General features: G+C 46.4%; 3 protein-coding genes across 3 annotated transcripts; 2 read left to right on the forward strand and 1 right to left on the reverse strand.

Annotated features, from left to right (window-relative positions):
- The first annotated feature begins 121924 nt into the window (after nt 1–121924).
- LOC138471524 (tropomyosin-like) lies at nt 121925–122698 on the forward strand. The gene has a single exon (XM_069609168.1). It carries the CDS (start codon nt 121925–121927, stop codon nt 122696–122698), a length of 774 nt encoding a protein of 257 aa, XP_069465269.1.
- A 168161-nt stretch (nt 122699–290859) lies between these two features.
- LOC138471872 (dual specificity testis-specific protein kinase 2-like) lies at nt 290860–806961 on the reverse strand. Its single transcript, XM_069609731.1, has 9 exons — nt 806291–806961; nt 629432–629631; nt 572909–573030; nt 572043–572091; nt 480651–480800; nt 403920–404093; nt 399773–399856; nt 339518–339604; nt 290860–291490 (listed from the first exon to the last, which is right to left on the reverse strand). Exons 2-9 carry the CDS (start codon nt 629618–629620, stop codon nt 291386–291388), a joined length of 960 nt encoding a protein of 319 aa, XP_069465832.1. The 5' UTR covers nt 629621–629631; nt 806291–806961; the 3' UTR covers nt 290860–291385.
- A 323134-nt stretch (nt 806962–1130095) lies between these two features.
- LOC138471535 (uncharacterized) lies at nt 1130096–1130476 on the forward strand. The gene has a single exon (XM_069609183.1). It carries the CDS (start codon nt 1130096–1130098, stop codon nt 1130474–1130476), a length of 381 nt encoding a protein of 126 aa, XP_069465284.1.
- The last annotated feature ends 2046 nt before the right edge of the window (nt 1130477–1132522 follow it).

The raw sequence follows: 1132522 nt of genomic DNA on the forward strand, positions 1-1132522 counted from the left end.
TCTGCCTGGAGAAGCATTTGACCCTTAGAGAGTTGGAGGTAGCTGAGCGAAGGGATCGAGGTAGGGTTATTACAGCTTTCTATACACTTCCCACACTCTGTCACGCAGTCACTATGATTGTCCGGGGGTAGTCAGCAGTTGTTGTTGTAGACACAAAACAACAACATGCAATGGCCCACTTTACCCGATGCAATGTCTCCCAACTGCCATTTATCTGTCCAAATTCTTTTTTAGCAAACATAATTTGTTCTCCTGGGGTTCTATAGTGTGTAGTCTCATATAGGTGTCCGCAGTTCACGCCCATGCTCCAGGATGTATTTTGCAGGGCCATTTACATGGAATGGCGTCTGTAAATAAGTTTTCAGTACCACACCAATGGGAAAACAGCAGAACTAGTGAACCAGGTATTAGAGCAGTTCCATCAATGTTCCATTCAATAAATATCTGGATCCTGCTTACATTTATTTTGGGCCGCATAATTCACCTACAGCAGCCACAGCCCTACTTTGATGCATATGTCACCCTCCCAGACATTTTATGGGACACATGCTAGAACAATCCGCCCTGTTGGCATATCTACTTAAGGCTTTACTAGACCAAGAGAACAGGTACATGTATTTGCAAGACACACTACGTGCATCCATCCCTTTTCATAACAAAAGCTATACGATGGACTTGTACCAAAACAGAGCTCACATGCTAGCTTCAGAATCACCCATCAATAGAACAGTTTGTGGGGGTGAAGATGCTGACATTCTCGCCATACATGATTGACATGCAACAAACCCTATTACACATTTTCGTTCTTCGATCAAGTCAGCCTGTAGCAGGTGCCTGACGCACATCTAAAGAATGGTGGCCTGTGAAACGTGAAACACCTGCCAACTGTTTGATTCCCAATAAACAGTAACAGTGAAAGGACCGTCAGAATGGACTTGGACATGTGCTGTGTTCAAGTGTGATCACTCTTGCGCAAGAGCTCTATCTATGCACAAATGATACAACATATACCTCCACTAGACCAAAAAACACCTCACTTCCTGCCAACTTCTCACTAATCGAAGGGCATCCAGATACCTACTTCTGTCGCTTACAAATAAATGTAGATCAGTCTTCTGGGCAAAGGATGAGCGGGGTAATGAAGTAATGAAGTAATGAGGTCCATTACTAGCACAGCACAGGTGAGTATGCACATTCAAGAGACTTCATATAGTGTGATATTAAAGGATTGGGACATTGTGACAAAACTCCCATGAAAGGATTTCAATAAAACATTTTAGAAAACGTTTATCCTCGGTGAAGGGATGCGATAACACATACCCGTCATCTGTGAGAACACAAATTCTCCCAATTCACAAAGGGCATCTAAATGCGCACATCATAGATGACCACATGCTGATGCTCTGTTCCATACCTGTGCCCGATTGTTCTAAGGAGGGATTTGAAAGTGGCTTTTCTGTGCATTTCAAAAAGCATCCAAATGTCACAAATGAGATGGACATAAAATGCACAGATCCCAAAAACATTCCCAACGCTTTTTTGGAACAGATGTAGGAGGATGCACAATACATCAGAGTATCCTTTCTGACCTTTTCTTGCTGTTTGTTTGTGGGACACCAGCGTTATGAGCCACTGCTGTCCCACTGGCATTTCTATCCCTTTACTAGGCATAGAAAGGCTTGTATTCTTTTTTCAGCATTTCACAATGCGAGGTCATTTAAGGGTCCATCACTGTAGAATCCACTCCAGCACCAACACTGGCTGCAAGAAGCAATCACACATCACGACGAGTGTCTGAGGCATTTCTTAAAATCATGCAGGTTAAAAAGCACATGTTCTCGCCTTCGTTTACATGAAGATTTTAGGAAACTCGGCTGCATAATGTACAATTTACAGGTGTATGCAGGTCTATTTATTTTTCTTTTTTTGAAAATTTTATTTTGCTTACAAAACATTCAATTTTGAAACACATAAACAAGAATAAAACAATATGCATTCACCACATTAACAATCATCAAACTATATACATTTCTACCACCCCACCCCTTTTGGAGTCACAACATATTCATTAATCAAGCCTAATATAATAAAAGAAATGTATCCCAGATCTTGTTGAATAAAGCATTTTTCTTCTCCCTCCGATACAGCACTCTTTCCGTTTCCGCCAGCATATGCATCTCTGCAATCCACATCTCAATTGTAACAGGATCAGATGTTTTCCAATGTCTTAAAATCAGTTTCTTCCCCACCATTGCACCCCGAAAGATCCATTTTCTCTGAGATGTAGTCAAATGTTCCAACATTTCATCATTACCTAACACAATGGTCTTGAAATCCATGTAAACCTTTGCCTCAAGAATCTTTTCACACAGTTGTTCAAATTCAAACCATAGACCCCTCACCCTCGAACAATCCCACAACATATGTTCTAAGGTGCCAACCTCATGTGCACACGCCCAGCATTCAGAGCTGTCACTCAATCCCCTTTTCACCAGTCTCTCTGACGTCCAATATGTTCTATTTATAATCTTAATTTGACAAGATCTTTCAGCTAGCCCTAAAGAACACAACTTGACATTCTCACAAATACGTGACCAATGATCTTCTGTAATGTCTTCCCCAATCCTCCGGTTCCAATCCAATCTTGAAGCGTCATTTCCTCTATAATTTGACACAATTAGTCTATAGACATAGCTGACTAGGCCACAACCACTCACTCCTGGATTCCATCCAAGCATAGTCACATTAATTCTTTCTTCCATATTCACTTCACCCACTGCCTTCTTGATCTTCAGATAGTCTGCCAGACAAAAATTAGGAATATCAAACTTCATCCGTATCTCCCTAGCCATCATCCAATTCACGCCATTGAAAAGGTCCTCAATCTATTGCACCCCAGCTAGGAACCATTCATGCCAGAACAAAACTTTCCCTTCATGTTTAACACTCGGATTCAGCCATACTGAAGCACTTGGATCTCTAAATGCATCGAAACCCAAACATTAATTTAAAATCAACCAAGAATTTCGTAAACTCCTAGTCAATGGATGCTCCACCTTTGGTCTGTATGGTTTAGTTGTTAACAGAGCCCTAGACGACAATGGGCCTATATGACTAGACTCTGCACACAACCAGTCCTCTTGCTCTGTTTTAAGGAAGGCGAATAGAGTTTGTGCCATAAAAGCCAAATGATATGCTTTAAAATTTGGGACTCCTAGACCACCCTTAGGCAAAGGCAACTGTAATTTACTTATCTTTAGACGCAGTGGTTTCCGATCCCACAAGAAATCTTGTATGAGTCTGTCCAATTAACGCCAATATTTCGTCTCAATATCTAATGGGATCATACTCAGTACAAAGTTTATTCTAGTCGACACCATTTTCAAAGCATTCACCTCTCCCCAAAGGGAAAGGTGCAACAAGTACCATCTCTCTAAATCCAATTTGAAAGTAGTGCACACCATATTCATATTCTCTCTTACAAAATCAATAACATTAGGTAAAATCCACACCCCCAAATATAATAGTTTTTCAGCGCACCACTTGATGCCCAACTGCGTGATGAACTGCTTGTCGCATATCGGTACTAAGGGTAGAACTTCCGATTTTGCTCAGTTTATTTTGTATCCGGAGCATTGATGAAAGGCTTCCAAAATGTTCCTAAGTACAGGCACTGACTCAACAAGATTCTTGAGGACCAATAACAAGTCATCAGCGTATAACCACATTTTTTGTTGTAAGCCCCAACAATTAATGCCTTGCAAATCTTCTTCGGTTCTCAGTGTTATAGCCAATGGTTCAATACCAAGTACAAACAATAAAGGTGATAGCGGGCATCCTTGTTTCGTGCCACGCTCCAATTCAAATGGTTCTGACCTATGTCCATTAGTTTTAACATCAGCAGTAGGTTTGGTGTATAGCAGTCTAATCCAAGAACAAAACTGGATCCCGAAACCCATCTTGGCAAGTACTTTAAACATAAATTGCCAATTTCCTCTATCCAATGCCTTTTCAGCATCCTATGAGAGGACTGCCGAGTCTTCTGACAGCTCTGATGCCCTTGTAATGGTACACAGTAGTTTCCTCATATTACTAGATGTCATTCTTCCTTTAACAAAACCAGACTGATTTTGAGCTATCATCTTTGGTAGGAGATTCTCCAGCCTTAGTGCCAGTATCTTGGCCAGAATCTTATTGTCCACGTTGATTAAACTAATCGGTCTGTAACTGGATGCCAATGTTTCATCTTTGTCTTTTTTTAAAATACTGAAATCGTTGCATGTCTTGTCGTCTCCAGAAGCAATCCTCTAGACTTTGAAGTCTTATACATATCCGTTAACAGGACTAATGCTGAGTTAGGCAACCACCTATAGAATTCAACTGGCAGACCATCCGGCCCTGGAGTCTTACCAACATTCAATTTTGATATTGCATTTTTTACTTCTTCTACCGTTATAGTTTCTTCTAACAATTTAGATTCTTCTTCTGAAATTTCTGGAACTTGAATTTTCTCTAGAAAGTCTTCATTAGCCGCATCAACATGGGTTTCATTTTGATATCATTTTTCATAAAACTTTCTGAACACTTCATTTATCACCGCTGGTTTTAATGTAATCTGACTATCAGAGTCTCTGATTGATGTAATTGAACGTTCCGACTCTCTCTTCCTCAATCTAAAGTCTAGCCAGCGTTCACATTTCTCACCTTGCTCAAAATAAGTGCACTTTTGTTGAAAATACTTTTTGTCTACTCGATTCGATATTAACGTTTTCAACTCTTTTTTCAATTTATTTATTTCGGGAGTCAATTCCACTTTCGTAGGATCCCTCATTAAATTACATGACATACCTTTAATTTTTAATTCTTGTTCTTTATGTGTTGTGTCCAACTTTCTCTTTAATCCTCTCGCCAGACTTATAAACATGCCAGTTTTAAACATACAGTGCATTTAAATTCTTCCCAAACTACATCAGATCTAACTTCTCCATTACAGTTCTCCTTCACAAAATACTCTTTTTCAGATGAAAGTTTGTCCATCTCATCTGCATTGTCCAATAAGATGGTGTTTAGTCTCCATGTATATTGTCTATTCACAGCCTAGTCTCACTTCAAATCCATAACCACATGAGAGTGATCAGTTAGCACAATATTTCCAATACTGCTTGTTTTATAGTTTCGTGACATTTTTCCTGCCATCAACACCATGTCGATTCTGGAATATGTAGCGTGTGCCCCGGAATAAAAACTGTATTCTCTCAACAAAGGATTTTCATTTCTCCAACCGTCTTTCAGGTTCTGTTCCTCCATCAAGTCTTTCAATGCTCATGGCTGCATGTCAATCCTTCTGCAATGTCTAGTATTACTCCTATCTAAGGCAGAGTAAATGACTGTGTTGAAGTCTCCACCCAGGATTATGTTACTTGACTTTAGATCTTGGATCGTTTGAGCCACCTTTCTGAAAAAAGTACCATCATCCGTTGATGGTGCATAAATATTGCAGAAAATAACTTCTTTGCCCTGAATATTTGCTAAAATAGTGACCATTCTACCTTCCTTGTTACACATTATGGGAGGTGGTCACTATGGGCTCGCAATCGGTTGTGTGGTACCTTCTCTACGCGACTCCCGAGAATCCTTCTCAAGACGACTTCCGTTCTGAAAGAAGCGGTCTAGACTCTTCACGTTTCTCTGAGACGTTCCGGCCTGCTCACGTGATCCTTTATCAAACACGGAAGCCGGCAACTCCTCGCGTCGCTTCTGTGTCAACAGACGCTCCGTGAGTTCGCCTTTAGGGATTTCTTATCTCTGCTTCTACCATTTGACTTTCGACTTACCCTGTAACCTTTTTGTCTCTCAAGCTTTCATCTCCAGACTCTCGCTCCCATTCCGGTCTCGCCATCTCTCGGGATTTCTCATCACGCCCAGATATCCATCGGCGTCGCGATTACGCCAACTCTGCTTTCATCCGTGCTGGAACACCCAATAGCTGTAAGTGACATACACTCGGAATTCCGTTCCGTCTCTCCCGATTCAGATTCTGACCCAAGGATTGTTTCTTTTAGAGCTCTCATCTCCCGATCTCTTCTCCTTCGAAGCCCTAAATCATTCATCCACTCCTTCACTCCGCTGACAAAGCCTTCCTGCCCACAGCCACTCGTAGAAGACATTCATCAACCATCCGGATCCACAACACTTCCAGATTCTACCAGGGTTTTCTTCCCCATCGAGGGTTTCCCTGGCTACCCTGTTCTCTCCCCTGGTTAATCCCACTCTGGGTCGGAGAGGACAGGGCTGTCCTAGGATAGCTTTCACGGCTGCACTTGGTTGTTTCCTGGTGGTCTACTCGATCGGTCAAGGTGAGATTATTCACATTTTGCTAATCATTGTGGGAAACAGTATCGACTGTTTTGTTGTAATTCCAGTAATTAACAGTAAGCGACGCCCATAATATTGACAGACGAAGACCATTATGGAACAACAAATGCAGCAACTAATGGCCGCTATGCAGGCCATGTCTTTAGAGGTACAATCACTTAAGCAAGACAATGTACAATTACGACAACAGGTTGCTAGAGCATTTTCCGATACTCCCCCGTCCACATTACATCCGATAATGTATGATGGCGACCCTTACAAGCACAAAGAATTCCTTGATAGCTGTACGGTCCAGTTTACATTCAAACCTCGTTTCTTCCCAACGGACAAAGATAAGGTGGGGTTTGTGATTTCTCACTTATCTGGGCCCACATTGGCGTGGGCCACGCCTTGGTTACCTCAAACAATGTAATCCTTTATTCTTATACTGCTTTCTCTAACAGTCTAAAATCCATGTTTGGGAGAAAAGAAATCACTGTATCCTCTCAGGAAAGACTCCTTGACCTAAAACAGAGCGGAAAGGACCTATTAAGGTATATAACCCAATTTAAGCAGTTATCGTCTGAATTAGGATGGCCGGATGAGGGTCTTCTAACTCTTTTTCGTAGGGGATTAACAGACAAGCTGAAAGACGAGATTTCTAAAGTTCCTCGCCCAGCCAATCTAGCAGACATGATCACGCTAACCATGCAAATTGAGTACCGGTTGCAGGAACGATCCTATGAACGGAAAAAGAGCAAAGGTACCCGATCCTTTAGTGAATATTATCCGACAGGAAATAAACCACACGTCCAAAGTGAAGAGCCCATGCAGATTGGAGCTGTGAGGGGACCACTATCTGCCTCTGAAAGAGAAAGAAGAAAGACCGGAGGACTGTGTATGTATTGTGGTTCTTCACTACATGTTTTGAAGGATTGTCACTTGGTTCCTCCACGACGTACCCCAAATCCTAAATCGGGAAACTTCAAAGCCCTACCTCAAGGGGAAGAACGGTAGTTGCTCCAAATCCTATTTCCCCATATGGAATGGGAATGTCGCTTGACACAGCGACTTGCCAAACCATGGTGGTGGTATCTCTATCTATGATTCTTTCAGAACGAATGTTGGCGGGCATACCAGCCTTGATTGACTGTGGAGCCGCTGGCAATTTCCTGGACAATGATTGGGCCATGAAACACAAGATGCAACTTGTTTCCAAACCCATCATTACTCCCATTCAAGGAGTGGATGGAAGTCCATTGAGCTCCGGCCCGATCAAGCAACAGACCGAACCGATCACTTGTCTGGTCGCCAATCATAAAGAAACTTTGGTTTTTGACCTCATTAAAGCAGCTCACTTCCCTGTTATCTTGGGTCTCTCATGGTTACGACTCCATAACCCTTATATTAACTGGTCAGCGGGTACTTTATTCCTAGGGTCTGAGTTCTGTGTAAACCATTGTTTGTCCCAGGAGTCTGTGGGTGTTCACATTCCAACTGAAGTGTCTAACCTTCCAACCGGGCCCACCATAAACCAACTAGAGATCATCCCACCGTGTCATCGAAAGTTTCAGTCAGTTTTCGAGAATCCCATATTTCCCACTCTACCTCCTCATAGGAGGGACGATTGTCATATTAACCTTCTTCCAGATCAACCCATTCCCTTTGGCAGAATGTATGTTTTGTCCCAAAAGGAAAAGGCTGTCCTAAAAGACTATCTCCAGGCCAATTTACGCAATGGTCTTATCTCTGAGTCAATCTCCCCAGCGGGCGCTTCTCTTCTTTTTATTCCCAAAAAAGACTCTTAGGAACTCCGCCCCTACATTGACTACAGAGGTCTCAACAAGATTACTATTCCTGATAAGTACCCCATGCCTTTAATATCTGACATTATAGAGGCAGTCCAGGGGGCTTCTGTTTACACGAAACTCGACCTCAGAGGAGCCTACCACCTCATCAGAATAGCTCCTGGGGACGAATGGAAAACCGCCTTTCGCACCCCATTCGGACACTTTGAATATCATGTGATGCCGTTTGGTCTAGTGAATTTACCAGCAGTGTTCCAGCGATTTATGGATCACTTGTTCGCTGACATCTTGTTTCATTTTGTAATCGTATACCTGGACAATATTCTTGTTTATTCCTCCAACCCGAAAGACCATGTCAATCATGTAAACATAGTTCTCAGTCGACTCCAATCAAACCATCTCTATTGCAAAGCCTCAAAGTGTGTATTCCATCAAGAGCAAGTTACTTACCTAGGTTTCGTATTATCTAGCCTGGGCATATCTATGGATCCAAAGAAAGTGTCTGCAGTCTTAGATTGGCCCATTCCCTCCTGTGTCAAAGACATCCAGTGATTTCTAGGATTTGCAAATTTCTACAGGAAATTTATCCCCTGTTTTTCTTAAATTATTCTGCCCATCACACAATTACTAAAGAAGAACGTCACATTCTGCTGGAACGAAGCAGCCCAAAGTGCCTTTCAAACTCTGAAAGAAATTTTCACTTCTGCCTCTATTTTGATCACCCCTGATCAGACCAAGCCGTTTATAGTGGAGACTGATGCCTCTCAATACGCTATGAGAGCTGTGCTGTTACAACTCTCTGACCAGGGGGAAGAAAGACCCGTCGCGTATCTGTCTAGGACATTCAACGCAGCTGAACTGAATTATTCAGTTCTGGAGAAGGAACTTTTGGCTATTAAACAGGCTTTCGAAGAGTGGAGACATCTGCTGTTGGGTTCTTCTTTTCCTGTCAAAGTTCGAACCGATCACCAAAATCTCAGAGTACTCCAGAATGCCCAGACCACCAACAGTAGACAAGCCCGCTGGGCCTATTTCTTTCTTCCCTTTCGGATCGAATTCACTTTTCTTCCTGGAAAACATAACTTAAGGGCCGACGCTCTTTCTCGGAAAGATTCTCCAACTTCTAATTTCTGTTCTGAAAGGATGTTCCCCACAGCACGATTTATAGCATTCCTAACTGACTTTCTTCAAGAAGTACTGATTGCTACAAATCAAAACAAACTTCTATGTGAAGATATTGCCGCTAATTATCAGCTCACTGAAGAGAGGGGCTATTATTTTCGAGGAGCTCAGGTTCTGCTTCCCACTCCGTCACTACAACAAGAAGTTCTACAAATGTGTCACGACTCCCGAGCAGCTGGCCACCGAGGATACGCCTCAACCTTGGAGCTTGTTCAACGACATTTCTGGTGGCCGGAAGTAAAGGCAGACATCCGTGATTATGTTGCAGCCTGCACAATCTGCTCTCAGTCTAAGTCTCCTCGGATGTCTCCTCTGGGTTTACTTTCTAGAATGCCTATTCCAGACCGACCTTGGCAGTTTATCTCCACCGATTTTGTTTCGGACCTACCTCCTTCTGAGAATAAAACCACTATCATGGTCACCATCGATTATTTTACCAAACTGGCACATTTTACCCCGTTAATGAAACTTCCTGGAGCAGCGGATATGGCAAAAATATTCCTTTCCGAAATCTTTTCTCGACACGGACTCCCAGATACTATTGTATCAGATCGAGGCCCCCAATATACCTCTCTTTTCTGGCAGAAGGTATGTCACATTCTGGGAATCAAGAGAGCCTTAAGTTCCGGATATCACCCTCAGACTAACGGGCAGACGGAAAGATTAAACCAGACTTTGGAAGGATATTTGAGATGTTTCATCTCAGCAGCCCGGGATAATTGGGTAGAATTGCTCCCATTTGCGGAGTTCGCCTACAACAACGCCAAGCATTCTGCTCTTCACACCAGTCCTTTTCATTGTTCTTATGGGTATCACCCTTCCTTTGTAACTACCGTTTCTGTTCCTGCTTCCTGTTGCCCTGGTGTTGACAGTCTTCTCTCGGATATTCGAGAGGGACAGAAGTTAGCCAGACTGTCTCTTCAAGAGGCTCAAGATCGGGCTAAGAGGAACGCAGATAAGCATCGTCGGGAAGCCCCTACTATCATCCCGGAAGATTCTGTTTGGCTGGCACCCCGATTCCTTCCCCGGCATCTTGTACCTTCTAAATTGTCTCCTAGATATTTTGGACCTTTTAAAGTCCTATCCTGGGTTGTGCCTGCTGCAATCAAACTCGCCCTACCGACTTCCTGGTCTCGGATTCATCCAGTGTTCCATTTATCTCAAATCAAATTGGTCGTTCCGGACCGTTTTCGGAGATCGGGGAACCCTCCTCCGCCTCCAGTCCTTACTGCTACTGGATCTGAATATGAAGTGGCCAATATTTGTGACTCTCGTTACAGGAGGGGTAAATTGCAGTTTTTGGTAGATTGGAAGGGCTACTCACCTGCTGAACGATCCTGGGAACCTGCTTCTGGTGTTCATGCTCCTAAGTTGATTCGACGGTTCTTTTCTTTTTCACCCGGGTAAACCGGGTTTTCCCCCCAGGAGGAGGGGGTATACTGTTACACATTATGGGAGGTGGTCACTATGGGCTCGCAATCGGTTGTGTGGTACCCTTCTCTACGCGACTCCCGAGAATCCTTCTCAAGATGACTTCCGTTCTGAAAGAAGCGGTCTAGACTCTTCACGTTTCTCCGAGACGTTCCGGCCTGCTCACGTGATCCTTTATCAAACACGGAAGCCGGCAACTCCTCGCGTCGCTTCTGTTTCAATAGACGCTCCGTGAGTTCGCCTCTAGGGATTTCTTATCTCTGCTTCTACCATTTGACTTTCGACTTACCATGTAACCTTTTTGTCTCTCAAGCTTTCATCTCCAGACTCTCGCTCCCATTCCGGCCTCGCCATCTCTTGGGATTTCTCATCACGCCCAGATATCCATCGGCGTCGCGATTACGCCAACTCTGCTTTCATGCGTGCTGGAACACCCAATAGCTGTAAGTGACATAAACTCGGAATTCCGTTCCGTCTCTCCCGATTCAGATTCTGACCCAAGGATTGTTTCTTTTAGAGCTCTCATCTCCCGATCTCTTCTCCTTCGAAGCCCTAAATCATTTATCCTCTCCTTCACTCCGCTGACGAAGCCTTCCTGCCCACAGCCACTCGTAGAAGACATTCATCAACCATCCGGATCTACAACACTTCCTGATTCTACCAGGGTTTTCTTCCCCATCGAGGGTTTCCCTGGCTATCCTGTTCTCTCCCCTGGTTAATCCCACTCCGGGTCAGAGAGAACAGGGCTGTCCTAGGGTAGCTTTCATGGCTGCACTTGGTTGTTTCCTGGTGGTCTACTCGATCGGTCAAGGTGAGATTATTCACATTTTGCTAATCATTGTGGGAAACAGTATCGACATTTTTGTCGTAATTCCAGTAATTAACATTCCTTGTCACATATTTCTTTAATAACCTTGATCGGGACATGCTTCCTTATTAAAATAACCACACCTCTAGACCTTGATTCAAAAGATGATCCATATGTTCTCCCAACCCAACCTGTTTTCAGACCATCCAAATCTGTCTGAAGTAGGTGTTTCTCCTGAAGAAAATATACATCCCCTTTTAGATCATTCAAATAAGACATTACTTTTCTTCTTTTCTGTACATTGTTCAAGCCATTCACATTCCACTAGATTACTCATAGTTGATCACCCATTTTCCAATCCAAATTGTCCACCCCCACCAACTTCAAAAAATGCCTATCCAATAGACCTTGATTTGTGTTTGTGACCCCAACCGTAAACCCTAACCCACCCCCTCTGAAGTAGATGCAAAACACAAAGAACAGCGTATAAGGTAAAATTCCAAAATACATTCCAAGTAGCCTAACGCCCTGGACTCCTCTCCTAAATAACTTGAACTCCTCAATAAGTCAAAAAATCACATCCTAAATAACCAATAACCAAAATAGAATCCACAAATTAAAGTTGTGAAAACCGTGTCATCTATACTTAAAACACTATATTCACCACAACTACACCTCAGTAATTAAATTCCATTACAGTATTTCTTGATCCACCATCATATTCCAAACTCCGGACCAAGAGACCAATTCTTATACCCACAAAGACTATCTCCATCACATGACTTGCTAATCTTCCAGCATCTTGTTAGACAAAGGTTCCATTTTCCAACCTGCTGGTCGATGCTATATCAACCAATAGTATCATATAAATATTGTGGGAAATCAACCACCAGTTTGAATCCAGTAATTTATTGAGACCGCCCACCCATAGCATTGTATCTCATCAATTTGGGACAACAAGAATATGGGGAACTTCTAAGAAATGGTGTCAGACAGTACCCCTTATCTTGGTGGACACACTCTAAATATGTGAACACCAGTAAACATACATGCAAGTCACTGCACTGCAGCCGGTGGCTCAGCATGCGTACATGTGTCACTAACATCACATTACTTGCATCTGAAAACTCGTGTGAAAATAGTCAGTTTCCCACTATAGTTTATGAATAATGCGCAAAAAAAATAACACTAATGGTTTCATCATACAGGGATTTAAGTATATATAGGTGAGTTAAGGCGTGTGCACGTTAATGGGTAGAGAAATCTTGGAATACTTTGGTACACAACTGAGGGCGCTGCTGGAGGATTAGAAATAATTATGGCCCTTGGTAGGGAGCGAAGAAATGTACCGCATGCGTATTGTTAACATATAGTTTAATGTATTCCTACTCTGTCCCCCTGAATAAAGTAACACAATTTGGCCTCAGTTGGGAATTTAGGAGCGGCATTGTACAGGATTCAATAAAAAAAAAACAATCAGATCACCTGAAAACTACCAAGGGTCCATCTGATAATATAACTTGGGCTTCAGTAATGACACCCATAGAAAGTATACACGGCGTAACGATAATGTAATGATTGTTGTTTTCCTCTATCTCTCCAAATGAAACCATTGAAGGAAAATCTGAATTATAACCTTAATTCCAAAGTGGTGATCGTTGACAATAGAATCATGACTTTCCTAATGTCCCTATAGGTTGGGAATAAAAAGCGGGGAGTTAAAGAAAGAGGCATCTGGAATTATTCATCTCGAGGCCACTTAAAGCGCCTGCCACCAACTAACTGTTATGTAAAAGTACCCGACCAGTAGTCATTCATTCAATGCCGCTGCTGCTGCTGCGGTGTGATTGGCAAGGCTGCCATACTCAACCTTTTTATCTCATACTGCCATGACCTCCAACAGTCAGAGAGATAAAACTGCAATAAGAAATTCTAATGAACATGAGGCAATCGTGCAGATAAAAGCAACACCTGCATTCAAAATCATCTGTCTTCCATTCTAGTCATCAAAGCGCACAGAGAATATCAGGGAGTGAAGACCAGCTGTAAATTATTAGATGTAAAGTAAAATACCGACAACGTGCCCACGATACAACACATCTCGCTGACTTTAAAATGCTGACAGAGGGTAAGAAAAGAGGCGGCAGAGTTCACAACTGCATGCGAACTCCCATGTAATGCGAAGCCAGCAAGTTAAGCATGGAGAGAGTATATGTCCCCCCCATTCTCACCTGGGGGGTATAGGAGATATACAATGTCAGAATCCACCCTGAGAAATCACTCTGTACCGCTCCTACATCTTCCTTCTTGGCAGTCGGTCCTCGTTACATATTACGCGTCTCTGATCATTTGTAAGGTATTACCCAAATTGTTCGTTTACAATTGTTCGAATGAACAATTGACCGAATTTAAAGGGTCACAATTAACCTTTTCACAATTGACCGTATATATATATATATAAATATATATATATATATCTGTTTGGTAATATATATTTATTTATATATATAGGGGTTTTGGTGGGTTTGGCGTTAGGTGGGAGGTTGTGGGGGGTTTCCCCCCACATATATGTTACAATTGACCTTCACAATTCGGTCAATTGTGAAAAGGTCAATTGTAATTCGAACAGTTGTAAAACTAACAATTCGTATACAACCCATTGTAACACTTCCTATTTCCGACGTCACGTTGCACAAAGGGTCCTGCAAAGCTAGATCAGCTGATTGGTCACATGTCTTTCAGCGGTAGAGGTCCCTTTCTCTAATCCTCTTCCGATAGTACGCCGAAGCCCAATACATGACGGTGAGATCATTTTTTTTTCAAAATTAGAGCGTTTAACTGAAATTCCAATTGGCGCCATTTTCATCACCTTAAATCTAAATGTCAAAGTTTGAAATGTTCAAAATTGTCTAATTACAAGCATACCTTCTGGTGTAGTTGTTGTAGAATAAGTGGAAGATGACATCCATAGGGCATATTAGTTATTCATTATCCCTGACTGGTTTTCCAGAGCTTTTAACCATTTAAGAGCTTCATTAGGATCAGTGGTAATTTTCTCCCCTTCAGGAAACACCAATGTAAGCCAGTTGGCCCTTTAAGGAAGGCTTTCACCCCCAAAGATCTTGCCAGTTATTTGGGCTCCCTGAAAGAATTTCTGATCTCCAATACTTCCTTTGGATAATCTGGGTATATAAAGATCCTTTGTTTTGTTTTTATAATATACCATTTCCACGTTTCTTGCTGGCCTTAGGACATCTTCCTTGGTCCGGGTGCATATAAAGGAGATCAGGATCTGTCTAGCTTTAAGACCCATTTTTCTGCCAATTCTGAATGTATTATCAATGTCCATCAAGGTTATCTGTTCACACTTGATTGAGCTTTTCAAGACATCCAACACTTTTTGAGCCAAATCCTCCTTTTCTTCTTCCTCCAGACTGACAATCCGTATGTTTTTACTCCTGATTTTCAAATCCAGCTACATTGTTTTGGTTTTTCCTTTATAGAAGTCAACTTTCAGGTTCTTATAGACTCTGAAGCTCCCAGAAATTTCTGATGACATGGGGGCAGTACCATTTTCTAAGACTGAAACTCGGCTATCAATTTGAGCCACCTTCATTGTCAAGTCTTCCATTGTTGATTTAACATCAGCCACATCTTGAGCCACTTTCCCCAAGTCTTGCGCCACTTTTTAAAGTAGGGAGTAGATATCTTGAGGGCTCGGAATCTCTGCCATGTCTGAAGTTGATTTGGTTTTCTTAGGCACTGGGCTATCTGCTATTTCAATCTTCTTTTTGGAGTTCATAATTTCCAATTATCCATATACAGGAGAGGGCCAGGAGCTGCTGGTTTATGCTGCTGCCTTTGCTGCCTGCATTCCGGAATCTCCTACAGGTCTATTTTAGTTTGCACACATATCTATGTTTATAGGTTTGTCAATGACTATCTATATGTACAGAGGTGTTTTTTTCTAATACATTGTTATGTTCACATGATTCTCCTGTAACATTTGAAAGTATCCACAAAACCACAAAAAAATTGCAAAATGAAGGTTCAAAATGGTGGTCTTTGAGAAACAGTTTTTTAAAATGGTGTGCTTTACAAACTGCCACTCCCCCGGCCCTTTCCCCCGCCCTCATAAAAGAACATACTGTCAGGGTGAATATCTTAACATTGTACTCTGACGTTTAGGAGATGTTTGCCGTACATCTACAACTTATATAGAACTGGTGTACACCACAAAATGTTTGAAAATGGGGGTGGGCAATCTTTAATTATTCACTTTTCTTGGACTATATCTGTATTGCGAGCATGTAAAGGAAAACCCAAAAAAACACAGAAAAAAACTGAAATAGAAAATGCTTGAACAAACACAAATAGATATACAGCCACCAAACTGTTTTCTTAGGGGATATGCATCAAACACATACACACAAGTATGTAAAAGATGCAGAACCCACACAAGCCTTGCCATCATACACACAACATATGTAAGCACACACACACAGATGTAGAAATAAAAATGAAAATATGAAAAACATCTCTTTTCGTAAAAAAGAATCTTATTAATCGGACATGAACAGAACACGTGAAAAATAAACACATGTGAAAAAAGTGAACAGACATTTTCCACCCTATTCGGGAAACATTCCTTCTGAACAACAATAAACAAATTTGGACTGAAGCTCAGGGATTCTACCCCGTATCCGGGACAAAGACAATACGTAGAAAAGGGCAAACTGGGTGTTTTTTTTAAAGTTTTAAAAAAAACACCCAGCACAAGTGAACAAATACAATAATACAAAGTCCTCAATCTACAAACGGATTACCACCACGTTATCCACCGTTTTGCAATAATCACTTTCAGCAAAGCATCGAGGAAAGCTGCCTAATATTTATAGGATGCATTGTGAAGTAGTAGTGTAGTGTGAGGTAATGTTTAATTAGCAGTGTGATGGACTTTGTTTAGCAAATAAGCACATTTGGATTGAGTTTTGGAATGTAAAAACTTTTGAGGCCTACATTTTATTACCTTTGGACTTTGTGTTTTTAGCTTAATGTTGGCGTTCCCAACGTTAGTGGGCTTCACATTTTTATAGATAGTGACCTTAACTCTTTAAAAAGATATATTAGCTTTTTTAGCGATTTCCACATTTTGTTGTGTTTTACTTTGCATACTGCACGTTTGTCATTCATACTTTACTTTACTTTATAACATTTGTAGTGCGCAGCCATAGACCGTAGGTGTGAGGGTGCAGACAAAGGACAAACATCACGAGAAACAGGCAAAGAGTATCCTGAAATCAGAGGAGCATACTTACATTATTAAGAAAGGTAGTGTTACTACATATTACTATTGTTTCTGGGTAAGAAAGTACGTCCGTATCACAGATACCAAACATGACTTCTGTGCTTATGTTACTTCCACCAGTTATATACTTCTGTAAGTGACTCCTGTTACTCATGTTCATCTGTCAAGCACAAGATATTGTTTGTAATGGGTGTGCGTCCCTGTGTATGTGCCTGTACCATCCACAAAGGCACGTGTTTGTTGTGTTTGTCTGCACTGGTGTAGCAGGGGTCCCTGCAGCCCCCGTGGTGGGGTAGCCTGCCTCAGCCCTCAACCAGACTAAAACCAGGGGGGCAGCTTGCACGGGTCCGACGGTGGTGGCTGACGGCGTGAGGAGTAGGTGGTTCTGCCTCCAGCTGCCCTTTGTACTACATCATACAGGAACCAGGAAGCTCTCCCTGCTTCTTGATTCCTGTCTGTGTGGAGTACGGGAGCCGGGGACCTGGAGTGGTCGGCAGACAGAAGGTGCTGCGTGAAACAGGCAAGAAAGTTTTTTTTGTGTGTGTGAGTGTGTGTATTATGTGTGCATGTTGGATGTGTATGTATGTATATATATTTGCATGTGAATGATATGTATATGTACGGGTGTGAGTGCATGTATTGTCACATGTGAATGAGAATGCACTGTATGTGAATACTATGGGTGGATGTACATGTGTAGAACGCAGTATGAGCAAATGTGAGAGAAGGTGTGTGTGTGTGTGTGTGTGTGTGTGTGTGTGTGTGTTTGTTTTTGGGTGGGTGCCTATGTGAATACAGTGTCAGTGAATGTGAGAGAAGGTGTATGGGAAAGTGAGTAGTGGGTAAGTGAGCGAGAGCAAGAGAGCGCTCCTGGGCCCACTAATAATAGTCTAGCGGAGGTCCATCCAGGAGACTATAGCTGTGCAAATTCTCTCTCTTTCATTTGCGCACATAATTCCTTTTTCTGCTAATTTGAATTTGCCAACGTGCTGCTACTGAGCACTTCTACATATTGCGCCAGAACCTCTGGAGTGAAAGTGCCAGATTTCTGCCAGTGCACCTGTCCCAAGCATTCCCAAATGTGAATAGAGATTTAATTAGGCAAAGGCCACTGAGGTCCTTATTTTACCCTTAACTTCAATGCCACCTGTTAAGCCTTGATTTCCCTCTTAATTTAACCACTAGAGTTCGTGTTCATCTTTAGTACTCTCCTCTAAGCTATATCCTGCCTAGATATGATTCAGTTCATAGTGTCCACAATACAAGCAACCAGTATAATGCAACATTCTTTGTACATTGGTGATGTGACAGATGTCCTCTTGCAAGAGGGAAGCACCCAAGTTCCTTTTAATGCAAAGTACCCTAGTTAATGGGTTTACATTAAAATGCCATCTGTCGAAAAGCTTCACTTTCATAAATCGCTCGATGCCTTAAAAAGTGTTGGCACTAAGTGGGCCTGTCAGCACATAGGGTGTGTCACTGGATCATTGACATCCATTTATAGACACATGTGTAAACAATTTGCTATACAAAGTCTACTGACACGCCAGTAGCTGATATGCAACAAGGCCTTCTTTTAGGAAAAATTACATACAGCAGGGAAATGTGCACATTACACTGTAAATAAGCATTGTTGATATGTTTCCTTTAAATGCTCTGTTATATAATTACGTCATGCTTAGGGTTGAACAATATCTCACGCAATGTAGTCAGTAGGCATGATGGCATGTAAATAGTTAAATGCACTGAAATGTATTCTTGCAGTGAGTATATATCAACAGTTATGAACAGATTTTCCATTCAGGCTGAATGTCTGGGTTTTGCGCAAGACTAATCAGTTGTTTTGGAACAAACAAGTACACTACAATAACATTACTTCTGGGCTGCACTTCAATGGTCTGGTATGTGTTCCAATTGTTCCATTTGTTTTAGTAAATTATTATTGCTAAAGGGTACATTCAGAACTAAGTCCTAAAATACTACAATGGACTACAAGGCTTCCGGCTAGGCCCCAGATTGTTGACTGATGGGGCTTACAGATAATTCAGCTTGAAGTCTTAGAGATAATTCGGCATCAAGTCTTAGAGATAATTTGGCTTCAAGTCTTAGAGATAATTTGGCTTCTTGCCATGGCCTTGCCTTAGGTAAACAACATTTTGATGCTATAAAAGACTGATTTCTGGTGTGGGCAGTCAGAGCTGTTCATGAGTCTGGATGAGGCAAGGCTGAAAGCAGGCACAGCTGAAGGACCCATCCTTATGGAGAGGGGAGGGGGATCATCTCTCCTTTTTTCTGCTTGGAATTTGAAGCATCTGAAATTGAGTTTTTGGGCTCCAGAGTCTCAAAAAGGCTTTCCTTTTTGCTTCTTGAAAAAACTAAGAGACCCTGGAGAATTTGATAGGTGTTGATTGGTCTTCAATAGACACAGGGGTAATAGCAATGATAGATGCATATTCATGTATAACATTTTGCATATTGAGTGTGTTATGTATAGTTACAATAAGAATAGCAAAGTGCTTTATTATTATTAAGTCCAAAGCATATGGAGATATGTATTAAATGGGGGGATCTATTTGAAGTACCGTATATTGCCATACTGTATATGGTCCATGTTTTGATAAGAAAGGGGCTAGTAGAAGGTTTGAGAAGTGAATCATCAATAAAACACATGGCATTAGTAAATCAATCCCGTGTGGAGGAGTGAGGATGGCTACCTACTGCAGAGGTATTGTTGCTGACTCTCTGTTCCGATGCACAGTGACATGCATATGCTTTCCTCTACCTCTATTCCTACCACAGCTCTTACTGGGGGGGTTTTATGACATTGCCCTTGGGGTGGAGGAAATGCTCTGTGAGGTAGGGATGATAATATTCACGTCAGCTTATTGGAGTTAGAAAAGTGGGCTAATGTTTTACAGTTTTCAGTTGTCACACCTTTCCGTTGTTGCACCAAAGCTACTAATTAGAAAAAGTATATGATTAATCCAAGTGTCTGCTAGCCCAAAATTGTGCTTAAGTAGAATGAAGTTTATTTTAAGCATGTGTAAAAATATATTGGCATTTTTATTTTTCTGTGGTAAAAGGCTGTAGTGTCTTACCAGCCACAAAACTGTATGCAGGCCAGATAGGCATATAAAGCAGCTTATTTCTATATGGTTCTGCTGTCAGATGTACGGAACTTACGTTTTGTTAAATTCGGTATTTATAATTGAAAAGGTTTAAAAATGTTCAGTCTGTGATTGGACCTGAGATTTTGCGAACATGAATCAATCTGCAGCTCACTCTCACAGATGTTTCCACCAGCTGGCAGGGATCCAGCCCAGTATTTCATTTGTTTTCCAAAAGAGCAATTATCTTGCTTCATCCACATTTCATTAGGAGACTTCTGAGGGCTCAGCAGAACTAACAATAGACCATTGGGGCCTTGTCAGCAGGGGGTGATTAGAAAAGCTTTTAGAAAAAACAGTCAGAGCACATTGTTATGGATAGAGCTGGGCAAAGTAGGGGTCGGCCATGAGCCCCACCGGGGGCTCACCCATGCCCTTGGAGGGAAACAAAGACCCACAAAAAACACACAAAAAACACACACTCTTGTAAGTGTTTTCAGAACACTTAAAGGAGTGCGTCTGCTGGTCCTCTGGTCCCGGCTGACTGACTGCCAGTCACGCATTGATTAACTAGGGCAGGACAGGAAGTGAGGTGGCAGGACAGGGAATCAGGCAATGCTGCCAGCCCGGCACACAAGGAGCATGGGGGCAACTGGCAGGAAGAAGGCTCTACATATACCCTGAAGCGCGGGTTGCAGGGCATGCTGCGGATTGCATGGACAGTGTGCTCCTAGGATCAGCATTTCAATGTGGAGGTAAGGGTTAAGTTTGTGCTTTCTATTGTGCGATTTATTTCACCAATCCCTTTCCTTCCCCACAGACCCTTTCTGACCCTGGCACTGTCCACTGACCCCCCCTCCTTGACCCCTGTTCCCCGTTCTCATTTTGCACAGCCATTTCTCGGGCTCGGCCCATATTGGGCCCCTAGAGCTGGCCAGACCCCCAGGCTCAACCCTACCCTAGAGTTCCCTGGCTCCTCAGCTCTAGTTATCGAGGGGGTAAGAGCATGAGCAGCATAAAGCAGCATTGGAGTTCCTGCACAGGAAAGACCCTTCCCACCATTTTAGATTCTCTGTAGATGGTTAGCTTGTGCCCCGCAGCTACTCCTCTATGAACAAGTTACTTCAGTAGCTGCTGTGAAAGACAGATGGCTCTCCACTTGTAGATGAATCTATTGCATACTAGCAGGAGGATTGGAGGCCACAAATTCATGGCTAGTATTTCCCTTCAAATTACGTGTGAGCCCCCAGTGTTGTTGTTCCCTTCCATAGGAGTGAAGATGACTGACTAGAAGAGGGAAAGAGACCCTTTCCCTAACTTCTCTGTGACATAAGTGGCATCTGCATGGTATAACTTTGACGCATGCCTGTAACTGAGGGCCAAGTGATTAGGACACCTATGATATGATATGATATTTTTTTTTTTTTTTTTTAAATATTTATTTACAATTTAACCACAACAAGAATACAACAATCACATAGCAAATACAATAAATACAACAAAGGGAAAAAAAAAAAAAAAAAAAACCCACCCAGCAATGTATACAAACCTCAAGCCAATAAATGTTTACATATAGTCTACTTGCTAATACAGATCTAAGAATGAATCCCACACCTTAGCATGTACTTGCATTTTCCTCAATCGCCTATATATTATCCTCTCATTATTTGCCAAGGAAATCATCTCATCAATCCAGCTTTCCGCAGTTGGAGGAATCCGGGATTTCCAACCCCTCAAGATCAGTCTTTTAGACACTGAAGCTCCCCTAAACAAAAATTTCTTCTCAGACACCGAAAGATCTTCAAGTAATTCACTACATCCCAAAACCATCGTCTTAAAGTCCAGGTCAATTGTGCGATCCAGGACCCGCAAGCACATACTGCAAACCTCATGCCAGAAGCCCCGTACCCTGACACAATCCCAGAGCATATGTTCAAGAGTCCCAACATCCAAACCACAGCACCGACACGCGTCAGAATCAGTCATGCCCCTCTTCTTGAGCTTCTCCGGACACCAAAACACCCTGTTAAGAACTTTAATTTGTCTTGAACGTTCACACAGATTGACCGAACAAAGCTGTATATTCGCACAGATCTCATTCCACATATCAATGGTAATCTCGCAACCCAAACGCCTACTCCATTCCTCCACCAATCCAGCATTATCTTTATAGCTTGCAACCATCCGGCGATACAATCTGCTCGCCACCGACCGAGAATCCATCGCCAAACTCTCCAAAACCTCAAGTTCACACCCGTCAATCTCACCAACGCACCTTTTTAATTTTCTGTAATCCGCAATGGACACATTCTCAATATCAAAATCAGCACATAATAGATCAAAATCAATGAATTTCTCGTCTCTGTAAATGTCTCTAATCCATTGAACACCACCAAGAAACCACTCCGGCCAAAAAATAGGCCTACCAGCCTCAGTGATGGATTTATTAAACCAAATCGATGCCGAAGGAGATGTCTGAGCAGATGAGCCACACATTTCATGAACGTCCCTCCACACATCTCGCAAAAATCCAGTCAAGGGAAGCGTCCTACCTCTATTGCTAACCGACGTAAGTATCGCTCGTGGTGCAAGAGGACCCAAAGCACTCGCCTCAGCCACCGCCCAAGCACCCGGAGACACATCCAGAAAAGGAATCAAAAATTGACAAGAGAAGGCAAGATGATATGCCCTAAAATTGGGGACCCCAAGACCCCCTCTGTCAGCAGGGAGCTGTAGCTTCCACAACTTAAGCATAGGTGGTTTCCCATCCCAAAGGAAAGTTTGCATAGAAACATCAATCGATCTCCAGTAACTCGCGCTAATCTTCATAGGAAGCATACTCAGAATATAGTTTATTTTGGGGGCCGCCACCATCTTCAAGGCGTTCACCTTGCCCCATAATGACAAACGCAAAGCCGACCATCGTAACAAGGATGACTTTAGTTCACGACAAGCCTCCCCCAGATTTGCTTCCACCATATCATACACGATCGGAGTTAACCAAAGCCCCAAATATTTCATTTTGTGTGTGCACCATTGAAAACCAAATCCCGTCACCAAGGATTTAACACAACTCCTTGTAATAGGCAAAGCCTCCGATTTCAACCAGTTAATCAAATAACCAGACGCCGCATGGAACCGGTCCAAAACAGCCATCAATGAAGGCAAAGAGACTTCCAAATTTCTCAAAACCAATAGAAGGTCATCCGCATAAAACCAAGTTTTTTGTATAACTCCATTAAAAGGCACACCCTCCAAGGTCAAATCATTCTGCAGAGCAATTGCAAGTGGCTCGATAGCCAACACGAACAATAAAGGTGACAACGGATAACCCTGCCTAGTGCCACGCCATAGAGTAAAGGTTCCGGACAACAAACCGTTCGTCTTAACATTAGCCGTAGGGTGAGCATATAAAAGTGAGACCCAAGAAATAAACTCACCACCCAAATTCATTGACCTCATCACAGCAAACATATAATGCCAATTAACACGATCAAAAGCCTTCTCGGCGTCCAAGGAAAACACAGCCACATCATCGTCCAGATCTTGGGCCTTAGACATGGTCAACAAAAGACTCCGAATGTTGCTGGAGGTCCTACGGTTTTTTATAAAACCTGATTGATCTGAGTGAACAAGTTTCTGAATCAAGTCCTCAATACGTAACGCAAGAACCTTGGCCAAGATTTTGTTATCGGTATTTATTAAACTTATCGGCCTGTAACTTGAAGGTAGAGCACAATCCTTTCCCTTCTTAAGGAACACAGAGATGGTGGCATGATTAGTAGATTCTGGAAGAACCCCCACCTCCCTGGATTCAACATACATGTCTCTCAGAAGGCCCAACACCGCCTCCGGAAGAACCTTATAGAATTCAGCCGGCAGACCATCAGGACCAGGTGTTTTCCCAGAGTTCAGACTTGCAATAGCAATCCTAATTTCATCGACACTAACTGACTGACTCAAACCATTCATGTCATCATCCGAGACTTTTGGAATAGTCAAACTGTCCAAGAAGCCCGCACCACTGCCAGTAATACCAGCCTCATCCTCGTACAGCTTCATGTAGAAATCTTTAAAAACAGTATTAATCTCGCAAGGGTCAAAAGTGACCACTCCATCTGTCCCCTTTATTTGATGATATGATATTTTATTTGTATCGCGCTCATACACAAGTGTTTCAGAGCGTGACAAGGCAAGGGAGGGGAACAGGGGAGAACACATCAATGATCTTACTAGGCCCAGTGACATTGAGAACGTGCAAGTGCATGGGAAAAGGGAAAGGGGAGAAAGTGCATGGACGGGGAGAGAGGAGAGTGCGGAGCAGAGGAGAAAAGATAAATAATAATCAATACAAATAAATAGATAATAGAGGCAATAAACAGTGGTAGTGCAGCCAGCAAGTGACAAGTGCAGTGTTTACGGCAGCAGACTGGGTAAGTCTAAATAAGTGCAGACAAGGAAGAAAAAGGGGGGAGGGAGGGGGACTGTATGGGTACAGATACAGTCCCCATTTCAAGGGGTGGCCGGGTGGCAGTGCAGGAGGGTGGCAGGGTGAGCAGGTACCTGGGCCCAGGGGACAGAGGGTGGCCAGGTGCACAGTGCCAAGAGTGAGCAGATCAGCAGGGGAGAGGGGGAGCGAAGGCAGAAGAAAAGAGGAAGGTCTTGAGGTGCTTCCGGAACCGGAGATGGTTTTCCTCATGTTTTAGGGTGGCAGGGAGGCTATGCCAGAGGCAGGCCCCAGCCAAAGACAGAGATCTACCCCAGCTTGTTTCTTTGAAAAACGACTGACCCTGAGGGAGTTAGAGGTAGAGGAACGAAGAGCTCGAGAGGGAAGGCATTTACGGAGGGATAGCCAAAGGTATTTTGGACCCAGGCCCCAGAAAGCTTTGTGAACAATGCAGAGGGTTTTGATTTTAATCGTTGCATCCACTGGGAGCCAATGGAGAGATTTCAGAGCTGGAGAGATACGATCCCAGGGCTTGAGGCCAAGGACAAGTCTCGCAGTCCTGTCCTGGATTAGTTGCAGAGGGCGGAGAGTAGAGGCAGGTAGATTTAGGAAGAGGCTGTTACAATAGTCCAACCTGGAGAGAACCAGAGCTTGGGAGACAGTGAGCTTCTGGGGGAAGGAGAGGAAAGACAGAGTACCTCTGAGGAGGTGCAGTAGGAAGTTTTATCTTTTTAGTGACCTCAGAGATGTGGGAGGAGAAGGAAAGTGTGGAGTCAAAGATGACCCCAAGGTTCTTAGCCTCGCAGGTGGGGGTAGGAGGAGGGCCAAGAGAGGCCGGCCAGTGAGTGAGGGGAAAGGATGGTGGAGGTGTGCCGATGAGGAGGATCTCCGGCTTGCTGGCATTCAGACAGAGGTCATTTGCGGCACACCAATCTTGAATGGCAGTTAGACACTCACAGATGAGAGAATAAGAGGAGGTGGCCGAGGGCAGCCTGAAAATGAGTTGTGTCATCAACGTAGCACTGGAAATTGGAGCAGAAAACGGCAATGCAGTGGGTGAGGGTTGCCAGGTATTGGTTGAAAAGCCAGGGCGAGAGGTTCGACCCCTGGGGAACGCCACAGGTAGAGAGGAAGGTAGATGATAGGAAGGACCCAAGTTGGACCTGAGAGGGTCGATCAGAGAGGAAAGAGGTCAGCCAGGCCAGAGCCTGAAGAGAAGTTCGCTCAGTATTCTTCAGCCTACAAGAGACCTCTTAGGGGTTCTTTTTGAGAATCCAGCACCCTATTAATGTCCTGTACCACTTCTAGTTTCTCAAGAAACTAAAAGTATTTCAGGGCTGATTAATTCCATTGAGCCACGCAGAACCGTTATCAAGCTGCGAGATTGCCTCTTGCACCTGACTGCCTTCTTTGCCTGAGCTACTGTTACTCCAGTCAAACCAGCCCAAGAAAGCCAGTCGAGTTACCTGGTTCAAAGCCATTCATGCTTTCATCAAGCATCTTCCAGTTCCTCACTTCAAAACATCTGGGCAGAACCTTCTGTTTCAGATCTAACCCAATGGAAACACCTACAAGAGCTGTTCAATGTTGTTGTGCCTTTTGCAAAGAGCCACAGGTAGAGAACATGTGGACTAGGTCTCGGGATCCTGACCACCTTAGCCTTATCTTGCACCCTGAAGACTAGGTAAATCTGCATTCCGACCTTGGTCAAAGACATTTAAGATAGTGGTTTCTTTTTGTGTTTCTGTTTTTCCTTCAAATGTTTCGTTATTCTTTATATCCCTCCACCAGTACGATCCACAGTTTTACCTGCCTGTCTATAAGTGTACAAACAGACTCTTTTACTCGGTTTTTCCCTTCCGGGGTGTGTGAGCACTAGGTTTAGTAGCTTTGTGTCTTTAGAAAAGACTTTGGGCCTCATTACACGGTAGGCGGTAAACATGGCGCTATTAGCGCCATGGTTGCCGCCAGTATTTTACCATGTCCGCCTTGGTGGATGGCAGAATTACCGCCCTATTCCAAGGTGAGCGGGGCGGTAATTCCCCATTCACCAAGGCCCTTCCCCATTCCCATTTTTGCCCCCATAGGGCATAATGGGAATGGGGAAGGCGCTAATTACGGTACCGCAAATTGCGGTACCGTAACTAGCACCAAGGTCCCTTTGCGGGTTCGTTTTTTATCGCCTGCTAAAAGCAGGCGTTAAAGTACCAACCCGCAAAGGGACCTCGTAATAAGGCGGTAAGAGTTAATGGTCACCGGTACCCTTACCGGTGACCGTTAACCCTTACCGCCTACCGTGTAATGAGGCACTATTACTTTTATAAATATCTTCCTGGAATTTCCTTTTATTTTGGCACTCACGATGGTGTTTTTATGCTTCTGCTGCTTAACCACATTTCCACAGAGTATATCATGCCCTCAAGCCACTAGAAAGTGTTGTCTGTTTTGCCTTTATAATGGAAACACCTCGGATACAAGTTATAATAAATGTTTGAACATTGTACATAAAAGCCTTTGACCCCTCTGTGTACCTCTGGCCCGTATAGTATTTCGTCATATGATTATTGTTTTGGTATCATTAAAGAATTTGAGGATAGAACTGCCATGGCTTTAGTTTTGCACTTATTTATTTGAATTGTATATTATCAAAATCAATTCTGGCATCCAGCTTTAAAGGAAGACAAGAACATCATCACAGGCTAAAATGACTGAAACGTTACCTTTCCAAGTGTGTACAGTTCCTGGATAGGTTATTGCCAGATTCGTAAATATTCTCATGAGAAAATTAGAGTCACTTTGAAACATGCAAGAGTTAGCTACTTACCAGTATTTCCGGTGCTCCCCTCCAAATAGTGGGAAAGATCAAAGCATCACCACATGCATGATGTGAACGCGTTCTGTGACTTTTATCCAGGCAGCAAGTCTGTGGAGCATGTACACAACCAAGAATTGCTTTAGCAGTCAAATTAACAACCGTGTCCATCGTTGCTCCATTGATTCCAATGCAGTGCACCTGCTCTATCCAGGTGCATGACAAATTGGCACAACCCATTGTGATCATGCCACAGTGCAGGGATCAGAATATGTATAGGTGTACCGATGTTAAACACCTTTAAGAAGAAATCTAAATGGACCCAGACACTTGGTAATTTTTCCTTTATGGATGTAATATAGAATTGTATTTGAAGCATCTGGAGTCTAACTCTAGAAGGATACATCATAACTTTACACCAGCTGTAATTCAGGATGTAAAATTCTTTCATGAAGACTCAAAAACCTTAAGCAGGCTGATGAAGTGGTAATTCTAATACCAGGGACTACGAGAAGGAAGTTGAGTATCAGCTTGGGCAGTCTAGCAAGTATTTAAAGTCATCTCTCAATACGATAAGAAACATTTCAGATCATTTTAGGAATGTTTTACAGTTGAGTTTGAGGCAGACGTCAGTTACACAGGATAGGTATGTCTAAAAGTGGAGCCCCTATCCGGTTATTGAATCTATCTATATGCCACCGAATGTACATAAAGGTGGGGTTTCTCCACACGGGGTACATATTTTTCAATTAGTAGGAACTCTATGTGAATGAGTATATGCATACGTTGACTTCTAGTTATAGCCTGTAGCCACTAAGTTGCACTCAAGTGTTTATGACACAAAAAATACGTATTTTGACGATTACTAGACTGTGCTTGCTATACGACAGATATGTGGGTTAGTTTAAAGGTCCTTTCCCTGGGGGCGCTGTTGAGCAGCCGACAAAATGGCTGCCTAGCCTTTCAGCTCCGTGCGCCGCTGCTACGAATCTGGCTACATCTGCGGTTTGCTGTTCTCCCCCGAGCTGAGACCTGGCTCCCACCTTGCTGTTACCCTGAGCCACCTGCCTGTGAAATTTGGCCCCGATTCGGACCTTCTGACCCTGGATTCAGCCGCGGGCTCTGCCCTCCGTGCTGGGCCGCTCTGGGCCCTCGCACTTCCGACGGGCGGGCTGTTTGGCGGCGCCGAGATACCCCTGCTGTTGCTGGCGGCTCCGCGGCTCGTTTGCCTGACTGGCCCTCTATCGGGACCGCCGCGGCCGGCTGTCCTGGGCTGATGCGAGGGGGCTGTGTGTGTGACCCACGCCGGCCGCGCTGATCTGACGTGGGGTGCCGGCGCCTGCTGCCTGGATCTCCCTGCCCGCTGCCTTACGCTCTTGCAGTGCCTCTGCCTCGCCTCACTCTACGCTGCGGCCGCTGGGGCGCCGCGGCCCACCTGGAGGATATCACCCGGCAGCCCGGAGGCCTCGCTGGACGTCGCTGGAGCTGGGTCGTCGGCCGCGTGTGACGGCCGCCGGGGCCCTGCGTGGTCTCGCTGGGACTCCGCCATCCTGTTCCTGCGCGCAGCCGGGCGGCCGCTCATGAGGTGAGGAGTTGCGATTCCCTGGCCCGGCCCGGCTGCTGGCCCCCGCTTCCTCGCTAGGACTGGACCCCGCGGCCCGGCGTCTGCCCACTACACCTCCTGAGACCCACGGGAGCCGGCTGCCTGGTCGGTCCCGGCCGGGGTGACCTTCCCCCGATAGCTCTGCCCGCCGTCAAGATAGCGGCCTTCACCACGTCCCTGTGACCGCGCGGAGCTACTGCACCCACACTAGTCCTACCACGGCACTTGAGCTCTCAGGCTTCACGCCACACGATGTCCAGCAGATCCAGAAACACCAGCAAGACCGGGGCCATGGACAAATTCGCAAAAGCCACCCCGAGGTCTGAATCGCCCCATGCATCATGCGTCCAGGACGAATCACCACCCCCTGCGGAAGGGCCCCCTGCAGACCTGACGATCATGATGGAGTCAATGGCTAGAAATTTTGCAGCCTTTCATGAAAAACTGGACGACATTAATGCAAATGTGGCGTCCCTGAAGGCTAAACTAGATCAACAGGGGGTGCGAATCACTGAAACTGAACACAGGATCAGCTCTAATGAGGACAATATAGTCACACTGCAGAGTACGGTGTCTACCCTTGTCGCAGACATGAAGTCGGTAAAGGCCAAATGTGATGACCTCGAATCCAGATCTCGTAGGAACAATATACGCATTATTGGTGTCCCGGAAAATGCACTGAAGGGTCGACTTGAACTGGCTGTTGAGATCCTCTTGAAGGAACTTTTAGACAATCCTGATTTGTCCCCCTTCTTCACTGTTGAAAGGGCTCATAGAGCACTGGCTCCGCGCCCCAAGCCTGGGGACTTCCCGAGGCCCATTATTGCGAAAATTCTGAGCTTCAGAGACCGTGACCAGATCCTCCGCCTTGCACGTGAAAAAGGCGAGCTCAGATTGGACTCACAAGTGATTCGAATTTTCCCTGACTTCTCGATCGGAGTTCAGCAGGAGCGTCGCCAATTCATTGGCGTTAAAAAGCTGCTCAGGGAAAGAAGCATTCCCTATGCCATCCTATTTCCTGCGCGTCTAAAGTTCACATTTAACAATAAACTTTACTTCTTCACCGTGCCCTCGGAAGCAGTGAAATTCATAGAAGCACATATTCCCCCTCTTCCGCCCGCTGACATGATGGGGAATGTCTAGATTCTACTTGTGGCCTGCCCTTGTTGATCGGCCTCTGGTCGGGCGCTTTAGATGGTTCCACTGCACATTAGCCTTTTTCACAACTATTCTGCTGTTACGTTTATGTTTTTCACATGTTCTGGGCTACACTCGCTGCACCTACTTTCTCAAATAAGCTCCTGTAAGTTAATATGCTGAACTGCTCATTTTGCCCATGTTGACTTCCAATTATTGCTGAGTGGCATGCTTCTTGGATTCACATGTAGGCTTGACACGGCCACCTATAGTTGCAGCATCCTACATTACCAAACCGCACACACTGCTTGTTTTCTCTCGAATTCCTTTGGTTCCAAGCACGCTGGCGCACGGCAATGGCGTACCCCACTGCGATTGCACTGTTCTACATAATTTTGTTTTGGGTTAGCCCCTGTTGGGCTCTTGCACAGATTGGATCATGTTGGGGTCGACCCGACTGTGCACTGGTTGGGATGGGTTGGGTTCACACTGCTAAACTTGGGTTGGTGGTGAGGGTGGGGGGAGGGAACGGGGTGTTATTTACAAAAGGCACACGAGGTTGCATGAGGCGCGCACTAAAAGGCCACGACTGCAAGAGTGATTCCGAATTTTGGAGGACGCACTATTGGTGGGTCCGTGATGTTCATTAAGAATATATGTCATGTAATGGAATATCCGTCACCGCAATGTCTACCGTCATAATGTCATGGAATGTCCGGGGGTTAAGTAACCATACTAAGGCCCGTAAAATAATGGCCTATGCCAACAGGCATGGGTGTAGAGTAGTGTTCCTACAGGAGACCCACTCCGATGGCCACATCCCTAGATCCATGGCTCCGACCTGGGGGCCGGCAAGATTCTTCACCTCCTATTCCACTCAATCCAGGGGGGCTCTAACTATGATTCATAAGTCCATTAAGTTTACACTGCACAAAAGTTACATTGACCCTGAGGGACGCTATGTCATACTGCACTGCACTCTAGTTAACAGAGAATATTTACTTGTCAACACCTATTGCCCCAATGTGGACTCTCCTGGATTTTTCGATACTATTGCCTCCATCCTGCTGGGATATGTGGGTGTACCGATCCTCTGGGGTGGGGATTTTAATCTTATTCTGGATACGGTCCTGGACAGAACTGGTGCTGCCCCCCGTCCCCTGTCTAGTGCCGCACGCAGACTGAACTCCCACACCAAGAACCTAGACATCTGGGACGCCTGGAGATCGCTACACCCCCAATCTAGGGACTACACTTACTACTCATCAGTGCATGATAGCTCCTCCAGGATAGACCTATTTCTGGTATCAGGGGGAATCATGGGTGGAGTGGTGGACTCCCAGATCCTACCCCGCACACTGTCTGATCATTCCCCTATTACACTCTCGGTGAGGCTGGGTGTGCCTGCCCCGACATTTAGCACCTGGCGTTTCAAATCGGATGCCCTTAGGGACGTGGTGTTTAAGGCTGAAATACTTGCTGATATCCAGTCCTTCTTTGAACACAACACCCTCCGAGATACCTCGGCTGCAGTCAGATGGGACGCCTTCAAAGTGTATATTAGGGGTATGTCCATCTCCCGTGAGGCTGGAGTGCTGAAAACGATCAGAACCGCACTGGGTCGATCTGAAGCCAAACTGAAACAACTGGAACTGCAGTGTGCCACCAGGGCTGACCCTGTCACGCTTACCCAAGTCTCCGATGAACTCCGGGTGTTCAACACGCTTGCCGTCAGCGAGATACAATACCTTGGCCGCCCTCAAGCAGCCAGGAAATATGGGGAGGGGGACAGGCCCGGGAGAACGTTGGCGTCACTGATTAAATGGGAATCTGGCCGAAAGCAAATCACCTCCATTAAAGACAGTCTGGGCAATGCTCAATGGGCTGACCAACAAATCCTGGACACATTCACTGATTTCTATAGGTCCCTCTACTCCCAACCCGCTGAACACACTGAACAATATATGCGAGAACTTCTCAACCAGATCCCCACCACAGAGATTTCCTCCACTACTCGGGACGGATTAGACTCCCCTATTACACTTGATGAGATAGTGACAGCCATTTCCGACTTGCCCAAAGGCAAAGCCCCTGGACCTGACGGCCTAACTGCCGCCTTCTACCAAGAACAAGTCGCCATAGTAGCCCCCAGGCTTCTTGAGGTCTGGAATGAATCGCTCCGATTATCTATCCTCCCTCCCTCCATGCGCGAGGCAGCTATCACTGTGCTGCTCAAGCCCGGTAAACCGGAGGATGAGTGTGGGTCCTACCGACCCCTCTCCCTTATGAATATAGACACGAAGATCTTTGCGAAAATCATTGCGAATCGTTTTTTGCCCATTATGACGTATTTGGTCCATGAAGATCAGGCCGGCTTTGTACCTGGTAGGTCTACCTCCCATAATATTAGGAGACTCTTTAATGTGATGTCCCGCATCGATCAGAATACGCAAGCGGTGGCGGTCACACTGGACGCCCAGAAGGCCTTCGACATGGTCTCCTGGAAATACACATGGCTTGTTCTGGAGACTATGGGCATCGGCCCAAACATGATCAGGTTCATTAAATTACTATACACCTCTCCCGTGTCGAGGGTGAGGACCAATGCGTTGACGTCCGACCTTTTCACACTCTTTAGGGGTACCCGACAGGGTTGCCCCTTTTCCCCAATACTGTTCGCTCTAGCAATTGAACCGATGGCGGACTATGTCCGTGCTCACCATGCCCGCAAGGGGATAAGACTGAAAGACAGCCCCGAGATTATATCTCTATATGCGGATGATGTTTTGCTATACATCCGAGACCCCACGTCACATCTCGACCCAATATTGAGAGATATCACCCGTATTGGCACCCACTCCGGCTTCACCATCAACTATTCAAAATCTGAGATCTTTCCGCTCACTCAATCCACCCAACAACCCACTACTGAATACCCCCTCCGTTGGTCACCGAAGGGCGTTAGATATCTGGGTGTGCAAATATCCTTAACTAAATCCACCCTCCTTGCTGATAATTACTCTGCGGTAGCACAGATAGTCGAGACTAAAGTCCAACGGTGGCGCGCCCTTCCGTTATCCATCGCGGGTCGGCTTTCCCTTATTAAAATGATCCTTCTCCCTAAACTTCTTTACACTTTTGGCAATATACCTGTGTGGCCCGGGAAGGGCTACTTTGCTAGACTACACACAATTTGTGCACAGTTCCTTTGGCACTCTGGCGCAGTGCGCAAAAAGTGGACGGACATGACACTCCCATATAGACTAGGGGGACTCACGGCTCCGGAGCTATCACTCTACTGGTACGCGGCCCAGGCACAGTTTGCCACACACTGGTACCCCGGTACCCCAGTGCGTCCCCATGTCAAACTGGAACGGCTGGCGGCGACTGGCACTGACCTAATGTCCATCATACTAAATCGGCAATACACACCCGACTCTCCCATTGACCCACTCAACACGACCCTATTAGCCTGGGCTCGCCTTCTGTGTCAGACACCGGAGGCCTCCCCGTACTACAAATGGCTTCCTGTTTGGGACTTTCCCGGCCTAGAACCCACTCATGATGCGTCATTGGCTCGACACTGGGGGGAGTTGGGATACCGGGCACTGACGGACTTCTACCCTAATGGCAGGTTTATTGACCCCCAAACTTGGAAATCGGGCCACACAGGGTCCGCCCTAGAGACCCTTCAGTACTTTAGATTAAGGGCTGCGTTCCGTACCAAATGGCCCTCATTTCCTGAAGAGCCCCCTGACAACTCGGCCATTGCATACATCGCTAACTCTGGTGGTGCCCGTGGAATAGTCTCAGCACTTTACAAGATTCTTCAGGCCACTACCCCTACACCCACCCTCAAGGCACGAGTTGAATGGGCCGGCGAACTAGGCCTGGAGATATCAGACGGGACCTGGTGGGCGATGTGCCTACACACCCAAAAAGTCTCCCTCAATTTCCGTTTCCGCGCCATGCAGTACAAACTCCTAAATAGACTGTACTACACTCCGCACAGGACCTCGAGATTCGCCCGGGCTGCGGTGCACCCCTGCCCCCGATGCGGGGCTATAGAGGCTGATCACTTACACATGTTCTGGTCCTGTGACAAATTGCTTAGATTTTGGGAAAGTATTCTAGAAACACTCACGGCCATCACTGACACTGTAATTGACCCCGACCCGCTGGCTGTCCTATTTGGTGCCTGGAAAACAGATGACACCAGGGGCTCGGCTAGATTCCTCAATATTGGTTGTATGATAGCCAAGAAATGCATTCTTCAGAGCTGGAAAAGTCCCTTCCCCCCGACCCACCAGAAATGGCTTCACATGCTAACTTGGTCGCGCAACTGTGAGGAGGAATTTATATCTATGCTCCCTGCCACCTCTCGTCCCAGAAACATCTGGACGGAGTTCAACTCATACCTGAACTGTCAAGGGGAGGGCACCTCCAGCTCTGTTTCGTCCCCCACTCCTTCAGTGACCATCCTTACTACATGAACCCATACCTACAGTATTCCCTTATGTCTGTTGTCTGACGCTATTACCATCAATGTACTATGCTTCATGTATTGCTTCACCTTATACTGTCTAAATTGTGATTGTTGCCTTGATGTGTGTACCGTGCTACCTCTGCCGCCAAAAATAAAAGTTTAAAAAAAAAATAAAGGTCCTTTCCCTATACAGGTCGATAGTTCATGAAGATGGTGTGAGAGAACTGAGACATTTTATAAAACCAACATTCTACGCCCCATTATCTGCACATTGAATGTCTTATATCTATCACCCTATTGATTCTGCACAATATACTTCTGTTCAAAGGAGTCTTTAATCCAGCAGTTAAGGGGGACTGGGATGGGGGTCAATGTGTTTGACTTCTCATGTGCCAACTGGGCTGTGGAATGAATAGAGGGAGTCTGTGTGTCAACTCAGAATGTGGCTAGATTTTGCAGTTGAATGTGTACAAGGTATTGATACATTCATGTCATGCTATTGATTTGGAGGGGGGTTGCATAAAGTAGTATTGTGTTTATCAGTGTCTTGAATGACAATACTATGAACAGACATTTCACCATGGCACACACTTTTACTAAAATAACATATGTCAATCTCTTCCTAAACATGATGGGGGTCACACAGGCTCAATGTATAGGAAGTCCAGTTCAATCAACTCTATAACACAGGCAAATTAGCTCATCATAAATCTAAACTCGTTGGGGTTCCTACAGGAGGGGTTTTAAAATACAGGCGAAACTGAGGCCCTATTGATGACTTTGAAGAAGAACCCACCCAGATGAAAACCCATTTTCAAGCCAGAGTGCATCTCTGAGGGCTTAATGGAATTAGGGGTAGTCTCAAGCAGGACTAATTGGTTAACAACACTTCTGCTAATTGTTTAAGTCTACAGAACCTGCCAGGTTCATTACTACGCATTCCTCAGACCATCAAGAAATACATAAATGTTTTTTTTTTTTAAATGCCGTTAACTATATCAAGATCCTGAGTTTCATTGTCCACGTAATCCCTTTATTCCCTTTGGGAGTTTTCCTAATCTGGGTGATCATATGAGTTCAGTTATAATGCACTCAAAGGCACTAAGGGGGTCGTTTTCGAAGTGGAGCATAAAAGGAAAGTGTAAAAGCAGTTTACGCATTCCTTTTATGCTCCAGTTCATTTTACGGCTATCCTGAGACATAGGAGGGCAACAAAGTGAAGGGAGATTGCATCTCCGCTTTGCTTTCCTCCTCCATCTCAGGAGAGAATTTGGTGTTATAGCTGCAAGAGATTTTCATGCAGGCATAAAACTAAGGAGTCCAATGGAATACGCCTTGCTTTTACACCTTGTGTATAGCAGGGGAATTCCATTGGCATCCATTATGAAACACTACCGGTGAAGTGTGTTTGCATTCAGTGTTTTATTTCTTTCAAAGCGGAGAGTAAAAGTAAAGAGTAAAGGCGATTTCGCCTTGCTTTAATGTTTACACTCGACTTGGAGAGTCATGGAAATGAAAGGATGTGGGAAGTGCAAGGTATGCAATTATGCACCTCACATCAAATGTGACTTTTTCTATAAATCCTGCCAAAAACGTATAACATCCAACAACACATTACTCATAATTCCATGTACGTGGTGTACATCATCTCTTGTTCATGTGACAGACAGTATGTTGGCTTTAACATTAGACCTCTCAGGGCGCAAATTCTTGAACATATTAGGACCGTGCAAAAGGGCACAGCCTATCCACTAGCCATATATGTTGAAGAATGTCACAAAGGATTGCTGACAGGTTATGTTTCTTTTTAAGTTGAGAAACATGATCCCGCATTTTAGAAATGCTTCTTTGGAACTAAAATTGGGGCAGTCAGAGAGCCGCTGAGTTATTAGATCACATAGCAAGAGTCTCTAAGGTTTGAACTCTGATGAGGAAATGCAAGAAGTACTTTGTTTGGGAGAACATCTAAAGTGTAAATAGTCATTTCCTATTACCATGACTAGGTAACGCAAAGTTTCGGGACTTAGCATATAAAAGTGAGCCACAGTCTAAACACACTAGCTTGAATAGGCTCGTAGTTACCCATATCTAGCAAAGCCTATTGACAATTTTGGACGAGCTGGTTATATATATGCTACATTAAGTTCCATGACCATCCAGGCTAGTTCATAAGATATGCTTAAAAGTGACTTTTCCGAACCCATTTGTGGAGTTTTCAGTTAACTGGCTCTACCACTGCAATGATTACCCACTGAAAACTGTGAATGTAATTCCTCTGATTCTGGTTGAATGCATACATAGTGAATATTTTGCGATTTTAATACATGGCAAGAATGTATTTAGTATAATATGATATTTTGGATGCTTATATTGAGTTCCATGTTTACCTTTTTGCAAGCTGTATGGTGTTTATTGCTGGTACAAATATTCACAGTGTGTTGAATTTATGTGCTGCGGTTTGGTCTAAGGAGTGAATTGTTCAAGGGCTTCGACTTGGGCTTTACTATTGGTTTGAACACAAGCAGCTGTATCTGCCTCACAGGATAGCGTGAGCAGAAGCTCGGCTGAGGCTGGGCGAAACGCCAATCTTCTGAGCCCTGTAATTAATTCACTTTTTTTCATGGTATATTTTCAGCCCCAGGGTCTCTTTGGGTGTGGTGGACTGTCTTTCCTCCTCTTCCCTTTTGAGAAGAGTAAGTGCCCCCTGCAAGCCGTGGCGTGTCTGACGTTTTATACATCCACTAGCATTTCATATGAAGAGCAACTTTAACTATGCAATGCTAACTGCTTTGGAATTGGCACACTTACTTCTAATTGAGAATCATAGGTTTATACACGTGTCTAGGTGTTGGGCTGCATGTGCACTTGTTGAGGGGACTGAAAGGAGAGTCATGCGCACCTGCCGCTTTTTAGTATACTGGAGGACCCATGCCATGTGGGATCCAGGTAGAAATCAAAGTCTGTAGCAAAGTGAAAGTTCCATCCATTAGATTTGTCCTTGATGGTCTAGTCAAGATAGGCAATGCTGGGAGACCTGTGGTCATCTTATTGCCTTGCAGGTGCAAAAACAAGAGGCATTCCTTATCTAGACAGGCTCAGACAGAGGAAGTGGCTCAAGTCTTTCTCTCTTATTGAAGATAATTATGTGAAATGCATTGATTTTCCCTCTAAAGGTGCATGTATTGACAGTGCACCATGGAAGACATGACCCAATAAATGCATGAGATAACTAGCGGAAGACCTTGGAGGTTAATCTTTATGACTTCACACTCTTTATGTCAGGTTCCTTTGGAGTATAGAGCAAGACAAAACTCCAAATCACAATCCTAACTCATTGTAGTCTAACTTAAAGCCTTCTTCTACCTCAAAACAGGAAAGAATGTCAAAATGTCTCCATGAGCGGGATGGTCCATCGAAGTCACTCTTGATTTCCGAATGATGCTCAATGCCTAACTGGATCAGTGGTCAGCATGTGGCAGCATCAACTCTGCCTCCTCTGATGTCTCATCCTTTATACGCTCCCAACTCCTCCGAAAGTGATTGTAGGTGGATACATCATTAGCTCACACCTTCACAACACCCAGTGCTTCTTGCTGGCTCTATCAAAACAACAGATCCTCTGTTTCCACTTAGTACAGAAAAAAGAATGTAGATTGGAACATTCAAGAACATCTACCTACAGTTTTCCCAGTTCAGAGTTCATGATTGTGTAGTAACCCCAGAACAGGAAGGAGAATGAAAGCACCGCTTTTCAGACAACTGTGGCTTTCGCCTTCAGCAAGCAAGTACCTAGAGTCAATTTAGTTTGCAGGGGTTTGTACATGCCTTCACTCAATCGTTTATTCAGTGGTACACACCTTCTTCAGCATCTGGCTAGTTCTGGTTATTCTACACAACCATGTCAGTTATTAGGCTAGGATAAATCTCCCCTTCACCTCTGTTCCTTGTGGCAGCTTTGAGTAAAGCCATGTGCATGTCCTTTCCTTCTCTATACTTTTCAGCCATCGAGTAGACGGTTATATATTTGCCTAGTTGGTCACATGTTCACTGTCCTTCTTAAGGCTGTTGAGCAGAGCCCTTTGTCGTTGTTCTATGTTCTAGCGGTCTTGTTCCAACTCCAACTTCTATTCTGTTGCTTGGGAGTGGAGGAAGAGGAGACGTGAGGGAGAGCTGGCTTGAGGGTTTGGCCTTAGGTTTGCTGTTATCCCTGTATCTCGAGAAATGAATAAACATGTCTCCATTTATCTTGGGCCTACATTGTTTTTCAGAGGCACCAACACGATGCTAGCAATGAGAAAAAACTAAGGTGTGGAGGAAAATGACACTTTAGCCAGAGGCAAAATATAGCAACAGTGGTGTCTTTTAGCAGCAGCCAGAGAGTGGGCGCCACCAACTTCTAGAGAGTGCCATGAAGTGAAGCAGAGTACTGGCCCGGGGTGGTAACTGAAGAGCAGTTGTCACCATATCCCCAACATGAAGCAAGAGGAATCGCCCACTGTCCCCCTCCCCTGTTAGCACCTCACTTATTGTTTCTCTGCTTCCTTCACCGTGCTCTTCCCCTTATGATTGTGAGGGGGCCCCATTGTTTCCTGAAGCTAGGGTTGCTCTCAATAAATACTCTAATAATAATAATATTAAGCAGGATGGGGAAGAAGCCATCACTTATTAGAGGCGCATACATGTCATAGGCACTGTGTTTGTGCCACGGAAGCAAAGTGTGGCAACTGCCCGACAACAGAGAAGTTATAGACCTGGCTAGCGAAGCTACATGTAGGGAAGGACATTTAACCATGGCTGTAACCAGTAAAAACATAAGTGACTGATACGATAAGACATTTATAACGCGCCCCCTACACAAGTGTTTCAAGGCGCAGCGAGGCAAGGGAGGGGGAACAAATGGAAGAGAGAGACAATGATATTACTAGGCCAGGTGACATTGAGATTGTGCAGTGCAGGGGAGGGGAAAGGGGGAAAAGTATGGGGGGAAGGGGCAGTGCAGTACATGGGATTGACAGTAAAATAAACAGAATCAATAAAGCAATTAGTAAAATGTGCACCAGCTGATGGCAAGTGCAAGGGTAAGTGCAGACATCATATGTCAAGTGATGGTAGGAGACTGTAGGGATACAGAAACAGTCCCCAAGTACGGGGGTTGCCAGGGACCGAGATCAGAGGGTAGCCAGGTGAACAGTGCAGTGTCAGTTTCAGCCAGGAGTTCAGCAGGGGAGAGGAGGAGAGAAAGCAGAAGCAAAGAGGAAGGTTTTGAGGTGCTTCCGGGACCGGAGATGGTTCTCCTCAAGTTTCAGGGAGGCATGGAAGCAGGGAGGCTGTTCCAGAGGGAGGCCCCAGCCAGAGGAAGAGATCTACCACCAACTCGTTGCTTGGAGAAGCGACTGACTCTGAGGGAGTTGGAGGCGGATGAGCGAAGAGTTCGAGAAGGAAGATATGTAGGAAGAGAGAATTGAAGGTATTGAGGCCCCAGAAGGCCTTGTGGACAATGCAGAGGGTTTTGAACTTGATTCTCGCAGCCACTGGGAGCCAGTGCAGTGATTTCAGTCCTGGAGAGATATGATCCCTGGGCTTGAGTTGCAGAGGGCGGAGAGTAGAAGCAGGCAGATTTAGAAAGAGGCTGTTGCAGTAGTCCAGCCTAGAGAGAACTAGAGTTCTGGAGACAGTGAGCTTCTGGGGGAAGCAGAGGAAAGGAAGAATACCTCTGCGGAGGTGCAGTTGGTAGTGTGACTTCTTAGAGGCGTCAGAGATGTTAGGAGAGAAGGAGAGTGTGGAGTCGAAGATGACCCCAAGGTTTTTAGCCTCACAGGTGGGAGCAGGAAGAGGGCCAAGGGAGGCCGGCCAGAGAGTGACAGGAAAGGAGGGAGCAGGTGTGCATATGAGGAGAATCTCTTTCTTACTGGCATTAACGCAGAGATCATTGGTGGCACACCACTTGTGGATAGCAGACAGACAGTCAGAGATGAGAGAAGGAGAAGTAGTGGCTGAAGCGAGCCTGAAAATTAGTTGCGTGTCATCCGCATAGCACTGAAAGTTGGGGCAGAGAGCGGCAATGAGGTGGCCCAAAAGTGCCAGGGATTGGTTGAACAGCCAGGGAGAGAGGTTAGACCCCTGGGGAACACCACAGGTAGAGATAGGGAAGAAGGACGCAAGTTGGACCTGGGAGGGTCGATCGGAGAGGAAAGGGGTCTGCCAAGCCAGGGCCTGATCGGTGAAACCCAGGTTATCACGGAGACGGTTGAGCAGGATGGCATGGTTGACTGTGTCAAAAGCAGAAGAGAGATCAAGTAGGATGACGACATAGGGGGTGTTGGAATCGAGGTTGGAGAGCAGGTCTTCACGGATGTTCAGGAGAGCAGTTTCTATGCAATGGATAAGGGCCTTAGAATGCTATCTGACTCAAGCATCAGCTCTGTTGGCTACTAAACACGGTTAGGAGTTAAACAAAACATAAGCAATTTCCCTGTGGCACAATCAGGTATATATTATGGTGACTTCCCCAGAGCAGAACCTGGACAAGCAAACAATCCTGCGATCCCTCCAAGGCTAAAATCAACTCTAATTGTTCTTGCAAGGATATTGCCAATATTCCAGGCCCTCCCATTTTCGTCACATCGCCAGAAGAACTGCACATCAAATGGAAAGATTTGATGGAAGGGTTTTAAAAATACTTATTGGGGTTCTAAGGCCCCAGCTTCGCCAGTGGTAGAAAAAATGCACTTTTATTCCGTTGTCTTGTTCACGAAGGACACACCGTATTTAAAAGACTGACAAAATCCAGCATACATTTAAGTGAAAATCTCAACACGTTTAAGATTAGCCTACTGAAATTGGATAAATACTTGACTGTGAAAACAAGATATTAGCCAGATACTATTTTGCAACATGTGAGTCTTCCATCAAAGAGTTGGAAACTGAAGTGTCAAAAGAGAAAGGTGAAGCCATTAAGTCATGCAGGTTCAATGAGGGCTCATGTAGTTTTGCATATAGATCATCCAAACAGGTGCTTCCAGTGTGGGATCTTGGAACACTTTGCTAATGATAAGGGGCCTCATTACAAGCCTGCCGGTACGGTAATACCGGCATCGTTTTCCGGACCGGAGGATTACGGCATGCCGCAGACAAGTGCACATTCAGAGGTGCATGGACATGTAAATACAGGCATGCACATACCGGTAATAACGCCTAAAAGGATACCGTAAACACTGGCATCGAGGGACTGGCATTAACAGGAACCTGGTGTGCAGAAACCTGCTACAGGTGGCCACAATCAGCACAGGTGGAGACCATTCTTATCCAGGCACAGCATAAAGGCAGCACACCCACACACCAGACCCCTCCCAAAGCAAAGCAAAAAGGCTACCACTAGCACTAGCTCTTCTGGAGCAGGAGGACATGCATGAGCAGCTACTCTATGAGGAGGCAGTAAGCCAGGCCATGCAGGGAATGCGCAGGAGGAGGAGGAGGGTGAGAAGGGGACAGCACATACGCAATGTGCAGGCCATTGTGCCCGCAGGCTGCCACCAATCCCCCGGCAACGGGTCAGCCCATTCAAACTAAGCCCTGCACAGATCCACACCTTGTACTGCCTGGACAGGGACACCATCACCACACTAGTGGACCTTCATACACGATGACCCTGTGAGCATCATCAACATCCGGACAGCCATCACCCCCCTGCTGAAGGTAGTGTGTGTGCTCCACTTCTTGGCAACAGGAACCTATCAGCACACAGTGGGCCAACTGCACGGGATATCACAACCCTGCTTGTCCTCTGTGCTCACCCAGGTACTCAAAGAACTCTGCAAACAGGTACGTGACCAAATAAGCATGCCACGGACTGCAGCGGAGGTAATGCAACCAAAATTGTATTCCATGCAATAGCAGGCATGCCCAACGTAATTGGTGCGATAGACTACACACATGTTGAGTAGGTGGTGCGGCATGCTGTGGAGGTGGTGTACAGCAACAGAAAGCAGTACCACTCGTTGAATGTACAGATGGTGTGTGATTCCAGCCAAATAATAACACACTGCTGTGCAATATACCCAGGCTCCACACACAACGCAATGGTCCTGCGGAACTCCACGCTGCCCCGCTACATGGATCGACATGCCGGACCTCAAACATGGCTGTTGAGTGAGTCTGACCACAGGGGCATACGCGTTGATGATTGGGGGTGGGCTTTGTTGCCAGCACTGGGAACCTGCTTGCTGGGTGGGCCATGTGGGGTAATGATGGGGGGGGGGCTTTGTTGCCAGCCCTGGAAACCTGCCTGTTGGGTAGGCCATGTGGGGTAATGATGGGGGGGAGGGCTTTGTTGCCAGCACTGGGAACCTGCCTGCTGGGTGGGCCATGTGGGGTGTTGGTACATAGCACATCATTGCTTCATCTTGGACCACAAGTGCACACTGCATGAATGAATGCACTGTGAAACCTGCCGAAACACATAGGCACAACCAGGAAGGGAAAGAAGTGCAGAGGGAGTGGGTAGGCCAAAGGAATGCTCAGTCCAAAGTGGAAGTGGACCTACCAACTGCAGCCTTCCCAACATACACACCATGAACACCCACATGTAGCAACTGAGGAAGACACGCGGTCACGTCCCATGAAGCATGACATCCATCAAAACGGTGAACCTGCAGCACAGCTGATGCATGCTGACCTGCAATGTTCACACAGCCGTGTCCACAGTGAGTAACAGACCTGCAGCTCACAGCGGCACATGTACCATGCACAGCAGCAAGGCCATACCACATTCACCATGACACACCACCATGTACCATCCATCCATGTAAGGAGAAGTGTAGGCCATACTGCACGAGTCAGGATGCTCTGCCTGGAAGAGTACCCTCAGTCACATACATAATATCAGGGGCTGCTATCAGCCCACTCGTATGGTTCTGTTCTGCATGCCAGTCCAGGTATGTTAAGGGACACTCACATGGCCAATGGAGTGATTAGAGCAAGACAGTAACGCACCATTCCCCTCAACCCCCTGATACGGCTGTGAGGTGGGTGACACATCCGATGTATCAGCATCCACCCATGCGTTTGAACACCCAGACATGTCCCCACCACCACCCCCAAATCCCCTTGCACACACTGCCCATGGACATCAGCCACAGTCACATGGGTGTAGGTTTTGATGTACATGTGCATGGATACCTGATCAAGTGTCATGCATGAGGTTGCAAGCCGTGTATCGCTACGATAAGACACCGCATTTGTGTGATTCCACTCTGAGAATTCACACGCCTCTCACATTGTCAACTGATACCTTGAGGATGAGGCCAAAGTGTCAGTCTGACATTAATTGTGCCATGTGTCAGCGACTGCTGCAAACAACCCAATGAAATAGCAGGCCTACGTTCATCTTGTGGGCCACAGATGATGAGAATCAGCATGTATTGTCATGTTATCAATTCTCTCTGTCCATCATTGTGGTCATCATCGTACAGCCTGTGACAACATCAAATGAACCAAATCATCACAGGTACCCTTTCTCTTGCTCACATGCAGGTGATGCCGGGTATCCCCTGATGGGCTGGCTGCTGGCCCCAATCAGGCATCCACGCAACAAACATGAAGAGGCCTACAATCCCTCCCATACACGGACTCGCGTGACTATCGAACAGACATTTGGACTTCTGAAGAGCCGGTTCTGCTGCCTTAACAGGTCTGGGGGTGCCCTTATCTATGGTCCTGAGAGGGTGGGGTGAATTGTGATGGTTTGTGCAATGTTGCACATCATGTGCATCTGTCGTAATGTACCTCTGCCCCCGGACATGGACATGACGCCACCGGAGGAGGATTATGATGATGATGGAATCCCTCACCAACACCATGGCCATAATGGACAAGCCACACGACAAGCATGGTTGCAAATTATGTTTGATGTAATCATGGAGACATGGGAATCGGTGTGGGTCACACTGGGTGACAGGCACTGTGCATCATAAAATACCTACACACGCAAGAAAGAATGTCCAGACAAATGTTCTTTGCAACACCAGTGTATTGATGTCTGCTGAACTATGTGCAGTATAACATTGTTTCAACATACACATCCATCCCCTTGTGAATGAACAAACTCCCCAAACCCCAACGTCCCTATAAACAATGTCTCAACACACTCGCCTCCAGTAACCCAGATCCAATCCCACCCACCCACAAACTCCACCATTACCCCAACAACCCTTCCCCAACAACTACTTCCAGCCACGCACTGGTGTCCAAAGCCTATTTACGGCCCCTATTTGGTGCATGTGGTTCAGGCCCCTGCAAAAGAGTAAGTCTCTGTGACCGCCGCACGGGGATCCCCTGGGTTGATGTGCTTGGCGTAGCACTAGCAGAATCCACCAGTGGTGTGATGATATGCCGTTGTTTGGCTATAGCAGTGACCAGCAAATTCAGCAATCGAGGACATGACCTGTTCCCCTCCCGCATTCTTCGGGCCAGTTGGTAAACGGCCTCAGTCGCCCGGCCTAGCATGCATGAAGTGTTGCAGGTGTGGTCCTGGATTGTCTGCCTGGTAAGCTCGGCTTCAGTGAGGTAGCAGCTTACAAGGGCATGCAGGCCTTCCTACCGCTCCTCCGTCCAGGTGAGGCACCCCTCAATATCACAGATGTGGCTGAGTCCTGGCAGTGGCATGGGTGGTGGGCTGCAGGGGCCTAATGGACTAAATACAGGCTCCTCATCCTGGGGGACATTGCCATTGGCCTCTACAGTGCAGCGTGCTCCTGCATCAGGCATTGGACTTCCCATGTTTGGCAGATGGGTGGGTGTTGCTGAGTCCTGGAGGTCAGGCATGCTTGGGACTGGGATAGTGGCTCTGCAGGCATGCTCAGGGCTTGGGAATGTAGGTCTTCAGGCATGTTCATGTTTGGTGATGCCGTTTCAACAAGTCGCTGCGCTGCCTTCACGATAGGTGTTCTTGGATGACATGCTGGGTCGGCCACTGCTGCTGTTGTTTGCTGGGGATAACCGACGGAAGGTGTTTTTGACTTCCTCTTCTGGCTGGCAGGTGTATGGTGGTGGCAGGGGTTTTGAGCGGTTGAGGTTCTATGCTCTGGTCTGTTGCCGCTGGTCCTGGCTTCTGGGGGTAGATTTCTTCCTCTGTTCACGTGCAGCAGTGGTTGTTGGCTTTGGGGCGAGCTCGCCCTCGCTTTCTGATGAGGTGCCTGTGGGGGACAGTGCAGCAGCCCATTACTGTTGTGTGGCAATCCATGCGACATGCATCAAACTTGGTACATTCAAAATCATGTGCATCCTCAAGCTCACGGTGTAGGCCGTGGAATGCTGCAGACATGAGTGGGGGTGGAGCTGTGCAGGGACGTTTTGTTGTGTGGCCATGGATTGAGATGTGCATGTTGAGTGTGGTACTCATGGACATGAGTACTCTGCCTGTGATGGGGATGTGGTATGCTAGTGTATGTAGAGGCAATGATGTTGTGTCTGCGGGAAGGGGAATGTGGGGTGGCATGTTGGTGATTGGTGACAATGATGCATGCGTCTTGGACTGAGGTCAATTGGACCATGTGTTGGCATGGCGCAGAGGGCATGTTGTGGACAGTGATGTATGTCTGCGCATGCTGATGGTGGTGCTGTGTGCATTGCAGGGGAGATGTCGAGTGTGTCTGTAGGGTTTGTTGCCAGTCTTCCTGGACATGTTTACGTGCAATGGTCTAGTTGGTGTGTGGCAAGGTGGCAGATATCTGGTGGCAGTGACTTGTCATACGGAAACCACAATTGACATTGGGGGCACATATCTGGGTTTTGGGATGTTAGTCATGGTCATTCACTGGCATCTCCAGATGTTGATTCTCTGGCCTCCGCATCTCCGACCCCCTCAATGCTGTCCATGTTGATTATTGAGGTACATCTTTCCTCACATGGCTGCAATTTCAAGGGTGAATGTGGTCCGCCTCTTGTGGCCTCCTTCTGGCTGCGCTCTGCTGTAAGGAGGATCCTTACGCGGAGCTGCAAATCATCCCATCTTTTTCTGCAATCTTTAACGGTCCTGAGTGTTGTGCCCACCGCTGACACTTTGGAGGCCACTTAGGTCCATATGGCCTTTTTCCTGATCTGGGCTGGTCTGTGCAAGTCTCCTCCAAATACTTGATCTGCGTTCTAGACAAGAGGGTCCGCAAGCATATTTAGTTCAGGCTCGGTGAACCGTGGTTTTCTGCGACAAACGGTCCCACGTGTCCCTGACATGGGTCCTCATTCCGAGCTTGAAGGTAAGGGGAAAACGATGCCGGTAAAGGATTGCCTGCATCGCTTTCCTCTACGGGCTATTCTGACCTGTCAGACCACTATTTACGGCACTGTAAACTACAATGCCATAATTATCGGTCTCGGGTTGCGCGCGCGCCCCACCATGCCAAAATTAGTGGCATGGCGTAAACCGGAGCTGATCACAAGTAAGGAGCACACATAAATAATGGCCTCCTTAAGGCCGTAAAGTACCTTACCGGCATGGAGTACATACAGGCATCTCAAAGAAGGAGTAAAGAACCCTGAGCAGTGGTACCCAGAGCCACAGGTGCACACAATCAGCACAGGTGGAGGCAATGGAGTCTGCCACAGCAGAAAAGGATCACACCCACACACCACACCCCCTCCTACACCAAGATGAGACCAATAGTGGTAGCAGTACATGAAGCAGGAGGCCCTGACAGCAAGGGCCCAACCACAAGAACTACACCAACAACACCAGCCCCACCCCACTGAGGAGACACAGGGGGAGAAGGAGGAGGAGACAGGCCCAGCATGCAGCACCAGTGCAGCCTCCGTCACCACCCCAGCAGCCCCCATTCCCACGCAGCAGGTCCGGACCCTCAAGGAAACCCCTGAGCAGATACACACCCCCTACCAGCTTGACTGTGACACCATCACCACCAAATTTGGGCCGCGAAATAACGAGATAAGCGAGCAGCATACAAATACACACCGCTATCCCGGCACAACTGAAGTTGTTGCCTGTGCCCCACACCCATGCCACAGGCACCTACCAGCACACAGTGGGAGCCATGCATGGCATGTCATGTCACAGCCGTCCATTACACGGACGCAGAAACAAGTGCTGGATCACCTCCCCAAGCACAGAAGGGGCTACAAATCCCTAACATGGACTACCCAGGAGATATACGACACAAAAGTTGGCCCCCATGCATTGGCAGGCATGCCAAATTACATGGGTGCCCCTGACAGCACCCATGTGGATTAGGTGGACCAGCATGGCATGCAGGTGGCGGATCGCAACTGCAAGCAATACCACTCCCCCAACGTGCAGACGGAATGCAACGCAAGCAAGAACATCACACATGGGTGGGCCTGACATTAAGGAACAACTCGTGACTCAATGGGCCAGCTGAACTCCACGCTACCGTGCCGCATGGGGCGACATGCAGGATGACGTGCCTGGCTGCTTGGTGAGTCGTCTGACTGTGTCATGCCAGTGCATTGGTGCCATCAGGTGGGTGCCTGCATGAACAAACTGGGTCAGAATGATGAAGCCAGTGCACGATGTTCACCCCACCAAACAGCGTGCCACAGAACCAGTGTAACGGCACATGAGTACAGATTCCCACATCGATGGAGTAAGGCACACACCAAAGACAACATTACCAACATCTGACAAGGCCAAATCCCACAACACATGCACCACTCATTGGCGGCCCCCACAACCGTAAGGGCATATAGGAAGACACACTGCATATGCATCATGTGGCTGCCTCCAGCATGTCACCACACCGGAGAGTCATCCCTGGGAGTGGATTGAACTGAGGACAGCAGGGATACCACACCACATCACCGGTTCGGCACACCCATAGGAGTGGTGGAATTCACCATAGTATGGATCAGAGCAGTATGATCAATATGAGCCACTGACTACAGCCAACACACCCAACTACGGATTCACACAGTACACAGCACTTCATGGATATAACATCAAGACTGCTGCATGCATCAACGAAGCACGTGCCACGAGATGTGCATGCCATTGTTCATGGACCATCTCGTAGACGCGCCCCTCTACAGCATTCCATTGCACTGGACACATATTGTGGCCATGAATGGGCTGAATGCATCCATGGACATGTGCTTATGGGCATCAATGACCTGCTGCCGTGTCAGACAAGTTCAGTTCTCCACCATGACAGACCAAACACTTACCTTAATTGGCTAGACATGCAGGTGTTGGTGGCTGTCCCTTAACACCATGGTACGAGACCCCTGTCAGAAACCCACAGAACAGGCCCAGGGAGCCCTAAAATACTGGCCATACCCGTGCATGCGTGCAGATGAAGCAGTCACCTGGCTTGCATAAGGCACATATGAGTTGCCGAAGCTGGACTGGTGGGGGACCCATCCACTGCAATGTGGTGTCCAAGACCCCCATGTCATGTGTAAAGCTGGACAAAATGTGCATCCCTTGGAATGTGGCTCTGTCCCCTGACATGGGACTGCTAGCACCAGATGAAGATGGAGTGAAGGAGGAGGAGGAAGGGGCAAGACAGCATCATGGAGGCGGTGCATGGGAGGGACATGTCGTGTGGCAAACATTGGTTGGACATAATAACCACAACACAAGTCAGCAGAGGGCGGCATCACATGGGCACACAGGGCACTGGGTGTGTGTTTACTTGTAGACCATGCACTGTCAGACGTCATTATACACATGCTCAATGATGAATGTCCACACAGGTTAAACTTTGCAACTCCAATGGTGTATTGAAAATATAAATGGATGAGTGTGAACATTCCCTCCACCCCCTCACCCACCTCCCCCCCAACTCCACAACAAACCCTCACCCTCCACCCACCTCCCCCCAACTCCACAACAAACCCTCACCCCCTATCCACCTCCCCCCAACTCCACAACAGTAGTCCCGTGTTCTCCATTAAGGGCAAATGTGGCAGCAATGCCGATTAATCCATGCTCCCGGGGCCCGGGGGAGGCATGTCCCGGCGCCGCATGGAATGCAGAGTGCGTTGCGACGGGCTTGCCGGGGTAGATCAACTGGATGAGGGTGTGTCCTCCTACTGAGGCTGCTGATTGGTATTCGCAGCCTCAAGGGCATCTGCGATGCATCCTAGGATGGTACATAATCTGTTGCTGCTCTCTGTGACCACCTGACGCATTTCCCTGAGCTCATCTAGCCACTCCACCCTGGCCTGGCGGTTGTCCTCCATGAACCCAGTGATGAGGGCAGTCAGCTGACTTGCACGTAGTGCATCCATTGATGCTTGTTCATCCCTGCAGGGTATTCTACCTACATGCCCTGGCATGTCCTCGACTGGGGAACTGCGGCCAGGACCAGCGTCTCCCTGTGTATCGGCACGTGCACTACGGCCAGGTGTTTCAGGCTCCCTAGAGTCACTGCACGATGCCTGGGGGACATTGCTGGGCTCCAGGGTGTGGACTGTGGGGTAGAACTCCTCCTCGGATGCCCCACAGATGGACAAGGGGCTGTGCACATTCTCCTGGGTTGCCATAGCTGCCGCCTCCCCAGCAATGCTAGACTCCTCCGACCCAGGGGTGGGCATTGTGGCAGGCGCCGACGCAGGGAGGGTTTGGGGTGGTGCATCCTCCACTGACCCTTGGGGAGCCGGGGTGGCCGTTTTTGTCCGGGCTGGTATGCATCGGACCTTGCCTCTGCCCGTGGAGGTGGTTGGACGGCTTGTCTCGGGCTCCCCGCTCTCATGCTCAGTGCCTGTGGGGGTAGAAGAGAGGGACGACATGAGTGATTGTTTGAGACGCTAATTACATTGATAGCTGCATTCACATTTCAGTCATTTGGGGTTTGTGGCCTTTTGGGCGTTGCAACAGCACTAGCACATATGCATGTGTATGACATGGACGCAGGTGTCGGAGTGACTCATCCTGCCCTGGTAATGTGCAGTCTGGCTCGCACACTGCCGAACCTGCTGCACAGTGTGCATAATGGGATGTGCAAGTTAGTGCACTATGGTTGATGTGCGTTATGTACTTGCACTTGTCCCTTGATTGCGTGGCCGTTGGCTCTGCATTATTTGAATGGGGGGGAAGGCAGCATGACAAGGTGCCTTTGACGGCCCTTGGGGGAGTATACATCATGTAAATGCCATTGCCAGTGTTGTCTTTGGACACTCACCTCCATCGGCAGACAACGTTGACCCGCACTCCATATCGCCGACGCCCTCTATCGATTCAGTCCCAATCAATGAGGCGCATGCCTCCTCCCATGGCTCCAGTCTCATTGGGGAACTTGGGCCCCCTCCGGTCTGCAGTGCCAGACTCCGGTTGGTGGAGAGGAGGCTCTGCATCCGCATGTCATCCCACCGCTTGCAGCAGTCCTTGGGGGTGCGGGGGTTGGTGCCTACTAGTCTCACGCTTTGGGCGGTTTGTGCCGAGATGTTTTTCTTCCGGATTATTGCCTCTCGACGCATGTTGGTGCTGAACACGACGTCAGCGTGCTCCGCCAGGTTGTCCACCATTGCCTGAAGCTCTTCAGGGCTGAATCTCTTCTTGCGGAGCCGGTTCTCAGACTTCTTTGGGGCTTTAGGCATTGTTCCTGGGTGTGTGGTCCTTTCCCAGACTTCGGATTGCTCCCAAGGGTGCTGCCTGATGAGGATGGCAATGGATTGTGTTTTTAAAGATGGCCGCCGCGCTCCTTCCCGTTCCTGTGCGATGACATTATTTCCGCTTCCGTTGTTTTGTTACAGTCACCGTTATTTACAGACGCTGCTGCTTCCGTGGCGGTGTTGTTAAGTACGTCTCGCAGCATGCCGGTAGGGGGTTTTACAGGTCATTTAGCGGCATGCCGCTAGGTAATTTTCCGGCATGGCGAAAAGCGCGTGGCCGCGACGTCGTAATGCACCACAATTAGCGGTCTGTCACCAGGCCGGACTCGTAGTTTCCGCCATGCCGGAAAGTACCTGTACTTACCTCCAAGCTCGGAATGAGGGCCATGGTCTTCTATGGGCCTTGGTACTTTGCAGCTCTGTTCCACTCCTGTCGGTCGAGGACTGCAATGGATTCTGTTTTTCAAGATGGCCGCCAGTAGATTTCCCATTCCGGCGCGATGACGTCACTTCTGGTGCTGGTTTTTCCAGGATCATCGATGCCGGTGTCGGTGTCTGCAGCATCGCGGATGCCGCTATGTGGGGTTTGGAGGGCATTAACGGTATTCCGGTGCTACCGTTACTGGCATGCCATTTTGTCCGGGCACGCTGACTCGGAATCAAACTTTGATTCCGGCAGCAGTGCTACACGGAGTCAGTAGCACCGGCATGCCGCTAAATTTGAACATTTACTGCGAAACTCATAAAGAGGGCCAAGAAGTGCTTTACTGTCCACATCACTTGTAGGGGCAGTGGTAAGAAAGGTCTTCTGGATAGATACTGTAAGGACTTTAATGGGAACAGCAGACCCATTCAAGACATCTCAAGAACTGACACAAGGACTGGAGGGCATTCTGTAGGAGAAGAGGAAATATATTCTGTGAGTAAGGTAAATGGTCAAGCAAAGACAGTGAAGCCACATGCCATGGTCACAATTAATGAGGTTGAGACAGACTTGCTGGTGGACAGTGGGAAAGATTAAAACCCCAGATTTGGGCATTACATAGGGTATGTATGCCAATTTGCATGTTGCAAGAAACAGAGGTCTCAGCCAACACCAACCAGAAGGTTCCCATTGATATCTCAGAGAAGTTTGCAGCAAACTTTGAATTTAAGAATCGCAGAGTCACTGACATAGTGCATGTTACTGAGAAGGGGGGGAATCTTTTGTCCAGAAACTACTAGGCCATTCCTAGGAAATAGGCTCCATCCTGATCATTATGAACACGTTTTGGCAGTGGCTTGCACAAAAGGGGCTATGTTTGGGTGCAATGTGGTTTTAACCTTGTGGGCTTGTTTTGAATAACATTAGATGGACTAAGTCACCTTAAGCGTCTATACAGATTAATGATCTATGTTTTTGGAGTATGGAGAGGAACACTTGAAGGTTTGGAAGAATTTTTGGAATTTATGAACAACTTGCCATCCAGAATCAAGTTCACTACACAACACAGTACCACTAAATTCCAATTTCTGGATGTATAGTTATATGTGAAGGAAGGCAGACTGGAGACAACAGTCTGTAAAATAATTGACAGGCCGAAACAGTCTTTTGCTTGCCTCAAGCTTTCATCCACGACAAACAATTAATTGAAAGTATACCGTATGGTCAATTTTTGCGGTATGAAATAATTATTTCTGAAGATCAAGAATTCATCGCAAGATCAACCTTGTTGTACAATACAATTGCTTAAAGAGGCTACTCTGAAACTTCTATAGCTGCAGCATGAGAAAAGGCAACATCAGTACAAATGAAAGATGCATTAAAATCTACACAAAGGCCTAAGACTGATAAGTTGGTGTATGTAACTACCTATTCCCAACAAAGTTATCAAATTAAGAAAATCTTGAAAAAGAACTGGGAAATGTTGAAAGTTGATTCTACTCCTGTTCAGTTATTTGAGCAGTTACCCACTTTTGCTTACAGAAAAAGCAAGTCTTTAAGAGACTATCTCATTAGGGCGGAATGCACAGAACAGACATTGGATGAAAGATCTTTCAAAGGAACATTGCCCTGTAATAATTGTCAGCGCTGTAATAATGTTTTAAAAGGTAATTTTATTAACCACCCTTATGAGGGTAAGAAAATAGCATTAACACCTACCACTACATGTGATTCCTCGAATGTTACATATGGCATTAGATACCCTTGTGGAATTTTTTATGTTGGCTTAAATACACGAAAAGCTAAAATGAGATGGACTGAACACAAGTCAAACGTTCAAACACATCAAACACATTCGCCAGCAGCGCAACATTTCAATGCAGCACACCATACAATTGCTCAGATGACATTCATTATTCTTAAACAATTAAAATCACCAAGACGTGGTCGAGATTTAACTAACTTACTTCACCGAAAAGAGATTTTTGGGTAGTGCGGCTGGATGCCCTAAATCCAAAGGGAATGAACCAGGAATTCGATCTTACATGTTTCTTGTAAAGTGTGGTTTGAAATATTCAATACACGTAGATTAACCACATATAGGTTGGTGAATATGGATCAAGTAATTGAAAAAAATGGAAAAATTGAAACAGGTGTTTGATTGTAAACAAAATTGTTCCGATGCAACGCATATGGTGTAAAATATTATTGACCAACTTTTGTGGTTATCATGTTTAGATTATGAATCCTAGTAGGATTTCCTGATTTCAGACCATACCATTAAAGTTGCAAAATATTTAGCTGAGCTCACATTTCGTGTACTCAGTAAGGTGATTTGGACAGAAGCGAACATTAATCCAGATGGTCTCTTGATACAATTGACTAAATACAATTGACTAAATTAAGAGCGTATTAGACTTTTTATATCCAAAAACAAACATTTTCAGGGCCAGTTTTGTACATCCCTAAGCGTCTTTGATAAATAAGGGATGCTTAGGAATTGGGATGGAGTTTTGCGAGAGATTAATCAGATGCAGTGCAGCAGATGCATAACAGCGAGCTTCTAATAGCACAATATCATACGGAGTATTTTCAATTCATTGTAATTACTTTATTACTTTTGGATATCATTATCTTGACAACAATGACCATTTGTCAACTAAGGGGCAGGTTCCCTACAAAATGTCTGCCGTATTTTCTTGAATAGTCGACTTAGGCAAGCTTCATCACGTGACTGTTTACGCTCTGCGCCATAGTCGCGTGACTAAATGACTTATGTATCAGTGCTAGTACAGGACGGGATGCTGTGTTCACAGCCGTCTCCCTTTCCCTGTACCGACCAGATATTTCGAGGTAAATTCAATTGTAGGGCACAACAGGTACTCAGGGGGCTACTATATTGTGTAATGGTGCTGTGGTGGAACACAAAGATTACAGGGCATATATGACCTCTCCTTTTTTAATTTAAAGGCATTGTGATTGTTATCCAGTTATCCAGTTACATCAGTTACTGGCTACTAGACTGTTGCTTACAACAGGTCAGAGAGAAACACGTTTCTATTTCTGTTGGGTATTCGGACAGTACAAGAGCACTCAGGTTAGTGTGAGATTGAGGGATTGATAATGCACTGCTCAGTATATATGCTTAAATTTGTAATATGGTGTAGAATCTTACTCTAAAACGAATATCTCTTCCATTTGATAAAGGATTGTGGCCATTATTGAATCACATCAGTTACTGGCTATAACATTGTCCCCTACAACGGGCCGGAGCTAAACAAGCTTCTTATTTGTTGTGAACTTGGATAGTATAAGAACACTCAGGTCAGTAAGTGATTGAGTTATCATTGGTTGTTTAGTATGTATGCTAGAAATATTTGGAAGAATATTACTCTAATACAGATATCTCCTTTACTTGATTAGATTTGTTGGAAAGATAACATTTGCACCTGATGATGGGATTTTGAGTCCTGAAACGTGTAGTGGTGGATATGAGAATATTCAAATGTGAGACCATCATCATTGAAATTCCACTTTGTATATCCAAGAATGTTATCTGGATTAGTTATATATAAAGATGAAGAAAACACACTTATTGCAATTATGTTTTTTCAGAAATATGAAATGTGTCCTTCTTCCTTGATTTAAAAGAAGTTTTGATGAATTGTATCATTGCTCTTGAATGTCAATGAAAAATAATTTTTGATTTAAATTAAGATTTAGATTACGATTTTTTGTGTTAATTTGTTGTATTATAAGAAATGTATCATTAAACATATGATATTATATGTGGAATCATTTTCCATTAGGAGTGACTGGGTATCTCATCAATTGATTTCATGGGCTATTGTGCAATATGCACCTCTACATGCCCATATTCTCACATAAGAACATGCTCCTGTTTGCTTTGCCACTAAATGTTTTCTTTATCACAAATGCCTAGGAAAAACACCTTAGGATGATTGAGAGTGGGTACCGCTTAGATTAATAGACAATTTTCGTGATTATGGGAAGTAAGATTATCATAGCATGCCTTGAGACCTTGGCACAAGGTTACAAATACAAAAAAGAATTAGAAACAATCTAGTTCAAGGTGTGCTCATGTATAGCTCTCCTATGGAGCTGCAATTGAATATACTGTAACTAGTTTTATCACCGTCCGTTATATCACAAGGTCAGTACCACTATTCGTGGTATGCCAATGCCGCCGCAAGGTGATTGTGTGGAGCTTCCGATTTATTTCTTTACGTATTAAATACTCTAGCTGTTTAATGCATTTGGACGGATCAAATATATTATCTTTTTCTGTGTTCCAATTTCAGTCACTGATCTGTGTTAGGATGGCTTCAGCTTCCGCCGTTGAGAAACCGAGGGTTTCTGCTCTAATATCTGGTAGAGTTTCCATATCATCAAATGACATCTTCATTGAGACACAGCCACACAATCAGGTAATGCCATACTCAACCACAGGGATATTGGTTGACCTAGAGAGTAGAATCACAAAATGTGTACATATTTTTCTAATTTTACTTTTTACTCTCCTATCTGAACTTCTCCCACTGCTTGATCACAATTGAACACAGTATGTTGAATATCATGATTCTTTGCTAACTGATAACTTTTCTATTTTAATAATTTTGTGATAACTGACAAACTGTATGGATATGGTGATTGTACATATTCACAATGGAATTTAACTGCATACACATTGGTTCTTGAATTTAGAATTTAGTATTTTTAACCTTGGGCCTCATTACAAGTTTGGCGGTGTCAGAAAGCACCAAAGTATTAACTGAAAAGGATACGGTACTTAAAAGGATACAGGTGGTAGGGTCTTCCGGATCCCTGTTCACGCGTTTTGATAGTTGTGAAGTCAAGTTAAGACCTTCCAAATGATACAACTCTCTGACTGGTAAAACAGGCAGAGTGATGGATCACTGGAAAGGGCGTGGGTAAGGTATAGGAAGTCAACCTAGAACAAAATAAAGTATCATGAATAACTGCCCCAACCTGGGTATGATGGAATAGAGAATGTCATGAATGCACACACTGACCTTGAGTCTAGGGCAGATGAATCCAGCAGAGTCTCTTGAGGAATCCAAGGTAGAACAAACGACAAGGAAGGGAAGATTAGTAAGGGAGACTTATCCCGAACGGAACGAGGCTCACGCTAGATACCGGGTTGATGCACCACAGGATAGCGTCCAAAGTACTGTTCACTGTCACCTTCCCGTTATCCTTGAAAAGCTTCCTTCCCACGTAGAGTAAAGTATAGAAATGAATCAATCCCCCTGTTAATATCACAGGTGCAGGAGTTGGAAATAGCGCTCCTTTTAAGGTATAAACAAGTACACGCGGTTCTGTACAGCCGCGAAGAAAAGAGCGTGTGCGTGTGGATTTACACGCGAGCAGGATTCACGCAGTCCAGGCCAGCAGCGCTTGAAGATAGCGTGCGCGTGTGGATTTACACGCGAACAGGATTCACGCAGCCCAGACCAGCAGCGCTTGAAGATAGCGTGCGCGTGTGGATTTACACGCGAGCAGGATTCACGCAGTCCAGGCCAGCAGCGTTTGAAGATGTTGTGCGCGTGTGGATTTACACGCGAGCAGGATTCACGCAGTCCAGGCCAGCAGCGCTTGAAGATAGCGTGCGCGTGCGGATTTACACACTAGCAGGATTCACGCAGTCCAGGCCAGCAGCGCTTGAAGATATGGTGTTACACGCGAACAGGATTCACGCAGCCCAGACCAGCAGCGCTTGAAGATAGCGTGCGCGTGTGGATTTACACGCGAGCAGGATTCACGCAGTCCAGGCCAGCAGCGTTTGAAGACAACGTGCGCGTGTGGATTTACACGCGACCAAACAGCTCCAGGAATCAGCGTGTGGCGGAAAACACGCTATAGAAGGCCCAAAAAGTAGCTGTAGTAACCTGCAAGGATGCAGACCGGAGGTTCAGCTACACAACGCCAAATGATTCGATCAGAAGCAGCGAGTGAAGTTTCCACGCTGCTTAAATACGTAATGCCGTAGTTCACGTGACGAAGCAGAATACACGTGAAGTTAGCGACGTGAAAAGTGCAAACGTCATTTTCCCGGCAACGTATCGAACAACCGCCATTTGGAATAGAACGGTCTAGCTGTTCTACGAGCGTAGGAGGTAGGACCACGTCCAGCATGCATGACAGGCGGTAGCCTGCCGGTAAAACCGGCAGGCTACCGCCAAACGTGCACATTTTTCCGGCACCCACGAATGGGCAATGACCGGGTCATTACGGCCCTGCCGGACCTGGTAATTGCTGATTCACGGGCCCCGATAAAATGCTCCCCATTCCCATCTGTGCCCCATAGGGCTCAATGGAAATGGGGAGGCCGGATGCACCGGCACCATTCTTGAATGGTGCCGGTGCATCCGACATGCTCTGCTCGCGGGTGCCGGTACGCCTGCCAGGTCCGACCTGGTGGGCGAAAAGGCACCTGCGAGCAGAACTCGTAGTTTGGCAATCCGGTAACTACGGTACCGGCAAGCTTACTGGTACCGTAGTTACCGGACCAGCAAACTCGTAACAAGGCCCTTTGACTTTTGCATAAACGTTGGTTCTTGAATTTTGAATTTTGACTTTTGCATGAATGCGTTTGAACATATCAAATATTTTGATCGATTATAAATACTGTAAACAAATATGACAAGATACAGTGCCTTAGCCCTGAAGACAGACTCGGCCTGAAATGCATTGGCATTCCACGAATAGTAGCACTGACCTTCTGGATGCATCTTTTTGCCTCCAAGCAATAAAAAAATGGTAAGCATTAAATACAAGAAAGTTTCTTTTCAATTTGTGACATATGGCTATACCAGATATGACAACACTAGTTACAGTATATTCATTTGCAGCTCCATAGGAGAGCTATGCGTGAGCACACCTTGAACTAGATTTATTTTTAGTTAATTTTTTCCAGTAAAAACGCCATGCCACAGTAAGAAGGTGCTAGACTGGCAGCACCAAAATGCCAGTCTATCCATGTAATAAAACGTATCATGCTTACTTTATCATCGTAGATGCTCAGCAAACCATGTTATGCCACTGTAAGATATAGGCTTTATCAGAATGCCAGTCTAGCCACGAAATAACACTTATCATGCTTGCTTTATCATATATGACCATTACAAAAATTCCTTGACGTGGCTCTCAACGTGCTGGGGAGTGAGTCTCTGCTTTAGTGCATTGCATCAAAGAAAGGGAATACCCCTCTAAGAAGAAACGGGTATGAAAGTGGGATGAGTAGACCAGAGAGAGGAGGGAGAACGGTATGCAGGGAAACCCCCTGATGTCTGAACACTGTGGTGAAGCAGAGCTGAGCTGAATCGTGGGAGCCATGGAACTGCAAGAAGAGAAGAATGCCAAGCACGCCAGTAAAGCAGTCAACAGCAAAGCCGTTATCAGGACAGAGTTTGGGGAACCGTCCGACGTGGTGGCATGGCCACATAAGTACCGTGGTGAACGAGGGGTCTGTCTAACAACGCCAAATCTTGGAACATAGTGAGTGCTGACAACTCTCATCCACCATCGTTCACTCAATGTGGCCAGCTTCAGAGACACCGAGACTGGTACGTGTCTAACACCTGAAAGGAGTACGCGAGAAAGCAAACCAATGTACCCGAGCAAATACCAAGCCCTGTGAGGTCACCCACGGCAAACAAAAAGTACAGGGGTGAACAGCAGAAGCTGGAGGCCACCAGGGCAAGACGTAATAAAGTGAAGGGACTTTGATTGCGATAAGGGTGATAACAGAAACTTGCACCAGTATAATTTAATATCTGAGGAACTATTCAAAAACCTGAAGAATAAGAATGATTGTGAAGCATTAAGAAAGTGGAAACAAATATCCTGGGCGAGAGAGAGAAAGCCCCAAGAGATAATTCCACGAGAGATAATTAATGAAAAGGGGGAGACCACTTAATGATAAAGTGTTATGAGCTTAAAGCACAGAGTGAATCAAACAAGGAGGGGTTTAAAAGACACCAAGACTGGGGAAACTCTCAACCCTAATAAAACAAGCAAATTACATCAAATAAAAGGCAGCTTTCTAAGAGACTATCTCAAAAAGAACAATGATAAGAGTCATATGGTCAGGAAGACAACATCTTTGCACAGTTGGGAGAGAGCTACAAGAGCTTGTGAATAAAACCTGAGGAAAGGATCAGATGATATTATCATAAGAAAACAGATTTTCTTCAAGAGAGACATTTCCATATTGAAGATTGGTGTAGAATAAGAAAACCCTGAGAGAAAGTCTAAAGACAAATGACCAAGGGTAGACAGGCAGAAGAGAAATGTTCTTTTGGCCACTTTTAGTTGTAACTGTTTGTCGTAGGGTCAGGTAGATTAGGTTTGGACTGACGACAGACGAGAACCTTTAGTTTACTTTGGTTAGGTAGGGAATCCCCCTGTAGTGATAGGGTGAGATAGGCTTGTTTCCTTATTATTTAAAAAATAATATCAGAATGTCCACTATGTGTCTAACTTCTTCATCTGACCCACCACAGTCCTCCTAATTTCCGATGTGCCCAAGACACACATGTGTTTGAGTTGTTCGATATACTGTCCAAGTTGCCAGAGGTATGGTTAATGAGGGATGTGAGTTTGAGAAGCATGATAACGTTTTTGGAGTCTGTGATCTTGCATGGGGGTGTACCCCAAAGAATTGTTGTAGATAATGGGCATCAACTCATATCAGAAAGATGGAGGCCTTTCTTCAGGGTCATGGAATAAAACATACCACTACTTGCTAGTATCATCCCATGGGCAATTGGTGTGTAGAAAGATTTAATAACACCCTTATTAATGCCTATGCTTTTCTGTGAACACAGGAGGGAACTCAGAGCCTGCAGTTAAGGGAAGGATTTTTTCAATATAGGCTGACTCCACATGCCATTACTAGTCAGTCCCCTTTTGAGGTACTAAGAAGATGCCAAGTCCAGCATCATGCTTTGTGCAGGCTGGAAAGGGTCGGGGGGCAGGAGAGGTTGTTGGAAAAAGGTTATAAAGCAAAAAGACACTATGACGAATTGAATTAGTTAGTAAGTGTTAACTTTTCTTTGATGATGCACCAATAGCATGAGTCATGGGGCTGCCAGCGCCCCAGCATCCACTGGCTTGGCGCCAGGCAGACAGCATCACATTCTCTTCAAGAACACCAATAATTCCTGTTGTGGGCGGTGGGCTCTACAGCAGGTTTGCTCTTGCCTGCCTTGCGTGGGGGACAGTGCGGGGCTAACCCTTGAGCTTCGCCCTCTCAGGGCAGTGTTAGGGGGCCTGTTGATATATAGCAGGCTGACAGTGGCAGCCAATCATGCTCAAGACGCGTGGGCCATCATGCGCATTGGTGTGTTGCTGGGTGCCACGATGACAGAGGAGGGAGCAGGCCTCAAGCAAAGCACACCTGACAATGAGGAGGGGCTTATTCGAGCTGCCTTTCCCAGCCGTAAACTGCAATGGAGAGTCGCTGGAGACAGAATTTGTGCATGCCGGTTACACACAGTAAGTAATAAAAACATAAAATTGAATGGGCCAGCGGGGGTCGGGAGTCGGAGATGAGGCAGTCACTCTGAACGCGAACAGTCAAGTGAAGTGTTTCTAATTAACTGTTAGCATCTCTGTTAGTCGAGAAAGGGCCAGAGCACTGCCACTCAGTCAGTGTGTGTCACGGCCGTGCAATCATCGTGTCAGCATGACTAACAACACATGCAACTCAAACCACAAGGGGATGTTTGAGCACAGACAAAAACAAATATGAAAAAAAATCACATTTCCACTCAGACTAAATGAGTGTCTTATGAATGAAGATCAGGTTTTCCCAAACACCTGTTACAGGCAGCAGCATCCCTCCCATCCATGGCATGTGATGGTGGGAGCATGAGATGACTTAAACTCAATGCTGTTCCTGGCACTGTCTCCGGAGCTGGTGCGGAAGGGAGCCATGTCTTGGTCTGCATGTGTCATTGCTTGCAACACCTGGCTCAGAGTCAGCTAGACGGCAGTGGAGGGCCGGCCTTTGTAGAACTCCTAGTCCTTACAAAAGTGCACCATGAGAGAGGGGAACACAATCCTAAAGCGACCCGTTTGTGTGTACATAAATGCGTGCATGCAGGATTGCCAATTTGAATGAATGCCAGAACAACACGCTTAAAGTAGTGTGGACTCGGCCCACATGGAAGAGCTTCCCTGGACAGACTGAGTGCAGGGAAAGGTGCAAGGTCCTGTCCTGGTGGCGCATGCAGGGCCTACGTATCCTGGTTGATGTGAAGTTTTCGGAAATAGTATCATTGTGCAGTCTTTCATTGAAGCATCAACCTGCTCCAAATTCCCATTCCCCTTTTACCTTTATCTTCCTGCCTCCACCCTCCATATTCTTGTAGAGAAGGAGCTAATTATCACCACCTCAACCAGCTCGTCCATATTGCCTATATGTTGGGAGCAAGAGTGTGAGACACGTGCAGTACCATTGAAAATACTGATACCAAGGAGACTTCTGGAAGTAAGGTTCCCATTGAGAAAGCCATACCTGCATACACGAGAGTATGGTGCCATTTGAATGAAATCCTGGAAGAAACAGGACCAATGAATGAAAGAAAGAGAGGAATGTTGACGTCACACAAAGCAAGTCTGACGTACATAGAAGAGATGTAGAGACAAAAGAATGTAGATATTCTATAAGGCATCAACAAAGTATCAAAGATAAGTGACATCTTGGGCTCAAGATGAAGACACTTATGCTACAGAAACGATGAAGATATCAAGTCATTTTACACGTGTACATATGCAAAGAAACGCAAGCAGACAAAGTATTCTTGAGGCTAGCTAAGTAGTGAATAGATTGCGGCAAGCGCCAAGGTATACATATATTCGAGTAAGTAAAGAATGGATGATTCCACTACGTGTTATAGCAGAGCTGGACCAGAGAAGGAAGGCCTTTTCCAGTGTGTCCCAGTTGAAAAAGCAATTGAATTAAAGAAGCAGATCTTAGAAAGGCGAGGCTGGATCAGCCCCAAGAAGCCAAGGTCTTATCGGACTGGAATGACCACAAAATAGTTACAAATCCTGTGAAAGAACAAAACACCTGTTCCCAAGACATGGACAAAAACAAGGAAGACGTCAGAGGTCTATTAAAAAATAGTATTTTAAATGGACCAGAGCTCAAATTTGTGGTCTTCAGTCATGTAGAAAGATGAAGTTGGACAAACATGATGAACCACACCTACGCATGAAGGCAGAGCGTGCCTTCACTCCCTTGAATTCTCCAGAGCAAAGAACATTTCCAAGGACAAGTTCCAAGCCTTAATTGACAGCAGAACACTGAGGTGATGATAGATGATATGCTAATTGGTGGGAAGCTATGGTTATGACCAGCTCACCAGCACCTGCTGCTAACGTAGGTGGAAATGTACTGACGGATGTAAGAGTGCCAACCAATTGCAGGGGGCCGCGTAATTAAGGGCCCTATAGTTTGTGTAGCCAATGGGAAGTTGTTTATTTAGTAACGTTCATAGTGACCTGTTTGAGGGGAGGGCTAAGTTGCCCCACCTGATGTTAAGAAGCCTATCATTTTCTTAGACTAGTATGGACCATATACTTAGATGTTCCCTTAGAACCAATCACTCTCTTCAATAGGTTTTTGTAGTTTGCCACGTAGGATGACATTAGTAAATACGTAGGTTCACGTCATCAATGACAAGTTTTTACTATAAGTACAGGTGAAGCAAATTGAGAGACCATGCTATGAGACGTCCGTTGATGTCTGTTGTACTCCCTGTTTTAGATAATTGATATTATAACAGTTAACCTTTTTGCTAACTAGCTGAGTCGTTTCGATTATGATATGGCATTTATAACGCGCCTATACACAAGTTTTTCAAGGCGCAACGAGGCAAGGGAGGGGAACAAAAGGAACACAGACAACGATCCTACAGACAAAGTGTTGTTTGAATAACTTTTGCATCCCGATTCATCTCATAATATTGCTACCTTGTCTTAAAGGGCTGCGGCGACTCCCCCAGTTCACGTGGTAGCAGAGTGATGATGGTTAAAAATCCATTGAGATAGTAAGCTTTGGGGTCACTGGTAATATCGAACGTCCTCTGCCATTTAACTGAAAGGACGTGAAGCTCCCTCTAGATAGCGGAACCAGTTTTCAAGACAAGCCTTGCAAGCACAGGTTAGATGAGTCCCTTGTTTTCTGGCAGAAACCCCTCCTGACTTTTACAGGAAGCTGAATGGACATAGGGTCGAAGCAGCTGATAAAGAGGCAACGATCACAAGAATAGGAAGGCGAAAAAGCGAATGGTGAGTAAAAACTGAGTGAGGTGGGAAAATTGTGAATGGGCAGTAAGTGGAGATTGATAAGGGAAAACGAGTAACGGAGAGAGGTTGGGGTAAAAGCAACTCGAGGTGATGAGTGTAGAGTTAAGTAATTGACTTGAGGAGAGAAGCCAAGCAATTAAGGCATTGTGAGACGGGAAACGTCACGATAGAGGAAGCCCAGTGTCTTGCGTCATAAGCACGTAACAGAAGGAACCGTATCTAGAGTCCCATTTGCGGATGACGTAGGCTACAGACTTGTTTAAAGACAGTCCAAAGAGAACGGCTCACATCCCAATCAGGGTATTTTTTAGGGGCAAGGATAAAGTCTCCAGGATCGTAGATGGAGATTTATGTGACCGGTCGAGTGCGTCTGTTTGTCTGTCTGGTTCATGTGATTGAATAGAATAGATGAAGAAGTAATAGAAGAATTAAGAGAAGTAAAAAGGAAAATGCCAGATTCAAGAGTTAATTATTTATTTGTTGAAATTGAATTCATGATGTTTAACGAACAAAGTAGATTGGAGTAAAAAGTGATATAGAGGGTTTGGAGCTGCGACGTTGGTGCACGCTCATATTCTATTATTTTCTTAAAACATATTGATCTGAAAGTGCAAGGAGTAAAGGTGAGTATTGACAGTCAAGTGTGACGAGTCAAAAATGGAGGTTATTACTCCGCTTACACATCTCTGCAAACAGCTGCCAAAACACGCACCTAAGCTTGAACAGTACATTGTGGAATGGGTTAAGGACATGGCAGACAAGATGTTCATGCCATGGCCACAAGGGGGATCACTACCAAAAGCAGTTTTGCAGCATATGATGACATATTTGCATGCAGCATATACGGGAACAAAGTTAGACAAAAGGTTAGTGAACTTAGAGCTCTGGAAGATGTACCAGGAGGAAAGGGAAGAGCCGCCTGCTAAAGACTGGATACTTAACATATGCAAAGAGGGGCGGTGAGGAGCCTTCTGCTCCTGCCACCGTGCCCGAAATAGTTGGCGATAGCAAGAAAGAGAAGGGATTGTACCCATTAAGAGAGTTTAAGGCAGCGACAGGGTACAGCAATCAGGCATATGAGTCGCCGGTGCAAAGCAGTGACGAGGGTGCAGAGAGAAAGAAGTAATCTCTAAAGTCCCAAGCGACAAAGAGAGACGCGACAAGGAAAGAAGTGACCTACCAAGCACATCTTTAGATATAGGAAGGGAAATAAAGAGATGGAAGGGAGAAAAAGATAAGGCTGATGAGGTAGCACTTATACAGAACGAATGGATGGGTGGTCAAATTTGCTCAAACTTGATGGAAGATCGAGATGAGAGAGACAAAAAGGATAGAGAGAGAGGAACGATTAAAAGAGGATTGGGTGAAAAGGAAGGATAGACAAAGACGGGAACAGTTGTATCAGACGAGCAACTGAAAGAGCAAGAAAGGGCAGAGGAGCAAAGAAAGTATAACAACAGACTGAGGGCAATCGAAGAGCGAGAAAGATTAGAAAGAAAGAGAGAGGAAGAGGAAGAACAGAAATGAAGGGATAAAAGAATACAAACACGTAGAGATGAAGAGATACGAAGGGCAAATGAGAGAAGAAACATGAAAAGAAAGGGAGAAGGCAGGGTGAGAGGAGAAGCAAGGAAACAAAGAGAGTTTGATGATGAAATGGAACGAAAGAGGAGGCAGAGAGCACGCTTGAACGTGTGGAAAAGCAATTAATGGATCCTAATCCAATAGTGGCATGGGAGGACATAGGTACATAGAAGAATTCTTCTCAGCATATGAACCAGTAGCAGGTCCGTCTGGAGCAAATCTAGAGGATAAGTTTGACTTTAGAAGCATTGGGGACTCAATTGATAAAGTCTATCATGATATGAGGACTAAGAAAGAACTGAAGGGAAAGGGTAAAAACGTTTGCCTCGAGAATACGCAGCTGTACGACAAAGTGTAGCTTTGGGCCTAGAGAGCTGACTTTAGATAAACTGACTCTGAATAGAGATCAAGAGGAGAGAAGCCACACAAGTTGGGGACAGGATATGTCAGATGAGGAGAGAGAAACATTCAGTGGAGAGGAGGGAGGTAATGCATGTGGTCCTGAAGGATGTTATTCAATGTACAAGGAAGTAAGATGGTCAGATTTAGACCACCTATGTCTCGGGCGTCAGAATCTCTGATGCAACTCGATCAACCTAAAGGGCGATCCCATGGTGAGTGGGGGAACTCACCACCTATGTGAGCAGGTTAAGGTCAGTGCCAGGAAGAAGGCAGTGCAGAACCATTGTCCCTGCTATGGACGGACAGACAACGAGGGGCGAATGTGAGTTTGGGGTTTCACAGTTTCCCTTGTTGGAGAAAGGGGGAGCCAGACCACAATACATACCTTGGCCACAGATGAATAAGGATCATTTAAAGTGTAAACTCCTGAGTGTAACTTCTGATGCTGGGAAATGGATACATGAATTAGAAAAAATTACAGGAGGAAACATGTTAGCTGTAGGGGACATTAAGGGTCTCCTGGTCGCTATCCTTGGGGAGAGAGCTGATTACGTTTGGTCAAGAGCAGGGTATTCGAGTGTTAATGCGTTGAGCACCGCTCATGATGGAGCTCCGGGTAATAACTGTAGGGCGGCATTCTGGAAAGTGCTTAGAGTGCTGTATCCGGACACGTCAGACATGGGAGCTATAATGACAAAAAAGATGCAGGAAGGGGGTGATCTTCTTGTTTATATTCAGAATTTTCAGGCGGAATGGAGTTTGGAGACTCGCGAGCCTTGGGGGAAATCTATACCTGTATTTTATCATATACTATGCCAAGAGCTGTCAGAGCCAGTACAGAAGCAGCTCAGGAAATTGGAGGGCATGGAAGCAAAGCCAAGGTCAGAAGTTCAGCTGACCATTGCACATTATTGCAGACTTTTGCAAGAAAAGAATCGAAAGAAAGATGATACTAGGAAAGGTGAAGAGGCGAAATCAGAAAAAATGATCAAAGTACGCCGTTGATGGGGCAATGTTGACTAGTCGAGAAGGGTCATGTTTGCAGCAGGCATGCCACAGGTAAATAACCAAAGGCCGTTCCATCAAGGTAATAAAGGATTCATACCAAGAGGTAGGGGAAACTTCCGAGGTAGAGGATTCCAGAATAATAAGGGAAATTTCCAGAATAACCGAGGTGGGTTTCAAAACATGCAGAATGATAGTCAAGGCATGCAGGACGGGCAGATTAGGAGGCCTCCTCCTATATGTTGGACATCTGGTATGTCAGGGCACCTTGCACACATGTTTAGAAGTCAAGGGTTCATACAAAATGGGCAATTCTCAAGAGGGGGGACTGCATACCCGCCTGCATACACTCAACAGACTGGAGATGGGTTTGCTCAAAATCAGACAGTGCAGCAAACACAAGCGCTGAGAGTACAGCAAGATTTACAAACGCAGCGGACAATAATGAATCCACCGCAAGGGCATTCACAGCATTCACCCATGCAGATACAGCAAAGCACGAGCACGGGACAATTGATGACTCCTAGGATAGGGGGTTTCACTATCGATGGAGGGAATCCTTTCAAAGGTACAGGGATGAGAATATATCCACAATAGGACAGCTCACTGGGATACTTGATGTGTTCGATGCTATCTGTAACGCCCAATCCTCAAGAGGAACGCAGGGTTGTCATTAATATAGAGGGCAAATCCTTTTCTTTTTTAGTAGACCTGGGTGCAATACGCTCATGTATACGAGAAGGGAAATTTACAATGTCTGGGAAGGCCATGAATGCTCAAGGTTTCACAGGAGCTACAAGTAGAGTTCCTTTTACTGAAAAATGACCTGTCTCTATACGAAAATGTGACATGTCTGTGCCATTATTATAGTCAATATACTAGGTCGAGATTTAATGACAAAATTGAACATGACGATTTTGTTCACTGATGAAGGCATAGTGTGTTCAATGCCATATATGCATTATCTAAAAGTGAGTGAGTTTATTGTGGCATTTGCAGGACAAGTGACCATAAGTGGAGTGCTATTAGAACCAGAAGTTTTTCACTACGGGATACGCATTCTGTTAACATGGCTACCAGGTTTAGTGGGAAGAACTATGAGAACACCTGATGAATTTTTATTCAGGCCAAAGATACCCATGGATGAAGAGGAAGGATGAGTCTTTCCTTTAGAATTACAAGCAGCCATAGTGCAAGGAGAAATGGCTTTGCTCGATGGAACTAATTATGAAGGCAGACGATGGTGCAGAGTGATTGCCATAGGGCAAGGTTATAGATTGACTGACATCACTGACAAAGATATATTTAGAGACCGTCCGTCAGATGACGAAGTAGTATTTCAAATGAGTATTACTTATTGGGTGAGAGCAATAAAACGTGAGGTTCCTCAAAAAATAATGCTAACATTGAAATGCCCTGAGATTTTCGATGAGGATATGGCAAAAGTGCCAGTTTCATTATGGACAACAGGCCCCTATGACGTAGGTCTATTGGATTATTGGAAAAGATTAAATTGAAACCAGGAGCAATTTTACCTTGAGCACAACAGTATCCCATGTCTCGAGAGGCAGATGAAGGTATTTTAAAGACAATATCGCTATGATGGAAGAGGGTATCTTAGTGACATCAGAGTCACTGTGTAATACATCAGTGTATCTGTCATGCGGCAGCCTTAGCGGCTGTGGAACAAGTGGAGAATGCACTGTAGTTTCGTACAGAAACGGCGCTTTGGAAGCTTTGCTAATGTAAACATGGGACGCGTCTAGTCCTCTACAAACATAGCAGCCGCTGTGTACAGCGTTACTATAACAAAACGCTGTACAGTCCGCACAGTGTGTCGTATCGTACTCTCTAGATACCCCGCTGCTGCTGTTCTCGCAGTCCCTTTGTTTAGTGTTCCTGTTATTTCCCTTGCATTTTCGGATTCCTTGTGCTCTATCACCTATTCTTTGGGCTTCCGTGTCTACCGCATTCCCATCTCTGTATTCACCCGAATCCATTTCGGCTGGTACCCTCCTCTGTCAGGTACGCCTTGCTTTATCTTTTCATCGGCTTTGCTGCTTACTTCTTTTCCTTGCTGTTTTCGTTACGGATCGTATATTTTAGAATCTGATTCTGTCTGGTTCTTTTCTGTGCCTCTGCACCTCCTATAACCACTCTGGTGTTCACCCCTTCTTACTTATCTATCGTCTCTCTGATCCTTGTAGGACCCTTCTTACTCCTTCTATGATTCAGGCTCGAGCCTTAACAATATCTGATTCTCGTTACATGGCGGATTACACCTTGCCTGCTTTCTGCTTTTGTGGATACAAACTTTAAAGCCTTCCTACCATTCTCTTGGACCCACACCTCCAGCTGAGAACTTGTGTCCCACCAAGTGCGGAAGCTACTCCTTTCCTGAAACCTTTGGGGAATATACATCTGCAGGGTTTTTTGGTGCCAAGAAGCTTTTTCCCTGCACTTGAGGCTGGCTCCCTGGGGTTCCCTTTGGCCAGGAATTACTATCCTGTCAAGGTGGCCTCGGGTGGAGCCCATTCTTACCTACACAACAAGAAGGTTAAGGTCAAGAAGGGCAAGGAGGAAAAGAAGACCCGGAGAAGAGAATCATCAGAGACCTTGACCAACTCCTCGGAAGACAGAGATGAAGAGGGGTCACAGGAGGGTTCACCGGATATGGCCAATTAGGACATTATACGACGCCAAACAACCCCCCTGGCATCTTTGGAGCAGTATCAAGAGTTAGTGGCCGCCACCCAAGGCCTAACAGCTCAGGTACAGAACCTACAAGCTGAGAACGTAGCGCTATGACAACAGATAGCGGTGCCGGATGAAGGCAGAGGAGATTAACACCTATGTGTTTACCATTTGGGAAATAGGACGGCAGCCTTAAGTCATGGAAGGAATTTATGGATGCTTGTCAGGTCTACTTTACCTTCAGGACTCAGGCTTATGAAACTGACAGGGCCCGAGTGGGGTCCCTAATCTCCAATCTAGCAGGAAATACTTTGGCTTGGGCAACCCCTCTTGTTACTAACAACGACCCAGCCCTGCAGAATTATGCCCAATTCTCTCAGATATTTCAAGCAAGATTTGATCGACCGGAAGTATTATTTTCATCATATGAAGCCATGTTGGACATTAGACAGGGTGGGTCAGATGTCCAGACCTACGTATCCTGGTTCCAGAAGATTGCTGCCAATGCAGGGTGGCCGGATTCTGCCCAGCAGACGATATTCAGGAGAGGGTTCCATGAAGATCTTAAGGACGAGCTGGCTAGAGTAGCACATCCTGGCACTTTTCAGGAGCTTGTTACACTAACGCTTCATCTTATATACCGCATGATGGAACGTCGACAGAAATGAAGAAGACATCGGGCATACCCTCCTATGACAAACCTCCCACCTCAGACCAAGGACCTGAACCTACCTGACCATCCTCCAGACGAACCTATCCTGATAGGAACTACCTGGGGACCACTGACTCCAGAGGAAAGGAAAAGAAGAAGAGAATTGGGACTATGCATGTATTGTGGATCCTCAAAACATTTGCTCAGAAACTGCCCGGAAGTGCCTCCCAGGAGGAAGGGAAACGCTTCCCCCCAATCCTACACAGGGGACATATCGGGGGAGACCGAAGCCATCCGTGGAACCACACTCAAGCACTAAATCCGGCAGAAGACTCTAGATTGATGGTGTTCAGCATACTGATGCAAGTAGACTCAGGGAAGACTGTTGAAGTATTAGCCATTTTAGACAGTGGAGCAGGCGGCAACTTCATAGATGTTCCTTGGGTAAAGAAGCAGGGTATCGCGGTAATGACCAAACAAAGGTCTATACCAGTAGAAGGAGTAGACGAAACAGCTCTCTCGTCTGGGCCCATTGTGATGGAAACCGGAGTCATTCCGATTCTCATGGGAAAACTTAAGGAAGCTGTGGTCTTCTACATAATCAGGGCGGCTCATTTCCTGGTTATTCTGGGCATGCCTTGGCCTAGAAGACACAATCCATAGATAGACTTGTTGAAGAATACCTTAAATTTTGATTCAGACTATTGCCAACAGAATTGCCTGGTGTTCCCTGCAGAAAGATCCCAGGAGGGGCAAGCAGTCACAATACCTCAATCAGTTGTGTCCTGTATACCACTGCAATATCAACAGTACTCTGAAGTGTTTGAAGATCGGATACCTAGACTGTTACCTCCACATAGACCGGAAGACTGCTCACTGGAGCTGCAAGAAGTGACGACAGTCCCCTTCGGTAGGATGTATCCGCTCTCTCTTCCGGAACGAAATGCACTCAAGGAATACCTAGATGCCAACCTACAGAATGGTCTTATGCAGGACTCGAGATCATCAGGTGGAGCCTCCCTGTTCTTTATACCGAAGAAAGGGACTACCGAATTAAGGCCTTGTATAGATTGCCGGGGCCTTAACTGCATCACCCTGCGAGACAGATATGATATGATATGGCATTTGTAACGCCCCTATACACAGGTGTTTCAAGGCGCGACGAGGCAGGGAGGGGGGGAACAAGGGGAAGACCGACAACGATCCTACTAGGCCAGGTATCATTCAGACCGCGCAAGTGCAGGGGTAGGTGAAGGGAAAAGTGCAAGGGGAAGGGGCCATGCCTCTCATACGGGACATCTTGGAAGGCGTGCAAGGTTCCACCGTCTTTACCAAGCTTGATCTTAGGGGGACATACCACCTCCTTAGGATTAAGGAAGGGAACAAATGGAAGACTGCATTTGAAACCCCTTTGGGTCTCTGAATACAGGGCTATGCCCTTCGGCCGAGTGAACGGACCGGCAGTCTTTCAAATATTCATTGATAAAATATTCTCGGATCTTCTGTATCTTTCTGTTGTAGTGTATCTTGATGACATTTTAGTCTTCTCCTCTAACCCTACGGAATATCGGAAACATGTCGAGAAGGTACTCTGCCGTCTCCAGAAGAACCAGTCACATGTCAAACCAGAGAAGTGTCAGTTCAATGCAGCGTCTGTCTCCTACTTGGGATATATCCTGACTAAGGACGGCATAAGGATGGACCCTGGCAAGGTGGAAGCCATACTAAGGTGGCCTGAGCCCCAGAATGTGAAGGACATACAGAGGTTCCTGGGACTGACGAACTTCAACAGACTCTTTATCCCTCAGTTCTCCAACACGGTCCTTCCCATTACAGCTTTGTTAAAGAAAGGAGTGAAGTTCCACATGAATCCAGCCGCGCTACAGACCTTTCAGCAGTTGAAGTCTTTGATCACCTCAGCCCCAGTCCTCGCACAGCCCGATCAGTCACGTCAGTTTATCTTAGAGACTGACGCCTCGGATGGAGCCCTAGGTGCCGCTCTACTGCAGAAGATGTCGAATGATCAGGAACACCCGATCGCATATTATTCAAGGACTTTCACACTCAGTGAGAGGAATTACTCTGTCCTGGAAAAGGAATTGCTAGCCATAAAACAGGCCTGTGAAGAATAGAGGCATCTTTTGCAGGGTACTGTTCAACTTTTTATTGTAAGAACGGATCACCGGAACCTTAAGGTCCTTCAGCAAATGGAATGTTCCAACTCTCGCCACGCCCGATGGGCGTATTATTTCTCCCAGTACGACTTCCAGATAACGTACATCCCTGGCTCACAGAATATCTTGGCTGATGCCTTATCCAGGAGTCTGGGTACGGATCTGGGCCCTCTCCAGAGCAAAGGATTGATTTTACCCGACAAGAAATGTATTGCTCAGTTGTCTAGATTTCTTCAAGCTGCACAGAAGGGCATACAGACTACAGATGAGAGAAATCTCGACATTGTCCACAAGGATGGTTTCTTGTACCATGGTACTAAGCTGTTCCAACCTACCCTTGAAATTTAAGTACAGGTTATAGCCTGGTGTAATGACGTACCCATGGCAGGTCATGAAGGCCTGACGAGTACCTCTGAACTGGTTAGAAGAATGTTTTGGTAGCCGACGTTGAACAAAGATGTCCATAAGTATGTTTCCTCTTGTCCTGTATGTGCCACTAGTAAGACGGTGACCGGAAGACCGATTGGCCTATTGCAGCAACCTCTATTACCTTCCAGACCGTGCTCACACGTATCGACAGATTTCATCGTGGATCTTCTATTGTCCGAGGGAAACCAAGCCGTCATAGTTACGGTAGATACTTATAGCAAACTTGCACATTTTTCAGCCCTTTCTGGACTCCCCACAGCTCCTGAAACAGCAGCTGTTTTCTTGAGAGACATTGTCCGACTCCATGGGATTTCAAGAACCCTGCTCTCCGATCGAGGCTCGCAGTTTACGTCTAAGTTCTGGACCACACTGTGTGGTCAATTGGGCATACAAAGGGCGCTCTCGTCAGGGTCTCATCCTAAGAGCAATGGACAGACAGAATGTTTAAACGCCACCTTAGAACAATATTTAAGATGTTTTTGTAACAGGGAGCAGGACAACTGGTCCTCATTACTCCTTTTGGCTGAATTCTCCTACAACAACACCTACCACACCGCCATACGCATGAGTCCCTTCCATTCTACTTATGGTTACCACCCTCAACATCTGCCCTGGATCGACACATCCTCCACCAACTCCCCTACAGTGGACAGTCTTCTGAACACCCTCAAGACAACACACAAGGAAGCAATGAGATTGCTAGAAGAAAGCAGACAAGGACATAAGAAGAATGCAGACCGCAAGAGGCGAGCCAATCCCAGTTGGACCCTAGGCACCTTGGTGTGGCTGGCCCCTAAGTATCTTCCTCGATGGGTACATATGGGGAAGTTTGCCCCCAGATTCATTGGTCTTTACCCCATCCTGGCCCAAATAATAAACCCAGTGGCATACAGGCTCAAACTACCCAAGAGCATGCAAAGGGTACACCCAGTCTTTCACACTTCGCTCTTGAAACCATATGTATCAGACCCTTTAATGAGAAAGAGGTGGAGGCACCAGATCGCACCTGCATCAGAATCAGATGAGTACGAAGTATCTCATATTGTGGACTCCAGATATCTAAAGGGTACCTTGCAATACCTGGTTTATTGGAAGGGGTACTCAAATCCGAGCGCACCTGGGAACCTAAGAATCACATCCACGCACCATTACTTTTGCAACGGTTCCACAGACTACATCCAGGCAAGCCTGGAGGTGTCCCGGTAGGAAGGGGGCATGCTGTCATGCGGCAGCCTTGGCGGCTGTAGAACAAGTGGAGAATGCACTGTAGTTCCGTACAGAAACAGCGCTTTGGAAGCTTTGCTATTGTAAACATGGGACACGGTCTAGTCCTCTACAAACATGGCCGCCGCTGTGTACGGCGTTACTATAACAACACGCTGTACGCTCCACACAGTGTGTCATATCGTACTCTCTAGGTACCCCGCTGCTGCTGTTCTCGCAGTCCCTTTGTTTAGTGTTCCTGTTATTTCCCTTGCATTTTCGGATTCCTTGTGCTCTATCTCCTATTCTTTAGGCTTCCGCGTCTACCGCATTCTCGTCTCTGTATTCACCCGAAACCATTTCAGCTGGTACCCTCCTCCATCAGGTATGCCTTGCTCTATCTTTTCATCGGCTTTGCTGCTTACTTCTTTTCCTTGCTGTTTTCGTTACGGATCATATCTTTTAGAATCTGATTCTGTCTGGTTCTTTTCTGTGCCTCTGCACCTCCTATAGCTGCTCTGGTGTTCACCCCTTCTTACTTATCTATCATCTCTCTGATCCTTGTAGGACCCTTCTTACTCCTTCTATGAATAAATCTCCAGCCTTAACAATATCTGATTCCCGCTACACAGCGGATTACACCTTGCCTGCTTTCTGCTTTTGTGGATACAAACTTTAAAGCCTTCCTACCATTCTCTTGGAACCACACCTCCAGCTGATAACTTGTGTCCCATCAAGGGCGGAAGCTACTCCATTCCTGAAACCTTCGGGGAATATACATCTGCAGGGTTTTTTGGTGCCAAGAAGCTTTTTCCCTGCACTTGAGGCTGGCTCCCTGGGGTTCCCTTTGGCCAGGAATTACTATCCTGTCAAGGTGGCCTCCGGTGGAGCCTATCCTTACCTACACAACAAGAAGGTTAAGGTCAAGAAGGGCAAGGAGGAAAAGAAGACCCAGAGAAGAGAATCATCAGAGACCTTGACCAACTCCTCGGAAGACAGAGGTGAGGAGGTGTCACGGAAGGGTTCACCAGATAAGGCCAATTTGGACAGTATCCGATCAAAAAAAGTAAAGGGGTGCCATTGCCTTTAATACAAGACCTTCACCCGATTAACCAGATTGTAGAGGCGAGTTCCCTCTAGTTCCTAATCCATGCGACAATCTTATTTAGTATCCCTGTTGAAGCACGATATTTCACTGTGATTGATTTGAAAAATGTGTTTTTCTCAATCCCATTGCATAAAGACTCACAGGATCTGACGTCATTTACTTTCCGTCAAACTCGACTAAAAAGTACTCGCCTGCCCCAGGGGTACTGTGAGTCTCCATCGATTTTCAATAGATTGCTGCAGATGGGCTTAAGCAATATTGATGTGGAAAGTGTTGTGTTGCAATACATAGATGACATATTGGTCTGCAGCACCTCTGAGGAAGAGTGCAGACGCAATTCAGTTCAACTGGTGATTATTCTCACAGAGAAAGGATATAAAGAAGATAAAGGAATTGCAGTATTGTCAAGAAGAAGTGTTATACATAGATCAGTTAATTTCAAATGAAGGAAAAAAGGTTACTCCTGAGAGAGCTGAGGCTATCTTGAAAACAGTAAAGCCACACACGATAAAGCATATGCATTGATTTCTGTGACTGTGTAATTATGTGAGAGCATGGGTCTTTGGCTAAAGTTCATACACAAGGCCCTTGTTGCAAGCTCTGAAAAAAGCATAGGCAAATCAGGAAAAAATTGTCTGGACTGAGGAGATGGAGGAAGGGTTTGATGAGTTCAAAAAGGCAATTTTCACAGCTCCAGTTTTAGGGATTCACAATTATGTTTAGGAATTCTTTTTGTTTTTGCACACGAATAGCACTGTTATGACAGCAGTACTCACGCAGATTCTGGACCCAGTAATGAGGGGTCACTTTTCTTGTGAAAGATCTTTGGTAGCCACCGCCTTTGCCGTTGAGAAGGCTGCAAGCATAGTAATGGAGTGTTCCATGACGTTATTTGTTGAACTTGCATTGTTTGCCATTTTGGAAAAACCTAAAAGGCACGTTGACTTCTCAAAGGGCTCCTGCCTACGAGGTCGTCATATCGAATCCAGCAATTAAAATAGTTTGTTGCAGAATAGTGAACCCTGCCATGTTTGTAGCAGAACCACTGGCAGAAGACGAGCATGCACATGATTGCTCGAATTATGAGGAATTCTATAAACTCGCGAGGGTGAAGGAAAATGCATTGCCAGCTGGAGAGATTCTCTTTATTGATGGTTCTTCAAGAATCAATCAAAATGATGGACAAAGATATCCAGGTGCCGCTGTGGTGAATCACACGGCCAATGGTGAGTTTGAAGTATTAATAAGTGCACGACTACCGTCTCACTTTTCAGCACAGGCTGCAGAATTAGTGGCGCTAATTGTATTTCTTGAGAAACATGCAGATCAAGAAGTAACTGTGTACAGTGACTCCGCCTATGTGACGTCAGCAGTGCACGCAGGGCTAGCACGTTGGAAAAGGAGGGGCTACCTCTGAGTGGACAGCACTCCAGTACAACATGCCGCCTTATTGGATAGGCTTATTAAAGCACTACAACTCCCAGTAGCCATTGCAGTCGTTAAATGTGCAGCTCACACTAAAAGGGCAGATTTTATCTCACGTGGAAATCAAGCAGCAGACGAGGAAGCAAAATGCGTTGCATATTCAGAGAACATCATGAAGTTTGACACGCCTTATGTGAATGAAAGCATGGTGGTGATGAGTGTGCCTGATTGTTATAATGATCTGTCCAAGACTCAGCTAGTGGAAATTCAAGGGGAAGCGACTCAGGATGAGAAAAACCTGTGGACACAGAGGGGATGTTCTTTAAGCCCTTACGAAGCACTGTGGCGACAAGACAGTACTGGTAAACCAGTGATGACTGTAGCCTTATTGAGGGTGGCGTAAGAACAGCTACACTACCCTGCACATGTTACTAGAGAGAGCCTCGCCGCAACAATAGAGGAGGAATGGTTTGTACCGAATTTGGTGGAACACGTTGCATTTTATGTAGTAAATTGTATCATATGTCAAAAGTTTACTGCTTGGCACACACTGCGTACAGTTAGAGGAGTTATTCCCAGACCTAATGGTCCTTTCCAGCATTTACATACCAACTATGTCGACATGTTGCAAGTCTGTAATGGATACAGATATACGATTGTAGTGGTATGTCCCTTCACAGGGTGGATTGAGGCTGGTCCATGTACACATCCAGATTCCACTTGCACGTGAAATTTCTAGTACGAGAAGTGTTTCCGAGATGGGGAATATGTAAAGTATTAAGATCAGATAATGGTCCTCATTATGTTAATGAAGTCTTTGAACAGATAAGCTTGTTGCTTAGTATAACGCACACGTTTTCATCGGCTTATCACCTGCAAGCGAACAGGACCTGTGAGAGACTCAATGGCCTGCTTAAAGAAAGAATAGCCAAATTGAAGCTTAGCATGACGAAAGGATGGCTGCATTGCCTACCACTGCCATTGTATGTGTTGAGAAATCAGCCAGGTTCCGACCACCATCTTACCCCTGATGAAATAGTGACAGAGAGCAGATGAGGACACCCCTCACACTTCCATCTAGAACTAGAAGTGATGCCCAGTCGACAGCAGAAATTTTAGGAAAGGAGTTACAGGATTACTTAACATGTATGACTACAAGTATCTCTGTCATTTCAGATCAGCTCAAACGGAAGACGTGTGGGGCACAGAACACAGAAGGAGATGTTACAACAACAGGAGTTGAATAACTATGTCTTCCCAAACTTTTCCCCGGTGAGGCGATCTTGATCAGAAACTTTACACACAAATGGCACGAGCCATGTTTTAACGGCCCATTCATCATGTAAGATGTCACGCCATCAGCAGTGAACGTGCAAGGTAGACGTGAGTGGATGTTTCTTGGAGACGCAAGGATCTATGCTGGAGAACCCCCTTCACCCCCAAGCATCGGGGGAAGATCCTCACCACGTGCAGACTAGGTCCATGACGAGGAAGAAGGACACAGAAACTGTTGAATAAAACAGATGAGTACATTGGACTGTGGATTGTTTCGGGGCACTTTTCAGCTACAAAAAGGAGTTAAGGGAAGCTATTTCTTCTTGAGCCACAGGAGTTTATTTACATTGGACTGAGACATGTTTAAGTCTTGATCGAGAAGGAAAGCATGCCAGATTTGGAGTTCGTTTTTGACGACTGGAAGAGGGAACAGTTCCCCGATTCCTTTTTCACTGAGTTTCTTTTCGAAGGTGCCCATGGTGGTCCCTAATGACAATGTTCATCAGATCATCTTTGCTGTTTTTATCTACATTCTTTGTTCTTGCCCGGTGCTGGTGGGGAGAACCTTTGACGTTTGTCATTTTCTGCAAGGTCCTAAGTTTGGTCCAATCGTGAGGAGATTGCTCGCAGCTATACTAGAGCAAGTTCTTCAGCTTCCTGAGAACACTGGGGAAAACACAAATGCCCCTTTCGGATGACAATGTGCATAGACTGGTTAGCATGGTGTTCTATTACCTGATTGAAGAATACATGCATCTTGTTGGAAGACCAACCGATGTTCGAGCGTTCTTCAGGGATCCGAGGAATAACGTGGCACTTAATGAGTTGTTACGAGATATAATAACACAAGTAAATCTATATTCTGAGAGAACACTGAGACTAGAATGAGACATTTGAAGGAATAGATCCAGAGCCTAATAACTGTAGTCGTCTACTTCTTCCTGAAGGAGAATCTTAATTTCATCTGGTAAAAGGATAATTCCTTTATCTTCATTGGGAACTTTGTTAATCGTCTAGCAGCAACCAGCTGATCGAGGAACTTGTGGAGATAATTCAGCAGATTCCAGAGTATTGCATGATGTTGCACGATTAAAAGCTGATTTTTCCTTCTTTAAAAAAGATAAAAAATGGACAGCGTCAATAGCAACAACGTAATGGCAGACAACGAGAGACGTCCACACTGTGCAATAAGCTATTGTTGTAAGAAGTGGGTTTACCTGTACGTCATTTACACATGCATTTTGTTTATAGTGATGCTACTTTCACTTTCAGTGCGCATTGCTTACTATTTTGATCCAAATAGAGCAAAGATTCCTCTGTATCTTCTTAAGCAGAAGGAGGGTACAGATGTGGCAACTACAAGGCAGCGGAGACCTTATGTGATTGTTCCTACTCTGATAGTCCGTGTAGGAGTGGCTGGGTTTATGACAAATGTCACCAGACATCTTTCCTTAGAAAAGGGTGTACTGTAGATGTTCCTTGTCCAGGAAGAAAAAGGAAGAGTCATAGGCTACCCCTAGTCTGACCATATAGAAAGGTAGGCTGAGAGGAAGCAGGTAGCCAGTGTATAAATGCTGGCGAAAGAGGAGAGAGGCTGAGGAGATTACAACCAATACTACTATATGTTCAAAGTAGTAATGCAAACCCTTTTTTCCACTTAATATGTTACTAACCTCCACCCATCATGTGAACGAACAAAACTCCTGTTCAGAAGACATGGACAAAAACAAGGAAGATGTCATAGGTCTATTAAAAAATAGTATTTGAAATGCACCAGAGCTCAAATTTGTGGTCCTCAGTCACGTAGAAGGATGAGGTTGGACAAACATGATGAACCACACCTACGCATAAAGGTAGAGCGTGCCTTCCCTCCCTTGAATTCTCCAGAGCAAACAACATTTCCAAGGACAAGTTCAAAGCATTAATTGACAGCAGACCACTGAGGTGATGATAGATGATATGCTAATTGGTGGGAAGCTATGGTTATGACCAGCTCACCAGCACCTGCTGCTAACATAGGTGGGAAAGTACTGACGGATGTAAGAGTGCCAACCAATTGCAGGGGGCCACGTAATTAAGGGCCCTATAGTTTGTGTAGCCAATGGGACGTTGTGTATTTAGTGACGCTTAGTTGCCCCACCTGATGTTAAGGAGCCTATCATTTTCTTAGACTGGTAAGGAGCGTATACTTAGATGTTCCCTGAGAACCAATCACTCTCTTCAATAGGTTTTTGTAGTTTGCCACGTAGGATGACCTTAGTAAATACATTGGTTCACGTTATCAATGACGGGTTTTTTCTGAAGCAAATTGAGAGACCATGCTATGAGACGTCAGTTGATGTCCATTGTACTCCCTGTTTTAGATAATTGATGTTTGAGTAACTTCTGCATCCCCATTCATCTCATAATATTGCTACTGTATCTTTAGTGGCTGGGGTGACTCCCCCAGTTCATTATATCAAGCCTGGCCCCAAGTATTCAATTGAATCTGATTTCTCATAATGTGGGCCCAGTGGGTGTTAGGGGCCTGACTGTCCATGTTGCTCATCTGTGCATAAGGCCTCTATGGTGCAGCTCAGTTGGTTTGTTGGGGGCAGCCCCACTGATGCTCGTTAAAGGGCACTGGGTTTCTGGTTGCAAGTACGAGACAGTCTGCACTTGTCTATCAATTTTAAGATAGTCCGGGCCGGGCCCGGGCCCTCACTTCTTTGGGGTGCTACTCGGTGGGAGGGCTCCACAAAATGGAGGAGGTCAGACTACAGTTTAGGCGAATCAGGCGGGACTGGTTCTGAAGTGGTTATCTGCTGCGGCAAAGTCAGGACAGAGTTACCAAATGTGCAGCCTAATGTATAAAACATGAATGCTGCTATGTGATGCTACTTAGCGACAGAGATGTTTACGCTACTGTCAAAGGTGCCACACTCCCGTCAGTGCTGCTTTGTGTTAAAGGCATGTGAATGGGATGGCGTTCTGTGGTGATAACACTCAGTGCTGCACAGTGGGTGTGCATTTGATGCTACTCAGTGTGTCAGTGTTAAAAAAGCAGGGTGAAGGCAGTTAATTGTAAAGGTTTAAATTGGGTGGGCCTGGGAGGAAGTGGTGATGATACAGTATTTAGGTGGCTCCAGTGTCACAATAAATATGTGCAGGAAGTTCTGTTTCGATCTGGGCTGCCCTGGGTCTATGTTATCGTACCTGCTGGCTCCTTCATGAAGTGAGACTGTATGTATGTATGTCACACTGATCAGGTCAGGATCAAGCCTCTCTGAAAGCTCTCTAAGACTGAAAAGGAACTGCATCCACGCCACATGTCTCTTTTTAACCCATGAGCAAAAGCTCTTTTATTCTAAAAGTGTCTGAAATTCTACATGGACAAACTGCTACAGGCCAGGACAAAGCTTCATAATTTTAGTTTACATAAATGGCAATTTCCCTTAAACTGTAGTAATTATTGCTGCATGTATGTGTGCTTTGTGCATGCCCATTGATTAGGAGTGCCCAATGCACAGTGCTTCGTGTAAGAGTTGATTTCCTAAATTCCAGTGTACATTTATAGGACACAGACAGTCTTATGCATTAGGTATAAAGTGTAGCAAGCACAAGTGTCCACTATAATTTGTCATAATTTGGTCCTTTCGCTCTCAGTCCAAACTGGTGGCTTTGGAGCATAGTGTTTGACCTTGCTTTGAAACTTTGCAGCATACGGCTGTTGCGTTCTGTAAGCCCTAGGATTATATTTCAGAATTTACTATATATCCAGAATATGGGGTTTAAGGCAATTAGCAAAACTCATTTAATTTTTAAAAACTCTTTCCCAGAATGCCTTGCTCACTGCTTCCTCCCTACCTTTGCAGGTCAAGGGTGTGTGAAATAAAAAGAACATTTGTGCTGGCAGACGGTTGCATTTGCTGATACCTGAGGCGTACTATCATTATTCTCTCTTAAAAGCTCAGTTTTGTTTATTCCAACGTTAGTCACAATCTCTGACATCTAAACGCTGGCCCTTCTTCCAAACAGCCTGTTTTAATATATTGGGTGTATGGTTAAATGTACAGATCCTACCTTTTATTGTGCCTGTGTACTTGCACAGCTGAACCCAAAATACACAAAATGATATGAAACAATGTTTTCTCTGTGCTTCCCTGTGCATTGGGAGTTTTGTTACAGGCCCCTCTGTAAGGGACCTCTCAGAGGCTGTGTATGGTTCCAATTCAGTGGCTGCATTGAGGACCCTTTCTGAAGTTGCATCAAGGCCTGTTTTGCTGGGCCATTTGTGTGCCTGGGAGGGAACTCGAGGGACATAAGGTTTTTTGCACCATGTTTACTTTGAATATGTGTTTTCTGGTGTAGGGCATGTTTGCTCAGGGTTTTGAACAGAAAACAGGAAGCTGTGGAAAGTGAGAGCTCCTAAAGTCTAAATACAGCAATTTAGCGCCAGGTTATCGCAGGTGCCAGGTCTGCAGCATGCTGTGTCATACTGGTATGAGCATCACGTGGTGCGCGGAGGACAGGATTTCCTAATTTTCCAGCCAAATATCGCACCTCAGTAGTTTCGGTACATTAGCCTGATTTAACGAGAAATGGTTCTCACACTGTAGAATTGGGTAGATGGTAACCATAGTGTGGCATTGCTTTAGATTGAGGATTTTCCTGTGTATTTATCACAATTATCACCAAACCGAAGGTACTCCTTTATCAACCTTGAAAGAATGAAAGGCTGAGTTGGCCTTGCCAGGATTCGAACCTGCAACCTACAGATCACGCACAGATTGCAGCAGCGAGTGCTCAACTGGCTGAGCTATCTTATTGGCTAACATCCTTCAGAGGTCGGTTAACTGAGTATCGACTGAGGTATAATAATCACAGTGCCGAGATGTTGGACGAACCATGTATGAAGCGCTACATAAAGTTAAACACATATCTAGATTATCACAGGGACAGGTTTTGCTAGTTTCTATTTCAATTACAAAAGTAAAGTTCATTTATTTGTTTCTGAACAGCGCTTGTGCTTCCTATAGAGTCAGGTTTTGAATATTTTAATTGTAGTCTTGAAGATTTGAGAGGCTAGAACACATGTAATTGGTGTAATGACAACACACATCCTTGAGCAAAAACTTTGCTGCCACTGACCATTTACAGTAATGTACCCCATTGACTGCAAGGTTGAATGGATGTAAGCTAGACTGTGCATAGTCATCATTTTTTTCAATGTTTTTTATAATTAGAGTGTACATTAAATTATGTGTGAAAATGATCTGCCTCACATGATTATACAAACAGCACAGGAAATACAATTGTGCAATACTGGTTTGCTTTCACTGGAAAAAGCATAATTTGTTACAAAATATTAATTCTCAATTGCAATTTAGTGTTCCATCTTATTAATTTTACAATCCTAAAATGCTAGGAAAATAAATATGCACAGAGCTTCTGTTTGCTCCATGAGCAGCAGCACAGCAGAAGCTGAATTGAAATAAACAATTTCTTACATCACAGTGTGCAGTTTCTTTATTTGAAAGGCTCCAGAGAAATACATTCTGTTTCAGAGGTTTTTTATCCATGGCTTACACGTACATCCATGTAGATAACAATAAAAAGAAGCCTTCTGGTTTCTGTCAAGTAACCTGACCATTGCACTGCCCTCTGCTCTATAAACATGTGTGTAAAGGTACACAGGAAAATAATAAAGCTGTCGTATTTACAAGATTTTCATGCCTAAAAAGGCCTAGTACGCACATTATCGGGAGGCCTGGGTGCGGCTGTGTGACATATCGTTTTGCAAATATTGAGTTCTTTGGGGTTTAGGAGGCAAATTCAGGGGCACGCTTGCTTTAAACAATGATGTGTATGCTTGTGATAAGGTGTTATTGGGGATGCAGGATCCGAGACCACACTTTACACATCAGGGCAGGGAGAGTGCAAGCACTTCTATCATACACTCACAAGCAGCGCTGGCGATTGGACTGGCTCTCGCCGGATGCAAGATCCGGCAGCAGATGTGTAGCCGGATCTCAGGATCGGGCCAGAGTCAGCACTGGAAAAAAAAAAAGAATGCGCCCTCGAGCAAACTGCACCTTCCTCTGGAGTCTGGATGCAACCCCGGTTCTGTGTTTTTGAGGACAGCATTAAAAAAGTTTGCTTGCTCAAGTGTTTAGCTATTAGGATTTCACACCAAGTTGTCATGTTTCCAATGCTGACGCATACCCACAAGAACATATAAAAGTGCCATTAAAGCGCATGTCTCATGTTTGGATTTTGTTTTCTTCGGAATATTTCATTATACATTGTTGGATTTAAAAGGTGGCCACTTTTTATACTTTGCTAGTCTAGTTATTGGACAGTCTCCTCTCAGATTATTTATATATATATATACTTTTTTTACCATGTTTTCTCTGCTGCCTGCATGCGTAGTGGTCATTATCTTGTGATGTCACTTCATGTGATGTTATCAAATGCAAATTAAGGGGCCCGCACTTAATCTGCTGCACTTGGTCCTACAAATCCTGGGGTCAGCCGTGCGCCAGAGTATAAACAGCCCCCTAGAGGGCTGCTAGTGCTTGCTAGGTGTCCAGCGTGCCCGAATTTGTCATAGTTCCCACTGCATGCAGATGGCAGGTGTTGAAGAGCAGCCCAGTGTAAGGGGAGATTTATGTAACCAACATGACTGAATGTTGTCAGGCATAATGGCGATGTCAACTATCTTGTTTGAAGGGTTGAGATAGCTCAGTGGGTTGAAAGTTTGCAGTAGTGATTATGGGTGTGGAATCTGCTGGTCGCAGGTTCGGATCCTGGCAAGGACAGCTGAGCATCTCAATTTTCTGAGGTTGATAAAGGAGTACTGACTCTCAGACACGGAGGAGGTGCATTAAAGCAAGGCCTGTGTTTGTGTGTTGTGCTTAGCAACCTGTGCGCTTCATTGCCTTACTATACTACCCTCCTACACCGGACACATGATTAGGGTATTTTTACTCGCAGGTGGAAAAGCCCAGAGTGCTCACAGGTTATGCGCTGGGGTGTTTGGGAACAGCGGAGTTGTTTAAAGCAGTAAGATAGCTCAGTAGGTTAAGCACTTGCTGCAGTGATGTGTGTAAAAGCCCTGACCAGGGTTGGTGAACGCCGGTTATTTACTGGGGTTGGGGAACAGTGTACTTTCTTTTTACAGAGGTGAGATAGCTTAGTGGGTTGAGCGCTTGCTGCAGTGATGCGTGCAGGATCGGCAGATCTCAGGTTCAGATCCTGGCATAGACAACTGAGCCATTCAATTTTCCAAGGTCGATAAGTAAGTACCGGCTACGGTTAGGATGATAATTGTATGTGAATTGGAGGTGGAGAGAGGTGGAGTGTGTTCTCCTGTTCCCGTGTTCTCGTGTCCTGCAGATACTGCATCATCAACAGGTGAGTACAAACGAGACCAAGCATAATACTGCGTGCAAACTATGTGAATATGTGCTATGTACAGCACTGGAGAAGTTCCCTAACAATATTGTCTCCAGTCAGCAGCTTTATAAGAAGCAAGTCAGGCACCTGGCTTTCCATTTCCCAGCTACAGTTATTTCATATTGGGCTATTGCTCTATTCTCCTTCCTTTTCACATCCACCCCCCTTATCGCATCCTCATTTAAAACTTTGCACCCTCCTCCTTGCGCCCCCATGTTGCTATAAATGAAAAATGCAAATAACCTCAGTAAATGCCTTGGCATTGCTAATGCTTGTTTTTTTTTTAAGATGCAATTTAGAAAATACAATTCAGCCATGTTTGCCAGGCTGTGTGGGTTACCGATCAAAAAGAAATATTGCTTTTGTTTCGAGGGTCTTTGAAAACATACATTATGTTGTTTCAGAAACATTCTCATTCAACCATCAATTGCACAGGAACGATTTCTAGGTGTTCAACCAATCTAGAAAGATGGCATAGCCCGAGTCTTGCAGAACACTCACCCTCCGCAGAAGCCTGGGTCCTGGTGGGGGGGAACTGGGGGCAAAGCACTCACACTCATATGTCTTTATTGGCCAAGCAAAGTTTAGGCACCTTGTTTGTGGAGTTGGGGTGTGTGTTGGTTGTCCTTTAATGCAGCTTGCGTCATACCCCACACTTTCTCCAAGTCCCCAGTATGACCCCAGCCCTATGTGGTCAGAGGCTTTTTGGGCTGGGTTCAACCAGTGTTTCTGGCACTCCTGTCTAGCATCTTAAGCAGCATGCATGAGGCAGAGTCGTCTGATAGGGAGTGGTGCTTATCATGGCACTGTCAGCTCCTTGCAGCAGGAGTCTCTGTGAGGCCTGGGCCAGGGCAGTGGTATAGCACAAAGACAAGCAAGCAAAGAGCAGGCACTGGATGGAACATGCATCCCCACCATAATCACTGCTGGCCAGCATTACTACTTGATCCCCCCCCACTCCACCCCAGGTGAGGTTTGCAGTTCGTCTGCTCCTCAAACCATCCTGGAGGTCTGTGTCTCTAGCGAGGAAGTGGCATATGCATACTGCATGTGGCAGGCTCATCTCTGTTGTAGGCCTATGATGTGATGCTGATGGTGTGAATATCTGGGCTGCCAATACTTTTTTCAGGACATGTTGTAGCGCATGCGCAATGGGCCATGCCTGGCTGGGGAATATAGCCCTCCCAGCCAGGCATGACCTTGCTGGCTGGATTAATACAGTGAGAGGGGTGCGCCTGTGCAGCCTACTCTCACTGTGGCTGAATTGGAAGCCTTCAGGTATTGAAGTTTCACGTCCCTGGCATGAGCAATATCTGCATGACCAGACTTTTGAAACATAACACCCTGATGCTTCCTGGGATGGGGTTTCATTGGTGACAGGACGTGAGATCCTTCCTAGAGGTTGGTGCAGAGGGTCTAGGGCGAAATGTATGTTAAGGGGGATTTGCTTGAGATCATGTGTGAGAGAGAAAGAGGGAGTGAGAGAGAGATAGAAAGGGGCGGAATAAAGGGGGCGAGCGAGAAGGGCAGGGAGAGGAGGAAGGGCTAGTGTGAATGTACCTATGTATGTATGTATATCTTTATTTATGCATTCACGCAGGTGCGAAGGGGCATGGTACTCAGGGCAAGGCTGATTAATAATTTTTGTTTATGGGAATATTTGTAGTGCCAATGATTATATTTATATATCGGTAGCACCGATATAGCTGCAAATGCTCGTAGACACCCTACATGAGCATGCTGGGACTGTGTTTAGCAGCAACATGAGGAGGGAGGCGATGTTGAAAAAAAAAAGAAATCTGGGCACTAGTATGCCAGAAGGTGAGCGCAGTGGGCAACACCCCCTGCACTGTAAAGGATTGCCGCAAAAGGTGGGATGACCTGCGGCTGAGGGTGCGGAGCATCCTTTCTGCAACCCGAACCCAGGCCTTGGAGACCGGCGGAGGACCAAGTTCTCCAATAAAGCTCATGCCGTGGGAGGAGACATGTGCGGGCATGATAGGGGCATAATCCATTGAAGGGGTCGGAGAAATGGAGTGTGGCGCCACGTCATCCGCTGATGGAAGTGAGTGTCCAAAGTAAATACTGCTAAGGCAAATGTGATGAAAGTCACTACTAACGTCTGGCCAAAGAGTGACGCCATGGTCGGCCACACACACACACCCCCTGTAAATTATGCCGAACCAAGTGAGACCGAAGCCAGTGCCTGGTGCAAGGCCGTAACGTACATGACACATAACACACAAAGTTGCAGATTCCATGAGGCACACAGGGTTGTTGATGTAAACAGTGTGCATGTTAGACAGCACAGTACCTGGCCAACATGAGTGACACCGACATATGCCTGCATTTACCACCCATGTATGGAATGACGTGCCGTTCCCTACACAAATGCTGATTACCCACAACTGTGTGGATGTGCAATCGTACCAATGTATGTATGCTGGCTATCCAAACATCACTCGTGCTGTCCCTCTCTTTCATCCCCACAGGCAGTGAGCATGACAGTGAGGACCAGGACAGCAACCGTCCCTTCACTGGCAGGAGCCACTGTGTCCCAGTGAGGAAGACACCACTGGTACATACACCACCAGCACCAGCAAGGCCCGTGGAGGGCGCACCAACCCCACCCCCGGCCCTCCCTGCACTGCCTGCAGACACCTGCCCAACGCCACGGTCGGAGGAGTCAAGTGTGGCTGGGGAGGTGGCAGCCACGGCCCCCCTCGCACTTGAGGACAGCCCCAACAATATCTGGGGCACCATTGAGGATGACTCTGTGGAAGTTGTCCACACCCCTACAGATTTGTCTACCCCCAGGTATCCTTCAGTGATTCTGGTGATGACAACACAGCAGAGCAGTCTGTGCAAGATCAGACACAGGGACATGGCAGTCCCGTATACAATCCCGTTGAGGATGCGCCGGCAGGACATGGCAGCCCGATCCCCAGCAGGGCCACTGGTTCAGCCGCCGGAGACCAGCGGGCTGACCAGCTCTCTGCCCTGATATCTGAATTTGTGCAGGACAATCAGCAGGCCAGGGAGGAGTGGCGTGTGGATTTGAGGGCACTGGGCCAGTCGATCACCGACAACACAAACCGCCTCTGCGAGGTGCTCGGCCGCATAGCCGATACTCTGGAGGCTGCTCTTGGCTCCGGGAGCGCAGAGTGACTGTGGCAGCCTCATGTGGGCTACGTGGACCCTATGGGACTAGTGTGGGGTTGTTGTGGTGGGAGGGGTAGGGGGAGAGGGTGTGTGGGGGAGTTGTGGGGGGAGGGTGAGAGGGGTGAGGGTGTGTGGGGGAGTTGTGGGGAAAGAGGGGGGTGGAGGGTTTGTTTTTCATGTTCATATTTTCACTTTCAATACACCGGTTGTGTTACAAAAAAATAACCAGAGTGGACATTCATCATTGCGCATGTGTCATTTAATCTTGCACAGTGCATAGTGTACATGTATCCCCACACCCAGTGCCCTATGTCCTAACATTATGTCACCTTCTGCTGACTTGTGTGTCAGAAATATTGTGCGATCACTAACTGCCACACAGCACGTCCCTCCTGTGCATCAGCACCGTGATGATGTCCTGCCACATCTTCCTCCTCCCCTTCATCAACATCAGAAGGTAGCAGTTCCATGTCAGGGGGAAGGGGCACATTCCGACGGATGCACATATTGTGCAGAATTACACATGCCATGGTGATCTTGGCCACCTTCTCATGGCTGTAGAGGAGTGCCCCACCTGACCGGCTGAGGCAGCGAAATCGTACCTTCAACAGGCCAAAGGTCTGCTCAATCACCACACGTGTACGGGTATGGGAACGATTGTAGTCCTCCTCATGCATGTTCTGTGGGTTTCGGAAAGGGGTCATGAGCCACGGCTTCAAGGGATAGCCATCATCACCTGCATGAGAGGGGAATGAAGGTAAATGTTTGCACATTCATTTTGGACAACTGTACTAGTGTAACGCTCACCTGATTCCCGTAGGGGCGCCGGTCTTGACTGGGCGAATACCGTATCTTCAAAGGTGATGTGTAACACACGGTTGGCTCTTTGGGCTGGACCTCTGTGCACTGTATGTCTGACTCGAAGGGTAAGATGTCTTAGGTAAGTGAACGCTGTGCTCTCCATCTGCCTCGGGGCAGGGTGCTGTAACCAGTTTCTTCACTGGATAAGGGGTGCAGGCCTCTTGACTTCAGAAGACTGCTGTCCGTCGTTACTGCACGAACGGTAAGTTTCGAGTAGTTCAAATGTCTTTAAAAGTCTTTTGTGATGATATCTCTTGTTTTGCAGGGTTCCGGCGATGGCGGATGGCGGGCTGAAGCGTGTTGAAGATGGAACCCGTGTGATGAATAGAAGCGCCTGGAAGCACGTAAGTAAGCGCTTGTTGCCTGCTTCACGATGCGCTCTAACTGTCTTTTTATCTTGCAGGTACAAGTTCGGAGCGGCTGCAGGGTGCCGGAATACCCAATGGGTTAGGTGTGGAAAGGAGTAATGGCACGTGAGTATTAAAGCTACCCAATGTCCTTAAACGCACCTTGTTTTGTCTTTCAGATGCGGAATGCAGCGCCGAAGGCCTCCGGAGCGTGCAAAGAGTTGGTAAGCTTTTGTCTTTCAGATGCCGGCATGCAGTGCGAAGACCTCCGGAGCGCACGAAGAGTAGGTAAGCCTTTGTCTTTCAGATGCCGGAATGCAGCGCGAGGCGTTGGTGACAGCCGATGGGCCAGGTAAGTGAAGCGCTGTCACTGAAGACCGTAATGCTAACCTGTTCCTTCTTGTCTTTATAGGTGTTGCTGAAGACTGGATTCAGGATGGTAAGCCTTTTTTCCTTAGGCCCAGGATCAGATGCAGAAGACACGATGAGCGTTCTGCTGCAGAGGATGCAGAATAACGCAAAGCAAGATTCATCCATCGGGTGTGGTTTAAATAGCCTCCTGTAGTGCTTAGGTGTCTCCTTCCACAGCCACGCCTAGGTAAGAAAAGAGTTCCTGCTTTCCAGAAGAGTTCCAGTGTTCTGAACCTAGGGAGTGGCTCCTGCCCCACCCAACAGGAAAAGTAGTCCCAAACAGAAGAGGATCAGAGGCTCAACTGGCAGGTAAGTAAGCAGCATGGTCTGCTGCAGGTAAGTCCACCCAAGCATTATGAGCCCGGCACTTCCAGCGCTGGGACTGGGCATATTTATGAGCCTGGTGCCACTGGCGCCAGGACAGGGTCCAAAAGGTCCCAATTGGGACTGGTTGGCACTCGGAACCTGGGTTATGGATCTGCTTCCAAGGGAGTTGGGAAAACCCTGACCTTTTGGAAGCAGAGATCATGACAACTAGTCTCCCATTGTCGCAGGTAATTTGTGCCCACATGCACATGTCCCTGGATGCATTGACCCCATTTCTGGTCCCGCTATGTGTCCTGTGCAATGGACTAATGGTGTGGGTTGCATCTTCAAGATGGGTCATGGTGTGCACTGACATCTTGTTGCATGTGCATCGTATATGCATACAGCAGTGTTGGTGTAAAATCAGTGACGAGTTGTGTTCTGTGGGATTTGGTAGTAGGGAGCGTTGGCTGTAGTCAGTACTATATTGGGCATTCTGCACTGATCAGTTCCATGGTGACATGCAGCACTCCTATGGGTGTGCCAAACCAGTGACACACTCTGGTATCCCTGGTTGACTCAGTTCAATGCACTCCCAGGGATGACTGTCCTGTGTGGTGATATGCTAGAGACAGCAACATAGTGCATATGCAATGAATAGTTCAGGATGACCTTACGGTGTGTGAGGGCCGCTGATGAGTGGTGCATGTGTTGTGGGATGTGGGCTGGTTACCTGTTAGTCATGTAGTGATAGGTGCCGGCCTTACTTCATCACCATGGGATTTGGTTGTCATGTACCATTTCAGTTGCTTTGGGCACAGTGTTCGGTGATGTGCACTGACGTCAACATTCCCAGCCAAGTGGAGTATGCACCCCCCCTTCCCAGCCAGGTGGAGTATGCATCACCCCCCCATTCACACCCGGTTGGAGTATGCATCCCCCCCTATTCACACCCGGTTGGAGTATGCATCCCCCCAATTCACACCCGGTTGGAGTATGCATCCCCCCCATTCACACCCGGTTGGAGTATGAATCCCCCCCTTCCCAGCCAGGTGGAGTATGCAGCCACCCACCTCACAACCCCGATGCACTGCCATGGCCCAGTCAGGCAACTCGCCAGGCACGTCGTCCAGCATGTCGCTCCATGTAGCGTGGAGTTCCGCAGTACCAAAGAGTCATGAGTTGATCCGGGATATCGGGCACAGCAATGTGTGATGATCTTGCTGGCGTCGCATGCCATCTGCACATTGATGAAGTGGTATTGCTTGCGGTTGCGATACACCACCTCCATAGCATGCGGGACCACCAACTCCACGTGGGTGCAGTCGAGGGCACCTACACAATTTGGCATGCCTGCCAGTGCATGGAAGGCAACTTTTGTATCGAATATCTCCTGGGGAGTCTGTGGTAGGGATATGTAGTCCCTTGTGTGCTTCAGGAGGGCATCCAGCACTTGGTTCAGTATCCGGGAAAATAAGGGTTGTGATATGCCATGCATGTGCCCCACTGTGTGCTGGTAGGTGCCTGTGGCAAGGAAGTGGAGCACAGACACTACTTTCAGTAGAGGGGGGATGGCGGTGCGTATTTCTATGAGGCTCACTATGTCGTTGTGTATCAGGTCCACAATGGTGGTAATGGTGTCACGGTCAAGCCGGTGTTAGGTTGAAGGGAGTGGCTCTGATGCGAGGGATTGGGGGCTGCCGGCGTGGTAACGGTGGCTGCACTGGTGGGGCATGCTGGGCCTGTCTCACCCTCCTTCTCCTCCTGCGTCTCCTCTGTGGTGGCGGCTGTTGTTGTTGAGGCATTGCAAGCAGGGCCTCCAGCTCCAGTAATGCTACTACTATTGGTATCATCTTGGTGGGGGAGGGGGAGTGGTGTGTGGGTGTGCTCCTTTTGTACTGGCCCTGACTCCATTGCCTCCACCTGTGCTGATTGTGTGCACCTGTGGCACTTGGAAACACTGCTCAGGGTTCTTAAAGCCTGGTCCGCGATGGGCATTGGAGTCAGGGCCAGTATGCTGGTATTTACACCATGCCGGTATGCACTTTTTGGGCCTTGAGGGGGCCGTTATTTGCATGTCCGCATCACTTGTGATCTTCTCCGGTTTACGGCATGCCGCTAATGCCGGCATGGTGCGTCGCGCGTGCCCAGACCGCTATTTAAGGCATCGTACTTTATGATGCCGTAAATAGCGGTCTGGTTGGTCAGAATAGCCCGTAGCGGTAAGCGATGCCGGTAAACCTTTACCAGCATCGTTTTTCCCTTACCTCTAAACTCGGAATGAGGGCCAATGTGTTCATGACATCATTATTGTCAAGGCCCCCTGTATCGAGACTATCTGGATAGGCAGTTTCCATAATGGTTGGGTTCTGACTACTGATAGCTTCCACAGTCCCAAATGACTCAAAACTTTCTGTATCTTCAAGTGTCAGCGCCAGCTTAACCGAAATCAGAGCTGGCCTAATCTGGCCTAAAAAACTATGAATCCCAGATGTGGGGTATCCCAGGGTAGTTTAACCTATTTACCCCAAAAGGCAGACGCATAGCTTTCCTTTAGTGGTGGTCATGGTCCTGATGGACCCTCAAGAGTATTACCGACTGCGCCAAAGCTAAAGTTAACAAAAATAGGCAGGCAGGGATTCGAGAAAATATGCTAAAGTAAGACCCTTTTATAAATTCACTGAAGAGTAGGGCTTGACTCACCCCACAATCCTCAGCTATGCTCTGTGTTCCATTTCCTCAAGCAGCCTCGGACCATTGCTTGCTGGAAACCGCCCTCTCTGCTCAGGCTTGATGCTGCGCAGATGCACCAAAAGGAAGGTTTTAGTGACAATTCTTGCCCCAGTCCGCTAGGTCTGGGCGTGCCCTTGCTTCCAAGTGCATTAACTCCCCTATTAACCCTCACTGGCAACTGCTGAAACGGTCTACCCTTCCACAGACTTCAAATGCCAAAAGGAGGGTTTACTGGTAAGTCCTGTCCGAGTCTGCTGGGTCAAAGCACGCCCTCCCTTCCAAGTGTAATAACTCCCTGATGGAAACTTCCTGGCCTTTCTAGGGTTGATGCGGTGCTCAGGGGTGTTGCTAGGTCTGGAAAAGATCCACTGCTGCGTTAATGTCGGGATTGTGGCGACTCAGGGCTAGCTAGCCTCTTGGTTGTAGCCCCTGAGCTTCTATCCAGGGATACAACTAAAAGGTCCGGGGCTATAGCACTCCCAGCCCCCCAGCCCCTAGCAACACCTCTGGTGCTGCTGATGTACTGAGAGGGGGGTTTTGAAAGGGGTTTTTTACTAGCAAGTCCTGCCATTTTATTTATTTTTTATTTTTTATTGAGCATTTTGTTAGGCACTTATAGCTGAATTGTGTTTCAAATTGCCACAAGGCTAAATGGGAAGGGGACCGGGGAAAAATAACAATGGCAAAAACTGTCAAATACAATCATGGTCCCACTAGGCCTTGTGGCATTCGGACGGCCAAGTGTGACTTTGCTTCCAGGTACACTCATACCCAGCTGGAAACTGAGGTATGCACAGGCTTCACAGCTTTGTAATTATTTTGTATACACAAAGTTCCCAAATATGTTCCTATACCGTAAATAGTTGTATCTCACAGAATAACCATGGTTATGTTCCATAACTAAGGTCAGTGTCAAGATTTACTGGGGCAGCTGGTGCTTTCTAAAATAGGATATTATCGCCCAATATTAACACCAGCCTACGCCCAGATGCAGTTTGGCGTCTACTTGCAACACGATGGGCCACCTGCAATTCGTGCTGCTTGTACTCAAGTGAATCTCAGTAAGCTTATCTCAACACAACCACTCTGGAACCATGATCAAGCGTTACTCTACTGCTCTTAAAATGTCTTTGACTACTAGACGGCAGTCCACTCAAGTTCCCATCAATTGAAACATGAACGGTTTCCATGTATGTTTGATGCAATCAGTGTTCCTTGAGATCTCAAACATTTCTCACACCCATCCTCTTATTCCGAGCTGCGTTCACTGTCTGCTTCCTATTGGGTAACTCCTTGGAGAGAAAAGGCTGCCTGAAATGTGCACATCAAAGTACTTTTCATATTCCAGTGAAGAATCACACTAACCCCTTCGGGAGCACAGTGGTCGCTGGTGGGCACATGAAGCTATGTCTCAAGCAAGGCTTCCATTCTCCTGGGACGCACACAGGCTAATACAAACATGTTAAATGAGCGTTTAGTCCCATTGAAATTGTGGCACTTATTGAGCACTCCGAGTTGAGGAGCACTTTCGCTAGACCAATGCTCAAGAAACCCTCTATTTGTAATAAAGTTGAAGACTTGTTAAAATGTAAATGACTTCCTATATGTGTACTGGTTTTTTTGTTGGTAAAGGTAGTTGAACTTTGTTTGAGCACCTGCAAGGAGGATACGATGGATTTGATCGGTCTAATTTAACTATGAAAATATCAACCAGTGCTAAATTACACTTCCGTTGAACAGTCATCGAAAGCCCCTGATTGAGCACTCTTGGAATTTTGATAAGGGTGACTGAGAGGGGGGTCATTCCGAGTTTGGAGGTAGCCATGGTGCTATTAGCGCCATGGCTGCCTCCAAAATCGGTCCGGGTCCGGGTTCTTTGAATGGGGATTTACCGGGTCATTCCAACCTAGGAGGACCCGGTAAGTCCCCATTCAAAAAACCAATCCCCATTCCCATTTGAGCCCCCGATAGGGCTCAATGGGGATGGGGATGGAGCAAATAAAGGGCCCGCCAATTGCGGGCAGATTATTTGCTCCCTGGTCCCTTAGCGGCTCCCGCTAAGGGACCTCGTAATAGGGCGGTAGGGGGTTAACGGCACCGGCATCCTTACCGGTGCCGTTAACCCCCTACCGCCAGGGTCGGAATGACCCCTGAGTCTCTAAATATGCCAACAGTAGACTACAGAGTGTACTCTTTGGAAGAAACCCAACATTCCTTCATGGACTATTTAATGCATTTCTTGCCCTTGACAAGCCCTGGCCCTTGTCATCAAAATCGACCTAGTACGCAATAAAATCACCATAAAAAAACACAGTGTGCCTCCATTGCTCCTCTCCCTGCCACCCCCCAACCCATTCCTTATCTATCTCCACATCCTCTTTCTCTTGCGCCCATTTCTTTAATGAAACAATGCTGGACACCATTCAGTCGATAAAACCCTCTAACTGTAAGGGTGACACCCGCCCAGCACAGATAGTTAAACTGTGAGCTACAACCGTGACCCCAATAATGACCGATTTCGTCAATACCTACTTCAAGGTCAACATCGTCCCCATCAATATAAAAACAGCATGGGGCACACCACTCCTCAAAAAGCCTTCTCTAGACCCCGTAGTGCCCATCAACTACCATCCGATCACCTCTGTTCCCTTCTTGCTCAAGATCCTGGACCAGATTGCCTACTCTCAGGTACAACAATACCTAGAACTCCACCAACTCCTAGGAGCAAGACAGTCAGGGTTCCACCCAAACACAGTACCGAAACAGCCTTGCTTTATCTTAAAATGCAGCTTGATTCTATTCGCGATTTGGGTAACTTAGCCATACTCCTCCTCCTTGACTTTTCTGCTGCATTTGACTTGGTTGGCCATGACACAGGACACACTTTGTCAGCATGTCACTACACACTTTCAATTCTAGAATGACACTGATGCCTGGGTTAAATCATTCCTCGGTGATAGCACCTGGAGAATATTCATTGGCAATGTAGCAGCTGACCCTGTCCCAGATCCCCTGGGCATTCCTCAAGGCTCTTGTTTTTCCCCCACCCTCTACAACACCAGGCCATTATTTGATATTTTCGACTCCCTTTGCATCTTGGGGAGGAAGGATAGCCCAGGGGCAATGCCTTTGTCTTGAAAGCAAGACAGCCGGTGCAACACAGGTTGTAATCCCGATCCTGTGCTTAGAAATCACTTGCTGTTATTAGGGGTGTTATAAATTAACCATAAATAAAATCATCTACACCAAATGTGTCTCCCTCTTGACAGCAATCACACAGAAGATACAGTCATCATTAATAGCATTTACAGTAATATCCAAAATTGGATGGCCACCCATAAACCCATAATCCTGGTCTTAGTGGTGACAAAACAGAACTTCTCATTGTAGGTTTCCCCCACTGCATCAAAAAACGAGACCCTGCCTATGCCTCATTCCCCATTGATGGCACTGCAATACCAGTACTCAAACATGTCAAAACCCAGGGAGTTTATTGGACGCTGAACTCTCCATGACCAAGCACATTAACACTCTGGCCACATCCACGTCCTAAAATGAAAGCAATAGGAGTACTACTTTGTCATATTTGTTTAACGTATTCTCATCCACGTCCTACACAGCTTAACTCATCACCCTGAGTAGACCATTTCTCTCGCCAAATGACTGCATTACGTTGGCAAGAGCCATCATCATCAGCAAGTTGCACTATTGTAATGCTCTCATAATGGGCACCTCATCTTCCAACCTTGCCAAACTCCAACTCCTCCAAAATAAGACCTTGCATGCTGCATTTTGACCACATCTCAGCTTCCCGATGCAAAGTCGACTGGCTTCCTGTCAAAGCTTGCATCATCTTCAAAACCTTGACTTTGGCTCACCACTGCATCTACAAAGAGGCCCTTGTCTACCTGAATAATAGCATCACTCAGGGACAGCACCTGCGTCCACTATGATCCTCCAATTGTATCTCACTGGCTACCCGATGCTTCAAAAATGTCCACCTCCAATCATCAGAAATGAACAATCCTATCCCATCTCTAAGAGACTGGTGAGAACCTGGTTATTTAACCAATATGACTAATATTACTAATGCACTACTCTCCGGACGCTTCCTAATGTATATTCTTCACTGCGTACAAATGCTGATACTCATGGGTCCTGGCATTACCCAAATGCTGTAGATAAATAAACCCACTACCTGCACAAAGGCCAACGCCTACTCTAACCCAGCAGATGTACGCCTATAGACGTGTACAATTTTGGATTACAAGGAACAGCTGAGGATCTTTAAGAAAGAAGTGTGAAAAGAGATCTAGGAACTTAAAAGCTTCTGCATGGTTAAATAGGAAACCGGCCGTGTGATTATGGGAGAGACTGCATGGTTAAGCAGGGGCAGCGATAGGGAAGGAACAGGGCTGCATCATCAGAGGAGCAGATGCATGCTTCAGAGAAGAGCTGAGTTAAAAGAGTAAGGCACATAGGAATAGAGGACTGTGTAAATTCCCCATGCAAGAAGTAGTTATCAGGGGCAGAAGGGTGGAGTCTCTTGCTCTCGCTCACATTCGGTAAAACCAACTGTACAGGGCTTTCAGCTCAACAAACACCAGGTAGTGTTAGTCTATACTTCACAACTCACAAGCTTTTGGTGGGGGTCACCTGCCATGTAATTAGCTCATTCACGCACCAACCCCTTTAAACGCCCATGTTTCATTGGTCTCTCACCCGCCAAAAAGAACGTCTGTATTTTCACCCGAGCGGTAGGTCTTACTCCATTTCAAACTGCGTATTTAAACTCGGGTATAATCCGAGTTTGAATCAAGACTGCCGGCAGCAGAGAAGGAAAGGGAAAAGGAAAACAAATTGCTCTCTTCCAGGGCTCTCTTACACGTCTCCCAAGTGCCCTTGTTAATTTGCTTCCAGGGAAGCCAATTAATTCCTTTGTGCGCATGTGCTTTTCAAAAGTAATCTCCTTGTTTGACAGCCGCCATGACATAGATCCCTATTGATGCCTTGACAACAACCTTGACAACAATTCTCTGCATGCAAATGTAGAACCTTTTACGAAGACTTGAACAAAGGAGAAGGGTTTGTGCGTATCTGGGGGTGGGTAGGGTGAGAGGGTCTGGGGGAAATAGAACATATGGGAGGTTGCTTCTGACCAGTTTCATGTTAGATATGCAAACCAGAGCATAAAGAAAAATCGTAACATACTAATTTCACGATCAAGAACGCCCTAAACATGCATTCACTGAAACGCATTAAATTGCACTGTATTTTAAATTCAAATTTGTTGACATGTGACCTATCAAGGGGCAGTTCATGTTATTAAAATAGACATAGTTGAACATACAACGACTGCCATTAAACTTTCCTCTCCTCTTTCCATGTTCTACTTGTGTTGTCTCCAGTATGTATGTAATGGTGACAAACTAAAACGGTTCCTCAAACTATGAAGACTGAAGAAACCCCCATGACAACCAAGGCCAATTTCCAGTCCCTAAGGCCATAAGCATATAGTTGAAATCAACAGCATAAGGGGCCAAACCCATCTACACTACTACTTATGCCTGATTGTTCAACAATACAGAACATTTAAGTTAATGTAATACTATATTGTTCTACTTCGTCACGTGACCAACTTCCAAGCCAAAGCATTTGATACCACACTTGACAGACAACTCAACTTCCTAGGTGTATTTGTTCAAATCAACACTGCTGTGTATGCTGTTCTATTCATAAGTACGGATTGTGAATGCTTGGGACCAATCTCCCATCTGTTGCATCAATTAAGTGACCCATGCAGGTATGGCTATTGTGTTGCTGGAAATGTATTGGAGGGACATGGCCTCCATGTCCTTGTCCTGTACTCCCTTATCATGTTTGTTTTGTGTTGTTTTCTGCACAGGTGTCCATGTGGGACTCCTGGCAGTACAGCTGTTCCTCTTTTTGGTTATGGTGAACAGAGACCCTTGGAAAACCCTTATGGCACCCGTGGGTGGAGGTACAACTCGATGCCCCTAGTGTATGTTTTTGAGCACCTGTGTGTGGCCCATTAAGCAGGGTTTGGGCTGGTGGCAGCTCTATGCTGAATTTGATAGGTGCTCTGATTATATCCATTTTGGGATACCCAGGCCCTGCTATAGGAATCAGTGGATTCCTGATAGGAGACAAGATGGCCCCTGTGGACTCTTGGCTTCTATAACCTGTTACCTTGTTTTCCCTAAGTCATGGGAGGCCCTGACTATGTCCCTTCCCCTGACTGGCTGTTGGGTGGAAGAACAATATGGTATTGTGGGGAAGCCCAGGGCAGACTGGCTGGAGCCTTCCCAGTGACTATATTTTGTGCGTACACCCTTGGGGTGGGACCTGCGTGAATGGAGTGTATGACCAATATGCAATTCATGTTATGGGTGTCTTGTATCTGTGTGTGTGACACAACGAATGAGACAGCACTGCCCGAAACGGACATGAATGCAGTGTGGTGTGCTGAAAGGCTGAGTGCTTGCCCCCAATCCACATTCCTTGTTATGGGTGTCTGGATGGAAGAGAATGGCCTGAATGCACTGTGAGCCTCATTGGCACCTGCCTGCATGAATTCCCTTCTGAATGATTGGCTGCCTGTGCTTGGCTCAGCAGTGTGAATGAGAGACAGAACAGTATATCTGGAGACCTCTCACCAGAATTGTTCAGAAGCTGAAGTTGAAACTTGAAGCTGCTTATCCTTCAAGCCCATATGGAAGAAGAAGAATTGCTGCTGCTTTCCTTCGACCAGATCCGAAAGATGTCGAGTCTCTCGAGAATTTATACAAGAAAGGACCTGGCTAGGAGACCTCTCCCGAAGCTATGAGGGAACATCGTGCAGAAAGCTAACCTTTACCAAGGCACCCTGGAAGCCAGTCCCGAAAGATTGTCGACCGGAGACGGGACCGCCGAGGAATCCTGAAGTGAAGCACCCGGACATCAAAGTCCATCGTCGTCGACCAGGGTTCGGAGGTTTGCCGTAACTGCTGGAAGCCTGTCAAGTCGTGTTGTGCACATGCGGGGACAACTTGACGCTGTGCTGCTCGATGACCAGACCATGCCTCTCCACCTTTTGCGTCTAAGACATTTGAAATCAAAGGACTGCCTTGCCATCACCGACAATTGCTTTGTCCCACCGGAGAAAGTCGAGGTCGTTGACAAGCCAAGGAGAATCCACCGGTGGGTTTCCCACCACCCGAAGTCCACAAAAGACAAACGAAGATCTGAAAGCCAGCGGTGGTCGAGTCCCGACCGTCGACGTCAACACCGACACCCGACAACAGCTGCCAGACCAACGTTCTTCATCGATCTGCTTTGCGGCAACAAACTTTTGTCATCGAGGTGCACTGCACACCTCATCTTCAAAGGATGTCCACGACTGATCGTCAATGAGCACATTGAAGGTCGAAGCTGCTCTCTCGACAACAGTGTTCACATTTTCTTCAAGGAATCCCGATGCCCAGTGGCTCCTGCTTTAAAGGGAGCTCTCCCACAAGGGATCCGTCGACGAACCATCGAAGAAGCTCTGCTAAACTCAAGTACATTGGGATAGTAGAACATTTGAGCAGGAAACAAGACTATTTTAAACATACATGGACGGGACTTGTTGATACACTTTATTTACAGGTTGCCCAGGTGGTGGGAGCCTCACACAGAATTGTGTCTTAGTAGCAAGAGAACATTCTGCCATTGTTTAACGAAATTTGTCTTCCTTCCTATGTCCTATGCTGATACACATTACTGTTTGATTTGTATGCCATTGGAACTGTCAGCAGTTGGTGCATTTGAAAGGAGTCAAGTGTGTTACCACATAGACATTGTATATATTTGCCATATTCGATTTGCCAAAGTACAAAGTGTTTTATTAATTTTGTATATATATTGAACCTTATTTATATAAAGAACTGTGTTAGCACATAACATAGTGTGTGGACATTTCTTTGGGGCGAGCTTGGGGACTACACTGTACTTAAGAACCCGCCTGCATCACCTCCTGAGAGCTTAAGCCTTGATTGCTCGTCCTTTGCTACCCTATAGAGAATCTTGGCTGGGGTGCTCTGTGCTTATACTCTGCCATAGAGAGGGCAGGAGTACAGATACCCCCCCTCAAGTCTTTACAGCTATAAACTCTTCGGGCCTGATTGCAAGTTTGGCCAGAGATAACCTCACTTACTGTTACACCATACAGTAATTACCGGGTGTCTCAAAAGGTCTGCAGAATTACAAGTCATGCAGGCCCTTCCGTTATTCCCTATTTTGCAGTCCCATATGACTTCTTGGGGGTGTGGTAATAACCACAACCAGTAATTACCGCCACACAAAAGCAGCCGTTAATTGAAGTTTCCAAAATGAACCTCAGAATTTGGCAGAGTAGTACAACATCCAGTAATGGTCATTACCAGGTATGTCACCACTACTACCAAACTCGTAACAAGCATTTTGATCAAAGCAACTGTAGAGACAGTCTTATATCTGTGAAGACTGCAGGGGGGTGTCTGTACTCCTGCTCCCGATATGGCAGAGTGGAAGCACAGAGTACCCCAGCCAAGATTCTCTATAGGGTAGCTATGGACGAGCAATCAAGGCTTAAGCTCTCAGGAGGTGATGCAGGCTGGTTCATAAGTACAGTGTAGTCCCCAAGCACCCACAAAGGAATGTTTGTGAAAACACAGTCTTTATATAAATAAGTTTTACGTTATGTACATTATCACAATAACACACTTTGTACTCTGGCAATACTGTAATGGCAAATATATACAGGTCTATGTGGTACCACTCTTTCTATCAATTCCTTTAAAATGCGTCCACGGCTAACAGCCCACAATAGCATATGAACACAGAAAGAAAGCAAGTTAAATCAAGCAATGGAAGAACAGTCCCCCGTCTACCTAGAGACAGTTCTCTGCTAGGATCCCCCCACCTGGGCAACCTGTAAATAAAGTGTATTGAACAGCCCAGTTCAATTGTGCTTAATATAGTCTCAATTCCTTTTAAAGGTTCTACGACCCCAAAGTACCTGGTTTCATAGAGTTCTTCGGGGAGGCGTCAATCGGCTCTTCTTGATTGCACTCCCTTTAAAGCAGGAGCCACGGGTCATAGAGAGTCAATGAAGAAAAGGGTGAACACTGTTGTTGCGGCAGCAGCTTCGGTTCTTGTGGTGCTTGTTGATGATCGGTCGAAAACGTCCTGCAAGCTGAGGCGTGCGGTGCACCTCGATGACGAGTGTTGGTTGCCCGCAAAGAGTCAATGAAGAACTTTGGCCCAGCAAGGGCGTCAGGTCGCCGGAGTCTCTGTGGTCTTCGGGTGGTGGAAAACCCACCAGTGGATTCTCCTCAGTTGTCTGCTGCCTTGACTTTCTCCGGCAGGACAAAAGCAGTCGACGTGATGAGCAAGGGAGTCCTTGGATCAAATGTCTTAGGCAAAGGAGCACTGCGGCTCCGGTCGGCGATGGCGGTCGTCAACCGTGATGGACTTCAATGTCCAGGCACTTCGCTTTGTGATTCTGCCGGTGGTCCCCATCTCCGGTCGGCAGTCTTTCGAGGGTCTGACGTCCAGGGAGCTTTGGCAAAGATCAGCTGGTGCACAATGATCCCTCGTAGCTCGTGAAGAGGTCTCCTAGCCAGGTCCTCTCTTGGATCAGTTCCATGAAGGCACGGCAGCTTTCAGATTGGCAAAGGACAGCAGCAGCAATTCTTCTTCCAGTGGGCTTCAAGGTTAAGCATCAAGTATCAACTTCAGCTTCTGAACGATTTCCATCAGTGAGAGGCCCCCAGATATACTGTTGATCTCCCATTCACTATGCTGGGTCACACTCAGGCAACCAATCATTCAGAAGGGCCGACACACACCCTGACACAGTCCTGGCCCTGCTTTACTCCTCTATTTCTGCTACTCTTGATGCTCTTGCCCCTGTCATGAGGATCCGCTTGAAGTCCAAAGCCAAGTGCAATTCTTGGTATGACTCTGACCTTGCTACACTTCAACGTAAGTGTAGGGCGGCTGAGAGGAAATGGAGGGCTTCTTGTTCATCCTCTGACAAACTGGCCTTCTGCCTGCTCCATAGGCAATACCGACTCTCTGTCCGCACCAAGAAGAGAGTCCACATTCAAGCCGGTGTCTCTGCGACATCTAACAATTAGGCAAACTCTTTAAAATCTGTAAGAAGCTGGCCAATCCTGCTGCAGTATCCACCCCGCCTCTTGTCTCCCAGGCCCTTTGCAATGCTCTTGCCTCTCACTTTATCTCTAAAACTCAGAACATCTTGTCCACCCTCTCCTCCACCGCCCTCCTCTCCCCCTCCTTCTCTGCCTGCTGACCCATCCTCAGCTACACCCCCACCCAATTTCTCCTCCTTTCCTCTTTTCTCCTATGATGAGGTTGCTAGACAAGTCCAATCTATGAAAGCCTCATCAAAACAGTTCCATCCCTGTTCCTCTAAAACCATTAAGGACCACATTGATGCCCTTGCTCCAGCCCTTGCCGGCTTCTGCAACCTCTCCTTTGCCACTGGATCTTTCCCCTCCCCTCTGAAGCACTCCCTTGTTCATCCTCTCCTTAAGAAACCTACAGCTGATCCTTCTTGTCCGGCAAACTATCGCCCAATTTCCATTACTCCCTTTTTGGGTAAACTCCTGGAAAAGCTGACCATCTCTCAGCTTTACCTTCATTCTGACTCTGTTGTTTCTCTCCACGATCACCAATCTGGCTTCAGAGTGGCCAGAAGCCCAGAAACTGCTATCCTGAACATCCGCGAAGATCTGATATCCATCCTTGACTAGCATTCCCTCTGTCCTTATCCTACTTGATCTTTCTTCTGCTTTCGACATGGTCAATCATACCACCCTGCTCAACCGTCTCCGTGACAACCTGGGCATCACTGATCAGGCTCTGGCCTGGCTGACTTGTTTCCTCTCTGATCGACCCTCCCAGGTTCAACTTGGGTCTTTCCTATTTTCTATCTCTCTTTCTACCTGTGGTGTTACCCAGGGGTCTAACCTCTCCCCCTGGATTTTCAACCAATACCTGGCAACTCTCACCTACAGCATTTCCTTGTTCTGTTCTAATTTCCAGTGCTATGCTGATGACACCCAACTCATTTTCAGGCTTCCTTCAGCCACCTCCTCTCCTTCCCTCATCTTGGATTGCCTAATCGCCATTCAAAATTGGTGTGCCGCCAACAACCTTTGTCTAAATGTCATCAAGACCGAGATCCTCCTCATTGGTACACCTGCTCCATCCTTTGCCCTCACTCTCTGACCAGCCTCCCTTGGCCCACCTGCTACCCCTACTTGCAAGGGCAAGAACCTTGGTGTCATCTTTGACTCCACACTCTCCTTCTCTGCACACATCTCTGACATCTCTAAAAAAATCGAACTTCTTACTACACCTCCTCAGGGGTACTCTGCCTTTCCTCTCTTTCCCTCAGAAGCTTATTGTCTCCCAAACTCTGATTCTCTCTAGGTTGGACTACTGTAACAACCTCTTTCTAAATCTTCCTGCCTCCACTCTCTGCCCTCTTCAACTAATCCAGAATAGGACTGCGAGACTTGTCCTTGGCCTCAAGCCCTGGGTTCGTATCTCTCCAGCTCTGAATTCCTTTCATTAGCTCCCAGTGGATGCAAGGATTACGTTTAAAACCCTCTGCATTGTCCAGAAGGCTTTCTGGGGCCTGGGTCCAAAATACCTTCAACTATCCCTCCGTAACTCCCCTCTCGAGCCCTTCGCTCCTCTACCTCTAACTCCCTCAGGGTCAGTCGTTTTTCAAAGAAACACGCTGGGCCTAGATCTCTGTCTTCGGCTGGGGCCTCCCTTTGGAACAGCATCCCTGCCACCTTCGGGCACAGGTACCTGCTCACCCTGCCACCCTCCTGCACTGCCTCCTGGCCACCTCCTGCACTGGGGTCTGTATCTGCACTTATCAGATACACCCTATCTGCTTAACCTAGAACTTGCCACTAGCTGGCTGCAACACCACCTTTAATTATTTTTATTTATTCATTTATTCTGTTCCGCACTTTCCTCTTTTCCCTTCCATGCACTTTTCCCCGTCCATGCACTTGCGCGTTCTCAATGTCACTGGGCCTAGTAAGATCGTTGTTTTTGTTCTCCTCTGTTCCCCCCTCTTTGCCTGGTCGCACTCTGAAACACTTTTGTATGAGCGCAATATAAATAAAATATCATTTAATTTCAAGGGCATTCATGCAGTCAGGCAGCCAATCAGGCTCACAGTGCATTCAGGCCATTCTTCTCCACCCAGACACTCACAACACGGAATGTGGATTCGGACAAGCACTCTGCCATTCAGCACTCCACACTGCATTCAGACCAGTTTCGGGCAGGGCCATCTCAGTCATTGTGTCAACCACCAGATACTAGACACCAATATCATGAAATGCGTATTCGTCACACACTTCATTCACCCCGGTCCCACCCCACGGGTGTACCCACAACATACAGTCATTGGGAAGGCTCCAGCGGTCTGGCCTGGACTTCCCCACACTACCATATATGGAACTTCCACCCAGCAGCCAGTCAGGGGGAAGGTACAGAGTCAGGGCTTCCCAGGACTTCGGGAAAAACAAGGTGACAGGCAATAGAAAGCAAGAGACCACAGGGTCCATTTTGTCTTCTATCAGGAATCAACTGATTCAAATGGCAGGGCCTCGGTATCCCAAAATAGAGGATGCGCAGGGCACCTGTCAATTCAGCATAGAGCTGCCACCAGCCCATACCCTGATCTGCGGGCCACAAACAGGTGCCCAAAAACACTAGGAGTACAGGGTCGTACTCCCACCCATGGGTGCCATAAGGGTATCCCAAGAGTCTGTTCAGCAAACCAAAAAAAGGAAAACCTGCACCGCCAGGAGTCCCACATGAACTCCTGCATGGAAAACAAGACAGAACACACATGAAAAGGCAATAAAGGACAAGGATATGGAGGCCCTGTCCCTCCGATGCATTTCCAGCATCACAGTGGCCGCCCCATCCCCATAATGAGGTTAGGGTGTCTAATCTCCCACGAGATTGACGCCCTCATCCAGACGGTCAACATACCTTCTGGAAAGGCCATCTGCATTATCATGACTCTTCCCTGGGCTATGCTCAATGGTGAAGTCTAGCCCTTGCAGGCTAATTATAGTCTGTTTGGACCTTGAAGGTAGACCCTGTAAGGTAGCACTTTAAATGCCTAAGGCTCCAAACTATACTGAAACATTCCTTTTCAACAGTAGCCTACCTAACTTTTCTACCCTTAAGTTGTCTACTGATGAATATGATCGGATGTTCCCTCCCTTTGTCATCTAACTGGGACAAGACAGCTCCAATTCTGGTGTTGCAGGCATCCATCTGGACGATAAAGGGTTTGCTATAATCAGGCGCACACAACACAGGTGACCTACACAGACTTTCTTTCAAGCCAACAAAGGCCCTCTGACACTCTTCTGGCCAATTAACCTTGCTTGGTTATTTGGGCGAAGGCAGAGCTGTCAGAGGGGCAGCTATGGTTACATAGTCTGCCATGAAGTTGCGAGAATACACAGTGAGGCCCAAAAAGGCTCTCACCTGGGTTTTAGTAGTGGGAGTCTCCCAGTCATGTACATCCGGTACCTTACTGGGGAGAGGTTGTATTCGACCCCCTCCTACCTCATGACCAAAATAAGTGACTTTCCCCTGAGCTATCTGGCACTTGGTGGCCTTGATAGTGAGGTTCGCCCTTTTCAAGGCCTGCCACACCTTATCCAGGTGAGTCAAATGCACTTCCCAGGTGGAACTGTAGACGGCATTGTCATCTAGGTATGCCACACAAAAGGCCTCCAGCCCACTGAGCACATGATTGACTAACCTCTGGAAGGTGGCAGGTGCATTTTTCAACCCAAAAGGCAGGACTCTAAACTGGTAGAGCCCCCCAGGTGTTGAGAATGCAGTCTTTTCCTTGGCATGGTCTGTCAGAGCAATTTACCAATAGCCTGAGGTAAGGTCAAAGGAGCTCACAAATTTGGCAGCACCTATGATGTCCACGAGCTCATCAGCCCTGGGCAATGGGTGCACGTCAGTTTTGGTCACGGCATCGACTCCTCTGTAGTCCACACAGAACCGCCAATCCTTGGTACCTGCCTGGGAACCTGCCTTGGGGACAAGGACCACTGTACTGGACCAGGGACTGGCTGAGGGTTCAATTACACCCAGATCCAACATCTTGGCGACCTCAGCCTGGATGTGGTTCACCAGTGTCAATTGTGTGCCTGCACCATGGAGTGAGGGCTGGTGTCAGCGAGAACAGAGGTGCATACTGCTGGAGCAAAGCCCTGCAGGCCCTCTGCTGCTCTGGAGTCAGGTCTGGAGAGAGATGCACTTCCTCCACTGAGCCACCCTGAGGGTTGCTATGCAGCAAATCAGGAAGGGGCTCACATCTTCTTCTTGCTCTGAAGCTAGCAAGGGATGAAAAACTTCTGCTCGCCCATGGAAAGGCTGTATTGTTGGTAGCAATGGACGAGCAATCAAGGCCTAGCTTCTCAGCAGGTAATGCAGGCTGGTTCTTAAGTACAGTGTAGTCCCCAAGCCCCCACAAAGGAATGTCCACACACTGTATTAGTTAAAACACAGTCTTTATATAATTAAGGTTCATGGTTATATACACAATCACAATAACTCACTTTGTGCTCAGTAAATCTACAATGGCAAATATATACAGTTCTAAGTTGTACCACAATTATTATCAGATTTCATTAAAGTGCATACACTGTACTTTGGTTAAATGTCACACAAATCAATTAATAAAAGTAACCAAGATATAGGAGGAAAGCAGTTGGTTAGAACAATTGGCAGAATACTGGCCCCGTTACCTAGACACAGTTCTGTGTGGAGATCCCCCCCCACCTGCGAAACCTGTAAAATAAAGATGTATCACTTTTAGGGAGAATTCTCTTATAAGGCTAATTTCCCAAACCTAGTGAGTCCCCCAGCAGCTTTGCTGGATTTTTGGGGTTTGTTTTTTTCTCCTGGTAAGAGTGAGACTCTTTTAATCCCTCTCTTAGACATGATTTGAGGTATGTCTTTGACTTGTTATGTGCTTATGGGCTATGGGGTTTCTTTTTACTCCATAGGGTATCATCTTTTTTTCTGTATGTGTGGTACACAGCACCCTCAGTGCAGTACCACAGGGGTGTCACAGTGACCCCCACACATAGACTCCATACCCTGGGACTGACTACTGTCTCGCAGGGCATGTAAAGTCACCATTGGCTTTGCTAGTCCAAAATTGTGAACAGAACAAGTACAAACCATCATATTGTGGAAGTACTGGTAAGGGGTAATTCGATTACCCCTGGGTCTGTTTTCGAGGGGGCACTGTCCCATCCCCCCTCGTCGAGTTTCTGGCTGGTGGCAGTGGTTACCATGTGAAATAGTCCACCGGAATATTCTATAAGAGATTTTCCCATTGATTTTAAATGCACCATTTTTTGGTGCAATGTTAAAGATACCGCTGGTTTATTTATTTAATATTAAATCACTGGTTGGGTCTTTTTGCCAGAACTCGATTCTAAAATGGCGTTTGTGTCCGTCCCTGTAACTCTGACCAAGGTTGAGCCCTTTGTTCCACTATTTTGGCAGGCTTCTCCACAGAAGCCCTCCAAATGGTGCCACTCTGTCTAGGTTCCACAGGAAGGGTGGAGGGGGGAATTGGCACCCTGGACTGCGTTGCCTTAGCAACCCATGTCACACTCTACTCTGATTGGCCCAGTGGTGAGCCGCCCGGCTCACCACTTAGCATGTGTGATTGACAGCTAGGCTGATGAATGGGGATTTTTCTGCATAAAAGCAGGGCCTTTGGGACTGGAACTTCAGAAGTCGCCACAGGACCTAAGAATCAGAAGAGGGAAGAAGCTGAGCCACCTGCAACCGACGACACCACTGGTGAAGCCCTGCTGCAACGAACTCACCACTTTTCCAACGACAAGAGAAGATCTTATACTGGAGAGTCTTCTCCCTTTGAGATGGTAGGACCAACCAGTTTGCCCTTTTTCGCTTCCAAAGACGTCACTTGGTCGAATCGCCCGTGCCAAGCACCTCGGCGGCAGGATAGCCAAGCTCACCACTTTTGACCGCGAATAATAAAAGGACTGCACCTTTTAATCGGGAACTCCGTGGCTGGTTTCATCCCTGTGCAGTGCAACAACTCCACGTTTCCTCCTCGATGAAATCTTCTCTTCCCCTGGTCGGAAACACAAACTTCAACCACTGCCAGGAACAACTGCCCCCGCTGGAGCTTCCTTCTCTTTAAGGTACTGTGTCCTGCCTTGCCTCCCTTTCTACAGATTGCTAAAGATGACCCTTAAATCCTTGGCTTCTAAACTGGGTTGGCTCCAGGCCTTCTAACTATATCTTTTGAATCACCCCAACCTCTTTTGAATATTCTGCAAAGACTTTCAGTGCACTTTAAACCGTGTGATCCTGGGCACATTTCGCTTTGCTCCATTTAAAGTGGGCCTGGTCTATGAACTTTGGCTCTACGGTATAACTTGCCTTTCTCCCCTTGCTCTGAACTCTTAAAAGTGTTGGGAACTGTTTTATTTTATGTTCTGCCTTTTCTCTCCCTTTTTAACCTAAACTATTGGAGTGTCATCTAGGTTAAGCGCTCACTTCTGTCTTAACAAATAGTTGTGCTTTAACCCTAACTTGTCTGATAGTTATCAAGGGAGGTGTGCATACTTACCTGACTGTGTTTTAACTTACTGTTCATTGAGAGTGCTAGTGTATTATCTAAAGTGTGTTTAAAATAAATAATTAAATACTTTTTATACAAAGCTCTGGTCAGTGTTTGTTTGCTCTACTGTGTTGTGACCCTGTTGTGTATACTCTGCATACTTCCCTACTCTTCTTGAGAGAAGTCTGACGGCTCAGCCACAGCTACCAGGTAAATCTGGGTGGTGCAGACTGCTACCAATTGGGTTTACTGCTGCTCCTGTAGTCTTAATCTTTTAGCAGTGTTCCCCAAGGGAACTGCACAAGAGTCTGCCTAACAATGCTGTACAGCAGTGGGATTTGTATTGAGTATACATTTTAGAGTGTCTAAATACCTTAGTGCAACTAACCACAAAGCTTACCACTGTAAAAGTAAATTTTTAACAAGTCAAACTATGGAAAGTTACAGCCAGGAGTCCCTTTCTGCAAAAACTGCTGATTGTTTAAGAGTTCTTTGTAGACATAAGGATCTTCCTGTTAAAGGCAAGAAAATTGAACTAATAGAAAGATTATTAGAAAACCAAAGTCTGGGTAGTGGTTCAGAGGAACCTACCTCCCCAGCAAATGTAGACAACAGTAATGATGGTAATATGGATCAAAGTATTGACAATATTGTTGTAGATTCAGAAGAGGAAAGTGAGACTAATGTAACTGTCCCCACTGCCCCTCTGCCTGCTCTAGCACCTCAAGCTATGTCTACTGGACCTGTGTCCGGTCCCACATTAAGTCCTGAATTCATTGAACTAGAAAAAATGAGGCTTGAATTAGAGTTCAAAAGAATTAGTGCCCAATCTGAACAAAAGCACCAAGAACTAAGGCTCAGAGAAATGGAGCTCAAGCATGAGCTGGAGATGAAGAAATGATCTGTTGAAACTGCTTCTCTCCCCGGATCCTCTACGAGTTCCAGTCCCAAAAGACCCTGGATGCCTAAAGAGATTGTGGGTATGTATGAACCTAAATTGGATGTGTTGGATTGGTTGGCTATGTTTGAGTATAATCATAGGCTCCAGAACATCACAGGGAATCAGTTGCTTCTTTGGTTGTTCTCTAGGATCCCCCCTGTTGCATCTGATGTGGTAATGGAGTTGGGGGAGGTGGATAGGATGGATTATGAATGTGTGAAGCTAGCTTAATAGCTAGATTTGGGAAGACCCCTTCCCAGTACCTTAAGAGGTTTAGGACCCTCAAAAAGAATACTGATACCCCTTGGGCTACCTGGGTGAATGAACGTTTGAAGAACTTAGAGAGATGGATTAAGGGTTACAGAGTGAACACTTATGAGGGAATGAGAAATCTTGTGATGTTGGAGTCAATTTATGATGCCTGCTCTCCTGAGCTCAGACAGCACTTAGCTGATTCAAAGGAAATAGATCCTAGAAAGCTAGCTAAAGCTGCTGACTTGTGGGTGGCCAACCGGGCTACTTACAAGGATTCAGGGGTCACTCAGAAAAAGGATGAGGGAAAGCAGCCACCAAAAGTGAATCCAGAGAATTCTAATACCTCCCATACCAAAGAGGGCCACAAACAACAAAATAACCAGGGTAAGCCATCAGGGAAACCCCATCAGGCTAGTGTACCCTCTGGTCACAAACCAGAAGGAGGTCAGAACAAGCCGCCATTCCAGAGAGCATTTGGAACATGCTATCTCTGTGGGGCAACTGACCACATCAAAGGAGATCCCAGATGTAAGGGTAAACCTGCAGGGATCAGCACAGTCTCCTTAGCCTTCACTCCTGAGGAGGAAATACAAGTGGCTAGTGCTCACTTTGAAGTCTTTGCTGAAGACCCTTTCAGTCTTCAAGCAAGTGTAACCTTAGAGCCTATGGGTCTGGTTAGCAGCCAGAATAGGGAAATACATGATCCCTACCAGCCAGCTCTAAGATATATTATATGGACAGTGTTCTCATCAATGGCCAGGATACTTCTGCCAGGAGAGACTCTGGGGCTAGCAGAACAGTAGTGGATGAAAGCTTTTTCAAACCTGAGGATGTGGCTAAGGCACCCAAAGGTCCCACTAGAAATTCTGGAAGCCCTATCCAGATGGTTCCTATTCTACCAGCCCTCATTCAGTGTAATAACATGACAGTGAGGATCCCTGTCAGTGTTAAGACTGAGGTGCCTGGGAGAGTCCTGTTGGGGAATGATCTAAAAGTTCTAGGATTAGTATCCAGTACCCCCAGGACTCCCAGTATGGAGACACAGAACCTAACCAAATTGGCTAGAGAGGCCACCTTAAGGGACCACTCTAAGCATGTGGGAACCTCTACTGAGAACCCCACTACAAGCCCTGCTGTTAGTAAGTTGACCTCTAACTCAGGCACATTTCAGGCTAAAATGTTAGGGAAATGGAAGCCTGAACCAAGCTCCATCATTGTTCTACCAGTTTTAGAGTCTCTGACTCCCCCTGCTTCTGATGAAGAGGTGGATAGACCAACTGGACCCCCACCTAGGCCTAAGAGAACTGGTAATTCTCAGTGCTGGTGGAAAACCAGAAAATAAAAGTCTAAGGCCAAAAACCTTCAGACTGTTGGACCTTCTACTGAAGACTCCAACCCAAATCCTAGTATTGGGAGTGAAACTCCTAACATAAGTGAGGTAAGATCTAAGAAGAATGGGAAGCAGGTACATTGCATAAACCCAACCCCTCCAACCAAGAGGCCTGAGATCCAACCTGCTCCCAACAGAGAGCTGGTGAGGAACCTTGGAGGCCCCTCTAGATCTAAGGGAATCCTTTATAAGGATCCCTTGAAAAAGCCTAACACGGGTTCAGAAGTTGTACCAACTTCTGAGGGACTGGTCAGCCAGATCCCCTATAGATTTAACAAGAAAGTTGTTCCTCAAAGGGTTTGTAGGTCATATAGCTTACAAAGGAAAACATTTGATTTATCCATTGAACACAGGTCAAGGTGTCACCAGCAAAATGCTGATGGTCTCTCTAGGATGTTTATAACCGACTAGCGGTATGAGATTCATCCAGGAGTGGATTCAATCCTCCTGTCCCTTAGTCTGGGGGGGGGCGAGTCTTAGGGAGAATTCTCTTATAAGGCTAATTTCCCAAACCTAGTGAGTCCCCCAGCAGCTTTGCTGGATATTTGGGGTTTGTTTTCTTCTCCTGCTAAGAGTGAGACTCTTTTACTCCCACTCTTAGACATGGTTTGAGGTATGTCTTTGACTTGTTATGTGCTTATGGGCTATGGGGTTTCTTTTTACTCCATAGGGTATCATCTGTTTTTCTGTATGTGTGGTACACAGCACCCTCAGTGCATTACCAGAGGGGTGTCACAGTGACCACCAAACAGACTCCATACCCTTGGACTGACTACTGTCTCCAAGGCATGTAAAGTCACCATTGGCTTTGCTAGTCCAAAATTGTGAACAGAACCAGTACAAACCATCATATTGTGGAAGTACTGGTAAGGAGTAATCCGATTGCCCCTGGATCTGTTTTCGAGGAAGCACTGTCCGATCCCCCCACGTCGAGTTTCTGACTGGTGGCAGTGGTTACCACGCGAAATATTCCACCAGAATATTCTCTATGGGATTTTCCCATTGATTTTATCGCACCACTTTTTGGTGCAATGTTAAAGATACCGCCGGTTTATTTATTTAATATTAAATCACCGGTTGGGTCTTTTTGCCAGAACTCGATTCTAAAATGGCGTTTGTGTCCGTCTCTTTAACTCTGACCAAGGTCGAGCCCTTTGTTCCACTTTTTTGGCGGGCTTCTCCACAGAAGCCCTCCAAATGGTACCACTCTGTCTGGGTTCCACAGGAAGGGTGGAGGGGGGAATCGGCACCCTGGACTGCATTGCCTTAGCAAGCCAAGTCGCACTCTACTCTGATTGGCCCAGTGGTGAGCCGCCCGGCTCACCAATTAGCATGTGTGATTGACAGCTAGGCTGATGAATGGGGGTTTTTCTGCATAAAAGCAGGGCCTTTGGGACTGGAACTTCAGAAGTCTCCACAGGACCTAGAAATCCAAAGAGGGAAGAAGCTGAGCCACCTGCAACCGACAACACCGGTGAAGCCCTGCTGCAACAAACTCACCACTTTTCCAACAACAAGAGAAGATCTGCTGGAGAGTCTTCTCCCTTTGAGCTGGTAGGACCAACCAGTTCGCCCTTTTTCGCTTCCAAAGATGTCACTTGGTCGAATCGCCGGTGCCAAGCACCCCGGCGGCCGGATAGCCAAGCTCACCACTTTTGACCGCAAATAAAAGGACCGCACCTTTTAATCGGGAACTCCGCGGCTGGTTTCATCCTTGTGCAGTGCAATGACTCCACGTTTCCTCCTCGACGAGATCTTTCTTTCCCCTGGTCGGAACCACGAACTTCAACCACTGCCAGGAACAACTGCCCCCGCTGGAGCTTCCTTCTCTTTAAGGTACTGTGTTCTGCCTGGCCTCCTTTTCGACAGATTGCTGAAGGTGACCCTTAAATCCTTGGCTTCTAAACTGGGTTGGCTCCAGGCCTTCTAACTATATCTTTTGAATCACCCCAACCTCTTTTGAACACTCTGCAAAGACTTTCAGTGCACTTTAAACCGTGTGATCCTGGGCACATTTCGCTTTGCTCCATTTAAAGTGGGCCTGCCTATGAACTTTGGCTCTACAGTATACCCTGCCTTTCTCCCCTTGCTCTGAACTCTTAAAAGTGTTGGGAACTGTCTCTTTTGTCTCCCTTTTTAACCTAAACTATTGGGGTGCCGTCTAGGTTAAGCGCTCACTTCTGTCTTACAAATAGTTGTGCTTTAACCCTGACATGTCTGATAGTTATCAAGGGAGGTGTGTATACTTACCTGACTGTGTTTTAACTTACTTTTCATTGAGAGTGCTAGTGTATTACCTAAAGTTTGTTTTAAATAAATAATTATATACTTTTTATACAAAGCTCTGGTCAGTGTTTGTTTGCTCTACTGTGTTTTGACCCTATTGTGTATATTCTGCATACTGCCCTACTCTACTTGAGAGAAGTCCGACTGCTCAGCCACAGCTACCAGGTAAATCTGTGTGGTGCAGACTGCTACCAATTGGGTTTACTGCTGCTCCTGTAGTCTTAATCTTTGTGCAGTGTTCCCCAAGGGAACTGGACACGATTCTGCCTAACAATCACAAGCTAAGTCCATATATTTTTCTATTCGTCTTATTTCCTTCTACAATGTTTCTACCACCACAATGTACCTGAAATAGTAGAGTTAGACGACGAGTTTTGGCAGGATCCTTCTTGAGCGGCTCCCTTTAAAGCAGGAGCCATGGATCGTTGAGATCCCTCGAAGAAAGTGAACTTGCCATTGAGACGGCAGCTTCGGTCCCAGCGGTGCTCGTCGACGACGGAGCGAAGACGTTGTGCAAGGAAGAGGTGTGTGGGGCACCACGATGTCGATAGTTCAGGACCGCAAAGAGTTTGTGAAGAACTGTGGCCTAGCAACGGCGTTGAGTCGTCCGGCATCTCTACGCTCATTGGGTGGCAGGAATGCCCCCGACGGATGCTCCTCGGCGCGTCCACGGCCTGGCCTTCTCCGGCGGGATAAGGCGGGTGGCAGTGCAAACGAGCGCATCCTTGAATCAAAAGTCTTAGGCAAAGGAGCGTTGCAGCTCTGGTAGTCGATGGCACAGCGTCAAGCGGTCCCCGCTTCTGGGCAACATGGCTTCGACAGGCCTCCAGCGGTTACAGCAAACTTGCAAACCCTGGTCGACGACGGTGGGCGGAATGTCCGGTGCTTATCTTCGTTCTCCTCGGTGGCACCCGTCTCCGGTCGGCAGCCTGTCGAGGGTCTGACTTCCAGGGAGCTTTGGCGCACGTTAGCGGTGCTCGATGGTCCCTCGGCACACGGGAAGAGGGAGCTTAACCAGGTCCTCTCTTGGATGAGTCTCGACAGCTCGGCGGCTTTCGGATTTCGGCAAAGGGAAACAGCAGTCAACCTTCTTCTTCAGGCTCGGCTTTGAGATTCAGCTTCAATTTCAATGTCAGTTTCAACTACAGCTACTGAACGATTTCTAGCAGTGAGAGGCCCCCAGATATACTAGTTGATCTCCCATTCATTATGCTGGGTGACACTCATGCAACCAATCACTCAGAACAGACATCCACAAAAAGAAGTGCATATTGGTCACACACTCCATTCACCCAGGTCCCACCCACAGGGTGTACCCACAACATACAGTCACTGCGAAGGCTCCAGCCAGTCTAGCCTGGACTTCACAACAACACCATATATGGAACTTCCACCCAACAGCCAGTCAGGGGGAAGGGACAGAGTCAGGGCTTCCCAGGACTTTGGGACAACAAGGTAACAGGCAATAGAAAGCAAGAGGCCACGGGGCCATCTTGTTTCCTATCAGGAATCAACTGATTCCAATGGCAGGGCCTGGGTACACCAAAATGGAGGATACTTAGAGCACCTGTCAAATTCAGCATGGAGCTGCCACCAGCCCATACCCTGCTCTGTGAGCCACACACAGGTGCCCAAAAACATACACGAGGGGCACAGGGTTGTACCCCCACCCATGGGTGCCATAAGGGTATCCCATGGGTATGTACACCAAACCAAAAACAGGGAGACCTGCACTGCCAGGAGTCCCACATGGACTCCTGGGCATAACACAATACAGAACACAAATGAAAAAGGACTACAGGACAAGGACAGGGAGGCTCTGTCCCTCCAATGCATTTCCAGCATCACAGTCGCCCCCCCAGACTAAGGTTAGGGTGCCTAATCTCCCACAAGATAGACACCCTCATCCACACCGTCAACATACCTTCTGGAAAGGTCATCTGCATTATCGTGACTCTTCCCTGGTCTATGCTCTATGGTGAAGTCTAGCCCTTGCAGGCTAATGGACCACCTGGGCAGTTTCGGGTTTTCACCCATCATCTGCATAAGCCACTTGAGGGGCTTATGATCTGTTTGGTCCTTGAAGGTAGACCCCGTAAGGTAGGGCCTACACTGCCTAAGGCTCCAAACTATGCTGAAACATTCCTTTTCAACAGTAGCCCATCTAAGTTCCCTACCCTTGAGTTGTCTACTGATGAATATGATCGGATGTTTCCTCCCTTTGTCATCTAACTGGGACAAGACAGCTCCAATTCCGGTGTTGCAGGCATCTGTCTGGATGATAAAGGGTTTGCTGTAATCAGGCGCACACAACACAGGTGCCCTACACAGACTTTCTTCCAAGCCATCAAAGGCCCTCTGACAGTCTTCAGTCCAATTAACCATCCTAGGCTGTTTGGGTGAAGTCCAAGCTATCAGTGATGCAGCTATAGTTCTATAGTCTGCCATGAAATTGCGATAATACCCAGTGAGGCCCAAAAAGGCTCTCACCTGGGTTTGAATAGAGGGAGTCTCCCAGTCATGTACATCCTGTACTTTACTGGGGAGAGGTTGGATTTGACCCTCCTCCTACCTCATGACCAAGATACGTGACTTTTCCCTGAGCTATCTGGCACTTGGTTGCCTTGATAGTGAGGTTAGCCCTTTTCAAGGCCTGCAACACCTTATCCAGATGTGTCAAATGCTCTTCCGAGGTGGAACTGTAGACGGCAATGACGTCTAAGTAGGCCACACAAAAGGCCCCCTGCCCACTGAGAGCATGATCTCTGGAAGGTGGCAGGGGCATTCTTCAACCCAAAAGGCATGACCCTAAACTGGTAGAGTCCCTCAGGTGTGGAGAATGCCGTATTTTCCTTGGCATGGTCTGTCAGAGCTATTTGCTAATAGCCTGAGGTAAGGTCAAAGCTGCTCACAAATTTGGCAGCACCTATGGTGTCTACGAGCTCATCAACCCTGGGCAATGGGTGCGCGTCAGTTTTGGTGATGGCATTGACTCCTCGGTAGTCCACACAGAGCCTCCAATCCTTGGTACCTGCCTGGGAACTTGCCTTGGGGACAAGGACCACGGGACTGGACCAGGGAGTGGTCGAGGGTTCAATAACACCCAGATCCACCATCTTGGTGACCTCAGCCTGGATATGGTTCTTAACGGTATCTGAAATACGGTAGCACCGGCTTTTGACAGGCACACTGTCACCAGTGTCAATTTCGTGCCTACACCACTGTGTAAGGCCTGGTGGCAGTGAAAACAGAAAGGCATACTGCCAGAGCAAAGCCCTGCAGGCCCTCTGCTACTCTGTTGTCAGATCGGGAGAGAGATGTACTCCCTCCACTGAGCCATCCTGAGGGTTGCTATGCAGAAAATTAGGAAGGGGCTCACTCTCATCGCCTTCTTGCTCACAAGCTAGCAAGAGACATGAGACCTCCGCTCGACTGTAGAAAGGCTTGAGCCTTTTAACATGGAAAACCTGAGGGACTACCCCAGGGACTCCCATGTCAACCAGATAATTCACTTCGCCCATCTTGGAGATGATCCTGAAGGGTCCAGTCCACTTGTCAGCCAAAGCTCTAGGCTTGGTAGGCTTCATCACAAGGATTTCCTGTCCCGGAGTCCAATCCACTTGCAAGACCTTAAGGTCATGCCAGTACTTGTTCAATTCCTGACTTGCCTTGAGATTTGCTGTCGCCTGACCCATCATCTGTGTCATCCTCCGTCTGAGGCCTAACACATAATCCCCTACTTGCTTGGGGGGGGAGACCTGGAGGGGTAGCTTCCAAACCTTCTCTGATCAAGGCAAGGACCCCCCTCACGGGATGTCCAAAGAGTAACTCAAAGGGGCTGAAACCAACACCCTCTTGAGGTACCTCTCTGTAATCAAACAGCAGGCATGGCAGGAGGAGATCCCATTTCCTACGTAGGGACTCTTCCAAAGCGCCTAGCATGCCCTTGAGAGTTTTATTAAATCTCTCAACCAGATCATTTGCCTGGGGATGGTAAGAGGTGGAGAACTTGTAGGTTACCCCAGACTCTTTCCACATGGTTTTCATGTAACTAGACATGAAGTTGGATCCTCTGTCAGAGACAACCTCCTTAGGGAATCCAACACGGGTGAAAATGCAGAGGAGAGCCCTGAAAACCACCTTGGCAGAAACAGGCCGAAGGGGTATATCCTCAGGGTACCTGGTGGCGTGATCTACCAAGACCAGGATGAACCGATGTCCACCTGAAGTGGGAGGCTCAAGGGCAGAGGTGTTGCTGGGGGGGATAAGGGGGCTATAGCCCCTGGTCTTTTGGTTGTAGCCCAGGATAGAATCTCAGAAGCTACAACCAAAAGGCTAGCTATCCCCCAGTCCCGACAGTCCCGACATTAGAGTAGCCCCGTGTCTTTTCCAGACCTAGCAACACCCCTGGTCAAGGGGACCAACAATGTCGATCCCCGCCCTCTCAAATGGTGTGCTAACCGCTGGCAATGGCTGCAGTGGGGCAATGACACTGCCTCCAGTCTTGCCAGACAACTGACAAGTTGGGCAGGTCCTGCAGTGGGACTCCACTTCTACTCCCATCTGAGGCCAGTAGAAATAAGCAGAGAGCCTCTGCTTAGTCTTCCCGGTACCAAGATGACTAGCTAAGGGCACCTAATGCGCTAACTGCAGCAGGAAGGGCCTGTAAACCTGGGGTACCACCAACCTCTTGAGGGCGCCAAGTTCAGGCTTAGTGAGCTCACCCTCCCAATAGATCTGGAATGTCCTAGGTACTTCTCCTTATGCCTGGGACAAGGCTGGGGGTGGGAGAGAGAGAGAAAGAGAGAGAGAGAGAGAGAGAGAGAGAGAGAGAGAGAGAGAAAGAGAGAGAACAGTAGAAGGCTGGCCATTCGAGAGGACACTTCTCAAAAACCTAGGGTGTTCTGTGGGATTGTCGCCAGTACTTTTGCGTTCTGGTACCAGGCCCCAAGGGACACTAAGGAAATCTCTACGGGAGCACTGAATGTGATCCCTGTAGACGAGGGGAGGGCAGTGGCCTCCACCTCTGACATGGGGTAAGGGGAGGTCAGGCTGACAGCCTGGACTCCAAGGTCCTTACCTTTACACTTGGGGCCACCCTTCTTGTGATCCAGAGCTCCACAGTCCCAACAAGTGCCAGGAATGCGGGGTACGGTACTGGAACCACAGGGAGCCTGCTTTGCAGCAGGTGGACCACTACTCTTATTCCCACCCACAGATGACTTATCCCCACTAGATCTTTGGGTCCTAGGAGAGGAAGGTTTTGGTTTACAGTACTGTGACTGCTTTTGGGACTCCCACTGGAGTCATTAGGGGACACCCAGTGGGAGACCCACTTGTCAGCCAGCCTGGCCAGCTTAAAGGGATCTCAAATGTTCTGGTCAGCAACATACTGACGCAGCGCTGGTGAACAGGCCTCAGAAAAATGCTCAAAAAACAAAATGGTGGGATTCCAAGATGACGGTGGCGGCGAGGAGACATGCGTAGAGGTCTCTCCCGCCGGGCCGTGATTATAAAGCACCTAAATTGAAGCATTGGGGCACAAGAGCTGTCGTAATCTCGGCCAGCCACACCGGCGAGACAGAATGACCTGCAGGTGACGCAAGGAGAACCAGAGACTGGGGTTGGATGGCACATTGCTGCAACCTGCGAGGCGTGAACCGCGCTGACGTTCGGGAGATCCGGGTCGGAACACAGGCAACACCGACAGCAGGCATCAGTGAGACGCTGCAGCGGCTTCGGTACAGGCGGAGGAGCCGGTCCTTGGAAAAGGTGCAGTGAGAGAGGACCCAGTGCTGACAAGACAACGAGGGCCGCCGTGCTGGAGGACTGGCTGAGCTGGGGCCCCTCCGATGCTGTACGAACTTCGGGGGAAAAAAGTGCAGGCCAGGCCACCCCCAGAGACAAGGAGCTAACCCGCTGAGAGCGGGTGGGAAGCAGAGGACGGGGGAACACACGCTCTTCGTCGGGGCGATCCCCAGGGGTGGCGACGCACCAGGTGCAGGCCCCCCCCGGACTGTGAGGCGCAAAGGAGATTCCGGGCAGCACAGGATCTGGTAGCACAGGCAAGGTGCCGGGACAGACGGGTGGTGGAGGATCTCCACAAAAAGGAAGGAGTGGAAGCGGCCGTGCACAGGGTTTGAGGCCCTGTGGGGGATCCCCAAAGATAAGGCCTGCTGCCAGGGAGGTTGGAAAGTGCGTGGTGGCCGAATTGGGAAGGGGTACCGCAGGAAACTGAGCCGCACCTGCCCCGGGAGGCAAATAGGAGGAGTCCTGGGGGGACAGGCAGGGGGGCTCTCCACGCCGGCTACCACCGCAGGCCCAGTGGAGGGAGCCACTACAAGGACAACAGAGTGTGCCCTGGACCCACCCGACAGCACAGGCCCAGAGGCAAAGCGGAAACTCTCGCAGGTGGGGGAGAGCGGCAGCCAGGAGCGCTGGTCGGACCATAGGGTTCGTGCACCACCGACAAGAGGAGACACAAGCGGCCTACCACAGTAGGAGGCAATAGACCAGGAGCAGGAAAAGGAGGCAGCCACAGCGGGGCACCAGTGGGCCTCCACCCCCCCAACAAGGTAACAGCCGGCAGCGCAGCATCGGCGGGCCCCCCCACATACGTACCCATCAATTCACTTACATACCCATCAATCCACTAGCCAAGGAAGGGCATTGGGAGAGCAGTTGCGTAAGGTGGCAGGGTCCCTCTGCCCCCCAGTACCATCCCAAGTCTCCCCCCAGAATATCGGGTCTGGCTGCAGGCCTTCCGCCCACTACACAAAGGGGGAGTTTGGAAGCCAGGGGACCCAGACACGGAGAGGCCCATCAGCAGATCGGTGTGGCGTCAGACCCACCCTTTAGGAACTCAGCCAGTCAGTGGACATCATGGGTATATCGCAGCAATGGGGGTGTTCTTCTAGGTACAGTGCCACTACAGGCAGGAGGCCGGGGCCCTAGCAGAGGAGCAACCCCACAAGTGGTGGCAACAGGTCAAGCCTAGCAGGCCCTGCGGCACCCCCCCCAGAGGGTATTAAGCGATCGCAGAGTGGGACAGCACGGGCATCAGTAAGGATGACCCCTTGGTGACAGGTTCCCCCGCGGGGAACCCACACAGGGAGAAAGAGCTACGTAAGGAAGGCTACGGCAGAAGAGAGGTCGTCATCCGCCTTGGCTGGGCGGAGCACAGTACCGGTTGGTAAGATGTCAAAGACAAAAGGGAAAGGGAGATACCCGGCTCCCAAACCCAGACATCAAAACAGGAGGCGAGTCTAGTTCAAATGTGGTCCGCAGACAATGCAGTTAGCAGAAGACGTAAAACGCTCACTGAATCATCACAGGAGCAGTCTCAGTCCCATCCTCCAGCTACACTGGCCTCGAAGGAGCACATGCAAATGTGGTTCAGGGAGCTACAGGACAAATTCATGACCACGGTCCAAGATCAGTTCAATACTATGAGAGAAGACATGAAGCAGGCTGTACAAGAGCTGCAGGTCGATGTAGCAAAACTCGAAGAGCGAACAGACATGCTGGAGAGAATAGTTCAAAACGCGGAGGAGGAAGCGCAGCAGCATAGCGAGACTCAGGAACATCTGGTGCGGCTCACCCACAACGTAGAGTTGCAATGCGAGGACCTAGAAAATCGGTCCAGGAGGTCGAATATACGCATAGAAAATATGGTGGAGGCGGGGGAAGATAAAGACCTCAAGATGGCGGTGCAAGTGGTCTTCAGAGACATTCTGGCAATGGAAGAGGCGGAATATATCAAAATAGACAGGGTGCATCGAGTGGGCCCGAGAAGGAAGGGTGAGCCGGGGGAGCGCCCAAGGGACGTGCTGGTGGCCATGTCCTCGTACCCCCAGAAACAGCAGATTCTGAGGAAGGCAAGAGGGATGGACCACATCAGGATGAATGGAGTGGAGATCCAACTCTTCCAAGACCTGGCCTTGGTGACTCTCCAGAAGAGAAGGGCGATGGGACCGGTGGTCAAGGAACTAGTGTCGAGGAAGATCAGGTACAAATGGACATTCCCTTTTGGTCTCCTATTCTCGTGAGAGGGGAAGCAAAGAAGGGTTAGATCGTGCGAAGAGGGACTGCAGGTGATGGACATTCAGGAGGAGGTCAGGGAAGACGGGCACAAGCGGGCAAGGGAGGAGAATCACAGGAAGCCATGGGAATGAAAAACTGTGCAGCAGAAGAGGAAACAGCAGGATGGAGGGAAGCGCTGACTGTAAGGGGCACATGCAATTCTTGAACAGTATTGAAAGGGGCACAGAGGAGTGGGAGCAATGCTGGTCCGGGGAGGAAGGGGGAAGTAGGCAACCCAATGGACCTTCAGGAATCACAGCCCGGCGAGAGCACCTTGGCCGGATACCACAGTCTTTGAGGTTACGCAGGGTTTAGGACTCCCCGCAGAGGTTATTGTTACGCTCACCTGGTATCCATGGGGACGCCACCTAGCCCTGGTTGGATGATTTACACTCTCAAACCCTCTTCCGGTCCCTTGGTAAGGCCTCTGGTTAAAGATGGGTCTGCAATATCGGAGAGCTGGATTCAATACAAGATTGTCTTTATGTTTTCCCACCTCCCTTGGCCTCAACTCCTTCCTCCCCCTTGGGCCCTCTCCTCACCTTAATATTGTAGAAGGTGGATTCTCCGTTCTGCTCCTCGTGGCAGGGGCGCGTAGATGTGGGGGGCGGCAGCAACCAAGTTACTTCACTGGTGCAAGCCCCCCCTTTGGGAATCCAGGCCTGCTGCGACTCCGTAGGTTTGCTGCTTTACAGTCTTTATATGCAGTTCTTGTGTTCCTCTTAGTTTGAATAATAATGCCTTGCTTCTTTCCTTTTAGGTATGGAAAGGTATTTTGGAGTTGTCATGCAGTTTGAAGATGAGCATGGGCTGGTAGGCGAAAGCGCGGTGTGCGCGATGCTGTCCGGTGAGTAATGCGCGATGCGCAGTGCTGTTTCGCCTTTTATATTGCTAACCAGTGTCTTTTCTCTCCTTGCAGGTTGCGATGTTCCTCGCCGAGCGCCGTAATGTTCAAGCAGTGATACTGACCAGCAGATAACTACCCAGGTAAGAATTGTGTGGCTTTCTTCACTCGGAAGGAAACATGAGTAAACGCGAGTAAATGCTTACTAATGCTGTCTTTCTTTCTCCTCTTTGCAGGTTATGGTATTCCAGGATGCATGCGGTGCCGGATGATGGAGTTCGTACCTACAGGTGAGTGGAACTGAAGTCGGCGATGGATTGAAGACAGGATACTGTTCCAGGTAAGTTTCGTAGTGTTCTTTCTCTCTCTGCAGGTCCTTGGTTTCAGGTAAACTGGCATCAAAGAACTGGACACGGTGAGCGTTACTCTGCCCACAGCAGAATAACGCAAAGCATGTTCTACTGTTTGGGCGTGGTTTAAATAGTCTCAGGTAAAGTAGTCCAGGTAAAATAGTACCAGGCCTGCCACACCCAAAGTAGTCCCAGGCCTGCCACACCCAAAAGACTAGACCGCATAGCTCAGTTCCTTGTAACTAAGCTATGTGTGAGCCTCCATGTTGGCTGAACCCCCCCCCCCCAAGTTAAATAGTCCCAAGTAAATAGTCCCATTCTAATGTTGGTCTTCATAATGGTTATGAGCCTGGTGCCAAAGGCGCCAGGACCGACTCCAAGAGAGTCTTGGATGAGGTTTTAAGGCCTTTGACCTGGCCCTAACTGGAAGGCTGACTTGCCAGTGAGGGCCAGGGCAAGAGTCATGACAGTTATCCCGAGTAAACAGAGGGCCAGGAGCGACGGGCCGAGCCCCCTAGCAACCTTAGGACCATGGGCCCTCCTCGGGACTGTTGTTATTTCGTTGGGGGAGTTACTAGTTGGGGGGAGGGGGTTGGGAGCCGGAAGAAAGAACAGGAACAGTCTGTAAAAGGTGGCATAACATTCATGGTAGGCACCGTCCCTGGGGAAGCTGAGAATCCATACGTTCAATGTTAGAGGTCTAAAAAGCCCTGTAAAAAGGAAGAAAGTAGAAAACATGCTGAGAAGGGAGGGTGGGAACCTTCTAATGCTACAATAAACCCATATTAGGCTCCAGGATAAAGCAATATTACCCCTAAGGGGCTTCAAACTGATCCAATCCAATGCTATGAACAAAAAAGCAGGGGTTTTGATTGCAGTTCGTGAGGGGAGGGACACACAGATACACAACTCTATGGTGGGTAAGATGGGCCGGTATGCATTTGTCAATGCCTCAATAGATCGGGTGCGACTCATCTTGGCCTCTATATATGCTACAAATCCGGGGAAAGATGGCTTCCTGCGGGAGACTCTGGGGAAACTGGAGGAATTTGCAAACAGGGAGATAATCCTGGGGGGATCTGAACATGGCTTGGCACCCGGCAACAGATAGAACTAAGGGAGGACACCACGGACAGGGGGCCCCAACTAAACATCTTCAGCAATTGATGCCCACCTGGCGCTCAGAGATGTGTGGCGGGAACTCAAGGGCCAGCAAAGCAGATTCTCACACTATTCCCATGTTTATAATTCAATGTCAAGGATAGATTATTTCGGAGTCTCCGTGAGACTAATAGGGGTGATTCAAGGAACGGAAATAGGCCCAATCTTGCTATCAGATCATGCCCCATTATGGTTGGAAGTAAAGACACCAAGTAGCAAAAGTGGGCTGCAGAGGTGGAGGCTCCCACAGGACATCCTTCAAGACCCAATCTCGGGGGACGCCAGTAGGGAAAAGATTGAGGAATATTTTGTCCATAATGACACGGGTGAAGTCAAACTGGGAACTGTGTGGGAGGCCCTTAAGGCGGTTATAAGGTGTCATCTGATAGCCTTGAAGGCATCAAAAGATAAACAGAGGGACCTATGGGAAAAGGAACTGGAACACAAGTTAGCGGAAATCCAAAGGGAACTTGTAAAGAATCCCACACTAGGCTGAAGAGGGCAATGAGACATGTGCAGGAGCTGTTAGATGCGCTGCGCACAAAAAAAGGTGGAGATGGGTCTCCTCCGCCTCTGGCACTGGTACTACACGAGGGCCAATAAGGCGGATAAATACTTGGCAAGACAGCTGCAAGCCAGACAGCAAGAAATCACAATCAGGGAAATAGGAAATGCACAGGGAGAGACACAAACGCGCACTAATGACATGGGGGAGGTTTTTAGAGACTACTACCAGGAGCTGTATACCACGGGAGACCCGGTTAGTTCAGACCAAGACTCCTACTTAAATCCTCTAGCCGTACCGCAAATTACAAAAGAAGAAAGGGCGTCCTTGGAAGGGGACATTAGGGAAGAGGAGGTGAGGAAATCAATGCCTGGGCTCCAGTCGAACAAAGCACCAGGGTTCTTGGCAGCATTTTATAAGAAATACGTGGGCGTCCTGACCCCATTCTTAACAAAATTGTTCAATTCATTTAAGGAGGAAGGGAATGTGACTCTGTCAATGAATGAAGCAAAGGTTCTTGTTTTTCACAAACCGGGAAAGGATCCGGCCCTTCCGGTTCATACCACCCAATAGCCTTAATCAATTTGGACTCAAAACTATATACTAAAATTCTAGCAGCCATGCTGTCACCTCACCTCCCCAAATTGATAAATGAGGATCAATCGGGATTCATCCCCGGCCGACAAACTCACGATAATTTGAGGTGAATAATTCACCTGGTAGAGAAGATTGGAGTCAAGCAAACTCCAGCAATTCTACTAACATTAGACGCCGAAAAGGCATTTGACCGGGTGGAATGGTCAATGCTGTTTAGAACCTTAAAATGCATGGGGCTTGGGGAACAATATTTGAAAATATCAACCCTATCTCAACTTTAGAACCAACACCATCCTGTGGCTGAAAGCCAATGACTATTAAATCACATGATGTCAACTGAACTGTAACTAACAACACTCATCCCTAGCTGCAACCCCTATCTGGTGCTCCTAGCATATAACAGTTGTAATTATTTGTACATTTTGCCATTGTAAGAAATGTATTTCACTTTCATGACTTAACCTATGTTACCCCGTGGGGATTACTACAACATTGTACATAATGCCTGTAATATCTGTAAATAGCAATGTATCCAGCTCCGTAATTTATGCTTCACACTTTGACTCCCTGTAACTAAGCTTTGCATTATTTTGTAACTGTTGCACCCTGATATCTCCGGGTCTGGCGCGCATTATAAATAATAAACAAACAAACAAATAAAACGATTAGAGCTAATTATAATAACCCTTCCATTAGAATTGCCATAAATGGGGAAATCACGGGCAGAGTGGAGTTAACAAGGGGCACTAAACAAGGGTGCCCGCTGTCACCCCTCCTTCATGCTATATTCTTAGAGCCGCTGTTAATCAGAATAAGGGAATCACCAACCATAACAGGGATTGAAATGGCAGGCAGGCACCATAAGGTGGCCACATACGCGGATGACATGCTGGTCACCCTCACAGACCCGGCGCACAACCTCCCAGAAGTAATACAAGAATTAGAGAAGTTTGGGGCAATTTCAGGACTGAAGATTAACAGAAACAAATCAGAAATCCTTCTTCTAGCAGGGGACACTGGGGAGATTAAGCAGTTAGCTTCCACCCTAAATGTAAAGATAGCAGATAAAGGAATTAAATATTTGGGCATAACCCTCACAGGGAGGGGGGACCTCCTATACGGGGGCAACTACCCGAAGCTGCTGGGGAAAATCAAGAAAGACTTGGAGAGGTGGAATTCACTCGCAATCTACTGGTGGGGGCGGATTACTTCAGTGAAGATGACTATCCTTCCAAAACTGGTATACCACTTTTAGGCTATCCCGATAAGGGTCCCGTAGTCTTTATTCAGAGCAATTTCCTCATTCATCTGGAAGAAGAAACCACCTAGGATAGCCAGGGCAGTCCTTACAGCGTCAATTCAGGAGGGGGGCATGACACTTCCGCATTTTTATAGGTACTGCCGGGCAGCGCAACTTTGGGTCCTGAAGGAATGGATGGGGGAGGAACCGCAAAAAGTCTGGGCTGAACAAGACAGGGCAGTGGCAAGATCCCCACTGGGGGAGATGCTGTGGAAAGGGGAAAGTTCTAGGCACCTAAATCTGTGCATTAGCGAAGTCGTGAGGGCCCCACTGGAAGCGGAAGAGCACCTTGACAGAAGTGCTAGCCCCGTTTACTCCAATGTTCGGGAATCCAGAGTTCCCACCAGGAATGGAAAAGGGGGCACACAGCAGTTGGCAGAAGGTGTGGTAAACGAAAATAGGAGAAATGATACAAGATCAGGAGATAAAATCGTTCGAGGCATGCAAAGTGCACTTAAATCTCAAGAACACAAACAGATACAAATACGGGCAGCTGAGGCACTGGCTAGCAACTCCATCCATTAAGCAGGCGGCCACGAGTGATCTCACTTCATTCGAAGGAATTCATTTTGACCAATTCAGGGACAAAGAAACTAGTGTTGGCACTATATAAGTTTATTAATGTGCGGAATGAGGTTGTCAGGAGGAGCTATATGTTGAAGTGGGAACAGACTCTGGGGGAGCCCATCAGTAAATCACAGTGGTAGGAGCTCTTGGGGAAACATCCCAAAACTGACTCGCTCGGTCCAAATGAGGGAAATGTGGGTAAAGGTTGTGACTCAATGGCACTACACCAGGGTGAGGTTAAACATGATGTTCCCAAATGCATCTAAACTCTGCTTGTGAGGCTGTGTGGGGGAGGGCACATGGAGGCATATTTGGTGGGACTGCAAGGGGATTCAGGGTTTCTGGGCAGAAGTGAAGGTGCAGTTGCAGGGGGTGTTCCCAAACGTGACCCAGTTGGGGGAGAGGGTATGGCTGTGTGGGATTAAGGACCCAGTAGCGAAGAAGTACACAAAAACACAATGGAGGAGCTTTATGGGTCTGGTCATTGCGGCATGGGCCGCGATAGCCCAGAATTGGAAAGAACGGGACCCCCCATTGGTATTTGGCTGGCAACAGAAGGTTTGGTCACTAGTGACAATGGAGAAGCGAACTCATACCGTGCAGGGCACAAAAGTATCCTTCGTGAAAGAATGGGGGGAGGTGCTGGAATATCTTCAATCGGACTATACGGAACAGTGGTGCCCACATAAAATAAGAATCTTGGACATCTTTAAGACATGAGCGGATCCCTGCAGAGGAGGAGAAACCGATCTTCTGGAGGGAGGGGAGGGGGAAGGTGGAGTTTGAGACAGGGGGGGCTTGTTAACGTTTGCCTTAATGCATTTGAAAATATTTAAACACATTAAAAAAAATGAAAAAAGGTGGGACAATTCAACACATGTTTTCACTTTGTAACCATCAATCCACCCCATCATGTTCATATGTGCAGCACTCAGCCAGTCAATCCAAGACCCATTCTCTCTTTTCTTTAATTCCCTGAACCTTTTAAGGTACTGGGTAGGTGTCTTGCCAAACATGGCAATCAAAGCAGCCTTCATGCACTCATACTGACCCCTTTCTTCCACACTTAGTTTCAGAATACAGTCATATCCAGATCGAGGCACTCTGCTTAACAAACACTTAGCCCAATCTCTTATATCAACATCATGGATTCCACAAACCATTTCAAACGCTTCAATCCACTGGAGGATATCTGAACCCTCCGCATGCACACCAACCAAATCTTTCATAAACTTGGAGGCTGGGGACCAGACACTCAACTGGTTTTGCTGAAGCCTCCACTCTAGCTCTCTCAAGCTGAATTTTCTGGTGCTCAGTGTCCCTATCTTTGAGTATTGCTTGTTGTGCCAACTCCTCTTTCTTTAACTCAGCTTCTGTTGTCAACTTGTTATATTGAAAGGCTAACTGTTCCCGTTGCAGCTCCAATTTTAAAAGTTCAATCTTCCGGGCTTCCCCCTGAAGAGCAGTGCTGGGGTTCGGAACAGAGGCAGCAGGAATGGTGGTTTTCCCAGAATCAGATTCAATAACAGCCCCAGGGGCAGGGTCCTCATTGGTTGCATCTCCCCCTTCATTAAGAGATTAACAATCAGTCTGGTAGTCCACCAAAGAAGCTAGCAGCTCAGCCCTAGGCTTATCCTCAAAGTCTAACTCCCTGGCTTCACAAGCACCCTGGGGAGCCTCTAAGCTCATCCTAGTCAATTTACCATTTGCAATAGATTCCATTGCTTGTAATGTAGTTATCAAGTACCTCATTTTAACAAAGTGTAGACATTTTGTAAGTGGCAAGGTTACACACTGATTCTTAAACCCATTAGCATCCCACCGCTGTCACCAGTGTAAAGACTTAAGAGGGGTGTCTGTACTCCTGCTCTCTATATGGCAGAGTGGAAGCACAGAGTACCCCAGCCAAGATTCTCTATAGGGTAGCTATGGACGAGCAATCAAAGCTTAAGCTCTCAGGAGGTGATGCAGGCTGGTTCTTAAGTACAGTGATTGCCCATATTCATTTTACTACGTGCAACTATTACTTGCATTCCGTGTATCGGAAGCGAAATTCCACTCCACAATGGCCGCCTGTAACGGCTACTGAGCTTGAATCTTGTTGCCCAGCAACGTGTGTGTATTTAATTACACATTTCCGCCGGCAGGCGGAAGGAGCCGGCTGCAGCCCTTCCGGCGAAGGGGCGCAGCAAAGGGCCCTGTTTTGCGCCCTAGCTTCCATTCTGCAGCGACACACAGAGAGGGCAAGAGCCCATCTTCCACACGCCTGAGAACCCGACGCTGCAGGAGCAGCCCACAATCCCCTACCAGCCTTCCTGCCATGACAATTCTGCGCCTCCAACCACGCACTCCATCAGGTCAGAAAACCAGATGAGGTCACCTGATTGCCCATATTCGTTTTACTACGTGCAACTATTTCTTGCTTTCCATGTATCAGAAGTGAAATTCCACTCCACATTGGCCGCCTGGAACAGCTACTGATCTTGAATCTTGTTGCCCAGCGACATATGTGTATTTAATTACACATTTCCGCCGGCAGGCGGAAGGAGTCAGCTGCAACCCTTTCAGTGGAGGGCTGCGGCAAAGGGCCCTGTTTTGCGCACTGGAGCGCAGCACGGCTACCTTCCGGAGGTCCACACATCGAAGGTACTTGTCCAGCCAACATCCAGAAACTGCAAAAGTCCCTGAGGATCCACCGTTGCCACGCATTCATGGAACATTCTCCAAATACACTTTGTGGCACACCTAGTTTAGACCATGGCCACTCCGCCTTTGTTACTCCACCACGGTCTGTCCAATGGTCACTTGTGCTGCTTTGATACTAGCCCCACCTACGGCTATTCGTTGGCCACCTCCACTAGATTGAACTAGCCTGTATTAGACTACCGCCCACTGCCCCATGCTCTATGTTCAATGTTCTAAACTAGCCGAATGAGTAGTTGTAGCCATTTGCTACCATTAACCCACACTAGAATACTGCCCATAGCCTACAACCAATCGCTCAAACCAAGCTATGATCATTTGTGTTACAACATGTCTGTCTATTAAGTGCTGGCATCTGATACCCACTTCTACTAGCATGCACTAAATTACTGCTTATTGCCTTGCCTCATGATCAGTGGTGTTTAAGCTGGTCTGATGTTCAAGTTGTCTGCATCTGCTGCACACATCCATTAGCATGTACTATATCTACTGCTTTTATACTAGCGTGGTGTTCAAGCTGTCTGCATTTGCTAAAACACTCCCATTAGCTTATACCAATTCAATTGTTCTAAACTTTTCTGATGTTTAAATTGTCTGTTGTAGCATCAATTTACATGCAACCATTAGCAATGTTAGCTTGGGTTACCTTTATCATGTTTCCTTTCTGCATTGTACCCATTGACCTGCCCTGCACAGGATCACACTTCGTCCCCCACGCAAATGGACTCAGCAGACTAGTTTGCCCCAGACACCACCCTATCCCCTGTCCCACTCCGTTTCTTCCAAACATAAAGCCATTCCCCTCTGACCATGACCACAATTACCTCTAGATGGGCTTGAGCAGCAGCCGAAAAGCGGCAACATCCGCTATCCCATGTATGCCTACCCAGCCAATCTCAGGTGCAATAAGATGCAACCATTTTACAGCACAGACACACACCACTCTGCTACCTCCTCCCAACCTAGAATACACAAAAAAAGAACAATGCAAATTGAGCCTAACTGTCACGTCTCGGCTAAATTGGAAACTGCCTTGGCGATTGTCTGAGCGCTATCCGGCACGTAAAACCCTTTGAAACTACAACTCCCACAACTCTTGCTATTATAGCCACGTGACATACACGCATGACGTTGCTGTGTTTTCATTTGTTGTGAACTGCATTTAACTCCCGTCTATCCGGAGATCGAGTGCTCCTAAACGGTTGTTAGTTACGAGCTCTATTCCCGGACTCCTGTTTGAATCCTTGACTACCCGGCGCTCAAATCAAGTTATTGTCTCTGCCTTGTCCTTGTCTGCCTCCCGACGCCTGCCTCCCTTGATTGTTCCCCTTGGATTATATGAACCCGGCTTGCTCATTATTGACCTCCCATTTCTGAATCCTTAAGTTTTGGTGACCTGATAACCCGAACATTTCCGTAAGGGAAATAGCGTGAGGTGAACGCCCGCTTCCCTGATCATTTCATTTCTTTCCTTGTCCACTCCTGTTACTTTGAACACTTTTGGGACGCTCTGCTGTTTACACTTTGGATTGCTTTGAACCTTTTTGGGACGCTCTGCTGTTTACACTTTGGATTGCTTTGAACCTTTTTGGGACGCTCTGCTGTTTACACTTTGGATTGTTTTGAACCTTTTTGGGACGCTCTGCTGCATTGACTCTGGATTGCTTTGAACACTTTTTGGAACGCTCTGCTGCTTTCACCGTGGTGTTCCTAGGATACTGGCACACCTTCCCTTCACCAGATATCCTCCTTGTTTTCTGCACTTCGATACTAGTAGGTTACTGGTATATTGTTCCTACGGAGCAGGTAAGAGTGGGTAATTGTGGGCGGTGTTGGCTGTTTGTTCTCCGGCACTACTTGGCTGCAACAACTGTTTCGTTCTTTGTCCCTCTAGCTCTGACGATTCTGCTCCGGCCTTTTCACTCAAGCCCCCGGCCTGCCAGGTGTATTGATCCCTGTAGGCTGAGCTCTTGGGAGGGAAGTCTTTGGCACATCACCATAAATACCCCAGATTTCTTGAGTGAAAGGAACTTCCCCAGAAGAGTGGGGAAGTATTATCTGCAACGATCAGAAAACAATCTCTGAGTTGTGACACTAACTCAGATCACCAGAACAAATCAACGCCTCAGGTCACAAACTACTACCGCCCAGTCTCCAATGCCACCACTCAATGCAAGACCCCCACTGCTCCCATGGCGTTCCCCACACCTAACCCTCACGAAAACTCCATCACAAACACCAGCAAGCATCAAGCCACACCAAATAAAGCCAGCATCTCCCTTTCTATACCTAAAACACAGACCCAACCCACTTCCGAACTCAAACTAGCACTCATTAACGCACAATCCATAGCTGCCCATACCACAGAAATACAAGACCACATAATTGACCAGGAACTGGACATGCTCATAGTGACCGAATGCTGGCTTCACCAAGCTTTTGGTCCCACCCTTGCCATTGCCATTCCACCTAACTACTCTGTCTTCAGAACCGATAGAACTAATACTGTAGGTGGGGAAGTAGCTATTATTGCAAAAACCTAACTGAATCTAAGACCATGCCCAATTGATAACCCAGAGGGATACGAAATTCTACTCACAAACTTGCCATCAATCACAAAAGCACTATTAACTTAGTAATGATATACAGAGCTTCTAACAAAAACTCTCAGCCAGACATAGACATACCATTACTACTAACCCCTCTAATCAAACCCAAAACTAAATGCATCGTCCTTGGCGACCTGAACCTTGGGTTCAACGATAGTCAAGATCATAAAGATGAAGCATTACATAATGCCCTCAAAGACATGCTATTCACACAACTTGTGAATACACCTACCCATAATAAAGGTAGCACATTGGATTGGGTACTTTCCATTAATACTCTAGTCTCCATAGACACGATCACACCACTGTCCTGGACAGATCACTATAGCATCAAGTTCTCCATCTCATGCATTGAGCCTGATCTGCCCAAGCCCATCACTCTGGAACCCTATGTAACCAGAAATATTCACAAACTCTCAATTGAAAACCTCAACCCTATCCTACAGAATACCCTTACAGATAAGATGATTACTAATGATAACCCCTGCACCCTTGCAGAAACCTATTTTAACTGCCTCACAAATACAATAGACACCTTAGCACCCTATGTCACCAAAACTAGACGATCTGACAAAAAAGCACCCACTGGTTTAACGAGGAGCTAGTAGCACTTAGGCGTATCAAACGTGTGTGTGAACATCGCTATACCAAATCTCAAACCCTGGAAACAACTGAAGCCTTCAACTCAGCAAATAAAATCTATGAAGCAGCCATCATCGCACATAAAGCAAATGCGATCAACACTAGAATGAGTAATGCATCATCAGATTCAAAAGAATTGTTTCCTATCCTCAAAGAGTTGGAAAAGCCCATCCCGATCATCAACCCTGCCCAGCCAAGCAAAGAGTGGTGTACCACCGTACAAAATGCTCTTGCTGCTAAGATCCAACTATTACAAAACAAAATCATCACTAAAAAGAAAATACTAGCTGAAAAACCTACACTGGCAGATGCTAACTCCAGCTCCTTAATATATAACACCCCAACCTTTCATTTTGCCCCGGTTTCCCAAGAAACAGTGCTTAAAACCATAGACAAACTGCAAAGGGGACAACTTTCCCACACACTTAGTCTAACTTTGTGCCCCCACCCTCACACCTATCATCACACATTTTGTGAATGCGTCCTTCAGCTCCAATCTGGTCCTAGCAAGTATCAAAAAAGCTTGGGTTACACCCTTACTAAAAAAGCCTTCACTCGACCCACTAATTCCGACTAACTACAGACCCATCACTACGGTCCCATTCCTTCTCAAAATTAACGATAAAATAGCCTACAACCAAATAAAAACCCATCTCGAACAGAACAAACTCCTAGGAGCAAGATAATCAGGATTCAGACCGAACCCAGCACCGAAACCGCCCTCACCGACCTCAAAATACAAATAGAAACCATCAGAGGAAGAATGGCCATCCTGTTGTTGCTGGACCTTTCAGCAGCATTTGACCTTGTAGACCATGACAAACTCTGCGTCACATTAGCCAAAGATTTCAATTTCTCTTCCGATGCCACCCTCTGGATCAAATAGTTCCTATCTGAAAGAACATCAAGAATCGCCATTGGAAAAGATGAGGCAGACCCCATTGCGGTCCCTATAGGAGTACCCCAAGGTATATGCCTCTCCCCCACCATGTATAATGCCTATACCAAATGCCTATTCTCAGCTCTAGACAAGATGAGTGTCATCTACACTAACTTCGCAGATGACACCCAGATCCTCATACCCATCACCGGGCATTACGCCCAAGACACCCAGGGCATTAACAAAACCTACGCCATTATCCAAAATTGGATGGCTTGAACAGTCTCTGTCTTAACGATGAGAAGACCGAGGTTCTCATTGTAGGATCCCAAGCCAGACTAGGCTCTCTCCACCCTGCCTACACTCACATCAATATCGACGGCACTACATTACCAGTACTCAAGCACAAAACTCTTGTCGTCTATCTAGATGCCAATATCACTATGTGTAAACACATATCTGCCCTCTCCGCCTCTACAGCATACACAGCCAGACTCATCGCGTTTAGTCGTCAATACCTTACACCCACCAATTATATAACACTAGCTAGAGCTTTGATACTAACCAAGCTCGATTACTGTAACATCCTCCTGCTAGGAACCTCTAACACCAATACAAGTAAATTACAACTGCTGCAGAATAAAGCGCCTAGAGCAGCCCTAGGTATAAAGAAAGCAGACCACATCTCCAACATCAGGCAAGATAATAACTGGCTGCCCATTAAAGCCAGAATCGTTTTCAAATCTTTATGTGTTGTCTACACAGGTCTCAACAACAAAGCCCCCAGCTACCTTAACAATGCCATAAAGAAGAAAATCACCAACAGAACACTCAGATCAAACAATAAGGCACTACTAGAAATCCCACGTCACAAAAGTACCAAAGCAGAAGGTAACAGTTTCAGAGTCCTGGCCCCCACACTGTTGAACTCTCTACCACTTAGAATCAAAAATGAAGAAACCCTCACTAGTTTCAAAAAAATCATTGAAAACCTGGCTATTCAACAAATACTGATTGACTAGGTCCTCCAACTTTCCTACCCCTAAACACAGAAGCCCCTCTCCAACCGAACACCCATGTATTGCTTTTCATGAGCCATAATCTTCACTGTTTTGCTACTTGTTTTCAATGTAACTATGTACAAGAAATTTGATAAGCTGTCTGTAACCTCGCCGTGATACCCATCGGTCTGGGCGAGTAATAAATGAAATAAATAAAATAAATAGTGTAGTCCCCAAGAACCCACAAAAGAATGTCCACACACTATGTTAGTGAAAACAAAGTCTTTATATAAATAAGGTTCACGTTATGAACATAATCACAATAACACACTTTGTACTCTGGCAATACTATAATGGCAAATATATTCAGGTGTAGGTGGTACCACTCTTTCTATCGATTCCTTTACATTGCGTCCACGGCTAACAGCCCCACAATATCATACGAATCAGATTGTAAGATGAATCAACGATAGACACAGAAAGAAAGCAAGTTAAATCAAGCAATGGCAGAACAGTCCCCCGTCTACCTAGAGACAGTTCTGTGCGAGGATCCCCCCCACATGGGCAACCTGTAAATAAAGTGTATTGACAAGCCCAGTCCAAATATGCTTAATATAGTCTAGATGCCTTCTAAAGGTTCTACAACCTCAACATACCTGGATTCGTAGAGTTCTTCGGTGAGGTGTCGATGGGCCCTTCTTGAGTGCACTCCCTTTAAGGCAGGAGCCAGGGGTCGGCGAGAGTCGGTGAAGAAAAGGGTGAACACTGTTGTTGCGGCAGCAGCTTCGGTTCTTGCGGTGCTCGTTGACAATCGGTCAAAAACGTCCTGCAAGCGAGGCATGCGGTGCACCTCGACGAGTGTTCCATGCCACAAAGAGTCGATGGAGAACTTTGGCCCAGCAAGGGCATCAGGTCGTGGGCATCTCTGTGGCCTTCGGGTGGCGGGAAACCCAGCGGCGTATTATCCTCGGTCGTTGGCGTTCTTTACTTTCTCTGGCAGGACGAAATCAATCGACGGTGATGAGCAAGGGAGTCCTTGGATCAAATGTCTTAGGCAAAGGAGCACTGTGGCTCCGGTCGTCGACAGCGGTCGTCAACAGTGATGGACTTCAATGTCCAGCCGCTTCGTGATTCCCCGGTGGGCCCCGTCTCCGGTCGGCAGCCTTCGAGGGTCTGACGTACAGGGAGCTTTGGCAAAGATTAACTGGTGCATGATGATCCATTGTAGCTCGGGAAGAGGTCTCGTAGCCATGTCCTCTCTTGGATCAGTTCCTTGAAGGCACAGCATCTTTCAGATTGACGAAGGACAGCAGCATAAATTATTCTTCTTCCAGTGGGCTTCAAGGTTAAGCATCAAGTATAAACTTCAGCTTCAGCTTCTGAGTGATTTCCATCAGTGAGAGGCCCCCAGATATACTGTTGATCAACCATTCACTCTGCTGGGTCACACTCAGGCAACCAATCATTCAGAAGGGCATTGTCATGGCCACAGGCCCAGAACACAAAAACCACACCATCTAGTGATGGGGCAATGGGTCACTTGACTGACTTATGTCCCTTTGGGACCCATAAACAGAGGTGCCCCTGGCTGGACTCAGTCCTGGCGCCTTTGGCGCCAGGCTCATATAGAGGTGTCAGCATGAACACTTTATTTCAGTGCAGGAGTGCTTTTACTTTATTTCAGTGTAGTAGTGCTTTTATTTGACAAGAACTTTCTAGGAGCTGAAAGCCTTTATTCCAGAGAACATCCTCATGTGATGACTCATCGGGTGTGGCTCCCTAGGCCTGGTCTTCATGTGCTGACTCATCGAGTGTGGAAGGGTGTGGCAGGCAGGCTGAACCTGGTGGGCGTGGCTTCAGAAGCTCAGCTATATAAGCTGCTCCATCCTTAAGGCCGGTGCTTCGTGTTACTGTCACTCTCGTGCAATGTGACACTCACCGCCGCTTGGACCAGTTTACTAACCTCTGAAACCAGGTGTTCTCCTGCATACTGACCTCCAGGAAACCGGTACTTCATCGCTTCATCTGCAGACTCATCTTCTGACATCCAGTGATCTTGATCCCGATGATGCAGCACCGCACTCCACGTCCATGAACTGAACCCCTTTGAAGAAGAAGAAAGACAAGGTTAGAACATTCGTCCTAAGGCCGTGCCGCATTTGAACCCTGCGCCCCCTATTTAACAACTTACCAGCTACTGCACCGTTGCAGCTTCGTTCTTCATTCCCTCCGGCTGCCGCCTTGAGCTCCGCAGCTTCTGCCGGGCCGGCAACATTACCTGTAAGGGAAGAAAGCAAAAGAGCAAACATCAAAAGTGGAACAGACAGCAATACAAGACAACAAACTTTACAACACAACAAAAACAGACGAGGAAAGACAAAGGCAAACAGGAACACTTACCTGAAGTATAGTGGCTTAGTCGCAGCAGGACTGGACTACCATGTGCAAGGGAACAGTGAAGAAACTCGGTCCAGATCATACAAGGGCTCTGCCAGAAGCAGCAGGATGGAGTTCTCGCCAAAACTAATCAACAGGAGCAGTCCCGAGCAGCATCACCTATTACCACAGGTCACCACATAAGCACAGAGGGCGAAGTCGGACCCGAGCGACCTCACCCCCGGTAGGGCTGCAACCGTGCCCCAACGCCTCCGCAGAGACCAGGAGAGCATAACAGAATGCAAAGCCTCTTCAAATCTCTGTCTGGGCATTATGGGAACTTCTGAAATGGACCAGTTGGCCCGATTACTAGGAGAGTTACAGACTGAAGTTCATGCCTCAAGACAGGAAACCAATGCCCTAAGGAGGATCTAATTGTGAACCGGGAGCGGACATATGAACTAGCAAGGCAAATGCTCCAGGCACAGGCAGGCCAGGTCCCACTGCCAGGGTATGCCCTCCTGCCACGCCTCCACAGCCCACGCCAGTACAGGTGGTTCTTCTAGGGGGGGTTCCCCGGGCCCCACCAGAACGCTTCACTGGCGATCCGAATAAGTACGCCATCTTTATGAATTAATGTCGCCTACATTTCTTGTGCAGACCTGGGGCATTCCCCAACGATCAAGCAAGAGTGGCATTTGTACTCTCATATTTGGGAGGTAGTTGCAGGCATATGACCAGCTACCTCAACTCCCTCAACGCTCCGGTGCCACGATCGCTAATTTCAGCTTTAATATGAATAATATGCTGCCACCTACGTTCAAATTTGGCCAGATCCACTTTCCAAGCCTGCATGCATAAGTGGTCCTCTACTGTTTTCGGAGCTCACGAGCATTGCAAGCTTGTCTGCGCTAAGCTGCACTACCCTAAAATGGCCACCGCCAGAAGTGCACACAGTGCCTGATCTTGTCCTTCCTGGCTGCCTGTCCTCACCGCCCTCCACACTGCGATTGGTTGCCTCTACATAACCAATCCTAGGCAACCGGCAGGTGTGAGCCGGCTAGAGGAGTAAGGTAGAGGAAGAAGGCTCCACTACTGACCGGAGCTGACCGAGCGTACCGAGTTACCGGTTTCGCTAGGTGATTTAAAAGTTATGACCTGCTACCCGCGCCCATTACACGGTGAGACCAACGTGCCGCCTAACCACCTCTACTACGGTGACCTATAAACACTAAGACATTGACATTATTGTCCGCACGTATTATCTGCTGTCTGTCCCCCGCATGAGGCACCTCACGCGTGCTCCTCATCTTTGCTGCCAGTCCAAATTAAATTTGCAGGCTCACCATGCTGATTCCTCAATTCAGAGTCTTGCCTATGCCCGCTCTGTCTGCCTTATGTTCGCTATCACTTGGAGCCTCTTTGTTTAAAATACCCCATAGGGTGCTGTATTCCATCGTTACACTCCGATACTGACCTGATTCTATCTGCATTTCGCAAGTTGCCAATCATTCATATTCATATACACGCCTATTGTTGATTGCTGCTGCTCAGTACCACATTACACTGCCATCATGGTCACTGCTGTGTAACACCCTGTGCTATCTTGCATCTACCGTGTGTATTATTATTGTTTGTCAGCACCATGTGTATGCTATAGTGCGTAATTGCCCAGAACAGCACATCTATCTTAACTACCCCCCTGTAGTTCCAATAGACTTCTACTCTTAGACTGTATTAGGCCAACATGCCCCTCTCCAACAGCCTAATAGCCACAGATTCGCCCAAGTACACTCTCAGTATCCTACTTGCAAGATTACTGCCCACTCTTCTCTTCCTCATACGGCACACTGGTGGGACCATACTGAACCACACCACTGCCTCCCTCCACTACTCCCCTCCGTACCACACCACAACTATGCCTTCCTTCGCTCACCACACCAACCTTTACCTCAACAACCCAGCCTTATGGATCCAACATTTTGCATCTAGACCTCCACCAAACATACCATGCTCTATCACCCTGAGAAATGCCAGACTTGGCTCGCGACTCACTCACGCTTCCCATCACTCAGCGCATCTCAACAAACAGCCACTGACCTCCACATCGTCCACACCTACGCCAAACCCATCACCACCCCACTCGAACCTCCCCAACACGAGCAATATCAAGGGTGCATTAATCAATGTCAGATCACTCACGGCACACGCTCTAGAAGTGGCTGACCTCATCCTCGACCTCGACTTCATAGCAATTACCGAAACCTGTCTTCACGCAGCCTCAGGCCCACTACTCTCCCTTGCCATCCCCCCAGGTTATAACATTATCAGACATGACCGTAACTCTTATCAGTCCAAAGGTGGTGGCATTGCCATTATCCATACAAAATGCTCTAAACTTCCACCTCTCCTCTGCGCAACACTTTTCTGCTATGGAAGCACTGACAGCTAAACTAGCCGTTACCCCTAACCACTCTATCACCTTCCATCTACTTTACCGGCCACCTGGGCCGTTATCCACCTTCGCTGAGGGCCTCTCTAAAATCATCACTCACAACACCAAAACCAAATCCCATGACACAATACTGGGGGATTTTAACTTAGGCCTTTCTGACCCCAATGACACTGCTGCCATGACTATTGATAATATGCTTATGAATGCAGGATTCACACAGTTCATAAACCAACCCACCCACGTCAAGGGCAGAACCCTTGACTGGCTAGCCGCCCATAACTGTCCCATCAATATCACCTCCAACCAACAGTGTTCATGGGCTGACCACAACTTAATTAGGTTTAACATCCAGTCCATACCTGTCAGCCCCTCTCCCAGCATTTCACCTGCTACGGCCACTCGTAATAAACGTGACATCACTCCTCCCACTCCTCCTCCCTGCCCTCAATGACCAGGCTCACACATGCTCCGACCCCACGGCTCTGGTTGACACATTTAACCGCGCTATGCAAAAGCCTTAGACATCATCGCCCCATCTAAACTGAGAAAATCCAAACCTCGAGCCCACCTGAACTCCTGGTTCACACCCCAGCTTAGAACCTTGCGCAAAGAAAAACGAATTGCGGAATCACATTGGAAAAGCAACCAGTCTCTAGCCAACAAATCGTGTCTATTCCTGGCTACCCTTAATTACAAGGAAGCCATACTCCAGGCTAAAAAAGACACATACAATAAACGCATCGAACAAGCCAAATCCAACACCAAAGAATTGTTCAAAATCCTAAAAGAACTTGAAACTCCGGTTACTGCACCAGAAACCTGCACCAAAGATAGCACTTGGTGCACCAAAATCCAAGAGGCTCTCCTAGGCAAGATTGCCACTCTCCAAATTAAAATCAACAACAAACAAACCATCTTACAATCGAACCCTCAACCTAACCTTATCCCCACCCTAAACCACTCCATCCCAGATTCTCTGACTCCTTTTAGCTTCTCTCCACTCTCCATTTCTGAAGTGGAAAAGATCATCGCTAGCCTTAAGCCATCCAACTGTCAAGGTGACCTTTGTCCGAAACCCATTATTAAGGAAGCAGCCCATGACCTAGCAGCATTCATCACTACGTTCATCAACTCTTCCTTTAGTTCTGGGATTGTACCTGACAACCTAAAGGATGCGTGGGTCATCCCTCTTCTGAAAAAACCTACCTTGGACCCCAGCATACCCACTAACTACAGGCCAATCACTACTGTCCCGTTTCTACTAAAAATCCTAGACCGAGCTGCATATTTACAAATTCAAGACCACCTTGAATCAAACAAACTTCTGGGACTCAGGCAATCTGGGTTTCGGCCACGTCACAGTACTGAAACTGCCCTTATTGATTTAAAAACACAGATCGAAGATCTAAAAGACAAAGGCAAACTTGCTCTATGACTCCTTTTGGACCTCTCAGCAGCCTTTGATCTTGTCAATCATGAAATTCTTTGTCACCATCTCAAATCAGCTGCACACTTCTCTGATAAAGCTACAACCTGGATTAGCTCCTTCTTAGACAACAGATCTATGCGCGTGTTCTCTCCACTAGCAGCCGCCCCACCCGCACCTGTCTCTTGTGGCGTGCTACAAGGATCGTGTGTCTCACCCACGTTGTATAACTTGTTCACCAAACCCCTTTTCGATATTCTGGACTATCTTGGTGTCACTTACACCAATTATGCTGACGACACCAAGATACTAATCCCTATCACAGGTGACTACACTGCTGACTCCCTCGCTATCAATGTCATCTACCAGGTCATCCAAGCGTGGATGGCTCAACACAGACTCTGTCTAAATGATGAAAAGACAGAGCTCCTCATTCTTGGCTCGCCACAAAAACTCACCAAACTCGACCCTGCGTTTAAGTCCTTCACCATCGATGGGAATACTATCCTAACTGTTAAGGACACAAAAACCCTATGGATCTACATTGACTCGACCTTATCCTTGATTAGACAAACCACTTCAGTCTCTTCCGCAGCGGCTTATACCTGCAAGCTTATTACAGCCTGTCGCCCTTTTCTCTCTACAGCCAATTGTGTGACCCTGGCTAGGACCCTTGTACTATCAAAGGTCGATTACTGCAACGCCCTTTACCTAGGAACTAATCGCTGTAACTTAAATAAGTTACAAATTGTCCAAAACAATGCGATCAGAGCGGCCCTTAACATTCCTAGGCGCCAACACATAGCTGACACTAGACGCAACCTTCACTGGCTCTCAATCCCACACCGAATTTCCTTGAAATCTCTGGCTCTTACCCATAAATGCCTTCATAACCAAGCTCCCTGTTACCTGGCTAACAGATTTGCCTTCCACAACTCCATTAGAAATCGCAGAATGGCCCAAGCCAACTGCCTTGTCATCCCACAATACAATCTCCAAAGATCAGGTGGAACCAGCTTCCCCATCATGGCAGCCAAATTATGGAACTCACTCTCTAATGAGCTCAGAGCAGAACCCACCTTTCTGAGATTCAAACACCTTACCAAAGTGCGGTTGTCCTCTCAAGACATTTAACACTGGACTCACTGCTTAACTTGTACTTAGACGTACACTTGTATATACATTCTACTTGTCCTCTTATTGTTATTATTTTGCTTGCAAACTTGTAATATACCTGTAAAACCTTATAAGTACTGACCTGTCTGCTTTTATCATGCTGTATCTAAGAGATGCGCCCAGTTGCCCCTGGGCCTCGTGCGCTATATAAATAAAATAAATACAAATACAAATACAACCTTGGTAAACCAGGATGATCCTTTGCTTCGAGACTTCGGAGGTTTCCAGTGTGAAATGGAGAAACTATTTGCACGGCATACTGAACTGTTATCACTACGGCAGGGTAATCAAGACTTACTAACATATATCACTTCCTTCAATCGTCTGATAGCACAAATTAACCAACCATAAGGAGAAAAGAACTATGCTCTTTTACCAAGGCTTGCAAGGGGAACTTAAGGACGTATTAGCCCAAGTAGTAAATCCCCTGGAAAGATGTGCTGAATACATCGACCTGACAGTGCAGCTCGACCACAGATTGCAGGATCAGAAGATGGATCGGGCCAAGGCCAAGGGGCGGTCGGTCTACGTACGACCCCGTGAGAATCAAACCAAATCACACGATAAGTCCGAGCCAATGCAAATCGGAGGCTTGCGGAGCCCACTCACCAAGGCAGAAAGGGAGAAAAGGAGACAGCAGCAGCTTTGTTTGTACTGTGGTAAGGCAGGTATGCCCGGTGAAACCACCCAGGAAAGCAGTTGGTCAACTGACAAGGGTGAAGAAGAACAGGACTCGGGAAACTCCAACATCCGGCAAGTGCAGGGGTCCACTTGTCGAGCGGTGAAAAGGAACCTATACAGACCTCACATCTAGTCATCCCTGTGCTCCTGGTAAACCATAAGCAACCGTTGAAAATACATGCCTTGGAGGCATACATGAACAGTGGGGCTGTGGGAAATTATATGGACCAAGATCTGTCTACACGGATAGGCTTTCCTCTTCCGACAGAAGCAGGTTTCGGAAAACGTCACAGCAGTTGATGAATCTCAGCTATCATCCGGCCCAGTGACGCATTACACCGAGAAGACCACGCTTCTGTGTCAGGACGGTCACCAAGAGGATATCACCTTCGATCTCATTGACGCTCCTCAGCTCCATATTATATTGGGAATGCCCTGGCTGGAGACCCACAATCCCAGGATTGACTGGCGTAAACGAGTTCTGACCTTTCCCCAAGACTGTGCCGACACCTGTTATAGCAAGGGATTCTCCTTAAAAGGTCTTACCAACCCAGATTTGTCGAAGAAAGAAACCATACTGGGCCTCACCAGTTCACTACCACCTGAATACCTGGATTACCAAGATTTCTTTAAAAAAGAGCAAGCAAACACCCTAACTCCGCAAAGACTGTATGACTGCCAAATTGATCTGGTACCCGAAGCTCAAGTTCCCTGCAGCCGGATTTAGGCCCTAACAGAACAGGAAAACTAGCATCTAAAAACCTACCTCGATCAGTATCTGGCAAATGGCTTCATTTGTCCGTCCAAGTCCCCTGCATCCTCGCCACTCTTTTATGTGCCTAAAAAGGAGGGAGACCTGAGAACTTGCATTGACTACAGAACACTTAACCAGATCACGGTAAAAAAAACGGTACCCGTTACCGCTTCTCCCTGAGTTCTTGGATCAAATCAAAAACACTCAGATATATACAAAACTAGACTTATGAGGTGCCTACCATCTAGTAAGATTCAAAAAATGAGACGAATGGCAGACAGCCTTTCACATGAAATATGGCCTTTTTGAATGTCAGGTTATGCCCTTTGGACTATGTAAGGCCCCGGCAGCGTTCCAATTTTTCATGAATGACGTGCTCAGCGAACTGTTGGACGTCTGCGCTCTTGTCTATATTGATGACATTCTTATCTATTCAACCACCAAGGAGGACCATGTCAAACATGTCTGGGCAGTTTTGGAGAAACTGCGGCAACACCGGCTATATGCCAAATTGGAGAAATGCTTCTTTCATGTGACAGAGGTAGAATTCCTCTGCTTTATTCTCACACCACGGGGCGTACCATGGACATGTGCTAGGTAGACGCTATCCTTAACTGGCCCTCACCGATATCCATAAAGGGAGTGCAGAGTGTACTCTGGTTCACCAACTTTTATCGCCGGTTCATTCCCGGGTTCTCCCAGATCGTCCACCCAATCACCTCTTTACTACAGAAAAATAAACAATTTAATTGGTCCGCAGAGGCAGAGAAACCCTTCCAGGAGCTAAAACAACTATTTACCACAGTACCAATTCTACGGCATCCTCGACCAGAACTACCATACCTGGTCGAAACTGATGCTTCCAACATAGCAATGGGAGCAGTCCTGTCACAACGAGACCCTGAAACAGGTCAGTTACATCCCGTGGCATTCTGGTCTTGCAAGTTTTCAGCCCCTGAATTGAATTATGCAATCACTGATAAAGAACTGCTAGCAATTAAGGCAGTGTTCAAAGCCTGGAGACATTATCTTCTTGGAGCTAGACATACAGTCACCGTCGTCACGGATCATCGCATACTACAATATCTGAAAACCGTTAAAGCGCAATCATCACGCCAACTCCGCTGGTCTCTCTTCTTTGCACAATATGACTTCGTCATCACCTATAGACCCGGAGTACGTGAGGGAGAAGAGGCATTCACTACACCAGACCCCATGACCATCATCCCTGAATGACAAATCCAAGGCATGATTGCCGCAACCACCACTCTAGACAACTTAAAATCTGACCTGCAACACTTGATGAGTACACCAGCGCAACAGGAATGGCTAGGGAAGGGAGACCAGTATACGATCATGGACAACCTACCTTACTGCCAAGGACGATTGTACATCCCGGATAAGAAATTACAGAATCAAAATCATCACAAACTATCATGATTCATTAGTAGAAGAGCATCCGGGAATAGCCAAAACCCAAGCTAAAATAAAGAAAAATTACTGGTGGCCAACTTGGCGAAAGGACATTGTCCAGTTCATCGCAACCTGTGGCACCTGTGCACAACACAAGTCCCAAAAACAAAGATCCGCAGGTCTGCTACATCCTTTATAAGTACCCCCAGCACCTTGGCATACGCTATCAATGGATTTTATTACAGAACTTCCCTACAAAACCATCTTAGTCGTCGTAGATCTGTTTTCCAAAATGGCCCACTTTATTCCCCTGAAAGGTCTCCCAACTACTGCTACTCTGGCTACCGTGTTTTTGGAACAGATCGTCCGGCTACACGGGTTCCCATCAATATTGATATCAGACTGAGGAAATTCAGTTTTTCTCTGCATTCTGGAAAAGGTGTTGTAAATTTGCCAAAATCGACCTCTGGTTATCTACAAGCCATCACCCCCAAACCGACGGCCAGACCGAACGGACTAACCAGACCCTCAAGCAATACATAAGGTGTATGCTGCAACAAACCGAGGATACCTGGAGATACCTGGAAGGACATACTTTGGTTAGCAGAATATGCATATAACAACTCCATTCACACCAGTACGGGACAAAGCCCATTCTACATAGTGTACGGTCGACATCCACGGACATCCGTTTTTGACCCACTCGAATCATTATAAATGCCCGCTGTAATGACCTTACACAAAACCACCACCCAGGTTTTTAAGGAAGCAGCAGAGCATCTTCCCAGAGCCAAAGAGTAACAGAAGCAGTTTGCGGATCAACACCGAAGGGAAGCTCCCAACTACCAAGTCAGAGACAAGGTTTGGTTAGCATCCAAAAACATCCCCCTGAAAGGACCATGGGCGTTCTGTCTAGGACCCTATACTATCAAGGCTGTGATCAACCCTGCGGCCATGAAATTAGAATTACCGGCACACATGCGGATCCACCCGGTATTTCATGTCTCCCTCCTAAAACCATTGAGACCAGGTACGTGGATCGATACTCCACCGGATCCCGAAATAGTTGAAGGAGAACCAGAATATGAAGTTAAAAGGATCCTAGACTCTAAAATGGTCCGGTCCAAGTTATACTACCTTATAGACTGGAAAGGTTATAGACCCCAAGATCGGAACTAGGAACCCAGTGAGCATGTCCACGCTCCACGATTAATCAGGCAGTTCCACCGTAATAACCCCACTAAACCAGGGCCAGGGGGGAACCACCCATGAGAGGGGCCTTGAGGGGGAGTGCCGTCATGGCCACAGGCCTCAGAACACAACAACCACACCATCTAGTGATGGGGGCAATGGGTCACTTGACTCACTTATGTCCCTTTGGGACCCATAAACACAGGGGACCTGGCCGGACTCAATCCTGGTGCCATATAGAGATGTGAGCAAGAACACTTTATTTCAGTAAAGGAGTGCTTTTATCTTTATTTCCGTGCAGGAGTGGTTTTATTTTACAAGAACTTTCCAGGAGCTGAAAGCCATTATTCCAGAGATAATCCTCATGTGCTGACTCATCGGGTGTGGCTCCCTATGCCTGGTCTTCATGTGCCGACTCATCGGGTGTGGAAGGGTGTGGCAGGCAGGCTGAACCTGGTGGGCATTGTTAGGAAGAATTCTCATAAATGGCTAATTTCCCTTACCTAATGAGTCCCTTAGCAGCTTTTCTGGATTTCTAGGATTTATTTTTTTCACCTGGTAAGAGTGTGAGCCTTTTTCCCACTCTAACATGTGTTTTGTTGTGTGAGTTTTTACCATTTGTGTGATCTTGGGCTCTGGAGCCTCACCTACTCCATGAGCATCATTTTTGTGTGTGTTACACAGCACCTTCAGTGCAGTGACACAGGGTTGTCTTTTAGACTTCCCGCTGACTCCATTTTTCTGGGACTGACTGTCTCCCAGAAACATGTAAAGTTGCTATTCACTTTATCTAGTCTCTTTAAACTACAGACCCAGTACACCCCATCTTACATGGAGTATCGGAAATGGTTAATTCCTATCCCTTTTTGTCTGTTCCTCTTGGAGCACTGTTTCGCTCCCTTTACATCAAGACTTGGCTGGTGGCAGTGGTAACTACCCTAACTTTTCTACCGCGGTTATCTTATAAAACCATGGTATTGTTTTAGGCTATCATATTAGCCTCAAACATAAACCTGCTTGACCAAATACATTTCAACAACTGTGTTACGCTCACCTGGTATTCATCACAGGGACGCCACCCAGCCGGCTTACTCGCTGGTATGCTTCTCAGCTTTGCCCTGATGTGGTCTGCGGGGAAGTTTCTGCCTTGTGGTAGAATTAGGCGTGCTGTCTGTCCTGCCTTCTTTGCAGGGGCGCGTTGTCTTTCATGGGCAAGTGCAGTCCAGTTACTTCACTGACGCCGGCCTGTTTGATATTGTTCAGGTAGGTCTTATTGCTGTTCTTTAGTTTTGCTGCTATCCTGCATGCCTTTCTTTGTTTAAAATGTCTCTTTTTTCTCCCTTAGGTATGCGGAGCTTCAGTGCGGCGAACTGGCTTGGTTGAGCCCCGCTGGTAAATGATGGCGCATTAAGAGCGCTATGATGCGGTAAGTAAGCGCTATGCGCAGCTCTGCAAAGTCTTGCCTTTGCTAACCTGTGTTTTCCTTCCTTGTAGGTCCAGGTGTTCTTCAGTGCAAGTGGAATGTCCAGAGTGGTGCCAGCCGAGAGGCGACCAGCCAGGTAAGCCTTTTGAGCAGTTCGTAATTTGTAAATGTCTCTACTGATTTCTTTAATGTTGCCTCTATCTTCCTCGTTCAGGTCGTTCTGTCCCGGAGGCGTGCAGATTCGAGGAAGCTGTTCTCAGTAGATGCGAGTGTTTAAAGATGAAGACTGCAGGTAAGATGTTGCTGCTAAAGATGTTCCTTTTGTCTCCTTGCAGGTTCTGCTTCGCTGAGGTTCGAGGGAATAGCCGGACACGGTGAGCGTCACGTTGCAAGCTGCAAAGTAACGCGAAGTGTGTTGTCTTGCTCGGGTGTGGTTTAAATAGCCTCAACAAAATAGTCCAGGTAAAGTAGTCCCTAGGCTGCCACACCCAAAACACTAGACCGCATAGCTTGGTTCTTAGGAACCAAGCTATGTGGATGCCTCCATGTTGGCTGACAATACAATAAAGTAGTTCCCAAGCACATTGTTTTTCATGGTGTATGAGCCTGGCGCCATAGGCGCCAGGACTTGCCCATGAGGGCTTTTGAAGAGGATGCCAGGCTCTAGAGGCCCAAGTCCTGACTCCACCTGGCCAATGGGTTTGCCAGAGGGGGTTTTGGGCGAGGGTCGTGACAGCACTCCCCCCTAAGGCACCCCCCATGGTGTTCCTTCTGTCTGGCCCAGGTTTGGTTGGGAAGTTCCGATGGAATTTCCTGATTAGACGTGGTGCGTGGATATACTCACTGGGTTCCCAGGATCTGTCTTGTGGTCCAAATCCTTTCCAATCAACAAGATAATATAGCTTGGTCCTAGAGTATTTAGAATCCAAGATATCTTTGAATTCGAATTCTGGTTCTCCGTCAACAAGTATGGGCTTAGGTGGTGTCCCAATCCGTGTGCCGGGTTGCATTGGTTTCAGGAGGGACACATGGAATACCGGGTGGATGTGTAGATTAGGTGGTAAATCCAGTTTCACGGCTGCTGGGTTGATAATTGCTTTAATGGTATAGGGTCCTAAGAATCTGGGATTCAAGGTCCAGGTTCCCTTGATGGGTACGAATTAAGCGGCTAACCAAACTTTGTGTCCTACTTGATAATCAGGGGCCTTTTTCCGGTGTTGGTCTGCGAATCTCTTTTGTTTTTCTTTGGCATGAATAAGGTGTTCCTTTGCCCTTTTGAAAGCCTGAGTAATGGTTGTGTGTAGAGTCTTTACCGCTGACATTTCCAAGCTGGCTGCAAGGTCTAGTTCAGAGGTACGTGGATGTCTGCCATAAAGGGTATAGAAGGGCGTTTGTCCCATGCTTGAATGCAAAGAATTGTTATATACATATTCGGCTATCCATAGTAGGTCTTTCCAATTCCTTTGTTCATGGTGCAGCATGCACCGTAAATATTGCTCGAGTGTCTGATTGGTTCTCTTGGTTTGGCCGTCCGTTTGGGGATGGTGACTGGTAGATAGCCGAACGTCGATCTGCGACATTGCACAACATTTTTTCCAGAAGTTTGAAACAAACTGGCTGCCTCGATCAGAGACCAGAACCGAAGGGAAGCCATGTAGCTTAACCATGCCCTCCAGGAACACTTTTGCTAAAGTGGCTGCGCCTGGGAGGCTTTGAGAGGAATAAAATGGGCCATCTTCGAGAATAAGTCCACAACTCCAAGGATGGTGTTGAACCCTTGGCTTGGAGGTAGATCAGTGATGAAGTCAAGGGAAAGAGTGTGCCATGGAACTGAAGGAATGTCCAAAGGTTGTAGGAGACAAGACGGTTTTTGTTTCTGTGATTTATTTTGTGCACAGACACCGCAGGACTGAATATACTGAATGATATCCTTATGCCAGGTAGGTCACCAAAAGTTCTCTCACCTTAGCTAGGGTTTTGGCGATCCCAGGATGCCCTTCGATCAATGATAGTTTGAAATAATATGCTGTTGTAATTCCTTCTTGTGTACATATAGGCGATCCCTAAAAAAAAGGGTAGATGGTCCTTGATGGTATATTGTTCTCCTTGAGTTTGCCATGCAAGGTAGTCATTAGGATTCATTGTCCGTTGGATTTCTTTTTTCTTTTCGTAGTTCTGCTTGTGTTAAGGCTGTCATGATACCCAAGAGTTTGTCTTTAGGTATAATAGGTACTGGGTCTGGAGTTGTATATACTATTTCATCTATGCCCATGCGAGATAAAGCATCCGCCTTTCCGTTTCTGACTCCTGATCGAAATGTGATTACATAATCATATTCGGCGAAGAAAAGGGCCCACCGTAATTGGCGCGAGGACTGGGCCTTGGCTGTTTTGAGATATTGCAGGTTTCAGTGGTCTGTGATGACTGTAATGGTATGTCTGGCCCACAGAAGGTAGTGCCTCCAGGCTTTAAAGGTGGATTTGATAGCCAGGAGTTCCTTGTCCGTGATGGCATAATTAATCCCTGGAGGTGAGAACTTTTTCGACCAGAAGGCCACAGGATGTAGCTGGTCGATTTCCGGGTCTCTCTGTGAAAGGACAGCTCCCATTGCGAGACTGGACGCATCAGTTTCAAAGACATAAGGGAGGTCTGGGCGAGGATTTCGCAGGATTGGAGTGGAGGTAAACCTTCGTTTAAGTTCCTGAAAGGCTTCTTCTGCTTCTTCGGTCCAAGCAAACTTTTTATTGTTTTTTCGTAATAGTACTGTGATTGGGTGCACAACCTGAGAGAAGTCTGGGATGAACCTGCGGTAGAAGTTCGCAAAGCCTAGCATGCTTTGTACCCCTTTCAGAGACATCGGTGAAGGCCATTTAAGAATGGCATCTACCTTGTGCACGTCCATTCTGATGCCTCCTGGAGTAAGGATAAAACCAAGCAATTCTACTTCGGTGACGTGAAAAAAGCATTTTTCAAGCTTTGCAAACAAGCGATGTTGACGGAGCTTGGTGAAGACTGAACGAACGTGTCTGACATGATCTTGTTCCGAAGCGGAGTATACTAAGATGTCGTCTATGTACACTAATGCGCACACATCAATTAACTCCCTTAAATCGTCATTCATGAAATACTGGAATGCTGCAGGAGCGTTACATAACCCGAAGGGCATGACTTGATATTCAAACAAGCCATACTTAGTACGGAAGGCGTATTCCATTCATCTCCTTTTCTAACTCGGACCAGGTGGTACGCTGCTCGAAGGTCCAATTTGGTATAAATCTGGGCATCTTTAACTTGGTCTAGCATCTCAGGGATAAGTGGCAAGGGGTAGCGGTCTTCACGGTGATCTGGTTCAATGTGCAGTAGTCAATACAGGTTCTCAAGTCTCCTTCCTTTTTCGGTAAGAATTACAAAGGACTGGCTGCGGGGGACTTCGAAGGACGGATAAATCCGTTTGCAAGGTACTGGTCTAAAAAAGATTTCAAATGAAGGTTTTCTGGTTCTGTGAGAGCGTAGATCCTGCCACAAGGGATTTGTGCACCAGGAACAAGGTCGATCTGACAGTCATAGGGCCTGTGCGGCGGCAATGTATTGGCTTGGTCCTTTCGGAAAACATGCTGGAAATCATGGTATTCACTTGGCAAGGTATTAGTTGCTCCCAGGGTTGATACTGTCGCTCCGGGAGTCATGGGGATACAGAGGTCGGTTTCTCCTCTTGGTAATAGCAGGCAGGGGAGCAGTCACCGGGGAAGGTTAATTTTTGTGCCCGCCAGTCTATCAAAGGGTTGTGAGCAACCAACCATGGCATCCCTAGTGTTAGCCTGAACTGAGGTGCCTTGATGAGATTGAATGAAATAGACTCCCGATGTCCGTCCTGGCACAACAATGTTACCCTGGCTGTGCACTGGGTTACTGGTCCGGAAGCAATTCTGTCCCAACCACGGTGGTTACCTTGTCCATACTTGGCTTAGAACACAAAGGAAGCCCCATCTCTACTGCCAGTTCTTGATCAATATAATTTCCAACTGCTCTGCTATCGATGTATGCTTCAACGGCATGCATTCTTGACGACTGTTGGTGGTTAATTAAGATCACTGGTATTGCAAAGTGCGAGGTCAGCAACTCTTTCTTCTCACTCGACAAACTGACCTCTACGTTTGTCGAGCTTGGTAGTTTTCCGATTCCTTAGCTTCATCCTTCTCTGTGGCCCCGACTGTTCTTCTTGGGGGTTTTACTGGACAGTCATTCAGGAAATGTCCCGGTTTCCCACAATACAAACAAAGCTGTTGTTGTCTTCTTTTGTCCCGCTCTTGTTTTGTTAATGGAGGCCATATGCTTCAAATCTGCTTGGGTTCTACAGCATTTTCAGGTACACTGGGTATGTTTTCCCTTGGTCGAACATACACAGTCCGAGGGTCTGTCTTAGACCGGTCTGCCTTTCGGTCCTGCAACCGGTGGTCTAGCTGCACAACCAGATTTATGAATTCTGCACAGTCTCTGGGTGGATCAACCACCTGGGCTAAGACGTCCTTTAATTCACCTCGTAAGCCTCGATGGAATAACGTGGTTCTTTTGTTTTCTGGCCACCTAGCTTCGGCAACCAGTCTGTTGAAGGTGGCAATGTACGTTAACAAGTCCTGATTCCCCTGTCGGAGGGACAAGAGTTCATTGTCTACTGCTTGTTCCTGGGTATGGCGAGCAAAAAGTTTTTCCATTTCTCTCTGGAACCCCCCAAAGTCATGTAATAGAGGATTGTTATGGGTTACCAATGGCACTGACCAATCTGCTGCACTACCACTCAGGTATGATAAGACAAAAGCTACCCGAGCTTGGTCATTTGGAAATGCTCCAGGCCTACAAAGAAAATGAAGGCTGCACTGATTGATGAATGCTGCATACTTCCGTGGGTCTCCTGAGAACCTTTCTGGTGGTGCCAGGGGCACTGTTACAGGTAACGTGATCTGTACCTGAGTGGGTGGTATGGTGGAGTTTTGCATCGTTGGATAACTTCCAGGTAGAGGCGTCTGTTCTGCCTGTGATTGCAAGTATTGCCTGCTAATCTCTTCAGTGCATTCTTTGGTCACTATTAGGTCTCTCCGGAGGGTATTAGTCTCTTGTCGGGCAGAATGAACCTCAGCACGAAGCTCTCCTAGTAATTGGGCCAATTGGTCCATTTCTGATGTCTCCATGGTGCCCAGGTGGATTTGTTATGGTAGGCTTCGCATTCTGTTACGCTCACCTGGTATCCACAGGGACGTCACCCAGCCGGGTTACTCGCTGGTATGCTTCTCAGCTTTGCCCTGATGTGGTCTGCGGGGAAGGTTCTGCCTTGTGGTAGAATTAGGCATGCTCTCCGTCCTGCCTTCTTTGCAGGGGCGCATTGTCTTTCATGGGCGAGTGCGGCCAATTACTTCACTGATGCCAGTCCATTTGATATTGTTCAGGTGGGTCTTATTGCTGTTCTTTAGTTTTGTTGCTATCCTGCATGCCTTTCTTTGTTTAAAATGTCTCTTTTTTCTCACTTAGGTATGCAGAGCTTCAGCACGGCAAACTGGCTTAGTTGAGCCCCGCTGGTAAATGATGGCGCATTAAGAGCGCTATGATGCGGTAAGTAAGCGCTATGCGCAGCGCTGCGAAGTCTTGCCTTTGCTAACCTGTGTTTTCCTTCCTTGTAGGTCGCGGTGTTCTTCAGCGCGAGTGGAATGTCCGGAGTGGTGCCAGCCGAGAGGCGACCAGCCAGGTGTTCTGATGCCTACCCGAGCCCATCAACCCCGGAAGCAGGCATCCAGATATTAATTAAAACCTCAGAAGCCCCGGCTAGGGGCTATCTGGGTTCAGTCCTGGTGCCTTAGGCGCCAGGCTCATAGTAAAAATCAGTCCTGGCGCCTAAGGCGCCGGGCTCATAGTCATCACTTACGTCAGGCAGACCATGCTGCAAATGCATCCAGGCCAACGTGAGGCCTGGAAGGGACTATTTTTCTACAGGGACTATTTTTTACTCGGGTGTGGTTCTAGGGACTTCTTACCTGGGACTACTTTTGAGGCTATTATAAACCACGCCCGACCAGCAACACACGCTTCGCGTTATTCTGCATTCTGCAGCGTAACGCTCACCGTGCCTTCAAGCCAGCATCCAGTCGTCTGCCACGCCCGCCTCGAATCCGGAGCTCCTAGAAAAAGGGGAAAGAAGGAGAAAAGGTTATATCACAGACATTATTTTAATTCCTTACCTGATTCAGGATTTTGCACGACTCCGAGCCTGAAAGGACATTACTTCAGCACGCGTCACATCGCCAGCTGCAGCGCTGCGCCATACTCACCAGTCCACACCATCTTTCGACTCGGCGCTGCCTCCATCATTTTCCTCGGCAAACTCCAATACCTGGGGGAAAACAAAGGAATAACAAGGTGAGCCTAGAGAGCCGACAAAGACAATCACTTTTACCACCAGGCTTACCTGATTTACCAACTGAGGCATTACCCTTCAATACGCCACATCTTCTTATGCCGCATCTATAAAGGGAGGAAAAAACAACAAGTTAAACTCATGCAACTTTACCGGATAGTGTTGGGTAATACAGACTCTTACCTGAACGCCATCAGCAGCCTCCAGACAATATTTTTTCGCTGCAAATCAACAAGGGGATGCAAGAGTGAACATCGGCCATATTGAACTCTTTGAACTTAGTAAACCCTGGAGTCAATATTCCTCCAGAACTCCAGTACCCCAAACCAGTGAAGTAACTGGTATCTATGCGCCCCTGCATGCCACGCAGGATGGAGAGCTCAACATTTAAAAACATAAGGTGAGGATACTAATTGGGAATATCAGAGGTGACTAGTGGGGAGAGCGAGACCAGTGGGGAGGGACCATCACTCAAATCCACAGGGCTAAATCCCTTTCTCCACTTGCAGGAGAATACTTTTACGGGTCAAGCAGACGAGACTAGGCGAGCCAGTCCAGACTGTCATCTCTGCACTACGCTTCACGTTGGTGGAGACCGCAGCTGTCTGGGTCCGGTCGACGCCCCTGTGGGAACCAGGTGAGCGTAACACCAGGTAAGCCTTTTGAGCAGTTAATAATTTGTAAATGTCTCTACTGCTTTCTTTAATGTTGCCTCTATCTTCCTCTTTCAGGTCGTTCTGTCCGGGAGGCGTGCAGATTCAAGGAAGCTGTTCTCAGTAGCTGCGAGTGTTTAAAGATGAAGACTGCAGGTAAGATGCTGCTGCTAAAGATGTTCCTTTTGTCTCCTTGCAGGTTTTGCTTCTCTGAGGTTCGAGGGAATAGCTGGACACGGTGAGCGTTACGTTGCAGGCTGCAAAGTAACGCGAAGCGTGTTGTCTTGCTCGGGTGTGGTTTAAATAGCCTCAACAAAATAGTCCAGGTAAAGTAGTCCCTAGGCTGCCACACCCAAAACACTAGACCGCATAGCTTGGTTCTTAGGAACCAAGCTATGTGGATGCCTCCATGTTGGCTGACAATACAATAAAGTAGTTCAAAAGCACATTGTTTTTCATGGTGTATGAGGCTGGCGCCATATGCACCAGGACTGGCCCCATGAGGGCTTTTGAAGAGGATGCCAGGCTCTAGAGGCCCTAGTCCTGACTCCACCTGGCCAATGGGTTTGCCAGAGGGGGATTTGGGCGAGGGTCGTGACAGACTGAACCGCCCGGTGAAGCCCTGCTGCAGGTCCGAATCTTCAGAATCCGACGACAGAGAAGATCCTCCAGGAAACTTCTTCCCTTGAGCTGGTGGGACCAACCAGTTTGCCCAAACTGCAAGCCAGGACTCCTCCCCTGGTCGAATTTGCTGAACAGAGCTACAGTGGGCTGGATAGGCAGGAATGTCGGACCCTGCTTTTGTATTAAGGAGCGCACCTTTTATTTGTTGCTTTGCTCTGCTGCTGGTTTCTTTCCTGGGTAGTGCAGGACCCTCCGGTCTTCCTACTTTGTGTCAGTCCGACAGTCACTTCAGGCAACGTGAGCCTGCTGGAACTACCAGGAACGTCCGCCTCAGCTACAGCTTCCTCTCCGTTTTAAGGTGCTGTGCAAAGCGGGTTGTTCGTTTCGTTCAGCCGCGGAGAAAGTGTGTGAAATCTTTCTCCAATCCGAGGGCTTGTCCTTCTCTTCTCTTTGAACTAACTTTTCTACCAACCAACCTCGTCCGAAATCCGTGGCATGAACTTTACCGCAAACTACCCTGAATCGTGTGATCTTGATAAAAGACTTTTGTCCTATTGACTTTGGCCCTAAGCCTTTTCTACCTGATTCTATCACTGTAGTTCCTCTTGCTCTATTGCCCTGAGTACTTACCTGTTGGCGTGGTTCCATTTCTATTAACCTGGTCTTTCCCTCCCTTTTTAAATTGCTGGAGTGCCATTTTGCTCCCACTTCATTTTGTGAGCTTAACTTGTCTGGGATTTAAGGGAAGTGGTGTGGTGTGGTGTATTAAGAGTGTGCTTTTTAAACTGCTTATAATAGTGTAATGTTATACAACTGAAGAGTGAAATAAATGTATATTCTTTTACTTGAAAACCTTGAATCAGTGTTTGCCTGAATCATAATAATTTGCTGTCCTTTGTGCAACTATTTGATACTGCTCACTTACTCTTGAGATAAATCTGGCTGCTCAGCCATCGCTACCACTTTACTGTGTAGTACAGGCTTGTACCAAAGGTGAATTTGTACTGTCACTTGTAGTCTTAATTGTGTGTGGTGTTCCCAAAGGGTACTGCATATAATTCTGCCTAACAGGCATGGCTTCAGAAGCTCAGCTATATAAACTGCTCCATCCTTAAGGCCGGTGCTTCGCGTTACTGTGCACTCGCGTGCAACGTGATGTTCGCCGCCTCTTTGACAAGTTTACTTACCTTTGAAACCAGGCGTTCTCCTGCATACTCAACTCCAGGAATCCGGTGCTTCATCGCTTCATCTGCAGACTCATCTCCTGATATCCAGTGATCTTAATCCCGACGCCACAGCACCGCACTCCGCATCCACGATCTCGGACCCTGTGAAGAAAAATAAAGACAAGGTTAGAACATCCTTCATAGGGCCGGGCATTTGAACCCTGCGCACCCCCTAGTTAACAACTTACCAGCTACTGTACCGCTGCAGCTTCGTTCCTCCTTCCCCCCAGCTGCCGCCTCGAGCTCCACAGCTTCTGCCGGGCCGGCAACATCACCTGCAAGGGAAGAAAGCAAAAGAGCAAACATCAAAAGTGGAACGGACAGCAATACAAGACAACGAACTTTACAATACAACAAAAACAGACAAGGAAAGACAAAGGCAAACAGGAACACTTACCTGAAGTATAGTGGCTTAGTCGCAGCAGGACTGGACTACCACATCCAAGGGACCAGTGAAGGAACTCGTTCCAGATCATATAAGCGCCCCTGCCAGAAGCAGCAGGACGGCGTTCTCGCCAAAACTAATCAACAGGAGCAGTCCCGAGCAGCATCACCTATTACCACCAGTCACCACATAAGCGCAGAGGGCGAAGTAGGACCCGAGTGACCTCACCCCCGGGAGGGCTGCAACCGTGCCCCAACGCTTCTGCAGAGACCAGGTGAGCGTAACAGGCAATCATGCAGTCAGAAAGCTAATCAGGCTCACAGTGCATTCAGGCAATTCTTCTCCATCCAGACACTCACAACATGGAATGTGGATTCGGACAAGCACTCTGCCATTCAGCACTCCACACTGCATTCATACGAGTTTCAGGCAGCGCCGTCTCAGTAATTGTGTCAACCACAAGATACTAGACACCCATAATATGAAATGCGTATTCATCACACTCCATTCAACCAGGTCCCACACCACGGGCGTACCCACAACATACAGTCATTGGCAAGGCTCCAGCCAGTCTAGCCTGGACTTCTCCACTCTATCACATATGGAACTTCCACCCAACAGCCAGTCAGGGGGGAGGGACAGAGTCAAGGCTTCCCGGGACTTCGGGAAAAACAAGGTAACAGGCAATAGAAAGCAAGAGGCCACAGGGGCCATCTTGTCTTCCATCAGGAATCAACTGATTCCAATGGCAGGGCCAGGGTATCCCAAAATGGAGGATACTCAGGGCACCTGTCAATTCAGCACAGAGCTGCCACCAGCCCATACCCTGCTCTGTGGGCCACACACAGGTGCCCAAAAACATACACTAGGAGTACAGGGTCGTACTCCCACCCATGGGTGCCATAAGGGTATCCCAAGGGTATGTTCACCAAGCCAAAAACAGGAAGAGCCGCACAACCAGGAGTCCCACATGAACTCCTGCATGGAAAACAAGACAGAACATACATGATAAGGCAATAAAGGACAAGGATACAGAGGCCCTGTCCCTCCGATGCATTTCCAGCATCACAATACCACAATTCAGTAAATGCCCATCCTTCTTACCACCACGGTTTATTTAGGACCTTGTTAGTTTACTTCTTTAAGCTTCTTCTTTTCCACCTAACCTGGTCTTGAAAACAAAGATCTGCTCCAGCTCAACTGAAAGAATGAATTGCCAAAGTGCTACACCAATCAGCTAACCTCTGGGCTAATGTCACCCCTTAAAACATAAAAAATGGGCCAATAGATTCTCAGCAAGCCAGGGCGTCATTCCTGGTTGGTGGCATTGGGAGTCATGATGTTTGGACAGAGGGAGAGCTAAGGGGGCTGTGCCGGCACTGTGCAAAATGATGACACTATCATCTGGTACCTGCCGCCCCACTGCACTGGAAACCCCACAGCGGCACAGTTCTCAGGTGTAGAGGGAACGGGGTATAAGATGTAAAGTGAGGAGGTGCTTTCCTCTTTGTTCTCGCAGCCACAAAAGCCCTAGCAACCCAGAGGCAGCATGTCTGCTTTCTTAGTTTTCCCACCCTTCCATCCCTTAGTGTAGAATTGGCATGGGTGTGGACACCTCTCACCAGGGCTGAGCAGTAGGTGTAACACATTGCAGGGAATCATATCCTGGATTCGATCAATTGGGAACATTGACAGACAGATGATGCACCTAGTTGTGGGCGAAGGGTCGGTGCAGAATGGTTGAAGTTGCCATGGAGACACTTACCGGACATTTCTGGTCCAGTAGGTGCGCTGGGACAGGGGGAATGCCATGAGGGGTTTAGTAGGATCAAGCAGTCACCTTAACCTTATTTGCCTTAGGACGACTCTCGGGTGTGGGGAGATGGACACATGCACCCCCCCACTTCCAATGTATGATATGATAGGTTATTTATAACACGCTTAATACCCAGAGGTTTCTAAGTGTGGACCCGGGGATCGAACCTGTGGTGTTGTGTGTCTTCTTGCGTCCAAGGCGAGCACGTTGCCCCCGAGCTATCCTTCTGAGATGTATGATTTGATTGTCAGATATATATACATACATATATATATATTTAATGATGACTCATGTATTAACTGTTGCATATGGTTGTAATAAATGCAGCTTAAAGTCTTTCAAATGAATCTGGTGTTGTGTCTCTCTCCTTGTCTTCACCACCTGTGATGCTCAACAACCCCTTCTACATGATGTGCTTCTTTTGCCCCGGGAATAATTTCTTTACACTTCCCGTAGCTTTTGATCTTAGAACACGCAATACAGTATTTCCCAGAAACTTTCTTTGCTAACAGCTACTCCTGCCAGTAAATTGGTGTAGCTGCCATTGATCTATTTGTTCATGCAGATACCAGACAGGTTAAACACTGTTCGAAAATATTCTTCACTAATCTCTGGGCGTGTGTCAGTGCACTCATGGCGCGAGGCTCACAGTTTTATTAATATACAGGAGTAACAATGCTCTTTTGATCACAAAAGAACATATAATAGATAAGTAATCTGATTTGACAGGAAGCTGTGAGCTTCTTACAAAGGGACATTCTGACCAGGTTGTGGAGGGGAGTAAACGGAACAGTCACCGGAGACAATACAGAAGTGGACATTTATAGATTAAGGACAACCAACATTGGACATTTTTTAAGTGCAGTTAGGCGCTACAGGAGGAAGTGATGGACAAAGGCGAGGGAAAAATGTTAGCTAACAGGCAGATCAGAAGTAGGTTAAGTGGGTAACACAAAGGCGACGCAGTAGGCGTTTTAGTTTAGTTTTTGAGCAAATCTTTGTGGTCTGTTTCTCGGATATCTGGGGAGAGAGAATTCCATGCAAGAGTGGAAGTGAGATAAAGCACAGGGAGGGTGAGCAGCAGCAAGGGTAGTCAAGAAGGCAGAGCGCAGATTACGAGAAGGCTTGTAGAGTTGGATACAGTGGTGCCTTACTGCGGGTAGATTTGTGAACTAGGAGAAGAAATTTAAATCAAGCCCTGTTTCGCATCATCACCCATTCAGCCTGGTGAGGGTAAAAGGAAATAGGTGTGACAAGAGAGAGTTCAAAGAGAGTCTTGGTAGCAAAGTTAATTATCTTGTCAAGAGGACCGAAAGCACAGTTGGGGGTAATTTCTCTATTATCCAAAAGAAACAGAATATTTATCCACGAACCATCATCACACATGATGGAGAGAAAAAAACTTGAAAACCTCAGACAATCTCTTCCCTTGATTAACAAAGTTGGCCAGGATCTCACAAACAACCCATAACAAGCATCGGCAATAGCAACATTTTGGGCTTTTGTGCCGGTATGGCAAAGGCACTTTTCAGGCACTGCCATAGTGGTATTAACTGGCCACTAAGGCCAGCAGGTGCAAAGTGGTATGAATACCTGGGCATCTAATAGCAGTGCCTGTGGGATGTTTTTACCCATGCATCCAAGCGCTACCACAAAACTGCGCATTACTGGCATTGAAAACATCATGATGGCCAGAACTCCCCAGAAAGTGCACAGGGAAACATGAAGAATAGGCTGCCACCCATTTTTGCCAATGTTTGTGAGCACAGGAGGGCACTGCCTAAAACCACCATTGGGCTACACACACAGTAGCCTGAAACCATTGGGAATGACAATGCTGATTGCCAAAAGCAACCCAGAGCTGTTGGGAATTCATTTTCTTGATGTCAAAAATTTGCTCAAATCATGGCTCACAAGACCACTCTAAAGATTCAACCTTCTTGTGGGGTGTTCCACATCACCACTCTACTGTAAGGATTCCCATCAAAACAATGTTAAGCAAGGATCATATACTATCAAGTAAAATCCCCTTTTTGAAATGGAATTAATTCAAGACAACTCCTAAAAAAAAAATAGGTGCAGTACCGGCATTGGACACTAACTGGCGCTAGCGGTCTAAACTCTGACAGGAGAGCTGTCTTGCAAAACTGTGCATTGATCAGAAGGAGTCTTATTTAATTAAAAGTTCAAAGGCATGCTGTTCCTGGGAAGCCTAACACCCCAGAGACCCACACCAGGAGGCAGGATATCACATGACCCTGTTGATTGAGAGGGAGGGGACTTCCCTGCAGCCTGCTGGACCCAACCCAATAGACCCTTTCAATTGAATGGAGTATGCTGATTTGGGTGTGGACTGTAAACAGAGCTCTGCCTGAAAGGAGAGACATGTGACCATCTGAATCCCCAAGCTTCTGGGGGCGGACCCAGACACTTTGTGAATTGAATTGAAGGCAAATATAGGTTTTATAAAAATACTGATAACTAATTGTAACCAGATGACAGAAATGTACAACTTTGAGATTCTTAAAATTACAATTTTACTCACGGTTCAAGGCTCAGCTGGTTGCTTTGTGATGTTCTGAGGCAAAACCCCGCTAATTATTAATACTACAGACACTGTGTTTATGCTAGAGACACAGTAAATTACTGGAATATATGTAGAGAGATGGTGTACATCTGTGTAATTTTTGGTAAAAATCCAATATTGGAAAACCAACCAAAAAGCGCAAAATGTTGTCATTTCTTAATCCAAGCTCTTAGAAACATCAGAGTTGGAGCAGAGACTACCTTATGTGATATATGATGTGTGTATGTAATTTCAACAAATTGTGTATTTGGGAAATATGTTTAGTTATGAAAATGATTTTCTAAGGTAAAAGCAAAGGGGAGTGTTCTTTCTTTGGAGCCATAAACATGACACCTGATGACATAGGATGACTCACTGCTCCCTTCTCAAATCAGGTCAAAGAGAAATCCTTGACCTATCAAATCATGAGTGGGTTGGGCATAGAAAGTTAGCATCCACACCGATTTTCAAAAGACATAAAAAGAGCCACTGGAAGCTGGACAGGGACATTCATTTTCCAACCTTCAACGGAATTCCTGCGCAGCACGCTGACGGAGAACTCCAGAATCCAGAACTCCAGAGATCCAGACTAACTCCAGAACAAAAACTCCAAAGAGCTGAACTCTTCAGCAGGCCTCAAAATCTTTTGCAAACTATTCAACCGCCGGGCTGTGCGGTTTGCTGCTTGCTAAGAGTCCTGTGTATCCAGAACAGAACCAGTACCCAGAAAGCAGTGCAGTATCCAGAATCCACTTGATCCTGACCAGCAGAACCAGAGACCCAAACCAGACTGCTGTGAACAGAACCGGTGCCTGATTGACCCGCCGAGCAGAGAGAACCGCAGCTACACTTGTTGACCAGATCCGTGACGAGGCCATTCCTTTCAAATTTATAGTGTGAGTACCCAGCTAGAACTGTGCAGAACCCATCTCTTAGCTCTTAGCTTAAAATAATCTGATTCAAAACATTTGAACCTGTTTAGAACTGCATCATAAGAAATAGTGTGTTCCTCCTGTTGATTCAAACCTTTCAAAGCGCATCTGTCATTCCGAAACTGTAGATAAGATTCCCAGCTTCCCAACAAGCTCTAAACCGACTTGCTACTCCTTATAGCACCTCCGTAATTGCGCTCGACACACTCGAAAAAAAGTGCTGCGATTTGACATTTTGCTTCATTTCAACCACATGTAGAAAGATCTGTCCTTTGCTTCCATTACTGAAATCCGTTTTCAACCTGATAATCCCTCATTAATCATTGTTAGTGTGGATCTGAACTAATTTAAACTATCTCTAACTCACCCAAAACCTCTAGAGGGAATTAACATCAATTTTAGCATATTTCACTCCCTTGCAAATCACCTGAAAGTCTTTCACCTGTGTTTCAAAATCATCCCTGGTGCTATAAGCTTGCTAGGGGGGAACTGAATTCGTATTGTACTATTCCTGAAGACTGTGTGTGTTACTTCCATCTCCTTACTTTGCATAGGGGGGGGAGTGAATTGTCAGAGAAAAAGTGATCATAGTATCTTTTGCTGAAATCATATCAAGTTTATTTCTGCACTGCCTTTAATTCATTTTTGCATCTCCTTGAAACCATAAAGCATTCTCAGCTACCTTATCCTCTATACTACTCCTAAGTGATTAAACCAGTGTGCTAGTATAACATCATCCATTGTTGATCACTGTCATATGTCTAAGTGTGATATCAAATATTAATTTATTATAAAAGTGTGATATATATCTGTTGTTTAATTTTTCAAATAAACCTTTTTAATTTGCAAAACAAACCTACTTCTTGGCTCAGTGGGGTCAGGAGGATTCTAAGAGAGGGGCGTTATACAAGGGTTCATCATCCAGATTATAACTTGTCATAAAAATATATAAATAAGGGCTTCCCTTGAGCAATCCCAGACAAGGCACTGACTTAGTGGGAATGCTTGATTGGAGTCATTAACATGCCTGGCAAATGCCTTATACGTATACACAAGTCAAAACTGTTGGCTTTGCCAATGCTTATTTTTATTTTTTATATTTGTGTTGATGGTTGAAATTTGATAATTAGCCCTGATTGAAAAAGGCCTAGTATTTGCCGAAACACGTGTCTCACAAAGAGCTACTAAAGACACAGCAAATAAATCTGGAGACTTACTGAGAACATTAAAAATCAGTTTTTAGTATTTATTGTGGCGCTGCCGAATAAGTGAAGGAATTTTCCTTTTTATTTACTTATTTTTAACAGGACTTCAGTGAAGGACACCCATAGGGCTTATAAAATGAGGGGCTGAAGACAGACCATGTTAAGACATTTTTATTAGACCAGTAACGAGTTTACATTTCAATAAAGTGATTAACTCTCAGAAGACTGCCTTGAAAAAACACTGGCAGGCACTTCCAGTGTAAGGCTTGATTAAAGCGAGCTTGAAGAGTTCCCATGAGAGGTTTTTTGGGCAGGGAGGGACCGGAACTGGGTGGCAATATCCATAGGGATTAGCAACGCCATGGGCAGTCAATGGGTGAACTGCCAGCCATGACGACAGGCTCACCCTGAGGGTCTGGATGCACCACTGTGCAAATCACACCCAGGGAGTAGTGCAGGTGGAAAGTGGGCTACAAGGGTCATGGCGCCCATTGCAAGCAAATCCATGGAACATGACTAAACCCATTCCAAGTAGAAGTGGTTACATGACGGTACTTGATGGGCAGAAGTGACGCACACAAACCAATTCACATAGTGCAGCATCCACAGGCGTGACTTCAGTCATCCCATGTGCAGCCAACAGTCATCCGCCACAGGTCAGCCCACTCAACCACACAGGGTGCATGTACGGGTCCAATAATGCATGGCATGAAACATGATGGATGTATACAAATCAGCCATTCACATTGTATGTCCCTGTTGCACACAAGGAGGACCACAGTGCATAGTGTATTGAAGCTTTGTCCTTGCGCACCCATTGAAGGGACGTAGGCCTCATGTACTCCTTTCATCCCATGCCGGTGACTCAGGATACCCGCAGCTCACCTGGCTGATGACCCCTGTGCGGAATCCCCATACACCTGCAGAGCAATCATACAACCATGCTCACAGTAGGACACACATCTGTATAGAAAGGACATTTGAACTATTGAAGGCACGATTCAGGTGCCTGGACCGTACTGGAGGAGCACAAATGTATGCACCCGAAAAAGTTGGGAATATAGTCCTCACTTGTGCTGCACAACATCTGCTGCTGAAGGAATGTGCCACTACCCCTGACGCAGACGGGCAACCTCCAGGCGATGAGAGTGATGATGAGCGTCTGCCCGGGGCATCTGCACACAGGGATGGGGTGAGGGAGGGGAGGTTTACCGGACAGGCGTTGATCTACAATTGTTTTTAACATGGTGAATGCGCAACAACTAGCACTGGTAAAATAAAGAACACTTGTACACAATCATGAATGTCCTTGCATTATGTCAGGTTTGAACAGGCTTTAATGATTGTGAAACTAAACTAACCCCCTCCCTCCACCAACTCCCCAGCACACATACCCCCTCCCCCCACACAGTGCCAATGGGTCCATGTGGCTGACCCACAGTCCAACAGTGCAGTGTCCATCTAACGGGGACATGGACACTTCCCATGTGCACCGGCATCAGGTGAGCAGCGTTGCAAATGACAGTGACCTCCGCCTGGATGACCCCTGTAGGGACCTCTCTGTGGGGGTGGTGGAGGTGGATGGCACTAATGCAGCCAACTGAAGCTACTGGCGGAGCAGATTGTTTGACTCCCACATCTGTCCTGCATGTGTAGACTGCCCCTCACACAATTCACGGACTCGCTGTCAAAACCCTGTGAGGGCCGAAGCGCATGCCTCCATGACCTAATGTGTGCGTGCATTGTCACACGCCATGGACTTGGCTGCCCCCCTAATAGCACTGCTGATGGCCTTGATGTGGTGGTTGCGTGCGCTGGCCATGCCCTCTATCCTCCACTGTCATTTTACATCCAGGCATGCCATGACGCCACTGGCTGGACCTGTTCCTGTGTCCCGGGCAAGGCTGTGCAGTGTTGCAGGGCTGCTGTGCAGGCAGGGCTGCACTGTGTTGGGGGGCTGCTGTCGCTGCAGGTGCTGGGCTGTCTGGTGAAGCTGCCGTGGATGGAGGGGCTGCCAGAAGATGACCCATATGACCGAGTGTCCTCATCCGCCACTGGTGTGCGTGTGCAGCAGCGGTGTGCACAGACCTGTGGACTGTGGCTGTGCGTCACCACATGGTCAGGGGTCCCTCCTGGAGAGACCATTTGCTGCACAGGACTGTGCATGGGTGTCAGGGCAGATCCATCCTGCTGCTCTTCAACAGATGACGCTCCCTCCTCTGGGGTGGTTCCACTCCTGGCCACTTCCTCATCCTGGTAAGCCCTGGTGGCTTGGGCTGGGCTTGTTGATGTGGACCGGGTGGCTTGGGTGAGCAGAGGTGGTGAGGCCCTGGTGGTTTGGGTGTGCCGAGGAGGTGGGACACTGCTGCTGTGGTGTGGGGGGGTTGGGTCATCCGCCATGACATGTCTTGCCGGACCCTTGGCGGGGTGGTGGTGCTGGTGGAGGCACGGCTGGGCGCACGCTGGGATGGGCTTGCTTCCTCGTCATCCACGTTGGCCTCGGATGATGCCTGCATGCCTGTAGGGAGCATAGGCGAGGACGGTGCACCCTCAAATATTTTTTCATGCATTTCAGTACTTGCAGGGGGAGAGTTGTACGGGGCAGTTTCACTCATGCTTGGGCCTGGCCTGTTTGAATTTTGCAATGGGTTGGTATTACTGCAGCCTGCTACGTGAGGGTGGACAAAGTTTGGAATTGTTGGCCTAGCCATTTCATGCATATGATGCACATGCACAGCTGGCATGCCGGAGTCAGTGAGGGGGGGCTGGTACTACACACGCCCACCTGGCAATGGGGCGATGCTGTGCCCCCTGCCATGGATTTGTGTAGCATGGTGCTTGCATTTGTCCACTGACTGCCCTACCCACGACTCTGGCTCACAGGGGTCGCCTTGGTGCAGTGGCGCATGGGTGCTGTTGTGGGTGCCTGTGGTCGACCCCACGCACTGCACCCACTCACAGTGCCCGGCTGTTGGGTATTCACACTGGGGATGGACATGAAGCGGTGCGTCGCTGCGTTGCTTCATGCTCTGGCGATCTACAAAGAGGTTCCCTTACATGTCGCCGGCGCTTCGTATTAAAGTAGGCTTCCTGGCGTTTTTTCCTGGTTCCTGTTAAAACTCTGGTTGATTCCTGACCCGTTTTTCTGATTAGAACTTGTTATTGGATCCTGTTTTTGTACCATGCATTGCTGACCTTCTGGTAACGAAACTTGCTTCTTGATCTCTGGACTGCTTTTCCCATTTCCCTTGCAACCTTTGCTACCTTGATTGATTACTGGATTTTGATCGAAAACACTGTAGGGACTTGGAGCTTTGTTTAGTGGATTTTGGACGCCATGCTACATTGAAGAAACTTGTACATTACTCCTTGTTGTCAGAGTGTCCTCATGCCGCCCAGGGGTAGGTCCTCATAACCCTACTAACTTCCCTTCCCTGTTTTTTGCTGTGCTACCCAATTCCTCCAACTGGATTCTACATTTTTGTTTTGTTTTACAAGCAGCCTTCCTGTAAGTACTAGGTGAGCATATTAATATGATATGATATGGCATTTATAACGCGCCTATACACAAGTGTTTCAAGGCGCGAAACATAGTAATATAGGGCAGTTATTTAAATAGGCTTCTTGCTGCATCCATTACAATATTGTTTTTTCTACAGAACACTGTACAGAACAGCAGAGTTTTTTAGCCAGCGGCTCTACACCATTATCAATACTGGGCTGGCATCCAGACCATACAGGTTAGTGCTATTTCGGGTGTGTGCATTCGATATCTCCTTTGGGTGTATCCATACTAAAACCGTTTTCTTGCATTTACAGCCTGGCGTTTGTACCTGGTGGCATTTTATGATCTTTCATTTGAATCTTAGCCTCACCTGTATACTATACTTAGGTGAGATTCTGCTTCATAGGAAAGATCGCCCTCATAGAAGAGACCCTTTAGGGCTTTGTTCTGGTGAAGACAGCCCCCCACAACCGAGAGTGACCGATACGTCCTGACACAGGACAAGCAGCTATTCTGCTTCTTAACCCCCTTTCTCTTCTCTGTAACGTAGTTTTGGCCCCATAGTGACACTAAAGCACAACCAAATGTTCTAAAACCAAAAACAGAAAGATAGAATGTACACACCAAGCTTCTATGTATGCACACCAGGAACGTAAAAAAAAAAAAAAAAAAGAGCAACATTACAAAGTTTCCTTGAACCATTATGAAAGCCTGTATGCAAAGGAATGCTTTGGCAAAGTTGGCGTTGAGCTGTTTAAACCATGTTCTGTGAAATTACATTGCAATAAGTGGGAAAGGCAGGGATGGGGGAAAAGGGCGACCTGAGGATGCCCGCCTCGAAGTATAATTATATATTTGTTTTAAAGATAGTCCAACCTAGAATTTTTCATTCAATTGAAAGTGATGACGCGGGAATTTGCAGTGAAAATGTATTATGGGCGGAAAAAAGTAAATGAGGGTTGGGGGGAGACGGAAAGGGGTGGTGTACATTTAAAAAAAATGCATTTTAATTTGCTTCCGTATAGGGGTCGAATTTCTTTGCATGTCAAATCCGCATATTCGCACTGGTGTGTTAATCCCTTTTAAACCACAAGAGAGCGCACTATGATTGTAAATAGCACAATTCACCTCAGCAAATAATAAATTCTAAAGGAAGGGAAAACTAAAACGGAGAACATAGAAGTACAGGTAGAGTGACCAGACGTGCCGGTTTTGCCAGGACAGTCCAGAAATAAGGCCGCCTGCCCGTCTGTCCCGAGAGTTTTTTTTAATTAAAAGACAACATCCTGGTTTTTGGTAAAGGGAGCCTGCTGCACAAATGCAACAATTCAAGCTGACATGTTCTTCATAGTAAACAGTTTAAATGGAAATTGCTGTCAAACATTTTAATATCCCAATCGTTCGGGCATGTATTTTTAGGCATACCATGATCGATCTTAAAAAATGTTCCTATGCATCTTACCTTAGTTTTGCTCACTTTTACACATGCGAAAACAACGGGTTGGGAGCAGCCATCTTGTGCTAATCTTATCTGTTGCTGCATCGCCCTAAATTCAAATGCCCATGCAGTACTAAATAATATCATCCGCCCCTGAAGTTCACATTACTATTCCAAATGATATGCTCTACCTATTTTCATGACGTTAGTGGGCAGCGTATCAGCCACGTCATAACGTCAGTTAACACAGAACCCGAAAGATCAACACACACATCCTCTCACAGCGTGTCCCAAATCGGATTTGAAAACAATATTTTTAAAGGAAACATCATTAATCTACAATTTAGCAAGTGCTTTTATTTAACAAAGAACACTCCAGAAACAACATTATCATGATCCGCTGATTGCGATCAATGACCAATTGTTGTGTGTCCTTGGGTTAGAGCATCAAAACTTTATAATGACGCACATGGTGTTCCTTTCGGGAGAAGATGTGGATTCAACGCACATTCAATCGCAAGGCTTTGGCATCAGCTTCTTGCAAGAACGTAAACAATGACAGGTTGCTGCTTGTTGCTGGTACCGCTAAAGGGCATATCGGTCCCGGTCTATCGTCCCACATGAGGGTGGTGCAAATCGATGTGTTTAGGCGCATCTGCCATTGTTGTGGTACCTGGAAACTACGGCATTCGCAGAACGGTACACTATATCTGTGTAGATAACATAATAAAAATATATTTTAGTAGCCGTTCTTTATTCAAATGTATCCATTTACCCTGTAATTCTGCACTGGATGAAACCTAATAACGAACACAAACCACAAATAATGAACACACATAGACAACATGGGGGGATAGTTGAGACTACGATGTGCATGAAAGGTTAGCGCTGTAAAGTAGGTATAGCTCCCAATGTGATGGAGAAGCTGACGGATAAATCGAACAACAGACATCCTGCACATCCAATAATGCAACGTTGATAGCACACCCTGATATTCCATGGGACAAAGTTGTTTGGATATCACTAGCCTGCATACAGGTTGTGGTTGCGGGTCGTCTATGAATAATCGTCATAATATGCTCCAACTAACAACCCATAATGTCAGTAAGCAATACTGGTCCAAAAAAAATCAAACCTTTACTAATTCCTCTTTAAACTATGCACAAATAATTATTAGTAAACTTATTTATTTTTAAAATGTATATAGCGCACAAACAGCGCAAAGGCATTGTGGCGCTGTTACAAGCAGCCTTAGTTACAGAGAAAGAAGCAATGGAGATAAAGCAGGGGAGACATAGGAGACAGCCCGACTGTGGTTCGTGGTTACAGTGAACCTTCTAGCAGTGAGGCAATACCAGTTAATGACGAGGTGTAGAAAGGAAGGTGCAGGGGGAATCTAAGTGAGAAGTTTGAACAGGGCAGGAGGTGAGAGTCCGAGGGGGAAAAGACTGGGGCTGAAGATTGGTGGGAGGGGGTGAGTTAGTTGAAAAGCTTAGTTGTTAACGCTTTCCGAAAGGAGACGTTTGAAATCTCTGCTCTGAGGGTATTATGTAGGGCATTCCATAGCTTGGGGGCAATGTGAGGGAAGCTGGCGCTGCCTGCTTTGACCCTTTTTATGGTGGAGATGTACAACTGATTGGTGTGACGCGCTCTTTTAGGTCTGGCAGAGGTAGCTCTGACAATTCTCTCAAGCAGGTAGGTGGGTGCTGCGAGTGCCAAGCACTTGGGAGTTATGGCAATTGTCTTGAAAGTGATCCGTTCTTTGACGGGGAGCCAGTGGACCAAGGGCTTAACTTGTGAGATGTGATCTCTTTTCAGAATGCTTAGTGCGGCGCTGAGGGCATTATTTTGCATGACTTGAAGTCTGTTCAAGTTTTTCACTGAGGTGCCGGCTAGAAGGACATTACAATAGTCTAGTTTGGCTCCAACAGTGACTCTAGCTATTGATAGGCAGTTCTGTTTTGACAAGAAGGGTTTGACTGCATTTATTAGTTAGTTGTGAATGAAGCAGAGGAGGTGATTGCACTCACCTGCCGTGACATGGATAGGGTGGAATCCAGGTAAACCCCTAGAGTCTTTACTGAAGGTGAGACAGAGAGGATTGTATTGTCAATGGTGAAGTCGCTGTAAAGTTTGTAGAGTTTCTGAGAGTTTCTTTGGGGCCGACTATGAGAATCTCGGTCTTTTCTCCATTGAGACAAAGCCCATTTGCTGCCATCCATGCTTGGATGATGGCGTAGATCTCGTGTAGAGATTTGGCACCTTCATTGTAGGAGCCTGAAAGTGGTATGAGGACCAGAGTGTCATCAGCATAGTTTGTGTATGCTATGCCAAACGTGTCCAACTTGTCGAAGAGAAGTTTTGTGAATAGATTGTACAAGGTGCCGTGCAGGAGCCCTGGGGGACTCTGCAGTGAATGGTGGCTGGTGCTGCACATGCCTGGTTGCAAAAGACCTTCATGGCTCTCCCTTCCAGGAAGGAAGTGATGCACGTCATGGCTTCTGGGGAGAATTGGGCTGCATTGGTAAGGTGTCTGCTGAGAGCCTTGTGGTCCACAAGATCAAATACAGCCGATAGATCCAAGAGGAGGAGAATTGCAGGTTTGCCTTCGTCCATGATTTCCAGTATTTCGTTTTTGAGGTTGAAAAGCACAGACTCTGTCCCATGACCTTGTCGGAAGCCAGATTGCCTCTTACCAAGGATCATGTTGGACTCGAGGAAGTGCTGGATTTGATTGTGCGCTGCCTTGTCAAGGATTTTAGGAGAAAAGTGACTGTGTTAATTGGGCAGTAGTTACTCTGGGAGGAAGGATCTAGGGAAGGTTTTTTTTTTTTTTTAGAAGAGAGCGTACCCATGCTTCTTTGAGACAAGGTGGGACAAGGCCGGAGGCACATGAGGCATTAATGAAGGCTGTTAGGAAGGGAGCAAGGGATTCAGCACAATCTTTAATGATGTTGGCTGGACAGGTGTCACCTTTGCAGATCGACGGTTTTAGGTGTTTGAGGAGGTCTAGGACTTCTGTTCCGGTAACATCTCGGAAGGAAAAGAGACTCTTATCTTGTAGAGTGGAGCCAATAGTAGGCGAGAGAGGTGGGTCAGACTTAAGGAAAGTGTCAAGATGAGCTCGAATTTTGTTCTGCAGCAAGTCTATTTTCTTGAGCAATGCCGATTGAATAGCTGTACACCAAACTTCATCTTTAACAATGTCATCAGTGCTCATTGTAGGGGTGGTTAGGGCTCTCAAAATGGCAAACATTTCCTTCGAAATTGAGATTTGGCATTTGTTATTCTAGTGTTGAGTTAGCCTTGGCTTGAATAATGGCTTTTTGGAGTGGGCAGACAACCTTTTAAATTCAGTCTTAGAGGCGTCACTGGGATTAGATTGGCAATTGGTCAATGCGTTGCGTTTGAGGGTGCGTAAGGCTAGAAGTTCTGCTGTGTACCAGGAGTTGACGTGCATGAATTGTTTAGCTTTTTTTAGTTCCAAAAGGGCGAGTGGCATTGTATGGATCCGCTAGTACAACTGAATCATTGGAAAATGGGGGCTTAAAAGAGGGTGCTTCAAGAAAGGGTAAGAGATTGCCCTTAGTGAGTTTTTTAGCACTTCTCGCCTATGCTGGTGCTGTGAAAGTAACTGTTTTGGTGGCCGCAGTTCTGTGGATGGTGAATTGGATGAGGTGGTCAGTCCATGTGCATGGGGTGTTGGAGGTGACAGTGGTAGAGCAGTTATGGTCGGCCACCCAGTCTAGAGTACGCCCTTTGCAGTGGGAAGGATTGTTATTTTTTGCACAAAACCCATGTCCTTACGTTCTTTTGCCAAAGCTTTGGCTGCTTTGTCTTTGGGGTCATTGAGGCCCAGTTACAGTCTCCAAGTAAGATGTTCTTGGTAGACGTCTTGAGGTTCTCCCCTAGAAGGTGGAGGAGGTTACCCTGGAATTTGGCGCCTGGGCCTAGGGGCCAGTAGAATATATGCAATTAGGAGAGATGGATAGTTTGGCAGAGATAGCATCAGCGTTGCACTCGAGATGGTGGTTGACTACTCTGAAGGGTAGGGCTTCTTTAATAATAATAGCTACCCCCTTTCATATGTTGTCTGTCTTGACAGTGAATAGTGTATCCTGGAGGGAGGGCTAATGAGATAGCCGGACCGGCTGCATCATGAAGCCAGGACTCTGTAATGGCAAGGATGTCGAGATTAATGAGGATGTTGTGGATGTCAGTGGCATGGGCCGGGAGAGAGTGTGTGTTAATGAGGGCACATTTGAGGGAGGGGAGAGGAGTGCTGTCTTTAGTTAGTGGGGTAATAAGAGGTGGTGTGGGAGGGGAGAGTATGGCTCCTGGAGGGCAAGGCGTAGTTGAGTGGATAAAGGGGAGAGAAGAGGGAACCGAGAGGACAATGGGTGAGGTAGGAGTGTTCTTGGGGGGTGAGGTGGACCCCATGGGCAGTATTTTAGGCAAAACTGTGGTCGAAGTGGTATGCATGAGGCATTTGGCGTCAAGGCACTTGGAGGCATGGATACAAGAAGAACGTGTGCCCAGCAGGAGGTTCCTAAAAATCGTTGGCCTGGGGCAGCTCTGGTGTTATGTGGGTTTGGTTTGTGACCTGAGCCTGTGTAATCTGAGCGCCAGGTAGGGCGGGAGGCTCCATGTGGTATCAGCACGCAAGTGGATACACATGGGAGAGGGCAGGAGTTGGGGTGGAAAGGGGGTATGAGGGATGTCATTAAAGTTAGGGAGAGAGGGCGCCATCATGCGCAGTGGGAGGGTAGCGTAGGAGGTTAGCTGAAGCTCTAGATGCCACAGAGGGCAGTAGTGGAGTAGACTTATAGGGGTGCAGGCAGCTAGACTAGGGCCGTAGACAGGCCTAGATACAAACGCATTGGAATCGTATACAGTAAACCGTTAAACAATGGTGGAGAAAACATGCGGCAGCACCATCAAGAGTGCTCATTGGTGTGTGTGTGTGTGGGCTGCCAGAGTATAGGCTAAGGTATTGCACATTTAGTAATGTGGCAAAGATAAAAAGAATGGAAGAAATTTGCACAGGAGAAGCAGAAAGGCAGGCAGATATGCTGGGCCATGACAGTATATGCTACAAACAGTGGCAAAGATACATAAAATGATAAGGCTGAACAGGAATAGCTAAAGGCAGGCCAATATGGTGGGCTATAACAATATGAGCAATATGCAATGGCAATGAAACAGCTGACAGAGTAATGGCACCAGACAGAGAAGATTCTAGGCTAAGGCAGTCTACGTTATGACCTGAGGCACTGTGATGCTGGAAATGCATTGTAGGGACAGGCAGTCCTTTTGTATGTTCTGTATTGTTTTCTGCCCAGGAGTCCATGTGGGACTCCTGGCAGTGCAGCTCTTCCTCTTTTTGGTTTAGTGTACAGACCCCTGGGATACCCTTATGGTACCCATGGGTGGGGGTACAACCCTGTACCCTTAGTGTATTTTTTTGGGCACCTGTGTGTGTCCCAGCTGGTGGCAGCTCCATGCTGAATTTGACAGGTGCTCTGAGTATCCTACATTTCGGGATACCCAGCCCCTGCCATTGGAATTGCTTGATTCCTGAAAGGTGATAAAATGGCCCATATGGCCTCTTGCTTTCTCTTGCCTGTTACCATGTTTTTCCCAAAGTCCTGGGAAGCCCTAACTCTGTCCCTTCCCCCCGACTAGCTGTTGGGTGGAAGTTCCATATATTGTACTGTGGGGAAGTCCAGGACAGACTGGCTGGAGCCTTTCCAGTGACTGTATGTTGTGGGTACACCCTTGGGATGGGACCTGGGTGAATGGAGTGTTTAGCCAATATGGACTTCTTGTTATGGGTGTCTGATTTCTGGTATGTGACACAAAGACTGAGACAGCCCTGCCCGAAACTGGTATGAATGCAGTGTGGAGTGCTGAATGGCTGGGTACTTGTCTCAATACACATTCCTGGTTGTGAGTGTCTGACAGGGAGGAGTATGGCCTGAATGCACTGTGAGCCTGATTGGCTGCCTGCCTGCCTGCCTGCCTGCTAAATGCCCTTCTGGATGATTGGTTGCCTGAGTGTGACCCAGCAGAGTGAATGAGAGACCAAACAGGATATCTGGGGACCTCTCACTGATGGAAATCGTTCAGAAGCTGAAGTTGATACTTGATGCTTAACCTTGAAGCCCACTGGAAGAAGAAGAATTGCTACTGCTGTCCTTCGCTAATCTGAAAGCTGCGTCACTGTGAAGGAACTGATCAAAGAGAGGACCTGGCTAGGAGACCTCTTCCCGAGCTACGAGGGACCATCGTGCAATAGCTGATCTTTGCCAAAGCTCCCTGTACGTCAGACCCTCGAAAGGCTGCTGACCAGAGACGAGGACCGCCGCATAATCACGAAGCGAAGCGCACAGACTTTGAAGTCCATCACCATCGACGACCGCCGTCACAGACCAGAGTCGCATTGCTCCTTTGCCTAAGGCATTTGATCCAAAGACTCCCTTGCTCATCACCGTTGACTGCTTTTGTCCTGCCGGAGAAAGTCAAGGCCACCAACTACCGAGGAGAATCCGCCGGTGGGTTTCCCACCACCGGAACACCACAGAGACGCTGACAACCAGACGCCCTTGCTGGGCCAAAGTTCTTCATTACCTCCCTACAGCAACAAACACTTGTCATCGAGGCGCACCGCAACAACTGTGTTCACCCTTTTCTTCACCGACTCTCGACGACCCGTGGCTCCAGCCTTAAAGGTAGTGCAGTCAAGAAGGACCCATCGACGACTCACCAAAGAACTCTACGAAACCAGGTACTTTGGGGTCGTGGAACCTTTTAGTAGGAATCGAGACTATATTAAACATAATTGGACTGGGTTTGTCCATACGCATTATTTACAGGTTGCCCAGGTAGGGGGATCCTAGCACAGAACTGGCTCTAGGTAGACGAGGGACTGTTCCGCCATTGCTTGATTTAACCTGCTTTCTTTCTGTGTCTATCATTGATTCATCTTATAATCTGATTCGTATGCCCTATGAACTGTTAACAGTTGATGCATTTCAAAGGAATCGATAGTTAAGAGTGGTACCACGTAGACCTGTATATATTTGCCATTATAGTATTGACAGAGTACAAAGTGTGTTATTGTGATTATGCATATAACGTGAACCTTATTTATATAAAGACTGTGTTTTCACTAACATAGTGTGAGGAGATTCCGTTGTGGGTCCTTGAGGACTACACTGTACTTAAGAACCATCCAGCATCACCTCCTGAGAGCTAAGCCTTGATTGCTCGTCCATTGCTACCAACAATGGAGAATCTAGGCTGGGGTGCTCTGTGCCTCGACCCCACCATATAGGGAACAGGAGTACAGATACCCCCCTCCAGTCTTTACAGGCACATACAGAAATAGAGGCTGCTCAGGATAGCATGGGGCAGACGAGAATGCTAGACTAAGGCAGTATATGTTATGGCAAGCAGCAGATACAAACATGCTAAACTGGGCAGTATGCATCATGGCAAGTAGCAATTACAAAAATGCTAAACTAAGGCAGTATACGTTTTGGCAAGTAGTAAATACAAAATGCTAAACTAAGGCAGTATACTCTATAGCAAGTAGTAGATACAATAGTACAAAGCTGCTTAGGCACGGCAGTAGGCAGGTATGAGGCGGAGGACTGAGTAAGTAGGGCTTCAAGAGGCGCGGTGAAGCTAGTGAGGAGATGGGTGACCAAGGGCTCAGTGGGTCATAGAATATGCAATTTAACAGCGAGCAAAGTAGGGCAATGCAGCGTGAGCAAGAGTGAACACTAAAACAGACATTCAGCAACAAAAGAGCAGTCTGTGCTCGGCTCGAAACATTACTTAATGAGTGAGGTTAAAGAACTCACTACTGTGTGACTGACAATGCTGTGTGTGTGAATAAGGAGGAGAATGTGCTTGCAGCAACAGCACGAAGTAGACGCTCTTGGAAGCCTTTACATGACAATTTCAAATACAGCATAGAGTAACTTAGTGCTAGGCGAGGGCAAGGAAGCCGCAGGTGCTGAGAAAGTTGTGGTGGACATTTAGACCATGGTGTCTGCGAGGCGCGGAATCAGAATAGATGGTGCATCTAGGAAACTGTAGCCAGAGATGGTCGGAGAAACGGGATACGGCGGCCGAAGCCCGGGAAGCGTTAATGTCGCTGGTGTAGACGAGAGGTATTGGAGATTAGAATGTCCCTCATGTTGCTCCCGGCTCCCACAGGCTCGGGACAGGCGCCTTAGACGATGGCCTTTGACTAGGGGCCGGCTTCGTCAGCCCGGTACCTCTGATTGGATAGATGAAGTAGTGGCCCACCAATCAGCTGTGCTGGGCAGGCTGCAGGCGAACGTAAAACAGCAAAGGCCATCTTTGATTAGTTTAACCCAGGCAGTTAAAATTGAAATTCGAATCTGGAACGCTGCGGATTAGGCACTTGTATTAAAGCAAGTACTGCAATATATAAAACACTAATTATGCTGTCGAGCTGGGTGCTCCAGACAGGTAAGGGTGAAATGCACTGATCGTGCAGCAAGGCATTTGGAGCCCATAGGCTTACCTATGGTCAAATCCTGTAGTAAATGGAGTGTACTGCTCCTGCAGTGCAAGGAACAGTGGAGCTCCTGCTCCTGGCGTCGTTGTATCAGCAGTTAAACAAACCGCGAGTTACGAAATTGTTTTTTTAAATATGGCCTAGTATAAATTTAATCAATGGAACAACGTATTGTGTACACTATTTTCGTCAAATGGCATATTCGCACATCGCTGAATTGTTCCATATACATACAGCAGAAATGCCATTTTTAATCGCAAAAATATTATGGATAGCTGAACTTCCATTATGTTTGGTAGTTCTATTCTCTTGGCATAACGCAGTGTGTCCATTCAGAACAACGGTTTGCATAGAAACTAAATGTTCCAATGTCCACTTTCGATATAGTAAATTCTATAATTTTTGTGGGTATTCGACACCTTCTGTCCTTCTAGCCTAGCGATTGCTCTCTTTCGTCCAAGGTTAAATAACAATTGAAGCTTGTTTTCTTTTGTTTCTTTACTTATATTAAAATAATATACACAATATGTAAACAGTATTAGCAATACAGAACAGAAACACCCAAATGCATCTTAATACATAAATAGTAAAATATTAGAAGACAAAATATTTAGAACATTTTCAAACCTCCCTCCCCTCCCCCACCTCCCAACCTCACATCATAAACGTGGAACTAGTACATATCCAAAAATGTATCCCACATGTTGTTAAAGAACACCATTGTCCTTTGTCTTTTGTAAATTGTATTCTCCAGATCTGCAAGTTTATACATCTCCTCAAACCAATCATCTGTATGCGGTGCAACTGAAGACTTACAGCCTTGTAGAATAATGTTCTTACTGATTATAGCTCCCCTGAGGAGCCATTTCTTCTGCAAGATAGTCAAAACTTCTAACATCTCATTGCTTCTTGAAATCAAGATCAATATGTTTTCCAAGCACTCTCAAACAAACACTGCATATTTCTGACCAAAAGTCATGCACAATTCCAAAGCATGTGCTCTAATGTTCCAACATCACCTGAGCAGCCCCAGCATTCATTTGAATCAGAGATTCCTCTCTTCTCCAACCGTACTGGGCTCCAGTAGACTATATTAAGTATTTTGATTTGTCTTGATCCCTCACAAAGATTCAGTGAACATAGACCCACATTTGCACACCCACTGCCACATCTCCGACGAGATATTGTAGCCGAACCTTTTACTCCATTCATCTTGTAATTTGACATTTTCATTGTATTTGGCAACTATGTGTTTGTAGACTCGACTAGCAATAGAACCTTCACCGGGTCCACTCTATGCATTATAAATATATAAATTCACATAATTTCTCCTGTCAACACGTCCAATGATTTTCTTTAGCTTTGTATACTCTGTATCTGAAAAATGTGTAATGTTCCATTTCGTTTTCAAGTCCTTTCTGGGAATCCATCTACCGTCTTCCCAAATATCTCCAATCCAGTTCACCCCACTCATGAACCATTCTGGTCAAAATAACATTTTCCCTTTGTCCTTAATTTTGGGATTAAACCATATTGAAGCATTAGGCAATTTAAGTGCGTCAGCACCCAACATACCATACAATTTCCGCCAAGTATCTCTCAAAAACTCTGTTGTAGGAATGGTTTTACCAGACAAATTCTTCATAGTCAGAACGGCCCTGAGACTAAAAGGACCAGTAAGACCCGTCTCAGAAATTGTCCAGTCATTTGACGAGTCTTTCAGAAACGGCGCAATAAACGGACTAGAAAACGCCAAGTGGTACGCATGAAAATTAGGGACGCCAAGACCCCATTTATGCAGGGGAAGCAGGGTCAGACTGGGACAAGGAATAGGCCTGGTCACCCAAAAAAAAGTGGCCCACCCTCGCCTCAAAAAAGTGGCCCATCCCTCACATCATGACCCTTGACCTCTGATGACATCACCGGAAGGGATGTCATTTGACCCCACCCCAAAGTGACATCCCGGAAGCGATGAAACACGACCTTTCACCCCTTGACAAAACAGGAAGTGGCATCAAATAGCATTGTTCCTAAGTATACTAAATACTGTTAATCCAAGCAGATGTCCAAGGCCAAATGATAATGTTATTGTATGGCACTTATGCTTAAGCTCTTTTTTATATTACAAATATGCATACAACATCACCCAACCTGTGTTGGTACTCATTTATTGACCTAAGAAGGATGAAAGGCTTTAAAAAAATAAAATGTGAAGAAAAGAATTTTCTTTGTACATATTTTTTTACTTCCAATCCGGCCCAGGCATGGCCAGAAACCGGCCCCACTCCCTAGGAACGATTTCAGCCCGGCCACAGGCCAAAAGGCCGAGGGGCCTATCCGACCCTGAGGGGAAGTTGAAGTTTCCACAGCTTAAGCCTATGCAGCTTCTGATCCCTAAAAAAAGATTGAATCAAAGAGTCTAATTCCTTCCAGTAATGAGGGCTAATCTGTAGTGAAAGCATGCTAAGAGTGTAGTTTATTTTTGGGGCAGAGGTCATCTTCAATGCATTTACTTTGCCCCAAAGTGACAAATTTTGCAGAGCCCATCTTTCCAGATTTATCTTGAAATCTGTGCAAATCTCATCCATATTTTCATCCATCATATCGCTGATCAACAGTGTCAACCAAATACCTAGATAGTGTATTCTTCTCTCACAACATTTGAAACCCCAAGCCGTGACAGAAGCCTTATTACATGTGTAGGTTATAGGCATTACCTCTGACGTGGACCAATTTATTTAGTACCCCGCTACCTCATTAAATGTGTCCAGGATATCCATCAACACTGGTAAAGAACCGTCAAGATATCGTAAAACCAATGAAAGATCATCCGCATAAAAACCAAATCCTCTGCTCCACTCCTCGAAATCTGACTCCTTTCAATCCTTGCTCTGACCTAAGCGCAATTGCTAAAGGCTCAATTGCTAAGACAAACAGTAGCGGAGTTAGAGAGCAACCCTGTCTGGTACCCCTCTCTTAGTTGAAAGAATCTGACTTTAATACATTTGTTAAAACATCAGTTGTTGGATGAGCGTATAAAAGAGCTATCAACAAAAGGAATGTTTACAATATGCAAGTTCATCCGATCAAAAGCCTTCTCGGTGTCAAGTGAGAAGACCGCCATATCCTCCAGAGATTCTTGAGCCTGGGACATAGTTAGAATCAATCTACGTATATTACTAGATGTCCTTCTATTTTTAAAAAAACTAGACTGATTGTTGTGGACCAAAGTCGGCAACAAACTTCAATTCTCATAGCAAGTGTTTTTGCCGAATTCCTGTTATCCGTATTTATCAGGCTAATAGGGCGATAACTAGAGGCCGAATTCTGATCTTTTCCCTTTTTTAAGAATACTGATATTGTGGCATGATTAGTAGTTGATGGCAGCTGGCTGTCATTCCTCGAAGTGATGAACATATCCTTAATTAATTCCACAGCAGGCAATGGGAGTATTCTGTAAAACTCAAAAGGCAAGCCATCTGGCCCGGTGATTTTCCTGTGTTCAATTTGTTAATTACACACATGAGTTCATCAGCTGATATGTCCCTTTCTAGAATCTCTCTGTCTACATCTGTAATTCTAGGAACTGAGGTCTTTGAAAAAGGATTCACCACATCCCGTTAAACCCAGTTCATTCCGATATAAATCGGTATAATAGTTTTTAAACACTTCATTAATTTCCTCCAGATTGAAAGTGACTACGCCATTAGGTCTATTGATTGACGTGATCGCACATTCTGAGCACTGTTGACGAAGTCTGTATGCCAACCATCTGTCACATTTTTTGCCCATCTCAAAATAAGTACACTTTACTCAGTATAATTCTCTCTCTGCCCTCTCCGTGACAGTTCCATTCATCTCCTTCTTCAATTTACGTAATTCCTTCCTCTTATCAGAGAACCCACCCCTGGTCCTTCATCAAGTCACACGTAATTTCTTTAATTTTCCTTCCCAAAGCAAGCCACCTTCTTTCCAACTTCTTCCTTTTCCTACTAGATAAACCCAAAACTAATCCTCTCATGGTGCACTTAAAGGTTTCCCAGATTACTTTGATACTTATCGTATCTGTACAATTCTCTTTTGTTAGCCTCCGATATAATCTTTTCAAGTATTTAATTGTCATTCAAGATAGAAGTGTTCATTCTCCAGGTAAAAGATTTGCAAATTTCAAAATCTAATTTCTGATTCGTGGACACAGTTGCATGATCAGTAACCGGAATGTTTCCTATTCCTCCAGCCCTGTAGTTTTCAGTCATTCTCCCACCCGTGAGTAGCATATCCAAGCGAGAGTAAGTTGCAAGTGAGCCTGAATAAAAACTCTATTCCTTCAAATCTGGGTGATCCAAATGCCAGCAATCTTTCAAATTATGTTCTTCAACCAAAGCTTGGAGTGAGGAGCTATGATTATCTGATTTCCTCACCATCCTTGTCCCGCTACGGTCCAAGTGGGGGTCCAATACCGTATTGAAGTCGCCTCCCAAAATAATGTTAGGAGTGTCTAAATCAAGAATAATTTGTGAAACCTTCCCAAAGAATAAACCATTGTCAACAGATGGGGCATAAACATTACATAAAATAACCCTCACTCCTTGGAGTTCCACCAATAAAACAATAATTCTCCCTTCTTTATCAGAACACTCCCTTAAGACCTTCACCATGGCATTCCTTTGAATCAGAATTGCAACACCTCTAGATCGTGCTGAATAGCATGATCCGTAGTCCATCCCCACCCAAACCTTCTGCAGATTTTTAACCTCCTCGTTCAGAATGTGTGTTTCTTGCAAGAAGCAAATGTCACTTTTTATATCATCAAGACACCGAAAAATGTTCTCTTAACCTGGTTGTTAATTCCATTAACATTCCTAGTTGTGATAGTCAAATCTCTTCCAATAATGTTCGCCATCCTTTGATTGATATCCACACACCTATGTAAATGCACTAGTTCCAAAAACAAGTAAAAAAGACAACAAACCACCCTTCCCATCCTCCTAAGCTTGTTTTCAGTGTGTATGCATGGTAGGTTTCGTTTTTGTGAACTAATGCAACAATAATAAAACATACCAGACAAGACCTGTCAGTGTGAATTGATTAATTTCTTCTATCCCCACAAGCGGCATCTGGTCATTGCATGGAATACAATACCATCGAAATGGCATGGAAAAAAGCATCAGATGCATTTTTTTAAAGGTAAAGGGTTTAGTTTAATTATAATGGGTTTTAAAGGTTAAAAAAGGGGGGTTTAGGAGGGACCCCTCCATTAAAACATTTTATTTAAAAATGCATTCGATGCAATTTTATCAATGCAATTTTTTTCGATGCATTTTTTTAGATGGAATGGTATGTCGATGGTAGGAATTCGATGCAATGACTAGGAACCCAACAAGCATCATCCCACAAAGTGACCTTCACTCCATGGCAGCGATGAGCCCAGCTGATCCACATGGCATTCGAAAAAGGCCTGAAAAATAAACAAATTGTTTGCTGGCATCCACCAATGCTGCGCGATCATGAATACTTTTTACCAATCACTAGGGAGGGTTATGAACCTATATGTGATATCTTTCATGATGCTGTGGCTTTTCTATTTTGGGAAAAAGTGAACCTTGTTAAACCCTGCAAGCTATCTCTTGGCTTCTTTCCCAAGAGGTTTGCATTCATTATGTTGTGAGCATAACAGGGGACAGCCTTCAATTGCATGCCGTCTTCTATAATTTATGCATGTCCGTTCATACTATCTATCCCACCTGAGGCAGCCCTGTCTATGTTCGAGCGAGACAGGTTGCACTGCTTGCCCGAACCAAGTTAGTTGCATTCATAATCCGACTAGGCCTTGTGTCAATCGGCCATGCGAGTGCATGGGTTAGCGAGGATGAGCATTAGACAATTTTTCTGATTCATTCCCTACATTTCTACTGCAGACCTGAGAAGTTGGTAGCCTTTTGCTCAACATTGCAGTAGTGCATGAAAGCACACAATCGTGACGGTCAAGCAAAGCGTGTTTCTTCTTGGGAAGACCGTAGCAAATCAGGAAGAGGCCAGAGGCGATGAAGAATTGGTTCCCACTATTTGAGTAGGATTTGCCCTCGGCGGCAGATCCGATTTCAAAACGTGAAAATAGCTGGTGAGCGCAGGCTAACCCAGCCAAGATCGAATTCCTTTACAAGATCCTCTCAGTTGTACCGTGACTCTCAGCAAGAAAACACAGTGTAATAAATTGGACAATACATTTTTCTAATCTTCCGATACTCATATAATAAGCACGGTACAAACCTATGAATTGTATTTTGGATCACTGTCATTCTAGGGGAGTTACACGCAACATGTAACATGCAATTACAGTTGCTTTTCGGTTCACAGAGTAGGGGAAGCAATTACTTCAAGTTAGTTTTGAACAAAAGTTACACTCAAGATAAGTAAAACCGATACTACAAGCCAATGAAAGGCTAGTGTGACCTAAAATTCCTTTTGTGACTGTCTAAAACAAACCATGAAATGGTATGATATGATATGGCATTTGTAACACGTCCATGCACAAGTGCTTCAAGGTGTGATGAGGCAAGGGAGGGGGAACAGAGGGAAGACAGAGACAACGATCTTACTAGGCCAGGTGACATTGAGATCGTGCAAGTGCAGTATAGGGGCAAAGGGGAAAGGTGCAGGGGGAAAGGGGATGGGTTCAGTGCAGTGCATAGGATAAACAGTGAAAATAAATGAAGACAGACAATAAATACAAAGTGTGGCCAGCTGCTGGCAAGTGCAAGGGCAACTGCAGATATCGGGTAGGGGGCTAAGGAGCTGTAGGGATACAGAAACAGTTTCTGTGAGTCCAGGTGAAGGAAGCATCCAGGTGGAGAAGGAGTTGAGTGGTTGAGACCAGGAGGGAAGAGGAGAGGTCTGCTCACTCAGAGGAAGGAGGCAATATGACCAGGTGGCCGATAGATGGTAACCACAGTAATGGAATGGCCAGGAGAGAGCGAGAGCCTGCAGATGAGGCATTCATTAATTAAGATGCATTAAGTAAACTTTAATGATGACCTTAGATGAGTGGGAGGAGGCCAAGAGGGCCTACCTCTGAGTGCCACCATTAATGGGGGGAAGAAGGGAAAGGAGAGAGCACAGAGACCATATGCAGATTCCACAAGTCTGGCGAGGGAATGACTAAGAGGATGTCGGTGAGGGCTTACCTGAAGGAAGCACTGGTATAGGTATCAGCGATAGAGAAGCCTGGGTTGGAGACCAGGATGTCCTTTTTAAACTTCTTCCTAGTCCTAGCAGATTTAGTGAGGAGAGCAGGATAGTCAACAGAGAAGCAGTTAGAAAAGATAGGAGAGACAGAGAGCACCAGGAGAGAAGAGAAGAGGAAGGGTATGCGAGGGGCAGGGAGAACACAAGGGAAGGACACAGGGAGGGGCTCATGCAAAGCAAAACCCAGAGTTACACTGTGTGGCAACCTAGCAAAAATAGGCACTTATTGCCAAAAAGTTGACAAAGAGGATACATTTGAAAAGACAATTTGGACGCTATGGTGAGCTATGTAGGGCTATGGCGAAGCCAAAAAAAATCACACACATCAAAAGTTATACACTGCTAAAGCAAAACGTTCTATTAGTTATGGGGTTGACAAAGGTCAGGCAATTGATATTTGGTATGAAAATCTTACCCACCATAGGCCATTAACGCCAGTGCCATGCACTGTATGTGTGGATGTGGTTTTGGTCTAGCAGAGGAATTTACAGACCAGCCTTAGTGTACCTTTGCCTAATGGCAAATATCCATTTGTCTATCAGTATTTCAGCAACCCAAATGGGCAGTGCAGCACCGATGTGCTAGAGAAATTGTATTCTGAAATACATCACCAATAGCAACCACATACATGTGTCTTATCGATAGAGGACCAGTAATTTAAATGAAGGGAAGGTAAAAGATATACATTAATGAATCATACACCCGATCAAATCTGCATAATTAAATACTCTTAAATACTTTTTACAGCATTGAAGGTAAGTGTAATAGCATTCTATTGTTGATGTAGAATGTCCAAACATTGGGGAACATATTGAAAATTTTACTGTGAGCACATTATGAAGACAGCTACAAATCATTTAAATTGGGACGTCACCTTTTCAACAAGTTCCACTTTAGGTGGACAGGGCTCGTTTGCAATATTTTGTGGCATTGTATGTGTTCGAGGAACAAAATCAGGATCGATTCCATGAGTATGCATGGCCAACACAGTCAATGTCAGATCTTTCAAAAATTTTAATTCCATTTCCTGGCATATTGGCTTGGCCACCCATTGTTTGCCTCATTTTGTAAAGGCCATGAGGTAACGAAGCATCCGGAAGTTTCCGTCAGTTTTCGCTTGTTCCCTCCCAACATTCTCATTGTGCGCAGGTACAGCTAGTCTTGTTCTGGCCTTCACACCGTCTTTGCCGAAATGCAACCTTTTGGGCCTGTACTTTAGGCACATATTATGGAACACCTCCAAATCTCTTGTATGACAGAATTATGTGATCCTCAAGAGCTTTGTGTGGAGGTGAACATGGCACCAACCACTTTTTCTTGCGTTCCTGCTCCTTCGATAAAGGTCCATGTGCACATTCGTGAAAATGTTAGTTTTCTGTCCATGAGTGTACGTTGGAACAATGGTGCATCAATGAATGCCATTTTTCAAGTATAATTTCTACAGACCCATCACAAGTTTTGGAGCTCCACCAAAGATGTTTGCTGATAGACTGACACCACTTTATAATATTTTCCGAACCCTTTTTTTTACCAGCAGCTGGAATTTTTTTATTGACTGATTTGTCAACGTGCCATACATCAAATTGATGACGAATGTGTGGAAACTGCTCTTGCATGGCCTCGGCTATTGAAACAGGCCTGTCAGTGGCTCAGGTCTATTTGCATTCCACTCGATTGAAGATGTTCGACAGATTTGATGAAACCATGTTTCTCCATGGCCACAGAAGATGTACATTCGGCCACCTGCACGATCTCCGAACTCACAATTGTCTTACTTTCCATGTCTTGAAAGTGGTATGTACGGTACTTTGCTGAAAATCTGGGGCTGTCCCACTGTCCGTCGCCAGCTAGAAAGAAATGTTTGCCGGAGAATGTGCTTTTGATTGACATCTGTTCAATTTACCAGGCTTGACTAAAAGCAGGGAATAAGAATTCCCTTTGATGTTTGCAGTACTGGGTTTAAGCAAGGAACTCAACTCCCACAAATGGACAGAAATTGGAAATCGTACCGAAAGTCGGCGCGCTGAAAAATAAAATTACTGAACATAGTAGATTTCCAGCTGGCCCTTTGCCCGTCATCGGTTGAGTGGACCATGAAAATGTATTATGGAGGTGGACACAGCTGGCTTGGATTTTCAGATTAGTGCCTTGTAATACACGAGACACATTTACCAATGGCTCCCTGCATATGTTCTCCCTCAATGTATGGACACATTTCAGCATATGTACAATCACTAGCAGGCAGCTGTGGAATACAATTTATTTTTGCTCCTTTATTAGCCAATCGTCCGGCATGAATGTGGTTTGTGACTCGACTGTGGTGGACAAATCGCCCAAACTAGGCAAACTGAAATTTCCTCGGTCAATTGCTTTGAAGCTTCAGTCTCTGTTAGTTCAGGTTGTGATATTGGCACACAGATTGGACAAACAGGTAACATAGAATGTTTCTTGGATGGAACAATTTTAGCGGGTGTAGATTGTGTCAAGGGATCAGCGAGGAATTGCAATGCATTTTCACTGTATTCAGTTTCATCTTCTCAAGTTTTCACATGGTAGCAATGGTCGATGGACACTTTGCAAGTCGGTCACATTCCATTCAATTTCCGGCCATTGGCCATAAGCATCACGAGTCTGCTTATTGACTGGGCCACGCTGCGCCCCAAATAGTAGTTGCTCCATTGTGAAATCTGTTTGGCAAGCAACTTCTTTGGTTTCATTTGTTGTCTGTGTCTTTATACTGCTCTCCCTTCTGGGCCTCTAAGAGATGTGTTGAAAAACATGCTCAATGTATAGCACACATATAGCAGATACCACTTTTAAAAACAAAACCATTCTATGAATAAAACATCAGCCTAAAAACTTCTACAAAACAAACTTGTTAGTTCGTTAACATTGGTTTCTTTTTAACCGTAGGCTTCTCTTTTCCCACTGCACCAGCAAGCTGAAAAAAATAGCTTTTTATATAGAAAAAATAACAACATTAAAATGTATTCCAAATGCAAAGTGATGTCCAATTGTATTCAATATTACGTTATGTTCACCTCTGGTCCATGTGCCTCCTCTACTAATTCCACACCTTGTGTACATTCCTTGAATAGAATATTCATAAAAATTTTAAAAAAGTCAATCGTACTGGAAATTAAAATCTTGCATCGCACAGAGCACTTACAGACAAAGTAGTATTAAATTATTAAGAACGGTCTACTACAAGGTTTGTTGTCCCAACACTAATAGAACATTCATAGGAACATACCCTCGCAAACAGTGTACGTGATTTAGTCATAATATACTTTTCAGATTTCACCCGATAACCATCCGAGAAGACGCATGTATTTGATCAGAGATCACTGTGCAAAACATACTGGTTGTAATGTTCCCCTCATACTTTTAGTAATGTATTCTGCATTAGGGAGGAAGTGTAACGTTAGAACCGAAATCAGAAAAGTTTGAAACAGTGCATGGTTACATGCATTACACGCTCTAATAATATCCTTTGTAGGATTTACTTTCATTCTTGCAAGGGAACTGTAAGTATGCATGCCTCATACTCTGGACCAGTTGCAAAGGAGGAAGTGATTTTAGTCGAAGTTCCAGCATCCCCCTGTAGCACAGTACTTGTTTTAGTACGGGAGAAAACAACAAAATGGAACTGAGACAATGAGATGCAGACAATGGTACATATAGAGAGACACCCATACATGCCACTTAGTGTAAATAACCGAGAGCATACATAAACATTTTCATATTATTCCAAACATAACACATTCTCATAAAGGACATGTAAAATAAAATTACTTGATAGGCGAGTGAGGTGGACTCTGGAAAAGAAATTGATGCAGAATCTTGCTCCTACATTTTCAATGCATTGTCATAAAGTGGTACAAAAATTAAAGTATTAGATATGGGGGCAGATCCAACTCTCGAGAATATCACTTTGTGCATGTCGTTAGGGATCACCTTTGCGATAAGAGACGTTTCGGTGGTTTCGTCACTTGTCAGGGTCTATCATTCCATCAGTGTGCTCTATGAAAAAAGGGACATTTAAAGCAACCGATTATGAAAACGTTATGCTTCTTTTAAAGGGCACTATGGCATTGTTTTCTAATGGTCATAATTCCTTGATTTATTAGAGGCTCCAGAAAGCGGGGACAGATGTAGTGTAGAAAAATGTAGTATAGTAAAAATTAAATACAATCTGGTAACTATGGAAACTTTAGCATGACACATTTTAAGTAAAGATACACCGAAAGCTTCAATCAGTTAATTAAGTTACCTTTTCAATACCCTACCCTAATTAAATCGAGAGATCATAGATAATACTTATTTATGCAGACCATCATCCGACATAACAATAAACACAGCTAATTCATCATCCAGGACTCACCTGAGGCAGCGTGTGCATACATTTAGTAGGAATTGCATTTGGAAGCAATTTACGAAGAATTCTGGATCGACACTTTTCTGTGTACTTCGATTGTTCAGACATATCGTCGGTAAAGTGCAGGCTGCAGAATCAATTGGCACTCAAGTCCTTCAAGACATTCTGTGCTCTTCTGTCAATCTCGTCCACTGGAGAAACCACAATATTTAACCCATCTTCTTATCAATTCAATATCCTTCGGGAATGTATGCAGGACTGTGCCCAGACTTTTGGCATGGCTCATAGACGCGCAAGCAAAAACCATACAAGCAGGCATTCTTGAAAAGTCTGTAAAATGTGTTCGAAAAAATATAAATAATTTAAAAAATGATTCCGTATGCAAGTGATTGATGGAATTATATCACAGATTTCTATGCAATATTTGTTTTAGTCAAAGAAGGAAAACCTGTGTAACCTAGTCGAATGAACACAGTGATAACTTTCTTACAGAATTGATTGGCATACTGAAATCGTAACGTGTTACTAGTTCGTTGATTGTACTTTCATGCATCAAAAGGAAACATGTTTATAGACATGGACCATGAACGATGCCATTTTATTACAATGGACATTGATGCAATGTGCAATTTATCGAGATCAAAATACTTGAAACATTAGACAACGGTGAAGTCACTGAGATAAATGAACATTACAATACTGGGTACATTAGGCAGAAATAGATAGAAAATTTGAGATCAGCAATCAATGAATATAGAGAAGTAAATAGGTGACTTACCCTTACCTGGACGAATAAACAAGCTGATTCAGCAAGCAGGGGAGAAAGTGGCTGGGGAACAGGTAGCACGATAAAGAGATACTTTGTGTATGTGAATGTGTGACATGTTTGTTGCAGGCTATTGAAGAGGGGAGCCTGGAGACGCTGGGTCTGGGGAGCCCATGAGAGCAATGGTCACTGTGCAGAAGATCCCTTATGAAGTGTACATGGTGTTTGGCACCATGGCCGTTTCCAGCGTCCCAGCCCCCTTGCGAGTGCATGGCCAGAGGTGCGAACTGCCATTGATACTGGAAGGGGGATGAATGGGCATGAGGCGACCGCAAAAGGCCCGGAACACTGCTGAAGGGAGACACACTTATATGGATTGCAGGGGCAGGAGTCTTGAATAGGGGAGCCTGGAGATACTGGCTCTGGGGAGACCATGAGAACAATGGTCACTATGCAGAAGAACCCTTTTGAAGTGTACATGGTGTTTGGCACCTTGGCCGTTCCCACCAACCTAGTACCATAGTGGGATATAACGGAGTGGGGATGGATTTATACAGACTAGGTGAGCGTAAAAGGGCATCAACCATTCTTTTATGTCCCCCATAAAGTGTTCTTGATTCACTGAAAAATTGAAACAACTATTTGTATACGCTCATTTGTATTTTATTTGGTTTGGTGATGTTGATGGATAAAAAAAAAAACTATAAATTGTATACTTGAGGTTGGAGCACAGTGTGTGAAAATCCCCTGTACTGTCCGCTGTCACTGGGGAATTTGGCGCAAATGGCTCCAATGACACAGGCAGGTATTACTTGTTAAACGTGGAATCCAAGCCTCCCATAAAGCCACCATGTACATGAACGGTAGGGCACCAGCCTGTACCACCTGTGGAAGAGAAACATACATACTGTAATTAAATGAACCTGATAAGTGTACAACCCTTACTTGAAAATGCACCCTGTATTCTATGGCATAGTTGCCCGTAAAAAAGTGACTTCATGGATAAATAAACTTGGGCTTTGAAGTCTCAACACATTACAAAAGTGAACACCCATTCAATCATTAACGTTTGGGGACACAGAGAAATATTGTTTCTTAGTTGAATGTGAAAGACATGTAAGATGAACACTCTGCTTTCCCAAAAGCACGAGAAATATATTCAATTTGCAGACTACATTCATTTGTCTCGGATAGATCAAAGTTACAACAATATAGGAGACAAACATGAAATATTAGTCGTTTCAGTGTTCAAAATGACATCGCATCTAGAGTACACTTACTCGTTACTTGGATAGCAAGGCGTTGCATGAAGTTCGTGCATAATCACCATCATAATCCTCAACACAGACCTTGTGAGGCAGGCTGCCTTGAAGTCATGCAGCTCGGTAACGCATAGCGGTGGTGTGTCTCCTACTGATATGCAGGCCAAGCATCCAGAGTTTTCTTTGCAGCAGCAGTTCTTCACCTCGGTTGGCACGACCTTGCAGCAAATGCAGATACACCAGGTGGAAACATCTTCCATGCGACTAGGCTCATGTTCATGATCCAGTGATTCATCTTCCCAACTATCATTATATTCCTCTTAGTTTCCGCATCTTTCTCTTTCAATTACTTCCTCCTCGGAATATTCAGGTTCATTCTGGTAGGGCTGTATTGTTGCCATTATACGACACATTTTTAAATAAAACAAAAGTAACGATTGAAATCAATAGTAATGCTAGTGTAAGTATCGGTTTGCAGGGGCTTCATGCAACAAAGATAGCTGAACAGAGCAGAAACGAGTCACATGAGATCCAAAAAAAAGACAGTGAAATGATTGAAAAAGCAACTCTGATGTCTGATGAGAAGGGGTCTGTTTATACTTATTGAGGAAAGAGGCGTCCGGCCATTTCCATGGAGACACGTCAAAAGCTTGCTGCGCACAGAGAACCTTGACACGAGACGTGCATTGGCGTTGTGAATGGATGTCAGTTTCAGAAGTGGATGATATGATTTAGTGCTGCATGGGCACTTGAATTTAGGGCAATGCAGCAACGGTTAAGATTAGCACAAGATGGATGCGCCAAACCCGTTGTTTTCGCATGTGTAAAAGTGAGGAAAACTAAGGTAAGATGCACAGGAATTTTTTTTATGATCAATACAGTATACTTAGAAACACATGCTTGAACGCTCGGGACAATGAAATCTTTGAGCACACTTTTCCTTTAACCATTCTTCAGCCAAATTCCCATTAGCACTTTGTTAGACATCCCATGGCAGCCTCAAACCTCCAACCTTTCTGTTCCTACCCATGTGCATTTACTGATTGCGCCCTGGAGAATGGCTACGAATAAACCATAGCAAAGCCTGTAACAATCAAAGCAAAAGCTCTTAAAGGAACTCAAGTGACGTATTGTTTTGTAACCCTGCATTTTAATTATATGAGAATTGCTGGAAATATTTATTTTAATGCGTGATCCCATGGGTAGGGGTAAAGCGTGTGAGGGAGGGAGAGGTGATGGGGCACAACGGTCTTGGGGAGGAGTTTGAATGGGCTTGGGGTACTAGTCCTACTTTTATGCTTTTGGCCCATCCCGGTTTATTATTTCCAAAATGTGGTCACCCCAAGTACAGGGCAACATTTATTGGGCAATGGAAAAAGACGAAAAACTTTTTTTCTGGGGCACTGTTTTTTTTAGAGAACAATTTTTTACTGTGTTTTTACAATGTAAATCAGCCAAAATGAAACTATTTCACGCCTTACAAACCTTTTTCATAATACCCAAATACCCTACAGTAAAGGAAACATTGATCAAAATAGGGCCTGCCATGACATGGAAGCAGCAGTGAGTTCTGCCAATAAATAAACACATTTTCTGGCAACAAATGACAAGAAGTTAAGCCGAAATCCATGCTCGTTTTATACTCTTTACACCTGCATAGGAACAATCCCATCCACCAGTGCCATGCAGATTTGAGGTCACTACACGTGTGCTCTAAAGCAAACCTTGACCTTTCAGTGTGGGGATCCCTCACAAAGCCCCACTGGGGCATTCTGTTAATGCTAGTCTGCCTCATACTACCTGCTTTCAGACCGAGATGCCACACAGCTGTGCCAGTGCACCTTTGTTGTGGCATCCAATAAGTCATACGCTCTGAGTCATTGTGATCATGTAGGGCTGCGTCAATGACCTTAAATCTTAACAATAAAGAGCAGAGATGAGCATTGAACAAATGATGGATGCAGTCAAATAGCTCAAGGGATTTGGACGAAGCAACCTTCTGATGCAGACAGAGTAGGAGCTACGCTACTGAAATGATGGCTCTCTAACTCTACTGAAAGTTAGAAAATCCTTTGAATCACTTTGGTATCCCCAAATATTTTTGCTGCCTCTTACGTGTCCTGACGCGAGATGGCACAGCCACCCTGAAAGGGGGTCGTTAGGGCATCCAGGCCAGAAAATAGCAGAGGGCCAAGGCCCCACCACCTCCCTTCCTTCCTTCACAGTATAGGATAATTAAGGTCATGCATCTAAGGCACCTCAAGGGGCGATGGGCGAGAGACAGAAAGGGGTTGCTCCATCGCAGGGCCGGCCTTAGGGCAGGGTGGGCTGGGCGACGGCCCGGGGCGTCATGCCCCCCAGGGCGCCATTAGCCCCTGCCATGCCAGCTCGGGGGAGTCTTTCAAGATCTCCACTGAGCTGGCGCAGTGTGAGAAGGCGCGGCAGGCGCCCTTTTGTTATTAAATGTGCCCGCTACAACGGGGTGCATATAACAGAAGGGTGCTGTTGCTTCACATCAGCACCCTATTCAAATGATTAGCTCACCGCTCCGGCGCGAGAGCGAGGCAGTTTTCATTGCAACAGGGCGCTCACGCATTAACATTAGAACCCTATTCCAGTGATCAACTCCCTGCCAGGTGCCGGAGCAAGGCGTTCAAAAAAAGAAATCGGCGCTCCACCCCCCCTCCATTGACAAGGGGCACGGAGGGAGGACATGGGTGCAAAGTTTTTTTTAAACAGCCGGTGCCTCTGCCGCCGCTAAGGCCAGCCCTGCTCCCTCGATAGAGAGGGGCTTGCAATTGGAAGGGCAAAGTATTCTTTGCACCTCTCCCGCTGTCCCTTCTTTGGCTTCCTTGCCTTCCCCTTCTGCCACCTCTCTGGCACCCTCATCCTCCCCCTTGACTACCCCGCCCTCTCCTTCCTCCTCTTCTGCTCACCCTCGGGCTCCTTTCACACTTCCCCAGGGAGTACCTCCGATTTGTACCCCACCCCGGATGTTTTTCAAGGGTGGCAACCTTCTCCACATTGCCACTCTCAACACTCAACTCTCGCTCATCTGTCAAACATTCCTCCGACATCTGCCGTTTCCTGGAAGACCTCTACCTTGATTTACTTTGGTCTCACCGAGACATGGTTCCTGCCAGCTTTGTCACAAGCTTTGACACACTTCTCCCTGATGGCTTTAAGATCCTCTCCACGGCCAGATGCAACTGTACTGGTGGAGGTGTAGCCTTGATCTTCCCGGAGTGGATTTCTGCCTCTATCATTCCTATGCAGGCCTACTCCTCCTTCGAATACCTTGTCTGCAGGATTTCTCGCTCTCCTAGCCACTCTCTCACCGTGGATACCATCTACTGGCCAGATCACCTCCTTCCTCTCCGAGTTTGTGGACAACTCCTCCTCCCTCCTGGCCTCAACCACTCAACTCCTCCTTGGAGACTTTAACATCCACCTGGATGCTTCCAGTCCCTCCACTGGACTCTTTCACGACCTCTGCGACTCTCTCTCTATTCTTCCCTCTGACCCGACTCATTCTGCAGGGCACACTCTGGATGTTCTGATATATATATATATATATATATATCCCCCCACCCCCCAAAGAAGTGTGTGTGTCAGTTGAGCCTTTCACCACCATTTCTCTCCCCCTCCTGCACATCTGGCTGACTCACACCCTGACACAGCACTTTACATGCTCCACACTGCTATCTCTGATACTCTTGAAGTACTTGCCCCTGTCATGAGGATCCGCTTGAAGCCCTAAGCCAAGTTCAATCCAACTGTAGGGTGGCTGAGAGGAAATGCCGGCCATCTTGTGGATCCTCTGACCAACTGGCCCGCTGCCTGCTCCAAATGCAATACCGACTTGCTGTCTTCACTAGGAAGAGAGCTCACATCCAAGCCCGCGTCTCTGCGGCATCTAGCAACTCAGCTGAACTTTTTACAATCTGCAAGGAGCTGACCAATCCTGGTGCAGTCTCTGCCTCTCCTGTCCCCTCCCAGTCCCTCTGCACGGCCCTGGCTTTCCACTTCATCTCAAAAACTCAGGACATCCTGTCCAATCTCTTGTCCTCTCCTCCTTCTCCCTCTACTCTCTCCTTTACGTCTGGCCCCCCTGCGGCCACCTCTCCTCCTCCATTCTTTGCCTTTCCTTTTTTCACCCCTGATGAGGTATCTAGACAAGTCCAAGCTATGAAAGTCCCATCAAAACAGGTTCTTCCCTGTTCTTCCCTTACGATCAAGGTCCACATTGACACCCACGCTCCAGCCTTGGCCGACTTCTGAAATCACTATTTCACCACTGGAACCTTCCCTTCCCCCCCTGAAGCACTCTTGTGCACTCTCTTCTAAGGAAACCCTCTGCGGACACCTCTTGCCCTGCTATCGCCCGATCTCCGTCACTCCTTCCCTTGGCAAACTCTTGGAAAAGCTAGCCATCTCCCAGCTTAATCTTCACACTGAATCTGTTGGTTGTCTCCATGACCATCAGTCTGGTTTCAGAGCAGACAGAAGCACCAAAACTGCTCTCCTGAACATCCGTGAAGTCCCGCTCTCTAACCCCTCTGTCCTCATCTTACTTGATCTCGCTTCTGCCTTTGACACGGTCAACCATGCCATCCTGCTCTACCGCCTCTGTGATTACCTGGGTATCACTGATCAGGCTCTGGCACCTCTCGCCCACCGGTTTGCTGCTTTCTGCTCCAATGTTCAGTGCTATGTGGATGACACTCAGCTCGCTTTCAGACTCCCCTCTGCAGCCTCTTCTCCCTCCCGCATCCCGGATTGTCTGTCTGCAATCCAGGAGTGGTGTGCTGCCAATGATCTCTGCTTTAATGCCAATAAGACTGAGATCCTCCTCATCGGCACACCTACACCGTCCTTTCCTGTCACACTCTGGCCGGCATCACTTGGCCCTCTTCCTGCTCCCACCTGTGAGGCTAAGAACTTCAGGGTCATTTTTGACTCCACACTCTCCTTCTCTCCTCACATCTCTGACATCTGAAAGAATTCAAACTATCAGCTGCACCTCCTCAGTGGTATTCTTTCTTTCCTCTCTTTCCCCGAGAAGCTCACTGTCTCCAGAGCTCTGGTTCACTAGGCTTGACTACTGCAACAGCCTCTTTTTAAATCTGCCTGCCTCTAGTCCCCGTCCTCTACAACTCATCCAGAACAGGACTGCAAGACTTGTCCTTGGCCTCAAGCCCAGGGATCGAACCTCTCCAGCCCCGAAATCTCTCCATTGGCTAACAGTGACTGCAAGGATCAAGTTCAAAACCCTCTGCATTGTCCACAAGGCTTTCTGTGGCCTGGGACCGCAATACCTCCAACTCTCTCTTAGGAAATATCTTCCTACTCAAGCTCTTCGCTCCTCCACCTCCAACTCCTTGAGGGTCAGTCACTTCTCCAAGCAACAATTTGGGGGAGGATCTATTTCTTCGGCTGGCACCTCCCTCTGGAACAGCCTCCCTGCCTCTCTGAAACTTGAGCAGAACCATCTTTGGTTCCGGAAGCACCTCAAGACCTTCCTCTTTGCTTCTGCCTTCTCTCTTCCTCTCCGCTGCTGATCTGTCTGATACTGCACTGGTCACCTGGCCACCCTCTGAATTCGGGCCCAGGTCCCTGCCTGTCCAGATGCAAATCCGCACTGCCTCTTGCCATCCCCTGTATTTGTGGTCTGTATCTATAACCCTACAGTCCCCACTCCCGCACTTACTAGACACTTGTTTTCTGCACTTCCGTACACCCGCACTTGCCACCCGTTGGCTGCACTACTTGTTGTTTCCTGTTCTTTTGTTCTGCACTTGTCCAAGCTCCTGCTTTCCCCCCCCCCCGCACTTCTCACCTGCCCATTCTCCAGCAGTTACACAATCTGAATTTCACTAGGCCTGGTAAAATCGTTGTTTTTTGTCCTCCCTCTTCCCCCCCGCCCCATTGCCTTGTCGTGCCTTGAAACATTTGTGTATAGGCACGTTATAAATGCCATATCATATCACCTTCCAAGTGACATCAGAGGCCCATGACAGGGCCGTTAAAAAACTGTGCAGGACGCAGACTGGCCTCTTTCTCCTGCAGACCCTACAGGCTGCAGGGAAGCTTGTCGAACTGGTTAGGAGCTTGCCCGACAGAGGGCGGCCTAGCAAGAGAGGCAGTGTGGCAATCCAGCATAGTGGAGAAGGACCTTCCTAAGTAAAACATTGCCAGCATGGTATGATGGTGCCGGCCGCAGTGCGGAACTATCCAAAACGGGGAAGGAAGAAGCAGCACATTAAATCCTTCGGCCCATGCATTGGTGTGTGGACTCCTCGGGTCCATCTCTCTAAGGTTGCATATCTTAGAGAGAAGGACCCGACATGAGGAACAAGGCAAAGGGGTGAGCTAGCCGGCGGCTCCAAGCAACAAAAGTGTTGCAGCACACTAGAAACCACAAAGGCACCTCCGAATAAACAAAACAAAAAAAACAAATCCATAAAAGACACTGGGCCTCATTAGGACCCTGGCGGTAAGTGAAAAACGATGGCGGTAAATGGTTACCGCCATCGTTTTCCGCCAGGTCCGATCATGACTCCTGACCGTAAACTACGATGCCAATAGCGGCATCGTAGTTAACGCTGCCGCTAACTGCGCTAAGGGTGCGCGCACGCGACCGGCCACACCGTACTTAGCGCCATGGCGGAAAGGTACGCAAATGCCGACCCAAGCGGACATGCACCTAACGCCATCACCGAGGCCGCTAAGTACCTTACCGCCATGGTGCAAATAACGCCATCGCGAACCAACCGTAAAGGGCCAATTCAAGTGAATGCAGCTGCCACAGGTGCACAGAAACAGCACAGGTGAAGGCAATACAGACTCAGGGGAGTACAAAAAGAGCACACCCCACCCCTACCCACACCCAGTCACACTCCACAATGATGGCAATACGACTAGCAATGTTGGGGCTGGAGGACCTGATAGCAATGCATGTGCTACTACAACAGCAACAACAACAACAACAGGCAGCACAGAGGAGACGCAGGAGGAGAAGGAGGGCAAGGCAGGCCCAGCAAGCCCCACCAGCACAGCCAGTGCCACCACGCAGGCAGCCCCCAATCCCACGCATCAGAGCCAATCCAAACAACCTCACTGCTGAGCAGATCCACACCCTGTACCGTTTGGACCGGGACACCATCACCGCCATCGTAGACATGACACACGACGACATCGTCAGCATGATAGAAAGTCCAACCGCCATCCCCCCCCTACTGAAGGTAGTGGCTGTACTCCACTTCCTTGCCACAGGCACCTACCAGCACACAGTGGGGCACCTGCATGGCATTTCACAACCATTATTCTCACGAACACTCATCCAAGTGCTCGATGCCCTCCTCAAGCACACAGACGACCACATCTCATTACCACGGACTGCCCAGGAGATTGCAAACACCAAAGTGGGTTTCCATGCACTAGCCAGCATACCCGGTTGCATTGGTGCCATCGACTGCACCCATGTGGAATTGGTGGTTCCACGTGCCATGGAGGTACCGTACCGCAACCGGAAACAGTTCCACTCCATCAACGTGCAAATGGTCTGTGACTCCAACAAGATCATCACACATTGTTGTGCCCGATTCCCCGGATCAACCCATGATTCAATGGTCCTGAGGAACTCCACAATACCACGCTACATGGAGCGACATGCAGGCCCAAGATCCTGGCTACTCGGTGAGTGCAATGTCATGGAAGTGGGCATGGGAATGACGTACCAGTGCATACTCCACCTGGCAGAAAGGGGGGGGGGGAGATGCATACTCCACCTGGCAGAAAGGGGGGGGGAGATGCATACTCCACCTGGCAGAAAGGGGGGGGGAGATGCATACTCCACCTGGCAGAAAGGGGGGGGGAGATGCATACTCCACCTGGCAGAAAGGGGGGGGGGGGGGGAGATGCATACTCCACCTGGCAGAAAGGGGGGGGGAGATGCATACTCCACCTGGCAGAAAGGGGGGGGGGAAGATGCATACTCCACCTGGCAGAAAGGGGGGGGGGAAGATGCATACTCCACCTGGCTGTGAGTAACACAGAGAACGGATACAGAGGAAGGGCACCCACAATGCACAAAACCCCTCTGCATACATAGGGTGATGGCATGCAAAACAGGCCATGGCAGCAATGAGCATATACTGGTTGCATAGTGTGAATCAATTAGTGCATGTAGAAGTGAGCCAAGGTAACAGTTCCATGCCAGCCATGGTGGAACATCATGTTCCTGATCAGACAACATGACTGACACATACATTCTCGCCTACATACAGGTGATGCAGCCTATCCCCTGAAGAGGTGGCTCCTCACGCCAGTCCGGAACCCGCAGAACCAGCACGAGGAGGACTTCAACCGTGCACATACACGTACTCGTGTGGTCATAGAGCAGACATTTGGCCTCCTGAAGGCACGGTTCCGAAGCCTCAGCAGGTCTGGTGGGGCACTCCTGTATGGCCATGAGAAGGTGGCAAAGATCGTCATGGCATGTGTCATGCTGCACAATATGTGCGTCAGACGGAATGTGCCCCTGCCCCCTGACGCAGAACTGCAACCACCTGACGATGAGGATGAGGAGGGTGCAGATGGGGCGCCACCACATGGAGGAGGCGATGCACAGGAGGGGCGTGCCATGCGCCAAAGTATCATCGACCACTGCTTCTAGCACACACGGCTGGTGTTAATGGCATGGAGACTGCACTTGGGGCACTGTGTGTCTCTGGGACATGCACGCTGTGGACTGTACACCAATAAAGCACACATACGCAATGAAAATGTCCACACATTTCTTTTTTTGAGACAAAAAAGTGTATTGGAACTATGAACTGTCGTGTCACACCCCCTCCCACCTCCCCCCTGCACACCCCAACACACCCCCTCCCACCTCCCCCCTGCACACCCCAACACACCCCCTCCCACCTCCCACCTCCCCCCTGCACACCCCAACACACCCCCTCCCACCTCCCACCTCCCCCCTGCACACCCCAACACACCCCCTCCCACCTCCCACACCCCATGTAGCTGTCAACAGATGCCTGTGGCCGTGTCCACAGGCCGTCACAAGCCCCCTCTCCCGGCACCCGGGGCACCCCTGGCTGTGGAGCGCAGGTTGCGTCCAGAACGGCGCACGGGGCTGCTCTGCGCAGAACTGGCAGTGGAGGATGTCCCTGGCTGCCCATGTGCATGCAGCTCCTGTCGTGTGTGGGTGAGGTCAGTGACCGCACGACGCAAGCCCGCAAGTTCGGCACAGATGTCCCTGGACATGGCCTGCATGGCATCCCTCAGGGTGGCAGTGCTCCGCGCCACTTCCGCCCTTAGTGTCTCCGTGGCCTGTTCAATGCTGAACCTAGCCCCCACACATTCCGCGGCATGCTCATCCAGCATTGCGGACAGTTGATGCTGCCGCTGAGTGATGTCCTCGAGGGACGGCTGGCCGTGCTGGCCCATGGCCAGTGCAGGTGGAGTGATGGAGGGGCTGGTCCCCTCCTGTGGAGTGTGGACAGGGCATGGGGTGGAAGGCCACTCCTCTGCCTCAGTGTGCCCCTGTGTGTCGCCCTCATGGGGGCTGGCGTCTGAGAAACAGGGGGAATGTAGTTGGTCAGTGGGGCTTCTGACCTCCTGCTCCATGTCCGAGTCAGAACATGCAGCTGTTGCAGCTGTCTCCCCGATGTTGCTGCTGGCCGCTGACCCCCTGCCTTCTGTGGCAGGCAATGTCGGTGGAGGTGGAGCAGCTGCTGCTGGCCTGCTGACAACAGCGGTGCTTGCCGGTGGGACCTCCGGTATGCCTGCAGTGGGACCTGATTGTCGTGGGGTCTGCCTCACTGCAGCTGAGGTTGAGGGTGCAGGGAGGTTGTCGTTGGACTTCGCTCTCTTCGGCGCAGGGGTGTCCTGGTCCTCTGGGTGTGATTCTGTGCCTGTGGTGGAGCAAAGGTGGGAGGGCGTTATTGATGGGTCTACGGACTTCTGAATGACAATGGTTGACATTATTTTGGCCAGTGGATGAGGCAGATTTCAGGCAGTGCCATGCAGGTTGTCTCCTTTTGGTGTGGTATGTGGATGCAGGTATGCGGGTGCCAGCAGTGTATGCAGGGTGGTGCTCGCATGTGGCTATGGGCAGTATTGATTTGTGTTGCATTTACACTCTAGGGCAACCTTGTGCTACACATGATTGGACTGCTGTGACTATGGCATGTCTTGTATGAGGCACCTACCTTCATCACCTGATGTCGGGGCTCCCCTTTCCATCCCTCCAACGCCTTCGATGGATTCCATGCCGATGGTGGTAGCACAGATCTCCTCCCACGGTTGGAGTTTCAGGGGGGATTCCGACCCTCCACCGGTTGCCTGGGCAAGGTTGCGGTTTGCCGAGATGACGGCTCTGACCCGTATGCGCAGGTCATCCCAGCGCTTCCGGCACTGCTGTGGGGTGCGGGGTACGGTCCCCACCGCGCTGACGCGCTCAGCCACCAGGGCCCAGATGGCCTTCTTCTTCCCGATTGCTGTCCTGGTCATTTCAGGGGAGAATACAACACCTGCGTTGTCCTGCAGGGTCTCCGCTAGCATGCAGAGTTCCTCCCGGCTGAATCGCTCCTGGCGCTGGCGGTCACATGCCTTTTTCACAGATTTTGGCATTTTCGGGTACTTGGATGGGTGGGTGTTTGGTTGGGACAGGTGTCAGGGTTGGGTCTGGTGTTGTTTGGTAGGATGGCGATGGATTGTGTTTTTAAAGATGGCCGACGGGCTGCTTCCCGTTCCGGCGCGATGACGCTATTTCCGGTTTGGCCTTTTACGGCCGCCGCTAATTACGGTGGCCGTAAATTACGGTGGTCGTAAATTACGGTGGTCGTAAATTACGGTGGCCGCTACTTACGCTGGCGGAAGGGCACCTTGCTCGCTTAGCGATGGCGGTAGGGGCCTTTTCCGCCATGGCGTTAATTGCATTACCGCCATGGCGTAATGCTCGTGCGCGATGGGTCGTGATGTGGCGCTCTTTACGCCATTGTCCCACGGCGTAAACGCTCATTACGCCATGGCGGTAATGACGGGCGATTACCGCCAGGGTCGTAATGAGGCCCACTGAAGGAAGAAAAGGAGAAGGAGGAGATACATAGGGAGAAAGAAGAGCAAGAAAACCAAGGTCAAGGGACGTGGAGGGCCCAGAGCTGGCAGCATTATTGAGGCAGATTAGGGCCGCCGAAAAAGAAAAAGGCGTGGACTGGCTTGTCGCCCAGGCCACGACAGAAGAGGATCAGAAGTGGCAGGCACTTTGAGTGTGAAGTTTGATGGTAAGGAAATATTGGAAGTGGAGCAGGCAGAAGACAAAGGCACCCTGGACATGCGACCACAGCATGTGGAAAATCAGCCTGTGATTGCAACGATGAGCAGTGAAGCACAGCAGAAGACAAGGGAGAAAGTTCCGGAGACCCCCCACCAGCAAAAACACCAGAGAGGGTGAGGAAGGCCACATGGAAAGCAGCAGAGAGCGCAGCAGAAGAGAGGGTGGCAGTGAGACAGAGAACGCAACCGATCCCTGGGTCCACGAGCAGTAGAGCACTGCAATCGCCTGTAGCCTTGATGGCAGCAACTGGCGCCGCTGATTTGGTTGAGCAAATAGGCAGATTGGCGATGATCCATGTACATAATGTGATGCGTAGGAATAATGACAACATACATGTTCATAATGTGAATGAATGCACAAATAATGATGGGCTGCAAGCGGGCACAAGTAAAGAAGGCAATACATGCTGGAAAAATGCGCTCACAAGCAGTGTGGTAGAGGGAACAGCCCTTAGAGTGGAGGATGCGCAGCAAGCAGGGGCCATCATTGAAAGAGAGAAGAAAGACCCAGGAATACTTTAAGCATCGGCAAGGGCGTAGAAAAGTATGGTGCCCCATAATGCATGGGGAATTGAGAAGGTGGGGCAACAAGGACAAAGAGGGGCCCAAGCCTCACCAGTGGGTGTTGGGAGCAGTCCTGGTTTTACATGTATGGCCACGAGTGTGGTAGGGCTGGTTTGGGACATCCCAGTGACAATTAAGGAGAGGATTTGGAACAATACATTTATTGATATGTTCTCCCTGCTGGAGCTGCAGCAGATAGATTTGAATTTGGTGAAAGAAGGGAAGAAGGCTACAGATAGGTATGAGGCCAGGAAGAGGGTGGGAAAAGTGTGCAACATCATGCCTTCCGGAGGTACACTGCTATAATGGTTGAAAAGTACCTGGGCACGCAGCATCATTGATTACGTATGAACAGCACATTGACGATGCACAAAAGGTATATGGGCGGTATGCATGGCTGCAGTATGACAAGGGGTTTAGATTGAAAATGCAGATGTACCTCAGTATGAATTGGGATGACAAGGATGTGTTGGGGTACATCCACAAAATGATATCACAAAAGCCTTTCAGGGCCATCCAAGCGAAGAGCGGCAGCGATACCGCAAGCAGTTTGGCAGCTTCTGGTGAAAAGCTTACAATAGTAGTGACAGGGGAAGATGGCCCTTTTGGAGCATGGGTGGTGGCAGGCCTAGATAAGGGAGTCAAGCAGAAGCACCACCTGTTGGAAGTTTGAGAAAGGTTACTGCACATGGGGTGCTAACAGCAGGTTTAGGCATGTGTGCCAGGCCTGGCTCCAGCAGGGGGGCCAGGGGGCCAGCCCCCCCCCCCCCCCCAAGGCTAGCCCCTGGCCCCCCCTAGAAATCAGGGCCGGACTGGGAACCAAAAGAGGCCCTGGAAAATGTAATCAAAGTAGCTCCAATTTTGACGCACGAGTGAGCAATATTAGTGCATAGGAAAATATTTCTGCACCAGGGGGCCCAACATATTGAAAACAAGCATTGATAATGCCAACAGTTTGTGTAGGTATGGGAAGAGCACTTTCCATGCACCGCCGTATTGGTATTAACTGCCCATTAATGGCAGCAGGTGCAAAACGGTGTGAGTACCTGAGCACCTATTAGCAGTGCCTGGCAAATGCCTAATACTTATATACAAGCCAAAACTGTTGGATTTACCAACGTTTATTTTTAACAGGATTTTGGTGAAGGGCATGCATAGTGTTTATTAATGAAGTGGCTAAAAGAAGACCTGGTGAAGACACTTTGATTACACCAGTAGTGGGTTTACAACTCCAATTAAGTTATTAACTCTCAGAAGGCTGCTTGACAAAACACTGGCAGGCACTTTGAGTGTGAAGTTTGATGGTAAGGCTTGATTAAAGCAAAGTCAAAGAGTTCTCTGGAGGAGGTGTTTTTGGCAGGGAGGGACAGGGACTGGATGGGAATAGCCATAGGGATTATCATGGGCAGTCAATGGGTGGGCAAACAACCAAACACCTACACGCTGGGTGTCCCTCCCCATAGCCGATTTATCCCCTATATTTTAATGCAATCGTTTTTGGTTTATAGCTGGTGCAGGTGCCATCTATAAACCCAAACAAATCAAAAAACAGCACAGAGATGAGGCTAAGAGCGCGTGTAGTGAATATTACAGCAGAGGAATCCCAGGGCATGGGGGTGTGTTAGCAAATGTGATTTTTAAACCAGAGGGTGAAATAGTACAGCACAGGGCTGGACGATTTTGCCCCAAATACATATTATGTCATGGGTAGGTCATGCTACAGCACAGCGCTGGCTTTATGCAGGGCTAAGGTATATTACATAATATGGAAGGGGATTTTTCTGATGTGGCAGATACATTACAGCATGGGGTTGGGGGTTTTACACACCAGGATGGATTACACAGCATGCACAAGCTGTGGGGTGGGGTGGGGTGCTCAGCGCAGCGTGAACACAACTGCATAGGCAGGCAGGCACCCATGAATCAGCCGGGATGATATGAAATTACCATCAGAGTCCTGAGGATTGGGGAGGTGGAGGGGAGGACAGAGAGTGTGTGGAGCAAGGGGGTGGGCAGGGCATAATGTACTAGCCGACGATTGCTGAGCAAGGAGAGATTTAGTACAGGTGTTTTGGGGAAATCACAACACACTGATATATTACAGAACACCGGCTGGAGCGGTAAAGTGCAGGAAGAGAGGTGCACACCACAGGGAGCTAATGTACCAGCAGGACAGGCCAATGTTACAGCAGGAAGTGGATGGTGAAGCAGACAGTGAGATTATTACAGCACATGGCTTGAAGAGTACAGTGCTGGGAGAGCACACTACCGCCACTGAGAATGTTACAGCACAAGGGGGTACGCACCTTGCTAAGTTCCACCTGCGGGTCTAAGATGTCATCTGCACACCCTGCAGCCCCCCTCCACAGCCAAATAAAGTCTGGAATCACTGGAATGTGTTATTGTTCTCGCAGAGACAGAGGGGCCCAGAAGCATAGGTGCCATGCTAAAGCATCCAAAATACAACCGGATAAGATAAGGGGTTATCGGAGGGGGGGTGCTGGAACACCCCCCCGCCCACACACACATCTCCTCCCTGTCCAGAAACAACATGACCTTAGATCTGGTTATCAGGACAACTCCGGGGGCATGCCGACCTCACCACCTACCACAAGCATGAAAGATCAGACAGCGGCTGGCCAGGATTGAGGTCCATTGGCAGAGCTTCGTGGGAGTGAGTGTGATGGAAGAATGGGGGTTGCTTCTAGACAGGGTTGAGTAACACTGGTAGAGCTGCGTGTGAAGGAGACACTGACTGTAATGGAATAACGCGAGGTGTTGCAAGACAGGATGGAGGGTCCATTGGCAGATCTGAGTGTGAGCCACTGTAATGGAACAACAGGGGTTGCTGCTAGCTAGGATTGAGGTCCATTAGCACAGTTTTTTGAATGGCTGTAATAGAAGCAAAGGGGTTACTGCTGGTAAGGGTGGAATAGTAGTGAAGGTCAGATGAGTGTTAGTTGCTGTAATGGAACAGCAGGCGTCAATGTGGGAGGTCAGGATTGGGAAGAGGTGCATTAGCAGAGCGGTGTGTCAGCCTCTATAACGACATAGGTAGGGACTTCTTTAGTTCATGGTAAGGTACATTTGTAGAGGTGGGTGTGAGTGGAAGTACTGGATTAGCAGTTTAGTTTGGTCTTGCATAGCAGAGCAGAAGTGTATTTTAATAGGTCTACGGGTTGCCAGTATTCCCACTACACCCCGATAACCATCCCCATTCAGTTCAGGGCCGGGGGATCACCTCACAAGGAGTGGAGATTAGGTAAACGGGGTGCTGTTTTACAGTATAGCTCAGGCAGGGATCATTAAAGGAGAGGAAGGGGAATGTTAGAGCTCATGGAGAAGATATTACACGACCCCGGCCGGTAAATGATTACAGCATAGGGGGAACACATTGCAGCAGAGGTGGAGAATGTTACAGTCCATGGCATCACAGTAAGAAAAAAGTTCAGCACTTGCATGCGCAGGAGAGCAACACATGGAAAACATTATAGCATGATGGCTAGAAAATATTACAGCACATTGTAAAAGGTTTACCGCATAGGGTGAGAGTGAGGGTCAGAAGCACTCGGCAGAATGGTAGAGGGGCACGCATGTACAAATAATCCCTTACCTTTCAGGTCTGGCTACTGCCCTCAGCTGCTCTCAGCCCCAGCCTCATTTGGATCACCTGCTGCTGTCTACTGATGGAGGCAGTGAGGCCCACCTCACCTGGTTGGTTGGCTGTCTTTCTTGAATCTGTCAGAGCACACCATGAAAATGGGCACAACACATGGCATGGGCCTGGTAACAGGACAGCACTCGGACTGTCTGTCGGCAGTGTCTCTCAGGTGGCAGTGGCACATTCAATCACAGGCCCAGCCACATCTGCACATGTGACTCAACAGCACAGAGCATACTAGGGCACCTGCGGTTTCAATGCACACGCACCCTAGTGCGACGAGAGTGCAAGCCCCAAAATCCATGGGCAGGGGCGGGCCTGGCAGGCAAACAAATCATACAGCGAATGACCACACCCAGGCTGGCCTGTATGGATGCATATCCCCGAATGGCGAGTGATAGTTTAATTTTGAGCACCCATGCATCCTTACCCCAAGAAAAGAGGCCCTGTAGCCCGAGGCCTACCGGGGAAACTCCCGGTCTCCCGGTGGGTCAGCCCAGCCCTGCTAGAAAGGAGACCTTGTCAGTGCTGTGAGGTTTTCTTCCTATTTTTCTTTTTTTCATCAAAAGGCTGAATGTATTTTAACTATACGCAAAAAACTAAACAAACTTTAAAATGCCACTGGGAACCAGGGGGTGGAGGGGGAGACTAAGAGGGTAAAAACAGGCTGGGGGGATTTTGCGATTAGCTTTCTGAGGAGCTGCACTGAAGGCGGCTCAGTCAGGATTTGTTTGCTTACCTTGGACAATGATTTATGCCCCACAGCCATGAAAGCAGAAATGACCAGGGATGTGGATGGCCATTAACACCTCTAAGTAAGCTAGCACACTTGCTCAAGCAGGCAGCCTACAACTGTCTAGCAAGATCCTGTGTTGCTTATTTAACTACACTTTTAATCTTACTTACATTACAAACCTCTCATTTATATGGTAGCTATTGTTTCAAACCTATCAAGTAGATTTCTGTAATTGAATGAAGGTGTTAATGTGAGGGAATATAACTGTTCCAATCATGCCTAATAAGATGGTTCACTGTAGAAAACAATACATGGTGGTGATGCTTGGACAAAGATTTCTACACCAGGCGCATACATGGCTAAAGACCCTGACAAGTTACATTCACTGGAACACAAGATACCGCAAGCATTTGTAGGCCTTGTGGTCCAGCAGACTGGGCAGGGCTGTTCACATTAGTGTCAGGGAGGCCAAGGCTGATTGGTAAATAACGGTATGGAAGCCTGACCGAAGCAATGGCAGTGGTTAATTAGGCGGAGAGCCCTTACAAATTCCATTCAAAGTATATATTCTGCTACTTGAACTACTTGGGTATAAGTGAAACCATAAGGTTGGTAGAAAGAACAATGTAATTCTGGAGGGGAAAGTGTAGTAAAATCAAAGTGATTTGATGTAAGGCGTTGAAGTAGGCTATTGAGTGTAAGCCAGAATATTGTATTGGACCACATATAGGATGGAGAAAGGATGTTTAGTGGGATACACATTCAATGGACGTGTTTGGTCGTTTACCCATCCATTGCCATGTTAATCTCTATGGTATTCCCACCAACTACCTGCCCCCTCCCTGCTGAACCATACCCTCTTGGGTACTCTTTGAGCTAGCTCTGTCAGACTTAATTGCCACTGTAAATGAGATCCTGTTGTAATCAAAAATCTCTTAACATGGTGTGTTTTCAGCCAGTAGATTTAAAAGCAACATGATGTCCTCACATTTGTTCCTTACACTGGAATTCTAAAACAAGCAATCGCAAAGTCAACCATGTTGACATGTGTATAAGTATTACACAGGTATTTTCCAGACAATTACATCATATATGCGTAGGTACTCACCCCATTTTCTAGATGTTCCCACCTTATTGCCAGGTGGTACCGTTATGGCAGTGCCTGGCAAATGTCTTTACCATGTGTATTCAAAAGTCCTAATTTTTGGCTTTGCCAATGTGCATTGGTTTCAGTTTATCTCCCTAAGTGACAGTATATATGCCCTGATGTGGGAGCCTTGTTTGCAACGCCTAGGGACTCAAACTGCACCTCACTGAGTTGGTCCAACAAGAACCTACCTGAACATATCAAGGTTAGGATGGCAAGTATGGACCAACTTCAGGTCATCTTCTCATACATACTTACCAGTGGAGTTCTGACCTAAATAGTATGCATATTTGTCTGTTTGGAAGCCTAGGCTGCCTGGCCAGAACTTTTCATGAAATGGGCAGATGAGTGCTGCCTTATTGACATCATACTATTGGAGTAACAATTAACAATGTCTGTATGCAAACTGAATACATCATGTGTATTGTGGGTCTTGTTTGAAAAGTATGATACAACTGCTAGGTGTTTAGGCAGTGCCAGAAATTGAAGTTATTTACTGTGGGATCCCACCAGTGACAGAGGGGCAGGGGTGCAGGACTGGAGGATTGTTCCCACTTCCCCCAATAAACATTTGTCTCTCAGAAGATTGATCATGAAACCTTGAAAATAACACAAGAAAAAAGCATTTCTTAATATGTTTCTGGCAACGTATAAATGGTGCAGAACTGTTAAACATAAAAAAGGGTATTGAGATATTTCCTGCAGAGTGCAATCAGAGGTGGATTTAACAGTCGAACAATGGACAAATGTTCGTGGGGCACCCTTGCTCTGCCTTTCTCCCCTCAAAGTCAGTCAGGGCTGCACAGCTCCTCCCCGTGATGCCTTATCTTTTTAACATGTCTCAGATGCAGATTTAAAATAGAAAGTGATTAGTGATAGGAAAAGGTACTTTTTTCTTTACATTATATATGCTTTTAATTAGCTATTTAAGTGTGGCTGTTGGGTGATTAGAATTGATGGGGGTACAGAACAAGCTGTGTGAAACAATGACTTTGTTATGCATTTCATTTCACTTTGTGTCTGTATGGGATCTTTTGTAAGTTCTGATTAATTGGCATTCTGAAGCGTGTAGGCTTCCAATCAGAACGGGGAACATAAAGCTACAATCATAAAACATTTTACCGCCACTTTTTCCACTCCACTGGACTTGGAAAATGACCACCTATGATTGTAACTTTATTGGTAAAAGCAAACAGATTCCAAATCGTTAATTGTGGGAGAGATTTATACTTTTCCAGACACAGACTACAAAAGTGAAGTGAAACAGCGATTTTGCCTTTGTTTTGCGATTTACTTTTCCATTACTTTGTGGAAACAATTCAAATTGCCTGTAGGGGCCCTTTTGCAAAGAAGGTGCAAACAGTAGCAGTCCCCATTATGCAATTTAGGATTCAAAACAAAATTGACCCAATACTCTTTTCACCTTTACAAATAAAGTTAGCAAAGTATGAAAAAGAAACTAAATAAATGGAATAAGAAAAGTAAAGAGAAACATTGAATACAGAAACTTACAAAATATACAACATTTTTTATTTTCATGGCTTATAATCATTGGTATAAAAATATGCAATTCATGACAATACAATATGTTTTCCCATAAATCATCCCTATCACTTGAAGTTTCTTTTATATACAGAGTAACGGCTATGGTAAGCAGGACGTAAGTCCCATTTCAAAATCTGTACAAAAGGTGACTTGTGTGCAAAGACCCATAATTGTAATATTTTAGGTATTTAAAACCAAACTTCAAAAAATATTTGTACCAACTTTAGCGGGGAAGGTGTGTGGTCAAGTACCTACATTTCAGGCTATGCTGACATTCTGACTTTGCCACTTAACCAAAGTGTGTGATCCTGGGAAAATCAGTTAATCTCACTGTGTGTTTCCTGCCAAAATTGGGAGCCCCTAGAAGTGATCCAGATTGCAATATGGTTTAATAGATGGGCAGCGCAGGGGTCAGGGCCAGCCAAGGAGACATACACACATCTTTATTTGGAAAATATAAGGCCACATTTATTGATCAAAATTGTGACATTCAAAATAGTAAAGTAAACATGTCAAATAAGAAGCCATCATGGACAATTGCATATTATAAACAGTATGTACCAGACAATGATGTATAGAGGGTGGCAGGGGAGGGGTGGCCCCTCCTCCCTGCCACATCCAACCGGGACTGATGCCAGGAGGCTGGAAACTCTTCAACCTCCACTGTCTCCCTCCTGATCCCACTCTCACCTGCATGCTAGCACTCCCACACATCCTCAACCCAATTAAAATTAGCTGTAATGTAATTTGGAAGAAACTAAATATCGTATTCTCTGATTCAATATTTATGGAGGTGGAGGGGGCTGTCTTTCACAACAAAATGGCTAGACTACAATCACCTCCTACGTGGCCTCCGGGGAGTAGCCACAGCATTCAGGGAGGTATTATTAAGCGCACACTATGTTAGATGGAATAAGGACTGGCGTCCTCGTTGCTCAGGCCCAGCAGAGGAGGAGGTGGCATCATTCTTGCTTCTCCGCAGCCAGGCCAAGAAGACATGGTGGGGGAAGGGTGGGGTAGGTGGGAGTGATTGTAAATGGGAATGGTAGTCAGAGGGAGTTGATTGAAGTGACAGGGGCTGATATTTCCACACTATTTTTTCTGCTTCTCCTTTGCTCTGTACTGTTTTTTTATATCTCAATTAAAGCAGTATGTTGAAAAGAAGCCACAAAACATATTTCTTAGGGCATGACTAATTGGGATTAATCTTTCAGACTCTTGTTAAGGGCAGTGTACAGCTTTCATTTTTCATTTTTGGCAAATGTTTTCCATATGGAGATGGGGGAGCATATGGAAGATGAAGTGAGGAGCCAATGGAAGGTTAAAGTAGTGAGGGAGCTTATGGAAGGAAACAAAGGAGCAAATGGAAGAAGAGAGCAGAAGACTGTGGAAGGAGTACTGGAGAGCCTGTGATTTTGGAAGGGATGAGCAGTTGGAAGACGAGAGCAGATTTCCCACTTGAATGAATTGAGCGAACCTGGGCAAATCACCTCATGTCAGCAAAACCTGGTGAGGTGAACAGGCTGTTTCCAGCTAGAGTCATACCTCTAAACATACAGCTCCAATAGTAGAAAAAGACAACTTAAAAAACATGTAACATTTGTTGCACTCATGACAGCGATTAACTGCTCCCACCATAAGCTCCACACCCATGCCCCACCTACCCGGGGTCAACTGTCAGCTTTGCCCAAGAATCTATTTGGCTTAAATCTGCCAGGGAGTGCAATGCAAACAAGCATCTTTATCAGACATTCAAGTAGTCTTGTGGGTAACAACCTGGGTTTGAATCCAGGCTTCTGCACCTTATAAAGCAGTCTAACAGACTAAAGAATTTAAGGGCAAATTGATTTTTCAGAACCAGGAAGACGTGTTTTGTCGGATCACAAATCTGAGAAAAGTTTGGCCCCCCTGGTCACAAACCTGGCCCACCCAGATTAAAATTCCTGTAGCCGGGCCTGATGTGTGCAGTAAGTGTGACGGAGACCATACAGCCGCCCATTGCAAGTAAAGACAGAAACAGGCTTCCAAGCAGAGAGACCAATCAAAGCAAAAAAGAGGAGGGACCCAAGTTTTTTTTTTTAGAAAGCCCCGACACCAGTCAAGATTGACTCTTTGCAGCCATTAATTAAGGCCTATCATAACAGGGTAACAGCCGAGATACTGATGCAGGATTTTAGTGAAGGTGTCAAGATACCCTGCCGCAATACTTTGAATGGGAGGGTGTCACGTAACGAAGTCTGCGATATGCAAAGTAGAGATAGTGGAACAAAAAATAAAAAAGGAAAAGGCTTTGGGGAGAATAGGTGCCAATTGTCTCACCACCTATGGATGAATTTAATGTGTCACCACTGGCTGTGGTTCCAAAAAAAGGAGGAAGTTTATGATGATACACCATCTCTCTTATCCGGAAGGATGTTCCGTGAACAGCAGGATTGACCCGGAGCAATGTTTTGTCCAATATATATCATTTGAGGAAGCTTTGGACCTGGTAAAAGAGGTGGGCTAAGGCATACATTGAGTCAGCCTTCCACATTCTCCCGGTTCACCCGGATAGTTTCAGGTTCCTAGGATTCCAGTTTCAGGTCAGCTATACTTTGACAAATGCATGTCCATGGTCTGCTCAGTAACGTGCCACTATTTTGAGCTTTTTAGTTCCTTCATTGAATGGGCGGTGAAGGAGAGATGGAAAAGGGCAAAGGGGGCAATTACCTGGACGACTTCCTCTTTGTTGCTTACGAAGGGGAAGAGATTGTGCAGTAGCACTGAAGATGTTTAAGCAGCTGGCAGGTCATTTCAGAGTCCCTCTAGCAAGAGACAAGACAGTAGGGCCAACAACATCATTGACCTTCCTGGGAATAGAGATAGACTCGGTTGCAGGGACCTGCAGGCTCTGAATAGAGTAAGTCGACCAATTACAGGGAGCAGTGAGAGCAATGAAAGGGAGAAAAAAGGAGACACTGGTGGAGATGCAAACACTGATATGCCAACTCAACTTCTCCGGGAGCATCATACCAGCAGGTAGCATGTTCGCAAGGAGGCTAGCATTGAAGACTGCTGGCCTAACAAGGCCCTGAAGACCCTTGCATATGGAAACCAAGGCACAATCACCATATACGAGTGATACGACAGACACGAAGTTCGATTTCCCAAATAGTATGGTTTATTGCAAAAAAGTATGCTCAGTCGGCCGACTGGGGACTAACGTCTCGCAACGTGTGTCACCCAGACCTCGTGAGATGCAAGAGAGCGAACATCATAAGAACAGTTACATATATGCAAAATAACAGCCTTCAAGGCACATCAGAACCACCCATAATGTATCATCGTGAGCTAGGGTTCGGTGTTTGACAATTATGACACATTATGACAAATTTTCTTGTACTTCGCAACAGTTGCAGACATCGTTCTTTGTTATTAAGAACACAAAGCACTTGTTTCATCAAAGATATCGTGTTCGCAAGAGATACACATTCCAAAGCACGTTATCTACCAGTTTCTATTTGTGAGCTAGGGGTCAGCCTGTTTGTCAGGGTTCCATTAGATTTCTCTTCGTCTGATCATAGATCGGTCCCGCATAGGAACAAACATTCCCGAATCCACAGTAGAGCGAAATGTTTTCACTCTAAAGCGGGACTCTCTTTGGCTCCTCGGAATCATGGTTCGTCTCTTTCCCTGCTCCCTTTGCATTCACGTAGGTGTTCAGGCCTGCAACGCTGTGTTGTGCGTGTGGTCAGATGACTGCTATTTAAGCTCCGCCCCGCGCACGGCGGTGCTTCTGAATTTGTAAATTTCCTAAGCTACGCCTCTTGATACCTTGTCTTCTGGCTCCTTGAATCCCTGGTCTTCTTTGTGACTTTCCTGCCTTGTTCTTGTTATTGCCTTTGTCTTACCTGCTCATTGCCAGAGCCGGAACGGCCACGGACTGCATTCGCCTCATCCCTTTAGTCTTACCTACTCGTTGCTAGACCCGGAACGGCCACGGACTGCATTTGCCTCATCCTTCAAGTCTTACCTGCTCATTTCTGGACCCGGAACGGCCACGGACTGCCTTGGCCTCATTCCTCACATCTTACCTGATTATCGCATACCTCAGAATGTCCACGGACGTCTTGTCTCATTCCTCATGTCTTACCTGTTTACCAAGATCTAAGTCTCTTGGATTGCTCCAACTACAATCAGTGCTACGTCTTCACTCTCTTACCGCCCAAAGACTTAAAGGAACAGAAAGGACTTTCACGCATCGGCGCAAGGATCAAATGACATTAGCGCAACGGTGCAAGGGTCAATAGACTCCTTAGGCGTCCTTGTGCTGGCGGGAATAGGAAACCGGACATTGCGTTTCCAGGACTACCACTACATTCCCCAAATTACATCTGCTGTTTCTACCCAGATCACTCAATTGTTAAGCACATACAGTTTGGTTCTTCCTTTTTTCTTACTCTTCTGTCCTCATGGTAACAGTTACCTTTCTTGTTTCAGGATACTTACCAATCTAGCTTGGAACTATTCAGTCCCATTCGGATTTTATTGCTTGTGAGTATCAGTTCTTCACCTTGTTTTGATATTACATTGCCTTAAGCCAAATGTTAATACTTGGTTAATTTTTCTTGCAGCCAGCTGTCTGAGTTCCAGGGTGTACCAATATTTTCGTGCAATACTCACCTCAATCTGTCCTTTTGTACTCTTGAGGGGTATATTGTCAGAAAGACTCAATTGCATCATGACGTGTAAAGCCACCACTACTGGATTTAGCCCTTGGGCCCTAACATATTCAGAAGCCTTCCAAAATGGAAGAAGCCGCTGATCATTTAACGGCTTTATCCAAAGTGGTGGCTGACCTCAGAGCCGATATGACAGCAGCACATGATGCTACTCAACATCGTATCAATGAGTTACATGCTGGCTTGCAGTCAGGAGCTGGAGCACCTAGTCCTGGAGCAAATTCAGCTTCAGGAAGGGCTCAATCAAGAACTGAGTCAAGTCCTGTCTACATGGCAGCACAGTTTCCGTTGGCTCCTCCAGAAAGGTTCCTAGGGGATCCTAAGACCTTTCGAACATTCATTAATCAGTGCCGTTTACATTTCCTGTGTAGGCCTTCCTCCTTTCCGGATGCTGCTACAAAGGCGGCTTTTGTTTTGTCTAATCTTGCGGGTACTGCTGCAGTATGGGCCAATCCCCTGCTGGAACAGAGTAGCCTGCTCCTGTACGATTGTGGGGCACTGATTACGGCTATGACCCGTGTTTTTGATACCAGATATAAATCACAGGCAGCGGACCTGGAATTGCTTTCTTTACAGCAAAAAGAAATCTTTTTTTGGAGTACTTGGCAAAATCTAACCAGCTAGTTGTAGAAACTGATTGGCCAGATGAAAAGAAAGCTGCTTTGTTCTATAAAGGTCTTTCGGAAAGTTTGAAGAATGTTCTAGCAACGGTACCGGTTGTGCCTAGTGGTTTCCCAGAACTGGTTGACCTTGTGTTGTAAATTGACGCCCGCAAGGCAGAACGAAAGGGTGAACAAAGATCCACTCCAGCTGTTCCGCCTGTGTTGACTCCTGTTTCAACATCCGAGCCAATGCAGATTGGTGCCATTCAAGGTCCACTCACTCCCTCAGAAAGGGAACTCCGAAGGGCCAATCATGGATGTTTTTATTGTGGTTCGGCTGGTCATTTTTTGAAACTTTGTCCCAAGAAACCTAAGAAGGCGGGAAACGGCAAAGCTCGACAATAGACGGGGTCCCTATGTCGAGTCAAGTTGTTATGGACCCCAGATCCTTGGTTCCTTTCTCAGTCTTGGCTACCTTGTCTTCTACATCAGAGACAACCTGGTCTGTTGAACCCATGCTTGATTCAGGTGCAACTGGAAATTATGTGGATGCACAATTTGTACGTGATCATTCCATTCCATTGATTTCCAAGAAAACACCAGAGTTAGTTAGTACATTGCTGATTTCTGGTTTGGTGATGGAACAAACCATTTACCTTGTGTTATCCATTGGTGACAATCATTCAGAGATCATCCATTTTGATGTTGTTTCAGCTCCCCAAATCAAACTGATTCTGGGTCTGCCATGGTTAACTAAACACAACCCTACCATCGATTGGATAGCTCATTCTGTTGAATTTACTTCGGACCACTGTCAGAAGTTTTGTCATGTATCCATGGTTGAATCCGGAAATCCTAGTTTCTTGCTCCTGGATACAGCATGTACGATTGGGGCGATCAATACAGAGCTCCTTCCTAAAGAATATGATTCTTTTCGGGACGTTTTTGATAAAAAGGCGGCAGAAAGACTACCTCTGTATCGTCCTTATGATTGCCCGATTGAACTACTGGCAGAGGCCCGTATTCCATCTGGTAGAATCTATTCACTTAAGCAAAAAGATGATGCAGTGCAAAAGAGTATTTAGATCAAGCACTCAGGACGGGATTCATCCATCCCTCTAGGTCTCCAGCAGCATCACCTGTTTTCTTCGTTCCCAAGAAAGAGGGAGACCTACGCCCCTGTATTGATTATAGAGAACTGAACGCAATCACAGTCCGGAATCAGTATCCAATTCCGTTGATATCAGTCCTGTTGGATCAACTGAGTTCTTCCAAGTTTTTTACCAAACTGGATTTAAGGGGAGCCTATAATCTGGTGAGAATCAGAAGGCGACAAATGGAAAACGGCCTTTAAGACAAAATACAGTCTTTTTGAATACTTGATTATGCCATTCGGTCTATATAATGCCCCAGCTACATTCCAGTATTTCATTAATGATGTTTCAAGGATTTACTGGACCAGTTCATGGTCGTCTATCTTGATGATATTCTCATATATTCCTCAACCTACAAGGAACATGTTCAACACGTCTCCACTGTTTTCCAGAGGCTGCGTGAAAACAGTCTCTATGCCAAACAGGAAAAGTGTGTCTTTCATGCTGATCAGGTGGAATTCGTAGGATACGATATCACCAGTGAGGGTGTTAAGATGAGCAATAATAAGGTCAAAGCGATCTTGGACTGGCCTGTCCCAAATAATGTAAAGTCCCTTCAGTCCTTTTTAGGGTTTGCAAATTTTTACAGGCGTTCATACACTCCTTTTATGCTATCGCAGCTCCCTTGACTGCACTAACCAGCTCCAGGTCTCGCTTTGTATGGTCTGATCAAGCCCAAAATGCTTTTGACACGCTTAAGTCCACGTTTACTTCAGCCCCGGTGCTACAGCATCCAGATCAAAAACGTCCATTTGTTGTTGAAGCTGATGCCTCTGATTTGGCTTTGGGGGCTGTTCTGTCCCAGAGATGCGAGGATACTGGTCTTCTACATCCCGTGGCCTATCATTCTAGAAAACTTACCAAGTACGAGATGAATTAAACTATCACTGAGCGTGAACTACTGGCAATACGTGATGCATTCCTGGTGTGGAGGCACCATCTATTGGGTACTATTACACCAGTACAGGTCTTCACCGACCATTGTAATCTTCTTGCTCTTAAATCAGTACGTTGTACCACCGCACGCCACGCACGCTGGCATGAATTCTTCTCAATGTACAACTTTCAGATCATTTACCGTCCCGGCAGTTTACATTCTAAGGCAGATGCCTTATCCATATTGAATGACGGTGGACAGACGCCTCTCCGGGAAGGGAAGGTTTTACAGCCGTCGTTTGTCATTTGTTCTTGTACTGTTGATTCTTCTTTGAAGGGTTTGATTAAATCCTGGATAGCGACTAGTCCTCCTGACCTCCATGACCATGAGATGGAAGTCATCAATTCCATGCTATATGTACAAGGAGGGCTATTTCTCCCTACATCCGAAACCCGTGTTTTGGCTCTCCAGTGGTGTCATTATGCTTTAATGGCCACACATGCGGGGAAACGTAAGACTCTTGAACTATTAAAACGATGGGCGTTCTGGCCTACGATGTCTAAAAGATGTTTCGGATTACATCAGGAATTGCGCTATTTGTTCTCAGTGCAAAGGTACGGTTTCCAAGCCAATGGCATTGATTCATCCTATGCCTATCCCAAAGAAACCTTGGCTAATGATCTCAATGGACTTTGTGGTAGAATTACCTCTTGTCGGAGGTTGTGATACCATATGCGTGGTCGTTGGTTACTTTTCTAAGATGGCTGTGTTCGTACCTTGCCAGGGCATACCTTCTGTTCCGGTCCCTGCGGAATTATTCTTGCAGAACGTTTTCCGTCGTTTTGGGCTACCAGAGATCATCATTACTGATTGTGGTTCACAGTTTACCTCCCGTTTCTGGCGTCATCTAATCACTGCTTTGGGTATAGATGGAAGGTATTCCACGGCCCATCATCCTGAAATAGACGGGCAAACAGAAAGGGCGAATGCCACTATGGAACAATTCTTACGCTGTCTAATCACTCAGCATCAAGAGTCATGGTTAAATATATTGGGAGCAGCAGAATATGCGTACAATAATTCAGTTCATTCGTCTACTGGTATCACTCCGTTCTTTTCCCTGTACGGCCTACATCCTAGGTTGTTTCCGGAGAATGTTATTCCTACACTGGCAATCCAGCAGCCCAGAGTTGCATTCGTGACTTCATCTCTTTCAGGGAAACGGTTTCAGACCACTTGGAGGCCGCTCAACGAAAAGCTAAACTCTATGCTGAGAAGCACCGGACCCCGGCTCCGAATTATCAACCCGGAATGCTGGACTGGTTGGCATCTAAGAACCTTCATTTGCCTGGTCGTAATGCCTGATACCTTGTTTTGTGGGTCCCTTCCCTATCAAAGAAGTGCTCGATCCATTGGTGGTTTGTTTAGAGTTGCCTTCCCAATGGAAGATGCATCCAGTCTTTCATGTTCCCCTTTTGAAGCCATGCCCCGCAGGTACCCGCCTCCCTTCTCATCCTGCACCAGTGATGGTCGAGGGTGTGGAGGAGTACGAAGTTAAAGTTATTCTGGATATGAGGAAGATACGTGGGGTTTGTCATTTCCTTATTGATTGGGAAGGTTACGGCCCGGAAGAGCGTACATGGGAACCTGAGTCAAACGTGCATGCTCCTCTCCTCTTGTCCTGGTTCTTGGCCACTCACTCCGGGGATTCATCTTTGGGGGAGGAAACTGTCGGGGTTCCATTAGATGTCTCTTCGTCTGATCATAGATCGGTCCAGCATAAGAACAAACATTCCCGAATCCACAGTAGAGCGAACAGTTTTCACTCTAAAGTGGAACTCTCTTTAGCTCCTCTGAATCATGGTTCATCTCTTTCCCCGCTCCCTTTCAGGAAACGCTATGGGTTGCCTTGGAGACACTGGCACCCTTTGCATTCACGTAGGTGTTCAGGCCTACAACGCCGTCTTGTGCGTGCGGTCAGCTGACTGCTATTTAAGCCCCACCACCACGCACAGCGGTGCTTCTGAATTTGTACATTTCCTAAACTACGCCTCTTGTTACCTTGTCTTCTGGCTCCTTGAATCCATGGTCTTCTTTGTGACTTTCCTGCCTTGTTCTTGTTATTGCCTTCGTCTTACCTGCTCATTGCCAGACCCGGAACGGCCACGGACTGCATTCGCCTCATCCTTCAAGTCTTACCTGCTCATTGCTGGACCCGGAACGGCCACGGACTGCACTGGCCTCATTCCTCATGTCTTACCTGATTATCGCCTACCTCAGAACGTCCATGGACGCCTTGTCTCATTCCTCAGGTCTTACCTGTTTACCAAGATCCAAGTCTCTTGGATTGCTCTAACTACAACCAGTGCTATGTCTTCACTCTTTTACCGCCCAAAGACTTAAAGTAACAGAAAGGACTTTCGCGCATCGGCGCAATGATCAAAGGACATTAGCGCAACAGCGCAAGGATCAATAGACTCCTTAGGCGTCCTCGTGCCGGCGGGAATAGGAAACAATACATTGTGTTTCCAGGACTACCACTTCATTCCCCAAATTACATCTGCTGTTTCCACCCAGATCACTCAATTGGTAAGCACATACAGTTTGGTTCTTCCTTTTTTCTTACTCTTCTGTCCTCATGGTAACAGTTACCTATCTTGTTTCAGGATACTCACTAATCTAGTTTGGAACTATTCAGTCCCATTCTGATTTTCTTGCTTGTGAGTATCAGTTCTTCACCTTGTTTTGAGATTACATTGCCTTAAGCCAAATGTTAATACTTGGTTAATTTTTCTTGCAGCCAGCTGTCTGAGTACCAGGGTGTACCAATATTTTCAGCCAATACTCACCTCAATCTGTCCTTTTGTACTCTTGTGGAGTATATTGTCAGAAAGACTCAATTGCATAACGACGTGTCAAGCCACCACTACTGGATTTAGCCCTGGGGCCCGAACACTGTTCTAGGGAAGCTCCGCAAAGAAGGACTGCTAGAAAAGTATAATTCATGCTTTAACTGTCTATTTCTACAGCTTGTAGCGAGACAGGCCAGCACCTGGTCTGTTGATTAAATGCCATTTCTGCTTGCCCGCTCTGAAGGACTTAGTGAGGGAGGAAACAATGTATTTCTGTACTGCTTGGCATTCCTGTCTGGGTCGATCTATCAACATTCAAGATGTGGCCTTGTACTTGTACTGTGTATGAGCTTTCAGAGCATTTATACATTTTGCAAAAGCGTTTGACAGAAGAAAGAAAAAACATGATGGCGAATGTTACACAAAATGGACGCCCTATTACTGGTGAATCTGGGGTTGCGGTGTTGGTTATGTGATGCGATTGGTTTACGGCCAACATAATATACCTTGTATGTTTGGTTAGGGTCGTTTTCTAGATTTACAAACTCTCATTTTGGCCGTAAGCCAAGAGCATCATCCATCCAGCTCATCTTCATCTGACCATGAATAGAATTCTGAACTACACATGCTACTGTAATCGTCATCATCAATATTAATTGCCATAAATTCCTTCATCGTTTCCATTTCAGTATTTATATTCTTATTCAACCTGGGATTTCTTTTTTCCGTCATCATATGTACACATTCATTTGTTACTTCAGAGCAAAAGATTGGCAGGCAGTGTATGCAGCAACAGCAGACCATGAGGATTCTTAGTAATGTTACTAAGATTGCAATTAGTTTCCATCCCAATGAGCGCAGTAACTCCCAAAACCATGAACTTATATTCAGCTCCCAACCGCCTGTCGGAGTATTAATGTCAGAACTCAGAATGTGCAATTTCTTAATTGCTTCAAAAATCGTAGGGGAGGAGTCACTTACAAATACACAGCACGATGACCCCACGATTTTGCACACACCTCCATGGTCAGCCAAAATTATATCAAGAGCCATTCTATTCTGAAGTGTCATTAATCTTACTGCCTTTTCTAAGGTCATATTATATAGTATATCCGTTGTTCCATTGATCATTTTTTGTAACACTCTGCACAATTTTCGTATATTCCATGAATGTATTGCTTGTCCCCAAAATGGTATAAATAATTTTGCAATATCGTCTGCAACTAATCCTGTATCATCCCGCCGTGGCCTGGATCGTGATAATTTGGATATGTCTGATGTTTTGGAAAAGAATACACCAGGAAAAAGGATCCCTAAGTAACAGGTCCATCCCCAATTTCTGGGCAACCAGGTATAAGCTTGTTCCCCACATATAAAATAAACAGGATCGCCTACATATATTGGTTCTTCTTCTTTCTCAAGTACCGCAATATCCATGCATCTAGTGAATGTTCCTACTGAATAAGAACCGCTCTTTTGTAAGCAAAATGGTACAGTACGCGGACTGTCATTGATAGCATAGGAAGGGGGCACAACGTCCTTGTTCCCTACTGGGTTCATGTGGAAAGTGATTACAGATGATTTATAAGGCACACAGAGTCTATCTATTGGTCTTACCACTGGTTTAATTATCCTTGTCCTGTTAAATATGGAACAACCCACTGGTTCCATTACCACTCTTTCGAACTCATCTAGGTTTGTTCCATCTAATTGACCCGTATCACTCTTATTCCGTTTCCCATAAAATAGTGCTCTTAATGATGCATAACATGCCGTATTAAGGGGTAATGGCTGTACGTACCAACCCATTCCTTTCCCTCTATGCTGGGGTAGATGGGAGCAGACCCAACAATTTGTTCTATTCAGGATAGTGTGAGTCATATTCGTAATCAAAAGCAATGTGTTATTATCATACCCTCTTCTGTGTCTTTCTTCTAAAGGAGGGAGAGTATAAGAGAGCACATGGCTGGACTGTGTGACAGGAATATTGGTAGTAGGCAAAAGAGAGTTTAACGGATGCACAGTTTCCAGATAACATAATATTGGGACCAGTGTAATGAGAATGCAAAATAGTGTTATAATTTTTAACATATATTTCCTACAGCAAATCCTTTTATGTATGCTTTTAGTCTCTATCTCTATAATATCATCAGCGTTGGTGCAGGAGGGGACAGGAGTAAGTATAGGCATTGTCTGCAATCCTTATCTCGACAACATTCGTTGCGAATAATTTCTTCACAGCAGCACCCGTTTAAGCAGCAAAGCGTCCAAATAGCAGCAAAGCGTCTAGGTCAGTTTTCATTAGCCTGCTTAATAAAGGAGTAGCAAGCTTATTGTGATTCTGCACAGTGCTCCAAAGCGTTGGAGCAAGCATCAGTTGTGTTGGTACCATATGCGCCCCGCTTGTCCCCACATGGTGATCACATTGGTCATTCACTTTTCAAAGGTAGCACCGGCAAGCCGCGTTCCAGAGCTTTCAATTTTTCTGCAGATTGATACAGCTCCCACGCTCCACTTCCCTAGGCCTCCGATTCCCAATTCATCCGTGATGGGAATAGAGGCAAAACAAACATGTAGATCAGATCACTTTCGACTTTGAGAACGTAGGTTGTACCTTATTGCTCCAGGTACTGTGTGATCAATGAATAATGCATTTTCGTTTGCAGTAACAGGCTTAGTGTCAGCCTGCGATGCAATGGGTGATGATGCAACAGTGGTCGGGCAGGGCTGAGGTACCTTTGGCCCTTTGATCCTTGTTCCAATCTCCCCAGGCTCTTCCTCTGGCTTAGGAAGCACTTCTGGCAGAGAACTGGCAATCGTGGCTTTGTGATCAAGTGCAGCTGTTTCTTTCTCGGCGATTGGATCAGGCAGCTCTTTCAAAGGGAATGGAATTCTTTTCGTATGTGTCGCATGGATCCACGCCTTGCGACCATCCACTCGGACTGCAGTCTGTGTTGCCAGGAGGACCTGGTAGGAGCCCTTCCACCTCGGTGCAAGTGAAGATTTTCGCCTGAAATTCTTTGTCAGCACCCAGTCTCCTGGCTGCAGACAATGCCCAGGGCCGGTATATCTGACAGGAAGAGCCTCCGGCACCTGCTGATGAATCAAATGCAAATTCTGAGTTAACAGTTTACAATAAGTGCTGAGCAAAGGGTATTCAATTTCATTTAGACGTTTAGGCTGTGGAGCGCTCCAAACATTCGCGGGTCTCCCCATTATGATTTCGTACGGGGAAGAGTCCAGTCCTTTCCTGTACAGACGTTTGCATGCACAGCAAAGCTAATGGCAGCGCATCAGGCCACTTCAGCTGACTCCCTGAACATATTTTGCTAATTTTGTTTTTCAAAATACCATTCTGGCATTCCACAAGACCGGCACTCATCGGGTGTCTGGCCGAGTGGAATCTCTTGTCAATCTTAAGGCATGCACAAATCTGTAGTATCACAGCGTTAACAAAATGCGGGCCGTTGTCTGACCATATGACTCGTGGCAGGCAAAATCGGGAGAAGTACTCTTTTAGCATCACTTTCGCTGTGCTCATCGCTGTGCAATCCTTGAATGGATAGGCCTCCACCCATTTGATAAACACACAGACCACCACAAGTACGTACTTGAAATTCTGACACCTTTCCATTTCTAGGAAATCAAAATGGATGACTTCAAATGGCATAGAGGGGGGCAAAACTATCTACTGGTGAAGTTGTTCCTTTCCCAATGTTGTGTTGCAAACAGGTCATGCAGTTCTGGACTCGTTTGTCAGCAGTTTTTCCAATGTGTGGATTCTGCCATACTGTGTCTAGATGCTGAATCATTTTTCTAGCACATATGTGCGTGGGGCTGTGGGCCATAATGACCATCGCTGTTACATAGGCATTTGGCAACATCCATTATTTACTTCTTTTGTCCATCCAGCAACCCTCTATGTCTAGTTCTGCTGTACCAAGCTTTTATTGTGTCTCCAGTTGCTTCTGTTTGCATCTCTTTAATTGTTGCCATTCCATTCTCTACCATGCAGGGTACCTCTTTTGATCATTCCATACACATTTTCGTATGTAAATCGGTGGCAGTTTGTTTTGCAATTTTGTCTTCAAATGCATTTCCTTTTCCAACATTACATGTTATTTTTTTATGAGCTTCGTATTCGGATTCAAAGCGCAACATCTCATAATTTGAATATGCGGTGCAAATAGGACTATTTCATACCTCGTCAGTCTAGCTGACTTGAGGTGTTGCGTCTGAGTTCTATTTAAAAGAACGTCTACTGCGTGAGGCACCATTATGGTTAAGGCGTGACCCAAAACCATTCCCTCGGTTTGTTTTACTGACGCGGCAGCTGCAGCAACAGCTCTCAAACAGCGCATGCAACAGGATCCAGCACGGAAGAAACATAGCCGCATGGTCTATTTCTCCCTCCTTGTTCCTGGGTCAAAACAGCCAAAGCACATCCATTGTTTTCATGCACAAATAACTTGAAATTCGTTTCATAATTTGGTGTGCCCAAAACTGGAGTTGAGCACAGTGCGGCTTTGAGCAAATCAAATGCTTCTTGACATTCCATACTCCATGGCAAGGGCAAAGCAACATCCTTCTTTATCAATGCCACGATTGGTTTCACAATCATGGCGAAATTCGCAATCCACTGCTTACAATATGAAGCCATGACTATTATAGCTCTGACTTCCTTCTGCGTTTTTGGAATAGGCATACCAGAGATACTTTCTATCCTTTCTGGTGTCATTCTCCTTCCCTCCTTCGAAAGTAGGTATCCGAAATGGGCCACCTCCTTTCGAAAATACTAGAATTTTTTTAATGATGATTTGCGTCCATGTGCTGGTAAATGTGTCAGCAATGTAGCTGTACTCTCCTTGCAAATCTCTTCTGTGTCTGCTGCAATTAATAGGTCATCAATGTATTGCAATAGTACACAACCTGTTGGTAGCTCTAGCATGTCTAGTTGTTCCTTCAATACTCTACTATAAATACTCAGGCTTTCAGTGTAACCTTGTGGAATCCATGTGAATGTGAATGAACATCCTCCTAGAGTAAAAGCAAATAAAAATCTGCTGTCTGGATGTACTGGAATGCTAAAAAATGCATTCTTCAAATCTACAACACTAAAATATAATGCAGAATGGTAGTCACATCTGGGACCAATGGAAATTGGGGATCAACTACTTTATTCAATCCACGCAAATCAATTATGAAACAATACGGTATTTCATTACCTACTTTCTTATATACTGGAAGAATTGGACTATTGCAAGTGCTACCAGTAATCTCTTCAATCACATCTTGTTTGATCAAATCAGCCACAATGCATTTCAATGCTTTCTCACCTTCCACTGAAATTTTATACTGTGGAATGCGGGCAATGTAAACAATTATTATCGGCTCTATCTTCAAACAGCCAACATCATTATCATTCATCGCCCATATACAAGTTGGTACACTACTTAATTCAGGCGGTAATGGTCGGGACAAAAATTGTGATACCGGAGCTTTTTGTGGTGATATAGTTAAATACACTCCATCAGGAGAACAATGAATAACCGCACTCAATTTTTTCAACAAATTTAAACCCAATACATTTTCGCCACAATTTGTGTCAAAAGAAATGGGCAAGATTCAGTGAAAGGACCTAATGTTATAGGTACTGATTGTGACCCTGGACTAATTACCGGTGTACCTCCGAACCCTACTGAAATGTTATTTTGCACTGACAGTGGTATATTTGGAACCAGATGATGGTTAATTGAACATTTCTGTGCACCTGTGTCCGCTAGAAAAGTGTACTCCCTATTACCAACCTTCATTTCTATGTAGGGCCCTTTCTGGTCTACAGGAATAGACACTGGTTCCAACCCTTGTCTTGGGCTGTCCTAGTAAAATAATACATCAGCAGATCTAAAGCCGCCAGAATAGTATGCATTGGCCTGGTTATCGAATACATTTCCATCTCACGCACTATTCTGTTGCTGCTGGTTCTGATTCTGACTCGGGTTTGTTTTGGTTTTGTGGCGCTCACATATTTCTATTCTGTCCTTGTGTTCCCGGCCAACCTCTATTCTGTCTTCTCGGGAAACCCCCACTCCTATTTTATATCTGCGGGCACTGTGTTCACCAATGGCCTTCTTGTCTACAATAGGCACATTGATTAAGTCCAATCGGACCCCCGTGCATGTTGGAAAAGTTCCCTCTTGTTTGTGCGTTCCCGCCACCTCTGTTATTGTTTGCTACTTGTTGCATCAATACCCTTGTTTTCAAATTCCCTTTGAAATTCCCTTTGTCCCTTATTTCTTTTTCCTTCTCTGCATTTACTCTGTTCTCATAATATTGGGCCATGTGTAGCACTTCACTCTGCGATTTTGCCTGCCATGCACTCTCAGATGTCATTATAAAATTATGAATTTTCTGTAACAACCCTCGTACATACTTATCAACAAACAACCTCTTCCTGGGTTCAGTTCTCAAATCTTGGTCACTATAATCTGAAAATACTTCTAATCTATTCAAATAGTCAGTAGCCGGTTCATCTTTACCCTGTACGCCAGCCATTAATTTATCCCAGATAATGTGTTTTTCAGGTATTAAAATGTTCTATTTCTGTACTATTCGTGCTGGTAAGGCTAACATGACCGGAGCGGCTTCTCGCCAGCTTTTCTGCCTGCATCATCTTTAATCAAATGTTCCCATGTAGCACCCAAAATATTAATGTCATCTACATTTCTAATTTGTTTCCATATATCTATAGGGAGAATCACAGGAAATAACAGATCAGTATCACGCATTATGAAAACAGACGAATTTAAAACGGACTCAGTTTCCTTGTAAAATCCTGCTAGGTTCTTTCTAAGATCAGGGATTGTTTGTTTAATACTGTTTACCTCCTGTCTCAAAAAAGGGACATGCACAAACTGTGCAGTGTAATGGGCTTCTATAATCTGCACTGCATTTACATATGTAACAGCAATCTCGACTTTCGGAACAAACGTGGGGGGCACTTCTCTCATGGGCAATTGTAAACTAGGTGCTTCCTCAGCCGTTCGCTTGCCTAGAAATAAAGCTAAATCGAGAGAGAGAGCTGCCTTCCCAGTTTCAGACAAAAATGCTCTTTTGTATATTGTCATTAAATCAGGGGAGCAACAAAAATGATTTTTCAAACACTCATCTTGCAAATACTCAACCATCACCTGCAATACCTTTCTATGCATCTCTAGGGTATACTGACTAAACGTATCATGCACTTCTATCGGGGTTATGCTGACATCTGTAATCCATCTAAGCGCATCTCGCGTACACATTTTCATCTCTTCACCAACAGGTTTTAACGGCGGCAAAAATTGCTGCTGGACATATGGCCCCTCCTGTTTCCCTCTTCTCATCTCTTCTGTCAATTGGTCAAGCTCGCTTTTAAACACAAATAGCCGGCCTACGTGTACTTGTATTTCTGACGCACCATCCCGCATTCGAGAAAAAACATTAAAATCTCGCAACTCCTGCAGTGCCAATGTTCCAGTCAATTTTTTTCCATTCTTCTACCAGATACTCCCCCATGCATTCTAACAATACCTGTTGTTCGCCGAGCTTTTTATAGTCATACATGGAACTCTGCACGGATCCCTCATCATTGCCTTCAATAAACATCTCTGCCCACTCTTTCAGCTGTTCTTTCCTCTCCCTACTGACCATATTACGTGTGGTACTTCCTTTCAGCACAGGCCCCACCTCTGCAGAACTGCCTCCTGCAGCAGCCGCTAATTCACGCTCTGTCGGCAATGGAGGAAATTGTGTCACGTGTACAGGGGGAGCTGGTGCAGACGGAACAACAGGAATGGGGGTGGTAGCGGAGGTGAAGGGGCAATGGGTAGAGGTGCAATAGGGTCAGTACTACCTTGAGGACATTCATTTCTTCGTTCATTCAGAATTTTGTTTATCAATTCATCTGATGTATGCAAATCTTGTTGTGGATAGATTTTTTGTATGCCGAATTGAAAGCTCCTGTCCTGTCTTCTGATATCCTCTGTCACTTTAAGCTCATCTAGTTCTAGTGCTTTTTCTGTGTTTGATTTATGTCTTCGTGCATGTTTCTCCCTACTTCTTAAATGGAGATTAGCTTCCTTCCTCCAGTCTCCCACAACATCAAATGCTGCTGTACGTGCCTTTTTGCGTAACAATACTGATTCTAAGTGGTCTATATGTGCTCATTCAAAAGCCCCCTCATTTGGCCACTGCAAGTCTGCCACATGCCTGGTCTGCTTATGCCAAATTGTGTTAAACATTATTGCCCCCATGCCATATTTCACATATATTTCAAACGCTGGCAACCCTATGGGTGGCACAACCTGGCCAGTTTCCAAAGATTGTCTACCTGGACAATTTCACAGGCATAATTGATCTTTACTCGTTTCCTTACCCTGGCGTTTGATCTTGCAAGAGCAACACTCAATATCAGGGCTATTAAGAATCGGGGCACGACTCACCTGATCAATCAGTTTGTCACTCAAGACGCAATTCGTCCGTATACAGACGCAACCAAGAATCGTCGCGACTGGGTATCTGGCTCAATCTGCCTCGTTTCGGGACCCTCGCCTCGATGCTCTCTGGCCGCTGCTTGTCGATCAGGGATCGGATGTGTACAGATCTGCAAAGGAGTCTCTCATCACTTTCATAGAGGTGCCCGAGCACCTTACGATCCCGGCTCGACGGCCTCATCCTCGATTCGCTTTCACTTTCTTCAAACTTAACGTATACGATGGAGCAAAAGGGGGAGGCTCCCTATTCAGGTGCCATTTTTTGCTAGGTCCTGAAGACCCTCGCATATGGAAACCAAGGCACAATCACCATAAACTAGTGATACGGCAGACACAAGGTTCGATTTCCCAAATAGTATGGTTTATTGCAAAAAAGTATGCTCAGTTGGCCGACTGGGGTCCAACGTCTCGCAACGTGTGTCACCCAGACCTCGTGAGATGCAAGAGAGCGATCATCATAAGAACAGTTACATATATACAAAATAACAGCCTTTAAGGCACATCAGAACCGCCCATAATGTATCTTCTTGAGCTAGGGTTCGGTGATTGACAATTAAGACAATGACAAGTTTTATTGTACTTCGCAACAGTTGCAGACATCGTTCTTTGTTATTGAGAACACAAGGCAATTGTTTCATTAAAGATGTTGTGTTCGCAAGAGATACACATTCCAAAGCACGTTATCTACCAGTTTCTATTCGTGAGCTAGAGGTCAGCCTGTTCTAGGGAAGCTCCACGAAGGAGGACCGCTAGAAAAGTATAATTCATGCTTTAACTGTCTATTTCTACAGCTTGTAGCGAGACAGGCCGGCACCTGGTCTGTTGATTAAATGCCGTTTCTGCTTGCCCGCTCTCAAGGACTTAGTGAGGGAGGGAAACAATGTATTTCTGTACTGCTTGGAATTCCTGTCTGGATCGATCTATCAACATGCAAGTTGTGGCCTTGTACTAGTACTGTGTATGAGCTTTCAGAGCGTTTATACGTTTTACAAAAGCGTTTGACAGAAGAAAGAAAAAAACAAACAAGATGGCGAATGTTACACAAAATGGACGCCCTATGGTTATACTGGCGAATCTGGGGTTGCGGTGTTGGTTATGTGATGTGATTGGTTTACGGCCAACATAATATACCTTGTATGTTTGGTTAGGGTCGTTTTCTAGATTTACAGGGTCACCGCAAAAGAAAAAGGTGTGGACTGGCTTGTCGCCCAGGCAATGACAGAAGAGGATCATCAAGTGGAAATATTGGAAGTGGAGCAGGCAGAAGAGGACAAAGGCACCCTGGACACGCAACCACAGCATGTGGAAAAAGAGCCTGTGATTGCAACGATGAGCAGTGAAGCACAGCAGAAGACAAGGGAGAAAGTGCCAGAGACCCCCCCCCACCAGCAAAAACACCAGAGAGGGTGAGGAAGGCCACAAGGAAAGCAGCAGAGAGCGCAGCAGAAGAGAGGGTGGCAGTGAGACAGAGAACGCAACCGATCCCTGGGTCCACGAGCAGTAGAGCACTGCAATCGCCTGTAGCCTTGATGGCAGCAACTGGCGCCGCTGATTTGGTTGAGCAAATATGCAAATTGGTGATGATCCATGTACAGAATGTGATGCGTAGGAATAATGACAACATAAATGTTGATAATGTGAATGAATGCACAAATAATGATGGGCTGCAAGCGGGCACAAGTGAAGAAGGCAATACATGCTGGAAAAATGTGCTCAACAAGCAGTGTGGTAGAGGGAACAGCCCTTAGAGTGGAGGATGCGCAGCAAGCAGGGACCATCATTGAAAGAGAGAAGAAAGACTGCAGAATACTTTAAGTATCGGCAAGGGCGTAGAAAAGTATGGTGCCCCATAAGGCATGGGGAATCGAGAAGGTGGGGCACCAAGGACAAAGAGGGGCACACGCCTCACCAGTGGGTGTTGGGAGCAGTCCTGGTTTTACATGTATGGCCACGAGTGTGGTAGGGCTGGTTTGGGACATCCCAGTGACAATTAAGGAGAGGATTTGGAACAATGCATTTATTGATATGTTCTCCCTGCTGGAGCTGCAGCAGATAGATTTGAATTTGGTAAAAGAAGGGAAGAAGGATAGGTATGAGGCCAGGAAGAGGATGAGAAAAGTGTGCAACATCATGCCTTCCGGAGGTACACTGCTATAATGGTTGAAAAGTACCCGGGCACGCAGCATCATTGATTACGTATGAACAGCACATTGAAGAGGCACAAGAGGTATATGTGCGGTATTAATGGCTGCAGTACGACAAGGGGTTTAGATTGAAAATGCAGATGTACCTCAGTTTGAATTGGGATGACAAGGATGTGTTGGGGTACATCCACAAAATGATATCACAAAAGCCTTTCAGGGCCAGCCAAGCGAAGAGTGGCAGCGATACCGCAAGCAGTTTGGCAGCTTCTGGTGAACAGCTTATAATAGTAGCGACAGGGGAAGATGGCCCGTTTGGAGCATGGGTGGTGGCGGGCCTAGATAAGGGTGTCAAGCAGAAGCACCACCTGTTGAAAGTTTGAGAAAGGCAACTGCACATGGGGTGCTAACAGCAGGTTTAGGCATGTGTGCAGTAAGTGTGACGGAGACCATACGGCTGCCCTTTTGCGAGCAAAGGCAGAAACAGGCTTCGAAGCAGAGAGACCATTCAAAGCAAAAAAGAGGAGGGGCCCAAGTTTTTTTTTAGAAAGCGCAGACACCAGTCAAGATTGACTCTTTGCAGCCATTAATTAAGGCCTATCATAACACGTTAACAGCCGAGATACTGATGCAGGATTTTAGTGAAGGTGTCAAGATACCCAGCCACAATACTTTGAGTGGGAGGGTGTCACGTAACAAAGTCTGCGATGTGCAAAGCAGAGATAGTGGAACAAAAAATAAAAAAGGAGAAGACTTTGGGGAGAATATGGGGCCAGTTGTCTCACCACCTATGGATGAATTTATAGTGTCACCACTGGCCGTGGTTCCAAAAAAAGGAGGAACGACAGTTTATGATGATACATCATCTCTCTTATCCGGAAGGATGTTCCGTGAACAGCAGGATTGACCCAGAGCAATGTTTTGTCCAATATATATCATTTGAGGAAGCTTTGACCCTGGTAAAAGAGGTGGGCTAAGGCAGACATTGAGTCAGCCTTACACATTCTCCCGGTTCACCCGGATAACTTCAGGCCCCTAGGATTCCAGTTTCAGGATCAGCTATACTTTGACAAATGCATGTCCATGGTCTGTTCAGTAATGTGCCACTATTTTGAGCTTTTTAGTTCCTTCATTAATGGGCGGTGAAGGAGAGATGGAAAAGGGCAAAGGGGGCACATTACATGGACAACTTCCTCTTTGTTGGTCAGGAAGGGGAAGAGATTGTGCAGTAGCACTGAAGATGTGTGAGCAGCTTGCAGGTCATTTGAGAGTCCCTCTAGCAAGAGACAAGACAGTAGGGCCAACAACATCATTGACCTTCCTGGGAATAAAGATAGACTCGGTTGCAGGGACCTGCAGGCTCCGAATAGAGTAAGTCGATCAATTCCAGGGAGCAGTGACAGCAATGAGAGGGAGAAAAAAGGTGGCACTGGTGGAGCTGCAAACGTTGATAGGCCAACTCAACTTCACCGGGAGTGTCATCCTAGCAGGCAGCATGTTCGCAAGGAGACTAGCATTGAAGACTGCCGGCCTAACAAGGAAGCACCTTCATATCAGCCTAGGGGGGTGTTAAAGCAGACTTAACTGCATGGGAGTATTTCTTGGAATCCTTCAATGGGTTAGCAGTCTGGAAAGAGCCATGGCAATCCAGCAATCAGCTTGAGCTGTTCATAGACGCCTCCATGCGGCAGGCATCAGTGGTGGAGCCTTTCTGAGGGGGGAGTGGGTGTGCTAGTACATGGCATCAAATAGCTGGTGCCGCAGGTAGACAAGGAGATGACTGCTTTCCCAGACTCTTTATGGGAGATAGCGAGGAAGTGCCTGGGAAGCTTGTGGAAGGTTTGCTGGCTCCATGTAAGTTAAAGCGGTACAAGGCAATAATGGCAATTTTATAGCATTAACGAAGCCACCAGGTGCCATAGGGGAGAATGAAGTCAGGGATTTCATAAAGGAAGCTTTTACTGCCAGGAAGTCTAGGGCGCCGGTGGCTTCCTGCCTGTCAGCGATATCTTTCTTTAGCAGGTGTAAGGAGCCAGGAATGAGACATGGACACAGAGGTCATATTGATTGCTAGACTTTTATTGTAATCAAAAAGGGGTTGGAAAATGCCTCACTGTCCCTAATCTAAGAGGTATTTCCCTACCACAACCAAAACTAAGGGTCTGTCAAGCGTCAGGATGTCCAAAGCAAAAACCCATCCTGTTTCCGTAATCCTATTCTGACCCTTAGTCTAAAGTGAGAAGGGACAATGTCTTTGCTCCAAAAGAAAGTGCACAACATTTTCAAGTTCAATCAAAAAGGTATAACTCCAACAAAAAGGTCCCAATGTTCAATGTTCGTAGTTCCAAAGGGGGACAAAATAGAAGCTCACAAAATAACCAAAATCTGATGTTCATGCGGATACTTCTCGCCACCTAAATTGCAATTCACTCGAGGGGAAAGGATTCCCTTATCCAGGAAACCACATTCAGTACAGTTCAATTCTTAAGGGCATGCATCTTCCTTAGAATTCTCCCTTTATAGAAACATATTCTGGGTGTGAATTCCAGATCTGCTCTTTGCCTGGTATACTCTCCTTCCAGGACTTTACAATGCAATGTCTCTCTTTCTTTCTCTCTTTTCCAGTACAAGGGACATGGGTCTTCCCTCAGTTACTTTATGGTGAAGTACTTGGATGATGAAGATGACACTGATTCAATGAGGATTACGTGTTCCCTGCAACTTTGGCAACTAATTCACTCTTTCAGTGTCTCTTCAGCATTCCCTTCCCTTTCCAACAAATTCTGTGCTCTTTCTGACCATTCACACTCATTTGGATACTTGCCTCGATGTCCGTTCTTGTCGAACGGCTTTCCACTGTTGTCGGTATGGAGCGTCCTTGCTCCTGGGTGCGGAACAAAGCTCGCCTTGGCTTTCTCTTCTTGTTCCCACCACAACTGATCCCTCGCTTGGTGGCTTCTCAAGTTGACCGGCACTGCTGTACTATGTGGCCGGTCTGCAGCTCGCCTCTTCAAGTCTTCTCTCTGCCTGTGAGTGCACTTAGCAGCCACGTTTCTTGAATCTGCCTGTACCTTGGTTTCCTTGGGTGGCGAAGGTGCAGAGGTTAGGTCCCTTTCTTGCTACCTCCTCCCATTTACCCTTGGGGTTCACCTCCAGGTCCAGACACCGTCAGCTGTGCACTGTACGCTGCGTCTCCTTTCCGCTCGCAAGCCGATGCTTGGAAAAGGTCAATCCCTCCATTTTCTTACGGCGGTTGATTTAAACTCCTGCCTCCAAATTGGAAGGTGTTTTGGACCAATCACATTCTTATAAACACTAGACTGTATGTCATTGTTCACAACGTTGTTCATTGCTGTCCTCTTCTTTGTCTCAGTACATGTTGTTTCAAAAGATGGAAAATTCTCATGAGTATGGTTATCAACTTTGGCAGGATATTGAAGGGACTTGTCACAATATGCCATTAAGGCATGGGTAATGGAGGGGTTTCCCTGAATGGAAAAGGGGGATACCATGTCTCATCTGATGATGTCGGAGTCCCTCCTTGGGAGTCACCTCCCCTCATGTGATCCTCCTTCGTATAGCCACCACCAGGGTCGGGATCAGATAGTGGCTGCCTTTCCATGACCACATGAGGAGAGGCTACTGCAGGGAAAGGAGTGATGACATCATGAGATTCATCACACAGGGTAGGTGAAAGCAGGGACCCTGCGAAAGCGTCCATAGAAAGGTTTTCACAAAGGGATAGGAAAGATGGCTTTTTAAAACAACATTCTCATTGGCTCTTTGGGGCCTTTAGAGTGAGCAAAATTGTCGGTCGCAACCAGCAAAGATGGAGATGGCCAGGGAGGTCTGAGGGAAGCCAATGTGCTGCTAAGTTTACAGGAAGTGAGGATACCGGTGAGAAAATCGAAAATCAGGAGATGGGTGCTGCCCTGTGTGTCTGGTGAAGGCTTTTCTTTCATGCAGGCCTAACAGCCCCAATAACTTGTGGGTGCACAAAAAAACGGCCTACCGTTGATGGTATTCCAGTTCCGTGCAGTCATGAAGATGTTTTTTAAAAAGGATGGATAAAGACCTGACCCATTATGGAACTCACTCCTTCAGGATCAGGGCAGCCACTATGGTGGCTGGGGTAGGGCGAGTGTGCAGGGAATTCAGGCCACTGATTGGTGGAAATCGGCCTCTTACAAGGGATACATCAGGCACAGGAAGAAGTAAGAGGTCACCGATAGTTCTGGCTTTTCCTCCCTGACAGAAATCAGAACAGTGGACAAGAAAATGGCACGGGTGATTGTCATTAATTCCTAGTGACGGCAGCGGAATGGGCCCATTTCAGAGAGGAGAAAGCAAATTTAACAAGTCTGAGATCCAATGTTTCGGCAAGCGGGGAATGAAATGATCCGAACTCAGGCTAGAGTAGAGGAACTACTGGGTGACGAGGGACCCTTTCATGCAATAATAATCCACCTGGGGGGAATGATTTGGCACAGCTGATTAGGGGGCAGCTACTTAAGGAGATGTGTGCAATGTAAGGGATCAAGAGTAAGACTCAGACACAGTGGCATGTTAAGTGTTGGTTACAGACATATTTTTCACAAAAGAAAACTGTGTTTGGAGGAATCCTACCAATCTCTAACCCTAAAATGGGTTTCCCTTCGTCAACAAAACTAAGCAACAACTGTGTCAGGATGTTAAACCAAAACGTACCCTGCGTCCTCTGTCCAAAACCCTAAACTGACCCTTACACGCTAGATTCAGTATAATGTGCAAATGGAATATCTGCAAGCTATATACTTGTAGCTTTCTTCCAAAGTTCCAAACAAGGTTCTAAGGTGCAGAAAAGAAAAGAAATAAAGTTCCACCATAGACTGGGGGTCTTCCCTGCCGCTAAATTTCTTCTAGTGCTTCGAATGTTACTCTGTTGTAGTTCAAGTTTGTTCAAAGAGGAGGACTCTTCCCTTGAGCCTCCTTTACATACACAGTGCCTTTGAATATTCACTCTCACTCTCTGGATCTCAGTAATGCTTAAAGAGGTATGGTTCTTCCCTTTTGCAATGATTGTCACCGTTTCGCAATTTAAAGGAGGAGTTTTGACCCCTGAGCCTTCTCAATTCTTTTTCTACCCCTTGTGTACTCTCCTGCAAGGGTATTGCTACTTTTTTTCTTATCCTTAAAAGGGTATGATTCTTCCCTTTCTTTTTATTTGTCATCACTGTTCCACAATTTCAGGGTGGGGGTTTTACCCCTGTCATTTCTCACTTCTCTTCCTACCCCTAGTTTACTCTCCTTCCAGGGTATTGCAACTTTATTACTTGGGTGCAGGACCAAGATCCACACACTGCGTAGTTTACTTTCCTACCAGGGCTTTTTATGTCCTCTCATGGGCGAGAGTCCCAAGCTCACTTTTTGCCTGGTTCACTATCCTGGCAGGGCTTTTTTCCATTCTCCATTCACTCTGCTTCGCTTCCAGGAAATAATACTTTTCAAGTATTCGGTCACCGGCCCTTTCTTGACAATGTTGGTATCTGTCTCACTTATTCCACTTTCTTGAATTGGGCTCTCTTGTGTTGTGGACGATATGCAGTATTTGCCCTGAAGCGCCCTGATATCCCATTCGCTCTCCCTGGATTTACCGGTCTTCACTGGCTTAGGCGTTCCACATGTCTCACCATCTTCTTTGCTCTCGGCCCCCTGACAAGGAGTGCACTCTAATAGCCGATTGGTTCTCCCTTTGCCTTCCTTTGCCTTATGCAGCTCCAGCTGCAGGTTGCAATAATGTGGCAAACTTCTCCTGCCTCAGTCTGCCTGCATGCCGATTTCGTCGGCGTCTGTTCTGCATCCTATAGTATTCTCGCCTCTGGTGTCCCAACCAGCATCAGAACAAGTCAGATACAGCTGCAGACTCCCTTCCCCACAGGGATAAAAGGTAGAGCAAGAGAGCACAGTACGAGCAAGGCAGACTGCACGACGAGATAGCTAATCACATCGGCAGTTCAAGAGAAGGAGAAAGGCGGCGAGAATCGAGAGGGTGACAAGGAGAGAAGCGACCTTGCCCTTTCTGACCCACACATGCGAAACCTTCAAGGAACAAAACATAAGTCCAAGAACAATAGCTATACAGTCTTGCAGCAGATGTCAACGGTACACGGGTCATGCCTACGCTGATAAGCCGAAGCGAGGGAAGATCCTGCTACCGTGGTATTAGCCTTACGTTCAGATAGAACGAAAGGCAATCGGTTCATCACAGCCGGTGAGTCGAAGGGAGAACCGGTAAGAACTGGGATGTGTTGAATTTAAGTCGCAAAGTGGCAGATTGAAAGAAGTTCAAAGAACTGTAAAATTGTTAACAGAAGACCAGCTGTAGAGAGGGCCAGCACCGCGTGGGTGCTGTCTCGAGAAACCCTGGTTTATCTGATATTGATGAAACTACAGATACCAGAAGGCCATAGGAGAGCCATCAAGACAGGTCAAAGTGATCATAGAGGATGTCTAGCAAAATCCCCATACAATCGAAAGTCTTTCACCGAAAAATTGTGAGAAAGCAAGGGAAGTGAATCCTGCATCAAGAGAAAGCAAGGGAAGTGAATCCTGCAGACATTTAAGCAAAATGAATTGTGAAATGGCAAGCATGAACCCGGCTGAGGGATGCCAGGGAAAAGGGGGCAAAGTCTACAAGTTCCAAGAAACAGTGTGTCGACAAAAGTTAATCTGGCGGTGGGAGGTCCACGAAGAACTGTTTAAAAAGACATTAAGATTTGTGTATATCAGAAAAGCCATAGTGAACCCTGTGGAGGGAAGGCTGAGAATTGAGAGGGGTCTGTGCCCAGAAGAGGGGAAGACAGGGGTGAAGAATCATCATCCCAACTAAATGTTGAAAAGAATTTTCATTTGTTTGTTATTTTTCCGACCCTCAAAGGCAAGAGACTTTGTTGAAGAGACTAGGCCATTGAGGCTCGTGAGAAGTTAAAGCCGGAACTCTCATCTCATGCTGGGGAAAGCTCTAAAAGTGTGCTGTGCTCAGAAATCCCATCTTATCCCATGCTCAAAAAGTGGGTAAGGAAGACCCAGGCTACCGCATCCTGACATATTTATAAACACTTGTTTCTTTTCTTGAAAACAATCCCACCCCCTTGTGGTATTAGTAGTAAGGATTGGCAATAGGTTTTTCTTAGTATAGGCCCTTTTACTTGACACAATGCTACTAGGACTGTCTTATTTTCATTTGATGGTCGACGCTTGCTCCCATCTTAGATTTAGGTTTAGATTAGGCGTTTTTTCCAACCGCGATACAGTTTAATAAACACTCTTAAACTGTGATCACTTGTCTGTCTTTACTGTTGCCACCATGAGTTCCTTACAACCAGAAGTGGTTAGCATTTTCCAATTACTAGACTGCAGCATTGACTTGCCGCTTCTGGTCATCCTCATTACTCCATCCGTCTTCCTCATCTCAGTATTAGATAAGGGGGTGGAGGGTAAATAAGGTTGCTAGCTAGGAAAAGCTGGGAATTCTCCATCTACATTACAAAAACCATACAGGAATGTTGCAAAGGCACATGGGGGGCACTAGGAATTACAGTTGAAGGATTATTCTGATCCAGTATCTGTCAGTCTCCCTGGAGTTTGCCCTCCCCTATGTGGTCCTCCCACAAATAGCCACCCCCAGGGTCAAAGTCAGGTAGCTTCTGCCTTTCCCTGGCCACATAAGAGAATCTTGCCTCTCGGGAATCAGTGATGATAGTTCTAGATTTGCGAAAGCTACTTTCTGGGCATTGAGCAAGGAAGTGGGCACTTGTGAACTCATATGGTCAGAAATGAATCCCAGATAGATATGGAGCGGAGCAAATTCACACATGGCAGCGGAACGATCCAGGAAAAAAATTGAATATGGCAAAGTTCTGCAGGGGAGCAGACATTTAAATGATCAGACACAGCTTTATACATCTGGGAGTACCAGGGTACAATGTTAAAGATGGGGTCCACCTGTCTCAAATGGGCTGGCAATTGTTCTTGTTGAATTTACAAGACGCATTGAGAGAGCATGGTTTTGAATATAACTTTTTTTAAGGAGGTTGTGGGGAAGAGGCGATAACCCCTTCTTGCCGGGGTGGTATCACAGACGATCAAGCACGGAAAAAAAGCCTCTTTGCAGAGGAAAAATTACCATGAGTGATTAGCCCCTTGTTTAGCCTAACATAGTAGGGGTGGAAAGATCTGGAAAAAGGTGCATCCCTCATTATCAGCTTCCAGACCTGGCTTGTGAACAGAAAGAGAACGACGCTCTCCACAACCCAATACCGGGGACACATAATTCGTCCGGAGCAGGAGGCTCAGGAAGGTTGGGGGAGTGATATCTGGATTATGGAAAAAGTGGTACAATGGTGAAAAGAAAGCTAATGGTATAAAAATGAAGGGGGTGCTGGTAAAAGAAGTGTGGAAGCAGATTGTCTGTCTTGACTTATGGGGCGACATATAAGTTGAATATTGATATTGTGTGAATAATGAATAAACTGCAGCCTTATTTTGCCACAAATAAAATTATGCCTGGCCTACATTTGTTAGGGGAATCAGGCACGGAGCAGCGCAAGGCCAACAGCAGGTCATGGTTGGGTAGTGGGGGCAAACACAGTTCCCGACTGCCTACGTTACTGGTTTTGTCTAATGGGAGGCTTGTCCCAAAGCCTCACTGAAGACTCCAACTCATCATCTAATTTCCTGGCTCTGCAGCCCATATGGTTGCCAGGGAACGGGTGCTATAAAAATGTGTGTTCGCATCCAAACAGCTGTCTTTGTAAAAGGTTGCTGGCAGCTCTTTACCTTTTACATGGATGCAGTGCAGTGTAACCATTTTACCACAATGGTCACTGCTGTCAGAACAGGAACAAACCATCTGCCTGGTGTTTTTAAACGCATGTGACTTGGCAACTGGCTTCATTTCCCTTCTAGTGTGTTTTCACAGTGAGAATGGCCATGTCTGGTTCTTGTCCTAAATGTGCTCTGACTCAGCGCTGTGAGAAACCCTGAGGATGGTTTCACATATAGACCCTGGGGAGTCTTTGTTCAGGTAGCCAGGCCATGGCCATCGCCTTTGGAACCAGACCCTGGGTGGGCGCGGGGGGCAGTGCGTGAGGATCTCCTGGACAGGGGGTCCATGTGGACTGTTGGAGGAATGCCCTCAGGTGAGATGTAGTATTCCCCCCTTTTGTCCAAAACGCCCCTACCCGATATCACCTCTGTCTTTGGAGGATATGGTCAGCAGAATCCTGTTGCACCCAAACTCTTTAACTTAGAAAAGGGAAAGAGAATACATCATGGGAAATCAAACGATCTTTTGACCCTTCAAAGTAACCTATTCCCCCTCTTCTAAACCGAGAGGACATTGAAAATATCCCTCATTTTCTGACATGTCCGTACACAAGCTATCTACCGTCACAACAGGAAACTACAAGTCCCATAATTCTCTTTGCCCACTGAGTTAACCATCTACTACAACTAGAAAGAATACCTCTAGTAATATGCAGTGGCCCTGCCCCACTGAGACCAAGCAAGGTCAAGCGCTCAATCACAATCACATCCATTCTGCCTTTGAAGGACCACTTTCCATCACAACTTCCTCTCCCCAATTTCGAAAATCACTAAGAAGAGGCGAATAAGAAGAATAAAGATTACGGAAAACCACACTGAGAGACAGAAGAGAAACTGCCCCATGTTAATACTAGCTTTCCCACTAATAGAGTCAGGCAAGGACAGGCAGACCCAGCCTAGAACTCACACCTGCAGCCTTTTATAGAAACCCAGGTGTATAAAAGGTGGAGTTCTTGGCAGAACAGAGAGCAGCAGTTGGGAGAACTGAAGGGAGGCTACATGCCTGAGTGCAGCAGGGGATCTCATCTTAATCCCAGCCCCACCTGCTACTTGGGCCAAGGAAAAGCGAGACGCCGGAACACTGACCCGGTGTGGCTGGAGGCTTGCAGCCTGGAGAGAGAGCCAAAGAGCAAGGAGAGCTGCTTGCAGCAGGCCACATACACGCCAGTGCTGCTTTCCCTGGGTGGATGTTGATCCCCAGGGAGACAGAGAGGCAGGTGGTGATCTGAGAGCGATGAGTCTTTTCCCGACAGCATCACGTGGCCGGTGATTTTGAGTGAAGGGAAAACCGGCACACGTGTGAAGTTGAAACAGGAACCTGTCCAAAATATATGAACTTTTCTTGTGAGTATGAAATCCACTATTTAACAATAAGGAAAGGTGCATTATGGGACATGTAGGGATACTACAACCTCGAAGACATCTGCACCTTGCCCTATAAATTGTCAACTGTGGACAGATGCTACAGAGTAAAAGAGTGGTCCGGCATAGTGAAAGTGCCCAATCAAAAGTCTCTGTTTAGACAAACATTTAAGACTGTGAGAAACTGAGTTGAAGGGATTGGAAGTTTAGGGGAAGGAAAACCCTACCAGTGTTGTGATTGCGAGGTCCGAGCCCAGCAGAGGGAGACCTGTAAATGAACATTGTGTTTAAAAGGGTCCGAGCCCGACCGAGAGAACCCCAGTATGAACTGTGAACCTGAGTCTTGAGAAACTTAGAGATCCTTAAGAGAAGGAACTTCATTTTGTGTGTGCCCAGACATTCTGCGAATGAAAGACTTTGCTTTGGAAAGAGACTTTGTTGCAGAACGCCCTAGCTTACGTCCTGAACTGCATCCTCGAGCCAGAGAGTGTTCCAAAGCCTAAGTGTGTCACCTTGTCCTTTACTGAAAACGTGGCGAAGGGTAATGTTCAGTCATCCTGATACACACTTTCTTGAATACTGTTTTCTTTTGCATACACCTTGTTCCGGCACACATTTGTTATAGTGTAAGGATTGGCAATATATTTCTTTAGTATAGGCCATTTTGATTTGACAAGACACTACTGGGACTGTGTTATTTATTATTTGGTGGTCAAGCTTGCTCCCATCCTTAGATATAGGGCTATATTGGCATTCTACCACATCATCTTTGCTAAATAAACACCTTTACAATGTGCCTTCCTTACAGCGTTCAAACAAGATTTCCTTGGCTGAATGGAAATCCCATTAGGCTGGTTGACGTTCTGCCAGACACCTCAATCGTACAAAACAGGATTGGCGCTGGCCTCCACAGATTGGGAGGCTGTCAGATGTTTGGAAGGCGCCTGGGTCTTAATTGGAAGGCAGGGGTCACCTACAGCCGTGTGAGTGAATATATCTTTAGAGACCCCGAGGCATGTGTTTCCAGAGGCGACCATGCTGAGAATCCTGCTGGAAACTGTTACTGGACTCCGATGCTCCTGCAGGAAAAGCTCTGTCCCTCTCGAACCAAGGGAACAATCCACGCCAGTGCCTCCCCTTGATATAGCAGGCATATTCAGAGCCTCCCCTGTGCCCCTTGAAGCTCCTCCTCACGTGGGCCACTAAACCAAAGGTGGGAGCACCAGGACGCTGTTGGAATTCTGTAATCACACAATCCTAGTTCCTCAATTGGGCTTTTACTGCTGTTCTTTCATCGAGGGACCCTTCACTGGTGCTCACTGAAGAGTTACGTGCAGGCCGTATTAACCACAGACTGATCCAAAGGATCAGCATTGTGCTCTGTGCCCGCTTCCGCCTCTTCATCCACAGGTTTTGGGATCATCAATCGTCCTGTCCTTCCATTATCAGGGGTTCTGCCTGCAAATCCTTCTAATGCACTACTGTAGTCCCTTTTACATGTTAGGGGGGCACGGGGGAGTCTTCAGACACCCAATCCAGCTCTTCTGCATTAATGAGGGCTGTTGCTGCAGATCCTTCTCCAGGGAACCAGAATTTGACACTGCATCTGGAACTCAGCTCTACCACAGCGGTCTTCCTCGGGTGCCTCTACTCCATCCATTTGTGGTCTGGTCCGTCCCCCCGCCCCCTATGAACCTCCACCATAAGACTTCCTCCTCTGCAGTTCCCATCCAAAGTTGGTAGGTAACTTTTCACAGTTTCATTCAATAACTGGGAGCTGTCTATTCAATTTATCGAATTGGTTTATAGACACAAAATTTGCAACTATACTAAACTAAGGTACAAACCCTCTTGCTTACCTGCTAAGAATAGTTTAGTTCTTTTTTGAAGTGTCGTTTGGTGTCCTGTTGGGGCCGTCCTTCTGTTTTGAATGCTCCGTTTACAAAACATGAGTACTTCTGCAAATGTAGATCTTTCTTTATATAAAGAGTACATATTTCAGAGTACACTGTGTGGACATGTATTTATTGTCTGCTTCTATGTGCATACGATGTACCTTGCTCTGACCACTCTCTCTCTGACCCCTCTCTCTCCTCCTGCGATTGAAGCCAATACTTTCAACCAAAGAGCACTTGTGGGGTGCACTGCCTACTCAGTAATTAAATTATTTTTTGGGGAAAATACCTAAAGAATTCCTGATCTGCTGGTGCAAGTGGGTAAGATCCCAAACACCAAGATCAAACACAAAACATTCCCAAAAAGACTCATTGAACCAATGAGTAACCCAGTTGCACTCACAAGGAACACTGCCCAATAATTACTTTACTGGTCTTACAGTTTTACAAAATCATGCTGTGATGTGAATACGGGCTATATAACTGGGGCCAATGACCTGTGAATGTGATTATTAACATGAAGTCTGTTTAGTGACGCTTTATTTATCTTTGATACTGTATTATTAGAACACTGTGAGAAGTGGTTGATCTTTGTAAGACCAGTAATTATTGGGAGTGTCCCTTGAGAGTGCACATGGGTTACTCATTGGTTCAATGAGTCTTTTGGGGAATGAGAGCTACCACATTAAGTCAGGAATAATTTGAGAACTCATGCCCATCACTAACAAGTTGGTTTCCCTAAGCCATCAACAGAACACTTCGGAAAATCTCCCGAGCAATCTTTATTTCTTTAAAGATCTGCGCAACCACTCCTTCCAGTGTAAAATAAATAGTTTTTAAACAGCATTTTTATTCCACAGAAGGGGGAACCAAGACAAGATTAATGGTGGTGGGTTGTCACCAGTATGTAACTGGGATCTGGCCACACACTTGTTGAATTCTAGAGACACCCATGTACATGTTCGTGGTGCATGGTGGAATATCTCAACCAATGGCCTAGCTCAACAAACCTGGCATGAATGTATCTGTTATTTTAAATGTATCATTTGATTTTCTAAATGTGGAGGCGGTTCCAGGACTATATTCATATTAGGTGTCATAAATGTGCATTTCATTCTGTAACTTACCTTATCCCGGTATACGTGTAGGTTCTTCATTACCTCCCCCCACCCCCCCATTTACACTTCTGCTCAGATTTTCTATGTTTATTTCCCGGACCCTGTTGTGTTCCTATTTCCATACAAATAATCCATGACACCAATAACGACTCCTAGACATTGAGTAGGCCTTACTTCTTTTAATGTCTCATCTCAACGGACCTTGAGCTGTCACCAGCCCTACATTCCACATTCCATTCTCCAGGCTCCCTTGCCTCCATTCCTCATTCTACTCAGCTGCATCAGACCCATCCCCCACAGTTCACCTATCACCAACCTGCAAGGGTATTGAAACCCATCTGCGTTCCAGCGTTACATAACGCTCTCTACTACTCTTGCCCACCACGCATTTTTCCAATTACGCCCTCAAAGGGCCCCTAAACTGGGCTAGGCAGCCTGGCACCTTGGCATGAAGTAAAAAGGGTGCATCTTTGTTCACTTAAAATGTCTTAGGCAGGACAAGATTAAAAGATGAGCGGGGCATTATGATGCATTTGCGTGTTCCTGATTGACTTTGTGAGAATTTAACGGATCATTGTGTGAATTATCCGGCTTAATGTATTCCATCACTGCATGGCTATGGTCCGAAGGAGAGAAGTTGGGGAGCGGGGTCGGCCGTAGAGAGCATACTTAGGGTTCACCGTTTCACAAGCATCCTGATGACCAAGGTGAACATCATGCATTAAGCGTTATAATGTTCATCAAAGCTGAGACAACGGAAATATCTCTAACAAGATTCTCGACACCACAAACACCGACTGCACCTTTCCCGGTGCAAACGCTTCATATTTGTATCTACTTACTGTCAAATCGAGATGTTAACGATGTGAAAATCCCTGTAAACTATTCTTGGTCTGGGTGCATTTGCTTTTCTAACTTCAGTCCTACTGTCTATGGTGGCAAGAGTTTGGTGTTGCAATCGACCATTTCTTTGCATGATGATACTAAGGCACGAAAATGTTGAGCGAATTTCAAGTTTACTGCTGCCAAAATGTTGACGTTGCAATTTGTGCTGGAGATATTTTGGGCAGCACGAATAGAAAAAGCACTTTGGTTTCCATGGTAAAAAATCTCTTCTCTGCGAGCACCTATGCGGATACGTTGGGGCTTCCAAAATACTTCTTTCCACTCGAGCGTTTCGCCCTGGATCGAAGCAAATATGTTATGTTCTCAGCACTGTGAATAGCACACTACCAGCCCGAGGTATCCTGGCGCTGTTAGCGAGATAGACCCACTGAGTCCACACAAAAGAGAAACTGTGAACTGTAGGCATAGAAACACAGCTATTGAAGGTAGAGAACTGTCTTAAGAACCTTGGGAAACATGAAATAGCCATCCATGAGTCTCAGGGCAGATGGAAGCGAATTCCAAAGCGTGGGGCCTGCAACAGAAAAAGCATGGCCCGATAGTAGATTTTTTTAATCCGTGGTACAAAAGGAAGATGATGGTTAGCTGAGCATAGATGTCCATTAGGTACAAAGGGGACAATCTTCTCACGGAGATAGCGAGCCCCTTGACCCTGCAGGGCACGGAAAATCAGACAAAGGGCCTTAAACTGCAACCTACCCTCGACTGGGAGCCAGTGGAGCCTGTTCAAAACTGGGGAAACATGAGCATACCTCTGTAAACCCACCACCAACCGTGCTGCTGAATTTTGTATAATCTATATGTAGTCTTTTACAATAATATTTGGGCTAGCCCAGCAAGGTAGCATTACAGTATTACAGTAATCCAAAACGGCCAATACAGCAGACGAAACCACAGGCCCAGAGACTTTAAAAAAAAGGCATCACCCTTTTTAAAGTTCTTAGCTAAGGCCCAAGCTACATATGGAGATAATCTGTAGTGTAGAGGAGGAGCCAAGTACCTCTACCGGAAGTCCCGCCCCACATTCTGCCTATACGTTGGCAGCCGGAAATTACAACGTGTGCAAAGCCAATAATGGTACTTATACTGTGAAAAGTCCTTGAAACAAGGTATCCATTGAGAAAACCCTGTGGGCCTGATTCATGGAAGTGTTTTATAATTGTGCAATCCCATAGGAAAGCGTTCCATGAATCAGGCCCATGTATCCGCAGAGAAATGACAGTCTTCTGAAGGATGTTCCGGAAGAAGTCTGAAAATGAATGAAAGAGGGGACTGGTGACATCACAAGAAGTAGAAATGACACACCCAGAAGAGATGCCAATGAAGAAAGTATATAGACTTTATTAAGCAACATTTCAGGAACGGAATGAAGATTGCACATGCTGAGAAGTACTGAAGAAAATGCGAAGCCATTTCACAATATATGTATAGGAATGTATAGAATCTGAATGTTCCACAAAGTATTTTAGCCAACTTGAACACCGTGAATGAAAGGGCTGGCAGTGTGTCTCAGCAGAATAAAATAAGCTGAAGGAGAAGGAAGATTCTAGAAGGCTTGCCTGGCCCAGTGTCAAGAGTCGTAGCCACCAAGAGCCTGGTTATCTACTCGAGAAGATGCAATGAACGCGAGAAGCGATCTGAGCTTCTGTTTGAGGTGTAAAGGAAAAACACAAAGTGCCAAGGTTTCTTCATTTAATAGTATTAAATACAACGAAGGAGCTCAAAATGTGGTCTCTAGTCACATGGTCAGATGAAAATAGACTTTTGGGTGTGCTACACTAAAACCAGAAGATAAGACCATGCCTTCACTCCCTTTTATTGCTCACCAACAGTGAGCTTTCGCAAGGCTGAGTTCAAATGCATTAATTGAATGGCAGACCGCAGGAGTGATGATGGATGTTGGGCTAATTGGGTCAGGCACCATGACCAGGTCAACCCCCCAGCACCTGGGGTAGCAACTTGCGTGCTGCTAGCGAGTGGAATGTTCCAGAAGGGTACAAGCGTGCCAACCAATTGTAGAGGGCCATGTAGCAAGGGGCTCTACAGTTTGAGAAGCTGATAGAACATTGTGCATTAGTCTGACACAGAAGATGACTTAGACTTGGGGTGGGCTTAGTTGTCCACCTGACCTTAGAGACCCAATCATGATCCTCGTCCCTAGAGGAAGTATACTTAGATGTTACCTTTAAGCTTATCACATCCCCTAGTAGGTTTTCTTATTTTGCCACGTAGTATGACGTCACTTATGACAAATTTCTTTGTATAAAGTTGTGTTTATGTAAATCGTTGAGACTTGAGCGAACGTCCGTTGAACTCCCCGTTTTAGATAATTGTTAATGAAACACCTGTGATTTTGCCAAAGTCGGTCTGATTATTGATGTCCGAGTAAGATCTGCATTCCCATGCATCTCAGATACTGTTACCTCATCACTAGGTCAGGAGAAAAGGAGGCTGATATGTTTACTCCTAGATTCTTCACAGAGTCCACAAGGGTATGAAGTATGCCTGGAGAAGGGGGCCAGAAATCAGTGATCCAATGGGACCCAGATGCAACAGGGCCAACTATGAGGACCTCCATTTTATCTCCGTTAATTTTTAGCCGGTTTTTAAGTGCCAATGGCTGCTAAACATCGACACAAACGTGACAAAGCTTCATTCAGATTGTGATCCACTCTTAGAATAAGCTGTCGTCTGCATAAGCATAGAACTGGCAACCATGATCCTGTATCAGATTGGCTGGAGGACGGAAATAAATATTGAAATGTAGGGGGAAAAAAGCAGACTTGTGAGGGGCCTCACAAGATAATTTATTTTTAAAAAAAAATGTTTTAACACACACAAACACTTTACGTAAAGCAAGCAGCATTTAAAGACTAATTTTCAAAAACACTAAATGTGTGAGCTACCATTCCCCTAGACAGAAGGACACCCTATCCCTAGTGTTGGGTGCCAGTCCACTACCATTGAATCTTTTAGAAGCAACTTTTTAGAAGTACATTGTTGGCACACTTCTTTGGAAGGTCAATAAAGCAATATAAGGCTTAGGTGCCTTATGGAAATAGTTCATCCTGGAAATGCTAACGTGACTAACCTTTTTGATATCTGTTTGGAAATCAGAACAATACCTAAAGTAGATAAACATTGTATATGTAGGGACAACTCTCCTGGTCTTTCCCTCTTAGATAGGCGATCCACCACACGCTACCTAGGGACTGGCACCCAACACTAGGGACAGGGTGTCCTTCCATCTAGAGGAATAGTAGCTCACACATTTAGTGTTTTTGAAAATTAGTCTTTAAATGCTGCTTCCTTTACATAAAGTGTTTGTGTGTGTTAAAAATGCTTACCTGAACACTTAAGGCCAATTGTTTTTCATGATCAGAACCTCCGGATTGTTTTTGTGCCCCCACAAGATAAAACAAAGGGTGCAGCTCTAAACAGTGGGAGCGGCAGTGTCCGAGTGCGATCAGAGTGAAAAGACGTAAACCACTCAAGGGCCGGACACATAACCCCCCATCTCCTCAAGTCAGTGACATGAGATGGTATGATCAATTATGTCAAATGACGTATACAAATCCAAGAGGATCAGGAGGCCCATCCCATTCTGAGCCTGTTTCCTAAATCATCCATGATTGACACCAGTACTGCTTCAGTACCCATGAATGGTTGAAAGCCTGACTGATGAGGATTTAAGAAAAGCCTCCTCTAGAAAGGTTCTCAACTGAGGTGTGACCACCGACTCAAGCACCTTCCTAAGAAATTTGAGGAGTGAAATGGGCCAAAAATTAGCTGGGAAGGTAGGATCAAGAGTGTTCTTTTTCACAGTGGAGTCACCAGGACATGTTTGAGGCTTGAGGGGATAAAGCCCTGTGATAATGAGGAATTCACAGCTAGAGTCACAAGAGGGGATATCTCAGAGCTAATATTTCTCTTCAATTCAAGGGAGATGGGGTCCAGAGGAGAACAGGCTTTCAGCTGCAAAATAATTTTGCAAATCTTCTCTTCATAAATGGGTTGAAAGTAGAAAAAGTTGCCCCTATGGGCCGAAGCCTAGAAGGTGACAAGGAAGGGAGAGACAATCTCAGGGAGTCAGTGGGGGCTGATATTTCCCTCCTGATGTTGATAATCTTCTCAATAAAAAAAAATGAGAAAGAGAATCGCAGAGAGCCTGAGAGGGGAGCACAGAGGAAGAGATTAAGCTGGGGGATGAGAGTTCTCTGACTACCGAAAACAAGTCCTTGGTTTGATTTAAAGCTTGTGACATCCGAGCAGTATAATGTCCGGTTTTCGCTGCTTTAATAGCTTGATGGTACTTCGAGCGGCAAGCATTCAACCAGATTTTGTACTTTGCTCGATATCCAGAGCACCAAACGTGTTCTGCATGCCTATAAAAAGGTTTGATCGGCCATAGAGTCTGTAAACCACAATGCAGATTTTCTCCATGTGGAGGTACCAATTTTAAGGAGGAGCTAAATCATCTGCTGTGGGAGAAAATGCCTAGTGTATAACAGCTAATGAGTACAAAAAAGTATATCCACTCAGCTAGCCCTGAAATGCAAGCACAGAGCCTTGGTCTGGGGGCAAAGGTCCCCCACGATCCCTCTAGTGCAGTGTCCTTGGATGCTTCACTTTTCCCTGACTGATTTACATGCTTTTTCTCGGGTGGGCTCGAACCTAAGGAATAAGTGGGGCAGATAACATATGTTCTACCTGATCGACCCCAAGGTCTTTAGGATCAGTGGTTCCTTGTGGACAAACTCTTGAATAACTGGTGGTAGGGGTTCCACAGATTGGTGCAGCCTTATCTTATTCTATGTGGAACAACCCTGCTGTATGCCAGGGATGTGCCTACTGGTGACCCCACTGTAAAAAAAAAGAAACAAAGTACTGGCTCCAAGAGCTGGGCACCTTCTCTATTACAGGATGAATGTGACATGATTGTAGCCCTGCAGTCCTTGAAGTTCCAGCAGCATCAGTGGCTATGACCAAATAAGACCCGTTTGTTAGGGTTGTCCAATTATGAACGGAATTTAAATCTGGGTTTTTCCAGGAAGAGGTGCATGGAGTTTGAATGTGGCGGGCCTCACTGATTACAGCCCTGTATTGGAGCCTGAGTTTCCCCTACACTCCCTAAGCTCACATTCCCTATGAAGGGGGCATATGCCCTTGTTACTAGTAGAACCTTGTGAGCAAGTCCTTGAGCACAGAAGATGATGATCTAAATATCACTGACTTGGGGCACCCAGTTTCCTCTAGAAGCCTTGATGGGAGTGATCACCAGGCAGATCCCGATCGCAAAAAGGTGATAACACGGACACAAAAAACACACTAAAGGACTCTGGGTAGGTATCTAACCTGTACACAAGCATAATGTAATCACACAAACACTCTACATGTACAGTTAACTGCTAGTTGGTTAGTCATGTAATCATATACAACCTAAATGACCCTCCAGTCAAACTAAGTGTTCACTCGTGGGGCTAAATATCCCTAGATGTCGGTGATGAGAGAGGCTTGCCGTATCACTAAATAGAAGCAAAAACTAAAAACACTCCAGGACGCTTCGCTCTGGTTCCCAGAGTGCTAAAGTTCTGGCAGGAAGCCTGATTACTTTAATGTCCCTGCCTTTTGAACTCGGATTCAATTTAAAAAAATAAAAACAGTTCACAAACTTGTGTGCTTAATCTTATATACATAAACACTTGTAGGGGATCCTTCAATTAATGGAAAACCCCAGAAAAAACATTGGCCGACCGGTTTCAGTATTATGTGTTGGTGCAACCACTTTATTCAGGGCCTGTGGTGCTGTAGTTTGCACGTGGCCAAACTGCTTGGTAGTAGGCAGGGGCCGTACCTGTTGAAAAACGGGCAAGATGGCAAGGGAAGGGGAGACATAAATTGTGCTTGTTAATGTTCTCATTGTGCCTCCTATCAAAAGGTGTGCCACAGCCCCGAATGAAATATAAAGGTCTTTACCCCAACATGCAGGCAGAGTATGACGGGGCCCCAATGAAGGGCTCCCCTGTGTGTCCTGCCAGGCATCAGTGTCCTTAACTATTACTCGATCTGTGTCGCAGCACGCAGTTCAGAATGATGTGCGTGTCGCAACCCATGTCTATTCAATAAACTCAGTGTGCACTATGCAAATGTGCGCCAGGGAGCCATTTTTTTTTTTTCGTTTCCGCATCCTCCATCTTGGAGGGGGGGGGTTCTGCGTCAACCTAAACTATTGGTAAACATTATAGCAGAAGACAACAAGCCTGCTATTTTAAATGTACATCGCTCCTCAGAGCTAAAGCAGTTAAAGAAAAAAATATTAGGGTAAAATGAAAGATAAATCCGGATATTGATGTTAAAATCCAGGTCTATCGGTCTGCTATGTACACTGACACAATATCTTTGCTTGAGTGTTGTGCACTGCAAATCTCGGCCCTATCCTAGTAAGCCACCTCGCTAGATGTTTGCTCAGATGACAGCAGGCCAAGCACCTCAAGCATGACAATATCAGCAAATCAGGTGGAGACGAATGTACGCTTCCAAGACATGAATAGCGCCAATGACAACAGAAACCAGGTTCCTTTTTTTTACAGCGCAGCTGTTGTGAAGGGAAAAGGGCACAGGGGCCTTTAAGAGGAAACAAAAGCATAAGAGGGAAAGGGGAGGGGCGGGAGGAGGGGAGGCGGGAAGGAGAGGGAGGGTTAGTTACTGTGCGAATAAAGAAGAGTGAAGACTCATCTTGAGTTCGTGTCATTATTAGGGCGCAAGTACGCCCAAAACAACTGGCGATGAGCGGAGGTGAACCCACGCCTTTGAGGAGGCAAACGAGGAGCGTGGAGAGCCGCCGTAGTCACGGAGGGACTCGGCACCGCCAGCAAGAAGCAACGCAGCAGTGTGCCAGTGAGGAGGTCTGTGCCGCCAGCAGGAAGCAACGCAGCAGCGCCGGTGAGGAGGTCCGCACCACCAGCAGGAAGCAACGCAGCAGCACCGGTGAGGATGTCCGCGCCGCCAGCAGGAAGCAATGCAGCAGCGTCGGTGAGGAGGTCCGGCAAGCCAGCCCAAAAGGAGGAGCAGAGAGGTCGCCGCCCACCCAGAGGAGTGACGGAGGCCTGCAGTGCGCCCGGCGAGGAGAGCAGGCCTGCACAGGAGGAGCTGAGGAGTGCACCGCCCGCCAGGAGGGCAAGACACGCCGCCCGCATCTGGGGAGGAGGCCCAGCCGCACAGAAGGAAACGCAATGCACCGCCCGCTGAAGGAGCGGAGGATCCAGGAGGATCGTGAACAGCATCCAGGCCAGGAGGAGCCACGAGCAGACAGAAGGAGACATTGCACAGGTACGGAGACACAGGGAGGACCTGGCGCGTGTACGAGGAGTGTGGCACAGAATAGGCACACCAGCCATAGAAATAAGCCACTTGAAAGCGAGGAAACAAGGGCACGCATCAGTCAAAGCAATAAGCCACTTGAAAGCGAGGAAACAAGGGCACGCATTAGTTATAGCAATAAATAACTTGAAAGCGAGGAAACAAGGGCACGCATCAGTCATAGCCATAAGCCACTTGAAAGCGAGGAAACAAGGGCACGCATCAATCATAGCCATAAGCCACTTGAAAGCGAGGAAACAGAAGCAAAGCGTAACTCAGATCAGCCACATCAACGAGCCACTTGAAAATGAGGACTGTGGCAGTGGCGCCATGACCACGCCTAGATACCATTAAGCATGTCACAATCAGGAAGAGCAGCGGTAGACACCAGCGCACCCGCCACACCGGGGGTAACTCCCACCAACCCTGTATCATTCCTACGCCGCCCGAACACGTTCCCACTAGAACCCAAGGAGAATCAAGGCCAGAGGTGGCAGGAGTGGATGGACGAGTTCGAAGAATTCATGAGAGCTGTAGGAAACCAGGACGCACCAAACAAACTAGACATCTTCACAAACCTGGTCGGGAAAGACATAAAGAGCGTCATCAAAACCATCCCGCTAGCAGAGAGGACGACATATCAAAAACTCATCAACAGTTGCCTAATAGTCGTTCCAAATAGAGACTATGAACGCTACATTTTCAACCAGTGCACACAGATGCCTCAGGAAACAATTGGACAGTTCATACTACGTCTTCAGAGGAAAATCACATATTGCGAATTCGCCAACTTCAATGACGATGAAGCCATCCGCCTAAGCGTTATTGAGGGATGCCTGTCCTCAATATTTCGTAAGCACCTGCTAAAGAAGCTGTTAGCCCTGAAGGAGATAGCCGATGTAGCCAGAGTATATGAGAGGGTAGACATCCAGGCTGCCCACATAGAGAACCCAAAGAAGACAGAATCAATAGCAGCCATCACCAGTAGCCAGCAAGGCCGCCAACCCGGCAACACATACAGACAAGACCAGTGGACCCCCATGAGACGAACACCACCAGAAAGACAATGTTACCGCTGCGGTTTTGAATTTCCACACAAAGGTCAGTGCCCCGCAATAGGCCAAATGTGCATGAGGTGTGACCAAGACAATCACTTCCAGAGCAGGTGCCGGGAGAAAACACCCCTCCTACCAGCATACCAGCCTCCGAACCAACAAATGCAAATGAGACGATTTGAACCGCCGAGACCCTTCAATCCACGACCGTACCCCGAGCGAGAGAGCGTCAAGAACAACAGCCGCAGAACCATGGCCAACTCCGGGTTCATCAGAGCAGCAGAGAACCTACAAGTAGAACCAGCAAACGAAATCTACACCAGTCAAGAACAAATATACCAAATGCAATTTTACCCTGTCGAAGAACCCCAAAGAGAGAACGCCACCAGGGACCCATATGAGAACCCTCCCCTCGAGGAACAACCGCCAGAATTAGAATACACAGAGTATGATCGATACAGCAGAGAGTACGTACGACTCATCTCTGATTCCTCAGCCGATAGCACTGCACCACGGGTAACAGTCCACCTAGGGGGAATTGACACCCCGTTCCTGGTAGACACGGGCGCCACCGTCAACGTCATGAGCCACCAAACGTATGAAAACTTAGCCGACAAGTTCCTGTTACAACCATCACGAGCCCATATCTTCCAATGGGGCGCAACACAACCGCTGACCTCAAAAGGACAATTCTCATGTGACCTCATACATAGAGGGTAAAGGGTTCAGTCGGCGATACATGTCATCCACAGCCCGGCGGCAGGAAGGTGCCTCCTCAGCCACAAAACAGCTGTCGCTCTACGCCTCATTGACATTAACTATGACCAATCGGAAGCGATTCAAGGGCTCCCACCCAACTCCCAGTATATACGAGCTATCGGTCAGAAGCCGTTAGACATCTAGACACTGAAAACTGCTTATCCTGGCCTGTTCGAAGGTGTCGGCATGCTGTAGGACATTGTGATCAAATTGCACATTGACCCATCGGTACGACGGTGCCACAACACCCCAGAAGGATAGGGTTATATCTACAAGCTAAAGTCACCCACGAACTGCAAACGCTACTAAAAAACTGCATCATAGAGAGAGCGGCAGGACCCACTAGTAGTCGTCCCCAAATCAGACGGACACCTTCGTCTCTGTGTCGATATGAGGATCCCCTACACAGCCATTCAACGGGAAAGACACCCAGGACCGAACATAGAAGATATGCTTATAAGACTTAACCAAGCCACAAAGTTCTCAAAGTTAGACCTCAACCAAGGCTACCACCAGCTAGTCATCGATCCCGACTCAAGACCCATCACAACCTTCACTACTCACGAGGGCCTGTTCCGCTACAAACGGCTGAACTTCGGCATTTCATCCGCCGCTGAGATATTTCAGGAAACAATTTGCAGGTTAATCAGGCCAGTCACCCACGCATTCAATTACAGTGACGACATCCTCATCTTCGGAGCCACACAAGACCTACACGACGATGCCCTGCCCCAGGTCTGTCATATCCTCCAGGACGCCGGCCTTATGCTCAACAGCCAGAAATCTGAGATCAATACTCACACCCTATGTTTCTTCGGCCACATTTTCTCACATCAGGGCATCAAAGCCAACCCGGACAAAATCAGCGCCATAACAAACCTGGCCAGCCCAAGGGACGTGTCCGAACTTCGCTCAAACTTGGGCATGGCAGGGTACTGCGCCCACTACCTTCCCCAATACGCCACGCTCACATGCCCGCTGCGACATTTACTGAAGAAGGATCAACCCTTCACGTGGACAGACCAGTGCCAACAAGCCTTCTCCTCCATAAAACGGGAACTGCCAACCAACCGCCAACTGGCATACTTCAACCCACAATGGCACACCGAAATCACTGTAGACGCCAGTCCAGTAGGGCTAGGGGCAATACTAGCCCAAACCGACCCGCAGCACAACACTACAACCCACATCATAGCATATGCCAGTCGCGCATTGAACACCACCGAGCAAGCCTACTCACAACGCAGAGCGCGAGAGCCTGGCCGCCGTGTGGGCGTGCAAAAAATTTCACCATTTCATCATTGGACACACCTTCACACTAATAACGGACCACCAGGCCCTGCTGGCTCTCTTCGGCAACCCCAAAATCAAGATGCTGCCACGCATCGAGCGATGGCGTATTCACCTCCAGGAATATGACTATACTATCATTCACAAACCTGGGGGTGATGCCAACCCCGCAGATTACCTGTCGCGCCACCTGCATGGGGCATCCGACACCACCAGGGAGAAGCTGAAGAGTATGCAGCATACCTGTCGCTGAATGCCCTTCCCCCAGCGATCACAGCACAACTGTTCGCGGAAAAGAGCAGAGCAGACCCCACCATCAGAGCAGCAATCCACCTGACAAACGTGAATAAATGGCGCCAGGTGGCCAATGAACACTTTAAGCCGGGGGATGGAGGAAGTAGACATAAGAGACCTGGCGAGAATGGAGCAAATACACAACGAACTAGCCACAACAAGCCAAGGCACCTTACTCAGAGGGAACCGCCTTGTAGCACCCAAGAGACTAAGGAAACCCCTGGTCATGATTGCACACGAAGGCCATTGAGGCGTGGCTAACACAAAAAAGATATCACAGAACCAGGTGTGGTTTCCCCACATGGACATCGTCGTAGAAGACATACTGAGACATTGCAGCCCGTGCCAACTAAATGCAGCCAACCCACCACCATGCCCAGTGCAGACAGATCCCCTCCCAGAGGGACCATGGAAGCGCGTGGCACTTGACTTCTATGGCCCACTGGAAGAGGGGGGCCACCTCTTGGTGGCCATCGATGAGTACTCCCGATTCCCACTGGTGAAACATGTGCAGTCCACAGCCTTCCATCATGTAGTGGGCACGGTAGATGAACTGTTTAGTGAATGGGGCATTCCGAACACGGTGAAAACAGATAACGGATCCCTGTTCCAAGGCCAAGAATTAAAGAAATTCACGGCACACTTAGGGTTCCACCACCAAAGAATCACCCCACTATGGCCACAAGCCAAAGGAATGGTGGAACGCTTCATGGCGAACATCAAGCACACCCGCCAGAAAGCGGCAACAGACCAGGCCTCGATGCCAAAAGCTATCTCACAGATGCTACGCAGCTATCGACATACTCCACATGAGGCGACCAGCCGCACTCCAGCTGAACTCATGATCAAGTACAAGCCACGATCCTGGCTTCCCCAACTAGAGGACTACACGCCCAAGGAAGACAACGAAATAAGACAGCAAGAAGCAGAGAAAAGACAAAAGGCCAAGGAATGGGCTGACAGGAAACGGAAAGGCAGAGAAACGCTAATTCCTGTTGGGGAGACAGTGCTAGTCCGGCAGACCCAGTGCTGGAAAACGGACTCGACACATCGGCCCGAGCCGATGATAGTGACTGAAGTAAAGGGGCCCATGATCACTGCGATAGGGGACCAAGGCGAGATAACCAGAAACGCGTCATTCTTCTGCAGGATGCTCCAGGAAGATCCAGCCGAGGACATGCCCTTTGAGGAGGATGAGCCCGAGGACCCGGTGGCTCCCCCAGATCCACCTGAGGCACCCATGTCAACAGACCCAGACGACGAAAGAGGCGACCAGCTCAGTCGGCCCCACAGAACGGCCAGAAGGTCCACCCGTCTCATCGAAGAGATGTAGACCATGGACTTTCTCGATAAGTAAGGGGGTGGGAGGGTGTTGTGAAGGGAAAAGGGCACAGGGCCCTTTAAGAGGAAACGAAAGCAGAAGAGGGAAAGGGGAGGGGTGGGAGGAGGGGAGGCGGGAAGGAGAGGGAGGGTTAGTTATTGTACGAATAAAGAAGAGTGAAGACGCATCTTGAGTTTGTGTCGTTATTAGGGCCCAAGTACGCCCACAACAGCAGCCGAGAGGGAAGGCAAGACACAGATCGAGCAATAGGCAAGGACACTGATGCCCGGTCAGACACACAGGGATCTGTTAATTTGGGCGCCGTGTGGTACCCTGCCTGCACCAGAGATAAAATAATTTTGCGGTATTAAACGATAGAAAGCAATGTTTAATATCACCCTCAGCCAGACCTAATGCAGTGCTACTGTTGCCTACAGGTCGTCTGGATTAAGAAGGAGTCCAGTGTCTTAGAGGCAATCCCCCTATGGGCTAGGATACTGCATGGGGCTACATGTTGGGGTAAGGACCCTTATATTTCATTCAGGGCTGTGGCACACCTTTTGATAGGAGACACAATGAGGACATTATATGATATGATATGGAATTTATAACGCGCCTATACACAAGTGTTTCAATGCGCGACGAGGCAAGGGAGGAGAAACGGGGAAGACAGAGATAGCGATCGTACTAGGCCAACTCACATTGAGATTGCGCAAGTGCAGGGGAGGGGGAAGGGGGAAAGGGGAGAGGCAGTTCAGTACATAGGATAACAGTAAAAAATACAAGACAGTAAATAGACAAAAGTGCAGCCAGCTGGTGGCAAGTGCAGGGGTAAGTGCAGACATCAGGTGTCAGGTGCTGGTAGGGGCTGTAGGGATACAGAACAGTCCCAGAGTGCAAGGGTTGCCAGGGGGAAGTGCAGGTGTGCACCTGGAGGGGAGGGGAGGGGCCCTGGGACCGAGATTAGAGGGTAGCCAGGTAACCAGTGCAGTTTCGGATTCAGCCAGGAGATCAGCAGGGGAGAGGAAGAGAGAAAGCAGAAGCAAAGGGGAAGGTATTGAGGTGCTTCTGGAACCAGAGATGGCTCTCCTCAAGTCTTAGTGAGGCAGGGAGGCTGTTCCAGAGGGAGGCCCCAGCAGAAGAAAGATCTACCACCAACTCGATTCTTGGAGAAGCGACTAACCCTGAGGGAGTTGGAGTTGGAGGAGCGAAAAGCTCGAGAAGGAAGATATTTGTTCGTTTGTTTGTCTGTTCATTTAGGAAGAGAGAGTTGAAGGTATTGAGGCCCCAGGGCCAGAAGGCCTTGTGGACAAGGGTTTTGAACTTAATCTTCGTTGCCACTCGGAGCCAGTGCAGAGATTTCAGTCCTGGAGAGATATGATCCCCGGGCTTGAGGCCAAGGACAAGTCGCAAAGTCATGTTTTGGATGAGTGCAGGGGGTGGAGAGTTGAGGCAGGCAGATTTAGAAAGAGGCTGTTGCAGCAGTCCAACTAGGAGAGAACCAGAGCTCTGGAGACAGTGAGCATCTGGGGATAGGAGAGGAAAGGAAGAGGAAGAATACCTCTGAGGAGGTGCAGCTGGTAGTGTGACTTCTTAGAGACGTCAGAGATATGAGGAGAGAACGAAAGGGTGGAGTCGAAGATGACCGCAAGGTTTTTAGCCTCACAGGTGGGCGCAGGAAGAAGTCCAAGAGAGGCCAGCCAGAGAGTGACAGGAAAGAAGGGAGCAGGTGTGCTGATGAGGAGAATCTGTGTCTTACTGGCATTAAGGCAGAGGATCATTGGCAGCACACCACTCCTGGATGGCAGACAGACAGTCAGAGATGAGAGAAGGATAAGAAGTGGCAGAAGGGAGCTTGAAAATTAGTTGAATGTTATCCACATAGCACTGAAAATTGGGGCAGAGAGCATCAATGCGGTGGGCAATAATGGCCAGGCATTGGCTGAACAGCCAGGGAGAGAGGTTAGACCCCTGGGGAACACCGCAGGTAGAGATAGAGGAGAGGGAGGACCCAAGCTGGATCAGGGAGGGTCAAGCGGATAGGAAGAAGGTCAGCCAAGCCAGGGTCTGATCGGTGATACCCAGGTTATCATGGAGACGATTGAGCAGGGTGGCATGGTTGACCGTGTCAAATGCAGAAGAGAGATTAAGTAAGATGAGGACACAGGGAGTTGGAATCAAGGTTGGGGAGCAGGTCTTCACAGATGTTCAGGAGTGCAGTTTCCGTGCTTCTGGCAGCCCTGAAGCCAGACTGATGGTCATGGAGACAACCAACAGATTCAGAGTCAAGATTAAGCTGGGAGATGGCCAGCTTCTCCAGGCGTTTGGCTAGGAAAGGAGTGATGGAGATTGGACGATAGTTAGCAGGGCAGGAAGGGTCAGCAGAGGGTATCTTAAGAAGAGGGTGCCCAAGGGAGTGCTTCACGGTGAGGGGAAGACCCCAGTGGTGAAGGAATGGTTGCAGAAATCAGCCAGAGCAGGAGCCAGGGTGTCAATGTGGTCTTTGATGGTTTTGGAGGAACAGGGGTGAACCTGTTTTTATGAGACTTTCATAGATTAGACTTGTCTAGAAACCTTGTCTGAGGAGAACAAGGTATCACGTAATATCATCCCCAACAAAAATATCGCCATATACATGTACGTCAGGAACGGCCATAGGCAATATTTTTATTGTGGATAATATTTGGGGTTTTTGGGAGCAGGGGTTGCAGGGGTGTCCCCCGCTCCCTTTAAAATAATACAGGGGTTGCGGGGTGTCCCCCGCTGGTTCCATGCCTTAATATCGGCACACAAATATGGCGATATATTTGTATGATATTTTTGCGGGGATATTAACACATGGAACTGAGAACAGGGGAAAGGCAGAGAAGGAGGCAGGAGGGGTGGCCAAAGAAGGGCCAGAGGTAGAGCAGGGAGTAGAGGGAGGACAGGAAGAGAAAGAGAGAGAGGACAGGATGTCCTGAGTTTTAGAGATGAAATGAGAAGCCAGGGCCGTGTAGAGGGCCTGGGAGGGGACATGAGAGGTAGTGACTGCAGCAGGATTGGCCAGCTCTTTGCAGATTTTAAAGAGTTCGTTCAAGTTGTTAGAAGCCGCAGAGACGTGGGCTCTCTTCTTGGTGTGAACAGAGAGCCAGTATTGCCTTTGGAGCAGGCGGCAGGCCAGTTTGTCAGAGGATGTACCAGAAGCAAGCTATTTCCTCTCAGCCACCCTGCACTTGCATTTAAGGGTGACGAGGTGTGAGTCATATCAAGAGTTGCACTTGGCTTTGGGCTTCAAGCAGATCCTCATGACAGGGGCAAGAACATAGAGAGTATCCGATATAGCAGAGCGGAGCATGGAAAGGGCTGTGTCAGGGTGTGAGTCAGCCAAGGAGGGCAGGGGGGAAGAAAGTGACGGCAAAAGCCTCCACCGACACACGCTTCATGGGTCGAATAACCAGGGAATAGAGTGTCGAAGCTCGAGACAGAGCTGGCCGTGAATCATGTCTCGGTGAGACCGAGGACATCGTGATCAAGTACCTCCAGGAGGTGGCAGATGTCAAAGGAGTGTTTGACAGAAGACCCAGAGTTTAGAGAGGTAACATGGAGAAGGTTGCCATCCTTGAAAGACTTCCAGGGAGGGCTACAAATCAGCGGTATGCCCTGGGGACGTGTAGAAGAAGCCCGAGGGGGGGGGCAGAAGTGGCAGGAGGAGAGGGCAAGGTAGCCAAGAGGGAGACAGCAGGGGTAGGCAAGGGAGCCGTGGAGGAGAGAGGGGGGACAGCAGGAGATGAAAGGAAATTGATGAGGTGCAGGAAACATCTATCAAAGAGTATAAGGTTGACTTGAGGGCCTTGGCCCAAGACGGTAACATTCAAGTAAACATTAATGATGACCTTAGAGGAGTAGAAGGGGTCCAGGAAGGCCTCTCACCGGGTGCCACCATTAATGGGAGAGGAAGAGAAGGGAGAGAGCCCAGAGACCATATGTAGAGTCCATAGGTCTGATGAGGTAATGACAAAGAGGATGTCGGTGAAGGTTTGCCTGGAGGAGGCACTGGTATAGGTGTCAGCGATAGGGAGGCCTAGGTTGGAGACCAGGATGTCCTTTTTCAACTTCTTCCTACCAGATTTAGTGAGGAGAGCAGAATAGTCGATAGAGAAGCAGTTAGAAAAGAAAGGAGAGACAGAGAGCACCATAGAGTAGGTAGGGATAGGAGAGAAGAGTAAGGGAGTGGGAAGGGGTAGGGGAGAACACTAGAGGATGACACAGGGCAGGGAGCAAGCAGACGAGACAGAGAGGTGGGACAAGTTGACAAATGGACAAGACGACAGGCGCTTAGATAGTGGTAGGTTTGCTAGATGAGTGCTATGCTAGGAGGCAAGCCACAGAACGGCACTACTGTCACAATGCCATTTTAAAACAGAAAAAAAACACACATAAGGTTGAGAGTCCTTGTGATGCTGGAAATGCAGCGGAGGGACAGGGCCTCCGTATCCTTGTCCTTTACTGCTTTTTATTTTGTGTTCTGTCGTGTTTTCCACGCAGGAGTTCATGTGGGACTCCTGGCGGTGCAGCTCTCTTTTGGTTTGGTGTACAGACACATGGGATACCCTTATGGCACCCATGGGTGGGGGTACAACCCTGTGCCCCTAGTGTATGTTTTTGGGCACCTGTGTGTGGCCCACAGAGAAGGGTATGGGCTGGTGGCAGCTCCATGCTGAATTTGACAGGTGCCCTGAGTATCCTCCATTTTGGGATACCCAGGCCCTGCCATTGGAATCAGTTGATTCCTGATAGGAAACAAGATGGCTGCTGTCACCTCTTGCTTTCTATTGCCCGTTACCTTGTTTTCCAAAAGTCCTGGGAAGCCCTGATTCTGTCCCTATATATGGTGTTGTTGTGAAGTCCAGGCCAGACTGGCTGGAGGCTTCCCAGTGACTGTATGTTGTGGGTACACCCTGTGGGTGGGGCCTGGGTGAATGGAGTGTGTGACCAATATGCACTTCTTGTTGTGGATGTCTGGTTTCTGGTGTTTGACACAATGTCTGAGACAGCCCTGCCCAAAATTGGTATGAATGCAGTGTGGAGTGTTGAATGGCTGGGTACTTGTCCCAATACACAATTTGTTTTGAGTGTCTGGAGAGCAGTGAATGGCCTGAATTCACTATGCACCTGATTGGATGCCTGTCTGCATGAATGCCCTTCTGACCGATTGGTTGCCTGAGTGTGACCCAGCAGAATGGAGATCAACTAGTATATCTGGGGGCCTCTCACTGCTAGAAATCGTGTTCAGAAGCTGAAGTCCAAACTACGAAGAGTAACTAGAGTGAAACGGAATCTTGACCTTGAAGCCCTGCTGGAAGAGAAGAATTGCTGTTGCTCTTCTTCATCAATCTGAAAGCTGCTGTGTCTCCAAGGACTGACCCAGAGAGGACCTGGTAAGGCACCCTCTTCCTGAGCTACGAGGGACCATCGTGCACCAGCTGATCTTTGCCAAAGTGCCCTGGTAGACAGACCTACAACAGGCTGCCGACCGGAGACGGGGACTGCTGCGGAATCACAAGGAGAAGCGCCCGGACACTGTTGTCCATCATTGTCGATGACCGCTGTCGCCGACCGGACCCCCCGTGCTCCCTTTGCCCAAGTAACATTTGATTAAAGGACGCTCTCATCTGCACCGTCGACCGCTTTGTCCCGCCAGAGAAAGTCGAGGCCGCCGACGCGCCAAGGAGCATCCGCCGGTAAGTTTTCCGCCACCTGACGACCGTAGAGATGCCAGACGACTCAACGCCCTTGCTGGGCCACAGTTCTTCACAATCTCTTTGCAGTCCTGAACTATCGTCATCGAGGTGCTCCGCACACCTCTTCCTTGCAGGACCCCAACGCTCTGTCGTCGCTGAGCACCGCTAGGAACGAAGCTGCCGCCTCACCATCATTCACCCCTTTTTCCTCATGGGATCTCGACGATCTGTGGCTCTTGCCTTAAAGGGAGCCGCTGAAGAAGGATCCGTCGATGACCCGAACTCTGCTATTGGGGTAGTAGAACTATTTTAGAACTATTTTAGAAGGAAATAAGGCTTTTTTGAACAATATATGGACTGAGCTTGTACAATATATCTTTATTTACAGGTTGCCCAGCTGGGGGGGATCTCTACACAGAATTGTGCCTAGTTGGTAGGGGTGTATATTCTGCCAATTGTTCTAACTAACTGCCTTCCTCCTATATCTATTGTTGGTTACTTTTATTCCTTGATCTGTGTGACATTTGACCAGAGTATAGATGAAGCACTTTAATGAGATCTGATAATAATTGTGGTACCACTTTAGAACTGTATATATTTGCCATTGTAGATTTTCTGAGCACAAAGTGAGTTATTGTGATAGTGTACATAACCTTGAATATTAATTATATAAAGACTGTGTTTTAACTAATACAGTGTGTGGACATTCCTTTGTGGGGGCTTGAGGACTACACTGTACTTAAGAACCAGCCTGCATCACCTCCTGAGAAGCTAGACCTTGATTGCACGTCCATTGCTACCTTATAGAGAATCTTGGCTGGGGTCCTCTGTGCCTCTCCTCTGCCATATAGAGAGCAGGAGTACAGACACCCCCCTCCAGTCTTTACAGTCCTGCATAGAGGGGAAAAGGCCTAGGTTTCACAATGCAATGTTTTAATACTTTCACAGTGCAATTTTAAAGAAACAGGAGAAAACCACACCTAAGTTTGAGGGTTTGCTAAGTGGCATGGTATCAAGGGTAGAGTGAAGGCTCCACTCCTAACCCGGGCCACTCCTACCTTACTTAGTAGCTGCTGGCTGGTCACTGGATTCCCCTGCGGACACCTGCAGACACAACCAGGAGCCGCCCTTTGCCTAGGGGCCCTTAGCAGCAGGGGCTGCATGGGCAGAGGGCTGCCCTGGGGAGGTCAGTTAAAAGGAGTGGAATGCCCACTCTCAGCCTGGGAGGCAGGGCGGGAGGAGGGAGGGAAGAAGAAACAATGACATGGGGAGAAAGCAGGATGCGGGCAGGGCCCGGGGGTCAAAGGGCACAAAAAATAAACAGAATAAACATTAACAAGCACAATTTATGTCTCCCCTTCCATTGCCCGCGTCCCCGTTTTTCAACGGGTACAGCCCCTGCCTACTACCATGCAGTTTGGCCACATGCAAACTAGAGCACCACAGGCCCTAAAGAAAGTGGTTGCACTAACACACACCACTGAAACCGATCGACCAATGTTTTTTCTGGGGCTTTCCCTTAATTAAAGGAGCCCATACAAGTGTTTAGGTATATAAGACTAAGCACACAAGTTTGTGAACTATGTTTTATTTGCTTTAATTAAATCGGAGTTAAAAAAGCAGGGAAATCAATGTAATCAGGCTTCCTGCTAGAACTTTAGCACTGTGTGGCACAAAGCAAAATGTCCTGCAGTGTTTTTAGTTTTTGCTTCTATTAAGTGATAGGGCAAGCCTCTCTCTGTCCCCTCAACCAAGATAGCGAGCTCATCAATGACATTTAAGGATATGTAGCACCATGAGGGAACAGTTAGTTTGGTTGGAGGGTCATTTAGGTTTTATATGATTACATGACTAACTAGCAGTTGCCTGTACCTGTACAGTGAGAACATCGACAAATCAGAAAGCAGACAGTGAAAGAGGTCTGCAGCTCCTTCAGCCAAAATAATAATGATACTGCACCTCCTTTCTCTGCTGCCCATGTAGAAATAACCTGTATTAGCCTCTTGGTGTGAATGGGGAACATCTGCATCCTTCTGCCAGCGTGGAGGCACTTTCACCAGACTAGAACAGTCAATCCCCCCAACTGATCATCCATCAGTTCTCACCTCCTACTGCTGACCGCAAAGCTGAAGAATCGCCAAGGGTCTGCAAGAAGCTCAACTACAATACCAACCACTGATCACAACCTAATGTCTGACCCTTCCTTCTGGGAACAGGCAAAGTTCACTTGTCGTGAAGATCCACAGAAATCACTGGCTAGAAAAAACTAAAACAAGTAGATAAGCTCTGCTTCTTGGGCCCAAGTGCTAACTTTAGGGAGCGAATCCTAACCGGGAATCTGTAATTAACCCACCCCAAAGGGCTGCAGAAGCCAGGAACCAGACAGCATCATAAAAACCCAACCTTGTTTATTTATTCATTTCATTTATTGATAGCGCCAAAGACCCGAAGGTATCACGGTGCTAGAGTTACATTAAATCCGTACATATGAGACATGTAGGCAACAACAGAGTGACGGAAGGCAGATTTTTCAAGCACAAGAGTTATTAGCCATATTTGTTAAACAGAAGTGGTTTGATGTTTTTGCAAAAGGCCAGATAGGAGGGGTCTTGTTTGACGCTGGGTGGAGGCGTATTCCAGAGGGTGGGGGAGATAACAGTGAAGCTTGTGCCTACCATTCTTCTGGTAAATCTGGGGGTAATTAGTAAGGTGGAGGAGGAGGAGCGCAGTTTGCATAAAATAGGCTTTTTGGAGATACAGTGGGTGAGGTAGGGTGGGCGGTGTTGTGTAGGCAGCAATGAGTAATGGACAGGATTTTGAACTCTATGCAGGTGTTGATTGATTGCCAATGAGCTTCGCATCTCACCCAGGAGATGTGATCAGAACGTTTTAGTCCCCTCACTGCTCTAAGGGTGTTATTTTGGATCAGCTGCAGTTTTTTGTGGAGGTTTCTTCAAGGATGGAATTGCAATAGTCACGTTTTCTACCCATAATGGCTCTGGCTAGTGTGAGGTAGTTGGTCATAAGAAACTTCCTGGAAAGGTTGATAAGTTTGGTGGAATAGGCAGCGGAGGAGGTGATAGCCTTAACATGTTTCTGCATGTTTATCTCAGAGTCGAGGTGGACCCCCAGTGTTCTGACATGGGATAAAACATGGGTGATGTTACCGTTGATGCAGAAGGAGGTGTAAGCAGGATTAAGGTGTTTAAAACGGTACGGAGAGGCAAAAATTAGCAGCTCCGTCTTGTCATCATTCAGGCAGTGGTGATGGTTGGCCATCCAGGACTGGATGATTAAATTAAATATTTTATTTATATTGCGCTCATACACAAGTGTTTCAGAGCGTGACCAAGCAAAAGGGAGGGGAACAAGGGAGAACAAAAACAACAATCTTACTAGGCCCAGTGACATTGAGAACGCGCAAGTGGATGCAAAGGGAAAAGGGGGAAGTGCGGAACAGAGGAGAGAACAGAATAAATAATAAGCAAAATAAATAAAAGTGATAAACAGTGGTAGTGCATCCAGCAAGTGGCAAGTGCTAGGTTAGTCAGATAGGGTATATCCGATAAGAGCAGAAGGAAAGTGGTTGAGGGACTGTATGGGTACAGATACAGGCCCCAGTGCAAGGGGTGGCCCGGAAGCAGTGCAGGAGGGTAGCAGGGTGAGCAGGTACCTGGGCCCGAAGGACAGAGGGTGGCCAGGTGCATGGTGCCAAGAGCGAAAATAGATTAGCAGGGGAGATGAGGGGCAAAGGCCGAAGCAAAGAAGAAGGTCTTGAGCTGCTTCTGGAACCAGAGATTGTTCTCCTCAAGTTTCAAGGTGGCAGGGAGGCTGTTCCAAAGGGAGGCCTCGGCCGAAGACAGAGATCTACCCCCAGCACGTTTCTTTGAAAAACGACTGACCCTGAGGGAGTTAGAAGTAGAGGAGCGAAGGTCTAGAGGGGAGGTATTTACAGAGGGAAAGTTGAAGGTATTTTGGACCCAGGTCCCAGAATGCCTTGTGGGCAATGCAGAGTGTTTTAAATGTAATTCTTGCATCCACTGGGAGCCAATGAAGGGCTTTCAGAGCTGGAGAGATACGATCCCAGGGTTTGAGGCCAAGGACAAGTCTTGCAGTCCTGTTCTGGATTAGTTGTAAAGGGCAGAGAGTGGAGGCAGGTAGATTTAGAAAGAGGCTGTTACAGTAGTCCAACCTAGAGAGAACCAGAGCTTGGGAGACATCGAGCTTTTGAGGGAAGGAGAGGAAAGGCAGAGTACCTCTGAGGAGGTGCAGTAAGTAGTTTGACTTTTTAGAGACGTCATAGATGTGTGCCGAGAAGGAAAGTGTGGAGTCAAAGATGACCCTGAGGTTCTTGACCTCGCAAGTAGGGGTAGGAGGAGGGCCAAGGGAGGCCAGCCAGAGAGTGAGGGGAAGGATGGTGAAGGTGTACCAATGAGGAGGATCTTAGTCGTGTTGGCATTTAAACAAAGATCATTGGCGGCACACCAATTTTGAATGTCGGTTTGGCAATCAGAGATACAGGAAGGAGAGGAGGTGGCTGAAGGAAGCCTGAAAATGAGTTGGGTGTCATCAGCATAGCACTGGAAATGTGAGCAGAAAATGGAAATGCAGTAGGCGAGAGTTGCCAGGTATTGGTTGAAAAGCCAGGGCGAGAGGTTAGACCGTTGGGGAACACCACAGGTAGAGAGGGAGATAGAAGATAGGAAGGACCCAAGTTGTACCTGGTAAGATCTATCAGAGAGGAAAGAGGTCAGCCAGGCCAAAGCCATATCAGCGATTTCCGGGTAAACCAGGTTCATATTGTAAGAGTTAACCACATGGTTGCCGGTGAGTTTGAAGAGGACCTGCGTGTTGACAGCCAATTGGTGTAGGGAATGCATATAGATTGGCCAGGTGGTGAAAGAGTGGCTTAGTATACATATTTTAAAGTGTAGGCGCGAGGCAGGATCCTTGGGGGACTCCGAAGGAGACGAGAATGGGGTCAGCTGATTCAGTCCCCGCAAATACCCTGGAGGTTCATTTGCTAAGGAAGGACTTGCTTCAGTTGGCTGCTTCGGGGGGAGAGGTTGAATGAGCCGGTGAGTTGGTGGCAGAGGATTTCATGATCAACGAGGTCGAAAACAGCAGAGAGGTCAAGGAAGATGAGCATGTCAAGGTCATCAGCGTCACAGATGTCATCAAGCTGGATCTTTAAGTCTGAGTAGATTGTTGGTTTCTAGATGGGTTTGGAGTAGGCAGTGTGGTCAAGAATGATTTTTAGGATATAGGGCACAGTTGTAATGGGTCTGTCGTTGGTGGGAAGAGTGGGGTCAAGAGTGGGTTTTTTTTTTTAAGAGTGGTGTGACTCACGCTTCTTTGATGGAGTTTGGCACTGTCCTGGAGTTGGAGGTGTTAATAAATTTACGATGTTATGAGCAAGGGGTTCTGCGCACATCTTGATGAGGTTGACAGGGCAGATGTCGCCTATGCAGTTAAAAGCTTTAGGGCATTGGATGGTGGTGAGCACATCATTCGGGGAGAAGGAGAAGTTGAAGGGGGTAATAAGGGTGGATGGGGCAAAGGCAGGGGGTATGCTCCTTGGTGGAGAGGAGCAGAGATTTCTTGATGATGGTTTTGTCACAAAGGTTGAGGGTTTTGTCCGCAAGGGCTGATTGAACAAAGAAGCACCAGGCTTTATCTCAAGGGAAGCTAGTGGAAAGGGGGCTGGGGTTTCGAGCTCTGAGGATTTTAAAGAGCTCTCTGTTGTTGGAGCTGGCTTCACTAACTTGAGAGTTGTTGTGTTGGCTTTGGTGGTGATAATAGCTTTTTTGTACAGGGTGGCTGAGTTGGAGAAGGCTTCCTACTTGTGGGGGGTGGGTTTTTTTCGCCAGAGGTGTTCATTGGCACGTTTCAATTTACGGAGGGAAATGTGTTCTTCTGAGAACCAATTGTGGTGAATGTGTCTTTTACCAGATGTCATTTTGATGGGGGTGTGCTGCTCCAGAGAATTGAGCAGAGGGGAGTTGTAGGCTTTGAGGATGACTTCAGGGTCAGGGCTGTTGGGACCTGGCTCAAGAGAGGCAAGAATGGCGGGTTACAGAATTTCCTTAGTTTACGGGTATGCCTGGCAGTGATGGGTGGATATTCATAAGGTTGTTTGGCAACAGAGGACGTGGAAGAGATAGAGAATTGAACCACAGAGGGGCCTGTCCAAGGTACAGGTTTGATGGAGATGACTAGGGTGTGGATTTTGATAGATAGGATCTAATCAAGAATTCGACCTTTAGTATGGGTTGGGGTGGAGACCGTTTGCACGAAATTCATCTCATGGAGAGTTGTGGACAGGGCGGTGGACTTCTGGTCTGAGGGGTCATTGAACCCTAGTTTGAAGTCGCTCAAGAGCACACATTTGGTGTTGGGCTCCAGTAGTGGGGTGACAAGTATGGATATGCCAGCGTCTGGTGGTTTGAGGGTAGGGTTCGATTTTTGCTAGTAGGAGTTCATAGCCTAACAAGGGTGGGAGGGGGGAGGCTTTAGAAATAATGCTGACTTTTCCACCTGGGGAACCATCTCTGTCGGTTCCGAGTATAGCATAGCCAGAGGAAAGAGAGAGGGATAATGAGGGGCCTGCTGCCGCGTGCAACCAGGTTTCAGTGATGGCAAGTAGGTCAATGTTGTTATCAAGTAGGAGATCCTGGATGTCAGGTGCATGGGCACAGATAGATCGTGCGTTGATCAGGGCGCATGCAATGGGCTTGGTGGGAGAGTTGGAGCATGTGGTAGGTAGTATAGTAGTAGTCTTAACAGGGAGTGTGGATTGGGGGTGGGGGGAGTAGGTATGATAATGCCCGTGTGGGAAAGTTTAATGGCAGTCAGGTGTGATTGTTAGTAATTGCCCGACTATAGTAGTGGGACATGTCAGGTACATGGCTCTGGTACGAGTGTTTTCTCCCAGAGCAGGCTGTCCGCATGAAAGTGTTCATGCAGGAAAAGGAGGGGGGGGCAGGGTGTAGAGTTTCCATATATCCTACCTGGTAGGATGGGATAGAGATATTACCGGAAAGAGAGGGATACCGCGTCTCACTATCAGGAGTCCGATTCCCACAAAACCCCTCATCCAGGTGATCCTCCCACGCTGTTCCACCCCCAGAAACTGGATCCAAAAGCGATGGCCATGTCCTAGCCACCTGGTTGACAGATCCCCAGGGACTAGCGGATGTGACCCTTTCTGGTTTCTCACACCACCTTGTAAACCCTGGCCACCTTCAAGAAGCCTTTGTTGGAGAGCGATTCCATGTTTTTTCCACCTAGCGTTTTATTAGGCGGAGGGCTCAAATTTGTGAGATAGTTTGAAGCGGAAAGGTTTGTGGCCAAAATGATCGAAGTTCATTAGTAAACATATTCAAATTCAACCCCCTCAGCCCCGCACTACTTACCTTTTTTCCTGGCCACCGCAACCGCTTCTCCTATACCCCTGCGGTGTGAGTTCCGTCCCTCTAATGCAGGTCAGATCTGATGCTGCAGGGTCCCTTTTTCTTTTTTTCTGGGCCCCCCCCTCGCAATCCCCAAAGCCCTGGTATTTGCAGCTTCATACGAATGGTACTGGCCGAATACATCCAATTGTATCATTCGTACAAATTAATTCAGTCTTTCTGGGTCTTTACGGAGGGCTATTATTTGAGATAGATTTGGCTTTCCGCTGGGTGAATGAGGCCACAGAGTTGATGGCCTGAGTAAATGCAAGGTTGTATCCGTCGACCAGGGTGGCCGGGTCATTGCAGAACGTGTGTGCGTGGAGTAGATTGTCCAGCAGTGGGAGGATGCAGGCTTTGGTAATGTTTTTGATACTTCAGGTGGGAGCAGCGAGATGCGGGTTGACAGGCACAGGAATAATGAATGAAATGATGTTGTGGGCCGTCCATGGGCAGGGCTGATTGCTGCTGATGTCATTGTTGCAGTTCAGCGATCCAATCAAGAACTATTGGAACGTCCTCCTCATGGGCACTTCTGCAACAAACATAGCAAAGCTGCACTCCTCGAGAACAAAGCTCTTCATGCAGCCCTGGGTCTGCGTTGGTCCGACCACATTTTGGCCTCCACGTGCGATGCCCACTGGCTACCCATTAAAGCTTGCATTGAGTTCAATACTCTGACACTAGCACATCACTGCATATACAATTTTGACCCCATCTACAAAGCACCACTCATATGCTCTGAGCTCTTCTGACAGCACAGTGCTTGTTACCTAAAGATTCCAAAAGGCGTGAGCAGGAGGTGTAAGGTTTGCTGTCACTGCCCCTCACTTTGGAACTCGTTACCCACCAGGCATTAGAGCGGACACGTCCAACACCATCTTCAATTCACTGGTAAAACCTGGCTAATTAATATGAATAACGACTACTTCCTGCTTCCACTTGCCCGTTCCAACTGGCTGCTTCTGTATTCCTTATCCTACATATATTGTACAAACGCTGTGATATCCCGGGTCTAGGCGTTACAATAATGCTATAAATAAAATATATAAAAGGTAAAATGGGTTTTTTTGGTGGATGGCTTTGAAAACAATGCACACTCCTTTCAAGGAAGTTCTTTGGGGTACAGGACACCAGTGTTGCTGAATGAGAGCTGGGGTGATGTGTGAATGTTTTGGAAGGTAGAGGAAGACTATGGCTGCTACATTTTGTTTGGCTTGCAAGGGGGAGGGGGTGGCAAGGGTACTGCTGGGGAGTACAGTGAGGAGAGCAATGCCGTAATCCAGCTCGGACAGAAGCAGTGCTTGGACTGCGCTGTGGAAGTCATCAGGAGCGAGCATGTGTCTGATCTTTCATAAGAGGTGTAGTTGTAGATTGCTTGTTTTGGTGACACCAGCTATGTGGTGAGTGAAGGAAAGATGGGGGGTTGATGGTGAAGCCGAGGGTTATATGTTGGTTGTCCGGAGCAAGTTCTTTGATCCAGGGGTGTGTTTAGTTTTGTGTCAGGTGTGCAGATGAGAAGGTAGTCCATTTTGGAAGGATTGAGCAGAGGAAAATGGGTGCTAACGGTCGAGAGACAGCTTTTGAGAATGTGGGGTTGTGAGGTGGATAAGATTTGGCTGCATATTTGTGTGTCGTCTGCATATTGGAAGAAATGGATGCTGTGCTCGCAAAGGGTCTGTCCAAGGGAATTAACATATGTTGAAGCGAAGCAGAGGCAGGGCAGAGCCTTGCAGGATGCTGTTCTTGAATGGGGTGGGGTCAGATAAAAAAGGGGTCCTGGAGACAATGTGTGTCCTGTCAGTAAGGGAGGAGGCGAACCAGTCGTGGAGGGTGCCTGAGAGTTTCATCCTGTGGGAGGGGATGTTGACTATAATGGTGTGTCAAAGGCTGCCGAGAGGTTGTGGAGGTCATCAAGAAAGTGAAGTGTAGCAGTCTCAGTGTCGTGTCCAAGCCAAAAGCCAGACTGGAAAGGGTTGAATAGGTTGTGGTGATGTGCTTTTGCAGTTGGGTAGTGTGATGAGTCAATGGTATTCGTTCCTTATCCCGAAGGGGGAGCCACCCCCTTTGAGGCTAGATAGATGTGCCCACTCTGCAATACCCTCCCTATTGGTATGGGCAATGGGAGGGACTCCCCATCATGGGACAAGGACTCCCATTCTGAGGAGGAATTCCATAAACCCCATTCCATATCTATATATATATACATATATATATATATATATATAGATATGGGACTGTCTGTGATGAAAATCAATTTGTCATGCTTATGTTTGGCTTCAGGCAATGTTGGAACGAAACAACCATATCAAGAAAGACGAGACTTCTCTTTAAAAGGAGACGTGCATATAACTGGGACAAGTAGCTCTTGTGAGGAGTGGGAGTATGGTACGCAGGGGAAGCCCCTGTACTTGATTACACGTTGGAGAGGCGGGGCAGAGTAAAGTAGCAGAGCCCACATCTTTTAGACAGGTGAGGCACACCAGAGTAAGACACTAGAGAACCAACGAATCTTGCAACAGAAAAATAATTGTTCGAACAGGGATCTAAGACCTGTGCAAGGTGGTGGCGTGACCATGGCTGCTTCGTGGTGGGCAAGATGCTCAACAACAAAGCCAAGACCACCAGAGATGCAAATCCTGCTACCTACTGGCAACCCACGTCTGTAGACGGCACCTGAACTCAGAGGAGTCGAGAATGCTACACCAGCACAGAGGCACAGAGAAGAACAGACGAGAAGCAGGGTACCCGTGGGTGAGCCGAGCCCCACAAGACTTCCCAGCATCAGAAAAGGTACCAGGGAGAACCAAAGAGGCAGGAGGCTGCCGGGGCAAAGTACTCTCTGAGCCCCAATTATGACATTAAGTAAACAAAATTTGGATGTATTAAAAACCAATACAGAGCATAGCGAACAAAGCTGTATGGGAAACGGGCAAGAAGTGGAAACAAAAACTTTGGGAGGAAGGGAGAAGCACCCACGTTCTGAGGCTTGAAGAGAGAGCCCACCACAAATAAGTGTAATAAGTGTTGTGAAATCAGATTGTCAATGGAACTGAAACATAAAAGATAGAATCCAATATCACAAACCCAGAAGAGAAGGACTCAGTTTGGACAAGCTCATACAAAGCGTAGGGTTTGTGAACCCTAAAGGATATAAGAGACATGCAAGTAAAACACCCGAGTGTGAGAAACCACTTCAAGGAAAGTGGTCATAAATCTGGTATTAAAGAGAATGCAAGGCTCAGAAGTACATGGAATGAGTTACACGAGCTTATGAAGGAAACGTCAAAAGACTATCAGGGAAGATAACTTAAAGAATCCTATATTCTAAAGAGAGACATTTGTGTATAAATAACCACAGGGGACAATATCACCCTTAAAGAAAAATCCAGAAGGCAAGAAGATAGATGACCAGTGTCATGATGAGGACAAAGGCAGTGGATATGGCCAGGGAAATGTGCACAAGAGCACAGAGTGGGGCTCTTTAAGAGTACGCCGGTAAACCGACAATAACACTGGGAGGCAGCTATTAGCATTACCAGCAGGGCACTCTCCAGAGTTACCGGCAGATTACAAGTCCACAGACATGCACACAACCCCTGCGCCGGTAACTAATACCAGCATGCCGGTGTTACCGGCAACAGCAGTTTGCCGTATTACCAGCAGATATGTGCCAGTAACTCTGATACAAGCACCCAAACTGCCGAAATCACTGGTGTCAGAGTTACCAGCACCAGAAAAAGCATCACTGATGTAACGGGAAGCTCACTGGCAGGCATCTTGAAAACCACAATTCACCCTCAATCTCCCATTTCCTGTTGCCATCCAGTTGTGAGAGGAGGTATAAAACATGTCACAGGAAAATAAGGCACACGTCCCTGACATCCGCATCAGGAAACCCAAGTTCTCGGAGGAAGAACTGACATCATTGGTGGACACAGTTGTTCAGGTCGCCAATGAGCTGTTTGGGGCTGTATACCCTAAAACAAGCCAAAATCAGAAGACTGCCTTTTGGTGGGACGTTGCGGACAGCATGGCAGCCATGGGGACTATCCCCCAAACAACCAGGGACTGCCACTCACATTGGTACTACCTGCGTCTGAGGGTGCACACAATCATCACCAGCCACAGGAGGAGGGACATTGTCACCACTCAGCCTCATGCCCTGGAGAAAAGGTGTAGCTCCATCCTGCACTTGGAGGACATCAAGGGTGTTGGGACAGCAGAGACAGGAGCCGATACTCAAGATGATGATGATGGCAAGTACACTAACCCTCATGTAAGGGCCATTCCTGCATCCAAATACATGCACCCCCCAGGCAGAGAGTCTAACACATGTCAGACATAGCAAGTGGGCTGATCCAAGACACATACAAGGGAATGCAGGTAGAAGTAGCCATGCACAAGCACTGCTGCCAATATGTACAGTCCCACACATGTGTGCCAAGGGAGGACAGGACATGATTTGTAGGCCCACAATACACAACAAGCCACCTTGGCAAACCAACATGTAATGTGCTCTGTGAGAAACCTGAAGGTGTCGCACCCACTAGTCAGCTGGGATCCATCATCCAGGTGGCCAAGACACGGCCATCGCTTTTGGATCCAGTTCCTGGGGATGGACCAGTGCAGGAGGATCACCTGGATGAGGGATCTTCTGGGAGTGGAAGTGGGACAGCAGAGGATGAGATGCAGTATCCCCTTCCCTGTAATATTTTTTTCTACCAGGTAGGATGCCTAGGGGCTCAACCCCCCCACCCCTTCCCGACACAAACACCATCTCAAGGTCAGTTCACAGTGAGCAACTACGGACTAATACCAGGGCCATATACCCGACATGTCCCAACACCACGGTCAATCACACACACACACACACACACACACACACACACACACACACACACACACTTCCCCCCAAAAGATAAAATGCAGAGCATGAAAGCACACCAGACGAGGCGAGACACATGAGGAAACAGCAGTTCCAAGATTGCAGTTTAATACAAGGAGAAAGACGGAGAGGGTTGCAAGAAGGGAAGTACCCTTGACCTTTAAACTCCATTACTTTCGTGAGCCTTGGAAAGTGAGAAACTTAAGACCAGGAATTAAGGCTGATCAAACGTGTACAGTGGGTCGGACATACCCAGGGCTCTCTTGTGTTGAGAACCAAGGTGGGGAGGAGCAATTGCCACCTTGGTATTGTCCTTGGCTCCTACAACAAAGCAGCATCAGAAAAGACAGCACAGCCGGTGAGTCTGAGAGACTGATATCAAACCAGCTTGTTTATCAAGTCAAGGTTGCAAGCAGCAACATTGTATAAAGTGAAAAGTATGCGAGGCGTTTGTAAGGAGCAACGCAAATAATTGGAAACCCAAAGGAGTAGAGGAACTTTGTAATTGAACTTTGGGAGGCCAAGAAGAGATACCATACATAGAGTTGTCTGGCGTCGCGTGGGCACTCATTCGAAAGTCTCAGTTAGGTATCCAACTGATGCTGAGTGTGAGAAAAAGGAATATTTAGATCTAAGTGGACAAGCCAAACTCTGCACATTCGAAAGTCTTCGATAGTTTAAAGCCTGGATGAGGGAGAATAATTGAGTAAGTGAAAGGGATCTGAGCCCATCTGAGGGGGATCCAGGGTGAACACTCAAATTGAACACAGAAAAAGTAAAGGGACATTTGTGTGTTATTATTCTTTTGTACACTTGGCCCTCTGAGTCAAGACACTAGCAAGAAGTAAAGAGACCTGGACACAGAAGGTCCTGAACTGTGAAAACCGAACTGTATCCTCGTGCCCCAGAGGCAAAGGCGTGTGCTTTGCTCGTGTGAACCGCCTGGCCCTGTGCTGAAAACATGGGCAAGAGAGGCAAACAGCCCGAGCATCCTGACTTATCATTTTCATGAACTTCACCGCACACCATTTGTTTAGTATAGGCCCTTTTTATTTTGACAAGCCTCCACTATGACCATTATTATTATTTGATGGTCGTAGCTTCCTCCTATCTGTAGATTTAGTTTTAGACAGGCGTTTATCAAACCCTTGTGAAAGGTCAATAAACACCCTTGAACTGTGGTCACGTGTGTCTGTCTTACTGTTGATACCATGCCTTCCTTACAGCACTCCCACCACCCACATGTAGATGCACACATCAGAGCCAACAGACCAGAGAAGCCTCATGACAAGAGCAGTGCACACACACAGTGTGGCATGAATGAAATGCAAGGCTGAAGTCGTGAAACCCAGAATACTAACCGCATGCTCATCTCTTCCCAACAGGTGCACAGTCCTCCAACAATGACAGCCCAGGACAGTCATCAAGCTGAGTAGCTGCAGGCAGATCTGCAAAGGTAAGCAGGCCCAGGCAGCAGGGCAGTACAACTGCCACATATCAGACACCATAGGCGGCACGACCAGCATCATCAGCCCGACTACCAGCACCATCACCACCCACCGCTGCACACAGCTCCAACCACCACACTTGTGGTCAGTGGCCCCACTTTCCCTTGTGTGCCCTCCACCACAGACACAGCAGCCACCAGGCATTTGTGGTTGGGTTGCCACAGAGGAGGAGACCAATACATCATAGCCCTCAGCTTGTTACAGCCCATCACCCCATAGCCCCCACCATTACCACTGCCCAGCCTCCATAGCATTGATGCATGCCTGAATGCAACAGAGGCCTAGAAGGGAGAACTTGCTGCCATAGCACAGGAACAGCTACAGGAGATGAGACTCATGAGGGAGTGTATTCAGGCATCCAGCCACAGGAGTGCCAAGTCTGAAGGCCATGCAACCGCAGCCCTCCTCACTCTTGCACAAAGAGTGAGGCAGTGGAATGAGATCACCTCCTCCATGTAGAGGTCATGAGACATGCTATCCAACTCTGCCTGGACAACATGCAGGCCAAGGGGTCAGACCCACCCACATCCATGACCGCCACTGAGGGCTCCCAGCAAGTCAGCCCAAGGCACCGGTTACAGGGACTACATTCCACAAAGGAATCTGGCAACAGCCCCATGGCCAAGAGGGCATGTAAGTGACAATGACACTGACTGGGTGCTCTACTGCGTGCTTTTGGGAAAGGGCGTGTTTGGGGAGGGGTGTACAGGGTATGGGTGTATTCACATTACTGTTAAATACATTATTTTCACTTGAAGCAATGACTGGACATTCACTTTTTTCAAACATGTGTTTCCTGTGATTGTGCATGATATACAGTAAGGTGCAAGGGAAGTGCTGAGTGGAGGGGGAACTCAGAAAAATGTATCAATGAGTTCTTGCCAGGTCATGCATCCATCGCTGGCCTCAATGCGCAGGTGCATATGACCAAGTGGCACAGCATCATCCTCCTCCGTGGAGGAATCTCCAGATCTGGGGCAAGCATTTCGTCCCTAATGCAGATATTGTGCAATATTGCACAGGCCAATACAATCTGTTGCACCTTCTCTGGTCTGTACATGAGAGCACCCCAGACCTGATCAGGCACCTGAATCGGGCATTCAGGAGGCCAAAGGTCCGCTCAATCACCAGCTCGGATGCTACCATGCCTCCCACTGTGCCTACTGATAATGATGTACATTTAATGCAGGATATGCTTAAAGCTAAGCTTCAGGAGTTAAGACAAGAATGTGTTTATTTAAAAGAGGAGAATCAAACCTTACAGTCTTTACTGAATACACCCCAGAGATCGTTAATGTGACCACTGTTCAGTCCCTGAGTACAGAATCTTTAGTAGAGTAAACCATATTTGTCAGTAGGTAAAGTCAGCTGGGACAGAGTGTTCTTTTCTAATGCAGCACTTAACCAGGGCACAGTTTCGCACATTGGTCCTCCTGTTTGTCAGGAAATCGTTAGCTGACACATTATGTAACTCCTTTACATAAGATTTCCTGTATAGCAGCTTGTCACAACCCTGAACTAGCACACATCCAATCGCCTGATTTCCAAACACAATCCACAAGAGTGCTCTACATACATTCAGGCCCTGTAGTAAGTTTAGGCTCTGCTCTTGATCCATCTGCTGAGAATGAAGTAAATTATTTAGCTGATGTGGAACGCAATGTTAACTCTGTGTTCACTCCTCCTCCTACCAATTTGGGTCACAACTAACAGTCAGAGAAAGTACAGATTCCATGCTTTGATGAACTGAATCCGCAGTCTACAGAACCAGAACCCTTGCAGGTGATTCCTGAACTGTTGGTTGTTAATGCACTACTTTCAGAGGCTAAGAGAGATGAGTGGACAATTGACAAAATGTTGATTAACAGAGAAAGGGACTGCAAATGTAAAGCTCAGTCATTGGTTACTGATGCAAAGGAGTCTTCTGCCCTAGAGGGGTCATCCATTCCTGAGCCACCGATGTGTGCCGACCTCTCTCTCTTCAGTCTGTCTGCCTGTATCCTTTGACTCTTCTACATTCCAGTCCCCAGATCTGCAGTCATCTTTGATACAAGTGTCTTCAATCACTGAACCTCTGCCATGTCTACCATTTACTCAAGAGCCTCCACCATGTAAGTGGGCAGCAGCAAAGACCTTTACATGCTTGCTTGTGTTCAGCTGGCGACATAGCTCCAGCATGCATGTTTTCAGCCCCAGAGTCCCCTCTAGGATGTCGGTCTTCAGCTACAGCAACTCATCCAGCAGATCAATCTTCAACAACAGAGCCTCCGCCAGCAGTGCGTCCAAGTGCATGTCTTCAGTCCCAGAGCCTCATGCATGTTTGCCTTTAGTTCATGAGACACCCGTGTGGTCTGCTTATCCTCAATTCCAATGACATATGTATACATGTCTACACTGTCAGATCCTGCTGCATTTCCTTCTCCATAGATTCCTCTTGAATCCCAACCATCTGCTCGCGAAGCACCTTCAGCCTGCCCTTCGTATGCTTCATGGGGACCACCAGCATACCTGCCTGGTACACAAGAGGAGTCTCCCATCTGCTGGACCTCAAGACCAGAGCCCCCAGAATATTCAGCATCAGATATTGAGACTTTTGCCAGGATGCCTGCAGCTTCTATACATCCTGCATATCTGCTCTCGGCAGTACTAACAGTCTGCCATTGTATAATGAAGGTTACAAAAGGGCCTATACCAAAAAACCTATTGCCAATCCTTACCTCTAAATAAAAATAGTGTGGGAAACAATGTAATATAAAAGAAAGAAGTGTTCAAGAAATGAAATGTCAGGATATTCAGGCCATTGGCTTCCCTTCCTCACATTTTCAGCACAGGACAAAGCGGCACACTCAAGCTTAGCACAGTCTCTGGCTTCTCTAGTACGAGGGTGCAGCTCAAACGGCCTTCCATGCCCAATTCTCTTTGCCTTTCAAAGTCTCTTCTCTCAGAGGGTCCGATGCAACAAACATTAAGTTATTCTCCCCTCAGAATTTCACCTGTACTCCATTTCTCAGGTGATTCACTATTCACCTTGGATCTCCCTCAGCCGGGCTCAGAACCCCTTTAACACACCGCTCGTAGGATTGTCATGTATCCAATTTCTCTGGTGATTCACGGTTCATACCGGATCCCCCTCAGCCGGTCTCAGATCTGTTTTAACACAATGTTCAATCAGTCTCCCTCCGCCGGACTCGGACCAATTTAATTCACTCTAACACAAACTTGCTTTAATCTAAAGCTTTCCATTGATCTCCCTTGTTCGGGCTTGGACCAACTTTATCTACTTTGACATTTACTTTTTTTGGCAGTATCAACATCGAAGCCTTTCAATTGTGCACAGGATTTAGCTTGACCCGCCGCAGGACCACTTTGATGCACATTTCTTTGCCCCTCTTTCACCTTTGTCAACTCTTAGTTGGATACCTTACATAGACCTTCGAATGAGCATGCACGTAGTGCTGGACCATTCTGTCAGAGGTATCATATCTTGGTTTCAAAATTCAATCACTCATCTATTACATTTTTCTCGCATTGGTTATCACATGGGTTTCATACACTGTTCGTTCAGCGCTAGCCATACAATGTTGCCGCTTGCAACCTTGGCTTCAACACAGACCGGTCTAGTATCGGTCTCCCCAAATCACCGACTGTGTTGATTTCACTGGCACTGCTTTGCTGTAGGAGCCAAGGACAGGACTGCGGCAGCAGGCGATTCTCCACACCTGGATTATCAACACCGGAGGGCCCTGGGTACCTCCGACACACAATGCAGGATTCTTCAGTCTGGTTTCCTGGTTTTATGCTTTCTATTCTCAAGATTTCCTGAAAGTAATGGTTCCTCATCGAAAAGGTCAAGGGCACTTCCCTCCTTCAATCCCCTTCTGTTTCGCAGTCTTTCTCCTCGTGTTAAACTGCCATCTTGGAACTGCTGTTTCCTCATGTGCTTTGCCTCGCTCAACATGTGCTCTCGCTTATCCGTGTAAGGAAGTGCAATGGATGTCAGGTGTGTGTGATGATCAGTAATTGCCTGACCCTGCCTGACGATTGTATTGGGACAGGTCAGGTATACGGCTCAAGTGTCTGTTGTTTCTCATAGCGAGCTGTCCATGAGAAAGTGTTCAAGGGGGGTTTGAGTTCCTAAATCTCCTATCTGGTAGGAGGGGGTAAAGGTGTTACAAGGAAGGGGATACCGTGTCTCACCATCTGATGTCCCACTCCCCAAAGACCCCTCACTCAAGTGATCCTCTGCACTGATCCACCCCCAGGAACTGGATCCAAAAGCGATGGCTGTTTCCTGGCCACCTGGATGACAGAATCCCAGGGATTAGCGGTTGAGACACCTTTAGGATCTCAAAGCTGGAAGGGAATCAAGGAGAAAAGTGGAGTTATAATTCATGCAACGCAAGCAGGGAGGCCGCAGTCCTGATGATCCAATGCTGAAGGCATATATGTGAGGAAGAAGGGGTTGAGGAGGGTGTTATCTATCTTCTTATTGAGGAGTCAGTGGGGTTCAAAATAAGTTTCAGGATGTATTGCCAGTGATTAGACCTTGCTAGCTTATATGAATCATCCTGATTTCATTGGGGTGCCTTTCACATAATTAAGTACTTAATTAGCAAGTCAGTGTTAAGGTTAGGCAATGCTAGGTTCAGAGGGTGTTAGGCCTAAGATGTGGTTCAGGGATATCTTGTCATGTATAGTCCAGTCACAACAAACCCAGCCAATGCTTGATTGTCTTCTAGAAAGGTGTAAATCCTCTGTACCCAAATATCTTTACCACGTGGGAAATTGGCTTACTTCCAATTTGTTATAGATATGAACTCTCTAGCTACAAATGTCTCTTAGCACAGCACAGCCTTGCATGCTTTGCCCACTTTGTGTGGTTTCTCTCTGTGCCCTGTAATGAAGCCATCTGTTCTGTGCCTAGTGAGAGGGAGAGTTGGGATGCCTGGAAGCAGTAAATGGAGGATCTGCAAAGCACCTAGTCCTCACTTGGGCAACATGATGGCTCAGCAGATGTCCAGGTCAATCTGGAACCCCTATATTCCCCATATATGTGTCAGGAGACCAAAAGAAGAGGTTCCAGAGTTGAGTGAAGAAAGCTTCTTGATCACCCTAAATAAATCCATAACAGGGAAGCTCTCCCATATATTGGGAAATGGTTGGCTCTGCATTCAATTCCTTGCATAGAGCAAGACTGGAAAGTCAGTGTGTGTCAGGTGCTCAAGCTCTGCCATTGAAAGTGAACTGGAGCCAAAAGCAAATCAAGTCAATTAAAGAAATCTCAAGCTTCAAGTGTAAAAGCACAGCACAGAGATGCTGAAAAAATAAGTCAGAACGCCCATCAGGGGGATGCCATAACACGACTGCTAGTTATCAACCTTGTAGACAAGGAATTTCTTAAGTGCGGCGCACGGGATGGTCTTCCTCATGAAAACATGCACAGAGTTTGCGATTAAAGGAGAGAGAAGTGTGTGAAACCTGAAGGTGTCTCCCTGACTAGTCCCTGGGTATCTCTCATCCAGGTGGCCAGGACATGGCCATCGCTATTGGATCCAGTTCCTGGGATGGACCAGTGAGGGAGGATCACCTGGATGGGGGATCCTCGGAGAGTGGAAGTGGGACACTCCCGAGTGAAATGCTGAATCCCCCTTGTTATAACACCTTTTCCCCATCCTATCATATAGGATACTCCAACAGTCTACCCCAACGGTCAGGCAAAGTCACACCATTGACCAGAAGAACACACGCCCGACGGCCCTTTCCCTTCCCCACAAAGATGCAAGGTGGAGCATGAGAGCACACGATGAGAAAATCAGACCGCACAATGAGACAGCTATCCAAACAGGGCAGTTCAAGAGGAGGAGAAAGGCAGCGAGAATCGAGAGGGTGACAAGGAGAAAAGCGACATTGCCCTTTCCTACCCAGACCTGTGAAGCCTCCGCACAAGGAATCTCAAGACCACAAATAGCTAGTGTGTGGTGCAGCAGATGTCAACGGTATACAAAGCATGCCTACACTGATGAGTAGGACAGAGAGAGACACCGGCTACCGTGGTACCATCCTTGACTCCAGATACAAGAAAGCCAGCGGTTCATCACAGCCGGTGAGTCGAGGGCAGAGCCGATAAGAAACCGAACTGTGTTGAACGAAAGTCGCAAAGTGGCAAATTAAAGGAAGTTCAAAGAACTGTTAACATTAAGGGAAAACCAGCTGCAGAGGGGTCCACCACCACGTGGGTGCTCACCCAAGAGACTCTGGTTGATCCCACGTTTGTTGAAACAATCGATACCAGTCGGCCTTACGAGAGCCGCAAGGAAATTGGAAAACTGACAATACACGGGGTCTTATAAAATCCTCTGTACAGTTGAGTCTTCGGCCGACAAACCGTTGGAAAGCTAAGGGAGATGAATCCTGAAAATTGAGAAAGAAAAAGGAACATTGTGTTGACAGGAGTGAACCAGACAGAAGAAGGTCCACAGTGAATGGTTTAAAAAGCCATTAAAACTTGTGAATGCAACAGTTGAGATCGTTTGGAAAAAGCCATAGTGAACCAGATGGAGGGAGGCTAACAGAGAGGGGTCTGAGCCTGGAAGAGTGGGATCCAGGGGTGAAAAGCAATCACCCAACGACAAGTGAATGCCATAGTGAAGCTTGTTCTTCTACAGGGTTTATTAGTGATTGTTTATTTATAGTAGAGATCGAGTGCCCTGGCACAATTGTGCTAGGTGCATATGAGAGAAGCCAACTAGTGTTTTGACTGGAGTCTTTGTCAAAGCAGAGGGTGAATGGTGGGTGAACCTTCTTAAGGATGTCTTGTGCCTGTCGTTTGGTGCAGTACCAGTTGTTGACAAAAGGCTGATCCATCCAGCTAACGCTCACTGGCTAATCAGCGCAGGGGACCACTATTCCTCCAGACTTCCCTACTGAATGCCATAGTGAACCTGGCGGAGGAAGGCAAATATATGAGATGGGTCTGAGCCCGGACGAGTGAGACCCAGGGGTGAAGTCATCCCCCAGCGTACATTGGACAGGAACTTTTTGTTTGCTATTTTTGAACACATCAGGTCCTCGGGACAAGAGACTTTTTGTAAAAAAGAGACAACTACCAAAGGTTCCGATAACTGAGAAAGGAACTGTCGTCTCGTGCTGTAAAAGCTCGAGCATGTGTTATGCTCAGGAGTCCCACCTTGTCCCGTGCTCAAAACGTGGGGAAGGGAGAACCCCGGATACCACATCCTGACCTTTCATTTTTGCACACTTCTTTCTTGTTAACACCGTCCCACACTCTTTTATTAGTTGTAAGTATTGGCAATAGTTATTTTTTAGTATAGGCCCTTTCATTTGACAAGACGCCACCAGCACTGCCTTATTGTTTGATGGTCGTAGCGTGATCCCATATTAGATTTAGGTTTAGATTAGGTATTTTTCCAACCTGCATATACAGTTTAATAAACACCCTTGAACTGTGATCACTTGTGCCTGTCTTTACTGTTGCCACCATGAGTTCCTTACAGAAGAAGAAATACATGTGGGGAGGAGGTGAACCACAAGGGACTGGCCAATCACAAACAGACTAAAGGAGAAACAAACCCAACAACACAAAAAACATTAGCTATTGGAATAATGACTCATCAGCACCTTTCTAACCAGAAGAAGAAGCCACCTGAGTGTTTAGATAGCTAGAGTTGTGTTCCAGAGAATTGGGAAGGAGAAGTAGCAGAGAGTCAGAACCTGCGTTTGCCAAGCCAAAGGGGCCAACTAGAGAAAGGAGTCAGAACAGGAGGCGACAGTGTCCATTAAGCCACACAACAGGAGAGCCGAGTTAAAGGGCAGAGCTATTCTAGGAAGACTGCCTGGAACCCGGACCAAAAGGCTGCCAGGAACCAGTCCTAAAGAAGTAAGAAGCCCCATGGGGGCTCTAACCCAGACCTTGGTGGCAACTGCAAGGTGGCCAGGGTAAGTAACCAAAGAATCTTGCAACATTTTTAAAACCAAGGTGGTGGAGGGAAAATCCCACACAGAAGTACCCAGATGGAAGAAGAATTCGTACCTGCAAATACACTAGAGGAAAGACCTAGGACTAGGGGGGTGAGGAGCAATACAGAAAGACCTAGGATTAGGGGGGGTGAGGAGCAATACAGGGCTGATTCTGCTCACAGTTTTACAGCCAATGCATCTTACCGAGGATGAAGATCAAAGGTAAGGAAGAACTCTAAGACACTTTAACATCCCTGTGACCAAGAGTGAATTGAAAACCTTGTCTTGGGCGGGCGAAGTAACCAAGAGATTGAGAATTGGAACAGGGCATGGATTCAGGACATGAGGTATTTTTTACATTATTCCCTTTTAGTAGCCCTCCTGTTTGTCCAGACTCTCCCTTTTGTGTAAAGTTCCATCCACAAGGCCATCCTCCAAAATTTCTCAAGCATCAAATAAAGGTTTTGAAACCCATCTGTATGCCTCTGTTCTGTGATAGCCACTCGTAACCCTTCCCACCGCCACCCCTCTGCCCCCCATTCCCTCCCTATTACACAAAAGAGATCAGCTGGCTTGCTCCCCGAGTCCAATCATACTGGTCACTTTGCATTACAAGCTGCCAAACAAATTGCATGCTTCCACCAATATCATTATTGTGAACGAAACACCTACAGATGAACAGACAATTCATTAACATTCATGAATGGCATGAATTACTGCTTTCCCACAACAGGAGAGGCAGGTCCAGCAAACAGAGTGAGACTGTGTGTGCAGTAATCAGTCACTTAAGCAAAAACCCAGATTTTATGCTTTTCTGTGCTGCATCCTCCATCTCATCCAGCCCCACATTCCCCCATATGTCTCGAACCTCCATACCCAGACCTACTGCTCCATTTTGGTTCCACAGCATGTAGGATGATCGATGAATGAGCTGGGACAGAGCACGCAGTACTCTTCTTGGTACAGGAAAAAGGCAACTCTCTCATAGGTGAATGAAGAGCTCCATGGACTACACCAATCCCATACATTACCCTCGAAGCATGCAGAGAAATGGGAGGGCGATAACACAATCCATTGGCGATTTGCGATGGGAAATTCATCTCTGCGCAAGAGACGAGCAGTGCTTATATTGGCTGCATAGTACTTGGATGGACCTCGGCTAGAGCTCTGCGGGAGGGAGTAGGATTGTACATGGTCACTTGCAGCCTTTCTTGATCCCAGGGAGCACCTCATCTGCAGACCGGAAACTCCACTTCTTAGACCCGGTAGTATCAGAGTCTAAGCGCTATAATGGAACCTTTCACCATCACTCAATTTGAGACCAAGCTGGCCCCATGAGGCCCAGCAGCCACAAGTAGCTTTTGCAACCTCCAATAGCCAGGCTTTCTCCTTCCATCTGGGCTACTAGCCAACATTGACGGATAGCCGTTTATACCGTGTCAAAGTGAAAAGAAGTATGCCAAGTCTGAACAAGAACACACATTGCCCATGAATGCCAACCCCTGCTGAAGGGACCAAAAACCTCTCTCACTAATGAGATACAGTGCTTTAAATGGAAACACATGTAATCAGTGTTCGAGGTTTGAACCTACTGCACTGGGGATGTGTTTTAACCCCTTAAGTGCCAGGCTTGTATGCCAGTCTTTGCAAAAAGGACGAGCTTACTCGCCCTTGGCACTTAGAGGTTTTACAAAGAAAGAGTGAAAAGTTTCTTTTCAAATCAAATCTGGCTCAAAACCTCAGGATGGAATGCATTTGACACAAAAACGACAGTTTGGGGTGCTCCCTCCTCCCACCCATATTACCAACTGGAGAGAAAATATTGTACTTTTAAACATGTTGCCATATTATCTGAAAATAAAACACATTTTGTATACATTTTTCTGAGGAGGCAAACCTGCACTCTGAAGCCGTACCCATTGCCTGGTGATGCTCCATAGTTTCACCAACCTTTCCTAACGAGTTGTGTGTTCCCTGGTGGCCTCATGCCAGAGGCCCACAAAATAGCTGTAGAGCTCGTCTGCATATGTAGTAGATGAACGAGCATAAGAGCAAATACAATGTATATGCATGGTTACACATATCTGCATTCTACCAGTAAGTCAACAAATTAATTTTATGCAACAGCCTTCCAAGTATCAGATATCTGAATTTTCTTTGATAGGGAAATGTAGAGGGAAACAGATACAATAATAATAAATAGGTGATTTGTATAGCATTTTTTGACAAAGCACTGTACATAGAGCATTTTAATATGCAATTATTAAACAACCGAACTTGGTACTCATTCAATGACCCAGGAAGAAAGGCTGAGTTGGCCTTGCCCAGATTTGAACCTGAAAACTGCAGAGCACACAAAGATCTGTGCAGTGAGCACTTAACTCACTGTGCCATTTTACTGATGTGCCTATCAATATGCAACTTCCTAATCCTCCATGTGACAAGGCACCCTTTACCTTGCAATGCCTGGGATTGACCTCCTTCTGACTCTCTTCTAGTAAATACCTACTCAGCTTTCTTTCAGTTGTATCCTAGCCCTCATTGATAACATCCAAAGCTACTAGCAACGTCCATCATTCAACTCACACCACCAAGCTACAGCCCTATCATTCCTCCCGCATCTAAAACAGAGTCAAACCAATACTCTCTTACTTCGCAAACAATGCAAGTTCTGTGCCAGAGATCACTCCCACTCACTTCAAACTCTGGCAATGAATGAACCTCCTGAAACAAGTTAAATATAACCACTCAGAGGTAGATTGTAAAGCAACCAGCACAGACTCTCAATGTAATAGAGTAAATAGGGCATTGCTCCTAAATTGCAAAGTGTTAAATCCTGAGGATGTAGACTGTATCCCCTGCTTCCCAAACTGGGCAAATTATTTTTCTCCATAGCATCTGGGGTCACAGGTCTGACAACATATAGAGCACCTAGAAAATACTATTGGTTTCTGTCATAGAGCTCCCGACAGAAACAGTGATTTGGATCCACATTGATAAATGTTTGGATACTTACAACCGGATTGCTCTTGGCAACATCTACATCTCTCCTTTTAAGAAGACTACATGGTCCTCTTTTCTTTGAATAAACAGGAAATGAAAAAAGTCCTCATTGCATGCTGCTTGGACAGCTGAGCACCATTTACAAACACTACCCTAAGCTACAGTCATCATTTGTGACCACAACTAGACTGAAAACGTGCCTAAAATATTGTGACTCAACAGCGATCATCCTTAAACTAGATAGTCGGATGCTTTGTCTTGGCACCACAATACCATGTTGTACACTTTTAACACCTAAATATCTTATGGAAAAAGAAGTGCAACAGAAACCCACAAATCTTCCAGCATTTAATCTCTCCTCAATTGGCTTTGAAAACACGAATAAGCTCCCACCAACATCGGTCACTGGAATCGAGCAATCTGCACCTTGGTCTGCAAGTACAAATAAGTCTTAACTAGACCTTCAGCTAGAAACAAATCATTCACTAGTCATCACTTAGTTGAAACAAGACAAGACAGAATGACAAGACACTTGGGACTGGACATGGACAAACAGAAACACAATAAAAACGTAATTATAACAAACAAAGCATTAAACAACTATACTGGCAACTACTTTCTAAACCCACTTAGGCTCAGCCTTGCCTACAAACCTTGCCTCTAAAATAAACATTTTAAAAAAAAAAATCAACCTATTTAAATTAGAATATGTGGCATGAAAAAGTGATGTACGTCAAAGGACACATGCATAACCTACTCAATAGAAGAAAGTTCAACACAATGAGACAGAAGTTAGACTATACTACAACAAAACACAGCTGCCACAAAGGACCCATCAATCCGTATTGACTTGTTTTGATCCCATAGGGATACTGGATGAAGTTTTCTGGATGATTTCTTCTTTCGAGAATTTCAACTTCAATTGCCTTTTTTGGGGAGTAACCAGCCTGCACTCCAATCTACTTCCACTTTAAATCCCCAAAACATCTTTATCTACCCCCCAATGCCCTCTGCTTGATTTCCCCCAATAGCTGTCGTGCTCATGATCTGGCTGTATTTTACCAAAAATCATCAGGATCTTAGACATCGTCATTTGTAACATCATCCTAGCAGGTAAACAGTCAGTGAACCAATAGCACCCACTGAAAGCAGGTTTGACCAGTTCCAGAGTGGGTACAATAGCCTGTTATGTGAATATGTCTGTGAAAAACCTCTGCTATCCCTCCCCTACAATAGTCCAGCACAATTTGAATGTGTGTCTATTTCACCCTTATATAAGAAAAAATCATCCTAAAGTCACAATAATCTGTATTTTATCCCCATATCAACATAGACGGTGGCGACTACATGGCGCTAAACCCTCCTAAACCAGTCCACGGAAGTCAAATTCAGCAATCTGGTATGAATTATCACAAGGTCTTAAGCATCCAGGGACTGCCTTGGTTAACACCATTGCTTAAACATTCACACTGCAGATTAGCCTCAAGAGCTGGCCAACCCTCTAGCCATTGTGCCCCTCAAGATACTACCCTTTGAAGATATACAAGTGCTTACTAATCAACCCCCTCATAGTCCGGGTTATATGTCTTATTTCTACAATGAGAAGACCCAACAACAATGGCATTGCTGGTGACCATTAGATTAATGGACTACCCTTCTGGAGGGCATAGACAAAAAACACAATTAAAATTGAAAAAAAATGGCTCTACGAAGGAAGAACAATACATTCTAGTTCTATACATCACTTCCCAAACTAAAGGAAAAACGAAAGTTTCAAAAACGATATCCTCACACTCACCCCACTAATTGGTGCTGCAATCGGTTCAGGATTTCTATGTACAGATTACTGAAGATCTACATCAGACAAAGAATGGCAGGCACATGTTAAACTCTACAAATATAGGTAAATACCTTTTTTTTAAAAAAAAAACAAAAGTCACACACTTTGAAAACAAAAGCAAGACCGGTAATGGACCTAGAAACTAGACAAAGCATAGCTCCACCATAAAAGTACTGCACTGGCTCATGATCCCAAAACCAATGCAAACCATGTACAGTGCTGCACCAAAAGAAGTTTCCCACAGTACATAGCACAAGCACTCTGACTCAAACCAGAAACAAGTCATGGAGCCCCTACTCAGAAATGTTCAATTAAGACAAATCTGTTCACGGGCTATGTCTCACCCCTCAAAAGTGCATCTCCAAGAACAACCACACCACCTACCTACGCGTAGATGCCCATAAACATTACTGTAGTTTACGCACAACATAAAAGAGTATCACACGTTGCAAGACCAAGATGATAATGGAATCTCAAATATGTTCTTATAACATTTCCTGCCTTGAAAAAACACCCATTATGAAACCTAAAAGAATGAAGTCAACCGCCATTGCTCTGCTTGGAAGTCAGTGGCTTTTTTTAAACTACATTTCTTTGTATAAAAAAAACAACAATTTCAAACATGGTTCAGTTATCTATTTAATTCCATAGAAATTGAAAGACTTGACTCTTGGGTTTTTGAGGTGGCAATCTCAGTCCTGGAAGAGATTCTGAGCTCATTTTCTCTCTGGTGTAAAGCACGTGCCAACTCAAACTAGTTCTTTTGTGGCCAGAGATTGCCAGAAAGGAAGGCTCATTTTGATGAACTTCTAGAAATGGAGATGGGGCAGTACAACCAAGTACCAGCCACCAAAGCTCGGTCATCCATGCCGGAAATTCCAAATACCTCAAGGATTTGCTCATTCCAGCTCCGGGACACAGCCACCACTTCTGCGGCTTCTTAGTTAAGTTGGTTAAAATATAAGAAAAAATATTTGCTAGCAAAAATGTTTTTACTATGCCCTCCTGGCAAGGAACTGAAGCATCAAAAATATAGTTTAATAAATATTGGCTCAATGCCACAGAGTTACATTTTTTCAGTTCATCTGTACAAATTTACAGGCTCCTTCTGATCAGCGGATTTTGGGTAAATTGCTCTCCCATGAAATCATCCTGAGGTTAAGTTGTCCGTCGGGTGAGACTCTAGACTCTCAGCAAGATCTTCCAGGTCATCCAGCAACTCTAAAAAGGACGGCCTCTTGAATGCGTCCAGCTAGAAGGCACAGAAAGAGAGGACGACAAAAAGTTAGGTTCTTTTTTAATATGGTTTGGTATAACAGATCAGCATTCTCTTTACAGTTCATAGTGCATGTTTGTTTGTACTTGTTTATATATAGAGTGCAAACGGATAAGTGGGTGAACTAAGCTCTGTGAAAGAATAGGAAAAACGAATAAAATTGCAGCACGGGTGCAGGAAAATTATTCAAGATCATGGACATACCAATGTTTAGGGACAGTGGGCCTCTTGACAAGTTTGGCGTTAATTCAGTGGTAAATCTATCAAACTGCTGCCAATATTGTTCACTGTTACTGTGACAAATCAACTTCTGTGGCACCAGTGGTCCAGGGATGACTATCGGTTTCTAAACCATCAATCAGCCCCACACCTCTAGTACACTAGAAGGGATCCGAACAGATTGGAAACACAAGTAAATTATAAACCTCCTTGTCCAATTTTGGTAACGTGGACGGAACGGCAGGCTCATCTCTGCAAGGCCATGGATCCTTGGTTAGTTGCAACACAGCGAAAATACAATTATTAGCCAATGACAAAAGGGACTGTCCAGTCAAGGTTGTATAAAAATATCTACTTTATTATTATCACAACAGACAGTTTAAGCAACGCTACAAAATACAACCTACCCTGTAAAGGAATACAGAGGACAGAGTTTCAAGAAGGAAAGGGGATGGACTCTGGATACTGACAAGAGGGTAGTCGGTAGTAATGAATCCCAATGTCTATATGGATACTTGGTTTCAGCCCAAAGGGAGCAATGAGTCACACAATTTAGCTCGGGGCCTTCGCAGAAGAACCGGCAGGACAGAACCACAATGTACCTTGTTCTTGTAGAAGTTCTTGGTGCTCCACAGCATCGAGTCAGTTTGAGGGCACTTTGCAGCTTCTGCGATAGAGCTCAAGACAGGAGACAGCTGTGGCAGCAGGCAGTTTGGCGAGCAAGGCTGGACGGACCACTGCAGGCTGGCCTATACAGCGGCTCGGGGGCAGGAATCATTGTCTCGGTGCTAGTTGGTGGATCTGAAGCACTGGTCGAGGCATCTCGGACAGCGTAAGGGACTGCAGCATGACAACAGTCAGCTTTGCAGTCGGTTGCAGCTCAAGGGGCTCGACTGCCTCGAAAATGACCTTAAAAGTGGACGCTGCTTGATGCTTGTCAGCGCACTCATCCGAGTTTCTTTGCTGGGCTTGTGTCATCCTTTAAGGCGGACAGCCCAAAGCTGAGGAGAGTGTTGCAGGCAATGGCCTTATCCTTCTTGCGGTTCAGAGACTCTCTGGCACTTCCCACCTTGGAAGCTTGCTCGCAGAGCCTAGCATAGCATAGCACTCTGTGTGCTTGCTGGGTACCGGTTCTGGAGCTGCTAGAGGGTTCTCTGGATTCAGCATCTCCTTCTGTTCCCTGGGAGATGTTTAGAGGAGGGATCTTGCTTCCCTCATGAAAATCCTAGCCTTCCTTCACTGGCGGAAGCTGTAAAGCAGACTGTACCTTCAGCCAAGGTCCAAAATGAGTTCTTCTTGTTACTCTTTGAAAAGTCTTCAGATCTGCCAACAGAGGCGTTCAACCTTATTTTAAAGCCAAATGGGCCACAGTGAGTGGTGCTGGCCTAGCCTACCTTGATGAACCAATCCTGGGTTCACACCAAAAATCTTCTGTTATGCGTGAGGTCATAACCAGAGTGCTTTGCAAAAGGAAAGCTAAGGGGTGACAAAGTCCCACCCATCTTCCTGTCTGTTGTGGATCAAAGGGTCTCTCTGGTTAATTGAGCTCTCTGTGACTCCTGATCAAAGTGCAGGTCTCTCGAAGTTTGTGGCAAGAACAGACTTTTGGTCTCCATCAGATCACATATTTCTTCCCTCTGAAAGGGGGTCGCCATGCACGGGTTGCCTACTGTAAACAGTTGTCCCAGACATGTCATTCACTGCCCTTCATACAGAAAAGTGGGAGCTAGCTTCAAGTTGACACATTGCATATCGAAGAGGTGTTGGTTTCCTGTCCCCTTTTGTCAGTTCTGTGATCAGGCTTCCCAGAGGCCTGTTTCAATTAACCTTCATCAGTATGCCCTGCCACCAGCTGATCTTTTAACAATAGACAGGTCGGATCCATGGAGCCTTTGATATTTAATTAGGCTAGCCATGACAGAAGGAAGGTGTTGCCTTCCCCCTTGCTAAGAAGCTTTCATGCACCTGGGCCGGTCACATTCCAGCTGAACATGACAGGTGGACTGCACCTCTAGGCTGTGTCCACCCAGGGTACACGTGACTATGTGTTTGTTGTGCAGTGAGCATAGGAAAATGTGTGCGGTTTAGCCCCACACATTTTCTGAGGTTGATCTCCCATCATTCAATTTCTTTAAAAAATATTTTAAAAGCCCAGGCGAGTGCACACCCGCCATGTGGATGGTCGAATTCCACAGTTACCGCAACTGGGTCCTATGGGTTTGTCATGAGATCACCAGTGATGAAACTGGCATTTAAATCCATAGGACTCCATGAGTATTGCAGCAGAATTACTGTGAGCAGTCATTCTGCTGATTTTATTTTTTTTAACCTTAAAGTCGATGCTGGATGTAAATCCCCTACTTCAACAGCAAGCTCTGAATTCGGCGGTGCAGTAAAAATGCCATTAATTCCATTTTCACAACAACAACAACAAAAGTGGCGGTCACAGAATTACACCTTTTTTTACTCGCTGCCAAACTTGTAATCAGGTCCAATGTATGGTGGTGTGCATTGAAAAGCGTAAATAGTCAGTGATTGTGCCAAAGTGGTGCAATATGGACATTGGGCCTCATTCCAAGTTGACTGGTGCGGTATTAACGTGCTGGTAATACTGTTTATCGGCACGTTACTGCACCAGCCAACTCCGAGTTTGCTGCTAAGGGGCCTGATTTTCCTCCAGCTAAGAGCTGTAGGTAAGTCAGGCCCCCTATTGGCAAAAAGTGCCTGTATTACCAGCAAATCCCATCCATGGAGTCCTACGGGACTCAATGGAATGGGGATTTATAGCCCTTAACTTGGTCTGGCAGAATTGTTTGGTAAGTTAAAAGTTAAAGGATATTTGTACTGCGCACTATCACCACCGGAGTGGTCCCCTGGCGCTCTGGCAGATCTGAAACGAAAGGGGGTAGGTTAGGTTAGGCGTGTTAGTAGGACAAGTTTGGAGAAGAGCAAGGGCGCTGTGAAGTACTATTGGCAGCTTCAGTTCAGTTAACACCGTTCGCAGAGCATACTGGTGTGGTATTCGGTGCTGAGTCCGTCATGTGCTGTTGTGTGGGAGTCTGTGTGGTGTATTTGTTGTTGCGGTGTGGTGAAGTACGTGCGGGTTGCTGCTGTTTTAAGAGATGTGGTTGTGTTTGGGTAGAGTGTCGGTAACAGTAATACCGTTGGGTAGTATCCCGCCGGATTTACCAGTGGGATGCCACCAAACATGTAATGAGGCTCATTGTATTGAACGGTCTCTGAAAGAGCGAAAATTGAGGATGATGTGATTAGGTAATGATTAACAATGGAATAGGACAACACATTTCAGTGTGCATGGAAGCGTGTGGGTATACACTTCAAAGTAGTACTAGCCACACAAGAGGGGTGAAATTACCATTAGCACCCAGGTGGTGGGGTGGGGTGGGGTGGGCAGCCAATCGAATTTCACAGAACGTGGGTTGAAATCTCTGATCTCAGCCCGCATTCGACAGAACCCGCAGACAGCCTACTAACCACGGGCCGCCATTTGCTTATTTATTTTTTTAAACATAAACCTCCCTGGCTCCCTCCACTTATCTTTTGGTGGCAGTGGCACTGGGCACTGCCCACAACTGCTTGCTGCCGTTCTGAGCGCTCCAATTGGCCACCATGAAAAGGGAAGAGGGGCTCCATACAGAGCCCCACCTTTCCATTCCATGGCAGCCATCTTGGGAAAGGATTTTCATTAATTCAACGGGACACGCAAAGTGTCCCGTTGAACGAAGGAAAACATTTTTTTAGCACCCCCGGTTGCCACTTTGGGATCTTGGAGTGCTAATGACCTTAACACCCGATCGGGTGTTAACACCACATTAAACTGCAAATAGCCGTGCAGGTGGATGATTCACTGGTAGGTTAAAACAAGATGGCAGTGATCTCCACAGAATACATGAAGCTATGTCCAAAAAGAAAAAGCCTATCACATATTTAGTTTAACTTCAGAGAAAGAAGACCTAACAAGAACAATATATAAAACAGGGACATTGCAATGTAGAGCGAGGCAGTAGCAACCACTACATAGACGTGATATAAATAAAAATCATTGAGGCCTACCCGTTGGGCATTCAGAGTGTATTATCTTTTATGACCCCGGCAGGACTAAGTCACAAACTGCATTCCTACAATAGGTGCTCATTGAAAAATGATTAAAGGGAATGGAAGTTGTACTTTAATAAAGCATACGTTACGATAAGCTTCTAATCCATTGAACGGCTAGCATGGTTGCTCAAACAAGTCCTATTTACTAGATGTTAGAGGAATACTGTAGCTTTGAGCAGTGGCGTATTTAGGCTTTTTGCTGCCCTAGGCCCAAATAACTGCATGCACCTTCCCCAACTTTACTCCACCTTTGTCAGACTCTGCACCGTCAAGGGGTAATGTCACACGGAACAACTGGAGACCAAATATATGAATTAGGGACTCGCACAAGCAGAAGAGAGTGCGCTAGGTCAGGAATTATAACGATCAATTCATTTCATGAACATGACTCATTTATTCAAAAATGTATGCTAAAACATGGTATCGCTAAAATCAATCCAGGTTTCTTTCATTATAATAAAAGTTAATCTAAAGTGCAAATGATCTTTTTACTAAAGTGCTGAGTATCTCACTAAAGTGCTAGTTGTCAAATCATTTAAGTGCTAGATGTCTCGCTAAAGTGCTGAGTGTCTCGCTAAAGTGCCGAGTGTCTCGCTAAAGTGCTAGTTGTCAAATCATTAAAGTGCTAGATGTCTCGCTAAAGTGCTGAGTGTCTCGCTAAAGTGCTAGTTGTCGTATCACTAAATGGTGCTAGATGTCAACTAAAGGTATCCAAGAACAGAGAGATAAATAATAATCCTCTAATAAACGGATATCTCTTAATAGTAGTTTCAACGACTAATTCATCTAGTTTTAACTTACAAACTGATGATCGTCTTCCTCAGGACAGAAATATGCATTTAAGACAAATATACATTACAAATTTTAAATACATTTACAAAAAACATGTTGAACTGTTGTGGACCGATTGGTTATTTCTTTCACTCCTTTTATCACAATCCCAAAGTCAGGGCCTACAACATGTTCCTTGTTTCTTCTAAAATTAAGGTGGAGGGAATCACTTCACCCTCCAGCCAAAACAGATAAGATAGGGGATAATTTTCGTATCATGCACAATTTTCTTTACATGTGGCATTTAGGAAACTGACATATGACAGTGAATTTTTGGTGATGAATGGATGACTGCATTATCCCCGCTGCTTGGAAAAAAATCTGTAGTGGGATAGTCGATTCTGGAATACCCGCAATTAAGGCTCAAGAGATCTGATCTGTTTTGGCTGGAGGATGAAGTGATTCCCTCTGCCTTCGTTTTAGAAGAAACAAGGAACATGTTGTATGCCCGGATTGTGCCAAAAGGAGTGAAAGAAATAAGAACCAATCAGTGCACAACAGTTCAACATGTTTTTTCTAAATGTATTTTTTCTTTTTATTGTATATTTGTCTTAAATGCATCTTACGACTAATTGTCTACTTTTGGTTGAGTCTGAAAACAATCTTTTAGAGGAAGGGATAAGAACACTAGCTATCTTCCAACTGATAGCAAGTGAGAGAAGGTTGAAATGAGGAATTTTGGTTTCAACGTTAACATCTGGTTTCTCGCACAAATTGCCTAGTGTCACTCTATGAGAAGCATCTAGACTGGTCTGTAATATTGTTGCAACTACATTTCTACATCTGGTCTTGTCAAATGGTAAAGTTTACAAATGAAATATATGCATGTGCTACAGAAACATCTTATAAAAAAGTTCAATAAAAAGAACTCAACCCCATTCTCATGGTTACAGCTCTGGTGTTATCAGGGAGCAAACTGGAAATAAGACAAGTTACCTGCTGCAGCCGATGTACCTCCAATCTCTCTGGCTGGGACGCCATTAAAATATGGCAACATCACAAGTGAAATTTGTAAACTCTGCCTGTGCATTGTGATGAATCAGAGAGGATTCCCCAGGAAAACCTGGCCTGGGACCCTTCACATGTGGCCAGGGAAAGGCATATGCTTCCAGATCTTGGGGTGGTGTTCTGCGGCAGATCACAGGAGTGGGGGAGGCCAAGGAGGACTGGAAAACCTCGCCTTTATACATTTTCCCAGAGACCCTACCATCCTAGTGGCTTATTGTAAAATTGAAACTGTGGAACAAGGTGATCTGAACATTGGGGACTTCAAGTCCCACAATTGCCAAAGTACTCTGATGAAGAAGAGGGATGCAGAGGCACAAGACTGCAAGTTGCAGCTTAATGGTGTTAATGACTGGGAGGCATTAAAGGCCCCCTCAGGTGCAGGCCATAGAGAGCAGAGGTCGGTGGTGGAGCGGTTGCTGTAACTCCACATTGCAGTTGAAGCTGAAGGACCATAGAGACACCAGAGCTGCCTCATTTGCTGAACGGATGCCAGTTCTGAGAGCGTCTCTACCTTCAGAGACCTTGATTGCAGAGGTTGCGCAGCAGGAAGTGTTACTTTTAAAAGCTTTCACACCGAGGGCCGAAGCTGCAGAGGTCGTGTGGCGTAAAGTGTGAAGTTTAGAAGTCTTCTCCACAATACGGTGGGCTCTGGTGGTAGAGGAGCGAGCAGACGTGCACGCCTTACCCGGTAAGTTCACTGGTGTATTGCGACTCCCGGAGCGCTCCGTGATTTCCTGTTGGCCAGGGGCAGGTATTTTGAATACCAAACTGATGTAAAAAGAGTAAAGTTGCAGACCCAAAAGAGTTTTGAATGCCAAACTGATATAAAGCAGAACAGTAATTTTGAATACCAAGCTGATAAGAAGTGGAAGAATGGCAACTTAAGAACTAGGCGAACATTGTGTTTTTGGAGGTCAGAATTATTGGCAAAGACAAAGGAAGGCAATAGCAAATCAAGGTAAAAAGAACCAATATTGCCAAAGCAAAAAAAGGCAATTAAGAAGCTAATTGTTTTTAGACCCTATTGTCGGGGGGAGAAAGAAGCAATAGGGGGAATTGACCTAAACAAGCACTGCCTAAGCCAAAGAAGAGCAAGAGTTGGAGAAATCCATTATCAGCAGTTTGTTAATGCAGGAGTGGGAAAACAAGAGCAACGGGAAACCTGCCCTTCTGAAAGAAGCTATTCAGGAGGAGAGGAGCATAACCTGCACTGCATGCGACAAGCACAAGTCTGGAACAACCAGCGCCAATGTGTCTCATGTTTTCCCTGAAGACTTAGTCAAAACTGATGTTGTGGAATGTCAAAAGACTTTTATAAGTTATGTGAAGCAGAACTATACCACAGAAGTACTTGTAGTAGTGTTCATAGTTTCATTAGTCCTGGCAGGCGAGTACACCTGGGCAAGAGACTTTTTAGTTGGAGACCTGGCAGGGGAGTGGACCAGGTGAAAAGTCGTAATGTACTGTAGTGTGGGTAAAACGCTGAAGAAGTGACAAGGTCACCAAAGCACATTTTGAGTTGTTGTAGAATTATCCTGACAAATCAATATTGCTGATGCAAGTATATTGCGAACTGTTGAAGAATCATCTTGACAGAAGTAATTTTGTTGAAGAACTGTGGAAGCATACATACTTTTCAGAGAAACAGTTGTGTAGCACTCTCTGCTACAATTGGAGAGACCAAAGACTTGTTGAATATTTTGAACTGTTGGTCAAGTCCAAGTGAGACTTGCTGGAGCAAGCGAAAAATGTATTGGAAATGTGTTGCAAGACAGGATTTCCTCATACTATTGAAATGTTCATTGAAATCTTATTTGAATCTGGGAAGGAGAAATCACCCAGGTTACAAGTAGAAACAGTTACCTGGTTCTGAAAATAAGTGTTATTTATGTTATATCTGAGTTACCATATTTCACCTTGTTGAGTTTGTTGTATGTACAAGTGTGAGAGACAGAAACCTTTTGTTAGAGTGTTTCCTTTAGTTGGTTTTGATAGGCAGGGACATCTTCGTCTTGGTAGGGATAGTGAGCTGTTCATCAAACCCTTTTGAGTTAATAAAATGGCATCTTATGAAAAATCTTGACAAAGTTGTCCATCTCACATTTCTGAACCCCCCACAGCATAAACACCTCAGTATAATAAAGACAGTTGGGGAAGGTTCTTGAAAGCTTTGGCTGTGCATTCTCACGGTGGAGTAATGGATAAGGGCGACCATGAACATTCATGTGTGGCAAACAACAGGAATCCTCATAGCTGCACAAATCAGGCACCTTTAATAACAATGAAGTGGTACATACAGTTTGTATCATTGCTGTTTGGTCAATTGTTCAACATACCCAACACTCCAAGATTAGAATTGAGAAATGGATCAGGCGTCCCAGCACTATATTACCTTTGTGGGTTTGGTTTAGTCTATGGGTCCTGCCAGCTTGCATTTAAGGTCATTTATAATGTTTAACTCCGTAGAGTGATTGGTCTGCACAATACATAGGAACAAAATAATACATTTTGAGAGGTGTGGGTATAGATATAGATGTCTTGCTGTCGTTTGGAGTACTGTTTCACAGTAAAAGTCCTAACTTGTATTTAAAATATAATTAATGAAAAGATTACTAATAATCATCACAAATATGCATTGTGTGACATGCTTTGCAGTTCGTTCTCCTGGTGGTAATGAGCATGAAGCAGAATGTCATCAAAGACACATGATAAACATGGATAGCCGTGATAATTTTGGAGGGGGGGGGGTAAAACGAATTGAGAAATTACCTAGTTTTTGGGACCGAAAAGCAAAAATTATTTTGCTTTTTCAATTTTTTTTTTATAATGCGGGGGAGCCCCCTGCACTCCCACTCACCCCCTACCCTAACTTATACCCTTACACCGCCCATACCTATTTACCACCATACATACTAAAATACCTACTATTTTCGGTCAAATAAATGTGGTCATTTCTCATTCATTCTTTTTGTATTAGGTTATTTGTACGGATTTGGATAAACACATCATGGATGCCATTTGCTGCTTAGCACTGAGCAGCTTTTTTAAAGATGGCTGAACGGCTATCTTTATGGACACCTTTACAGCTGTGAAACAGTGTGTACCATTGGCGCACAGTTTTTGTTCTCACCCTTCTATTGCTTTGGGTATCCTTTCACAGGTTTCTTGATGTACTTGCTCATTCAAATTTACTTTTTGCCATTTTAACTTCTCTATGATCTATTTCATGCTTGCACCTTTTGGGCCGCCATAGACCTCTGAAATGTGGGGCCGGGGAGGGAAATTAGTTCTTGCTTCTGAACATCATTTTAGTGCCACCCTTGGGAACTCTGTGCTTGACTTAAGCATAGCCATGCCTTTAATATTGTAAAATGATGCATCATTTTTATCCTTTACTTTTATGAAGGGTAAACACTAATTTTTGGATGTGGTTTAAAACATTCATGTTGTGTATTTGAATATAAAAGCAATTCCTTAACACAGTGTATGTGTGTATTGATTAGAAACAACTACAAAGATAATGTGTAGTGGCACCAATTACAATAATGAGGTTTTGGCTGTTTTGCATATAAAAGAGCATTTTGGGACGATGAGAATGACCAAAGAGCTTATCGGTCCTACATGTCAGAGTTGTAGGACTGAATCACTAATTCCCTAAAGCTCGCTGGATTTGGTACGCATTTCCCTTTTTTTAAAATATAAACATAAGTCACCCTAACAATAAATAATTTGCTAATATCAAGCATATATATAAGTCTGGCCATCAAAGACTTTCTTTGTCAGTGGAATGGCTGCTAACCGCTCAAAATAATTTGCAGTGGTGTGGATCAGTCGGACTGATTGATTGGCTTTATATTTTCAAAAAAGATAATCAGTAAATTGAAACTAAACTGCAATAAAATGCCGCTCGTCAGGCAATCTGCCACCCTAGGCCTGGGCCTAGTTGTCCTTGTTGTAAGTACATCTATGGCTTTAAGCAAGTTTGACAAACTCACCTGCCTGGCTCTTAAAGTGGGCGTATGAGGAGGTGGACGATTCAGGGGGCTGGGCCCCACACCCACTTCACATGTCACCCAGGTGGTGTATGGGCAAGGTCCCCTAGTCCCTCCCACAGCACAGGACGTCTGGGATCAAGGATTGTCATAGTGTATTTGCTCTGCTCACTGGCACTGAAAGAATCGCCCTGAAAATTGCTATCACAAGTATTCGTGGCTTGCTCTTTTTTGTAGAGCAGCAAACATATCCCACATGAGTCAAAGAGCACAATAACCAGAATAGAATAAAATCAGGACTGTCAATGCAGCCCACAGGTGAACTGAAGAACCAATGCTGGCCCCAACTTTGCTCCATAACGAGTTCCACAAATGTGCTACCGCACTCTGACATGAGGGGAAAGAATCCACGGTAGTGGGCCAGCCTATTCAAGGCTCAGTCCATTGCACACCAAATCCCACAATCTTGGTAATCCGCCATAGCAGTAACCCAAAACACTGAACCCAGCGCAGGAGGAGGATTTGTGAGCCAAATATAAATGCTAGGAGGATGAAATGAAGTACAATGTCTGTTGGGAGTAACAAAGATGCAAGGTTGAGAGCAGACATGCAGAGGAGGTGCTGGAGGAGGTATTAGGGGGCAGAAAAGGTTAAAAGAACTGAAGAGTTAGGATGAGGTGTGGAGTGATGGAAGGCGCTAGAAGAAGGGAAAAGAAAATGTGAAGTAGCAGGAAGAGGTATCTGGAGTTACAGGATGCAGAGGGGGAAGGGAGAACTGAAGGTCCATGAAGAGGAGGAGAGAAGGGAAGGTGAAAGAGGAGGGATAGGTGTGGAGAGAGTAGAAAGTGCAGTGGGAGGTGGAGGTCTGGAAAGAACTGAAAGCCAAAGGAAGTGGAGGGGTGGGAAGTCTGTGTGGGCTGAAGGAGTGTGAGGAACAAAAGGAATTAAGGAGGCTGTAGGGGAGAATGCAGACAAGCAAGGCTGCGGAATAAACACAATTAGTGAAAAAGGGTAACATCAATGATGGGGAGAGAAACTGGAGGAAGTAATGACGAGTACGAACAGAAAGGGAGGAGGAGGATGGAAGAAAAGAAATACAAGAGGAGACGACGTGGAGAGACCAGACCGTGCAGGGGGTATTGGAGGTGTAGAAACAACTGAGAAAGCTGGTGGACGTGCGGCTAAGGAGCCGAGGTGTCTGGAGGGGATTGTGCAGGCATGCAAGGAGGAGGAAGAATCACCAGTGAATAAAAGGAACATCAAGAAGAGGGAAAAGTTGTGGGAGAAAGGAAAGAGGAATGAGAACAGGAAGGGTATTGGGGATCTCTTTGGAGGCTCAGTTTCAGTGGGAGCCAGTCAATGGGACAACATCCAACTACTGGTTGTTTCAGGGTAATGGGAGGAGGAATGAGTGTGACCAGACATCAAGGTGGTTAGCCAACAGGCAGCTCAAGGGGCAGAGGTAAGAGGTAGAGTCAGGTCCCCATGCATAAGCAAGTGGCGATTCAGCACGGAGGAATGCAAAGTCGTCTTATTTATAGGGCAAGGAAGAAATATATCAAAAACGTTCCTACTAGGCCTTGTGACATTCGCATCGTTCAAGTACAGTAACAAGAAGTGCGAAAATGAGGGGGATGGGGGGGGGGAAGAGCCAGTCTCAGTAAACGTGACGTGCTAGAGTGGGAAGGGTAGTGCAGGGTAAAGAGGAGAAAGTGCAAGTGAAGGGCAGGGATGTAAGGGGGGGCAACAGGGGCTGGGCAAACAAATCAGGCACTATGGTCAGGAAAGCACCATACTACCTATCCCAACACCTAGAAACCCCCTAATCTTACCTCTCCTCTTGGGGATACTGTGTACACTACTAAGAAACACCTGAGAACCTCAACAAGAATGCTTGTCGCACACAAATAATGCTACTCAGCCTGTGGCCACAGAAGATAGCCCACCAGAGGATACAAATTAATTCAAATGAAGTGGTATACAAGAGACCGAGCTATACCAGGGTAGCGATCTGAACAGACTTTTCTTTGAGACAAGTTTTCTGAAACAAGAAGACTTTCATTTAATTCCCCATTTAAGTTGCCTAACCATTGTCTTAAATTCCTAAAAAGCTTGTTGAACCTAACTCATGTATTGAGTCCGCTGTGGACTTCACTGACTACTTGACATGGTAGGAAGAATCAAATATTTAGGGTGCCTTTGATGATAAGGGAACATACAATGCACTGGCCATCATGCACTGTTTAAAAAAGGCACATCCTGAAATCTAGCGCTATTTTAGAACCAATAGAAAAGAAGATTGACACTGTGATAACCACAATGTTATGCTACAACTAAATATAATGATTGGGCTTCAAGATGACCGAGTTTAGACAAGTGACCATATTTTTCTCCATACCCCAAAGAAAGAGGTTAGACACTTTCAGAGATCAGCAAATGGGGCTCAGCATGCTGTCTCTGTTCACTCATTGGTGGTCTGGGTTCAGCCACCAAAAAACTAGCTCTGAGGAATTAAGTGAGGTGAATGAGATTTTAAGCATTCTAAAGTAATGCTTTGCTTAGGGTGAACTGAAGTCTGGCCATGGATCTAGCATTCACATTGACTCAGCAGCGACCAGATGCAGTTACAGGGGTGCTGCCTGGCCATTAAAATCCTTCCTTGAAATAACCACAATGTTGGGATAGCTTGGCTTTAGGCTGTAGCCAAATGTGGCCTCATGGGTCGAGTGGAAAATAGTCCCAATTCGAAGATTGTTTGGAGTCGATGATAAGGTGCATACTCCAAATTCTCAATTACTGTATGTATCTGAGATACTCTGTACATGCCGCCTAGTTCTTTAGTTCATGGAAAAGGATGCCACTGATTCAGAGCCAAAGAAGCAAAGTTTGGGTTGAAAATAGGATCATCACAGCTGGGATCGGACCACAAATGTAAGTTTTGGGTCAGTACTTGGCGGTCAGGCTTTGTGTGATGTTCTCACCCAGGAGCTGTCAATCACTTGCTTACATTATGGTCTGGGACTATCAGGGCATGATTATGCTGATCTCTGTGGTTCCTGCAGCATTGGGCGTGCAGACAGGGTCTTTAATTGTAGAGTCAGCAAAGTAGTCGAAAAGGTCTGATCATTGAGGATGGGTGTGTACTCTTGCATTTCAGTCTTTAGCTGTTCCGCCAATCGCTGTGACAGAGAATGTGACCATATTAAGATTTTTGCCAATATGAAGAGAAGGTTTAGGTAGCTCTTCACACCCATTCCATCGTTTTAGTAACTTTTCTTATTTGGCCAGCATTGAGATTAACAGGTTTATTGAAGCAATCTCATGATTTGTTGGTCTCATAGAGGAGTCAGGGTAGTTTTGGTTTGTACCTCCTTGAATTGGCCTTCAGTAATGTTCGATTCAAAAACTTACTTCTTGGATTTTAATGGACAAAGATGTTACTATACTTGGTCTGTCCTCACATTAGCTTTCTAGAAAAGAAAATGAACAAGCAGGTGTTGCCCAATCTTTCACATAGGAATATATCCAATGCAAAATCTGTCTATGCTATTCCGAGTTCATAAGAAACTTGCTAATTGGCTTAGCAGCTTCTGCCTTTCTGTTGATCATCTGTAATTGCATACCTTTAGCAAGCAGCTTCATCTCCTGGTGTACCATTGCCATTATCCCAGATTATCCCTGACCTTACCTAATGTATGCACTAGCTGATGGTTTTGCGTCCCCTGCTTGGTCAACATTTATGCAAGACAAAAAATCTAACCAGTATTCCTTTTTCTATTTGCTTCATCAAACTGAAAGGTTAATATTGAATTGCTTCTATTCAGTAAAACATAGTGTGTAGACCTTACTTCTTGAGTGGCCTATTGATTCTTTTCTGTATTGCCTCTAGAATGAGCAAAGGTTGCAGGTTGCAGGCTGTTTAGCTGGATGGTGGCTACAGAAGGCTCAATAACGCTCCATCAGTAGAAGGAGAATGGACACCTGTTTACCACTGCCCAACGGAATTCCGAGTCTGGATTTATTAGATTAGCTCCCATTAGATACAACTAGGCCATTAATGCTGGCACATTTACTGATTTTTTAAAATTATTTCATATTTAACAAAGCTCTGCTCTATAGCTATGAAACAATTTATAATAAGATTATGCATGAATTGATTGCAGACAAATGAGTATATGGGTATCTGGCATGGTCTCACTAGCGAGGAATGTATATGCTGTCTACGTGGATGTGCAATAGAAATGAGTAGACCGGTCTTAACAAACTGTTGTAAAATGAAACCCTTCTATGAAAAAAGATATAGAAATGATTGCATGAATTTTAGATTTATGAATTCTGATACATTTTTTAATACTCTGTTTAGAGCAGACTCAGTGGTTGTATCGTCCGCTGCCTTTTATGTATGGGAAGAATTTGTAAAATCAGTTGAATGTGTATGAAAGACTACATTAATGTGTTCTGTCCGTTTATAATTATAAAATTGTTGAATTTTAAAATCAATTTTTATTTTTTATATTTTCATTTTTTTAATGATATACATGATGAAATATGTAATGAATAAGAATGTTGTATTTAAAAATGTGTTTAAGGCTTGTTTGATAGCCAAATTATACAAAAGAAAAATGTTTTTGCTATACAAGATACCTTACACCAAATTTAAGATACAAACTTAGACAAACCAAAATATACACATTTCAACAACTTCATCTATATACATTCTTGTTTTGTTTCATAAGTTATACATATAATTTATATTAGGAATATAAATATTAAAACACTACATAAAAAGGAGTATCTTGCTAACACTTCATAAAAACCCAATTAAATATAGTCTAAAAGTTTAAAACATATCGACTAAAAAGCAGAACTACTTTCTCAATTAAGTGCATCATGCATCAGAACAATGAGTAGCTGTTCGCCCTGATCTTTAACATGTTGAAGTTCAGCAAATATTTTCTTCAAGAGTCTTACTAATGCCAAAGGAAGAGGTACATGAGTGCACATCATTAGACTTGTGCTCAAGTCCCTTGATATGACTTAAGAAGTGGAATGTAGAAAAGGACCAGTGTTGTAAGCCTTAAAGAGACTGTTTCAAAACATTCTAAAACAACATGATACAATGTCTCTTGACAATCAGACTTGCAGAGTCGACACTTTCGAAGTTCATGTGGAATACCAAGTTGTGGTCCAATGACTTCCAATGTAGGCAGACAATTCAAGCAAAACCTAAAATACCAATCTCTCCAACTCTGTGTCTTTGCAAGTTTCCCTCACAATCTAATTTCTTTGGAAGGAACATAAAACAATCTCTGTTTCTATATAGTTTCAGTCTGTCAAGATCCTCCATGTCTGTTATCCAGTCCCAACGTTTCATTTTGTTTTTAGCAACCCATTCAGAATCCATCTACTATCTCCATCATTCTCATGAAATCAGCACATCGCTTTTTCAACTTACTAAGAAATAGATTAGATTCCCTCTCTAACATTTCACTCAGATAAGAGTGCACACTTGTTTTTTGTTATGTTCACAACCTTCAGATACAAAAATATAGTTTTCTTCATGTATTGAGTCCATCAGTATTGTAAACCAAGCTCTAGACGAACAACACTAATGGGTAATGATTTTGAAATATCCAAGCCTGCATCAAAATGTTACCCTTGAGAGAGTCCAAGTATTTCCTGGTGGAAAAGTTAATCAGTTCTATACCATACAATACCATAGATGAAACCTTCAATCGAAAAAAGTCTATGAGGGGAGATAGAGAGAGGAAATGACCATATCCAAGTAATTAAAGGATTCTACATCTACCACTTTAGTCTTATTCATTACTGACACATACTTTGTCCTCTTTCTTCTTCCACGTATTGTCAGTGTATAGGATTTGCCTGAGTTTATTGGCAACGTATACAATTCATTCATAGATCGATACATTTTGGTGGTAACCCACCCCAACCACTTCTCACGTCCCATAAATCTGACATGTACAGATTAAAGAGGGTTGGGGTGAGTACACAACCTTGTCTTACTATTTTCTCCATATGTATACTTCTAGACAGATCTCCATCAGTATTTAGCCTGACTCTTGCAACATTATTCGAAAAATGGCAGCTGTAATTTATGAAGCAGGCACCTCCTTGTTAGCTTGCCACACAGCCTTGATATATATACATTGTCAAAAGCAGAGGAAAGATCTAAGACTGCCATATACAGTGTTCGTACTGTTCTTTCTCCTGCTAACATACAGGCAAACACAGCTAAGCACTTAGCACTGTTCCAATGCCCTTTCTATAGCCCGTCTGCAAAGGACTGAATGTCTGTGTGCTCAGCCCACTATGTAAGGTCTTTTAATACCAGTGTTGCTAATAATTTCAAAGATGTGTATCAATGCGATAGGGCAGTAGCTCACCAGTTCTTCTCTTATACCTTTTTTAAGCAATGGGCACTAGAATGGCCCAATTCCAGGACATTGGACAAGTACCCGAGGCAACTTCTTGTGTAAATAGTATGAATAAAATCTCGGCCGACAACTGTCTTTAAACAGGCCATTTGTCATGCTGTCTGGGTCACAGGCTCTCACATTTAAGCTTTCCTATTATATTCTCAATATCAAGCTCATAAAATTGAAGTGACCATTGAGACAATGTTCTACTATTTACATAAGGAGTGTCAGCAGAGTGACTTTCTTTGTCTTTAAACTTTACAGTAAAGAAGTCAACCCATGCACCTTCAGCCACACGGGAAGTCTGCTCTTTTAGCTATGCATACTTTTTATGGTTTAACGTCGACCATATTGATCGAACGTCCTTATTTACTATTTTCTCTAAAAGCTCTTGATTCTTGAATAAATATTTCTGGATTTTATGGAGTGTCAATCAGTTTGTACATTTCTGCTGTATCTGACATTTTGCAATTTTTTTCCCTCCAATCTAGCTGATTTGATTTCAGAGTCATACTAATTATGATGTTAATCTTGCGCTTTTTTTGTCTGATTACTTAAACTGTTTGCCCTTCTTATCAACAAAGGCCTTTTTGTCTCAGCTTGCAGGAGAGTTATTAGAGGTGTTTAGCATTGATAGTATTTTAGGAAATTCAGAGGGGGAACAATATTGAGGTTTGTCCTCTTCACTAATTGAATCCCACCATTTATATATGTGACCGTTTACCTATTTGAGTTTTTGCTGAATTGAGATGCTCTGTTCTTGGAAGCGTTCAAAACTCTATGCTTTTGCATCCAGATTGGGACCTTTCCTTGCCACACACCAAAGTCAAAAATAATGCTACCAACATTGCGTGATCACTCTTACGGGTTTTCACTACTTCAAAGTTTGCGATGTCACAACTTCAACATTTGCCAAATAAATGTAGCCAATCACCGAAGCAGTAGAGATTCCGGACCAGGTATGGTCAAGGGAAGCACAAATTAATTACTGAGTTTATTTGACAAAACCACCACCTGGCTAGCAATCTCGCCCACACATCACCATGCTTCACTATCTATTCTACCTGCTATTCCCAACTTACAAGGTGTATCTATATTCAACTCCTTAAACATTATATCTATATTGACACGGTTCTAAGTGATTTTACCGAACCCTAAGGTTCGACTCCCAAAAGTTTGGGTTTTTTAAAAATGTGATTTCCCGTAAATATATATGTGGGGGTCTCCCCCACTTAACCCCTATACATTTTTTATATACAGTCGAACATTTGAGGTTAGGTAAAATTGTACTATACCTATTGACACAGGTACAGTTAAAATCACTGCCAAAAATAAATGGACTAGGATTTCCCTCATTCATCCATTCAATCATGAAATTTTCGATTCCATCAATAACATAGTCTATGTTAGCCTGCACAGGATTAAAACAGATGTTTATTGTAAGCGCCCTATTATCTTTTGCACATTGCTGGTCAACCACTACTGTTGCCAAAACTGCTTCTGACAACAGTTTCTTTTTTGAATTATCCGACCTTGGCATTTTTTATCGCTGTAAAAATCCCCCCAAATGGTCTTCCCTTACTACCTTTCTTTGCCTTTTTAGTATCTAGTATACACCCTTCAAGTACAGGATTCACATTCAGCCATGTCTCTTGTATTAAAATATAATCATATCTAATGAAGATATTCATATTTGCATTCAGAAAGCTATTATACCCTCTAAAGTTCCAAAACAAGAGTTTACATTCACGTTTTCTGAAACCCTGGTCGCGTGCTGGTTGACGTAGAAAGAGTGGTTGCGAGCCATGCTCAGCTCGCAGATTCTTTTTCAAAGCAAACTTGCCTCTGCCAGTCATTATTAACAGAGCATGTTAAGTTTGTTTTCCCATTTGTATTTACACTCTGATTAGTTTGCTTTTCAACCTTATCTATCTTAGGATAATAGCTTTCAAACCCATGCATCCAAAATTCTACTTGTTTATCGCAGACCAGATTCTCGATCAATTTAGAATAAAAGTGGATCGCACATTTCCCAAAATAACTTTCATCAAACATGTGAACAAACTTACAAGATGGCGAAATCAACCTTAACTCACGGTTCGTGTTAAAGATGGACCATATTCTTGCTCTTTTGAGTGTAACATCCCAGTCATTTTCGAACACTGATCCTTGTCCCTTCTTACTATTGGTATATTTGTGTTTCACGATCTCTACCCTATGGAGTTGGTTAGTTGATCTTCTGGAAGATTGGCAGACTTCATTTGTCAATGTAATTGAGTTATCCTGGTCTCCATCACTGCTCGGTCGGTGCACTATGCCGCCAGCTCTGCTGTTCATCATCGATTCCGTTTGAAAAACTCTACCAATTCCTTTGCTTTTATTAGCTTTTTTGAACTTTTTTGCTCCGTTAAGGGGCATTTGTGAGAGACCAGACTTTATACGTCTTGTTCATTTGATGTCCCATGTCCAATTTGAACCATATCCTTCTTACAAGTCTTACGTTTCATCATTTGACTATCTTTTATTCCTATGATTGTCTGTGATACTCAGTCAGCATTTTACGCAGTCAGCTATGTTCTCTCCTCTTAGTCGCCCCTAAGATGTTTCTCAGGATTTTTCTAGATCCCCTGTTAGTGGGTTTAAATCGCCCCTTGATGTTATTGGATTTATTTCTACTGTCATCATTGTAGGTGTTCTCATCGACTGCAATATTGTCAGAGGTCACATTCTGCTGTGTTTTAGTCAAAATACATTCAATCTCATCAGATATTTCTTCTCATTTTCTTTTTGGACAAGGTATTGCATATTGTTTGCTAGTAGCTGTTGCTCTTGAATGTTTGCCAGGTCATCCATTAATAACCTTGTCTACTATATTTAAGGTAGCCAAAGGGCTTTTTCCGCACTCAAAGGAGTCTCTACTAAACATCTCATCACCTTGAAATGGAAGAGAGGTGCAATCATCGGTACTAAGATGTTTGTTCCTGTTCCCTTCTTACGAACTTGGTTTGCTCTTTCCTCTGAGCCACCTGAAGAGTCAAACAGTCTCAGCGAGATACTCAGCCTATATGCTGGGGCCTCCAATGCATGTATTTCGTCTTCAAGACTAATACATGCATCAAGTAGAGATGTACTCACATGTTCTTCAAGGTCTCTTCGAATGGGCCCAGATATCTTGATCCCATAGTGATATTCAATGGCTGACCCGGCCCTCAATGAATCAGGGATCAACTGTCACACTTCAACCACTTGACTATATAATTTAGACTGCACGTGCCGAAAAAAATTATAATTTTCACTTGCTCCGTTTGTTTGGGTTTTTTCCTCTGCATCTGTAAGTAACTTTCAATTTCCTTGTCCAGGGGCGCGGTGTCCCCACTTCTCAAATTGTATCTTCGACTGTTTCCTTTCATCACCTTTGAACCTTAAAACCTACAGGCCCGAGCGATCACTGAATGTTATATGTTACTTCCGTAGATGACTGTTCAATCCGTTCAGCCACTTACTGTTTCTTTTTCAGAGCTCAGTAGCTCAACTTGTCAGTTGGATATGCATCTACCAATATCACTCTGAACTTCCTTTCTCCTATTGTGTGACCATATATGCCATACGGCTCAAGCAGCTCAAATGGAACGTTCCCTGCAGTCACTGTTCATAGCCTAGGCACTCAATAGGAGCTCCCTCCCTCGAAAGCAAGAGTGGGCAAGAGAGGGGGAGGCATAGCAGCAATTCATAGAACTGCATTGCTTGTTTCCTATCCCGAGGCCCTAGAGTGGCCAGATTATTCCCAGATGGGCCAGATGTCCCTCGCTGTGTCCCCCACACAATCAGTGAAAGTTATTTTGAGCTATGGACCTCCAGTACCGGCAGGGACATTTTTGGGGAAATTATTAATTTTTGTTACCCTGGCCGGGAGCAGATACAAGGAGCTCCTATGCTTGGGAGATTGGAACATCTGGCTGGACAGTAACACATATTCTGACTCCAAGGAGTTATTTGACCTTCTGGGGAACCACGGCTTATCAATACCGTCAACAGCTCCATCGCATGTCAAAGGTCGTTTTTTTCTTGTTTTTACAATATTGTTACTGCTGTTCGAGATTTGTTTTAATCCTTGTCATTTTTATACATTGCTCTCTCAGGGCTTCTCTGAACTTACCTCTTCCTTCCCCCGTTGGGAGATTTGAATCAGCATGTGTTATACTCGCTGCACGCCTGCCTGAACTACATTTCCCTTCAGTTTTGTAGTTAATTTCACCTTATATTAGATGTCAGGCGCGACTTGCCGGTAAGTGCTGGTTTGTGTCTGGTGCATGTCACGTCCATCCTCTGGACTTCCCAGGATGCGCTCTGTGTCGTCCTTACTGTTTGCCTTCATGTCTCGTACTGAGCTAATCAGGAGCATTCAAAAGAACAGGAAAGCCAGATTGGCTGCTCAATCCGTCAATGACTTGCAGCCTGCCCTTTTGCCTGAACCCATTGGGCCTATGCCCTATCACAGCGAGTCCATTATCTCTGTCTGCCCTACTTCATCTTCAGAATTAGACTGTAGTGATACACTCTCTGATACAGTTCATCTTTGTGCTAATGATCGGCTCTCCCCGGTGCCCAACTCTACTAGCCCATTACATATTCTGAGCCTCAAGCCTTCCGAACCTTGTAATATTAATAACATCAATGTGCTACCTCACGGGGGTTCATTAACGCAGTGATCCAGTCTTCTGGTTGTAATGTTCCCACATCCCGCTCCCATTTAGCTTTCAGGCTTGCTAATTTCTTTGTGGCAAATGAGGTGATCGTCTTATACATGGTTGAGGTGACTTTTTGCTTAATCTGTTCTGACACTATGGTGCGTTCCACTGGGGTGCACTCGGGCATGTTGACCATGTCTGAAAGGTGGGTTTGCAATGCATGTTTCATTTGAGTGTAGTGGTATTGTTCTGTGGGCGGGAGAGAGAAATCGGATTGTAGGGTCTCGAATGTGACTATCTTGTTCTCTCGTACAACATCTCCGATCTTTGCTATTCCATGTGTTATCCAATTGGGCCAACTGGGCAGCTTGTCTATTTCGGGGAGGCAACTATTATTCCACAGTGGTTGTATGAGTGTCAATTTCGTTTCCCATCCTATATATTTGTGCGTTTCCACCCAAATTCGTGATAGGTGTGATAGAATGGATGGGGGGGCCCCAGCTCATGTAGAGATATAAAAGAGTTCCACCGAGGGCGTGTCACTGCCAGTGTTTATCGCTCTGATGTGTGGCAAAGACACATCCCTGTGTAGCATGTCGTTCACAACTGGCATCTGGCCGGACCAGTAGTATGTTTGTAGTCTGGGCAGGCCAATGCCTCCCTCCCATACGGATCTTTGGAGCATGGCAAGTGCTATACGCGGGTGGTCTCCACACCATAGCAGTTTCTGGAGGACGCAGTCCATTTTTGGAAATTTGTGTCCCGGGACGTGTAGCAGGGCATTTTGTAAAATGTACAAGAAGTGGGGCAGGGCAATCATTTTAAAGAGCGCTGCTCTTCCTAACAGGGTTAGTGGTAGGGAGACCCAGTGGCCAACGTCCTCCGAGAATCTCGCCGTGATTGGATGTAGATTCACTGGTATGTAGTCTGTGAGGCTTTTTGTAATCTGTATACCTAGTGACCGGAATCATTCTGTTACAACACGGTAGGGGCAGTCTACTGGTATTTCTGCATTCTTTCTCCCTATTGGGAATAATATTGATTTGGACCAGTTAATGCACAACCGGCTGACGGCTCCGTATCTCTCTAGTAGCTGCGTGACTATGGGGCAGGAGTTGACCGGGTCCTTCAAGTAAATCAGCAAGTCGTCAGCATAAAGTGAGACTTTGTCCTCCCACATGTCAGACCACCGAAAGCCCTCCCACGACCTTGCCTCCCTCAGCAAAATTGCAAGGGGCTCTATAGCAATTGCGAAGATCATAGTTGACAGGGGACAACCCTGCCTTGTACCCTTCCCCAGGGCAAAGGAGTCCGACTGCCAGCCGTTAACTCTAGTCCTTGCTCTAGGTTGACTGTAGAGGAGTTTCACCCAGTCCATAAATTGGTCTAAAAAAACCCATGGGGTGCATTATTTCCCAGATGGCCTCCCAGTACACTGAATCGAAGGCCTTCTCGAAGTCAATGGCAAGCAGCGCCAAGGAGCCCTGAAGTGTGCCAGCTCTTTCTAGGGCTGAATGTAGTCTATAGAGGTTCATGCGAGTTGACCTCTGTGACATGAAGCCGCATTGTTCCGAGTGAATCAGAGATAAGATGACTTGTTGCAGCCGGTCGGCTAGTACCTACGCTAGGATTTTTGTTTCACCATTTAGGATTATAGTGGCTTCTCTGAGTTCCGGGGACAGGGTCCCTGGTCACATGTATTCTGATACATGAGTAGCAAGTGTGGGGCTATGATATTTGCACCTATCTTTCGCCATAGCTCCACCCGGAAGTCGTTTGGACCCAGAGATTTCCCAGACTGAAGTCCCGACATGGCAGCTGCTACTTCTTCCTCCATGATCGCACTGTCCAGGAAGCTTTGTTGTTCGGTGCTTTCAGTTTCATAGTATTCCTCATGAATCCCCAGTTGATTCTGAATCCCTCTTGGTGAAACTGAAAATCTCAGAATATCTCAATTTCCATTATTATTTATACACCCCAAAAGGTTCTCCCCTCTTTTGAGGAACAGTTCTTAAATCTTTTAAATAACACTTATAAGACCAATTCTCCCGTCCTGGTGATGGGCGATTTTAACTATTGGTATAACCCACGTCCTGACGCAGTCACAGTTTCTCTACTATGCGCTTTGGACGCCATAGGCTTCTCCCAAAGGGTGTCGGGTCCTAAGCCTATTGCAGGGCATACCCTCGATTGGCACCTTGTTCACCATCTCACGCTAGCTAACCTGGTCATCTCTCCATTTTTATGGTCTGATCATCATCAGCTCTCATTTAATATTAACCTGCTGGGGCCTCCAGCTAGACTAGACAACAACCCTAGATCAGTCATTACCACGCGTAATTGGAAGTATATAATCCCCACTAAATTCCTTCCCATACTTCTTGATTAGCTTGGTTCCCTAGAGGACTTTGCAAAGGCAGATGAGCTAGGCCTCCACATCATTAACACCCTCGAGGGTGCTATTAATAAAGCACCCCTACAAAATCAGACTGTAAAGAGTGAAACCATCAATAAGGGCTGGTTTGATGAGACTATCATCCATCTCAGATTTAAGAAACTGACTGCCGAACGTTGTTGGCATAAGAACTCCTCACTCACTACTCTGGCCATTTACAAATCTTTGGTCAAACAATTTAAAAGAAGCTATTATATCTGATAAATCCTATTTGTATAACTCTATGATTACACATGCAAAATCTAGTTCCAAAGTACTATTTGCTAACCTGAGTGAATTTAAGGGCAAGCCATGTTCTACGCTCTGTCCAGTAAAAGATAATGAATGATGTCAAACTGCTCATAATGTTTTTATTAATAAGGTCTAAGAAAAAGAGGATGAGAAGGGCACTACATGTTGTAGTTCACAGATTGTCCTTTAGAAATAATAGATATAATAATTAGTAGTTTATCTGGTTTATTCTCGCCTGGAGCTGCCAATCTAAAAAGAGGTCCTGTAGCACTAGGACCAAAATGATCAAAAAATTTCCAAGAAACAAAGTGTATCCACTAAGTTAAGAAAGGCGCATCTCAGTTTGCCCCAATATGGTTGCTAATATTCAGTCACTGATTCATGATATGTAAGTAATAGAGTTCCAATAAATTCTTTTGGCAGGAATTGTTTAATTCACATTCCTATATTTTGCCGCCAATAAAAGTTTTTAGTTCTTATACATCACACAATGAGTTCTCATCTCAAATTGCCCATAATACTTTGGTGCCAATGCATTTCGGATACAATCCTTCTTCAGGGCGGTATTATAGCAAAAATTAGCTTAACTAGTAACAGTATATATATATGCAAATTTAGTGATTACAACAAATATAACAATCATTGCAGACATTGATAGAGAGTTATTTCAAAAGTCACATACCCATCCACGAGTCATGTTCATTTGGAGAAGAAATAAGCAAAAATAAAACAAAACGGTATGTCAATTAGTTGACTGAAGTAAATAAACATTCTATCATTTTCTTTTAGCTCCATATGTTTGTCATACCTCGGTCAAGACGATCTTTAGACTTGAGTCTATGTACGTATGTACAATTAGATCTATGAATAAATTAAACAACAATGTGAATCATCCTCAATCTCTTTCGTGGGTATGTTAATCCTAATCAGTACTGCTATACTTACTCAGCTCCTGTCGTGCTCGACGTGTAGCTGCAGTCTGAGCTACCCGGAACGCGCTCATGCAAGTTTACCTTTCGTTTTAAAGGTCACCATGGAGACGGTACGAGGCGTCGTGGACCATCCTGGTGCACGTACGCCTCGCGCCCCACCCCCGAGTGGTAGCCCGGGGGCGGGGATGTCTCCATGGTGACCAGCGCTCTGTGAGACAGTGCAAGTAGTTAACTGTCTACGGCGTCAATTGGCGCCGTAGCTGTAGCGATTGGAAAATTAGCAGCATGTGTGAGATTTTGTCGTAGTAGTATTATATGTAAGACATAAGGTCCGCATTAACAATTGAACGTATGGAAAAGATAAAGATGGACAGTCTGGAGCATTTACGCTCCAGAACATATTTTCTGTCGCTACTAAGTCATAAGAGCAATTTAGGGCAAACAGCGGAATAGTACAACTAGAATATAAATTGTGACAAAAGGATAACAGATATATAACAGATATTTACATCTTCCTTAGATAAAAAATCGAAAGTGAAGAAATTGTTTTTACAAAAAACACAAAGTTAATTTCTTCATTGAGCCCCTTTGGAGAGAGGGAGCTCATCCGGTCTATCCAAAAGGATTCTCTTTGGTCCATCCTTTTCTGGAAATTCTCGTGGATGTCTCTTTTTGAAACCACCTCTAGGATGACAAAACGGATTTGGACCAAGTTGTGTTTCTTTTCATCCCAATGTCTTGACACTGCTGAGTTAGGATTATGGTTTCTTATGCACGATCTGTGTTCATTCCACCTAATTTTTGCCACTCGCAATGTCTGACCCACATAGTACAGTCCACACGGACATTTGATAGCATAAATCACGTTGGTTGAATCACATGTAGCAAAATCTCTCAGTCTGATTGTCTCTCCTGTGTGTGAATGTTTTATTGTCTCTCCTTTCATCACATAGCTGCAATTACTACAACTTAAACACGGAAACGTCCCAATTCTTTCTGTAAGCTTCTTTTTTGGTGCTGGTTTCGTATGAACCAGTCTATCTTTTAAGTTTTGACTCCGTTGGTAAGCAAATGTGGGTACTTCTTTAAATAGATGTTCAACTCTCTGATCGCATAGTAAAGTATTCCAATGTTTTTGAATAATGCACTTAATGCGATTACTTTGTCGTGAGTATCTGGACACAAATACTAATGGTGGAGCTGATTCCTGTCTAGTTTTTGTTTTCAATAGCTCTTCTCTGTTTTGTGTAGCTACTCGTGATTCCGCTATGTTTATTTCCTCTTCTGTATATCCTCTTTCCAGAAACTTTTTCCCCATCTCACGGATAGCTAGCTTGTAGTCTTCTGGGTCACTTACCAATCTTTTTACCCTGAGCATCTGGCTGTATGGAAGATTTTTTATGAGGCTCGGTTGATGGAAGCTGAGACGTTGTAATAGATTGTTACGATCCGTGGGTTTACAAAAAATGGTAGTCTGGTATCCTGTGTCAGTAATCTTAATGTCTACATCTAAGAAGTGTATGTTGGTTTGGGAGTGTTCTTGAGTGAATTGGATACGAGCATCTATACTGTTCAGATGTGCGAAGAACTTTAGGTATTCCTCTTCTGTATCTTTCCATATTCCAAATATATCGTCAATGTACCTGATCCAGAGACTTAATTTCGGGAACCAGTGTTCATTCTGTAGTATATGTTCAGATTCGAATTTATGCATGAATGAATTAGCATAAGAGGGGGCCATGGTGGCTCCCATGGCTGTCCCAGCCACTTGGAGATAGTACTCATTCTTATATTGAAAGTATGAGTTGTTACTGATAAACTCCAGAAGAACCAATATAAATTCTTTCTGAGCCGGTATCTCTTCAGCATTGAGTAGCATCCATTCTACCGCGTCACCCCCTAAATCGTGTGGGATCGATGTGTATAGACTTTTAACATCGATAGTAAAGCATATGTTGTTGCAATTAAATGCAGTTTCATTCAAGAGTTGTAAAAAATGTGTTGAGTCCTTGATGTATGTACTGGTTTTTTGAATCAATGGCTGTAAAAAGTAATCCACATATTTCCCTAAGGGTTCCAGTATGCTGTTAATCCCTGCTACGATTGGTCTTCCAGGGGGTTTAATGAGATCTTTATGTATCTTAGGAAGGGTATAAAAGTGAGGTATCTTCGGGTGTGTGTTCATCAAAAAATTTTTTGTGTGGTGATTGATCCACTCCAATTCCTCCGCCTTGTCCAACAAAGTCTTCAAATTCTCTTTAATCTCCGATGTGGGATCTTGTGTCAATCTGGCATAAGTGTTACTATCACTTAATTGTCTTTCACATTCTTCCTCATATTCCCTTGTGTTAAGGAGTACTAAGCCTCCTCCTTTGTCCGCAGCCCTTATTGTGATTGTGTGGTCTCCATATAGATCACGTATCAATTTAAGTTCGTGAGGTTTCATGTTTCGAGGTGATTGACTTTTGAACTTAAGTTTCTCGAAATCTCTTGTGACTTGTTTTTCAAAGATTTCTATCGAAGGTATACTTATTGGAGGAATAAAGGTACTTTTACTTCTGAATTCCTTGAGTTCTGCTTCTTCTCTGGCTTCTTGATGTTCTAGTTCACTGAAAAACACCTTCAGTTTCATCTTCCTAATAAGTTTAAAGAGTTCTATTTTGGAATCAAATAGTGTGCTGTCGTAGGTAGGAACGAAACTAAGGCCTTTCTGTAAAGTTTCTATTTCTCTTATGCTAATTCATTCATGCATAAATTCGAATCTGAACATATACTACAGAATGAACACTGGTTCCCGAAATTAAGTCTCTGGATCAGGTACATTGACGATATATTTGGAATATGGAAAGATACAGAAGAGGAATACCTAAAGTTCTTCGCACATCTGAACAGTATAGATGCTCGTATCCAATTCACTCAAGAACACTCCCAAACCAACATACACTTCTTAGATGTAGACATTAAGATTACTGACACAGGATACCAGACTACCATTTTTTGTAAACCCACGGATCGTAACAATCTATTACAACGTCTCAGCTTCCATCAACCGAGCCTCATAAAAAATCTTCCATACAGCCAGATGCTCAGGGTAAAAAGATTGGTAAGTGACCCAGAAGACTACAAGCTAGCTATCCGTGAGATGGGGAAAAAGTTTCTGGAAAGAGGATATACAGAAGAGGAAATAAACATAGCGGAATCACGAGTAGCTACACAAAACAGAGAAGAGCTATTGAAAACAAAAACTAGACAGGAATCAGCTCCACCATTAGTATTTGTGTCCAGATACTCACGACAAAGTAATCGCATTAAGTGCATTATTCAAAAACATTGGAATACTTTACTATGCGATCAGAGAGTTGAACATCTATTTAAAGAAGTACCCACATTTGCTTACCAACGGAGTCAAAACTTAAAAGATAGACTGGTTCATACGAAACCAGCACCAAAAAAGAAGCTTACAGAAAGAATTGGGACGTTTCCGTGTTTAAGTTGTAGTAATTGCAGCTATGTGATGAAAGGAGAGACAATAAAACATTCACACACAGGAGAGACAATCAGACTGAGAGATTTTGCTACATGTGATTCAACCAACGTGATTTATGCTATCAAATGTCCGTGTGGACTGTACTATGTGGGTCAGACATTGCGAGTGGCAAAAATTAGGTGGAATGAACACAGATCGTGCATAAGAAACCATAATCCTAACTCAGCAGTGTCAAGACATTGGGATGAAAAGAAACACAACTTGGTCCAAATCCGTTTTGTCATCCTAGAGGTGGTTTCAAAAAGAGACATCCACGAGAATTTCCAGAAAAGGATGGACCAAAGAGAATCCTTTTGGATAGACCGGATGAGCTCCCTCTCTCCAAAGGGGCTCAATGAAGAAATTAACTATGTGTTTTTTGTAAAAACAATTTCTTCACTTTCGATTTTTTATCTAAGGAAGATGTAAATATCTGTTATATATCTGTTATCCTTTTGTCACAATTTATATTCTAGTTGTACTATTCCGCTGTTTGCCCTAAATTGCTCTTATGACTTAGTAGCGACAGAAAATATGTTCCGGAGCGTAAATGCTCCAGACTGTCCATCTTTATCTTTTCCATACGTTCAATTGTTAATGCGGACCTTATGTCTTACATATAATACTACTACGACAAAATCTCACACATGCTGCTAATTTTCCAATCGCTACAGCTACGGCGCCAATTGACGCCGTAGACAGTTAACTACTTGCACTGTCTCACAGAGCGCTGGTCACCATGGAGACATCCCCGCCCCCGGGCTACCACTCGGGGGTGGGGCGCGAGGCGTATGTGCACCAGGACGGTCCACGACGCCTCGTACCGTCTCCATGGTGACCTTTAAAACGAAAGGTAAACTTGCATGAGCGCGTTCCGGGTAGCTCAGACTGCAGCTACACGTCGTGCACGACAGGAGCTGAGTAAGTATAGCAGTACTGATTAGGATTAACATACCCACGAAAGAGATTGAGGATGATTCACATTGTTGTTTAATTTATTCATAGATCTAATTGTACATACGTACATAGACTCGAGTCTAAAGATCGTCTTGACCGAGGTATGACAAACATATGGAGCTAAAAGAAAATGATAGAATGTTTATTTACTTCAGTCAACTAATTGACATACCGTTTTGTTTTATTTTTGCTTATTTCTTCTCCAAATGAACATGACTCGTGGATGGGTATGTGACTTTTGAAATAACTCTCTATCAATGTCTGCAATGATTGTTATATTTGTTGTAATCACTAAATTTGCATATATATATACTGTTACTAGTTAAGCTAATTTTTGCTATAATACCGCCCTGAAGAAGGATTGTATCCGAAATGCATTGGCACCAAAGTATTATGGGCAATTTGAGATGAGAACTCATTGTGTGATGTATAAGAACTAAAAACTTTTATTGGCGGCAAAATATAGGAATGTGAATTAAACAATTCCTGCCAAAAGAATTTATTGGAACTCTATTACTTACATATCATGAATCAGTGACTGAATATTAGCAACCATATTGGGGCAAACTGAGATGCGCCTTTCTTAACTTAGTGGATACACTTTGTTTCTTGGAAATTTATTAATAAGGTCACCATTCATCAAATGTCTATACAGTCCACCAGGGACGCATGGAACAGCACGGAAAATGTCAAACCCATCAATGTTGAACATATATCTCCCAAAGCTACTACTCCTCTTTTTACTTTCTACCCATGTTCCAAAACCACCATTTCCCAAATCGTCACCAGTATGAAGCCTACCTCGTGTCAGGGTGATGCCTTTCCCTCCAGTCTTTTTATCAGTTGCATTGCTGTGCTCTGTCCGTGGGTTACCAAATTCATCAATCTGTCATTTGCCGAGAGGTATGTCCCGTTATGTCTTAAAAGAGGCCTGGATCACCCCTCTTTTAAAAATGGACAATCTTCACTCTCTGTGGACAAATATCATCAAATAACAAATATCCCTTTTCTTCTTAAGATCCTCGGTAAGGTGGCATGTACTCAATTTTAGAATGTTATTGAACAAAATCACATTCTTACTGTCCAAGTGGGCATGGCACAGAGACCGCCATGCTGGACTTCAAGGCAAATTTACTGAACACTATTGACCTTGGACAACCAGCACTGTTGATGCTTCTGGATCTGTCCTCTGTGTTAGACCTTGTAGATCATGTTCTACTAGAGGACAGACCCCATACTGTGGTAGGTTGTTCACCCCTAGGCTTCTCACTGGATTGCCTCCTTCCTCGGCTCGCATAATGCCAGAGTGACTATTGAGGAGGCCTCTTCGAGGCCCACTCCAACTACTTGTGGTGTCCTCCCTGTTTAATATCTAGATCATCCACTTTTTTTGAGACTCCTGGATTACCCGGGTGTCCAGTATACTTAGTATGCTAATGATACCCAGGTCGTCATGAAACTCGCTGGTTTCTATTCTCAGGATATGGCCCACCTAAATTCCATATTTTCTGCAATTCATGCTTGGATGGCTACTAATTCCTTGGCTTAAACACCAAGAAGACTGAACTGCTGATTGTGGCTTCTAACTCTAAACTTAAAACATTACCACAGGAATATAAGAGCTTCTCCATCTCTGACACAATTATTCCAGTAGCCAAAAAGGTAAAGACCTTCGGTGTTACCTCAGATGCTTAATTAACTATTAATAAGCATGTTGTACAGATTTGCTCATCATGTGGTCTGGTTAATAAATTACTCTGCAACATTCGACCATTTGTGACGCATGAAAATGCAGCCATCCTTGCCACTGCCCTTGTTAATTGCCAGCTGGATTACTGCAATAGTCTTCTTAGTGGCTGTTCTCAGCTTAATTTGTCATCTCTCCAGATTTGAGAATGGAGCAGTTCGTGCCATCTCGGGCCTCTCTAGAATGGCTTATATAGCTGCTTCCAAGCGGGATCTTCACAGTCTTCCTGTGGAGCACAGAGTCACCCACAAACTGGCTCCCGAATATCTGGCGGATCGTCTTTCGCATTATGTCCCCTCACGCACTCTCAGGTCTAAGAACCAACTTAAAATTGTGCAGCCTAGGTTCAAACTGCCCAAAGCTGGCAGGCGGAGCTTTGATGTTCAGAGTCCGATTGCCTGCAATGCACTTACGTACAGCCTCAGAGCTAGTTTCACAACCACAGAGTTTTGAAAAACGCTGAAGACATATCTCTTCAACCTATCCCCTGATTAACTCCACTCTGCCGCTACCTCTCCTTCTGCCCCACTGACACTGTACTCTCTGTTCCTATTCTCATTGTTCATTTGTCTTGTATGTTCTATGGGCGCGCTCTGAGGCCTTCGGCATGTGACGCGGTATTTAAACAGATTGTAAACGATAAAAAAAATGTTTGGACTTGGTGTCGGCCTGGGCGAGTGGCGTGGGGCGGAGTGGGAGTGTGTAGCATTTAATAAGACTGTTCCTATCTTCTGGTCTGATCACCATGCCCAGATTTTTGACCTAGCTATCGGAGAAAAGCAGACGGGGGAAGAGACTATCAGACCACCTACCCTTACTCGTAAAATTAGTGACCTAGCTAAAATCTCAGATGAAGTACAAATGAGGTTGGCAAGTGTTGACAATAAGCGAATGATTTTTTAACATGGGTACCTCAATATTGGAAAAGATCTGCTCCAATTATGCCCCCTTGAGACCCAAGGGTAGTAGGGTCTCCAAGTCTTGGTTCACCCCTGTGTTGGTTTCGCTTCGAAAGCAGATGCGGCAAACCAATAAATTATGGAGAATATGTTTGCTAGCTAACGACACCAATAAGGCAAAGATGGCATTGAAGATCTACAAACAAGCCATCTTTGAAGCAAAAAGGGATTTTCTCCGTGGTGAGATTGAGCAGTCTGGGAATTAGCTAAGGGAAGTGTTCTCGTGGTCTATAATTTTGGTAAACCAAGCTGCACAGCTGCACCTCTTGACCCCTCAAAGGTACAGTCCAACGCTTTCAATCTCTTTTTTAAAGAAAAGATTGAAGAAATACACAAGAGTATTGGGGCTTCGAAGGGAGAGACAGGGCCTCCGAAGCCGGAGGTAGATACCGTAACACCCGTGAGTAAGGGTGTTCAGGGGGGTTTTGAGTTTCGACCAGTGACAGAGGAAGGGCATATTCCCACATAGCAAACCTTAAGCCAACCAGTAATCTTGTATTTGTGCTGCCTGCCTGCACTGCCAGGCAGATAGCCCAGAATATTGCACCCTTCATGACCACCTTTGTGAGCAAACCCCTGACACACTAAAAACACAATAGTGACACCACTATTAAAAAGAATCCAATTTGGACCCAGCGGTCCTAAAAAACTATGAGCCAGTTGCAGGCCCATCGTGGCCAGCCAAAGTGCTGGAGAAAGTCGTCACTGCCCAACTGCAAATCTTTGTGGACAAAGAGGGCTTTCTGGACAAATTCCAAATCAGGATTATTTCGTCTAAAGCACGGAACCAAGACAGCCCTGCTGGCAGTGCACAATGACTTGCTGGAGGTCGCTGATGGTGGCGGGTCAACACTTTTGTTGATGCTAGACCTATCCGCTGCCTTTGACACTGTTGACCAAGGAATTATATTAGACCAGTTAAGGAGAGTTGGTAAGGTCTCCGAACAAACCACTGAATGGTTTAGGTCTTTTTTGGTAGACAAACCTCAGCGGGTGACATTTGGGGGCTACACCTCCAAACCTATTACTCTGAAGTGTGGGGTTCCACAGGGATCCTCTCCATCTCCATTATTTTTAACTTGTGCATGCGTCCATTCGTAATTATTGTGAAGTGTTAAGGGGTTGAGTTACCACTCATATGCCGATGACACTCAAATATATATTATGATTGACGACGTGGAGGACGCCTTTACTAAGGTCAACTAATGGCTTGTAGGTATTGATAAATGGATGGCCAATAATCAACTACAGCTTAATGCTGCAAAAACCGACATTATATTGCTCGGCCCCAAGCAGCAAGTCATAAATGCCAAGGAATCCTTTACCCCCAGCATCCTTGGTGATAAGCTACAATTTGCCTCAGAAATTAAGAATCTGGGCTGTATGTGACAGGAGAATCTAGGAAGTGAAGCACAGGTGGAGCAAAGGTTAAGGCAGTTTACTATTCCCTGTGGTTTACCCAGGAATGTGCTACCTTTCTTATCTGCGGAAGACCATGCAGTCGCCGTGGGGGCCATGACAAATACTCAATTGGACTATTGCAACAGCTTGATGGCGAGCATTCCTGCCAAACAAAAGGCTCAGAATGCTACGGTCAGGCTGGTAGGCTGGCTGGGCAAAAGGGAACAGGTCTCCCTGCTGCGTAGAACCTTGCACTGGTTGGCGGTCAAGGACCAGATTAAATTCAAAGTGACCAGTCTAATTATTAAATGTATAAATGGGCTGGCCCCGGAGTATCTTAGTGCCAGAGTCTGCCGATACACCCAGTAAGGGCACTATGATCAGGGGACCAGATGCTGAGCATAGTCTGTCTCCAGAGGCTATAGGAGGTTTGGTGTTTTGGACCCAAACTGTTGAATGAGCTACCTCTGGAGAGTAGGTCCTGCCAGTCACTGTCCCGGTTTCCGGAAACTGCTGCTTAAAACCTTCCTGTTTAACTAGAAGTTGGCATGCTTGGTTAGGGTTTATCTACTTGAGTTATTCCTGCCTCATTGAGACTTATTTTGTTTCCATCTGCGCCTAAATACAGTTATGTATGTCTGGAGCGCAGTATAAATGCTCAAAATCAAAGCAGAAAAGCACATGTGTTGAGTTACAGTATTTCTGCAAGTCCTCTGCCCACTCGGAGTAAGATTATCAGAGCACCCTGAGAGAAACCTGAAGGTGTCTCACCCGCTAGTCCCTGGGGAACTGTCCTCCAGGTGGCCAAGACACGGCTAGCACTTTTGGATCCAGTTCCTGACGGTGGGCCAGTGCTGGAGGATCACCAGGATGGGAGGGTCTTCAGGGAGTGGAAGTGGGGCACCGGAGGGTGAGAGGCAGTATCCCCTTCCCTATAACACCTTTTTCCCCATCCTACAAAGTAGGATACCTAGGAATTCAACCCCCACTTTCCCCACACAAACACTTTCTCACGGACAGTTCACCGTGAGTGACAATGGACTAACACCAGAGCCATATACCTGCCATGTCCCAACACCATGGTCAGGCAAGGTCAGGTGATTACAGAGCATTACACACATCTGACTTCCATCACACTTCCTCACATGGATAAAAGGTGGGGCACGAAAGCACACTCTAGACGTGGCAAAATACACAAGGAGACAGCAGTTCCAAGATGGCAGTTTAATACAAGGAGAAAGTTGCTGAATCAGTGTCCTTAGCCCTTATGTATTTTGGGGGCCTTGACCTCCCACACCAATTCTTCCCAAGCTTCTGTCTTTCCACAGCAATTTGCATCTGAACACCCTCCACTCTGGAGGCTCACACTTACACCTCCCGCGGCCGTGTAACACTCAACATTCTAACACTTTGTCCATGGCTCACCCACGGGCTCGGACTCCCCATCACTTACCCCCACTTTCTTTCTGCACATGCACGTTCTGAATACTCACAGTGCATAGTAGGTTCACCCCCCCCCTTCCTCCTCCCTCTGCTATTAAATATTGTGTTGTAATGTTGTAATGTATTTCCCACACTCTCTCCCTCCCTGCCCTGTGGGCGCTTTGAAACAGTATATTCTTATTGTATAAACACCTAACAAGCAAACAATAAATAAAGATGGCGAGACCAGAGAGGGTTGCCAGGAGGGAAGTGTACCCTTCCCCTCTCAAGACTGTTACTTTCATGAGCCTTGGAAAGTAAGAAACCGAAGTGTGTCAGAGGTACCCAGGGCTCTCTTGCATCGGAAAGCCAGGTGGGGAGGAGCACTTGCCGCTGTGGTACTGTCCTTGGCTCCTACAACAAAGTGGCATCGCAAAAGACAGCACAGCTGGGGAGTCGGAGAGACTGATACCAAGCCGGCTATTGTTTTGAACCAAGGGTATAAGCAACAACTTTGTATAAAGAGAACAGGGTGTGAGGCGTTGGCGATGAGCGACGCAAGTATAATTGGAACCACCAAAGAAACAATTGAACTTTGGGAGGCAACCGAGGTTCCATACACAGAGTGGATCGGCGCCACATGGGCGCTCAATCAAAGGTCTCTGTTATGTATCAAACTGATGCTGAATGTGAGAGAAAGGAATGCTGAGATCGAAGTGGTCATGCAATGGGTCTTGCTAAATCCTGTCACATTTGAAAGTCTTCGATAGTTTAAAGTATATCACAATTGGTCCGAGCCCAGCTGAGGGAGACTAATTGACCAAAAGAAAGCAATCTGAGCCCGGCTGAGGGGGATCTGGGGTGAACCGTGGGTCACCCGTGAAAGAACTCTCAGATATTGGAGTAAAAGGGATACAAGCACAGAAGAGGGGATCACATGTGGAACTTTTGAGTTATAAGCATCTGAGCCTGGCTGAGGGGGATCCAGGGTGAACACCCTACTTGAATCCAGACAGAGAGAAAAGAACGTTTCCTTATTAGTGTTGTGCAGCAGGCCCTCTGAGTCAAGAGACTTACCAGGAATAATGAGCCTTGGACACAGAAGGTCCTAAACTGTGGAAATTGAACTGTAGCCTTCTGCCGCAGTGCCAGGGTGTGTGCTTTGCTCAAGTGACCCACCTTGCCCCATGCTGAAAATGTAGGGAAGGGAGTCCAATGGCCCAATCAGCCCAAGTTATCATTTTGTGAACACTTTTCATTTTCATGAACTTCACCCCACACTATTTGTAAATTAGTAGTAAGGATTGGAAATAGTTTTTTTTAGTATAGACCTTTTTATGTTGACAAGACTCCACTAGGAATGCCTTCTTTATTATTTGATGGTCGTAGCTTGCTCCCATCTTAAATTTAGGCTTAGATAGGCATTTATCATACCTTGCAAAAGTTCAATAAACATCCTTGAGCTGTGGTCACTTGTGTCGTGTCCTTCTTACTATTTCACCATGCGTTCCTTACACCCCGAAGGCAGCTGAGCAGAGTGAAATCCGAGTTACTTTGTTTCTGTGTGCTCCCACTAGTACACTTTCAATGTCAGTTTCAAAGTCAGAGGCAGGATCAAGATTTGTTTGCTTATCCAACCATGTTATTGCATAAACACATAATTCAATGTGCACTCACCAACAATGAATGCTGAGTCACAGTCAACTGCTCCGAGAATGTGTTTGCTGGGACCAAGCCGCTCATAGCCTCCTTGCCGGCCGCCCACCAAACACCAAACATGGGCTGGTGGATATATGGATTTCTGCCTCCAGAGGTTTAAAGAGACAGAAGCACAGTTGGACCATGGGTCACAGCAAGCAAAATGTTACACTCCTTCTGCACCAAAAATGTAGCTATTGTACTTCACTTTTACTGTATTAGAAGCTCTAATACCAAGGAGAGACCCACTGTTGCCTTTCAGCATTGCCATTGAAGGTTGCAATTGACATTGCTCCCTCTCCTCTAGCACACATTATCAAATCTGGTATGCAGGGTTACAAATATAGTCACTATCAACCCGGCAGGCACTCATACTCCAAGCAGCCACTTACCCAGTCCCTTGCAATGCCCACCCAGAGCTGAGCCTCCCACGGCTCACTCCCTACAACTTGAACGAGTAGTTGCTTGAGTGGCGATGGCTTCTGCTCTGCTGCAGAACTATATTCCACAGAATTCCATGGCCTACATCTTGGGAAACTTCAGTTCCCAGAGGTCTTCCCTTGTTGCTTGCATGCGCATAATCGCTGGCCCATGCTCTAGACTGTCACACAAGAATCCTTGCAAGAGTAAGTCCAACGTTACCCCAAAATACTGAAAGGGCCACAGTCCTCAACAAATGAAGGTTCCCTTGTTGCCAAGCTCTCGAGCAGTGTTTCTTGTGATAACTGATTTGCAGTGTTTTCTTTGGTCCCAGCGTCAGCCTACCCACCCCAGGAGCATTTCTGACTATCCTGCAAGGCCTCACTCCATCAATAAATTAAATTCGGACTACAGCCTAACTCAAGGCTCTTCTTGGATCCTCCATTTTGTGATATAAGGGCATGGGAAATGGCTCTGGGACAACACACTTTTCTTGGAAACAAGACAATGCAGAGCAACATAGGTTGGATACCTGGTCCCGCGCTTAGAGGCTGGACTCTAGCATGAAGCACGATTTTCAATAAATTTTATTTTAATAGTGATCTCTCCATTTCCGTGGATATATTCTCTCTGCAACTTCAATTTGCTTTGGACAAGGGTGCATTAGTAAAACAAATCCAGGTGGACCCAGGTTTTCTGGTCACCTTACACCCTGAAACGGTTTGCAAATTCCTCCTCCCATGTATCTACATGGGGGGAGGAATTTACATGTGTTCCTATGAAATGTACCAGCATCCAGCATGTGCTGAAAATTCACATATTTCACAGGAATCCAATGCATGTCTGCCAACATCAGATGCTGGGTCAAATGCATTGGGTTTTGCGTGGCCATGCACATTGATGTGGCAGAATTGGTCAATCTGATCCTTGCCTTCACTCCATCATAAAATAATAATAAAGGTGATACAGTTTCTAAATAAAACAGACAAAGGGGTTTTATGCATTCTCTTATCGCAATTTATTAACATATGTGTTTATACTGACCCCACCGCCCCAAGCGTTAAGGTCTTGGCATCTTCCATCTCAGTTGCCACCGACATTGTGGGCAATTATTAATTTGTCTAGTTAGTATATTTTTCATTGTGTTATAGCTTGCAAAAGCAAGCCTTTCACAAATAGCAACAATTTACAAAATTAGAAAAACAAAACTAGAAAACAATCATATTTAAAGCATATCTAAAATTCATCCAATTTCTTTAAAACAACACATACAAATGCATACAATGCTAATATCAATGGGAACCCATTTCCCGACCTCATTCTGCTCCAAAACATTTCAGATACACTCAAGACCCCTGGGTAGCGGCATGTAGCCTCCTCAAAAGCCACTTATTGTGATACTATGTGTTTTACGGTTTTGTCCTGGCAGAATCTACAGTCCGCACTCGTTACCGATTCATCCCACTTCAGCCTCCTCTCTAGAGTAGAGAATTGATTTAAACAAAAACGCATATATGTACCGCAAAGTTTAGGACATGGAAACAATGACACATACATTTGTGCTTCCAATTGTTTCCTCCCATACATAGCATATTCCGTATAGAGAGAGCAAGTAGTAAGCAGGTCAGACGTTTCAGCCCAACAGCATCAAACAGTTTACGCTTGACCAGCTGTGGGGTAGCCCTTAGTTCGTCAATTGAGGCACCGATCCAGTGCAAGATGCAACCCATGTTCTGCTTGAACTCTCTAATTGTAACTGCCGACAGGAGAATCGATGTTTCCCCCAAACATTGGTAAATTGAATTGGCAGGCGGATTTAAACATTTTGCATATTCCACCAGCTTTTTCCACACTACCCTATCTGCTAGAGACATAAGGCCCAATTCATGCCTCACTACAGAATTTGGCACCAAATTATTTAACCCCAAGGTCTTGTTCCAAAGCTTTCCCTGTAGAATGTTTAGAGGAACCCTCAAATCAAGGAGTGCAATGTACAGCCCATAGAGGACTGCTGACTCGATCTTCTGTAGGTACAACCAAATGAGAGGCAAGGGGAGGGGGGGGGGGGGGAGTATAGACATAATTGTGAATACACTCTTCATTTTAGCTAGGAGAGGAGAAAAACATCCCCTGAAGAGGGACCTCCAAGCATCTAAAGATTGAGCATGGATGACTTTGTATCCAAGATACCTCATAGAGGCCACCCTTTCTACGGGGGTCACACCCACCCTCCAAATAAACGAGAAAGGTTGCTTACTAGTAGTAAACACAATTATCTTAGACTTGCCTTCATTTATCTTTAGGTTATTATCCCCATCATACTGATGGAAAAGCGTCAATTTCCTGAATAGCCCAATAGGTGTTTTATCAAATAGGATAATATCATCAGCAAAGGCTAGCCAGTCCAAGATGAGGGTGCCTATTTTTACTGGGTTTGTGATGCCTGCCTCTCACACTGAAGTCAAATCGGCCATGTACAAGTTAAAGAGAGTAGGTGCCACTACACAACCCTGTTTGATGCCTACAAAAGTTCTGATTGGTGCTGAGGTAGTCCCCTTCCTGGTCAATCTAAGTGAAGAATCACTGTGTAGTAATGCCAAGATCTGAACCATTTCCCAGAGTAGTTTGTTCCATAGGGTGGGCCGACTGAATGTCGAAGGCACTGGACATATCATGTAAACAGGGCCAACCACCCCTCTTGCCAGCTGCTGAGAGATGGGAAATAACAGTGGCATTAAGGGGGGTCCCTATTCCCTGCAGAAACCCCACTTGATACCTGGAGAGAAGACTTAAAGATTTGACCTCAGATGAAAGATCTCACAGCATTAGCAAGGAAAATATTTCACTAGAAGCTTCCAGTAGGGCAATGGGCCTGTGGTTTTAGGTCAGTCCTGTCGCCTTGTTTAAAGATAGGTATAATGAGTGATTGCACCAAGAGAAAGGAATATTACCTGTTCGAAAAATGCTCTCAAAGAAGGTAAAGAGGGGGGTCAGCCAGACCCCCCGTTCCTGCTTTAGGAGCATTGGGAAAATGCTAGCCGGTCTTGGTGCTCTGGATGCTTTAGCTTTCCTAATAGCCCATTGAATGTTATTACCCACGGACAGGGACCGCAGCCCTGATGGCCTAGTTTAGTAATGGAATCATCCTCCCCCACAGGACTTGCAAACTTTTCACTCAGATAAGCCACCCAGGTGGCTTCTGATATGTCAAAACTGGTCTAGAAGTCCCCTAGACGTTAGTTTTAATCGTGGACCAGAAACCTACTTTGTTTTGCACGAAGGTTTCAAGTATGGCATGGTTTGATGCAGCTAATGCCACTCGCTTGAGAGATTTGACCAGTGACTCATAGCAGGCCCTTTTTTTTAAGGTTATACTGGTCCAGGGAAGAATATAAACTCAAAATGTTCAATTCCTGCCTTTTGTGTTTTTCTACTTCCACAATGTGTCCGTCATGCCTGTGTTGGTGTGGCTTATTACTAATGCACCTCCCTTTTTTAGATATAGCTATCAGGCATGAACTCAGTGTGTTACCAACATTTTCAACAGAAAATCAGCCTGTGATATCCTTCTCAAGAACTATGGTTTGTTTAAATGTGGTCAAGAAGTTTCTACAGGCCCATCTCACCGTCAACCCACCCCTTGCGGGTGAGCAAAAAGCTGCCTCCAGCTCAAGCGGTAGAAACTCAACAGTAGTTTGCAAGGTGAGTGTCAACGGCAGGTGGACACTACTGGCCCGAGAACCTCTAGACAAAAAGCCACATTGAGATTTTAGGGAGCGTGATACAAAATCCATTACCTCTTATTTCCCCTGAACCAGGTGTAAAAAGGCTCTCACAGCTCACAATCTCTTGGCAAGCAAATGTCCAACTCCCAGTTTGCCCAATGATTAATCCAAACATCTGCTAGTGCACTCGCAATTATGGGGAAGTTATAGGGCTGTGCACCCCACCCCTCTGAATTGCCTCCCACTGCGCAGTTGACATTGAAGTCACCACCCAAGATGACTGTGTGTGGAAGTCTGGCCAACCACCCAGTTAACACTACATCCAATTATGTCAGAAAATAGGACGTCTAGGACAGGAATTTCCAGGAATCCCTTCAGAATTTGTGATCTATTCATAGCCAGTTTTCCCATCCCTTGCACATTAGAAACCCAACCCATTAATAGGCATGGCTGCCTGCGCTGTGTCAGCAGACCATCGGATGCAACCCTCGTTTGACTAGAAGCCGCCTCGTTTGCCTACGCTCGCTGAGAAATCCTCTGTGACCAAGTTTTCTACATCTGGAGGCCGCCATTCCAAGAAGGCCACCCGCCACCTCCTGGCTCTGCTTACCCATGCCAGAGTCCACCTAAGCCGATTGTGGCTTCCCATTGGCTGCTTCCCCCCACATCTGAGCCACTCAGCTGCCGGCAGGCGCAAGCCGGCTCCAGCACGAAGGCATGCACAAAGGCAGATCCCCTGTCTTAGCCTGTCATTGCCTGCTCACTTCCCACTTGCCCGGACCCCTGCCCGTTGTTTGAACATGAAGAAAACCTAAAGGTACTGTAATAGTGCACCTTCCTGATAGGCTCTCTGCCCACCCGTGTCTTGCTTTACAATCTGACTATACCAATCCACCATTACCCCCTCTAATGACAATATCATCCATATACTTGCTCTAGATAAGTGGTATACGGTTGCCTGCAAGATTTACCCAATTGCTACAGTAATTTGCACTGTCGTCCAGTTTGATAATTGGCCTGCTCATCTTGAAGCACTGCACTAGCACCTCTGCTTGTTTACACTCGGCGACGCGCTCTGCCGACTCATGTTGCTTGTTCAATCTCTTGCTCGTACCGAAGTCTGTCACGAAGGCGTACACGCTGCCTCCTGATATGTGTTCTGTTTCCGTGATAATTGCTTAATGTATACTCTACATGCGATTTATGCACCGGCTGTCTCGTACGGCTAAGGTCTCTTAGCTCCTCTAAGTGTGTGCTCAGACCCACCACACATCTGCCATTATCTTCTATACTTCCTCTCCTAGCAAATGCTATCTACTACATTGCTCCAAACATTATCTAATGCCTGTACCTCATCCTTGAAGGTACTGTAAGAGTCTGTCTGTTGTCTGAGGCTCTATAACTGCATATGATTGCCAATATACTACTCACCCTAGCACGTAAACTCTCTGTTACTAGTCTGGAATACTATTTAGTGGCTTCTGCACGTTAAGTATCTTGTATGTGAATACTATGTACCCTGCTCCCAGCACTGAGCACTGCCATAACGTAGCTCACATAGTCCCTTTGCTTGCTTACCTAGACTACAGTGACACCTAGACTACAGTGCCACTCCCAAATTTTGATGCGTTTGTACTATTCCTCAGCCGTTTGTGCATATGTACACATTAACTTGCCTCACCACTAACAGCTAGGTTCGCTGTAACGCTCGTTTAGCCTCAGCCCTAGTTCAAGACCTCAAACTGCTGCATGCCGGGCTGTGCCGTGTTGCACCACTTTAGTCTGACCTGCCTGAGCTTCATTCTAATTGAAGCGTCAGTGTGCTCCCACTACCTCCTTCGCCGCCTGGTGTGACCCATCTTGCACCTAGGGGTTGTGCACTACCACCATGCTCTTTAGGGCGTTCCTCATACTGTACCACGTTCTGCCCTTTCAGGCAGCCTTTGTTACTCAGATACTCACACTTCCCCCACGGGCGAAACCAATCAGCCATTTCATAGCCCGATTCACCTGAGCCCCCACCACCTGACTCTGTCGAGTGTGATTCCTACAATGGGCCCCGCGACCACCACCACAGGTCTACACGACACCAGTAACTACACCAACCTATATCTCAATGACCCGGCCCTCTGGCTGGAACACTTTGCTAGGAAACCCACTCAGAATCAACCTTGCTCCTTATCACTCAGAAACAAGAGATTAGGCACTAGATTCCGCATATGACATACCCGCAGTAACATCTCCAAGCAAACATTACACACATCACGTGCTCACCCCCTCCCACCACTAATAGTAAATCCTCTACTATAGAGGCCAAACCGCCTCTCATCAAGGGCGCCCTTATCGACGCCAGATCTCTTCCAGCGCACGCACTAGACATTGCAGACCTCATCACATCCTCAGATCTTGACTTTATTGCCATATCTGAAACTTGGCTACATGCCGCATCCGGCCCTTCACTGTCCCTGGCCTTACCACCTGACTACGGTATCACGCGATGTGACCGCACCACTGCCCAAGCCAGAGGTGGTGGCGTGGCCTTCATCCATAAAAACATTCTTGATCTAAGAGTGTCGACCAACTCCAAACTTGAGTCAGCTGAATTACTATCAGTTAAACTATCACTAACGGCCACCCTCCACCTTATCTACAGGCCCCCAGGCCCTGCACCTTCCTTTGTCGGCGAAATATCCACCCTCCTCCTCGACAAAACAAAAACCAACTCTCAAATTATCATCCTAGGCGACCTTAATCTGGGACTTGGTGACCCAAAAGATCCCGTTGCATTGGACCTGGAGAACGTTCTAACCAACTTTGGTTTCACCTTGCACATTCAAGAGCCTACTCATACTAAAGGCTGGACCCTTGACTGGTTAGCCGGCTCCAACTGCAACATTAATGTCCTTGCCAATACCCCCTGTTTATGGTCTGACCACCACATCATCCCCTTTAATATTGAAGCCACCCCCCGTGCCCCGACTCTGATAGCTCCAGCCCTCCCCACGAGAAATAAAAGGGACATAACCAAGGAGAAACTCCTCCCTATGCTCCTCCCGTCTCTTAATGCTGCTTCTGACTCCTGTAATGATCCCACCTCCCTAGCAGACATCTACAACCGTAGTATGCTCACGGCTGTAGACTATCGCCCCCATTAAACTCAGGAAGGCTAAACCACGTGCACATTTTAACCCCTGGTTCACACCACAGTTAAGAGTGCTCTGCAAAGCTAAACGCTGTGCCGAAAATCATTGGAAAAGTCACCCTTCTGATGAGCATAAAGACGGATTCTTCCTTGCATCACTCACCTACAAAGACGTGCCATTATCACTGCGAAAAAAAGACTCCCTTAATAACCATATCCTGCCAGCTGAACACAAGAACTTTTTAAGATCCTAAAAGACCTTGAAACTCCCCACCCCTCCTGACACCTGCATTAAAGTTAGTAAATGGTGTACAAACATTCAGTCAGCCTTACTGAATAAAATCTCTACGTTGCAATCCAAAATTAAAGACAAACAAGATAGTCTGGAACTGGACAACCGTCCTCCCACCCCGGGATGCCCCCCCCACCCTAGACTCATCTAATACTAAACCTTTTGCCTTCTCACCGCTCACTATCGCGGAGGTAGAAAACATCTTGAGGATAAAACCATCTAATTGCCACGGTGATCCGTGCCCTGCTCCTATCGTTAAGGAATCTGCCCACGATTTGGCCCCATTCATCACGTCCTTGATCAACTCCTCCTTTAAAACTGGTATTGTCCCCGACAACCTCAAGGACACATGGGTGATCCCATTGCTTAAAAAACCATCCTTAGACCCAAGCATACCCACTAACTTCAGACCCATAACCACCATCCCGTTCCTGCTCAAAATCTTAGACCGTGCAGCATACCTTCAGATCCAAGATTACTTGGAATCCAATAATCTTCTAGGTCTTAGACAATCTGGATTCCGTCCTAGACACAGGACTGAAACGGCTTTGATAGATCTCAAAACCCAAATAGAAGTCCAGAAGGACAAGGGCAAACTAGCCATGTTCCTTCTCCTCGACCTCTCTGCGGCATTCGATCTGGTCAATCACCAAATCTTATGCAGGCACCTCCACTCTGCTGCCCACTTCTCTCCTTCAGCCACGGCCTGGATCAAATCCTTTCTGAGTAATAGATCTATGAGGGTCTTTTCTCCGTCCGCAGCTGCAGATCCCTCCCCAATTCACTGTGGAGTTCCTCAGGGTTCCTGCATTTCACCTACACTCTATAATGTCTTTACTAAACCGCTCTTTGATGTACTTGACTATCTGGGTGTCTCCTACACAAACTACGCTGACGACACCCAGATACTCATTCCCATCACTGGAGACTACTTAGTTGACACCAAGGCCCTTAATGAAGTCTACCTGGTCATCCAAGCCTGGATGGCCCAACACCAGCTATGCCTCAATAACGACAAGACGGAGCTCCTCATCCTGGGCACTTCGCAACACCTTAGCAAACTAGAGCTGTCCTACCAGTCGTTCATCGTTGATGGCAATACTATCCAAGTTTCGAAAGACACAAAAACCTTAGGCTTTTACCTTGATGCCACTCTATCCTTATCTCGACAAACAAATGCAGTCAGATCAGCCTATGCATACACCTGTAAACTCATTGCAGCCTGCAGGCCATTTCTGACCACTCCGAATAGTGTCACACTCGCCAGAACCCTCATTATGTCTAAAATTGACTATGGTAGCGCCCTCTACTTAGGAACTAGCCAAGAGAACCTGAATAAACTACAAATCACCCAGAACAACGCTGCCTTAAACATCCCTCGAAACCACCACATCTCTGAATACAGAACCAATCTACAGTGGCTACCCGTCAAGCAGAGAATCTCTCTGAAAACACTTGCCCTCACGCACAAATGCCTGGCTAACAAGGCCCCCCGCACCTCTGCAGTCGGCTATCCCGCCATGCGCCTACCCGACCTCAAAGAACCGCCCATAACTACTGTTTATCGATCCCTAGGTTCAAACTCCAAAAAGCGGGGGGCACAAACTTCCTTGTCCTTGCCTCCAAGCTATGGAATGCCATCCCTATCACCATCAGATGTGAAGATTCTTTTAATTCATTGAAGTCCAAAACAAAATCATAGCTCTTCAATCAGCACGGAGACGTGCTGTGTACACCTCAGCCCTACTAGCAATGGCCCACTGATCCTGCCTGTTGTACACTTTTGTCTCTATGTCCCATGTCAAACATTTGCTCTGTAAATTATGTATATTGATATACTCGTTGATTATCCTTTTTTCAAAATTATGTATGTATATATGCGCTTTGTTTAAAATTATGTATGTATGCTCTGTATGTAACTTTGCACAAGTTGCGCCCTGATGCCTCCGGGCCGGATGGTATGCGTTACAAATAAAACAAATACAAAATACAAACCCATAACAGTGCCTTGAAACATATCTTGATTAGGTTGGTTTGAGGTGAAACAAGGGCCGGCCTCCTGAGGGAGAAGATCTGAGGGTAACATGAAGTCTGTAGTGACTGCTTTCAAGGTGGGTGTTACCGTACTTCCAATGATTGCATAGATGTTGAGGTAGAGGGCTCAGCTGACTGCTCTATGGAAACTTCTGAGCATTTTGATGCAGTAGGCACCGAGTTACCCAAGAATGTAGTTATCTTGCTCTGCTTGGAGTGGGCCTTTTTCTTAGGTTTCCCAACGTCTAGAGAAATAGGATCAGTTTGTGAATTAGAGGGGGCAGGAATTACTTCCTGCTGTTCAGCTGCAAGACCCTTGGTTAAGTCAATTTTTGAGAGAGTGCCTATGAGGTTTTGCACCGTTTTCCGTTTGTTCAAATTTGGAGCTGGTAGATTTTTGGATTTCTTCTTCTGTGGCAGCCTCTTTTTTTTCCTTACGTTTCTGTCTGCGGGTTTTGTATTGCTGAAAGCCACTGTTAGTTGAAACAGAGGCTTCTTCAATGTCCTGGTGTTCATTGACCAAGCAATCCTTTTGTAGCTGGGTATTATCTGGCTCTGGCAACAGCTCCCCCAAAAGACAGTCTAGTAAAGCTGACGGGGTATCAGCATACTCCATAGGTTGGTCGGCAGGAAGCATCTCAATGATCTCTTCATGAGCGACCCAGATTACTTCAGGAATTGTGCAAGCATTCGTGGACTGTGAAGGATTGCTCAACCCCATCTTTGATGTGAGGAGCAGATTGGGGTGTGCAGAATTAGAGCCGTCTAAGAGTTTATCCACTTATGCATCAAGCAAGCCTAATTTGTAGGCATTTCCTTGTACAGCATCCTATCACAAAACCTGAATATAGACTCTAGGACGAAGTACAACGCAGAGATAGAGGTTGGCCCCAGTGAATCTATTTGTGGAAGGAGGATAAAATTGCATCTTAGTTCGAAATTGCAGGGTGTAAAGAAGTCTTTGTTTGTGGGCAATTTGAGTATGGGTTTGGGGTTAGCCAAGAGAGGGCTTGAAAAATGGTCAACTGGAGCTTAAGAGGTCTGGACCCCAAGGCATTTACTTTATATTAGTGATGCCATCCACATTTTCACACAAGGGCTCGAAAGAGTAATCCAACACAATAGAGTCCTCCAGGTCTTTACGTTGAATTGTATTTTCGGCCACTGGTGGTTTCTGGAGACCTGGGAGTTGCGGGTTCGGAAAACTCATGGACCCCCGCTGTAGTCACTTGGTGGATGGAGCAAGAAAGGCCTTCAATCCTTGTCTCTGTTACCAGGTTTGTTATGTTTAGGATGGATTGTTCAGGATGATTGCTTGTCGCAAGCAGGGAGCCCACCAGCTGGGAAAAGAGGGAAGGTGAAGCATGCAAGGCAAGGAGGTCAGAGGGAGTACCTGGCTTGTGCTCCCCATCTTGTAGAAGTCTTAGGTTAGCGTTCATGGGTGACGATCATTTTGAGCAAGACTCTTATATGTCGTAAAAAAACCACGTTGACTCAAATCACCAATTGATAGTAGTAACAGTAAGTGTTTACTAAGGAGAGAAGGAAAGGTTACCCACATACATTCAACCTTGTTACCACTATTTGTATACAAAGTCTCTGGAGACCTTTGCCATCTAATAAGGACAGTAGAGTTGAAGAATCTAGCTCAGGTCCTAGTCAGCTGGCGCCATGCTAAATCTGAAACACACTAAACTGATGGAAGTGGCCTTTGCATCCCCAGATGACAAAATGGCTAGGTAACATAAGTAAGAAAGGACCTTACCCTGCAACAGCTGGCTGCTAGATCCAAGACCTGCATGGGACATTCCCCAACCATTGCCTGGAAAGCAACCACGTCCAGGCCATAATCCTGAAAAGAAAGACACACAGCTGTAATAATTGAGCGAAGGACATTCCAAGATAGAAAGCAAGCTAGAGAGAAACTATTTTTAGGTTTTCACCTTAGAAAACCTCATAAAACGGCAGTGATACAGATCGCAATCCAAATATAAAATGAAGAAAATATAGTACATTTCAAACATTCACATAGATACAATTATAGAAGCCAAAGAAGAGTAAAGACTAAGGGCCTCATTACGAGTTGGGCGGTATTCCAGCGATAAATCGGCCAGAATACTGCCCAGCTGAATTACTGTTACTGCCACTTGGTCTGGCGCAAATACCGCCGGATTACAAGTGGTGGTAGCTGTGTAAATCCCCTTGTTTTAATAGTCTATGGGGCTTTTTTCCACTGCAGTAATTCTGCCGATTTTCCCCACAGGAGAGTTAGAGGATTTACCTCCAGAATGATGCTCAATGTGAAACAAAATAGGGTAGCTTCCTTGGCATTTGTGATCCTTTTGATGGGGTAAACCCTCCATCCAGGGTCATACTCGTAGTATGGCGGAGTGGGAATATTGACGGTAATTCCGTTACCGTCAATTTTTTCCCCACTCTACAATACTTGAAATGAGGCCCTAGTGCTTACATCCAAAATGACAAAAGTCTGCAGAATAAAGATGTCCCTTTTCAAGAAGGTTGCATCCACCACGATTTCCAGGAAGGGGCATGCATGCGCTGGGTACAGAGTGAGGGAATCGCTTACAGAAGTCACAATGATTAGACTACTTCCAACTAAGTGGTACAGTTAATGTCACTGATGGAACAAAATAGGATGTCTAGCTTCCTTGGTTCACCTTTGGCAGCAGTGGCTAAAAGAAGGCAAGACCTGTAAGGAATGGTGTAGTGGGTTGAGGAGCTACATACATAGTACAACAGCACATCACAAATAAACAGTTTGTCAAGGCAGAAGTATTATCTTACTACAACGATTAACCTACTGCAATCCTAGGGTGTCAGGACCAGAATGGTGGCTAAGGGGGGGTCGTGCTTAACATGGTGTTTGGCAGCATTGGGGTGCTAGTGTTCTCATGGCAGCCAGTATCAGGTCCATCATGCCAACGTGGTGTCCAGGCAGCATGATCAAGGACAGTGCCTTTTGTCCCATGTGGGGTTTAAGCCTGGTGTATGTTCTGAAGAGAACAACGGAAATAGAAAGAGGATGTTTTACTCTAAGACTTCAAAATGTCCGCCGGCTTTAGTTTCTTTAGACTATTTCAACATGTTCGATGGTGCCGTTTGGTTAATCTTTCCTGGTGCACTATAGTGTCCAAATGGCAGAGGCCCTCTTTCTATCACACGACTCTGGCGGCTTATATACTCAGAACAGAGGTGCACTGACCTCCATTCCTCAATGTTGCTTCCAGATCCCTGCCCCTTTCTTTCTGACCCTGTGCATGCATCTATGTAAGCAGATGTGTACAAGTTGCTTACATAAGCAGCAACAGAGTGCAGTAGTAAAATGGAGAGTGGCCTGGAGAGCCAGAGAATGGGAGGGGGTTAGAGGCGGAAGAGGAGACATCATGGGGTCGACAGGTGAGAGGGTGGTCCTTGAAGAGCAGGGTCTTCAGACCGCTCTTGATGTGTCAGAGGATGTAGAACTTTAATTTAGTTCCCTTTTATAATAGTTGTTTCCGTCTTTAGCTTTTTCATCCACAGGACAGCCTTGAAACACTTGTTTATAAGCGCGTAATAAATGCCATATCATATCATTGCAGTGGGCATCTTTTTAACTTCTCTATTGATATCAGAAAAGGCTGTTCTACAATGAAGAAGGGGCACCATTTTCGCCATTTTAGCACCTGCCTCTCATAAAGTCTCCGGTTCAGCGATTCTTGTTCATTAAAAAACGAAATGCTCTTTGATCAGCTTTGTAACTTTGCACCTCTGTTTAGGAGGGGTGAACTTTCAGTATAGATTCTCTAATCACGGTTCAAACTTCGATTCACAACGTTTTGAACCCCAAGCTGGCCAAAGAGGATACATGGATGCGCTTTCGTTTTTTGGTATCTTAAGACTCCTACTCCCACTGTAAGACTATAAAGAAGGCCTACTGTGTAACCAAAAGGACATAGGATAAATGCTTGCCAGCAGCCTGTACATGTGAACACTAGTGCTTTTCCATGCATACTCACTTACAAGGATTGATTTAGGGCAGACGGCACTCCGAAGGAACTCAAAGTGGGCGTCTCAGAGATAGCATATGCGGGAGAATGATCTCCAATAGTTCAAAGGGGCGGCTGCAGCACTGTTGATCTCTGCTATGTGTTGTTTATGTCTTGTAGCGCCCTCACGCCCTAGGGTCCATGGCCGCGCTATACAAATGTTATAAAGTAAAGTAAAGCTGAGATGAAGTAAGGGATGCAGCAAGATGAAATAGGACGAATGGAGGGGCCCCATTTTTTAGCAGGTCATATAGGGGTATTTAATCAGACAATCACAAACTTGAGTTATGTTATGTTAATATAGCTTGTAAAGCGAAACAAAAACCAGAAGGTATCCTGCCAGTACGTCTATCCTTCCACAAAGAAAGGCCCGGCCAAACAAAAGGAGAAAAACAAAACAAAAAAATCAACACTTGAAAAGAAAAGTCTTCAGTGGTTTTTGAAAAGTGAAGATGGTCAGGAACAGCCCGGATTGGAAGGGGGAAAGAATTCCAGAAAGCAGGGCCAGCATTCGAGAAGGCTCTGCACCAACCATATATTTACTGAAACAGGGGCGTAGACCCCCGGGAGGGAATATATCTCCTAATCTTCTGGCAGAGGAAGAAAAGCTCCACCAATGTGAAAAGCCAGATGGACCATGCACAAAACTTTAAACTTAATACGGCCAACAATAGGGAGCCATTGGAGTTTCCAGAGCACTGCAGATGTCCAAGCAAATTCAGAGAGCCCCATGGCCAGACGGGCTGCAGAGTTCTGAACCACCTGCAATCAGTGAATAAGGGTCTTTGATTGTGTCAATGAAGTGGGGTTAGAGTAATTTAAAGTCCCCATTACTGAGGTGGAAACCACAGACCCCGTAAGCCTGCCGGCACGAAAGGCAGAATCCTCAAAAAGGCAGAATCCTCCTTAGCAATTTAAGCTTGAAGTGGGCAGCAGTACATCTGGCGTTAACCTGAGGCTCGGCTGAGAGAGAAGAGGCAATTCTAACGCCTGCATTTTTCACAATCTTAACTGGAGATGGAACGGGAAAGGGGCCCAAAGTCGCACCACAGAAATCTGCAGACCAAGGGAAACAGTCAATAGAATCAACACCAAGAACCATAACTTCAGTTTATTCGTCATTGAGCTTGAGCCAATTTGTTTGCAATCAGGCTCCAACGTCAGCCAAGCAATTCCTGAGACGACCAGCCACACGCTCCCGATCAATCTTCAAAGCAAGTTGCGTATCATCCACATAGCAGTAAAAACGACAGCCATGTGCACTGATCAGTTAAGCCGACGGCAGCATGCAAATATTAATGCAAATATTAAACAATAAAGGCGAGATAGTTATTCCCTGTGGAACTAGCAATGCACGCTGTACTGAAACAGCCAGTAGTTTACCGACCACAGGGGAAGGGGGGCAAACTGCCGCCCCACATGGCTCTACAGGGCTGAACGCCAGGACATTTTAGAGCAGGTCGGGACATTTTTCTCAGCTGCTGGGTCGTCAGGCGGGCCACCTGGCTGGCGAAAATGTCCTGGCCACTGGCACGGCCACTGGCACTCCGTCATCCTTGTTGTTGTGTACGGAGTACACTGTTGTACGCATGCGCGAGCCTCAGCGAGGTTCGCGCATGCGCGTGAAAAATAAAGACGGTGCCCACGGCAGTTCGCGCCAGGGACCGGAGCATCAACACGTCTCCGGCGTGTGTTCTTGCATGAATGCCTGCGCATGTATGAGAGTGCGTGCGAGGGGCCCCAGGCCGTTTGTCCCACACCCCAGCACACAACACTGGCGACGAAGTGGGATCGGTGTCGTTCTCTGCTCCGACAGCGTCGGAGAGACGGAACGTTGCTCCGTGATTACGGACCCGCTTGAAAGGCCGGCGGCCATCTTGGTTTTTTTTTTCCTCATTCTCATACACAGTTGCAGTGGTTGCGGCCCGTGAGGGTGCTCGTGCGCCATCTGCCAGCTGCAATTTTTCTTGCCAATTTTTGGACCCTCCAGAGCCCAGCTGGTGCAAGGCTGTGGCACTAATTGAAGAAAGAAGAGGAAGTGTGAACTCTCTGGCCATATTACACGTCGAAGCCACACCACCTCATCACTTGGTGGCAGCAATTGTGAGTACTGGTTGCCGTAATGGGTGAGGAGACAGATGAAGAGGGTGCTGTTGCCCCGATTCCACGCAGAACGCACAGCACTCTAGCCCCCATGCCTGAATTTGATACCACAGGGCCCCCCATCCAAACTGGGTCAAGAAACTGGACATGTTTTTCAGAGCCTCGGGGGAAAGAGATGATGAGGCGAAGATTGCCATTATGATATACTCGGCAGGGACTGAGGTCCACAAGATATATGACTCTCTCAACATCCCTGTAGTAACGTATGATGCAGTCAAGCAAGCACTCCGGGACCATTTTCTTCCCATGGCAAATGTCGATTGACAGATTTGTCATGGGTGCTGAAAAACAACTGGATGATGAGTCGTTGGACAGGTTTTGTGCCCGCCTGAGACACCTAGCGAGCTCCTGCAGATGGGCGAACGAGGAGGAAATGGTTCGCAACCAGCTACTGCAAGGGTGCAGCTCAGGCAAACTGAGAAGACAGGTTCTGAGAGAGCCTGGACTGACTTTCCAGCAGATTTTGGACATGGGGAGAGCGTATGAACTGGCGGAGGCCAGAGGGGCAAGGATGGATGCTGCCACACATTCCAGGAAAGAAGATGAGGCATTCGCGGTAGGACGATCCCCCCCTGGGAGAGCGAGATGGACTCCAAAGGGAGCAGATGGCCCTTCAACGTCAGGTACCACTTCATCGTGCTCTTACTGTGGGTATGACCTCCCGCACGGTGGTGAATGCCCGGCGAAGTCGAGGGTTTGTGGCCGGTGTGGCACGCCAGGGCACTATGCGAGAGTTTGCCGAGCCTCCGCACCTGTAGCAGCGTCGAGAGGGCCGGAGAGAGTTGGAAGAGGTGGTACTCGCAGAATAAGAGGCATATCGTCTATTGATCAGGACATGCAAGACCTAAATATCGCTGAAGAGGAGGAGGAAGAGATTTTCTTCGTTTCCAGCATTGTGAAGGGTCCTGGCACAAGGTGACAACCCACATGTACCGTCAACATTGGTGAAATTCCCACTCCTGTCCTGGTGTGTCAGTCTGTGTCTTAGCAACCAAGCACTACAATGCACTCCCAGGCCCACCAGACCGGTCAGCGTCCAAAGCACAAATATATGCATTTGGGGGAGATGCACCCCTGCCCATCCAAGGTGTGTTTGTGGCCCGGTGACCCATGGACAAAATACCATTAAAGCGAGGTTCTTTGTCACCAGCGTAACCTCGCACTCCGTTCTAAGCTGTGCCGCGTCAGAGCGGCTGAACATTGTACATTTCACTTTTGCAGTGTACCACACTGATCTTGACTGTCTGTTACAACAATTTGAGACACTCTTCGAGGGCATTGGAAAACTGAAAGCCGAACCCATACGGCTACACATTGATGGGTCTGTGAGACCGTCTGCGCTCAAACATCGCCACATTCCCTTTCACTTGAGGGCACAAGTGGAGGAAGAGCTACAGGTACTGGTGGATCGTGACATTATCGAAAGAGTAGAAGGGCCCACTCCCTGGGTCTCTCCAATTATGGTGGCCCCTAAGCCCAAACCGCCCGGGGCAGTTCGTATCTGTGTAGATATGAGGTTACCTAATGTCGCGATCAAGAGAGAACGTCATCTCACACCCACCCTAGATGACATTGTTGGGGAACTCCAGGGAGCAAAATTTTTTTCGAAACTGGATTTAAGATCAGGTTACCACCAGTTGGAGCTCCACCCCGAGTCGAGATACATTACGACATTCACGACTCATGAGGGGTTATACCAGTATAAAAGATTAAGATTTGGGATCTCATCTGCGGCAGAGGTTTTCCAAAATGCCATCAGAGGAGCCCTGTCCGGACTAAAAGGGGTCATCAGATGACATCTTAGTCTTTGCTAGGTCTGAAGCTGACCACCTCAAGCGATTGGAGAGCACTTTTGAAAGGTTACGCAGCATGGGGCTGAATTTGCACAAAGAAAAGTGCGAGTTCTTGAAGGACAAATTGGAATTCTTTGGGTTCATATTCCATGCCGGTGGCATCTCCCCGGATCCTGAGAAGGTGAAAGATATCAAGGAAGCCTCCCCGCCAACATCACCGGCAGAAATACGAAGTTTCCTGGGGATGGTTAATTATTGTGGACGTTTTATTAGAGACTTGGCTTCGTTGTCAGAACCCCTAAGAGCGCTCACAAGAAATGAGGTAGCATGGTCATGGACGGAAAAGGAGCAAAGGGCCTTCACGGCAATCAAGGAGGCCTTGTCTGAGCAAGAAACCATGGCCTATTTCAACCCTGGCCGTGAATCTGAAATTGTGGTGGATGCCAGCCCGGTTGGGCTGGGGGCAGTCCTCATGCAAGCAGACGGACAAGGGGCCATGCGACCCATTGCATATGCCAGCAAGGCTCTCACTGACACAGAAAGGAGATACTCCCAGATTGAACGGGAGGCCCTTGCCATTCTGTGGGGGTGCAAACATTTCAGAATATACATCCTGGGTGAACCCGTTGTAGTCGTAACCGACCACAAGCCTCTAATACCCATTTTGACAGGCACCTCATCCAAGCCACCCCCTCGAATAGAAAGGTGGATGCTGTCGTTAATGGAGTACGGCGTCAGGTCGCCCAGGGACACATAACCCAGCAGACTATCTCTCCCGCCACCCAGGCTCAGGACGCTCCAGGGAGTTGGCGGAAGTGGCGGACTGTGTGGATGCCATTCACATGGTCATCGAATCCGCACTGCCCCTCGCTCTGTGAAGACAGGAAATTGCCGACAAATCCAACTCAGACGAAGCATTTCTGAGAGTGAAGAGTGCAGTGGCAACGGGAGAGTAGTGGGAGATCCTTTTGAACAATGCTCGAAGGAACGTGGAGGTACAAAGAGATCTACAAATACTCTGGAAGGCTCGAAACAAATTATCGGTGACAACAGACGGGCTGTTGCTGAGAGGACACCAGATCGTGATCCCCAGGTCATTGGTGATGTAAGTCCTTCAACTGGCCCACAAAGGACATCAGGGGATGGCCAAGATGAAAGCGCGCTTCAGGCTTAAAGTCTGGTTTCCCGATCTGGAGCATAGAGTGGCGGAGTTTGTGAGGACCTGCATCCCCTGCCAAGCCACAAGCCCGGTGGAGAGAGGGCCGCCCATTCAGACCATGGAAAGGAGCAATATACCATGGGGGACGGTACACGTGGATTTCGGTTCCACAAGCAGAGGACTATACTTCCTAGTGGTTACCGACCAGTGGTCACGATATCCGGAGGTGGAGCTGGTCGAATCCACAGCTAGTGACCACACCACCCTGGCGATGGACAAAATATTCCCCACACACGGTTTCCCCTTTGAGATATGCTCGGACATTAGTGCACCCTTCTGAGGACAGCAATTTGCTCGATATTGTGAAGAAAGGGGAATAAGGCATCGAAAAGTCACGCCGCTCTGGCCGAGAGCAAATGGTGAAGTAGAGCGCTTCATGCGGACGCTGTATAAAGTGTTTCGCATATCGGCAAACGGAGGGGAAGACCTACGGCATAACCTATTTGAGTTTCTCCGTGAGTACCGCACCACTCCGCATCGATCCACTGGAATTGCCCCCGCGAGGCGCTTTTCAAGCGAATACCAAGAGGACTGATTCCTGAAGCCGAAGGGAGACACCCGGGAGTGATCGACAATACCCAGGTGGAAGCAGAGAGAGCGGATCAGAATGAGCATGAGACAGCACGGCGAAGACTACCTGAGAGAGAGATCGCAGTGGGAGACATTGTGCTGGTCCGCAATAGGAGACCCGAAGGAAAGCTGTCGATGACATACGAGACACAACCACTGGGGGTGACGCACGTAAAAGGGTCAATGATCACCGCTGCCAACGCCCGGGGCACCGTAACGAGAAATGTCTCATTCTTCAAGCGCATAGGGCCAACGACATGTGAGGAAGCACCCCGTCAAGGCCCTGATCAAACTACCGAAGCGCCGCTGGAAAATGACGGACCGCCAGAGAGGCCGGAGACACCCGAGATCCCGATGGCGAGGCACGCAGGTACCCGAGCCGAGTAGGGCGAAGGCCCCCGCAGAGGTTCCAAGACTTTATCATGGACCCGGCACCATGAACAGTGACCCCCTGACAGTGAAAGTTTTGAATAGAACCACGTTGGTTCACTAGTTGTCCATTATTTGTTGTTCGGGGGGAAAAGGAGGGATGTTGTGTACGGAGTACACTGTTGTACGCATGCGCGAGCCTCAGCGTGTGTTCTTGCATGAATGCCTGCGCATGTATGAGAGTGCGTGCGAGGGGCCCCAGGCCATGTGTCCCACACCCCAGCACACAACACTTGTCAGCGGTCCTGACACTTGCCTTTGTTTCGCCCAGTGCCCAACTAATTGGCAGCACTTTATTTTAATGGCTGCAGCTACTCCCTTTCAATGTGGGCCCTTGCTGGAGGGTCCAACTCACCATCGCAGCTGCCATGGACGGGACAAAGTGGTGAGGCCAAAAGGCAACTTAGTAATGACCTTGCCATTACTGATGTAAACATTTATTTTGTTAGCAGCATTATCAGCTTCATGGGTCATTTCCAGGTAAAAGACTCCACACCACTCCTGTTACCTAACAGATCTGTGACTGCTATCAAGGCAATTCGATAAGTCGCGCTATAAAGCTCCTTTTAAAGATTAATTTATAACCATTATATCTTCAAGCTTGACATGTAAAAAAAAAGTTTGGGTCCCGTTACAAGTTTGTTATGTTATGGTTTCTTCTATGGCCCACTATCACCCAGAGGTATCCTGGTGCTGGGGACAGAAAAGGGCAACAAAGAAAACGAGTGAAAAGCCAAAAACAAACTCAATGCGGGAAAAGGAAAAGTTTTGAGCAGTTTACTAAAAAGTGGAAAGTCCTCATTTAACCTGCGTGACAGGGGAATGGAATTCCAGAGGAGAGGGGCTGCCACCAAAAGAGCTGGACCGCCCACCGTGGCCTCCCTAAACCGAGGAACCACTAGCAAACCAAGGCAAGCTGAACGAAGAGCCCTGGTAGAACAGAGGCAGGGAAGTCTTGCAGAAAAATCGCTCCATGCCCATCCAGCACATGGTGGTTAAGGCACAGTGCCTTGAACTTCATATGGAACTTAATATGTCACTCAACGGTCAGCTAGTGCAGCTGGATCAAGTGGTATTCTGGTGGTAAATCCACTGGAATAGAGCCAAAAGGAATTACTGTTACCACCACTTGGTCTTGGGGATTTACTGCCCTATTACAAGTGATGGTAGGCGGTTTAGATCCACATTTGTTTGAGTCCATAGAACTTCATGGGGATGTCAGTGGAATTGCCGCTGTTGGTAACTCTGCCGATTTTGCCAATTTATGGCAGCAAGGTGGTGAATTTACTTCCAGCTTTTTGCTGGAGGAAAATCCTCCACCTCACCACCAAACCTGTAGCACATTGGTGCGCTAATGTGGTGGTAATGTAGTTGTAGCAGAGTTACCACTGCTTTGCCACAGTTTTTTCCTGCACCGCCATACTTGTAATGAGGTCCTTTGTATTTTTGGGAATAGTCAAATGTTTTTAACGTTATGTGCAACAGCAAGGTGGAAGTGTAAGACAAAGTCATTCACTTTACTCAGTTGACCTTACTACAAAAGTGCTAAAATTATAGTGTGCAAAAAAGGAAAAGTTTGAACTTGCTTTAGTTTGCACTCTGGTACTTTTATTATTCTGCTCAGGATTTAGCCACAATCATATTAGATGCCTTAACATGTTTCTATAGAGATGTATATTTTTGCCATGTTTGTTTATTATGTGATTTGTGTATTTTGTGGGTAATCATTATGAGACAGTATAGAAGTATTTGGAAGCCAAAACCTAAATATTTGTACTAGGTGAAACTCAGGCATTATGTGGTCAAGTGCTTAAATGCAGAGTGGGCTAAAATACTTACTTCACTCTTTAACCGAAGTGGGTGATGCTGTGCACAATGTAATCTCACTGTGCCTTAACCACAAACATTGGAGTCCGTAAAAGTGATTAAGTTCACACTAAAAGAGCAGGTGAAATTATTTAGGATCAAAATGGTGTCTCCTTGTGTTCCTCCATTAGAGGCCGCTGAGATCATCACTAGAATTAGGCTTTTATTGTACTGGCTCTCCCTATGTTGCATAAACATTTGACAGGCAGATATATAGTCTCACTACCTAGTGAGTGGACCTGAGATTCCAGTATAGCAGACTAATTGTGGTAGAACCAGCGTTAATTTCCTCCACTGTTGATACCAATTACTGAAGTTGCTTGGGCTGTCCAGAGTACTTCCCCGCACAGAAAAAGGAGGGAATGGCTTTAATATGCCATTTCATGTTATGTTATTCTTGGATTTCTCCCCTTTTGCGGTTTGATATGGTTTTAAGGGCTTCATGATCTACAAGAGGTGGGGTAGAGGACTAGTATAGGAGTAGGGGGGCTAGGCAGAGCAGGGCAAGGTTGATTTGTTGCAATGTTGATATGTGCAGATCTGAAAATGTATGCTCCAGGCTGCTAATGTAAATTGTTTGTGTGGTTATCTGTGGGATCACTCAGACTGAAGTTTAAGGAGTGCAGACAGTTGCATTGGTCTATCTGTGGTGAGGTAATGTGCAGCATAGGGAAATTGAGTATAGGCACATGTCTTTAGGTGGTATACTTTTCATTGTGTAACGTGTGTTTTGGTGCTAGAGTTGTGTTGAGATGGGTTGTCCATTTGGGTGGGAGGTAGAATGAGGAGGTTATTGTTATCATATTTTGCCTAGCAAACCACCCAATTACTCGGCAACCTTTTCCAATGTGGAAACATCACAGTTGGTCATATTTTGCTTACAAACCATTTGTGTTCCAGCTTTTATGTATTTTCATGCCATACTACATGATTTTAGCCTATTTGATGCTATGTTAGGTGAGACTGTGCCAGCAGTTTTATTACAGTTGCCTAGGACCTCCTTTCTGACTGCCCACTGACATCTCAGGGACACTCCAACTGTAGTGTTGTTCCATCTTACATGGTATTATAGTAAAATGCTGATGGACATGCACAATAGACTAACAATTGACAAAGCCACTATCTTAAGCATTAGTCTGCTCTCTGCCCCCAAAAGGTCTGTGTAGTTGTACCCCTGACAGCAGGCATGGCAAACAATACAGGGATAGCCCATTCCTCTAAAAAATCCCAGCACTCTGAAAGTGTTACAAAAGCTCCTTTGATGGGCAAAGTTGTGTACATGATGAATACCTTAATGACATGATCACTAAAAGCAGTTGGGTCCATCACAAAGGCTCTTTTGGTGGCATAAGTCTTGCACTTATTAAGACGTGTAGGACAGTTTAGGGCAAGGATCTTCAAACTTTGCCTCGCCAGATGTTTTGGACTACAACTACCATCAGCCCTTACAGGTATAATTAATGCTGATGGATCATGGCAGTCATAGTCAAGAACACCAGGAGAGCACCCGGTTGCTGATCCCTTAAAGAATATTTGCAATGTACTTGTGATATAAGTAACCCTTCCTGGCTTTTAGGTTCAAAAAAGAAAAACACCTATGCTAAAAAAAATGGTGTTTGTGCAGGTATATATGTATACATTTCTGTGTGTCTGGGGCAAAGGTGCACTTTGTGGCCACAGAGCCTCAGGATATGAAAGAGGGGGAAATGATGGCATATATTGAGACAGACTGAAGGATTTGATTTAGGCACTAGCAGAATGAAAGATGGATAGCCAGGCATACATTGTTGAGACTGGCCTATTTTATGCACTGTGAGAATGAATTTCACCGGGGCAATACTGGCATTTATTTATTCAAGACCAGTCTAATTATTTTGGCCACAAAAAGCATGAAGCGGCAGACAGACCTCATGATTTGGTGTGAGGCAGGACCTGCTTCAAAGTGGGGCAATACTGGCATGTAGTGTTGACAGACTACATGTTTTTTCTTTGGCCACAACCACAATCCACACATGATGTTGCAGTGTATGTCGGTGTGCTTCATGTCTTGCCCTGCAGAACGGAGTGTAAATCTACATTGTTTCTCAATTGTTCTGAATTGTTTGCTGTGAAATGCATGGTTGCAACCCATTATTTAAAAGAAATTCTGAGAGGAAGCACAGGCCCAAACCTTGCTGTGTTAAGTTTAGGCATGCTAGCTTCGTTAATTTCAAAGGAAACATTTACACCCCTCAATTTTGCAAATTCACCAGCTGCAACTGCCGTGGACTGTGCTGAAACTGTTGGATTTGGCTATTGAAGCCCATGAAGATGGGTAGTTAGGTCTTGGTATCTTCCCTGAGCACACATTGGGACCACAGTGATTTCCGCCATTTAAAAAAATGGCGGACCACACTCTTGCCACAGCTTTGTACATTTTGTAGGCAATACTTGGAATACTAAAGTTCTCTGACAGCTTTCCCTTAAAGGGTCTTCACTCAGCCCTGTCCATCTCACACGGGCAAGTTCTCCTGTAAATCCACATTCTTCCATACAGTCTGGTACTAAAATAAAAACATACCTTTCACTTTCAGAGAGAGGAAAGCAAGTTCTTGCTAGAAGGTGCAGCAATCCAATAAATTAGCAAAAATGTTAAGGCCATTTATTGCATTGGGCTGTGCTAGAGGTGGCGGGATGCCTTGTCTGCTCAGTGCAGCCAAATGTTACTGGGGCATGCTATCAGACAAAATGTGCTTTCCTTTTAAAAGTGTGAACAAAGAGCAAGAAGCTGTCATTTGATTTTCTTTTTTTTGACGTGAAGGAGCCCAGCAATTCTATATATAAAACGCTTAGGTATGTTTATGTACTCCGCGGATGCAATTTATCAGTATTAGGTTGCCCTCTGTTGTCCAAATGGCAAAGGGCACCCACTTCAACAAGAGCTATCATTTCAAAATACGGATGCAAGTTATCACTGTTAGCAAACATTCAGAAGTTGCTTCTTTCCACCGCCACTTCTTTTCACACAGGGCACGGCAGTTCCTGTGTCAATGAACAGTTAATTACCAGCTCAACGTTTCAGTGTCTAAAGAGCAAAACGCTGTAGGACAAATGCCTTCTCATGAGCTAAAACTGAAAGTAGGTGCTGTAATTATGCTACTACGCAATGTTATGCCATTACGGGAACACTGCAATGGAACAAGGTTGACAATTACGTGTCTACAAAGACACATCATAGAGGCCTGTGTGATCAATGGAACTTAGATACTGATCTAGTACCGCTCATACCCCTGAGTCCATCTGATACATTTAGCATTTAAAAATGACCATTAATAAGTCACAGGGACCTATGCCCCCTTCCTGAAAGCCATCAGTGGTAATTCCGCATGTAAGAAGGGGGACAGAACTAACCCTATGAATGACATAACAATACTGACCTTTAAGAGATGCTAGAACGGCATATGTTATGACAGGAACAGCTAGTTCTATGTGAAGTCAGAGTGGACAAGTTGCCCTTTTCAGATCTGTTCTCCTAGCAAGACCAGGGAAGAGGAGAGCTTTGTGTGATCCCTTACCCCCGAGGTGTGAAGGGAATTCCTATATGCAATAGCCAGAGTCAACTAGGCAGCCATGTCAGTTCACCAAAATGCCAGGGTTAAAGGAATGACATCACAGGAAGTAATGGTGCATGTACTTTGCCCCTGTTATCACAGGAAGTTGCGTCATGTGACCGTTGGTGACGCACTCTGAAGTGACTCTGCAGATGTAAAACCAAATTTAATAAGCTTACACTTAAATAATATTAAAGGATTACTTTAAATACCAACTATATTTTAAATACAGTGTGGTATTGACTGGACATAAGTGGTATGTTCAAGATATAACATCCAGCAGAACCAACACAGGCCAGAGGCACTGCCTTCATAGAGAATACAGGCCCATAGAGAGCCAGTTACTGTCATCTTAGGATAGTTCTAGTCTCACAAGACAGTTATAGTCATTGTATACTAAATGCAGCTCCACACCCCCAGGTGTTGCCATAACATGCCAAGTGTCACCTACTTCATGGAGATACTGACATGTTAGGGTTTTCATCCAATGCCACGTAATGTCTCATATACCTGTTATGGTCACCATACCTAAGGTGCAGCCCACCATGTGTAGATCTCACCATCATACGACACGTATATCTTCACAAGCTTCAGAAATGCCATGTACTGACAGTAATTGACAGGGCACAATCGTTTGCTACCCGGTGTGCTCCCAGAATATGGATGAGGAGGGATTCCACTGGCTCAATGCCCCCTCACCTCCCACATGAAGTGGTGTGTTAAACCCTTCCACATGGAAGACTTTACAGTTACTATTCATAATAACTATATACCAGACGGCGCGGCCGGGGGCCAAAGTGGCTCCAAAAGCAGAAACACCAATTTACAACTGAAGGAGGAACACAAACCTGTGGAGTTCATGAAGTGCAGTCTCAACGCCCTAGTGCATATAGCTACACCACAGACAGAAAGACCCCAGGGAATGCTGGGGAACCTCTCGCCATGAAAGAAGTGAATCCAAGATGGTGCCGCAGACACCCTTCAAGCCTTGTGGTCCTGCATCAATCGCCCGTTAGACCCTCAGGTAATTACCCAATGCTTGACTTGGACTAACAATGAGAAAGTGTAACTAAGAGGTCCCAAGGCAATAACCAATCACACAAGAGAATTCAAAAAGGCATGAGGAGTAACCTTCCAAACAGAGGCTTAGGAAACCCTCACCAACCTGGGTGTGTAAAAGTGCTGGCGAAAGAACAGTCAGTGAGAGGATCCTGGTGAAAGCCTAAGTGCTGAAAACCACTGCTTTGATACAAGAAGGGAGTGCTGAAGGGATGAAAGCAGAGAAGCCGACAGCCTGGGGAAAAGGTGCATTTTGGAAAGACCTTTAAGAAACCACTGCATGGCAGAAGGCAGTTCAAGCCCTGACGGCCTTGAAGATGAGTTTGGGAGCTGCTAAAAATGGGAAGCCTGGAGGAGGCAGGCTTGCCCAAGGTATGCCCAAGCACCTCCCAGAAGCCTACGGGAATTTGGTAAGCAACCACCCGAGATTTCCCAGCACCTGACCCCTAGCAGGGAGGTGACATGATATCCTTTGCCTCACAATGATGAGCCTGAATGTGGGGCAGGAGGAGTGCAGTATTCTGATGCAATACCAAAGGTCCAGAGAGGACCAGTTGTGAATTCTGAGAAAACAAGGTTCCAGGGAGGACCCATCGTAAATCAAGAGAAAGCCAAAGTCCAGAGAGGACCTGGTATTAATCATAAGAAATCCCAAGGTACAGAGGGGTCCTATTATGCACCTTGGGATGTCCATGGTCTGGGTTGGACTTGATACGGAACATAAACAGTGCCGAAAAAGGACCCATTCTACAACTTTTATAGATTCAAGATCCAGGAGGGACATGCAGCGAGCAGAGACAGGAAGCACATCTGGGATTTGCCTGTTGTGGACCGGCCCCAACAGAGGTCTTGGAAGGACCTGGTGTGAAGTATGGCAAAACTAAGAGCTGGGAAAGATTGTAAATCATAAAAAATGTAAAGTCCAGGCGGGACCAGTTGAGAAATCTGAGGAATTTGAGGTCCAAGAGGGGCCTGTTGTGTACCTCGAGCAACCCAAGATTTAGGAGAAATCTTTTCTGAATTCTGAAAATTCGGAGGTCGGAAGAAGTCTACATACGAACGGTGCAAGGCCCTGGAGCAGTCTATGAAAAATAAGCTGTGTAATACATGAGAGAGATCCTGAAGGGCAATGCTGAAAGCAAAAAAGAAGAAAGAAAGTCCAAAGTTTCAGCAGCTCCTGAAAGAACCTTACCAGGAACAGTTGTTTGTTTGGATTATTTCAGGGATGGGCATTTTAGAGTAAGGTTTGGGAACAACGATTTGGCCTTTTATCTTCATACCATAGTGTAGCCTAGAGGCTAAGAGACTTGTTAGTGCTAGGTTTGGAACTGTTCAGTTCGCCACATCGTTTGGGACATTGTTTTGTAGATAGGAAGTGTCCCAGGAAGATTCAAGGACAATTCAGATTAAGATTTGAATGTAATAATTTAAAACATTAGGGTGTGGAGAACCCAGAGAGACCACCCTTTACGTTAACCCATCTTTGAGACTGTTTTACTAGCACACCCGTATTGTTTCCAGTAAAACCTTGGTGCCAGTGGGTGTTTGGTCCAGCCCCTACTTACTCAAATGAAGAACAAACACCTATTAAACTTTGTGTCAAGTTCATCATTATATTTGTATTTCATTGCTTCTATAGAGCCTGACGCCAAGCCGCTTTAATACATCGGTACCAATTCATGAATTGTGTAAAGATGGCCTAAACAAAAGGACACAAAAGAGAAAGAACAAGAAAAAACAACAAGAAGAAATTATATGTTCCAATAAGCTGTCAAGTTGAAAGTCTAGTAACATGATGTGTTACAAGACAAAGGCTGGCCATCCCCAACCCAGAAATTAACTTTGGGGGAAGCAGATATTGAAAAAGCCTAAGTCAACAGACTCACGCAAACCACATTCCTATTAACCAGGAGAGAGAGAGAACAGCCCATGTGAAGCAAGCCTGAGGAAAGAACAGGCGGCTGATAGCTGGCAATGGCGTCAGTCAAGGTCAGCGATACTAGGAAGCAGCTCTGGGAACGTGCCTTTGTGAAGTAGTAAGTAGAAAAATTACTTGTGATGTGCACTTCAATTAACAAATATTTCTTTTGGGATTTCAATATTACAAAATGTCTATATATTAACAGGCAAGCAATGCTGCATGTAATCCCGCTCATTTGTGCATTTTCTGATACAGTGTTCTTGTGTAGTGCAGCAGACTCGGATTAATTGGATCATTTTATGAGCTCTCTTTCCCTTCACAAGTACCTGAAAAACATATGCCTTCTAATTATTTGGGAAATGATTGCATCATTTTTCCAAATATTTTTGTAAAGAAATCTGAAGAGGTAGAAACACAGACTCAATGCTTCAAACACTGTGGCTGGATGTTCCATGAGTAGATAGTAAAGCCTCCATAATCATTCAATGTGCACCACTGAGAGGAAAGGAGCTGCCTTTAAAAGGTAATCTGTGAGGCCTGCCTCATTCTCTGTACCCTATTCTTCCCAGATGACCGTTATTTTCCCTGTGTGGCAATCTAAATTCCCTTTAATGACTACTGCTAGCACACCTCTCCCAATCCCAAGGCCTCCTTTACAAAATTATCAGACTGTGTTCTTTGAGACAGACATGATACCAAGAGAGATGACACAGACAACGTAACTGTAGTTTCTACAGCTTTATTAAGATTCAGGATGGTGTAACGCCTAACTAACCCTATACTATGGCGGGATTTCCCTGCCTAAATCAACTAAGGAAAGTCTGTGTCAGAAGTCCGAAAGCAAAAGTCTGTCGGTGTCAAAATCCTATGCGGTCCTCACAACTAAACTAGTGGGGAAATGTTCTCAACCAACATGAGTGTTCCAAAACAAAATGCTTGAAGAATGTCAATTCAGATCTCCATGAACTTAAAGTTTTCCAATTAACATTTTAACAGTTCCAATATGGCTTCTTTTCTACCAGGACTGTACCAACTCTGAAGTTAACCTTTTGTAGACTCGTAGATATCACAGTTCCCTTCAAGATACAGATTTAGGGGTCTCTCTTCGCCAAGTTCAAATACAATAGAAAAGTTCATACAATGCTGTTGTCTCGGGTCTCCCTTCCCCAAGACAAAGATTCTCCAGACTTTACCTCTCAGGGTTCCCTTCTCCAAGAGTCACTCTCACAATAGTTGCTTCACAAGTTCTCAGAAAAAATCTAGGGTCCATTTGACCCCTGCTTTGGTTAGTATCACCAAAACGTCACACCTCTCACCAGTTGTCAAACCTTTTGTGGTCTCTGGTCTAGGTGCAGTTGTCAGACCTCAGGGTCCACCCATCACAGGTCACACGCACCCAGAAACCAATTGCCTTGAGTGTAACTTGATACTTGATGTTAACAAAGTTGAACCATTGAAATCTAATGGTCTAGGCGCAGTTGTATGACCACATGGTCCACCCATCACAGGTCACGCAACCGTACGTTTTCTCGATCCGATATTCAATGATTTACAAGTTCAAATATTTCTTGAGGTCTTCATTTAGCTAGAAAATAGCAGGATTCAATTTCACTTGTGTGGGACACTCCTATTAACTTGTATCGGGTTCCTGTGTCTTCCACAATTTCCTCCTCTCTCTCTCTCTAAGGGAGTGGGGGCACTCTCGGCAGAGAGCCTCATTTGCTCACTACACAGCTTCTCTCTCTGGTTCTGGATTTCGCCAGCACCTTCGTCGCTGGCATTCACACACAGACCTTGTCCTCAAGTCTCCACCTTCACCAGCAGCTCCTGCTGACAGTTCCATACCCGAGAGGTTCCCGGCCTTGGGGGAAATACACTGCCAATCTCTTCTGGGCCCTTCAAGTCGTCCGGGTCTCTTGCTGGCATCTTGACTCTTCCTAGACCACCACGGCTGCCTTTCCTTACAAGTCTCCTACTGCTAATAGTCCTGCTCCCTCCTTTTATACACTCCCTGATTATCAATGGGCTGTAGGTGATACGAATCACCCTCAATGGCTTGACCTTGCCTGTACCTATTAAAGTGACCTACCCGACTGATAGCTAAAGGCCTCTAATCCGCTCTTCTTCGTCACAGTACCAAAGTGGGTTTTGCAATGGGTAATCTGTATTATTCCTAGCTGCCTCTTCCTCTTAGTACTAAAGTGGTTTTTGCAAGGGTGAAGGAAATGTGCCTGGCAATGGCCCATAAAGGCTAAAGGAGGGGAGGGGAGGTTATCAGGAAAGGTAGTCCAATCCCCAAGTACCGTCCACTCAGGAAGTCCTCCCTCGCTTGTCCACCCCAGGGTGCAAAAGCGATGGCCCTTCCCTGGCCACCGGAACAGAGCATCCCAGGGGAATAGATGTGGGAGTACCCTCAGGTTTCTCACAGTTCTCAGCTCCGTCTCCGCAAGAAGATGGGGGATGCACCTGAAATCCTACTGTGTCTCGCTCTGTTTGTCGTCCATCTATCTCATCATATTTTCCAGTCACATTATGTTAATTCAAGGGAATGTAGGAGCTTATAGGAAAGATAGGACCCCTGAGCTGATCCACTTGACAAATCCATGTTTTGTTCTTCCTGCAGCCATTTCCAGGATTCCTGCACGAAAGAGCTCCTGAAGTCACGATGTTCGTGAGAGCTATATATAGCTAGGTTGGAACCCTGGCTTTAGTGGCGCTGGATTTGACTGTTGGCATGTGTTAGGTTAATGACTGGGTATAGGCTCATGCAAGCACTGCTGCACATAGTTGGGTATTCATGTTGCTTGTTTTCATTGGTTGTTCAGAGGGCAATAGGTCGCCCGGGACTTGCAAGCAATTGTTGGTACATTTGCTTGACTAGGAAAAGCCAACACATGTTTCGACCAGGGCTTTATCAAGGCGTAGAAGTGCAGGACTGAGGGTCCTGCATATAACAGCTGAATCGCTTCTGAAGTGCCCGTAGGGGCTGCAGCGAAGTGGCAGCTCACAGCGATTGTATGATGTGCGATGATTCCTACACTTTGCCGCAGCCCCGCCATGGCACTTCAGAAGCTATTCAGCCATTATATCCAGGACCCCCAAGTCCTGCACTTCTATGCCTTTATAAAGACCCCTGGTCGAAACATGTGTTGGTGACTCAAAAGAAAAATGTAAACCAAGACTGGTTTCAGGTAGTCTTACCCTCAGGTGCAGTTCTGCCAGTTTCAAGAATTACTTCAATTTAAAAGGGTTGCCCTCAGTACCTTCCACATAGGGCTCTTGCAGCAAGTCAACGAAGTTCCAAATGTCTCTGGGTCTCTTGAGGTTCCCTTCCCGAAGCTTTGATCCTTCCAGTTCCTTTTTATTAGGCCTCTCAGGGTTCCCTTCCCAAAGTCTAGGCCTCAAACACAAAACCAAAAAGTTTCTTTTAGGCCTCTCAGGGTTCCTTTCTCCAAGTCTAGACCTTGCCTTCAGAGTTCAAAAGGTCTTTGGGGCCTGTGGTCTCAAATAAAAGTGAGGATGTACCTTCAGGCCTCTCAGGGTTCCCTTCCCCAAGTTTAGGCCCCTATGGTCTCAAACATAAGTTCACTTTGTCAGAATGTACCTTTCAACACTTTTCTTTCTTTCATGGGGCAATGTCAAACTTTCAAAAATGCTGGGCTTTTGGCTCCTCCCCTGCGTGACCACTATGACTTCTGGCCCCTCTCTTTTTACCCTGAATCACTCTTTCTGGCCCCTTCTGTGCCTCTTCCACTCTGCTCTTCTTCCTTTCCACCTTTCTTTACTTTTCCTTTTGCATCCTTGCACCTTCTTTCAATCTTACCACTTGGCCTGTGCACACTTGCACCTTCTTTCACAGTTTCTGCTTTACTTGTGCAGCTTGCACCTTCTTCACTCTTTCTGCTTTACTTGTGCACACCTAAACCTTCTTTTTATTTCTTTTGGGTCGTTCGTACCCACTTATCTGTTTCAGGTTACTCAAACCCTCTTCCTGCTTGTGGATCGCTTGCACCCCCTCTTTTTAGCTTTTGTGTCTCTCGTGCCGCCTTTCTTGCTTTTGCTTTCCTCCTAATGTTTCTCTGGATTTTCTTACTGTCTTGCAACCTTCCGAGTAAACAATATTTCTTCTGCTTTCATTGCTTTCTTTCAGCTTTTCGAATCACAATGTCTTCACATCTTTCATTCTTTTTTCCTCCGGCTCCAGCCACCCGCACGCTACAGAGTTTCTCTCTCTCTTGCTGTCTGAAACTCACCCGGTAGCGCAGCGCTGCTAAGTGGGTCCTCGGGATCTGTAGACTGAGGTCAGGGTCCTATGGCATGCCACTCAGCCATCCCTGGGAAGGACTCACGTCCCAGGGGAACGAGCACTGGCCTGGATGCGGTCGACAGCCTGGAGCACACCTCACTGTGGCTCCCTGGAGACACAGCTCCCTCGCCAGGCTACGAACCCTCTGACACACCGGGTCAGCGTCTCAGCGTTCCGTTCTCCTTCTGCTCTTTGTGAGAAACCTTAAGGCGTCTCACCCACTAGTCCCCACGGATCTGTCATCCAGGTGGCAAGGACACAGCCTTCGCTATTGGATCGAGTTCCTGGGAGTGGGCCAGTGCGGGAGGGTCACCTAAATGAGGGAATGTAATAGGGGATCACTTCTGTGGTTGTGTAAATGCCAATTAAGGCACAGGTAAAGAAATGTCTGGGAAGATGGTGTCAGGATTATGGGACATTCAGAGGGGCACCAGACAGGGCTGCCCACTGTCACCTATGTTATACAACCTGGGACTGGAACCGCTAGCTATATTCATGAGGAAACAATTCTTCGATGCCGGCATTAGAATAGGGGGCGAATACCACATTATTTCGCTATACGCAGATGATGTTCTATTATACCTGAGAGACCCCCACCTTAACCAACCAACAATCCTAGAGGTCCTAGAGAACTTCGCCCGGGTGTCCGGGGTCTCCTTCAACAAGAAGTCCAGTATATTCCCCTTAGCCAGCTTAGGCGCACTAACCGAAACTGATCTCCCAACGGTGGGAATCCAATGGAACTCCACACCTTCAGATACCTGGGAATAAACATATGGCACACACCCAAACAAACACACGGGGGCAAAACCCAGGTTGATGTACACGGGCTAGAAAATCAATGAAGTTCTGGTCAAAACTACCACTATCATAAATGGGCAGAGCAGCAATTACTAAAATGATAGTCCTTCCAAGATTCCTCTACTTCTTCAACAACGTACATTACATCATCCCCGTCTCCCTCTTCGGGTATTAGAAAAATTACTGAGGGAGCTACTGTGGAACAACACCAGACACAAAATATCCCTAGATATATTGACATTACCATATACAGCAGGCGGAGTCCAGCTCCCAAACTTAAGCAAATATTACCTAACAGCTAAGTCACGTGGTCAAGTGGATGGCTGATGAACATACTTCGGAAACCAGACTACTCAGGCAACACGTAATCCCGGCTAATTTGAAGGAAATATTGTGGGTTCCAGCAGGATGCCTGGGGGAAACCCCGATGTTAGTGGAGCTGGGTAAGAAAATATGGACTAGAGCCCAGAAGCACACAGAAGGGACACACCCCTACTCCGCAGATATACCAATCGCGGCAGGGGTATGCAAGGGAAGGTCGGACTTAACCTGAATGAGACAATGGGAGAGATACAGTATTTATACCTGGGGCGACACATACACAGATGGAACTTTTAGAGAATATGAGACTATGACGGCTAACGAAGGTCTACCCAGTGGCCAATTTCTATGGTATAGAAGAGTCAGGGAAGGTGCCAAAACACTATGGAAAGAGTGGTCAGGCGAGCAAGAACCAGACCCATTAATCACACTACTATACAACCTAGGGGACGGCTGGAAACCAACGTCCAGGCTCTACGCCCAACTGTTAGACAGACCCAACCTCAAGAGTGAGGCCCTGAAATCCAGATGGGAGGCAGACCTAGGAGAAGAAATCACTCTGGTCCAAAGTGGAGTAAGCCTGCAGAAGTGCAGGAGTAATAAGATACAAATGGTCCCCGAAAGAATGCCTACTCGGCGCATATCCAAGAATAATCAAAATACGTCATGTAGTGAAATTTATGGACATGACATGTGTACTGGCCAAAAGAGCCATAGCTATGACATGGAAGTCCCAAGGGCCCGCACTTTGAGAAATGGCACAGAGAACTAGAGCATTGGTCAGGGGCCAAAACAAAGTATGGGGAGAGGGAATAGACAGAGCAAGAGAGGCTAGCCCAACATACGAAGCCTGGAAAGCACTAATACAAGATATGTTTCACCCGTCAGACGACAAACCCCCCCTGAACCACCCTCTGGCCAACAAGAAGTCATTGAACTGTACTTACAATCGAAAATCCAACGACAACACCCTCTGAACTATTAAACCTGGTACTCCTCCACCAGTTGATACCTGGAGAACTTTTAATTTTGTGGCAAGAAGACTAGTTGTTTAATTAGCTTGTTTATTGTTTGAGTTTGTTTTTTCCCTCTTCCCCTTCCCCTTATTGACATTGAGTTTGCTAACCGATCACTGTGCAAATGTAGATAAAGAAAATGCCAATAAAATAGTTTAAAAATAAATAAACAGGTAAAGAAACGTGCCTGCTGCTGAAAGCATTTCGAGTTCCTAAAAAGGACTGGATATTCTATGCTGCTGGGAACGGAATGGATGCAACAATAGCACCCTGTATTACGTCAAAGGATGACATCTATTTGCATTGATGGACAGCATGTCCAAAATGCATTGGCATTATAGAATTTTGGCATAGGCTGATACAAAGTGGTCGTTTTTATGCTAATACAGTTTGGTCCGGCGTCAACCACAGTTTCTATGTTATCTTTACTAACCATTACTAAACAGAAGTGACTATAAAGCAACAACGTATATAAATGTTTCTGTAGCTTACTTGCTAGACAAATGGAGTGCAGCCCTCACCACTGGCTCATTTACCCAAGGTCCACAGTTCTGCCACTAGGCATTCTCCATAGGGTATGCACCCCATATTTTGACATTAGTTTGATCAATCAGCAATTCATTGGGATACAGAACCTACCATGAGGGGTACCCACTCACACGAGTAATGTGTGCACAAATAGGTGAGAAGGCATTCAGTGTGGGAACCGTGTTTAAGGATTGCCATGGCCCTGGAGATTTGCAACCAACCGAACCTCATGGCATTCAGGAAGGCGGTTAAACTCATTTCTTTTGTTACCTTCAGGTTCCAACAGATTGTGCCCTTCAATATATTTTGCCTTTGGATTGATGTCACGCCTAGATAGATGCCATTACATTTGCAAAGAATGTGCATTACAAATCACAAGATCCAATCATAAGCCCTCTCGGATTTTAAGGTCCAAGCGTCACTGTGGCATCCCTCTAAACTAATAGTAATATGCAAAGACCAAAATGATATGTTCATCCAAGTTGAAGCGGTTCCATGTCATAATGTCCCTGCAAAAAGACAGTGTGGCAGAAATGGTGCTGCAAAAAGGTTGTAGTTTGCGGTGAGATTATCACTGTGAACATGCGGGGGACACCCCAGCAACCCCTGTTTTTTTACATAATTTTCCCCCCAAGGTGAGAAATGGTCACCATACATAATGTCGCCACAGCCTTTTCCCGTCGACTATTTGTATGGCGACCATTTGCGTGGGGGTAATATTACTGGATACTGTTAAAGCAAGGTGCGAATACCCTCCCCTTATACTGAAGGACGCGGTTATGTATTTTTCTCTCATCCATTGACCAACTGCTGTTACTCTCACAGGCGAATGCTTGGGTCTAGCTGATCAACCCCAGAATCACAATTGCAGTAAGGCAGGATTGAAAACTTGGACAGTGCCAATAATCCTTTGATGATTTCAACAATATGCCACAAAAAACTCCCTCTAAGAAGTGGACTAAAATCTATGGTTTCCGTCTGGTCTATAAGCCAGGGCCATTTGAGTATGATTGTTAATCACCGTGCTTTATTCAATTATTTGCTCTGTATGACATGATGAAACACAGCTAAAAAGATACTATATTAAAAAGAAACACTGACTTGTGGAGCATGGATGAGAACATAATTGTAAAATAGTAGAAAGTGGCTTACAATGAAGGGACCTTGGGGGAGAAACTTCCAGTGGTAAGGGGGCAATACCTGCTCCTCCCTTACAGGTGGGAGATTGTGTGAGCAACTGGACCTCAAGGACACAATCCTGCGGATAAAACGCCAGTGCCATAATGATCAGGTAGGTCACGCTTACCAATATTTGAGATCAGTAGGCCTAGAACATTACCTTCAGGTTCATAATCTCTTACGGGGACTCCGATGAGCCGTAGACTAAGTTTCAGTTAGTAACTCGCTCAGAAAAAAGAGCTGCATTTGTAGGGGATTGTATCACCGCAATCTAAAATGGTGTTTTAGAGCGTTGATGGTCGTGTCTGTCACGTTAGGACTTTAGAGCAGTTACTGGAGGAGGTCTTGCTCCGGGTCTGTGAGAGGAAGGTCTGGACTGGTCTGTCCTGCACAGGTGCAGTGGGATTGCTTTCCATCCCACAGCCTCTGTGACAGAAGAATAGAGACAGTGATGTATGGGTGTCGCCCCCAAGGGTCTATAGGAGAGGAGCAGTTTCACCTCAGTAGGTGGCGAATTGTTGCATCTAGCCCGTACCACCAAAGTTACAGAGTCACAGCGTGTGAAGGAAAGATCAGGTAAGTGTACCTAAAAAACAACAACTGCGATGGTTGGATGTGTGGGAGAGTTATTGCATGTAAGGGGCTGTGTGCCTGAGTACGTACGTGCTGGAGTGTGCAAGTGTAACCGTGTGACGTGTACTGCATGTGTGGACAGGCATCTTAAAGAGATATAGAGACAGGGATTCCTGGGAGGGAGGGAGGAGGAGGAGGCAGGATATATCGGTCCAGTGAAAGATTGAGGAGGGGGTTGTGGGGAGGCAAGGTCGCGTGGCCAGCAGGGAAACCTTTTAGCCAGCACTACGGAAATGTCTCCTAAGCGTAGGTTGCAGATCAGCCTGTGCCATACACTTCTAGGAAAACCGAACATAACGAGAAAGTACCCTGGCTGTGCCCCGCAAGAAACGAAACGCACCATGCACTACACTACACTCCACTCCACTCCACTCCACTCTTCCCTTGCATAGCAACCAGTTCTGGCAAGTGCAATACCGTGTACATGTGTGTCTTCTTAAGCTTTCTGTGCCAATTGCACTCCCCGCCATGCTCCGGCATGTGCAGAGAAAAAGTACGTTTCTTGCTGACTGATTAATCGGTGGTATTATTTCCAGTCTCAGTGGCTCTGTTTATGAAGATGGCAGGCTGACTTGGCCCCTCTAGCATTCAAAACCTGATCCCGACAGCTCTGTAGATGAGAGCTCAATCGCCTCTTTCCAAACTGTCTCTGGCACAGTCTCTAAACTGTGGAGGCTGCTGTACTGTGTGCAGTGCTTTAAGTGGGTCAGGGCCAGGTAGTCTCCAAAAAGTGGGGCTGAGCCCATGCCTTGGCCCCCCGGTCCCAGGCCACCACAGCAGTACATATTATCCTGCTAGGGCCACAGCCGCAACGTCTACCATTAAGTCAGGCAAGCTGACAGAAGTGCCGCTATCAGTCAATGTAACTTCCTCTGATGACCCGTCGCGCGAGGGGTCACCAGAAGCAGTTACTTTCCTTTTGTTTCCCCACCCCCACCAAGGACCATCTTAAGCACTTTTGGGGCCGTGGGAACGGACATCTTTGGGGGCCCCCCTCCACCAAACCAAACGAATTAAGGGATCAAGAATAATGGTCGCACCCCCCACCCGTTGCGCTCACAACCTATAGGTTGATATGCTGTCTCGCAGCATAATGAGCACGTTTACTCCCTTTAAGTCCCCTTACCTTTGTCCTTCTTGCTCTAATCAGAATGATAGACAAGTAGCATTTGAAGACCAACATTAGAAGTCTACGAATAGGTTACTGCTCTAGTGCATACAGGATAATTGTTATCAATAACAGCCAGGAAGGTGTGCAGCCTGTAGTATTAATGCAGGACCATATGTAAAAAGGTACATGTCACCCATAATAGACAGAGAACTCACATTAGCTGCTTCATAGAATGCAAAAGTGCTCATGCATGGACAGAGGAGACCAATTGGAAGGAAGGAGAACGCTACACATACCGTAGCATGGATAGTGGATGCAGATTAGAAGCTACCAGAAAGGTGTCTTTATCCAGACAGATTGAGATTAGAAGTGAGATATGATTTTCAAATAGTTTTGCCATTAGATATCAACGGAACAAATGCCTGTGGTGTGCAATATGAATATGCTCACTATTAAAGTGGAAGCAACCCTATAGGCAGTGAAACCATGAATAAGTATGAAGATCATAGCATGAGAAGGAAATCACTCTGAAGGGCTGATCATTTTGAAAGGTTTAGGGACTGGCAATATAAGATTAAATGAGATGCCCAGGATCACACATTGGTTAAGGGCTGAAGCTAGGATTTGTGCCGACACTGCAATTTCTGCATTTGAACACTTTCTTTTCCAGTTCTTACCATTAACGAAAACAATCTCATTTTATAAAAATGGACTTGGAATGTACACAAATCACATTACCAAACATGACCATTTTTAACAAAATATTATAGATGGGTTCTATGCAAAATGGGAATGGTTCTAGCTTCATTCTCTCCATCATCAAGGGAGGTATACACGTACCAGCATACCAATCTATGTGATTTAACAAATGTAATCTGAGTTTGTCTTTTGTATTTTAAAGCTTTAAATACTTCCAAAACAATGGCTTTTCATTTATAAACGTGCATAAAAACCTTTGACTTTTACCAAAAAACTAATTGTTTTTTGTGTCAAACAAGCAGACCTTGAAATATGCTTGCCTAAGGCCTGCAACATCTGGTCCGCTCTTGTCTGTTTACCACCCCTTCCACTCAAATGGTCTACATAAGAAGAAAGATCAAGTAATGTGCTAAACGATGCCAGAAGCATGCAAGAAGGCAAACCTCACAGAAGACAGCAAAGTAATAGAAGATACATTAGATGATTTGACCAGGATCACTGTATCATCTGCTGGCAAAACCAGGATACAAGCATGAACGCTTTTGTTCCATAGTCTTGAATTTGGATACTGATTCACCTCTTGAACTAACAGTTTATGCCATAGTTGGAGGCGATTGCCTAGGTTTTACAACACCTCATCTGAACAAACCAATTTCTAGACCTTCACCATACGGATGACATGTTAGTTTTTATAGCATTCCTTATCTGGTACAGGTACATTGCTGATACCAGCAGATGTTGTTCTGCAAAAACAAGTACATATGCTGGCAGTTTTATAAACTTCAGACATAGGAAAGGCTCAGCCAGCCTTGCTGGAATATGATATTCTAATTTTGCACATGAACACATCTCTGCAATGGCTGGGCTAACTTCTAAACCATTGTCGCACTCAATTTATCAATATGCATTTCACTGTTGCCTATTGCACATGATCAACATAATTCCCTCATGAAGGAAAGAATGCTACAGAGTTGTGCTGTAAGGAACACACAAACTATGTATACTACAGTGAACACAGAAAGCAATACATGATGAATTGATCAAGGCAGAATGTACTTGACAAAACAGAAGGGCAATGGGTTTAAGGACTCAGCAGCACCCCATAAAATATCCTGATGTGTGCTATTTAAGACTGGTTAACAATGTAATCTTACTTCTTCATATCAGGCAGCCTTTTTGGGGCCCCCCTCCAAGGTGGGGGCCCTGGGCAAGTGCCCGTTTTGCCCTCCCATAAAGACATCTCTGCCCCCACCCCCTCCCCAGGTCACTGAGGCATCTAACGCTCAGGAAACCTGGGGACTCCATGACATATTTCTAGGTTTATAAAAGAAGGTTTGAAAAGTACACAATTCAAGCCATCTTTTACAAAGCGTTGCCGACGGACAAAGACGCCTTTATAAAAGATTGATTGAATTGTGTACTTTGCAAGCCATCTATATGTTATATTTCTAGGTTTAAAAAAGGCTTGTAAAGTACACAAACCAGGGGTGTTGCTAGGTCTGGAAAAGACCCGGGGCTAGGCTAATCATGCAACTGTCGGGACTGGGGGCTAGCTATAGCCCTTTGGTTGTAACTCCTGATATTCTATCTGGGGCTAAAACCAAAACAACAGGGGCTATAGCCCCCTTAGCCTACCCCTAGCAACGCCTCTGACACAAACCATAGAAAAGGTGCGCACACAAATCTATAAATGCTATATATTTGTGTGCATACCTTACTATGGTTTGTGTACGTTTCAAGCCATCTTTTATAAACATAGAAATATGTATAAAAGATGGCTTGCAAAGTACACAAACTATAGTAAGGTACGAATGCAAATATATAAATGCTTAAATACATTTATATATTTGTTTGCATACCTTACTATGGTTTGTGTACTTTTCAGGCCACGCCCATCATGCAAGCCACACCCCTCAATTTCTTACCCCACTTAATGGCCCATTTGGCAGCTGAATGATGCTCCAAGCAGCAGCTATGCATCAAAAACATGCAAAGTGTGCCAAAAGCCTTGTTAATGCCACATCTCATGGGCAGTAGAATAAGAAGTTATCCTGATGAAAACAATCATTCGCAATGCCAACAGTTTTAGCTTCTGTGGGCATCTAATAGCAGTGCCTGAAAAATGCCTAATACTTTATACACGTAGTCAGTCAATGGGTGGCCAAATAACAAAACACCTACACGCTTTGTGTCGTCTCCAACATACGGTACTCACACAATACAAAGAGATGCAACAAAATGCACCAAAATGGATGTGCCCGCAACATCAAGTAATCAACTCTGGGCTCTGCTTGGCTGCAACATAAGCTAGCAACCAAAAAAGCGTTTGCTGCTGCACCTGCAAGAAAAACATAGGTTACAAGATTCCCAAAACGTGATAGTCCTAATTCTCGTCAATCACAGATGGATGAAATCCTGAGTCCACTTCAATGGAATTCAAACATGTGACCTATAAATTGTATTCTGTGCTTAATCAGCAGCATTCACTAAAACCAGCCATCTATCCTAGCTAGCAAAGATAAAATTGGTCCAACGTCTCTAACCTGCCTCTGTCCCTCACTTCCTCTGCCTCTATTCTAGCACTTCACCCATCATGGTCACATCCTAAGCGCAGCTGGACGGACTGCCTACCTGCTCTTAGAAATGTCCACTCATCGGGGTGCAGCCTTGGAGCAGCGAAGGTGCAGAGCTAGTGTGGGGCATTCCGGTGCTGGTGTTAAGTGGGTTGGACATGAGTTTAAAATGCTGGAAAGCCTCCAGATTGGCCAGCGATGCCTACTGACTTGAACAAAAGCAACCCTGAGATCCTGAGTGTTCTCCTGCCAGGGAGAAAACAAGATGCATGTAGCAACCTGCTTTAAGAGTGTCCCTTCCAGGAAAAAGCTACACCAGAGACCACTGCTGCACAAGCAAGCCAATAAGATTGGGGATGAGGGCACTGGGAGACACACAAGTCTCACTGCAGTTTGCTAGAGCAGGTAAATGGCATAGAGCCTAGCTTCATCACAGAATGGGCAAATAACCACCTTTGGTTGACCGGGAAATACATTCCGGGAGCTGAGCCCGCACACTTACTGGCATGCTCACCGGGTGGTGAGGGGAAGATGAACATTTAAACTCTATTATGTTTCAATCAAGGAGGTGGCTAATCAATGATACACAAAATCAAGCGTAACTTGAAAACATGTGCCAGGGGCTGTCCTCCCCTACCTGCAATACTCACCAGCCAAACCTTGCATCTATGTTACGTGGTCTTTGCACTCCAGAAAAGGTGAAAAGCCGCCCTAGCTGACAACTTGCTTGCTGAGAAAAGGGCAGCCACCCAGCAAGGTCAAAATTGCCCTAAACCAACAGAAATGCTTGCTTACCATTTCTCAAGCAGGTGGAATGTTTAAATGACAGTTCCCAAGCAGCAAGAAGGCACTTCCACAAGCAGTTAATTTATTCTGGCAGCATTGACATTGATTTTCCCATTGAAAAACAATTGTTCAAATCAGGCCCATAATGTTTACTAACAGACAGCATTGCCACCCAGTTTTGTTTTGGTCTTTATGACTTGACTGAAAAGCTGCATTACGCATACAAGATTTTTTTAGGCTGACATCATTTTGAATTCATATACTTGTATTCTTTTGTTCCAAAAAGGGTAAACAAAGTTACTATCATACTATTTTTGGTTCACATAAGTAGTTATATATTTGTCATTTCAGTTCTCAATGTCATTTGTGTACAGAAATCCTGTGAACACAGGACAGTGCTAAAAATCTCTGAGCACAGCCTGTGTGTTTGCAGGATTTTGCTTGCACTTTGGATTTCTAGCTTACGCTGTCAGCAACGCGGCGCATGCCAGCAGTGGGGAGCTAGAAATCCTGAATGCAAGCAAAATCCTGCAACCACACATAGGACCATGCTCACATCGAAGAGGATCTCAGGGCTGAAGACCATGGAGATCCTCTCCAACGTGAGCACTGGGGGTTTCCTGTATTATTGCAAGTTTCTTATTTGAAACCCTTTACAGTTTCTTTAAAAATGGCAGGGAAGGAAAACAACGGAAAGGGAATTCATTGAAGGACAAAAATAGAGGTGGAGTGAGCTGGACAATTTATGTGCGAGACGGAGCACAACTAGTCGGATTGCGGGACCGAGCGGGGCAAGCATCTGCATGACCCTTCTCAGCTTCTCAGCTAACAGAGGCAATCATTGAGCCCGTAAGGGTTCGAGCACTACATGACACGTATCACAACATTGTCGATTTAGTATTGAAAGGCATTGATACATATTAAAACTGATTTAAAAAGAACAAGAACAGCCCTAGCTATATTTAAAAAAAACAAGGAAATTAAATGTAAAAAGGGCAGAAATTATTACCGCTGCCGAAAGTATTGTAAATTACCTTAGCCATTTAAAAAAATATTATACTTGCATGAGTCAATTTATGCTTTTATTTGGAAGATCCATGGTATCTTTCCTATTCAAAGATGGCAGCTAGTTTTGTCGAGTTTCCAGAGAGCTTCCTTAGAGACAGTCATCCAAGATGACTGCCTCCATGGTAGAACTCAGAGTTCTGAGCTGGCCAGGAATGGGTGGGATTAGCCATAGGGATTAGTATGGCTAAGGGCAGTGAATGGGGGGATTCAATAACCTAACAACTGTGTAGCCTTCCTCAATTGTCACCTCCATTGGAAAAGCATTACATTCAAAGCCCATATTTGAAGCTCTTATGTTAAAGCTCTTATTTTAATGACAATAGTTTCGGCTTAAAGGAAGCGATTTCAGTGCCACCTAATAGCACAAACTAAAGAAAAACAATAGGGAGGGCAAGGGGGTTGGGTAGATCATACATTTGGGTTCAATTTCAGGGGATGCAGTTTGTCATTAATAAGGCATGCATTAGATGGGATTATTAGCAACAATTGAAAAGGATGATTTTGGTGGTGGCAAATATTCCTAATATTAACTTGTCAAAGAAGATCACGTAGGCCCCTAAAAGCCGTGGCTACATAAACCTTCACAACTACCACAATACAAAGAAAAACGCAGACTGCCCACAAATACAAGAGCATCACAAGCTATGTGTAAGTGATCTGTTGTGGGAATTCAAATTGTGGCTTAATAAAAATGCATTCAAGTGTATAGTGCACTACTATACTGGGCACCACCTAATACCCTCTAAAGTATGGCATCCAATTGATATTGATAGTTTATTTCTATCGCGCTCGCACACAAGTGTTTCAGAGCAAGGCAAGGGAGGGGAACAGGGGAGAAAAAAAAACAGCGATCTTACTAGGCCCAGTGACATTGAGAACACGCAAGTGCATGGGAGAGGAGGAGGGGAAAAGTGCATGGAAGGGGGGAGAAGTGGAAAGTGCGAAGCAGAGGAGAAACAGATAAATAACAATAAATAAATAATAAAGGCAACAAACAGTGGTAGTGCAGCCAGCAATTTGCAAGTGTTAGGTTTAAGGCAGCAGACAGGGTAGGTCTGATAAGTACAGGAAGACAAAGGGGGGGCTGTATGGGTACAGATACAGACCCCAGTGCAAGGGGGGTGGCCCGGAGGCAGTGCGGGAGGGTGGCAGGGTGAGCAGATACCTGGGCCCGGAGGACAGAGGGTGGCCCGGTGCACGGTGCCAAGAGAGAACAGATCAGCAGGGGAGAGGGGGAGCAAAGGCAGAAGAAAAAAGGAAGGTCTTGAGGTGCTTCCCGAACCGGAGAGGGTTCTCCTCAAGTTTTAGAATGGCAGGGAGGCTGTTGCAGAGGGAGGCCCCAGCCGAAGACAGAGATCTACCCCCAGCTCGTTTCTTTGATAAACTACTGACCCTGAGGGAGTTGGAGGTAGAGGAGCGAAGAGATCGAGAGGGGAGGTATTTGCTGAGGGATAGCTGAAGGTATTTTGGACCCAGGCCCCAGAATACCTTGTGGAAAATGCAGAGGGTTTTGAATTTAATCCTTGCATCCACTGGGAGCCAATGGAGAGATTTCAGAGCTGGAGAGATCCGAAACCCAGGGCTTGAGACCAAGGACACGTCTTGCAGTCCTGTTCTTGATTAGTTGCAGAGGGCGGAGAGTAGCGGCAGGTAGATTTAGAAAGAGGTTGTTACAATAGTCCAAGCTAGAGAGAACCAGAGCTTGGTATACCATGAGCTTCTGGGGGAAGGAGAGGAAAGGCAGAGTACCTCTGAGGAGGTGCAGTAGGAAATTTGACTTTTTAGAGACCTCAGCGATGTGGGTGGAGAAGGAAAGGGTGGAGTCAAAGATGACCCTGAGGTTCTTAGCCTCGCAGGTGTGGGTAGGAGGAGGGCCAAGGGAGGCCGGCCAGAGAGTGCGGGGAAAGGATGGTGAAGGTGTGCCGATGAGGAGGATCTCCGTCTTGCTGGCATTCAGACAAAGATCATTTGCGGAACACCAATCTTGAATGGCAGTTAGGCAATCAGAGATGAGAGAGGGAGAGGAGGTGGCAGAGGGCAGCCTGAAAATGAGTTGAGTGTCGTCAGCGTAGCACTGGAAATTTGAGCAGAAAGTGGCAATGCAGTGGGCGAGAGTTGCCAGGTCTTGGTTGAAAAGCCAGGGCGAGAGGTTAGACCCCTGGGGAAGACCACAGGAAGATAGATGAAAGGAAGGACCGAAGTTGGACCTGGGAGGGTCGATCTGAGAGGAAAGAGGGCCTGATCAGTGATAACCAGGTTTTCATGGAGACGGTTGAGCAGGATGGTATGGTTGACTGTGTCGAAGGCAGAAGAGAGAAATGAGGAGGATGAGGACAGAGGGAATGTTAGAGTCAAGGTTGGAGAGCAGATCTTCACAGATGTTCAGGAGAGCAGTTTCCGTGCTTCTGGCAGCTCTGAAGCCCGACTGGTGGTCATGGAGACAGCCAACAGAATTGGAATGAAGGTTAAGCTGAGAGATGGCCAACTTTTCCAGGAGTTTGCCCAGAAAGGGATTAATGGAAATTCGGTGATAGTTAGCTGGACAAGAAGGATCAGCTGTGGGTTTCTTGAGAAGAGGATTCACAAAGGAGTGCTTCAGAGGGGAGGGGAAGGATCCCGAGGCAAAGGAGTGGTTGCAAAAATCAGCAAGGGCTGGAGCGAGGGTGTCAATGTGGTCCTTGATGGTTTTAGAGGAACAGGGATGAACCTGTTTTGGCAAGCCTTTCATAGATCGGACTAGTCAGGGGAGAAAAGAGGAAAGGACAAGAAGGATGGTGGGGGGGTGTCTAAAGGAGGGTCAGCAAGCACAGAAGGAGAGGGGGGAGGAGGGGTGTGGGTGGAGAGGGTGGACAGGATGTCCCAGATTTTTTAAATGAATTGAGAGACAAGGGCATTGCAAAGAGCCTGGGAGGCAACAGGAGGGGTAGAGACTGCAACAGGGTTGACCAGCTCCTTGCAGATTTTAAAGAGTTCGGCTGAGTTGTTAGATGCCGCAGAGACACGAGCTTGAATGTGGATGCTCTTCTTGGTGAGGACAGAGAGTCGGTATTGCCTTTGTAGCAGGCGACAGGCCAGTTTGTCAAAGGATGAACAGGAAGTCCTCCATTTCCTCTCAGCCGCCCTACAATTACGTTTAAGTGTAGCTAGGTCAGAGTCATACCAGGAATTGCACTTGGCTTTGGACTTCAAACGGATCCTCATGACAGGGGCAAGAGTAACAAGCATATCAGAAATTGAAGAGTAGAGCAGAGACAGGGCTGTGTTAGGACGTGAGACAGCCAAAGGTGGAGGGGGGGCGGGAGAGAAAGTGGAGGCAAAAGCCTCAACTGACGCATGCTTCATGGGCCGGATGTCCGAGAAGGTAGGTGGCAGTGTTGGGGTAGGCTTGGTTTGGGGGGAAGAGTGGGAGAGATGAGAGGAGAGGAGGGAGTGATCGCTCCAGGAGAGAGGAGTGGTCAGAGGGATGGAGAGGGGGAGGTCAGAGGAGATCAAGACATCGAGTGTGTGCCCTGCAGAGTGAGTTGGGCCAGAGGGGAGGATGGACAGGGAGAGGGAGTCGCAGAGGTCACGGAAGAGTACAGAGGAGGAGCAAGGAGAGTCTAAATGTATATTGAGGTCACCGAGGAGGAGGAGTTGAGTGGTAGAGGCTAGGAGGGAGGAGGAGAGGTCTGCCCACTCAGAGAGAAATGAGGTGATTTGATCAGGAGGCCGGTAGCTGGTAGCCACAGTAAGAGAATGGGTAGGCGAGAGAGAAAGCCTACAGACAAGGCATTCAAAAGAGGAGCAGGTCTGAGTGGGAATGATAGAGGCAGGAATCCACTCAGGAAAGATCAGGGCTACCCCCCACCCCCCATCGGACCGGGAGTATCTGGTTGTTGAGAGGATCTTGTAGCCATAAGGGAAAAGAGTGTCAAAGCTTGTGACAGAGCTGACCGTGAACCATGTCTCAGTAAGACCAAGGACATCAAGGTCTAGTTCTTCAAGGAGGTGGCAGATGTCAGAGGAGTGTTTGACAGCAGAGCGAGAGTTGAGAGTGGCAATATGAAGAAGGTTGCCAGCCTTAAAGACCTTCCGGGGAGGGGTACAGATCAGAGGTACGCCCTGTGGAGGAGAAAGAGCCCTAGGAGGGGCAGAGGGGGAGGAGAGAGGGCAAGGTAGCCAAGTGGGGAGAGGAGGGGACAGCAGGAGATGAGAGGAAATTGATGAGGTGAGGAAAGCGCCCATCAAAGAGGAGGAGATTGGCCTGAGGGCCTTGGACCATGACAGTGCCATGGCACTGTAAATTTGAATGCAAACATGTCTTCGCTGGAGATTGAAGTTTGCGTTTGGACAAATAAAGGTTCAGAATGCAGAGTGCCACTCACAAGGAAAGTCTTGCTGCCAACTAAACTGCTTCCACGATGAACCATGATTTTTTAAATGAGGGCGGGGGGGGCAATTTGTTTACAAGACCACTGCATGTACCTTGATTGGTAAAGTCTTCCAATTTAAACACTCAAGTCATACGCTATACAAATTTATTTACACCGCTTTGAAATAGTCGAACCTTGTTTCGAAGTGGCCCCTAATTCGGCAGTGAAGAGTGCTGGGATAAAGGGGGTTAGTCTGAGGCGCTCAGGGCTACATGGTTTGACTGTGTTGGAAGCCAGGCTAGGACCAGGGTTCCGCTCAGCAGCCGACACCTGCTGTCCCCAATCCCTAGCAGCCACAGCTATCCTCTGTGTGGGTGGAGGTGCGAAAAAATAGTGACAATATAATTCCCATTTCCATATTTGAACACCACAAGTATCACTATACATTTATTGGTCTGATATGCGGTCTACCTCACTAGCTCGGGTGCATTTCTGGTCATGTACAATAATAAGCTGCGTCATCAGGAGGACTTCTGTCGTTTGCCTGCACTTCTCTCTACTTCTCTTCGCAGAGTGCCCATCAGGTATTGCATTTCACTTAAGGTTAAATATTATTTGTACGGTGCTCTGAAACCATGTGGGCCAAGCAAATAACCACACTCCACATTATTTCGGCACTGAAGGCATAAGACTGAAGCCGCCTGATCTCAAAGTGAAGGAGAATGCGAACAGGCTGGCCTCACATGACAGCAGAGCACAGTGCACGCCTTCACTCTAGAAAAGGAACATTTGAAGCTGAGCGACATGAAAATAGACCGTTTGATCAAACTGGGTTTATATCAAAATGAACTGCAAGTGCTGTGGCTGCTTTTCTCGTGGCAACTGCCTGTATCTTACTTTAGTATGTCATTTACACCACTCAAACCAAGACTTTCAAATGACCAGAATAAGCCAATTTCATGGCGATTCCTGTTATTGATGCATTTTGTGTAGCCAAACGAGTAGTTCCGAGCAAAATTAGACTGGTATAAAACAGGTCGGTGTGAAGGATTGCCATCTGACAAGGGGTGTAATCCCTGGCTTTTTTTTTTAATTGTTAATAATAAAATAATGTGGATAATCTATCCCAGAGAAGGGGGCCTGCTAAATAGACCCCTCTCTCATTAAATCTCTTGCCAAAAACATAGTGGTGCATTAGTCTCCTGATCTGCAGCTCTTGCTCTCCAGTGGCACAGGGCACTTTCAGAGGGCACATGTGCCCTTTTTGACAGCTTAGATGACTGGAAATTTAAATCGCCTCTTCTCCAAAACCATAGTAATTATGATAAACCTACTGTATGGTGTCAGGGTAATCTTATGATATAACATATAACATACCTGGGTTTTGATATGGTGGCTGGTAGTGTGAGGAATCGACCATCTGCACAGTGGGTGTGCACTCACCTGTGCTTTTTTGAAATATTAAAAGAAATTGAATGATGGCAGATCAACCTCCGGAAAATGTGTATAGCTAAGCCGCACACATTTTCCTATGCTCACCGCACAACATAGACCTGTGTACTCTCTTTGAACACAGGCGCAGTCCCCCGTCTTATTCAGTTGGGATCGGACAGGTGGAGTAGACAATGCATCTCAGAAGGTGGAGGGTCGAACCTTCCCCCTGCCATGGCCAGCCTAATTAACTAAAAAAAAGCTCCATGGATCGATCCAGCCTGTCCTTTTGTTGAGCCCTGCAGATGGTGGCAGCACTCAACATACTAATAGAGAGTACTTCAAACAGGCCCACATGACAGAGATTAACAAAGAAGACGGGAGACCCAAACAACCTTTGATATGCACTGTGTCAACCTGAAGCCAGCTTCTGCCCTTAGTAACAATGGACAGTGAAATGTCATGCCTGAGACTGCATGTATTACAGTAGCCATCCCTGCAGGACCCCCCCCCCCCATTCAGAAGGTCCGAGTATGTGGATTGATGGCACCAAAAAGTCTGGTCCCCCCGCAGTTTCAAGGAGGACCTACCGCTTTAATCAGGAACCACAGAGAGCGCCATTGACCATAGAGACCCTTTGATCCAGAACAGACAGGGTGATTGGTAGGACGTAGTATTACATGTTTTCAACCCTTAACCTTTTCAGTTGCAAAGCACTCTGGTTATGGCCTCATGCATACAGGAGATTGTTGATGGGGACCCAGGATTTGTTCATTAAGGTTGCCTTAGCCTATGCCAATCCCTGTGGTCAATTTGGCATTAAAAGAGTGTCGAGCCCCTGTTTTGGGCAGATCTGAAGACTTTGCAAGGAGTAGCAAGAAAAACTCAGCATTCGACTGTGGCTGAAGGTATAGCCTGCCTTACATCTTCCACCAGTGAAGGAAGGCCAGGACCTCCAATAGGGAAGAGAGGGAAGCAAGATCCCTACCCTAAACATCTCCCAGGGACCGGAGTGAGATACTGAATCCAGAGGACCCTCCAGAAGCTCCAAAATCGGTACCCAGCCAGCACACAACATGCCCTGCTAGGCTCTGCAGCAACCTTCCTAGGTGGGAAGTGCCAGGAAGTCTCTGAACCAAACCAAGGACAAGGCAGCTGCCTGCAGCCCTCTCCTCAGCTTTGGGCCGTCCGCCTTAAAGGATGACATGAGCCAAGTGAAGAAGCTAGGAGAAGTGAATCAACAAGCATCTAATGACGTGTGCCTTAAAGGATATTATTTGAGCCCGTTGAGCCCCTCCAGCTGCAACCGACTGCACAGCTGACTGTGTTACACTGCAGTCGCTAACGCCACCTGAGACGCCTCTACCAGTGCTTCAGAACCACCGACCAGCACTGAGACGATTCCTGACCCCGAGCCACTGTGTAGGCCAACCTGCAGCCATCCGTACAGCCTCACTTGCCAAACTTCCTGCCGCCTGATACCCGTCGCTGTTTCCTGTCTCGCAGAAGCTGCAAAGCGCCCTGAAACCGAATCGACCCTGTGGAGCACCAAGAACACCTACAGCACAAGGTACATTGTGGTTCTGTCCTCCTGGTCCTGCTCTGAAGGCTCATAGTGACATTTTACAAACCATTGCTCCAATTGTGTTGAAACCAAGTATCCTTGAACTGTCAGTATCCAGAGTGCACTCCCTTTCCTTCTTTGAAATTGTCTGTCCTCTGCATTCCTATACATATGTATTTCATAGTGTGCTAGAACTGTCTATTGTGATAATAAAGTAGATATTTGTATACAACCTTGACTCGACAGTCCCTTTAACATTGAGTAAGAATTGTATTTTCGCTGTGTTGCAACTAACCAACGATCCACAACCTTTCAGAGCCAAGTCTGCCATACCTTCCACGTTACCAAAATTGGACAAGGAGGTTTATAATTGACTTGTGTTTCCAATCTGTTTGGATACCTTTGGTGCACTAGAGGTGTGGGGGTGACTGATGGTTAATAAACCATTATGCATCCCTGGACCACTGGTGCCCTGGAAGTTGATTAGTCACAGGTAGTTTAAATAATTATTAATGCAACATCTGATTTGTAGCATACATGTGTCAACCCTGGCTCAGGCCAGCTATGAAAGAGTTGTGTGTATTCTAATCAGCCTGCCTGACTCTGCTCAGTCAGAAGACTATGCCTCTTTGATCCTTTGTGAGGTCAGGGAAATCCTCTCCAGCCTAGGAGGTTCCCAGCAGGAGTCTCCTGGGAAACAAGCTTCAAAGTGGCAAATCCTAAATAAATGTGTAGCTTCAAACCAGGGTGTTGCATAGCAAAGGGCCTTTTAAGTTGCAGGCTTAGAAAGGGGGCAGGATTAGACTATCAGACACAGAAGAATGGAATGAAGGGAGGGCTTCTCTACCTTGGTTCCTGTAAGCTTCTCGTTTCTTTCCGTCTCCTGCACAGCAAAGCATTTTGGGTATGATGCAAGAAAGCAAAAGTCACTGTTACCTTAACAGGGATTGGAGCCCTTAAAGCAGTCTTTCTTCTACCCAATCCTCAGTGGCCCTTTGCCTTTACAAAGAAGGGATCTCCCAATCCTCCTTCGATTCATTTGGACGTTCAGTGATGTTGAGAAGAATGTATTTAGACACTGCTGGAAGAGCAGTCCTTTCCAATGTCATCCAGTTGTGAGGTGAAGCCTGGTATTCCAAAGCTGTGCTCCCCACTTGGTCCAACAACAGTTCACCCCCAATATGGAATAAGACCCAAATCTCTGCCAGCTGCACTGGTCCCCACCCCCTCACTGGAAGTGAAGGACTCCTACAGGTGTTAGCGAGCCTCCCCTGAGTTGGGAGGGAAGAGAAAAAGGACCAATATTGAACCTGAGCCACTGGATTAAGACTTGCAGAACTAGAAGAAGCAAAACAGCTGGTTTCCTGCATTCTTATGCATCAAACTGTCATTGAAGCAGAGTCTACCAGTCTACCACATTTGGATGCCTACAAACCACCAGGATCCGTGGTGCTGATTTTGCCACTTCTTCAAATTGCTGTTGCTGCATTAATTGTGCCAGCTCAACACCTCATTGTACTAAGCAGAGCATGTCACCGTTCTGCTTGAACAACCAGCTTGCCGCCGCAACTGACTTCAAACCACTGCCTCTTTGAACATCGCTTCAGAACATCAGGATCGTAACTTTGAACCGCCGGACCTCGACTCGAACTACTGAAAGCATCGGGTCAACTAGTCGACCAGAATCTGCAGTTACCAGCCTTTTAAACCGACCCCGGTGAGCCTGCCAAACTGCGTCACTTGGCCACCACCTCCAGATAGTACAGACCAACCAATTTGGATCTACTCAACACCAGCCCACCGATTAGACCAGCACGACTCGTCGCATTTGAATCTGGTTCAACCCGCAAAGACAGCACCTAGACACTGCTGAACCACCAATAACTGAGAAAGTTACTGTTAAGAGGCCCTAGCCCCCTTGCTAGACTTTTGAGACCTTTTTGACAAGCCACCCGTTTTTTCCTTTTTTTTATCTACCTGCATATGGCACTGATGCAAGGGCTCAAGTCAAGGGTATACGCAGGTGGACTAAGTCCCCCCACTTTTTTCAGAGGTCACCTTGATATGCTAATTTCTGGTGACACCACATTCAATTGCTTTGTTAATGAGCCCCCCCCTCTTTTTTTAGGGCTTGACCCCAGACTGTTGGGCACTGCCAGCATGCGCAGGCTTTCTTAAAGTGGCATTAGTGGGCAAAGACAATATGAATTTGTTCTTACATGGGAATGCTAGTATATATTGGCACAGGTGGTCTTACAGTTGCAAAACTGGCATTATTGGGAACAACCAGCATGAAGGTATATTTACACTGGCAGACTTCTGTCGTATTGTAGGCAAAGGCATCATGTTCTCAGGGAGAAATCTCTCCACCCTGCACCGTCCCTAACCCCCGCCCCCACCGCCAGACCCGAACCAAATACACCTTGCTTCACTGGGGCTCCCTCACTACTCTCAGCCGTGGACAGGCATGGGAAACGTACACCGCTCCACTAGAAAAATGCATCATCCGTCACTAAAGCAAAACTAAGGAGGTTGTGGAAAGCTTTGTTCCGCTAAGTTTTTTCTACTTGTTCTTATGGAATGCTAGTTTATTGGTGTCAATTTCTCACAGGACTAAGAAAGGCCTAGGTGAATCAGAAAAAGTATATTCTAGGATTCTCATAGGGCATACTTTTAACATTCTTAAGGTTCTGATAGGAAAGACATTATAGCCCATTATTTCTAGAAGAATCTTACTATTCCTATACGACCTTTAAACAGAAGTCAACATTCCCGTTCTTAAAGTCTTCCCGTGTGGAACAAATAGACTACCTCAGTGTTAGGTACTCACTGTTGGGACCTGTAGCCTGCCTTCAGTTCATGAAAAATTGAGTAAGAGCACCACTTGCATTTTACAGTACAGTAGTACATTAAAACGTTCCAATACAACGGGTATAAATTAAAGCAACTGTAGTATGTGTATGGCTAGGATCCCAGTGCAACCTTTCGTTAGCAAGAGCAGAGCGCCAAGTGGGTAAAGTGCTAGGAAGCATACGCGCAGTCCTGTGAAGTGCTGCTGCAAAGAATGACCACAGACATCCTGGCTAATGGCTCTTTTTAAAAAGGCAGCCGACGAGGACTGAGCAGCTGCAAGAAGCCGACTGTAATGAGCATCCGCATTCCACACCTCCAGAGGAAACTGCGGGAATCGGGCATCGTTGCTAGGCAGCAAGATTACGGTTTCTGCAAGCGCATGATTAAGACAAACGGTAGAGAATACAGTAAAATATTAATCAAGATCTGACGAGGGAATCGCTAAGTACCAGAGGGTGCTCATTTGCTTCCTAGCTCACCGGTCAAGGCCTTGCTTCCGACATGGGGCAAGCCGTCGTGAGTTTTGGCACAGCGCTTTGAAGCAGGAGAAATTCTGAGTGAATTTCTGGATAAAAACCTGATGTCATATGGGATCATCTACCCTTTACCGCACATTGGCCCTCATAAATTGAACGGTGCAGTACAAATATGGCGGTAATACTGTTAGCAGTACAAATGTGGCGGTACTACTGTTAGCGCTGCATTACTGTACCGCCCAGCTACGAGTTTGGCAGAGAAGTGGAGGATTCACCTCCAGCAAAGAGCTGGAAGTAAATCCGCTACCAGTCTGCTAGAAAACAGCAATTTTTTTACAGAATTACCACCCGTGGTAATTCTGCCATAATCCCCCATGCAGTCCTATGGACTCCGATTAATGGGAACTAACACCGCCTACCACCACTTCCAATCCGGCGTAATAATGCTGGACCATGTGGTATTAACAGTAATTCCGTTTGGTGGTATCTCGGTGGATTTACTGCTGAGATACCACCAAACTCGTAACAAGGCCCATTATAAGGTTACTCAAGTCACTGTGGCTTTTCATGATCAAATAGAGGAACGAGGCCAAAGGCAATATCCTTTGTATGTACAGTAGTAATGCATGGCCGCACACGGTCATTCCTTTCATTTGAAAAACCACAAATGCAGCCCCTAATGTGTTGCAGAAAAATAGTTAAAGCAGTTTAATAAAACATGCTGGAAAAAAAGTGTGTCATTGTGTAATTTCGAATAATTAGTACCCGGCATGCGCTGCGCACCGGGAATACAACGTGTGGATTGGCTCTTTTCCGAGCAATACCACACGGTATTCCGTGTACACCATGCATGCCAGGTACTCTGTTCCTGGCGAGGGGCGTGGCCGCCCCTTAGACAATGAGGAGGCTCGAAACGGGGCAATCCCCTCTCCGAGCCTCCCCATGGCTGGAGGCTCCCTTTGTCCCCCGCAAGGGACTCAGGTAAGTTTTTTCTTTTCCTCCACCCGCCTCCCCTACAAACTATCCCCTCCTCACCCTCCCAACCCCACTTACCTTCTTTTTTCTTCTTTTCTTGGAGCGAACGCGCTGGAAACACTTCTGTTCCCAGCCCGTCCACTCCCGGTGGCTGCCATGGAAAGGCAAAACGGACTACGTTTTCACTTTCCCGGCGGGCATTTTTTTCAATGTTTTTTTTCCGTTTCAAAACGCGGCAGCATTTCAAAACAGAAAAAAATGCCATTAGTACCCCAGTCTAACGGGACGGGGTACTAATGGCTATAAGACCTGGGGCTTCGTTAAGGCCCTCGCTACGCTCGGGGCGGTATTGGCCCGCCGCCTCGGGTCTTACTGCCACAGTAATGGCATGCAGATTCTTGCTCACATACCATTACTGGACACCATGTGTCAGAGAAAACCATTCATCAAGCAAGTCATTTGAAAGGCTTTTCACGGCTTAAATGAAGTGCTGCAGTGACAGCTGAAATTCTCTCAGCTGGCAAAAGCAGAAGGCATTGTGACATCAAAATCGAAGCGTAACAACTGATTACAGAGCAGTTGTGATGTCACAGCTAACTTGTAATAAGAACATTATTTCCAGGATTCCATAAAAATATTGCAGGCTGCCATGCATTATATTATTATTATTATGTAGGGCCAATATGTATTGGCTTGCTCAGGAATATTAGGAAAGGTTGACATTTTCCTGTAACTAGCAAACTTTTTATACATATACGTACATTTCTGAAATATTTAAGGAATCCACTAACCCAAGAAGCGCCTAAGAGGCAGCAAGTATGAGGTCAGTGCTAGTCAGTGCTAGACTGAAGCACAGTGGGCCAGATTTACAAAGATGTGCACTGGAAAAAAGCTGCAGGTGCCTTAGAGCGTATTCACAAAGCCTAAATGTGGAGCAAATCAGGCACTGCTGGGCAAACGGTTAGGCAAATGTGCAAAACAAAGTTTGTCTGCAGGGCATCTCAGAGATGCTTCAGTTTTAGGGTTTGTGAACCAGGTGTGAGGTAACTGGACCAGATTTGAGCTTCTCAGATGTGCTGCAGTGCAACCGTTTGGGAGTTGGGCCCAGTGTCTGAGGAAGCTCGGCCTCACCGCTGGAAGGATGGCCAAGTTCAAGTGTCCCGTGCAGGGGTGATAGGGATGCAGCCATCACAATGACCAGTCAAAGTTAAAGACACCATAAAAAGAGCAGGAAAAGTACATTAGGGAAAATGTGTTACTGACCATGCCCCAGGCAAAATAAAGCAATAACATCAGAGCCAGGCTAAAAAATAAGGAACTGATCAATGGGAATTCAGCATTAAAGAAGTATCTTATTCAGACACCATCATTGAAGCCAAAGCAAACTTAAGAAAAATGACCACGTGTTCAATTATTCTCTAAAAGAATGCAGCATGCGCATTCATAACAGTTAACACATATGGAATTCTGAAGGGTCTGTATTCATTATGAGTGGTAAATGAATGCCCAAAATGCAATATATCGGATACTGCATGCAGTATTTATAAAAAATTAAATCAAAATAGCCATGTTCATGAAAAGTACATTTCATATCAATGTTTGAGGAATGGAAATGCACATGGACAGCCATCCCATGGTAGAAAATGCACAGAAGGCCCACAAACAGCCCTTCTGTGCATGTGTCTCAATGAGGTGGAAATGTAAGCCTCTGAGATGCCCACATGGTCACCCCCTTTGGGATTCCTCTTCATCTTCATCTTTTTGCCCCATAAGTAGAAAGGATACATTAGCGCACCCCTTCACTTTCAGGCCAAACATGTTTTGCAAAGTGGGCAGGCGGATATTTGTACCCCCAGATTTCTTGAGGAGGTTAAATAAATAGTGTGCCTTAACAGGATGAACAAATCACACCCCGCTCATGATTTATATGACTTGTTTATTGCTATTGCCATCAAGCGTATCACTGCCAACTGGAAGAACTCTAAAAACGTATCCGTTAAGGGTTGGTGGAACAACATTTGTCACATCCGTAGATTGGAACACTGCATGGCTGCACATCTCAACGCTAGATCTAAACAGGATGTTAAATGGTCTTTTTTTACTGATTATCTCTCGTATCATAATATGTCCACTCATGGTACACGAATATCAAATATTTCATTTTCTCAATATAATGATTACATGTGTATTATTATACTATGTACCCAAATCTTAATATTCTGAATTGCTTCCTCACCCTCCTTTCCTCCACTCTCGGCTTTTCTTTTGTTTGTCTACCCCTTGTTTGTCCTATCAAACTCCTTCTATGCTGATTAAATCATCATTCTGGTTAATTACTGTTTACATACCACACTGTTTCAATTCTCTCACTTGTGGTGATTTTCGTTCAATTTTAGTACTGTTTATTTTGCTTTACATCACTCCTTGTTCCTAACTGATCCAATGTTACATTGATCTAATCATCTTTGTCATTTGTTATTATCATTAAACGTTCAATAAAAAATGTATCAAACAAAAAAAATAAAAAGGTGTATTTTGGTGATAATCATGAGGTATTTATCACGCCTTAAACCCAAAACTCTATTACTCATAGTGAGTGTGTATTGTTGGTACAAATGGGTAGTATCCCAAGCAAATTTCATTCAAGAGTAATGTTGGGTAGAGTTCTATCAAAACAAGATAGAACATATAGAAGTAGTAGAATGTTACAAACATTTAGGAGTGATAATTGACCACGCAGACCATACCAATGGTATATAAGGCGCTATATAAATGCAAAATAACATAACATAACATAACTAGAGCGGATGAGTGCGTAAATCGGATGGAACAGGTGAAGTAGGTGGATGGAATGGGTGACATGTGGATGGAACTGGGAAGTATGTGAAATGAACGGATGAAATATGTGGAAGGTACTGGTGTAATATGTGAAAGTTATAGGTGAAATATGTGGAAGGTACTGGCGAAATGTGTGGATGGAGTGCAAAAAACAACTTAGAATACACGGAAACGATCGGAGTGCATGAAACGGACTGGAGTGCATGAAACGGACTGGAGTGCATGAAACGGACTGGAGTGCGTGAAACGGACTGGAGTGCGTGAAACGGACTGGAGCGCGTGGAAGGGATCGGAGCGCATGGAAGGGATCGGAGCGCGTGGAAGGGATCGGAGCGCGTGGAAGGGATCGGAGCGCGTGGAAGGGATCGGAGCGCGTGGAAGGGATCGGAGCGCGTGGAAGGGATCGGAGCGCGTGTAAGGGATCGGAGTGCATGGAGCGGACTGGAGTGCATGGAGCGGACTGGAGTGTATGGAACGGACTGGAGTGCATGGAACACACCGGAGCGCATAGAAGTGCGCAACATACATGGAATGGTTTGGAGTGCATAGATCATTTGAAAGGGCATGTAAACCATCATATCACATCACCATGCTCCCTCTTCTTTACACCACCATTCAACTAGAACACAGAGATACTATGACACCATTCGGTATAGCTGTTCTCATACCAACATCTGCCGCATACTCCACATCACTCTAACTAAACACTGCTGGTTACACACCCTCCAGCCAGGCGTTCTCCTCAGGCCTAACGCAGCCCGAACTGGTCTGGATAAAACCTGCCAGAACGAACACATACTCTTGATCCCCTAACTACCACTCCTACCGCTATGAAGCAGCTATTACACGAATACCACACCAGCTGCACACATATCCGGTGCTCACACACACCATTGACTTTCTCTACTAACTGGAACTTCGGTTCCTGAGGGCGTTCAACCTACCAGCGCCTTGAGACCATACCAATGGTACATACGGCTCTATATAAATGCAAAATAACAAACTCTGCTGGAAGCAGCACTGGAATTAAATAAAAACGAAATGTATGAAGACTGTTATAGCTCTGAGCCATTTTATTGGTCAACAAGGGGGCTTTTCTGTCAGTACTATCTTGCTGCTATAATCCTCCAAGGTTGTACCTTGCTTATTATATGCTGTAGAAAACTGGGGTATTAGCTTTACTAATGAAATGAATAAGTTTGAAACAAAATTATTAAGGATTTTATTTAGAATGCCGAAATCGTTGTCCCGTGAATATCTTTATTGGAGTGACATTTTAGAATATAAAATGACAATGTTATATGTGAAACTGAGCACTTTAGACAAGGATACCTTCATTGTTGAGTTAATGAAAGGTTTTGATGAAATAAAAAATCAACAGAATCTAAGCGTTATAGCTATGATGCACACTGTGTAGTTCAGATGGGCCAAGGAGAATGCAGATCTATTGCTGCAATACTCTCATGTAAAGGTTAAACAGTTCCTGAGAATATTGATATTAAAAATTATGGTAAAGAACGTGACATGATCAGCCTTGCTACTAAAACTAATAGTGGGTTGTTCTTGGAGTTTTGGTCTAAGGATTTGACAAAACCAACATATCAGGCACTACCTCCTTTTTAAATTTAATATGCGTGAGACATTGAAAGTCATGGGAGCACAATTGTGTACTGTAATGCACTTCAGATTGTGTAGACTATGTGGTACATCAGCCATAGAATCTGCGGAACATATTATATGTCACATCGAGAGTCTCAACTTCTTAAGATTTAAATATCTGAAAGCGTTCGACAAAAGAAGCAATAACGAGGACATGTATGACATATGGCAATCTCTTTTATATGGAAAGGATATGGATCTAATGTTTCACTTGATAAATTTATATGAGTTTATTTTATCTATTTGAACGGAATTGTCTGCTGGCACACTGTTTTTATAGAATAAGATTTAATGTGATTTTCTCTGATGTAAATTGATTTAATGTGGTGAAATTGAAGTTTGTCTTGATGACTTTTTATATGTAAAGCCTTTGTTGGCTGTGAACATATTAAATAAATAAATAAAACAAACAGGTTTGGGGAAAACTACCAATATGAATCTGGTATTTAACCCGGACTCACTTGAAGCTTTGTCTGGGACCTTTTCGGTACAAACGAACTCCAGAGCGATGGGACCCGGCGGCCTTCCTAACCTGGTACTAAAAGGCAATAGCAACATTTTGTGGACACTATTCCAAAATATACGAATAAAGTTTTTCCTAAAACTTGGAGGAAAATCTTTATTGTCCCCATTCTTTTTTTTTTTTTTTAAAGGGCGATTGACAAAAGCCTGATGATTACCATCCAATCTCTCTTTTGGATCCTACTTTTAATATCTTTGTTTCCATATTACTGGACAAATTAAGCGACTGGGCAACAAAAGTGGTGGGAAAACAGTCCAAACATCAAACAGGCTTTATATGACGAATTAACATCCGGGTCAACAGAGGTCCAGGGATGAATATCAGTTTCTAATCCATCATTCAGCCCCATGCCTCTAGTAAACCAGAAGGGACGCAAACAGATTGGAAACACAAGCAAATTATAAAACTCCTTGTCCAATTATGGTAACGTGGACAGAACGGCAGGCTTATCTGCGAAAGGTTGTGGATCGTTGGTTAGTTGCAACGCAGCGAAAATACAATTACCCAATGATAAAAGGGACTGTCCAGTCCAGTTGTATAAAAATATCTAATTTATTATTATCACAGCAAACAGTTCTAGCACACTACAAAATACAACCGACCATGTAAAGAAATGCAGAGGACAGAGTCTCACTCATCTTGCTGTCTGTTGTGGATCAAAGGGTCCCTCTGGTTAGTGGAGCTCGCTGTGATTCCTGATTAAAGCAGCACGTCTCCCTTGAAGCTGCAGCGAGACCAGACTTTCTAGCTCTGTCAATTCACATACTCGTACATATTATATGGGGTCTACCTGCATGGATGACTATCTTAAACATCCAGTGCCAGACATGACATTTCACTGGCAATCGATACCGAAGCGGGAGCTGGCAAATTACAAAGCAATACAAACCAGGGTGAATAGGAGTAAAGAGGAGTAAAATCATACAAATAAAAGTGTTTTCAGAGTTTTTTTTAACTTGGGGAATGAGTGGCATACCCTCAGATCTGGTGGGAGGGTGTTCCATTTTTTTCGGAGTCATATAACAAAAATACCCATGTGCCACCATTTCTAGCTTAGCTCTGGAAATCTGCAGGAGACCCACATTGTTGGATCTTAAAAGCCGTGCGTGCTGGTAGCCATGTCAGTCGATTACATAGGTATCCTGGACCGGTGCCATATTGGCATTTATGCATGATACATAGCATGCAGAAGGATATCCTGCTTGCTATTGGAAGCCAGTGTAATGCTCGGCTAGCCGCTGAGATATGATCCCTCATTCGCATGCCTTCCACCACTCTAGCAGCATTGTTTTGAACAGTCTGCAGTCGCTTTAATTCTCCTTTGTTGGCTCCCTGGAGCAAGCTGGAACCGTAATCCAATTTTCCAATTATTCATATATGGAATATGATGTGTATGTGGGGTATACCGGAAAGATTGCTTAAAATGATCATGAAATTACACAGGATCAGTACAAAACAGATTAGAAGGAAAAGGAGTGTTAAATAAAGCACTTCTCACCGATGTGGGTTTACGCCAAGGATGCCTTTTAGCTCCAACACTATCTTATATTTATCTGATATGGTAACAGCAATGGTCACCATAAAGTCATTCCCATCAGAATTGGGACACCTGCACATGCTCTTATTTGTAGATGACATAATGATCTTTGATTGGACGCAAATAGGATTACGAGCATTGACTGGCCTTGAAGCCGACATGAAGTCAAATGACATTAAAACAAACGAACAAAAATCAGTCATCCTGCTAAATAAGTGAAATATTCTTCTGGAATAGAGAGGGGAACAATGATCCCTGGTACCTAAAGTACTATATTTGGGCGTTTCTATTCACGATAAACATTCTTAGCCAAAATGCATAAAATAAAATTAAAATCTGGCAGATTTCAATGTGTCCCTCTAGGTTTTATATGGGAAAAATAATACCATCATTGCTATATGTGCTAAAGTTATCAACACTATCAATGGAACAAACATTATCCCAATTGGAAGGTCTAGTGTGGAGAAAAATTCTGGGTCTCCCAAACTCTGTCCTGATAGCACCCGTAACATTATAGTTAGGTATACCCTCACAGGAATCTATAATACAGTGGAACAAGCTAAAATGGTTCCATATCATTTTAAACTAAACGAAAAAATTATTTGTATGTTGGTCTACATATAATATACATACATATCGGGATAATGCTTCCTATGTTATTTCAAGCTATGTACAAGAGTGTGAAAAGATCTTAAAGTGTATTGAGAGTGATAAATGAAATTTTGTGAAAATCCCGATAAGAGCTGAAACAAACTTCAACTTACACGTCTACATAGATACAAACTTCTTTCCGAATATCGACAAATTCCGAGGTCAATCCATCAGTTGGTAAAATATCTCATAAAATGCTCAAGTGCCCCCATTTTAGATAACGGTTTATGAGATTCCCCTTTAATATCTTGGGCATACTGGACAGATGGGGACAGTGTTCTGATGTAGGCCATGTTGGTGTAGATATTTGCATCCAATGTTGAAGGCTGCGCCCGGCTATTCAGGGTTGCGTTGCTGCAGATCCGCTGCTGGTAAGTGTCCGTTAATGCATGCGTAAGGCACTTGCGCTCAGAAATGTGATCGGTCAAAGGCTGGGTAACACCGGTGCACATGGTGGAGAGTGAACTGGAATAACGCATTGGAATCTCTGCAGTGTCCGATCGGTGTGTCTGGTGACAGTGATGCAGTGCTACTGTTGGCTGCTAGTCTTGCAGGAAGGTATTGGGCTAGAGATGCAGTGTCATACTCTGTCTCCTCGGTCCTCGTGACTCTATTTCCTCCTCACTCTCTCACCTTGGATGGCTTCCCTTTCTCTCCCAACTTAAATTTCAATTCCTCTGCCCCCCCTATCTCTCTTCTCTCCTCTCATTTTACACTCCCTCCAGTTCTCTCCACTCGGCTGACCTCTTCTTCCTGACTGTACCCCCGTCCCCATGTGCTTCCTCATGCTTCGGTTTCTTTCAGCTCTTAGCCCCCTTACATTGGAACTCCTTACCTATCTCTACCCACTCCATCCCCACCTCCTACTCCTTCCAAGCCCTTCTTCTCCACTCCCCCCTGATTTTCCTTCCTGACCATCTCTCCTCCCCAGCTCCCCTGTCCCCTTCCCATTCCCTTTCTTCCCCCTTCACCTTCGTTCTCTCACCCACTTGATTTTGAATCAGATTCTGGAAATCACTCCTTCCTCCCTGACCACCTCCCCCCGCCTCCTCACCCTTCCCTCTTCCCCTCCATCTATGTAAATTGTTATATATATTGTCTCAACGGTTTGTTTCATGATTGTATATATGCTTCTTTCATTATTGTACCTTGTTGTTATATTGTAAAGCGCTTTGGATTAAAGCGCTATATAAACCTAATGAACATAAATATAAACATAAGGAGTGGGAACAGCCGCCATGATAGCCTCCTCAAAGAGCGTTCTCTGGGAAGAGAAAGCACATTTTCAGAAAGGGCTCTTCAAGTCTCAGCAGAAGAGGTAGTTCCTCTCTAGACAATGTTGTTTGGAGCCCAGACGCACTGTACTTCAATCGGTGAAAAGAATGCCATGAGGAATTCAATTGCCCAATGTACTAGCAGCATTTCTGTTCCAAAGCAGACTTTAATCGACGTAAAGAAACGCTGGTATCATTTTTTTAAAAAAAGTAAGTAAGGAGCAACGGGAGGGATCCACTTCTAAAAGCTGATCGCGGTCCAGCTGTGATGAAGCTGTTTGAAGCCATAGACCAGTCTAGATGGTGAGGAAGGGACTGACGCGGAGGGCCGTTCACGGGCTAAGCTCCCTGTACAGTCTTCTCCATGAGTGTTTGAGACACTACCATGGCTTGAAGACAAGTAGTGTGTCATGCGAAATGCTGGGCAAATGGTGGCAGAACGTTGTACTGTATGAGTGAGGAGATCCTTTAGGAGCCAGATCTCGGCCCCCAGTGCTTGTACCAGCCTCCTATTGGACTCACTGGGCACTTTTATGAAGAAAGTGATCAGGGTTTAAGCGCCAGCTTTTATTGTGTATCAAACACCATTCTTTGCACAATGTGCTTTGCAGCATAGGCCACTTGGGGCACAGTCTGCACTCTGCAACTCCCCCAGCACTTAGGAAAGATCACAAAGTTTCTCCTAGCCCTTGCCCTTACCCTTACCGGAAATTCACAGGTCTTTGCTAGATCTGTTAGAGTAGAGACGAATTGCTCCGGTGAATGGGGATTTGGTTCTAAATGGCAGCATGACTGCATTCTAAAAAGGAGCACCTTTTCCCTTTTAAGCAATGAAGTGCAAAGTCAATCGTTGGGCGTCAAGTATATGGAAGGCCTTCCTAGAAGCTACGACAGGACAAGCTGGGCTGCAGAGGCCACAATGACCGCTGAGAAGACACTGAAAACAACATAGATAAGAAAAAACCAGGCAACACACAGGTAGAAGTCACATCAGAGGAGAACAGATTGTTAGGCAAGAGCCTTGTCCTGGTGTCTTCTGAGCCCACAGGGGAAATGTTCTTTCACTTGATGAAGTAGTGTCAACTGTAGAGGATGCGGATAAATAACTACGTAGAGAAAGTCACGGCTAGCAAGCGCGGTCTAGGTGATGATTTCGCTTTTTATAGGTTGCCCAACAAAAATACCGTTTTTTTGGCCGGTTTTGGCAGCCTACATAAAGCGAAAACCCACAATGCCTCGTCCACAATCCACACCCTCCCCCGATGGGATTTGTTCAAAATCAGGGGTTTCAACCCCCCCTTCCCACGAGCACCCCTCCTTGAGCACCCCTCCTCACACTCCCTGAAAATAAACAAACGCACACACAATCCCGCAACACACACACCCGTTCTCCGTCGCGGCCACTTCCGGGTCCTGGCATGCCTGTCAGCCCTGTGCGCACTTGTGTGCGTCACAGGGATTTGGCAGTCCCATTGTATGAGATGTTACACATTGATGATAGAGTCTTACACTGCAAATATGCATGGCAGTGGCCAGTGAGAACATGGACTAACATGTGTATGTATTTACTTTCTTTCCTTTATGCCCCTCCCTCAATTCACATCAATGGTATGTACTTTTGTCTTATATGTCTTATATGTTAATACCATACAATTGTAATATTTATTTATGGATTCTATAACTCTCGTGTCTGGAATGATATTTATTGACCCACCTTCTCACTTGTAAACAGCCTTGAGAAAGACAATTCTGTCGAGACACGTGTTGGCTGTCCAAACAGGATAAATGCACAGATGAAATGTGCTGTTTATAGTTCAAAGACCTTTATTACGCACTAGTATTGTTACAGACCAATCATCTTTGGGCAAAGCGTTCTGGCGGTACACTTGTACTATACGTTTTTCTAAATCTTTTTTTTCGTTTAAAACATGTTTTTTTTTAAAGCTATTGACTTAATGTTGTTCATACTTAGGAGAAGAAAGATTCAGATAAGGGTTCTCCAATTGTAGTCGAAAAATTCTCCCAGGAGAACGTTCCTTTATAAATGCTGGCTCAATTTCCAGTAGTCCGGCTGCCAGTTATCCAGACTTTCAAGCACAGATGTGCGTGTAAGGGTATCGAGCTGCCTTAAAAAGGGACAAGAGTGACACCATTTTCAAAGCACAGGACAGTTCTGTATGCATGCAGCCAGCAATGAGAATAGGTTTGAGCCCTATGAATAGAACACAGTGGATATTTAGGCTCCGCCTCCTTTCCGCCTTGTTCTCTGGACACTTGCAAAGGACTCTCGGGTCCAGCATTGTTCACAGAGATGTCATAAGTAGCAACCTGCCGGATATAAGGAATGAGGAAATGACCTCCCGACCGTAGAAAACCAGCAAAAGGCATCACCACGAAAGCAGGAAGCTCATAAGAGGTGCTCATCGCCCAAAGACGGAGTGACGGAGAAAGGCCATGAGAACTCCCTAAGGGGAAGGGAACAGTATGAGAGACTTTCTACCATGAGTTCTTTAAGCTGTTTTCAGTGAGCCAGCCCTCACATTTTTCACCATGTCTGGCACAATATGTCAACCTACCCATAAGAACAAAACCAGGGCTTGATAAGGAACGTGAGGACATTTGTTTCAACTTTTGTATTTACTTTTCAACCTCAGCAGGCATTGATGTAGTACTTCATCCTGAAATTAATAAACAAAGGGAGGAGGAAGGGAGAGGAGATTGGGGGAGCCGTAGAGATACCACTTGCTGCTAAAGATAGAGTTTTATGCACCTACTCTATCCTCAGTTCTCCTGCAGATCTAAATTATACACAAATATCTGTTAAAAGGGAGCTTTAGGTCTGGCCTTTTCTTGATCTCCGGCAAGCTTTGTGACAGTTAAAAAACGTCACCCACAGCCTTATGCTACTCCTAGGCCCTCAAGTTGAGGGTTTATGGATACAGCAACTTGCCCTCAGGCAAAGGGCTGAAAGATCTTCGTACAATCTGTTTTTCAATATATTTAGCCTTTCTTGGAAGTTGCTTCTGGCATTGCTTTTTGCTTCTCCTTTGTACCGGGTGATTGTCACTCTTGTATCTTAGTTTACACAATTACAATTAGCTGGTATATCATTAAATAACAACCCAGAGACTGGTTCCATGCCTACAGTCTTTTATTCGCTTTTCGGAACTCTCAACCTCATCTCCCTCGCTCGCTCGCTCCCCTTCCCCCAGCCCCATTCTATTCTTCCCTGGAGACCCGGTTCCATGTTCCGTTCAGCCGCATTCTATATTCCACTCAGCCACAACAGTCGCCATGGATTCCCTTCCTGCCTGCTTCCCTGGCTTCCCTGGCAAGATGATTCAGATGCTGCTTTCATGGAACAACGGCTCAGGGCCCCTGTACCATGAGCAGGTGTAGCAGGGTATCCAGTGATATTACCCAAAACCACAACCTCTGGTGGCGGTGCCAGCCGTGCACTTGCCTTTTTTAAGGTAAAAAAACGCATAATGCCTTGAGGTTGGTTAGTACCAGTATAGAAAAAGGCTCATGGTGGTCTCTGATAAACAGGAGGTTTCATTAGCCAGAAGAAACGTCTCGACATTCACTATCTTTCACATGAACAATGTTAGGTCTACGGGACAATATTCCTCATAAATAAGATGGATGGCAAGTCCAGTAAACAATGTACTTCTACATCCACAATGCCTATGATGGTCAGGGAAAGACACAGACAAATTAGGATTCAAGCAAGCCCGCGTGTAGGCATTACCACAAGCACACGGTGGCAGTTCACTTTATCATACCAGCAACGAGAGGCAAAGAATCTGAATGGCAAGGGCAGATTCCTAGAGGCGTCTCATCGCCCCTTTTACTTTACATCCAGACCGTGCACTTGAGGAGCAAGACGGAGGATGAAAGCACACAGCCTCAGTCACTTATACACTCCATATTGTTTTGTGGAGGAGCAAGACGGAGGATGAAAGCACACAGCCTCAGTCACTTAAACACTCCATATTGTTTTGTGGAGGAGCAAGACAGAGGATGAAAGCACACAGCCTCAGTCACTTATACACTCCATATTGTTTTGTGGAGGAGCAAGACAGAGGATGAAAGCACACAGCCTCAGTCACTTAAACACTCCATATTGTTTTGTGGGACCCAATTTACTATTTCCTGTCGGATGAACAGTTTATTCTCGCGAGTACTGCGGTCATGTGCCTTACAGGTGAACACCCCTAACGTTTCTGTTTCTTTCACGGTCTCGTCCCCTTTCTACCATGCTAGCTTCTTCCCTGAAGTCACAGTTTGTATTCAATCTGAAATGTACATGACAGAGGGAGAGGGAATAATTTACGCAGTGGGTTTGGATATGATAGGTTATTTATAACGCACTTAATACCCAGGAGGTTTCTAAGCACGGACCGGGATCGAACCTGTGGTGCTCAGTGTCGTCTTGCTTTCAAGACGAGCACGTTCCCCTGAGCTATCCTCCCGAGATAGTCTGCTCATTCCATTTCTTTTCTGTTAAAAAAGCAAGTAGTCTTGAAAGGCTAATAGTTGTATTACAAAAATGCATATTTTGTTATGCATGTTTTCAGCACAACATAGGTCCCTTTTTATTTATTTAGTGATTTTGTACAGCGCACTCGCTGCTTTTAGGTGGATTCAGAACGCTTTATGGATGTACAGTGGGTGTGACAAGTATCTTCTTGGATGTTGGGACTGATAGGCCTTGTACACTTCCTGGAAGATGTAGGTTTCTCGCCCCTTGTAGAATTCACTGTACACCGTCCCAAGGGGAAGATAAACAGACATATCAGAACACGTGTGGCAGAATAATAAGATTAGTAATGTCCCATATACCTCGGGTGGCTTTGAATTAAGCCTTTCCTTCATAACGGGACCTTGGACTAGTGATGTGCTCATTATTCCTAGCAGGTAAGCTTTCTTAGATAAAATCCTGAAAGGTCATGCCAGCAGGTCCCTCAGCAATGAAGGGCCGCGCAGTCCCAACTTTGCAGAAAATAGACCATAAAAAACGCTCCCAACAGCCATGTCCCGATCACCAGCAATTGCATGCAACTCCAACCCACAGAAAGACTTGGTTCATTGACCAATCCATACATTTTCCCACAGACCACTTCAACCCAAATAGAAAGTCATTTGCAAAAAAGGGACACCTATTGTATAACCCTCTTTGCAAACTCCATATCCTGCAAGTCTCTTGTTGGGCTCATTATCGAGCTAATTGAGCACCTCCTATTCAAATGCATCACCAGCCTAACCTCCTTGTCTATCTAAGTCCTTCTACACCCACCTCCAAAAATCACATTCTTTACTTTAAAAGAAACAAACCCGGTTCAACTTTTGCTAAACCTTTTAGAATGAATGCGCCTCCTCAGCATTGAGAACATATTGGCAGACAACCCTTGGCACGCCTACTAGCAAGATTACTATTGGGTTAGCTAACCTTATCATGAACTGGTCACACTCATTCATTCATTCACAGCTGGTAGAAGAAACTGATCACTGACCTTGCTGATGCCAGAGACGAGGCCCTTCACTGCCGATTAGAAACTTCAATGACCTTCAGCTCACTATTTTGCTGGACGAAATCTTAATCATCTAACTTTCCCCCAAACAGCTGTCCGTCAGGTGACAAAAAGGGTCACAAACACTCTTTTTGCTCCCCTATGGCCACCACATACTGAATATTCCATAGCTACGCCCAACATCTGGCAAACCAAAGACTTGCAACACCTGAAAAGACAGGGCATAGTCAAAACATGCACTGGCACGCCTTGCAACTCTGCATGGCATGCTAAAGCCATGACCTCGATTACAAGCAGTCCTTGCTCAGGATCACACACACCTGCACACCCAGTAGTGCGAATGCACACAAAACTACCAAGAAGCTGTTCAGTGTGCAGAAAACTAGCAAGGTTTCCACTATCTTCAACATCGCCTCTCCCCGCTCAAAAGCTGGCCTTTTTAAAAAAAATAGACACAATGAGCCATCCTTCCAACAAAAACCTTAAATCCAACTGGTGTACTCCTGACAACAATGTTACAGAGATCACAAAGTGATCTTCATGCCCCAAATAAGCAAACTGGGGCAATAGGCATCGATCCACTATAAGAACTAAACCTTTTTCCAGATACAGATGTTTGTAAGATAATGTCCACGCTCAAATAACATTGAAAGTCCTTCTGCGGGATGGAAGGGACTGTACTTTGACCCCTCGCACCCCAGCTGGCCTAGTGACTGCTCCTTTTGCTTAAATCTAATATAACAAAGCCCTATTGTAATTTTGTACCATAAAGCAGCACTGGTATTTGGGCCGGCTCTCGCCGGATCCAAGATCCGGCACCAGATGTGTAGCCGGATCTCGGATCCAGACAGAGTCAGCCGCCCCAAACCCATGCTCTGCGCTGGGGGGTGGGGAGAAAGTGCCCTCAACAGCATGGAGAAGGGGGGCAGAGCAGCACATTGTCGCCATGAGCAGCCCCTCCATTCAGAATGTAGCGCACAAACTGCTAATGATGGGCCAATAGTCACTGAATGGTTTCGTGCCTGCATTCTGATGGGAGGGGAGGTGTAGTGGGGTGTGGGTATTTGGCGTGCATTGTAGGCAGCTTTGCCTCTCTGCAGGTATGTGTGTGTGTATATTCTTTGACACAAGACTTGCACTCTGACTCACTTTGATACAGGTTACAGCTGCAGGAAAAGCAAACTAACTTCCTCTGGTGACCCTGTGCAAGGGGTCACAAGAGGAAGTTGCAGTCCTTAGGCACAACCCGGTTTATTTATTTATGCAATGTTTGTCGGATACCTACCTGTAACCGACAAACATTGCATGAATAAATACCCCTATTAACATTGAAATTATCCCACACGATGCAGCAACCCAAATGCTTTCAGAGGGGAGCTGCAGGAGCTGTTCTGGGTGAGGTTCAAGTAAAAGAAAATGTTGCTTATGGCGAACAAAAATCAGCAGTTTTTAAGAATGAGGTTGCAGGACAATCCCTCGGTTTAAACCAAGATTTCCCCAGAGATGATCTGCTCTTTCACCATTAGCTAGAGTCATTGCTCTTCTTAAAGATTCTTTCACAGTCTGATTAAACTACTCCTCTGCATGAGCTCAGATCACAGTGCAGGCTAACATTGCTGTTAGTAGTTTAGTGGCACAGATGGCTGTTACCATTTGCTCCCATGTACATGTGCCTGTCGGACTGGGCCATAAAATGGTCTCGGGCACCAATGAAAAAGTGTCCCACAGTTGTAAATGGCAATTCATTCCTTTTCTGACCCTGTTTAATAGTACCCAAGGGAGATTTCTTTTATAAAATGGGATGCAAATTGTACATTTTAAAGAATATTTACTCAGCAACACTGGTCAAAACTATTATCTGCATAGTGAAGTAACTCATCAACAGTGCCATGGAAGTGGTTTAAAGTGGAATTGATAAATAGTTTAGAAAAGAAGCAGCATGAAAGAAATTACACCGCTTTGAACTATTATTTTGGACATTTCATTTGATCGGAGGCCAACTGCCAGCTCTGCCCCCCTAAACCATGCCTCCTTGGCACCGCCCCCCCCCCAAAGTCCGCCCCCACCCCGGCCCTTGTAGGATCCCCCACCAATTATTTTCCATTTCCACCACTGCCATAAAGTGCAATCCTATTAACCTCTTATGTGCAACACTCTACTGCCTCGTGAAGCTTGGTCCGCGCTCAATAGATACCCAATATAATAAAATGGAAAAATACTGAAAACAAAATGTGCCCAGGACAAAGGAAACAGCTTTTTTATTCGGCATCAGGCCAGCTACTAGGTCAGTGATATTACTTCCCGAAGCCAGGCCCGCGCGCAATAATTACCCTAATGACCATACAAATAATAGTGACTTGCCCATCGCTCACGTTTTCTAGCCATCAGTTGTGTCAGTAATTGTATATGGGTTCGCGAAGCCTCTGCAGTAAGGTCCTCCACATATGGTGGTTGGCAGATAGAAGTTCGTGTATAAAAAAAAACTGGTAAAAATAAATTCGGGGTAGGAGAGGTGGCTGTTCGTAACATGCATTTTATTTTCCGTGTTGGACCAAGAATGCTCAGACATACCAATAATTCGCCATTGCGTTAGTACGGCATATATTTCATCCCGTGGCTATTCAATAACATAAGTAGACGATGACAGTGATTATGTGACGGGGTTATATATATTACCTGTGTCCTAGGCAGCACTTCCGGGTCTGCAGGGATGCGGCCCAGTATTTCACACAGGACTATGCCGAAGGAAAAGACATCAACCTGGAAGAGAAGGAAAGGGGGGGGGGGTCTAAGATTACACAGGGAAGCAAAGAACTTAAAAACATACAATAACACTGCAGATGTGTCCCCCTGCCCATTATGGTGGAGCCAATAGTGCGGGACAGGCCGCTCCTTGGAATTCAGCCTGGCACATACTAAGGGCCTAATTCGCAGAAGCGTTTTATAATGGCAAAACCCCATAGGAAAACGCTATGTGGATTAGGGCCCGAATGCAGTAGCTGTCAGGCTGAGCCTTCGGGATCACCCCCACAGTGCAACATCCACTCTTTGGGGATATAGCATATGCCAGTAGGTACCCCCATGTGTGGCGGGGCACGCATTACGCTAAACCTTGCATGTGAGTACGCTTTGGCAGAGACTAGAGAGATGGGCATGACATGGGACAGGCACTAAAGTGGGTCAATGGAAAGAGAAATTAAGCAGTTCTGATGACCCCAATGCCACGGTAGGGCACTACAGGGGCAGCAAGACGTGGCTTGGGGCAGTTCAAGAGGTGGCGTGGGGCATTTCTGGGGAAATCCGAGTGAAATGGGGCAACACAAGGGGTAATGGGACAGGCCATGGAAGCAGATGACAGTGTGATGTCACATGGAGCGACGTTACCGGATGTGAACAGCATTAGGCCATTTCAGCAGCCAATAGGATGTGGACATGGCAATGTTCTGGGGGCAAAGTGAGTATGGTGTGGCACATCATTGACTCCCATACCCACCCACCTGCTGCTTCGTAATGCCAATCTCAGGGCTGAACAGAAATAGCCAGCTTGGCGGTCATGGCCACAATGATTCATAGTGTTAGGTAAAAGGGTACGCCACTGTCCACTGGAGCCCGGCTCCTACATGGCTTCACTCCTTACTCCCCCATCCTGTAACAGCTTCTCTCCTTCACCTCTTCAGTCATCAGATGGTTATGCTCTGCTCCCAGTTCACCTAATGGCACAAAGGGAATGGGGACTTCTCCCCTTTTTAGTTTTGGCTATTAACTGGTGCTAACTATTGCATTAGAGTACAGCTAGGGATAAATGGCTTAAGAGGAGGGACACAAAGCTTGTAGGTGTTGTCTGGTTATTTATCCACCTATTGACTGCCCACGGCCAGGGTAATCCCTTTACCAAATCTCACCCACTTCCCGCACAAATCCCATTCTACTGGGATCTCTTTAAGATAGCTTTATAAAGCCAATCAATTTATAAGCACTATGTGCTTCACTGATGGCATGTTAAAAACAAGCATTGGCAAAGCCAACAGTTTTGGCTTGTGTATAGCATTAGCCATTTGCCAAGATATTCTTTTTATTTTCCTGGGTGCTTGCACCATTTTGCAGCAGCTACCATAGATTTATGTGTTTATTGTTTGCTTGTTAGGCTCTTATACAATAAGAAATACTGTTTCAGAGCTCCCGCAGGCCAAGGAGGGAGCAGGAGTGGAAAATACATTATATACAATACATAAGAGCAGTGGGGGGTGAGGGAAACGGGACGAACCTATTATGCCTTGTGATTATTCAGAACATGCAAGTGCAACAAGGAAGAAGGCAGGGGTCAGTGCTGTGGAGTCTGAGCTCACGGGTGAGCCACAGATGAAGTGCTAGGAATGTTGAGTGCTACACGCCCAGGAGCCGTGAGGGGTGTAAGTGCGAGCAGCCAGGGTGGAGGGTGTGAGTGCAAGTGCAGATAGACAGGAGCTGGGCCAATTGGGGTCACATTTAGCCTCTGGGGGAAAGTGAGAAAAAGGAGAATTCCTTTGAGAAGGAAGAGCTGAAAGTAGGACTTCTTGGCAATGTCCCGAGTGGGAGGGAGGAGTTGAAGATGACTCCAAGGTTTCTGGCTTCAGAAGGGTGTGCAGGGGGGAGAGCCCAAAGCAGAAGGCCAGAGTGAAGGGAAGAAGGAGGGAGCCGGTGTCCCGATGGGAATGATCTCGGTTTTGCAGGCGTTGGGGCAAAGATCATTGGCGGTGCAGCAGGACTGGATGGCAGATAGGCAGTCAGGGAAGATGGAGGGTGAAAGAGTGTCGGCAGAGAGTTTGAAAAAGAGATGCGAGTCATCTGAATAACACTTGAAATTTGAAGAGGAGGAGATGAGGCGTGCAAGCAGAGCAAGGTAGATGTGAAAGCCATGAGGAGAGGATAGAGCCCTGGGGGACACCACAGGTGGAGAGGGAAGAAGGCGAGGAGAAAGTGCAGAGGATGACTTGGGAAGAGCGGTCAGTAGTAAAGATGTCAGCCAGTCCAGTGCCCGTTCCGAGATACCAAGGGCATCGTGGAGCCTTTGTATGAGGATGGAATGGATGACTGTGTCAAAGGCAGTGGAGGGATCGAGTAGGATGAGGACAGCAGGGGAGTTTGAGTCCAGAAATGCAAGCAGTTCTTCACGGGTGTTCAGAAGAGCAGTTTCCGTGCCTCTGGATGCTCGGAATCCGGATTGATGGTCATGGAGAACCCCAACAAGTTCAGTGTGTGAGCTGAGCTGGGGCAAAACCAACTTCTCCAGCAGTTTCCCCAGGAAGGAGGTGATGGAACTAGGACGGTAGTCGGAAGGGCAGGTAGGATCTGATGAAGGTTATTTCTGGAGTGGGCGCACAATGGAGTGTTTAAGGGAGAAGGGGAAAGATCCTGTGATGAAAGAGTGATGGGGAAATCAGCGAGAGCAGGGGCAAGGGAGCCAATGTTATCCTTGATGGTCCTGGATGAGCAGGAGAAACCCTGCTTAGAAAGGCCTTCATGGAGCGGACAACTCTGGTAACTTCTTCAGGTGTGACTGGGTGAAGCAGGAGAAGGAGGAGGGAGGGGGCAGTGGGGATGAAGGTGAGGGGTTATAGGACCGGTTGTGAGGGGGAGTAGGAAGGGAGGTAAGCATGTCCTGGGTTTTGGAGGCAAAGTGCGAGGCCAGTGCATTGCAGAGGGACTTAGAGCGAGAAGGGGAGGAGGAGGCTGAGGAGGGGTTGGCTAGTTCCCTGCAGATCTTGAAAAGTTCAGCCGTGTTATTGAATGCACTGGAAACCTGTGCCTGAAGGTGGGCTCTTTTCTTGGCACAGATGGAGTGTCTGTATTGCCTTTGTATCAATCGGCAGGCCAGTTTATCAGAGGATGAGCCAGAGGTTTGCCACTTCTGTTCTGCTGCCCTGCACTTATGTTTCAGGGCTGCAAGTTCGGTGTCCAACTTGATGTTGGAACTATGGTTCGGTGTCCATAGATGGCTAATTACTACCACTTTGCCAGTAGCTGGAAAATGCATTTCGCATGCCTACACAAAAGCCCAAATTGTTGGCATTGGCAATGCTTGTTTATGCTGCTGCTTGGTCCTCTTCAACCCAGTGGACATCTTTTAAATGTTTAAACCAATTATTTTTACCCTTATTTAATTAAATTGCACACATTAAACACTAAGAGTTTGCTGTGTGCTTCATAATCGAGGGTTAAGACTTGAACCTGGCACTGCAGGCAGGATCTAACTGCTTTAGTGCCCTGTGGGAGAGGGTACTAACTGGGTCAATGTCCCTTAACCCTTAATGGCAGTCTGCACTTTGATCAAGACAGTACCTGCTAGCACCTTCTGTGCAGCCATTGGGTTTAACATAACAGAAGAGGGCCCTGGGCATGGTTACAAAATGGCTGCTTCACCATAACACTGCATAATGAATGCTGAGCGTCTCCCTAAGCCAATATTCCACCCTGCAACGCATCTTCTTCAATTGGCATTACCCTGCTGAGTTTTTATTTTCTATTTCATCCTTTGGGGTGCCATTTTATCTTACAGTCAAAGGAGGCCGAAATGACTAACAGATCTTAAATTCTGTTATATCACTTTCTGGTACACTCATTAAGCTTTGCCTCAGACCCATAACGCAGGCGAAGGCCAATACATGGTCTTAGAGCCCACCCCCTTGGCTGACATGCCTCTTTGAGCCCACCTTAGATGGCAGTGCACGTGATAAAGTTGGACTTCGAAGGACGGTTTATATCCTGCACCCCCCAATTCAACGGGAAATCTAGTTACATAAGCATAGTAGAGCCACTCCCTTACTCCGAGGACCTCCCGGCATACCTTTCGGTCATAGGGCTCTCCTCGAAGCATCTCCGGTGCCATCCAGAAGGCAGAGCCCACTAGGGAGAGTTTCCTCTCCGCGTTCTTCACTGGCACTTCCACCACCTCCCGGGCCAGGCCAAAATCCGTCACTAGGGCCTCGCGCCCCCTGGGCGTCTCACGAATAAGGCAGTTCTGCAAAAGGAGGACAGAAAAAAAAATAACATATCTGGCAGCTGTAAATGCTATACAAGATTGTCCAGACATTTCCTAATTCGTTCAAGAGTTTTACAAAGTATATTTCAAAGAAAAATATTTGAGTCCAGTAAAACCTTGCACATAAAACATGGCAAATTAAGAATTACTTCTAGATAATGGGACATTTCCTTTGCCTGACAACTCCCAGAACTAACTACCGTCGATCAATGGTGCTTGGCTTCCTGTATCTTTATTTATTTTCTGAATTGGGTGAACAAAGTTAACCTTACACAAGACATCGAACACATAAGTGAATAAAAATCAATAGAACATATTTAAAAGAATACTTATTACATATGCACAGAATGAATACAAATTAGTTTTACATTTAGTAGAGTTAAAAAGCCATATAAAAGTAGTTTGGTAAAGTGATTAATGACTACTTAGTGAGATGTTAAACTATTCAAAGGAGAGTAAAACACATTATTCAAGGCAATGTATTATTAGCCAACATCATGATTATTTTCACCATCCAACAAACATCTAATTAATTTGGTACAAACATTTTGGAACTGCAATTGTTAATGTGACTTACCGCTGGATAGTCCTAACCAAAATTCCAGTTTTAAGAGTCAACCCTCATTCTCTAAACATGTTGCAAAAAATGTGATCTTTGTGCAATATCGGGCATTGTATCAGCAGATGATTTAAAGATTGAATGAAGTCTAATTGTTTACAAAAATAGCGGAAGTGGAAGTGGGCGAGAGCGACTGGGAGCGGTGCTCCTCTTTTTTTTTTAAATTAAGTTTTACTGTTCCCATACTTTTATTTGAAAAAGAAACCGTTAGGGAATGGTTTCGTTTTCAAATAAAAGTGTAGGAAGAAGTTGAAACTTGCACTTTCAGGGCACTGCACTGAACGTTCTCTTAAACAGCAGGTGCATGTGTTTGGGGGTTTGTATTGTGTGTGGGAGGGGGCGTGGTGATGGGGTGTGTGGGGAATGGCTGCAGGCCAGCAGGGAACATAGGTCCACTACTTCTTTTCGTACACTTCGACCACTGAAAAAGAGCAATCGCTGTCTGGTGTGTCACAATTGGAGAGGAAATAAATGATCTCTCCTGTAGGAATCCGATTCAAATTGAAACGTAAGAATTGTATCCTCCAATATGTGTTGGGGAATTGCTGTAAATTACGTGGGAGAGTTTCTAACAGTCTATCAATCATTGAAAGACTTCTATACAGTGTGTAACGAGTGTTGCTTTCAATAGCTTCGCACCAAGCTTTTAACTTGCGTTGTATTATTAATTTAAGGTTCTAATAACTTGAATACCCAATAGGATACCTTTGCTTTTGAGTGCATAATTTAGATTTGGGCTTGGTTTCCCATCAAGCACGACTTTTTGGAAATCACAAAAAATAGAGTTTAGATGAGGGTGAAGTATAAATATGCACACAAAAAAAGAAATCAAGATTTTCCACATTATCCATCCTTCCAATGAAACGAAGTCTAATTCATAATAGCGAATAAATATAATCGGAAAACAGTTGGGTAAAGACAGATTTCTTCCACATAATGCTTTACATTTTTTCAAGGGATTATTCATATACCAAGTGATATATCTCTTGTCCATAGAGCAATGCTGGAATTTTCTTTAACTTAAAACCTGCAGTATGTTTAGTGAATTCGTTTTATTTGGGAGACAAATGTATTCGCTTTATCCTGCAACATTTGTAGTGGGTCAGAAGGACGCAGTCTCTTAAAGGACATTTCAGAGTTGTTTTTATTAAAGAATACAAATAATGCCTAACTATGGGGCATTCCCCATCTAACAAGGTGCTCGTCAGTCATCTGTGAATGTCCCAAAGAATCAGTCCAAACTAACCCTGACTTTACAACTATTCTAGCAGCTAAAGAAAGGAGAATGGCTCCCTTTTCCTGGACTTTGCTTCACGCAAACATCTTCTTTCCACTTAATATGTGATTTTTAAATAGTCACTTGTGACATCTTTGATCAGTTTGTGTGGCTCTTTAAGGATTTTATTATACTTCTATTTCTTCTCAACTCCAGGTCTCTTTGACCTTATACTTGTATCTTGTTAACGGTTTCTGTTTTCTGGTTATCTCCCTCTTTGCTTCTACAATAAAAGGGTGTTCTTTGCCTTTCCCAGGGTGTGATATCCAACCTTTATCATTCTTTCTTGGGCTATTCATCCATTCTGCTTAATCCATGATATTCTTTCTCTTTATAGTCTCTGTCTTTGAACATGCATGTCTGTCCACCTTTCTTCTTAGGTGTTTTTGCCTGTCTTTATTTTCTCTTGATTTTTATGGTAGCCAGGATTCCTCTCATTCTTATCTTTCACTTCTCTTGCTTTCAATATTATACTTTCTTTAACTTGACTGGGTCAAGTATGAGTAGTCCCATAAGGATCCTCATTCAATGCCAGCTCGGTCACTACTTTTGACACGCTCCTCCCTGAGGGCTACAAGATCCTCTCCAAGCCCAGGTCTAACCGGTCTGGAGGCAGAGTGGCCCTTGTCTACCCTGAATGGGTCCCTGCTTCCATCATACCCACTCAATTCTACTCCTCCTTTGAATGTCTTGTCTGCAAGCTTTGCGTCTCACCTACCCTCTAGCTCACTCTTGTTACCATCTACAGGACTCCTGGGCTGATCACCCCTTCCTTTTGGAGTGGGTTAACCTTGCCTCCTCGCTTATAACCTCTACCTCTAGGCTTCTCTTCCTCAGAGACTTCAATATTCATCTTGATGCTCCTGATGCAGCCACTCTACTCTTCCATAACCTCTGCGACTCTCTCCCTCACTATTCTTCCCTCTGGCCCTACCCACTCAGCCTGGCACACTTTGGATGCGCTGATCTCAGCCAATATCTCCTTCTCTAACCCTCTTGCTGCTCCTCTCTCCTGGTCTGAACACGCTCTCCTCCAATCTGGAGCTCCTGGGCTCCGTGGTTAAGCCTCTGCCCGCACTGCCAGTCTCCTTCTCTGCTATTCGACCAATGAAGCGAGTGTCAGTAGCTGCTTTTGCCTCCTCCTTGATCCCCCCCCAGTCCTACTATTCACTACCACACTGATTCAGCTCTTGCTAGCTTTCACCTCTCCATCACCCTTGACATTCTTGCCCCTGACACGAGGATCCACATGAAGTCTGCTCCAAGTGCAATACGATTCCAACCTAGACTTGTTGAAACGCAAGTGCAAAGCAGCGGAGCAGAAGTGGTCGGCTTCCATCACAGCCTCTGACAAACTGGCCCATCGCATGCTCCAAAGGCAATAAAGACTCTACATCCGCTCCAAGAAATGGGCCCATATCCAATCCTGCATCTCTGGGGCCACAAACACAGCTGAACTTTTCAAAATCTGAAAGAAACTTGCCAATCCTTCTGCAGTCTCCACTTCTCCTTCCTTCTTGGGCCTCTGCAGGGCATTGGCCCACCATTTCACAACCAAAACTCAGGACATCATGTCCTCTAATCCCCTCTCTCCCCTGCACCCCCCACCCGCTGCTACCCCGCCTCACCCATTGCACCTGATGAGGTCATCAAGTCTGCTCTATGAAAGTCTGCTCCAAACAAGTGCTTCCCTGCTCCTCTACAACCATCAAGGACAACTTTGCCTCTCTCCTTCCTTGGCAAAGTTCTGTAATCACTCCTTTGCCACTGGCTCCCTCCCCTCACCCTTTACCCCTCAAGCACTCCCTTGTACACCCCCTCCTAAAAAAGCCATCTGCACAGACAATTGAAGCGATCACTCACCACAGACTCATGCTATCGCCAGAGGTGGTTCTCTTGGACATTACACAACCGGACTGCTATCCGAGATCAGGCCCAGCCGCAAAACTGATCCCCCAGCTCCTACTTGCGGCTAAGATCTCACTCGCCCGCAAAATGGAAATCTAGAGAAGGCCCCCTAATCCCTTTATGGTGGGCCAAGATCTGGGACATCCTTGTAGCCAAAAAAGTCACCGCTGCCAAAAATGGGACATTACACCACTTCATGGATTGCTGGGACCGAGTCCTGGAATACGACAAGACCTTCCCAGCCAAGACCTTCCAGCCACAGCAAGCAAGACTCACGCCACGGACCTAGCAGCAGATGGAAGAGCCTGCAAAGAGGAACGGACTCAGAAGAAAGGAAACAAGAGACCAGTTTGATCTCCAGGGGGAGGGGTAGGAGAGGGGAAACATGGGGATAGAGTGATAATATTGCCACTGTACAAAAGTTACAACTGTATGCCGCTGCAGCCAGACTTAAATAAAGTTGTTAAAAAAAGCCATCTGCGGACCCTTCCTGCCTGGCTAACTACTGCCCTATCTCCACTACCCCCTTCTTGGGCAAACTCCTGGAGAAGCTGTTTATCTCCCAACTAATCAAACACACTGATTGTGTTGGCTGCCTCCACGACCACCAGTCTGACTTCAGAGCAGCCAGAGGCACGGAACCTGCTCTCCTAAACACCCGTGATGACCTGCTCTCAAATCTCAACTCCAACTATCCTTCCACCATTATCCTCCTCGATCTATCCTCTGCCTGTGACACAGTCAATCATTTCATCTTCATAAATCAGCTCTGTGATACCCTGGGCATCACAGACTGGGCACTGGATTGGTTGACCTCTTTCCTCTCAAATCAGCCCTCCCAAGTGCAACTGGGCCTTTTTCTCTGCTCTACCCCAATCCCTCAGGGCTTTACCATCTCGCTGTGGCTTTTCAACATTTACCTTGCCCCTCTTGCCCACTTGATCTCCACCTTCTCTCCTCATTTTCAGTGTTATGCTGACGACACACAGCTCTCCTTTAAGATTCCCTCCTCTTCCTCCTCTCCCATTCCAGACTGTCTGACTGCTATTCAGGCATGGTGTGCTGCCAACGATCTCTGCCTTAATACCAGTAAGACTGAGATCCTTCACATTGGAACTCCTACCCCCCTCCTTCACTCTGGCTGCCCTCCTTGGGCCCCCTCCCCCACCCTTGTGTGAGGCTAAAAATGTGGGCATCATCTTCGACTTCTCTCTCTCGTTCTTAACTCATATCGCTGACCTTGCCAAGAAGGCCCACTAACAGCTTCACCTCCTCCGAGCCATTCACCCTGTCCTCACCTTACCCCATAAACGTAATGTCTCTAGAGCTCTGGTTCTCTCAAGGATTGATTACCAACAGCCTCTTCCTTAATCTGCAACTTTCCTCCCTCTGTCCTCTCCAACTAATCCAGAATAGGACTGCAAGACTTATCCTTGGCCTCAAGCCCAGGCACTGCATCTCTCCACTGGTGATGCAAGGATCAAATTCAAGACCCTCTGCATCATCCACAAGACTTTCTGGGGCCTGGAACCTCACTACATCCAATATTCTCTCCCTAAATACCTCCCTGCTAGAGCCCTTTGATCCACTAGCTCCAACTTTCTGCAGATCAGACGTTTCTCCAAGCAGAGAGTGTGGGGTATATCTCTCTTTGTGCATTTGCACAATCCGAATGTCACAAGGCCTAGTAGGACCGTTATTATTGTTTTCTCCTCTGTTACCCCAGCCCCTCTTTTTTGTCTTGTGGCACCTGGAAACACTTTCTGCTGTATGCCATACAAATGTCCAATAAATTAAAAAAAATGTATTAAATTCTCTTACTTTCAACGTTATGCTTTAGTTTCGACTGGGATGAGTATGAGTGGTTCCATAACGACACCCGCCGCCCCCCCCCCTTGCTTCCTCCCGGGTCTCCCATTCCGCCAGTTACCTGGTATTCTCAGGTATAACATCACAAGGACCTCTTTGCTTGGGCTTGGTTCCCTTCTTCCCCTGCTCGGCTTCTCTTACTCCTTCGTGGTGTCCCATACTTCGTATCCTACTTTTAGACGTCTGTCCTGCTCTTCAAGTTTCGTGATGTTATGCGGTTTCAACCGTGTAATGGTATCAGCGTAGTTCTGGGGAACGGCAGTCCTTCCTCCAACTCCCCCCCACCCTCCTTTCAGGATATCCTTAAGGGAGTTCCTCAGAGGAACGAGAGCCATTGTCCACACAGGGGGAGTCTCCCCCGGTGAGGTCCCACTTGCCTTGACCCCTAGGGAAGGTGTTGCGAAGTAGGCTCACCTCTATAGCCTGACAGAGGTGGGGGGGAGGGGGTTTGGTTTTACTGCAATAGATTACCAAATCATTTTTCACGGCGTAATGGTGGATGGTATTAATTAGACGTTGGAGACCTAATTGTGCCTGATCTGAAAGTATCACGTCATCAGTGTATACCAACAAGTACATCTTTAAAGAGTTTAGTCGTGGGATGGCAAAGGATGAACCCACTAAGCAGTCCCCCGTGTCGGATAGATATATTTTGAACAATCAGGGGGCCAACACGCATCCGTGCCAAAGACCTCCCAAAGTGGGAAACTCTTGAGAAACCAAATTTGTTGATGTGCGTCCATAATGAGGCATATAAGAATGGCTAAAAGTGCTTTCGGAATGTGCAATTGTTTAGTTTTTCCAATAAAAGTGATTTATTAGCTGTATCACATGCTAATCAAGAATCAATGCACGCTACAAAGATGGGTGATGTATGTTTAGACCATGCACATTGCTGTTAGCCATCCATAATAAAACCATTTAGAGTTGTACCCACCCCCTTTCTAAATCCTGTTTGAAATGTATTTAAACAATCTGTTGATGTTGCCCATTGCTCCAAGTCACGGAAGAACAAAGCAGCAAATATCTTTCTTTCTGCGTCTAAGAGTGCAATAGGACGGTAGTTAGCAGGATTTAATCAGTCCCCTTTTTTTATATATGGGAGTGATGGTTAATTTCCAGGATTTAAGAGTTGTATTATTGGCAATTATGTTTTTAAATAACACAATGCTTTGGTGCCCATAAATCCAGGGCATTTTTGAGAAAGTAGTTACTTGAGCCATTCAGACCGAGCACCCTACAATCCGATGTTTCCTTAATAAGTACTTTATATCCTCAATATTAAATTTTAATGCACAGTTCGCCGATATTGAAGCGTTTGACACCTGGGCATTATAAAGTGTGTTTGAAATAGGATTGCAATGCAAATCAGCCTGGTTTTGACTCAATCTATTAGGACAGGCTCCCAAAATTAGGCACGTGTTTAGTAGTAATGATTTGGAGCATCAGTTCCGCGTCATTCTGCAGGAGCAATTGTGGTAACCTTTATGCCAATTTTTATATTGCTGTTGCAATAGACAGGATTTCTCAACTTTATCTGATGAGAAATATTATTTTTTAATGTATCATACTTGACCTCAGATCTGGTTTCTTAGATTGTGCAACATATTGATGTACTTTAGATCTATAATTACAAGGTGGCTTTGAGTTTCAATCAGTAGAATTATTTTAAAGGTAGTAAATTAGTCTGGCGTTAAATATTTCATTTTTGTTATAGCTGTTTTACTAAAAAAAAAAACTCTAATCTATTGAATGAGGTTGAATATTGTATTTTCAGGGCAATCCTCTTTCTTGTCTGGAGGGCTATCCTTTTTATTTATGGTCTTCAGTTTTAACTTTGCAGTAAGAAAGTCATGGCCACTCAATTATGTTTCCTGTACAGCAAAGTGTTCACATAAAGATGGAGATAAGCATAGATAGTCAATACATTACCTCATTTTGTCATTGTGCCAAATATTTTTGCTTGGGATGTCACCGTGTACTTTTCCATTAGTGATTTGTAGCTCCCTTCCTCTTATACTTATCTGTTTGAAAATACTGTGTCCCTTTTGAAAATATGTAGTTTTCGTCTGATGCAGCTATGCAATCAGTTAAAATAATCATCCTGGGCACACATTCCAATCTGAGAAAACTAGGCCCAGATTACTCAAGTTTTAAAATTGATGGGAACTTTATCAAGGTGGCCAAGCAGGTCAAGACACTTGGCTTCTATTTGGACGTCACCCTCTCCTTCAACAAACAGGTGAACCCATTAGCATCAGCCACTGCTTATACATGTAAGCTTATCAGAGCTGGCAAACATTTTATCTCAGATGACAATTGCATTATTTTAGCCAGAGCCCTTATTCTATCTAGGCTCGATTACTGCAATGCCTTATACATTGGTGCTAATAAGTCTATCCCATGCAGAATCCAAATTCTCCAAAACAATGCCTTGAGAGCAGCTCTAGGTATATCCAAAAGATCACATATATCAAAAATAAGGCGTAACAACAACTGGCTGTCAACCCAAGACAAAATAATCCTAAAAGTTGCCTCCCTTACGCATAAAGCTTTGAATAACGCTGCACCTCGTTACTTGACGGATAGATTTGTAGTTAAAAACTCTTCCAGACCTTCAAGAACCTCTCATATCAATAGCCTTATAATTCCCAGATACAAATGGACTATGGCCGGAGGTGCCAGCTTCCCAGTACGGGCGGCCCAAGTATGAAATTCTCTACCCCATCCTTTACGTATCGAGCAAACCTACCAGAAATTTAGAGCCAGCTACATCAACCAGTTGAATTCCTCTAATAACTAGACATTACTGCTCAGTTCCTTACACCACAAGTACATATTCTATCCATCTGTATATATATTCCTTCCTTATCCTCATCCTGATTATCTGTGTTTACCACTCCCTGTACATTATTATTTGTATTTCATTCTCCATTTCATCATTACTACCTGTGCATTATATTCTACTGTCATTGTATATGTATTCTACCTGTAGATGTGTATTATTGTTTTATTGTGTATAATGTGTATTATATTTTTTTATTTTATCTTCTGCAACCATGTAACCTAAGCTTCTGGGTCTGGTGCATATTATAAATGAATAAAACAAACAAACAAAATCTCCTGCAATTATAAGGACTTGGTTCAATATACTCTGTAAACAATTCTAAGATTAGTGCAATCACTTCTATAAAAAAAGGTTCTTTTGTGGAGTTGGAGGGATTCCAATAAATATTCAAAAATAATACAGGTTTAATAGTAGACTCATCTCTAAAATGTACCTTTATTGCTAACATTCCATAATGTGAATTGGAGAGAATTTCACATTTAGCCAAATTATTGCTCTTGATATCACTCATTAGACCATGCAATGATCTGCCGCCATTGGATCATGTAGCTATTTCTGTGATACATTATATCCATCAAGAGTTACTGAGGTTTGCATCCATACTTCCTGAAGGATCGCTATATTGTCACTTATGAGTTCATGACATAACCGAGTTATTAAAAAGGTTGTGGTGCTTCCTCGAATTCCACGTTAGAAGTGTGTGAAAGATCACTTATGCAGTCTGGTTCCTAAAGTCAGGTTCCCTTACCCCCCGCTCCCCAATTGATCGGGTTCATTTGGCAGAGTTTGTGCGTGCCAGTCCTAATTATGTTTAACATTAGAGGGAGCATTTATGAATTCAACAGTGTGCCATTCGGATATGCACTTGTGACACCGAATTTTAAAAATTGTGCTATTCTTAATGTAGTCAATTAATTTTAGTTTTGGGAGAATGGAATCAGCTAGAGAAATCTTGCTATCATATTGGAACAAAAGGTTGTAACCCATTTGCCCAAGTGCTTTCATTTCCTTCACTATCCTTGTAATTACAACCTTTGAAAGAATTTTCAATAAAACAATATCTAACTGTCAATAAAATACACTTGCTCAATGTCCTTGGATGTTATCAGACGTAGACATGGCACTTCAGACTTTTGACATTGGTGCGGTTTAACACTAGATTGTTAATCGGTTGTAAAATACATACAAATAGCCATTGATTACTAGATTGGGACAGGGTACTAGCCTGTCCCAGGCTAAAGAATTAAAATTAACTTGAAACATGATTTTAGTTGATAAAAAAGCTAGCATGTGGAGGTCTATGCGGGGAGAGGGATTCTTGGTGTACACTTGAATCAAACTGTACAGCTTTTTCAGTAGCTAGAGCCACAGAACCTTCATCATTCGAAACTAGCCTACCCTGTTTTGACAATTTTCTTGCAAGTTTCTTAGAGGGCGGTCGAATAAGTAGTCCACTTTGTGCCTTACATACATTGTTAGTACCCATCTTCGCACCCTGTTCCACTTCCTGAGCCGCCTCTTAAGTCAGGTGCAAATGAGTCACCCGAAATTTTGGGTGGTGATTTTACACTTTGATCAGGCGCAGGTTTTCTTGGACCATGGATGGTAGTTTTTACATTTTCTTGGGTGTTTAGAAAGATTTCTCCAAGTGTAATTTTCCCTATATATTATGGACCCCTCCCAAACATTTTGCTTTTGTTTGACTGACCTAACCTGACTTTGGCCAGTGGAGCATAGCCTTCAGCTGCACTCCCCTGGGATTTTGCTCATTTGTTATGGGGAACCTGAAATGTCCTTCAGACTCTCTGTACTGGGAAACTATGTTTCCCTTAGTCTTTGACTATGTTGCAATTTCTTGGCAACTTACCTGTGCGCCAAGTACCTTACTGTACCGCACACAGGGGTCTTTTCATTTTATGGACATAGACACCCTGTAAGGATTTTTGGTGGTGATACAACTATGCCTAGGAAGAACTGGTGGAAGCAGTTCATTTTACTGGTATTTTTACTTCTTTTTAATGAACCATTCCGCGTTTATCACGTTTGGTCCCGGACGGTGGCCAGTGCTCGGAAATGGCTGTGCCACAAAGTCGTTTGTTCTGTCCTTTGGCCATCTTGTCCGTAGCCTTCACCCAGGTCAAACTGACCCAGGACCTCCTTATTTGGGCATGCAGCCTCCCGCGAAAACTGCCTCTTTCGCGAGTTCCTGCATGTCACATGTGCTAGTGCCCAGGAAGTGGACTGGGACTGTCTGGTCCGAATCCATGCTACGGGTGCCAGGATGTCTGGTATGCCTAAATGACAGACCACCGGGGACCATGATTGGCCCACGCCTGGCGTGCATGCAAGAGAACAGCTCTTTCATTGGTTATCCCAGATTTGAGCATGCAGCTAACCTTGGATAAGAGAAGGGGCTCTGTATCCATTCCAGGTCGATAAACTGAAGTTCACTTTGAACTACAGAAGAAGACGAGGATCCTGAAATGCTGAAGCAGACCTGTGGAAACGCCAGGGGTGCACTGGAAGGTTTGGCAACCTGAGCCTGTTACTGTCCCATCAGACCCCTGCTTTTGTAATTGATGCTGAAGGCCTGCAAGGTCGCTTCAACCCTTTGGAGTAGTGGGAACAACTACTCTTGGCAACTCCTGATTACCCGCCAAAAGAGCCTTCTTGGAAGTGCTTCTGGCATATCCAGTGAACTGACCAGCTCTACCCCGGGGTATCGCATAGGAGCGACGCTGTGCCGAGTTGCGACTCGAGACTGGAGGGATCGTTAGCTTGTGGTCCCGGGCCAGATTTCGTAGTCCTAGCTACTCTGGGTCATGAACAAAGAGTGCGCCATGCCGCAATCCTTTGTGATTCCTACGTCACTACGTTGTGGTGGTGGTCACTGTAGGTGCTTTGCCTATCTGCCCTCCCGTGTCCTGAGCTGAGAAAAGGCTACTGTCCCATCACAGATCATCCTGTCCCGCAGCCGCTGAAAGCCAGATCGCAGAGAAACTGCAGAGCGCAAACCTACACACGACCGTGACTAAACTGGCAAAGTTTGGTCTGACCTGTGCCATGGGGCAGCGAGTACTTGCCTCACTTACCGGTGGCCCCTAGCACAGCCAATACATTTTTTACACATGAGAATCCCTTAAAAGATCCTCACTTGACTGGGCTAACCTGCACTCCGCAGCTATTTCCGAACGTCGAAAGTCGCTCTACCTGCAAGGAGAGACCCTCTGCGAATAAAAGGGACCTTATTCTTCTTCACCTCACGCCCCTTCCTGAACTGCTACAACCCCCTGAAAAGGTTCAATTTTCACTCTTGATCACAACCGTGCGTTGTAAACTCACTGCTGTACTTTTGAGAGCGAGGCTCCCCACTTCATAGGGTTGGACTGCTTCAGTTAGGGTTGGAGTCTGAAGATCGGCCAATGCAATACTTGTGTTAACCCCCCTTCTCTTTTGTGGATGTGTTTTCTCCCATCTTGCATTAGGCTAAAAGAAATTGTGTATATGTAACTTAGTGATATGCTTGTGCGTTTATTGTTTCTTATCACTGTTTTTATTGGTGTTTGATTATAAGGGATACAATAATGTATATGTATTTTTGATATACAGCTGTCTGAGAGTAATCTGTGGCTTGTTACTGCGTGTGCTCATTGTGGGCTTTTGATCACTCTCATCCCCCTTGAGACTTAGTCTTGACACCGCCAAGCTACCTTTATTGGTCTGGCTTGTCCAGAAGGTTCCCCTGTTCCATTAAACTAGGGTGACCTCCTAAACCTCTGCCCACCAGGTCAGAGTTTAGAAATCCATGTTAACATTGGGTTCTTTTTCTATGATTTTCGTATTGCCCTCGACAGTTCAAATTTTTTCAATTTTAGCTTTATTTCATTCAGCATCATAGTGTGAGATTTCAGTTCGCCGCTAAAGTTATTGTATAAGCTAACAAAAGAACTGAGCACCATATTAAGCTCCAAAATAGGTGTTGAGTGAGCTTTACATTGTCTTGTAAGTCGCAGGTATGATGAAGATGTGAAGTTGAAAATGAACTACTGACGGAAGATGTATCTGCCAACGCAAATGCAGGCTTTAAAAAATACATTTCTAATATTTTCCCTCAATTATATGCGGGTGGAGGCCCCCCTGCACCTCACCGGTCAATACTACCCTTATAGTTTTTATATCCCTCAAACCCCACCACATATAATTGCAGGGAAATGTGCCCCCCCCCGAAACTCGGCATTTTTGCATTCAGTATTTTGGTCTGCTCTTAGTAATTGACTGATACCGGTTAAAATCAAGTCCAATCCTACAATTTCTAAATCCTGCATAATTCTGATATATCTGGGTTGATAGTTTATGGTGGGTGTATTCTGCATACCTCCAACTATCGATCAGTAGTTACTTTCAAGACCCCACTTAGCCGTACAGGTGGCATTATACCAACACCCGTTTTACATGTAGTTGAGGACATTCTACAATCGCCTAGAAACCATAACTTGGTTGCCCTCTTGGACTTGGTTTGGTGTAGCGCCCTGGTCAGCTGCGAAACGGTAGCTTGGTCACCATCATGGACTTCACTAAGTGCAACTCCCTTGTTATCTGCGCAACGCTTCATAGTGCTCTATCAGGCTATCTACGGCAACTCTGTCGAAGTGGAAAGCTGCCCACTCTCAGTATTAATCAAAGTGCACTAGTTGCCCACCTTCAGTGTTCATCTAAGTGCAAATACGCTGCCTACTCTCACGTCCGTCCAACTGCTATGTTATGCCCTCAACAAACCTTTTGGGTGCACGGAGCGGGGTCCAACCCCACGATGCATTAAGGGTGATCCATTGTCCAACCCTAAACTGTCCAAATGCAGCAGCGCATAATTCACCACCTAGTCCATCCAGGTGCAGCATATTTCTTGACTGCAAGAATCAGACCAAGTGCATTATATGCACCCCTTTGTGTACTTCTTAGTGTGATATGCTGCCCGCTCTCAATCCGTCCAAACTCAATACGTTACCCCATCAGTTGAAGTGCAGAAAAATGCCACCCATGGAAAGCATTAAAGAATAATACATTGACCACCTTTAGACAATCCAAATGCATCACATAGGCCACCCCAAATCCATACAGGTGTGACACCTTGCCCGCCCTTCTAGTTTTTTTCTAGTGCGCTGCACACCCTCAAAATCCATGCAGGTGCAATACCAAGCCCGCTTTCAAAAGTGTTCCGGTTGGGGGATGCCGGATGCCCCCAAGGGTTCAGCAGGCACGTCACCCAGTCACATCACGTGGGGAGGTGGAAGCAGTGGCACAGGGGAGAGAGGTGAGAGGATTGGGGCAGGACAAGATGAGGATGTAGGCGTGGAGTGAGGTAACCAAGTGAAGGTGAGCCCGCATGTGTAATATTGTGCTCACACTTGGAGTTTTGTATTTTTCACTATGTGCGCTAAATGAATGTGCGTTTATAAAAGAAAAGAAAAGAGGCTTTCCTTTTGATGGCGATACTTGCAGATGCCGAGACTAGCATGAGTTGTTGAGAATGTCCATATAGGGATAGTAATTGTAAATTAGACAGAGGCCTGTTTAACCTGACAAGAGCTTGTTTTGCAGAAGGATTGTGCTTGGTCCATGTGTGTCGAAATGAGCTGAGTCTAACTGAAACTGTCTGCAGGATGCGGGTGGGGGGAAGGAATGAGTAAGCACAGCCTTGTGCACAGAGATAAGGACACAGAGGGGCACGAGAGAGAGCGAATAACAGATAACAGGAAACCACAATAGCAGATGTTGAACTGTTGACCGTTGATGCAAAGTCATGACTGGGAGGAACCGCCTTGTGGTGGACATAATCTATGTGCAGCAATGTATGACAATGTAAAACAGATGGGTATAAAAGGACCACGATGTGCAGGGGAAAGGGCGGCACTTTGACGACTTGCTTTGCGAGACGGTTGAACTTGTGGCCCATTCGCGAATGCTTGTGTGTTAATAAAGCAATGTTTACTCAACTCTTTTCTGTTTGAGTTTTTATAGGGTCCCTCTTGTACTGGTTATGGTGACGGCGAGAAATCGCACCCACAATTTTGGTGTCAGAGTGGGATGCGAAGGAGCGACAGTCCGTCACTGGGTGAGGAACGCCGCGGCGGAACCGGAGAAGGAATTGATCACGGGGCCCCAACAACTGAATCCGCACCTTTGATTGCAACCAACGCGTCATCCTTGTTTTTCCGGCTCCGTCGGCGGTGGAACAGCAGGCTGTCGCCCTTCGGGTCCGGAACACTCTGGCGGGACCCTTAAGATAAGTGGTATGGACGGATGCATGATGGAATAAGGAAATAGTGATTCAGGGTTTGTGAAGAGGACGGTGGTAAGTCCGTCTATGAAGAAGTAATGTTGAAATGATGATATGATATGTTAGATACGCCAGGAGGATGTATTATTATTGTTAGCCAATAGGTGCATATTTGGGAAAGGTGAGTGTTTTAGGCAATTGCGGTATACCCCCAAGATGGGTCAAACGGCTTCCCACAAGGGAGGTATAGGCAAGAGACACTATGCCCCCCTTGAAGGAACCCCTGCATTTGATATGTTGATTAAACATGGATTGAACTCAACATTGTTTTTAAGGGAGTGGTCTGAATATACAAAAGATTTGATTGAACATAATTGGCCAGATACCAGGTCCTTTGACATAGACCGCATATCCAAAATAGAAATAGAGTTAGTAAAAAGACGGGTTAGACCCGCACAGTTTGAGGCTATACGACTATGGAGGGTAGAAGCAATGCGCAGGCGCAATGCTCAGAATAAACAAAAAGCAAAGGAGTAGAAGAAAACGGTAAATCAAAAATTACATGATCTAGAGATAAAAGAGAAGGGTGAGAGGCTAGATCAGTTGGATAGACATATGATGATTAAGAACAGTGGGGGTATGTATCCTGCCGTGCCGGTGCCTCGATATGAAGATGTGATAGGGCTAGAAGCAGAACAAACAACGACTGAATTATTGTTTCCAGGAGCTACAGCTCCACCGGCAGACAGTGAGGGTGAAAGGGTGGAATTCCCAATGAAGTATGGAGACCCAGATAGGTTGATAGACCATAGGAGAACGACTACTGTAGAAAAGGATAGAGATGGAGACTTGCAAATCCTTATGACCGGGCTGTATGGCACACCCCTCAATGACAGCCTACGGGACCAATTGGGGCGTCTAACACCTTTGGGATTTAGGACAGTGGCCACTAAACTATATACCTTTCATGAGGGTAACTGTAAATTGAGAGGACAGAGTACTGCGGATCTGCCCTCAGCATATCAGGACGCTGTCGCGTTACTACCAGTGACTGCGTCCAGTGTTCAGTTATGGGGATGTATGTCCGACATAATAGCGGAAGTCATAAGGGGAGGTGTTGAATGGGAGAAGGAAAAGAGGGCATGGGAAAGAGAGGTGAGGGAAAGAGAGGCTAAACTCAAAGATGCAGACCAGGCGGGCCAAAACGTAGCTAATCGTATGATAGCATCCATACACTCGCAGTCCATGTCCACCCTGGTGAGTCTGATGGAGGGCCTTGGCTGGCCTATACAAGTAAACGTAATTAAATATCTTCTTATTAGGGTGGATGATATAGAAGAGGAAAAGGAGCCTAGATATGTGTCCCAGTGGAATAGGATTAAGACAGAATTGGATAAGAAACTGCTATCTAATATAAGAGTGGATGATTCTGGGGCGGAAGAATGGAGAATGGCTAAGGTGGAGAAACTGTTAAAAGATTATAAAAAAATAAAAGAGAAAAACCTTAGTCACCAGTCCTCTGCTTCATCACCAGTGCAGGCCCTTGTAAGTGAACAAACAAACATGGAAAAGTTACTATCAATGCCAATGAGAGAGTGTCAACCCACAATAGATGCAGTTACTGGTAACATGATGCGCACCTATGTGTATGTCCCTTTATCCCGAATTGAATTAATGCATATCACCAAGTCCATCCCCGACCCCCGTATAGACCCGGCAGGATTCTACAAAGAAGTAGGAAAGTTATTCAGACCAGGGTTATTTACCGTAGAGGATGTAGATAACATATTGTTAGCCGTTGTCCCAGAAGAAATATGGACCCCCTTTCGTGCCAAAGACAATGAAACAATAAAATGGAAAGATGTAATGGATGTGAGCAAAAATAGAAAACTGCATGAGGAATATCCTGAACCCCTAAGGGGGCATGGCATGGCAGTCCTGAGGGCTCTAGAAAAGGTGTTACCCCCATTTGATGTGAATGTGGAGAAACTGTCCGCTGTGATACAGGGTGCAAGTGAGGAAGTAGCACAGTACTTTCTGCGTTATGAAGCAGCATTCAAAGCGCACAGTGGGCTAGAGATAGGGTCTGAAACGGGCCAACGGTACTTTGCCACAAACTTTGTAGAGGGGCTCCACGGGCCAATTCAGGAGAACATTAGGAGGGCAGAAAGTACATGGATGACTAGAAACCCCCGGGATCTCCTCGAAATGGCTAGGTATTACGAAAGAGGGGAAAGAGTAAAGGGACAACAAAAGGCACGACAAGAGAAGGATCTAAAAACCAAAGTGTTGATGCAACAGTTGCATCAAGGGCCCCAAGGCAGGTATAACTACAATAATAATGGCCCGTCACAGGGCTATAGTAGCAACATGATAGGGGGCCAAGGGACAGGTAGAGGTACAGTGCAAGGAGGTGCGCTATATGGGAGGAGGGATGGGCTACCCCAAGATGTATGTGCCTTCTGCAAGAGACCCGGACACTGGAAATCCCAGTGTTCCCAGAGTGGTGGGAGAGGAAGGGGCGTACGGCCCCCTTCACAGACAACATTTGCCCCAGGAAATAGGACTGGTGGGTACGGCAACCAAGACAATAGAATGTTTAAACCCCCTCAACCCAATGCCTTTGACGGACAAGCAAGAGGGGATGTTCCCTGGCCGGCCCCGCCTCCCCCCAATCTACTGTATCAGCCACGACAAACGACACAAGTACAAGGTGTATGCCAGGGTGAAGAATGTGGAGAAGGGGTATACTATAACGATGATTTTCAGGATAACACAAGCGATATGTCCTGAGGATGCCGGAATGAGATAGCGGGAGTGGTGCAGGTTCCTATAGACCAAAGGGGGCCTTATGCCTCTATTAGGATCGGTCCCCACCGAAACTTGAGATGTCTGGTAGACACGGGAGCTGGAAACAGTTCCGTGAATATCAGAGCCGTCCCCGCTGTCCCATTATCGGATAAAAGCAAGGTATCAGTTGGATTTGGGGGAAATCCAATAAAGACTCCTGTAAGTGAAATAGTAGAAGCGGAACTTCATGGGATAAAATGGGAGAATGGGTGGCTGTTGACCAATCACTGCCCAGAAAACTTGTTAGGTATTGATGCATTAAAAACGCTAGGGGCCACAATATATTGCTCCCCCCAGGGAGTGAGAATGACCATAAGCAAACCTATGAGTATGATAGGAGTAATGCAAACCCTGCCCCCGGAACTCCAAGACATCCTGAATGAACTATGGGCCACTCATGGGAATGATGTAGGAGTGTTGGATGTTTCCCCAGTAGTAATCAAACTAAAGCCCGGTGCAAGGTTGCCCAGGATAAAACAATACCGCATATCACACGAGGGAGAGCAGGCACTATATCAAATAGTACAGGACATGATACGGTTAGGGGTGGTAGAGCCAACAAATGATAGCCCTTGTAACTCTCCGATCCTTCCAGTACACAAGAAAGGTGATGAAGCCGTACCCTATCGTTTTATTATTGATTTGAGAGAAATAAACAAAATAGTAGAACCCAGATATCCAGTTGTCCCTAATATTTCAAGTGTACTCACTTTAATTCCCAAAACAGCGAAATGGTTTACGGTAATTGATTTGAAAAATGCCTTCTTCAGCATTCCTATTGCCGAAGAAAGCAGGTACCTGTTTAGTTTCACTCTTCGAGATAGACAGTATCGATTTACTAGAGCCCCGCAGGGATATACAGAAAGTCCCGCCATATTCAGCCAAGCACTAAAAACACAGATGGATAACCTAGCCCTACCCGCTAACACTGCTCTGATACAATATGTTGATGATTTGCTATTATGTGCAGCCACCGAAGAGGAATGCCATTATGTGACCAGATTGGTGCTAATGCACTTAGCAGAGAATAAGCACAAGGTAGCCCTAGCCAAAATGCAGTATGTAAAACAAAAGGTCCATTATTTAGGCTTTGAGCTGTCCGAAGAGGGGCGAACCCTGTCTACTGATCGCATTGCTTTAATACAGTCCATAAAAGGTCCAGACACGGCAAAGGGTCTCCGAAGGATAATTGGTGTTTTATCCTATTGTAGGCACTGGATTCCTGAATTCTCTGTATTGATCCAGCCCATGCTAAAAGCCTTAAAAGAAGTACAAGAAAACGGCCCATTAGAATGGACACCTGAGATGGAAAAAGCCCTGACAGCTATGAAAGATGTTCTATGCCACGCACCGGCCTTAGGCACACCTGATTATACTAAGAGATTTTGCCTTTTTGTTGATGAACAGGAAGGTTGCGCTGTGTCAGTCTTGACACAGGAACAAGGGGGTAAACAGAGACCATGTGCATATTTTTCTAGCACTCTGGACTCAGTAGCTCGAGGCCTACCCCCATGCATGAGAGCAGTAGCTGCAGCAGCGACAGCCCTAAAACAAAGTGCAGGTATCATCCTAGGGAGTGAAGTAACAGTAAAGGTTCCACATACGGTAGATGTTCTTCTGAATAGAGTGCATACACAGCATTTGACTACAGCTAGACTCACACAGTATGAGATGATCCTGTTTGCCAGTAATGTAAAAATTGAACGGTGTAACACTTTGAATCCAGCGACACTGCTTCCTTTGCCCACCTCACCTGATGACATTAGGCATGATTGTGTGATCCAAATGGAAGAACACACTAAGGGTAGAGCAGACCTGCAAGACACCCCGCTGGTTGATAATGAGGGTATATTATTCTGTGATGGTTCCTGTTTCAAACTGCCAAATGGGGAGACAACAGCAGGGTATGCAGTAACTACAGGGGAACGGTTGATTGAGAGTGGGAAAGTGTGTGAAAAATCAGCCCAGGCAGCAGAATTGATTGCGCTAACGAGAGCATTAGTGTTAAGCAGCGGTATGAAAGTGACAATTTATACTGATTCAGCCTACGCGCACGGGGTGGTTTCCAGTTTTGGTAAACTCTGGGGAGAGCGTGGGTTTTTAACCTCCCAAGGTGATACTATTAAACATGCCCGATTGATTGCTGAATTATTGCAAGCCCTTACGCTGCCCAAAATGGTGGCCGTAGTGAAGTGCTCAGCGCATAAAAAAACACTGGATTATGTCACGCAGGGAAATTCTTTGGCTGACCAGATGGCTAAACTAGCTGCCACAAGGGACACTCGGTGGGAAGCCCGACAGCTCATAGTGGGGAGGGATGGGACTATGGAAGGGACGAAGGAGCGCGTAAAGGAAATCCAAGCAGATGCAACCATTGAAGAAAGACTATCTTGGCACAAGGATGATCAATACGAGGAGACGGTAGATGGGCTATGGGCACATACCAATACGAATACTTGGGTACTGCCTGATGCATACTTACCTGTGATAGTGAGTGTGGCTCATGGTCCAACTCACGTTAACGCAAGGACTATGGAAGAAGTTTTGAGTGCTGTGTGGTACAACAAAAGATTGGGAATGTATTGTCGTCAATGGGAAAAACAATGTGACTGAAATGGCCGGATGCATTGCCTATTGCATTATTGAGTATGCGTACTATGCCTAAGCGTACACATGGTTTATCTCCTTTCGAAATTGTTATGGGGCGTCCACCAAGTATTGGGACCCCCATATCACCTAAGAGATTGTCTGAGCAAGCATGGCCTGCATTACAACAGTACTGTATTGGGTTAACTAATAGACTGATTTCTATTAATGCACAGGTGAACGCAGTAGCTCCATCTCCTCTGATAGGAGAAGGTCACGACGTGCAGCCCGGTGACTGGGTTGTTATAAAAGCCTTCGATCGCACCAGCGGACTGCAACCCAGATGGAGGGGCCCGTTTCAGGTGCTCCTCGCAACACAAACTGCGGTAAAAGTTGATGGCGATTTGCCACGTGAATCACGTCAAGAAGACGCTTCCATTACTGATTCCTCCAGAAAAGGGAACCAGCCAACTCCAGGTTGCAACAGTACTGCCAGACGCCATTAGTAGGTGTGCCCATCGCCTCCGATCCCGTGACGTGTATGTGCCAAGCAACGTGTAAGGACACTGTTTTGAACTTTGATCATTAGGGAGATGAACATTTGGACTCTCTTGTTGGTTTTAGCAGAATTGTGCCTTACTGAAGACGACGGGCTTGTAGCCTGAAGGGCCTTCGGCGTTCCCCTCCTGGGACAGGCACTACGAGACGTGGGACAGATCGGATGAAGGTTTTCGGTGAGACCTACCACTACTAGAGTAATAAGGACACTGGTGCTTTAAATAGGGGATATTGCTATATCGCTAGGTTGCAACTGATATACGCTGTATACTGAGCCATATACTGAACTATGTCTACACCCGTGTATGCTGGTTTAGTCCCTGAACGGATAAGTGTATGCTCCTCAAACACAGAAGGTAAGAGGAAAATACCAGTTTGTACCACAAGAGGCAAAATTTTGTTTTCTGTATGCACGATAGTAGTACTAATAGCATTTGCCATAATATTCTGGTATCTGGAACATCCATCTAGATATGAATTAAAGAACCTGTTGCCCGAGTCAAATGAAACAGGGAGAACAGATTGGGTCAAGAGCAGGAATCGAGATGCCTATGACCAACACGACCCGGAAGACTATGCTAAAAATGAATACGTGAAGATAATAAACACAACATATGGGGTAGTGAATAAAACTGATTGCTGGATCTGCACCCACATGCCCCGACATAGCAGTGAAGGCATCCCAGTGTACGCATCGCCAGTTACTGAGGATGCCGGGTGTACATTAATTTACATGAGAATAGTGTCAGCACAGCAATACATGATACCGAATACCACTTGTTATATTAGAGGAGAGAACAAAACCCTTCTAAAGGAAAAGATACGCTATAAAATCAAAACTGAGGGAATCGGGCTTGCACCTGCTATGGTACAGATAGTAAGAGAACCTCCTCCCCCTATCACCATCACACAAGAGTTTAGGCCAAAGAATATATGTTTTAAGAGGAGCGCAAGAGGTAATCAAAGAATGATTTCGGGGTGCAGTCAAATGGTGAATCTAAATAACTACACGAAGGGATTGTGTCACGACTCGCTCCCTTCGCTCCCGTTCCCACCATTTGGGGGCATGATTTGGGGTTTATTCCCTACTGGACTTTTCCTCCGAACTTTATGCTACAGTGCTGTGATGATTTGGGAGCGCTAAATCCCTATTTTCCCAGATACTTCCCTTCCGGATCCATTCCAGGTTTTTGGCAGCCAGCATGCTTCTTTAACCAAATGACTATGCTTCCCAGAATGCCTGGCCCACTGCTCCACCTCCACCCTTGCAACACAAGGTTGGGTGGAGGATAGGTAACAGCTGTAGCGGCAGGTGCAGCAATCAGCACACCCGAGGCGTATGCTCGTTAAGCAGCTTTAAAAGCCTCAGTCTTACTTCAGTCCAGCGCTGGTCATCGTTTGCAGTGTTCCTGTTTTTGACTAGTCCCTGGTTCCTGGCCTTTGTACCTACTTCCTTGTTCCTGTTTTCTTGTTTCCTCCGCCCTGAATTTCGGATTCATGCGCTAATTGATTTCTGCTCCCTTGATTTCCCTTTTTGTCTTCCTCTGTTTGCAGGCAGCAATTCTCAGTGCTTTCCCCTTTTAGATGCAGCCCAGTTTGTCTGTGTTCTATATTTCTTTGACTCTGTCCTTTGCTGCTGTTACCCATTTGCCTTAGCCTTCCTCTTAGTTTAGTTTCCTGTCTTTTCCTTGGAGGGGTAGGGAGAAGTTTGCATTGGTTATTTCGTTTTTTCCCTGCTCCTGATCCTTACTTTCTAGAGGATCCATTCCATGTTTTCCACTGCACTTCTGCATTTATTTTCCCTTTGATTATTAGGTGTGGTGTGCGGTAGTAGCTAGCTCCTGTGTGAATGCTTATGTTTTCCTCACTATTTTGTAAACACTATTCCCACTTAGGTATTTAGTTTTCCTTCCATTGCTGTTCTAGCCTTTCGGGGTCCCAGTTTCTTCAACAGGATTCGTGGGCTAGCTGACATTCAAGAGGTTTATCTCGTCCTTGTGAGTACAGTTCTTAAGTTCCCTTATGTAATACCATCAAGAGTGTTAGTACACAGATCCTGTCATTGCTTGCCCTCCACGTGGGTTTAGCGCTGTCAGTACCTGTAACAGCAATTGGGGGTAAGGCGCTTGCCGACTTTCCTCGCGGTCAGGTGCTTACCCCACATCCCTTTTCATATATTGGTTTTGATGTCACACTCTATTTGCACTCCTGGGTTCTAGCATACCTGAGTCGTAGTTCCTGGGTGCACATTTCCCTTGCCATATTCGCTGCCTTTGTACTCGCCTGACTAATCCTGACAGTATGACCAGCCTAAAATTCCCATTGAATATGGCAAGTTTAAGAAAGAAAGGCAGCAAGGCCTCTAACAAGTTTGTACAGAAAGCTTCCCCTACATTTACCTGTGACAATCAAATCACTAGTCCTGACTCCAATGAACTCCTTGTCACGAATGGGCATTTACGTGCAAGGTATTTTTCCCATAGGATGGCACATCCTACATGGCCTGATCCTAGTTCTATCTTTGGTTTTGATCCCGATTCTATGTCAGCACAAGCCTTAACCGCAGAAAACAACACACTGTTAGACTTATTATACGAGAGTACCTCTGTTGTTGAACCCCATGATTCCAGTTGTGCTTCACCTCAGATAGAACAGTTTCATGATACCAACATAAAGAATGGAGGGGTTTCTTGCATAACTTCTGTTTTCTACCCTCAGTCTAACGCATACTCCGTTGCACAGGTACATACTGTAGTCCCTAATGCCAAGAGGTCTAATGTCAATAGTTTGTTTAAGGGAAACACAGACCAAGTTGGAAAGATAAACTATAAATCACAGAACCTGCAAGCAGTAGAGGACAATGTACAATCGATGCACATCCAGATTGCTAGTGCAGGATCCAGCCCTGATGCCACTATGCTTCCCCCTGTGCCTACTGATAGTGATGTACAGTTAATGCAGGGCATGCTAAGAGCTAAACTTGAGGAGTTAAGACAAGAACTCATTTCTGCACAAGAGGAAAATAAAACCTTACACTCTTTACTGAATACACCTCAGACTTTATCTGTTGATGTGGAGGAAGTGAACACTGTTCAGCCCCTGAGTGCAGAGACTTTGGTAAACCATGATATTTGTCGATATGTTAGATCTATTGGGAGTGAAGGTCTTTCGTCTAGCACAGCGCTTAATCTAGGCGCAGGTTCTAACAATTGTTCTGCTGTTTATCAGGGATTGCAGTTAGCTGAAGAGTTACAAGCCACTCCTTTACCAAAAATACCCTGTGTAGCAGTTTGTCATAATTCTGAGCTAGCACACATACAAGCTTCTGATTTCCAAACACAATCCACAATGGTGGCATACACAGATTCAGTCACTACCGTAGGCTTAGGCCCTGCTCTTGATACAGCTGCTGAGATTGAAGTAGATGTTAAAGCTGATGTGGAAAACAATGTTACCTCTGGGTTCACTCTTCCTTCTGCCACTTCTGATCAATACGAACAGTCAGAGACAGTACAGATTTCATGTTCTGATGGACTCATTCCACAGTATATTGAACCAAAGAACCGTCAGGCGGTTCCTGAACTGTTGATTGATAATCTGCCTCTTTCAGAAGCTAAAACAGAGGAATGGACAATAGACGAAATCCTGATTAACAGAGACTTTACTATGGTGATTACACTGATTGATTTTGACTTCTACAAAGAAGAAGACTCTGTGTCACCCACTAAAGAAAGGGACTGCAAGGGTACAGCTCAGTCTTTGGTTACTGGTGCCAAGGAGTCTACTGCCCTAAAGGTGCCCTTCATTCCTGAGCCACCGATGGGTCTGTCAACTTCTGAGAATTCTGTCTGTCCTCCTACAACCATTGACTCTTCTATGATTCAATCCACAGCCCTGCAGTCATCTTTGGCACACCGGTCTTCAACCAATGAACCGCTGCCATGTCTGCCATTTACTCAAGAGCCAGTCGCAAAGACCTGGACATGTTTGTATCCAGCAACCGAGATTGCTCCAGCTTGCATGCCTTCAATCTCAAGGTTTCCCCTGACCTGCCTGTCTTCAGCTACAGTGACTCATCCTGCAGATCATCCTTCAGCTTTAGAGCCTCCGGTAGTCCATCAAAAGAGCATGTCTTCAGTCCCGGAGTATACTGAGTATTTGCCTTCAGTTCATGAGACGCCTGTATCCTGCATAGCCTCGCTGCCAATATCAGAGGTACACCTGTCTACACCATCAGATTCTGCTGTATTTTCTTCTGCTCCAGCGATTCCTCCTGAATCCCAACCATTTACAGTCGATGAACGTCTAGCCTGCCTTTCTTTTGCTTCAGGAGGAGCACCAGAATGCCTGCCTTTTCCACAAGAGGATTCTCCCAACTGCTTCACTTTAGCATCAGAGCCTCCTAAAGATGCAGCATCAGAGTTTGAGACTTTTGCCAGCTCCCGCTTCAGAGTCATCAAGCTGGACCAAGTGGTGAGTCAGAACCACTCACTTGGGTGTGCACAAGGGGTGGTGCAGACCGGCGTATTACCTACAGGACTTGTGCAACAGAATTCCGCCAAGAAGCACCTGTCGGGTGCTAGTAGCCAAAGGAAGGGAATGACTGCTGCAGTTCAAGAAGTGTCTGTTATTGCTCCTTCTGCGAGTCTGCCTGAAATACCAAGTACTGCGTCTATCACTCCTATCAGGATGCCAAACATCCCTGCTGTGGTATCCCACGTGAAACAAAGTGGCTACACGACTGTCACCAGGAGTACTAGCCTTGTACAACCCATTGGACTTTCAGGTCTCCAAGGCGTAGAACATGTGCAGTCAAACCTTAGTCACTTTCAACCACAAGCCTTTTCCCAGATGGATGACAGAAGGAAATCTGAACCTCTACCTCAGCCACCACCTTCTCTAATGGCTGAGCATAAACCTTTCCTGAAGCCAGCATTTTCCTCACCTCCCGCATGTCCACTCTCGGCAGAAAGGCTAACAGAGCTTCTACCATTGCCTAAGGCATGTTGCACCAGCCTGCCTCCCTCCTCAAAGACTTATAAGGGTCCACTCCCAGTGACTGAGCTTCCTGGACCTTCCAACTCTGCTTCTGGTCCTGCAAGTCCTTCATGCCTTTCTTCGAACCATGAGTCTCTTCCTCACCAGAAGCCACCGTTTCCATCAGTACCACCTCCAAAGACAAAGCACTCCTATCATGGAAGTCCATCTGCCTTTGCCCACAGGCCACCATTTCCATCAGTGCCACCTCCAAAGAAAAAGCACTCCCATCATGGATGCCATAATATTCTGGTATCTGGAACATCCATCTAGATATGAATTAAAGAACCTGTTGCCCGAGTCAAATGAAACAGGGAGAACAGATTGGGTCAAGAGCAGGAATCGAGATGCCTATGACCAACACGACCCGGAAGACTATGCTAAAAATGAATATGTGAAGATAATAAACACAACATATGGGGTAGTGAATAAAACTGATTGCTGGATCTGCACCCACATGCCCCGACATAGCAGTGAAGGCATCCCAGTGTACGCATCGCCAGTTACTGAGGATGCCGGGTGTACATTAATTTACATGAGAATAGTGTCAGCACAGCAATACATGATACCGAATACCACTTGTTATATTAGAGGAGAGAACAAAACCCTTCTAAAGGAAAAGATACGCTATAAAATCAAAACTGAGGGAATCGGGCTTGCACCTGCTATGGTACAGATAGTAAGAGAACCTCCTCCCCCTATCACCATCACACAAGAGTTTAGGCCAAAGAATATATGTTTTAAGAGGAGCGCAAGAGGTAATCAAAGAATGATTTCGGGGTGCAGTCAAATGGTGAATCTAAATAACTACACGAAGGGATTGTGTCACGACTCGCTCCCTTCGCTCCCGTTCCCACCATTTGGGGGCATGATTTGGGGTTTATTCCCTACTGGACTTTTCCTCCGAACTTTATGCTACAGTGCTGTGATGATTTGGGAGCGCTAAATCCCTATTTTCCCAGCTACTTCCCTTCCGGATCCATTCCAGGTTTTTGGCAGCCAGCATGCTTCTTTAACCAAATGACTATGCTTCCCAGAATGCCTGGCCCACTGCTCCACCTCCACCCTTGCAACACCAGGTTGGGTGGAGGATAGGTAACAGCTGTAGCGGCAGGTGCAGCAATCAGCACACCCGAGGCGTGTGCTCGTTAAGCAGCTTTAAAAGCCTCAGTCTTACTTCAGTCCAGCGCTGGTCATCGTTTGCAGTGTTCCTGTTTTTGACTAGTCCCTGGTTCCTGGTTCCTTGCCTTTGTACCTACTTCCTTGTTCCTGTTTTCTTGTTTCCTCCGCCCTGAATTTCGGATTCATGCGCTAATTGATTTCTGCTCCCTTGATTTCCCTTTTTGTCTTCCTCTGTTTGCAGGCAGCAATTCTCAGTGCTTTCCCCTTTTAGATGCAGCCCAGTTTGTCTGTGTTCTATATTTCTTTGACTCTGTCCTTTGCTGCTGTTACCCATTTGCCTTAGCCTTCCTCTTAGTTTAGTTTCCTGTCTTTTCCTTGGAGGGGTAGGGAGAAGTTTGCATTGGTTATTTCGTTTTTTCCCTGCTCCTGATCCTTACTTTCTAGAGGATCCATTCCATGTTTTCCACTGCACTTCTGCATTTATTTTCCCTTTGATTATTAGGTGTGGTGTGTGGTAGTAGCTAGCTCCTGTGTGAATGCTTATGTTTTCCTCACTATTTTGTAAACACTATTCCCACTTAGGTATTTAGTTTTCCTTCCATTGCTGTTCTAGCCTTTCGGGGTCCCAGTTTCTTCAACAGGATTCGTGGGCTAGCTGACATTCAAGAGGTTTATCTCGTCCTTGTGAGTACAGTTCTTAAGTTCCCTTATGTAATACCATCAAGAGTGTTAGTACACAGATCCTGTCATTGCTTGCCCTCCACGTGGGTTTAGCGCTGTCAGTACCTGTAACAGCAATTGGGGGTAAGGCGCTTGCCGACTTTCCTCGCGGTCAGGTGCTTACCCCACATCCCTTTTCATATATTGGTTTTGATGTCACACTCTATTTGCACTCCTGGGTTCTAGCATACCTGAGTCGTAGTTCCTGGGTGCACATTTCCCTTGCCATATTCGCTGCCTTTGTACTCGCCTGACTAATCCTGACAGATTGTTACAGATTGAAGGACATGCCTACGTCTGTAACAAGAGGGCTTATTTGTGGTTAGCCAAAGATTTTGTTGGGGTATGTTACATAGCCAGAATAATGCCGGCTGTGATGGTATATGCCCCGTCTACTCTGCATAAAGAAATACACAGCAGAAATAAACGAGCAGTAAACCCAAAAATTCCTACGTATCAACCTACAGGATGGGAAACGTTTATAGATCTGATGGGGGTCCTGGTTCCTCCAGCGGGCATCTTTATGAACAGTCAAGAAATCCAAAAGCTAAACAGGGCCCTTGAGTTCGTAATCGAAGAATCTGCAGACCTAATGGAAAACATCACTTATGAAATGAAAGCAATTCGGCTAGTGGCTCTCCAAAATAGGTATGTCTTAGACATACTCACTGCAGAAAGGGGTGGAGTCTGTTTTTTGGTGGGATCCCAATGCTGTGTTTACATACCAGAAGGGAGTACAGGAATCCTGGATGGAGTAAACAAACTGCATAAAGTGGCGGATAGTATCCACCAGGAGGAAGGGTCAGGAGATAGCTGGTGGATGAAGCTCCTGAAAGAAATTGGATGGCAACTTCTTACGCCTATACTGGTTCTAGCGGCAATAGTTGTAGGAATTTGTCTCTGCATCCAATGTTTCCCGGTATGTGTGTCGTGCTGTGTTTCCATGTGTTCCTCCACCGTAACACGCCTAAATGCAACAAACAAAAGCCATGTACAACAGGAATGCCTGGACATGGGAGGCCTGGAGAAGATTATGGTATACACATTATGTGATGATTAGAAATGCCTAAATTGATGCTCAAGTGTGAGCAAAAGGGTGGATTGAAGGTGAGCCCGCATGTGTAATATTGTGCTCACACTTGGAGTTTTGTATTTTTCACTATGTGCGCTAAATGAATGTGCGTTTATAAAAGAAAAGAGGCTTTCCTTTTGATGGCGATACTTGCAGATGCCGAGACTAGCATGAGTTGTTGAGAATGTCCATATAGGGATAGTAATTGTAAATTAGACAGAGGCCTGTTTAACCTGACAAGAGCTTGTTTTGCAGAAGGATTGTGCTTGGTCCATGTGTGTCGAAATGAGCTGAGTCTAACTGAAACTGTCTGCAGGATGCGGGTGGGGGGAAGGAATGAGTAAGCACAGCCTCGTGCACAGAGATAAGGACACAGAGGGGCACGAGAGAGAGCGAATAACAGATAACAGGAAACCACAATAGCAGATGTTGAACTGTTGACCGTTGATGCAAAGTCATGACTGGGAGGAACCGCCTTGTGGTGGACATAATCTATGTGCAGCAATGTATGACAATGTAAAACAGATGGGTATAAAAGGACCACGATGTGCAGGGGAAAGGGCGGCACTTTGACGACTTGCTTTGCGAGACGGTTGAACTTGTGGCCCATTCGCGAATGCTTGTGTGTTAATAAAGCAATGTTTACTCAACTCTTTTCTGTTTGAGTTTTATAGGGTCCCTCTTGTACTGGTTATGGCGAGAAATCGCACCCACACAAGTGGGGTGCAGGAGCAGTGGCACAGGGGAGAGAAAGAGAAGGTTGGAGCAGGGCTCTGAAGCAAGATAGTGGGGTGAGGTGAGGTAGCTAATGCAAAGGCAGTGGCAAGAGGGGTAAGGCAGATGCCGGCCAGAGTGTGTGTGAGGGGTGGTGGCAGAGTTTCATGTTGCAGGGGGGAAAAGCCAGATTTTAAGTGCCTTCCTGTAAGGGAGGTGGTCCTCTGTGAGCGGGATTGTGAGGGGAAGGGAGTTCTAAAGGGAGGGAGCTAGGAAGGAGAAAGAGGAACCTCCTAGTCTGAAAATATTGAAAGGTGGGATCACCAGAAGGTGTGCCGAGCTTGATCTTAGGTTTTGGATGGGGACGCAGCATGTATATTTGTTTTGGAGGAATTCTGGGCCTTTCTTGTGTAGAGCATGATGGGTAATGCACATGGCTTTGAAAGAAGCCCGGCGGCTGATGGGCAGCCAGTGGAGCACCTTGAGAGCAGGGGAGATGTGTTCTCTTGGGAAGAGTGCAAGAAGGAGCCTTGCTGCAGAGTTTTGGATCCGCTGGAGCTTTCTGAGTTGAAAAGCAGGGGTACTGAGATAGAGGAAATTGGGTAGGAGAGATAAGGAAAGATCTGCTTGAGCATGCAGAGGTGGAAGTGGCAGGATCTGGAGATGGTATTCATGTGGCGGGTTAGGTCTGAGCTGACAGTTCAACCCAGGTTTTTGACAGAGGATGATGTAGCAAGAGGGTGTCCTAAGGAGGGCGACCAAGGGATGGGCTGGGGAAGGAGAGTGGTTTTGCCACAGATTAGGATTTCAGTTTTGCTGCAGTTGAGGATGAGGTTGTTGTATGTCATCAAGGGGTCTATGTCTGAGGCGGGATGCAAGATCTGGGTAGGGTGAAGAAGGGTATTTGGAGATCATGAGAACGGTCTGTGTGTCATCTCCATAGTTGTAGCAGCAGAGGTTGTGTAAGTGGATGAGTCCAGGGAGTGGGGAATAGGTAGAGGTTGAAAAGTAGAGGGGAGAGAGAAGCTCCCTGTGGGACTCCACAGGGGACGGGCCAGGGGGGGGGAGGGGACAGATGTGAAAGGTTGGAGAAAAGTGATTTGGGAGCAGACGGTGAGGAAGGAGGAGATCCATCTTAGGGCAGAGTCCCTGATGCCTAGGGAGAAGAGTGTTAGTGAGAGTGGTGTGGTTAATCGTGTCGAAAGCTGCAGAGAAGTCCAGGAGGATGAGTGTGGCATAGCCTTCTGAATCTGCTGTTCTTTTCAGATCATCCCAGATTGATACATGGGAGGCTTCAGTTCTATGCAGGGGTCTAAAACCTGACTGAGCAGGATCTAGAAGGCTGTGGGATTCTGTGAAAAGGCTGAGCTGGGCATAAGATGTGCAATCCAGGATTTTGGGAATGTAGCGATTGTTAGAGATGGGGTGGTAATTGGAGGGGAGGAGAGGGTCAAGGTAGGGCTTTTTAGTAAAGGTTTGACACAAGAGGTTTTGTAGGCTTCCAGGAAGATGCCTGATGTCAGTGAGTGGTTCATTAAGGATCTGGCGAGGCTGACTGCACATGTGGAAGAGAGAATGTTCTTGAGGAAGATAGGGGGGCAAGGGTCTCCAACGGAGCCTGAGGGTTGGCCGTTAGAGAGGAGGCGTCAGAATTCGGGTTGGGAGATGCAGAGAAGGAGCATAACAGGGCGTGTGTCTGGAGCGGGGGAGTGGAGGTGAGAGAGGGGAGAAGGATGCTAGTTTATTAAGGATGTAGAGGTTTCTTTCTATGGTTATGTTGTAGTTGTGGTCTGACGGGGTGTCAAAGAGTGCTTGAGAGACGGTCGGGGGTTACGCAGTGGGGACTAGTATTCTGCAATAATCTTGTGGAGTTCCTTACAGGGGTTGTTAGCGTTGCAGAAGCCAGAGCTATAGAATGCATTTTTGGCTTTCCTGATTTCCATCCTATAAGCCCTGGTCTGTCTCGCAAGGGTGGCTTTGTTCAGGGGGTTGGTGGGTGGGGGTTTTGGCCACCATTTGCGTTCCAAATGGTGGTTATAGGTTTTGAGTGATTTGATGGAGGGGGTGAACCACCTGGGAGATGGGCCTTTGCGTTTGGAGGCACATCTCGTTGGGGTGCGGGGCACAAGGGCATGGAAAATCCATTGGTCGAAATCACAGGAGCGGGGTGTCCATTTATAGGGGGAGTGAGTGAAGGGAGGAGAGGAGGGCATTGAACAAGTCTGGGGAGATAGTTACCTTGTTCGAAAGGGGGATCCGGGGAGCGTGCTTTTGGGGGGGGGGGGGTGTGAAGGTGGACATCAGTGTTTAAGGGGTGAGAAATAGATGGTGGAGTGATCCATCCGGATTAGGGAGCGCAGAGATTTGAATGGTGGAGCCAAACACTGCATCCAGGGTGTGACCTGCTATGTGGGTAGGCCCTGATATAAGTTGTGACAGATTGAGGGCTTCCAAGTTGCCAATGAGGTGACGGGTCATAGGGTTGGAGGTGATGGTGAACTAGATGTTCATATCCCGTAGAAGGGTTACTATGTGGTGCAAGATCATAATGGCGGCTACAGAGTCGGCAAAAGTTCTGTGGTAGCCCAGGGGTCTGTAAAGGAGAAGGAATGAGTGGGTGAAAGAGGGTGAGATTTGCAATTTGACAAGTAGGGATTTATAGTTGTAGTTGCCGGGTTGTTTCTCCGAGTTTAGGGGTATGTTGTAGGGTTTGTGGAGGATAGCTATACCCACTGCTCGGCCCGTTCTGCACTTAGCGATGTGAATGCTGAGTGGCAGGCTGGAGGGGGCAGCGTGTGGAACAAGTGCCGGGGGGTAGGGTGGTTGAGAGGGGGGATATGAGAGGGCAGGGATTTGTGAAGGGGTGTGTAGGTGGGCTTGAGGGGGTGATAGAGAGTGGAGGGTGGGGGATTGAGGAGGCTGACTGAGATGTGGTATGAAGGGCTGAGAAGCAGGGATGGATGGGGAACTTGGCAGAGGAACTCAGAGGGAATTAGGTTGTCGTGAGTGGAGGGTGCTGGCTGAGGAGTGTCGTTGGGGGTGAGGGGAGGTCAGAGAAATTGAGAGGTGGTCTAGTGTCTGTTACGCCAGAGGGCTCCTCTGGCCTTGGAACTGTTTGGCACAGTGAAAGGAAGGTTAGCAAGCAGGGGGGAGGCAGACAATTGGATTCAGAGGTGCCTAAGGGCTAAGTAGGCAGCAACAGTAAGGTAGCAAGGTTATTAGAGAGTACCTATAGATTCAACGCTGCGCGTGTACTTAAAAAATGACACCTACCATACAGAAGATGCGTAGGGCCCAGCCAAGCAGAAATGGTTAGCTAATGAGGTAATTTAAAAGTACACGTAGCTTTCTAAGGTGTACCGGTTCTGGGGATTACATCTGGATTCAAAAGATGCGCGGGGGCCTAACCAAGTCACCCCTAGATTTAAAAAATGCACCGGGCCTAGCCAATCATCAGCGAATAAGTGGCAAGGCCTTTTGGGGGGTTACACTTGGGTTTGAAGGATGCTCAGGCCTAAACAAACGACCACAGTTAAAAGGCAGAGGTTTCTGGAGAGAACACAATTCAAAAGAACACAGGGCCTGGCCATGCAGCTGTGATTAAATAGCACGCGTTTCTGAAAGTACACTTAGATTCTAAGGATGCACAGGGTCTGATCAAGCGGCAACACTTAGATAGCAGAGGTTTTCCGGAGAATTAGGCCCAGATGCAAATGATGGGCACTGCCTAACCATGTGGCAACAATTGGAAGGCAGAGGTTTTCAGTAAATTACGTCTAGTTTGAAAAGGAGCACAGGGCCTGACCAAGCAGCCGCAATTAGATAGAAAAGCTTTTGGACAATATAATGATTGTCGGGAGCTCAGGGAATAGCCAAGCAGTCACAATTAGAGAGCAAAGCATTTTGGAGGGTAAACTTCAATTCAGGCGAGTGCAACACCTAACCAGGCAACCATAAATTACATAGCAAAGCTTTATTTTTAGAGAGTACACTTCGATTAATAGGAGCGCTGGGACTAACCAAGCAGCAACAGTTAGATAGCAAAGCTTTATGAATAGAGCACTTAGATTCAAAGGAGCACAAGGCCTAACCAAGCAGCAAACTATTAGAAAGCAAAGTATTTCTAGGTTCAGAAGAGCGCAGGACCCAACCATCTGCAACAATTAATAGCAAAGCTTTATGGAAAGTTCAATTAGATTCAAATGAGCGCAGGTCTAACAAAGCAGCAACAATTACTAAGCAAAGTATTTTAGACAGTAGACTTAGCTTCAAAAGAAGCGCAGGGCCCGTGTTACAAGCAGAAAGAGTAGCTTGAGCCGGGCAGCAGAAGTTGAACGGTTTTCAAGCCGCACCTGGTTTCAAAAGCAAAAGCACAATAGCCACGGTTGAGTTGGAGCAAGGCCCGAAGATTATGATGGAGAGAGGGGTATTACTGAGTGGTCCAAGGGGGCGGTGATATGGTGACAGGACATTTGGCTGGTGGTGTGGGTGCTCTGGTGAAAGCTAGCCATGTGGGTGAACGGGAGCTCACTGTACCGAACAGGAGAAGGGAGGTGAGCAGGGCTAGCGAGAGAATGAAAGGTACACCTGAGTGAGCAAGTAGGTGGTGTAGGGGGTCTGGGAAGGGCTCGCAAACAGGGGATGGAAGTCGCCTTTTTTGCCTCTGTCCCTTAGCAGGCTGCCATGGGAGGGTCTCTTAAGAGGACCCTTCTGGTCACGTGAAAACACAACACAGATCAATCCGTGCTTTCAGGGAGGGCAAGTGGAAGGCAGGCGCCGGGATTGTGAGGGGGCAGGATCGAGCAGGGAGGGAGCAGAAAGAAGCGCAGGGAGAAGAAAAAAAGAAGCAGTAAACAACTGCAGGTCGCTTATTCATAGATGGTGCAGTCAGCTGGATGGCTGCAGCGAGAGGGGGAAAGGGTTCGTTAACCGCGGGGTACATGCTGATGGTGCGTGACCCTTCCGGTCACGTGAAAACACGGGCCAATCGGTTTTCAGGGAGGGCAGGAGGCGGGAATGGGAAGGCGCAGGGTCTGTGCAGGGAGGAAGCAGCTCTGGGAAGTGCAGGGAGAAGAAAAACATAAAAATACGCATATTCAAGATACGTTAATAGTTCTTTACGACTGTAATGACTTTGGGTACACACGGTCTTCCATTCTGCTACTCTCCCTATTTCTCCTTATCGTGGAGTACGCAGAGAGCACTCAATGCCTTGGATGGTGGTATTTAGACTTACAGCCTGCTATTGGGGGCGGTGAATGGTTATCACCATCAAGATATAGTTCAAAAAGTGCACACACCTGACACACGTCCTCTGTGTGATGGGTTGTTTGGGATTGCTTGCCAGGGCAGTGTGAACTTTTTAGTTTTTCCATAACACTCTGGGAGTTAAATTTGGGGATCAGTAAATAGCCCATATTGTACGTTCTAGATTCAAATTTGGTACTGGTAAGGGGTAATACTCGTTTTCAGGTCCTCTGGGGAGTGTTTTAATGGTGTTCGTGCATTAGGGCCCGAGACAAGTATAGAGAAGCAGGGCTGTTTCACAATCCTCTTGAATGGGGGAAATAAACATGGAATGTTGGTCGTTTAAATGACTATACCCAAAGGTTTTGGGTGAACTATTTGAGAAGACATGGTGACCAAATTACCCCTTGGTAGAGCACACCTAATAATGGAAGTTGTTGTTAAACTCACTAAGCAATGGGGTGCCAAATATGTATGGTACAGTGTGTTTAGATTTTGCCTGAGGTTTGTTAACATGGTTGACTGCTAGATTCCCAGTCGAAACAATCAATATGCATGTAGGATCTAATGCCTGCTCTGTTATTCTTCCAGGGTCGCTAGATGGTTGCCAACTAAGCAATATTAATGCTTTTCCCCTGAAAGAGGACGTAAAGTCATTTTTCATGTACTTATTGACCCACTGCTTTCCATACCTGGGAGAAACGACGATCTTTGATAGCCAATAGTATGATAAATCAAACATTGGATATGTCCGGGTCCTCATGGATCCAGGGGGAGCCATGGGCCAAGGTGGAGCAAGAAGCCTTGGTGAATTTTCACTCAGAGGTTTGGAGGATACAACATGCTGATTCCAGGATGTACTCGTACTACTCAGGGGTACACACTTGCATTGACTATTTGTTTATTAATTGGTCATATGTCTGCGCCTCTGTTAGGTTTCAATATTTAGCTAGGGTCATCTCGGATCACTCCCCACTTCAGGAATTTCTTTAATCATCACACATGCTTTCTGCTATTCCACTTAAGGAATCAAACTTTTACTCACTTGAAGATTTTGGCTTTGGAGAAAAAGAGGGAATATGGGAGGCTGTTAAAGTGGTTGTCAGGGACCAATGTTAAGCTAAATCAGCGGGGGTGTAGCGACACTAAATAGGTTAGAGGAAGAGCTGGAAATGTTTAATAAGAACCTACACCTTTACCGTGGGTCCGCTGCAGAGACTTGCGGACACCAGGAGTCAACATGTTGACACTATAGAGTCTCTCTAATACTTTGACTATACCAACTAGCACTCCAAGCAACATAAATATGGGGAAAAGTCAAGTCGCCTGGCTCGTTAAGCATCAAGATAACAGGCATGTGATAACAATTTGGAAACCCAATAGTGAGATTGCAAAGATTAGATAGTCTACCAAAATGATCTTGAGTGAGTATTTCAACACTTGCTCATTGATCCACCAATGGTAGATGAGTAACAGATACTGGAAGTGATAGGTATTGCTTCCCTGTGTAGATTGTTAGCATTAAACAGAGATCCTTGAGCAGAAAGTACTGGTAGCAATGCACGCTATGGGTGCCAGAAAGGCTCCAGGATGCGATAGCCTGCAGAATTGTATACTACTTAAGCAAAAATCGTGGTCTCAAAACTAGTGGAGATCTTTCAGGAGAAATAAACAGGGCAACTTCCTCAGTCTCAGGATAAAGCAGTTAATTTGGAATACCCTTAGGACCGTTTACCCTATTGGTCGTAATTGAGGCCAACTCAAACATCTTTAGCAAGGTACTGGCCCTTTTAACCCAGTCTCTCATGCCTGGCTTAATTCACATTGACCACACAGATTTTATACCAGGGAGGAGTACAATGATTGCTCTGTATAGAGTGGCACAGGCCATTAGTTGGCATAAAGGGGGATTATGTCACTGTTTCTTTGGCTGCAGAGCAAGGATTCGACTCCATGGGCTGGGAATATCTCTCAAGTAATAGTGGGGACAAGGAATTTTGACCTGATATTCATCCAATAGGTGAACGTATTGTACACCACCCACCACCAATGGCTAGAACTGGAACAGTGATGTCACAGGGAAGGCAGCTGGAGAGTGTGCCATGAGACAGGGATGCCTCCTGTTTCTGCTTCTTTTCGTGTTATGGATTCTCTGGCTATTTCATTCAGGTCAGAAAAGAGAGGGGGCGGCTCCTAAGGTTTCAAGGCAGGAGCACATCACAGACTTATTTGCAGAGGACCTTTTTTTTGAGAGATGTTGTTCGATTATACTGAAAGTGTTGGAAAATGCTGCAACGTGTTCTGGCGTGTTAATTGACTGGGTCAAATCCTGCTTCTTCCCATTTGGGGGTTGCTCCACTTGGCCCATGAAGACATTCCACGATTTCCCATACTGTGAGCAACGTCCACATTTACTTAGTTAAGTATCAAAATGTATCACGAGATGGATGACTAGACCTTTCACTATACAGTGTAGGATCTTAGTCGTCTGTAAAGGTCATTTAACTTCTGCGACAAATTACCTTGATCCATGTTCGTTAAAATGCCATTTGGCAAGATGCTAATGCTGCCCGGACTTATACGTTGGTTTAATCGATGCAGGTGTACGAGATACGTGACACATTAATCTGTGCTTTCGATGATGGAGGTTTGGCTGACCCCTGGTTTGAATCTTAGTATTTAGCATCACAACTTCAAAACATAGCCCAATGGTTAGACCCAAATATGAACCCAGAAATAAGTTTGTTACAGTGTCATGCGAGTCGCATAGACTGCGAGTACCTGGGGACTGGCATGTCTGCAGGGGACGCATCACCACCAAACTTATTTAAGCTGGGGAGAAGAATCTTGCCACTGCCATTTTGGGTGACTGGCTTGCCAAATCCTGTATGCCCAACAGTCCTATTTTGGTGTGTCTTCAGTTTTTGTGATATGGGCTCTAGGTCATAGCAGGGGGGAGGCTGCACAGTAGCATCACTTATGTATGGAAAGTTTGGCTTTTACAATTTTGAAGAGATGATGGATTGTTGTAGAATATGGGAAGGTGATTTCCAGCATTTTCCAGATTAACTAAGGCAGCTCTGGAATGTTGTGGGGGAGTTCCTGTGGGAATGCAAGCAGTGTTCAATTTAGAGCATTTTATTGGAAATAGGCAAGGGTCCACATGTAATGTCATCATTACTTACACAAACACACACGGAACAAAGCTCTTTTGATCACAAAAGAGCGTACAATAGATAAGAAATCAGATTTGACAGGAAGCAGTGAGCTTCTTACAATGGGGTGAGCTTGAAGGACATTCTGACCAAGTTGTGGAGGACAGTAAATGGAACAGTCGCCGGGAACTATACATAAGTGGACAAATTGATTAAGGGCAGTGAACATTGGACATTTTTAAGTGCAGTTAGGCAGTACGGCCAGCTTTGCTCAAGATGGGACCATGATGGGTGAAGTGCTAGAGTGGAGGCAGAGGAAGTGAGGGACAGAGGCAGGTTAAAGGAAAGGAAAAAAAAGAATCAGCTAGCAGGCAGAGGAGAGGGAGGTTAATTGGTTAACTCAGAGGCGAAAAGGTAGGCTTTAGTTTGCTTTTGAACTGTTTCTAGGATGTCTGGGGGAAGAGAATTCCATGCAAGTGGAGCAACAAGAGAGAAGGAGCGAAAGCGAGAGGAAGCACAGGGAGGGCGAGGAGCCACAAGGGTAGCCGAGGAGGCAGAGCAGAGATTATGAGAAAGCTTGTAGAGTTGGATAGAGGAGGATAGATACATTGGTGCCTTAACAAGGAGAAGAAATTTAAATATGGTCCGGTTTTGCATAATCAGCCATCCAGCCTGGTGACGGTACAAGGAAGTAGGTGTGAAGTGAGGGGGTTCAAAGAGAGTCCTGGTAGCAAAGTTATAAGCAATATGTGGGGGTGGGGTGTGCTCGGTAGGTGCAAGCAAAAATTGGAAATCAATATTGGACGTAAGCTTCCGGAGAAGGAATGGGGATTGATTTGAGTGCACTTTAAGAAGATATCTTACAACACTTGATTTCAGCAAAAAGAGTACAATGGAATGCATGGAAGATACATTACAGCACTCCTCAAAAATAAAACGGATCCCAAACTTCCAGCACCAGATCCTAGGTGTGGGTCTCCAGATGCCTACATTCTCTCTGATTCCGTTTGAGATTTCCCTTGTTCTGGGTGGGTGTTTTGTCTGTAGCTGAGCCCACCACAGGCAGAACTGCTCTTGGAATCCACGAGAAATATCTACTAGGATTACTAACTATGAGAAACCCTCACTTCTTTCCCCCAAAATATCCTCCTCCCAGGGAGGCAGGGAAAGGCTTTCACCATCGGATCCTGGCCCTGGGGGTGGATATGAGAGGGAGGATAACCTGGGTGGAGGGCAGTGGGGATGAGGCACCCATGGGTGAGGCACTGTATCCCCCCTTTCCCTTTTCTAATGAACCTAATATCCTCAGGCATCTATTGGTTATTACCAATCCCTTACCCATTTCTTACCTAAAGTATCTCCCAGGAAATACCAGTCATGTACTGGGACAAGGAAGAAAAAACGGAGGCGATGGCTGGAAGGTTTAGAATGAATCTTAACCACTGGCATTGCTCTGCGCAACCCTCCAGCCCACCGTTCTTCGCCTGCCAAGCCATTACAGAAGGGGAAAGACCATATGCAAAGCAGGCTTGGCCCCACCCCAAAAGGGGCAGTCCAACCCAAATTGCTAGGTCACATCGTGGGTCCCGTGCCTGTTGGGCCTAGAGACCCAAGCTACTCCTCACTTATGAGGCCCAACAAGGCCGAAACATGTTTGGGGATGCGTATGGTCTCGTGCAGAAGGGATGTGACCAAGCAGTTCGGGCTGGACTGCCCCTTGTGGGGTGGGACCAAGCCTGATTTGCATATGGTCTTTCCCCTTCTGTAATGGCTTGGCAGGCAAAGAACGATGGTCTGGAGGGTTGCCCAGAGCAATGCCAGTGGTTAAGATTCATTCTAAACCTTCCAGCCATCACCTCTTCTTTTTTGCTGGGACAAGGAAGAGACACACCAGAGCTATACATCTGCTCCTTATCAATTCTCACAGACACATGAACACCACTATGGTACTGGGACAAGGAAGATGCAACAAAGACTGACAACAGACTGCAGAATGCACTCTGTGCAGTCTAGTCGCCAAATGTCAAATCAAGCTGGTGGGATATTTAAAGGTCAGTGCTGGAAGCAGAAGAGGGACCTGAACAAGACATCAGTTCTGTGGCAGTTAAAGCCTGAAAAGTCCAGACAAGCCGGAGAGGGATGCAGAGCAAGAGCAGCAGGAAGCTAGGTGGAAATCAGGCCGCAGCGAGAAAGCTTTGCAGGGGACAGCTGGAGCTTCCCTCTAAAACGGAGAAGCAGCTGAAGAGGTTGGGTGAGAGTCAGAGAATCAACGATAATCGAACCGCAGCAGAGAAGTAGTTGACGGAGAGGAGCATCAGACAGACTGGCTGGCGAGAGAGAAGCTGTCCACGGAGCCACGGGAGGACAGGCAGGACAGAGAACGCTTCCCGGAGACACAAGTGCTGCAGCCTCACATCCGATGTCAAACGCCAAGCAACACTGGTGAGTCGGTCTACCCAGGAGCACTGCGAGTCCTGGGGTGTACCGACACTGGTTTCAATGGGCTAATTACCATATATGACATGCGGATAAAAGAAAGAAAGTTTAATTATATGAATTTCCTGAAATAAGTCAATTTGGTGAAAATACAGAATAAGTGCAACAATAAAGTAATAAAGTAAGCGTGGGAAAACCAGTAAATTGGTTATGAACTGACATGAAAAGCAATGCTAATAGAGAGCCAAGTAAGCAAACATAAGTGAAGGTTTGAGATGAACATTTTTCAAGAGGCAAACAAGCAGTGTCAAGAGTGAAGTGAGCATTGCCAAGAGTCGAGCATAAATTATTGTGCATTACTGAGAGACATGAATGGTTGAAAGCAGAAAACCTGCATGCAAGAGAAACTTGACAAAAGGGCGTCAAGAGTTTTTGAGCAGAAGGCATGAAATAGTGAATAAGTTTCCTAGCAGGAGGCGTGTACTGGGAAGTGTGAGAAACTCATGGTGGCAATAAGTAAGACAGCCACAAGTGATCACAGTTTAAGGGTGTTTATTGAACAATGAATGCTTTATGCAGGTTGGAAAAACGCCTAATCTAAACCTAAATCTAAGATGGGAGCAAGCGTCAAACATCAAATGAAAAATAAGACCGTCCTAGTGGCGTTGTGTCAAATAAAAGGGCCTGTACTAAGAAACATATTTCCAAACCTTACAACTAATACAAAAAGGGTGTGGGTGGTTTTGAAGAAAATAAAGAAGTGTTCTCAAATAATACGTCAGTATGCGGTAGCCTGGGTCTCCCTTCCCCACGGTTTGAGCACGGGGTAAGGTGGGATTGTGGAGCAGAGCACACTCTCTACCTTTCCCAGCATGAGATGACAGTTCAGTTTTCAATTATCAGGGATGTTGATGGCTAAGTCTTGTTTCACTTGAAAGTCTCTTGTCTTCAAAATAATAAAACAAAAGTTCTTTAGGGTGATACAGATTCACCCCTGGGTCCCCCCTCTTCTGGGTGCGGACCCTTCTCAGTTTTCAGCCACTGTTCACATGGGGTGATGGCTTCACCCCTGGATCTCCCTTGGTCGGGCTCGGACCCTTGCCAACTTCGCATTTGCTTGTATTTGCAGGATTCACTTCCCTTGCTTTCACACTGGTTGTAGATCAAGGTCTTTCGATTGTACAGGGATTCTACTAGACATCCTGTATGATGACTGACCTCCTTCAGCGACTTCCCTACAGCCTTCTGGTACCCGTCGTTTTGCTCTGATGGGAATCGACCAGAGTCTTTTGAGTTAGCACCCACGTGGTGCCGGTTTCCTTTTACAACTGGTCTCCCCTGAACACTTTTTACAGTTCTTTTAAAGTTCATTAAACTTGATTCAAACTTGCCACTTTGCGATTCTCACTCAACACTGCCCGGTTCTTATCGCTTCTCCCCTCGACTCACCGGCTGTGCTGACCCGCTTGGCTTTTGGCTTTACTGAAGTCAAGGCCGGCAACCACGGTCGCGGGCACTTCCCTCGCTCCTGCTTATTGGCGTAGGCTTGCCCCGTGTACCGATGACATCTGCTGCAAGACACTTGTTCTATTGTTCGTGGTCTTAGGCTCCCTTCCACAAAGGCTCAGCGGGTCTGGGATGAAGAAGGAAAGATCACTTCTCTCCTCGCCACCCTCTCGATTCCTGCCGCCTTTCTCCTTCTCTTGAACTGCCACGCCAGATTAGCCATCTCGTTGTGCCGTCTGCCATGCTTGCATTTCTCGCCTTGCTTGTACTGTGCTCTCTGACTCCACCTTTTAACCCTGTGACAAAGGGAAAGGGTCGCCAGGTGTGTGTGATTCTGATCAATTGATTGACTTTGCCTGACCCTTGTATTGGGACATGTCAGGTAAATGGCTCTGGTGTTTGGTGTTAGTCCGTTGTCATTTAGATCATGTGAAAGTGTGAAAGGGGCGGGGGGCAGTGGTTTTGGATTTCGTTTGTGATAGGTAGGGGAAAAGGTGTTGAAGGTAGGGGGATACCGCGTCTCACCCGCCAGTGTCCCACTCTCAGAGGAGTCCCCATCCAGGTGATCCTCCCTCACTGGTTCACCCCCAGGAACTGGATCCAATAGCGGTGGCCATGTCCTGGCCACCTGGATGACAGAGAGCTAACTAGGGAGACACCTTCAGGTTTTTCACATGAGTGTGTGTTGGTTATTGCAAGTGGAAGCTTTTAAACAACTGAATGGTGATAAAAGAGAAGCAAATACAAATAAGGTGTGTCGGTTGCATGACCTGTATTGAGTGGACCGAGTGGCCAAACAACTGCGCCTAGACCGAATACACCCACCTACGGAAAAGCCACTTGCTAACTTAATAAAGGAAAACCTGAGTGAATTGAAACTGAGAACTGAACTTTCTAAGCTGGAGAAAAGCAACCAGACGCGAAGAGCTGGCAAGTGTCCTAAGGAACTGTATTATTTTGGAACATTGAATATCCTAAGGAATTGTGCTGTGTTGGAACACTGATAGACCTGCAAGCTTGGGGAAAGGAACCCCTCTGTTGTAAATTGAACTGTTAGGATTTCCCTACCCCAAGGTCCAATTTCCATCCAAGAACTGGACGAAGCTCTGAACTTTTATTTGAACACTTCTTATTTGGTGCTGACATCCCTACACATTGTATACAATTAGATGTGAGGGCAAGTATAGGTTTTGAACACAGACAGACATTTGCTTTGGACTTCGTGAAGCAGACCATCATTAGTTTTATTCTGGTAGGGAAAACCCACCTTAGCGTGGGGCAGGTTAGGGCTTTTTCCAACCTCCTTCTAGTTAATAAAAGTTTATATCCAAAATCGTATTTATTTGTCTGTGTCTACTTCATGATGCCTTCACATAACACAGCGCAGGCAGAGGGAATGTTTGAGTGCCAAAATATGTCATAGCAATGTGGTGGTCCTTGGACCATCTGTGATGGTAAGGTACCATCTGTGATGGTAAGGTTCAGGGAGATGGAGCAGTGATTTATTGTAAGCCGTGGGGGTCAATAACTAAGGATTTATGATTACCACCTGATATGAACCCACCGTAGACGTAAGAAAGTGTTCCACTTTTAGCAAAAGATTTGCACTCATGTGTGCATTTCACATACAAAGTTTGCTTCAGGTATGTACTGCAGCCAAAATTATTATTTCACTATTCACCCAACCCAATTCTTACGAGTATGTAATTGACTCGAGCTTCAACATGGTGCAAGAACAGCGGTCCCAGTTTCACAACTGTCTACGCCATTTTCATAGCATATTGTTTAGGTATTGTTTAGCTAATGTTTTCATGTAATAGCACTAAGCAATTTATTTACAAGTAATGATTACTTAAAGAAATATGACAATTTACATGAAATACGTTTGACGATGCTACCACAATACATTGTAATAATTGTTAAATGCTTATAAAAATACATATTAGTGACTAGTATTGTCAGGATGAAAGGGAGTATGTGATAAATACATGTTAAATGCAGCATTGAATAGAGACTGAGAACTAAGACTTGACCGACATAAAACGTATAGTTCGTTTGTAGTTTTGTCATTTAATATGCTGAGTGGTTCAGTGCCTTTTATCTGTTTTTATATGGGAAAAGTATCAGTCATTATAAACGTGCGACAAGGCCCTTATTCACTGCTTACAGCTGGTTCAGAACTCTGCAGCCCACCTGGCCATGGGGCTCTCAACCTTCGCTCGGACTTCTGTGGTGCTCAGGAAACTCCATTGGCTCCCTATCGAGGGCCGTATTAAGTCTAAAGTTTAGTGCATGGTCCATTGGGCCTTTCACGGTGGTGGAGATTTCTTCCTCCATCAGAAGATTAGAAGATATATTCCCTCCAAGAGTCTACGCTCTGCCATCTGTATTTGTTGCTGGTCCCCCGTTTCCGTAAATCCACGGCTGGTGGCAGAGCCTTCTCGGCTGCTTCCCCTGCTTTGTGGAATTTTTTGCCCATTGCAATCCGGGCTATTCCTGGCCATCTTCCCTTTCAAAAAAAGCCCTGGAGACTTCTTTTTAACGGTTGATTCTTGCGGTTTGGTTTTCTCCTTTTGGTACCACAGCCTTTCTTTTTTGGAAGGTCACAGCTAGCGCCAGGATACCTTTGGGTTTTAGTTGTGCTTAACAAGCTACCTTAACATAAATTAGTATGTGCCTCCAACTGTCCACCCAAACAGCGCAGGTGGAGACCCAGTTGCGCATAATGAAAGATCAAGAAGATGGTAAAACCAAGGGCATCTGAACAGGAAGAGAGTGGAAAGATGCAGGGTCTATGGCCAATGAACCTGCAGCCCATCTGCAGATAAAGCACACAGGTATTAAAGACACTGGGGAGCAGGGCTGTACACAGACTTCTCTCTTATGGTATTTGTCCCAGCGCTTACCTCCACATATTTCATTCTAACACCGCTCTCAAGTATTGCACAGCAGACAGATGTTCGAATATATAACTTTTTCTACTCCTTCGAACCATCTTTTTATCATTGTTAATGATATCGTTAGCAGTACAATTTGCCACAACACTTCTGCTCACTTGTTACTTTCGCGGGTTCTACTCATTTGCTAATTCACAGTCGTGGTTCTTCTTTAGATGTTTCAATTTGGGAGGGACATTCCTAAAGTGTTCCACCTGAATGGCGGTTTTAATTACTGAAAAGAGTTATTCCACTGTAAAACCCCTTTAGAGCGGATTTAGGAGGGAATTCTGTCTTAAATTACAGGATTGGCCGTGCTTGTGCTTCAATTCGATTCAATCCACCTGATCACCTCAAGGACGTTTTCTTTCAAATCGAATTAGAATAGACTCAAGCAGAAACATGTCCATTACCAGAATAGCACCATAAAACCAAAAGGAACCAACACAAAATCTAATTAAATAAAGAGAGACAAATGTGGCAAATGTTCAAGCCAGGTGAAACCATTACATTTTCTATTGGATCGGAAGTCCAATCTTTCGAATCATTTGGAGCTTCAACACAATGGTTTAAATCATTCAAGCCAATTTGAACCCCCATAGTGTAGATTGGGTTGAATCGTATTTGAGCCATTCGATCGTCCCTAGCCACGAAATTCCACATGCACATGTCTGGGTGTGCGGGTGCATGGTTCTGTGAGAGTGTGGCGACTTGACTTGGCTTGCTGCGATCAAGGGACAGCCTCATCAGGAACAAAAAGGCACGGAACCTACCTGCCTCTACATGAAGCCGCCACACCAAAAACCCAGGGGGATGACTGCAATGCACACTAGTTCCCGAGTGCTTGCCTTGCAAACAAATGCATTACAAGGCCTAACAGGCTCGGGCTGGCCTATAGGGCAATAGTCCCATGGACAAACCAAAAACACAAAACGCTGGTGTGGGCCGGTTTTTTAGGTCAAACCTGCCCACTTTTTCGGCCAATTTGATGAGTTACTTCACTATGCAGCTAGTCGTTTTGAGCATTGTTTCTGAAAAAAATTTCTTTAAATTGCTCAATTTGCATTATATTTATTTAAACCTTGGATACTATTCAAACAGTGTCACAAAAGTTGCCATTTGCAATTGTTGCCCACTTTTCCATTGGTGCCCGAGACAATTTTATGTGCCAGTCCGACCCTGCCTACTAACACATAATTTACTAATATTTACTGCACTGTCTCATCATGGAATATACTCCAATTGTAAACAAGTCTGAGAGCACAGCAGGGGGCGTGTTTGGTGGGTACTAAGTGAAACGATCTTTTTAGAAAGATCTTTTGACAAAAAGATCGATTTAGAAACACTGCTCAGTGACAGCACGGACCAGTGTTTCTAAACTGAACTGTCACACCCCTGCCGCACACGAGTGCGCGCAGGGGCCGCAGGCTCAGCGGGACCCGGAAGCACAGGGCGAGGAGAACAGGTTAGTGAGTGTGTGCGTGTGTGTTGCGTGTCTGGCTGTGTTTTGGTTTGGGGGGAGTCTCGGGTGGGGGGGCAGTGGCTGAGAGATGAGGTTTCAGGTGGTAAAATACCCGATTTCAAAGAAATCCTGCAGGGAGGGTGGGGGTGAGGAGGAACAATGGGGTGGGGGCTCAGGTACTGAAAGCCCCGAATATTAAAAAAGAAAAAAAACTCATTTAAAAGCTCTCAAGAGAGAAAGACCTTTACAATGCTAGTTTTACGATCAATAGAAAATCAGTCATTTTAAATTGTTCTTTTTCTCTTGAGAGCTTTAAAATTGGGTCTTTTCACATAGAACCGTTTGGTGATCCGGAGAGTTTTCAGATTGATCTGCCCACCCAGGGCCAGCCTTAGTTCTGGCAGCACCCCAGCTGAGAAAGATATCCGGCGCCCTGCACCTTCGTGAAGGCACAGCCAATCGTCAGAACGGGAGCTGGGAGCTTTTCACTTAAATAGGGTGGCATCAGCCCCTGGCTTGGGAGGTCTTAAACATCCCCTTTGAGGAGGTTGCAAGCAGAAGGTAGCCCTCTGCCTTGGTATCCAAGTGCTAAACCCTGGGCTCTTATGGGAAAGGGGTGCTACCAAGATCCTGTCAGATTTCTCACCTGGGAGAGTAGACTATTTACCTTTAAACATTAATAAACATGACAGCAGCAGCAAATAAAGCGGCAGAGGATAGAAGCCCGACCAGGCTATAGCAATATGATGAGACGCTTTCAAAACGGTCATACAGCCACGCCTCACCCTCCCAAAAAATGTGGGCTGGCCCCACCACTGTGCCTGCTCAGGGAAGCGCTTCAAGCTTCCTCCGGGTGGCTGGTGTGGTGCCCTGTGTAAAAGAAAAGATCCCAGCCCCAACACTGGAGGAGGAGGGGGGGGGGAGCCCAGAGATGTTTTGTGGGCAGCAGCACCCTATTTAAGTGAAAGGTTTCCCCTCCAACACAGGAGTGAGGACATTTTCACTTTAATAGGGCACTGCAACCACGTCAGCTCGGGAAAGCCTTTTATAGGATGCTCTATGCCAGCGGCGCCCTATTAAAGTGAAAAAAGCTCCCCGCTCCCATGCTGGAGCACCTGGCAAGGCGGCGGTGCCCAAGGAGAAGGAGCTTTTCACTTAGGTAGGGCATCATTGCAGCGTCAGCACAGGGAAACCTCCTATTTTACATAGGGCGCCAAGGCTGCTGCTAAGCCAGCACTAATTAGCTTTTCAAAGGTTCCACCATGCTGGACGGTGGAGTCTCGCATGCCCTTTGTAGATGATATTAGTTTGGCACCCTGGGCACCACCAATGTCGCCCACGCCTATGGCCAGCCTTGTGCCCACCATTTACTTTCAAGTTTCTGTGTTGAAACTAAGCAGGTGAAAATCTATATGCAGTCAACCACATGCTGCCCATTTTTTGCATGGGTGAGAATGCTGTTTTTAGCCATGGCTTAAGTGGGTCAGGGCAAGACAGGGCCAAGCCCTGGCAGCCTCGAAAAAGTGATGTTCCGCTGACAGTTTTGCTTCAAGTAAGCTTACTATGCGGGTCGCATGAAGAGCTTGTGGAAACTCACAATGGAAGCTCTGACAAAAGGGCCTGTTGCGTGGAGTCATGTTAAGTGAGTTTTTTTTTTGTTTCAGTAGCTGAAGGAGAGATTTAAACCAGCACCACCCACAGCAAAGTATGCAACAGAAATGTGAGGTTAGTGCTAACATTTGGATGTGGTGCAGGCCTGGTGGGGCAGTGTATAGGTTAGTTCACCGGCGCGGCTTGCACAGTGGCCAAAATTCTACATAAAGAAATCAAGAAAAGAGGTTAATTGATTGTCACGGGACAGGCAGCCATCAAGGAGGTTGAAAACCAAAATGACGGCTTAAGAAAAGCTATTTAGCACTCAATTCAGGTGTGATTTATTTACAGAATGAAGACAATGTAATCACTGATTTTATTGCTTATATACTGTGAGACACTGATTTACTTATAGACAGCAGTTTATTTAGAAACAGTATCGGCACAAGTTTTACTTACATAATGCAGACAAGACCACCGGAGACACCGACGATTTACCCAAAATGCATGTTTGTAGGGCCTCATGATGTATTGTTTGGAGCAGGTGGCCCTTGCTGATGCCACATACCCCTCCTTAAGGTCACACCCATTACACATTGGCCATGCCTCCATTTCCTGATTGGCTGGAGGAGCCTAGATTTTGTATCCCATTTAAAGCAGTGTTTTAGACCGAATGGCTATTGAAAGTCTAGAGTTGGGACTTGTGTTGTCTGGAGCAATACAAAAGTAAAACAAAAATACTCTGCAAGAAACTAACAATTATCTAAAATGTTTCTTGTGGATTGTGCAATATGTAATGTGAAGGCATCATGAAGAAGGACACAGGCAACAGATTCAGAATTCAAAACAAATAGTTTTATTAACGTAAATGTCAGGATGGAAAAAAGCCTTTCTTGCCCTATGCTAAGGTGGGATTACCCTACCTAAAGAAAACTAGGGAAAGTCAAAGAGTTCAAATGAAAAATCTGTGTCCAAAACCTATACTTGCCCTCACAACTAATGTAAACAATGTGTAGGGATGTCAGCAACAAAAGGAAACAGTGTCCAATACAAAGTTCTCAGACTCATCTGGCTCGCAGCTTCCTTTCAAACCCCCCCCAAATATAAAATAGTTTTAGCAAAAGTCTCAAAGTTACCTCTCGTGAAATTAGAATGATGTTTTCACCAGTGGTCGGGTTCCCTTCCCCAAGTTCCTAGTAACACAAATCCATGTAGCAATGAATCTTGTGGGGTTCCCTTCCCCAAGATTTAAGTTCAGTAACACCAAGAATTGTCTTTTCTCTTTGTAAAGGTCTTTGCTGCTCGTGGGTCTTCTCTATATATTTAATGGATCGGATATAAAGTGTGAAATATAATCAAATCAACTGCAGAGTCTTAATTAGTTCTACTCCAAAAGGTGCTTCTTTGTATGACACAGTTTTATGGCTTCATTTGAAATTTGTATTTACTTTGACAGATTTCACTCTGTTGGGTATTCAACACATGTAGAATGGTACTTGTTAAGGTTTTATTCAGTTTGGTAAAGAATTCACTCAGTTCGATATTCAATACATATGAAATTGTATTTGTTAAGATTTCATTTGGTTTACAGTTCATTGGGATATGATATGCTATGATATGATACGTTATTTATAACATGCTTAATACCCAGCGGTTTCTAAGCACGGACCTGGGGTTCGAACCTGTGTTGCTCCGTGTAGTCTTGCTTCCAAGGCGAGCACGTTGCCCCTGAGCTATCCTCCCGAGATTGGGCACAGGTTGCATTCAGCACACATCTCCCCTTTTCCCTGTGATGTAAATTTGGTGTTCAATGAACACGGGTTGCACTCAAAACCCTTTTTCTCTTCAGCCCACCAAGTAATATTTCTTTATTCACATCAAAAGTAAATGCCAAATACTTGAAGACCTTCGCAAACATGTTATTTCTTGCACTCGACCACTCCAATACAATGTATTCCTCACAGGAAGTTCAAACACTTGCCTACCAGGCTTCTCCTTTGCTCAAAACTCACTGGTTGCTTTTAAGAACCTCCCAGCAGTGTGGATCTGCTTTACACATCAGGGATCCAAATCCTGCCCCTCAGATACTCCTGTGTCACCTTCTGACCATAGGGGAACGAGCACTTCAAATTCCACGAAAAAGGGCAGCCTCTCGACACAGCTCCCTTTCCAGGGCTCGCTTTGCTCCGCAGGGCAGCAGCTTGCACACATGCGCGCTTCCACTGGTCTTCTTCCTCTGCAGACCTCAGCGTCTAAGCGTGACTCTTCATCACAGTTCCCAGCTGCTTCTCTTGGCCTGTCTGCTGCTGCTTCGACTCGACCTCTGCTTCCACCTTCCTCTTCATACCAGAAATTGGGCCCCTTTTATACACCTGCAGCCCTTTGACTGGCTGCAGTTGTGAATGTTCAATTAGCCTTGGCTGACCACAATTAAAGGGACATGCCTGACCTTCCCTCTCAGCAGGCATCTTCCTCGTCCCAGTACCAGAGTGGCAAAAAAACTTAGTATTCATTGCTCTTAGTTGCTTCTTCTTCGTCCCAGTACTAATGGCCGTGTGTCAAGAAATCAGGGGAACTGACTCACAATAACCCACGAAGGTTGGAGAAGGGTTGGGTTGGCTGTCATCAGGGGATACCGTGTCCTGCCTAAGGGCACCCCACTCCCTGTTCCCAACGATCCCCCTACCCAAGTGATCCTCCCTTGCTTCTGCACCCCCAGGGTCAGGATCCAATAACAATGGCCTTTCGCTGCCCACCTGCGCAGAGGATCCCAGGGGTTTCGGAGTGAAAATACCCTCAGGTTTCTCACAGTGAATATACTGTAACTGAATGCAATTGTGTTTGTACAAGTGCCATGATACTAGGATGGTTTTTGTCCAATAAATATAGCGATTCAAATGTATTGTAGAATCTTGAAGGCACAAAGAAATACAGTGATTTGGTTTGGGTAAATGCAAGCTGTGCCAGTAACAACCTCCCCTGGCTTTCATTGTTGTCCCCTAGTCGTCTTGTTGCTTGGACACGGCTTCTTCAGTGAGACAGGCGGACTTTGCATTCGAGATCAGAATACAAACAACAGCCCATGATTAAAACTGTCCAGGCTGCTGTGCAAACAGGTGCAGAGAGCAGGCTCCAGCCAGCACATGGATCCCAAGGTGACCGTCCCGCCTCCCTGCACTATGACGTCAGAAGTGGCAATATGAAAACATTTTACTGTACTCCAGGGACCTTTACACAAGATAAACCAGCCATCACCTGTCAACACAGGAAATCATATTCCACCCTTTCTCCTGCCCCGGTTGACATTGACATTTAGAGTGCATTGCGCAGGGACAGCAAACAAGATTAGTGTCGCCCACTTATCAGCGAGTGTGCCTGGGTGTTAGATGTGGAGCACCAGTAGCAGAAGAGGACGGACGCACTTACAGCAAAACACATGGCCATAAAAAGCAGGCCACATGCGTTCTGTTTCCGGAAGCAAACCATTTCTCTTCCATAGAGACAGGAGACACTGCTTGAAGGCATGCATTGTTCATGGGGTGGACTGGGAACCAAAGGTGGGCCCAGATTACACTGTGTGGGAGTGAACGTAGCGATTATGGACTGATCTTCCTACGTTTGAAAATCAAAAACCCTGAGATTTGCGTCACACAGTGCCCTTATCTGATCGAGACTCCACCCACCTGGCCCGCCCACAAAATAATATCCAAATGTTGGTTGGGTGGTCTATACCACGGTCTTGTGGGGGGGGGGGGTTCGTGTGCACTATCTGCACTGCTCCAAACGAACGTTCCTAAAAGGGCTTATTGCCCTGTTGTCCAACAAAACAGAACATATCACATCTATGCCTACAGAACAGAAAAAACGCATTGCAAACTTTTCATATCAAAATTACAAAAAAGTTGTCTATTTAATATGTATGCTCTTACCATGCAGTGAGCAAGTAGCTGGGAGTACATCAATAACATAAAAAGTAGTAACAGTGCTTTGGGGAAATCCTTCTGTGACCCCTTTGAATTACTGTGTGATGACGAATATCTCAACCAAGTGAAATCCCGGAATGCCTCCTGCATTGCTGAAATAGGGTTCAGACCACATAAAACACAGTGGGAAATTACCCCCGGGGCACCCCTTGCACAAACATTTCCCCCCAACCCTTTGAAAGATAGGCAACTGCGAGGCAACCACTGCACGCCCTTTGAAGTTTCATGTAAACCAACGTTTTTGAGAAGCCCCATCTGAACTGACAGGAGGGCGGGTTGCTCGACTTGCAAAGGACACATTTCTTTTAAAGATCTCTGAAATATTTCTCCATTTAAAGGGCGTTTTTCATCCCCCAGCACCGTGGGCTTCACATGGGCTGCAAAAGAAAATCCAAGCGTAGATCTGGCGCTTGGCAAAGGAGACAATTCTCGGAAATGTTCAGCATTGTCACACCCCATGCTTCCATCACTTCCTTTTTCGAATTCGCAGGTTTTCACGTGTGTTGCTCTTGTATTCTGGTCCTCTGCCTTGAGTGCTCTGCCATACAGGGCTGTCTTCAGCTATTGTGATGTTAATTTATTAAACAATTAGGCAACGTGACATCTCCAGCTATAACAAAGGCAGAAGGCAGCCATCAATCAAGGAGGGGCCCTGCTTCACATGTGTCAAGGCAGCCTTTGATGCTGGCATGAATCACCTTCAATTTGCAAGTCACACCTGTGAGCAGAGAGGTGTCAGTCATCACAGCTAAGTCATCTCCCAAATGCCCTCAGCCCTTCATCTGGTTCTGTACTCATGTACTTTCTCTTTCTTCATCCTCTTAGGATCTATGTGCGCATCAGTGACCCATCACTTGCCTCTCAGATCACATTTCCTCTCTTGCTCAGACTTGTTGCAATCAGCTTTGCATAATTCATGATGTTCGACCTTTTCACGCCTTTTCTGCGATTACAATTTGTATACTTTCAATTTCGTTCCATTGTTTAAGCTATGGTTCTACCATCTTCGTGTGTCCTCCTGCACACAGGTGCCACCCTTTGATTTCCAATTCGGGGGCCAAAATTCCCACATGGAGAGAGAAGCAGAGACGTTCATATCCCCAAGTCAAAACACCACATTCCCCAGCAGGAATTGAAAAGGGTTTACAGTAATATCAGAGTATGTAACATCTCAGCAACAGTTGTCTAACCTGCTGTGCTGTCTTCCAAGCATTCTGGTTTAGGTTCCCCTGCTACTCCCGCAAAACAGCTCCCCCAATCCAATCAAGTCTCAGGGAGTGCATTGATGAGGCAACCTTCCCACTTTGAAGTGAGCCGCACTTGCTCATTTTGCAAGATGCATGCTAACACTTTACCAAGCTTGCACCCAGCAGGAGAGGAGCAACAAGCCCTGCCACGCCCAGTTATTTATATGACCAGCACGGCACTCAATCCATTTTCGTTGGTTTTCCTTTTTCATTGCCCAGGCAAATACTTGCATGATCTCTGCAGGGGCAAAATGATACTCCTGCCCCAATGATTCAAGGAGAATGTGGACAACTGCCCTGTGTGCCCCCTTGTACTCTGCGTCTGTGCTCCAGCATATGCTTTACTTTCCTTCAGTCTCTGCTCTGTCTTTACTGTCTCCATCTTAACTCTCAAATCTCTCCTTCTCCAGTGACTCTTGATTGATCTCCTTTCCAGCACACTGTGATGAATCCTGCAGAGTCCTCACAGAATCCCAGCCTAAAGTCTTGTCTCTGGTGGCCAGGGGAAGGCAGCCGCTACCTGATCCTAACCCTGGGGGTGGTATAAGCCAGGTGGATCTCCTCGGAGGAGAGGGCCACCAAGGGAGTAGGATGACTGTTAGGAGGGATGCGGTATACAGCTTCAGAGGATGAGGTTTCCATAATACCAGAATACCTAATGGCTTGTTGTTAGAGTAAGGCTTCCCCCTTCCCAAAATTACCCAAATTGTTAGTAGTTAAAACCCTTATGGTCAGCAGGGGAATGAGATGTGAGAATCAGAGAATCAATATCTCTACTTCTGATAGTTAGGATTCCCCCTTAGGTTTGAACTACAAAATCAAGAACCAACCATTAATTCCTTTAAAACCCTCCCCTAAAGGTATATTCTATAAATCATTTAAACAGTGTTAGAAAAAGCCAACATGACTCAGAACATTGGGGACATTAAGTCTTATAATGGTCTAAATACTGCAACGAGAAAGGGGCGCTGAGAGATGCAGAACTGTGGTGTGCAGTCCAGTGGTTGTAATGTACATTTACACTTCAATGACCATGGGTTAGTTGTCTCCCTAAATTGCTCCTCCCTCCCCTTACCTTCCAAACTTTTCTCTCCTCTTTTTGACTCTCACTCTTTCTGCCCTTGGGGTCTGCACTGTATCCCAACTTTCTGCTATTTCAAACTTAGCTGTACCCCTTTGGTCTGTACTGTATTCCAACTGCTGCTATTTCAAATGTAGCTGTGCCCTTGTGGCTGTACTGCGTTTTTGATTTTGATAGTGCCCAGTGTCCGAATTGTGCCACTCTGTCCTGCTGTTCCTGTCTTGCTACACCTCTCCTGCTTTCTCTCCTCCACCCTCTCTTCCTCACCCTCCTCCACATCACCTATGGCTCCCTCTGTTTCTCCTATCTTCTCTAATTGTTTCTCCATTGACTATCCTATCCCTCTCACTTAGTCTGGTAGGAAGAAGTTCAAAAAGGATATCTTGGTCTCTAACCCTGGTCTACACCAGCGCTTCTTCTAGACAGACCCTCACTGACATCCTATTGTCCCTTCGCCAGACCTTTGAACTCCTCATATGGTGTCTGTGCTCTCTCCTTTCTCTTCTTCTTCTGGTGGCCCCGGGTGGGAGGCTCCCCTGCACCCCTTCCACTACTCTAAGGTAATAGTTAAGGCCTACCTGAATAGCACCGTCCTGGTCCATGGTCCTCAGGCCAACCTCCTCCTCTTTGATAGTTGTTTCCAACACCTCATCTCTCCTTCCTTCCTTCCTTCCTTCCTTCCTTCCTTCCTTCCTTCCTTCCTTCCTTCCTTCCTTCCTTCCTTCCTTCCTTCCTTCCTTCCTTCCTTCCTTCCTTCCTTCCTTGCCACCTCGCCCTCTCCTCCTTCCTCCTCCTCTGCTCCCTCTTGCGCTCCTTCCACACCTCTGCCGGGCGTACCTCTGATTTGTACCCCTCCTCGGAAGTCTTTCAAGGCTGGCAACCTTCTCCATATTGCCACTCTCAACTCACGCTCTGCTGTGAAACACTCCTCTGACATCTGCCACCTCCTGGAAGAACTTGACCTTGGCCCGTCTCACTCTGCAGGGCACAATCTGGATGTTCTCATCTCCTCTGACCCCCCCCTTTAAACCCCTCACCACTCCTCTCTCCTGGAGAGATCACTCTCTCCTTTCCTCCCATCTCTTCCCTCTCTACCCCGCAGGCCAAGCCTGCTCCATCACTGCCACCTACCTTCTCGGTCATTCGGCCCATTAAGCATATATCTGTTGAGGCTTTCGCCGCCACCTTCTCTCTCCCTCCTCAATCTCTGGCTGACTCTCATCCTGACACTGCCCTTTCCATGCTCCACTCTGCTATCTTTGACACTCTCCATATTCTTGCCTCTGTCATGAGATTCTGCTTGAAGTCCAAAGCCAAGTGCAACACTTGGTACGATTCTGACCTAGTCACCCTTAAACGCAAGTGTAGGGTGGCTGAGAGGAAATGGCGGGCATCTTGTACATCCTCTGACAAACTGGCCTGCTGCCAGCTCCAGAAGCAATACATGCTCTCTGTCCGCACAAAGAACATAGCTCACATCCAAGCCCGTGTCTGTGCAGCATCTAACAACTCGGCAGAAAACATTGAAGCACTGCAGTGTGGTGGAAGGTTGTGGTGGAAGGAAAGTGGCAAGTCAACTAATTTGTTATGATGAACTTTGGTAAAACCATCCTGGCAAACCATTATTGTTTATAAAGAAGACATGTGAAAGTGGTTGTTCTTTAAAGAAAATAAATTCTATTGAATGGAAGTGTGAAGACAATCTTGATTTATCAACCAAGAACTGTGGAACTTTCATATTCATTTTGAAGAGTGATTAATCTTGTTTAGCAATAAAACAATCCAAGTGCCAAATGAAAGACTTAAGGAGTGAAAAGAACTTAGTGCTGCATTTGGAACAGAGCTTGGCTACTGAAGAGAACTTTCTTGATTGGAACTTTGGTTTGGAAAATGCTGCACTAAGCCTGGAGAAGGGGATCCAACCATGGTTACAAGGATACTTATTTACAAAGTCTATGTTGGAATCCACTTTTTTATATTGAGTTTCAATGACCATATGATACCTGCATGGTTTTGTTGTATGCATAAGTGTGAAGGACAGATACCTTTTGATATTAGAGTGTTTTCCTTTAGTCTAAGTTTAGCAGGCAGGGAAATCCTCGTTAGGATATGGAAAGCCAGGATTTTTTCTCACCCTTATTATTTAATAAAATGAATAATTGTGAGAAAACGATCTACTTGTCCGTCTCACATTTCTGACCCCTCACAAGGCCTCCATACGTTCTTCAATGGACTTGCGGCTTCTTATTTCTCCTCCCTGCCTAATCAACCAGATGCATGTTTTGCTCCTTGTCCCCTTTTCTCCTGGCCATTCCATCCTTCTTATGCTCAGTCACCTTTCCATTCATTCTCTTACTCAACTGTGGAACGCGCTGCCCCAGTCTGAATTCTGCACCCACTCTCGCTTCTTTTGAATCTTCCTTAAAAGCGTGTCTTTCATCTTCTTCTCTACACTATGATATGATGATATGATATGATAGGTATAACGCGCTTAATACCCAGAGGTTTCTAAGCATGGACCCGTGGATCTATCCTGTGTTGCGCCATGTCGTCTTGCTTCCAAGGCGAGCACGTTGCCCCGAGCTATCCTCCCGGGACCTATCATGCTGCTTCTTGTTGTCTACTCTTGGTTATCAAATGATTTTATTACAGTTTATTTAATTCAGTTCTACAGACCTTCAGCCAAGTGCTTTATAAATCCAAATAAACAAACATGAGCATTAAACATTTTATAGCTGTATATATTTTCTCATTCTACTACTATTCTTTAAACTAGAAGGTTTGGGCAATTTTGAACAGCTACAAACTTTTTTCCATATTATCTAGCCCAAAGCCTCTACGTGTAGCCAGTGCTTAGGAGTCTACAGTTTGATCAGACATCTTCAATGGAAATTAGATGACACTCCTATCAGTTTCAATGCAATTACCTTTTTCATAAGTCTGGGGTTGTGCAGGGCAATGCATCATAATGCGCAGCAGCTACACTACACACACTGATCTGAGTGCAAGAGTCATAATTTTCGCTTCAAAACTTTGGTGGCATGGCCTTTCTTGCATAAATACAAATGGTCCAATCCAAATTTGACCATTGTAGCATCATATATAAGGGAGTGCCAAAATGCATGCAGAAATATCTGCAGCAGCTTCTGCAGAATAAGACAGTAGGACAGTTCTTGGGACAGTGCCAGCCCAGGCTTGAGTAGCCTTCATTAGCTCTCTTAGAAGATAGATTTAACCTCAAAGCCCTTCTCCGAGTTAATCAAGACATCTGGAGTAGGGATCCAGATCGACTGAGAAATTAGATGGTTAAGCCTGATATAAGCGACCAAGGAAACTCGGATCCACTAACACCGACCTCCACAAGGTACCAAGATTGTAGCAGACTGGAAAAGCAGGCTCCCAAATCGCTGTGATTGGACTCAAAACCTACAAAAGCCCGCCATTCAATTTCAGACTAATAAGAACTACAGGTGGTTCAAAAACAATATCAAAACCAGGTCTCATTGTTAATGCTTTTCCATCCTAAGCTGTGATCTACAAAGTCGTTACATGCCAGCAGCGTTGGGGGCGGTGGGGCTGTCTCTCCATATGGACCGTCAGGTTTCCTTTCTGTCTTTACCAACGATCCATAATGGAATGGAAACACAGCAAATACCCTCTGGTTAGTGGACGCCAGGCTCAACAAGACTTATAACTTCAAGTAGCTTGGATCGACAGAAAAACCTTTAGGCCCGCTCAGTTGTACTAACGGTTCTCCTCTTTCTTCTGTTATATTTTATGGTCTTCTACCAAGAACCGGTGCCACTTGTGTGGTCTCTTAGCGCTCTGGTGTTTCTGCAATGGGAGGAGGTTTGGGGGGTTTGCTAGGGGGATTGAGAGGGAGAAGAACAAGAGAGCTTTGATGTGCTGTTGGTAGCTTTAGTTCTGAATAAAACGGTCACTGAGCCTTGGTGCATTTTTGAATGGTAGCCACCATGTGGTGTTGAGGTCTGATATTGCATGGGTGCTTTGTGTGACTTGTGTTTGGTTTCATGTTGGCTGTTAAGGGAGTGTGTGGTGTGGTGTGGTGTGGTAGAGGTAGGGTTGTGTTTAGCTTAGAGTTTGAGGATGAGTATGCAGAATATTGAGTTTTAGTACGGTTAGTGGAGTGCAACAAATGCTCTACCCCAAAACTCCATCCAAGTGAGACACTTTTCCTACCTCCAAACTAAAGCGAAGTGCAATTCGTTTACTAGCCACAAAAGTCCATCTAAGTGCAACACATATATATCCTAGCCCCAAAATACAGCTAAGTGAGACACATCTTCACCCCCAGAAATCCATCTCCCTTACTCCATCCACTGTAGATCTACTGAGCACTCATGTTGTGCCTTACATAAATATTTACACTACAGTGTTAGCATTAGCAACACTGTATTTATATTTAAGTGGAACTTCTGTAAGAATAGAACTTTTTGGGTGACATAACTTTGGTGCCGTTTGATGAATCTTCAAAAAAATGTCCCCAAAAAATATAGACCCCGACCCTAAATGCCTTTGAAATGTCAGTAACATTATGGGGGTGCTGCAAACCCTATCTTTTCACATTTATTCTCAATAGATTACTGTATTTGTTCACCTAAACCACTGGATGGATGTGTGCCAAATCTTTGCGAGAAGCGGGTGCCTGGTACCAAATGAGTACTTTTACAAATTTGGTGCAAATCCAGGCATTGTTTTTTCTTTTAAATATGCACAAAAGAGGTATGTGACAAAGTCTCATGGTTTAGGTTGAGTGAGGTCAGAAAATCCCTACAAGTCAGAAAATCCCTACTCGATCATCGAAGGACATGCTCTTTAGTCAAAATGGTCTTCTATATTGATTTTGCTAGACCGCAGTATGATATTGTAGACCACCCAATGTTTCAGTCTACTCCATTTTCTCTGTTTGGTTTTTAAGCGCGTTCACGCTGTGGCTCCCGATTACTTTTCCTCTTTACTTTTCCGACATCTCCCTCACAGACCTCTTCACTCTGCATGCCAATTTCTCCTGTCCATTCTTCGTCCCCCCCCTTACCCCCCTTGCACATCTTCTCTTTTTGATTCTTTCCAATTATTACCTCCTAAACTCTAATTCCCCTCCCCTCTGGTCATCCATTCCTTCTCTAACCTAGCTCTTTTTAAAACACATCTCCAACTTCATTTCTTGCACTCTGCCTTTACTCGGAATGTTTTCTCCTGACCTTTGGCTGTGCCAGGACTCATTTAATGTATGCCCTTCTTGTCAATTACTTTTTGGTTTTGGCATATTTGGGGGCACACTAGCGCCACCTAATGTCAAAATTTGGGACTAAGAGAGACGGGAGTTCAAGAGCAGTCTTGCAATGGCATGGCAACTGGCTGATCCTTATGGGATGAAATGGCCAGCCCTTGATTTGTTTCCAGGAGGGCTCTGCTTCCACCATTTCATCCCGTAAGCGTAGATGTGGTCAAGATTCTTTGTTGCCCGCAAAGGCTGTTAAAGATGAAGTGTGAATTTGCAGACACAGGCTTCAGGAACTCAAAAGCACATAGCATATTTGTTAAACTGCTCCCTTCGTGACGTGTCGGTAAATAAGTCGCTAGGATATTGTTGAGCTCTCTTTTATGGGTGCCTTGTTGCACGGGGACAGTGTCCGCCGCAGCCATCTCCCTTCATAGAAGGTGATGTATTCCGGGAAAAGTTCTTCAAGTGCTACTTACATTTTGTGGAATGCGGTTTTAAAAAAACGAGAGCCGTTTTACTTTGCTCATGCTGTGTTCAAACTTGGAAGTCACGGACACGTAGCATGTTTTATCTCTTTGCATCGTTATTGGCTACCTGGCTTCAGTACACGCGACTGTGTGGCTGTACTGGCTGTCAATCATTTTTAAGGTTTGAACTTGGGAGATAAGGACGTGAAAAACGAATCGAAACCAAAAGTGAAATGTAATGAAGAGCTTCTGAACCAGAGTATTCCTGCTAAAAAAGGGAGTGTACGGTTAGTATGTATGGGTGACTGCAAAATGCTCTACGACATTCAATAACTGCACATTTTCGGGCTGTTAGTTAGCCATTTGCTCGAGTGGGGACAGACACCTTTGAAAATGTCATGGGACCAATTCGAAACTATTTCAATGTTTTAAAATATAGCAGGTGTCTCATCCCTGTAAGAGGCTTGCAGACAGTAAATCGCGTAATGTGGAGTATATGGGTAGACTGACGGCAAAGTGCTACCTCCAGAGGACCACATGTGGCACACTCAGTGCCATCGCCCCACATGCTAATGTGCAGAAGTGCAGAAACGGAGCATTCTAACAGAGTGCTAACATGGGGAGTAAGATGCTGCCGCACGTGGCGAAAATAGGGCGCCGCCACTGGGCCTTCCTTCACTGGCGGAAGCTGTAAGGCAGACTGCACCTTCAGCCAGGGTCCAAATGAGTTCTTCTTGTTACTCCTTGCAAAGTCTTCAGATGATCTCCCCAAAAGAGGGGTTCGGCCCTCTTTTAAAGCCAAATGGGCCACCACGATTGGTGTAGTCTAAGCCTAACTTAAAGAACCAATCCTGGGACCCTGCCAACAATCTCCTGTATTCATGAGGTCATAACCAGATTGCTTTGTAGCAGAAAAAGTTAAGGGGTGAACACATGTAATACTAAGCTCCACCTTTCTGGTCATTTGTTGATCAAGGGTCTCTCTAGTGGGGTCCTCCCCCAGGGATGACTACTGTAAACATGCAGCCCCAAACATGACACTTCACTGCAATTGATAATGAGGGGCAGGAGCTGGCTTCAGGTTGACACAGTGCAAAGGTAGTTGGGGTTTCCCTGTCTCTTTTGTTAAACTGCAGCCAGGCCTGTTTGAAGTATGCTAATTATGTTAATTGCTGTCAGCATTCTGCAGTGCTAACACAAAAGGGCAGGGCGGTTCCATGGAGCCTTTGATAGTTAATTAGGCTGGCCATGGCAGGAAGGTTTTGCCCTCCTCCTTCTGAGAGACAGGGTGTAATTCGGGCCGTCATATCCCAAATAAATACGACAGGGTGACTGCGCCTGTAGGCTTTGTCCACCCAGAGTACACGGGTCTATGTGTATGTCGTGCAGTGAGCATTGGAAAATGGGCCGATTAGCCCCACACATTTTCCAGAGGCTGATCTACCATCATTCAATTTCATATAAAAATTCAAAAAAGCCAGCCGAGCTCACACCCACCCTGTGGATGGTCGAAATCCTCACACTCACTACAACGTCAGAGAGATCAGCGTGCAGCTTTGTAGTGAGCAAGTGTGACAGTAGCTTACAGGAGAACATGTCACCCACGGGATCTAGGTTGGCATCTTCTAGAGGCCTTACAGAATATTCAGGAACAAAACACATCACAAAGCTCACTGGAACAATCCATGGTGCAGGTGTAATGGGTAATTCAAGGAAAGCCATGGCTGCTTGGTGTTCCCCAGCCAGATTCTTCTTCACTGACACTAGTTCGGGAGTCAGCACCGCCATTTTCTTTGTTATGGCTCCTAGAAATGATAATGAAGAAGCTTGGTGGCTACCATCATAGCTTACAAGCGAGCACCACTCAACTGCCTACCGACCTAGCTGCCCGATCTGGACACTTTATGGTTGGGTGAAGGTCAGAGGCGGCATGAGGTTAACATGCGACTGAGGCAATCCACCAGATGTGGTACATGTGCCCATATCACAGGCCGTGTTCAAAGGCCAGAAGTGAAGAGATGATTTTGTGGTCACTTTTTGTTCAGTTTCAGAACACAGAGGACAATTGCAGAGGTGAAAAATATAGTGCTTCTAGCCAGATTGCTCCTATTTTTTTTAAAGTGCTATGATCATGATGTCACAATTCGATAGCCCTCAGTGCATATATCGCTCATGGCTTAAGGTCTGTGTCAGTCCTGACAGAATTCGAACCCATGAAGGGCACCCATGCCATCAGAGGCATCCCCCATGAGCTAACCTCTGGTAAAGGAAGGTAGCACTGCAAAGGCTAAAGCATGCACAAGTCATTCTTGTGATCACAAAATCGCTGCCCTCTAGTCATACTCAACACTGCAATTCCCCGCCCCACATTCACCTGCTGCCTCCTCCCTTCACCCCTCTCCACGTTCACCTGCTGCCTCCTCCCCTGACCCCTCTCCACGTACACTTGCTTCCCCTGACCCCTCTCCATGTTCACCTGCTGCCTCTTCCCCTGACCCCTCTCCATGTTCACCTGCTGCCTCTTCCTCTGACCCCTCTCCACGTTCACCTGCTGCCTCTTCCTCTGACCCCTCTCCACGTTCACCTGCTGCCTCCTCCCCCTCACCCCGTTCACCTGCTGCCTCTTCCCCTGACCCCTCTTCACGTTCACCTGCTGCCTCCTACCCCTCACCACTCTCCACGTTCACCTGCTGCCTCCTCCCCTTCACCCCTCTACATGTTCACCTGCTGCCTCCCCTCCGTTACCCCTCTTCACGTTCACCTGCTGCCTCCTCCCCTTCACCCCTCTCCACGTTCACCTGCTGCCTCCCCTCCCGTACCCCTCTCCGCGTTCACCTGCTGCCTCCTCCCCCTTTCCCCTCTCCGCGTTCACCTGCTGCCTCCTCCCCCTTTCCCCTCTCCGCGTTCACCTGCTGCCTCCTCCCCCTCACTCCTCTTCACGTTCACCTGCTGCCTCCTCCCGCTGAACCCTCTCCACGTACACCTGCTTCCCCTGACCCCTCTCCATGTTCACCTGCTGCCTCTTCCCCTGACCCCTCTCCACGTTCACCTGCTGCCTCCTCTGACCCCTCTCCACGTTCACCTGCTGCCTCTTCCCCTGACCCTCTCCACGTTCACCTGCTGCTTCCTCCCCCTCACCCCTCTTCACGTTCACCTGCTGCCTCCTCCCCCTCACCCCTCTTCACGTTCACCTGCTGCCTCCCCTCCCGTACCCCTCTCCACGTTCACCTGCTGCCTCCTCCCCCTTTCCCCTCTCCGCGTTCACCTGCTGCCTCCTCTCCCTGACCCTCTCCACGTTCACCTGCTGCCTCCTCCCCCTCACTCCTCTTCACGTTCACCTGCTGCCTCCTCCCGCTGAACCCTCTCCACGTACACCTGCTTCCCCTGACCCCTCTCCATGTTCACCTGCTGCCTCTTCCCCTGACCCCTCTCCACGTTCACCTGCTGCCTCTTCCTCTGACCCCTCTCCACGTTCACCTGCTGCCTCCTCCCCCTCACCCCTCTCCGCGTTCACCTGCTGCCTCCTACCCCTCATCCCTCTCCACGTTCACCTGCTGCCTCTTCCCCTGACCCCTCTCCACGTTCACCTGCTGCCTCCTACCCCTCACCCCTCTCCACGTTCACCTGCTGCCTCTTCCCCTGACCCCTCTCCACGTTCACCTGCTGCCTCCTACCCCTCACCCCTCTCCACGTTCACCTGCTGCCTCTTCCCCTGACCCCTCTCCACGTTCACCTGCTGCCTCCTACCCCTCACCCCTCTCCACGTTCACCTGCTGCCTCTTCCCCTGACCCCTCTCCACGTTCACCTGCTGCCTCTTCCCCTGACCCTCTCCACGTTCACCTGCTGCCTCCTCCCCCTCACCCCTCTTCACGTTCACCTGCTGCCTCCTCCCCCTCACCCCTCTTCACGTTCACCTGCTGCCTCCTCTCCCTGACCCCTCTCCACGTTCACCTGCTGCCTCCTCTCCCTGACCCCTCTCCATGTTCACCTGCTGCCTCTTCCCCTGACCCCTCTCCACGTTCACCTGCTGCCTCTTCCCCTGACCCTCTCCACGTTCACCTGCTGCCTCCTCCCCCTCACCCCGCTTCACGTTCACCTGCTGCCTCCTACCCCTCACCCCTCTCCACGTTCACCTGCTGCCTCCTCCCCTTCACCCCTCTCCACGTTAACCTGCTGCCTCCTCCCCTTCACCCCTCTCCAAGTTAACCTGCTGCCTCCTCCCCTTCACCCCTCTCCACGTTAACCTGCTGCCTCCTCCACTTCACCCCTCTCCACGTTCACCTGCTGCCTCTCCTCCCTTACCCCTCTCGATCCACGTTCACCTGCTGCCTCCTCCCCTTCACCCCTCTCCACGTTCACCTGTTGCCTCTTCCCCCTTTCCCCTCTCCGCGTTCACCTGCTGCCTCCTCTCCCTGACCCCTCTCCACGTTCACCTGTTGCCTCTTCCCCCTTTCCCCTCTCCGCGTTCACCTGCTGCCTCCTCTCCCTGACCCCTCTCCGCGTTCACCTGCTGCCTCCTCTCCCTGACCCCTCTCCGCGTTCACCTGCTGCCTCCTCCCCCTTTCCCCTCTCCGCGTTCACCTGCTGCCTCCTCTCCCTGACCCCTCTCCGCGTTCACCTGCTGCCTCCTCCCCCTTTCCCCTCTCCGCGTTCACCTGCTGCCTCCTCTCCCTGACCCCTCTCCGCGTTCACCTGCTGCCTCCTCCCCCTTTCCCCTCTCTGCGTTCACCTGCTGCCTCCTCCCCCTCTCCCCTCTCCGCGTTCACCTGCTGCCTCTTCTCCCTGACCCCTCTCCACGTTCACCTGCTGCCTCCCCCCCTCTTCTTTTAAGCTATTAGCCAGGATGAAGTCAGCGAGGAATTCGTATTATACGATTTCGAACCATTCTTCCTCCTACAATATGCTGCGGGTGCTTTGCTCTTGCCATATTGCTGCTAATGAGTTGGAATAAGTGGGTTGCTCTGAGCAGCACCCACAGCAGTGGCGAGTCAGTCTGTGAAGCAAAGGGAAGGGAAAGGGGAAATGACAAACACATTGGTGGGCTACATTATGAGCCATACACACAGCTCTCAATTTAACCAAGCAACTCGAGAGCTCTTTTCAGGTTTAGGGCCTTACATATAAAATGGTGTAGCTCCCTGCCAGGCTCCTGCAGACATCTCTTATTTTTTAATCACTTGCACAGAAGGTTATTTCTGCAGCTGCAAAGGTGTGTTCAGTACCCAGTACACTGAGGGGGTTGACTTTATATGAGACTGTACCCGGCACACGTTCATTTGAGGACCTGTTGGGAGTGGACGGTAAGCCAGCGCAGTGGGCTCGGCACATGGCTATCGTTGTTTCTGCTTTGCTTTGAATGAAAACGTGTTGTACTTCCAGGAAGCCATTAAAGACATGACCCCAGTGTGAAGAAATCTTCACTAGAATATATGAAGAAAAGGATGCCGTTTGCCTCTGTAAGCAAACAGGCCATAGACATTTTAGACAGGAATCTGCAGTTTGAGTTTTCTTTCAAACGTTCACAAAAATATAAGTGGCTCCTTCCATTCCCAAGTCCTGTTCTCCCAAATGGCAAGATCCCTAAACATCCCATAAGAGATTTTTGCATCTATGTTGTCTAATTCTTCTGCAATGCATGTGAAGTTGTCAGTAGGCTTTCTCAGCAATAGGATCAAGATTCATAGGGAAAAGGAGCAAGTGCCAGGAACCAGTCCTATGATTTGGGGAAATCCCCATTATTGGAACTCAAGGATGCATGGGGCAAACCAGAGACCAGACCTATAATTCGGGGAAATCCCCATTACTGGAACTCAAGGATGCATGGGGCGAGCAGAGACCAGACCTATGAGTCGGGGAAATCCCCATTTTTGGAACTCAAGGATGCATGGGGGAAAAGAGCAAGAGCCAGAACCCAGGCCTATGATTCGGGGAAATCCCTAATATTGGAACTCAAGGATGCATGGAGGAAAGGAGCAAGAGACCAGATTTATAATTTAGGGAATTCATCATTAGCTGAAGTCCATGATTCTAAAGAGAACAAGAGCCAGAGAGAAGGCTCATGATGCAGCAAATTCTCCATTATATTTGAACCAGACCACCATGCAAAGGAAGACAGAGGGCAGTATAAAAACAATAAAATACCACTATTTCACTGAGCAGCAGACTATGCCTGAATTTCCTAATGCAACTTGGTATTCTCCTTTGCGCTCAAATTGCTGAGCCCATTTGGCCACTGTAGATTGTTATCTGGCAGCACAGACGTCACATCAGATCAACACACAGACCATTGTATTTAGAACCTAAGATGGCTTTATTTGGTTTGTAGGAGTCGGCTTTCAAGGCATACGTGATGGGTGTGGAATATGGGCACGCCTCTGGCAAGGCTGTCCTGACTTTACCCGATTTTCTACTCCAGCCACAGCGCGGGCAGCTCTTCTTTCTCCACTCGGTTTACCACCAAGGGTTTTGGCGTGAGGTGTGGGCGTGAGCTTTAAAAAGTTGAGATAGAGCCTGGCAAATACAAATGGAGATAACAAATTCAGCTACAACAGTGTGAGCTCAGAATTTAGGATAGTTGAATCTCACCATGACCGTGTCAAAACTGAATCCTATTACATCGTAGGGTAATTTGTAAGCATTTTAAGGTAGGGATATTGCCCCCATGGTCTATAAGTGACCCCCCAAAGGCATAACGATTATGCAGTGAGAAACATTAGCACATGCAGCTGAGCTGCCAATTGTTGTGACATGAATTTACACCTTATTAGTTTGTAATAGACATGTTAGCCTGTAAGCGAGTCCTACAGCCAAGTATATGCATCTGAGGAACCATTAATACCAATGTGATATCAGGACATGGAGATCACTTATGACATTGTTTTATAGAATTCTTCTATCACCTCTGAATGGTTGAAGGGAAGAGGGGGAGCAGGACGGGGGACTCCCGGGCATAGGATACAGGCTTGGGCATGGGCGATATTATACAAGGGGCAATGAGATGTGTGGACGAGGAGTGGGACCATAAGATTGGGCTTGGAAATGTGTTTTCTAACAGGGTAAGAAAGCGTGATGAGAAAACCAAGAAGCAGAGTTGTTTGAAGGGCAGCTGGAGAGGTTGTGGTGAAATGTAGCATTTCCTGAATAACCACAGAGTTGGATAGAAAATCACAAGCAGCCATAATGGATTACTGTGTAAGCAAAGATATGGAGAGGGTGGGGATGAGTGTGGGCGGATGGATGGCAATCGCCTGTGAGGTGGTAAAGACCGCATTCCAGGGATTGTCAAGGTTAGATAAAAGTGCCCGTAGACAGTAGCTGTAGCTAGGGACTCCCTGGTGCGTAGTTTGCATTGAATGAACCAAACATATGGACAATAGGTAGGTACTCAGCGATTGCAAAGCCTATGCCGAGTGCAATCGGCCACATAGCTGGTCTTGGTGAAGCCTATAGAGATGTGTTTGTCACTGGAGAGATCAGGGTAGGGCAGAATGCAGAACATTCTTAAAAACCCATTGTTGCAGTGGGTTATGTTAAGAGCTGTTTTATACTACACCAGCCATCACTTTAGTGGCTTAACAGCACCAAGATGTGTCCAGGGTGGCATATTTAACATACACTAGCAGTATCCAGTCCTTGGTCTCAGAGAACAGAAATAGGCAATAGAACAGAGGAAAGGGCAAATATTATTAGGGTATGTATTGAGCATGGGCCTACGTTCGGGAAGCAGTTTTGTGCTCAATACATACCCTAATAATATATGAAAGATTTGTACAGGTAAGAAATAGAAAAAAGGTTTATGGATGGAGTAGCAGTGTATGTTGATTCTGCTTGCAAAATTGTAAGAGTGTGGTAGTAGGGTGGCAGTCACTTCATGTGAACAGGTAGTAATTGCCTCTCCATCAGATATGCATCAGCGTTAACTCTGCTGTACTACTCTCTAGCCATAAGTCGTGGGGAATGTATGCAGGTGGTGTGTGGAATTCGACCATCCACACAGAGGGTGTGCACTCACCTGGGCTTTTTTGATATTTCTTTAAGATTTAAGAAACTGAATGATGGGAGATCAACTTTGGAAAATCTGCACACATTTTTCTATGCTCATCGGACAACAAACACAGTCACATGTACTCTGTGTTCACACAGATTTCAGGCGCAGTCCTCCTGTCATGTTCAGTTGGAATGTGACAGCCAGGAGTACATGAAAGCAGCAAGAAGAGGAGGGCAACACATTACTCCTGGCATGACCAGCCTAATTAAATATCAAAGGCTTCATGGATCCGCCCTGTTCTTTGTCTGCCACATACTGATGAGTTAATTGAAGCAGGCCTGCGGGAGGCCTGTTCTCAGGACTGAAAAAGGACAGGTTTCCCAACACCCTTTTAATATGCATCTGTGTCAACTTGAAGTCAGCTCCCGCCCCTTAGTATGATGGGTATTGAATGTCATGTCTAGGACAACTGTTTACAGTGGTCATTCCTGCGAGGGGACCCCATTCAGGAAGGTACAAGTATGTGATTTGATGGAGACAGAAAGTCTGTTCTCACATAGCTTTAAGGGAGACCTGTGCATTGATCAGGGAACACAGAGCTCAATGAACCAGAGAGAAAGGCAGCTACCTTGTATATCATGACTAAACCTGTAATCAGATCCGTAACTGCTATAACATAGTAGCACATGCATACAGAAGGCCACACTTGCCATACTTGGTCAGAACCTGGGAATGTGCACTGTATTTGGCACATAAAGACTAAACCTAGAGTGCAGGGCTTTCACTGGCCTACATTGGTTCTTCTAGGTGTACCCATGGCCTATCAATGCAGCACCCTAATGGAAATAGGACTGCTAACTAAAATATTCTTGCCTAGTTTGTCATTTTATTATCTTCAGCTTATATAAATTATTCTTATTACACCTGCAATGTTTGACAAATCTGGAGGTTTCGTCCTTTCTTCTCTGGTGGAGACACCCTCTTTGAGGCAAAATGTGAGCCTGCTAAGCAGAACACTCCCTAGGAGTTTGGGAAAGCAGGACCTCACAGAGCGACTCCCCTCAAGGGGACAAGGACTCTCAAACTGATGTTTCATGAAGCTGTGGGACTCAAAACAAGATTGAAAGAGCCTTTGGCTCAAGACACTGCTGGTATCTCCATGGCAGCTGAACATTAACAATATGCACCTTTTTGGTCACGGAGCGAGAATAAAGGCGCAATCACCCTTGAATGGAGGAGAAGCAGCATGGAGCCAGCTGTGGCGTGTAGAGAGATAGGAGAAGGAAAGATGCCACCTACCAGGCAAAGAGCCGGCAAGGCCAGGGCCGAGCAGAGTCAGCCTTATCTGGAGGTGCGACCACATGGAGGATGTGGTGGGCCCAACAAATGACACAGAACCCAGAACGCGAGGGAGGAAATCCTCCTCTTGCAACAAGAATCCAAAGAGCAGAGAAAACACTGAGACAAGTGGAACACAAAACTCGCTCATGTCCAGGAGGGAATGCCAGAAAGCCGCGTAGAACGCCAGCGCTGCCAAGCAGATGCCACCTCACTGAAGCAAACCTTGCAACGGAGAAGGTATCCGGGTTGCTAATAGTGGAGGGGGCGGAAAGGGGAAGGATTACACTAACCTCAGACCGGGGCATAAAGGCCGAGAGAAATAAGAACCAAGTAACAATAAGGGTTATGGGAGCCAAGAAACCCAAATATTTTAACTAGCCAAACGGCTCACAGACACTACCGAGAACTAAGAGAGGGGGATGTAATAAGGGGTTACCAATAGCACTGGGAGATAAGTGAGACATTGGGGCAGAGAACACCAAGGGAGCGAGAGGGGCCCAATAAGAGAAGTGAAGAACAAATTCAAGGGGAACAGAGAGACAACCAAGATGTGAACTAGCCAGGAGAAAACCACCCAATTGGTGAGGCGGGATTAAGGAGGTATCTCTCCACCTGCAACAACTGGGACATTTGATCTTTTCAGGAACTTGAGACCTTATTTTGTAAACTTCAGAAACATTTTGGAACTTTGACATGATGGATAAGAACTGTTTCCTACTGATCCGAAATCAGGAGGGATTCCTGGAAACCCTGAGAGAGGTTGGGCGAACAACTCTGAAGGTAGGACACTCTGCATAGTTTTCGTTTTATAGGTTTTCTAGGTGGTAGAGCCTGTTTAGAGGATAGGTTTGGACAGAGGTCCATTTGTTTTGGTATTTTGACTATTGACGAGCACCTTAGCATATTTTGATAGGAAGGGAACACCCTTTTAGCAATACGTCTACAAAGGCGTTTTAAGTTAAATAAAACCCTTTGATAACAAGTCGTCTGGTCAGAGTCCTTCTTCTGGCTTGCCACAAAGGTCATTCCTTGGGATGTCACCAGGGTCACAGGAAATGTGCTGCCGCTCCCTGAGGTGTCCACGGGTATGTGCTGCCTCTTCCACTACACCAGGCATTTTAGAAAATCGTTGTACCGGGATATTTTAGAGATTGTGCATTCTTGGAAGAGCCCAAGTGATGTAAACAGTTTTCCAGTTAAAGCACATTCCCATAACAACCACCCTCAGCCGTGCTCCGTGCTTTCAGCGGTAAACGCACTACCCGGCTGCTGACGCAAGCATCCGTGTTTTCAAGCTCTCAGAATATAAACATTGGCATAGAATTGTAATTGGCAAATGATGAAGCAAGCCTCGAGAGATGCTGCTGTCTATTTTTATATGCTGTCTGCAAGTGTAGCACAGTAGGGAGAGATGAACTAGAGGCCGGATAGGGAAGCCATTATTGATTTGGAAGCCATTATTGATTTGATCATAGGTTATGAATTATCTAATAAATGCACACCTGCTCATAATGAAACCGGAGACCATCATCAAGTTATCTTTAACTCGTGAACGGAGGGTTGCCACTTGCCATTTTAACATTTTAGGACATCTGTTAAAATGCAATCATGGAAGTGTAAAATGCATAGTAATAGAATACTTGATGAAAGTGTACAACGTGGCCATTTGGCAACAAAATATGGGTTTCCATTATAAATCTATACACATATCAGCTCTATAAGAACATGTGTTTAATATATAATGAGGTCAGTCAAACGGGACAAGGTTTTTTTTCTAAAAAGGCTATTTGCATTTCAATATTAAATAATACATTAATAATGTGCATGTTATTGTTTTTTGAGGACGCGACATAGAATAAATTGCTACTAGGCACTAATCTGCAATGAGGAAGTGCCAATTAATTATCATTGAAGCAGTATTATATATCACATGCTCGATATAAATATGAGACACGAATTATAAAATATCATGTTTTTGTTCAAACTAGATTTAATTACACATATGATCATATAGAATAAAACATTGAAAAAATGATCATGTTATGGCAACATACCAATTGAAGACTGAAACATGTAGTTCTTTGATTTGTACATGGATTAAAGTGCCAATTCGGAATTCATACTATTAAACTAATTGTATATGGCTTATTTACCATTTTGGAAATAAATAGTACTTCAAACGCACAATTATGGTGGAAACCCAGTGACGCGCTTATTGCAAAACAGTAGCAATTTAATCGGTCTGGGTGTGTTAAACACCAGTGAGACAAGACACATTGTGTGGCAAAGGGGCATACAAGGTGCACCAGGAGACATGAAATGAAGCCAGTGCCCTTCAGCACTTAAACTCAAGGAGCTTGTTATGCTCACCCCTTGGAATATAGAATGCAAGCACGTCACTTTCTATGCTCCAGTTACTCAACTGTGCCTTTTGAAAGATGAATATTTACTATGCACTCATTGTGTGAGTGTACGGCTTACTATCCTAGCACGGCATCAGTTTGAATTGAGCTGTATTTTTTTAGCAAAAAGGTACATTCTACCAGATTTCCAGTCACCAGAGCTTTCAATCTCAGAGTCATCTTCATTAAATTCTGAAGAGGCCATCTTCCCCCCTTTTTCCACACTGCCTACATTCTCTAATCCCCCCATCCCTTAAACAGCAGTGCATACTACATCAGGATGCCTTACGGAGCAATGTTTAAGACCAGTTCTATCCCTGCTATTCAAGGCCCAGATGGGACATTTTGGGCTTACCATTCATGCTCCAGCTAATATAAATCTCCACTCATGGCACTTCAATATCCTCCAATGGCTTCTCCCATCAACTCTTTGCTGATGACACTCAGATCTTCACCTTCCCCTACGTATCTGATGAACTACATTCAGAAATGTCTGTCTCCCCACCATCAAATACTGGAAGGCATCTCATTTGCTCATGCTGAACTCCACTAAGACTGAAGTTCTCTACTCTCTATCCAAACTTGCTATCTCGGTTTGAAACCTGGTCAAAACCACGCAGATTCTAAGCATATTTTCAAGAAGCATTTACTTTTTCACTCAATGAAGGGTCCAGTGTAAAAGAAGGTTTGCCTCACTTTTACTCTTTCATTCTACCCCCCCCCCCACCTCCACCTTCTGAAGGTATAACACCATATGAAGTGTTCCCACAGCACGTATGTGCAAATGTTGGTGGTCCCCTGCATTCAATTTACATTTAGTACTAAACGAGTCTGCTAATGTATTGCAAGGCAAACTGTTTCATGTCTGATGCTCAGATATTCTTATAAGTCGAAAAGTGCCATTGAAATCCATTCATAAAAAAGACCTTCACCTCAGTATGGGTGATTTATAGTATTAGCCGTCTAGTCGGCTAGTGGGCCAACAACTTCTTAATAGGATAAACAGTGTGAATCGCTGCTTTTACGCGTGGGAACACACATTGGCACCTTTCTTCTCCTCTTGGACAGAAGCCTTCTTTTCGATCATTTTGTAGGGATCTAGAAGATTTCACTTTCCCACATAATTGTCATTAGTTGCTTTCTATAATGGGAGTTGTACATACGATCTGCTATGTGTCTGGACACCCTGAGAGGGGCTCAGAACACTTGTACCCTAAGAGGTGGCGAGAACCAGAAACAACCTGAACTCAAAAGGACATGAGAATAAAAAAACTCACTGGAGTCCGGAGAAGCTGAAATCACTTGAACCCTCAGAGCTGGTGGCAAATGAGCACATGAACCCAGAGAGATGCTGAAGCAATAAGTAACACGCTACATGAACATTTTAAACCTGAACAAACTATGTTGGGAATTATGGGATCCGGGAATACTGAAAATTATTGGCTGTTCTGAAAAGGAAGCAAATTCCTGAAAGAATGAACTGAGTCTCCAGCGCTAGACACAGATTCCAAAGTTAAGTAACAACGTTGTGGAAAGTTGACAAAACAAGAAAAAAGAAACAGGAACCCTGTGCTGGCAACACAAGGACAAAACGAAAGTAGGACACATGGTGCAGGAATGAGGCAATGGGATGGAAGAAATGGTTTAGGGTTAGATCTCATTGGAAAGAAAATAAGAGATGAGAAAATGACTCTTGAAAGGCTATGAGCTTGATAAGCAGAGTAGAGATAGTGAAGGTTGACAATACAGGGGTTAGACATCCAGAACAAAACATAATATAAATCAAAATCCGTTTTGATTAGTTATTTGATTGATGTCACTGTTCCATAATATCTAAAAACATAAATACTGTTGACCAATGAGAGTGGAATGCTGAAAGAAATCATTTAAATTGTGAATAGAATATGGGAAATGTCACAAGTGCCCATGTGCGTCACCTATAAAGGTAGGCTAGTGATTTCTGGGGATCAGCGGGAGACACCCGTTCCATCATGCAAAACCTGGATATCATAAAAGGAATATAAAAAAGATGCCTAAAATCGTTGTTTGTGTGATCCTGGAGTACAGCCACTGAGGAGGTTAGTGAAACTGCAACATATAAGACAGAGGAAATCATACTTTATGAACAAGGTGAATAAGACCAACTCCTTGGGCTCAGAGATCAGCCCCATACTCAAAAGAGGGTAACCCTGAGTAAATCAAGCCCAGAACCACTGTGTTGCATAGCAAGGAAGTAGGGGCTTTGACACTTGCTTCAGCACACAGTTGCAGGTGCAGGCGAGGATCAAGGTTTAAAAGACAGCCCATCGGGTGTGCAAGCTCTGGCATGGACCACGACATGGAGCAATACAGAAAAATGTGCATTATACAGAAGAAACACACAGAGTGATGGCCTGTGTTCTGCATAGAGGCGCTGAAAGAAAGGAAAAACTCCTAGAGGCACAAGGAAGCTAATGGGTTAATAAACTCAAGCCAGAGTGAGTGGGGCACGAGCCAATCTCTCAGTGAACCCTGGCACAATACCCGAGGAAAATTAAGCATTAATCAAGAGCCAATCACTCAGAATGAAGCTCATTGTACAACAGACCCAAAAATCAGGTCGCTCATTAACACCTCAACAAAAAGATGGAGAGAAAATGAGAGAGAGAGAGAGAGAGAGAGAGAGAAGACCTAGAACAAACAGAAAAAGAGAGGGAGAAAAAAAGAGAAAGAGCAACAGACAGAATAGCAGTAGAAGCCAAACCGAGGAGACCAAGTAGTGTGGTGATGGTAATCAGTGGTTACATCGCTATAAAATTGAAAGCCAACATTTTCACCCCCAAAGATTCCTCATGGGTCTAGGACAACTAAAAAGGAGGCACAATGAAAGATACAGGGATTATTTTTTGAGGATGAAAATGTTGGCTTTGATTATTTGGTTGATTAACCCATGTAGAACTGTAGTAACAAGGAGAATAAGAAGGAAGTGGCTGGGTCGGTTAAGAAAAAACAAAGGAGAAGCCCGGTTGAACGGACAGGATAGACTAAGCCGCCTGCTTAGAACCCAGTCCCAACGACTGGCTGAGGCCAAACCTTGAGAAAAGCAGACGGATCCAAGCTAACCCAGACTTTGGTGTCAGATGCAAGACCACCCGCCAAAATAAAGAAGTCTTGTAGTATCGTAGAGGACCCAGGTAGGGGATAAAAAAATTCAACCAGATGTACCCAGGTAGCTGGGAGAATTCCTACCTGCAGCAGTACATAAACATGAGGCTGTCCCTCATTTTAAAGGAAAAGGCAAGGATAAACATAACAGCGTAATCAAAGAGAAAGGCCAAGGCTTGGACAAAGGCCAAGTCAACATTAAATAAGTCTCCTGGGGTATTTGGTAACTTGCAGAGCATTTTCCTAGGAGGGCACCCAATAGATTGAGATTAATAATAGGAATCAGACACTGGACACTTTGGCCTCATTACAAGTTCACCTGTGTGGTAAATATTTGCCAGAAATTCTGTTACTGCCACTTAGTGGCAGAAACGTTATCACCTCAAGTCACTGCAAAACTCCCCCACAAGTAACAATCTTGAACTTGGAGTGGAGGATTAATCTCCAGCAAGATGCTGCAAGTAAATCCTCAAATCTAATGCCCAAAATGGTCAGATTTACCATGAGTGGGATTACATTTGATGCGTTTACTTTGTGGAGAAGTTATGTATATATTTAGGGGTAAGGGCATAAGGGCGTGGTGGCAAGGGTAGGTGAGTGGGTGGAAGATAGGTGGATGAACCTCCATTAAAGCACAAATGAAAACAAAATAATTAAAAGTAAATGCATGGAAGTGAATTACCACAAAGTAATTCACTTAGATAAACAATATCGAGCCCTCCTAACTATGCCCTTATGCTTGAGAAAGCATACCTGCAGCCTGGAGAACAATTGGCCAGAAGGTAACATCCTACTAAGACTTGGGAATGTCCAAATCCTTCCATAGCAAAAGAACTCAGGAGACAATGCCCCAAGGGTAAGTATTACCCATTTTGGTTAATATTAGGATCCTTGTGGTCAAACCAATTTTTGTGGATACTAAAAGACAGTATGGGATATGCCCATTCTGTTTGTGCAAATAGCCACTTTTACCCTTCCCTCTGATTAAATCATAACTCTTGCTGTCAGTGTTCTTGTCTTCTTGCCTCATGACAGAAGGAAGTATAGGATATTCTGAGAGAACGTTTACCAATTAATTTCATACTAGCATGTGGTCATTTCATGATTTTCTTTTCCCTGGTTTTTGTGGATGTAAAAATTATTAACACAAAGGACAAAATAATAAAGATGCGTTTGTTGGAGGATAAAACAGATTTGTAATACATACATGATAGAAGAATATGAACGAGGGCATTAGCTGGAGTACATATCAATGCAAACATGAAACACTTTTCATTCAGTGTCTCCCAGGATACTCCGATTGTTTCATATGTACAAATCACTAACATTTCCAGTTTCAAATTTCTTCAAGAATAACACAAAGAAGGAAAACGAAAAATCACAGTCAAGCTACTAGGCACTTCTTACCACATGTCAATATTTTCATTTGAAAATGAAGTCAAACTGGGAACCTTAGAGTAGCGTCAACCATTGTAATGGTTGTGTCTGTGTCATTTTGAAATCGAGGCTCCAACATGGTAAGTAAGACACAATGAGGCCTACACAAGTCAGCATCTTCCTGAACTAAGGTAGATCAGAGAAGGTGATGGGACAAGGACTCAGTATCACAGGGTTGGATCAACTGTCCCCATTCTATTAAAGAGATCTAAGCAGGATTCATTGCTTGACAACAATACCATGCCATATTTTCAAAGGCAGTCTTGTGCCACAAATTGGAGAATTCGGTGCCCCAGCATTAACGTTTCTGAATGCCTCCGTCATCTGGCATTGTTGTGACAACCACAATATAGGTTTTCTTTCCCTTTTTAGCAATCCCTACTCGTCTTTACTGTACTTCTTAATCGTACCTTGGAGTTGAGATCTCGATGATAAATATTCTTCGAGTGCAAGTAGATCATCCCTCTTGTGATGTCTGAAGCAAGATCAACTTTCTCTTTCCAGCTCAGCGCAATGTCTTTACTCGCCAGGAGTTCTTCCAAGCAGCCACCATTTACGTACTGTGGAGAAGAAAAACAAAAACAATTGGTTCTTTCAATTACATTTTCTTTGGAATCAAACACAAACGTATCCACATTACGGCATGAACCTTTAACAATCTTAAAACATACATATTTCTCATGGGTTTGCTGGTATCCTACGGGCGGTCTTACTATCAGGTAAGCTGCCTTTTGGAGGCTTTTGGCAAGGACCTCCATATTTCCAGCTCAGATTCCTAATATGGTGTCCTATAGGGAGGGTTCAAGGATTGGCTGCATCAATAGATTGAAGTAATTGCTGTCAAAGACCCTGTGAAGGTACAATTCTGAAGAAGTTAAATCACATTGATATTGCCCACAAACCCTCTAAGGTATCAAAAGGATTCTTCTGCTGAATTTGGTTTGAATTGCCACAGACAAAAGATTGAACGTGGTGAACACGTCATTGTACTGATTTACAGTCACCTTGGCAGATTTGATCATTAATGTGTATTTAAAGAATGGCTGATATTTTGGGGTATCATAGCAAGTATGATCAAATCCATCAATCTTGCAATAATGTCACAATGCACTGTTTGTTTAGAGAGCATTCCGGCCCCAGAATGCTCTGCTTGTATGAATCATTTTCATTGGTTTTCTTTATGAGGCCCAGTGAGGGGGACCAGTGTTGGAATATTCAGAACAGTGCAGTGAAAGTTCTCACCCCAAAAAAGGCACGAGCAACCTAGGAACCACAGGAAATAAGATAGACACTGCAGGGGATTTACAAGAATTTTCCTCTCAAAAATATTATAATAGCACCATTTTCAATATAATATTTGGATAAATTAATAGGATTTATAGATGGCTCTTAACAAGATATCAAATGAGATAGTACACAGACGCATTTCCCCACAGCAAACCCATTATGCAGTCAAAAGAAAACAGTGCACCCGACAGACACAGTAATAAGCAAAGAAATGTCCACGCTGCAAACAACTCAATATGACAGCAGATTTAAGGCATGATTATTAATTAATCGTGTTTCAACCTTCAGGGTATACTATTTTCTTTTTCTTTACATTGCCATTGGTTTGATCCAGTATTTGTCTCACAATCTATTTCATGCAAAATATGTTTTTTTTATATATATATATACACCACTGTGCACTGCTAACACTAACACCCAGGACATGAAAGATGGCATCATAAATGTCATTGATGACATCACTGATGATATCACATGTGTAGCCCCTTTGTTTTTGTTCACTACTGAAATATATATATATATAGCAAAAAGAACTTTGTTAAAGGGACGTTGCGGTTCAAAGTAAAACCGAAAAACACTTGACATTCGCTAATTATGGTAAGCTAAGCAACCATAACTCGCGCCACCTACGTACATTGCTAAGACTAACAAGATAAAACTTGTTCTTAGAAAACACCAGGTGTCCGGGATGTCTGTAAATGAGCAAAATGGGAGTGCCCTAAGGACAATATACCTGTCCGTACCGTCTGCAGTCAAGATGGAACCGTCCGTAGAACAGGCGCAGTGGCCGGCATGTCCGTAGTCAAACAAAATGGAGGTGTCCTAAGGACACTGTACCTGGCCGTACAGTCAGCAGATCATGTACGCACATGCGCAGTACACCCATAAGTACTGCGAACATCACGCCTGTCCCTAACTGTCCGTCTCACTTGTGTCGCACTTTTAATTAGTTTCAGGACCCGAACACTGTCCGTAGAACACTTGTGCGCATGTGCACATTTGTTAGTCTGCATTTGCTGTCCAGCGGGCACCCATTTCCCTCGTGGATGTGTTCAGGACGTCATCATGTGACCGCACCCACGCTGAGCATGTGGACTAATTTGCACAGTTTGTCTGTTTCCGCAACATTGCAAAATAACTTATGTAAACATGGGAAATTATTTTATAGCATAAAATCACCATTTCACATGTCCCACACAATAGCTCTACCTGTGAGCGTATTATTTAGAAGTTTTGCAACGCTTTTGAGTGATCGATATGGTCATGAGGCGCACCCCTCCACCCCTATAAATGGCCACACCCCCAAGCTCATCTTCATTGTGCTTCTGGCTATAGCAGATTGAGTTGTTCTGCCTTTACTGCTGTAGCGACCATTAGGCAACTAATCCTTATGGCATCCATTGCTTCATTAGCCTCAGCACCACCCCCAAACCCTCCACCGCCACCACCTCCCCAAAGGCCTGCAGAGGGATATACGGGTGAGGATGTACAGATCAAGGAGGAAGAGGAAGAAGAGAATGTGGTGGAGGAACTCCACACTACAAGCACTCGCCAGGAGTCGCGGGTGTGGCGGTTGTTTTCTGTTTTTGGGAACGTACCAAAAGCATGTGCAGACCTGGTCAGGTGTAACCAGTGCCAGTTGGTGCTGAGTCGCGGGAGACCTGGTGCATACAGATTTGGTACGACAACCATGAAGCGACACCTAACTTCGTTTCACAGTGCGGACATTCGCAAGGTGGTGCCATGTGAAGAATGTAGTAGATTGAGTTCCTCCACAGCATCCTCTGTGTCCGATCCTCTCCCCACAAGAGACACTCCTGTGGGGGAGCGCATCCATCCAGCTGCCTCACAAGCCATTCGCGATGCTGTTGACCCTTACCTTTCGAGGGTCACAATATTGTGTATGTACTGCGACGCAGTACTCTGCAGGGGGGAAGAGTCTTCGAAGAGCTTTTGAGGCTACGGTCACAGAGCACCAGAAGAACTGCCCCCTACCCAAGTGAAGCCCACCCTACATGTATCTCTCTCCACCTGCCCTTTCTGATCACTGTGGTTGGTGTCCCTTCCTTACCCTCCTTTGCCCTCCTCTCCTAGTGTGTCATGTGCTCAAAAACAGTAAACTGGAAAAGAACAAAAATTACAAAAAAGGCTCTTTTCAGAGCCACCTTTCTCAGTTTAACAATAGAACTACCAAGTGACCGTTGTAGGCATTTTTAAAAAAGTCTGCGGACAGTCATAGGACTCACAAAAATGGAGGGTGCAAGCATAGCAAAACCAATGGACTTTTCGCTGGGAGTAAGTGGTGGCTCTGTGTGTTTCAAAAACTGTAGATTGGGAAAAACAGATTGCCAAATAGGTGACTATGAATCCAAAAAAGGTTGCAATGTATTTTGTAAATTGCAAAGAAAAATCTGATTGCCAGCATATGTGAGATGGACTACATCTCTGCGAAAAATGAAAGTGGTGCGAAACAAAATGTTTTCATTGTGGAATGAGGACATGCCAACATCTCTTAGAAAGGCACAGCCTTATTGACATTGCATCTCGCTTTCTCCATTTGTGGACCAAATGCAGAAGAACGCAGCCATATTTATCTTTTTGCAATACGGGAAAAAAGTATTTGGCAATTTGGAAACATGTCCATGAACTTTGCAAGTCCTTCCTTCATAGCAAATTGCAAAGAAATTCCAGAGACATGGCCTAAACTGTTTCCTCCGCAATGAATGATTAGTATATCAGGATGACGCTCTGTCTGTAAAGTAGCACAGAGAGGTACCAAGTCCAGCCACCTCATTCCACGCACGCCATGCCAGTGCACTTCCACATGAGGAAGTCCAAGATCTGCACATAGACCGCAACTTTCTACATGCACCTTCAACCAATGTATCCATGAGTCTCCCAAAATCAATATAATCTGTTTTCAAGCAGACAGAGCCATGGCTATATGGTCTCCTGTCAGGGAAAATACCTTCTCACAAAATTTCTCTGTTCAGAACACACCCACTGAACTTTACTGACCAATCCCTACCTTCCCACATTCTCATTTGCATGCGTCTCCACCCCAGAATCTCCATTGGTAATACGCGCTGCCTGCAAACTACTGCCATGTCCGCGGACACGTACAGGATCAGAGCGTGACGACTGTACATTTAAATATTATTCCCCTTTTCCCCTTTAAGGTGGGCTCTGAAAAGAGCCTTTTTCTTTGGGCAGATGCCTTACAGACACCTGTTATTTTGTTTTTTTTTTTTAAATATTTTTTCTTCCTACGTTACTCCAACCATTACAGAACCTTCTCCAAAGCAAGCCTTAGATACCAAAAGGAACATGGCATTTCCCAAAGAAGATAACGCAACACCATCTGCTTCAAAATAAGCCGCATTACTTGGAACAATGTTTTCGTGGCTGCAGAAAACATACCAGCTCGTAATACGAAAGCACGCATGCCGCGATTGATGTTACACCTCCCAATACTTTGTTCAGGACAGAAAACAGAACTGTTGTCCCATTTTCCTCTAGCGAGTACCCCAGAAAAATTACTTTCGCTTTTGGAAAGATTTTCATGATTGCTTAAACAAACTGTTCCAAATCTTCCAACAAAGTATGTGAACTCACGTAGCCCAAATGGCAAGCACCGTAGTGCAAAACTACCACATGAGGAGTGGTCATCGTACGCATGTCTCTGCAAACTTGGAGAATTGCAGCAACATTGCAATCAGTCTCAGCGCTCCACACCACCTCCACTCTTCTCACATCGAAATTGTGTGCCACATGCCTACTTTCGGCATAGTGCTGTATACCATGGACAAAAATATCTCCAAGCACCAAAACCCTGACCCTCTCCACCTCTGCCATCTTCAGTGTACGCACCGTCTTTCGACACAAAAGAGCAATGTGAACATATGATTGGCTGATGCCTACAGTCCCCTTTCCATGCTGGATTTGCTGTAGAACCCCGTATGTGACACACCCTACCTGCAGACAAGCGTTGTCTACGTGCGGCACGGAAATCTTAGCCAGTCCTTCTACCCTTTCCACATCACTCGTGAATCCATTCCCTCATTGGACACAGCTAAGCAGTCACACAACCATCCACCAATCACATTCAACATCTCTACATCTAACTCCGTCATCAAAATTTCGCACTTCAAATGTACTATTGATCACTCTGAATGCAAGTCGCATATCATTGCAAAGCACCTACTTCAAAAGCTACTGTGCAAGTGTTGCGGATTTGTACGTACTGCTCCATGCATGCGCACATGCATGAGTATAAAGTACAGGTATGCATATTTTAATCAGAGAACATGTGCAACCCTTATGATTTCATTTAAACACATTAATGCCACTAAATCTGCATAGCCAATACATACCAACGCTCCCCCTTTAAGTGCAAGATGTCCGATTTTTCATTGACAAACCGCACTACTTCTTACTGTCTGCCGCATTACCTACACGTACGTTACAACCCTCCCTATTTAGCACGACACTCGATTTTCCATTAGAAAATGTCACCATTTTTTACTGTGTACTGCCTACATTAATGCTACTTCCAATGCGATCGTATGAGAAAAATAAACGCTCCGGATTGCTGTGGTGACATCTCCCTCTGAGGGTCTCCTGATTTTTCGGATTCGTACTTATAATATAAAAGTATTGACATTTTTCCCCATCTACTATAATGACCTATCGCTTACAAACCTCTCTGCTATAGATAACACAGCTTAAAAAAAACAAGGCATTTTCATAACCTAAAAATTGTACTCATTTCTGAATCACGTGCAACTAACATACTGCAAATAACATACAAAGGCAGCACATAGTGAAGTGAAATGCAAACATGCACTGTGTTGAAATATCAAAGGAGAATACTGTGACAAAAGATGCAAAATTAACATGTACAGTAACATCACTGCTTTAAACACACAAAGTTACTAACTTCTTCTTTTTACAATTGCAGTGAAGACTACTCTCCTGAAAAGCAACAGCATCTACACTGCAAACGACATATCCGACATATCCGAAGAAACCTGGTCATTTTGAAAAAAAAAGTAAGTGCAGTACTACCTTTATATTCTAACTATTTCTCAAAGAGACTGTGTGGGTTATTTATTTAATTTGGGCACTAAAGCAAACATTGATTTCTGAACCATTCTACCCACAAATCCCCATTTATTAAACAAAAAATAACAGGAACGCAAATAACATACAGAAGCCTTAGAATGTTAGTACTAGAAAACAAATAGCTGTCTCAATTTTATACCATTACGTTTACTATTAATGCTTCTCCTCACCAATAGGACACTTTGTACTCTCATCTGAAGCACATTGTAGTAGTATACAAACAGAAAAATAGCCTTCCCAAATCATTGTAAGAGGCCAATGCACATTCACACACCACCACAAAGAGCTTCCCCATCAAACTCATACACGCATGTACACAGCACACATACATTGTACAACAGACCAAACCATGCCTTCTTTTTTTCAACAGACCCCAAAGAATGCCTACCAAAAAGCAAGTCCGTAGAAACGAATGCAGAAAATAAAAATAAAAGTGTCCAACCTAAGCATCCATCTGTAGCAGAGTTTGCAGAGAACGTTGGAACAAAACAGCTAATACAGTCGCTTAGCGAAACAAAGGAAGCCTCAACTACCGAAACTTTACCTCCTCCATCAAAATGTGGCACGAACCACAAAACACTTCACAAAAAAATCGGCTACCAGTACTGCTAACAATGCTCCTATTAATCCCGATATAGTAACAAGAACCCATAGTAAAAGAAATATTTTAGCAAACATGTTTCGCCACAGAGTCCTTCACAATCTAATATTAAGAGGACCAAAATCATCCTCAACCCTTAAAACCTACCGTAGAAAATTAATCCTACAAGCTCTCGTGGACAGTGCAATCCTTCTCAAAAGGAAGTTGTTTATATTAGTGTTAAATAGGATGAAACCACTAACAAAACTAGGTACCAAACTACAAAAGAAACTTATCAATAAACGGAATGTGAACAAAAATAACTTCTTACATATTTGTGGAAGTGAATGGAGTCACAACAACCACAGAAACATATTTTAATGAAGAAGCATACAAACAAAATCAAACAAACACAATTGCCATCCATAGCAGTGGACGAGGGTATGAAAAAATCAATAATACCATCATGGAAAAAGAAACACTGCTTAGAAAATTAGCCCCTGAAAACACAATTACCTCTCGATTCGACTGAACCAGACCGTCCACTATACAAATGGCCGTGCACGTCAATGTGTGCCATTCCTAACAAATCTTTCAAATCTTTACGTCAGTTCCTCAATCAGTATGTGAAAGGTAAAGACAGAATTAAAATGAAAGTGCTGCAAAATATGGATACCTGTCGAGTGCGCAAATACACAGGACTACAAGGACATTCATTAGCCTGCATTTCAGGACCTATTTGCAAAAGCACCTTCCATGATATCAAAAGGATATCAATACATAATTCAAATGTTAGAAATCTAGTGTATAAAATATACTATGCTAAAAGTCCAGCTTCAGAATTAGCCAATTTAAATAACACTCTTCTGCATGGTACACTCAAATACCTACAAGAAGAAATTGACCGTATCCAGAGAAAATATTTTGGAAGTGAAAGCCACTTACAAAACGCAATCGTTTTAGAACAGACTAGAAACAATTCTGCACATAGTAACCTTCTATTACACACATACAAAAAAGAAATACAAAAATTTAAAAGTGCATCGGCTGAGGTACCAAACCATGTGTGTGCGTTGCCGCAGAACGTTTTACAAAAGGAACACAAAAAATAGACATAGCATACAAAATAGAAGACAATGAAGATTCCAAATGGTTTGAATTAGCTCTCTACCTTTTAGCAGAAAACAAATATCAAATACGTGACCCCTAATATGTTGCAATTGCTGCACTACAAAACTGGACAACCACCAAACTCCTTCACGTGCTATCACAAATAATTTGGAATTGTTCCCAATACCAAAAACCCTGCAACGACTCAATTTTTATGAGAGCATCATAATTCAAACAGTTCGCCCATTTCAAGCAATTATACGCCTTCACCCAAAAACAGCAAAATTACCTCCCTCTGAATTGGTGAAAGGCATTCGTGGCAAAGTAGTTTATTTGCCATTAGATCTAACAGAAAATGTACACACTCTAGGAGTGCAACGTTCAATAGAGCATTCTTTAATTGTCTTGGTAAATGGTGTACCAACAAAAGACAAAAAAATTTGCCAACAACTGGTGGACTTACATAAAGTTAGACAAGCCTTGCCATAGCTAAAAGACAATAACGAATACTACAAGGAAATAAATATTGAAGAAAGCTTAAAAGGAAACAACTGAAATAATTCAAGAGTCATCAGAAACTGGACAATTTGAACTTCTGGATCCTGCTGCAGTATCCATTCTTTTGGACCATTATACAATTCATCCATTGCATTCCAATGAAAGCATAGATAATACACTATAAACTTACCAAATGCGACAAACCAAAGGGTCACCAATGAGCATATGGGAAAAAAGTATAGAAGCACGTGCTTTTCCACTGCTATTTCCTACTGGCAAAGGTGGAGGCTACGATGATAGACCCACTCAGATTAAGGCATCAGAATACCGCTCATTACGAATGTATTCGCAAGATCCCAGATTTAGACAAAATGTGGAATACATATTCCACCTATTTTTTGAAAGTGAACTAGCAATCCTATGTTACGGAGTTGCACACATTTTGAAATCTGGAACCCACTTTCAAAATATGTCAGCTACGCAATTAATACAAAAAGTACAAGAAAAAGATGAGGTTTTACAATCAAGTATAACAAATTTGTTTGCAAACATGCGTGGTACAAAAGAATACTGGTTCTGACGGCACGGAGACGTATGTTGTATGATCACAAATCCTGGACGACCGACTTGGTTTGTTACACTAAGTTGTGCAGAATATGCATGGGAAGATTTACATGAGTTCCTATGCATAGCAAACAACAACAAAACCAACAGATATATTAACACCCGGAGAACTTTGCTCTCTAGATCCAGTTAATGTGTTAAGATATTTCCATCATCGTTTCATTGCTACGCTACACTTAATTTGCAATAAAACTGTTCTTCCCCTCAGAGAAGTGCAACACTTCTTTTGGAGAAAATAATACCAAGCGAGAGGAGCACCACATATTCACATGCTTTTATGGATAAAAGGTGCACCTAAGTTTGGTCACGACACTGATGCCACTGTTTTGCAGTTCATCCAAAAATATGTCACTTGTGAAATCCCTTCACAACAGACACATAGTGAACTGCATGGGCAGATTTTACAATTTCAAAGACACAAATGTGGCAAATATTGTCGTCGCAAATACAAAAACAAAGGGAAATACTACACCAAATGCCACTTTTGTTTCATAGACCTGTTACAGAAACAGGTTAAGTGAACAACCTCATGTCTTCAGTTCGACATAGTGTTAAAGGTAAATCACCTAAGAACACGTAATACATGTAAATCACCTAAGAACACGTAATACATAAAAAGAACAGAAGAATCAAATTATATCAATGATTACAATGCAATCATTGCCCTCTTATGGAATGCAAACATAGATGTGCAGTACATTGCAGACAATTCCACTGCTGTTGCACGATATGTTACAGCCTACTTAACAAAAGCAGAAAAAACAGAGCTTCAAGACCTCTGGGATGACCGATCTCAGAAATTGTACAGCCTAGGCATAAAAATTGTCTCTCAGAGAGGATGTGGCGCCTATGAAGCGGCAGATCGTTTAACTGCTTACTGTTTACTGCTTTGTATGGAAAATCAGACAACATAGTATGGCTAAGTCTTGGTCCTGCTAAATCTAGAAAAAAGTGTTCTGAAATCATATGAGGACATAGAAACAATTGCCAGAAGTGATCCCAACAGCCAAGACATTTTAAAAAACAATTTACTGGACACATACTATCCGAACAGGAGTAGCACTTTGGAAAGCATGCATCTATACCACATAGCTCAAAACTTTGCATACAAAAATAATATAAAACCCGATGAAAGCAAAGGTAGATATAGAGTGACAGATTGTAAAGGCAGCTTAGTGAAACTTACCAAACGAAGCTTAATTAATCATGGTAAATTGTCATTAAAAACTCCTCAACAGAAAGAACTATTTTACATGTCTCTGCTACAACTTTTTAAACCATGGAGAAAAGAGGAAGAGATACTAGATAACTATGACTGCTATGAAGATGCTTTCAAAACGCGATCACTGATGTGAGCTTTACACAGTACAAAACAATGTTGCACAATGAACAGCAACACGAAGAAGAACTTCAGGCCCAACTAGATAAGGACTCTTCAGACAGTAGTCAACCTTCTGTAACAGGAAGCCAAGAACCACTAGGACAGCCACCAATAGCAAATGAGGCAGAATTAGCTATGACAGAAGTGAAAAACACCATGTGTCACTATCAAGAAGATATAGAAGACTTAACTGTACAACAAGCAAAACTTAAGATCAGCGCACCATTTCTGAAGATGTAACAAAACAAATTGCACATGGTGTACAACACGAAAATAAAGAATGTACCTGCAAAATTACAAACCTATACTGCTGGACATCAGTGGTGAAGCTGGGTCAGGAAAAACATTCTTAATCAAAATCATCAGCAAGTTCCTTCAACAATTGACAAACAACAAACTGTCAGCTGTTGTAACGTCCCCCACAGGTTTAGCTGCCTACAACATAGGCAGTGTCACTTTACACCGATTACTACTCCTTCCAGTAGAACACCAAAACAAATTAGACTATTACAAACTTTCTGCAGAAGCTGCAATGGAACTACGCAGAGTATTAAAACAAAGGAAAATGCTACTAATAGATGAAGTGAGCATGGTCTCCAACCTAATGTTGGCTTTGATTCATCTCAGATTGCAAGAAGTACTTAAAACAAACTACGAAGAACTCTTTGCAGGGAAACACATTATCGTTTTCGGGGATCTTCTACAATTGGCACCAGTGAAGCTGAACCTATTTTTAAAACCTTAGGACACAAACTGTGCCGTAAAACTGTTGGCAGCATAGGAAATATCAACCTTTGGCAACATTTCCAATACAGAGAATTAACAGAAAACATGCAGCAATCTGCAGATCTCACTTATGCAAACATCTTAAAAAGTATTAGAGTTGGTGTACTATCTCAAGAAGCACAAGCAATATTGGAAAACGGGCACATTCATGCACTTTATGGCGATAATGCATGTGCTACTGATGTTATGGAAAAATTAGCGCACAAAAATGTCAATGTATGGCCTTAATGCCAACTCTTGCACGCTGTTTCAAATTCAATGAAACAATGTTAAATAAAGAAATGCAACCAATAATGGAAATTTGACCCACAGACAAACTAGACGTACATGGTATGACACTACCCATCTGTGAGCAAGCCACAACAAGAATAGCTTAGAAAATTCAATCTCCAACAAAGCTGGGTTGGAAAAAAAAATATTAAAATTATCCTTAAATGGTAGAGTAATGCTTAAACGTAACCTTGACATGGAGCAAGGGCTAGTTAATGGGGCACTGGGTACAGTTGTTGGCTTTCAAACATACCACGTGACAACAACATTCAGTTAGTCAATGTTCGCTTTGACAAACTTTCAGAAGTAAAAAGGATAGGGCGCTCAACTGCTCGATTCCTTCTCTTCAAAGACATGTATGTATGTAAAGAACAATTTTCTCTAACTCTTGCATATGCAGTCACCATTCATAAATCCCAAGGTCTTACCCACAACAAAGAATTGATAGATATAGGAAACAGTCTCTAAAGAAGGCATGAGCTATATAGCACTATCACGCTTAAGTACACTTGACGGTCTATTTCTAATCAACTTTGATGCAAGTAAACTGAACGCTGATATTCCTTGCATTGTAGAATACAATAGACTGTGTTCACTGTACACCACCCACCTGAAACAATATCCTGTGCCAGAAAAAGTAAAACGTGGTAAAAGAAAACTAATTCAAACAGAAATTCAACAGAATCTGACAGCAAACACTTCAAAGAAAACAAAAGAAGCTAAAGCTTCATCAATTACCACAAGCAAAGAAGAACCTATTAGAGAAAGTAAACCAGGTACTTCTTCAAAGAAGGAACAGAAACTCCGAAAAAAGCACTCAGATACAGAACTAGCTGGTCCGTTCAAATTTTCAAATGAAACTGGTGTAAGTTGCTATGCAAATGTAGCAATGAATATTCTATTTCAATTGCCACCAATTGTTAACAATATTTACTTACACAGTACAGACCAATTGTGTTTGCAAATGTTAGTCCTTCATAGAAACGCAACAAACAATCCTGACAACACATACAGTGTTCACGGAATAAGACAGGAATTGGACTACTGTAGTGGAATGGTGAGATTCACTATAAACTCACAAGATGATCCACAAACATTTCTAATGTACTTACTACAAGTACTGGAAAACAAAAGCATACCTATAAATGAAATCTTCCAGATTTCATACATGTGGAAATATAGATGCACTCTCTGTAGCAATGTGATACAGGAACAAATCCCAAATGAGTGATTTGTGTACGTATCCATACCTAATTGTGAATCCATTCCATTTCAGCAATTTGTACAGAATGCAAACCATGGCAGATTTTGTACTATGTGCAATTCAGACAATCGCTCCACCTTATGGATACAAACACAGAGTAACTACATAATACTTATGCTTCTACGGTATAATGCAGATGGTACCAAAAACAACTGCAAGCTGACTGGATTCACACACGGTCAAGTGTCACTTGGAAAGAAAACCTTTACAACAATAAGTATAATCTACCACGGAGGAGCTACAACCAATACAGGTCACTACACTGCATACATTAAAAAGAAATGTGGATGGTTGGAATGTAATGATAGCACCATTACTCTAAAGCAGAGATTGCCAGCTAATCTTACAAATGCGTATTTAATCTTCTTAAAGCCAAACTTTAATAACTAATGTGTACTTCAACATTACAAAAAATCAAGTAAAAGACCATAAACAGGTAGAATACGCCAACAGGTATCTAACTGCCCAAGAGTGTATAACAACGACACAGATAAATGAATACCACAGATCCGTAACAACAAATGCACAGTTAGGATAGGCCAACAGGTAGCTAACTGTTCTTAAAAATCGGCAACAAGCCAACAAACATCACATTAATCAGAAAGAACAAGGAAACACTCAAAGGAAACAAAATAGTTTGTAGCATAGCAAATAAAGGTTTTTTTTTTAATCCGACAAGGATTTTTTCCCCCAGACCCAAGGATTTGAAAAACAAACACAGAAACTGAACAAAATGCACAGTACACTGGTTTGTAAACTCAATAGGAGGGTAAAAAAAAAGCTAAACTGTCTATTATACAATGTAATAAGTCTTCATAAAATGCAAAAACTAACATGCTTTTTTCTTTTATCATAGAAATTAAAAAAGGATATTTCCGCCAAGTACTAAAGTCATGTAAGACATATATGGATTCTGAACAAAGTAAACAGTAAGTATAATTACAGTCATGTCATACATATTCGAATCTACATGTCTAATCTATGGCAGTAATATGGTGCAGTGGCTGTAGGCTGTGCCTAGCGTCTTCGATGTATAACCTTGCACCTACACCCTACGGCCAAGCAACCAAGACTATAGGTCCTACCCACAACCATTGCAGCATATAAAAACCATGGTGCTTGTAATTTCACTACTTATAAGTGTACTCTTGCGTGCATGGTCTGCAGCCATGCACCCAAGACGCTAGGTCGTTCACACAACCACCGCACCACAGCACACCCATTTTCACTTATAACCTCACTGCTTAGGACTTCAGTCTTGGGTGCATGGCCATGCACCCAAGACTCTGGGTCCTGGCCAGAAACACCACAGCATATCGCACCCATTGTGGCTTCTAATTTCACTATGTATAAAGTTGGTTTTGGGAGCATGGCCTTCAGCCATGGCCCAAAACGCTACGCCCTCCCCACAACCACCTGAATGATGTTTGATAGTACGAGTGTAAACAAAAGAAAACAAGGCAACTTTACCTTATTATAACTGGCGCTTCTCAGTTGGCCCCTAGAGAGGGCTGCAAGTTCCCAAAATATTTATATCCAACGTTCTCATAGAGTCAAAGCATCAGTTAGATCTGTGCAGTTGTGGCCAGGAATGTTTTATTCACATCCCTGTTTTTCTAATTAGATTTATTCTGAATGTGATCTGTTGGGCGATCATATTTTGCCATCAATATACATTTAGCCAATTCATTTCGGTGTAAACCTTCATTAGGGCTGTATATAGGCTCTTGATTACATCATCAAGCTACGCATGGTCATACATTTGTCAATACAAGTTCATTGAATGATGTATACAATACATAAACAAATTCACACATACCATTTTGTTTGTCCCACGAATATTCAATTGGTACGCCAGAAAAAATAAATGAAAAACAGAAATTTTCATTTAGTAACAGCGTTACAAAATTCTATGTACACAGTTTAAGGACAGAAGAGTGTCCTACCTGATCACTTTCAATGCGCTCTCTCTGTCAAATCTGGTAAGCCCCAAAGGCTTTTCTTTTTGCAACCCTCACGGCTCCAGCCACGTGTGCTGCAGATGTGTGGTGAAACGCATATGTTAATCGTGTCTCTGTGAAAGAAACAGGCTATTTAGACAGCCGTTCTAGCATGTCTTTAATGATTGTATGAATCAAAGCGGCGGATGTTCTCCGACATTTACCTTCAGTTCCTATGTTGTTCTGCCTTCTGCAGAGAGACATGCACGCGCATGTCTCTTAGTTCTATTTAAACGTTGCCTTGGAGACGGAGTCGAGGCGCCAAGGTCCGACAGGAATGCCGGAGCACGTAAGCCTCGCGCCCCACCCCCGGGTGATTACCCTGGGGCGGGGATGTCTCCATGACAACTCCTGAAACGCTATGTGTTACCAAGCTGTCAGCGCCGTTCTCGTGTGCTTGACATTAGTTTCGGACTGTTACTGTGAATGCATGTACATTGTACTGTAAATGCATGTTATAAGTGTAATAGGTGTTGTATAATTTGTGCTGTTCTAAATTTTGCATTATTGCGGATAACCATGTATCGCTACCTCTACTGGATAATGCTTACAGGTTATGTACAAAGCTAACTATCATTAGCTTACTAAGTGTAGTATTTTTGTTCTTCATTTGCGGGTTTCAAACGATGGGTCTTAATTAAAGCAGGCACAAGTGTAAATGTACAAAAATACAACTGTAGCGTTTACAATAAAATGTCACGTAGGATTTTTTGTCTGAAAGGACAAGCAGAAAACCTTCACCCAAACAATTTTTTACACAATCTAGCACATATTAGTGAAATTAAAAATAAATGTCATTCCAAATGTCAAATTACGTCCGTTTCATATGTCGATGACTGGGCTCCAGACCTGGTTGGCCATTACGATGGCTGCTGTGGGAGTTCATACGCAATCATGAATGTTTAATTACAAAAAACACATGGAGTTAATCTCCTCGTTCATTCCTTTAGGAATCAGCGAACTCAAACGATCTATCCAGAAAGTTTCTCGTTGTTCCATTGTTTTCTGAAAGTTTTCATGTGGTTCTCTCTTTTCAACTATTTCTAGGATAGCAAATCGAATCTGTGCCAAGTTATATTTTTTGTCATGCCAATGTCTTGCCACAGCCGAAGTTTTGTTGTTGTTACGTATACAAGATCTGTGTTCGTTCTTACAGTTTGTCCGACATAATGCAAGCCACAGGGACATTTTATGGTATATATCATGTTTTGGGAGTCACATGTTCCAAAGCTTTTTAGTTTTATATTCTCTCCTGTATACGGATGTTTCAAAGAATCACTTTTCATGATGTAGCCGCAATTGCTACAATTTAGGCAAGGAAAAGTATCTATTCTCTTGGTGGCTTTCTTCTTTTGTGCTGGTCTGGTCTTTACAAGTTTATCTTTCAAATTATGACTTCGTTGATAAGCGAAAAACAAGTACATACATCCGAGACTCTACAAACTTTTTGCAACACCTGAATTCAATACCATTTGACTCCCAAAACATTTGCTCTACAATTGACGTTAAGAGTCTGTATACGTCAATCCCACCCGATCTGTGTAACGAAGCTGTAGAATGGATACTTCTGAAGGCAGAGGAGATAAGAGCTCAAAAAGAATTCATAATGGCACTGCTGGAATTCATCAGCAACAATTCATACTTTAGATACAAAGATAATTACTACCTACAGGTGGCTGGCACAGCGATGGGGGCCACCATAGCCCCTTCGTATGCAAACTCATTCATGCACAAATTTGAAACTGAAAATGTTTTACTTAACCAACGGTGGCAACAACATCTGGGTATCTGGATAAGATACATCGATGATATCTTTGGGGTATGGAAAGGCAGTGAACAAGAACTACTTGAATTATTTGATTACCTAAACAGTAAGGACACGAGAATACAGTTTACACATGAATACTCTCGTGAAAGTATACAGTTTCTGGATGTACAAATCAGAATAACCGACACAGGATACCAGACCACCATCTTTCGAAAGCCTACAGATAGGAATAATCTACTCCAACGACTAAGCTTTCACCAACCAAGCCTCATCAAAAATTGACCATACTACCATACAGCCAGATGCTTCGCGTAAAAAGACTAGTGAGGTACCCTGTAGAGTACGAAAAAGAAGTCAAAGAAATGGGTAAGACATTTCTGGACCGTGGATACATGAAAGAAGAAGTGACAGCAGCAGAAATACGCATGGCAACTCAGAAAAGGGAAGATCTATTGAGAACTAAAACCAAGACGGAAGATGAACCTCCCCTAGTATTCGTATCCAAGTACTTAAGACAGAGTAACAGCATCAAGACTATCATTAAAAAACACTGGAACACAGTCACCTGCGACCAACGTGTAGAACATCTATTCAAAGAGGTCCCAACATTTGCTTATCAACAAAGTCATAATTTGAAAGATAAACTTGTAAAGACCAGACCAGCACAAAAGAAGAAAGCCACCAAGAGAATAGGTACTTTTCCTTGCCTAAATTGTAGCAATTGCGGCTACATCATGAAAAGTGATTCTTTGAAACCTCTCTATACATGAGAATATAAAACTAAAAAGCTTTGGAACACGTGACTCCCAAAATGTGATATATACCATAAATGTGATATGTCCCTGTGGCTTGCATTATGTCGGACAAACTGTAAGAACGGCCAAGACAAGATGGAACGAACACAGATCTTGTATACGTAACAACAACAAAATCTCGGCTGTGGCAAGATATTGGCATGACAAAAAACATAACTTGGCACAGATTCGATTTGCTATCCTAGAAATAGTTGAAAAGAAAGATCCACATGAAAACTTTCAGAAAACAATTGATCAACGAGAAACTTTCTGGATAGATCGTTTGAGTTCGCTGATTCCTAAAGGAATGAACGAGGAGATTAACTTCATGTGTTTTTTGTAATTAAACATTCATGACTGCGTATGAACTCCCACAGCAGCCATCGTAATGGCCAACCAGGTCTGGAGCCCAGTCATCGACATATGAAACGGACGTAATTTGACATTTGGAATGATATTTATTTTTAATTTCACTAATATCATGTGCTAGATTGTCTAAAAAATTGTTTGGGGGAAGGTTTTCTGCTTATCCTTTCAGACGGAAAATCCTACGTGACATTTTATTGTAAACGCTACAGTTCTATTTTTGTACATTTACACTTGTGCCTGCTTTAATTAAGACCCATCGTTTGAAACCCGCAAATGAAGAACAAAAATACTACACTTAGTAAGCTAATGATAGTTAGCTTTGTACATAACCTGTAAGCATTAGCCAGTAGAGGTAGCGATACATGGTTATCCGCAATAATGAGAAATTTAGAACAGCACAAATTATACAACACCTATTACACTTATAACATGCATTTACACTACAATGTACACACATTCACAGTAACAGTCCGAAACTAATGTCAAGCACACGAGAACGGCGCGGACAGCTTGGTAACACATAGCGTTTCAGGAGTTGTCATGGAGACATCCCCGCCCCAGGGTAATCACCCGGGGGTGGGGCGCGAGGCGTACATGCTCCGGCATTCCTGTTGGACCTCGGCGCCTCGACTCCGTCTCCAAGGCAACGTTTAAATAGAACTAAGAGACATGCGCGTGCATGTCTCTCTGCAGAAGGCAGAACAACGCAGGAACTGAAGGTAAATGTCGGAGAACATCCGCCGCTTTGATTCATATAATCATTAAAGACATGCTAGAACGGCTGTCTAAATAGCCTGTTTCTTTCGCAGAGACACAATTAACATATGCGTTTCACCACGCATCTGCAACACACGAGGCTGGAGCCGTGAGGGTTGAAAAAAGAAAAGCCTTTGGGGCTTACCAGATCTGACAGAGAGGGCGCATTGAAAGTGTTCAGGTAGGACACTCTTCTGTCCTTAAATTGTGTACATAGAATTTTGTAATGCTGAAACTAAACGAAAATTTCTGTTTTTCATTTATTTTTTCTGGCGTACCAATTGAATATTCGTGGGACAAACAAAATGGTATGTGTGAATTTGTTTATGTATTGTATACAAATCATTCAATGAACTTGTATTGACAAATGTATGACTATGCGTAGCTTGATGATGTAATCAAGAGCCTATATACAGCCCTGATGAAGGTTTAGACCGAAATGCATTGGCTAAATGTATATTGATGGCAAAATATGATCGCCCAACAGATCACATTCAGAATAAATTTAATTAGAAAAACAGGGATGTGAATAAAACATTCCTGGCCAAAACTGCACGGATCTAACTGATGCTTTGACTCTATGAGAACGTTGGATATAAATATTTTGGAAACTTGCAGCCCTCTCTAGGGGCCAACTGAGATGCGGCAGTTATAATAAGGCAAAGTTGTCTTGTTTTCTTTTTTTTGTGGTTTATGGAGGTCCTTGTGCTATAGGACCAGTTTAAACTGGCAGCTCCAGGTCAAAATTATTTTTATTTTTTTTGTATTTTTTGATAGTACGAGTGTACCTATACCTGTGAAATGGTGCAGTAGTTGTGGCCACAGGCTACAGACTTGGGTGTAAGGCCATAGATCTTTCAATGTATGGGTATGCAGTATATAAAATCCATAGTGGCTTACAACTGCAGTGCGTATAACTTTGTTCTTGGGTGCATGGCCTTTGGCCATGCAGCCAAGACTCTACACACTCCCCACAACAGTCTAATCGATAATGAATACTACAGGTGTACCCATTGCTGTGACATGCTGCGGTGGTTGTGGCCAGGGCCAAGAGTCTTGGAAGTATGGCGTACAGCTTACGGCCTACGGCCATGCACCCAAGACTCTAGGCCCTGGCCACAACCACCGCAGCATATTACACCCATGGTTGCTTGTAAATCAGTAGCACACCCATAGAATGAAACATTTTAACTGTAGCATGTGCTCAATTTGTACCCAGGACTCTAGGCCCTGCCCACACCTATCAGATACATAATTGATTGTATGGGTGTGATGTATGAATTTGATATGCTGCAGTGGTTGTGGGCACGGTGTACATGCTTGGGTGTATGGCATACAGCCTGCACCCGTACACCCAGAAGTCTACGTCCTGCCCACAACCACCGTAATATATTAAACCCATGTTGGCTTATAAGGTAAGAGGTTATAACTTTGTTGTTGGATGCATGCATGCACCCAAGAGTGCAGACTCTCCCCACAACCACCTGAGTGATGTGCGATGCTACGGGTGTATGTATAGATGTGCTATGCTGCAGTGGATGTGGCCAGAGTATGGACTCTTAGCTGTATGTCCATAGATATTGCAGTGTATGGGTGTGCAGTAGCTTATAACTCTAGTGCTTACAACTTTGTTCTTTGGTGCATGGCCTTCGGCCATGCACCCACGACTCTACACACTCTCCACAACCATCTGATCCATAAGCAATACTACAGGTGTATCCATTGCTGTGACATGCTGCGGTGGTTGTGGCCAGGGCCTAGAGTCTTGGAAGTATGGCCTACGGCCTACACCCATGCACCCAAGACTCTAGGCCCTGGCCACAACCACCGCAGCATACTACACCCATGGTCGCTTATACATCATTAGCACACCCATAGAATGAAACATTATAACTGTAGCATGTACTCCCTTTGTACCCAGGACCCTAGCCCCTGCCCACACCTACCAGATACATAATCGAATATATGGGTGTGATGTATGAATGTGATATCCTGCAGTGCTTGTGGGCAGGGACAACACTCTTCGGTGTATGGCCTACAGCCTACAGCCATGCACCCAAAAGTCTACGTCCTGCCCACAACCACCGCACTATATAAAAGCCATGTTGGCTTATAACTTTAGAGTTTATAAGTTTGTTCATGGGTGCATGGCCTTTGGCCATGCACCCAAGACTGCAAGCCCTCCCCACAACCACCTGAGTGATGTGCGGTAGTACCGGTGTATCTATAGGTGTGGTATGCTTCAGTGGTTCTGGCCAGAGGCTAGACTCCTAGCTGTATGTCCACAGATATTACAATGTATGGGTGTGCAGTGGCTTATACCTCCAGTGCTTATAACTTTGTTCTTGGGCGCATGGCCTTCGGCCATGCACCCAAGACTCTACACACTCCCCACAACCATCTGATCGATGAGCAATACTACAGGTGTATCCAATGCTGTGACATGCTGCGGTGGTTGTGGCCCTGGCCACAACCACCGCAGCATGTCACACCCATGGCGGCGTACTAATCAATAGCACACCCATAGAAAAAAGTAATTTAATTACGGCATGTAGTCAATTTCAATGTTTGCTAACACCACACTTGTCCTTACAACAGTTGCAAGGCGCCTGCGCACAGCACGGACTGAAATACTACCCTTATGAGACCCCTCATTTTCTGCATTTACAAACAGCCAGAACAAGGCGGGCATAGAGAATACAACATTAACACCTACCGCCTGAACAAATACAGTTTTTCACCCATCTATTACTGGCTGAACCTCCCCAAGTAGTATAACAAAGCAAAATAGTTTTCGAAATAGCATGTTGCTGCTGGTCGCCGCTGTGCTTTCAGCTGATACAAGATGTCGGGCGCATCCAAACAATCTGACGCCGAACACGTCTCACTGCAGCCAATCCGCAGAGACGTTGCGTGTCCGCGGTCATGACGCCAGCCGCTTAGTCAATCGGTATCTTGTCCGCGGAGCGAACAGGGAAGTGTGACCGCGGAGCAGACATAGATATCACTAATTTTTTGAGACCTCCTTTTTGGACATTTTAAAGAAAAGTACTGCACGGATTGTCACCAAATTTACAAAAGCACGCTTTCGGGACCAAGCCCCTGCCCTTGCCGCAAATTTGATGAAAATCCGCCCAGCGGTTTGGCTTGTAGCCGTGCGTAAAGTTTTCCCCCCATTCAGTCTATGGGAAAAAAAGACATTTTGGGACGCCCCCTATAACTTTTCCCCCCCTAGCGAATCCTCACCAAACTTTGCAAAGAAATTCAGAGTGGCCCATATACTTTTTTTGCAAAGTTTGGTGAGGATTCGTCCAGGGGGAGCGGAGTTATAGGCCGCCCAAAAAGTGCTCTTCCTATGGAAACAGCAACTTAACCATAAACCATAACTATACAGCCACTACATATATATATATATATATATATAAAACAATAAAATATTTGAAATACAGCCTCTTTTTGCACGATACAAATTCTCAGAAATGCATGCAATACACACAACATATTTAGTTGTTTGCAGCGTGGACATTTCTTTGCTTATTATTGTAAATTGACTCCAGCCATGCATGCCCACAAGGGGCCCACCTATCTGATGTAACCCTGACAGACGCAGTAGTTGCACAGCAGATAAATATTTGTGTCACATCACTTAAGAAGCTTGCTTTTATGACCGTGCAACTTGAACACCAGCTGGTGCATATTGTCTTAACATTCATGGTCATAATCCATCTCAGACAATACCCATGCATATTTCTGACTTTACATTCACTTTGCAAGGCTTTGAAACTTCCCCATTTCATTGAACAAACTAATAGGCCGATTCATGGAATTAATGTGCGCCGACAAAACGGCGCACGCGTGCGAAAACCTGCGATTCGCAGTGAAATAGCGAAAATCGCAGTGCTGCGATTATCGAAACAGAAAACATCGCACATCAATTCATGGAAGTCCGTGCACGCGCAAAATGTGGGATGTGCGCTGAAAAAGTGCGCAGCGCACGCTGGGGCACGCTGGCGCACAGGTCATCGAACGCTGTGCGATAAGGCCACAGCGAATTCGCACATAGCGCGGCGCACATAACAAAAGTAGGCGTAACACAAGGCGTCACATGCAGAATGGGGAACAACTCGTGAAAATGTGGGCGTCACGGGGGAAGTACAGGAGGCAAGTGCGCAGAACGCCCACACGCTCGCCTACAACACGTATTCATGGAATCGAATAGGGAAAAACAGCGCACGGCCAAAGACGCGCACAGGCCCATACATGTCCGCCACACGAAAGCAGGCGGTAGCGTCCCTGCGCAGGAAAAAAATGTGCGCCAAAGTCCTACACGCGCGAGAAGGCCCACACGCAAATTGGCCTGGGGGAGCGTGTGCGTGTATTTCAGAAGTGCGCGAGAAGTTTCACACGCGATCGGGCCTGGGGGAGCGTGTGCGTGTATTCCAGAGGTGCGCGAGAAGTTCCACACGCGATTGGCCTGGGCGCGTGTATTTCAGAGGTGCGCGAGAAGTTCCACACGCGATTGGCCTGGGCGCGTGTATTTCAGGGGTGCGCAAGAAGTTTCTCACACGCGATTGGCGTGGGCGCGTGTATTTGAGGGGCTCGCGGGTGTTTTTACACGCGATCGGGCCTGGGGGAGCGGGGTACGTGTATTTCAGGGGCTCGCGGGTGGTTTTACACACGATCGGGCCTGGGGGAGCGGGGTACGTGTATTCCAGGGGCTCGCGGGTGTATTCACACGCGATCGGGCCTGGGGGAGCGGGGTACGTGTATTTCAGGGGCTCGCGGGTGTATTCCCACACGATCGGGCCTGGGGGAGCGGCGTACGTGTATTTCAGGGGCTCGCGGGTGTTTTTACACGCGATCGGGCCTGGGGGAGCAGGGTACCACTCACCGTCTGCCTTGCGTGTAGAAGAACGCGTAGCCAACACCCACCCGCTGTGAAGTAATAGCGTGTGAACCCCAACGCCTGCAAGACACACGCACCGCACCCCACGAAAAGCAACGCCCATGCGCGATACGTCACAGACACGCATATGCGCTAAGGGACTTTGGTCCAATGGAATCGCATATGCGTGTTGACGCGCTTACGCGCTAAGGGCCTTTCCTCGATTCACACGCTGACGTGCAGAATTTTCACGTGCCAAATGACTCCGTATCAAGCTGGCCACGCGTAAGCACACGGAAGACCACGCTGAAGGCCGAACTACTGCCCCCCAGAGCCCCGAGCATGCTCCCACCTGCCATCTGCTGCTGCCTGACTGCCTGCTGCCCACGTGCCCTGCCATTTGCTGCCTGCACATCAGCCAGGGGTGCTGTTGCTGTGACCACCCCTGCTGGAACCGAAGACTCCCGACTGGGATTCCATCACTCCACAGCCCAGCCCCAGGACCCAGTTGCCCACCCACTCCTGCCTCTGGGGTTGTCATGTCGGGCACTGCAACATATGGCACCACTGACAACCCCCGGCCAGAGAGGCAGAGGGGCACCAGCTTCAGTGCCACGGAAGTTGGTGTCCTGGTGGAGCAAGTCCTCTTCGGAAGTTCCCGCGCCGACAAGGAAGGACGGACTCGGATCTGGACTGACATTGTGACTGCCATCAACGCGGAGGGGGTGGCAGTCCGCGACTTCCAACATGTCAAGAAGCGCTGGGAGGACTTCAGGTCCAGGACCCTGAACAAGGCCCGGCGCCTCTTGAAGGCAGCGGATGCCAAGGGGCGCCGGGGCCACTTGTCAGAAGTTCAGATGAGGGTCCTGGAACGCATATCCCCAGTGCTCCACGTCCAGGTCCTTGAGAGGCAGACCCGTCTGGAGTCGAGCGGTAAGTGTACATGCATCCTAATTGTGAGCTGTGCGTGTGGTGATGTTTCAGTAGTGTGCAGGTTGCACATCTGTTTGTATGGGGTCGAGTATGGGTGGGGGTGTACAGGGCCGTGGGGCTAACACATGCGAGGGCTGTAATGTGTGAGACATGGATGGTGCTTGTGTATGTAGGCTTGCATGCCAGATGCAGTTGTGTGGGCACACATGTTTGGATGAATGTGTATGTAAGTAGACATGTCCGTGATGTCACGCATGTATGTTGTTTTCAGCTGCATGTATCAGCACTGTGTACATGTGCATTTGTGTGTATTTGACAAGGGTGCAACAGTGATGCAACATGGATGCATGTGACAGCGGGATGTGGAAGCCCGATTGGCAGATGTGACATGGATGCCCATCTGTACACTGCGACACTTGGCAGAGGTGTACACATGCATGCAAGTGTGGTGGTGTGTGTACATGTGTGGTGCACTTCCTGTGTTGCATGTGATGTCTGGCTCAGCTTTGCCGGCTCATGCTGTTGTATGGGTATGGATGGTGCTGGCAGTTGTGATATGGCTGTGGTATGGCTCATGTGTGCGAGTTGAAATGACATGTGTGTTGGGGATTGTGATGGCATGTCTGAGGTTTGCCAATGCCACTCATGTACAACTGTCATGTGTGTATGTGTCCATTGTACAGTGACCTGATGCCTGTGTTTTATTTCTCCCTGTCTGCAGCGTCAACTGATGAAGAGGGCGGAGAAGGTGCTGTGGAGCACAGCGGCGGGGATCCCACCGCCAGCCGGAGATGCAAGGCCCGGCTCCCTCCCATGTTGTCATCTCGTCAGGGAGTGAGGAGTCCGGTGCCGCGTCCCAGGCCGCAGCTGCCGGGGGGAGGTCCAAGAGGCGTAGGTCGGAGTTGGACTCCTCGGCAGCAGAAGGGGCAGCTGGGACCCCACAGGGCCCAACGGGGGAAGATGGCAGGGAGTCATCCAGGTTGGTGGGGGGTTTGGTGGAGGAGGAGGCCGTGCAAGCAACAGAGACGGGGTCTGGAGGTGGGGATACCACTGGTGCTAGTGGTGCAGTGCAGGACCAGGGACAGGAGGCAGCACAGGCCGCCACGGAGGTGCCTGTGTGCAATCCTGTCCCTGATCCTGTCCCTGCATCATCTTGCACCAGTAGGGATGCCTAGGTCCAGACCCGTTTTCAGGCAGGGGATGAGCAAACGACAACTGGCCTTCCTCTGCCTGCGGACGTGGCTATCCAGGTCCAGGTTGAGCCTGTCCTGACTGGTGTGGCGTTGCGCCAACGGGCCATGCGAGGTGACCTGCAGTCTTTTCATGAGGAGACTGCACGTCATCTCGAATGGCTCGTTCACCACGTCAGCCTGCTGGGACAGGTCACCCAGGCCGGATTCCTCCGTTTGATGGGGCTTGCTACGACCCCCTCCTCAACTAAACCCCCTACGCGCCAGTCATCCTCCGTGCCATCTTCCCACCCATCAGTCACCTGGGTGCCCTGTGGAGCTGCCTCTGACGGTGCGGCCAGGCTGGTGGAGGAGGCATCCCTGCCACAGTCGGGAGTCGGACGTCCAGCAGGGGTGGCCACATCAACGACTGCACCCCAGCCAGCGGAGGATGTGCAGGCAGCAGGAGGCAGTGCACGGGCAGAGGCACAGCAGCAACGTGGTGGGAGCCATGAAGGCTCAGGGCCTTCAACATCGGAGGGGCAGGCATCGGCCGGAGGGCAGGAGGACCCAGGACAGAGAGTGTCTTCCGTGTGGCAGCGGTTGGGCCACGCCATAGATGCGGAGCGGCAGCGGGCGGAAGAGGCACGGCTCACAATGGTCAGGGCGGAGAACTCCATGCGGAGGGCCCTGAGGCGGGTCGAGTGCCTCGCGGCAATCCGCAGGGGGTTGGAGGTAGACACGTCGACGGCCCTGCGGACCCTCGGGGCCATGGAGGAGGACCGCCTCCGGGACATTGAGCAGGAGTTCGATGATGCCCTGGGCCGGGACATCCAAAAGTGAGCCGTCAGACTAGCCCGGTGCCCTTGTACATAGTTATGTAGGTAGTGTTAGGTTTCCTTTGTTTTTTGATTTATTTTGGACCTTTTGGACATTGGCCACATTTTTGTATATAGTTTATTTTATTAGTTAGTGTTAGATAGGTTTCATTTCTTTTTTTGGGATAATGGACCCTGGCTTGTTCGTCTGTACATAGTTCACTGTTGGATTTTATTTTTCTTTCATGATTTACCCATGGAGCAATGGCTTTCAATTATTATTTCCCATTGGATTTTCTTTTGTGGACAGTGACTTTGGACACCATTACTTTGGATTATGATTTTTGGTTTTGCTTTTTTTCACGGACATGCTTCTTTTAATTTTTGTACATTCCCATTTCTGTTTCTTTATTTTTGAATCTATGTATGTTTCCTTTAATACATATTTCTTTTATCGAACTTCAATGTGTAGTATCATCTCATTGGTTTCATGCATATCATGATATGGGTTTTGAGATTCACTGACACCCATTGGGTGTATGTGAGGGACATGTGTTTGTTTCGAAACTTGCAATTGGTGTTCTGTCATGTAATTGCCATTTCTGAGTGGGTGGATGCAATACTCGGGTGGGTATTTTGCATTTGGAGGCTGACCATAGGGACCAGGGATCTAGATTGTGATGACATGTTGGCTGGGGAACATGAGTTGGGGCCTGCTGGCAGGTGCCCCACAGTGCTGGGGGATGGGGGTGGTGGGGAACATGAGTGGGACATGAGTGGGGGCCTGCTGGCAGGTGCCCCGCAATGCTGGGCGGTGGGGGTGGTGGGGACATGAGTGGGGGCCTGCTGGCAGGTGCCCCACAGTGTTGGGGGTGGGGGTGGTGGGGAACATGAGTTGGACATGGGTGGGGGCCTGCTGGCAGGTGCCCCACAGTGCTGGGGGGTGGGGGTGGTGGGGACATGAGTGGGACATGAGTGGGGGCCTGCTGGCAGGTGCCCCGCAATGCTGGGCGGTGGGGGTGGTGGGGACATGAGTGGGGGCCTGCTGGCAGGTGCCCCACAATGCTGGGGGTGGGGGTGTAAGGGGACATGAGTTGGTGATCATTTGTGCAAGGAGACATGTGCCTTTGCTGGGGGGCATGCCCATGTTGGGTGGGCTGCCTGCGGGACATGACCAGGGATGCAGGGTAGTCCCCTGTGGTGTGGGCTGCCTGCAGGGGCCGTGGAGGGTGTACAGGGAACACCTGGGAGGACCCACACTGCCAAATCACATGTAGGACTCCCCGGCACCCCTGAAATACACGTACCCTGCTGAAATCACGTGTGAAACTTCCCGCGCAGCCCTGAAATACCCGCACGCAGCCCAATCGCGTGTGAAACTTCTCGCGCACCTCTGAAATACACGCGCCCAGGCCAATCGCGTGTGGAACTTCTCGCGCACCCCTGAGATACACGCGCCCAGGCCAATCGCGTGTGCAACTTCTCGCGCACCCCTGAAATACCCGCAGCCCAATCGCGTGTGAAACTTCCCGCGCACCCCTGAAATACCCGCACGCAGCCCTATCGCGTGTGAAACTTCTCGCGCACCTCTGATATACACGCGCCCAGGCCAATCGCGTGTGGAACTTCTCGCGCACCCCTGAAATACACGCGCCCAGGCCAATCGCGTGTGGAACTTCTCACGCACCCCTGAAATACACGCGCCCAGGCCAATTGCGTGTGGAACTTCTCGTGCACCCCTGAAATACACGCGCCCAGGCCAATTGCGTGTGGAACTTCTCGTGCACCCCTGAAATACACGCGCCCAGGGCAATCACGTGTGGAACTTCTCGCGCACCCCTGAAATACACGCACGCAGCCCAATCGCGTGTGAAACTTCTCGCGCACCTCTGAAATACACGCGCCCAGGCCAATCGCGTGTGGAACTTCTCGCGCACCCCTGAAATACACGCGCCCAGGCCAATCGCATGTGGAACTTCTCGCGCACCCCTGAAATACACGCGCCCAGGCCAATCGCGTGTGGAACTTCTCACGCACCCCTGAAATACACGCGCCCAGGCCAATCGCGTATGTAACTTCTCGTGCACCCCTGAAATACACGCGCCCAGGGCAATCGCGTGTGGAACTTCTCGCGCAGCTCTGAAATACATGCGCCCAGGCCAATCGCGTGTGGAACTTCTCGCGCACCCCTGAAATACACGCGCCCCGGCCAATCACGTGTGAAACTTCCCGCGCACCCCTGAAATACACGCGCCCAGGGCAATCGCGTGTGGAACTTCTCGCGCACCCCTGAAATAAACACGCCCAGGCCAATCGCGTGTGGAACTTCTCGCGCACCCCTGAAATACACGCGCCCAGGCCAATCGCGTGTGGAACTTCTCACGCACCTCTGAAATACACGCACACGCTCCCCCAGGCCAATCGCGTGTGGAACTTCTCACGCACCTCGGAAATACACGCGCCCAGGCCAATCGCGTGTGGAACTTCTCACGCACCTCTGAAATACACGCACACGCTCCCCCAGGCCAATCGCGTGTGGAACTTCTCGCGCACCCCTGAAATACACGCGCCGAGGCCAATCGTGTGTGGAACTTCTCGCGCACCCCTGAAATACACGCACACGCTCCCCCAGGCCCGATCGGGTGTGAATCTTCTCGCGCACGCGTGTTCCCGACACCCGTAATACGCGTTCCCTGCTTTGCGTTTGCTGTTTGCCAGTCCGGTAAACTGGTACAGTGTTGGCGCAGCCCTTTGCGATGGTTTTGCGATCTTGATGGCTTTTCCTTGCACGAGGGCGTTCTTGGGGGCGTAACTGGCGCTGCTGCAGGGTCGCTCCGCCACGTCTGCTTTTGGAGGCGAGAATCCATGAATACGCTGTGCGCGGAAATTGATTTTATCGCACGCGGCTGGCGCAGACATTCGCACGGGCACGCTGTGCGCCAGCCGCGTGCGACACTTTTGTGAGGAATTACATGAATCGGCCTGTAAATGTCTCAAAATGCACCTTTCGGGTTCGACATCTGGCCAATTACAATCCCCAGAAGCCCTATAGTCAGTACTGCTTTCACTTTCCCAGGTCCAGGGGGAGCAGACATATTACCTTCAGGTGTGGCGCTTCATGTGCTGCTAACTAGACCGCTCCAGGCTAGGGCGTTTCGGTATGTAAGCTGCAGCCTACAGTAGCACACCATTCCTACACTGAGTTTGCATCTGGCCTCTTTTGCTGTACACGGTTTTCTTCTGCTGTGTCCTGTTGCCTGTACCTGCTCTAGTTACTGTTTCTATGCCCACTACCCTGCAGGTATGTGCTCTGTCTGCAGTTCTGCTGCAGCCCCGTTTTTCTGGCAGTAGTCCTGTGCCTCTGCCTCTAGACCTCTATTCTCGGCCTAAAGCCTCTTATGTTTTGCCACCAGTTTGCCGGTTCCCTGCTTGCAGTTCTTTGCTTGTGCCCAAGGTCCTGGTTATCTGCCCATAGTTTCCTTTATTCTAGTCCAGGGTTTCTTTGTTAACAGTCTGCAATTCAGACTTCGTCATTCCAGTCCAGAATGTGTTCCCAGTTTCCTCATTTCCAGTCTGCAGTTCAGTCATTATTTTCTAGTTCGGACGATCAGTCCAGAGTTTCCCTGCTCCTAGGCTGTAGTTTAGTCCTCAGTTCCTTGATCACAGTTCATATTTTCATTCTGCATTTCCAGTCCACGTCACCATTATGTGTAGTCTCCAATCATCTTGCTAATGCACTCGCTCCCTGTTCTATGTCTTGAACTGTATTTATTTCAACGTCCTGTTCTTTCCCTGGATATTTCTGTGAAATCTTGTGCTATTGTTTTTTTATTTTTTTATCTCACTTGTGCATGTAATTCCTGTATCCAGAGCTTGGCTGTTTGAATTTCCAGCAGGCAATATCTGCCCTTTTCCTTTGTTGCATCACAGTGCTGTCACTTGTGCCATATTTGTTAACAGTGTGCAGGTTCCGGTAGATCAGCCTCGAGAGTACCGTTTCTCTATCCGTGCATTAAGCTCCAGACAGACATTCCTGCTGCTCCTTTACATGAGCATTCAGAGATGAACACTAAAAGCAACCTGCTCAGAAGGCTAGAGTTCCCCCGGACCTGTCGGAACCCCTGTACCTATTCTTTGTACACCCCAAGTGGGAACCAAATGGTTTTGTCTTCGCTGGACTCCCTGTCCTTTTCAGTTCAGTGTCATTGTTGCTAGTTTGCTTATCTTCAGCTTTGCTGTCCCCCATCAAGCCCCTGACACATGCAACTATAAACTACCTGAATTTTAAATATTGTGAAATGCAATATCAATACACCAGTTTTAAATATGCCAGGCGATCCAGTTCACATCACTATTCCTGTACTAGTTTTTAAAGTGCACATCATTGCAAGAAGCTAAACGGCAACCAGGGCTGCTAGGATACACAAGGATGCTCCAACCAAACCACATGATAAGTTACTTACAAAGTATATCTGAGTGTTGCTCAAATAGCCAGGGCGTTGTGAATGAGTTTCTCGCAAATATTTCAAGGTGGTCGTTAAGCATAGGACTCATGTGCTAACCTTTCAATGATGCAAAACGGAACAGTGAAGGATTGGGGTCTTTTGAATAAGTCATAGCCACTGATCTGGTCAACCATGCAAAATATTGTTGTTCAGCCTACTGTGCCATTACAGAAGGGGGCAGACCATCTGCAAATCGGGCTTAGTCGCTCCTCAAAAGGCAGTGCACCCTCAAACTGTTACTTTCCCACCTTATAATACAAAAGCCATGGAAGATGCTCCAAGATCCCTGCCTACATTTGGGCACCGATTGTAAGGAGGTAAAAAGGGTAAAGGCTGTACCAAGGTAGTGGATGCAGGACCCAGAAGACGTACACAGGGCATAACCACTAGCCCCTACACCAACACAAGGGGCAGTCACAGCAGCACTCGCACACCAACAGCCCTCTGATGCAACAGCTGTAAGGGGTCGGGGGTGAAAGAAGACACGCTAAGAATAAATATAGTAGCTGTTCTGAGGGAGAGTTATTCCAACATCCTGGCCAGACCCAAACACCCAGCATACGAAGGGATACCCTTCCATTTAAATAACATAGTTGTGTTCCCCTTAGATCACCGTTGAGTGTTTTGATCCACTTTCTTTCAGCGCAGCTACAACGGAAACCATTTTATGAAGTAAACCATATCAATCTAGCCTGCGGGACACTTGTGGTACAAGGTGTCATTCGCTGAACAAGATTAGTGAAACTAAGGGTGCACGTGCTTCCCACAGGAAGTTCGAAACAACCATTCATTGTTCTCCTACTACTCTAGCAGCGGATACAAAGTTGCCGTTCCCATGCCAAAAGCGTTGCATTGACACTAAACATCTCACCCGACTTACCAAAGGTTTCCCAGATTTCGGATTCACACGGTGGGGAGACAGAGCGACACAGTTTAAAGCAATCAATGCTAGCAGAGCACAGAAGGTGTGGAACAGAGGTCAGCATCATGTAAAGATAGTGGCAGACCCTAATATACCCATACATCAAGCAACTATAGCTCACATGACATAAGCACATGGCTAAACAAGCCACATTGCCAAGGTATACAGTCAAGATCTGCCATGCACCATTCAAAGGGAGGAGAGACCAGATCATAAAAGAAAGCCTGATCAGTCTTTCAATGTGAGGTATTCGAGAAGGAGCTGGAGGGAGGTGCTTGGAGAGGAATGGCGTGAGAGGTTTATTGTGAGGCAAGTGGTTTGGTAAAGGCAATTAGAGGCAGGAGGAAGAATTATATTGGAAGACGAACTGTCACCAGGAGATCATTGCAATAGAGGAGGAATGTCGTCACTAGAAGGGACTTGTATTGGAGTAAGTGTTGTTATTAAGCTAAGGCTAAGAACCTTGGTGTCATCTTCGACTCCATCCTCTCCTTCTCTCCTCACATCTCTGACGTCTCTACGAAGTCAATCTATCAGCTGCACTCCTCAGAGGTATTATTCCTTTTCTCACTTTCCCCCAGAAGCTCACTGTCTCCAGAGCCCTGGTCCTCTCTAGGCTGGACTATTGCAACAGCCTCTTTCTAAATGTTCCTGCCTCTACTCTTTGACCTTTACAACTTATCCAGAACAGGACTGCGAGACTTGTCTTTGGCCTCAAGCCCAGGGATCGTATCTCTCCAGCTCCGAAATCTCTTCACTGGCTCCCCGTGGCTGCAAGGACAACTTCAAGACGCTCTGCTTTGTCCACAAGGCTTTCTGGGGCCTGGAACCACTCTACCTCCAATGTTCTCTTCCAAAACATCTTCCTTCTCGAGCTCTCCACTCATCCACCTCCAACTATCTGAGGGTCAGACGCTTCTACAAGCAAAGAGTTGGGGGCAGATCTACCTCCTTGGCTGTGGCCTCCCTCTGGAACAGCCTCCCTGCCTCCCTCAAACTTGGATCAGAACCACCTTCCAGAAGTAACTCAAGACTTTCCTTTTCGCTTCTGCTTTCTCTCTTCCTCTTCCCTGCTGATGCAACAGACTGCTTTGCATACTCGTCACCTGGTCACCGTCTGAACTCGGGCCCAGGCTCCTGCATTTCCAGTTGCCCTCGCACTGCCTCCGGGCTCCCCGGCACTTACGGGTCTGTATCTGCAACCCTACAGTCCCTTCCCTCTGCACTTAAGAGCCACCCGCTGGCTGCAAGTGTGAGTTAAATGCGCTTCCCCCTTCCCCTAACCCCTGGCACTTCTCCCCTTCTTTCTTCCCCGCACTTGCACGATCTGAGTGACACAAGGCCTAGTAAGATTGTTATTTTGTCCTCCCTTGTTTCCCCCTCCTTGTCTTGTCGCACTTAGAAATACTTGTGTACAGGCGCGTTATAAATACCACATCATATCAATAAAAATGTATACTGGAGGACGAGTATTGTCATGAGGGAGTAAGCTGGGAGGAGGAAGGTGGTCAACAAGAGAGCAATAATAGAGGAGGGAACTCGTTTTTTTCTGGAGAAGAAGAGTTGTGGTTGGGAGGGAGTTTTATTGGAGGAGGAGAGATAGCTCTGGAGGGGGAAATATTGAAGGAGGAGGGTTATCACCTGGAGAAAGATATTAAAGGGCTGAGGGAGAAAGTTATATGGCAGGGTGCTCATCATTAGGACAGTATTGAGGAAAATGGAAGGAGTAAGATGTGTCACCATCTGGGAAGAAGCAGGTTGGAGGTGTATGATTTGGCTAAGGTGGAGGTGGAGTGGAACTGCCCAAGACAGAGGGAGGAGAAGACCAAGCTAGTAAATTCAGGTAGGTTCCAGCAGACCAGGTTGCGCAAGGCAGATTATAGAGGCAGCAGGAGGATTGCGATGTGAAATCCCCCTGAGGGGCAGGGAAGCTACGATAGGTTTAGCATCCAGGGCAGTGTCCCGAGGACCAAGATCCTACAGCAAGCAGGTGGGCAGGAGACAGGGACATCCCAAGGCATTTTGACTGGCTCCTAGAGGAGCCAAACAAACCCCAGAGAGAAACAGGCAACAGTTCTCCCTTTTCTACGAGGACCCAGAGAGATCACCAGAGCAATTAACCATGGATCTTGGAGAGTTCCCTAGCTGGGTGGCTTCATCAGTAAGATCAGGACCCCTGAAAACCCACAGCTTTAAGAAAAAGACCGGGGTATTTGACTTCCCCACCATGTCCAAGTGAACCCCATTCTATGAAACTCTGCTGAAAAACGTTTTTGTTAATTGCTTTTGGAGTTGCATTTCTCATATTTGGATTGAATTTCCCTGTCCTTAAGTCACAGCCAGGAGGGGCCTAGCCTTTTGGAACTACTGTGAGATACTTGGTGTTCTCATCCTTTTAAGCCCTCCCCCCAGTCTTCTCTGTGGGTCATCTTTTCCCCAACCAGGCATGGTGAACATTTGAGAGAACATTGACATTTGTTGAGCAGAAGCCCACTTTCAAGTTCATTTATTTTATTTATTTAGACATTTATATATCGCCTTAGGCCCATAGGCACACAGCTGCATATACAAAACAAAAAACACCAACAAATAACAGCTCATAAAGTGGTTACCATGAGGATGCCCCTGGGTCGCCGGGAAGGGGTGTGTGGACTTGGAAGTACCCAAAGCATCTTATTAGAGACTCGATTATTCGGCAAGAAATAGAAGAAAAGATCAAGGACTTCTTTGTGCTCAATAAGAGGGGGGGCACAAGGGAAGAGATGAGATGGGATACCTTCAAAGCGATGCTGAGGGGGAATTATTAGCACTAGCGGCACAGAGGGAGAAGCAATTGAAAGCGTTGGAAAAGCAGTTGGAGGAGGAGGTTGAGAAGGCGAGAAAGGAAGCAGGGACAACCCCCTCTAGAGCGGCTATGAGGGAATATCGCAGAGCACTGGGGCAATTAGATGTCCTCCAAACCAAAAAGGCAGAGGGGGCACTGCTGAGAGTTCGCCAAATATACTATGCCAAAGCAAATGAGGCAGATGCACTCCTCGCACACCTGTTGAGGGGAGCCCAATCTAGGAATGCTATCACAGCTTTAAAAATTGGCCCAGGGGAACGGGTTACGCGGACAGGGGAGATCCGGGAAGCGTTAGTAGGCTTTTAGGAATCTCTATATGTGTCGCAGAAACCTAAGGCTGGCACACAGGTTGAGTTTTTAGACAGGGTGGAGATGGGAAAGATCGGGAAGGAGACACTGGAATCTCTTAGCAGGGAGATTACAGAGGAGGAAGTGAGGACAGTGATCCGTAATCTGCCACCGAACAAAGCCCCAGGCCCGAATGGCTACTCTGCGATGTTCTATAAGACCTTTGCAACTGAGCTAATTACGCATCTGACACACCTTTTCAATACATTCAGGTCAACAGGGAAGATTAAGCCCGTCCATGGAGGAGGCTAGGCTGACCCTTATTTTGAAACCAAAAAAAGGACCCTGAAGAGAGGACATTTTATAGGCCCATAGCGTTAACATTGATGCCAAGATATTCACGAAAATTCTGGCTAACAGGCTGGAGGGTCTTCTCCCAGATCTTTTCCATCCGGACCAGGCAGGTTTCATAAGAGGCCGACAGACGGCGGATAATATCAGGAGGGTGGCCCATCTGGTGGAGAAGGCTCAGAGAACGGACACTCCCGCGGTCCTCCTGTCCGTGGATGCAGAAAAAGCATTTGACAGCGTGGAATGGTCCTTTCTATTAAGGGCCATGCAGAAGATGGGCATTGGTGGGGCATTCTTGCGTATGGTGCAGGCCAACTACCAGACGCCGACTATGAGGATAGCAGTGAATGGGGCAATGTCTAGGCCCTTTGATTTGAGTAGGGGAACCAAACAGGGTTGCCCCCTGTCCCTGATGCTTTATGCAATCTATTTGGAACCTCTCCTGCAAGCAATCAGGGAGGCGGAAGGGATACGGAGCATTCCATTTGGGGGTAGAACACAAAGTGGCGGCATTCGCTGATGATCTGTTGTTCACACTGACAGAACCGAGGGAATCCATCCAAGTAAGCAGAGCTCTTCTGGAGGATTTTGAGGCAGCTTCTGGCTTGAAGATAAATGCGGGAAAGTCGGAACTCTTGAACCTGACCCTAAACCCGGGGAATCGGGAGGCGTTAAGAGCGGTTACTCCATTCATATGGAGTCCGGGCGGCATTAGGTATCTCGGAGTGAAAATTACGCCAATCCTGGCAGGCTGGTACCTAGCTAATAACCCTCCATTGTTAAAACACATTAAGTCTGACTATCGTAGGTGGAGGGGCCTTCGCGTTTCATGGCTGGGCAGGATGGCGGTGGTCAAAATGGTCACACTGCCGCGTCTGCTGTATTTTTTCCAGGCAATACCCCAAGCAGTCCCTGCGAGCTTCTTTAGGGAATTGGGAACCTTGACCAGCGAGTTTCTGTGGGAGGGGAAGAAGGCGAGGGTTAGTAAACAACTGCTGATGGCACATAGACGGGAGGGGGGACTAGCACGTCCGAATTTCCAACAGTACTATGAGGCTACACAGCTACGGGTCATGAGAGAGTGGCTTCGGGAAGGGGAGGCTACACAAGATAAACAGTGGGTGAAAATGGATAGAGCAGTGGCACATCGCAGTCTGGCAGAGGTGTTGTGGCTCCCAAAACAACATAGACCCAAGCACCTATATGAGAGCACTATAACGAAATTGATGGCGGAGAACTGGGATAAACTGGTGGGCACTAAAGGGACTACAACCTTCCCATCCTTCTTCACTCCCTTATTTGGCAACAGGGATTTCACCCCTTGGCTGGAAGTAGGAGCTTCCAGGTGATGGCAGGAGGGAGGCTGTAAATGGCTGGGGGATCTGTTTCGGGGGGAAGGGTTCTCTCGTTCGAGGAGTGTAAGAGGGACTATGGGATAAAGGAGGGGGAAAGGCTCAGATACGCGCAATTACGTCATTGGGTCTTGAACCCGCAGAATAAACAAGCAGCAACGAGAGAGAAGACGCGCTTTGAAAGATTCCTCCTGTCAAAAGATGGGTCCAAGGGGTTAATAACCAACCTATATAAAATTCTGGACGAGGCATCCAATAGCGGCCAATGGCAGTACATGCAGAGGTGGAGTCAGATCCTAGGAAGGGAAATGGCGCGTGAAGAGTGGGAGAGGCTGTGGAGGGACATCCCAAACTGGTTAAAGCATCCCAATTACAGGAAATGTGGTATAAGGTACTGTTCGGGTGGCATTATACACCAGCCCGTCTCCGGGAGATCTACCCTAGCACCTCGGGGAGTTGTTGGGGGGATGTGGGCAGGAGGGCACAGCGCAAAACATCTGGTGGGACTGCCCGAAAATTAGGCCTTTTTGGCAAGAAGTGCGAGATGCTCAGGATCAGACGTTCAGGCCGGGGAACAGTAGACCACCAGTGGAAGTCCTCCTGGGAATCAGAAGGGGTACTGCCCATCTCGAAAGAAAGCGAGGGTGATTCTCATAATCGCAGCTATGACAGTAATAGCGCAGAGATGGAGGAGCATGGAGATTCCCCTCTGACAGGATTTACTGCGGAAACTCTGGGATATTGTGGAACTCGAATGGGCAACGTATGCCATGAACAATAACGTGCAATCCTTCACAAGGGACTGGGAAGAAACGTTGGTATTCCCTGAAGGGGGACATTCGTATTGGTTGGCACCCCCAGCATTTGCGACTTTTGGATCTGCAGTATACATCAGCGACTGGCCTGCGGTAATAGCGGTCAAAGAATACTGTTAAACTGGCACGGGGGGGGGGAACGGAAAATTGGGAGTCCTATTGTTCTTGTTACAAATCTATTGACTATGGCTATTGGTCCATGGGGTAATGGATCAAGAACACAGCAACGCTGCCTTCAAAGGGGCGGTTCCGGGGGGGGGGGAGGAGTTGGGGAAATATAAGTTTGTAGTTGTCAAACCAATAAAAAGATGTTTTTTTAAAAAAAAGGGGGATGGAGGGGGATGGGGGGGGTTTGTTGATGGAATGTTTTGTATATGTTATAAACTTCAATAAAAAGTTTTCAAAAAAAAAAAAAAACACCTTGGTTTTCTTCAGTCCAGCACTGGTCATTGATGCAATGTTCCAGTTTGTGACGGGTCCCTTGTCCCTGGTTCTTAGCTTAGTGTCTAGTTCTTGGTTTCTGATTTCTTGTACCCTTTTCCCAGGATTTCGAATTTAGTGTGCTTACCAGTATTTTCTGCTTCTTGGTTTCTCTTTCAATCTTCTTCTGTTTGGCAGTCCACACTTCCCAGTGCTTTCCTTTTTCTGTGCAGCCCAGTTTGTCTCTGTTCTTTAATCCTTTGACTTTTTCCACAGTGTAACCTTGATCCTTGAGACTCCCCACATTTATAGATTTTGCATTTTGTCCCATTTTCCTTCCATGGGTGGGGAGGGGGGGTTTTGCATTTGTAATTTCGTTTTCCATGCTCCTGTTCCTTTACTTTCTCTTGGAGTCCGTTCCTTTTGTTCCGTCTGGATTGTTAGATGTAGTGTGCTGTTGTATCCTGCTCCTGTGTGAAAGCCTATGTTTTCCTAACTGTTCTCTAATCACTATTCCTCCTTGTCCCTTGTCAGGAGTCGTATGTATTAAAGTTATCTGTTATCACTTTTCTGGGTCCCTGTTTGATCAACAGGGTTAATGGGCTTCAGTGAGATTTCAGGTGGTATTTCTCGTCCTTGTGAGTGTCGTCTTTAAGTTAACTTTACAATGCCATCAAGGGTGTTGGCTCACAGATCCTGTGTTGCTTGTCCTGTATGTGGGTTTAGCGCTGACAGTACCTGTAACAGCAATCATGGGTGAGCAGCTTGCTGACTTGCTTTGTAATCATAAGGAGCTTCTAAGTGCTTACCTGACATCCCTTTCCATATATTTGTATTCCTATCACGCTCTACTTGCACATCCTGCCTGGGTTTCAGTGTACATGTGTCATGCCTGCTATTGTGTTTCTTTCCTTCCACTGTACCAAGGAGCGAAGCCCCGCCCCCTCCAGGATCTTTAAATCATTCAGCAACCCCCTGCGAGTGCGAAGCCCACAGGGGGAAAAGGCATGGGTGTTTGCCCAGCAGTGTATTTGCAGAAGCAGGAACCAAGGTGCCTTCCATCCGTCTGACAGATTTAACATCTGCAGACTTACCAGATTACCGTCATGTGAGGAATCTGGGGTTGTCCACAATTTTCCCCCCGAATTATCCTCCTCCCAGATGGCCAGGGAAAGACCATCGCTTTTGGATCCTTACCCTGGGGGTGGATATGCGAGGGAGGATCACCTGGGAGGAGGGATACGGGGAGAGAGGAGGACCCCCCCACAGATGAGACATGGTATCCCCCTTTTCCCACTGAACTTGAAACCTCCCCGTCCCAAACCTTTATGGGTTATTGTGTAGTGTTACCCGATAGCTTGAACACATCTCGTGTAAAACACCACTTTAGTACTGGGACGAGGAAGAGGGCTGTAAAGGTACTTCCATGGAACAGCCAGGCATGTCCAGGTAATTGCTTTTAACAAAGTCCGGCAATTTCATTCAATGACCCACACCTGGGATCATTTGACAGGTAATTCCCAATTACAAGAGGAGGCGCCATACAAGACAGAGGGGTTGAGACACCAGCCACAAGCAGGACGCTGACTGGGACTGAGCTGGACCGAGAGAGAGGAGCAAGCAATCCAGAGGTCGGAAGTGAAGATGAGCAGGCAAGAGGGACACCAAGGCCAAGCCGTGAGAGGCTCCAAGAATCCTGCAAGCCATCCTGACTGGGTAAGTGCTGCCGGAGCAGCGCTGGGCACTCTCTCGCTCCCCAAAGTAGAGAGTGAGTGATGCTCTCCAGAAGCTCTGTGATAGACAAACGGAGAGAAGCTGTGATGGACAAACAGAGAGAAGCAAAGCTGGGAAATCGAAGGGAGCTGATGAATAAAGCCGGTGAGTGGGAGAAGAGAATCACTCATACCGGGGCGCTCCGAAACCTGAAAACAAACACAGAAGTGTGGTAGAAATGCTGATACAAGCCTTTGTGAATGCTAAAATAAGTTGAAAGCTGAAACAAGCCTTTACCTTGAATAGCTAAACAAGATAAAGCTGAAAGAAGGTGTTTTGAATACCGAACCAAGTACTTTGAAGTTAAAGAAGAGTAAAGGCTGCAAGAGCCATATATGTAAAAACAGTTACAGGAACTTTGCAATGCGCATCAAATGAGTGCGGGGGAAAAGCATTGCTTCATACAGAGAAGCAGTGTCGACAAGTATAAACTACCGTTAAAAGTGGCACACTGAAAAGTGAAAGCCTGAATAAGAAACCGGAAGGCAGATTCCTAGGAGGAGAGTGTACTGGTTATCTTTATGGCTGTGTGAATATATGGAAAAGGAAAAGAACAAAGAGCCAAGATGTGTCTTGGTTGCGTGACCTGTGATGGGTGGACCGCGTGGTCCGACAACTGCGCCTAGACTGAGGGGGCAACACCTGTGAAAAAGGAAAACTGGAAGAACCAGGAACATTTGTCTTTTGGATATTGGCTCCAACCGGAGGGGCTGACACGCACCCCCTGCCTGTTGGGAGCTAACCCTGAACTGCATTGTGGAACATGGAGTCTGATAAGAAAAGGGAACCCCTCTTTTGTCCAATGACTGTTTGACTCATGGAGAAGGGAGAAAACCTGAAGGTGATTTGCTGAGAGGTGAGAACCCTGTTAAAACTGTTATTTTGAGCACTCATTTGAGACTGATATCCTTCACTACTGTTTTCTGGGTCTACTCCCTGATGCCTTCACAGTCAGGAAGGAGTAGCTTTAATCGGGATCATACCATTACTGCCCCGATTTGAGTGCGCCCGCGGAAAATGGTGACTTTATTTTATTTTCGAATCCTTTTCACTGCATATGTATGCAGGAGGGATGGGTACAGTAACTAATGTTGGAGGGTTAAGGGGGCTCGAAAATAACAGTCAACATTTTGGCTGGCACAGTACAATCGGTGCAGAAGTTAGATAGATCCGCTTTAATCAACCGTCAGCTGCCGGCAAGAAGCTGCCGAGAGGATCTTGGGGAGCTACACGAAAGAAGCAGACAGGGACCCCTGTGACTATGTATGCCAGGAACTCGAGCAGGAGAGGGGTAAGCTGGGAGGGGTCTCATCGCTCCCAATGCTAATCACTGCGGACACGTCTTTGGCCAAAACTCTGGTTCCATCTTGAAATGGACTCACACACAGACTCCGAACCTTTCATTTAAAGAGCATCATTTTAATCTCTGGCCAGCCTATCACCATGTCAACTTCCACACTACCTGCAACACCTGCACTTGCAACAGCACCTGGACCTGCACCAATATTCAAACAGAAAATGCGGACTGTTAAAAGGAAAATGCCAATAGTATCTACAGTGCTTACACCATGCATTGCTGAGACCAACCCTAGTAATCCCATAAAATCCCTGGGGGAGGCTCAGACCACGATTAGGGAAATCAATCAGTTTCTCGGCTCATTTAATGCCCACATCAGTATGGACCCCTGGGGGGGATATGATATGATATGGCATTTATAACGCGCCTTTACACAAGTGTTTCAAGGCGCAACGGGGCAAGGGAGGGGGAACAGAGGGAAGACAGACAACAATCCTACTAAGCCAGGTGTCATTCAGATCGCGCAAGTGCATAATGATGATGTACAAGATATCTAGGGCTCCATCAAGGCTGACAAGATCACATGTTCACCCAATGAAGGCTCTGGCCCCGTCCCTGCATGGTATTAAGGGCTTCGGCCTATTGACAATTGAACCAAGACTATTGCTGACCAACCACCCCCTGGGGCTCTCCAGTAGCCTGCCCTGGATCATTGCTGGATCCTATCCATGTGCAGCCATTGGGAGAACTATCAGGAAAATTTTATAATCACCATTGCGACACCGGCAATTTCCGCTGTTCCGTCCCTTAATGCATGCCGGAACACCACCAAACCTCTGATACCTCTGATATCACTGAGACTGTTGCACCAAGTGGGGGGTTGGGGTGAGGGTGGGTGGTGACGAGGGAGAGTATTATTTCAACCAAGATGGACGGCGTTGATGAGCCCATTGGCATACCAAGCAAATCTCCAGCACCCAGGGACCTTGCTATGGGGTGCTGATACACAGCCAGACACCAGAACACACTGCCTATTACCCCCCCTCAAACAAGTTGTAAAGTGCCCTCCTAACCAGACTGCCAAGGGGGGCCCACTGACCAAAGAGGGCCAATGCAGTACGGTTTTGTCTAAACACAATATTAAATAAACTAGTCCTGTCCCTGCCTGTTTGAAATAATTGGGAAGAGATTGGATAAGGGGGCTCAACACCCAGCTCAGAGGATGGGAAAAGGGCATTAAACACATCGGCGATAGCTGGAATAACAACTTTGCCTGTAATCTGTCCTAACAACATTAGAGCTATCCAGGGCAGGTGGGGGCTCACTAGCAGAAACAGAGCCAGTACTGATATCACAAGTGCCCCAGCCGGCAAAGGGACACGGCCGACAATAGACCCAAAGGGTTGGGTCTCCTGCTACTCCCACACCATTGCAGACCCCTAATCTGAAGGCAAATAGTGCACCTAGGGCAAACGCTGTAGTCGTTAAGGAAGGAAGTAGGATTGGCCCTGTTCCATCTGCCCCTATTGCCAAACCCACCCAAGTAAATGCAGCCAATGCAGGGCGGGGTCAATATATTTGCATAAGGTCCCCAAATTGGCCCCAAACCAGTATGAATCCAGGCAAGCACTTCTAAACAAATGCATACACTGGATCCGAGTTGTAAGGGGTTGTCTCTTTGGAACCCAGGAGCAAATTGTTAGTTGCACTAGGGTCTGCCAACAGGGGGGAAATGTCCTTAACTCTGTTAGAATTGATTTCACGGATCCATATTGAGTTTTGGTAGGAGATGCCCCCTACCAGCGAGCAGTACAATAGAACTCAGTGCCCATCTTCTGGAAAACATTCCACAGTGGCCTGTGCTCTCAGGAGCTAATGTGGTTCCCTTGGGGAAAAGGACACCGGGTGATCCCCTTTGGGCCAAGCCTCCATAGAAAAGGGCGTATTGATCCAATGCACTTTGAGAAGCCAATTGAATGAATTGCGCCCTTATTGGGACAGCATTTAATTTAAATTAATTTAACCCCAATATGGATGAAATGTTCTATGTTTAAATTATGTGGGATGGCTCATTCGTGTGAAATACTTTTATGGCTTAACTCTGAAATGAAGTTTTATGATGAGTATGCTAAGCTATTCACTGTGTGATCTGGTTCACATTTCTGTTGCCATATTCACTGCCTTTGTCCTCATGACAGAAAACAAGAGTCTCTAGAATTTCAAACTACTATAGCGATCACAACTGCATTCTGGGGTAAACTGTGAGGGCTTTGGCTAGGTTTTAGGGATATTACCCCCCTGTACACCTGTATGCGATGGTGATTGCTAGGCACCCTAGGATCTTCATCTGCAGTGATAATTGCTTTTATTTTTTAAACAATCTGAGCCTCCTTGATCTCTCTTCTGCCTTTGACACAGTCAACCACTCCATTCTCATTAACCGTCTCCATGATACCCTAGACATTGCAGACCAGGCACTGGCGTGGCCGACCTCCTTCCTTTCAAACAGACACTCCCAAGTGCAAATGGGTCCCTTTCTCTCCTCCACCTCACTCTCTACCTGTGGCATCCTTCAGGGCTCTATTCTATTGCCATGGCTGTTCAACATCTACATGGCCCCTTTGGCCCACTTGATCTCCACCTTCTCTCCTTATTTTCAGTTTAATGCAGACGACGCACAGCTCTCTTTCAAGCTGCCATCCTCTACCTCCTCCCACTCCCCTCCTATTCAGGCATGGTGCTCTGCCAATGAGATCTGCCTTAATGCCAGTAAAATGGAGATCCTTTTCATTGGGACACCTGCTCCTTGTTTCCCCCCACTCTCTGGCCAGCCTCCTTGGCCCCCCACCCACTTGTGAGAGGCAAAAAACCTCGGGATCATCTTTGACTCCTCTCTCTCTCTCTCCTCACATCACGGACCTTGCCAAGAAGTCAACTTTCAGCTCATGCTCCTCTGGGGCATTCTACCTTTCCTCACCTTCCCTCCAGAGCTCAACTTCTCCAGAGCCCTGGTTCTCTCTAGGCTGGACTACTGCAACAGCCTCTTCCTCAATCTGCCTCTTTCCTCCCTTCGCCCCCTTCAACAAATCCAAAATAGGACTGCGAGATTTATCCTTGGCCTCAAGCCCAGGGACCGCATCTCTCCAGTCCTTCAATCTCTCCACTGGCTCCTGGTGACCGCAAGGATCACATTCAAGACCCTGTGCATCATCCACAAGGCTGTCTGGGGCCTGGGTCCTCTACATCCAGCTTTCCCTCCCTAAATACCTTTGGTCCTCTAGCTTCAACTCTCTGCAGGTCAAACGTTTCACCAAGCAGAGAGTGGAAGGTAGATCCCTTTCCTCGGCTGGTTCCTCCCTCTGCTCCCATCAGACTTGAGCTGGATCTTCTAAGATTCCGGAAACTTCTCAAGGCTTTCCTTTTCTCCTCTTCCTTCCATCTCCCCCTCCCGTGCCAACTCTCCCCCTCTGCGACTGGAGCCTGGTCCCTTCAGAGTCATACAGGGGCCAGACCACCCCACCGCCTCTACCGGTCCCCCCAGCATCCCTTGCCAGCAGTTGCCCTCGGGCTTCCTTCCCCGAACTAGCCCTAACCTGGTCCTCCCTATCCACTGCACTCATCCTCCCTTCTCACCCTCCTTCCCTCCCTCCCTCTTTCCCCTGGCACTTACGTTTTGTCCCCTCCAGCACTTACCCTCCCCCTTCGTTTGGGCAACCCACTCCTGCACTTCTCCCTCTACACCCTCCCTGCACTTTCCAGCTTGTCTTGCACTGGCGCAGGATTGGCACAATGCCAATATTACCGTTTTGGTTGTACTACTTTCTTCCTTTACCCCCACCCGGCCCCCACCCACCCCACCCCACAACCTGTCTTGTGGCGCCTGGAAACACTTGTGTACAGGCGCCATACAAATGTTAAATAAATAAATAAGGGGACTCAGTGCCACGTTTATCAAGTGTGTCTTTCTGCAACAAAAAAAAGAAAAAACAAACAAAAATGAGAAGCAACCACAAGAGTAAATAGTAACCACTTTACATTCAATTACTGGGATGTGGGAGGCCACCACATGGAATGAAGAGTCGAGCAGTTGAGTGCAATTCAGGGCAAGCGAGTATGGGCTGTGAAGGCATCATGAAGTAGACACAGACAACGCAATTAAAGTTTGGGCCACAAACTTTTATTCAAAATAAAAGACGGTTGGAGAAAGGCTAAGGTGGGAATTGCCTACCTAAATAACGCTAATGATAGTCTGTGTCAGGAAGTCCAAAGCAGCCGTCTGTGTCCTTTTTGCACTGTAGCACATCTAACACGACGTGAGGCACCACAAGTGGGAGGACACACGCCAAGATCTACTCCACTGCACTGGTTTCACGGCCCCTGGAAGTCCAGAGCAGGTGAGCCGGCTTTATATAGCAGAGTTATACAGCTGTTTTCTTTACCAAGCAAAAGGTTTTTAAATCAAACAGAGATGACAAACTGGGTACTTAGTCTTTTATTTATTTTTATTCCCCAGAATTGTGGCTCTTTAGCCACACCCCCCCCCCCCCAACTCTTTTGTTGTTACGAAGAGGCAGCGCAGAATTGGCGATTGCACTCTGTCCTGAAGAAGGTTGACCACAAACTATCTAACAAGGGGATCCTAACCCTTGCTGAGTGAACTCAACCGAAACATGTTAACAGTTTTCTAAACCCCTGAATATAGACAGAGGGTCACATTGTAAAATAATAGAGTGCCAAATTGACATTTGTTTGATTTGCAATTGTGGTATCAATGTTATATCACTTTTTTGTCTCAATGTATGCAAGTATGACAAATGCATGTGGAAGTTATGAATGAATAATACATGGAGGGATGTGTTGTTTGGTTGATTGAGCCGAATTTTGTGAAATGCAACTGATAATTGTTGTGTATTAATGATTGTATTTGTATAATAAATATGATGCTACTATGATTTAAATAATAGCGGTCATCTCTGGTATCATTGTCTCATCTCTACAGTGGTGGTTGGTTTATTCCTATTTTACATCCTCACAATGCTTTACTATTGCTTGTTTTGCAAATATTCACTTATTGCACTTTCACATACACTCATTGCTCTTGCCAATGCATGTTCTCTCAAGCTGCACAGTTCCTTCATATCCTTATGGCTCTTGCCAATGCATGTTCTCTCAAGCTGCACAGGTCCTTCATATCGTGTGATTCCACAAAACTACTTTCATTCATAACTGTATCTAACCGTACTTGCTTTCATTCAGTTCCGTATTCACATGACCATTGGCTGGAGGTAAAACGGTGACACTCCACCGGCAAACATTTGCGGTGCAATTAAAGTGCTGGTCACAGAATTACTGGCAATTTTACCAGCCCTTTTCCCGCACCGCAAAACTTGTAATGAGGCCCTAAAGCCTCTGTGATGGAACGGTGTAGCTCAGTAGTGTAACACAATCTCATATTGTATAGTTATAGGTAGTTCACCTATATAAACAGATCATAAACATCTGAGTAGCGGATTCTAGAATCACAATATATAGAGTGTGGCTATCGCAGTGTACTCTCGCCTTTTATTTTATAAAGCCTATGAATTTCGTGCTGTCAAAAGCAGGAGGAAATTGATGTTTGCAGGAAAGTTGGAAAGTGTCAGGTTACTTACATTTGTTAGAACCACCAACTGCAAATAAATTGCATTTATTGCAAGTGATGACCTGTGCCATCACTCTAAAGTCCCTACAACAGTTTCTACAAGTAATATAAGTTTTCTTATTGTTGTTTTACTCTAAACGGAAATAGGTTTGTTTTACATTGGAGAAGATTCCGAACCTAGAAAAAATTGATTCACATTTCTCTTTCCACTGACAAACCACTTATGGGAAAAATGTAAGGTTGAGCCCCTGTGACTACCACGATACCACATTTTCAAGAACGTTCACTTTTAGGTTAGGCAGGAGGAAGCATGATATGCTTCCCGAGTAGAGCTTAACGGGGTGGATATTGAAGAAAGGTTATTCAGCGAGTGTTTTAATTTATGCTTTCGTGTATACTCCCTCCAGCATGTAGCCCCGCATCTTGTGAGCTCTGAGCCAGGGACCCGCAATCTTAGATGAATGGTCCTAGTTATGATAGTGATTGGTGGGTGTAGTTGATTCGACTTCGCACGGCTCCTATGCAGACATGAACGCAGTGTAGGAGGTCTTTATGTGTCCCCTTTCAATCCATTCTAATTAAGGCAAGTCTCTTCAGGCTCAGGTTTACTTTCACAGTCACATTCCTGGCTTCCCCCACTGCAGGTGCAGATCAGCGTGCCACCAGGTACCTCACTGCTAGTTTATCCAATAGTCCTTCACAGTGTTATAGCAGCTCTGAATGCTTACTGGCGGGTTGCTGCCGGACTCAGAATAATTTACAGGCGCTTAACTTCCCGGTAACAGAGGGATTACAACCCCAGCGGTCCGGGAAGTCCGGCACCTGCAAGTTTTAAGTCCCCATTCCCATAGAGTCCTATCAGCCTCTATGGGAATGGGGACCAAAGAATGCTTCTGTGGCAGTCTGCCTACCATGGCCGCTGTGCCTGGCAGGGATAGACCTGTCGGCACAGCAGCTCCGGCAGGCAGACTTGTAGTTTGCCGGTCCAGAAACAACGGTGCCGGTAAGCTTACTGGCACAGTTGTTTCCAAACTGACAAACGTATAATGAGGCCCACAGTCTATCAGTAATAAGGGCCTTTCACTTGCATTTTATGAGCATAGGATTATACTGCCCGGGCATATTAGGCTGCACCTGACATGCGATGGCAGGGCCTGGACATGTAAGGATGCATCCAATATAAGATGGATGCACCCGTGAAAGGGCGCTTTACTGGTTATATTGTAAGCCTAAAATAGAACTACCTCTGCATGTACGTCTGCAACTGCCATGTGATGAACTGGGCATGCAGAGATGTACCTAGCATATGATTGGTTTACCTGTGCATATGACTCTTCACTAGTTATAAAATGCATGTCTATTCATGAGAGGCTGCACCAGGGCACATGTGGCTGTATTGTGCATAAACGGCTGGACCCAACATATGATGCTTTACTTGGGCACGTGATGGTGTACCAGAGCATGTACAATGGTAGCACCTCAACAAAGAAGGACAGTAGCTCCGCATCACAGGAGAGGCTGCTGCTGACATAACCTATGGCATTTGGAAGATAGCATTTTAAAGGTACAACAACGCACATTCACCACAGCTGGTTGGGTAATTAAAGAGTGACAATTTTGACTGATCAACAGGCACGGACTGGCCTATAGAGCAATATGCCCATGGCCGAAACAAAAACGCAAAATTCTGGTGTGGGCCGGTCAAAGTGGGCCACTTTTTTGGCCGATGTGGGCCCGTTTCATAAGTTACTTCACTATGTGGCTAATAGTTTTGACCATTGTTGCTGAATAAATATTCTTTAAAATGCACAATTTGCATCACATTTCATCAAAAAACTCCCCCTTAGGTACTATTTAAACAATGTCACAAAAGGAATGAAGGGCCGTTTGCAAGCGTGGGCCACATTTTCCATTCGTGCCCGAGACAATGGTACGTCCCAGTCCGACCGTGCTGATCAATGCGTAGCAGTGAATAAGCAGGCTTTTAGTTGATTCCTAACAAGGGGTCTCAGTACCACATACATGAGATCAAGAAGCAATTCCAAGCCTTTGAAAAGAAGACCGAAAATGAGTGCATACCTTTGTGCCACCTTCACAAACAAAGAATTCACAACATATTCAAATCTTTAGAAGCTAGAAGGATGACGTAGCTCCAGTCATGTGCTAATGGTAGTGGCACTGGTATGCCTCTCCTTAAAATGGTACCCATTGAAGATAAAATTCACTCTACAAGTGCCCCATCTCCAACAGCTCGGAGTCCATCACAATTTGGGAGAAGGTAGCATTCACCCAGCAGCAACATTTCTTGGAAGAGCCTAGTTTTTTCAAAGGTTCCAGTCCAGCATTAGAGCTGCTCATAAAACAAACCTTAGCTTGGTCCTAGTTCGACTGACTTGCTGATCTGTCCATATTAGTGGCATGTAGCACCATGAACCCCGAACAGTGTGTTGCCCTTTGGAACAGATGAGGACTATGAAAACGCTTTTGGAATGGTTATTTACCTTCCTTTCTGCAGGTCAGAACTCAAAAAGGAGCCCTAGATCCTATCAGTGTGTTATGTAACTGTGGAGTCCCACACGGTCAGTCCTCTCCCCTCTATTGTGCAAAGTGTACGTCACGCAGTTAAGTTATATCATTCACTGACAGGAGCTGCACACATGCAAGTCTCATTCCCTGGCAGTCCAGAGAAAGCCTCGAGTCCCTTACAATCCATTTGACTGAAGTCACCTAGATAACGATATCTTCCAATTTAATCCACAAAAGACGGATACAGGACTGGAGGTTCTCAAAGTTGGCAGAAAAAGCACCAGAGAAGACTGTAAGCTGCCATTAATGAGAACCTCCGCTCACCCCCATTTACTAAAGCATGCAATTCTGCACCCTTTTTTAACCATAGCCACAATATGTATTGTGGTGAACCAGAAGAAGGGGTCAGACTTTTCCATATTCTTTTATTTAATACCAATAATAAAATGCCTATCTTGCCCTATAACTATGGGTTTATTTTCCTACCTAACCAGACTAACCAATGGTGCTCGTCAGAAGTCCAAACCCAAAAACGCCCTGCGTCCAACAACCTAAGCCTATCTGGTCCTACCACTTGGAGCTAATAACTAAATAAGGCAGCTTCCCCCTTTAGCCGGCTCCCTTGACTTCATTTCAGGGCTTCCAAGATATAACAGTTCTCTTAAGCATTATAAAGTCTGCATTTCTTATTTATCCGGCTTCCGAAACCCTCACTGAGGCGTTTTTATAATTCTTCGCATAGATTTAAACTTTTGATCTCCGGGAGCTCTCGAGAGTCTCTAGTCTCACTCCAGTACTAGCCTTTACTTTGTTTCTTAGCAACCTGAACCCTCTTACTTCAGTGGTTGTCTCTTCCTCTCTGTTGGGGTATCTGATACCTTTCTCCAGTGTTTGATACCACATTGGTTTCAAATGTCTGACTTTTGCCACAGCTGTTTGGGCTTCACACAGTATCTTTATCACAGTCCTTCATCCAAGAATGCCAGTCATCATCATACATTATGTTATGTCACTTGCTTCCTTTCTTCCAGTACGGGGCATCCTGTTCTCTTAGGCTTTCAGCCTGAATATTGCCATCTCTTCAGTAGCTCAGCAGTCCCTGTGGCCTCCCCCTTGTTAGAATCACCCTGATACCTTCAGCCAGCAAGAGTTGATTGAATAAAGATAGCGCATTGGGCCTAGAAGGTAAAATTGCAATCCTCGTCCAAAAAGCCCCAAACAGCTGCAAGACTGGGGGATACTTTCCAACGTGAAAAGGGTGAACACAGGCTTTTGAAGCAGAACTATAAAATGTAGGACTCTGCAAATTGTTTTGTTCTCAGAGGCCATACCTTGCAAGCAAAACAAATGCTACTCATTAACAATGCCTTAAAATTGTCAACACCACGCTGGTCGCTTTGCCAACATTGGAGACTTCTGAGTGCCATTACGCCCCACCCCCTGGTAGCGGTCTAGTTCTTTCCAAGATTGCATCGCCGGTTTACTTTTATCTTCCCTGTTCCTGCCGGCACTAGCATTACAGACCTGCTATTCTCCTTCGGGTAAGACGCTAGTGCTAACGGTCTGCCTGGTTCCTTCCTGCTCCTTGTCTGCCCCTCCTTTTGGCTTCCCTCCATTGCTCCTTTCTTCCGTTCCTCTCTCCCTACCTGGACCTAGTATGGCCCCTGCCGTTGTTCACTTCTCTGCTTACTTCAGCCTGCATGACAGCCTGCATGACAGCCTGCCCCAAGCTTCTAGCAATCATTCTTTCACCACACTACCAAACAACCGTCCTGCTGGGGTTTTTTGCCTTTGGGCTACCCCTCTCAACACCCCTGCCCCCCAAGGGTCACCCCTCCGTCCGTCCCTTTGCTCTGCTGGTTTCCTGTGGGCAAACATTGTGGCAACAGGCAGGGAATGTCAGTTTCTCTACAAAGTGTCAGGCACAAGATTTACAGAGTCTTTTATGGCCATAGTGATGGAGAGGATTGCCTTTGGTGACAGCAATGCTGCAAACACGAGTCCTGCAGGTTAGGACAACTCTCTCCGAACTCGACTCTGCCTATATGGTAAAATAACAGGTGGAGTGACAGCCGGAGCCAAACTCCAATATGATTGAAACCTAAAGCCACATATGAAGGATTAAAGTATCTAGCAATATCCAAGAGGATCCCAGATTCCAGGAGTACTGAACACTGAAGCAGCAGCTGGAGCACAGAATAAAAACAATGTCCAGATAGTGTAGTGCGTGTGCGAAAATGAGCTAAGAACATAGAGCCGGTGCATGGCCATTTTGGACATTCTTTTCCATTACCGCGATGAAAGCCTACATTTTCATGGGCTCAGTAAGCAAACATGAATTCTGCCATGGTTGCAAGGTCACATAATTATGTCAGATGAGTTAACTGTGAAGGATAGTTGTTGTATTGTCCGCTGAAGGATGAGCCAAGAAGGGAGTCTGAGCTTTGCATGTGCAGTGATAAGGGGTGCTGGGAACGAAGGCGAGGGAGAGAAGCTGGATTTTGCTGTCTGGCCCTTTGGCAGAGTGCCGTCTGGTAACCATGAAGGGGTGGGGATTTCCCCTTAGAGAGAAGAGGTATTCCTCGTGAAAAAGACAGAGTTGGACCACAGGTGTTGCATTCTCGCCAAGAGGGAGGACGCTCCGCTCCAGACCCTTTTAGCACGAGTGATCCCTCTGCCTACCTGCTCTGGGACTAAGCATTGTCGTGGTGGCTGAGATGAAGGTGTCTTCTGCAACCATACTAACAGTGATGATTTCTTTCTTTGCTTATGTATAATCTATTATATATGTTTTAGTTATGTGTGTATGTACATAGTGTGCGAATAAAGGGCATGCCATTTTTATCTCCAATTATTGGTCTAAATGTGATTCATTGCCTCTCTGAGTCCAAGAACTTTGCTGGGTCCGTGTAATAGGGTGTGTGAGTCTGAGGTCCCCACATGTGAGAGGACAAAGCAAAACATTTGGCACTGTTAGCAGGGTCTTTGTGCTGACATTGATGCCAAAGAGCCCTGCCAATTCAATAAATTTGAAGTGTTGGACTCCGAGAGGCAATTTTGCTTTTGTGGATATTTGAAGAGGAAAGTTGATGAGGTGTGAGGTATTGGCGATAGGGGCGTGAAACATTAATTTGTTACTATGAGTTCCCTATTTAGGAAAAAAAGAAGCTCTGCAGGCGGAGACTGTCCTGAAGTGACCATCCCAGGTTGGACCAAACGTCCGTATGACAAAGTGGCACAAACCTGGGCATGTGGTGCAGGTCCGAGTGAGACTTGGGATACTAGCAGAGGAGAGGGAAGCCCGGCCGAAGTGATGGGCTGCCTGCAACAGGTACTTGTGGAAAAAGGGAAAGTGTGTTCGGCTTTAGGCAGAAGAGGTTGGATTGAGTTGCATGCATTCCGAAAAGGTGAAACAGACTGTGGAATTTGCAGGCGAGTGTGTTGAGATTGGAAAAGGAGCTGGCGGCTAAGAAAAAGATTGCATTAATGCAGCAGCTCCAAATGAAGTTCAATCATGATAAGGCAGACAGATATCAAGTGGTAGCCGAGCGAGCTGCTGTAAGGGTTGCTCGATATAAATATCGAAAGAGAAGAGGGAGGGTTCACTCCCATAAGGTAGCAATCGCGATTGCCTCCGCAGGGGTTGATCGGGACCCCGACCAATGTATTTGACAGTATCCATACAGAGAGTGGTTCATAGCAGGAAGTATCGTCCATGCCAGTCTGGTCGGAAGGAGGTAACAGCTAAACCAGTGATGCGCAGGCGAGCTGGTCCCAATCCCAATAATCCCGGAGGGGGTTGGTGGATTTGACCACTCAACAGGGTTATTTACAGCAAGGGGTTGGGGAAATAATTAGCCGATTGAAACAAAGGGCTGGTGAGTCTTCGTTAACTTGGATGGTTAGATTATTTGATGGAGGGGCGGCGGGTCTCTGGGTAGACACCACGGATGCTGCCAGGTTTCTGCCATTGTCGCAGGAACCACATATTCAGGAGATGTTACGCGTAGGGCCTCTTTGTGAGGACGAAGGGGGAGAAGTGCAAATTTCTTCATTACAGCTAGCGGCCCAAGGGTGTAACCGCAAGTACCCGATCGCATCAGACTGGCCTAACGAGGAGAAAAAGTGGTACACCTTGAGAGAGGCCATACAAAGAGTGAGTGAACATGCCATGATTCGAGCCGCTCCACCAGCATATAAGAATGTCATTATGACCCAGTTGATGGGAACGAGGAAAGACCCTGAGAACGAGAGAGAGAGAGAGAGAGAGAGAAAGAGGGGGCGAAGTGAAAGACAGACCCCCAGGAAGAGGTTTGACAGCAGAGACACGTGTGTATCCAGGAAGTATATGTTTTTGGTGTTACTAAAATATGGGGTGCCACGTGAAGACATTGATGGGATTGAGACACGGGACAAGCATCAGTTACATAAGAAGCAAGGGCTGGAAGGTAAGGAGCGGTACAAGCAAGTGAAACATCAGGAGGTACATCAAGCCCAGCAGGGATCAAATACCTTCCGCACCACTCGCAGAGGAAGTGGACGTAGAGTCCCCAGGTACGTCCCCACAATACCAGCTGATTTATGCAGATTTGAGGAAAATGGCGAGTGCAATGGTGGAAATGGAATCCAAATACACGCATTCAAAGTACGAATAGGATTGTGGTCAAACTCTGGTGACAACTACCCAAATTAAGGTAGATATCATGTGGATATGAAGTTATTTTGGCAATCAGGAAATATACAAGAGGTCCGCGCCTTAATTGATACTGGGCTGGAGGCCTCATTGATACATGGGAATCCTTTAAGGTTTAATGTATGGCATTTTACGATCACAGGCTTGGGGGGGGGGAAAAGAGAACCCAGAGGTCCAGACCAAAATCGATATGAAAATTGTCAATATAAAAAGGGATACTTATGAAGTGTTAGTTGTTCAGATACCTGAATATATCATTGGGTTTTACATTTTGGAGGGTTTGACTCTCGGATTGGGTGGTAAACTTTTATCAGTTTGAGGTGGGTGCTTTTACCTGTACCCCCACTATCGTAGGGAAATTGAAGATGCTCCTGGTGCAGGTTCCGTTAGCCACAAAACGATATCTATGAAACAATATCGTGTTCCCAGGGGGCAGAAAGAGATTTCAGACACGATTAAAGGATATGTTGAAGCCGGTGTATTGCGCCCCGTACAATCCGGTCTGGCCTGTTAACCCGGATGGAAGTTACAAGATGACTGTGTATTACCGTGAGTTGAATAAGTACACTCCACCATTACCACTTGCAGTCCGTGATGCAGTTAATCTGATAGAGAATGTGCAGAAGTTTTAGGGACCTTGGTAAGCGGTTTTAGATTTGGCTAATGCGTTCTTCACCTTACCAATTGCTGAAGAATGTCAGGAGCAGTTTGCATTTTCCTGGAATGGGAGGCAGTACACGTTGAAATATCTGCCAATGGGATACATGCATAGTCCGACCATCTATCACCGGTTGGTGGCAGAACATTTAGTCAAAATATCTGTGCAAGCCAGATGTGCAAATAGTGCATTACATTGATGACATATTGATGCAGGGAAAGGAGGAACATAGCCTGCCAGTGCACTTAGAGCGGATCATGGAAGGATTACGGAAGGAAAGATGGGAAATTAATGAGGCACAAACCCAGGGTCCAGCAGAGACAATGTTTTTTCTGGAATTCAGTGTCATAATGAGCATCGCGAAATGGTGCCAAAAGCTAAGCAAAAGATCCTTGAGTTTTCCACTCTGATGAACAAGAAACAAGCCCATCAGTTAATCAAGGTTGTTTTGTTTGGATTTTGGAAACAGCATATACCACATTTGGGACAGATTGTGGCACCCCTTTACAGAGTGACACACAAGAAATTCCATTTTGAATAGGGTGAAGAGCAAGAGAAAGCATTACATCTAGCGAAAGACAACATACAGAGAGTGCTTGATTTATGGCCCTTAAGGGAAGGGGAGGTGGAGTTGAATGTGTCCATACAGGATAGTTATGCCAACTGGAGTTTGTGGCAAGGGCAGGAAGCAGGTGCCTTTAGGATTTTGGAGTCGTAAGCTGCCAGAGGATGGTGACCAATACACTCCCTTTGAAAAGCAGCTGTTAGTCTGCTATGGGGCACTTGTGGATACCGAACAAATGACAGTGGGTCATGATGTATTGATCCGATGAGAAATTCCGATCATGCAGTGAGTACTGAGCTCCCCTAAAACACATCGGCTAGGGCATGCACAAGAGGCCAGTATCATCAAATGTAAATAGTACATTCAAGAGTGTGCCAAGACAGGGGAGGGTGGAGTATGCGAAGTTACATGAGCAAGTGGCGGGGGTCCCGTTAGTATATCTGGAACCCATGGGAGGGACTGAAATCGATGAGTCTCTGGTAAAATGGGGAATCCCGTACAGAGAATTAACAAGTGAACAAGTTAAACATGCCTGGTTCACTGATGGTTCAGCCAAATAGGCTTATACGACACTGGAAAGCAGTGGCGTACAATCCTAAATTAAAGAAAGTGTTAACCACCTCTGGAAAAGGGAAAAGTAGCCAATTTGCATGAATTATATGCAGTGTATAGGGCTTTGAAGCAAGAGGCGCCTGGTTGTTGCAATATCTATATGGAATCAAGGTTGTCTGTGAATGGTATGGCTGTTTGGCTGCCTACATGGCAGAAGAATGGATGGATGATTAATGCCAAAGAAGTATGGGGAAAGAAACTGTGGCAAGATATTTCTGAGATGCTGATGCATACCGCAGTAACTGTGTATCATGTAGAAGCCCATTGTGCGACAGATTCATTGGAACGATGGTTCAATTCTGTTGCAGATGAACATGCCAAGATTTCGGTCATGGACACGAGTTGAACATGCATGGTTCACTGATGGTTCAGCCAAATAGGTGGGGACTGAGCGACACTGGAAAGCAGTTGAAAGCTCAGCGCACGGTGCATACCGAGATGAAGCTGCCAACAGAACACCACCCCTCTCAATATTCTACTCCCTCTTCACCCTACTAACCCACCCGCCTTCTCCTTCGCAGATCTGCCAGAGCACCTAAGGACCAACTCCATTGGTGGCAGTGCGTGGTACAAATACCTTTAACATTTAACATTTAACACGAGGTCTGAGGAAGATGATCTGGAGGGGATTGCTAAGTGGGCCCACCAGAAAAGTGGGCATCTTGGAGAAAAGGCTACTATCAGGTGGGCACAAGATAGGGGAATTATCATTCCATTAGAGGTTGTGAAAACATTGATTTTACAATGCCCAGTGTATCAAAATTAGAAGCATCTATTCCGCATGTAATTCAAGGCACATTGAAACTGGGTAAACTGCCCGGACAGATTTGGCAGATCGATTATATTGGTCCACTACCCATTAGCCGAGGATGTCAATATGCATGTACCATTGTTGACACGTATTCTGGTTACCCAATGGTGTTGTCATGCAAAAGAGCCACGCAATTGAATACAATTAAATTGTTTGATCAAGTGGCTGTGTATTATGGTGTACCGCTTACAGATTCACAGTGACAATGGGTGGCATTTCAAGGGAAAATTGGTTCTAGATTATTGCCAGGAGAAAGGCATTGAGTGGATCTTTCAGGTCCCATATCACCCTGAGGCTTCAGGGTTAATTGAGAGAATGAATGGATTACTGAATGAACAGTTGCACAAAACTGGTGGAGGCACCCTAAAAAGGTGGTGTGAGCCTGTGTTGGATGTGGTGCAAATATTGAACAATCGTCCTATTGCTAATGGTGAGACTCCTTTAATGCGCATGTTAACGCCAGCCTTACAAATCAAACCGAACAGAGCTATGGAAACTTTGTTGTACTGGGAAATGTCTCCTGGGGCTTTAGCTCCTTATCGAGCCACCCCTGAATCTGCTGGGGTGGATTTGCAGGCGAGTGAAGAAATTCGACTTTAGTCCAGAGGCATTCTTTTTTTTTTATTCCGTCAGACCATATGGGATTAATTGTCCCTAGATCGGGATTTGCACTAAAAGGTATCCAGATATTAAAAAGGGATTGTGGATGCAGACAATCAAAGAGAGATAAAAGTGATTCTCATGAACAGTGGAGAGAATGTGTTGCCCATCCATAAGGGAGATAGGGTAGCACAATTAATTCTTGTACCTGTGAAATTGTCCATGGTAAAGAAAGGAGAGCCACCCACTGTAGTAACATCTCGTGGGGATAAGGGTTTTGGCTCGTTCGATCCAATGGTTCCGGGAGCTATGGTGTGGGTGGAGAAGCCTAATGGTCCGCCCGTCCCGGTGGATGTAATTGCAGCAGGAGAGGATCAGGTGGTTCTTGTGATGGAACCCGGGAAGAGGACATTGACTCATGTGCCCGCTGACAAATGCTATTTGCGTGAGTGATGTACACCACTGATATCTTGTTTTTGAATTCTGGTTGTCTAGATCCGGTTTGTGCTGGTTGCCTGTGCGGAGAGGTGTGGAGTATCTTAGGCAAGGTCCAGGAACATGCAAGAAGAGGTGACAAATGTCTGCATCCTGCACATAGAATCGGGGATCTGGATGAAGACTAAAGAATTTGCTACAACAATTGCAACGGATGATGCATCAATTGTGGCATATCGTAGTGCCTTGAGAAAAAGACATGGGCATGATACCTTAACCCCTTCTGCAGTTTCTATGTACTTTTTGCAGCATGGCTAGTCGGCCATTGTCGAGGCAACTGAGAATATATGGGTTTTTAGGGCTTGGCGGGTATTAAACATCTCACATTTCTGCTTAGCGGATGTACACGACTCTGCAAATCTAATTTCCACCTGCCTCGTGTCTATACCAACGCCCGCCCCTGTGCTACGACATCTATTTGGGGTGTTGCATGAGGATTCCTTGGTGGAAGAATCCGATGTACAGAGTTCTTTTTCTGTTTTTGAGTATTCCAAGTTCTGCGCGGACACGGACAGCAAGTGGAGAAACAGGACACATCATCACTTACAATATTGCACCTGCTGTTTGTTATCAAATGACTTGTGATCCGAACTATATCAGTAAATGTCAACAACTGGATTTGATCAATGAACACGGAGGAACCGATTTTGAAAAGCGCTTATGTACTCGACCAACAAGTGTGTGTATTGATGTATCCAATAACATGTTTTGCAGTTTTACTGTTTTAACTGCCAGTCACCTGAATCATGTGGAGCTTCCGATGGGTTGGTTATTCTCCTGTGGGAATTATACATATTCATATATTCCTGCCAACATTTCGGATGGCCCCAGTGCTTTAACATGTTTTAGCTTAATGATGTTTCCTTTGGAGGGGCTTGGCCAGCATGCGAGCAGGGAAGACGTGAGTCCCAAATGCTCCAGTGGACCGCCGTTAATATCCTGTGGAACATCCTTATTGGCATGGCTGATACTTACCAGGGGAACGTGCACTGAAGCAACATGGTCCGCTGTATCTTTGGGTGAAGTTACACAGCTTGAAGCAGCCCTGCATCGAAGCTGGAAGACGTTTTCTGCCTCCGTGGGCGTGAACATTCCACCAAGATGGCCGCTGTCACCTAGCGTCCGACCTGAAGAGTCGCTGCACCCGGAAAGGCGAATGGTGCAGGGAGGGTGACGACACCCGGGGCCAAGAAGTGCAAACCCTCGCCCACTAGAGGGAGTAGCCGGCAGACTTCGTTCAACGAGAGTGGCTGCGTTGCAGTTGGAGAAAGGCCTGAGCAGCGCCCACCGGGAATTAGGACACCTGGTGGATAGAGGCAATCAGAGTATAGGTGGCGCTGTGGCGGTGGAGAGGTGGGAGCGCGCCGGGCCGTGGGCTGCTTTCCTGGACCTTGGATGGCTGGCGCCTGCCCCTGAGCTACTCGGCACGAAGAACGAACACAACGGAGGAACACAGGGCTGCTGACTGAGAGTGAGCCAGAGCAGCTAGAAAGGTGACGGCGCTCCAGCCCCAGGCCGTGGCTCCCACCTCGCACCACACGGTCGGAGGTGACTGAGGTACGCCAAGTGCTGTGAACTCTGCAATGTGCTCGTGGCCCTGGAGACCACCAGAGAGGCACTGACGTCACTTGCTCAGGTACGACCCCAAGGGCAAGGCACCCAGACTGCCTGCAAACTGACCTGCATTTACCATGCTCTGTGGCGGGGCGGGGCCCCCTCAGGGTCTACCCTTATCCTTGTGTATACCGTTTGATTGCCCCCAGGCTGTGTAAAACTCCCATCCCGTCTCTCTTGGACGCTGGGAGGTGTGGGGGGTATCTGGGGTGGAATGGATCGGCTGGACACCAGCTTGAAGGCAGCTGACAGCTGGGAACTCCCCCGGCGCACATTCTTCAATAACCTCTCCCCAGTTATTGCTTTTCAAACACCGTGCCAAACTGGACCCCGAAGAGGGAAGCAGGGGGTGGACAAGGAGCGGCTCACAGGCAGAAGTAGACACTGGAGGGCGGCGAACATTGGCAGCTGCTGGGAGGCTACCACCATATGGAAATCCCATCCGGTCTAGCAATAAGGGCACCTGTGGTGAATTGTTCTCCCTCCACCCTCTGAACTAAAAGAACTGCACCACTGGAGCGAATGAGGAACTGATCTATCAAATCACTAGCCAGTACTGACAAAGAAGCTAAGGCATGGATATGATATGATATGATAGTTTATTTATATAGCGCCTATACACAATGTGTTTCAAACCTCCCCCTCCAACCTCTGGCCTCCCCCGTGGCAAGGAAGATCAGGAGAGCACCAAGGACCCAGGAGGGGATGCCGTAATACAATAAATAAGGCAGTACGGGGAGGACGCATTCTTGGGCACCGCAACATGTTGGATGTCATACCAGAGGAACATTGTGGGCCTTTACCTGTGCCAGTACTCTACCTGAGCCTGCCAGTGCATTGTAATAGTATTGGTAGCCACTCAGGGGTTCATCCAGCCGGGAAGTGACTCCGAGGGAGGAAACACTCCTCATCCCTGGCTCCGCAGAACTGTGACGGGGTGCCGGTGATGCCTGAGGACACACACAAGATCACGGTGCGATAGAATGAGATTTGTGTAATGCAGGAACACCCTGGAGAGGCTTCGCCACACTCGCCCATAGCCACAATGCAGTATTGAACATCTTGGTACGCAGCTACTGCAAACGCTCAGACTCTGAAACGAAGCTGGAAATACCTCCCGAACTCCCACTGCACCATTAGACTCTACTCTACGGCATCATGGGCAAAGATAAGAGTAAGAAAACATCTACGCAGAGCACCATGGACCAGTACACCACGAGTGCATCCAATGTACCGGTTGATGTGGACCCGGAAATGACCTCCTCCTCGCCAGATGAATCTCTGACGCTGAAAGACGCGAGGGCTGCTATTGCCAACTCTCGCTCCTCGATGGAGAAAAAAAATGGACGGCATCTCCGCAAAGGTGTCTTCCTCTGCCACGACCTTCCAAAGCTCTTGTCCCACACTGGGAAGTAGAACGAGTATCTGGGGTGGAGGACGATCTCGGAGGAGTGCACCAGCAACTGTTGCAAGCGCTGACCCGGCTGAAGACCTTGGAGGTGCGAGTCGACGAGGGAGAGGGCAGGTCCCGTAGAAATAACATACGTATCCTTGGCCTGCGGGAGTGAACTGAGGGGCCTAGCATGGAACTCTTCCTGGAGCAGTGGCTGGCTGATCTGTTTGCGCCAAAATCCTTTTCCAATTTCTTCTCTGTAGAACCCGTCCATCGAATACCAGTGGGGTGTCCAATTCCAGGTGCATCCCCAAGAACAGTCATTGCCAAACTTCTCAATTATCGTGATAGGGATGCAATTCAGTAAATGGCCTGAACAAAAGGAACTGTTACATATAACGGTGCCATAATCACCTTCTTTCCAGATTACACCTGCGAAGTCCAAAGAGCCAGACAATCCTTTGAACATTAAAAAAAGAAGCTCCACTCCATGAATGTTAAATTATGGACTACCCTTCCCGGCCCAGTTGAGGATCCAGCACGGTGGTCCTACAGTGCACATCACTAATCTGCAGGAAGCCTGGAAATCGGCCGAGAACCACATCGATGGGGACTGGACAAAGACCGACCCGAACCCCTGAGGAAGACCGGAACCCCGACCGAGGTGGGAGAGACCTGCTCGACAACCTATACCGGAGGCCCAGGATGAACCGGATCGAGGTGCAGACCCCCCTAAGCGCCTTCAAGAATGACACTCTATAGGCGTAGGACCAGATGTGATCTATCTGCGCACTTCAGGGACAGTTCTTTCAGCAACTCACCTTGAAACATTACAACTGAACTGACCAAGAATAACAGGGTACCGTTTCTGCCTCGATGCAATGAACGAGGTAGTCACATGTCATCTCGCAAACATGCCACGCCAATGGAGGACACCAAGACCCCCCACCCAAGCCTTGATCCACGCTAGGAGTAGTAACTCAGTGGGGAATCAGGAATAGTTCATACTACTTAAGTTGAACTGGTGACATAGTTTTTTTGTCGCCAGTAGAGTTTGGGGCAACAGATACTTCACGTTGGGGAGGCGTATGGGGAGGGGGGGTAGGAAAGTTGTTGTTCACCGTTTATTTTTTGGGATGTTACACCAGTTTGTTGCCAACCACGACGCCACCACTCACTCTGCACTTGCTACGCAGGCTCCCATCTCGCACAACCATCATGTCTACCCTTGCAAATTCACCAGCCGCTTATTACTTACGATACATGACCCTTCCCGATGTAACGGCGAACATGAAACCAATTCGGACCCTCCATGGAGGATGCACAAATTCCAACGAGAACCACTGATCATTGCAAATCCCTCAAACTTCTCACCTGGAATGTGAACGGTATGGGCTCTGGAATCAAACTCCGCCTTATCGTCCAATTCCTTAACAGGCATTCCCCTGACATGGCCCTTCTCACGAGACATACTTAGCAGGCTCGACCTGCAATTTTTTCTGCAGAACCAATTATCGCCTCGCGTTCCACGCAGGGTGCACCATGGGATCCCTGGGAGTCTTGATCCTCCTGCACAGGTGTCTCCAGTTCGAATTGCATACAGTGGAGCAAGACCCTTGCATTAGGTTTGTGATGCTGCAGGGCATACTCTGGGGGGAGACGGTAGCCATATTAGCGATATACTCCCCGCCCGTGCTCAGGGAGAATCTTTTGGGAGAAATAACCACCCTACTAGCGAAACAACAGCCAGATATGTGGATCCTAGGGGGGGGGATTTCAATGATGTGATGTGCAACACTCGAGACCGGACTCACATCCGGAATCGCAACCCAGATATACCCACAAGACTGGCAACCTTTATGTCTGCGTTGGGCTTCTGTGACGTGTGGAGAGAACTCCACCCCACGGATAGAGGTTATTCCTTTCATTCGACTGCCCATGCATCCTTTTCCAGATTAGATTACTTCTTTCTTTCGACCTCCAAAGCATATAGGGTAACCAAGGCAGAACTGCTCCCCCATGGTATCTCCGATCACTCTCCTTTGGAGATGGTGCTCCGCACGGATAGGCCATTGCCCCCCCAAGACATGGAGGTTGAATAACTACTATTTGGGCTTCCCTGAATTCGTAGACCATATCACTGAGAAATCCAATTAATATTTTGAAAGAAACGCATTCACCGTAGAGGACCCCGTTACATTGTGGGACGCACATAAAGCAGTGCTTAGAGGGGGAATGATTGCCTGGACCTCCAATAAAAGGAAAGAGCACCATAGTAAAGTGATAGAGGCAGAGAAAGAAGTAGAGAAATGGGAAACTAGTAATATACTGGACGCTAGTATATCCCAGAGACACATCGCTCTCTTCTGAAAGATAGAGAATTCCTCCACAATACGGTGCTAGATCATGCAAAACAAGCACACTGGGAATCAAGGTCTAGGATCTATGAATGTGGTGATAAAGCAGGCAAGTTACTGGCCTGGTTGCAGAAACGTGAGGAATGGCATCGACAGGTCAGACAGATTATCGACAGCCAAGTTGGGCTGACCCAATCAAAATCCAGATATAGCGGAGGCATTCGCCAATTTTTATGCCACTCTCTACAGGGCCCCAACATCTCCAACTGATCCGTCCTTTCTAGATGGGATCGAGCTTCCGCAGTTGTCAGAGCAGCAGAGAACACACCTTGATAGAGATCTAGAGGAAACAGAAATCGCAAAGGCCCTGGCCCAGCTGCAATCCGGGAAAACGCCAGGTCCTAATGGATTCCCGGTCAAGGCCTGGAAGAAGTTGGGCTGTGAAAAGATTGTGAACCCCCTCCATAAAATGTTTCTTGTTGCTAAAGAACAGGGCACCCTCCCGCCAGACCTGTGGAAGGCCAGCATCGTAGTTATCCCTAAACAGGACAAGCCCCCCGAATTATGAACATCATATAGGTCGTTATCGCTTATTAATAGCGAGGCCAAAGTCCTCGCCAAACTACTCGCTATCAGACTTCAATCGGTTATATCCTCCCTAGTCCATCACGATCAGTGCGGTTTTATGCCACACAGGTCAACAAGAATGAATATACGCCGACTTCATTTATTGCTAGAACGGGCCCCAATTCTCGAGTAGCCACTCGCCCTCCTTGCGATTGATTTCGAGAAGGCGTTCAATTTGGTGATATGGGGAAGCCTCTGGGCAACGATGAGGCGCATGGGTTTTGGAGAAACATTCCGGAGCTGGCTCCAACTCCTATATGAAGCTCCACATGCAGAGGTTAGGGTGAATGGTTGGTCCTCCAAGACCTTCCCGCTAGGCAGAGGTACACGACAGGGCTGTCTTCTGTCTCCCCTCATCTTTGCATTGGGGGATCGAGCCACTGGTCCAGTGGCTTCGACAGGTTGCCACATGGTCTGGTTTCAGGTGGCCGGAGGGAAGAGAAGATAGAGTCTCCCTGTACACGGACGACCTATTAATCTGAGTGACCCGAATCACGCCTGTCCTATAATAATCCAGATGTTAACAGCCTTTGGCAAGTTCAGCGGTTTGAAGTTAAATTGGGGAAAATCAGTTATTTTCCCAGTGAAGGGTGGCGACCTGGCAATTCCCTGCGATGGCCCATTTCGAGTGGAGAGAGAGGGTTTTCGATACTTGGGCATACAGGTCTCTGGGAACCTCTCAGAATATGTGTCCCGTAATTTGCATCCTCTCTCTAACCAATCGCTTTGCAGAGGACATGAAACATTGGAGCCTCCTTCCCCTTACGCTTATGGGCAGGGCAGCGCTTGTCAAGATGATGGCACGCCCACGTTTTGTGTACGTGCTCCAGAACGCCCCACTAGCGATACCAGACTCCGAGTTCATCCGAGTGGAGCGCCTCCTCAGGAAACTGATATGGAAAGGCAGACAGCACTGACCACGCTACAAAGATCCATCTGAGAAGGGGGTATAGGAGTCCCGCACCTCCAGTCTTATTACTGGGCCAGCCAGTTAACAGTGGTCAATGATCTGCTCCATGGGGACCGCAAACTCCCACACATTAGGGCGGAGACACCCATTACCCAGAATACCCTGCCACTCGCTACACTGTACCAGACCCTTCCCAGACCTCCCCCACAAACGATGATAGCACATAGGCAGGCACATATCCACATAGGCTGGAGGAACAGAATAACTCTGGCGCAGCCATTATGGCATAATTATGTTTACTGAATTACGGAAGCTCACACCATGGGCTCATTGGATAGATGCCGGGATAACCACAGTAGGTGATTTTATACTCAATGGGGCTATTGTCCCATTTGAGACGCTGCAACAGAAATGTGGAATCCCTGCGATCGAACACCATCACTATATACAAACGACGTACGCCCTCAGAAGACACTTGCAGGCACTCACCAACGCACCGGACTGTACGCCTCTGGAGCACAACCTACTCACACAACACATTCCCACTAAAGTCACCTCTACTCTATACAAGGCCATAACTGCCTTTGCCATTCCAGAGTTGCTAGTCTTAGAGCTAAGTGGGAGAAGGATGTTAGCACCATAGAACCGGAGGATTGGATCTGAGTGCTTATGCATCCGCGTGAAATTGCAATAGACTCAAAAATCCGATTGGTACAACTTAAGATACTTCACCGGGTGTACTACCCCCCCCGTGGCCTTGTTCGGCTGGAGGCGTGCTCCCAATCCTAACTGCTTGAGGTGCCGGGGGGAGGACGGCACTTTCATTCATATCCTCTGGGAATGCCCCCGGATTAAGGCCTTCTGGACACAATGCTGTTGCACACTGACAAGGATCCTGGGTCGCACTGTGCGAGTAGAACCAGCGACGTTGTTACTAGGGGTCCCAGATGAAAATACTACGAACAAGTGGGAGGGTATCTTCCTGTCCACAGCAATGGGCTTGATAAAGAAAGAAATAGCACAGAAATGGGGAGCCCCGGAATGCCTAACCTTGGCTCAATGGTCTGCTGAAATGGGCATTTGTGCTGCGAAGGAACGCAGAATATATACTGCACGCGGATGCCTGACGGAAGCTACCAAGATATGGGGAAAGTGGGAGGAGGGGGCAGACTGAGAACCCTTGCATTGAGATGGGAGGTCGAATGGCAGTGTGTCTGCGTATGCAGCAAGAACCATCTAGCCATAAGGATGAACGCAAAGTGGCACGACACAAATTACTCTAGGGCCCACTCAAGGTTACTGATGGGCGGTTGGAAAGTAGTTTGTATGTTGTATGATTGTAACAAAAAACAATAAAATGTTATATTAAAAAAAGAAATTATGTTTCCTTTGCAGCCTGCTGTTCGGTGGTCTACCCGGTCTAGTCATTGCACCGCCTTGTCGCCCGATTGTGATTCTAAAGTGCATGTGTTATCTGAAGGAGAAGTATTGGCATGGGCTATTTCGATGATAGGGATTTGGGATTAGCAGCCGGAGGATATAAAACTATGATTAAGCTAGCCTGTTTGGTAGTGAAAGGGCTTAATGAGACTTCTCAAGCTTTGACGGGGCTATTGTTAGAGAGTAAAAAAATAATAGAAAGGCTATTCTGCAAAACAGAGCTTCTATTGATTGGTTTTGAAGCATAATTTGTGTTGCAATGCTGTGGAAGGGATGCGTTTCAGCTTGGATGATCGTTCTGGTTCCATTGAAAAACATATTGGTGGGTTGAAAGACTGAATTGCTCAAGTCACTCAAGACCAGGATGGGGCTGGTGGGATCAGGTGTTTGCGTGGATTCCAGAGGCATTGCGTTCTATTTTTATTTGGGTTTTTGTTCTTTTGATTTGTTGTTGTTGTATTTCGTGTATTCTGAATTTATGGGGGAGGTTTCTTAAATTCCGGCAACCTTCTTTTCGTCCATTGGGTTATGGTAGTGGATTGTCCAAGGGGTGGAATGTAGTGCGTGTGCGAAAATGAGCTAAAGAACATGGCGCCGGTGCGTGGCCATTTTTAGACATTCACTTACATTACCGCAATGAAAGCCTACGTTTTCGTGGGCTCAGTAAGCAAACATGAATTTTGCAACGGTTTCAAGGTCACATACTGATGTCAGATGAGCTAACTGTGAAGAATGGTTGTATTGTCTGCTGACGGACGAGCCAAGAAGGGTGTTTGAGCTTTCCAGGTGCAGTGATAAGGGGTGCTGGGAATGAAGGCGAGGGAGAGAAGCTGGGTTTTTCCACTTCGAGCTGGATTTTTCCACTCTTTGCTCCCAATGCTTGCTGTCTGCCCTTCGGCAGAGGGCAGTCTGGTAACCATGAAGGGGTGGGGATTTCCCCATAGAGAAGAGTTATTCCTCAAAAAAGACAGATAATTGGACCCCGGGTGATGCAGTCTCGCTGGGAGGGAGGCCGCTCCGCTCCAGACCCCGTTAGCACGAGTGATCTCTCTGCCTACCTGCTCTGGGACTAAGCAGTGTCATAGTGGCCGAGATGAAGGGGTCTTCCGCAACCATACTAACAGTGATGATTTTTTTTCTATGCTTATGTATAATTTATTACATTTTATGTTTTAGTTGTGTGTGTATGTATATTGTATGTGAATAAAGGGCCTGTAAGGAGTCATTTCTATCTCCAACTATTTGTTTCAGTGGGATTCATTGCCTCTCTGAGTCCAAGAACTTTGCTCGGTCCATATAATAGGGTATGCGAGTCTGAGGTCCCCACACGTGATCGGGCAAAGCAAAACAAAGATTTAAGGAGATATGCAACAGTACAGAGGGAACAGAAAAAATGAGCCAGGAGACAAGGAACCAGGAAGGCAACAAGAAGCCACAAAATGAGGAGGGAAAGTACAGAAACCACAAGCACAAAAGGAGCACTGAGCTAAGGAACAGCGTTACCATCGCATTGAGACAAAGGCTTAAGTAGACCTGTGTCCATACCCAGCTCTTCTGTGATCCTGGCATCTGAGGGATGCGACATCTCACCAGGTAGCATGCCACCATAATGGGGTGGGAAGAAACACAGGACAGTGGAATATGGTGGGCACCATCTTGGAAGGGGTAAAGCTTGCAATGAGCCATAAGTGAAGCTTCCATCATTTCTAGACTGAGCGGCATCAGGAAATCATAACAGAGCGGAAATCCACCAACATGAAGAAGGTTAGATGAAGAAGACCTACAGAAACACCAGACGACCATGACATACCCAGAGGTGAGAATCTCATTCAAGATGCTAACCTTGACATAAGCACACTGAATTCATTCTGAGCAGTGGTCTGCCATCCAAATAATCTGATCATGTAATTAGCCACACCTTTCCAGAAAAAAACACTTTACACTTTTAAAGACTTGGAGTCTAGCTAAAATGGCAGAAAGTGGCTGTAATCACTCAAGGAGAAGGGACCCATGTCACAAAATGGCCAGCCGAGCCTAGTTTCAAAGAACTTGCGCCATGTCAACCAGCCTTCTCGGGAGTCATAAATGTCCCACCGCTGAGAAACAAATACCAGATGTTCTGTTACCAGGCAGCGTAACAGGAGATGTCATTCAATATTTTGTTAAAGTAGGAAAAAACTGCCTTGTGAATTTCACATATGGAATCATATTTCTGTTTATAATTGAAAGGTCGCAGAAAATGATTTTTTTTAAAACAATGTTCAGGGTGATAAATCAGCTCAAGCTATGTTTTTTTTATGTTGATTATGTAAATTAAGCACATATTTTCATGCAGAAATGGCATGCAACAGTGATCACACACACACACACACACACACACACCGGCATTATTCAAATCACCTGAGTCAAAGTACTCAGATGAAACGATGAGCAGAATGATCACATGTGAGGAACAGGACGTTTCAAAAAGATTGCATTTTTCAGTGTAGAAATCACTAAGATGACATCACCTCAAATGGGAGGAAAACTGGGTTTAGAATCCCCTCCCATTAGACTGCCCTCTTCATTAATATGCCCAAGGAGTACAAAGGGGATGATTTGGTGCAATGCCACTTTCGGAACACTGTCCAATCAGATATTCTGACGCATAAGATTAGAGAAATGATACATACCTCTAAATGGAGTGGTCTCTGATCTATAAAAGTTTAAACCCAGAGATTCTGGGGATTGACTCACTTGCTCACTCACTAACTGGCTGATTGATTGATGGAAGGAAGGAGAATTGACAACAGAAAGGAGAAGGCAATAGATTGCTTTCCTTTCGACCCATTTTGGATTATTAACTGAGCACTGTAAGTGAAGCCTACCTTCACTGTATACCCCAGACATTTTTCAGTGGCAGAGACAGCAGACATATTATATACAGAAAGAGGGTAACCAGGCTGTGAAGGACAGCAGGCACCATCTTGCTGACTGATGCCTACCTGTTCCTAGAGGGGGAGAATTGAAGCAGTGCTTTAGACGGTGCCCACTTGCCTGTGAGACAGCCAAAAGAAATTCCTATGCAAGTATAATATTAAGGGGAGCGATACTCTAAAGGGGAATATTAAATTCCACCCCTTTTCATTAGTAAAAGTACTGAGGGGGGCTTATGTAAATTGACTATACATCCTGAGAAATGAATACTTATTTCAGGTGCTTCTTGAATTATAGAATGTATAGAATATGTCCAATGGTGTGCATACTGTAAGATCCCCTGTCTCCTTCTCCTTGTAAGGATCAAGCAAAGTAGTATTCTGGGAGTCAAAAGGATATCTCACTGCATACGTACATACCTAGACAAATAAGGTAACTAAAGTAATTTCCTGGTTACATCACCAAGCAGACTTCCATTACTGGCACTGAACCATTCAAGAAAAAGAGGAAAGGGCGATTAAGTGCTGCCCATTTTCACACCTTTAAGTTGTCCCTGAAAAATGTGAAATGAACACTTTTACATGGTAAAGCAATAGAAGTACCATTGAAGGGAAACCAGCGAACATATTTGTTCGACATTTTTCCCTTTACAAGCGATTTACATGCAGGAATGTGAAGTTGCCAGTCTGAGTTTTCATGAACGCCGTTGGAAAATCTGACATGTCATTCAGAAGGGGAGGGGGTGTCTATTTTCAATGAAAGGGAAGTAGAGACTTGGATAGGCAAACAGTTAGGAGTTGATTTGGTTTTCTATAAAATGACAGCATTATCCTCAGGCCCATACATGTGTCATAGCATGTTGGATGTGCACGCTCAGGGAAAATCAAAGTGTGTGTGTGTGTGTGTGTTTTACAAAAGCCTCTATTGCTGTACCTGTAAACTCGAAAATTGAGGTTATTAGTGTATTGATCATTCTTCATGAGAGTTAACATTGAACTTTCTTAGAGGTATAATTTGTACATATTTAAATTGATTCAATGATTTCTGTTTAATTAATAATTAGACCTTAGACCTTCTGTGCAACCCAGTTTGTTTCTTGTCCTGAAAGGGAAGGGAGGCTGTAGTAGTATTGTTAAATTGGGGGGCCCAAAGGTTAATAAAAATAACTTTATTCAATAAATATAAATTGTGCGCACCCAGTTTGGGGTGGTGGAAAATTCCCCCAAACTGTCACCCGATTAAAAACATCCTACAAACTGGCTCCAGTGTCCTTAATGACTGGCTTGAACCTACACCTAAATCAGACGGGCAAACCATTGAAGCACAACCATCACACAATCTGCCCACCCACAAATAGACCCACCCTTACCTGCCCGCCTGTAACTAGGCCACCCGGACAAGCACCCCCCCTCACCTTTAACTCCTGCTGTGCACCCTTTCAGCAACCGACTGGACACCAAGTCCACACCCCAATGACCATGCATAACCTGGACTAGTATCCAGGATCATGCTAGGTAAAACCACCCACCTGCCACCATAACCCACAGGGAGGTCAGCCCTGACCTAGAGAGGAGGCGAGATGGGCCAACGAACCACAACCAAGAATGTTGGTAGATACCTTTAAGTGGCAACCAAAGACTCACACCAAAGACTTCAACAAACCGACAAACTTACTAACTCATCTCACCTTCCTGCTCCTCCAACATAACCAACACCACTAAACTTGACTAGGGGCTAGCCACACTACACAAACACACCAAGAATCAATTTAATGTTTGCATCCTACCATCGCTCTGAGATCCTGGCAGCAACCCTAGAGGGAACTCTGCTGGCCCATAGTAGATACGCATACACAGACAGCCATCTGCGACCCTGGACCCTTTCTATGGATACAACTAACCAGCGTGCACAACCACAAACCACCCTAATCACAACACCATACACAAAGACACACACACACACACACACACACACACCCAACACAAACACTAGCTTACATCCGAAGCACTGAGACCTACCCATACGGTTCCAACACACAGGACCTCCCAAAACTAAATACCACATGCAAAACAACGCTCACGGGCGCCAGTTCCTCCTGGTTCTGAACCTATCCGTTCATCCTCTCCCCACTAACACACTGAGCCCTCCTGTCTTGCAGTCACATGAGCGCCTGGACACGGCCCTTGGGAGGCAGCGGTGCAAGGTATAAATCAACATAGCATAACATTGTAGAGCAATAACACTGCAAAAGATGTACTGAAATAGAGAAAACCATAGAAATCAATTGAGTGTTGTCTGCCACAAAGGAACAGATCCACCCAAAAGATCAATGACAAAGGTTTACAGTACCCAATCTTTGGGGCTGTAGCTGTGCTTAGGTGGCTTGGGTATTATAGACACAGCTGGATACTTAAGACTCCAACAGGAGTATGAGTGTTCTAACTAGCATAGTACAGCTGTGCATACACATTGGTGCACAGAGAAATATAATGGCCATAGCGACTAACAAAAGAAAATGTCACACTTGATAAATTATGCAGGACATGAACATGTGAGACAGTACCTAGACATGCAAGGCTCTTACTGGCCGTAGGTGGTGGTACCTGGGCACAGGATGGATATAGCTGGCTACACCTGCCAACAAAATAAAGCCAGGGCAATTACCTTATACATTTAAAACTGTCTTTCCATTTGTTATCTGGTACATGGAAGGCCAGATATGACCCAATCGGGGGAGGCTGCCAACATAAGATCGGATCAGAAGTGAATAGACTTCTGGGATAGCCAATGATGGCAAGGAAACTAAGGGGATACAGTCATTTTGTAGCAGGGCACCATTATGTGTGCGCTATCCCTCGACCTTCCTACATCTCAGTTCACCCATCCGCAGGCCAGCGGTACGATATTCAGTGTGCATGACTCTGCAACCTTGCCATACAGACCCTTTTCCCTGCGGACAGATCAATTACCAAGTTCAGAGGCCTTCCTATGAAGGATGGCTGGAGCGCAGTGATCATCAATAATCCAAAGATTCCTGGAAAATGAGGACACTGCAAGAATTTTTGCTGGCAAGTAAAACCTGAGACAAGGTGTATATTATATATAGTACATCTAATTGGAAGTTCTTCTCATAGCCTCAGTGACAAAAGCAATAAAGCAACATTTTCAAAACAACATCTGCAGGGTAGCTTTCGGAATACAATAAATCGGGCATTTATAATTAAAGCTTACGGTTTTATGGTATTTATTTTTCTGTCATTTCTGCCTGTATTTATCCATAATTTTTTTTCTGTATTTATCCACATTTATGTCATAAAAAGATCATTTGCAACCATTCTTTTTCTGCATTTATTAAAGCACACATGCAGCCATACAGGAAAGAAATGCGAGCTCAATTTTGTCCATAACAACAAACGGTTGCTCCTGTGACTGCTGCTGCCTTGAGATGTATGCCGTCAGCAATTTGAAGAACTTTAGTGCTATTTTTATGCAACATTTACACTCTCCATGCTGCCAATCTGCAATGTGATTGGCCAGCGATGTGCAAGTGACATCATAGAGAACCCGACAAAGACCTGTTTTTCCATTTTTATAAATAAATACAGACAGCAGATTGATTTCAGTCTGTATGCATGCGTAAAATCAGTAAGAACAGAAAACTGGAAGACTTAATTATAATTTGTCTTGCTAGAAAAAGGTCTTCTTTTTGGACTAGGCTCAAGTGTGATGAAGGGCTCAGAATGTGTCCTCTTTTCAGCCAACGGGTTCCCACGCACTTTATGCACAATGTATTTACTTAGACGTCAGTCATTACTACTGCCGCATGTGTGGTTGCATTGTAAGCTTAAGAAGGGAATGGCATTAATAGAAGGTGCTTGAATTCTTTCCCTCTCGCTCTGGGATTTTGGTTGTCGAGGATACAAAGTCCATTTACAAAATACATTTTACCACCATGCAAAAATCTCCCCAAAATAACAATGAAATAAAGACTAAGGCGTTACTGTGACTTACAGAAATGTCTGTCCAGGACTTAACAGATTGCACAAGAAATCGGCAGATCACAGTCTTGCCAAGCTTCACTCCTTTCCTTTTTGCAGCCCACTTTATCTCATTGGTTGTGCTATCCATGCATAGATAGTGGGGGTGGATAATTTTCCAGTCAGCAAAAGACCAATAGCAAATTTGGCAAAAGGCAACCTCTCTGACTCCTTAACACCAGCTCAACCATGAGATCTTTGGCAAGGAAGAACAGCTGCATGAACTGAATTTGGGAACTCATTATTTAAAGGACGCCAGGAATGCCGGATTTTCCTTCCACCTATCAAGACATCTTATTACTCTTGACAACTCCCACGAATCACTCGCCGCAAACCGGCGGTGAGGAATTCGACCAATCGCACGGTGGGTGTGTGCTCGCCTGGGCTTTTTTATTTTATTTTAAATGAAAGTGAATGGTGGTAGATTAACCTCGGGAAAATGTGTGGGGCTAATCCGCACGCATTTTCCTATGCTCACCATACGACATACGCATAGACGGTTTATGTCATAAAAGAGAAATAAATTAATAACGAATGAAATTGCAAGGAAATGTAAATCATGAAAAAAATAACTTTTTGGGGGGTGCCCCAAACACCCGTTTCCTCTGGCTAAAAACCCACCTCAACCCCCCACCCCACAAGATGTAACCCATTACCCCACCGCACATATTTTCCTAAAGAAATTCATTATTTTTGGTTATTTTGTTTTGTTGTAAATGTCATTCGATATTTATTTTTTGTCATAAACACTGTATACCGCATAGACCTGTATACTCTGGGTGGACACAGCCTACAGGCACAGTCCACCCAGTCATATTTAGTTGCGATATGACAGCCTGGAGTACACAATGCATATCCGGAAAGGAGGACCAAGCCTTCCCCTGCAATGGCCAGCCTGATTAACTAACAAAGGCTCCATGGATCCAACCTGTCCTTTTGTTGGGCCCTGCAGTGGGTGGCAGCAATTTGCATACCATTCCTATGGTAATTCAAACAGGCCAACACAGGGCCTGGCTTCAGAGGCTAACAAAGGAGACTGGAAACCCAACAAACTTTCATATTCACTGTGTCAACCGAAGCCAGCTTCTGCCCTTAGTATCAATTGACAGTGAACTGTCATTTCTGGGACTGCATGTTTACAGCTGTTCACCCCGCAGGGCAACCCATACATATGGTAAGAGAATGTGGCTTCCAGGAGCGAGAGTCTCTGGTCTCACGGCAGCTTCAAGGGAGACCTGCAGCTTTAAGGAACCACAGAGAGCTCAATTAACCAGAGACACTTTGATCCACACCAGACAGGAAGATGGGTGGGACTTAGGACATGTTTTTGCTCCTTTTACCATTTCTGTTGTAAATCACTCTGTTTACCACCTCATGCATACATGAGATTGTTGGCGGAGATCCTAGGATTCGTTTACTAAGGTAGGCTTAGCCTACATCAATCATTGTGGTCTGTCTGGCTTTAAAAAGAGAGCTGAGCCGCTCTCTTGGCAGATTATCTGAAGGCTTCACCAGAAGCAGAAGGAAGAACTTATCATTTGGCCCTGGCTGAAGGTACAGTCTGCCTTTCATCTTCAGCCAGTGAAGGAAGGCCATGACCTCCTTCGAGGGAAACATGTTTCCGTCCCCTAAACTTCTCCCAAGGAACAGAGGGAGATACTGAATACAGAGGACCCTGCAGCAGCTCCAGAACCAGTGCCCTGCCAGCACATACTGTGCCCTGCTAGGCTCTGCAGCAAAATTCCTAGGTGGGAAGTGCCAGAGAGTCTCTGAACCCGAAACTAAAGACAAAGCAGTTGCTTACAACACTACTCCGGTTTGGGCCATATGCCTTAAAGGACGACACAAGCCTAGTTAAGATGCTAGGAGAAGTGCATCAACGAGCATCTACCGACGTCTGCCTTAAAGGACATTTTCAAGCCAGTCGAGCCACTTGAGCTACAACCAACAACACCATTGACTACTATGCCGCAGTCGCTAAAGCTGTCCGAGACGCCCCAACCAGTGCTACAGAACCACCGACCAGCACTGAGGATGTCTGACCCATAGGCGCTGTGTAGGCCAGCCTGCAGCTGCCTATCCAGCTTCTCACTAAACTGCTTGCCGCCCGATACCCACAGCTGCCTCCCGTCTTGACCTCTGTCCCAGAAGCTGCAAAGCGCCCTGAAACCAACTCGACACTGTCGAGCACCAAGAACATCTGCAGCACAAGGTACATTGGGATTCTGTTCCCCTGGTCATTCTCCAAAGGCCCCTACATTTTAAGACCCATTGCTCCCTTTGTGCTGAAGCCAAGTATCCTTGAACACATGCCATTAAGTACTATATCGACAACCCTGTCATCAGTATCCAGACTGCATCCCTTTTCCTTCTCCGAAACGGTCTGTCCTCTGCATTTCTTTACTGGGTGGGTTGTATTTCGTAGTGTTGCTAGAACTGTCTGTTGTGATACTAATAAAGTAGATATTTTTAGACAACCTTGACTGGACAGTCCCTTTTATAGTTGGGTAATAATTGTATTTTTGCCGTGTTGCAACTAACCAACAATCGACAACCTTTTGGAGATAAGCCTGCCATTCCATTCAAGTTACCAAAATTGGACAAGGTTTATAATTTCCTCTCGTTTCTAATCTGTTTGGATCCCTTCTGGTGTACGAGAGTTGTAGGGTAGATTGCTGATTTAGAAACCAATATTCATCCCTGGGCCACTAGTGCCCCAGAAGTTGATTCATCACACCGGCAAACAAACCGCTAAGGTCATTTCTGGTAGTTTACTTTGGATAGATGTTGCTTCCTTCCCTGCTTTGGAGACACAGGCTATGGAGATATTGTTATTATAACTAGTAAAGGATTGGGAGTGTAATTTAGCTGTAGTGAGCCAACCTATAATATTGTTAGTATGCAGTTTAAGTGGGGTATGAAATCAAGGGTGGGCTCTGGAAAGGTGGCGTGACCAAAGTGTGCTGGGCTTGTCCTAAAGGAGGGGCAGGTGGCTTAGGCAACGGCCACCTGCCCCAACAGTACAACATGGAGCCCTGAAAACATGTATTTTGGATAACTCTGCAGTTTCTCAGTGGGTCTTGTTTGCACAGTGTAAATAAAGCTCCCCCTGGTTCAGTTTCCAAATAATTTGCTTTCTGTAAATACATCTGTTTCTCACTCAGTAGATAAGCAATTCAATCAGTGAGTAATTCATCTTCATTCCGTAAATAATGACCCAGGCCTATTGTGCTCAACCGCTTTTCTTAAGTGCTTATTCAGGGTTTCAACTCCTGACCCATGATAATACGATATGATAGATTTATAACACGCGTAATACCCAGAGGTTTCTAAGCGCGAACAACGATCGAACCTGTGTGCTCCATGTCGTCATGCTTCCAAGGTGAGCACGTTACCCCTGAGCTATCCTCCCAAGACAATATGTAGCCATTAACCACCTGCCTCAGTTTCTTTAGGATTTGTTACCTCATGAATCAGCAAGGAAGGGCTGAGATTATGCATTTATTGTACCATGCTTTCTTCTTTTTGGGTGTGGGGCAGGGAAAATGCTTGGGAAATATTGATGTTCAAGGAGTGGCTCATGTTATTAACCCTCTATGATAAACCTCAGGGAAATCACCCTTGACATTTGCAATAGGAATCCTCTCTATACCTCCACATCCTCCTTCTTCTCCCAAGTACTTGTGCATGAACCTCCCTCTCAATAGACCCCTTTCACAAACTCTTTCCCTCAGCCCTCCCCCTCCTAGGGAGACATAACCTCCAACTTACCCAAATGTATTCTGTTTTTTTCTTCCTGTTTAGGAATCATGTATGTACGGGAGACCGGGGACCTACAGTTCGTGACCTTCATCCACTCTGTTCCTTGCAGGTCAAGGAGTTGGTGTTGTGGCTGGAGGATACCTAGCAATCTCCTATGGGGTGAGGGGATCTATATTAGAATTATGCCAGGTGCGCGGTCCTTAAGAAGGAAAAGATGATATACTGGCCATCTCGGTTCCCAGCAAGTGTTTAAGTGAGGGTCCTGGCGAACGTTCGTGCAGGTGCTGATCTCAGGAGGTGGAGGGATACGCGGTACATGAGTCAACTTTCCCGGGGCAGGTTCCAAGTCGGTGCGCATGAGGACGATAAAAGAAGCATTTGGGCGAGAATGAGGAGGAATCCTGTTACAGTGGCAGACATGAGGAGCAAAAGAAAAAAAAAATCGCACAAATCAAAACACTAATATGTGACCATGTCAAAGAAAGAATTGAAAGACCATCTATAAGAGGTCCTACAAGAGAAAAAATAGACAACGAAATGGGGAATGATGAACCCTTTCCTCTTCTTTCTCCTCTTTCAGTTCATTCTCCTCCCACTACTTCACTCTCTTCCCAAGATGATGATGAAGCCACAAGAAAATATCTGGATAAGGAAGAGGTGTACAAAGTCTTGGCACAAATTCAAGAGGTTATGGGGTTTGCAGAACAGGCCCACACACACCTCTCTCTCTCTCTCTCTCTCTCTCTCTCTCTCTCATACAATCTAAGATCTTATTGGAGTGGAAGAACTTGGAACAAATTTCCATGGCCCGGTTTATGTCTAAACTCTACCCCATGAGGGGGAGGAGGCCAAGTTAACAGTAACTGTAGAAATAGATGGCATTCTGGCTAGCCTGGTGGGCGGCTGCTGTCAGGTTTACGGTGGATAAAGAGGTGGGCGCATCCCTGGAAAGTTATTATACAGGGTTCCACTTGGCCATGAGAGCAAATACCTATGGATCCTATTTTGCAGTGGCAGTCTTGATCGGCTTTAAAAACGGGAGAAGGTAGATCTGATTGCACTCAGAATGCTGAAGATGCAAAAACAGGGCGAGTACCTTTCTACCCTCTTCTATGATACGGTCAGAGGTACAGCCATGGCAATGGGCTCCACAAACTCTGGATGTCGCCATATCCACCACAGACACTGGAGATCAGTAGGCTCCCAGAAATGCCTTCAAAGGCATAATGTTGTTTGGCGACGCCCTAGAATCCAAAGTCTACAGAGTATTTAAAGTATGAACATGTGGACAAATTAAGAAAAAGAGGTTCCACAAAACGTAGATCATTAGGGTTTAAGAGTTAAAAGAAACCGCATTTTCCAACATCCAGAGGGGATCAGGAGAACAACATACATTTTTTTTTTAAAGTAAGGAAAATCATGTCCCCTCCCAAAACTTAGATGCCCTGACAATAATAGATGGCCAGTGGTAGGAAGACTGATACACTTTTCTAAGGTTTGGACCAGTTGGCCTTGGATACTGTTTCAGATTTGCTCGTAAAGGTGGCCGCGCGTTCTCAGTAGCGGCTGCTAAGGGGTGGAATCTGCCTCTCCCCTTGTGCGAGACCACCAACCATCTCACCTTTCGGCACAATCTGAAAACTCTGCTGTTTTTAAAAAAACGAATCCTCTGCCCTATGTCTGCTTTCTCCATCTTTCTCCCTCTCTCCTAGCGCCATGATACTTCTGGGTGTGCGTGCGCTTGTTAAATTTCAATAACATAACATACCTGGACCTATGCTTGGGCTACCAGATAGAATTCACATCTCCCCCTGGATTCTGGAATGTATGCAAACCCTGGTTCCAGTGTCCAGTATGAAGAAAGAAGCCATGATAATAGCAATACATGAATTGCTGGCTAATAGAGTAATTTTCAGAGTTCCAACGAGACAGAGGGGACAAGGATTAGATTTGAAAGTATTCCTGGTCGCAAAACCCAACTGCATGTTCCGGCTAGTTATCAACTTAAAAGCACTGAACGAGTTTGTGGTTGCATGCCCCTTCAAGATTGAGACCCTACAGAAGATCATCACGGGAGACCTTGAGGTAAACTGGTTGAAATCACTGGAACTTCAGCAGACAACAGACGTTTCTGGTATTCTCGATTGGAGTGGATCATTTTTAATTCATAGTCCTCCCCTTTGCCTTAAGCAGCCACCAGAATATTTGCCAAACCCCTGGCCCTCCTGGTGGCAGTACTCAATCTGGAATGGATTCACGTGTGTACCCCCTTCCTGGACAATTGGGGGATCAGGGCAGCCGACCGAGCAGGGATTCTAGGCATTTTCACAGGATGTATCGGTCATTAACCCAGTGGGGATTTGTCATAAACGACACCAAGTCTCATTTTATTCCATACAGATCTCTACAGTGCATGGGAGCACAGTTTTGCACAATAGAAGGAGGAGCCCGTCAACTGCTGGAAAAGGCAATCCAACTGTGGTGAATTTTAGAAAAAGTGCTAAGGGATACAGTGACTCCCACAGAGATGTTGACACTACAGGGTCAAATGGCCTCTTGTGTCTTTGTGATTCCTCAGGCAAGACCACACCAGAGACCCTTATGGAATTACCTTCAGGTTTTGGTCCCTGCCATCCCAATAGTTCAAATATGTCATTCAGACAGGGGGCGGGGGCTGAGGAAAAACTTATGTGATCCCTCTCCAATATCAGTAAAGGGGTGATCTTCATTCCATCCAAGAAGATCATCCTTACTACCAACGCAATGTGCACAGGTTGAGGGGCCTTCAGGCAGACAAAATTAACCAACAACCCCTTGGAGCAGCGCATGGTAGATTCACGAGAGGAGTTGCTAAATCTTGGGCTAGTGCTCAGGGGATAGCGTTACAAGGGACCTGGCGCAGAGTCACTTGGGCTAGTTTGAAAACCTTTATAAGACACTACAGACTGATTGTGGACGATTCCTGGTGCATTTCATTTGGTGTGGTGGTGTTGCAGTCTGGAAATCGCTGAAGAAATGGTGGCTTGGGGATGTTCTGTTCACAATAAAGATAGTGTAGGGTGCAATGCAAGCTATCTGTGTCTGGGTAGTTTGTCATAGTCCCATACCCAGTAGCTGAAAATGCAAGCAAGACATGGGCTTGGGGAAATCTCATAAGTAAGCACTTTGACCTGGAAGAGGGACATGGAGGGAATGGTCAGATAATTTACTTGTAATCTGAATTACACCTAATCCTACTCTTGCTGATCAGAGTATCGACATACCTCCTCACCCTCCCAATGATGGGAAGGGTTTTATGACTCTGCTGGGAAAAGAAAATGGAGGATAAGTGGGTAAGGGGGAGGTTATGTCTTCCTAGGAGGAACGGACTAAGGAAGAGAACTTGGAAAAGGGGTTCTTGGAGAGGGAGGTGGGACTAAGAGGTAAGTATTGAGATGAAGAAGAGTAGCAATAATTAAGATCAGTAAATAATCCATAATATTTTGTGAAGCACACAGGACTCCCAGAAGCGACTACTAAGGGTCTGCCAGATATTTTGTTTTTAAATAAACCGCCACTGTGCAAGCATCTAATGTTGGCCCTGAAATCACCCATGAGAAAAGGGAGGAGGAAAAATAGGACCAATGTAAACTACTTGCTGCTTTGCATAACATCAAGGAAAAGTTTGGGGACATAAGAATGAATACACATTTTTATATATGACCTATCTGTGACAATGATGCAAGCCTGCAACTCATATGAGCACATAATGCATGCTGGTTTTTTGATAAACCGAAAGTATACATATTGCACTTTATCGTTTGTGGTGCATAGTCCGCAAGCTTTTACTTCCGATATCACGCACCTAGCATAATGGAATAACAACAGCACAAGATTTGGGGAAACACACCCATATACCACTTTGCTACATCTAATTTTTAGATGCTTTTAACTGCAATCTTATTTATTATGTAATGTTTTATGATTTATTATTTTATTTTTATTTATTTATTTGTATAGCGCCAAACTGCTCGCAAGCATCGGGGCGCTTACATGAAGACGTAGACAAATGTTGAAGACGAACAGTGTACAGGACGGTTCATTACATATAAGGGTTGTCCATCAGAGGTCGTAATGCTTTATCTCGAATTACTTAAAAAGCAAGGTTTTAAGTTTTTTACGGAAGGAGAATAGATTTGATTTCAGTCTAAGGCTAGTCGGCAGTTTGTTCCAGAATGCTGCCGCACTAGTGGGGAAGCCTCTTCCTAGACCTAGTTCTTTTTTGAATTTTGGAGTCGTTATCAGTCCCTTGGCTTCAGATCTTAATATTCTGGTAGGGTTGTAGGGTGTAAGTTTGGTCTTAAGGTAGGCAGGAGCTTTTCCATAAAGGCATTTATGGGTTAGCCACAGGGACTTGAATTGTACACGGTCTTCCATTTTTAACCAATGTAGGTCGCGTCTAGCTACGCTGATGTGATCTCTCCTAGATTTTTGTTTGATGACTCTTATCGCCTGATTTTGGACCAGTTGGTACTTGTGTAAGCTTTGCTTGTTGGCACAAGCAAGGAGAGCATTACCATAGTCCAATTGGGAAAGAATGGCGGCTCTAGCAATGGTGGCGCAATTTTTTTCATTAAGAAGGGGTCTCATTGTTTTGAGGAGACGAATGTAGTAATTACAGTTTTTGCTGACATACATGGCTTGAGCATCTGCATTGAGAGTGGCTTCCAGCGTCATGCCAAGTGTTTTCACTTTACCAACTACTTCAATGCAAGATTCCTTGATTTGAAATGCCTTGTAGTCAGAAGTCAGTTTAGGGCGAGCCTGGGTAGATCCAAATACCATTAACTCGGTCTTGTTGCTATTGAGGCACATCCACTTATTATTCATCCATTCTTCGATATTCTTGTAGAGGAAGTTCAATTTAATACTGTCTTTAGCATAGTCACCGCTCAATTCCATGACTAGCTGAGTATCATCAGCATAGTTAGTGAAAAATACTTGAAGTTGTTCTAGTAATTCACACAGGAGGCGTATGTACATATGAAAGAGCAAAGGAGACAAGCTGGCTCCCTGGGGAACTCCACACGAGATGTTGTGTTCGATTGAGAATGTATCTCCCCAATGGACTTGTGGAATTCTATTCTCCAGGAAGGAGGTGAGCCAGCATATTGCTTCTTTAGAACAGTTTGCAGTTTTGGCTAGTGCTTTTTGTAAGAGCTGGTGGTCTAACAGATCAAACGCCGCACTAAGGTCTAAAAGTACTAGTAATCCTGTTTTGCCCTTATCCATAATTTCCAGCATTTTTGTTTGCAGATCTAACATTGCTGTCTCTGTGCTATGCACTGCTCTAAAACCGGATTGTTGTGGATGCAGTAGCTCATTTTTATCTACATATTCCTGTAGTTGGGCTGTGGCAATTTTGTCCATGACCTTAAGTGTGAAGTTGCAGTTGGTAATGGGCCTCAAATTGTTGGGGTCGCGTAGGTCTAAGTTGGGTTTCTTTACCAGAGGAGTAATGGTGACTTTTTTAATATTGACTGGCAAAGTTTTGTCTCGGAAGGATGAATTCACAATGTTTGTAAATAAAGGAGCAAATATGTCAGGGTGTTCAAGGATAATTTTGGGTGGAAGCTTGTTTTCCGCGCAGGAAGACGGTTTCATAGATACCAGAGTTTTCTTCATGGTGTCAATAGAGATTGGTTGAAATTGGAATTTCTCAATCCCCGTGTCCATCGAAGATTCGACTAAGGGGTTAGGTTGTGGCATAGTCTGAAGGGCAGATGTAATTCGTTCTCTTGCTTTAGTGATTTTATTAGCAAAAGCTGTCTGAGTGTTATCACATTCTGATTGTGAGGGATTAAAATTTGGAATCAGGGCCTGGGGTTTGTCAATAGATTTCAGTATATCTAAGAGTTTACTTGTTGAATTCGCTGATGTTTCGATTTGACTGTTGAAATAATTCCTTTTAGCTTCAATAATACAGTTCTTGTATGATTTTTCTAGTGACTTACAACTGATCTTATTGTCGTCAGTAGGGTTTTTTTGCCATTGTGCCTCTTTAAGGTTTTTTTCCTTTTTTAGATTGGTCAGTTCTGGTGTATACCATTTTTGGTGATTAGAGTTGGGTCTGACTGTCTTTTCCCGGTTGGGAGCTTTTAGGTTTATCAAACTTAGCATATGATGGTCATATTTGCTAATGATAGTGTCACAGGAGTCTGTTTCTTTAATATCGGCCAGGATTCTGTTAACGCAGGATTGTAAATCAGTGCTTTCAATATTTTTAAAGTTTCTTGAGTGAACTTTCTTGGCGTCGTTTGCAGGTTTTTTTGCTAACTGAGGGATCAATAAATTGAAAACTACTTTGAAGTGGTCAGACCATATACATGGAGTAGTGATAACATTGTTTATTTTGATGTTATTGGAAATAAACCAGTCTAATTGGTGCCCATTGGCCATGGTAGGGGCATGGTTAGATACATTGAACTGGATTTTTTGAAGATTTTTTTCAAGATGAGTTGCTTCTTTATCTTTGGGGTCACCGCGCCATCGGTTCAAATCACCAAGGATAATTGTAGATTTGTTCTGTCCTATTAGTGAGTTAGCGTGGTGTATGAGTTCATCATTGAACTCAGAGTCCAGTGATGGTGGTCTATAGACAAGTAGGAAGTTAATACAATTGTTATTTGTAGGGCAGTATTTAAGGTGTAATGTTTCACAACCTGAGCATGTTGTAGTTGTGGGGAACACAGGTATGGAGTCACGTGATATTATAGCGACCCCACCCCCTTTCCCACTGTCTCTGTTGGTGTAGTGGATTTTGTAGCCTATAGGGACAGCTATAGAGCATGTGGGACCTATCGGGTCCTGTAGCCATGTCTCAGTAATGCACATGATATCTATATTATCTGCCAGTATAAAGTCGTGGAGGCATTGAGCATGGTTATTGAGAGATCGTGGGTTCAGTAGACATACTTTTAGGTCGTTCAAAATGGAGGTGGGTAGAATTGCCTCATTTAGTTCGTGTGTGTTTTGCGTCTTGTTTTGTTTTGTGGCGGAGTGTGTAGTATGTGCTTTGGTAGGAGATGTCTGTGCGCTAATGGGCGTTGAGTAGGTGTCTTTAGAAAGGTCCTTGAGTGGACAGAAATTGGAAAATACTTCCCGAAATTCCTTCCTTTTTCTGTTGTTGCAATTTCTTTTCTTGTTGATGAAATTTGTTTGGAGAAATCCTTTTCCCTGTTGTTAATGTATATTATTGAGCATTGGCGATTTGTGATTGAGAAATGATTTAATATCAATGATTTTAAATAGTATGATTTGTATATAGCAGAAAAAGAGAGCGTGTGAATAAATATTTTGTAAAAGGTCTTTTAGAACTATATACAAATAAAATAAAAATGTATTTTTTGATAATGCCCCAACAGTAAAATGAAGCATATGGAAAGCCTTAGTCTTTGGAGTCGGCTGTTGGCTGTGTCACTTTATTTGCCGACAGCTTCCCTGCACATATTTCTTTCACAGCATGTTCATAATTTGATCCGTCAATAGCAAGGCTTTTGAACTGCACTCACTTAAAATCATGCCAGGGTGCTTAATCACGGGAGACTGAGGGAGCCCGGGCAGCACCTCGGCTCGTGGGCAGTCTTTTCCAGAATGCTGGGTCTCTACACAAGCTAGTCCCAGTCCACGTCAAGCACTGTCTGTACGACGAGTAAAGGATTAGGAATGTGAATGTGAATAAACTGTCATGAGCCACCCTGTGACATGGCTAGCATGGCCAGTAAAGGGGTTAGGAATGTGAATAAGCTGTCCTTAGCCACCCTGTGACATGGCTAGCATGGCCAGTAAAGGGTTAGGAATGTGAATAAGCTGTCCTTAGCCACCCTGTGACATGGCTAGCATGGCCAGTAAAGGGGTTAGGAATGTGAATAAGCTGTCCTGAGCCACCCTGTGACATGGCTAGTATGGCCAGTAAAGGGGTTAGGAATGTGAATAAGCTGTCCTGAGCCACCCTGTGACATGGCTAGCATGGCCAGTAAAGGATAGAGTGTAATTAAGTTGTAGTGATTACATTCTTAGTTCCTCCAGTAAAGAATTGGGAGTGTGATTGAGATGCACCGAGCCAACCCAAAAGTGGTGCTACATCAGGATGGGCTGGGGTGCAAAAAGCACGAAGGCAAAGAGTCGGCAAGAGTATTTCTGCAGGTGTCGAGCGCTCGATCACATTAACCATCGTATTCCTTTTCCAATCCAAGCCAGAGTAGAATCCCCAGGTCGGGATTTGGTGCTGCAGTGTGGAATTGCGCTCCTGTTTTAATCACAGGTCAGATACTGCAGAGAATGTTACAGCGACGTAGCTCGGAAATGAACACAGGAAGGAAGGATGGGGGAGGTGCAGGTTCCCGCCCATGCGCTGTCCCAGAGAAACCTTTGAACAGGGACTTCGAGATGGGTGGACTTCAGTTCCACTGCACTGAAATAATAATGAACTCAGTTGCTCCATGGACATTTGTACATGAGGCATGAATCCGCTCTTCATTTCATTCAGAAGCTTAGAAGGCCCCAGAATGCCGGTCACCTAAATCCTTATTATTGCTAATGAAAATACAAATATTAAACAGTTTTAGGGCGTCAATGTGCATGAGAGAACCCTTTACCTTCCTTCCTCTTGAAAGCACAGGTTATTTCGCTTGTGGTTCCTCCAAACACGCACATGCCAGTGACAATGTTCTCAAAAATATCCTGTGCGGGGCAGTAGGAACCTGTAAAATGGTGAACAGAGTGGGGGTGCTCCAGCTTCTGTTTGCCGCTTTGCCATTCTCTCATCATCCCCTTGTTCATTTTCTTTCCTCCAGCAGATGTCTTGTCGCCCCTGGCGGGGGCACAGTACACCACTCCATGGACAAGCCTAGATGCGCTGAAACTATGGTGGTGATTTGGCACAGTAAGAAAGCATGTTAACGTGACATAACATAGCGGTACAAAAGATCGAGGCAGAGCTGCACTGCAATACATGTGGTGTATGACGATACATACATCTGTAAGAACCAATAAAAAGTCCGCCGGCGTTGTGCGCAACAATAGGTTTAGGAAAATGTTGTTTTCCTGCCCATGAGCATGCAATGAGTGATAGGTTCCACAAATATGCAAAAGAGGTTCTCATCGACTCGACACCCTTTGTCCTGCAATTAGTTTCTTATCACACCTTTAAAAGGAGAATGGTTGCAGATTCTGAGCCTGTTAGGGATGTGTCCTACTTCCAGATATCTGTTAAGCGGTGTGATGGATTCTTCGCCTGGACACCATAAGGAACGGGCTTAGCGAGGAAATCCAGTGGAGCGATCGGGCCTTCATGAAGTAGTCACCACTGTATATTCAGCCAACATCATACGGCATGAGAACAGTGACCTCCACGGTCCATCCCACCTTGCTGAGCTTTGCTGCACAACTAACATGAGGCACTGATCCTTGAGCCCACCTACTTCGGGTTGTTAACTATGGGAGAATGGGCTGGGACCCAGACATCAGTGCCACCCCTTGGGTAGAACACCAACGGGGCTACTTCCACGTGTAATTGAAGGCTGGTGCATGAGAGCCAGATCTGATGTAGCTCCCCTGCCCCACAGCTAGTACACAAACACAGAAAGAAACAAATGGGGTACATGCGCCACGTGGCGCTTCCTCTATTGCCATTTCCATCGACAGTGGTACATCACCGTAGCCAATGCCCCATTCCACCATTAGACTATTCCTTAGCCTCGCAGGTCATAACCCTTATGGACTTGACATGGCATGCAGTGGCAACAATGCCAACAGACACCAGTCCACAATGGCCAAACCGACGTGGCTATACCCCTTTTGTAACTGAAGGCCGCTGTATGCAAGCTTGTTTCGATGCCAGCCCCGATCCACTGTGGCTAGGACAAAAATAAATGGGGCCTTACACCATGCAACATTACAGTGCTCTCATTATTGTTATTCTCACCAATAGCAAACATATAACCGAAGCCAGATTGCTGCTTAGAGCATCCCAACCCACAACTGGGCCACTCCCACATTCTTTAGCTGTGCTTTTCAGAAGACCCATAGACTCAAGATATTCTGCAGTGGAACTAATGCTAATGGCATAACAGACACCAGCCAAACATGGCCGCCACCAAGCCAACAGTCCTCTCTCTATGTTTAATGAAACAGAGATACATAAATAGCGAGGGCTGATCACTATGGCAACCCCTAACACAGGACTTACGTGCGAGATTCCGCACAGAGCCTCGCTGCAGAAAGCCAGGAGCAAGAGAAGCAGAAGGTAAGTGATTTCCTCATTTTTTACCTCATTCCAGTCCGAGCAATGCCAGCATACATGAGCACCCACACCTAGCTACACGGTATTATAAGGCCATGTGGACTCAGTCCTGCATTATTTAACTGGCATACAATACAGTTTTGACCATTTGCGGAAACACTATATATTTTTTTGCGCTAGATGCAAGAGTATCGCCGCGGGCAATCACCCGGAATTGATTGTGGAGTTTGGCCCGGCCAAATGATCCTCCGTAAGAGCCATATCCTTGAGCGACCGCGGCTCTGCAAAAGGAGCCCTAAACACCTAGGACATCAGAACAATCTTACCAGGGGGTCACACACAATACAGTTTTGACCAATTGCAGAAACACTATATATATTCTATTTTTGCGCTAGACGCGACAGTGTCGCCGCAGTCAGTCACCCTGAATTGATTGCGGAGTTCGGCCCACCTAATTTTCCTCTGTAAGAGGCAGATCCTTGAGCAACCGCGGCTCTGCAAAAGGAGCCCTAAATACCTAAAACATCAGAATAATGTCTTTCACACACATAAAGCAAGGGTGCCCAGTGTATGCCCATAAAATGCAAGTTCATGTATATAGGACACTATACCTCTACTAACAGCGGCACACTAGGATACCCGTGTCGTGTCGTATAGTGCACCCATGTGAGTTCACAGACGATGAGACTCCTCTTTTTTCATCCACAGTTAACCCCTTGTGGGCCACGCAACCCGGTAAATCACTACACCATCGACGACTAGAGATATCAAGTCAGAAAAATGAAACGCGTCCAGACCACGGAGGGCATGTTTTTGAGGTACTTGCGTCTCCTCTTCATTAACTTGCCTGTATATTGTATCAGCTTAAAAAAGGTTTACAAGCCCATTGGAGAAATAGGGGCACATCCCCAAGGTGTGTGTACCCAGCAATCCCGGGGAAAGGTGACACGAAAAAAATTCTTTGGACAATCTATCGCCATCTACATTCAGTGTTTCACAGCATAGGTACCCAGCCTAAAATAGGCTTTTCTACTTTGACATCCTAGGTTGAACAAGGAGCACCATCCTATCTGACGGATGGATGACTAACGACTCCTTTGAAAGAAATTGGTCCTGATGAAGATGATCCAAATGACTACATCATCGAAACCGGTCGACCCAAGATCCCATGGTTGTCTAACTTGCATAAGACACATGCTACAAATGATTTATTGCTAATGCCAAAGCACTTCCTATGATATACTCTGCACCCTTTGTTGTCTTTCCAAGATACCATGAAATAGATTATTTTGTAGACCAGATTGTGAAAAAAGAAATTGCCGCAAATGGGATGCTACAAAAGCAATAGTTTTATTCAAACATTGCACGGACTTCACTTATAGGTGCAGTATTTTATGTGGGCAAGTGGAGCACACTTCATGGAGGATGAATAAAAAATCTCTGAACATTTACCCCCATGAACTGCCCTCTAAGCAAACCATTTTTAGGCCTCTCCGGGACTGGTTCCCAGATTGAGCAGCTCCTCCACTACTCATTGTAGAGTTAGGGTCAGCACCTTTTATTCTATCCCTCTTAGATAGGTGGTGCACCACCGCAACCTAGGGTGAGACAACTCTACAGGGGACATAAGACCACCCTACAGGGCTAGGATGTTCTTATGGACAAGGTCACAGTAGGGAACACAATAGTAGTGTTTTGCAAAACGAATGAGTCACAATAATGACCCTATTCCTGTTCCTGTTTTGTGTGATATTGTAAGTGAATCTAACAGGAAGGTCTACACCCCCAGATGAGGCCAATAATTTAACCCCTTGAGTGTTAAGCGGTGTGACGTACCACAACTTGCACACCGCTTTCTTTTCACTCCATTTCAAGACGGAGACATATTTGCCTGAAACCTTCAAATTCCGAAGAACCATTCATGTAGGATTGCAAATTTTTATAGTTTGTGTGCTTGAACTAATCCAGTGGCATCCAAACTTTGCTTATGCTGACCCACCCCCCAGCATAAATATCGTTCCCCTCAGATTGTTGCACCCCCCACCGACAAGCTATGTGCTTATATTTTCTATTAAAAGCACTCACTATAATTATTTTTCTATGTGCCTCAAATTTCCTATTTCGCCCCCCTGCCCCCTCACCAGACATCCCTCGGCCCCCCTGCAGGGAGGACAGTCCCAGAGTTTGAAGACCACTGAAAATGATAACATGCAGCTATGTATATAGATCACAGCATATGTACTTCTGCATAGGCCCCAGCTACTGTAGACATATTCAGCCAGTCGTGGCTTTTTATTTAACACCGCATTGCATGCTTTAAGCGGAAGGCCCATGCTTACAATGTACAAATACAAATGATACATACCACCATTTTGAACGGATGCTGGGTTTAAACGACAGAATAACTGTGGCATACGTGGAAAGGGTCTCCAAGGTCCCTAGCAAGGCTTTGCATTGGCAGAGTTCGTACCAAGAGTTTGATGGCTGTTTCTACATGAAAGGCAACTGCCAAGTTATGTTTTCTAGCCTGCAAAGCAATCTTCGCTTTACTTTTATTTATTTTTTAAATCACAAATGCTTTTCAAAAGTCGGATCAAAGTTAAAACTCATGGGGCCTCATTACGAGTATGGAGGTAGCCATGGTGCTATTAGCGCCATGGCTGCCTCCATACTGGGCTCCAATACCGGGTTCCTTCAATGGGGACTTACTGGGTCATTCCGACATAGGAGGACCCGGTAATTCCTCCTTGCAGGAACCCATCCCCATTCCCATTTGAGCCCCCATAGGGCTCAATGGGAATGGGGAGGGAGGTAATAACGGGCACATTACAAATGGCCCGTTATTAGCTCCTCTTCCACTCCGGGGACTTGCAAAGGGAACCTCGTAATTGCACATCCCTTAATGAAGGGTGCCGGTCCCGTACCGGCACCCTTCATTATGGGAGCGCAAGACTCGTAATGAGGCCCATGGTTTCGGACCTACAAACCATTGTTTACCTAATGCAAACTTCCCTCTGCTCGTGCAGCAGCACACTGTAGAGTAAAACATATGCAACACTTAGGCTGCAGCAACTCGTTTGCCTTGGAAGCAAAACAACATATAGCAATATAGGTTTGAATCCCGGGCTCGCGCTTAGAAACCGGTCCCCGGTATATTAAGCGCGTTATAAAGAACAATTCTAATTATAACTATGCAACAGAAAATGTATTGATCGACCTATATAATTAAACACTACTATTCTAAATAAACAAGTATTACGCCCAAAAAGATGGCATGAGGTAAGATCACCACGGACAACCCATTCCCATGACCACATCCATTAGGATTTTAAGCAATGCGGTCATTTAATGGAGTAGGGGGTATGGGGTAGCACGGTCTACCCCACTGCATTCTTGCTTGCAGTCCATGGGAATTGCTCTGTAACAACATGGGGCCACATTTTTTAAAGTATTTTTAGGGACCTCCATCGTTTAGTGGAAAAAATAGCATCCCTTTCTTTATGCTTTTCCCTGTTAATTGGGATTTGCTTGACCCGATATGTCTGCACAGTGGTACGAGTTATTTCAGGAGTTCTTGCCTTTCCTGGGGAATGCGGCCTGCCATGAAAGGATATGCTCGCGGAGGTGGTCAGTCAAAATATCGAAAACAAAATGTCGAAAGACCATGTCGAAAACAAAACGTCGAAAAATAAAAAGTCGAATTATTTTTTTTTTTTATTTATCTTTATTTTTTGGCTCTAGTATATAAAAAAGAAAAGGTAAAAAAATAAATTAAAAAAACCCATTTCGAATAAAAAACGTATTAAAAAAGAAATTCGACTTTTTATATTTTGACGTTTTTTTCTCGAAATTATGACTTTCGACTTTTTTGTTTTCGATGTTATCACTATGAACCGCTCGCGACCGCTCTATCGCGCAAATAGAGATACATGACGAAAAAGTATTTCTTGTACTTTCAAACAAATCATTCGGTAATGATCTAGCAGTGACATGTTGCCATGTCTATTCTCATGATCATGTTTATTTCTATTGTTTGATACACGTCGGTTAGTAGTTGTAACAGCACACGTTTTTCGAGTTTGTAAACCAAGGCTTGGATTCATTTTTGGGGAGCAATTTACATTATCTGCTTTGTGAATCTTGGTTTGTCGGTTTTACTTCATGAGCACAAAAGATGCGTCTGCTTTTGTTACAACTACTCACAAACAAGTATCACAAATAGAGATGAACATGAGAACAAACAGGTCACCATTTCACTCTGAGTTCATGCCCCAATAATTCATATTGCCATACAACAAATTAACAGAGCATCATCAGGGCGCGGTTTCATTTAATGTCACTTCCTGCAATGCCATTTAGGGGGCTTAGTGGGGTGGATGAGTCAATGGTCTTGTGATGTCAGTACCTCTATTTTTTAGTGCAATGACAGCAATGATTTTAACAAGTATTTGTTAAATCACAGTGCGGCTATTCCAAGCAATTATGTAAACTAAAAGTACAATTAATTTGTTCTCAGGATACAGGCTTGCAAAAGGCTAAACTGTGTGTGGAGTATTTACATCGGGTACAGCTAACCACAAGACATCGTTAACAGTTATACAGTTAGAAACCCCGATTCAAAGCTTTATCTTATCTTCATGCAGTGAGCAGCTTTGAAGCGGATGCATCCACTCTTGGAGATTGGCTGTTCTTCAAGCAGAAGACAATGGAGTGAACCTACGAGTCCAGGGAGGGAAATGTGTTAACACTCTTGACCCTCTATCAGGAGTGAGATTTCTTGATCTCAAACTCTCCATCAGCAACTGGGTTTGTCATGTTGTACACAACTGCAAGTGGAAAAGATAAGGTAAAAAGGTCTCAAAGTATAAAAAGGTTTTACCTCCAGAATTGGGTACAGTTTCTCATCTCTTACACATATTCCAAGATACCTAAGAAAAAAAACAATTGGAGTTATCACACTGTACAGTCTAATTTGGTCCAGAATACTTTCAAAAGATCAAGTAAGAGAAGAGCTCAATCTGTGCATTGACCAGCAATTAAAATAACTAGGATCTTCCAGAGGAGCATTTGAGGTTTATTGACAGCATTGCTGCTAGGTAAGCAGAGAAGCTTCTTCGACAACACACACAAAGGAGGGACACTTGGTCACATACAAATTTAGTGGCTCTGCCACTCCACTGAAAACAAATGGCTTGGATTGGCTCTGGCCTATGCAACCCCAGTTATCTATGTTCACTCTTGAAGGCTGTCCAACATCACATTAGTTTGATCAGGAATAAGCAAGCTCGAGCAGAACACTTGAGGCGCATTTAATGTGGAGTCAATAGAAAATTGTCTAATGTAACAAAGGCAAGGCCAGCTTTTCTGTTCCTATTCCAAGTGAAATTAGCTTTTTGTGAGCAGTTAATTTAGTCTCAATGTGTGACAAATTGCATGTGAAAGCAGCCAGAGACAGCTTTGTCTAGTTATCTAAAGCACCAATAGGTAAGGTGGCTAAATGGTTCTATACCACCAGGACACCACGTTGTACATTTGGACCATCAACTTAGTAAATCAATGCATTTTGCAAAATGCTGTCTTTTTTCAATTGAACAAATTGGGTTGAAGTACGCAATACAAACCCTTTATAAAAGGAAAGGACAACACTGAAAAAATCATATCATGGAGACATGGCATCCATTATCTGGTCACCCTACCTTTAAAAATTAGCTTGTGCACGGGCTGTGCACTAATGTGTGAACTCACCGTACAATGTTTGGGTGAGATAGTTTCTGCAGTAAGCTGATCTCTCGCACGATCACCTCCTGGTCCACATCATTCTTGTAAATTTTCACCACCATCGCTTTAGAGCTTGTGCTGTGCGTCACCTACAATGAGAGTATGACACACGTTATTCCATCAAAGACCAAAAGTCTGAGCACCGGAAGAGAACTCCGAGAGTCTTTCATCACTTTCATTTCCTGTATGCATTCTCCTATCTAATGCACATTGAGTAATGGATGGGTGCCACCACACAGACCTCGCGGCTGGGACCTCATGGGCTTGTGTTGATGCTAAATATCAATGTGTTTTAGTTGTATGAAATATTAATGTATTTGTTAGTTTAACTACTGTATACAAATAAATATAAATAAAATATCAAATGTAAAAACGGTCAAAGCAGCTTGACACACAATTCCAAGCGTCCTTTGTTTGATACTTATGCATAGTGATTTTCTCTGCTTAATATTTTTATTTTTTTCAAATTATACCTTTACTAATTTTCAACAATGCATATATTAAAATCCTTTAACGTTGTACAGCAGATTCATTCAGTAGTAAACGGAGCAGTGTCAAGAGAAAAATCTCCAAGAGCAGAGCATTGGTAATGACAATGGCTTCATAGGCAAATAGTAAATCTAAGATGGAGAAACACGACAAACATAAAACGCCAAAGAGCCTCCACCCACTGTGTGTAGGGGCAGAAGACTGGGGAGGGGAAGGTGGGTGGGTGAAGGATCTTGAGCCAATCAAGGCAAACCCACTGTGATTAAGATGTGTACTTCTCCAGGAAGGCACAGCAGATCTCCCCAGACTTCTCAAAATGTTCCTCCCTTAATAAGGATCTTCACTCACAAGTAACCAGCCTCAAGAGTTCAGACGACCATGTTTCCACACTGGATTGTCTCCTGCTTTTCCCAGTAGTATGCAATCTCCCTTTTGGCACAGGTTATCGTCATTAGAATCCATCTTAATGTGTCAGGACCCAAATTATCCACAGAGAGGGTCGACCCCAATGTGGCCAACCAGGCCTCAAACTTTTGCACACCTTGCTCCAAAACCTTCACACTCCCATATCATGTGAAGCAGGTTTGGGAGCCATGTAGTACAGTTAGAGAATTCACTCGAGATATTCATACCAACCATATACATCTTTTCAGGGGAGAGGTGCACTCAGGTTCGCTTTCTGCTGCATTAGTCTTATTTTAAGTATCTTGAACACTTCCTTACTTAACCCAGAATGAGGTCACATTCCTTCTCTGGAATTTCACATTCAAAGTCCTTTTCCCACTTCCATTTGTGAAGGCATCATGAAGAAAACACAGACAACTGAATACTATTTGGGCTAGAAACTTTTATTAGATCAAAAGGAGGGTTGGAAAAAGGTCTAACTTGTCTATGCAAGGGTGGGATTTCCCTATGTAAAGGAAACTAAGGACAGTCTGCCTCAGGAAGTCCAAAGCAAATGTCTGTGTGTCCAAAACCTATACTTGCCCTGATATCTAATTGTATACAATGTGTAGGGATGTTAGCCTCAAAATGAGAAGTGTTCAAATAAATGTTCAGAGCTTCTTCCAGCTCTTGGTTGGAAAAGGTTTCTTTTTCCTTCCCCAAGGTTCAAGAGTTCACTTTACAGTAAAAGAGGGGTTCCCTTCCCCAAGCGTTCAAGTTTCTCAACTTTCCAAAGCACCCTCATTCCTTGGAGCGCTTCCCAGCTCTTCTGGCTTGGTTGCCTTTCATCAATTTCATAAAGTTCAGTTTCTTGATTTCAAATCACCTAAGTTATACTTCAGTCAATCACAAGCTTGTTGGTGACTTAAGTGACTTTTCCTTAGGTGGGTGGACTCGGTCTAGGTGCAGTTGTCACGCAACCGACACACCTTATTGGCTTCCTCATGGGCACATTGCCACTGTTTCAGCTTCACAGTGGGGCTTGACCTATTCTCATTTCACATCCTCTTGATACTTTGTCACTGCTTAGGTTTGCCACCAGTCACTTGTGGCATTTCCTGAGGGTTCTTGACAATGCCTATTCTTCAAGTTACACAGTTCTTCGTATTCTTATGCTGCTTGCTAATGCTGGTTCTCTTCCATTAAACAGCTCCTTTTATCAGGGAATTTTACAAAACTACTTTCAATTCGATCAATATTCAAAAAGGCTGATCATTCAAATCAGTCCCTTTGTAGAAACCAATAGTTTTCTCTGGCCCTATCTTGGACTTGAAACAGCTTGTTTAAACTCGCACTCATTTATTTCACCCTGGGATTTTGCTTGACTCCAGGTTAGCCTTCCTTTCATCTCTTTCGCTGTTCGATATTCCTATAAACCGGTCACTCGGTTAGTTTAACAGTTTAGTTTCATCGTTATTATTAAAAGTATTGTCTGCTTTCAAACTTGACCAGCTTTCATATCGCTCAAACAGTCTTTCGCGAGCAACCCTACTTTCAGCAACCACGCAGTCTACATATCAGTGTCCCAGAGTCACTCGACTTCTCTGACTCATCAGGTACACGGTCTCCAGGTGCTCTTCTCCTCATTGGCAGGCTCGCAGTGGCTCTTGCTGCTCCCAGCTCAGCGTGCCTTTTTCTCCAGGGTCTCCGCCATACTGAAAGGGAGTATCTCCATCTACGGGAGATATGCAGACTAGCTCTGCTAGAAGAGACCTCTCAAATGCTCCAGCCACACTCTGCTTCCGCTGCAATGACTCTGCAGCTCATAAGCACTTCAGGCATGCGTCTCTCTGGCTTCCATCTCCAGCTTCTCCAGCAGGCGTTCCAAAGTCGATCCCACTGCCTTCATCTGAGCAGGCCATTTAAACCGCCGCCTTTGCTTCAGGTGCAGGAAATGTTTGTTCATTACAAAATGACCGTGGTACTCCGCATACATCTTCCTCGTCCCATTACCAGATGGGGTGTGTGTGTGTGTGTGTGTGTGTGTGTATGTATGAGTCAATAAGGAGGATGTATGGCTCTGGTGTGTCTCTTCCTTGTCCCATCATCTGACTGGTGTTTACTGGGAGATGATTTTCTGTAAAGATAGGGAAGGGACTGATAAAAACTTACAAAGGCCTGGGGGATATTGGACCCATTAGAAAAGGGAAATGTGGGAAACCGTGTCTCAGCCAACGGTGCCTCGTCCCCACCCAGTCTCCTCCACCCAGGTGATCCTCCCTTGCATATTCACCCACAGGGTCTCGATCCAATAGTGATGGCCTTTCCCTGGCCACCTGGGAGGAGGATAGATTGGAGGGTGCGGGGGGGCTGGGGGGAGGACGCCCATTCCTCACACATTTCAGAGTTGCATGCGACTCTACGGCTGTTTCTCATAGGACCTGACTTGCATGGTATATTCAGGTTAATTCACCTACATATGCCAGCGTAGACCATCATGCCGACTCAAGAGTACTGCTTAGTTTCTTATGAGGGCATTGTGCATTTTTCTCACATCCCCCAAGAGAGCAATTTCCCACCATCAAAGATGTCCCTGAGCTTTGATGGTCTTCTTGCCAGGGCTGTCAGCTCTAGCTGTGCCCTGTGGCTTCATATTACTCTGGGATTCTCTAGAACCTCAGTTTTCATGTCACTAGGGGGTTTGTCTCCAAATCATTTCAACAGTGCTCTCCATTTTGCTTGTGCAAGATTGACATGGGTTAGCCGTACAGATGCATGCTATTCTTGGAGCTATAGAGGAGTCGTTTTCTCATTTGACAGGGAAGCCTCAACCTGGAGTCAGATCGGGATATCCATGTCATGGTCCCTTTCCCAATTGCTCACCAATTGCAGCACTGCAATCGGGGGAAGTTGGAGCTGCACTTAATCTGGAGTTGCATTCTTTACTAACTCTGTACTCCCTCACCCTGCAAAGCTAATTTTGCTGATGCTTTGAGAGTATCCACCAGTACCTGTTCTGAAATCTGGAGCAGGAGGGCACTCATTCTATAAAGAAATTGGCCAGATCATCATTTCGTAACGTTTGACCTTTGTCCACAGTGTGAGCTATAATTTCTTCCACCTGCTCACAGAAACAATCAGTTAATTCAGTGCTGAACATAGGTTTGCCCCTACTGTCTTTTATAGGTGATGAGGAAAGTCTATTCCAGGATATGTAAAGCAGTTGGTCTCCCATACCATTGGCCAGACATCAAGGTGGGCCCTATGGCAGAATTGTAACCAAGAGTGTGCCACAGATTTAGCTTGATAAACCTTATATCCCAACCGTTGCCTATGTTGTTCGAACGTTTAAAGAGCTAGCAAGGCATGGTCCAGGAAAGGCAGGAACACCAGAACATCATCCACGTACAATGCCAGTTACCATTCAGTGGACATGACCTCTATTCCTTTGAGATCCCCTCTTGGTAAAATAGCCTTCGATTTAGTACTGGAACCACTTTCAAACGGTAAGGGGGAGAGGGTGTATCCTTGTCCTGTACTCCGGCTCATCTTGAGTTGACTCAATTGCCAGCTATTGGCATAGCAGGCCTTTAGGCGTGTGGCACAGGGCACAGATCATCCTTTGCATGATGTTTCAAAAGCTGTATCTTTACAAGCATGCACACATTAATCTCTAGATGATCCTATCGAATGGCTGCTACTGGTTCTGGTCTGTCTTGCCAGACCCTATGTAGATCGGGCAATAAATGAGGATTATGTACCCCGTCTCTGCCTTGAATTAAGCTCATTTGATCAGGAGAGATTTGGACATTCCTTGTAAGCAGATTGGTGGTAGCTTTTCTTATAGTTTCAAGTCTACACTGAGCAGAGAAACTAGCCTTTATCTAGAGCAGCTAGTCTCTGGCCAGTCCTCTTTGTGATCAAGCCCTTTCTCAGCAATTCCAGCAAATGCCTTCTGAAAAGCCTCCATGAGACGGGAATCAACATTTTTGTGGAATTCTGCAGTCAGACCGTCAAATCCCATGCACCTCCCATTTCGCATTTGCTTTAAGGGTGTTAGGTCTCCATCAGTCAATCCAAAGTAATTGCCCCATCAGTGATCTTTTTTAAATAGAACTCATTGAGATAGTTGTCACTTTCCCTCATTACCTCAAGACAGCCTTCGGTATAGAAGCTTTCATTAAAGTCTTTAAATTCCTGACAGATCCAGTCAGATGATTGTAGCGATTCCTGGTTCACTTTCAGTATTTTGGTCACCTGCTTCGGTAGCCTCTATTGCTTTAGTCAATATTCCAAAAGTGTTGAGAATTGCTCTGCATTTCCCCATAAATAATGGTACTTCTCTTCTCTCATAGAATAGTACTTATTGATCTTTTACTTCACTTTGCGTAGGTTTTCCAGGATAGGTCGGGCTGGTAAATATCCCCCACCCCCAAACTGTCAACTCCTTCTCTGAATCAATTAGTTACTAATCTTGCTCTTTTTTGCCAAATATGAAATAATTTCCCATAAATAAGCTTTCAGGGTATCTAAGGGAGAATTGCTGAAGATGCACTTCCTTCATTTCCATGAATAAGCTTATTGCATTCTCCATCTCCTTAGTAAAATGGTTGTTGAGCAATAAAAAGGCTGACTTCCTAATGAACAGTGATCTATTAATTGTCCAAGCCTCTAGCTGAGCAGGCCATGGCCTCTGGTTACTGTACTGACAATCTGGCAGTCGTGTACTTCCGGTACAAAGCATGTACGAATTAGGAAGAGGTTGATCTGGGAGAAATCATCATGCACCGTGGAATAAAAGGAGTACATCTGGTTGGTTTGGTACGTGAAGCACGATGTAATAAGAAAGACCCAGGACTTGGATCATTTTACCAATTGCAGATCTCGCCCTAGACCACTGTGTCTTTTAACTAGACGTTCTATCCAAAATAGTGTGCAGTGTCGCATGCAAATGTGGAATGGATTTTGATTTATCTGGGAATGATTTAGTGGTTTTCCACACCACAGTGTGAACATGCAGCATGAAGGAAGTGGTCCTTGGTTCTACGCTTTACATTCAAATGTCCAGCAATTGGGATACCGTCACTTTGGCAATCTAGAAGACTTTGTGACAGAGCATGAAAGAAACTGCCATCATCAACTTCTGATCATACACACATGCTACTATGTAGCCAAAAAGTTCAATCTGTAGTACTCTACAGCCGACATCTGGAGAAACTTTGCAAGTTAAGCCCACCACACCCCTGATCCCCGTCCCAAGTCTGTTACCACCTTGGCCGTCACCATTGATACAATATTGTATAACCCAGGTTTATTCAGAATGCCATTTCCAGTGTTCCTACAGATCCACCAGTCAATCAACCAAGCAGTGATTTAAATACTATCAATCCCTAATCAAGATATAAATAGGGCCGGTTCAGCAGCATTGTAATCCTAGGCAGCAGCTCCGATATCTTTCCAGGCCTGTTGCAGCTCCCCCACACTCCTCCATGCCACCTCGAAAGTGGATGACAAGGTGGTGCATGTGTTGACCAAATAACAATTTCCACTTGCGTTTCTGAGTGGCAGGCCTTTTAATGACCATCCCAGTTTTGATAGGTTTCAGTTAGGTATTTTATTGTTAGTCATGCTGTTGTGTGTACATGTACCATGACTTCACCTAAAGCTCTAAAATCGTGTGTATGATAGCCACTACTAGGAAATGTCCTCTGTGCCACTGCCATTGCCCCTCCATCATTCATCATAAGAATATACACTATGTTGCAGGCATGCAGAGTAAAGGTTTATTGTGCATTGGGAGCATGTTGAAAAGACTAAGACAAGTACCATAAGACCAGTGAAGGAGATGGATGCCCGAGGAGAGAACTCCTGTGCCTTGATCCACACCACTGGCTGCATGTTTAACTCTCCAACCCTTGTGGGACCAGAAAGACCAACAAGTCCCTCTCCACAACACCTGTGATGCAGGAGAAGCTCACACGACCTGCATGGAACAGACTCACCTGGCTAACTTCCATGAAACCTCAGAAGACATGCAAGAGAAGATAATCCAGATGCAGGAAAATCTATCAGCAAAAGAGGGCTCCCTCAACATTAATATAAAGCCACTGATAAATCTCTGGTACCACTGGGCTGGGATTGTGAGGTAAAAGATAGCCAATATGGAGGAAAAAGTCAATCAACTGACAGAAAATACACCTCGGAAGTCCCAGAAGGTGGATCTTGGCAGCACACTCTCTGCCTTGTAGAATTGGAAATGATGTTCCCCTTCACGGGGACTGGAGCTAGATGGTTCACTGCTTAAGCCTTCTAAAGGTAGGATGAGGTTCTCTAACCCAGAGTTGATCCACTGTATGTCACATCCTAGAGAATACGGAAGCTCGGCCATGGGTGTTGAATTCTAGTTACCAGTAAACTTGGCATTGCGAGAGCTTCAATGTGAGGACCAAATGAGTACCATATTGTGAGAGCTTCGGGCAAGATAAATCTGATTATGGATCACAACATCACATTGGTTCAAAAGAAGAGTCACTTTTTTGGGTGGTCCATTTTTTCTACAGAGCAAAGTCATCATCTTGTAACGACCTTGTAACTGACTTTCTCAGTAATATGTACATCTTAAACCAAGTAAACCCCACAAAGAAAAACATTTAGTAATTTTGTGTCGAGGGCAGCCCATGCCCAGAGGGCACTGCAGAGCTTTACATAGGAAGGGAGATAACATTACACCCTGAGACATGACTATTTACAGGTGCACGCCAAGGCACTTTCATTGCCGAGTGGCAATTGGCAAGAGTTCTGGAAAGGATGAAGACCTAGAAAGTTGAAAGGGAAATGGAGGACACACGTTTTTTTCGTGTAGGGTTACAGGGAGTGTCGACGGTGGATTAGTAGATAACTCCAGAGCCTGGTCCCTTTTTTGGGCTTTTGGATTTACAGCAGCATTACATTGGCGCTATGCATAATGTGGGTTCAAAGTGTGGCGGGCAGTTTTTTCTTCAGGTAGGCATGGGGGATTTTTTTGATACATACGGATTCAAACTGAACGTAGGATTGAAGGGAAATGCAATGGTGGTCCTCGACAGCTGTGGCTATTGTGAGGGTGCAGGAGTAAGGCTCCGACACAAGTGTGCCATTATTTTGGTTATAAACTTTTATTCATAAAAATAAAAGGGGTTGGAGAAAGGTCTTTTCTACCCCAAACACCAAGAGGGGTTTCCCTGCCACAAAGAAAAGTAAGGAAACTGTCAGAATGTCTAAATAACAGTAGTCCGTCACAGTCATGTCCCCAACCCTACTTCTGATTATAACACTAATGACTAACGTAGAAGGACTCCCAACACTCCAAAGTAAACTACTAGTGACATTTCTTTCCACTTCAAAGTTCCCAGGTCCCAAGTGTTGAAAGGAAAACAAAGGTTCTGGGTCTTCGTTCCAGTGGCCAGGGTTTAGCTCCTTTCCCATGGCTTTGAATTGGTTCCGATTAGGAGCTTATCTTCTCCTTTTCAGTAATTGAAAGCCTTTGTTATTCTTATGTTTTCAGACCTTGTTCTCAGGCTTTCATATGGGTGTGGGTCCCAGACCTGCAAAGATGCATCACAAAACGTCGATTGTTCTCTTGACAAACATACACTTCTTTCTGGACAATGTTTTTTGTAGGGTCCCAGACCCTCCTATTTGGCCCTCATGTGGGTGCAGGTCCCAGACTTGCAATGCTGTAACACCAGATCTTGGTTAACTCTCCTGCCGCATATATGCGCCCTTTTCAAATGTTTTAATACTCTTGAGGGAGTCGCAGACTCTCTTGTGCATTTCAGTCTGGCTCTTATACATGGGTGCTGGTCCCAAACTGGCAATATATGTTCACCACGACTAGGTTCACTCTCGTGCCATGCCTGTGGTTCTCCTTCACTTCTTTCAGTTACTTTTAAGGTGCCAGACCCTCTCGTTCTATGTTTCTCATAGTAGAGCGTGTGCCAGATTCACACACTGCTTTCAGGGTTCCTGACCCTTCTCAAATGCTCTCCACACTTCTCCCTTGGTTTTGCCGGTCCTACGGCCCTTCTCCGTATGCCTATGTACCCTTTCTCTTGGTTCGCATCTCCCGAGGAACAGGGCCATCCTGCGAGGTTCTGGCAGCACTAAGAGACTTGTCTTCTCCGTTTGTCACTTCACTGCCTTTTTGCGTCCTTCGTGGAGCAGCTCTCCAATTCGGGGCACACCCAGAGGTTGGTTGACTCTGGTACTTCCGTGCACCGTCCCTTTTTCCTGGACTACCTGCGGCATACCTCTGCCTTCCGTGTGCCACGTATGAGGGGTCAGAAATGAAAGCCGGACACAAAGCAGTCATGTTTCTCATTAAAGACTTTTATTCAATTGAAACGGGTTGGGAAATGCCTCGCTGGCCCTATTCTAAAGAGGAGTTTCCCTACCCAAGAACCTGTCTTTGTCAGGATGTCATAAATCAATAACCGTTGTGGTGTCCAAACTTTCTATCCCGACCCTGACACTAAAGCAAAATAAAGTGACAAGGGTAATGTCTTTAACCTGCAAAAAAGGTGTTCTTAAATGAAAATAGAACAGTTCCAAAGTAAAGGTTCTCCAAAGTGGAAAAGACCTTCAATTCCAGAGGGCGATTCCCTTCCCCTGGATTCTTCGCAGGTATCACAAAAGTCTCTGGGTCTAACAGTTCTGTATCTTTCTTGGCCCACAACAATCCTGTTTCATAAAAACTGTTCAGTCTAAGTTCTTTAGCAAAAGGTTCCTGCTTTAAACACAAGTTACTTCTTTGATTAACAAACTGTTTCTGCTTGACACTTTTTGTAGGTTTGCACTTTGCTTAGTACACTACCCTGCAAAGACTCTTAATGCACTTCCAACTGCCTTGTGTACTCCCCTGCCAGGACTTTTGAGGTATTATAGTTCCTCTTTACATTCAAGTAGCATATACCTTTCTTAGCTTGGTAAATCTACTTGTTTTATAGTTCCTTGCACGCTTTTCCCCACATCTGCATTCAGTTCTTATTGGGGTCCAAATTGGCACTCTTCCCTTTTAATTCAGAAGTAATCTTTATTATTTCACTTTCTGCAATTTTACAATGATCAAATTCTCTTTGGTGTGATCGCCGAAATGCCCCGAGGTCCCCACTCTGCTCGAGCTGACTCACTGGCTTCTTGTAGCATCTTTCTTGTGCTTATGCGGCATGCCTTTGCCCCTTGCTTCCCACTCAGGCATGTCAGACATCTCCAGCCCATCTCGCGGCTCCGCTCCTGCACGCCGGCTTCTCTACCTCTCCCCCTGTAAAGACAACGCTGATTCTCTTAACGGCCGCATGCTCAGGAATCCTCTCATGGTTCCTGGGATCTCCAAGGCCTGCCTTGCTCACATCACATTGCTTCCCTTCTTGGCTGCCAAGCCTCTTTGCTCTGTCAAACTGGCTCGCGTCTCCCGCACACTGACTTGAGCCTCCAGCTTCTGTACATCGGCTCGTGCCTCCAGCCTCTGTCCGCCTTCAATGGAGGTGTCCCGTCATCTCCTGAGCTAGACCGGTTACCATTTTTTAAAGGTTCCTGCGCACAGGTTTTCCTCCAACAACAAGCATGTTCCTTAGGCTTGATGTTCCTGCTGCTCTGCATCAATTCTGTATCTTCCTCATCTCAGTACTTAGGTGTTATGGGAATTTAAGTCAAATTATGGTTTCAGAAGCATATCCCTTTAGGGGTGGCGGGACAAATACATGGCAATAGGCCATTGAGGTATTGGCTAACAGGGGGTCTTCCTCGTGGGAAAGTGGGGGATACTGCGCCTCATCCAATGAAGTCATGACATCTCCCCGGTAGTTGTCTCCTCCCATGTGAACCTCCCTCATATAACCGCCCCCAGGGTTTGGATCAGGTAGCAGCTGCTGTCCTCTAGCCACATGGGGGGGGGGAGGTCACCGCCGAGGAATCCGTGATGACTCCATTGAATTCATCACAGGTATCTGCCCCTTCTCTACCAGTCTTGCCAGTGCTGTTCTCGCAGATGCTCATTGGCTACCAGCTGCTCTCAACTCTCCTCCTCGGATAGTAGCTCTCCCTTGGTGTGCCAACTGGCAATGATTTGAACTCCCTCACTTCCCTGTTGGGTTGTTCTGGACCAATCAAATATTGCGGAAGACTAGACCGTTCACTAGGATTCTCTGGAGTGATCTGCATCCTCCTGGGCATCTTCCTCTTCACAGTACTTGTGTAATCTTTATATGGAAACCCAACAGTGTGCCCTGGTATTCTAATCAAGTCTGAGAAATTAGGTGGACTCACTGTACGACAAAGGATGTTGGCCCTACCTGAAGATAAGAAGAAAGGGTTGCTCTTCGATAAAGAGGGGGATTGAGATAAAGTGGGACTATACAGCGTTCTCTGTGAAGGGTCGTCCCTAATCCCAGAAGGGGCTTCCTCTGACATGTGATCATCCCCCCTGTGTTCCACCACCAGGGGAACTATTGTTACTGTGGATGCACGACCCAGGCCCCATGGGAAAGGACTTCCCTTAGGGAAGAAGGGACAACATCCTCAGCTTCGTCACACTACGTAGTCTAATTTTCATTGACCAGGGGCATCAGGAAACCCTGCAGCCATCAGAGCAGCCTTCATGCGAGGGAAAAGTCGCTGGGTCAAACCAATGAGACGGGCACTGCCCACTCAATAAGGGAAGCAGACAAATGCATGCACCGTCAATTAAAGGTTGGTGCAGTAGGAAGGATTTGATCTTCTGAAGGTTTTTTTTCGATACCAAGCATTGGGCTATACTTATGAGATTCCTAAGGAGGGATCAGGGTGAATTGAGATGCTCAATGACCTGATCCTAGGGCAAATGGTAGAGATTAAGCCATCAAGATGCATTTCATAGAGCCAATACTATGAGAAGCTGGAGTGTGTCTTCATTGATAGGGGTCACTAGATGATGATACCATAAGGTAGAGCAGAGTATTGATGCCCTGTAACACCTTGATTTCACAGCTGGACCCCAAGCAGTTCCAGGTAAAGGTTGAATATCATTTATTTATTTTATTTATTTTCCATTTCTAAAGCGCTCACACAGCCGGGGGGCATTGAAGCGAGGTTACTGGAATAGGTCTTGGTTGCGTATTTATAACGTGCTTAATACCCAGAGGTTTCTAAGCGCGGACCCGGGGATCGAACCTTTGTTGCTGCGTGTCGTCTTGGTTCCAAGGCGAGCACGTTGCCGCTGAGCTATCCTCCTGGGACGATAGGATGAGGCTTGAGGACCCCGCAGTTAGCAGCGAGCTGTGACACCATTTGGATGCCTTGTTGCTATTTTAGCAAGTAAAGAGGTGAACTAGTTAAGTACTGTATCAATGTTGATGCGAGAAGAGCATGCTAAGGCTTTATGATCAACCATGTCTGTGGTCGATTAAATATCCAAGAGGAACACGAGGCTGTGAACAGCAATGTCAGTAATCCTTCCGGAATCTTAGCCAACCCGGAAAGCTCTGAAGTTCCCATTTCATAGATGTGTGCATGCAACCTGCAGCCACATCTTTGAATCTCAGCATAGCCGCCTGTGCCATTTATCTTTCTGATTATAATAAATTGAAGGCCATTAAATTGGCTAATAATACACGTATTATTAAGTTATTGAGCTTTAAGAAACAGTAGAAATCTAACATTTAGTGGCATATAAATACATGCTATTACTATTATGGTGTGATTCCAGATGATTGAAAGCCGGGGTGGTACTTATGGAGGAGGTTTAATCGTTTGATATGATCTTGGGAAGCGAGTGCCATTTCCTTTTCTGGATCTTTGTTAAGGAACAGGAGGAAGGGCGTGGTGCTGCAGTTTGCTGGTTTGTCGGGTCTGGCTGTTTTATTTTGTTTCGTTTTAGATGAAAGTAGGCAGATATAGCCAATCTTTATGGCAATGTGATACAAGTTAATTTTGTTCAGCAAAAGGAGGACAGCAAAGTGTTTAGCAATTTGATTGACAAAGACAGCATCTGATCAAAGCAGGAGGCTTTAAAGGATTTGAGGGTTGTGTGGAGGGAGTCTCTGGTGAGGGTTTTGAAGGTGTGCCTCGATAGGCATCGAGGGGTCGTGGGTAGTGGGGCCTTTTAGTATTATTTTATGTCCATTTTCTTTTTGATGGTGCTGTCTTTGTTGATAAATAATTTGCTGACGTTGGTGTTTTTCTAAACAGAAAATGGGATTGTGAGTGGAAGGGAGCGTTCCTTTAGTGTTTCATGGGTTAAAAGAGTGATCTTTTGCGGTTGGTTTCCGCTGTGGTTTTGAACTGGCACTCCGATTCTACTTTGCGGATGTCGATTTTCGATGCCATACATCTGTTTTTGAGGTTGTTCATGCTCAGCTCAATGGGGCTTGAATTGGGGCCTTGTCTTTTCTGGTTTCCTGTAGCCTTAGATAGTGTTACCTTGTGTGCATCATGGGAAGGGTTGTTTGGGCATGTCCTTTTGGTGTATTGGAGTACTTAAATATGTAAAGACGTGGAATGTAGTATGTGGTGGGCTGCCAATGACAATGCCACTTATATGTTAGAGAATTTGAGGGGCAGAGTCATTTGTGTGTCTCATCGTTTTCTATGGGGAGGTAAAGATCTCATGCATGGTTTTGGTTGACCTTTGTGGGAGGCGAGTGGTGGAATTGGTCAGATGTGGTATATGTACATTTTTGTTGATTAGGAATATGTTCAGGGCCATGTGGAGTGACCTTGTAATGGGGTTTGCGGTTCTGGGAAGGTAGGTTGGTGATGGGTGGAATGGGGTCTGGCCTATTGTGTTTCAGCAATGCAGCTCTTTGGTTCAGATCTATGGCTCTATGATTGTCAGGTAGGAGGGTCTGTAGTATAGGTTGCCATTTGCTATCGATGCCCCTGGCTGGTGGATGCCTGGGAAAAACCGCCATGAAGGGTTTCCTGATCAAAGATGAGCGACAAGACCTCCTCAGGTGGTCAGGGAACAGCCAATCAGGATAGTTTAAAAAGCCAATTAATAGTGGCGTTATCCGCAGGGGCTATTGGGAAGAAGAGACGTCTGTAGGTGGTCATCGCAACACCACGCAGGACTATTAAGATAGCCAGTAAGGAGGAAGGTTACCAGCAGGAGCACCTGGGGGAAAGATGGCACCATTGGGGTGCAGCAGACCTAGCTGCTAGCCTCATGGAATGCTTCATATGCCATGCTAGCTGTTGCCAGTTTCAAGATGAGAAAGGGAAGTCAGATTGTTTTCTTGATGAGCTTTAGATTTGTTGTGGTCACTTGAACTCATCAGGTGGCCAGGGCACAACAAATTGGCATAATTAAAATGGTTACCGACGAGGACGGTGGTTGACAGGAACATCTGGGGGTAGGGGGTTAGGATGGCAAGTGGGCAGATTTTAATGTATGTTTATAAGCAGGTTACAGAGGTCTTTCTCCCTGCTTTGCCAACTTCAGGATGGTGTCTTCGAACAGATCTTTTTCCTACACAATCTAGAAGGCCCATTAATTAGGCTCTCCTATTATAAAGCACTAAAGCTACAGAATGAGAGTTCTGTGCTACAAATGTAGAGATCTGGCTTCTCCCCAAAGACCTCTACCGCCTCCTCTTGACTCATTAAGCAAGACAGACGAGCTAGCCATGTCATCTGAAGCTTGCATTTTGAAGGACATTTCGCCAACATTATTCGTGAAAACCCTCAGTGTACCAGGCCGCTCACGCTTCCTTAGGGTCACAGCCCAATTATTCATACATGTCGCAATCATGAAGGACTCTTGACTGAGGAGGGTATTTCACTCGAGGTCCTCTGTGCCCGGCAGCTGCTTGAGGTGTTTGGGGAGGTTTTGTGTTACTTGAAGAGCTTGCACTTGAGGCACCGATTCACAAGTTGTTTGTGCTATTTGTCACACCTGCTGGCTTTACTAATATAATATTGAATTTTTAGGGAGGTAAACAAAGCGATCAGAGAAGATGTAGTCGTCACTTAAGGGTTCCGATTGATTAATTTTGCATCTGTTTAAGTCTTATTTTGTTTATAGTGGTTACCCTTTTACAGAGCTACTTCCAATAAATATCATCCTCTTCTTAGTATGGGTATGTAAATCTCGGTGGACTACGACACTCCATGACCAAAATAGAGGTTACAGATCAACTGAGGTGTAGCGTTACAGAGGCCACTCTACAGATGCCAGCTGGCTGCCATGTTACCCACACAGCCAGCAGGAAATGCAGTTGAAGACACGAGGGTGTATAAATAAACAGCATCAGAATCTATGGTATATTTTTGATTAAGAATATTAGGTATCCAGGCACCTGAATTCCATTACTGCAAATGTAATGGTTGAAAACCTTATGTGCACCCAGTAACACTACTTCCATAAATCAATCTTCGAATGAGAGGGCAGGGCACTCATTATTGGACATCATGCACCCGTACTTCAGCAGGAAATGTCAACAGGGCCTAGCACCTAATCCTATAACTACAGTATAAATCGAGGGAGGGGGCATTATCACAGGATATTGACCCAGCACCAAGTCGGGCGGGTTATTATCTGGGGCAAAGCAGAGGGCCATAAGTTGGGGAAGGGGTATTATCCCCAGCTATAATGACCCTGCCCAAGGTCCATAAGGCTATTAACATATGGTGGTAGCAGCAATACATGCTTCGGAGATGAAGTAAAATATTTTACTTTAAGATTGAGTAAAGTAAATAGACAGAGTTAGTAAATTAGACATGGAATATTTTGGGGTATTAAATAACATGGTTATCTTCTTAAGAAGCATTTTAATTGCAACTTGGTTGAACTGTAACAGATTTAACATGAACATGCATTAGACGTCATGTAAATGTAGACGGTTTCTCGGTAAGAAAGTGAAAATATTTTCCAGTGTTTTAGCTTTCTTTTTTGTGTGTAAAATCATATTGCAGAAACAAAACAAAAAAAGTCCTCTTAAAGAGGGAGAGTCTTGTCAACAAATATCTTGCTTGGAAATTGCATTGTGGTTTCCCTGTATGCTTCTGAAGACAAAATGTTCAGGATGCAGTCAATACCAGTAGTTGTTGACTGCACTCAGGTCAATAATCATCGCCGTCTGTCAATAGGCGTTATTGACTGCAGGTGAGGTACATAGAGTGCCTACCTCTATGCATGCCAGGGTAAGGTCAGAAGGAGTAAAGGCATCAGAACAGATCTATTAAATCGTTAAGGTAATAACCCAGACTGACCTTGCTTCTGGCCTAGACAACTGTTTAAGAGCACTGCTCATCCGCTTGCAAGTAATATAGTTTCAGCTTGCTGAGCCTCCTTCTAGTTACCCTAAACATCCCGCCGTGGGCGAGTAGATATTTGGAGTTGGCTTACATGTGCTCTCTTGAATGCATTTTGTATTTCTATACCGTTGTACGGTGTCTTCCCGTCTCTGTGCCTGCGTCCACGCGCTATAAATATTTTAGTACATAGATATCTAGCCCAATCCTCGCTGACAAAGCAGGCCGTTTGGGGTCAGCAAGCTCAGCGTTCAAGTTCTAGGGCCCACTGCTCAGTGACTGATTAATACATGGGCTAAGGCTCAACTGTAAATTGAGAGCACTTGGAGGAAATAACGGCTGGCTTTATGCAAGACTTGTGCTAATCTAAATTATGCATGTTGCTTCACAGTCAAAGCTACCTTTGCACACTCTACAAAATGAAATCATTTGCCTAGCCTGGGCCATTGTTAAAAAGTCGAATTCAAGTCGGCATGCAACAACCCAAAGCCTCCATTTTGCCATATGCACATGACATATATCCCAGTAACATAACAAAACTTGTTGATCTGAACAGTCCAGTGTAGCATTTCTTTTCCGTGTCTATGAGAAAAAGACAGGAAGCAGCAGATGAACCATTGAAAGCTTTTTTTGTACCAACTGGCATTGGAGTAACGGGGCACTACTGCACGTCAAGTGGGGAACCCCGGTATAGTGCTCACCCTGACTTTTAGTCAGGTTGAGTGCAGGGCCAGGGCCGGCTGCAGCCAGAAGGAGGTCGCTCTGCCTCCGGCTCGCTGCGCACGTCATAGAGGAAGCAGGGACCCTGCTTCCTGTTTGTGTCACGCATGAGCTATAGGTCTGGAGGGAGGAAGGAAGGAGCTGCCTCGCACTTAACAGGTAAGGAAACTTTTTTGCCTGCGTGTCTGTTGTGATTCTGTATGTAGTACTATGGATTTGTGCATGTGTATGCATGGGTGGTGAGTGCGCCCGACATGTGAATGAGAATGCAGTGTGTGGATGAATGTTCTGGGTGCTCGTGTGGAGAATGCAGTGTGAGTGAATATGAGAAAAGATGTATTGGTGAGCGAATGGGTAAGAATGTGATTATGGGTGGATGCCTGTGTGTGAGTTCTGGGTGGGTGGTTGTGTGAGTGAATGTGAGAGAAAGTGTATTGGTGAGTGAGTGGCGAGTGAATGGGTATGGGTGAATGGGTACGAATGTGATTATGTGTACGTGTGAGTCGCTGGGGGACACTGGAGCAGTGTTGACTTACGTTGTATGACATGTTACGTAGCATTTTGGGGCAAAACCAACTTGTGTGTTATTACGTGGCTAGACTGGCATTTCAGTGCAGCCAGTGTAGCCATTTCATACTAGGTATTGACATATTGAACCGACATCTATGATGAAAGCAAGCATGTGTAATTACCTTCCTAGACTGGCATTTTGGTGCAGGTAGCCTTGCTATTTTACTGTGGTATTACATTTTTGAGCATCTGGGATGAATCAAGTGTACATACAGGTGTAGACGGGCCTAGATTGGACATGTTTTCTTATTGTGGTATGGAATTTTTTTATGGCAACAGGAGTATGGTCTTACGTGGGGTTCATTGCATATGTTGGCAGAGAGCTTGGACATGTTTTCTTATAGTATCATTACTGGCATTACGCGCAAAACAAACATGAGTATGTTCTTATATGGGAATGCTGACATATATTGGTACAGCCAGCATGGTAATGTATGGGCACAGCAAGCAAGAACATGTTTTTATACTGGGATATATTGTAGGGAAAGGCATAAATATGTATCGGGAAATGTTCTTGTGCTTGCTTGTTGGTGACTTGCACCTATTTAATGTTTTCATGAGTTACCCCACAAAACCAATTTTTCACAGAAAGCATGCTGCAAATTACATCATTTTAAATTATTCAAAAAGATTTTTTCAGGGGGAGAATACCCCCCGGACCCGCTTTCATTGTTTCAGGCTCCCTCGCTACACTGGGTCGTTCTCGCATACTTGTGACAAATATATATATGCCCTTCCAATAAAAATATGTTAAAAAAATTCACCAGCTGCCACTCGTGGCTAGTACATTTGGGTGCCAGAGGCTATGCACTGCTCCCTTGTTTCTACACTAGATGAAAGGTTTAAGCTTTGATTAAAATCACCTGGCGCAGTGTGCGTGTGCCCCTGTAGCAGTATGATCAACATGGACATTGCGCATGCATGGTGGTCCAGGCTGGTACGGAGTGGGGTGCCTTCCGTGCTTTGTTGACCTTGGAAGTGGGAGGGCGCCCCTCAGCATAGCTCGCAGGGGCCCCCCAAATTTTGTGTTTCGCCACTGCCAACTGGTTTGTAGGTCACAGTCTAAACGCAGGAGACGGAGTAAGCGTTCTGATCGCATGCACATACAACAGACTGGTCCTCTCAGCTGCAGCGTCAACTCTCTCACCACTCCTTCCATGCTTTCTCTCCACACTGCTGAGATAACTTATGGGTTGTTCTCCTGCCTTTCCAACTGAGCAACACTCTTAATTATCCACATTCTAACTTTTTGGAGCACATCATTGTTTTCCCCTTTTTACCTCATTGACAGGGTATTGTGCATAGAAAGGGTGTCTCTTTCTGATGAAAGCATGCTGAGTATTCAGATTTCTCGCAGCACGTCCCTGCCTCCGATTCCTTGTTTAGTTGTATCCAGTACGTCACGTGCTTTCCCGACATTGAATGGTCTTCTCCTATTTCAGGCAAAGATGATTAAATGAGGCACAAGTGTGCTCGATTTCCTGCAGTCATGTTATTTCCCATCAGTCTGTATGCGGCTCCCTCATCCCATATGTACTCTTTGCATCCGTAGTGGAAGCTGCAGCTAGCTGGAGGTTGGCCTTTATGAACCAGTTTGCCCTTTCCACTTGCCCATTGACTTGGGGGCTATAGAGGGCTGCTGTGCTGTGCTTAGTATTACAGTCTTTGAGAACTCTCAACATTTCATGGGATACCAGCTTGTAGCAGTTATCTGTAATCCACTCCTTAAAGAATCCTCCTCTTCTGAATATCCTTCAACACTGAAACAGTTGAGTGGAAAGAACTTCAGAGATGAAACATATTTTATTCCCATTTACTTACAGAGTCCACCAATATTACCCCGCATATAGCCGTTGTGTTCCATCTGCTCCTAGGACCCTATAAAGTTCAACCTCACTTTGTCCCTTCTAGTAAATGTACATTTTGGGGCCTCCACACCATGCAGAGAGGTTTGCCAGGTGTGCAATCTCTTGCTGGAGTGACATTCAACACATCCACGCACTTCAATGTCTCCATGCACTGCCACCTTTCTCGCTCTGTATTTGGTCAAATTCAATCCCAAATGCCCAGCATGGGGGTTTGGAATTATGCCAGTTGTCAAGCTATTGGGAGGTATGACTTTGTGAACGCAGAAACATACATATACAGGAGAATCTTGAACACACGGTTCCGAGTGCAAAGGGGGACTTCTAGTATGGTTGTCCTTCTCATACATGCTTCGCCACTCTGTGCAACATGGCATCATACAATATAAACCATTCTCCACGCATATGTACTCATGTTCCCTCTAGTCGCCCGCACCCCATCATCCAAAGTGGTTACTACAGACTCGCCTTCTAGGAATGTCAGTGCATTTGCTCAACAAGTGAAGAGAGAGTATTAGTATGCTTGTACATTTTTCCTCTTGTAACTTGTTAAAGGATGAAGGTATATTCTTGGAGCTTAACTGCCAACCTTGCAAGTCTCAGCGTAGAGGTCTTGGCAACTCCTAGGATTCCCTAGTAGGAAGTGACCAAGCCCCAGGCGATAAGAAAGCAATGTTGTTAAATGTATTGCAGGAGAATGAGAAAGCATATTTTTACTGAGTAGCACCATCCAATAATCATGAGGACGAGGATGTATGTGAAGAAGCCGGGCCGAGGATTTTGACACCAGTGCTGCACCATCCTGATATAACTCAAAATCACATTTTATGTGAGGGTTCAAAGTGCCCATGAGACGATGGATAATTTTTTGTTTAAATCTGATATCTTGCAGAGGCATGTGACTTTTGTGGACTTAGACAAAGCCCCATGCCTAACCTTACTGGTGGTTGGGGGCGGGGAGGTTGGGAGGGTGCGCCTTGGGGTCCGGTTGCCACCACAAGCCAGGTGATGCTAGGCCTGGGGGCAGCAAGAGGAAGATCCCCTGGCTATCCCTACTATGCCATACATAGAAGGCAAAGTAAGTTGCTGATGAGGGACAGTCCCATGGATATATGAAGGCCTGCACACAAAGCTTCCCTTGTGCAGGGGAATAAAAGCTATTTTAAACCACAGGAGGAAGGACCAGTTATCAGTCACCTCACAAGGTCTCAAGACACATACACCTAGAGCAGGGCCAAGTTGAAGAAATCAAGGGAGGATCACTCATGGTGAGGCACTAACCAATCCCAATTCCCTCATCAAGATGGCAGGCAAGCCACCCCCAGGGATGGGGCCGTCAGCCAATCTACATACCACTGCATAAGGAGATACACAAATTCCCTTAGACAAGGTAGGGCTGAAAGGCAGGGCCTCTAGAAGAGTGTGGGAGTCTGAAGAAGTAGCTCATTTGGAGATGGCAGGCATACAATGCTGAAGGAGTTGTAGCAGTATACAGAAGGCCAAGACCATTGAAGCTGTGGTATGAAGGAGATAGATGGCCGGAAGAGAGCCCCCAAAGGCCTGGGGAGAGGAAGACCCAGGGGCTGGGAAGTGAATGCCCCCGAAAGTTTGGGAGCAGCAGATCCAGCAGGAATCTGGGCAAAAAGAGAACTAGGAGTCTGAGGGGAGAGCAAAAGAGAGCCAGAGAGAGACCCAACTGTTTACCTTCCATTTGACCAGAGATGCTCTGTACCCTATTCAATGTGACTGGATCACTGCCGACCAGCCTGCTGTAGCCAGTGTACCATACAAACACAGGAATAAGGCAGAGGAATTACAGCTGCATGCCTCTTAAGCAGGGATTTTCCTCACACCCCTTCCACCTGGAATGAGGCACTCACCCCTCAGCATGATGCATTTTACACAAAATGGAACCTGTATTCACTGTCCACATACCACGTCATTTTTTTTCAATAAGTTTTTATGAACACATTTTCAAAGAAACAAGAGCAACAAGACCAACAGCCTAGCCCCTAAGCCCCCCCAACTCCCCCCACCACTCCCCCCCTCTCCTCCCTCCCGCCCCTCCCATATCCCAGAGGTTCAGAGATAACACAAAGTCAACAAATGAACTAGCAACATAAACAACAGTCAGCAGAGACTGGGTGGTCACAGGACGGCAGGGGCAGGGCTGTCAGTCCAAAGAAAAAGGACCGTGATAGGGGTTCCAGGTTCTGTAGGCAACTTCACTGAATGTTTGGAGAGATGGGATACATTATATTTGTTGGGGAGCTTGTTTTAGGGTCTAGATGTTGTGGCAAAAGAAACAGAACAAGCAACACAAATATATGGTTTCAAAGGTTTTAATTCTGTCATTATGGGTAATGGGTATGCACCCTCAGGTGTTTCTCTACAACTAATAAGGTTGTTTCGGTCTCAGACTAGTCCAGGTAAACTTGAAAGGTAAGCATACACTGTCAGTTTCCCCATAACAAATGAGCGAAAGCCCAGAGGAGTGCAGCTGGAGGCTGTGCTCCACTGGAAAACGTCAGGTTAGGTGAGCCTAACAAAAGTAAAAAGTTTGGCGGGATCCATAAATGGAGGGAAAATTGCACCCAAGGGAAATCCTTCCCAACCCTCGTCCCTCCCAGACCCAAGGACAGGAGGAATTTTTCCATCCCTGGATGAGTCATGTTCAGGTTGACTAAACTTTCTGGACAACCCACCAGCGTTGCTATGTTGGACACCTGGCCTGTGCTCAATGGTGAAGTCAAACCCTTGCAAGCTTATGGACCACCTGAGCAACTTTGGATTCTCTCCCTTCATTTTCATTAGCCACTTTAAGGGTTTATGGTCAGTTTGCACAGTGAAGTGGGTCCCTTAGAGGTAGGGCCTCAGCTTCCTTAGGGCCCATGTGACAGAGAAACATTCTTACTCTACAGTGGACCACCTGAGCTAGCTGTCCTTAAAATGGTGACTAATGAATCCAATTGGGCGTTTCTTGCCATTCTCATTTACCTGTGATAGTACAGCACCCACCCAAGTGTCAGAGGCATCCGTATGCTCAATAAAAGCATGTTTGTGGTCAGGGGCCCCGAGGACAGCAGCCCGGCACAGGGAGTCTTTTAAGCCATTGAAGGCCTTCTCACATTCCTCAGACCAAGAACCCTTCTTGGGTTTCATCAGAGTAGCGAGAGCAGTCAGAGGGGCAGCTATTGTACCATAGTCTTCCATGAAGTTTCCATAGTACCCAGTGAAACCTGAGAAGGCTCTCACTTGGGTTTGTGTATTGGGGGTAGGCTAGTCTTGTACTGCTTGTACTTTACTGGGTAGAGGCTGAATCCTCCATCCACCTACTGCATGCCCAAGGTAGACCACAGATCCTCGTCCAATCTGGCACTTAGCTGGCCTTTATGGTCAAGTGGACCTTGTGAAGAGCCTGTAATACTATTCCCAGGTGTTTCACATGTTCCTCCCAGGTGGCACTGAAGACTGCTCTATCATCCAGATATGCTAAGCAGAATTCATCCAACCCATTTAGGACATGACTCACAAGCCTTTGAAAAGTAGTAGGTGCATTCTTTAATCCAAAGGTCATTATCCGGAACTGATAAAGACCCCCTGGGGTTGAAAATGCTGCCTTCTCCTTGATATGTTCTGCTAAGACTATTTTCCAGTAGCCTGCAGTGAGGTCAAATGTGCCGAGGTACTTGGAGGCACCCAAGGTATCCACCAGCTCATGAATTCTGGGAAAGGGGTGAAAATCTGTCCTGGTGACAGCATTTAGAGCCCTGTAGTCCACACAGAACCTCAGTTCAGAGGTACCTGCCTTTGGCACCAGAACCACAGGACTAGCCCATAGACTACTACAGGTTTCAATCACCCCAAGATCTAACATCTTGTTGAACTCCGTCTTGATGTAGGATCGCACCTTGTCAGACATCCTGTACCCCCTACGTTTGGTAGGTACACTGTCCCCTGTGTCAATTTCATATTTGCACCAAAGTGTCAAACCAGGAGTCAGTGAGAACAAGGGGGAGAACTGCATCAGCAAAGTTCTTACTTCCTCTTGCTGGGTAGGAGTCAGAGGGGGGCCACTTTGACACCCTCAATGGAACCATCTGAAGTGCTACCTTGGAACAAGTCAGGCAGAAATCTGTCAAGTGGCACAACACCTACAATGGCCTACCTGGGCCCTCATCTTGGGCCAGTAGAAATGCATGGATAGCCTCTGCTTGGTTCTCTTGATCCCAAGGTGGCCAGCTGGAGGAACTTCATGTGCCAGTCATAGGAGGAAAGGTCTTACTTGAAGGGGTACCACCAGCCTCCTATGGTCACCTTCAGTAGACTCTGTGGGCTCACTGTACAGGAACCCACCTACCCAATAAACCCTACGTTTCCCCGGATGTTCACCCTCAAGCTGGGAGCAGGCCTGTCACCTTAGACCTTCTAAAGATGGGCACTCATGTTGACCCTTACTAAACTATCAGGACCACCTTCAACCAATACATTTTGGAGTTCAGGATAGTCATGAGGTTTGGGAAACGGGCACCATCTCTTCCTCATCAGGTTCAGATGCTTGGCCAACTACCTCCACCTCAGTGGCAGATGAATATTTTCTTTCCATCTTCTGAGTTTGACTCCCTCAGCCTTGGGTTGCCCCTTTGGCTTTGGCTCAGCCCTAGCCATGGCAGACTTTGTTTTTGGTTGTGACCTTGTGCAAGGTCTTTGTGCTGTGTCTCCCACAAGACCCAAGTCTCTGAGGTCATTTCCCAGCAGAACCTTTCCAGGGACTTGCCTCTGAACTCTCACAGGTATCCTTACTACTTTACCATTAATGGTTTGATTAACAGGCATTACTGGGAACTTGAGAGGGGAGCAATCAGCAAACTTGGTGGGCATCAAGGGAGCCCCGACAGGCTCCTCTTGGTTTACCCATGTGGAATACACCATAGTTCCGCTGACCTACTATCCACAAGGGCAGGAGAGTCAACTCCATTGATTAGCACACTGTCTTTAGAGTAGTGCGTGGTATTATTCGTAATGCTGTCATAGGCCTCTGAAACTCTAGGCTCCCAGGAACCCAGCGACACTAAGACTACTTCAGACTATCTGCCGGGAAGAGTCTGAAGAGAAGAATGCCCCTTTGACAATGTCTTCCTCCTCATAAGAGGGGAATGCCAGACTCTCAGAGTGGACCTCACATGTTTTGACCTTACATCTGTGGCCCCCCTTCACGTGGTCACTTGCCGGGTCTTGGGACATAGCGAGGCTTACTGTAACCAGAGCTATGCTTGGGAGGATGATTCCCACTACTCTGAACATTCTCATGTGACTTACCCTGGTTACGCTTTTTGTGGCCTTTATTGGAGGAGGTTTGATGAGATCCACACCTTCCTTATCCTTGTGCGTTTCCCCCTCCTCCTGCTTACCAGAAGCAGGCATGTCCTTATGGGACACTGTGAGACACAAAAATCTGCTGCAATGGCCAACTTCTTCGGATCTATCTCCTTAGAATCAGCCAAGTACTGCTTAGGCTCAGGGGACCAAGAAGCAAAAATATGTCCAGGAATGACCAAACCAATCATACCCTCAAAGGTGGTGACATTATAACCTTCCCCCAGCCAGTCATATTTTTCAAGGAATCAGTTACATATGAGACCCAAGTATTACCCTCTTTCTTTTTGATATATCTGAATCAATTCAAGTATTGTGAAGGAGTCTTCTCAAACTGTAAGAGCCGAGTTTGCTTTAATTTCACAGTCTTTTCTGTCAGCCTTAGACATTTCCATAATGGCACTGCAGCCAGAATGGGTAGTCAACTGAGCAATGATGCAATCTTATGAGCATCCACACCTTCTTGCACTTCACATGCACATTCCAATGCACTCAACCAATCTATGATGTAATTCTTGTCACCATATATACTAAGCAGGTATTTTGGAAACCTTAGATGAGAGGAGGTGCTAGACCCATTACCAGATCCTCTAGAGGAGCAATTGGCAACTTGTAACCTGGCATGCTCCAACTGGTGTTCCCTGTCCTTCGGTTTCTTTGCTTATCCTACTTCTAGCTTAGCCATGCAGAATTCAAGCTCCTTCTGCTTAAAAAGCAACTCTTATCTTTTGAATTCCAGCAGGGCATCGGCCTCAGAGCCAACAAAAGAAGCATGGGACTCTACATCATCCGTATCATCATCTGTCTCTTTAATGACTGCAAAAACAGCCCTTTCAACACTGTTACTGGGAGCAGCCCCAGCATCGTCTGCACTGTTATCAGAAGGACAAGCTGTGATCTGGTTTTCCTGCCATTCCATGATCTTTTGGATCATCTCAGCTTTTCTGCCAGAGGCTGACACGCCTCTTTCAGCACAGATCGTCCTTAACGTTTCTGATTTGGAAGCACTCAAAGTTATGTTTGCAATTGCTTCCAGGCTATAAGTGAGGCAGGTGGCTTACAGTTAAATTTAAACTAAGGCCACTGTGTTTTCTGTGTAAGTATAACGTGGGTATTTCACTAGTGCGCAACACTGGGTACCGGCAATCTTATCACACCGCTGTACACCAATTTGTTAAGATGGATTACTAAACTCTGACCTGGTGGACAGAGGTTTAGGAGGCCCCCCTAGTTTAGTCGAACAGGGGGACCTGTTACGTTCAACTGGTCTCTGCGGGGACATTGGGGCACGGTTGCAGCCCTCCCTGGAAATGGCTACCCCTTGTCAGGCTTCTTCCCCTGCTCATGTGCTGTGGGCTGTGCTGGTTGTTGGCACTGCCCCTGCGATGATAGGAGAGGCCGTGAGAATGCTGCAATATGACTGCCGTCTCCCTCGACCCCTTCATCCCAGAATGTGGTGAGCATGCGCTGACCCATATAGTCTTACCTGTTTATTGATGATGGCGAGCTCTGTGTCCTGCTTCTCACTGCAGAGGCGCGTTTGATGGACCGAATGCCTTCACTGGCCCATGTGCGTGGCAGCCCAGACTGGCTGTGACTGAACCACTCCTAAAAGGTAGGTGTCTTATGGCATTTCAAATATTGTAGTGTTGATTATTGATTATTGTCCGTATCCTTTTATAATGTCTTTCCTCTGCTTTCTCCCAAAAGGTGATATGCGGCCCAGCTGTAGTTGCGGTGTAAGAAGCAAGGCCACATGCAAAAAGTATGGAGTCCACGATGTTCCAACAGATGGGGAGTATTGGTTTAAGGTCAAGCGCGAGGATTTGTCTAAGCGCAACCTTAACCGTAATGTCTTTGCGGTTCCTAACCTTGTCTTTGTCATTTTCTCTTGCAGGCACCATCTGTCGCGACGTCGGGCTGGAGCGCTCTATCCGGAGGCTTGGAGATGGAGAGTCCACAATGATGCGTGCCGAATGAAGCAGATTGCAGGTAAGTGCTGCGGCTGGTCGTTGCAAACAAGTTAAGATGCGCTCTGACGAGTATCTGACGACAGGTAAGGTGCGCTCAGGCTGGTAGCTGAAGACCGGTAAGATGTGCTTAGGTGGCAGTGAGCGTTACGCTGCAATAGCAGAATAACGCCAACCGTGTGCAGGGAGGCAGAGCAGGCTTATATAGCCTAGCTCTGGCCACGCCCCTTAGACTTGACTCATCGGCCCCACCCTGCCACTCCTAAAAGGATGCTTGCACGTGTAGTCTGCCTCTCCCCAGCAGCCACGCCAAACCAATGCACATGGGGGCCCCTGCAGGGGAAAGCATGTAGTTGCACAAAATAAAAATGTGCTACTGCACATTTATCCATGAGACTGGCACCAAAGGCGCCAGGACTGAGTCCAGCTGGGCTTTCCATGTCGTATTGTCCCCAAGGGACAATAAAAGGCTGTGTTGCCCCTTGATCTCGTGCCCTGATGGTGCAGGGTCAGGGGTTCTGGACCCATGGCCATGACAGAACCTTCTGGACAAACCAGACCAATCTATGGTAGCTTGACAGGCGGTCAAAACTAAGACTCAGGAGGGGTGGAATGATAGGAAGGCCACAATGAGCACACACAGTAAAACTCCACAGATTACTCAGATTGATGTTTATCAAAAATACATTAATTATAGGCCTTATAACTAAACACGTATAAACCACAGTAATAATAAAACAGTTAACACACACACTTTTCACCATATAACATATACAAAATGTGTTTAGCCTAATGCTGATGAAAGGGGAGAAAATAACCACAACCTGCAACAGAAGGGGTAATTTCAACACAGATATCGTATTGGGTAGTTCTTCAAAGGCAATCCCTATCTTATGCAGTACAGCCCTAAGAAGCGAGGCGCTTTATGCTCAAAGTAGAGCAGTGCTTTAACAATGTGCGGTCGTATGTAAAGCGAAAAGCGGGATCTCTTCAGGGAGCTGTAACTGTTCAGGAAGGGAGTTGAGTCGATGAAGAATAAAGCCCTACTCCATGAGGAGGGGCTACCCTGGCAGATGGAGTGACTTTCGGAGTTTGGGAATAGCTGGGGAGCGCAGGCTAGGCCAGCTAAGCGGATTTTCTTTTGAGGGATTCTCGTGCGTAAAAACAGATGGATGTGCCAGGGGGCCAACGGTAAGTGATGCAAGTAACTCACCGACCTTCGACATAATCCAGATCAAACTTTGCCCGTCTAGTCCACTTCTCTAGTAGGTTTCATCGCTGCAGTTACAGAGTTACAGGACTCTCTGTCTCTCATCGGCTGCGGGATGGGACTATCGTCCGTTGCGGGACAGTAGCCTTTGCTCAGTTCTTGAAGAAAGGAGAAGGATTGTTCCAGTGCAGCACATCTCAGGACAGGATGGGGCAGGTCTGTAGGCACTTACAGCGACAGTCACCACAATGGGGTGACACAGGGACCGCAAATGCTCACAGCGAGGTGCACTCTCATAAATCGTGACCCAGAGGAACTAAGACATGTTTTTGCAGGAGGGGGCCCAGGACCACAAGTAGGCGATGCCCAGAGTCTCGAGTCTCAACACTGGGAAGCACCGCTCCTGTACAATACCCCATGTTTGAGCTGGTCAGTACGCAAGATGGCACAGGAACACTTCCAAAGAGACTCTTTGCAAGGGTAAGCAGGAGGTGCTGAGAGTAGTTGGTCCCACCACTCCAAAGGGTAAAAGCGCCCTTGCAGGCCTTCTTGGTACGATACAAAAGCAGGGGTCAGATGGGACAACAGTGGGGTCAGGGTGCCAAACCATCCAGCACGTCTCCGGCGGTTCCAAGCATCTGCTCTTTTTTTCAGGATACTCGCCTCCTTCTGTAGTTCGGTATGAACTTCAAGTGATCGACCTGGAATGGATGCAGAGCCCCTTCTCTTATCCAAGATTAGTTTCTCGCCCAAATCTAGGATAACCAATGGAAGATTTGCTCTCTTGCATGTATGCCAGGCATGGGCCAATCGTGGCCCAATCGTGGCCCACAGTGGTTCCAGTCATTCAGGCCTACCAGACATACTGGCAACAGTAGTGTGGATTGGGACCAGACAGTCCCAACCCTCTTCCTGGACACTAGCACACGTGACATGCAGGAGCCCGCGAAATATATGGTTTTCGCCAGAGGCTGCATAATTCCCAGGTCTCATGACCTTGGGGAAGGCAAAAAGACAAAATGGCCAAAGGACAGAACTAAAGACTTCATGGCACAGCCATTTTCGGCACTGGTCACAGTCTGGGGTCAAACGCAGTAAACACGGTATGGTCCATAAAACCGAAGTAAAAATACTTTAAAGGTAAACTGCTGCCACCAGTTCATCCAATGCACACTTGTACAAAGCACCCAAAAAAGCCAGAGTACCATAAAACAAGAGGACCCCTATGCGCGGTACTTTAAGGTACTTGGCACATAGATAAAAAGTTACCAAGAAATGGTAACATTGTCAAAGACTAAAGGAAATGTAGTTTCCCAGTACTGACAGCCTGAAGGACGTCTCAGTTTCCCTATGACATATGAGCAAAACCCTAGATGAGTGCAGCTGAAGGCTGTGCTCCACTGGAAAAAGTCAGGTTAGGCAAGTCAAACAAAAGCAAAACGTTTGGGGGGTCCATAAATGGAGGGAAAATTGCACCTAAGGGAAATCTTTCCTAACACTTGGTCTCACTTAACATCTGAAAACAGGAAAGGGAGGGAGCCAGATTTATAGTCTCCGGCATGCTTCTTGACCATACCCAAACCCAGTCTCAGAAATATAGTTCCCAGGGCATTTCTGGATATCTTCCACGGTTATAATGCCTATCCCAGTTCCAGGGATACAGGGCACCATTGGTGGGTTCAGGGGTTCTCGCCCCAGGAATATTTGAAAATATTTGGTTAAAATCGAACATTCAACACAATTAAAAATTTGATAAACTGCCACAGTTTACATCGATTTTGTAGGGCAATGACGTGGGTTCCTACGAGTAAAGGAAGACGCCTGGTCCAATTCTGGTAAGTAACTTTAATGTCCATTGTAAGACATCAGGATAACTTCATGGGATCAAGTAAGACTAATACAAGACATACTCCACTGGCCATCCACACCCTCGATAGGCTCAGGTCTAATCGACTCCCTTAGAACACTCCAACCTCTACATTCTGACGTCACCACAAGCATTCACAGAAACATAAGACTACCACGCCCCTCCCTCCTTTAAACAATCTACACATTCACATCTGGCCAAACAGATGAGCTCCACAAAGACCAGGGAAAAAGGGAAACCTGCCATGAAACATAACCCCTCCACCCACTCATCCCAAAACAGAATGAACATGACCTGCATTATCACCCTACATAAAACACAATGACATCATAGCAACAGGGCAATAATATAAAAACCAACTACCCAACACCAGATCACCAAAAACAAAACTAGGCTAACGCTTTTGCATAAATGTGGAACCTACCACTCCGCTGGTAGTGCCAACCTAACAAATATTTGTGAATGAAACACAGATGCTACATCATCACTTTTCTTCACCCACCAACATATAAATAAATCAAAAAGGTATCTTGTTACCACCTTAATTGCAGCGCCTCACTGCACCCTAAAACTGCAACAGCAGTAAAACCAAGCTATGCAGCAACACAGACTCCAATCCTTAAGCAGACCAAAAAATAAAATAGCCCAAACTTGACTACCCTCATATCTGTCGTGTCCTGGAGAAGACACACCTAACGAAACAGCTGAGCTCCGTTATGCATGCCCTATCCAGATTGCCCTCGCTGCACACTTGCCATGCTTCAGGGTCATCCTGCCCATCCTCGTTCAGGTCCATGCTGCAAGGGTCTGCCACCCCCATTGCCCCTTTTTGCACTATAAAATGTCCAACTTTTCTTTTTCCCTTTTTGTCCCCCTTGTGTCTGTAGTTTATTCTCCGTTAGCCTTCGTGCAGCTCTCCCCTGCGATGCTCCCGGTGACAGTCCTCCTCACAGCAGCTCTCACACTACTTCCTTGCCTGTGTCCTGGACCTTCATGTACAATCTTCGTTGATTATTTTAGAGCATGCTCAGGCACCTCGTATCTCGACTAATGGCTTCCAACCCTCATTGCGTGATGCGTGCCGACGCACACACACCGCTCCATCAATGTCATCATTTCAAACGGGATTTCCATGGCGAATGAGCTCCTCTGTTCAATGGTTTGATCCACCAAGATGCTGCGTGACTTCTGTTGTCTTCAGACCATGCTTCGCTTGGGCCTGCGGCTCCTCATCATTGGTTCCTGCAGCAGTTGCTGCTCCATATTATCCGTGGCTACAGCTGTCATGAGATCCGGAACCACTTCACTCCTTCCCACCACTTCCTGCAGCCACGGTACACACGGATAACCATATTGGTCACTCCATGGCGCAAACGTAACACCTGTTGGGAGTGTCACTGGTCCTCTCACTCCAACCATCCATAACCTCTGCAAGCCTCTAACCGCATACGGCTGGTGTATCTACAGAAACCGTTCAACCCTCCACCAGCTCCTTCAAGACTGGCTGCCTAGTGGGGCACTTGGGTGTGGATGGATATCTTTGGGGGGGGCAATGGCTGTCCCTTTGGCAGCTCCTCCACCCCTCCCCCTAACCCACACCCCCCGCTGCAGCAGTCCACTCTTGTCCTCCTGCAAAAAGACCACCTCGTTGACAAAACTAGTTCCTACTAGTAACAGAATACGCTGGGTCCAGTTCTGTAAAGTAACTTTAAGGTCTGTTGTAACACATCAGGATAACTTCATGGGTACAGGTAAGAGTAAGACGTGACATATGCCACCCGCCATCCACACCCTTGCCAGGTTCAGGTCTAACTGACTCACTTAGAACACTGATTTAGACAGACATGGCATTCCACTCCGACACCTACATGCTAACATCACCCCATGTATCCACAGAAACATAATACTACCAAAAGTAACGCATGAAAAAATCAAATAGATGCAAGTCAACAACAGTGCAGAGGAGCATTTCCCAACTACTTTGTACAATACCTCTGCCCACAATATATGCTCGTATAAAAAGAATGTCACACTTGCTGTGCCCATACATGTCCATGGAGGCTGCACCAAGATATGCCAATATTAGCATATACTAAGTAACAAGAGAGAAGAGGGGGTCACGTGAATCAAACCATTGAGCAAATCAACAGGATAAATTGCTCTCAGTGCAGCAGCTCAGTGAGGGGATAGACCAGGTCAAAGAGAGTATAAAATCAAATAATCTTTAATGTACACATATCTAATAACATTACACATAGTGCTGAAATCACAATAAAAACAGCATAAAAACAAACAGCCAATAATGGACATCTCCAAGTAAAGTGCACATTAGTCTAGTAAGCATCCTGTAATATAAAGTGGACACAATGTGCAAAAAGTAATTCTGAAACATATTGCACAAAAGCACGGCTCCAATCTCAAATCAATGCCCAATATATATTCAAAAACAAAGTAATATAACCAGAGAAAAGCAGAAAAGAGAGAGAGAAAGAGAAAAGGAAAAAGTATAAAGAAAAATGAAAAGAGAATATATGTATGTAGATGGCAACGTCCAACGCAGGTGAAAGCAATCAATATTTCCTGCGAGGTTAATTGGTTGTCCCCAATACAAAGTAAATTTTACAGTAAACTGACAAGTTGGAAATGCATCCGTAATAACCAGAGCAGATGCAATACGTGTCTCCAATCTGACCACAATAGTCAACGACCAGTACCTGGTGCAGCTGCCAACAATCTCATGGGCTGCACTGGTATCTTACAATGGTAGTTTCGACGACTAGCAAAAGTTGTCTAAGCCATTTGTCTCTTTACCTAAAAAGAGAGAGAGAGGGCTTGACAGTCGTCTTCCTCAGGACAGGATAGAATTGGTAATCAATTTGTAAAAAACACATACAATTTCTTCACACATAATTTTTCAGAAGGCACTTATTAACAAATAATGATGGATGTCTTGATATTATTCCATGTACCCATTCTTCATGTGGTTCTTCCTTAGTTGGCGAGGATGACCAGTGTGTTCCATCATAGTTCAACTCAAAAAGAACACAGAAGAAGAGAAAAGGGAGTGTGAGACAATACATCTATAAGAATTAAAAACATAATTAAAAACATTCCTTGAGCTGATCTAGCAACCCCACAAAAAACTCCATACAAGCAATTTAGAAAGATATTCTTAATAATGATTAAGAAGTGTCCCCACGATCTGCTCTAAAAAAAAGTCAAGAATGGGGAGTCCTAAATAAATAGAAAAATGTCAAGTAACATATTGTCCCTGCACCCTTGCCGCGAATATACGATTACATTAATCCGACCAGGCAGTCGGGGAGAGGAAAGCCTAAATAAATCATGACGTTCACTACCATCCCAGTGGTAAAGAAACTAAACTGCAGAGTTGAGAGCATCCTAACAGTCCAATATATTACAATTCACAAATCCATACCTTGAAATCGAAGGAAAACACTCTTTCTGAGTGGATCCGAAGAGAAGAAATCAGAGAGAAAAGGGAATCTCTCTGTAATGAGACATCGAAGTCTTATGCGGGTGCAATACAGATCCAGATGTACTGGGGACGAGCCCCATCTCTTAGTATCCTAATGCAATCCCCATCCTTAAAGAAGTATGAAAAGGGAAGCAAGGGGATAATATCAAGAAGCCCCCAGAACAATTAACCAGCAAAAGGAGACCCAAGAAGTGCGAGCAAAAGAATGAAAAGAATAGCCCCGTTCTTACCTGCATCTGACTGCTGAGCGCATGACACGCCGAAAAAGATCTCTGGCAACCGCGTGATTACACAGCCCACTCCATGGAGTACTCCCGTGTATGTACGTTCCTCGGACAGCTCCAAAGTAAGGCGGAAGTCAAAGTAAAAACTGCTTTCACTTCCTCAAATACTGTATCATCACCACACGTGACTATATCAAATAGTCACGTGGGATTAGCTGGAAAGCCCAGTTCTTAAAGGGGCAGGACATGCCTAGCGTATTGCATGAAAAAAGAAAGTAAACAGATATCGATCGTACCTGCAGACTGCGGGGAACAGCAAGGAAACACCACCTCTCACTGCTCGGATTATTAATTGTAACAGTCCCAGCAGGCAGCAATTAGCCTCAAAATTATATGTAGATATAAGCACTAGAATGGCAGAAAGGTAAATATCTTTGCCCGATAATATAGGGTAGAGAGCAGTAGAAAAACGTTTGTCCTCATGTGTAATCCACATGCAGGGTCAGACTAGCGATGTGGATACTAGAATCCTGTCTAGATTACCATGAAAGTCACATAAATGACCCCAGTTACCTCAACTGATGGGGGAAAGACATAACCCCACGTGATCCACTAGCGGGGTCAAAGTAGCAATATTAATACTAGGCACTTGTCTAGATGGCCGAAAAAGTCACATAGGTGACCCCAATTACATGAACTGGTGGGGGAAAAAGACCCCATCACCCCATATGTATATCCTAGTGTCCTGATCAAGGAAGATATGTATCAAAAATCCTGTCATTAGAAAACTCAAATACCGCTAGAGAAGGCGCAAAAGGGACCGACAACTAAGTCCATGCTGGCATCAATGTAAAGTGCAGGTCAGTGGAGAGGCTATTGGAATGGTATGTAATAAATACTAGGCTATTCTCTGGGAATGGGTATATTTAGAAATGGTAAGAGCAATGCCAGCCTCTGAACCGGCCATCAAGTAATACAATGAAGCCATTCTTCTTGATGGTTTAATCCAGTGTGGTAACTGTCAGTTTGATTCATCCACCACTGTTCCCTTTGCGATAGTCTAGGTGCTGTATTGAGACGATCTGTCCCCAAAACTCGTTCCAGTGCCCACCATTTAAGATCGTCACAATTATGGCCTAGTTCCAAAAAGTGGGCCACTAGCGGGGCATTATTGGTATTAGTCCGGATTCTCGATTTATGTTAAGAGATTCTAGTTTGAATAGGTCTCGCTGTCTTACCTATATAAGATTTATTACATGGACAGATGATGAGATAAATCACATTGGACGAGTTACAAGTGGTATGTTGCTTAAGGGCCCATGCTCTACCATTGATGGATACTGTAGAGCAGGCTATAGTGGATTTACAGGCATTGCAGAACCCACATGGGAAATGTCCCACAATAGGTTGAAGACCCCATTGTGAAGATAACGTGGGTTGTCGAGGGGCAGGTTTCACTCGATCTGCTTGTGAAAGACAGTTTTTAAGGTTTTTGCTCTTTTTAAAAGCAAATAGCGGCCGTTCCAACTCGGGGTTGTTAAGTTGGAGAGGATGCCAATGTTTATGGACATTTTTTTTGATCTCCTTGTGGTAAGAGTTGAAAGTGGTTACGCATACAATGCGTTGATTAGTGACATCCGGTCTGTTCTGGCTAGTAAGTAATATATCCCGGTGTTGATGTCTGGCTCTTTTCCGTGCCTGTCTAAGTAAATAAGGGGGATACCCTCTGGCTGTTAATCTAGTTGTGATAATGCCAGCTTGAGTGGAATAATCACAAATGTATATACTAACATACTCCTGTTGCCTTCACCAGTACTAAATACCATGCCACAGTAAGAAATATATCCAGACTGCCGGCTCAAAGCGTAGGTCAGTCTAGCCACATAATACTCATGTTAGCTTCACCCTTGATGCCCAGCAAATAAATGTTATGCCACAGTAAGAAAATATGTCCAGACTGATAACATCATACTGAGCCAGTACCACATAGGAACACTCATCATGCTGCCTTCACCAGTTATGTTATGTTAGATTTACTTCTAAAGCGCACGGTCGCCCGAAGGCATCATGGCACTGGAGAGGGAGATTGTGTTAGTCCGGTATAGAGCCACATGGGAAACCCAGAAGAGCAAGTAGTTTTCAGCTCTCTTCTAAAGGCCAGATGATTAGACATTTTTCTCATTGGCTGTGGTAGGCCGTTCCATAGGTTGGCAGCGACTATGGAAAAGTTACGGCCACCTATCCTTGTATGGCAAAACCTCGGGACAGCAAGAAGATCAGCGATGAAGGAGCGAAGACACCGTTCAGGTTGATAGTGGAGGAATTTAGCCTGAAACAACTCCACCCCTTGACAACGACTGGCCTGATTAACTATGCACATAGCCTTAAATCTGATACGTTGGCTAACTGGCAACCAGTGGAAAGAGCGCAGCACCGGGGTAATGTGGACTCCATAAGGGGGTGCCAGTAGCCAACATAGCAGCTAGGTTCGGTATACGTTGCAACCGCTGTATGAGGCCAGACGGCTGGGCCAAATACAACGAGTTACAATAGTCCAGGTGAGCTAAGACCAACACCGCAACCACCAGAGGACGGAGCGGTTCAGGAATCATAGGCAGAACCCTCTTCAAGACCTTGAGTTGGTAGTGGCCTGCTTGACACACAGCAGCAACCTGATTTGCCATAGATAGAGAAGAGGAGAGGATGACCCCAAGATTTTTCACCTTGCCAACTGGGCAAGGGAGCGGACGAAGGGTGGAAGGCCAGAAGGCAGCGGCCCAAAGCGAAGGGTCAGGAGGGCACCCAACCATCAGCACCTCCGTCTTATCTCTGTTAAGCTTGAGCGAGCTGTGGTCCATCCAGTCACCCACGGCCCTCAAGCAGCTCTGGAGGCACGACGACACCTCAGTATGATCCCGGTCTAGCCAGATCAAAATCTGGGTGTCGTCGGCATAATTGTAGCAGTTGAGGCCATGGGCGCGGATGAGACACACCAATGCCCAGTTAAATAAAATCGGAGATAAAGACGAGCCCTGGGGAACACCACAAGTGAGATAGCAGGGCGATGAGGGGAAAGGAGGCATGGCAAGGGTCTGTGTCCGGTCCGCTAGGAAAGAAGTAAACCGGGCAAATACCTGGCCAGATATTCCTATCTGAGCCGGGCGTGATAACAGGATGGGGTGGTCGACAATGTCGAATGCCACTGATAGGTCTAATAAAATCAGGGCCCCATCCCCACCTGAGTCAACAAACCTGGACATATCATCCTGCACGTACACTAACACACTCTCCGTGCCTCTGCCCGGTATAAATCCCGCCTGTGCTGGGTTATAGACTTCAGAGGATTCAAGAAAAGAAGACAGAGGTGTAACGAAAGATTCCAAAAGTTTAGAAAGAAAAGGAAGCAGAGAGATGGGGCGGAAATTGGCGAGAACAGTAGGATCAAGTGTGGGTTTCATAAGAAGTGGGACGGCCCTGGCAGATTTAAGCTCAGGGGGCACAGTTCCTGATTGACAAGAGTCATTGACAGCCGCAGTAAGGGCTTTGAACAAGTCAGGTGTGATCTTTTTCATGATCTCCATAGGGATGGCATCATCCAAGGAGGACGATTCAATTTTTTGAATAGCCATTAATACTTCACCCTCTGTGAAAAGAGGGAAAGTCGACCACTTGGCAGAATTTTCAGAAGGAGTGCCAGGTGGCATCTTACTCGCATTAGCGGCAGATACTGCAAAAGATTTGGCAACGTTGGTCCGGATGACTTCTATTTTGTTAATTAAAAAAGGAGAAAGGTCATCACATAATTTTTGGGTAGGTTTAACCCTAGAAGTGACGGTTTCTGAGGAAGCAAGCGATTTAACAATAGAGAACAGCGTTTTGGGTTGACACAGCGCTGTTTCGATTTTATGGGGGGGGGAAGCTGCTTTGGCAGTTTTGATGTTGCCAGATAAGTGGAAAGACAGGCTCTAAGATTCCCTAAGTTGGGGGTCATACGTTTTGCGCCATTTACGCTCAGTCTGTCTCAGTTTCAGATGGGCAGCTTTAAGTAGATCTGAGAACCAAGGTTGACATGGTACTAATTTCAGAGGGGCAAAGCCATCCGCTGCCTCTTGAAATATCTGAGACAGCGATAGCAAAGATATAGGCCATAAGGAGCCACACTTAGAAATTATCTGGGCACTAAGATCTTTATATCGACCGAGCCCAACTATTTGGGCTTCTGTGTAGGTTTGGGAAAGGCACTAATGCACAGCATAGTGGTATGAACTGGCCATTAATGGTATCTGGTGCAAAATAGTGTGAGTACCTGGGAATATATCTAATAGCTGTGCCTGGCCAATGACGAATACTTATCTACAAGCCAAAAGGTTTGGCTTTGCCAATGCTAATTTTTAACAAGACTTAAGTGAAAGACATGCATAGCGCTTATAAATCAAGTGGCTGAGGCAGACCTGGTTAAGACATTTTTATTACACCAATGGAGGGTTTACAACTCTATTTAAGTCATTAACTCTCAGAACACTACTTTGAAAAAAACACTAGCAAGCACTTTGAGTGTAATGTTTGATGGTAAGGCTTAATTAAAGCAAGTGGAAAGAGTTCCTATGAGGAGGTGTTTTGGGTGGGGTTGGGAAGGAACTAGGTGGGAATGACCAGAGAGGTTAGCATTACCATGGGCAGTGAATGGGTGGTCAAATAACCAAACACCGTCAAGCTGTGTGTCCCACCTCCTATGCCATTTTCTCCCCATCTATTCTCCAGTGCAATCATTTTGGCTCATAGGTGCCGCAAGCGACATCTAATAGCCCAAACTAAAACGCAAAGACACAATACAAAAATACATGTCCTCCTCGTTGGTGTCCCTCCCTCCCACTACCCCAATCAGGGACCTGCTGCCTGTCCCAGCACACACCTATTAGCATTTGCACAGCAGTCATTCTCAGTTCACTCACACTCACCTGTGCATCCATACGGCATTCATACAGTCTCTCATTCACGCACTCACAAATATAAACCCTCACATATATGCACACAAACCTGCATTTTATTTTTATTTTCTTACCGGTCGTCCAACTTCAGAATTCAGTAGACTTAGCCTCACGTTGTCTGCTCCAATGAAGGCCCTCCGGCATAGAATACAAGAGGAACCAGGAAGCAGAGTGTGCTTCCTTGCCCCTGCATATGCACAGTGGAGCCCGAGCGCTCCCATCACGCTACCCCCCCCCCCCCATGCCCAGCATGTGCAGGGAAGTGCAAGCACGCCCACTCATTCACACATTCAACCTTTCAGAGCCCAGCCTGCGTCCCCAATGGACCATGCAAGGCCGGGGAAGCAAACCCCCTTTCCCCATCTATGATATGCATGGTCCATTGGACATAGACTGTGGGGTTCTACTGAACTCTCCAAGGGAAACCACCTTGCAGTTTATGAAGCTTGTGTATTTCTAGTCAAATCCGGGAGGAGATTCACTGGTGCACTGGCAGCCAGCAGTGGAGAGCTTCTCCCATAGAGAAAGGTCTTCTTCATGCATATGACCTTGAATAGAAAGGGTACAGTCTAATCTGTTGCATTCTTGGAGGGGAAGGCACTAGAGTTCTGGGAGTGTACGAGTGATGTGCTTGATGAAACATTCTACGGGGTGGAGAAAGGCTTTCAGCAGAAGCTTAAGGGCGTCACGTAATGTTTCAGTTTTGTTTTCTGAGGAAGCACAGTTCAAACCAGGCCGGTCTCCAATTCCTTATTGGCATGATCCAGTGACGGCGCGGGTCAAGGCCTCAAGCAGCATGTTGCTCTTGGGCCCCTTCTCACAATGCCTGCTACGCTTTAAATGAACGGTACCTGCGCTTCTCTGCAGTTCTGCCATACTTATAGTGCCAAGTAACTGGCAGTTCTAGCCAGAGTTGTTAAAGTGCGTTAGCGTTTGAATGGAAAAATACCAACATTTTTCATTGGGGTTTCTCTGCTCTTGGCGACATGGTGTTGTCACTTCAGGAAAGTCTTGTTTATTTTCAGCTGCACGGAATCCACACTTTTCATCCGGATTTCTATACAATGAATGGGGTTAGTATTCAAACTTCGCAGCAACTCTGCTATACTTTGAGTTAAGCAGCTTTGTGCAGCAGTAAGCAGATACTTTGGGTGGAAATGCAATTCATTAGTATTAAATGGAGCATCTCAAATGCTCCAGCACATACAACTTTGCAAAATGTCATAATATTGCAAATCAATGCAATCAATGCCCGAATGCATACGAAATAAATATAGAATTTAAAATTGGTAGCTCCCATCTAGGGGCATCCATTCCATCTAGGGGCATGCATTCCATCAAGGGGTACGGAGCGGCATTTAATAGCCAAGGAAGCCAGATGTCTATGCAGTCGCTCATAACCCTGCGGTAAAACGAACCCCGTAGTAAAACAATTGCCCATCTATAATGTGATGATGTTTACAGCCCACTGCCCCCTTTGCATGGCAGGATGTGTAGAATGGTGGCCTACGGACTATGGACAAAATATGAAAAATCTGAAGGGTCGAGTTACGAATTTAAAGGTGCGGAAAAAATGTTAGTGAAGTTACGGTAATTCAATTACTGCCAGTTTACCAATGTTTTAGACCAATTTCCAGCTTTGGGGGCCAGGTGGAAGAAAAACATCAAGCCCTTCAAAAAATACAGGATTTACTATGGGGGCGGAATTACAGCTGGTGGTAAATCCTCCTAACCCCTAAAGGAGTGCTCGGGACTCCAGGAACAGGGATCAACACTGCCATCCTGCCACTCGTAATCAGGGGGACTTTCTGCGACTGTGGCAGAAACAGTAAATTAGACTATTTCCACAGGAAATAACGCCAAGCATGGAATGAGACCCCAGGTTCCCTCACCACACAGCACCCTAAAAAGGAGAGAAAAAAAAATACCTGGCAGAGAAAATGCTGTATCCCCTGCTTTTGCGTCCTGAAAGTGGATTATGACTTCCATAATCGTGTGCTGTGGCGTCATAGCTGGAAGACACGGCATTTGGAAATACAAATAGTTGCTAATGGCATACATAACAACCACTCGCCCCGTTTTTAAAAACACTTGCATATGTGTCTAATATTGTGTTCATCAAACATTGCAATTCAGAAACGGAACGTCATCCTCCCTTTTCCATTGTTGATGATGTTGCTTGATTTCCCATTCACTTGTTGATTCAACACACAACTTGGAGACATTATGCTAACCTGCGCTCTCTACATGCTCCCCATTTCCAGGTTGGGGTACCCAACAGCATCTTCCACAATACATAAAAGCTCATATTGTTTGGCATCGGTAGAGATCATCGGGTGTAACTGAGCCAGAGACTTCATTTGGGTGTCCCAAGGGGTCGTAATTTGGTTAATTGAGGTGACTGGACGGAGCGTTAGTCAGGTGTTCTCCATGGAAAAATCTCCATTTGCTTGACACCTGCTCCTTCAATGGATTGTCTCCTGGACTCTCACAACAGAAAGGAAACTTAGATGAAAAGTTAACAAAACTTGTTGGCATGAATGCAAAAAGAAAAGCAAATCTGTCTGCTCTGGGGTTACCAAACTGGGTTCTGTCACACATGCAGCCCTGTAACAGCCACCATCCATGTGATCGACGATGTGCTTCAAGTTATCAATAAAAAGGACTCTTGCCTGCTAGTCATCCAGGACCAGTCACCTATGTTTGACATGGTCAACTTCACATGACCCACTCTCCTTTCACACAGGATGGGTTTCTCTGACACCTTCCTGCGAGGGTTTCCATCCTACCTGGCTGATCAGATGGTCTTCCTCAGCTTCCAAAAGCCGCCTAATCACCTGTGGAGTCCCTCAGGGTTCCGTTCTCTACCCGATCATCTTTAACCTTTATAGGACACCACTGGGCTCACTCCTAGACTGCCCCAACATCTTGATACACCAGTAAGTGGATGATACACAATTGTACCTAAAAGGTCAAGGACCTACAGGATATTGCTTGCCTTTACTTATGCCTTGCAATGATTCAAACCAAAATGACAAGTGGCCACTTAAGGCTGAACTCCACCAAGACTGAATTCGTACTCCTGGCCAACTGAAAATTGGCTGGCTGAAATGCCCCCACTCAGCAAAATCCCTAGGCTTCAGTGTGGATAGTAAGCCTTCATTCCAACAACACATCGCAAAAAAGGATCAAAGTATTTGGTATAAGACCCCTCTACTGTGCAAGATCAAGCCCTTCCTCCCACCTCAGGACTTCTAAACAGTGTTGCAAGCCCTGGTGATCTTGCATATCGACAGTGTAAATGCCCCCCTCGCAGGCACACCAATCCGTGGCTCACTTCAACACCGGTTCTCGGAAATATGACCACATCACCACCACCACTTTGCTCAAATGTCACTAGTTCCACCTCTTCTCTAGGATCTTTTTCAAAACCGTATACCTCACCTACAAGGCAAGTAACAAAGGTGGCACATGGCCATGTTGCAGTTAGGAACATCACTAGACTGCAAACTTAACTGGCTCACACGGACAAACCAAAGGAAAGAGGCCTTCTCGTGCTACAGTAATCTGAACTGCATCCCATAACAATCAGGACTGCTTGCTCCAAGTCTCCATTCAGTAAAAAAAAACCTGAAGACGGCTTATCCAGGGATGCCTTGCTGTAATGTGGATTTCGGCCATCTTGTGCCCTCCCCAACCCATATGTTGTATTGTGATAGTGCTTACCAATTTTGCTTGAGGACTGGTTACATTTTTGCTACAAATGTTTTTCTCTATGACCTGTTCAGTGCTATGAAAATATATAATAAAAAGGAATCTTTTTTCAAATATTCTAATAATTCTTGTTTTGTAACTGATTGAGAGAAATTAACAAGCTACTTGTTATGTATTCAGTAATCAGCCCCTACCTTGACCCACCCTCTTTAAAACTTTGTTTCACATATGAAGCAGGAGCAGCAGAATGGGACGAAACTAGCAGCTAGGGGCAGTTCAAGGCTGAAGCCCTATTTCGAAAAACATAGTATATTTACCTCAACAAATGCCACCGTGAACGCCTCTGCGCCTCGGAGTATTAGCATATAAAGAAAAAAAGAAAAACACCTACCTCCTCACCCCCTTCCGAAAATAGCTTACGTCACCATGCAATGGGTTTATGTTCCCTCACAGACCCTGCTCTGAATACAACGCACAAAGGCAGTTTTGTGCATGCAACTTGAATTTGTAAAATGCAGTGTGAACACAGATTAATATATGCCAACATGCTATATTCCTTCCAGGAGGTGCTTGTCAACTTCTGTAGCAATAGTAATAACATTGCACCGTTTGCCTTTTACCATGAGATCACCCAATCCCTTAGTTACAACAAGTCAAAAACTTGACACAAGGCCTGTTTACTCCTCCCTCTTCTCCCTCTCGCTGTTCTCTCTCCTTTCTAATCTACACCCCTCTATGGTGCTCTCAGCATCACCAATCTTCTCTAACTGCTTTTCTATCACCTATCCTATCCTTCTCACGAGGTCTCGAAGGAAGAAGTGCAAGAAGAACATCTGGTCTCCAATCCAGGGCTTCCCATCACAGACACCAACGCCAGTGCCTCCTCTAGACAGACTCTTACCGACATCCTCTTCGTCGTTCCCTCTCCCGACCTATGGACCTTACATATGGTCGGTGTTCCCTCTCCTTTCTCTTCAACTCCCATTAATAGTGACACAAGACGTGAGGTCCTCCTGGCATCCGCCCTGTCCTCCAAAAACATCATTATTGTCTACGTCATGGTCCAGGACACTCAGCCCAACCTCCTCCTCCTGGGTAGGCGTCTCCCATTGCTTATCAACTTCCTTGCTTCTCTTGCTACTCCATCTACTACCTCTCTGGCCCCTCAGCCACCTTCCCCCTCTACCTCTCTGGCTCCTCTGCCACACCCTTCCACCTCTGCTGCCTCCTTTGTGGCTCTCCCCTCTGCCTCCTCTCTGGGTCCTCTGCCACCTTCCTCTTCTACCGCTCCGGCTCCTCTGCCACCTGCCTTCTCCTCTGTTGCCTCCTCTCTGGCACCCTCCTCCCCTCTGGGCCATCTGCCCCCCTCCTTCTACCTCTGCCCCCTCTTGGGCCCTTCTGCCTCTTCCACTGGGCTGTACCCCACCCTGGAAGTCTTTCACAGTGGCAACCTGATCCACGTAGCTACTCTCAATGCTTGCTCTGTCAAACACTCCTCTGATATCTGCCACCTCCTCAAAGACATTGATCTGGATGTTCTCGCACTCACAGAGACTTGGTTCATGGCCAGCTCTGTCACAAGTTTTGACTCTCCTCCTTGAGGGCTACAAGTTCCTCGCCAAACCCAGGACCAACCGGCCTAGAGGTGGAGTGGACATGATCTTTCCTGAGTGGGTCCCTGCCTCTATTATTCCCACCCAGGCTAACTCCCCATTTGAATGCCTGATATGCAGGCTCTCCATCTCTCCTGTCCTCTCTGACTCTGACCACCATCTAGAGGCCACCTGGCCAGGTCGACCTCTTCCTCTCTGTTGGGCTGATCTCTCATCTCTCCTTGCCTCCATCGCTAAGCTGCTCTGTCTCTGGGATTTCAACATCCATTTGGACTCCTCTGACCACTCTGGGCCTTTCTGCAACCTTTGCGACTCTCTTTACCCCTTTATTCTTCCCTCTGGTCTGACGCACTCAGCCAGACACACTTTGTATGTTCTCATCTCCTCGGAGATCCCCCTCTCTAACCCTCTCACAGCTCCACTCTCCTGGACTGATCACACTCTGCTTTCCTCTCACCTGAAAATGTCTTTCCCCTTTCCTTTGCCACTGGATCTTTCCCCTCTCTTCGCAAGCACTCCCTTATGTGCCCCCTCTTGAAAAGCCTTCTGCTGATCCTTCCTGCCTGCCCATCTATCACCCGATCTCTATCAATCCTTTCCTGGGCAAACCCCTTGAGAAATTGTCCATCTCTCAGCTAAAGCTCCACACTGAATCTGCTGGTCATCTCCATGCCCATCAGTCCGGCTTCAGATCAACCAGAGGCAGGGAAACTGCTCTCCCCAACTCCAGTGAAGATCTGCTCTCCAACCTTGACTCCAGCTCTCACTCTGTCCTCATCCTCCTTGACCTCTCCTCTGCCTTTGACACAGTCAATCACGCCACCCTGATCAACTGTCTCAGCATGAACCTTGGCATCAGTAGTCAGGCTCTGGCGTGGCTGACCTTCCTCTTTGACCAACCCTCCCAGGTACAACTTGGGTCCTTTCTCTCCACCACCTCTATTTTCAAATGTGGTGTTTCCCAGAGCTATATCCGCCCGCCCTGGCTGTTCAGTGTCTATTTGGCCTACCTGATCTCTACTTTCTCCTCTAACTTTCAGTGTTATGCGCATGACTCTGCTCTCTTTAAGGCTACCCTCAGCCTTCTCTCCCTCATTGCTCATTCCCAACTGTCTATCTGCTATTCACGGTTGGTGCACCTCTAATAACCTCTGTCTTAATGCCAATAAGACAGAGATCCTTCTCAATGGAACCCCTGCTCCTGCTTTTTCCCTCTCTCTCTGGCTGACCTCCTTGGGCCCAATCCCCTCACCCTTCTGTGAGGCAAAAAACCTTGGTGTCATCTTCGACTCCACTCACTCCTTCTCCCCACACATCACGGACCTTGCCAAGAAGGCCCACTTCCAACTGCACCTCCTCAGGGGTATCCTACCTTTTCTCACCTTCCCCAAGAAGCTCACTGTCACCAGAGTTCTGGTTCTCTCCAGGCTGGACTAATGCAAACGCCTGCTAACTCTACTCTTCAACAAACCAAAACAGGACTGAGAGACCTATCCTTGGCCTCAAGCCCAGGGACAGCATTTCTCCAGCACTGAAATCTCTCCACTGGCTCCCTTTAGCTGTGAGGATCAAGCTCAAGACCATCTGCACCATCCACAAGGCTTTCTGGGACTGTGGTCCTCTCTATATCCAACACTGTCTTCATAAATACCTTCCTTCTAGAGCCCTCCGTTCAGCTACCTCAAACTCTCTGCGGGTCAGATGCTTCTCCAAACAGAGTGTGGGGGTAGATCGCTCCTCTGCAGGTGGCTCCCTCTGGAATGGCCTCCCTGCCCCTCAGACTTGAGCCGGATTACCTGAAGTTCTGGTAGCTGTTCAAGGCCTTCCTCTTCTCTTCCTCCTTCGCACTCCCTCTCCCCTGCTAATGTACGTGTCTGTCCGCCTTGACTCGTGACGTGGTTGCCCTCAGAGTCATACAGGGACCACGCAAACCTACCCCCCCCCCCCACACACCTCCTTGACCAGCCACACTGCACTACCTTCTGGCCTACCTAGCACTTCCGGTCTGGGACTGCACCCATGTAGTCCTCTGCCGTCCCTGCACTTACTCAGAGTTCTGCTGCCATGACTGCCCTCCCACTCGTACCCCTTCCCTGCACTTCTCCCCACACCCTCTCCCCTGCAAATCTTGTTGCACTTGCACAATCTGAATGCCACATGGCCTAGTAAGATTGTCTCGTCATCCCTCTGTCTCCCCTATGGGTCTTGTGGTGCCTAGAAACACTTGTGTGAAGGCGCGTTATAAATACCAAATCATAAACATCCTGGCGCAACACACGTTTCACATCAAAGAGGCTGCTACCTACAGGATTACTTTGTATGGTTCTTCAGGTCGACAATTTCTATTAGCTCCTGAAGCAGGTGTGGCAGCCCATCATGAGGTTTAAAACACAAGTGGAATCCAACAAGCATAGCAGGGGTTCAGGGCAAGCTATGCACTGTCCACACCTGCCCAGTCAGCTTTTCTACAGGTGAGAAGACCTGGTGCAGAAGATCGGTAAGGTTTCTCAGGTAAGTTTTATTCTTGGTTTCACTTAAGCTGTTACATTGAACCACTGGGTCCCATCACCCAGACTGACTTCCCCCAACTGCTCATTTGTGGAACCTTTACTACAACATTCACACCCAAACATTCTCTCAGGCACACCAACATTCTCTCAGCATCATCATGCACCAGCATTCAGTCCAAGCACATCACATCACCTACCTGAAATCTTTTCACTGGCTCCCTGTGGCTGCAAGGATCAAGTTCAAGACCGTATGCACTGTCCACAAGGCTTTCTGGGGCCTGGGACCACTCTACCTCCAACGCTCTCTCCCTAAACATCTTCTTCTCGAGCTCTCTGCTCATCCACCGCCAACTCTCAGGGTCAGATGCTTCTCCAAGCAGATGGTTGGGGGCAGATCTATCTCCTCGGCTGGGGCCACTCACTGGAACAGCCTCCCTGCCTCTCTCAAACTTGGGCAGAACCACCTCCGGATCTGGAAGAAACTCAAGACCTTCCTTTTCGGTTCTGCTTTCCCTCTTCCTCTCCCAGGCTTCTACATAGTTGCCCTCCCACTGCCTACAGGCTCCCCAGAACTTAAAGGCCTGTATGCGCAACCCGACAGTCCCTTCTCTCTGCACATATGAACCACCCGCTGGCTGCACTTATGAGTTAACTGCACTTCCCCCTTCCCCTCTGGCAGTTCTCACCTTGCCTCTTCCCTGCACTTGCACGATCTGAATGACACAAGGCCTAGTAATATTTTTATTTTGCCTTTGTTGCTCCCTCCTTGTCTTGTAGGGCCTAGAAATACTTGTGTACAGGCACGTTATAAATGCCACATCATATCATACCAGTCTCCGATCCACTTCCGCCTCCCTGCCCACCTACCTGTCAGTGTCGCTGCCCTGCAAATTGACTCCTCAATTTTACCCTGTCTGCCATGGAAGAGGGGCTCTGCATAGAGCCCCGCCTTCCAGTTCCTGGTGGTCATGTTGGGTCATAACAAGAATGTGACCCAGTCTTTCAAACAAATGCTTTGCTATCAGCACCCCTGCATTTGTGATTATTTGCAGTGCTGAAGCCTTAAACTTGCAATGGGCACTGTCAAAGTAGGCTACAATGCTGCGGGCGGGGCAGGAGTTGGCCCACTGTGTGTCATGGCTAGTCCGAGCATCAATAGGGCATGATGCTTTGTTAGCAGAATTACTTCTACTCCCATGACCAGGTACAGGTTACACATTTCCCAGGTTATAAAATAGTGCCACCTGGATGAGAACCAGGACCCGTAAGAAGGTCATACACGTTAACATGGGGAAATTAGAATGATCCTTCAGAAAGCAGCACAATACGCACTGCACGCTCAGCCCATATGGAGCTTGAATTCTTTAGAATGTGCATTGTTCCTAATGGGGAGTGCAGCTGGGCTCCAACGCCAAGCCATGCACACATGACTCAGATTTACTAAAAACATTACTGTGGCCATTTCTCTTCCTGTTCGGGGGATGCTGAAATACAGTCCGAGAGTATAAAGGGCTTAGTCAATTAACATGGGCAGAAAGAGCCAGGGACTGGAAGCAGGTCCTGAGAATATGCAAAGGATTGTGGGTGCGCAAACATTTCCAATCAAACAACTAATTTGCCCTTCCATTTGAATGTTTTTCACACATACATATATATATATATGTATATATATATATATGTATTTCGTTACAGCATACTATAATACGAAGGTGTAGATTTTTTCCTCGCCCTTATACTGACATGAAACCGGTTGTGGTACTTTCACAGTAACTGCTCATGAAGAACGGAAGGCGAGCGTTCCAGTAAAATTCTGAAACAGGACAAGGAACAGCTGGGAGGCCCAACAAGGCAGAAACATGCCTGGGTTGCTTGTGTCTCCGTGCAGAGGGGACCCTGGCCTAGCAGCGGGCTGGGTTGCTTCCATTGGTGGCAGTATCTGACTGATTGCACCATTGCCACCATTGTCCAGCCATATGCCAGACGGCCTGAAAAACGGGGGTGTGGAGGATCATCAAGAAAAATGCCAATGGTTCAGACTCAGTCAGAAACCTTCCACCCATCACTTTTGTGGTGAGAGGAAGAGCTGGTTGGCTCTCGGCAAACATTTAACCTACTCTGTTCTACCGCCCTCAGATTCAGGGCAAACCTTTGTTGGCAGATGTGAAATGTGCTCATGGCGGAGACAGGAAGCCTATTTATACAGGTCTACATCTGACCTGGAAGGACATCCAATCCGCAAATTCCACCCGGAGTGCGGTTTCAGTGCAGTTAGGTCTCCTTCCAGGAAATGTTGGAGGCAATCCACGAACAACCCTTTCCTTGTGGGTAAATCGGCGCACATATGTATTTACAGACAGATGTGCTCTGCGGTCGTATAGCTTTCAAAGGGAAATAACATACAAGAAGATACACAACCAGACTGCGCAATTACAACCAGACTGCGCAATTACAACCAGACTGCGCAATTACAACCAGACTGCGCAATTAAAGGGTAACAGTCTATTTACGTATACGGCTGAAAAGCATGGATTCGACAGCATGGTAAACCGCACTAGCGGTTTGAAAATTGGAGCACATCAGGATTGTACAGGTGCATTAGCGGTTTGAATAAATAGAATCAGCCTTTTCTCATACTGAGAGGGGAAAATTAGAACATCCTTAGCCTGGAAGAAGACCAGTTGGGCGAAACACGCGTTGGCTATATTCATCTCATTCCATTGAAACATAAAATGACCTTGTAATTGCGCAGTGTGGTTGTGGATCTTCGTGTATGTGATTTCACTTTGGATACCTTGGGCATAGGTTCCATCTACACACAACCACCTGCAGCAGCTACACAATTGCTTTCTTTTTGAATTAGGACCTGGTTTATTAAGTGGCTTTGGCCTTGACAAGCGAACTGGGTTCTAGCCTGTTGCCGCATATGGTTTTGAGGATCTTTCAAAGGGTCCTGAAAGCGCAAAGCGTGACTAGGTTTATTGGAAGTACTGTAGAGAGGTTGTGTTTTTTTCTCTACATTTTCGAATTTGTGAACAGGGTTTTTAATACCCTTACTCGTGCTGCACCTTGGCACCATTTCCAAAACAGAGCTGAAGACAGAAGTATGTGTGTTGGCGTCAGTTCTTGCATATTTCGCAAGAGATCTAACTGTGCAGTGAATGGGCTTAAACTTCAATACCTTGAGCTCCAGAGTTCGTATTTAAATGAATGGGAAGTACAGTGCATTGCATGCAAATGTGACCCAGAGCTGGTAGATCTTGAGGTGCCCTCTATCCTACCCCCTCATACATGCACCCAGGATTCAGGGCACTCTCTGTGCTGCTGGGGCACCCAGGATTCAGGGCGCTCCTCTGTGCTGCTGGGGCCCCCAGGATTCAAGGCGCTCCTCTGTGCTGCTGGGGCCCCCAGGATTCAGGGCGCTCTTCTGTGCTGCTGGGGCACCCATGATTTAGGGCGCTCCTCTGTGCTGCTGAGGCACCCAGGATTCAGGGCCCTCCTCTGCTGCTGGGGCACCCAGGGTTCAGGGCACTCCTCTGTGCTGCTGGGGTACCCAGGATTCAGGGCGCTCCTCTGTGCTGCTGGGGCACCCAGGTTTCAGGGCGCTCCTATGTGCTGCTGAGGCACCCAAGATTCAGAGCGCCTATCTGTGCTGCTGGGGCACCCAGGATTCAGGGCGCTTCTCTGTACTGCTGAGGCACCCAAGATTCAGGGCGCCTCTCTGTGCTGCTGGGGCACCCAGGATTCAGGGTGCTCCTCTGTGCTGCTGAGGCACCCATGATTCAGGGTGCTTCTCTGTGCTGCTGAGGCACCAAGGATTCAGAGCGCTCCTCTGTGCTGCTGGGGCACCCAGGATTCAGGGCGCTCCTCTGTGCTGCTGGGGCACCCAGGATTCAGGGCGCTCCTCTGTGCTGCTGGGGCACCCAGGATTCAGGGCGCTCCTCTGTGCTGCTGGGGCACCCAGGATTCAGGGCGCTTCTCTGTGCTGCTGGGGCACCCAGGATTCAGGGCGCTCCTCTGTGCTGCTGGGGCACCCAGGATTCAGGGCGCTCCTCTGTGCTGCTGGGGCACCCAGGATTCAGGGCGCTCCTCTGTGCTGCTGGGGCACCCAGGATTCAGGGCGCTCCTCTGTGCTGCTGGGGCACCCAGGATTCAGGGCGCTTCTCTGTGCTGCTGAGGCACCCAAGATTCAGGGCGCCTCTCTGTGCTGCTGGGGCACCCAGGATTCAGGGTGCTCCTCTGTGCTGCTGAGGCACCCATGATTCAGGGTGCTTCTCTGTGCTGCTGAGGCACCAAGGATTCAGAGCGCTCCTCTGTGCTGCTGGGGCACCCAGGATTCAGGGCGCTCCTCTGTGCTGCTGGGGCACCCAGGATTCAGGGCGCTCCTCTGTGCTGCTGGGGCACCCAGGATTCAGGGCGCTCCTCTGTGCTGCTGGGGCACCCAGGATTCAGGGCGCTTCTCTGTGCTGCTGGGGCACCCAGGATTCAGGGCGCTCCTCTGTGCTGCTGGGGCACCCAGGATTCAGGGCGCTCCTCTGTGCTGCTGGGGCACCCAGGATTCAGGGCGCTCCTCTGTGCTGCTGGGGCACTCAGGATTCAGGGCGCTTCTCTGTGCTGCTGGGGCACCCAGGATTCAGGGCGCTCCTCTGTGCTGCTGTGCAGTGGCACATTTAGATTTCTTGAGAAAAAGCAGGAGGTAAATAAAGGGAGTGTGGTCTCGATGGAGCCAGTGTACAATGTGCTCGCAGACTGATGCCCTTAGCATGCAGGATGGTCACGGGTGCGACTACAGTGTAGTAGTTCCTGCTAGAAGAAGCTCGAGGATGCTGGCTACTTCACCGGTATGTCTGCCAATAACGTGCAGAGTTGGAGCACAAGCAAACAGTAAAAGTACTGCAACCCGAAATAGAGGTTTCCCTGAGAAGAGGAGGATGTGATTAAAGATGTTGACGGGTTTATGACAATGGTTGGTTTGGAAAATGAGGCTGCCAGTTCCGTCGCTACACCCACACTTACACAGAAGGAAGGCATACATAAGTCTGAATCGCTGGACGTGGGAGGCTACGCGTGAGACATCTTAGGGGATTCGGGGAGAAGATAGAGACAGTTGTCTCGAGTGACCCATACGGAAATAGGGCTATGCTGGAGGGGCAAGCACAACATGCTAGAGTGGGCAAGTTTCTTCTGCTGAAAGTGGGCCGTTTCAGTATAAACAGCTTTTTAACACAATCACAGAATGAAAATACAGTAAAGGAGAGAACATCATTGTTTTTAAAAAAAATAAAGAGTATTCATTCCTAGGCCACATGGCCTCCCCAATTAACATTTTAACCCAACCAGTGGGACTGCATTAAAGGTTAAAATCCTCCAAAATACGGGCTACTTTTTTCCAAAAAATGGTAAAGAAAACAATACAAGGTTCATTGTCCCCCCCACCCCATAATCAGGTCGCAAAGAGCCTCGGGAGTGTAAGTTGCTCCCAGGCCAGCTGCTAGAAAGGCCGTAGACCCAAGAGCTTCCAGTGCTTCACAAAAGGTAAGCAGGCGGTGAACCAGAGCCATATAATCGAAAGCCGTGGTGGCCTAGGAATGTTGGGCCGTTTCGTAAGTTACTTCACTCTGCAGCCGGTAGCTTTGACCAGCGTTACAGTGTTGCTAGCCCGCCGAGCATGTGGATGTGTTTGAGGTGAGCTCTTGAGGGCCCGGGCCACAAACATGCAGAATCTCGCGCCCTGCCTCCCCCACCCCACCCCACCATACCAGAGGGCATGGGAACCCCCACAGAAGCGCTCTGCAGGGCAAGAAGAGCAGGGTTAAAACCCTGGAGGCGGACAAGGCAGCAGAGAGAAGGATGTGCTGGGCCATCCCAAGATGGTGCCCTGACAGTTGACAGCATTGCTGGGGACGGAGCCACGGAAAAGAATCTGTGCTACATTCAACCGCCGCTGGAGCGGAGACCGAGCTGCGGAACATAAGCCTAACGGGGAGAGACAGGCTGAGGGATCCCCGCTTCAAGTGATCGCTGCTGGAGCGGCAGGATATAACGAGGGGAGTGAGGGATCAGCAGCGGTGGAGACCGTAGAGGGCATGGGAATCACCACAGAAGCAGCCCGCAATGTGGATAGCATAGACCCTTAGCCCTGGAGGCCCCGACGGTTGAGAGCACTGGCTGGGGACAGAGCCACGGAATACAATTCCTGCTACAAGTAACTGCTGCTGTATCAGCGTACTATGGAAAATGAGAGCGAGGTTGGCAGCGGCAGAGAGCAGAGTGGGGTGAACCAGGGGGCAGGGAGAGTTATGGGTGTGAGCTTGGTGACCCTCCCCGTGCGATAGCCCCTTTGCTATTACAAGCATATGCTGAATGAGTAGCCTGAGGGCTTTCGCCACCTCGGTGTGTGAGGCAACCATTACTTTTTTGTGTAAACAGGGGAGGCCACCGGATAGCTGTGCATCCCATCGTCCTATTTCCTTAATCAATGTTGATAAAAAGATGTGGGCTGGTACTGGTGGACCAATCTGAATTCATACCTAGTAGAAATGAGACCTACAGTGTGCCCCATGTTTTGGGGATACTTTTGGCACTGTAACCTGAGATGCAAGCGATAGCTGTTTCGTTGGATACTGAAAAGGCGTTTGACTCTGTCGAGTAGCCTGATCTTTTTGCTGTTCTCCAAAAACTGGTTTGGGCAAGCAGTTCCTTTTGTTGGTATTGCTTCTTTATGCATCTCCGGTCACTAAGATCGTAGCCAGGGCGCCACGTTTCAGAATACAAATGGAGAGGGGGACAAGGTAAGGTTGCCCTCTGTCCCCTCTTTTTGCCCTTGCGATGGAGCCTCTGGCCACCATTTTGATAGAACAGTGCAGGCAGCGGGGTATACAATTGGATCTGCATAGATTGATCTTCTCTTTGCACGCGGATAATGTGGTTTTATTTCTTGTGTACCCTGTACGCAATCTATCACCAGTGATGAGGCAGGTCTTGAAGTTTGGGGAGTTCCCTGGGCTTAGCATTAACCATACTAAATCCGTGGATTTCCCACTTCCCGAGCACAACAGGCCCTTCGAGAATGAGTTTGGTTTCACTTGTGAATCGGAGAGCAGCAGGTACCTGGGGATAGAGGTATCCCGGGACCAGAACATTCTGTTTTGCGAACATTACAGTCAGGTCATCATTTCTCAAGGACTGAGTGCTGGCATGGTCTCCCCCTTACTTTAATGGGCCGCTTTCTCTCGTGAAACTGATCATTCTGCCATAGCTCTTGCATTTTCTTCTTAATGTTCCCCTACTTCTCTCATCTGGTTTCTTTATTAGTTTGTGTGGTATCATTTCAGAACTACTCTAGGCCGATCAGCAAAACCGGGTATCCCACAGTACATTAGCACAACCTTACGTTAAGGGTGGACTGGCATTACCGGATCCTGAGCAATACTATTGGGCGGCACAAGCACATTACCTGTCATTCTGGTATGCCCCAAAAATGTTTAGGCCGCATGTGCAGGTGGAGAGGGTGTTGGTCGCCCCCAATCTCCTGTGGTCCATGATATAGGGCACCCCAAGGGCAGTTGTAGGTACATCACAGGTTGTGAACACCACCTGTGCAGTTTGGTGCACGGTCACCCGTAAGGTTGGCATTGATGTTCTGTATTCACTGGAGCTCACTGTGAGACATGTAGCCGACTGGGTATCATAGTGGAAAGAGCCTATATACGATAGGTGGAGAAAATTGTGATTGGCACCTTCTGTGATTTCTTGGTTGATGGTAAATGCATGTCACTGCAAAAGATGAACTATAAGGGCAGGAGTTCCCCGTCTTGATAGCTTTATGTATTTCAGAATTTTGAACACTCTCAAGGTTGCATTTCCCACCTTCGCAGATTAGCCTGCTACCTGGGCGTTGCTTCATGGGGTGATATAAGCAAAGGGGGGGGTGGCTGGTTGGACTTCCGACTGTACAGTAGCCTTCTGTCTGATATTCCGTGGGTAGGAGATGCCCCTAAATTATGATGGGAGGTAGCCTTGGATATGGTGAGCGGGGAAGAAGACTGGAAGTACATCACAGCTCAAATACAAAAGGTTTCTCTGAATACCAGACTTCAGTTAATCCACTTTAATTTTGTTCACCAAATTTAACATGCTACGGCCAGACCTCACAGGCGCTTCTCAGCTGCCACAGATAGTTGTTCCCGATGTGGTTCTAGCCCGGCAGACTATGCACCCCTCCTGGAGATGCCCACTGGTGGCCCAGTACAGGGGTGAGGTGCCGTCCAGGGTGTCGCTCATCGTTGGGGAACAACTTGGGTACGCGAGGCCTTTGTCCCGCTCGGTCTATAGTCTGATTGGTCTCCTTCTGGTGTTCGACTGTAGAAGGGTGGCCATTTCCCAGTGGAGGAGTCCCGTGCCCCTGTGCAGGCCTGGTTTAGAGGATGTGGCATATTGCCATGATATGGAAACAGTGTTTATCCGGACTATGCGTTGCATGCACATCCTCTGGATGTTTGGGGTCCATATGTACTGTACTTGCTCAATGCTTGAGATGCAATCTGGATCGGGCTGGGTGTTCCTAGACTATGTCCTCCCATGTTCTGCCAATTTCTGTCATTGCATTTAAAGGTGAGCTGTTGTTTTTGTACACACTGTTGTTGGTTGTTTGTTTGAAAAACCAATAAATAAAGTTGAAAAAGGACCATACAGCTCAGCCAATCGAAATCACCTGCACACTGACAGACTGATCTCATTGCTCTATCAAAGCAGGTTCTGATAAGGTACAATGGAATTACACTTGTTTTATTGATCTTGGAAAATTGTGAAGGTAAATGGACCCTTGGAGACTCCACCCTGTGATCCTCAGGCGAAACAAACTTCTGCAGTAGATGTAATAGTTCACTGGCCTACCCTACAAACATATGGATGGACTGGCTGGGTTTCATTCTCTTTACTGGAACAACCAACAGCCTCATACATGCCATGGCAACACATTGGCTGGGGCAATTGCTACACTTCCCTTCCTTTTGTTTGTTAAAACTAACTCCGCTAACTCAGAGCCCTTCAGGCTGAACAATGGCTCCGCAGGAATTGTAACGTTGCCAATTGTCTCACTAGTCAACCACATGTCTTTTCCCATATAGGATATAAAAAGGTGCCCGTTGCCATAGCATTCAAATTCTTTCACAATGAGCTAATCGGTCTTCAAGTCTTGTAACGAAAAGGTAAAGAAAGCGACATTGTGCAAGCTTTGAAGTTCATTGGAACAGGACTGGCGCTCAAAGAGGGCAGCTGGATGCAGCTTTGAATCTATTATTTCAGGAAGGCTGCCACGATGGAGTCCATATCTAGATGGATTACGTTCTGTAGAGTAGGGCTGGCCAAGAGCCCAAAGAGATTGTTCAAACAGAAAAAGCAAACACTATTGCTTACCTAAGGAACTTTCCAAGGATTGAACTCTGCGAGCGGCACCTTGGGCATTTGTTCATAGATTCACAAGTCGGTAACAAGCATGGATGACAAAGTTGATGACATTATTGCATCCTTTCTATGTTTAAAACACTCTGCAACCACCAAGCCAACACCTTTGACAGAGATGCGGGAGTGGATTCAAATTGTGGGATCTTGCATACTTCATATGGTTAAAGGAAAAATCTCACCTCGGGCCAACTATGGATCCACTAGGGTCATGAAACAAGACTGGTAATCTGTAGAGACCACACATCTCCGATATTCGTTTGGGGTTCTCTATGGGGTGCAACAGCAAACCTTGAGACTGCTGATGAGCCGTCTTCGGGGTCTCTGGCCCCTTATAGATGGAGATATGGGTGAATTGTGCCCCTTCTCCACACATGTCAAACAATTGACGGGCACACATTCTTTTCACGGTTAAATGGGAATCGGTCACAGCTACGAGTTGATTCCTAAGACTTCAGTGAAAGTTTAAAGTTATTTAATTAGTTTAACACTTATTGTGGGGTTTGTTTTATGCATCTCTCGTGATTTCATCATGCTCAAAGGCAGTATAGTGTCAATGTAGTAAGTCATGTTGGGTCACTTCATGTGAGGTCAAAGAGCAAGTGATATCAATTCTGCTATGATTTTCATCAATTGACTACAGTGTCCATACTTCCAAATAATCAATGCAACATGCTCACTAGATTTGGATTTCTAATGCTATTCGTGCATTAATGCAATGTGCTCCCGAGAAACATCACTCAGAGTCAGAAGTCATGCATATTTTACCTTATAGACTTTGGAGAAGAAACCACTCCCGATCAACTCCGCGCTGAAGCTCTCCCAGAATTCCAGCTTCCTGACGGCCGTCCTGAGCTTCTGCCATCGGTCGACGTGGAAGTAGGTGTCGGACGACTCCCCATAGAACTGAGTAGGGCTGATGGACTCTGGGGAGAGGTGCCCCGTCTCACACATCATGGATATGCAAACTGAAAAGATCAAGAAAAGTGCATGATTAAAGGCAATGTGTATACATCTGTGCAAACAAGTTACTACTCTAAAGTGTTTTCTACCCCGGTCTAGTATACTGAACAACATTGCAACAGTCAAGTATAGGCAAGTTCAGCACTTTGGAGCTACAGGGTTACCGAAAACATTGAAAGTAACTCGAATAGTTAAGCCAGATATAAATATTTCAACGACTGTGCTGCTAATGCAATATTATGACCTTCACCAGGAAAACCGATCCAAACTTGGGACACAAGTGAGTGGGATCATTTATACAGCATGCACATCACACCTAATCACCTCTCGTCGAGCACAAGCACTGGAGCATTTGCAATATAAGCATATGGTCAGAATGTTTTCGTGATCATCAGGCCCTTTAAAAACAATCGGGGTCTAAAGTGGTATAAGGACTAAGCTCTCGAAGTCAGCTACAGCTTCAGCCAGCAATATCAAAGGGCGGCACCAATACAAGTAGCTGCCTTGCACAGCACGATGTACAAACAGAGAAGGAGTTTACACATGGAATCAGTAGATTTGACAAATAATGGAATGAGGCCAGTGCAAAGCTAACCCAGGCAGGTCAGGGTAGCGCGCTATGTTCTTGCTCCTTGGTGATAGCTTTGTTCATATGTGGCTAACAAACAAACCAACTACGAGCCACATGCCTGCACACCATGGGAGATTCCAAACGCAGCTCAAAAGAGGTATCCTAATACTGTCACACAATGGGTTTTATGCCGTAACTGTAGGTCACTTTCAAAAACATAGCATTATAGATGGGAAGCGATCAGTTGCAGGCATATATTCCATCGAGGAATTCAAGTGAAATCTCAGACAATGATATTAAAGCTCGAGTTGACCATGAGGTCACTTGGGACGGAAACTGCCTTAATTGATTTAAAAATCCAAATTGACGAGCTGAGAGATAAGGGGAAGACAGCACTTCTCCTCTTACTTGATCTCTCAGCTGCATTTGATCTTGTGGACCATAAAGTCCTCTGTCTGTAAACATTTGGACTTCTGAGGCCATCAGATGGATTGAATCCTTCCTGAGTGAGAGAACCATGAGAGTGTTCTCTCCCTCGGCAGCAGCAGATCCCACACCTATCCTGTGCGGCGTCCCTCAGGGTTTCTTTGTCTCCTCCACTCCATATAACATTTTCACCAAACCTTTGTTCGATGATTTGGACCTGCTGGGTATCACCTACACCAACTATGCAGATGATACACAGATTCTCCTCCCGCTTTCTGGGGATCATAGTAGGGATCTAGAGTTGGTGAATAGGGGATATCTCATCATTCAGGCATGGATGGCCACACATGGTTTATGCCTGAATGATAAGACAGAGTTCATAATCCTGGGTACGCATTCTAACATTAACAATCTAGGTCAAGAATATGCCTCATTTAATATTGACGGAAACATTATCAAGGTATCCAAGGAAGTAAAAACCCTTGGCTTTTACCTGGACTCCACCATGTCCTTTGACAAACAAGTGAAATCTCTGGCATCGACCACTGCCTACACTTGCAAGTTAATAAGAGCGGGTAAGCCCTTCCTTACTAACAATAGCTGTTTGATTCTGGCTAGAGCTCTAATTCTATCCAGGCTCTATTACTGTAATGCCCTTTACAGTGGTGCCAGTAAAGCTACCATCCAGAGGCTACTAACCCTACAAAATAATGCCTTAAGAGCTGCGCTCAGCATAAACAAAAGAGTACACATCTCTTCCACTAGACACCAACATAAATGGTTCTCCACGGACAATAAAATACAATTAAAAATGATCTCCTTTTCCCACAAAGCCCTTAATAACTCTGCCCCTAGCTACCTAATGGATAAATTAACTAGAAGAACCTCCATCAGACCGACAAGAACAGCCAAGACTAACTGCCTTGTAGTACCAAGATTCAGACTAAGATTGGAGGCAACCGTTTTCCTGTGAAGGCTGATAAATTGTGGAACGCCTTGCCTTATAAGCTGAGAGTCGACCAACCCTACCTACTCCTTAGAAAGAATTACATCAACTACATCAACGCCAATGATCCCTAGACTCCTCCACACCTAGCATCAAAGTTGTTTTAGACCACCAGTCAAAGACTCAATTGTTTACTTCTTGTATAGTTTGTATATTTATGGTATAGTTTAAAATGCATCTTAGCATTGCTACATTGCCCTGTAATATTATTGTAATGTCAATGCTGTTTGTAAATTTTATTTGTATTGCCATGCACTACTTTGTAACATGCACAAATGTGTAACTTGTAAGCCTTGCATTTTCTTACTGCTGCGCCCTCCTACCTCTGGGTTTGGTGTGCATTAAAAATAAATAAACAAACAAATTTGTAAATCATTGAGTTGGAATACACTACGTAGTTGGCAGCTCTGTATCTGCAGTGTTATGTTGAATTTGCCGTCCTGTGTCCCTTTCCAACACTCTGTTCTGTCCCCAGCACATGAACCAGCATTGCAGGGTGATGGAGAAGGTGGGTGGGATGTGAACATAGATGAGGACCTCTCTTTCACACCCAAACACTAGAAAATCAGGGACATCTTTCAAACCCTAAGACATAAAGTCCTACAATATGCCGAAATAGAAAGCTGGTTGAATGAGGGTCTGCTTGCCATTAGAACCAGGGACACCCCAATGCTGACATCTCCATACGTAAATTAACAAAACAGAAAGAGTGGGGGAGATGTCACACCAAGTATTCCCAGACATAGCACACTTTTGCCCCACAGCCTCAACACGACTGAGGAATTTGACCATCCGCACGGGGAGTGTGCACTCGCCTGGGTTGTTTTGCTATTTTTTTTTAAAGAAATTGAATGTTGGGAGATACACAACCGGGAAATGTGTGGGGCTAATCCACACACATTTCCAAAAGCTCACCACACAACAAACACATAGTCATATGTACTCAGGGGGACACAAGCCTACCAGCGCAGTCCCCGTCATGTTCAGCTGGAATGCGACAGCCACAGGTACATCAAAGCATCTCAATAAGGGGGAAGGCAACACCTTCCTCCGGCCATGTCCAGCCTAATTAAAATATTAAAGGCTCAATGGATCCGCCATGCCTATTGTTAAATTCTGTTTGGTGGCAGCGCATACTTAAGAGTTAATTGAAGCAGGCCTGTGAAGTGGCCTGTTCACAGAACTAACAAAGGGCAGGAAATCCAAACACCTTTTTGATATGCAATGTGTCATATTGAAGCTAGCTCCCACCCCTCTGTATGAAGGGCAGTGAATGTCATGTCTGGGACAACCCTTACCTTTCCTGGTGCAGAGCACTATGGTTATGACCTCACGCATAACAGACGATTGTTGGTGGGGACCCAGGATTGGTTCATTAAGGTAGGCTTAGCCTGCACCAATCACTGGGGCCCATTTGGCTTTCAAAGAGGGCGGAGACCCTCCATTAGCAGATCATCTGATGACTTCAAAAGGAGCAAGAAGAAGGATTCATTTCGACCCTGGCTGAAGGTACAGTCTGCCTTACAGCTTCCGCCAGTGATGGAAGGCCATGATTTCGAAGAGGGAGCAAGATCTCGAACCCTAAACATCTCCCATGGAACAGAGGGAGATACCAGACTCAGAGGAACCCTCCAGCAGCTCCAGAACCGGTAACCAGCCAGCACACAGCATTCCCTGCCAGGTTCTGCCAGCAGGCTTCCTAGGTGGGAAGTGCCAGAGAGTCTCTGAACAAAGGACAAGGCTGTTGCCTGCAAACCCCTCTCCTCAGCTTTAGGTCATCTGCCTTTACAGGACGACACAAGCTTTGCGAGAAAGCTAGGAAGAGTGCCACAACAAGCATCAATCAGCGTCCATCTTTTAAGCACACTTTCGAGGCAGTCTAGCCCTCGAACCACGACCCAGTGCATCACTGACTGTTGTCACACTGAAGCCAGCTGAGACACCTCGACCAGCATTCCAATCCGCCAACCAGCACAGAGACAACAAATCTTGACCCCGAGCCTCTGTGTAGGCCGGCCTGCAGCTGTGTGTCCATCCTCGCTTTCCCGAACTGCCTGCCGCCTGATATCGCAGCTGTCTCCCGTCTTGAACTCTGTCACAGGAGCTGAAAAGCGTCCTAGAACCGACTTGACACTGTCGAGCATCAAGATCATCTCAAGTGCCAGGTACACTGTGGTTCTGTCCCCCTGGTCCTTCTCCGAAGGCCCCTGGTGACATTTATGACCCATTGCTCCTTTAGTGCTGAAACCAAATAACCTTGAACAGTTAAGATTGATTTCTTTACCGACTACCCTCCTGTCAGTATTTAGAATGCATCCCTTTCCTTCGTGAAACGGTGTCCTCTGTGTTCCTTTACAGGGTGGCTGTATTTTGTAGTGTGCTAGAACTGTCTGTTTTAATAATAATAATAATAATAATAATAATAATAATAATAATAATAATAATAATAATATTAAGGTAGATATGTTTATACAACCTTGACTGGACAGTCCCTTTTATCATTATTTTGGCTGTGTTGTAACTAACCAATAATCCATGACCTTGCAGAGAGAAGCCTGCTGTTCCAACCACATTACCAAAATTGGACAAGGATGTTCATAATTTACTTGTGTTTCCAATCTGTTCAGATCCCTCCTGGTGTACTAGAAGTGTGAGGCTGATTGATGGTTTAGCAACCGATATTCATCCCTGGACCACTGGTGTACCAGATGTTGATTCGTCACAACGGACTCCATAATTTGTACAGCCTACCGGTCACCCAGTCTGTCATGTTTCTTCATCATTTGTCATTGCCCAAACACACTGCCCTCTAATCCAAGTTACCGGAAACCAGTCTTTCCTAGAAATCTGCTCCTCTAGACACTAAATACACCCCTTAATCCCAGCAAGATGTAATCCCATTCGATTGAAAGGAGATCAAGTCGTCTCCTGAAATGTGCCACCTGATCAACCAACCCCGAAAGCCTCAAATGGCATCCCATCACTAAAATGCGCTACACATGCCAACTATCACCATCATCCTTCACTGCTGCTCAGTCAGCGGATCCTTGACCAAGATATAATTAAGCAACCTAGGAAAACAAGTCAAGGCTAACAACAGGACCCCATCTTGGAGTCTGGACCGCTTTGCATCAACCAAAGGAGCCAGAAAAATGGCCAGAAACTACCATTTCTCACCCCTATGCCCCTTTTTTTTACTCCCAAAGGTCAGACCCTTTGAACAAGCAGTATACAAATTATAACCAAACTGAAACCTAGCTAGCCCTCAGAGTGGAAAAACCCATTTCTGGAGTTCTGAAGTCACTCCCCAAACCTCCATCCACTTATAGCAGTTGCCCTCAACATACACCCAACATAACTTCAACCCAAGACCCTTCCTTACAGGTGTAATGTAAAATTAATTTCGCACATTAACCTCTTGAATTTCTCCTGTGCCCTCAAAACACAGACCACACACCTTGCAAAGATAGCTCCACCCAGTTTAGCTGCCCCAATACATTCCTGCCTAAGCAGTCCCCTCCTCATAGACAGCCTTCGTTCAAACAAGCCATTATCACACCAAACTTGAAAAGCCCACCTTCTGCTCCTTTAACCCAGACAACTACTGGTCAGTATCAAGTCTATGCTTCATGGTGACTTTCAATCAATATTATCAACGTAGCAGCAATTATCCTTCTAGAACTCTGCCGCCTTCGTCCACCAGGGTCAACCCATAATATGGGTCGTTAGACAGTAGGATGTCCCTTATGACACGCCTGTACACAAGTGTTTCTAGCACTTTGCAGGGTCAGAATAAAATCCATACACTAGCTATGGGCATCCATTGCTTCTAGGCCCCTAACACTCACTTGTATCTGCCCCCAAAGCTCAAGTGGTCAAGTTGCTAAGATTCAAGACAACCTGGGTTCTAAAGTAGCCATCAACACTTGACAAAAACAGTTCGCGATTCTGAGTTAATTTACTTCCGCAATTTCAAAATGTGAATATGTGTAGTTTAATGTAAATATTTAAAAACACCCAATTACAGTGTGCTATCTAGTACTTCTCCAATTACATCTTGCCAACCCCTCACATTTTGGTTTCTGTAATGAAAACTCAATCACACCACACACACACCTTATAGATTTGGTTTAAAAAATTACGTTTAAAATGAAGGGAATGACAAACATCAGAATACAAAACAATAAAGAACATTGTTCCATTGCCAACAAATGTGGTGGAAGTGGGCATTAACCGTTGATATCATGCCGGCTAACGTGTGGTGCCGAAGCGCTCGCCCGACTCGCTGCCGTCTTCCTATTCTCCTCTGCTCTTCCTCTCATCCCTGGTACCTGAGCTGCTTGTTTCTCCATCTCTTCCTGCAGCCTTCACCACTCACTCCACACGCCCATGACTGGCTCTCTCTTGCTACCCAGTACTTACTCGCTCCACATTGCCCAGCCCTCATGACCGCCGCCTCCGAGGTATTCGGCACCCTCAGCCCTTCCTCCCTCTTCGTGCTTGTGGACCACAAAAAAGCAGCTTTACACGCCCGCGCAATGGACTAACACATAAGTTACATTCCTGCCATGTGCCATTGTGTCTTGTTTTTATATTCCAAAAGTCATTTTAACCCAGTAATTCAAGATGTGTGAATGTATGCGCGAGTGCGTGTGTGTGTGAATGTAGGCGCGTGTGAGATCGTGCGTGCGTGTGTGTGTGTTAGTTCTGAGCATACTGTTCGTGCTCCAGTACTTGCTCAGCATATTTCAAATCCCTCATCTGTGCGGCCGAGCATTCTGCATGCATGCCTGTTCTGTGGTGTCTGTGCATATGTCGAGGCATACGTGTATGCCATCATCTGCAAACGTTTGCGTACCTAGGTCAGGTCCAAATGATAGATACTTACTTTTATATTTTAAAAAAAAAAAAGGTCTGACGTTTGGCAGACGCATTTTGCCAAAATGTTCGTGGCATGCACCGGTTCCAGGTCAATCTCGAAAATGGACATGGCCAATTTTGAGATATGCATCCCCAAAGTTTTTATTTTTATTTTTTGAGCCTATGGAACTTCCAATGTGAAAAATAAATAAATAAATATTTTTTTTTAAAAAAACACAACATTGACGTTCAATGTTCTCTTTGTACATGAAAACGTCCATGAAACGTCCACAAATTTGGCTTGAGTGTTTGGATGTGGCCAGATCAGATTCTTCTCAAATAAGGTGAGCCTTCATGAACAAGATAAAGGATTAACAGAGGTAATCATCTAATTTCCCTATGTGAATTATCTTTATATGTAAAGAAAAGACTAAACTAGGTGGTAAGATAAGCGATTAAGCGTTTGCTTCAGACACATCGGTGTTTAGACTTCAGGACACAGGTTCACATCTAAGCAATGCCAACTTATCACTTAAACCTTCTGATGCAGATAAACTGACTAACATGATAACTTGAGAAGAAATAATATGACATTGTACGTGTAACTTTTTGCTGTATTGCTCTTGCTTTTAATTGCTACACAAATAGGTGTTATCACTACCAAATGTTCATGTTCCGCAATGTATCAACCATGGAATACATGTAACGACACCTATTAGTACAGTACTTAGAAGAGGCAGGAAGACTTTAACCAATGTATGCATAAATAAATAACTTAATAAACCTAGCAATTATAATTTTGGTTACATCCTTTCTTTGCCATCAATTGTGTGGTCAGCAGTCTTGCAGTGAACAACCGTATCGCGGAAAGCAGCTTGCTTGGCGCAGACACCACCAACCATCATTTACAGGTACCTTAAGCACAGCCACACAGGTCACCTGCATCCCCCTCCCCCTCTCCTGCGTGTCCCCCACCAATCGCTGTGCACAGCTGCAGGATATCGTGTGGGGAAGAGTATTGGTTTTCCTTGTGGAAGAAGACACGTTTAGCCGTCAGGGCTCCTTTGGTTATCTTCACGCTTTGCTCACTTCTATTCCTTCCACTGCTACGAGCAGGCCTGTTCTTTTTTTCTGATGGGGGAATTGTGCGCAGTATTCATGTGCATGCAGAGAAAACGATTCTTTCCGGTGTCATTACTCTAACCAATCATTTAAGACACAACCATCATCAAAGACTGTTTTAAAGTTGTAGACAAATCTTTCTCCATCAGAATCAGTAGCCATTGTAAAGTCAATAACAGATGAAGAAAATTCGCTAAAAATGTCTAGTCCAAACACCCACTTTCCGAGTTTTCCTCCACAGTTTTTAAAGCATCTCATACTGAGAGAAATGGCCAGCTGGCTGTAATGTGGTCCTTTCGTCAGCCCCACCTCTTATTGGAAAAGCAAGGTCCACCTTCTGACCAATCTAGAGGGTTTGAGAAGTTCACCAGTACTCTCGGATTAATAACCATGCCTGTGGCAATGTGTCTTCTAATAAAGGCTACCATGAGCTCCCAACAATGTAGTTTTGTTTTCAGAAATTTTAAATGTCTACAATGTTCTCCAATGATTTCAGAAATTCCTAGTTGTGTAATCGTCACCATGATCATCTTTATCATTGGGTACTTTGAGTCAATTCCTTCATTCACACATACGGCTCAGAGTTGGGTAAACTAAAGCATTATTGGAAGCCCTTCAGCTTTCAATCCCAGACATGAAAGAAGGCGGACATTGGCAGTTCCCAGGATGAGGGTTCTGATCTACGCTTGTGAAAGACAAATCTTTCTGGCCACACCCAACATCTACAACCAAGACCAAGACCAAGATTTGGTCTTCAAATATTTGGCCAACACCCAGTTGCGTCTAGTTTAAAGCAAGTCTCTCGATTCTTATCCTAGAAGGTTTTAGTCTGTTTTGCTAAATATTCCCGTAGGACCACCACTAGAAGTTATTTTTCAAAGACAAGTAGTCACCTCTTTGAAAACGGTGAGCTTGCCTACAGCTCCTCAGTCTCCCCGTTGTGGTTAATATGAGGAGCCGTTTTACAATCTTCCGCTATCCAGGAATTGATCAAGCTAAAAACACACAGATGGCACAACCATACATCAAGTCGCAGCTTAGACAGAGGAGGGAAATACTGCATATCCACCTGTATATAGATATAGGTTTACAGAGAACCTTTACGATTTAGAATCTGGTCTTCTTTCCTGCACCAATTGGAAAGGATTTTCTCCCCCTTAATAATGGCCGTCAAAGCCCTCCAAAGCTCATCTAGTTTCAGTATATTTGGAACTAAAAGCATTTCCTAATTCAAGCCACAAACCAAAATAATATTTGTTTGTTCTCAGAAGGCCATTGAAGACAATGTATTTAATTCTGCACTGCCTGGTGTGTCTGTGGCAAGGTCAACTCAGCTGATACAGACCCACTCCAGTATGCGGTCGCGAATTCAAATGGGTCTACAGACACTCAAGAGAGACAGAGTGAATGGGTCTACCAACACTCGAGAGAGACAGAGTGAATGGGTCTACCGACACTCAAGAGAGACAGAGTGGAAGGTACAGCGAGGTCTAGCTGCCATCTCTCAGAGAATTGCTAGAGGTTTCCAGTGCATTTGCTACAAAGTCAACTTTCAACGCAATGTTCGGAGAAGCGATTTGATAAAAGTGTGTGCGATAAATAACAGGCGAGTCCAAAACACATGCAATTCCTGCCTATCAGAACTTCAGGTCCTAGCTTAGTGGCAATTATTGGGGGGGAGGGGCTTTACTTTTTTAATGAATATAGGAAGGCCTAATCACCTCCCCTAATGTCAGACACAGCGAATGAGACACCTTGAAGTACACAGGTGGGTATAAACTTCTAGTGAAACACCCCTGGCAACCCTTCTGCTTCATGCCTACACGTGGCGACACCCAAAGGGATATTTTAAAGAAGACCAACTTCTGTGGAGTGATGAATATATTGAGAAGGGGTACTGTAAACAATGAGGCATTTCAGGATATTTCACTGCTTCTGCAATGGAGAGCACCAGCTTGTCGTGGGGCACTACCCACGCAGTGAACCTGCAGTCTAGTGGATGGTCCAATCCATGACCAATCATTCCTTCTCATTGGGTTTAAGGTGAAGAGGAGTACATTGAAAATATCCACTCATCATCCAGGCACTTTTCTAGTTACTGGTGTGCATGTGTTAGGAAGGATGCGGCACCGCCTCCCACATGCAGCAGTTCCTGGGAATTCTTCCCCCAGCCTGCTCGTTAGCGCATTGGGAAGATCATCGTGCAGACGCTTTGATAGTTACTGGTGTGCATGTGTTAGGAAGGATGCGGCACCGCCTCCCACATGCAGCAGTTCCTGGGAATTCTTCCCCCAGCCTGCCCTTTAGCGCATTGGGAAGATCATCATGCAGACGCTTTGATAGTTACTGGTGGGCATGTGTAAGGAAGGATGCGGCACCGCCTCCCACATGCAGCAGTTCCTGGGAATTCTTCCCCCAGCCTGCCCTTTAGCGCATTGGGAAGATCATCATGCAGACGCTTTGATAGTTACTGGTGGGCATGTGTAAGGAAGGATGCGGCACCGCCTCCCACATGCAGCAGTTCCTGGGAATTCTTCCCCCAGCCTGCTCTTTTGTGCATTGGGAAGATCATCGTGCAGACGCTTTTCTAGTTACTGGTGTGCATGTGTAAGGAAGGATACGGCACCGCCTCCCACATGCAGCAGTTCCTGGGAATTCTTTCCCCAGCCTGCGCTTTAGTGCATTGGGAAGATCATCGTGCAGACGCTTTTCTAGTTACTGCTGTGCATGTGTAAGGAAGGATGCGGCACCACCCCCCACATGCAGCAGTTCCTGGGAATTCTTCCCCCAGCCTGCTCTTTAGTGCATTGGGAAGATCATCGTGCAGACGCTTTTCTAGTTACTGGTGTGCATGTGTTAGGAAGGATGCGGCACCACCTCCCACATGCAGCAGTTCCTGGGAATTCTTCCCCCAGCCTGCTCTTTAGTGCATTGGGAAGATCATCATGCAGACGCTTTTCTGTCAGTGGTCTGCGTGCGTGAGAGAATGGGGCGGCACCGCCACCCACTGTGATAGATTTCAAGCATAGTTACAAGTACTGCTTTCAGCGTTAGGTTATTTTCTTATCTAGGGACTTTCACCCAGTATCAGAAAGAATCCCCTTCTTTGTCTCTTGAAAGACATTCAAGGCAGTTTCGTTATTCGCCGCGCGGGAGTTATCCAGTGTTCTCTGGACCAACGTGGGAGAACAGTAAAAATGTCGCGGGGCAGGGAACACCGACAACAGACCATCTTTTACGAGAAAACCTTCCCCAGAATGGGGCCACTTTTCCCACGTCCTGCAGCTTTACGGCCTGGCACACTTGCTCAATCTCCTCTTTGTGTCCAAGAGAGTGCCCGTCTGCAGGTCCTGTGAATGGAGTGTGACCTTCATCCTTCATCCCAGGCAGCTCTGTGGGCCGCTTTGTCTTTATGTTAAAGATAGAAACATGGCTGGTGATCTGAGCCTACCCAAAACCTGACATCACAGTCTGACATTCTGAAATACCAAACGTTGCAGGACTGGGTGCCAAGACCAGCCGTGCTCTATTCAAATACAAAATACTTGCAGCTATGCACAGGAAACGCCAGGGATATAGCCGCTGCGCACCACCATTTTCTGCTCCACATGCCTTGATGAGCAAACCAACTTGATCGCTTTCCAGAAAGGCACATTCCAACTGGAACTGCTAGGCTACGTCCTCTGAAACAACAAGCAACCCTAGATATGTTTGGGCCCTTAGGGTCTCATCATTTAAGCAAAGCTCGTTTCTCCAGGGACCGCCACATCCAGATGCGCCATTTTGAACTACAACCAAATGCATAGTTTCAATACGAATATTTTACATAGAGACATCAATATGCGGCCTCTAAGCTGCATTCCACACTTCCCTTATGGTTCTTCCGCAAAGGGGTTCCGACGATTAGCATGTTTTCAGTCCTTGTGCACAGCAGAGCACAAATATCAAAAAGAATTGGCAAAGCTAATAGGTCTTGCTTTGTGAGAGGTACTTTTTAGTTTTAGCTAGTAGGTGGCACTGAAATAGCTGCTTATACACTGAAACAGTTATGCCAAGTGACGATAGGAGAGGGGGTTGTAAGGTGGAGCACACTGACTGGGGTGGCTGTTCGTCATTTACCCACCCAGTAACTGTCCCCGGCCATGCAGGATCCTATGGTCATGCCCACCCACTACCTGCCTCTATCTTCCCAAAACACATCCCAATAGGATCTCTTAGAGCTAGCTCTATCAAGCTGTAAAATCAAACGTTCTTCTGTCGAGGGCCTTACACTGTTATTTCAAGGTAATCTTCTTAATGGCTCAAAGCTGTAAATGTGCTACCCATGTAATAAAAAAAAAAGTCTCATCCAAGTGTATTGTATTTGGTTTTTATAAAAGGCGCTTTCGCCAAAGCGCCAAACACAAAGAATCAGTACAAATTCATGATTAAATAAAAACAACCAAAAAGGAGAGAAAAATGATATCAAAGTAAAAGGGTTTTGAGTTGTGTACAGAAAAGTAAGTAGGTGGGGATAGACCCGATGTGGAGCCGCAGAGAATTCCACAGATCGAGAAGGAGCGTAAGCAAGATTGGGCACTGGGTGGCCTACCAACAGTTAACAAAAAGAGATTGAGACCGAAGGGCACGAGAAGGGACATACAGAGCAAAGGTAGGGAGGAGCGATTCCATGACGGAGAACAGAAGAAGCACGACGAGAAATTCGCCAAAGAGTACGTATAGAAGAGTTAAAGACAGAACCAATAGGGGCCAAATGAGAATCAGGAAGTCCAACTAGAAGACAGGCAGGGATGTTGCTAGGTCTGGAAAAGATCAGGGGCTAAGCTAATGTCGGGACTGGCAGGATTCGGGGCTAGCAATAGCCTTTTGATTGTAGTCCCTGAGCTTCTATCCGGGGCTACAACCAAAAGACCCGTCGGATATAGCCCACCCCCAACCGCAACGCCTCTAGGAGCAGTAATCAAGACAAGAAAAATCGAATGCAGAAATAAGGAGTTTGGTGGATTGGAATGTAAGAAAGGGACAGGCTTTGCAAATGCTACAGAGTTGGAAACGACAGGAACTGCCAATGTTAGCAATGTGATGTGTAAATTAGACTGAAGAATGGAAAGTAGAAAAAGAAACAGAGGGAGGAGGAAAAAGAATAGAGGCAGGAGGAAAATGAATAGAGGGAGGAGGAAAAAGAATAGAGGGAGGAGGGGGGAAGAGTGATTGTAGCAGTCAGAAAGAAAAGGATTTCAGTCTGATATATTCAAATGTAAGAAATGGCAAGGAGACGGAGGTAGTCGAGTGAAGGCTGTAAGGGAAAAGGAGACAAATATCTGGGAATCATCTGCACACAAATGTGCAGAAAGACTGAATGACAAAACAACAGTGGACAAGGGGGAGGTGTAGAGGGAAAAGAGAAGAGGACCCAGGACCAAAGCTGGGCAACTGCACGAGTCAGCGAGAAAGTAGAGTACTTTAAGCCACCCAAGAGAGGACTAGAGTTATTACAACAGAACATTTGTTTCGGACAATAAGAAGCCGGAGTAGCAAGTATGAATAGACAGGTGGAAAGTGGAGTGGGAAGGGAGGAGGTGGGACTTAAGGTAGGAGAGGTAGGAGGCAAGAAGGCAGAGGTGGGAGGTTACATAGGAAAAGATGAATGGATAGGAGGAGGAATTTGCAGGCAACAGAAAAAAGGCTGCTGAGGAGTTTGGAAATAAATCCATTGTCCCACCAACAGCACTCTAGCAGACTTCTATAGGAAAATAATCCTAATTCTCTTTAATAAGATTCACTTCTCCATTTTATGCAAAAGAAATGGGACAGGTCACAAGGGAACAAGCACACAGCGGTGTTCTCTATGGCACAAGGGAATGGAACGAATGTATGCAGTTTTAAAAACCAGAAGGGCCACAGAAACAGCCCATGGAAGCAGTCATTGTGCCAGATTTATATGAAATGCACATAAACAAAACACACACACACACCAAAAAATACAATTACCACCATATTTATTGAAGCGAAATCCGCTTTTCATATTGCGGATGGATGGCAAATCGACCCATGCCATGTGAACCACTGAACCAATCCCGGATTTTTTGGCAACAGTGCTTTACATTCTGGATGTAGGGGCCATACTTACGAGGACAGATAAACAAGCCGCAGAATGCTAAATGGTGTTGATTGAAGAAAAAAAGGAAAGAAAGAAAGGCGGGCTCAGTTTGCCTGTGCTGTACTTCACAAATATTTCCTCTCTAAACATGGGGACGGGGAAAAATAGGGCATACTTTCACAATTAGGACTGTCAAAATGAGGGGAAAAAACCTGAGCACTAAACCTTAAATAGGACGTCTATGTGCATACAGCAATCATCCACATTCAGCCAGGAACCATAGGCACGAATAAGTGAAGTTATCACTGATACTCTTCTGTTGACTGAAGTCTGGACACAGTTTTAATAGGTATCTGGACTTTCCATCTAAAAATAATTCATCGAATAGCTTTCTATCGAAAATTATTCATTGAATTGCCTTTCAATCGAAAAACATATCCATTGAATAATTTTCGATGGTTAATTTCGATGGATAATTAGGGGAAGGGTTAGATTTAGGGTTAGATTAAGGGTTAGGGGTTAGTGTTAGATTTAGGGTTAGAGATAGATTAAGGGATAGGTTTAGGGTTGGAGTTAGGGTTGGGGTAGGGTAGGGTTAAGGGGGTGTGTGCGTGGGGGTTTTATATATTAAAACGTTACAAGGAGCAGGCCAGTTCCGAAATTTCGGCACTGGACAGCTCCATGTAACGTTTTAACGTTACAAAAGAAGGCATTGAAATGCTATGTTTTACATTTCAAAGTGTATATTCATCTAAACTTGTCCATTTATATATTCGAAGGACTGGTTTCGATGGAAATGCACTTTTACATGTAAAAGATAGCATTTCGATTCAAAGGCATTTGCATCGATGGAAAGACCATAAACCGTTTTAATACACTCATGGACTGAATTCTCAGCAAAAGAGGAAGGGGGAAATCTAGGGATGGAAAACTGAAAGTCATGACATAAGATGTGTTGAACAATTAGAGGACTATGATGTGCTGGAAAGTGGTCCCAGCATGGCTTCCAGAGCCGCCCATGCACGAGAGCTGCTGAATCAAGCAGTGGCCCAGGAAATGAACGCTCAAGGGGTTTTGAAGTTTCAACTAATCATTGGCAGACCCTACTTATAAATAAAATTAGTCATCCGTCTTACTCCCTCCAAAAGAAAGGTCATCTGTCCCATTGTGCACTGAAACTAGTGAACCCCGGTCTACTTCTGGTGAGACCCTCACATTTAAGTCGGTCCATTTGGCAGATCTAGCTCCAGGGTGGCCTTTACCCCAGCACACTCTCTCTCTTGTGCGCCAGTTATTGCACATCGGATTAACACCCATTTTGCTGCAGGTTTTGTCACCTCTTCCATCAAAGGCCTTTTTCGCTACGCCTAGAAAGGTCCACGCTGCATTCCCTCCAACTCTACCCTGTTTCCAGCATTATAAGTCTTCCTTCTATGCCAATAAACATGAAAAAGATGGCGGTTCACTAGCTGCAAGTATTTGTGGGTACCAAGAATGAACTCTAGTGCATTCAATATTTCTCTTGAAACATAGCACAGAAACAGGATTACTCAGTTTCTGAGATGGCACGCCTGCAGGACTGGAGGAGGACAATGGCATCTACTTGGCTATGCCCTCTGGACAGTCTGCGGGACCATAGTACCCAGCCTCACCAATCCCCATTGATGGTAAATGTTACCATCGCCATCTTTCGCTGGCCCCAATCCTTTCCAGTTAATAGATCACGCTCAGCTGGGCCTCTTCTGATCCTTCACTAGTAGGGTCCCCTGTGGATCTCCACAGGGTTCCACGATCTGCCCTGTTATTTCTAGCATCCACTTGCCTTTTAATATCTCAAGTGGCTTCCCAGATTCCAAGCACTTTCATTTGAGGTCACCCAAAATGACATCCAAGTTGTCAGGGGTTGTGTAGAAATTCCAGGCCACTCAAGATTACCTTTTAAATACCTGCAATAGTAGATATGGGAGAATCAATCACCATCAACACTGCACACAAAGCTTATTCTACTTGTGGTACAAAACTTTATTTTTGCAAAAATCTACAAGCCTTGCAGTACATAACATAGTTACCCCCTCGACTTTGGTCACACGTCCATTTTAATAATAGGGTAAAAATAAAAATAAAAAACCCACCAGTCTTCCATTTTGATTACCAAACGTCTCTAGGTTCTCGGTTTAATGTCACAAGATATTTGTATAGCACCTAACTGCCAGTGTCATGGCCTCAAAGTGCTTTAGGTTGTTGGGAGCATTCAGCAGACTGTAGTTTGAATACATAATCGTACATTGGATTGCAGGAGGACATTACATGATACTATACAGTTGCAATTCGACAAAAAGCAATTTTTGGCAGAGATGACTAATACTGTAAGATTATATTTAGAAGTTTCATGGGCTATAAGCAGGATTCTATGTGATTGGATAGGTGTGTGAGTATACGATTGCTGGCATAAGAAGCAAATTTGGTGTGGGGCACATGCAACCAATATGGGAACGCTGCATCAAAACGGTAGAGTGACCAGTGTGCGCATATGCGACTATCAACGGCAACATAGCTGAATACGCTGTACTTTACATTACACGTAGATGTGGTAAAAAAAATTAAACAAAAAGGTAGATTACACAACATGCATATTTGGCAGACAGAAAACTGGTCATACGACTCCAGGAAATTATTAGTTTAACTTCGAGGACATGCTAAACTGTACCGTTTTGCAACACATCTGGGGTAAGAGGATTAAAAAGGTTGGCACAGGTGGAAATGAAATAAGGTGCCATGTGTGTGAAGGATGATTAAAATAGAGAATCTACAGAATGCCATTAGTACAGACTTCATGCACATAGGCAAAGGCCGTGATCTTTGAGGGACACGGACCAAGAAGGTCGCGTAGCAACAGAGCTCTGCCATAGGCCGTCAACAGGGAGGAATGTTTGATTGCCCCCCCCCCCCCGTCCTTGCTGAGACGCCCGGAGGTGCGCAGTAGTGTCTGTGGTCGCACCACAGCCCATGAAAGGTCCGGGGCGTTTGGCGGCCAAAGTGGATAGAAGACCCGGCCCAGGCATGGTGGGAATCCTGTGGAGAATACCCCGAAATTAGAGTCCAGCCGTCCTGCGTGTGACCCGCCAGTCCAGAGAGGGAGCAAACGCTCCACAGGGTGGAACGACGGCCCGGGCGAGTTAGAAACCTCAGAACAGAGAGGCCCAGGAGGGCAGCCAGGTGCAGGCCGGACCAGAGAGGGAGCAGTGGCCGCTCAGAGCACAACAGCTCCGGTGAGGCCAGAGCTGAGAAAGGAACGCCGTATCCGGGAACCATGCAGTGCCTTGAGGGACTGACTGGTTGCCGGAGGGACAGGAGGATATGCGGCCCTGGCAGGGCTGAAGTTAGAGGGGGTACCCAGACAAGGGATTCCGGCATCGAGGTGCACAATGGGCCGACCTTGAGGAGGAGGAGAAGCGGACTGGCATGGAGGAGCGTAGTGGAGGAGGGGACCAGGTTGTGTCTCCATCTGAGTGTTGCAAGGCCACAGAGTCGCAGAGAGGCGGGCCATAGTAAAGAGACGAGGTGAGCTGGGTGGGCCCTTGGGACTAAGATCTGGAGCAGCTCCTAGGAATCCTGGGGTTCTCTTGGAGTATGCGTAGACTGGAGAAGTGGGAAATGGGCCAACCTACACCACCCGGTGCCCTAGGATGCCGCAGTATCAGGAGGCATAGAGTTCTGAGGACACAGGTGCGGAGGTCAAGATAGGCATGGCAGAAGGAGGATAGACTCTGGAGTAGAAGAGACGCACAGTGAATTAGAAGAGTGGACCCAGGTGAGCCCGAAGTTCATTCCATAAAGGAGGCAAAGGGGCATACCAGGCCACGTTTAGCGGAGGGGCGAAGAGTTGAACTTGTGCGGCAAAAGGGGCAAAACTGTGCAGTTGGCCACGTGTTGAACAGGGGTGGAGGAGCAAACTTTTGGTATCCTGTCACAGTCCTGGGGGCGCTATGCTGCGCGGACCCTCCTCCACGACCATGCTGGAGAAGCCGCAGTGGTCCCCTGGACATAGAGGTAGAGCACTGATGGGGATTGTGTCTCTACAGCACTTTAGGAGAAGCTCAGGCAGTGGTCAGAAGGGAACGCCTTTTACCCAAAATAGGATGGCAGCAGGAGGAAGTGTGCCGCTTCGGCCCTGACCAGGGAACATTTAAAGGACATATTTTACGAAATCAAGGAATCAATCTGTGCCCTCAAGGGCTGAGCAGATAAGCTGGAGGATAACATGGAGGGGATGGAGAACAAACACCTATAGATGGACCTTCTGGACATGAAATATGAGGCACGGCTGACAGACCTGGAGTTAAGGGAAGAAGAAATCCTACTGAAATTGGATGATTTGGATAATCTGCGCATTTTGGGAGTCAGAGAGCAGAAGGGAGAAACCACGACAGAGGTGGGAAGGAAGGTCCAAGGTTTTATCAACCAGCACTTTGCCTTGGAAGGCAGAAAGGAGGGGCAACTGGAGGGGGCCCACATAGGAGGAGGTGGAGGAGGAAGAGGGCCAAGGTCGATAGTAGTGCGCTTCCTAAGGAATAGAGAAACAAATTGACGTCCTGGAGAAGGCTAAGCGTCTGGGGAGCTTCCAATATGAGGGGGACATGGTCAGGGTGTTCCAGGACCTCTTGGGTCTCACCGAAGAGACTGTCACCCCATTATGCAATGGCTGACAGAAAAGGGCATCCGATATCACTGGTCCTTCCCATTCGACCTGTCATTTGAAAGAGGTGAGGCAGACTATCGGGTGACCAGTGGCCAGTAGGTGCAGCAGGTCCTCCACGTCCTCAAGGGTGAAGACTCGAGCGAAGGCCCGGAAGGGGCTGTGGCAGGAGTGGTGGAGCAGCGCAGACTGGTGGGACCCCAGGGACTAAAGAAGAAGATGCCGGGTGGCAGAAAATTCAAGAAGCTCAACACTCCTACACAGCGGAATCTATGAGACTCTTGAGAAGGGGAAGATGCAAGTGGAGTTACGGGAGGGTAGAAGACACTGTCACGCAAGAGTGAAGGGACTATGGGGGGAGGTGAGAGGGTAACAGACGGAGGGCGAGGCAAGTAGTCGAACCTGGTGGCCCATCACAAGGTGGGCATCTTCAAGGGGGGGATGGCTCTCCTTCGGGGGGAAGAGGACGTTTGAAGGGGCGGGGGTAAGAGGATAGTGAAACACGGTCATCTTCGATGGGCCAACTTTAGATGGGCGTTCTACAGGTACAAGAGGTTTGGAGGGGGGAGTGGTGGGGGACGAGGAAGCTCTTAGCAGAAGAGCAGGGGCCACACTCAAGAACTCACCCCCCCGCAAGCTCTGCTGAGATCACATGGGCAAGGAGGGTGGGAGGGGACTTGGGGGACAGGGGGGCCATACTAAACACGAAGATGGAGGTCACTGAACTACAGTGGGTGGAGTGGTCAGGGCAAAAATTCAAGCTTCTGGATGGTGCGCATTGAGAAGAGGTAACGGCTGAGGTACTCAAGATGGGGACTCTGAATGTTAGGGGCCTGAACTCACCCACCAAGCGCTCGTTGTTGGGTAGGGAAATCTACAAAAGGGATCTGGATATAATGGTGATGCAAGAAATTAGATTAATCAATGGGGAAGAAAGGTGTATTTCAGGGGCCCATGTTGGGCAGGTCTTTTGGACTTCCCGGCCCTCCAAGATGGAGGGAGTGGGCATCATCTTGAACCGGAGAATTTGGATTGTGGGTCCGCTAGTTTGGAAGAGGGTCGATGGAAGGGCCTTGGTGATCTCCAGGACTCTTAAGGGAGTGCAGGTGCCCATTGCCTCGGTATACTGCCCAAACATGGGACGATCACAGTTCTTATGGGAATTTGTGGGGGAAATACTGGATCACAGTGGGGGGCAGGACCCTGCAGGAGGTGGGGTTGCACAATTGGAAGGAAAGCTCATGGCTTACATATCTGACCAGGGGTTAATAGACGGTGGAGGGGATGTCACCCTGCGGGCGGGGGTTTCACCTTTTTCTCTCCTGTTCACAGATCCCGAACAAGGTTCGATTATTGGTTTGTGCCCAAGCTGCATGTCCGGAGGGTCACTACCAGTGACCTCACTCCCATCAGTTGGTCGGACCATGACATGGTGTACATGGATATAGAGCCGACAGGCCTAGGACCTAGGGAATCACTGTGGTGGTGCAATGACACCCTGCTGAAGCACATTGTCTTTGCGGGGGAAATGAAGGATGCTACTGAAGAATACATTTGTTTCAATGATACGGGAGAGGTGGAATGGGGTATGAAATGGGATGCTGCCAAGGCAACCCGTAGGGGCCCCCTTATTAGAGAAGGTGCTACCAAGAAAACAGTCAGGACCCATTTAGCCAAGAAATTGAGGGGTGAGATCTGCAGGTTGGAGACATTGGATTGTAAAGAGGCAGGGTTGGATCGGCCCCTCGGCCTTTTGGCCAATGGCTGGGCCGAAATCGTCCCTGGGGAGTGGGGGACGGTTTCTGGCCACTCCTGGGCCGGTTGGGAAAAAAGAAATAGAAAAATGTAAAAAAAAGAAAGATTCTTTTTTTTCATTTTTTTCATTTTTTTTTCTTCCAAAAAGCCTTTCATCCTTCTCAGGTCGATAAATGAGTACCAACACAGGTTGGGTGATATTGTATGCATATTTGTTCTATAAAAAAAGCTTAAGCGCAGGTGCTATACACTAACATATCATTTCGACTTGGACGTCTGCTTGCATTCACAGTAATTTGACAATATGGATCTATACACTATGATATTAATGATACATATGGTGATCCATTCTTGTATGAAATGTACATCACATTAGTGAAATCATAACAATATGTTTTCATAGTGTACTTAGGAACAATGCCATTTGATGCCACTTCCTATTTTGTCAAGGGGTGAAAGGTCGTGTTTCATTGCTTCCCGGGATGTCACTTTGTGGTGGGGTCAAATGACATCACTTCCAGTGATGTCAGAGGTGAAGGGTCGTGAGGCGAGGGATAGGCCTCTTTGAGGCAAGGGGTGGGACACTTTTTTTGTGTGACTGGGCCTAACTCTTTCCCAGTCCGACCCTGTAAAGCGGAAGGGAGGAAGACGGCGAAATTAAGACTAGCAAGGGAGAAACGTCAGGAGTTGAAGGAATTAGAGATGGGAAAGGTGATCTCCAGCCTGCAGTTTTTAAAACAGAGATAGTATAAAAAGGGGGACAAGGCCGACGTGCTGTTGGCAGCCAAGCTTTGGGGTCAGAGGACTGAGAGGTGGTTATCGGCAATTAGGAGGTCAATTATACTCCTCGCGGGAGAGGTGGCGCAGGAATTCGCCATGTTCTATGAGCACCTCTATGGGATAGAGGGGGAGCTGAAGAGGGGGAGCTGTACCTGAGGAATGCGTCCCTGCTGAACCTCCAAAGTAGTGAGACCGCAGAATTGGAAAGGCCAATTACACAGGAAGAGGTGCTGAGGGCAATCAGTGGGCTGAAGCCAGGGAAGGCACCTGGGGATGACAGGTACACAGTCGGGTTTTAGAAGGCTTTGCGGGATCTCTGGCTCACCACATGGAGAAATTGTTTAATATTCTGGCCCCGGGGAGCGCTCCTCATTCCTTTTGGAGAGCATTGATAACAGTCATACCCAAGGCTGGAAGGGACCCGGAAAATTATAAGTCATATCATCCCATCTCTCTTCTAAATGTTGATGCTAACATTTTCATCAGGGTTTTGGCCACTAGAATGGAGAGGCTCATGCCAAGATTGGTTCCTTCAGACCAGGTGGGGTTTATTCAGAGCAGGCAGGACGCCAACAGCCTTCAGAAAACTCTGCACCTGATGGAGGCGGCAGCAAAGGAAGGGAACCCGGTGTTGGTCACAATGGACGCTGAGAAGGTTTTTGACCAGGTGGACTAGAGTTTTCTCTACGGGCTACTATGAAAATATGGGTTCGGTGAGCGTATTGTAAGAGGGATGCAGTCAGTTTACGCAGCCCCAGTGGCCCGGGTGACTTAATAGGCGGTTGTCATTGTCATTTGATTTGGAGAGAGGTACGAGACAGGGTTGCGCCCTCTCGCCTCTCCTATTCGCACTTACGATGGAGGTGCTGGCTGAGGGGCTAAGGCTAAGGAGGGCCCCACAAGTAGAGGGCATTAGGGTGAGTGAGAGGGAATTCAAAGTGGGGCTTTATGCGGATGATGTACTGCTACATCTAGTCAACCCCACTAGCCCCATCCCAGTGCCCTTGGCGATAATTGAGGAATATGTGCAGTTTTCAGGCTTCAGCGTCAATAAAGAAAAATCAGTAATCTTCCTCTTCGCTGCAGATGGCTATAGGGCTGTCCAGGTGCTTCGGCCCAGGGGTTGGAAATGCAGCTCAATAGTATCAGATACCTTGGCATCGCCATTGTCAGACCAGGGGAGGACCTGGGTTGGGCTAATTACCCTCCCCTCTTCGACAAGTTATTTATCGAAATGACAGCCTGGGGCAGGGGACAGCTGTCGTGGGTTGGGGGGGCTTAGTGCAATAAAGATGACTGAAGTACTGTATCTATTCCAAATGTTGCCAGTCAGTGCCCCTGAGTCCCTTTTGAGAGAGGCCAAGTCACAGATTCTTAAGTTACTATGGCAGAATCAGAAACCTAGGGTGAGATATGAAAAGTTAATACTGCCCAAGGATTGAGGAGGCGTGGGGCTTCCAGACATGATGTCATATTACATATCCCTTCTCAAGTCAAAGGTGCAGGGAAAAGTGCAATGCACGCAATTGTCTATTCATTTTGCCATTCCAATTTCTTAAAGGGAATTGCAATCGGAAAAAAAATGCCATTACAGAGACCGGCCCTCTAAGGCCAATCTTTACCAGTGTGGTAGAGTTACGGGGGGTGCCCATTCCTAACAGTCGGAAGGGTGCTGGCCGTGGACTCCTCCCCCCCCCCACCCCCAGCTACTCGCAAGACCCTGTAAGAATCAGGCTCTTAGACGTGGCAATCTGTGCACCACATTGGGAGGTGCAGATGCACCTTGCATCACGCATGCACAGGTTATTTGGGAATTTACCCCGTAGGCATTATTTTCTATTAACTTCTATCCATCTGAACATCCCACTCTGCAGTACCTCCTTCACTACTAGTGAGGATAAAAAGCAAAGATCCCAGGCTGCAACTGTTTTGGCTAGGGCAAAGACATGCTTGGGTAGAATGCTTGAGGGAGCACCAGATGCAGGAGACCAGACGTGGTGGGTATACAAGCGTCATTTAGGACCAGGTAACATGCCGGGAGTGGGACCAGATAGATTGTGTTGAAGGAAAACCATCTGAGGGAACTAGTAACTGAATGGCAAGGGGCTATGGCACCCCTAAACAAGGTGTGACTCAGCACAGTATATATACGCTATCATATCAAGTCCTATGCCCCCCGCATCACCAGCTCCAACGTCAAACTGAAGTCCTTCTGTTTCTGTTAGTTGTGTTGGTCAACAGCACCACGAGCCCCTCCACCGAAGGGTAATGTGCTATGTAATGCCAGAAGGAACCAAGCAATCCTCATTTTCTCAACAAAACTTGAAAATATACCTTGTGTGGGTCCCAATAAGGCAGATGAGCACAAGGAAATTCGGCACAAATATCCAGGGCACAGAAACCATAGCAGACGATGCAGAGCAAGCGGTAATTACGGCATTCACAATTTAATAGAGCCTTTTTATTGTAGGATGAAATCAAAATCTGTGGCGGATACACATCACAACCTATCCAAGTAAATGTACAGGGATCTCATTTATCTCATGGCACTTGGGAGTAGCCCATCCAGGCTGGAGTTTTCCTTTTCATTCTGGGACTTCTACTCCTCGATTTCTTTCGTATTGAATGTGGTTACTGGTACAAGTTAAAACAAAACCGGCATGGTCTCAATAAACGAAGGCCCTATCCCACTTTCCCCGACTAATCAGAAGAGTGACATTCCACACGTACGGGTCAAACATGCTCATGGTAGGGAAAACTTTCCACAATGTCAAATCTTCATGAAACGATGGGACAGAGAAGAAAAGGAACGTGCTAGGTTAGATAGAAGTGGAGGGGGCATACCATAGGGGGCCCGCAACCTCCAGGGTAGGCACGTTACACAACATTTCCCCAAAATCAGCCAAGATACCCTGAAAGACCCTCAGGATTTCCACACCACCCAAAGCAAACTTTCTAAATCTCTGCCCGGTTTGTTATGTCCTCAAGCTCAAGGGATCGCTCCACAGACAATTACAGCTTTCTGTTCTGTCCGCACTCGCTTTGTGCCCCTGGAGCAGTAGCGCACTGCTCAGAGCCTTCTCTCTACTGGTACTAGAACGCATAGACAAACAAAGGACCCAATGACTACTCACAGACCTGGGGCAACTTAAAGAACTAGGATTTTAAATCAAAACCTGGCACTCTTCCATGTGCCTTATATATCCAGCTATGGAAGAGTAACAAAAGATTTTTCTTAACCCTATACTTAAGCATTTGAGTGACGCTCTGCTGGCCAGACCGGATGACGGAAGGCCATTTGGATCCATCTGGATCAGCCCTTCGGGCTTCATATACCACACAAGTCATTTGGACCCGTTACTAGCCCAGTAAGAAAAAGCAGCACAGGCAGGGACATCGTAAGAGCGAGCCAGAGCGGGGAGGGACCATTCAGGGAGTCATTATGGGTTTGGCATTAGTGCCTTTAAAGGATAATGCAAACAGCAACTACTCTTACTGTATTTGTCAACCTAAGGGGCCCACCTACATCATGGGTTCATTGTTGCTAGGGTGGTAAAACCATGCTGTACACATGGAATTTCTGAAATACTGAATGCAGTACTTTGCAAATCTCACCTCGCATCCGGTTTATGAAATGTGTTTTTGAGAATGCCCCCTTCATGGCACACATTCGGGCATCATATGTGCATCTTTGTGCACTCTTACACCCTTTGGGAGCTACATTTTTACACTCAAAGGAAGAGATGAGGCATCCGATTTCTCACCCACCCACCATAATCATGCAGCAAATGCGACATGCAATTTTAAGAAATGCTAGATCCTGTAAATTAGGCAGAACGATAGGGAGGCGAGACTTCCCTGGTTTTTCTGGGACTGTCCCGGAATTAAGGCCTGTGTGCCCCCTTTTTATTTAAAAAAAAACTCCCATCTTGGATTTGTGAAAAGGCAGGATGACCATTAGCAGAATCACGGGTGCGACTAAGTCCTTTTATCGTCTAACAATTATAAACCAATAGTTAGCTATTTCACATTAAGCTGTCTAGAGACAGCCTCGAACTCACAACCTTTTGGTTAGCAGTAACGTCCATTGAGTGAAGGTGCCACTGCGTATGCAAGGGCTCCATTAGCAAGACCTAAAATTGTAATCTAAGCAAAAGTTGCTTTGCTTTCAGCTTGCTTACAGTCAAAAACAAATCTTTAAAGTTTATTTCCAGTGGAGTAACTGGACCCCAACCCCCTTCCCCAGCCCCCTCATTATCCCACTACTGATGGGTAGTCGAAGAAGTCCCTTTCAAATTGAAGTCCTATTTTTATGTCGATGCCCTTATCCATTTTTTTATTTTTAAAATCTTGTCACCCCACATAGAGATACCATCCCATAAATGCGCAGACCTCAAAAACAGATTGTATTTGCTATGCAACCTGTTACACCATTACAGCAAAACCCATAAGAACGTCCACACGGTGCATGCTTGAAGGATAGGGTGACCAGACGCCCCCGTTTTTCCCAGTACTGATCCGGAATTGGGTGCTCTGTCCCACAATATAACACAGAAGAAATGTTGCCTTTTTACAAATTGAAATAGTGGTAGTGTGAGGAATTCCACCACCTGGACGGTGGATGTGCGCTCGCCTGGGTTTTTTAAAACTTTAAATGAAATTGAATGACAGATCAATCGCCACAAAATGTGTGGGGCTAATCCACACACATTTTCCTATGCTCACTGCACGACATACATATTGACCTCTGTTCTCTGGGTAGACACAGCCTACAGGCGCAGTCCCTCCCGTCATATTTAGTTGGGATCCGACAGCTAGGAGTACACCATGTTATCTCAGAAGGGAGATGGCCAAATCTCCCCCCCTGCCATGGCCAGCCTTATTAACTAACAAAGGCTCCATGGATCCACGATGTCCTTTTGTTGGGACATGCAGCTGGTGGCAGTGATTAACATAATTGAAATACTAAAAGAGTGTACTTCAAACAGGCCCACGTGGGGCTTACCTGCAGAGGTTAACCAAGGAGATCGGAAACCCCAACAACCTTTCTTATGCACTGTGTCAACCTGAAGCCAGCTCCCGCCCTTGGTATCGATTGACAGTGAAATGTCATGTCTGGGACTGCGTGTACTACAGTAGTCAACCCTGCAGAGGCCCCCCATTCAGAAGGTATGACTATGTGGATTGACGGCATCAGAAAGTCTAGGCCTTGCCGCAGATTCAAGGGAGACCTGCTGCTTTGAACAGGAACCAGAGCGACCCTTTGAAGTCTCTGAACCAAACCAAGGACAAGGCAGTTGCCTGCAACACTCGCGTCAGCTTTGGGCAGTCCGTCTTAAAGGGTGACACAAGCGCAGTGAAGAAGCTAGGAGGAGTTCATTAACAAGCATCTCACAATGTCCGCCTTAAAGGACATTTTCGAGCCAGTCCAGTCCCTGGAGCTGCAACCAACTGCACCGCTGATTGATCTTAAACTGCAGTTGCTAAAGCCGTCCGAGATGCCTCAACTATTGCTTCAGAAACATCAACCACCACAGAGACCATTTCTGACCCTGAGCCACTGTGAAGGCCAGCCTGCAGCCGTCCATCCAACTTCACTCGACAAACTGCCTGATGCCTGCAGCTGTCTCCCATCGTGAACTCTGCTACAGAAGCTATGAAGCGCCCTAAAACCAACTCGACCCCGCCGTCGAGCACCAAGAACTCCTACAGCACAAGGTACACTGTGGTTCTGTCCCCCTGGTACTTCACCAAAGGTCACTAGTAATATTTTACGACCCATTGCTCCCTTTTTGTTGAAACCAAGTAGCCTAGAACTATTGCGATTAATTACTATACCGACTACCCTCCTGTCAGTATCCAGAGTACATCTCTTTTTCTTCTTGAAACGGTCTGTCCTCTGCATTCCTTTACAGGGTAGGTTGTATTTTGTAGTGTGCTAAAACGGTCTGCTGTGTTAATAAAGTAGATATTTTTTATAGAACCTTGACTGGACAATCCCTTTTATCATTGGGTAATAATTGTATTTTTGCTGTGTTGAAACTAACCAACGATCCACGACCTTTCAGAGATAAGCCTGTCGTTCCATCCATGTTACCAAAATTGGACAAGGTGATTTATAATTTTGCGTCTCTTCTAATCTGTTTTGGATCCTTTACGTACCTGGTGTACTGGAGGTGCAAGGCTGAATGATTGTTTAGAAACCGATATTCATCCCTGGACCACTGGTTCGTCAGAGGTAGTTGATGATAAATTAATTATACTATGTGTTTATTCCACCATTAACACAAAAATCGTGTTCTCCAATAACTGCTACTTAGGTGTAGTGCCTTGACAGCCACTTTCAAAAGTTAGTTCTACTTGCATGTTAATTGCCCTTTTTCACGTTCTTTTACTTTTTAAATCTGGTCACCCTATCGAAAGGGGGAGACACCATGATGGAAATGGTGGCAGGGGGTGGGGGGTTTGATGGCGAATAGACGAGATCAGGAGTGGGCTGGGAGGCTGGAAGAAAGAAACAGAGGGTCGCAGGTTTCATAGAGCACGGAATAGTGAGCAGGATGAGCAGTGCTGTGAAACGTCTTGCATGCCTCACTACCGCATAGTGGCTACGAAATTAAATATGGAAATCGGTCTTAACCCACAACAAAGAAAGAATCATTAATCACTTTGCTATGGGGTCTCTGTTGCGTCTGTGGTGGAATAAAGGCGAAATGAAGCGTGGCCATCCCCCCGTGAGCTGTATCTGGGCCCCGCCGATTTGCAATTGCATTGTAGATCCAGAGAGGTTCCAGGGCTGGGATGATGCAGGGATCGAAAGAGTGGGCCAGTTAATAAAGCCACAGGGATGCATAGAAAGCAAGGATCTTGAGACAGGCCTTGAAATAGGGACCCTACGGGTGTTTACATTTCTGCAGCTTAAAGGAACACTAATGGCGACAAAATGGAAGGAGAAATTAGTGAGGGAACTCACCCCTTTTGAGAAAATTCTGGGAGAATCAGCCCACACTAAAGGTCTCATATCAACTCTATATGCGGCGCTCCTCAGCGTGAGAGGGACCAAAACAGAAGGGCTACGCAAAAGATGGGAAAAAGACATAGGCCCGGTAATGACGGATGCCCACTGGGCTAGGATGAGTGAGTGGGCACACAAGACATCCATCTCAGCCCAATACAAACTTCAGGGATTAAAATTGCTACATAGGTGGCAGTTTGACCCCCTAAGACTCTCAAAGATGTTTTCTCAGACAAGTCCTATGTGCTGAAAAGGATGTGGAAATCAGGCCGATTTTTTTACCTATTTGGTGGGCTTGTCCCAAGTCGCAGGCATATTGGAAAGAGGTCCTGGCAAGGATCAAGAGGATTGAGGGGTTTCCTCGGGATCTGGACCCGATGGTCCTTTTTGACCTTGAGCAACAGGACAACCGTTGCAAGAGAGTGCCTCACATGACTCACTTCCTGTTGCTCGCAGCAAGAGCATGTATTACCATGAGCTGGAAACTACCGTCTCTCCCAGTAGAGGCCACATGGGCAAAGAAAGCCTTGGACCTGTATGACATGGAAAACATCACGGGTCTCTTGTTGAACATTATACCTGGCAGGGAAACGGAGTGGGCTCTGTTCCTGTAAGCCTACGGAGACCGGACTACCAGACGAGTGGACGATGATCCCAAATGATCTTGCTTGGTTGATAGCGATGAAAGGCGATTGCTTCCTGGTTGAATACTGGGGCGGGAGGGGTGTTTCGGAATTCTTGTTTTTCTTTATTAATGACCGCGTGCTTGATCAATACTGTTCATTGCTTGAAAATGCTCAATAAAATCAAATTTTTAAAAAAATAGCTTTGGAATTTAACGGTAAAACATCGATAATCCTAAACTTATTTTGAATGGTTGCTTTCTTGTGAGGTTTACATAATATTTTGTAATATTTGTTGTATAGATGTATAGCCCCGATGGATAGGGTTCTTTTGACCTTAATGTTTCCACAGTGTTTAAATCGTGTGCGTAAATTATAATTGACAATATTTGATGCACTGTCGATATGATGGCAGAATGCCTATGGGTGAATTATTTGTAGTATAGGAAATAAGTTGCACATTTGAGAAAGGGAATGTGTTGCTGCAGTTGCTCCCCATCACACAGTGGCTGCAAGGTGAAGGCGCGTTTGGCACCACAGACATTGATGCATCAAGTGGTCGCGTGGAAATGATCCTGAAGACGGTCACACAAAAGGCCAAGTGAATCCAGCGCATGGTTATCAGGCAGTATTGCTGGCTCTTCATTTTCATGACACCTGTGACCTCTTCCCAATTCTAGCATTGGCTATTCGAAAGGTTTATGCACACTTTCAGTTCAGGCTGTTAGGCTTCTGCCATCAAAAAGGGACCCCAACACCGCCCCTGAAAAAAGATGTTCTAATGACCCCACGGTATCTTTAATTTCAAATAATGTTGTTGCCTATGCACTGCGAATGCGCCGGTCCTTGTTTAAGGCTGTTCCAGTGCTTTGTTGCAGAGGGATTGCGGCAAAGGACCTCTGACTTGTGTCATGTGCGCTTTTTCAAGGCCAATCGAGTTTAAAACCAATGTCAATGTATGTTTAGGCCACTGTGGTAACGCTCCCCACACAGAGATCACCAACAGGCCCCTCCACCAAGGAATTCCCCTGCAACCCTGCAGCTGAAGCATGACACTGCTGGCAGAAGCACCACCCATGCCAAACCCAGGAAGTAAACAAACTATTTGTTATAGCTGACTGCCCCTTTAAGGCAGCCCTCTCGAAGGAGAACATCACGGTAGGAAGTGACGTTAGGAAGGGGTTAAGTGAGAGGAGAAAGGGAAGTCAGTATTCAGTATTACATTGGATTTGGAATAAAGAGCATGTTCCTTACTACGCTGGTGTCCTGCTCGTTATTGAAGCAGTCCACCCGCTAACAACTGGCGACGAGGTACACTCCCTCACCAGCGGTCCTCCTTGCAGCGGGCCGGTGATCCCACCGTGCGCCAGCCCGCGTGAGACAGCGATCCCGCTGCTCTCCAGCCACGCCACGGTCCTCCTTCGCACAGCCAATGGTGCGCGGGCAAGCCAGCGATCCCGCTGCGCATCCCCCGACTGCCCTCCAGCAGCTGCACGAGCGATCCAGCCGTGCCCGCCCAGAGCGGATTCCTCTGTAGAGACTCGCAAAGCCCACGCAGCAATGCCGCCATGTGGTTTTTCTCTTCACACCAAAAAAAAAGCAGCACTACGCCAGTGAAGGCCAGATCCTCTCACTCGTGTAGCTTGAAAGCACAGGACACATACTCCAAACAGCGTGCTGCCACGGCCGCACCACGCAATCATCAGAGGCTAAATGATGCAGTGACTGAGGGCCACAGTAAGTGGGTGCTACCCCTTACCACAACAGGTCAATCCACTCAACAAGGTGCAACAACAAGCAGAAACATGACTAAAGGACACGGCAGGTGGGTGCAGCCCCCCCACCACACCTAGTTTATCCACTCACTATCTGAAGGTGCAGAAACACTCCGCAAATCCTTTTGCAAGTCGTACAACGACCCCACACCCAATTGAGTGTTACCCATAAAACAACATCTCAACGACATCATGAGCACGTCCTCTGATCAAGCGGGACAAGCCCCACTACCAGCTGCACCAGTGACGAGGTCGATAGCAATAGCGTGGCGCATGCCCCCTCCTTTCTCCACGACCCCACAAGCAGATAAAGGGGCAAGGTGGGTAGTATGGCTCGAGGACTTCAACAAGTTCATAGCTGCCGCAGGTGAAGAATCCTCTCCACGCCTACGCAGCATGTTTATCAACACAGCAGGCACAGAAATAAAGCCATTGATCAAAACTATTCCACCAGCAGAACACACTCACTTTGCAGCCTTAATAACAGCCCTAAACAAACGGCTGGTCATAGCACCCAACAGGGACTATGAAAGGTATATGCTTAACCAGTGCACACAACCCAGCGACGAAACAGTAGAGGAGTTCATCACTAGACTCCAAATCAAAGGTGCACACTGCCAATTTGATGCATTTTCTCTAGAAGAGGCCATTCGCCTATGAGTAATTGAAGGGTGCATCTTGCCCGCATTAAAGAAAAAACTTCTCAAGAAACCCCTTACCATTGAAGAAGTGAGTGAAATGGCAAGAATCCTAGAAAGGGTTGACAAGCAAGCCACACAAATGCCAAGCACAACGACAAATAAGCAGGTCAGAAATGATGTCATAGCAGCAGTCCACGCAGGAAACACCAGAGGGAATGACAGAACCAGTGGGCCAAGCTACACATCAACCCCACGCATGCAAAGACAATGTTACAGATGTGGAATGACGTTTCCCTATGCTGGATCATGCCCCACTCTCACCCAAAGGTGTGGAAACTGTAGCAGGGAAGGACATTTTCAATCTGTATGCAGAGTAGGACAACAGTTTCCCAAACTACGCACAAACCCACCTCCACAATACAGATCGGTCCAAAGGACACTTCCAAGTCAATCCTACCAGACACGCCCATACCAACAGGCACCAAGGAGGTATATGAGAGTGGTGGAAGAACTATATCCGGAGGATGAGAGCCAAGAGTATGACACACAAGAACCAAGTCCACGGATTTGCGATGAGTACGACAGCCCGCCCCCATCACGACCGGGTTTCCACACCATGTCGCAAGGAAGCCTAGACTATGAAAGTGATCAATATGACCTAAAAGCCCAAGATGAAGTTGTGAACCTCAACATGGACGAAGACGAGGCACGGGAAGTGTGTAACGCTCACCTGATTCCCACGGAGGCGCTGGTCTTGGCAGTAAGGTGTCTGTGACTCGAAAAGTGATGTGCAGGACTCGATTGGCTTCTGGGGTCGAACCTCTTCGCACTGTGTGTCGAACTCGTAGGGTGAGGTTTCTGCAGGTGAAAGAATATGGGGGTTAATGGTCTGGGTTGTTGAATGTCCCTCTCTCTCTCTCTCTCTCTCTCTCTCTCTCTCTCTCTCTCTCTCTTCCTAGCTTCTCCGTAGAACCCCCAGGTCAACGTGCTCACCTTAGATAGGTGAATGCTGGACTCTCCATCTGCGTCTGGTGCAGGGTGCCGTTGCCAGTTCCTTCACTGGTGAAACATACGCCTCTTGAACTCAGAGGATCGTTACCGTCGTTAACTGCACGAGCGGTGAGTTTCCAGACACCTTTTTAGTCTTTATAGTCTTTAGGTGCGTAGCACGTTAATATTGAACAGGACTCTGTATAATGCTTTTCCCTTTTTGTCTTGCAGGACTCTTGAGATGGAAGATGGAGTGAGCACCTGGAAATGCGTAAGTAAATGCAAGCGCTCTAACTGTCTTTTTCCCTTGCAGCTTAATTCGTGCTGAAGAGACGCCGGAGTATTTGCAGGCGTTCTATTGCGACGAGCGCGATGGGCGTAAGTAAATACCTGTCTAATGTCTCTTCTTTTGTCTTTCAGAAGTTGGGTTGCAGCGCCGGAGTCCGCGGAATGTCCATAAGTAATAACAATGCTTTTGTCTTCACAGGCGGCGATGCAGCGTGAAGAAATCCGGAATTCGCGGAGTGCCGGTGAGTAATAACAATGCTTTTGTCTTCACAGGCGGAGGTGCAGCGTGAAGAAATGGCCGCAGCCGATGGATCAGGTGAGTAAGCACTGCGAGTAAAGGTTGCCCTGCTAACCTGTTGTTTCTTGTCTTTGCAGGTGCTGCTGTTGACTGGATACAGGAATGGTAAGTATAATTCTTGCAGGTTCAGGATCGAAAGAAGAAAGGCTGGAACAGACTTGGTGAGCGTTCTGCTGCAGATGCAGAATAACGCGAAGCACGTTTCATCTATCGGGTGTGGTTTAAATAGCCTTGGAGTGATGAGGCGTCTTCCTCCACGGCCCCGCCTAGGTAAGAAAAGAGTTCCAGTTCCAGAAGAGTTCCAGTGCTGTATCCAGGGAGTGGAGCTTGCCCCACCCAGGTAAGAAAGTAGTTCCTGTTCACAGAGGACTTCTAAGTGGCTGGTAAGTAAGCAGCATGGTCTGCTGCAGGTAAGTCCACCCAAGCATCTTCACACATATTATGAGCCCGGCGCTTCCAGTGCCGGGACCGATGGTTTTGATGAGCCTGGTGCCACCGGCGCCAGGACAAGGTCCAAAAGGTCCCAGTGGGGACCGGCTGGTGCCTAGGATTAGGGTTAGGGGCCTGCTTCCAAGGACGTTGGGCTGGTCCTGGCTCCTTGGAAGCAGTGATCATGACAAAGTGCCAAGAATACAGGTAGACATTTGTAACAAACAATTCTGTTTCCTAATTGACTCCGAGGTCACAGTAAACATTATGGGCGAAAAAGAATTCCAACAACTTCCAAGCAAACCCATACTAACTCAGACGACCTCCAAGATATTCCAATGGGGGGCAAACACCCCTTTACACAGCGTGGGATCATTCAAAAGATGGCTCATATTCGGTGACAAGTCAGCCACCACCGTAATATATTTAATCAGGAGCCCGACCAAAGGGCGATGTCTGCTGAGCTACAAACAGCCTCCTGCCTTGGCCTAATCAACATACACGTTCAGAACAGTGACATCAGCTCAACAGCACCCCAGAGTGAGAGGCATGGACACATATACAACATCGATCAGGTGTCCCTCGCCAACCCCACGATCACAAAATAAGAGATCCTGGGAGAATTTCCACAACTATGTAAGGGCCTAGGCAGAATGAAAGGCCAACCGGTCAAACTACACATCGACCCAGCAATCCGCCCCGTCCCACAACATCCGTGCAGAGTCAGATTCCCCCTACAAGAAGCAGTCTCAAAGGAACTAAATCAACTCCTACGTGACGACATCATTGAGCCAGCCACAGGACCAACGCCATGGGTCTCTCTACTTTTAATTGTCCTAAAATAAGGTGGCCGCCTACGGCTGTGTGTAGATATGAGAGTAGCCAACACCGCCATAGAAAGGGAACTTCACCCAGGCCCCAAAATTGAAGCCATGACCGTCCAACTGAACAAAGCCGTACTCTTGTCAAAGTTAGATTTAAATCAAGGGTACCACCAACTAGTACTCCATCCTGACTCACGACGAATCACCACGTGTGCATCCCACGATGGACTGTTCCGCTACAAACGGCTACATTTTGGGATCTCATCGGCTGCTGACATTTTTCACGAAACTATCGGGCAGGTCATACGACCCGTAAAGAGGGACTCTGAACTACAGGGATGACATCCTTGTATTTGGAAAGACTCGGCAGGAACACGATGAGGCGCTTCGTGCCGCCTGTACTGCTGTAAAGAGGCTAGACTAACCCTTAATATAGAGAAGTGTCCATTCAGCAAGTCCAAACTCAAATTTTTCGGACACATTTTCTCTGCTGACGGGATGACCCCCGATCCGGACAAGATCTCTACCATCTTTCATCTGTAAAAGCACGGACAATCAGCTGATGTCAGATCATTCCTGGGCATGGCCGGGTACTGCGCCTGCTATATACCCCACTTCGCAACCATCATTGAACCTTTACAACACCTACTACAAAAAGACACCCCATTTATCTGGTCCGACGAGTGTCAATCTGCTTTTGATATCATTAAACAAGCCCTCGCTGAGGCCCGGAAACTAGCCTATTTTGACCCTGATTGGCACACTGAAATTGTTGTGCATGCCAGCCCGGTGGGTCTGGGAGCCATTCTTGCCCAAACCAGTGGCCAGGACACTCACCCGAGACATGTAGTAGCCTACACCAGCAGGGCATTGGCTCCCCCAGAGTCAGCATACTCCCAGGCAGAGAAAGAAAGCCTGGCAGCTGTCTGGGCCTGTGAGCACTTTCACAATTTCATTATTGGAAAAACATTCACCCTCATCACAGACCATCATGCCCTACTATCCCTCTTTGGGAACCCAAGAACAAAAATGCCCCCCAGAATTGAACAATGGGGTATTCGCCTTCAAGAATATGATTTGGAGATCATCCATAGACCGGGAGGCGAGAACAACCCCGCTGATCACCTTTCAAGGCACCCGACTGGCTACCCAATCCCAAGCGACTTTGAATATGTCAGCTACGTCACGGCCAATGCTTTACCCCCTGCCGTCTCCATCGAAGCCATTGCCGCTGCCTCAGCAGCAGACCCCTCAATGACCTTAGCCATCAGTCTAACAGAGAACAAAAAATTGAAAGACTTCCACAGGGCAGTCCAGAGGCACCCTGGCGCATGCAGAGATGATGTCAAGAGGCTTGCCAGGGTACACACGGAACTAGCAGTACAAGACAAGTCTGTTTTATTGATGGGATGCCGGTTGGTCATACCCAGTACACTCAGGTCACATGTCATCAAAACTGCACATGAAGGACACAGACGTGCAGAAAACACAGAGAAAACTGAGGTGCCATGTCTGGTTCACCTTCATGGATGATATGGTTGACCGGTGGGTTAAGAACTGTACAGCAGGTCAATGTACCGCGAAAGCAGAACCCCCAGTGCCACTCATAATGACCACAATCCCAGACCACCCCTGGGAACGGGTCGTGATAGACTTCTATGGCCCACTTGAGTCGGGAGATTACCTGCTACTTTTCATAGATGAACACTCCAGGTTCCCCATCGTAAAAAGAGTGACATCCACAGCGTTTGCCCATGTAGCCACCACATTCGACAAAGTCATTAGTGAATGGGGGATCCCGAACACGATAAAGTCAGACAATGGGCCGCCTTTCAGTGGACATGAGTTCAGGGTGTTCGCAAAGCACATGCGATTCCGTCACCAAAGAGTCACGCCACGGTGGCCCCAAGCCAATGGTATGGCAGGAAGGTTTATGGCTTCTATCAAAAAGACCATGCAAAGGGCACGCATTGAAGGGTCTGACCCCTATCAAGCATTATGCAGAATGCTAAGAGACTATCAGAAAAACACCCCATGAGGCCACCAACAAAACCCCGGCCGAACTCATGGTGAAATACCAAGTCAGAACCAGACTGGTCAACAACCCAGCAACGCGGCCCGAACCTGACCGAGAAGTCATCCCAAGAGACGAAAAAAGAAAAGTAAAGATACGAAAACAGACAGACAAAGGGAGGAGAGCCCAAGCAAAGGATTTCCAAGTAGGAGATAAAGTATGGGTGCAACAAATGGTGAACAAGAAAACAAACCCTCAATTCTCACCCGAGCCACTACATGTCGTTGCTGTTAAAGGGACAATGATAATGGCACCCAATGACTCGAAAGAAGTGACCGGAAATAGTTCAATATTTAAACACGTCATGAGAGGAGAGGAAGAGAGGTCTTCGCCTGCTGATCCAGACCCAGACTATGTTGACATCCGAAGAGTGGGTTCCCATCGAACCGCAGGTTCCACGTCAGTTAGACCCAGCTGGGCACACTGACGGCGGCTCACTTCAGGAGCTGCAAAGACGCCCCCAGAGAATCATCAAGAGACCTCCAAGACAGGTGGAAGAATGTTAAGAAGCCGTTGAATCAGTGAAGTTGATTGCCTCGCAAGGACATTTGTCCGAGGGTGTTATAGGTGACTTCCCCTTTAAGGCAGCCCTACCAAAGGAGAACGTCACAGTAGGAAGAGACGTTAGGAAGGGGTGGAGAAAGGAAAGTCAGTATTCAGTATTACGTTGGATTTGGAATAAAGAGCATGTTCCTTACTACGTTGGTGTCCGGCTCGTTATTGTAGCGGTCCACCCGCTAACACTATGTTTGTCAAGATAAAAACACATCGCAGAAAATGTGCCAGTCATCTCTCACATAAACATGAAACACATGTTATGAATTGGAACCATTAACTCAGTCTCTTTGGACTAACAAGAATGGAGACATTTCAGTGACAGTCCATCAGAAACAGCGACAGCATATATGAAATAAGGGTGTCGTACTAAAACACCGAAAATACAAATTCCAAATGCACGCCTACCGCTCATTTGCAGTAAACAAAAATACCGAAAACCTGTTAAAACGCACACAGGGATCAGGGTTACTGGGGTGTCCGCCACACTTGCAATACTAGGATTGTGGCATTGGACAATGGCACCCATCTTTGTGATTGCGCTCGGCCCAAGAGACCACATATCCCCAGCCCTTAAGACGCTGCACTGGCTTCCAGTAGCCCAAAGGTTGACTTTCAAAAGCTTATGCATCTCCAATCGAGCACTGCATAAAACCGGACCTCAATATCTTCAAGACAAGCTAAAACCCTATCACCCCCCAAGCACCCTAAGATCAAGCTCAGCCGGCCTCCTAGTCATATCGAAGACAAACTCAAGTCAGGTTAGGCGGATCATCATTCTCAGCCTTGGCCCCCACACTATGGAACTCACTCCAACCCCACATCCGCCTAACTGAGGATTTAACGTCTTTCCGCAAACTGCTGAAAACCTGGCTCTTCCCCTAAAACCAACCCGTACCAAACTAACCCAAACAGACTAACAGCAACTCAATGACACCAATCCAACAAACTACCTGATGCGAGAAATTGACAGCTGATAACCCCTAATATAAACTAGAAGGACAAACAGAATTAAATGAATAAAGTAGATCAAAGCAGTGAAATGGTTAATAAGAGTAAATCATACGGAAACAGTAAAGAGATTTAAACTCCTGTAATGGACAGAATGCATGAGGAGTGAACAAAGTGAATAGCGTGGATGAAATAGTTGGAATGGATGAAGCAGGTGGAAGAGATGAATGCGCTGAGTGGAAGAATACATGAGTGGAAGAACAGATAACTATATAGTTCGAATGAGTGTGGAAATCGAATTAATATGTAGATCGGGTGAGTGTATAGAATGGATGAACATGTTGAGCGGATGAGTGTGTAGAGCGGCTGGGTGTGTAGAGCGGACGAGCGTGTAGCGCGGATGAGTGCGTAAATACAGAGAAGCGAGTAGAACGCAGGAGTGCATAAAACAGGTAAATGTGCAGAACGGATGAGCGTAAACCGGATGAGTGTGTAGAACAGATGAGTATATGGAGCGGATGAGTGTGGATAGCGGATGAATACAGAAGTGCAGCGAGTGTGTAGATCGCTGGAGCAGATGAATGTACAGACCTGGCGGATGTATAGAGCGGATGAGTGGATAGAGCGGATGTGTATATGGAGCGGATGAGTGTACGGAGAGGATGAGTGTACAGAGCAGATGAAGGTATAGAAAAGATAAGTGTAGAGATGAATATATAGAACAGGATATTGCTGTTGAATGCGGGAAAAGCTAGAGTGCTTAAAGCGGATGAGTGCGGGGAGCGGATGAGTGCAGGGAGCGAATGAGTGCAGGGAGCGGATAAGTGCGCAGAGGGGAAGAGTGCGCAGAGGGGAAGAGTGCGCAGAGGGGAAGAGTGCGCAGAGGGGAAGAGTGCGCAGAGGGGAAGAGTGCGCATAGAGGGAAAGAGTGCATAGAGGGGATGAGTCTCCTTAGGCCAAGCAGGCATCTTTATTGACGTATGTGTGTCTGAGTGGTCACGTCGTATGCGCAAGGGAAATGCATCGTTGGGAGGGTTTTTTTGTATCCGCAGTCAGTGCTTCTTTGATCACATATGGTTCATTACAGCCCAACATCTTAGTCAGTTTCGGTCTGTTCAGTGCGGGGGGAAACCTCCATCTTCCACTCCTCTAATCCTCACTGTGGTGCACTTGACAAGTGTTTACTTGAGGTCCATCCATAGGGCCTCGCATTGTGAGGCTCTTCCATGAAGGGATGCTGTAATCTTTTCCATTATACATATATTGGAGGCCACATTAATCCATTCACTTTCACTCGGGATCATTCTAGGCTTCCACTTTATCACGAGTTTTGCACAGGAAACTAGCAATAGCTGTGGGGCCAAACCTTTAATCCTTCTCTATTCGTCTTTGCTTTTTTCAAGGCCAAACAATACAAGATGGGGATCTGCAGATCTGTGGATGCCATCTATATCTCTAATCCAACCCAGGACCTTATTCCAATATACATTTATTCGAGGGCAGCCCCACCACATAGGCCAATAGTCGGCAATCGCACTACATTCACGTCAACATTGAGGGCTGGCCGTTTGGAACATCCTAGAGAGCCTGAGAGGGTCCTATTGCCATCTATGTAATAGTTTGATAGTGTGTAATTTGTATTGACTTGATATGGACGTTTGCGAGGCTGCCCTACACATTCTTCCCCACATGTAATGCTTGCTATATATTGTTGGTTCCTCTTGTAAAGTGTTTTGGATGAAAACACTATATAAATTCAATAAAATACAAATACAAATGTCTGGGCTTATATATTCGTTTATGTCCCTCTCTCTTCTTCTTCTCAATGGTTCTGTAGTCCCGTCTCCTGCCTCTCCCAATTCATTATACATGGCCGATATCAGGCCCTTCATCTCTGTTCTGGTTTCAATAATGCTTCAAAGGGGGTAAGTCCCTCCTCAGCTTGTCCATCCATTCTGCTTTCGTCAGTATGCCTTTGATCTGTAGATATTGAAAGATGGACAATGTGCCTATGCCCAGGGCTTCTGTCAGTTCTGGGAGTGTTATAACAGAGAAGGGTGTAGATCGCAGGAGTGCGTAGAACAGATGAACGTGCAGAACAGGTGAACATGAACCGGATGAGTGTGTAGAGCGCATGAGTATGTACAGCAGATGAGTGTGGATAGCGGATGAGTACAGAAGTGCGGAGAATGTGTAGATCGCTGGAGCAGAGTAATGTGCAGACCTGACAAATGTATAGAGCAGATGAATGTATAGAGTGGATGAATGGATAAGTGTATAGAGTGGATGAGTGCATAGAGTGGAAGAGTGCATGGAGTGGACAAGGGTAGAGAACGGATGAATATATAGAACGGAATACTGCGTATGAGCGAACGACTTTATAGGGCTGATGAGTGCATATAGCAGTTGAATGCATGGAAAGAACAAATGCACAGAACGGATGAGTGCGGGGAGCGGATGAGTGTGGGGAAGGATGAGTGCAGGAAGCAGATGAGTGCAGGGAGCGGATGAGTGCAGGGAGCGGGTGATCGCATAGAGTGGGTGAATGCGTAGAGCATACAAGGGCATAAAGTGGACAAATGCCTAGAGCAGATGAGTTACATAGACTGAATGAGTTGCGCAGACGGATAAGTCTGTAGAACGGTTGAGTGCAGAATGCATGCAGAGCAGATGAGTGCGCCGAACGGATGACTGCGGGGAGCGGATGGATGAGCAGAGCGGGACGGATGAGCAGAGCGAAAGAATGTGTAGAGTGGATGATTGCACTGAACAGACTAGTGGGTACAGCCGACAAGTGTATATGAGTGTATATGAGCGGATGAGTACATATGAAAAGAGGGGTACTTAGAGCGGATGAGTACGTAGAGCAAATGAGTGCGTAGAGCGGATGAATGAGTAGTGCAGATGAATGCATAGAGTGGGTGAGTGAGTAAAACAGATGAATGTGTAGAGCGTGTGAGTGCCTAGAGTGGACGAGTGCCTAGAGCGGACGGGTTGCGTAGAGCGGCCGTGTTGCGTAGAGCGGACGAGTCGCGTTGAACGAAGGAGTATGTAGAACAGATGAGTGCAGAATGCATGCCGTGTGGATGAGTGCATAGAACGGATGAGTACGTAGAGCTGCTGAATGCGTAGAGCGGAAGGAACGAGCGAAGTATATGGATGGAACAGGTGTCGCATATGGATAGAACCAGTGATATATGTGAATAAAATTGACCACATCTATGGATGGAACAGATGACGTACGTGGATGGAACAGGTGCCGTACGTGGATGGAACAGGCGCCATATATAGATGGATCAGGCGCCGTATGTAGATGGACCGAGTGACGTACGTTGATGAAACATTTGAATCAGATGGATGGAAAGGATGAAGTATGAAGATGGTACGGGTGAAACATTGGATGGAGTGCATAAAACAACTTAGAATACACCGAACGGATCGGAGTAAATAGAGCAGACAGGAGTGTGTGGGGCGGACAGGAGTGCATGGGACGGACCGGAGTGCATGGGGCGGACCGGAGTGCATGAGGCGGACCGGAGTGCATGGGGCGGACCGGAGTGCATGGGGCGGACCGGAGTGCATGGGGCGGACCGGAGTGCATGGGGCGGACCGGAGTGCATGGGGCAGACCGGAGTGCATGGGGCAGACCGGAGTGCGTGACTGCGTCGAGCGGACCGGAGTGTGTGGAGCAGACTGGAGTGCATGGAGTGAACTGGAGTGCATGGAACGGACTGGAACGCATGGAATTGCGTGACGCATATAGTATGCTTTGGATTGCAGGGAACGTTTTTAAAGAGCATATAACCCATCATATCACACCACCACGCTTACCCTCTTCTTTACACCACCACTCAACTAGAACACAGAGATACTATGACACCATTCGGTATAACTGTTCTCATATCAACATCTGCCGCACATTCCCCATCATTCTGAGTAAATACTGCTGGTTACACGCACCCCAGCCAGGCGTTCCCCTGAGGCCTAACGCAGCCACATTCGGTCTGGATAAATCCTGCCAGAACGAACACATACTCCTGATCTCTCAACCACCACACCTACCGCTAAGAAGCAGCTAATACACGAATAGCGCACCAGCTGCACACATATCCAGTGCTCATACGCACCTTTGACTCTCTCTACTGATCCGAATTCCAATGGTATATAAGGCGCTATATAAATGCAAAATAACATAACATAAATGCGTGCCTGCATTTTTGCCTTCAGAATTTTCGGCCGCGCAGAAGTCACATAGATCCCCTTTCCTCTGCCGCCCCACCCCATCTGTAATGTTTGGATGGCCATCGCCAGCTCATAACACCTGGTAATTGAATAGGGTTGTCGCCTGACAAGTAATGTGAATGAAGGCTAAACTGCTCTCATGCGTCATCCTAAAACTCGTCTACAGGGCGCTGGAGTGGCAGAATGCAAACAAGGACAGAATCAAGAATGGTTATTCTTTGGGGTGGAATCCCTTAACCCTGCATGCATTCCAGTGGCCAGGTCGGTCTTCTCCAACTGGTCAGACCCGCTTTTCATGGGAGCAAATACGTCAGATGCTCCCTGTAGAACAGCGTCCCAAGGAACGAAGAAGCGGAACATTCCAGAAGGGACGGCACTTCCTGGGGCGTTCTCGCTGCTTTTCCTGGCCACGTTCGGGTCCCCGCCAGCCTTCCCTCCAGTGGCACAACACCACTGGGCTAGGTTGACTCGACCTTGCTGACCTACAGAGCCATGACAGAACAGGACACAGGACACAGGTGTTAAACGGTGCCTGGGCTTCCCTATTAACAAAGGCCCTGCAATTACTAATGTAAAGCATTTCACAAGCACCTGCATTCATTTTCAGGCAATTGAAACGGTGATGTATGTTTCGTACTTGCATGCCAGGGGAGTCATTGGAAGAGTTGAAAGGGGAAAGGAGACCACACATTCCAGGGGTGAAAGGAAACCTACATTTCCGAATGTTGGGAGAGGCACCAACTTCAGAGAAGGTGGGGAAGGGGCAAACTTATTTGTGTGGGGGGGTCTAACTTCTTTACCCATTCTGAGACAATTCTAGTGCAGCTTCAATGTTACACGCAATTAACTCTCTCGTTCACGTCAGAAACCACACACTTGAGGTGTGAGAATGAGCAGTCTCCTGTCCCCCTGCCCTTCTAATCACTCCCCTGGCATGCAAGTACCAACTCCACATCACAATTTCAATTGCCTAAAAAATGATGCACATGAATGCAGGTGCTAACAGTGAAATGCTTTACGTTAGTCATTGCAGGGACTTTGTTAAAAGCGAAGCCCAGGCACCGTTTAACATCTGCACGCTGTTCTGTCCGGCCACAGCTCTTTAGGTCAGCCAGGTCGAATCAACATAGCCCAAAATATCGTGGGGGATGGACAGGGGCTGAAGCCCGGTCAGCTCAATAATGTTGCACTACTGGCTCATTCCCACAGCAGTTCTTAAGTGGGTGCTTTCAGACTTAAAGTAGAGAGTTAACTGCTTGTAACATTTAAGGTACACCAGAATAGTCTCATTTGAATGCGTAAAGAAGTTAGATGCCCCCACACAAATAAGTTTGCCCCTCCCCCACATCTCTGAAGTTGGCCCTTCTCCCACAATTTGAAGGGTTAGAACCTCCTCCTACCCCCGGAAATGTAGGTTTTGTTGCACCCCCGCTTCCCTCTACGCTGGTTTCACAGCACACCCACATGCACCAACCGCTGGCTTTGGAATTCATTGAAATCAAATGCATCTCCAACTTTCACTTTTAGATTTAGTTTAACTCATTGTTGCCCTGCGTTCTGGGCACGGGAGACACCCATTACATACGGATGAACAAATGATCTGGTAATCCATGAATGGAGCTTTTCTTCTTATAGGACCTTATCTTCTGCACTGTGTAATATTCTGCACGTGGCCAAAAAATGTTCATTTTTTTCCACCAATTAAATAAGACATTGAAACCGCAGAAAGGGGCAAAGTGAGTTACAACCTCATGCATGCCAAACATATCCATTCCATTTGGGAGACGTTAGTCCAGCCTTACTTTTAACTGTGTATTCTGAGACTTGTAGTCAGTTATAATGCTGCAATCCAGGAGTACAGCTCGCACCATGCAAATTTAAAAGCAAGCCTGGACTAGTGTCTCCCAATTCGAATTGATAACATGGCTATGTATGCAAATTGTGATTCGGTAAATGGTCCCATTTTAGGTTTCGCGACAGGCGCATTAATAATTGACTCTTTGACAACAGAGATCAGCCCCTATGCAGAGGTAGGGGTCGGAAAGAAAAGGACTTCTCCCTTTAACAGAGTGGCGTCCATTCATTTGGAGCACAGGTCGGCAAACCGTGGCTATCAAGAGGTTTTGGACTACTGCTCCCATGATCCTTCTCCAATTGGCTACGTGGAGTTTAACTGATGGGAGTTCTAGTCCACAACATCTGGATAGCCAAAGGCTGCAGACCCCCGATTTGGAAAATGCAGAGCGAGCTCCATACCCCATTAAGCACAGGTGGTCTGGCGAGCCCAGCAAGCCAGGGCATTATATTATATGTTATGTGGATTTATGTCATGCATCGCTACCACCCTAGGGCAGCCTCCGGCACTCACGTGGCTCTGCAAGATTAGAGGGTGGGGTGTGTTAGTGAGGATGGGATATGTTCAGAACCAAGAGGAAGTGGTGTCTGTGTGCATTGTCTTGCGTGTGGGAGTTGGTTTGAGAGGCCCCGCTTGTATGTGTGCTAGTCTTTGGGACATATGTGGTTAGAGTGCGGTGTGCACACTGGTCCATAAGGGGTCCTGAGTTGCGGATGACTGTTGCGTGTTTTATTGAATTGTGTCGGTGTGCATTTGTGTAGTGTCAATGGATTTATGGACTATGTGCAGGGGTATGTTCCCTCTAAAGGTCACTTTGAGAGTCTGAGAATTTGCGGCGTGCTATGATCACATTTGTTTTTCAGTGCATCAATGTGTAGTGTGGCTACCCTCTTGTCGTGTATAGTGGTGTTGGTTATGTTGGAGGAGCAGAAAGGGGGAATTGGTTACTACATCGGTTCATTTGACACACATTTCTAATAATAATAATAATAATAATTTGGCACTTATATAGTGCTACGAACCCTCCTGAGCGCTGCTTATTATTACCCACGTGTGTGGTGCTCATTTATCGACCTCGGAAGGATCCAGGGACAGTTTACAGAGCTCTCGTGAACCGGCGACATATCAGGAGAAACCGCTTTTGATATTAAGGCTTTGAGGAGGAGAGGGAGCTTCGTGTGGGGTTTTGAGCCGTTGCGTTCACGGCCCTCTGTATTGTGCCGCGCCAGTCGTGCAAAGGACAGTGTCGGTTGAGCGGCACACAGGATTGCCGTGCAAGGGCCAGATCATCCAATATTTGCACTGGTGCAATAAATTGAGCAAGTGTTTAGATAATCCAGGATGGAGCAAACAGGTTTGTCACCATCCGTATTATCTGAAGACGTTTTGCACTGGGGGAGTAAAAGAATTTGATGTTTTTGTCCTAGGTTTGCTCCATGACAGATTAAGAAATACTTTTATTACATTTCATTTCATATTCTGCATCAAAACATACTTTAAAAATAAAAAAAAGTCTGCTTCATTTTTTCCTAGTGAAAACATGTTTCAGGATTGCAGCAAAACTGTTTTTGCTCCATTCTGTATTATCCACGCAGTAAAGCGGACGCAAAATTAATTTGCGCGAGTTTTGTGCACAATGGTAAAGCCCCAAATCACGGCAGCGTCGCCATTTCTCTGGTCAAATCAAGATTACTCTCGATGTTGAGAAGGAGTGCAAAGCAGATGCGGAGCATTTGACGGTCAATTGCGCCACAAAACAGATGGCGAGCAGGACCCAATCATCCCGCACCCGCAAAACACTTACAGCAAAGCACAGGAGCATAGTTTGTTAGAGGAAATGATGCTTGTCGCTAGAACTTTTATTCCAAGTGCAGAGTTCCACCCAACAAACACTGCCAAGGGCAGCGAGAGGACCTTAAGGCAGGTCCTCCTCAGACAATGAAGAGATACATGCGCAATTAGGCAGACTCACTTTATCGTTAGGTCCACAAAAAGACTGGCCTCCGCGTCATTAAAGCAAAATAAAAAGTTATGCTTGAAACTGCGCCATTCGCAGACCCTCAGGTGACCTCACTGCGGAGTTCAGAGGCTGCCGGCATATGTAGGTCTACGGCAGGCTCGGACGGATCTATGTGATTATTGTTGCAACGGCTGAACATGCAGACGTTTTTTAACCCTTTACACCACATATATAATGTGCATTTTCAGCCGTCGCAATTCCATGGTCGACATTTTTGTAAGATTCCGGCTCGGACAGGCCTACAGGGCAATAGGCCCAGGGCCGAGCCAACCAAGAATGCAAAATGCTGGTGTGGGCCCGTTTTTTTGTGAGTTACTTTTTTGGCCAGTTTAATGAGTTACTTCACTGTGCGGCTAGTAGCTTTGACCTGTGTTGCTTTATAAATATTCTTTAAAATTCACAATTTTGAATCACATTTTATCAAAAACTTCCTCCCTTGGGTACTAGCCAAACAGTGTCACAGAAGGAATGACTTGCCATTTGCAACTGTGGGCCACTTATTCATTGGTGCCCGAGACAGGGCTATGGCCCAGTCCGACCCTGTTCTGCAGCTTAACATGAGCTGTATGCCCGCACTAACCTACACCATCACTTTCATGGCCGTTCTCTATTCCCGGCGCTCCCTCGGGTGTGCAGCAGGAGCCCCTCCCCCGCCTCTCCCTCCACGCATACCAAAGGATACCGACTACGAGAGTGGCGCGGTGCTCTCTGCTGCGTCATCGCCACACGCTATACTAAATATTGAGCCACTGTCTGGGTTGTGCATGCTCCCTCAATTAACAGAATCATGCGATCTGGCTGCCACCCTGGGCGGGGTCACCACTGTCTTCGATATGAAAAAGGCTGGGCGCTTAAAGAATGGCATGACACACACACACACACAACAGGTGTCGTCAGAAACATTGTCGGGTTTCATGTGTTGTTGTTCACTTGGTAATGGAGAGGCAGCGTGTTGTACTGTGACTTCTGACTACCAGAGGAGGCTCCTGGCCTGCTCCATCTACTACCCCAAGGCGCAGCAAGACTGGCAGGGTAACAAGAACTTGATCTCGCTGGGAGTTAGAACAGGACCGAGACAGTGTGCAGCTGCTTTACACGCTCTCCCCCTGGAACCATTGGTCGAAATGTACGAAAGGTAGTAGTACAACTGTACCCTGCCCACCCCGCCCCCACTCCTCCAAAAACTAATCCTCACGCCCCCGCGTAACACAAACCACATACCTGATTCCCACCTTTACTCCGCCCCCACAATGTGAAAAGGCTAAACGAAATACGGTGAAAAAAGGGGAGCACGCATTTTAAACGACCCCCATTACTTGTATTCATTGTTCCCAAAGCTAAAGGGGCCTGCTAAAGACTAAACCCCTTCACACCTTCCCATTAACCGCAGTGCTTTCACGTGAAGTCAGTGCACGTTTCAACTACCCCCTACACTTACTTTATAACGAAACCATTCCGGAACGGTCCGTTTTTATAATAAAAGTGTAGAAATTGACAAACTTAATTTCTTTTAAAGTAGAGTAGCACCGCTCCCGCCCACTTCGATTACTGCCTGGAACCGATTACTCCGGTAACTAGGATTTCAAAGCAACACGCCACTAGAATAACTGATATTTTCTTTACAGCTGATGAAAACTGATATTAGTCCAGTTTTGACGTCAGTGCTCTGCGGATAAAATAGATCACTCCAGCTCACATACGTTGCAGTGCACTCCTTGCTTGCCAAATATTTCTGAGATTATAGCCAGGGGGTAGCACAGCAAGCGAAGCACTCGCCTCAGAAATGTGGCCAGCTTGCTGTTCACAAGTTCATATCCTGGCAGGGCCGACTCAGCCCTTCATCATTTTGGTGTCCATAAATAGAGTGCCAGTGAATTGACTAATAACTATTAGGACATGTCATACCCAACATTACATACAAGTGGGAGGAATCCATCACGGGCGGTTATATAAACATATATGATGACAATGTGATCTTTGGTTACACACCATTTTCTTTCTCATGACAGATAATTCTTCAAAAAGAACACAGCAGAACCAGACTCCCAATGTGTTTGCAACTTGCCTTGGGTCAGAACCTCCAGGAAGAGGCTGGTGTTCTCCAAAACCTGGCCACGCCATTGCTATCAGTCTAATCAAAAGCACTGTGTGTGAACGAAACAGGAGTGTTTTTCCTATCAACAAACTGTACTGTGATCTTGTGCGTCTGTGCAGGCTTGTTTGTGTGTGCCCGTGCTACAAGCCAACTAGCGAGACTCCAGTTTATGTCGTTATGCCAAGAAAGTACCCGGCAGATGTGTGCCACCTGATATCCCACGGTTACAGGAAGTGTATCCTGCATGCTACCAACGGCATAGAGTGCAAAGGGGACTAATAACGCTACTACGGTCTTACTTATATGTTGAATATGAAATACTCTGGACCAAGGTGTAATGTAACTAGTAAGGCTTTCTTTCCCCATTAGGAGAACACAATAAAGCAGAGGCTGTCCTTGTGCTCTGGATTCTGCAAAGAGGAAAGTGATTCTTGAAAACCCCTCCAATTAATGCCCCCTTTTCCTCACATTACGTAGGTGCCTTCCGTAGGGACAGGTCCACTTCCATCTACTGGCTCCTGCAGGGGACACACCACAGGATTCAAGGAGAGTCGGTCTTTCCACATTAGACAGATGTACAGTGATATTATTACAATCCATTTTGCTGGCATGCCACAGCAATCTACTCTCGCTTTCTGATGGCCAGACTAAGGGCCTCCATGTGCAGACTTTGACAGCGGCCCTCCCACAACACACCAAGTTTTCAGGATAGGTGCTGTCTATGTAAATAACTCCAATTCAAGTCTACTGTATAAAAGAAAATAGTGCTTTGTGTGGCTTTCGTGGAAACATGAAGTAGATTTAACTAGAGGACCGGACTTAGTAACCCATACCCAAGTCTCCTCTACCTTGCAGATTCCGTCTGCAATCTTATTAATTCTGGTTTGACTCGAAACGTTCACTCTTAAAGTAAATTAATCAGCTTGTAAAAACAGGACCCACCCTCCTACTTCACCATAAACTTCACTGCTTACTTTCTTCCTTCTTACGCAGGCCCTTTTAACGGTGCAGCAGATATAGCTGGGTAGTTACCGAATATACATGGGTAACTATCACCCAAGGGGTTGGACCCCAAGTTTGAAAGTCCCCCATAGACACCCATTTACAACATAACAGTGTACATCAGTTTCTTCGGGTATTCAGAATAAAGGTAGGGTCCTTTATTCTAATAGATTCATGACTTCCTTTTTCCTTTGGAGGCGGGATCTATGCTGCTGTTAGGCATCAACTGAACCAGTGTGAGGAGGGACCCTGTGACATAATGCATTCTAAGAGGGAAGAGAAAAACAGCTTTTTAAAATGTAATGAATAAAAGGATGCGGGTAGCTTGGTCACAGGAAATGTACGTCTGCTAATGAGGTACCCGCTGCATTTTCATAACGCTTCATGCAACAAAAGCACAGTGCACACATGCGACTTGGCATAGCCATCTACTGGTGCCGCCTTGCGGTTTGTCAAAGAAAGTGACGTATTTATTCCTGTCAGCAACTCTTGGAAACTGAAGTCGATTATGTCAGGATTTGCCTTCAAATGTGGGCAATCTTGAGCCTACATTAAATAATCGTGGGTCCCAGGATCTGGTGGCAGATGACAAATCGAAACATAAGTCATGTCTGATTAGGATATTGAAGGGGGAGACCCAAACGTGGCCTTCGTTGCACCTATCCCACTCTCAGCTCGGCAACCGAGAAACGAGAGATGTACATCGATCACTTCTGGGTCTTTCCTCCCCCGTCATTGATGTATCCCAGGTGGGAAAAGCGCTACTCACTCGGGCAACCGTAAAGACCATACCTGAATGACAGTATTGAAGGGATACAGCTGTCATCAATTGAACAAGTTGGCTGACTGCAACCTCAAAGAACACGGATGATGTCACGACTGACATCATGATATAGATACGTTAGATAAGAAGCACATAGACATCCCTGCACAAAGTTACACAGACATTTAGCTTTATTGCCGATAGACACAAAGAATATGCTTATGACTCAAATAGTTAAGAGGACTGACACACATATACCTTTCGCTACATGGAAACCGCAAGACGCATAAGAATTCACATGAACGGCTTGCTGACGCTTAACCGCAATCAACATGGACGGCCATGCGAATAAAGATGGAAGCCATAGGTACATTGGAGTGAATGGGAAAAGCAGAACAAACTCAAGAACACAGAAAAGGGCTGACAGGCTGATCCTGCTCAAGATGCAGACCAGACTTCCGGTGCGGAGACTGTGCACAGCCTCGCCAAGGACACAGAGAAGGAGGGTTTCAAGTTAACAGAAGAGATAGGACACCTGTGTTGCACCGCATTGTCTTACTTCCAAGGTGAGCGCGTTGCCCCTGAGCTATCCTCCCGAGACTTGCATCTTTTTCATCAGAAAGCAGATCCTTTTTGAACACTGTGGTATCTGTATTGCCTTTTTCCTCTCTGCTAAGTATCCAGAGTGCTTGCATCTCTACATACTAGATTTTCCTTTGCAGGTGGTGGGTTTTTGATACTGAGTTTCATATTTAGTTGTACAATGGTGTGTTTAATTAAAGTATATATGCTTTTAAAGAATTGGGATTTGGCATGCCTACATTTTGAATTGTTTACCATTGCGGTTTGGTTGGCTACTGTTTCACATTCAGACGCCTATTATATTAAGAGCATAAAATGCCCTCGGGCCGCAATATCACAAAAGGCATAAGAGGTATATCTTTACCTGTACCCGTTTCACCTTTATGACTGGGATCACTCTTGTTTTGTAGTAGTGCGAGAACTGAATAGGCGGTATAGCCACACCCCATGCTTGTACTCCTTGAGGGCAGGAGTCATTTTATCACACCACTTGCCAGAGTTCAGCGTCTCCACTCTAGCAGGGGTATCTGAACATCTATTAGGTCTCGGATTCCGATAATGTCATTTCACCAGCCCCCTGGTGTAACTCATCTCACCCATCGAGTCAACATGTACAAAATAAAAAGGTACGGGATTGCAGGAAGCGGCAAAAGATACTAAAGCGAGTCCACACCGACTGCTGCTCTGGGCTCGCCACTTCCCATCCTGACTGGCCAGAATGTCCTTCTTCCCCGCCCCACCCCCACCCCTCTCCCTCCCGCTTCCTGCTCGGGGCCCTCCCGGGGGCCTTCGCTGCGTGCATGGATACTTTACACATGCTCAATCAATATTAGAAGAAAACAAAACGGATCCTGCGCGTGCAATCATTAGAGAGGAATTAAGCAGGGCCCTGGGATCAACGCATGCAATTGCACGAGCCTATCCATCAAGCCAGACTGCACGTGAACACAGCCACACGAGACCCGTATCCTATGCCCCACGAGAAGACCGCGCGCAATGACGCGCACATCCAACACACACAACTATTGATTTTTGACACATGCCTCAGATAATATACAAGAGTGTACGGCTGGGGGATATTACTTGGATATTCGGAATCTTTCCTCCTTTGTAACGCTGTTGGTACATGATGTAAATATGCCTTCTCTCTGCCATTCCATCCACAGTGAGGCCTCTGGTGCTGGCGCGGCCAGGACCACCAACTGTTGCCCAGGGCCCATCCAGTGCCATTAAACGCAAGGGTAGGGATGAGTACGGCGGGGGAAGCCGCTGCTGTTGATGAGTGCTCACGCAGCAGGGGTCAAAGTCCTAAAAATAAAAGTGGGGGGACTCATCAACAAATGCACTGGGATGTAACGTCGCCAGAAATTAGCACGTCAAGGTGAAATATGCACATTTCAATAAATTGGCTTTGCATAACCACCCCAATTGCTCAGGGCGAATGGCATTTGTCTTTTATTATAAAATCAACAAACACACAAAACCAATAGAAGATATTTTCTTCTAATAGTGTTTTGAAAATGTTAAACGGTGTGCATGTTGTAACCTCTAACAACCAATGCAAAGGTTTTCCCTGGAGCGTGCAGTACCGACATGAGACATTTCCCCTTTAGTGGTTTAATAACTTTCATTAGGTTACATAGTGCAGTGGTGAAGTGTTCTGCCTGTAAACCTGGCGAATGTGGTTCCATCCCTGAGCTTGGCTTTCATTCATCAATGCTTCTCATTTTAGCCTGGGGGGACTGAGTCCACTATCTGAATAAAGTGAATGGACTCCGTCCACCCGCGTGTACCCTGGACATTGGCCCTGTCACGCAGTGTACTGCTAAGCGAGCACACTTAAAAGGGCCAGACAATCTCGCAGGCAACAGAAGAGCGTACACGAGGGAAATAAACCCACAGAGCGGAGCGCTAGGGCTCTCTGCAGTTCCGTTTCCCCCAGCAAACAAAATGGCAGGATGATGTCACCTCGTTCTGAGCCTTCTGTGGGTGCAAATGAAACTTAAACACAGGATAAAATACACATCTTGCCAGGAAGTAGGGCACGTCTCAAACTGCAGGATGCTGGATGTTCATTCTACAACGCGCAAGTACACACAGGAGCTGCGCATCCATAGCTAGAGCTTTTTCATAAATGGAGCCCTCTGCTAAAGAGGAAAGCCCGGAGAGCCTCTGCAGAAAGGCCCTGCTGCTAACACAAACACACATAACAGCTCAGTAACAACCGAAATTCCCAGCTCAGACCCAAGCGGCTTTGACGGAGCATCCGTCTCAAAGGAGTTTAACACAGTAGTTGTGGAGCTACAGATCTTATGCACATTTTGCATAGCACCAAGATATCTGCATGTGTCAAACAATGACTACGAACAAGTGACTATCAATGCACATCTGGGTTGTGCTCAAGTCTAACAGAAGTACAGCAATACAGCCATGCATATGGCCGTCAGTCTTCAAAGATCAAGCTGAGCCATATAAGGTGTGAAATAGTGAACCATCCTGGCTTCTAGGTTTACACTGTTCTTTTCATTTCCCAGGCCTGCTGACCGGGTCATGCTGGGAGCGATGATACACTGCGGGAGGTGAACTGATACAATGTTAGTGTATTACGCTAGCTCATGTCCGTCTTGTTCGTGGGAACGTGCTTGCAGCGGATCTGCCAGGGTGCTGCGGCGACAGGGATGACTGAGACTCTCCAAGGGTGGGGGCCGCGCTACAGTGCGCCAAACTCACACCATCTTTACCAAATAAAATGGTTTCTGGGCCTAGCTAAATTTTAATACATGTGGGCAGTCAATATGTGTTGGGCAATCAATACGTGTGGGCAATGTCTCCAGCGGGTGAACCCTCCACCACCTGGGCCCGGGTGGTATGAGGGGACGCCCAATGAGCCATTGCCCTCACCTGGGGAGAAAACGCAGGCGAGGGGGGTCTCTTGGACCAATCCTCCCCTACATTTCCCCCCTTTCGTTACTTAAGTAACGAATTCTTTAAATCCTCTATCCTTCTACATTCTGCTTCGTCCATCACTGCCTCATCCCATGCAGGAGTTCCTTTGATGGGCATCCATGCTCTGCACACCCCCCTTAAGCTCTCACCTCTCCTGGCGTATTCATCTGGAGTACACGTTAGATATATGCATCCACCGTCTCCTTCTAAATCTACCCAAACTTCCTCGTACCATTCTAGTATACGGGGCTCTTTTATGGTGGTGTGCCATAACTTATCTACAATATCCTTATCGTGGTACATAGGCACCAGTTGGTACCTGGGTGTGTTATCTATCCCTGTTTGTACTTGTGCTTCTTGCATCGTTTTCATTGTACCTTGTGAGTTGCCCACTGTCACCATCATCATTGCACCATTTGGTACTGCGTTAGCACAAACTCGAAGACCCACCTGGCACAGGCAAAAAATTAAAAGGAGGAACACCACAGCTGGCATCAAAAATTTCACAGTTATTCCAAGCCATGAGGGGACCCAGGAGAAGATGTTATCGAACCATGTACTGTCTTCTGCTCCACCTTCATTTTTTCTCCTAGGTTGTGGACTGCTTCAATCACATGGGATAGGGAGCCGTTCTCTGCGTCTTCGGAAGGTACGAAAGTGCAACAGGCACTTCCTATTTTTCGGCAAACAACGCCGTCTAATGCCGTCAACAGGTCCAGGACATACCTGTTTTGCATGGTCATCAGTCGTAAAGCTCTTAGTTCCACTTTTATTATATTGAACCCTTCTTCAGTGTCGTTTGCCAGCTGAATCAATTCCCAGCGGGTTATCTGGAGCCATTTTGCGTTTGCCCTTGCTTGGACACTTGAGACGAGCGAGGCAAAAAATGTTTCTGCTGAGCTGAATAATCGATATTTGTCTGGGATCTGAGCCAATAGTTCTGATGATGCCTTTGATATATAATTTGATGCTCGTCTGTTACGGGTCAGCACCTCTCCCTTGCTTCTGGAAGACACGACATACATTTGTGACTCTGCAGTTGGTTGAGCCACACTTTGCTGCATGCGTTCCTGTGTCCTTTTGCTCCCATCGATGTGGCTTTCGGGTATCACCATTAGGGCTGAGTGCAGAGTGGCCACTGAGCAGCTGCCACTCCATGACGGGGGGAGGTGTAGGTATGCCTGGTTGCCGCATACCCAGTACGTGTCCATAAGGGCCGCAGTCCCTTTTCTTAGATCTGGGATGGTGAGGGTCTTGTTACAGCTCTTGTTTGTTCCCATGGAGGTTCTCCTCCTCCTTTAAAACACAGTTCATAGTCCATTTCGCTCTGTAGTTTGAAAGGTTTTTCGATGGCAGTTACCCAAGTTAGTTTTGAAATGTGTTCCTTCCATACTGGTGTACATGTTTCTTCTATCCACTGCAATTTCTCCGGTGCCACACCTCTCAGTGCTTCCGCTTTGCACACTACTTCTTCATCCTTCCGCTTGTTATCAGAAAAAAGTGTCCCTTCAATTACAAAAAATGGTTCTTTCAGACATACCACCCCTGTCGGTTTTGGGTAGCACGTTTTCTCGTTCTGCAGCATTTGAAAAGTCACTTCATGTGCCTGGAAGGTGTTCTTAATTCTGCATAACGTGAGATGAAGGAGACATTGGGCATCTATAATTGGCAACTCTTTGGGTAACAGTACTTTGGGTGTACCTGATGCGTGAGGGATGAGGGAGCAAACATAACAGCTCTCGTTTGTTGTTTGTTTAGCTGTGGCACTCATATCTGCATACCACTTTTTTTTTTGGTGGGGGTGTCGTGGGTCTTCCATCTTATCTAGACCTAGCCCATAGTACTCATCATACTTCCTCCTCCCTGCTTCCCTCTTCCGTCTGTTCTTTTTCCTCATGTACTTCCCAACTCCCTGGGCAAGGGACAAACTAGACCCCCCTTTCTCATTCCCGCCCCCCTTGGCCCATGCATCATATTATATTTCGTGTATTGCTAGCAGCTTTTCCTCTTCCTTCCTGACGTTATCTGGCAGGTAGTTGTTTAGTATAGGGGCAGGCTGGCTGGTGGGGGTGTTATACAACCACGATATGGCAGACGGGTTTCGGTCATTTAAACTGTGGGCATTGTAATTAGATACCCCTGGTGGAGACACTGTGTTGTTCTGCATTCCACCTTGTGGCTTCTTTCTCTGTACGATGACAGCACTGGATGGTGTGGTATGATACCCCCATACAAGTTTAGTTCCGTCCCATCTCAAAAAATCACCTTCCCTTGTATTGGCCCTTGTAGTTGTATTGGGCCCAGTAGTGCTGTTAATCCCTCCCCCCTCGTTCATCTCGATAGAGATGAACGCTACAAACCAATATGTAACCAGACCAAACATTAGCATAAAAAACAATGTGATGCATACAGATAATCCACACTCATATACAGGCCATAATTTGGTCATTTCATTAAGTATATACAAATCAATAAGATGAAAAGAGAAAACTCACTTTTTTTTTAAGTATCCTTATCAGTTATTCTCCCATTCAAATCTAGTACCAATACACACACACAAGTTCATATTCAGTCATTCTGTTCAGTTGCATCGTTTGCTGTTGTCTGTGCCTCCTCATCTACCTCCTCTTGTACATTGCTATATGCCTTCCGTACATCGGTCAAGTGTACCCAGTACCTCAAGCCCTTCACCTTCACTGCCGTGGGCGTGCAAAATATTACCTCATATGGGCCATGGAATCGTGGTGCATTCCACCGACGCACAAAGCTTCTGACATAAATTGAGTCGCCTGGCATCAGCTGTAGCTGTTGCTCTGGCTCCGTGACGGACTCTGTGACGTTACCCTCTTCTCTAGTGAAGGGTGGGGACAGTTGCTTTGATACCACGCGCGCTGCCCTTGTCAATTTCCTTAAATAGTCTGTGAACTCATCTCCCAATATTGCGGCGCTTCTATGAGCATCTGAGTGTTCGCGCAGTGGAGAGTGTGCTGTGTTCATTCGTCTCCCAGTCACGATCTCGTGCGGGGACAAATGGTGGTCTTTGCTTGGCTGATTTCTCAATTCAAATAGCGCAAGGGGTAGACAGTAAATCCAATTCTTCTTTAATGAAAAGCACAGTTTTGATAACCTGCCCTTTAACAGTCCGTTCATCTTTTCCACTACTCCATTACTTTGAGGATGATAAATTGAACATAATTTATGTTTTATTCCCAATAATGTAGTGACTTCCTTGAAAAGCTCATTTACAAAATGGCTGCCGTTGTCTGAGTGAATCACGTCACAAATTCCCCAGCGCGGGAACACTTCCCTTACTAGGAACTTGGCGGCGCTTTCGGCATCAGGTCGCGCACAGGGTCCTGCTTCCACCCACCTTGAAAATGGGCACACAACCACGATCATGTACCGCGCACCATTACACCTTTCCCCCATGTCTGCATAATCTATATGCAGCTCTCTAAATGGGCCAATGGGTTTAGGAATTGTTCCCCGGAGAGTACGTAATGTCATTCCTGAATTGTATATTTGGCATGTTGTACATTCCATTGCCAACCGAGACACATGCTCTTGGAGACAGGGCACGAACCATTCTTCCTGTATTTCTGCTGCGATGTGCTGTTTGGTGTTATGTGCAGGGAAGTGTAACTGTTGAAATGCAATTTCTAGTAACTGTATTGGCATTACCACTTTCCCTGAGTTATTTTGCCGCCACAGCAGGTCGGTCCCCGACTTGCTGCACCCCCGTTTTGTCCACATCAATTTTTCCTCTGCACTAGCTCCTTCCTGCAATTCTAGTATTTGTGATATGGGCATCATGTTGTATCCTTCTGGGGGCTCTTTGTTTCTTTTGTGCTTAAGTATGTACTCACCTGTGTCATATTTCTGAAAATAGGAAGCCTCCTTGGCGGCAGCGTCCGCTGCCGCGTTCCCCAAATACACAACATCTGTGTTGGATGTATGTGCTTGGCACTTTACTATTGCTACTGCAGTAGGGTTTTGTAGGGCCTCAATTAGCTCTTTCAACAATTCTGCATGCTGTACTGGTGTTCCGTCTGCCCGTCTAAATCCCCTACGCCCCCATCTTGCTAGCCCTCCATGTACTGTCGTCGTCATGTAGGCTGAGTCTGTGTATATTGTCACTGCACAACCCTTTGCTGCATGCAGTGCTTCTATGAGCGCAATCAGCTCTGCTGCCTGTGCGGAGTAATGTAATGGGAGGTGGTATTGTACTAGTGTTTCATACTCACCATCTTCTAACCTCACTACTGCCATGCCAACGTGTTTTTCTCCTGTGTCCACGTCAATTGATGCAGACCCATCCACAAAGTACACTTCCCCCTCGCTTAGAGCGTTCTCACACACCACTGTGTCCTCCTCTCTTTCTCCTGTGTAAGTTGCGCAATCGTGGTTCTGCATGTCTTCGAGTGTGCACGCTTCTGTAATGAATGTGGCGGGGTTCACTGTCTTGCATCTCACTATATGGATATTGGCACTGGACAATATAATCTCGTAGGCGGTCGCCCGCTGTGTAGTCAGTGTGCTTTTTGATCTCTCAAGTATTGCAAATAATGAGTGTTCCACAAACAATGTCACAGGGCAACCCATTACTATTGTGGCACTTTTCTCAATCGAGAACGCGGCTGCAGCGAGTGATTGCTCGCACGCGAAATGGCCCTGCATCACGGCATCTAAAGTACCACTATAGTAAGCCAATGGCTTGTGTCCTAAGGATGTTTTTTGTGTTAGTACTGCGGTCATGAGTGTTTCCTTGCAGTGTGAGAATAGGTAAAATTCGCGTCCATAATCGGGGTTTGCTAGTACTGGAGCGCTTGAAATTAGCTCTTTCAATGATTGAAATGATTCGCTCATTTCTTCTGACCATTGTATTTTTTCATTCTCCTGTTGTGCTTCCTTGAGTGCTTGTAGGAGGGGCCTCGTTTATGCTGCATAATCTAATATCCATGCTCGGCAATAGTTGCACATCCCCAGGAATTTCTGCATATCTTTCACTGTTGTGGGTGCTCCTACTGATCTTATTGCTTCTACCCTGTCGGGAATTATTCTTTTTCCATCCTTTGATATGAGCTGTCCCAGGTATAAGACCTCAGTCAGGCAGTACTGTAGCTTCTCCTTGTCTACCTTGTATCCCTTGTTGGCCAGTAAAGTTAGGAGCGTTGTTGAATCTTTTCTACATGTTGCTTCATCTTGTGCACACACTAATAGATCGTCTACATACTGAATAATCGTACTCTCAACTGATAGGTTTCCCAAGTCTTCATGCAATATGCGGTTGAATATGCTCGGGCTCTCACAGTATCCCTGTGGTAGTCTGCAGTGTTCATATCTCTTACCCCCCAGTGTGAAGGCGGTAAGGTATCTACTCTCTTCAGCTAGGGGTATTGAGAAAAATGTGTTTTTCAAGTCTACTACTGTGAAATGTGATGCCGCTTTCGGGATGCTGCATAGTATCGATGCAGGGTTCGGGACTAGAGGGAACTCCTTCTGAATTACATCATTGAGGGGGCGTAAGTCCTGTATCATCCTCCAAGACCCTCTTTTTGCTTTTTTGATTGGATAAATACATGTGTTACATGGGGAGTTTGAAGGCACTATTATCCCTTGTGCTAGTAGTGCATTTATTGTTTCTTTTATCCCTTCTTCAGCTTCACGGGACAATGGATACTGTTTAACTCGGGGTAAAATTGCTCCTTGCTTTAGTTTTATTACCACAGGTTGTACTCCGTGCAACAGCCCTACATCATGGGGGCCTGTTGTCCATAAATTGCTTGGTACGAACCTCATGTCATCAAAAAATGACGGCGGTGCTCCTACCACTGTCATTAATTGGACGGGGGTCTCCCTGGCTTGTATTAAAATGTCACAGGGCATCGCTATTTCCATCACTATCTCGCCATCCCCTTCTGTGTCAGAAAAGAGATCCTCATCGGTTACCTCTCGTAGGGCGATGTTGGCGTTTGTACACAGCACTGTGCGCCACTCACATCCTTCTCCGTCCACCCCAATCACAGCGATCCTTTTCGCTGATACTTGTACAGCGTGCAAGTCCAATGATACCACTGATCCTGGTGCTGCGTTGGGACATACTATGGGGCGGAAGAGGAATTCCGCTGGAATCCTCCAGTCCATGCTTCTTAGCTCTGGAATTATGAGGGCCAAAGTTTTTAGCCCTTCAATGAACATTTCCTCATTTTGTGGCAGCCCTCGTATTTCCTGTGTGGTTGTGTAGGCGTGCACTACCAGCATCGCACGCAAGGGGCATATCCCGGGTGTGGAACACACTATTCCTCTCTTGGTGAATGATATGGTCATGTTAAGTTTACTCAGGAGGTCCCTCCCTAATAAATTTACTGGTGAGTTTTCATAGTACAGTAAGGGTGCCTTTACAGTTTTACCCCCTACTGTTACATCCAATGCTTCTGTGTAAGGAACTTCAATTACAGCCCCAGAGAACCCCTGCGTCTCTAACTTCCTGTTAGATAACGGGAATCGGCCCTCTCTGACACATGATTTCTCCGCTCCCGAATCAACCATGAATATGAATTGCTTGTCTCCTATCTGCGCCCCTACCAATGGTTCCTCTGCTGCACTGTAGGTGGTGGATAGGACTGGACACGCAAGTTTTCTCTGTGGGCTGTCCTATGCGGGGTGTCTCATTGCCCCCCCTTCATTAAATACACTTCCGGAAACCACTGACATACCGTTGTAAGGTGCTGGCGCGGGGGCCCCGTTTACATGTACCGCGAAAGGGTTACCTGGCGTGTATTGCACGCTGTCATTGTTTTGTGGGTGGTCTGTGCTCTGTACTGGGGTCCCTGTTGCTGGCCAGCATTACCCTGGCCTGGGTTTCTCAGTTGCTGTTCCATCGGAAGGCCATATGGGCTTCCCGGGTGGGGATGGCCATACTGTTCTACCTCTTGGAACCCGTTGTTGGGTCTGCTTCTACACTCTCTAGAGTAATGCCCCCACCGCCCGCAGTTCCAGCAACTTCCTTGTGCACCTCTAGGACCCTGCCATCCGTTTCCTCCCATTCCCCCGTACCCCGGTCCACCTCCTCTTCGGCCCCTGTACCCACCTCGTCCCCCTCGAGGGGTCCACTCTTGCCACTGCGGACCTCCGCCTTGCTCCTACTCATTCCACTGCCGCTGTCCTGTTCCCGCCCAATTAGTTGCCACTCTTCCTTGTAGTGCTATCAGCCCCTCCTCCTCATCATCTCCCTCTCTGCTGTGTGGGAGCGCGGCTACTGCTGCTGCAACCTTCACCAACTTTGTCTGTACTAACTTCGCCTCGTCTGCCAATCTTTTCTGCGCCACCTCCTTCTCCCTCTCCTTAATTCGTTTACAATGGTGTACTATTATGCTCTGAATTTCTGGCCATCCCTTTGCTTCAATACCTGCTATCTTGTCGAGCGCCTTCTGCACTTCCTTTGGGAGCCCTCTTTTTATAATGAAGTAAAATAAAGATGTCGATTGATACCAGGGCGTGCCCGTTTCTGCTCTCCACATCTCTTGGACCCGAAAAATGTAATCCATAGCCTCCTCCCCGTCATTCATTGTACACTGCATCACTGACTGTAAGTCTGGCGTATCTGGGAATGTTTCCCGTAAGGCATCCCACACCCTGGCACGCACTGTGTTAAAGGAGGCCCCATCATGGCGGTCACAGTCTAACGTTACTCCCGGGAAACCGGCTTTTACCCATACTCTTTCAGCCTGATCGCCCACTGCTGACACGAGCAGACTTTTCACATCTCCTATAGCTAGGGGTACCCCAGCAGTATGTTTCTCAAAGGCATATATCCACTTACTTGCCCCTCCTGATAACGGGGGCAATAGCTTTAATAAATTGGCTTTATCCATCTGCGCCCATGGGATATAGTTAGGCCTCCCTCCTCCCCTGTGTATCAACGGGAGCTGTAGCTTTCCTTTCGTCGTCCCATCCGGACCCGTTTTGGCTGCTGATGTTCCCAGTGATGCCATTTTCCCCACTCTGTTCCTTAATCGCCCCGTCCATTCATCATCCAGTGTTCTCATCGAACACGTACCATCCTCTCCTTCGCTTCCCCCTCCCATTGCCATGCTCAACCTGTCGCTTTCTTCTAATTCGTCCCTTATGTCACATAGTAATTCCTCTCTGTCCCTCATAGGCCTTTCTTCATTGTCGGTATCTTCCTCTCGCGTCCCTATTTCAATTATTCGTGTCGGTTCTTCTTCAATTCTGAACAGTATCTCACCTTTTTTCCACCCCTCTTCAGGTTTTCTATTCTCACTTGGCGCTCTAGACGCACGCCCTGATCTAGGCGCATTAAGTGCTGTTTGCCCACACATGTCCCTTATCCTTGAGAGCTCATCTTTTGCTATTGACAGTCTTGACTGTAAATCATCTGTGAGCTTCTGTATGTCCACCCTTTGTGTACTCGCCTGGCCTCGCTCTCTCGTACTTTCATATGGTGGGGGTGCCATAGGCCGGTGGGGTGTGGTAGTTGTCGGGGGAGGCACATATGTGGGGTCACTGTATCCTTCCACGGGTACAGGCTTGTTTAATATCGGGTACAAATTTATTACCTCTACTGGTGGCGCTACACTTGGCAATTCTTTGACATCTTTCTGTATCAGTAGTGGATTGTCTGTGGTGGGTGGGAGATCAGTATTTAATGCTGGTGTTTTGGGCGGTGGTATCTCTTCAAATAACCTCCAAAGATCTACTATTTTGCAGCTGCTTTCCTTTGTACTTCAAACAAATGCATGTGGTCACCATATCCAGAACACTCTTATCAAATGACCCTCCCTCTGGCCATATCTGGGGTAACCCCTCTCCTTTCAGCTCAGTTACCCATTGGTCGTGATATTTCTTAATCCGTTCTGCGTACCCTGGGAGATTCTTACAAATATGTGATAATGGTGTTTCAGCCCCCTTCTCTGTGCCCTCCTAGTGCTTGTGTGTCTCTGTGTGTGTCTGCAACTACAATGTAAATGTAATATCAATATTGTTTTTTTTTTTTTTATATTCTACTTCACACTCAATGTTAGGCTCGTTTAGGCTCCCCCCCCCCTTGACTGCACAATACAAAACTGACTGTACACAGTTTCTACTGTGTTCTCTTTGGGGGGCACATACAAGAGCAACCCATCATTTATTTTGACAATTTCAATCCAGAAATCAAAAGGTACCCACTCACTTCACTGTATCAACGTTGTCTTCAAAAAAAAAAAATTTATCCGGTCACACTTACCATGACCATTTAACTATTATACATTTATAGCCGCTTTACACATTCGCAACATCAAATTGTCTTCTGACACATACGAGGTGCACACACCTCTTGGTACCACTCAATTCACCATTCAAGCTGCCCTCCCTTTCCTCCCTAGCCGGCTGTCCCTGTCCGTCTTATTTGAATCTATGGATGCGCATGTATATATATATATATGTTAGCCTGTTCTCCCCCCTTCCAGTAGGACTCTTTTTCTCTTATTTTTTTTTCCCTAAATTTGTGTTAATCTCACTTTTATTCTCCCCCTACCCCTAAAGAAAAGAAAAGAAAGAAGTAATAGCGATCACTAATATATTCTCAGTGCCCCCTTTTGCTGAACACTTTTATTTCATATTCCACTTCTTCATATATTCCCAGTACTAGTCAAGATAGCACTATGCAGCGCCGCCTTCCACCCCCTTTCGGAGCTAGATTCCCGTCACTTTTATCTCTTATTCACCTCGTAATCCTAATGGCCATATGCAAAGAAAAAGCAAAGAAAGTTTAAGATGATCTTTAGTAGATCTGCGTACCCCCTCTTCGTTACCTGTCCTACACTTCTCTCCCCGCTCCCCTTACAATCGCTCGCACTCAGTACTCACGTGCCCGTCTTGAACCGATAGTCTCCGAAACTGAGTCCGTCCAGGCAGTGTCGCCGTCAGCTCAACAGTCAGCCCCGGCTCCGGCGAGCGGTACTCAAAGGGGATTTTTCAACCGGGATCCCGTACCCTCTCTCTATTGAGTGTGCACTTCTTAGTGTACCGGTCGCCGTTGGCGGGCAGCCTCCCGGAGCCGGCTCACCGTGCGTATCCCTTTTCGACCGGAGATTCTCGTGCCAAAAGGGGACGGTAATGTTGGATCGGGAAATAATAATAATAATCACGCTTTCGGGGTCACCACTGAAGGCAAGCGTCCCCAACCAGCACGATCCTCCCCGCAATGAGAGACAATGAAGGACTCTCCCAGGATGGGAATAAGGCCAAGACAGAGTGCAGGTGAGCGTAAATGGGAGTTTATCAATCAGAATAGGGCATGCAAAGAACTCTGCAACCTCCGATAGCACTCTGTCTGACAATAGCAAAGACAGGCGTATATATTTACAAAAAACGTCATAAGAACCTACACACTATAGGGGGCACAAGTTTAATGGGATTGGGTGGCGACGACTAACTATAGGTGCTGCTGCAATGTGGTTGGCTTCGGCTGGACGACGTCACTGGTCAGCCTCGTGGGTTGGGCTGGGCCTGGCAGGTCGGCTGAGTTCATCCGGACGGTGTTGTTGTGGCCAGTGTCAGAGATGAATGTCTTTTCCTGACTTGGTTGCCCTATGCCATGCACACCGCAGTCATTCAGTCATTTCAATATTATTCTCTTTAGTCAATCTTCCAATAGGTTATACTATAGGTTAATGCAACACAGGAGGAATGTACCTTGTGAGGGGTCTGGAGGTAATACGTCAGGACATGGTTACCAGTGTCCTGTTGACCGAGGCCATAGGTCGAGGGGCTAAGCTTCAGGGCCTGGGACGGGCGGTACAAGTCTTTCTGCCTTGTTAGAAGTTGTTATGGATGTTCCTCTGTGTGTTGTCAACGTGTTGGGTGTCCTGATTGCACAGGGCCATAAGTCTGAGATGGTCCGGTAGGTTGTGGGGTTTACAAGGGGGCGCGTGTGTTCAGGCAGAGGTTTACTGCTGAGCTGTAAATAATGCAGGTGGCGGGCCGCGGCCTTGGGTGCTACAGAGGGGATTACAACTATTTGAAGCGGCTCCAGTCTGGTTGGGGGAGGTAAAGCAGTGCGGCGCGGTCTTTGTTCTCATGCCTTGGCAGTCTTCGCAGGGTGGGAGGGGGAATGGCCTTGCCCGTATTTCACAAAGGTATCTCCCTCGTGTGTTGCCGATTTTAGGTAAAGACATCACAAACATTTGAACACTCTATGATACTTATTCAAATCAATACAAAACATGCATTTAAACTTTGCTGGATGCGTTTCGATTATATCCAGTCTGAGCACCTTATTCATACATTATGTTTTAACAACTACAGTACTTAGTTATATGCATATATATTTGCAGTAAGTGAGGTAGAATTAGAATTGGTGGAGTACACAGAAAATAACCCGCCACTGTTCGTGACGGTGGTGGCACATGTGGGGCCTAGACATGCACACATCTGCCACCCCGCACCCTCCTCCTGATTCCCGCTCCCCTCCCGCCTCCCAACCCGCCCATCCCCGCTCTGATTGGGCCGTGAGCCCTTCATCACTTGTCCTCCCAGGGCAGCCCTCTGCCCGGCAGCCCCAGCGGCTAAGGGCCCCGAGGCCAAGGGCGGCTCCAACAGAGGCGGCTCCAGAAAGTGTCTGCAGGTGTCCGCAGGGGACGCCAAGGAAGCCAGCAACCAACTGACACCAACAAAAACCGTGAGTGTGGCATGGGTGGGGAGTAGAGCAATCACTCTACTCCAGAAAGTTCCTGCCACTCTAACTTACCTATCAATGGCCTAGACTGCTACAGACCTGCACCATGAATTATTAGAGAGATGTGACCACCAGCCCAAACCTATTAATGGCGGGACATCAAACACTGCCTGCATATAATGCTAACCATACCACGAGTGAACCACAAAGACTAGCCTGCGCCAAATCTAGACAGAAACATGATTGTTAGCATGGATTTTCAAGTTTTATGAATCCTAGCATGTCCACACTTAGATAGAATTGTGATTGTTAGCATGTCCACATTTGGATAGAATTGTGAATGTTAGCATGCCCGCTCTCAGATGGAATTGTGAATACTGGCATATCCACACCTAGATAGAATTGTGAATGTTAGCATGTCCACACTTAGACAGAATTGTGAATGTTTGCATGTCCACACTTAGACAGAATTGTGAATGTTGGCATGTCCACTCTTGGATGGAGTTGTGAAAATTAGCATGTCCTCATTTGGATAGAATTGTGAATGTTAGCATTGTCCACACTTGGATATAATTGTGAATGTTAGCATGTCCACTCTTGGATGGAGTTGTGAAAGTTAGCATGTCCTAATTTGAATAGAATTGTGAAAGTTAGCACGTCCACACTTGGATAGAATTGTGAATGTTAGCATGCCCACTCTCAGATGGAATTGTGAATACTGGCATGTCCACACCTAGATAGAACTGTGAATGTTAGCATGTCCACATTTGGATAGAATTGCGAATGTTAGCATGTCCACACTTGGATAGAATTGTGAATGTTAGCATGTCCACACTTAGACAGAATTGTGAATGTTAGCATGTCCACACTTAGACAGAATTGTGAATGTTGGCATGTCCACTCTTAGATGGAGTTGTGAATGTTAGCATGTCCACATTTGGATGGAATTGTGAATGTTGGCATGTCCACACTTGGATGGAATTGTGAATGTTAGCATGTCCGCACATGGATAGAATTGTGAATGTTAGCATGTCCACACTTGGATAGAATTGTGAATGTTAGCATATCCACACTTAGATGGAGTTGTGAATATCGGCCTGCGTCGCATCTAGATGGAATTATAAATGTTAACATGTGAAAGATGCATTAAGAAAGCGTGCCCTATAGCCTCTCCATAAATTTAGAAATGTGCCCAATAGCCTGTCTGGTAAACTGAATTTAGAAGTGTACCCAAGATCCTCTGTGACAGTTGCATTTAGAAGTGTGCCCAATAGACACTCTGGAAAGTTGCATCTAGAAGTGTGCCCAATAACCTCGCTATGAATTTAGTAGGGTTCCCAATAGACACTCTATGAAAGTTGCATTTAGAAGTATGTCCATTACCCCCTCAGTGAAATTTAGAAGTGTACCCATAGCCTCCCTGAGAGTTGCATTTAGAAGTGTGCCCAATAGTCTCTCTAGTAAATTGAATTTAGAAGTGTTCCCAACACCCTCTCTGGAAAAGCCTCTCTGAAAAACTGACTTAATAGTGCGCCCAGTAGCCTCTCCGTAGAAAATGGAATTTAGAAATGCGCCCAATAGCATCGCTGTGAAGGTTGCATTTTAGAAGTGTAACCAATACCCTCTGTGAAAGTTGATTATAGAAGTGCATCCAATAGACGCTCTGTAAAGTTGAATTTAGAAGTGTTCCCAATTGCATCTATGAAAGTTGACTATAGAAATGTATCCTATAGACACTCTGGAAAGTTGCATTTAGAAGTGTGCCCAATAGTCTCTCTGTTAAATTGAATTTAGAAGTGTTCCCAACACCCTCTCTGGAAAAGACTCTCTGAAAATTGACTTAATAGTGCGCCCAGAATCCACTACGTAGAAAATTGAATTTAGAATTGCGCCCAATAGCATCGCTGTGAAGGTTGCATTTAGAAGTGCAACCAATACCCTCTGTGAAAGTTGATTATAGAAGTGTATCCAATAGACGCTCTGTAAAGTTGAATTTAGAAGTGTTCCCAATAGTCGCTCTGTGAAGTTGAATTTAGAAGTGTCCCCAATAGCATCTGTGAAAGTTGACTATAGAACTGTATCCTATAGACACTCTGGAAAGTTTCATTTATAAGTGTGCCCAATAGCCTCTAGTAAACTGAATCTAGAAGTGCGCCCAGTACCCTCTCTGGGAAAGTTGCAATTAGAAGTGTGCTCAGTGAAAGAGCATATAACCGATCATACCACACCACCATGCTTACTCTCTCCTTACATCACCACTCAACTAGAACACAGAGATACTATGACACCATTCGGTATAACTGTTCTCATACCAACATTCCGCCGCTTACTCCACATCATTCTATGTAATCACTGCTGGTTCCACACCCCCAGCCAGGCGTTTTCCTCAGGCCTAACGCAGCCACATCCGTTCCGGATAAATCCTGCCAGAACGAACACATTCTCCTGATCTCTCAACCACCACACCTACCGCTAAGAAGCAGCTATTACACGAGTACCGCACGAGCTGCACACATACCCGGTGCTCACACGCACCTTTTGACTCTCCCTACTCTCTCTACTGATCTGAACTTCGGTTCCCAAGGGCGTTCAACCTACAAGCGCCTTCAGACCATACCAATGGTATATAAGGCGCTATATAAGTGCAAAATAACAATAACACCATATGCATTCTGGATCCTACATTCATACTACGTACGGGGAAACGACCTGGCATTAAATACCAACAGCATGACTTCTATATATTCATCATAATTTTAATAACAGGAGTGTGCATAAAGAAGCGATGTTAGGTGAGAAAGTGGATGGTGATTTTATGCATCAATACCTTTAGCAGGCTTTGGAATTGCTATAGTCAGCAGTTACTTTGTATGCATTTTTCATCGAGCATCAGGAAAGCGGAATATGCTAGGTGCATGTGAGGGCTGACTTATCTTAAGTACTCCATGAAATTAAGACCATTTATTGTGCAATATGAATTACTATTATTCAAAATAAAGTAAAGCTACTCATGCTCACTGGGGCCAGTGAATTCTACTCCTTTGCCTGGAACCAGTCATCTGGTAAGCAGGAATGTTTGAGCAATTAGCACTGGAATAGGCACTTCTAGTATTAAAGCCCCTGCAAACATTAGTTTTCAATCTAATCTTCCAAGACAACAGAAGAACCCTATTTTGTAAACTGCTTAGTTGACTGCCACAATATCAGCTTGCTAAGCAGGTTTTGTTTTTCTTCAACACTACAATCATCACATTGCATAAAACAACAAGGTGCATGTCTTTGGCAAACAGGGACTATAGCCGGGGTCCTAGTAACACATTTGTTGTATGTCTTGATATGTTGTTATTGGGCTGACATCACTGTGTTCTCATACAATGGAAATTGAAATTTGGTTCGATTCCGTCTTAACTAGTAAAAAGTATGCAATAGCCTACACCCCGCTAGGTAGCAAGGCGATGCCGCGCAGCATGGGCTCGATCACCCGTTAGGAAGGTGGAGGAGTCTGGGATTAAACACAATATAAATAAGCAAGTAAAAATGCAAGGCTTCTACTGACCAGCACAAAGACTGAACTATCGAAAACACCGCATTCAAATAAATATATCTCATGTTTCTGCGGCGGCCACTGCCTTGGGACCAGGAGTAAAACATGCAAGCCCATCCTGGCAAGATATCCCACCCACATCATTGCTAATGTGCCATTCTCAACAGTTCACATAACTGGGGCTTGTGTGAGAGGTCCAGCATCCGAACGACAGCAGAAGACGGTTGAGATCGAGCAGCAATGGGGTTTTTCAATTCGGACCCCGCTACTTCAAACAGAGACCATTAGGGGAAGCTACAGTTGGGGGGCGGTGAGAAAGTGTACCAGAACTCTACGGCGCAGGGAAAAAGAAGCCACAGTATTAAAATCAGGTAAAGTGTTTCTTGGGGGAGTTCGAGGAGAAATTGATGCTGTGGTGGCATGGGGGGGGGCTCATGGCAATGTGAGGGGGGGGGTGGACCTGTTCTAGAGGTTGACCGTTTACCATAAGTGGTGCAAAGATGAGGGGCAAGAAGGCGGCACTAGGGTGCAACATGAGGAAAAGCTCAAGGACTCCATCAGCACCAGATTCAGAAGAAGCGCAAGGCGCTATGGCTAAAGACCCAGAGGAAACGGTCACTGGCGGCTGATCTCACTAGTCCTCGGTCAAAGGCATCACTCTGTCCTTTGATGAGGTAACCACGCCAAGGCTGTTCAGAGTATACATCTCACATCCGGAGAACTCTGCAACACCACGCCAAGGCTGTTCAGAGTGTACATCTTACATCCGGAGAACTCTGCAACACCACGCCAAGGCTGTTCGGAGTATACATCTCACATCCGGAGAACTCTGCAACAAAGGCTATCCCCGGTGGAGGCACGTCCTCAGACGGGCAGGTCACGCCATAACTCTGTTCCCTTCTAACCTAGTTTTCTTTGGGAAGCGATCACGCTGGTATGAAAAGGGTGATCCAAACTGAACAAGTCAGGAAGATGGCATCACTCTGAAAAGGCTGCGATAGCCTAATTTAGCAAATGATGTGCTCTCAAACCCTTGGGGGGGGACACAGATTACAAAACCGGTATAGTGTTCCAGGCAGTGAGGAGATATTTTTCCAGAGTTACACATTGGAGGTCCCCCCAATAACACAAGAGAAGCAGACAAAGGTGCTCCTTACTGAAAGCCTTCCATCACAAGTGCAATAGCAGGTGGGCGTCAAAGTCAGGTAAAGATGTCATTGTAAGGACACTGCACAGAAACGAATGCCTAGCAGGGGCACGTGGAGTTATTGTAAAGAGCTGCCCAGAGATCAGCAATAACTTGGAGGATGGCCTTGTGTACAGATGCTATGGTTCTGTCAGTAACCAACCTCTTTTAGGAGTGCTGAACGATCCCGCTGTGCTGCCTCCAGGGGATCGCAATAGAAATAGTTATTTCTACAGTCACTCTGGTCTTCTCTCGATCAGCTACACTCCCTCTCCTCATCCATTCAGAGTGATGAATGCTGCGACCAGGTGGGGACTGGCCTCTAGAGAACTCTGGAGGTTTCCCGGCAAGCCTGTGCACTCCGGGTCTCTTGTGTGGCAACCCATGTTATTTTCTAAATATGCTCATAGGAAGAGGGTTGGGCTTGCTGAAAATATGTAACATGTGGCCACTTTGAAAAGGATATCCAGGGCCTCTTCTGGTTCCTAGCCCACTCCTGGCTGTGGCGCCTGCACTCACCCAAGGTCATGGAGCTCCCCACCAGCCATTCTAGGTTACTACACCCCTGTACTAGAATACAGTTTTATCAGCGCACATCTAATATGTAGACTAATCTTGAGAAATATAGTATTACGCTCCAAATCAAGATTTGGGTGCAGGAGAGGAATACCGGCTCTGGCACAAAGCCGCATCAAAACGTGCAACAAAATGGTGTCCAAACTCTAGACACTCCCGTCCCCTGCACACCACAGATGCTGAACAGCCAAATGATTTCACAAAATATGCCATATGGAATATGTAGAACATTACGAACACCAGAACATGTTTAACCTATACCTCAATTTTATGGTCTTCTTTTACAATGGTGACATTCTTTCAAGGCAAGTTTTTCATACTCTATGCTTTTCAGAGTGCTGTACCCCTTCTTCAGTAGTGGACTTCTGTAGGTATACAAAAGAAAACGACACCCCTGTACCAGACTTCTCTCGCTCTCTTTTGGACCCCGATTACCATCTGGCAGAAGTTCCATCCCAGCGTACCGTTCGTTCATGGGCGGAATCAATGCGGCCACTGGGAACTCGAATCCCTGCAACCACGGCTCCTTCGGGAGGCTTTGGAAACCGTGCTCGACGGTTGGTTCCCATCACAGGTTATTTACACTGGGTGGAAAATGTCTCGATTCAATGGCAAAGGCAGCGGTTCATACTCTTCTGAAGAACACATGCTTAATATCAAGAGCCCAGCACCTGATCTCGGATTCGAGGCATTAGGACAGGCTATTGGTATGAGTGTCCCCATCCAGCTCGAGATAGGTTTGGAAGGGACTGGTTTCTCAGGTGCAATGGTGTCTGACCTTACGCCAGGTACTGGGGGAAAAAAACACGCCCAGTGTGCGTGGAAGAGGGATTGCTCCATGCAGAAGGCCGGTCTGTATTTTAGCACCGAGGACAGGATTCAGCACACATACCGGTCAACTCACCAGCTTTTGGTGGAGATCACCCACCCTAGATTCTTTACTCACCCCTCAATCCCCTGGCCCGTCCATGGGCATCAATGGAGCGCTCACCCACTTTAATAAACACCTCTCTGTTCACCTGTTTTGGAAGCACAAAACGGAAGAGCCCAATGCCAGCTGATGCGGATGTTTGGTCTTCCAGGGGCCCCTGCTGTGACCCATCGAGGCATGGACTTCATGACATCAGCATGTTGAGGACATCAAGATATGAAACGTATTCAATGTCGACTGGCACAGCCTTCTGATCTTTGACGGTCGGACTGATCAAAGTCGCTTCCTAGTCTGAGAAAAATTGTCTGAACCTCAACTAAGATAGGACAGAGAAAATGATCCAGTCTAAAGAGACGCTCTAAACCCAGGATCAAGCAAAGTGGGAGCAGCCTTTTATTAATTGCCATGTGTCCACTCCTTGTGACCAGTGTCCTTTAACATAACCTGAGCATGTTCTTTCAGCTTTCTGATCCAAGTGCTGATTGGCCGATCGAAACTCACTAGGAGGCTGGGTCCAGCCAGAATGCTGCAGCTTGGAGGCAGGGGCAAGAGCCCAACCGTTAGTATATAACAGCGGCCACTCATGATCGTGATCTTCTGTGTCAAATGAAGGTTGGCCACACTGGACTTACAATCTTTCTAAAGCAGTGAAACTCATTTGGAATCAGGTGGGAGCTCATTTTGCTCGAGGGGGAACGTGAATTGAAAGCTTAAAAGTCAAGCGTAAGACGCTTTGCACTTTAAATTCCCGCTCTGCCTCATTTGCAATCATTTGTAGCGTGGAGCGGCAGAGGGGATCATAAGCTACAATTACAGCAACACCTTTCTGCCGTAGAAATAATCCATAAGGGAGCAAATGCGTGGGTTATTTGTATTGTTAAGATGGTGCAAATGCTGTGGATTCCTATTGAGTCGGCCTGCTTTTTACACCAGCAAACAGCAGAGGGACTCCATAGAAATCCATTGTAAACACTGCCTGCCATGACTATATGGCAGGCTGCGTTTACCCCATTAGCGTGGCAGGGTGAAAAAGGACAGCGTACAAGCACATACCCCGCCTTTTTCACACTCCCTTTGTGCGCTTAGATGTGCAAATGAGGAAGATTACATGGTGGGGACTGGTTTACACAAAAGTGTAAATGTAGTAGGTCCCAGCCAGTGGCATACCAAGCTGAGGGCCAAGGGGGCAAGCTGCCCCCCACAGGCTCTTTTGAGAGCCTGAACAGGACTTTTGTCAGTGGGACACCACTCCTGTTCAGCACCGCAATGAGGCTGTGCAACGCGAAAGGTGTTCCGCTAGGGAGGAGAATGTGTGCTGAGCAATTCCTGCTCAGCACGCTCATTGTCCTGGCAGTAGGACACCTTCCCCTTTATGAACGGGAGAGGTTTCCTGCTGCCAGGACAATGTCCCAATGAGTTCTGTGAGCTAATTTGAGCCATAAGGCACTGATGGGACGGGGGGGGGGGGGGATTTGTTAGGTGAACATTAATCTGAAGGATGCTACTGTGGCTTTGGATGCATGGTGGTGAGAATAAAACTAAAGCCATTCTCTCATTGCTCAATATATTTATATGATGATGTATGTAGTATAAAGTGAATTATGAAAGGTTAGTTTCTTATGTAATGTGCTTTGCTTCCAAAGCATTGCTATAAAGTATTATTTAAGCACAAGAAATGCAACAGGAAACCTTAATAAATATCTATATCAACTAAACCTGTGAAGGTTTGCTCAGTTACTTAAATTGTCCACGTCCCGGTTTCACCATTTAACCAAAGCGTGTGATCCTGGGCAGATTATTTGATCACACTGTATCCTATCTTATGTTAATATATCGTGCTGATATTTTTTTTAAAAGCCCGACTATAGAGTTGCTCCATATAGAACAATAGTGCAATTTAGGTATTTTGCACCAGAAAGTTATTTGCCACTTGGTTACCTTATGGCAACTTATTCTAAAGTCGCTTCCATGGAGCCTCCAAGTATCAAGGACTGATGATGCTCCTTGCAATGTCCTTTTCTGTGAAGTCACTTCTGTTGATGCAATCCATATGCAAATTACGAGGTTTGTATGCATTTTGCCCCCGAAGGACCTGCACAGAGCTCTAAAAGAAGAGTTTCCTGCATCTATAATGATTCTTCAGTTTTATTTATTTTTTGTTGTGTTAATATGCCATGTACCACTAATGTTACCAAAAAAGTTGATTTGGGCAGGGGTGGGCGGTTTATGGGCGCTAATGAGACCAGATGGAATTGCATGCGCTGCATTTGGGGGAGGGGGGGGGGGGGAGTAGCAGACTTTTTCGTGGCGAGGTCCTGTCCCCCCCCCACTCTTGCAACGCTGGATTACCCCCTCTGGTCCCAGCCATGTAATTACGACGGAACTGCAACATGGGCTCCACGATGTTCGACTGGTGTAAAGTCTTGGGTCCTTAGAGGGTGCACTCCTCACCACACTAAGTATTTTGATTTTGCGCAACACTACATAGATGCGCATTCTGTAGTGAAGAACCAGCAAGTGGCAATACCCCCTACCAAACATTACGGGCACAGTAAATCGCAATGGCTATGAACTCTCAAAGTGGGAAAAAAACACAGATGCCATGTTCTTTCTGGAGAGGGGGCGCCTGCTACCTTTTTCAAAAATGTTTGCAAGGAACTTGGGGTTGGTTACCCTGAGTTACGTGGGGGAAGCCAGACATGGACTCCCTGCTCACTGTGCTAAGAGAGGCACAGCTCCACCTCACTGATGAGGCCCAGCAAGGCTGAAACACGTGTATGGGGTTGCTGTTGCTTCTCTTGTTCAGAAGGGACTTGCCATAGCATTTCGGTGCTGGACTGCCCATGTGAGCAGGAAAGAGACTGATATGCAAATGGCTATTTCCCATCTGTGAAAGGTACAGTGAGCAAAAGGCGATGGCTGCAAACCCTCAAAGTGGGGAAAAAAAACACAGAACAGGATATATCATGCATGTTATTTCTGGAGACGGGCACCTGCTACATTTTTGAAAAATAACAGCAAGTCGCAATGTAGTCAGATGTCTTTGCAAGCCACGTGGCAAGAGGCTGGCATGTCCTGCCTTAGAATTAGTAGATTACGGATGCTTTATCCTATTGGTACTGTGAGGGTGGGTACATAGCTACCACCTTGGGTGAAGATGTGTTTCTACCTTAAAATAATGATCTCGTGGTTGGTGGGAGTGAGGGGGGGGTTAGGGGGGTCGGAATAGAAATGCAAGAGAGACCTAAAACCCTCACAATCCTCGGGGGTCCGGTGCAAGCAGGGTTCTCTTTGGCAAAGGCATGAGACAAGCGGGAAAACCAACTGCACTTTTGGGCTAATATAGGGACGATCAAGGCCGATTTCTATGTTTGCACTCATGATAAACTTGCTGCTCTTGTGCAAACTGTACATTCATCTGACCCGATGGAGCAATTTTGAATATACACGATTTTGGGGGGGGGGGGGCACAAGCTCGATTTGTCCCCCAATAGAAAAGACATCTACTCCACCAGACGCAAACTACAGAAGAAAAACAAAACGAATGCATAGCATCTCCTTTTCGAAGAAAGGCGCTGGTCTGGTACAGGCCGGGTTGTGACTTTTCTACAGTGATTTATGGAGCTCCTACCAAGATGTTGTTATGCTTCACCCGGGCTATAAAAAAAAACGACCTGATGTTTGTAACACACGGTGTTCCTAGCCGACCAGAAGACGCGTCAATTCCTTTTACACAGAACAAAGTAGAGGAATGTTGACGTCGCCAGACCACTAGGCACATGACATGAAACACACCTTAAGGATTGCGGAAGTAAACAAGAGCACCATTGCACCTGCTCGTCGCTGCGGTTTCGCCGCTGCTGCTGGTGCCAGCCTGCCCTTTGGCTGCGAAGAAGCTGACAGGATGCGGTAGGACACCATGCCTGGCAAGGGCGGTGGAGAAGGTGTCGCTGCCCCACCTGCTATACTATGCCGCAGAGGGCGGTGGTTAGCCAAGCATCCCTCCTGCGGCACGGAGCCGTAACTGAATACCCATGAACCTTAAAAACAAACCTGTTCCCAGATCAAATTCCGATTCATGCGATTTAATGCGGCTAGGCTAAGGTGGGGTGGGGTGGGGTCTGTTAACGCATGTCATTTCAATGCACTCCGGTGGTGTAGCTGCATCAGGCACAGCCACAAGGCGATGGGCCTATTAGAGATGTGCCACCCCCCCCCCCCCCTGTGTAAGAGTCCTTGGACCTCCCTAATGGCCAAGACTTTGTCATCAGAGCATCTCAGCACATAGATTTAAATTTCAGTGGTGGAAATGGAAACAAATTGATGGGGGATCCCACAAGGGCTGGGTAGGGGTTGAGTTTGGAGTGTGGGGGGTGTCCGAGGAGGCGGGGTTAAGTGGGCGGCCGATAATAGTTTTGACGAGTGTTGCTGAGTAAATATTCTTTAAAATGCACAATTTGCAACTTCCCCTGGGTACTATTCAAACAAGGCGATTTCTGTTATCCATAAGCAACGTTTTCCTTTATTTGAACCCCACCCAGCACAGCTCCTGCAGCTCCCCCCTGAAAGCAGTTGGCTGGTTGCATCGTGTGTGATGTTAATAGGGGTATTTATTTATGCAATGTTTGTCGGATACCTGTATATTTATCCATTTATGCAATGTTTGACAGACAAACATTGCATAAATAAATAAACCGGGTTGTGGCTGAGGACTGTAACTTCCTCTTGTGACCTCCTGCATGGGGTCACCAGAGGAAGCTACAGTTTGCTCGCGTGCGCTTTTTTTCCCCTTCTCCCCAGCGCAGAGCAGGGATTTGGGGCAGCTGACTCTGGCCAGATCCAGATATCCAGCTACACATCTGGTGCCGGATCTCGGATCCGGCGAGAGCCGGCCCAATGACCAGCCCTGGATTTAATGGTATAGCGTTTACTCTGTTTTCACACAAGCATTAGGGAGCCTTGCCGTGGATGGTGTCTCATGGGAGCAGAGCGAATTCTCCATTATAGGTCACAAGGCTGTGTGATTATGTTGCTGGCAAGTAGCGCCTTCGGCAGCATTTACCCTACTTCTATGGGGTGGGGGGGTGACCCTCTGTAGCCCTCTACCCCTCTGCCCAGCTAAATCCCTGTCCACTACCCTCTGCATAGGGGGTGAAAGGGAATGGCGCTGCTGGCATTTTTACTGGTGCGCTTCATAAAAGGTGGCAGAGGGACCCAATAGGGAATTATCAGGTGGGCTTTTATCACCCGTGCCATAAGGCTGCCAACAGTGCGTTGGCATCTCACAGAGAGAAGCGAGAGTAGTCCTGCCATTTGCTTGCATGTGTTGGGAGACGTGCATTGCATCATGGGCGGGGCTACATCCATCCAGCGGAAGGTAAAGGCAAGGGCATCAGGGACCAAGAAAGCTCCATCACTCAAAGCTCGGAATGACAGACGGCAGACGGTGGAGGTGTGAGCTTGAGCCCAGGCCTAACTTTGCAATACATGTTACAGAGGATAGGCAGAGGATTGTGGGAAAGCACGCGGGGATCATTTCATGTTCTAGGATACATTTAAAGGGCGCTCCTGGTCTATGTGTTAGGTAGTTTCACCAGCCAGTAACTGCCCATGGGCCGGCGTATAGATCCAAGTAAAGCAAAGGCCTTTACACCAGGCCCCAATGCCGTTACCAGCCGTGGAAGCCTGTGGAAATGGCTGCTATTAGAACCCCAAGGCAAATCCTGTGTGTGTTAGTAGCAACTAATGAAGACAACAAACAACGTTGCCCCGAGTGTGGCCAGGGAAGAGAGGAGGAAGTAACGGTTGCTATGGAGATGGAATGAGGGATCCGGACGCAGCCCCTCTTCCATTTCCATGGTGAATGAGGCAGCAGTGCCCATGGAAAGGTAATGACGAAGTAATGAGAAGGAGAGAAGGCAGTGTGGCTGAGGGAGCGGCTGGCGGGCTGCGGCTGGCGGGCTGCGGCTGGCGGGCTACGGGGCAGGCGCATGCAACTCACGGCTTGAGCCCAAGACGGGCTAGGATTGTGAATTTCAGCCCTGCTTTGGAGCATCGAGCTTGGTGGATACGCCTGCCGAGGGTGCTGTACAATACTAGGCGTGTCATAAATGACATAAAAATAATGACAACAATAATAAGAATAGATATTTTTATAAAGTGCTTGCTACCACAGTTTTTGCAAATTCATAGCATTGTAAATAACTTTTTTTCTAGGACTCAATTGAGTGGCACTCCATTTGTCGCCCTCATAAGGATGAAGGCAGAGGCATCCCTGCCACAATTCAAACCCCTCATCTATGAAATAGAGCAGTGAGCGCTTGCTCGGTTATCTGTACTGCGCCTTAGGACTTTGAGTTTCTTAAATGTTGCCATATCGAAATGTTTTTGAACCTTATTAGAGAAATTAGAAATCTCAAGGGAACACAAGTGGGGTGCCTTTACAACAGAGACTTGAAAGAAAGCCATTCAACTGGCCTATTAGAATCCCAGCATAGGACTTTCCGAGCCCCTGCCCCAGAGCTGCCACCTGGCCCCATGCCACGTGTCGCTCCTTGAACAAGTCCGGACATTTTGCATGCTGGGATTTGTAGTGTCATACTTATAATGGGAGTCCCCGTGGAGTCCCCGCTTTGCCGCTTCACTCTGCTTCAGTCTGCTCTGCTCCTGCTATTTGGACATACAAAACTTTTGTGGACGTGACTACAACTACCAGCAGGCTTTGCGCTGGTCCCTGTTGGAGGCGGGCCTATATAAGGTTGGAGCCGCGCGCACCGTGCGCGTGCACCCGAGCGAGTCCCCGTGGAGTCCCCGCTTTGCCGCTTCACTCTGCTTCAGTCTGCTCTGCTCCTGCTATTTGGACATAATGGGAAAAGCAAAACGAAATGTCCCAGTATTAAAAGTGAAAAGCTGAATGTCACGCATGGCACTGGCTTCGCCACCTAGGTCTTGCTTAATCTTGCCTTGACCAGGCTAGGGGAATCCACTGGAAGGGGAGTAACAGCTGACATTGCTGCAAGAGATGACATTTAGTCCAAGTTTGCATATTCAGACGAGAGCCTTAAAAAAGTTAATGGCCACAGCCTCCAGATCCTGCCACGCAACTATGGGACTGCAGAGGATGTGCAAAGTTGACAAGGTCCACACACACACACTGCCAGGCACAGCAGGCAAGGAAAAAGGCCGCCTGTGGATGTGGTGTGGGAGGGCAGAGATCCTACCAAGTTAGCCTGCTGTGTTCCATCGTGTGATTGATGGATGAACATGCTGCTTGCAGCCCTGATCAGAGGCCTTGGCCAGTCCCATGATCAGAGACTTGATGAAAGCGACAAAGCTTCCTCCACCACCTCCTATACAACTCTCTCCCCCCAAACCTGCGCGAGGAAAAGGGCCCCAATCTGAATGTGTACTACGAGTGGGGAGCTGGACCTATATACTTCTCCTTCTAGGGGCATCAGACCGGTAGAAAGCGTAACTTAAATACTCCACTGCGATTGGCTGAAAACGAGCTGCTGTAAAGTGCAGCACAGCCCTCGTGCCCAGATTTTACTTTACATCCAACCTACTTTACGGACAGATTTGCAAGGTTTTACCTTCTCGTTTTTTCACAGAAAGGAAAAGCAAAAGTCTTTAACTTGTTGAGAATCATTTTTTTTCAGCAAAAGAGCTCAATGCTGACGAAGGCCTAAAGTCTGGGTTCATGTTTAACTCTTACCAGAAAGCTGCAAATGGGGTTTCGGGGGTTCACAGATGCAGACCCGGGATCAGAGCATTTGTAAATCACAGGACTACAGGTTCAGCAGGAGCACAGCTGCAAAACACCCACTCCCCTGCACTCCTGCACCCCCAATTAAGACTGGGCCAGCTGTCCCTTTCCTAGCCTGTATCTTCACCCGCTGTATGCTTCCAAGTATATACTTATTCCAATACATATTTTGTCTGCCCACTATAGAATGGCAGGTTGAACTATCCAGGGGACTCCAAAGAGGGCCTAACGGGTGTCACTTTTCACAAGGAATCTAATGATGGTTCAAAGTTGTTTAAGTAGCGCTCCCGGGGGATGAAATTAGAACCAATGGTCATTTTGCTCAACGAAGGACAGTAGCTATTTTACATGAGAAAGGTTAAAAACGTGCTAAAGAAACAACCATATTGAAAGCTACAAATGTGCCAAACTTTAGCAGAAGTAATCCGGGAAAACGGATAAAAGAAGATTGAAATTAGTCTCATCAACACTCCAGATTTACGCCTCCCCAGTGAGAAAAAAAAAAACCTGTAATTGGAGGATAGCACAGGGGCAATGGGCTGGTCTTGGTAGCAAGACAACACAGAGCAACAGAGGTTCGAATCCTGCATCCGTGCTTAGAAACCAAACTCGGGTATGCTATTAGGCGCATTCTGAAACAATTATTAAATAAATAAATAAAATCCATTCACTATGCCACCCAAAGGAACGATACACTTTTGGATAGTCTGATGCTTGGCTTAAAGAAGCAGCCAATTAAGGCTGCAGAGACAGTTGAACAACGCTGTCAAAGACATCAGGCACAGGAATGCGGACAGCAAGACAAGCCAGACAAGATGCAGAGTAGCGAGGCAGCCAGGGCAACAGTGGAAAACCAGATTAAAAGAGTGGTTACTTTGTAGCCCGGCAACGCTAGTATTCTAGATTTCTAATTGAATCAATATCGGCAGCCCATCGCCTTGACGCGCAGCACTTCATTGTTTCATAGCGAGGCTTGCGCTTGATAAAACCCAGCACATAAACACATGGTTTGCTATTAAAGGGCAGTCAAAAATGGTGTCCATTGTACATTATTGTGCGTGCTAATCTGAGCCAAGAACAGCAGCTACGCCCACTGCAACGAGCATGCTGTGGCACCACCTCTCAATGCCTTCAGGGAGAATTAACTCGAGAGTAGCTCCATGCCGAGCTGTTAAGAGGCAGCCTGGGACAGACGAGAACAAAGCACGAGTCAAGGACTGCGCCCTCTAGTGTTCCAAGTACAGCGGTGTCTCCATTGCATGCAGCACACCGATGGGAATAATCATGTATACAACATTCAAAAGGACCCAAGCACGTTGATATAAAATGTGTTTGGTTATTAAGCGCACATTTTAATAAAATATAAGTAACCCCTCACTATATTGAATAGTGCCCGGTTGGGCAGAGAGCTGGTAGCTGCTGTTGCCAACTGAAGTACGAACTGATTAATCGATCATGTAACGCCTTCTGTATTGGCTGTAGCACATCAGTGTGTTCACTGTGGCTCAACTCGTGCACTGTTTTCACCTTTCTTTGGGTTATATATTAATCGTGTGAAACAATCGAAGTTGAAAAGCCTATTGATAAGTATGTGTGGCAAGATAACAAAGAAGATAGCTCAGTGTGATAAGCACGTGTTACAAAGATCTCTCTTCATACGCCAGATCACAGTTCCAAATCCTGGCAACGCAGATTGGGCGTCTGAGGTTTGATAAACTTGTGCACATGACCTTTGCTGATACTTCCACCTATTGCTCTACAAAACAGCAGACGACGCAAGTTATAAAATGCAGCATATTCTAGTGCTCAGACAGTCCAAGAGTATAGACCCAAATTAATTTAGCTTTTTAGAAATCGCTGGAGTCCAGCCTTAAGCCTGACTAGGTAGCAAATCCGTATTGCTCAGGGGAAGGGCGCTGCCCCTGTGCCATTCTCCCAGCGTATGATGGTAAAGATTGTAGAAAGGAAGTCGGGGCCTTTTGTGAAGGTGGAAAAGAATGGAATGTTGGCATTTGTGAATAAATAATAGCAGAGAAAGACAGATGGAGTTGGTTTTCTGTGAATAGTAGTAAACGAGGCTTTGCGTGGGCCAGGGCTGGCCCCGGCAGTCGCCAGAAAGGGCTTCCGAGTCGGGACCCTGCCAGGGCCCACCCCAGACTAGCCCCAGCCAGCCGAAACCTCAGGCAGACGTGCAGAGACTGCACGGTTACACCGTCTGCCTGCAGGTGTCGGCACTTCCGATTAGAAAAGAAAAAAGGCATCGCATTATCTTTTTTATAAACCAAAGTACTGACACTTGCAAACAGCCCATGTAACTGTGCAGTGTGGGATGCCTGACGTCTTCGTACTCAAAGTAGGGATTCACGCCTACAACTTGTGTACAGGCGCGTTATAAATGACATCATAAACGGGAGTAGGACTGGACTGCTCAGCTCTTATTTGGTTTCAGAGTAAATAGTCCTCGCCCAGCATGGCTTGTTACTCCAAAACAAGAGGAGAATCTGGGTCCTCCTCCAATTTTAAGTACAGACACCCCAGCAGCAGGCAGCCCTTTCATTCAAGGAGCCCGTTGTTAAAGCAGGCTCCTTGAATAAAAGGGCTGCCTTGTGCATGCCAGCTGGGGCACACTGGTGTCACACCTTTTTGTGCGCCCAGCCCCTTTAGTTTAAAAGGACAGGCTGGGTGCATCAAAGGCAATGATGCCACTGTGCCCCAGCTCCACTTCTTTGACCAGCCGCTGCCCTCCAACCTTAATCGAGGGGGTGGCTCTCGTTGGGGGGCGTCCCTTTAGGCCACACCCCCTAACCTGGGCCAGTCTTAGCGGGAGCAGTGCTCTGGGGGAATTGGCGCCCCTCCCACCAGCACGACCCTTGTCAACATAGGACTAAAAGGCACCTGCCACACCTTCTCACACTATGCCAGCTCGGTGAAGCCCTTAAAAAGACTTCCCATAGCTGGCGTTGCAGGGGGTAATGGCACCCTGGTGGGCATGGCGCCCCGGGCAGTCGCCCGGCCCGCATTGTCCTAAGGCCAGCGCTGGTCCTAACAAGAGTCCCCCCTCGATTTACAATCCCACTTAAAGCCCTGATAATCAACTTTATGAAGCAAGTGCCCGAAGCAGCCGGCCATTTTCAGCGTCCTTCACTGTAACCGCAAGGTAGCGCTTAGGACCCTGGCCAGCAACGACCCAGGCTGGGAGCTATGACGGCTGCTTCCACCGATTGGAGTCGGCGTGCCGCAGGCAGATGGGCACAGTGCGTCACGGCGCTTTCCCGAGCCCGCAGCGGACGGAGCAATCAATGGGTCATCTGGAGGAAATGACCGGCTATTATCCTAATGTCACATCAAGTGGTTACCAGCGGGCGCGCCCTTTCTTCCCGCTGCCGCCAACATGCCCCTGTTTGAAGAATTAATCCTACATCATTTACAAGATATGCAATCGGTGTGACAAAACAGCACACGCGGCAGTGTCCGTGCAGTTTACACTAAAGGAGGCGCACAGCGCGAGTTGGCTGCCCGCAGTGGTCTTCCAACTGTGGGGCTGGCCCAAGGGGGGGGGGGGGGCATTCGAGCAGGAGTCTCAAAAGGAGGTACGCGTTTACTTCAACACCCTTAATGAAAAATACCTGAACCTGCCAGGCATCTTGGCGCTAAAAAATACATACGAAATTGGCCCGTCTGCGAGCTATGACCAAGTTGTTAGTTAAACTACTTCAATGCGTTCTTCAACTTGTCCATTATCACGGTTGATGTGAGCCCTCTAAAAAGCAGGTCACTTGTGTTTTCAAGATGCACGAGGAGGAGGGGGGAAAAAAAGACGTGGCTCCTTTAAACATCGCTTGCCATTCAATCGGATCCCTCGGCAAAGCATAGCAAGTGATGCTGAGAGACCAGTCGATACCAGCAAAATGCACAATAGTCCACACCTATTTTCCCAATGGCAAGCAAGTAGGGCTTGACGTCGGGCCCGGCTGAAGATGTGTGGGGGCCCATTTCAACATGATGATTGCCCAGCCCCTTGCTTGGAGGAAAGCAGTCTGAGGCACCTGTGTGAGGCAAACATAAAAATGGAGATAAAGAGGAGGTTGATAGCCGCCAATTATCACAATACGGCGATCCAGCAGGGAGCCAAAAAACGGAATGCCTGCTGAATAGCTATGAATCCTTCTTTGTAAGCAAATGGCTGATGTGGAGTGGACAGTGTTGAAAGGCAATGAGGTAATAACACTTCCCCAATGGAAGTGACGGCCAGACCAGGCTCCAGTAAATGCAGCTTGTAAGGTGAACGCTGCAAAGCGTGCAGTGAAAGCCCCAGAACGCGAGAAATATATTGTTCTGTTATTACACTGCTGACTGTCAATATGGGGCAGTTGCAGGGGGCCCCCTGAGACTCGAGGCCACTTTAATTTGAAACAGTTGAAAGGCCCTGACACCGTCCCTGATTGAAGTATTGCCTAACAGAGGGAGGGGTTTTAACTTTAAGGCAAGTGGGGGCATTTAGGTGGAAACCGTCCGGATGGAGAACTGAGATCGTCACCCTCTGGATCACCCTCCTAGGCTTCTCTGCAACACCCTTCTGTTGGCATGCATCTTCCTCCCCTTCATCGGGATTACCTTAAAAGCAGTATTTCAACCCCACTTTGAGTGGCCTACCCCACCTCCATCAGGTTCCTCCCCCTTTGGCAGGATACATAAAATATTTCTTCCCCCTTCCTTGCTAAAGTTTGTTTGTTTGATTTATTTCTATAGCGCACCTTAACCCGGAGGTATCTGGACGCATTTGAAAGTTACAAATGTTACAGTTACAAGTGTTCCAGGTATACAAGACAAGGTCATGGAATACAGAGGTTACAAAGATATGTAATCAGACAGTAATAAAATAATGACAGTGAGTTGCAGTGCAAGTACTTTGGTGTTAGTCCTTCTCAGTAAGCCATCTGATAGAATGACTTCTAAAATTTGGAAATGACTTGGTCGTTTTCAAGGAAGGGGGGAGCGAGTTCCATATCTGTGCTGCCACGACTGGGAAGCTAGTCCCCCCTGACTTTTGTAGTTTGTATCTGGGGACTAGCAAGAAGAGAGTGTTGGATGGCCCAGTGACTCGAGTTGATTTGATGTTGAACGTCTCTGTTAAGTATATAGGTGCCCCACGGTTCAGAGATTTGTACATGAGGGACATGGTTTTGAGTTGGGTCTTATCCTTGATCGAGAGCCATTTATGCTGTCTACTTGTTTCCGATATGTGAGCTCTCCTTGAGATGCTCAGAGCAGATCCAAGAGTATTATTTTTCAAAGTTTGTAATTTATTGAGAACGTATTTACTTGCTCCGAGGTAAAGTCTGTTACAATAATCCAACTTGGAAAGTATCAGTGCTCTGGCGAGGGTGATGCAACTATCATTGGAGAGTAAAGGTTTGGGTGCCCTGATCAGTTTCCCCATATAGGCAGTAGCCGAGGCCGTGGCGTTCACTTGTTTATGTAGATTCAGCGTGGCGTCAAGATAGAAACCTAGGGTTTTTACCACTTTGGCCACTGGGATCTTATTACCATCGATGTTAAAGGAGGTGTAATCTGTATTCAATTTGGTCAGGTTAGCTGTAGATCCTATAATCAGCAGCTCGGTTTTGTCATCATTCAGGCAGAGGCCATGGGTGGCCATCCATGCCTGAATGATTAGATACATTTTGTTCACTAGTAGAACATCCTCGTCATAAGCACCCATTAGAGGAAGGAGGATCTGGGTGTCATCTGCATAGTTAGTGTAAGTGACACCCAGATGGTCCAGATCATCGAATAAGGGCTTCGTGAAGATGTTGTACATAGTGGGTGATACACAGGAGCCTTGGGGGACTCCACATATGATGGGAATAGGGTCAGCTGCTGCTGATGGAGAGAAGACTCTAAGAGTCCTATTATTTAGAAAATATTGTATCCAGGTTATGGTGTTCTGGGAGAAGCGGGCTGCTGACACGAGGTGATTGCATAATACTTCATGGTCAACCAGATCGAATGCCGCGGATAGGTCCAAGAGTAATAGTAGTGCAATTTTCCCATTGTCGTTTAGTTCATCAATCTGTGCTTTTAAGTCAATCAGTGCTGTTTCGGGCCCATGTTGGGGTCCAAATCCGTATTGGAGAGTCCCTAGGAGGTGGTTGATCTCTAGGTATTCCTGGATCTGTAGATAAGCGACCCAGTCCAGTATCTTCAATAGAAATGAGACTGTGCTAATTGGCCTATAGTTTGTAGGGATGTTAGGGTCCAAGGATTGTTTCTTTAAGGAGGGATAGAACCTACGATTCCTTTACGTCCTGAGGTGAATGATGTGTTGATTAATTTAGATATGAAAGGTGCCAGGTCTCTGGCAGCATCTTTTATTATTTGCACCGGACACGTATCGCCTTGGCACCTTGTCGGTTTTAGGGAGGCAATTATTTTTTGTACCTCCAAGGCAGAGACTTTGGAAATTTTAAAGTCTTGGGATGGTTTAGTGGTAGGCTTAATGGTATGGTGGGTGTAACCTGAGTTTTGAAGGTTTAGATGTTTTTCGGCAAATTTTATTTGTAGTATGGCTATTTTGTTGGTAACACCATTCTGGATGTTCACGCACCAGAGTTTGTTCTTTAGACACGGATCCGTGGGGGTGATAGGTGTCTCCATCTCTGACGATCACAAATAACTCTTTAGTACTAGAACTAGTATGATTGATTCTATTGTTGTATGATTCACGTTTAGTATGATGTATTTCTTCCTTATATTTTGCAGATAGGTTCATCAGATTAGTTTTGTTCTCAGCTGAAGGGAGGAGCTTCCATATGGATTAGAATTTTCTTTTTTCAGCACGTAAAGGTTTTAATTCAGGAGTGAACCAGGAGTTCAAGTGGCCTTTTGGCTTGCCTTTACGTAATTTAAGGAGGGCGATGGTGTCCAGTGTTTTAGTCATAAAAGAGTTGTAGAACTCTACTAGTTTGTTAGGGTCAGAAGTATCCTCTGACAAATTCAACGTGGGGCTCACAAGTGGCAGGATAGCATCTACTGAGATGTTACATTTGTTCCTTGTAAGACATGGAGGTGCTATCGGGTTTAGCTTAGTTTTTTTAATGTTTACTGGGAGGGTAAGTGAAAGAAGGTGATGATCTGTCCAAGACTGGGGAGTGATGGCAGTAATTATAGCGTCGCAGTTAAGGTCAGCTACCCAGTCAAGGGTCCTGCCTTTGTCTGGGTAGGTTGGGTGACTTTTAGGTTAAAGCCTTGTTCTGTGATCATTTTGGTCATGCAGTCCTAGATTGAAGTCGCCCAGTACTAACATTCAAGAGGATGTTTTGACATTATCCGTCAGTAGAAGCATCAGATGTTCCAAGATACCCGTCAGACCATCTTATCACCCACTGGCCTGGAGTAGCCCTCCTGAACTTGAGCCCTCTACAAGCTTGGACGTTCTCGTTCTGGTCTTTGGCTCTTGCCAGGGCCTGCGATGTAGCCTGAAGTCAGCTTGTAGCAAGATGTTCTCCTTTTCCACAGGCCACCACCAGGGTCTGTGATGCAGCATTCAGTAGGCCACCACTTCTCATTCTTCCTGAATTCAGGCACCGTTTAGCAGCAAAATAGGGTGACCAGATTTCCTGGTTTTGCCGGGACTGTCTCAGAATGTACCCCTTGGTCCCGGCAACCCAAGAGTTCTTTTTAGAAGGTGGGAGAGAGAAGAGATTTAAAGAACAGTGACATAGGGTATAAAGGGGCGAAGAAGATCAGGCAGTGTGGTGGATGTTGGCGACCGCGAGAAGGTTTGTCAAGTGCATCAGGAGGAGGTTAGTGAAGCACATCAGAAGGTTGATGATTACCAGGAAGTATTAGGTCGGATCTGGATGAGCATACAGACATTGGCAAAGAAAGTTGGGAGGAGAGACTGTAGAGTAGAAAGAAAATGAGACCGACAGAAGATTAAAGAGTAACAGGAGGAGGCCGGAAAATACCCAGAAATGGCTGGAGGAGGTTTACAGAATATGAGGAGGGTTGTGCGCAGAATAAAGAGGATCTTAAATGACGCTTAGAGAAGGAGGCGAGGAAAAGCAGAAGGTGGAGTAGGAAGGCTCCAGCGTGCCCGATTGGCCCAAGGGAGGTGTTGGAGACAGAAGATGGTTTAAGTACATGGCAGAAAGCATACGGGAGGTTCGGAGAGGTGCACAAGAGGACCAAAACCCTGGGCCCAGGGTGAAGGGGATACAGGCAGCAATAACCTCCTCGTTTGTCAGGGAACCAACCCTCCCAAGTAGCCGTGACACACAGTGGTGAGGGATAAAGGCCCTTCTGGCGGAAAAATGCTATATCTACCGCCCCCCCGGAAAGCTACTGAGGACCACAGGGTTAACCCAACCATGATTTACCAAGTATTAGAGACTTTTTGTTTATGATATACAATAGGTTATTTATAACGCACTTAATACCCAGAGGTTTCTAAGTGCGGAACCCGGGGATCGAACCTGTGTTGCTCCGTGTTGTCTTGCTTCCAAGGCAAGCATGTTGCCCCTGAGCCATCTTCCCGAGACAAACCGAGTTGGAAGACTAATTTCCTTTCTTTGATTCACTTTAGTGACGCACTACCTCTACCTTGGGGAGTAACCATCCAAAGATACGGTTTCACTTTATTCCTACCCAGTGTGTTATTTTGCTCCAAAAAATGTCACCATTTCAATCCATTATTAAAAAAATATATATGTAAAGTGGAGAACCACCAATACCCGCTAGGTTCAGGCTACGCGTGCCCACTCACAAATTGGAAATATTTACATTAATCCACTGAAACAAATTACCCAATCATCACTGAAAGCATATCCACTGGTCCCACAGATGACAATTTAGCCGTACAGTTCTTAGCCTTTGTAACAAGTTGGAGAGCAGCAAAACCACCATGTGCAGGCCGGGTTGACTATAAATGAATGTGAACATAGAAAAGGGACTACCGTTGACAAAGCCTGACAAGACAGGAAAAACGTTTTGAATGTTTGTGGGCCTCTGCGTCATGTAAAATGAGCAGCCATTTCATGGATTGAGCTCGTTAATCATGAATTGACTGTGCGCTCTTTTACTGTTTTCATGCTTCCAGTGGAACTAGGGATTCGTTTTTTTGCTGGTCTCATTTTAGGCAGAACTGCTCTGGTTGCTGTCACTTCCATACTAGTATTTGCCAACTGATTGCAGTACTGTTGAAAACATGGGGCGAGCGGAGATTTAACTTTCACGGCCTTCCCCGCCTGCCGTAGGCGAGCGCTGCCAGGCGGGGATATCTACGGACGGAACATGCCTATTGGCTAGAATGGGCAGAATACTCCTGCCAGGTGGCGCTAATGTTTTCCCCCAACGGTGGCATATTTCCTTTTGCATTATTATACCATATTTTCCAAACCTGCACGTGATGCTATCCACTGCCCCAATTATTTGGCAGTTTCCACAAACGGACAAAAAACAAATTCTGCCAATTGATGAAAAATGCCCCAAATAAATGATTTGCACATCAACGCAAAACATTACTTGTACAAAGCATTTCTTTGTTAAATCCAGTCAAACGCAAGTGGTTGATGCAGCGGTTCGATTCAGTTCACACGGAGCAAGTGCCCACATCCAAACTACACCACCACTGAGGGCACAGTGATGTAATCATTAGCATTTTGTGGAAGCCCACAGGACTGCCAAGGACAGCCAAGCCGTTTCACCTCAAATAAACCTTCAGCAAATGTGTACCGGAATCACATTCCCCTACGTGTTGAGGAACACTGGTTTTCAGATTCTGGAAAGTACCTTTGGGATGTGCACCCACTCTAGCTAGACAAAAAGGGATGCCCTCCTTTTTAGTTGTGGCCATTAGGTGCCGGTTATGTGCCACCTATAAGCCAACACTATTGCATTGAAGTACAGCTAGAAGGGAGAGGACATGTGAGGATTTAGTTATTAATCCACCAATTGCTTCCCCATGGCAATTGCCATTCCTACCCATTACCTGCCCTTTCCTGCACAAAGCACAAACCTGGGATAATTTTTAGCTAGCCCTATTAAAGCAGTAACGTCAAAATCTTGGCCTGCCAGTGATATTTCTAGGCAGTTAGACAAGAGTTACTGGCTTGTTTGCAGCTGTAAATGTGTTACTGATATAATAAAAATGTCTTAACCACGTGTGCCTTCTGCCATTTCAATTATGTGTCTTCTCCTTGCACTAACATCCTGTTAAAACAAGCATTGGCAAAGACAACAGTTTTTGCTCATCTATAGGCACTGCTATCATATGCCCATGTCACACCATTTTCCAAATGTTGCCATTATGTGGCCAGGTAGTATCATTAGGGTAGTGCTTGGCAAAAGCCTATTCCAGGCTTACACAAAAGCTGAAACTGTTGGCTTGTCAAAGTTTGATATTATTAGTTTTGACTCATCGCATGAATGAAAAACAGTAATGGGATTGGCAATGCCCAAAAATATTTAATTGTAATGATCATAGAAGGATAAAAAACTTAAATAGGCAAGGGCATGGGATGATGCCTCTAGTGGCCATTTACGAACCTGTTCAGTCATTACTGCATAGGCGGACATCATAACCCTCTTCCAATTTGAGCAAGAAAGGGACTGCCTGCTACCAAGAACTAGGTTACATCAGGGACGTGATTTGGGGGTTGCAGCCACGACCCATGTGGCCTCCCTTGCCAGCCCTGTAGAACTTTTTTTTTAATGGAAGCTCCTGGGCACTCGAGCAACGGGGGCCCCTCCACACTAGGTCTGGGGGGGGAGCCCAGCCCAGTCCTCACCCATCAGGGTGCAGGCTGGGCCATGGCTTGCAGCGCGAGAAGGAAGCGTTCAGTAGGGTGAGCGGACCATGACATGTGGCCCGTGTCACATGCCACGTTTAGCTCCAACCTCTTCTCCTCCGACTTCCTCATGGCTCATATACAGGAACCAGGAAGCTCTCCCAGCTCATTGATATGTGAGCAGCACGGAGGAGCCCAGGGTGGCTTGGAATGACGGACCAAAGTTGGAAAAACAGGTAAGAAGGCTTTTAAAAAAAAGAAATGTGATGTGTATTTTTTTTAATTTATTTGTATTTGTAGATACAGCCCGCAGGCATCGCAGCGCTAAATTAACATGTGTGAAGTGCGTGTCAGATGTATGTATGTGCTATGGGTCAGTGGGTGTTGGGTGAATGAGAAGAAATGAGAGAGTGTGTCTGTTTGAATATTCTGGGTGGGTGTGTGCCTCTGTGGAGAATGCAGTGAGTGGATGTAAGAGAAGGTGTACGAGAGAGTGACTGGTGGGTGAATGAGTAGGAATGTGATAGTGTGTGGGTTTGAATGTTCTGGGTGGAAATACGGGCGTTAAAATGCATCTGAAGGTCGTGTGCCATCACTTCCCCTGATGTCACTTCGGAGTGGGGTCAAATGACATCACTTCCTGGGATGTCAGAGGTCAAGTTTGTGTGAGGTCCATAGGCCACACCAGGCATGGGCTTGGGAGGACTGAAGCCCTCCCACTTTGATGCAGCATTCATCAATATGCTGTGAGGCCCAGCCTGGGCTGGGACAGCAAAAAGCGGTCACATTTGTCACGTCGGAGAACAGTGTATCTACTTACTTTTAAACTTTAAAAGTAAGTAAATATACCGCTCTCCAAGGTGAAAAAATAGGCTTTAACCGTGACTGAGGGCTCAGCAAACGTTCTCTGAGGACAAAAGCTTGCCCAGGGAATTATAGCAATAGACCACCTATGTGGAAGCTAAAGGCTTAACTGCTGGGCTCAACTTTTAGTTGCTCCATGCTCCCATTAATTAGCTATATATATATATATATATATATATATATATATACATATACACACACACACACACACGTTTGCATGTGAGGGGGGTGTCTAAGGGCATGCGTATGAATAAATGCAGTAGGAATGGTGTACATGGGTGCGAGTGTGCTTGTGAATGAGAATGCAGTGTGAATGAGAATGCAGTGTGAATGTTCTAGGTTTGTGCTCGTGTGCACTTGGACTGGGGTATAAAATTGTGTCGGACACCAATGGAAAAAGTGGCCCACAGTTGCAAATGGCAATTCATTACTTTGTAACAGATTGTTTGAATAGTACCCAGGGGGGAGTTTTTTTGATCAAATGTGATGCAAATTGTGCATTTTAAAAAATATGTATTCAGCAACATTGGTCAAAACTACTAGACGGATAGTGAAATAACTCACCAAACTGGCCCACATTGGCCAAAAAAAAGTGGCCTACTTTGACCAACAAAAAAGAAAAAAAACGGGCCCACACTAGCATTTTACTTTTTTGGTTCCGTTATTGCCCTATTGCCCTTAAAGGACAATCCAAGCCTGGCGCACACATCGTAGAATGAACATTTTTGACCAGGAGCATGGCGTGTTTTAATGGAATTTTTGGGCAAAGCAAAGCCAATTTGATTGTTATTATGTAAAGTAGGGGTTGCAGTAGGGAAATGGTACTGCAATGGGGCTGGCTGGGTCCTACTGCGACACTGAATTTTGTACTTGCACTGAGGATAAAGTCAGCTTTGTGAGTGTTCTTACACGGGGAGGGCATGTTTCCTTACTGTGGCAAGGCATTATTTTACTGGTGTTAAGGTCAAAGTCAACATAAGTGTTCTTACATAGGCTGGGGCAGGGGCGTTGTGCAGCCGTAAGGCAATGTTTTATTACTGTTGCATGACATTTTCTACTGGCATTGGGGGCAAGTACAACATGATGAGTGTTCTTTTATGGGGGGATTTATGTAATGATAACTGTTAGGAAAGATTTCGTAATTGTAGGTAATTTTCCTTCCATGTGGCAACCCCGAAACTTTTTGCTGTTGTTTTTCACCTTGTTCTTGACTTTGCCAGAGAAGTGCAGCCTTCTGCTGCACTCCTCTGGGCTTTCGCTCCTTTTCTTATGGGGAAACTGACATGCCCTTAAGACAGTCAGTACCGGGGAACGCTGTTTCCTGTAGTTTCTTTTATCATGTTGCGGCTTTAGTGCAACATGACACAAGAGGGCACTGTAAGCTAAGTTACAGCTCTCTTGGGTCTCTAGCCTTCTACAGGCCCTAGATACTCGTTTAGGATTGTATTTGATCGGTGCAAGTGATTCAGGGACGGGAATGGTGGCAGCGATCGTTTCTTTGTATTTTGAGCTCCTTTTGGCGTTCTAAGCGCGTTTCTCGCGCTTAGCCCAAAATGGTGGCCTGGCTCCCAAAATGGCCAGACCATGAGGCTCCTTTGTCCTGTCCGCTGACCGTCTTGCTCCCTTCACCTTCCCCAGGTCGAGCCGACCCGGGGCCTTCCTTATTTGGGCATGTACTTTCCCGCGAAACACGGATGCTTTCGCGGGCTTCTACATGTCTTGTGTGTGCCTCCAGGATGTGGGCTGGGATGTCTGGTCCCAATACACATCCTGGGTGCCAGAGAGTCTAGGGTGGTGTGAATGCCTGGGACCACCGTGGTCCGTGATTGGTCCACGAATGGTGTGAGTGTTGATGAGCGGATCTCCCATTGGGTCCCCTCCGTTTTGGCGCGAAGGGAACCGTGGATAAGAGGGGGCTGGAAACACCACTACCATGTCGATCTCCTGAGTTCTCACGAACGAAGGAATACAGGAGCCAAGTATCCTGCAACCAAGAGGCTGGACCGAGGAATCGCTGGTGACCCGTTGAAGGACTCCTCCTCTGCACTGCTGTCGCCTTGTGAAACCCTTTTCACCTTTGATCGAACCAGAAGGCCTGTACTGGTACTTCGACCCTTTGGAATAGCGGGAACAGCTATTCTCGGCATCTTCACCATCTCCTGCCAGTAAGCCTTCGGAAGTGTCTCTGGGCCATCCAGCTGACTGACCAGCTTACACGGGAGTCTTGCTCTGTAACCGCCGCCAGGTTGTGTAGTATTTCGAGTCCTTGTCACTCTCACACGCTTCGTACACTTGGCGTTCCCAGGTCGGAAGTGAGTAGTGTACATTTGGCTCAGATACACACGGCCGCTCCGTTGCCCTGCTGTGGTAACAAACTGTGCGGGTTTCTTCGATTGGGACGTCTTTTTACTCAACACGACGACGAGGCGTTCCCTGCTCTTCTGAACCTGCCAGCTGCTGAAACTGACGCGGAGAAGCCTGGGTCTGCTTGCATCGGGGACCGGTGAGTAGCATAGCTAGGATCTGGTCGCCCTCCTGCAGGAGCCCATTGCTTTTCCCCGCTGTGTAAAACAGCACCCTTTTCTGTACTCGCGCTCTGCTTCTGCCCACTGTGGAGGCTGCGCTTGAGTCGCGGAACTTGTTCTTCTTCTTTTGTGCACTAAACTGAACTGCCTGATTTCCCTCGAAGAGCTTCTCCTTTTGCCCGTTGGCACCAGCGCGTGCAGGTACTTTTGAGCACAAGGCTCCACTCTTCGCAGGGCTCGGACTTCCATCTAGTTAGGTGCCTCTGAAGGCGAACTGGGTCTAAGCATTATTGTGCACAGCCTGTTTTCCCTCCCTTTTAGGTGGACTACACATTTCGTGCCTATAACGCTTGCGATTGTTGTATTTGTATATATATTGTGTTGATATGGTATGTGTTGGTTTAATATTGTGATATTGTGATTTTCTCGCTACGGTCATTGTTTTAAAGGCCTTAAAATAAATGTGTATATATTTTTTATATAACACCTGTTTGGAGTAGTTTGTAAGTGATCTTGCTTTATGTGCTCATTGCGGGCTTTCAGTCACCCTCACCCCTCTTGAGACCTAGTCTTGACCGCCGCAATCGCTACCTTGATTGGTCTGGCTCGTCCAGAGGTTACCCTGTTCCAAGTAATTAGGTTGGCCTTCTGAACTTCTGCGCCACCAGGACAGAGTTCAGAAATCCGTCTTAACAATAACGATTTGTTATTTTTATAGAGCTTTCGCTAAAGCACTGTGGAGAGAACATATTTATATAAAATGATCACCCAACCGAAGTTGGTACTCATTCATTGACCTCAGAAGGAGAAAGGCTGAGTGGGCCTCTGTGGGATTTGAACCTATGGGCTGTAGATCACACACAGATTGAAGCAGCAAGGGATCCACCCGTTAAGCTATTGTACCAGCCAACCAGCAAAGGCATGTTTTCTTACTGTGGCATGGCTTTTTGTTTTAACTGGCATTAAGGCAAAGCCAACAGGAGCATGTCCTCACGTGGGGATACAGCATATATTGGCAGCGCCGGGATGAACATGTTTTGTTATAGTATGTTTACTGGCACCATGGGCAAAGCAAACATGAGTATTTTCTGATGTGGTAATACTGGCATATATAGGAGCACCAGAATGGACGGTTTGGGCACAATCAGAATGAACATCTTTTTTACACTTGCGGGGTACTGGCATACCGTGGGCAAAGGCATTATGAAAATGTGTTTGAAAATGCACCCCCGCATTGTTGAAGACTTGGCATCTAGTGGACTTTTTTCATGTTTTACCCCACAAAACCGATTGTAAACTGTGACCTTTTACCTAATTTATCACAGAAAGTTCTGTAAAATTAATTGCAACGCTTTATTTAACAAATTTTCTCTGAGAGAGAACCCCTCTCAACCCACCTGGGTTGGTTTGATCTTCCCTCGCTACACTTGGTAGCTCCTACAGATTCGGTCAGGGGCAGAACAAGCCCAGTTCCCTCTTGGGACCCCCTTTAGGGTGAGCTCTACTACATTAGCTCAAGGCCCCACTTGTCACACAATCCTTGATATGCCTCTGGTGAGTTGGGGGTTAAAGATGCATCTAATGGGCCAAAGGAAGGCCCAATATCTACTCAGCCTACTGGGCTCCAGGTGGGGAGAGGGGATCAACAGCGAAATCGGTTTGATGAACCACTCACTAACCACTTTCAAAACTGCCATCCAACCCCACCAAAATATTGTGGCTGGCTCCGCCCATGGTGATGTCAATTCTGCTACCCCTGGTATTGTGGTGAAATGACGTCCCTGGGTTACACGTTGCCTCTTGTACCCAAGAAGACATAAGAGAGAACATTGGGAATCCCTGTTACAAGAGGGAAACATTGGCCCACACCTCAATCTCTGCCAGTGCAGCAATCAGGAAAAATCTACCTAGAAGCAAAGGCTGGTAATGTGGTGATGTAAACAGGCAAGAGTGGACACGCGGCGCGACCTGGGGGACTAGAAGCTGCGAGGATAACAGCGCAAGGAGCAGAGTGGGGGTTTTACACTAAGGGGACAATGACGGGTTCCACTTTGGTGTCCTGATTGGGGTCGCGGAATAACCCTTTTGTCTAAAGTTAGGCCAAAGGGTCTGCGTTTTAAAAACCACACATCATTTGTAAAGCGTTGCCATTCCGATTTAACAGTGTCTTGCCCAGTAGCTCTAGGCAGGGAGACGTTTGCGAGATTGGCAGGTGGGAGCCAGGTGTAACAATTTGACTAGAGAATAATAAAGTTATGTATTTGCAAAATGTCAATAAAAAGAATACATCAGAAAAAAATGGACTAGGCCCATTCGGGGACGCACAGAGGTTCCCTTTCACGAACAGCCCTTTTGGTAATTACATGGCAATACATTTGCTTTTCCCCTCTAATCTGGCTGACATCCTTCTGGTTAGGTTTTAGATAATGCAAGTTTCCATGTATGGATTGCTATTTTTGATGCATTGCATTTTATATTTTTTAAAAACACAACTCATTTAGATGTGTTTAAAGATAGAAGAGGCGGCACACGAGTTTGATCTGGTAAAGCGCCCAGTGACGGCAAACTATGCCCAAAATAATCCAGCAGTCACTCAGGCGAGGGACTGGAATGGCAAAGAGTGAAAAGGGCAAGGATGCCATCCCGTTGAGGCACCGCGCAACAGCTCCGCTGCTGGAGAGAATGCCTTTAAAGAAACAAATAAAACTGCAGATCCTTTTGTAGGCTGTTCTGCAAACAGAAGCGCTCTTTATGGCTCCAATACCCTTATGGAGGTGCTCAACGACCATTGGGGAAACAGGCTTCAGTTTACCCTTTAACTCGCCAAACTCTAGATCATATTGACTAGCAGTGCTTTAAGTGGGCTGGGCAGAGCCCTGGCAGTCTCCAAAAGGGGCTCCCGAGCTAGGGCTCACTCACGAATAGCCCCAGCCATGCCAAACCCTCAGACAGCCCATTTAGCGGAGAAGCACTGCACGGTTAAAGGACTGCCTGCAGGTGTCAGCACTTTAGATTAGAAAAAAAGAAAAGACATTGCCTCTTCTTTTTTCTCATCCGTAGTGTTGACACCAACGGTCATCACTTTAACCATGCAGCACTACTCTGTTAAAGGGCTTCGGCTGGGGCTTTACTCAGAAACAAAAGGAGGGGCCAGGCAACCCAGCCCTCCTCCTGAGTTAAGAGTCAACACAGCAGGTGGCATTTTCACTCAAAGAGCCAAGTGGTTAAAGGGTTGCTTGTGGTTGTCTGCAACCCCCCCCCCCCCCTCGTCCCCCCACAGGCAACACCCATGCAGGCAACCGTTTAACCAAGCAGCTCCTTATATGAAAGGGACACCTGCCTGGTGTTGTAGGCACAGAAGCAGAGCTGGGGTACAGCCTCTCCCTTTGTTTTTTCATCAAAGTCTCCGAGCCTGTGATGTGGAACAAAAAGCAGGGCTGGCCAGACTAAAGGTAATAATGCCAGTGCGCCTAGCTCTCCTGCTCTCACAACCCCCCAATTGAAATCGTGATGGGATGTTAGCATTTGCATTTCTGTGGAGTGCTTGGAAGGGTGATAGGGGACAGGACACGGTCTCACAGCAGTCCTTAAGTGTCTGGTCTCAGGTCAAGAATGCCCGCAGAAATAAAGACTCACAAAATACAGCACATTTTTAAAGCAGAGTATATATCCATGATATCTGTCAGTTTAAGGTGAAAAGAAAACTTCAGCCATGGCCATAATCCGCCTTAACGGGATTGTACTACAATGCAGCTGGACATGCACAATGGACTAGCAGCTGACCAAGCCAGCCACACACACACATCACAACCACAGCATTACTGTGCCGGCGGCAAGCATCAACACGTAAATACCGCCGCCTGTCCTAGGTTGGAGTGTGCATTTTGGCCTTCAATCCTATCATGTAAAAGGCTGGGTCAGTGGCCTGGTGTGCTTATAAATCGCATTATTTGCTGCTAATTTGACACTAGTTTGCAGAAATATGCTTTGGCGGAGAACACCCCCACACAAGTAAGAATGAGCCCCTCCATCAATAACCCTCTCCCAAAACTGCAATTGTTACCCCTCCCTCCCCCAAGCCCCCGAAGATTTAGTTCAGTTTCGACCCGGTCCTTATACAATAGTTTAAGAGTTTTGAAAACATGTATTTATATAGTGAGAGTTCACTAGAGCAAGATCTAAAAGCAATGCAGAAGAGTAGATCAGGAATAGCAAAGAGCGTTGAAAACCCCACTTATTTGGAGTTTATATGTACTTCTTTGTATAGGATCAGTACATGCAGTTGGATAATAGGCCTCTGAGCCGTTTACATGGTTGTACTAAATGTGCACACAGCGGTGATACAGTTTGTATTCATCCAAGTAGAACACTTTGGGCCCGACCACACAATGGACTAGCACTTGTCAACATATTGACAGAAAGTCTTGGAAAAATAAACAGAGTAATTAAACCATGTCTTAACCTCCTTTCTGTCTGGGACGTAGGAAAAACAGATTAAAAATGCGACAGTTAAACACTCCGGGATTCGAGCTTGTGCCGACAAGCCTGAACGCGAAAGCGTGTGGCAGGCAAAGGGCCGACTGGGCGAGACGCTGCTGGAAAGCAACCGTGAGTGCGCCGGCACCAGCTAACTGCCTGCCAGCCGGTCTCGCCGCTGCTGGGTGCAGGCTGCGGACAGCGGTGGGCACAACGGACCATCTGAAAATGTGGCCAGAGCGCGTGGCAGGCAAACGGTCACCGGGGGATTTGAACCATACATATAGTGGCATCGTAAATACCGCCGCCTGTCCTAGGTTGGAATGCACTACGTTGGGAGTCAAAAGGGAGGAGCGCTTGGCAACTGATTAGAGCAATGTATCCCAGAATGCACCTCAGTGGAGTGTTATTTTTTCGTTGTTGGGAGTTTAGAATATCGATTGAACACAGGCCTGTCCTTATTGAGTCGATGTGCACCCTCCCCCACACCCCCCATTCAGACACAGAGGTCGACGTGGGCGGGAAATAAAATGGTATGACGTTCTAGCTACTTTGTGCCAAATCGTCCATCATCCCCTTACTTTTTGTCGACTGAGAAGCATTCCTCGATGGCAGGCGAAGGGCAAGTTTGGTTTTTGCAGTTTCCTTCCTGTGGATTCAAACCTTGCCCAGGGACATCATTTTGGGCGTGCCAGGGGTTGCACCTGCGACCCCGAGGTCTCCCTTGCTACCCTTAAAAAAAAAAATATATATATTTTTTTTTTGTATTTTTTTTATTTAATTGAAGTTCCTAGGCTGTGGCCAGCGCCATGTGTCTTTGTTTCTGGAGTGGCTGGCTCTCTTGTTCAGATCTCTTTAAAAAAAAACAGTGGTTCCACAAGTGTAACACTTTGAGCAGTGACCCTAAATAAGAAAGAATAGGAATAACAAATAATTTGTTTCTGGTATTCTATACAATTGCTAGACTCATAAAAGGTTTATTTCAGTCACACTTCAGGGGGTGAGTCACTGATTTTATCTTTTTCTTAAACACCTCAAATTCACAATGCAGCAAAAACCTCCAAAAAGCCTTTAGGATAGAGTAAGCATCCATGCTGTACTATGTATTTTGCTTTTCTCAAGTCTCAGTATTAGCACATATTTTTTCTGCCACTGCCTTGGTTAGAATCATCACAATCATCTCGGTGTCCTTGGTCACTTGACAACATCCTTGTGCCTAAAAGCTTTTGAACAGTGTAGAAATGTTTGACCATAGCACATAAAGTGGCCCTTGATTTCATTGTGCCACAATTAATGCTTTGTTGTAATGTGTCCATCTTTACTCTCTCCATGGCATGCTATTCAGGATGTTTGTTTCCATGTATAAGGTAACACGTGCCCAGAGTACCGGATGCAGTGTGAGTGCGCGGCTTTCCCGGTTTTACTCTAAATTCTTTCATGCACAGTTATGAAGCCTGGAGCCTCCCAATGGTATGTATTTTTCTGACCTCTGAAGCCTGAAAAGTAGATCCACGCAGGATTGACATGTGGCCAACTTTGAACCAGACCTGCAGATGAAATGGCCTGCGGTTAAATCTTTGTTAGCAGTTTAATGGTATCCACTACAGTGTAATTTGCTTTCTGACTGAGAACATTCAGGCATCTAATTGCTCATGTTACTGTAGCTGGTAAGATCACCGTTTCTTTCAGTGTTTGCACTAGAATTGTAAAACACAGTGGTGGGGTGTGGAGAGGAGGAAAAGCAGGACTCCGGCATGGTGTTTGTATTGCCGTGGAGCATGGGGGCATGAGGTCTGTGATGAGGGGCGGTGGGAGTGTGTGGGCAGCTGGCAACTTAGTTCCACTACTTTCTTTTGTACACTTTGAACTCTGATCAAACCACAAGTCCGTCCGGTGGTAACAAGGCCACTGAATCTAGTCCTTCCACCTGTATCAGGACTTGCCTAGACGTGGGCACCGAGCCTGCTGGGCCTAGAGACCCAAGCGACACCTCACTTATGGCACTCAATGAGACCGAAATATTTCTGGGTTTCCTTGTGGCCTTGTGTAGAAGGGATGTCAAGGAGATCAGACTGGACTGCCCCTTTTGGGGTGGGATCAAGCCATATGTGCATATGGCCTTTCCCCTTTCTGTAATGGCTTGGCAGACAGAAGAACAATGGTCTGGAGGGTTGCCCAGAGCAATTGCCAGAGTTTAAGACTAATTCAAAACCTTCCAGCCATAACCTCTTGTTTTGCTGATCTCTTAGCCAATCTCTGATGAGAAGCTTATGTAAACAAATGTGCATCAGCCGATCGATAGTAAAGAATCTTTGAGTAGAGCAAGCAAGCATACGGCTAAACAGCCTAGTGCACCAGTTAAACTGGTTGCCAGGTTCTAAGGCAACCCAAGACCGCGAGTCAGAAAATAACAATGAGTTGACCTAGGTTCAGTTGTTTTTTATTTTTGCATTTGTTTAACAGCCAGACCCACGAGTATCGACGCGTTTCTACCGTAGGAGCATAGGAGAGCATTAAACAATACAGGTGATATGAACAATAAGGAAGTGCATCAAGTTCAGCCAATAGTGAAGTCATATCTGTCGAATTGCCACGTTTCCAACAGTCTCTTGAAGGTTGATTAAAAGGGTTCATTTCTAATGTATAATGGGAGTGAGTTCCGGAGAGAGAGGAATGTGGTGCTGAAGCTCACACACTCAGACAAAATTATAAAAAGAATCTGCACAACTCCACTTTAGCATAAAAATGGCAACCTCATGTACTGTTCCCCAAACTACACCATCCTAAATCATTGGCAGATACGAGAGAGCTTTGCCGCATCACTTCCCTAGAAAAATGTCAACAAGCAATTCACATATTAAGCAATTGGAAAGTTCTAGGAGACAATGGGCTACCAAAGTAGTTATATGAAATACTGTCTATTTCTGAAATTAAGCTAATCTAAGTGATGGTTTAAGAATCACAAGCGAGTGGAACTCAAGAGTGATGAGACTGGCAATCATCGCAGTAGGTCTTAAAAGGGACAAGTTCCCAGCAAAGCATTAGTGCCAAGGATGCCTATCTTTGCTCAACAGCAAGTTCAAGATTATCGCAGAGATTGTGGCCAAAGGTTAAGCAGTGTTCATTCCCACCTTTAGCAGTGGAAGTCAATCAGTTTCTGCCCAGACAGAACTTATGTCTCCAGTAGAATGTCATAGATTGAAAGGTCTCTCATTCGATTGGCCATCTCTAATAAGTTGTCTCAAACATAAGTTTGGAACCTACCCCTTAAGACAATACAAGCTTCTGTATGAATCAACATGTGTCTGAACTTCTCCATCTGAAATGTTAGATGCATGCGGTGTGCCAACTCCAGGTTAATATTTAACATCACAATTTATTTAACAGAGTTCAGGGCTTAAACGTAAAGCAGTTGATCACCTTAAGAGCTCTTCAGCCTTAGACACTCTCCAGAAAAGCTGGTTAAAGGCCAGAAAATGTATCACAATTGCTACACTCATGCAATACATGAGTCCCAGACAGCCTGTCATAGTGCTGCTATGCATGTATCAGAAACCACCAATAAAATCAACAGAAAACAAGTATTGGCAATGCCAACTGTGTGGGCTTTTGTGTAGGCATGGTTAAGGCCCTTGCCATACACAACCGTAGTGGTATGAACTGGCCATTGATGATAGCAGGCGCAAAATGGTGCGAGCACCTGGGCATCTAATAGCAGTGCCTAGCAAATGCCCAACACTTTTGCACAGAGGTCAAGCAACAGCCCTATATAATTTCCATGGCCCTTTCTGATTGGGGAACCACCTGAAGAACTTTCTTCTCTACTGAAGGCACAAAAGAGCCCAATGTTTAGATGAACTCGCTTATACGCTTTTCTTTCGCATCATAGAGGAGTGCCCAGGACTCATCAGGAGAACTACGGATACTCTAACATAATCAGAGATCCAAGAAACAATGAGTATCTGAACCAACTGTGGATCAAGATGAACTACGTGGTCGCAATCCACGCAGCAGGAAAGTACAGAGACTGTTCACGTCAAAAGAAAGGCCTGTGATCCAGAACCCAGCAAAAGCAGGACAAATGTCCCTGTCACCCGAGGACAGAATGTCCTGTTTCGTCTAGTCACTGACTATCCAGAAATGGTGGGAAGGACTGCAGATGTTGACGTCATCGCCTTCCTCAGAGACCCAGCTAATGGCGCAGATATGGACACACTCCTCCACGGAATCATGCTCCAGGTGGAGCTACCCAACGTCCAGCAAGAGTACCGGAGGAGATTCCAGTGAAACCATCCGCCGTGGGACAGATCCAGGAGACAGACACAGTTCTTCATCTTTCCACTGTGGGACAGATCGAGAAGAGCAGAGAAGAGAACTTCACCATTTTGTTTTATTTTATTTTTCATTTTTTTTTCTCCACTTTTTCGCATTTAAACAATATCCAGCATGTCTTCAGGGCTAAAGCAAAATCGGGGGGTGGACTGGGAATTTACCCATTTTGAATATGCATAATAAATGTGACTCACCAAAGAGGCTAGTCTAACCTGTTTCCATAGTCTAGCAAGGGAACCGTATCCCGTATCCAGAGACAATCGTCACCTGCAAGAGGGGGGGACACTTGCGAAGCACTTGACACTTTATGTTACAAGCTTTCTGAAAGACAATAACGGAGTCAGCGAAAATAATTAAAACTCTGACATTTGACTCATGATCGAAATGGGGGCCCAGAACAGTAACCTAGTCCTCCCGCAATCAGAGGGGCAACCCCACTCCCCAGGAAGAAAATGCTGCAAAGTGTCCTTTCGAACGGTAATATGCATATGTATAGTGATTATTATTGTTTTTCTGTCACTCACTATAAGAACTACATTCTATATTGGTGCACAAAGCTTTCCAATTTCAGTGCACCCACCAGATAATGTACGTACGAATCCCACAAAAGCACCCAGACCCTATATAGTAATTCCGCCGGTTCCAAGAAAATCTGACGATAAAGTAAACAAACTAAAACTGAATGTAATTAGCAGTGTTTCATACACACCCGAGGTAACGAATAGAGAGAAAAGCTGGAGACAGGGTCAGCGCAGAATGAATGAAAACATAGCACTGACCACTACACGCACACACACACTAAATGCACACGAGCAAGGGCAAGTGTCAATGGCTACAGAACCTCGAATGATGGCAACAGAAAGTATGAGACTGCCTACTGAACAACCAGTTCCAGAAAATAGTGGAAGTGACCGAGAGGAAGCAAGTGAAAGGCCAACTAAAGAAGATATAACCAAAGCACTCAAGAAGACAGAGACAGCTACACACAAATTCAATGCAAAGACACAAATGCTGATTGACTATTTGTTCCCGTTTATAATTAGAGCGAAGAAACTGCATGTGGAACTGAAAAATAGAACCACAGCGACTATCGCAGCAAGCACATCAGTTCCTACGAGCACCAGGCCCATGATGAGGCCACACGTAGGACAGACGATACACAGATGGTGGTTTAAGGAGCCCTACGGGAGAATACAAGAGGAGAAGAAAATAAACCCAAAACCTTCTCCCACCACAGCGATACAGGTAATGAAGCCTGCTCCTCCAACAAGCATACCCGAGAATACTCCAGCAAGAAAAAGTCACACATACGCATTTAGAGATGTAGTTATAGCTAACTACAAAAAGACATTAAGAACCAAGAGAAACCCACATGAAGACGACAATGAACTAAACGATTACCCAGACAGCACAGCACATCTAGGAAATAACATTTGGTACCAACACATGAAATAGGTCGGACAAGAAAAGTTGAAGGAGAATGCTTCGTCTGTGCACTTCTACCATACAGCATGGGAAAATCCAAAATCTTTGTGGCTGTAGAAATTGATGTCCAGACAGCACACTCTATGTCGCACGTAGCAATGTGCAAGACCAGAGGCCACTTCATGGGCAATGATGGCTCCCTGAAATGGGTAACTGAAGCAACTGATCCTGATGAGGATGATTATGTTCAGGTCAAAGACAAGAAACAGAGCTCATACTAAGAATCATGTAATCAGGTACGAAAACCCTGGAGTAAAAGGGGCTGGAATTAGATGGGAAGTGAATCAGAAGCTAAATGTCTAAGGAAAAACTCCAGAGGAGGCTCGAAGTTGGAAGAACAGAGGCCAAACGCAGATTTGGGGGACAGTGCTTTCACCAGACGGATGGGGGAAAGGGGTAGTGATCTGCAGAGCCTGGATGGTCATTTGTCAATACGAACCTACCATCAACATAGTGCGGAACGGATGCAAGCCATTATGCAGAAACTTGCAAAACTACTCACATGGGTCGAAGACAGAGGAGGACCCTTACAGATAGTGCCACTAGAAAACCCAAAGTTCTGTTTCAGAAATAACGGCACAAGGAAGATGGGAGAGAATCAGAACTGTGGACGAGTCTTCGACGGTCCAGGAATGGTACACGGAACCGCAGTAATCATGGATCATTATTGGGCATGCGGATCCAAAGCATACATAAGACTGCCGAAAAACTGGGGAGGCATATGCACAATAGTGAAAGTCCACATTCCTGCACTAGTGATCCCAAAAAGTGACCTGAACATTGACAGTTTCCCAAAAGCAGATGCTCACCTAAGGAAGAGGAGGTCTGTGGAACGGTCATCCCGGATGAAGAGAGAGAATTACTTTTCTGCCAAATCAGAAGAAGAACTCCATGCAATCCCATATGAACACAGGCTGTTTAGCCTCACCTCAACAGTATTCACAACACTACTCTTGCCACACATCCAAATCGGAGTGAATGGTAAATGGTTGCAGATAACCAGATGGGAGTTATGGCAGACCATCAACACTACCATAAAAGGATTCAACGCGATCAAAGAAGAACTCAGAGCAATCCGATTGATGACCCTCCAGAACAGATATGTATTTGAGATGATCACAGCAATGGATGGAGGTGTTTGCACAAAAATCGGAGAATCATGTTGCACGTTTATACCTTCACATGATGAAGAAAATGGAACCTTAACAGAAGCCATAAGTATGCTGACAGATCTGCAGAATCAGATGATCAAGGAAACTGACGAAGTTGATGATGACAGCTGGTTTGGAACACTGTTTCTATGGGTCCCACAATGGATGGCAGACATATTCAAAATTCTGGGAGCCCTGCTAGTAATGATACTACTAGGATTTTGTGTTATCAAGATAATCGTAACACAATGCCAGAAAACTGCGAGGAAAGCCATTGCAATGAAAATTATGGTCGATGTCGAACCAGGATGGAAGCCCAGAGACCTAACGGATGAAGAAATAATAAACTTCGTGAAGGCCAGCGAATTTGCGCCAGAAGGAACAAAGTTTGCATAACCCAGAAAATGAAGAAGGTATGAAGGGAAATGGATTTACTGCAGCCCAAATGTGCAATGCCAGCTAATGACCTGGAACAAAGACGAACACGTAAAAAAAAACAGGAAGTTTGAAAGGACTGATAAAAATATGGACTCCAAAGATGCACACGTTCACACCATCATGTACAAACTCAGATGACGAAGAATTGGATATAGAAGAACCAAGCAAGAATAATCTAAAGGAAGAAAAGATGGCCGATGAACCGACCAGAGGGGGGATGTGTAGAGGAGGTCCCAAATATGGCCTGCACGCCAGCCACCCATGTCGAAATGCCAGAAGCATACTCGCCAAGATATGTGACGTATAAGGAGCAAATAAACCAACAGAGAGCCATGGTGGGGCTCTGTCCAATACCCATCAGAAGGACATGTATACCTATTGAAGCGCCAATAACCAGACAACCGTGGGCTGCAAGTTACCCACTGAGACAACCATACCAGCAGCGGATATGAAATGAAGATTACTTACAAACGGTCCCTGAAGAGACCTAGAGAGCCTTAATGGAGGGCAGATGGTGACAACAAATGAACACTAACGACGAACGAAAAACTGACACACAAGGGCTAAAAACAAAGAACAACAATGTAATGGACATATAAGAAGAAACAATGTTAGCAAACAGAAACGTAAACATGAAGTAAGATGAAAACATGCGACTAACTGAATGCGTGTGAATAGGCTTGGAACGCAAGAAGCTAAGAAAACGGTACTGCTTGCAATGCTTAGTAGAAGAATAGAGCGGCATGCGCCAAGTATATATCTACCTCAATGAAGCACGCTATACAAGTGCGACTCCATTTTGTAAAAGCAGAATTAAGCTCAGGCTGCAAGGGACTAACAAGGCCATGATTCATATTCCAGCCAAAGCAAAGAGCGGAATCGAAACTCAGTAAGAAACAGCTCAATGCCTGGGAATTCGAGGTCAACTCCAGGAAGGGAGGAGAGTGGCAACTCTGAAGAATCAAAACTTCAGAGCATAGCAGCCAGCCAGTGAAGGTCGAGATAAGAAGGCCCCATGCAGGTGGTGAGGCTATGGAAGAATCAAATACACGAATAAGAGGGAAAATGAAGCAGATTCACGGTGAACAGACACATGACCAGTCAAGGGCAAAGAAGTACCAACGTCTGATGTCACCCAGAACCCGAGGATGCCATAACTTTTCCTGATAAGAACTACAGTTTCGAGGCCATCCCGAGCCAACTAATTGTCACATAGCCCTAAAAGTACTGATTGATGGAAGGGAGGCAGGGTTAATCTTGGGGCACTCCGCATCTGGGTATCCATTCTGCATGCTGCTAATTAAAGTGGAGATTTATACCTAGGGGTGTAACCCACCCAATCACAATGGACCAAATAATCGAGGGTCTTACAGCTTGTAGAACCAATAAGACGTCGTAGTTGTAGTGACGTCTATCACGAGTGATGTAGTGGGATGGGCGTAGACGCCCACCCGATAAGAGTTATCCAATCCGCATGCTCTGTTACTATATACAGATATAGCACCTATACTCAAGTTACCTTTCCGACCAATAGAATTGCATGACAAACGTATGAGTTTTGCATGTCAACTGATGACGAATTTTGCCCGTAAAAGTTGCTGTCTGAATGGAGAATTTGGGAGTTGAAGCGAGACAGACGATCGCATCGTTGATGATTACCATTTGTTTCCCCGTTTTTGTCATTAAACGGACTTCCCTTTGCCAAACTATTGAGTTGTCCTTATCGAAGTGTGTCGGAGTAAGTGAATCCTGCACCCTAACCTCCTCAAGGTGCAGCCATCTTGTCTTACAGGTACTAGAGGGTGAGCTCTGACCTATGGGCCCGTCAGAGGATGCTACGTCCTCCTGTACAGCATAAAAAGGTGGCGCATCGTTTCTCACATGGTTTATACAGTTGAGGTGCCTTCAGACGTTTCTTTGGGGTGTCATTGACCACATGAAGGGACATTTAGTTTTAGTCTGACCTGTTGTGGTCAGTTCAACCTTCCCTGCCCCCTCCTTTTTTTGGTTTAAAATGAAGGTGGCTCCCATGCCTCAGTCCCTTATACCTGGACCAACCCCTCACATACATATTATCTTTGGGTCACACTACCCACACAGGTCGAACTAAAATGTCCACTCACAAAATGCCGTTGACGAGACCACTAGCTACCGCTTCCAAATAACTGAAGGCGTAGTAAGTGACTTCATGAACGAATGAAGCCCTAATTCCTGCAGGGCACTCTGGGTGCCTGGCACCCAATGCCGAGTACTCATACTATTATCGAGGATACACCCAGTAAGCACAGCTGTGCCAGTTTCCATTCTTGGCCTGTTAATATTTTACAAAGTACCTCTGAAATCTGTCATCTAGCTTGGCCAGTTCTCCCCATAGACTACATCTCACATCTCGGTTAATGATTTAACCTTTGACTTAGAAAGGGATGTTTGTACGGGAGTGTTCATTCTATGGAGGGCATGAAAAGTGTAGAAATCCCTGTGAAAGGCCGAGTCTTGCACCTGGAAGCGGCTCCCAGCAGCGTATGACACTATATGAACTCCCAAAATTGAATAAACCTGTAGATTACATTTGAAAGATCCTGCAGTTGCCATTTCATCTAGGGCAACGTTAGTAGGCTAATTTGCAGATATATTTCTGCAATGGTGGGTAGCTGTGGACATAACTGCTCTTAAGTCCCGGGAGGATAGCTCAGTGGCAACATGCTAGCCTTGGAAACAAGACGACACAAAGCAACACAGGTTCGATCCCCGGGTCCGTGCTTAGAAACCTCTGGTTAATAAGCGCATTATAAATACGCAACTATTACAACAACAAAGAAATACTGTAGCAGCGCCTTGATGCCCCCGGGCTGTGTGAGCACTTTTAAAATTGCAAATATATATTCAATCACATTATTAAAGGATCTGGTTTCAAGCTTTCAGTAGCCATTATCTCACAAATTCAGGAATTTGCACCAGATTCTCTAAGAAGTTGGGCTGACAGGCAAAGCGCTTCGACACCATAACCTACGGCATGAGGCGCTATACAAATGTAAAATAACATGCTGGACCTTCCTCTTGACATCCACACACGCAGAGATCTCGCATTTGGAAAGTAATATACCTTGACGAGTCCATATTCCTACTGCGAAAGTGTGTACCCTCATAGTGTTGCAAGCTCAAGTCGACTCAGCCTTTCATTCTTCAAGTGCATAGAAAAAGACTCCCATTGTTTTGGATAAACCCAACACTTTATTTTATAGAGATTGGATTAGGTAAAATCAGCGAGAAAAACGGCACAAAGGCGAGTTATTAAGAGTAGTATATGCATAACTTTCACATGGGGAAAGGGAAGATGCATGCGTCCTTAGAATGCAGGACTCAATTAAGACTTTCTTGGGCCTTCATTTCAATATATGAATGTATTGAAATGGCACAGCGCAGAATTGGATGTTCGGTGTCTCAAAATATGAACATTAGTTGCCGATTGGCACAAAGCCGGGAATTTGGCATTGTAACTCACAAAGTAAATTAAGAGGACTATTTGTAGTGAGATTACAAAAAAGAATGCATAGGGTTTTTGTTAAATAAATGTGTTTAAGTCCCTGTTTTAGTTCTCATTGTTGATAGCGGAAGCCCATTCTATGAGCCCAATGTATTCCTATAGCTATATATGCCCAGTAAGCAGTCCTCAAACTGTAGATGAGGACATCGTTCATGGAGCCACAAATGACACTAACGCACCCCAGATTGCCATTCATTTGTATTCTGTATTAGCTTGCAGAACCAATATTTCAGTTTCAAGCTATTGCAGAGTGTAGCGAGTCAGGTAGCTCATTGAGTTCAGCAGCTGCTCTCCCAACTCTGTATGCCATCTGTAGGTCCCTGGTTCGACTCCTGGAAGGGCTCTGGCAACCCTTCATTTTTCAGGGTCGCTTTAGGAGGTTCTTTTGCTTAGCTAAATAGGTCATTTACAGGAACTAGGGACCACACAGTGCTGTAGGAAGCACTAGAGAAAAAACAATGCATCGTTATTTGGTCTCTTTTTAAATGTAAGCCTACATTCTCTTTCCATGAGAGTTGGTGGCATTCCTAAAAGTTAAGAGCAGGGATCAGAAGACAGATGGTCCAGGGTGTCTAGTCCAGTGAGGTATGTGAAAAGTACCTAAAAGAAAGCAAATACCGTTTTGGGGGGAGAGAGACTGTTAAAGGTGCCCAAGGAAAATGCATGTGAACACGCCATCTATGGCATTATTGTTCGCCGCTAAAGGGGCGAGAGTAGAAACTTCCAGAAAAGGGGTAGGGCTACAGCACAGGAGGGCTTCCCTGGGGTGGGGGACTATTATATGTTGCACACCTAACGCAATCTTCAAGTTGCCTTGGAACAGTCCCAATTTCCCACCCTTAATGCCCATCCTTATCATGACGTCAATTTGCCTTGTGCTCTATGGTGCTTGGATGTAGTGTCGGTTTCTCGACCTTCGATCATTGCAGTGGTGTTAAGCGCATCCAACAAGAAAGTACTGTCAGGAACCACACGGGTGCTACACAGCCACCAGTTTAGCACTCAGGAGTACAAGATGTCTGGGCAGCCAAGGAACGTTGAGGGGGGGGTTGGGGAGGCGTGAACTGGAACTTCTTTCAGCAACTACACATGTGGGGGGGGATACGAGGCAGCTCTGAGGGTTACCAGATTTTCCAATTGGCCAGATGTGGGTAGTGGCTAAATTAAGAGCAAGATGTGAAATATCAACTCTCCCCCCCCCCACTCACATCCGACCCCTTCTCTGGGAGAGGAATAGCTCTGGTATTACCAATATAGGATTTACTGGCACAAACTATGCGCGTTTCCCATTTGTGCAGCTTTCATGCCACGCCCCAGACCCGCTACTCCTCCAATGAGAGCAGACACTGCTGGCCCATAACTTCTTTTGTTACTGCTGTGGCCAAATTTAGAGAAACAGAAACGAGCAAATCAAATTCTTGCCAGATGACCCAGCAGAAGTAGACTCAGAGCTGTGGGATGGCGTGGACCATGGAGCCCTATCGAGCCCAGAGAAGGACGTTAAAGGGTATCTCTTTCTTGCCCTGTGCTGTTCCATTGACGTCAGTAGGGTTTTCTGCTGCATCCCATTTCCATCCTTTGGTAGAAGTGGTGAGTGTACTGGAATCGTACACTACAATCAATATCAGCAATTAGGCAGCAACGGCAGTAAAGACATCGACACAGAGCTGAGAAATATAGGTCTTCTCTTTATTAGGCGTTCCTCACTCTAACGGACCACACACGCCTTCCTGTCACGTGACCCCCTTCTCATGTCCCATAACTGGGAGACAGACATAGGATAAGGATACACAGACATGGATAAAGGACAGGATAAAATAGTGGGGCACTGTTAACAGGCGCGGTAGGCCTTGTGTGGCGGTAGCCCCCGGGACCCCACTGAGGACTCAGGAGACAGTTGTTCGTCCAGGCTCTGCTCGTGTATTGGCAAGCCATAGCGCGAATGCCCCGTGTATTCACTTGACAGAGTTGCATCACTCCGTTGCATGCCTCTTAAAGCAGCCGCACCACAATCTTGCTTTTTCATAACAACAAAACAAACAGTGTGGAATACACTTAAACATTCTCTTAATTAACACAACTAGCAATACAGCAACGATGCTGGTAAAACACCTAGAGGTAGACCTTCCCTTTATGTGTCCAGCAATCATTTAAGCAAGAAGGCCTACTTTGTGTAGTGCATTGAGGGTATCGTCTGCCCTCTCCCCAGCTAGATCTTCTGTCTCCTGTGATTACTTCATCAGCTGGTTCTTGGGGAACCCTGGTGTCTCCTTCATTCAGTTTGCCATCTCTCTCATTCCACGGAGCGGTGATTGTCTGACCACCTTCCCCTATCTTCTTGAAGATGCTGCAGTTCCTCGTCACTGTAGCATTTCCACCAGAAGCCGTTACCATGGACCCTTTTACTTCCACCACATCCCTGGGCAGAGGTTCATACATCAGTGATAGTTTCCCCTGCGGATGCCTGTTCCTCACAAGGACTTCATCACCAGGCACCAACTGATGTTCTTGTAGACCCCTCCGACGATTCTCACTGTCATTTCTGGCCTTCCTTTCTTCCGCCACCCTCTCAGTATTAATTTCAGTTGCTGCTCTTTCTACCAAGTCCGGCAGCAGACCTCGGGAACACTGTTTGAACAGTGCCTCTGTGGGTACAACTCCCGTCGCGAATTACAGGGTCACTAGGTTTTCCCTTAAGAACTGGTACAGGGCCCTTTTCGAACACTGTCCATGCCCATGGCCAATACGGAACACTTTGTTAGAGTTTGTATAAAACATTCAGCTTCCCCATTGGCCCATGGCCCCACCGGTGAGATCTTCCTATGGTGAATGCCGCACTCCTGCATGAACTGCACAAAACTCTCCCCTTGAAATGGTGGTCCATTGTTGGAACAGATCTCTTTCGGGAATACATGCGAGGCAAACATATTTTCCAGCACTGGCATCACGTTGTCAAATGCCACTGATTCCACAAAGTCAACTTCTGGGTATCTCGTCCACTGATCGATGAACATCATGAAATGTGTGGCCCTCCCAGTCGACCCAAAGTCGACATGTACAGTCTCCCATGGCTGAGAACTTCTTGACATGGACTATCCACGGTCCACGTTGTGGCAGGGCGGCCGCCTGCACCACACGCACCCTGCCACATGTCTTTCCAGGTTCGGGAACCACACCTTTAGTCTCAAACGTGCCTTCGCTTTGGCCGTGCCCCTGGTGCACCAATGCAATTATCTGTTGAATTTTGCATGCAGGGATCACCATCCTCAGCTCTCGCAGTAGCAAACCCGAGTCAGCAAACACTAGTTCTGCTCTTACTTTTCACAGCTGCTCCAGCTTGGTACGGTAATCCAGCATCCCTTTGCTGAAACCTTCCAGGACCCCTTTTCACTCTCCTTTGCGTAGCATCCCATGAAGGAGGCGAAAACACACATACTATTCTGATGCTGCAGTCAACTCCTGAATGGGCATAGAGTTTGGGGTGGTGGACTCGATGACTCGGACGAACTCCTCAGCCTCTCCCTTACCAGTTCTGTGGCCAGCGCACTCCCCAAGCAGATACCTTCAGAGGTAGTCTGCTTCATTATTTGCCCCTCGTCAGTATACTACGCACACCCCATACTCCAGTAATGCCAGCATCCATCTTTCAATTCTGGTGGGTGGCTTGGAAGACGAACCGGCCATGATCGGGATGAGGGGCTTATGGTTGGTGACCACCATCACCGTTCTAACCAAGATGTACAGCCGGAAATGCCGGCACCCACAGAGGACCATAAGGGCCCCCTCTCGATTTGGGAGTACTGTTGCTCAGTTTCTGACAGGGCTCGACTGGAAAACGCCACTGGTCTCACCTCCCCTCTCACGTCGTGCTGGGTCAGCACAGCCCCTAGACCAAAAGGACTTGCATCAACGAGGATTTCTGATACCAGAGAAAGGTCACAAAATGCCATAGTGCCATCTGCCGTCAGGTCCTCTTTGACTTCATCCAATGCTGCTTGTTCTAGCGGGCCCCATAGCCATGCAGTGTCTCTCTTCGTCAGATTTCTCAGTGGCTCTGACAGGGTGGCCATGTTCCGAATGTTGTACCATCTCCAGGAAACTGCATACCTCTGAAACAGTTTATGTGGGTTTGGCATCCTTGATGTATTCCACTTTCCTTCGGTCCGGCGACACACCCCCTTCCGGGAACACCAAACCAACTCAATGCTATCTTGAGGAACTCACATTTATCAGTTCCAGGATCTTGACCAGCCGCCCCATGTGCTGCACCTCCGAGCTTGCGAACACGAGGATGTCACTTATATTCAGAACGCCTTCCAGATCAGCAAGCGTGCCCCCAATTATGTTCTGAAAGACCTCTGCCGCATGACAGCCCAAAGCTGAGACGCTTGTAGTGATAGAGGCCCATGTGGGGGGTGAGGTGGTGAAGAACTTGACCGCTTGAAGTTCCCCCACAATGTCATCAATGGTGGGCGTTAGGGTCGTTGCCCCCTTAATTGCTTTGTTTGGCAACCTCATGTCATCACAAAGTCGGACTGATTCCGGCTGTTTGAGTTTTCTCGTCACCGTGATTCGTGTCCGGCCTTCCACCTCTATGATGTCAAACTGGACCAGTTGGTCCAGCTCCTTGTCCACCAACTCCCTCAAATGGAATGGGATCCTCCTATGTTTTATGGCTACTGGGCAAATCCAGTTATCTATATGGAGTCCGATAGGGTCGCCCACCAGCTTCCCAATGCCGACAAAGACTGCAGCAAACTTTTCTAATATCGCCTCTACATCTCCACATAAACCCCATAGGCGAAGCTCACAATCTTCAACACAGCTCAATAGGGTGTTCTCATTGACGTCCGACAAAAAGTCTGGCCTTTGTCTAGTTAGTACAATGCCCAAGTTGAGAGACAAATGCCGCCTTCAGTGGAATGGGCCTGTCCCTTCTGAACGTGACGATGCGTGCCTTGGTCGTAAACATCGGGGGATTGGGCAGGGCCTCAGTGTTTCAGCGCCATGACGTTGACAGAGGCTCCCGTGTCAATCAGCACAGGGACTTCAGAGCCTTGGCACTGATCACACATCTCGGCTGCCTCCTCCACCTCTTGTCCGCTCTGATCTTCTTCCGGATTCATCAGAGCCACATTCTGAGGGTGTCTTTGGACAAACATGCCCATCCTGACCGGTCCTCTCTGCACCACCACCACCACCACCAGCGGGACTGGTGCCCGCCACATGCACGCAAAATGGTTGGGATTTTCGGATAGTCCTTTGGCAGAACATTACGCTGCGTGATGAAGGCCATATCCACACTGTGGACATAGGGTGGGCGTCGGCGACTCTCCATTTCTCTTTCCGCGGTGTCATGATTCTTCGTGCCTCTCTCACACCTTGTGCGCGCGCCATGGCACACACTTCATCAATGTTCGGATAGCCGCATCCATTTTGGACGCATGTGTGTCCACCAGCTCATGTGAACGACCCAGCTCCAAGATAAACACCAGGGTCATCCCAGGCTCTGTCAACACTTGGCGTCGCAGTTTCCCAGAAGCACAACCTTTAATAAGTTATCTTCATTGTCCCATGCACAGGTGGATGCCAAGAGTCTCAACCTGCCATGAAAAGTGTCCAATGCCTCATCACCTTTTTGCTTGGCATTGCACATGACAAACCTCTCAGAGTCCAGGTTGGCGAGCTGCATGAAATGTTCTCTTATGTCTTTTGCTTCTACATTACCTGGTTCTAAGGTCTTGAAAAGTTCTTGAAAATCTTGTAGATAGCTGGAAATGGTGCATAAATGAGAGTCGACACTCTTGCCTCAACATTCAACTCCCCTGTAAAATACATCTCCAAATGTTCCATCCACAGGTTTCATCTTAGGCACAGGCTGGATGGTGCACCAGAGACATCAAACTCAGGCATCGGTGCAAGGGACCCCTGTTGACGGGGTATCTGTACCCCCACCAGGACCACCCCAGCAGCCGCAGCAGCATTTCGTTGAGCCCCATCCAGGATGTCATCACAGATGACGGAAAGTTAACACTGGGTGCACAGGCACCCCCCACCAAGGGTCACAACCAAGGGCAACAACCAAGTGCTTCTTGCTTCCGAGCCTAGGATAGCAGGTAGGCCAACCAAAATGTGGCCCCCTTTCTTTTGGGCTGAGCCCAACAAAGTCACACGCTGTAAAAATGTAGTCCCAAAAATCACCCTCGGAAGCTTAGGCCTCTACCATCTGGCTGGCAGTCTCGACAATATTGCACTTCTCCACTTCAGGCCACGCTGGAATTACGATCTGGCAACCAACATGGGATGTGGGGTGACAAACACAGCACCTTTCAGTTCTATATGGCACTTTTAACTTCCCCCCCCTTCACCCTGCCCTTTCAGGAAAAAAAAGAAAAATAACCCGATGGCAGCAACTTCCTTGTTGCAATTGTTACCAAGCCCGGTAGGCCTGGTGTAACGGTAACCCCGGGACACCACAGAGGAATCAGGAGACAGTTGTTCGTCCGAGCTCCTCTCGTGCACTGGCATGCCGTGGCAGAAACACTGTTTATTCATGAGACATAGTGCTGCAGTCAGATGCCTGACCCAATCCCAGACTACTCATAAAATATCAAATACACCATTATTTGCTTACGGTTACATGAGATGTTTGAAATGTAAATGCATGGTGTGGCAATGTGACTGATAGCCATTTTGTCCAACACACAGGACCAAAGTGTAATTTGGATTATGAATGAAGACTTGATCAGGAATAGGAGGGGGAGGAGAGACCAAAGTGGTGGAGTGACAGGAGTATTCATCCAATAACAGTGTGCCTGACACTACTGTGCAAGGTTAAGAAAAAACCTGACAGGACGGTTGTATACGAATGGTTCGAGTCACAATTGCTTGAAAGACAATTGACCTTTTCACAATTGACTGTTTTGTGAAGGTCAATTGTTACACATGTGCGGGTATATATATATTCAGTCAGAAAAGGTCAATTCGGACCCTTGAAACTAGGTCAATTGTTCATTCGAACAATTGTGTTCCAACAATTTGGGTAATACCGACAGGACGGACCTTCTATAGGCAGAAAACCGCAAACCACATAACTGCAGTATCCTTAGAGAGAATCGGAAAGCCCACACAACAGGAACAACTTTCAGCAATAACTAAAAAAGGAGAATTTCAAAATAAGATTCAGAGGAGAGGCCTATGGCAAACTGAAAAAAAACAGTCCAGAAAGGTTACTGCAATCCAGACCATCACAGTGCCGAAAAGAATCTAACCATTAGGGCATAATTCTAGGAAGAGTTAATGTACTAGTAAGACTTGCCCTTAGGAACACTGGTTACTGTGAACTACAGGTCACTAGCAGGCACTTTAGAGGGACTGCAGGTACAGCTGTCTCTGGAAAGGCATAGTAGAGAGACATTCACAGTTGGTGGGTGATGGCCACGTAGTGCTTGGTTTGTTATGGAATGTAAAAGGAGGACATGTGGTAACATTTGAAAAATATACATTATGGATAACAATTAGCGGGCCATCCTAGCCAGAAGTTGTGTCACCCGTGTAGAAGTTTCCATCAAGTAAAAGGGACTTTAAAAAAGAAAAGCTGCATTAAGCAAAGGAGCATTCGTCCCAGAAAATGGAAAAGTAGAATGCCCTTCCAGCCCAAGCAAGCACCCTTAGACACATGACGATGGACAGGATGCCCAGACGAGTACACTGCGCGGGGGGGATATTGGGCACACTGAAGCAGAACCTGCAATGTTTAATTTTTTTTCACTTGTATATGGTTCTACCATGAACCTTTACAAAGAAGAAACAAAATCTTGAAAAGAGATCACAAGTTATACAACCCAAAGGAAACAAACATAACACACATCGATCGACCTGAAAAGAGAAAAATTGCAGAACCCTCAATTGGTATAATGTAAAGAGGGCTTGGTTAGCTTTTTGAGGCTCAGGGTGGGCAGGATAGATGTAATGGTCGATTCCCTGTAATCAGCCAGGGAAGAGAGAGAAGGTTCAAGGATTTAGGAGGGGGGGCTGGCATGAGACTTCATAATGATGTGCCCCCAGTTGTGGCATCGGTCACGATCAGTAGCCTGTCAAAGCACAGAGCGCTGTATTTTTCTGGCATATCTGTGCCAAATACCAGGGGCAGCTTAAATGGAATGCACCTGCAGAAAGATTATGCACAAGAGCAAGCCCAGGAGGTAGGCCCTCATCATGAATACAGCCCACCCACACATGCAAAGGGATTGAGCAGCCGCCTCTTCAAAGTGTGGAATACGTGAATTTATGTGCACAATGAGAGGATGTTGATTAACATTATAAACTCAAATTGGGCACACTTTCAATAGCAGGTTTTCTACACAGAACCTTCGGTATTTTTTTGTTATATAGCGGAAAGGTTATAGGTTTATAAACTGTACTCTTGAATTACAGAGTATGCTCTGAACGAGCATCTGAAGTTGAGGAATAAAAGACAGCCCAAGTAGTCTGCTGCTGTCGGCCAGAGATAATGCTAGCCAAACTAATGGGAATAGCAGACAAAATCAAGAGCAAAGATAGTTGTGGTAATTACCAATGTAGTCATACTGATGGACGAATGTATAGTTAATTCAGCAAGCTGGGCAAAAGGGGCAAAAGTAGCAGGGGTGACGGGTAGATGCCAGGGGTGGACTGGGACCAAAACGTGGCCCTGGAAATCTTTTTCAAAGTGGAATCAGATTACACCATGCGAGAAAGCTAAACCCCACTAAGCAGAGCTTAGGGTTTCTCTGTCCAAGAAAAATTGACAAAAGCCTCTAAATGGTGACAAAAAGCATATTAAAAAATATGCCAAGTTTGAGGAAAATCATGATGGACAATTTAGAACTATTTGCTTCCAAGGCACGAGGAGAGTAGGAGGGAAAGGGCTTTGGTGGCTGTGAGAGAGGATAAGAGTAGAAAACCTGGGTACCACCAGACAAGAGTCCCACCAGGTAGAGGGCAACCAGGAAATCTCCAGAATTCCCTGTAGGCCACTCCACCATTGTTTCGAAAGCCCTGTGACAGAGGTGAAGACAGAGTGTGCTAGGCAAAGACAAGCTCTGCCACAACCTTCCCCAGGGCACATGGGAGGTGGCCTGCTGATGGAGCAAGATCAGCCTCCCTGGCAGCCACAACGGTACCCAAAACCTCACCATGCTGAAAAACCTCTGCAGTTATGTGCCAGACTCTGCAGTGTTCGGGAGTCTGAGAACAAGGATTAATTCTCAACCTGAGAGTCAAATCCTTCAGGATCCCTGCGTTTTCGTCATTGAGAGGATTTACACCATGATTCGAGCATGTTCGATACAGTCGAACCAACAGGAGCCTCTGGTGCTGCCTTTGTCACTCAGCTGATCTACAAACCGCTTATTGCATCTTTTGAACCATCCTAGGCATGGGAAGTATAGCCAATTGGCAAAGCGCTCGTCTTGGAGCAGAGCAACACGTGAAGCAGAGCAACACGTTTGAAATCCCTGGTCCACGTTTCGAAACCTCTTTGGTATTACACACGTTATAAACAACCAATATATTATATAACCTGTTCGCCACTACACCATGCTGGCTGAGTACTGCGCTGCCTTGGTTCGAACAAGAAGCCATTGCTGCACTCACACCGTTATAACCACTTTTCAAATCGCCAACATCTTTGTTGCCGTTCTTCCACAGTAGGCCAGGCCCTGAGGGTCTCATCAGAACTAACAATGCACCCAACCGCCCGACTAACTGCCCTTCAGTCACCAGCATCTTTGCGGTTGAACTGATTGTCAAACCAACCCTAGTGGCCCTTACTATCCACACTTCATTAAGTATCTCTTTGAACCACAGCAAAATTCAGCTCAATGCTCTTACATCCCTATCTGCACCCTCCCCTTGCTTGGCTTGGGCCAACCGCACAATGCCAGATGTTGTCTTGAACTGCTAGAACCATTGCATCACACATCAATCCAACCAAGTGGTTACTGAACGACTTCAACCAGCTCGACATTCGGATCAGTTTTCATCCATCAACAGACCTCGATTCGAACCACTGGAGTGTCACACACAGTAACACTCCAACGGCTCTGAGCTACCATTTAAAACCAGCTCAACAGCCGTCTCCCACTTGATATTACACAAATCTTTGCACCCGAACTTAGCTCAACTGGCTCGTACATCATCAGGAAGCAGGGTTAGACGCGGTCAAAAAGCCAAGAACCGTAGAAAGGTACTATTGACTGCTAACTGCCCCCTTGGTAAATTGATGGGCCTTAGAGACTAAACAGTCGTCGGTTAGGTCATTTTTAATCCATTTGTTCACCAGAACATCTCCCTTTTACAAACACTTTAGTTATTACTTGCCTATCTCCCCTGTGCCATTACCCAGAGGTCTGCATCTTGCCATCTCTTGCATATTCTCGGTTCTTACCACAGGGGTGAGTTTTGTGTAATGTATTTCTATTTAGTTGATACTGCAGACATTCCCTTTTATTTTGGACTGTGATACTTTGCTGTTTGGGTTGCTGATGAATCACATTCACAAACCTCTTGGGAGTCTATAGTTCCCTCGGCCCACGTTACCAAAAAGGCAATGGAGGTATGCATCTTAAATGTGCCTGTTCTGCCTTTGTGATTGGGTTTCAGGGGCGGACTGGGAATCAAAAGAGGCCCTGATTTTTTTCTTTCTAAAGGGGCCCCATATTACGCCAGGCAAGCGAAAATAGCATCTTAAATGTGCGTGCTGCATATAACAATATCAACAAATTCTGCATTCTCTCAGAAAAGAGGCCTGCAGTGCAGAGGCGCACTGGGAAATCTCCAGACTTCCTTGTTGGCCAGTCCACCACTGTAGATGCTTGTGGCAGTCAAAAACAGCACATTTCCCAACGGCCCAGACTCCTAATGCACGTGCCAACTACTGTACTAGTGGGCGATTTTATTTATTGCTGCATGTTTTAACTAACAGACCTATATTTACAGCCTTTGGGAGATCAGTTTCAAAAATCAACAAAACCGGACTGGACAATCTTATATACCTATCTTAAAGTGTTATTAAAAGAAATGTCAAGGCCAAACATTCAAATAATGTTCCATTCATGGCGTCAGCGTTTCCTGTTCAAACAAAGGAGTTACAGGATGTTCATTGCTGGCATGCCTTCCACTGTCCTTGCTCAAATCGATTGCCTGGGTTTTAGTCCATATGACAGCACTTCTGCAGTAACTATGGGGAAATGATATGCTCGTGCCTGTATTATTTTACAGATTAAGAGAATTTGAAACTATCATGTTTAAAGTATAATAAGCGAGGCCAACGAACTGCAGATAAATGACTCATGAAAAGGTACTCATTGACCGAGTCTTCTCTGAAAACAAAATATTATGTTGACCTATCAGTAGTGTGACTACTCCTGCAGAGTCATCACGGATCCCCAGCCGAAGATCTCCTCGCACGCGGCATGGATATGGCAGCCGCTATCCGATCCGGATCCTGGGGGTTGCATTATGAGGGAGGATCACATGGGAGGAGATGGCTGTCGGGGAAATGTGATGACTGCATCAGGAGAGATGCGTTTCTTCCTTTCCAAATGATGAAAACCCTAGAATTCCTACATTCCCAATGGCATGTTGTCACTATACAAATCCCTCCAGCTACAAAATACTAAAATCCCTCCCTACCAGACATTCTAAGCAGAATACCATTCACATCTCATATGTACATAACACACACATAAACATCTCCTGTCTCTGACGTTTTTTGCACAAAACAAAAATCCTCTTAGAAGGCCTATAAATCCTTTACTCTCCAACTCCCATAACGCCTCAAATACTGAGATGAGGAAGGACAAATGAGTTAACATGAATTGAAAGAAACCCTAAGCTAAATACGCAGACTAGTAGTTACAATAAAGATCGGCTGCTCAGGATGTTTAGAGATGCCTTACACTTTCAACTGGATGTAGGAGAAGAGACAAGCAAAGCGGGAAGCAGAACCGCAGGTGAAGACAGACGCATGGGAACAGACGGTGCTGAAGGAGGCAGGTGCTTTCAACCGCCACTTGTAAGCATTACCTTCTAGAGTGCTGGAAGTGTGCTAGGCACCGGGGGTGTGGGGGGGGAAGAGATCCATTGAGAAACGGGACGCAACAGCTAAGCTGCCAAAGGTACATTCGTGCCCAATCTCTTGTCAACATCATGGAGTGCACAAGCCATCTCAAATGCTTCAATCCATTGGAGGATATCAGAACCCTCCACATACAACCCAACCAAATCTTTCATGAACTTGGTGGTTGGGGACCTGACACTCACTAGTTTACTGAAGTCTCCACCCTAGCTTTCTCTAGATAGATTGTCTGACATTCATGTCCTTGTCTTTGGGTATCACTTGCTGTGCCAACTCCTCTTTCTTAAGTTCAGCTTCAGTTTCCAACTTTCTATATTCAAAGGCCAATGTCATCCTTAATAATTCAAGTTCCAAGGAATTCCCTGAAGAAACATTGCTGGAGGTCGGAACAGAGGCAGCAGGAGTGGTGGCACTCCCAGAACCAGATTCAATAACAACCCCAGGGGCAGGGGCCTCAATGGCTGCATCCCCCTCTTCATTAAGAGCTTCACAATCAGTCTGGTAGTCCACCAAGGCAGCTATCAGCTCAGCCCTAGACCTATCCTCAACGTCTAACTCCCTGGCTTCACAAGCACTCTGGAGAGCCTCTAAGCTCATCCTAGTCAATTTACCATTTGCAATAGATTCCATTGCTTGTAATGCAGTTATCTAGTACACAACTAAACCCCAGTTTGACAAAGTGCAGATATTTTGTAAGTGGCAAGGTTACACACTGATTCTTAAAACCATAAGCATCCAACTGCTGCCACAAGTGTAAAGACTGGAGGGGGGTATCTGTACGCCTGCTCTCTATATGGCAGAGTAGAGGCACAGAGCACCCGAGCCAAGATTCTCTATAGGGTAGCTATGGATGAGCAATCAAGGCTTAAGCTCTCAGGAGGTGATGCAGGCTGGTTCCTAAGTACAGTGTAGTCTCCAAGCACCCACAAAAGAATGTCCACACACTATGTTAGTGAAAACACAGTTCTTTATATAAATAGGCTCAAGTTATGTACACAATCACAATAACACACTTTGTGCTCAAGATAATCTAAAATGGTAAATATATATAGTTTCTAAATGGTACCACAACTACTCTTTGATTCCATACAAATGCATCAACTGTACTCAGTTCAATCAGTTAATAAAGTGAACCAACAATGGACATAGAAAGAAAGCAGGTTGGTTAAAACAATAGGCAGAAAACCGGGTCCCTACCACCAGGCACAGTTCTGTATGAGGATCCTCCCACCTGGGCAACCTGTAAATAAAGGTATACTACAAGCCCAGTCCATATATTGTTCAATATGAGTCTTATTTCCTTCTAAAATAGTTCTGCCACACCAATGTACCTGGAATAGCAGAGTTAGACGTCGGGTCGTCGACGGATCCTTCTTGAGCGGCTCCCTTTAAAAAGGTAGGAGCCACGGATCGTCGATATCCTGCAAAGAAATGGTGAACAACGGCATTGAGGCAGCACCTCCGGTCCTGGCAGTGCTCGTCGACGATCAATTGGGGGCGTCCTGCAGGGAGGAGGCGTGTGGTACACCTCGAAAATGATAGTTCGTTATTGCAAAGAGTCACTGAAGAACTGTGCCCCAGCAAGGGCGTCGAGTCGTCTGCATCTCTGCAGTCTCTGGGTGGCGGGTAAACCACCAGGAGATGCTCCTCGGCGCGTCGGCAGCCTAGACTTTCTCCAGTGGGACAAAGCAGTCGGCGGTGCAGCGAGAGCATCCTTGAATTCAAAGGGTCTAAATCAATTGAGCATTGCGTCTCCAGTCGTCGGCAGCTCAGTGTCCAGCGGTTCCTGCTTCTGGGCAACAGCTTTGACAGGCCTTCAGCGGTAATAGCAAACACCCTGGTCGACGACAGTGGACGGCTGTCTGATGCTTCTCTTCGTTCTCCCCGGCGGTCCCCGTCTCCGGGTGACAGTCTTTTGTAGGCTGACTTCCAGGGTGCTTCGGCGAAGGGTAGCATTGCACGATGGTGCCTCGTAGCTCGTGAAGAGGTTTCCTAGCCAGGGCCTCTCATGGATCAGCTTTGACAGCCCAGCAGCTTTCGGATTGCGGTGAAGGTAACAGCAGTCAACCTTCCTCTTCGGGCTCACCTTCGAGATTAAGCATCAGTTTAAACTTCAGCTTCTGAACGATTTCTAGCAGTGAGAGGCCTCCAGATATACTGTTCTGTCTCTCATTCACTCTGCTGGGTCACCCTCAGGCGACCAATCACTCAGAAAGGCATTCAGGCAGTCCGGCAGCCAACCAGGCTCAAAGTGCATTCAGGCCATTCTCCTCCCTCTCAGACACTCACAACGGGGAATGTGTATTGGGACAAGTACCCAGCCATTCAGAACTCCACACTGTATTCATATCAGTTTCAGGCAGGGCTGTCTCAGTCTTTGCGTCACATACCAGAAACTAGACACCTATAACAAGAAGTGCATATTGGTCATGCACTCCATTCACCCAGGTCCCACCCCAAGGGTGTACCCACAACATACAGCCAATGGGAAGGCTCCAGCCAGCCTGACCTGGACTTCCCCACAATACCATACATGAAGCTTCCACCCAACAGCCAGTCAGGGGGAAGGAACAGAGTCAGGGCTTCCCAGTGTTTTGGGAAAAACAAGGTAAAAAGCAATAGAAAGCAAGAGGCCCCAAAATAGACGATACTTAGAGCACCTGTCAAGTTCAGCGTGGAGCTGCCACCAGCCAATACCCTGCTCTGTGGGCCACACACAGGTGCCCATAAACATACATTAGGGACACAGGGTTGTACCCCCACCCATGGGTGCCATAAGGGGACCTGAGGGGTCCGTACAAAACCAAAAAGAGGAAGAGCTGCACCGCCATGTGTCCCACATGGACTCCTGCCAGAAAATAATACAGAACACACATGAAAAAGGACTACAGAACAAGGACAGGGAGGCCCTGTCCCTCCAATGCATTTCCAGCATCACACACATGCCAACTACTGTACTAGTGACAGATGTTTTATTGCTGCATATTTTAACTAACAGACCTATATTTACAGCCTGGACAATCTTATATACATATCTTAAAGTGTTATTAAAAGAAATGTCAAGGCCAAACATTCAAATAATGTTCCACGTCATGGCGTCAGCGTTTCCTGTTCAAACAAAGGAGTTACAGGATGCTCATTGCTGGCATGCCTTCCATTGCCCTTGCTCAAATCGATTGCCTTGGTTTTAGTCCATATTACAGCACTTCTGCAGTAACTATGGGGAAATGATATGCTTGTGCCTGCATTATTTTACAGATTAAGAGAATTGGAAAATATCATGTTTTAAAGCATAATAAGGGATGCTAATAAATGACTCATGAAAAGGTACTCGTTGGCCAAGTCTACTCTGAAAACAAAATATTGTGTTGACCTCTCAGTAGTGTGATGACTCCTGCAGAGTCACTGATCCCCAGCCGGAGATCTACTGCCATGTGGCATGGGGATGGCAGCCACTATCCGATCCGGACCCTAGGGGGAGGCATTATGAGGGAGGATCACATGGGAGGAGATGGCTGTCGGGGAAATGTGATGAGCCCATCAGGAGAGATGAGTGTTCTTCTTTTACAAATCAAGAAGACCCCAACATTCCCGATGGCATGTTGTCACTATACAAATCCCTCCAGCTACAAAATACTAAAATCCCTCCCTACCAGACATTCTAAGCAGAATACCATTCATACCTCATACGTACATAACACACACACACACACATATATACATATAAACATCTCCTGTCTCTGATGTGTTTGCACAAAACAAAAATGTTCTTAGAAGGCCTAGAAATTCTATGGACTCCAACTCCCATAACACCTCAAATACTGAGACGAGGAAGAGGACGAATGAGTTACATGAATTGAAAGAAACCCTAAGCTAACATGCAGAGTAGTAGTTAGAATAAAGATCAGCTGCTCAGGATAATTAGAAATGGCTTACACTTTCAACTGGAAGTCGGTGAAGAGAGATGCAACGTGGGAAGCAGAACCGCAGGTGAAGGCAGACGCATGGGAACGGACGGTGCTGAAGGAGGCAGGTGCTTTCAAGCTGCCACTTGTAAGCATTACCTACTGGAGTGTCGGACGTGTGCTAGGCACCAGGGGAGAGCCTTTGAGAAACCGACAGCAACAGCAAAGCTGTCAAAGGCACAGTCGTGCCAAACATCAACAGCTTCACCAACAAGTAAATGCAGAGCCGGCAAGAGAGCTGAAAGAGGGTCTGCAAAGCGGGAGATGCCATCCCCGAGTGAAGACTTTGCTGCAGCAAAACGTCACGAATCGGAAACGCTATCAGACACTGGTAAGTCTGCCCAGTGACGGTAGTTTCCCTGGGGTACCGACAGGCATATGAACAATTAAACATTTGTTATGAATACCAACCAAGTAAAATAGAAAGACAGAATTTGCACAAATCCACATGCATGAGATATCAATATGGGAAAAGTTGGAGCAAGTATTGCCACAAGCAAATGAATACTGATGAAGTTAAAAGGCAGAACTTGAACAAGTCTCCTTATATGAAATGGCAATGTGGAGAAAATTGGAACAAGTATCATCTAAAGCCAATAAAGTATAGACAGTAGAGGAATACAACTGTGCTATACTGAAAGACAGAGAGAATATAGACATAAGCCCTGGTAAATGAAGTAGATCAGGCAGTAAGCCTTTGGGGGAAGGATACCTGGCAGTAGAGTATACTAGGGAATCTACAAAAGCCAGAGGGCGATTCCTGGCAGGGGAGTACACCAGGTACACCATTTAAAGAATATGAAAGAAAAAGACATTGTCAAAAGTTAGCTGGCAGGAGAGAATACCAGGGGATCTAAAGAATCTACTGAAGGATTCCTGGCAGGGGCGTATACCAGAAAGTCATTCTTAATAAGTTGCATAAAGACACTTTTGCCATCCTTCAGAAGTTGCTGTATGGAAAAGACATCTCTGCCATCCTTCCTGAAATAATCCAGGAGAAGGGAACTACCCTATGGATATAAGGATTTCTCCTAATTTTTGTTAGATTTATTCATTTGCTTTAAATGGGAACACCTTTTGCTAAACCTAGATCAGAGAAATGTTTCCTTACAGTTTTTAGTTGTTCATTACTAGTGTGAGAGTCAAGATATATTTTGGACACAAGGACAGTTCACAGAACTTTGACAAGACAGAGTGATCTTTAGTTTTGGTGTCCTAGGCAGGGAAACTCTGTAGGATAGGGACAGATAGGCCTTTAGCCAACCCTTTTCTTTTAATAAAGATGTCTGATGTTGACAATATGGCCACTTTGTGTCAGCCTCTCATTTCTGACCCCTCACAATAGTCGGGGGACACAAGCTGGGGTTCATAGTTAGTTTACAACACTGGTGCTTTTCAACCACGGATCTCCTTTCTATGGTGCCTTTGTTTTTTTCAAGTCTGTGTGAGTCAGTGTGTGTGTGTGTGTTTGGAGCTGATGGCGTGCTACCACATGTGTTTGTGTGTGTGTTGCCTTTTTGAAGGGGGTCAGCAAAGTGAGGCAGACAACTTTGTGAAGGTTTTTCAAAAGATGCCATTTTATTAACTCAAAGGTTGGATAAACGCCTCACTATCCCTAACCTGATGAGGATTTTCCTGCCTAAAATAAACTAAAGGAAACACACTAACGGATTCAGTCCCTCACAATTAAACATGCACTTAACAAGGCAACATATGGCAGTTCAACAGCAACAACTATAATAGATAATTTTAGATCATGACAGTTGTTTCTCCTTCTAATGTGGGCGAATTCCCGTTCCCCACATTCAAGCAGGATTTTGTTCAACAGTTCCAAAAAAAGGTTAAGGAAATCCTGTCCCGTAACAAAGTTGCTATTCAGTTCTCTCTTGGTTCCAACTTGATAACCCAAAGTTGCAACTTGTATTCAACAAACAGTACATAAGTGGTTAACAAAGACTCCTCTTTTACTTGCGACAAAGATCTTGAAACACATTTCTTTTCACCAGCACAGAGTATTTTCTTACTTCATTGATTGCAACAAAAGGTCTTTGTTGGGATATTTCTGCACTAGTTCACACAGCCACTTGTTTGACAAGATTGAGTGTTTCTGCAGCAGTTCGAACAACACTTGCTTCAATGATATTAATTTGTCAGGATGATTCTGCATTAATCCACACAAAAAACTGTTTAGCGATTCTTCAACAACCTCTTCAGTATTTTTAACCACTCCACAGTACTTCAATGGCTTCCACCTGCTCCTCTCTCCTGCAAGAACAGATCAAAATACCACAACGTTCTCTGACCTGGTGTACTCTCCAGCCAGGCCAGAATAAACTACTACTTGCAAGTACTTCTGTGGTAAAGGTTAAGCTCAAACAGGTTAGCAATGTATTTTGCTTCACAACATCAAACATATGAAACACTTAAAGGGAAATGAGAACCATACTGGTGCCGTTTGTTACACACGTGTGATTGCCACACTTGCTGCAGGTTATGCACCATTCCCTCTGTACATCTTCCTTAATAAAGGCAGCCTTCCTGCCACTCTTGTGTCTCCTCTTTTCCACGAATTTAAGGATTCCGTTTCAATTTCACACTTCTTTGGCTTTGGCAATGTGGGTTTAAGCCACTCTCTTCCAGGACCTCCTTTTCATATGGGCAACAGTTTTTACTAAGACTGGAAGTCTCATCTGCCTTCTTTTGGTTTTGGCAATTCTGGTTCTTTCTTATATTGCCTAGGTATGTTTCTCTTTTAGCTTTGGCAATGATGGTTTCTCTTGGGTTTTTGCAGATATTGCCCCTTTTCATCGCTGGCTCTTATTATACCCCACAATGTCACAATCATACTCTTCTGGTAAGGTAATCAAATTCTTAATTTGCCATCTGTGCCCTTTTAAATCGGCTTGCTCCACAACAGAAGAATTAACCTGCTTTATATTGGTTTGACATACAAAATGTTTCTTCCTCACTTGTTTTACTCCATTTATCAGGTTTGTATGGTCAAGGCCACTGGACTTGGTCGGCGGGCGGTTACGGAGCGCTCTGAGGTCACAAATCAACAGTGAACTCACTGGGTCTGGAGTGCGCATCAGTTCGCCGTGCTGCCTCCAGGTCCTTTGCTCCCGTTTCCCCATGCTGTCTAGAAATCTCTCGTTCACGGCCTTTCACGACCTGTGTGTCATCAGCTTGGCTCTCCTGGCTCCCACAACACTCTGGTGCTTCCTGGCCACTGGAGCTTGTCAGAAAATGAGGGAAACGATTAAAGGGTGCGTGACCTCTGCAGCTGTGATCCTCAGAGGGAGAGTTGGCACTCCCAACGCTTCCCGCTGTGCCAGCTCTGCAAGCACGGTCTTGAGCATAAAAGACCCTCTCGGGACAGGCATTTAATTTAGACACCACCGTGGTCCTGGCGTCTCTGCTCACATCGGACCTCAGCTTCTGCTGCTACGTGGAGTTAGGAAAACTACCCCACCTACTGCTGCTCCTCCTACTGGCCTGCACCTGAGGGATCTTTTTATGTCTCCCAGTCCTCCTCAGGCGTGTGTCATTACTCCAGACAGACTGCAACCTGCAGTCGTGCTTCTGCAGTTCTCTTCATCCCAGTACTTTGGGATGCATGGGACTTGAAGTCCACAATATCAGATTCAGCTTCCTTAGTGAAATTATCATCACCAAGTTGATTACTCTTCTTATACATATTCCCCAAAGTAACATTTAAAGACTCTTCTTCCTTATTTCTCTGGGACTCATATGGGCTTTCATGTCTATGAATGTCAGTGACTTTAAAAGGATTTTTTCTTTAACTCTCAGAACATACCTGCTTGCGGTTATCTTCATTTATATTCCGACAGTCAGTTTGAGAAAATAAAAGCGCTCTCTGACAGCAAGCCATTACATATTCTGGTATTAATGATGTTCCCTTCCTTGCAGACAAATGCCGCGTCTCATCCCATGAAGTCCTATTTCCGTGGGGCCCTTCTCCTCCCAAGTGATCCTCTCGGCTAACACCGCCCCCAGGGTCCATATAAGGAAGAGTCTGCCTTCCCTGCCCACCTGGGAGGAGACTTTGTGCAGGCTTTTTATGAGGATTCATCACACTTCCTACAACTAATGCTGGTCAACTTCTAATGCCATTGCATTATTGGTGCCTTTAAATGATGTACCATTGCTCGTACATTCATCTTAGTGCAAGGGATAGTGGTATATGCATTAAAGAGTTATTTTCTGTCCCTTCATTAATCCCAGGAGCACAATAGGAAAGCGAGCTGAGCGAACACTGGGAAGGAGGGTTCAAACATCTTGCTATCGAGTATCTCTACTCATGTTGTCATAATAAACCTACAACGAAGGGCACTTATTACAGACCTCGCCTATGCCAATCTTGTGTGCCTTGACCTAGGTTGTGGCTCAAAGCAGCCAGGACAGTAGTTGGGCTAAGGAGGCGGAGCCACATTTCACCTCTGCGTGCCAAACCTCACTAATTCTCATGGCCTACGGAATTGTGTTTAGGGTCTTCACCATCTGCATGGCTGTCTGGGGTAACTAAGGATAATTTATACTGTGTACAACACATAATTCGAGCCCTGCGTTCATTCACACACTTCGAGGCAGGATGTCTTTAGCCAATCAACTGTTCATATCCCTCGTGTCTTTAGAGATAGGGGTACAACGGATGGATGACTAACTAGCCCCGTTTTTGAAAAGTATTTTAATTTTGAAAAAAGGTTTATTTTTTTTTATTTTTTTAAAATCGATGCCTGGGGGGCGGGTCAACGCTGACGAAGCCCGAAAGGGATCCCAATGTGTCTCTCTTTGTAAGCCCTAACCCTGGAGACGAGGACAACCTGATTCCCTGCCGCGTGCTAGAACATTCAGTGGAGGACAAAAAGGGGGCCTACCCGGTAGAACCCTCTGCATCTTCGAAAATGGCCACCTGAACTGCGATAGGGGGAATTCTCCCCCCACTAGAAGATTCCCGGGGTATCAGATGAGTTCCACAGCACGGGCCTCGGCACCAACCTCTGACTTTGTGATTCCCACCCCTTCCTTGGTGCAATTTGGATTTAGCCAGTGCAGTTACTGCTCATGGAGCGGTGCCAGGGACAATCCGTGCTGGTGCATATCTAGGGTTCCCGGGCAAGGATGATGGAGGAGCCGAGTTATTTTGAGGAGTAAATGCCCCTGGCTGGAGTGGATCGTGCAACCTCTGCCTGTGGTTAAGCACAGGTCGCAAGGCCAGATTTCAAACATACATTGAGGTGGTCCCTTTGATCTGGTTGTGCTTTTTTTGGGAAACTGGGCAAAATGTTGTGGTGCACTTTTCCATATTGAAATAAGATTTTGGATGACCATGTTGTGTGGGCAAAAATGATCAATGCTTTTTGGAAACACACAGATGCCACCGTTGGTAGGCTTTGCAGAGACTCGAACTGGAAGAGAGTTTACTTTAGTTCACTGATGGATGAAATGGCTAAAATCGTAAAGCAGTAAAACAATGGTATGTAGTCAATTCATATAAAACCATTCCATCTAATACCATTACATCGAAATGTTTCCATCTAATAAATGTCCATCTAATGCATGTTTTAGGGGGTAAAAGGTTTAATTTTTGTTCAGGTGTATTTTAAAGGGTAAAACAGAAGTTTGGGGGTTACCCCCAAAAAAAGAAAAAGAAATGCATTAGATGGACATTTTTTAGATGGAAAAAGTTTGATGGAATGGCATTACATGCAATGGTTTTAGATTAAATGACCATAAACCTAAAACATATGCATTGTACTAACACTTACAGACCACCCCTGCATGTTTCCCCCTCAAACAACTATGGTACTTTGGCAGCTCGTGCATCTGCGGTTTCGGGCTTCTTTGCATCACATTGCATTTGCGGATTCGAGCTTCTTTGCATCACATTGCATTTGCGGATTCGAGCTTCTTTGCATCATATTGCATTTGCGGATTCGAGCTTCTTTGTATCGCAATGCCTAGTGAAGCGGCAGCTCGTGCATTTGCGGATTCGGGCTTCTTTGCATCATATTGCATTTGCGGATTCGGGCTTCTTTGCATCACATTGCATTTGCGGATTCGGGCTTCTTTGCATCACATTGCATTTGCGGATTCGGGCTTCTTTGCATCACATTGCATTTGCGGATTCGGGCTTCTTTGCATCACATTGCATTTGCAGATTCAGGCTTCTTTGCATCACATTGCATTTGCGGATTCGGATTCTTTGCATCACATTGCATTTGCGGATTCGGGCTTCTTTGCATCACATTGCATTTGCGGATTCGGGCTTCTTTGCATCACATTGCATTTGCGGATTCTGGCTCGTTTGCATCACATTGCATTTGCGGATTCGGGCTTCTTTGCATCACATTGAATTTGCGGATTCGGGCTTCTTTGCATCACATTGCATTTGCAGATTCAGGCTTCTTTGCATCACATTGCATTTGCGGATTCGGGCTTCTTTGCATCACATTGAATTTGCGGATTCGGGCTTCTTTGCATCACATTGCATTTGCGGATTCGGGCTTCTTTGCATCACATTGCATTTGCGGATTCGGATTCTTTGCATCACATTGCATTTGCGGATTCGGGCTTCTTTGCATCACATTGCATTTGCGGATTCGGGCTTCTTTGCATCCCATTGCATGGTAGGGCTTCATTGTCCTGAAGGGACCTAGCATTAGCCATGCTGGGGCACGCTGAAAAACCCACGTCACATCGTGAACGTAACTTTGATAAATTAAATAAGAAAGTAGCCCAAATGCACTTCAGAACATCTACACTGGAGCAGAAAACCATTGAGTTGGAACCACAAAGTACTCAAACAGTCCCAACAGTGAAGGGATTGAAGAAATGGAGGCGGTAACAAAAGACAAAAGGCAATGGAAAGAAGGTCCGAAAAGTTGGAGAAAGTCATTGGCCTCCCCTTAGAGCAGAGGGTGATGACCCAGTCTCCTTTGCATCCAATTGGCTCCCAGAGTTGCACGACCGGGGGCATCTCATCCATTGCACCAAAGAAAATGAAGGAGCTGGCCCATTTCCAAACAGCATCTGGATGAGCACATCTTTGATACACTCATTCAGGTGCCTTTTTTCACCCTTTTGCGCATATCAGGGGACATTTCTCCGCATTAAAAAGCGCATCCCAAATTCACAAAGGGCATGCACTTTTAAATGCACAGAAATAGGAACATACGTCTGCGCCTGGGAAGGCGGAAAACATGACAGGATCAATCCTAACCCGGTCATGATTTGTAGTTTTAGCCGAAACTATTGCACTGGAGTACAGCTAGGGGGAAGGTGTCGTTTGGTTATTTACCCACCCATTGACTACCCATGGCCATGGTCATCCCCATAGCCATTGCCACCCTCTTCCTGCCCCTCCCTGCCCAAACACATCCTCCCGAGATCTCTTTGAGCTAGCTTTATCATGCCTTAGCAGTCCAAGTGCCCACCAGTGTTTTTTCAAAGCAGTGTTCTGAGAGTTCTGAGAGTTAATGGCTTAATTGGATCTGTAAAAACGCTACTGGCGTAATGAAAATGTCTTCAGCCACTCGATTAATATGTTCTTTACTGAGGTCCTATTAAAAACACGCATTGGGAAAGCTAACAGCTTTGGCTTGTGTATAAGTATTATTTATTTATTTATTTATATAGCGCACAGACAGCCCAGGAGCATTGTGGCGCTGTTACTTGCAGGAACTTAGTTACAGGGGGTACAGGATTGGTAGCAGTAGTTGGCACATTATGATTGCTACAAACATATTAGTCATTACAGCTCATGCATCTTTGGTTATTACATTACAGACAGTTGATTGGCACACATGGTGCTGCAGAGACCTTATGTGAAGAGGGTGGTTTTCATAGCTTTCCGAAAGGCAGTGAGGGATTATGCATTTGTCAGGCACTGCTATTGGTATTCGCACCATTTTCCAGCAGCTACCATCGATGGGCAGTTAATACCACTAAGGCAGTGCCTGGCAAATGCCTTTGTCATGCCTACACAAAAGCCAAAACTGTGGTAATTTCTAATGTTTTTTTAAGTGTGACAGCCAAGGTTTAAATCACGGTTGTCACACTTGCATTTTCATCCACCAAACAGGAATTGAAATGTGCACCCCCACTTCGCCCCCTCCTCCCCCCACTGCGCCACTGTCCAGCCCCTCCTGAAATGCTCAGGTCACCTTTGAGAATAAGGTGAACTAGTGCATTGTCTGCGCTCCTTTAATTTGCACTATTGTTTGAGAATCTGACCTGAAATGAAAATCTGCACGTTAACCTGGTGATGGGGATTCTCGTGCTGCCTGCTTTGCTCTGGTTTTCCACTAAAAACTGCAATAAAAATAATGTAAAATTAAAACAAGTTTTAAAAAAATTACAAACAATCACTGAAGATCGGGGTGCTGGGAGCAAATGCTACATTCTTGAAACACCCCTTGCATGCAGAGAGTAGGATACAGCTCCTTGCAATAGGCGTGCGGTATAGCAGCCTCTTGCTAACATACCACCGTGCAGAAAGCCCATGCTTTTTGATACACTAGGCTGGATATCTCATAGCCTTGTATACTGGCGATCGAGCGAGGACCATTTTTTGAGCTACAGCAAATGCACCGATAGAGTAACAGGGGTATTGCTTGTGAAGATCCTGGCAAATGAACAGGCAAAGGGGTCCCGTCTCCTACTGTCACAACCGGCATTATTTGCAACGAAGGCTCTGCGATCTTAAAATTCAATCCATTGCTGCCCGGCTGTTAGTTCCTCGTTTCTTACTCGAGCGCCCAGTTCCGCAAACCTACTCAAGAGGGCTACACCACCTCCCATCACGTCTGGAGACCCGACAGGGTGTGGTGGGGTTTGCAACTCAATGCTGGGATTCTTTACGGACAGCAAGCTTGCCTTTTTTGCTCTGGCGGTTCTCAAATGGCCCAAATAGACGTCTGTTTTAAGAAAGCTCCTGCCCAGAAAGGCTGCACACATGACTCTCCAGTTATGTGCACAGGGAAGGGTGTTCTTGTTGCTTTACCTCGTTACAGGTAAATACATAGGTTCTGGACCAGACACGGCCAACTTCACCATATCACACATGGAACGCCCATCCAAACACTGGCGCCCACATTATGCTCTCACCCACGCACATGGCATACCCTCCATCATTCATACAGAACACATAAACCCATTGAAACAGATTCCTAGAGCTTGAAAAAGGGGTCCATTTGGAACTTCCAATCACAAGCCAACAGGTGTCTCCTAACACTCCTGTATAAAAAACACGTTATAATCACTGGGCTGACTGTTCACTGATGATAATAATAATTCGCATTTATGTAGCGCTACGAACCCTCAAGCATCTGAGCGCTGCGTATGTAATACCCGCGGTGGTGTAGTGCTGATCAAAATCAATGATCGCATTTCAGGCCCCAGGTTCCAATCCTTGCTGGAAAGACTCAACCTTTCACCCTTCTGACTTCTATCACGTAAGAAGCATTAAGGTCACTAAAATAAGGCTTTCTAATCGTAGCACTACAGTGTGAAAAGGACTGCGGATCAACTGTGTGATCTTTGCCGCTATTATTACATCCCCAGTTTCCTGCAAAAATGTATCATACACATATCCTAGAGTTATCCCATCAGACTCGCATATCCAATTCCTGCTTGCTGCCCCACTGGAAGCCTTTAGGATGACGTGTATAGAATGTACACCATCAGGTGAAACCTTGCACAGGCCTCCAAGGTGCCTTTCACGAGCTGGCCTCGGAAACCGTTGTGGCAAAGGCCGGCTGAAGTGTCAGAGTTCATGGATGCCCAGTTTAACATACCTTTTGAGGGGGGACCCTGGGCTACAGCTGGGAACAAACAGTTCAGTCAGTCAGTGAACCATGGCGTGCTTAAGTTCGAATGGAGACAACGGAATGCAGCGAGCGGGAGAATAGCTGCAGAGTATCACGAGACAGGCAGTCAGCAAGGAGCGGAATAATCTGGTCAGCAAGGTGCTACCGTAGTTGATACCAGAATAAAAAAGCAAAGAGGTGATGGGGACACAGCAAGAGGCCTGGGGGAGGGGACGGCCTGAAGGTGGCACAAAAGGCAGCCCGTTACATGCACACGAAAGGGCACGTTTAATGTTCTGATGGAGGTGTTTTGCTGGGTCATTAGACTGCAAACAGGATCAGTGGGCCAGTTGAAAGGTTGAAAGTTCCCAATACCGTCAGTAGGTAGCATTGGACAGTTAATCCCATGAACAAAAGGAAGATCGCTGTCCCCAGACAGGTGCACGGATCCGTTTCTAGCACGCAACACGGGCCATTGTTGAAAGAATGCACGGAATGGGACTGCTTCACGGAATGGATGCCTTCGGGAGGCCCCCGCAGGCAGGTATCCTTTGATTTCTCTCCCGCCTGGAACACGCTCTGCCACTGCTTTTATTGCAGCTCACAGCTCCTCTTCCCGCATAGATTGAATGCTGCTCCTGGCGGATAATGAGCCGCGCGCGACTCTATTACACGCATTGCCCGTATTCAGCTGTGATTCATGATACGTTAGACAAGGCCGGCTGCTGCACGGGGCTGCTCATTGCAAGCACCCCCCCCCCCCCCCCCCCGCTGCGGCTCAGCTAGGGTGTCCCAAGGGGCCCATAATGTGCGCGAGCGGGGCACGAATCAATTCACCCAATTCCCAAATTCCCAATTAGGATGTTCCTTTCCCATGGCGCAACGCGGCCGAGGGAGAGCGGACGAGGAGTATATCCGATGCTTGGCACGCTTGTGTAGCTGGATTTCCTAGTTTATTCCCCCCTCATTCTATATGCATTCCTGGGTGCACCTAGATCAACGAATGAAGAAATCAACGAGAGAAACAGAATAAGCAAAACACTCACATTCAATTCTAAATGCTGCGCAAATGACCCTTGTATCTGCACCTTAATGCGCCTCCACGCTTGTTTCTGAATGATTACTAAGATTCCTAGCCGGCTTCTTGCACGAATGGGTACTCCTAGGAAGAAAGTAGGTGAAGTTCTTCCAGAACAGTTTTAGAAGTAAGAATATGTTTGATAGGGTGGGCACATTTTAGTAACGCGTATAGGATCCCCCCTTTATTTTTATTAAATAGTAAGACAAGAAAATTCTAGGTGAAGCGTAGCAAAAAGATTGATAGGATTTTTAACAGGACAGACCTGTAAGAAATCCCACAATAAATGACCAAACACTTTTTTTACCTCATTATGATGGCAAGTACCACATTTAGAAAGAATCGTGAACACTACCCCACGCCGGACCCATGCAGAATTTTGAATGATAAGCAAGTACCAAATCTTGTTAGAATTGTGAACACTAGCCTGCATCACATCTAGATAGGATTGTGAATGTTAGCAAGTACCAAATCTTGTTAGAATTGTGAACATTAGCCTGCATCACATCTAGATAGGATTGTGAATGTTAGCAATACCACATTCCGATATAATCGGGAGCACTAGCCTGCATCACATCTAGATAGGATTGTGAATGTTAGCAATACCACATTTCGATATAATCGGGAGCACTAGCCTGCATCACATCTAGATAGGATTGTGAATGTTAGCAATACCACATTCCGATATAATCGGGAGCACTAGCCTGCATCACATCTAGATAGGATTGTGAATGTTAGCAATACCACATTTCGATATAATCGGGAGCACTAGCCTGCATCACATCTAGATAGGATTGTGAATGTTAGCAATACCACATTCCGATATAATCGGGAGCACTAGCCTGCATCACATCTAGATAGGATTGTGAATGTTAGCAATACCACATTTCGATATAATCGGGAGCACTAGCCTGCATCACTTCTAGATAGGATTGTGAATGTTAGCAATACCACATTCCGATATAATCGGGAGCACTAGCCTGCGTCACTTCGAGACAGGATTATGAAAGTCAGCCGGTGCCACATCTAGATAGAATAACGAACATTAACTATTCCACATCTAGACTGCATGGGGAATACTAACAATGCAATATTTAGATAGAATTGTGAATGCTAGCCTGATTCGCATCCAAGCAGATTTTTGTAGGTAGGTCAGTGTCACATCTGGACAGAATAGTGAGTTTTGGCATGTGTCATAAATAGGCAACATTCAGAATATTAGCCAGTGCCGGATCTAGATAGAAATGCAGATATTCATGAGCCTCACCTAGAAAGAGCTTGGAAATTTAGCACATATCACCTCTAGATAGCGAGGCCAATAACCAACCCACTAACAATCTCACCCCTCTGCATACACCTCTCAAACTCTAACCAAACAACCACAACCCTAAAGCACAGCAAATCACACAAACGTCACCACACCGCAACAACAAAATAAACCATACATAGCTTCGCACAACAGCACACAATGGCTACCGACCGGTAAAGCACCCCAAAACTCAGCGAACAGTGTTAACCGAACTGAAGCTGCCAACAGCACATCACTGCTCTCTTGCACTTATCCCGCTCGTTCCCACTAACTTCAGCCCTCCACCCCTTTTCCTTTTCAGATCCACCAGAGAGCCAGGGGACCACTCCTGTGGTGATAGTGCGCAGTACAAATATCCTTTAACATTTACATTTAACATTATTGTTATACGGTTGCTATAGGTTTCGTAGCACCTACCAATGGGAAAGGGGTCCAAAAATACAACCTGGATGGCCACAGTATATTTCAAATGCTAAGTGTTAGCCGCATGACCAATTTAATTTCCGATTGACTCTGGTTTGCTTGGGAGAAAAAACTCATAGGAGCAGTAGTACTTTCCTATACGATTTACCAGAAGAAAACTACAGGCCTCCCCTGAAGGTCAGAAGGATGTTCCTATGAAGAGCTGGTCATATATGTGACAAAGTCACATGAGCGTGATGGCGCAGTTCGCCATTGTGCGGGCGCACAGTTCAATAAAGTGGGCGTAACCCAAGGCTCGTCGGAGCGTGCCGGAAACCCGAACAAGACAGACCTGTCTTTACTAAGGTACGGGAGGCCAAGGGCCGTCAGCAGTGGTCTCGGGGGCACAATACTGGTCATCACACTGGCGACGAGGCTGCTACTGGGTAGGGGATTCTTGATCAGACGCTAGGATCAGCGTTCGTATCATTGTTCCAACGCCTACCAGGAGCGCTACCCGCACGGGAACATTCTATCCGTCATTTTGTGATACTGATGGTGGCAGCCCCACACGTGTGGTGCTTGTGCGCCATCCAGTCAATTCTTGGAGCCCTGGAGGGCTAAACCAAGCTAAGAAGGCCACAGGGGCGACCTAGAAGAGCCAGTGGGAAGTCCATGTGCTACATGCAAACTGCGCATGTCAAAAGACATCATCCATCTGGACCCTCTAGTATAGAGGAATTATTCATGGACATTCTGTGTATATCTAATGCAGCACCAGCACACGCCACCAGGAAACACAACACATCCCATAGGTAGGTGCGTGCACGCATTGTGCATCTTGTGTTCCACCCCATCAACAGATTTGCGGCCTTCACCCAATGATAGGTGTCTGTGCAATCCGCGGGCATGAGTAACCCTGGAGATGGCACCAAAGGGGCGAATGCACCACCACAAATTATGAGGTTGCCCAGACAACAAGGCACACTGGCCCCCATGCCAGAGTTCAATGCCTCAGGTCCCCCATCAACCTTAGGCCCGAAATGGCTGCTGTGGGTCGAGAAACTTGAGATGTATTTCAAGGCCATGGGGGAGACAGATGACGAAGCGAAGGTGGCAACACTTCTCTACGCTGCAAGATCAGAGCTACACCGCATCTTCAAATCCCTAGCCCCCACCAATGGCTCACATCAAGCCGTGAAGGACTCGCTCAAAGAACACTTCATACCTCTTGCAAACCAAGACTTAGAACGCTTCATTATGTGCAGCGAAAAGCAACGCAAGGTTGAATCTCAGGACCAATTCTGCAGGCGGCTTCGCCAACTGGCTAGCACGTGCCATTGGGGAAAATGAAGGAATGGTCCGCAACCAGCTACTACAAGTTTGTAGCTCTGGGAAGCTATGTCAACAGCTTCTCTGTGAACCGGGGCTCACACTAGTCGACATCCTGGACATGGGAAGGTCCTACGAGCTCGCCGACAGCTGCGCCTCCAAGATGGACACCGCAGTCAAATTGGTGAAGAGTGACGAGGTATGTGCCAGTGGGTGGGCGGCCAACGCTGGCCAGTCACGACCCCGGTGGCCCCAGAAAAAGGCAGACACAGCATAGCCATTTCAAAATTGTGGCTACCATCTCCCGCACGCTAATGACTGTCTAGCAAAAGGGAGTGTGTGTGGGTGGTGTGGAAATGCAGGACATTTTGCTAGAATGTGCAGAGCTTCTGCCTGGAACGCTGTCACCAGGGGACCGAGCAGAGTGACCAGTGCAGCCCCAAGCAGACAGAGAAACCTAGCCATGGTAGAAAAGAAGCTCCAAGACCTACAGATTGTGGAGGAAGAAGAGGATGAGGAGGCTTTCTTCATTTCGAACTTTGGCTCAGCAAAGAAAAGAGGAGGCAACCCACATGCACAGTGGAAATCTGTGGGATATCAACACCTGTGTTAATAGACAAAGGCGCATCAGTATGCGTACTAGTGACACGCCATTTTGAGGCGCACCCAGGACCACTGATGTTAGGGAACACAAGTGCCAAAATATATTCATTTGGGGGGTCAAACCACTACCCCTCTGAGGAGTATTTGTAGGCCAAATGACTCACGCCAACAATACCATACGGGCAAGGTTCTTTGTGATGGATGTCAGCCCCCACTCACTCTTGAGCTGTGCCGCATCGGAGGCGCTAGACATTGTGCATTTTGCACTCTCAGTATATGAAGCAGACATCAGAGACATCATCGAACGGTTTGCGGACATCTTTCGTGGCGTTGGAAAGCTAAAAGGCGAGCCCATCAAATTGCATATTGACGAAACAGTGCGCCCAACGGTGCTAAAACATCGGCGCATACCTTTTCACAGGAGAGCGCAAGTAGAAAGAGAACTGCAGAACCTAGTGGACTCCGATATCATCGAAAGGATGATGGCCCAACCCGTGGGTGTCCCCCATTGTGGTGGCGCCAAAACCCAAACAACCAGGGTCTGTTCACATCTGCGTGGACATGAGGCTACCCAACCTCGCCATAAAACGTGAAAGACACCACAAGCCAACACTAGATGATGTCGTCAAGGAGCTAAGGTATTTCCCAAACTCGATCTGCAATCTGGATATCACCAACTAGAATTACACCCGGACACATTTTTATATAACAACGTTCACTACACTGTGAGCTATAAGAGCCTGAGTTTCGGGGTCTCCTCAGCTGCAGAAGTTTTCCAAAACGTCATCAGAGGTGCCCTCTCCAGCTTAGAAGGTGTAATCAATCTGAGCGATGATATATTGGTATGTGCAGCCTCAGAGACTGAGCACATGGCCCGGCAGGAAAAGACGCTGGAGAGAATCAGAAACTTTTGCCTAACATTACACTGGGAGAAATGTAAATTTCTCAAGGATCGCATAGAGTTTTTGGTTTCATACTTCATTCAGATGGCATCTCTCCAGACCCACAGAAGGTGAAGGACATTCAAGAGGCAAAACCGCCAGAGAACACCTCAGAGGTTAGAAGTTTCCTTGGCATGGTTACGCACTGTGGGAAATTTATCCCAGACTTGGCAACACTCTCTGAGCCTCTCCGAGCCCTAACAAAGAAAGACACAGCATGGACATGGACAGAAGTGGAACAGAAGGCTTTCGACACCATAAAAGCTGCCCTCACTGGGGGAGAAACTATGGTGTTCTTCGACCCCGGGAAGGAGGCCGAACTGATCGTGGATGCCAGCCCCATAGGGTTGGGAGCCATGCTCCTTCAGCATGACGTACATGGACAAATGAGACCCATTGCCTATGCAAGCAAGGCTTTGACGGTGACCAAAGATACTCCCAAATTGAGAGAGAGGTGCTGGCAGTGCTGTGGGGCTGTCAACACTTTCGCATCTATGTTCTGGAGAAAACCTGTACCCGTACCCATTATTTCAGGCCACAAGCCACTCATCCCGATCATAGCAGGCTCATTGTCCAAACCACCATTGAGAATAGAAAGATGGATGCTAGCTCTCATGGAATATGGAGTCAAACTACAATAACGACCAGGAACCCACAACCTGGTGGATTAACTGTTGTGTCACCCTAGGGGTGGAAACGATCAGGGGACAAAGTCATTCTGGGACTGCGAGGACCATATGTGCCTAGTAGTAGACGCAGCTATACCAGTAGCCCTGATGCAGGAAGAAGGGATAGATGCATCGTGCAAAGATGAATGCCGCCGGCTCATCGAAAATGTCATTGTCAGCGGTGACTGGTAGTCAATTTTAGCAGACATGTCTCCCCAGGACAAAGCCACCCAATGTGAAGTCCACCAACTATGACGAGTCTGACACAAACTCTCTAGGTCGGCAGAAGGTCTGACACTAAGAGGGCGACAGATTGTGATACTGAGGAGACTATTCGCACGAGTGACAGAATTGGCCTACTATTGCAAAGACCAAGGTGAGGCTGCGCTCCAAAGTATGGTTCCCGGGGCTGGAAGAGAAGGTAGATGAATATGTGAGCAAGTGCATCTGGTGCCAGGCGGCCGCCCCCCTCAACAAGGAACCCTGCATTGAGTCAATGGAGCAAAGCAACAACCCATTGGACACAGTGAATGTAGACTCTGTCGACAGGGAGAGGGATGTAATTTTTGGTACTGATGGACCAATGGGCGAGATACCCAGAGGTGTAACCAGTGGATTCCACATCCTGCGAACAAACAATCCAGGCACTGGAAAAAGTTTTCGAAACCCACAGATTTTTCCCAGAGAGATGTGTTCGGTTTAATGGGCCGCCATTTCAGGGGAGACAATTAGCAGAATTTCTGCGCGACTGCGGTTTCACACACCAGAAAGTGACGCTGGGATGGCCGAGAGTAAATGGAGAAGCGAAGTGCTTCATACGCACGCTCAACAAGATATTTTGCATCTTACAGGGACAAGGAGGTGAATTGAAAAGAAACTTATACCAGTTCCTGAGAGAGAGTATCGGTCAACTCTCCACCAATCCACAGGCGTACCTCCAGCGGAGGCATTGTTCAACAGATGCCCGAGAGGGCTCATTCCTGAGATGGATGGCCGACCCCCAGGGGTCATCGATGACCAAAAGACCTTCGATGAAAGGCAGGCGCATGATAAGAAAGCAAATGCCAGGCGCAGGCCGAAGCCTCCTAACATTGAAGTGGGCAACGTGGTTCTGGTGAGAAACCGACTTCCGTTAAAGGGTCTATGGAGACTGCTGCTGACCAGCGAGGGTTGGTTACGAGGAACTCATGCATCTTCCGAAAAGTTGCCGGAGAAGGACAACAGCCCAAACTGGCAGTGGAACCGTCCCCGGCCAGAGGGATGCACAAAGAGCAAGCTCCTGAAGAAGACACAGGGGACCTAGAAGGGGAAGGACACGGTCAAGAGAGGGAGCAAAGCCATGAGGAGTCAACGGAGATGTATCCCCGCCGGGAAGGCCGGAGGTGTCCCATGAGGTTCAAGGACTTCATCATGGACCTGAGCGGAAACAAAGACAGCTAAACGTATTTGCCCACGTTGGGCCCCTGCACTGTTTTGATATGTTTTGCACAGGTCTGTATGTCATGTTGACAGCAAAGTATAGATTACTTTGTTTTATGTTTTGTTATGAAAAAAGGGGGGGGGATGTGAGAAAGTCACGTGAGCGCGACAGCACCGTTAGCCATCGTACACAGTTTAATAAATTAGGCATAACCTGAGGCTCGTCAGAGCGTGCCGAGTACCCGAACAAGACAGACCTGTGTCCTGTGTCTTTATTGAGGTACAGGAGGTCAAGGCCTGTCAGCGGGGTTCCCGCGGGCACAATAATGGTGCACAATAATGGTCATCACAATATGTAGCTTAGCAGCGTCATTACTAACTGCTATGATCAGTACTCAACGTGTGGATCCCAGCTTTCACATTCTGCAGGGCCAACTCCACATTTCATCTTTTGTGAAGACGATACATTGAGTTATGCTATGTTATTGGGATTTATAACACACCACTTTAATCTGTATGGTTTCCAGGGTGTACTTGTGGAATCCGAAAGGCAAAGTGGGTGGGTAGGATGGTTATGAGAGTAAGAGGGAAAACACAAGGGGTTGTGCTTAGCTGTTGGTGCGTGTAGAACCAGGAGCGACTGGCATCTATGTGGGTGTGCCATCTAGGTAGGTTTTGGTGTGTGCTCCAGGCAGTGCTGGCCAATGGACCGGCTATCGCCGGGTCCGAGATCTGGCACCAGATGTATAGCTGGATCTCGGGATCCGACCAGCCTCAGCGCCAAATAGCCCATCACAAACCAAAGGGCTTTTGAAAGAAAGAAAAAAAAGAAAGAAAAGGAAAGCTCTTCTGGCTCAGCCCCACACCTATGTCACAGGCAGCAGGAGCCAAGGCAGACCCTCAGTGAACCTGGGGGCTCGCTTCTGGGACCTAATCTGCTCTGTGATCGCACTGTGACAGCCTGTGTGCACAGTGAGCTTGCACAGAGCATCATTGAGGCGAGCACCCAGGTTCGCCGAGGGTCAAAGACCCTGTAATTTAGCAGAAATCAGAATTTATTTAGAAAACGCAATGATTACCCAGCCTCCAGCTTCACGGGCACAGTGATCGGTGCCTTTCCCCAAATGAATTCTGGTATTTGTAGTTTGGAAACATTGCTGGCTTCAAAAGTACACAGATCACAGCAAGGTACACTTACTATGGTTCTTGCACTTGTCAAGCAATTCAAGAAATTACGCCATTTAAAATATAGATTTAACATTTCCTTTGATCGTTGTTCAACTGGCAGCTCTGAGTAACGGTGGTCTATTATGAAATGGTTAGTGGGTTTGGCAGGGCACAACACACAGAGCAAAGAAACAACAATGTTCCAGCTATCCATGTGTGAAAACCACAGCGCCTAACACAGAATAATGCAGCAAGGTGCATGAACAACTCACAGCATTCTTTTAAGGACATGAAGAGGTGGACGTCATGATGCATAGCGTGTAGTAATGCACTTTCCAGGATACCCAGTTATGGAAACAATCGAATAGAATATGAAACCATTTAGGGAGGGATCATAGGGCACCTAGATTAAAGATGCAGTAGTCCAGGATGCAATTGCAATGCAACAATTTGAAGCGCTATATTAGGAATACATCAGAAACGAGATGGGCACAGTGTAAAGGATTGTAAAGTGCTTTGGGAACCTAGACGTGAAGGGCAATATCGGCATAATGCAGTGCAATTGTCATAGGGATTCTTATATAGGAGGCAATAATGGAGCGCAGTGTAGTAGAAAAGCCATGTGTTTGTGGCGATGCCCCGGTGAAACGAAACAGTGTAGAGATTGAAATGCAATGGACTTTCACATGACCTAGACGTAAAGTAAGACACCATACAGTACCAAGTAATGACTTGGAGCAGGCGGGCCCTACGAGGGGCTTGTCATAAAGAGGGTCGTCATCCCTTACCCGATGGTAGCAAAAGTCAAGAGCGCCAATCAGTTAAGGGCTAGAGTACCAGGTGAACAGGCTAACAGGAGGTACCCTTGGGCACTGCATTGGCAGGGACTGTCCTTGAAGGTTGGGTTACAGCCTGGTTTCCTGGTCACGTGATTCGTCTAGCAGCAAATCCAAGGTGGGAAGGGCAGAGAGAGGCAAGGGGCGGGGAGGGAGGGGAGAGGGACATTCAGCGGGGTTGTGCTTTAAATAATTTGTAAAAAATATAAAACGACAGAGGGAGAAACAAAAGGAGGAGAGCGGAAACAAAGTTTGGCCCATACCTGGTCTGGGGCCTGTTCTGCAGGTTTGCACGCTGGATGTTACTTGTTTGTTTATTTAGTATAGCACACAAAACCTTAAGGTATCCCTGCACGTTAGCTTAGTAGAATAGTTTTGGGTAATGCTGCAGTGCCTCACAAAGCGAGGCAGGGTAACTGCTGTTACCATCAGCAGGCCCGGAGAGGGGCAGCACAACCTCTCCCCCCCTCTGCTCCTCTCCTCCCCCTCCAGTCGAAGAGACACGCAGTCTGTCCAGCACAATGCTGAGGAAGGGTGAGGTGTGAGCAATCACCTCACCCTTCCTTCATGCAACTAGGTGCTAAGCACCTAACGAAAACAGGCAGGCAGGGATCAGGTTCAAAGACCTGCCCCCTCCGGCGGGCCAGATAGTCGGCTATCCGGCCGGGGGCTGACACATAACAGCCCCCACTACTATACATATCAAAGACCCAGGGCTCCCCTGGGTCTTATAAATACAGAGCGGTATGCTCTGAGAAAACACAATTAGTTTGTGGACCCTGAACGGGGACCCAAACACACAGGAGGTGCACTGTTTACTCAGTGCCTTCCAAACCTTTGCTTTCTTAAGCCTCTTAAAAGTTTGTTGCATTTCACTGCGTCTTTTTCCCTCTTTTTGAACATTGACCTGTTCAACCTGAAGAGAGCGAGCAACGAATATTGACTTTAGAAAACAAAGTCTCCCGGGAAGAATCGCGGAAAGCAGCAAGAACAATTACCTGAACAGAGCGGAAGAAATCCTGCAGCGCGGCTCGGCAAGGCAGCGACGTTTCCAAGCATACTTCTTCTTTACAAGGTAAGCTGCCACGCCGGGCCCCGTCGAGCACATTAGATACTTTGTTTTCCTACGCATGTAGGTCAAAGTAAACATCCTCAGTCAGCAGCTCCCCCGGCAAGACGCGGGACACGCGTTGCCCGGTTATTCTTACACAAAGTAAGCACAGGAGCAGAAGGAGGAGAGCCCGGCCCGGGAAATCACAGTTCTAGCATGGATAGCCAGTCGCAGTGACACAGTTAGTAAGTGTCAGGACTCATATGTGAAAGGCGGAGGCATTTTTTCACCAAACCTCCAGCTCCAACATTTCTGAAGGGGTGGTTACAAATTGTTTTTATTAATGACATCACCAGACAACACTTCCCCAGCACGGGAGACAGCAATTTGCGGCAGTACAACAGAAGGAGGGCGGCAAGTAGCACAGCGAGAGGGTGCTCTTTCTTTGACATCAGTACAGAGTCTGCTAACGCAGGTTCGAAATCTCAGCGGGGCCAAACTCAGCCTTTCATCCTTCCGAGGTCGATAAAATAAGCACCACACACTGTGTTTAATAATAAGCAGCGCTCAGATACCTGAGGGTTCGTAGCACTATATAAAGGCCAAATTAGCTTAAAGACATCTATACAGACAGACAAGAACAGGAAGCTCAATATTTTGACAACGGTGCAGAATTTGCGGTCACAGCAAAGATCACCCATTTTTTATCTTTCCAACCTAAACAGGTAAAAAGAAGACATGGGTCCCAAACGAAAATCACGGGATGCCAACACACCAGCGCAAAAACCCAAGTCCCCACACCTGCTGGCAGCCATAGAAGCAGCAGAGCATTACGGTTGGGCTTGGGTGAGGGAGAATATTTACGGGCTGCCAAGGGATGGGATAACCATGCCACCCACCCAAGATGAAGTCACTATACCGTCAAAGAGTCAGAAAGTGACTGATGGCCACAAAAAAGGTAACATAAAACTGGCAAAATTGTGCAAGAACATGTCTGAAATGCAGCAGTTATTACAGGAAATGAGGGAGAAACAATTACCTCAAACAAGGAAACAAGGGTTAGCAAACAGCAACATACCTTTAGAACCTAACATAGTGGTGACCCCCCTCCCACACCAGCGACAAGCCAAGCAGTCCCAACACCAGCCACAGCACAGCCACAAGAGCCAGCTGCACCAACAACTGCCCCTACAGTTGCACCAACAGCAACCACAGCAGACCCAACAGGGGCTCTGAAGGCATGGTCAACTCCCAATACAGTTGCAGTAGGGCAAACGGGTGAGAGCAACAACAATCCAACAGACATAGCAATGATCTGCAATGCCCAATTAGATTTAAAAATGAAAACTTTTCAGAATGAAATACTGAACAGATATAAAAGATGCCTTGCATGGAATATCGATATCACAATTAAAGAAGCCATATGGGCCAAAGAATTCATGGACATCCTGTCATTAATAGAAGCCCAATGCAAAGGAAAAGATGCTTTTAGAGACCCTAAAAAGATAGAAGAGAAATCCATAGCTAGAAACGCAGAGGTAGTACAGAACTGGGACAACTGGCTCCAAGCATTCGCCATTTTGGCAACAATCTATGAGGAGAAATTTCCCCATTATGGGAGAAAAATATGGGCCTACATGGATAAAATAAGAGGTGAAAGTTGCACAGAAAGGGAAGACCTGGCTAGCATACGACATCAGATTTAGGAGAAGCAGGTCAGAGAGGCCAGCCATAGAACGGGACGCGGTCCAAAACGATTTGTACATGTTAAATACTGAACCCCCAGCGGAGGATGAGGCCTCCCTGAACCCCTCCAAAAATTCAAAAACCACAGGTCCCAGAAATAGCTATAATGAAAAGCATAAAAAGTGAGAACAGCCTTTTCGTAAAAAACAGACGTGGGCGGCTAAGTCCAATACCCAAAGGCAAAACAAAAACCATAGTTCAAAAGCAACACTCGGTGCAGGAATTTTGGGAAAAACCAATGCTCCTGGGGTAAGGAATGCTGGTACAAACACACTTGCACAAACTGCAACAGTGATCACGCAGCAAGCAACTGCACCAGACTGCCAGCCAAAAACCCAAAAGACTAGTGCCAACCTCGTTTGTTCGACCACCCTTTTGACCCCAGGTAATACACCAATCAAACCAAACAATTTTAGAGATGCACTATTGAACTACCCAGACAGAGAAACCAGCGAAAATATTTGGCAGGGTTTCTCCAAAGGGTTTTTCATACCATTTCAGGGCTCAGGGTCACAGAACATCCCACTGAACCTACAATCAGCCAGGGATAATCCCCAAATAGTGGAAAGCAAAATCAAGAAAGAACTGCTTTTAGGCCGGATCACTGGACCCTGGGACCGCATGCCCCTCAATGAGTACATAATATCACCGCTAGGACTGGTCCCCAAAAAAGAGCCAGGAAAAATTAGACTAACCCACCACCTATCTTATCCCAAAGGCCTATCCCTGAACGTTGGCATTCCACACACGGAATACGCAGTATCCTACACACACGTCCAAGATGTGACAAGACTCATACAGGAATGTGGCAGAATGCTCTGATGGCCAAACTAGACATTGAATCCGCTTTCAGATTATTGCCAGTCCACCCAGACTCCCAGAAATGGTTGGGGTTCACTTTTAACAACAAATTCTATGTAGACAGATGCCTCCCGATGGGATGCGCAGTATCCTGCGCCCTATTTGAGCAATTCAACTCCTTTTTTCAATGGGCTTTTCGAAAACAGAGACCAGGGACCAAAGTAGTTCACTACTTAGATGATTTTATGGTTATGGGCCCAGCAAACTCAGTAGAATACAACAGGGCCCTGGCAAAACTAGAAGAAATGGCCGCCCACTAGGGCATACCCCTAGCAAAAGAAAAAACGACCAAACCAGCCACCAACATAATTTTCCTGGGCATTGAAATTGACCCTGCACAAAGACTATGCAGGATCTCAAAAACAAAAATCGCAGAACTCTTAGAGAAGACACAAGCCCTGATAACTAAAGACAAGGACACAGTCAAAGAAATTCAATCATTAGCAGGCAGTCTCAATTTTGCTGCCAGAATTATCCCTCAAGGGAGGATATTTTCCAGAAGCCTGGAACTGAAAATCAAATCATTAAACCCCACCTACACATCCGACTAGGCACAGAGGTGAAACAAGACCTGGAAATTTGGAGTAATTTTTTTATCATCTGGTTAACATTACACATTTAGGGCAGGCAGCTCGCTAACACGGAACTCTTGGTATGGTGCGACAACATGGCAGTAGTAGGCTCCATAAGCAGAAGGTCTACCAAATGCCCTTTAGTGCTAAAAGTCCTACGAGCCATCACAGCAGTCACATTACAAGAAAACATTGTGATAAAAGCTAAGCACATTGCTGGGGCAGATAATAACATTGCAGATTCCTTATCTCACTTTCAGTGGCCAAGATTCCGGGAGCTAGCGCCACACGCCTAGGAACAGATGACGCCAATACTGGCGGAGTGCTGGGAAATAACGGGAAAACAAAAATAACGGCATCAACACCAGCGCCAGAGAGCTCAGGCCGGGATGCCCAACATGAATCAGGCACCTCAAAGACGGGTGCCAACACCCCCCTAGGCTTCCTCAAGGAAATGGCAGGGAAAGCACTGGCAAGCACCACCGCAGCGCAGTACAGTAAGTGCTTACAAACAGTTTTTAAAGCCACAGGAATAAAACATGTAGAGTTAATAACGATGAAAGACATAGAAACATTTTTAAAATGGTCACATGAACAAGGCTTCAAGAGGGACTGGGCTAAAAGACATTTAGTCGCAGTCTCATATTTTTCTAAAATTCAGGGTGATTCAGACCCCACCCAAAGTCCCCTCATTACCTATGCATTAAAAGGTTGGGGCAGATTAGAGGGCCCACAGGTAGACACCCGTCGCCCCCTTAATTTCTGCAAACTGGTACAAATTACAAACCAGCTGGAAGCCATATGTTGGCATACATATGAGATCTTACTGTTCAGAACAGCCTTTTTCCTGGCATACTTCGGGGCCTTCCGGGTAAGTGAACTCATTGCTTCCAGCACCAAGGCCAGCAACGGGCTGGGCGTCATGGAAGTCAGGGTCAGACAGGAGAACATCAACATAGAAATACAACAATCAAAAACCGGGGCAAAAAGAATCATCAACATTTGTTGTATCGATGAGGCAGTAAACTGCCCGGTATGTATCACCAACCTTTACTATGCGCAAAGACCCAAGGTTGGGGGGAGGTTTTTGATCCATAAGGATGCCTCGGCACTAAGCCGCTACCAATTTAAAGGGGTGCTGATGAAAGCAATCAACAATGCTGGGTGGGACCCCAGGGGTTTCGGCACCCATTCCTTCCGAATAGGTGCCGCCACCTCAGCATGGCAGGGAGGCTTAGCCCCACAACAACTGAAAAGCATAGGGGGCTGGAAATCAAATTGTTACAAAAGATACATCAGACCGCAATTAATCTAGCCTGCCATCCCCACCCTCCTTTTCTTTCTCCCCCCCATACAGAATCACCAGGCAAAGGGAGAACCACGCTTCAATCAGCATGGATAGTCGGCCACTCTTTCATCTTCAGGACGGGGCGATGGGCAGAGGAGACCAAAGAAAGGCCACCGTTCACGAACACCATTTCATAATGTTGGGGCTACAGGGGCCTGCGGTGGGCAGAAATCCATGAAACATTAGCAGAGCTGGTCGCATACAGAGACCTGCCAGAATTTCTGATCATACACTTAGGTGGCAATGACCTAGTATCAGTGGGGAGGAGGCAGTTACTCGAGGACATGTGTGCCTCCCTTGCAGGCATTGCACACAATTGGAGAGGAACGGAAATATACTTCTCAGCCATCCTACCTAGAAAGAAATGGCAAGGGGCCAACTGTTACAAATCTGGAGACATTTCCAGATGGAAAATCAACAGGGGGCTAGAGAAATTCTGCACAGCAAGAGGACTGGGGTTCATAAAACACCCAGCCATTACACTGGGTGATCCGGACCTTTTTCACAAAGACGGCACCCACTTATCAACCAAGGGCATGGAACATTTCTTTCGAGAAATCACAGCAACTCTAGCCTCCAGGGGTTGTAAATAGGAGATACTTCGGGGGAAGGCGGTCAGCCGTCAACCTGCCCACGTGTGGCAGCATGGGCCAGAGGGGGTGACCCCAAGACCCGGTGCCCAAAAGTATTGTTTGTTATCTTATATGTGATTATTGTTATTGGCATAACCATATCTGCACAATAAAACCTACGGCCTATTATTGCCAACACTTGACAAACAATGTGTGAGCCAAATTATTTCTGGGTAAGGCTATGGGTTCGGCAAAGTCCAAGGATGCATGCATATGGGTTCAGCAGTTATGGACAATGCTGCAGTGCCTCACAAAGCGAGGCAGGATAACTGCTGTTACCATCAGCAGGCCCGGAGAGGGGCAGCACAACCTCTCCCCCCCTCTGCTCCTCTCCTCCCCCTCCATTTGAAGAGACACGCAGTCTGTCCAGCACAATGCTGAGGAAGGGTGAGGTGTGAGCAATCACCTCACCCTTCCTTCATGCAACTAGGTGCTAAGCACCTAAAGAAACCAACAGGCAGGCAGGGATCAGGTTCAAAGACCTGCCCCCTCTTAATATCCTGCATAGGGTGTATATTACCCCATTGGCGCTCAAGGCGATGCACGGGGAATATTCGGGGGAGTGCCGTAGGTGTGGGTCGGAGGAGGCAGGGTTTTGGCACATGGTGTGGGAGTGTGGGGCAATTGTGGAGTATTGGGAGGAGGTTCTTAAGGGCATAAATGAGCTACTGGGAGCCAATCTGGAGCGGCGTCCAGAGATCTGTCTGTGGGGGGACCTGCCGGGGGGGAAACGTAACAGGTTACAGAATAGAATGGGTCGGTTTTTACTAATATTGGCAAAAACGCCGAATGGCGATTGCGTGGAAGTCCCCCCTGGATCCGACAATCCAGCTATGGAGGAAGGATGTAAGGAGATGGGGTCTAGCAGAACTGACGGTGCTACAGAACTTGGGAGTGGAGGGGGATGTGAGGGAGGTAACGGTTCATTGGTCCCAACTGTTGAATGATCTTGCAAAGGATAACGACTTACGCCCGCCGTGAAGAAATTGGTGCGGGGAAGGGGCTGCAATGAGAGGGTGAACTCGAAGATGGAGGTGGCAGATGGATTGCCTCTAACCTCAAGGGACTATGAACTTCTGGTGCTCGGTTGCTGTGCCTTATGGAAAAAGGAGGATTTATATGGGATTTTAGGAAGGGGGTTTAGAGGGGGGAAATGAGTGCTGATGGTCGAGTTTTGATATTTGTGCGAGGGAGGGTTTTGGGGGTTTGGGAGGGGTGGAGAGGGAGTTTGGGAATGGTTATATCAAAATGCCAATAAAGAGTGTTTAAAAAAAAAAAAGACCTGGCCCCTTCGGGGAGCCAGATAGTCGGCTATCCGGCCGGGGGCTGACACATAACAGCCCCCACTACTATACATATCAAAGACCCAGGGCTCCCCTGGGTCTTATGAATACAGAGTGGCATGCTCTGAGAAAACACAATTAGTTTGTGGACCCTGAACGGGAACCCAAACACACAGGAGGTGCACTGTTTACTCAGTGCCTTCCAAACCTTTGCTTCTTTACCACAAAACCCTCCCACCCTACAAATAAGGAAGAAGAACAAAGGAAAAGAAGTACAAGGCACTGTACGGTGTCCACAACAAGTCGTGGGACATAAGAAGGCGGCACGGGCCAGAGGGGGTAACCCCAAGACCTGGTGCCCAAAAGTATTGTTCATTATCTTATGATATGTGATTATTGTTATTGGCATAACCATATCTGTACAATAAAACCTACAGCCTTTTATTGCCAACACTTGACAAACAATGTGTGAGTCAAATTATTTCTGGGTAAGGCTATGGGTTTGGCAAAGTACAATGATGCATGCATATGGGTTCAGGTTACAGACAAGGAAGCGTAGGAGGTGAGTTACAACAACATAGAACGTGTGCAACGTTAATACAACATACGCAAAGTGCAAATGAGAACTACAACATAAAACACATCCATTGAGCCTAGCCCCAAGAGTCCAACAATAGGCAAATACATGGAATCTACCCCATGTGCAGGGCGACATCAACACACAGATGCAAGAGTCCAGCAATAGGCAAATACATGGTGTCTACCCCATGTGCAGGGCGACATCAACACAAAGATGCAAGAGTCCAAAAATAGGCAAATACATGGTGTCTACCCCACTTGTGCACCAGCAGGAGATTCATTTCTGGCTGGAAAGGACCAAAGGCTTTTAGCTGTTAGGCGTCATGTGATCCAGCTGGGCGCCAATCAGAGGATTGGGGAACATTCTGTTGCCCCCATAGCTTGGGCTGGGGGGGGCATATAAATAAATTGCAAGTTGTCAAAAATTCCATTAGCAAAGAACTTTCAGGCTCTAAAAGTAAAGCACATGTGAAGTAGTGTCGTACAGTTGAGTGCATGAACACAGCATACATTGCTCATTTACTTGGATGACGATTTTATACTTAACACACACACATACACACTTATAAATGAATTAAAAAGGGATATTAAGAGCGATACGTAGACAGTAGGATCTACGTGAAAACATTGAAACCATTACTGCAAATTCGTTTTCATCGAAATTAACTTAAAAAAATAAATGCATGGAGAGACATGCGCAGACCTCCCACAACATCTCTCCATTTTATGGAAAACTCCAACCCCCCCCCCGCATATCTATATGTTCGCTGAAATTCATCAAGAAATATTCATTGAAAACGAGCTTGCAGTAATGGACTGCAATGTTCTTGAGCGATCCCATACAGTACAGCAGGTGCGATTCGCCACCTCAGAGAAGGATAGCGAAGGTAGTGGTGGGGGGGCGTGGGGGGAGTGGGAAGAGAGGCTTGCAAAGAATTGCAGAGATATTGTTAAGGAGGTACACCTTTTTAACTTAATAAAGACCCCCATGAGCAGTCAGAAAAGTATTCCATCCAACTACAGCACAGAGTGAGAAGCCAAAGAAGTGAAGTGTTCTTACGTATTCCGTGGTTTTACTGATGAAAAATCACTACGAAGTCATTTACTTCTAAGTGATAACTTCGAAATAATTTCGAAATATATGTAGTGTTTTGGTTTAAGGGGTTAAAAGAGGGTGGGGAGGGGATTGGTGTAGGGGCAGTAGTGAAGGGCAAGGGGGGGCCTACATAAAAAAAAAAGTTGTACAATTTAAAAGGAATTTACCTTGAAATAAATTACCTCAAAGGATTTCGATCGGCAAAATGACATGGAACCGTTCATACATTGCGCCACCAATTTCCATCGGAGACCATTCATCCAGAATCTAGAATTAGCCAACTTTATGTCTGACAATACTGTCTTTCAAATTCAGCCAAAAGATATGCGTGAGAAATGTCGTGCTTGTGGCTATCCGCAAGATTTGGTCACAAATCCATTTCTAAAAAGATAACATTTTCTCAAAAGCAGATGCTATCATCAAAATCCCCAAGGGGCAAGCAATCAAACAAGTACTTTGTCTAAATTGGCCAATATTAAAACTGGATCCCCGTTTATCTAACCTGGTCTGACCTTTGGCCTGTACTTCCAGTTTGCACACACAACAGAAGCTGCAAGTATTGAAATATGTTAGTCGGAGCTCGGTCTTCAGCTAAGCAGCTGCAGAGATTCCTTGGCAAAACATTGACACTTTTCCATGCCTGAACTGCCAGAAATCTAGTTCCATCATTAAAGGTCATTGCGTGCATCATTCACATTTGGGTAAGGTCAGTCAATTGAAATGTTATGCAACTTGTAGTTCGGTGTATACTATTTGCTCCCTCTGCGGCCTATATTATGTGGGATGAATCCGGCAAACTGAAAATTCAATGGAATGGACATCGCTCCAACATAAGAGCAAAGAAGTCCAAATTTCCTGCAGGGCGGTTATTTTTGGGCAATGGAGCCATACAGAGCCCCAAATGAGACACCGCGTTCTGCATGCAGTTAACCACGCATCTCCTGATGGCAACAAAGAGTGGCTGCTCCTCCAGCAGGAAGCTGTGCGGATTGACTTGCAGACCAATTTTCCTCATGGTATAAATGAGTTTTCAAATGAATGTGCATTAGTTAATTGAAGTAAGCACTCTTGAATTATCTTTGCTGCAGGTGTTATACACAATTAGGCAGGTTTCTGCTTTTTACATTTATTTTCATTATTCGTTTTCATTGTTATTTGTGTGTGCATCTGCATGTCTACATACACCTGCGCCCCTCCTGACCGCTATGATCAATGGAATCAAAGGGATTTCCCTGAAGCAAACCGATGCCGAAAAACTGCAGCGCTTCTTTTAAACGCGGTGCATAGGATTCAATAGTATAGAAAAGTATTAAGCCAAATAATAACAAGAGCGGCAGAGATACCCCACCAACTGTTTGAGGTTTTCACACTCTCATCAGGGAACATTTATGTTAGTGAGCTCAAAAGGAATGGGTGTGTAATTACTTTTAATTGCAACAACAGAAGCTTAAGAAAGCCACTTGCATCTAAAAGTACCATGCTTTAGCTTGGCAACTTGGCTAAGCAAGGACATGAATGGCCTGCATTGCAGAAATATATGTGTCAGACAATATGCAAAGGATTGAGCAAGCTATTCTGTGAGAAGGAAATAGCATTGAAACGTGCATATTTCTGACGTACTCAGTAAAGTGGCAAGGGCTTTACTGTTTCAAACACATTTCCATGTAAATCGTGTATTCAACTGTAATTGTACAAAGGTATAATGACACATTGAACAGATTCAAATGAATGTATCACCTGTGGACACAATTGAAAAGGCATATTTTGTGTGGTTTGAAAAAGCTTTGCAATTAATTCTGTTCTATGGTATTTTGACTTTAGGCTGACCAGAGTTTCACCTCAGAGAGGCGTCAACCTTTCGAAAACTCCACGTACGGGAGAACGGAAGAAAACATTCAAAAAGGTTTTAGAGTTAAAGGAGCATTGTGGTCCACCAGGAGATGATCTGTTGGCCTGAACCAGACTGCTTCAAAGGGAGCTTCAAAAGCAAAATTCATCCATTATAATGACCAAAGACGCCCAGACATATGCTGGGCTATGCATAAAAAAGGTCTGTTATTTCACTCCCATCCATCACCGTCAGAAACCTCCCAGGATGACGTGTGTAACTGTGCTGGAGCTCCAAGGCCCCCACGTGGAAATACAGAGCCACTTGTGCGCAATTCTTATGTCAAGTCACATTAGCATCCATTTGTCACATTTTAAAACAAAAATGATGACTTAGTGATATTAACAGGTAAACATATGGGACCAAGAGCACCGCCTCTCCAATTTGACACCAAATATACATGTCCAACAATTATGAAAAATCAAAATAATGAAAATTGATAACTGCATAAAAGAATGAATCACATGTCTGTGGGTGAGTTTTGGGGAGGAGATTATATGAATCCATATTTCGGTAAAGCATCATATTTCTGCATATAATTAGGAAGGAAAACAGATTTTGGATCCATGAAAATTGGAAGTACATTGGGCCCATCATTTTGAAAGTTCACAATTATAGAAATCAAAACCATCCAACGGAGATTGAAAGGTGCATTCAATGGGAGTGGCTGAGTATTAAACTAGCCAATGGAAAGAATAGTCACATCAGGAACATGTTATGGCACGTGCGAATTTGGCAAAGTATTTAATGCTAAATACAGAGTAAGAGAGGACAAACTCAGACAGCCAGACAAATTGGATTATGAACAAGAAGCTGTTCGTCCAATTGGAGTGGTGCAGAGCTGGGAATATCTGGGAAAGAAGACCCTTGCCCCGAGGGGAGATTGAAACAGATGGTAGCAAATGTCACCTCTGCCTAGAGGGACCAGAGGACCAGAGCCCTAACTAGACCAGTTTCCATGAGTGAAAAGAAGTATTTGAAGTGAATATAAGAATCCCCACAAAATAACTATTGCCCTTTAGCTATTCTTTGCTAAGTCCCAGCAGTGTGTGCTTTCGAGGCACCACTAGGGAGTACGCCTTCTTTAGGCACAGCTATTTTTCTGTGGGATGTTTTGGTGCCGCTCGTTTGGTGCACTTCTCCTTTTGGCGTAGCTTGTTTGCCACAGCCAGCCCCAATGGCTCTGGTAAATTTCGTCAGGATGAAATGAACTTAGTGGGTAGGATGGCAATAGATGTAAGGCAAACAGTGCGCTCTGCGAAAATGAAGCAGTACTTTAAATAGTGTTCAAAGTACGGCTTCATTTTCTGGGCGCGCACTGTATGTCTTACATCTATGGTCATCCTACCCACTTAGTTCATTTAATTGTGCTGAACGTTACCAGCACCACAGGGCCCTGTGCCCAGGTGGCCATGGAAAACAAGCCGCAGCAAATGGAAAAGTGCACCAAACACGCTGTGGCAAAACATTCCACAGTATAATAGCCACGCCAAAATGTCCTGATCTGTTGCTTCTTACTAGAATTAAGTGTCCAGGGAGATTTTATTCCAAGACAAACGATTGCATTTCTGTGTTGTGCACAGTGCAACTCTGACCGCATTTCTGCACAGATAGGACTTAATTGCAGAAACGGCTCTATTAAAATTGTACCCAATGTTTTTTCACAGGCCTAGTCAACAACCCGAACTATGAACCAATGCAGAAAATGCATACCCGGACGAAGAACTTTGGCCTGAGGAAGCCATAGATATGTTAATAAGATATTGGGAATGAGAAGAAAGATTAGTATGTCATGTCACAGCCCATTAAACAGCATGCTAATGTGAATACCATTAATTTGTGAAGTGAAAACAGGGGAGAATTCATCCCTCTTTAATCAACATCTGAACTCCATTCTTGCGTGTGTGGGGGTGAACGAACATTTGGTGCACTCTTTATTGATAGCACTGTTCTCCCAACTCAAATCTGCAGAAGTTTGATCCAATTAATTTTAGCCGACATTAAAAATTGCATGTACATAGCTTAGAAATTCACGATCCCACTGGAGAAAATTAAATATGCTAGATTTGCTATTTACTGACTGAAGTTTGCTTCGGTGAACGTTAATTAAAGTGTCTCAATGCGTGGTCTGATGAGCAGCATTGTGGTCATCGGATTGAACGCCGTTGAGGAGGTGGCCTTGCGTTATTTACAAATGGAAGAAATATTTATGGTACTGTTGTGTGTGTGTGTATTATATGCAGCACATTCGTCACAGGCAGGCCTAGATTAATTATGCATCTTATATCTTGTGGAGACTTTCCCTACATAAAGTCTGGGGACCACCATTACATGGATTTATTTTAATAAATATTTGTATTCATGACATAGCCTGTTTCTTATCCCATAATTGTGGGGTTGGACTGCATACCAGAAGGTATTAGATTGGGGTGCCTGTCTAGTGAATAGAATTATATCAATTAAAATCTCTACAGGGCCCCCACTTGCCCTCCCATTTTGAACACAATGTCCTACCCATTTTAATTTTTATTTCACCCCTCGCCAGTTCCTTTCCCCTCCCTGTTTATTTTCACTTACTCTTTCTTCATTCTCTTCATGACCTTTCCCTCCCTTTGTTCCATTTTTCTTTTTCTTGTGTCCCTAGTGTACTCCGGTGACCCCCTGCTGGCCCATAGAGCCAAGGTTTGCTCCGAAGTACTTTAAGACAAGATAGCTGCACCTTTGAGATGGATGGGGTGCAGATTTATTACTCCAACACCAATCAATAAGGACAACTCAATGGTTTGGCAAAGGGAGTCCGTTTAATGACAAGTATAAAAAACGGGGAGTCATGGAAATCAGCAGTGATGTGTTGGTCCGTCTCGCTTCAACTCCAACGAACTTCATATAAACTGACATTTTTACTCAAAACTCATCATAATTGACGTGTAACACTTAAAAGTTAACATGCAATTCTATTGGTTAGGAAAAGGTACCTTTAATATAGGTACTATATCTGTATATGGTAATGGAGTGAAGGGATTGGGTAAACACTGTCTGGTGGGCGTCTAAGCCCTTCTTTCAACCAGGACTACTGTAGACGTCACTAAAAGTACGACGTCCCATTGGTTCTACCAACTATAGGACCTTGGATTATTTGGTCCATTGTGATTGGGTTGGCATCAACCCCATGCATACATTTCCACTTTGCTTAGCAGCACGCAGAACGGTTAGCCAGGTGCAAGGTGCCCCTCAGCTACCCAGCCTTCCTCCAATTAAGGTTACAATCAATCATCACTTCAGCAACTATGTGGCAATTATTTTACTGTGGTTGGCCTCGAAACTGCATCTTCTGTCTGGAAAAGTTCCGATATCTCTGCCTGGGCGGATACCATGTGCAGGTATGAACCGTGCTCCTTCTCGCTCTGCTGGTCACGTGCTACTCACACCGTGAATTTGCAGAGTTTCTCTCAATTTGTGCATTTAATTCTTATTCGGCTTGCCACCTACCTATGCCTCCTTATCTCGACCTTTCATAGACAGGATATTCTGTTTTGAGGTTTCAATTATACGTAGCTACTGTTCGTTCCTTCTATTGGTATGACCTTGGCTCTCCTGGCACGAGTTGCATCTGCCGAGTTTCGATTCTGCCGTCTCTTCTCATTTAGCTAGAATATGAATCTGGTCTTGTTTGGCCTCTAGTAACCTGAGTTGATTCTGCTTTTAGTGCAAAGTGGAATCGCACTTATAATACTGTGCTTCGTTTTGAGGTAGATTATGTATAGTGGCGCATGCCGCGCTATTCTTCTACTTAGCATAGCAAGCCGTACTGTTTTCTTAGCTTTCTTGCGGTTCCAAGCATATGTGCAGGCGTTAGCTGGTTGAATATCTTTATCCTGCTTACAGCTTAAGCTTCTTTGTATTTCAACATTGCTCTTTTCTTCTAGGTTCACGATATCCTCATTCATGGCGTTTTGTCTCTTTGTGTCATCCTTGGGTCGTCATATCTTCTATCTGCGAGTCCGTCCGAGTCCTTGTGACGTCACCATTCGTCTTCCATTAGGGCCTTCTTGGTTTCTTCCGGGACGGTACTTAGGCAATCTTCATTTCGTCTCATTTGCTGGTAGGGATTTCTTAATGGGTACCTTACTGCCCATGGTTGTCGGGTTATTGGTACTTTAATAGGTGTCATTCTTCTAATAGGTACGGGGCAGAGCCCCACTGCAGCTCTCTGCTGGTTTATTTGCTCATCATATGTCGCATATCTCTGTGTGAACGTTCCTGGTACTTCAAAATAGGCGACTGGAGTGCAGGCTTTATTTGGGACCTCCTGTACACTCTCCTTCCCCATTTTCATGCCCACTTTCCTTCCTTCACCCCCTCCAACCCTTTTAATGCTTTCTGGCAAATACCTGTTAGGTTAGTATGTCTTTATTGTTTATTCATTCTGTTATAGTGGCCTTTCCCGTGTCCTGTCAATAATAGTGGTGCTCGCCCCTAATGGTGGTTTTCCTGCCCTTTCTACAAACAAGCAAGCACGCCAGTATTTCTACCATGTCTAAGCCAAAAGGTAGGCCAGTGCTTATCTAGACCCATAATCCTTAAAACATGTGATCCTTTAAGTGGTACGCGTTCCTCTCAGTGAGACAGTCTACTTTTTCCCCCCATCAATTTGATTGTTATTGGGCAATGAGATTCTTGTTGTAGAACTAAAGGGCTCGTAATCTTATGAGGTTTCAGACATTGTGTTTCTCCTGATGATGGATTAACCCAAAACACATCGAGCATTATCCCAGAATCTTGGGTCTCTTTCCCCCATATGGATTTAGTCTCTCAACAGTCTAGGAGCTGTCAGACACTGTAAGGTACATGAGCCCTTGTTCTCTCAAGGAGATATGTTATGAAGCCTTTCACATGCGAAATGCAGCCATAATTGTGTGACCCATTTTGATTTCATTTCTGCCAATTGACGTTGTTCTAATTTATTGGAAAACGAGTAAAGTATTTTGTGTCACTTCAGTTTCTTTATACAAAGAAACCATTAAAATGTGAAATATTTTGCGAGTTTCATTGTGCTCGATTTAGAGCTCGTTTGGGCTCAGAACGAGTGCACACTCTTAAGGTATTTATCAATACCGTATTTCTCATCCCACTTCTTTCGAACTACCGTCCATCAGATACTGTACATATGAACTCTCACGACATACATAGGAAGGGGGCTACACTGTCCGAGCCAGAATAAGGAGCATTATTGATTTCGTCCTACATAAATCACTCTCTTCAGTATAAGAACAAAAGAGGGACATGGAATTCTTCAATGACAGCATCTGTACATGGCGACAACGTTTTCAAATGCTTTTTTCCAAATATCTACAAAAGTGAATTTAGGCTAAAGATTAAAAGGGACGTTAACGCCACACCACACCCCTTTCCAAATCTTTACAATCTTGTACGAGGGGATGGGCAGGTACATATTTTCCGGCCAGCCTTCCCAGGGTTCCCCCCTTCCACCACCAAAAGTCTCCCAGCCCAGAAAAAAAGGGGCGCTGAAGAGAAGACAGGCATAAAAGTGGACGCGCATGGGGGGGGGGGGTTGTTTTGGCAGACAGAGGGGAAGCACAGAAAATAATGACCATGTCCTCCTTCCCCATATGCTCCACCTGCCCCCCCCCCGCCCTCCCCCAGCCGCATATTATCTCAATGCTGGTGGAAAAACATTGGATTCCATTGTGAATACTGCCCATCTTGAGTGACATGCGACATTTACACTTGTACTCCAATCAATAATTATTGAAAGCGACGTTGCCTGATTAAACACCATTTTGTTCTTTGTAGTGCACACACAGGTGGTCCCTCCCCTCCATGCAAGTCTAGTTGAAAACAACGCTGCAATAAAACGGATGCTGCAGCACCTGCAGCTAGTTTTGACATCAGTGTCTGAGTATCGAGGAGGGCGGAAGTGCAGCCTGCAGTGTGTAAACAATGCGTGGGAGGCGCAATGCTGCTGCAGCCAAAACCCACCACCGTTCCCAATGCAGCACCCCATCACCTTAACCCACTTCACCACACGTTTAGTTTTCAAAAGTGTTTTGGAATATTCACCCCAGCCAGTTAGCACGTCGTGCTGCACCGAAAGAAATAAGGGAACTACTTTTAGGCAGAATGTGTTTTTAAAAGTAGGAGGTGCCAGGGACATAGATACAAGGCCACGCATAATAAGAAGGACCACAACGATTATGTGGAGAGATTTCTTGGCAATCAATATCTAAAGTTTACGTACGAGCTATTTACCACTAAGAGGTATGATATATCAGATATCCAGTCAACAATCAGTGGTATGCGAGTACGGTCTAATATTCGCACACAGTGTCTAAACAAAAGATAGACTTTTTCAGGAATTCGAACTACACGAATTCACACGTCAATTATCTATTCGACGCGACAAGCAAACAGAAAACTGTCCAAGCACAACGTCCTAAGTGAAGTCTAGGCGAGTCAATACGAATGTAGCTAAAACATTTTTATCTGAATGTAGTTGGTCTCCTAGTGGGACACAGCGCTTTTCCCGGCGACTTGTCCCACTGGAGACCATCGTGTTGTAAATAACTAGCCTAGTAAATAAATGCGTTTAACCAAAGAACTGGCAATGGAGTACATTGGATACCCGATTGGCCCGTTACTCCAGGTTAGTGCAGCAGCTCTCAGTAATCCTTTTTTGCAAAGTAACATGAACGTGAACTCCAATTAAATATGCTAAAACAGTCCTTATTTCTAATTACATTTAGAGAATAGCATCACCCCAGATATCTATACCCTGAAGAAGGGCCAGCGAGCCCGAAATTCCTAGTAGCTGATAGGGGGACATCGGTCCATGGAAATCAAAACAACTGCTATCAGGATTATCAATACCCAAATCACTTATATGGTTTGAATTCTTTATACATTATGAAGAAAGTTGTTTGCCACATATCTAATTACTTGTTAATGTAATGCAGGGAAAACATGTAGAATACAAATTTCCCAGGTTTCTTCAGGGTTAGGTGTCGGTGGTGTTGTAGTTGGAGTCTTTAGAAGCATGGATCTCATTGTTCTGGGTGGCCTAGACGTTTAACAGTGATTAAAGCCTAAAGGATAATGTTAGGTCCGTGCTGGGCTGGACAGCGATTGGAGACAACGCTTGACACGTTCAGGGCATTAACCTCGGCCAATACATGGCTTGGTTCTTAAGACTCCTCGCATCTTTAACTCAAAGCTGCACGAGCTTCTAATGAACCTTTCGCAGTTCCTTTACACAAGGCAGCAATAAAATGCCACATTTAGGCCACACTAAACTCACCCGCAAACAAAATATAAAAAAAGAAAAACAAATGCAAGCACTTCAATATAATCAACAATTCAATTATGCATGCCCTCATCTCCTCGTGTTAGTGCAATTACAGTACAGCAGGCAAGGAACTGCGTCATCTGCATATTTAGTCATCGCATCCTGCTCCCTCTGCGCCGGTTTCCCTGCATGGGCCCGGATCCATATTTAGGCAGTGCCTGGGAATAAATACTAAACCAACCCAACATCCTCTTCAGGTGCTCTGCAGCAAGGGACCTGTGGTGATTTCAAAAGAACGGGTTGCAGGTCGTTTCCGGTTTTAAACCTAGGATGTAGTAACATATGATGTATGCATAGCATTCGATGTACCAAGACTTTAGAATGTCCTCTTCCAGAGCGGAGAAACGTGAAGGAAATGAGCAAGTCATTCAGTGACATGTGACCTTGATCCCATGGGTAAAGAGGCTAGAACGTGGTTCGCTCGGTGATTGCACCGCAATTCTGGAAATTTGTAGCAGCTGGCAAAAACAAGGAACTTGCAGGTTGTAGTAACCAGCTCCAAGATGGAGGATAAAAAAAATACATTAAAAAAAAAATAATAAATGAGCGGGGAGACGACTTTGCTGCGTACATGCGAACATCAGAGCCGAATGGGCTTCGGGCTTACTTCAGTAAGCACGGGAAACGCTGCGCACAGAATCTCGATATATGCGTCATCTCCAGGTCCTGTCGTTTGACTCGCCAGACAGAGCGTTAGTAGGTAAGGAAATGCCTGCAGGGCAGTGGCCGCTTGGGGCGCACCAATATGTTCAGTCCCCATGTGGACTCCTGGACTGCATAACAAAGTGATTTTGTAATGGAAAGTAATGGTCCCGTTTACCCTCAATCAGACCTAATGCAGCATTACCATTGGATTAAGGTCAACAGGAAAATCTGAGAATCCAGTACCCAAGAGGCCATCACCCCCGTGGGTTTAGAGACTGCTTGGGGCTACACCGTGGGGTAAGAATTTCTACACACTGGGCTATATGCTACACCTATAGAGGCTACTATTCAGCACACCTGCTGTCTCTCTCCCTTCCCACTCCTCCCCATTCCCCTTCTCTGTCTTCCAAAAGGTGCAGCAACTATCTACCCACAAGCAATATGCCTGGTGCCTATTATATCACTGAATGCCCTGAAGAAAGTGGGCCCACTAACATACCACTGAAACCGGTCGGCCAATGTTTTTCTGGGGATCTCCTATCAATTTAGGGGTACTCCACATCTGTATATATGTGTATAGATGCAGCACACATGTTCTTTTAATTTCGTTTTAATGGATAAGCAGCTCTTAAGGGCAGAATTATTAAAGTAATTGCGTTTCCTGCCAGAACGTCAGCCCTTTGAGGCACAGCGCGAAGTGTCCCTCAGTGTTTTTAAATAAAAATAAAACAGTTTTTGCCGTTAGCAATAGGGCAAGCCTTTTGCTCTCTCCCCTCACCCTAGATAGGCGGCTCGCATCTAGGGACTTCGATTTTTGCAAGGGCACTGTATGGTTGGATGGCCATTAAGGTTGCAAATGACTAATATGAAGCAATTATCAGTAGATTGTACCTGTACTGTGTTTGTGTGAATACTGCTATTAGATGCCCAGGTATTCACACCATTTTTTCACCTGCTACCATGAACTGGCATTTAATCCCACTGCGGCAGTGCCTGGCAAGTGCCTTTCCCATGCCTATACAAAAGCCCAAACTGTTGCCATTGCCAATGGTGGTTTTTCTTGAAAAAGACCCCAGTCCCGCCATCATGAGATGTAGATAATTTAAGCCATGCCTACCCTTGTTATTAAAAGGCAAACAAGAGACTATATACCGGGGTCTGCAATTCTAGGTCCTCCCCAATAGGATTCAGCACTTTCCTCCTCTGTCGTAATTGGAAAGCCTGTGACGACCTGATCCTGGCAAACGTGTGTCTGGAGAAAAAGCTCATTAGATTGTTCCAGAAGGTTTCCTGCTTTCAAATTGGTCCGACACGCGGTGCATTTCACGCCATGAAATAGGCTGACTCAGGACTCTGCTGTTCCAGCTACTTCCTGATGGGAAAGCTTTATGTCGTCATTGCACGGGCAGGTGCACAAGGCAGACAAACTATCCCTTCCTCTGCACACACACCCTAAGCGAAGCGGTACTCTCGCATTGGCTAGCCTTCAAATGATAGACAGGAAACACCCAGTTTAATCGTCTACAGTTAAATCTTCGGCGTGAACGGGGTGGCACTGGAGCAACTAGCACAATTCACACGAGTATTCAGACAATGATGAGACAGACTCAATGGCAAAAAAGCACAAACAAAAAGAGGATTACAATTTTCACGTAAATAATTCACTCAGAAGAGGGCACTGGGAGGCACGCAATACGCGTTGCCCCCGCGGTAGTTTGGGCGCTGCACAGAGGCCAGCGAGCTGCTCAGAAGGGAAGAATGCTCCTCAGGCCATTTATAGTAGGCCGGCGAAGGTTCAGAAACAGTCGGCCATTGGTGCTGAAAGTGTTGCCTGGACCTTCGCCGGCCGCTTCTGTGATGGCATGGGTGTGGGTGAAGGGGCACATGGAGAGGGCCGCCTGGCCCCAAGGGAACATGGGGTGCTGGCAGTGGAGTTCGGTAGGGTGCGAGAGGGGCTTAGCAGGGATTTCAGCTCTGTCCCCGGGGTTGACCTCCATGTAGGAGATTACTGGGACTAGGGCCTACGATGGGCTGCCTCCAGTGGGAAGCCCAGTCATTTTGCTAGGAGAAGTTTTTAGTTTTTGTTAGGCTGCAGTACCAGTGCTGCCTCCCCAGTAGGGGGTGGGGGTGGACCTGCAGGGGAGCAGGTGAGGATGAGGAGGATGGCTGGGGCTGTAGGACACCGCCTGGGTGCCATTTTGGGTTTGGTGGTCCCGAGTGTGGTGATGGGTTTTTCGTAAGGGGAGCCAGCCACCTGGCTAAGGGCCTGGGATTGCTCACCAGGAAGGAAGGGGGGGGAATAACAGAGGGGTGGGAAAATGGCCGAAGATAATGGTAGGGGGTTATGTGGGCATAAGGGGGGAAATTGGAAGTGGGGTGTGGTCAGGGCGGGTTGTCCTAGCTTTCGGGAGGAACAGGCATAGGGTGATGCAGCAAAGAGCTGGGGAAGATGGAGGAATGGCGTTACGCCATCCTCCTGTGAGAAACCTGAAGGTGTCTCACTCGCTAGTCCCTGGGGATTTGTCATCCAGGTGGTCAGGACACAGCCATCACTTTTGGATCCAGTTCCTGGGGTTGGACAGTGTGGGAGGATCACCTGGATGAGGGGGTCTTCGGGGAGTGGAAGTGGGACACCGGATGGTGAGATGTGGTATCCCCTTCCCTGTAACCTTTATCCCATCCTACCAGGTAGGATACTTAGGGATTCAACCCCCACCCCCTTTTCCGACACAAACACTTTCTCACTGACAACTCACTGTGAGGGAAAACAGACTAACACCCAAACAGTATGCCTGACATGTCCCAATACAATGGTCGGGCCATTACTGATCCTTACACACACCCGACTTCCATCACATTTCCCCACACAGACAAAAGGCGGAGTACGAAAGCACACTCAGAGCAAGGCAAAGCACATGAGGAAGCAGCAGTTCCAAGATGGCAGTTTAATACAAGGTGAAAGACAGCGACACCAAAGAGGATTGCAAGGAGGGAAGTGCCCTTGACCTTTTCACCAAAAGACACTAACTTTCATGAGCCTTCGAGAATAGGAAAGATAAGACCAGGAATTAAAGCTGAAGAGTCCTGCATTGTGTGTCGAAGGTACCTGGGGCTTTTCCATGTCGTTAGTCAAGGTGGGAAGAATTGTTTGCCGCCATGGTACTGTCCTTGGCTCCTACAACAAAGCAGCACCAGTGAAGTCAGCACAGCCGGTGAGTTGGCGAGACTAATACCAGCCGGGTCTGTCTGGAAACCGAGTTTGCAAGTGGCAACATTGTATAAAGGAAATTGAAGAGAACAGTGCATGAAGCGTATGTGGCAAGTGATGCAAATATAATTAATGCACTAAATGAGTGACTGAGCTTTGAAGCTAAGACAGATACCGTAAACAGAGTGGCCCGGCACCACGTGGGTGCTCATTCGAAAGTCTCTTTTAGGTATCCAACCACGAGGGGACAAATGTAAAGGGAAGGAATTGTAAAATCAAAGAGGTCTGGTGACGGGTCAAGCCAAACCCTGTGCACATTCGAATGTCTTCGATATTTGATTGATATTGGTCTGAGCCCGGCTGAGGGGAATTAATTGTGTTACCAAGGGATCTGAACCCGGCTGACGGGGATTTGGGGTGGACCGTGAGTCACCCGAAAAGAATATCCTGCGAACATTGTGAAAGAAAGGAATCTGAGGCCGGGTGAGGGGGATCCCAAGGGAACAAACATTTCATTAAAGAGAACTGAGCCCGACTGAGGGGGATCCGGGTGAATAGTGAAATACCTCAAAGTGAATACTGGTAAAATTCCAAAGAGGAAAAGAACGTGTCAGGTTTTTTTGGTTGCATCAGGCCCTCTGAATAAAGAGACTTTGAGAAGCAAAGAGACTTGCGTACAGAGTGCAATACCTCAAAGTGAATACTGGTAAAATTCCAAAGAGGAAAAGAACGTGTCAGGTTTTTTTGGTTGCATCAGGCCCTCTGAATAAAGAGACTTTGAGAAGCAAAGAGACTTGCGTACAGAAGGTCCTGATGCTAATGATCAAGCTCTGGCCTCGTGCTGAAGAAGCCCGAGACTGGGCTACGCTCGAGTGACCAGTCTTATCCCATTCTGAAAACATGGGGAAGGGAGGCCAATGGCCTGAACATCCTGACCTATCATTTTTGAACATTTCTTTCTTTTTTCATAAACACTAGCCCCACACTATTCATATGTAAAGGTAAGGATTGGCAATAGGTTTTTTAGTATAGGCCCTTTTACTTTGACAAAGACACCACTAGGACTGCGTTATTATTTGATGGTCGTAGCTTGCTCCTATTTGTAGATTTATGATGCACAACTTGGTCACATGGCCAAATGGTTAGCAGATGAAATAAACTTGGAAAGGAGATTAAACAGCTAAATTGCACCAGTGTGCTTAAAGGAGATGTTATGGCTACCGGCGAAGTGCCTCAGAACTCAACCAATGATCATGCAACTAGGCAAGAAGGTCTGGGGAAGAGCCTTGAAACGAAGAGCATGACAACCCCTACTCGCCCGACACCCAGATAGTGGCAGATGTATGTGCAACTAAAGCAGACTTGATGAGGACCAGACAGTGGGAGAGATATGGCATCTATACTTGGGGACATGTGGACATGTGTATGAGGAGGGCTCCTTTAAAGAGTTCGACTCCATGGCGAAAAATGAGGGACTGCCCAGCGGCCAGTTTCTATGGTACCAGAGGATTAGGAGAGTAGCGAGGAACGTCTGGAAGAGCTGGCCTGAGGAGCCAACAGCGGCGCCGAAACGGATGCTGTAGCCTAACCTGGGAGACGGATGGAAACCAGTGTCTAGGATATACGAACAGCTTGCAGATAGGCCGAACCCTAGAGGCAGTGGACTAAAGCAGGGGTGGGAACTGGATTCTGGTGTTGACATAACCGAAAGAGAGTGGGAGAGGACACTAGAATATCCCCGGGAAGCGTCAAGGAAAGCTAGGTTCCGCTGAATGTTCTCTAAAACATACATGACACCTAGTAGAATTGCTAAGTTTTGTGGTGCCACAGACCCCCTGTGCCCCTGGCCTAAGTCAGAAGGTGCGGCATTGATGCATGTTTTGGGAGGGTTTCAAGGTATGCAATTTTTGGCACAAGGTTGAACAGGCGTGCAGAGGGGCTGGGCTGTTAAGTTACAAATGGTCACCAAAGGAATGCCTGCTAGGTGCTTACCCGAGAGTTAGCAAAATCAGACACCTCATTACATTTATTGACATGGCATGCACGCTGGCAAAAAAGTCCATTGCAATGGCGTGGAAGAAGCCTGGAGGCCCGCAATATACTGGGTGGTATAATGAACTGGAACGCTGGACGGGAGCGGAGACTAGGGTGTAGGGCGAGGGTGTTGCAAGGGCAGGTGGGGAGGCGGGCCCGGCGTACGAGGCATGGAAGACACAGGTGTGGGACATGTTCCATCCGTCTGATGATAAACCCCCTTGAAAAAGATAGCATTGTGTAAAGTAGAATGAATATGCATATGAAGTTACCTGCTAGGATGTGAAAATGTGACTGAATTTTCTGGCCCTGGCCATAACCTGTATGTTGGTTCCCCCGGAAATAGGAGGCTACCCCATATGAAAGTACAACATATTGAAGACCACGTGTTGTAATTAGTTGCTTTGTTATTGTATATTACAAATGCTAATAAAAACATTTTAAAATAAATCTGTAGATTTAGGATTAGATAGAAGTTTATCATACCCTTGTCGAAGTTCAATAAACACCATTAAACTGTGGTCACTTGTGTCTGTCTTACTGTTGATACCATGCCTTCCTTACACTTATCACAGAGTTATTGCGGGGGAGAAACCAGGATAAGTGGTAGCGGCGGTCCGAGAGGGGATTGGTTGTCCCCGGGAAGGGGAGATGGATGAGAGCACCATCACCCTCACAGTCTAGGAGGGGAGGTAGTTTGGGCAGTTACCCCCAGACGGTGAGTTTAGCATTGGAGGTGGGAAGGTAGCTTATGCAGCAACCCCCAAGCAGCGAGTTCAGCAGCAGAGGAGGGGAGGTAGCTTGTGCGGCAACCCCCTAGCAGCGAGTTCAGCAGCAGAGGAGGGGAGGTGGCTTGTGCGGCAACCTCCTAGCAGCGAGTTCAGCAGCAGAGGAGGGGATATAGCTTGTGCGGTTACCCCTTAGGAGCGAGTTGAGCAGCAGAGGAGATGGGGAGGAAGCTTGTGCGGCAACCCCCTAGCAGCGAGTTCAGCAGGGGAGATGGGGGAGGAAGCTTGTGCGGCAACCCCCTAGCAGCGAGTTCAGCAGGGGAGATGGGGGAGGAAGCTTGTACGGCAACCCCCTAGCAGCGAGTTCAGCAGGGGAGATGGCGGAGGAAGCTTGTGCGGCAACCCCCAAGCAGCGAGTTCAGCAGGGGAGATGGGGGAGGAAGCTTGTGCGGCAACCCCCTAGCAGCGAGTTCAGCAGGGGAGATGGCGGAGGAAGCTTGTGCGGCAACCCCCTAGCAGCGAGTTCAGCAGGGGAGATGGGGGAGGAAGCTTGTGCGGCAACCCCCTAGCAGCGAGTTCAGCAGGGGAGATGGGGGAGGAAGCTTGTGCGGCAACCCCCTAGCAGCGAGTTCAGCAGGGGAGATGGCGGAGGAAGCTTGTGCGGCAACCCCCTAGCAGCGAGTTCAGCAGGGGAGATGGGGGAGGAAGCTTGTGCGGCAACCCCCTAGCAGCGAGTTCAGCAGCAGAGGAGGGGATGTAGCTTTTGCGGTTACCCCTTAGGAGCGAGTTCAGCAGGGGAGATGGGGGAGGAAGCTTGGGTGGCTGCCCGCAGGTGGCGAGTTCAGCAACGGTGGGGTGGATGCCCCCAGGCAGAAGATAAATAGTACAGCCAAGCATGTTTTCTTTTCTTTCTCGTTAGCAGGACAGTGGCAGTAAGAGAATAAAGGACAGAAGGTGGTGCGGTTGGGGCGGTGTAGACTCAGAGGGGAGCAGTAGGAGTATTTTGGCAGGAAGTAGAGAAGAGATAAGGAGTGGGGTGGACATTGTGGAAAGAGGTGAGAGCAGATGTGTTGGGGAAGGGGCAGACGAAAGGGGGAATCACTTGGTCTAAGGGTTACAAGGATGGTTTGTTTGTTTGTTTTATTTATTTGTAAAGCGCTCCAGACCCAGGGGTATATGGGCGCTCAAGGATATGGTTACAGGCATGGGTAAATAAAATATATGTACTGTTCCAGTTGCAGCAGTACAGTTAATGCAGATGGCAGAGAGACAATAATGTATGGTAAACATTTCGTAGTTACACAGAGTTTTATGGGCTATGGAAGCTAATAACGCTGTAAACTTTACTTAAGTGTGATTTGTACAAACTTTACTTAAGTGTGCTATGTATGGTATTGGTGGAGGAGTGCTTGGTTCGACTAAATAAGTTTCAACTTTGAAGGGCAAGAATAAGGGAGTGGTAAATCTTAGTGTACAGTCATGGTGCTGGCATTGGGGGCACAACTAAAGAGGGCAGCAAAGGAAAAAGGAAGGGGGAAGAATGAGCGGACTGGAGTTCATTAAATTACAGGGAGGTGGGGAAATTATTAGGTGAATGCAAAAAATAAAAGTACAATTTTCAAAATTGAGGAGAGGGAGTTGGTGGCAGGAACACGAATGCCGATGACCAGGAAGGTTTGATCCTCAATGTGATGCGGGTAAGCATTTTCACGTGAGGATGGCCAAGAGCTATTGAGAGGAAGAGTCAAATAGTTGAGGCTCAGGAAAATTTCATGTTTTTTTTTTTAAACAGACATTTTAAATTGCCTTGAAATTAGCTTGTGGTGTCTTATTCAGCTATGGGATCATGCAATGTCCAGCTAAGATAGCAACAGAAGTGAAGTCATAGCGTTTGCTTTCTCAAATGTGATCATCACAGAACATACTTTAATGTATTCTACAACAGTAGACACAAGCATATGGGATGTTTTTTGGTAGATTGGGTATAACATCAGGATCATTAGATCCTTTGGGGCAAACAACAGGGATTTATTTTATCCAAATGGTACATCGGAAGCAGCCTGAATGAAGAAAAGATAGCATTAGATGAGAAAGTATGTTCGCTTCGTCCACAACCGGAAGTTCACTGTACGAAGTGGGTTTACAATGTGGTGAAGCCGGTGGTCGTGTGACAGCAGGGATTACGGGGAGAGAGAGAGAGAGAGATATATATATATGGGCCGAGGATATGTGAAGGACGACAGCGCTGGTGCAAGGGAAAACGGAGGTGGTCAAGTGGTTAATGGAGTAGCGGGAGTCGGGGGGAGGGGGGGCAGGGGTAGGATCGGTCAATGAACGGGCTGATACCAGAGGAATTGGAAGGGGGCGTGCGTTTTAATGGTGTACCCAGGGGAGGGTGAAATGGGTCAGTGGAACGGGCAGATGAATGAACAATAAGCCTGGGAAGTGATGAAGATGAAGGAGAGGTCATGGGGAGGAAGTGAGCACTAGCACGAATGATAACATGGTTATGACACTGCACCTAGGGTGTTGGAGAGCGGGGAGGGGGGATTTAGAGGGATGGCATCCCGGCATTGACAGGAGATGCCATCAGTAGGGCGCAATGTTTTTAGTGCGAATGGCGCATAGGGTGTCAATGCGCAAAGATGAGGGATGTGTACGGCTACGGGTGGTGGTGGGAGTGCAAGTTAAAGTGAATGGACAGGGGCCGTGGACGTCCCATGGTGCACTGGGTATGGGGGGTGCAGCGGGCGGCTGGAACATCACAAACCGTTACTGTGGGGTGGCAATCTGGTTGGTAGGCAGCCAAGAGAGTACCAGTTCAGACTAAGGGCGGGATGAGGCAAGGAGCTGATGGCTAAGAAATGGGGGTAAATGAGATGAGGGGACCCCCCCTCAGGTGGAGGTAATGGGTGGAGTTAGTGATGGTTGTACAGGGCGCCTGCCCACCTAAGGGGAATAGGAGGCTATAGGTCACTCGGGGGAAATGGGCTGGGAGATTTGCGAGATGGTATATTTAAGTTGCTCCAAAGGGGGCTTTGGGGGTAAAATTGTGATGCACTGTGAGGAACGACTTGGTGGTGGGGGGGCAGATAACCCTTGTCACAGGAAAGACAGGTCTTGCGCATGGGGTAGAACGCCAGGGGAAAGCTCTGGGCTGGTGCAGGGGTGGATAGGTACAGAGTATTACAGGGGCTAGGTTTAGGTTGGAGGTACACGAGTGCAAGCAGAGTTAGAGGATTAAGGGGTGGCTGCAGAGTTAGGAATGCAATAGAAGTGGGGAACAGGTTATTGTTAGATGCTCAGGTTGATCCAACGGGGATATCTAGGTTGACGATAAGGGAAAGGGGGTGAGATGTACGATAGATGGTTGGGGGCTGTGAGAAAAGTCAGCAAGTGGGGCTATGGGAGGGGGGGTCCGGAGAAAGGAAGGGGAGGCAGGTTTTGGGCCAGACTGCAGGAAGTTGTCTATGCCGGGTTTGTGGTTATAGCAGGGTCCGAGCACCTGGGCATGTGGCACAAATGCAGGGGATGGGGATCTCAGGGGGTGAAATTAGTTTAGGCAACAAAAAGCGTGTTGGTAGGGGAGGAGCTGATTTTGTTGCTGGAGTAGAGTTAGGTTCATAACAGTAGGAGCATTGGGGAGAAAATTGGGTTTTGGGGCCTCTGGTGAAGGTTGAGCAGCAGTGTCCGGTCAAGTTAAGGTAGAAAGAAGCTGGAAAGTAGGGGATTGCCGGGTGCTGGGCAATATTTCAGGAAGAGGAGGAGATGGGGTGATTGACGGTAGGGAATGGTTTTCAGAAGTCTCTGAAAGTGTTAATGTCACTGGGGGAAGCAGTGGCAACCACTTCTGCTTCAGCACCTGCGGTCTCCTCTTTAGAACAAGGAAGACAACAAGAAGAGGCATCAAGAAACCTGCGGTCTAAAAACAAAGTAACCAACAGCTAGTTGTCAATACCTCTTCAAAACACCAGATACAGAATCAAATAGATGTACTGAATTTAGGGTTAACCTTTGTACCCACTCAAAGTTCTACACTGTTGGAGGAAATAGCCAAACTATATAGACTTATGAAAAAGGTGCGGTTTAAGGTCTTTTTTGATCTGCAACCCCCATGTGAAGAACTAGCAGTCACCTCGGACTAACTAGAGCTTAAACCCAAAAGCACTTTCTTTTGACACCCAGATTAACAATATGGCCCTGAACCTCAAGAGAGTTAATTTCCAAAAAAGACACTCACTACAATATCAGGAGGCATCAAAGCAGACTCATTAAAGATACTGCAGACGATAGGACCTTAAGAATTAAACCGGCAGACAAAGGAGGTGCCATTGTCATCATTGACACTAGCTTCTTCAATGATCAATGCATGAGCTTGCTGAATGATAAAGATACGTATATTAGAATAGACCAAGATCCAACCAATATGATCAGGGCATCAATTGGAAGCACCCTAGATAAAGTGCAAGAGAACGGATGGATAACTAGCAAAACATATGGGTTTCTCACAAAGGATTTCCCCAAGTCTTCTATGGTCTCCCAAAAATTCATAAGAATAACAGCCACGCCCACTAAGTCCCATAGTGGCAGGAACCAATAGCATCTTTGGCCCGGTAGTCAGTCAAAATCTCGAAACCAAAATATCGAATACAAAAATATCGAAAAAAAAAATATCGAATTTTTTATTTATATATGTTTTTGGGGTCAGGTAAGTAAAAAAAGGGGTAAAATAAAAAAAAAGGGGGGTTGGGGGGGAACCCCCCCCATTTTAAAAAAAACACATTGAAAAAAAAATTCGATATTTTATTTTTCGGCCTTTTGTATTCGAGATTTTGGTTTTCGAGATTTTGGTTTTCGATATTATCACTATGAACCATCACTTCTTGAGCATCCTTAGAGAGATTGGACCACTGACAATAATCTCCTTGTGTCATTGGATGTACAGAGTTTTAATACCTCGATTCCCCATTCTGGCGAGGTGGAAGTGTTAAAATGGGCACTGTTGAGGGAAGAAAATTGACAGGGCACTAAGGAATTAATTATCGAAGTTACTAAGATCATACTATAGAATAACACTTTCCGGTATGAATTACAATTCTGCTTGCAAGCATCGGACACATCTATGGCGTCCTCCATGGCCCGATCTATGCAAACCTCATTCATGTTTCACTTGGAAACAAAAAATGTGTTACAACATCCAGTCTGGTGGGCAAGACTGGTGTTATGGAAATGATACATAAATTACATTTTCGTCATTTAGAGGGGGACAAGAGACTCTCTAAGTGAGTTCTTGGAGTTCCTCAACAATACACATGACCACATAAAATTCACAATGGAGGTAGGAACCTCGAAACTACACTTTCTAGAATTTAGAGAAGGGAAATTACAATATATTTCATAAACACACATTTGTCAACAATTCCCTTCATTATTCGAGCCAGCATCCCAGACATTTAAAGAATAACCTCCCCTACAGTCACTTTTTACGTCTTAAGTGGATAGTATCTAATGAGGACACAGTGAGAGTGAGGAGTGAGAAAATTACTAATCTATATAAGGAAAGAGGGTACCCAGCAGACATTGTGAGCACAGCACAAAATCGAACTTCTAACCTCAGGAGGGAGGCTTTGTTGATCCCTAAAACAAAGGAGGAAGAAATACCTTTACGATATACACTCAAATTCTCCAGCCAGAGTCACAAGGTGACAAGACTAATTAGGAAAAATTGGAGACTGATTGAATTAGACCCACAGTTACAGAAACTGTTTCCACAACCACCGCGTGTGGCCTACAAACTGGGTAGGAACCTACGTGACCAACTGGTAAAGGCAGAGAAAACACCAAGAGATTCCCTATTAACACTAGGGAAGAAAAAGAGTGGCACTTTCCCGTGTCTCCAGTGTAATAACATCATAAAAGGAAGCTATGTCAGACACCCACGGGCAGGTGTGAAAATCAAATTAAGAGATTTCGCTACATGCAAATCAAGTTCAACCATCTATTGACTTAGTTGTCCATGCAGTGTCTATGATGTGGGTCAGACTCTTGCAGAGCTAAACACCACTGGAATGAGCACAAAGGTAACACCCGCACGAAAAACATGAAATCACCAGTTGCACGACATTTTATGGCATTGAGACATAACATATCACAATTGAAATTCATTGTACTTGAATTAGTCTACAGGCCTCCAAGAGGGGGTGACGTGGGCAAGAGGTTGAATCAGAGAGAATTCTACTGGATAGAGAAATTAGACAGCCTTAGCCTGAATGGAATGAATGAGGATTTCCATTTGGGATCCTTCCTGTAAACTCAGAAAATTGGTGCTATAATGCAAACCAACCGTTTCTATATTATGATACCTAGGTGCTATCTGTCTAAATAGCAGAGTTATGAATGTATTTATAAGGTACAACATGATATTTTGTTGTTGATGGCCATAACAGCCTAAAACTTAATACCAAACAAAGATCGTGAGTATGATTGGCTTTGAACCCGTTTAAGTGGAAAGGGCTTACTTTGCTGTAGTTTCCCACTTCAGACCACTCGTGGAAGCCAGACTATACCCCATTGTCGTTTAAGACATCCATGAGCTAAGGATCTGTCCTCGCACCACGCCTAATTACGATCTACACACAAACATTATAAGGGGACATCACTAATTTTAGAAAGCCTATATAAACACTCCATTATCGTTCGTGTGTAGGCATGCTGGTTACTATAAATGTTACTCCTATTTTGGGATTATTTACACCTCATAGGACTAGGAGCCTAGATGAAATGTTATAGAATTCCAGTCACTCGACTGTCGGCGTCACGTGCAATCAATGCCTCTGAAATTAAAGTGCGTCACGTCTGTGCCATGCCTCCCACCCGAGAACCGGTATAACCGCCGGTGCGCAGCGGACTGACACATGTGGGTGGGGAGTCTTGGTAACATCCGCAGGCCGCGCAAAACATCCGATAAGCAACCCTAGATGATTGCACTGCACGCTGTGCATTCCACAGGGCCAGTGCGCAGACACGGGTCGGGCACTGCGCCAGGACAGCCTGCGAAGTGTGCACCTGGCGGACCAGCATCCAGAGAAAATAATGCAAAGCGCTGCAAGGCCAAGGGACTGCACAGAGGAGGGAGAGCGATGGCAGTCACAAGCATGATCAAAGTGACGGACCCTAAACTGCGTGAGAGCACGACAGGCACAGTGCAGAGTAAGGGACATGGGGCACTTCTGTTCCAGTAATGGGCACTAGACAGCGCAAGGGGTGCAGAGTAAGGGGGGGATGAATGAAGTGATTGACAGTGCGCTGCGAGGTGGGGAGCTGTGCAGAGTAAGGGACACTGTGCATATGTAGTAACACTAGAACAGCGCTGAGTACTTTGCACTTACCCGTGTCGCAGGTGGAATCCAGCGCTGCGGGTGAGCGTGTACCCGGGCAGGCGCTATATTCCCGAGGTGGCCTCAGGCGCTGCACTGCGGAGCGGGGGCCTGGCAGGAAAAGCCCCGATGTTCTGCTGTCCCCCAGGAAGCGGGATTCCTTCCCGGTTGAGCGGGCGCGGTGCACGTGCTCCCGGTGTCGATCTGGCCGCGTCTCTCGCTGCAGTGGGAGTTAGGCGCCCGGTCTCCTTCCCCGCAGCTCCCTTCTCCGCCTGCTTTGAGTAGCGTCTTGCCGGGAGCCAGCCCTGCTTCTGTCTCACGGTTCGGTCTTGCTCCCTGCGCCTCGCTCTCCTTCCCCCCGGGATCTCTTGCCCCTGTCGCCGCACCTCCTCCAGGCTGCGCTCGTGGATCCAGTGCTTGCAGGTGCAGCGAGCCCCCGGGCAGGTATCAGCAGCCTCTCCGCTTGTGCTCGCAGCTCCCAGCTCTCTCCATGTGAAATGCAGTCCCGGCGGCTGCCTCGGGATCTTCTGTTTGGGAGCTTCCGAAGGGTTGTCCTAGAAACTCCCTCTGGGAAGGGAGGAGACCTGCTCTGCCACCATCTCAAGCATCCATGGCCTGAGGTTGAACTAGAACTAACGCCTCCTCACGCATACCTGGGGGGGGGGGGGGCTGCCACAATTGAATTCTGGGACCAGGAGTCCATACTCCTCCTTCACAGTCTATGAAATAAAACAAACGGTTATTATTTTTTATTGTTTGCCCAATGCAAGTTAAACAAGCAAGACTAAAGACGCCTCAGAAATACTCTCAGAAATGGAAAGGTTTCAGTAAATAAATATTTCTAAATTGCACCATTTTACTGAATTAAAAGAATACTTCAAATTTCCTGGGAACCTTTTAGTTTATTGTTTAAAGCGCATACCCAGCTCAAGGGCAGGTGGGTGCGTACAGGGTGTGGATGGGCAGTGTTTGAGCTGGCACATTTTAACAGTAGCACAGTACTGTGAGTTACGCTCTGTGCCTCGCTGTGAGACTCCATTGGATTAGTTGTCGGTCGGTTGTTGTTACCTGTGGCCCTCAGAAAAACGCCTTTCACTCATGGATTGGCCAGATGAGGGCAACGTTTGGAAAATATTTTGATCCATTTGGAAATATTTGTAAAAAGCTACGATATGCTAAGAGGTGCCCTTTTTTCTAGTATATCAGAAGCTTCTTTGACACAATTAACCATGTCCATCAATAACCTTCACATCAAGTAAACATTCTTACCATCAAGACAGTGTCGGACTGGGTCATAACATTGTCTCGGGCACAAATGAAAAAGTGGCCCACATTTGCAAATGGTAATTCATGCTTCAGGCTGTTTGAGGAGTACCCAAGGGGGGAGGATTGTAATAAAAAGGGATGCTAATTGTGCATTTTAAAGAACATTTATTCAGTAACCCTGGCCAAAACTACTAGCCACATAGTGAAGTAACTTATCAAAGGGTGGCCCACTTTGACCAAAAAAACGGTCCCACGCTAGCATTTTGCGTTTTTGGTTCGGGCATTGCCCTATAAACCAGTCCGAACCTGCATCAAGACTAGTTTGAGAGGTGCCATTTTGAGGAATTACACTCCGTTTAAGGACAATATTACAAGGATCCAGATGACTCATTATCCCTGGAGTCAATGTAGCCCCATCTAGATACATCAAAAAAGCTCTTCTCTTTATGAAACAATTTTTCTTTTCAAATTCATTCTGCATTAATAAAGAAATATTTCTGTAACAAAATAATTTTTATATGAAGACAGAGTGACTACAAAAAGAAACTTTATTTATGAAGTCCGACAGCTCACCCCACCCCACCCCATGACATGGAGGGGTGGGGTGAGCCCTATGACTGCAAAAAGAAATTGTTTATTTTGAAGTCACTCTGCCTTCATACAGAAATTATTCCCGTTATGGTTCGGTCCTTAATGGAAATAATTTCTATATGAAGTTAGAGTGACTTCAAAAAGAAACAATTTCTTTTTGAAGTAATAGGGCTCCCCGCAACCCCATGACATGTGTGTGTGAGTGTAATTTGAAAGGGTATACACTTAAATGTGTAGGTGGCTGTCTGTGTGAGTGAATGGTGAAAGAATGCTCACATGTATGGGTGGCTGTGTGTGCGTGTACGGTGAAAGGGTGCACCCTTAAATGTATAGGTGGCTGCCTGTGTAAGTGTATGGTGAAAGGGTGCACACTTAAATGTATGGGTGGGTGCCTGGGTGTGTGTGTCTCTATGGTGAAAGGGTGCACACTTAAATGTATGGGTGGGTGCCTGTGTGGGTGTATGGTGAAAGGGTGCACACTTAAATGTATAAGTAGCTGTCTGCGTGGGTGTATGGTGAAAGAGTGCACCCTTAAATGTATAGGTGGCTGCTTGGGTGTGCCTGTATGGTGAAAGGCTGCAGACTTAAATGTATGGATGGCTGCTTGGGTGTGCCTGTATGGTGAAAGAGTGCACACTTAAATGTATGTGTGGATGGCTGGGTGTGCATGTGTGTGTATGGTGAATGGTGTGTGTGTGCTTATGTTCAGGGGCACAACAAAACCTGCATTTCGGGGGGCTAATCCTTCAAATGTTGGGAGAGGCGCTAACTTCACAGGTGGTGGGGGAGGGGAAAACTTATTTGTGTGGGGGCATCTAACTTCTTCACACATTTTAATGAGACTATTCCAGTGCAGCTTCAATGTTACAAGCATTTAACTCTCTCCTTTAAGTCTGAAAGCACCCACTTGTGGACTGCTGTAAGAATGAGCGGTCTTCTGTTCCCTCTCTTCCCTACCAATCACTCCCCTGGCATGCAAGTACTAAACCCACACTACGATTTAAATTGCCTAAGAAATGTGGCATTTGAATGCAGGTACTAACAGTGAAATGCTTTACATTAGAAATTGCTGGGCTCTTGTTCACAGCAAAACCAAGGTGCTGTTTAACATCTCTGTCCTGTTCTGTCCGGCAACTGCTCTGAAGGTAAGCCAGGTTGAATCAACATAGCCCGAAATTTCAGGGTGCAGTTGCTGAAGCCCAGTCAACTCAATGGCATTATGCATCCGCCTAGCAGGCACCCGATCCTAAGATGGCCGCCGCCATCATTGTTTATCGCGTTGCCTAGCAACACGTTCATTTGACCCAGAAGGCCACCGGGAGGCGGAAGCCGGCCCACTCGAGGAAGGCCCTCGAGAGTAAGGCCCCTTCCTGTTTGCCCCTGTCTCCCACTCCATCCAGACGCCTGAGAGGGCAGGAGCCCCTCACTGTGCACCCGATGCACCTCTGTAATCCTGCCGACCTACATCAACACGGTCTGCTGGAGCAGCCGTGCATCATCTGTAGCCCGACCTACATCAACACGGTCTGCTGGAACAGCCGTGCATCATCTGTAGCCCTCCTTCTGCCCACTGCAGGTGAGCCTGAAGCCCACCGGCGGTGCGCTCCACCCCGCGCATCCGCCTAGCAGGCACCCTATCCTAAGATATCCTAAGATAGCCGCCGCCATCATTGTTTATCGCGTTGCCTAGCAACACGTTCATTTGACCCAGAAGGCCACCGGCAGGCGGAAGCCGGCCCACTCGAGGAAGGCCCTCGAGAGTAAGGCCCCTTCCTGTTTGCCCCTGTCTCCCACTCCATCCAGACGCCTGAGAGGGCAGGAGCCCCTCACTGTGCACCCGATGCACCTCTGTAATCCTGCCGACCTACATCAACACGGTCTGCTGGAGCAGCCGTGCATCATCTGTAGCCCGACCTACATCAACACGGTCTGCTGGAGCAGCCGTGCATCATCTGTAGCCCGACCTACATCAACACGGTCTGCTGGAGCAGCCGTGCATCATCTGTAGCCCTCCTTCTGCCCACTGCAGGTGAGCCTGAAGCCCACCGGCGGTGCGCTCCACCCCGCGCATCCGCCTAGCAGGCACCCTATCCTAAGATATCCTAAGATAGCCGCCGCCATCATTGTTTATCGCGTTGCCTAGCAACACGTTCATTTGACCCAGAAGGCCACCGGCAGGCGGAAGCCGGCCCACTCGAGGAAGGCCCTCGAGAGTAAGGCCCCTTCCTGTTTGCCCCTGTCTCCCACTCCATCCAGACGCCTGAGAGGGCAGGAGCCCCTCACTGTGCACCCGATGCACCTCTGCAATCCTGCCGACCTACATCAACACGGTCTGCTGGAGCAGCCGTGCATCATCTGTAGCCCGACCTACATCAACACGGTCTGCTGGAGCAGCCGTGCATCATCTGTAGCCCGACCTACATCAACACGGTCTGCTGGAGCAGCCGTGCATCATCTGTAGCCCTCCTTCTGCCCACTGCAGGTGAGCCTGAAGCCCACCGGCGGTGGCTCCACCCCGCGCATCCGCCTAGCAGGCACCCGATCCTAAGATGGCCGCCCCCATCATTGTTTATCGCGTTGCCTAGCAACACGTTCATTTGACCCAGAAGGCCACCGGCAGGCGGAAGCCGGCCCACTCGAGGAAGGCCCTCGAGAGTAAGGTCCCTTCCTGTTTGCCCCTGTCTCCCACTCCATCCAGACGCCTGAGAGGGCAGGAGCCCCTCACTGTGCACCCGATGCACCTCTGCAATCCTGCCGACCTACATCAACACGGTCTGCTGGAGCAGCCGTGCATCATCTGTAGCCCGACCTACATCAACACGGTCTGCTGGAGCAGCCGTGCATCATCTGTAGCCCTCCTTCTGCCCACTGCAGGTGAGCCTGAAGCCCACCGGCGGTGCGCTCCACCCCGCGCATCCGCCTAGCAGACACCCGATCCTAAGATGGCCGCCGCCATCATTGTTTATCGCGTTGCCTAGCAACACGTTCATTTGACCCAGAAGGCCACCGGCAGGCGGAAGCCGGCCCACTCGAGGAAGGCCCTCGAGAGTAAGGCCCCTTCCTGTTTGCCCCTGTCTCCCACTCCATCCAGACGCCTGAGAGGGCAGGAGCCCCTCACTGTGCACCCGATGCGCCTCTGCAATCCTGCCGACCTACATCAACACGGTCTGCTGGAGCAGCCGTGCATCATCTGTAGCCCTCCTTCTGCCCACTGCAGGTGAGCCTGAAGCCCACCGGCGGTGCGCTCCACCCCGCGCATCCACCTAGCAGGCACCCGATCCTAAGATGGCCGCCGCCATCATTGTTTATCGCGTTGCCTAGCAACACGTTCATTTGACCCAGAAGGCCACCGGCAGGCGGAAGCCGGCCCACTCGAGGAAGGCCCTCGAGAGTAAGGCCCCTTCCTGTTTGCCCCTGTCTCCCACTCCATCCAGACGCCTGAGAGGGCAGGAGCCCCTCACTGTGCACCCGATGCACCTCTGCAATCCTGCCGACCTACATCAACACGGTCTGCTGGAGCAGCCGTGCATCATCTGTAGCCCGACCTACATCAACACGGTCTGCTGGAGCAGCCGTGCATCATCTGTAGCCCGACCTACATCAACACGGTCTGCTGGAGCAGCCGTGCATCATCTGTAGCCCTCCTTCTGCCCACTGCAGGTGAGCCTGAAGCCCACCGGCGGTGCGCTCCACCCCGCGCATCCGCCTAGCAGGCACCCGATCCTAAGATGGCCGCCGCCATCATTGTTTATCGCGTTGCCTAGCAACACGTTCATTTGACCCAGAAGGCCACCGGCAGGCGGAAGCCGGCCCACTCGAGGAAGGCCCTCGAGAGTAAGGCCCCTTCCTGTTTGCCCCTGTTCGCCTCTGGAGCCGTGGAACCAGTACTCTTTACCTGCATTGTCTGGACTCAACCCGCTGTGAGTAAAGCATAATACCCTTAGTCGCTTAGTCTACCCTACGGTCCTCATGGGAATGTCAACTGCTTATTGCTAGCATATACATACAAACTTGGCGAATTCACTCTTGCTAACTTTTGTTGCTCATGTGCATGGTGCGATTGCTACTACTCTTATGCGCCATATCGCGCTGCACCCCATTAATGCCGTTGCAACCGTGTCGTGCCCTTTGGTCGTTCATAGACCACAGTAATTATGTTGTGCCCTTTGGTCGCTCATAGACCACAGTAATTCTGTTGTGCACTCTGGTCGCTCATAGACCACAGTAATTATGTTGTGCCCTTTGGTCGCTCATAGACCACAGTAATTGTGTTGTGCCCTTTGGTCGCTCACAGACCACAGTAATTATGTTGTGCCCTTTGGTCGCTCACAGACCACAGTAATTGTGTTGTGCCCTTTGGTCGCTCATAGACCACAGTAATTGTGTTGTGCCCTTTGGTCGCTCATAGACCACAGTAATTATGTTGTGCCCTTTGGTCGCTCATAGACCATAGTAATTGTGTTGTGCCCTTTGGTCGCTCACAGACCACAGTAATTATGTTGAGCCCTTTGGTCGCTCACAGACCATAGTAATTGTGTTGTGCCCTTTGGTCGCTCACAGACCACAGTAATTATGTTGTGCCCTTTGGTCGCTCACAGACCACAGTAATTGTGTTGTGCCCTTTGGTCGCTCATAGACCACAGTAATTGTGTTGTGCCCTTTGGTCGCTCATAGACCACAGTAATTATGTTGTGCCCTTTGGTCGCTCATAGACCACAGTAATTATGTTGTGCCCTTTGGTCGCTTAACACAGCAGACGTAGCAGCTACTCTGCCTGCACTCTACCCAAAACTAGAACTCTAGCCATCCATCTAGATACAGGACTCTCACACATTATACAATGCTCCTTATACTATCCTATCTAGTATACCTGGCCTCTTCACTCGCCCTATTGGAACGACTCACCATGTCGCCTCTTATAGCAACCACAATACAACAATCCACCATACAATATAACATAGCCGACAGAAACCTAAGACTACGAGCAAGACTACCCAGAATCTTTGATCCGCTCATCAAATACGAAACTAACAACATTCGAGCCAAAAAGGAACCCACTCGCAAACCTTTCACCCATAACTACATTAAACACAACAATTACCAAACAAACAAAGAAACAAATGCCACTCCTAATGCAGCAATAAATACTGTTACACACCCTAACCGCACACCTAAACTTAAAGGAGCCTTAATAAACGCTAGATCCTTAGTCGCCCATGCCATAGAAATATCTGAAGTCATCTCGACAGACGACTACGACTTCCTAGCCATTACAGAAACTTGGCTGCATGAGGCATCAGGCCCAGCACTATCCCTAGCTGTGCCCAACAATTATACTATCCTCAGAACGGATAGGTGCGGAGCTCGAGGTGGCGGACTAGCCATCATCGTCAAAACTAAACTTGGGATGAGACTCACCCCCTCACCAACCATTGAATCTTGTGAGATAATGACTACCAAGACATCAACAGCTAACTCTCAAACTCTTAACCTTCACTTGATATACCGACCTCCAGGTCCTATCAAGAATTTCATAGAAGACTTAACTACCATCCTATCAGAAAACCTCAAAGATACTACTCAATCAATACTACTAGGTGACCTCAATATTGGCTTCAATGATATCAACGACTCACACGCCACAGCAGCATCCAACACCCTAACAGAACTGGGATACACCCAAAGAGTGTTTGAGCCCACCCATATCAAAGGGAGAACCCTCGATTGGATTGCTGACCACAACTGCAATATATCTACTCTCACCATCTCACCCCAAATCTGGTCAGATCACCATCTTATCTCATTCTCCTTGGACACCGTCACCCCTAAACTGAAACAACCGTGTGCACCACCCGCACTTACCAGAAACAAAAAAAACATGACACTAGACAAACTACTCCCTGGCATCATGCCCACCTTGGACGCTTTACCTGAGAACCTTAACCCTAACAGCCTAGTGGAAGAATTTAACAACATCATGAACAAAACCCTTGACGACATCGCACCACTCAAGCTCAGAAACAGCAAACCACAGAGCCACCTGAACAACTGGTTCACCCCTCTCCTAAAAAATCTGAGATTAGAAAAAAGGAAATGGGAAAATACGTGGAAAATTAGCCCCACTCCAGAAAATAAACTAAAACTAGTTAATATCTCCTCTCATTATAAAAAAGAAATAATTTTTGCTAAACAAGAGACTTACAATAACAGAATTACACAAGCTAGATCAAGCACAAAAGAACTGTTCGCCATACTCAGAGAACTGGAAAACCCAATAACACCTCAAGATAACTGTCTTAAAGATAAAAAGTGGTTCTCTGAAATCCAGCAAGCTCTCTCTAACAAAGTCCGAAACCTCCAAAAGAAAATAGAACTAAAACGCGAGACCTTAGCATCCAATATATTACCGCCTACTAAGACACTTTCTAACTTCAAACCCACTACGCAATTCCACTTCTCCAAAGTCTCCATACTAGAAGTAGAAAAAGTAATACTTGGCCTAAAACCGTCCAACTGCAAAGGAGACCTATGTCCAGCACAACTCATCAAAGATGCCGCACGAGATCTAGCACCATTTATCACTAAGCTAATTAATGCCTCCTTTACCACAGGCATTATCCCCAGTAACTTAAAAGAGTCTTGGGTGCTCCCACTCTTAAAAAAGGCTACTTTAGACCCCACTATACCCACCAATTATAGACCTATTACTACGGTACCGTTCCTTTTGAAGATACTGGACAAGGTGGCATATATCCAAATCCAGAATTTCCTGGAACAAAACCAACTATTAGGCTCCCGACAATCTGGCTTCCGCCCTCTTCACGGCACAGAAACTGCACTGATTGACCTTAAAGCCCAAATAGACAAAGTACGAGATTCTGGAAAACCAGCACTCCTCCTGCTACTAGACCTATCGGCCGCTTTTGATTTATTGGACCATAAAGTCCTATGCAACCACCTAGATTCAGCAGCACACTTCTCCACTGAGGCCATAGCATGGATACAGTCCTTCCTTAGTGACCGCACCATGAGGGTTTTCTCACCTACAGCAGCTGCAGACCCCATCCCTATTACCTGCGGTGTGCCACAGGGATCGTGCGTTTCACCAAAGCTATATAACATATTCACTAAGCCCCTGTTTGATGATTTGGACCATCTGGGTATCACGTATACTAACTACGCCGACGATACCCAGATCCTCCTCCCACTCACGGGGGTTTACGAAGAAGACCTAGCACTGGTGAACAAAATATACAGCATCGTTCAGGCATGGATGGCAACCCACGGCCTATGCCTGAACGATGATAAAACTGAGCTTCTTATCCTAGGCACCGCACCCCTCATCAATAAACTAAGCACAAATTACTCTTCCTTCATCATAGATGGGAACTGCATACAAGTTGCTAAAGAAGTTAAAACATTAGGGATCTACCTTGATTCTACCTTATCATTTTCCAAACAGGTAAATTCCCTAGCTTCCTCAACAGCCTACACATGTAAGCTCATTAGAGCAGGAAAACAATTCCTATCCCAGCACAGTTGTCTAACACTAGCCAGAGCCCTTATCATCTCTAAACTAGATTATTGTAACGCACTGTACATAGGAGCCTCTAAATCCATCATCAACAAAATCCAGATACAGCAAAACAAGGCCCTCCAAGCGGCACTGGATATCCCCAGGAGAGAACACATTACAGAAACAAGAAGGAAACACAAATGGCTCTCCACCCATGAGAAAATCAGACTTAAAACTGCATCTCTCACATACAAATCTCTACACAACAAAGCCCCTCAATACCTTAAGGACAGATTCACCAGATCACACCCCAGAAGACAAACCAGACTTGCTTACACCAATCGCCTCCAAGTACCTCGCTTTAAACTGACCACCATAGGCGGAGCTAGCTTCCCAGTCAAAGCTGCTCAATTGTGGAACGAATTACCCACTACCGCGAGGCTAGAACATTCTCTTTCCAAATTCAGGCAAATTGTAATTAACTGGCTGACGACAGCTATTGCTAATTGAAATTATGATAATGCTCACGCCTGTTTGCTACACAGCATCTGTACCATATGATTGTAAACTTGCATTGTAAACTTGCATCTGTAACTGGTAATTATCTGTAACATGTAACTGTAACCTGTAATTTATGCTCTAAGCTGTACATCTTCTTACTTCCTGCGCCCTTATACCCCAGGGTCCGGTGCGCATAATAAATACTAAACAAACAAACAAACAAACATTGGTAATCATCATTACTCCTAGCCCTATTCTTCTTTGTCCCTGTACTTTTGTATGAGGCAGTACTTGTGTATGAGGCCTCTGCCTCATGCACAAGTACAGGGATGAGGTAGAGGTACACGGAGGTAATGCCTGACTTGGCTACCTGTAATCTTCATTACTCCTAGTCCCACTCTTCCTCATCTCAGTACCTACCCATGAGGCAAGGGGCCTCATACGTAAGCTCTGCGACAAGGAAGAGGGATGTGAAAGTAATTCTGGGCCAAAGAGCTAATTTTGGAGGAGGGAGTAGTGGGCGGGAGAGAGAGGAGATGTGTGGGGGCGGGATTGTGCGATAAATCATAATGGTTGTCCATGTCCACGCTAAGCAGGCATGATGTGTGCTATTAGTAGCTACAGAGGCATTTTGGTGCAGCTAGTCTAGTCATTCCTCAGTTTGGTATGACTTTTTTTTAACTGCGCATTTCTGATAAAGCAGTCCTGCTAAGTGTAATTACCTGGCTAGACTGGCATTTGGGTGCTGCCAGTCTAGCCGTTTCTTACTGTGGCATTGTATATTTTTCTGGGATTCTGTGAATAAATGATATGATATGATACAAGTCATTTATAACACACCTGTACACAAATGTTTATAGGCGTGGCAAGACAAGGGAGGGAAGATAGAGGGAGGACAAGACAAACGATCTTACTAGGCCTTGTCATTCAGATCGTGCAACTGAGAGAAAAAGAAACGCAAGGGGAAAGGGAGGGGGAAGTGCAAAGAATAGGGGAGGGGAAAACAGGGCAATAATGCTCTGATTAAGTGCAGCCAGGGCAGCGCGGCTCTGGCTAGTGCAAGGAAAACAAGGGACTGTAGGGTTACAGTTACAGCCTGTAAGTGCATGGTAGGGCCGGAGTGCAAGGGTGACTGATTAAGAAAGAGCCTGGACTCAGTGAGACTCTGAGGGTAGCCAAGCAACCAGTCGGTACAGCAGAGAGGTAGGTCAGCAGGGGAGGGAGAGAGAGAAAGCAGAAGGGAAGAAGAAGGTTTTGAGTTGCTTCCAGAACTTCAGGTGGTCTGCTCAAGTCTGAGAGGGGCAGGGAAGCGATTCCAGAGGGTGTTACCTGCAAAGGAGAGAGATCTACCCCCCACTCTCTGCCTGGAGAAGTGTCTAATCCCTAGAGAGTTGGCGGTAGCTGGAGGAAGGGCTTCGAGAAGGAAGGTCATTTGGACGAGAATGCTAGCTAGATGTAGTGTGGGCCCCAACCCCAGAAAGCCTTGTTGACAATGCAAAGGGTCTTGAACTTGATACTTTCAGCCACCAGGAGCCAGTGGAGAGATTTCAGGGCTTGAGAGATACGATCCCTGAGCTTGAGGCCAAGGATAAGTCTTGCAGTCCTGTTCTGGATTAGTTGCAGAGGGCGGAGAGTAGAGGAAGGCAGATTGAAAAAGATGTTGTTCCAGGAGTCCAGCTAGAGAGAAACAGGGCTGCTCTGGAGACAGTGAGTTTCTTGGGGAAAGTGAGAAAGTGAAGAGGCCCTTTGAGGAGCTGCAGCTGGTAGTGGGACTTTTTGGCAACGTCCGAGATGTGAGGAGAGAAAGAGAGAGTGGAGTCAAAGATGACCCTGAGATTTTTTGCCTCGCAGGAAAGTGAAGGAAGAGGGCCAAAGGTGGGCGGTCACAGTGAGAGAGGGAAAGCAGGGACAGGGGTCCCAATGAGAAGGATCTCCATCTTAATGGCATTAAGGCAGAAGTCATTGGAGGCGCACCAATCCTGAATCGCAGGTAGACAGTCAGGAATGAGCGAGAGAGGAGAGGAGCCTGAAGAAAAACTGAGTGTCATCCGCACATCACTGAAAGTTAGTGGAGAAGGTAGAGATCAGATGGGACAAAGGGGCCAAGTAAAGGTTGAAAAACCATTGTGAGAGGATAGGGCCCTGGGGAACGCCACAGGTAGAGAGAGAGAGAGGTGGCAGAGAGAAAGGGACCAAGTTGGACCTGGGAGGGGCAGTCCAAGATGAAGGAGGTCAGCCACTCCAGGGCCTGATCCGTGATGCCCAGGTTCTCACGTTGTCGATTGATCAGAATGGCGTGGTTTACTGTGTCAAAAGTAGAGGAAAGATCAAGGAGGATTAGGACAGAAGGAAAGCTGGAATCAAGGTTAGAGAGCAGATCTTCACCGGTGTGCAGGAGAGCAGTTTCCGTGCCTCTGGCAGCTCTCAAGCCAGACTGATTGTCTTGGAGACAACCAACAGATTCAGGTGGAGAGTAAGCTGGGAGATGGCCAGCTTTTCCAAGAGTTTGTACAGCAAATGGGTGATGCAGATTGGGCAATAATTTGCTGAGCAAGTAGGATCGGCAGACTGCTTCTTGAGGAGTGGGTGCAAAAGTGAGTGCTTAAGGTGAGAGGGGACCGTTCCAGTGGTGAAAGAGTGATTATAAAAATTGGCCAAGGCTGAAGCAAGGGTGTCAATATTGTCCTTGATGGTTCTAGAGGAACAGGGGAGCACCTGTTTGGACGACACTTTCATAGATCAGACTTGTCTAGAAACCTTGTCAGGTGTTGTCAGAGAGAAAGGGGAGAAAGGAGGAGGAGAGGTAGAGATGGCCAAAGGGGGGCCGAGAGAGGAAGAGGGAGAGGAAGAGGAGATAGAGGACAGGGTGTCCTGAGTTTTAGCAGAGAAGTGAGAGGCCAGAGCCATACAGAGGGCCTGAGAGGGAACAGGAGAGGTAAAGACTGCAACAGGATTGACCAGTTCCTTGCAGATTTTAAAGAGTTTGCCGTGTTGTTAGAGGCAGCAGAGACCCGGGCTTGAATGTGTGCTCTCGTCTTGATGAGTGTTATTGCTTCGACTGACATTTTGATGCAACTAGTCTAGGTATGTCTAAATGTGGCCTGGCATGCTTTAATGAAATGTTATTACATGTCTACACTGGTCTACTTGTGCAGCCAGTGGGACATGTTTTCATTGTGGCCTGGCATTTTTAATAGCAGAGCATTAATGTTTCTGTGCACTGTTGGTGACTTGCATGTATTGGATTGGTGTTACCCCGCAAAACAATTGCAAACACTCTGCTTTTTAGCAAATTATTCTCAGAAAGTGTGCTGTATATTGCATTAAAACATATTTATATTTTTCTCCTAGTACAGTGTGCGGCAAACCTCTTCAGCAGCAAGTTTGTGCATATTCTGCAAGCGGGATAATCTAGGCCGGCCCAGAGTGTGGCACAACCCGTGATTTGTTGCCGAGATGAGGGGGCCCTCAGCATGACTCACAGGGGGGCCCCCCACATTTTGTGTTAGGCCACTGCTAGTCAGTGTAGTCAATGGTGAGGAATCATGGGTGTTGCAGTCCAAAACCCTGGAGAGTTAAAGATTGCAGACCCCTGTGTTAATTGAATAACCGCAATGATTGATGTTGATGGATCTCAAACCTGTTTCCTAAGACTTTAAACTGTAGTGTAACACACACTTCACATCCTGCGCAATTTTGTTCTGGTCTGTTTCAAGGGGAGCCTCCCTCCTCCACTTTAATCTGGCCCAAAAAATCCCTGCTTTTTTCATAAAGTCATTTTACTAGCTGGAACTCTAACACCGAAGAGATGGCATTGTGCTACCACCCCTTGCGTTTAGTGGTCTAGGAGTCAATACAGCCCCCAGTTTTCTGTGGCCATACGTGAGAAGGCCGCTCAGGCCTGTTGTTTCTCTTTGGAATCTGGGACATGTCGTTTTTTCTTTCCCATTTGAAATTTAGGAAAACACGTCCCAAAATTCCAAGTAAAAATAGGGCTGGATTGCCTTCTCATGCATGGCCACGGGAAGTTTGACAGCTCTGTATCTACCAAGTGCTAGGCAAGCCAAGCGAGGGCCTGGCAGGGCCACACAGCCGGTTCGAGCTGGACTCAAGTTTCTGGCCAGTGTCTGTTAGAAACATTGACCTATCCCAGCCTGCTTCTGACATTTAAAGAATGAGAGGGACACAACAATTGTGGGCGAATGTGCCTGCACCATCTGCATGCCTGACTTTTTGCCTGTCCCAACCCTAACACAACTCCAAATTCGCTGGGGATGGGACAGGGGGGCTTCTAAATCCGCACGGCTCCTTAAAGATACCTCTTGGGAGCAAAGAAACACGGAAATCCTCGATGAAATCGGAAGCTCATGGGAAGAATTGGAAAATAACCCCACCAGAACAATAAAAAAATTCAAACAAATGGATTGGATTAAAACGCTGGAAGAAGCGGCTAAATACAAACTGACTGCAGACCTTCCAGTGAACCAACAAAAACAGAACGAACCCATGAGCTATCTACTACAAGGGCCTAGTAAGCAAATTAGAAATACATTTCTAAGGGCTAGGCTGAATCTCTTACATACGAAAGAAATCTTATTCATCAGGGATTCTGCTCCTAACAACCTCTGCAGATTCTGCAACAAACCAGAAACAGTAGAAACCCTGAGGCACCTTTTGCTGTCATGCCCGGAACTGGCCGCAAAAAGAATGACACACATGGGACATTTATCCAAAAACAGCAGGTGCGGAGAGGAAGAATACTGGTGGACCATCCTGATGTCAGGGGCAAATGTAAAAGCAGTATCTGCAGTCGGTCAGTTCCTTCAGAATATAAACCTGAAGAAAGAAGAGGCAACCTGAGAGCAACCGGGAAAACTAAAATCTCTACCCGACCAGGCGGTGAAGCGGAAAAGAGAAGCCTTTTCATGTTCACACCATTTGTAAAAACTGTGAAAACAGTTGAATCAAAAAAAAAAAATAAAAAAATAACAACCCGGCAACGTCCCAACCCCCCCCCCCCCACCCACCCGCCGCCTCTCCGGAAACACAGATAATCAATTTACTGCCACACAGGTAACTGGTGCTTCTGACATGCACTCATCAACACAACCGTTTTCTGCATCTGGCTCACCCTCTATCCCACTAACAGGCCCCGAAACCTGTCTTTTTACAGAGCCACGCATAACGTGGCCATCATTATTGGCAGGAGGGGCTCTTTACAAGAACACCTTGCATTACCATACCTGGTTGGGTCTTGTGCTGTGGGTTAGTGGTTTGGGGTGGCGAGGCAGACGCCAGGCAGGGGTCTTGTGTGGTAGAAGGCAGGACATCAGGTAGGGGTCTTGCGTGAGGGATGGAGGGTGGGCAGCAGGAATCCAGTTATGGCGTTTTAGTGGTTTGGCTCCTGTTTGGCCCTTGCTCGGCCCTACCCCGGCCCTACCCATTCATTCTTAGGCCTCCCCGTCCCTGGATCTTCCTGTGGTATGTATTCTCCAGAGAATGATATTGACGTCCATTCAGAGTTCATGAAAATGGGGGCTGTGTTTAGAATATTGTATTAAATATGTAGACTTCTGCAGGACGGATTATGCTAACGTTAACTCGTTCTTAATGTATGGATGTTATTAACTTTTGTTTTGTTTTACATTTCTTTTACCTTTTTGTATACACGTCTATTGCAAAGCTGTTCACAAACACAGAAGGTGTTTCAGTTTCTCTCCTGGACACCACTTTGCCTGTCTAAGCCTTTCATTCAACAAATGTCCTTATCAAGCTATTTGCAAAGCAATATTTTATTTGTGAACTAGTTTACAGGACGAAGGACTCTTTATAGTAAACGACCAGTAGAGAACCAACTTTGTGAAAATAGAAATGGGTATGTTTGTTTTTGTAGCCACGCAAATGTTTCTCGATGGTGAAATGCAATGGTTTGTCTTACTCGGTTACATCCCGAATTCTTTGGATCTTCTGCCCCTTTGTGGCAGGTCTGCAAACTGCTCTTACTAGTCCAGCGAAAATGTGGCGCTTCGTGCCTTGCTCACAGTCTGGGAATGATGGTTAACGGCGGCCAAGGAACAACTGGGGATGTTGCTACTAGCCCAGTCCCCACCGACCCAAAGCCAATAGCAGCACATTTGAATGCCTCAACCTTGTGTCCCAAATTCATATGCATGTTCTTAAAGGCTATAAAAAATACACCCCAACTGAGTTGCACTTTGTGTGGCGCGCAATATGTAAAGATGCTTTGAAATAAATGTTGACGTTTTCTTCCGCTCATTGCAGCAGACAAGTATGTCCTCCTCGACCACTAAATCAGGAATTTTAATCTTCCCACGCTCCAGGCCCCGGCGGAATGGCAAATATTGCTTATAAGAAAGCACCGGAAATCTGAGGCCGTTCTTACATGCACTATTAAAAAAAGTTACTGATGTGAGCGTTCCATCATCGTGGCAGGAACCACTCCTTATCCCCGTTTTCTAAAAAAAAAGGGAGCTAGGTTAGATCCAGGAAGCTATTGCCTACTTGCAACAGTCGACACCGGTAGAAAGACTTTCGCCACCATTTTACCCGCTGCATCAACTAATTGGACCAAAGAAAATAGACTCCTCCATAGTTTTCAAACAGGATTGTTAGGGAGAATTTTCATTTGTATGCCAATTCCCTTTAACCTTAGAGACCCCCAGCTCTTTTGCTGGACTCAGGGTTTTTTAATTTTTACTCCTGAGTGAGTGGGACTTTCTTCTCACTCTCGTGTGTTTTTTCTGACTAGGATTTTGTGTGTCTTACTGTTTAATGAAATCTGGTAAACTCCTTAGGCATCTGCTTTTTGTATTGACACACTGCACCTTTTGTGCAGTGCCAGAAGTCCACTTCTCTTAATGTTTAACTACTTTTTCTCAGGTGAACTACTGTTCCCAAGAATAGTAAGATGGCTTTTGTCTTACATACCTTTTCTTTTGTGGGTCCAGCACACACCACCCTATGTGGAGTATTGGGGCGTTGCATAGTATCTCCTTTATCCCACTTCCCATGTAACTTTCTGTTACACTAACTAACTTGAATGGTTGGTGGCAGTGGTTTCCTTTATACTACCTTTGTGCATGTAACTGCAGACTGATTTCTTAGCTGCAGTACAGCACCCAAGGGTGACAATTTTCCCAAAATGGCGCCTGCCTTCTTTTTTGCCATTTCTTTTCAATTCATTCCTTCAGGCTTTTACTCTGTTGTTTGAATCAGGTTTGAGTCCTTTGTGCTTTTTGCCTTTGGCAGGCTTGAGCCCTGAAGCCCGGCCAGGCGCCAGTGTGTCTGGTAAGGCAGGAAGTGTGGGAGGGTCCCAAACATCCCTGTCCTTTGTCTCTAGGTTTGCCTGAATGAAACCAGTTCTGATTGGTCGGCTGGCTGTCCAGCAGGACAGCCACCCTACTGGGCGATTGACAGCCTAGGGCTATGAATGAATGGGAATTTGCTTAAAAGGCAAGGGTTTTGGGACTAGAGGAGAGTCGGCCACTGGAGAGCAACTTCCGACAAAGAAGATTTGAAGAGATGCTAGCAGCACGCTCCTGTGCCACGAGAAGTGTTCAGCGATGCTCTGCAGCTGTACTGACCCCATTTTCATTTGGACTGGGAAGACCCGCAAGGGATGAGTTCCTCCCTTGGGATAGGGGGGCAACTAGACTTGAGACAAGCTTCATTGTGGCACAACCCCTGACTTGGTGTGACTTTCCAAGGCTGCAGAATCCCAATGCCCAGAGAACCCTGAATATCATTGAGTGCATTGCCTTCAGAAGTGCGCATCCAGTCAAAACTTTGTGGGCATGCAGAGGACCTGCAGAAGCAGGAAACCTTCACCTAGTGTCCCCTCACCAGAGTCCAGGACGGAGGGATCAAGTAACTTCAAACCGGAGATGTTCATTGTCCTTTGGCGCTGAGAAAAAGGTGCCAGGCCACAAAAGGCCTCTGAATTAAGGGGAATCCATTGCTGCTGAGTACCTCTATCGAGCACTGCCACAGAAGCCTGACAGAGATCCTGCCTTTCGTCACCATGACCGAAGACTAGTAACAAGGGTCTGCTACACTGTAACGGCAAGGTATCCAGCTGGAACCAATTTTTCAATTCTCGGGTACTGTGGGGCTTGGGCTACATGTATCTTTTGCCAATTGTGGTGCTTTTTAGCTTTAGGGGTGTTATTTTAAACCCGTTTGAGTTGACCTCAACTCACTTGCAATGGCCTCTGAGTGTGTGCTTCTTCAAGGTGGCTCCTCTTGAGCTTCAGTGATTTTCTACAGAACTACTGGCTATTTTAAAACATTTTCTAAGAAGAGAGCATTGGAACTTTGTACTGGCCCATTGAATTTGGCTGTCCTGACTCCCTAAAGGCCCCCGTCTGAACCTATTGGTTTTGGCAGAGCTTGTTCCCTTCCACATTTTAATTGCTGAATACCATTATTTCTGGGATGAAAGACTGCCTACATACCTCTGGAAGAATCTAGCTGTTTTTCTACATAAAGAGTATGTTCTGATCTGACTTTAACTTTTCCCTCCTTATAACTCAATATTGTAATGGTGATCACAAATAAGTGCTATTGCTGACCTCAAATGACGTCACTCAGGGTGCTGGAATATGTATAACATAAGAAAAGTTTACTTAACTACTTAATTTCTCTTGTTGAACTGAATCCTAACTTTGGGATTAATGTTACTACTAGTTGCTGCTTTTTAAAGATTGTCTAATATATATATATATATATATAATTTGTAATTTTTACCTTGCAGGCAAAGGGTTCGAGCTGTACTCTCCAGAGCAATTTGTCAGACCATGAAAAATAGAGATATGAAGCCGGGTCCACACTGCTATAGGTAGAACATTTCTTCCTTTATCAGTTCATCCAGGGAAAATCGTAATATCACCAAAAATGGAAATTCATTAAAATACAAAAGACCAAAATGCATAGGTCCTCCCAAAGTGTAGCAAAAATATTGCTGAAATGTTCACGCGCTCCGCGGCCAACTCACCGCTTGTTCACAACAGTTTGTCTCATTGTCTAAAACCCATTTAAAACATGAAGGAAAGACAGAGAGGAAAGGTTAGGTGCTAAAACTAGAAGAAGGACCAGTTTACCCTATTTGTTATAAAGACCAATTCGCATGTCCGCCATCTTAGAATAATCTACTGTTACATTTAAAGTGCAGTTAATTCAGTACCAATCATGTTTCTGTCTGGTCATACACTTCCTTTGCTGGTTGTGGCGCCCATGTAGTGACGTGCCATGAGGGAATATGTGGCTTATTCAAACTTTTGAGTGCAAAATGTTTTTCGCAGTCTATCTGCAAACAATTACAGGTATAGCTTACATCTTATAAATAGCAGCACATCATCCTGAAAAATGACAAAGCACAATTTTGCCTTATCTTGATTTATGAAGTGCCTCATGCATGCTCATAAATCATTCTAATGCTGCAGTTTTTTTACTACTTAATGTGCCCAAGCTCCTTATATAGTTTGTGCTTTTTTGTCTTTCCAACAGTGTATAACATCGCTTTTACTGCAATTGAACATTTATTTAGTCACTTAGAAATAAGCTTAAGATGTTCTTGAATGCACTCATAAAATGCCTGGTTTCAGTACCGTGTATTATAGCAACATATTTCAATGAGTCCACCGTTTGGTGAGCCACGAAGAGTAATCTTAAAAAGCCCATCTACAATGCATGCATACAGTGCCTCATTAGACTGCTTGGTGCTCTAGCAGCATATTCCAGTAAGTCCAAAGTGCCAAGTGCAATCAGACATTTATTTAGCCACTTGGAGTAAGCTTGGGGTGTTCTTAAATGCACTCATAAAATGCCTTGTTACAGTGCCCGGTGTTCTAACAGCATATTCCAAAAAGTCCACCATTTAATGCGCCACTAAGAGTCATCTTCAAACCCTCTAAAATACATGTATAAAGTGCCTCATTAAAGTGCTTAGTGCTGTAACAGCATATTCCAATAAATGCAAAGTGCCAAGTGCAATAGCAGCATTTTCGACTGGGTATAAAGTGCATAGTGCAAATCATAATTATTAAGATCTCCAATGTGGTTCACATCTACTGTGTACAACACAATACCGTACTCATACTGCCTCAGCACCTGTCGACTGCTCGTATCCATTAGACAAATTGCGTTGGTCTTCCATCATTCTTTATGTAAATGTGCTGCCCTACCCGCATTCCATCTCTCCCTTACAAGAATTTTGTTCAGTTTCTTCATTGACAAAAGTGCAATAGAAACAATCACCAAAAACTCACTTAAAATCTTAATTAAAACATTGCATGAAACCGATCTTTTCCAATTTGACATAATCACAAATTCTACATTGAAACATTTTTCCAGTAGACAGGGAAACATCAAATATACAGTGGGGAAACTCTAACTCAAACACTCCACGGAAGACCCAGATGATTTCTCCTTGCCACTTTTTCTCACAGTTAATTGTCTTTAAGGAACCATTGATTTTTTTTGTTGTTTTATTATTAGCATTTCAGAAAAGTGTACAACTCTTCATCAATACTATGCCGTTGGGTTGTTTGCTTTCAAAGTCAAGGATGCAACAGGTTTCTTTTTGTCTTAGCAGTTTCTCTTTATCACCTCCCCTCGGGCCCATTTTTATTTTGTGTATGCCGCAGAATCTAAAACTGTCTATGTTGTTATTGTGACATTCAAAGAAGTGTTTTGCCATTGGGTAGTTTGCATCATTGTGAAGAATGGCACACACGTGTTGTTGTATGCAAATTTTCAATTTACACTTTGTGCTGCCGATATACCATTTCTGGCACGCACAGGTGAGGGCATATACCACATGGTCAGTTTCATAAGTGATCCATTGTGGAATCCCAACTGTGTGTCCTGTCACTGGGTGTATAAAACCCTTCTTTTTCATCGTCAACCAGTTTGTTTGTGTCTTTTCCTCTTCGTTGGCCATGAAACTTTGGACCAGGATGTCTTTAAAAGATCTGTTTCTCCTGAAACTTATCTCAGGGTGACGTTTGAGGCTGTTGGTTAGATGAGGATCTGCTAACAGAATGTTCCAATGTTTTTGCAGAATATGTCTAATAGTTTTCGCCTGGCTGTCAAACGTGAGGATGAAACGTATGCTTTTACTTTCTCCCTCTGAATTTTCTTTCTTATGACAGCCAGCCAATAGGGTCTGTCTCTCTAATTGTCTTGCTTTTAGAAAGCCCCTTTCGATAAATCTTTTTGGATACATCTGTTGTTGAAAACCTACACCCGTTATCTTGCTCTCTTGATCATATGATGCTAAGATGGTGTTATTCCTTCTTAGTCTCACAAATTCACCATAGGGGACACTCCAGATCAGATTCTTCGGGTCTCCGCTGAATGCATGTAGTGATGTATTGGAGCCAATGCTTTTCCTATGCAATTCGCAGGTAATTTTTCCATTGACGATTCTGATATTCACATCAAGGAAGGTGATTAGTATCCGACTGTGAGTTTTGGTGAATCTTAAGTTTTTAGAGTTTTGATTCAACTTTTTTACATACTCCAACCAACTCTTTGCAGTCCCCTTCCAGATAATGAATAGATTGTCGATGTATCTGAGCCACAGAACAACATTCTGTATTTGTTCCTGATTTGTATACGACCATGCCTCTAGTTCTTTCCATGCACCCATTATCAGGTTGGCATATGAGGGCACGAAGGTCGTGCCCATCACGGTCCCCTGTACCTGTTTAAAATAATCATTGTTAAAAAGGAAAATATTATTAGTTAGACATAGATCAATCATTTCCATCGCCATTCTGGTGTGTTCAAGGTAATTCAATGATTTGGCGTTGAGATAGTGTAGGCACACTTTTTTACCATTCTCATGTCCAATGGATGTGTATAGTGAGACAACATCCATTGTCGCAATTAGATATTCTGTTTCCCAAGGAATATCTCCCATTTTGCGCAGAAAGTCTGTAGTGTCTTTTATATATACGAGGGAAGTACAGAGACAAAGGGAAACAATACCTCGTCTATATATTTAGGCACATTCTCCAATGCCGTGCCTATGAGGCACACAATGGGTCTCCCAGGCGGTTTCTTTAGGTTCTTATGAACTTTAGGTAAAAAATATATGGTGGGTGTTATAGCATGATTAATCCACAAAAATGTGGCACTCTCATGACCCTTTTGTTCCTAATTCTCTAGGAATAATTTCACCGTTTGTTCTACTTCTTTCATGGGATTTGTTTTAATCTCATATAGCAGCTTTTACCATTGAGTTGTTTATACGCCTCTTGATGTATTTATTTTTACTGAGTAGGACTATATTCCACCCCTTATCTGAGGGTTTCTTTATACAGTTCTTGAGCTCCTGGAGTTCTTTCAGAGCTTGTCTCTCATTTGATGTCAAATTGTCTTTTGGGTTTTGATTCTTAGTTTTTTTGCGTAGACTTTTTTAGTCCTCTATCACTAGACTTTGAAACACTTCAATGTTACTCCCAGCATTTGTAGTTGGGTTAAATTTGGATTTCGATTTTAAACTGCTTTTTGCCCTCCAATCTGTGTTGATCCATACTTCTGTAAGGTTAATGGGCTGAGTTACTTCTCCCATGTCTGTACCTTTTCCAAGTTCCATAATATCTGATAGTATGTCCAATTCTCTTATTTCAATTTCTGTTCTTCCTATTTGTGCTTCTTTTTTCCGTTGGTGCCAACTATTAGTTGCAAAGAATATCTTAAGACGAACCTTTCGGATGAAATGATACGGATCTATTCGAGTCTCCACATAGTCGTTTTTAGAATTGGGACAGAAGTTAAGACCCAAGCTCGATTACTTTGGGTTAGTCAACAGTTAGAGAGTGACCGACAAGTTTATTATCTTAAAACTGCCCTCATTTTGTTCATTGGACCCACTCATTTGCCAGAGCGCAGAGATCTGGCCAGGATATTGTTCAGGGAGCCTCCTATTCCTTTATCCCCTCCTCGTTTGTTTCAGCCGCCTCTCTCTCTGCCCCGAGTTGCATTTCCACCTCTTTTTTTTTGTTCTTTTGTCCGCCTTGGCGCAGCAAGTGCATTTCATATAAAAAATGTAAACGAGTATGTGGTTCCTCTATTTAAATATTTATATTATAACTTAAGTGTTTACTTAGATACCCGTATTTACTGATTTCATTGTACAGCTCTACAGCTCACATTACCCATCTTAAGATAAACCTGGCTGCTCAGTCACTCTACCAACTTGTGTAGTACAGGCCTATATTAAAAGGTGGGTTACATAATACCAAGAGATACACCTTGTAAATTCCAACACCAGTTGGACTCTACACATTCATTTCTAACAAACAAATTGGGAATGTTACATTTACATGGCAGATTGGTAGGTTTAATATTGGGACAGAATATTAAATAACTTGGACACTGATCTCAAATAATAAATCCCTGCACAATGTGCAATCTCAAGTAATGTCTAAAGCATTACTGAGATTAGCTTTCATTAAGCGTTTTACAAAGCACTCCGTTGTTTACTCCTTGATCTTACGTGCATTGTCCCTGCAATATCATGCGGGCTAGAATCCTATTTTTCCCTGAGTCTTGAATATTTGGTGAACTGTATTGGACCCCCCTAAGTGTGTGCATGTATAGGCTATTCATTACAATCGGGATTAGTTTTGTTGACTAATGTAGTCGAAATACAATGTAGTTTTGTATAAATTAAGATAATGCTATCATATGAAGACTCAGTACTGTTTTTTTTTTGTGAGCTTCTTCATCCGGGAACAGATCAACCCCCTCTGGTTAGTTTGGACTATTGGGTGCCCCTTGCAACATCTATAAACAGAAACTATTGCATTAGAGTACAGATGGGGAGAAATGCTATATGAGGAGAGACACACAGCTTGTAGGTGTTGTTTGGTTGTTCGTTTGTCCATCCATTGACTGCCCATGGCCATGCTTATCCCTATGACCATTCCCACCAAGTTCCTGCCCCTCTGCCTCAAAACACCTCCTCATGAGAATTCTTTGAGCTCGCTTTAAGCAAGCCTTACCATCACACAAAGTACCTGCCTGTGTTATTTAAAGCAGTCTTCTGTGAGTTTATGACGTAATTGAAGTTGTAAACTCGTGTCATGCGCCGCCTCACCTGGTGCATTTGGCCACACAGACGAGTGTATTCCCGTTAGCACTTTCCCTTTCTTCCGGGTGCGGGTATGGGTCTAGTCTTTCTTTGTTTACTTCTGCTCTTAAGCCCCGCCTTTCCGGGCTGACACTGCGTTGCAACTCACTGCTTTCCTCGTGAGTCTGACGCTGTGTTGCTTTCCTCTTACCTTCCGTTTTTCCTTGCTTTCCGTTCCTTCTGTGGTTTCCCTTGTTTTCTCCCTCCGGCCCTTACTGGCGCCACTTCCCGTCCTTTTCTATGGCTCCTATTTTCTCCCGGTTTTCTACCGTTCACACGGCCCTTGTTACCTGCCTGCGGTGACTTCGGGTGCTTTCTGTCCGGAGCCTTTTCCCCTTTTGGCTTCCACCTTGGGTCTCCCCATATGGTTTAGCCATTCCTCTGGACATTTGCAAGTTTCCACGATCAGCCTTCTCTCCTGGTTCATACTTACTTCTGCTGCTGCTGCATTCTGGGAGTCATAGTCCTTCACCGCCAATCCACAGCAAATTCCTTACCTGCCATCTTCAAGAGGTTTTTTTTTGCCGGCTGGACTTTTTTCCTCGTGTTGGACTTCGTCGGAAGGGGGCCCCTCCTGCTTGCCATCACAGAAAGGCAGCAGAGTGGCTTCCGACCGAGGGAGACCCTTTCTCTTCGATCGAAGGTCTAGGAGCAAGAAGAAGAAAGAAGGACAAAGACCGGACAACACCGTTACCTCAGGTGAGAAGGAGGAGGAGGAAGGGGATATTGATTCCTGTAGTGGTTCAGAGCATAGCACTGACTCAACTCCTGAGACCAGTTCCGAGCACTCTGAGAGATTGCAATGCCCACGAAACATCATCATGGCTACTGCCGAACAGATGCAGGAGGTTGTGGCTGCCCTACAGAGCCTTTCCCAGGAGGTGCAGACTCTGAAAAAAGAAAATGCTGATCTTCGACAATCTATGGCTACTCGTGAATTACTACGTACTGAATTACCTCCATTACCACTCACATCCGGTAAATTTGATAGATCCCCCCGGAGATACAAAGACTTTATGGAAGCCTGTGTAATTCACTTTACCTTTCGCCCTCAAACCTATGTGTCCGACAAGGCTCGTATAGGTTTTCTAATATCGAACCTAACGGGCAACGCTCTGGCATGGGCAGCACTACTAGTAACCAGTGGTAGCCCGTTACTCCAGGATTATGGTGCCTTCACCGCCCTATTCAAAACCACCTTCGAAAGACAGGAGACAGCCCAGGTAGCCAGTGAGGAATTGCTGGATATCCGACAGGGTACGGCTGATCTACTGTCCTACATTTCATTGTTTAAACGAACAGCTTCAGAGACTGGATGGCCAGATACGGCGCAATACACTATTTTCCGCAGGGGCCTCAGGGAAGAACTCAAGGATGAGTTGGCCCGGTCCCCAAGGCCAGCTACTCTTTCAGATTTGATCTCCACGGTTCTCCAGATCGATTTTCGACTAAGTGAACGACGAGGTGAACGGCGCAAGAATCGTGGTCTGCCTTTTCGGCCAGAATCTCCTACCCCTATTTCCTCCTCACCTTCCACAGTACCCGACGAAGCAATGCAGATTGGAACCATGAGAGGTCCTTTGACTGCAGAAGAAAGAAAGAAGAGAAAAGACAACAACCTTTGTATGTATTGTGGTTCCGACAAACACATACTACGAGATTGCCCTCTTGTTCCTCCACGGCGCCAGGGAAACGAGAAACCTCGGAACTAGAAGGGGCAAGGCTCCGAGGTGTACCAACAAGTCCCTACGTAACATTATCAGTTACTTCCACCTTACCGTCCCATGACAACCGGCTTATGGTTATGGGAATACAGCTATTATCCAACAAAGAAAGGCTAGAGGTGTTAGCTCTAGTGGATTGTGGAGCGGCTGGTTGTTTCCTGGACATATCCTGGGCCAAACGGATGGGTATAGAAACACAAGAAAAGGAAGAGAACCAAAAGGTGGAGGGTGTGGATGGAAAGCCGTTATGTTCTGTCCTCATCACCCATTCCACCATCCCGATCATTATGACAGTTACCCATCACGAAGAAACCATCCAATTCGATCTCATCAAGGCTGCACATTTTCCAGTCATACTGGGAATCACGTGGTTACGCAGACACAATCCGGTAATAGACTGGATGAAGAACCAAATGGCATTTTCTTCTGACTATTGCTGCCAGACCTGTCTACAGAAAAGGCACTATACCAAAGTTGACACAACTACTGCGGACCCTGTGGTCAGGACGGCTTCCGAGATTCTCCCCATTCCTGTATACCTGGAAGATCTCAAAGAAGTTTTCAACAGTGAAGGTGCACAAGCTCTTCCTCCTCGCCGGCCAGAAGATTGTTCTATTGATCTTATCCCGGACGCTCTAGTTCCTTTCGGAAGAATGTTCTCCCTCTCTCTTAAGGAAAAGGAAGCCCAGCGGTCATACCTCGATGAAAACCTTGAAAACGGCTTGATACAACCTTCTCGTTCTCCGGCTGGGGCCTCGCTATTTTTTGTCCCTAAAAAAGATACCCATGAACTTCGTCCCTGCATAGACTTTCGCGGTCTCAACAGTGTTACCATACGGGACCGCTACCCTATGCCACTGATAAAGGATGAACTAGAAGCGGTACAAGGCGCAGTCGTCTTTTCTAAACTGGATCTCCGAAAAGCATATCATCTTTTGCGAGTCCGTGCTGGAGACGAATGGAAGACTGCGTTCCGTACTCCTTACAGACTTTTTGAATACCGGGTCATGCCTTTTGGTTTGGTGAACACCCCTGCAGAATTCCAAAGATTCATGGACCGCATATTTTCAGACCTTCTTTTTCTCAATACCATTATATATCTGGATGACATTTTAGTATTTTCCACCACTGAGACAGAACACAAGACCCATCTCCGACAAGTGATCCAAAGATTGCAAGAACATCATCTGTTAGTTAATCCACACAAATGCATCTTTCAAGCCTCCGGAGTTCCTTACTTGGGCTTTATCTTGTCCCATGAGGGAGTGAAAATGGACCCCAGAAAGGTTACCGCTATCCTGGAATGGCCAGTTCCCACCTCAGTGAAAGAAGTGCAGAGGTTCTTGGGTCTAAGCAATTTCTACCGAAAGTTTATTTCAGGGTTTTCAAGGACGGTTCTACCCATTATCTCTCTTCTCAAGAAAGACGTTCATCCTTTTATGTGGACGGAACAAGCCAATCAAGCCTTCGTCCAGTTAAAATCAGCCTTTTGCTCGGCTCCCATTCTTCAACAGCCCGACCAGACCCTGCCTTTCTTTGTGGAGACTGATGCATCAGCGGCAGCTTTAGGCGCTGTTCTTTTGCAAGAACATAATGGCTTGGAACACCCAGTGGCCTGTCTATCCAAGACACTGACACCCATCCAAAGGAACTATTCTGTTCTTGAAAAGGAACTATTAGCCATCAAAATGGCATGTGAAGAATGGCGTCACCTACTCCAAGGCTCAATTTGTCCATTCACTATAAGAACGGATCACAAAAATTTTAAAGTCCTGCAACAGATGGAGTGTGTCAACTCCAGAGAAGCCAGGTGGGCACATTATTGTTCCCAATTTGACTTCATCATTACGTAATTGCCTGGAACCAGGAATATCATGACAGATGCTCTCTCACGAATACCTATTGCAGGTAATCTTCCACATAACATGCCAGAATACATGTTCTCCCCCAAACAAGTGGTTTGTGTACTCTCGTCGTTTCTTCAAAGGGTTAGGCAAAATACCGCCTCCTGTGCCTCTTCGCCTCCCAATGTCACCAGCAGAGATGGTTTGGTGTTTCAGAAACAAAGATTGTACTTGCCCGACTCGTCTACCAGGCTACAGGCTTTGAGATGGTGCCATGATAATCCGGTGGCTGGACACCGGGGTGTCGCTGGAACCATCGATCTTCTCCAACGACATTTTTGGTGGCCCGGTATGCTTAAGGAGGTCCAGAGTTATGTTCAGTCTTGTCCCATCTGCAGCAGATCTAAATACGATACCAGGAGACCGATCGGTCTGTTACAACACAATTCCATTTCCGAAAGAACTTGGAACACAATAGGAACATACTTTATAGTCGAATTACCACCTTCAGAAGGGTGTACATGTATCATGGTCACAGTCGATACTTTCACCAAAATGGCATTCACCCCACTTCCCGGTATACCCACTGCATCGGAGATGGCTACCGTCTTCATCCGTGTTATCTTCCGTCTGCATGGACTTCCGGCCAAGATAATATCGGACCGGGGAAGCCAGTACACTTCACATTTCTGGAAGAAACTTTGCAACAAATTGGGAGTACAAAGAGCGTTATCTTCAGGTTTCCACCCCCAGACTAACGGCCAAACTGAGAGAACCAATGCCACGTTAGAACAATACCTCCGATGCTACATCAATTCCCAGCAGGATAAGTGGGTGGCATTGCTACCATTGGCAGAATTCTCATACAACAACAGCAGTCATAGTGCCACCTCTCTTAGCCCTTTTTTCTGTTCTTATGGAATTCACCCCCAAGCTATTAATCCTGACAATTTACAAGCCACTGCCATTCCTTCTGTGGACGATTTACTCGTCAAAATCGCTGATGCGCACAAGACAGCCTATCAAAGTCTTGTTAACGCTCGTCGCCGATACTGCGACCAAACCAACCCCCATCAACTCCAGTCTCCCTCATGGCAGGAAGGGACCAAGGTATGGCTCTCTACAAGGTACTTACCCCGCTGGCTGAAGAGATCTAAGCTATCTCCCCGATATCTGGGTCCTTTTTCAATCTCCAAACGGATAAACCCTGTTGCCTACAGATTACACTTACCTGATCACATGAAACATATTCACCCTGTATTCCATTCCTCTTTACTCAAGGAATGTAGGGCGGATCCCTTCGCTCGGTCTATTCCGACCATCACGCCTTCCAAAGACACCAACCCTGAAGAATATGAAGTGGCCTCCGTGCAAGATTCCAGATATAAAAGGGGCAGGTTGGAATATCTCATTCATTGGAAGGGTTTCCCCCATTCAGAGGACTCCTGGGAACCGGCATAACATGTCCATGCCCCTGTTTTGGTCCGAAAATTCCATCGATCCCACCCTGGCAAGCCAGGTGGTATCTCTTCGGGAGGGGGGCATACTGTCATGCGCCGCCTCACCTGGCGCATTTGGCCACACAGACGAGTGTATTCTCGTTAGCACTTTCCCTTTCTTCCGGGTGCGGGTATGGGTCTAGTCTTTCTTTGTTTACTTCTGCTCCTAAGCCCTGCCTTTCCGGGCTGACACTGCGTTGCAACTCACTGCTTTCCTCGTGAGTCTGACGCTGTGTTGCTTTCCTCTTATCTTCCGTTTTTCCTTGCTTTCCGTTCCTTCTGTGGTTTCCCTTGTTTTCTCCCTCCGGCCCCTCCTGGCGCCGCTTCCCGTCCTTTTCTCTGGCTCCCGGTTTTCTACCGTTCACACGGCCCTTGTTACCTGCTCGCGGTGACTTTGGCTGCTTTCTGTCCGGAGCCTTTTCCCCTTTTGGCTTCCACCTTGGGTCTCCCCATATGGTTTAGCCATTCCTCTGGACATTTGCAAGTTTCCACGATCAGCCTTCTCTCCTGGTTCATACTTACTTCTGCTGCTGCTGCATTCTGGGAGTCATAGTCCTTCACCGCCAATCCACAGCGAATTCCTTACCTGCCATCTTCAAGAGGTTTTTTTTGCTGGCTGGCCTTTTTTCCTCGTGTTGGACTTCGTCGGAAGGGGGCCCCTCCTGCTTGCCATCACAGAAAGGCAGCAGAGTGGCTTCCAACCGAGGGAGACCCTTTCTCTTCGATCGAAGGTCTAGGAGCAAGAAGAAGAAAGAAGGACAAAGACCGGACAACACCGTTACCTCAGGTGAGAAGGAGGAGGAGGAAGGGGATATTGATTCCTGTAGTGGCTCAGAGCATAGCACTGACTCAACTCCTGAGACCAGTTCCGAGCACTCTGAGAACTCGCTACTGGTGTAATAAACATGTCTTAACCAGGTCTGCCGTCAGCCACTGGATTTATAAAAACACTGAAGTACAGTAAAAACGTTTTTTTATTTTCGTATTTGTGTCTATGGTTAAAAATAAACTTTACCCAATATTACACCATTACAATTTAAATTTCATCAGAAAAAACTCACAATTCATCAATAGTAATACATCATTTAAGCACTTGCAGTTCATTAAATCACTTACATTTCATAAAAATAAATTCATAATCAGTACAACATTATCAAAATCTTTCATATAACTATTGAATTTCCGCTTAGTGTCCATTTCTACTTTTAAAATATTGATAAATAGGAATTACTAAAACTTCTGGAAGGTCCCCATGAAGTTCTTATTTGCGGGGTTTGGAGGGTTTACCAGAGCCTTTAAAAAGTTCCTTCAGGAATCTCCCAACTGCTAAAGATAATGGGAATGTTCCTACCTTCAATTATTAAAAACAAGCATTGGGAAAGCCAACAGTGGCTTGTGTATTAGCATTAGGCATTTGCCTGGCACTGCTATTAGATACCCAGGTATTTTGCACATGTTCCCATCAATGACCACTACAGCTTTGCCTGGCAAGTGCCTTTGCCATGCCTACACAAAAGACTAAACTGCTGGCATTGCCAATCCTTATTTTATTTTTGTATTGCGTCTAGACATGAAATTCATGCTAGAGTTGGATGGACTCCTCAATGGTCCCTTGGTTTGAGTATTCTCACGCAGCCAGGTATTGGTCATCCAGCGTCCATTCTTTACCAGAAAACCACTATAGGGAGTATGTTAATTCATTAACTACCTTTTTGAAACTAGCAGCTTATTTAATTTTGTCTTCCTACCCTGTGACACATTATGAAGATTTGTAATGCTATTATGCTTTAATCTTATACTACCAATGATGATAATGGGGGCACGCATGGCCATTACAAGAGAAGGTAGAACACGGGGAGGCTGTGGCTCACAAACTAGCCTTGAAACCACACGTCATCTATTTACTCAATGTCCATCTTTTGGGCCTCATCACAAGTTGGGCGGTAGCCCTTAAATGCGGCAGTAACGCTATTATCGCCACATTTAAGGGTCCGCCCAATCACGAGTCTGCAGCATTTACCCCCAGCTCTAAATGCACCAACTTAACATCCATTTTTGGGTGCAATTAACACAGCGCTATTAGCGTGCACTAATTATGCCGAAAATGCCCCATAAGTACCCATTGCTGACCAACCCTTGATACCGGGTGGCGGTAACGCTATTAGCCTGGGTGGTATCCCAGCAGTAATACCGCCGGGATGCCGCCAAACTCGTGATTATCTTTACTAAAGTTTACTTGGCCGATATCGTGACAGACCCATTTTGGGAATAGTGCACCTCATGCAGATCTTATTCATTAGCAAATGACCTTTACACCTTATAGAATATGATCACAGAAAAGTTTGAATGCAACTGTTTTATTGTGTTAGACGCTACAATGGATTTATAGTTATGCATTCTCTTTGGATATTCTAATTTTATCTATGTAATTATATATTGGTGTGCAAAGTTTAGTATTAACTGAAACACACCTGGAATGAAAAAAAAAAAGAATTAGCCATTTTCTAGATTAATGAAAATGTTAAGCCTAACTGGCTGTAAAGAAATGATTGGTCACCTTGCATAGTACGAAGAAGCTATTTAAAACGTAAAGGCGTTGTGCGCGCGACAATTTGCACACAGTAGCACCATACATGCTTCCTGTGCCCATCTCATAGGTAACATGGATGCTAATTGGCAGGCAGGAGATGGATAGCCTTGAGATAAAGCTTAATGAGTACTGTCCAATTACTTACAAGTAATCTTCATGAGTCCAAGTCAAGTTCTTCCTCCTCGCATTCCTCTGCATCTCCTCTCTCCCAAGACCCATTGAAGTTTTAAACTGCTTGGTAAGCAAACAGGAAGCCTCGATGAGTCGGAGATTTTATACCCACCTTTTAGGTGGAGTTTAAAGGGCAGAGATAATATTTTTTGGGAAGCTTGTCCAGCGCCTCTTTCCCGCATGAGGACTCTCCCCATAAATAAGGATTGTGACAAGGAACAAGGATGAAGAGATAACGTATTCTCAAACCATTACTGTTCCTATAAGGACCTCCTCTGCCTAATCAACCTCCTGTTTTTTTGTCCCCATGTGAGGCCTTGATTCGGACGGATGATGTGGCTGCTAACAGTGTCAGTGGTGCAGCACCTCCCCAGCTGGCAAGTTTCCCCAGTTCCATGCGTTACACCTCGAGCCAGTCCTAATTTCTTCCCCAACTGCATGCTGGAACTTGTAGTTTAATTTTCCCATTGTAAGGCTGTGCGCACAAGTCCCAGCATGCAATGGGAAAACAGGAACTGGGAAACTTTCCAGCTATGCACCTCGCTGATTGACACTTTTGTGGCACTCAGTCAGTTTTGCTATGGTGCCCCTCCACCCACTTTTGAGTCCATGCTGTTGCAGGACCGAGAATGCTTAGATTGCAGGAAATGGAGACACTCTGCTGTGGTCTTCGCAGGCTATCCATCTTACAGCTGGGCTATTGTGGGTCTGTATTGGGAATCAGTCTGATTTCTTTTCCTAACATGAAACTACAGTGGGCGTGCTCTCGAGGACAAAGGGAAGTGGGAGTCACTTGGAATGTTGTGTTGCTTGTGCTTATGGTGTCAGGCTGGGGCACGTTGTTGTGGGTCTCTACCTTCCAGGTTAAAACCACTTGGCATTTTCAAATCAAGGGAATGCCACAGTCCACACCTGCAGAGAAGAGGGACCAAGGGAATGCCTGTCCACACCTGCAGAGAAGAGGGACAAAGGGAATGCCACAATCCACACGTGCAGAGAAGAGGGACCAAGGGAATGCCACAGTCCACACCTGCAGAGAAGAGGGACCAAGGGAATGCCACAGTCCACACCTGCAGAGACGAGGGACCAAGGGAATGCCACAGTGCACACCTGCAGAGAAGAGGGACCAAGGGAATGCCACAGTCCACACCTGCAGAGAAGAGGGACCAAGGAAATGCCACAGTCCACACCTGCAGAGAAGAGGGACCAAGAGAATGCCACAGTCCACACCTGCAAAGAAGAGGGACGGTTGGTAGCAGAGCAAGATGAAAATGAAGACCACACATCAACCAAGTTGGAATTTCCTGCTCTAAACCCATCTATGGAGAAGAAATTGATAAAACATTTCAAGTCATAGAGAACCTGCTTGATTACTACAGGGAACCGTCTTTTACCAGATACCTTTATAAATCATAGCCATTGAAGTGTTTTGGTGACAAATACTGGGGTAATTTCAGTCGACCCGCAAATAGGGGGCTACTTTTTGCACAGAAGAACCCCTGGGAAAGCATCCTTAATTGGTTGATGGAAAAATTGAAGCTGCTCTCAAGAGGACATATTTTGGCTATCACCCTGATAGTACGTGCCGTTTGAGGCTTATCCAGAGGGTTTCCTTCTTTTCACCATTTCCTGTAATCGTGGAGAGTTAAGTACAGTCTCTGCAGTCCCGATCCAATACAAATTACAAAATCCTGAGTGGTGATTCCTCTGGTGTGCCTTCATAATTTAAACACTGAAGCAGCATGGCAAACGTCCTTGAGTAAAATGCCATTTTTTTAAATGGCTTTTTCTCTTTGGCCAACAGGTTGAGTCCTTTCTGGAAAAGGCTTTCGACAATTGCAAAACATGTCCTGTGATTCCAATGCAGAGGTCATTGGGTCACCTCTCTAGATCCGTCTTGCAGCATCTCAGTACCAGCCCCTCAAGGCCCAAGAATCCCTTTACCATTTTGAGAGCAGAGCCAAGAATGCTCCCTAAGGAGGATTTCAAATGGCCCCACCCTACTCCCAAGGCATGACTTTTGGTTCAAAGACCTGTGCTATGATCCAATGGGAGAGACAGAGGGGTTAGGTTAATATATTTTCCAAGAGGGATAGGAGGATACAGTTGGATCCTGGGTGCAAGCACATAATTACCATCGGCTGCACCTTCAGAGTTTATGGAAAACCTTCTGGATCAAAAGGTTCAAATCAAACCTATGCCTGGAGACCAACTAAATAATCAGGCTCTCCTGCATGGCACCCAGCTCCTTCAGGAGAAAAGGGACATTATTCCTGACCCCTTTTTCAAGTTACCAGCAGGTTGTTTCTCATCCATCTTTCTTAGCTGTGCATTTTCAGGGGAGTTCTACACTATGCTAGATCTGAAGAGACTGAACAGATCCATCAACTATCAGCCTTTTCAGATGGAAATGCCTCTGCATTGATCTGTAGTGAGAACTGGCGCACACCTGTTGATCAGGAAGATGCACAAAAAACTCAGGGAAAGAGCTTACATGTAATACACCTCGTCCGGGTATACAAAACCTTCCTGTTACTTATACATTACAGTATCGCACAAACCAGGGACAGGTATGCGGTTATGTTGGTCTAGGCCAATTTTACCGAAAATAAATGGTCGCAATGACCAAAAGTTCTAAAAATGCTACCACCAAAGGTTTGAACACCAAAAGTTCGAACCTTTGTTGGTAGCATTGTAAAAAAAAAAAAGGAAACGGGGGCTGCGGGGGTATCCCCCGCATCGCCCTGCTCACTATATTTCATCGTATAGTGAGCAGGAGTTGCGGAGGACACCCCCGCAGCCTTCTGTTTAAAAAAGAAAAAAAACAGGGGCTGCAGGGGTGTCCCCCGCATCACCCCGCTCACTACACTTCATGGTATAGTGAGCGGTGGTTGCAGGGGACACCCCCGCAGCCTTCCATTTAAAAAAAAGGGGTGTTGCAGGGGTGTCCCCCGCAACCCCCCGCTCACTATTCTTTTACAAAAAAAAAGACAAGAAAAGGACCCTGCAGCGCCGGTTCCTGATCATGGAAGTGAAAGGGAACTGGTGCCGCAGGAACCCAGCGTAAAGATGAAGGTAAGTGGGGTTTGTTTATGTTGGGGGGTGTGCTGAGGGTGTGGGTGGGGGGTGTCATGGGTGTGTTGTGTGTGTGAGTGTCAGTTTGTATGTGTCTTTGCATTAGAAAGGTGCAAACCTTTGGTAGTTTGCACCTTTCCCATGCAAACATTTTGCCTGCTGTACTTTCAGCCGCGGGCAAATCACTGCAAATCGTTATGTTTTTCATATTTACTTCACAAAGCCCATTATTGTGTTCCCTATATCTCACCCTGACCAGAAGAACACCTTGGCCCTCCAAGATGTTCTCACCCTTGGTTGCGATGGTGCACTGCCTACCTTAAAGGGACAGGAAAGGAGATTTACTGACCCTAAAAAAACTACAATGAAGAGGTTACTCTTAAATAAAACTGCTTAGTCTGGGGACCATTCCCAAGAGGAAACAAGGCTGACAAGTCGGGGGCCACGGTCATTATGGATCTCGCAGATTACAATCATATGGCTAACAGTTTACTACCAGATGAGAAATGTTACAGACGCCAACCAACAGACCCACCCCATCTGAGCCTTGATAGCCCCAGTAGTTGATGAGGCCGAAGCTGAAGGATACATCTCAACGCAGGAAGCAAGATTCCTCAGACCAGACCACCCCCAAATACCAGCCTTCTATGCCCTGCCAAAGGTGCATAAGGGAGTGACACCCATACCCGGAAGACCCATTGTTTCGGGGATCCAATCTATTTTGAAGCCACTATCACAATACGTAAATGTCTTTCTAAGAGATGATGTTCCCAAAAAGAAGTCCTTTGTGAAAGATTCCACAGCTATGTTGATCCTCATTGGGTCCTTTGACTTCAATGAAGAAACACAATGGCTCGCCACCATGGACGTGGAGGGTCTTTATACGAGCATACCAAAACAAGAAACTGTTGCGATGGTGTGCAGACACCTGGAGGCAGACATCAACCTACCAAGAGGACAAGCGGCCTTCATTACTGAGCTTGCAGAGATAGCCCTTACAAAGAATGTCTTTGTATGCGATGACTCATATTACCAACAAACCTCTGGTACAGCAATGGGGGCAACATTGTGATACTGATCAGGAAGATGCTGCTTTTACAAACCGATACAAAACATGCACCAGAAGTTCTTCAGAATTGTGATGGGCTCCTCGATATTTCAATTTCAAGTCTTTACTGTCGGCCAGTTTTCAGAACCTCGAGTGTTTACAAAAATCCTAGCACCCTTGAGTGGACACTCCACAAATCCGGTATCTCCATCCACCCATACCTCCTCTAAGGACCTGTCTTGCCGATACAAGCTCCCTCCGGGGATGGAAGTCCTATGCTGCAGAGAGAAGGTGTGTGAATTTCTACAGGCACGCCGATTTCTATAAACCTCAAACAATATCCAAGTTTTAATGCCTTTTATTGTACTAACTGAAAATATTATTCTGAGATGGTAGATGCATAAGCCTCCGAAGTCCCAGTGAATTCTTCATCAGATTGTGGTCACATAATAAATGAGCAAAGAAGAAAATCACATATCATTTACTTAGTGTGGCGAGTCAGAATGTGGACGCAGACACTCTGAGGGCAGTTCCAACATGTACTTATTATAGAATAAGTATGAGGCCTAACTTTCCCTATTACATGGGGTATTCCGTAAGTATTTTTCTAAATGAGGTGCACGTCAGTCGTCAGTCTGCTGTCCCAAACTAATGCTAACTGACCCTACCACTATTCTAATAAACCTAGGTCAGGAGAACTCCCATCTCCTGATGCATGCTTCTCACACTTCTTTAATCTTTCAAGTTTCTTGTAAATATTCAACTTTAAAGTATTCTCTTGTTACTTTCTGTACCAGTTCCTGTATATATCCATGCAGACTTTTGGCTTTTCTTTCCTCTTTAATGATGACTTCCTTTGGTCTTTGTCGAATCCTTTGATTCATGTCAATGTATTCTGAATAACTGTGGAAAATGTCTTTTCCTATATGTTGGTTACAATTAGGCTTCACCTTTCTTGGCGTACTCTGGCTTGTATATAATTTATTCCTGAGGCTTATCTGCCCTTCACTTTATAATATTCTTTCTCCATTACATTCCCTTCAATGTTCCTTGAGTAACTGGGTGTTCCCCATCTTCGTAGGATAGTGTGACCACGTTGCATTGATCCCTCTCTCAGGATTATTTATGATGCTTCTTCTTATATTACCAATGTTCAAATTAATCAGATTTAGTTTGATGACTTCATCATTTGTACTGAGACGAGTCTCTGTGCTTGCATAATCAGCACCGCTCGACTTCACGGTTCTCCCATTCTACCTGTTCTTTTTAGTGTGATGAGGAAACGTCACTGGAGCCTGTACTAGCGTGCAACCTTCTCCTTTGCTAGGTTTCCCTGTTGCCTCTCTTCTGCTGGCGTTTTCTCCTTATGGTTCTCTCGCTCTCTTCTGGCGTCTTGGTTTCCCGCTGGGAAACCGGAGCATTTGCCGATTCCTGCTTGGTTCATTGTCAGCGTTGTTAGAAAAGCAGACTGCCCACCATGACGTCCTCATGGTCACACCACCGTCACACTTTGGGCTCCAGTCGCCTCTGCTTCTCACATTCCGCACACACTGGGCCTCCCCTGCCAGCGTATGTGTTCCTTCCTCTCAGCTTCATTGGGCCTGCACACCCTCTTCAATCTCCTCATCCTAGTTGATTGGAAATATTTCTTTAAAGAGACATTTACATTGTGTTCCTGGTGATGGCATAACATTGGTTTAACATCAGCCAAGTCTCTAGACTTGACACTACTGTGGATATTAGATAGTCCCATGCAGAGGCATTTCTGGGGGGGGTATGGGAAGAGGGATCTATAGCCCTTGGTCTTTTGGTTGTATCCCAGGATAGAAGCTTAGGGGCTGTAACCAAAAGGCGAGCTAGCCAGAGTCCCTACAATCCTGACATTAGCATAGCCCCAGATCTTTCCTAGACTTAGCAACACCCCTGGTCCTATGTATGCCATTATGTGGCATGGTTTAGGGAGTTCCTCACAAGAATGGGAGTCCCTGTCCCTATGGGGTAGTCTCTCCCGATGAGGTCCCACTTACCTCTACCCTTAGGGAGGGTATTGCGGAGTGGGCTCGCCTCCCTAGCCTCATGGGCCCCTTGAGGAGAAAGGACAAATTCCCTCGATTCGTCACATAGTGTTCCCCTTATGTTTGTGTCTTCGCCTTCTTGACTGATCAGAAAGCAGCTTACGAAGCTGACATTACCTTGTTCTTGACCCATTCAATGTTCTATGTTCTATGTTCAATGGTAAAACAAAATATTGTAAGCCCAAGAACCACCTCATTGCTCTGGCATTAGTGTCTTTTCATAGGCTCAGCCAGATCACAGGAGAGTGGTCCATAATCAATCTGAATTGTTTGCCGGTCAGATAATATCTTAACTGGGTAATAGCCCATTTTACAGCTGTAAGGAACATATGGTGGCAACAGCAAAGACAGACACAGGTGATCACAGTTCAAGGGTGTTTATTGAAACTTTTAATGGTTGAGATAAACACCTAATCTAAACCTAAATCTAAGATGGTAGCAAGCTACAACCATCAAATAATAATAAGGCAGTCCTAGTAGCATCTTGTCAAATTAAAAGGGCCTATACTAAAAACAAACAATTGCCAATCCTTACTACTAAGTTACAAAATAGTGTGGGATAATGTTCACCAGGAAAGAAAGAAGTGTTCACAAAATGATGAGTCAGGGTGGTATGGCTGGGTCTCCTTTCCCATGTTTTCAGCAATGGACAAGGCGGGACTTCTGAGCAAAGCACACTCCTGGGCCTCATTAGCATGAGGATCACAATTCAGTTCAACAACATCAACACCTTTAGAGACTGTGGTTCTTTCCTGCAAAAGTCTCCTGCCTTGGAAGGCCTTCTGATTAAAAGTAACAAACAAACAAAAAGTTCCTTAGGTATTCCTGTACCTTAGGCGATTGCTCTTCGCCCCTAGGATCTCCCTCCAACGTGCTTGGATACTCCTTGCAACTCAGGCCTCCCTCCATCGGGTTCACTATGGCCTTTCTTTAACACAGTTCATGTATTTCTAACACAATTCATGTTTTACTCCTTTTCATCAGAAAGCAGGGATTTTCTTCTCCTAGCTTTGTTTCGGCATCCCTCAGTCGGGTTCACACTTTCCTTATTCCACAGTTCACAGCCTTATCAGAAAGCGGGGTTCCCTTCCCTTAGCTTTCCCTTGGCAACAGGTCAGAGACTTTACATTGTACAAGGGAATTGAAGTGACCCTTGTAAGACCACTCTGACGCCTCACACCACCCTTTCCTAGGGCCTTCTGGTCTTCGCAGTTTCCACACAAAACCAAAGGGGACAGCGAGAGTCCTTTGAATGAGCACTCTTACGGCGCCAGACCACTCTGCAGCTGGCCCTTGTCTGAGCTTTCTCAAAAGTTCAAACACACACACAAGTTCTTTCTTCTTGCATTCAAAATGTTGCAACTTGCAACCTTGGGCTCAACAAAGTTCGGTTTGCTATGAGCTTCCTCCGACTCACCAGCTTTGCTGAACCCATTGCCTTCTCTGATCTCTGGAATCAAGGATAGTACCACGGTAGCCAGCTTGCCTCCCTGCCTGCGCTATCAATGCGGGAGGCCCCCGTGCACCATTGACATCTGCTGCTCCGCATTCCAGCTGTAATTACCGGTCTTATGATTTCCCTTTCTGGAGGCTTTGCGGGTCTGAGTTGAAAAGGACTAGGGCAGTTCGCCCTTCATGGTCCCTCCATGTCTCACTGCCTTTCTCCTTCGCGTGAACTGCTGGTTTGGTATAGTTGTCTCCCCGTGCATTTGGCCTTGCTCGAAGTGTGCTTTAGTGCTCTGCCTTTTATCCCTGTGGGGAAGGTAAAGGGTCGTCAGGTGTGCCTGGTTATTGTCAATAACCTGACTCTGCCTGACCTGTGTGTTGGGACATGTCAGGTAAACAGCTCTGGTGTTAGTCCATTGTCTGTTACCGTGTAAGAAAGTGTTCATGTTGGAAAGGGGGGGTAGAGCTTCTAAATATCCTACAGGGTAGGAAAGGGGAAAGGTGTTACAAGGAATGGGATACTGCGTCTCAACCTTCGTTGTCCCACTTTGCCCAGTCGATCCTCCCCCACTGGTCCACCCCCACAAAATGGATCCAATAGCCTTGGCCATGTTCTGGCCACCTGGACGACAGATCTCTGGGGACTAGAGGGTGAGACACTTTCAGGTTTCTCACATAGCCAAGGCCACAAGTTCCACAGTAGCATATGATTGTTCTCTGGGAAAACGTTTCCTGCTGGTATATAATACCAGATGTTCAACACGGTTCTCTTGGGAGAGTACAGTGCTTATTCCCATTTTAGACAGATCTGGTTGTAACAAAAACTCTCTGTTGAAGTCCAACAACGTCAGAATGGTTTCATTACAAAGCAGGGTTTTCAACCCATCAAAACTCACTTGATCTTCTTTTCCCCATAGGAGTTTCTTGGGTTATGCATTCATTAATTTGTCTGTTAGGTTAGCGGCTATGCCGGAATAATTAGGTATAAACCTCCTGTAGTAGCCGGTTAAGCCCAGGAAGGCACTATAACGATATATTGGGAGACTAATCGCAACATAGGGAGTTCCTTCCCCCCCAATTAAACAAAACCACAATAGATCATTTATTTGTTTTGATTCATTAAGCTCTATCTATGACTCATAGAGAGCCACATAGATCCCTCCCCCTGTGCCAACAATGAGCCAAGAACCAGTCAGGGGTATAGGCAGAATATATATTTATTTATAATTAATGTTCTAGAGATCTTTTAATGAGTGCACACACCACCTTCTTTGTGGCACAAAACAAAGCTTCAACGCACAATGTCCTTTCCTTGTTGTAAGAAACAGGCACATATGACTTGATAAAATTTAGAGAGAAAACAAAACACAGTTTTTGATTTTAAAACAAGTTACACATTGTACATTCGGTCCTTTGCTAGCATTTTCAAGTGTGTAGAAAATTAAGCAATGTTCAAATCAAACTGATTTGTAAGAACACATATGTGGCAAATAGAACCATGTTTTCTTTTCACCCCAAAACAATACAACATTATTCTGCTATCAGTGTCACTTACAAACTCTCAGGAGAGAGTGTATATGGTTCAATGGAAATAACACTAGTTTCACTTTGCAAAGCGCTTCTCCCCGAGCACCAAAAACCCAGCCATCAGTGATATGCAGCACCCCTCTGTATAAAAGCCAGGTGTAGGTAGTGGGGACAGTTAGGAATTCTGTTTGGAGCCAAGGGCACCCCTTTGTTCAAATACAAGGTTTAAGGAGTGGTGACAATTGGGATTTTCATTTTAGGATAAGTATACCTTTTTGTTTAAAAGCACGTTTTGGGAAGGGGTATCAGTTGGGAATTTCTTTTTTTAGGGGGTTTCAAACTCCTCCAAACTCCCTCTGCGTCAATCTGTTTGGGAGTTGATTGAATTAATATTCAGTCAAATATGCTAAGGATCTACTCAATGTCTCCCTCACTCACTATGAAGTGAAGATATTAAGGCAGGCATATCCCCCATACACTTGGTTTCAAATGGATCAATATTCAGTCAAATATGCTAAGGATCTACTCAATGTCTCCCCTCACTCACTATGAAGTGAAGATATTAAGGCAGGCAGATCTCCCATACACTTGGTTTCAAATGGATCAATTCTACTCACATGGGACCTCTGTGTTGGGGCGCTCGGGGAAGACAGCCAGGTTCTTTGGGAGAATCAGCTCAGGTGTGGTCACAGGCTACTATCAAAGATAGTACCAGCATCCATCCCTCAGTTGGCTCTCCTTAGAGCCCGGTCAGCTGTGGGCTTCCCCAGTTTCTCTCTCCCAGGCAAAGTTTAAGGCCTCTCAATGTTAAGGCCTCTCCACCGAAGATGTCAGGCAGCTGTCTCAAAATTTCCCCATGTGGATTAAGGGCAGTTCTCCTTCAAGATGTTTAGCAGCGCTCCCTTTTCTCCTTCTCTGTCTTTCCTGTCTGTCCTTTTCTGCATAGAGCAAGTGCATTTTAATGTATAAACCACACCTCCAATTATTACAAATAGAAAGTGCCAGTTCATTGGTGCTAACTTTTTCATTGGAAGATTATCCTCTCTTCCTCCCAAGAGCCAACCCCTCCCTGCTGATACGCTAGGGGAGTTCTATGATTGAAGTGAAGTGGAGAGGTACACACCTGCTATCATTTACCATGTTTTTACATGGCAGTTTTTTACCCATAAGTCCCTAAATGGCAAAATTGAGTAATTTACCAATAAATGCCATGATATATAGATATTATTGCTCTCCTAACCATGATGCATAGGTGGAGCTTTCTTTAATTTTGGCACGTTATTGGATGGGCGTTCAATGGTCTTTCGGTCTTCATGCAAAATTGAACATAATTTGGAGTACGAAACTTTCTAATCAGATATTTTAATTAATAAGTCAACAGCTCCCCAACCTTCAAATTCAGGACATTTACGAGGCAGCTAGAAACACATTTTTTGATGTAACAAAAAACTCCAATTTGCATTAGAATGAAAGTCTCATTAATACCATCACCTGAACAATAGCTTTAAAACAAGATCTGCCACAACCCAGTGAATAACCCGATCTCAAAATGATTTGCAATGTAAGTCAATGACCACATATTTTTACACATATTTGCAGTTTCATTTTTGATTCTTGGTCTAATTTCCCTAAAAACACGTGGTTCAGATCATCTTGAATCTCTAGGCTGAATGGTGGTTTAGCCTGCAATAAATACCTGGAATGCTTGAGCTGAGGATTCACAGAGAGCTGGCTTCTAGATAAGGAGCCAAAAGACCTGCAGTGGGGGAAGGTACTTGAGAATTCTGCCCAACGACTAGAAGCATTGGTCTGTCTTGGCCGCATAAGAGATTTATGTCAGAATCCGCCTTGATGTTGCCCACGAAGTGTAGATGACAAATTCTACCTGACAATATAACCCTGTGTATGGATAGGAAAACCAATACCAAGGGATCTATTATTTGGAAGAATGGACCCGAACACGACCAGCAGACCTCCTAAAACCGGAAAGGAAAGGCAGGTTAAAACAATCCTTTCTCAACAGCAAGATGACAAGAATGGAGCAAAATAACACCAACCTGTTACTGGTCACACCAAAACATAATGTCAAACAGGGGTCTTGATGGCAGGTGGACCTAATACCAGTTACCACAATCAGGAAGGCTCTGAAGTATTTAGGGGTATGAATACAGCAGAACATAGCACAACAAGCAATGAAACAAGATACACTGTGTACAAGGTGAGTTAAGGCTCGGGCTGCCTTACAGTGTGCTGTAATGCAGGAGTTACTGATGTGTAGCAGTAGAAGGAGACACTAGAGGCAAACCCAGGAAGCAACGACAAGACCAGGGACTATTCCCGACAGCACGCGTACGCCTGGCGGAGAGTAAGTCCTTGAAGTACCCGACGGAACGAGGACGCTCCTGGCACACCCTGCAATGTACACAGAATTCTCTAGTCCATACAGGGGTGAATACAAGCAGAGAGGCTTCCGAGTTTACCATACAGTGAGCTCCGATGGTGAGTGGAGTACTGCTGCGTAGGAGACAGCCAGGGGTCCAAAGATCAAGAAAGGGCAATCCAAGGTAATCCGAGTCAACAACGAAACAGAGATGTGAATAACCAAGGAGGAGATGAGGCAGTCCGTGTGGAGTTCCAGGTGAGTAACTGAGTGGCCTTGCAGGACTCCAAGGGACAAAACGAAGCAGTCCGTGTGGAGATCCGTGTCAGCAATGAGATGATCAAGCAGGCAAAGTTCCAAAGCGACTTAACAGGCAAGGTTCAGGCAAAAGCGAAGTCCAAGAGAACAGGCTAAGGATCAGGGAACCAGAAAAGTAGCAGAACAAAAACCATAAAACAACGTACTTCAGCAAATTCAGAAGCACTGGGCTAGCGGCAGGGAGGAGCTTCAGATAGTGTGGGGTCACATGATTAGGACGTGCATGTGACATAGAAAACGCTAGTGTGCCTGTCCTAATCTCCATGGTAACTGCCACCGCTTACCATAGAATGTCTGTCTCCTAGCAACTAGATGTGTCCTGTAGCGGGGGCTGCGTTGTAGAAAGAAAACCCTGATGTGCTTAGAAAGAGCAAGTATACTAGGCATCACGGCACCTGAATGGTTAACCAGAGATGTACGAATGACAGGGCCTGGTGCACCACCTGGCAAACTGAAAGTGAAAGGTTGCTGTTCACTTTGGTAATTTACAATGGCCCTTTTTATTTGAAATGATGTCTGTTTCTGTGTTGAAAAGAATGGTGCAATTTTCAGCAAGACACATATTTTCACTCACCAGGCCCTTTTGCTGTGCTAAGGTTTGGGATAGCATATATATTCCAGTGTGTCTTTTCCCATAAGACCAATGTATTTCACAGTAAGGCCTATCCTGACTTTAATTTTGTCATGCTGTGGCTGTTATTAAACCCCACAGCACAAAGTTCTCTCTTTGTCTTGGGGGTGCGAGTTTGTTGGGCGGCTTTCACTTTTTCAGTTTGTAGTTGAATCGGGGCATTCCCAATGAAAAATCTGAGGTATTTCACTGCAGATTATGTGAGATGACATCTCCATAAATTGGCCGTCAGGCGAAAATTCCTCAGAGCAGAGGTGATTTCATACAGCGGTTGAACATGTTCGGGTCAACTATCACTGTGAACCACAATATAGCCTAGGTATGCTCAACAAAACGCTGAGTACGGCTTTATCATTTTGTCAATTAGTTTTTGAAAAGTGTCTGGGGCTCCATGAAGACCGAAAGGTAGGACCTTGAATTGAAACAGGCGTTGCATTGTTGGAAAGGCTGTGCTTTCTCCTGTCAGGTGGATTCAAGGGTACCTGCCAATAACCCTTTGTTAGATCTAGGGTTGTTATATGCCTAGCCGACCCCAACTTCTCAATCAAATCATCAGTTCTCAGCATTGGGCAATTATCAAATACTGAGATTGAATTTAGCTTTCGGAAGTAAATGCAGACCCACCAGAACTGATCTGATTTTGTGACTAAAATAATAGGAGAATAGGAGAGCACGTATATACGCCTTGAGCACTTCCTCGATCTCCTTTTCAATTATTTTCTTCCTGGCTTTAGGGATTTGATATGGCTTTAAATTGATGGCTTTCCCTGCCGGTGTTCTAATATAATGGAAAAAATTATCAACCCTGCCTGGGTGTTCTACAAACACCCCTGGAAACGGGTCTGCTAAGTCATTAATGTCGATCTGTTGGGAGGGTGACAGATCATGGGAATAAAAGGTATTTTCCTTTTTTTGGAATCAGTTAGGAGAGCTGCCATAGCATCAGTGGTGGTCAAGACTGGCTGTCCAACTGAGAAGGTATGGGGTATTGTATGCCAATTATAGGCAGCGTGTTGTTGTTTTGGGGCCTGTCCCAGATGTTGTTTTTACAAGTTCTCTTAATGCTGTCATGTGGGATTATAGTTTCCGTGTGTTTTGAGGGTTAAGTAAAAGGGCTGCCTCTCTTTCCTCACCAATTTCTTTTAGCATATCTAACACATTCTGGGGTTCACTCCCATAAGGAAGTTCAAATGGAAGCTTTGAGAGTCTTCTTGACTGAGAATAATGCCCAGGGTATCATCACATCCCAATTCTTCCTGTCAGTTCGCACTAACTTGTGCAGTATTCCTTTTAGCACTTGACTGATGCGCTCTACTAACCCATCGGTCTGGGCTCACCGTATACCGATGTTCTCAGGGTTTTGATATTGTTTTGATATTGAGCATTTGTTTACCTCTTGCATCAAACGAGACATAAAGGTGGTGCCCTGCTCCATAAGGATCTCCTTTGAAAATCCTACTCTCAAAAGGAAAGGTAGTAGATGCTTTAATATTCATTGCATAGTGTTGTTATGCAGAGGAAAGGCTTCAGGATAATGTGGCATAGTCCATGATTACTAGGATAAAGAGATTTCCTAATCTAGAGGTTTCTAGTAGGCCAACTATGTCCATCGCTATCCTTAAAAATGGCATATCGATGATGGGTAATGGTTGAAATGGGGTGGCCGGAGTTGGAGTGGTGGCTGTTTTCAAACAGACCTTGCAAGTCACCAAAAATTTCTTGATATCGGAAAATATTCCTGGCCAATAGAACCTGGGGGTGAAGTGACTTTGGTTCTTCCCCACTCCTTAATGGGCTGCTTTCAGATGGGAGTGTGCTAAATCTAAGGCAATACGTCTATGGCTTTTGGAAAGCCACTAGTTGTGTTCAACATCCTGCATCTGTAGTCACATTGCCCCGATATAGTAGCCCCTTTTTCAAGAAAAAGGAAGAACTGGCCTGACTACATACGGCTTCTTCCTAGGGTACCCTACTAAAGGCTTCAGAGAGGATGGGGTCATTACCTGGGCAAATGCCAGGTAAGGGGCAATTGTGATGCTGGAAAAGCTTTTGGACGGACAGGGCCTCCACGTCCTTGTCTTGCCACTTCTTCTCTGCTGGTGTTTTCTGTGTGTCCTTCTGCACAGTAGTCCAGATTGGACCTCTGGCAGTGCAGTTCTCCATTTCTACCTTTTGGTGAACAGTGCCCATGAATTACCCTTAGGGCACCCACGGGTAGGGGTGCACGCTAGTGCCCCTAGCGTATGGTTTTGGGCCTATATGAATGGAGTATGGAGTCATATCACATTCTGTGTTGTGGGTGTCTGGTTTTGGTTGTGTGACACGGTGCCTAAGCCAGCACTGACTGAAACTGGAATGAATGCAGTGAGTGCCCTAAAAGGTGTAGGAGTCACTGCCAATCCACATCTTGTATTATGGGTGTCTGGTTTCAGGTGAATGGCCTGGATTCCCGTGAGCCTGATTGGGTGCTGCCTGCATGAATGCACTTGTGTGTGATTGGCTGACTGTGCCTGGCTCAGCCTGAGTGAATGGGGAGTGTTTTGTATAACAGAGGACCTCACACTCACCTCCTTGTCAGAAGTTGAAGCAAGATACCGGAAGCAACCAGCTGAAGTAATCTTAAGCTTGTATCCTGGGTCTAGCTGGAGCAAGAGATCTGCGGCTGCAACTCTTCAAGAAATCCAAAGGCTGCTTTGCTGACTCAATCACTAAACCAGGGAGGACCTGAATAGGCAGCCTCTTCCCATAGCTCTGAGGGAACATGGTGCAACTGCTGCTCTTCACCTGAAGTGTCCAGGAAGCCAGTCCTGTGTGCCTGCTGTCCGGAGAAGGGTACTTCTGGGACCCCAGAAGAGGATTGTCTGGACTTCTTGAAGCCAAAAAATCCATCTGTGTGCCCCATTGTCCGGAGAAGTGTTTGTGAGCCCTGGAGCTGCTGAGTATCGCCCAGAAGAGGGGATACCCTGGCATAGTGCTGCCTAACCCCCAGAGCTGTCAAAGTTCCAAATAACTGAAGACTCCTTCAAGAGGCACTGCTGCCACGACATCCATTTATTTTTTATTTTTTACTGTTCTTTTATCTGAGAAAGTCCTCTTAACTTGTTATTAGGTTTCTTTTCCAACAACCTTGCAACACGTAAACAGTGCAATTTAAAACAGAGTATCTTCTACTCTGCACGCACTATGCGATTGCCAGAACTACATTACCCAGAATGCTTGTAGTTCTGACATACATTTCCACCCAAACCCGGCGCAAACGCTAAGCTATTTAAACAAGAGGTTTCTCCCAGCCTCGTATTGTTTGCCTTCTAATTGCTGCTACTCTGCACCTTTTAGCTATCCTTTTAACCATTTCTTTTTACTGTGCTATTATCTGAGAAACTGCTCTTAACTTGTTATTGTGATCCTTTTCAAACAACCTTGCACAGGTAAAGAGTGCGATTTAAAACCAAGTATCTTCTACTTTGCATGCAGTGTGCGCTTGCCAGAACTGCATTACTCAGAAGGCTTGTAATTCTGACACAAATTTCCACCCAAACACGTGGCGAACGCGCTGGCGCACATGGCACAAGCTAGTCTGTGCTAGTCAGTGCGTAGAACGGCAGCTCGGTGGCTGGTGAGTAATTGTGTTTTACTACTAGTTTGATCATGGGTATTGCTGAAATTCTCCAAGCCATTGCTAAGGCTAGAGAACAATCTTGTGCTCGCAGCTCAGAGTTTGAGGAAACTCTTATTAAAGCTAAACATACCGAGCGCATGGTCAGTAAATCAGCTATTTCTGACTCTGATACAGGAAAGGGTTTAGTCCACAGTTCACTTACCCCCAATCCAACCGAGGCAGCAATACTAAAATGTATACAGCCTGTAGGATCTGACTATGCCATGACAGTTTATGTACACCCTATTTCAAACAACCCCCTGAGAGTAGATGCCCCGCTTAGGAAGAGGTTGTTCCCAACAAAGCTGATGGTAGTACTATTAAACACTAGATCTCTTGTGAAACACATGATTGATGTCCATGACTTGGTTCTTGAACACAGTGTGGACATCATGTGTCACTGAAACCTGGCTCAACAACGTACACGGCCCCACCATCGAACAGGTGGCCCCTCCCGGCTATGTTTTCTTCGGGAAGCACCGGGAGGGAGGCTTAGGGAGTGGTGTGGCCGTTATATGTAAAAAGAAGCTTGGAATTTACCAAGCTAAAATGGAGTAGGTAGGCTGTGATCTATTGCATATTAAATTACTTTCTGACTTCAACCACAGCATTAACCTTGTCTTACTTTACCGTCCAGCAGGTATAGCTTCAAAGTTTAATGAGGACCTTGTAGACCCTGTAGCCCCTTTGTTGATGGCTAATTCTGCCTTAGTGATACTGGGAGATTTCAACCTTTGGAAAGGTCACGCTAAAGACAAAAAATCCCTTGACCTTGAGAAGTCCTTAAATAGTCATCAGATAACAATTCATAACTCTGAACCAACACATGTAAAAGGACATATCCTTGACTGGGTGGGAAGTGGAAACATCCTCCTTGATAATATAACTACCACACCATGTATTTGGTCAGATCATTTTTCCATCTCTTTCCAGCTGACACTTCCGTCGCCCCCATCTAAAAAACATGAAACTTTGCGTAAAGTGCTGAATAGGAACTTGAAGGCTGTTACAGCACCCATTCTATCAAAGTGCTTAGAGACCATAATGACTAAAACAAACGACTCTGACAGCCCGGAAGTCCTTATCAGCACTTTTAACGAAGCGGTCTTAAGCATGTTGGATCAGGTGGCACCTTTAAAAACCAGAACTGTTAGAGACACCCCCAACCACCACAAATGGTTTACCCCAGCACCGGCAGAACTAAAAACCATAAAAAGGCAGGCGGAACACACTTGGCTGAGAGACAACACGCCGGAAAACCTGGCAGCCTGAAAACATAGGGCAAAGGAATATAAGATGAAAATCGTGGAAGCTAAGTGCAATTTCTATAACAACCAAAGCACCCAGGCCGGAAATCAAACCAAGGAACTCTTTGGACTCCTCCGGTCCTGGAAGAAACCTGCGAGTACAAACCCTGTTATAAAACCAACAAATGACGACTGTAAAAGAGTGCAGAGCGCCTTCGCCGATAAATTAAAAACTGCTCCAAAATAAATCCTCCAAGAATTACTAGGACAATTTTACACTCCACAGTCACTTATGAAAATCCTAGTAATCATGGAAATGAGGAAGGACATGCCAATCTTAAAATTGGCCTCCAACCTTCAGCCGACATGGAGCAAACACATCAGAAACCCCAGGCTGGTTTTAAGTTTAGGGAGCATACTAGGACAGAAATGTACTGAGGACTATGCACCCTACGAGTTGCCTGGGTGAACCTTTATCTTCTAAAACCATACTTGAACATAAGGACATCTTTGCCCCATTCCTCTGCAGGTTTTTAAACTCCTCCTTTCGAACCGTCAATATTTCATCTTCCATAAACAATGTAGCAGTTACACCTTTAGTAAAAAAAGCTGGCTTAGACCCCAACGATGTGGCCAATCTTAGGCCAATCACTAACAAGCTCTTTCTCCTGAAACTTGTTGGCAAAGTAGCTACGTTACAACTACAGACACATGTTTCAGAAATGGCTATCTTTCACAAAAAACAATCAGGCTTTTCGTACTTTCTATGGCACTGAGAATGCTCTGCTGGATTTGCAGTCAGATATGCTCTCCGGGCTGGAGTCTGGCAAGTCAGGGCTGCTGATGTTGCTAGATCTATCGGCAGCTTTCGACTTGCTAGACCACGGGATCTTGCTGGATCGAATTGCCACTGTCGGGGGACTCTCAGTGGAGGCAATAACTTGGCTTGAATCCTTTCTTGAAGGGCGTGGTTGCAGAGTTCACTGCGGTGAGAGTACATCTGATGCCGAAATCACCACCTGTGGAGTCCCCCAGGGGGCCTGTCTCTCCCTTCTGCTTTTTAATGTTCACATTATTCCACTATGTGCAGACCTTGAAAATCTAGATATCTTTTTCTGCAACTATGCAGACGATTTCCAGTTGGCATTGGAGATCTGTGGGGATCATGAAAAGACCAACAGACATTGGGCTTGGTCTACCAGATGGTTAATGGATGTCGGCAAATTGGCTATGCCTTAATGCTACCAAGACAGAGCTAATGCTAAATGGCCCTAGACAAGCCAGAGAGAAGCTGAGTCTTTCCTACATCAGCTTTTTGGTTGATGGCTTTCAGAGCCCAGTAGTACACAAGGTGAAGAACTTGGGCACTTACTTGGAAGCTAGTCTGAATAGTAGTGCACATGTAGATGCAATTGTGGAAGGTAAAAATTATCATCTGAAAGTGCTACGGCATGTGGCCCCCCTGGTCTCTGAAGAAAACCACACACAGTTGGTCAGAGCTGTGATACTCCTGAGAGTAGATTATTATAACACTCTTCTAGGGGGAGCCAGGAAGACAGATGTTCAAGTTACTGACTATCTGCCATAAGTGTGTTTTTGTTGATGCTCCTGTCTACCTCAAAGACAGGTTGAGACTTTATAAACCCACAAGAAACCTCCGATCAGCTAAGGCCTGTCTTTTAGAAGTAGACTGTGTTAATAGAGCCAGCATCAATGGCCGTGCTTTTCACATACAGGCGACTCGGGCTTGGAATGCCCTAACTGAACACCTACGAAACACAGAAAACATCTGGTCTTCAGGAAACGGTTAATAATCATTCTGTTTGTGTAACTAGACAAGGAGGCCCCCATCTTTTCTTCCTCTATGGTGCCTGGATGCCCTCAGGCTTTGGTGCCTTACAAGTGAATTAACATAACATAAGATAACATTGTTCCCCTCTTCTATGCCATAGACGATCCAGGGCCACTGCGTGCAGAGGAGTGTCTGCCGGTGAGTTTTCCACCACCAATCTGCCGTAAAAGTGCCCAGAGGGTTCATACTTGTGAGGGTCCAAAATCCAGTCTACTCGCCAAGTCCAGGTCACCAGAAGCCACCCTGTAATCCATGCTGAGGCTGTAGGACCAAAAAACCAAAAGACAGCAAAACACAAAATACCGAAACCCGACACCTGCTACTGTCACTGCACCCGTTGCCATTGAAAGTGAAGACTGACAATCAGAGGACGTATCTTCTTTAGTCAAGCCTTGTCAATGTTCACAGCAAGTTTTGTCTTTGTGGGACATCCACAGCCAGCGTAGGAACCCAACAAAACGAGACCGCAGCAACAGACCTGCATTGCTGTCTTTTCAACACTGCTTGGATCTCTTCTTCTGGTCGAAACCGACATCCCGGTGACTTTCTTCCAGAGGGGGAAATCCTCGAGGGGTCTCATCGAGTAAAGCTAAGAAACTCCACCACTTTAACTGCCAAAGAACAAAAGGTACTCTGATGAGGAAGAGCATCTTCCATCCTGTGGATTTATCCAGGGGCCCCAGATTCATCTTGGATCCTGTTCTCTGATATCTTCCTAGGTACTTTGGGGGTAATGGGATCTGTAGAAAGATAAGCAGATTATTAGTGAACATATTTGGACTGGGCTGTAATATACAATATAAAGTACCAATTTACTTTTTCTTACAGGTTGCGCAAGTGTGGGGATTCTCAAACAGTAGTGCTGTTTTCGTCCTAAAGAGAGCTTTCTGCCAATGTTCTGAATATTGCCTGCCTTGCTATATCAATGTCTATGAAGTTACACAATTCTTATTCATTCTTATGCGTTTTAATAACTGTCAGCAGTTGGTGCATTCTTACTGAATCTAAGTATATTGTGATACTACATAGAGTTATATATATAATTGGCATTATTAGAATAATGTGTCCTGAGTACAAAGTGTGTTATTTACTGATATAAGATTACCTAAACCTTATTTTACTTTATAAAAGAACACAAAACATGGTGTGTGTACATTCCTTTGTGGGGAAATTGGAGGCTCACTGTACCCAAGAACCAGCCTTTATCGCCGCCCTTGAGTCTCAGCCTTGGTTGCTCATGGATAGGTACCATTAGAGAACCTTGGCTGGGTTGATCTGTGCCTCTACTTCAACTATATAGTGGGCAGAAGTACGAATACCCACTTCCAGTCTTTAAAGCGACCTCTTCTTATTCTTGGGGGGTTATCTCTCTCATGGAAATATCGGCTTCTCTGAACCCTTTTGATCCCCTATCTGTTTATTTTTGTCCGGCTACCTGTTGGCTTGTTGGGAACAATGTTTTCTCAAGTGTCCATGGGGCCACCTTCTCCCCCTCTTTTACTGAATATGGATTCTTTCCGTGATTATGTAGGAGAATCTTAATATCTCTTCGGAAGTCAGGATCAATGACACCTGCCATAACATCCAACCCATATCTAAAAGCCAAACTGTATTTTGAACCTAGTCTAATATAGGAGCCTTGTGGGTCATGGTATTGATATCAGCTGTGGTGTTGGCATAATTAATGCAGACACGTCAGATTAAATTTTAAAATAAACCTATCTTAAAGTGTCATGCTAACTTAGACAAAAGTGCGTGCAAAACGCATGTAGAATAGAACACATATAACCTGAGGTCCACATGGATACCCCGACCGTCCCGTCTCCCGGTTTCCATGGGGACACGGAACGTGAGGCGTCGCAACGCTGCGAACGTCCTATGCGATTGCGTACGCCGAACGGGGTTGCCATGGAAACCTGAATACAACTTTAACCAGTGTTTCATATGCGACGCACGCACGCCATCAGTCTGTCTCCACGTTGAAGAATAGCAGAACACAAGGGTAAGCTCTACCTGCCCGCTTACACAATGTAAGATATTCAAGGGTAGTTTACAACTGTACTAAAATCAGGCTCAATGATTATTTTCCTACAGAGCGGCCATAGATAAAGAAACGATACAAGAGCGAATTCACACGGGTAGGCCTTGAATCCTTTCTTTAAGGTACACGGCAACTTACACCAGCTTAAAGAAATTTGTAGCACTTTACTGAGGGCACGTTATCTTTGTTCTTATTAGTTACAGTTGAACCGTTGAACACACATGGTTTCCTGCCTTGCAATGGTGTTAGACATTACAAGAAATTGCGAAGGTAATTTAGCTTACTGATTGACATGCAGAGTATTGTGAACATAATGCTCATCATGTAGTTTTGAAGTAACACCCGTCTAATGAGGATGCCATGTTGTTGTTTTTTCCCCAAAATCATCTCTTCAAAAATGTACTTTTGGGGGGGGCGTGGCTAAGCGCCGTAGAGGATGGCCGCCTGACCGCGCTGCTCCGCCTCATAAATATACCAACAAGGCATTAGGTATATATATATAAAAATAAAACTCACCTTTTCTTCAGCATTGCATCCCGCGACGTGGCAGGAAACAGAACCGGGTGATTTTCGCCACTCCGTGCAGCGGTGGGAGCCGCTCTGCCAGCCGCACAGCACACGGAACGAAGACTCCGTGACAGCGTGGGAGGTGCGCCGCCCCACATGAAGAGAAGCTCGGCGTCGCGCTTCACGTGACGCGCCGGACTGGGCCTAACAACACGGACGCCTAAGAAGACGCTGCCACCTGGTGGGCATATGTAAAAAAAAAAAAAAAAAAAAAAAAAAGAAAGGAAACTTTAAAGCTAACAAAGGATTGCTGAGGACAGACGGACACTAAAAAGGAGGAACAAAGTAAAAAGAAATAAAAAGGTGAGGAGTGGAGGAGGAAGGGAATATAATAAGAGGAGAAGGAAATAAATGGAGGTGTACAGTCTGTATATTATCACAACAGAAATCTCTATATTCTGCCAAAATCACCTCAAAAGCCCTGAACTGTAAGCGCCAAGGTCTCCAATATTGTACCCCAACCCCCAATCTCCTCACCTCCATATCTATACAGGCAGACTCCTCTTCATACTAAACATTGCACTAAAGAATTGCTGCTGGACTCCTTTATTTTACCATTTATACTGGCAAGTCTTTTTCAAAAGTTTAAAGTTCTGTAGTATACGCCTTATTGTTCTTCTGTGTTTCCATTTTGGTCTCTTTACATAAGAGTAACATAGTACAAACAATATGGAGGTAATAATTGTATACTATAGGCCGTCATAGATCATACTCATAAAAAGGACTTGCTAAACGCCATCAAATCAACAAATCCATCTATCCTTTTATAACAAGAAGGCAACACAACTGAATGCAAACTTTCCACTGAGCTGACTTATTCAAACTCATCTACAATTCTATGCAGCAGTCAATGCTCTAATTGGAAGGTTTAGCTCACTATTTCCAATTATGGCAGCAAATAAAGCCAACCAAAAAAACACACCCTCTGCTAAGGACACCACCTCCTCCACAACAAGTCTGAAAAGATCCAAAAGTGAATCACCAACCCCACTAGGAATTTCAGATCCTGCCATTGAAGCCATCCTAGCGGAAATTAGGGCACTTAAACCCTTCATTGAAAATACCAACACTAAGTTGCAGCAACTAGATGAAAGATGGATGGGTGTTAATAACAGAGTGGATGAAGTAGAGAAAAGAGTTGGTGATCTTGAAGATATATCCCCTAAAGTAGCACAGCTAGAAAAATCTGTTAAAGACCTCCAAAGGCATAACGAAGACTTGGAAAATCGCAGCAGGCGCAATAATCTACGCATTTCAGGTTTAACAGAAGGAGCTGAGGGGTCCGACCCTATTATCTTCCTACAAAAATTCTTACCAGCCATTCTACATTTGCCCATGGACACAAAACTCAACATACAACGGGCTCACAGAATAGGTCAACCCTCAGTTTCCTCCACATCTCGTCAGCTGCCTAGAACAATGATCCTATACCTATTGGAATATTCGCAATTACAACTCATTGTTTCAACAGCAAGGGAACGTAAATCACTCATCTGGCATGGTAGTAAAATATATATCTCGCAGGATGTGGCCAGAAGCACAGCTCAGAGAAGAAAGGTTTTTCTATCCCTACGCCCTGCTCTAAAACAATTAAATATCCGATATGGCTTATACCATCCATGCTCCTTTAAGATAACACATGAAGGTCGCACAGCTATATTTGATGATCCAGCTGATTTGAGATCTTTCATACAAACCCTAAAGTGTGATGGCATGGATACCTCCATTCCGCCGAGTACCTCAACATCAACTACAACCTGAAGTCTTGCTTTCAATTCTTGATAAAGGGTTTTATTATATTGTATGTTTATACTAGCTATTACCTAATGCAGTTATAACCCAATTGCTCCAACAATATGAGGTGGATACCGTTCAGGTGTCCCTCTTCCACTGATGGTCGCTCTTTTCCTTTTGGCGACCCAGTTGGCGATACCTATCCCCGCCATCTCTTTTCTCCTGAATCCTTATCCTATGTCCTGTTTGATCTCTACAACCTTTTGTATTTCATTGCCTGAATTATCCCAAAATGGGATCAAACCCCTTTCTCCCCTTCCTGACCCTCAATGTTCCATCCTTTTGTATCACTGCCTGGGTATATATGTTTTTAACAACATTACTAAAGATCTGATTCTATTATCGTATCGCAGCCATATGTTGCATGTTTATCATTATATATCTGACTAAATGACCTTCAAGTGTATAACATGGAATATCAAAGGATGTAAAAATCCTATCAAAAGATGCAAAGTATTATCTCATTTAAACAAATATAAGCCAACGGTAGCTTGCCTACAAGAAACACACCTATCTAACAAAGAATCTATGAAACTCAAATCTCTTTGGGTTAAAGATGTTATCTCCAGTCCTGCAATCTCCAAGAAAAATGGAGTGGCTATACTAATTAGTAAAAAACAACCCTGCAAAATCCTCGATCAAGATGCAGATACAAATGGCAGATGGGTCTGGGTAAAACTTTTAATTGACTCTACACAAGTATCTATTTTTAACATATATGGTCCCACACTACCTGATCCCCCCTTCTGGACCGCAATCAAACAAATGATACTCAAAAATAACTTCATCAATCTGATAATGTGTGGAGATGTCAATCAGGTCCTTGATCCTTTTTTAGACCGAAAATCCAGCTGCATATTCATACCAAATAAATCTCATAAGTCTTTTACTCAATGCCTAGCGGAGACAGGATTAATTGACACCTGGAGACTATCCCACCCCACACAACTAGACTATACCTTCCATTCACTCCCACATAATACACTATCACGATTGGATTATATTTTCGCAACCAAAACACTATCTGGATCCATTATTGACTCTAAAATCGCTAATATTATTATATCAGATCATGCACCGGTTATTACTTCTTTCTGCCTTGCTGAAACGAACAAAACCGCTACTAGATGGAAACTCAACAACTTCCTTCTAAATGATCCACAGTTTAACCAATCAGTTCAAGCCTTCATTCAACAATACTTTGCTAACAATCTTGATGGTGATACCTCGGTTGTCAATAATTGGGATGCATTCAAAGCCGCCATGAGAGGTCACATAATGGCCCTCTCCGGTAGGAACAAAAAACTTAGGAAAAAACATCTAGATGACCTTTACTCGAAACTCACCCTTGCAGAACAAAGCTATTATGCAGACACTAACTCAACAAACTTACGACAAGTAATCAAATTACGTTTTGAAATTAACAAAGAAATTACAGAACTTGCAGCAGGAACCATACTCAAATATAAAACAAAGATATACCAAACTTCAAACAAAGCGGGCAAAATGCTGGCTTCATATTTAAAATCTAAAAAAGAAAGAGTTCAAATATCACATATCAAAGACACTCAAGGTATATCTCATCACCGTCCTGACACTATACTAGAATGCTTCAGAAAATTTTATGCGGATTTATACACTCCAGAATGTCCTATTCCAAAAGATGAAATTGACTCCTTTTTTAAAAACATTAGTCGTACTTCATACCCTAGATCAGACCTTTCTCACCTTGATAGCGATATTACCTCCTCAGAGATCACTAAAGCCATCCACAGCCTGGGCAAAGGCAAGGCACCCGGTCCAGATGGACTATCAATTGAATTCTACATCAATTTATCCCATATATTGACACCAAAACTCAAAACACTTTTTTCATACTTTAAATCGCAAAAATCCACCTCTGGATCATTTTCAGAAGCTCTACTTATCATTTTCCCTAAGCCCGACAAAGACCCTTCCCTCCCCAGTAACTACCGACCCATTTCTCTTATCAACATAGAAAGCAAAATTTTCGCTAAAATACTTGCTAATAGAATCGAATCTTCCCTCCCAATTTTGATTAAAGCAGATCAAACAGGTTATGTAAAAGGACGTAATATATCCTCAAATGCTAGACTCCTACTGAATGCCATTAGTCTAGTAGCTAAGAACAAAAAAGACAGACAAGGATACGCTGCCATCGCTTTGGACGCGGAAAAAGCTTTCGACCGTGTAGACTGGAATTTCATGTTCCAATCCTTACGCTGGCATGGATTTGGTGAGAAATTTATCTCACTGGTAAAACTTCTATATTCAGCCCCCAAATCCGCTATATATTTAAATGGACAAACCTCTTCATTCTTCACCTTACTCAGAGGCACACGGCAAGGTTGCCCCTTCTCACCGCTATTATATATTCTCTCACTTGAACCGTTGCTGGAATCAATAAGATTAAACAAAAATATCCCAGGAATTCAAGTAGGCACCTCAATAACCAAAATTGCTGCTTATGCCGACGATATTCTTATCCTAATCAAAAACCCTAAATTCCATATACCTAACCTCTTAGACACTCTATCTAAGTTTGGTCATGTATCAGGATATAAACTCAACAGACAAAAATCAGAAATTATGCCATTAAATCCCTATTGTCTCAAGCACGACATTGAATCTTTTGGCCTCAAATGGTGTAGTGGATCCATCAAATATTTAGGACTTCGTTTTGCCCCCACAATTCAAGAAACCATCAAACTCAATACTAAAACACTATTGGACACCCTGAAAGACCTTACATCCAAATGGTCCCCTCTTTACCTTTCCTGGTGGGGGCGGTTGGATACTATCAAAATGATGCTGTCCCCTATTGTACTTTACTATCTTCAGCTCCTTTCTGTTCCACTATCCCTTTCCTTTTTCAAATCTATATATTCCATACTACTAAATTTTCTTTGGGGAATAGGAAAATGCAGAAGAATTGCGCTAACTAAACTCAAAGCACCTTATGAAATGGGTGGTGTTAAATTCCCTGACTTTAAGCTATACCACTCTGCATTTCTCATAAAACAATCTCGCCAATGGTTCACAGATCCTGAATCTGCAGATATCCCTATATGGTGTACAATAGAGAAACATATAGTTCATCCACACGATATTACTGACCATATATACATATTTAAGTATTCTCCTAAGAACATTTCGGAACCTATTAAAGCATCCGTTTCAGCGCTACAATCCTTTCTCTTCCCCCATACCAAAAATCCCAATAAACATCTATCCCCGTTACTATGGCATAATAAAAATATTGTCATAAATAAAAAGATCCTCAATCGTAAAGCATGGATTGGAAAGGGAATTAGATTCATCCAACACATTATAGATGGTCCTTCTATTCTCTCCTTCCAACAATTCTCTACCTTATTCACCATACCCAAGACTGACTTTCAGTTTTACAACAAGTTAATCAACTCCTGCCTTGATGCACTAGATCATTTCTCCTATGAGATTCTGTCCCCAGACGCCTTTAGACTACTACAGCTAACTATGACAGGTGAAGTTAGAGCCTCAAAAATATATAATATGCTAACCTCAACATTTAATATTTGTCCTATTCGTCTCAAATGGGAATTTGACTTAGGATATAAGTTTGAGGACCACATATGGCTCCGCTTGTTTTCTAAAATCAAACAAGTATCAGTCTCAGCTAATATTACACAACACTACTATTTCTTTATACATAGAGCATTCATTACTCCGGATAAATTAGCAAAGACTAACCCGAACTACGACGCTAAATGTTGGTCATGTGGCCTTTCTCCTGCCTCTTATATGCATATGTTCTTTGAATGTTCATATATTGTCAAATTTTGGTACGATATCTGGAAATGTATTCAGCGCATCTTCTCTGTATATGTTCCATTTTCTCCTTTAAGTATATTCTTAGGAAGCGTAGCCATCACAACACAAATTCCACCGGACTCTGCTAGATTATACGACCTACTCATATGCATAGCATTAAAATGTATTACTGCAAACTGGAAAGACTTTCGATCGCTCTCTACCAGAGCATGGTGGAATGCTTTATGTCAAACTCACAAATTGGAAATGTGCATGGCAAAAAATCTTAATACAATCCCTAAATACAACGCTAAATGGCACTATTTCACATGTTATCTCAACTGTTTCAATGCAACTGCTCATGGCTCCTGAATATATACTCTCATGCTTACGTTACTAATTGAAGGATTATATTTATACAAAAATGCTTGTTTTTAATTACCAATGTAAGAGAAGAATCAGCTTTTTGCAATAATCTGTTATACCCATCTTCCCCCCCTCCACCTCGCTCCCTTCTGTATCTAGTATGTCAGCTGTCTGTTTCCCTGTCTTGTCTCCCCATCTCTCTACTCATATTTCCATATCAGTTACTCATTACAGATATGTATTATATTAATCCAGGTTTAATCAGCACTTTCTACAATTGCTACTCCATTCTTGTTCAATTTAATGCATCTAATTATATATATCTCTATACGGTTATACCCTTTCTTGTTGAAAATTATTATCTCTGTTCATTCTCTATATTTACCAGATATACTCAAAGTCTGTAATGTGATAACATATGTAACAACATCTGTATCTTGAATAATAAAAATTATGAAACAAAAAAAAAAATGTACTTTTGGAACTTGCTATTAATGGGTATGTACGCACATATTTAATTATCTTCCTATATATTGGATTATTATCACCATAACAGCTTATTATGGAATTAATGTATATGTACTTGTGAAACAATTCAAACCTATATGCACTACATTTGATTTGCGATTTCCCAAACATGTGATTGATGTATTCTTTGCTTTTTTTTCAACTGATGTATTAGTTTTTGAATATATTAGTGTGGTTAACGCCCTGAAGAAGGAGATTCGCTCCGAAATGCATTGGCATTAAAATAGCTGCACAAGAAACCAAATGAGTCTGCTTCTTGTCTGAATACCTAGCGGTTTACAATTTGTAAATTCAGTGTATATCTGAATGTCAGCACCAACGGATAATACTAAATACACATATAGATATAAAGAAAGTTTGAAAAGAACATTGATCAAGACTGCACTAACTTGCATTAAGCCATCGAATAAGCTCCATGAGAGCCCCACAGAGAGCGCAAGACTTAGTTGGATGAGTTCATCCAACTTTTTCTTGCACAGGACATCATAGAAGGAGACACAGACAACAGATTCAATGTATAAGAAAAGGCTTTTATTAAAGAAAATGTCAGGATGGAGTAAGGCCTAACTTGCCCTATACTAAGATGGAATTGTCCTACCTAAAGACACTAAGGAAAGTCTGTGTCAGTAAGTTCAACTGAAAAGTCTGTCTGTGTCAAAAGCCTATTCTTGCCCACACAACTAAGACAACACAATGTGTAGGGATGTCAACCATAAACTAAACAGTGTTCCAAAAGGAAAGTGCTAAGCTATTTCCAGCTCAGGCTCACTCTTTTGCCTCTTTTCCCCAAATGTCAACCAGTTTATCACAATGGTCAATGTACCTTCTGTTGAACTTGAAGTAATAAAGTTGCACATTTTTGTAAATGACAGGGTGCCCTTCCCCGAGTTCAATATAGTTCCAGGGCAGCACCAAATGCAATGTCACAGATTTAAACAAAAATAAGTATCTTGAAGCTTTGTTCTTTAGACTGTGTTTAAACAATTCTTTAAATCTCAGGGTTCCTTGCCCCAAGTCTGGTATGCAGCACTGGTAGTTTTCCTTTTGATACAATAGCAAGTTTCCTTGTTAGTATATAGGGGTTCTGTGGTCTTGGCACAGTGTTAGACCACACAGTCCACCCATTACAGGTCACGCAACCAGGAACCTTGCATTTGGTTTCAACAGTTCTTTATTCAGCATGCCGTAGTTCTGTGCTCTTGGCGCAGTTGCTAGACCACACGGTCCACCCATTACAAGTCACGCAACCAGGAACTTCAAGTAGTTCAATATTCAGCTAAACCAGTGGTTTCTCAAATGTAGTTCCACAACAAGCACTTGTTCAGCCTTGATTTCAATGCCACAGTCAGCAGCCTTCATTCAACTCCTCCTTTTGTTCAGTTTATAGTTCAATTTTAGAAGGTTTGTTATTTGCATTCATTTTGATGTTGAATATAATAGTCTTTGCCTTTCTTTTCACTTCAACATTCAATATGTGCAGAGTTTTGCTTATTTCATTTAGTTCGGTATTCAATAAATGCAACTTAGCTTGTTTCATTCAATTCGGTATTCAATAAGTGCAGCTTTGATAGTTTAGTTCAATTCAGTCTTTAATAAATGCAGCTCTGCTGGTTTCATTCAATTCGGTATTAAATGAATGCATCTTTGCTTTTTTCATTCAATTCAGCATTCAATAAAGACAACTTTGCTTGTTTCATTCATTTCTGTATTCAATAAGTGTAAATTTGCTTACTTCCATTGACTGCTACTACATTCACGGTCCCTTGGAGCAACCGGGTGGTTCCAGTGTCCCCGACACTTACCAGAACCTGGCAGCTCCTCTTGGTCGGCTTCTCCCAAATGATAAATCCTGTTCACTGGATGCTTTGTTCAGAGCACGCTAGCTCTCGTGCACAGCTCCACCTCTACTCCACAGCAGCACCTGCTGCCCGCTTTCACTTCCGAGGGTTCTCCATCCTGCAAAGTTCAATCAGCAGGACTCCCAGGATCTTGGTCAGCGTCTCGGCTTCTCGCGCTCCTGCACGGCTCCTTCTGCTTTGTCTTCCTCTTCCCCTGCTGCTGCACTTCCTTTGTGCTTCTGCAGTCCACCTCTTATACACCTGTGGTCCTTTAATGGTCTGCTGGTGTATCCCATTTATTAATGCTGCCTGACTCTGATTATAAGGACATGCCTGACCTTCATGCATCTTCTTTGTCCCAATACCAAAGTGGTGAGAGTAAGTGGTGTCCATTACTCTCAGTTGCTTCTTCCTCGTCTCAGTAGTAGAATGGGGAAAGTGTGTAGTTTTCATAACGCTCAGTTGTTTCTTCCTTGTCTCAGTACTGTTAGGTGCCCCAAGAGGGGAATAAAGGGTAACTGCCTTATAGGCTGTGGAGGATTTGGTAGGTTGTTACTAGAATCAGGTGGATACTGTGTTTTGTCCCAAGGTACCTCATGCCCAATCCTTCTCCTCCTCCTTCTGACACGTCTGGGATGATAATATCTCCTGCCCTTCTCTGAGACAAGGGGACATGATGAAAAATATCCCATAACCACTTCTGGTATAGGTTTCTCCTCCTGAAAGGAGGATGTGTAATAATGTATCTTACATAAGGGCATCCCACTTCCAATCCCCAAGAACTCTTTATCCAGGTGGTCCTCCCTCGCTTGTCCACCCCCAGGGGCAGGATCCAAAAGTAATGGCCTTTCCCTGGCCACCTGTATAGCAGATCCAATGGGAGTAGTTATGATAGCACCCTCAGGTTTCTCACACAGCCCAGTGGGATTCAGGCATTTCTCAGAAGGTAGTATCACAATTTTGTTCAGTACTTCAAGATCAAACCCTATGGACTCAGCTATGGCTACTGTTGGGCTTTGGCCTTGGGACTCACTTTAGTAAACGGTACATGTCTACAGATTTTATCAGTTGGTATACATCCCACTTATAACAGCATATATGGTGAGTCAGAATCAAGATGTGCACACTCCCAGGGCATATCCAATATGTATCTATTAAAGAATAAGAATACGACCTAACTTTCCCTATCACTATGGGGGTATGCCCTACCTATTTTACTAAGCAAGGTGCTTGCCAGTCATCAGTAAACGTTTAAAGGAATAGGTCCACTGTCCAAAACGAATGCTAACTGACGATTCCACTATTCTAATAAACTAAGATCAGGAGAATAACTCCCTTCTCCCTATGGATGCTTCCCATACTTCTCTTGTTTAATCTTTTGAGTTTCTTGGTAATAATCAATTTTAAAGTATTCTCTTGTTACTTTCTTTACCAGTTCCTGTAGTTTCCTTTGCAGACTTTTGGCTTTCCTTTCCTCTTTCTTTGGTCTTTGCAAATGCTTTGATTCATGCTAATGTATCCTGGGTAACCGTGGAAAGTGTCTTTTCCTGTATGTTGGTTACAATAAGGCTTGAACCCTTCTTGGCATAAGTCTGTCTTGTATATCATTTATTCCAGAGGCTTCTCTGTCCTTCACTTTATAATATTCTTTCTCTTTTACGTTCCCCTCCATGTTCCTTGAGCAACTAGATGTTCCCGCTCTTTGTAGGATAGTGTGACCATGTTCCATTGGTCCCTCGCTCAGGATTATTAATGATGCTTCTTCTTATATTATCACTGTTCAAGTTCATCAGATTTAGTTTTACGACTTCGTCAATTGTACTGAGACAGGTCTCTGTGCTTGCATAATGAGCCCTGCTCAGCCTCACAGTTCTCCCGTTCTCCCTGTTACCTTTAGTCTGTTGGGGGAACATCACTGGAATGTGTACTGCCGTGGGACCTTCGCTTGGTTTCTCTGTCGGCTCTCTTCTGCCAGCGTCTTCTCTTTGTGGTTCTCTCGCTCATTCTTGGCATCTCTGTTTCCTGATGGGAGACCATAGTGTTTGCCAATTCCTGCTCAGTAAGATGTCAGCGTTGTTAGACTGGCAGCCTGCCCACCATGACATCCTCATGGTCACGCCACCATTGCACTTTGTGCTCCACTTGCCTCTGCTTCTCTCTTTCTGCACACACTGTGATTCCAGCATTTGTTTCCGGTGTTCTGAGCACTTCTGAACATCACGGGCTCTGCAGTTCTCTCCAGCTGCAGCCCTTACGTTCCCATAAGGCACCCTCTGCCTGCGTATGCGTTTCCCTTTTTCAGCTTCGTTCGCCTATGCTCTATCTTCAACCTCCTCGTCGCAGTTGATTGGAGATTTGTATTTAGTTTTGATTTCTTCCTATTGATGGCATAAAATGGGTTTCTCTTCAACCAAGTCTCGAGATTAGACACTACTGTGGATAACAGATAGTCCCATGTATGCCATCATGTGACATGGTTTAGAGAGTTCCTCACAGGAACGGGTGTCCTTGTCCCCCAAGGGGGTTCAGACAAGCATTTCCCAGGTTGAGACTCTTCAAACACTTGTGCTGCCGCATTCTTCTTTGTATGGCATTTGCGAGGCCACCTTTCAGAACCAATATTGACACATCCTGCAGTGTTTGCTCATCTTATTTGAAGTGTTGACCAACTGGATTTTCTGTTTTGCAGTTCAAGATGGTGTATCTGCGCAAGTTTATTCTTTCGCACAGTTCCTTGCAAGTATCACCAACATACTTGCCTTGTGGGCATTTCCTGTATTGAATGAGTTTTAGCACATTAGACTATTTGCAATTAAATATCACTTGTATCTGCAATGTTTGGTTCTGTGAGGTCTTACATCTGATTTGGTGCAGATGTATTGGCAGGTTTTGTAACTCCTAACATTGCATGTGGATTTTTTATGTCTTATTGTTCTTGATCTGGCAAAAACCTGCTTCCAGTAAGGAACCTTGCTAGAGCTTGTGCTTGTTTATATGCAATTAAAGGGGTTTCCTTGAAAATGTCCTTGAGCTCCTCATCTCTGTTAACCCCTTAAGTGCTAAGGATGAGCTATCCCATCCTCATCACTACATATGCAGTGCGGAGGATGAGATAGCTCGTCCTTTTTAGTACTTGTGTTTGTGTGATTGCTACAATACAACCCTGGGGGTTGGATTTCATTCAGTATCACACGTAATGCGTGCTAATGTGACACTGAATATAATTTCACTCCTGCAGCGAGTGAAGGAGAAGGTAGGTTTCTCCCTCGATCTCAGCCATTTTCACATCGTTTTGATCGAGGGAGGTGTCATGTACCTTGAAGCATTGCTGCGCGCGAATCGATCGATCCGTGCCCAGCAATGCCACTAGACCACCAGGGATCCTTTTATGAAATGGGGGGGTGATGGGGCTGCTTAGTATATAAGCAGCCCTCTCCCCATAGGGCCCCCAAAGCATGGGGCATTATGGTTTGCCCGCCCTTGGAGCAGATGGGCACACTAATCTGCCCCTAGGGAAGGGGCAAACGAAAAATATAAATTAAAAAGTGCTTTTTTTGTTGCAGTTCTTCTGGGGGTAAAGGGGGGTCACTAGACCACCAGGGATTTCTTCATATGAAAGGGGGTGGCCCTCTTCCTCTAACCCAAATGGATGGGGGGAATGTCATGTAGACCTCCCTTGGGGCAGATTGCCAGTGTAATCTGCCAATCTTCTCCTAGGAAGGGGTACAGTTGTTTTTACAGGAGGTGGGGGAGGGGGGTCACTAGTCCACCAGGGATGACTTTTATGAAAGGGGGAGTTGTCCTCTCCCCCACCTGCCCCAAATGGATGGGGCATGTAATTTAGCCCTTCCTGGGGGCAGATTAGCAGTGTAATCTGCCAATCTGCCCCAAGGATGTGGCAAATGTATTTTTACCGGGGGTTGGGGGGGTCACTAGACCACCAAGGATGGCTTGTATGAATGGGGGTAGGGGGGTGATACTCTCCCTTTTCTGCTCAAAATGGATGGGGCATGTCATTTAGCCCTCCCTAGGAGCATATTGCTAGTGTAATCTGGCAACCTGCACCTAGGAAGGAGCAAATGTGTTTTACTGAGGGTGTGGGGGTCAGTAGACCACCAGGGATGGCGTGTATGAAAGAGGTGGTGGTGATGAAAGTTTGCATTTGTTTTTGCTGGGCTGACCACAGATAATGAATGTTTATTTGTTTAGTCTACAGTTGTGGCAGGCTGAAGATTTTGCTGGCTTAAGTAAGTAAGTAGATCGAAAGGGCGTTTTGTTATTATATATTATATTTGGGGGTGGATTATTACTGTGGTTGGTGGGACTGTGGCTGAAGTGTCAGTGGTGTGGCCGGGAATGCGTGGTGCAGAGGTAATGCCCATGGAGCCCCGGCAGGATCCCCATCCCTTCCCAGAGGGAAAAGTTGCACGCAGCCCATCCAGAGCTCCAGGCTGGAATTGGGGAGGGTCGACAAACATGGGAGACAAGCGCTCAAGGCTGGGGACATCACCCCGACCATCCTGGAGCTCTGGCCGTGCCGCTTTACGGCTTTGCTCTGTGATGAGGGATTGGCACCCTGGGTCTGCCGATGGACTTGGGGACGGTCGACCGACACGGGAAATAGGCGCCCCATGCCGGGGACATAACCCTCGACCATCCTGGACCTCTGGCTGGGCTGCGTAACAGCTTTTTCCTGCGGGAAGCGATGGGGACCCTGCCGGGGCTCACTGGAACCGCCGCTGGACTTGGGGATGGTCGACCAACATGGGAGACAGGCATCAAAGGCCAGGGACATCACCACCGACCATCCAGGAGTTCTTGCTGTCCTGTGTTACAGGTTATTGCTCTAGGGAGGTATGGGGACCCTGCCAGGGCTCCCTGGGACTGCCGCTGATCTTGGAGACGGTCAAACCACATGGAAGACGGGTGCCCAAGGCCAGGGACATCACACACGACCATGCTGGAGCTCTGCCTGGGCAGCATTACAGAATTACCCTCTGGGAAGGGATGGGGACACTATCAGTACTCCCTGGAACTGCTGCTGCACTTGGGGATGGTCAATCCACATGGGAGATGGATCCCTCAGATCCCAGGCACCCCTGCCAGTCCTTCTGCACTTGCCGCTAGACCCTACACCCCAATGCAGTTGTAATAAAACCTTGAGAGCTTCTCTCTCTCCGCTCTTCGCCAGTCTCTACTGACTGGGCACACTTGGTCCTCTGCCCCTCGCATCCCTCCCACACTTGCACTATCTGTATGCAGCCCTGTCTAATAATCGTTCTGTCTGTTCTCCTTTGTCTTCACCCCTTAATGTGCACTTGAAAAAAACACAGAATCACAGGCAGGCCGATTTGCTGTATCTAAACTGTTAAATGTATCATTCACTTTATCTGCTTGTGCAGACAGTTATCGTCTCAGAAATTCAAGGGCTCTGAGCGACTGTTGTTTTTCCCCGTGTTCCTTCCCGCTTTGAAACACTTGCCTGTGTATAGGCGCTATATACATTACCATACCATACCTGGGACATTACCCCCAACTATCCTGGAGCTCTGGCTGGCCTACGTTACAGCTTCTCCCTCCGGCAAAGGACGGGGACCCTGCCGGGGCTCCCTGGGACTGCCGCTGGGCTTGGGGAGTGATTGGCACACTGCCGGGGGTCGCTGGTGGGGAAAAGCTGCAACACAGGCAGCCAGAGCTACAGAATGGTCAGGGGGGATGTCCCCAGCCTTGGACACCCGTCTCCCATGTGGGTCGATCATCCCCAAGTGCAGCGTCAGTCTCAGGGAGCCCTGGCAGGGTCCCAATCCCTTCCCGGAGGATAATTCTGTAACACAGCCTAGCCATAGCTCCAGGATGGTCGAAGGTGATGTCCCTGGCATTGGGTGGCTGTCTCCCATGTGGGTCAACAATCCCCAAGTGCAGCGGTAGTACCAGGGTGCACTGATGGGGTCTCCATCTCTTCGCAGAGGTAAATTCTGTAACGCAGCCCAGCCAGAGCGGTCTGGCTGTGTCAGTGCACCCACAATTGTGAGGTACCATTTTGTTTCATCAGAACACCTGTCGGATTGTGGGAAGGTAGGATATGTGTTGTTGCCGGCGTGTTTCAGTGGTTTCCTGGTGGCAAATGTCTGAAAATTGTATTTTGTTCCCTACATTTTAGACTTTGCCGGGCTATGTGGGTAATATTTTTTAGGGCGATTCGCAAAAGTCAGACCTCGGGTGTCTTCTTTTCAGAAATGCATGGGTTTCCCTGTTTTTCTTTGTGGCTGTGACACCCCAGGTCCAAATCTGTGGATTATCCACAAGACCAAATACCATACAAATTTCCTCTTCCCAGACCCTTTGGTATACCTCACATGTATTCCTTTTCCTTTTGCGCCCAGGTAACATTCGACCATTTGGCATTCGACCAAATGGTGTCGACCAAATTGCAGTCGACCAGTTTGTTGTCGACCAATTGACCGGACACCTGCACCCACACATGTGAGTTACTGTTTTTGTCAGGAAGGTAGGACATGTGTGGTTGCCGACCTGTTTCTGTGGTTTCCTGGTGGCAAATGTCTGAAAATTGAGTTTTTCCCCTACATTTTGGACGTTGCCAGGCCTTGTGGGTAATACATTCTAGGACGTTTCGCGCAAGTCAGACCTTTTTGGATTCCCACATGTCTCTTCTTTTCAGAAATGCATGGGGTTCCCCATTTTCCTTAGTGGCTGCGACAACCCAAACCCAAATCTGTGTGTTGTCCACAAAGCCAAATCTAGTCTTCCCCAGGTTATTTGATGTACCAGTGATTTAGTCTTTACCTGTTGTGCCCAGATAGGTGCACCCACACATGTGAGGTGCCATTTTCATTGGGATAACTGTGGGAATGTGGGATGTAGGACATGTGGTGTTGCTGGCGTGCTTCAGTGGTTTCGTGATGGCAAATGTCTGAAAATTGTGGTTTTCTTCCTACATTTTGGACTTTGCCGAGCCTTGTGGGTAATAAATTGTAGGCCGATTTGCGCAAGTCAGACCTCTTTGGATTCCCACAGATGTCTTCTTTTCAGAAATGGGGATCCCTATTTTCCTTGGTGGCTGTGACACTGCAGGCCCAAATGTGTGGGTTGTCCAATCTTACCGACTCGATTTGACTTTTGAACTGTGTTTTCACTAACATAGTGTGTGGACATTCCTTTGTGGGTGCTTGGGGACTACACTGTACTCAAGAACCAGGCCGGGCCTTGTGGGTAATACATTATAGGTCGATGTCACAAATCTAGGCAGAGAGTACAGGGCAGTAGATTAAGAGAGATTCCGGAGACAATGCTAGAATATAACAGATTAAAAGGTACATACCAAGCTGTTAGTTGAAACAGGTATTCACAGGAACTGCAGGAGCAGGCTGTAAACAAAGAGACAGAGAAAAGGCAAAGACAAGCAAGAACGCTGGGCAACTTGGATTGGTCAGAAATAAGGGTGTACTGGAATATAAGGGGTCTCCAGGGATTAAGGAAAGCCCTTGGGATAGGTACCAGCAGATTACTCTTAACAACAGTCATGCAACAACGTCATGACTTAGGCGTGCCGAGGAAACTGTTGTACTCAGTGCAAGGGTAAAACTGAAAGAAGACCATAGACTGAGGCAGGTACGACTTCAACGGACTACGTGAAGGCAACATAAGTCTTCCCTTGTCTGATCTGAATGGAGACCAACCCAGGGTCACACTGTAAAACGAATTCAAGTTGAGACACCACAGTGGACCAAGATGTATACAAGTAGAAAGCAGTGTTGAGAGAAATAACCAGGTACAGTACAGGATAGGATATCAGAAGTTGGAACAGGCAGGAAGCAAGGCAAGGAGCCCAGAGGAACAGGGCAGAAGGCAGAGGAGTGTGTCAAGGCTGCGAGGCAGGGAAGCCCAGAGGAGAAGGCAGAAGGCAGCGGAGTGTGGCAAAGCTGCCAGGCAGGGAAGCCCAGAGGAGAAGGGCAGAAGGCAGTGGAGTGCGGCAAAGCTGTCAGACGGGAGCCCAGAGGAACAGGACGGAAGGCAGTGGAGTGCGACAGAGCCGTCAGGCGGGAGCCCAGGGGAGCACGATGGAAGGCAACGGAGTGTAGCAGCGCCATTAGGTGAGAGCCCACAGGAGTAGGGCAGAAGGTACAGGTGGGAGCCCAAAGGAGCAGGGCGTAAGGCAGCAGAGTGTGGCAGAGCCGCCAGGTGGGAGCCCAGAGGAACAGGGAGGAAGGCAGCAGAGTGTGGCAGAGCCGCCAGGTGGGAGCCTAGAGGAGCAGGGCGGAAGGCAGCGGAGTGCGGCAGAGCCGTCAGGTGGGAGCCCAGAGGAGCAGGGCAGAAGGCAGCAGAGCCGCCAGGTGGGAGCCCAGAGGAGCAGGGCGGAAGACAGCAGGGTGCGGCAGAGCCATCAGGTGGGAGCACAGAGGAGCAGGGTGGAAGGCAGCAGAGTGTGTTAGAGCCACCAGGTGGGAGCCCAGAGGAGCAGGGCAGAAGGCTGCAGCAGACCGGAGAGGGAGCTGCAAGCATCAACAGCAACAGGAATCAAAAGAGGATTTCCAGGAAAGGTCAAAAACTGGTAACAGGAGCACCAGCACAAACTCTTGACTGGCAACTGCTTCTGGCCAAAGTGAGTTTATAAAGGCCCTCCCAGCCAGCAAGCCAGCAGGGTGGAGCTGAGTGCAGACTCCAGCAGCTGTGTTCAATTAAGCCCAGCCCTGGCTTCAGTACCCTGCAGCAGTAGCAGCAGTGGTTTCTAATCAAGTGCTCTCCAGCTCTCTGCTGCCTAGCCTGCAGTAGCTTGGAACGGGTGAATGGAATCAGGCCCTCTGCAGCTCTTAGTAGCTTGCTGCAAACAAATGTATTTAATATGCCTCCCCCAGCCCTCTACCTTTTAGACAGCATACATGTCCCAGAATGCATCTGCTGGTTTAACCCAAAATGCCGGAATGGAACATGCAATTAGATTAGTCCAAAACTGCAGCGGTAAAACAAGGAAAGAAAGGCAGAGGCGCATATAACAGTGCTGGGTGGCAGGCGAGTAGGATCGTGACAGTCAATTTGCACAAGTCAGACCTCTTTGGATTCCCAGGGGGGTCTCCTTTTCAGAAATGCACAGGGTTCCCTGTTTCCTTGATGGCTGCGACACCACAAGCCCACATCTGTGGGTTGTCCACACGGCCACAAAGCCAAATCCAGTCTCACCAAGGGCGTATGATGTACCAGTAGTTTAGCCTTTTCCCTTTGCGCCCAGGTAGGTGTACCCACACATGTGAGGTACCGTTTTTGTTGAGACACCTGTGGGAATGTGGGAAGGTAGGACAAGTGTTGTTGCAAGCAGGTTTCAGTGGTTTCCTGGTGGCAAATGTCTGAACATTTTATTTTTTCCCCTACATTTTGGACTTTGCCAGGCCTTGTGGGTTATGAATTCCAGGGCGATTCACGCAAGTCAGACCTCTTTAGATTCCCACGGGTGCCTTCCTTTCAGAAATGCAGGAGGTTCCCCGTTTTCCTTGTTGGCAGCGACACCCCAGGCACAAAGGTGTGAGTTATCCACAAAGACAAATCCAGTCTTCCCTAGGTCGTTTGATGTATCAGTGGTTTAGCCTTTTCCCTTTGTGCCCAGGTAGGTGCGCCCACACATGGCCTTGTGGGTAATACATTCTAGGCCAATTTGCGCAGGTCAGACCTCTTTGAAATCCCACAGATGTCTTCTTTTCAGAAATGCATGGGGTTCCCTATTTTCCTTTGTGGCTGTGACACCGCAGGCCCAAATGTGTGGGTTGTCCTAAAAGACAAATCCAGTATTCCCCAGGGTGTTTGATGTACCAGTGGTTTAGCCTTTTCCCTTTATACCCAGGAAGGTGCACCCACACATGTGAGTTACCGTTTTCATCAGAATACCTGTGGAAATGTGGGAAGATACTGGGATGCTGGAAATGCATTGGAGGGACATGGCCTCCCTGTCCTTGTTCTGTAGTCCTTTTCCATGTGTGTTCTGTATTGTGTTCTGCCCAGGAGTCCACGTCGGACTCCTGGCAATGCAGCTCTTCCTCTTTCTGGTTTGATCCTTGGGATAACCTTATGGTACCGATGGGTGGTGGTACAACCCTATACCCATGGTGTAAGTTTTTGGGCACCTTTGTGTGGATCACAGATGGTATGGTCTGGTGGCAGCTCCATGCTGAATTTGACAGGGGCTCTGAGTATCCTCCATTTTGGGATACCCAGGCCCTGCCATTGGGATCAGTTTAATCCTGATAGGAGACAAGATGGCCCCTGTGGTCTCTTGCTTTCTATTGCCTGTTACCTTGTTTTTCCCAAAGTCCTGGGAAGCGCTGACTTCTGTCCCTTCCCCCTGACTGGCTGTTGGGTGGAAGTTCCATATATGGTATTGTCGGGAAGTCCAGGCCAGACTGGCTGGAGCCTTCCCAGTGACTGTATGTTGTGGGTACGCCCTTGGGGTGGGACCTGGGTGAATTGAGTATGTGACCAATATGCACTTCTTGTTATGGGTGTCTGGTTTCTGGTATGTGACACAAAGACTGAGACAGCCCTGCCTGAAACTGGAATGAATGCAGTGTGGAGTGCTGAATAGCAGAGTGCTTTCCCCAATACACATTCCTTATTGCGAGTGTCTGGAGGAAGGAGAATGGCCTGAATGCACTGTGAGCCTGATTGGCTGCCTGCCTGCATTAATGCCCTTCTGGATGATTGGTTGCCTGAGTGTGACCCAGCAGAGTGAATGAGAGAGCAAACAGTATATCTGGGGACCTCTCACTGATGGAAATCGTTCAGAAGCTGAAGTCGAAACTGATGCTTCATCTCGACCGCCGAGCCCAAAGATGAAGTTTGACTGAGGTTACCTTCACTGCAATCTGAAAGCCGTCATGATGTCAAGATTTATCCGAGAGAGGACCTGGCTAGGAGACCTCTCCCCGAGCTATGAGGGACCATTGTGCACCACTAACCTTCGCTGAAGCGCCCTGGAAGCCAGCCTTCAAAAGACTGTCGACTGGAGACGGGGACCGCCAAGGAGAATGAAGAGAGGCACTGGACATTCCATCCACCGTCGTCGACCAAGGTTCGCAGGTTTTCTATAACCGCTGGAGGCCTGTCAAAGCTGTGTTGCCCAGAAGCGGGAATTGCTTGACGCCAAGCCGCGGACGACCAAAGCTGCAACGCTCCATTGATTAAGACACTTTGAATTCAGGGTCGCTCGCGCCAGCACCGCCAACCGTTTCGTCCTGCCGGAGAAAGTCAAGGACGCTGACGCGCCGAGGAGCATACGCCGGTGGGTTTCCCGCCACCCGAAGACCGCAGAGATGATGGAGGACTCGATGCCCTTGCTGGGCCAAAGTTCTTCATAGACTCTTTGCAGCAACTAACTTTCGTTGTCGAGGAGCACCGCACGCCTCGTCTTTGCAGGACATCCAAGACCGATCGTCGACGAGCACTGCCAGGACCGAAGCTGCTGCCTCAAAACCTTTGTTCACCACTTCCTCGAGGGATCTTGATGATCTGTGGCTCCTGCCTTAAAGGGAGCCGCTCAAGAAGGACCCGTCGATGACCCAACGTCGAATTCTGCTATTAGGTACATTGGGGTTGTAAAACTATTTAGAAGTAAATAAGACTCATATAAACAATATATACATTTATATACATTTTGTTACGCTCACCTGGCTCCCACAGGGGTGTCGGTCGGACCCGGATAGCTGCGGTCTCCACCCAAGTGATATGTAGTGCAGCGATGACTGACTGGATCTGCCCTCCTAATCTTGTCTGCTCAAACCGTAGAAATATTCTCCTGCAAGTGGAGAAATGGATTTAGCCACTTGTGGATTCAAGTGATGGCACCCCCACAGTCCTCCCCAACTAATCACCTCCGAAATGCCCTCACAGCAATCTCACCTTATATTCTTGAAAGATGAGCTCTCCATCCTGCGTGGATTTGCAGGGGCTCGTCGATTCCAGTTACTTCAATGGTTTGAAGGCTCAGGAGAGTTCCGGAGAGTATTGACTCTGAGGTTCCTGGTGAGGACAAGTAAGTATTAAGTTCATAGAGTTCAATATGTCCGATGTGCACTCTTGTTCCCCCCTTCCTTTCTTGTCTTGCAGCTGGCTCGTGAAAAGATGCTCTTGACAAGATGGATCCAGAATCAGGTGTGGAATAGAAATACGTTCGTTTTCTAACCTTGTCCCTTTCTTTCCTCTTTGTTTTAGGAGCTCTGGATTCGAGACGGGCATGGCAGAAGACTGGATGCAGGCTGCAGGCATGGTGAGTGTTACGCTGCTGGATGCAGAATAACGCGAAGCGTGTGTTGCTGGTCGGGTGTGGTTTAAATAGCCTCAAAAGTAGTCCCAAGTAAGAAGTCCCTAGAACCACACCCGAGTAAATAGTCCCTGTAGAAAAATAGTCCCTTTCAGGCTTCATGTTGGAATGGAGTCATTTGCAGCATGGTCTGCCTGAGGTAAGTAATGACTATGAGCCTGGCACCTTAGGCGCCAGGACTGATTCCTACTATGAGCCTGGCACCTAAGGCACCAGGACTGAACCCAGATAGCCCCTAGCCGGGGCTGCTGAGGTTTCACTAAATGTCTAGATGCCTGCTCCCGGGGCTGATGGGCTTAGCCCGGATGCCTGGGGGTAGACATCATGACAGCACTCTCCCCCAAGGCCCCTCCTAAAGTTGTTCTCCCCTGGGCCCTGGTTTGTCTGGGAAGTTACGATGGAATCTTTTCACCAACCGAGGTGCATGGGCGTGGTCACTAGGTTCCCATGACCTTTCTTGTGGTCCGTAGCCCTTCCAATCGATTAAATAAAAAAGTTTTGATTTAAACATCTTGGAGTCCAGGATATTTTTTACCTCGAATTCAGGTTCTCCATCTATCAAGATGGGTTCGAGTGGTTTGGTTAATCTTGTTCCTAGTAGAACTGGTTTTAAAAGTGAAACATTAAAGACAGGATGAATGCACATATTAGAGGGTAATTCCAATTTGACGGCTACCGGGTTGATAATGGCCTTAATAGTGTAAGGTCCCAAATATCTAGGGTTTAAATTCCGAGTTCCCTTCAGAGGTATGTGTTTTGTAGCCAGCCAAACTTGATCCCCAATCTGGTATTGTGGAGTTTCACTTCTATATTGATCAGCATTTTTCTTATATTTCTCTTTTGCTTGTTTCAAATGTTCTGTTGCCTCTTTAAAGGCTTGTTTAATAGTAGAATGCAAATGACTAACTGCAGGCCTTTCTAAATGCTGAGGCAAATCTAGTTCTGAGGTTCGAGCTTGATGTCCATATATGGTATAAAAAGGGCTTTGTCCGGTTCCTAAATGTACAGAGTTAGTGTATTCATACTCGGAAATCCATAAAATATCTTTCCAATTACTTTCGGTCTGGTGTAGCATGCAACGTAGGTACTGTTCAAGGGTCTGGTTGGTCCTCTCCGTCTGACCATCGGTCTGGGGATGGTGACGGGTTGATAACCTCACGTCGATTTGCGCCAGTTGACAACATTTCTTCCAAAAATGTGAAATGAATTGACTACCTCGGTCAGAGACCAATACGGAAGGAAATCCGTGTATTCGAACAATGTTTTCGAGGAACTCCTTGGCCAGAATTAAAGCAGAAGGTAACCCGTTTAGAGGAATAAAGTGGGCCATCTTGGAAAAAAGATCCACAATAACTAGAATGGTGTTAAATCCATTACATGGAGGTAGATCTGTAATAAAGTCTAACGATAACGTGTGCCATGTTGTAGGTGGAATATCCAAAGGTTGTAAGAGGCCAGCTGGTTTTTTATTCCGACTTTTGTTTTGGGCGCAAATGCCACAAGACATTACAAATGACTTTACGTCTTTTCGCCAGGTGGGCGACCAGAATTGTCTCTTAATTTTAGCTTCAGTTTTTGCGATACCTGGGTGTCCTTCCATCAGGGTGTCATGATAATTGGAGATGACCAGTTCTTGTAGTTCCTTGTGTGGTAGAAATAGTCACCCTTGATAATAAGGTAGGTCATTGATGACTGAGTAGTCCGGGCCTTTCTTCACCCAGTCCTGCAGGGCTGTTGGATCGAAGAGTTGTTGGATCTTTACTTGAATATCCTCTAATGTCTGTAGAGTGGTTATGCCAAGAATTCTTTGTTCTGAAATTATAGGCACCGATTCCGGGTTCGCATAGGCTTCTCCCATCCCTATTCGGGATAAGGCATCTGTCTTGCCATTTTTACAACCTGGTCGATAAGTGATCACGAAATCGAACTCGGCAAAGAACAATGTCCATCGAAGTTGACGCGACGATTGGGCCTTGGCTGTTTTTAAATACTGCAAGTTCCGGTGATCGGTGATTACCGTAATGGTATGCCTGGCACCGAGAAGATAATGCCGCCAAGCCTTGAAGGCGGATTTGATGGCTAATAATTCTTTATCGGTAACCGCATAGTTTAACTCGGGTGCCGAGAACTTTCTGGACCAAAATGCTACTGGGTGAAGTTGACCGGTTTCAGGATCCTTCTGGGACAGGACAGCTCCCATGGCTAAACTGGATGCATCAGTTTCAACTATGTATGGAAGTTCAGGGCGTGGATGCTTTAAGACAGGTGCAGACGTGAATTTCGCTTTCAGCTCTTGGAAGACCTTTTCAGCTTGTTCGGACCACAAGAAGCGTTTGTTTTTTCTCAAAAGTGCTGTGATAGGGTGTACAACATGTGAGAAATGCGGAATTAATCTGCGGTAGAAATTAGCAAACCAGAGCATGCTTTGTACCCCTTTAACTGAACTGGGTGATGGCCACTTGAGGATTGCGTCCACCTTTCGAGAGTCCATTCGGACTCCTTTTGAAGTCAGGATAAATCCAAGGAATTCAACTTACGTAGCATGAAAAACGCATTTTTCCAATTTTGCATATAACTTGTGCTGGCGTAGTTTCTCAAGGACTGCACGAACGTGCTTCACATGGTCTGATTCTGAAGAGGAGTACACTAGAATATCGTCTATGTATACAACAACACAGACGTCAATGAGTTCACGAAGGACATCGTTCATAAAACACTGGAAGGCTGCTGGTGCATTGCACAACCCGAAGGGCATCACCTGGTATTCGAATAACCCGTACTTAGTGTGAAAAGCAGTCTTCCATTCGTCGCCTTTCTTTACACGTACCAGATTATATGCCCCTCGGAGATCTAATTTAGTGTAGATGCAAGCGTCCTTTACTTTGTCTAGTAATTCGGGGATCAGAGGCAATGGGTATCGGTTCTTAACCGTGATCTGATTTAATGCGCGGTAGTCTATGCACCTTCTGAGGTCACCTTCCTTTTTAGGCACGAAGAACAAAGCTGAAGATGCCGGGGACTTGGATGGACTAATGAAGCCATTAGCAAGGTATTGGTCCAAGTATTGTCAAAGGTGAAGGTTTTCGGGTTCCGTAAGGGTGTAGATCCTACTACATGGAGGTTGTGCACCGGGTATGAGATCGATTTGACAATCGTATGATCTGTGAGGTGGTAGGGTGTTTGCCTGTTCCTTTTGGAAAACATCCTGGAATTCTTGATATTCCTGAGGTAACTGAACGACTGGAGTAACGACTGTGGCCAGGCCTTGGTTCAAGGTTTTTTTTGGGTAACAAGTATGTGCACAATCCGGGAAGGTTATTCTCTTCTCTCGCCAATCAATACAAGGATTATGTGTTTCCAACCAAGGTATCCCGAGTATTATTTGGAACTGCAGGGCTTTGATTAAATCAAACACAATAGTCTCTCGATGCCCATCCTGACCCAATAGTGTCATCTCTGCGGTGGAATGAGTTACAGGCCCAGAGGCAATTTCAGTTCCATCGACTGTGGTGATGACATCCGAAGTGGTCTTTTTGCAGAGAGATAGATTCATCCTAGAAGCCAACTCGTGGTCCACATAGTTTCCTATGGCCCTGCTATCAATGTATGCCCTCACTGTGTGCATACGTGATGGCTGCCTTGGATCTATAAGGACCATTGGTATGATGAAGTGCGAGGTCTGAGTATCCTTCTTCAAGCTCGGCAAGCGGACCTCTACGCTTGTCGGGCGTGGTCGTTTCCCTAATCAGGCTCTGTTTGATTTTTATCAGCAACTCCGACTACTTTTTTAGATGTTTTTATAGGGCAATCCCGTAGAAAATGTCCTGAGGCCCCACAGTACAGACACAATTGCATCTGCCGTCTTCTTTCTCTTTCCTTTTGAGTTAAGGGTCCCTTGACCCCCCCGATCTGCATCGGTTCTGATAAATCTGTTCCTTTGAGGGTAACATTGGGTTTAACCAATACCCGATTCTCGAACTTAGCTCGATCAGCCTTTCTATTCTGAAGTCGGTGGTCTAACTGGACCACTAAGTCTATATATTCTGCACAATCCTGAGGTGGGTTCACAACTTGGGCCAAAACGTCTTTGAGTTCACCCCGAAGTCCACGATGAAATAATGTAATTCGTTTTACCTCTGGCCATCCGCTTTCCACCACTAACCTATTGAAAGTGGCGATATAGGTTAGTAGATCCTGGTTACCTTGTCGTAATGATAAAAGTTCGTTATCCAGGGCCTGTCCCTGTGAATGTCTGGCAAATAGTCTTTCCATGCTCAATTGAAAACCTTGAAAATCCCGAAGAAGAGGGTCATCCTGGTTAACTAATGGAATTGACCAATCCGCTGCGTTGCCACTAAGATATGATAGTACAAAGGCTACTTTGGTTTGGTCGTTCAGAAAAGCTCCAGGTCTGCATAAAAAGTGCAAGCGGCATTGGTTCATAAAGACGGCAAACTTTTTTGGGACCCCAGCAAAACGTTCGGGTGGAGCTAAAGGAATGCTCCCTGGTAGAACCACTTGCACAGGATTGCTCGATGAAACAGGAGTTGGATTCCCCCCGAGTCCAGGTAATGGTGTTTGCCCAGCTTGGTTTTGCAGTAATTGTCTAGCAAGATCATCAGTGCGCTCCTTTGACACAATCAGTTCTCTCCTGAGGGCATCAGTCTCTTGGCGCGCGGAGGGCACTTCTGCCCTAAGTTCCCCTAACAATAGGGCTAGTTGGTCGGTTTCTGAGGTTTCCATAACGCCCGGGTGGGGATTTGTAGATAGGCTTTGCGTTCTGTTACGCTCACCTGGCACCCACAGGGGCGTCGGTCGGACACGGACAGCTTCGGTCTCCACCCACGTGATGCGTAGTGCAGCAATGACTGACTGGATCTGCCCTCCTAATCTTGTCTGCTTAACCCGTAGAAATATTCTCCTGCAAGTGGAGAGATGGATTTAGCCACTTGTGGATTCAAGTGATGGCACCCCCACAGTCCTCCCCAACAAATCACCTCCAAAATGCCCTCACAGCAATCTCACCTTATATTCTTGAAAGATGAGCTCTCCATCCTGCGTGGATTTGCAGGGGCGCGTCGATTCCAGTTACTTCACTGGTTTGAAGGCTCGGGACAGTTCCGGAGAGTATTGACTCTGAGGTTCCTGGTGAGGACCAGTAAGTATTAAGTTCATAGAATTCAATATGTCCAATGTGCACTCTTGTTGCCCCCTTCCTTTCTTGTCTTGCAGCTGGCTCGTGAAAAGATGCTCTTGTGGCAGCTGGTGGCGCTCACGTAAGAGTCTGTATTACCCAGCACTGTCCGGTAAATGTTGCACGAGGAAAACGTGTTGTTTTGTCTCTCTTTACAGATGCGGCACGTGAAAATATGGAGAGTCACAAAAGGATGCCTCCGGTGGTAAATCAGGTAAGTCTATGGTGGTAAGAATTATATTTGTTGGTTCCCTCGGCTCACCTTGTGGTTTTCTTTTGTCTCCTAGGTGCCGAAGTTCGTCGAAGAAATGATGGAGGCAGCGCCCACCCGAAGGATGCTGTGAAGGCTGGTGAGTATGGCGCGGCGCTGCAGCTGGAGGTGCGGCGTGTGCAGAAATGATGTTCTTTACAGGTCCGGAGACAAGATGGATCCAGAATCAGGGGTGGAATAGAAATAAGTTTGTTTTCTAACCTTGTCCCTTTCTTTCCTCTTTGTTTTAGGAGCTCCGGATTCGAGGCGGGCGTGGCAGAAGACTGGATGCAGGCTGCAGGCACGGTGAGTGTTACGCTGCTGGATGCAGAATAACGCGAAGCGTGTGTTGCTGGTCGGTGTGGTTTAAATAGCCTCAAAAGTAGTCCCAAGTAAGAAGTCCCTAGAACCACACCAAGTAAAAAATAGTCCCTGTAGAAAAATAGTCCCTTTCAGGCTTCATGTTGGATTGGAGTCATTTGCAGCATGGTCTGTCTGAGGTAAGTAATGACTATGAGCCTGGCGCCTTAGGCGCCAGGACTGATTCCTACTATGAGCCTGGCACCTAAGGCGCCAGGACTGAACCCAGATAGCCCCTAGCCGGGGCTGCTGAGGTTTCACTAAATGTCTAGATGCCTGCTCCCGGGGCTGATGGGTTTGGTCCGGATGCCTGGGGGTAGGCATCATGACACATTTATATACATATAACACCTGGCCTAAGCCCCACCCGCCAGGTGCCTTCCTGGTTGCCACTCTTTTTCATCACTTAGCAAGCCACGGCCACCTGGTGCCTTCCTGCTTGCCACTGTTTTCCCGACTTAAGGAGCCCTCCAGCCTCTTTTCCTTTGCAGCTGGGGAGCAGGTGTAAGTGGATCTAGGTCACCTGGCCTAAGCCCCGCCCACCTGGTGCCTTCCTGGTTGCCGCTCTTTTTCACCACTTAGCAAGCCCCGCCCACCTGGTGCTTTCCTGCTTGCCGCTCTTTTCCCTACTTAAGGAGCCCTCCAGCCTCTTTTCCTTTGCAGCTGGGGAGCAGGTGTAAGTGGATCTAGGTCACTTGGCCTAAGCTCTGAGCACCTGGTGCCTTCCTGGTTGCTGCTCTTTTTCACCACTTAGCAAGCCCCCACCACCTGGTGCCTTCCTGCTTGCCACTCTTTTCCCTACTTAAGAAGTCCTCCAGCCTCTTTTCCTTTGCAGCTGGGGAGCAGGTGTAAGTGTGTTACTACTGATTTCTGCAATTGTATTCGTTCTCCCCTCTTGCTTCTCCACTCTTTTTGACTGCTTACTCTCTGTTCTCTCCTCCCCTCCCCCTTTTCCTATCTCCTCCCCTCACTTTCTTCTGCGCACTTACTCTATCAGAATTGTCCCTAGATCTAGTATGATAGCAACCTCGTCTGTCGCTCCCCCATCCCCTTACTGTCCACCCCCTTCCCTCCAGCACTATCTGAAACGTTGTCAGGCCTAGTACGATAGTCGCTTGTTTTGTTCCTCCCCTCCCTTTCTGCACCCCTCTCCCTCACCTTTTGTTTTTCTCCAGCTCTACCAGAAATATCGTCAGGCCTAGTACAGTCGTCGCCTGTCTGTTTCCATCTCCTTCCCACTCTCCCCCTCCTTTCCTTATCTATGTCTTTTGCACTATCTGAAACGTCGTCAGGCCGAGTACGATAGTTAATTTCACACCCTTACTGTTCATGGCCTGTAAGAATGTTGTTATATTTTCCCTTGTTCCTTCCCTTAGCTTGAAGCGCTTTGTAACACATTGTGTATAGGCGCTATATAAATAAACTATCATATCATATCATGGAATGGGCTTGTATTATATCTTTCCTTGGTGGCTGTGACACTCTAAGCCTAAATCTGTGGGTTGTCCACAAAGCCAAATCCAGTCTTACCAAGGGCGTATGATGTACCAGTAGATTAGCCTTTTCCCTTTGTGCCCAGGTAGGTGCACACACACACATGTGAGGTATTGTTTTTGTTGGGACACCTGTGGGAATGTGGGAAGGTAGGACAAGTGTTGTTTGCGGCAGGTTTCAGTGGTTTCCTGGTGGCAAATGTCTAAAGATTGTTTTTTTCCCCTACATTTTCGACTTTGCCAGGCCTTGTGGGTAATGAATTCCAGGGCAATTCACGTAAGTCAGACCTTTTAGATTCCCAGCGGTGCCTTCCTTTCAGAAATGCATGAGGTTGCCCGTTTTCCTTGGTGGCAGCGACACCCAGACCCAAATGTGTGGGTTGTCCACAAAGCCAAGTCCAGTCTTCCCCAGGTCGTTTGATGTATTAGTGGTTTAGCCTTTTCCCTTTGCGCCAAGGTAGGTGCACCCACACATGTGAGGTACCGTTTTCATCAAGATACCTGTGGAAATGTGGGAAGATAGAACATGTGTTATTGCTGGTGTGTTTCGATAGTTTCCTGGTGGCTTCTCTTTGTACCTCATTTCATTGGCATTTTCTGAAAAAAAACAAAATGTAGTCACTTTTTTGTTATTTTTTCCCCCTTCCTCTACAGCAAACTAGGAATCCTTAGTGGCATTATGACTGCCTACATGCGGGAAGAAAAGGGTCCACATTTGACCGGGATATCACTTGTAACAAAAAGTTACAAGGAATTGAATGCCAACATCCCGAAATGTCCAAAAAAGGGCTCAGCACTGGGAGGGAAATCCCTTAGCAGTTAAGGGGTTAAACATTGATTGTAGGTCCTTAACAATGATTTTCAGTTGTGTTAATGCTGGATGATACTTTTCAGCCAAGGCTATTTTCTCCATGGTTTCACTGTCGCCACATTGAAACAGGTCATTTCTGGGTATTCTCAATGTCCAATCAAATTCCAAATGAATTTGTGTGGCTGAATGGCAGTTTTGCGAGAAGGATGTGTGATGAATCAGATGGTGTGATTACTTCTTTCCCAGCGGTGACCTCTCCCTATGTGGCCAGGGGACAGCAACCAAGAATGATCCTGACCCTGGGGGTGGCTATTTGAGGGAGAATCGCATGGGGATGCAGATGTGAGGGGTCAGAAATGCGAGACGGACACAAATGTATAATTTCATCACTGTTTGCCATTTTATTAAAATAAAAGGGGTGAGATAAACACCTATCTTTCCCTATCCTAACAAGAGCATCCCTATGTCGCAAACTAAAACTGTAACTAAACAAATTGTACTAAGCATTATTCTGTTGGGCCGCATTCCTGTAACCCTCAATCAAGCCCTCTTACATCTCCTTATAGCGCTTCGAAATCTACATGACAAAGAGTACAGACCTAATTTGTGCCGTGGAATGGAATTAGGCAATGAGTTGGCCATTCCCAAAGTGTGTTTCCAAACTTGCCCTTGTAATGAATCCAAGATTTTATCTATGTCAATCAGGCACATATCCAGCCCGTATAACAGGATTGATTCCACCTTGAGAGTGTAAAATTCTATAGGTGGTGTGACAGAAAATGTACACTACTTTGCTTGAATTATTTTCATCTGCGAGATGAGGGGTCTTAATTTCTGAATGAAGGAGTTTTTCCACATTGCTATTGACGAGATGTCACATAGGTTGTATCCCAATTATCGTAATTCAGGTGTGCACTCAATTGTTGACCCGTTTAACGTCCATCTGAAGGAGGTGATCTTTTTCCTACCAGTAAAGATTACAATTTTCGATTTACTGGAATCAGCATGTAAATTGTATTGATGGACATAGGTGGAAAAGATATGCAGTTTATTTTGCAAACCATACGGTATCCTATCAACAAAAAAAATAAGGTCATCCGCAAAAGCTAATCATTGAAAACGAAGCTTACCAAGTCTAATGGGAAAATATTGTTGTGTTCCCAAATTTCATTCCGGTCACATAAAGATTAAAGAGTGTTGATGCCAAATTACACCCTTGTTTGACACCTGTGTAAGTTGGAGTCCTATCTGTTAGATTGCCTTCTTGATTTAAGCAAACCCTATAGCAAGTGTTAGGATGGAGCAAAGATATCATATTATCAATCTTGGCCATTTTTACCCACAGATGATTACGTATTACACAATCAAATACTGAGTTAATGTCCAAAGAGGCCAAGTATACAGGCCCAGCATTTGTTTTTTTAGATGTTTCTAGAACATGTGAAAGTACAGTAGCGTTCAGGGCAGTCCCAATGCTCTTGCGAAAGCCAGTTTGAAACTGCGATAAGGAGTCGTGATCTTGAATTAACCTATCCAGGTCTTTAAGTATCAAGATGGTGAACACCTTATATGATGCATTGATGAGGGCGATTGGTCTGTAATTTGATGGCTCAGATGGATTCCCTTTTTAATAAATGGGAATAATTATGGATGTGAGCCAGGAATCAGGAATACGGTTGGTTTTGAAAATATTTTCGAATTTAACTTTGAGGATAACAGACCAGAAAATAGCATCTGACTTAATTACACATGACGGTATCCCATCGGGACCAGCCACCTTTGAAAAGTAAAGTTTATTTATGGCCCATTGAATGTCTTCCATGGACCACCGGTAGCATCCTGTAGTAGACACATTCAAGTCTTGATAGGAAACATGAGCATATGACGAGGGTATCCAAAATGCTTGTGCCAAGTGTTTTTCCCAGGCCTCTGATGAGATGGAAGAATTCATTGTCACTGGCGATTTGTTGGTGGCACTTTTTATCATTATCCAAATTGACTTTGAATTATGCTGATTCATTTTCTGATTATCAGCTGTATGCATTTTGTGTTTAAGAACATTGATTTTATTCTTATATGTCTGTATGATCTTTTTTTTAAAGTTTTAGATATTGTTCTAATGGCATCTGATCTATTTTGATCTTCCATAGACTTTTATTTTTGAGGCGTTTTAGGTTAGAAACCTCCAGATGGTAATTTTGCTTATGATGTTTACACACACTTCTTTGTTTTACAATTTGAACAAGTAGAGAACTAATTATAAAGTTGTTGCGGTCCTCTATTCGCTGAATGTCAATTTCATGGTACTGTAAGTCTTCCTCATAAAAAAGCCTGTTTCTTATCTGTGAGGTAAGTTGTTTGCATAAATTCATGTTCCAATGTATGGATAATGATGGCCGCTCAAATTCTAGGAGAGCTAATTCAGGAGCAATTTCAAAGGTGTTGCATTCAAAGAACACCTGCAATGAAATGACCACATGGTCGCTCAATCCATCCCTGCTTGTTGTGATTGGTTTGCAAGAATTAAGTAGAGTCACAGATACAAAAAAGTAGTCTATCACAGATGCCTCTTTGCCAGGTGAATGACGATTCTGTGTTTGCCATCTCAACTATTTGGATATCCCAAGCGCAAGATATTTCACCCAAGTGAGTCCTCTGTGTGAGGAAGAATGTTCATAATAAGTGGTTGGGTAAAGGAGTTGGTTACTGAATATATCCCCGCCTAGGATCACCTCATAGTTGGAGTTGCGCATAAGAGAGTTTTCTAAAACTATGTCCAAGTGATCTAAGATCGTTGTAATGAACATCTTAGCGGGATTCCAATACAAACATAATACATATGCGAGGATTACGTCAGCATGTGTGATTAATTCAATGCCCAGCAGTTCTTCAGAAGACAGTTTCAACTTAAATTGGGCATTAAAATTATTGTTTACAAGGACAGCTAGTCCACCATAGGATCTGCCTAAGAAACCTCTATTGTCAGGTGCGGTATAAGTAGTGTATCCATTTATACATGTTGTGAACTCATGGTTTCTTTAATGAATATTATAGACGGTTTATTAAAGAGATTGTCTGTGTTAAAACATGTGGTTAGATTCTTAAAACCACAGGAATTCCAAGAATGGAAAGTGAGGTCTTTATGGCTACGATTTAGAAGTTGTGCTGTTCATGGTCGATAGTGTTTTTATTAGGGGTTCAACCCAAGACCAATCCTTAATATTGCTGGCAATGGACAAAAACTGTAACATTAAATCTGCACTAGGCAGTTTAGAGTGTCGTTCATAGAAGGTAATCTATTGCCTTTGTCAAGAACGTTTGCCTGTAGTTCTATAAACGTAGATACTTCTTCCTTGGATTGGAATAAGGAGGGTGGCAGACCTAGTTGTGTCAGATCAGCTCAGTGGTTCCAAATCAATTTCAAGATGATGGATGAGGGAAGTTGGCATATCATTCTGTTGTTGTGCCATAGCGGTAAGGTTATCTAGTTTATGGGCTTCATTCCGAGTTGGGCGGTAAAGGTTTACGGGCACCGGCAAGGATGCCGGTGCCGGTAAACCCTTACCGCCCAATTCTGAGTTCCCTTAGCGGGACCCGCAAAGGACGGTGGTCTGACCAGGGCGCTAATAATGGGCCCGCTATTTGCAGGCCCGTAATTAGCGCCTTCCCCATCCCCATTGAGCCCTGTGGGTGCTCAAATGGGAATGGGGAATGGTTTACTGAATGGGGACTTACCGGGTTCTCCAAGGTCGGAATGACCCGGTAAGTCCCCATTCAGCCAGACCGGACCCGGGTTTGGAGGCAGCCATGGTGGTAATGAACAGAGAGGAGCAGACTGCTAGAAGCTGCACGCTGTGAGGACATCAGAAGCAGACAAGAAGCTTCAGAGCGTTTGCAGGTGTCGAAAGGCAGCATCCACAACGCCCGAGCCTGGGGAGACAACGAATGGCAGAGCCTGAGCTGCAAAGGGCACAGAAGCTGCAAAGCATAGGCGGCAAGCAGGAACAGAACACTGAAGACCTGCAGGCTTGCCGCAGGAAATACTGTACATGCCATCAAGAGCCAGTGAATCCACCCAAGGGAAGCAGGAAAACCGGGGCATACTGGAAATCCTCCTTAAAGCAAATAGCATTTAACAAAGTGTATAAGAAAGAACAAGCAAATTAATATTACTTTAAAAGACAGAACAAAGGACATTTAAGAGACTGTCAAGTTTGTGAGTGTATGCCGCATACCTATAGGAAACGCCCTGGCAGGACAGTATACCAGGCAGAGTCAACACAGAACAAAATAAACATAAGAAATCATCAAGTGTGTAAGTGTGCACAGTGCACATCTGAGAAAAGCACTGGTAGAAGAATACACCAGACAAATTATAATAGGGAAGCACAGACAGGAGAGTATACCTGGCAGATTTAAATTACAGGAGAAATGCCCTGGCAGGAGAGTATACAATGCAGATTCAAGTCACAAGAACATATATATGAGAAAATCCCTGGCAGGAGAGTATACCAGGCAGATGCAAATTGCAAGTGTGTTCATAGATAGAAAAGCCCTGGCAGCAGAGTACACCAGGCAGACATAAGTTGCAAGTGTGTTCATAGAAAGAAAAGCTTTGGCAGAAGAGTATGCCAGGCATATGTAAGTTGCAAGTGTGTTCTGTGATGAATTTCTGGGCTCCCTCACTAAACCCCTGCCTAAAGTCTCCTCTTATGTGGCCAGGGAAAGGCAGACACTGTCAACATTATTCCTTCCCTTCTCCCTTTGATTCTTCCTCCGATGTCCGGGAGGAGAGTAGTTCTTGTGGGAGCGCTGATGCCTTCCTTCTGGTAGACCATTTAACCTTGTAGAATAAAGTCTGTCTCGGGGGCAAGCCACTATGCCTGCTTCTACTAACAGCCAGGGCAAGAGACCATACCCCAGAACAGCCAATTAGGGGATAAAGTTGAGATAGGTAGAATAAAAAAATCAATGCCGCTGTGACTCATTCCCACAGGGAAGGCAGGACACTGTGATGGTGTATCCAAAAGCCAATCTGTTGCAAAGACTAGGGCAGGAGCATCTTGCGAATAAGTAGGCCAGCGGAGATGCAAACTGAAGCGGGAGACAAGAGAAGGTGCAATGTGCAGATGAGAATGGCAGTCGATGAGCGGACTGCAGCGGGCGACAAGAGATGGAGCGCTGTGCAGGTGAGAAGGCAGCCGGTTAAGCAGACTGAAGCGGGAGGCTAAAGTCGGTTCACTGTGCAGAAAGAAGCTCAAGGAAGAAGCCGAAGGAAAGGGCATAAACAGGGAAGAAGGGGGCGCGCAAGGCGCAGAGAAAACAAAACTAGCGTAGTTACCCAGAACAAGTAGAACGGGTTGCAACATGAGGCAGGACTGTCGGGGACAGAATGTATACAGACTGCAAGTGCCATCTTGACAAAGACTAGAACAGGGCTTCTGTTCTAGAATGGAAGTGACGGCACGTTCAATGGCGAATGCACCACTGATTCCAGAGCCACCAGGAAAGGCACGCAGTGAAATACACTTCCTGATCCTGACCTTGGGGGTAGTGTTCTGTGGGAGGATCACCTGGGAGGAGAAAAGGGTTAGGGAAGTGAGAGGAATCTGTGGGGTGAGACACAGTATGTGCTTTTCTCTGGGGAAGACATGTCACAAATGGCACAGTATATAATCGCTTGTTGTCACAATAATCTTGTTGTTCCACATGTTGAACATCTTAATGTGGAGAAAATCAGCCCCAACTCCTGTAGTATAAAAAGGAAACTCTCAAACCCATAGAGCTAGAACTTCCCTAAATCAAAAGGGGGTAATGGATGGAAGTTTGTGAATAATAATCATCACAAGTCTAGAAAGCCTTTTCATCTTTACAAACAGAACTGATGAATAATTTGTGTGATACTCCATCAATAAATATTGTAGAAAGTGGAGATCAAATCAGCAAAGTAGAAAAGGTTTGGAAAACTAACTTTGTTGGCAAGGACTTCAAGTCCCATAATTTCCTCAGTACTGAGACGATGAAGAGGGATGCAGGGGAATACTGCTGTAGAATGGTCAGCTAATTAGTGTAAATGCCCTACTCCTGAGGGAGACTAAGAGGCTTAAAAAGCCCCCTCAGGAGCAGGCAGTAGAACAACAAGAAAAACATGAGCAGGATGAACAGCAGGAGCCACAGAAGAAGCAGCAGTAGGAGAGGAGAAAGCAGTGTGGGCCGTGTATGCAGAGGAAAGTGAATCTGGAGGCAAGAGAAGGTGCCGGGACCCCTGTGAAGCAAAGAGCGATGGCGGGTCGTGTGATACAGGCATGGTATCAAGAGAAATGACACAGACAACAGATGTATAGTTCCAAACAAAACTTTATTAATGATTACAGCCCCCTCCACCTTTCCTTTTTCCTCCCCTCTGCCCCCCTTTTCCCTTCCTCTGTCAAAGTCTGGCACTAGCCCAATTGCCAGGCATAGTAATCGTAGCCGCCCATCTCACAGCCACTTCTCCCCTCCTCCTCCCTCCCCCTTCCCCTTCCCTCTCCTTCAACACCTCCTCCTGTCTTGCAGCCACTTTCCCTCTCATAGCACTTACTCCTATCAGTTGTCCCATGACCTCTGACAGTAGCTCGTCTGTTCCCCCTCTCCGCCCACTCCCCCCATGGCTACTCTGAATCATCGTCCAACCTTCTATGTTAGTTTTCTGTTTGTTTTCTCTCCTCCTCACTCTCTCCTTCCCCCCTCTTCCTCCTCGCCCTCCTCCTGTAACTCATGCACCACAACAATTGTCGTCAGGCATAGTGATGTTACTGCTTGCTTGTCTCCTTCCCTTCCCTTCCCTTTCTCTCCCTAACTGTTCTGGCACTTGCACTATCAGAAATGTCGCTAATTATGATAGTTCTATTTTTCACATTCTAATTTGTTTCAAGGACATGTAAGAATGTAACTGTATTTTCCCATGTTCCCTCCCTCCTTGAAGCGCTTTGAAACACATTGTGTATAGGCACTATACAAAAAAACAATCAAATCAAATCAATCTGGATGGTGTAACACCCTATGTTAAGGTAGGGTTTACCCTACCTAAAGAAACTAAGGAAAGTCTGTGTCTACAAGTCCAAAATAAGAGTCTGTCTTTGTCGAAACCTATGCTTGTCCTCACAACTATAACTAAACATAGTGGGGGAATCTTCTCAAAAAAATATAAGTGTTTAAAAGTAAAGGTTAAGCTACTTGCAGCTTCAGTTCTTCTTGAGTTCCTTATCTCAAGTTTAATACAGTTCCAATATAGGTTCACTTCAATAGAGTTTGGTCAACTTCCCTTCCCCAAGTTCAAATGTAGCACAGTTCACACAAAACAGAGGTCCTTGGACTCCCTTCCCCAAGAAAACATTCTCTGGTTGTTTGACTCTCAGGGTTCCCTTCCCCAAGACTTTAACTAAGCGTTCTCATTGTTTCATCTGTTCAAAGTTCACAAGAAGACACTGGGTCCACTTGACTCCACCTTCAAGTTTGCTCCACCAATTGTTTCATATTTCTTTGCAGCTTGTTCACCATTCAGGGTCTCCTGGTCTAGGTGCAGTAATCAAACCACATGGTCCACCCATTACAGGTCACACAAACAGTGACCCTATAATTTGTCTTTTGGTTTGATTCTTGATGTTGGTAACTTTCACATTAGGAGACTTTCTGGTCTAGCCGCTGTTAACAGACCGCACCTTCCACCCATCACAGATCGCGCAACCATTAATCTCTCCAAAGCTGCTGAACCCCTTTTGGACTCTTCTGTCTTGGGTTTTGACTTTCTACACTTGTTTTTCCTTATTACACTCTTTTATACCAGTTCTTGGTTTGTCATATACTTATGACACTTTCTCATGTTTGCAGCTATAACTGATATTCTTTATTATTATTCTTTGTACTTGTAATACTCAAAACAACTCTTCAGTTTCATCACATCTTTAATTCTGTTCATATTACGTTTTATTGGCAGTGTGCACTTGTATGTCTATTGACTTAAAGTGTTAATTCCTCATTCAGCACATCGCAGATTAGTCAAATTGTTTCCTTCTTTCAGTTCAGTATTCAATAGATGCAGCATTGACTTGTGCTCACTCAAAAAGCGACTTTCTTTCAGTTCAGTATTCAATAAATGCACCATTTTCTTGTGCTCACTCAAATAACTTTCTTTCATTTCGGCATTCACTAAATGCAGCGTTTACTTGCATTTGTCGACTGTTACTTCCTTCGGAGCACTCCTGTCTGCCCAGTGTCTCCTGGCACTTACTGGCTCTTCGCAGCTCATCTCGGCAGCTCTCCCGAATGGGAAACCAAACTGCCACTTCGCCGGGCACGTCGCTAGGCACACACCTGCTTCTGTGCTCTTCTCCACCTCTGCTATACAGCAGCGCCTGCTGCCCACGTTCCCATACAAGGGTTCCCGGTCCTGCCCAGTCCCTCCTGCAGGTCTCCTGAGATCATTGCCGGCATCTAGGCTTCCTGGTCCTCCAGCACAGCGGATTCTCTCCTCTCTCTCCTTTCAGCTGCTCCTTGTATGCTTTTGGGCTCCAACTTTCATACTCTTTTCCATTCTTAACCGGCTGCAGGTGAAGTGAGTTAAACTCAATTGTCTGACCTTGTATAAGCCTCTTGGTGTGAAATGCCTGAACCTCATTGCTGGATGCCACCAGGGCCCTGTTCATCGTCTCAGTACTAGAGTGGTGTTTGCAATAGGAAGTGCGCACTACTCTTAGCTGCCTCTTCCTCTTCTCAGTACTTGGTGGGAAACTACAGGGAAACATGGGATAAGATTGACAATATCCCATGAAGACTGCACAAGGGTCAGGCAGGTCAGTGTTGATGAAAGGGGGATACCATGTCTCACCTTCAAGTACCCTCTCTCCGATCCCCAAGGACCCTCCACCCAAGTTATCCTCGCTCGCTTGTCTACCCCCAGGGTCAGAATCCAAAAGCAATGGCCCTTCCCTCGCCAACTGAACAGAAGATCCTTGGGGAGTAGATGTGAAAGTGCCTTTAGGTTTCTCACAGTCCTAAGAGGATCTTTGCCTCGAGTTATCCCGGTTGCAGTGGTCACGCAGCGGGAAGCATGAGAAAAGGGTGCTTGTTGTGCAGAGGTTGCACAGTGGGAAGCAGAAGTAGCAAGGGAAGTGCACCCTCATTAGAAGCTTCAGGTGGCTGGGTTTCACTTGAGCCTCTCTGGAGTGGACGAAGCGCCATTTACGAGTGGCATGAGCCGAGATGGCCCGGAGGAGGCTGTTTGCCTGATTGCGAGGAGCCACAACATCATAGGATCTGTGAACTCTAAGTGGAGTGGGAGCGAGTGGCTTACCCAGTAAGTTCACAGCTTGCAAGTGACTATGGTGCACTCCGATGCTATCTGCATGTTCACGGCAGGCAGTTTAACTTGCTTGTGAGTGAAAGAGGCAGTAATGACAGATTTGAATACCAAATTATTCGTAGACAACGCAGTTTTACTTATTAAACCAAAGTGACTGTACAAGCAAGCGTGTGATTTGATGGAAGGCCCGAAAACCCAGTGGGGAAGCTTTAGTCCAAGCAAAAGCTTACATTCAATACCCAAGCCAAGAATATTTAAAAACCCAGCAATACCAATACAACAAACATTGCTCAAGGCAAGAGGGGAATATTGGGAACCCCAAAAGTTGCAAGACCTGCTGTATATGTGTTGTGAAATACAGATCATCAGATTATGTAAACACACATTATCAAAGGCAAGACAGAAATAGAGTAAGACTATTTCCTGGTCACTATTTGGTTGTTGGTGTGGAGGGGGAAGAAAAGTGGCAACCAGGCAGCCCTTCTGAAGTGGATTATCCAGAGAGAGAGGAGCAGAATTGCACAGTAGTCCTAAAGAGGATTAGTGTGGTTCCGTGTTTCCCTGAAAATGGTTTAAAGTTTGATGCCAGCTAAACCTTGTGCAGTTGTTGTTCTAAGATGGAAGTTACCACTGAAGCACACTTTATTCTTTTGTGAAGTATTAAACTGGCAGGCAAGTAAATCCATAAATCCGTATGGCAAGTTGTTGATGTAGAAGGCCTGTTCTAGGTGTAAACCAGGTAGTAGAACTGTGGTTCTAGCAAAGACAATTGCAGTTCTTTAAACCTGTTCTTACTGCAGGAGGAGTTTGAACATATTAATTCTGTTGAAATCAAAGTTGTGGCAAATCATACTGACAAAGACAGCTGTTGTTTGCTTGACGAAGACAAATGTGAAACTTGTTCTTACTGCAGGAGGAGTTGGATGAAATGATTTCTTTTGGTACACTGATGATACAATAGAACTTTGTGTAATCAAGTTTGAATCCTCAAGAACTGTGTTGGAACTTTGTAGCTTTCTTTTGAACTGTGGAGCAAAACCTAGCTCAGATCTGGGAAGGGGAATTCACCCAGGTTGTTGTGATGTTGTTATTTGTATATTACGCGCCATTGCCCACGGGCATCAGGGCGCTGTGGAGAGAAAGGCTGAATAGCACATATTAGGGCATGAGCAAAGGAGGAAACTTTAGTTAAATAGTTTTTCTAAAGGCAAGTATGTTCCCATCAGTATGCACATTTATAGTCAATTTATTCCAGGCCGTAGCCTATTGCCTGGGTAAAAGTGATCTTTGCCCTTTATCCATTTTGCTTTACAGACATATCAGCCATATAGAGTCCTTAGATCTAGTGCCTCTTGCCACATTCTGTACATTGTGTACATTGATGTGTTCTTTCAGGTACCTAGGTGCATTTCCAAATAAACACTTATGGGTCATCATGTTAATCCCTAAATGTATTCTGGCCTCTATTGGGAGCTGGCACAGCTACCTGTGCACAGAGATGTGATCACATCTAGAGATGTTTTTATAACCCTAACAGCATCATTTTGCAGGGTCGGTAATTTCTTAATACAGGTTTTGCTTGCCCCGCCTAACAGAGCATTACAATAATCCAGCCTTGGCATAACCAAGGCTCTAACAAGTGTGACACAATTCACATTGGAGATAAAGGGTTTCACCAGAGGCAGGTGCCTCAGGTAAAATTGGATATTTTTACTTACACTTGTCACCTGAGCTGCGGCACTGAGTGAGGCCCCAAGAATGACACCAAGCGTTTTGACTTGTGCTATGGTTTTTATGGAATGTTGTCCTTTACAGAAATTTGAGTACGAGGTCCCTAATTCATCTCATACTTGGGCTGAGACGTATACCAGGAGTGCTGTCTTTTCCCTATTAAGACATAAGCCATTTTCTGTCAGCCAAATTTGTATTGCCTCATATGTGGATGAAATCATTTCTTCGTCTTTTACGTAATCGCCACTCAGCTCAAAAATTAGCTGAGTGTCATCTGCGTAGTTAGTGAAGTATAACCTGTTAGAATCTAAAAGAACACATGACAGGCAGCAAAAAAATATTGAAAAGAGTGGGAGATATGCACGCCTCCTGGGGAACTTCACATATACTAGGCTCAGGTTTCGAAGAGGCGTTTCCCCAAACAATCTTTGTCATTCTATTGCTCAGGAATGCCTCAACCCACTTGATCGTATCAGGGGAACATAGTCCAATTTCTCCTACTCTTTGTACTAATTTCACAAGGTCGAAGGCTGCTGAGAGAACTAAGAGCATCAGCAGCCCCACCTTGCTTTCATCCACAATGCTCAACATTTCTGTGTGCAAATCAAATAAGGCACTCTCTGTGCTATGAGATGTTCTAAAACCCGATTGTCGGGGATGTAGAATGTAAGGGATTTCAAGATGTTTCTGGAATTGTGTGGTGGCCACTTTATCAATCAGTTTCAACAAAAAAATGAATGTTAGTTATAGGTCTGAGATTAGTATAAATGGCTGGATCCAAGTCAGGTTTTTAATTAGTGGGCTAACAGTAAGTTCTTTCAAGAGATCAGGCACATTATTATCAGAGAAAACAGCATGGACAAAACAGGTCCAATAGGGAGGAAACATTTTAGGGTGTTCTAGAACTATTTTAAAAGAAATGACTATGAGAAGAGACAGGGACCTTATGGGGAATGTGGTTGTATGTTATATATATTTGTTGAATTGAACTGCCATGCATTTCCTTGTTGCTTTATTGAATGTACAAGTGTGAGGGACAAATCCTCATCAGGGTAAGGATAGTGAGGCGTTTATTCAACCTTTCTATTTAATGAAATGGCAAAAGTTGAATGCTCTTTCAAAAGTTGTCTGCCTCACATTTGACCCCTCACAGTTCATAGAAAGAAAAACCCTGGTAGGAGAGTACACCACGCAGATGCAAGCTGCAACAGTATTCATATAAGAAAGTCCTGGTAAGTAAACATACCAGGCAAAGTCAAGTTGAACAGTGTGTAAACCCCATCAGCTAAGGAAATCCTGCTAAGGATACAGCAGGACTGTCAAAAGGCTGAGTTACAATATACCCAAGAGAAAAGAAAACCTGGCAGGATAGTACACCAGGTATCCTACAAAGATACAGACTAACAGCCAAGTTGTTTTATACACCAATTCTGTTATTGATCAAGAAAAACATAAGGAACTGATATTCTTGAAAGTATAAAACAGAGTAAAGATAAATCCAGGGGAAGGGTACCACCCTCTGGAACAAAGAACTGTTAGAATGTGAGTGCCAGAATGGTACTTTGGACATCTTGACATTGGACAGGCCCTTAGTTTATGTAAGGTAGGGAAATATCTCTTAGATTAGGGACAGAGAGGTATTTCCTAACCCCCTTTTTCTTTTGTAATAAAAGTTTATGGCCAAAACCATAAGTCCTTCTGACCGTGTCTCTTTTACCGGTTCGTCACAGATGTATGGAGTGTAGCAAGTTGAAGCAGGTCATTTCTGGGTATTCTCAATGCTCGATCAAATTCCATATCAATTTGTCTAGCTTATTGGCAGTTTTGCAAGAAGGATGTGTGGCTTGTAGCAAGTTGACTGTCCCTTTCCTTCCACAGTACCAAATCTTTTTCTGCTCTGCACAGTATAGACATCAAGAAATGTAATTTGATTCCCTCACAGTCTCTCCAGTTAATTGCAGTCAACTTCTGCACAGACTCCCATTGCTCCCATTTGCCTGCTAGCAAGCCTGAGAGTCATCTGCTGCTGTCATCAAAGCACTCACCGGAAAGTTCATTTTAAAACCCTAACAAAACAAAAACAGATTGACATTGGACATCTGAATTTGGGATGATTACTTAGAAAGGAGACAGCTTTGGTCCCTGATGAAGGAATTACCATAGTCTGAAATGCATTAGACTATTTTTCTCCTGTTTTGTCTCCTGATTAAAAGTCATGTTTTATGTTGGGTTTCATATATGATGCTGATTTTTTAATAGAAAGAATAGAATGTTATAACTATTGAACTAAAGTGGAGCGATGTACTTCACAAGGGAACAGACAGCACTGAGGGACCTTACCTCTGGTCTCGGGGTCAGCCATTTGAGCCTTCCAATGTGTTATAGTGAATATGGGCATGTTGAAACCATGCTCAAGGAAAAAACAGAGAATAAAGCCATTCTAATTACTCTCCTTAGTCCCAAATGGCCCAGTTCTATAGATGAGCAAGCTGCAAGAAAGTATGGACACATTTAGATTAGAGTGGGATTTCAAGCATGGCTGCCCTGGAAATAGAAGCGCTGCTCTATGTTTCCGGGAGATTACTGAGACCTGCTATGGCCTTTATGGGAATGGTGATAGTGGGAAGTTAGGCAGGAATCCTCTTAGGCTAAGACTGGACGCTTATGCAAGATAATTTACATAATTCAGCCTTTGAACAACCTTCTCATCCTGCACTGCAGTTACTGTGTCATGTTAATAGAGCAGTGGTCGAAGTGAGCGGGAGCGGTCGGGAGCGGTGCTCCTATAGTTTTTTAAATTACCTTGTACAGCTCCTATACTTTTATTTTAAAAAGAAACCGTTCTGGAATGGTTTTGTTTTAAAATAAAAGTGTAGGAAGAAGTTGAAACCTTCACTTTCAGTGCACTGCACTGATCGTTCCCTTAAACAGCAGGTGCAAGTGTTTGGGGGGGTGTATTGTGTGTGGGAGGGGGCGAGGTGATCGGGTTTGTGGGGAGTGGGGACAGGCCAGCAGGGAACATAGTTCCACTACTTCTTTACGTACACTTCGACCACTGTAATAGAGGCTATCTTGCGATTCGTAGTTCAAAAAAGGGGTGTAGCCTCTGGTTACTAGATTAGATTTCCAGGTAGGGGTATACCGAATAGTACATTTAAGATTCGGCTCAATAACGAATAGTTGTTCAAGCAATTAGCCGGAGTCGAATGGGCAGCTGAATAGTTGCGTTTTTGACCAAACATGTTCTAGATTATAATAGACAACTCTGCATTTCATAAAATCAGGAGGAATTCTAATGCATACATATACATGTTTATTAATGTGTCTTATATTTTACTAAGCTTATTAAAAAGAAGAACCAAAGAACAGATCTGAAAACGAAGTCCACATTTTTTTAGTTCACATATTAGCAAAAACTGAAACCTGTATGGGAAAGGTGGAAGTTAAGGATCACAAGGCGTTCTACATTTTGTGGTAAAAGGCTACTTTGGTGTTCTGAATAAAGGTTCTATGTGAAAATGTGCCCAGGAAAAAAGACGCCAGGTAGGCAGCTTTTTTCCATGCATCCTTAAAAGCCTTCCTCCGCATATTCTAGAACTGTTACAATTTTCTATTGTAACTTCATTCCTAGAATATTTGGGGAAAGGACTTCATTTTCGTGGGAGTACAAATTTGGAGGAATGTCATGCCCTGGCAACCTAACTGGATACCTAAATAAATATATCAAGCTGTACTGAATACTCGTCCACACTGGTAGGAGGAGGTGTCAAGTACATACAAGCAACTTTGGCTATCCCTGGAAATCTCACACTGTTAATTTCCCTCCACTTCTGCTGGTCTTCGCTTTTTGGGAGCAGAGGCTCACTAAAAAAAGATAGTCCGTTCAGTGTGTAAGGAATTAATTGACTGACTCACACCACCAGCCGTGGACTGCTGAATAACACTGTCACAGAAGGCCCATAAGCCACATGGTGGAAAATTCTTCTTAGTTAGTGGCTCGCTGTCTTGTATGCCAGAGTCAGCAGGTTGCCTCAAAGTATGATGTGTGGTCTCTTCAGACAGAGTTAGGGCAGTACTGTGGATTGCACATTTAACATTTTTTACTGCAACATCTATACTGAAGAACATTAACTTGAATCGAGGATCGATTCTTCTTGCCACAGAGTAGATTGGCATATCTTCAATGTCCCTAAACCTTGCTTCTACTGCCTTCAGGAGCTCTGTTTTGACAAGCTTGACACCACTGTCCATTACCCCATCAGAGCCCAGGTAGGCCCTTAAAGCTTTGAAAGCAGTAAGAACCGAGGAGATGCTCGATGTATGTGAACAAGCCTCCTTTGTGAGCTCTGCAAGGGGTGCTAACAAATACAGAACAGTTTCTGCCAAAAGCCTCTGACAGGCAAAAAGATTTGGCACTTTTTCATCCTCCGCACATGCAAACTCACTGGCTGTCTCTGTCCCACCAATTGCTGCAAAATCAAAAAGGAGGAGTTTCAGTGTGGTGACACATCTTTGATTAACTGAAGTTGTCAAAACCCAAGATCTTTTTGCATTGAGTGCAAGTGAGATGTGGCAGAACATGAATGTTTGAAATGACCAACAAGTTTTCTCGCATGCGCCAGCATATCAGACACAAATCTCTGCGCAAAAAGGCCACCATAGATGCAAAGTTGTGGGGTATATGCAAAGCACGTAACACTGACAAAATCTGCATCTCTGAAAGCCGTGCACATTTTTGCTGCACCACACAAAAAGACAAATGTGTGCAGCACCCCTCGGCACTTGTGCTGGAGCCTGCTCTAGCCTCACGCTCTGCGGAGAGCACATTATGTGGAAGTGATACTAAACAATTGCAACAATAAATGGCTGGACCTCCGTGAGAACAAGGCTCGCGCGGAGCTGGCAGGGGTTGGCAATGTCTGGGGCTCTCTGTGTGAGGTGCTGGGGATGGGAGAGCTGAGTTCGCAGAGGGATGATTTTCGGGCCTAGTACATAGGTGGCGTCTGCTGTAATACAAAATGGTATCTGTTGCCAGGGCTGTGCGCTGCATTATTCGTATGATTCTGTATGTTATATCCTACGTCGATGGGCCATGAGGGTGGGTGTCTCTCCTCCCTTGGCCTAGACATGCTCTATTTACCGCGGGAAAGGCTAGGGGGGTGGGATAGGACCATCTCCTCCCCAAAAATAGCCTGAAACCTTCTGAGTATAATATTTTTGGAGTTATCCCAGTTCCTTAAATTCATCAAAATGTTGTCCAAACTCCCAATATTTCTCATCTGTTCATTTACAAACATCCGGATGGATGTAACTTTTATATCCATCTTGTGCATAAACCTCTTATTGGCCCAGAGAAAAAATATATTCCTTAACTAAGGTACTCAGAAAATGTACTAAGCACTGCTGGTTTCTGTTGCTGTGCTGATCTTCTTATAGCTCCCTACATACTATCTGTATATTTCGTTATAATACATTAAAGTTGCATCTTTTCAGAGTGTATATTTTTAAATGTTTATTACAAATTATTTGTTGCTTGAAGCAGCTAACTCAGCTCCTTCAGGTGTACCTAAAATTTGAGATCTGAGGGCTGCCCCCTGCTCTCAAAATGTTCAATTTCGTCTTCCAGATCTGAGTTACGGTTTTGCTGTGGCTTTGGCCTCCCCTCAAATGATGCAACCAGGTTTCCCTATCCTTAGCTGCATTACCTTTGTTCTGAGGTTTTTCACTAACCCTAAAAAAGCTTTCTGAATTGCGTGCAGCTCAATCTCCGTAGAAGAAAAATGTGTGTAATGATCACAGTGCATAGTTTGTAAAATATTTCCTCATTCCTCCAAACTGTAAACTGTGTTCCACTTTCAAATTGCCCATAGATTTAGATGTGTTTTCAATACCAGTTACATCTTCACTATGAGATTCATCAAAGAGGATTGAATCTAAAGAATCCTGGGCTACATTTGTATGTATTGATAAGACTTGTTTCTGGAGCGGGATCATGGGATGCAAATGATTATGTTGTAGGTGGAGCACGTATTGCCTAATACTTTCCTGAAACGAGCCAAGAACAACAGATACTTCTGCAGGTGGTCCTACTGCAGTGGGCCCACTATCCACTTCAGAGTTTGTGTCAATAACCTCCAAATTATCTTGAGTGAGTTTAGAGGATTGGGAAAGAAGATGTGCAACATTTGAGGAATGTGGAACACTCTACAGTTAAACAATAACCTGTTCAATGACTGCTGAGATTGTAATTGCATGCCAGTCATTTGAGTCGTGTAACTTAAATCGTGCGCTTCTCTGATGCCTCTCAAAGTATTCTTTAAGCCAGGCATGACGAGGAAACTAATCCTCATCTCATACTCCTAGTTGTCTTAAGCCGTTCTACACCAACTAAACCACTGGCCCTTGATATAACTGATGTGATTCTAGCTACACTTGTTAAATCGCAAGTCACGAAAGGGCTCATTTTCCTTGCCAACTGTTCATTGCTTCTGTATTCCAGCCTGGCATCCACAATTTTCGATACCCCTCAGAAGTTCTATCTTGGAGTCGTTGCTACTTGACATGAAGGCTGCAGGGAAGGCTCCTACATGATCTTTTGGATGCATATTAAGGTGTGTCGTTTGCGGCCAGATCCACCACCCGCTATATGATGTTAGGTCTGGGGGCAGTACAGGGAGATTTCCTGTTCCCCCAATCACTGGGGGCTTTAGGAAGGGGGAAGTTAGAGTGACACTACTTCACATGCTGGGCCTTTAAAGGTTGTCCCAGATACAAAAGCAACCGTTTCCATGGCTCACTCCTCTGCAGAGGAACAGCATTTGGCAATGCAGAAAGAAAGCAACATTACCAGAGTGGAGGCAAACAGGAGTTTGATGCTACAGCCGCCACTCCCTGTGAGTAGCCATAGTTAAATTGCCAGCCTCACCACCACTTGCTGTCATCCACTGCGAACATACCCCAATGCACACGTATGGAAAGATAGCATAGAAGATGGAGGACTGGCTTATTCAGCAGCAAACAGAGAGGAAACACCTAATGCATCACTGCCCGAACAATCCCAGACCCACAGCAATCACACACCAGTTACAACCCATAGTGTTAAAAACAAAACAGGGGCCAACAACAAGAAATTCTCTTACGAGTCAGAGACAAACGAGTTTTCTTTAATATGTCCGATTCTACCAAACCCCATCTACAAACATCCTCCTTCCAATACTGCACTGACGGACCAGGGGGTCTCTTCCAAGCTATTGCCACCGTCTCTTTGCTAGTACCAACATAAATCGAGCCAAGCGGTTTTGTAATTTCCGTTACCTCCCCCAGGAGCAAACCTCACAAACACATCCTTGGACAACATTCCAGAGTAGAGCCAAGCAGTTTGTTAATCTTTGCGATCACAGCTTACCAATGGCATGTAAATACTGGGCATCCCCAGAGCATATGCCACATTCTGGCCGGTCCCCCCACAAAACGGGGATAGTCCCAACTCAACGCATTATTCATGGTGTGCAGCTTGGTGCGGCATACACTATATGCAAGATATAAAATTGTATGAGTTGAAAGCTAGCGTTCTGTGACACCTTCTGAACCTGTCCCCAGATGTTTATCCATTCCTGTTCCGAAATCCCCTTCCCATTTACTCTGTGACCTTAACCTTTTAGTGCGGAATGCACTGCGTAGTGCGTGATATATATGAGAAATCCTCCCCCCCTTCCTTCCCATGTAACGAGCACCACCATTAGTGGGCTCAACTGTGGCTCCACGGGGATCCCCCCCGACAAGGCTGCCAGTCGCCTAATCACCATGCCAAACTTCAGGAAGTGCGCACTCTGTACCTTATAACGAACTCTCCATTCCTCAAATGATATCAGCATCCCATTTTCAAACAGGTCCCTCAGCGTCCCACATCCTCTGTCCTTGAGATCCGAAATCCCCACCCTCCTCTAAGTCTAGAGTCCACACCCCACGGAAGGTCTGCACTCTACAGGGCGGATACTTGCAACCTTCTCAAAAGTAGTAGTGTCCTTATCACACAAAATATATTGGGAGCACCTTTCCCACCTACCGTACGCCATATCTCCTGTCGATGTGTCAGGAGAGCCCCCAATAGCCCCCTCGACAACTCCTGTTTGCAGTTGTGCAGCCATATAATAAAGCTCATAGTCCAGTAAATCGAGGCCTCCCTCCGCCCGTGGTTGCCTCGGGTTGCCAGTAACTGTTACTGTTAACTGTTACGTTTGATGTCACGTATGAAAATTCCAGGTATAAACACTCACCTGGACAGACAGCAGAGGCTCGAAATGGAAGCTCTTACGTGGCAATGAAGATCCCCCTGATAGCCCTGCTGGCCTGCGCCTGGGTAAAGATAACCAGAGAAAGAGGGGCAGTGCTCACAGGGAAACCCTCAGTGGAAGAAAACCCTGCGCAGCTGCTAGAAGTCAGGAACTTCGATGCCGGGTTCTTGTGGAAGTCAGTAGTTGGAAGTGTGGAGGATATCAGCCGGGGAATCTCTCTATGGAGGAAGCACAGGAAGGTAAGTAAAGCTCTCTATGGAGAAGACAGAGGAATGGGAGTGAAAAGAACACGTACGGAGAAACTGTAGTGGCCAGACCCACCTGACGACTGATCGTGGAACTCGGTAGAAGGAAGTGATGAACTTCAATTCCCACAGGCTTAGAAAGATGAACAGTTTGCAAGGAATAAATGATGCCTTGAAAATCTGTGGATAGGAAAAGAGTTCTACGAAGGAGGGAGAGGGTTAGTTTCCTGGGTTAGCAGCACGGATATTGTTTAAAGAAAGGAACGGCAATACCTAGAGAGAGGACGGACGGGACTTAGTTTAGGTGAATAAACAGGGAATAACGGGAACGAGGTCCCGGAGCTAGGCGTAAGGAAATCTCTGAACCTGACGGCGGCAGATGATAATTGCTGCTGGGAAAGTCCGGATCTGACCCACAGGAAAAGAGACATTAGAAGGGAAAAACATATCTAAAGAAAGGACAATTAGATTCCTAGAAGCAATAACTTATGGAGCGCCGATTCTAGCAGTAGCGATGCATTGGAGCACTGCCATTTGGGCAGTATGTGGGATCACGTGGGCAGCCGGCAGCGTCAGTCTCGGATGTAAAAAGATTGAACTGCTGAATCTTACGGAAACAAACTAGCCCGCCAGCCATTTTGGAAGGGTTCCTATACAAGGCACTAGACAGCCGCCCGCGATTCCAAAGAGACCAGCGCTTATAGGATGTAACAGTATGCCCCCTTCGCAGGGGTGGTGCCCCGGCTTCCCCGGATGCAACTGGAAAAACCGCCACACCAAACGGGGTGCATGAACCCCCGAAGCCGGTTCCCAGGACCGTTCTGCAGGGTAATAACCGTTCCAGTCTATTAGGATTTGAAGGCGACCCTTATGATACCGGGAGTCACAGATGCTGGCAACCTCGAACTCAGGACCCGTCACCGAAGAAGCGGGAGGGGGGTGAACTACAGTAGTTTGTTGAAAACGGTCGGACACCGACAGCTTAATCTGGGACAGGTGAAAAACAGGATGGATTCGAGACCATGATGCGGGCAGTAAAAGCCGAACAGCGGCTGCGCCCACTAGAGACACCACCTTGAAGGGTCCGAAGTATCTTGGAGACAGTTTAGAAGGGACCAAGTGGCGTGGAAGAAACCGGAAAGCCAACCAGACAGAGTCCCCAACCGCTAGAGCGGGCAGCGCTCGCCAATGCCGGTCAGCATTACTCTTAGCCCAGTCCTGAGCAGCCTGAAGAGCCAATCGAGCGGCTCGTTGTCCACCTTGGATGTCCGCAAGAAGACCGTCAACCCCAGGGCAGCGAGAAGAAGGTAGTGCCACCGTAGGAACAAAGGAAAGGGCTAGTTTTCAATGCAGAATGGACAGCGTTGTTGTAGGCAAATTCTGCCAACGGTAAAAGTTCCACCCAGTTGTCTTGTGCGGCAGACACAAAGCAACGCAAATAGCCTTCCCAGGTTTGATTGAGGCGCTCAGTCTGCCCATTAGTCTGCAGGTGATATCCAGAACTGAGCGCTCTCCGTATCCCCAACATTGAGCACACCTTTTTATTTTTTTAAAACTTTTATTTTTGGCAGCAGAGGTTTACAGTAGGCGCATACATGAAAGCAACAAATATGAATAACAGGTATATTGTGGAGCAACACATTGATCACAATACATTCAACATGGCAAGGTCATCAAATCATCACATGGGAGGAGGGGAGATAGAAGTTCATGATGTAGGAGTTGTGCCTGATCGGGCAGGGGACACTCCGGACCTGGCTGTACCGTCACTTTGTTTGTTAAGATACGTATTGAATTCAGCCCAGATATTCTTAGGGCGGGATGGGGGGGGGGCATGGTCAGGTATTCTTCCTCACAGTTTCGTGACCATGTGAGCAATCGCAGCCATTTCTGAAAGACCCGGGGGTGGAGCTTCTCCAACTCTGGAGTAAACATTTCTTGGCAATCATACAATTTATGTTCAGAAATTTAGCCAGTCGTCTAGTGTCATCCGTTCTCCAAGCTCCAAACAAAACTGCTAAAGTATCAGCATCAACCACAGTCTCAGTAATTACAGTGAGTGTTTCTAAAACTCTATCCCAAAATTCAGACAGTCTATTACAGGTCCAGAACATGGGTAAGTGATCAGCATGTTCCGCTCCGCAACGGGGCCAGGGGTGCACAGTGGCGTGGGTGAACCTCGAAGTCCTATATGGAGTATAATACAACCTATTCAGAAGTTTGTTACGCATGGCGCAGTGACGGAAATTGAGGGAGACTTTTTTGTGTGTAGGCACATTTCCCCCCAGAGTCTGTCTGATATTTCTAGGCCCAGTTCGGTTGCCCATTCATCGCGTGCCCTGAGAGCTTGAATCGGGATAGTGTCCTGCAGGATCTTATATAGTGAGGACACGACGCCTCAGGCACCACCAGAGTTAGCAATGTATGCGATTGTCGGATCATCTGGGGGCTCATCTGGGAATGAGGGCCATTTAGTGCGAAACGTGGCCTGAAGTCTATAGTATTGGAGGGTCTCTAAAGCGGATCTGGTGTGGCCTTGTTTCCATGTTTGGGGGTCAATGAACCTGCCTTCGGGGTAAAAGTCAGACAGCATCTGATATCCCAGCGCCCCCCAGTGTCAGGCCAGAGCAGTGTAATGCGTGGGTTCCAGGCCAGGGAAGGCCCACACAGGGAGCCATTTATAGTATGGAGAGGACTCCGATGTCGGATATAGCAAGCGTGCCCAAGCATGAATGGTCACATTGATTGGATCTGTAGGAGAGTCAGGTGTGTAATGCTGATGCAGTATGAGGGACATTATGTTGATGCCAGCGGCTACCAGTCGCTCCAGTTTGACATGCGGACGCGCTGGTGAGCCAGGGTACCAGTGCGTGGCGTGTTGGGCCTGGGCCGCAGTCCAATAGAGTATCAGATCCGGAGCCGTGAGTCCCCCATGTTTGTATGGAAGCGTCATGTCAGTCCACTTCTTGCGCACCCCGCCAGAGTGCCAAGGGAACTGTGCACATAGTGTGTGTAGTTTGATGAAGTACTCCCTCCCGGGCCATACGGGTACGTTGCTGAAAGTGTAAAGAAGCTTGGGAAGTAGGATCATTTTAACAAGGGAAAGCCGACCTGCAATGGATAATGAAAGATTGCGCCACCGTGAGATTTTAGTCTCGACTGTTTGAGCTACCGCCGAATAATTATCGGCAAGCAAGGTGGATTTGGTTAGGGATATCTGGACACCCAGATATCTGACACCGTCCGGGGACCAGCGAAGGGGGTATTCGATGGTGGGTTGTTGGGTAGATTTAGTAAGCGGGAAGATCTCAGACTTTGAATAGTTAATTGTGAATCCGGAGTGGGTGCCGATGCGAGTGATATCTCTCAGTATGGGCTCAAGATGGGATGTGGGATCTCTGATGTACAGTAGGACATCGTCCGCATATAAGGATATCATTTCGGGGTTATCTTTCAGTCTTATTCCCTTGCGGGCGTGGCGTGCTCAGAAATAGTCCACCATTGGCTCTATTGCTAGAGCAAAAAGGATCCGGGAGAAGGGGCATACCTGTCGGGTACCCCTGAAGAGTGTAAAGAGATCAGATGTCAATGTATTAGCTCTTACTCGCGCCACAGGGGAATTGTATAGTAATTTGATGAACCCAATCATGTTTGGGCCGATGCCCATTGTCTCAAGCACCAGCCACATATAGCTCCATGAGACCATGCATGTCAAAGGCCTTCTGGGCATCCAGCGTGACTGCCACAGCTAGCACGTCCTGGTCCATACGGGACATAACATTAACAGTCTTCTGATATTGTGGGAGGTGGATCTCCCAGGGACGAAGCCTGATTGGTCTTCATGGACTAGATATGACATGATGGGCAGAAAGCGATAAGCTATGATTTTAGCAAAGATTTTTGTATCAAGGTTCATGAGGGAGAGAGGTCTATAAGACCCACACTCGTCGTCAGGCTTACCAGGCTTGAGCAGTACCGTGATGACAGCTTCACACATGGAACGGGGAAGGATAGAAACACAGAGTGATTCGTCCCACACTTCAAGCAGCCTGGGAGCTAGTATGGCGATGTACTCTTGGTAAAATTCGGTGGTGAGCCTGTCAGGACCCGGTGCCTTACCTTTGGGCAAGTCTGAAATGGCTGTTACTATCTCGTCCAATGTGATTGGGGAGTCCAACTGGTCCCGGGTAGGGGAGGAGATCTCTGTAGTGGGGATCTCACGCATGTGTAGTTTGGTATGTTCGGCAGGCTGGGAATAGAGGGACCTGTAAAACTCGGCAAACGTATCCAAAATTTGTTGGTCAGCCCACTGTGCGTTGCCATGTTCATCTTTGATGGATGTAATTTGAGTTCGGCCAGATTCCCTTCTTACTAGTGCTGCTAATGTTTTCCCCGGTTTGTCCCCCTCACCATATTTCCTGGTGGCCTGTGGGCGGCTAAAGTATTGGACTTTGTTAGTGGCAAGTGCATTATATGTCTGGAGTTCATCGCTGATTCGGGCGAGTATGGCAGGGTCAGCACCAGTGGAGCACTGCAGCTCTAACTGCTTCAGTTTGTCTTCAGAGCGACCAAGGGCGGCTCTGATAGCTTTCAGTATCCCGGCCTCCCGGGAGATGGACATTTCCCTAATATACACTTTGAAGGCATCCCACCTAACCGCAGCTGACGCGCCCTGAAGAGAGTTGTGCTCAAAGAAAGATTCAATGTCAGCCAGTATTTCAGCCTTGAACACAATGTCTTTGAGGGCCTCAGATTTAAAACGCCAGGTGCTGAATGTCGGGATAGGTATTCCCAGCCCCACAGATAATGTAATTGGAGCATGGTCTGACAATGTGCGAGGGAGGATCAGGGACCCCTCCACTCTGCCCATAATTTCCCTTGACACAAAGAACAGGTCTATCCTGGACGAGCTGTGGTGCACAGGCGAGTAGTAGGTATACTCCCACCGCTGGGGGTGCAGCATCCTCCAGACATCACAGATGTTAAGTGTCTTAATATGGCCATGTAAACTCTGTGCAGCACTGGACAGGGCTCGGGCAGCAGTACCAGTTCTGTCCAGAACAGTATCCAGGATAAGATTCAGGTCTCCCCCCATATAATCTGAATTCCTACGTAGCCCAGAAGTATGGTAGTTATAGAGTCAAAGAACTCAGGAGAGATCTACATTGGGGCAGTAGGTGTTAACAAGTAGATATTATTTGTTAACCAGTGTACAGTGAAGTATAACATAGCGTCCTTCAGGGTCTGTGTAGCCTTTATGCAATATACATTTAAGGGACTTGTGAATCATCGTTAGAACGCCCCTGGATTGGGTGGAATAGGAAGTGAAGAATCTAGCAGGCCCCATGCCAGGGCTATGGTCCTTGGGATGTGGCCATTGGAGTGTGTCTTTTGTAGAAATAGTACCTTACAACTATGCCTATTAGCATAGGCCATGATCTTACGGGCCTTGGTATGATTGCTTAATCCCCGGATGTTCCAGGACATTATGACGGTAGACATTTCAGTGACAGACATCTAATCCTGTAATACATGTTTTAGTGGACATCCCAGAACCAGCAATAATGTGAGCTCCCAAAGTTGGAGTTGAAGATGCGGTCATGGCCCTTGAATGCGCGTACCATGCAACCTTGTGTGCCTATTTTAAATAACACCCCATTCCCACCCACCTCCCTCACCACCAACCCGAGATTAGCAGTGTGAACATCACCCACCCTTAACTGCAGACAGCTGAGGCTTCCCCAACTTGGCCCAACCCGTCCGAGAGCCCAACTCGGGCTAACCCACAACAGAGGTTCGCAAGTGATCAGAGAACAGTGCAATCCCCGGGAGATTGTGCCGTTGCCGTGCACTAGCACGCTTGGAACCGAATGGTTCCGTTACAAGACGGACAGTGTTAGCAGTCGTGTAGTATATGCCCCTGCATCGTGGGAGACGGGGGCCCGTCGACGAAACATTAGAACATTGCGTTTTAGGCAACAATAAACAGTGATTGTGAAAGGATAAATAGATCAGTATTACATAAGTTCAGTAGTGTGCATCCCCAGGATGCTAAGTGAGATGTGTTCAGCGAAGCTGTGTAGCAGGGCAAGTAAGGAAGCGGGGTGAACTGTAGGTAAGATCAGTGACTGGTAATATTCTTGGTTCACATATAGGTATGACATGTAGAGGATACATGCAAGTTTAGCGTTCAATCATGGCCCATGAGGTCATCAGCGGAAGATTGTAGGGGAATGTGTGCTTTTATGAATTTCACTGCTTCAGATGGCACCGTAAAGAAAATACAGTTTGTTGTTGAATGTGAACTTCAAGCGTGTGGGGAACAATATGGCATAGGGGATGTTCCTCTCTCTGAGGAGTTTTTTTAACTCCGAGAAATTGGCGACGCTCCTGCTGCACTCCGGTTGAGAAGTCGGGAAAAATTCTGATCACTTGCGATTCCATTCTGAGTTCTCCCTTTTCCCGTGCAAGACGGAGAATCTGGTCACGGTCTTTAAAGCTTAGAACCTTCGCAATGATGGGCCTTGGGAAGTCTCCTGGTTTGGGGCGCAGTGATAGCGCTCTATGGGCCCTTTCAATGGTGAGGAAGGGGGACATATCAGGATTGCCCAGTAGTTCTTTCAAAAGGTTCTTAACAGCCAGTTCGAGCCGGCCCTTCAGTGCATTCTCCGGGACCCCAACAATACGTATATTATTTCTCCGTGGTCTCAGCATTCGCGTGGGCAGCCTTAGGCGGGGGCGGTAAGGCCACGGGTGTCAGGGAGGTGCAGGTATATTGCCAAAATAGTACCACCGCGGTGAATGTAGCCAGGCCACAGGCAGGTCACAGACTCAATGCCTCAAAAAGGATGGGCAATACGAGCGCAAGGTCAGAGAAGCTTGTCCTGGGAGCAGCAGTTTCCTCTTTTTAATAGTTGTGGTGTAATGCGAACAATGCCAAGTGGTCTCACCCGGCCACTCCAGTGCAGAAATATCAAGCCAAAAGGTGAGTACAAAGGTCAGGGGAGGACGTTGTAGTGGTAGGCTCCCGTTGTTTGGAGTAGCACACCAGTCAAATATTCATCAACAGGGCACAGTTCTGTAAGGCGAGAGCCTACGTTGCCTGGGGCAGGGACCGGAGAAGGCAGTACTAGAGAGGCGAATGGAGGTCAAGTGGAGCATTACACATCAATGCCACATCCAGACTGCAAACGTGGTGACTGGGGCGAAGTAATTGTGTGTTGTTGATGTGTCAGTGCCTCAGAGCCACAGAGATCTGCTGCCGCTAGGGGATGGTGGGCAGCAGGTAGGCGAGAGGGGGGTCAGTGGGGGTTGACGTGCAGCCGCCCCCGAGCTCCTCACCTGGAGCGTGGCCTGCGATACAGGCCGTGGGAAGCCAGATCCTCAGGGGGCCCACGGGAGCCACCCGTGGCGAGCGTGCAGCGCCCACAGGCCCGCGAATGTGGCTGCACGGCTCAGAGGGCCAAGGGACGTGCCGCTCCCACAGCAGCACGGCGGCGCGGGTGTAGGATAATTGGGTCACCAGGCTCAGCCGGAGGAAGGGCCAGCTGTATTGCTGCTGTGCGGCCCCAGTGGAAGCGAGGGGGCACGGGCCAGTGCCAGCAAGGACAGCCAGCAGCTCCAGAATCCAGACGTCGGCTCCGTGCGGAGGCAGAGCCGCCCGCGGCGACTCCAGACCGAAAGGCGGATCGCGCGTATCACACGCAGCGCGGGTCCCCGGGCGGTCAGGCCAGGCAGTTGCAGCAGACAGCTCGAGCAGGCGGGCGCTGCAAGCCGCGATGGCGAGGGGGTCCGGGCAGACGTATGTGCCACTTGGGGCCGCCGCATGTCTCCACAGCCTCGAGGGCTGGCCCAGAACAGGGGCAAGCCAGACGAGCAGTTTGTCAGCTTCCGAGGTCCAATTTGTACCCAAATTCCGCTGGCACATAGCCCCAGATATCAGCGAGGCAGGGGGGCAGGAATGAAGATGTGGAAGAATAGCAGACCGCAGGTGTATTCGGATCAAAAGCGGCCATGCTCGGAGCTAAAGAGCTAGGCAGCCATCTTGACAGTTGCTCAACAGCGCCCCAAAATGAGCACATCTTTTGCCAGAAGAGGGAAGTGTACTGGGGACCACTATCTGACACGATGGTGTCCGGGAGGCCGTGATGAGAAAAAACCTCAGAAATGAACACTCGGGACATCCGGACTGCCCCGGGTACTTTGGGCCATCTTGGTGAAATAGTCTATAGTTACCATGATTGATGTTTGATGCGAAGAAGGGGGAAGGACGACAATGAAGTCCGTGGAAATCACCTGCCATGGTCCGTCTGGAATAGGCATATGGGTAAGTAAAACCAGAGGAGGCCGTCGCAATGTCTTGGACTGTAGACATGTTACACAAGCGGAAACATAGTCCCGGTCATCGGATTGCAGTCCGGGCCACCAAAAATGACGCTTAACCAGGTCTAAAGTGGTCAGGTATCCTCGATGACGTGCAGCCCGGGAGTCGTAGCACATCTGAAGCACTTCTTTCTGAAGAGTAGCCGAAGGAATCAAAGCTTGTTCTCCATGAAAGAAATAACCCCAGTCTCTCGAGAGCTAGTAAGTAGATGAGAGCTTCTTGCAGGATTGCAGATTTAGGGCTCTAGCTTGTTTGAGCATTTGAAGGAAATCGGTTAAGACGGATATGAATCTAGCCTTGGGGAACAATCTTTCTGAACAGAATCCGGCCGTTGGATGGTCCTTTCTGGAAAGGGCATCTGCTCTAAGATTTAGGTTCCCAGGGAGAAAGGTGAACAGGATGCGGTAAGGTAAAAAGAAATGGGCCCAACGTGCTTGACGACTATTGGTGGTGTGTGCCTGCTGAAGCACCTTAAGGTTCTGATGGTCTGTACGGATCTCCACTGGGAAAGGAGAGCCCAAAAGCAAATGTCTCCACTCCTCAAATGATTTCTTTATTGCTAATAATTCCTTTTCGAGGACCAAATAATTCACCTCTGAGAGATTGAAGGTCTTGGAAAGGTAAGCTACAGGTGATTCCACCCATTGATTGGATCTTTGCAGAAGAACGGCCCCCAAAGCATAATGGGAAGCATCCGTTTCCACTATAAATTGCCAGGACTGGTCGGGAGTGGACAGAATAGGAGCAGTAGTAAATAGACTTTTTAGTGTGTGGAAAGCCTTTTGAGCCTGCGCATCCCAGGAAAAGGAGACCTTTTTTTTCAACAGTCTGGTGAGGGGAAGAATGATGTCTGAAAAACAGGGTATGAATTTACAGTTAAAATTGGTGAAGCCAAGGAACCGTTGTATTTCTTTGACATTAGAAGGGGGAGGCCAGTCTAAGACCGCTGAAACCTTCTTGGGGTCCATTGCTATCCCCTAGGCTGACAGAACAAAACCTAGATATGTAACCTGATCTCTGTAAAACTCACACTTTTCAGCTTTACAATACAACTGATTGGACTGAAGGCGATCCAAAACGAGATTCACATGACGGCCGTCCTCAGTCTTGCTTGTGGAAAAAATCAGAATGTCGTCGAGGTATATGACCACGAAATATAGCAAAATGTCAGCAAACAAATGATCCATAAATCTCTGGAATATTGCTGGTGCATTGGAGAGGCAGAAAGGCATTACGTGATACTCGTAATGACCAAATGGTGTTCGGAATGCCATCTTCCATTCCTATCCACTAGCGATTCGGATGAGGTGGTTGTAACGCTCACCTGATTCTCGCAGAGGCGCCGGTCTTGACTGGGCGACTACCGTATCTTCAAAGGTGATGTGTAGCACCCGGTTGGCTCTTTGGGCTGGACCTCTGTGCACTGTATGCCTGACGTGTAGAGTAAGATGTCTGCAGATAGAAAATATGGGGTTAATGAACTGAGGTTATTGGGGTGTCCCTATCTCTTTCCTCTTCTCCTCTCCTGTAGACCCCCAAAGGTTAACGCTCTCACCTTAGGTAAGTGAATGCCGAGCTCTCCATCTGCCTCGGGGCAGGGTGCTGTAACCAGTTTCTTCACTGGATAGGTAGCGCAGGCCTCTTGACTTCAGAGGACTGCTGTCCGTCGTTTACTGCACGAACGGTAAGTTTCGAGTCATTCAAATGTCTTTAAAGTCTTTAGTAATGATGTCTCTTGTTTTGCAGGGTTCCGGCGATGGCGGATGACGGGCTGAAGTGAGTTGAAGATGGAGCCCGTGTGATGAATAGAAGCGCCTGGAAGCACGTAAGTAAGCGCTTGTTGCCTGCTTCACTATGCGCTCTAACTGTCTTTTTATTTTGCAGGTACGAGTTCGGAGCGGCTGCAGGGTGCCGGAATACCCACTGGATTAGATGTGGAAAGGAGTAATGGCACGTGAGTATTAAAGTTCCCCAATGTCTTTAAACGCACCTTGTTTTGTCTTTGTCAGAATTCCGGGAACCTGGTTCCGCGTTGACCCGTCGTGAAGAATATATTTCTTCCTACCAATGTGATTCTCAGGAGTACGAAAGGACAGTCTAAGAATCCAATTGATCGGAAGATGGTGTAGAGTCGTTGGGATCGTAGAGCTGAGCGGCCCGCAACTTCCCGGTAGATGATGGTTCCAGGTTCCAGCCAACGACTGCAGAATATTATACTGATTACAATCAAATACACCCCTTTCAAGAGAACACGTAACAAAATCTCAACAGACTAACCTGCAGAAAACGGTTTAACCAGAAGTGTTTCATGCAAGAATGTCCTCTATACTGGGGTACTCTGGAGACCAGAAGAAGAGAAAAGACAATCAGTACCAGAGAATGAGTGGAAGAAATAATGGTAAGGAAAGGTAGGTTTCTTACCCTTTTTTCCCTGGAAGTGAACGTCCCTGGCAAAGTCCTTCTTCTTTCCTGTAGGAACAGTGTGATGGTATCTGCCCTCTGTTCGGTGGACCAAACAATCCAAGGTGTAAGAAGTCACTAGTCCAGCAACCACCTATTCCCGCCGGCACGAGGACGCCTAAAAGGTGCTCAGGAAGTCTCTAGTCCAGCACCAAGCCTGTACCCGCCGGCACGAGGACGCCTACAGCACCCTGGGGAAGGACAGGGAAGGGATTGGAGAGGGAAAAGGAAGGAAGGAAAGAACGAAGGTAAGAGGTCTCCCAAGCTTCGAGGTCCGATTTCGACAAAACCAAATCACTAGGCAAGAATAATCCATAAACAATCCGAGGTCAAGATACAAGAACAGGTAAGGATAATCCAAGAGCAATCCAGTAAACGTAATCCGAGATCAAACAAAACCACTAAATCTGAGCAAGAAAAAACCGCTGTCACTATTGGATCAGAAGCAGCGAGAAGTGGGCGCCAGATCATTAAGTACTTGAAGTACCGGCACCAAGATGGTCACGTGACCCAACACGTTTTCTATCACGTGGAAGATGCTGCGTCCACTGACGTAGTCTCCATGGCAACTTCCACGTGAGGCGTCGGGAACGCAGTTCCCGACGCAAATGTGTTCCGTGCGTAGAGCGTGGATACCGCAAGCCCGCCTTCTGTATGGTGGTATAACGGGACAGAAGCTTTTGGTGAGGATGAGAAACGTGAACCGCAGGGGTGATACAAGACCTGGAGCGTTTTCTGACAGTATCCTCCCCCAAAGGACCCCCATGCCCCCGAGAGGCCAAAAATTGGGAAACCAACAACGGGGCATGCACATTCTGCTCCGGTTCCCATGTCCGTTCCTCCGGACCGTAACCCTTCCAGTCCACTAAGAAATACCTGGTACCACGAGAAACCCTGGTATCAAGAATGGAATTGACCTCATACTCCTCCACCCCTTGAACCAATATCGGAGACGGAGAAGCCGGTATCCTGGTGCTGTCTACACAAGGCTTAACCATGGACACATGGAAAACCGGATGTATCTTCCAAGAGTGCGGAAGTTCTAATTTGACCACCAATGGACTCAAGACGTCCTTTATAACATAAGGACCTACAAAACGTGGCAACAAGCATCGTCGACCTGGAATGCGTAGGTTCTTAGTGGACAACCATACCCGTGTACCTGGAATGTAGACGGGTGCAGGACGGCGATTCCGATCCGCGTACTTCTTCGCCTGTTCTTGTGCTTGTTTCAGATGTTCCAGCACCCTATCACGGACCAGAGACAAATCTTTGATACAAGATTGAACTGCCGGACAATCCTCAGGTAGATTCCAATCAAGAGGAAGGGTGCGTGGGTGTTGCCCATACAAGGCATAGAATGGCGATGTTCCCGTTGATGAATGGCTGGAATTATTATACGCGAATTCCGCCAAAGGAAGAACTGCTAGCCAGGATTCCTGATGTTGAAGGATGAGACACCTGAGGTACTGCTCCATGGTAGCGTTAACCCGCTCTGTTTGACCATCCGTCTGGGGATGGAACGCTGTGGAACACCGTTCATCTACCCCCAAAGAGAACATTAGATGCCTCCAAAAACGCGACGTGAACTGGGACCCCCTGTCAGAAACCACAATCTCAGGCAACCCAAAAAACCTGAAAACATGTCGCAAGAACAGCTCTGCCAGCTTAGCAGCTGATGGCAGGCCTTGGCAAGGCACAAAGAGAGACATTTTAGAAAAGCTGTCAACCACCACCCATATGGTATCAAACCCATCAATCAAAGGCAACTCCACCACAAAGTCCATGGTAATCATCGCCCAAGGTCTGGCTGGCACTGGTAATGGTTGTAATAACCCCATAGGTTTCGCTGAATGGGACTTACACTGGGCACAGATGGCGCAGGTCAAGATATATTGCGAGACGTCTCTTCGCATGGAAGGCCACCAACACCAGCGTTTGAGGAGTTCAAGAGTTTTCTGGGAACCAGGATGCGCTGCGATAGCAGCGTCATGACACAAAGAAATAGCTGTACACCGGGTATCCTGATCAGGCATATAAACTCGACCCTGGACATAAGGAAGACCATGCAGTATATCCATGTTATAGTCTGCCAGTTCTGTGGGCTCTTTATCAACCCAGTTCTGGAGCGTTGACTTCAAAGTGGGTTGTAGAACACAACTACAGACCACTTGTGTAGGTAATAACAAAGACCCATCCTGTGGACGTGAACCATCATTACCCAGGCTTCTGGATAGCGCGTCCGCCTTGGAATTCAAGACACCTGGGCGGTAAGTCAAACTAAAGTTGTACATGGAAAAGAATTCATGCCAACGGGCATGTCTCGCAGTGGTGCACGTCAGGGACTGCAACGCCAACAGGTTTCTGTGGTCAGTAAAAACCTGGACCGGTAATTCCGTCCCAAGGAGATGATGACGCCAGACCATAAATGCGTCTCTTACGGCCAACAATTCCCGTTCAGTAACGGTGTAGTTACGTTCATAGGGCGTTAATTTGCGCGAATGGTAGGCGACTGGATGCAACTCCTTGGTATCAGCGCAGGTTTGGGACAAGACAGCCCCTACCGCGACACCCGAAGCATCAGCTTCGACAACGAATGGACGTTTGACATTTGGGTGTAGCAACACCGGGGCTGTAGTGAACGCGGCTTTTAAAGACTCAAACGCTATTTGGGCGTTATCGTTCCATAAATAAGGTTTCTTGTTACTGGTCAATTCGGTGAGGGGTGCAGCAATCGAAGAGAATTGTCTAATGAACCGCCTGTAAAAGTTCGAAAACCCCAGAAATGATTGTAACTCCTTCCTTGAAGTTGGTACAGGCCAGTTTAAGACAGCTTTCACCTTATTGCTACTCATCTGCACTCCTTTATTGGTGATGTCATATCCAAGGAACTCGACCTCACTCGCATGGAATACACATTTTTCCAGTTTGACAAAAAGACGATGCTCCCGCAAGCGTTGTAAGACTTGTGAAACATGACGTACATGATCTTCCATGGATGGAGAATAGATGAGTATATCATCTAAATAGACAATAACGAATCTGTCGATCATGTCGCGTAGAACGTCGTTGATGAAATTCTGGAATGTGGCCGGGGCATTGCAAAGCCCGAATGGCATCACCAAATACTCGAATAGGCCATATCGTGTCTTAAAGGCTGTTTTCCACTCATCCCCTCGACGTATCCGGACCAAATTGTACGCACCCCTTAGATCTAATTTGGTGAAGAATTCTGAAGACCCTAACTGATCCAGCAAGACAGAAATCAACGGGATTGGGTATTGATTACGGATAGTACCTGCATTGAGTTCCCGATAATCAATACAAGGTCTTAAGTCCCCCTCCTTCTTGGGTACAAAAAAGAGCGGTGAAGCAAATGGAGAGTGAGAAGGCCGAATAAAACCTAACTCGAGGGCTTTATCCAAATATTCTTTAAGGACGACTTCTTCCTTTTGTGTAAGGGAATAGATACGTCCCGAAGGTGTCTTGGCATCCGGTTTGAGAACAATGGGGCAATCATAGGGCCGATGAGGCGGCAGGATCTCTGCTTTCCCCTTGTCAAAGACGTCCTTATAACTTGTGTATTCGACAGGTAATACGGTGTTAACAACAGCTCCGATTGTAACCACAGAGTTCAACAACGCCCGACTAGGAGCTTCAGGTACTTCATACATGGACTCTAGGGAACTGCAGGATCGAGGGCGTTGCTGAGCACTGAAAGCTATAACCCCGGTCTCCCAGTTAACGACCGGGTTATGAAGCTTGAGCCACGGTAAACCCAGGATGAGTTTGTATTGCGGTGCCATAATGACGTCAAATGTGATGATTTCCGAATGCTCGGCGCCAATAGTTAACAACAACGGAATGGTATGTTCAGTAACAAGCCCCGAAAGTAGGGTTGAACCGTCAACCGCATTGACTACCTCCGGAACACTTTTTGACAACAAGGGAATGCCCCATTTCCGAACGTATTGGGCATCAATGTAGTTACCGGTTGCCCCTGAGTCAAGAACAGCTGCAGAACTCCAAGGAGTGACCTGATCGTAACTCAACATGACGTCAATGTAAAAAGGCGTGGACAACGAGGAACCCTGCAGGGAAGAGCTCGGCGTAGGGGTTCCTTCTACGACCGGGCCTTGGCGTTTCCCGACTTGCGGGGTCTCTTTGGACATGCACTAAGCAGATGAGTAGAGGAACCACAATAAAAGCACAGATTGTTCCGTCTACGATGTTCTCGTTCTTCTGTCGTTAGCGGGCCCCTAACTGCCCCAATTTGCATAGGCTCGTCACCGCCAGAAACAGGGATTGGGGATATAGTGGTATTGACCGTAATCATTCTCTTCTCCCCCTTTCTTTCGGTACGTCGGGCATCAATCTGGAGTACTAGATCCAAGAAATCAGAAAAGGACGTAGGAACCACCGGAACCGTAGCTATGGTATCCTTTAACGTATCCGACAGTCCTTTATAGAACAGAGCGGCTTTCTTATCTTCCGGCCAACCAGTTTCAGCCACCAACTGATTGAACTTAGCCAAATACGATAATAAAGGAGTGTCCCCCTGACGGAGATTCAGCAATTCCAGATCCGTGGCCTGAGTCTTGTAGCGAGTATCAAACACCCTCGTCATAGCACTGATCAATGCATCGCAGTCGAACAACAGCGGACTGCCTTGTTCCAACAAAGGATTCGCCCAAACCGCGGCCATACCTCCAAGGTTAGATAAGACAAAGGCTGCTTTAGTAGTCGCATCAGGAAACGAGGTAGGCCGACACAAGAAATGCAGTCTGCATTGGTTAATGAATGTCCGAAAGGATTTTGGATCCCCAGTAAACCTTTCTGGGGGAGCAAGCGGGAACTGAGCGGCCATGTACACATGCGTAGAATCAGGTCTGACCGAAGGCCCTGCCTGACCTGAAGCGGAAGCGGAGGCCAAAGATGGTATTCCTGTAACCACTTCCCTGATACCGGCTTGCATTTCATCAATGCGCCGGTGGGTGTCAGCCTGGGTGGCCGTCATATCGGCACGTAGGTCGGCCACTAACTGAACCAAAACGGCCAACGGGTCATTCGCGGCATCCATAATAAGGCTTCTGATTCTGTCAGAATTCCGGGAACCTGGTTCCGCGTTGACCCGTCGTGAAGAATATATTTCTTCCTACCAATGTGATTCTCAGGAGTACGAAAGGACAGTCTAAGAATCCAATTGATCGGAAGATGGTGTAGAGTCGTTGGGATCGTAGAGCTGAGCGGCCCGCAACTTCCCGGTAGATGATGGTTCCAGGTTCCAGCCAACGACTGCAGAATATTATACTGATTACAATCAAATACACCCCTTTCAAGAGAACACGTAACAAAATCTCAACAGACTAACCTGCAGAAAACGGTTTAACCAGAAGTGTTTCATGCAAGAATGTCCTCTATACTGGGGTACTCTGGAGACCAGAAGAAGAGAAAAGACAATCAGTACCAGAGAATGAGTGGAAGAAATAATGGTAAGGAAAGGTAGGTTTCTTACCCTTTTTTCCCTGGAAGTGAACGTCCCTGGCAAAGTCCTTCTTCTTTCCTGTAGGAACAGTGTGATGGTATCTGCCCTCTGTTCGGTGGACCAAACAATCCAAGGTGTAAGAAGTCACTAGTCCAGCAACCACCTATTCCCGCCGGCACGAGGACGCCTAAAAGGTGCTCAGGAAGTCTCTAGTCCAGCACCAAGCCTGTACCCGCCGGCACGAGGACGCCTACAGCACCCTGGGGAAGGACAGGGAAGGGATTGGAGAGGGAAAAGGAAGGAAGGAAAGAACGAAGGTAAGAGGTCTCCCAAGCTTCGAGGTCCGATTTCGACAAAACCAAATCACTAGGCAAGAATAATCCATAAACAATCCGAGGTCAAGATACAAGAACAGGTAAGGATAATCCAAGAGCAATCCAGTAAACGTAATCCGAGATCAAACAAAACCACTAAATCTGAGCAAGAAAAAACCGCTGTCACTATTGGATCAGAAGCAGCGAGAAGTGGGCGCCAGATCATTAAGTACTTGAAGTACCGGCACCAAGATGGTCACGTGACCCAACACGTTTTCTATCACGTGGAAGATGCTGCGTCCACTGACGTAGTCTCCATGGCAACTTCCACGTGAGGCGTCGGGAACGCAGTTCCCGACGCAAATGTGTTCCGTGCGTAGAGCGTGGATACCGCAAGCCCGCCTTCTGTATGGTGGTATAACGGGACAGAAGCTTTTGGTGAGGATGAGAAACGTGAACCGCAGGGGTGATACAAGACCTGGAGCGTTTTCTGACAGTCTTTCAGATGCGGGATGCAGCGCCGAAGGCCTCCGGAACGTGCGAAGAGTTGGTAAACTTTTGTCTTTCAGATGCCGGAATGCAGTGTGAAGACCTCCGGAGCGCACGAAGAGTAGGTAAGCCTTTGCCTTTCAGATGCCGGAATGCTAACCTGTTCTTTCTTGTCTTTATAGGTGTTGCTGAAGACTGGATTCAGGATGGTAAGCCTTTGCCTTTCAGATGCCGGAATGCTAACCTGTTCTTTCTTGTCTTTATAGGTGTTGCTGAAGACTGGATTCAGGATGGTAAGCCTTTTTCCTTAGGCCCAGGACCGGATGCAGAAGACACGATGAGCGTTCTGCTGCAGAGGTTGCAGAATAACGCAAAGCAAGATTCATCCACCGGGTGTGGTTTAAATAGCCTCCTGTAGTGCTTAGGTGTCTCCTTCCAGAGCCACGCCTAAGTAAGAAAAGAGTTCCTGCCTTCCAGAAGAGTTCCAGTGTTCTGAATCTAGGGAGTGGCTCCAGCCCCACCCAACAGGAAAAGTAGTTCCAAACAGAAGAGGATCAGAGGCTCAACTGGCAGGCAAGTAAGCAGCATGGTCTGCTGAAGGTAAGTCCACCCAAGCATTATGAGCCCGGCGCTTCCAGCGCTGGGACTGGGCATATTTATGAGCCTGGTGCCACTGGCGCCAGGACTGGGTCCAAAAGGTCCCAATTGGGACTGGTTGGCACTCGGAACCTGGGTTATGGATCTGCTTCCAAGGGAGTTGGGAAAACCCTAACCTTTTGGAAGCAGAGATCATGACAGTACCCCCCCTCAAGGCCCCTCCCAAACCGGGCTTCTCCGGGGGTTTTGGCTTGTCAGGAAATGTTCGGTGAAATCTTTTGATTAGGCGAGGAGCGTGGACATATTCAGCAGGTTCCCAGGATCTCTCTTGGGGGCCGTAGCCTTTCCAGTCAATTAGGTAGAATAGTTTAGATTTGGAGATCTTGGAGTCCAGAATGCTTTTGACTTCAAACTCGAGTTCTCCATCCACTAGGATAGGTTTTGGAGATTTGGTTAGTTGGGTTTGAGGTTGCACGGGTTTTAATAGAGAGACGTGGAAGACCGGATGTATCTTCATGTGCAGGGGCAAGTCCAACTTGACCGCTACTGGGTTTACTATGGTAGTGATGGAATAGGGACCAAGGTATCTTGGGTTGAATGTGCGTGGCCCTTTTAGAGATAGATATTTGGTGGATAACCAGACTTGATCCCCTACTTGATAGTGAGGGGCTTCCTTCCGATGTTGATCTGCTCCTTTCTTGTATTGTTCTTTAGCCCTTTGAAGGTGAGAAACAGCTTCCTTAAAGGCTTGGGTGATTGTAGAATGCAGGTAGTCTACTGCTGGTGTTTCAAGATCTTGGAGGGGATCCAACTCCGAGGTTCGAGGGTGACTGCCGTACAAAAGAAAAAACGGGGTTTTTCCAGTTCCCGAATGGACAGAGTTATTGTAGGCATACTCGGCTATCCAAAGGATATCTTTCCAAGTTTTTTCAGTTTGTTGCAGCATGCAGCGTAAATACTGTTCCAGAGTTTGATTGGTCCTCTCGGTTTGTCCGTCGGTCTGAGGGTGGTGACTGGTCGATAGTCTCACATCAATTTGAGCCGACCGACAGCAACTTCGCCAAAAATGAGAAATGAATTGACTACCTCGATCCGAAATTAGAACCGAAGGAAAACCGTGCAGTCGGACGATGTTTTCGAGAAATTCTCGGGCCAGAGTTGCTGCTGTTGGCAAGCCTTTGAGCGGAATGAAATGCGCCATCTTGGAGAATAAGTCCACGATTACTAGAATCGTATTGTATCCGGAGCATGGAGGTAGATCGGTGATGAAGTCCATAGAAAGCGTATGCCAAGGGCGAGGTGGGATGTCAATAGGGCGTAAGAGGCCTGCTGGTCTTTCCTTTTGACTCTTGTTTTGGGCGCATACTCCACAGGACATTATAAAGTCTCTGATATCTTTTTTCCAAGACGGCCACCAGAAGTAGCGCTTGATCTTTTCTGAGGTCTTGGCTATACCGGGATGACCTTCCATTAAAGAGTCGTGATAACAAGAGATTACTTTTTTCTGTAAATCTGTGCTGGGTAGGTATAATCGTTCTTGGAAATACAATAAGTTGTCCTTTACTGCAAAGTCCTTTCCCTGCAGATGCCAATTCTGTATGTCTGCTGGAGTTACAAGTTGCCTGGCTTTATCCTTAACTTCCTCTATGGATTCTGTGGCGATTACACCCAGAATTCTTTGTTCGGGAATGATTGGTACAGGTTTAGGGTTGACCAAGTGTTCTTCCACTCCCATCCGAGAAAGGGCATCGGCTTTACCGTTCTTTGTACCAGGTCGATAGGTAATTATGAAGTCAAACTCGGCAAAGAATAATGCCCAACGGAGTTGTCTAGAGGATTGGGCTTTTGCGGTCTTCAAATATTGCAGGTTTCGGTGATCGGTAATCACAGTAACGGTGTGTCGGGCCCCCAGCAGATAATGCCGCCAAGCCTTAAAGGCAGACTTGATAGCCAGAAGTTCCTTGTCAGTAATCGTGTAATTGATTTCAGGAGGCGAGAATTTGCGGGACCAAAATGCCACGGGATGCAACTGATTGGTTACCGGGTCCTTTTGTGATAGAACTGCCCCCATGGCAAGGCTTGAAGCATCAGTTTCCACGATGTAGGGGAGTTCGGGGCGAGGGTGTTTTAAGATTGGTGCAGAGATAAATTTAGTCTTCAAATCCTGGAAAGCTTGTTCCGCCTCGGTAGACCATTCAAAACGTTTGTTTTTCTTTAACAAGGCAGTGATGGGCTGGACTATTCGAGAGAATTCGGGGATAAACCTGCGGTAAAAGTTAGCGAAGCCTAACATGCTTTGCACACCTTTTACGGAGGATGGTGATGGCCATTTGAGAACTGCATCGACCTTCTTTGAATCCATACGCACTCCGCCAGGTGATAATATGAATCCCAAGAATTCAACTTCAGTCACGTTGAAAACACATTTTTCCAACTTAGCAAAAAGTTTGTGTTGACGCAATCTTTCGAGGACCATTTTCACGTGTTTCCGATGTTCAGATTCCGATGAAGAATAAACGAGGATGTCGTCAATGTAAACAACAACACATACATCTATGAGCTCTCTGAGGACATCGTTCATAAAATATTGAAAGGCGGCCGGGGCATTGCAAAGTCCGAAGGGCATGACCTGATATTCAAATAGCCCATACTTGGTGCGGAAGGCCGTCTTCCATTCATCGCCCTCTTTTACTCGTACCAAGTGGTAAGCTCCTCTAAGATCCAGCTTTGTATATATGCATGCTTTTCTGACTTGGTCCAGGAGTTCAGGGATCAAAGGTAACGGATATCTATTCTTAACGGTGATCTGGTTCAGGGAGCGATAATCGATACAAGTTCTAAGGTATCCTTCCTTTTTTGGAACGAAGAACAAAGCTGAAGAAGCAGGGGACTTGGAAGGACGAATAAACCCATTTGCCAGGTATTGATCCAGGTATTGTCGAAGGTGAAGGTTCTCAGGCTCGGTGAGGGCATAAATTCTACTACAAGGAGGAGTAGATCCAGGTATCAGGTCTATCTGGCAGTCATAAGACCTATGAGGAGGTAGAGAGTTAGCCTGATCCTTCCGGAAAACATCTTGGTATTCTAGGTATTCGGGAGGTAACTGGGGAGTCTCTGAAGAAATTGCGGCCAGTGCAACACCAGGTGGAGGGTGACAAGTAGAGACACATTCTGGAAACTGGACCGTTCTTGCTCGCCAATCGATCAGAGGATTGTGTTTCTCTAACCAAGGTATTCCTAGAATAATCTGAAACTGAGGGGCCTTGATCACATCGAACACGATCTTCTCATGGTGTCCATCTTGACTTACTAGCGTCACCTCTTGAGTGGTATGCGTTACTGGCCCGGAGGCTATCTCCGTACCATCCACCGTAGTAATGACGTCCTTTACAGCCTTGGGACAAAGAGTTAGATTCATCCTCAAAACCATTTCATGATCCACATAATTGCCGATGGCACCGCTGTCGACGTAAGCTTCAATTGCATGTAATCGATCCGGATTATCAGGGCTAATGAGGACCATAGGTATCACGAAATGCGAGGTCACGGAACTGGTTTTCACGCTCGGCAAGAGGACCTCTATTCTTGTCGGGCGAGGTCGTTTCCCTGCTCAGAGTTTGTAACTTTGGTAACTGCAGCTCCTACTGCCTTCTTGGCAGGTTTCACCGGACAGTCACGAAGAAAGTGCCCTGAGTTTCCGCAATATAGGCATAATTGCAACTGTTTCCTCCTTTCCCGCTCTCTTTGTGTTAGAGGACCTTTCAGACCCCCTATTTGCATGGGTTCCCTGGAGTCTACTCCTTTGGAAGGAGTTGGCGGTTTGGAAAATACTCGAGCATCAAACTTGGAACGATCGGCCTTCCTGTTCTGCAGCCTGTGATCTATTTGAACGACCAAGTCTATATAATCCGAACAGTCTTGTGGGGGATTCACTACTTGGGCTAAAACGTCTTTGAGCTCTCCACGTAGACCTCTATAAAACAGCGTAATCCTTTTGTCCTCAGGCCATTGAGTTTCCACTATTAGTCTATTGAAAGATGCAATATAAGCCAAAAGGTCTTGATTACCCTGTCGCAACGAAAGAAGCTCATTGTCCAAGGCCTGCCCCTGTGAATGTCTTGCGAACAGTTTTTCCATACTAAGCTGAAAGGCTTGAAAATCATGGAGAACCGGATCATCTTGATTAACTAGAGGGATCGACCAGTCTGCCGCATTGCCACTAAGGTACGAAAGTACAAAAGCTACTTTTGCTTGATCAGTTGGAAAGGCTGCTGGCCGGCATAAGAAGTGCAACCGGCACTGATTGATAAATACTGCAAACCTCTTTGGGTCACCAGAAAATCGTTCGGGCGGAGCCAGAGGTACATTCCCGGTTAGGTTGATCTGCACTGGATTCATAGAGGATGTTGAAGGAAGATTTGCCCCTGATGCGGGTAACGGGGTCTGTCCGGCTTGTGACTGTAGCACTTGTCTAGCAAGATTGTCTGTTCTCTCCTTGGAAATAATTAGTTCCCTTCTTAGAGCATTCGTTTCCTGACGAGCTGCATGCACTTCTGCCCTTAGTTCCCCAAGTAACCGGGCTAGGGGGTCAGTATCCGAGGTTTCCATAGCGCCTGGGCGAGAGTTTTGCGGTAGGCTTTGCGTTCTGTAACGCTCACCTGATTCTCGCAGAGGCGCCGGTCTTGACTGGGCGACTACCGTATCTTCAAAGGTGATGTGTAGCACCCGGTTGGCTCTTTGGGCTGGACCTCTGTGCACTGTATGCCTGACGTGTAGAGTAAGATGTCTGCAGATAGAAAATATGGGGTTAATGAACTGGGGTTATTGGGGTGTCCCTATCTCTTTCCTCTTCTCCTCTCCTGTAGACCCCCAAAGGTTAACGCTCTCACCTTAGGTAAGTGAATGCCGAGCTCTCCATCTGCCTCGGGGCAGGGTGCTGTAACCAGTTTCTTCACTGGATAGGTAGCGCAGGCCTCTTGACTTCAGAGGACTGCTGTGCGTCGTTTACTGCACGAACGGTAAGTTTCGAGTCATTCAAATGTCTTTAAAGTCTTTAGTAATGATGTCTCTTGTTTTGCAGGGTTCCGGCGATGGCGGATGACGGGCTGAAGTGAGTTGAAGATGGAGCCCGTGTGATGAATAGAAGCGCCTGGAAGCACGTAAGTAAGCGCTTGTTGCCTGCTTCACTATGCGCTCTAACTGTCTTTTTATTTTGCAGGTACGAGTTCGGAGCGGCTGCAGGGTGCCGGAATACCCACTGGATTAGATGTGGAAAGGAGTAATGGCACGTGAGTATTAAAGTTCCCCAATGTCTTTAAACGCACCTTGTTTTGTCTTTCAGATGCGGGATGCAGCGCCGAAGGCCTCCGGAACGTGCGAAGAGTTGGTAAACTTTTGTCTTTCAGATGCCGGAATGCAGTGTGAAGACCTCCGGAGCGCACGAAGAGTAGGTAAGCCTTTGCCTTTCAGATGCCGGAATGCTAACCTGTTCTTTCTTGTCTTTATAGGTGTTGCTGAAGACTGGATTCAGGATGGTAAGCCTTTGCCTTTCAGATGCCGGAATGCTAACCTGTTCTTTCTTGTCTTTATAGGTGTTGCTGAAGACTGGATTCAGGATGGTAAGCCTTTTTCCTTAGGCCCAGGACCGGATGCAGAAGACACGATGAGCGTTCTGCTGCAGAGGTTGCAGAATAACGCAAAGCAAGATTCATCCACCGGGTGTGGTTTAAATAGCCTCCTGTAGTGCTTAGGTGTCTCCTTCCACAGCCACGCCTAAGTAAGAAAAGAGTTCCTGGTAAGAAAAGAGTTCCTGCCTTCCAGAAGAGTTCCAGTGTTCTGAATCTAGGGAGTGGCTCCAGCCCCACCCAACAGGAAAAGTAGTTCCAAACAGAAGAGGATCAGAGGCTCAACTGGCAGGCAAGTAAGCAGCATGGTCTGCTGAAGGTAAGTCCACCCAAGCATTATGAGCCCGGCGCTTCCAGCGCTGGGACTGGGCATATTTATGAGCCTGGTGCCACTGGCGCCAGGACTGGGTCCAAAAGGTCCCAATTGGGACTGGTTGGCACTCGGAACCTGGGTTATGGATCTGCTTCCAAGGGAGTTGGGAAAACCCTGACCTTTTGGAAGCAGAGATCATGACAGTGGTAAGCCCCTCGGAGGTCCAACTTAGAATAGATAGTGGCCCCTTGAACTGCCTGTAGAATATCGGGAATCAGGGACATCGGGTATTTGTCCGTTATCATGATCTTATTGAGTCCTCTGTAATCGATGCATGGCCTGAGTTCACCCGAATCCTTCTTCGGGATGAAAAACAGGGAGGCTCGTGCGGGAGAGGTTGATTCGGTGATGAGTCTGTTCTGCAAGTTCGTGTGTAGATAATCCCGGAGAGCGACCTTTTCTCGTTGGGATAGCATGTACATGTGCCCAAACGATGTAGGTTGGTCCGGGTGTAAACGTTTGGACAGTCGTCTCGCCGATGACGGGGGTTAGGTAGGGAATTGAGGAGTTGAGAATACTGAAAGGTACGGCCTGTGGCATTCCGGGATGTTCTCTACTTGGCCAATAGATGTGACAGAAGTATGGTTAGGAGTGTCTGACAGAATCTGTACCCCTACCGATTCCTGGGGTAGACAGTGGCCCACGCAATACTCCGAGCCGAGAAAAAGGGTACCAGCAGACCAGTTTATGAACGGATTGTGTAACTGTAACCAGGGAAGGCCTAAAATGACAGCGAAGTGAGCGGCCTTAATCAAGTCAAAAACTAGAGTCTCTTTAAGAGATGCAATCATGCAGGTAATGGGTTTGGTCTGTTCCCTGATAGGACCTGAACTTAAAGGACTGCTGTCTACACCTTGGATAGGAGTCACCCATGGTTTGGCAACTCGTGCTATACCCTTTCCTTCGGCCCATTTATCATCGATAAAATGTCTGGCAGCCCCGCAGTCAACTAACGCTGGTATCCCTTGAAGCACCTGATCTGGCAACACCAGGGTTAGGGACAATACCACCATGGATAGGCCTGCAGAAGAGTTAGCATGGGAGGAACTCTGCTTGTGTACCCCTGCCGTGGTTCCCCCTACGACAGGGTCCTGAAGTTTCCCGGTACATATGTGCCTGTCCTTCGTGGAGGGATGATCGGACAGTCCAGTAAAACATGTGAGGAGGAACAACAATACATGCACAACCCCAAAGTATTGCGCCTTTCTCTCTCACTTGCTGATAGTGGGCCTCACATCGACCCGATCTGCATGGGTTCCTCAGTGGGAACAGACTTGCTGCTTGTTGGGAGGTTATCTGTGCGGGAACAAAATCCTCTTCCCTTCTTCAGTTCTTGAGTGCGTTCTTGTAGGCGGTATTCCATCTGCATAGAGATGGTTATCATGTCAGCCAGATTGGCAGGAAGAGGGACTCTAGACACCTCATCCTTGAGATCTTCCGAGAGGCCTCTCCGAAACAGAGTAAGAAGGGTGTCATCTGGCCAGGTGGCCTCAGTGGATAACTGCTTAAACTGGGTGATGTAGGTTAAGAGATCATTGTTTCCCTGTCTGAGATCAAGGAGTCGCTCTTGTGCTGCGACAGATATTTCTTGTCTACTAAACATCGACCTAAGGCTGTTAACAAAGGCTGGATAGGAATCCAGAATAGCATTACCCGAGGTTACTAACGGGGTGGCCCACGCCAAAGCAGGTCCCGACAGGTGCAAAATCAAGAACCCAACCTTATCCTTATCCGACGGGAAATAACGGGGCTTCAATGTGAATTGTACAGTGCAACTATCTAAAAACTCCTTCAATTTGTGTGGGTCTCCATCAAACTTGCCTGAAGGCAGAGTGGAAGGGGGTGTTTCAGGGAATGCTCGAGCTACCTGTTGCCTTAACTGAGCATTATCCTGCTTGAGGGTCTGCATTTCATGGGACATTGACTGCATAGCAGCCATGAGCAGCTGCATTTGTGTTCCATCGCCTCTGCTGTATGTCTGGGTGGGCGTTGCTAACTGTTACTGTTAACTGTTAAGTTTGATGTCACGTATGAAAATTCCAGGTATAAACACTCACCTGGTCAGGCAGCAGAGGCTCGAAATGGAAGCTCTTACGTGGCAATGAAGATCCCCCTGATAGCCCTGCCGGCCTCCACCTGGGTAAAGATAACCAGAGAAAGAGGGGCAGTTCTCCCAGGGAAACCCTCTGGGGAAGAAAACCCTGCGCAGCTGCTAGAGGTCAGTAACTTCGATGCCGGGTTCTTGTGGAAGTCACTAGTCGGAAGTGTAGCGGAGGATATAAGCCGGGGAATATCTCCATGGAGGAAGCACAGGAAGGTAAGTAAAGCTCTCTACGGAGAAGACAGAGGAAAAGGAGTGAAAAGAACACGTACAGAGAAACTGTAGTGGCCAGACACACCTGAGGACTGATCGTGGAACTCGGTAGAAGGAAGTGATGAACTTCAATTCCCACAGGTTTAGGAAGACGAACAGTTCGCAAGGAATAAATGATGCCTTGAAAATCCGTGGATAGGAAAAGAGTCCTACGAAGGAGGGAAAGGGTTAGTTTCCTGGTTTAACAGCACGGATATTGTTTAAAGAAAGGAACGCCAATACCTAGAGAGATGACGGCTGGGAATTGGTTTAGAATAAACAGGGAAAAACGGGAACGAGGTCCCGGAGCTAGGCGTAGGGAAATCTCTGAACCTGATGGCAGTGGATGATAATTGCTGCTGGGAATGTCCGGATCTGACCCACAGGAAAAGAGAGATTAGAAGGGAAAAACACATGAAAAGAAAGGACAATTAGATTCCTAGAAGCGATAACTTACGGAGCGGCGATTCTAGCATTAGCGACGCATTGGAGCACTGCCATTTGGTCAGTATATGGGATCACGTGGGCAGCCGGCAGCGTCAGTCTCGGACATGAAAAGACTGAACTGCTGAATCTTGCGGAACGAACTAGCCCGTCGGCCATTTTGGAAGGGTTCCTAAGCAAGGCACTACACAGCCGCCCGCGATGCCAAAGAGACCAGCGCTTATAGGATGTAACAGTAACACCCTTTGCCTTCCCGTGTCCCATAATAGTTCCCCCACCTTCTTGTCCAACATTTTAAAGAATATTTTCTTAATAACATACAGGATATTAGTAAAATAATAGAGAAGCCTTGTGAGTACAACCATTTTGCATAGCGCCACCCTTCCTATTATTGATATCAGTAGTTTTTTTCCAAAATAGGATTGAGTCCCCAATCCCTGATAGCACCCTCCCGATATTGTGAACAAATGTCTCTTCAATGTCATGATAGATCATAATTCCAAAATATTTAAATGATTCCCTCTCTCTCCCATTGTATTCCCCAATCCAGCAGGACAGCAGAGGGTGCACATAAGCCCCCCAACAGAACCCCAATAACACCCAGAAATGTCCCAGAATTTCTAGCAATATTGCCATATTCTCCAGCAGATTTCCAACATAGAGCAGCAAATCATCAGCATTTAGATAGACGATGTGCCTTATCCCCCCGCCATTATCCCTGCCTCAACCATCTCCTTCCTTAGGAATCCCGCCAAAGGTTCTAGCACCATAGAGAATAGAATCGGCGAGACGGGGCATCCCTGCCTTGTCTCTCTGCCTAGCTCTCACTGCGTCAAGGTCCAGGTGTTCGTTCTCTTTCTTGCTACTGGTTTACTGTACAGCATTCGTAGCCACAGCACATATTGTTTCCACATACGAAGGCCTTTAGCACTCTAAACAACCACTCCCACTCCAGCAAGTCAAAAGCTTGCATTACGTCAAACAAAGCCAATGCCGCTTCCACCCCGGAATCTTTAACCTGGTCCATAACATGGTGTAAACGGATCTGCATTGATCTGAATGCACCAAAACCGGGCCACCCTGGACAGCCTTGTGGCCAACACCTCCCCAGGATCTTCACTTAGCATATTTTTGACCCCCCTGATCACATAATTGGTTACTGCCCCCCCTATCATCTTCATTGCCCCCCCCCCTTGTTGGACTCAATGAACGCCTCCAGGCTCTAGGCCCACACCTGGCCCATCTAATTTTCTTTGCATCTGGTCCTGCAAGTTTGTGGCAATTCTCCACCCTCCCCTCCAATGTGTACATGTCTGCATAGCAGGTAGGGAACTGCATAGGCAGCCCGCCACATCAAGCGGTCCAAGAAGCCACCCACTCTGGCTGCCTCACAGGGTACTATGCCCACCTCAAGCCTTTCGCTAACACTTGCAACTTTTCAATTTACGACTTACAATATCTTTGATCCTTGATGCTCCATTCAGTTCCTTGCGCTTGTCTGACAAAACAAAGCAAGCAGTGTGGCACAGGGTAAACGGTTAAAGGCAAAACAAGTGTTAAGGTGTAGGAAAGTCCTTTTTTATCTGCAATGATTAAAGAAGCACACATTGCAGGCGTGCACACCAGCCACTCAACAGGCCATGATCTTTCCTCTTCTCTGTCCCCAAAACAAGGCGTAGATTAAGTATTCAACAATGTCCGTCATCTGCAGGGATACATTGGTGTTTGTAGGGCTTTGATTTGCAATACACATTTTGATTTTTCTCATCAACTGACATAAAGCTGGCGCCTTTTATAATCTCTTTTAGAAACGTGACTCTGGTAAGGCAAGGCATCAGAACCTTTGGTGTTTATGTTTGGTGTTGGCCTTCAGAGGAAAAGCTTCCTTGATTCATGTGGCATAATAGATAAGAACACATATGTATTTGGCCTTTTCAAGAGATTGGTAGAGCTCCCATTATGTCAGTATCATAAGCATGAATGGAACATAATAATCAGCAGATGTTTCATGGGAGCTTTACGCACGTTGGTTCAGGAAGTTGACAGGTAGCGGGTAGTGGTAAATCCCTGGCCTCTAGAAGAAACTGAACACTTGCTTCTGCGTTTTTCACGACACGCAAAATAGCCCAGTGACATGGCAATGCGTCGTCGTCATCACCATCTTTTCCAAGGGTCTTCGAACTAGGTGCTGGTAACAAATAAAACCTTCTGTCTGTCGCTCAGCCCAATAGAGGGGTCCTCTTTTCTCAAAGAAGAAGAAGGGATCCGAATTAGTAAAGCTAAGCCCTTCAGACATCCCTTCTTAGAAGGCATGAACTAGGTTTGGCCATCAGGTGTTGTCCTTCAGAGGAAAAGCTTCTGGGAATCATGTGGTATAATACATAAGGACAAACATTAATGTGTGGCCTTTTCAAGAGAGTGGAAGAGGTCTTTTATGCCAATAGGTCTGAATGGGACATTAATAATCAGCAGGAGTGATGTATGAAGCTTTAAGCACATCGGTTCAGGAAGACATTTGGCAGGTACTTCCGGTGTTGCAGTAGTCTTGTAAGTACTAGTAAATCCCCAGCCTATAGAATAAACTGAAAACATGTTTCTGCGTTTTCACAAAACTTAAAATAGCCTTGGTGATATGGCAATGTGTCATCTTGATCACAATCCTTTAGACGGGTATTGGAAGTAGGTGCTAGCAAAATCCCCCTTCCTTCGGTGGCTCTGCCCAATAGAGGAATCCTCTTTTCTAGAAGGAGAACAAGGGGGACATATGAGTAAGGCCAAGCCCTTCAGACCTTGCTTCTTTGAAGGCATGAAGTAAGTTCAAATAATTCCTCTAAGTGGCCATGAAGTTGGGTGAGTTACAATCCGGGACCATTGAACCAGGAGCATTTATCTTGGTTAAGAACCCAGAGCCTTGTTCACTCCAAATAGTTGGATGTAGAACCTCTGCGTCTTGGAGGCCAGGATACGTAATTTCCACATGATAAATTGGACAATGGGATGCCCGATATGAATGCCAAGAAAAAATTAATCAATTACTCTGACTTAAATTTGCTTGCTGGATCAGGGTATGTGGAGTGAAATTCTGGCAGCCTGGACATTTCCAGGTGTCTTACAGTGGGCGGAAGGGAGGGGTATGAAAGGTATGTTGTGTTGTTAGTTTGCTTAGGTATGGTCTTATGAGGCAATGGGGGAAGGACGTGTCGGTTATGACATGCGGAAACTACATGTCTTTTTACAGTGAATATTTTAAGGTCCCTCATCAGCGAAAGAAGGGTCAATCCCTACAATTAGATCTCTATTGGCAAGGGAGATGGCCAGACATAAGCTTTCTGTTTGCTTTATACTGAAGGCCCATGTAGTGGGATTTTCTGCAAGATCCCGAGCCACGAGCCTGCCCTTCTGGAGGCTCGTTGCTATCTGCTCTTCCCCGTGCAGCGTGTCACGCAGGTGCATCTCTTGCATGCTTCTGTGTGGCGCGATGCGCAGGAATGGCAGAGAATGGTACTTCCGACCAGAGTTTGTGTGGCTCCCATGTTGGGAGAGAGCTTGAAATAATCCAGAGGGGTGGCATGTATGCATCCCTAGTCCCATAGGCTGGTCATACAATGGGATTTTGTCACACCTTTGTAGGGGCTACTTGTTCTATTCCACCTTCTAGTTGACCTTCCATAATGCTGTAATGGCTGGGGCTTTTACATTGGTTAGGACTTCTAGCCATCTTGTTTGCCCTTCCAACTGTGGGTCTGTGGCTTGCTAAATTGATTCAAGTCCTGGCACCCATTTTTGTGCCAGGTGGAAGTCTCAACCACTCTCCACTTGTGCATGGACCAGTTGCAAGCTGCGGACCTGGCACTGTAAGTCCTGTCCGCTTCTAAGATGCTCAGTTCTACTCACCTATGCTCTCCATGGACATCAGCACCCATGAACAGTCCTGATATTTTCTGACTGAGTTACCAGCTCAAAGGTGGCACTCAGCATATGTACACCGCAGTTGCTTTCTTCTCACTGGTGCCAGCTGAGAACAGATGGTAATTTTCTTTGATAGCACAAGGATCCACTCCTGCATAAGCAATCCTTCTGGCTCTTGTCTTCTGCCTTAACATTTTTGTGAAAGGAGGTAGTGCTCTTGAGCAATGTTATCATTTGGTCTTTAACTCATCACATGCTTTAACATCGTATAGACACCAGGATTTCCATGACACCACTGTTGCCAACACTTTGGCCCATACATCTTTGGTGGTGGTCTGTACTTCCTTGCATCTGTGTAAGTGCTAGGAATGGGTACCAGCCATAAGAGCCTGGTATAACTATCTCTTCACTCAGACATCATGACACTTAAGTGAGGGCATGGCACTGAAGATGAATGGGATTTGTGCTGCCCTAAACTCGCCTCTAGGTAGCTCACAGCTCTGTCTAGATTGCACTGTTAGGCGCCTTTCCTGGGCTTCAGAGACCTTTCTGTGCATGGCCTTACTTCCTCACATGCATTCCCTTTTTCTCTGAAGCCCTCCCTTGAGGGTGTATTCTCTATGAGGCAACATAGTAAAAAAGTTCACATTGGCTTGTAATTTATCTTTCTGTGCTGAAGGTGTAGGATCACAGTTCAAAATTAGGAATCACTTCGCGATTCAGTTATTGGTGTCTATTTTTAAGCACAGACCTGAGATTCGAACCTGTGTTGCTCTGCGTCGTTTTGCTTCCAAGATGAGCGCATTGCCACTGGCGTAATGGGGGCCGCCAGCACATGTCCTGTGAGGGGGCCCCACTTGGAGAAAAAAAAAGAAAAATATATTTTTTTCAAAATGTTTTTTATTTTTATTTTTGAATTCACTCTGCATTCATAAAGAAATTCTTTCTGTTTCTTGAAGTCCAAGGGCTCTCAACACCCCATGGCATGGAAGACCCTAGGCTGGAGACTCCATGTCATGGGGTGGAGGGCAGCCCTACGTTTTAAAAAAGAAATATTTTTGAAGTCACTCTGCCTTCACAAAGAAATTATTTCCGTTATGATTCGGTTCTTAATGGAAATAATGTCTTTATGAAGTCAGAGTGACTTCAAAAAGAAACAATTTCTTTTTGAAGTAATAGTGCTCCCCTCAACCCATGACATGTGCGTGTGTCAGTATATGGTGAAAGGGTGCACACTTAAATATATAGGTGGCTGCCTGTGTGAGTGTATGGTGAAAGAGTGCACATTTAAATGTATAGGTGGCTGCCTGAGTGAGTGTATGGTGAAAGGGTGCACACTTAAATGTACGGGTGGCTGCCTGAGTGTGCTTGTATGGTGAAAGGGTGCACACTTAAATGTATAGGTGGCTGCCTATGTGAGTGTATGGTGAAAGGGTGCACACTTAAATGTATTGATGGGTGCCTGGGTGTATGTGCCTGTATGGTGAAAGGGTGCACACTTCAATGTACAGGTGGCTGCCTGGGTGTGCCTGTATGGTGAAAGAGTGCACACTTAAATGTATGGATTGCTGGGTGTGTATATATGATGAATGGTGTGTGTGCTTGGGTTCAGGGGTGGAACAAAACCTACATTTCGGGGGGCTAACTCTTCAAATGTTGCAAGAGGCGCTAACTTCACTGGCGATGGGGGGCAAACCTATTTGTGTGGGTGCATCTCATTTCTTTACGCATTTTATATGAGACTATTCTAGTGCAGCTTCAATGTTACGAGCAGTTAACTCTCTCCTTTAAGGTTGAAAGCACCCACTTATGGACTGCTGTAAGAATGAGTGGTCTCCTGTTCCCTCTCTACCCTTCCAATCACTCCCCTGGCATGCATGTTCTAAACCCACATCACATTTTAAATTGCCTAAAGAAATTAGCATTTGAACGCAGGTACTAACAGTGAAATGCTCTATGTTAGTAATTAATGGGCTCTTGTTAACAACGAAACCCAAGTGCCATTTAACATCTGTGTCCTGTTCTGTCCAGCAACGGCTCTGAAGATCAGCCAGGTCGAGTTAACATAGCCCAAAATTTCAGGGGGGGGAGTGCTGAATCCCAGTCAACTCAATGGTGTTGCACCACTACTTGTGTTTAATACCTTGATTACTTATTGGTAATCTTCATTACTCCTAGCCCTATTCTTCCTTGTCCCAGTACTTGTGCATGATGCAGCACTTGTGTATTGGGAGGAGGTAGAAGTACATGGAGGTAATGCCTGGCTTAGCTACCTGTAATCTTCATTACTCCTAGTCCCACTCTTCCTCATCCCAGTACTTACCTATGAGGCAAGGAACCTCATATGTAAGCTCTGGGACAAGGAAGAGGGACGTGGAGGTAATTTTGGGCCAAGGAGCTAATTTTGCAGGTTCGGGTGGGAGGGAGAGGGGATGTGTGGGGGGGCGGGATTGTGTAAACTTTGGGACAAGGAAGAGGGGCATGGAGGTAATTCTGGGACAAGGAGCTGATTTTGCAGGTGTGGGTAGGTGTGGGAGGGAGAGGGGATGTATGGGGGGCGGGATTGTGTGGCAAATCATAATGGTTGTCCATGTCCAGGCTATGCAGGCATGATATGTGGTATTAGTGGCTAGAGAGGCATTTTGGTGCAGCCAGTCTAGTCATTCCTCAGTTTGGTATGAGTTTTTTTTAACTGGGCATTTCTGATAAAGCAGTCCTGCTAAGTGTAATTTCCTGGCTAGACTGGCTTTTGGGGGCTGCCAGTCTAGCCGTTTATTACTGTGGCATTGTATATTTTTCTGGGCATCTGTGATTAAATGATATGATATAAGTCATTTATAACGGGCCTGTACACAAGTGATTCTAGGCTGGACAAGACAAGGGAGGGAACATAGAGGGAGGCTAAGACAAACGATCTTACTAGGCCTTGTGTCATTCAGATCGTGCAAGTGCGCGAACGAGAAGTGCAAGGGGAAAGGGAGGGGTGGAAGTGCAAGGGAGAGGGGAGGGAAAACAGGGCAGCAATGCTCTGAGTAACTGCAACCAGGGCATCACAGCTCTGGGTAGTGCAAGGAGAACAAGGGACTGTAAGGTTACAATTACAGCCCCCAAGTGCGTCGTAGGCCCAGAGGCAGTGCAAGGGTGACTGATCAAGAAAGAGTCTGGGCCAAGCAACAAGTTGGTACAGCAGACATGTACGTCAGGTAGGCCAGCAGGGGAGGGAGGGAGAGAAAGCAGAGGAGAAGAGGAAAGTATTAAGGTGATTTTGGAATTTCAGGTGGTCCGGCTCAAGTTTGAGAGGGTCAGGGAGGCCATTCCAGAGGGAGGCACCTGCAAAGGAGAGAGATCTAACCCCCAGTCTCTTCCTGGAGAAGTGTCTAACCCTTAAAGAGTTTGAGGTAGCTGAGCAAAGGGCTCGTGAAGGAAGGTATTTTGGAAGAGAACAGTGGATGTAGTGTGGGCCCGGGCCCAGAAAGCCTTGTGGACAATGCAAAGGGTCTTGAACTTGATCCTTGCAGCAACCGGGAGCCAGTGGAGCTATTTCAGGGCTGGAGAGATATGATACCAGGGCTTGAGGCCAAGGATAAGTCTCCCAGTCCTGTACTATATTATTTGCAGAGGGCGGAGAGTAGAGCAAGGCAGATTGAGAAAGAGGCTGTTGCAGTAGTCCAGCCTAGAGAGAATCAGGGCTCTGGAGACAGTGAGCTTCTGGGGGAAAGTGAGAAAGGGAAGAGTCCCTTTGAGGAGGAGCAGCTGGTAGTGGGACTTCTTGACGACGTCTGAGATGTGAGGAGAGAAAGAGAGAGTGAAGTCAAAGATGACACCAAGGATTTATGCCTCGCAGGAGGGTGAAGGAAGAGGGCCCAAGGCGGGCAGCCAGAGTGAGAGAGGGAAAGCAGGGGTCCCAATGAGAAGGATCTCCATCTTACTGGCATTAAAACAGAGATTGTTGGAGTCACACTAATCCTGAATTGCGAATAGACAGTCAGGAATTAGAGAGAGAGAAGAGGAGTCTGAGGGGAGCCTGAAGGAAAGCTGAGTGCCAAGTGCATAACACTGAAGGTTAGAGGAGAAGGTAGAGATCAGGTGGGCCAAGGGGGGCAAGTAGAGGTTGAAAAACCAGGGTGTGAGCATGGAGCTCTGGGGTACACCACAGGTATAGAGAGATGTGGCAGAGAGAAAGGGAACAAGTTGGACCAGGGAGGGGTGGTCCAAGAGGAAGGAGATCAGCCACTCAAGGGCCTGATCTGTGATGCCCAGGTTCTCGTGGAGTCGATTGATCAGGATGGCGTGGTTGACCATGTCGAAAGCAGAGGAAAGATCAAGGAGGATCTAGAGCTTTGAGGAAGGCAGGAATTCTTCTTGTTAACTTTCCCTATGAGATGCGCTATCCTTCTTGTATTGTCGCTCGTCTGCCTGTCCCGAATGAAACCTGATTGATTTGTGCTAATGCTACATGGTAGGAGTCAGTCTAAATGGTTTGCTAGGTCCTTCACATATATCTTAGTGTCAATGTTGATTAAGGCAATCAGCCTATATGAGCTGCACATAGTCGGGTCTTAGCCCCCTTTTGGGAGTAGGACTGCTCTTGCCTCTTCCATGGATGAGGTGATTTGCCGTGCTCTCCCAAATTTGTTAAAGAGTGGTACCAGGTATGGTACTAAAGTTTCCCTGAAGAATCTTTAAAACTCTCAGGTAAACCATCCGGGCCTGTTGACATATTAAGGAGTAGTGATATTATGGCGCTACGCACCTTTTCCGTTGTGATGTCTTGTTCTAGGGCCTCTCTCTTATTCTGTTATTTCTGTAAATACGCATTTGTCTATGTATTCCTCTTGTCTTTGCTCCGACTGATTTTCCGAGGTATATAGTTCAGTGTAGTATCTAGAGAATTCTTGACAAAGGTCAGCTGTCTCCGTACTCATACCCCTCTTCCAGTTTTATTTTTAATATAATTTTGGAGTTCTCTTCCCTTCTCAGCATTCTAGCTAGAAGCCTGTCTGATTTGTTTGCTTTGAGATGACCATATTTAATCTATCCTAGATGACAAGGGATGAGCATGTGAGAAGAACGTGTATCCCTCTTTCTCCCCTTCCCTTTCCCGCCATACATCCATCAATGCAAGCCTTTCAATTTTCTGTACCAGCTCTTTTGAGGGTTTACCCTGCATGCCCATGATTTTCCTGCTTCTGTCCTTTTCTAGGTCCCATGCCAAGTTAAAGTCCCCATGAAGACTATAGGGTTCTTCGCAAATCTTTCCAATTTGGCCAATCATTTTTGGATAAAGCAATCTTATCCCTTATTGGGTGCATGAATAGTAGGAATCGTGTAGCCCTCCCCCCTAACCTTCAAATTCAGGGCTAAGAATCTCCCCTGGACGTCCCTCTCAATGTCAGCAACTGTGAGGTCCAGATTGTTACGGAGGGCTATCAACACCCCACCTTTCTCGATCTTATCGTTGGATTGGTAAAGTTGACGGTAACCCCAGATTCCCATTTGTAGTGCGTGTGCGAAAATGAGATAAATAACATGGTGCCGGTGCGCGACTATTTTGAAGATTCACTCCCAGACCACAATGAAAGTCTACGTTTTTGTGAGCTCAGTTAGGAGGCAGACATGATTTCTGCAGTGGTTGCAATATTTTAGCGCAAAGTAGATGAGTTCAATGTGTAGGATAGTTTGCGTCTTGTTTTGACGAGCTGGGTTTTTCCACTGTCTGGATATTTCCACTCTTGCCTCCCATGCTTGCTGTCTGTCCTTCAGCCGGGGGCAGTCTGCAATCTATGAGGGTCGGGGATTTGTCCTCCTTAAGAGGAGAAGGTCCCAATGAGGTGACAGAGAATTGGAACCCCAGATGTTGATTCTCGCTGAGAGGGAGGACGCTCTGCTCCAGACCCTGTTAGTTGATGCGTGATCTCTCTTCCTACCTGCCTTGGGACTGGGTAGTGTTGTCGTGGCTCAGATTAAGCTTTGTCCTACAATTGCCCTAACGGTGATGTATACTTGTTGTGTTCGTTCTTGTTCATGTATAACCAGTTGCATTTATTCTACAGTTATATGTATCTATATAATGTGTGAATAAAGGGCCTGTAAAGAGCCAATTATTTTCTAACTAATGGTCTAATTGTATATTATTGCCTTTCTGAGCCCAAGAACGTTTAGTCTGTGTAATAGAGTGAGTAATTCTGAGGTCATTACACGTCTCTGAAAAGCAAAACACCATCCTATCTCTGTCCCGGCTCTGTACATGGGTCTCTTGTAAAGCTATTATGCCTGGGCCGTCCCTCTGTACGTATCTTACCAATTTCTTCCTTTTCAAGGGAGAATTCAAACCATTAACATTGAAGGAGATGATGCTCAACCTTCCTTGTTTATCCGTTATATTGGGAGTAACCTCGTCTTTCCAAACTCCTCTTTGTATCTAGTTTTGACTCCACCCCCTCCCATCTCCCAAGTCCTCCCTTCCCTATCTATCCCCCCTACCCTCCTTTTCCCCCATCACTGAGTGGACTCAACCGACCTCTAGCACCCCCAGAATCGCCCTCTCGAGGATTGAGCCCCTTACTACCCCCAGTGTGTGCTACTGCAGGTTCTCCCAAACCCATTCCGGATTCCACCCCCCATTCTCCCCGTCCCTCTGGAACCATCAATGTAGTCCCTATTGTTCGGCCTCCTCAGGCTTGCACTCTGTTTGGCCCCTTATGCCTCTTGGTCCGTTTCAGCATATTGTGACCTTTGCAGATAGGTTCCGCCTCTCCTGCTTGTTTCAAAGTGCTGGTCCTTTCAGTTGAGGCTGGTATCCCCCCTTTTTTACTTCTTTTAGACCTCACCGTTGACCACTCCCAAGTCTTGATTTTGTTCAGGTCTTTCGCTGGGGTATCCCTTGGGCGCTGGTTCTCATCTTCAATTCCCAGAATTCTTGCACGCTCTTCATAGGACCCAATCCTATGGTGTTTCCCTTGCCACTCAAAGACCAACCCAAATGGAAAAGTCCAGCGATATCAAATGTCCTTGTCTCGAAGCACCATCAGGACTGGGGTAATTTTTCTCCTTTTGGACAGAGTTATCTGGGACAAATCCAGGAAGAGGACTGTCTGCTCCATTGTAAGTTATCTGTTTTGCCTTCCTTGAAGTAAGCAGAATCTTTTCCTTCGTTGTGTAGTCATGCAGAGCTGCTAGATCGTCCCTCCGCTCTGTTCTTTGGGACTCCACTCTATGGACTCTATCGATTTTACATCTGATTGGTCTTCTGCTTGCAAGAGGTCCATGAAAATGCTTTTAACTGCTCCTCCAGGTCTTTGTCAAGTACCTCCTCGGGCAGGCACTTAATTCTAGTGTTTGATCACCTAGATCTGTTTTCTAGGTGTTCTGCCTGCCATTCCAATTTGTGGGTCACGTTTGCCAGTTGTTCCATAATGTTTTCTGTCCTCCTTCAATCATCCATCAGTTCTCGGATTGCTCTCTCATTAGTATCCACCCTTTCTTCCAATTTGTTCACATCCCGCTTTATGTCTTGCAAGGCCTCTGCCAAATCTCCTATCAATCTCCTATCATTTGTCTATGATTTTGTTGCCAAAGTCATTGATATACTGCTTGAGTAGCGACTGTGTCACTGTTTGGTCTTGGCTTTCCTGAGGTTGGGGCCCCCGTTGTCCGATTCTTCTTGGGTCTGTTGCATCGCTTGGGGGGAATTGGCGTCTTTACCCCACATCTTTTGCAGGTTACTCTCTTGGGCTTCCTGGCCCATTTTGAGGAACATGGAGGTTCCTTTCCCTTAGGTTTAGACATATTTATTCCCCTCCTGTTCTCTTAGCCGGAGCCTTACCTCGCCGGTAACCACCTCCTTACTGGTAGATCTCCTCCTCCTACCCTTTCCTTCTGCTGCATGCAGTATTCTTTTCAGTTTGTTACCCTTATGTTCCTTATGTGGAGGGAGTGGTAGGCGCGTTCCTGCTCTGCGGGGGCCTGATGGACTTTGTAACGCTTATTTCTCTTGTTAGTGCACCGGTCTCCAGATGTCTTTTGGAATGAGGCCTACTTCACTTGTTGAGGCCAAATACTAGATTTCCTCTCCCTCTCAGCGGCTGCAGGCATATGTATGCCACTCTGACATGTGGCTGTGTGTGGAATAGGGGTGGCCAGTCCCGATGGAGGCCTACTGATGTCCTGAGGGCCAGCCGCAGCCCTCAACTTCAAACAACCGCTGCTGGTGGCCTTCAACACCTTTTTATGGATTCTCCCCCCCCTATCCAACCCCCTCCACTGATGGTCCGTATCGCCCGTTTCGCAGGGGCGCGCCCTGCTCAGCTTCTGGTTCTTGTGGCTTGGGTGTGCCTATGCCCCCTGGTTGGACACTTGTCTTCCTCTTTCATCCCCCGCAGTCGTTCTGTTAAATCCTGGGTTTCTCTCCCCATCTCAGCTTACCGCCAAGACTTCTCTGGTGCTGGGGAGGAAAGCCACTCGAGCCATAGCTCTCTCTCTGTGCTTCGCAGGCTCTGGAGTCATAACCGCACCCTCTGCACTTCCTCCACTGCTCTCAAGGACGGGTCCTCTGTCGGTGAACTGTGTGGATTCTGGCATCTCCTACGTCAGTCTTTTCTTCGGTGGGAGAGAATGCGAGAAATGTATGCTGTCCAAAATATCTTCCCTCATTTCTGCTGCATAAAAAGCCTGGGGTGGGTGTTTTCTTTTCAAATTGAGAGCTTCATTGGTCCCGAGGTTCAGGAGAGCATCAATTACGGTGCTCTCCTAACGAAAGCTATTTTGGAATCCCCCTCTGTACCTTTTTTTTAAGACAAATTTGTCACAGTCCCTGTGTGCATACTTGTAAAACAGCATGTGCCACATTTGTGGAAGCCTGTAGTGGTTCTCAACCAGTCACTTCCACTGGCTGTTTGGACTCTACTGGTATCCAGAAATGAGGGGCATAGTTTGTCCCTGATTGTCGGAGGTCGAGTAAATACAAACTTGGAATTTCTCTCAATAAATCGCATCATGTCATAGTCCATACACAAGAGGTGCCAATGTTTTTGCACTATCTTATATAGGATGTGAATATCCTTGGAATATTGGGTAATAGTATCAATATTGTTTCTCCTTTCTGATCCTTCTGTCACAAGTCTGGGTGGAGAGCACAGGCTAGAGGCTATCTCTCACGGTTTGCACGTAGATCAGGGGAGATTCCGGAGGCAATGCAAGCATATAATAGAAAAAATGTACATACCAAGCTGTTTGTTGAAACAGGTATTCACAGGAACTGCAGGAGCAGAAGCAGGCTGTAAACAGAGACAGAGAAAAAGCAAAGACAAACAAGTACACTGGGCCACAAAGATTGATCAGAAATAAGGGTGTACTGGAATATGAAAAGGGGTCTCCAGGGATTAAGGAAAGCCCTTGGGATAGGTACCAGCAGATTACTCTTAACAACAGTCATACAGCAATGTCATGACTTAGGCGTGCCGAGGAAACTGTTGTACTCCGTGCAAGGGTAAAACTGAAGAAGGTACGATTTCAACGGACTAGGCGAAGGCAACAGAAATCTTTCCCTTATCTAATCTGACCGGAGACCTACCCAGGGTTCCACTATAAAACGGATTCAAGTGGAGGCACCACAGTGGACCAAGATGTAATACAAGTAGAAAGCAGCGTTGAAAGAAATAACCAGGTACAGGACAGGATAGGATTCAGACACTAGAACTAAGGACTGAAGTCAGGAAATATCGTAGGTGAGGAACAAACAGGAAACCTTCAACAAACTGAGTTTCAACAAGGAAGAGAGAAAAGCAAGACACGAAGCTATCAGAAGCTAGAACAGGCAGGTTGCAAGGCAAGGAGCCCAGAGGAGCAGGGCAGAAGGCAGTGGAGTGCGGCAGGGCCACCAGGCAGGAAGCACAGAGAAACAGGGCGGAAGGTAGCGGATAGAGGCAGTGCCGCCAGGTGGGGAGCCGAGAGGAGCAGGGCGGAAGGCTGCGGAGAGCGGTAGGGCCATCAGGCGGGAGCCCAGAGGAGCAGGGCAAAAGGCAGAGGAGTGTGGCAGAGCCGTCAGGCGGGAGCCCAGAGGAGCAGGGCAGAAGGCAGTGGAGTGCACTAGAGCAGTCAGGCGGAAGCCCAGAGGAGCAGGGCAGAAGGCAGCAGCAGACTGGAGAGGGAGCTGCAAGCATCAACAGCTACAGGATTCAAAGGCCAAAAGAGGATTTCCTAGAAAGGTCAAAAACTGGTAACAGGAGCACAAGAACAAACCCCCAGTGGAAGCAGTTGACTGACAATTGCTTCTGTTCAAAGTAAGCTTAGAAAGACTCTCCCAGCAGGGTGGAGCTGATTGCAGAGTCTGGCAGCTGCGTCAATTAAGCCCAGCCCTGGCTTCAGTAGCCTGCAGCAGTGGTTTCTAATTAAGGGCTCTCCAGCTCTCTGCAGCCTAGCCTGCAGTATCTTGGAACAGGTGAATGCGATCAGGTCCTCTGCAGCTCTTAGTAGCTTGCTGCAAACAAATGTATTTAGTATGCCTCCTCCAGCCCTCTGCCTTTTGGACAGCATACATGTCCCATACTGCTTCTGCTGGTTTAACCCAAAAGCCGGAGTGGAACATGTAATTAGATTGGTCCAAAACTGCAGCGGTAAAACAAGTAAATAAATGCAGAGGCAGTTTGCAGATTTTAACTTTGCAAGTGAGTCTCTGAATGTGTGCATGTAGCGGTGCTGGGTGGCAGATGAGTAGGATCGTGACACTTTCTTTGGAGATTCCATCATTGCAGCTCGATCCAAGCTTTTTATCTTATCATGAGACTTATTAAAATGTGTAGCTGAATTCCCCCTTACCTGAAATCTCTCTGTTAATAGTTCACACTCCTTCTAAAAAAAATGCATGTTCACTACGATTCCTGGGAGCTCTATAGAATTCCCTTGCGTGTAAATTTGTTACAGTTGCTCTTCTATGGCAACTGCTTGCATGAAGTGACGAGTTGACCTCAGTTGCTTTGCAAAATGTTTTTGATTCAATTTTTCCATTTGAAATATAGATGTGTAAGTCAAGAAAATCTTTACTTTTATCATCACAGTGTCCCGTTAATTCAAAACCGAAATCATTCTTGTTCAAATATTGAGTGTATTCTGCAAATAGCTGTTTGTGAACCATTCCACACTATGATGATATTATCAATATATCTTTATGATATAATGATGTGTTTGTCAGAATTGCTACCCTTGAGTGCATGTGTTATTTCAAAGTGCACCATGAAAAGATTAGCCAATGACGGGGCATATTTGGTCCTCATTGCAAGTCCCTTAGTCTGTAAATAATATGTGTCATCAAATAAAAATACATTGTGATTGAGTGTACATTTAAAAAATGCCTTTATCATCTCAACATGTGAGAGATCTAGGTTTTTTTAATGGCTAGCTCCTGGTCAAGTGAGGTGTATAATGCTTTAACATCTAGCGTTGCCAATAAATATCCCTCATGCCAGTCTAGACCTTGCAGAAACTGTACAACCCGTGTGCTATCTCTATTATAACATGATAGTTAATAGCATTGTCAATGTATTTGGACAAGCCCTCCGTGGCCTAACCTAAGCCGCTCATAATGCAGAGTATTTCCGGTAGTGTGTCATATTTCTTGTATATCTTTGGTAAAAATATATATGGTTGGCATAGTTGATTCTGCTATGTTAAGGAACTGTTTTTCATAATCAGTCAGAAGGTCTTGCCTATGCCATTTGAGTATCAAACTGTGTAGCTCCTGAACTACTGTCCTGGTAGGATTTCAAGCTAATTTCTTGTAGCAGCCTGGTGTCTCAAGATGGGATGTACCCATGTTAATGTTGTCTTCACTATTGAGAATTACTGCATTGCTGCCCTTAATTGCCTCTTTTATCACTATGTTCTTGTCATAAGCAAGTGTATCAAGAGCTAGTTGTTCACTTCTGATAAGATTGAACTGTTTTTTACTAATACCCTTCTGATTTATGTCTAAATGGTGGTGTATGTCAGTCGTCACTGCCCTGTGAAATGTTTCTATCACACTTTCTGTGGACATTTGTGGTGTAAATTTGGGTTTCGGTCTGAGTTCCTGTATCTTCAAATTCCTGGGATGCACCTCTAAATCGGTGCAGATTTCTTCATGATTGAGCCTAGTAGTCCATTGAAGAGACATCCAAAGGTGGGTATTCTCCATATCTACAACAGTTAGTTGACTAATTGGTCTTTGTTGTTGTTGTGTTACAAATGTCTTAACCTGGTTAGCAAAAAGCTGTTTTCGTTTAAGTTTTCTTACAAACTTGAACAAGTCGATTCGAAAATGTGTAAAGTCTGTTCCTGCTGTTAATGCAAATAATAGACCCTTGTTGAAGACCGCCTCCTCTGCTACAGTGAGTGTCGGTTGGATACATTAATTACTAGATTCATACTTTCTCCTGCCCCTAATGGTATGCTGCTTTTTGTGAAATCTCACATGCTTGGTGATCATTCTTTGAGTACCTCTCCTGTATTTGCGTATTTCTTCTAAAAAAAACCTTTTTCTGTACTGTGTTGCCTGTTGTGGTGGTAGAGGTTTGGGCTCCAACTGTTTGACTAGCTTCCCCATCTGAATCGACGTCTGAACTGCCCAGTGAGGTGTTAGGTGTACTTTATCTAGATCACATTTTTTGGTGTATCATCAAATTTAGGCTGAAAAGTATAGACACAATCTTTGCGATAATCGCGGTCAAATTAGGCAAATCCAGGAAATACTTTAGGGATGAGCGCAATTATTGCGAAGATCGTCTCGATACTTTTCAGCCGAAATTCGATGATACACAAAAAATTAGATCTAGAGAAAGTACACCTAACACCTCACTGGGCAGTTCAGACGTCGATTCAGATGGGGAAGCTATACAGACAGTTGGAGCCCAAACTTCTAAGACCACAACAGCCAACAAAGGGGACTTCCGGCCTGGCGGGGACCAAAATGTCCATCTGCTAGTGAAACTCGTCCGATCCCGGTGTGGATCACCCACGAGCTGACAAGCGCCCACGGGCTGATACATAAGAAACTGTCCTTGGCAACCCACCAACCACAAGAAGTTCCTGGCTGTGGAGCAGGAGTGGGGAGGCAGCCCAAGGGAGCATGGTGCAGTGGACATGCGTGAGATTGCACGGGGACGCCCAGCAGTCGCAAGACTGTGTCAGAGTTTTCCCGGGAGAACGGTGCAGACTGAGTGGTTCGCAGCTGAAGGAGGAGTCCGGCGTCGCTCTGGTGGTGTTTTGGTTACGGCCCAGGGGACCTGCTGTGAAGGACTGGGAAGCCACTAGCAACCCCTCGGCAGAGTGCTGGAGGAAGTGGGGTGGGACCAGCGGCTCCAGCGGGCTGAGCATCCCCTGCGGCTGGGTACAGATCCAAACTCGCTGGTGTCAGGAGGAGCGGAGAGCTGCCCATATCTCAGAAGCCGGTGAGTCCGCCTACAGCAGCAACGAGCAACAGTGCAGAGGCGACCAGTGAGGAACTCGTCTGCCTGCCACATTAAGGTCTGAGCTGCGTGGTAGAAGTAACAGGGTGAGACCCCATTTGCTGTGTTTTTGTTCTGTCCATTTCCACCAGGTTTGAACCGGGGGACTGGCAGGCTACAGGAGAAGCAAAGCCGTCTGAAGCTTTTCTAATGAGCTCCCCCAGAAGGCTGCAAAAACAGGCATGCTCCGATCCCGCCTGGATAAGGTGGCTGAGCCACCTGGGAGGTGGGGCTCCTTCCCGAGCCACGTGTTTGCCAAGAAAGGCAAGTCAACCCCCGCCCCACAACAGACGCCGTTAATAAGATATGGGTCCCACTGGATTCAGGGACCCCCCCACATTGGGGGGGCTCGAAAGGAATGCTGGTAGAGGTGCGGAGGAGTGGAGAAGAGTCAGGGCAAATAGGGGCTTACTGCCATATATGACACCACGTAAAGCCTCAAAGAAGGAGAGATCGGTGACTGCCCTTTGGGTCACAGTGGGGGGAGGCTGGGACATCAAAGGGGGGAGCTGAACAACCAGAGGCAGACATGGCGGCGGCAAAGGAGAGAGAAGGTGCGACTGTCACACTCACAAAAGCAGATCTGCTAGAATATATGGCAGTGCTGAAGGAGAAGCTGACCTCATTGGTCAGGAAAATAATTGCGTTGGCACCGGATGGTCTGCATAAATCCCTGGATGTCCTGGCCAAAGACATGAAGCAGATAAACACCTACATGGGGGATGGCGAAGAGTCCATTCATTGCCTGAATGAGGATGTGCTCCACTTGCAAGGGGTATTAGTCGGAGTGAAGCAGGGGATAAAGGAGCTACTATCCACCATTGAGGATTTAGAGAATAGGCACCGACGTGAGAACCTGAGAATCTGAGGGCTGGAGGAGGGGTCCGAAGTATCCAATCTGAAGGCGTGGGTGCTAAAGTTCTTTGTGGATACCTTTCCAGCAATATCCCCAGACCCAATATAAGCGGCAACTGCCGTAACCCCCCTCACCACTCCCCTTTCCCCTGACATCACGTCCTGGACGTCTTGTCCCTCGGCCGCAACGGCGGCCCACCCACACAACGATGTGGGTCAGCTGACATCTCACCCCTTTTTAACATGTGAGGCTCGGACTGTCTTTTCACCCCATTTCTTCAATGAGGCGAAGTGGTTTCATCTGAGGTTGTCTCGCTCTGCTTGGGGTCATTCTTTCGAGAGTGGGCGTTGGGATATTTATTTCGCTCCCTGACTCTTCCCCGTCCCCTTGGTACGGTTCTTCATGACATCTTTCCTCTTCACTACCTGCGTCCATTTCCCAGTGGTCTCCTCGGCGTGGCATGACCCGTTTGAAGTGCGAACTGTTCCTGGTCACGGACGAGCATCACTTCTTTGAGCCGTGACCATGGTGCCTTTCTTGTGTGTGACGACGAGAGGGGTGGGTGCGAACGTGGCTTCTTCCTTTCTGTTCTTTGGTTGCTTGAGCCATACTTCGTCACCTGGTTGCATGAGATTCTCACGAGCCCTTCTCTTCCTATCAGAGACTTCCTTTGTTTTTGCCTTGCTCGCTTCATCATTTCTTCTTGCCTCTTGTTCTAGCGTCGTCGGTTCTTGTGCTCTTGGGTCTTCTGGCAGTCTGGTCTTGACCGTTCTCCGAAATAACAGGTCTGCGGGGCATACCCCCGTCGTACTATGGGGTGTGTGTCTATATTCCCTGAGCATTTGATTGAGAGCTTGCTCAAATGGCCTGTTTGAATGTGGGCTATTTGCAAGGTCCTTTTGACATTGGCCATGAATCTTTCGACCATGCCGTTCGCCTGGGGCCAGCGAGGGGTTATTCGTCGATGCTGGAATCCCATGTAATTTGCAAACTTTTGAAAGTCATGGCTTATAAAGGTGGGACCATTGTCTGATTTTATGACCTTGGGAATACCATAGGCTGACAACATTCGATCAAGTGCCGGGATGACACTTGACGTTGAGCTACTCTCTAATATCTGTGCATCTGGGTATCGCAAGTGTTCGTCCATAAGCATGACTACATGAGTGCCATCGCTCAGTGGTCCAAAGAGGTCTACGGCGAGCTCCTCCCACACTTTGTTTGGTAGCGGTAATGTTTGCAGTGGGCTTGGATGTGGTGGTGGAGCTACCTGGGCACAAATGTGGCAGCCTCCTACTATGGTTTCTACGAGGTGGTCAAGTTGAGGGAACCATACCTTTTGTCGGAGGAGGCACTTCGTGGCCACTACGCCGCAATGCCCTTCGTGAGCCAGGTCGATTATCCTTTCCCGGAGGGTTCTGGGGACGACGACTTTGCAGCCTTTCAGCAATACATTGTTTTCCACTACCGTGAGTTCCTCTCGGACTTGATCAAGCCATTTAATGTCCTCCTGTGTCGTTTCAGATTAATTTCTGGCTTGTTGTCTCATGAGCGTCTGCTTGTTTTCCTGCAGGCAATGTCTTGTGATTCGGAGTGCTGGGTCTGCCTCCGACTGTACTGACAGCTCCGTCCACCCGACCGGCAGCGGTTGTAGGTGATGTATGATATAATTAATGTATGCGTCAGCAATGGAAGGTTGAGACGCCGTGGAGGCCGTTGGGTGGCGTGAAGGGTAGTCAGTGGGATTTTCTTCTTTCCCAGGTTGGTGCTTTATCGTGAACTTGTAGTCCTGGAGTCTTAAACCCCATCGGGCTATCCTCGGCGGCATGTGTGCCTTGGGTTTTCCATAGATAGTGAGTAGCACCTGGTGGTCCGTGATAATTGTGAACTCTTTGCCAAAGAGGAATAGATGGAAGTACTCGCAGGCCCATACTACCGCTAGGCTTTCCGTTTCGGCTTGCGAGTATGCCTGTTCCGTGGTTGTCAGGCTTCTGCTGGCGTATGCCACTATGTAGGTGTTACGTGGTTCTGACGGGTCCGTTTGAGTTAGAATGGTGCCGAGTCCTACTGGACTGGCGTCCACAATTATTTTGGTGTCCGGTCGGCACGAAGTCCATGTCCTCTGCCTGCGATATGGCACCTCGGATCGCCTCGAACACCTCTTGGCATTCCTTTGACCAAATGAATGGTGTGTCTTTGCGCGTGAGCAGGCGTAGTGGGTTGCTCACGGTTGCGTAGTCTTTTAGGTATCTGGAGCAGTAGCTGGCTAGGCCCATAAACAATCTCAGGTCTGTCGTGTTTGTGGGGGGCGTAGATGAGTTGAGGGCCTTGACTTTTTCCGGATCTGGTCTCATCCCTTTGTCCGAGAAGATGTGACCAAAACATCTCAGCGATCCTTTGGAGAATTCGCATTTCGCTTTGTTTAGCGCGAGTCCTGCTTCTTCGAGTGCTTGGCACACCCTGTGCAGTGCTACGTCATGTTCCTTGCGTCTTGCCGTATACCAGGACGTCGTCAGAGTAGTTCAGGCAGTTAGGGACGTGTCTGATAACCTTGTGTATCTCTTCTTGAAAGATTTCAGCAGCCGAGGAGATGCCAAAGCTGAGTCTTTTGTATTGAAATAGGCCAAGATGTGTTACAAACGTGGTAATGTACCTCGACTCAGGCGCTATTTCAATCTGGTGATATCCTTTTGTCAAGTCCAACTTTGAAAAGATTATTACTCCGTGGAGGAGGTGGATCATGTCGGTGATCCTGGGTGCCTGATGCCTCTCTCTCTCGATGGCGATGTTAGCCCTGCGCATGTCGACGCACAGGCGTATGGACCCATCTGGTGACTTCTTGGGGACAGGGACGATGGGCGACACCCAAGGTGTGGGACCCGATACAGGTTTGATGACGTTCATTTTTATCAGTTTGTCTAGTTCCTCCACCACCTGTCTTTGGATATTGAATGGAATCCCTCGGTAGTGCTGGGCCACTGGCTTGACGAGTGGATTAATGTGCAGGTGTACCTTCCTGTTCTTTAGTTTCCCCAGGCCTGCAAATAGTTTCGGGAACGATTGTTCAATTGCATCTGGTTTGGCAAAATATTTATGGGCCATTAGCTGGTACAGGATGTGCACTAGGCCCATGTCCACTGCTGTTTTGAAACTTAGGATGCACCCGCTGTTGGCTTCGGTTTTTAAGATGTGCAGCAGGATTTTCATTGTGTGTTCCTTATGAGTGCACCGTGCGGTGATCGTGCCCTTGCATGGCAGAGGTGACGTGGAGCCGTAGGGGTAGATGTCGACCACCGCTTTCTTGATCTTTGGTTGTGGCGTAAGCGACTCATATGCCTGTTCGCTGATGATATTGACGGTTGCTCCTGTGTCGATCAGGAACTTCAGCGGAGTGTCGTTCACATGAAGTGTCACTACAGGGCTGTGTTGTGTGGCTGCGGTATTGTCATTTATGGCCCACACGTAGCCCTTTTTCCTCTGATCTTCCTCGGATGATGGGGTGTCGCTGCTCGTGGGAGACTGCGTCTCAATGTACCTTATGAAACGCCTCCTGTGTGAGCGTCTCGTGTCCTCTGACGACTGTCTGTCTTCACGGGTGTAGCGGCTTTTCCGCTCGCTGTCCTCTTTCCTCGTGGGTCTCCGGTCGTTCTCCCTTCTGGATCTGGGTGAGCTCTGGCAGATGTATCTGCGCCTGTCTTGGGCGTGGGGTTTGCTTGGCGTGTGCATTGGCGCATTCTTGCACATGGCCCTATAGTGGTCCATCCCTTCACATGCAGCGCATTTCTGGCCTATGGCTGGGCAATCTCCTGCGTGTGGGTATTCAAACCCGCATTTGTAGCACATGGCCTCATGGCGCTTAACTCCGGGGATGGTGTTTGCGTATAGTTTATTCACTGACTCTGAGTTTTCCCCTTGTTGGTGTAGGGACACTTCGCCTAGATTGTCCAGTTGTGAGTCAACTGCGGCTTCCATGCGGGCTAGTGCTAGTATTTCTTCCAGAGATCTTTTTTTTGTAGTAGTTGCTTGTGAAATGGTTGTGACAAGCATCCTGCAATCACTTGCGATCTGAGAGCTTCTTCGTTGGAGTATTTGTGGAATTCACAGTGTTTCAATTTGATTCGAAGTCGCATCACAAAGTTGGCTATCGACTCTCCCTTATCTTGTTTGGTCGTGTGGAACATGTGACGTTCGTAGTCGACATTCGTGTGCGGTGCAAAGTAATCTGAGAGTTTGGCGTGTAGTTCTCCATATGTGACGGTGCCGACATTAAGTAGTTCACCTGCAATGTCTCTCACTGCCGGGCCCACCGCCATGAACAGCGTGTTCTTTAACCTTGCGTCATCCGTCAGACCAATGGCACCCGTGTAGAACTTAAAGTCCCGGAGCCATCACGTACTTCAAAAGGGTTCGGCATATGCATTACTTGGGATGTGCCCCCTTCCTTTTGTGCGTGTTGGTTGTTATAATTTCCTCCTGATGGGGCTGCTGCTCCCGCCCCTCCAGAGGATGAAGCTGTGGTGCTTGCTGAATCCGACATCTTGCTCAGTGTCCTGTGGCCTTGTCCTGGGGTGGTGGGTATCCGCTGGCTCTTGGGCGTGTTCTATTGAGTTGCCTTCCTTTTCTGGTGCGTGGGATATGGGTTTTATGGCTCCACTTGACGGCGCCTGTTCTCATGCTCAGGCTGTGCCGTTTTCCATGTGATGTGTCGCACGTGGGGCGAGTATTCAGCGCTCTGTGTTTGTGGCAGGTGTGGCGCGGTATAAGCGTTGGACGTGAGCGGTGCTTACCTGCGTGACGCCGCGACCCTTTCCTGGGCCCACTCGACCTGCAGCATCATCCGTGCTGCACATGTTTCCTCCATGTGTAGCGGGCGCTTCCTTCGCGCTGGAGGTGGGCGCGAGTCAGTCGGGCCTCTCCCTCTCTCCGCTTGCGCACCTGCGCTTGTGGAGCGGGTGCTTCTGCAGCGCTAGGGCGTGGGCGCGAGTCTTCCGGGCCTCACCCACTCTCCGCTTGCGCTCCTGCGTTCCGCGGTGCCTCCCGACTCTGAGGCGGTGCGGCTTATCAGCTGTGACCGTGTACGAGGCGCGCCAACGCGCTAAACTGCTCAGCTGCAGACCTCTACATGGTGCCGGTGGGTTGTTTCACTGCTCGTCGCCATTGTTAGATCCCCACTGGGGGGGGGGAATGCAGGCGCATGGGCCTCAGGCCCAATGATACGCGGGAGCCACAATCTCAGGCACAACCTCCTTTATTGTAATACAAGCAGCAACTGCCGTAACCCCCTCGCCCCTCCCCCATCCCTTGACGTCACGTCCTGAACATCTTGTCCCTCGGCCGCAACGGCGGCCCACCCACACAACGATGTCAGTCAGCTGACAGCCCCCAGGCCCAACCTAGGGATGTTATTATGAAATTCCATGCCTATCCCGTGCAGGAAGAAATCCTAAAAGCCTCCAGGTCCGGGAGAGAGATTGTCCATGGCAGGCATAAACATTTGATTTATCAGGACTTGGCTGCTCTTACCCTACAGAAACAGCTCTCATTTCGACCAGCGACTGTGAAGCTTAAAAAGGAAAAGATCCAATACAGATGGACATTTCCATTAGGCTTAGTATTCACCTCGGAGGGGAGGCAGAGGAGGTGCACTACAATGGAGAAGACTGCAACGGTTTTGGGGATCTCACTTGAGCAACCCAGGGAGGAGGATGAAGAGAGAAGATGGGGAGGGTGCAGGCTAAAGGCCATGGGGAAAGGGGACCAGAGCCCGCCCCCAGTCGGGGACCGGGCGTGGAGTGATTAGGAGTAACAAGGACAACTTCAGTCCTGATGCAGGGAATTTTCACCAGGTGTCCCGCCCGGGAGACGGGGTGGGGTGGGCAGACTCCGCCAGGGGGAGAGATGTTCTGGAAGATGCTTCCACCTCTATACCCTGGTGAGTGGAGGATGACTTTGGGATTGTTGTTGGTGTTTTCACAAGTTGGGGTTCGTTATTTGGGGCTGATGAATTGCCATAGAGAGGATGAACCAGTATTACCGGGAATGAGTGTGGCGTATTTTAATCTAGCCCAAGACCCTCCCGTGGCTGAAGGAATTAGGAAGTACAATGTGAGGAGAACCTTTATAAAGCAATGGGTGTGTGGCCTAACCTATAATGTAAGGGGGCTGAATTCCCCTCGGAAGCGCAGTTACCTATTGCACAGGCTGAAGAGGGCAGACATAGATATTGGGTTCCTCCAAGAGACCCACTTGCGCCAACGTGATGTGAATAGACTTAAAATAAGGGATTTCTCGCTGCAATTTTTCTCCACATATCGACTTAAGGAGCAGGGAGTGGGGATTCCTATTGGGAAGAGGTTGGCCTTTCAGACTCGCGGAATTAAGGATGATAGAGAAGGGCATTGTCTGTTTGTGAAGGGGCTGCTGGGGGGTGTTAAATTCACTCTGGCAGTGGTGTATGGGCCTAACACAAGGCAGAATGAGTTTCTTAGCATAATGCTGGGGGATCGTACCTAGCCTTTATAGACTTGGCCAAAGCATTCGACACAATGGACAGAAGTCGGTTGTGGGCCAAATTAAAATCATGGGAGTGGCCGACCGACATTCCACAACCAATCATGGACATGTATTCAGATACATCTCTAAAAGTGAGACTGGATGCAAATGGAATATTATCGGGCCGATTACTATTAAAAAGGGTCTTAAGCGAGGATGCCCTCTGGCAACAGTGCTATTTAACCTGTTCATTCCAGACCTACAAAAAAAATGCGACCAGTGAGGAGCTTCCCGCCTACTAATGATGGTAGACCTGTGAGCAGATTACTATACGCTGACGATCTGGTGCTGATCGATCAGCCGCCAATTGGCTTGCAAAGGCAATTAAATTAGCTGCAATCGTACAATGAAGAAAACGGCTTAAAAATAAACGTTTCAAAATGTAGAATCCTGATCTTTCAGCCTCCAGGTGTTAGGGGTAGGTGGCAGTTCTCATGGTATTTGGAAAAAGAAATAGTTATTGAAGTAAATACGCTGGTATATTTTGGGATGCAGTTGAATAACAGCATCAGAGATTCACCAAGGGAAATTGCCTTCTGGAAGAAAGCCACTAATTTGGCGGCCCAGGGCTGCAAAATTTTGAACCAATTTGGGAAGTTTTGCCTGACTCCGGTTGTCTAGTTCTATTGCATAAAGGTGACGGCTACCCTGACTTATGGTGCAGAAGCATTCTTTTCATTACCATCAAGTGCATGGCCAGTGCTAGAAGGGGTCTTCTGGAAGAAAGTATTAAGGCTGCCAAAATCTATTCCAATTCAAGTTATAAGAATGGAGTTAGGCCTAATCTCAATTCATGCTATGGTAACTTGGAAAAGCCTTGCACTATACAGGAAATGCATACAACCGCAACCACCACAGAGATTTAGCATTAGAAAAAAATTCAGAGCCAGTGCTTACAGAATAGAAAACAATCTGCTGTGCAATATTGATCGACCTGAACAACACAGAGGAAACTCTAATAAGTAACCCAATATCAGTCAATTATAAGCTGCAGTGTAAAGATTGGATCTTGATGCAGCAACAAAGACAATCATATAAATTGTATGCCCAGGTCATGGCAGATAATAGAATGTTTAGCACTATGCATGGTTATTTCACGAAATTTCTAAGTGCAGAATTTAGAGTGGAATATATGAGTTTTAGATGCAATTTATATCATACGAAAGAAGTAATGGTTATTCGTAATAGAGGAAGAACGAGTGATGTTACGTGCAGGTTATGCAAAAAGGAAAATTACATCAAATCCTTGCAACATCTGGTTCCATTTTGTATGGCCCTAACTGATTTAAGAACAAAGCTTTTAGGCAAACACATTGAGGAGCGAGGAACATGGTGTACAGAGGGGTGGTGGTTGGCTTTTACGTAACGAGAAAAATGTATATGGAATTTAGCTTTGGTAAGGTTTTTAAAATATTTTTTTTATTTTCTTTTTTTATGTTCCCAGAATTTAAATTTTTATTTTCAATCGAATCAAAATACATCAAAAATTAAACAAATGACATCAATAAATTTGAACCTAAAAGCATCTAAAATCTGGTAATAAGCAAGATAGCATACTAAACTACATCAAGGCCAAAATCTGGTAGGAAATATAGGAAGAAGAGAGAGAAAGAAAAGGAAAATATATTAAAGACTAGAGAACCAAAACATATCAATATCACTGTACATTTCTATCAATTGATTTAGCATCATATACCAACTCAAAAGAACGAAAAATTTAAACATATTGTCAAAAATATCTAACATTCCAGAGACACTACAGTCCAATCAAAAGGCCTATATCACCCGCAGACCTCAAGGAAACTTCCCCAAATGTCCCAAAATTTCTCAATGTCTCCTGCATTCTTGTAGATGGCCTTCACGTAGGTTGAAATAGTGAGTAGCTCTTACACTCGCTCAACAATGTTAAAGGAGCCGCTTGACTTCCACAATCTCAATATCATCCTCTTTGAGATCATACACGCACGGAGCAACCAAGTTTTCTTTTCAAAGGTAGAATCATCCAACAGAGATACGTCGCCTAGAATCAGAAGGGAGCCAGATAGAGGGACTTTACAGTTCAAAATCAATCCTAACCTCTCACACACATGCTCCCAAAACGTCTTTGGTTTCAGGCAAAACCACATCAAGTGACTGAGGGAGCCTCTTGCACTTTTGCACTTCCAGCAGAGATCGTCCTCCAAGAGCTGTCTCCTAAATAACTTAGCGGGCGTCCAGTTGGATCTACAGAGTATTTTTGTCTACAACGCCCTAAGGCCCCGGTCCAAACTCATCAAGCGGGTATTCTGGCAGCAACTTTGCCAACATTTTTGCTCTTCTGCCCAGACGGCTGGTAGCCTTCGATCCACCTTTCAATAAGCCTTTAAGAATCCGTACATCGTGGCAGCTGGGTGAGATGGAATGATTGTCTCATTCTGTTGGTCCTCATAAATTACAACCTTAAAGGAGTACCATGCAGCATGTTAGTTCTTTCCTTGGACTAGTGTGCACCTTCTGCTAGAATCATACAGAAACATAAGATCGGTACAAAGAGTATGTTGGAATGATTGGATATTTTGTTGTTGTATGTTTTGTTCTTTTAATGTGTTTATTTTTATTATATGGATGTGTTTGGGTAAAAGTTTTTTTTAAAAGCCAAACACTTATAAAAAAAAAGCTTCTGTAGCAATTTAGGAGAGCCATCTAGCCTTTTACCTGCTTTGTCCCGAATTCAACGAATTCCTCCTGCGATGACCCTCTGCTTCAGCTTCTACACTAGAATCTTCCCCTCCCTGGAAGTATTTTTGTTTTGTCTACCATATAGCAAATTCTTTCTGAGATGCCTCCATCATATTCACTTGCCTCCATGCCACCTGCAGGGCTCAAAACGTTTGCCACGACCCAGTCTCTCTGTATTCCCTCTCCCTATCCTTAATATCCTGTTCAATCAGAGCTGTCTGATCCCCCATACAGCAATTCACCCCAGCTCCTTTAGAGATAAGAATTCCTCTAATATGGGCCTGAAAGGCATCCCAGTGGACCTCCTCCTCAACCTGGCCCACATGATTCAATCAAAAATATTCAGTAATTACCTCCCCCACCTCCTCCACTACTAAGTTATCATTCAGTAGAGTGTGATTAAGCCTCCAGCCTCTATGGAGTCCACTATCTGTGGAGAGAGTGAGATCCATAGTAACAGGGGCATGGCCAGAATAATTGATGGTGCCTGTTTCAACGGAGTTGATTTTGGAAGTCAGACCCGCCCCAAACCAGAAGTAGTCGTTCCTGGAATAGATACGGTGTGAATGGGAAAAGAAGGTGTAATCCCTTTACCTGGGGTGGGAAGCCCGCCATGCATCCACTAGGCGACAGTCCCTCACAAGTTCCCAAAGTGCACCTGTGGGCCATCTAGCTCCCCAGTAGTCCCTCTTGGATTCATCCCAGTTTGGGTCCATTGGCGGATTAAAATCGCTCCCTAGGATAATGTGACCCTCGGATAACACCACAAGATCACCCAGGTGCCAAATTTCACTTACATTCTTTGATTCTATATTAGTAAGCATCTTTTCAGTATCTTGCCGTAATACACTGTACTTTCCAGACTTCACCCAATTCTTATACTGGTGCCTCCATTTTTTCATGTCATCTGTTGCGTCATCTCCTTTTAGTTTCCTCAGCTCTTTCAGATTAGCCCTGAAATGTTATTTTTCAATTGTCACTTGCCCATGATACACATGTGCATGTGAGAAAGCATTGTTTTAGCCTGTTTTCCTAATCTCCATAAAGTTTGTCAATAGATCATTGTATTGTAGTCCTGAACGTAATTTATCTTCCTTCAAGGAGACAAATCTTTCTGTCAACCAAGTAATGTTTTTTGAATTCATAAACAGTCTATTACCACCAGGTGCTATCTGAACCCCGACCGGGTACAGCTCACTAGCTGCCCTCACCCAGCCCTTACAGTTCAGTTTTAGAATGTTATGATCACTGCGATTCGTTTCAATAACTTGAAGAGACTGAATTTATCGGAAATCTATTTTTGGATACAAATATGTAATCTAACACCGGTTTTCAACATTCCTTCTCCAGGTCGGTGTAGCGGGAATATCCCCAAATGTTTGCCTGTTTAACAAATGGATGCTCCTAGATCCCAATTCTCTGCACCATGTCAACCCTCTCTTCTCAGACCGTGACAGTGATATTTGATCGTCACATATCAATGCACTGCAATGGTTAAAGCAATGTATGTTTAGGTCTCCACACACTATTGTTGTCAAATCCGACCATTTTTCAAGAGACTTATCTATAAACCCCATTACTATTGTTTGGAAGTTTTCTGCCCCTTATGGTTCCAATAAAGGTTAAACAGAATGGCCCAAGTGTAGGTGTTATACTTTGGGCCGTCCATCTGAATTATTGAGATTTGGATGTAAGGATTTGGATTGATTGTATTAATCACACTTAGACCACTATTGTTTTTTACAGCAGCAAGGAGACATGACATAGGTCTTCCCTTAGAACCTTTTATAGCTTGATTTAAATAAATGATGTAACCATCCAATACAGGGTTTTTTGTTACCCAAGTCTTTTTAAGGCCTATGATGTCAAATTTCTCTCAATCTAGGTCGGATTTCCCAAACAAATGCCCAAAGCCTCTTGTGTTCCTGCTCCCCAGATTAAAGTCTTTGGGGGGATCAGGTTGGATCGATTACGATCTCTTCGCTCTGGTTATTGCTGAATCACAATGACAGTTCCATCTCTCATAGTCTTTCCCTCTGGTCCTCATGTGATGCTTACTCTCTCCATGTGTAAATGTTTCACTGCGCTCTGGGGCTGTGCCTCTCACTGCTGGTAAAGAGGCACCCTCCACTATATCTCTTCTCCTTCTTGCACTGTTGTTTCCTTTTAAGTTGCATGCATTACCCCCTGCTTCTTAATGGCCCGACATTGATCTCAAGTCAACGTCCAGTAGCAAGAGGCCATTTGCCTCCTGCAGTAATTAACGCTCAATCAATTGAGATGTCACATGAATGAACACCTTGTCTAATCTGTCCCATTTCACAAATTCTATCGTCTGTAAGTTATCTGAAGAGATTAGGTGCAACTTCGTTATCTGGTGCAGCAGCCTAAGTACATTTGCTCTATTCAAAGTCAGACCATCGTTTATATATAAAATACACTTCAGCTGCAGGCAGTTTGAATTGCTTTTGGGAATATTTTGTCTCATTGGTGCTTCAGTCTTTTTTAGCTGACCTTTTTCCCTAAAATCTTTAGAGCTTCTCATACCATCTCTCATTTCTCGCTGGTCTTGATCACTGGAGTGAAGAAGAAACTCTTTTGCATGGGGTCTTTCACTGGTTGTTCTTGTAGACCTCCTAATAATTGGTGATAATGATCGTGTTCTGTGGTCACTTCGTTCTTTAAATTCTTTCACACAGTTCTGCTGTTTTCTTGACCAATATTTGACCCTTATTGGGATATGAGTCATAAGCTAAGGCCTTCCTTTGCATAGAGGCATTTTCTTGGTTTGCTCTCGGGGCTTGCCATTTCTGCTCCGGGGATAAGCTTTAAGGGGATCCAGCAAATCTTCATAAAATACAGTCGATGAGGTGCGCTGGTGTTGTTCTGCAATTAAATGGCTGCCTCTACTGGTTCTCTTCGTCCTTTGTCCTTGTAGGTGTTTCTTTTTGGTCTTTGGTCAGGGATGATCAGGTTGCGTATGAAGTGCAGCGATTCATTTGATCTCAGTTTGATTGACCATTTTTGGTCTGAGATTTTTTTTGGGGGGCTGCTTGTTGTTCTCCTTTTCCTGCGCCTGCTGATGGAGAATTTGGGGATAATGGGTGCACTGCTACGTCTTCTTCGCCCCACATTTTAACTTTGTAAACATTGTATATTCTTTCATCACTTTCGAGTGAGCAGGAGCTGACTTTGTTTCCAGACTTTTTCTCAGACACCGCCAAATTGGCCCTTCCACTTCAGCACAAAAAAATTACTCATTGAGGCATCTATTTGAACAATTGGAAAATTTAAGTAAACAAGAAGTTAATAAATGGAGGGAGATCAAAACTCTGAAAATGTATTTAAAGGTCAATCGAACCCCAAGAGGCCTCAGAATTTGTATCTTCCCGCCATTCGAAGAGGATGATACAACAGCCTTAAATGAGTGGGTAGACCTTCTCAATAATACATCAATAGAAATGATGATACGATTGATACATCAAGCAGCATTGACACAGGAAAGAATAATGAAAGATATAGGAGACACTAAAGATGCAATTAAGGATTTAGAATGTCCAGCGATCACTTTCAAAAATGATCATATTCTTGATGACTACCCTGGCAGCTATGAAAAAGAACTCAAAATCAAAAAGCAAAGAACCTTTATTCGTGATGAGGATAATTATATCAACAATAGGATTTTTACATTTCAAAGAAAATATGATGTTAATACTAAACAACAACCAAAGAAAAAAAGTCAAACTCCAACAAATGCAAGTGATCTATTCACACCTTCCTCTTCAGATATAGAAACATCAAGTGATAAAGAAGTACCTGTAAAAGAACCAACTCCAGCCATACAAACTCCAACTAATGATGCAGCACCTGTAAATAATATCCCAGCTCCCAAAATACGAGCATGTCCTTTTTTGGAGGACGTTCTGAGACACAGAAAAAGTTCACCACTAAACAGCTCAACATACCGTGGTGCACCACCAATACAACAAAAACCTCAAAATACCTCTTGCCAAAGCACCACAGAGGCAAGAGGGGAGGAAGTAAAACGCGGAGGAGAAAACCTATGAGTAGAGACAAGAGCTCAAAAACAAGGGAAGAGAACATAAATCTCATAATTAACCTCTCAGACTACCAAGTCACGCCAGCTTTAACTTCAGCTCTCAGCAAGGGACTTTCCTTTAGCCCCACACATAAATGAGACTACTTTCAAACACAGTTGGATCTTTTCAGATTCTGTAGAAAATTGAAGTTGAAGAAGCATTTTGAGGAAACTCCAACCAAAAAAGAACATCTCCAAATGTTATTTCCATCACAACTTTCAGACAAGATGGTCGAAGATAAAGTGGATTTACTCAACATTGAAGAGGACCAACAATACACTGAGGAAATATTCTTGGAAGAACAATGCATATCAACATACTTATCTGAAGAAACCAGTCTTAAACCAAAATCAACTTTTGTACCTATTCTATCGTCAGAAAATGTGATAGACATTTTTCACAAAGCAGTAAGCAATGCATTGAGAAAGAGCTATTTCAGCAATAATTATACAAACTCCACGCACAATCTAACAAAGGAAGAAAGACTGGTCATTAAGAAACTGACAGAGGACAAATAGGTGGTAACTAAGGCAGCGGATAAAGGAGGAAAAATAGTTCTATTCAACAGAACGGACTACATTAATGAAGGCTTCAAACATCTTAATATGTTAGAATGCTATGAAAAACTATCCAACAATCCCATACCGGATTTAGAAGCAATGTGGAATTAAACAATCAAATCATGACACGAACAAGACCTCCTGAGTGACAAAGAATATCAAGGCCTAATTTCCAAAAATTCTATTATGGCAACAATATATTTTTTACCCAAGGTTCATAAAGCATATCAGGACTTTCCTCCCCTTCGACCAATAATAAACGGAATTGGTTCTCTAACAGAGAAAACTTCCCAATACATCGATTCGCATCTGCAACGTCTGGCAGCTAGTCTAGCCTCATTTGTCAAGGATTCCAAGCACATTATCCAACAGATAAACCTTATCGCATGGGAACAAAATTACGTGTTTGTGACTTTAGATGTTGTTCAGCTCTATACCAGCATACAACACAACAGAGGTCTGGAAAGTGTCATGTTTTTTCTAAAAACAAGATCAGTCTCTTTTCTAGAGCAAAACAAAATGATTATTGAAATGATTCACTTTTGTCTTCATAACAACATTTTAACCTTTGACAACAATATCTTTAAACAACTTCAAGGTACCACCAATTGCGTCCAAATTCGCCCCGCCATATGCTAATTTGTTTACGCATTTTTCTGAACTACAACACGCATGGAAACATCCCCTTTTTGTAACAAGATCAAATTTTGGGGTTGCTTCATAGATGACATTTTGATTATTTGGGAAGGCAACATCAAGATCTAGATATCTATGTTACTCATCTCAACAACAATCCATACAATCTATCTTTCACTTAGACAGTCAGTGCAACAAATATTGAATTTTTGGACTTGGAACTATTTGTAGAAAATGCACAAATATAAACTAAACTGTTCACTAAACCATCAGCAGGAAATAGTCTCCTCTTTGCCACATCACAGCATCCTAAGCATACCATCAATAACGTCCCCATATGGGTAGATCCTCAGAATCAAAAGGAATTGCAGCACACCTCTCACCTTTCAAGATAACCTTCACCAAACCTGCCACAAATTCAAACAAAGAGGCTATAAATTGAGGATTATCAAAACTGCTATCAACTAAGCTGTGCAAATCTCAAGGGCATCTTTACTTATCGACAAACCAAAAACTGGTATTTCAAGACTTAAACCCCAGTTCATCACGCCCTACAGTACAGAAGCCAAACAAATCAAATGTATATTATCAGATCATTGGAATATACTCCTCACAGACTCAAGCTTACAGAATCATTTGGACAACTTTCCAAGTATCTGTTTCCGGAGAGCACCTAGTATTAAAAATCTGGTTAGCCCAAGTTATCTCAGTCCAATCAAGAATGAGAAAAAAATGTTTTTTTCAAACAACTATCAAAGGGACGTACAAATGTGGGCATTGCAAAATATGCCCATTCATATATCAAGGAAAAAAGGAAATTGATTTCCAAACGGAAAAATTAAATCTATCGATCAAATAATTAACTGCAACTCAACCTTTGGGATTTATGAAATTGAATGTACATGTGGGAAAATATATATTGGAAGCACCATAAGAAAATTCAAGGTGAGAATCCTAGAACATATATGAGCTATTCGAAACAAGGATCTCCGATCCCCCATCTCGATTCACATCATTACGAATCATCCAACATTTGATTAAACAAAATTGAAAATCTTTGGCTTGGAGAAAGTCATATAACCCCCTCGAGGAGGTAACAAGGAAGAATTACTTTGTAAACAAGAATGCAAATGGATCTGCATCATGGGCACATGTGTGACAGGTCTGAACTGTGACACAGAAATGTATAACTGGTTGTAATTATTAACAGCATATTCACTTTTTGCTAATTAGCTTTCGTCTTTCCAGACATAAAGCTTATAGACAAATATCTCTGAATATATCAATCTATTAAAATTGTTCATATTAACATTAGATGTACAGACCTAACCCAGTAACTTGATGACACTTTACATATATTGTACTGGAATTTAAAAACGCATAGCATGTGGACCTATTAACACTTAAAAACTAAATCTCATATAGGGCACTAAAACCATTAAATTGACAACTTATCCTATTTGACCATTTACGATCGAAATGGCCACCATTATTAAACATCCCACTATAGATTTGGGAAAAAGGTAAAAAATATTTCTATTACTGAAACTGGTTAGCGAGTAATTTAAGTCAAAAAATCTATTGAACACTATTTTACATTTAAAATGTATATACATCTATCTGCAAGTATCTTGTTTAATGGCAATGTAGTCATTAAAAACAAATCAGAAAGGTCAAATAACCATCCCAGAAAATATGAATCCACATCAACTTGAATAGACTTGTTCCGTTTTTCCCATTTCAAAATGGCTGTTATCTACGTGTTTTCCGCACGATGACGTCATCGCGTCACGCTAGATCATGTCGGGCGTGGCGTGATGATGTTACTGCTTTGCACGAATTATATAAATAGTGCGCGCATTGATATCTTCACTGCAAACCCGGCCTGGTAACCAGCTGCAAGCTTATCACGGCAGAATAGGACCCAAGCTACTACTAAGATTGAAGAGGTAAGCCACATTAATAGTTGATACTATGATGGTAAGTAATCTCTGCCTTGCTCCAAGCCCCCAATCTTTTATATTTAAACTAAAACTAAACAAAAGTTATTTGTTTCTTTTCTCTCTTTTCTCTCTCTTTTCTCTCTTCCCTGCTAGCTGATGCATTCAAGAATACAAAATATTCTGACCATTAGGCAAAATTGAAAATACTACTTTAAGAGTACTTGGACCCAAAAATTATCATTTGGATAAAAATCTAACTCCTTTTTGATATACAATCAGGGTGAGTCACAAAATTTGATGTAATATTTAGATTCACAAAAGGATTGCAAAAATGATATGACCGGCTATAGAAATGTAAACCATTTCTTTTCCTTTGTAATCATTCAAGAAATGTACTTTCGGTTCGCTTTCTTTGTATTTCCTTTTGTTAGAAACCACTGTTTATATCCTGATGAACCATTGACAATATCAATGGGGAAACACTTGTCTAGAAAGAGAAAGATACAACAGTGCATATAAACTGATTATGAGATGAGAAAGAGAAATAAAACAGTGCATATAAATTGACTGTGAGATTAAGGAAATCACAATAAGGATCAGTGCGTATTAACTGACTTTGGGAAAAATAAAGAGAATTACAACAGTGCATATAAATTGACTGTGAAATTAAGGAAATCACAATAAGGATCAGTGCATATTAACTGACTTTGGAAAAATAAGGTGTGAAGTCAACACCAGATAGGATATGATTTGTTTATTGTTATAAATTTAAGGAATACAATAAAGAAGACTTTAATAATATCTTCAATATTGAATTGGATTCTTCTTTTTGAATTGAAACCTCGTCTTTGACTCAGCTTTGAACAATTTAGGAACAAGGTTGGCGCATTGGAGTAAGCTTTTCCCAAACCTTTATTTTCTGACTGTGTTTCCAGCACTTCTTGCAACACCTCCTCAGGATCCGGCATCAGTGTTTCTTCCAATTCTCCCAAAATACTGTCATTCACGTTATTATTTCTTGTCATAATGGTGACAGAGCATGCAATCTCAATGGGTCCCACCTCCGACACACTATTTTCCCTAGCAAGAGAAGTGTCATGTATTATCACGCTTGATTGATATTTAAGCGTAGGTGCAGCAGTTGCCTTTGACTCCCAAACCACGTTCAACACAGAAATCAAGACAGATTGCTTTCCTGCAGGGGCCAGGGGGCCCAGTTTCTGACTCCTTCTTTCATCTTCGTCTTGAATAATTTGCTCTAGGATACTCTGCAGTATATTCGTAATATGCACTGAGGTCTTGTCCATGTTGCCCTGGAGTGTAGTTACGAAGCCCTCTACAAAGAGTACAAAGAGGATCTTCAAATGCATCATTGCTGGTAGTGTTGTGTGGTCTTGAAGTTGTTTGTGCAAGTTCTTGTATAATTTTGTGAACGGTGCCATGGTAATAGTCAGAGCCGCCAGGGTGTTAGTGTCAATCCCAACTGAATTGGAGCAGTTCACTTCAGATTCTCGTGGTTGAGTCATAAGACCTTGGTGTCTTTCTTCAGCGGTTTGGGACCCCGTGTTACAATATGCTAGGTTTCTTTGATCTACCATGTCTGCTGCCTCCAAGACTCCCTCTGAGACTCTTTGTCTTTTGTTGTTTTGTCAGATTTCCAACTCCCACATCATGTTCATGGTCATTCCTGACTTCGCGCCGGCTAACAATTCCCACCGGCCTACAAATTTCTCCTCTCGGGCACTAATGGTGTACAGGCCATTTACACGTTCATTAAGCGACAAATAATTAAGCTCAGTGGGCTTTTGTATGTATAACTCCTCTATGACTTGTACTGTCATAGTTGGTTTGCTCCTTGATGTAATAATGATATTTGGTGACAGAGAGGTCCTCATCAAATCCTCCCCAGTAAGATTTGGGGGCTGGTCCTCTTTCTTGCCACAGTTGCCTTTACTCCAATCTTTCCCGATACTCCAATGGGGGTAACCCTCATGCTGGTTGATGGTTCCTGTGTGGCATTCAGGCCCGATGTGCGGGCTTCAATAGAGTTCACCGTTTCCAATAGGACATCATCCTTTACCTCTAAGGTATTTCCCTGCCACAGATTTTGTCTGAGCAGGGAATTTAACTTTGTCTGTGGAAGAATTTTGTGATATGAGAACTTGTGATTTTTAAAGGGCTCACCCGCACCTAGTGTGAATGGATTCCATGCCGTTTTAGGCTCTACGGTACATCTTGACTGTGACGTGGAGTTTGGTGCTCGTGCTCGTTCTCCAGCTTGTTCTTCCACTGCGCCCGACGGCTTGTGGTCTTTGGGAGCGATCTCCCACACTCCACACCCCCTTTCATTTGGTTTTACAGTTCCTTGATGGTCCAATACAGGTGTTTTCTTTTCCTTCCCCTGGAAAACTGGCGTTGAACCCGTTTCGGACGATGGCGTTTCAGGATATATAACTTCTAGGTCTTCATTTCTCTTTAGGTCCTTGATATATCCCGCAGTAGACGCCGTGATTTCAACCGAAACATTAAATGGGGGAGGTGGAGGACACTTGTTGTGTCAATCCAGAAAAACTAAGCACCCCTTGAGGGTCCGGAAATGAATGATAATTTGTTGGCCGAAGACCAACCGCCTCATTTACAGTGTAAGAATATATATATATTCATTAGCCATTAGTTATTACGTAGCTATTAGTGTAACTAGAGTGAAGCCATTTTAAGATGACCAGAATCGCCATTGTGTTTTCTCTCTCTCTAACGTTGCCACTTTGCCTCATGTAAAACTGCTTTGCTGTAGATATTATTTTGCTTCAATGGTCCAAGGCTAAGAAACATGTTGAAACATTACACTGGAGAGACAGATAGGAATGCCCGATTCGACTCCCTCACGTATCCTTGAAGACAGGGAGCAAGGCATTTAATCAGTATACGAATGCCAGCGAGTCTCCTGAAAGAATAGCAATGTACGAAACTAGCATTTAAAGAGTTGAATTATGATCTTCTTTACGGCCCCCCTTTCAGAACCCAGTGAGGCCCCGGAGAGCGGGCTGACTTCTAGAGCGAGAATCGAAACTTAGAGGTAGTGAGGCCTAGTATGTGCCAGTCTCCTACGCGCAGCTTGTCCATGAGAAACAGAAACGCTGTGTTCTCTCAAACAAGGAATGGTGTCTGTAAAATTGGAGATTGCAAACTGTTACTAAATATGGTGGTCTAAGGTGTCATATTCGTCACACTGGTCAATCATCGCCTCTTATTCAAAGGGAAATGAATTGGGGGCGGCATCAAATGTGTCATTACTGATTGTAAGATGCTCCGTTTGTATATATGTAACTGATGTACGTTTCGCTCTCTCTTGCGTCCCCCGGGGTCTGTTAGACACACGTCGCGGGGCGTGGGACCAGTTGGCCAACTGGGTCTATTTTGTATTGCAATAAACCCTAGATTTTGAGAACAGAACCTTGTGTCTGGCGTATCTATTCGTGTGTGGTGACTGTGCCTTGTTTCCACATCTGAGGGTCCCTCAGGGGCCCCTTCAAGATGGCACCCGAATAGGGACCCTCCCCCACTTGTTCCATCGTGTACGTTGCAAAATAAGGAAGGCGGTAAGAACGGCGAGGACGTGAGCGATCGAGCCGGGATCAAGAGGTGTTTGGGGCGCCCCTGCGAAAGCGATGAGAGACTCCTTTGCAGATCTGCACACCGCTGATCCCTGATCGATGTCCCTGGCCAGTGAACAAGGAGGCGAGGGTCCCGAAAAGAGGCAGAGCTGAGAATACGCAGACACAGCGTCATTGGTTGTGTCAGTATACGGGCGAATTGTGTCTTAGAAAGACAAATTGATTGATCAGGTGTAACGCGCCCCAATTCGTAAGTAATCCTGATATTGGTTGAGAGTTGATTTTGCAAAATCAAACACCCAGAGTAAGTTTGATTAGCCAAGGGTAAGGTTAAAACATGCCTGGGGTATTGTCCACCTTAGCGGGATTTTTCCGCTGCGGTGAACAATCTTTGGAAACTGGCCAGGAAGCACCTACGGGAGGAACGCCGGCTTATGATATGTACATAAAGTATGGTATGGGAGCGATAATGTTTTGTGAGACTTGGCATAAGCAAACCAGGGAGTTTTGAGATGGAACGTATAGATAACCTGGAAAAGGTGTTGATAAGTAAAAGAGCACGCCCTGGAGCACTTGATATCCTTAGGGAATGGAGGAAGGAAGCAATGCTCCGATTTAGAAGTAGTGAGAAACATGCACGCAGGCATAAGTCAAAGACGGAGAAAGCTGAGGAGAAGGAGGAGGAGGAGTGGAATAATAGCTTGAGAAAGGCGAAACGGCGCGATGAATTAAACATAGAAAAAATGTATCCACGAAGAGAGCTACACTCATCGGACGAATTAATAAACAGAATCTTAACTGAAACAAAACAGGGCCTGAGGAGTGAAACTAAAAAGACTACGGCAGTAGCTGTCGCTCAACCCCCTCCCATTACTCAGCCCCTCCCAACACCAGCACAGCCACAGGCTACATCAGACACTGCACTGCCCACTAGCCAGCCAGCCCCAAGTGTTTCGCAATTACCACAGCCCCAGTAGACGGATCCCACTCTCACTGCCCCCTCTGCACCTCCTGATCAAGAGGGTGCCACTGTCCCAACTGCCCCTCCCATGAATGGAATTGAGCAGAATGAATGTACGAGAGTAACTCGCAGCGCAATCAGTAAGGAGAGAAAGCGTGAGCTGCAAGAACAGGCGGAAATGTATATAGACAATAATGATGAGGCATCCACGCTAGCGTCCCTACATGACTTTAGAAGAAACAACGAAAGACAGGTATTGTTGGAATTCATGGGGGAATATTTGTTAGGACAATGGAAAAAGTTAGTTGGCAAGTTACCACCGCAACGATTGTTGGATTTAAATGCATTAGCCCGTTGTAGAGGGAGGGATGAAGAAATAGAGGAGCATGAGAAGCGACTGTTTGAAATAAAGAATGAATTGGATGAAGAGTATTCTTAAGTGCTCGCCACACCGGGGAATAAGAGGAAGAATATTGAGAGGGGTAGAAAGCAGCGATTTATATCACCAGCAGCGCAAATTATGGCAGAGCTAAAAGTATGTATACGGGAGGCACAAAAATGGATTTCAGATCCCAGTATTCCCACAATGGAAATACATGGAATATTTGATTAATACACTTTAGCAATGAAAAGGAGAGCGTTACAAACGATGGTTGAATATTTGATAAACAAAGATATAAGCGAGGAGAAGGTGAGCCTTCCTGAATTATTGGCAGTATATAAGAGAGCGATGGAACGGGGAACAGGAGAGACAGCCTTATCCCTCAACTTGGGAATATTGTTGAATATGAGAGAGGGGCAGGAAGAGAGCGTCAAGAGTTTATATGCAGAAATCCTTGCTGCCTCCCGGACATATAGGTGATAGACAAAGATTGCAGGTATGTGTGCGTGAAACAATGAGATGGATGTCAGGCCCTAGGACTTTGGTAGGGGAGATAAATGAGATATGTAATGAGTATCCTTTGCAAATAAGAATAGAAGCTCTGCGGATGATAGTAGGGGTGTTACTCCAGCAGATAGCGGGACACCACAGGGGAAGGGGAAATGCACAGAGTTGGGGAAATTCGAATATGCATGGAGGGCCTTTGGGATTAAATTAATGTGCATACTGCAGAGAGGAAGGACACCGGCGGGCACAATGGCCGCATTTGCAAAATAGAGGCAGATATAGTCAGAGAAGGTCTCACAGAGGGCACATGGGAACAAATGGTCACAACAGAAATCATATGCTGCAGCATCAGAATGATCAAGGGAATGATGAGCATAGATTCCTCGTAGATACGGGGGCGCAAAAGTGCTCGATAGATCATCACTTGGTTCGAGACATACCTCTGCCAGGGCGACAAAATATCTCAGTAGGGTTCGTAGGTACCCCAGTAATAAACCCTGAGTCCAAATCAGTGGCAGTGACAATAGGGCCTTTTACTGAACATTGTCCATTTCTTTTAACAGAGCATTGTGGGGAGAATCTTTTAGGATTTAATTTATTGAAAAAACTAAGCGCAGTTATCCATTATACACCAGATGGGGAACTGTTTTGTGACGGCTCCTGTTTTAAACTACCTGACGGCACATCAACTGCCGCATATGCTGTTACGACATTAAAAAGTGTTGTGGAGAGTAAAGAAATTCCTTATAATTCCGCCCAAGCAGCAGAGATAATTGCTTTAACAAGAGCTTGTGAAATTTCGGAGAACTTGAGCGTAAATATCTATACTGATAGCCAGTACGCCTTTGGCGTCGTCCATACTTTTGGCTGATTATGGGCCGAGAGAGGTTTCTGAACATCCCATGGGGCTAGAATTCAACATAGCCCTCTGATTGTGAGATTACTGTCTGCGTGTCCAAAGCACCTGGCAATAGTGAAATGCGAGGCTCATAAAAAAGTAACATGTAAAGTGGGAGAAGGAAACGCATTTGCAGACAAGATTGCGAAACAGACTGCTACTGATTTGAATACAAAAATGTTGACAGTACAATCAGAGGAAGTGCCCTGCATGATAGAAAATGGAATTGCGACTGTTAAAGAAATGCAGGCGGAAGCTACCGCCGACGAAATACAGGGATGGGCCAAGGGCTCTGCAGAACTGGATTTGGAGGGTTGTTGGGTGGATAAAAAAAATGGGAATTGGATGTTGCCAAATGCGTATGTAAACGCAATGGTTACAATGGCTCATAGTCCCACACACATCTGTGCGAAGAAAATAGTCCAACATTTAGCCACAGTCTGGGAAAATCCACTCATAAATAAGAATGCTGAGAGGCTGGCGCAAAACTGCATCACGTGCCTACAGCATAATGTGGGAAAAGGAACAGTGACTCCAACAGGAAATTTTGGACCTCCCTCTATGCCATTCGAAGTGATTCACTTTGATTTCATAGAGATGGAGGGATGCCAAAATCTTAAATACGTTCTGGTGATCATATGTGCATTCAGCAAATGGGTAGAAGCATATCCCTTGAAAGATTGCACAGCCATGAGTACGGCAAAAGTAATGCTAAACGAATATTTCTCTCGCTTTGGTCTGCCCCGTGTCATATGGTCGGACAATGGTCCGCACTTTGTAGGTGCAGTGATATGCAGATTTGTGCAGGATTACAGATCGATAAGCGATTCCATTGTTCGAGACATCCGAGTTCGGCCGGTTTTATAGAACGCCATAATGGAATTTTGAAATCCAAAATCAGTAAGGTCTGTGCAGGTAGCAAATTAAGCTGGGTAGATGCATTACCAATAGCGTTACTGTGCATGCGAACCTCAGTGCAGGCCAGAACTGGGCTCTCCCCCTATGAGATTATAATGGGGAGACAGGCAAATGTGTGGTGCGCACCTCAGCCTAAGAAAATGTGCGAGGTAGAATACGCTGTACTCAGCATTTATTGTAATTTGTTAGTAAAAAAACTGCGTTTGATTCATCAGCAGGTGCAGGAGGCATTACCGGTGCGGTATACTGGTCCAGGACATGCATTGGAGCCAGGAACCTGGGTGCTCATCAGAAACTATGAGCGGAAAACATTGCTAGCACCCAGGTGGCATGGGCCCTAGCAGGTGCTTTTAACCACGCAGACAGCATTACGCGTGGATGGACGCAAGGCGTGGATTCATGCCACGCACGCCAAGAAAGTCCCATCGCCATTCGACATGTCAACTGATCGGGACAAAGACCGGAAAGAGATAGCAGCAGTTCCAGAAACGAAAAATGCCATTGCCAGTCCCTTGCCACAGAAACTGCCTGATCCCGAAACAAAGCCTGATGAGATTGCCATAAAAACGGAAGAGCAAAGAGTGCCTCAACGTTGTCCAGCAGATTCTGCATCTCAGAAGTCCGACATCAAGCACATACCTCTGTGGCGCCCACCATCTTCTGTTGCGCCACAGCCTGCATTGTCGCCTGGGCACCTATCATCATCTACCATTGTGCCCTAGGCTGACTCCAAGCTCGAGAGCGGAAGTGCACCCGCACTATTTGTTGATCACACAGTACCAGGAGCAAATCGGTACAACCTGCGGAACAGAAAGGAGTGATCACATTTTTCATCTCTTGGTGAATTTCTTGCCTCTGTTTCCTATTTTCTGATGAAGTGGGAACCGGAGGCCTAGAGGAGGGTGGCATAAGAGTTGTGCAAATTAGACAACTCACGAAACGCAACTCCTCGGTGCTAAATCCATGTGTCAGGAACCCGAGTGAACAAGCGGGGCACACGTGGTACAAAGGAAGCTGCTCCGAAATTGTAGAGCGATGTGCAAAATGCACGGAGGCCTTAGCAGATGAATAGGCAATCCAGGCAGACAAAAAACTGGCATAAAAGATTGTAGACAGTGATTGAACTATTTCAACATCTGGAGAAGCACGAGAGCAAACAATATTCACGACGAGCAAAGCGGAAGAAGAAGGACGAGAGAAGAATGTCGGAACCTGCAAATGCCCCCTCTTGCACCAATGCTGATAGCGAGTTAAACGTAGTACATAATAAGGTGAAAAAAGGACATGGTCAAAATAATTGTATGCTCGGTCTAACCACAGTAATGTGCATGATCAGTATATTAGCCCCAGTGTTGACCATAACAGTGTTATGGTACCTAGAGGAAATGCACCCTCTTGAAGTACTTTTGCCCATAATGAACATTTCCACAACGGAAAGCCCAGTCCATGTGATTTCCTATACCTTGTCCCCAATGGAAGAGAGACATATGGAAGGATATGGGAACAACACATTGCTGTTAATAATGAATATGACACACTCAATCCTAAGAAAAAATAATTGTTGGGTTTGTGCCCACCTGCCGCAGTATGGTGGTCAGGGAATAGGATGGTATGTACAGCCCCTGCCCTTAACTTCTGCATGTTATGCTTCTCTAAGTGCCCTATATTATGGGAAATGGAACGAAAGTGAAACTGGTCAACTAGATAAAACAAATATGAATGAATTCAAGGAAGTGATTATGAAACCGGTGGGTTGCTTCGTGTTCCAAAAAAGACGATTAATTACACCAGCAATAATGCCACAGGATAGATTGTCTGTACCTTATAAAACTTCTGTGATCACGTTCCACATGAACCCACATCGGAATAAGGATGCGGAACCCCCTTCATACACAGTGAATTATAACCCTCATTCTGTCCCATTCTGTCTAAAGAAAAAGGGTTCTTTCCAGGTAGGAACATTTACTAGATGCAGGAATATAGCATTCCTTGATAAAGAATTGGAACCAATATATGTGGGAGATCCTGTGTATTTCATATGTGGAAAAAAAGCATATCCTTGGTTACCTAGGAAATGGGGAGGTACTTGTTATTTGGGATTTCTGTTTCCTGGGGTGTTTCTTTTAAAAACATCAGACATAACCAAATTGACTAGGTCACAACCTCGCCGTAATATTGAAGACGGGTTGATTGTAGAGGACATAGCAAAATCATTCATACCATTTTGGGGCCAGGCGATAAACTCTTATAACATAAGACGACTGTCTAGGATATTAGAAGAAACAATAAATGGAACCACTGATATATTATATAATATGACTCTTGAAGAAAAAGGAATTAGATGAATGTCACTACAAAATAGAATGGCCCTTGATATAATCTTAGTTGATCGCGGCAGTGTTTGCAAAATCGTGGGATCAGAGTGCTGTGTATTTGTAAGTGACTCCTCCCCCATGATTTTTGAGGCAATAAGAAAATTGCATGTGTTAAGTTCCGATCTTCATGCCCCTGAAGGCGGTTGGCAATTGAACATAATCTCTTAGTTTTGGGAAGTGTTGCGATCCTGGGGATGGAAACTATTTGCAATCCTAGTAGCAATCCTAGGAATATTCGTGACATGTTGTTGTTGCATACATTGTCTCCCCATAATATGTACTGAAATCAGCGAAGAGTGTATACAAATGATGAAACAAAAAAATATTACTAAACGAAGCACTCGCCATAGTAACGAGTCTGAAACCATTAAAGAATTCATGGCAATTGATACTGATAATAATAACGAGGAGACAACAAGTGTGCATGAGTCCGAATTTGAATCAGATTCCGAATCTAATCCAAATACTTGGTCAGAGTCGGATGCAATGTATGGATGAGACGTTTGGCTTACGGCCAAGAGGAGGGTTTGTCAGTCCAGAAAAACTAAGCACCACTTGTGGGTCCAGAAATTAATGATAATTGGTTGGCCGAAGACCAACCGCCTCATTTACAGTGTAAGAATATATATATTCATTAGCCATTAGTTATTACGTAGCTATTAGTTTAACTAGAGTGAAGCCATTTTAAGATGACCAGAATCGCCATTTTGTTTTCTCTCTCTCTGCTCTCTCTAACTTTGCCACTTTGCCTCATGTAAAACTGCTTTGCTGTAGATATTATTTTGCTTCAATGGTCCATGGCTAAGAAACATGTTGAAACATTACACTGGAGAGACAGACAGGAATGCCCGATTCCCTCCCTCAAGTATCCTTGAAGACAGGGAGCAAGGCATTTAATCAGTATACGAATGCCAGCGAGTCTCCTGAAAGAATAGCAATGTACGAAACTAGCATTTAAAGAGTTGAATTATGATCTTCTTTACAGCCCCCCTTTCAGAGCCCAGTGAGGCCCTGGAGAGCGGGCTGACTTCTAGAGCGAGAATCGAAACTTAGAGATAGTGAGGCCTGGTATGTGCCAGTCTCCTACGCGCAGCTTATCCATGAGAAACAGAAATGCTGTGTTCTCGCAAACAAAGAATGGTGTCTGTAAAATAGGAGATTGCAAACTGTTAGTAAATGTGGTGGTCTAAGGTGTCATATTTGTCACACTGGTCAATCATCGCCTCTAATTCAAAGGGAAATTAATTGGGGTGGCATCAAATGTGTCATTACTGATTGTAAGATGCTCCGTTTGTATATGTAACTGATGTACATTTCGCTCTCTCTTGCGTCCCCCGAGGTCTGTTAGACACACGTCGCGGTGCGTGGGACCCCTTGGCCAACTGGGACTATTTTGTATTGCAATAAACCCTAGATTTTGGGAACAGAACCTCATGTCTGGCGTATCTATTCGTGTGTGGTGACTGTGCCTTGTTTCCACATCCGAGGGTCCCTCAGGGGCCCCTTCAGTTGTTGTCAATATTATAATTTTTCCCCATGCTTTCAGTGATCGCTTGACTAGGTTTATTGTTTGTGTTTCTCGAAGGCTCACTAGAAGCTAGTCTGCAATTGACTCACCTCCCTTCCAGCAATCGTCTGCGGTTTTGCAGTCCATAACGGCTAAGGGCAGGTCGGTCTCGCTCGGTAAAAGTTTAATTGTTCAAGTATATGTTTTAATTAACGGCTAAGTTAACCAGAAGCTATACACATCTAAACTCCCTAAGTGGGAAGCTATTGGAGGTTTCCTGAATCTCTGCCCCATGCTGTGTCTCACCACAGAGCAGAAGGACCAGTTAGAAAAGGGAATTACCAAGGAAGAAATACTGCAGGCGATCTCCTCCAGGCAGGTGGGCTTGGCTCCCGGGCTTGACGGTCTCCCCTTGGCCTTTTTTAAAACCTACTCTGGGAAGCTTTTGAATCCTCTCTGGCTATTATTCTCAGAGATGTTTAAGTGGAGGGTCTCATCGCGGTCTATGGGAGAAGCAAGGATCACATTGATAGCGAAGCCCAACAAAGATCCGACATCATACGCATCTTATAGACCTCTAGCGGTTCTCAAAACTGACATAAAGATATATACAAAAATGTTGGCATTGAGGTTCGAGAAGGTGCTCCCCTTCTTGATAGAGGTAGATCAGGCAGGGTTTGTGAAGGGGTGCCCGCCGCATAGGGACGCAAGCCATTCTCTTGGGGTTGGACTTTGAAAAGGCATTTGACCCCGTGGAGTGGCCGTTCCTATGCGAAGGCCTCCGCAGGTCCAATATGGGGGAGGACTTTGCGGGGGCAGTCTTTGTGCTGTACTGGTGCCCCATGGCCCAGGTGATGGTTAATAGGGCTCTGTCGAGGAGGTATGCTCTGACCAGGGGCACGAGACAGGGGTGTCCCCTTTGACCCCTGATGTTTGTGCTGGTGGTGGAGCCCCTGGTGATATCAGTGAGGGAGGAGGAGGCCCTTCATGGCATTCTCTATCTGGGAGAATCTCATAAAATTGGCATAGGTTGGGCCAGGGAGGGCTTGTCCTTTTCATGGATGATGTTATCTTAACCCAGACTAAAGCAGAGTCATCTATTCCCAAGCTGTTGGAGATCCTCAAGGCTTCCCAGCCAGTATCGGGATTTAAGGTCAACCTTAGCAAAAGCGAGATATTGAATATCAACTACGGGGAGAGGCCATGACCACTTTGCACCAGGTGGCCCCTTTCGCCTGGGCCACCCAGAGTCTGAAATGCCTGGGAATCTACCGAGCTAACTACCCCGCCTTGCTTAAAACTATTAGAACTGATCTCCGATCTTGGGGCTTCAAGGCAATCTCCTGGTCTAGAAGGTTAGCAGCTATCAAGTTGAATGTTATCCCCAGGCTGCTGTACCATTTTCAAGTTCTCCCAGTAGCAGTTCCAGCGTACATTCTATCGACTCTGCAAATGGAGATTATCACTTTTGTTTGGGGAGGACATAAGGCCTGGGTTTCCAAGACTGGGCTCTTTAGGTCAAGGGCTAGAGGGGGTATGGTGCTCCTGAACATACAGAGATACTATTGGGCCACCCGATGTAAGGCTCTGATGGACTGTATTGACCCGGGCTCGACTAAGGCTTGGCAGCGGCTAGATGAAGATATAGCGGCCAAGCCCCTCCGCTACCTTCCATGGATACCAAAGGTGCATAGTCCACTAAGTCTATATGAAAGCCCAGCGGCGGGCATGACCATACGAGTATGGGACTCATTAGTGGTTAAACACGGGCTATCCACTTTCCCTTCCCCTCTAACCCCCATTCATAACAACCCAAATTTTAGGCCGGCCTATGTGTATGTCGCCTTCACCAATTGGAGGGCGGGAGGTTTCGAGTTTCTAACATATTTGTTTGAGCCGGGGCAGATTCGCTCCTTTACCTCATGCAAGGCTGCATTCAGAGTAGGAGAAGGAGATAGTTTCTAGTATTGTCAGATTCTGCATTGGGCAATGCAAACTCATAATAGGCAGGCAGTGATTAGACATGTCACGAGTTTTGAGAAGCTAATATTCTCCAAGGCCTATGCAAGGCGGGCTGCTGTCCAATCTTTATAAATGCTTAGGGGAGGAAGAGAATGCTGAATTGCCAGCATATGTGGAAGACTGGTATAAGGACCTGGGGTATGAATTAGCCTTGGAAGAATGGGGTAGGATGTCAAGGGGGGCTTAAGAAGGCAACAAAGAGCGTAACATATGCTGAGAGGGGCTTCCGCTTTATTGCGAGGGGCTACCTCAGACCAGATAGAATGAAGCATGTGGGGGGGAGAAAATAACACTGGCCTATGCTGAAGGGGTTGCAAGGCAGATGGTGCATATATGCACATATGGTGGAGGTGCCCAAAACTATGGAGGGGTTGGTCAGAGGTGCTGGGGTCCATTAATGGTATAACAGGTTCCACTTGCCCGAGAGAGCCGGGCCGTGCCTGGTGAGATTGCCTGGGGGCCAGCCCACTTCTGGGGTGCATTGTACAAGGGGGATATTGCTTACCCTACTTTTAATGGCGAGAACCACGATAGCCTGCTTCTGGAGATCTGCCAAACCCCTGAGTGAAGAAGATTGGTGGGCACAGCTCTGGCCGATGGTGGCAGCCGAGAAGGTGTTGTATTACATGGAGAACCAGTCTCAGGCCTTCTGTCAGAGCTGGGGACAGTTGTTGACTCACAGACGAACCCACAACAGAGACTATACCTATCCTACTCGTTGGTGGGTGATGGGATTGCTGGAATGCCCCTAGGAACAGGGGGGGCTCAGAGATGTTTGTTGCGTGGCAGTCTCCCTGTCAGATAGGGGGGTACCGTAACTGGTTATTTCAACAGTAGTTGCTGGAGGTTAATGCATGGGGGGGGCATAGGGACTGGTGAGGATTCCGTTGGGTGTTAGGCATGTTATGTATTACTTCGGATTGGCTCAGATTATGCATATGCTCCCTCCGGTGGAGGAGGTGTTACAGTGGCTATGGTATAAGCTAACTTGGATTGTGTTTTACATTTCAAATGCTAATAAAACGTTTTGAAAACCAGCAGGCAACCCAGTGCAGAAAAAGGGTTTTTTAGAAGAAATACACAGATACAGGAGAGGTACTCAAAGAATTTTATCGCAGCATACCATTAGGGGCAGGAGGGGAGACAGGAGAAAGTTCAGATGAAGACCAAGGACAAACAGGGAGACTGACGTGATCAGGCTCCAAGAAACAGGCAGGGAAATGACCAGTACGAACCTAGTAATTATTTTAACACACAACCCACTGTAGCAGAGGAGTTGGTCTTGAAAAAGGATCTATCATTTGCACCAACAACAAGGATGGACTTTACACATTTTCAAATCGATTGTTCAAGTTTGTAAGAAAACTTAAACTAAAAAGTATTTTGCTAACCAGGTAAAGACATTTGTACCAAAGGAACAACAAAGACCACTTAGCCACCTTCTGATGTCTCTTGAACGGGATACTAGTGTCAATCGTGAACAAACCAACTATGCCTACAATATATTTCTTACCAAAGATACACAAGAAATATGGCATACTACTGGAAGGGACCGGAGCGCTGCACCGTAACGGGGCATAGTCCCGAAGAGAAGACATTGGGAGCACGCTGGTGATGCTGGCAGAGGAAGCAAGACCTGCCACAGAGGGAGGTAAGGAGTTGGGGGCCCTGATACGGGTTAATTACAACCACATGAGTAGAACATCACAGGGCCCCCACCCACTGCCTGTGTGACTCCGGCGAGGAGGAGAGCGAACGTTGCGCAGAGAGGCAAGCTACTACAGCGCCCTCTGTAATGCTGGCTGCTGCTTCAGGGACGAAATAAATATAGTGGGGATGGTGGCAGTGGGCCGCGGCCTACGGGCACTGCACGCAAAGAGGAATTTGTGTGAGGGTGAAGACGAGGACTTTGCGAACAATAAAATAGAACTCCAGTAGCCAGGATGCAGGCAACGTGAGGATGTCTAAGACATGGTCCGCCTTACTAGCATGGCCATACATGGACAGGGTGCACAGCTACCCTAATTAACACAAAAGGCTCGGGAAAAGACGTATTACAGTGGCACCTCCCTGGCAGATGGGTGCACAGATATAATAGCATCAGTAAGCCAATGGCTAGGGGACAACAGCCCATTACGCACTACCAAGTGCTATGTGAAGCGGGATGTACTGAAGAACCAGGCACAAATATCCAGAGGGATCAGGGACCTCCCTCTGAGGTTGGGCGGTCCTTGTGTGGGTCGTGCCAGGACAGTGAGAAACCAGGGGGTGTTCTGTACCTCAGCAATTTAGTCCTACCTTAAGAGAAAGAGGGGAGCAGGGTCCACTATCACGGTAGAAGCCGAGGCAAGGGTGGAGAGGAGGTGTGAAGGTCCAGACACCAGACCCCAGAGACAAGAGAGAGTCTCATATACTGGCAAGGGCCCAGGCAGAAGGCAAACTGTTGAGAGCTGGGAGCGCACTAACGGAGGTGAGGTTGAATCCGGACAGGAGCCCGGAGGCCCTGATGAGAGCGGGGAGCCTGGGGACAGGAGACAACTACAGCAGAAATCCCCACTGAAGCACTAGCAAACTGCGGCTCTCACACGCCCAGCAATGTAAAATGTCAACCAAAGGAACTAAAGCAAAAATAAGCAGACCACGATGGAAACTTTTACTAAAGGTCAAGAGCACCGACTGGAAGGGGACAGCAGAGACAAGGTGAAAGACCAAGCACTCTGCTCATCAGAGAAGGCTGACCCGGGGAACCAAAAGATCCTGGAGACCATTGCAGCATTGCTAGCAACATTGGAGGGCAAGATAGATGCTGTGGCCATTGACGTGGGGCTACTAAGACAAGACGTGTGAGCTATAGTGGAGCGCACTGGGAAGTTGGAAGAGCAGGTCAATGAGAATACAGAGGTCTGGCTACAGACCATGAAAGACATAAACATCCTCCTACAGAGAGTGAAGCTGCTGGAAGACAGAGCAGAAGAAGCAGAGGTCTGGGCACGGCGCAATAACATAAGAATCGTTGGGCTGCTGGAGGGAACAGAAGGATCAGACACTACCACATACGTGGAAGACTTGCTGATACAGGAAATAGAAGCGGTAGAACTCGCACAAGCGTTTACCATAGAAAGAGCACACTGCTCCCTCAACAGGAGGCTGCCACCAGGAGCCCCGCCCTGACCCATCATAGCCAAGGTCCTGAACTACAAAGATCGGGAGAAGATACTAGCTTACTCCAGAGCTGGCGGGACAATACGAAGGGCCTCTGCAAAGATATTGGTATATCCCGATTACACATTCCAGGTCCAAAAAAGAAGGGCACAATTCATCTCGACGAAAGCGATGCTCAGGAGGGCAGGATTCAAATACATGCTGATATACCCAGTGAAGTTGAAAGTGATCCATAAGGGGAAAACACTTTTTTTTGAGACACTGATGGAAGTTCAAGACTGGATGGACAGAGAACAGGTCCCAGAGACTACAGAGGAAAGTTAATGTGCCTGACAGGAGAGGGGGGGCCTGGGGGCGGAGGACCACACAGCATGGCTGATGCAAGAAATTACGGATAGGAGGATGGTGGTGATTTGGAGTAATAGTAATGTATAGGAATATGAGTATATGTCTAGCAAGGGTTGAATTTGGACTAAGTAGTGACAGAATTAATCAGTCTTATGGAAGCTATAACAGATATGACAAGTAACAGGAGCGGCATTGTGAGTTACAGACCCAGTAGAGGGAATGTTTGAGCGGAACCTCTACTCCCCAGAGAAGTAGATTAACGGTCGCTGGACAGGGCCCGCCCGTAGGGCACCAGAAAACTAGTCTAGCGACTAGGTTGAATGGAGCGTACACAGGGTAGTCCTAGCATGCAAGGCATAGCGGGACAAGTTATGTGTGAGGTTTGGTTTGTCTGGGGTGGGAGGGAGGGAGAGGGATAGAAGAGAATAGCCTAACTAACGAAATGATAGACAGCGTCAAACTTCTACTGAGACTAGCCTCAGACTGGTGGCCTCACTGACAACCTAGATACGGATTATGATATCTGGTACTGTTAAAATCATGAACTGGAATGTCAGGGGGGTTAACAATTCTGTGAAACGCAGAAGGGTGAACACGTATATCCGGAAGAATAACATGGGGATAGCGTTGTTACAGGAAACACATTTGGATGCACAAAAACAAAAGAAGCTAGAGAGGGCATGGGGAGGGGTGATGGTGGGCTCCACGTACTCAACATATGCTAGGGGGGTCCCGATCTGGATGGACCCCAATATACCATTCAAAATGCTGGCAGTAAAAACTGATAACAAAGAAAGGATGGCTGTGCTGCATGGGATATTGGAATACCGGGAGATCTGTGTTGTGAACACGTATGCCCCAAATCACGATGACACTGTGTTCTTTAGATCACTGTATGCTAGACTGGGACCCTATAGGGGAGGAACCCTGGTTGTGGTGAGAGACTTTAACTGTACGGTAGACCCCACCAAAGATAACTCGGATGCGAAACATAGATGGCAATCTTCTCCGGCTAAGATACTAAACTCATTGCTAGAGCATTTCCAACTGCAGGACTTCTGGAGGGTCAAACACGGGGAGGGCAGGGGATACTCACATTACTCGGCTCTGCACAATGTGTATACAAGGATAGACTATGGGCCTCATTACGAGTCCGGCGGTAACCACCTGGTTACCGCCGGACTCGTATTACCATTCTGCCTCCGTGACTTCCGGAAATACCAGGGCATTACGACCCTGGTGTCCCGGGAATTCCGGAGGCGGAATTCGGTAAATCCCCATTCCCATCGGAATGGGGAAGTGGAAACACCAGCACCATCGCTTGATGGTGCTGGTGTTTCCACGTCCGCCTGCAGGCGGCCGGTATTAAACCCGCCAGGTCAGACCTGGCGGGAACATCATCTCCATCCTGCAGGACTCGGGATCGGGCGGTCCGGAATTAACAGTGGCGGCGGGTTTACCGCCACTGTTAATTCCAGACCGCCCGACCTGTAATGAGGCCCTATGTGTTTACAGGAGAGGAGCATGAATCCGAATTTTCGTATTTGGGGTATTTAGCAAGAGTACTTCTCAGATCACTCTCCGCTCGTAGCAAAGTGGAGAGTGTCTGCCCCGAGACCGCCCATCCCACATGGAGGTTGAGAAGTGAATAGCTGCAGGATACAGCGTTTGCTGAGCATGTTATGAAAAGTATACTTGAATACATCGCAGTGAATGAGGGTAGCGTGCAAAAAGTGGGTACTGTGTGGGAGACGTATAAGGTTGTCATCAGAGGGGAAATGATAGCGGAATCCGGGGGAGTGCAAAAAGTCATTGTGTGAGAACTGGAGAGCATAGAGGAGAAACTGAAGGTGTGAGAAAGGGAGGCCCCGATAAATGAGGAGCATATAGATGAGGTAATTGCATTGAAACAGGTGGGCTTGGTGCAATGGGACAGATTGGGGAAGTTTACGAAATACTTGGAAAGCAGCCAAGCGCAAGGGGACAAACCTGGGAGAATGCTGGCCTGACTGTGCAGGGTTTTGATGTCAGGTCTCCAATATGTTCCTTTCGAAAATGCAGATACGGAGGATGTGAATACGCAAGAGGGCATAAATGAGGTGTTCACTGAATACTATAGGGCATTGCATGCAGAACCCCAGGGAGGTAAGGTTGAGGATATACAGGAGGTTCTTGAACAGATAACCCTGCCCAGGCTAGATGCACTTCAGGCTGAGACTCTGGAGGCACCCATAACTCCGGAAGAGGGGGTAGCCACCATTAGGATATTGCCAACTGGGAAAGTGCTGGGAATGAACGGGCTCCCGAGCAAATTCTACAAAGCCTATGCCGTCACGCTGGCACCACTGATGGCAGAGTGTAAAACGAGGAGTATGCAGACAATGTCTTGCCCGGGAGCATGAGGGAAGCTATAATAGTGCCGCTATTAAAGCTGGATAAAGTGAGTACAGACTGTGGATCCTATATACCACTGTTGCTGCTCTTGACTAGCAGACTCCAAAAGGTAATACATGTGCTGATTCACCCAGACCAGACGAGGCATGTACCCAGGGGAAACATCTCGGAGAATCTAAGAAGACTACATCATGTGATCTATAGTACGGCGAATCGTGCCACTGAATGTGCAGTGGCCTCTCTAGATGCGACAAAGACATTCGGCTCAGTACATTGGGGCTGGTTATATGCCACTATGACGAAGATGGGGATTGGCCCACGGTATATAAAATGGGTACAGTTAATATACACTAGGCCAATGGCCAGGGTCAGGGCAGGGAGTACATACTTAGAAGCATGGTAACTGTATAGAGGCATGAGGCAGGGGTGCCCATTGCCCCCAATGTTATACATCATTGCGGCTGAACCCATGCCGGCATACTTGAGAAAGGAATACGTTGGTACAGGCATTGACATAGGCGGGGTGAGACACATAGTGCCCATGTATGCAGATGACATGTTGTTATATGTGAGTAATCTGGAGAAAAACCTGCCGTACATCTTGGATAACTCTAGTACGTTGACAGGAATCAAAATAAATAAAAATAAGTCATACTTTTTCCTGCTGGCCACTACTGCTAAAATAGCAGAAGAGCACTTACCGGACCTTCCACTGGCCTGGAGTAGGACCTCCTTTAGATATTTGGGCATTAATATTGATCATGACCCGAAGATGGAGAATAAGGCTAATACAGTGCGAGCCAAAACAGGGTTGGCAGCATCCATGGGATTTTGGAGTAAATTACCTTTGTCGGTGATGGGCAGAGCAGCATTGTTAAAAATTGTTGCTCTGCCGAGACTCATGCATTGTTTCGGGAATGTCCCATGTAATATACCGGGGCGGTACATTCGAGAACTAGACAGGATGTGTAGAGGGTTCCTGTGGCAAGAGGGGAGGAATAGGGTAGCCCCGAGCACACTGCAAATGCTGTACGAACGATGTGGGCTAAAAATACCAAACTTCGAGTTGTACTTTCTGGCATGCCAGTTACAATATGTGATGCAATGGATGGCAGAGGACCCCACGGCGGAAACTGTGTTGTTACAACCAGTTATAAAAAAGAGATACTTGAGGGGCCTCTTGTTGATCCCCACCAAGGCACAAAAAGGGAACCCCTATTTAGTGCAACTGGGTATCCGAATTTGGCAGAGAGCTTGTAAGGTTATGGGGATGGCAGACTCACTCTCACAACAGATACCGATAGCGACAGTCATGGAAGGGAAACCAGGCAGTAGGGCGGTGATAGGAACGAGGTGGGAGATATGCAGAGTGGCAACAGTGGGAGACCTGCGGAATGAGGGAGGGTGGACGACATTCGGGGAACTACAGAAAGCCACAGGCATACATGCAGGACAGTTCCCGTTATTTAACACAGTACTGAAGGTACTGTGAGATAGATGGTCAAATAGCATTGAGGGGGTAATTGAGAATAAGGTAACGGAAGGAGGGCACGCCATCTCTAGAATCTAGGAGATCCTGATAGGGCAAATCTCGCAAACAGAAATGAAATGCAAAGAGAAATGGGAACTGGAATTGGGGAAGACGTTTGAGGATAGAGCATGGGAAGAAGTATTGTTGTACCATAAAAAGGTCTCCAGGAAGGCCAGATTGCAGTTAATACAACTGTATATCACGCAGAGAGCATACCTCACACCTGCTGTCATGTCAACCTTCAAACAGGCTACCAGGCAAGAATGTCCCAAATGTAGGGCGCAAAATTCTGGACTTATACATATGTTTTGGGAGTGCCCGATTGTACAGGAATTCTAGAAGAGGGTGTCCAAGAAAGCAGCCATGGGGGACATAGAAATGGCAATCCAGGCACCGGAGGCTTGCATGCTTGGCCGATATAAGAGGAATGCGAAAGATAAACAAACTCAAAGATTTGATGTATAGAATGACCAAACGCAGTATAGCTATGGGTTGGCAAGACACGAGGGAACCGAGCACAATCAGATGGTGGAAGGAGTTGGAAAAGTGGTGTATTTACCCTATTTGTGTTACTCTCATAGACCAGGGATGGTACAACTTTTCATTTATAGGATCGTATGATAGGTTTATGAGAAAAGCAGCCATACTTGCTATCAATATTTATTATCTGTGCTGCAAACATCCTGACTTTCTGCTGCACATTTTTATAGGAATTGCTTGTGCTAGAATTGTATCAAACTCGAAGGTAAATAAATTCACTAACAGTCTCCAGCTTGAAGGAACCCAATTTCCAATAAAAGGAATACAGCTCCTGGGTGATGGAGAGCCTGATGATTTTAGTTGTAGATGTATTAATAACTAAACCATTTGCATTGCAATAATCTTTAAGGGTATTAATGGGTTTCTGGAGGCCAATAGGAGTCCTGTCAACAATAACAAAATCATCCGCATTAGCAGGCCATAAAAAAAGAGCAGAACCAAGTTTAAATGGAAATGAGTTCACCTTAAATAAGTGAGAATTCAAATCAGAACTATATAGATTAAATCACGTGGGTGCCAAGATGCACCCTTGGCATAGGCCATCAAAAGAAGGAATTTTATTTGACACCTTACCAGCCATGTCCAGTGTAACTTGTAGGGAAGAATTGGTATGCAAGTAGATAACCATATTCAAAAAAGAATCAGGCATGCCCCAAAGTGCAAGTTCCTTCCACAGTGTTGTTCTGTTTACATTATCTAATGCATTTGATAAATCAACAAATGCCATGTACAGTGGAGTTTTACAAACAAAGGATTGTCGAGTCAAAATAAATAATAATACTCCATTAATCCCTGTTCCCATCCCTTTCCGAAATCCTGATTTATAGATACCCATTGTACCTGCCCCAGAGGCCCAGACCTCTATCTGTTGCAATAACAGAGAGGAAGATATTTAACAACTGGTATCTAGGAGGTTGATCGGTCGGCAGTTAGCGGGATTCAGTCGATCACCTTTTTTAAAGATAGGAACTACAAACGCTAATTGTCATGGAGTAGCAATCTTTTTCAGAGTTATTATTTTTAAAAAAATGTATACAGAATGCTTTTCAGGACAACATTAGGAAGTTCACCCAGACCTGCTGCATGAGATTACTTTAGATTACGAATTAGGATTAGTATAACTTCAAACTTGAAAGTAGAATTGTTGGAGACACTTCCTGAGATGTACTAGATTGTAAATACTTTTTTAATTTGCCATAGTGGTCTACACAGATGTTTCGGAAATAGGGTTCAGCTGCAAGGATTGTTGAGTCCAAATTTGACCATTCAGTAAATTCCAAAAGAAATGGATCTGATGATTAGCTAAGGTTAAGAGCATGTGCTCACAGTCGCAGTGAAGCATTACGTATTGTGAGCATTGAGCCGATTTCGGTATGTTTCAATTTTTAGCCAAATTGCTATAGTGAGATATACTAAGAGATCGAAAATGTCTGCGCAACTCCTGTTTTTAAGGACAATTTCATTATGTGTAAAGTGCTTACGAGTAAACTTACCTTTAGGCCCAAAAACAGGAAAAAGCCTCTAAGATGTTTTGTTGCATTAGGAAGAGAGTATTAGGAAATTCAGAAGGGGAAAATATATAGTCGACCAAGTATGACATCTTTGTATTATAGATGTGAGCATTTTTCAAGATCCAAGTCAGACGATTCCTTGCAGTATTAGTCACAACAGCCGACTGAGCCATCTTGCATATAGCCCTGTGAACACTGTTTTGAAAGATCAGGTTGGATACAAATACATAATCAATAATGGACAAATCTGAACCTCTCTTCTCGGTACACCCAAGCACGTTGCCATTAAGTTGAGTGTGATTCTATTCTTCCAAAATCTCCACGAAACCACTAGATGGATATGATGAAATTCCATGTAAAACATTATTAAACTTGTCCAAATTCTGTTGATTTTTTGGTATTAAGGTGGCGGATTTACAGCCAGCATTTTGCTGGAGGTTTCTCTTCCACCTTACCACCAAACCTATAGTACGGCAGTATTATCGACATAGGCTCCAGCAACGACCCAGTGTGGCCTCAGTAGGTGCTCCATTAGGTACTGAAAGGTATCTGGACCTCACCCTAGGGAACTTTAAAGGGGGGACTGTGAAATAAAAAGCTCCCTCCAAACGTTTTCTCCCCAACCTCTGTGGTCAGGGGTGCCTGTAAACAACCTTTGTTGAGGTCCAAAGTGGAGAGTAAAGTGGAGGTCCCTAGTTTCACTATTAACCCATGAAAATGAGGCATGGGGTATACATCAAATCTAAAAAAAAAATGGACTTGTCAAAGGTCAGTGAGTAACCTTACTGTGGAATCTTTTTAACAACTGACACTATAGGATAGGTTCACATGCTGTGGGATCTCTCGATTATGCCCATATCCACCATTTTCCACACCTGTTTAATCACCTCTCTCCTGATCTCTAGCACATTTTATGGTCTTGGTTTGATTAACTTCCCAGGAAAGGTCCAATGTCTGAAGAAATGCTTTTACCCAAACTGGGACTTCAGAAAAAATGTCTCTAAAGTGTGTTCGAGCATTTGAAGAGGTTCAGTTGGATGGAAACTGGCAGTTCTGCTGGGGTTTCCACAGTCATTTCCTCGATACCCGCAGGAGGTGGCAAGGAGCTTCAAGAAACAGCCATCAGGGGAGGATCAGGATTACTTTGCCAGCCCTTCAACTATTTCAGATGATACATCTACTGCTTCTTCTTCCAGTCTGGCTGCCATATTTAGTATTTTAGGGTCCTCCAGACCACAAATCACAGGGGTCATAGCAGCGGGTTAACAGCTTGCTCTCGCATATGGGGAGGAGCACCATCACTTTATCCATGGCTTTAAAGGTTCTCCGTTTGGTAATTTGATTATAGATTGCTTGCTGCCTCTCCGGGGCCTACAAGAAATATCTCTGGAAGATGGTGCAGGGTGAAGTTATCTGCTCTTTTATTTTTTATTATTATGTGGTTATTAATTTTTACAATATATACATATCACTAATACATATGGATTACAAATATATTTTTTGGGCTGCAGAATATAAACCATAATAACATGACATAATATCATAATATCATAATATCCATACCATTCTTGAATACATCCTATAGTCTTGCACAGTGAAACCAAAACCTATTTTTCTTATACATAATCCAATGTAAAGATGAGTATGATGAAATGACACATATAGACAATACAACACAGCACAACCACAAGACAGAGAGAAAAGAAAAAAAAGGGAATCGTATAAACTTACCCATTGGACTATGTCTATTTTACCTTTATGCTTGGTATCACTGCTGGTATAGTAGTAGTGTGAGGCTGAGTAGCCAGTTTAGCCACTACTCATCCCTCTGCTCCTGCAAAGCAGTAGTCATATCGTCACAGCAGGTCTTTGGGATAAGAGCCTGGTGATACTAGGGGTTTATCTACAACAGACTGGGGTGGCCTCCCTGTGAATGGCCTAAATAAACAGTGTCAAGATGGGTCAAACCATAAAGTGGCAGCATTCTTCATCTAGTGGGGGATATTGATCATCCCAGGTTTTCTCTAACAAATACAATACAGTCACATTGATATTGCATAGAGATGGTTTTTGATTCTGGTTGCTCTCACAGGGATATATACCCAGATCGCTATTTGTAATCCACACCAGGAAGATAGTTCCTGGCGCACTTGATCTGGGGTTTTAATGCCCCAGTTCACTTTAAGGGACATAGGGCCTCATTACGAGGTGGGCAGTATAAGGTAAAAGTGATGGCAATGGAATTGCTGCCTCTTTTATTACCACAGCGCTGAATTAGGGGAACCAGGAAATGGGTGCCAATTCCACTGGCGGAATTAGCTCCTGCAGAATTATTGCTGGTATATGGCCAGGATGAACATTTTTATTTCTGCCCTATTACAAGTAGAAATACCACTGAAATATCACCATAAATACAGAAACACAGTACAGATGCCTCCACCTAAAAGGTGAAGGTAAATGCATACAGGGGATGAAAAGCAAGTGACAGGTGCACCCAATCTACTCAGAAAAGGTACATAAGGCACGCACCGGACCCAAACACACTTTGCAACACCATGCTGCCACTGGCAGTTGCAAACTGGGATATGCAGCACTTCCTGCTCTACATTGAGTTGCAGAGTCTGGAACAGCACCAAAGAGCACATGGAGCAGAGAGAAGGAGGAGGAGACACCATAAAAGGAAAGCGCCCATTCCCCAGGTTAGGCCCTCACCCTGGGCATTAACTGATATCCAGCTGATAACCCAGTACCGGCTGAACAGGGAGACCATTGCAGAGCTACTATCCCTGATCCATGACAATTGCCTTAACCCCGCTGCTGAAGCTTGTGTCAGTGCTTCATTTCCTAGCAAGTGGCACCCACCAGCACACTGTGGGCATGCTGCATGGCATGTCTCAGCCTGCATTCTCAGTGCTTGGCCAGGTGCTGGAAGCAGACCTGTGCAATCCACTCTGACGAATATCCCTGCCCACCACCTATGCACAGATAAATGCCTCTAAGGCAAGATTTTACTTTGGATCCCATCTGCCCAACATAATTACTGCCCTGGACTGCCCCCCATGTGGCGTTGGTTGCCCCTCAGGCAGCAGAAGGGTATACCACAACAGGAAGCAGTATCGTTCAATGAATGTACAAGTGACCTGCAATGCTGACCTCACCATCACACACTACTGCCCCCGCTTTACTGGTTCCACCCACAACGCCATGATCTGGCGGAACAGCACACTGCCTGCGTACATGGAGAGTCACAGAGGCCAACGGACATGGATACTGGGTAGGTACAAGTGCCATCACACACAATAAAATAATCTTGCATCACAAGTGAAATGCTAGGTGAAGGGGGGCATTACAACTACTAATCAATACGTGTAAAGGTCCTGTACATGCAGGCCCTGACCCCTCACCCCAAACATGACATCCACTAATCCACAGGACATGCCCTGCATGCAGAACAATGCAGAAGCATGTCAGTAACGCATATTGCTCCGATAAATTAAAAAAAAACACATAGGACTACAAGAACCACAATGCATAGAGAACACATACCTACCCAGCCAATAGCACAGTTCAACAATGCACAATGAAAATACAACACTGCCAGACAGTGATAGTATCTAAGCTGCAAACCATGTATGTGAATCCATAACAGCAGTTACGCAGAAACCTCAAACATGCACAACAACAACCAAACACCCATCAGGGCACAGGCATAACAGCACTGCACAGGGCCATCACAAATAACATGGACATTGCAAATCCTTGCACAATCTATGTGTGGAAAAACTGGCGGGAGTGAGCTGTCTGCACAGGATTTCTCAAAGTGACAATGCATATGTACCCCTGAATGATATAACACTTCTTTCAAGTACCTGAATGGAAACGCAAGTTGTACAACAAAGCGCCATAACTGCAACAAGAAAGTGTCCATCCACATGCCATGAAAAATGGCACACATTCTCAATGTACTTTGACTGAGACCTAAGACCTTTATCCTTGCGGGTGGCTATGGATACTCCAGCTCCCATGGCTGAGGACACCTGTGCGCAATCCACATACACCACAGGAGGTGGCATACAATGGGCACATGTCAGGGCCAGGCTCTGCATCGAGTTAACTGTTGGCTTACTGAAGGGACGTTTTCGGTGTCTCTACCAAACTGTAGAGCCCTGATGTACAGGTCAGATAAGGTTGGGCACATTTTTGTTGTCTGTTCAATGCTGCACAACATCTGCCTCAGGTAATATGTCCCCCTGCCCCGTGATGTCGAATTGCCTCACCCAGAGGACAATGACTCACTTTCTGATAGACCCTTCGTAACCGGTGGGGGAAGCCCACTGGAGATTGCAGGTACCCGGAGGAGGAGCACGAGGCCTCCCAAATGGCCTAAGGCGATGGAGGAGGAACTCCGAAGAAGGTGGGGATCGGCAGCGCAGGCGCAGAAGGGATCGCTTGGTGGAGGAGGCGGAGGGCACAGGAGGACAGAACGCTAAGACTCAGGGGGAGTGGCGGCATCACGCACTGCTAAGGTGAAATGGAGACGGTCCTCCGAGATTCCCAATTTAAGGTGGAGAGTGCCTAAAGGGACCGTAGAAATGAATATAAGCCCTACAGGGTAAATATGGAGAGGAGGTTGGCGTTTCGTCACCTTTCTTGTTCCTCATCACTCACAAGGAATCTGGGTTGATACACCACTGGAGCAGCCCCCCCCCTCCCTCCTATCAAAGGGTAAACAAGATCTACTGATATCGTGGCACCTCTGGCACACAAGAAAGGTGAGGAGGAATTGGAGTGAGAGCCAAGGTGATCTCCACGTAGCCATACCACTGTTGACAATAAGGGTAAAATAATCACACTACTGAGGTGGGCCCCCGGAGAAGCTGCACTCTCGTTCAACCATTTGAACTAGGTCCCATCAAACAGAGTGAGGAGAGTGACTGTGTAGTGTTTGGGGGAGTGGAGGATGCTCTCACGCCACAAAAGATTGCAAAGGAGACAAAACGCACCTGCAAGCAGTAAAAGCTTGAGAGGCTCTGACTTTACATAATACCCAAGAGGAGCTTGGTATTTTAGGGGAGAGCGCCTCTCGGGATCAGAGCTCTACTTCCTATGTGAAAGGGCTACATTTTGAGCATGTCTAAAAATAGGGAAAAGGAGATACAAACTTTACCAAAAGGCACGAAGAAACCACCGGAGGGTACTATCCGAAAGGTGTGGAGAAGGTATATGGGATCCCCTCTTGAGAGCAAGGTAGCCCCGGAAAAACAAGAACATATGGGAAGTCAAGGCAGAGACCAGGTGGTCACACATGACATTCTTAAACAATATTTCTAAGACTTTGGGGACAAAATCGAAGGCACAGTTCAGGCATAACTGGGCAAGATCTGCGAGGAGCTAGCTTCAACATTGCATGAGATAAAAGGGGATGTCAACAAGCTATAGCAAAGAGTGGATACTAATGAGACAGTGCTCCAGGAACTTGCAGAAGATGCACGGAAAATGGATGAACTAGTAGAATACCTAGCACAGACCACACATAATCTGGAGTTACAAGAAGACCTCGAAAACCAGTCCAGGAGATCGTATATAAGGGTAAAGGGCCTGTCCGAAGAAGTACAGGACAAGGAGCTTAAGGCTGCAATCTTGCAAATATTCACTGACTTGGCAGATCTGAAAGGCGAAGCCGAACTGAAGTTGGATCGTGTCCATAGAGTGGGACCGTTGAGGAAAGAACCGGGGGCAAGACTGAGAGATTTGTTGGCAGCCTACATGATTACAGCAATAATGAAGGAATACTGGGGGCATCAAGGAAATTGAAAAAGTTGTCCTAAAATGGATTGGAACTACAACTCTTCTAAGACTTCTCCCAGATAACATTGATCAAGAGGAAAATAATGGGCCTGGTTGTGAGCTTCCTTCGTGATAAAGACATCCGGTATCGTTGGTCATTTCTTTTTGGCATGGTGTTCGAGTGGGATGGCAGGCAACATCGGATCTCGTCCTGCAATGAAGGTGCGAGTATACTTGGACAAGAAGAAGCAGAAGCAGGGTCCAGTGAGCCGACAAAGGCAATATGGGACAGAAAGAAAGAATGGGAGTGGACAGTGGCGAAACATAGAAACACAAAGGGAAAGGTACACCGGGGGACAGGAAGGGGCTCCGGGACCGAATACTGGAGGACTAAAGAACCGCTCTGAAGAACTCCAATGCCAGCTGGTAGAGCTTCCAGCTATGAAAAATGTCTATATAAGGTAGCCCGGGGAGGGAAAGAATTTTAGCATTTAGGGGTGAGGGGGTGGGTAAGGTGGGAGTTGGGATCGAAATATGGTCTTGGGTGAGCCTGCACGGATAGGGGCTAGGTTGTGGTTCTGGCTCAATTCCCGGGAGGGCGGAACGGGAGTGGCTAATGGCCAGTTGACTCCACCCAGCGAGGGGTGGGTGGGTTTTTAAGAGGCAGGGGGGTACGACAGCGGGAGGGGTCCCAATCAAGTATCCACTGGATATATAGATAGATCGATGGTCTACTTAGGAGATGGCTAAGATAGATAGTTTAGTAATTATGTCTCTGAACATTAATGGGTTGAACTCCACCCTGAAGAGGAAGAAGTTAGAAAAATCTGACCTCTTCACCCTACAGGAAACACATGTGCAAGGTATCAACAAACACAAAATAAAAATACAGGGATTTCGACAAATCTTCAAGTCTAACGGGGGAATTATAAGGGAGGTGTGTTAATAGCGGTGCAGAACAATTTAGACATCATTGTTGGGGAGTGGGAAGAAAACACCATTGGGAGATATGTGCTGACCACTCTACCGGGGAAGGGGGAACTCTATACACTGGCCACCTTATATGCACCTAACTCGAGTCAGGGTGGATTTATACAGAAAATGTCGAACAAGCTGGAAAGATTCGCCAAGTGGCCGATTATATTGTCAGGCAATTTTAACATAGCCTGGGACCCGGGGTTGGATAGGAGTGGTGGAAGGGTGGGAACGCAAGGTAGACCCTCGAGAGAATTAGGTGAGAAAATAGAGAGACCTTCATTGGTGGGAGCCTGGACAGAAAAGAGGGGTGATACTAAAGGATATACCTTCTTCTCTCATGCTCACAGGACATCCTCTAGGATAGACTACATTTGGGTATCGCAGAATTTGCTGGGTCTGGTACTAGAAATTGAGGTGGGTGCTATAACATTATCGGATCACGACCCCCTAACCCTAAAAGTGAGGAGGAAAAACATATTGCCCGGGTTATGGAAGTTGAAATACTCAGCATATATATTCAAGGACGAAGTTCTGAGGGAGGAGTTACGAAGTGGTATAGAAGAATTCTTTCTCGATCATAAACTGAGGGACATGAACCAGCACGTAAGCTGGGATGCATTTAAGGCAATGATTAGAGGCAGGATTATTGCAGTTGAGGTCCGAAGAGATAAAGAAAGAAGAGGTCTGGTGTCATGACCCGGCTACCAAACTCGTGGTGTAGATGTCTGGCCAAGAACACCTGGGTATTGCCTTGGCGTCTATTACAGCACCAACGTCAGGGAAACTACATTTCCCAATATCCGAAGACTAGAGGCGGTCACGTAATACGTATGCGACGTGCCTCCCATCTCCCATACGGCAAAACTATTAGTACTGTTCGGAAACACTCCTCCGGTGCTCCTTAACTACATTGTGTCCTTGAGTTAAGTCGCACTTACTTTTTGTGTATTCCTGGTATCCGGATTTTCAGATTGTCTAATGTACTGCTTTTGCTCATTCCTTGTCTGCCTCCTGATGCATGGTCCCTCCCTCTGCTGTCTTCCTGGTTACCGGACCTTTGGATTGCTGCCCGACACCATTATTGTTTAAGCCCTGAACTTGAGATACATTTGTTGTCTTCTTTTTATTTGTCGCACGCCACTCTGTGCGCCAACACAGACTGTTACTTTGGCGTTCCCGTCGTGGAATACAGAGTTCTGTATGGACCACGAGTTACTCTCTTATCACCTCTTCATTTTCACTGCACCAGATACCACATGTGGATGGTCAACTGTTTCTCATTGTGTGCATCAACATACCCCGCATTTGGATGCTCTGCTGTTCAAAACTCCCTGTGCACCATCCCTTCTCTGGCACCCATTCCAGTGACCCCTGGACGCTCTGCTGCACTTCTTCCTGGTCACTTCCCCGCAGTTTATCTGAGACGCTCTGCTGTTTCTATTGGGATTGTTGGAACTCACTTAGACGTGCCGTCGTCCCATTCGGGTTAGGTTACTTGGATTTACTGCACTTGGATTGAGACATTTTCAGACTTTGTTCATCATCCCTCAGCATTCTCAATGGATACGTAGGTTCTTCACTTTACCACTTTTCACAGCAGGTAAGAGTGGGGTTGCTGAAGGGGCGGGTGTTGCTGAGTTACGTGACCGGAGGTTTGTAGTTTATATTGTGGTATTGTTTCTTCCCTCTAGCTCTGTTGCTGCTCCTGACTTTTCGCCCAAGCCCCTGGCATGGCAGGTATTCTTTCTACTCTGCAGGTCGCGCTCTTGGGAGGAAGGTTTTATCGTCTATGGTCTACAGTTTTTGGCGATCGCAAGCTGGCTCGCCCTCCTGACCCTAGAGATCCTGACAGATTAAGGAGCCTATTTGCCTGTTGGTATGGACCCAGGGGCAGATGGTATGGCTGCATTTCTGCAGGCCTTTTCTGCCCTACGTACCGATATGGCATCCGCCCATGCTACGCTTCATCAGCGCATGAATGTCTTACAGAGCTTTGTGCAGCCTCTTCCTCATGATGAGGAGTTTGGTGATGCAGCAGCTGCCGCATTTCCTCCGGTTCCACCACCCCAGCCTCCTGCCCCAACACCACTGGTTCTCCCTGGGCTCTTTCCGTTGGCCCCTCCTGAGCATTTTATGGGTGATCCTAAAATGTACAGAACGTTTGTCAACCAGTGTCGTTTACACTTCCTTTGTCGACCTCTGGTTTTTCCCAGACGCCACCACCAAAGCGGCATTTATATTAGCCCATTTGGGCGGTACAGCCGCAGCCTGTGCCAACCCACTATTGGAGACTAACGATCCAGCCCTGTATGATTTTGATACCTTGATCCAGGCAATGAATGCTGTTTTTGATGCCCGGTATAAGGCCCAGGCATCCGACTTAGAGTTCCTTGCTATTAGTCAAGGCAAACATGAACTACTACCTTATCTCGCCCATTTCAATCAGTTGGCAGCCGAAACAACATGGCCAGAACAATAGAAGGCTACAGTATTCTACAAAGGGCTGTCAGAAGAACTAAAAGACACCCTATCAGCTGTGCCCTCCATTCCCTCAGCATTTCTGGAGTTGGTGGACTTGGTCCTACAGGTGGACACCCAGCTTCATCAACGACGGGGAGAACGTTGAGTTCCCGATTTGCACTCTTCTAAATCGGACCCATCCCCTTCGAGCTTGTCAGGGGATATGGAACCGATGCAGATCGGTGCAACCAGAGGCCCTCTAAACAAGGTAGAAAGAAAGAGGCAAATGGCAAATAACTGTGCCTTTATTTTTGCCAGTCTGGTAATTTCATCTGTGTGTGGCCTGAAAAGACCAGTGAAGACGGTGGGAAATGCCAAGGTTCATCCTTGAACCGAGCCGGAAGGATGAGTCTGTCTATGGACGGTTCGGGTGGTTCTTTCCTATCATCCCATATTTACCTGTTCATGTGTTTTTCTTCTGCTTCAGCCAATGTCTCTTTTTCTCGTCCAGTCATGTTAGACTCCTGTGCTATTGGCAATTTCATGGACGTTCAACTGGCCAGACAACATGGGTTGCCCCTATACCACACTGCAAAGCCCTGCTCCTGAGCTACCCTTGGTTTACTCAAGTTATACAGATGTTTTTGACAAAGGACTCTCTGGAAAACTTCCACCTCATCGGAGTTATGACTGCCTCATTGATCTGGTACCTGGGGCAGTCGTTCCACATGGCCGTATATATTCCTTAACCCAAAGAGAGGAGGACCATCTACGGGAATACATAGATAAGGCTTTGAGGTTGGGTCATATCCGACATTCCCGGTCTCCTGCAGCCTCTCTGATATTTTTCGTACCAAAGAAAGAAGGAGACCTACACCCATGTGTGGACTATAGAGCCCTCAACAAGATTACTATCAAGGACCAGTACCCATTGCCACTCATATCTGAGTTATTGGACAAGCTGTCTTCCTCCACGGTATTCACCAAACTCGATTTGAGGGGGGCATACAATCTTTTACGAGTTCGACAGGGTGATGAGTGGAAGACTGCTTTCAAAATCAAGTTTGGTCTTTTCGAATATTGTGTCATGCCCTTCGGCCTGTGCAATGCCCCTGCTACATTCCAACATTTTGTCAACGACATCTTCCATGACATGTTGAACTGTTACGTGGTGATCTACCTAGATGACATCTTAATCTTCTCTGACACACTACAACATCATGTGCAACATGTCAGTTCTGTCTTGCAGCGTCTTCGGGAACATTCCTAGTTCGCCAAACTGGAGAAATGTGTTTTCCATGCCTCCTCGGTTGAATTCTTAGGGTTTTGCATATCTGAGAAAGGGGTGCACATGTGCTCCTCCGAAGTACAAGCGGTGCACATGTGCTTCCTCCAAAGTACAAGCGGTGCTGGATTGGCCTGTCCCAACTACGGTGAAAGCCCTTCAATCATTTTTGGGCTTCTGCAATTTCTACAGACATTTAATCGCTTCCTTCTCTGAAATAGCAGCTCCTCTTACCCGCCTTACTAGTCCTTCTGCCCCGTTCTGTTGGGATCAGCAGCCACATTCAGCTTTTCAAACATTGAAGGAGGCCTTCACTTCTGCCCCTGTCCTACAGCACCCCAATCCATCTCTTCCTTTTATTGTGGAAGCCAACGCCTCTGCCATTGCAGTTGGGGCTATTCTCTTGCAAGTCTGTCCCACCACGCGACGCCTAAATCCAGTGGCCTATTATTCCAGGGCTCTGTCTCCTGCTGAACGCAACTACACAATTATGGAAAGGGAACTGCTTGCCATTAGAGCTGCATTCAAAGAATGGAGGCATCCCCTTTTGGGCGCTCGGCATCCGGCTGTTGTCTATACCGCCCATCGTAATTTCCAGGCTCTATCCCAAGCTAAGTGTACTAACACACAACAAATACGATGACATTTGTTCTTTACACTGTTTGACTTCACGGTCACTTATCGACCTGGCCTGTTGCATGGCAAAACCGATGCCTTGTCTCGCATCGGCATTGACATAGATACACCCAAACCACGGCCTTCCATACTGCCATCTGGGTCGGTGATCTGTGTTTGCTCAGTTTCTTCCTCCCTTTTGGGTCGTCTAAAGCAATGGTCCGTGGATCATACCTCTCTTCTAGACGGCCTAGGCATTAAACTGGTTGCGGGTCTCCCTTACATTAGGGGATTGTTGTATCTTCCCAACACTCATTCCAGAACTCTTGCCCTGGAATGGTCCCAATATTTTGCATTTGGCTGCACACCCGGGTTAGGCAAAGACCTATGATCTCTTGCATCGCTGGTGCTGTTGGCCAGGAATGAAAGAAGAAGTCAATCAGTACGTCTCTCAATGTGCTACCTGCATACAATGTAAGCGACAAACAGGAAAACCTGTGGGTCTGTTGATGAAGATGCCTTTACCCCCTCGTCCATGGCACACTGTGACCCTTGATTTTGTGGTAGAGCTACCCGTAGTGAAAAACAGGTCAACCATTCTTGTGGTGATAGACGTGTTTACAAAAATGGCACGTTTCATACCCTGTCACAGTATACCCATGGTCACTCAGGTAGCGGCTTTGTTTTTTGACCATGTAGTCAGGTATTTTGGGCTCCCTATGGTAATGATACCAGACTGGGGTTCTCAATTTACATCTCGTTGCTGCCGTGCCCTGACTAGTTCCCTGGGTATTGATGCACGCCTCTCATCAGCATACCATACTCACACTGATGGACAAACAGAATCACCAGTGCCACCTTGGAACAATTCCTTTGTTGTCTGTGTCTGCAACATCAGTCTGAATGGTTATCAGTCTTGGGAGCCTCGGAATTTGCATATAACAACTCAAGACATTCGTTGGTGGGATGCTCTCCTTTCTATGCTTTGTATGGACAAAACCCCAGAGTCCTCCCCCTCATCTTACCATCATTGGAGCATGTTCCAACAGCCAAAACCATACGGGACTCTCTGGTGACTGTCAGTTCGACGGTTGCTACCCATTTACACGCTGCTCAGTCCTGAGTTAAGAAACAGGCAGACCTGGAGTTGGGCAAGGTGCTTGCCAGTCTTCAGTTCCTGAAACAGAGATATTATGAAAAGGGGGACAAGGTCGATGCACTATTGGCGGCCAGGCTTCGGGGCCAGAGAACCGAGAGATGGGTGGCAGGAGTTAAGGACGTAGGGGGGCAGCTTTGATCCCAAAATTGCAGTGTTTTATCAGAATTTGTATGGGAAAGAGGGCGAGGGGAGGACTGAGGAGTTAGATGAATACCTGGCCGGGGTTCCTAATTAGTGAGAGTAGTGAGTTGGATAAGGACATTACTCAAGAGGAACTATTGAAGGCAATTGGGAGACTCAAGCTGGGAAAAGCTCCAGGTGAGTACGGATACACGGCCGGATTCTACAAAAAACCTTTGCTGGGCCACTCTCACAGCACCTGGCAAGCATATTTAATAATATCATGGCTACGGGTAGAGCTCCCCCATCCTTCGGGAGGGCATTGATAACAGTAATTCCTAAAGAAGGCAGGGACCCAGAGAGTTGCAAGTCATATCGGCCAATCTCCTTGATTGATGTCAACGCAAAAATGTTCACCAGGGTGCTTGCATCTCGCATGGAGAGCCTCATGCCTAAATTGATCCACTTTGATCAGGTGGGGTTCATCCAGGGTAGGCAGTGGGCCAACACCCCACTCTGACCAGGTTGGGTTTATCCAGGGTAGGCAGGGGGCCGACACCCTGCACAAGACGCTACACTTAATGGGGGCTGCAGCGAGGAATGAGGGGAATCCGGTTCTTGTGGCCTTGGACGTTGAGAAGGCTTTTGAGCGCGTGGACTGGGGCTTCCTCCATGGGGTGTTAAAGAAATTCCAGTTTGGGGAAGTGATGCAGAGGGGTATACGGGTACTTTATACAGCCCCGGTGGCCAGGGTCACAGTGAATGGGCGCCTATCACGGACATTTGAGCTACAGAGGGGTACCAGGCAGGGCTGCCCTCTCTCCCTACTTTTGTTTGCTTTAACGATGAAGTTACTGGCGGAATATCTGAGGTTGGCTCTATGGGTTGAGGGTATCGCGGTGGGTGGCAGAGAATTCAAACTGGGACTGTACGCAGATGATGTGATACTCCATTTGGTATACCCGGGGGGGGGGGGGGGTCGGTCGGTCCCAGCGGCCCTGGCAATAATTGAGGAGTAGTGGAGGTTCTCTGGTTTTCGGGTCAATATGGAAAAGTCTGTAATATTCCCCTTTGCGGCAGATAGTGTTAGAGATGTAGACGCACTCAGGCCCTTGGGTATGCAGATCCAACGAAAAGGTTTCAAATATCTAGGTATCAATATACAAGAGTGAAATCCCTAGGATCCCGATTAGGACGATAACCTGAGAGAATGGAGAGGTAGTGAACACCCAAGAAGGAGTCAATGAGGCATTCTTAGATTATTACAGGGCACTATATGAGGACAAAGGGGGGGCAGCCGAGAGGAGATAAGGGAAACTTTAAGAGATATGGGATTACCTAAAATTAGTGCCGAAGAAAGAGAGGAGCTGGATGCACCGATTACTTTGGAGGAATTGGAAGAGGTGGTAAGGCAGCTGCCCACAAGTAAGACCCCGGGTGCGGACGGAGTCCCTAGCGAATTTTATAAAGCATATAGAGAGGAGGTGCTCCCCCCCATGCTAGAAATGCTTAAGGAATGGTTTGAGGTGGGCCGGCTGCCGTAATCGCTTAGGGAAGCGATAATAATACCGCTCCCTAAGCCCAACAAACCAGGGCATAGCTGCGGCTCCTATAGGCCCTTGTCAATGCTGATCCAGGACGGCAAGATATTGACAGCGGTCCTGGCCAATAGATTGCGCAGAGTTATTAGTGATTGAATGGGGGAGCAAGAGCGAGGGTGAAATGGCGGTTGTGTCCCTAGATGCAGTCAAAGCTTTCGACTCAGTCAGGTGGTCGTGGTTGTTGGAGGCCCTGAAGGAATACGGGATGGGGCCGGGCTATGTTAGGTGGGCGAAGTTGCTGTACAGTGACCCGCTGGCTAGGGTACGTACAGGAGCGGTGACATCCGAGAGGTGGCAACTTAGCAGAGGTACCAGACAAGGGTGCCCTGGTCCCGATGTTATATATTCTGGCCTTGGAGCCCCTGGCAGTGTACCTTCGACAACAATATGACATGATAGGCATTGAGGTAGGGGGAGAGAAACACCTAATATCCCTGTATGCTGACGATTTGCTATTATATTTGAAATATCCGGAGGAAAATCTTCAATATATTCTGGAGGTAATGGAAAGATATGCAGAACTGTCTGGCATAGCGGTGAACCCCCAAAAATCGAGCATGTTCCCATTGGGTAGCTACAGAGGAACCCCTCCGGAGCGGTTGCCAGTGTTGCCGATACCATGGGCGGTTGGCTCCTTCCGCTACCTCGGAATAAATGTGTATCACACGGTAGAGGAAGAACATTTGCGCAACACTGAGGTGGCTGTGGGAAAAATCTGTATAAGCATGAAGTTTTGGGAGAAGTTGCCGTTGGCAATGATGTGACGGGGGCGATGCTCAAAATGGTGGTCCTACCCAGGCTCTTACATTTTTTCAGCAATATTCCGTGCATGATACCTAAGAAGTTTTTTGCCAAGCTGAATAGTATGTGCAGAGACTTCCTATGCCATGGCACTCGGTATAGAGTGGCGCTATGGAAGTTGCAGAATTTCTATGAAAAGGGGGGTATTAAGCTGCCTAATTTTGAGGCCTATTATGTAGCTGGTCAGTTGCAATATGTGGTCAAATGGCTCTCTGATGAGGTAACTCCCGAATTTAGGCTGTTTGGACAGGACTGCACTCCGTTTTACCTGAAGGAAATTATTTGGTTGCCCAGGTCAGAAATGAAAGAGCGCCCGGGAATGATGTTGCTTGGGTGGAAGATGTGGCGCAGAGTATGTCGAATGATGGAGGACCCCTACCCGTGTTCCCCGCAGGTGCCGTTGGTTGCTTTGGCAGGGGAAGACAAACAACTAAGGATGATAATCAGGACCTACTGGGAGTCGGTCGGGCTGGTTACATTGGAGGATGTCTGGCAAGAAGGGGCCATTAGGGATTTCGAAGGACTAGGGGAGGAGGCAGGCTTGCATAGGGGCCAGTATGTCACGTATATAAAGCTGCTGCAGAATATTCGTAAAATCTGGCCTGAGACTGTATTGGCGGAGGAACCAGACGCCACTATGGGGACAATATATGACATATCAGAAGGGGGGCATGAGATCTCTAGATTGTATGAGATGGTGATGACCCGGGTTGGGAAGGAATTGATGCATTTGAGGTTGGATTGGGAAACAGAGGTGGGAGCACAGATGGATGATGGGATGTGGGAGCGTGCTATGGGATACCACAAGAAGGTGTCAAGAAATGCCAGATTACAACAAATGCAGTTGTATATAATGCACAGAGCTTACATGACCCTGATGAGAATATCGAAGTTTGTAAATGCGGGTCGACAAGTGTGCCCAAAATGCGATAAGGAAGATGCTGATATGACACACATGTTTTGGTCTTGCCTAGTGATTGAGAGTTTCTGGGGAGAAGTGGCGCAAAAACTAGCGGACAAAGGGGTCACGCTCATTATAGATACGGCCTGGGCCTGCCTGTTGGGAGGGTTTCCCAGACCACGGAAACTTAAGCATGTTGGGAAATTGAAGGACTTGGCATGTGTTCTCGCAAAACGAAGGATTGCCATGGAATGGAAGCAGCACCATAAGCCACGGGTGGATGGTATGGCAGGAGGCATGTAGCAAGTGTGGGGAAGAAGAAGTGAGTACCCTGCTGGCATGGAGTGTATTAATAGCAGGACTGTTTGGAACAATAACGGATTCTGCAGTCTCAGAAGGAGGTGATACCCTGCCACACGAAGCAGATCCGGAATGAGAAGGACAAACAAGCTCTTGAGGGGGGAGGGATTGGGAGAGCAGTGGTCTTGACTAATTGATGTTCATGTGTTTGTTGCAAAAAGCGCTGCCAGTTTGGTTGTATTGTTTGTTTGTTTTAAAAAATAATAAAAACCATTTACATTTTTTTTTTAAATCTAGGAATCAATATAGTTAGACCGGGAGAGGACATTTGTACTGCTAATTACCCCCCCCTCTTCGAGAGGTTGTTTGCAGAATGTGTTCATGGGGGAAGGGACAGCTCTCCTAGATGGGGAAGCTGAATGCAGTAAAAATAAACCTTCTCCCGAGGGTACTATACCTGTTCCAAATGTTACATATAAGGGCCCATGGAGCACTCCTGAAAGAGGCAAAGTCACGCATTCTGAAGTTTCTGTGGCAGGGTCGGAGGCCGAGGGTAGGATATGGGACGCTAATACTGCCAAAGGACAGGGGAAGGGTTGGACTTGTCCACATATTACAAGGCGGCACAATTTAGGGCACTGGTTCCACCTCTGAGGGAGGATCCAGAGAGGCAATGGGTATTTTTGGAAAATAAGTACATGCTCCCGGCAATGGTGGTGGAATGGCTCTGGGTCCCAAGAGGTAGACTCCCTAAGCGCACCCGTGATCATCCAATCCTGGCGGTCCATTGGGAGGTGTTGGGTATGGGCGGGAAGAGGGAGGGGATTACTACATGTCCTTCTCAGATGAGCCACATCTGGGCTACACCAGTGAGAGACACGATGCCCGAGGTTGAACGATACCAATCATGGTTCGAAGGTGGATTTGCAAGGGTAGGTCAGCTGTGGAAAGGAGGTCAGTTTATAAACATTCAGGACCTGGAAACTGTGTTGGAAATAGGCAAGCTGTTGGTGCTCCTGTATCTTAGGTTAAAAGGATCCTTCACAGCAGAGAAGTTGAGAGAGTGTATACAGAGAGAGCTCATGCCGGTAGAAAAGGTTCTTGATGGACACACAGAAATGAAGGGCCTTATCTCACATCTCTATGGGGCCCTCTTAGAACCGAAGGTGGGAGCCATAGTGGAGCTTTGAGCGGAGTGGGAAAAGGACCTGTGGATGGAAGTGGGGGAGCACTTATGGTACCTGATGTGTAGGAGGGCTTTTAAAATTTACATAGCGTGCCAGTACAAGCTCCATGCCGTGAAGCTGTTATACTGGTGGCAATATGATCCGATGTGCCTGTCCAAAATGTTCTCCACAGTTGACCCTCACTGCTGGCATGCATGCAGTGCCAGGGCTGACTGTTGGCACATGTGATGGAGCTGTCCCAGGGTGCAGGTGTATTGGATGGAGGTCCTAGGCTGGATCAAGGAGGCGGGGGAGGGGAATGTACGCTCGAGCCCATGTTGGTGTTGTTTGGATTGGTGAGGCATGAAGATCAGTGGTTTCCCGTCACACCACTGGAGCACTTTCGCCTCTTGGCGGTATGAGTATACCGGGCTAGATATTGGAAAAGGAGTCTCCTCCCCATGGTAAAAGAGTGGTCAAACAGAGCAAAAGACATTTATACAATGGAAAGGATCACAGCAGCCATTCATGGGCAAGTGCATCTATAGAAACAGAATCATGGGCAAGTGCATCTATAGAAACAGAATGGCTCCAATTTTGTAATGCATTTGGGGGAAGGGGAGGAGGGCGGAAGAGATTTTTAACGGTAGGGGAGCATCAAGGACAGTGATATATGGTGATACATGTGTTTATGGACCACTTGACATTTATCGATGTACAAACATATAGTCGGTCATGTTCAGTTGCCTTATGAAGAGTTTAATGGAAATTAAGGGGGTGGGAGTGATGTGGGTGGGGTCAAATAGAGTATATAGGAAGATTTGTAGAGGGCATGTTCCTTATGTGTTTATGTTTGCCTCCATGCTTAGTATTGTTTAAAATCAATAAACTTCGATTTACAAAAAAAAAATAGGGCTAAGCACGTAGGAGGAGACACAGGGTGTGGGAGTGCTCAGGCTTTTTCAAACCATTCGACCACCTTCTTTTGCACTGGAAAATGCATTATTCTATTGCTGCGCAAATCATACATTACATGAGCTTGCTTAGTTGCTTTCTAGAGATCTCAATGCACTGTAAGGATAGGCAAATTCCCACAGGTCCTTCACTAGCCCACTGCATAAGTGAATTAACAGGTTTCAATGTTGGTAATCAGGTTTTGTGACACAGCAAACTTCTGCAGACCTTGTATGGTAAGATGTGTACCTGAAACAAACAAATTCTACTTGTGTTGAAAGTGTGAGAGTGTGATGCTAGTAATGTATAGAAACAACAACTTGAAATGTTTTTTCCTCTTGAGTTATGCAAGCACTTTGAAGAGATACAGGAAGATGATCAGGTAGCAGTATTTGCCAATGCACTAATCAAACCCTTTTTAAACTAAGCTCTAGGTTCTGAAGGAGATGAAAATCGGAGACGTATGGCTGTTTTGTGCAGGAGTAATGAAACAACACTGAAGGTAACTTGTCGAATCCAAAGAAAATGGTGTAAGTGCCAAAATCTTTGAATACTGTGGATGCCATCGATTAGAAGAATGCATGTTCCCTGGTGAAATATTCTCCCTCTCCCCTTTTATCCTGTCTTTTCCGTATCCCTATACACACCTATTGGCCCTGTCCCCCCAGAATGTGATTTCGCTTTGTAGTCCTGTTGAAATAACAGGGCGCAGCCACATAAAGAAGGGATTTGGGTTCATACCCTTCCCATGGCAACATGGGCCTTGACACACTGCTACATATGATGATCCATTCTTGTATGAAATGTCACAATACAGTGATATTGTAGCCATATTTTTCTTAGTATACTGAGGGATAATGCTTTATGATGCCACTTCCGGTGATGTCACGTGGGGGCATGGTCAAATGGTGTCACTTCCTGTGATGTCACACAGGGGCAGGCTCAAATGACATCAATTCCTGTGATGTCAGCTACCCCTGGCATTTTGGTGAAATGACGTCCCTGGGCCAAAGACATTACCCTTTTCACCTTAGAGTTTATTTTGTTAGAGTGAGAGGGCCAGAATAGAACTTTAGACATGGGATGGTTTTGTTTAGGACATTCTGACTATGGCAGATCCTTAGTTTTGTTTTTTTTATAGAGAAACACTACTAGAGCAGGGAAAGACAGGCATTTTCCCAACCCCCTTTTCTTTAATAAAAGTATTTAGCCAAAAACATGAACCCTTTGTGTCAGAGTCTCATTCCTGGCTCCTTACAGTACCTAGACACAATGTAGGTTGTTGACTTTTCATTGGTTAGTACAATCCTAGTTACGTAGTGGGTGCATCCCCCTGCTGATGCCCTGATTGCATAATCAGCAGAAAAAGTTAAACTAGCCCCCTTTAGCAACACATTTGAAACAGTGAGCTTCTCTCTCATGTGACCGACCATCTTGGGCAGCCCCCTCGTTCCCAGACCTTGCAACCCCTCAAGCCGTAACAATACTTTGTTACTCTCATACAAGTTCCTGTCTCTGGCACACAGTCTTCTGGCCAAGGTCTCCTATCTCTAGGGGAGAGAGAGAGTCCTCTTGGAAACTTGGTGGTTCTTTTGAAACTGGAAGTCAAATGCAAAAGAACCTAGGGAAGGAGGTTCTCCCTAGAACTGTGAACTTTTGTCCATGAGAAAAAAAACATTTTGTTCGATTTTGAACTTTTATGTTGAACAAGCAACCAAGGGAAGAGGAATCCAGGGGAAGCAGTGGTTGCGAAAGTGAAAGTACTTTGCCCGCGTGGAGCTCCATCACGGCGAGCTGCAGGTGAGACACAGGAGCGGCCAGCAGCCTTAATAAGGAGGTGGGGAGAAAGCGGAGGGCCCTGGGCACCTGAGCAGGGGGGCGCCGGTGTGTGGAGGTGAGCGGCCTAACCCCCAGCCCCTGTTTTGACCTCACTGGAAGGAGATCTTGCATATCATCAAGCAGGTGTAGGCTCCTCCCCCGCCCCAGCTCTGACACACAGTGAATCTGTGCAGCACTGGGGGAGGTGCACTTGAGTTACCCTGCCATACTACAACACAGGGGGATCATTTTGCGCCAGGCAGTGTGGACATGAGGGGCAAAACCCTCTCCTGGGGGACCCCGAGGCTGGTAGAGGTGTGGATTGTGGATGCCCATCAGTGATGTGTTGGCCCCCTGACCCGGTTTAGGGGCGTGTGCCCGACTCACTAGGAAATACAGTGAAGTGTGGTGACAGAGGGAGGTGGCCCTTGTTGTCTCTAAGGGTCAGTGGTCGGTGCTGGGTGCTCGGATCTGTGGACTGAGTGACCTGGTGCCCAGTTGGAGAAGGAGAGGACTCGCAACTTGAATCTGGCACTGGACCCAGCCCTGGTGACGGGGGTCTGAGATCTGGAGGGACACGGCAGCCGATTGGGTCACTGAAGGTCTGGATAGATGGAGGCCTGCATGGAGAGGGAGTGGGACTAGTGACTTACACTGTCAGATGCGCTGGAGGTCCCCTGGAAGGATAAGGTCCCGGAGAAACACTGAGAAGGTGGTGGATAAGATTGGAGGGGGTCCGTCCCAGAGGTGAGGCGTGGGGACACTGCTGTTTGGGGTGGTCCTCCTGCCCGGCTTTGCGCTCCTCTGCTACACATGGACTGAAAATTTAAACTAGAGCATTTTGAATACCCACATAGTCCAAGGTTGCGAAGTATTACCCCAGACAGGAACATGCTGGAAGGCAAAGATGACCCTGTGTCTATGAAGAGAGACATTGCATCATTACTGGAAAAGATTTGGGGAATGAGGGCTGTCATCAGGGGAACGGTGGATAAGATTACCTCAGAATTGACAAAATGGATGAGAGGTGGGAGGCGGCGGAGCACAACTATTCATCCCTTGATATATTGGAAACGCAGATGGACATGAGGATGGCAGAGCTGGAGAGGAGAGAGGGGGAGATTACCCTTAAGATGGACGATTTTGAGAATCGAGAAAGAAGGAACAATCTGAGATTTATTGGGGTCCCGGAGAAGGAGGTTGAGATGGACAGAGATCTACAGAGAGTTGTGCACTAGGTTGCGAAAGTTTTGTTTGTAGATGACACCATTGAAGAGCCCAAGATTGACATTGTGCATAGTGTGGGTGGTGCCGGCCGAGTCCCGAGGTCAGCCTTGGCCCGCTTTCATAATTACACAGACAAGCATAGGATATTGGAAAAAAGCAAAGGGTGCTGACACGGTGTGGCTGGGTAATGCAAAAATGACAATCTTTCAGGACCTATCACCACTCACATTGGCAAAGAGGCGCCTATGCTTGCCCCTCACGAAATCGCTGAATGAAAAGGGGGTTAGATACAGTTGGGGCTTCCCCTTTTTCGTTTCTTTTTAACTGGACGGACACAGCTACAAGCTGGTTACGGAAGATGACATAAAGAGAGTCACAGTAGAGCTTATGGGTGGTAAGGAGTCCACAACAGAGGAGGGATCAAAGGGCCCCGAAGACAGACAGTGTTGCATAAAAGGGCCAAGCGGCAGAATGCCCGGCTCAAGGAAATACAGGAAATTGAACACTCCCCCAGCTGGGCCTACTTGACTCTGGAGGCTTCAGGCCTCCCTTGGGGCCGGCAGTTCCACATCTCACGCACCTGGAGTTCAGGTCTTTTCTTGTCAGAACATAGGATCTGGCTCACAATTTTTCTTTCGGTGAGTGACACTAATGTGATTTGATTGTGTCTGGAGGAGAATGTACCCTTTAGTTAATTGGTTGTTCCCAGGGTTCGCACTGGAGGATGGAAATGGTTTGTGAGAGGGGGTGCTTCAGAGGGGTGAGGGAGAGATTTCAGGGGTACTAGGGAATCTGAAAGTGGAGGGCTCATGTTTTGGTGGAGTTTGTGGATATGACCTGGTGGACCGGGTCCTTTTGGTGGTTCGGTGCTCGTCCAGTGATGTTAACTGGAGGGGACCGGGCGCCACAGAGGGAGAGAGGGGGAGGGTAAGGGGAGTTCGGGAAGGTGTATAGGTGGAGAGAGGGAATGTTTATTTAACGTTCTTATGACCCGGGGGGAAAATATTTGGTTTAGGAGGTGGTCTGTCTCAGTGGTGATGTTTGAGGTGAGACTAAGGTGGACCTGAACAAGGGGAAAAGGGATGATTGTCTTTGGGTTTGTACACTAAAGGTGAACTGGCTAAATTCACTGACCAAGAGGTCCCAAGTTGACAGGGATTTCTGCAGAAGGGAGATGAATGTTCTTTTCCTTCAGGAAACCAGGTTTTCAAGGGGGAGGAAAGAAAGATTCCATGTGGTCTCTTGGGCCAGTTATATTGGGGGTCGGGTATGGCAAGAAGAGGGGTGTTGGGATCCTGATCTATTAGACACTGAAAATGGAAGTAGAAAAAGTCTGGAGGTTTCAGGAGGGGAGGGCTTTACTACTATCGGGCCGCATGAGGGGGGTCCGATTCACCTTCGTGGAGTTTACGCTCCCAACCAGGGCAGTTGCGTTTTCTCAAACCCATGTTGGCGAAAGTTCTGAATGATGGGGTAGAACACCTGGTGGTGGGCAGAGATTTCAATATGTGGGCAAACCTACAGATCGATAGAAGGGCCATGGAACCTGTTGGGATGGGGCCCCCCTCGTCGGGTGGAGAAGGGCTGCAGGAGTGTTTGGCCTGTGTGATGTATGACATTTTTTTCACCCCCAGGAAAGGGGTTTACTTTTTACTCCATGTCCCATGGGACCTGTACTTGTATTGACTATCTTTGCATCGTAAGAGAATTTTGGAGGGGGCCCTGGGCACAGAGATTCATCCGATTACATGGCCCGACCACAAGATGGTATCCCTATACCTGTCTTGGTGTGACATAGCCCCCCATCACACGATACGGAGATGCAACAAGTCCCTGTGGAGGGACCTTTTCCTTCTAGTTGAGGTGGAGGAGGCAATACGGGAGTACTTTGTTTTGAAGGATACAGGAAGGTGGACCAGGGAATGGTTTGGGATGCGGGGAAGGCGACATGAAGAAGCCTGCTGATCAGGGAGGGAGTGTGTAGGAAGAGAGAGAGGACCCTGCTGGAGAACAAGTTGCGAGGGGATGTAGAGGCCTTGGAGAGGCAGATACAGGAAACAGAGGAAAGAGTAAGGGAATTGATAGAGTAAGCCATGGGCAAGAGAGAGGGACTCGGGCTCCTGGAGGAAGGCAAGATAATTTGAAATCTCCAGATCCTGAGGCAGAAATGTTATGAAAAAGGAAACAAGGCGGATGCCCTGTTGGGAGCGCGGCTATGCTGTCAGCGTGCTGACAGATTGATATCGGGGGTGGAGGGTCCTGGGGGTGCACTTGAGACGTCAACGAGGGGTGTGGTCAGAACTTTTGCAGACTTCTATCAAGAGCTATATAGCGCTGAGGAGCAACCAGAGAGGGAAGGGATAGGGGCCTACCTGTGAGGGGTGTCATTGCCGATGCTGTCCCCTGAGGAGGCAGAGGAAATGGATGCCCATATTACAGGTGAAGAGATCCTTTCGGCAATCCGCCATATGCAAACAGCAAAGGCCCCGGGGCAGGACGGATACACAATTGTGTTTTATAAGACATTTGCGACTGTCTTATCCTCCCATCTGGTCAAATAATTTAATAATATTTTGGAATCCGGTAGAGCCCTGAAGACATTTATGAGAGCCCTTATTTATTTATTTTATTTATTTATTTATTTGAATTTATAAAGCGCACAACGGCCCTGAGGCATCGTGGCGCTGTTACAGTACATCCACTTAGATACAGCTTAAAAACATATTCTTACAGACAGGATTGCAGAAGAACAAAGACAATGGGCCTCATTACGAGTCACCCGGTCTGGAGGTAACGGTGGGGGTAAACCCGCCGCCACCGTTGTTTCCAGACCGAGTGATCTCGAGTTCTGCAGGCGAGAGGCGAGAGGTGTCATTCCCGCCAGGTCTGACCTGGCGGGTTTAACACCACCCGCTAGTAGGTGGACGTGGAAACACCGGCACCACCACTATCGGACTCAATGGGAATGGGGATTTACCGAATTCTGACTACGGAATTCCCGGGTCACCGGGGTTGTAATGCCTTGAATAACTTGGTTTCTAGTGCCTTTCTGAGAGAGTTTTCCTTTCTTAGGCTGAGTTGGAGGGCGTTCCAAGCTTTTGGGGCTAACACTTTGAAGCTGGCACCGCCGGCTTTGGCTCTATTGAATGCCGGGACTGAGAGTAGGTGGGAGTATTGGTCTTGTTTTGGTCTATGGGCGGGAACCTGATGTATCCTTTCAGCTAGGTAGGAGGGGGCGGACTGAAAGAGGCATCTGTGTGTGATAGTGAGGGCCTTGAACATTATGCGCTCTTTGATCGGGAGCCAGTGGACATCTTTTCTTGCCTGACAGATGTGCTCTCTCCTGGGGATACTTAGAGGTGCTCTTAGAGCATTGTTTTGCGTGGTTTGCAATTTGTTGATCTTATTGGTAGATGTGCCTAGGAGTAAGATGTTACAATAGTCCAACTTTGCACCAATGGTGGCTCTTGCAATGTTGAGACAGTTTTTAGGCAACAGGTGAGGTTTCACTGCGTTGATGATTTTTGTTGTGAGGGCAACAGATGATGAGATGGCGCTGACTTGTCTTTCCATTGATAAGGTGGAGTCCAGGTATGCACCCAGTGTTTTCACTGTGGCAGAGACTGTGATGACAGTGTTCTCGATGCTGAAAGAGCTGTATTTGTTGTCTAATTTTTTCAGGGACTCTTTGGGGCCTACCAGAAGAATTTCAGTTTTTTCTCTGTTTAAACATACGCCATGAGCTGCCATCCAAGCCTGGATGTGAGCATATGTCTGTTGGAGGGTGTTGAGGTCTTGCTCATAGTCACCTGATAGCAGGAGAAGAATTTGTGTATCGTCAGCTATGCCGAATTCTTCTATGTCGCTGAACAGGGGTAGAGTGAAGAAATTATAGAGAGTGGGGGATGTGCAGGAGGATCCTTGTGGGACCCCACATCCAATGGGGGACCGAATGGCTGCTGCCTGGTCAGAAAAGACCCTCATGGCTCGGCCCTCCAGGAAGGAGGTAATCCATGTGGTTGCTTCCTGGGAGAAGTGTGCAGTATCCGAAAGGTGTTTGCACAGGATCTTGTGGTCCACTAGACCAAGGAGTAGAAGGAGTGAGGACTTGCCCTTGTCCATGGATTCAAGTAGCTGATTCTTAAAATCAAGCAAGGCTGACTCGGTGACGTGACGAGGACGGAAACCAGATTGTCTTTTACCAAGCATGTCCTGTGTTTCCAAGTATGACTGGATCTGCATGTCTTGAACCGCAGAGCACGCCCCTTTTGGACTTCCTGGTCCCTGTCTCAACGGGGCTTGCACTCCATAGTACTCCCAACATGGCCGTCCAGCGTAAACACCTCTTTCCGCTCCATGCGCTGGAGTTAGCCTATTCTATTTATAGACCACGCCTTCCGCGGCTCTGCGCGTCTCAATGTTATCGCAAGTGGCTACCAGAGGTGTACACCTAGTTCGCAGCTTTGTTTCCTTGTCCTTGTTCCCTTCCTCTTTCTAGCCCTTTCCTTTTTCCCTGTTTCCTGGATTCCTGTGCAAGTCGGTCTATACAAGACTCCTGGATTCCTGGATTCCACGATCCCAGAAGTGAACGCAACCTGGAGTCGAAGGAGACTCGAGCAGCCCTAGTAAAAGCCAGGTCCATCCGCAAGAAGACAGCAACCAAGGACCCCAACAAGGAACGGATCCAGGTGAGAAGGGGGGAACTCCTTGACAGTTTGAAACGCCACCCGACCCATCTAGATAACATCATGGAAGCCGCCGTTCAGGACTTGATGCGGCGTATGCAGGAACTATCTACCGAAGTCGAAAACTTAAAGGCGGAAAACGCTGCACTTAAACAGTTGGTCCTATCCAGGGATTCTGCCACTAAAGAAGGGGTCCTCCTGGGCGGCATTGTCAATTAGTATGACGGTTCGACAAAAACCCTTCGCAGATTTTTGGATTCATGCCTAGTCCATTTTACGTTCAAGCCCTATTACTTTTCTACTCCCATGGCCAAGGTAGGATTCATTATATCCCACCTATCTGGCAACGCCTTGACTTGGGCTACGCCCCTCGTTAACACTGGGGATGCCCTCCTGGATGACTATGATGGCTTCATACAGGCATTAAAGAACATGTTTGACCGTCCTGAACAGGTCTATACTGCACAGGAACGCTTGTTAGACTTTCAACAGGGTACCCAGGATATGCTCACTTATGTGACGCGATTTAAACAATTAGCGAAGGAAGCCGATTGGTCCTCTGAGGCGAGCTTTACCCTGTTTAGGAGAGGATTGAATGATGAGATAAAGGATGAGTTGGCCAGAGTAGCTCTACCAAACTCATTCCAGGCACTAATGGACCTTGCTATGCAGATTGACTTCCGCATACAGGAAAGGAAGACTGAAAAGAAGAAGTCTAAGGGGAATCCAACCAAGATGTCCTTTGAGAGCACAGTCAAGATGGATAATAACCCAAGTTCAGCCTCTGAATCAGAACCCATGCAGATTGGAGCATTTTGTGGACCCATATCCCCGCAAGAAAGGATGAGAAGGATCCATACAGGCTTGTGTATGTATTGTGCTTCGGACAAACATTTGGTTAGGGAATGCCCGCTAGCGCCTCCTCGGCATTCGGGAAATGCCAGCTCCCGATCCTAGATGGAGCAGAGCTTCGGGATAGAGATGTTTTCTCCACGTCAATTCCATCCTTGAACTCTCCTAGACAAAACAAGCTGATCATTCTCCAGGCATTTCTATCACCCTCTAAGAGCAAGACCTATCCCATTTTGGCCTTGGTAGACTGTGGAGCTATGGGGGTCTTCATCGATCAAGACTGGGTTGCGGGCCACCAGATTCCTTATGAAACACGAGGTACCATGCAACCGGTGGAGGCCATTGCTGGAAGACCTCTCAGTTCAGGACCCATAAGCCTGCAGACCAAAGAAATTCAGCTCTCAATAAATCACCATCAAGAGCTGATTAGGTTTGATATCATTAAATCAGCCCATTACCCCATGGTATTGGGTATGCCCTGGCTACAAAAACATAACACTTACATAAACTGGACAGCGGGATCATTGTTCCTAGGCTCGGAATTTTGTATGTCACACTGCCTGTTCCTGGAAACCTCATCAACATCCCAAAAGGAATCGCCTAGAGACCAACAGACACTGCTCATGGTGTCTAATGTCATACAAGTTCCTGAGGCCTATCAAGGATACGCTGATGTGTTTTCGACTGCCATTGTCCAGGCCTTACCCCCACACAGACCTGAAGACTGCGCAATAGATACAGAACCCTCAGCAGTGATTCCCTTCAGCAGAATGTTCATCCTTTCTGAACCTGAGAAAAATGATCTCAGAGATTACCTGGATACTAATCTCGAAATGGCACCATAAAGCCTTCAAAATCTCCAGCTGGTGCTTCGTTATTTTTTGTTCCCAAGAAGGACACCAAAGAGCTCAGACCCTGTCTCGATTACTGCGGCCTAAATCAGTGTACTCTCAAAGACCAGTACCCTCTACCCTTGATATCGGACATCCTGGAAGCCGTGAGAGGCGCAGTAATATTCACCAAGTTGGACCTCTGCGGTGCCTATCATCTGATTCGTATCCGGGAAGGTGATGAATGGAAAACCGCCTTCAGAACACCCTTTGGCCACTACGAATATCTAGTCATGCCATTTGGATTAGCTAATGCCCCGGCAATATTTCAACGTTTCATGGATAGGTTGTTCTTGGACATGTTGTTTCTTTTCGTCATTGTCTATCTGGATGACATATTGATCTTCTCCAAGGACCCTCTAAAGCATGAAGAGCATGTGAAGGCTGTATTACAGAGACTCAGAGAACATAAACTCTTAGCCAAACCCGGAAAATGCCTGTTTCACGTCACCTCTGTTCACAACCTAGGATTTATCCTCTGTCCAGAGGGAATCAGTATGGATTCTTCAAAGGTAAAGGCCATCCTGGCCTGGCCTACTCTCACCTCCGTGAAACAGGTACAATCCTTCCTAGGGCTTGCCAACTTCTATCGAAAGTTTATCTCCACCTTTTCCGAGATAGTACAACCGATCGTAGCCCTCCTGAAGAAGGACACTCCCTTCAACTGGTCTACATCACAAGAAATGGATTTCCAACGTTTGAAGACAGCCTTTACACAAGCGCCAGTCTTGGCCCAACCTGACCCAAGCAGGACCTTTCTAGTGGAAACGGATGCCTCTAATTACACAATAGGAGCAGTCTTGAAACAAGAGCTAGAAGATAAGCTAGAACACCCCATTGCTTATCTTTCACGAACACTGACTCCCAGCGAAACGCACTACTCCATCCTGGAAGAGGAACTGTTAGCCATCCGTCAATCCTTCACTGAGTGGCGACACCTACTTCTGGGAGCGAAATATCCAGTCCAGGTCCGTACGGACCATCGAAATCTCCTAATTCTACAATCAATGGAGTGTAGGAATAGTCGTCAGGCGCGCTGGGCCTATTTCTTCGCCCAGTACCAGAGTCCACATCACTCATGTTCCTGGATCACAAAATGTAATCGCTGACGCCTTATCTCAACATCCTGACTATGAACCCATTGAAGACAAGGCATATCCTACGATGTTTTCCCCCACAATCTTTGTAGCTCAAACAGTTAACTTCCTGGATGAAATTCAAGCTCAGACTCAATCCCCTGATTTGTGGAAGGATACGTCAAAAATAATTCTATGGAATCTAAGGACTGAGGATGGGTATTTGTTCAAAGACAATGCATTGGTCATTCCTACACAGACGTTACAGCAAAGATTGATAGACCTCTGTCATGACACTCTCCACTCGGGACATCGCGGCATCACCAATACCCTCCGTCTTATACAAAGACAGTTTTTGTGGCCTAAAATTAAGTTTGATGTACGCCGATACATCCAAGCCTGCGTCGTCTGTAACCAAAATAAACATGATAACAAGAGACCTGCGGGTCTTCTATTACAACCTACATTGCCGACAAGACCTTTGGAGATTATCGCTACAGACTTCATCGTGGAATTACCACCTTCCAGAGGATACATCATGGTTACCATTGACTTGTTCACTCATATGGCTCATTTTACTCCCCTGCGTAAATTACCCTCCTCCTCTGAACTGGCAGGAATCTTCTTGGAACACATATTCCGTTTGCATGGACTCCCTTCAAAAATCATATCCGATCGAGGACATCTCACAATTCTGGAAACATCTCTGTCAAATTCTAGGAATTCAGCGTGCCCTCTCTTCGGGATATCACCCTCAAACCAACAGAGCCACAGAATGTGTCAATCAGACCCTGGAACAATATCTTCGATGTTTCGCCAAGGTTCAGGACGACTGGTCTCTCCTGATACCCGTAGCTGAATTCGCATATAACAACACTGACAATTCAGCACTTAAAACCAGCCCCTTTTATTGTAGTCATGGCTTCCATCCCTCGGTCTTGCCTTCAGTTCTCCCTCACTCTACACCGGTACCTACTGTGGACTCCTGGATTGAAACACTCGTCAACATACACCGGGAGGCCAAGGACTACTTAGAGAAGGCCAGAACAATGACCAAGAGATATGCATACTCCAAGAGAAGACCAGGACTGTTACGCTCACCTGGTTCCCACAGGGGCAATGATCGAACCCGGACAGCTGCGGCCTCCACCAGCGTGAAGCGTAGGGCAAAGATGACCGTCTGGACGGACCCCCTCTGTCTTGTAAGCTTGACTCATAGAAATATTGTCCTGTAGATGGAGAAAGGTATTTAGCCCCGTGGGTGTGAATGCAGACGCCCCTCCCTACTCCTGTTCTCCCCACTTGCCACCTCCAATATTCCCAGTCAGTGTCTTCACCTTATGTTTTTGATTGGTGAGCTCTCCATCCTGCGTGGCATGCAGGGGCGCGTAGATACCAGTTACTTCACTGGTTTTAGGTGTTGGGGTTCTGGACGATTATTGAGTCCGGAGTTTGCCCAGTTTTTAAAGAGTTCAAAATGTCCAAAGTTCACTCTTGCACTTCCCTGTTGATTCTGTCAGGAGGTTGCTGGCGGCGTTCAGGTAAGAGTCTGTATTACCCAAACTATCATGTAAAGGTGTGTGAGATTAACTCACTGTCTTTTCCTCTTTTCCTAGATGCGGCGTATTGAAGGATAAGGCCTCCGGTGATAATCACGTAAGTCTTGTAATATAAGTTATTGGGCCTCATTACACGGTAGGCGGTAGGGACATACCGTTACCGGTAAGGGATTACCGATATCGGTAAATCCCCTCCCCAATCACGACCCGGACATACCGCTATTAGCGGCACCGCAAAGTACGGTGGCACTATTAGCGGCAAGTCCGTGAGCGCGCGACCCCTCAGACCGGAAATAGCGGCATAGCGCTAATATCACGGCATCACGAGCCATGCGTACATGGCAATACCGGCATGTACTAGACCCAAAGAACCCTTACCGGCAAGGCGCTAATACCGGCATCGCGAACCACACGTTAAAAGAGCACAGCAGAGTTCCAACCTGCCACAGGTGGACAAAATCAGCACAGGTGGAGGCAATGGAGACTGGCAGCACAAAAGAGCACACCACACCCCTCCCCACACCCATTCCCACACCAAGATGGATGCAATACTAGCAGCATTACATGGGCTAGAGGACATGATTGCTGTGCAGCAGCTACAACAACAGGCAGCACAGAGGAGACGCAGGAGGAGGAGGAGGAGGGCAAGACAGGCGCAGCAAGCACCACCAGTGCACCTAGTGATACCACAGAGGCAGCCACCAATTCCCAGGATCAGAGCCAGTCCAGTCAACCTAACCCCTGAGCAGATACACACCCTGTACCGTCTGGACTGGGATACCATCACCACCATAGTAGACATGATATACAACGACATTGTGAGTCTCATTGACATCCGTACTGCCATCCCCCCTCTACTGAAGGTAGTAACAGTGCTCCACTTCTTGGCCACAGGCACCTACCAGCATACGGTAGGTCAGATGCATGGCATATCACAACCAGTATTCTCACGCACACTGAACCAGGTGCTCGATGCCCTCCTGCAGCACACAAGTCAACACATATACATGCCACGGACTGCCCAGGAGATCTCCAACACCAAAGTAGGCTTCCATACACTGGCAGGCATCCCAAGTTGCATTGGGGCCATCGACTGTACCCATGTAGAACTGGTGGTCCCACATGCCAATGAGGTAGTGTACCGTAACAGAAAGCAATACCACTCCATCAACGTCCAAATGGTATGTGACTCCAATAAGATCATCACACATTGCTGTGCCCGATATCCCGGTTCAACCCATGATGCAATGGTCCTGCGGAACTCGACAATACCACGATACATGGAGCGACATGCTGGACAACGTTCGTGGCTACTTGGTGAGTAGCAGGCTGACCACATGTCAGTGTGATGTGGATTGTGAGTGGGGGGGGAGATGCATACTCCAACTGGCCGTGAATGGGGGGGGGGGAGATGCATACTCCAACTGGCCGTGAATGGGGGGGGGGGAGATGCATACTCCAACTGGCCGTGAATGGGGGGGGGGGAGATGCATACTCCAACTGGCCGTGAATGGGGGGGGGGGAGATGCATACTCCAACTGGCCGTGAATGGGGGGGGGGAGATGCATACTCCAACTGGCCGTGAATGGGGGGGGGGAGATGCATACTCCAACTGGCCGTGAATGGGGGGGGGGGAGATGCATACTCCAACTGGCCGTGAATGGGGGGGGGGGAGATGCATACTCCAACTGGCCGTGAATGGGGGGGGGGAGATGCATACTCCAACTGGCCGTGAATGGGGGGGGGGGAGATGCATACTCCAACTGGCCGTGAATGGGGGGGGGGAGATGCATACTCCAACTGGGCGTGAATGGGGGGGGGGAGATGCATACTCCAACTGGGCGTGAATGGGGGGGGGGGAGATGCATACTCCAACTGTGCGTGAACTTGTGTCATGAGAAGAATGGACATACATATTTGCATCACTGTACAGTGAGGCAGCCCACAATGGACCAGAGACAAAACCACATGCCGGAAGTGAGTGCCACGGCAAACATATCAATCCATTACGCCAAACAGGCCATTCCAAACAACATGCACACCGCACAACACACCATTCCCCCATTACACAAATCAGCAACATGCATATCAAAATCACAACTGAAATGTACGCTGAACTACATCAGAAATGGTCCGCGCACATGAGTGCATACAAATGGATCCCCTGTAGCCATTGTGGTGAGGCACACCCGTACCCCACCACAGAATTGCCATCAAACAGCATGGGGACATCAACTAAGGAATGGCAGTGTACTAGCAGTGTGGCACTAACGTTGCCAGGGCCAGGAAACACAAATCACTTAAACTCTGGCGGGACATGGCAATCCCTGCTGTATGCATGCATGGTGCATGTCCACTTGCAAGGACCACCTCACCTTCCCACATTGCAGTTACCCTGATTGCCATGCGTGCTTGGATCAGTGGATGTCGTTGAATATGCAATGTTTGTTTGTGTGACATGTGCACGCTCCACATTATGTAGACACTTACACATACCCATTGTTGCACCCATGCAGGTGATGCAGGTTATCCCCTGAAGAGGTGGCTCCTTACCCCTGTGCGGAACCCACAGAACAGGCACGAAGAGGACTACAATCATGCACACACCCGTACCCGCGTGGTGATCGAGCAGACATTCGGCCTATTGAAGGAACGCTTCCGGTGCCTCAGCAGGTCGGGCGGGGCACTCCTGTACGGGCATGAGAAGGTGGCCAAGATCACCATGGCATGTGTCATGCTTCACAATATGTGTATCAGACGGAATGTGCCAATGCCCCCTGACATAGAACTGCGACCACCGTCTGAGGATGATGACGGGGATGAGGATGGAGGAGAGGGGGCTGCAGGTCATGCAGGTGGCGATGCCCATGAGGGACGTGCTGTGCGGCAGCACCTGATAGACCATTGTTTCTGATGCACATGGATTAGGAGGGTGCAATTGGTGTTCAGCTCAGGGCACGGGGTGTATGGAGGACATAATCACAGTGCACCCTTCAACAATCAAACACACATACACAATTATCAATGTCGAGTCATGTGATTATCCATGCCATTACGTCTGTATTGAGCATTATGACATTCAAACGTGCATGTACCCTCCACCCAAAACACCCTCACCCCCCTCCCCCCACAACTCCCCCAAACACCCTCACCCCCCTCCCCCCACAACTTCCCCAAACACCCTCACCCCCCTCCCCCCACAACTCCCCCAAACACCCTCACCCCCCTTCCCCCACAACTCCACCGAACATGGTGTGCACATCAGTGCTGCATTAGTTCCCAAGTGTCAACAGGGACAGGCTGGCCCTACTTCCCTCCTCCACTACCACCATTGGGGGGTTGTGAGTCTGACCGCCGCAAGGACCGGCTGGACCTGCGCAGGATGGTTGTCTGGTCGGAGCTAGTAGACGAGGGCGTGGCTGGTTGATCTGCTCCCTGTGAGTGACGCATGCTCTCCATCGCCTCAGCAATGCGCGTTAGGACCTGCCTCACAGCGGCCATCTCCTCACATAGGCGCGTCGTGTTGCTGTCCATGGCAGCTTTCATGTCCCTTGACAACCCCCGGATCTCCTCCCTGGTCGAGGCAGCCTCGCTCACTTGCCGGGCAACCAGGGCATTGAGCTCCTCCTGGCGCTGGCGTATCAGGCTCATGGTGTCGTCTGCGGCCCTGCCCCTGTTACTCCTCGGCGCAGCTTGCTGCATGTGGCCGACATCAGGTGAGCTCGCCACGGGACTGAATGACCCATCCATTGCATCTCCGGCATGCACCTCATGGATGTTGCCATTGGATGTGTTGCATGGGCTGTGGAGTGAGGACAGCTGGGGGCTGGGTGTACGCTGCCCTTCCGGTGTCGGACATGGGTCGTCCACATCACTCATAGGTGCCGTGGCTGCTGCTTCCCCAACGGAGCTATTGGCTGCGGACGGCGTGCCTTCTGGCACTGGCTCCTGAGTGGTGGGGGTGGGTGGTGGGGGTGCTGCCACAGTGTCGGATGGCATTTCGACCCTTGGTGTGGTCATTGCGTGGGTGGCTTTTGTACGCTGGGCCACTCCAGATATCCCAGTGCCCCTCGATGTACTGGGCCTGGTGCCTGCATCCTTTCCCTTGGCCTGCTTTTTGGGTGGTGGGGCCTGCGTTGCAGCGTCCAGCTCCTCACTGTCAGATTGTGACCCTGTGGGGGAGCAAGACAGGGATAACATCAGTGATGGGTCAACGTGCATCATGCATATGTTGTTGTTGCTGCAGTTCTTTGGATTTGGACATCTACTTTGGGCCTGCAGGTTGTTGGCCAGATGGGTGGGTCATCCGGACATGTGTCAGGGTGACACGTGTGTGAGGTGCTGCATGCATGTGGTTGTGTGGGGATGTGCAGGGCATATATGCAGGGTTGTGTACATGTGTGTGTGATGACCCCATCCATTAGCTGATTCCCAATTCACATTTAGGGGAGGGACTCATGCTTGGCATTGCTGTGTCTTGCGTGGTCACTCACCTCCGTCTGACGTTGTTGCCACACCACACTCCATTCGGCCCACTCCCTCGATGGATTCTATGCCAATGGTGCTGGCACATGTCTCCTCCCACTCCTGCATCTTCATCGGGGATCCACCTCCGCCTCCTGTGCCCATGGCCAGATTCCTGTTGGCCGATAAAATGCTGCGTACACGGAGGCGCAGATCATCCCACCGCTTGCGCACGTCCTTTACGGTGCGGGGGGTGGAGCCCACCGCACTGACTTTCTGCGCCACCTCAGCCCAGATTTCCTTTTTTCTCAGGAGTGCCGGGCGCCGCATGTCGCTAGCGAACACTACATCTGCATTTGCAGCCAGGGTGTCTGCCAGCATTTTCAATTCCTCATTTGAGAAGCGTTCTTTGCGCTGGCGCGCATCGGCTTTCTTTAGGGCCTTGGGCATTGTTTGTTCTTCTGGGATGTGGTTTTGCCAGTCGTGGTGTTGCTGCAGGTCCTGAGTGCAGGGGATGGCAATGGATTGTGTTTTTAAAGATGGCCGCCGGGCTCTTTCCCGTTCCGGTGCGATGACGCTATTTCCGGTTCCGGTGTTTTACGGTGACCGCTAATAGCAGTGACCGCTAACAGCGGTGGCCGCTAATAGCGTGCAGCATGAGGGCGGAGGTGCTATCAGCACTTTGGTCGGAGCCGGTAAGGTGCTTTTCCGCCATGGCGGTGGGGTCATTTACCGTCATGGCCCTATGCGCGTGTCCGCTAACTCGTAATGTGACGCTATTTGCGGTCTTCTACGATGGCGGACACGCTAATGGCGCCATGACGGTAAATCACATTTTTTAGCGCCTACCGTGTAATGAGGCCCATTGTCTTTTTAGTATCTTTAGGCTCACCTTGCTTTTTCTTGTCTTTTCCCCAGGTGTTGAAAATCACCGAAAAAGTGACGGAGGCAGCGCCGAGTCAGAGATGCTATGGGCTAGTGAAAATGGAGCGGCGCTGCAGCTGGGATGTGACGCGTGCCAGAAGACTGTCCCTTCAGGCTCGGAGTGATGCAGGATCTGAAATCAGGTGGGGAATCAAATTAAAGTCTGTAATCTAACCTCTTCTTCTATTTTCCTTTCTCTCCTAGGGGCTCCGTGTTCGAGGTGGGCGTGGCAGAAGACTGGATGCAGGTTTGCAGACACGGTGAGCGTTACGCTGCAAAATGCAGAATAATGTGGAACTTGTGTTGAAGATCGGGCGTGGCTTAAATAGCTTTGAAAGTAGTCCCAGGTAAGAAGTCCCTAGAACCACACCCGAGTGAAAAGTAGTCCTTGTGGAGAAATAGTCCCTCCAAGTCTCACGTTGGCCTGGATGCATGTGCAGCATGGTCTGCCTGAGGTAAGTGATGACTATGAGCCTGGCGCCTTAGGCGCCAGTACTGATTTCTACCATGAGCCTGGCGCCTAAGGCGCCAGGACTGAACCCAGATAGCCCCTAGCCGGGGCTTCTGAGGTTTAAACAAATGTCCGGATGCCTGCTTCCGGGGCGGATGGGCTTGGTCCAGCTGCCCGGGGGTAGGCATCATGACAAGGACCTTCCTATGCAATCGGTGATCAAGTCTGGTTGTCTTCAAAATTACTACCCCGACATCTATGGCCAAACAAATTGGCCCCCCGTTACTATGGTCCATTTCCCATCACAGAAATCATAAATCTCGTCTCATACCGGATTAAACTACCAAACTCCTGGAAAAGAATTCATCCAGTTTTTCATACATCTCTATTGAAACCCTACATTCCTTCCTCCCGGAAACCCTGCAGACCCCCTCCTTTAATGGTTGATAATCAATTGGAATATGAGGTATCCCAGATCTGTGATTCCAGGTACAGACGGGGACAGCTTCAATACCTGGCCGAATGGAAAGGATATCCTCCTAGTGAAAGGACCTGGGAGCCTATATCAAATATCAAGGCTCCACGACTACTCAGAAGATTTCACCTCATACACCCGGGCAAACCTGGAGGAAGGGGTCTTCGGAGGAGGCATGCTGTCATGAACCGCAGAGCACACCCCTTTTGGACTTACTGGTCCCTGTCTCAACGAGGCTTGCACTCCATAGTACTCCCAACATGGCCGTCCAGCGTAAACACCTCTTTCCGCTCCATGCGCTGGACGTAGCCTATTCTATTTATAGACCACGCCTTCCGCGGCTACGGGCGTCTGAATGCTATCGCAAGTGGCTACCAGACGTGTGCACCTAGTTCGCAGCTTTGTTTCCTTGTCCTCGTTCCCTTCCTCTTTCTAGCCCTTTCCTTTTTCCCTGTTTCCTGGATTCCCGTGCAAGTCGGTTTATACAAGACTCCTGGATTCCTAGATTCCACGATCCCGGAAGTGAACGCAACCTGGAGTCAAAGGAGACTCGAGCAGCCCTAGTAAAAGCCAGGTCCATCCGCAAGAAGACAGCGACCAAGGACCCCAACAAGGAACTGATCCAGGTGAGAAGGGGGGGAACTCCTTGACACTGCAGATACGCCACCTTGTCCACAATTTTCTGCAAAAACGGGACGGTGGTGATTGGGCGGTAGTTATTGGGGGAGTCAGGGTCAAGTGTAGGTTTCTTTAGCAGTGGCCTAACCCAGGCTTCCTTAAGGGAGGATAGGACTGTACTCGAGGGAAAGGAGGCATTGATAAAAGTAGTGACAAAGGGGGCCCGAGCTGCCGCAAAGTCTTTGACTTGACTAGCTGGGCAGATGTCACCCTTGCAGAGTGATGGTTTAATATGCTTCATGATCATCAGGACTTCAGGTATTGTTACTTCCCTAAAGGTGAAGGGTTTGGGAGTATTAGTGCTATATGGGCCACCTGAGGCTAGCGTAGTGGCAGAGGGTTTTGATTTGGGTATTGCAGCGTTGGGCAGGTTGTCGAGTTGTGTTTTGATTTTTTTCTGGAGTGTTTTAATTTTGTCTAACATGGCATGTTGAATGTTATTACAACATGTTTCATTTTTCTCTGTAGTTTGAGTAGAGGTGGGGGTATAGTCAGTTCATTATAAATAGCGAACAACTCTTTGGATTGGGAGTTAGCTTTCTCAATTCTAGTGTTGTAGGCAGATGCTTTTGCCTTGGAGAAGTCTCAAGATGATACACAAAGAGGGCAGGGACCTGAAGGCGTGCGGTTCATACCGTCCTATTTCACTTCTCAATGTTGATGCAAAGATATTTGCTGGGGTCTTGGCCTCGAGACTTGATCCACATATTCCTCGACTGATGCATTCAGACCAAGTGGGTTTTATAAGGGATAGACAGGGGGGCGGGCACAATGTGCAAGTCTCTGCATTTGATTGAGGGAGACAGGTGAGGGGGTCGGGGGGATAATCCCACGTTTGTATCTGTCGATGCAGAAAAGGCCTTCAACAGAGTCAATTCGGATTGGGCCTTACGTTTCTGTGGGGTTTCCTGACATTGTACTCGGACCCAGTGTGTCCGTGTGTCTGCCAATGGAAACTTTTCGCGATGGTTTGGGTTGGGTCGGGGTACAGGACAGGGTTTCCCATTTCACCAATCCTATTTGCTCTCTCCTTGGAACCTCTGGCTCGGTTACATGTCTTTATACCGAACATTTTTTTATTGAAACACATATATATCGAGTATTTTATAACAAAAACCTTTATACCGAATGCATTTTTTAAATTATTTTATGTGGGTTCCCCCAAACCCCTGTTTTCTGCCCTTAAAAACAATCCCCAACCATTTCCCAAACAAATGTAACCCTTTACCCCACCCAAAAATACATTTGGTATATAGGTTTTCGTTATAAAGTATTCGATATATATGTGCCTCAATATAAAATTTTCAGTATAAACACTGTGTACCCTCTGGCTCAGATGCTACACGATGACCCCCGTGTGGAGGGTATTTCCGTGGGAGGGGTGTAATACAAATTGGGTATGTACGCCGACAACATTCTGCTACACCTTAGGAATCCGATGTCCTCGTTCCTGGCAGTGGTTGAGATAGTATAACAGTATGGAGCCGTCTCGGGTTTTAAGATTAACAAAGGGAAATCCATGTTGTTTCCTTTGGACCAGGTGGGCGTAGAGGACAGACATAATTTAGCCAGTCTAGGAATGAAGATTGAAGAGGATCAGCTGCGGTACCTGGGCATAAAGGTGATAACGGAGCTAGGTGGCTTGCATGAAGCAAACTGTTTGCCTCTTTTAGGGAAGTTATTTGACGACCTGGAAAAATGAAGATGAACTTCCTCCCCAAGATCCTCTATTTATTTCAAATACTTCCAAATCATATCCCAGACTCCATGTTTTGTGAGGTTAAAGGCCGTCTTCTGAGGTTCTTGTGGCAGGGAAAGAAAGCGAGGGTGGCGTACAGGTCTTAGTGCTCCCGAAGGAAAGAGGTGGAGTGGGCTTTCTGGATGTCTACCGGTACTATAAAGCTACGCAACTTAGGGTTTTGATCCCACACCTGAGGGAGCAAAGTGATGTCAATGGGTGGGGCTGGATAATGTCCTTCTAAGACCGGCAACAGTGGGATAATGGAAATGGGTACTGAGGGACCAACTTCCTAAGAGGATTAGCGAGCACCCATTTTGGGAGTTATTTGGAATATATGGTGGAAGGGCCCAGAGAAATAAGTCCCTTCATCCCACTCTGAGAATCAAATATCTTCTCTTCTCTTGTAAGATCCCGCTGCAACGACTCCCTCCACTTTTCGGCCATCAATACACACTTTAATTGCAAGAAGCCGAACCTAGAGAGAGGACTAATCTGCAATGCCGCTTCTAGCTCCTGCAGAGAAATGAATTTACCTTTCATCCATAACGGCCGCACTCTTGCTAACCCCGTATCAAACCAGTCCTAAAATCGTCCTGGGCACGGGATGTCATCTCGTATCACTCTGGCCTTTAAATATCTGAGCGGAGAAGGCCACGTGTTCACCCCCGCATTCCCGGGCCCGCTGTCAAATGCGCCAAAGTACACTCAATATAGGGTGCTCTCTAATTCAACTCAGCAAGTTCTCCCGGGGTACCCACAACCACTCCCCCACTGTTACTGGCCGTAAGGGAACATTCTCAACGTAAACCAATTTTCTATCTACATCCTCCATCAGCTGCAGCACCAGCACCCTCGGCTGAGCTGCCTTATAATATATGCTAAGATCTGGGAACCCCACTCCTCTTCACTCCTTAGACAGTATCATCACCCTTCTAGCTATGCACTGCTTCTTCCCCTGCCAGAGGAAATGCTGCATTCTCCCTCTCAATTCCACAAAAAAGGAGTCTGGCATGTATATAGGGAGAATCTGAAACAAATCATGTAATCTCGGGAGGAGGTGCATTTTAAGGGAATTCAACCTCCCCATCCAGGAGATCGTTTGCGCACTCCACCCAGACATTTCACCATATGGTTTCTCGAGCAGCGGCAGGAATTTTGCACCATACAGGCTGTTGAGATCCCATACAGACTGTTGAGATCCCTGATAATTGTTAGCCCGAAGTACTTCAATCCCTTCAACCCTAACACCATTCCAGTGTCCCTAAGGGGTGCCATGTACCTGCCCACATCCACCTCAAAGAGGAACAACACTGACTTCTCCTTATTGACCTTGAAGCCAGAATAAGCACCAAAGTCCTCAATTACCTCCATCGCTGCCAGGACTGATACGAGCGTGTGTACCAGATGCAACAAGATACCATCCGCTTACAACCGTATCTTAAATTTCTTCTCTTCTACTTTATCCCCGTAACTTGAGGTGCACACCGTAGTCACTCCAATAGCGGCTGAAAGGACAACACAAACAAAAGAGTTGAGAGGGGGCAACCCTGCCTCATCCCCCTCCTCAGGGCCAGTCCACTAGAGATCTTCTTGTTCACCACCACTCTCGCACCTGGCTAGTCGTACATCACCCTTATCCCATTGAGAATGGTGTGCCCAAATCCGTATTTTCGAACCACTGCATGTAGAATGTCCCAATCAACTCTATCAAATGCCTTCTTGGATTTCCCCCTTCCCTTGCGCCGCATCCATAAGGAGTAAAGTCTTTCGTAGGGTGTCCGCTCCCTGCAGCCCTACGATAAACCCTACCTGGTCCGAATGAACCAACCGTGGCATCAAGCCCTCCAGGCGGGATGCCAATACCTGCGCAAAGGCCTTTGCATCGACATTGAGGAGAGATATTGGTCTGTATGACTTGCACAATCTGGGATCCTTCCCTTCCTTCGGTATCACAACTATCAGGGCCTGGCAGAACAACCGAGGTGCCCTTCCTGTCTTGGCAATGGAAATAAACAGTTTAACCAAATATGGAACCAGCACCCTCGCAAACTGTTTATAAAACCCCACAGTAAACCCGTCCTCCTCTGGCGCCCTACCCCCTTGCATCTGCCGAATGGCTGCCAATGCCTCCTCCTGTGTGAACTGGGTTTCTAACACCACTGCCTCCTCCCCAATCAGTCTCGGAAGTGGCATACCCTCCAGATACCCCTCCAACTCCCTCTCCATCCTTCCCTTTTCTTCCCCCTTGATGTTCCCGTGGAATGCTGCAAACTGATTAACTATGTCCTCTGAGGCGGTGTAATAAGTCTCCTCATCATCTGAGATTGCCTCGACTCACCCCTCTGCCCTTTGTGCCATTAATCTCACTGCCAGCAAGGCATCTGCCTTATCCTCCGCTTATAATATTTCTGATGCAAAAATTGCAATTTGTACACAACCTTATCCATTTCCAAGGCCCTCAACTCTTTCCGCTTGACCCTCACTCGTCCTATCAAATCCCTAGTCCTTGTGCTTCCCCTCTGCACCTGCCCATCCAAAACCGTAATTTCCGACCTGAGTTTGTTTTCCAGAAAACCCCACACCATTTTATTCTTGGCACCCTCCCTAATCAGCACACCCCATCATCTTGCTTTTGCCAGCTCCCACACTGTGCAAATGCCAACTTCTCATATCATTAAATGGAAATTGTCTCACACATCTTACCCTGGAACACTTATCTCCCCAGAGGGAATCATTACACCTCCACAATGAATCCTGCACTTGCAAACCTACCATGGAGAACTCCATATATACTAAATCGTGTTCTGACCAACTGACGGGGACCATGTCACAAGTCAAAACTCTGCTCAACATTTCTCTTTGAACACATAAGTAATCAATACGCGTGTAAGTACCATGCACCTGTGAGAAAAAGGTAAATCCCCTCACCACCGGATGGAGGTGCTGCCACACATCGGGGACCCCCAGCGAGACCAAGTATTCCTGCAATTTAACCCCCTTTTGGCAAATCAGGAGCACCCTCCTCAATGCTCATCGATCCATCGCTGGATCCATGCACAAGTTAAAATCCACCCCCCAACAAAAGCGGTCCCCTAGCCTCCCGCAAAATGCAAGGTAAGGTGCACTCAAGAAGTCCCATTTGACCCTGGTTCGGACAGTATAGAGAAGCAATCGGAATCACTGCCTTGCATACTTCCCCTGAAACCAACAGTGCCCTACCCCTGAGCCCCTTCCAAATACATGGATCTTTTATCTGCAGTCTTTTGTGGGGTAGAATCCCCACACCCCGGTTCACTGTACCTGAGGCCCAGAATACCTGCCCAATCTGGCCAGAGCGAATGTGACGCTCCTCTCCCGCTGTCATCCTCATCCCTTCTTTAGTGCCAACAACCGTAAATTCCTCCAACTTGCTTCCCCCCCTTCCCCCCAACTCCTCCCCACACCCCTACCTCAAGCCACCCACAACCTGAGATGCCAGTCAATAAATGGGCCACCAAAGGAGACTTACCTCACCCCCCACTTGTCACAGAACCAGATCAACCAGAAAATGTACTCAAACCCGAACTCAAAATTGTCCTGAAAAAACATAGCCTGGCAGGACTCCACCCCTAAACAGCATCAGTCCATCAAGTCCCATTCATTTCACTAGAGACGGCACATTGAGCCTCCTGAATGTCCGCCCTTTGGGAACTCTCCAACGCTCTTGCAGGCCCCTGTCCATCCACTGCGTCCCCAGGCTCCCCTCGCCTGCCATCTGGGGGGACCCCTCCCCATCCTTCTCACTTTCGGTTAGGTGATGTAGCACCTGCTGGTCCTCCGACCCCATAGTCACCCTGTAGTCTGTATCACCCACCCTAAACACCAAGGCAATAGGCTATGTCCACCTGTACCAGATCCCTCCTTCCAACAACCACGAGGTCAGGGGTGACAGTCTCCTCATCTGGACAAAGTCAAATAAAACAGATCTTGATAAATCTAAACTGAGTCTGCCTCAAACTGGATGGAACCCTGACTTTTCGCTCTCTCCAAGACTGCCTCCTTATCCACCTAGCGAAGGAACTTAACCACCACATACCTAGGGCCCTTTCCATGCACCATGCCTTCTTTGTGAACTGTCTCAACTCCACTTCCTTACCTCCTTGATCAAGGAACAATATATTTATGAGGGCCTTCACCTTTATCTGCACCTCACTCAGGGACTCTCCCTTTTGTTCCTTCAGACCGAAAATCCGGATGTTATTCCGTTACTCCCTATTCTCCAGGTCATCCAGTTTTAACTGCATTTCCTCATTCATGGAATCCAGATCCATCATTCGCACCTCATATTTAATTTCAAATAGATCTGGATTCAAGGTATTACTTTCCATGCCCTCCACCTTATTTTCCAAGACTTCAACCCCCCCACCCCCAGATGTCGCCTCTAAGCACCTTGATTTCTTGTAATATGTCCCTGACATCATCCTTCGTAGAGGGAATGGGATCACCCACTTCCCAATTTGGGGGTGGGGGTTCCTCCATCCCCTGCATCCCCGGTTATGTTATATATCCGGAAACAAGGCGGTACCCGCTCACCGATGCTGTTGTTAGGATGGTCAGAAAAGGTCCCAATGTGAAAGAGGGTTTCACGTTGTACATGCCATATTTGTGACTGGCGGAGTGGCGAAGTTGGCACGATGTGGCAATTTCATATGTATCCAGCGTAGTTAATGAAAATAGGATGTAAGTATTACTTTGTGTTTAAGTTGATACATTTAAGATTTGCACATGCACAGCAAGATAAATGTCAACATCACCAATGAAATATAAATACAATTTGGATATGGGGTACCACGAAGCACCTAGAAGCTGGGCAATGAGGAGCTTCATAATGCTCATGCAAGGAAGGGGATTTGTTACGAAGAACCCACTGTGAAAAAGACACACTAGTTATTAAACATGTGTGCACTGATATGCATACACAGGCAATTTACAAATTTATATGCAGTGTGCTCTTTTCATAAATTGGTTAAACTCTGCAATCTGGGTTTGTGAGGGGAATTCTGAGTGGCTGGGAAAAAACGGGTTTTGCAGGGTTTTAGAGGCCAAAGGAGGGGTGATCAGTAACTACAACATTATCAGATGTTCAGCCAGCAGGCCGACCCAGGGATGTGCGGCTTGGCAGTTTCGCGGGAGGGGGATCCGGCCATTTGCTTTTTGACCGGCAATAAACCTGGGGTGAAGGGACACCTGCGGTCAGACTTGACCAATATTTTATGAGTTTCGTTTGTTCTCTCAGGATGTGACTGCAGGCCATGCTTGTCGAATTGGTAGTCATTTAGATTAGAGTGTTCCGAAGACACCAGCAAGTCAGGTGGGTGAGATGGTTATCACCAGTTCAAGGGGAACCTGTTCATTCTTTCCCTCCCCATATTATTTGAAGTACTCTTGCAAACCATGTGCAATCACATCTGTTGTTAGGATGTCTCAGGCAAGCTGGGACTTATAATGAATTATGTTTGTATGTGAATGTGTGATGATGTCATGACCTACCATGGACAAATCCTAAAAAGGGGTGTGCCGTACACATGAGCTGAAGATGGTAGTTAAGATAACTGCAACCAATGAGAATGGGGGAATTGGAGAAATATTGGATTTCTTTTGTATAGGCTTGAACCATTCATGTGTGGGGATGGTTTATTTTAACAGTTGCAAAAATGTATATAATGTGTCAACTTGTGAGGCTCGGAGAGACTTGGATTAGTTTGACTGCATGGCGTCATCTAGCTCCTCCCAGCCAATTGTACAATAAACTTGCTAAATGTACAAAAGTACACTTGCTTCTTAAATGGTGGGCCTGCTTTGGGTTAAGGTGCTTAGAGGCCGATCTGTACATTTGGCATCCATGAAGGGACCCCAGGCTGTTCTGAGACGTTGTGGGTTTCCTTCTGCACAACTGGGCTGCGGCATCTCTCTACGGGGCCAGTCTTCCGTGCACAGTGAAAAAGAGAGGTTTATAGGGACCATTGGTTAGATGCCTGTCTATTCCCCGCAGAACCGGTACCGTAGTCCAGCTGTGCACATTGATGTAAAGGAGCACCACTTCAGAATGCTTCAGGTTCACGTGAGTGCAATTTTCCGGGGTATAGCAAAGGGCACATAAGGTGAAAAGAGGGTTGTTCTTTCGATTTAAGGGGTTTGGTAAGGGTAGGGTCGGAGTGCATCTGTGGAGTTAGCCGAGGTTACAGGGATTGAAAGGGTGAATGCTTTAAAGGAGTGAGTGAACTGTTTTATGCTATAAGTCCTTTGCATATATTTTTACCTAATTTGTTATTTAGAGGTGTGAGGTAGTATCCCCACCAGCACGTCCATTGTGAGGTTTGTCCTATAACCCACAAGATTCCCAGTGTGGTTGGTTGGAGCCCTCGCCTGGGGGTGAGGTGGCATCTTATGTTAAGTCCACCCATAGATACTTTCCTACAGTATACCCATGGCACCCTTCATTTTGTGGCACCCTTCATTTTGTACGACTGTGGAAACGGAGCCCTCGTCTTGCTTTTCTTGGTTAGTCAAAGTAGTGAAGGGAATCTTCCTATAGACAGGAAAAGATGGTATTGTAGTCGAGAATACTGCACTAGTGATGAAACGAGCGAGACCAGTGAAGTTGTAGTGGAAAACATTGCGCTCCTTCTAACCTCAAGTGAATGAGATATCGCAAAGATATTGGCTGGTGTTTTTTTTGGATAAAGATGCTTTATTTGTGTAAGAGTGAGAAGTATAATTAAAGTGAATAGCTAAGCGAGGTGATTGCTGTGAAAGTGAGCAAGGTGAGTGATTGTGGGGGGGAATAATAAGAAACTGGGAAGGGGAGAAAGGGGTTCCTTGGGTGAAAATTTTGTGCCAGGTACTTCCTGGCTATAAGGTGAAGATTATAAAGTACTATCGGGAATGACTGCGGGAAACTAAGAGTAATATGCTCACTTCTTGGCCTATTGAGGGCACTTATTATAAGGGTATATTGGAAAACCTGCATACTTTTATAACTGCAAGGCACAAGGGTTCAAAGCTAGAAAAGCGGTTAAATGTCTTAGAGTTATGGCGGATGTATGAGAAAGGCGGGAAGGTCCATAATGTTAAAGTCTTGGAGGAGAGGCTGAAAAAAGGAGGGTGCAGGAATTCCTTCCGCATGGCCCCCAAATGTGGGCTATCTTTTATTGCCTGCAGAAGGGTATACAGACCCTGAGTTCGAACCTCCATTTTCTCCAGTGGCCACTCCAGTGTTTGTGAGACAGACACAGGAAATGCCTCCATCAGCTGTGATTCCTAGAAAATGGGATATTGAGGAAAGTGTAAGGATAACTACTTCAATGGTTAGGGCTGTAGAAAGGTTGCGAACAGAGAGTTGAAAAGGAGTAACTCTCCCAACTGCTAGGCTAGCAGAAAGATTAAGGGTGGAGGAACGAGAGAGCATGAGGCAGACAGCCAGAAGAGCAGATGAAGGGTGAGCATGAGTGAGAAAAGGGATCTTATGCCTTTTAACACTAGGATAAACTGCGAATCGCAGTAGAGGCACAGGGGCGGAAATAATTGGAAGAAGTGCTGAAGCTGGCATAAGGCGAGGTAGTGCTGTTATGACAGCAGAGAACTAAAGAGCAGGACAAAGTGAATAGACAGGCAAAGGACATAGAGGAAGGATGGTGGAGGCATGGACAAATTCTTGTTAGGTTCGATGAATCAGTTATCAAAGAGGTCATGTGGACCTGGAGGACAGAAGTATTGCTATCGCACAGGATTTGAGCAGGGAGAATGGGAACCGGCACTAAATGGTAGTGCTGAATATGCTTACGTGCCTGTAGAAGTATCAGGGGAAGTAATAACAGGAATAGGAGATGAAGGTGAATGGGAATTGGATGTTGAACAGAGAGAGCTGTCATGACCCTTGCCCCTGGCCCTCACTGGCAAGTCAGCCTTCCAGTTAGGGCCAGGTGAAAGGCCTTAAAACCTCATCCAAGACTCTCTTGGAGTCAGTCCTGGCACCTTTGGCGCCAGGCTCATAACCATCATGAAGACCAACACAAGAATGGGACTCATTACTTGGGACTACTTAACTTGGGGGGGTTCAACCAACATGGAGGCACACACATAGCTCAGTTACAAGGAACTGAGCTATGCGGTCTAGTCTTTTGGGTGTGGCAGGCCTGGCAGCACTTTACCTGGACTACTTTGGGACTATTTTACCTGGACTTCTTTACCTGAGACTATTTAAACCACACCCAAACAGCAGAACATGCTTTGCGTTATTCTGCTGTGAGCAGTGTAACACACACCATGTCCAGTTCCTTGATGCCAGCTTACCTGAAACCAAGGACCTGCAGAGAGAGAAAGAAAACTACGAAACTTACCTGGAACAGTATCCTGTCTTCAATCCATCGCTGACTTCAGTTCCACTCACCTGAAGGTACGAACTCCATCTTCTGGCACCGCATCCATCCTGGAATACCATAACCTGGAAAGAGGAGAAAGAAAGACAGCATTAGTAAGCGTTTACTCACATTTTCTCCCGAATGAAGAAAGCCACACAATTCTTACCTGGGTAGTCCTCTCCTGGTCAGTATCATTCCTGGAACATTACGGCGCTCGGCGAGGAACATCGCAACCTGCAAGGAGAGAAAAGACACAGGTTAGCAATATAAAAGGCAAAACAGCACCGCGCATCGTGCATTACTCACCGGACAGCATCGCGCACACTGCGCTTTCGCCTACCAGCCCATGCTCCTCTTCAAACTGCATGACAACACCAAAATACCTTTCCATACCTAAAAGGAAAGAAGCAAGACATTATTATTTGAACTAAGAGGAACATAAGCACTGCATATAAAGACTGTAAAGCAGCAAACCTATGGAGTCACAACAGGCCTGGATTCCCACAGGGGGGGCTTGCACCAGTGAAGTAACTTGGTCGCTGCTCGCCCCCAGATATACACGTCCCTGCCACGAGGAGCAGGGCGGAGAATCCACCTTTTACAATATTAAGGTGAGGAGAAGGCCCAAGAGGGAGGAAGGAGTTGAGGCCAAGGGAGGTGGGAAAACATAAAGACAATCTGGTATTGACTCCAGCTCTCCTATATTGCGGACCCATCTTTAACCAGAGGCATTACCAAGGGACCCGGAGAGGGTTTGAGAGTGAAAATCATCCAACCAGGGCTGGGTGGCGTCCCTGTGGATACCAGCAGGGTATAGGAGCTCCACCTCCCACTGTAGTAGCAGAGACAGAGAGTATACCATGGAGTCTTAGGACGCACTGTGGTACTCGCATCGCTGTATTGAGTAGTAGGAGATAGATGGGGGAAGCCCCAGTAAAAGCGGGTGTAACTCAATTCCCATTGCTCCAGAAGGATCAGGTAAAGACGTATTATGTCCTGTGGTCACACATGAACCTGAATAATTTGACACTCCCTTCGCTCACTGCAGGGGCAGAGAAGTGGATTTATGCATAAGGGAAACACACTGCCGGTGTCATTTTGGCCATAGGGGTTATGAAAAGCTTGTTCACGGTTCTAATGGAGGAACAGTGTTAGGGAGAATTCTCTGTAAAGGCTAATTTCCCAAACCTATAACACAAGGCACCATTGTTACGATTCTCCTAGAAGCAGTAGTCATCAAGAAAGACAGGGTGGTTCTCTCAGGCAATGATGAGGAAGGCGAAGAATGGCAAACAGTTTTGTGCGTCTATCCGACCTTATCACTAAGGGACTTGTCCAATGAGCAATTGTTCTAAGACACTGAATACAGAGGAGAGATGGTTTTTGAGATTTGGGACCCCTCAGCAGATAGCGATAGAGCAAAGGGAAGTACCATAGGCCATGCTCATCATTAGAAATACATCACCTTGGGGGGTGTGCTGCTGAGCAGCAACATAAATGGCTGCCTGTGTGCGAGCTCCAGCAAAATTCTTTTTGTGTTATTATCCTTACTAGTACCAAATTCGAAAACCAGGACGGTGTGAGGAGGCGGCGTACGGTGTGTAGAGCACAGCGGCTGATAGCTGTGCGAATCCGTATGCTAGGAGCACCGTGGGAGCTACTGCAGTAGACTGCGGTGTGGAGGAGCAGCCAGCCCAGAGTCCACATCTGAGTGCCGTGGCTGCGCAGATAATCCAGGCTGCGGTGGTGAGTGGCTCAGCAGGGGGAGGGGCTGACATATCCTGCAACTTGTATCAGGCACTGCATTCCTGCAGGATTGAAGTGATCGCTCATAGCCAGCAATCACGCTCTGATAGTGGCGTGTCCAGGAGACGCGCATCACTACAGAGGTGAAACGCTTTTCACGATTCTGTTGTGCTACAATCGGTAACCGGATTCCCTCGAGGCGCAACGGGGAGACTCCTCATCTGGATGAACACAGTGAACTGCATTGCTGGTAAGGACCTGGCAGTCTGGGGAAACTAGTGGGAGCTGGAGTAGTAAGAGGATCCAAATTGGGAGCCCTCCCGTCCCCTGCACACTTTGAAATGTTGTCAACAAGACATTAAGTAATTCATAGTGGAATTTCTCATAAAGTACACGTTCAATTAGAGTCAATGATAATCTTCGTTTAGAAGTGGTACAAGTATTTAATTTAGAAAAAACAAAGCAAACATGTTTTTCTTGTTACAATTGGTTATGAGTATAACAGCATCAAATGCAAAAAGAAGGGAAAAAGATGGAAAGGAAAAAGATGGAAAGGAATTCGTAAAATCAATGTGCTCGGCTGACGCGTTTCGAGGTAGAATCCTCTTCTTCATGAGCCTAATAGCATTAGGACACATTCAAGCAAGGTATAGGACAAGGTAAAAATGGAGGGAAAAGAAAGGGGAAAAAAAACGGTAAAGCCCATAAGTATGTTTAATCACAGTTATTCCCAATGAACATTATAAGACACAATGGGGGTGGGGGGGGGGGAACTAGTGGGAGCTCCAAGTCGAGGCACATATGCTGCTGCCCAACATACTGGACAGAGCAGTTGGAAGTAATGGTCACTCTGAAGGATTCCTGTCACCCAGCCCCAGCGCTCCCGGGTTGCAGACATCAAATACAAGTGGTGGGGAGACTGGTCCATGCTGGGCTAACCTGGACGATCTGCCCCAAAGTGTTCTGCTGCGAAGGCTGGGAGGTGGCATGTCCTACTGCTAACATGTCCTAGGGCACAGAATCCTTTTCTTGCTTAAACACTCATCCGGGTGGCAGTGAGGGTGTAATGGGGACCCTGGAGTGTGGTTCAGATTTCAAAATTGGTCCACGCTTTGCGCTTTCATTTGGTTGGGGCAGCACTGGTGTTTGGCAAGGAGGACGGTGCGTGGAGCTATCCAATTGGGGAGCATACTGACCTCTGGGTGTGGCGCCCGGCATTGAGAGCGCAACATGATGAAGGGTGCAGGAAAAAAAGCGAGGGCCCATGGACTCCTACACGAATACTCCTGCGAGGATCTCAGGCGGAGGAGCTTGAGAACAATGGCAGACCAAGTGTACCGGTTGACGACACTCGAGAGGACCAGATGATGACAACTATGCAAAGCGGATTTATGTCTGTAAATGTCATACTAGATGACATTGTGGCAAATATCCACTCACTGAGATCCAAACTAGACAAAGAAAGTAGTCGCATCACGGAGGACCAGACCAGAATTGGGGAAGTGGAAGACAAGGTGGAGCAACATTACCGCACAATATCAGGGCTGAAGGCGGAATTAGCTGCTGTCCGGGTCAGGTTTGATAATCTCGAATTGTTCTCCCGACGCAATAACGTGCGGATAGTGGGGGTGCATGAAAAAGTTGCAAAAGGGCCCATGGAACCCTTTGTGGAGAATATATTGAAAATACTGTTTGGGGCAACACAGTTCTCAGCACAATTTCTGGTGCAGCGTGCCCTTGCTCAAATCCCGAAGCACGGGTCCCCTCCCTATACTATTATTGCCAAGCTCCTAAACTATAGGGACAGGAATCTAATCCTGAAAATCTCTAGGGAGCAGGGAACACTTTGCTATGAGGCCAGCTACATTCATATATATCCAGATTCTGCAGCTGGGGTTTAGGTGCTGAGGTGTTTCTGCGACCCTGTGAAGCACGTGCTACGAGCCCGACAGGTCCTGTAAGCCCTCATGTTCCCTGCCAAACTGCAAATACAACACCTAGGAAAGGGCTCACTTTTTTGAAAACCCAGCCAGTCCCATTGCCTACATAGAAGCATTGATCCCACTGCCACCGCGGGAGTGCCGGAACAATCGTAATCCCAGACAGGCGCGAAGGCCGTGCCGAATGGCAGTGAGAGTGAATAAGACATCCTTGTCATGCAACATTGGACCATGGCAAACCTACACAACGGCACGCAGAGATGCTTGCGAAACTAAGCCGGGGCGCAAAGTCACCCTAAGAGCGATGACACTGCTCGCAATGCACCCCTGGAGGTTTCCATTGACGTTATGGGGATACATCATCAGGTTGGGGGAGATGGTGAGGGTGGATGGGGGGGTTATGGAGAAGAACTGAGAACAGTTATATTATATGTTGGGGCTGAGCTAGGTTTACGGCTGTTGCAGGGCCAAGCCGGGGGGTGGGGGGGAGAGTTAGGAAAGGTTCCCAGTTATGTGTAATTTTCCCTCCAGTTGTGTACCCCCCAACTTTTTGCTGCTGTTTAAGGACCATAGTCTGACTTTTGCCAGCTGCACTCCACTGGGCTTTTGCTCACTTTATTATGGGGAAACTAGCATGCCCTTAAAGACAGTAAGTACTGGGAGACTTTGTTTCCCTTAGTCCTTTCCAATGTTGCAACTTTTCTGCAACATGTTACAAGTGCACAATGTAGCTTCCAGTACAGTGCGCTTGGGGCTTCCTTTCGTTTCCAAAGGCCCTAGACTCCCTCAAAGGATTTTTTAGGAGAAGTGCAGATGTGCCTTGGACAGGGCTGGTGGCAGCTTATCTTTTTTGTTTATTTTTAAACCTTTTGTGCCATACAAACCATGTTTACCGCAGTTGGCACAGGAAGGTGGCCTGGCTCAAAAATGACCATGCCACAAGGTTGTTTGCCCTGTCCTTTGGCCATCCTTTTGCCTTGCCCAGATCGAGACAACTCGGGTCAGTCCTTATTTGGGTCTGCATTCTCCCGTGAAACGCCAAGCTTTCGCGGGCTTTTGAATGCCTTGTGTGTGTACCTCCAGGATGTGGGCTGGACTGTCTAGTTCCAATACACATCCTGGGTGCCAGAGAGTCTGGTGTGCTGGGACCACTATGGTCTGTGATTGGTCCATGTCTTGTGTGCCTGTATGTGAGCAGATCTCCAATTGGGTCCTCTTCGTTTTGGCACAAAGGAGATTCTGGATAAGAGAAGGCTCCAAACATCCATACCAGGTCGATCTCTTGAGATCTCACTGAACCTAGGATAGGATCCAAGTATCCTGAAACTAAGAAGTCGAATCGAGGAACCGCTGGTGACCCGTTGGAAAGTTTGACAACCTGAGCCCGCTGTTGTCCCGCTGGACCCCTCTGCATCTGATCGTACCAGAAGGTCTACAAATGCGCTTCGACCTATTTAAACAGTGGCACCAACTACGCACAGCACCTTCATCTGAACCTGTAAGTAAGCCACTTCGGAAGTGTTCCTGGGCCATCCAATGAACTGACCATCTTGCGCAGGCCCTTTACTCTGAAACTGTCACCGTTTAGAGTTGACACTTGAAACTTGGTAGATCGCACGCTCTGTGTTCACGGCATTCTCACACCCAATTTCGTATACTTGGCATTCCCAGGTCTGGAATAAAGAGATAGTGCCTGAACCGGAGTACCTGCGGTCACCATGTCGCCCAGCCGTGGTGACGAGCTTCGCAGGGCCTTGCTGCTGTGCCCCTCTGTGCCCAGAATCCTGCTACAGTGAAACTGGCCTGATATATATATATACACATGGCTGGGAGTGATTTGTAGTGTCCTTTACTGTGTGCTGTGTGTGCTCATTTTGGGCTTTCAGTCAGCCTCACCCCTCCTGAGACCTAGGGCCTCATTACGAGTATGGAGGTAGCCATGGTGCTATTAGCGCCATGGCTACCCCCATTCCCCATACCGGGTCCGGGTTCCGTGAATGGGGACTTACCGGGTCATTCCAACCTTGGAGGACCCAGTATTTCTCCATTCAGGGAACCCATCCCCATTCCCATTCGAGCCCCCATAGGGCTCAATGGGAATGGGGAGGGAGCTTACAACGGGCCCGTTAATAAAGGGCCCGTTGTTAGCTCCCTGGTCCTTTAGCGGCTCCCGCTAAGGGTGGCTGGTTTTACAAGCCAGTCTTAGCAGGACCCGCTAAGGGACCTCATAATGCGGCAGTAAGGGGTTAACGGCACCGGTATCCTTACTGGCGCCGTTAATCCCTTACCGCCAAACTCGTAATGAGGCCCCTAGTCTTGACTGCCGCCAATGCTACCTTGATTGGTCTGGCTTGTCCAGAAGGTTACCCTGTTCCAAGAAACTAGGCTGGCCTTATGAACCTCTGCCCACCAGGTCAGAAATCCATCTTAACAAATTGGTGTACAGCTATGGGGTGGGACTGAAGGTACCCAGTGTTGCACACTGGTGAAGGCATTTCAGATTACCCTACTCAGGACACATAGTGGCCTTAGTATTAAGTAACTGTAAAGGCCATAGACCTATCTATAATTATGGAAACAATTACCAATATAACCTTGAATTCTTCAAAATCTGAAACATCGAGAATGATGTGTACTGAGCGGCTTGCCTGCTCAAGGTACAAAGATTGAAATGATCCAAAGGATCATGGACTGGCAAGAGTCCCAACTCGAAGCCATTGCAACAGATGGCAGTGCAGAAGGAGGTGTGGCTGCTCCCACTGACAGAACTGACAGTTCTGTAGCTGCACTTGTCCATGGTGCCCATCATGACAGAGATGATGTAATTTCCCAAGTTTCCTCTGCCAGCTCTGATGCTGATGTCATGTTGGAATTCAAGAAGCAAGAGCTGCTGTTTAAGCAGAAGGAGTTTGAATTTCACATGGCTAAGCTGAAGGTGGAGCAGGCAGAAAAACTAAAGTACATGGATCACCAGTAGGAACTGGCCAAGCTTCAAGTTTCAAATGGTTCCAAGGGATCCGGACATGGGTCTGGGTCCTCCTCCCATCCAGGATTTCCTAAAGATCTGGTCAGTGTGTATGATGAGGAGAATGACATTATGGACTGGTTGAATGCATTTGAGTATGCATGTGAAGTTCAAGAGGTTATAAATGCTGACAAGATTTCATGGTTGCTCAGCAGACTACCCCATTCGTGCTGCAGTGCTATTATGGAGATGTCAAAAGCTGAAAGAGTAGATTTTGCAAAATAGAAGCAGACTCTTATCTTTAAGTTTGGGAAGACTCCTGCCCAATACTTGAAGAGGTTCAGAGAGTACAAAAAGAAACACGGTAGCACTTGGGTATCTTATTTTACTGATTCCTTAAAGAACTTGACTGGCTGGGTTGAAGTCTATAGGGTCTCCACCTTTGAGGGTATGATATGTTTTGTCATGCTTGAACATATTTTTGCATCTTGTTCCCTGAGCTTGAGTAGCACTTCGCAGATTCAAAGGAGTTAGATCCTAAGAAGCTAGCCATAGCAGCAGATTTGTGGGTGTCACTTTGAGTGTCCCATAAGGACAGACTCATCCTGGCAAGCAGGAGGAGGGGCAAAAGTCCAAAGATAAAGAGACACATCATTCGCTATATGCAGACAATCACGAGGGGTATCTGAGCTCCCTTTGCCGTCAAGCTACATTTATGGGATAGGTTCTCCGTGTCCCTATGTGGGAGACTGTCCATACTAAAAATGGTGGTGGTTCCCAAACTATTATACTATTTTAGAACTGTCCCAATGTTGCCTAGGTGCCTGTTCTTCACTAAGCTACAGTCTTTGGTAGTGGAATTCGTGTGGGGGTCAGGGGTGGCCCGAATGAGCTGGGAGAGATTTCTAGAACCCTATGAACAGGGGTGTGGGGGGCTGGCCGCACCAGGCTTTGTATTATATCACATTGTTGCACAGGGACAATACGCTGGCCATTGGTAATCTCCAGATCTGGGTCCAGTGCACTGAGTACTGGAGTGCTACGGTGCAGCACCCACAGATCTTAGGGCAGCCATTTTTAGTGATTGATATGTGGACTTCTGTACCTTTGATCCAGCCCGCACAACTCTGAATGTGTGGTTCTCAATGTTTAAAAGGCTGCAATTAACAGCTGCATATAGAGGTGCAGCCGTCTTGTAGAACTGGCCAGCCCCCCCCCCCACTTATGATTCTGATGTGCAGGCATCCTGGGATGTTGGCAAGCAGATGGTTTTAATGGGTTCCGTAGCTGGGTGGAAGGTTTGTAACACTAGAGGAGTTTGTGGCGAAACTGGGCAATAGCCCCATTACAACTCTACAATATTTCCAGATGAGTGTGGCTGCTCAACGCAGATGGCCGTCGTTTCCGCAGGAACCTGACCCCCATGGTTGTATTGAAGCGGTGATGTCAAGCGGTGTTAGGCAGAATTGTATGCAGTACCCTTTGGGAACACTACACACATTTAAGTCTACAAGTGGAAGCACAAATTCACCTTTGGTACCGGCATGTACTACACAGTAAATTGGTAGCAATGGCTGAGCAGCCAGACTTATCTCAAGAGCAAGTGAGTAGTATCAAATAGTTGCACAAATGACAGCAGTTACTATGATTCAAGCAAACACTAACTCTAGGTTTCCAAGTTAAAGAATATACATTTATTAACTTTTTAGTTATATAGCATTTCACTAAAGTAAGCAGTTCAAATAATCATACTCTTAATACACCACAACACTCCCAATAGTTCACAGACAAGTTAAGCTTATAAAATGAAGTGGGAGCAAAATGGCACTCTGTTACTTAAAAACGGAGGGAAAGACAAAGTTAGGCAGAAATGGAGGAGTACCAACAGGTAAGTAAGCAGGGCAATCTAGAAAGAGGAACTCCAGTGATAGGACCAAGTCAAATAGGCTTACGGCCAAAGTCAATAGGACAAAAGTCTTTTGCTCAAGATCACACGGTTCAGGGAGTTCCCAGTTAAGTCTTTGCAATGAGTTCAGGACGAAGTTGGTTGGTAGAAAAGTTAGTTCAAAGAGTAGAGAAGGACAAGCCCTCGGATTGGAGAAAGGTTTCACAGACTTTCCCCACGGCTGAACGAAACGAACAACCGGAGGTTGAACAGTACCTTAAATGAGGAAGAAGCTGTAGCTGTGGCGGACGTTCCTGGTAGTTCCAGCAGGCTCACAGTTCCTGAAGCGACTGTCGGACTGACACGAAGTAGGAAGACTGGAGGGTCCTGCACCAACCAGGGAAGAAACCAGCAACAGAGCAAAGCAACGAATAAAAGGTGCGCTCCTTAAAACCCAAGCAGACTCCGAGCTTCCTGGCTATCCGACCCACTGTAGCGCTGTACAGTGAATTCGAGCAGAAGAGGGGGTCCTGGCTTGGAGTTTGAGTGAACTGGTTGGTCCCAACAGCTCAAGGGAAGAAGATTCTTAGAAGATCCTCTCTGTCATTAGTCTGAGGATTCGGACCTGCAGCAGGGCTTCACCAGGCAGTTCAGTCGTGGTAGGGGTCCTCTTCTGTCAGCTCCTCTTTGGTTCTTTCATTCCAGTGGTGACTCTGCTCTTCCAGACCCAGAGACGTGCTTTTTATGCAGTTTTCCCCCATTCACACAGTCTGCTTGTCAATCACACAGCAGGGTGGCTCAGTGGTCCTGGCGGGGACAGTCACCCAGCCAATCAAACAGGAGTGCCACTTGGGTTACCAAGCGAACCCATGGCAGGGGACCCAAAACCCCTCCCTCACATCCAGCCTACCCAGACTTTCAGGTGCCTAAAGCAGGGCTTATCTGCAGAAGCCCGCAAAAAGACAGTGAACAAAGGAACCAAACCTGGTTTGGCGCATAGAGACGAACACAAGAAATACTTTTCCAAAAAGAAATAGTGACTAAACCCAGCCGCAACAATATTAAGAACAATATGGTCAAGTGGGTTTAAGTTCGAGGCTACTAAGATAGCCTAAAACAATACCATGGTTATTTAAAATAACCGTGGTAGAAGAAATAGGGTAGTTACCACTACCACCAGCCAAGTCTTAATGGAAAGGGAGCAAAACAGTGCTCCAAGAGGCACAGACAAAACGGGATAAGTAGTAACCTTTCCCGTACTCCATGTAAGATGGTTTGCACTGGGTCTGTGGATTTAAAAGAGACTAGTAAAGTTAATAGCAGTTTTAAATTTCCTGGGGAACAGTAGTCAGCCCCAGAAAATGGAGACTAAGTTGGGAAGTCTAAAAGACAACCCTGTGTCACTGCACTGAGGGTGCTGTGTAACACACAGTAAAAAGATGTTGCCTGTGGAGTAGGTGAGGCTCCACAGTCCGCAAAAATGTTGAACACACACAGTAAAAACACATGTAAGAGTGGGGAAAAAGGGCTCACACTCTTACCAGGTGGAAAAAATAAATCCTAGAAATCCAGCAAAGCTGCTGAGGGACTCACTAGGTAAGGGAAATTAGCCATTTATGAGAATTCTCCCTAACAAGCGGCAATGCTAGAAGACTGGTCTCCAGGCTTATAGATTGGTCCAGGCTTGTCAAACTCCCAAGAATATGGCGCAAGCTAAATGGGAGCAGGAACTGCCTATTGAGATACAGGATGCTCCGTGGCATAAATATTCTCTCCTTACAAGAGAAATCTTGCTTAAGGTGAGATTTTGGCTAATACAATTTAAGGTGCTAAATCAGCTCACTACACACCAGTAAGGCTTTCCAAGTTTTTCTCAAATGAGAATGACGAATGTGTAAAATGCTGGAGGGCGGGGCAGGCTCATTTCACATGTTCTGTGAATGCATGTTGATCATGCGATTTTGGCAGGAAATAGCCAAAGTGTTTTATGGGATGGTAAATATACCCCCTGTGCTCGCCCCCTAAATACCTTTTGGGTGACATTGGTAAGGTTTCCGTACTTGTATGAAGGCTGTTTAATGATGAGTGCATTATTACAAAAAAATGTATATTGAAAAACTGGAAATCTAAAACAGCTCGTACATGTTTGGAATGGCTCAAGGAACTAACATATGCCAATGAAAGAGAGGAGTGGTATATGGTAACGGTTGTGACAACATATAGGCTAAAGGGCATTTGAGACTGTTCCATGACTACCTTTCCCGTGTAAAGCAAGATGAGGAGTCACACTGAGGTGTGCTCTAGATAGACAAGAACATTTATACTATGAAATTCTTCTTTGTTCGGCGTGGCAAGAATTATTGAAAGAGTGCGCACAGTTGGTACTCATCTGTGTATCCCACCTGAACTCTGCCAGTGTTTTGTGTAATGTAATTTACAACATGTCGGCCCAAGTAGACAAAAATACAAATAAATACATTGCCATATTGGAAGGAGGATTTGGAGAAATTGCCAGACCATTAATGGACCAGCAATCCTCATGATGTGGGGATGTGAAAGAGTATTGGAGCAGTGCGGGTAAACATGAAGCCTGGTGCAATATTATCACAGGTTAAGCAGTACTCCATGTGTAGAGAGGGGGACAAAGACATTTATGAGACCATTATGGCATTGTTGAAGCAAGACATAATACAACCTTCTGTGTCCCCATGTAACACAGCCATCTACCCTGTGAAGAAGGCAAAGGGGTCCAGTTGGAGAATGGTCCATGATTTGCGCACATTCAATAATATTGTTGAGGTGGAAATCACAGTAGTACCGAAACCTTCTACCATTTTCTTTAATGTCCTTACTGGGTTGCCCACTTCACAGTGATTGATTTAAAGAATGCATTTTTCTCGGTCCCCTTACACCCAGATTCTCAGTACCTCACAGCCTTTACGTTTCGTGGTCAGAGATTTGAGCACACAAGGTTGCCAGAGGGTACTGTGAATCTCCAAGTGTTTTCAACAGGGTGGTTCAAATGGATTTGGGGAATTTACGTGTGTCCAGTACAGTAATTCAGTATGTGGATGACATACTATTTTGTAGCACTTCAGAAGAGCAGTGTTAAGGAGATTCAATAACGCTCCTTACCCTGCTTCCGGAGAAAGGGTACAAAGTGGAGAAGGAAAAGTTGCAGTACTGCCAGGGAGAGGTAGTATATTGTTGGGAAGGAGCTAGCACCTTCCTTCACCCCCAAGCGCTTTAGAATTAGGCAAGACTTCTTTGACTGCTCCTAGGCACTACAAGAGACAAGGGGGAGTGGGGGGGTTTCATGCAAATATGATCATATACACAGACATGGGCAGGCACTAAAAGAAGGCAGTTATTTTTTAAATATAAGGTGTAAATAACTATCAGCTGAATACATTTGTAAATGTTAAAATCCTATTTAGATATCAAAATTTGAAAGCACTACAGAAGCAGGCTCTCTGCTAAAAGGAATGTGGCCTGTGCTAAAAATGGGTCGTATAGCTCATGCAGTGTTGCGTCACTGAGGCTAGCTCTGGCAGAGCAGCATGTAACTCAGCAGCTGTCACACATGATAAAAGGAGATTTTAACATATTCATGCACAACATACATTTGAGAGAAACACACACATGTGAGTATACTCTTGCAAGTGATAACAATAAGGGGATATGTATGTATGAATGTATGATAGTATGGTGATGTGGATGATGTGCAAGGTCAATGGAATAGATGGAATAGGACTTTTGGTGATGTATTATGGAATAGGATTTTTGGTGATGTGTTCAGGAAAATATTGGATATGATTTCAGGGGATGTTTTAAGGAGTAAAGTGGATAGGAGGTATGTTATGTATTGAAATTCTCACGTATTTCTATTTTTCTACTTTCTATAATGGAAAAAGGGAGCCTTAGCATATAAAGACTGAGAGGAAAGGGAGCCTCAGCGTATAAAGACTGAGAGGTAAGGGATCCTCAGCCATAATAGATTGAGAAGGTAGTACCACGTCTTATTCTTTTATGACGATAAAAGCAATTGAATCTTCAGCATATTTTTTTAAAAAGCTGACAAGGTGGTATTACAAGGATATAAGGAAGAAAAAAGTAGTTGCTAGGTATAAGGAATGGGCCTGGATTTTAGTTAATTATTTTGGTATATTTTCTCTTGCTGTCTTTTGTGGTAAAAACGGAAGTAAGGTGGATGAGTTGCGGTGTGTGTGTGTGTGGGTGAAATCAAAGTTGAAAAAAGGATGGCGGGGGAAAAAGTGGGTTTATCTGTATTTTTGTGTAACAAGTAGCACCGTACACAGCATAGCAGTAGGGTCTAAGTGAAGAATTAGGGACGCTCACAGCATTATGGAGGAAGAAACCCCAATAAAACACATGCATAGGGTTCTGCCACTGTATTGTACAATGGATAGTAGAAGCAAATGAAGGGGAGATGTCCTGCTCCTGGCGAGAGCAGGGCACCCATAACAGAAACATGCTAGAAAAAATGTCAATCTTCTTAGCAGCAAAATATAAAGGAATACACCCCAAAAAAGAAAAGAGATTTTAGATCTCTGGCAATTATTTGAGGATATGGAAGATCAGGAAGATAAAAAAAGAGATTGAATGTAAGGGGATATACCCCATAATGCCTGAACCTGCAATAGGGTATACAAACTCAGTCTATAAGCCTCAAGGGGTAGAGATAGTGTCAACAGGATTATCAGGATTAGCAACTATGGGGAGGAACTCAAGAGCTTTTGCACCTCCACCTCCATATAACCCATCCACAAGTGCTGACATACCCGTAGCATCAGTGTACCCACAGTGTCGACAAGTAGATATAGACAACGAGTTAAGAGCGTTGTGGGAAAGGTTAGTCAGGTTACACAAACCTGAAGAAGTATCCCCAGAAATAAGGGTACCGGTGCAGAATATAGGGGATTGGAAGTCAGGAGATTTTTTGTTTAGATTCAATCGTGGGGCAATAAGAAATGTTTGTGTTGAAAAAGATGATGGGCTGAGGGTATGGACGGTCCTGGGGCAACAAGTAGAACAAGCAAGGAAAAATGGAGGGAAAGATCAAGGTGGTAGAAATAATGAAGAGGCAGGGCAAGAAGAATATCAAGGAGAAGAGGTGGCGGGAAACCCAATCGCCACCACAGAAGGCAGTGAGGAGGGATAGACCAAGAAATAGACCAGATTTAATGGTGGTAGTACAAGATCAGAAGAATACTAAAAAAGGGGTAGAAGACAAAATAGACATGCCAATGCCTCTTATACATAAAGGAGTAGGGATAACGCAGTATGTGCCATGGCCTCAAATGGACAAAAAAATGTGATTAAAGCTCTTCCCCAGCTTATAGCCGGAGCTAGTAAATGGATCTATGAATTTGAAAAACAAACAGCAGGCATAGCCTTAGCACTAGGAGACCTTAAGAGTTTACTGGTCGCCATAGTTGGGGACCAGGCTGGGGACATATGGACAAGGGCTGGGTACTCTGGGGTAGGTTTTGCAGATAATGAACATGATGGAGCAGCTTTTAATGAGCTATGGGCAAGGGTATGGGATGCCCTACGAAGGATGTACCCAGAAACCCCTGACTTACATTATTTAATGCAGTGCACAATGGGTGATGATGAGGATGCAGTTAGGTTTATTCTTAAATTACAGGAAATGTGGAGAGTTGAGACAGGAGGGCAATGGGACCATTCGGTACAATTTTCCTAGTTTATCGTAAAGAGGGGATTACCAAAAGAGGTCCAGAAGGCACTAGATAAAATTGTGGGAATTGAAGCCAAAGGGTGGACGGAGATACTAAGTATAATAGTCCACCATTGTAAGAGAATCAAGGAGCAGGACAGGGAGACAGTCCAGAAACGGCAAACGGACGAGGCAATACTAGTGTAAAAGAAACTAATTAAGATTGTAGTCCAAGCACCAGTGATGCACCGGTTCAGGGGGAAAGGACAGGAGACACTCAACAAATTGTGAATGCCACAATTGCTGCACTATGGGGCGAAGGAGGACAGGGACAATGGGGTAGCAGGGACAGTACTCCAATCGACATTGGAAGTATGAAGGAGCACCAAGGGGAAGAGGAGGATTTTGAGAAGCAAGAGCAGGATGCTTTGGGGGGATAGGGCCCCAGGGAGGAGGATTGGGAACATCACAATGCTGGTATTGTGGGAGATTGGGGCATGCAGGAACAGGACTGGGATGGAATTTAATTATGGATCATCAACTCCAGGGCAGGGGTTCGAAGGGCCTCAAGGAATGGGACAACAGGAATTTGGGTGAGGGGGGTCAGTTTAACAAGATGGCAGGGGGAACAGGTGCCCCATTCCAAGGAGTTACAATGGCAGGGAGTGGCCCGTTTTCATTCCCCGGGACAAATACATATTCTGATTAGGACAGCCCACAGAGAGCACTCGCGTGTCCTATCCTATTGACAACTGCACTCCCTGGAGAGGAGCCCTTGGTGGAGGCAGAAATAGGAAACAAGCAGTTTATATTTATGGTAGATTCAGGTGCAACAAAATCATGCATTATGGAGGGGAATTATCATGTAAAACTCTTGTCACGCAGGGATTCACTAGGGCCATTTTTATGGTTCCAAACACTGAGGAGCTGGATATAAAAGTGGCAACAAAGGTAGTACAAACCCCCTTGTTATATTCAGAGAGTTCCCCATTGAATTTGTTGGGTAGGGATCTGCTCAGTAAACTAAATATAACTATATCATTCACAGATCAAGGGGTAGTGTGTTCCACTCAAGGGATGTGTGCAGTTCGAGCAATGGTAATAATCAATGCAATGGCAAGGGAGTCAGTAGTCCATGGGGTTCCTCTGGTCCCGGACATATTTTTCTATGGTATGAAGGTGTTAGTAAAAGCAGTGCCTCAAACTGCGTCAAAATGTTGGCGAGTGCCCACAGATTTTATTTTCTGACCCATGGTGCCACCTGAGATGGTGGCAAGGACAATATTGTCATTAGATTTGCAAGGACTAGTAGTGTCAGACAAAACAGTAGTCCTGATTGGAACAGACCAGGATGGGTGCGAGTGGCACACAGTACTATGTGTAGATCCAACAGTTATTTGAGGACAGTGAGCAAAATGGGGAGATCATTTTGGAAATCTGCATCCCTTGTGATATCATGGTGCAGTATAGGAAGGTACAGTGCCCCTGATGGCAGTGGTGACCCTGTCTTTATTTTTTAAGGAGGATATGCGATATGTGCCAGCACATTTACTGACTATTAATCCACATGATGTTGGGTTACTGAGAGATGTGGCCCCAGTACAGATTACAGTGAAGTCAGGTGCCTAGCACAATCATCCAGTATGTGCATGATTTGCTGGTATGTAGTAAGAATGAACAACAATGCAGGAGGGATTCTGTTGCATTATTGCAATTGCTGGCTCACAAAGGGTACAAGCCAGATAAAAAGAAGCTACAATACTGCCAGCAGGCAGGTTGTACTTAGGACAACTCATTTCTGCAAATGGGAAAGAAATATTGACAGATAGGCGGCGGCAGCAACCCTAGGCCCAGTAATGTCAAGGAAATGTAGCAATTTTGGGACTTATGTAATTATTGTAGGGCATGGATCCTAGACTACGCAGCCTACCCAAGGCCGATGTTACAAAGTCTCAGAGACGGACAGAAGACAAAAAAGAGTAAATTGGAATGTACTGAAGAAATGACTAGACAATTTGAGAACTTGAAAGAAGCTATTTGCACAGCACCTGTTTTAGCAACTCCGGATTATACATAGGAGTTTTATTTATTTTCCCACTCTTATGAACGGCTCATGCATTGACGGTAGGAGACATACTATATGTTGATGGATCATCAATAATTGACCAGGAGACGGGACGGAAGCACACAGAGGTGGTGGTGACTCATGGTAAAGGGGGGGAGAAATAGTGACCACCGCTGTAGAAAGCAAGACCACGGTTCCATACACATATATTACAACTGAATCATTATTACCTGGGGAACTGATCAGCCCCAGGTTTCAAGGTCCTTATGGGGTGGTGTTCTCCACTCCTCTCGCCGTCCGTGTGAAGGAGTTCAGATATTGGGTGCATCTCTCGGATGTCTGAAGAGCACCTCAGACAGGGCAAAGCTCAATCAACAGAGTAAGAAGTAAATAAAGGATCCATGCCAGGGTGGTGTGCAGTGGCACATGCCTGATTTTTCTTTTTTCCTTTCTTTCCTTTTTTGAATTGTTTCATTTTTTGTTGTTTGTTTTATTTTTTATCTTTTTTCAATTTTTCAATTTTTTACGGTCCAGAACTTGGTCGGCCCTGGTGAGAAAAGGGTCTTTCCCTCTCCCTCTCCTTCTCCCTTGCCCTCTTCCTTTCTTTCTCCCTCTCTCTTTCTCTCTCTTTCTCTCTCTCTCTCTCTCTTTCTCTCTCTTTCTTTCACCCTCTCACTTTCTCTCTCTCTCTCTGCCTCTCCCTCTTTCTCCTTCTCCCTCTCTTTCTCTCTATCTCGCTCTCTCTCTCTCTCTCTTTCTTGATAACCTGTTTTCTCTTCTCCAGTATTAAGCAAGGATGCCTGACCAACGTTTTCAAACCTCTCTGTTATGTAGGGATAAGATTAAGCTAAATGTCATTTGTTCTAGGAATTATGCAGTATATCTTTTTAGTATTATAATGTTTTGTATGAAACTGGTTGTGGTTGTTGGAGTGGATGAAGGTATGTCTGTTATATGGGGTGGCCATATAAATGTCGCACTTTTTGCCAGCCACCCCTACAGGTTTTCTTAGACCAATGAAACGGGAAGTACGAATGATGTATGATTTATATAAGGGGTTGGGCTTTGACACCATTTCTGATATCAAGTACCCAGAATCCTCCAATAGCTGATACTCCGAAATGCGCACTGCAGGAAGGAATGTGATCAATGAAAGCTGTTACATGTGTGCACTTATCCCGCACGCATCAGGGGCACCTAAGATTTTAGTTCCACATCCAGTCCCAATTACAGAGGCACAATGCCTGGTACATCTTGCACTATGTAGGGTAAAGGACACATTCTAGGCACACAGCGTGCAGTTGAGGAGCATTGATCTAGACCCAGCGTTATGCAATGCTAACACAAAAAACCGGCAGTGTCTACAAATGGTAGGGCACCACAGTCATGTGCCCGGGCAGATGGACTGATCGAGTCGAGCAGAGAAGCAATAGCCCAAGCAGAGACTATGGGCCTCATTACACGGTAGGTGGTAAACATGACGCTATTAGCGCCATGGTTGCCGCCAGTATTTTACCGTGTCCGCCTTGGTCGATGGCAGAATTACCGCCCTACTCCAAGGTGAGCGGGGGCGGTAATTCCCCATTCACCAAGGCCCTTCCCCATTCCCATTTTTGCCCCCATAGGGCATAATGGGAATGGGGAAGGCGCTAATTACGGTACCGCAAATTGCGGTACCGTAATTAGCACCAAGGTCCCTTTGCGGCACCCTACTTTAACGGCTGGTAAAACCAGTCGTTAAAGTCGGGTCCCACAAAGGGAACTCGTAGTAAGGCGGTAAGGGTTAACGGTCACCGATAGCATTACCGGTGACCGTTAACCCTTACCGCCTTCCGTGTAATGAGGCCCTATGTGTGCGCAAATATGGTCCCAATACATCACAAGGCTGACATGGATTGCAACAATGGAGAAGCCAGTGCGAATACATAGAGCCATAGACTATGAACTTTGTTTTAACAATGAAGGAACAGTTCCTGTTGGCACAAACACACAGTGCAACCACACTCTTGTAGTCCCAGATATGACAAAAGGTATGGCAGCGTTGATGGATTATTACTGGGTGTGTGGCCGACAAGCCTATTTGCACGCCCCATCCTCATGGAGGGGCAATTGTACAATGGCCATCCTGCACTCAGTGCTACTAGTAATCCCGGAAGAACACCTGATGGGAGAAGAAATGCCTGTCAAGGTGCCAACAGCCACTCCAGCACCTAAAGAAGCAGAAAGAAACTTGCAGATAACACAAGAATTTGGTATGCTGCCAGAAAAAGGACGAATTCAACAGCGGGGAAGATAGAAGAGATCAAACTATGTCTCAAACGACTCCTCCGCACTGCTCAGAGGAATACCTGATGAGTAATTACTTTTTATCGCAGCACAAATTTACTTTTCATCTTTTTTGGCTCCCGGGGTGCAAGCAGCTGCTGCACTTTTGTACTCCCGGAGGATGCTTAGAATGGGACACTATCCCACGTCATTGAGGCAGTGCACAATCTAGGTGTTCAAATGAAGAAAGAAGGTGGAGTTCAGAACATGGATTGGCTATCGCTTGCCTTTGATTGGGTCCCGTCATGGCTGGGGGCAGCAGTAAAAATACTGGTGCCGGTTATCGCATTCTTCTTATTCTTCTTCTCCACGTGCCAATTCGGTCTCCCATGTTGTGTCAATGTCATCCTGAATAGTGCAAAGATGATGGTATCAATCGGGGGATCTAAAACACCTTGGCCCTCATTAGGACCTTGGCGGAGGACCATGGTGCAATTTGCACCATGGTCCATGGCGCAAAGCTGCCAACTCCGCCAAGGTGGTTGGCGGACTTACCGCCCCATGCCGACCTTGGCGGGGCGGTAAGTCCCCAATCCCCATTTTACCCTTCCCCATTCCCATTCTTGCCCCATAGGGTATAATGGGAGTGGGGAAGGCGTTAATTACGCCACCGTAAATTACGGTGGCGTAATTAACAACGAGTCCCGTAGCGCCATGGATTTTTCCGCCTGCAAAAAGCAGGCGTAAAAATCCTTCCATGGCGCTACGGGAACTCGTAGTCTGGCGGAGAGGTACGCCATGCACTACGCCGGCGTAATACCCTCTCCGCCAGGGTCCTAATGAGGGCCCTTGTCATGCAATAAACAGCGAAACTCAAACTAATATTTCTGGGGTTGTAGATATGTCAGGTAGGGATGAGTTTGTTACTGTACGAATAATGAAAGGGGGAATGTTGGGAAGGAGCTAGCACCTTCCTTTCCCCCCAAGCGCTATAGAATTAGGCAAGACTTCTTTTGACTGATTCTATGCACTACAGGAGACCAGGGGGGAGGAGGTGCACTGAGGAAGTTTTTTCATGCAAATATAATCATGAACACAGACATGGGCAGGCACTAAAAGAAGGCAGTTATTATTGAAATATAAAGTGCAAATTACTATTAGCTGAATATATTTGTAAAATGTTAAATCCTATTTAGTTTTAAGAATCTCAAAGCACTATAGAAGCAGTCTCTCTGACAAAAGGAATGTGGCCTGCGCTAAAAATGGATCACAGAGCTCATGCAGTGTTGCGTCACTGAGGCTAGCTCTGGCAGAGCAGCAGGTAACTCAGCAGCTGTCTGCTGTCTGTCAAAAGCCCACGCATGGTAAAAGGAGATTTTTACATATTCATGCACAAAATACAGAATTATGAAAACCAGGTTTAAAAGAAATTACAGGACCAGGTGAAAATATGAGTAGAATGAATGAGGTATGAAGAGAATGACTGGATAATGTTTTTGTACATTAAATATAGAGTATATAAGCTCCTGCCTGGCACCAGTTTGCAGGAGAATGGGACGGGTTAAGGGACAGAAGAAACCGTTCATGCAGAAGAGTTATTTGCTCCTATCCTCATTTCTGTAAAGAATGAATATGTTTTCCTTGCAAGATGGTCTCTTGGCTTTACTTCCCTACAGGGGTGTACTTTAATCTGGTGTGAGCGTGATTAGGGGTACCCGTATAATTACGGGATACTCCTGTAATTAGGGCTTATCTTATAATATTTGGGGTAAGTGATATCGCCTGCAGGAAGGAAGGTAATGCCAGAGAGAGCCACCACAGGTCAAAGTACACCTTAGCCAGTCACAGTGAAACAAATTCAGCAGTTTTTGAGACTCTGGGCCTCATTACACGTTGTGCGGTAAAAATCGACATTTACCGGCATGGCGCTATTAACGTGTCCGCCTTGGCAAGAGGCCGCTAATAGCGTACCATTACGAGTACGCGGACACGAGCATAGCACCATGCCGTTAATGACCCTACCACCATGCCGCTAAAGACCCCAAAAAGACCCTTAGGGGCACTGATGAAAGCACTGATAGCACTTCCGACCTCCCGCAACATGCAAACAGCGGTCACCGCTAATAGCAGCCATCGCAATTAGCGGTCACCGCAATTAGTGGTCACCGTTAAATAGCGGAACCGGAAATAGCGTCATCGCACAGGAACAGGAAAGAGCACGGCGGCCATCTTTAAAAACACAATCCATTGCCATCCTCTGCCCCCTGGACCTGTTTCGAGAACTGTGCCATTCCAAAGTCACAAGGAATCCCTCGCCATGCCTAAGGCCAAAAAAAAAACAACCGACCGGCAGCGCAAGGAGAAGTTCACCAACGAGGAGCTAACAATGCTCACTGAGACCCTTGCAGCGAATGCCGATGTGGTATTTTCCAACGACATGTGACGGGAGACCCTGATCCGGAAGAACGCTTTCTGGGCAGAGGTTGCCCTGAAAGTGAGTGCGGTGGGCACCACCACCCGCACTGTCTGGGAGAACAGAAAGCGGTGGGACGATCTCCGCCTCCGGGTCCGCAGTATACTGTCTGCGAACCGCAACATGGCCATGGCCACAGGAGGTGGAGCCGAATCGGCAATAAAATTGAAGGAGTGGGAGGAGACCTGCGCCAACACGATTGGTGTTGAATCAATCGAGGGAGTCGGGAGCATGGAGCATGGTGTGGCAACTACATCAGATGGAGGTGAGTGTACACATGAAACTATGCACTGTGAATGTTGAGGTCCCCCCCAAATGTGAGCCCAGATTCACCTCATGGATGTGCCAACATCCATACATGCATACAACCCTGGCCATGTCAGTGTCAAACCCAAACACACACACATGCACGCATCACCACAGACAACTACCACACAGAACCATGCATGGATGACCCACTCAACAGACCCATCACCTGCATCCCTACCAATGAAGTCCCAATGCACACAACAGCATGATTTTTTTTGATAAAACATTTTTTATTCTTTTACATTCTCATCAACACAACAACAACATGAGTGGACTAGCATGTCCTTTCAAAATTCGATCATGAACAGGTCAATTATCAATCACCCATGACATTACCCCGGGTCTTTAGTGCGATTAAACCGTATCCCCCTCACTGCCCTCAACAGGATCCAAGAGGATCTAAGGTCCATCTTCTTCCCACCTCCCCCATATCTTATCCGCTTTGGCAGGGCAGCTTCTGGCAGTATATACTCTGTGTTCTATAACTGCACAAATGTTCATGTCCGATGCCCATTGCTCCATCGTTGGGGACTCCGGGGCTCCCCATTTTTGCGCTATGTTGCGCTTCATCAGTCCCGCTGCCGTGTTCAAGAGCAGTCTGTCCCATTTATTAAGTGCAATCTCGCCCGGAGCCCCCAGAATGAGAATCTTTGGGTCCAGTGGTATACGGCACGCCAAGACATTGCTAAGTGCAGTACAGCATTCATTCCAGAAGGTACGGATTCGGGGGCATGCCCAAAGGATGTGAAAGAAAGTCCCCTCTTCTTCTCCGCATCGGAGACAGTTCGGGTTCAAGGCTCTCTCCCACCTATATAGTATTGTCCTGGGGTAGTAGACCCTGTGGAGGATCTTTAATTGGACCAGCCGAAGCCTGGAAGAGATGGCCACTTCCCTTGGGTGCATTAGCACTTGGATCCAGTCTTCTGGATCTATTACCCCTACATCCACCTCCCATTTGGCTTTAAGGGTCCTAAGTTCGGGCATAGCAAAGGATGTAATAGCATTATATATGATGGAGGTACATTTGGTGGGGATGAAGGCTGGCAGTATATTGCGCTCTATCGGTGTATAGTCCGGGACGTTAGTGCCTACAGGTATGTGGTTTCTTAGGGCGTGGGCCATCTGTACATAGTGGTATCGCTCAGTGTCCGGGAGTTGGAATTTTTGCTGGATGATTTCAAACGAGGCTATATCCCACTCCTCAAGAATATCCCCGACCCTCAAAATCCCGGCCCTTACCCATCGGGGCCATGGTTGAAGTTTCTTTATCTTCGGCAGGTTGCAATTTCTCCACAGGGGTTGTGCGGTAGTTACGTTGTGTTCCCACCCTACGAATCTGTGCGCCTGCTTCCAAACAGCAATAATATGAGTCGTGGTCGTTGGTGGGAGGGGTCTCGGGAGAGTTTGGTATAGCAGTTGCCATGGGTCGGTACCGTGCATGGCCGCAACCTCGGCCTTGATGTGGGGAAGTTCCCTATCTCCGTGGAGCAGGTCGTTGACCACTGCTAACTGTGCAGCCCAATAATAAGTTTGGAGGCGGGGAGCCCCTATCCCACCCTCCCAGATCGATCTTTGGAGCGTGGTCAGCGCTATCCTCGACTGGCCTCCCCCCCCATATTAGTTCCCGAAAGAGGGATTCAACCCGTTTAAAGTCAGAGTCTGGGATCTTTAATGGGGCATTCTGTAAGACATAGAGAAACCTTGGGAGAGTCATCATCTTAAAGAGTGCTGCTCTTCCCATGGACGTAAGAGGGAGAAGCCTCCAATGGTGGACGTCGTTGACAAAGCGATCAAGGACCGGTTGGAAATTGTGTATTGTGTATTCAGTCAGGTTTGTAGTCACCCAGATCCCTAAATATCGAAAGCCTTGCGGTTCCATTCGGTACGGGCATTCCTGGGGGTCAACCCGCACATTGCCTTTCACCGGGAAGAGAACTGATTTTCCCCAATTAATTTTAAGCCCACTAAGTTCTCCAAAACGGGTAAGCATCTGTGTCACCCTGGGGCAGGATCGAGCTGGGTCCCCCAGGTAGATCAGGAGATCGTCTGCGTACAAGGAGATGTCCCATGTCCTTCAGGCCATCTGAACCCTGTCCATGCAGCATTTTGGTGGAGCCAAAGGGCAAGAGGTTCAATAGCCAGGGCAAAGAGAAGGGGAGAAAGGGGGCAACCCTGTCTCGTGCCTTTTCCCAATGGGAAGGACCGGGATGGCCAACCATTCACCCTGACCTCCGCTTGAATGTTAGTGTAGAGTAATTTCACCCATCCCAAGAAGCTGTCTCCGAACCCCATACGCCTCATGATCTCCCAGAGGCAGTCCCACCTGACCGAGTCGAAGGCCTTTTCGAAATCTATTGCCAATATAGCGAGAGGGGTATCAATGACCGGGGCCCGCTCTAGCGCCAAATGGAGCCGACGCAGGTTCATACGGGTTGATTTGTGTGGCATAAAGCCACATTGATCCGGGTGGATCAAGGTGTGGACTACTGACTGCAGTCGGTTGGCAAGGAGCTTGGCAAGAACCTTAGCTTCACTGTTAATTAACGAGATAGGCCGGTAAGAGGCGCACAATTGTGGGGGTTTATCGGGTTTGGGAATGACCACAATGGTGGCTTTACATAGGTCAGGTGGGAGGGTGCCTTGGTCGCGGGCGCCGAGGAGCATCCTGTAGAGGGGGGTTGCTATTTTATTCCCTCCAAGCTTTTGCCAGGTCTCGGCCGGGAATCCATTAGGGCCTGGTGTTTTCCCTGCTTGAAGCTGCGCCAGGGCTTCGGCTATTTCAGATTCAGAGAGATCTGAGTCCAGCTCCTCACGTTGTTGTGCCGTCAGTGCTGGGAGTATTACTTTGTCTAGTAGGGTCGGGTTGAATCGTGTTATCGGGGCTCGGTAGAGTTCCGCATAGAACTGGGCGAAGGCCTCTGCTATTTCAGCATCCGTCTGATACCCGACACCATTCGGGGCAACAATTTCACGGACATGACGTCTCCCCTCCTCCCTCCTCTCAAGCCAGGCCAGCATTTTGCCTGCCTTGTCCCCCAGATCGTATATCCTCGCTTTGGTGTCCCAATGGGCTTGCTTGGCATTATCCAGCATAATATTTCTGAGGGTCTCTGTGGTTAATTTGAGGGACCTTTGAGTCTGCGGGGTTGGGTCAAGAACATGTGTGTTTTCGGCCTTGATCATTTCAGCCTCCGCCTCCACCATTTTTTGGAGTCTCTCCCTCTTTTTGTTCGCTACCCAGGAGATTATTTCCCCACGCAGCACCGTTTTATAAGCCTCCCACACCACTACTGGGTCATACACTGCTAGTTCGTTTATATCGAAATATTCATCGGACCACTAATTCTGGGAATCCAAGGTGGTAGTTGTTTAGTCTCCATGCTCTAGGGGGGGTCGTGGCATGCGTTCGTATTTCTATTATTAAGGGGGAGTGGTCCGAGATTCCACGAGGGAGGAATTCTGCGGATATCGCCCTATGTAGGTCTGTATTCGGGACGAGGAGGTAGTCGAGTCTAGAGAGGGAGCCATGGGCCCCGGAGTGGAATGAATAACCTCTGCTTTGAGGGTGCAACTCCCTCCACACATCTCGGAGGCCCAGGGCGGACACAAAGTTGGAGAGTTTCGTGGGAGCATCCGGGTTACGCCCTCTAAGGTGGGTACGATCCATGGTGTTGCACATAACGTCATTAAAGTCTCCCCCTAGGATCCGTCGATCTGGGTGGTGTTTCCCTAGGAGAGTGGTAATATCGTCCAATAAGCCCCGGCCCAGTCCGGGTGGGGAATATATTGACACAATGGCCAGTGTTTCTCCCCAGAGCGAGCCCAGGATGAGTACATAGCGACCCTGTGGGTCCAATACCACGATTTGTGGGGAGAACGGGAGCCTCTTGTGTATAAGGATAAGGGTGCCCCTGGATCCCATTGTGTACCCCGCATGGAATGCGGCCCGGTAGTTTGTTCTCTGGAAAAGGGTGCAGTGGGTTCCCGCTAGATGCGTTTCTGATAGAAGGGCCAGATCGGGAGAGTGTCTATTCAACAATTGCTTAATAAGACGTCTCTTAATCCCAGAGCCCATTCCGTTCACGTTCCAGGCGAGCAGCTTAAGGGACCTGGGGCGGTCAGGCGGTGGTAGGTGTGTTTGTGAGTGTGTCATCTCAAAGTTCCTGTTGGAGGGCATGAAGGATATGCTTTGGTCGGGAGAGCTGCCTCCCCTTGGTGTGTCTGTCGGGGATAGGGTCCCGATACATGGTGCAGCAGGGTATAATGTGTAGAGGGTTGGGTTTGGGTCGGTGTTTGGACATGCTATAGATCCGAACTAACAAAACAACATAAAAACTTTCCCTTTCTTCCCCCTCCCTATACTCCACCCCAACTTGAAGTACCTGTCGCCCGAACATACAAATACAACACACTATCAAAGGACAGTCAATTCGTTAACTAATAACTATTCCCCAAGTAGTACCGTTATACTTAGTGTTGGGTTGTCTTGTTCCAACATTGGGGGTTGCGCAGTCCGGGCCACCAGTTATACAGGCATCGGGTTCACAGTTAGCTTGTTGTTAACATAATATATAGCGTGGTGCCGACTCTTAATGCGTAATTTGTGAGTGGATACCTTATTCTTCTTTTCAGTCATTGTCCCTGTTTGGCTGTGCTTGAGGTTGTTGTTGTGGGTGCTCAGGAGGTGCTCTCTCTTAGTAGTGGTCTGGGTGTCCGAGATACTGTCGATGCTTTTCAAGCCTCAGCATGTTGTGGGATTTCGATGGGTTGTTGCTGCTGCGGATCCAGATCAGGTGGGCGCTCAGGGTGTGGTCTGTTCCGTTCTCCTCTCCTTCTTCCCTCAGCGCTCCAATCGCCGTCTATGTGCCTTTCAGCCCAGCTCCACGCCTCCCTAGGATCAGTGAAATGCACCGTTGCATTCTTGTGGAATATTTTAAGTTGGGCGGGGAATATTAGCCCATATTTAACTCCCATTGCTTGCAAGCGTTTCTTGAGGGGATCAAATGATTGGCGCGCTTTCTGCACTTCTCTGGTGAAGTTAGGGAAGAAAGCAATTCTTGATCCGTTGTACGTAACATTTCCTTTAGACCTCGCCAACTGCAATACTGTGTCTCTATCTCTATAGTTTAGGAACCGTGCGATGACTGTACGTGGCGGTGCACCTGGCGTGATCTTGCCGGTCGGGATGCGGTGGGCTCGCTCAATGGAAAAGAACTTGGAGAAGGACTGTGCATCGTATATGTCCGCGAGCCATCCCTCAAGGAATAGCTCCATGCAATCTCCTTCTGCCTTTTCTGGAAGACCCAGTATACGGACGTTGTTGCGTCTTGATCTGCCCTCACTGTCATCTGCTCTTGATTCCAGGAGCTTTATGCGTGCCAACATGCCGGACATCTGACGGTTCACTCCGCGGAGACTGTCCTCGGTTTCGGAGATTCGCATCTCCGCCTCCCCGGTGTGTGAGGTCAGCTTCTGCAGGTCGTGTCTTAGCAAGGATACATCCGCACCAATACTGTCCATCTTTTTCTCCATGGAAGTTCTAGAGCTGGTAATGGCACTCATGATGTCCTTGAGGGAGATATTCTCCTCCATACAGTCTGTGTCGTGTTGTAGCGGCCTCTCTGGGGAACGAGACAGTGGTGTGGTTGCGTACTGTTCAATCCTGCTTTGTGTGGAGGTCTTCCTGGGTTTATCCTTCCCCATTTCAGGCACCTGGAGGGCAAAGCCTGCTGGAGGGCAGAGAAGCAAGTGTTATTGAGAGGGGGGAGGTTTCGAGTATGGCGACTCCGCACTTTCAGGGCTGTGAGCGTGCTGGTCGGCAGGAGCCGTGTCAGTTAACGCTTTAGTGTGTCAATGTCACTTTGCAGGAGGGATGTCTACAGGCCGTAGGCCCACGTCTGAGTTCGTGTTGGGGAAGAGCACACAGTTGGATCCAAGCCGGACGTGGGTCCGAATTTCCGTGCATGTATGGGTGCCTCACCCAGTACAGCACATGTTGATGTGCAGATGTGCAGTTTTAGTTCAGTGGCAGTGGGGGCAATTGCATCGAGTTAGAGGTTCACCTTGTCTGCTAATCTGTTTTCTTTCCCCTCCACTTAGGTAATTTGTACAGGGCAGTTGCTGCCTGAAGGCTCGCCAGGGCGTCTTTGTTCTCTCTTCCCAATGCAGTAGCCAGGTCTAGCTAACTGCACTTTAGGTCAGCGTGGGTAGCAGGCCAGATGGGCGGTGGAAGATCACAGACTTTCACAGTATGGTGCCCACAATTTACATTCGGCCGCTGGGTCCCTCCTCCCTCTCTCCTTACCGGTTCCCTGTGGTGGATGCCAGTGTGCGCTCAACGTGACACGGAGTGTCCGAGAGTGTCTCTGAAGAATGTTAGGGGCCCAAGCAGGTCTGGGAGTCAGGATCCGCTCGTCCATGCCTCGGGCCCTCCAGCCTCACGATCTGGCGCTGGGGTCCATCCCGCTTCACAACTGGGGACGGGGGGTCACACGCAGCGGGACCTCTGCGGATCCGGGAGAGCGGAATGTCCGTGTTTGTGGAGCGCTGCGTATCATACGCTCCCCCAGACGTACCATCCAGCCGGGTGTTGCGTCCTCCCCCAGAAAGGTTTTGGTCCGGTGCCTCTATCCTCGTCCGCCTCACCCCCAAAGCCCGTGACGGCCAGGATACACGTCGTACCTCAGTGGTCGGAGCGCATGTTATGAGTGATTAGTGCGGGCACACCAACACCAAGGATCGCCCGACGCACATCTGGTCACCAGGGGACCGCAGCGGAGGGCATCAGCTGCTATTAAGTTCTCCTCCGTAATGAGGATCTCTCTGTCTCTGCCCTCACACCGGCCGGGCCTGCACCGTCAGAGCCGTCCCCTCCGCTCTGGGCCGGTGCGTCTTGTGCTCAAGCGCCGCTCATCCGGGGCTCAGTACGTGTCCTCATCTCCCGCCGGCGCCGCAGCGCCCAAGGTCCAGGTGGGACGGCGCTCTCCTCCTCACCGGGCCCCGGGGGTCGATTCTTCCTCCAGCACCGGACCGGGTAGGTCGCAGTCCAGGGTTCCCACGTACGGCCGCGGGACCGATCCCAACAGCCGACAGTAGCCGGCAGGCCAGCCTGGGGGTTCCTCAGTAGTGCAGTTTCGGCTGTGCGCAGCAACGGGGGACGAGGGGGTTGCACAGTCCCTTCTCCGATGGGCCGCGGCGATTCCTATCGCTCTTCGCGTTCGGCGGCCATTTTGATGTAGATTTGGCGCCAGGCGCAGACAGCTACACTGGGCAATATCTTTTGTTCCTTTCTCCGATTCCACCTCTCATCTCCGCCCCGTGCGGCCACCGGCGTCCGCCATTGGGAAAGCAGCTTTTCTTTTCAATCTGGTGCGATTATTGCAGGATTTGTACAGGATTTAGCTGGCGGCCACAGAGCACCGAGGAATCACGTCCTCATCGTGTGCTTGTTGGCCACACCCCCCACACAACAGCATGATTAATGTATTCTGCATGAAGTACATTGAACCATCACCAATGCCATCCCCCTCTTTGTCCCCCACAGGCTCACATACAGAGAGTGAAGAACCTATCACTGCGACTCAGGCACCCCCTGCCAAGAAAAAACCCAGGCCACAGGACACAGGGGACACCCCCACTACATCAAGGGGCAAAGGAAGAAGTGTTCCCATGCAGAGTGCCAAACATCGTCGGAGCGCCAATGCTACCATACCACAGTCCACACCAGCAACAACTGCCACACCTTCAGATGTGAACCCCCCACCACAGATTCCAGCCACAGAGGGCCCACCCTCCACTGCCACAAGTTCCACAGGTGAGGTGGCAGCCACAGCGCTGCTCTCAGATGTGGAGGACCCGATAGAGTTCTCCATGGAAATGCACACCCCAACCCCCCCAGGAACCCCAGAGGCAACTCCACAGCAAACACCAGGGTCCAGTGTCCATGGCCAGTCTGGCGAGGACAACACAGGAGGGTACAGTAGCCCACCGGTGGCTTCACCAGATGCCCAGGATGCAGAGGAAGGCGCAGCAGCCACACCACGAGCACGCCACAGTGCCCTTGACCTGGCCAGCATCAGGCAGCGCCAGGAGGACATTACTGTGCTGGTTGGGCAGCATGTGGAAGAGGCTGCCCGTCTCTCAGGGGGGAGATAACAGAGACTGCCAGGCACTCGAGGGAGGCGATTGAGGCCTGTACAACAGGCTGTGCGTGGAGATTGGCCAACTCAGGCAGGTCCTCACACGTATAGCGGACGCGATGGACCGCCAGTTCCCACCACCACCACAGGGACAGACAGCCACCTCATCATCTGCTAGTTCGAGGCAGACAAGCCCCCTCCGCCACTCCACGCGCACCACGAGGTGCACGTCAAGCCAGCCTCCTAATGCTGGTGGTGGAAATGGGGAATAGGGATTGCAGGGTCAACCTTCCATGTGTGCAGCAGGACAACAACATTGTGCAAGACACATAAGGGGTTGTTGTCGGGGGGAGGGGGTAAAGGGTGTTTCGGGACTGTTGTGGGGGGAGAGGGGAGGGGTGTTTCGGGACTGTTGTGGGGGGATGTGGGGGGGGTGTTTCGGGACTGTTGTGGGGGAGGGGGTAAAGGGTGTTTCGGGACTGTTGTTGGGGGGAAGGGTGTTTCGGGACTGTTGTGGGGGGAGGGGGGAAGGGTGTTTCGGGACTGTTGAGGGGGGAGTGGGGAAGGGTGTTTCGGGACTGTTGTGGGGGGAGGGGGGAATATTCCTTAATACACTGGTGATTACTCAAAACACAGGCTTGGACTTCTTCATTGTGTATGTGTACTTTATTGGTAACAGGGTCCATTGTGCGCTTCAACACAGACACCAGTGCATTGCTACCCATATCCATCCTACAGAGTGAAACCATGTTACTCAGAATATTTGGTTGATCAGATGCTGTCTCACATCACGTCCCTCCTGGTCATCGCATCTTGCATGACCTGCATCCCCGTCACCTCTGTCCTCATCACCATCATCATCCTCATCAGGTGCTTGTATTTCAACGTCAGGGGGCAGTGGCACATTCCGTCTGATACACATATTGTGCAGCATGACACATGCCATGGTGATCTTGGCCACCTTCTCATGGCAGTACAGGAGAGCGCCACCAGACCTGCTAAGGCACCTAAACCGTGTCTTCAAAAGGCCAAATGTCTGCTCTATCACGATACGGGTACGGTTATGTGCACGATTGTAGTCCTCTTCGTGCCGGTTCTGTGGGTTCCGTACAGGGGTAAGGAGCCACCTCTTCAGGGGATAGCCGGCATCGCCTGTATGGGGGGAAGAACAGGGTCCTGTTACTGGTCACCTCTGGAGTGGCCTGTACATATCAGACAAATCGACTTTGCATTGTGATTGATATCCACAACTAGCAGCATGCATACAGACAATCTGTGTGACTGCAATGTGCAAAGGTGAGCTTGACCCTGCAAGTGGACATGCCCAAATCATGGCTCCGACACCAATTGACATGTCCTAGGTGAGGCCAGGTCTTAGGAGTCCCTGGGCCCAGGCAAATTTCAAACCACACTGCTAGTGTGGTGGCATTCCGACATCAATGTTGCAATGCTGTGTAGAATCACTTCACCGGTGCTATAGGTGTGTGGTTGAATGCTATGGCTAGGGGTGATCCCTTTGCATGCATTCCAGGGCACATTTCTGTATTGATGTTGTGCTGCGCTAATTCTGTATTGCCATGTTGCTGATTTGTGTATTATGTGATGTGGCATAGTGTGCAATGTGGATGTGGATGGATGTGTAGCATTTGTTGACCTGGATTGTTCTCTATGTTGTGCAGCTTACCATTGCATGAAGGTTATTGTCAGGTACATTGCGGCCTTCACTGATGGACATTGGGGTATATCTGTATGTCCATTTCTCCTACGGACGACCGTCAACACCCATTTGGAGTATGTATCTCTCACCCCCCCCCCAATCACACTGCCATGTGCTTGGCCGGCTACTCACCGAGTAGCAACGAACGTTGTCCAGCTTGTCGCTCCATGTAGCGTGGTATGGTTGAGTTCCGCAGGACCATGGAATCATGGGTTGATCCGGGAAATCGGGCACAACAATGTGTGATTATCTTGTTAGCGTCACATACCATTGGGACATTGATGGAGTGGAATTGCTTCCTATTTCGGTAGACTACTTCATTGTGATGTGGGACCATCAATTGCACATGGGTGCAGTCGATGGCCCCGATGCAACTTGGGATGCCTGCCAGTGAATAGAAGCCATCTTTGGTGTTTGCAATCTCCTGGGCAGTCCGGGGCAGGTATATGTGTTCACGTGCATGCTTCAGGAGGGCATCCAGTACCTGGTTCAGCGTGCGTGAGAATACTGGTTGTGAGATGCCATGCATCTGCCCCACTGTATGCTGGTAGGTGCCTGTGGCCAAGAAGTGGAGCACAGTCACCACCTTCAGTAGAGGGGGGATGGCAGTTCTGATGTCTATGAGGCTCACTATGTCGTCATGTATCATGTCCACGATGCTGGTGATGGTATCCCGGTCCAGACGGTACAGGGTGTGTATCTGCTCAGGGGTTAGGTTAAATGGACTGGCTCTGATCCTGGGGATTGGTGGCTGCCTCTGTGGTATGACTAGGTGCCCTGGTGGTGCTTGCTGTGCCTGTCTTGCCCTCCTCCTCCTCCTTCTGCTTCTCCTCTGTGCTGCCTGTTGTTGTTGCTGCTGCACTGCAATCATGTCCTCCAGCCCATGTAATGCTGCTAATATTGGAACCATCTTGATGTGGGGAGGGGTGTGTGTGCTCCTTTTGTGCTGCCACAGTCTCCATTGCCTCCACCTGTGCTGATTGTGTCCACCTGTGGAAGGTGGGAACAGTGCTCTGTTCTTTTAACGGGTGGTTCGCAATGCCGATATTAGCGCCATGCCGGTAAGGGGTTTTTGGGGCTTTACCATGACGCTATTAGCATGTCCGCATGGCTTGTGATGGTGGGCTATTAGCGGCATGGCGCTATTTATGGGATGAAGGGTCGTGCGCACGCAAACTGACAGCTATTAGTGGCACTGTAGTTAGCGGTGCCGCTAATAGCGGTAATCCGGGTCGTAATTGGCATGGGGATTTAACGTTACCGGTATTCCCTTACCGGTAACGTTAATCCCTTACCGCACAACGTGTAATGAGGCCCTCTGTATTGTAAAATTAAAGGATTTATTTAAATACAGGTAGGCCCAGATAAATCTAGGGGTTAAGTAAGTACTAACACATTATATAAAATCACAATATAAAAACACAACACTATACTTGAAATCCACAGACCCAAGTATAGACCTTATTTGGAACACCTAACAGTAGTTCTAGGGAAGTCAAAACCTTGTTATACACATTTAGTATAGGTGAAGCCTATTCTTTGTGAGTAAAATACCAATGGTTACTTTCAAATTACATTCAGTAATACAAGGGCAGTAGGCCCTTCCAGTTGGACAGTGACTCTTGGCACAAACCACATAAACACTCAACTGGACAATATACTTTTGGTGAATAGTGAAACACGTATCCTAGGTGCAGTAAAAACCTATAACTACTTTTGTCATAACAAACAGTTATACCAAGTGAGTAAATAAAACCTAAGGATGTAATATACCATTACAGATGCTTTTGAAATCAGGGAACCCCAGATTGAGGTAAGCAATAACTCTGGTAACTTATTTTGGATGGTACACAGCTAACACAGGGTAAGTAAAACCCACATACTTTAACTTTACAATGAAGGGGAAAGTAAAACACAATGTCACACTTTACTGAATAGTTATTCTAAGTAGGCAACAACCTAACGTAGACTTATCAAGGAGAGGCTAGCAGCAAGTCAGGGGAAGCAAGACCCAGTTGGGGGACACTCATACAGTTATCCTAACAGGACTAGCCTGGTGATACCAACAGTTGGAGTACACTCATACAATTACCCTACAGGAATAATCTGGTGAAACCAACACATTACTTTTGTAAAGAGGCACAACCTAATCACAGGAGAGTAAAATATCTTCACATCTACTTTCTATTAGACTGGCAAAACAGTGGCTAAGGAAGAAAAGATGTTAACCATACTTTTAAGAATAGTGCATCACCCATTCAAGATCAGTAAGAACTTTTGTAACTGTTCACTCTTAGAATTACAGTTACCAACCAACTCTTTACAAGTAAGTAAAACACTTGATTTCTTTTCTAGGCAGAAGTCCCAATCCCTTCAAAGTCTTTCCCTTATTCTTGGAACATGAGTGTTCTCAGTGACAGAAGGGGGGTCACTGGGACTAGTGACCAAAAGGAAGTGTTAGAATAAGTTCTTAGTAGCAAAAATCAGAGTTCCTTATGAAAACTGGGCAAACATGTGAGTACTTTACTTCTAGAGTTAGAAGAGGGTCCAAGGGCTTTACAGAAGACACCCCAGCAGGATTCTAGCAGTGGCACTGGGTGCACTGGACGAAGGACCTCCCAATCACAGAAAACACCCTAGGACTACACGGAAATCCCAAAAGGCTTCAGGTAAGTATATAACCAAGCCAACACAGTACCTCAGCAATGAAGAAGAGATTGCAGCAGGAGAACTTCAGGGACTGCAGCCAAACACCCGGTCATTGGATTCCTTGTCCTGGAGACTGAATACAAGACCTCAGAAAGGACTTTGCAGCAGGGATCGATGAAAAAGGCTCTAGGCAATCTCTCATGGCTGAATGTGGTTCTGCAGATTTGACACCTTTTCAAGGAGCACAGAAGAAGACAGAAAATCGCAGTTGAATTCTCATCATTTTAAAGGTCCAGCACTGTTGTGAGGGGACATTTTGGACTCGATTAGTGTCTCTAGAGATGCACCAAGATGCCCACAACGTTTCAGCGAGATCGGAATTTGGAAGACCATGCACCGCACAGTGGCAGGAGGTCCCAGGGTATTGGGTATTACAAGAACGCAAGGTTGCAGCAACCCGTGGGATGGCTCAAAATGCAGGTCTTCTTGAGTCCAGTGGGTCTCACTAGGCTCTGGGTTCAGGCCGTCATTTCCAGAGTTCTCAGGTCGATTGGAAGGAAGGGCTGCAGCAGGCTCGGGTTACACAGCAGGATCTCCGGTCGCTGGAAATCATCTCTGCCACTTTTCCTTCATCATCCTCTTCGGTTTTCTGTTCCAGTGGTTGACATGACTTCAGCTTCCAGGTTTCCAGTATTTATCAGGAACTACATGCAGCACAACCTCTGCATTCTCTCCCCGCATTTTACAAGCAAACGGCGCCTGGTTGTCCAATCAAGACAGCCAGCCCCCCACTGGGATTTGTCACAGTTGAAGCAAGGCGTAAGACAAAGGAGGGGGCAGTTTTGTACTTCTCCCCCACTTCCTGTGCTTACAGACTGACTGGAGACTGGGCGGGGTGTCCAGGGGACTACCGCTGAAGACAAAACTCACACAAAGGAATTTCCCACCCTGGATGTCAGGGGAAGGAACAAGAAATGACAAGAAACACTAAAATGGCAGCAAAAAGAAGACAGGGGCCATTTTGGTAAAATGAGCACCCTTAGGTGCCTTTACTGCAGCTATGATCAAATTAGAAAAAAAGGTATCACTGCCACCAGCCATTAAAGGTAAGCTTGTCACTGTAATAGAATTGTTACAGTTTTATTGTGAAAGGGGATACATTGTATCTCCCCAGCACTCCACATAAGGTGGGTTGTACTGGTTTCACAGAACAAAATGTAAACAATCCTTTCTACCCTTGTGAACTGTAGTTCACTCAAGGTTAGCACAAGAAAGTTAAATGGGGAGCCATAGGGCAACCCAGCAACAACAGACTTTTAAAGTTATCATGTTTATGTTGTTAAACATGATAACTTTAAAAAGACACTATGGAGAGTCTTAAAAATGACACCCATACAAAAGAGTTAAAGATTAGGTGAGTGTGGAAAAAGGTTCCCACTCACTGAGGTATTAATGAAAAATATCCCACTTGAAAAGCAGAAAGTTGGGGTTGAACCAGGAAAGGAAGATTTACCAGCTCTGTGGAAATCTTACCTAACAATAACCGATGGGAGCAAGGGGTGAAAAGTTGTAGAGCTGGAGGGATGAGGGGATTCTCAGAAGAAGGGGTGGCAAGTGTAAAACAAGAATGTGGAAAAAATATTGAAAGCACCTGATATGGCTCAAGGAGCCAGAACAACCTGTTAGGATACATACACGTACCCATTTTTCTCTGTGTTTTAAGGGCAATGGCACAAATTGAAACTGAATCTGCACACTTTGCATCACTGAACTGGCTGGAGGTACAGCTGCGATTCTCAGCGGTTTTTGGACTTGTGGACAGCATGCTTACCGACAGTTACCTCCAGCCTGGCGAGTTGTGTGCAGTTTCACCAGGTTACATGTGCCTGTCCTTGTTATTCTAGAGGAACATTTGATCCTCCTCTGCCCGATGCATCTGTGCCCACTTTATCCCCTGGGCCCCTTGCGTGTCCTGTATCATCACACATGGACAACCCAATGACTCTGTCTGATCATGAAAAAGTGGGACTACTGCGATGGTCCAAGTGGTCCAACTACCTTTCTGCAGCATCTTCAAAAGCTTGGATGGACATCCCAGCACAGTATTGTCTGTTTAGTCGTATAGATACATTTATTTTCTTCACTTCTTGCACCTGGCATCCAAGCTGCAGCAAATGTAAAGTGGCTCCAGGTGAACCGGTACGAACTGCTGGCATTTGTGAATTCTTCCGAATCAGCTTTCAGTGCCATCAAGGAAGAACTGCGGGTCCTGAGGGTCATGATCTTACAGAATAGGTATCTCCTTGACCTCCTGGCAGCTATGGAGGGAGGTGTCTCTCAGAAGATAGGGAGCACTTACTTCACGTGTGTGCCTCCTAATGATTGAGAGAATGGTACCCTGACTTAGACTATTGCTGCTTTGCACAAACTTAGAGTAGTCATGGAGAAAGAGGCAGGACTCACAAATAAACCTTGGTTGGATTCTCTTTTCTCTTGGGTGCCGCCTTGGATGATCCTAACTGTCAAAATGTTCATGCCTATTTTTGTTTTTTCCTTATTATCGTTTGTTTCTGTCAAATGTTCTTATGATGCTGTTACTACCATTTCATATCACATGGCTACTCAGACTGAAGCTGTCTTGTGTCTTCCACCAAGTTGGGATGATTGTGTGGTAGATTGCGGAAATGGTGGGTGGATGAGTTGGGGTTGTTCAGCGAAGGAGTATGCCCGTATTGGGACCAATTTCAGAGATGATTGTAGGTTTTTTTCCTGAGAAGATGGGTTAAAGAACAAGAATTTGGTTTATTAATAAAAGTATTAACTAAAGGGGGGAATGTTGGGGTGGTCATGAAAGGTCCCAATGAGAAAGAGGGGTTCACATTACGAGTGACATATTTGTGACTGGGGTAGCAGCGAAGTTGAAGTGATGTTGCAATTTTATATGTATCCAGTGCAGTTAATAAGAATGGAATATGTGTTACTTTAAGTGTTACTTTGTGTTTTAGTTGATATATTTAAGATTTGCACATGCGCAGCAAGATAAATGTCAACATCAGCAATGAAATATAAATACAATATGGGTATGGGGTTCCATGAAGCACCCAGAAGCTGTGCAACGAGGAGCTTCCCAATGTGCATGCAAGGAAGTTGATTTGTTACAAAGAACTTACTGTGAAGAAGACACAATAGTTATTACACATGCATGCAGTGCTATACATACATAGTGAATTTACAAATCTGTATGCAGTGTGCTCTTTTCATAAATTGGTTAAACTCTGCAGTCAGGGTTTCCGAGGGGAATGCTGAGTGTCTGGGAAAAACTGGTTTTGCAGGGTTTTTGAGGCTGAAGGAGGGGTAATCATTAACTGCGACATTAGCAGATGGTCAGCCAACAGGCCGGCTCAGGGTTTTATGGCTTGGCAGTATCGCAGGAGGAAGATGTCATCTTTTATTTACTGTTCAGGATGATCCGGCCATTTGCCTTTTGACCAGCAATAAACCTGGGATGAAGGACGACTGCGGGCAGAGTTGACCGATACTTTATGTGTTTTGATTGTTTTCTCAGGATGTGACTGGAGGCCATGCATGTTGATTCGGTAGTCATTTAGATTAGAGTGTTCCGAAGACACCAGCAAGTCAGGGTGGTTGAGATGATTATCGCCAGTTCAAAAGGAACCTGTTTATTCTCCCCCTCCCCATATTGTTTGAAGTACTCTTGCAAACCATGTGCAATTACGTCCAGGATTAGGAGTACTCAGGCCAGCTGGGACTTGTAATGAATTATGTTTGTATGTGAATGTGTAACTGTGTGATGATGTCATGACCTACCATGGACAAATCCTAAAAAGGGGTTTGCCGTACACAAGAGCTGAAGATGGTAGTGTCTGCAACCAATGAGAACAGGGTAATTGGAGAAGGATTTGATTTCTTTTGCATAGGCTTGGACCAATCATGTGTGGGGGTAATTTGTAATAAAATAAATGGGAGTGTTTTAACTGTTGCAAAAATGTATAAATTGTGTCAACTTGTGTGGAGACTCAGGTTAGTTTGACTCCATGGCTTCATCTAGCTCCTCCCGGACTATTGCACAATAAACTTGCTTTACTTTCAAGCATGCATTCGCTTCATAATTGGTGGGCCTGCTTTGGGTTAAGGTGCTTAGAGGCCCATCCCCACACTGTGCCAGGAAACTCATGCAATCTAGTACTGGGTGTTATCCCATAACATGTATCTCCTTCCTTTTCATTTGCCAGGAATCCACAATACCATTACGGATGCTCTTAGCAGGGAGCTACAATCATGCCACGAATGTGACAAGTGCCCTCAGTTTGCCACCGGGTATCCTCAAAGAAGGGAGTCCCCCGGACGCCTTCTCCATCCTATGGGAAGGTCAGTTCCTCTATGCATTCCCCCCTCTTCCATTTCTACTGCGAATGCTAAACACACTCAACCGGAGCCGCTGCAACATGATCTTCATCACCCCGGCGTGGCCATGCCAAATTTGGTACTCCAACCAACTTCACATGTGGGTCCCTCCTTGCATCAAGATACACCCTCTGTCGGACCTCCTCTCTAGAGACGGAGGATCAGTACTGCATGACGATCCAGCATCCCTAACGTTGAGGGCTTGCCTCCAGCAGCCCAAGAATTTGGACACTTCAGACTACATCTAGAATTCAGAAAAAATGTTGCAAAGGCTAGGGCACCCTCTACATTATTGTGCTACAAACACAAATGGAAACACTTTACCATATGGTGCCAATCGCAACAACTACACCTTCTTTGGATCAAAGCTGAGCAAGTCTTGCCATACCTCCTGTCCATGGAAAAAGCGGGACTAGCACACACATCCACAAAAGTACATTAAGCTGCCATTTCTTGCTCCACTTGCACTACAGGCTGATCTTCTCTACCTACACACTGGTTAAAGAATCCGCAAGGGAATCTTCTGGCCTTTTTCCCCTGTGAAAGCTCCAGCTCAGGAACTCAATGTTGTTCTTTCCAAGTTAATGAGCTTGCAGTTTGAACCGCTCCACAGGGCTCCGCTAAAGTTTCTATTATGGAAGACTGCTTTCTTAGTTGCCATTATGTCTGTCAGGCGTGTGGGAGAGCTGCAAGCCCTCTCCTGTAAACCGCTGTACCTGATTTTTCACCAATCCAAGGTAGTGCTCTGTACAAATCCTTGCTTCATGCAGAAAGTTTCCTCAGCTTTCCACCGGAATGAACCCTTGCTTCTACCAGTTTTCTTTGGTACTTCCTCTTCTCCACCAGAGAGCACCTTACACTTGCTGGATGTCAGGCATGCTTTGTTGAGGTTTTATATTGCACCTACGAAAGAGTTCTGAAAGACATCACAACTGTTTCTTTTCGTTTGTTCGGTCGGACCTGTGGGCAAAGGCAATACCCTGGAAAAGTCCTCTATTTCTGGGTGGCTATCTGGTTGTATTTCGCATTGCCATCAGCTCGCTAACAGGCCCTTGTCAGGAAGGCCAAGGGCGCATTCCAACAGAGCCGTAGCTTTTACCATGGTGTTCTTGTCTGGTGTTCACCTGCTCGACATCTGCAAGGCTGTTACGTGGAGAACTGTCCACACCGTCACAAGATTTTACTACATTGACCGGGATTCAAGGAAGGAGTCCCAAGTCGGCCAGGCAGTGATCTGCAAACTATTTGCATGATATGAGTGTTCCAGAGGCGAGTTCAATTGCTTCTGTACAGCTATGCCGCCTCCCATTGGTTGTGTATATGTACTGCTGTGTAATTGTATTCATGAGCATGTGAATCCATGAAAGATCCCATGCTGGAGAAGGAACAATTTACTTAATTTGGCACTTATATAGCGCTACGAACCCTCAGGTATCTGAGCGCTTCTTATTATTACCCACGGTGTGTGGTGCTCATTTATCGACCTCGGAAGGATGAAAGGCTGAGTTTGGCCCCGCCGGGATTCGAACCTGCGTTAGCAGGCTCTGCACTGATGTCAAAGCGAGCGTTCTACTCGCTGTGCCACTTGACCGGCACTGTAACTCCTGTTCTCCAGCATTGATATCTTTCATGGATTCACATGCGCCCTTACCCCATACCCTACTCTGCCTCTTCTTGGTTCCTACTGCCACATTAGATGCGCTTCCAAATCTGAAGATGGACACCAGGGGTTGAGCTAGGGACGACTAATGTCATTGGCTGGGGCATGATGACCCAAAGTGACAGCAATACGCTATATAAGTGAAAAGCAGTTTTAAGCTTTAAAGCTAGACTGCTTTAATATTACTGAGGGTTCCCGGCCTGATGACAGGGAATATTCATGGGAATGAGAATCCATGAAAGGTACCAATGCTCGAGAACAGCAGTTACAGGTAAGTGTCATGATCCGCCGAACCAGCCCATTTTGGACTTCATGGTCCATGATGAACCGCGGTGTAAACACTGCGGTACTACCAACATGGCCGGCGCTTCCGAAGTGCTGCACACCAGCCGTTCCATGCTTCGTTCGGCTTCCTAGAAAAAGGCCATGCCTCTACGGCGCCACGCATTTCAACGCTACTGCTTGGTGTAGTTAGACGTGTGTCCGAAGTTCGCTTCGTGCCCTCCTTGATACCTTAATTCCTTCCTTCCTTCCTGGTACTCAGTTACTCCTTCCCCCTTACCTTCTTTTCGTGTTCTACTCCTGGAAACACTTCCTGCTCGGGGTCGGTGCCCCGACTCCATCAAGCCGACTCGTCTGCCTCCTGGTTCCTCGCCTGGATATTGAACTTAACGCTTCCATTTGGAAGGCTAAAACCTCACGCTGGACTCCGAAGACCCTCGTCCAGGTTTATACAAATCCCGGAAAGTAAGAAAAAAGGAAGCTACGTCCATGAGCATCACAAGAAAAGAAAAACAGGTGAGAAGGGGAGAAACTTGTGACAGATTGAGACCCCTCAAAATTGATACGAAGACAGATATGGAAGCCGCAGTCCAGGACCTCATGAGAGGCATGCAAGAATTAACCACTGAAGTTCAGAACCTTAAGGCTGAGAATGCTGCATTAAAGCAGCTGGTCTTGTCCAGAGATTCTGCTGCTAAGGAAAGGGCCCTGTTAGGAGGAGTAGTAGACAAATACGACAGATCATCAAAAAGTCTACGTACCTTCCTAGATTCCTGTTTGGTATATTTCACTTTCAAACCATACTATTTTTCCACCCCACGAGCTAAGGTTGGCTTCATGATATCTCATCTTACGGGCAATGCCTTAACTTGGGCTACTCCCTTAGTCAACGCTGGCGATGCTCTCCTGGATGATTACGATGGGTTTGTGGCAGCCCTTAAGACCATGTTTGATCGCCGGGAGCTCGTTTACAGTGCTCAGGAAAGATTGCTCGAATTTCAACAAGGGACCCAGGATATGCTCACCTATGTGACACGCTTCAAACAGTTAGTCAAAGAGGCTGACTGGTCCCCGGAAGCCAGCTTTACCCTCTTTCGAAGAGTGTTAAATGAGGAGATAAAGGACGAATTAGCCAAAGTAGCTCGCCCTAGCTCCTTTCAAGCCCTCATGGACCTCTCTCTACAGATTGATTTCCGGATTCAGGAAAGGAAGGCGGAGAAGAGGAAATCTAAATCAGCATCCCCTAAGCCAGCCATGAACTATCCTGGTCCTAAAGAAGCAACCATTACGCAAGCATCTGAACCTGAACCAATGCAATTAGGAGCCTTCCGAGGACCTATTTCCCCCCAGGAAAGGATCCATAGGATCAATACCGGGCTATGCATGTATTGTGCCTCTGATAAACACCTTGTAAGATAATGTCCCATAGAACCACCTCAGTGTTCGGGAAACCCCAGCTCCCGATCCTAGACGGAGCACAGCTTTGGGAGAAAGACGTTTGCTCCTCGTCTGTTCCCTCCTTGAAATCTCCTGGACAGAACACTCTTGTGATCCTGCAAACAATCTTATCCTTTTCCAAGAAGGAATCCTATTCCATCCTGGCTTTAGTGGACTGTGGTGCCATGGGCATTTTCATAGACCATAATTGGGCTGTCAAACATCACGTCCCATGAGAAACCAAAGAAGTAGTACAACCGGTCGAAGCCATTGACGGCAGACCCTTGTCTTCTGGACCCATAACCCTCCAAACCAAGGACTTACTGTTGTCAATAAACCATTGGGAAATCCTCATCATTAAGTCGGCTCATTATCCCTTGGTTTTGGGTATGACCTGGTTGCAGAAACATAATCCCTACATCAATTGGGCGGCAGGATCCTTGTTTCTCGGTTCAGAACATTGCATGTCCCACTGTTTATCTATTACCACCTTGCCAAGCCCTTTAGAAGACCTACAGGAACCTCAGCAATCCTCAGTAACTGTCTCCAACATTATCCAGATTCCCCAACCATACCAAACATACTCAGATGTGTTTTCAACAGCCATTGTTCAATGTCGCCCACCTCACAGACCTGAGGATTGTGCCATTGATACTGAACCTTCAGCGTTGATTCCCTTTGGAAGAATGTTCATTCTGTCTGAACTGGAAAAGAGAGCTCTACGGGAATATTTGGATACCAATTTAACAAATGGAACTATCCGACCTTCCAAGTCCCCAGCTGGTGCTTCTCTCTTCTTCGTCCCTAAAAAAGACTCCAAGGAGCTTAGACCTTGTTTGGATTACCATGGCCTCAACCAATGCACCCTCAAGGACCACTACCGATTACCTCTTATTTCGGACATCCTGGAGGCAGTGAGGGGTGCTGTCGTCGTTACTAAGCTCGATCTCAGGGGTGCCTACCATCTCATTCATATAAAAGAAGGCGATGAGTGGAAGACAGCCTTAAGGAACACCCTTTGGCCACTTTGAGTACCTGGTAATGCCCTTTGGTCTCGCTAATGCCCCCGCAGTATTCCAACGATTCATGGATCAGGTTTTTTCTGACATGTTGTTCCTTTTCGTGATAATATACCTAGACGACTTACTGACTTACTCCAAGGATCCTCGGAAGCACCTAGAACACATCAAGACAGTTTTACAACATTTACGTGAACATAAGCTCCCGGCCAAACCTGAAAAATGTCTTTTCCATGTATCAACCGTTCACTATCTTGGGCTTGTTCTTAGCTCCAAAGGTATCAGAATGGATCCTTCCAAGGTTGATTCCATCTTGTCTTGGCCTGTTCCTACAACTGTGAAACACATTCAATCTTTCCTTGGGCTTGCTAACTTTTACGGGAAATTCATACCCGCGTTTTCTGACATTGTACACCCTATTGTAACACTCTTGAGGAAAGACAGTCTGTTTCAGTGGTCTTCAGCTCAGGACTCGGCGTTTCAATGACTGAAATTGGAGTTCACTCGAGCTCCCATCCTAGCTCAACCTGATATAGACCGACCCTTCCTAGTTAAGACTGATGCATCCGACTACGCCATCGGAGCGGTTTTGAAACAAGAACTTGATGACAAGATGGAACATCCCATTGCCTATCTATCCCGTACCTTGACTCCCAGTGAAACTTATTATTCCGTCCTGGAAAAGGAGTTGCTAGCCATTCGACAAGCCTTCACTGACTGGTGTCATCTTCTTCTGGGAGCCAAACACCCAGTACAAGTTCTTACCGACCATTGGAATTTACAAGTGTTACAATCCCTGGAGTGCAGAAACAGCCGTCAGGCCCGCTGGGCCTTCTTTTTTGCCCAATACCAGTTTCAAATTCTTCACCTTCCTGGAACACATAACATCATAGCTGATGCCTTGTCCAGACGTCCTGATTACGAGCCTCTCGAAACACGCTCCTTCCCCAAGATGTTTCCTGACTCTGTAATTGTAGCTCAAGCTATTTCTCTCCTGGAGGACATTCGTTCTAAGACACTTTCTTCCAAACTCTGGAAAGAATACGAAAAGAACAATCTTAGGAACCTCCAGCAGAAAGACGGGTATCTTTTCAAGGAAAACCGGCTGGCAGTAGCCACACAGGAACTGAGACGTAAAATCACAAGACTATGGGCCTCATTACGACCCAGGCGGAGGACCATGGTGCTAATAGCACCATGGTCCATGCCGGTAACTTACCGACTCCGCCATGGAGAAAGGGGGAATTACCACCTCATTACAAGGTTGGCGGAGCGGTAATTCCCCTTCCTCCATGGCCCTTCCCCATTCCCATTTTTGCCCCATAGGGCTCAATGGGAATGGGGAAGGCGCTAAGTACGGTGCCGCAAATTGCGGCACCGTACTTAGCACCAAGATCCCTTTGCGGGTCCCTACTTTAACGGCTGGTCTCCACCAGCCGTTAAGGTCTGGTCCCGCAAAGGGACCTCATAATTAGGCACTAATTACGGCTGCAGCGCCGTTAACCCATTAGCGCCTGGGTCGTAATGAGGCCCTATGTCACGATACCCTCCATTCAGGACATCGAGGCATTACCACCACCCTCCATCTTTTACAGAGACAGTTCTGGTGGCCACGGATGAGAGACGATGTAAGAACCTATGTCCAGTCCTGTGCAGTCTGTAATCAGAACAAACATGATAACAGAAGACCAGCAGGTCTCTTACATCAACCAGCAATGCCAACCCGACCTTGGGAAATCATTGCCACATATTTTATCGTGGAGTTACCCCCATCCCGAGGATACACGACCATAATGGTTACTATTGATCTGTTTACACACATGGCTCACTTTACACCCTTGTTCAAGCTACCTTCTTCATCTGAATTGGCTGGTATTTTCCTGGAACACATATTCAGACTTCATGGACTGCCTTCCAAAATCATCTCTTACAGAGGCCCCCAATACATACCCCAATTTTGGAAACAGCTATGTCAAATATTGGGAATTCAGTGTGCGTTGTTATCAAGATATCGCCCACAAACCAATGGAGCAACAGAACAAGTTAACCATACCTTAGAGCAGTATCTTCGCTGTTTTTCCACCAAAGTCCAGGATGATTGGTCACTTCTGATTCCTGTAGCTGAGTTCGCTTACAACAATTCGGATCATTCAGCCATCAAAATCAGCCCGTTCTTCTGTAGCCAAGGATTTCATCCTTCAGTTCTACCGTCTATCCTGCCTCATCCAACCCGAGTCCCTGCGGTTGATTCCTGGATCGAAATGATAATCAATGTCCACAAAGACGCCAAAGAATGACTGGAGAAGGCTAGGAAAGATGTCAAACGTTATGCTGACACCAAAATAAGACCAAGCCCTCTTTACGCGGTCGGAGACAAAGTTTGGCTTTCCTCGAAACTTCTTCCTCGACATCTACGACCAAATAAATTGCCACCAAAGTATTATGGACCCTTCTTCATAAAAGAAATCATTAATCCAGTAGCCTACCGACTCCATCTTCCAGATTCGTGGAAAAGGATTCATCCAGTCTTCCACACTTCCTTGCTAAAACCATTTGTACAATCCACCCAAACTGCTCCAAGACCCCCTCCAGTACTCATCAATAAGCAACTTGAGTTAGAGGCCTCCAGGATATGAGATTCCAGATACAGACGCGGTCAACTCCAGTATCTGGTTGAATGGAAAGGATACCCTCCCATTGAGCGCACATTGGAACCAGTCTCAAACATGAATGCCCCTCGTCTGTTGCAAAGATATCATTGGATCCACCCAGGCAAACCCGGAGGTGCCGGGTGTGATGCTGGAAATGCATCTGAGGGACAGGGCCTCTGAATCCTTGTCCTTTCTCTGTTTTTACTGTGTGTTCTGTTATGTTTTCTGCCCAGGAGTCCATGAGGGACTCCTGGCAGTGCAGCTCTCTCTTTTGGTTTGGTGAACAGACCCATGGGATACCCTTATGGCACCCATGGGTAGGGGTACAACCCTGTGCCCCTAGTGTATGTTTTTGGGCACCTGTGGGTGGCCCACAGAGCAGGGTATGGGCTGGTGGCAGCTCCATGCTGAATCTGCCAGGTGCTCTGAGTGTCCTCCATTTTGGGACACCCAGGCCCTGCCATTGGGATCAGTTGATTCCTGATAGAAACAAGATGGCCCCTGTGGCCTCTTGCTTTCTATTGCCTGTTGTCTTGTTTTTCCCAAAGTCCTGGGAAGCCCTGTCTCTGTCCCTTCCCCCTGACTGGCTGTTGGGTGGAAGTTCCATTTATGGTATTGTTGTGAAGGCCCAGCTAGACTGACTGGAGCCTTCCCAGTGACTGTATGTTGTGGGTACCTCCTGTGGGTGGGACCTGGGTGAATGGAGTGTGTGACCAATATACACTTCTTGTTGTGGTTGTCTGGTTTCTGGCATGTGAGACAAAGACTGAGACAGCCCTGCCCGAAACTGGCCTGAATGCAGTGTGTAGTGTTGAATGGCTGGGTACTTGTCCCAATCCGGAGTGTGGCCTGAATGCACTGTGTGCCTGATTGGCTGACTGACTGCATGAATGCCCTTCTGTGTGATTGGCTGCTGTGTGTGTGCCAGCAGTGTAGATGAGAGACAGAATAGTATATCTGGGGACCTCTCACCACTGAAAATTGTTCAGAAGCGTTCAGAAGCTGAGTCTCCACTCAAGAGTAACTGGAACTGCTGATCCTCGACGTCCAGCTGGAAGAAGAAGACTTGCTGTGGCATTTGCTTCGACCGATCCGAAGGCTGTCGAATTCGTCGAGGGCTGACCCGAGAGAGGACCTGGTAAGGCGCCCTCTTCCCGTGCTCCGAGGGACCATCGAGCACCGCTCCATCTTCGCCGAAGCGCCCTGGAAGACAGATCCTCGAAAGGCTGTCGACCCGAGACGGGACCGCCGAGGAGATCGAAGTGAAGCACCCGGACATCGACGCCGTCGAAGTCCATTGCCGTCGACCAGGGTTCGCAGGTTTGTGGAACCGCTGGAGGCCCGTCGAAGTTGTGTTGCCCAGGCGTGGGAACCACTTGACGCCGTGCCGCCGATGGCCGGAGCCGTCCGCTCCTTTGCCTAAGAACATTCAATCGAAGGACTCTCTCGACCGCACCGTCGACCTCTTATCCTGCCGGAGAAAGTCGAGGACGACCAACGCGCCGAGGAGAAACCTGCCGGTGGGTTTCCCGCCACCCGACGACCTCAAAGACTCGGACGACTCGACGCCCTTGCTGGGCTCCCGCCTCTACAATCTTTGCGGTCCAGAACTATTGTCATCGAGGTGCCCCGCACACCTCCGCCTTGCAGGACGCCGACGCCCCGACGCCGACGAGCACCGCTCGGACGAAGCTGCCGCCTCTTCGACATCGTTCTACCTCGTTTGTCGACGGACGTTCGACGCCCCGTGCCTCCCGCTTGAAAGGGAAGGCATTCAAGAAGGGCCGTCGATTCCCCGTCGCCGAACAGCGAGTCCCTCGACGTTTGTCGACGCCTTTTCGAGGAACTCGACTCCACCAGGTACATTGGGGGGGTAAAAACATTATAGGGGAAAATAAGACTTTCAGAGCAATATATGGACTGGGCTTGTGCTATATCTTTCTTTACAGGTTGCCCAGGTGGGGGGATCTCCACACAGAACTGTGCCTACTGGTAGGGGTCAGTATTCTGCCTATTGCTCAAACATCTTATTTCCTCTCCTCTCTCTATTGCTGGTTTCACTCTATTGGTCTGTGTGACATTGTACAGTATTGTTCATGCACTTCAATGAGATCTAGGGTGGTACCACTTTAGGGTTGTAAATATTTGTCATTGTAGATTTTGCCGGAGTACAAAGTGAGTTATCATGATGAATGTACATAACCTTAACTATTGATTATATAAAGACTGTGTTCTAACCAATACAGAGTGTGGATATTCTTTTGTGGGGGCTTGGGGTTACACTGTACTTAAGAACCAGCCTGCATCACCTCCTGAGAAGCTAGGCCTTGATTGCTCGACCATTGCTACCGAATAGAGAATCTTGGCTGGGGTCTCCTGTGCCTCCCCTCCACCATATAGGGAGCGGAAGTACAGACACCCCCCACCGGTCGTTGAGATCCGTTCTCTCACACTGGTGGCAAGCGGTGGGATGCTTATGGTTTTAAGAATCAGTGTATAACTGTGCCACTTACAAAGGATATTTGCCCTTTATTGAATTAAGGTTTAGTTGTGTACAAGGTAACTGCATTACAAACAATGGAGTCTATTGCGAATGGCAAATTAACTCGGATGAGCTTGGAGGCTCTCCAGAGTGCTTGTGAAGCTAGGGAGTTAGACTTTGTGGATAAGTCTAGGGCTGAGCTGATAGCTGCCCTGGTGGACTACCAGACTGATAGTGAAACTCTTGATGAGGGGGGGAATGCAACCAATGAGGACTCTGCCCCTGGGGTTTCAGCTGAATCTGTTTCTGGGAATGCCGCCATTCCTGCTGCCTCTGTTCCAAACTCCAGCAATTCCTTAGAACTTGAGTTATTAAGGATGAAATTGGCCTTTGAATACCGCAAGTTGGAAATAGATGCTGAGCTTAAGAAAGAGGAATTGGCTCAACAAGTGGAGCTCAAGAATAGGGATCTTGAACTCAAAAATAAGGACCTTGAACTCAAGAGCCAGGACACTGAATGTCAGAGGATCCAGCTAGAGAAAGCTAGAGTGGAGACTTCAGCTAGATCCAGTGAGAGTGTCAGGTCCCCAGCCACCAAGTTTATGAAAGATTTGGTGGGTGTATTTGTGGAGGGTTCGGATATCCTCCAATCGATTGAAGCGTTTGAAATGGCTTGTGAGATTCATGATGTGGATAAAAGAGATTGGGCGAAGTGTTTGTTAAGCAGAGTGCCTCAAACCGGGTATGACTGTATTCTGAAGCTGAGTGTGGAAGAAAGGGGTCAGTACGAGTGTATGAAGTCTGCTTTGATTGCCAAGTTCGGCAAGACACCTACCCAATACCTTAGAAGGTTCAGGGATTTTAAGAAAAAGGAGAATATGTCTTGGGTTGACTGGGTGAGTGCTGCGCCCATGAACATGATGGGGTGGATCGATGGATACAAGGTTAAGACTTTTGTTGAACTGTCCCACCTCTTGTTTTTTGAGCATTTCTCTGAAGCCTGTTCACCAGAGCTGCGTCAGTATGTGGCTGACCAGAACATTTTGGACCCCTTTAAGCTGGCTAGATTGGCTGACAAGTGGGTCTCCCACCGGGTGTCCCCTAAGGACTCCAGTGGGAAGGACAAGGATAAAGAGAAGGGGGCCTCTCAGAAAGCTGAGGAGTCCCCCAAGCAGCCACAGTCGGGTAAACCAAAACCTTCCTCTCCTAAGACCCAAAAATCTAGTGGGGATAAGTCATCTGGGGGTGGGAATAAGAGTAGTGGTCCACCTGCTGCAAAGCAGGCTCCCAGTGGTTCCAGTACCGTACCCCGCACTCCTGGCGCTTGTTGGGACTGTGGGGCTCTGGATCACAAAAGGGGTGACCCCAAGTGTAAAGGTAAGGCACTTGGAGTACAGGCTGTCAGCCTGACCTACCCTTACCCCGTGTCTGAGGTGGAGGCCACTGTCCTCCCCTCCTCTGCCGGTATCACATTTGGTGCTCCGGTGGAGATTTCCTTAGTGTCCCTTGGGGCCTGGGACCAGTATGCAGAAGTACTGGCGACTATCCCACAGAACACCCGTAGATTTTTGAGAAGTGTCCTCTTGAATGGCCAGCCTTCTACTGGTTTGAGAGACACTGGGGCAAGCATGACAGTGGTGGACAGGACCCTGCTCAGGCCAGAGGACTATGAAGGTTCTCCTCTGCAAACCACCAGGTTAGCTGGTGGGCCTCCCAAATTATTACCTGTAGCCTTAGTCACACTCATGATTGGCGACAAGACAGCGAAGCTTCCTGTCCTGGTTCAGGACAATGTCCCTGCTAACATTTTGTTAGGGAATGATCTAGTAGAGTTGGGGCTGATCTCGGATGGTCTTCCCATGACTGCTGCTGCCGTCACTAGATCACAGGTGACATCGGGTCTGGCTGTGGGTCAGATACCCGAGCCAAAGGCGAGGCCTAAGGCAAGAAGGAGGAAGACCAAGAAGGCCACCCCTGTGGAGGGGGCACCTTCTCTTCCTGCCGCACCCATTGGGATCCATGCTCCGGACGGGCTGGGTCCAGTGGAAAACCCAAACTCAACTCCTTTGGGAGAAGAGGCAGAAGACTCTCCTGTGGGAGAGGTTCTTAACCCGGAGGATCATCCCGACCTTCAATGCTTGTTAGCTGAAGGGGGACCCTCCCGGGCGGACTTCTGTAAGGGACAGAGAGAGTACCACTCTCTCGAGGGACTGAGGAAACAGGCACAAGGAGAGGTGCCTAGGAATTTCCGGGTTTATTGGGAGGGTGAGCTCCTTGTTAGTGAGCCCACTAAGCCTGAACCTGGTGCCCGCAAGAGGTTGGTGGTACCCCAGGTTTACAGGCCCTTCCTACTGCAGTTGGCGCATGAGGTGCCCTTGGCTGGTCATCTTGGGACCAAGAAGACTAAGCAGAGGCTCTCTGCCCATTTCTACTGGCCACGGATGGGAGTAGAAGTGGAGTCCCACTGCAGGACCTGCCCAACTTGTCAGTTGTCTGGCAAGACTGGAGGCAGTGTCACTGCCCCACTGCAGCCGTTGCCAGTGGTTGGCACCCCATTTGAGAGGGTGGGCATCGACATCGTCGGTCCCCTTGACCCTCCCACTTCAGGTGGACATCGGTTCATCCTGGTCTTGGTAGATCATGCCACCAGGTACCCTGAGGCGATACCCCTTCGGACGGTTACGGCCAAGGTGGTTGCCAGGGCTCTCCTGGGCATTTTCACCCGTGTTGGATTCCCCAAGGAAGTTGTCTCTGACAGAGGATCCAACTTCATGTCGAGTTACATGAAAACCATGTGGAAAGAATGCGGGGTAACCTACAAGTTCTCCACCTCTTACCACCCCCAGACCAATGGTCTGGTTGAGAGATTTAACAAAACTCTCAAGGGCATGCTAGGTGCTTTGGAAGAGCCCCTAAGGAGGAAATGGGATCTCCTCCTGCCATGCCTGCTGTTTGCTTACAGAGAGGTACCTCAAGAGGGTGTTGGTTTCAGCCCCTTTGAGTTACTCTTTGGACATCCCGTGAGGGGGCCCCTCGCCTTGATCCGAGAAGGCTGGGAAGCCACCCCTCCAGGTCCCGCCAAGCAAGTGGGGGACTATGTGTTAGGCCTCAGGCGGAGGATGACACAAATGATGGGTCAGGCAACAGCAAATCTCAAGGCCAGCCAAGAATTTAATAAGTACTGGCATGACCTTAAAGCTTCGCAAGTGGATTGGACTCCGGGACAGGAAATCCTTGTGATGGAGCCTACAAAGCCTAGAGCTTTGGCCGACAAATGGACTGGACCCTTCAGGATAATCTCCAAGATGGGCGAGGTCAATTATCTGGTTGACATGGGTGCCTCTGGGGTAGCCCCTCAGCTATTCCATGTCAACAGGCTCAAGCCTTTCCACAGGCGAGCAGGGTCATGCCTTTTGGGTTGAAGAATGCCCCTGCCACCTTCCAGAGATTGGTCAATCATGCGCTCAGTGGGCTGGAAGCCTTTTGTGTGGCTTACTTAGACGACATTGCCGTCTACAGTCCCACCTGGGAAGAGCATTTGACACATCTGGATAGGGTGTTGCAGGCCTTGAAAAGGGCTAACCTCACTATCAAGGCCACCAAGTGCCAGATAGCTCAGGGGAAAGTTACCTATCTTGGTCATGTGGTAGGAGGGGGTCAAATCCAACCTCTCTCCAGTAAAGTACAGGATGTACAGAACTGGGAGACTCCCACTACTCAAACCCAGGTGAGGGCCTTTCTGGGTCTCACCGGGTACTATCGCAATTTCATGGCAGACTATGGGACCATAGCTGCACCTCTGACAGCTCTAACTTCACCCAAGCAGCCTAGGAAGGTTAATTGGACCGGAGACTGTCAGAGGGCCTTTGATGGCTTGAAAGAAAGTCTGTGTAGGGCACCTGTGTTGAGTGCGTCTGACTACAGCCGACCCTTTATCGTCCAGACGGATGCCTGCGACACCGGAATTGGAGCTGTCTTGTCCCAGTTAGATGACAAAGGGAGATAACACCCTATCATATTCATCAGTAGACAACTCAAGGGTAGAGAACTTAGGTGGGCTACTGTTGAAAAGGAGTGTTTTAGTATAGTTTGGAGCCTTAGGCGTTTTAGGCCCTACCTTACGGGGTCTACCTTCAAGGTCCAAACAGATCATAAGCCCCTGAAGTGGCTTATGCAGATGAAGGGTGAGAACCCGAAATTGCTCAGGTGGTCCATTAGCCTGCAAGGGCTAGACCTCACCATAGAGCACAGACCAGGGAAGAGTCACGATAATGCAGATGGCCTTTCCAGAAGGTATGTTGACCGTCTGGATGAGGGTGTCTATCCCGTGGGAGATTAGACACCCTCCACCTCAGTCTGGGGGGGGCGACTGTGATGCTGGAAATGCATCTGAGGGACAGGGCCTCTGAATCCTTGTCCTTTCTCTGTTTTTACCGTTTGTTCTGTTATGTTTTCTGCCCAGGAGTCCATGAGGGACTCCTGGCAGTGCAGCTCTCTCTTTTGGTTTGGTGAACAGACCCATGGGATACCCTTATGGCACCCATGGGTAGGGGTACAACCCTGTGCCCCTAGTGTATGTTTTTGGGCACCTGTGGGTGGCCCACAGAGCAGGGTATGGGCTGGTGGCAGCTCCATGCTGAATCTGCCAGGTGCTCTGAGTGTCCTCCATTTTGGGACACCCAGGCCCTGCCATTGGGATCAGTTGATTCCTGATAGAAACAAGATGGCCCCTGTGGCCTCTTGCTTTCTATTGCCTGTTGTCTTGTTTTTCCCAAAGTCCTGGGAAGCCCTGTCTCTGTCCCTTCCCCCTGACTGGCTGTTGGGTGGAAGTTCCATGTATGGTATTGTTGTGAAGGCCCAGCTAGACTGACTGGAGCCTTCCCAGTGACTGTATGTTGTGGGTACCTCCTGTGGGTGGGACCTGGGTGAATGGAGTGTGTGACCAATATACACTCCTTGTTGTGGTTGTCTGGTTTCTGGCATGTGAGACAAAGACTGAGACAGCCCTGCCCGAAACTGGCCTGAATGCAGTGTGTAGTGTTGAATGGCTGGGTACTTGTCCCAATCCGGAGTGTGGCCTGAATGCACTGTGTGCCTGATTGGCTGACTGACTGCATGAATGCCCTTCTGTGTGATTGGCTGCTGTGTGTGTGCCAGAAGTGTGGATGAGAGACAGAATAGTATATCTGGGGACCTCTCACCACTGAAAATTGTTCAGAAGCGTTCAGAAGCTGAGTCTCCACTCAAGAGTAACTGAAACTGCTGATCCTCGACGTCCAGCTGGAAGAAGAAGACTTGCTGTGGCATTTGCTTCGACCGATCCGAAGGCTGTCGAATTCGTCGAGGGCTGACCCGAGAGAGGACCTGGTAAGGCGCCCTCTTCCCGTGCTCCGAGGGACCATCGAGCACCGCTCCATCTTCGCCGAAGCGCCCTGGAAGACAGATCCTCGGAAGGCTGTCAACCCGAGACGGGACCGCCGAGGAGATCGAAGTGAAGCACCCGGACATCGACGCCGTCGAAGTCCATTGCCGTCGACCAGGGTTCGCAGGTTTGTGGAACCGCTGGAGGCCCATCGAAGTTGTGTTGCCCAGCCGTGGGAACCACTTGACGCCGTGCCGCCGACGACCGGAGCCGTCCGCTCCTTTGCCTAAGAACATTCAATCGAAGGACTCTCTCGACCGCACCGTCGACCTCTTATCCTGCCGGAGAAAGTCGAGGACGACCAACGTGCCGAGGAGAAACCTGCCGGTGGGTTTCCCGCCACCCGACGACCTCAAAGACTCGGACGACTCGACGCCCTTGCTGGGCTCCCGCCTCTACAATCTTTGCGGTCCAGAACTATTGTCATCGAGGTGCCCCGCACACCTCCGCCTTGCAGGACGCCGACGCCCCGACGCCGACGAGCTCGCTCGGACGAAGCTGCCGCCTCTTCGACATCGTTCTACCTCGTTTGTCGACGGACGTTCGACGCCCCGTGCCTCCCGCTTGAAAGGGAAGGCATTCAAGAAGGGCCGTCGATTCCCCGTCGCCGAACAGCGAGTCCCTCGACGTTTGTCGACGCCTTTTCGAGGAACTCGACTCCACCAGGTACATTGGGGGGGTAAAAACATTATAGGGGAAAATAAGACTTGCAGAGCAATATATGGACTGGGCTTGTGCTATATCTTTCTTTACAGGTTGCCCAGGTGGGGGGATCTCCACACAGAACTGTGCCTAGTGGTAGGGGTCAGTATTCTGCCTATTGCTCAACCATCTTATTTCCTCTCCTCTCTCTATTGCTGGTTTCACTCTATTGGTCTGTGTGACATTGTACAGTATTGTTCATGCACTTCAATGAGATCTAGGGTGGTACCACTTTAGGGTTGTAAATATTTGTCATTGTAGATTTTGCCGGAGTACAAAGTGAGTTATCATGATGAATGTACATAACCTTAACTATTGATTATATAAAGACTGTGTTCTAACCAATACAGAGTGTGGATATTCCTTTGTGGGGGCTTGGGGTTACACTGTACTTAAGAACCAGCCTGCATCACCTCCTGAGAAGCTAGGCCTTGATTGCTCGACCATTGCTACCGAATAGAGAATCTTGGCTGGGGTCTCCTCTGCCTCCCCTCCACCATATAGGGAGCGGAAGTACAGACACCCCCCACCGGTCGTTGAGAACCGTTCTCTCACACCGGGCTTAGAAGGAGGCATGCTGTCATGATCCGTTTAACCCGCCCATTTTGGACTTCATGGTCCATAATACACCGCGGTGTAAACATTGCAGTACTACCAACATGGCCGGTGCTTCCGAAGTGCTGCACACCAGCCCTTCCATGCTGCGTTCGGCTTCCTAGAAAAAGGCAACGCCTCTGCGGCACCGCGCATCTCAATGCTACTGCTTGGTGTAGTCAGACGTGTGTCTCAGGGGTTCGCTTCGCGCCCTCCTTGATACCATAATTCCTTCCTTCCTTCCTGGTACTCAGTTACTCCTTCCCCCTTACCTTCTTTTCGTGGTCTACTCCTAGAAACATTTCGTGCTCGGGGTCGGTGCCCCGACTCCGTCAAGCCGACTCGTCTGCCTCCTAGTTCCTCGCCCGGATATTGAACTGAACGCTTCCATTTGGAAGGCTAAAACCTCACGCTGGACTCCGAAGACCCGCGTCCAGGTTTATACAAATCCCGGACAGTAAGAAAAAAGGAAGCTAGGTCCAAGAGCGTCACAAGAAAAGAAAAACAGGTGAGAAGGGGAGAAACCTGCGACAGTAAGTAACTTGTTCCTTATTTTGGCCCATTCCCCTTTCCCTCCCAGGGTCCTACAGTGCAATTGAAGAAATAATAAATAATCCCCCGCACTATCTGGAGTTGGGGTTTAGATTCTGTTAAAGACAAGGAGGCGAGTATTATGCAAAAACAATCTTTACTACTGACACATAGCAGCAAAGATACTTTTGTAAAACCAATAAATTTTTCAAAACAGAAAAAAATACAATATCCCATAGGAACACACTGGGCAGAAACCCAGACCAAGATGGGGCTCAGAACTAGCCCATGTAACCAATCAGGAAGGACCCACCCCCATAAAAGACCCTTCCTCTAAACACAACTCCTCTTCTGAAGCTGAAATCTGACGCCATAGCAAGCAAAACAGTAAAGGTCAACATTCCAACTGAAGAACAGCCCAGCCATCTTCTTGAGGCACGACATCCAGAGATCTTTCACCAGTCCATCGACTTCAGACTCAATCCGAAGCTGTAAATGAGAAATAAATTAGCAATGGGTGGGCAGGTGGGATAATACTCGCCTCCTTGTCTTTAATAGAATCTAAACCCCCACTCACGATAGTGCGGGGGATTCATTATTCTATGGAATGACAAGAAGGGTTCATATTATGCAAGTTCAAAGCCCTTGCATCACATTAAATACCACATGATCAATACGCTTATGATAGAAAGTTTTAAAAGTAGACTCCCAGGACAAGTCATCTGCTTTTAAAATCTGCTCCAGACCTCCCACAAGGAAGGCAGCTTTTGAGGCCATAGCTCCCCGTACAGAGTGTGCTCCAAAGGAAGAGATTTCAATCCCTGCTCCTTTCATCACCCACCTGACCCAAAACACTTCAAACACTGCACAACACATAATTTAACATTCTCAGGAAATGCTGGATAAGAAACAGAAGAAATCATGCACTTAGTTCTCTTGGACACAAAGAAAGTCACCCCCCCGAGGAGAGAAAACCTTGTTGTCTACGCCAAGAGCCCTGATGTCAGACACTCTTTTAATGGAAACAACACAGAGAAGCATGGCTAGCTTTGAAAAAAGTTTTAGAGATAATTCCGGATTATGAGGCCAAGCGAGGAATACATTCAGAGCATTATTAAAATCTCAAAGAACTGAGTACCTGGCTTTAGGAGGAACCTTATGTCCAACTCTCGATGTTCTTCCAACACACTCCCATCGCCAACCTCCTCACCTGAGCTGTTTGGTTCAGAGTCGTCTTGCTGTAGATGTCTCCGGGTGAGATAATCCTTCTCCTTTTTTGGTGGAATGTGCCTGCCTCGGGTAGAAGCCACAGTGGCTGCCTGTAAGCTGCAGACCTGTGGCTCCTATCCCGGGGAAAGACCGGTGAACAAGGGGAAAAAAGCAGAAAGCTTAAAAATAAACTTTTGAAGGAATTGAAGGTTTAGAGAGCAGCCTGGTGTCTTCTGAGCGTGGTACTGTGAAAATCCAGAGTCCAGGAGTCCAGTAAGCCGGTGGGTAAGCCCGCCCGGAGTGAAGACAAGCCGGTAGGAGGCACGGGAGACCCAAGAGGACCAAAAGGATGGGATGCCTGCTGAGTGAGGGCTGAGTAGCTGCTATGCGAGGGAGGAGAGTACTTGGCCCTAGCAGAGACAGCAAATGAAGCAGAGAGAGGAGGAAAGGAGGAAATGAGCCGAGGTAAGCATAGCTCAAGAAAAACAAAATTAGAGACAGTGCGAGGAAATCTGCAAGGGAGTGGGGCACCGCAAAGGAAAGGGTGGTGGTGAAGCCAAGGAAAAAGAAAGAGAGAGAAGTGCTTCAGGACGAATGGAGGGATGGAAAATGACCATCTTAACCAAAGAGGAACAACACACGCCATAACGGTTGCAACGCGCCGACCGCTGGGAGTGTAGCTGCTAAGTACCTCCCAGCAGCGGCCATGTTGGTATCCACTAGACCGGTGCATCACGTACCAAACAACATGATGAAAGCATTAATGGTGGTGCAGCCGGCGGAGCAGCCGCCAACGCGGCAACAACCGCCAGTCGCCTCGGTGCATGACAGTATGCCCCCTCCTAGGGCTAGGGGACCCAGGTTTGCTTGGGTGGAACCGATAGAACCGGCCTATCATCCAGTCCGGGCAGTCCGTGCGGTGTTTGTCTGCTTGGTCTTTGTATCTTTTCAAACTTGCCTTTAGGCTGCATTTGTGTGCTTCAGAGATATTAGCTAAGGCTTTTTCTGTTGCTGGTGAGCTGCTGGGTTTAGGGAGTATGGGAAGTATAGACAGAGGATGGATGCCATAATTACAAAAGAAGGGGGTCATTCCGATGGCAGTGTGTCTGGTGTTGTAGGTAAATTCAGCAGTAGGAAGTAATTGCACCCAGTTGTCTTGATGCTGGTTGCTGTAACACCTGAGATATTGTTCTAGTGTCGCATTGAGCCTTTTGGTTTGACCGTTTGTTTGGGAATGAAAAACGGATGACAGTGCTTGTTCAATACCTATACGATTGCAGAGGGCTTTCCAGAACTTAGAGACATAATGACTGGCACGGTCAGAGATAACCTTATCAAGAAGTCCATGTAGTTGGAATATATCCCTGGTGAATACCTCTGCCATGACTACTGCAGTGGGCAGCCCTGGTAAGGGGGAACATTTGCCATCTTGGTGAGAGTGTCCACGGTGACCATGATACAAGTACAAGATTCAGAAACAGGAAGTTCCACCACAAAATCTGTGGAGATGAGTCTCCATGGGCATGATGGTATTTCAGCTTGGGTAAGAAGCCCGAGTGGTTTGCCCGTAGGCTATTTGGCCATGGCACAGACTGGACAAGCTTCCAGGTAGTCCTTCACATCTTTTCTTAATTGTGGCCAAAAAAAAGATCTTCCGACAAGCTCTAAAGTATTGGATTGGCCTCTGTGTCCTTCAGTTAAATTGTCATGACACCAGCTTATGATTCTCCTCTGTAAGGGACCTGATGTCACATATAGTTTATTGTTGTAGAACCATAGTCTGTTCTTCTTCACATAATGTTTCTCCGTAGGATTGAGGAAAGTAATTTGATCAGAAACCTGCTACGCTCACCTGGTATCCACAGGGACGCCACCCAGCCAGGTTACTCGCTGGTATGCTTCTCAGCTTTGCCCTGATGTGGTTTGTGGGGAAGGTTCTGCCTTGTGGTAGAATTAGGCGTGCTCTTCGTCCTGCCTTCTTTGCAGGGGTGCATTGTCTTTCATGGGCGTTTGCGGTCCAGTTACTTCACTGACACCGGCCCGTTTGATATTGTTCAGGGAGGTCTTATTGCTGTTGTTTAGTTTTGTTGCTATCCTGCATGCCTTTCTTTGTTTAAAATGTCTCTTTTTTTCTCCCTTAGGTATGCAGAGCTTCAGCGCGGCGACCTGGCTTGGTTGAGCCCCGCTGGTAAATGATGGCGCATTAAGGGCGCTATAATGCAGTAAGTAAGTGCTATGCGCAGCGCTGCAAAGTCTTGCCTTTGCTAACCTGTGTTTTCCTTCCTTGTAGGTCGCGGTGTTCTTTAGCGTGAGTGGAATGTCCGGAGTGGTGCCAGAGAGGCGACCAGCCAGGTAAGCCTTTTGAGCAGTTCGTAATTTGTAAATGTCTCTACTGCTTTCTTTAATGTTGCCTCTATCTTCCTCTTTCAGGTCGTTCTGTCCGGGAGGCGTACAGATTTGAGAAAGCTGTTATCAGTAGCTGCGAGTGTTTAAAGATGAAGACTGCAGGTAAGATGCAGCTGCTATTGATGTTCCTTTTGTCTCCTTGCAGGTTCTGCTTCTCCGAGGTTCGAGGGAATAACTGGACACGGTGAGCGTCACGTTGCAAGCTGCAAACTAACGCGAATCGTGTTGTCTTGCTCGGGTGTGGTTTAAATAGCCCCAACAAAATAGTCCAGGTAAAGTAGTCCCTAGGCTACCACACCCAAAACATTCCACCGCATAGCTTGGTTCCTTGGAACCAAGCTATGTGGATGCCTCCATGTTGGCTGACAACACATTAGGTAGTTCCTAAGCACATGTTTTTCATGGTTTATGAGCCTGGTGCCATAGGCGCAAGGAGTGGCCCCAAGAGGGTTTTGGAAGAGGATGCCAGGCTCTAGAGGCCAGAGTCCTGACTCCACCTGGCCAATGGGTTTGCCAGAGGGGATTTTTTGGGCAAGGGTCGTGACAGCACTCCCCCCCTAAGGCCCCTTCCATGGTGTTCCTTCTGTCTGGCCCAGGTTTGGTTGGTAAGTTCCAATGGAATTTTCTGATTAGACGTGGTGCGTGGGTATTCTCACTGGGCTCCCGGGATCTATCTTGTGGTCCAAATCCTTTCCAATCGATGAGATAATATAGCTTGGTCCTAGAGTATTTAGAGTCCAAGATATCTTTGACTTTGAATTCTGGTTCTCCGTCAACAAGTATGGGTTTAGGTGGTGTCCCAATCCGTGTGCCGGGTTGCATTGGTTTCAGGAGGGACACATGGAATACCGGGTGGATTTGTAGATTAGGTGGTAAATCCAGTTTCACGGCTGCTGGGTTGATAATTGCCTTAATGGTATAGGGTCCTAAGAATCTGGGATGAAAGGTCCGGGTTCCCTTGATGGGTACGAATTTAGCGGCTAACCAAACTTTGTCTCCTACTTGATAATCAGGGGCCTTTTTCCGGTGTTGGTCGGTGAATCTCTTTTGTTTTTCTTTGGCATGAATAAGGTGTTCCTTTGCCCTTTTGAAAGCCTGAGTAATGGTTGTGTGTAGAGTCTTTACCGCTGGCATTTCCAAGCTGGCTGGAAGGTCTAGTTCAGAGGTACGTGGATGTCTGCCATAAAGGGTATAGAAGGATGTTTGTCCCATGCTTGAATGCAAAGAATTGTTATATGCATATTCGGCTATCCATAGTAGGTCTTTTCAATTCCTTTGTTCGTGGTGCAGCATGCACCATAAATATTGCTCGAATGTCTGACTGGTTCTCTCGGTTTGGCCGTCCGTTTGAAGATGGTGACTGATAGATAGCCGAACGTCGATCTGCGCCATTGAACAACATTTTTTCCAGATGTTTGAAACAAACTGGCTGCCTCGATCAGAGACCAGAACCAAAGGGAAGCCATGTAGCTTAACCACGCCCTCCAGGAACACTTTTGCTAAAGTGGCTGCGTCTGGGAGGCCTTTGAGAGGAATAAAATGGCCCATCTTCGAGAATAAGTCCACGACTAAAAGGATGGTGTTGAACCCTTGGCTTGGAGGTAGATCAGTGATGAAGTCAAGGAAAAGAGTGTGCCATGGAACTGGAGGAATGTCCAATGGTTGTAGGAGACCCGATGTTTTTTGTTTCTGTGATTTATTTTGTGCGCAGAGACCGCAGGACTTAATATACTGAATGATGTCCTTACGGCAGGAAGGCCACCAAAAGTTATCTTTCACCTTAGCTAGGGTTTTGGCGATCCCAGGCTGCCCTTCGATCAGTGAATCGTGATAGTTTGAAATAATATACTGTTGTAATTCCTTCTTGGGTACATATTGGGCGATCCCCAAAAAAGTGTAGATGGTCCTTGATGGTATATTGTTCTCCTTGAGTTTGCCATGCGAGGTAGGCATCAGGATTCATTGTCTGTTGGATTTCTTTTCGTAGTTCTGCTTGTGTTAAGGCTGTCGTGATACCCAAGAGTTTGTCTTCAGGTATAATAGGTGCTGGGTCTGGAGTTGTATATACTATTTCATCTATGCCCATGCGAGATAAGGCATCCGCCTTTCCGTTTCTGACTCCTGGTCGAAATGTGATTACATAATCATATTCAGCGAAGAAAAGGGCCCACCGTAATTGGCGCGAGGACTGGGCCTTGGCTGTTTTGAGATATTGCAGGTTTCGGTGGTCTGTGATGACTGTAATGGTGTGTCTGGCCCCCCAGAAGGTAGTGCCTCCAGGCTTTAAACGCGGATTTGATAGCCAGGAGTTCCTTGCCCGTGATGGCATAATTAATCTCTGGAGGTGAGAACTTTTTAGACCAGAAGGCCACAGGATGTAGCTGGCCGGTTTCTGGGGCTCTCTGTGAAAGGACAGCCCCCATTGCGAGACTGGACGCATCAGTTTCAACGACATAAGGGAGGTCTGGACGAGGATGTCGCAGGATTGGAGTGGAGGTAAATTTTGTTTAAGTTCCTGAAAGGCTTCTTCTGCTTCTTCGGTCCAAGCAAACTTTTTATTGTTTTTTCGTAATAGTACTGTGATTGGGTGCACAACCTCAGAGAAGTCTGGGATGAACCGGCGGTAGAAGTTCGCAAAGCCCAGCATGCTTTGTACCCCTTTCAGAGACGTCGGTGAAGGCCATTTCGGAATGGCATCTACCTTGTGCACGTCCATTCTGATGCCTCCTGGAGTAAGGAGAAAACCAAGAAACTCTACTTCGGTGACGTGAAAAAAGCATTTTTCAAGCTTTGCAAACAAGCGATGTTGACGGAGCTTGGTGAGGATTGAACGAACGTGCCTGACATGATCTTGTTTCGAGGCTGAGTATACTAAGATGTCGTCTATGTATACTAAGGCGCACACATCAATTAACTCCCTTAAAACGTCATTCATGAAATATTGGAATGCCGCAGGAGCGTTACATAACCCGAAGGGCATGACTTGATATTCAAACAAGCCGTACTTAGTACGGCAGGCGGTTTACCATTCATCTCCTTTTCTGACTCGGACCAGGTGGTACGCACCTCGAAGGTCTAATGTGGTATAAATCGGCATATTTAACTTGGTCTAGCATCTCAGGGATAAGTGGTAAGGGGTAGCGGTTCTTCACGGTGATCTGGTTCAATGCGTGGTAGTCAATACAGGTTCTCAAGTCTCCTTCTTTTTTTGGTACGAAGAACAAAGGCCTGGCTGCGGGGGACTTCGAAGGACGGATAAATCAGTTTGCAAGGTACTGGTCTAAATAGGATTTCAAATTAAGGTTTTCTGGTTCTGTGAGAGCGTAGATCCTGCCGCAAGGGATTTGTGCACCAGGAACAAGGTCGATCTGATAGTCATAGGGCCTGTGCGACGGCAATGTATTGGCTTGGGCCTTTCGGAAAACATCCTGGAAATCATGGTATTCACTTGGCAAGGTATTAGTTGCTCCCAGGGTTGATACTGTCGCTCCGGGAGTCATGGGGATACAGACGTCGGGTTTCTCCTCTTGGTAATAGCAGGCAGGGGAGCTGTCACCAGGGAAGGTTAATTTTCGTGCCCGCCAGTCTACCAAAGGGTTGTGTGGAACCAACCATGGCATCCCTAGTATTAGCCTGAACTGAGGTGCCTTGATAAGATCGAATGAAATAGACTCCCGATGTCCATCCTGGCACAGCAAGGTTACCGTGGCTGTGCACTGGGTTACTGGTCCGGAAGCGATTTCCGTCCCATCCATGTGGTTACCTTGTCCATAGTTGGCTTAGAACACAAAGGAAGCCCCATCACTGCTGCCAGTTCTTGATCAATATAATATCCAACTGCTCTGCTATCGATGTATGCTTAAACGGCATGCATTCTTGAGGACTGTTGGTGGTTAATTAAGATCACTGGTATTGCAAATTGCGAGGTCAGCAACTCTTTCTTCTCACTCGACAAACTGACCTCTACGTTTGTCGAGCTTGGTAGTTTTCCGATTCATTAGCTTCATCCTTCTCTGTGGCCCGACTGTTCTTCTTGGGGGTTTTACTGGACAGTCCTTCAGGAAATGTCCTTGTTTCCCACAATACAAACAAAGATGTTGTTGTCTTCTTTTGTCCCGCTCTTGTTTTGTTAATGGCGGCCGTATCCCTCCAATCTGCATGGGTTCTATAGCATTTCAGGTACACGTGGTGTGTTTTCCCTTGGTCGAACATACACGGTCCGAGGGTCCGTCTTAGACCGGTCTGCCTTTCGGTCCTGCAACCGGTGGTCTAGCTGCACGACCAGATTTATGAATTCTGCACAGTCTCTGGGTGGATCAACCACCTGGGCTAAGACATCCTTTTATTCGCCTCGTAAGCCTCGATGGAAAAACGTGGTTCTTTTGTTTTCTGGCCAACTAGCTTTGGCAACCAGTCTGTTGAAGATAGCAATGTACGTTAACAGGTCCTGATTCCCCTGTCGGAGGGACAAGGGTTCATTGTCTACTGCTTGTTCCTGGGTATGGCGAGCAAAAAGTTTTTCCATTTCTCTCTGGAACCCCTCAAAGTCATGTAATAGAGGATCGTCATGGGTTACCAACGGCACCGACCAATCTACTACACTACCACTCAGGTATAAGACAAAATCTACCCGAGCTTGGTCATTTGGAAATGCTCCAGGCCTACAAAGAAAATGAAGGCGACACTGATTGATGAATGCCGCATACTTCCGTGGATCGCCTGAGAACCTTTCTGGTGGTGCCAGGGGCACTGTTCCAGGTAATGTAATCTGTACCGGAGTGGGTGGTATGGCGGGGTTTGGATCATTGGATTGCTTCCAGGTAGAGGCGTCTGTCCTGCCTGTGATTGCAAGTATTGCCTGCTAATCTCTTCAGTGCGTTCTTTGGTCACTATTAGGTCTCTCCGGAGGGCATTAGTCTCTTGTCGGGCAGAATGAACCTCAGCACGAAGCTCTCCTAGTAATTGGGCCAATTGGTCCATTTCTGATGTCTCCATGGCGCCCAGGTGGATTTGTTATGGTAGGCTTCGCGTTCTGTTACGCTCACCTTGTAATCGAGGACCTAATGACCTCTGACGGGCCCATGGGATCAGGGCTGGCCCTCGAATACCTTAAGACAAAGTATCTGCACCTCAAGGAGGTTGGGGTGCAGGATTCACATACTCCAACACAATTCAATAAGGTCCACTCAAATGGATCAGCACAGAGACTGTTAGGTTCATAAAGGTTTATTCACCATAGCTTGACACAGTGCAGCCCTAACACAGTGCCCAAGTTCCCTCCCTCCAAGACAACTCCCCTCTCAGCATTACACCGACACATTTATAGCAAATTGGAGGGAGCAAAGTGCCCCCACCTTTCCCTGTACAGTCTTAAACAGCTACATTGTCAAACATTAGCTCATTGGGCAATTAAACTTAATTGGACTAAACCCTTCAAAAATGACAAATGCTCTGGCATGCATATCTGTCTTTTCCTCCGGTGTTCTGCTCAATTTATCGTTGTGCAGCTGGATTCTTTCAGATAAGGGTTTCGACCAGGCTCGCTTTAATCTGGTTTCTGTCCATAAATCAAGTTTCTGAAGGCATGATTGTCCCTGAACGTCTCAACTTTTAAAATGATCTCATCATTGCATACTTTGAGCACTTATTAGTTCCCTCTGTTCAAGCCACATTTGGTTGCATACATTTTCATTAAAGGGACTTAGCCCAGGCGATTTTCTGTCTGCATATAGAATATCTCATTGTCCATTTTGTGCTTTGCCACCATACTACAACATGGTAATGCCAATTTCGACTTTATAAACACAATGCTAGTATGTTGCAACATTATAAACCATATTTTCGCATAATTCAACACCACATAAATCCCTTTGACTTTCTCAGGTTAGGTTTAAGTGTGGGGGGGGGCTCAACTTCATTCAGCTGTTGATTCGATACACATATATATATAGGTTGGGACCTCCATTACAACCTGGTAGCCACAGGGACGCCACCCAGCCTGGTTAATCGCTGGTATGCTTCTCAGCTTTGCCCTGATGTGGTCTACGGGGAAGGTTCTGCCTTGTGTACAATTAGGCATGCTCTCCGTCCTGCCTTCTTTGCAGGGGCACGTTGTCTTTCATGGGCATGTGCGGTCCAGTTACTTCACTGATGCCGGCCCGTTTGATATTGTTCAGGTAGGTTTTATTGCTGTTCTTTAGTTTTGTTGCTATCCTGCATGCCTTCCTTTGTTTAAAATGTCTCTTATTTCTCCCTTAGGTATGCAGAGCTTCAGCGTGGCGAACTGGCTTGGTTGAGCCCCGCTGGTAAATGATGGCGCATTAAGAGCGATATGATGATGTAAGTAAGCGCTATGCGCAGCGCTGCAAAGCCTTGTGTAGAGATGTGTCCTTGGAATGTTGAGGCACGCGAACCAATCTCCTTGTATTCTTTCGGAGCTTGGTTCGCGTGACCCAGTTAACCGTTGGAGGCTTTAAGGAGTGGATGGGCACAGCGGGCCCCTGTTGAAATAAACTAACCTTTACCACTCCAAGTGCCTCCCGTCATCACTACATTGGCGGCGAGGATGAGGGGGCCCGCCACGGCACTCAGAGGGTCCGCAGTCCGCAGCGACTGAGCAGCCAACCCGCTGCAAGCAGCCGCAGCGCCACCCGAGCCCCTCCCTCCAGGGCCTCGCCAGCGCGGACGGCTGACGGCCTGGGGCTGTGTGGAGCGGCGGCGCTGCTGGAGCCGCCGGAGCTGCTTTAGGAAGCCACGCAGGGCTGTGGATTCAGCCGCGCTCTCCTGCCCGTACATCCACGATAGAAGTGAGGAGGAGAAGAGACAAGGGAGGCAGGGGCAGACACAGGGTGGCAGCTCAAGACCAGTGGTGGATCCGCCCAATCACGAAGGGAATACAAGCCCAGCCAGCCCAGAAAAAAGAAAATTGAAAGTTTGAAGCCAGGGAGCTTTAAGCAGGCATTGACATGGGCATGAACATGAAAGGAAGTGCATAGAGCAATGGTGCTGTGAACTATTGTCAGCATTGCCAACAAGCTAACCTGAAGAGAAGGCAATTGCGAGTAAATTGCAAAGTGGTCAAGTGGGAAAGAACTGACAAGAAAATTCAAAACTTGCTGGGTGGAGCAGGTGACATTTTCTGTTCATCATGGCTGCAGCTAGTATGGCCCCGCCCCCACCCATCTTATCTGAACCAGGAGTACCGCCCATAAGGTGGGACAGGTGGAAGAAGATTTTTGATACCTACCTGGTGGCAATTGGGGGCGACAAATTTGCTGCAGGAAGGAAAGAAGTGATTCTCCTGCACAACCTGGGCAGTGAAGGTCTTAGTGTCTATGATGGCTTGCCTCAACCCCCACTGGAGGGGCAAGGTGATATGGACCAGTACAATATAGCTGAAAGAAAACTGGAAATACACTTTGAAGCAAAAAAGAACACAACATTTGAAAGCCACCAATTCTTTCAGAGAGTTCAAGATCCACAGGAGCCAGTGGAAAACTTTGTGGCAGCACTAAGATCCTTAAGTCACACCTGTGAGTTCGGAGTGCTGACTGACTCATTGATACGGGATCAAGTAGTACGTTGCACCAGCAACATGAAGATACTGTCATGATGCCTACCTCCAAGGAGCCAGGTCCGACCCAGCAACCCCAGAGGCAGGCATCATTTCCCCCAGGGGAGTGCCAGCGGGCCCAAGCTGGGGCCCTTTGGACTCAGTCCTGGCGCCTTAGGTGCCAGGCTCATGTTGGACCTCTGTCCTGGCGCCTTAGGCGCCAGGCTCATAAAGCTAGACATGTGTTCAAGTGTTTTAATGTGCACTTACCTGATGCAGACCATGCTGCCACATCCAGGCCCTCTTGAGGCCTGAATAGGAACTACTTTACCTGTGGGACTACTTTCCACCCGGGTGTGGTCGGGGAAGGATACATACCTGATCGGAGGAAGGATACACACTTGGAACTTCTTCCAAAGCTATTTAAACCACACCCGATCAGCAACTCACGCTTCGCGTTGTTCTGCTCCTCGCAGCTGGACGCTCACCGTGTCAGCTCCTGCATCTGGACTTCAGCCACGCCTGTCAGCATCCTGGGTCACCTGCAAAGGGAGAAGAGAGACCTACCAGCTAATCTGCACCACGGAGACATCACCGACGATCCTGAAAGGGAAGACATCATTTTTAAAAGCATTTCGTTACGATCGCTGCAGCGCTGCATTTCACTCACCTTTCCTGGGTTCCTCCATCTTCAGCAGTGATCATCCGGATACACAGCCACTTCCAAGAGCCTAGAGAAAAAGACAAGAATAAGAGGTGAGGGAAAGAAGGGAATAGGAAAAGCTCAGTTTCCTTCTAAGACTTACCTGTTGGGTCATTCCCATTTCATTTCGGGTCTTGCTGCTTCCAAGCAGGACCCCGGCCCCTATGGGGAAAAAAGACAAAGGCCCTCATTACGACCCTGGCGGAAAGCGACTGACCGGAGCGCCACAGCGTAAATAGCGTTTCCGCCATTGCACGAAGGAGCAAAGTGCGGCCCATTCCGACCCATCGGGCACGAGCACCACGGCATGGCGGAAGTGCAAAGTCCGCGATGGCGGAAATGACCCCAAAACGGCCCACACCGCCGCCGTACGGCGCCCCAGGTGCAATACCGCCACCCCTCTTAGCGGTCACCGCAGTGTGCGCCTACCGGAAAGTACGGTGGCCGGAAATATACGGAAACGGAAGTTAAAACATGGGCCCGGAACGGGAAACATCCCGGCGTACACCTATAAATACACTAAAACCACACAACCACTAAAATCACTACCCTGAAACACACCCAACCCGTTAACCACCCTAGCGAAACCAAGAATAATGGGAAAAGCAGCGAAGAAAGCGTGCGACCGCAAGCGGCAGGTCCACTTCTCCCGTGAGGAACTCACCGTGCTAACAGAGACCCTCCAGGAGAATGCTGCCGTCGTCTTCTGCACGCAAATGACCAGGACGGCACTTGCAAACAAGAAGGCCATATGGGCTCTGGTGGCACAGCGGGTAAGTGTGGTGGGGACCGCACCCCGCACCCCACAGCAATGCCGCAAGCGATGGGACGACCTGCGGATACGCGTCCGCAGCATACTCTCTGCCAACCGCAACATTGCCACAGCCACCGGGGGAGGTCCTGAATCACCCATCAAGTTGACCCCCTGGGAAGAAATCTGTGCCTCCACCATCGGAATGGAGAGCATAGAGGGAGTCGGAGGGATGGAGAAAGGAGCGCAGACATCCGAAGATACAGGTAGGTGGGCCAGGAAAAACAATGCCAAATCCACACAGTCCATCCATGTGAAGTACCATGCGTCCACATAGTGCAACAGAAACACATGTCCAGGAGAACGTCCACACACATCGGCCTGATAGCGCACGTTAAAACCCACAATAAATACATAAATAATTAAAAACCCCTAATACACGCACTACACGTGCAGCAGGCACACCCTAACTGCAGGCTGCCAAACAACTGCACCCTCACTCCACACACAAATCAAAGCACCTCCAAGGCCCCGACCCAAATCACCCTCAGGTACCACCCCAATGCATGTGATACAATGCCATTCCAATTCCCACAGACCCATTAATAACCCTCGCCCTCCTTTACTCCACCACAGGGTCCGATCCAAACGACGAGCATCAGGACACCCCTACCAGCACACCTGCAAAGAGGGCCAAGAACAACGGCCAGAGACCCTCCACCTCAGCTGCACGCATCAAGACACGGCAGCAGCACAAATCAGGTGGCAGCACAGAGGAGGGAACATCAACAGGCACCCCAGCAGCCAGCATGCCCACAACACCACCACCACAGGTCCCCCCAATGGATGCCACAGAAGGCACTGCCTCCGGTGGCAGCAGCACCATAGGTGACACCCCATTGATGGCAGCATGCTCCGACACAGAAAACGGGGATGCCGAAGTCAGATCCATCCATGACCTGTCCCAATCCCCCTGTCTGTCCCATCCCGTACAACATGAGGATACCACGCAGGGGCACCCACAAGACGACGACTGGCCATCCCCCACAAGCCCTGTGGCAAGGCAACATGAGGTCAACAGCCCCTCTGTGACACCCCCGCAAATGGCCTTGGCCCAGCAGAGGCAACAGTCCCTCGACCAGTTGATCGAACAACAGCAGCAACTGGCCACGCTCCTCAAGGACCATGCTGATGAATGTGGGGGCACTAAGGCAGACATAGAAACATCAACTGAGACACTTAGGGCACAAATCGAGAGTAGCACCGAGAGCCTGAGAGTCCAAATGGAGAGAAGCACCGAGAGCCTCAGGGGGGAACTGCATGCGACGGCCAAGGACGTATGTGCCGAACTTGCCGCAGTGCGCCGTGTGCTCACTGAGCTCTCGCAAACCCTTAGGGACATGCATGGACGTGAGCAGGCAGACACATCATCCGTTGCAAGCTCCGTCCAGGGCAGCCCCCAACGTAGATCTGGAAGGAACCTGCGCTCCACAGGCAGGGGTGCCCCTGATACCCGCAGAGGGGGCTTGCAATAGCGACAGCCCACTGACAATGAGCATCTTTGGACACTGGTGTTCGGGGGGGAGGTAGGGGGGTGGAGGGGGTGTGTTGGGCTCACTTGGGTGGCGGGTCGATAGGGTGTTCAACATGACATCACATATGCCATAAAAAGTGCACGATCAACCAATTAGATGTGTGGACATTGATCTTTGTGTACTAGGCCATCATAGGCGTACAGTCCATATTGTGCATGTCCCAGACACACGCAGTGCCACGAGTCCCGTGTCCATGTATCAGCCACCAGGCGTGAGTGCTAGAAGCATACATCAATGAGATGCTGACGAATGTCACGGGCCTCCGGTGCCTCGCAGACTCCATGAGGTGCTGCCACATCCCCACCCTCATCATGACCATCATCAGGTGCTTGCAGTTCTGCGTCAGGGGGCATGGGCACATTTCTACGTACGCACATGTTGTGGAGCATGACACATGCCATCACCATCTTTGCAACCTTCTCATGGCGGTACAGGAGTGCCCCGCCAGACCTGCTGAGGCAGCGGAAACGGCCCTTCAGTAGGCCGAATGCCTGTTCTATGACTACACGGGTACGTGAGTGGGCATGGTTGTAGTCCTCCTCATGCTGGTCCCGTGGGTTCCGGACTGGTGTGAGGAGCCATCTCTTCAGTGGATATCCAGCATCACCTGTATGTGGACGAGAAACGTATGATGTGGAATGCCATTGATACGTACGCACACCCCCCCCCCCTTCCTGGCAGGTCAATGCCAATTCACATACCCCACATCATCATGCATGTAATGAGACTCACCGAGTAGCCAGGATCTGTTCCCTGCGTGTCGCTCCATGTAGCGTGGTATTGTAGAGTTCCTCAAGACCATAGAATCATGGGTTGATCCAGGGAATCAGGCACAACAATGTGTAATGATCCTGTTGGAGTCACACACCATTTGTACATTCAGAGAATGAAATTGTTTTCGGTTGCGGTACTGGGCCTCCATGGCATGTGGGACGACCAACTCCACATGGGTGCAGTCGATGGCACCAATGCAACCCGGTATGCCGCCAAGTGCATGGAATCCCACTTTCGTGTTTGTAATTTCCTGCTCCGAGCGTGGTAGGGAGATGTAGTCGTCTGCGTGCTGCAGGAGGGCATCGAGCACTTGCAATAGTGTCCGTGAGAACAGTGGCTGAGAAATGCCATGCAACTGTCCGACTGTGTGCTGGTAGGTGCCTGTGGCCAGGAAGTGTAGTACAGACACCACCTTCAGTAGGGGTGGGATGGCGGTTGGGCTATCTATCATGCTGACAAGGTCAGCCTGTGTCATGTCCACAATGGCGGCTATGGTGTCCCGGTCCAAACGGTAGAGGGTGTGGATCTGCTCAGCAGTGAGGTTGAACGGATGTGCTCGGAGGCGTGGGATTGCGGGCTGCCTGCGTGGTGGTAGTGGCTGTGCTGGTGGGCCTTGCTGGCCCTGCCTTGCCCTCCTCCTCCTCCTGCGTCTCCTCCGTGCGGCCGGTTGTAGTTGGTGTTCGTCTTCTTCTTGGAGTTGGAGCACTTGCAGTGCTATCAGGTCCCCCAGGGCCAACATCGCGAGTCCTGCCGGTAGCATTTCGGTGTGGTCGTGGGAGGAGACTGGCTGTGCAATTCATGTGTTTTCAGGCTGTATGGCCTCCACCTGTGGTGATTCATTCCACCTGTGCAAACTGCCCTCCCCTTTGGCCGAGCACGTCACGCGCACAACGCTGCAATTCGGGGAATGGTATCTTGCTATTGCTATCATGTATTTGTACCCGATGGGCGTGTTGGATTGGTTGTTATGTTCATTCGGCTATGGTCCCATTGTTTCCCATTCTATCTGTGCAGTCGCGAACAGACTTGTGAAGGGTCAGTGGAACGTAGTACTCGAGTAACGGTGGGCCCTCATGCATCACTGTACCGAGTTGCAACGACGGGCGGGGCGTCCCATTCGTGGGTGAAGGCAGTTGCCATTTTCACACACAGCCGCACTCGATGGAATAATTAGTGATTTCAAACGGCCACAGATGCCTTTTCGACGTGATGTTGCAAATGAGGAATTCGAAGGGCGGCGCTTTCGGTTATCAGCTGGCGGCGAGGAGATGCCCACAGGTCTGACTGCAAATATAACGTTCTATTGTTCAATGTCCTTGAGACAGGGCCCATGGCGAGGGTGCAATGATTGATATGAATAGTTTGGGATGCGCATTAGCGACGTGGGCGATGAGGCCGGACGTTCCCAAATACATGTTACTTCACAACACTGGAATTACGGGCTGGGGCACTGTGGATATTGCAGGCTGCATGACGCACAGACTCAATGGATGTTTCTAATGTCATGTGAGTAATTATTCAGGCGTTTTGATCCCGGGATGAGGGAATGATGAATGGATGCATGGGCAGGTGATTTGATACAGAGTTTGCCATGTACAGGGCTTCTTGGGATATATCCGCCTCCCCTACGCTATGTGATGCAGGCCTGCCATAGTGGGACCATCGTCTATCTGGCCTTGTTGAGCCCTCCCTGTCTCGAGGCGCCCTCAGACACTTGTGTCCATGCACGTTGACATTCCCATCTGATGGATTCTGTTTTGACAGACGCATGCACAGGTACACTCGTTTGTGATGGTGTTTGCACCTCGATATAGATGTTTATGAGTCGCAAGTGGTTTTGGGGTGGTGATGATCCTTTTGAGTGGGCTAGCATGCATATGGCTGTGGATTTCGTGTGATCATTGAAGTGAGTTGTTCGAATGTAGTTCTGATGGCCATTCTGTTCTTTTTCTTTTCTTTTGGTTGACAGGTATCTCCTCCCCTTTTGCCACTGCTATCTGTATGCCACTCCTGCAGATGGATTTTACTCCCGACACCTGCTGCTTCGTGTTAATCGGTGGAGCAGCATTACGATCTTATGGGACGATCGCCAATGGCCCACATGCCCTTACGCAGTACTGGTGTCTCGGAGCAACATTTCGGCCTTTCAGCTGGACTAGTGCCTCCCCATTGGGACAGCCCTGCGGTTCTGTGCGCTTCCATGTTGCCTTTTCGTACGTGAATTTGGCTCTGTGTACCATGGGGGTACAGGGCGACACACAAGTAGTGGCTGGTCATTTCTTGCGGATGCAGCCCACAATGGTGATTAGTGTTTTGGAGTTCATGGCCTGATGGCTGTATGGGCTTGGTGTCTTTGATGTGCATAAATTGCTATTCTGATTTGGCCCGTGTAGCGTTTTTCTTTGCAAGTGATGTGGCATATGCCTATTTGGGGGGCGATGTATTGTGAGGGGATCTGCATTGGGTTCCAGCTTCGGGGTTTAGTTGCGTGGTACTGTACTGGGCGCGTTTGCCTGCTAAGCCCGTGAGGTCAGGGATGGGGGCTGCCTATATGACAGTTTGAATGTTGTCATGCTCAGGGGCGGGGGATTGGGTTTTGTGTAACAGATGCCGGTCAGCCAGGTGGACTGGTGGAATGATGTGATTTTCGGAATGTTGCTGGTCACAGGTGCCTGTGTTTGCGTGCGTTTCTTGGTGGGGGACTGTGGTCATGTCCATTGGGATGGCTTCTGTATTCGTGCCATCTGTGACCTGCAGCTCCCATTGGCCCCTCTTGTGTTGCTTTTGTTCGTTGGCATGCATGGGTGCTTTGTGCATTTCAATGGTTGCATTGTGACTTCATTGCACCTACCGGGAGTTGTACTTTGTGGGCAGGGAGCGGTGTACAGGCACTCAGTGGGGCCGTTTACGGTTGATTCGCGATGCCGTACTTCTCGCCATGGCGGAATGGTACATTCCGCCATGCCTGATGGCGTTAGGTACATGTCCGCTAGGGTCGGAATTGGCGTACCGTTGCACCATGGTGGTGTTTGCGGTTTGGCATGGCGCGCGCGCGCGTGCTTGGTGCAGTTAGCGTTGGCGTTCACTACGGTGTCGCTAGTGGCTTCGTACTTTGCGGTGACGGGTCATAGTCGCACCGAGCGCTATTCGTTGGCGGTATTGCATTTCCGCCATCGTTTTTCGATTTCCGCCAGGGTCGTAATGAGGGCCAAAGACATTAGATGAGCGAATGCAAAAACATTACCTGAGCGCTCATCTAGGACTTACCAGATCTTTACTGGAACTGCACGTTTCACTTCGGGTCGGTGCCATATCTCCGGCATTCCGAACCCCGGCTCCTATGGGGAAAAGACATCAACATCAGCGCTTTGTTGCAAGAAGTCTCCAAAGGAATCTTCATTCATCACCTGAAAAAAGACAATGAACATTATTATTTAAAGCTTGAACTTTTGAACTTGCAACAGAACTTTTACAGCGCCTTACCAGTATAATCAAGCTTACCTGAACTCCCATCCAACCTCAATCCAGTGAAGTAACTGGGTTCAACGCGCCCCTGCGTCAGAAGCAGGATGGAGAGCTCGTCCTTTCAGACCCTAAGGTGAGACTTCACAGGGAATCGTGGAAGGGTATCGTGGAGGGTTGGAAGAGAGTGGAAGGCTTGAGCATAACTCAGTCAGTAGGTAATACTCCCTTTTCACGCACAGGGGAATATTCCTGCGAGCCGGAGAAGCCAGAGTAGAGGGCCCTTCCTGTCCATCTTCAGAGTCCTGCGCTTCACCATTGAAGAAGCATCAGCACTCGAAGCCAGACCTGCGCCTCCGTGGGAATCAGGTGAGCGTTACAGATACAGGAGAGGTTCTTGACCAAGGATGCATCTCTGGAAGTAGCAATTGAGATTGCCCGGAGCATGGAACAGACCCATAAATACATGTCCACGATGAAAGGTGAAAAACCAGAGGGTGAAGTAGCGGCTGTGAGAGCATTCAAGAAAATTAATTTGAGTAGAGAAGTCAAATGCTACAAATGTGGCAGCAATCGCCATATCTCTACGAGCACGTTTTGTCCTGCAAAGAACATTTTCTGCCTGAAGTGCCAGAAGAAAGGACATTTCGCCAGAGTGTGTAGAGAATCAGGGCAAGTGCAGTACACAGGGTCAGGTGCAAGAATCTCGGAGCAGGAAGAAAACACGGATGTTGCTCAACTGACTCAGGCCAAACACGTGCTGAAAGTCTCGGAAGTGTCAGGCAAACGTAGTGTTCCAACCGATGTATTTATGATGAACGGGAGAGTGGTGGCGTTGAAAGTGGATAGTTGCTCTCCATGGACTCTGATTTCGAGGAAGACATATGAAGTCTGTTTGCAAAGAAAAGTGGGCGAATTGAAGGAGCACAGCATAGAGCCATATGCCTATGGAAATGTGAAGATAGACGTGTTAGGCAAATTCCAAGCAGTAATTAAGTATAAAGGCAGGAGTTGTGATTCAGAAGTATTTGTCACACAGGAAGGCTCGTCTTTGTTAGGCTGGAAGGAACAGCGCAAACTCGGGATCAGGATACAAGCAAGCGCCGAAGAGCCAGTTTCAGTGGCTGAGATTAGTGACAATTGGGAGGAGGAGTTCCCGACAGTTTTTAAGGGAGAATTGGGGATGGTAAGAGATTTTGAACATGAGATTCGCTTAAAAGCAGGAGCAGTCCCCAAGGTGCATAAGGTGAGGCCGATACTTCATAACCTGAGAGAGAGAGTAAAGACTGAGATTGAGTCCTTATTACAGAAAGGAATTATTGAAGAAAGTGAGAGTTCAGAATGGCTATTGGCAGTCGTCGTGGCAGCCAAGGCAAATAGTGATATAAGACTTTGCGTTGATATGAGGGACATCAACAGGAACATTCTTGTGGACAGGCACCCTTTGCCGATAATCAGTGACAAGTTGTTGACTCTCGATAAGGCCAGAGTATTCTCTGTGATTGAACTTTCTCAGGTTTATCATCAGATTCCCTTGAAGGAAGAATGCCAGAATTTGACGGCGTTCATTACAGTTTTTGGAACTTTCAAGTATCGAAGGATGCCATTCAGTCTTGCCTCGGCAGCGGCAGTATTTCAGAGAGTCATGGACAAAGTTATGGAGGGTGTGAGGAATGTTGTAGTGTTCCAAGATGATATGCTTGTGTTTGCGAATTCTAAGTCTGAACATGATGAGGTTTTGAGGTAAGTGTTGGGAAGGTTGTCGAAAGCCGGTATGACTGTCAGAAGGGACAAGTGTAAGATTGTGGTGGGTAAAGTGGAATATCTCGGGCATGAGATCGATGAACTGGGTGTGAGACCAAAAAACTGTTTGGTAGAAGCTGTGGAAAAAGCCCCTGTGCCGACGGACAAGGACCAAGTGTGGTCTTTTTTAGGCCTTGCAGAATATTACGTTTTGTCAAAGGTTTTGCTATAGTGTCGGCCCCAATAAGAATGATACTTAAAAAGGGGTCGAGATTTGAGTGGTCTCCGGAGTGTGGAAAGGCATTTGAAAGTGTCAAAGATGCAATTAGTAAAGCACCGTCTATTGGGAGGTTTAATCCCATGGATAAAACAGTTCTGATTGTAGATGCTAGCTTGATGGGGTTGGGAGCCACATTGGTACAATTGGATAAAGAGAATAAGGAGAGAGTTATTGCCTTTGCCTCAAGAGTGTTGAGTGGGGGCGGAGTCCAAATATTCAGTGATCGAGAGAGAGACTTTGGCCATGTTTTGGGCTGTGGCGCATTTTAAATTTTTCTTGTGGGCAGGCGATTTGTAGTTCGCTCTGATCATAAGCCATTAGTACAGTTGTTTTAGAGTGGAAGGTGGGCTTTAGGTTCGCCAAGGATAAGCAGGTGGGGTTTGGGTCTTCAGGGGTATAATTTTGACCTGAGTTTTCTGCCTGGGAAGAAGAATGTGGTAGCAGATTGTCTATCGAGGATGCCTTTAAGTGAAACAGACATGGTGGAGGATGAGACAGTGGAAGAATCGATGGTAGCTGAAATTAATGAGGCAGTGGCTCGAGAAAAGTGGTTGCAGGGAGAAGATTCTGATGAAGAGCTCAAGTTGATCAAAGAATGAATGGTGAAGGGATGGCCCCACAAGAATAGTTTGGATAGGAGATTTGACATATGGTGGGAAGTCAAGGAGGAGTTGAACATAAGTGAAGGCAGATTGAGGAGAGGACGATGTGTTGTACCTCCAGTGGCGATCAGGCAGACTCTTTTGCAACTGGCTCATGAGGGTCACCCAGGGGAAGGTGCGATGAAGAGAAAACTCTGACAGAATTTCTGGTGGCCGCGCATTGACAAAATGGCGGAAAGGTGGGTGAAGGACTGCATGGAGTGTCAAATGAGTGACAAAACTAAGGTGACGAGGGAAACCCTGTTAAGTTTTAACAAGGTGCCAGAGCAGCCGTGGTCTAAGGTTGCTGTGGATATTATGGGACCCATTATGGGTTTGGGAGATGGATTGAAGTTTCTGTTTGTGCTGGTGGATTTCCATACAAAATGGATTTAATGGGAAGCAGTAAGAGAGGTCACAGCTAATGAGCTCATTGCGTTTTTAGAGAAAATTTTCCTTAGAGAGGGGGTGCCCACTGAACTTGTTTCGGATAACGGGGTTCAGTTTGTCTCGTTGGCAATGAAGAAATTTCTCAGCAGTTATGGCATTAGACATGTTAGAACTGCGTTATATCACCCAAGGGCCAATGGCCTAGTGGAGAGAGTAAACCGTTTTTTGAAAGAAGGCTTGCAATTAGCCATGAGGGTAAGGCAGCCATGGAAGCAGATGTTAGAGATAATGACATGGAATTATCTCACTACTCTGCATTCAGTGACAAAGTTATCACCATTTGTTTCTCTTAAGGGAAGGGAACCAGGAACTAAATTGTGTCCAGGGTGGTTGGGAGTAGTGGGAGTAGTTCAAGTGGATAGAGAACAGATAATGAAATGTATCAGGGAGAGCCAGGAGAGAAACAAATTGTGTTTTGATGCTTGTGAGAAAGTGAAGGAGCGTGAGTGGAAGGTAGGAGATATGATATATATAAAGAATACCAGACTGGTGAACAAATGTTTGGACAGCAAGTGTATGGGTCCAAAAAGAATTTCTGCAGTAAGGAAGAGTGTGGTTATATTAGAAGGAGGAGAGGTCTGGTCTAAAGGGAAAATTGCGAAAGCATATGGCGTGGATAGGAGAGTGGAGATAAATGAGTCTAATAACGACAGAAAAAAGAAAAGAGATGAAGAGGGTGGAAGTGTTCAAGGTGGGAGTGAGAGTGCCCAAGTTGGAGGTGCTCATGACAGTTCCGGTGGAAGTGTTCAAAGTGGGAGTGAGAGTGCCCAAGGTGGAGGTGCTAATGACAGTTCCGGTAGTTATCAGAGATCCAGGTCTAAACCGGTGTGGATGAAAGACTATGCATCTTATTGAAAGACTATGCATCTTATTGAAACATTGAAAAGAATGTGTTACATCTGTGATTAAATTGTTAATTGTTTTGGTGTTGACAAAGGTTGTTTGTCTACGTTTGTATTCATCTTGATACAAGCGCAGGAGTTATATTTATGCAAATATTTTCATATGTGATTATTCTCTATTTCATGTTTAAGATAGTGATGTTAATTTTAGCTTCACAAATTTTTTATTGAATATGATTCTTGTTTTCATTAAGGAGGGAGGTGTGTAGAGATGTGTCCTTGGAATGTTGGGGCACGCAATCCAATCTCCTTTTATTCTTTTGGAGCTTGGTTCGCGTGACTCAGTTAACCGTTGGAGGCTTTGAGGAGTGGATGGGCACGGTGGGCCCCTGTTGAAATAAACTAACCTTTACCACTCCAAGTGCCTCCCGTCATCATTACACCTTGCCTTTACTAACCTGTGTTTTCCTTCTTTGTAGGTCGCAGTGTTCTTTAGCGCGAGTGGAATGTCCGGAGTGGTGCCAGCCGAGAGGCGACCAGCCAGGTAAGCCTTTTGAGCAGTTCGTAATTTGTAAATGTCTCTACTGCTTTCTTTAATATTGCCTCTATCTTCCTCTTTCAGGTCGTTCTGTCCGGGAGGCGTGCAGATTCGAGGAAGCTGTTCTCAGTAGCTGTGAGTGTTTAAAGATGAAGACTGCAGGTAAGATGCTGCTGCTAATGATGTTCCTTTTGTCTCCTTGCAGGTTCTGCTTCTCCGAGGTTCGAGGGAATAGCTGGACAAGGTGAGCGACAAGTTGCAAGGTGCAAAGTAACGCGAAGCGTGTTGTCTATTTAAATAGCCCCAACAAAATACTCCAGGTAAAGTAGCCCCTAGGCTACCACTCCCAAAACACTAGAACGCATAGCTTGGTTCCTTGGAACCAAGCTATGTGGATGCCTCCATGTTGGCTGACAACACATTAAGTAGTTCCTAAGTACATGTTTTTCATGGTGTATGAGCCTAGCACCATAGGCGCCAGGAGTGGCCCCAAGAGGGTTTTGGAAGAGGATGCCAGGCTCTAGAGCCCGAGTCCTGACTCCACCTGGCCAATGGGTTTGCCAGAGGGGGTTTTGGGTGAGGGTTGTAACAAAACCATAGCCTCTCTGACCTCTTGTAGGAACGTGTTGACATGAACCAGTATTCTGTTTCTGGGGAACATCAATTCCTTATGGTGTGATATGTCGTGCCTCATTGAGTCCTTGCGAGAGAGGGCGCCTGCCAACGTGTTTTTAGAACCCGGAAGGTAAGTGATAGGAAAGTTGTACTGAGCAGAGAAATGTGCCCATCGGGCTTGACGAGAGTTGGAACATTCCATGGTCTGCAGAACTCAAAGGTTTTTATGATCGGTTCTGATTAAAAAAGTATGACAAGCCCCTAACAATAGATGACGCCATTCTTCGCAAGCCTGTTTCATGTCAAGCAACTCCTTCTCGAGTACAGAATAGTTCAACTGGCTAGAGGAAAGAGTCTTAGAGAGGTAAGCAATGGGATATTCAATCCTTTCTTCTTCTTGAAGGAGAGCAGCACCTATTGCTGAGGCTGACGCATCCGTCTGAACTATGAATTGTTTCAACTGATCCGGTTGTCGCAATATTGGAGTAGAACAAAAGAGGGTCTTGAGTTGATGGAAGCTTTTGTCCGCCTTGGTGGACCAAGAAAAAGGTCCCAGGTTCTTTTTGAGCAGCGAGGTGATGGGAAGAACAATCTCCGAAAACCTGGGAATGAATTGTCTGTAGAAATTAGACAGACCGAGAAATCTTTGTACCTCCTTGACAGAGGACGTAGCTGGCCAGTCCAGAATGGCTGAAACCTTGCGTGGATTCATGGAAATGCCGTCTTCGGACAATATAAAACCTAAGTAGGGGATAGAGGAAACCCCAAACACACACTTTTCAGGTTTGGCAAGTAGATAGTTGGCCTGGAGTCTGTCCAGTACTCCCACCACATTCAAGGAATGGCTGGTGCATTGACTAAACCAAATGGCATGACCTTGTATTAGTACAACTCAAAGGGGGTACGAAAGGCTGTTTTCCATTTGTCTCCTGTGATTATGCGAAGCAGATGGAATGCATTCTGAAGGTCGAGTTTGGTAGAAATCTGTGCTCCTTGTACAGCCTCGATAATATCTCTGATTAAAGGCATTGGGTACCGGTCTCGGATAGTGACCTTATTTATGCCTCTATAGTCGATGCAAGGTCTTAGTTCCGACAAGTCTCTTTTAGAGATGAAAACCAACGAGGCTCCTGCCGGTGATTTTGATGTTTGGATAAGATCATTTTGCAGATTGGCGTCCAGGTAGTTCCGTGAGACTTGTTTTTTTAATCGAACCAATGCACTGGGCTCTAAATCGATTGAAGAATCTGCCAGCCGATGTGGAGGTAGTGTCGCAGGCTTTTTCTCTGTGAATACACGGTGGTATGGAGAACAGTGTTTTGGTAAAACATGTACTCCTACGTTGTTTTCCAGGGAAGCCATTACGGCTTGTACCTTGATGTAGTTGGTTTGAGGGAGACATTTCTGCTTACAGTAGGTTGATTCAAAATATAACTGGCTGGTTGCCCAAACAATGCGAGGGTTATGCTTTCAGAGCCACGTGATTCCTAATATGATAGGGAAATGTGCAGCTCGTATGATGTCAAACCGGAGGTACTCGGAATGTTGAAATATAGTAACCTGAAGATCCTCTGTGGTATGAGTAATGGGACCAGAAGAAAGAAAGAGGCGAGCCATCCACTCCCTCCACCTTTTGCCCTTCCTTGCGAGTAAGCCTCCGAAGACCCACCTTGTCGGCCCACAGCATATCAACAAAATTTCCTGCGGCACCGCAATCAAGAAGGGCTAGGGACTCAACCGGACTATGATTGATGTCTAAAAGGACTGAGATGACCATCAGCCAGGAATCCTCGTTGGTTTCCGCCGCCCAGACAGATAGCGAAACATAGGGACTAATGCTGGTTGATGTTAACCCCTGGTTACCCGTCCCTACTAGGGCTGAGGGTGTTCATTTCCCAGCCGTTTGGTCGGTACTTCTGAACAGTCTTTAAGAAGGTGCTTGTCTGAGCCACAATATGCACATATACCTTTCTCCCTCCGCCGTCTTCTTTCTTCGGCTGAGAGTGCGGCTCGAGTTGCCTCGATCTGCATTGGTTCATCTCAGAATGAGAAGGAGAGTGGTAGAAGAGGAAGGAGATTCGCTAAAGAAGGTGCTTCCTCAATGTCTTCTTCGTTCCGTACGTCTCTCCTGGAGCCGGTATTCGATCTGTAGTACTGAAGATAACAAGTCCGTAAACGTAGGTCTGGGAGAACCGGCCAACTCTTCCTTTATTTCTTCCTTTAATCCTCTGCAGAATATCACATACTGTGCTTGTTCAGGCCACCCGGCCCCAGTTGCCAAGGTTTTGAAATTGGTTATGTAGGACAGGAGGTCAGATGATCCCTGCCTAACATCCAACAAGTCCTCACATACAGTCTAAGTCAGTTCAGGTTGTTCAAAGGTCTGCCTTAGGAGGGCCTGAAAACCCCCAAAGTCTTGCAATATGGGATTGGCACTGGTGACCAGTGGTGTAGCCCAAGCAAGAGCATTACCAGTCATATTGGGGATGAGGAAACCCACTCAAGACTGGTCTGTAGAAAATGCACAGGGTCTGAAAGTGAAGTACACCTTCTTTGGGGTTCCATCGAATTTACCAGACGACACAGCCATCTGCGGTAATTCTGAAGGTTGCTGTTCACGAGAAGTGATCAGCTGTCTAAGCACAGTGTTTTCTGCCTTTACCATCTGAAGTTCTTGTGACAATCCTTGAACTGCAGTCCAAAGCTCCTGGACCTGTTCAGCTGTGGCCATTACTGTATCTGGGTGTTCCAATCCGTCCAACTCTCTATGTTCTTCCAACTCACTCCCTTCTACAACCTCCTCACCTGAGCTGTTTGGTTCAGAGTCGTCTTGCTGTAGATGTCTCCGGGCGAGATAATCCTTCTCCTTTTTTGGTAGAATGTGCCTGCCTTAGGTAGAAGCCACAGTAGCTGCCTGTAAGCTGCAGACCTGTGGCTCCTATCCCGGGGAAAGGCCGGTGAACAGGGGAAAAAAGCCGAAAGCTTTAAAAAAAAACCTTGTGAAGGAATTGAAGGTGTAGAGAGGAGCCTGACATCTTCTGAGCGTGGTACTGTGAAAATCTGGAGTCCTTGAGTCCAGTAAGCCGGCCCGAGGGTAAGCAGAATCCGTAGGTCCCAACCAGAGTGAAGACAAGCCAATAGGAGGCACAGGAGACCCAACAGGACCGAAAGGATGGGATGCCTGCTGAGTGACGGGTGAGTAGCTGCTATGCGAGGGAGGTGGGGACTGAGCCCTAGCAGAGACAGCAAATGAAGCAGAGAGAGGAGGAAAGGAGGAAACATATGAGCCGAGGTAAGCGTAGCTCAAGAGAAACAAAATTAGAGACGGTGCGAGGAAATCTGCAAGGGAGGGGGGCACCGCAAAGGAAATTGTGGTAGTGAAGCCAAGGAAAAAAAAAGAGAGAGAAGTACTTCGGGACAAAGCCAGGATTGGAAAATGAGCGTCTTAAGCAAAGAGAAACAACACACACCGTAACGGTTGCAATGCGCCGACCGCTGGGAATGTAGATGCTAAGTACCTCCCAGCGGTGGCCATGTTGGTAACCACTAGACCGGGGCATCACGTACCAAACAATGTGATGGAAGCATTAATGGCGGCAGCAACCGCCAGTCGCCTCGGTGCATGACACCTTAATCCTGATAGACTCAAGGGCTTTTCTCACGAGGAAATGCCTTCCAACCGGCTCCCCTTTAACCAAAACATGGCCGGCCGAGATCGCTGACCTGAACCCATTAATTGTCCTATAAGTCTTGCCCTCCTTCAACAATTCAACCAAGAAATTTACTGTATCTACTAGAGAGGCAGAAATGGGATTGAGGTGCCTAGCCACACACCAGCCCACCCAGCAACTCCACGCTGAGGAATAACCCGTCTTGGTGGAGAATGCCCAGGAATCCTTGAGAGTCCTGCAAAAGGCCTCTGAAGCACTAGGAAGAGCTGAAATCTTCTAGACCATAAGAGAGAGAGATGTCCTTGAAGGACCAGGTCGTGAGGGAGACCCACCGGATCCGTGAGGAGCCGAGGGTGAAGAGGGAGAAGACGAGGGACATCTACCGCTAACTCCAGGAGAGCGGGAAACCACACCTGAGAGGGCCAAAACAGGGTCACTATTACCAAAGTACCTGCACCAGAACCCTGGCTATCATGGTGAATGGAGGAAAGGCATAGGACGTAGGACCTGTCCACTCCTGGAGAAACGCATCGGTGCAAGTGCTAGTGGGTCCGGCCTATAACTGTAAAACCGAGGAACATGACAGTTGAAACGGGAGGCAAAAAGGTCTACCTGAATGGGACCCCATAGAAACTGAATCAAGGCAAAGACCGCCTTGTCCAGCATCGAATCGCTCCTGTCCTGAAGGTAGCGGGAATTCCCATCTGCCACCACACTGCTGGCTCCTAGCAGATACTCCACCTGCAAAAGAATGTTCCTGTCCAGGCAATAATGGCAAAATTCCCTTGCTAAGTCCGCAAGGGACTTCGAGCGGGTCCCCCCCAGGTGGTTGATATATCAAACTGCAGAAACATTGTCCACCTGGAGGAGAACACAGCAGTTCCCCTGGTTTTTGAGAAGGCTCTTGACCGCGAAGGAACCCGCCAGCAACTCCAGACAATTTACATGAAGTCATTTCTCTTGATCGGACCATTTCCCTCCAGTGGTAGTCTGACCTATCCTGGCCCTCCAACCGGCTCTGCTGGCATCGGACTCGAGAACCACGTATGGGGATGGCCCAAAGATCACTTTGCCATTCCAGGCGTCCATATGCTTGAGCCACCATAGAAGCTCCAACCTGGCTTAGGGAGACAGCACTACCATCTGAGAATATGACAAACTTTTGCGCAGATGCCTCCCCTTGAGGCGCTGAAGCACCCTGTAGTGCTGTGGTGCCGTAAAGATAGCCTGAATGGAAGTGGACAACATTCCCACAACCCTCACTAACTGATGGAGAGACACTATCCCCTTCCTTAAAATAAAGCAAATTTCCTTCCAAATTCTTGAGAGTCTGCTGTCTGGGAAAAGGAGGATGAACTGCCTTGAATCTATACTGAAGCCCAGAAACTGGATGCATTGAGTAGGATGGAATATGCACTTCTTGGCATTTATTACAAAGACTAGGTCTTGCATTAGAGAGGTCGTCAAATCCAAGTGACCCTGCAGAACTTGGAGATCCTGCGCCAGAAGAAGCATGTCATCTAGGTAAATGATCATCTGGACCCCTTCCGATCTAAGGAATGCCATCACTGGCTTCATTAGCTTGATGAAACACCAAGGGGCTGACGACAGGCCGAACGGGAGAGAGGCAAACTGCCAGAGGCGACCGCCCCCAAGAGAACTGGAGAAAGTCCTGATGTAGGGGAAATACTGGAACTACCAGGTACGCATCCTTGAGGTCCAACTTGACCATCCAATCCCTCGGAAGAAGGGTGTCCCTGAGGAGGTGAATGCCCTCCATTTTGAAATGGTGGTAAACTACAAACGAGTTGAGGGCTGTGAGATTTATCACAGGGCGAAAGCCCTCTTCGGGTTTTGGAACTAGGAAAATCGTGCTGAGGAACTGGGAGGCCCTGAAGGTGGCTGGAACCACCGCACCCTTGAAAATAAGATCTTGAATCTCTGCATCCATCAGCTTCTGCTTCTCTTGATCGAACACAAGAGGAGGAGGCGGAAAGAACTGACAGGGAGGGGAGTAGAATTCTATCTGAAAACCCTGAACCATTTGTAACACCCAAGGATCCGAGGTGAGCTCCTACCACCAATGAAGAAAACCTGCCAGCCTGCCCCCAAACCTCTGCGGGAAGAAACATTTACGACACGTGACAATACCTGGAGCGGATCTCATTCTATTTGCACCTCTGCCATTGCAACCTCTCTACTGCGATCCTCTATGAGGGTAGAAGGACGTCTGGGAACCTCGAGCAGAGGAAGAGTGATGAGTCCCCCGGGAGGCGTCCTGCTGCAGGCGGGCAGAGCACCTGAAAGAGGAACGGCCAGAAGAGCGGGCTCTTCCTCATCCGGCCTTGTCAAAAACTGTAGGCGCAAACACCTTCCGGATGTTTGTCTGGGCTTTGTCCAGGGCAGTAAAGGTATGGACAGATGCAGAGAGGTCCTTAATAAATATGTCGCCAAAGAGATTCCCCTGGGCTTTGGAGCCAGCCTCACCTTCAGCCATATCCTGCAGTTTAGGGTCTATGCGCCTAAGGAGAGCTTTGCGCCTCTCTCTAGATATGCTGATATTGGCATTGCCGAGCAGGCAAAAGGAACGCAGCATCCAGCCTCTAAGTGCATGGACATCAATCTAAGAATCATTAAGCGCAGCCTCCTCAGCCAACTTGAAGATCTGGGTCAAGTGTCCAATAGTCTATCTTGACAGCCCCGGAGTGCCCTGTCAACCCCCTTTTTTGGATCCTCCCCTTTTGTGACAAGAAAGCCACCATAGATTGATCGATCACCGGAGTCACAGCCACTTTATCAGGAATGACAGGGCGAGGACATTCAGACCTTAACTTATTCCTGTCCTCCTTTGCAAGAGGTTTCCTGATCCAATGATGCAGGAACGAGGAAACCGCAGCTGAAGGGCGCCTTTCCGCCGACCTCGGATGTTGTATGAGAGAGGGGTCGAAAAAAGGGACCCCATTGTCAACCAACAACTGCCCCATATGTTCCCTGGGATAACCCAACAGACCCCTTCTTTTTACGCCGCTTAGGAAGGGAATCCGAATCCTCAGAAGAATCAGGGGGGATAAGGGAGTAAAGGTAACCTGAATTGGAGTGGAAGACTGCGCAAGACCCTGCCCAAATGTACGCTTCAAGGCCTTAACTGGGGAATTGGGAGAAGAGGGAGAACTATGAACGGGGCTTAGTTGCCCTTGCAAATGCTTAGACTTGGCCGTACACTTCTTGGGCGCCGCAGAAGGACCCGGATCAGAATTGGGCTGAAAGTCGGCAATCTTCTTGATTAGTCTATCATATGCGGAGGCCAACGTGGAATTTAAATTCAGCAGGGCAGAGTCCATAGAGTTCCTAATAGCCCTAGAGACAGACGGGGATGGAACCAGGGAAGCCTCCCCCAACCTCCTAACAACAGACTCCTCAACAGGCCTATCGGTTTTCTTAGAAGCAGTCCTAACTTGGGTGCTGGCATCAGCTGAAGGGACCCCCTCTGCCCCTTTGGCTGACTGCGTGGTTGTCATGGGATGGGAAATACAAATGGACAATGAAAGACTAAGAAGCACCTAGCTCCCACAAAATGCTATGAGCCTAAGGGACAATAGCAGTACTGCTACAGTAGGGCAAACAAACTGTAAATGACAAAACCAGCAGGCCAAGCAGACCCCAAATAGCTCCACCTGAGCTCAGTGGAAAAAAAAACAAAAAAAAATAATATATATATATAGAACAGGCTGAGCCTGGAAACCAAGCAGACAAGGCTCCAGTGGCTGAGCAATCAAGGGAACCAACGCAGTCACACTGAACCTTGAATTAACCTGTGCAACGCAAAATTATCATTTTTAATGCAATATTGAACTAACGCAGTCACGTGTCTTGAGCACCGAGCAGGCAAACACTTTAAATCACAAGACCTCCACACATGAGGTGTTACAGAGCGGTAACACGCTCGAGCTGCTCCCAAGCAGGCGAGCGCTCTTTGTGTAGTGCGACACGGCGCTGAGCAGGCGAAATGAAAAGGAGGGGGAAAGGGCGAGCGCACACAGCGCTGTATAATAATGAGAGAATACGCCGAGCAGGCGAGCGTAACACTGAGGGGGAAGGGCAAGGGGAGGGGTATGCCCAAACATTGGGCGTAGCTGAGGCGAAGCCTCCGTCTCACACCAAGTGGCCTGAACAAGAAATGGAACGCCCACACAACATTCTAATAAGCGACTGCTACTACGGTATCAAAGAACAGAAATACAATAGAAACTCAGATACAAAGTATCAGGAAACACCTCACACAACATAAGGACTGGCGTGCAACAAATAGGACTTATCTCATGCATCAGCAGCAAAGAAAGAGGAATTGTGTTTAGAGGAAGAGACTTTTATGGGGATGCGTCCTTCCTGATTGGTTACATGGGCTAGTTCTGAGCCCCATCTTGGACTGGGTTTCTGCCCTGTGTGTTCCTATGGGATATTGTCTTTTCTCTGTTTTGCAAAATGTATTGGTCTTACAAAAGTTTCTTTGCTGCTATGTGTCAGTAGTAAAGATTGTTTTTGCATAATATGAAGCCTCCTTGTCATGCCATAGAATTAAGCAGTTTTAGACTAAGTCCTTCAGAGACCGCTCACTAAAGAAGGGCCTGCGCGAGCGGGAGAGGCTGTCCAGGCAAACTTGCAAAGGAACAGAGCGTACTGAAGAGAACTGATCCTCAGCTCTGGTGCTCCTGTATGCTGCACAGAAGAGACACGCTCGTGGAATAGCCAATATACATATATTGTTATATTACGTACCTGTGTGAACAATAAAACACAATGATAACTCCACTACTGCTCTGCCCCGGCTCACTTAAAGCCCACAGTAAATGCGAGTTTGCCCTGCTTTTACTCTTGCATTTCCCCTCCTCCTCCTGAAGGTTTTAAATTGCACACAGGGAACCCCAAAGCACTAAAGTGCTAACATTGGTGGCCCTGACTGCAATTTATGATTGATAAAATGAGGCTGTTCGTTTTGATTTGTTTTACTGTGTGTGATGTCCTCACTCTCTTTCTCTTTTGGACGGAAGTCCTCTGTTTGTGTTTCTGTTTATTCACGGGCTGCGTCCCGCGTGTGTTAAGGGGCAGGGTTACCGCCCGAGGGCAGTTCGAGCCTGGGTTCACTGAAATAAAGACGCGTTGCACTCCAGCTCTGTGTCGGCCCTCTCTTGGCGTGCATGAGTGCGAGTCCGACAGCAGAGCGTGAGGAGGTCCATGTGTGAGCATATTACACTGGCGACAAGGCGGACACGAAGTCCCGCCGTGCCTGCAATCTCCGGTCCGCCGCTCGTGGTGTGCTACCTGACACCATTGGGAGCCTAGGACTTCGGTTGCCTGGGGGCATGTCACGGTGGGTGGAGCGCGAAGGCTCCCCACCATCCGCCCTCCGGCGCGAGTGCCTCCGCAGATCCACGGGTGGAGCAGCTGCGACAGCTCCCCGCAGGAGCGGGTAATCCAAGCGGTGGAGAACGTTTTCTCCCGCCGACGGCAACGCCTGGGAGGCCCAGCCCACGCACGTTGAAACATCAGCGGGTAGAGCGGAGACTCCTCGTTTGCACATCCCGAGCGGTAGAGGAGCACTGGCCTCCCGCCAACGGCATCACACACAGTCGAGCGGTGGAGGCGCGAACCTCCCGCTCCAACGGCATACTTCGTAGGGGTAAGAGCAAGCCCCTCTCCTCTCCACCACAAGGCTTCACGAGCCACACTACGCACCCGCTGACACGCGGCACGGTGCTCTTCCCAACCCCACCAACTGGCGCTCATAGTCGCAGGGCATTGAGCAGGAAAGGCCCACAAGAGACTCCCAACCCACTACAGCGCCCCCTGCTGGCACCAAGGCGCCACCGCGCCAGGCAAAGGGAAACACCATCCAGCAAACCATTACAGCACCCCTGCTGGCGCCAAGGCTCCACCGTGTCTAGGCAAAGAAACCACCAGCCAGCTCAGCCACAATAACACACATGAACACCTTCCCATGAGCAATTCAGAGGAAGACTCACTGACCATTCCAGTGACTCCAATAGGCACAGGCCATAGGAAAATGACGGACAGTCTGTTAACCCAGCTGCCAGCAAATTTCAACCTCACTGACACCGGCACTCTTGGATCAAGGTGGAAGAGGTGGCTGAGGGACTTCGAAGTGTGTTTGAAAGCAGCAGGTACTTTAGAAGACGAACAAAAGCTCAACCTCCTAAATCACGCCGTAGGACCAAATGTGCAAGACATTCTCGAAGAAATACCTGAGAGCAACATAGACACGTACATCAAGTTAAAAACAACGCTCACAGAATATTTCACACCTCACACAAATGTGGACTATGAACGGCACATATTCCACACCACCAAACAGCACAAAGGTGAAACCATAGATGCATTCGTCATGAGACTCCGAGCAAAAATGAAACACTGTGATTTCAATAATTACTCCAATGAGGAGGCCCTCCGGTCACAAATCATAGTGGGGTGTGAAAGCGCTGATTTCCGCAAACGACTGCTGCAGCAGCTGCGCAGCCTAGAGGAAATCCTACGCCTGGCTCGATCTGACGTGGCCCTCGCCGCACACGTTGAAGCTCTGGACGACATAAAGATCACCCATGGAAAACACGAAAGCCTCAATAAACTGGAGGGGACAGCAAGAAACAGTGACCCTTTCTGCTACCGGTGCGGACATGAATACCCCCACGAAGGAACGTGCCCCGCAATGGGTCAGAACTGCTCCGCGTGTGGTGGAGAAAACCATTACAAAGCCGTGTGTCTAATTTTCCGCAGCAAAATGAGAGGAGCAGGAAGGAGCTACAAGTCCATGCCAGAACCGGAACAGAATTAAGTAACACCCCACCACCATCGGGGATCACACCAACCCCATGAACAAGGGCGCCACAAACACCACGATGAACAAACGGAAAGAAGGCACGACAGGAGAGAATGGAGGGAGAACAAGACCCCACTTCCCAAGGCAAGAAGAAGACCACGAAGGTACGTACGGTGCCTCATTGAACAGTCACAGTCTGACAGCGTGTCAAGCGCATCATCCGACGAAAAAGCACACCTACTGGAAAGACACCGGGAAATGCCAAGAAAGGGATACCTATACGCCCTAGGAAACAGCACAGCAAAAGAACATAGCCCAATACTCAGAATACAAGTGAATCAGACGGCAGCAGAATTTCTAATTGACACAGGGGCAGCCGTGAACGTAATCAGTGAAAAAGTCTATAAGAGCATACCAAATGCCCCCCGCCTGCAACCAGCTCGAACACTCATTTTTCCATATGGATCAAAGACCCCGCTGGCATGCAAAGGGTTCTTCATGGCATCGTGTCAATATAAGGAACATGAAAAGAAGATCCCCATGCACGTCCTGGAGGCAGCTTCTGAGAGCGGATGCATACTGAGCTATCAAGCAGCAATAGTAATGGGACTAATCCACATATTGTACCGTCTCATGGTACACAAATATCTAGACCCCACCACAAGCATAGACCAAGTCTTCCCATCACTATTCAAAGGCCTCGGAAAACTGAAGGACAGGCAGATAGAACTCCACATCGACACCACTGTCCCACCCATAGCACAACACCACCGAGGAATACCATCAATATTCAAAAACAAGTTGAAAATGAACTGACAAAGCTGCTGGAGGCAGACAACATTGAACCCGCGGAAGGACCTACCCCATGGGTCTCCCCAATTGTACCCTTGCCCAAGAGAGACTCCCAAGACATCCGAATATGTGTAGATATGAGAAGGCCAAACGAGCCCATACTAAGGGAACGCCACCAAGTCCTAGAATAACCAACATGGTACATCTGTTGAACGGGGCAACCGTGTTTTCAAAACTGGACCTCAACAAAGGGTATCACCAGTTGGAACTCGGCAAAAGCTCCCGATATATAACCACTTTCGCCACCCACCTAGGACTCTTCAGCTACAAGCGGCTAAGTTTTGGTGTGTCGTCCGCAGCTGAAATTTGTCAAGCAGAATTCATAACGTCATCAAACATGTACCAAACTGCTTGAACTACAGTGACGACATCCTGGATTTCGGACAAAATCAAGAGCAACACGACGACACGTTAATGAGAGTGTGCATGGCCTTGGAAGAGGCACGGCCCACACTAAAAAAGGACAAGTGTGAATTTCGCAAGAAAACACTCCGTTTCTTTGGTCACATATTTTCTGAGAAGGGAATGACACCCGACCCGGAGAAAGTCAGTGCACTCCAAGAAGCCAAGCCGCCCGCCACCACATCAGACCTTAGGTCATTCCTGGGCCTTGCAAGTTACTGCACCAGATACATAAGAGACTTCGCCTCCAACAGCGAACCCCTCCGAGCACTCACCAAGCTCAACACAGACTTCACATGGACACCACAGTGCCAAGAAGCGTTTCAAGCAATCAAGGAGCGTATTTCCGACGCCCGAAACATACTTCGACCCCAAAAGAAAGACAGAACTCATTGTCGATGCTAGGCCAGTCGGCCTAGGCGCCATCTTAACACAACTGGATGATAGAGAAGAAGGCAGAAAACACATTGTAGCCTATGCCAGTCGAAGCCTTTCCAAAACCGAGCAAGCCTACTCCCAGGCGGAGAAGGAGGGTCTGGCTGTAGTCTGGGCCTGCTAACACTTTAATTTGTTCCTATATGGGAAACCTTTTGTAGTTGTAACGGACCATCAAGCCCTCATCTTCATCTATGGCAACCCTCAGGCAAAAATGCCGCCACGAATAGCTCGATGGGCACTCCGACTTCAAGACTATCAATTCTCCATCATTCATAGACCCGGAAAGGAGCAGAACCCTGCAGATTTTCTCTCGAGACATCCAAAGGACGCATGTGGACCAGAACCATCCATAGCTGACCAGTACATAAGATATGTCATTCACAGCAACACACCGCAAGGACTGGACATGGATCACATAATTTGTGAGTCAAACACGGACCAAGGGATACAAACTATCCTCCGATGCCTAGAAACAGGGCGATGGAAGCAAGCCAAACAAATTCGAGAGACGATGAACGAAGACATCAAGCAGGACATCACGTGCTTCTTAGCTGTGAAAGAAGAACTTGCAAAATCAGACGAAGGAATGCTTCTAAAAGGCACAAAGCTTGTGATACCACGCAGCCTGCGCCAGAAAGTACTAGAACTTGCCCATGAAGGACACCGAGGGATCGTATCCACCAAAAGGATGCTAAGGCAGAAACTATGGTTCCCGCAACTGGACACTGCAGTAGAGGAACTATTACAAGACTGCCCCACCTGTGCACTTGTAAAGCCACACGCCTCCCCAGAACCTCTAAAAATGACCGCACTGCCCGAGGGGACCTGGGAAGAAATAGCTGTGGATCATTTTGGGCCCATAGAAGGAGGAGAATATATTCTGGTGGCCGTCGATGAATATTCAAGATACCCCGATCTACAGATAGTCCTGTCAACATCAGCACATCATACCATACCAGCCCTAGATCAAATGTTCGCAACATACAGAGTACCCAAGGTGGTAAAGTCCGATAATGGACCTCCGTTCACCGGACAGGACTTCCAAAGATTCGCCGAGTACATGGGTTTCAGGCACAGAAAAGTGACACCCCTATGGCCACAGGCCAATGGAACAGTCGAGCGGTTCATGAGCAACATCAAACGCACTATACAAATTGCTCTCCTTACAGGAGAACATGTCGAGGAAGCTATTATACCAACTCATGCGAGACTACAGAAATACGCCACACAGCACCACTGGGAAAACACCTTCAGAAGTGATATTCGGGCGAACGATAAGAACACGAATACCTCACGTGGCCGTTGAGGAAGATCAATATGAAAGGGACGCAGAAATGAGGGAGAAGGACAAACGCATGAAGGATAACATGAAAAGAGCTGCGGATAACACACGACGAGCCAAAACAAATGATTTGGCACCAGGAGACATGGTGGTAGTCCGCCAGCCCCAGCATCGGAAAAACATAGCACCATTCAACGAGGACCCTCTCCTCATCGTCCACAAGAAGGGGTCACTTATCACTGCGGAAGGAGACCGCAAGTCCATAACGAGAAACTCATCTCACTTCAGACGGGTGTCGAGGGCCCCAGCTTTAGGTGACACAAATCTGAGTGATGGGTTCACTCCATGGGACGTTCCATATGAAGGAGACAGAGAAGACTCGGAAGGAGACGTAGTTTCCGAGACCTGGACAGACCAGTCGACCAAGACCGAGTGTCGACCAACGAGAACGAAAAGGAAACCCCATCGCCTCATTGAGGAAATTAACTGAGCTGGACTTAAGGTTTAGTGACGGGAGGGTATGATGTCCTCACTCTCTTTCTCTTTTGGACGGAAGTCCTCTGTTTGTGTTTGTGTTTATTCGCTGGCTGCGACCCGCGTGTGTTAAGGGGCGGGGTTACCGCCTGAGGGCAGTTCAAGCCTGGGTTCACTGAAATAAAGACGTGTTGCACCCCAGCTCTGTGTCGGCCCTCTCTTGGCGTGCATGAGTGCGAGTCCGACAGCAGAGCGTG

The sequence above is a fragment of the Ambystoma mexicanum genome, chromosome 8 (genome assembly GCF_040938575.1).
Source record: "Ambystoma mexicanum isolate Mex_15411 chromosome 8, UKY_AmexF1_1, whole genome shotgun sequence".
Taxonomy (NCBI): Eukaryota; Metazoa; Chordata; class Amphibia; order Caudata; family Ambystomatidae; genus Ambystoma; species Ambystoma mexicanum.

What these genes read in the sequence shown, in the direction of transcription:
- LOC138471524 (XM_069609168.1), top strand. Translation starts at nt 121,925, where the DNA reads ATGTGGTCCGCAGACAATGCAGTTAGCAGAAGACGTAAAACGCTCACT.
- LOC138471872 (XM_069609731.1), bottom strand. Translation starts at nt 629,620, where the DNA reads ATGATGTGTGAGACGGGGCACCTCTCCCCAGAGTCCATCAGCCCTACT. An exon ending in AACTGTACCCAATTCTGGAG is followed by an intron (nt 480,801 to 572,042) that starts GTAAAACCTTTT and finishes TCTTCTCCACAG; the next exon opens with TACGTAAATGGTGGCTGCTT. An exon ending in ATCGAGATCTCAACTCCAAG is followed by an intron (nt 404,094 to 480,650) that starts GTACGATTAAGA and finishes CTCCTTTTGCAG; the next exon opens with AACTGCCTTATTCGTGAGAC.
- LOC138471535 (XM_069609183.1), top strand. Translation starts at nt 1,130,096, where the DNA reads ATGGCCTTGGAAGAGGCACGGCCCACACTAAAAAAGGACAAGTGTGAA.